This window comes from Podarcis bocagei (genome assembly GCF_964188305.1).
Source record: "Podarcis bocagei genome assembly, chromosome: 4".
Taxonomy (NCBI): domain Eukaryota; kingdom Metazoa; phylum Chordata; class Lepidosauria; order Squamata; family Lacertidae; genus Podarcis; species Podarcis bocagei.
The window spans coordinates 13,318,636-14,472,068 of record NC_138128.1 but is presented as its reverse complement, the minus strand read 5'-3'; the positions used below and the strand labels follow the sequence as shown (position 1 = coordinate 14,472,068).

Below are 1,153,433 nucleotides of genomic sequence, written 5' to 3'. Positions count from 1 at the left end.
TGCAAAGCTGCTTACAAACAATAAATAACAATAACGTCATAGAGCATCCCAAAGAAAACATAAGTCATGTAGAACAATTCACACATCAGTGAAACAATTGCAATCTATAAAAGTCCTATCAGTGAAACAACTAAGAACCTAAGGTAAGCAGCACAATTACAACAAATGTCATATTATGCAGGGGTCAGCACACTTTTTCAGTGGGGGGCCGGTCCACCATCCGTCAGACCTTGTGGGGGGCCGGACTATATTTTGAAGGGGGAAAAGAACAAATTCCTATGCCCCACAAATAACCCAGAGATGCATTTTAAATAAAAGGACACATTCTACTCATGTAAAAAACACGCTGATTCCCGGACCGTCCGCGGGCCAGATTGAGAAGGCGATTGGGCCAGATTTGGCCCGGGCCTTAGTTTGCCTACCCATGTATTATAAGGTAAAGGGACCCCTGACCATTAGGTCCAGTGAATTAAAAAATCAATTCATGTTACATGTTAATTGTCATACACATTCAACATTATACAGAACATATAATATATTATTTCTACAAATTCCCCACACCTCACCCTATAACCACCTCCCCTTTTACCCAAATACCCATGTGACTTCCTTCACCCACATGTGTGATATCCAACTTGTTACTTACAACAGCAACAACTCTAATATTGTGTTCATTTTTGTTCATTAGAATGATCATCCATCTATTAAAAACATAGCTTCTTAACTTAATGGGTTCAATCTATACTTATCCAGAGGTTTCTAATAGAATGATTTTGTACAATATATTCTTCAACACATTTCCATTCCTTTCTTAATTTTTATTTTGATTGCATTCTGATTGATGCTGTCATCTTGGCTAGTTCAGTATATTCGCAGAATTTAGTTTGCCACTCTAACACTGAGGGAAGAGAGAACTGAACTCTTTCAACACTCCAGGTCTGGAACAAAAATGTACATGAAGGGCTAAACACGTGAAATGAATTTACGAGAAGAAACTGAGGTGCTGTTTTTAAGGTGAAAAAGTGGACAGCTGGAAGGTTGGTTTAATGGCAAGTGAAGGATGTCAACTGGGGATTAAATAAGAAATGAGCAGCTACGGGGGAATATCTTGGACATATGCTTGCAACGAGAGCAGGAAACCAGATTTTAAGAAATTGTGTTAAATTAAGTAATTTGGTTTGATTTGCAATAATTTGGGGCTCCTGGGGCTAGAGGGTGGGGCAAGGCAAGGCAGGTGGAAAAAGCCATTGCCTGATGGCCTCCTATCCCTTGTGATGAGGTGAGACGTGATGGCAACTCTAGTTATATTTTTGGGCAAAGTTCATTGCCCTCTTCAGAAAGAAGCCCCCATGTGTAGTGCAGTGGGACATTTATTATTTATTTATTTATTTATTTATTTATTTTGCAGGGGGTGCTGTCTGAAAAACTGGGCCAAATGTAATGAATTCTCACCATTCAGCACTATCTAGAGCATGGTGCTTGAATGGACTTTGCATTCACTTCTGCAAAGTGGTGCGGCTGGGAACTCTCCATGTATATAGGGAGATTCCACACTCTGCAGCACAAGAAGTGTACCACTGCACAGATGACTTGAAAGTGTCTGCGTGCTCTGTAGCAGTTCCAGCATCCGCTAATATATTACATCATGGTTCATGGCTTCACTAGGTTCTGGTGAACCTCTACAAATATCTTGGAAAGTCATATATACCTTGTCGCTCTTACGTCAAGGGCTATCCCTGCCCTTCTGATTGTTGTAAGCCAAAGCTGGGAACAGGGTGGAGGTAGATCAGGATCTATAGACTATTAGATCATTGGATGATTTGAGGAAGAGTCCTTGATGTTCCATGTTTCACATCAATAGAAATAGCACCAGTAAATTAGGGTGCTAGATCTCTGATATCATTCATTGTGATGCAGAACTGTACTTGCAGGTTGTTATTATTATTTATTAAATTTGTATACCCACAGGTGTCAGATCCATGTATTCCTGATTTAAAGTAAAGGTAAAGGGACCCCTGACCATTAGGTCCAGTCGCGGACGACTCTGGGGTTGCTGCGCTCATCTCACTTTATTGGCCGAGGGAGCCCGCGTACAGCTTCCGGGTCATGTGGCCAGCATCTGGCGAACCAGAGCAGCACATGGAAATGCCATTCACCTTCCCCCCCAGAGCGGTACCTATTTATCTACTTGCACTTTGACGTGCTTTTGAACTGCTAGGTGGGCAGGAGCAGGGACCAAGCAACAGGAGCTCACCCCATCGCAGGGATTCGAACCGCCAACCTTCTGATCGGCAAGTGAATTAGGATGATATACACCTGTATCCCCAAGAGCTACACAGTTCATGGGAATGCAGTAAATTGGATCTGCCCAAAGCTGCCATTATCCATTGGCTGCATCCCTCTACCTGCCCTGCTCCCAGTTTGCTATTTTCAACTGGCTTGGAAGACCTCTGGATCCTAGTTAAAAGAAGAAGAAGTAGTTCCCCCCAGGTATGTCCACCCATGCCTGTTGTAAGCAATTCACTATAATCCAATCAGTACTGCAGTATATAATAACATGAAGTATTCAGCAGGCAGGTTATCATTATATTTGAAGAAAATTTAGATCAGACGGGAAGAGAGGAACCCTTCAACAATAGCTGATAGCTAGCCAGCAATTTTTCTAAGTACCGCTTTACTCTCCACAATCAAGTAGGCAGGGGAGGCAAGCTATATGGCATTAATTTGCAGGTTCATCAAGGGATGACATTGACTTCTTTAGCAAAAGGTACAGAGGTAGCCTCTTTAAAGAGGAGTTGGAACAGATCGTGACATTAAAGACAAATAAATCTCGAAATTACCGGAGCAAATTCTAAGGGGAAGCTATGAAGGTTCTTTGTAGGTGATGGATCAAGTGCACACATGTTCATCCTAATATTAAGAATAATAAACTAAAGCTGGCAAGACTGGCCAGAGCAATGCCAGCTAATTAGGGTTTTGAAGAAGGAGCTCTGAAGGGAACACATGAAATAGCTCACAGCTGAAGGAGACGGAGTGCCTGCAAATGTAATTTTTATTAAAAGGTAGCTAGCCGTCCCACCCATGGTAAAATCATCAGATAGTTTTTACCGTATTTTTTGCTCTATAAGACTCACTTTTTCCCTCCTAAAAAGTAAGGGGAAATGTGTGTGTGCGTCTTATGGAGCAAATGCAGGCTGCGCAGCTATCCCAGAAGCCAGAACAGCAAGAGGGATCGCTGCTTTTGCTGCGCAGCGATCCCTCTTGTTGTTCTGGCTTCTGGGATTCAGAATATTTTCTTTCTTGTTTTCCTCCTCCAAAAACTAGGTGCGTCTTATGGTCTAGCGTGTCTTATAGAGCAAAAAATATGGTACTTTATTTTAAAAGATTGTGTGCAAAATGTTTAGAAATGAAAACTATTCTACAGAAAAGAAGAAGGGAGGATTAATTACCCGTTTGCTTCTTTCAGCATTGAGCCTTTTGCCTTTAACCATGGAATGCACTGAAATTGTTCCTGTTTTGCATATGTGGACTTAATTAGACTGTAGGACGGGCATATTGCTTGTAACTTTTTTTCCTTAACATATTGCTTGTAACTTTCTAAAGCTAAACCCAACTGTCTTTTCAGACTTCACGTCAATACTAAGGCTTTCTCCTGGGCCATAACTTTTTCATCGTCCTTTTGTTCCAGTGCTGCAAGTGTGAGGCATGAGGAGACATGAAAGGACGAGGTGCTACAAAACATGTTAAGTTTTGTGTCAAATTCTATAATACGTGCAGAACAAGCTCAGCTTGTTTGGAGAAGAAGTATCTGCTGCATAGCCTCAGAATTACACTTCTTGAACATGAGGGATAGTCATAGCTCAAAAGTGAACATGACAGAACCCTTCGTCTCTTCCTTCTTCCCAGAAAAATGTTTAGCCTGTCTACCACCAAGATGTTACAACCATGCCCTCCTGGTAGTTGTCCTCTGCTCTGCCACCTCCACGCGTATACCTTTCCCCTAAACAGGGGAAAACAAGTTCCCAGTTATTACCACTTTGCCAGGATATATTGGGACATAACTGGGAACACTTAGAGTGGAACTGTTTTGCTGTCATATAAAGGTGACTGCTTATCCAGTCTCCCAATCCACCCTTGGTCTCCTCTGACCTAGTGGGCCTATCAAGGCCTCCAGGTTAGGTTTTGCCTTTGACTGGGAAAGAGCCACTCTTGACTGTGCCAACCTGACAGCTACACTTGGCTTTTGTAAGGACTTGCTTTGTTGACGCCATCTCTGCTGGGGTTCCCAGACCCTGCCAGTTCTCTTAGGCTGACAAAGACCCAGCAACAAAGCTTCCATGCACATACACATTAGTTGCATGAAGAGGTCTCCAAACATACAATGGGAGGTGGGGACACACCATACCCTGCTGCTAATGTTGATGGACTCCCACTCCCTGATGGCCGCACATTGAACATCCGCATTGGAGAAGCTTATACAGACAGGACTCTATGCAGTCAATAACCCTGATCATGGGGTGACCCTTTCAGGTGGGTGGTACACAGCTTACGTCCAAGCTATATGAATGACTGTATTCCCCCATACAAACCTGCCTGGGTTTTGAAACCTTTGGGTGCCGTTCTCTTGGTCCCACCACCACCACAGTTATGCTTGGTGGAGATGCAGAAAGAAGGCCTTCTTGGTGGCTGCTCCCAGACTTTGGAACTCCCTCCCTAGAGAAGCTAGACGGGCTCCCTCCTTGCTCTCCTGCCACTGACAGGTGAGGACTTTCTTGTTCCCATAGGCTTTTGGGAATGGACTGCTTTTTATTAAAAGGCTGGTGCTTGCTGGTTTTATTGCAGTTGTTGGTACATTTTAAGCAGATGTTACATATGTATATAGTTTTAATTCTATCAATGTTTAATGGCATTCTGTTCTAATTCTAATTGTATTCTAATGATTGGTTTTTCTCTGTTTTCAGTGGTTCTTGTTTTCTGTCAGGGAAAAAGCAGGGAAGAACTCAGGTTACCTTGCGTTCCGTCAGGAGAAACGTTAGGGTATTTAACAACAACAACAGCCACAACAACAACAACAACATTGTCACTGTTTAGCAGCTGATTGTTCTGGGCTAAATTACTTCTATGGAGGGGCAAGATATAGTCATCCAAAGTTGCCTCCTCTCTGACCCAATGGGTTCTTTCATGGTTGGTTGGAATGACATGTGAATTCATCCTTGAATATTCACTTATACTCACTTAATGCACATCTTATGAAGATCCTTGATCCATATCAAGCAAACAAGCCTTTGTGTCTTTGTGTCTTGCAGAGTGACAGCTGTCAAACCCATTCTTACCCCTTTATTTGCTGTTTCTCCATCCAAACTGATTCTTAAGCAAAGTGGGAATAAGCGTCTCTGATTGCTGTTGCTTCCCCTCCCCCATTATTGTGATACTATACAGTTTATCCATTTAAAAATAAATAGAATGAAACTGCTTTCTTATTTTTTTTACATGGCAGAAAAATTGCACATTAATAAGGAACTTTCCACAACTTGATGAATTTGTTTGCATTGACAGGTACCAAATGCTTATGGTGTCAGCTTATTTCAAAACATTACAGGTGCAGAAAGCAGGCAGAAATAGCTTTGCACAAAATTATGCCTTGCCAATGGATAACCCAATCCAGCTTTCAATCAGAAAGAGATCTCTTTTCAAGTATAGCCGTTAAGAAATGAAAGGTCTATTCAGATGCTAAACAGGAAAAAATGAAGGTAGGGCTGGAGATTTCTTGTGAAATGCAGGGAAATAGGGGCAGCACATATACACATGTGACAGCAAGGTGGAAGACCCTTTTCCTGGGGTTTTCAAATAGATACATAATTGAAGTTGTTATCTATGTGTTGATTGGGTGATTGGGCCATCTTGGAGGTGTCGACAAGCTGTCAGGCTAGGGAATTCAACTTAATGGACAGCTAATCTGATGATTGAATGGTAAAAGTGGAATCTGATCTCTTTGATGATGGAAAATCAATAGTCTATTAGATTCATAGGGAGGACAGAATGGGAATAGGCTGGAACGACAGAGAGAGAGACCACTGGATTTCTTCCTCATATTGCCTAGGTTGCACTAATTAAGCACCAGTTTTAAGATGGAGGGCTGCCAGGAGAATTGAACTAGTAATGAGATTTCGTCTTGAAGTAAATGAAGCAAATGCACCATAAGGCTTGCTGACAGTCAATTAAACCTCTTTATCAATGCGGCTCCTTCCTTGAAATAAAATATCATATGGCGGCTATAAAATAAACTTAGACGGGGAGCCTGTGAAACTTGTATCACAGAATCGTCAGTTGAACTTGCCACTGTCTGAGGTTTCCTGACTTGGGGAGACCGATGCTCAGAATACAGACACTTCTTTGCTGCTATTCACACAGAATGGTCAGGAGCAGAAATTGCCCTCAGCATTACTAATGGTGGGTGGGTTGCTGTTTGTTTTAAAAAGCATGCCAATGAATACTGAATATGGAAGGTGTGCTTTCCATAAAAGGTGTCCTACTGATGACTTGAAACACAGTCAAAAGAGGGAAAGCAGGGTAGCCAAGCAACCTCCCTGTGTGTTTGCTTACACATGAGTAGAATTAACACTGCAAAGTGGCTTCTCACTGCCTCCCAACTGCAAACCTGCTCTGATAATAACCCTTTTCCTGTTCCCGGGAGATCCCATCTTCCCCAATGTATGGTGGGTATCTCATTCAAACATATGGAGAGACTGCCAACTATCTCCCAGACATTAGCTTTCATTGATGAGCTCTCATCAACCTATTCCAGGCTATTAAGCAGCAATCTATCTAAAGAAGGAATAGTCCCAGAAGCTGCATTAATAAACACTTAGCACCATGTATGCAAAGCATGCTCCGAGCCCAATGACATGAGACATACATACAATGTTCCCATGTTTACCATAACACTGATGTGGTTCTGCAGGGAGATTTGCTGCCAAACGTATTAAGAGGGATGTGTGCTAAGTCCCTTTCTCTATTCCCTGTACACATTTGATTGCACCCCATTGTATAAGTCCAACACAATCATCAAATTTGCGGATGATACAACAGTGGTGGGGCTCATCAGTGAGAACGATGAGACTGCTTATAGGAAAGAAGTACAGGGGTTAATTCAATGGTGTAAAGAAAATAATCTCATGCTTAACACCAAAAAAACCCAAAGAACTCATAATTGACTTTAGGAGAAAGAAAAGTGTATTTTTACCATTGCACATAAATGGCGAGGAAGTGGAGAGGGTTGGTAGTTTTAAATACCTGGGCATTTATATCTCGGAGGACCTCTCATGGACTGCAAATATTAATATGGTTGTGAGGAAGGTGCAGGGGAGGTTGTATTTCCTGAGAATGCTCAGGGGACTGAATCTATCCCAGCACCTACTTCTGTCCTATTATCATAGTACCATTGAGAGTGTCTTAACCTATAGTATATTATCGTGGTATGGGAGCAGCTCTGAAACGGATAAAAAAGCTTTACAGAGAACAATTAAAATTGCCCAGAACGTTATTGGGCTCCGACTACCAACCCTGGATGAGATCTTCACGTCTCGCATTTTGAAGAAGTCACATAATATCCTGAGAGATCCCACCCACCCTGCTCACAACTTCTTTGAACTATTGCCTTCGGGCAGAAGATATAGGACAATGAAAACACGAACCACACGCCTTCTGAATAGTTTCTATCCAAGAGCTCTGACTGCACTAAATAATGATCTCAGGGCCAGTTGCAAGGTTTAGCAAGCAGAGAGTAGGAAGGAATGAGATAGGTTTTAGGTTATGTTTTAGGTTTTAGGTTATGTTATGCCTTAATAGGTCATGTTATATTCTGGATTTTATGTTTTTATAGATTATGTTTGAATAGGATGAGAGTGTCGGAGATACGTGCAAATGTATATGTGAACCCGGTCTTTGGGTGGGCGTTTGATTTTCGTTGTTGTGTATACTGTGTATATACGGACAATGACAATAAATTTATCTAATCTATTCAAATCTAATCTAATCTAATCTAATCTAATCTAAAAAAGAGTCTGGCCTTACTGAGCACTAGTTGCTTGTGTTCTTGCAGGTATCCCTCTTGCTCCCTTAAAACAATGAATTGACTTGTAAAGTCTCACTGATATTTCTACACAGTGAACTATATGGAATGTGTGCAAGAGATCACTAGTGTCCTTGTGAAAGTCTCATTCATTGCAATGGAGCATACAAAGGAGACTGTCCTCTTGCATTGTGCCATCAGCGCTCGCTCTGCATACACTGAAGTGCATTCTCATGTTCTATCTGCTATTGACTGAATGTACAGTGGTACCTCGGGTTACATACGCTTCAGGTTATATGCGCTTCAGGTTACAGACTCCGCTAACCCAGAAATAGCGCTTCAGGTTAAGAACTTTGTTTCAGGATGAGAACAGAAATCGTGCTCCGGCGTCGTGGGGGCAGTGGGAGGCCCCATCAGCTAAAGTGGTGCTTCAGGTTAAGAACAGTTTCAGGTTAAGTACGGACCTCCGGAACGAATTAAGTACTTAACCCGAGGTACCACTGTACCACTGGCTGCTTACTCACACAGATAATCCTTGTTTTAACAGAAAGTATGACATTGAGTGATATCCTTTTTCCCTATGTGATTCAGGTTTCGTTTCTTTCATCGTCTGGGATAACACTTCCAGACTATTGCTGTTTTCAGGTTGGATTTGATCATATACCAGCAATTAAAGATTGAGTACTCTTGCACACACAAAAAGACCACTTATTGACTCCATATCAAACTTTTTTAAAAACGAGGAAAGTGATGGGAAAGTGCCCAGAAAAACATGCGATAAAACTATTCGATGCAACATTGTAGGATCTCCCCACAATCAAATCAGAATGGATGCTCAGTAAATAGCAGGCATTGTCTAACCTCCAGCCAAACTTTGTCCAAGGAAATCAGGATGAATGCTGAATAAACAGTTCTTCAGGAAGTGACCCTTGTGTTTCCTTTTTTAAAAAAAATAATAATCTTTATTAATTTAAATTACACACATATACAAAGAATTTACAATCTCATACTACAAAAAGAAAATTAAAGAAAAAACAATTAAGAAAAAAGAAAAGAAGAAAATACAGAAAAAAGAAAGAAGGAAAAGCAGATTTACGTGCATAAATACCTAATTAATACTTAAATAAACACTTAAATAAAAAAAGACTTCTGACAAAACGAGTCTCCCAATCATTCTCATTGTACTGTTTATACTGTCGTCGTTTTCCCCGCACAGTTTTATATTCTTTAATATTGTTCCCGTTTACTCCACAAACAGTATTTGTTGTGTTTACAAGTATCACTCAAGTTCTGCTAATATGATGTGGTTGGTACAATATGATCTTATGTTTCCAAAGAACAGTACAGTCCTCTAGGTACATGTCAGCCTGCCCATTGACATTAGGTAGGTCTATTCCTCCTTTCTTTTCCTTTTTCCTGCCTTTGGTGCATGTGGGCAGCTGGGGAAGACAAAATGGCAGATAATGAACTTTAAGGATCTCAGCAAAGTCCAATGGTATTTCCTCCTGGGAGATTTTGAAAGAATCTCCCCCCCCCCTTTACATTTTCCACCACCCTGTACAGCTGATTGCAGTTCAGCTCTGTTTGTTTCCAGAACTTGTTTCCAATTACTGAAGCATGGTGACAAAAGGGGACACAGGCTTGAAAAGTCTGGTTGTCATTAAAGCATTTCTGAAGTCACCCTGAAAATCGCCGGAGGATGTCTTTCGCACTTGGTGAATGCATGTTCTTAGCTCTTTTCCCTCTTGAGAAGGGCCCTTTCTCACATGGTTGGCATCTTCACAGGAGTCTGTGTGGGAGCCCAGGCACCAGATGAACTTTCTGCAATTCAGCGACATGCCTATACACACAAAATCTTGTCACAGCCCCACATTTTTCAGGCAGCTCATTCTTAGAGAAAGTGAGGTGAATCCCTGGCTAGAACCATTTAACACTGATAGTAGTCGCGGATGTGAATTCTAAGGTAGCTTTTCAAACATGACCAAGCTTTTCTGTCTCCCGTTGCCTCAAAGAAGTGTTGTTGGTCCCAGGCTGTGGAACACTCCTTTGGCTGAGATCCCCACTTTTGGCCTTCAGAGGTCTCCTATACACACACATACACACACAAACACACAGTGGTACCTCATGTTACAGACGCTTCAGGTTACAGACTCCGCTAACCCAGAAATAGTACCTCAGGTTAAGAACTTTGCTTCAGGATGAGAACAGAAATTGCACAGCGGCAGCGCGGCGGCAGCTGGAGGCCCCATTAGCTAAAGTGGTACCTCAGGTTAAGAACAGTTTCAGTTTAAGAACGAACCTCCTGAATGAATTAAGTTCTTAACTCGAGGTACCACTGTACATATATATATATATATATATATATATATATATATATATATATATATATATGCAGGTTTTGGTGTCTTCGGGTGTCTTCCCGTGTAAGAGTTGGGGTGTCTAGGCGACGTTTCGACGAGGTCTCACTCGTCATCTTCAGGCTGGTGCTTTCGGCTTCTTGTTACTGGAACAGAGCAGGATCTCAGTGTTTGAGTTCCTATAAATACTGTTGAGGGGGTGTGGTGTATAGCCTCCAACGTTCTGGGCAGAGAGGAAGTTCCCAGGTTAGTGTGTCTTTTCTTCTTTTGTTCATTAATTACTTGAGGGATATCTTGAGTGATTTCTTGAGTGATATTCTGAGTACCACTTAGGAGGGTCATTAGGTGTGGATTAGTTGCTAAAGCTTTCGTGTCTTGACCTCTTGAGCTTGTGAAGAGTTTTTCTGAGTTTTTCTGAGAAGAGTTTTTCTGAGAAGATGGCTGTACTGCACTTAGTTGTGCTCTGGCTTGGCTTCGTGTATAGGGGCGAGCTGTGGTTTTGTGCCCTGTGCCAGCCAGATCTGTGTAGGGATTGCAGGGGGGTGCAGCATCCGGAGGTGCCACTATGGTTTGGCTACTGGATGGTGTCTGTAATTTATCTGTGGAGAGGGTCTGGGTTTGGGTCTGGTGTGGTTGATTGGAGATGGCGTTCTGTGTGCCTCTGGTTCTGGTGTCGGTTTTTGTGGGGAGGGCTATTTTCCAGATGTCTGGCAGGCGGGACGTATCGTCACGCTTGTTCATGTTGTGAGGGTGTTTCTCTATCTCGATGGCTTCCATGATTATTCTCTTGTGGTGGTGTTCCATGTTAAAGAGCAATTTGGAATCTGAAAAATTAATTTCGTGTCCTGTTTCTTTCATGTGTTGGTAAAGAGAGGAAGTTTTTTCTTCTTTTTTGAATGCACGTATCGCAGAACACAAGAATGCCGTCAAAAAAGAAGAAAAAACTTCCTCTCTTTACCAACACATGAAAGATGACGATACGTCCCGCCTGCCAGACATCTGGAAAATAGCCCTCCCCACAAAAACCGACACCAGAACCAGAGGCACACAGAACGCCATCTCCAATCAACCACACCAGACCCAAACCCAGACCCTCTCCACAGATAAATTACAGACACCATCCAGTAGCCAAACCATAGTGGCACCTCCGGATGCTGCACCCCCCTGCAATCCCTACACAGATCTGGCTGGCACAGGGCACAAAACCACAGCTCGCCCCTATACACGAAGCCAAGCCAGAGCACAACTAAGTGCAGTACAGCCATCTTCTCAGAAAAAACTCTTCACAAGGTCAAGAGGTCAAGACACGAAAGCTTTAGCAACTAATCCACACCTAATGACCCTCCTAAGTGGTACTCAGAATATCACTCAAGAAATCACTCAAGATATCCCTCAAGTAATTAATGAACAAAAGAAGAAAAGACACACTAACCTGGGAACTTCCTCTCTGCCCAGAACGTTGGAGGCTATACACCACACCCCCTCAACAGTATTTATAGGAACTCAAACACTGAGATCCTGCTCTGTTCCAGTAACAAGAAGCCGAAAGCACCAGCCTGAAAATGACGAGTGAGACCTCGTCGAAACGTCGCCTAGACACCCCAACTCTTACACGGGAAGACACCCGAAGACACCAAAACCTGCATTCCTGTACCCGTGAAAATCTACGAAAGCATATATATATATATATATATATATATATATATATATATATATATATATATATATATATGCTTTCGTAGATATATATATATATATGCTTTCGTAGATTTTCACGGGTACAGGAATGCAGGTTTTGGTGTCTTCGGGTGTCTTCCCGTGTAAGAGTTGGGGTGTCTAGGCGACGTCGCCTAGACACCCCAACTCTTACACGGGAAGACACCCGAAGACACCAAAACCTGCATATATATATATATATATATATATATATACCACATGCCTGTGCAATTGTTTAAGGTTATGATGATGACTCTGTATAGCTTTTAAGCAGGGGGTTGTTTTGAGTGGTAACTTGGGAGAACTGAGTTCCTTACCCTTTTAAAATTTATTATTATTATTATTTGTCGGGGGGGGGGCTGGAATGGATATATATCCAATGTCTGAGCCCCAAATCCACCTATATCTGTAATCAATAAAGTTGTGGCCATTTCTAATCCAGACCATTCTCTGCTTGTCTTTATTAATCACATCTTACATTTAGCGACTGGCACCACGACTAGGCCAGCAACAAACAAACAAACACACACACACAAAAATCTTCGTGGTGAGTTCCCCACCTTTTTTCCTAGAAAAATGGGATTTTTTTAATGCTGATGTACACCTCCCTGATGTATAAGATACTGCTAAGGAGGTGGTGCTGTGCAGAAGCAGGAAGCAGATGATATTGCACAGACCTTTTTCCTGGATATTTATTTAATCAAGTACTCAAAAAAAATTCCTCATAGTTATTTGGGTGTTAGGAACCTCAGAAAACTCTGGTCCTTTTTGCGTAAAATGTTGCCATTTCCCCCATTTCTATCTATACCATGGGGATAATAAGGATGATCAATGATAGGGTTATAGATTCTTGAAACAAGGAAAGCACTCTGGGTAGTAGAAAACACTATCACATTATCATTACTATTTCCAATCCATTTCTGGGACAAGGAGATATTCCCATTGGAATCTCAAGTCTTGCAGGCGTGTAGCCCATAAGGAAATAGTGGGGCCAAAGTTAAATGTGAGAGGTCTTAAGGAAGTTGGGAGGCTAGGGATTTTATGGCATGCGGAACAATTGTTTGTGAACAAATACACCATAATTGCTAGGAACAACTTTTGCAGATTAACTTTTTGCATCTTAATATTTATCCTAATATTGTTTTTCAGTCTTTTTGTAACCTGCCCTGAGACTTTATGGTGAAGAGTGGGCAGGAAATATAAATTTAAATAACATTTTAAAATGGTCATCTTATTTCTATGACTTCCTGAAAACTACCACATGTATAAAAACCGGTTTGAAATTTGCTATATTCTATTCCCCCATTTCAGTAATTTCCTTTGATTCCCTGACTTTTCATGGATATATCATATCGGAGAGATATTTTTTTGTAGACTGAATACTGTACAGGTAGGCTGGGTAAGTCTGCAGAAAGAGCCTTCATGCTTCATTCTTTGAAACCACAAATGCTCTCTCGGATAGTTTCCCTTCACTAGAGCTTCTCCCTTATTTTGAAGTTATTAAATTCAATTCCGCTGGGTATTTACCTTATTGGGGTTTATCTCCGACTGGCTTTCCCCCTCATGTCAAAACCCCTGCTGCTCTGACACTATGTAATCTATTCTGCTACTTGCTTCCATTGCTGGCTCTAGTTAAAAACCAGCTTGTATCAAAGGAGGCTATGGTTTTATTGTGAGTTTACCTCAGACTGGCCTCTTTTGCTCCTGATAGAGACAATCTCTTCGGGTTCAGAGGCCAGGCCTCAAAGGGAACGCTGGGAGATGTGTAGCTCTTTCAAGAAGTTGTTTGCTCTGATCTGCTTTATGTAACCCTGACTCCTTTCTGTGCACAATTTGTCATTTTATATTGCACTGGGACACACTTGAGATGAACCAATAAAACCTGTGACACCTCTTCTCAGCCCTGAGGGATACCAACTCTTGACCCAAAGTTAGCTCCCATGCCTCCTAATCACTGCAAGGCTGGGGGAAATCTGAGCAGGCATGGCATCTCCCTCCAGCGTGCTAAAGCTCTCCCTACTCTAAAGCTCTTCAAAGTCTCAGGTGTCTCCAGGTGAGGAAGTGGCGTTCTTTCCAAATCTGTGCTTCCATCATCTCCATCCACAAAATCTTAGCCACCTCTAGTCTATAGGCTTCCTCTAGTCTATAGCCGTGTGGTGTAGTGGTTAAGAGCAGTGGACTTGTAATCTGGTGAACCGGGTTCGCTTCCCTGCTCCTCCACATACAGCTGCTGGGTGACCTTGGGCTAGTCACACTTCTTTGAAGTCTCTCAGCCCCACTCACCTCACAGAGTGTTTGTTGTGGGAGAGGAAGGGAAAGGAGAATGTTAGCTGCTTTGAGACTCCTTCGGGTGGTGATAAAGCGGGATATCAAATCCAAACTACTACTACTACTACTACTACTACTACTACTACTACTACTCTTCTTCTTCTTCTTCTTCTTCTTCTTCTTCTTCTTCTTCTTCTTCTTCTTCTTCTCAAACTCAGCCCTCCAGATGTTTTGAGACTACAATTTCCATCATCCCTGACCACTGGTCCTGCTAGCTAGGGATTATGGGAGTTGTAGGCCAAAAACATCTGGAAGGTTGAATTTGAGGAAGCCTGCTATAGTACTTCTTGCAAGATTGTGCTGGTCCATGGAATTCCCAAGTGAGGTCATGTGCATGTATGGTATATGTATGAACCACTTCCTTTGAAAAGTTCACTGTTCTTAACAAAGCTCTTTTAGTCTCCCATTTCATTCTTCAGAGGCTCAGGGTGTGCAAATTTGTCAGTTTTGATGTATCTCAGTTTCTCATTTTTCCACTCTTGTTCACTTCTCTACATTTCCAAATCAGTTTGTGGTTTTTTTGTTTTTGTTTTTTAAAAGCTCATGAAAATTTGCCTGTTAAATTCTCCTGATATACATGTCTTTGTACACCATTTCCCCCAATGCACACATTTTTGGTAAAGCAATTTCTCCTTCTAGAATGCATTTGTACACTCTTTTCACTAATGTATATACTTACGCCAGTAAGTGCATTTCTGTACACATCCTACTTGCCGAAGAATGGCATTGCAAAATTTGGAGAAGTGCAAATTTTGTAGGTTGGCTCTGTTTTAGCTCATGTTTATTTCACAAACGACATCTTAGATTGGTTCACTTTTAAATGCAAACTGAATCTCCCCCATTTATCCATATTCACTCCATATTTTGTTTTCACTTGACTTCAGCGGCAAAGGAGATAGGTTGGGAAGGTTATATAGCACTAGCTGAGCAGTTATACAATCCCCACTGTGCCCTAAAGAGGCATGTCCATGGAAGCCACTCAGAGTGAGGTGTGTAGTTCTTTGCCTAGCTGGTTCCCCAAGGTTGGATTGTTTCAGAGAACTGAGCACAACCTTTCTGAACTGGCTGGGGATTGCTAAGCCCTTTCTGCCAAGGTTTTATTGATCTTAAATATGAGTTAATTGCTATTTCAACCAAAAGTCTACCATGTCAGAAGGTCTGTTTCTGATGTGAAAATATAAACTCATAAAAATGTGGTTGAAGCATAAAGGTTGGGGCTCAGAACCCATAATTCCTATGGGTTGACAATGGTTCAGATGAAATCCAGTGTATCCAAGTTCCATTTACTTTAAGAAAGAGAATTATATATTACAATCACACAGTCCGAAACTCAATACAGTTAAGCCTACATATAAGCCCATTGAAATCAACAGAGATGAGCTTGTTTAGTTATGAGTTAGGTTGTAGCCTTACTATTGACATGGTGACAATAGTGTGAATGCACTTTCCCAAAATATATACTAATTACTGCATTGCAGGGATGTTATGCCAATAGATAAACTGGTGCAAAAAAGTAGGATATATTCCAGTTGTGATTCAAGAGGGGAGAAGTAAAAAAAAGGGAGGAGAAAGTTTCCTGATAGCTTTTTTGAGAGGGGAAAAAAAAGATGTTCACCAATTTGCATATACAATAATAAATTCCATCTCATTATGCTTATCTGAATGCATGTGGCATTGAATGCAGTATATTGTGCGATGCATCAGACAAGGAAGTACGGTATATTGAGCTAAATCTTTGGAAGTTAACATTCTCTTTAGGTAATGCTTAATGCAATTCAGTTTATTAGTGCTCTGGTACGTATGCGGCATTCTTGGAGCTTGGCAGCAATCCATGTCCATTCTGGAGATAGTTTCCCCCCTTTTGCCTTCTTCTTCTGACCTTGAATTCGACTTTGGAACAATACTTTTACGCAGGGCAAGCAATGCCACGAGAATAATATATTTTAGATTGCAAATATTAGATAACGTCTTTGCTATGAACTGTTTAAAAGCTCGTAAAATTACACGGGTGGTATTGGAGGGTGGGGGTGTTTTGTGCAGAACTCCCACCCTCTTCTCCCCCGCCGTTACGCTTCTCCCCAAAGGATCCACCAAGCTCAGCTTGATAAATCGGCTTCAAAAGAGGCTTGGGCAAACACATGGCGGATCAGGCTATCAATAGCTACTAGCCATGTTGATTATACAGGGACGCAGGTGGCACTGTGGTCTAAACCACTGAGCCTCTTGGGCTTGCCGATCAGAAGGTCGGCAGTTCGACTCCCTGTGACGGGGTGAGCTCCCAGTACTCTGTCCCAGCTGCTGCCAATCTAGCAGTTCAAAAGCACACCAGTGCAATTAGATAGGTACTGCTGCGGTGGGAAGGTAAATGGTTTTCCGTGCACTCTGGCTTCCGTCACGATATTCCATTGCACCAGTGGCGGTTTAGTCATGCTGGCCAAATGACCCAGAAAGCTGTCTGTGGACAAATGCCGGCTCCCTCAGCCTGAAAGCGAGATGAGTGCTGCAATCCCATAGCTGCTTTGACTGGACTTAACAGTCCAGTGGTCCTTTACCTATGATGATTATGCTCTGCCTACAGAGTTGGGCGCAGTCATGGTTCTGAATACTAGTTGATGGACAACGCAGCAGGATGGAGAGGTGTGCTCTTGTATTCAAGTCTTGCTTATGGCCTGTTTGGCCACTGTGATGCTAGATTATCTGGGCCATTGGCCTGATCCAGCAGTAATAATATTAATAATAATTTATTATTTATACCCCGCCCATCTGGCTGGGCTTCCCCAGCCACTCTGGGCGGCTTCCAACAAAATATTAAAATACAGTAATGCATCAAACATTAAAAGCTTCCCTAAACAGGGCTGCCTTCAGATGTCTTCTAAAAGTCTGGTAGTTGTTTTTCTCTTTGACATCTGTTGGGAGTGTGTTCCACAGGGTGGGTGCCACTACCAAGAAGGCCCTCTGCCTGGTTCTCTGTACCTTGGCTTCTTGCAGTGAGGGAACCACCAGAAGCCGGACCTCAGTGTCTGGGTAGAACGATGGGGGTGGAGATGCTCCTTCAGGTATACTGGACTGATCCGCAGGCACTTCTTACGCTCTTATGTTCTTATTGCTCCTTTCCTCTCCCAGCTACTACAGCCAGATATTACCTGGGGAAGGGAAGAGAAGGGAAGGGAGTGGAAGAGTGAAACTTAAAAAAAGGATCAGCTCTCACCCATTATCCTAGCAATTAGCTGTCTCTTTCTCCTTTGCCATGCTCTGAGTAGGATCACCTTCTTGAGCAGCACATTGGATGGAAGGTGAATTGTAAACATCCTTCAAAAATAAATAAATCTCAGAGTATGACAAAAGGGCTTGGGGAAGTCACTCCACTATGTGTGGGAGGAAGCAAGAGCGCACCGGCTGTCTTCACCTGTGCTTCCTCCACTTTGAGTCTGCTGGGTATCCATTTGTAGATGTGGAGCTCAGACAGTGTGCATGCATGTAAAAACCATTCTGTGTGCCTGAGAGGTTGGTTGCTTCCTGGGTTATATGTGGGATATAAACCATGAAGACCTGGTTGGCATGTTACACCCACATGCCCATGTCTAAGGAAGTTGCAGGCCATGTGCATGCTTTCTGCCATGAACAGAGAAGCAATTTGTGCATGTGTAATGACACAATAGCTCTAGCCCCAAAAGAGAACATTGGGAACTGCTGATTAGATATATACATGGGAGACTTGAAACCAAAAAATGCTCCTGATCAGAGTCCCGATCAGCTGAGCCCCCCAAGTACTGCATTCCACTGCTTTTTCCTTCTGATTTTCCAGAGGCCCCCCCCCCCATGGATGTGCAACATCCCATAGTTACTGAATATGTTCCATTTGCCTCTAGGTTTGTTTTTTGAGGGGGTGCTCTGTTATAGTTTTCTTTTTTTAGAAATGTTCTTCGGTTTCCCAGACATCCCTGTTCTTTATCAAAAAAAGTGGGCCTTTTGGACTCACCTCTGTTGGCACTCAACACCTGAGTTTGCTATTAGCAGCAGTGACTTCAGAGAGAGAAGAGCCCTTTTCAGGTATTCAGTGGGAGTGTGCAAAGAGGCAAACAGGAACATGTAGTGGGGTGGAGTGGGGGGACTATTCAGTGATGCTGTGTGCGCCTGTGTAGGGTTTCCAACATGAGGATGGGAACCATGATTGCTTAGGCATTACAGATTTTCATATCTTTAATGCAGAAAATCACCATCTGCCTGGAAGTTTATATGCACAAGTCCCATTGAAATGAATGGGTTTGTGCAAGGATAGTACTGCACCAATCTATGTTAATAAGGCTTGCACTAAACAGTTTCTGGGTGGATTGAATCCACAGTCTTTACGAATATCTTCCTTGGACCCTAATAGATAGAATTCATATGATACCAGCTTTGGGGAATTTCTTGAGATAATTCACTGGTTCAAAAGCCTTGATTTCTAACAATTTATTAGACTCCAAATTGTGTCGTGGCAGTGAAAGAGTCCCTCTTGTTACTTCACTTTTTAGTTTCCACCTCCAATCATTTTCTGAAGCAATCATGTTTTCTCAAATGCAGAAATAGATTGCAAGCCTTTCTTATCCATCCCCCCTCCCAAGTCTATAGAAATTGGATTCCGTATGCTGATTGTGTGCTGATTTGGACAACAACTTTTGAAAAGATCTAAAAGACTGCAGAGAATTGGAAACTATATTGAATTATGAAAATAGGCTAGAGGGGCTCTGGGAGACTACAGAGAATTGAAAACTATATGGAAGGAGATTCAGAGGGTTAGAGGATATTATCTAATGAACACATAATGCAAAGAGAGGTCTGGTCATTAGTGGTGATTCAGATGATTGTGACACAAGAACTTCTACTAGGAAAAAGTACCCAAGAAAATTATGTCTATGATTGTTAGGACCGGTACAACCACTGGGCAAACTGGCAAGTTTCTGGGGGTTGGTGTGGTGGAAAGAGAGAAGAAACAGGCATTGCATTATATTACATTTACTTATTTCCACATCTCTCCCCTCAATTATTAAAAGCTTCAAGGTCATGCTAAAATCCACTGGAAACAGCAGTAATATTGAATAGGGATGTAAGCCTTAATCATAGAATTACTTAAATGCCATTCAAATCTTGTTGAGGACAGATATTGCCAAGTGTCTAAAAGATAGAAATATACCAGCTGAACATGAGTTGGGAGGGAGTTTAATATTTTGGCACAATCACACAAAAGATGCTTTCTTCATTACTACTTGCATTGCATTACAATGCAAGAAGGACCCTCAAATGAGCTCTCAGGAAGTCTATGTTGTGTGCTCCAGACATGGAGCCAGCATGGCCAATGGTCAAGGATGATGAGAATTGTAGTCAACAAGATCCAGAGGGGACCATAATGGCTACACTGGTAGTCCTCCCGGTCCCATTCTAATTAGGGTTATAATAAATCAGTTGCAATACAACAGACTCTAACTATACTTTCCAGAAGCAATGGAAAACATTTTTTGTTCTGAAAAGTTGTTCCCCCCCAATGGGATGAAAAGTTCCCTGCCTTAGGTGTTCTTTTTATATTGGTTTTTAAACCCATCTTCAGTTGTTTTCTTGTACTGTTTTAGAAAGTGTTTGTAGCTCTTACGATGGTATGTCTATAAATTGCCTCGAGACATAAAGGCAATCCATAAATTAATTTAGTAATCATCATTCTGATATAGCAGGCAGCTGGCATTCTGGGGCTCAATCTGGCCTTCATATGTTTAGCTATAGCCTTTTGCTTTTTGCTTGATTCCCCTGCGTGAATTATGATGTGGGCAATGGGGTCTCCAGTGTGAGCAGTGGAAGGACTTCTATAGGAAATGAGCAGCTGAGGTACATTAGAAGTGACCTCAGACAGAGCCTCTCTTGGCGTCATCAAGCTAATGTAATGACAGAATACTATGAAATATGGAAAGGATTTGCTGCATAATTATTAACCTGGATACAAAAAAAGGGAGGAGGAGTAGGTCAAAGAAAGAAGGTAATGAGAGTTGAGGATTTGAGAATGATGGATTTATTTTTGTTTGATTGCGGTGTATTTTTGTTTTTTGAATTTGTATTGTTGGATGTGGTTTGTTTTTTCTTTGTTTTTTCTATTTTCTTTTTCTGCTTTGTTTTTTCTTTGTAATTTCAAAAATTTTCAATAAATATCATATCCAAAACAAAAAACAAAAAACATCAAGAGACGTAAGGTTGGTGCAGGGAAGGATTCAGGTTTGATGAGGCCCTAAGCTACTGAAGGTAATGGAGCTCTTTATATGTCCAGCTGTCCTTTGTCAACAACAAATTGTCGCTGTTTTTTTGTGTTGAATATATGCTATATGGTAATTTATGGAGCTAACAGAGCCATTTGCACATGTTGCAATGCAACCAGTCCATGCAGAATATAGGCACCCTATGTACAGAAATGAGCAAACCAGTGATATTTTAGGGAGCAGGCTAGCAGGTGGGGCCCATTACTTTTGTTAGGGGATCCCTGTTCTCCTCGCCAAACTACAATCCTTAGAGTGGTTTATCAATCAATTGCTCTCCTCCCAGAGAACTATGGGAATTGAATCTCTACCAGGCAAATAAGGGGGTCTCCTAACAACTCTAAGCTCCCCTAATCAAGCTCCCAGAACTCTTGGGAGGGAGCCATGAACGTTGAAAGTGGTATAGTGCTTTAAATGTATGTTGTGAATGTGGTCTCAGTCTGCTACCACTGCTAGGCTGAATTACAGAGAGGATTTCTCCTCTGTAGTTGAATGTTTCACCTATTTATTCCTCTATGAGTCCCTGTTAATTAAGAGTCATTATCTTTTTAAGAAAGGCAGTGCTGCCTGCTGAGAATTCCTGTTATACAGCAAATGTATCTATCTTTTGAAGTTTGAGATGAAAAACAACAACAACCAGATATGTGCATGGTATCAAAAAATAAAAATAAAAATGCCACTGGAAATAACTTCTTTAAATACTAATTTGAAAGAAGTACAATCTGAATGGGAAACAAAGATAACTTCAGAGAAAAAAGGGGGGGGGAATCTTGTTTTTCCTTTCTCCCCCCCCCCAAATGATTTCTCCTTTGGGGACTAAACTGCTGCCAGTCACATGACGGATTAGATGTTTGGAAGTTTGCCAGTCCATCATACTGAGTGTGTGATTTCTTTGATGTCAGTTGCATTAGCATTCTGCTAAATATGCTGAATACCTACTAAACTAGAATGAATTGAGGTCAGCATACCAGTTGGCTATACTGCAGTTTGTCTGCTTTCAGACTGAGATCTGGGCTTCCAACCTAGTTGGGGGGTGGGATTCAGAGATGTAGAGAGAATGCTCCGCCTCCCCCCATGCTAAGATTTTATTTAAAGGCTCTTGTTGGTAAGACATGTTGTTCTTGCTGTTGCAGTTCTTAACATTTTACTCTGCTTGCAGAAGAGGCAGAAGCTGTAAATCTAGGCACATGTTTCTGGGATATAGTATAGGGATCAGCCAGTGAAGGGCCCTCCTGGGAGGGATTGTAGCTCACTGGCGGAGCATATTCTTGCATGCAAACCACAGTCAGTTCCTGGCATCTCAGGCCTGGCTGTGTTATTTGTGTTTCTGGCTACCCACCAAGCCAAATGCTACCCACCAGCCAGGTATGGTCAACAACCATGGATCACTAAATCTGCTGTTTTCTAACTAACTGCACTCACTCTTTGTGTGTCTCTGTGTGTGTGTTTGTGTTTTTGTGTGTGTGTGTGTGTGTGTGTGTGTGTGTGAGAGAGAGAGAGAGAGAGAGAGAGAGAGAGAGAGAGAGAGAGAGAGAGAACAGCTAATGTGTTGGGCTTGATGGATCTAAAGTTGTGCAATCCCTGTTAAGTATGTAATTGGTTTAATTGTCACTGAAATGGGCTTGCCTGTGTATTGGTGAAAATATTTAACATGGGGAGATTCCACTAAAGCTAAAGAGCAGCAAGAAGAGCTCTCTCTGAGCTTTAACTAGTTGACAATTAACTATTGTTGTTTCCTGCTAGCTAACATGTGAGTGAGTAACCTTAGATCAGGTGGCAAAGGTATTTGGTTGCAAATCTCCATTTTGAAGGGAGTTGCCTTTGAGTCTTTTGCATCCCAGGCTTCATGGAGTAAGGCTGTAAATGAAGCTCTCAAGGAAAACAGCTCCAGACAAAATGAATGATGTTAAAGAGAGAGAGAGAGAAACCTTTGCTTATAGATCTGTTTGGCTTATTTAATATTTTCTAAGATGCTGAGCTGATGCTGGACAGCACGAGATATTGTATGGGTATTTTTGGTGCTTTAATTTTGTTTTAAATGAAATTCTGCAAGTAAAATTTTGAATAATCTTTGTATGGGCCTGGACAATGATTATTCCAAAAGGACTCAGTTCTTACACTTCCAGTCACTTCAAACCGCACAATATTAATATCTGCAATAGTCCTCCTATAAGAAATTATGGCAGGATTTTCTTTCTTTGTGACTGAGCCTGCCATTGAGCCAACCTTTCAAAGCTAACCTTCAAATCTCCTACCGAGACTTCAGAGGTGTAATCTCAACAAACATGTATTAATTTTATGTGAAACTCAGAACCCTTGGGTACTGCAGGGTCCCCAAAGCTAGCTGGCTGTCATTCTGCCACCAGCCTAGCTCTATCAGGAGAGAGAGTCAACTATTAAATGCTATATCTACTTCACTACTGAGAAAGAAGAGGAGGTAAACTATAGTTCCCCAGGTAGCTGCTGGAGTAGAGTACCGCATCAATCAACCTTGTAAAAATAAACTGATTGACACTGAAGCCTGCCGGGTGACTAATAGGAGAGCTAGCAGTTCAGAACCTTAAGGACATTCTGAACAGTACCAGAGAATTAATCCCAGCTTTTCTCCTTGTAAAATAAATTCAGCCAACCCTGAAGTCTGCCCCATAGGTTAAATGAAAAGCCAGACTGCCAAAGGCTGTTTCACCAGATGCAGAACTGTGGTGCAGTGGGTGGTTGGGGGAATAAAATAATATCTCCAGAGCATTACTCTCAGACATTTACAAAAAAAATGCCACTTTTAAGACAATTTGAGAATTGTGTGCAGGAGTGCTGCTGGGAAGAAGGGAACCCGGTTTGTTATTTTACCCCAGAATTTCCAGCTGTCATATCTTGGGGCTGTTGATGTAGTTTAAAAACACCCAAAGTACTCTTTTCTTCAGTGGCGATCAGTGTGAAAAGTAGAGAGCAGCACTCTTGTTTATCTGTCAAAGGGTCACGTGCAGTTCCTTTTCCTAGAAAAATAGGTGCCAGTACTCACCGTGTTACAGTAAGCATCACACTTTTTTAAACCCCCCCCCCAAAAAAGAGGTGTTGGTACTGCGTAGCCTTGAGTACCCCCTGAAAAGAAAGCACTGGTCATATTGCTTTGATGCCATTGGTCAAGTGTTACTAAACACTTTGAACATCTCCTCTGGAGACAGAGGTGGATAGCAAAGGAGAAAGCTTGTTATATATAAATTGGAAATGAATAATATTTGTTAGGTGATCTGAGTATATCTCTTAGAGGTAGAGAGGAAGAAATTCAATTCACCTTGCATTTTAAGGCAAATTTACCTCAAACGCCATTTCTGAAACAATACATGAACCAAACCACAATTATCCTTCGAAACTGGCAGTTTTGTTTTTATTAAAAAAAAACACAAATTACAGTGTTGTTTTCCAGCCAAGCAATGTGTACAAAAATACATGTCCAACTGTAAATTGTGCATATAAGTTCATGTGTTGGTGGAAATTACCCTAATAGAATGCAGTTCTCTATGTAATGTATAGAGACCACCATATTGGTTTTCCCTGTCTCACATAACAAATGTGTAGCAGACTCATTGTTCCCTCACTGATTATGTAAACTATCAAACTTATCCAGATTTGCATTCTCAGTTTTTCTCATGTCAATACACCTGTCTATTTAAACCCTCCTATTTAACCTGCATGAGTTGGGTAACCGTCAAGTTACTCAGATGAAGGTGCTTGAACCATAATTAATTTTGGAGCACCTGCTTTAAAAAAAGGAATCACAAAACAAGTGAGCATATAGTATCCAGCTTATAGCTTCTCATTCCTAATACAGTGGTACCTCGGGTTACAGACTCTTCAGGTTGCAGACTCTTCTAACCCAGAAATAGTACCTTGGGTTAAGAACTTTGCTTCAGGATGAGAACAGAAATTGCGCGGCAGAGGGAGGCCCGATTAGCTAAAGTGGCACCTCAGGTTAAGAACAGTTTCAGGTTAAGAACGGACCACCAGAATGAATTAAGTTCTTAACCTGAGGTACCACTGTATTAATTTGAGAACAGTTTGGGTTCATTCTAGTGCCAAAATCTGCTCACTAATTTCTTAGTCACTTTCTCACATGGCAAAAGATGCCTCCATTTTTCTGCCTCATTTTCAGAATTTCTTTAGAATTTCGGTGGCCATGCAGTTTTGAGCTCACCTTAGTGTTGTAATCTCACTACGGGTGTCATGTGTGCTCTTTCTTTCCAGTAAACATTGCTCTAACATTCCGCAGCCTCCCTGGCTGCCTCTGCTTCCTGCTCTGGAAAGCGCCCCTTGGAGGAGTCAACTTGCGATGTCCTCCCCTGGGAAAGGTGCAACTGGAGATAATTTTATAGAATTAATTTATAGAATGACAAAAAGGGCACTCATAGAACCACTTTGCCACCTCAAAAGGAAGCTACACATACCGGAAGAAAATCTGCACCCCAGCTGTGAAAATTTCAGTGAAATTTTCTCTCCCCTTTGGTGATTTTCAAATGCAATTTCATTTCCCATCAAGTGATGGAAAATGGTCAAAGAAGAAGGGGGGGAAATGCAGGATAAATTTCCGGCACAGCACTAGGTCATTCACACGATCGATGGAAGTGAGATGGAATAATTTGTACGGTTTTTTCCCTCTCATTCTTTTCAACCTCCAGGGAGTGATTTTTCCCTTTCCTTCTTTTAACATCCCTGTTGATAATCCTGCAGCCTTGCTCAGTAATAACCTCTCCCAGGAAAAGGGGTGGTGGAATTTGCAATACCCCCATGACTACTGTATGCCAAATTTGCCCTTCAAGCTTAGCTGTGACTTTGTTTTAAGCCATTATAAGGGGATAGACCTCCCAAAGCAATGCCAGTGTGGTACTTTCTGCATCCCTCATAGGGATGATCATTAATGCTCATAAAAGAAAGACAAGGACAACATTTCATCAGCTGCCCTTGCTCAGTGTACGACCTGGATATTATAAGAGAACGGTTTTGTTCCTTCAGCTATAAGGAACCTGCCAGGAAGCACCATGCTAGGGGGCATTCAATATGCAAAGGCCACAAGGGGTTTCACTTAGCTTAATGAGAATAGGAACTAATAAACCTACAGAGTAGAGATGGAATGAAACCGGGATTAAACAGGTAGCTCTGAATAAAAATAATAAACCCTACGCCTTCTAATCCCGGGAGAGAAATGGGAAAAGTCAGAGGACTACCGTGCGAGGGGCAACACAACATGGCAATAACCTTATTTATCTGTTTTGATTATCAGCTTACATATCCACAATACCTGGGATAAGGTAAAAGCAATGGTTGTATGAAATAGATTGGCCCCACATTTTCCAGAGGAATTGCAACATAATTGCGGGATGGGGGGGGCAGCGACATCCGGAAATGTTTTCACCCTCTCTCGGAATACTAGAACTCAGAGTTACCCAGTGAAACTGATTTGCTAGAGATTCAGAATGGACAAAAGGAAATAGTGCTTCACCAAATCTACAAGTAATTTATGGGATGCATAGTCGATAGAAATGGCATTGGTCATTAACTTAGGTTGCTTAAAAGAAATAATAAAAAAGAGGGTAATATGCCCATCAGTGACAATTTAGCCATGAGACCTTGCCCTTTTTTTGCTGAACTACAGATCCCATCATTGCTGACTATTGCCCATCGCGGCTGGGACTGATGAGAGTTGAAGTTAAGCAGCATATCATTGCCTGTTGGCGAGTCTCCTTACAAACACTAGGTTGCATCCAATGTAGCGCTAAGTTGGCCACTTAATGATATGGTTGTTCTTCTGGTGGAATGTTGCTGTGCGAGGGAAAACACAAATTCATTACCAAAAGTAGTTACAAAGAAGTGTAATAATTTCACACAAATCCATTCCGAAGAATGTCAAAAGCTACTTTTAAGTTCCTTATACTCAACTTGACCGTTTGCAATTGTTCTGTTAGTTCCAGTAGTGCAAGCTTTTGCACAACAGGCTTCTGCTAGAGCAACTGTTAACATTAGAGTGCTACATCAGGCATAAAACTTGGCCTTCCGCTAACACAACAGTCCTTGGACTCAGCTACATTTGTAAAGATAAAGCGTTTTATAAGCGTTATAACACTGTGACACCCGGTGGCGCTCATGGAGTCCCGTCGTTTGCCAACGGGATTTCCCTGTGTGATGTTCACAACGCGTTTAATCTGTCTAGATCCAGCCCTCGTATTGGCAGAAGGAGAACTCTGGATACAACTCCCTGTTACATGAGCAGCAGTAAACGAGAGCATCCATCAGCTTTAATAATTTGTGTCATTTTGTTTAAGAAAAATGAATGGCAGGTATATGTGTGTAGAGGGGGAAGTATTATCGTCTTAAGAAGAACATATCCAGCCTTTTAGTATAAAAGCCAAAGTGTGCAGAACCTTCTTCATCGCTTTGTAGCACCCCCATTGTCTGCTTGCCCCTCGTGTGGAACTGAAAAGAAGGCTGCTTATGCAGGAGGACAAAAAGAGGTGTAATGAATCATGAAATGAGCCCATTTTGTTCAATAGGGCCCACTCTCAGCTTTCTTTCCACACAGGAAAAGAGCCATTCAGACCCAAAATGGAACACAGAATCCGTGCATCGAGAAAAGCCCAGGGGGAGCAGGACATTGGTGATCAAAACTCTTTTTGTGTCCCCGCCAAATATATTGCAATTCAATGAAACAATATGCGTGTCTGAACATTTGCTTAATAAAAGCAAGGGTGGAATAGAGCAGCCGAAACGTTTAATTTTTTTCCCCTCCTTCTTCTGCCTGAAAATGGCATTCTTGTGTAGAAAAACGCCACCTCTCTCCGCTGTCTCAGGAATCATTGCTTCAGGTCCTTCTGAACCAAAGGAAAACATAGGAAGCTGCCTTATACCAGGTCAGATCACTGGTCTATCTGGCTCAGTATTGTCTACACTGATTGGCGGTAGCTCTCTAGGGTTTCAGACAGCAGATATTTCCAGTCCTACCTGTTGATACCAGGGATTGAATCTGTGACCTCCTGCATGGAAGACAGATTCTCTACCAGTGAGCTATGGCTCTTTGGATGTGCTGTTGTAAGGATTGCTAGGACAATATCTGGGAAGCAACATTTGAAACTTACTATATGAGTTCTATTTGACCCATCCTTTCTCCAGCAAACATTGTGTACCAAGGCTGAAATGACCCAATCACCCACTTTCATGACACATTGTGTGTGTGTGTGTGTGTGTGTGTGTGTAATTTCTATGCTGCCCTATTCCCCTAGATCTCAGGGCTATTCACAACATAAAATTACAATATAAAAAACACAGAATACACAATAAAAACAAAAACAAAGACAACCCAATGATTCCCCCTTCTACAACACATTTATAAGGGCATTGGATAATGATGATAATATTTATTTATTTGTTTGTTTGTTTGTTTACTTACTTACTTACTTATACATACCCTGCCCATCTGGCTGGGTTTCCCCAGCCACTTTGGGCAGCTCACAACAGAATAATAATAATAGTAATAATATTAATAATAAAGCAACAAAACATCAAACATTAAAAACTTCCCTGAACAGGGCTGCCTTTAGATGTCTTCTAAAAGTCAGATAGTTGTTTATTTCCTTCACATCTAATGGGAGGCCGTTCCACAGGACAGTTGCCACTACCAAGAAGGCCCTCTGCCTGGTTCCCTGTATCTTCACTTCTCACAGTGAGGGAACCACCAGTAAGCCCTTGGAGCTGGACCTCAGTGTCCGGGCTGAACAATGGGGGTGGAGACGCTCCTTCAGGTATACTGTAAATCTGAGAGCCAGTGACAACTGAAAGCCAGTGTGGCGTAATGGTTAAAGTGTTGGACGAGGATCTGGGAGAGCAGGGTTCAAATCCCCACTCAGTCATTGAAGCTCACTGGCTGACCTTGGACCAGTCGCCATCTCTTAGTCTAACCTACCTCACAGGGTTGTTGTGAGGATGAAATGGGGTAGAGGAGAACCTTGTGAGCCACATTGAGCTCCTTGGAAGATAAAGGTGGCATATAAATGTAATAATAATAGGCCTGGTTAAAGAGGAACTTCCCCCCCGCCCATATCTAAAGTGCACTCATACCATTTAACTCATGACCTGCTTATGTCCTTCCTCAGAGTAGATGTAGCTTCACTTTTTGCATTGGCAAGAAACTCCAGATTGCTTGGGGTGCTGATTTCATCCATTGTGCTCTTGTTCTCCCCATCATGTCACTCTCTCTGGTTTTGTCCCAGTAAGATTGTCCCAATACGCCCTCTTTCACTTTTGCTAACTTAATTAAGCCCTGCTTAGGGAAGCTTTTAATGTTTGATGCATTACTGTATTTTAATATTTTGTTGGAAGCCATCCATGGTGGCGGGGTATAAATATATTATTATTATTATTATTATTATTATTATTATTATTATTATTAGGTGGAATGTCCTATCAAGTTAACCAAGCAGGGTCCGCTCAGAGCAAGACAATCACAAATCTAGAAACTGCTATTGGAACTGTGGTCAGTATTACCTGAGTCATCCTTGTGATCGCAATTGCAAACCTGGACCTTTTGCTCCCTACCTTAATTGGCCTGATCCAACTCTGAAGAGACGGTTAGTCATTTTCATTATGAAAGGGCAATTTAATGTTCTGCTGAAAAATTCAAAGATTATCCCTGCTATTTCCCCACATGTCATTACAGCTGCCCACATAAACGCTGGCTTTCTTTATGTTTCTCACCCTTAGCTACTTGGAAGTAGACGTTCTGTCTGAAAAAAATTGTTATCTGTAAGGAAGTTGTTCCATAACCCTTGTTCATCATCATTCCCCATAAGTGCCAATGAGTGTGTCTCTGCACATAGCGCTAGGCAATTGTTGCTGAAAAGATTGAATTGTTCTCCTTCCTGTGAAATTGGGTGAAAATGGTGCAACAGCCAAAGCAACAAGTGCCCCTCTCTGTTTTCTTCCATGGATTTGTAATAATTGTTTGAAACAGCTGTGTTATTCAGAACAGCTGTCCGTATCTGCAGGTATGTGCTTTTTGTCCCTCCCCCCCCCAAATGGGATCGATTACATGCAGCAAAGGCACTCGAGCCCCAAGCCACAGCCTTAGCACATATTTACAACCACAGCTGCTTCAGGACCAGGGTAGAAGTCAATCTTTGCCGGCTTCCATGCCTGTCATCAGCATTCACACAGCCGTTTCAGCAGCCCAGTGAAAATCATCTCGATACTGAGAATGGATCTTAAGGCACAATAACTTGTTAGCTCCCACACAACATTGTGAGGTGGGCAGAAAAATGAGCAGAAATGCTGGTGCCCAGGAAATGGCTTTGCACATATTGCTGTGGAAATGTGAAGGCCTAAACGCAAAACTGGGGAAAAACAAGAAACTGAGAGATACTGAAATTGAAAGGTTTCTTCATCCCTACTCCCTGTTTAGGGAAGCTTTTTGTTATGTACTGAAGTTCTCACCCTGGGCCAGCAGGGGGATACTGTAGATAGTTTTCACTCAGGTCCACATGTGCAAATAAGGGATTGAAAGTGACGTTCAGTGATTGGATAGTTGCAGGAAATGGTTACTGTTGCGTTCTAGTGGAGCTCTATATGAGCAGGCTGGCTGAACCCTTCAGTTCAGTTCTGTTCTAGCCTGTTGAATAAACAAGAGCTGTTTGAAGAATTGCTGTGTTGTCTGATATGTTCACCCACAACTTAACACTTTTAATGTTTGATGCATTACTGTATTTTAATATTTTGTTGGAAGCCACCCAGCCAGGTGGGTGGGGTATAAATTATTATTATTATTATTATTATTATTATTATTATTATTATTATTATTATTATTACAGACCTTTGCACTGTGCTCATGGATCCTGGGAAAGAAGTGAGGAGTGAGACTGCTCAGCATTCTTTGCTCATTCTTTGCTCAGATGTTAATGTACGTGAAAACAAATAACACCCAAATAGGGCTTAAGTTTATGTTTGCACCTGACTCTGGCTGGGGGGATCTCAGAGTTCTGGTGGATCCCTGAAACCTGGTGTCTACCCACCCCAGTACTTTGATTATTTTACTTTTGCCACCATATATTCTGCTCAAGACACCAGACGTATCTTGGAACATATTGGGTTCCATTAGGGGTGATATGATAGCCATGTTCAAATATATAAAAGGATGTCACATAGAGGAGGGAGAAAGGTTGTTTTCTGCTGCTCCAGAGAAGCGGACACGGAGCAATGGATCCAAACTACAAGAAAGAAGATTCCACCTAAACATTAGGAAGAACTTCCTGACAGTAAGAGCTGTTCGACAGTGGAATTTGCTGCCAAGGAGTGTGGTGGAGTCTCCTACTTTGGAGGTCTTTAAGCAGAGGCTTGACAACCATATGTCAGGAGTGCTCTGATGGTGTTTCCTGCTTGGCAGGGGGTTGGACTCGATGGCCCTTGTGGTCTCTTCCAACTCTATGATTCTATGATTCTATGATTATGTTGATTAGAATCTGTACCTCTGCCACAGATCCACATAGAAAACAAGAATCCCAACTGTAAAGCCCTCCAATTGTTGGCAGAGCAGCCGGTTAGAATCAGAACTTAATAAAAAAAATCCTGCACAGTTTTCGGTGAACATTTTCATCAAGTGCTAAGAACCACCAGCCCTTGGGGGCCTGTTTTTCATCCCATCCCGTGAAAAGCTTTGTTCATTTGCATTGAACTCACTTGCCCTCTGTTTTATAATCATGAAGCTGCGTAGCATTGTGATGTCATCTGACTCGGTGGGAACCACACACATTTGACTAATCCAGAAAAAGGAAAAGCATGGGTGGGAGCAAGAAAGCAGGGGGGAAATAATGAGGTCTTTAAGCAGAGGCTTGACAACCATATTTCAGGAGTGCTCTGATGGTGTTTCCTGCTTGGCAGGGGGTTGGACTCGATGGCCCTTGTGGTCTATTCCAACTCTATGATTCTATGATTCTATGATTCTATAACAATGCGGCTGAGCAAGACTGAAACCTGCTTGGGTATATGGGACATGACTTAACAGTCTTGTAGTTAAGAAGCTACCTTAACAAACTTGCTAATTTCTCCCCCAAATGTGGAACTGCGACAATATTCAGCGTTTAAGGAGTGACTAATCCACACTGTGATCTTGTGTGTGCGTGCTATGCAAAAACCCAGAAATGCACAGTGAATTTGGTCGTGCCAAACAGCTGTAGCGCTGTGTGCTATTTCTTCACTTAAGATGTGTTGTGCTGCAAAGGAAAATAAAAATGGAGTGCAAATGCGTGCTTGGCGGCGGCGCTGAAGCCCTTTCCCAATCTAGCCTTAACTTCAGCAACTGCATTTATGCATGCTGAAATGTGGTGACAGTATTTCATTTCCTTTGGTATAAATTAGAGCAGCTCCTCTGAAGTCTATGAAATGGCTCGAGATTTATGCCGGTGTCATTAAAGGCACAACTGGCCCATTATGATTTCATTATGGTGATGCATGTGGTGCTGTAGGAGACCCAATTAAAAACTATCACTGCTTATAGGCTAAAAAGACAAATGTGTATAAGATTTACCAGGTTGCTCCAAGGAATATGGTAACTCGGAAGGTGGTAAAAGTTCATATTGTGTTTTCTTCCCCTACTTTGGTTGCAATTTCCTCTCTCTGCAGTAGCCAGATCTGCACAGGAGACGAAAAAAGGTACACCTGATGAAATTTACACAATTTATTAAAGGCACGGAAGCCAATTTTGGGTGAGTTCGTAGCTCCCTAGAGATGGGGGGGAAATTCAATTCAGATTGCATATTTTTTATAAAATCACTTCTGAAACAAATTATGAACCAGAACAGTCATTTTTCAGGATTCGCACTTCTCCGAATCTTGTGATGTAACTCCCCACCCAAAGTAATGTGTAAAAAAGAAAGCACATGCTTGAGTAATGTGTGCATTAGAAAGTATATATTAGTGAAAATAACATGCAAGCATGCATTATTGTAGGGGAAATGGTTTTGCAAAAAATAAGATATATTTTTTTGCAGACTTGCATACTAGCATGCATATATTAGGAGAAAGTTACACCAAAATGTTGGTGAATTGCTGCAAGAACAGCTGTTTTTTTAATGCAAACTGAAGTGGAAATGTAGAGAACTGAAAAAAGGACTGAAGCAACAGAGAGAAACTGAAATTGACAGATTTGCCTGTCCCTGGATAGAGCACATGCCCTGCATGTAAAAGGTCTCCAGTCCAATCCCAGTTAAAAAGGGAGAGATCTGTACCAGACACCCAGCTGCCATTTAGAGGAGGCAAGCTGGGCTAGGTGGCCAAATCAATCTGTGTTGGCTTAAGACAGCTTCCTATGTCCTTGTTTGCCATCATTTGGGCTATTGTGGCAAAAAAAGAAGAAGTCTTCACCCAGCACCACCAATTCCTGAATCCACTGGAGCATCCATGACTTTAATAGTTGGATGGAACTCAGAAGTTTCTCAATTCAAAATGCTCCAGTTGTGGCGAGGATATAATCCAACGAACACTTTATCCTTCAAGATTAAGGATGAAATCAATGTCTGATTGTCTATCTGTATTATTTTTTTTATTTGTACACTTGTATCCCATCTTCCTGTCTCCAACACACACACACACCCCGGCTTGTGCAGCCATCATTATCTATGAAACCATATTCTGTTCTAATCAAGCTACATGGTGCCATGCAGTAAAGTGGTACACCGAAATAAAAAGTGACAAGAACCTTTGTAAAATACCAGAGCGCCATGACCCATTTTTGATGCTGTCGCCGTATACGGTATAAAGTCATAGGTAGTGACAAATCTAGTGGGACATCCAAGAAGCAGATGAAAATGGCTTGCGGTGTTTGCTGAGTGTCTGAATCTCTGCTTTGTGTCCCCATGCAGCCAACACCAATATTATTTATTTATTTGCCAATTAGATTTGGTTAGCCACCTCATGATGCAAGTCCGCTTGGTGTCATCATCCAGTTTTTTACTCATACCAAACAGGAATGGTAAATACTTTTGGCTTTATTTGTCGTGATTATTTTCATTCAAGCTCTCGTTACTTGAAGGATGGGGAAAGACCATTTTTTTCAAAAGAGAAAAAACTTGCCTTTTCTCTTTCTCTTGTAATGCTTTGGCTTCCACAATATTATCTTTTTCACCTTGGTTCATTCATACTGCCAGTCTGGGGAGAAAGACAAACATTGGACAACCCAACCCTGTTTAGAAATCTTGGTTATCAGTGGTGACCGGGAGCCTTTAGTGCCTATCAAAATGACATTCCAGGAGTCCAAGCTCATTTTCAAACCTGCTTTTTACACTCAACCCCTGCAATGCACCAAAAATTCAGACCTATGCCATTCTAGTTGCAGGTGCATTTATATCTATTTTAGTCTACATACATGCATCATTTTATTTGTGTGTTACATCATAAGCAATAAATAAAACATCAAAAAGTACACAACCAAATTACACCATCTCCACATAAATAAGATGATCTAAAATAAATAATAATAATAATGATATATAATAATATTTTTTTATTTATACCCCGCCAATCTGGCTGGGTTTCCCCAGTCACTCTGGGCAGCTTCCAACCGAATATTAAAACAATACAGCACCAGACATTTAAAAACTTCCCTAAACAGGGTCGCCTTCGGTTGTCTTTTAAAAGTAAAATAGTTGTTTATTGCCTTGACATCTGCTGGGAGGGCGTTCCACAGGGCGGGTGCCACTACTGAGAAGGCCCCTTGCCTGGTTCCCTGTAACCTCACTTCTTGCAGCGAGGGAACCCCCAGAAGGCCCTCGGTGCTGGACCTCAGTGTCTGGGCTGGATGATGGGGGTGGAGAAGCTCCTTCAGGTATATAGGACCGAGGCCGTTTAGGGGTAAAGATACAGAAATTTAATATCAATAACAACAACAAACCTCCCCCCACAATAAACCCTGCTAAACAATACCCGAGTCTAAGAATCTATTCAGCAGCCTCAGCTTTTGTAGCTGAAGTCAGGCCCTTGTCCTCCCAGGCCAGGAGAACTGAACAGAGGATAAGGCTATCAAAGTCTACTACCTACAATGGCTATTTTCTACAGCCACTGTTGGAGGCAGTCATGCTTCTGAATATCAGGTGCTGGAGACCAGAGGAAGTGAGAGTCCTCTTGCCCTGTAGGCATCTGGTTGGCCACTGTGAGAACGGGACGCTGGGATAGATGGACCATTGGCCCAATCCATCAGGCTCTTCTGAAACCCTGTAACATTTTAATACCACAAATGTTATGGGCTGGTTTCGCTGTACAGCAGGAGCCCCCCTCCAGACAGTGATGATGTGGCAGCATTGGGGAAGCAACAAAGAGGAATGAATGAAGCAGGCTGTGGACAGTCCTGTATAAATCCACCACTAACACACTATTTTTGTGTCAATGACACATTGTGCAACACACCTGCAGACCCCTGCCCTCCTCCACGTCTGGAAGGGTTCTGACCTCAAAGAGATATACTGCAGGACTGCTGTAAGAAGTCAACATGGCTGTCAAAAAAAAATATTCAAGGCCTAAAGCGATGAAGCTGTCAGGGACAAAGAGTTTGTGATGGGATAGGTCACTAGTTTTGGGAATGAAAGGACCAGGTAGTTTAAGGATATAGGTGGAAGATGAGGGGGAACTCACACTGGATTCTGGAGCTTGGTGGGCGACAGATTGCTGATGGGAAGGAGAGACACAACAGATTGAATTTTACATACTGACTCAAAGCCATATTTTTTTCTGCTGTAGGTGTCGAGTAAACACAATAATTAGGTAAAGCCAGTCATCCATCAGGAAAACTACATGCGGTGTAATCCTTTTTGTCAACTGTTGCCTTTTTTTCTGGATTGTATCCATGATTGCTTAGAGGTGCCTGACCTTTCTGTGAGGAAAAGAATGTTATCAGAGAATGCTCTTCATTCTAAGCCCACTGGACTGCCATTATTCAATAAAGCTCAGCGCCTAACCAATATCCAGTTTTGCAATAAACAGAAGCTTGAAAGGTAATTCTATGAGAATTGTTTATTCATCTTCTCCATAGGGATTTGCCCATGCTATTGAAATGCTACCTACAAATGTTGACAAGTGGCTTATTTCTTTTCTTTCCCCCTCCTAATTTATAAAATGTATTTTATTCAGTCTTCGGCATTTAGAATTAATTATGTATGATACTGGAATTACTGCAGAGACATCCAAACAGCAGAAACGGAGAATGGCCAGATAGACTTGCCAGATCATTCCAGTAAAAATAATGGGAACCTCTATAACTTATGAGGACTTGATGGTCACTTCCATGCCAGACAACTGCATGGGCTACATCATGTTTGCTGTTTCCTTCCCTCATGCTGCCAAATTGCCATTATATATAACTCCCTCACCAACCCCAAGTGAAGCAGAGCAGTCATAGGTTTCTCAATTAAGAGTTTGGAATATGGTAAGGCAATAGATCCCTGCAAATGGGCTGAGCTACATGAGCAGCGGGGACAACAGCAGCATTTTCAGCGGGTGCAATTCAAGGCTTCTGATAACTACTGAAAACAGCCTTATTTGCTAGGAAATTGAAGAAAGCACTGCCAGCATTTCCTGGGGGACCTGAATAACCACACAGTGTCCTTTCCTTGTGAAGGTCTCCCAAGAACATGAACATCTATCAAGGCTCATTGGTAGAGGCTGAACAAAAGAGTCCCACAATTTTGCCTCCAAATTTGGCAATTTCAAGGGGTAAGCAAAAGTCATCCAGAGATGTTCTTCCAGCATCTACCCCACCCTAGAAGCCCGTCTGAGCTGTGCTAGACCACCAAGCAGCACAGCTAGTTCTAAGGCAGAGATGAGGAACGTTCATCAGCTCCACATTCCCTTTTGGGCAACCTTCTGGGTGCCACATGGCAGTAGCAGGCAAGATTACAAGCGAAACTGGGCAGACCAACATATGCAAAATGTTTCTTTTGTACAGTAAGCTACTTTCTGCACACACACCTCTCTGCCTCCCAACCAGGCAAGCAGGAGGCGTTGCCAGAGTTCAAGGACGCATTCTAGCCAGGCAAAAACAAAACAAAACCACTTGAGAAGATTGTGCAAATGGTTGGAAGTGGGAGGACGATATGTTTGGTAGCCTTCCATGTTTGGTAGCAGGTGTGTGACCTAGCTAAGCCTGGAAGGACAGCTTACTCTAAAGTCTTCACCCCTTAATGCAGATGTTTTCAACCTTTTTGAGTCCATGGCCGCCTTAACCAACTGCATTCTTTCTGTGGCACCCCTGTGGGGCACAGGAGCCCATTTCTGTCACCCCTTGCCTACAGAGCTGGCAGCCTCTCACCGGTTTATTGAACACCCTCCCTTGTGGGGTATTCCCTCAGTCTCCTCTCCCCCTCCCCTCTCTTTGGGAGCCCCTTTGGGAGGTAGAGACATGAGACGACATCAGAGGAGGGAGGGAAGGGAAGGGAAGGGAAGGGAAGGGAAGGGAAGGGAAGGGAAGGGAAGGGAAGGGAAGGAAACCATAATTCAAGACACCCCAGGGTGTCATGCACACTGGTTGAAAGCCCCTAGCTTAATGCATTACTTAGAGGTCAGCATGTTGGTTGTGTGAGGTTCGATGTATCCCTCAGTGAGTTGTGTTGTCCTGAGGGTCCCCACCCAAAACAATACACTGGTGGGTGGAAGCCACTGGGAAGAGCATTCCATTCCTGGTCAACCGCTTTTTGTCCCACTTCCCCCCTCCCAAGTTGAATATTTTCAGGAGAGAACCTATTTGTGTTTGTTTATATATTTACCCGTTTTCTTACCCGCACTTCATCATAAGGTAACCAACGGCAGGTTGCAACAATATAATCCACAATTATAGAAAGAAATGTAACCTTTGCAGTTCTAAAGCACAAAAAAAGGAACAGAGCATGAGGAGAAGAAAAAGAATGGGTTATATTGTATTTATTTGTTGCAATTAAACCCTTTGATTGGTGAGAAAGTGAAGTTACACCAGGTCCAAACCCCAAGGCTGCTGTTGCTGTTCTGCCTAAGCCTAGCAGAGGAGAAGCAAGCTTCTAAAACAGTGTTCTATGCCAGGTTGCCAGGTTACATGACAGAGTTCAAAGGGCTTAGGACCCAGCCTTTCTCCTTGCCACTTCCATTCACACTCCATTTGGGGGGACTTACAGCGCTGTGGGTTAAACCACAGAGCCTAGGACTTGCTGATAAGAAGGTTGCGGTTCAAATCCCCACGACGGGGTGAGCTCCCGTTGCTCGGTCCCTGCTCCTGCCTACCTAGCAGTTCAAAAGCACGTCAAAGTGCAAGTAGATAAATAGGTACCGCTCTGGCGGGAAGGTAAATGGTGTTTCTGTGTGCTGCTCTGGTTCACCAGAAGCGGCTTAGTCATGCTGGCCACATGACTCGGAAGCTGTACGCTGGCTCCCTCAGCCAATAAAGCGAGATGAGCACCACAGCCCCAGAGTCGGCCACGACTGGACCTTATTGTCAGGGGTCTCTGACCTTTACCTTATTTTCATCCAGCTTTGACTCAGCCTGCTGAATTCCAACTAGGCCAGAATGAGCAAGTTATGCCAGCTTATCTTTGGCTGAGCTGGGGTGTCGGACTTAATGTTGACTGAACGCAGCTAAGCTGGAGATTTGATGCATCTGAAGACCTTGCCACTTTGACAAACTGCAAAACTTGCTTGCCTCCGCTTACCCCTCCCATTTCTTCCTAGAAATCGTCCTTTGTTCAGAGTGAATGCAAAGTGCGTTGAAAGTATTGTAATGTGCAACGGTAAAGCATTCTCTTAGAGCCTTGGCAGGTTATATAACAAGAAAGGAAAGGTACAACCTGTCCTTATGCAATGAATCATTGCACAGATCACACCTAACTGTCTGCCACTATCTTTAGAAATTGGTGGAAGTTAGTCATTACTCCTAAATGGCAGGCCTCCACAAATTACTAAGCGGTGTGGCGGGGGGGGGGGGGCAGAAGGCATTTGGCAGCAATCACTTCTACTTTGAATGTTTCGTGAATTTAACAAAACCAATCTGGACTGAACTCCATGCATTTCAAAAGTTTGTCCAAAGTTTCTGCCATACCGAAGAAGCAGGCCAGTTTTGAATATTGTCACGTTCTCTGGAGCATGTGAACAGCTTGCTGCTAAAGGATGAGGTGGGAAGGTGAGACTGTGGAACTTCATCACCAGCCTAGCACTTGAGTGACGCATTTCTGCATTTTGCAACACTTTGAATTGCTAGGTATTTCTAGACCAACCACACACACACACACACACACACAAAAAACTTTCCAAAGTCGCTTGGACTGTTTTGGAATATAAGGTTGGCATCAAACAGGCACTATAGTACCACTTCAACAGTCATCGCTTCCCCCAAAGAATCACAGAAACTTTTTTTGTTTACATTTTATTTATTTGCTTATTTATTTATTAAATCTATTAGCCGCTTTATCTTGCTCAAGGGAACCCAGAGCAAGTTACAAACAACAAACAAACAAACAAACAAATAAACAATTTCACATCACAGTGGTACCTTGGTTCTCAAACTTAATCCATTCTGGGAGTCCATTCAACTCCCAAAATGGTTTGAAAACCAAGGCGCAGCTTCCAATTGGCCGCAGGAGCTTCCTGTACTCAGTTGGAAGCCAAGGAAGCCACGTTGGATGTTTGGCTTTCATAAAAACGTTTGCAAACAGGAACACTTACTTCCAGGTTTGCAGCGTTGGGGAGCTGATTTGTTTGGGAGCCAAGCGGTTCAAGTACCAAGTTAACACTGTTCCCTCTTCTCTGGATTTTGCAACCTATGTTTGGTGTGAATATATTAGTGAAAATGATGCACAAAAAAATCATTCCACTGGGGGATGTTTGTTTGCAAAAATGTGTATGCTAGGCAAAAGTCTTTACAAATACAGATATATTGAATAAATATATACAGAAATTATTGTGAATTTTCATCAAGACTTTTCACAAACCTAAATGGGAATAGCATGAACCAACTGGGGAAAAAATGACAGATTAAACCATCCTTACTATGAAATTGAAAATTTCTGCATCATCGAATGCTCCCCATCGCTGCCAACTCTCATATATATATATATATATATATTTGCTTTCGTAGATTTTCACGGGTACAGGAATGCAGGTTTTGGTGTCTTCGGGTGTCTTCCCGTGTAAGAGTTGGGGTGTCTAGGCGACGTTTCGACGAGGTCTCACTCGTCATCTTCAGGCTGGTGCTTTCGGCTTCTTGTTACTGGAACAGAGCAGGATCTCAGTGTTTGAGTTCCTATAAATACTGTTGAGGGGGTGTGGTGTATAGCCTCCAACGTTCTGGGCAGAGAGGAAGTTCCCAGGTTAGTGTGCCTTTTCTTCTTTTGTTCATTAATTACTTGAGGGATATCTTGAGAGATTTCTTGAGTGATATTCTGAGTACCATTTAGGAGGGTCATTAGGTGTGAATTAGTTGCTAAAGCTTTCGTGTCTTGACCTCTTGAGCTTGTGAAGAGTTTTTCTGAGAAGATGGCTGTACTGCACTTAGTTGTGCTCTGGCTTGGCTTCGTGTATAGGGGCGAGCTGTGGTTTTGTGCCCTGTGCCAGCCAGATCTGTGTAGGGATTGCAGGGGGGTGCAGCGTCCGGAGGTGCCACTATGGTTTGGCTACTGGATGGTGTCTGTAATTTATCTGTGGAGAGGGTCTGGGTTTGGGTCTGGTGTGGTTGATTGGAGATGGCGTTCTGTGTGCCTCTGGTTCTGGTGTCGGTTTTTGTGGGGAGGGCTAATTTCCAGATGTCTGGCAGGCGGGACGTGTCGTCACGCTTGTTCATGTTGTGAGGGTGTTTCTCTATCTCGATGGCTTCCATGATTATTCTCTTGTGGTGATGTTCCATGTTAAAGAGCAATTTGGAATCTGCAAAATTAATTTCGTGTCCTGTTTCTTTCATGTGTTGGTAAAGAGAGGAAGTTTTTTCTTCTTTTTTGACGGCATTCTTGTGTTCTGCGATACGTGCATTTATTCGTCTGTTTGTTTGTCCAATGTACGTGGCTGGGCAGACTTTGCAGGGTATTTCATAGACCCCTTGGTTTTCTAACTGGATTTTATCTTTGGGGTTTCTGAGGATATTGGCTATTTTTTGGTTGGTGCAAAAGGCTGTTTTGATATTGTGTTTATGGAGGATTTTGCTAATTTTATCTGTAGTGCCCTTAGGCAAAAGTGTGCATAAAGTTGTGCACACTTGTGAAGAATACAAAATGCACTAGGTTAGGGGAAGCTGCTTGCTGTGTCTCTGGAGCTGAGTCCCATTAGTCTATCTTCCCGATTGCAGGTTCATTCCGTGAACCTGCGCATACTTTCCTACTCCCATTGTATTCCCTTTGCCTTCACCTCTTTACGCCAATAAAAGCATTTATACGAGGACATAAAGGCAGCCCATCATGGGCTCTTTGCTGTTATATAAATGTTAAGTAGAAGAGGAGAGCAAGTGGCACAGGGGTCACTGAGGTGTGAAGCCACAGAATACCTCCCAGCAAAGGGCCTCGTATCCTTTAATCCAGTGCCTAGCACAACAAGGAACATTTCTGGAACGATTAAAAAAAAAAAGAGGGAGGAAGAAAAGAGAAATGAAAAGAATGAAGGTTCTCTGGTGAGGTTTGATTAGAAGTAAAGAGGACTCTGAAGTGTTGCTGAACTAAAATGAACTTTGATCTTTTGCAAAGACAGTCGAGCCATAATGAAATGGCTACTTAGCAGGACAAGAGCAAGCTGGAAGCAAATTTCTGTAGCTTTCCCTTCTGAAAGCAGGCAGTGGGGGGTCTAGGAGATGATGAATGTTATACTACTGTGCAGCTGCACTATTTTTTTAATTTACAGTGTGCATTATAATAAACAGGATCCCGGGGTCCGGAATGACTGTGCTGGCCATCAGCTTTGAGAACAGATCAAAAACCCCTGTCATTTTCACATCAAAAAAAGTGTATCTTGAATTCCTTTCTCTCCCTCCCTCCCACCCTCCACTGTGAGATTTCAGGGAGAATGAAAACCACCCTTCTCTGTACCTTTCTGTGACTCCCCCCACAAAAAAAAAAAAATTCTTTTCTTTCCACTTTTCGTCAAAGGCAAAGCATTCATACTCAGGAGGGTGGAGTTCATCTCTCTTCTTTTCAAAAGATGTATGACAGCTTCTCCCGGGAGAGGGTCTCAGGCTTTTAAAAGATTTATTAGGCTGCACTATTTGGGATTTTTGAGGCTAGACTTCTGTCTTTGAGGCAGTGCATTTGATGGTATGAATTTTTTAAGCAGCAGCAACTGCACGGGATGAGGATTGTCAATCTGTTGCCCGTCATTTGCTGGGAAGCAGTGGTGCAGTGGTGGTAGGGACAAAGAGGCTTTTGTGAGCCAGATACTGGGGGGGGGGTTGCTGGCATGGGGGTCAGCATAGGGGTCAGTATGCTGCCATCTTCATGGGAATTATATGTAATATGCAAAACTGCAGAATGGGGTTACTGGGCAGGGGTGTCAAATAAAGCTACACCGATATGCAGACTTCATTGGGTGAACACAGCTGGAACGTTTTAATGACAGTTGGACCTGATCCTTCTTTCGTGTCATGAACTTAGCTTTGTTAAACTGCATATTAACCAGGAAAAAAATGTGCATTTAAACCACAATGGATGTTTTCCAGTGGAAAAGTGTTTGTGTGTTTGTTGGGGAAGCGCCTAACCCTTTCCTCAACCATCACTACTTCTTCTAGCCCACAATCTGCTCTCCTTTCCAGAAGAAAAGTTCAGATGCATGTATACAAGGGTGCCACAAGAGGAGAAATATTGCAGGGGAATTTTCAGTGGGGGAAATAGTAGGTGGGGAGAGTGAAGCACCTCTCTGCAAACCTCCTCCCTTATACACAATGCACCCCAGCGAATCAAAGAGTGGTTCAGTCATTTGTGTCCCAACCTCAGCAAGTCCCAGTGGCATGTGCTCCACAAATGCATATGGTAGCCTTGCCCATCCTGGTTCCCTTCTGATCTTTTGGTGGCCGCAACAGAAGTTGTGCTGCAAAGCATCTGCAAAGCCTGTGGTTAGATGAAGCTGATCTACAGTCTCTTCCAGAAATAAAGACCTTCTCCTGCTCCACCTGACCTCCTAATTAGCCTTGTTGGCTTTCTGCATAAGCAGCTGAGGTCAGCAATAATATATAATGATCATGTTTCTTGCTTTTTAAATTAATCTCATGTTCAGCGTTGGCAAGATCTTTCATCACTAATTAAATGTGAAGCGCACAGCCCTCCACCCAGCTTACGGGACTTTTGTATCCACTGATAAGAGCATAAATAGCATTTAAATAAAATGTGATCATCATAAAGGTGAAATGTGATTAAAAATAAATCTGGGAAATTCTGCCTTCTATGAAATATTTCTTAAGAGTCCCCGTGGCCCTTGGTCCAGAGGTGTTTACTCCTCTGGTTTATACCCAAAACCAACCTGCGCTGATCTATTAATAATGCTCAAAGTACAGCATCTGTTCTCTGGGCTCATATTCTGGCCAAGCAAACCCTGGGTAATGTATCATAGCAAGCAATGCATTACTGAGAACGGTGCCACTTTGAAGATATACTGTAGTAGTTCATCACCAGGTCCCCTTTCCTGTGATGATGTATTGCCTCATCAGAGCACCAGCTGACAAGTGGAAATGCACTTCAAATAGACTTTGTTTAAGCAGAAGCATACTTTCAGCAGAGCAAGCCTGTTGAGATTGTGGCACTGACAAGCTTTCAGAGTTTAAGATGGCGTTAAAAACCATCTCAAGAGTTGCCGGTGAGAAAAACGGGGCAAGTGAGGAATTTGAAATGCCACTTGGATCTGAAATGTTTTTGCAAGTTCTTTTATTTCCTTGAAGACTCTGGGGGCAAAAGCCACAAGCTAGAAAAAACACACGACTCGTTCAGCCTGCGAGGCTTTTGATTTCACGTTTCCAAGCTGCCACTCCCACCACATGGCTGCTGTTGAAACTTTCCCAAAAAGAGTTTCTGGTGCAGCATAGCCAGGTTGCAATATAAAGAGGAAAGCCCTATTTCAGATTGAAGCAACTGGATGCATAATGCATTTTGGAATGAAGCATTGTCCGGACCCATAAAAATATTATTCAAACTTTTACTTGCAGGATTTTCTTCATAACAGAATTAAAACATCAAATGTGAATGAAAAATATCCGTACAATATCTTGTGTTGTCCAGCACAGGCGCAGCACTTTAGAAATAAAAGATAACTCCAGAAATCAAAAGGGTGTCTCTCTCCCCCATTCCAGCCTGCCTTAGCCTGCCTAAGGCTATCCATTTTCTTTGAGAGCTTTTATCACATCCTTCTGCATTCAGAGAAAGACTAAACAGGCAACTTCCTTCAAAATGGTGAATTTGCAGCTCAATAGACTCATCAAAGGTTACATTCAGTTTGGAGCTAGAGAGCAATCAACAGGTAATCATTAACCCATTAAGGAGCTTAGAGTCTCTTAGAAAACTACTGTGGAAAACCCCCAATATTAGGAATGCACTTTTAGCCATTCTCAATTTTAAACCTTCGTTAATACTCAGGTATTTTCCATTTCTGTGTCAATTAAACCAGTTATACTTAACAAGCCCCAGCGTCCTATGAATGCAGGAACAACTCCTTGGCCACTCCAAAAGGAAACATCTGGATTGTGACCTACCGGTACATCATTTTCTCCTCACCCCCTCCATCTCTTTTTAAAGCCATCCAACTTTGTGGCCATCACTGCACTTGACACGGCTCGCTTGTATGGGATGCAGAGGAAGCAGGCATTGCAGGAAAGACACACTGGCCCCTTCAGACATTCTACTTGTGTGTAAAGCCAACATGTGAGTGGAGAGTGCAGTGACAAGTTGTCCTCATTATCACCTGCATCACCCTCTCTGCAACCCAAGAGCTTCCATGGGTACACCAACAGGCTGAAGCTTAGCATGATCACCCCTGCTCTCTCTCTGCTCATGTGCTGCAATGCCTGATCCTGCCAACCTAGCAGTTCGAAAGCACATCAAAAGTGCATGTAGATAAATAGGTACTGCTCCGGCGGGAAGGTAAACAGCATTTCCGTGCGCTGCTCTGGTTCGCTAGAAGTGGCTTAGTCATGCTGGCCACATGACCCGGAAGATGTACGCCGGGTCCCTTGGCCAATAAAGCAAGATGAGCGCCACGACCCTAGAGTCGGCCACAACTGGACCTAATGGTCAGGGATCCCTTTCCCTTTTTACAATGCCTGAAAACAGCTAATACAGTGGTACCTCGGGTTAAGTACTTAATTCGTTCCGGAGGTCCGTTCTTAACCTGAAACTATTCTTAACCTGAAGCACCACTTTAGCTAATGGGGCCTCCCGCTGCCGCTGTGCCGCCACCACGCGATTTCTGTTCTCATCCTTAAGCAAAGTTCTTAACCTGAGGTACTATTTCTGGGTTAGCGGAGTCTGTAACCTGAAGCATATGTAACCTGAAGCGTATGTAACCCGAGTACCACTGTATTTGTCTCCAACTACAGTCCTGCAGTCCTATGCAGATTTACCTGCGACTGAACTCCGTGTGACTGGTTTCCAAGTAAGGAAAAATAAGATCCATGGCATGTCAAACCTTCTTTAAAGCAACCACCCATTTTAGCAATCCTTCCTGCTTGAAAAATTAATGAACTGCTATTGATTTTTTTGTTTTTAACCCTCAGAAGTGTCTTTTTATTTTGGGGTGGGGTGAAAGCAGGAAACTGTCTCTTCCCCCTTGCTGATTTAATGCCTGGAAGGAAGTTTCAGCAAAACCACTGAAGCGTTCCCCCCCTTTACTTTTAACAAAAATCCAAGAGTTGTTTCTCCTAAAAGTGTTGAAATGAATGGTACTTAAGAGGAACCCCTTATCCTTCTGTGCACTAAATGAAGTGCAAAGCCGTTTCCATATTGAGCTGCACTGACCTTTTGGGAAAGCTCTCTTTGGGATCCAAAGGTCCATTATAGTTCAGCATTTTGCTTTAGCAGAATAGAGAACTTAAACTGCAGTGCGCTTGGTAGTGAAGTGTGGATGTAGGACAGGGAAGGGATGTGATGTATGGTCCAATCTAGCCAGCGTTTCTCTCATTCACTCGTGCTGGTAGAGCAACTCGCCTTTCTTTCAATGAGGTTTGAAGGTGTGAAGGATGGTGAACTACAGCCAATAGCTTTCTGCAGAACAAGGAATGAGAGAAGGGCTTTGAAGTCATTTTTTTTAGCACAGACCCTGGGATTCTGGAAAAACGTTTCAGGAACACTACCGCTGGTCAAAGATGGGAGTAGTTCTGGCTGTCCCTTGAAGCTCAGTTGGGTTAGGTAGCATGGTGCTGTGTCATTTGCCTCCTAGGATGGGTCATAAGGAAAGGGTTAAATGAGTGTGATGTGACTGGCCAGTGGGAATGCAAGGGAGGAGTAAAAGTTAGAGTGGGAGGTTTTGAAAGTCAGTCGAGGTTTCGGAATTGGAGAAGGAAGAGGGAGGAATAGGCAGTGAGTTGGTCGAGTTGTATTGTGAGAGAGTGAGAGGACTTGTTAGGTGGAGTCAGATAGATAGTTGGGGATAATCAGTTTGAAGTTGTTAGGAACTAAGATAAAGAAACTGAAAAGGAAAACTAACTGAAAGCATAAGCTTGTTCCTGCATTTAAAAATAAACTTGATTATTTGTTAATGTTAACAACCGACTGGACTCCGTGTGTCCCCGTGAGATACGGGGTGGTGGCAGCAGAAGAAAGCAATCGCAGTGGTGGCACAGGGTCAATAGACCGTCAAACATCCGGGGGCCCTGTGTGATCACCACAGGTGCATTGTCTATCTGCAGCCTCACAAAGCTTCAGAGTGAATGCTGCACCTGGGGCCATTGCCATTGCTCACATGGACAAAGGCTATGGGTGCATATCCGGTGTGTACATAAGGCTCTTCAGACCTTTGAGTGAAATATAGAGGCCAGGGGCAGCACCATTAAGAACCTGATTCATCCCATCCATCTATTTTTATGCATGCATAAGAACATAAGAAGACCCTGGTGGATCAGGCCAGTGGTCCATCTAGTCCATCGTTCTGATCCCACAGTGAGCAGTCAGATGCGCATGAGATACCTACGAGCAGGACCTACGAGCAGGACAACAGCACTCTCCTCTCCTGCAGTTTCCATCAACTGGTATTCAGAAGCGTATTGCCTCCAACACATAGCCATCGTGGCCTGGTAATCTTATTCTGGATGAATGCTTACTAGGTAGGGATGTAGGAGAGAGAGCGGAGAGAGCGGAGGACCTTAAGGTCCATAAATAACAACACTTTGGAGGTCCCGAGCCTCAAGGAGATTGGTCTCAAGTAGGGTGAAGGCCTTTTCAGCACTGGCCCCAACTTGGTGGAACGCTCTGTCACAAGAGACCAGGGCCCTGTGGGATTTGATATCTTTCTGCAGGGCCTGCAAGACAGAGCTGTTCCGCCTGGCCTTCGGCTTACACTCACTCTGACCCCTTATATGGGATTTGGCATATAAATTTTCCCTTGGCTTTTTTTGCTGGCCCATGTAGGACCAGCATGAATAGCTGGATCGGGGGAATATCTGATGTTTCCTCCCTTTATGGTCTTGATTTATGGGCTACACTAAAATGAGGCTGCATTTTAAGCTGTACTTTAAGCCGTATTTTAATTAACTGTTTTTGTTTTTTCCCTATTACATTTTATTGTAATTTATATTTGGTGTTATCCGCCCTGAGCCCAGCCCTGGCTGGGGAGGGCGGGGTATGAAATAATAATAATAATAATAATAATAATAATAATAATAATAATAATAACAACAACAACAACAACAACAACAACAACAATAATAATAATAATAATAATAATAATAATAATAATAATAATAATAACAATTATTATTATTATTATTATTATTATTATTATTATTATTATTATTATTATTATTATTATTATTATCTTCTGCTCCCAGGCTTTGGAACTCCCTTGCTAGAAGGGGTGCCAACTCCATGAGGCCAACCTATCTTTGGGGGCCCCCAACATCTGTTGTCAGGGGCCCAGGTGTCCTCACTGTTGAAGGGGCAGAAGAAGCCAGCGTGGAGCTGTGTGTGGTGTGGCTTCAGTGACCAGTTCCTCCTGAGTGTGAGAGGAGGAGGAGCCGGTGGACATTAAAGCTGTGCTGTTTTGGGCTCCATGCTCAGCCTCCTCCTCACCATGCAAGGTCAGGCATGTGCAATGAGATCACCCAACGCTCCCTCAATCTTGGGAGCAACTTGGGGCCTCTGCTCCCTAGAGAAATTAGACAGGCTCCCTCCTTGTCTTCCTTCTGCCGGCAGGTGAAGACTTGCTTGTTTTGGGAACTGACAGCTTTCAAAGAAGGGCCTCTTGCCATGCTGTTTTGTTGTGATTTGTCTGTATGTTCTTAATAGATCTTATATTGACAGAGACCAGTGGCGTAGCGTGGGTTGTCAGCACCCGGGGCAAGGCAAGTAATTTGCGCCCCCTAGCCCGTGGATTTGCGCTCCCTAACCCGTGGATTTGCGCACCCTAACCCTAACCCCCAGATGTTGCGCCCGGTGCGGCCGGCCCCCCCTGCACTCCCCACGCTACACCACTGACAGAGACAGACAGTTGAAGTCTATTCATGTTTTTATATGATTTTTTTTGTATGTTTTTTCTTATTTTACCTGTAAGCTGCCTTGAGTCCCTGTCAGAGAAAAAAGTGGGGTATAAATGAAATACTACTACTACTAACAACAACAACAACGTCATGGGATTAGAGTTTTTCTCTAACTGGGGTGTTTCTTATAAAGGGTTCCATCTCACTAGTGATTCAGAACCCACCAGATATGACCAGTGTCCTAGCGATGGAATTTTCATTCTTTGCCATAGTGAGCCTCCCTAAGTCATATTGCTAATGGAGTGGCATTATGCAAAATATGCCTTGTACAAATAACTAGAATCTGTAAGCAGTTTGTTCTCATCCTCCCTGTCGTAATCCATCAAACGATAACTCATTTGTCAAACAGAGGACAGTTCATTAGTATTCAACAACCATTTGCACAGAATAAAACAGCAACAGTATAAAAATTGATGTTGCGAAACTTAACAAATGAGAGAATAAGGGAAGTGCAGCTCAGGAAATTGCAGACCTGCCCTCGAGGGCCATTTTTAGGTCAGTTGTCTGCATTTTAATATTACATTTGTTTTAGAGGCGGACTCTACGCTCTTAGGTTGGGAGAGCAGCCAATTTACAGCTAGGTGACTTTAATATCAAGGGGATTTAGTAAATGAGAACATAACAACTCCTGGGACACAGTCTGGGTCAAAAAGGTGCAACACATCCGAACGTGGAATTATAATTCAATTTTACAATTAAATTACAAAATGGCTCAGACCTCTCACTTCCATATTTCCCCTGTTAAAAATAGACTTTTCTTTCTTTCTTTCTTTCTTTCTTTCTTTCTTTCTTTCTTTCTTTCTTTCTCTCTCTCTCTCTCTCTCTCTCTCTCTCTCTCTCTCTCTCTCTCTCTCTTTCTTTCTTTCTACCTCAGAATACAAATTATCTCCTACACCACCTGCCACTAGGGGCAGCACAGTCCCTCCCTCCCTGCCACATACCTGCAGGGGAGGCTGCTCTGTGCCCACGAGACTCTCACTCTAAACAACAGCAAGCCACTTTAGGCCACTAGCATTCCAACTGCTTAGGTTCTCACCTCGAGCTTTTATAAAACCCAGCCACTTTTCAGCCAAACTATTACAACTTCCATACAGCCTTTCTCAACCTGTGGGTCCCCAGATGTTTTTGGCCTACAACTCCCATCATTCCTAGCTAACAAGGCCAGAGCTCAGGGATGATGGGAGTGGTAGTAGTCCAATAACATCTGGGGACCCACAGGTTGAGAACTGCTGCATGATAAGAACAAATCAACAGAGGGAGAGAAAAATAGTGCTTTGTGCATGTGAACCCTACTTGCACATTAAGCTCTTCCTCAGAAGCCCTGCTCCAAGGGCAGGCCTCTGTTTGTCAGACATGTGGTGGGTAGTTTTGAGAACAGGGCCTCCTCAATGGTGACACCACTGTCCTTAGGGGAAAATCATTTGTGTGTGTGTCTGATAAAAGGGGCTATATTTCATAAGCTGCTGCTTTAGATGAAGTGAGACTCTAGGTCTATCTAACTTACTAATCTTGAGCTAGGTGGTTCAGACACAGGTCCAACTCTTCTTGGAGAATTGGACCTTTGACTTCAAAAGCAGATGCTTCACCATTCAGCTATATCTGAAGACATTTGAAGTTTCCTTGTTGGTCTTTTAGCTGTAGCTGTAATTGTTTCTGTTGTTTACTGTCATTTGCTGAGTTGTTTTCTCCAGTAACAAATAATAATCCCTGATTATTTTTATTGCTGCGATTCTGGTCTTCTCTGAGTAATATATATATATATATATATATATATATATATATATATATATATATATATGCAGGTTTTGGTGTCTTCGGGTGTCTTCCCGTGTAAGAGTTGGGGTGTCTAGGCGACGTTTCGACGAGGTCTCACTCGTCATCTTCAGGCTGGTGCTTTCGGCTTCTTGTTACTAGAACAGAGCAGGATCTCAGTGTTTGAGTTCCTATAAATACTGTTGAGGGGGTGTGGTGTATAGCCTCCAACGTTCTGGGCAGAGAGGGAGTTCCCAGGTTAGTGTGCCTTTTCTTCTTTTGTTCCTTAATTACTTGAGGGATATCTTGAGTGATTTCTTGAGTGATATTCTGAGTACCACTTAGGAGGGTCATTAGGTGTGGATTAGTTGCTAAAGCTTTCGTGTCTTGACCTCTTGAGCTTGTGAAAAGTTTTTCTGAGAAGATGGCTGTACTGCACTTAGTTGTGCTCTGGCTTGGCTTCGTGTATAGGGGCGAGCTGTGGTTTTGTGCCCTGTGCCAGCCAGATCTGTGTAGGGATTGCAGGGGGGTGCAGCATCCGGAGGTGCCACTATGGTTTGGCTACTGGATGGTGTCTGTACTTTATCTGTGGAGAGGGTCTGGGTTTGGGTCTGGTGTGGTTGATTGGAGATGGCGTTCTGTGTGTCTCTGGTTCTGGTGTCGGTTTTTGTGGGGAGGGCTAATTTCCAGATGTCAACACAAGAATGCCATCAAAAAAGAAGAAAAAACTTCCTCTCTTTACCAACACATGAAAGAAACAGGACACGAAATTAATTTTGCAGATTCCAAATTGCTCTTTAACATGGAACATCACCACAAGAGAATAATCATGGAAGCCATCGAGATAGAGAAACACCCTCACAACATGAACAAGCGTGACGACACGTCCCGCCTGCCAGATATCCCTCAAGTAATTAAGGAACAAAAGAAGAAAAGGCACACTAACCTGGGAACTCCCTCTCTGCCCAGAACGTTGGAGGCTATACACCACACCCCCTCAACAGTATTTATAGGAACTCAAACACTGAGATCCTGCTCTGTTCCAGTAACAAGAAGCCGAAAGCACCAGCCTGAAGATGACGAGTGAGACCTCGTCGAAACGTCGCCTAGACACCCCAACTCTTACACGGGAAGACACCCGAAGACACCAAAACCTGCATTCCTGTACCCGTGAAAATCTACGAAAGCAAATATATATATATATATATATATATATATATATATATATATATATATATTGTTGCTCTTTAACAATGCTGCTAGTTGCCTTGTGGATACGTTGACTGGAAAGGGAGGGTATAAATGTCTTAATAAATACATACATCAGCATGTCAAAACTTCTCAAAAATCCTATTTCCAGCGATTACTCCAAATTTATCAAATTATAGATGCAGGAGGATTGATGTGTGCACATAAATTTTCTGTCGAGCTTTTCCCACATTTCTTTTGTTCAGCATAACTATGTTATACCAGTTTCCTGGCTTTTTTGGTGAGAGTACTGTGAATTTCCTTAGTTGGCTACTGCCCAAACTTCACAGCTCTGTATTTCCAAGTGAATGTCTGTTATACCAACTGAAGGCTCTAACCCTGTCCATCATTAGTTGGGGGTAAGCCCTGCTGAGCCCAGTGGGTCAAGTACTTTATTCATTCCACACTGACTTTACACTCTAATTTTCCCCATTTCAATGTGGCTTGGCACCATTCGCTGTAATGGCTTGTCACATTTATTTAGCCTAGTAATGGGGAGCCTCATGTTCAAGGGCTGAATCTGCCCCTATGGGCCTCTCTGCTTGGCCTTTGGAACTATTCCCAAGTTATATCCCCTCTTCCCAGGCCAAATCCCTCACTGGCTCTGCTTTGCAACCTCCTTGATTGTTTTTGCTTGGGTGGAATGCATCCTTGAGCTTCGAGCATGCTTGCTGCTTATCTGCTTGGAGGATAGAGAGGGATTTGTGAGTGCGATGAAAACTAGCCCACATTTAATGTTGCACCCACTTCTGGTCCTGCCCACCCCCTGCCCACATTTGCCTCTGCCTCGAAGGTCACTCAGAAGGGTATGTTGCCCATGGACTGAGAAACGGTTCCCCACTCCAATTCAACACCTTGGAGAGAAAAGAAAAGGCCAGCATCCATTGTGAGCTTCCATAAAACCACTTCGAAAGCCCAGCAACTGATCTGTACTAAGAGTGGATTAATGAACCTCTCTGGGAAAGACCTTTATGAGTTCCTAGTAGGCCGCAGTGTTGCCTGTAAGCTATAGAAAACCATCCTACATCCACGACATCTGATATATTCCATTACCGTTATTGGATTCCAACCGATTGCCCACTGCCAATAAATCAACGGAGCTAGTAAAAAATGATATCATGCGTATGAAAGCAGCAGGTCTGGAATGCTGCATGTACACGGTGATAAAAAGTGATACCTTTTGTTTCTTAACTTTCTGTTCCTTAGATTTAGGATCTCTGAACAGTGGGTCATAGAAGTAACAATGTTTTCCCAGCTGGGTACGATTTTCAGTGAATACAGACCTCCCTCTCCTACTACCCCCCTCCAAAAAAAACCCCTCTTTGGTAATGTTTACAACCTTTCAACTATAATAGAGCTTTGCAAACCCATCTACCTTCAACTTTCCAGATCTAGACTTCCCGGGCTTTTAAACTATTAAAATGCAGATTAACTCAACTTCAAACAGATTTATTTCAGATAGCTCCTGCAAATCCGTTAGGATTACCTGCCCTTAGACATCATTTCCGAGCCTGCAGGGGTTCATTAAGGAAGGATTTGAATGTGACGGGGGAGGAAAGGGCCGGCAGGATTGCATTTCGAAAACAACCCATGTGATCATCACACCTGATACCGCAGAACTGCTTTGAACTCAAGAGACTCCCCAACATCGTATGTTTCATAGCTTTGTTTACAAAGTCAGAGCATCCATCTAATGGCCTTTTGCAAGTAGTTTTATGGCTTTGTTCCTCGTGGCGTCAGGAACAACAATATTAAAATGGTCGTAATTTATTTGCCAAATTGTAGGAATCTTCAGTAATTTCCTTTAAGGAGTGCCTTGAGATTCCAACTTGAGTTTTTCAGTATGTTCCTATCATCTATAACCCGTTTCAAAATGCAATTAGCCTGAGGGTGGATCTAAGGCTCCTCTTCCCCCTCCCCCGCCCCCCACTTCCACTACGGCTTTTCAAATTGGAAAAAGGAACTGTTTAGAATTATACGCTTTAATAATTGCGCTACCACTTGTTTTGCTAATTGGCTCAGCAGCTCTTCAAGATACACAGAGCCAGAGCTGTGTTCGCAGCTTAATAACAAATTAATGTTTTCCCTGACTCCAGACTCCGGAAGGAAGACCCTCTGCCCGGCAAAATCGCGTAAATATTTAAATTAAGATTATGCCCTCCAAGAGCAGAGAGATTGTTATGATTAGGGGCTGCAAGGTTAGAAATCAGAGATTGTGTATCCATTAACTCTGCAGCACCAAATGACAACACAGCTCTGGCTACTCCTGCCTAGCAACTTCTTTCTGCATTTGCCAGTTGCTGTAGTCAAAGAGAAAAGATGTGAATGAAAGTCATCAGGTAGGAGAAGATTTGAGCACATTATGCATGGCGCATGATTTCTGGGTTGTGAGCAGGTGACCCTAGTTATCACTAACTCTCCTTCTTCCGTAATACTAGAACTGTCTCATAGCACCAGAACTCAATACCTTGCAAGTGTCCTGATTTTCCAGTGGCCAGTCCCGGAATGACAGAAGCCATCCTGGTTTCTGATTTGATCCCTCTTCCCCCCCCTTTCTCCATGTCTCAGAGAACAATTAAAAGTGGTGTGCTTCTGTAATATGCAAATATGAAGTCCTGTTTCTGCTGGGGAAAAGATACCTGCACCCAGTGAAGGAAATAATGGAGCTGGCATACGAAGCCCTTCCTATAACTTTGAAAGAAAAGCTCACCAAATCTGCTTTAGATTCTTTCATTGCAATGCTTCCACAGCCAGCCATTTCTTAGGAAACATGAGGAGTGTTGCTTCCTTTGGTACCTGGTTGGCTGCTGTAATCAGGGGCGTACGGAGGGGGGTGCGGACCGCCCCGGGTGTCACCCTGTCGGGGTGGTGACAAAATGGCGCGCGGCACTCATCACCGTGAGGGCTGTAGCATGCATGAGCTGTCTCGGTGCCTGCAGGCTCCATGCTGTCTGCCCGCTGCCTCCCCCCCACAGCTGTAGGGTGGCTGGGCCCCCGCTGTGCACCCGTCCCTATGGGTGCCATGCGCCCCGTCTCGTCCCCATAGGGACAGCACGGCACGGGGTGCCTGGTGCCCATAAGGACCTCACGGGGCCACTGCGCCCATAGGGATTGCATGGGACGCCGCGTGCCCTGTTCTGTCCCTATGGGCACTGTGCCACACTCCTATGGGTGGTTCGTCCCGCCCCTGGGCATGCCACCCCAGATGCCTAAGAGCCTTCCTCTGCCGCTGGCTGTAATACACGACTAAATAAGCCATTGGCCTTGATCCAGCAGCATTCTACTTATGTTTTTAATTGTATTAGATTTAGAAGTCTGTTTCAGCTGCAACGTGAAAATATGGTTAAGTGATATTTTAATTAGCAGGCATTAGTCGTCTTTGGCAAGGCTGTGAGGAAGAGGTTGGAATTACCCACTTTCTATTTTTCCTTGTTGCTGTTTTCTACATTGCTTATTTTGGGGAAGGGTTGCAGTTCAGAGGCAGAACACACACTTTCCATGCAAAAGATTCCAGATTCAATTCCTGGCATCAACCGGTAAGGCTGGAGAGGGGTCCTTGCATGCTCATGTGCTGCGAGCCCCGCCACACATCTAATGATGTGTATGCAGAAACAAAAAGGGCACAAGATCACTTGTTTTGGTTCACTGAGGCAAGTAGGCTGAATTTAAGCCCAGGGAACGGCCCTGAGTGTAGGCTGTGGGCATGGGCCAATCAGATCCACTCCCCAGAACCCTGCCTCTAGGACCACCTGTGATTGGCCAGCTTCAGGCAGGTCAAAATTCAAATTCATAGAATCATAGAATCATAGAATCATAGAGTTGGAAGAGACCACAAGGGCCATCGAGTCCAACCCCCTGCCAAGCAGGAAACACCATCAGAGCATTCCTGACATATGGTTGTCAAGCCTCTGCTTAAAGACCTCCAAAGATTCCCCAAAATTCCCCAAAGCTGACAGGAGAGGGGACATGATATAACCTTCCAGCCATTGGGCACCATCCCCAGATGCAGTGGCCATGGGCGAATCCAGTATATTTGACTGAGAAAAGGTCGCAACTGCAAATCCTGTACAAAAACAGGAGCTACAATCTACAGCTGGATGTTTGTGAGTGCGAAGAGTTGTTGCGGATTCAATTTAAAGGCTGCATGCCAAAGAACAACTTCTTTAAATGCTACTTAATTGGCAGTAAAGCTATTTAATTGTGCTACAGATCTACAGCCCTTGCTGGAAAGGCTCGTTAAAGACTGGCGGTGAAGTCATTTGGGATTTCTAGCTGTAAAATGATTCAATCTCATTCATAAGTAGAAGAAACTGAACGTACAACGCAAGTGTCACTTATAGGTGGTAATCTTCGGCTCGTGGGCTCTTGTTTGTGAAGGTTTCTGGGAACTGTTGTTCTGTTGCATGTACTTTACATGTATGGTCTGGACCTGGCCAAAGTTTAAGGGACCCTGGAGGTCATGTCATCCAGCACCCCGGTCAGTGAAAGAAACATTGCAACCACAGCATCTCCAACAAATGGTCCTTCACCCTTGGTTTGAAACCCTCAACTGAAGGAGAGTCCATCACCTTCTCCTGAGGCAGCCTGATCTCCAGTTCTTTGCCAGTAGGAAGGTTATCTTCAAGTGTGGGAGGGCCATAGCTCAGTGGTACAGCATCTGCTTTGTATGCCAGAAGGTCCTAGGTCCAATCCACAGCCTCTCAACATAGGACTGGGAGAGAACCCTGTATGTGAAATTCTGGAGTGTCCACTTCTACTCAATGTAGGGAATACTGACTTAGATGGACCAATGGTCTGATTCACTCTAAGGCAACTTCTTACATTGCTAAACTTGAGCTAAATTCTGATTCCCTGCAAATTCTACCCACTGGATCTAGGCCAGATAGGTCTGCTCATGGAACGGATACTTCCTCCTCCTTTTTGCTGCTGGAAATACGATACTATAATCTTTATTGCCATTGTTCCATACAGAACAACGAAATTGAAAAATGTATGAAAAATCAGACATTCAAAAACCAACAAGCCTGCTATCCCAACTATCCCAGCCTGGTTAGCCCCTAAAAACTCTGATACCCCATAATTAAATACAATATACTCACACAGAGACTACCTTACACTGTGTTTAAAACCAAAATCGCATTTGGGTAGAAACTGTTTCTCAGACGGCTAGTCCTAGTCTTTATAACCCTGTACCTTCTTCCAGAAGGCAGAAGCTGAAAGAGATCGTTTCTGGGGTGCGCACTATCCTGCGCTATCTCTGCAGCTTTCTTATGGCACCTGGAAGCATAGATTTGATCCAAGGTGGGAAGAGTGCACCCAATTATTCTCTCCGCAGTCTTTACAACCTTGGACAGCATTGTATTTCCCTGACCGTGCAGCTCCCAAACCACACACAGAGACCATAAGTCTCATCATCATCATGCTTATTCAGTGTCATGGCATTTCCCCAGCCTGCTCCGCATCTTTGGCTCCTAGGAACTGCACAGTAGCATATTACTACATGAAGTAAGTAGCAGTAAATGTATATCAACGCGGTTTGGGAGTACACGATACAGGGATGTCATTACTGGGCATTCCATAACACGGTCTACCTTATGCCACAACGTTTTAACAAAATCAACATGGGCACCCGAGAAGAAACATGCTGCATACCACATCTTGTTGCACCCTTCTCTCTGCGTTCTCCAGTGGCGTAGCGTGGGTTGTCAGCAGCCGGGGCAAGGCAAGTAATTTGCGCCCCCTAACCTGTGGATTTGCACCCCCTAACCCGTGGTTTTGCACCCCCTAACCCTAACCCCCAGATGTTGCGCCCGGTGCGGCCGGGCCCCCTGCACCCCCCACACTACGCTACTGGCGTTCTCCCAATGCAAGCTTGTGCTCCCCAGATGTTTCAGACTAGAACTCCCATCAGTCCTAGCTGTTGTATTCTAAAACACCTGGAGACAGCCATACTAGCTACCCTGAAAGCAGTTACATGCTGTGAAACAGCTGTCCCAGGGGTGCAAAGAAGGAAAGGGAATGTCTGCCCTGCTGGCTGTCCACTAACACAAATGACCACAAGATGCTAATAGGTTGCCACAGCTTCTACCTGTAATGATTCTTTCCCCGGCACCCTACAACTTGTTTGTGTTACCAGAAAGCCACAGTGTGAGAGGAGATTGATCACAGAGCTTTCTCCCCTCAGCCGAAGAAACTCCACAGAAGAAATTCCCTTGATTGAGCCATTAGATTGGAATAACCTTTCTATCTAGACCCTGAGTTCAACCTAGTTTCTTTTCGAGCTCCTGTGCTGATTCGATTGTCCAGTCATTTGGCTGCTGTCACAAATGGATGGCATGTAAAGAAAAGTTATGTATTCTTAACCCCAACCATTTCCATCACTTGTTGAACTTTGAACATTCATTCCAAGTTTTCGGTCTGGTGTTATTTGTCCCATCAGTCTTTCAGTACTGCTGCTCTCTGGGAGTCCCTCATATATTGTAAAAAGTTTGATACCCTTAACAAAATAACAAGCCACATTGCACTGTATAGACATAGACCCCTCTGGAAAGTTGTGGTTTTGCCTGAATCACTAGTGAGAGCAGAGGCAGAGCATGGAGGGGATGGGGAAAATGCTCTCTCATTCTTGCCTACCAGCAGCTATAGGGGAGCAATCATTTAAAGTATTGCTTGATCAGGTCCAGTCCCAAGTTCGATCCCTGTCTTCTCCAGGGGAAGACTTCAACACTGGAGCGCTTCTGCCAGTCAGAGTTGGCAGTTCTAAGCTAGATGGCCTGATATGGTATAAAGTGGCTTTTTCTGTTCCCAGGAACAAAACCCCATCAACACCAGCATTGTGCGGTGATTAGAGTGTCAGACTAGGACCTGGGAGACCAGGGTTTAAGTCTCCACTCAGCCATGAAGCTCACTGTCTGAACACGGGCCACTCACCGTCTCTCAGTCTAACCTACTTTGCAGGGTTTCCATGAGAATAATAATAATAATAATAATAATAATAATAATAATAATAATAATAATAATAATAATAAATTTATTTATATCCCGCCCTCCCCAGCCGAAGCCGGGCTCAGGGCGGCTAACAACAATCAAATAATCAAACAGTAAAACGGGAAGGGGGTGAGCCATGTACATCAGCAGCAGCTCCTTTGGAAAAAGCTGACATGCAAATGTAAGAAATAAATACAAAATATTCTTTTATAATATTTTAACTAGGATTTAAATCTTGTAATGTTTGAAGTATGAATTTGGAATAATTGATTATGAAAAGTATTTTTCTCTTCATTCTTTTTCTTTTTTCTTTCTTTTCTCTTTTGTCTTTCTTCTTTTCTAGTCTGCATTCTGGAAAATTGTGTAAACAAAATGTTTTTATGTATGGTTATGTATTGTTTCTATTTCTTTTCTTCTATTCATTTTTTGGTAACATTTAGGAAATTTAAAAAACCAAAACAAAATATTCTGTGTTAATAGCATATGTGCTTTGGGAATGTGTAAATAATAATAACAATAATATCCAGTAAGCAAAGAGCACACCAACTCAGAGGCATAGAAACTGTTTGTATGTTTTCTTTGCCCATTGCCTTGGAGAGAAAGAGAGAAAAAAAGAATAATTCTATTACAGAAAGTCAGTCATGTAGAATAAATAGGAAGCAAAGGCAGGATTTATCAGTCCTTAGCCCCATGGGTTGTACACAACACAGGAAAATCCAATTAGAGCTGCAGCAATGTTGTTCAAGCTCCTCATGGTCAGGGCTGTGAATGAACAGCCTTGCCTGCAACTTCATCTTTACACAAGTCCATTTTCTTCTGTTGCTGGCCCTGCACTTTGCTGGCCGCACCTGACAATGTAGGAGGCACACTGGGCTACTTACTCCTTTATGATCAGAAACCAACCCAATGCTTTTTCCTGCCTGAGGCAAATAGCAAAATGGCACCCATTCATCCTACATGCCTGGAAAGAGAGAGAGGACAATGCTCATCATAATAAGAATAAGAATATAATAATTTATTATTTATACCCCACCCATCTGGGTGGGTTTCCCCAGCCACTCTGGGCGGCTTCCAACAGAATATTAAAATATAACAATCTATTAAACATTAAAAGCTTCCCTAAACAGGGCTGCCTTCAGATGTCTTCTAAAAGTCTGGTAGTTGTTTTCCTCTTTGACATCTAGTCAGAGGGCGTTCCACAGGGTGGGTGCCATTACCGAGAAGGCCCTCTGCCTGGTTCCCTGTAGCTTCACTTCTCGCAGTGAGGGAACCACCAGAAGGCCCTCGGAGCTGGACCTCAGTGTCCAGGCAGAACGATGGAGATGGAGATGCTCCTTTAAGTATACTGGACTCAGGCCATTTCCTCCACCACACCTGAGAGCACTAGACTCATTTAGCAGGTGCAGGGTAAGCTAGCTCAGAGGAAATGGCACCAGGACTTCCCCAGCATCCACCACCTGAGGCAACTGTCTCATTCTGCTTAATGAAGAGCGATGGCCCTGTTTGTGACCTTAACACCTGCAATTTTCTTCATGGCTAATGGTGGAGGAGTAAAACTTCTTTGGACGAAATGGACAGTTCTTAATTTTGCCAAATACTCTGAATGGCATTGTCCTAAATTCTAGAGATCAAAAACCACCTGGTCACTCCTGGGGATTCTTTGCCACAACAAGGGTTCTATCCAACATTTGCAGGATCGATTTTATTTTATTTCCCCTCCTGCAATCCCAGTCAGAACTTAAACATTTTTATTTATTTATTTTGTAAGGATGCAAGATGATCTAATACCTGGCAAGGGACTTGATTTCACCATGCTGCTGTTAGTTCTGGATTGGGAAGCGGCATTGATTCAGTGCATGACCTTCCAATAAGCCATTTCATTCCCTCTGATGCACAGCCTGGAGCAAATTATATAATTGACTAAACCCCAAGCAAAAAATCCTTTATACGAACTAGTAATGAGCGGAGGATTTGTGTTTCCAGAACTTTAAAGCACAGGAGCTGTCACAGTCCCGCTGGAGGAAATGGCAGCCGTTGGGACAGTTGTGAATGATACTTTGCAGCATTACAAAAAAGGAATGGCTCTTGCAGCCCTGAACAAAAATTGTTTGCTTTTTGAGAAGTGCGCCCACTGAGATCAGCTGACCGCATCCTCAACTCTGCATTAAATGGAGTAACCCAGCCAGATGGGCGGGCTACAAACAAACAAACAAATTATTATTATTATTGTTATTATATTTTCCATGAAGGGTCCACTTTCTCCTTTCAGTAATAGACCACCCTGGCTCCTACTTTATTTATTAAAATTCTTACAGAAATTTCTTAAGGAAACAACACACAACTATAGAAACAACACAGACAACTACACACCGTAACTCCAAGACACCAGTGTTCCAGAAGATACATTAAAAATAGATGCAGAATCAAAGCAAGGTGATTTGTAGTTGTCTTCCTGTTCTATCTTGCACAATCTGCACAATATTCTATCTTGCACAATCTTGCACAATCTTGCATTGTATTTGATGTCATCTTAATGTTGATTATTTTTTGAGGAGGGAGGAGAATCAGCATCAATCCTGTTGTGCTTATCTTTGAGTATATGCCTGAAAGGTGGAGTTATAGCTCATATAAAAAGGTAAAAGGTAAAGGACCCCTGGACGGTTAAGTCCAGTCAAAGGCGACTTTGGGGCTGCAGTGCTCATCTCACTTTCAGGCTGAGGGAGCCAGCATTTGTCCACAGACAGCTTTCCGGGTCATGTGGCCAACATGACTAAACCGCTTCTGGTGCAACGGAACACCGTGAAAAAAACCAGAGTGCACTGAAAAGCCATTTACCTTCCTGCCCAGCGGTACCCATTTATCTACTTGCTCTGGTGTGCTTTCAAACTGCTAGGTTGGCAGGAGATGGGGCAGAGCAATGGGAGCTTACCATGTCATGGGGACTTGAACAGCCGACCTTTGGATCAGCAAGCCCAAGAGGCTCCGTGGTTTAGACCACAGCGCCATCCGCGTCTCTATAGCTCATATAAAGAAATAACAAGCAGGAGGTCTGAATTTTAGTTCAAAGGTGTGCTTTAATGACATGACTTTTCCCTTGAGAAGCAATAGAGCAGTCATCCCCATCTTGGTGCTCTCCAGATGTTTTGATCTGCAACTAGCATCTGCACCAACTAGCACATCTGGAGGGTATCACTGCTTTGCTGGATGGTGCTGAGGGAAGCTGTAGCCCAAAATGTTTGTGGTGCACCAGGTTGGGGAATGCTGCAGCAGAGGGTGCCTCTCTCTCAGCAGGCAAATGAGATCAGTTCCTTCATTGCTCTACACTACACATCTGGGCTAGACAGCATCAAAAAAAGACATCACCTTGCCAACAAAGGTCCTGATAGTTAAAGCTATGGTTTTCCCAGTAGTGATGTATGGAAGTGAGAGCTGGACCATAAAGAAGGCTGATCGCTGAAGAATTGATGCTTTTGAATTATGGTGCTGGAGGAGACTCTTGAGAGTCCCATGGACTGCAAGAAGATCAAACCAATCCATTCTTAAGAAAATCAGCCCTGAGTGCTAACTGGAAGCACAGATCCTGAAGCTGAGGCTCCAATACTTTGGCCACCTCATGAGAAGAGAAGACTCCCTAGAAACCTGATGTTGGGAAAGATTGAGGGCACAAGGAGAAGGGGACGATAGAGGACGAGATGGTTGGACAGTGTTCTCAAAGCTACCAGCATGAGTTTGACCAAACTGTGGGAGGCAGTGGAAGACAGGAGTGCCTGGCATGCTCTGGTCCATGGGGTCACGAAGAGTCGGACATGACTAAACGACTAAACAACAACAGCAACACATATGGGATCAAAGGGCACTGTTCCCCAGCCATTTTTATCAATGGAACCTATTTTTTATTTGGAAATTAACTACTGGAGAATAATGTGTACCCCCTTCCCACTAAATGCAATTATTCCATTTGCATCACTTGCTATTTTCAACCACAGTATGTGCAATATGTGATACGGTCGACTTGATTTTATAGTACATTAGCTTTGCCCAAATGCATTTATTATATTGAAACCCCTATTAGGTACCTACAGCAGGAGCAAAGCCTCTAGATTTTTCTTTTACTGTGCCTTGTGGGAAATCAAATGTTTTGAATTTTTTTTAAAAAAATCCATGGGTGAAAAGTTCACTCGGCCCCCTATGTAGTCAGTACCCAAGGCAGCTGCTATAGCAATTTAAAAATGGATGAAGCAGACCACTACCTTGATGAATTGACTGCCTCCTGACCGCCATTGCATAATTTGATATGGAAAACATGTGCAGTGTGGATTGGTGATGAAATAATAAAATGATTTATTTAATAACGGACACTCTCCTCAATCTATTAATCACATCGGAACAAATAGCTCCAGGGTTTTTGAGATAAAATGCATTGGAAAATATATATAGGCAACAGTAAACATCAGGGGATGCATTGGTATCTCAGCAGGAAAAAGTTCCATGTCCCTTATTTGAAACCATGTACATCTTCTTCTTCTTCTTCTTTCCAGTTTTGACTGACCCAAATATAGGGCAAGGTTTCAAGTCGTGATTAAGAGTGAGTCACGCAGTCAGTTTCCATAATAGCAAACTCATGGCAGGCTTGTAGTTGCTGCAGTAATTAGCAAGCAAGCAAGCAACGCAGAATCCGGGTCAAATGCTCCAGTTCCATCATTCCTGAATTACGTCCCAAAAATTCTGGCAACCACAGCTGACTCCAGAGGGTGGCATGGCTGAACATTTGCTCAAATGCTAAGACCAGAAAAAGGCACTTCACCTCAATAGGCCCACAATCTCCCTTTGTATGGGACCTCACAGAAAGTTAAAAAGAGAATTCATGGGAGAATTCTTGGTTCGTCCACCCCTCTGTTTGCAGGTTAATGGAGCCCACCATTTTGGTCAGAGAATTACACCTCAACATTCAGAGTAGTGTGGTTTTCAGTGGGTAGCTGTGTTTTAATTTAGTATTGTTCCAGTAGATTCATTTTTACAATCCAGACCAAATTTCCCCGCAATTCCTGCTAGCAATACTCTTTCACAACAAGGGTATTTCCAGATTTCTGAAGCGGCTTGCATTTTCCAAAGGGTGGACTTCTAAATTAAGGTTGTACTGGGATCACCGCTTGCCACCTAAGGCTATGTGACAAATTTGAATTTGGGGAATTCCAACATTTTTTTTTTAATATATCCACGTCTTTCAAGTGCCAATTATAATGTATTGATCCAGCTGCTAAGACTGTTCACTTCCAGGACATTTAAAATGCATACTTTGAAAGAAAACGCATTGGAATTTGGTTTGTGACCTGTACGATTCAGCTCCTGGGAAATAGGTTTTCACAGGATTGGGCCTGGCACACCTTTCTTTAGTCCTTGCTGCAGTTCAGCTGATATCTTAATAGATTGATAGTATTTTACCCCCTCCTCACACAGCTGCGCAACTCACTTGTATCTTGAAATTTTCATATTTTGTTTTTGTACTAGGGGTTGCTACCCCTGCTCATGTTGATTGCCAGCCCTGCCTACCTTCTATCACCTGCAAACCCCACCCTCTCCCTTTATACCTCACCCACCCCACCTCCTCACAGCTCCTTCAAGGTGGGCATGGGTGGCACTGTGGTCTAAACCACTTAGCCTCTTGTGCTTGCTAATCAGAAGGTCAGTGGTTCGAATCCACATGACGGGATGAGCTCCCGTTGCTCTGTCTCAGCTTCTGCCAACCTAGCAGTTTGAAAGCACACCAGTGCAAGTAGATAAATAGGTACCACTGCAGCAGGAAGGTAAACGGCATTTCTGTGCACTCTGGCACTCGTCATGGTCCTCTGTGCACCAGTAGCAGTTTAGTCATGCTGGTCACATGACCCAGAAAACTGTCTGTGGACAAACACCATCTCCCTCAGCCTGAAAGCAGAGATGAGCACCACACCCCACAGTCACCCCTGACTAGGCATAAGCATCCAGGGGTCCTTTACCTTTTACCAAGGCTCAATAGCCTCATTGCTCTTTCAGCTGTCTCCCTTATTCTCACAGCTCTTCTGTGTCATTTCATTTCTGCTTTATTCAAACATCTGCTGTTCTTTAAAGCCACAGTTTTAAAACCTGCCATGTCTTTTGCTCCCCTGCCTTGACTTCATGCAAATCCGGGATTGTGGTGTGACCCTACAAATCTTCCAATGGAGGCTGCATGATGACAGCCTTGCCTTTCTATGTATATAGGAAGATACCATGTGATTTTCTGTGTTGCATCCCACCATGGTGTGAGTACAGATGAAGCGTGGTTTATGGATATTTTAAGATAAATAAATAACCTCTCCCCCCCAAAAAAAAAATAAGACAGCATTTCTGCATCATATGCAATGCTATGAAATCTACAGGAATGATTTCAGACTTCATCCCATTTCCACTGTGAGGCATTATGAGATTGTATAGCTGCAGGCATAACCTAAGGGTTCACTGTGTGGCAGAGTTCATATTTATCTTTGAGGGCAATGAAGAAGGAACAGCTAGATTTCCAGTATTCCTTCTGACCTGATAATAGTTCTATTCTCACAGGGCTTTTTCTGACAAATGGATTTCCTTGTTAAAAGGAGGCTGGTGAGGCACAGCATGAACAAAAAAAAAATGTGCAAACCAGCCCTTAGTGCACCCTAACAATATTAGTTGTGAATATAGCGTTTATATTGTTGGTGGGGCATAGCGGCTAAAGTCGCTGAGCTATGAAGCAGAAAGCCCTTGGTTCTAATCTCCCCTGTCTGTCATGAACTCTGCCAGCTATTATCTCTCAACCTAAATTGGCTTGTCTGCAGGAGGGAGGATATTCTTCTTCTTCTTTGGTGATCATTTGTAGCTGAATAAGATTGTCTTCCATGAAAATGGTCTTAACAGTGAGTCCATAAGTGACTGTGGAGGCCAATTCTGGATCCACATGCCCTTCCACAGTGGGGACGTAGATTTCTGGGTGGGAGTTGATCACAGTGAGGGTTTTCCAAACGTGCCTTCCTCTTATAGCATGTTTCTCCTTTTCACCCTGACTTCATAATTCTTCAAAGTCCACAATGCTTTTGCGCTCATTGGAGCACTCATAGGCCAGTGTTTCCCAATTGTCGGTGTTTATACTACATTTTTAAAGATTTGCCTTGAGAGCATCTTTAAACCTCTTTTGTTGTCCATTGGTATTTCACTTTCCATTCTTAAGTTGGGAATAGAGTAGTTGCTTTGGAAGACAATAATCAGGCATCCGAACAACATGAGCAGTCCAACAAAGTTGATGTTGAAGAATCATTGCTTTGACACTGGTGATCTTTGCTTCTTCCAGTACACTGGCATTAGTTTGCCTGTCTTCCCAAGTGATGTGTAAAAATTTTCAGAGACACCGTTGATGGAATCTTTCAAGGAGTTGGAGAATTTTATTACTAGAACTATTGCTTCTTTCTAAACCATGGTCTCAAGTTGATTTACATGTAAAATCATTAAAAACAGCTAAAAACACAAAAAATACATGCCTATTAACAAGACTAAAACTCTAATGCATGGCAAAGACCCATTTATCAAGCTGGGAAGGCCTGTCAGAACAAAAATGTTGTGTATCTCAACAGGAATACTATTCCATAGACTGGGTGCAGCCACACTAAAAGCCTTTTTCTGAGTTACTTCAGAGGGGCCTTCAGATATCTTTGGGACATGCAGGAGAAACTCTATTGCAGACTGCAACAATCTACTGGGTGTATAAGGAGTAAGGTGGGCACTGAAGTAAGCTAGTCCTGAACTGTATGGGGACTTATATGTTTGCAGCAACACCTTGAACTTGGCTTGGCAGGAAATTGGCATTGACATTGTAGAAGGTTTCCCCCCATAATTTTCTTCCACAAGAGCAGCACGTAAAATTTGTAGAGGAGCTTCCTTGAAGCCTGGCAAGTCTGCCTGGCCCTGTATACCATTTTCCTACCCATTATACAAATGCTGAAGTACTCCTTCTGCAGCTCCAACGTGAGTGCCTTCAGCTGCCAATCCAGCTGGTTGGTCCTGCTCTCCCTTGATGTCATCACCTGGTAGGGGAGCCTCAACTTGGAGCTACTACCATGCCTTTTGCAGGCCCTGTGGCACTGAGGAGAAAGAGATGGGAACCCGAGGACAGCCAGTGGGTCCTAGGTATGCAGGTCCAAGGCTGTGGCAAGGGCAGCTGGAACTCTAATTAGGTGCCCATAGAGCCCCAGTAGAGATCTCCTTAGAATTCTTTGGCTGCTCTCAGCCGTTGAGCCAGTTCAAGGATATTGCACCTTTTGTACCTGGGCAAATGTACTAGTTTCCTAGACAAGCTCGCCAAATGACCTACCAAACCTATGTTTATATGGCTACAATATGGGTGTGAATGGATTTTCACTTTATATGTGCAATTTACACAACACAGATGCTCATGCTAAACATGGATCAATGTATCTCAAAGCTGTTATAGATTATCCTAAAGCTATCATTGCAAATGACCTCCCCAAAGAGGAACTTCATTATTATGTATTGACAGAATACCCAAGCTTAGGATCTTTAGGAAATCTGGTTCATTGGGGTTTTTTTGTTGTTGTTTAAATTATTTTGCTTTTTTCAGTTTTAAAGTAATAACTGAAATGGATTTGTCACACCTGGAGTTATACTGAAAGGACCAAATGGGGCGTCCCAGACTGATGCTTCCTTATCTATCTTAATGAGATGGATAAGATTTCTCCAGAAGGACCCAATGAATTGTGTGCTTCAGTTAGAGTAAGCAGGGCAGAATTAAGGTCTAGATAATTAATCTAAATAATCTCGGATGAGACTCAATAGAGACTCTGCAGAACAGTCATTGCACACTTTAATTCATGCACCATCTGTTTTGGGCAAATTAGCACAGATGAAATTTTGCATCCACTCATCTGCCGACATGAAGACTCCGTTAGCCTTCGGGAGACATCAGTGCTTTGTTACCAGGGCTATATTACATTGGCATGTTGCTCATATCATGCATCAGGCATATCTCAGTAGTTAGGAACCCTTTCACCATGAGTCACCAACATTTTTGGACCCATGGGCACATTTGCAAACTGTTGTGGGCACCACAGCTATACACAACATACATGGATAGCAAGCACATGTACACCCACCACAGAACAACAGCCCATCCACTCAGTTAGATTGGGGGGGGGGGAGTGCTTTAACGTCCCAAGCCTAATTGGATATACTGGATATTGTAGCAGGAGAGAAAAGGTCAAACCTTGTTTCTTTCAAGCCCAATTTCAGGGAGAGAAGCAGCAGGGCGAGACCCTGTGCACACCATGTTGGCAAGCATTCATGGGTGTAGCCAGGGGGTGCAGGGGGTAGCTGCCCCACCCCCAAAATCAAACAAGTAAGAAGTAAGTAAGTAAGTAATGATAGTCATTGCTGCTGGAAATATGATAATTGGACAGCAGGACATCTTTGGCGATTATGTCCTTTTCGGAAGAAATTAAAATGTAATGGAAGAAATATGGGGTTATTATCTTTAAATTAATCAAGCACAATGTGTATTGGCTTGTACCAAGGACAAAGTGCATCCTAAAAAAAGATAAATAGTGGTGTATATATATAGTAACTACAGCTTGAGTAATACGTCCAATGTTGGACACAAGAGAAAGTAATATTATGGGTTATGTTCCAGTGATGAAATTGGCAAACTATGCCAGCTTAAAAGAAAGTGGGGGAAGACAAAAGGTGGTCACTTTTAACTGAGCACTTTTTACTGAATACAATAGTAGAAATGAGTTGTGTTCAAATTCAAAATGATGATTACTTGGTTTAGAAAAAGAAATTGTTGATTTTTTATTTTTTTTTTGAAGAAGCAAAACTTAAGGCTTGAAAATGTGCTGGGTGTGGGATATGTTGATTATTATCTTAATAGTGGTTTTGTTGTTGGTTTTCTTTTTGATGCTTGCAGAAAATCCACATAGCAGTGTGAGTTCTGTGTACTTTCGCAAGAGGGATGAGTATTGTGTTGCTTTTCAGTTTTATTGTTCCCAATGCACCTTGAAGACCAGGCAACTAGGCTTTTGGGCTGGTGTCATTTTAAATATATTTGCAGCTTAGACTGTGTCACTTGCAATCTTACTGGTAGAAACTATGAAGTGTTATGATGGCAATCATCTCTATTAACTGTGTAATTTGGAATTCTTACTTTCCATTATTCGTTACGCTCAAGATTCTGTATTCCAAGTTTTGAATCCCCCCTCCCCCCAAAAAATCCCTGTTTTTTTGTTTTTGTTTTAAAAGCAAGAGTCTAGTCCTTCATATCTCTGTAGATACCATCTTAAAACATGCAAGCAGCAGTAAAGGAAGAAACATTTGTTTAGTGCTAGAAACACATACTACATGCATTTAAATGTGTTCGTTTGCAATAAAATAGATATTTAGTTACATTCTTTAATCCAAATTTTCTTACAGATTTTTTCTTTTTAAGAGTTCAGTGGAGAAATGAGACAGAATGGATGTATGAATGAAAGCACGTGATTTTGACATGGACCAGAAATAGACTGAGCTGTCCATCATTTAACTAGAATCAAAATTGTAAGGACCTATCACCTCTGCTCTGTGATAAACAGCCTGGTGTTTTGCTGTGCTAACAGCCAGGCAAATACTTTTGATCTCTCTTAATACTGAACAAAGCTAATTTACTACCTGTACATATTCAGTATAAAAGAAAACGCATGCCCTGTGATTCATAAGGCTTAATACTATGGTATGATTTCTAAGGGAATCAGAATCTAGTCTCGGAGGAGGAGAGTTGATGGGAGGGAGCAGAACTGAGGGGGGCACCAAAATGAGATCCACACTAAATTGCTTGCTAGTACTCTAGAGGCCCACTTTGAGTTAATCGGTAATTTTTCACAGACGACATCTAATCTATGACTATAAATTACTTTGCACTCTTATTATTCCTTAATTGAAGTGCACCAATGTGAAGTTTCCACACATGTAGCAGGAACGATTCTAGCTTCAATTAACTGGAATAGAATTGAAGCCCATTTTCCCCTCCCCTCCCTGTTCTCTCTCCTTTCCTCCCTGAATGAGGGAGTATTGTTTGACATCTTGTATTTATTTAAATGGTCACAGAAAATTAGAGAGATTACTACTCTCCGTGGACTGTTTCATAACACTACTCTTAAGCGTAATGGTAGGCCTTTATATAATCTTGTATTAACTTGAACTTAGTAGCTGCTATACTACGAACACACACACACACTGCCCATTAGCTTAGCGTGTATCCCAAATTACAAGGCAAATCAGGGTGTTTCAGGGAAGACATCTTAACAAGACATCTTAAAGTGGATACGGGAATTTGTCACTTTCTAATTGACTCTATGGCTTTGGATGTTGAGAAAACACATGGCTTTGACTCCCACCAAGAAAAAAAACAACAAGGTTCTCAATTAGTTCATTTTTTAAAAAAATCTAAATGTTGCACATAGCACCAAACACATAGACATTACCTCCAGCTTTCAGATCATTCTGATTATGTAGTTTCCTCTCTCCTCCAGATGCTTCATTGCTGGTTCACATGAAAACGCTGACTTAAAAAAAAACCCTAAACAATGATTTTTTTGTTACGGATTTGTGCCATGAGTGTCCTGACTTAGAGCCTAAAACATAGCAGAGTTGGCTCCATGTGTTTGACTCTGGGTAGGCTAATGTACACCCTGGGTGCCACCACAGAAAAGGCTGCCTGCAAATTGCCAGCTGTGCAACTTCAGGTAGGGTCTCAGAAGAAGATTTAAAGCAGGGATTGTTGACTTTCTGGGATCAGTGGGCACATTTGGAATTTTAAGAAAGTACCAAGGCATGAGTTACAAAATGGCTGCTACAAGGGCAAGGCAAAACACAAAATGGCTACCATGGGGGTGTTGCATAACACAAATTGACTGCCACATATATAAAAGGCAGGACCCCCAAATGTTGTGTTCAATCCTGGCATCCAATGAAATGTTGGTATGTTTAAGGCGGCATGTTCCATGCAGGAGAGGCTGAGCTAGTGTAAACAGGAATGGAGCGGGAAGAGCAAACAGTCTCTCATGCACTGTGGGATTTTGAGGGGATATTTTCTGAGAGCTTTCATGGGTGGCCCAGAAGGTACTGGTGAGACGCATTGCCAATTCCCAATTTAAAGGTTTACATGGAACCTGGCTGTTCTTCAGATGGAAGCAGACTTTGGACTCTGCTTCCACTATTGGCTGGCTGTGCCAGACAGGCCTAAGCTGTCAAGCGAAATGCGTTAACTTGCCTTCTTTCCATGATGATGCTCAATGTCTGTTTCACCTTGGCTTATATTATTTTTAAAATGAGAGAGGCTGAAATTGAATCAATGCTTTATCTACTCCTCTGCGTTATGAAAAGCGATTCCCATTCTCCTTAAGTGAAAATTGAAATAGCCGTAAGCAGAGCAACCGCCAGGAAGGCAAGATTTTTGATAAAAGACAAATTTGCTGGTGAGTTTCCTTAAAGTGGGAGAGCTCATGCTCTTAATCCACAGAGATAGAAATATTACCACAAATTCTCTCTGAAAGGTTTGCTCAGCAGAAAAAAAAAACACACAACACCCCATTCCTATTTACCCATTCATTATTGCATAATATATTTCAGAAAGCACCGAGAAAATACACTCAAGTCAGCTTGAATGACTTATATCCTGGAATACAGTTGTATATAGATGTGCGCACATATGCATCTAGATTTGCAATCTACCTCATCTCAGCGGCTCATGTTTAAAACACAAAATAAAAGACTGCAAATGGACAAATGAAGTCATTCCTTATTATCCTGCTCAACAGCTAATTTTGCCAGAGTGCCATGTGGAGAAAATGACTGCAGGGCTTACAATCAGCAACAGTGGGAGGCCAAGCACCCATTTAATCCAGAGTCCAGCATGGGCAGCAAATAGGGCCCCATCTGAGCTATGTCCAAACAACACCAGCAACAAATACACTCCGCCATCCATGTGGAATGATGTGATATTGTGATGAGCATCCGGAAAGGAGGGGAAAAAAACAAACAGAAGAGGCGACTGCATTGGTCACCAAGGCAAGGGAGAAACGTAGACCCTCCAAGTGTCCCTCTTTTCCAGGGACAGTCCCAGATTTACATAATCCGTCCCATCTTCTGATTTAAGCCTGGGATGTCCCGCTTTTCCTTAGGATGTCCCTCTTTTCACCAGAGAAATGTCAAAGGGTATGGTAGGACGCCCCTATTTTCATTGGATAAATATTGGAGGAGATGGAGTTATGCGACCCCCCAAGCCAAGGGGCTAAGTAACTATACAATAAGGAACTTCAGAAGACATCTGAAGGCAGACCTATATAGGGAAGGTTTTAATGTTTAATGTTTCATTATGTTTATAATATATGATGGAAGCCACCCAGAGTGGCTGGGGCAACCCAGTCAGATGGGTGGGCTATAATAATAATAATAGGTTTTTATATATATAATATTTTATTAGGTTTTAACAATAAAAGAATTTTTTAAAAAAACAATAGGAAAGACAAAAAAGATACAAAGTTATAAAATACAAAAATACAGACATTAAACACAAAAAAGAAAAGAAAAAACACATATAAAAAAGACAAAAATTCCCTCTTTCTTAATTTCTCCTCTTTGGTTAACTTATTTTCCTGACTCCCTCACGTCTCCCATTTTTGTATCCCTTTTAAAAGTAGGTTCAGCAAATTCATATCCTGTTAGTCTATCTGTTATTAATCCAATCTTACATTTTACCTTGTTGCTAAAACCCCTGCAATTCAATTCAATGTCCTCAACATTCAAAAATTTTACAATATTTCTGTAAATACATTTTAAATTTCTTCCATAATAATAATAATAGTAGTAGTAGTAATATAATAAAACAGTCATACCTCATGTTACGTCTGCTTCATGTTACGTTCTTTCAGGTTACGTCCCGCGGCAACCCGGAAGTACCAGAAAGGGTTACTTCTGGGTTTCGTCACTTGCGCATGTGCAGATGCACAAAAGGACGTCACGCGCATGCGCAGAAGCGGTGAATGACAACCTGCGTGTGCGCAGACGCGCCGCTGTGGGTTGCACTCTTTTCATGTTGTGAACGGGCCTCCGGAACGGATCTTATTCGCAACCAGAGGTACCACTGTAATAATAATAATAATAATAATAATAATAATAATAATAATAATAATAATAATATATTATTTATACCCTGCCCATCTGGTTTGGGTTTCCCCAGCCACTCTGGGCAGCTACCAACAAAATATTAAAATACAGTAGTCCGTCAAACATTAATAGCTTCCCTAATAGTAGTAGTAGTAATAATAATACATTCCTATTTACATTGGAGAAATGTTGGAGGGTGTGGACAGGTTCTCTAGGAAGTGCCATTTTTTTATTTGAGCTTGACTAGAACTTTCTTTTTCACAACATGGATGTAGGAGTTTATTTATTACTTGGGAAGGCCCATATCTCAGTGATATAGCACCTGCTTTGCAAGCAGAAGATGTCATGTTCAATCCCTGGCATCTCCAGGGAGGGATGGGAGAGGCCCCCTAACTGAAACACAGATAAAGGGTGGTGTAGTGGTTAAGAGCGGTAGTCTCGTAATCTGGGGAACCGGGTTTGCTTCCCCGCTCCTCCACATGCAGCTGCTGGGTGACCTTGGGCCAGTCATACTTCTTTGAAGTCTCTCAGCCCCACTCACCTCACAGAGTGTTTGTTGTGGGGGAGGAAGGGAAAGGAGAATGTTAGCCGCTTTGAGACTCCTTAAAGGGAGTGAAAGGCAGGATATCAAATCCAAACTCTTCTTCTTCTACTTAATGCAGCCCATAGCTAAACTATGGGAACTTGCTCCTACCAGAGGCAGCAATGGCTACCAACTTAGATGGCTTTAAAAGAGAATTGGAAAGATTCATGGAGGACAAAGCTGGGTAAAGTATAAAGGGATACATCCGATCAAACGAACTGAGGAAAAACTCCATCAGAACTACACAGCCGATGTTACCTCAGAGCACACCATGCCACCCTGACTGGTTGCTAGGCAACAACTCCACCCAGGCCACCATTGACTAGCTGACTTTAACACTAAGAGAAATGACCCTCCAGTTGCACTTCCAACAATAAGAGCAACCATATTCTACCAGAGGCTACAGATGGGGACCAAAGAGAGCTTCTGCAAGAATAAATCCCTATTACAATTCAGTGCAGTTGTATCATTTCCTTAATGTAATCCCTGACCTTTCATATCCATTACAACACTGCGAGGGAACCAGCAACTAGCAGAAGCATGTGGAAAACATTATGGCACTCTGTGTGCCCGTGAGCAAGAGTAGGCACACCCCCCCCAACGGAGTATTTGATTTGCCAGTCATTCCTACAACATCCACATGCATTTTCCGTCACTGCTGCAAAAACTCCACATGCATTTCCCAGCACAGCATAACGTTTTCCACAAGTGTCACCCCAAATAATATCTGTGTTGTAAAAGAAGACATTACAATGAAGTAGGCTCTGGTGTCTCTATAGCTTTTGCTGCCCTGGGCAAGTTGGGGCAGCAGGATAAAGTTAGAAGACACTCAAAGCAGTTGAACTCAAATGCTTAGGAGCTGGGGGGGGGGGCTCAAGGTTTTTTTTGACACTTCCGTTTGAACTCGCAAAGAGCTCCTTTCCTTTTCATCCCCCAAGCCTCCTTGTGTCCTCTGCTTCTGTCTGTGTGACAGCCACCTTGTTCCTCAAAACAATAGAAGTGCAGTACTTTGGTGGCAAGGGATATGGGAGTAGGACAGGATTAAAAATGGACTTGCACAAAGCGCAAAAAGTGTACATTTCTTATACATGTCAGGAAGTGGCCAGAAGGCTTCTCCTGAACAGCAAAAGGTGCTCTCATTGTATATATTTTTCCCTCCGGGTTATGGGACTTGCAGTCGATTCCCCTAAGCCAGTGAGAGATGACTCATGAAATGACCCCTGATCTCAAGACCGAGGCAGGTTGGCATTGGCAGAGAGGTTATCTCGGCTACCTCGATCCCAAGTCACTCAGGGCTATACATCAACATGAGCACCTTAAACTGGACCTGCGAATGCACTGGCAGCCATTGCAGATTCCCACCCCCAAACAGATTATATGACTATGTGCTACAGTACCAGTTTGGTGGGACGGGGGTGGCGCTGTGGGTTAAACCACAGAGCCTAGGACTTGCCGATCAGAAAGTCGACAGTTTGAATCCCCGCGACGGGTGAGCTCCCGTTACTCGGTCCCTGCTCCTGCCAACCTTGCAGTTTGAAAGCACACCAAAAAGTGCAAGTAGATAAATAGGTACCACTCCAGCAGGAAGGTAAACAGTGTTTCCGTGCGCTGCTCTGGTTCTCCAGAAGTGGCTTAGTCATGCTGGCCACATGACACGGAAGCTGTGCGCTGGCTCCCTCGGCCAATAAAGTGAGATGAGCGCTGCAACCCCAGAGTCTGCCACGACTGGACCTAATGGTCAGGGGTCCCTTTACCTTTACCTACCAGTTTGGCAGCAGCAATCTCCACTAGCTGCAGTTTCTACACTTCAAAGGCAGCTCTATGTAGAGTGCATTATAGTAGCTGAGTCAGGAGCATGCAAAATTATGGCCAGGCTAACCCAGAGCTGGAAAAAGTTGCTCCTAGCTACCGAAGTGGCCCAGGCTTTAAAGACAAAGATGACTCAAGGAGCAATTCTGGGTGGAGTGCAACAGATTCAAATTATCTGATGCAAACAAGCCCTTTCTGAGGGCACTTTTCAAGTGAGAAAGGTACCACCGGGTCTTCCTTACATGCCGCTTCAGTAAAGAAATCACAGGTTTCCTTTTATTTGTTTGTGTCCAACAGTGCATGTGGTTTTCATGCATTATTACCAAACGTGGGATATCAGGTCAGGCCTGGACTGGAATTGCTCATGAATCGAAGTCAAAGCAAACTGCACTTTCCTCTCACGCTCTACCTCTTACTTTCGATTTTTGCTTCTGTTCCTCGCATCCTTGCAGGGGAAATCTCTAAGCCCAGATTGCTTGTGGAAAGCACTTAGGGGAAGAGTAACAGCTTGTTCGGAAAACTTCACAACAGATCCTCTGGGAAGGGAACCTGTGCAATGTTAAAAGAAGGCAAGGTTGTTTGTACCGGGTTAGTCTGCAGCCGAGACAAGCAAGATCGATATAGCTTTGAAACTGATGTAGGTTGCAATGGGACACCGGATCTCCACTGGTGGGTTGGGAATGATGTATCTAACAACACAACAGCTGCAGAGGCACAAAATAAATAATAATAAGAAAAGGCAGCGTACATTAGTTCTGTGGATCGAAGATTCCCTAGGAAGGGATGCTTCTTCCTTTGCTTCAAAGGCCACAGTAGGACAGACCTTTGGGTTTTTTAATGCCCACAGAATGAAAAGGAATGAGGAATGAGACCACCAGAAGAAATTCATATTCAGCTTCCGATTTTGGCAATAGGGAAGGAGGATGGAAGTTCTCTCCCGCTCTCAAGCAGAACCAAGCTACTTAGCATAAATTAGTTCTCAAGAGAGGTCCTTGGGCATTTAATCCAGTCATGGTCTGGACATAATTTAGCCAAATGAAGCATCTCTAAGTCCTATGGATCTCAAAGGACTTGAATAGCCACATGTAAAAAAATTAAAAATAAATCGTCGTGAAAATTCGCCGGTAGTTTAGTGCAAATTTCTCCTAATAAACACACTTGTGCATTTCGACTAACATACACATTTTTTTCAAGCAATTGCCAATAATGAAATGCATTTTGTATGGTGTTTTTTAAATAAATATTTTTACATTTTATGCACACTTCCTTATAATATACACATTTTTTCGTGCATATTGTTTTGTTGGAGAACTGCATCATAAAACTCAGAAAACTGAATTCTAAGGGAACACTTTGTTTCAATTCATGCATTGGTTTTGAAATACGTGAATTAAGCAGTCATTTTAAGTCATTTTAAAGTCAAAGAGAAGGGAATTTCTCATTCATCTGATGCAAAGGACTGGATCTTACCTTGCTTCCTCCCAGCATAATGCAAAATGGGTGGAGCCTTGCATCTGATCAAAGCTTTCACTGCTATTGGACAGCCAGTCTTTTGAAAGGAATGCAGTCCCTTATTTCTCTTTCCGTACTTAAATGGCAAAACTTGCCTCTTCGAAAGGAAGCGGTAAAGTGTCTTGAAAGAGACAACAGTTAGACAATTTTTTACTTTCTTTTCTTTTAGTATTCTGCCTCTTTTTATAAGAAATTTAAGACTTTGGTAGAAGGTTTATTTTATGTCTCTTATTTTGTCTTCTTTTACTCTAGGCAGGCGTTAGCTTTTATCTGCCTCCTATATCCCTTTTCATTCCCCTGGAAAACAAACAAAGAACAGCAATTGCCTGGGTCTGACCTTTGGGCACATTCCAAGGTGTTCCAGATGGGGTGTGGGGAGGGGTTTGATTGACAGGCCTCAGGAGGCACTCAACTTAAGGCACGAGTCCCTCCTGTATTCCATGCACACTTTACTATGAAAGACCACATCCTGTATTTTCTGTATTCTGATACCTACTCACAGTGGTGTCCCTTGTCTGCCAGAGGAATATATTAAAGACATGCTAAGCAACATTATTCTCATATATATATATATATATATATATATATATATATATATATATGGCACTGTCAGCAAAGTGAAGTATACCATCTTCTATGTTATGAATATAAGATGTGCCTTAATATTCACAGCAGGGCTATCGACCTAATAAAACCTGATTGGGGAGCTGATCTAAACTCACAATAGATGCCCATTGCAGAAGCAATTGTGTTCTCTGAAATTAATCGCATTATTTATGTGGCGCTTTAAATCTCCCACAGCTCCCAAGCTGAGGGGTGCATTTTAAAGGACCGTGCCCTCCTTCTCCTTCAAAGCCATTCAGATAGTACACACCCAGCAGCCGCTATTGAAACTCCAGAGGTATGTCACAGGGGGGAACAATGCAGGAGTGTGTGCAGAGCAGCAGGGCTGCACACGTAGAACTCTTTCAAAAGGCTGAGATGTGAACAAGCAAAGGGTCCAAGGAGGAGACGGAACAGGTGTCTGGAGGAACTGCAAGAAGGGACAATCTTAGAATCATAGAATCATAGAGTTGGAAGAGACCACAAGGGCCATCGAGTCCAACCCCCTGCCAAGCAGGAAACACCATCAGAGCACTCCTGACATATGGATGTCAAGCCTCTGCTTAAAGACCTCCAAAGAAGGAGACTCCACCACACTCCTTGGCAGCAAATTCCACTGTTGAACAGCTCTTACTGTCAGGAAGTTCTTCCTAATGTTTAGGTGGAATCTTCTTTCTTGTAGTTTGGATCCATTGCTCCGTGTCCGCTTCTCTGGAGCAGCAGAAAACAACCTTTCTCCCTCCTCTATGTGACAACCTTTTATATATTTGAACATGGCTATCATATCACCCCTTAACCTCCTCTTCTCCAGGCTAAACATGCCCAGCTCCCTTAGCCGTTCCTCATAAGGCATCGTTTCCAGGCCTTTGACCATTTTGGTTGCCCTCCTCTGGACACGTTCCAGTTTGTCAATGTCCTTCTTGAATTGTGGTGCCCAGAACTGGACACAGTTAATCTTGGTTTCTCCAATCTTAAATTCAGTTCTCTACATGTCTGCAGCAATTATTATTATTATTATTATTATTATTATTATTATTATTATTATTATTATTAAAAGTGGAAATTCGTGGAATTCACCAGCATTTTAGTGTGAATTTTTCCTAATAAGCACTTTTTAAATCTGCAGTTTTGACAAACACGCACACATTTTTGCAACAAATTTCCCTTTTGTGATGCGTTTATTGTATGTTATTTTCACTAACATATCAATATCCCCCCAATAGTTGCACTTTTTGCTTGGCTGGAGAACTGCACCACAAAATTCAGAGAAGTGTGAATTCTGAAGGATGACTGTGTTTCGGTCCTCGTGCTGTTTCGGAAAGTGTGTCTTTGCTAGATTTCTCCTTAAATGTCAACTGAATCAGAGTTCTTCCCCATCCCTAGTTGCAAGGACTAAATGCACACAGCCCCGGATGCAGGATCAAATAATAATAATAATAATAATAATAATAATAATAATAATAATAATAATAATAATAATTTATTTATACCCCTATAATTTATAGAGTTTCCCCAGTCACTCTAGGGAACTGTGCACGTAGCACATGATTGTAACCTGCAATTCCCTACCCAGCTAGAATATATACTGCAGAAGGCTGCATCATGTGCATATAGGAAGAGACCTATGATACATATCCATACATTCACCTTCTGAAGAGCACAGGGAGCCCTGTTGTGCACAAATGTTCTGCCTGCCTAGGGCTTCCTCGTTTACTTGAGATGAGAGCTTACCACCACATGCATGAACTCAGGTGAATTGCTCACTCCACTGTGACCAAAAGCCAGGACAAATTTGGAGGGAGGTCTTTGTCTCATTGGATGAGCATGTATTCTGTTCGACGCAAAAGGTCTCATGTTCAACCCCCAGAATCTCCAGCTATGGCCAGGAAAGACACCCTGTCTACAGCTCTGGAGAGGCACTGCCATTTATTGTATGCAATGCGGAATTAGGTTAAGACAACTTCCTACATTCAGCCTGGCTTAAGGCCACTGAAGCAAAATCTGTGCCAGATTGTGGCATGGACTATCAATTTGCTTCTGTGTATCTGGATGGTGGTGTTCATTTCTAAAGCCAAGTATATCCTCTCTCCTCCCCCCCCCCAAAGAAAACCCCTCCTATTTTGGAATAAATAATAATATTGTATATTAAGTACAACTGGTTACATACCCAGAGACTGTAATCTGACATTTGCTACAGTGGTTATGCATCTCTGCAATCTTTAATGAAGCATAACTGTGTCTGATTTCTGTATTCTCCTTTCATCTCTTTTGCCCTTTCCTCATCTGCACAATATTTTTTAGCTTGTAGTAGGCCATAGGCAATGTATTGTCATTTTCCACAGTCATTGTACAGGGCTTATTGAAAGCCAGTCACCTTTCTAGCTAGTTAGCTAGCTAGCTATCATCTATCTATCATCTATCTTTCATTCTAGAAGATGGTTTGTAAATTGGCAAGTCACACTAAATTTCACTGTGACTTTATAATTCCTGATTTAGGCACCTTCCCTCTGAATCGTTATTATATTTCCAGTGTGGTCCTCTCTGCTGAGCAAGGTTTTCTTGTTGTATAAGAATAATTTATTATCATAATTACTCATTTCTGGATCTAAGAGGCATGTGATTTTAAAGGCCAGAGTGGAAGGCTGATATCCTTGTTTCTGTTTTTACTGAGTTCTCTTTTGATTTCATCATGAAAATTGGTGGTAACTGCCTTAATATTAATGCACTGAATATTTTTTTGTGCTTGGTTCTATTAGATTAAACAGTATAACACTGAATGAAATATCTTAACAATGTGCCCACTTTCCTAGCAGTAAATTGTTAACAAAACCATGCGGCACTCAGTTCTGTTTTGGTGCATAACATGAAGAATACAGGAAGTCAACTAAGTAGGGTCTGAAGCACACAAAGAATCTATTCTGCTCTGACTAACATTGGAGATAACCTGGGGCCAAATATTCCTGTGACAATCTTGACCTATGGCCAATAAATTCATGGGTTGTGAGCATCTGAGCCAGTTTTATAGCACATCTTTTGGAAGGACTCTTGTTGAAACATATCAAGAGCTGGTGGAGCAAGCAAACAATTAAAAACTGTTATGTACTGAAGTTCTCACCCTGGGCTAGCAGGGGGATACTGTAGATAGCTAGTTTTCACTCAGGTCCACATATGCAAATAGGGGATTGAAAGTGATGTTCAGTGATTGGATAGTTACAGAAAATGGTCACAGTTGCGTTGTACTAGAGCTCTATATAAGCAGGCTGGCTGAACCCTTCAGTTCAGTTCTGTTCTGGCCTGTGAATAAACAAGAGCTGTTGAAGAATCGCTGTGTCGTCTGATATGTTCACCCACAACTTAACAAAAACTGAAAATCAACATGGCTGCTTTCGGTCTCCCCCACCCCCATATACAGAATGCTATATGTACTGCATACCTATTGCACTTTTCAAAATGCCTTACATTTATTTGTCGTTTATTTATTTACTTATGCCATTCACTTCATTTCTGAATGCCTTCCCACGAAACATCCTGAAGCAACTGAGCAATAAAAATGTGTGTAAAAAGAACTGTAAATGACAATTACGCAGGGCTACATATTGTGTCTTGCACCAAGATATAATGCTGTCTCTGCATCCTCTGAGAGAATAATAGTGGACGCCATTATTCCTCACCACCCTGAGGAACTCTCTCTCTCACGCTGTACAGAGAGAAGGCAGAGAAAGAGCTTTATGAAGAAAGAAAATAATAAAACGTAAATGCTCCCTGACCCCACTAGGGGTTCTTCTCAGTTGCTTATTTTTTCCAATCCTAAATTCAGTTCCTCACATTTTGCAGCATTTTTGGGGGGTAATCCTCATGAAAATTAACCAGCGTTTTAGTGCATATCTGTCCGAGTGAGAACATTTTAATATTAAGTTTCACTAATATACACATTTTGGAAAGCAGTGTCTTTAAAGACAATGCATTTTTATGTTATTTTCTCTAACATCTTAAGTTCCATGCACACTGTCCCCTAATTTATGCAAACATTGGTTGGAGAGCTGAATTTGCAAAATTGAGAAAAGTGTGGATTTTTAAGGACAGCTGTGCTTTTGTTCGCACATTGTTTCGGAAAGATAGATTCAGTTTTAAATGCAAAACCAAACCAAATTTCTCCTGCATCCTGAGCCCCTTCAAATGCTTTGGTATAGATCCCCTCACCCCAAAACAACTGAAATTCTCCACAGCTGAACAGGGCGGTAAAAGGGGGAGGGCCATTCAGCCTCAACCCCAATAGATTGCGGCTTATCCAGCTCAATAAATAAAATAAAACCAATAACTTTACAAAGGATATTAAATCACTCAGATACTATGACCCAAAAGGCCAGGCTTCTATTTGTCACTCTGGACATAAAATTATTAGAGTCAGTCAAGATTCTCCGCCAGATTGCTAAGGGCAGAATCAGTCCTGGACTTCCTTTCTCTCTCCTTATAACAGTTTGTTAATAAGATGCCATTGCTATCGCCCATTATGAAAAGGGCAATGTAGATGGGCCATCTCGTTTTTGATTAAAGAGTGGAATGGAAATTTTGTCCACTCCTCATCATAATTAAAGGTTGTTTCTCCATTTTCTGTAATTAAACCCAGTTATGAATAGAAGTAGCTTTTTCTCTTTTTTACAAAGATATTCTTAATCAAAGGTTTGCGGGTGTTTTGTTTTTTAAAAAAAGTTCTTTCTAAAGCATCCTGTAGACTGTTGCCCTATGAAGAAGTGGAGGGATTTGATCCAAGTGCTCTCTTGCTTTGATTGCTAAGCTTGAAGGTTAAAGATCGACATTTGCAATTTTCATAGCTGCAACTCTTAAGCAAGGTTTTCAAATAGCACCAGGAAGAACCTTTAAACTACAGAATGCTACAGAGCAGAGGGAGGAGACACAATTTTGTGATCATTGTCCAATTCATGCATATATTAGACTTGCGTGAACAAAGGCAGCGAAGTCCTCTTGGGTGTGTGTGTTTTAAATGTTATTAAACAAGAATGACAGCCCCATTATCTATTTGTTATCTGTGTGTGTGTGTGTGTGTGTGTGTGTGTGTGGTTTAAATCACTGAGCCTGGTCAGCGGTTCAAATCCCCATGATGGAATGAGCTCCCATTGCTCTGTCCCAGCTCCTGCCAACCTAGCAGTTTGAAAACACCCCCAAAAGTGCAAGTAGATAAATAGGTACCACTCCAGTGGGAATGTAAATGGTGTTTCTGTGCACTCTAGTTTCCATCATGGTGTCCCATTGCACCAGAAGTGATTTAGTCATGCTGGCCACATGACCCAGAAAGCTGTCTGTGGACGGACGCTGGCTCCCTCAGCCTGAAAGGGAGATGAGCACTGCAACCCCATAGTCTCCTTTGACTGGAATTAACCTTAAGTCCAGGGGTCCTTTACCTTTTGTTTTTACATATGTATGTAGTCTGTTCTCAACATTCCATAATAGTTAGTCTGCAGGGAAAAAGAAACCATAAATGGTTCATATAAAGAGTGGGGGTGAGTTGCACAGCCCAGCTGAGGATTGGTTCTCAATGGTTGGAGTCACCTGGGGCAAGGGGAAGGCATAACCCACAACCCAGTATTGTCCCGACGTTACTCGGAAAGTGCTGTCATTTGCTCCTACGTGAAAAATGAAAGCGTTGTGTTTGAGGATACTGTCATTGTTTATTGATGTACATTGATGATTATGTATTTATATGTGTTGGAAGCCACCTGCAGTCGCTGGGGCAACCCAGCCAAATGGGTGGGGTATTATTATTATTATTATTATTATTATTATTATTATTATTATTACCAATGTTGCTTAATGCCAAAAGAGACTACACAGCAGTTTAAAAAGTATGGAGACACCAACCTTAAACCATAAGCATTCACATTTAAAATGGAAAATAAAATAATCTCATTAAGATATTAAAATGTAAGTATCCGCATTAAAACAACCTTATTAAAACAACACAGTAATTAAGACAGGGGGCCATTACACTTGACGCCTCTTGTGTATTCAATCACTGTGAAAAAAGCTCACCTCTGCATTGCTACAAGCGGATGCCACAGGCATAGCAAGACCTACTAGGTTTCATTTGCTGATCTTAATACCTTTACCAGCATGGGAAAGGAGAAAGCATGTACAATATATTTTACAGTGGTTTTAACCAACAGGCCTCGACGCAAAGAGCATGCACAGTGCACAAATGGCGCTATAACCATGTACAAATGGCTTCTCAAAATTTTCCACCCTACCTTTGGGAAGACACATTGAATCTGAAATTTTCTCAGAAAAAAAAATATATCTTAGTTTGTGAATAGGGAAAGAATGATCAGAAAGTGCATATAGTGCTACGCAGCTGGAATCATTGCAATATTAGAGAAATAACTAAGATTTCAAAATATTTATTTATTCTTTCTATCCCACCCTGTTTCCTGTGTATATACAAATACGGATGTTAACTTGAGGTTGGGCAACAGTTAGGTGGGTAGATTACCTATTGCTGGAGTCCCCCCCCCCCCAATGATGGGCTTCCCGATATTGTTGGACTGCAACCCGTAGCAACCCCAGCCAGCTTGGACGATGCTCAGAGGTTGTAATCCACAATATCTGAAAGCTATCATGTTGATTACTCCTGGACTAGGAAGATATTCCTGCCCGGCTCTTGATGCGTAACATACATGCTCCCTGTGGGCCTAAGGAGTTTGGATATGGGGGTCTCAAAACACACCACGAAAAACAGATTGCGGGAGATGCTTATGTTCCTTTTTTGCATTGAAAGCAGCCTATCTTCTTCCAAAGTGCCTGCATAATGCATACCATCGTTTATCATGCATAACATTATTATAATAAACACTGAAGGATTTGTAGTGGGAATGATGAGTCACTTGTAAATGGTTGCCAAGTGGATAAAGAACACAATGTATTTACATAGCGCTTAACTCCTGTTACATTCGAAAGCTGTCGTCAGATAATAACGGCGCAACAAGCGTAAGCCGAAATTTAGCATGCTCTAAATCCTTTCTCCTTTCTCTCTCCCCTCTTTTTGCAACTTGCAGGTTTCTTGAGCACAGGGGATCAAGCAGCTAAAGGAAACTATGGCCTCCTTGACCTCATTCAGGCCTTGAGGTGGACTAGCGAAAACATTGGGTTCTTTGGGGGCGACCCACTGAGAATCACTGTTTTTGGATCTGGCGCCGGCGGCTCATGTGTCAACCTCTTGACTTTATCCCATTATTCTGAAGGTAACCGTTGGAGCAATTCAACCAAAGGTATTATTGCAGGTTGCAAATTTTGACGATTTTGGTGTCTTGCATGCCACCACTATGACTTCTGTGTGACGCTCTTGTGTATATATGTGCATATATATAAATATATAAATATATATACACACACATACACACATATATATGTAGCTAGATGTATCAAAAGCAACTTAATCATTAGATGGTATTAATCTTTCTGTGCTTTGCGGGGAGGGGTGGGGTTTATACCCGACTCAAAGGGGTGTAAACATATGTAAAAATCTCCCTCTAACTGACACAACTTCATACTCCTTGCATTCTCCTAATGTAGAGAGGATGGCTTTCGTTTGGCACTTTAACTCTTCCACGTTTATTGAGAAATTGAGGGCTTAATTAAAATGACTTGAGTAATGTGAACGGGAGAAAATGAGCCACAGCATGTTGAACGTGTTGGGAGGAAGGGAGTCAAAATGGCTCTGGTGTCATTGTGAACACTTAATAAATAGCACCATCATCACTGGTGGTGCCACAGTGAAGATAAGGAGGCATTTAACAGTTGGTATTCCTCTTTTCGGGAAGCGGGTGGCGCTGTGGGTAAAACCTCAGTGCCTAGGGCTTGCCGATCTCATGGTTGGCGGTTCGAATCCCCGCGGCGAGGTGAGCTCCCGTCTTTCGGTCCCAGCTCCTGCCCACCTAGCAGTTCGAAAGCACCCCTAAGTGCAAGTAGATAAATAGGTACCGCTTTATAGCGGGAAGGTTAAACGGCATTTCCGTGTGCTGCGCTGGTGCTGGCTCGCCAGAGCAGCTTCGTCACGTTGGCTACGTGACCCGGAAGTGTCTCCGGACAGCGCTGGCCCCCGGCCTCTTAAGTGAGATGGGCGCACAACCCTAGAGTCGGACACGACTGGCCCGTACGGGCAGGGGTACCTTTACCTTTATTCCTCTTTTCAATCATACCATCAGAAGATTTTGTCCTGAAAGGAAAATGAACTAAGAGACATGAACTAAGAGACATATAGGGCAGAGATGGGGCAAACCAGGCCTCTCTGTCTGGTCCTCTTTTCCATCACATACCTTATTCCTAGGACATGCTTTTCATCAGCCTGAGTTTATACCTTCCTTGAGTGTTTTGCTTTGCTGGGATGTCTCCTTGAACTCTAATAATGCCTCTTGCTTCCTGGATGGAGGAGACAGAGGAGTGTGTGTGTGTGTGTGTGTGTGTGTGTGTGTGTGTGTGTGTGTGTGTAGAAAGCAGCCTACACAGGGCATTGGAATAGATGACCCTTGGGGTCATCTCTACTGCCCAGAGATACAATGTGCATGTGTCTCTTCCCCCACATTTGCCCCCGTTCCTGCCTGCTGCTGACAGGTAGACCCTGGAAGTGGAAGGTTGCCCAGATGGGATTGTGCTTCTTGGTCTGCAGAATATCCCCCTTGGATATAAGTTCCTAAAGGGGGGGCACACTGGGGGTCATTGCAGTTGCCCTATACCCCTATAAGTAATAATCAGATTTCAGGGTCCTTGTTTGTTTTCATTTTCAAATACATTTTCATCTAATATTTCAACTGAGGTTGGGTCTGTTTGATCCAATGTTTATGAATTCATTCATTCATTCAAGTGTTTATATATTCAAGACAAAAGCATCCACAAAGCAGCTTGCACTATAGCTAATGTGAATGGGACCTGAGATGGCTTTTTTAAAGAGACTGAACAAATTCATGGAAAATGAGGCTAATAGTCACAATGGCTAAATGCTTCGTCCAAGAACAGACACCAGTGACAGATTTAGGGACGTGCAGGCTGCTTCCTGCATTGGGTGCTGAGCGGGGGGGGGGGTGTAAAATTGAGAAGATCCATAACCAAGAAGATCCATTTTGGGGTGCCAGTTTTTGGGTTCGTGCAGGGCGCCATATTACAAAAGATTTCCAGAGATTTCCACAGTCTGCCTCTGAATACTAGTTGGTGGGGAACAACTGCAAGAGAGGGCTGTTACCCTCATGTTCAACTTCCGAGCTTCCCAAAATGTATCTGGTTGGTCACTGTGGAAAACGTAACGCAAGACTAGTGATACCTTTTAATTGATCCAATATCCTTACACTGGGAAGGAGCAGTTACCTCCCTCCGCTTGTGAGGCTTGCAGAAAACACTTCCCTGTTGGGTATTCATTCAGCAGAACCTATATGCCATGCTTTTTCCCCCAGGGGGTACTCATGGGTACGTAGTACCGGCACCCCTTTTGTTGCTGTTAAAACGTGTGGCACTTACTGTAACAACTTCATGGTGAGTACCACCACCTATTTTTCTAGGGGGTGAAAGCACTGCTTATATGTACAGTGGTACCTCTGGTTGCGGAGCCCCGTTCACAACCTGAATGGAACGCAACCCGCATGCACGTGAAATCATTTTGCGCTTCTGCACAAAACCCAGAAGTAACCCTTTCCGGTACTTCCGGTTTGCTGCGGGACACAACCTGAAAAGACGTAACCTGCAGCGTTCGCAACATGAGGTATGACTGTATATATTCTTTGGAAAGAGAGTCAGTGACATTCACAGTATAGATGAAGCCAACAGTATTTCACCAGTTGTCAAGGGCCTGTTTAGCTTTTTTTTTAATGTGTAGAAATGTCTAGAGGAAAGTTCACTGACACAGCTCTCTGTTTCAAAGCTAATGGCAGAGCGGCTGCAAACTGTTATCTACTGTGAAGAAAATGAGCACTTAGTCCAGAAGTCTTTTGTCTGAATCGGTTATGAATTACACTTGGTGCCACCCAAGGAAAGAGCAGGCTTTTAAAAAACCATCTTTTTGCATGTGCAATCTAAAATTGCCCAAGAATCAAGGTCACTCCTGCATGCCTTTTCCTGATCTGTGCTCTTTTCAGCACAGGCAGCCAGCAAGGGAAAAAGGCTTTCTCCCCTTCAAGTTTGACACCCCATAGCAGGGGTCACCAGCCCGGTGCTCTTGAGAACTCATGCGCCCATCACTACCTCCTATGGAGGCGGTGAAAAATCACAGCAAATTTCTCTTCAAAAATCTACAGTGCATGGGGTGGGGAAGCTGAAGCTGCCTGCACCATTTTGTGTTACTGTCTCTTTTTCTGCTCTTTTAGATGTGGCAGCCAGGGGCAGACTTTGGTACTTTGGTGCCCTGAGCTAGGCCAAAATTTGGCGCCCCCGACCCAGCCCTCACAGCATGCTGGGCTTTGGGAAGGAGGTACGGGGGCTCCAGCAGAGTCCTAAAGTCCCCCACCTCCTTCCCAAAGCAATAACTAGGCTTTGGGAAGGAGGTGGGAGAGCCAGTGTGGTGTAGTGGTTAAGAGTGGTGGACTTGTAATCTGGTGAACCAGGTTCGCGTCTCTGCTCCTCCACATGCAGCTGCTGGGTGACCTTGGGCTAGTCACATTTCTTTGAAGTCTCTCAGTCCCACTCACCTCACAGAGTGTTTGTTGTGGGGGAGGAAGGGAAAGGAGAATGTTAGCCGCTTTGAGACTCCTTCGGGTAGTGATAAAGCGGGATATCAAATCCAAACTCTTCTTTTTCTCTTGGACCCTGTCAGAGCCCTCATGCCTTCTCCCCATAGCCAGGCAAGTGCTTCTCATGCACCCTCTCTGCTTGGAGCCCAGTGCAGAGGAACTGGCCATACTGGCCTAAAACCACCTCTGTGGCAGCCATTTTATGCTAAGCCACACACGCCCCAGTTCCCCAGTGTTATGGCATTGCTAAAGCTCTCCTCTGAGCTCCAGAAGAAGAAGAAGAAGAAGAGTTTGGATTTGATATCCCGCCTTTCACTCCCCTTCAGGAGTCTCAAAGCGGCTAACATTCTCCTTTCCCTTCCTCCCCCACAACAAACACTCTGTGAGGTGAGTGGGGCTGAGAGACTTCAAAGAAGTGTGACTGGCCCAAGGTCACCCAGCAGCTGCATGTGGAGGAGCGGAGACACGAACCCGGTTTCCCAGATTACGTGACTACCGCTCTTAACCACTACACCACACTGGCCTCCGTGACCTGGAGAAATGGACCACTGGCTACCATCTCTTCCTCACACCGCATTCTGAGAGGCACTTTGTAAGTGGGGGATGTGATTGTCACAAGGAAAGCAGTCTTTGGTGGGGGAGCCATTTTTGCAACCCCTTTCATTTTGCCTCAGGATAGGGTGGGAGAGATGGTTTGAGCTGCACTGGAGCTGTCATCCATTTCCACATCCCCAACAATGTTCAGGACTAATAATAATAAACAAACAAACAAACAAACAAACAAACAAACAAACAAATAAATTTATATCCCGCCCTCCCCAGCCGAAGCCAGGCTCAGGGCGGCTAACAACAATAAAATAGCACAACATTCCAAAATCATTCCATTATCAAAGTAATTCAAATGCTCGGGGGTCGCATAACCAGTTAGCATGCCAGAGTCTCGATTGTTATCGGAATTAACCAGACAATTGCTCCACCAACTAAGAACGGCCATGCACCACCACCCACAGAATCAAGAAAGAGCTATCAATCTGTCAATCCTTTCCGTGTCCGGGCCGGGTGAGCTTTCCCCAACTTGTTCTCATTTCATCCCAACCCTGCCCCCAGCAAAAACGTTTGAAAGTTCAGCCCAGTTCTAATGAGCTCACTCCGGGGGACAACATTGCCCACCCAGAGATGTGAAGTGATGCAGCTTTTGGTGTGGTAGCTCATTCACTTAGACAGTTGACCATTTGTTCCTGCAGTTATCCAGTATTGATGAAGAAGCATGCATAGGCCAACCCCATACTCCAAACAATTGTTTAGCAGCATCAGTAGCACAATGGTTGAAAATATTTCAAGAAGAATCCATATCATCTTTTTCTCAGAGAGAGGTGGATTTTCTCAAGGAATGTTTTTAGAAGAAGTCCTCCAGAGAAGGTTGGGTTCAGCTTTAATCTGAACCATGACATTTTTGTCGAAATTAACTCGACAACATAAGAAGGGTCTACTGGATCAGGCCAGTGACTCATCTAGTCCAGCATCCTGTTTTCACAGTGGCCATTCCGTAAATTAGAGTAGAAATATCCATCTGTCCTCCAGTGACTGTGATAACTATGACTCTCACTCAAAGTGAGACTAGATTTATTTTAGCTGTATAGAACCACAGACCAAGATAGCGTTTTAAAAATGGTGGGTAATAGTGAGGTATGTACACAATAGAAAATATCAATGAACAAACTGTAGCCATGAATAACATACATTCAGCTGGAGTTTGGACATGACCCAGCCAAAGTTAAGCACTTTTAAATCAGCATACGCCCTAGGGAATAAGTGCTGTTCCATCTTAATAAAATTTACTGTTAAGTAAACATACATTAGATGAGGTTACACAGTCTGTTGATTTTGGTTCTATCCCACTGAATGTAAGGTGACTTCAACATGACCAGATGGATGGATTATGCCCTTTACTTTTGATAGTACCTGCTCTCTGTGCTAAGGCTACAATCCTCAAACCATTTACTCTAGAGCAGTGCCACTGATTTCCATGGAGTTGCTTCAGAGAGAGAGGCTTTAAGGGTTAAAGTGGAATATCCCTTTCATCCATTTTTTTCATTATCACAGTTCAATAAAAAAAAGAAGATTTTTGTCCTTAAAGTAGCTGAATTGAGCTTTATGGTTTGAGGACTTTGACCACTTTTAACTTAATCTAACCTTTAATGGAGCATTTAACAAGCTCTGCTGTTTATATCAGCAGTTTCTGAGCAGGTGACTTTCCTTACCATCTAATCCATAACCCAGTAAGGCAGAAGTTGCAGGGATTTAAGCCGATTTAGTGCTTTTGCCATCAGTGGAAATAAACACGGCACAGTGGCATTCATTTGCTATTTTCTCCCATTGAGGAGAGAAAGGAGTCATGTGTCAGCTTGAGGGTTATACTGGGCTGAGGATTATCCGTGGAACAGGAAATTACTCTGTACTATCTATGTGAATGAAGCTGTCCTTTCCACTTAAGTGAATGGCAAAGCCTTTTGGGTGTGGCTGAATCTATTTCTAGTCTGTGTTACCGACACCTCTTTTTTTTACCCATTCTGTTTCACATTTATTTCCTTTCTCCCCCCCCCTCAAAATCCTTTCAAAATACATTGCATTCTGTCCATCAAAAAACAGGTGTAAAACCATATTTTTGATATCTTTAAACCTATTTGGGTACCTTTAAACTGCTGAGGAAATTCATGGCAACATTCAGAGGAGCGTGAAATGTATTGGATAGTGAGATTCCAATCTGTGTGTTGGTCCAAAAGGTGCAGAAGGAATCAGAAAGTATCAGATTCCTGAAGCATTCCCGAAACAACAGTAAAGGGAGCAGCGTGGGGCAGATCCCACAAACCCATTCACTGATGGAGCAGAATTCTTAATCCAATTTGAGTGTATTCTGCCATAATTTAAAAGAAAATTCCTCGAGTTCAGTGTAAATGAAATCCAATGCATCGTTCAGAAGCTGAACTTGGATTCAGAATTCTATTGATTTGTACAGTGCCGGCAATATTAACCACTGTAATGCAATGCAGAGTTTGAAACTGCCCACACTGATTGAAGATTACAGTCAGTAGTAAGCATATTGGCTCTGTAGAAATATGAGCTGCTTTCAAGCGGTCACTATTTTGTGAGAGGGATTCAACTGCAAACCGGAAAATTAAAGGTTTGAACAATTAAAGCGCTGTGTTTCAAAAAGCAACCACCACCCACTTTTACAAAAATCAAACCTTCTGTGCTAAGGAAAATGATGGGGGAAAGCACTAGAAACTATGGGGCAATGATCTATTTATGGAGAAACTTAGAAGTTCAGCACAACAAGGACTGATCACATCACCTGGAAGCAATCTTAAGTTGATACCTGTGACATTTTCATGGGTCCTGTTGAAGTGCCACCTTCTTGGGGTGCTGCAAATAAATAACAAACTAAAATGTGTAATTTAGTGTTTGACTTTTGCACGCTGTGCCCTTTTCCTACCTACCTCCTCCTCATGTGGAGATAGTAATGAAGTATGTGGGCCTTATTCCATTTGTTTGAATCTAGGAATTCTCGAACCGATTGATCTGTTCCTTGGAAGAAGGAGGCCTATCATGTGCCTATGTTCAAAAAAATGTGGCCTCCTCCATTGATTATTTTCTTCCCAGATGGAAGGAGAGAGGTTTCTGTGTGATGCCACGATGAGGATGCTGCCAGTTCACTTCCACAACTCAGTTCTTGTGAAATGTGAAAAAAGTGGTTTATAGGGCATAAAGAATTAAATAACTGCAGTAGAGTCTTTTTTTCCTGAAACTCAGAGATGAGGGACCTGTGGCCCTCCATACATTCCCATAATCTCTTATTGTTAAGGTAGTCATGCTGATTAGAGCATCTCAAGTTCATCCAGACAGCCACGGGTTCCCCATCTCTGCTATAACAATTTAGTACAACAATTTTATTCAAAATAAGCCACATTCTTCATGGACGAATTGTGACACTGAAGGCAGCAATAAATACATGGGCATTAATGCTTTGCATCCGACATTCAACTCATGTTTTATTCAGTGGTCCAGGTGCAGGAATGATCCACCAAATAACTATACTCTTTTCTTAGTAATATTAATATTGATTTATCTACCACTTATATGTATGTCCAAATGGCTTCTAAGTGGTTTAAAACTATAAAATCAATGCATAATTAAAATGCACAAAGCAATTGCATCAAAGCAGTAAGAGCATCCATAACTAATATATACAGTAAAACAAGTCAACTTTTGACAATAAAACACAATTAAAACAACAAAACCAGAAGTTCAGTTCAGGGGAATGCTTGCCTAAACAGTCTTCCAGAGCCAGAGGAATGCCAACACTGTTGGGACCTATCATAGTTCAGCAGGGAGGGCATTCCACAACACTGGGGTCACCAATGGAAAACCCCATCTGTGTGTATCTCAGGATTGGCATTTTATCATTTGTATACAGATCAGCGTGGACAGAAGGCAGATCTGAATCTTCAGGCCATCTTGACTTCTGATTGCTTAACAATAGCAGCAATGAAACAACCCTCCTTCTACCCTAAATTTTACTGTTGAAATTCAGAAAACTTGGGAGAACACAGGGTAGATTTTGTGTGTGGAAGGCCTGTGTTCTATTACTAGTGCCTGAGCTCAGAATTATTTAATTCTTAGTGTATTGTTTATTTGCACCTGGCTCCAATTGGGGGATTTTGTGGTTATCGTAAAATGTAAAGTAGGCACTGCAAGTTTTAAGTCTGCTTGTCTCACTTGTGTTCTCTCATTAGTCTACAACAATAATATATAGTTTTTGTTTGGACACAACTGTATTACGTTGTTTAACTGCACATATACCAACCAATGAGTTCCTCCTCCACTTCCTTATCATTCTCATTTTCATCCTCATTTTATTATTATTATTATTATTATTATTATTATTATTATTATTATTATTATTTCCTAATGATTATATTGCAAAAATGAGGTGTTTTCCTAACTTAACTCAAATATTTTAAGCATGTAACCACTTAGCTATTGCTTTCGGGTCTGTTTTCTTATCCTGTCTTCTACCTTCCCATACAGGACTTTTTCAAAGGGCAATAGCTCAAAGTGGAACAGCTCTTTCCAGCTGGGCAGTCAGTTTTCAACCTGCAAAATATGCCAGGATGCTGGCTACAAAGGTTGGCTGCAATGTGTCCGACACTGTAGAATTAGTAGAATGTCTACAGAAGAAGCCTTATAGAGAACTCGTCGATCAGGATATCCAACCAGCCCGATACCACATAGCCTTTGGTCCAGTCATTGATGGGGATGTGATACCAGATGACCCTCAGATATTGATGGAGCAAGGAGAGTTCCTCAACTACGACATAATGTTGGGCGTCAACCAAGGAGAAGGGTTGAAATTTGTCGAAAACATTGTCGACAGCGAAGATGGCATATCTGCAAGTGACTTTGACTTTGCTGTTTCAAACTTTGTCGATAACTTATACGGATACCCTGAAGGCAAAGATATACTGAGAGAAACAATTAAATTTATGTACACTGACTGGGCGGATAGACATAATCCTGAGACAAGAAGGAAAACACTGCTGGCTTTGTTTACCGATCACCAGTGGGTTGCGCCAGCGGTTGCTACAGCTGATCTTCATTCAAATTTTGGATCACCCACATATTTTTATGCCTTCTACCATCATTGCCAAACAGACCAGGTACCTGCATGGGCAGACGCTGCTCATGGGGATGAGGTTCCTTATGTATTAGGAATCCCAATGATTGGTCCTACTGAATTGTTTCCTTGTAATTTTTCCAAAAATGATGTCATGCTGAGCGCAGTGGTGATGACATATTGGACAAACTTTGCAAAAACTGGGTAAGTAATTGATGAGCTTATAAGGCAGATCGAGATTTTGGTCAAATCAAGGCCTATCCTTTCTCATGACACCCAGATCACAAAGAAGGGTTTCCACATTGGTAATTGTAGTTTCATGTGTTTTCAGCTCATAAGCTTACAACTGAGAGCAACATATTTAAAATGATCCAGAAGGGCCATAATCAAAGCATTTCATCTGAAATTTCCCTTAAAAGGATTTACCATTTTATCTCTTAACACTCACAGAGGATTACATTTCTCTACTAGTCTAGTGTATGTCTCTGGAATTGTGGGGAATGATATTTTCCCATGTTCCCATTGTTGTTGTTGTTTAGTCGTTTAGTTGTGTCCGACTCTTCGTGACCCCATGGACCAGAGCACGCCAGGCACTCCTGTCTTCCACTGCCTCCCACAATTTGGTCAAACTCATGTTGGTAGCTTCGAGAACACTGTCCAACCATCTTGTCCTCTGCCGTCCCCTTCTCCTTGTGCCCTCCATCTTTCCCAACATCCAGGGAGTCGTCTCATGAGGTGGCTAAAGTATTGGAGCCTCAGCTTCAGGATCTTCCAGTGAGCATGTTACCATTACAGCTGGGGATATAAGCTGAGTTCCAATATAATTATCAGGCGTTGTCAACCACTTTATTGATGCTACCTTGTTAGGCTTTTTATTTGAGATAGTCTGATGACTAAATCTAAATAAATGAATCTGATCAGATCTGCATTGCAGGGGGTTGGAATAGATGACCTTCAGGGTCCCTTCCAACGCTACAATTCTAAGATTCTGTTCTCACTATATGGAAGGATTAGACTGACATCCCAACCAGCTGTAAATGATGCCTAACACTTAAACTCAAAAGACAACCAGGAGGAGAATGGGCTTCATTGGATGCCAGGGTGATATTACCCTATATGTGCAGCTGCAACCATGAGAGAATGAATCACGCCCTTGTTCAATTTTAACATTTTCAATATTTTAACTATTTTAGAAGTAAGGTGCATGGAAACAATAATGTGCGTAATTATTATATTGGGGGAAAAACCAGGAAGCTGCCTTATACAGATTAACGCCGTTGGTCCCCACTTCACATTTCACCTCTGCTGCTATGAGCTCACTGGCAAAACGTCTCTCTCCTTCAGCCTCCCCCCACCATGAATAATATGAGGACAATGCTGCCCTATTTTATAGCATTGTTGTAATAATTGCAAAGGGATGATGAATGTAAAGTGTCTTGAACTTTCAAAAATTGCCACATGAATGTTAATCATTTCTTCTAGTTCCAATGTTCTGGTGGTGACTGCTCTTGCTTATGTAGCTAAAATGGCAACACCCAAGCATGAGAGAGGAGGTGGAAATAAGCTTGGGAATAACCTGAAGGGTGAACATTCACTGGGTTTGGGGGCAGGATTTCTCAGTGAGGAGGGAGGCTGCTCAGTGGTCATGAAATGCTAACTGATTGTTGAGAGGAGGGGACATAAAAGCAAGTGGGAACGAATATGGAGTGAAGTATTGGAGAGGACTTGGCTGGCTGGCTAGAGTAGTGAGCAGGAGTACTCCAAACTGCAAGATTTTGTTGCAGGTTCGACTTACTGTTATTATTCTTATGGGCAGCAAATGTAGCAGGAGTATTTGGTTCATTTAGCTCAGTCACTGTTACGACACGAATCCGTCATGCATTTAGCATCAAAGGCTGCGTGAAACTTTTATCTTCAGAAGACACTGCACCACTGATTACCACTTGCTGGAAGTCAATAGTGGGGAAAGTATATTGACTTCATGTCCTGCAAGTGGGCTTCATGGTGACACCTGGTAGGCAACTATCAAAAGAATGAAGTTCAGCTCTTGATCTGATCTATCTGGACTCCTCTTACATTATACATGCAGGAGTGTCTCCACCCCTACCATTCAGCCCAGACCCTGAGCTCTAGCTCCAAGGGTCTTCTGGCTGTTCCCTTATTGTGAGAAGTGAGGTTTACAGGGAACCAGGCAGAAAGCCTTCTCAGGAGTGGCACTCACCCTGTGGAACACCCTCCTATCAGATGTCAAGGAGATAAGTAACTACACAACCTTTAAAAGACATCTGAAGGCAGCCCTGTATAGGGAAGTATTTCATGTTTAATGTTTTATTATGTTTTTGTATATGCTGGAAGCCGCCTAGAGTGGCTGGGGCAAACCAGTCAGCTGAGTGGGGTACAAATAAATAAATAAAAAATATTATATTTTATCTGACCATGTAACAGATGCTATGGCATTACTAAGAGCTGAGGCCTCTCCCTAATGTTTTGCTGATCAAAAGCCAACTTCATAATATGTTTTATTTTAAAAATGCTGACACTACGGTGGTATCTTGGGTTACAGATGCTTCAGGTTACAGACACTTCAGGTTACGGACTCTGCAACCCAGAAATAGTACCTTGGGTTAAGAACTTTGCTTCAGGATTAGAACAGAAATCATGTGGCAGCAGCGCAGTGGCAGCGGAAGGCCACATTAGCTAAAGTGGTACAGTTTCAGTTTAAGAACAGACCTCCAGAACGAATTAAGTTCTTAACCCAAGGTACCACTGTATATGAAATATTTGTGGGGCGGGGGAAGAGAACATAAGGAGAGTCCTTCTAGATCTGGTCAAAGGCCTGCCTATGTCCACATCATGTTCTCACAGTCTCAGGCAGGATGCCCATGTGAAGCCTGCAACCAGGACCTCACTGTAATGATGTTCTCCCCACTTGTGATTGGTGTTTTTTCCACCAAAGCTGGAGCCATTTTCAGTAACATTGAACGTGTCCACTTTTTTCTCCCTAGGGATCCGAACCAGCCTGTCCCACAAGATACTAAGTTCATTCACACGAAACCCAACCGCTTTGAGGAAGTAGCATGGACCAGATACTCTCAGAAAGACCAGCTTTACCTTCACATTGGATTAAAGCCGCGAGTGAAAGAACATTACAGGGCCAACAAGGTGAACCTGTGGTTGGAACTGGTACCTCACCTGCACAATCTTAATGACATTTCACAGTATACCTCTACGACGACTAAAGTGCCATCAACTGATATTACTTTCAGACCAACCCGGAAAAATCTGGTACCCGTAACTTCAGCCTTTCCTACAGCCAAGCAAGATGATCCCAAACAACCGCCAAGCCTAATTTCAGGAGATCAAAGAGACTACTCCACGGAGTTGAGTGTAACTATTGCTGTTGGAGCATCTTTGCTGTTCCTGAACATTTTAGCCTTTGCAGCTCTATATTACAAAAAGGACAAGAGGAGGCACGACGTCCACCGGAGATGCAGCCCGCAGCGTACAACTACCAATGATCTTACACACGCACAAGAAGAGGAAATAATGTCCCTCCAGATGAAGCACACTGACTTGGGTCATGAATGTGAATCCATCCATCCACATGAGGTGGTTCTCAGGACCGCCTGCCCCCCAGACTACACACTAGCTATGAGGCGGTCACCTGATGATATTCCTTTAATGACCCCCAACACCATTACAATGATACCCAACACTATACCTGGGATTCAACCCTTACACACATTTAATACATTTACTGGTGGACAGAATAACACACTGCCCCATCCTCACCCACACCCGCACCCGCACCCCCATTCACATTCAACAACTAGGGTATAGCCAGACAAGGTGAAACAAACTTTTTTGTGTGTGTGTGGATTACAGTGGGTTATAATTACAGAAGACTTCACTTGGCTTTCAACCTACAAGACTCTTACTATTTAAATATGGAGAAATATGATGTGAATATACATATCAAGAACTTTGGGGATTTTGGGGGGGATGAACTGTACATATATACAAATGAACTTTTAACAAAAAGAGAAAAAAAAAGAAATTATAACTTTTTTGCAATTGCTTGAAGCAGTTGTCCTGAATGATACTTTTTTCATTCACATTCGAGTATTAATTTTTTGAGGATTTAAGTTACATAATGGAATTAGGCATGTGCAACACAAAAGTGGGAAAGAAACTATGACTGAAATTAAAAAGTTCTATGAATATGCACAATGGGACACGTTAATGGAATGTCAGATAATTTTCACCAGTTTTTATTTGGAACTGTTTTCTTGTGTAGACCATATTTACATATTTGGATAAGTATACAAAGCACTAGTGCTGTTAAAAGGCCTTAGAAAGGGGCTTATATGCTGAGATCTGCCAGTTTAAAAAAAAAAGGAAAAGGGAGAAAAAAGGAAATGAGCTTTCATAGTCTGGCAGGTTATCACATAAGTGCTGTCAGTATAAACATTGCGGGAATAAAGGAAACCGGATATTTTAGCACGATGTGCATGATAATTTATTATGCTTGGTGGCTGTGCTGCTGATTAAGCCGTAATTAAAAAATTCTTCTTGTCCCATTGGAGTTCTCAACAGAAGCTTCTTTCCTCAATTGGCGCAACCTAAAGGAGGTTTGTTTTCAAGGGGGAAAAAACCATAATCGACAACCCCGAAATTCCCAGTAGCTTCCCAGTAATGGAAGGCATTACGGAATGTCTTAGAAGTGTTTGATGGTACGGTTGGTGCATAGCAGAGAACAAACCCGGATAGGAATCCCAAAAGAACATGAAAGGCAACTCTGTATGTTTCTAAATGCTCTCTTTTCTTTCCACCCAGCTAATTTATAGTGATAACAATGTGACTAGGGCATCCTTTGATGAAGCACTTAACATGTTGTTGAAGGTTCATTACAACCTCTTGCGTTTATACCAGTAAAATAAAATTTTAAAAAAATAATCCAAAGATTTATTTGCAAGGAATATTTTGCAATGTGTAAAGATGCCCTCATCCCCTCCCTGCCCAAATCACAACTATTACAGCTCTCAGTAATTCTGTTGACTTTGTTATATTGCACTGAGGAAGTTCATTCCTAGGATTTCCGAGGTATTCCTTTTTTCTTCTGCATTTACTCTTCAGCATTCCTGTAAACTCGCTCAAAATCAAAGGAGATCTCTCTGCAGAGTACAAATATTGATACAGAGGCTATGGGAGGATTGAAGTCACCATCTGGAAAATGTTTTACTTCTGCATCTTACTTAATATTGTCCTGTTTTGAAAGGAATGGTCTAAAATGAGAGGAAGGTCTTTGTATCCCTCCCCCCTGTTACTTTTGGATTTTAAAGAAATGGTATGTCACGGTCATTTAAAAACAAAACAAAAAACAAAATGTTTGTATGTGTAATCAGATGTACATTTATATTTAAAAAAGAGAAAAAAATTGAGATGGACTAAAGAGCACATCCCTGAGGAATACTTTCTCTCTTTTCCTGTATTATATTTCTATTAGAGTAAAGTTACGTGATTTTTTTTTATTTTGCATTTTTTCAAATTACTAGCAATTTTGATAGTTTGTAAGATAACGCGCAGAACTTTCTCTGACAAACTAACTGCAGTAACAGAAATGTTTCTTTTCAGTTACTCTTTTTCAAGATTGAAAGCTTATTACACACACAGCAAATTGTATACTACTTGATGGGGGGAAATAAAATCTTTGTACTTCTGGGCCATTCATGTTGGCCGCTGAGTGAAAAAATAAAGCTAATCTGGATAATGGATATTATAATTATTCCAATGCTAAGAGACCTGATATTTGCTCATTAAAGAGCTCAAATGTTTATTGCTGTTTTGTCATTTTTTTAATGAAGTAATGGTAACTGTCTCAGAATAAAGAGTTATTTCTTGAGATCAGTCTGGCTTTTGAAGACTTTGGTACGCCTTCTACAGCTAAAAATAATATAATAAACAAATAACAACCATCACTTTGGGGTTGCGACTCCACGATTGAATTCCTTAGGAAAGTGTAAGTCACAAGCTGCAACCGATTACATTCTTGCCTGGAAGTAACTAAGCACCACTAAACACACTGGGACTTACTTCTGAGTAAACATATATAAGACTGGGCTGTGTGTTTTCCAGCCAACATTTGCAAGGCAGCAAAAAGTTGGTTGCTGGAAACAACAACTTCAGGTTTTATTTTTAAACACACATTTCAAATAATATTTGACAATTACAAGAAAAGGTTATACAGCAAATAAACACTCAGAAATCCAGCTCTTAGCACATCAAATACGAGTTTAAATACGAAAGTGGAAAATGGACCCTTTTTTAAATTTTCAAGTGCTTCCTTTAGTTCTCCTTTCCTTTCCTTTCCTTTTAAAAAGCACACAATACAGATAGATTAATGGCCCCAGTTATTAAAATTCCCTCGTAGAAGATGACACAGGGAAAGTCTTCAAAATTCAGGATGGTCTATGTGCAATTTCTGCCTGACGTGGTTGTGACTGTGACCTGCCAAATGTAAACCAATAAAAAGAATTGTTTGCCATCGGATAACTATTGTTTAATCAGAAGATTGTATTTTGCTATGTGAGTAATGGAAACAAATCCGGGGGGAGGGGAGATGACCACAAGAAATATATAAATGAATTGTTGTAAACCAAGATTACACATTGAAGAACAGAAAAACCCCAAAACCCATAGAAAACCAGGTTGATGGATTTTTTTTAACAGTAAGAAGACAAAATAATTTTCTGTCCTAGATTCCTGGTGGTCATATATCTCACTTTAGCTCTCTCATCCTCATTCATATTCCCTCTCTCTGGTCTTGTTTATGTTTATTAGTTAAAAATAAATGATACCCAACGCTATACACCCCCCTTTACTTTGGGCAGCCAATGATTTTATTATAACTGTGAATTACGAAGGGACTAATGCAAATGTAAAGTTTATTTTTTACTTGCTCACAAAAGCACAGGATGGCCGTGATCCTGCGCAGTTGGAAATGGAACACATGTATATATGTGGCTGCACAAAATCACAGTCACAGGTGTTGCAACCCTTGACATTCCTAATTTTCAGCTCTGTGTTGGGGCATATCTAGCGTGTGCCCTGTCTCAAGCTCCCTGTAAATTCCTGTGCACATATGAAAGTATCGGGTGTATGAGCGCTTGCATTTGTTTTCATGAAGGGGGAGCAGATTCCTTTGGAGATTTTCTTCCTCCGTTACACCAAATGGGAAAACCCTTGCAAGTGGAAGAGCTGCGTCAGGGCTGGGGAATCTGTGGCCCACCAGGTGTTCCTGCACTACAACGCCCATCATCCTTGAGCACTGGACACAGGCTCCCCAGCCCTGAGCAGCCTATACAAGGCCCCAAGACTTGTAAGAAACCACTGGATGATGATGATGCATGCCTTCATTAGGGCAGGGAAGGGGATACTGGCCCTCCAGATGTTGTTGGACTGCAACTCTCTTCATTCGTGGATCATGCTGGCTGAGGCTGGTGGGGGTTTGTTTACAACAACATCTGGTGGATCACAGGTTCTCCATCTCATATAGGAGAGGGATCAAGAAGCTCCATCCAGCTTGCAACTCTATAATTGCAAGGCAGCAGTTAGGATGAAAGTGGAGGGATGTCTCCCCACACATCATTCAGTTTTGAAAGGCCGTGATTGTGTTGCTCTGATTGAAGACATCTGGGATGTGTTGTCGTTGTTCATGAAATAATAATAATAATAATAATAATAATAATAATAATAATAATAATAATAATAATAATAATAATAATAATAATAATAATTTATTATTTGTACCCCGCCCATCTGGCTGGGTTTCCCCAGCCACTCTGGGCGGCTTCCATAGAAACAAAAAATACAGTAAAATATCACACGTTAAAAACTTCCCTGAACAGGGCTGCCTTAAGATGTCTTCTGAATGTCAGGTAGTTGTTTATCGCTTTGACATCTGCTGGAAGGGCGTTCCACAGGGCGGGCGCCACTACCGAGAAGGCCCTCTGCCTGGTTCCCTGTAGCTTTGCTTCTCGCAATGAGGGAACCGCCGGAAGGCCCTCGCGCTGGACCTCAGTGTCCGGGCCGAAAGATGGGGGTGGAGACGCTCCTTTAGGTATACTGGGCAGAGGCCGTTTAGGGCTTTAAAGGTCAACACCAGCACTTTGAATTGTGCTCGGAAACGTACTGGGAGCCAATGTAGGTCTTTCAAGACCGGTGTTATGTGGTCTCGGCGGCCGCCCCCAGTCACCAGTCTAGCTGCCGCATTCTGGATTAATTGTAGTTTCCGGGTCACCTTCAAAGATAGCCCCACGTAGAGCGCATTGCAGTAGTCCAAGTGGGAGATAACTAGAGCATGCACCACTCTGGCCAGACAGTCCGCGGGCAGGTAGGGTCTCAGCCTGCGTACCAGGTGGAGTTGGTAGACCGCTGCCCTGGATACAGAATTGACCTGTGCCTCCATGGACAGCTGTGAGTCCAAAATGACTCCCAGGCTGCGCACCTGGTCCTTCAGGGACACAGTTACCCTATTCAGGACCAGGGAGTCCTCCACACCAGCCCGCCCCTTTTCCCCAAAAATAATACTTCTGTCTTGTCAGGATTCAACTTCAATCCGTTAGCCGCCATCCATCAGTTGCTTTCTCTTGCCCACGGCAACCCAGAGCAACTTACAAAAAAACCAAACAAACAGACAGTGAACCCCGCATAGATACATGAAAACCAAGAGGAAAGAGAAATAGATCAAAAACATCCCAGCCACTACTAAAAGGCCACAGGTAGTTAAAGACCAAAGGCCTCATTATAGAGGAAAGTTTTTGCCTGGTGTCTAAAGATATGCAGGCCCCAGGCAAGCCTCTCTGGGGAGAGTATTCCACAAACAGGGAGCCACAGAGTTAAAAATGGCAATAAATTTTGGAGCTCTTTCCTGAAGTTTATTCCCACCGGAAGGTATAAATGTTTTTTTTGGGGGGTCGCCCCTCCACATCTTTCAAAATAGACCTGGGGGGAGGGATGAGTGAGATATTTTATTTGTTGCGTCTTTCTATCAATAAGTTATCCGATATAATCAAAGAGGAATCAACGTTCGGAATTCATGCGAAGCGACTGCTTGTTTTTACTGCCTTTGCATATTTGTCAACATATGTGTAAGTACAATGAAGTATTATTTTTTATCCTTTATTTTAGAAAAGTATCTTGGGCAAGAATCTTGGAATCATTGGAATCGTTTCCTGCCAAATCGTTTTCTATAGTATCTTGAAAGTATTATCCATGCACAAAATAAACTACCTTGGCATTTGGTTAGCAAATAGAACCTTTGCTGCCCAAGGTTCCTCCCTTGTCCCCCGCTAGCCCTTGGATAAGAGGTTCTGCAGGTTTTCTGCATTATTTCACATTAAAGCATGGAATAGCTGCCTCTTTCTCTCATGCAGATTGTTTTATCATTGTGACAGAGTTGTACGTACAGGCTAGCACCTGTGATGTTACCACCAGGCACAGAGAAGGATTGTTGTTTCCCCAAAGGTTCAGGATGAAGATGTACATGTACACACATGTTTATGTACCTTTGAACTTACTTTTTTAAGTGAGGCAGTCCATCTCTTTCTCAAGGGGAGAACAAGGCTGCGGGCCACCTGTGGCACTGATCCATTGTGCTCCAGGAGTCCCCACTGACTGAGGATGCTCACTGCATTTTGGTATCTGTCTCTATTTTGCTGTAGAGGAGAGCACTTAAAAAAACCAAACCACAACATTTTGTTAGCATGTGCACCTATATATCAGACACTGCACTAGTTCCTTTTTTCACACTTGCATCTTACAGCTACCTATCTAATTAGTAAATGTTGCTGAATGGTTTGGAGTCACTTATATTCTATGTAGCTAGACTAGACCTATTTTAGGATTAAACTTCCTTAAGGTTTTTTTCCCCAGGTTAAAACTCCACATGTATGGCCTTTGGCCAATGGAAGTGAGAGACAAGTAGTGGGACAGAAAGAGGGAGAGAGAGAGAGAGAGAGAGAGAGAGAGAGAGAGAGAGAGAGAGAGAGGCAGGCAGGCAGGCAGGCAGGCAGGCAGAGATATCCCACCCACTTTTCTCTCTGGGTTCACCAAACTCTGCCCACTGCTGGTATGTCAGCCTGAGAGATAACCATTAAGTGAATGTGACCCTCAACAGGAAAAATAATGTTCTGTCTTCAGCCCTAGGTGATCTATCATGAGATACATGCATGCATTAAAGAGGTGATAGTGAGCTACAACAGTTTCATAAGTCAGTGCAGGATAGATTATTGCAAACTCAACAGCTATAGTGGGCAGCAGATGGAGAAGACTTGTCATCACAGTAGGGCATGCACAGGCTGTGATCTTCAGTAAAATAATAGGCAATGTGAATATCATGATAGATAGATAGATGATAGATAGATAGACAGATAGATATAGATATAGATATAGATATAGATATAGATATAGATATAGATATAGATATAGATATAGATATAGATATAGATGATATAGATATAGATATAGATATAGATGGTGATAGATAGATATAGATATGGATGGTGATAGATAGATATAGATATGGATGGTGATAGATAGATGATAGATAGATGATAGATAGATAGATAGATAGATAGATAGATAGATAGATGATAGATAGATGATAGATATTTAGATGATAGATAGATAGATAGATGATAGATAGATAGATAGATAGATAGAAAGATAGATAGATGATAGATAGATAGATGATAGATAGATGATAGAGATAGAGAGTCAATAGATAGATATAGATAGAGAGTCTTCACCCCTAATACTGGAACCCAAAGCTGATTGTCAGGAGAGTCAGCCCAAGCCCTTCTTCACAGAGTGCATGATTGGACTATGAAATTTCCTACCATGAGATGTGATGATGGCCACCATATAAAATGGCAATGAAAGATGATTAGACAAATCAATGGAAGAGAAGGCTGTTGTGTCGTGTGAGCTATGTGTTGCCTCCACAGCCAGAGATGCCAGTTGCTGGGGAACAATGTTCTACATAGGCAGCTGGTTGCCCATGGTGGGAAACAGGATGCCAGACTAGGCAAGCGTATGGTAGTGCTTATGCAGGGGTCCACACCTCAAGGTCTGGATGTGATGAGTCACTGAGCAACTCTTGCCATCTGGTCCCTTGCAAACAAGCAGGTAGCAAGTAGTGCTGGAAGAAAGGAGGGTTAAGGGTGTATTGAAGAAAGTGGGTCCCACTGGCTTCAAAACCTGGGACTGAGATGTAAGCAAGGGTGCCGTTATCTTAATCTGTGAAAGTTTGTTAGATAGCTAAACTGGTACTCAGCTTCCTGGTATTCAGGGCTTTTTCTTTCCAGCCGGAACTCACTGGCACTCAGTTCTGACACCTCTTAGGTGGGCACCATTGTCATGCCATTATAAGAGAACAAGGGAGGCGTTCATAGTGAGTTCTGGCACCTCTTTTTCTAGAAAAATAGCACTGCTGGCGTTTTTCATTTGAATCACACCACCTGTGAACCTGGTTTCACGCTGCAGATGAGGGATGTTGCTTTGCTGGGGGGAGGGAGGAACCCACACAATATGCCTGGCATTCACCCCCAAACTTGGACGTGATTGCAAAACTGCCCTGCTATGTTCAAGAGAAAAGCACATACACACCCACACACGACTTATTTTTAGCTGATCACCTGGCTAAACGTTTAAGCTGGTTTTAAATAAAGAAGCCACTTGATTGCCTACTGAGAGATCGGCTGCTCTCAGAACAGCTTCAAGTCTGTGCATGCCTCTTAAGAACACAGTTTCCAGATGAGTCAGGCCAACGGCCCACCCAGTCTATCGTCCTGCTTCTTTCAATGGGCAACCAGATCTCTTCAAAGGCCAGATCTCTCTAGGAAATCCACAAGACATACATGAAGTCAAGAGACCTTCCATGCTGCTGTTCCCCCTGCCAACCTGATAGTCAGTGATACATTGCCCATTTTGCTGTATAGCAAGGACTGAGAGCCTGTCACCCTCCAATGTTATTGGACTCCAACTCCCATCATCCTTGGCCACTGGACTTTCTGGCTGGGGTTGATAGGAGCTAGAGTTCAACAATATCTGAAGTGCCACTGGCTCCCCATTTCTGCTGAGATGTATTTGGCCTTGGAGCCAAAATAAAGGCATGCAGTGTTTTCTTGGAGATCTTGGTTAGTGTTAGAGTTACCAGCTCATTTTGCAAAAGAAGAAGAAGGTATAATTGGAGCACATACGGAGGGTTCTGCTCTTGTAAACCTTGCAGTAAAATGTATAGCACAATTTCTCTTGGGTATGGGAGGCTCTTGTAAGCAACCGTTGCGCATAAATGTTGAATACATTCCTTAAATGTATTCAGAAATGGAACCACCGCAACTAGAACTGCAGGTGGTTTTTCTCATTGAGCATTGTTACATTATTCAGCATTCAATAAGTGGGTGTTTGCCACCTCATGGGTTAAATATATCCCTGAAATTAAAGTACAACAGCTGTAATTAGATCACAACAAGACATTCTTAATGTTCTGCTTGTCATTTTACCAGATATGTTCTGAAAAGGCCTCAAAGAAGAGGGTTGTGGGGTTTTTTAGTAAGCTGTCAAACGTGACGTCAGTTTACTCTTTGATGTTTTGCAAATTGTTTTCCCCTGTGATATTGGTTCATTGTATTAGTCCCTTCCACTTCTCTAATAATGAATTGTTATAGACAGCTGCTATATAATGTAAGCAAACATTAGATAATTTGATGATCATTGTCTGGGGAAGGGGGAATACGCCAAAATAAATTTTTAAAGAATGGACATTCCTCAGATGAGTGTTTTGGGGGGTTTATTTTGTTTTTAATTTCACTCTGTGAAGTAAATTGTCAAGATTTCTGCTGCAGCTGTGGATGAGAATTACATTCCTCCTTTCACTCAAAATGAAAATGCATCATTTAGCCCTTTTTCTGAGGTCTCCAAAGAAAAGTTCCTTCTTTGAAACACGCAACGTTGAAACAGATTTATTTTCTGATTGGATTTAATTCTGGTACGACGCTGTTCTTGAACGGAGGCCAACCACCAGCTACGTTTGATAAATTGTTCAGTTGAAGTATCAAGAAGAATCAATGGATAAACCACAAGCGGTGCACGACAAGCCTTTTGTCTTGGGTTTCATTAATGCTATTGTGTAATTGATTTCTTATTTGCAGATTTGAGAGAAATCGTTTGAGAGATGTGGTAAGAATGGAATGGCATATGCAAAGCTAAGCATGGACAGAAGCTGTTGCATGAAAAAGCCTTGGATTGGCAGTAGATGCCTTATTTCTATATTATAGGATGATGATGATGATGATAATTTATTAGTCACATTTTTGTACCAAGGTGTCTCAAAGGGCCTTACAAAACAACAAAAATGGACATAGCAAAGATTTTAAAATCATATAAAAGGTAAATAAACAGAAACGGCTAAGGGAGCTGGGCATGTTTAGCCTGGAGAAGAGGAGGGTAAGGGGTGATATGATAGCCATGTTCAAATATATAAAAGGATGTCACATAGAGGAGGGAGAAAGGTTGTTTTCTGCTGCTCCAGAGAAGCGGACACGGAGCAATGGATCCAAACTACAAGAAAGAAGATTCCACCTAAACATTAGGAAGAACTTCCTGACAGTAAGAGCTGTTTGACAGTGGAATTTGCTGCCAAGGAGTGTGGTGGAGTCTCCTTCTTTGGAGGTCTTTAAGCAGAGGCTTGACAACCATATGACAGGAGTGCTCTGATGGTGTTTCCTGCTTGGCAGGGGGTTGGACTCGATGCCCCTTGCGGTCTCTTCCAACTCTATGATTCTATGAGAAACTAAGGGAGCTATCATAAAAATGAGAAGCCACTGTAAAATATGGGAAGTCAGTTTAAAAACACACCAGATCAAAACTCCATTCAGGAGCAGGGCTACTGCTGCCTGAGCCAGCCAAAGTCTGTCAGAGGGAAAACAAGTCTTTGAAATAAAGCTTGAATTACACCACCCTTTCTCGCTGGCTTGACAGGTCATGTGATGGAGCTGAATGGACTTAAGAACCAACCTTAGTCCCCACCCCCACCCCAGTCCTGCCTCCCCCAAGCCCCGCAAAATTATTTATGTATTTATTAATTATATACCACCCTTTATCCAAAGATCCCAGGGCAGTGTAGAACATTAAGAACATAATTTGCGCAGCATAAAAATAAAAACATTTTGTTGTTGTTTAGTCATTTAGTCGTGTCCGACTCTTCGTGACCCCATGGACCAGAGCACGCCAGGCACTCCTGTCTTCCACTGCCTCCCACAGTTTGGTCAGGCTCATGTTTGTAGCTTCGAGAACACTGTCCAATCATCTCATCCTCTGTCGTCCCCTTCTCCTTGTGCCTTCCATCTTTCCCAACATCAGGGTCTTTTCCAGGGAGTCTTCTCTTCTCATGAGGTGGCCAAAGTATTGGAGCCTCAACTTCACGATCTGTCCTTCCAGTGAGCACTCAGGGCTGATTTCCTTAAGAATGGATACGTTTGATCTTCTTGCAGTCCATGGGACTCTCAAGAGTCTCAATAAAAGCATAATACAGCATACTAATAAAAAAAATCATAATAATAACCCCCCTCGCACACATTTAACAGGCCATAGATTGTTTAATGGCTGAAGGCCTGGGTAGAGAGGAAGGTTTTTGCCTGGTGTCTAAAGACATATAATGATGGTGAGCCTCCCTGGGAGAACATTTCACAAATGGAACCACTAGAGAAAAGGTACATTCTTGTATTTTCATCCTCTGAACTTCTCAGGGAGTAGGGATGTAGAGAAGGGTCTCTGATGAGAAGCAAAAGGGACAAAATGCCCCTTTTGACTTGAGATCCACTGGTCTCAGCTTCAGGCAGCTGCATCCTGGCTGAGGTGGGATGAGGGCATTATGCCAACATTGTCCAGCTCAGGCGGGAACCTCCTGGCTCAGCTGGAGAGCCACTGGATCCTAATTTCCTTCATGCCGGTTGATCTAGCCTTAGGATTGTGCCCTTCCAAAACTCTTCCAAAATACATTCAAAATGACCAGGTCCTACCTACCCTCAATTATAGGATATGCACAAGAAGGCCACTGACATAATTTAATACCCTCACAATTCAAAACGTAAGCCCTGAGGAAATGAAAATGTTTTTACCTTGTGCCTTAAAACAGACAACAATTGCACCAGACAGTCTTCCCTGGGGAAGGCTTCTCTCAAATGGGGATCTTAGCTGATGAACTAAGTGTCTGGTCGGTTCAGAGAGAGGCCCAGTCCTTAAGGTCCTGAGGTTTTATAGGTCAAAGCCAGCACTTTGAAGTACACCTGGAAACTAACTTGTAGCCAGCAAAGTCAAGCCAGGATTGGTGTTGCATGCAGAATCATCTTTCCCTGGTCAGCAGTCTGTTTGCTTAGTCCTGCACCAGCAGCAGTTTCTGAACTGTCTTCAGGGAAACCCAAATGTAATGCTTTGCAGTAATCTAACCAGAATGCGGACAAGAGAAATTAGGCAATCTCTGTCCAGATGTGAAATTCAAGATCTTTTGAAACATTTCTGAGCAGTCAGGGCAATTTATTAGAACATTTCCCCATCAAATTTAAGCAACGTTTAATAGTTAAATTAAAAATTAACTTTTTTAAAAACAACAACAACAACCATGCATTTTACAAAGTGGAATTTGATGGCCACTTTTTACCTCAGAACCCTAGTGCTGAATCTTGGAACAAAGATTTGATCTCAAAATCTGAAAGTCAAATGTTTTGATGGGATAAATGAATGGGTGAAGTTGACATAAAATGTACTAAACTCAATGGCAAGTTATCTATCAGAAACTGTCAAATACCGCCAGCTATTATATACCATCTGTCTGCTATGATATTGACCGTTTGCATTTTAGACACTGTCAGAAATACTGACCTCTACTTCCAGATACTGTGAAATGTTGATTGATTCTGCATAACCTTTGTATGTTAAAGGGTACCGCTGGATATTAAATATCCCCCATGTATTTGCTGAATGCTCTTGTGCAGGCCGGAAATATTGGAAGAATAGCCACCATTTAAATTTAGAGAGGATAATTCTGAGTTGCACTTTTCGAGCAAGTTTGACTCGGCTGTTTAAATTTTGTGCAGAGATGATGCAGTCAGCAGAATGTAGTCAGTGGAAAATGGATTTTAAAAGATCTCAAACCTGTGGCCTTCCAGATGTTATTGGATGCCCTAGTTGGGCTTTGCATAGCATTCCCACAGTGGTGTCCAAACTTTTTTCAAAGAGTGCCAATTTTGATGAAGTGAAATGAAGTGAGGGCCGACCAAACTTGTTGACCTTTTTAGGATTGAAGTTGTTGAGCTTCTTTTAGGATTGAAGTTGTTGGGGTTTTTTCAGGATTTTACCCCAGGAAATAAACTGCCACAGGGGCCAGATTAAACCAACTGGTGGGCCAGATTAGGCCCCTGAAACGGACTTTGGACATACTTGCTGGGGTAATGAACATAGCTGTCAACATTTTCCTTTTTTTAAAGGAAATTCCCTCCTTATTCCTAATAGGATTCCTCGCAAGAAAAGGGAAAAGTTGACAGCTATGGTCATGAACAATGGCTAGGACAGAAGGTCTGGGGGTTAAGCAAATCACTCTATTATCCACATCATCAACTCAAACAAAAGAAGCCCGAATGAGCTGTTAAAGCTAACCACCAAAGTGGCCTGAATGAATCCCATAATATTTGCAACAGCACAGCAGAGTTGGCCTTTCTCTGAGTGCAGTCTTGCCCTCAAAAACCACAACCCCCTAATTGAAGACTTCAGGGACCTTCAAAGCGTATAGCGATCATTTTCTTCATAGTGACTGGGTAGTTAGTTTCTATTATAACATTTCAGAGTCTATTTTCTCTCATCAAGGTTGCTTCAGGCAACACACAGGTGGTAGGTACTCCTTTACCTGCTCCCATTGGAACAGTTTAGCTTCTTTTCAAGTCCACAACAGCTCATTCCCAAAGTGTTGTTCATCTCAAGTTACATGCTCTGGCTGTCATACTAGAACACAGTAGCGGCTGGAATTGAATTTCAGGCGGGTCGCCTTCCTCAAGCAGCTGTGACTGTTGGAGCCCAATGGGCCCCTGTCTAATCTTTATATTTCACCCATTTCAGACCGTCATTTTAATTCCCACAATGCCCTGGAGTGACACTACATTGGTGCCACTGTGAACAACTAAAATAGCCGCTGCTTGGCACCAGTCAGGGTGTGTGACATCACCCCATTGCTGTGAGGGGTAGTACCAGATTGCAATATGCAGAGAGAAATACGAAGTGTACAGTTGGCCCTGTGCTCAGGAATATATTTGTTTTTAAAAAATATTGATATATGCTATTCATTTGAAATATAATCGCAGATTACAACAAGCATACATAAAACTGTACAATAAAACAGATAGATAGATGATAGATAAATAGATAGATAGATGGATGATTGATAGATAGATAGATAGATAGATGATAGATAGATGATAGATAGATAGATAGATAGATAGATAGATAGATAGATAGATATAGATAGATAGACAGACAGACAGACAGACAGACAGATAGATAGATAGATAGATAGATAGAGAATCAGGAATCAGCTAACTCTTATGTAAAGATATATTTGTAATTGCCTGCATAAGCTTGGTGGGGGGACGTGGGTGGCACTGTGGGCTAAATGACTGAGCCTAGGGCTTGCCGAACGGAAGGTTGGCGGTTCGAATCCCCACAACAGGGTGAGCTCCCGTTGCTCAGTCCCAGCTCCTGCCAACTTAGCAGTTCGAAAGCACGTCAAAGTGCAAGTAGATAAATAGGTAACGATCCAGAGGAAAGGTAAACAGCCTTTCTGTGCACTGCTCTGGTTTTGCCAGAAGCGGCTTAGTCATCCTGGCCACATGACCTGGAAAAACTGTCTGTGGACAAACGTCGGCTCCCTCAGCCAGTAAAGCAAGATGAGCGCCGCAACCACAGAGTCGTTCGCGACTGGACTTAATTGCTACAGGTCCTTTACCTTTACCTTTTAAGCTTGGTGGGATAGAAAAGTTTCCAGCAGGCATTAAAAGACATGGAAGCAGAAGGTTCCTGCTAAATCTATGTCAGCAAAGTAGTCCTCTAGACTGGGCCAATGACCAGCGAGGCATTCTAGTGTGTGGCATTGGTACTCATCTTCCCTGATCCTTTAACAGAACACCCCAGTTCCCACCATATTTGGCAAGATCTGGAAAGATGTTTGTGGGAGGAGAGGGGCTATTTTGTTATTGTTTTTTTTTTAAAAAAAGCATTTTTTTATCTTGTATTTTTGTTGTTGTGAACTGTCCTGAGACCTACAGGTGATGGGTGGTATACAAAATTAATTAATTAATTAATTAATTTTAATAAATAAATAAATGAAAGAGCCAGGGCGTTCCTGTACCCTACATTTGCCCTTGGGATGGGGGTGGGGAGAGAAGCCAAGCTGCAACATTTTGAGAAGCACCCTGGCTCCCGCAAAGTTCTGTGAAAACGGGGGCATTCCTGAGAGCTGTGTTCCCATTCAGCTCCACTCCCCCCGGGGGGGGGCAGTAGCTGTTAGGAAATTCAAGCCTTATCAGGAGAAACTGGCCACTCTTCAGGCACCCGGCTTGATTTCCTTGTTGACCTCCCTGTCTGTGTTTCCCGGCAGGATACAGGCTAGGTCGCGATCGGCGATCCTCCTCAGCGTGAGAAGGACACACCACTCTTCCCTGCTCCCTGCTCCCCCCAGGGAGGGGAAAGAGATAGACAGAAATGTATTTACATGCCTTTATTTCTGTCTTTGCAGCGTTACAGAGAAACGCGTCTGGTCTCTTCAGACTCCAACAGCAGAGAGACAAACTCCACCTCCTGTACTTCCTGTACAGGTCAAATTACACTCTGAGCTAAATCCAGTGCTCAGCAGTGTGAATAGACTGTCCCTTTGTTCCCACGGTACAGTCCCTGCATTCCCATCATGTTTTGCTTTCCAGCCAGCTGCAGCTCGCTGCCACATTGCTCCTTTTCCATAACAGTAGCTAGGCAGTAACGCTTTGAGTAGCATCCTGGCTCCTGCCAAGTTCAGCGACAGCCAGTGGCAGAAGTGGGTGATGGCAGGGAGTGGGGCAGGAGGTGGTAATTCCCGTTTCTCCTCAGGTGGCAAAATGGAATGGGATGCCCCTGCCCATGAAATGAAAGGCTTGGTTTTCAGTGTCACATATGGGGGGGGGATAGGTTAGGCTGAGGGAAAGCAACTCAGTTCCTGCGGCTGGACTACGTCAGCCATTGACCTGAGAAAGGTCTGCTCATGTTCATATGTTCTCACTTTGATGTGTGCTCCTACTAGACTATATACAAAATTGAAGCTAGTCAGATCTCTATAGCTTCCTTTCCCTGCTTACATTACAGAACTGCCTGTAATTCCCAATGGAGATATCTAAACTCTTTCTCTTTCTCTCTCAAATTCCACGAGGTTAATGAATGCCCATGCATTAAATTTCCAAGTAATATATGGGCTACACAATGTATCATGACTGTTAGTATTTCATTTGTTATCTGTGCTTTTGCTTGTTTGTTTGTTTTTACAAATAATAATAATAATAATAATAATAATAATAATAATAATAATAATAATAATAATAATACTATTTTTAAAAGAAAATCATCCTCATATGTTTTGCAGGACTTGTCAGTCTTGCTTCCAATGCTGCTTAGGGAAAATTTGTGTGCCAACTCTGATTCTCATGGTAACTTTTCAAGAGCTGCAGCCTACAGTTCATTTGTCAGCATTTGTCAAATATATGTTGTCCAGAGAAATAAGGATGTCCCAAACCTTTGGATTTCCACTCCAAGGTGACTGTAATTGGGGAGTGGGGAGGAACAGTCATGTAAGGCTATCATCAGTGAGCAATTCATACTTGGCGAAATTTTACATCTTCAGCTTAAGGTCTATGACTCATGGAAGCATCATGAAAAAGGCATCTGAAATGTTCCAGCCTTGCACTGTCTGTTTGCAAACTAGGCCATGAAAATCACACGGAGGAATAAGTTGTCATCGTCTTTCCCCTTCACTCCTAATATTGCGCTAAAATAGCTCCTTGGGTTTTTGCTTTTTTTGGTAGATTAACAAGACTTCCCTGGGATCTATTAATATGTCATATGGCATTATTTTCCTTCATTGTCTGATGCACCTTAACTCTCTCTTAATCATACGTCTCCACTATATCCCATTGACAGAAGCTCCAGGGCGCTTTTCCGTTTTACTGCAGCCCATATACCACTGCAATGCCCTTCCAGATATCAGCACAGCTTGGGATTCCATAAACTCTATTACCCATGATTTACTTGGTGCGCTTGGAGGTTTTGTGGGCAGGAAATGGAGGAAGGTAAAGCAGAGTGGCAAAACAGTGCCACAACCATGCTCTCCACCCTCTAGAAAATCTAGATGAGTGAGAGGGACTTGCAACAAAATGTTCATGTTCGGAGTTCCAGCCAGCCATACCTACTTCCAGAATATTCCATTCCACCTTTCTCAAACATAACGTATATTTAGCATTCTGTGGCCACTGAGAATGTCGAGTTCTCAGTGGGCTTTATTTTTTGGGAGAGGGGGCTTTTCAGTTTTCCCCAATATTGTTTCGCTTTTAATGTTTGATGCTGTATCGTTTTTAATATTCTGTTGGAAGCTGCCCAGAGTGGCTGGGGAAATTAATAATAATAATAATAATTTCTACCTCTGAAAGCCTCCCTTATTTCTTCACAGTAGCCCAATTTAGGTGATGCATCCATCACAGTTGTCCACTGTGAGAACAGGAGGCTGTGCTAGGTGGGCTATTGGCCTCTTATGTACAAACCAGACCATCTGTGTTTGGGGGACTTCCTTCTCATTCTGTTGAGTGAGGCTCTGAAGTTGTGTCTCAGTCCTTTCTGGACAACACCACTGAATCAACTCAGGAAGAGCTTGGGCTGAGAACAGATGCAGCGTCTCTAGTGCCATTTTGATGAAGCATTCACCATACCTCCATTTCCCCTGAAGACTGAAGAGAGATTACAAAATTGGCATGTTGAATTCTCCTGCCCCCCGCCTTCGTTCCCCACCCCTCCCGTCCCCAATTGATTTCTTTACGACTTAATATATCTGGCTATAGCTAAGCACTGCAACTAATTTCTCATATGTTTCTTTTCTTTCCTTTTCTGCTTTTCATTTTCACCTTCAAAAGAATATTCCCTTTGCCCGCACAATGGAGATAATTAATCAGTCAGCTGCCTATTTTGGAGAGAACAATAGCTTTTGCTAAAAATAGGCAACTTTCTGGTGAGCAGAGGAAATTGCAAAAATCTTTACATTTGCCTTTCACAGAGCTCAAGTGAGAGTGGGCAAAGCCATTTTGCAAAGCTGACACCTAACTTTAAAATCCTCATTTGAACTGATGCAGGGGGTAGAGGTTGGCCGAAAATTGCTTCTTCTGATGGAACATTATTTATTTCATCACACATGTGATCTTCAATTTTGCTTCTGAGTTGATTAAATTGTGATTTCTCTCCCTTTCTTTCACCCACCTGGCACAATCCCCACAGAATAGGCAGCTGTATAAAGCCAGTAATTATTTTTCCTTATAACCATTGGCATGAAAGGTTTAGTCAAGAAACTAAGAAAGAACTTTATTGTCTCTTGGAAACAGGGATGGGTAATTCTGACAATTCCAGTTTCTCTCAGTTTCTCATTTTTTCCAATCTCATGTTCAGTTGCCTGCATTTCCATTTCTTCTTCTTCTTCTTCTTCTTCTTCTTCTTCTTCTTCTTCTTCTCCTCCTCCTCCTCCTCCTCCTCCTCCTCCTCCTCCTCCTCCTCCCTCCTCCTCCTCCCTTAAAAAAAGTTCTCCTGAAAATTAATCAGCCTTTTGGCGTGAGTTTCTCCTATTATGTGCAAATACTTGACAGTTAATCCCTCTTCTCAGAGAACTATGGGAATTGTAGCTTTGTGAGGGAAATATGGTGGTCTCTTAACAACATTCAGCACCCCCCAATGAACTACAGTTCCCAGAATTCTTTGGGGGCAAACCATGACTGCTTAAAGTAGTATAATAGTGCTTTAATTGTATAGTGCAGATGGGGCCAGACTGGGAAGACCTGAGTTCACATCTCCAATATGGCCTGATTGCAATATTACCCAGCTTGGCTGAACTATCTATATCTATATCTATATCTATATCTATATCTATATCTATATCTATATCTATATCTATATCTATATCTATATCTATATCTATATCTATATCTATATCTATATCTATATCATCTATATCTATATCTATATCTATATCTATATCTATATCTATATCTATATCATCTTCATCTATATCTATATCTATATCATCTATATCTGTGTGTGTGTGTGTATAACTGAGAGCATAAGTGCAACTTGTAAAACACAAAGGATCTTCAGACAGCTGAAAAACAACCTTTAGCTTTACACTAGTAATGCAAACCATCTTAGAAAGAATTGGTGTCCCTACTAGCATGAGTTAGATACCAATAAGAACATGTTGGGTCAAACCAAAGCCCAATTAACTTCAGCATCCTATTCTCATAGTGGCCAACCAGATGCCTATGGAAAGGCAATGTGTGGGACCTGAGCAGAACAGTGCTCTCCCCACTTTTGATCCCCATCATCAAAACCCATCAAAGGAAAGAAGCATCCAGCCTCTGCATGATTGCTTCCCCTCTTCTCCGACTTCTGTGCTAATCTGTCCCAAACAGCAGCAAAACCTGAAAGTTTTGCCAATGCCTCATTCCCCTGCCAGAGTAAGGAGGGTCTGTGAATTGCCCTGGGGTTCCAACAGATTATATCAACGCTCCTGCTCTGTGGGGGGAAGTCCTGGGGAGGATGGAAAAGGAACTGGCAGCAACCCATTGCGTGCTATTCTAAGGGGAAAGACCATAACTCATGAAGAAGGTGTGAGGTTCAATCTCGAGCATCCCCAAGTAGGGATGGGAGAGGACTCTAACTGATAAAACTGAAGAGTTGCTTTCCATTAACATAGACAATGCTAAGCATGGCTGGTCCACCCATGACAAGGTGGGGCAACTGCCTCAGGTGGCAGGATCCATGGGGGCAGCAGATCTGGCCTCCAAAGAATGCATCGCCCACTACTGTGGCCACTGTCATGGTGGCAGCAACAGCTGTGCAACACAACTTAGAGGGTGGATCTGCTGCCTCCTTGGCAGCCTCCTGGCCCAATGCCACCTCTACAATGGCCTCTTGGTGAATAGGAGGCACCACTGGTTTCCAGTGTAGATCTTCACTCAGCCGTTCTTTCCTAGAGGGCAGGGAGAGTGGTGCTGTTTTGTGGTTCATTTCCAGTGCAAAGACATGTCTTGGACCAGCTCTGATGCTAAGCTAGATGGACCAATGGTTTGACTCTGTATAAGGCAGCTTCCTATACACCTATGGTCTGTTTGGTACCAAGAGCAGTGGTGAACTACCCTGCAGTAATGGGGTTGTTTGGCAGGAGCTGGGGGTTAAATTTGGTGACTACATTTGAGGGTTTAAGACCGTCGATGTTCCTCAGCTCTGTTTTTCAGTATCTAAATAACAAAGATAGATCTGTGGTTGTTGCCTGCCAGTGGATTTCAGGTGTGCTTTATTGAGTCAATTGAAGACCATAGGAACATAAGAAGCTGCCTGATACTGAGTAAGTCTCATTATTAGTCGAACCAACTCTGTATGTCTGAACTCTGTATGTTTCCAGCAGGGATCTCTCCCAACTTGGGGATTGAACCTGGGACCTTCTGCATGCAGGGCAACTGTTCTTGTACTGAGCTACAGTCCTTCACCATAGAAGATGATTGGAGGAACAGCTTTGGGAGAGTATATTCATATGTGAACAACAGCAGGATGCTGGGTGTATTTTACAAAAACAGGTCAGGGATGAGAATGGCAGAAACATCCAAGTTATTCCAGCAGAACTCTTCAAGTAATATCACCACACTGAAGACTGGAGCAAAACAATCATGATATTATTATTAGTGCTCACTACCTTGACATTATTCATCCATCACTGTGTGTATGGACCATTGTTAAGTACAGAAATCACAACAGAATATGCAGTGTGGTGGGAAATTACTTGACGACATCACAGGGCAAATTTCATTGCACGGAAAGAGACATCAGCATGTAAACAACCGCCTCAGCTGTAAATTAGAGCAAGACCTGGCTTGTTCGCTATTCAATGATTCCTCAAATAATTCTAATTTAGCCAAGAAAATATTCCGGATGACATCCTCTCTCTTTTAACACATTTCAGATTGAAAATGAGGAAAACTAAACAAATGAACGAAAATGGCTTTGCTCCATCATACAGAGTTCATATTCATTTCTTCCTTTGGAAAATGATTCTGAATGCAGCTCCTTGCCCAAGCAGTGAACAATTAAAATTTATTTTGTTTACATACCATTTCCGTGCATGTTAACTCACAGTTTAAACCAGGTTTCCGGCATACAGACATGTGCACGCACACACACACACTGGATGTTGTTTGAGTCCAACTTCCATCAGCCCCAACCAGCACGGGTGATCAGAGTTAAGAGTCTAACATCTTGGGATGCCATTGGTTTAAAATAATGGTTCTCAGTTAAACAGACAGAGAAATGGAGAAGGATAAAGGAAACTAGCAAGTGAAGGAACCATATATGGCCACTGGCAGAGGCAGTTCCGGAAGAGGAGGTCCCAAATAACACTCATTCCTGGGTGAGCTGGTGGAGAGGTCCTCACTACCTCACCACTTCCCAAAATAGCAATTCTTATAGGATTAGATAAATTAATGGACAATAAGACTACCAATAAGGGACACAGGTGGCGCTGTGGGTTAAACCATATAGCCTAGGGCTTGCCGATCAGAAGGTCGGCGGTTCAAATCCCCGTGATGGGGTGAGCTCCCGCTGTTCGGTCCCTGCTCCTGCCAACCTAGCAGTTCGAAAGCACACAGTGCAAGTAGATAAATAGGTGGGAAGGTAAACGGCGTTTCCGTGCACTGCTCTGGTCATGCTGGCCACATGACCCGGAAGCTGTCTGTGAACAAACGCCAGCTCCCTCGGCCTACAGAGCGAGATGAGCGCGCAACCCCAGAGTCGGTCACAACTGGACCTAATGGTCAGAGGTCCCTTTACCTTTAAGACCACCAATGGCTACTAGCTGCCGCATCTATGTACAACTTCCATTGTTAGAGGCAGTCTGTCTCCGTTTACAAGTTGTGCAAGTGGCATTTTTGTGCTTGCCGGTTTCCCATAGGCATTTGGTTGGCCACTGTGAGAATAGAGTGCTGGACCAGATGGGTTTTGGCTCTAATACAACAGCACTCCTAGCATTCCTTTGCCCTAAGATTTGGTGGTGGACAGAAGAGGGCACATGCCCAGAGCTGGCTCTACCATTAGGCAGATTGAGGCAACCACTCCATCCCTCCTCAGCAGGAGAAAAACTGAGATCCTTGGAAGTCTTGCCTTGTTCACCAGAGCTCAAGGTCCCGAGAAACTACTCTCTCCATATATAACAAGAGCCTACCGAGTGGTCTTCAGAGGTCTTCCTGTCCACTTGTCCGCCTTCTTCTCCCGAACTGCTTTGACGGCGGAGCGTTGCGCAGGATTCTCCTGACAACACCTCCCAATTTGCGGTGATGGACGGAAAGGGATTTTAATGATAAGCCTCAGCCCACGCAGAGCAGCACTTCTTTTCTTCTGACATGTTTAGCTGGTCTGTGGAGCAGCCCTGGACATGAGCCAGCTTTGTCTAAGCTGCCATTAAGTTAGATATTGAAAGTTCTGACAGACACTTTAGACATGATATGAAGGATAAGGATCAAGGAAGGCTTGTGCTTATTAGGTGTGTAATAGAGAATGAACGGCTTGATGGGAAGTAAGAGGGCAGTAAATGACATGCTGCAGAGTTTATAAGAAGACTTCCTTGGGAGGGAACTTTCCCCATTTATCTGACTCTTTTTCATGTTTATGTAGTTCCAATCATAATAGACATGATCCAGGCAAAATTAAACACACCACTACTGACTTGTTGGGTCTTAACCCTATGGTTATCTAAGAAGAGGAGCCTGCTGGATCACGCCAATGATCTGTCTAGTCCAGCATCCTGTTCCCACATTGACCAGCCAGATACCTATGGAGACCCCCAAAATAGGATCTGAGTGCAGCAGCTCTCTCTTCACTTGTGTTTCCCAGCCACTGGCATCAGAGGCATACAGTGGTACCTCCGGTTGCAGACGGGATCCGTTCTGGAGTTCCGGTCGGATCCCAAGGTTTCTGCAACCTGAGTATCGCTTCTGCACATGCGCGGACTGCTTCTGTGCATGTGTGCGCAGTGAAACCCGGTAAAATACTTCTGGGTTTGCCATGTGCGCATCCCGAAGTTTACATAACCAGAGGGTTACATAAACGGAGGTACAACTGTACTCTCTCCCACTGAAGTTGATGGGACTTCTAAAAGTGCTTAAATTAGGGTTGGGTGTGCTTGATGTTATTACAATATTAAAGTGCATTACCTGACATGAATGGCATAGCCTTCATGCATTCATCAGGGCCCTGCAGAGCTCTGGGCCACGGCTAAAATGTGGCAATCAGCTCTCGCAGTGTTACTGAAATGGACAGGCAGAATGAAAGGGCAAATGAGAAAGGAGGAGGACATTTTGGCAGTTCCAGAGAATGAAAAAAACAAGAATAAAGAGGCAAGTCTCATAGTGCTGCTGGGGCAAATGTTCATTCCATCTCTTCACTCACTTTAAGGCAGAGCTTTCCAAATTGTGCGTCGCGACACACAGTGTGTCAGCTGCGGTTAACCTCCGGTTTGCTAGTAAAACTGCATTACTTTGTTACAAAGTGATGCATGCCTTCAAAGTGTGTCACCAACGTGAAAGGTTTGGAAAGCTCTGCTTTAAGGCTTGCCTCTTCTAATATTAAAGGCAAATGATGCTGCAGCGGTAACTCTAAGGAGTACAGACTTATTTGGGGGGACATTTATACATGTCAGGATCTGAAATTTTGGAGCTGGGAGAACTTTGAAAGCAACGTATTCCCTTCAGTTTCCCACTGTTGCAAATGAAATGACACCCACAGTTGAAGCTTTTTCCATCTTTCCCTTTGGCAATGAAAACACCCTCTAAACTGATATTTTACAGTTCAGGACCCCAATATATACCTCCTCACTCTTAGATCTTCTTTGAAGGTCCTTCTCCAAAAGGCTTGGAGGTTGGTGACAAGGGAGAAGGCCTTTTCAGCCGTGATTCCCCATCAGTGGAATGCACTCCCCACTAAGGTCTGCCAGGCACCAACATCTTTTTGTTCCCGGGCCTTTTGATGTAGGGAGATGATGTTGTTTTGTTACTAGTGTGCTGCTAAACAATCCGTGTGGCTGTTATATAGGAGGGGAGTTGTGTTGTTTTTATTATGGTATAATGCAGTAGTGACTAAAAAGGATTAATAATAGCAGCAGCAGTAATAATAATATCCAAAATATTAACCAAGAAAAATAGACATCCTAAAGTAATTTGTAAATAAAAACAACAACAACAATAATTATGTATACCCCACCTTCCCCAGCCAAGACCGGGCTCAGGGCGGCTAACAACCAATAATACAAACAAGTTGATTAAAATACAATTTAAAAGATTAAGATACAACATTAAAACATTAGGATGCAGCCTCTTCACAGGAGGAGAAAGGAAAAAGAAAGAGGGGGAGGGAATCAAACTAAGGCCAGGTGGAACAGCTCTGTCTTACAGGCCCTGCGGAAAGAAATCAGATCCCGCAGGGCCCTGGTCTCATGAGACAGAGCGTTCCACCAGGGTGGAGCCAGTGTTGAGAAGGCCCTGGCTCTGGTTGAGGCTAATCTAACTTCCTTAGGGCCCGGGACCTCTAGGGTGTTGCTATATATGGACCTTAAGGTCCTCCGTAGGGCATACCAGAAGAGGCGGCCCCATAGGTACAAGGGTCCTATGCCATGAAGGGCTTTAAAGGTCAAAACCAGCACCTTAAATCTGACCCTGTACTCCACCGGGAGCCAGTGCAGCTGGAAAAGCACTGGGTGAATATGCTCCCATGGCAGAGACCCCGTGAGGAGCCTTGCTGCAGCATTCTGCACCCGCTGGAGTTTCTGGAACAGCTTCAAGGGCAGCCCCATGAAGAGCGAATTACATAGCTTACATATGAACCTGGGCATGCATTTACTTAACCAGATCTCATCTCCACAGGTTCTGTATTTCATAGGGCTCCATACAGGCTTCAGTGTATAAATTTAAGTACACCAGGCAAAATTAAAAAGGACCACATCAAACATATTTATTCTTTTCATTGAAGACACCAATTGGGTTCTCAGATTTTGTTGGTGCCCTATTTACATTTCAAAGAGACACAGTGTATCCAAGCAACAAGACGATCCCTAATTAGGACCCCCATAAAGTTTCCTTCCTCCGTTTGTGCTTCACTTTCCAGTCTGAATCGGGCTGGTAAGAAAACTTTCCTTCCTTCCGGCACATTTCCTGTGACCTCCAACTTTGAGCTGCTACTCGTCTTAATGCCTTCATGCGATCCAAGGGAATTTGTCTAAAAATATTCCCTTCCTTCCCAAATCTTCCTCTAATGGTTTTGTTATACTAATGAAGCGATTAGGTCTCCTTATCCTTGCTGTGGATGCTATTAAACCAAGTGGAGATATAAAGCCTGCAGGGAGTACCCTTCGGGCAAAACATAAAATGGCCATTTCATGGGGGCAGTTGACTTTCTTCATCCTTGGTAATTTCGCAACTAATTTGAAAGCCAGGCTGGCACCACATGTGATCCACCAGGCCAAAGACGCCTCTGGTTATAAACCAGTTTGCAACCTGCTAATCCCACTGGCTTCCTGGTGCTTTGCAAAATTGATCTCCGGCCAATAATGGCCTACCGCCCTGCAGCTATTTTGGAATTGCGTGTGAAGTGCATGTATCTCATGCAACAAACAACACGTCAAGATGAATTCAGTTTCCTTTGCGCTACAAAAAGCCACTTCCAGAAGTAAGGACGCAACACAGATCTGGTGGCTTTTCGTTCCTTAAGCAAAACCCAAATTGCAGTCCCTTTACTTTTAGCTATGCAGGCACCAAGCAAAAATCCCCCTTTTCTCCTAGACCTTTGGCTAATTAGCTAATCTATGGCCTTTTAAACTGTGTTTTTGTTTGTTACTATTTGGGTGGTTTTCTTACATTGTAAACAACCCTGTGATCCTTGAATGGAGGTTGGTATAGATGATGATGATGATGATAATAATAATAATAATAATAATAATAATAATAATAATAATAATAATAATAATACCTCAATTGCCACCAATGAATATTTTGCTTCCAATAAAAAATAGCTTCTAGGAGTGAATTTCACAGGGACAACTGGGGTATACCTTCTGCCCAAACCCCATGGACTTGATTCTACTCACACAATGTCCACAACTGTAAGTTACTTTTAAAAGGGGACACATTAAAAGCATTCACATAAAAAACAACATATCTGGTTTTTTAATCTTAGAATAGAAAATATTAGAATAGAATAGAATAGAATAGAATAGAATAGAATAGAAAATAGATTTTCTAGATTTTCTAATTAGAATAGAATAGAAAATATAGAATAGATTTTTTTTTTAATCTTAGAATAGAAAATGCATATGCACATTTGTGTTTCCATAGAAATGAATGAATAAATAAATAAACTGAAACATTGGAAATAAAATGAGTTTTCTGGGCTTTTAAATGATCAAGAAACAATATTAGGAGCCAAATGAACAAATAAGAAATTCAGCCCTCTTGAGAACCACACCTCCACTTGGGCAGAGAAATGTCCCACTAAATGTGAAAATAACAAGCAAGGCTTTTCCACGTTCCTAGTAAAAGACTGGCGCCTCTGTCAAAAACCTGTACTGGAAGCAAGATAAAATGCCTTCTCCACAACAATGGTAAATCAAATTATGGGACACAGCGATTATGTCTAAATTGACAAACTATGTGCAGGTTAAGGAAGACAGAAAACGAACTTTTTATTTGAAAAATGGGCACCTTTTATTCAATACTAGGATGCCACATTGTAAATGAATATAGGACAAGACAACTGTTTTGTCATGTTATAAGATGGATTAGCTGATATATTTTTTATTTTCCTTCTGTTGTCAGAAAATTGCAAACTGGGTATATATGCATGTTAACTCTGAAGAAAACCTTGCTGTGTTCAGTGCAGCTTGCTCTCTCAGATATGCGTGCCTGAGATTGTAGCTATGCAGCCTGAGCCTATGAATAGTTACTCGAAAGGAAGAATAGATGAATCTGTCAATTTTGGTTTCTCTCGGTTTCTCCTTTTCCCAGTCACCACGTTTCTATATCAGTTTGTGATTTTTATTTTTTACAAGGTCCTCATGAAAACCCATCAGTGCTTTAGTGCACATTTATACTCACACACACTTTTCTTCATGCAATTTCCCCATATATATATTATTTATAGACACAGATGGGTAGCCGTGTTGGTCTGCCATATTTATTTATTTTTATTATTATTATTTTTATTTTGATTATTTATAGAAATATTGACATGCTGCTATAACAAAAAACTATCAAAGTGGTTTGAAACGGTGATATATCTGTGTATAATAGTAAAAAACATGTACAATTTTTGAATCAGGCACCATTAGCTAAGTATTATAGAATATTGTCTTAATCGCCTGCATAAGCTTGGTGGCTTAGAAAAGTTTTCAGCGTGAATTTAAATGTCAAAACATAAAACGCCTGCTGAATCTCTCCTGGCAGATTATTCCACAACACTGGGACCATGCCACATAAGGCTGGGTTTCTTGTTGTTGTCAGGTGTGCCTCAGCAACTCAAGGGATGACCAGTGATGCTCCTGTAGATGATCCTAGTGATAGAAGATTTCAGGTGGTCCTTAAGGCACCGTAGACCTAAGTTGTTGAGGACTTTGTAAATCAATACAAAGATATCAAACAGAAGTGATAGGGTCACATTCCCCATCTCTCCTCCTCCTCCTCCTCCTCTTCTTCTTCGAATTTATATACCACCCTATACCCTGGGATCTCAGGTTCACAGAATAAAATCAAGATATAAAACCACAAAATACCTAATAACAATAGTAATAAACCCAATAGCCCCTCCCCCCCAAAAAACATGTTTTAAAAGGGCATAGGATGTAAATCGGATCAGCCAAAGGCCTGGTTAAAAAGGAATGTTTTTGCCTGGCACCTAAAGGTATATAATGAAGGTGCCAGGCAAACTTCCCTGGAGAAAGCATTCTACAGACAGGGAGCCACTGCAGAGAAGGCCCGTTCTTGTGTTGCCAACTTCCAGACTTCTCGAGGAGGAGGCTCATGAAGGGCCTCAGAAGATGATCTCAGTATCCGGGTAGGTTCATATGGAAAGAGGCAGTCCTTGAGGTATTGCAGTCTTGAGCCGTTTAAGGCTTTATAGGTCAAAACCAGCACTCTGAATTGGGCCCAGAAACTTATTGGTAGCCAGTGCAGTTGGACCAGAATCAGTGTAGTAGGCTCAGACCATCATGGTAAAGGTCATCTTGTGAACATTCAGCTTTACACGCTTGGGGGGGGGGGAATATTTAAAAAAATTAAAAGGGGGAGGAAAAGAGGTGAACGTCTGGCAAAAAAGACTTTGTCAATCTCACACACCACTGAACCCAATGTGTTTTGATTTTACACAATTTTAGCTTTAGGCACGATCCCTGGAACAAAACCCCAATGTTAGTATCAAAAAGGCATCAGAAAATTTCCATCTACTCTCTGTGTGCTTATGACTCTGTGTACTTAAGACTTTTTTTCAAAAGCAATTCACTGCTTGATAAATTGTTGTCTTGTACTGCACACGCTCGCCCATTATATAAATGAATCAAACAATTTAATAAGCTCTTCAGCACACAAAGGCTTCCTGTATGAATTAAGCTACAAACATCTCTTGTTGGAACCAAGAAAGAGTCTTAATGTACAATAGCAACACTCTTCTATTACCCATTCACCTTTGCAGTAGTCTTAGACACAGGAAATAAAATAACACTATAACTAAAATGAATTGAGGATGCTGGAAATTGCTAAATGACCCTCATTACCAACCAGTATCCGACTTGAAGAAGAGATTAACTCCCTATGGGTTTGTCACAGAACCCTCCTGCTTCTCTGTTTATCTCAGCTCATTTTCAAATTTCCTTCCAGTCATCTGGAATCACAGTGTGTCTCCAGTTACCAGCCCCAGATCTCATTTAAGACCACCATTTTGAAAGGAAAAGGAAGAGGGAGGATGATGAGATGGAAAAAGGATTCACCTTAGAACAGATATCATTTCCCCTTCCTAGCTCAGCGCCAGCCTTGCAAACATTTTATTTTGATGGTTATGTAAAATATGTTTTCTGCCAAAGCCAGTGCTAAAGAAATCACGTGGGATTCAGACGCTGCCATGCTCATCTAAATAGCAATCACCAAAGTGTGTTTGAAATTATAAGGCTTTAATAATAGCTCAATTGCTTTAGACTGCATTAGGATGAATGAGTCAGACTCGGAAGCGTTCGGGGAAAAGAAAACCCCAACAGATTAAATCGGCTAAGCTGGCTTTTAATTTTGGCCGGGAAAGGGAGGAGTAGGGGAGGGAGCAAATTGAGACCTGACACGAACAGATGCAACTCTAATAAAGTTGACAGAATTGGAGTCACTTCTACCAGGTCGCCCTCCTAGGTCTTTCCAGGAAGTTATTATGCATGCCATCTAAGCGGCACAAGTGCCAATATTTGTTCCCTGATGCATGCAAATATCTCTGGCTGGTGTTTAAAAAGAGAGACTTGAACCAGTCAATTTGCCCCAAGGAATTTGTAAATGCTTATGATGCAGTTTGTTTCATGTAAATTACTCTGAATGGAGAGACAGAACAAAATACAAAGACCCAGAACCTGGGAAACTACAGGAGAGAGAGAGACTCATAAAAAACAATCTGCTGTCTTACCAGTCTCAGGTTATCGAAAATAGTCCAAGGCAATAGGAGTCTGATTGACATAAGAGCAGAAGTAAAGCCTTGATAGAGCAGACCTTTGGTCCAGCTATTCTCACAGTGGCCAACCAGATGTCTATAAGAAGCCAAGAATCATGGCCTCACCCCACAGAAAGTAGTATTCAGAGGCATGCTGACCCTGATCAAAGTAGGCACCTTTTCTTTTCCTCTAGTCCTTTCCCCGTGAAAACCTGCTCTTTAAAGCTGGATCGGAGTAAACAGTAATCCGTGGAAAAATCAAATTGATGCTTGCTCCGATTAAGTGCTAAAGAGCAGTTTTGGGCAGGCAAAGCTCAGAACAAAAAACAACAATGCTCAGACATGCAGCTTTAAAGCGTAAAAAAAAAGCATGGTGTCAGCGTGGATAAGCCCTTACTAATGACAAATTTGAAGACAAGCACGTTTCCCAATTATAGCTTGCGGGGGGGAGGGGGCTGCAATTCTAAACAGATGTAAATCCTATTGAATTTAGTGGGGTTCACTTCCAGGTAGGTGAGATTAGAACTGCAGTCTAAGAGCATATCCACCCTTACCTTTTGCCTGTCTGCTCTGTGCTTTAAAGCTCCATCTCTGAGCACCTTTTTTTAATTTTTGCTACGGAGCTTTCCCGCAAAAACCCACTCTTTATAGTTGAATCGGAGCAAATGGAAATTTGGTTTTTCCATGGATTGTTGTTCGCTTTGATTGAGCTTTAAAGAGTGGGTTTTCATGGGAAAGCTCTAGAGCAAAAATAAAATAAAATAAAGCTGCTCAGACGTGGAGCTTTAATGTGTGGACCGTGCCTGGAAATTGCAGAGGAAAGGTAAATGTGAATAAGCCATAAGCCAAGAGAGCTGGCAAGCTGTCGACTGGCTGGATTTCAATGTCCCTTCAGACTCACATACAAAGTATTGAAACAAGCTGTTTTTTGTTAATAGCTTCTTACATCCATTTTGTACAGCATCATATGGATTGCTTTCTCCTCCCCTCTCCTGGTTGACACAAGAGAAGAATGTAAGCAGAATGGATTAAGTCCACTTAGATGTGATACAAAATCAGTGTCTGAGCCCTTTAATCAGCGAAGAGGATTTTGTTTTACCCAAATAAAATCATAATGGCTACTCATAATACAAAAAGAACTGACACTTGAGGAATGAAGGAGTCCATTTGTGCAATCCAGCTGCAAAACAGTAACTAAATTATTAAATCATTGTTGGGATCCCACATCTAAGTGCACCTTGCAAATGTTACATATGGATGAAACCAGGCACTCAAGTTCAGTGGTGTAGCGTGGGTTGTCAGCACCCGGGGCAAGGCAAGTAATTTGCACCCCCTAACCCGTGGATTTGTGCCCCCTAACCCGTGGATTTGCGCCCCCTAACCCTAACCCCCAGATGTTGCGCCCGGTGCGGCTGGCCCCCCCTGCACCCCCCACGCTACGCCACTGCTCAAGTTTTCTTTAAGGCTGTAGTCGAAAGCATGCTTTCTTGGAAGTAAATCGCACTAAAACCAACAGGCCTTTTCTTCCAAGGCTGCATTTCTGCTTGTTAGAGTAAGGTGAGCAAAGCAGCAATTTATCAGGGAATATGAACAATATATTTTGCAAACTTTAAGAAAAGGGATTTCAGTAAAAGGTAAAAACCCCTGGGCGGTTAAGTACAGTCAAAGGCGACCACAGGGTTGCGGCACTTATCTCGCTTTTCAGACTGAGGGAGCCAGTGTTTGTCTACAGACAGCTTTCCGGGTCATATGGTCAGCATGACTAAACCACTTCGGGTGAAACAGAACACCGTGATGGAAGCCAGAGAGCATGGAAAAGCCATTGACCTTCCCGCTGCAGTGCTACCTATTTATCTACTTGCACTAGTGTGTTTACAAACTGCTAGGTTGGCAGAAGCTGGGACAGAGCAACAGGAGCTCACTGCCGCTGCACGAATTCGAACTACCAGCCTTCTGATTGGCAAGCTCAAGAGGTTCTGTGGTTTAGACCATAGCGCCACCCACGTTCCTTAAAGGTTTTCAGTATCTATTGTTAAAGTGTTTGTGTGTGTATGGCAGAGAGAGACAGAATAGGGGAAAGGTGTTCCATGATTAGTAACATGAGACTGACACGAAGGTCTTACCTCCCAACAGGAGACAAATATATACAAAATGAGACAAACTCAGAAGGGCAACTTTCCATTACACCTGGAATGACATGGAAAGTACTAAAGGCTACATTTTCTGAGATTATGGCTGCACAGTCTACACGGCATAAACTCTTGAAGGACTAGAACATATTTAAGTCATTAGACTTCTTCTTCTGCTGCTGCTTTTTTCTGCTCCAGTTTGTGTCACTATGTAATATCCAACCACTCTCTCTAGTCCGAGAGCTTCAGTCATAGCATTTTCCTTTTGTCTTCTCTCTCCAGCATTCACACTTCCATGTTGTTGTTTAAAATATGGAAGGTTCTCTCCGTTAGATTTTCCCACACATCAAAACTGATTTCGGTCCCTGCCGCCTGTGACTTTGAACTTTCATGCTTGAATGTTGGAAAAGAGAATGTAAGTGTGAAATGACAATATTTTCTACTCCTAGCCGAGGTTGCTAGTGGACCCTACCTTTCTCTCACAGAGTCCAAGACCAGCGTGTCACCACGCAGGTTAAAGGACCGCAGCTTCAGGAGGCCCCATTCTAACCCCAAAGCAACAAAAACTGTGCTGCAAAGTTCAGGTTCTGCATTGTCAAGTTTATATATATGGGGGGGAAAGGGGGGAGAGAGAGAGATTTAAAAACAACTATCAAAATTAAGTCTCTTTGTTCCTGAACCTTTCTTGCAAAATCCACATTGTTTTTTCATACCAAAATAACACCACAGGTCATACCAGGACCACTCTCCTCAACTTCATTCCCTGTTGCTAAAACAAGGCAGCATTTTTCTTTTTTCAGGGGAACTTGAAAAGGGGTGAAAACATTCACAGGTGGTGTTTCTGTTGCTGAAGCAACTGAACTGAGGTATTCTACTTTGCTAGTACAGTTGCCTTGGCAATAGAGACGTACGGCACACACACTGAATTAAAGCAAGTTCACAAGTTTAGTTAAGGCATTCGTTTGGGTTCACCTGCAGTGGCAATACTATTTTGGCAAAAATCTGGTTGGCCACATAGTTCTGTGAAATCTTCACATTCACTATATGATCCCCAATTCGTTGGGAGAAGCTAGGGAATAAGCAAGCCATGGGGATCTGGAAACAGCAGTAGCAGAGAGGGAAGCAAGGGCCATCAATAGCAAAGAGCAGTAGCCAAAACAGGAGGAGGGAGGGGGAATATTGTCAAGTGTTTTGAAGTTTGGTATATATTTAATTGACCAAATTGAATTAAACGATTTAATTTCAGCTACAAGCCAACTGCAATGGGATGCGGGTGGCGCTGTGGGTTAAACCACAGAGCCTAGGGCTTGCCAATCAGAAGGTCGGCGGTTCGAATCCCCACAACAGGGTGAGCTCCCGTTGCTCGGTCCCTGCTCCTGCCAACCTAGCAGTTCGAAAGGACATCAAAGTGCAAGTTGATATATAGGTACCGCTCCAGCGAGAAGGTAAACGGTGTTTCCGTGCGCTGCTCTGGTTTGCCAGAAAAGACTTAGTCATGCTGGCCACATGACCCAGAAGTTGTACACCGGCTCCCTCGGCCAATAAAACGAGATTAGCGCCGCAATCCCAGAGTCGGCCACGACTAGACCTAATGGTCAGGGGTCCCTTTACCTTTACCTTACAAGCCAACTGCAAGTGACCAAGAATTGCCTTGTGAGCTGCAGGTGTGATGAGTATTTTCAACAAGTTTTGATAGATGCAACCGAGTTTGCAAAGGAATTAGAAATGCAACACAACTTTTCAGACAGATCAGGTTAGAAAAGGAGGGGAGAAGGAACAGCGGTTTGAGTATGCGGCCCAAGAAAAGGCACCACAAGGTCTAAAGTAGAAATTCAAAGTCGGTTTCTGTTATGATATTTTAGACATGGTCATACCATCTGTTGAAGAGAAATTTAAACAACTACGATATAGTTCCTTAGCTTCCTGTATGATATATGCATATCAACAACAACAAAAAACTACTGAAGATGTACTTAAGGCCTGCAAGAATTTGGAGAAATCATTGGTGCACAATGGAGACAAAATACTGATGCTGAAGATCTGTGCTGTGAACTTATAGTAATAGCTTGAAGACTTCCAAAGTCTATGCCAGGGGTCAGCAAACTTTTTCAGCAGGGGGGCCGGTCCACTGTCCCTCAAACCTTGTGGGGGGCCAGATTATATTTTTGGGGAGGGGAATGAACAAATTCCTATGCCTCACAAATAACCCAGAGATGCATTTTAAATAAAAGCACACATTCTACTCATGTAGAAACACCAGGCAGGCCCCACAAATAACCCAGAGATGCATTTTAAACATAGCTGTCAACTTTCAGATTTGAAAATAAGGGATCAGCGGGGACAGTCTACGGGATATCTAACAATCCAGGATAGCAGTGGGAAGCAGCACTGGAATCAGGGAATTTCCCGCAAAAAAAAGGGAAGGTTGACAGCTATGATTTTAAATAAAAGGATATATTCTTCTCATGTAAAAACACGGTGATTCCTGGACTGTCCGCAGGCCAGATTTAGAAGGCGATTGGGCCGGATCCAGCCCCTGGGCCTTAGTTTGCCTACCTGTGGCCTATGCTGCCATGAGGAGGGGTATGTGCAAGTAGTTAGTTTCGCCTATGGCACAAATAGCCTGGCATTGGCACTTTCACTATTGCTACCTATATTCATGGTACATCTAGAGAATTAGGAGAAAGGTTTTAGACCACTGGTACAAAATGAGTTGGATTCAGACTTAGTTGGACTACTTTAAGTGTGACTGACTTCAGCATGTTGACTCTTAAGTATTACTAAGCCTGGCTCCAACCCAATGCTATTTTTATCACAACTAACTTAAACCCTATTTATTTCAGTGGGTCTACCCTTAACATTACAAAGTCTGGATCCAACTCAGTGAAACAGGATCAATGTGCCTTGACACTGTGCCAGTTAATCTTGCACTCCTGTGATGTAAATGTCCACAATTATATATGCATGTGTAGATCCAACAATTAGAAAAGACCTTCTAAAAACTCTAAAATTCAGCATGCATCAATAGCAATTAATTAAGTCAGCAACAAGATTGCCCAGCCACCCAAGGCTGTATGGATTATGGTATGCCTTTATGCTATGAAATGTTGCATTTTTATTGCTTAGCCACAACTTCCTTAATGTCAGTATGTAAAATTTGATCTTGAATCCAATGAGCCCCATTATAATACAGTCTACTTGTATGAAAAGGGTTTCCTCAAGGCAGATTAATGACTTAGTTCTACTTGAAAGCATTTTGTCATTCACTCTGTCCTGAGTCTGCAATTCATTCTCCATATAAGCTAGAGTTCAGCAAGCCACAGAAAAGAGAAAGGATTCTCACTTTAGCTTCCCTTGACTCAAGCGATGGTTAGGATTGTTTACCTTATGAGGACTAGTAAGAGATGTCATAAAACCAACCCAAACTGAGTTTGGAAGCTTCTTCTGCATGTCTCCCTTTCTTCAGCAACACCCCTTCCCCTGTGATTAATAAGGAATCTGTCTCTTGTGCACGTTTTAACAAAGGAAGCCCGGAAATCACTTAACTGAGCAACAGCTGCTGCAGAGGCCTTTGCAGAGTATTGTGCATGCCTCTTCCCTGCATGCCTCTTCCCTTCGCTCAATGGTAGAAAGCACATAATTTGCATGCAAAATATCCCATGTTCAATCCTGGAGAGCAAGCGCCAATCAGTGTTGATAATACTGAAATAGATGGGCCAATGCTCTGAAATTATATGAAGCAACTTCCTGTGAACCTGTGTAATTGTCTGATCGTTGTTAATTTTGATTTTATGCAAGAGCTGAATCAAGAGAATCAACAGAACTGCTCAGCAAAGACTGGATATAGTCTGACCTCCATGAAAACTTTGTGCAAGCAGCCCATGATAAATGCTCAATAAACAGGTCGCCAGGAGGAGCCTGGGAGTTTCAAACAGCTTTGCTTTCCTTACTGGATATGATCTTATTTCCTTGTGCAGTAGGCTGTTGGGAGAGCCCAACTGCTACATCAGGCTACGAGAGAGAACTCAGTTTCCTCTACTTCTTCATATATATTTTTTAAAAAATTAAGGTACCAAAAAAGAAGAAGGAACTAGGGAAGAAGAGTTAAAAACCCAACTAGACTGCAAGCAATCAATTCACATCTGGCAGGCTTCATGTTAACAGCTAATAGTGCAGGTAGGGTAGCTTCCCTATTAGCGTTTGTAGGGTTTTTGTGTGTGTTTTCAAATCTATGTCTATCCTCATTATCAACTGGATGGCTAATTGGTTCCAGATGAGAAAAGAAACACCGTCTTTCTTGTTGGCATTCAAAGATATTGTAGGGGAGACAAATTGCAACACTTTGCAACTCAACTTAGCGATCTACCAGCTGGTAGATTCTCTCCAGCTGTTTTGGGAACAAGGACAGATAAATATTGTAAAAGCACAAAGGGAAGTTACATAATTGACTTGTTTCACCAAGAGTTTGCCAAGACTTACGGAGCCATTTAGGATTCAATGGGAAACAAGGCTCGCTCTGCCACTACAGGTGTTCGGTTAGCATCATGCAGATAGGAAAACTGCATTCCCACTAATTCAGAACAGGCATTTTGCTGCCTGAGTCAGACAAGATTTGTCCTTCCCCATTCCACATGCAGAAGCCAACCAGACTGGCATCCACGCTGGTGATGGAATGCTATCCTCCACCACATCTGAAACAGCAGGCTAGTTTATAGGGGTCAGGACATGCCATGCACCATACAGAGTTTTCTCTTCCAACAGTGGGGAACAACTAGGGGGCATTATTGCCACCATGGACAGAGAAATGCTGTTTCTTCAATTCTCACAATACTAGAACACAGGTTATCCAGTGAAGCTGAATTGTGTCACATTCAGGACATGAAAAAGGAAATAACAGTACAAAGTTCAACCTATGGAACTTGCAAGATGTTTGGTGCCCAACATCTTAGATGGCATAAATAGGGGGCTAGGGCAAATAGGATAAAGTTATCAATGGCCACTAATCAAGAAGGTTGAACGCTAACTCCAGTATCAGAGCCTGTATGCCTCTGAAAACCAGCTGATGAGGAAGAACAGCAGTAGGCTGTTGCACTCATGATTGGCTTGTGAATGCACCATGGACATCTATTTGGCCATGGTCACTGTGGCAAACACTGACCCATTGACAGCTATGAGTCAGAGAAAAAAGCCAAGAATCGCAACCACACCAGAGGAGCTAACCACATCAGCCACGTTTGCTGCCTGGTCCGACCCAGAAGACTTTATAATCCTTCATTAAGAGGATCCAATGGGCAGCCAGGATAGACAGAACCCAAGAAACATTTATTGCCTAGGGAAGGCTCCTCCTGTAAGCCCTGCATCCTTACCACAAAGGAGCAGCGTTACAATACTCAGTTGGTTCATGATACAAGACAATGTTCCTTCAATGTTCTTAATTTGGCCTGCTTGGGGACTTGCCTACCCCTGAATTTCCAATTTACTATCTTGGGCCTAAAATGGTAATTCTTGTCTCAGTTGGCCACTGACTGTAGGTGATGTACAGTCGCACCAGCAAAGCTGAGATTGCTTGGGAAGATGCACACAAAGAGTTGCTCCTGAACTGGGTATTTTTTTACTTTATTTCAGTTCATCCTGGTGAATGTTTTATTTAAAAGCTTACACGGCTTGCTAAGGAAAAGGCTAGAATGTCCCAATGGCTCCATTCTCTGTGCTAAAAAGACAATGACCTGCAAAGTCTGTAGGGTGTAATTTACTTCAGAGGACAGGTAAGATGCAGTGCTTGTAGCCTGTGATTTTAATGATTGCCTAAGAATGGGTCATTTTGTCAAGTAGCAAACAAACCCAGTTCAACTAAACATTATCCTCTGATTCTCAAAGTCAGGCAGCATTTCATCTGATTATTTCAGAGGCTGCATTTGCCATTTAAGAGGCTGGTGCAATGCTTAAGATGAAAAGGGGCTGAATACCCATTTTAAGACCAAAGGCGTTTTGAGGGGAAACATGGGCATAAAATGTGAACAGACAACAGATTTATCTGTTTATTCACTCAACTGTTTATGCAGCATATTATTCATTTGTCCCAAATGCATTTCAAAGATCCAGAGCATTAGAACAGTGAGCATGATCCATATGTGCTTAGCAGGGCAGCTGCTGGTTCACTCTACGCATGCACAGGCCTCTTCTAAGTAATGGCTGGACAGGTTGCAGTGTGGATGGAACATTGCATGCCTGGCCAGGCAAGTGGCACAAGAGGAAGTTAAAAGGACTCAATGGGCCTTCTTTTCCATACACAGGTAAAGGTACCTCTGACCATTGGGTCCAGTCACGGACGACTCTGGGGTTTTGGCGCTCATCTATAGGCTGAGGGAGCTGGCGTTTGTCCGCAGACAGCTTCCGGCTCATGTGGCCAGCATGACTAAGCCCCTTCTGGCGAACCAGAGCAGTGCATGGAAATGCCATCTACCTTCCCGCTGCAGCGGTACCTATTTACCTACTTGCACTTGACGTGCTTTCGAACTGCTAGGTGGGCAGGAGCTGCGACTGAACAATGGGAGCTCACCCTGTTGCAGGGATTTGAACTGCCGACCTTCTGATCGGCAAGTCCTAGGCTCTGTGGTTTAGACCCATACATGTTGTATACCTTTTACCATATCTTTGCCTGGTGACAGCACTCCTGTTGCAACCCACCTTGGATCAGGCCGTGACCAGCTGAAGACCAACACACACTAAAACCTCAAGGACTTTGGGTTACCTAGAGAAAAGCTCAACAACTTTTGTGTCCCAAATTTTCCTTCTAGGAATATGGCAACTCTAGACTTGGTAGAAGGCAGCTTTCTCTATCCCTAGGTGGAAGGCCTTCATTAAGCTTTCCTCTTGCCTGCATCTCCACCTGCAGGGGGAAGCAAAGGCCCCCAGCTAGAGTGGCCAAAGTCTTCGAAAAGACTTCCCTGCCTGAAACCCTGAGAAGCTGCTCCCAGTCAGTGCAGGGAATACTGGTCTGATAAGGCAGCTCCTAAAGCAGAACCTCTTTTTGGCAGGCACCTGGTTAAGGGCGCAGGAGCAGCAGCAAGAACAACAAAAAAACCCTCCTTTTTCTCAGAACGAAAAGGATTAAAAATGTAATTTCTTTCTGAGAACCTGGCATACAGAATACTGTTCAAATTACTGTTTGTATCCTTTGAACAATTTTGTGTAGGTGACCAATTCTTTTTTGTTTTTTATTATTTATCATGTCTTTTCCTTTTTATATTTTTCCTTTTTTGTATTTTTCTTATTATTTTTGAATATTTGGAAGTAACGTTTAATTCATGCTTTCTCTGTAATTTTAAAAAATGCAATAAATATAAATATAAATATAAATATAATAATAATAATAATAATAATAATAATAATAATAATAATAATAATAAACAACTCCTCTCGCTTTTCCCCTTCTTCCAAAGCTTATGTTTTGCTCATTCTTTCCCTCTTTTTGCAAAGCGGTCCCGTTCTTCGCCCTCTGCCCGCCCCCTCTTGGCACCGAGATGTCGCCATCTCGAACCGCTCTCGCTCCCTTCCGCGCCCTCCCTCGCCCTTTGCCGGGCCGCTAATGCCAAACTGGGCACTTGATCCCTTGTAATAAGCGCAAATCAGCTACCGGGAGGATGGAGGGAGCGAGGGAGGGAGACCGAGCGAAAGCCGCCCGCTGCTCTCTCACGCCGCTTTACGGCTGCTGAAAACCCCCCCGAGAGAGCTCAGCGCCGCCGTACAGCGCCCAGGCTCCCTCCTCTCCCAAGGTAAATGGATCCGCCGCAGAGAGTGTGGGGGGGGGGAGAGAGAGGGGCGGGGGAAGGAGGAGCGCAGGCGAGAGCCTGGTGGGCAGAAAAGTTGGCCAAGTCGCGGCGAGGCGAGGCAGGCGCGCGGGAGCGCGCGCGCAGGTAGCGGCTCGCGGGCTGCGAGGCGCCAACCCGGCAGCGGAGAGCGAGAGCGCGCAAGGACCGAGCGCGCGCAGGCGCCGCCGCTCTTCCAGCCCAGCTGCCGTTCTCCAGCACTGAAGCGCTCCCCTCCTTTTATCCCACACCCCCATCTTTGCCTCGCTTTCTCCCGCCCTGCCCGTAGCCGTAATGAGCTTGACCCGACTGTTCCAAGTCAAACGGGGGTGGGGGGGGGAAGGAAGGAGGTTGTGGTCAGAGTTCGGGGCAGCTGCTTTGCAGTTGGGAACCCAGCTGTCAACGTTTCCCTTTTTTAAAGGGAAATTCCCTTATTCCGAATAGGATCCCTCGCAAGAAAAGGGAAAAGTTGACAGCTATGGTTGGGAAATGGAGAGGCTTTATTGTTTGCAAAAAAAGGGAGGCTCTGGCCGGCTTCCTGCAGCTAGAGCGAAGGGGGACCACAATGTAGGTGGAAGGAAATGTAAAAGGAGGGGTCACCCCTCCCCCCAAAAAACACCTTAGGGTTCCCAAGTTGCTTCTCCGGACACTAGAATAGACCCGTGAAGCGCATTGCAAAATGCTATGCCCGTTTTGCAACGCTGTTGGCAAACCCGCGTGCGGTTGTGTAATAACCCGGAGAAGGCTGCGGACGGCACCGATCGGCTCTGGACAGCAGTTGGTTCAAACAAAAGTCGCTCCCGTAGGCCAGAGCTAGGGAATGATGGGAGGAGGAGGGGCGCGGGCGCGCGGAGCTTTAGGCGCTGTTAAACCCCCCCCCCCCCAGCAGCATCCCAACGTGGGCTGTATCCCAGCAGAAACAAGTCTTCGCTTGCGACGATGTTGAAACTTTAGCGTGGAGCGCTTGACTCCCGACCACGAAAAGCCCAGCGAAACTTCACAGCAGGAAGGGCGGAGACTGGAATGGGATCCATGCGCCCTGTCGGAACCAGCGTGAGGTTAGAGTAGCCACTTTGTGCGTCAACAGCAGGGGAGGAAAAAAAGAACACAGACTTCCGTGCTCTACTTTTTATATGTGGATGAAAAATTGGAGAAACCTCTGCAATGTAAATAGAAATACAGGGCACCTCACCATAGTGGGAAAGGCTGTGTGCCTGCTCAGTCTGCTGTCCAAACCCCTTAATCTCAGATTTTATGCTTTCTTTATCTTGCACCAGACAGCTCTTAAAATTCTAGACTATCCTCTGTCAACTATGACACATAGCAGTCCTCCTAAGCACAAACATATAGAGAGTGCTCAGAAGTAAGTCCTGTTACATCCTGTTTACGCCCAGACAAGCCTGTACAGGATTGCAGCCACAGTACCAATTAAGAACATAATAAGAGCCTGCTGGATCAGGCCAATGACCCGTCTAGCCCAGCATCCTGTTCTCACAGTGGTTGACTTGTGGAAAACCTGCAACCAGGACCTGAGCACAGGAACACAGGTTTCTCCTTTGGTTTCCAGCAACCAGTATTCAGATGCATACTACCTGTGCCCCTGGGGGCAGAGCACAGCCATCAGTGAACTTCGGAGTAAACTTGCATAGGCTCATGCTGAGGATGCTTATAGCTCCATCCTATGCTATGTGCTCAGAAGTAAGGCCCACTTCCCTAGTAAGTGTACAAAGTAGGTAAAGGTACAACTTTTGAGTGTACATGTAGAGCTGTGCTCTGAAGTTGCTGCCCAAAGGAAAATCGGAGTTGGAATGGAACTTGAAGGGTTGTCTAGTACAGTGGTGCCTCGCAAGACGAAAAGAATCCGTTCTGTGATTCTCTTCGTCTAGCGGTTTTTTCGTCTTGCGAAGCAAGCCCATTGATGGATTAGCGGATTAGCGCTATTAGCGGCTTTTAGCGGCTTATCGGCTTATTGGATCAGCTGATAAGCGGCTTAGCGGCTTAGAAAAAGGGGAGGAAAAGGAAAAACCGCAGGAACTCGCAAGACATTTTCGTCTTGCAAAGCAAGCCCATAGGAGATTTGTTTTGCGAAGCACCTCCAAAATGGAAAACTCTTTCGTCTAGCGAGTTTTCCGTCTTGCGAGGCATTCATCTTGCTGGGCACCGCTGTACAACCCCTATATTGCAGGAACAATATATTTCAGCTAAAGCATCCATCCAGCCTCTTCTTAAAAACCTCCAAGGAAGGAGAATCCATCACCTTCCGAGGGAGTCCACCGCTGAACAGCTCTTATTGCCAGAAAATTCTTCCTAATGTTTAGTCAGAATCTCCTTTATTGTCAGCAAGTAAGTCTGTGTATTTGGAGGAACTAGCAAGTAATTATAAAGCTACAATCTGAAGCACAGCAACTTGGAAGTAGGCGCCATTGAACTTGGCGAGGTTTGTCTCTGAGCAAATGTTCATAGGATCATGCTCTGGGCATGCTTACATTGGAGTAAAAACCATTGAAATTAAATAGATTGAGTTTGCTTCCTAGGACTGGGGGTGTATAGAAGGATCTGGGTCTTTCTACAGCACAGGTAACCCATAGAACTCCATTTGTGATGGGGATTGCAGTTATTTCTGTAAACCAGGGGTCAGCAACCTTTCTCAGCCATGGGGGGGGGGGGATGAACAGATTCCTATGCCCCACAAATATCCCAGACATGCAGTTTAAATAAAAGCACACATTCTACTCATGTAAAAACACGCTGATTCCTGGACCATCTGCGGGCCGGATTGAGAAGGTGATTGGGCCGCATCTGGCTCACGGGCCTTAGGTTGCCTACCCCTGCTGTAAACGAAATCCCATTACTTGTGGGTCATGTGCTTATGTTGATTAAGTTCCGGCTGGTCATACGTGCTGCCTTTTTGATTGGTTTTATGATGCCCTTGGAGTGACTTGGCCCTGTAGAGAAGCTGAACATAGATGGTCAAATATGATGTTGTAGACAAAGCGAGAGGAATAGCAAGGTTTCCAATGCTATGCAAGATTACTTGGAAAGTCTCATTGAGTTTCATGGAGTTGTTCCTTCAAAGGTATCCATAAGACTACAGCCTTGGGGGTAATCCTAGGGCATGATCCCCTGGGGTGAAGCTTAAGATGCAGTGGGTCTCCAGTTTATCTGGTGTTCCACCCTTAACCCTGGCTTAGCCAAAGATACAACAGCTAGCTGAACCGATGCCCGTGTAAGTCCCCAAAAGGTGCGTTCTGGGGAGGTACAGAGTGGGAGCTTAGGCTGGATTCTAAGGCAGTTTAGTTCAGCCAAGTGACCTGGCAACCCATCACAGAACACTATTTTAAAAGCTTGTTTTCCCTCTGCTAGGCTTAGGCAGAGCAGCAGCATTGCTGGTGAACAGAATTTGACTCTGTTATATTAAGTTTAATACCAGTTTAATTTACACCTTCTTGTGTAAAATGCTTGTTGTGCATAGGATTGTTCCCTTAAAAGTGCTTGACTCTGGATCATGCTCATAATTGTTTGAAGCCTCCATATCCGAACCCTATTTACTGCTAAATTTGTTTGCCAATTACACCAACTCAGCAAACTGCTTGTCTGGTTCTCACTGTTGCATGCTATATTAGATTCAGATAAAACTGGAAATTAATTGTTGTGACATTTTTATCTGCATAATGTAAATAAATGGTGATTCATCCTACACAAAGGCATATTACTCCTTTTTTTTAACTCAGCGTGATTTCCTTATTTTTCACTGGATCTTAAATGCTGTCCTGAATTCATTAAAACGTTGCAACATCGCTGGTAATCTACAAATAGTCTCTGCATTAATATGATTGGTGGGGCTGTCAGCGTGGTTTTTGCTTTATTTTTTATCCTCATTGCCTTCAGTTATTCATCCAGAAAGGTATTTAATTATTTGTTTTCAGCATGTTAGGGCTGTAGCTTTTAAATGTATGTGCAATTAACGGTGAATAGATAATGAAGGCTTTTTCAATTGAAGATTTTGTCGTGAATGTGGATAAATTGAACTGTCCAATACCTTTTTTCGGAATTAGATGAATAGCCTGCCTTAACCTAGTGGCACGGGGAATGTAATGAGAGTTCACATTGTAATGCATTAAGGCTTGTTTCTTAAACTGTGGTAATGAATAGCTTGCATATTGCAAGAGAGCAGGGTAGGTGGAATGGTCTAGGCCACAGGGGAACAGAAGAGGCTGGTGCCCAGAAAGAGAGGAGACCTAAGAAAGCAGCATGCTAAAGAAGGCAAAGGGAAAAAATATATCAAAATGTGGGATGGATCGTGGAGGGCTCCATAGGAATTACAGTGAGGGGAGGAGATGTGAGAAGAGATTGAAGGATTATAGCTGGCTGGTTTGAGCATCTGCCTTGTTTTAGAACAGGCAACCCCAACCTTTGGCCCTCCAGATGTTTTGGACTACAATTTCCATCATCCCTGACCACTGGTCCTGCTAGCTAGGGATCATGGGAGTTGTAGGCCAAAACATCTGGAGGGCTGCAGGTTGGGGATGCCTGTTTTAGAAAGTTCTGGTTTCAATCCTTTTAAAAAAAAAAATATTAACCGGCCAATCAAATCAAATCACATCACATAAATTCCGAATTACAAAGCCGAATTTTAAATTCTGGTTTCTGGTTTCAATCCTGGGCATGTTCAAGTAGGGCTGGGAAAGACTCCCTTTCTGAAACCCCAGAAAGCTGCAGCTCATTATTGTACTAAGCTAAATGGGCTAACGTATACCTATACTACATAATATGCAGCAGTAGACATACACAGAGTAGATCTATTGAAATCAGTCGATATTTAAATTACTGCAGTCTATTAATTTCAATGGGTCTACTCTGACCAATGTTGAATATCACCCAGTCTTTCATGTATTGAATGATACAGTCATACCTCATGTTACGTTTGCTTCATGTTACGTTTTTTCAGGTTGCGTCCTACGGTGACCCAGAAAGTGTTACTTCCGATTTTCACCACTCACACATGCGCAGAAGTGCTAAATCACGCTTTGCGCATGTGCACAAACACCAAAATCGCACCACGCACCTGCGCAGATGCGGCGCTTCAGGTTGCGGGCTTTTCATGTTGCAAACGGGCCTCCGGAACGGATCCCGTTCGCAACCAGAGGTACCACTGTATTTCAAATCTGCTTATCCATCTTCCAACTTCCTGCTACTGTATATAGATTGGAAAGTTGTTTGTTCATCTATTTTCTATGCACTTGGACACTCCTTAAGATATTGTCACCAGATTTCACATGGTGGTTCCTGAGACTGAGGCCTGTTTGGATACCATCAGATGCCATTTTCAATCAAGATATCGGACTGGAAAGAGTTACTTTAGGGCTAGACTAGAGATGAATTTTGCAACCTGCACAGGTGCAGACTGTTGACAGGTGTCTTGTTAATAACGTTAGCCAGCTTCATTGTATTTAGCCTTTACATTGCAACTGAAGCCAGGAGTGAGAGTCACAATTGCCAGATATCTAAACACGCCTGGGCTTTATTCACTCACTGATGCGGGTGATACCAAAATGGTTTGAATGCTTTCATAACTTATAGAAATCTGACATTTGGTACGTGTTTGGATTCTCAAGCAACTCTGAAAAGGGGGTGTTTTATATCTTTTACCCAAGACTTAAAACATGGCTTTTACCACTTTAAAGAATTCCCTTTGCCGCATTATACCATTCCCTTTACCACATTTTAAATTCACGAAAACATTTTTCATCCCAAGAGTCGCATTCCCTCTGGGGGAGCTTTTTAGGGGCTACATTCCACCACCCCGCATCCAAGCAAGCAATATGAAGACAAAGTCTTAAAGTCCAAAGACACAAAGCACAAAAGAATTTGAAGAAGACATTGAACAGGGCTAGGGAGGGGAGTGGCACGGAAAGAGAAGGTGTGGCCAGAGCGGGGAGCGCATGTAAGTAAGAAGGTGGGCAGGTGAGGGTGGCCTCAAGACAGAGTGAGGTTGGTGGGGTATTCACTCTAAGGGACCGGCTTCCACAATTGGTGATCTGGTGAAACCTATGGTTTGTGAAGGCCCATGAACATAGATGGAACTCCATAACTCTATAATAGCAGCCAGAACTGCATCAGAGACCATATAACAGTTCCCTGCTTCCAACCAACCTATTGGACTGGTGAAGATGATGTTATCCAGGACTGCCTTTATGCTTTCAAAATGCAAACTACATGTTGCCAGTGGCGTGGGGGCGGAGAGAGAGAATATATACTGTAGTGTGTCAATATCGGGATGCGGGTGATGCTGTGGGTTAAACCACAGAGCCTAGGACTTGCCGATCAGAAGGTTGGCGGTTCGAATCCCTGTGACGGGGTGAGCTCCCGTTGCTCGGTCCCTGCTACTGCCAACCTAGCAGTTCAAAAGCACGGCAAAGTGCAAGTAGATAAATAGGTACCGCTCCGGCGGGAAGGTAAACAACGTTTCCATGCACTGCTCTGGTTTGCCAGATGTGGCTTAGTCATGCTGGCCACATGACCCGGAAGCTGTACGCCGGCTCCCTCGGCCAATAAAACAAGATGAGTGCCGCATCCCCAGAGTCGGTCACGACTGGACCTAATGGTCAGGGGTCCCTTACCTTTACCTGTGTCAATATCAGTCTGTTGTACACAGAAGCAAGTGCCTTCCTTGTGGCTAAGATACTTACAGCAGGTTTAGATAAACTTTATTCGCAGCATGAATTATCAAAGCAATGTTAGTGTTTATTTTTATATATATAATTTAATACATGTAGGCAATCCAGAATTTCTAGGAAATGTCCTCATCTCCCTCCCTCCATAGTCTCATCTACTGGAACAAGCACTTGAAAACACAGCAATATTACTTTGAGATGCATCTTGCATCAAGAAGATAGATTATATATATTTTGCTCTTGTCTGGGTGTTCAATTGCAATTTTTGGTACTTTCTACATTAAATTGCATGATGCAACCTCAGGTGTAGTTTTTGGGTTTTGTTTTTTTTAAAAGGTTTAGGGATAGCAGTAGCTTATGCATGTTTACTCAGAAGTATTTTCCACATTTTCAGTGGGATTTACTGTCATTGTGTGTACAGAACTGCAGCATTATTCTTGCATTGTGAATAAACACATTTGCCAGTGTTTAATACCTGACAGAAGAATTCATGTGGGCAGTGAAAGATAATTAATGGGAAGGGAATGTCAAGGTGAAGTCAGCTTGTTGTTTAGTCATTTAGTCGTGTCCGACTCTTCTTGACCCCATGGACCAGAGCACGCCAGGCACTCCTGTCTTCCACTGCCTCCCGCAGTTTGGTCAAACTCATGTTTGTAGCTTCGAGGAAACTGTCCAACCATCTCGTCCTCTGTCGTCCCCTTCTCCTTGTGCCCTCAATCTTTCCCAACATCAGGGTCTTTTCCAGGGAGTCTTCTCTTCTCGTGAGGTGGACAAAGTATTGGAGCCTCAGCTTCAGGATCTGTCCTTCCAGTGAGCACTCAGGGCTGATTTCCTTCAGAATGGATAGGTTTGATCTTCTTGCAGTCCATGGGACTCTCAAGAGTCTCCTCCAGCACCATAATTCAAAAACATCAATTCTTCAGCGATCAGCCTTCTTTATGGTCCAGCTCTCACTTCCAGGTTGTAGATATGTGTAAATAAACCACATATCCTAAAGACACCACAGTCTCCGCTGTCCCTCATTCCAAGCAGACTGAACCCTGGGTAAGTGCCTGGAACCCCTGGAACCTCTCACCAATCAGAGCAACAACACACACACATTATTCTGTGTATAGAGTAAAGCAGTTAAGTGCATGCTTAATTTTAAATATGTTGCTCTGTTGAGGATTGTTGCTTATTACAATTTCACCACACTGAAAATGGCTATCCATTGACTGACATGAATTGAGGGAACTGTGAAGAGCACTTTCTAAAATACAGTACTTGCAGGTGCTGATAAAAACCAAATGATTACAGTCGATAAAGGAGGACACGTGTTTTTTTGTTTTTTTAAGCCAGCAGGGAGTTGTTTTTCTTATGGAAAAGACATATGGACTGGCATGGGCATAGAAAATGAAGGAATTAAAACCAGCTTGCAATTTATATGATTCCCACCAGGCTCTTACAGGAAGAAAGAGCACCAACAAAGTGTCCAGGTGGACCCCAGGAAAGAAGGGTAAAAAAATCCTGAAAGACTCTCAGTGGGAGAAGGAGCTAGGACCGTACACTGAGTTTGATGACTTCATCTAACCATGGGTGTGATAAGTATTCTGAATGCCCCAACCAACCTTGTGTAAGGTTGGCAATAAATGGTAAGACGTTCCACAGCCCCAGTTAGGTGGGTAGGCAGAACAATCCTTAGATGTACCTTGCAGGTGTTTTTTAAGTTGCAGATTCATGTGATCCTTTTCATAATGCAATTGCGTTTGGGTAGGTAAAGTTGGTCCTGTGAAATTAGACACGTGTTTTGCTCATGACTCAGTGTATCTTGGAAACACACCATATTGTGAGCTGAGCCAAGATATGTGTAGGGATGTGAACATGGTCTGGTCACTCAAAACATTCACAAAACCATGCTTAAATCCGCTACCTTATATAATACAATTTAACATAGGAGTGGCAATAGAATATCTGTCAGCTTGTTGGATGCACCTCGATCCAGATTACAGCTCTACTCACCCTTTGCGCTTTGGCTACTGGCATCTTAAGCTTAGTTGCCCATGCAGTATTCTTTCAAAGACTAATAAAACAAAGGAAGGCGAGAAGTGGGGAACCACAGTCCATTCTGCATTATTTCATAAAGCAGTAAGTTACAGGACAGAAAAGGAAAACACCGTTTCAAACCAGGGGTTACAACCAGGGCAGAGCAGTTGTGTGTTGAGACCCCGCAGCCACCCCCTCATTGGAAATAACTCACACAAGGACACAGATATTAGGTTTATGTTATTGGGCAAATTTTGGCCACAACTTTATTGAATTACAGAATGTGAGTGGTACAGTGGTACCTCGCAAGACGAATGCCTCGCAAGACAAAAAACTCGCTAGACGAAAGGTTTTTCCGTTTTCGATTTGCCTCGCAAGACGAAATTTCCCTATGGGCTTGCTTCGCAAGACGAAAACGTCTCGCGGCTTTGTTTCCTTTGTCTAAAAACAAAGACATGTTTTGTTTATAAAATTAATTTATTTTCCCTTCAATTTTTGAACTGCTCTTTACAGTATGTGTGACTTTAAAGAGCAGTTAATAAACTGTTGTTGTACCAAATTTGGCTTTGTTTGGACTTTTTTTGACCATAGGAACGCATTAATTGATTTTCAATGCATTCCTATGGGATTTCGTGATTCGCAAGACGAAAAATTCGTTAGACGACAAAACTTGCGGAACGAATTAATTTCGTATTGCGGGGCACCACTGTATTGGCTTAGGCATTGATTGGACCTAACTATATCTGACGCCTGCCCATTGTGCAGGAAGTCCAGTAAGGGTAAGCCCTGTAGGGGGAGCCCTGTGGATGCGAACCAACTCAAGCTCCCCCTGGTGTTCCCGTCGGGGTAGTGTCATGGCCCTAGCCCCCAGCTGGGCTTCGGACAAGATCAACACACACACCCCGGATTCCTTTAATGGAATACCCTTAAGCATGGAGGAGCAGGTGATGGCCACACCTCCCCTCCCCCACACAAGGTCAAACAATGCCTAACCGCAGCCCTAACAAAGTTGTGGCGATTGCTACGAGGTAGGCAAAAACCAAGTGGCCAGTACCAATTTGCCAAGTGGAAAAATTCCTACCAGGCCCCTCGGACAACCAAGGCAACCATCTGAAGTCCATAGCCAGGCCATTGCCTAACCTGCAAAATAGGGAGGGAGGGCAGGTGATTGAGGAAGTCCTCTGGCTCGCTCCTCAGCTTAAACGGCCCTGGCCACGCCCCCCGGCCAGCGGATTGGCTGGCCAGGCTCTGACATGGCCAGAATCCCCCAGGCAACGGGGGACAAAGTTCCCTGCCCCCGGTGGGGAGTGGGTGGCCATGCGGTCCACTGCAACTCCTCCCCACTGGGAAGTGGAGCAGATTTTTCAGCTCGATGGGCCTGATTCGTGTTTTCTTCTGAAGTCAAACTGAACCCAGCACTTTCACGCACTGCAGCAAATAAGTTCCTGGAATATACTTTTGTTTTTCTATCCATTTTTATGTGTCCTCGGCAGACTATTTGGGAAATGCAAGCAGCATTGGGGGAGGAAATGAGAGAACTATGAATAAGAATCACGAAACTGCTTCTTGACATATACTTTTGACAAGCAGAGCAGAAATCAAGTTGAAAGGTGAACTCAGATAAGCTGTTAGGTGTCTCGTATGAATTCCTCACCTCCTCTCTGGAGAGGGTTTTTAGCAGCCGTAGTAAAACGGAAGGAGAAGGTCATTGAGATAAATGAAATGTGCCAGGGTCATCCCAGATTGCTAAGCGATGCTGACATTTTTGTGTTCTGAGCTCTTAAGATCACGAGGTGGTGATTGGAGAGGGCTGATTGTACAAGGACGTTATGCAGAAGACGGCCGAAACGAGCAATGGGGATGACTTTTCAAAATGGGCTTGACGAGGGCTAGTTGGCACGTTGCATTCAATTGAAAAGTGAAAAGAATTCTTGCTGAAAGACTAGAGATGGAACATGCTAAATGGGTTGGGGAAGAATCCTTTGTAAACAGATCAGTTCTGACTCTGGGTTAAGATCACTGTACCTTCAAGGCCTGGACCCCTGAGCTTCTGCTCTAGCTATCTCTGCTGCTTTGTACGACCTGTTATACACCTGGATGTTTTGTTCCTGTTCTGAAAGTTCAAGTCCTGGGTATTGCTGCACATGCACAGCATACCCAGGGAGCCTGGGAACAGGGGTGGACCTTGATAATATGCTGCCCTGACCGCTGAACTATGGCCGCTCCCACAAGCCTCATAAAAATGTTTAGATTATTGTGAAGACAGTATGGGACAGATGTTATCAGTGACACAGTCCAGAAATTTGCCTATCTCTAGCTGGGATGCTGGCATCTGTTACGAAGCAAACTTCAAGCCTGGACTATGAGGTACAAGCAATTCCCATTATCAGTTTCTTGTTACTTCCTTCACCCCGTTTTTCTGGAGAAATAGCTAAACTGTCTCTGATTCAGATTTCTCTAGCAATTGGTATGTCTTGGGTTACCTTATGCCAATCTCTGAGGGTCCCCCCCTGATTGACAGTCCCTGCACTATTTTGGGGTGCAATGTAATCCCCCATTTTAATGGAGGGGCACACTAATATTTCCTTTTCTAATTTTCTATTACACGGGTGGCTTTATGTTGTATTTCCCCCCATTTCCAGTTCTCTAGTTCAGCAGGACGTGCCATGCTAATTTCAGTCCCCTTGTGAGCGAATTGGTAAGGCGTCAGCATCTTAATATTGTAATACAATGCAATGATATCAGAAGGAGGTAAAATCCTAGCTGTTAGGATGCAGCTTGCGTCCTCCCCCCACTGCAAAGGAGCTGTGGAAGGCATCCATTAGAAAGACAAAATTTTAAACCCCCTGCTGATTAGTTAGTGGTTAGGAAGGGATTACTCTGACAAACCTCTAACTAGATATCTACATAATATAATTAGTGAGGAATGGGATTCCCACTTGAAGAAAAACCACATGTGTATTAGTAGTCTTCATGTGGAGACGAGCATATTTTAGCTGTCTCTTCTTTGTGCTTGTTTAAAGGTGTGCTTGCTTTGCTAAGAACAGTGCAAGAGAAAGTTTATTTCACCATATGTTCCTGTCTTTACCGTATTCACCATGCAAACTGAATCATTTTGTTCCAGTAGTAGCATTTTTGTGTGAGGAGGAGGCTAGGGAAGATATAGAGAGGGGGTGGATATCACACACAATACATTTTAAAAAATGGTCAGAGAGCAAAAGACAACAGATGGTTTTGCAGAGAACGCTTCAGCTGCTTTTGTGTGTGGGTTGGTGAAGTTGTATCGTTTTCCTTTCATACGTACCTGCTGAGTTTCTGGTATGGATGGTGTGGAGACTTATGACATACATAAGAAACATTCACACTTCTCTGAATTTTGCATTGAATATATGGAAGCAAAATTTATTTATACTCCCAGTTTTTGCCCTGATGGGACTCAAAGCAGATTGAAGATAAAAACAGGAGTCACTAAAAAAATAGAAAAATCAAACATTAAAATGCAATTAAGCATTGATTGAATTAAAACTATATAATAGATAATATCTGTTTAAAACATACCAATAAGTATAATACAAACAGCACAGCACCAGCCCTTTAATTAAAAACAGTCCTTCCCCCCAAAAAACCCTGTAGGAGCAAGTCTTTCGCATCCCAACCTGGAGATTCTAGGGATTGGACCTGGTGCCTTCTGGACGCAACACAGATAGTCTAGCACTACTTAGCTATAGCCCGACTGTCAAAAGAACAGTCAGCAGAAGGGGACACAGGGTGACTCCCAAGCCACACTGAGATTCCTCTCCAGGAGGACTCCAGACCACCAGGTCGCGCGTTGGAAGATGGCTGATAATAACATCTCTCTGACCCATACGAAGTAATTAAGGGGCTGCTATGGGAAGTATGCAGTCTTCCTACCCCCCCCCCCCGGAGATGGGGGGCGCTGCCTTGCCAGCGGTGTTCACAATGCACCCCCTGATCCGAGAGATGGGGGTGCCAAACACTTGGCACGAGCCCTTGGTGAAGTCAGATCTTCCTGACGCCGATTCCAATTAGCGCGTGCTGGTTGCTTCAGCTCGGAATTATAATTGGAAACATACAATTGGAATGAAGCTGAAGCACATATATCAAGTAAAGTTCGAGAGATAAGACTGCTGATTAATGGATCTCTGTGACCGGGAGTGACGGATGGATAAGTAAATCTTCTGATGAATCACCACTAGGAGACTGTATGTTTGGAATGAAGGGGGGGTGGAGGAAAAAACTTTTTTTTTCTTTACACGATGTGATTTTAATAACCCTTCACCCCAGATAGAAAGAAGATCGTTGCGTTTTCACTAATCACAAGCAGGAATTCAAGAACTGTGTGGGATGGATTATAACAGGAGAGAGGATTGGTGAACGGTGAGAAAGAGGAAAATTTTCATGACGCAGTTAAAAAATGGCGTCTCGCCAAGACAGGCTTGCCGGAGAAAGAAGGACAGGGCGGGGGGAGAATCAGGATCATTCGAAAGAGAAGGAATGTTGGAACGCAAGCTTGACCTGACAGAGCCTCCTGATTCATTTGATTTATTTGGCAAGCCTGAGAAAAGTAAAGGACAGACCGAAGATTAATTTATTTATTTTTGGAAGCGTTGAACAGAGGCTGTCCCTGAGTGATATGATCTTTGAAGAGTACAAAACCCACACAAAGGATGCCTGTTTTCAATCTGATTGTGAAAATTATCAGAGATCGCAAAGAAAGGAATATACGATAACAACAAGAAGAGAAAGAAAGTAATAAAGGACTATCTGGATTGAACTGGATAGAACTGTCTAATTAAAGCAGTAATATAAGTGATGTTTGGACTCGTGTGGAGCTTGATGTATGGGTACCCCCAACAAAATCTGGCTGTATAATTTGGAACTACGGTAATGTGATTTGGATAATGTGATGTGATTGGCCTGTTAATAAAAATTATTTTTTTTAAAAAGAGAGATTCCTCTCCAGGAGGACTATTGTTGACTACTGATCTCCATTTTAAAAAGATTCAGAGAGTATTTAGATGTGCATGGACTGTGGTGTGCGCAGAGCCCAGCTGCAAGGGGAAGCACAACCTTTGTCATCCATTTAGTCAGGCCAGCCTGGCTTTGAAACGCTTAAAATATTAAGCCTGCCTTTTGCTTCTGGAAAACCAGGCTGATGGATTGACACCCGCAAATTGCAAAACATCACACTAACAACGATTTGCATTGAACCACTGCCTACATTAAGTTTAATTGGCTTTACAGAGTACTCCCTTCTTTCTGTTTTTTGTTTTTTGTTTAATAACAATGCACCAAGAAGTTGAGCTGTAGGGGAGACTTGTTCAGCATAGCTTAGCTTCTTCAGTCATTATGAGCGGAACAAGAAATTAGGCTGGCAAAGGAGGATATCTGGAGGCAGCCAATATGATGGGAGAGGTAAGACTAGCATTTTCCTACATATGATAAGCCTCAGTAATAGGGAAGGATTGTGAGAGGCATTCCATGGACAGAAGCAATCCTGTAAGACCCATTATAAGGGAGCCGCAATAATACAGGACTAGGAATCTAGAGAAAACAGATTTATTTCATATCAGGAAACCAAGAAATAAATTGGCCAGGAATTACTTTGTTGGTTGGTTCTAAGTGTCCTTGTGCATATTCTATTCATATTAATGGCCCTCTTGAAGAACTTCCGGGTGGGTTGTAGGGCTCTTGTGCACAGGGTGGTCATTTGGGCAAAAAAGAGGACACAGATTTGCATGCAAGTTGCAAATGCCAGGCAGTGTGGTGCTAAGTACAAAGAATTCTGGACTTCCCCCTTCTTCTCCTCTGCACCCTATAACCCTCCCTAGACAGTTGAAGGAACCTTCAAGAACAGCTTTAGGGGATGCACTTGCTGTATTCAAATTGAGCACCATGTCCATAAGAGCAAAAAGACCCAGAAAATGGTTCAGGTGCACAGTGGCGTAGCGTGGGGGGGTGCAGGGGGGGCCGGCCGCACCGGGCGCAACATCTGGGGGTTAGGGTTAGGGGGCGCAAATCCACGGGTTAGGGGGCGCAAATTACTTGCCTTGCCCCGGGTGCTGACAACCCACACTACGCCACTGCAGGTGCATCTCTCTCCCCACCACACCCCAATTGATGAAATAAAAAATGTACATACATCAGCAACTGCGGTGCTTACTCAGAGAGAAGGTCTTTGCACCTCTCCTTTGCACCTCTGTTCAGAATGGAAGGAAGGGGGATATCCAGTTATAGGAGCCAATTCCTAGGGGCCAAAGTCCATTCAGCCCCCCCCCCATAAAATATTTGAGCTCCCACCCCATAATCGTGAGATAATTTATTATTTGTACCCTGCCCATCTGGAGTGGTTCCCCCCAACCACTCTGAGCAGCTTCCAACAAAATATTTAAAACACGATAAAACATCAGACATTAAAAACAGAGAATGTCTCCTTCAGATGTCTCCTAAAAGTCAGATAGTTGTTTATTTCCTTGACATCTGATGGGAGGGTGTTCCACAGGGCAGGCACCACTACTGAGAAGGCCCTCTGCCTGGCTCCCTGTAACTTGGCTTCTCGCAGGGAGGGAATTGCCAGAAGGTCCTCAGTGCTGGACCTCAGTGTCCGGGCAGAACGATGGGGGTGGAGACGCTCCTTCGGGTATACTGGACCGAGGCCATTTAGGGCTTTAAAGGTCAGCACCAACACTTTGAATTATGCTCGGAAACATACTGGGAGCCAATGCAGGTCTTTCAGGACTGGAGTTATATGGTCTTGGCGGCCACTCCCAGTCACCAGTCTAGCTGTCACATTCTGGATTACAGTGGTACCTCTGGTTGCAAACGGGATCCATTCCAGAGGCCTGTTCGCAACATGAAAAGAACGCAACCCGCAGCAGCGCATCTACGCATGTGCAGGTTGTGATTCGCCGCTTCTGCGCATGTGCGTGATGTCATTTTGCACGTCTGCGCATGCGCGAGTGGTGAAACCCAGAAGTAACCCTTTCTGGTACTTCCGTGTTGCCGTGGGACGTAACCTGAAATAATGTAACATGAAGCGGACGTAACATGAGGTATGACTGTAGTTGTAGTTTCCGGGCATTGCCATTCAAATTCTATGCACATGTATGCAGGGTGGCTGCCTCGGGTTAAAAACTTTGCTTCAGGATGAGAACAGACACCATGCGGCGGTAGCCCGGCAGCAGCAGGAGGCCCCATTAGCTAAAGTGGTGCTTCAGGTTAAGAACAGTTTCAGGTTAAGAACGGACCTCCGGAACGAATTAAGTACTTAACCCGAGGTACCGCTGTATATCCCATCTTTTCTCAAGGGGGCATACGTGGTTCCCCCCTCCCACTTCTCATTTAATCTTCACAACAACCCTATGAGGTATGTTAGGCTGAGAAGCAGTGACAAGCCGAAGCTTTAGGTCTGAGTGGGGATTTGAACTGGTATCCCAGGTCCTAGCCTAACTCTCTAACCACTACACCACATGGGCTCCTGTAAGCGAACAAAGAAATGAGCCCCCAAATCATTACGATATTAGTGGTTGGCCTTTGCAATTGCTAGAGGTGAACTGCAGCTTTATTTCAGGAACTATTATTTCGTTCCCCCAGCTCACACACCTTCCGGAAGAATGTTTTCTTTGCTGACATCCCTTCAAGAGTTTTCCCTCCCCTAGAAATCGTGAGAAAGTTGGGTGAGCTTTTCTCTTTGTAAATCATTGTCCTCCTTCTCAAACCATACATTTTTATGAGTAAATGTATTTTAAATGAGTTTCCCTCCTTGTAAATAAATATTGAAGTGCATTCACTACTGTGCTGTAATATCTAGATGCTTATATAACTAAAAAAAATGGCAAAAAGTAACCACTTTGGCCTTGCTTTGTAGTCAGGCATGGAGATTTTGAAAATATAAATTTGTATTAAATTGGGCCATTAGCTTTGAAGTTATGAATATTTAAACTTGGCAATTTTGCACATGCATATTACATGGACTGGTTTTTTTAAAAAGACACATTTTCTAATACAGCCTCTTTTACTTCTAATGCTCCTAAGATACATTTAAAGAAAACATTAAATAGAAATGAATGTTGGCTGAAAAAGCTGATATTAATGCTGCAATTAGTCACTGCAAACTAAAATGACAAACAATAATTTCAACAGAAACAGAACCTATATTAGGGGGTTACTGAACGATTTTGGAGAAGTGTATTTTCTCATTTGGTTTTCTTTATTGGAAGGAGCAAACAAACTATTGAGCAAGTGGATGTATTTGAACATCATTATAAATCATGGTTTATTGTGGCAATAATGTACCCAGGTGAGCCTCAGGGTCACAAACTCCTTGCTCTGTTTTTCAACTTATCTGACACAGCTGTTCAGAGATGTTCAGAAACTTTCCCCATTATTATTATTATTATTATTATTATTATTATTATTATTATTATTATTATTATTAAACTGCCACTTGTCATGTCATCTGTGTTAGAAAAACACTAGGGCCTAATTTGAATATTAGAATGTCTGGCATCTGGTGGGAGGGGCTTTTGTGTTCTGCTCCTGAATCGACTCCTTCCCTTTGGGTGTTCAGTTAAATTCAGTTAGACCAACTGTCATTCTTGCCTCATCATGTGGTTTTAATTTCTCTTAAACAGTATGTTACTGTGTTAGAACTTTATTATTAAAGCTTTGTTTGACATATACTTGAGCCGCTTACTTGGCTGAATGAAAAGAAACTTAACTGAAGAAAGGTGGAATATTCTAAACTGGGTAAATGAGGGGATATTTACCAGTCTGACAGGAGGATTGATTTTTTTAATCACCCTACCCTCCACAACAATCTGAACCCAAGAAACCGTGGTCAGTACTAACTGTGGCTGCTGCAAATGGGGGCAGAGCTTCTGATGCTGCATTCCTGTTCCCCCACAGAATGGCCCTATAGGTTTGATGTGCGTCATGATGTGGTGTCATTCCCCTGGTGCCATTGCTGAGTAAAAATAGGCTGTGAAGAGCGGACTGATTAACCTAGACATTAATATAATAATATATTGCCCGATACCTGCAGGTCCCAGGGTGGTTCACAAGATAAAATCGGGATACAGTGGAATCTCGGGTTGCGAATGTGATCCGTGCAGGAAGCACGTTCGCAACCCGCAGCGCCATGCCTGCGCATGCACAGGTCGCGATTCAGTGTATCTGCGCATGCGCGAGCGCCAAAACCTGAAAGTAACCCATTCCTGTACTTCTAGGTTCAGTGCAGTGTGCAACCTGAAAACGCGTAACCTGAAGCGTCTGTAACCCGAGGTACCACTGTATAAAACCACAAAGTACATAATCAGCTTAGGAAAACAACAACCCAATAACCCCCCCCCCAACACCCCCAACATAGGATAGGGCATAGGTTGTCAATCAAATCAACCAAAGGAACGTTTTTGCCTGGTGCCTAAAAGTGTGTAGGACTTCCGGCGATGCCGCCATGGTGAACAGCGGATCCCACAATAGCAGGTGCCAGCCGTGCAGTTAATTAAGGATAATCCGGGAGTAATTATCCTTGCAAGTCCCCCGCCCCAGGGTCGGGGGGGAGAGCTTTTACTCGCAGATCATCCTATAACTGCCTCTCACTCCGATGGAATGCGGGAGCAGGGATGCAGAGTGCATAGCACTGTATGTATCGGAAACTCCCCAATGTGGTCGCCATGAGTGGAGGTACTTCTGTTTCTTTTAAGATGGATGTGCATTTGGACTTAAGAAACAGACGGGCTCTGGATAAAGGAGAAAGATGACCTGCTAAATGAATCAGCCACTGAGTGTCAAACTTTTGATCTGGAGAGGACTCTCGTTGGAATTGGATTGCTATGTAAGTGAAGGGGAGCTCCAATAAACAAGAGGGGAAGACTCGAGAACATCAGCAGCAGACCTCCAAGCAGCCTTTGGAAGGCACAGCCCATAAAATGATTCCTGCTACTCCCCAGAGGAGGAGATGAGTGGTGATGATAGCTGACTCCCTACTGAGGGGAATAATAATAATAATAATAATAATAATAATAATAATAATAATAATAATAATTTATTATTTGTACCCCGCCCATCTGGCTGGGTTTCCCCAGCCACTCTGGGCGGCTTCCACAGAAACCAAAAAACACTAAAATATCATACATTAAAAGCTTCCCTGAATAGGGAACAGAGGGGAACAGAGTGAGAACTGTCTAAACAAGAATGTTTTTATAGCAGGCGCTGAAAAGAGTACAGTGAAGAGTACAGCCTGCTGGATCTCAATAGGCAAGGAGTTCCCAAGTGCTGGTGCTGCCACGCTAAGTGACTGAGTTCTTACCTGTTCCTTCCACATAGCTCAGTTGTAGAGCATCTTCTTTCCTTGACAACTCCAGACAGGGCTGAGAGGTACACCTGTCTGAAATCCTGGAGAGCCATTGCCAGTCAAAGTAGACTATATTGGCTAGATGGACTTGGTAAAAGGAGCTTTCTATATACAATGATACCTTGGGTTAAGTACTTAATTCGTTCCGGAGATCTGTTCTTAACCTGAAACTGTTCTTAACCTGAAGCACCACTTTAGCTAATGGGGCCTCCTGCTGCCGCCGTGCCGCTGGAGCACGATTTCTGTTCTCACCCTGAAGCAAAGTTCTTAACCCAAGGTAATATTTCTGGGTTAGTGGAGTCTGTAACCTGAAGCGTATGTAATCTGAAGTGTATAGAACCCAAGGTACCACTGTACCTCGAAATACTTAAACAGTTCCTTTCCATCTCTGTTCAATCTGCATATTTGTAAATAATCTCAATTACTCCAAAACCTCAATAATAATAATAATAATAATAATAATAATAATAATAGGCACCCAGTGATCTCAGGCCTAAAGAAAACTAGTCTTTTTGTAGTAAGCGCCGCCCCTGGAACTTCTCATTGATTGAAGAAGTGGGAAGCACACAACAATTCTTATTTTTCACAGTGCCAAAGGGTATGCTGTATTTGAGAGACGGGAATTCCCTGAAAATTTCACCAGCTGAGCACACTTCCCCCCTCCCTCCAATTTAAGTCAATCTGACAGGGAGAGTTTTAAAAAATGAATTGGATAAAAATGACAAACTGTCAAGATATGTAGATACTCAGAGCTAAGCTTCCCTGTAATGTATGCATACACTCAGTTGGAAATAAGGGAGTATTATTCTATGTTAGCGAGTTTTATTTTACTTTATCCCACTAGTTATGAAGGGCGCAGAACTGCTAGTCAATGGCTGCAATAATCTTAGAACCGTAACATTGAAAGACTCCTGTTCTGTATAGTGTTCTCATTTCCTCTATTTTTAGGCTCTTTTTAAAAAGTGATTCCTACTTCCATGCCTAGCTGAAATATTGTTGTATGTTGTGAGAAGCTTGACATGCGGCAATGCAGGATAGAGCCTTTGGGTGCCCCATCTTTGGGATGACTTACTCTTACAAACCTGTGTGGTGCTCACCGTCACAAGCCCTGTGGAGACATCTGGGCAGGGCTGGTCAGCAGGGGAGGATGTCTGGGACAAGACTGTGGAATTAGATTTTGGGGAGGGACCCAGTGGCTTGGGAGATGTTCATCTAGATCAGAGTCTCCAGCTGTTTTTGGACTACAACTCCCATCAACCCTAGCTAGCAGGACCAGTGGTCAGGGATGATGATAGTTGTAGTCCCAAAACAGCTGAAGACCCAAATTTGGGAAACTCTGATCTAGAGGCTGATGAGAGGCCAAGTTGGTTTTCAAGCAAAAGGCCTGACTCTGTATCATCGAGTGTCCTGATAGCTGTTTCCGTATCACACCCTGATAACCGTATTGAGATTGAAATATATGCATTAGAATGGCCTTTACCTGTTTGATATTGCCATAGTTTGTAGGTGAAATCATATGAATCAGTTTCAACAGGCCTTGTGGTTGGAGAGGACTTGTGGCGTCGGATGTCATGATGCCACAGGCCTTTTGACTGGTAGTGGGTGATGTGGTGGGGTTGCAGCGCTCGCCTAATCTCCCAGTAGCTGAGTCACCAATGTTTACTGGGAAGGGGAGGGATGCAGTGGCAAGGAGGTTGGTACAGTGCAGGTGCCAATCCAGTGCTCCTAGTGGTGTGATTGCACCATGGTGACCATGCTGATAGTTCTTCCTCATCCATTGAATTGGGACCAGTAAATTAGGGTGGGGAACTTTCATTTCAGCCCAAGGGCCTCATTTTCTCATGAGCAACCTGGGGCCCAGTTGCTATTGGTGGGTGGGGCCAGATGCGGAAGTGGGTGGCGCAATGAATGCAACTCTTACCTTTGTACAGCTACACTCCAGCTGTGCAAAAAATGAGATGCTTCTACAGCCTTGCCTTGCACACCTCTATGCAGGCAAGCAAAGGGCACCATTAAAATTCCAGGATGAATTCCAACCACACAAAAGATCTTGAAGAAGGTGCAGAGGGTTTGCCTGGGGGAGAGGTTCCCTATTCCTGCATTAAGAACATTGAGAAGGTAAAAAGTTCTATAGAAATCTCCCTTCCCTGATAGACCACAGTTTAGGCTATGTTACAGAGGCTTTGGATTGCAAGCTGTGTATCTAAATTCAATGCCAGCCATCTTCCCAGGGAGGGTGGCTGTCTGAAGTGAATCCCCTAGGAGAATATGTGATAATTCCATGCATAAATAATAATTTGCAATTAGCTTTTTAAAAACAAAACAAAAACAAAAACGAGGATTCATTGATCTGAACATGGATGCCATAGTTGTAAGCAGGCCCTGGAGGATGCTAACGATTTTATAGCACTCTTCTCATGCTGGGAATATAAAAAAAAAAACGAGTCCCCTCTGACACGCTCATCTTTTGTTTTGTACTATGAAAGTTGTCTCCTGCGTTCTCGCTTTGGGATTTACTGGCACCAAATAAAAGTTTGGAGATTTGGAGAGCTGGATTTAGGGTTCAGCTGCTGGAAAGGGATAAGACGTAGGAGTGTTATCTAGCTAGGCAATGAAATAAACCCCTGAGGGGGTGAAACAATAAAGGTCTTTTTCTACAGACACCTGCCTGGAAGCACAGAAACAGCAGGGTGGTTTTTAATATGGGGAATGTAAGGCCCAAAGTCAGGTGCGCTTGGGGATGGAGGAGATAATCTGGTTTGGTTCTCGTCTTGAACCTAGCTAATTCACATTCCTGAAACAATATGCAAAGCGAGAGGCAGCTGTCAGTCAACATTTGCACTAGACTGAATTTTGCAGTGCAGTTCTCCAACCAAATGATGTGTACAGATAGCACATATATTCAGGGGAAGTGTGCGTTAACGTGCATACATTGGTAAAAAATAGCATGCGGAAAAGCTTTATATTAGCGGAAACAGCTTGCAAAAAGTGTGTCTATTCTGAGAAGCACATACTAAAATGCTGATGAAATTTTCTGATGGTCACAGACTGATGCAGAAATGTGGCGAAGTGATTGGAATGTGTCCTTGAGCTGTGATAAAGCCTCTTGCTTATCTTGATGGAGGTAGGTGGGGTGTGTGCATGCACACACACACACTTTCTGAGATTTGTATGGCTGGAATGTAGCCTATTGTACAAAGGGTGAAAGGAGAGAGGGCTTGGTAGAATAAAAACTATTGGTGATTAATTTATGTTTATCCTAATGCGATGGAATGAACGAAAGTTCGAAAGAGCCGATGGGAAAACGTGACTGTCACCATCTGTATACTCTACAATCTACAACTTTTTCAAAATCCTATTTGGCGCCGATATTTGCGCTGGCTGCTACGGCTTCCTACAGACCCACACTTGATTTTTTGAATTCCTTCATGAAATACTGGTGATTCCACTCTTGTCACAGTCCATGCCATGAATGGGATGACCTCATAATAAATTGCCGATCAGATTTGAGTGTGCAATTGTAGAGAGAGAGAGAGAGAGAGAGAGAGAGAGAGAGAGAGAGAGAGAGAGAGAATGCTCTTGCAAGAACCTGGCTGAGGTAGGGAAAGGGCACAGCCAGGAATATTAATTGCAGGTAGTTTACAGCCAGATACTGTGGATGGGACACAGCATTTCCATGCATTCTGGCTGCCATTACGGTGTCCCATTGCACCAGAAGCTGTTTAGTCCTGCTGGCCACATGACCTGGAAAGCTGTCTGTAGACAAACGTTGTCTCCCTCGGCCTGAAAGTGAGATGAGTGCCACAACCCCATAGTCACCTTTGACTGGACTTAACCATCCAGGGGTCCTTTACCTTTTTACTGTGGGTGGTTACCAAGAATAAAACTACTTGATACTTTAAATGTGTGATTGCACATCATATGACTGTTATTTTGTTGTTGCTGTTGTTCAAATAGGAGCTATGCGAATCCCCGCGATGGGGTGAGCTCCCGTTGCTCGGTCCCTGCTTCTGCCAACCTAGCAGTTTGAAAGCACGTCAAAGTGCAAGTAGATAAATAGCTACCACTCCAGCAGAAAGGTAAACGGCATTTCCGTGCACTGCTCTGGTTCACCAGAAGCGGCTTAGTCATGCTGGCCACATGACCCGGAAGCTGTACGCCGGCTCCCTCGGCCAATAAAGTGAGATGAGCGCCGCAACCCCAGAGTTGGCCACGACTGGACCTAATGGTCAGGGGTCCCTTTACCTTTGCCTTATGGGAAGCATGATCAACATTAGGAACTTAGGTAGGGGGAGTTAGCCCTATTTACTCACGTGCAAAATTTACATAGAACAGAAATGGACTAATTGTTCATCCTTAGAACACACAGAGCCTTGTTCCTCTGTGAGTGAATGTTGGCTGGTGGTAGTAATCGGCATTCTTGATTTTTGATGATACTTTTGATTTTCACAATTCAGACTCAGCAATGCCCAAGGACAGTTTTAACTTTTCCAGTTGATCCTGATATACTCAGCTGATGAACCATACATTAAAGAGAAACTCTTTTGTATTTTTATCCTGATTTGACAAAATGAAAAGGTTGAAAGATCCCTCGGTAAAAAAATTCACCATCACTATCTCCATAATCTCTACTTCAGTGAGCTTCATCCAAGTGCGAAAATGAAAAATTTTAAGCTGCCAAGCATCAGTGGCAGGCTAAAATGAAAAAATTGCAAGTTAATAATGGCAGTGCCTCCTAAAAAATTGCCAGCCAATTTAGCATTGTTTTGTCCAAGGTCACGCTTAGGTGTGGTGTTTGTTTGTTTTGTTTTAGGCATGGAGAGCTGAAAGCAAAGAAGAGGCAGCAAAGGTTTAATACTCAAGGTTATCTAATGTCTAAGATAAGTGCTGCTTCTAGGTTTATTTGCTTAAAATTGGGCAGAGGGATCCTTTCCCCAGCAATGAAGTGGGGTGTCTGTGCTATTCTTTATGGTAATGATAAAGTCAATGGAACATAAAATCTGAAAGGGAGGGCAAGGAGGAAAAGAGAAGGGAAAGATCTGAATTATGCCTCCTAAAGCGATATTTCACCTTCACAATGGACATCTGATAATATATAACTGATCACATCATGTAGAAAATGCTGCTCCTTGAGCCAGTGGAGAAAAGTGATGGCCCACTCAAAATAACAAAACAGATCCCGGCAGGCTTCTGCTAGCTAAGTTCTTGAGTACCTAACTCTGCCTATCAACAGTGCAATTGAAAGTGCTTAGTTTACCCTATAAAACCTCAAGCTGCTTTGATGCAGTGTGCTTTTGGAAATCACCGTTCTCACTGTCTCGTCAGAATCACTAAGGTCAGCCTTTTGCAGGGGTGCACACACACACACACACACCACACTCTGAACCATAGATTTTCAGCCTTCATTTTAAAGGTTCAGGCCCAGAACATTTCTCCCATCCAGATATTAGTGAAGCCCATAGCTGCTTAGCTCAGAAATACATTCTATCACCATCAGAAGAGATTATTGTTGGGTGTCTTCCCTGACCATTTTTTCCTGAAGATGTCTTCCATCATCTGGTCACCTCACCTCATAAATGATGTCGTAGAGCTGGAAAAGGTTAAGAAAGGGGCAACCAAAATACTCAAGGGGGTGGAGAAACACCTCTTTGAGGAAAGGTTATATCGTTTGGAGCTTTTTAGTTTACAGAAAAGCTAACTCGGAAGCAACATGACAGCGGTGTATTCACTTATGCAGGGTTTGGACAAAGTGGATAGATTCCCCCCAATCTCTCATAACACTAGAACTCGGGAATGTTGAATGAAGCTGAATGTTGGAAGATTCAGGGCAGGCACACAGTGCATAGTTGAAGTAGGGAAATTTGCTTGCATAAGAAGTAGTGATGGCCACCAATTTGGATTACTAAAAGGATTAGAGAAATCCATCATTATCAACATCATCACTTTTAATTTGTATACCGCCTTTCTATCTTACAATACTCAAGGCAGTTTACAAACTAAAGAAACAAAGAACGTACACCTTATAACAATCTAATGCAATACAAAAATGTGATAATAAAACAGCTTTAAAATAAGCAATCTACATCAAATAAAGTAACATTCAACAATCATTACAATAGTATAGAATATTACTGTGAGCATATAAAAATTAAACAGAAACCCACTCTTAACAATTACAATAAATGATTTCAAAACTACAATCAATAAAACAACAGCAAGCCACAGTGCATAAAATAATATGATACAAATTGAGAAGCAGAAACTGGAGGGTGGGGCAAGGCAAGTGGAAGAAGGCCTTAACTGATGGAGTCTCTCCCCTCACAATTCTTTTCCATGAAGGAAAAGGCTAAGTTCTACCTCCACTGTTGGAGCCACTGTGCCCAATGCCAGATGCTGAGAGATACAAGTGGGGAGAGTACTGTTGTGTTCTGGTCCTGCTTGTAGGCTTCCCATGAACATCTGGTTATCCACAGGATGCTGAATTAGATGGACCACTGGCTTGATGCAACAACTTATGTTCTGTGGGACAAAGAGACTTGTCCTATATCGCCTGAGGGTACCATCTGGGGAAGGCTGCTTTCCATTATGGCACCCTATACATGCAATCTCAACAAGTCTTTGTTTTTGACTGGCTAATTTGAAATGGAGAGCTGTCTCTCTTTCTTCTGCATCACCTGAGCCTGTAAACAACTTCCCCACTCCGTTACTAACATGGTTTTGGCTTCTAAGATCCGACGAGATCACAGCTTGAGGGCTTTTAATTTTCCTAGCTGTCATATAATATAGCATATCAAGTCAGTTCAGCAGCCCTAATCTAATGTGCACTGCAATGAAACTTTCAACACATCAATCAATATGTATTAAAGTATATTTAAAACTGGTGTGTGTGTGTGAAGCAACCTCCCAGGTAGTAATGGTCTCTTGACAACTTCTGTCCTTTCCTTTCCATGTTATTTTATCTTGGACCAAAACTATTTCTTAAAAGTTTTCCACATTTCTTCAGACTTGCGTAACTTGTCTTCAGTTGTTAGATCATCTGGACGCCAGCAGCTTTCCTCCTTGCCAAGGAAAGTCCTTGCTAGTTCGTTAGGTTAATCGGCTGTGCCCTTCTGGAAGAGTAAAATCATGTCTCCACTGACCCAGCAAGGCACATGGGGAAGGCTGAGCAGACAAGAGAATATGAGAGTTCAACCTCCATTCACTTCCTGTCCTGTCCTTTCAGTACCTTTTGATTTCCTCCATGTCCCCATCATTGTTACATAGTGTTAACCCAAACCTCTCCCTCGTGGTTCATCTAATACATAGATCTTCCTGCAGTCTTGTTCACACTTGCCTTACTATGTAGATTTTACATGCTGTAAAACTTGCAAGGTCCCCATTGACTATCACTTGTATTACTGTGAACAGAGACCCCCTCCACACACACACACACACATTCTGAAATGGCTTTGTAAATAATGTTGCATAACTGAATTATAGAAAAATGTCATGTGTTGTCATGACCCTTGTCACCACAAAATATGACATTGGCCTAACTGCACTGGCTACCAATTAGTTTCTGGGCCCAATTCAAAGTGCTGATTTTGACCTCAGGTTGATGAGCCCCATCTGCCCCAGGGAAACACCTGCATTTGCTGCTCTGTCTGCCTTTGCCTTGGGCCCCACCCACAGTGACATGAGACCCCCAGAAGGCTTCACCAAAAGGAAGTGTGGCCCATCAGCTGAAAAATGCCCCATGCCCCAGTTGTTTTCTTGCAGTCTCATTTTCCAGATGGTTCTTCGTGAAGTTTGCAGCCAAACAAAGCCCCCTCTCTGCATTCTTTTTAAAGAGGTCTATCGGGCACATCATTTGACGAGCCCTTGACTGCCGCACATTTGAGGCAGAGAGAGAGAAAACTGTGTCTACAGAGAGTGAAGAAGAGAGAATTAATAGGAGGGAATATATGGTGTCGAGGGAAAAGGTTAAGCAGATTCATGAATGCAAAACCAGAAGGAGAAAAACGAAAGAAAACACCCCCACGTTCTTCTAAAGCTAAAGTCAGCCATGTAAGTTAAATCGCATACAAGCATGACTTTTTCTCTGAGACAACTCGTGGATGGGCATGTCAGAAATTTAGATGTGTCCTTTGTTAAGATAAATGGTTTCCGTCCTATTCGGAAGCAAAACATTTGACTATGTTGAAGAAGCCTGTATTCTTTCAGTGCAAAAGAGGTTTCACCAGCGTGTTGTCCTAGGGTCAAACAAGACATCAGATCTGGGAGTTGGCCATGACATAATTACTGGCCCAAGGTGAAAACCTTTCTTAATACCTGGCAATGTAGACACATAACTTAGGATTGATGTAGTGTAATGGAAACATTTAGAGACTTATGAATTTGGGGAAACAGAGATGGTGTCTGCAGGTATTGGTATGGTCAGGCATCTACTGAAGGGCTAGGTGCTCAGAAGGGCCCAGGGCCAACCACTCTGGGTCCACAATTATTGGGACACCTGCTGTGCCCCCTTCCTCCCTTCACACATAGCAGCCATGACATGGCATTTCATCTGGTTACCACCAATACCAGTGACTCACTTCCAACCTGGAAATGAGCTGCTGAGCATTCCGCAGATGTTGGTCACCATGTTGATACTACTAACACTACAATATTTTATTTTAATACGATGCAGATGCTGCTGGACCATTCAGCATAGACCCACTGAAATTAATGGCCCATGATTTTCAGTGGGCCTACTCTGAGAATGGTTTAATGCAAACCATGACGATGAATGATTTTTTATTTATTTAGAGTTCTTATCCACTCTTCACTATAAGGTCCCAAGGTGGGTTGCAACAATGTAAAAATACAATATTCAATTAAGTTAAAATCTGTTAAAATTTACAATGAGAATAATAGGATGGGTCCTAAAATATAGGATGTTAGAGTTGGAAGGGATCCCAAGGGTCATCTAGTCCAATTCTGCAATGCTAAATCATCCGTGACAGATGACCACCCAAACCGTGCTTTCAAATCTCCAATGTTAAGTTTGTCGTCTATTAAGACACTTAGATCAGGCTTCCTCAGCCTCGGCCCTCCAGATGTTTTTTGGCCTACAACTCCCATGATCCCTAGCTAGCAGGACCAGTGGTCAGGGATGATGGGAATTGTAGTCTCAAAACATCTGGAGGGCCGAGGTTGAGGAAGCCTGACTTAGATCCTTTTCATATGTACTGCTAGTAAGCCAGGTGTCCTCCGTCTTATATTTGTGCATCTGGTTCTTCCTGCCCATGTGCAGAATCTTACATTTGTCCATGTTGAAATTCATTTTGTTAGTTTGGGCCCAGTTCTCCAATCTGTTATAGTCATTTGAATCCTGATTCTGTCTTCTGCGGCATTAGCTACCCCTCCCAGTTTGGTGTCTTCTGCAGATTTGATGAGCATCCACTCAATTCCTTCACCCAAGTCATCTATAGAGATGTTGAAAAATGATGGACCCAGGACAGGACCCTGCGGCACCCCACTTGTCAGTTTTTCCCCTGGATACTGGAGAACAATTAGTGAGTTCTCTTTAGGTTCGGTTAGCACTGTGGTGCTGTGGTCTAAACCACTGAGCCTCTTGGGCTTGCCGACCAGAAGGTCAGCCGTTCAAATCCCCACAACGGGGTTAGCTCCTGTTGTTGGGTCCCTGCTCCTGCCAACCTAGCAGTTCGAAAGCACATCAAAGTGCAAGCGGGTGGGAAGGTAAACAGCGTTTCCATGGGCTGCTCTGGTTCCACCAGAAGCAGCTTAGTCATGCTGGCCACATGACCCGGAAGCTGTACGCCGGCTCCCTTGGCCAATAAAGTGAGATGAGCGCTGCAACCCCAGAGTCGTCCGTGACTGGACTTAACTGTCAGGGGTCCCTTTACCTTTACCTTTAGTGATCCAGCTACATATCCACCTAACAGTTACCTCATCCAGCCCATATTTTACCAGTTTCTCTGCAGGAATATCATTTACCTCTGGTTTCAAAGACCAGGGAAAAAAGGGGTGCACCTTCAGCTTAACTCAGGGTACAATGAAGATGCCAAACCTCCTTCTGTGGGGAGAAATTTCCAGTGATGCCATCTAACATCAGCCCTGGGTAACTTGCTCCCTAAAAAGGCAGAAATCATGCCGTCACAAATCTCTCTTAACACCATTGTGTTCTAAGTGAAGTGCAATACTTACTGTAGCAGCTACAGTAAGTGGAATCAGATCATCTGTCAGTAAAAAAAAGAACTACTTTCCCCCTTTTTAGATGTCTGCTGTTTTATGTCTGTTTTTCTGTGTTTAACATATAATGAGATGTTAGAATACACAACAGTTTTTTATATTAGTTGTTTTCTCATTTTAAGCTGTGGTGAGATAGTGAGGGATGTGCATATAGTTTTTATTGTGTGTGGAAAGATGCAAATAAATGGGTGAAGGAACTAAAAGCTGCAGCAAATTCTCCCAGTTGAACTTGGAATCAGGAAGAGTGAATCATTCATTTATATAAAAATGGAGGACAAAGTATAGGAGTGGAAGCAGGGTAAAGGGCTCATGTCTATGCAGAATTTATCTTTATGACAAATGTTTCCATCCCAGTGCTCTGATGCAGATAGCTTGCAGTGGTGTTTAGTAGATATTTTCTGCTCTCAATGGAATTAAAGTTAGCTATCGTGACCCTCCCAGGAAGAAAACAGGACAGTTGTCTTAACAGCTTGCTTGGTTGGACTGCATCCTTTTCTATATTTCCACTTTCTTTCCTCTCACTATTAGTCTCATGAAGGGTAATTACACATTACTTTCAACGATTGTACAATCTGTATGTTATTCACATGTAATAATAGAATTGTAGAACTAGGTGGGACTACAAGGGTCAAGAGGTCCAACTCCTGCAATGCAAGAATCACAGCTAAAGAATCCCTGTTATCCAACCTTTAACAGTGGTGACTTCCCCCAAAGACTCCTGGGAATTAGAGTTAAGGGTGCTGGGAAACTACAATTCCCTAGATTCTTTGAGGGAAGCCACAAGATTTATCCATTCTTAAGGAAATCAGCCCTGAGTGCTCACTGGAAGGACAGATCGTGAAGCTGAGGTTCCAATACATTGGCCACCTCATGAGAAGAGAAGACTCCCTGGAAAAGACCCTGATGTTGGGAAAGATGGAGGGCACAAGGAGAAGGGGACGACAGAGGACGAGATGGTTGGACAGTGTTCTCGAAGCTACTAACATGAGTTTGACCAAACTGCGGGAGGCAGTGGAAGACAGGAGTGTCTGGCGTGCTCTGGTCCATGGGGTCACGAAGAGTCGGACATAACTAAACGACTAAACAACAACAACAAGAAGATTTAAAGTGCTTTAAATGTATAATGTAGATATGACCTAGATACCCAAACAGAAGCACTCCATGGAGCAATCTGTTGCAGGATGCTCTCCTCCTCCTCCTCCTCCTCCTCCTCCTCCTCCTCCTCCTCCTCCTCCTCCTTCTTCTTCTCCAGAATTGCAGTCACTGGTCCCCTGTAAGAAAGCGACTAGACTATTTCTGAAAATTGTCCTTATGGGTAAAGCAACCCACCAGAATCTCACTTGTGGAGTAGCTCAGGGCTCTGTCCTCTTCCCCCATGCTTTTCAACATCTATATGAAACCACTAGAAGAAATAATCACGGGTGTTCATCAGTATGCGGATGATACCCAGCTCTACCTCTAATTTAATTTGGAGCCAGTGAAGGTGGTGAATGCCCTGTGTGAGTGTCTGGAGGACGGCTAATGGATTGAGATTGAATCTCAACAAGACAGAAGTATTGTTTCTGGGAGACAGTAGGGCTGAGGGACTCCTTGGTCCTGAATGAAGAAACTGTGCCCTTAAGGGACCAGGTGCACTGCCTTGTGGGAGTCATAAAGCCACGGCAAAGGCTTGTAATATTGCAGGGTGCCCCCTGACCTCGGCTGACCAGCACTCTGAGCTTTACAATATATTGGAATGTATTGACCTTATATGGAGTTATGTTCCCCCTCTGGGCAGTGTAACCTTATATGGTTTGTGGGTGGGTTAAAGCCATGACCGGATGTAGGTAATGTGAGACATTGGCAAACGGCCATGCGGCTGGAGAGAGAACAAACAATAATAAAAAAAGTTACCGGAGGGAGAGAAGAAGTTCGAAGGAGCTGCTCCTCCATCCTGAAAATATTGCTGGCTCTCTGTGTCTTTATTTTATGCTAAACTGGGCCATTTGTAACGGCTGGCTCCGACACTGCCTGGGAGTTATTTTGGACTCACAGCTGTTCATGGAGGCTCAGGTTAATTCTGTGTCCAGAGCAGAGCTCCATCTGCTATGCCAGCTGAGATCCTACCTGCCTGCACACTGCCCTGCCACAGTGGTACATGTTCTGGTTATCTCCTGCTTGGACTACTGCAATGCACCCTACATAGGGCTACCTTTCATGGTGACTTGGAAACTCTAATCCAGAATGCGGCAGCTAGACTGGTGACTGGGAGTGGTCATCAGGGCCATATAACCTGTACTAAAAGACCTACATTGGCTCTGAGTTCATTTCCGAGCACAGTTCAAAGTGTTGGTGCTGACCTTAAAAGCCCTAACTGGCCTCGGTCCTGTATACCTGAAGGAGCACCTCCACCTCCATTGTTCAGCCCAGACACTGAGGTCCTCTTCCGAGGGTCTTCTGCTGGTTCCCTCACTGAGAGAAGCGAAGTTACAGGGAACCATGCAGAGGGCCTTATCGGTAGTGGCACCCTCCCTTCAGATGTCAAGGAGATAAAGAACTACACAACTTTTAGAAGACATCTGAAGGCAGCCGTGTATCAGGCATCTTTTATTGCATAATGTTTTATTATGTTTTTATATACGTTGGAAGCCACCCAGAGTGGCTGGGTCAACCTATCAGAGGGGCTGTAGTGTGAGCTGGAAGTCTCACAGATGAGAGAGGCAGTATCTTTCATATTCCATTGCATCCTGACCGCTTTGCTTTATGATGTTTACATTGAAAACAGGTTTGGGGGACAGAGATATGGAATCATCAGATTTCGAGGAAAGGATAATAGAGTTCCTGCTTTCTCTCCCGAGACATGCTTTAAGCAAGCCCTTTACATTCCACCAGAGCTTTGATGATGGAGCTAGGAGATGGTGTTACATTTGGAAACAAGGACCAAATGGCAACAATAGCATCACGTCATCAAGATTGACTACACTGAACGTGCTGGATGGGGAGAAAACAGATAAAATACTAATCCTATCTCATGGGATTTCGCTCCCTGTTGGAACTAATCTCATTAAGTTAAAACCACCTGAGGCTTAAAAGAGAGACATACAGTGCAGTGAGAAATTATATTTATCCCAACCCAGAGGAGAAGAAGGAGGGAGAAGGGTGCAATTTATACCTTCATTTTGACATTGCCAGTCTTGAATTATCAGGTCGTTTGTATCCCTTGGGAAAGTTATTGTATCATCAAACTGCACAATTATGTATCTTATCTAAACGTTGGTTACCTGCCTGCTCAATTTCATGGTTTTTCTTTTTCTTCAACCCCCTTTGAATTGATTTCTTAAAGAAAATAAATGATTGGGAACCTAACACAAGCAAATGGCAATTGATGTCTTGGAAATAAACAAGGCCCTTCTTTCAGAGTTAGAGGTAACCTTTCCTCAAGTGCAGACACCAGTAGAGAAATGCTTTCTCACTTGATGGCAAGTCCTTGAGAGAAAAGAGAGGGTGGAGGGAAAGGAAGTGCCCTGTAATATGCAATTATAATCGGCTTTTAGACGTTTTTTAAAGGAAATGGAAGAGTAACCTGTAGTTTGCATTCATTATTTAACATGTGTTATCATAGAATCATAGAACTGTAGATTTGGAAGGTACACCAGTCCAACCCCAGCAATGCAGAAATCTCAACTAGATCATCCATGACAGAGGGCCACCCAACCTCTGCCTAATCTTCAATGAAGTGATCTTCACCCAATCTCCAATGAAGGAAGGTGCCCCCCCCCCTTGCCAGTGTCATTCCACTGCTGAGCAGCTCTTACTGCCAGAAGGTTCTTCCTGGTGTTTGGTCGGAATCGCCTTTCTTGTAACTTGAAGCCATTGGTTTGGGTCCTAGCCTCCAAAGCAGGAGAAAATAAGCTCACTCTATCTTCCATGTGGCAGCCCTTAAGATATTTGAAGATGGCTATTGTATTCCCCCCCCCTCAGTCTCCTCTTTCCCAGGTTAAACAATACCCAATTATGTCAACCGTTCCTCATAAGAGTTGATTTCCAGACCCTTTATCACCTAGGTTGCCCTCTTGTTGGCCATACTTGTGGGGCTAATGAGAGTTGAGTTGCAGCAATGAATTAGGGTCACCATGTTGGCTTCTCCTGTCCTGTTATAACTAAGGAGACAGCCTTCCACAACTTGGTGCCATTCAACTTGTTTGGACTAAAACTGCCAACATCCCTGGTGGTCATGGTGAATGAGACTGATGTAAGTTGTAGTTCAAAATGTCAGGTTGTGGAAGGATGGCAAATTGCTTCTATGTCTTATCCACTATGTTTCATTTTCTTCTTTGTTTTTCCTGTGTCTAATTTTAGGGTGCCCCCCACAGGTTTTTTTTTAAGAGAAGACCTGTTGAAATCAATGAGCATCTCTTAGGGCACATTCTTAATGCTAGAACTGCAGGGGTGAGCATGTTTGGATGTGGTGGATCTTTGGCTGCATCAGCCAGGCTTTGCCAGTGTAAGTCCAGCTGGAGATATGCTGACCTAAGTCCCTCATCCCAGGCTCATTGGTTGAGCTGGAAGATCTGAGGCTGCTAAAAGCCCTGAAAAGTGGGCATTCTGGGGGAGTGGCAGGGGTAGGACCATAGAGGAGACTTAAGCTGGATCCTGTCTGTTCAGCTCGGCAATGTGCCCTAGCAACTCTGTGTTAGTTAAACAAATGAAAAGACTGCTGCAACTCTTATTTTCAAGGCTCATTTTTTCCTCTGCTAAGCTTAGGCTCCACTCCTGAATGGAGTTTTGTGCAGTCGTACCTTGGTTCTCGAACAGCTCAGTTGCTGAACAAATCGGCTCCCGAATGCTGCAAACCCGGAAGTGAGTGTTCTGGTTTGCAAACATTTTTCAGAAGCTGAATGTCTGACACAGCTTCCAATTGAGTGCAGGAAGCTCCTGCAGCCAATCGGAAGCTGCGCCTTGGTTTTTGAACGGTTTTGCGAGTTGAACAGACTTCTGGAACAGATTAAGTTTAAGAACCAAGGTACCAGTGTACTGGCATATTTTACACCAGTTTAACTTAAGCTGGTATTGCTTCCTCTGCCTTTCCAGGTTTAGGATTGCTTCTTAAGTTAGGTCTATTAATTTCAGTGGGTCTATTCTAAGTAAAACCTAGCTGAATAGCACCCTTAGATTGTTAGCTTGTTTTGTGCTTTGTAAGCACTATGAAGAGTTATGGCACTATAATGAGCAATTCTGTGGTACAAACCATAGTTTGCCATTACGTATGAACTGACAAACAATGGTTTGTTCTTGTTCTCCAAACAAGGAACTACAAGCAGGGTTTATTCAAGTAGTGCCAATTAGTTGGCATTACATATAGACTGAACCATAGCCTTGAATGGAGGGGGAAGAGAGAAAGCATGAAAGATTCACAGTAATGGAACCTCGTTACTGCAAAGTAACTTTTTCAAAGCCAATCCCTTTTAAAACACACTGAGTTAATAGTTGGCCTGTAGGGGCAATAATTAGTCAGGAGCAATTGTAGACCAATTAAAGTAATGATAAATGAGAACTTGAAACCCATCCTTCTTGTCTCAGCTTGATGGCTTGTGAATTTATTGCTGAAAAGGGGGGAATGTTAAGTCAACCCACTGAAGCATTATTACTGAGTTACTAGAGTAAAAGGCTGAATAAAGCATAATTTGACTGCTTGGAGAACTAATCTTTCCTTTGATGCCAGAAGAATGTCATCTCGGTATGGTTCAAGCAGTTTGGGATGGGGCACCCGGCTTATTTAGCAAATGTTCTGTGATTTAAAGGGCGTAAAATTGCAGTCCTTGGAAGAAGCCTGGAGTCTAAAGGCATTGTAATTAAAAGTCGCTTTGGAAGTCGTCATTGTGCCAGAGCATTTGAACTTCCAAGTGCAGTGGTTTGAGAACTTCCCATCTTTTTGGGAGTCCTTTCCTCATCAATGCAGAGGAACCCGGACATGCTGCAGAAGACAGCACTCTGCATTCCTGGTAGCTGCCTCTCCCTTTACATCCCACCCCAGCAGCAATGCACTACTTGAACATTTTGGTTTCCCTCAGATCCTCATTTCTTTCCAATCTTAAGTCCAATTCTCCATGTTTCCACATTGCTATTAGCATGCCACCAAAGCTGCCTATGGCTGTTAAGGGGATTGTATGTTTCTCTCTCTCTCTCTAATGGTATAATATATTTATCTGTGCATTTAACTGTGTTTTAAGTTACTTGCAGACCTCCAAGTAACAAGCAACTAATAATAAAAATAGTAATAATACATTATTATTATTCACAATAAATTAAATTATAGCCTGTGGTGCAATGGTCAGTGTGTCTGGCTGTTAACCAGAATACATATTTTTGAATGGATTAGTTTTTGTTACTATTGACTATTGATTTGCGAGTAGGGACCACTCACACTATTGAAACTTACATTGGCCTGAGTTCTTGGTGTGTTTTTTTCTTGGCTATTAACCAGGGCAGGATTCCTGAATTAAAGGGGGTTGAACTGCCTGACTCCAGGGTTCCTTCCAACTCTACAGTTCTATGATTCTACTGACTAAATTATTTTTTATTTCATTTAAAAACACTTATTAAAATCCACCAGCATTTTATTGCATTGTTTTTGTATGCAATATCTCACAATACACACATTTTTTTCAAATCCTTTCCCCCTAGTATAATAGGGGTTTTTTGTTTTTGTTTTTACTAGTTTAATGCATTTAATGCTCTACTCTGGTACAATGGTTAAGAGTGGCAGACTAGGACCTTGAAGACCAGAGTTCAAATCCACAGATTCCACACTCAGCCATAAAGCTCACCTGGGTGATCTTGGGCTACTCATTGCCTCTCAGCCTAATCTACCTCACAGGGTTGTTGTGAGAATTCAATGAGATGGAGGGGGGGTTAACCATGTATGTCAGCTTGAGCTCCTTGGAGAAATAAAGAAATGCAAGAAATAATAAAAAAAAAATATTGGGGGGGCTGTCTGGAAGGTGTACTTGAAATGTGATCCTATCTCTCTCTGGCCTGGGTGGGGAGAGGTATGAGCAGAAACCTCTGTCTTTTCCATGGCTGGAATGTAGGTGAGCATTCAAAGGTAAACCCAGACAGATGGGCAGGGTATAAAAATTAAAACCATTAAATGTCACTTTTGCTTCCAGTGCTGCCCACCAATGGCATGCAATGCCTAAAAGTTTCCCAATGAGGAAAAGGGTCCATTTCCACAGCTAATAACTGGGATTTGTAAATTAAATATACTTTGCCATTGGAAGCATACCAGACTAGTATTTCAAGGACTGCCACCATATCTCTAGATCAGGCACAGGCAAACTCGGCCCACCAGATGTTTTGGGACTACAACTCCCATCATCCCTAGCTAGCAGGACCAGTGGTCAGGGATGATGGGAATTGTAGTCTCATCTGGAGGGCCAAGTTTGCCTATGCCTGCTCTAGATGGTACAGAATGTCCACCTGACCACACAGCGACCAGTAATTTCTCTCTATGTGTGACGGAGTCTGAACCACTAGAATCGCAGTGCATCGAAGGCTGTTCTTGTTGCAAGGGTTTGCTCTCAGTAATCACTCATAAAAGCAATTCCAGGTTGAAATATAAGCTCCCCAATAACAAGCGAGAACAATGAAAACCCACAGACTCCATCATAGCCAAACGGTTTTGGCAGGCAGTTTAGGAATCATGATAATACCCAAAGTGGCCAGGGAGAAAGAGGCTCAAACACCGATTATTCTTCAAGGTAGGCTGTCCGTTCCTTGCAAATTCTGAGCAGCAGGTCAAAGATCTCATTTTCTGCGGCAGAATTGCTTGCTGAGTAAGATAACTTGCACCCTAGCAAAATTGGTGGAATTGGGCCAGAAGATAATCAATGTCCTGTACTATTTACATTTTCTTGACATATTGCTTTGTGATTTATTTATTTGTTAGGGAAGGAGGAGACGGGCTTAGAAGTAGGAAACAATGAACTAGAAATGGAAATTGACAAAAGGGCAAGGTGGGGGGTTTTCCTGCATCAAATGCTTCCTCCCCCTCCCATAAATTAGGGGTATGGGAGACTAAGAGTGAACGGACAGAGGGGGGAGGGGAGAAAAAGTGTTAGAGTGATCTTAACGCAGAATCTCATTAAAGCGGCTGTCAAGAGTCCTTCTATTTCGCCATCACCTCCTCCATTCCGTAAGAGGCAACTGTCGTCTTGAGTGAGTGTCCTGCCAAGGAGGCATTTACAAATAAATGAAAAATGTCACAATTGATTTGGCTCCTTTTGGAGTACTTTGTGTCAGCTTTGTCACAAACTGTCTTTGTTACTTTCCCTTTTCAGATTTCTCAGGTGGACGTGGGGAAATAGCGTATGATGGTTCCGGACCTTTCACATCCGGCCCAGGGTAAGTTCTGTGTGCCTGACCTTTTCCTCCCGTCTGTGTAACCATTTGGGGACACTGTTCAGGTTTTCTCCTGCTTTCCCTCGACTCCTCCGGAAACAACCAAAGAAAAGCAATATTGTCTGTAACGACGTTAGTGCGACAATCCCTGTAGCAGAATGTGACCAAAAAGGAATGGTGATCATGTTTCATAACATTCCCCGCTCCAATTTTGAAGTGTTACAGGTAATATTTAGGGAACGCTACAAACAGCAGCTGTTTTGTTAAAAGAAATAATAGAACAGGCTTTCATATTCCTGTATGTGTAATTTCCAGATACTCAAATCTGATCTTTGGTAATTCTTTTTATGGTGCATTTTCCTATAGAAAAATGTTCTGTATGTTTAATTCCTTGGAAATAATGCAGAAAGTGCAAGCTGCAATTTTCTATTTTTCTTTTTTTTTAAAAAGTTCTTTGATAAGAAAAAGAAAAGATTATTACATAATGGGTAAGTTGGCTTTTAACTTCTGTAAGACGCCTTGGGAACTAATCCATTAGGCTATAAACATAAGAAATAAATAATAAAAAAATCCATGATATAATAGCATTGCAATGTAAATGAAATGCCCTCAATATCAAGAGAGAAGAGACATGTGACAGTTTCAATAAAACAGGGTTGGTGAACCTTTTCCAGCCCAGGGCCAAATTGCCTTGTTGTCAATCTTTTGAGGGCCACATACCTAAGTGTGTGGAGTAATGGATGTGACTTTGACTTATACAGTAGACTACATTCCAGCCACATATATCAGAGGTTTCAATACACACAATACACACAAACACCTCTTCATCCAGGCAAGTGAAAAAGACATCATTGCAGTTCAGGGATACATTCCAGCCAGGCAAAAGCACCAGGAATATGTTGATTTCTTTTTGATAACATTGAAGTAAGTTGCCCAGACAGATCTCCCTAAGAACAGAACTGTCTAGACTTGTCAAATTTCAGAGGATGGTGTGACCTATGGAGACCCTCTACTGGTGACCTCATGGTCTCAGGGAGGGCACTTCTTTGGATATGTAGAGACAGATCATTATTTTAGGTCCTTAAATGTCAAGGATAACACAAATTAGAGCTGCGTGCACATTTCTTGGAAAGGGAGAAGATCAGAAATCGTTGGGGTTTTTGTGGGGGGAGAGAATAAAATCCTTGAGAAATTTTGGGCTGTAGTTCTTCTTTGAATTGAGCTTGGAAATGAATTGCCAATCAGTACAGCTCACCGATGAGAAATGCATGCCAGCAGCCTGAGCTCCACACTGGGAGACCAAAACCAGTTTCTGAAACTCTTTTCACAAGCTGCTCCACCTATGCCCTGAGATCTTCTGGCTCAGGTTGGATGGAGACAACAGAAGTGGTGGCTTCTTTCTTACTCCCTGGGTGCTGACACCATTTGAATCACTGTGAAACGCTGACCTGTTTTTTTTTGGGGGGTGGGGGGTGGGTGGGTCAGGTTTTCTTTACATTGATAAGAATAAGGCTGTCAATGGCTACTAGCCATGATGGTTGTGTCCTGCCTCCATAGTCAGAGGCAACATTCTTCTGAATACCAGTTTGCTGGAAACAGTAGGAGGGAGAGTGCATCTGGTTGGCTACTGTGAGAACAGTATGCTGGACTAAATATGCCATAAATCTGATCCAATAGCTTCTCCTTGTGTTCTAAGGTTCCTATGAGTGCATTGCATTCAAGCTGGAACTGGTCACTGCACGACTTCATTGTCAGTTATTTCCCCCCCCCCCAAAGATATTTATTAAAGTTTTTAAAATATAACAATGAAAAAAATAAAACATAAAAAGAAACAAAATACAACATAAAAACAGTTAAAAAACAAATAGTTTTCCATAACATATCTTCCTTACGCTTATTTCCCCAGACCTCCTCATACCTCCCTTCTTTGTATTCCACTTCAATTTGTTAGTTCAGCAAATCCTTACCATTAGTCTTTTACCCATTTATAAACCTTTTTTTTCGTATCTCCTAAAGCATTACAGCTGGAAACCCCTTAGTTTCTATCCAACATCCTTCTAACATTCATTAATTTTACAATATTTCTGTAAATAGTCTTTAAATTTCTTCCAGTCTTCTTTCACCAACTCTTCTCCCTGGTCTCGGATTCTGCCAGTCATTTCTGCCAATTCCATGTAGTTGATCACCTTCATCTGCCATTCTACTTCATTGTCAGTTATATGGCATCCAGTCCTTCGCTCCTTCTCCGTCTCCCAAAAACAAATTGAGCAATGTTAGAATTCTTAACCATCTTGGCCTTGGGGGCAGATGACTCTTGGGACCAGTAGCATGCGGTCAGTGGACTAGCAAGACTAGGCTGGTCCCCTAAATGTTCCCCTGGCGTCTCCTTCCCAAAGCCCGGGAAGCTTATGCCCAGCTTAGGGAGGGAGGTGATCTGATGGGTCCAATAACCCTCCTGCCATCTTCCCTAAGCCCACCCAGCTTTGGGAAGGAGGTATGAAGGCTGCAGCATCCTATCACAGGCCCGATACCTCCTTCTCAAAGCCTGGAAAGCATCTGTCTGGCTTAGAGAGGGAGGTGCAGTGCTCACACATGTGATTTCAGGATGCAAAGATATCATGTGTGTGATGTCACCCTTCCCACGTTGCACTTGCAAGCTGGCACCTCTGGCCCAACTGTTCCTCTATGAAAAATTTCACCACACACCACTGCTTGGGACGTAAATGGGCAATGCAGAAGGTATTTGTATTTTGAGGAGATAGTGATCTAGCATGGCCATGTCTTCCTGCCTTTGTTTCCTTCCCCTCTCTATCTATTGTTCTGCTCTTTGATGGCTGAGAACAGCCATTTAATGCCCTAATCTGTGGAAGAAAGTAATAGTGCTTTGAAGTGAGACGTTGGGAGAGGTGGCTAGCTAATGAATAACCTATATGTAGTAGTTAGTAGCAGGGGCGAACGAAGGTGTCGTGACACCCTGGGCGGGGCATCGCTACGTAGGGCGCATGTGTGGCATCGCTACGTATGATGCATGTGCTGTACGTAGCGATGCCACGCATGCACTGTACCAGTGGTGTAGCGTGGGTTGTCAGCAACCGGGGCAAGGCAAGTAATTTGCGCCCCCAACCCATGGATTTGCGCCCCCTAACCCGTGGATTTGCGCCCCCTAACGCATGGATTTGCGCCCCCTAACCCGTGGATTTGCGCCCCCTAACCCTAACCCCCAGATATTGCGCCCGGTGCGGCCGGCCCCCCCTGCACCCCCACGCTACGCCACTGCACTGTACATAGCGGTTTGCCGGCAGCGCTACTCCAGCACCATACGGACGGTGCCAGGATGTTTCCGTCGCCGCTACAGCCGCGAACGGAGGATCCTCCACATGTGGTGGCAGCACGATGGCTGCTTGCACCGCTAAGAGCCCCCGCGGGGTGCCTTCTTGTCCCCCCCAGACATGGTGCCCGGGGTGCATCGCCCCACCCCACCCCCGTTGCGACGCCACTGGCTAGTAGCATGTAGGCAGTCAGGCAAACCACACAGGTTAGCTGTCTATAAATCGGATGGCTTGGGGGCATAGTTCTGTGAAGCTCATGCATGGACTGATCGACTGCAGGGCCATGCAAACTGAGGCTACCTGGGGGTCACTTTGCCACTTCTTGAGGGCTTCCCAGTGGCAGATCGAAGTGCTTGCTTGGTAATGTATATAATGCTTGCTGTTTAGAATAAAATCTTTAACCTTCTCACTCACTTGTGTTTGTATTGCTTCTGAATCTTATTAAAAGAACCACCTTGCATTTGGCAAGACAGAACTCTTAACACTTTAATCCAATGCATACTTATTTGGACATGGATTCCACTCTGTTCAGTGCTACTTGCATCCAAGCATGTATAGGGTTGCAGCTTATGGGGCAGTAAGTTTGCTGTGCTAACCTGGTTGCTCACTGGTAGTGAGACCAACTTGGGATCAAATGAATCCTGGGGTATCTGGATCTCTCCCCCATGACCAGAAACGTGCCTTTCAAGGCTACAGGTGGGCAAATATCCTTGTAGCAATGGGGATTTGGAGTTTACCCAACAACCCACAACTACTATCACAGTTATAATGAGCAAGCAGACTGCATTCATTTTTCTTTGTGCTTTTTGCAGTCAATTGAAGAGATGCCCCCCCCAAAACCTAATAATTCCTACAAGCAACATTTGATTAACTCGTACAGAATCTAGAGGTATTCTCCCCTCCATCGTAGCAGCTGCTGTGCCTGTAAAGATAATGCTGGATTTAAACTTTAAACAGATGACATTCATTTTCCTCGGGTTTCTTCGCCCTGCCTTCTTAATGCATTTTTCTGATGAAGCGCTGAAACCTTTCACTTGATAAGAAATACACATGTGCAAGCACTAACAGCATTTGCATCGGCATTTTCTTAGAGCTTACAAGGTGCTCCACTTATGGCAGTCGCACTCCTAGAGTGGGCAGTTGCATAATGTGAGCAGAAATCAGAAAGAAAAGCCAAGCAGGTCGTGGTCCAAAGGTGCAGCAGCATCAATGCTGATGAACTTAGGCAGTTTCTGGCTCTGTTCAGTGTCTGGATGAGAGGCTGCATGGGAATCCCCCTATGGGATACTGGGAAGAAATCAAACTCTATGTGAGCATGGGCAACTCTGGAGTCTCTTGTCGTTCAGAGATTGCAGTAGTGCAGTGGTTCTCAAAGGGTGTGGCCTACATAGGCGCCGACTCCATGGGGCCTGAGGGGGCCCGAGCCCCCTCAAAAATTTGATTGGGGGGGCAGAGCCCCCCCAATAATTTAAGAAAATTATTAGTGTGCGAACCTTCGTGTAAAGTCTGGCGGGCCAGCGCTGCGGCCGTGGCGACATCAAAAGGACTGGAGAGTCCTGAGGAGATTGCACGGCGGGGGAGAGAGAGAGGGAGAGAGAGGCAGGAGGTGCACTCGCTCGCCGCGCGCACGCACACGCAAATACAAACACACCGAGGGAGAGGGAAAAGTGTTTTGCAGGAGGAGCTGCTGCCGCCGCCGCTGCTACCAGGACGCGCCAGAGGAGCCGCCGGGTGGGAGGGGGAATCCGAATGGAACAACAACAAGAGAGAGAGAGAGAGAGAGAGAGAGAGAGAGAGAGAGAGAGAGAGAGAAGCAGCAGCGTCTCTGAATGGGCTGGATATTCCTCCTCAGGCGGCGCTGGCTCTGTGGCTCCCGGGGCCTGGGCGGCAGCAAGCAAAGCAAAGGAGCCGCCGACCGAACAGCAGCAGCAGCCGCCTGCCTGCCTGCCTGCCTGCGGCCGCCTGGCGCTTCTATACAAAGGGCCAGGTTCTTACCCGGTCTACCTGGGGGGAGGGAGGGAGGCAGGCAGGCAGGCAGGGGATGGCCATGCTCCCTGCCTGCCTGCCTGCCTGCCTGCGGCCACCTGGCACTTCTATACAAAGGGCCAGGTTCTTACCCGGTCTACCTGGAAGAAGGCAGGCAGGCAGGCAGGCAGGCAGGGAACGTCCACGCTCCCTGCCTGCCTGCCTGCCGCCCACCTGTCGCTTCTATACAAAGGGCCAGGTTCCTACCCGGTCTACCTGGAGGGAGGCGGGGAGGCACGGGGGTCCTGCTCAAGCAAGGAACCGACGCCTACCCGGCCAACCCGCTGCCTTGAGGCAGGAGCAGCAGCTGCGCGGGGTCTCGCGTTCTCTCAGAGGCTCGCGCTGCTTCTCACGTTCTCCCTCCCCCAGGACCCCGGTATGGCCCCCCCCCCCAATATTTTTTATAAGTCGGCGCCCCTGGTGGCCTACCACATGGGTGTGGCAGGAGAGGTTGGCAAGTGTGGCAGGAAGATTCAAGGGCAATCAAAGAAACATTTAAACCATGGGTAGGCAAACTAAGGCCCGGGGGCCAGATCCGGCCCAATCACCTTCTAAATCTGGCCCGCGGATCATCCGGGAATCAGCGTGTTTTTACATGAGTAGAATGTGTGCTTTTATTTAAAATCATCTCTGGGTTATTTGTGGGGCATAGGAATTTGTTCATTTTTTTCTTTAAAATATAGTCCAGCCCCCCACAAGGTCTGAGGGACAGTGAAAAAGTCTGCTGACCCCTGATTTAAACATTCAAGTACAGTGGTACCTCGGGTTAAGAACTTAATTAGTTCTGGAGGTCCATTCTTAACCTGAAACTGTTCTTATCCTGAGGTACCACTTTAGCTAATGGGGCCTCCCACTGCCGCCGCCACGCGATTTCTGTTCTCACCATGAAGGAAACTTCTTAACCCGAGGTACTATTTCTGGGTTAGCGGAGTCTGTAACCTGAAGCGTCTGTAACCCGAGGTACCACTGTACAGCATAGTACAGTATCAAAATTAGAAAAAAACATTGGCTATTCTTCTACAGTTCTCCATGACATACTATTGTGAATGGGGATTTTCAACTCTGACTAACATGAAAGATCAGAGAAGGAGAAAGGCTTCTTTGTGTTGATGAGGAAATGAGAATTTGTCTCAAGTTGGACCTAATATAAATGAGAAGAGCTGGCAAAAACAAGCTCACGCCTCTCCTTGAGTTTGTGTACATACTTAAGGTAAATACATAAGAGGCTCTTTTTAAATTATATTTTGGGAATGATTCATGTTCTTATGTAGCTGCATTTATTTATTTATTTTACTTTCTGGATGTTCCATGGTCATATTGCATAGTGTTATAAATCAAGCACTGCTAGGAATTGTTTCTGTTTGTTTTCCACTGTATTTCTTATCTTTAAAAAATTCTGTTTGTGGCAAGCAATTTTTTATTCTGAAAGAGAGGCCCAGATAAAAAAAGTCTGCGAACCACTGGGGTAGTGGTCCAAATATCTGCCTTATAAGATGTATCTTAAATAACACCACCTCAGTAGTGAGAGAGTTTAATGTATGAGGAGTCACTGCTGAAAAGTCTCTTTCCAGGATGCCCACACGATGTACCACATACTGAGGAACCACCAGGATGCCTTATCTGGTCATCTTAGAGCATGGGCAGGTTGAAAAGAAATAAGATGTTCATTCAGATATTTGTGTTCCAAGACAACTAAGGCTTTAAACTTCAAAGCAAGCACCTTGAACGAGACCTGGAAAACAATTGGCAGCCAGTGTAGCTGGTTGAATGGGATGCGGGTGGTGCTGTGGGTTAAACCACAAAGCCTAGGGCTTGCCGATCAGAAGGTCGGCGGTTTGAATCCCTGCGATGGGGTGAGCTCCCGTTGTTTGGTCCCTGCTCCTGCCAACCTAGCAGTTCGAAAGCACGTCAAAGTGCAAGTAGATAAATAGGTACCACTCTGGCGGGAAGGTAAACAGCATTTCCGTGCGCTGCTCTGGTTCGCCAGAAGCGGTTTAGTCATGCTGGCCACATGACCCAGAAGCTGTACGCTGGCTCCCTTGGCCAATAAAGCAAGATGAGCACCACAACCCCAGAATCGTCCACGACTGGACCTAATGGTCAGGGGTCCCTTTACCTTTACCTATAGTTGATTTAAGGGGTGCTATGCTTGTAGCCTGCTGCCCCACACCAGCATTCTTGTGGCAACATTTTGCACTAGCTGTAATTTTTGGACCATCTTCAAAGGCAGCCCCACATAGAGCACATTACAGTAGTCCAGCTTGAAGTTTGCCAAAGCATGGGTAATTGGTGCATTACCCAAAGCCAAGCAGCAATGCTCTTAGCTGGAGCCTCAAGTAACAACGGTGGTTCCAGGAATGCCCTCAAACTGTGCACACACTTCTCCAACGGGCAGTGCAATCCCATTAACGGCAGGTCATTTTGCTAACTCCCAGATACTTGCAAATATTACATGTGTTGCCTTGAAAGCTGCTTTGAGCAACTCCTTTGTGGAGGGGGAAAGTGTGATATAATGTTTTAAAATGAAACAGGTATCGCTGTTCCACATGAGAGCCTGGATATTCAATTACCTAATCTGTGTTCTCCCTTTTTTGGATGGGAAAATTTGAAAATTACGGCTGCATTACTATATGTTCATTTACCTGAATTCATTCCATATTCAAAAGCACATTCTGTTTCAGTTGTAAAATGGAGATTGAATCAGCGCATGGTCAGTAGGTTTAATTACACGACGCTTTAAGCAATTAAGATACTGCCTTTCCATAGATAAGTTGAAAATATTCTTATGTATCCAGTCTCAGCATGGAGAATATGTGGAGCGGAAAGACATGGATATTGTGATCCATACTTTTGAGAATGGGCTTTCTATAACTTTAATGTAATCATATGCCTTTTGCATCAAACCAGATTGTTACAGGAGGTGTGATCTTCGTTGTGTAGTTTGTTGTTTCTACGTAAAGTGCCTTGGGCAGAAGGGTGGCAAACAAATTAAAAATGAAATGAAATGAATTCCATCAATTTAAATTTTCTGAAGAGCCTAAAATATGCTCCCATTGGTGTTAGCACTGTAGTAGCAACAGTGTGTGATTTATTTCTGCAACTTGAAGATTAACTCATCTGGGAAATAGTGCAAGACTTTATTAAAGATATCCACTTCTGTGAAAACTCGAACCTGGATTTTCTTTACTTTTCCTCTTCCCACCCCATAAGCTTTTCTCTTTATGTCTTGCCTGCTCTTTCATGCTAAATTGGAACAAACTGCAATCCATGAAAAATCTGCTGACCATTTGTTCCGATTCACCATTAAAGATTGGGTTTCCTTGCAGGACAAATGGAGGTGTGGAGAAGTCTCTTAGGTGCTGCAAGACTTTCTGGCCCTGCTGGCATGATACATTTATAACCGGGGCACTGACTTGGGCTCCAGATTATGGGTGTCCAATGGCACCCATGATGTAACGTGACGTCATGGCGCTTCCAAGGCTTTGCGGGGCCTTGGAAGTCATGTCTGAGGTCTAGTGAGACCTCCAATGCAACTTCGCAGAGCCTTGGATGTCACCTCGGAGGTCATGTCAGAGCTCTGCAGTGTGGGTGCCGAGCACCCACAAAAATACAGTTGGCACCAGTGTTTATAACACTATGATACCACTTGAAACAGACATAGCTTCCCCCAAAGAAAAATGGGCACTGTCATTTGTTAAGTGTGCTGAGAGTTGTTAGGAGACCCCTGTTCCCCTCACAGTCCCCTGGGAAAGAGGGTTTGATTGTTAAACCACTCAAGGAATTGTAGCTCTGTGAGGTTTAAGGCGGTAAGATATTGCTTAAATTTTATAGTGCATATGGGGCTTGTGTTGGTTTTGAGGCAATAGACTAGCACTGCTACCCCTTTAGAAATATTGATGATGATGATGATGATAAATAGTTGTTGTTGTTAAATATTATTAATTCATATAAGCTTTTAGAAACGAGGAGAGAGGAACTTCTGTAGCATGAGCAAGATAGTGCAATCCTATATTTGTCCTTGCATGGAAGGAAATTTTATTGAGATAAATGGGGTTTTGCTTTCAAGCCCCTCTGCTTGGGGACTTGCGTAGCGGGGTGCAAGCCATGCCATGATTGCTGCATTTTTAGATTGCTTATTTGATCTTGTCAATTAATGCTCATTTTAAAATGCTTGTTCAAGTATAATTTTTAATTGCTCATAAAATGCATTTTAAATGCTTTTATGGCAACAATTTGGATTTAACAGTCAATTATTGCCTCCAAATAAAGTGTTAATAGGTTAGAGAGAACCACTGAAATGCTTCTCAGTAGCTTGAAAAAGACTGTTTGGAAGAGGATTCCCTTGGTAGTCAGAGCGCATCTCTTGCAGAGAACGATGCCCTAAGCGGCATGTGCTGTAAATCTGTTGTGTCTACTTTCTTATTTTATTTTTTTGGAAAGGCAGCACTCACAAATTTCAGGGATGAGAGCCACGCCTATCAAATGGAACCTCTTCATTTGGGATGAGGAGAAGATGACCAGAACAATGCAAAGGAGCTGGAAAATATTTAGGCATTGTGTAAGCAAAACTGCCCAATTGAAAGTAATGTGTATGGACTCCAGGGGGCCTTCTGGCAGAGCCTCCCTAAATCCCAAAACATGCCCAGGTTGCCAAATGTAAGGAAATCTTATTACCTTCTTAATTCAATTCCTTGTCAGTTCTGACTGCATTTCTGCATCATAATCCACTGGCACCTCTCTTCACGTTACCCTTCTCAATGAGACTAAAAATATGGAAGCTGCCTCTCCTGTCCCATGATTCCCATGTGTCTGGGACAGGGAGGATAGAACAGGCCGCAGGCAGTAGGTTGACCTCAAAGGGATAGCACTAAAGGGTATTTTCCTCACTTTGGGTTGCCGTAATAATAATAATAATAATTTATTATTTGTACCCCGCCCATCTGGCTGGGCCTCCCCAGCCACTCTGGGCGGCTTCCAACAAAGATTAAACAACAAAGGTTTTGGTTTTTTAAATTTTATTGATTATTTTCACATAACAAATTATTTCAACAATTATATTTTCCCCCCATTTCCCCCCTCCCACTCCCACATACCGCCCCTCTCTCCCCCCCTACTTCCCTCAGTTCCTGTCTCTGATTTATCAGCACATATTGTTCTCTGCATATTAGAAAAATGTGAAGATTTCTAAATTATCTATCTATTATGTTAATAAATAAATTTGTGTACGTTTATTCAAAACCTGCCAAGGAGTCCAGTTCATTTTGTTGTTTCTTTAAGTACTTTGTTAAAGGTCCCCATTCTTCTTTAAAGTCACAGTTGTCCTTGTCACGTAGTTTATGCGTCAATTTTGCCAGTTCCACATAGTCCATCATTTTTTCTTGCCACTGTTCTTTCGTCGGGGTTTCTTCATTTTCCCATCCTTGTGCTATTACGACTCTTGCCGCCGTTGTCGCATACATACAGTGGTGCCCCGCAAGACGAATGCCTCGCAAGACGGAAAACTCACTAGACGAAAGAGTTTTCCGTTTTGGAGGTGCTTCACAAAACGAATTTCCTATGGGCTTGCTTTGCAAGACGACAATGTCTTGCGAGTTCCTGCTGGTTTTTTTTCCTTCCCCCTTTTTCTAAGCCGCTAAGCCGCTTATCAGCTGATCTGATCAGCAGATAAGCCGCTAAAAGCCGCTAATCCGCTAATCCGTCAATGGGCTTGCTTTGCAAGACGAAAAAACCGCTAGATGAAGAGAATCACAGAACGGATTCTTTTTGTCTTGCGAGGCACCACTGTAAATATATTCTTCATTTTCCTTGGCAGGTCTTTCCCTTAAACAACAAAGATTGTTGTGGATACTTGAGTGTGGAACTGAGTTGACTTGAGTGTTGGGTGAACTAACATTCCCCATGCATGGGGGAAACTGTGGTTCTCCAGCTGTTGTTGAACTCCAACCTCCATCAGCCCCAGCCAACATAGTCAATTGTGACCAGTGATGGGAGCGGTAGTCTAACAAAGTCTGAAGGGCTGCAGGTTCTGTACCTCCAGTCTTTGCCAATGACCTAGGTGGAAGCTGGGTATTTGGGTGTGCCAGTTAATGCGAGAGCCTAGGCAGCGACTATCAGCTGATGAGTGCTGAGTGGGCCTGTGGGCTGGAGCTGTTTTTGTGAGGGTTGGTTGGTGCCAGAATTAGTGTAGATCAAACTGCCTGGAGTTGTAAGACTGCTGGTACATGGAGCTGACATGTGTTCACATACCCAGGAAATGATTAAGAGCTGGTCATCAGCTAGGTGACTAGGGGCGGGGGGCTGGAAAAGGCTCTGGTCAGAAACTCTGAAAAGTCAGTGCTGTTGCAAACAGTCCTGACCTAGATGGTCCAATGGTCCTTCTCAGTACAGTATAAAACAACTTCCTATATTCCATGATAGAAAGCATAAAGACGGAAGACACAGAAGGTTATAAAACTACTGTTGTATCTGCCTGACTACAAAACTGCCTCGACAAGCTACAGTTGATTTTTTTAACAGTTATGATTTCTTTTTTTTTTTTTTAAAGGGACTGCCAGTTTTCAAGCTATAAAGATAAGATTTGTTTCTGATGTTGAGTCTTAGAACTTAATGTGGAGCTCAGCATTGGGTATGTAGCACATTTGTTTTCTTTAAAGCCAATTTATTTTAAATCTCAAGAGATCGGCGTTTTCCTTGTCGCACATTAAGAAGGCATGTCCAAAAAGCTTACCTAAAGACCATTAAGATATGCATTAATCCACTTTATTTAAATGTGGTATATTTGTCAATACTGATTGTTGGTTTTAACTAATGAAGGTTTTTTAATGCAAAGTTTATTAAGGTTTTCACATTATTACAACCCCCCATCCACAGTTCCTTATTCCCCCTTGCCCTCATACATTGTTGTTGTTATAGCATTTTCATTTCTGATATAATAATAATAATAATAATAATAATAATAATAATAATAATAATAAAAAATTTATTATATACCCTGCTGGCTGGCCTTCCCCAGCCACTCTGGGTGGCTTCCAACAAAATATTAAAATACAATAATGCATTTTAATGCAAACATTAAACGCTTCCCTAAACAGGGCTGCCCAATCTTAAGTTGTTTGGAATGTTATACAGTGTTCGGGCACATCTGCTGAAATAAGGGCTAGCATAAATGAGTGTTAATGCTCTGCTTGGGTCCCAGAATAGCAACCATTAATGGTGTTTAATTAATACTGCCAAGTTAGAGATTGTCCCCCACTGGATACACTAGCAGATCTTGGTGCTCAAATGTCAGTGGCACCCTGTGCAATGCCAAAATCTGGCACCGCCACCTCTCGCCTTCTATTGGACAAATCGGTCATGTTCCCCTACATCTGCCTTTGCTGGGTAGACTCCAGAGGACCATGTCTGAAAGGATGGCAAGGGGAAAATTGTTATCTGGCTCTTTCCAACCATCTAACCCAACACAGGAGCCTTTTTAGAAGTCAAACTAACCATTATCCATTTTTATAAAGTATGGTTCCCCATATAGAAACTGATGTCAGCGACTGGTCTGAAGAAGAGGAATCGTGGAGAAGAGGGAGACAGTATAGATTTAGAACACTGGTTTGCAGAAGGTCATAGTTCAGAGGCTGCAGAGGGAAGAAGCTGGGAAATATTGGGGGGTGAGCAGGAGCATGAAGAAGAAGCACCAGGAGAAAGACAGCTGACAGACTCAATGTCTTTAGACACCATTCCTGACCCCTCTCCCAGGGCATGGCATGTATTGAGAATAGTAGAACAGAAAGCTCAGAGGCAGAAAGCTCAGATTAGCTGGCAGAGGTATAAAGTAGAATAGAAGAGACAGAGGGAGTGGGACTTTACTTGGAGCAACACTAATCTAAGATTATCTAAGATTAATCTAAGAGAGACAGCATTTCTACGTCTCTCTCTGTGTGAATTTTGAATGAAAGACTGGTAAGAACTATTCTTGTTTTTCTACTTATTGGTTTCCACCATGGGAGGGATTGGATTCCCGGAAGCCTTGACGACTATGCAAATAGAAGTGAAGTTAATGTAAGACCTCTATCCACTCATGCTTACTTATAGAGAGGCTATGTCATGGATAGTTGAAGCCTTGGTGATGTATTCAATGATTTAGGTACTTGACAGTGTCCTCACTCAATTTTTATTTTTTTTATTTGTGTGTGACATAAGCATGTAACACTCTACACGTTTCATTGCTATTGGTCAATGTTATTTCACTGCAAAATTAATAAAATATTCAAAAAGAACAACCAATAATCTGGAGAAATCCCCATTCCTGCATCATGCCTCCCACTTTTTATAGGGTAATTGGATATTAGTAATTGTAATTGGCCCTGACCTAGCCACAGTGATCCACGCGATGGTCACCTCCAGACTGGATTATTGTAACTCGCTCTACGTGGGGCTGCCCTTGAGACTGACCCAGAAACTCCAGCGAGTGCAGAATGCCGCGGCGAGACTCCTTATGGGGTCTTCGCTGCGAGATCACATTCATCCGGTGCTATACCAGCTGCACTGGCTCCTGGTGGAGTACAGGATCAGGTTTAAGGTGCTGGTTTTAACCTTTAAAGCCCTATACGGCCTAGGACCCTCGTACCTACGGGACCGCCTCTCCTGGTATGCCCCACAGAGAAACCTACGGTCTGCAAATAATAACATCCTCAAGGTCCCAGGCCTCAGAGAGGTTAGGCTGGCCTCAACTAGAGCCAGGGCCTTCTCGGCTGCGGCTCCAACCTGGTGGAATGCTCTGTCACAAGAGACTAGGGCCCTGCGGGACTTGACATCTTTCCACAGGGCCTGCAAGACAGAGTTGTTCCACCAGGCCTTTGGTCAGGGCACAGCCTGACTCCCTCCTCTGGCAACCTGCACAGAATTTTGCTTAACGGTTGTCATTAATTTGATTTTAATTAATTTTTATAAAGAAATGTTTTTAGAATGTTGGATTATTTGATTGTTTGATTATTTGATTGTTGTTAGCCGCCCTGAGCCCGGCTTCGGCTGGGGAGAGCGGGATATAAACAAAATTTATTCATTATTATTATTATTATTATTATTATTATTATTATTATTACTTGGGTATTAGGTAAAGGTAAAGAAACCCCTGACCATTAGGTCCTGTCGTGACCGACTCTGGGGTTGCGGCGCTCATCTCGCTTTACTGGCCGAGGGAGCTGGCGTACAGCTTCCGGGTCATGTGGCCAGCATGACTAAGCCACTCCTGGCGAACCAGAGCAGTGCACAGAAATGCTGTTTACCTTCCCGCTGGAGCGGTACCTATTTATCTACTTGCACTTTGACGTGCTTTCGAACTGCTAGGTTGGCAGGAGCAGGGACTGAGCAACGGGAGCTCACCCCGTCGTGGGGATTTGAACCACCGACCTTCTGATTGGCAAGTCCTAGGCTCTGTGGTTTAACTCACAGTACCACCCACATCCCTTACTTGGGTATTACTTGATTCCAAAAATGCACTCCAAATCTCTTGGAAGCTTGTCTTTTTATGCAGTTAATAGAGCAGGGTTTGAAGGTTTGAACATGCAGAACCCCAAATCCTCGAGACAGCTTTCTGTACTGCCTCCCATCACTCAAGGCTGCCCATTTTCTTCCCCATGTCCACTCACGATCTCTGAGATCAGTCACCTTCTCAATCCATCAACCATTTTATTTCCAGCACTCAAAAGTACCATATGGTAACAAACTCAATAACCTGAACACCAAAACAGGAAAACAACCAAAAACAACAAAATAATAATAATAGTCAAACAGAATTAAAAGCTTTGTTATAGACTAGAGTGCTCAGTCTCTAGATAACCTATTGTATTTTCCAGTTAGGAATTCAGCTCCCATAAATGTTACTCTGCCATGGGCAGCAGAACATCTGTATCTATTTTAATTCAGCCACTGTTGCAACATGCCTGTAACCATGCTAGATATTTCTAGAGGTGTTAGTTGGGAAAGATAAATTGCTATATCACAGGTTTAACTGATCAACACGTCATCTCGTTACTGCCTTTAGTCATCATTGCACATTCAATAATGTCCAAAAACATTATCCATAAAACAGCAGAGTGTGATGCCACTTATAGTTGCAACAGCAGCAGCAGCAACAACAACAAAAAAGGAGTTAATTTAATAAGGCCAAATCTGTAAAACATGGCTTTAAGTAATATGCATTAGGTTCAGACAAGCCTCAAGCCTGTTGGCATCCATTTGTCTTAGGAGACAATGGACAAGTGCACTTTTGAGAGTGAAGTCAAACCATCAGAGAGTTACAGCGCCTGCTGTGGCTGTAGAGACCAATACGTTTTGTTGCATCTGGGGCAGATGAAAGTGTCCGATTGTGCTGCTGCAGATGCACCATGGTGCTCCCCATCTCTGCGCTTCTGCCAGTGCTCATTCCTCCTCTGGTCACTGTTGTGGATGCATGACATATCTGTTAGGATATTTCCGTTCCACCTTAAAAGGGAGCAGGCTTTGTGAGTCACAGGAAGTTTATGTTTTCTGTTGCTTTCGTTTCTCTCTCTCGGTGCCTGAACGCTGAAGCAGGCGGTCATGTTTTTTCTCTGTTCTGACTAATGCAGAATAAACTTATAAATAATGCTCTCCTGCGTGCATCTTTCACTGTGCATTATCTGCTGATAAGAGCGTGCATCAGCTCTGGAATGTGGCAAGCTATTTCTGGAGCTCGTGTCACTAATTGCTGATACTGCGTGTCTACGGGAGATCGATGGACGTCCGGAGGCGACGTGGGGCCATGATGGACTTTGTCTCCCTGGCAGTATCCCAACAACAACTGTTTTGTCTCCAGGCACTGTGGTTGTCTGAAAGAGATTCCCATGGGGCAGGGTTGATGTTGCCAGCCTTCAGGTCTTGTTTGGAGACATCTTTGGACACAGAGTTGGTCTGCCAATGGGCCTGGTGCTTGAAGCCATCTCCCCATAGAGAATGTCGTAGGGCAGGTATGTCCAACAGGTCAATCCCCAGGAGTTTCTGGTCAATTCCGGTCTCCTTTTCCCTTGCGGTGGCATAAAAGCATCCAGCCCTGCCCCCTCACCCTGTCCTCCATTTGCACATGATCACTAGAACAGAAGAAGGAGTTTTTGCCGCGAGGCTGATTGTTTCCTAAGCAATCTTTTTCTGAGCGACTTTTCCCCTTGCCCCTATTATAAATTTTGACACATTTTCCTCTCCCAAAAAAGCTTTTACTTGAACCCCCCAAAACAGCACTTCCCCCCTAAAAAAGCTCAACAACTTTGACCTGGACCCTGACTGATCACAGTCTCTTGGGAGTTGGACGTCCCTGTGATCTTCTGTGAATTTATATACCGCCCTATACCTGGAGGTCTTGTTGAGACAGGAGTGTGAACATGCTGGGAATGTGGACTTGGGAGAGAACACCTTTGTTTGAGACTCTGTCCTGCCATGGGATGCCCAAAATCTTCCTGATGCACCACATGTGGAAGGTGTTGAGGCGTCGCTCCAGGTGGTTGTAAGTTGCCCATGATTGGTTTCCATAAAGTAGCATGGAAGAACACAATCATCTTGTGAAGCTTAGGTGGGCATTGGATCATTTTGAGTGGTGTGAAGAGTCCTTTTCAGCTGATGAGATCAAAGGCCTTCATCAGGTCTATGAAGGTGATGTACAACGGGGGTCTCACTGCAGCTGGTGCAGTGAGAAAATAATGTTGACCTCTGAACTCTAAAGCCACATTATGACTCAGGATAGACCCTGTCAACAAGTGACTGTAATCTGTGGAAAACTGCAAGGGCAAAGGCTTTCCTCAGGCATTCAGCAGGGAGATTCCATGGTAGTTGTTTCAAGTCATGGCAGTCACCTTTGTCCTTGTAGATGATCACACTGCCGTAGTCCTGCATGTCTTGCAGCACAGATCCTTGTTCCCAACACTGCAAAAGGAGGCCATGGAGGTGTGTCTTGAGGGAGGAATTGAAGCCAGCTTTCAGAACTTCTGTTGGGGCTTTACCACATGGCTGAGAGTTGATGGTGTTCTTCAGCTTGTTAAGGGATGGAGGGACATCCAGCTCTTCCAAGAGAAGCAGAGTCTTGAAGCTGTTGATTCCTGTGTCAGAGACCATGTTTTCCCACAAGTACTTGATATTGCTCTTCCTTTATAGCTACACCTGCTTGCTGCAGTCTATGATGATTCTCCCAACAAGGTTTTCAGTGGGGGAGTTTTTCTGACACCTGGTCCAAAAGCTCTCTTCATGCCTTTGTACATTTTGCAAGTGTTGCAAGTGTCAGCAGCAAGCTCTGACACAGCTTTAGCCAGTAGTCATTGGCCCATCATCTGGCAACCACTGGGCTCCTTGCCTTTCTCAGTGCAGCAAGCATCTTTTCATATGCAACATACTTGAAGTTCACAAGAGCCTCATGCCTTTCAGCAATAACAGACTCCATGTCCTTTACGCTGACCTGAAAGCAATTGGGGATCTGTTGCTCATTTTTGCCAAAGGAAGACATAGCTGTGTTGTAGGTTGCCTCTTTGATGCAGTTCCACCTTGCTTTGACACTCTCCCCAAGGTAGTCCAGTAGAACCTGCTCAACAGAATGAGAGAAGCACTCAGAAAGTTCAGGTGTGACTATTCTGGCAGTGTTGATTCAAGGCTGCACTTTCTGCTTTGTGCATAAATGATGTTTTGGGTGTGGACTAGCTGCAACAGCTCTCTGTAATAATGCTTCCACCTCCTAGCAATCTGCTCTTCTGGGTTTATCACTTCAAAGGAGCACAATCCATCACAGGTAGTTCAAAGCTTCTGTGATAATCTGACAGTTCATTCTTCCCCATCACTAGAATCAATGTGTTGCAGGGCATCCTCCCCCCTGGAGCTGAAAAAAGCACCTGCCTGGTGAGATGTGGTGGTAGTTCACATCTTGCCTTTTGCCTGGACAGAATAACATAGTAAGAAAATAAGAAGAACCGTGCTGAGTCAAACTGAAGGCACAGCTAGTTCAACAGTCTCTCTTCACAGTTCCTACCTAGATGCCTATGGGGAAGCCCACAAGGAAGACATGAGCACAATAGCACTCTCTCAGTCACGTTCTACTCCTTCTCCTTTCCTCTTATTATTTCTTCCACCTCTTCAATGTATCACCCACCCTTCACCATCAGGTTTCTGCATGGGTTACAAAAACTTACAATTCAATATTAAAAATACCTAATTACAGGCACAGGAATATGCATACAGCAGTACTTCGGGTTAAGTACTTAATTCGTCCCAGAGGTCCGTTCTTAACCTGAAACTGTTCTTAACCTGAAGCAGCACTTTAGCTAATGGGGCCTCCTGCTGCTGCCACACCGCCGGAGCACGATTTCTGTTCTCATCCTGAAGCAAGGTTTTTAACTCGAGGTACTTTTTCTAGGTTAGCAGAGTCGGTACCCTGAAGCATCTGTAACCTGAAGCGTATGTAACCTGAGGTACCACTGTACTTCCTTTGAAACTTGATGCAATATGTTTGAAGCCATCACATAGTCCTCAAAAGTCTCATCCTCTTTTAAAGCTTTCCAAGTTGGTGGTCATCATCTTATATTGCGGGTTAAACTTTCATAGTTTAACTATGAGCTGTGTGAAGAAGTGTTTTCTTTTGTCTGCCTTGAATCGTCCAGCACTCAGCTTCATGGAACGTCCCTGACTTCTAGTGTTATGAGAGGGAGAAAAACAATGCTCTGCCCATTTCCCACAGACCAGATATATTCTATCATGTCCCCCTTACTCACCTTTCTTTTAAACTAAAAGCACCACAGGTTATAACCTTTCCCCCAGCCAATTGATCATTCTTGATTGCCCTGTTCTGCATCTAGTGCAAAGTTAGAATGTGTCAGGGACTGGCTGGATGAGGAAGAGTGGTGGGCGTCACCCATCCAGGAACCCCCCCCCCCCGGGATGGCTTGGAGGAGGAAGAGTTATACCCAGGAGAGTGGGGGGTGGGATACTGGAGACCGGTTGGAGAAGAGAACAAGCTGGGAGGTGGTAGAAGCAGGAAGTGTGAGAGTCAGAGAGTCAGAAGAAGAAAGCTGTTCAAGGACAGGGTATGTGTGCTGAGGGCCTCAATGTGAGCATAGACTCTGAAAGAGACTAGAGGACAGGGAGGAATCAGATAGTTTCCGTTTCACAGCAGTGGGCCAGTCACACCAGAGTGAGCTCTCCTCCTCCTCTTACACTGAGAACACGAAGAGAATTGCACATTGCTGAGCAATGGACCAGACAGGCCCAGAAGGCGGTTCTTCCTTCTCGCCATAGCTTACATCTGCTTGGGAGAAGAGGGCTAGAGACACCAGTTTCAGCAACCTCTCCACCTAGGGCAGTTTAGTCTAGCTGAACTCTCTTGTGTTCTGCCTTTTCTGTATAAAAAAAGCTGGTTGCACTTTGAGTCTCAAATCTTCCCTTTGACCTGTGGATGAACCTGCCTTTCTGACAGCCCTGACAGAATGAATCACAGCAGAGGCTAGAACTGCCTCAGAGATCACCAGTTTCCTGGGGATCACTGGTCTAGATCCTAATTGTTTGCAGATGTATCAATATAGAAATATTCAACAGTTGCTGTAGAACACTGAGAACAGAGTTGGACTGGATGGGGCCTTTGGCAGCATGTTCTTATGTTCTTAGTGAAACTCAAATGCCATGACGTGTTGTTACTTGAATTAACATTTTCAAAAGTGATACATAGACAGGCTTACTTAAAAATAAAATTGTGGAAGGCTGCAGTTCAAAAGACACCACAATGCATCATCTTAAAAGGGCCCATAAGGCAACACAATATTTTCCTCAAAAGAGGTAGCTATTTATTTTGCTGTAGAGCATCACAAGTAATTAAAAGGAACCCTAACGTAATCCTTTAGCATTGCATATTAATTCCAAAGAGGGGCGAATTAATCTTCTCTGATTGCATGGTAATTCACAGCTCACCATGGTAATACTAGAAGACTATAAATAAATCTTATATAATAATGTAGGGTCTGCTCACACCCAGCTCCTTTAGATAGCAAATAAATAAAACTCTAAAGGGTGGAATACCGTGCATGCTTGTCTAGGAGTAAGAACTATTACTCTCTGTGGGGTTTACCTCTGTGTAGACATTTGTAGGACTGCACTGTAAATGGACTGCACAGTCTTGTGGTGGTGATCTTGGCAGAATCATAGTTGAAGTGAGAATATTTATCTGTAATGGTTCTCATAAAGAAGAAGAAGAAGAAGAGTTTGGATTTGATATCCCGCCTTTCACTCCCCTTCAGGAGTCTCAAAGCGGCTAACATTCTCCTTTCCCTTCCTCCCCCACAACAAACACTCTGTGAGGTGAGTGGGGCTGAGAGACTTCACAGAAGTGTGACTGGCCCAAGGTCACCCAGCAGCTGCATGTGGAGGAGCGGAGACACGAACCCGGTTTCCCAGATTACATGACTACCGCTCTTAACCACTACACCACACTGGCTCTCCTTGGAACTATAACCCCTTGGAGATACATTTTAGAGTAAAGGCTTAGACCATCTGGCCATCATGACAGATAAGTTCTATATTAAAGTCAACGGGACTCACAGCTACTGGTGATTTAGAGGCGTGGTGCATCCATTCCTGGAGGCAGCTTAGAAACCTATCCTTGTTATAGGAATTTCCTCAACTCCATGGTCATTTTAGTTCTCCCTTCCAACTACACAATATCCTTTACAACATGTGGTGACCAGAACTGTACATAGAATTTCAAGGGTGGTGTTTGTTTGTTTTTACCATTGATTTGCATAAAGGCAATACAATAGGCATCACCTACCCTTACCCACAAAATCCCTCCCCTAATGATTCCTAATTTGGAGTTCACTTCTTCTACTGAGCTATTTACTGTAATCTCAAGGCCTCTTTCCTGGTTAGTCACCACCAACTCAGACCCCATAAGTGAATTTAGAGTTTCTCCGACCCTGAATATAAATAGAGAGAGAGAGAGAGAGAGATTCTACTTCAAACATCCCTTCATTATTAAAATTGTACATTTATTATTATTTTCTTCTTCAGACAATTACTGATCCATAAAAACCAAATGCAAGATGGTGATTCAGGGTGTGGAACAAATTGCCTCATGGATCCCGTAGATTACCTACATAGACAATTATAACTTTACATCCAGATTACTGCATATCAGGGATTACCTACCTTCCTTCCTTTGCTGTCCAACAATTAGGAGTCAGAAAAATCTAGTAGTGTTACCAACAATCTTTCAGTTTGCCTTTAACAAAAATAAAATCCTTTAATATTTTATGTGATTATTATTACCTGAAGATGAACTTCCAGATTGTGTTGAGTTATATCCAGTGATGTTGTCCTATTAGCACCAAGACCTCTGCCTGCACAATGGGACTCCCTCTACCCCCTATGTTGCCCAAAGCTTCTCTGGGTCTTCCCCAACCTCCCAGGGCATATTTGGAGAGCACACAGGAAGAGGAGACATAATAATAATAATAATAATAATAATAATAATAATAATAATAATAATAATAATAATAATAAATTTTATTTATATCCCGCCCTCCCCAGCCAAAGCCGGGCTCAGGGCGGCTAACAACAATCAAATAATCAAACAGTAAAATAGTTACACAATCTAAAAATATTTCATTATAAAAATTAATTAAAATCAAATTGATGGCAACCAATTAAGCAAAATTCTGTGCAGGTTGCCAGAGGAGGGAGTCAGGCTGCGCCCTGACCAAAGGCCTGGTGGAACAACTCTGTCTTGCAGGCCCTGCAGAAAGATGTCAGGTCCCGCAGGGCCCTAGTCTCTTGTGACAGAGCATTCCACCAGATTGGAGCCGCAGCCGAGAAGGCCCTGGCTCTAGTTGAGGCCAGCCTAACCTCTCTGAGGCCTGGGACCTTGAGGATGTTATTATTTGCAGACCGTAGGTTTCTCTGTGGGGCATACCAGGAGAGGCGGTCCCGTAGGTACGAGGGTCCTAGGCCGTATAGGGCTTTAAAGGTTAAAACCAGCACCTTAAACCTGATCCTGTACTCCACCGGGAGCCAGTGCAGCTGGTATAGTACTGGATGAATGTGATCTCGCAGCGAAGACCCTATAAGGAGTCTCGCCGCGGCATTCTGCACCCGCTGGAGTTTCTGGGTCAGTCTCAAGGGCAGCCCCACGTAGAGCGAGTTACAATAATCCAGTCTGGAGGTGACCGTCGCATGGATCACAGTGGCTAGAGAGGAAGTCCTGTTGTACAGGCAGAAGTCCTTGACTAATGGGACAAATTTGATGGATACAATTCTCAGACTTTGGTTTTTCTGTGAAATCCAATTACAGCCTGAGGATATGTGGGCACCATATATTGCTTATTGTATCGAAACTCTTTTCATTTCCTTGCATTAGGACACCTTGCCCCTGATCCACGGTTTCCATAGCAGCTTTTGCTCCATAAATAAATTTCTGTCGTTGAGAATAGGCTTGTGAAACATGGTCTCTTCTGCTGATCTTAAAAAGGCCTGTGCATCTTTGAGGCAAAACAAGTTACCAAAGCAGGATTTGACGTAAGCTTTTTAAGGCTCTGAAGTGTCTACAGCAGGGTGAAGAGTGATGTAGCTCTAAGGACATTCTATGCATCTCTACTGGCAGGGTGATGCAGTGGTACCTCTGGGCTTCCAGAGTTATTTTGGGTTGCCCTTGTGGACCCTGCTTAGGAGAAGCAGGATCTTCTGTATAGGCCATTGGCCTTCAGTTGTGGGTCAGGACAAGTGGGTCACACTGCATCCTAAGGTGGGTCTCACCAGTAGCATTATCATGCTGCTGCTGGTGGCAGTGATGGTGGCAGTGGCAATGGTGATGAATATTTTAAGCAAAAGGAAAGGGGATGGGAAAAGATAGTGGAGGAATGTTAAGGAGAAAGGTGGATCCCATCTTTGAGTTTGAGGGGGAAAGGTGGGTGCCATCTTAAATTCTGCTAGTTGAGATTATTTGTATTTCATTTGCATTCTGCCTTTCCTCCAGTGAACTTAAGGCAGTATACAGTACATGGCAGCATAAGTCAAGCCCACAGACAATGATAGGGAACATGCAACCACCACTATCCATGCACATTGGCCATCAAATGGAGCTGATAGAAGCTGAAGTCCAGAAGAACGTGGGAGGAGCTCACGTTGTAAGGGCTCCTTCGTTTACCCAGAGCTTGGTATCAGGAGCCCTTCCGCAATAAATACAAATAATAATTACTGTCTAATTAGACAAGCCTGGCTAAACAATTGGAAGGCTCAATATTTTCAAACAAAAGGCACCCAGTTAAGGGATTGAGGGGGGAAAGAGAGAGAGGCTAGCTTTGGTGTTGAATTTGGCTCATAAGAATTTCTCGAGAGAAGACATTGGGGAAATGAATGAACGAAGAACTTCTCTTTTGAAAAAGAAAGAGGTGCCTGATAAAGTTAGTTGTGTGGAGTAGTGTGTATGCATGTGAGGGATGTGGGAACAGATGTTGGAAAGAAGGCAGATGTACTGGTTGTCTCTTTCCTGTCCTTCTGAAAAAAAGAATATCCCCCATCTTCTGCTTAAAAATAAAAACCAACCATATGTCACAGTAGGAAGCGAGAGGAAACAGCTGTTAATCCCTGCAGATTTGCCTCTCGCAGCATTGCCCAGAGTCGGGGGGGTAGGGAGGTTGTATTCTGGTATAATGGAAGTCTCCTGTGTAGGAGACCGCTGGCTCATATTGAGAAATGAGAACTGTTAAAAGTAGAAGTTCTTGCCGTTTAAAAGTCAAATTGTGGATGCTCCAAGTTGGGATTTAAGTACATTAACAGATTGACTTAGAAGAAGCCCAGTGATTGTACAGTCTTATCACCTTGATGTATAACACATTTCATAACACAGGGGTGTAAAGCAAAATGCCCAGGGAACTCGTAGTACTTTCTAGGGGTCTCCAATGTGACTCATCCCTTCTGCAGCACACAAATTGTTGCTGCTGTTAAGATTTATATATTGCCCTTCGTCCAAAGATCACAGGATTGTTTGCAGCATAAGCCACATTTGGGGCTAGGGCCCAGGTGCCTTGATCAGCCTGCTTCTTCTTTATGGGGGTGGTACTCAGGCGCATATGAAGTAGCCTTATATTGAGTCAAGCCAATGGTCCATCTAGTTTGGTATCACGACTGTCAGCAGCTCTTCAGAGTTTTAGAGAGGACCCTTTCCCCACCCTACCTGAAGATGCCTGAGGTCTTCCACATGAAATGCATGTGCTCCACCACTGAACTGTGGTAGAGAAGAATGAATTGAGGTGGAATTGATACTTTTCAGCAAGGGAGTAGGGAATGAACACAATCCTTTGATGTCTGCTTGGAGGATCTGGCTGACCAACCCAGTGCCGGATTTGCGTATAAGCTAAACAAGCTATAGCTTAGGGCCCCACTCTCTTGGGGGCCCCAAAAAAAATTAAAGGGGAAAAAAACTGTATTAATTGTATTTCAATTCAACAATTACTTTGATAAAATACATATTTTGTTATGTGCAAATGGCTTTAGATACTTGTTAGGTCCATAAATTACCATATCTCATATAAAAAGGTAAAGGGATCCCTGACCATTAGGTCCAGTCGTGGCTGACTCTGGGGTTGCGGTGCTCATCTCGCTTTATTGGCCGAGGAAGCCGGCGTACAGCTTCCGGGTCATGTGGCCAGCATGACTAAGCCGCTTCTGGCGAACCAGAGCAGCGCACAGAAACGCTGTTCACCTTCCTGCCGGAGCGGTACCTATTTATCTACTTGCACTTTGACCATATAGCATATATTCAACACAAAAAAACAAGGACAATTTGTTGTTGACAAAGGAGAGCTGGACATATAAAGGGCCCCATTACTTTCAGTAGCTTAGGGCCTCATCAAATCTAAATCTGGCCCTGGACCAACCCCTTTATACATTTGGTTACAGTGGTTAGGATGGTGGAATCTACTAGTTTCTGTAATTTTCTCATGGATGCAGTCTTCAGCTGTGTTGCCACATTTCCACATCAGTTCTGCTAAGTCATAAAGCACTGGCATTAGCACATCTGTACCAACAACCTATATGTTTCTAGGCCCAATTTAGGGTGCTAGGTTTAATGTATGCATTTATTTATTTAAATGTTTATAGTCTGCACCTCATAAAAGCAGTGGCGTAGCGTGGGTTGTCAGCACCCGGGGCAAGGCAAGTAATTTGCGCCCCCTAACCTGCCGCAGCTGCCAGCTTCTTCTTGCTGCTGCCTGGTCTGGTCTGGTATGGTTCTCTCCCGCGCTCAGCGCTGCGCTGGGCGGCCGCTGCACTGTCCCTCCCCCAGATAGTCCCTCGCTCTCTCTCTGCACCGCACGCCTGGCACCCCCCCCCTCCACAGTGGGTGGCGACCCGGCGGCTCAGATCGGATTCGCACAGCCAGCACTGCAGTGAGAGAGAGTGAGTGAGCCAGGTAGGGGCAGAGAGCTGAGAGTGCGAGCGCGCGCCCCCAGATCTTGCGCCCGGTGCGGCTGGCCCCCCTGCACCCCCCACGCTACGCCACTGCATAAAAGTATATCAGCATGCAAGATACAATAGAAGCAGTAAACACATGCATAAAATAATAATAATTAAAAACGTCAATAAAACATCAGTACATACTGGTTGATTGAAAAGAGAAATTCAGATTGTGAAGGCCTGCCTAAACAATACAGTTTTCAGAAACTGTCGAAAAAAAGGCAGGGATGGTTTCTGCCAAAGCTCTGCTGCCAGGGAATCCAACAGGTCAGGACTCCAACTCCCATCATCCAGCATGACTGAGGATCAAGGATGATGGGCCTTGTAGTCCAGCATCATATGGAGGTCCACAGGTTCCCCATTCCTCCTCTAGAGGGATACTGCTGGCGAACTGGTCTGGTGGTCTAAAAGAATTATAGATGCCAGACGATTGAACACTAGCATGTGGAAGGAGGTTGCTCTAGCAAAATTGGGATTCAGTTTTACTGTCTTGCTTTAAAAAACAAACAAACCATGAGCAAGCTCATTTTGTTAGGCAGTAAGAAAGCAATAAAAGCTTTATAACCATTTTCAAATTGCATTTGAACCCAGCTGGAATTAACCCGAGACCCAGCCGGGAAGTTAAGGTGATGGTCCATTTTTTGCAAAAGCCTAATTAAAAGGCCTTTAGGGGTGTGTAAATGTGTGTTCTGTCTGGAGAGTATGCCATTCCCTCTGTGAATCTCATGAAAAGCCAAGGGTGCCTTGAATATTCCCATTAGAAGATCGTGTTGGGGGCTGCTGCAGTGCTGCTGGAGAAAAGACGTTTTATATGAATTAACCGTGAGCAATTTATAGGTGGTATCCGTGCATTAGTTCATTGGAGTGATGTCAGTCCTGGTCTGGAAGGAATAGTTTATGGCAAGCTACTCTGCAGAGCCAGCACAGAATATTGAAACTGTAATTTTTGTGAAGAGGTTTCTTCTTCTTCTTCTTCTTCTTCTTCTTCTTCTTCTTCTTCTTCTTCTTCTTCTTCTTCTTCTTCTTCTTTGTTATGTACTGAGTTGAATAGGATCCAAAATGCAGCCGTCTGATTGGTCCTAGAACAATGCAGCAGTATGAATGGTCTGCAGGAGCCACCCAATCCGGCTCCAGATGGAAGTGAATCCACAACCTGATTGGCCTACTGGAGAATTCCGGAATTTGCCAATCATGTACAGCCCATTGTGTAAATAATGTATATAAAGCAGATACTTTTAGGGGATTTCATTCCTCCACACCACTAAGAGCTGAATAAAGAGCATGAAATCCACTCTCGACTCTGAGTTTCTTTCTTTCTTTCTTTCTTTCTTTCTTTCTTTCTTTCTTCTTCTTCTTCTTCTTCTTCTTCTTCTTCTTCTTCTTCTTCTTCTTCTTCTTCCTCCTCCTCCTCCTCCTCCTCCTCCTCCTCCTCCTCCTCCTCCTCCCCTTGGCAAATGCAGCACTGAGCTGAGAAAGGACACTAAAAAACTCGGCTTCAGTTCTCCCTGCCTTGAGCATCTGGAAAGTGCGGTCTTTGTGCTCACACACACAATGCTTTTTAAACTGAAGACTTATGGTGCCTTAGTGCAAATCTATTCTGTATCCATTTACAGTTTGAATCTGAATGATAGGGAAGGAAAAGCTAGCAAGCTGCATTGGTTCCCAAAGAGAACCTGTGCCGATCTCAGAGCAAAGGGTTAGTTCACACATACATGTCTATCCCTTCATTTCCCCCAGCCTGATAACTTAGCAGTTGAATGTGTGCATTGACTCAATCAAATAACATTTCATTGGAGCCGACACTGGGTGATATAAAAAGATTTGTCTGCAGCGTTAGGTGTGTGATAGTCAAGTCACTACTTGATGGTGGACGTGCATGTCTGAACCCATCCCTAGTGTCCTCATTAAGCTGCTTCTACGAGTCGCTTCGTCGTCGTCACAAATCTAACACCGCAGGCAGACCTTTCATATCACCTGTAGCGCCTTAAACATAGGAGACAGTTCACACATTCAAGTTGCCTGCGCTCAAGGAACAAAGCAAATATGGTGTGAATCAACTCCTTAAGCTTCACTTTCCAACTCAGCCAGTATAGTCAGTTAACAAAGGTGAGGAATTGTTTTGTTTTTGCCATGTGGATGCCCACAGCTAATTTAGTTCATCGATAAAACTAAGTGTTAGACAGTGCAACGAGTCATTAATAATAGTATAAATTCATTATTGGCCTGGGACAGAATGAACTGACCCAACAAAAAGCTTTTAAATCCAATTATCAGCCATCCAAATGCTCTATTCCCTTGTGGTACAGTCATTTTTTAGTCAATTCGTGGGAATTCTGGTTAAAAGTGATAGAGCTGAATGGTTAATGAGTCCTTTTAAATGTCACGCCATCAATTTCTTTCCCAAAAGGGTAAACTGAAAATTCCGAACTACCACAGAACCACAGTGTAATTTGGTGTCCATGAATATCTCGCTTCTACCGTGAAATTTACGTAACCCAAAGTACTTTTAAAAATGTGCGGGACGTTTTAGATGTCAGACCAGATTACATCTGAAGGAGCAGGAAAAGGGAAAGAAAGACTGCTTTTAAAAGTAAGTGAAGTAATAACTCTTCAAATTGTCACAAAATGGATAATGACTGCACACCAAGGCTTTTGCATGTCTAATTTATGGGAACGAATCTACCAGAGTCAATTTAAGGAGTCTCATGGCAAATACACAACTAAGTAGAGAATTTATTACTGAGAAGAAGAAAAAAGCCTTCATAAATGTTGCAGGTTGGTTCAGGAAGGGTACGAGGAATCATAGGCCAGAGTCAAATGGTAACATTGAGTTGGCTGAATTTCATCCCACCATTATAATGAGAAATCAGAGAGAGTGGTATCTGTGTTTGATAGTTAGAAAATGCCCTAAATGATGCGTTTGTAAAGGGTGCGGCCCTTAACAGGTGATCAACATTTTGGAACTTGGGTGAAAATAATACACATTAAACTGAAAAAGTTTTGGGTTTACTGAACAGAGTCAAGGTAGCTATAAAGATTTCCATATTGCAAACTAGGATGCTGCTGTTGTGGAAAAGGCTATTGCCTTCAACAACATTATGTAGTTTGTGCCTCCTTATTTTCCCCCTGTCCTTACTTCGTTGAAAGAATCTGTAATCAGTTTTCAAGTCATGGAAATGTGTGGCTTTCCTTGTGCACACCTGTGACAAATGATGCTCCGGCACATCATCCTGGATGATGAAGGCTAGGGTTAGGGAACCTGAGACCCCTCTTGATGTTGTTTGACTTTGGCTCCTATCAACATCAGCCAGCATGACCAATGGTCAAGGAATTATTATTATTATTATTATTATTATTATTATTATTATTATTATTATTAATAATAATAATAATTATTTACACCCCGCCCATCTGGCTGAGTTTCCCAAGCCACTCTGGGCGGCTCCCAATCGCGTGTTAAAAACAATACAGCATTATGGGATGGGCTAATGGTTCTTGCATGTCAGAACAGGGGATAGAAAGGGATGTGCAAGCATGTACAGAAGGTTTCCTACTGAAAAAGTTAAAACGGATATCCATTGTTCTGCACACTTTTGCTTCTGGCCATGCCCGCCACTGATTCTGAAGTCCTTGGGTTGTTCCCCAGAAGAGAATGTGGCCCCTTGGTCTGTACAAAAGATTCCCCACCCCTGCCTGAAGACAATGTTGCAGAACGTATAGAAAAAGTACCTTGCAAGCCCTCCTGCTTCTTGGCAGCGGCGCGAAGTGTAGAAAAAGCCTCTCTAAGTGACACAACAGATGACATACACTCTTCAGATAAAAAATGCCACTGGTGTCTTGCTGCTTGGGTTTTTATTCTGCTGGTTTTTTATGAGTAGGGTATGAAGAAGAAAGTGGAATAAACGTTTGTGCCTGTGTGGAGGAAAGGCTATCATCTGGCAGCTTAAACATTCACACTTAAAGGAAAATAAAAATAAATAGATCAACTGGACCTTAGTTTTTGCTTCCTGCTGTTGTTCCCACAGGGAAGAGGTGCTGTTGTCACATAAGACAACCATGAAGGCATTTTGTGTGTGTGTGTGTGTGTGTGTGTGTGTGTGTGTGTGTGTGTGTGTGTGTCTGGGGAGGGGGAACTATTCTCCTAAAGTTTTGTGCTATTTATTTGGCATGGTTGCTTGAAAAGTGTTCTTTTCATTCTTCTGCACTTTTGCCAAAGTCTATTTCCCAGCTGGTGATCACAGGTGGATGCATTGCTTTGTGGGCAAAGAAACCCCAGAGGTATTTTGCCATTTGGAAAGTGAAAATATGTGTTTCTTCCACTGCTGTCTTATGATTTATAATCCACACCATCACATAGGAACATAGCAAACTGACTGATACTGAGATGGATCATTGGTCCGGTCTGCTTTCCATACCAGAGCTCAGCAAACTGTCCCGTCGCGTAGAAATCCGCCCCTGATTTTTGACGCAAGCTCATGTGAGCAGCCCAGTTTAGGAGACGGGAGGTAGCCTTCCTGTAAAGTAAAGGGACCCCTGACCATTAGGTCCAGTCATGACCGACTCTGGGGTTGCGGTACTCATCTCTATTTATTGGCCAAGGGAGCCAGCGTACAGCTTCCGGGTCATGTGGCCAGCATGACTAAGCCGCTTCTGACGAACCAGAGCAGCGCACGGAAATGCCGTTTACCTTCCCGCCAGAGCGGTACCTATTTATCTACTTGCACTTTGATGTGCTTTCGAGCTGCTAGGTGGGCAGGAGCAGGGACTGAGCAATGGGAGCTCACCCCGTTGCAGGGATTCGAACCACTGACCTCCTGATCGGCAAGTCCTAGGCTCTGTGGTTTAACCCACAGCACCACCTGCGTCCCCAGCCTTCCCAGCCTTCCCAGCCTTCCTGAGGATGATGTTAAACATTTTGGAGTCTGAATTCTTGCTGATCTACTACATGTTACTCAGAGATCGACTAGCAAATCCTGACATACATTATACACCTCACACCCCTATTTTAAGGTAATTTGTCTGCAGGAAAGAGAGCTGCTGATTGCAACCAAAGTCTGAAATAAAAACAGACCAGTGGCTGGGTTGAACTATGGGCCACTTCATTAAATTCAAACATAAACAGAGCCTGAAGATGGGAAGCTATTGATGCGGGAGCTAAATAACTGAATATCAGGGAAATGTCTGAAGCTGCCAGCGCCTGCCTGGATAGGGGAGGCAATTTCTCTTGCCCTCCCAACCCCAGCCTATTTCTGAAGGTTAGTGGAGATGCCTTGTTGCATCACCACACCCAGAGACCTCAAATTCCAAGTGGATGAGGCAAGCTCACAAAGGTGACCATTATGCTGCTCCCAGGTCTTAAAACCCTGAGCTGCAGGCCTTGGGAGCTACCCTTCGCTTTTAAAGGTGACTAATGGGGTCAACAAACAGGCCTGTTTCCCTTCTCACACCTACCAGCCAAAGCAAGCTGTTAAAATGTTCCTTCCCATGCAGTCTGGAGTAGGTGAGGAGAGGAAAGGGGAAGCTGGAATGCACAAGCAGAAGTCTATTGCACAGGTGCAACAACAGCACTGAATACAACACAATATTTATTTGCACTGGTTGAGAGAAGATGATATTGGTTGGTTTTCCTTTCCTCTTGGAATTCTGTTGCTTCAAAATAGCTTTTCTGTGTGCATAAATTACCATATTTTTCACTCTATAAGACGCACCAGACCACCACAAGACACACCTAGTTTTTGGAGGAGGAAAACAAGAAAAAAATATTCTGAATCTCAGAAGCCAGAACAACGAGAGAGATTGCTGCGCAGTGAAAGCAGCAATCCCTCTTGCTGTTCTGGCTTCTGGGATAGCTGCGCAGCCTGCATTCACTCCATAAGACGCACCCACATTTCCCCTTACTTTTTAGGAGGGAAAAAGTGAGTCTTATAGAGCAAAAAATACGGTAGTTCATGTTTTATATTGTTCATGGCTGGCCTAAATCTGCTTCATTGTCACAATTCACTTTTTTGTTTGTTTTACATTGCCACAAAACACTTCGATTGCCACTCTGGTGGCAGCAAAGACTGTGGCATGCAATTTATTTATTTTTTGCAGGAATAGTGATTGCCTCACAAACATCATAGGCTTTGATACATGGTTGTCGGACTTATTTGGAGATTTTGTTAAGGCATAATCCTTAACATTTTTTTACAAGTTAATGGCAAAACTCCCGTGGATTTCATTGGGACTATGATTTGCTCCGCTGAGATTAAAAAAAGTAAACACTTATTGGTGCTTAAAGCAAAATTGTCGTTCCATCCTACTATGAGCATTTTAATTGCTTTACTTCTCCATGCATCAAGAAAGGAAAGCTCATCTCCAGTGAAGCAAATATTTTGCACCTGCTTTTATTTTCTCAAAGTTAATTGGACTGGTACCAACTTATTCTTAAGGGGGGGAAATCATAAACAAGAAACATTGACCCAATATATTTCTAATTATTAACTATATATCTATATTAACCGTGCTGTACAGTTAGCAAATAATTGAGATTTAAGAGTACAATTTGCATTAAAGGAGATCTGTTAAAACCTGGGAAGAAATATAATAAAGACTGACTCTATTATTGCTGTAGATGGAACAACATAAAATATAAAAATTAGCCCAATCAGCTGCATATTTACTAATCTTAATACAGAGTAGATTTTGGTCTATCTGAATGTGCACTTGTAATTCAGCCTTGTATCCCACCCATCCTCCAATAATTTATGGTGAGACATTTTTTCTCCATCCACTGTTATCCTCAGAGCAATACTGTGGCATAGGATATGCTGGATTCAAGTGACTAACTCAGTGTTACTTGGTGTCTTCCTCTGCTTAAAGGTAAAGGTAAATGGACCCCTGATTGTTAGGTCCAGTCGTGACCGACTCTGGGGTTGTGGCACTCATCTCGCTTTATTGGCTGAGGGAACTGGCTTACAGCTTCCGGGTCATGTGGCTAGCATGACTTAGCCGCTTCTGGCAAACCAGAGCAGTGCATGGAAATGCTGTTTACCTTCCCGCCAGAGTGGTACCTATTTATCTACTTGCACTTTGATGTGCTTTCAAACTGCTAGGTGGGCAGGAGCTGGGACCGAACAATGGGAGCTCACCCCATCACGTGTATTCAAACCACCGACCTTCTGATCGGCAAGCCCAAGAGGCTCTGTGGTTTAGACCACAGCGCCATCCGCGTCTGCTTACCCCCAGCCAAATCTATTCTTTACCTTTGACATGTCCCTGTCTAGAATGCTCACTTTACATATATATTGTGCATTCAGTAGAGAAAGCAACAGAAGGAGGATTTTACAAAAAAAAAAAAAAAAGTGGGGGGAGGAAAATGTAATGGTATAATTACATGAAGAAATAAAATGAATGCAAGAAAGGGAAATTGTTCTCTTAATAGCTTGGGTTACACAGTTACATAATGGCTCACTTGCTTTTAAAAGGATGGAAAGAGAAGAGTGCCTTCTTGATAATAAGAGTGCTCATTTTGCAACTTGACAAAATGCCCCCAATGATACTGTTCTGTTCTGAAATGAAATAAATAGAGCCTATTCCAAGCAGCTTGAAATGTAATCAGCAATCCACCAAATAAAATGTGTTGTGCTTGTGTGAAAGTGAAAGAAACAGAGAGGAAGAGAGGCACAGTGACAACATTCCAGCTGACTGTTCCTTTCAAGGAACTAATGAGGAAAACTAAATGTGGGTCTACCACCACTGCAGGGATGGAGGAGAAATTAGTTTCACTTAACATCTCAGTGCACACTTATCTGATTCACATTTCCAGAAAGAATATGCAGATTGAAACGCAAGCTATCCTTCAAAGTTAGCCTGCGTCTAAATTTTGTGATGCAACTCTCCAACAAAAACATGTGTACAAAAATAAATATATTAGGGAAAAGAATGGATAAAAGTGCATGTAAAAGTGAGTGTAACATACAAAAAAATGCATTGTTTGGAGAAATGGGTTGCAAAAAAATGTGTATATTAGGCAAAACTGCGTACAAAAATGTGCATATTAGAGGAGAAAGGCACACTAAAATGCTGTCAAAGTTGCAAGAGGACATATTTTGATATCCTGATTTATTACTACCCTAAGGAGTCTCAAAGCGGCTAACAATCTCCTTTCCCTTCCTCCCCTACAACAAACACTTGTGAGTGAGGCTGAGAGGATTCAGAGAAGTGTGACTAGCCCAAAGTCACCCAGCAGCTGCATGTGGAGGAGCAGGGAAGCAAACCCAGTTCACCAGATTACGAGTCCACTGCTCTTAGCCACTACACCACACTGGCTCTCATTATGAGAGAAGGATCATAGTAATGTGAAATTCAATTCTTCCACTACCTAGGCCCCCCTCCATGACACATGCTCTTATGCCCTCGGAGATGTTGACTGTGACATTTCTTTATGTGGAAAAGGAATCATAATATGCATAATTTTGACCTCACTAATGAGAGTTGGAAAAAAGCTATTTATAAGATGTAGAGAGGTGCTGATTGTAAGGTGAAAAAAGCAGCCAGCTGGAAGAATGGTTCAACAGCAAGTGAAGGGTGTCAACTGGACTCTAAATAAGAAATGATGCAGCTATGCGAGGAAATGATGATGATCATAAAAGCTGATTTTAAGAAATTGTATTAGTTTAATTTGGTTTGATTTGTAATAATTTGGAAAATTAATAAAAAAACCTTTTTTTGAAAAAAATCTATAGGAAAATAGGAAATATCCTTAAAATGAGCCACACCACTCAGCCATTGAAAACTGACTGGCAGCAGTTTGCCAGGGTTTCAAACAGGGAGTTTCCCAGCCCTATATGGGCTTGTTGGGGATTGAACCTGAGATCTCCTGCAATACGAAACAGATACCCTAACCACTCTGCTGTGGCCCTTCCAAGAAAGTGACTTGACTTTATGGAGGCATACTCAGATTTTATGTCGCTGGAAGCCTGACACTTGTAAGAACCTTAACATTTTATTCCCAGGCCATTGATACTGGGGAAATATAATCTATCCCCTCCTTTTGCAGTAAGAAATATCTTTTCAAACATTTCTATTGCTTCTTTTATGAGAGGCAAATTTTCAGATGCCTGCTGCAGAATAAATAAAGCTGTCCTCCTAAATTAAAGGCACTATTTAAACAAGGAAGAAGAAACTTTGCTGCAGTAGAGATTATGATTGGCTGTCATAGCCAAGGAGATGGCATCCCATTGAAATGAAACAATAATCATTTCTACCTTTCTTGGGACTTGGAAACTATTACTTAAACCTCTCCACAGATGTATTATCACTAACAAGGTCTCCTGAGAGAGATGGCAAAACTGCTAAGCTATCAACTCAAGAGCTGAATGGCTACAGTCCCAAAAGCTTGCTTTCCTTTGAAATTAGATGGGGAAGAGTTGAAGAAATATAACGCAATCTGGAGAAGGAAATGCAACATAATTCCAGTGGTCTTGGGAGCAGTCACATGTAAGTAGAAAAAGACAGGACATTAACCCAGAGCATCGGTCAAATCATAAAACACTTGCACCCAAGTTCACTGGCTTTATGTTTTCACTACATATATCTTGCTCCAGAGTCTGCCTTGTCCTGACCAGTTTATTGCGCTCCTCAGCTGCAAGGTAGGCTTCTGAACAATGGCAATCTTCGCCCTGCAATGTGGTGACGGCGGTAGCAAGAGATACAAGCTCCCTGATCTGTTTGTTTGGATTACCACAGATAATGCATGATGCATGGTTGAAATGTGTGGTTATATTTACACAAGCAGTTTTTTATTATGCATTTCTCTCTCTCTCTCTCTCTCTCTCTATATATATATATATATACACATACGGAGAGAGAGGGAGACTGGTGCCACCATTACAAGTTGAAAACAAAGGCAGGGATAATTACAGAACTGGAGGGGATTGAAAAACATATAACACCTGAAAGATCTTCATTGGCTCCCAGTACGTTCCTGAGCACAATTCGAAGCGTTGGTGCTGACCTTTAAAGCCCTAAATGGCCTCAGTCCTGTATACCTGAAGGAGCATCTCCACCCCCATCATCCAGCCTGGACACTGAGGTCCTGCGCCGAGGGCCTTCTGGCGGTTCCCTCACTGCTTGAAGTGAAGTTACAGGGAATCAGGCAGACTTTGGGCTCTCAAATTGCAGCAGCACCCTGTGCGATGATAAAATTTGGCACTCCCTCCACATCTCATGCTTCATTCTACAACATTGTTGTGGCGCCTCCTGCAGGACAGCACTCATTGTGGTCAAACTGGGTCGTGCTACCCTAAAACCGCTTTTGCAACAAAAGATAACCCAAGTTAACACGCTGGATTCCAGGAGCCCAGCGGCTGGATGGAAGATGTCCTACACGCTACATCCCTTAGGATCCCTTCTCCTTTGTCAACTACATCACAAGTAGGTTCAAAGTGGAGGTGTGCTACATGCTGACAATAGGTTGTTCCAACCCTAGTGTCTGCACTGGTACCCGGCTGCAGCACCTTTAAGGGCAGCCCCACCTAGAATCCATTGCCCTACTCCAGTCATGCGGTTGTCAGTGCCTGGAACACTGCTCTTCAGTCCAGGGACAGTCATAGCTGGGGTTTGTTCTTATCATGTAACACCCACCTTGTTAGCTCAGTTTCTCCTCTGTGGTATAGTTCAACTCACCCTTAACTAGGCCTGATGAAATGGGTCCTTGCCTCAGAAGCTCATGAGTTAGGTTCCGTGGAACGAAAGCAATTCTTTTTTTTTACCACCACCCCATGCCTCAGTAATATCCGACGGGTCCTCTCAAAGATGACAAAGCTTGGCAAATGATCATACCTTTCAGTACCTATAGAAATTAGCTACTTAATGCCATTAACCTTGGTTTCCATTCCCAGTTCTAACAACTATCTGTGTACACACGTGAGGCTGCAATTTAATTCAAGGTTACCAGATTTTTTTCAATGAATCCGGGGACACTTTTCAGCTTCAATGGAATTTGTATGGGGACTGATTTGTAAATCCGGGGACTGTCCCCAGGAAACGGGGATGTCTGGTAACCTTGTTTAATCAATGTGCCTTAAAAAAGGCAATGGACTCCTCTCTTCTTGGCAGCTGTGGCTTTCACTGGCTGTAGGAATTATGGAGGACGACAGGCGTTTGGATGCAGGTGAGCTGTGAAGAAGCACGCTGGAAAGCATGCTCCAGGACAAGCTGCAGGCTAGCTCTGTAGAGGCTCCTTTTATTAGCACAATATGCAAAACCAGACAAAGTTATTTTGGCACCTGTTTACACCACGTCATTTTCCCCTTGAACAATGTATGATGAAGGAGACAAAGGTCACAGACAGGGCATGGCAGACCATTAAGAGAGCAAAGGTTAGATAGACAACATGATGTTCAGACAGCTGTGGCTTTATCGGGGGGGGGGGAGTGTGCTCCACACCCGAAGGTCACACGTTCAGACAGCTGAGGCCATCTGCAGGTAGAAGTGTGCTCCACACCCGGCGATCATTCCTTCACCTGGCTGTCAGAATCTTTCAAGATGGATTAGACAAATTTACAGAAGATAAGGCTGCCACTGGCTTGTTGTTGTTGCTTAGTCGTTTAGTCGTGTCCGACTCTTCGTGATTCCATGGACCAGAGCACTCCAGGCACTTCTGTCTTCCACTGCTGGTAGCTTCGAGAACACTATCCAACCATCTCGTCCTCTGTCGTCCCCTTCTCCTTGTGCCCTCCATCTTTCTCAACATCAGGGTCTTTTCCAGGGAGTCTTCTCTTCTCATGAGGTGGCCAAAGTATTGGAGCCTCAGCTTCACGATCTGTCCTTCCAGTGAGCACTCAGGGCTGATTTCCTTCAGAATGGAGAGGTTTGATCTTCTTGAAGTCCATGGGACTCTCAAGAGTCTCCTCCAGCCACTGGCTACTAATCATGAGTACCAGCTGTTGTAAATTGCAGGAGGGGCAGGGACTCTTGTGCCCAAGTCCTGCATGTTAGTTTCCTATAGGCACCTGTGAGAACAGAATGCTGGACTTGATGGGCCATTGGTCTGATCCAGCAGGCACCATTTTCATTTCCTTTACAGGAGCAATGGGCTAAATCATGGTGTTTCCGCCGAGGCCATGGTAGTTTGCCAATGCTGTTGTTCGGGCAAACAACATTTAACAATACTCAAATGACCTGTCAAGTTGCTCAAGTTAGGCCAAAACCAAAGATTAGTTTTCAGTCAAACATCCACAAAGCCTGTTATGTTACACTGGTGAATGAAAGACTCAGTTCCAGTCCTTCCCCCAATGTATGCCTGAGCTGGTTAGTAGACCACTTGGGTGTAATCTGTTATTACTCTAATAGTGTGCCCACAGACAACAGGAGACTTGCTGCTATTAGCAAGCTACTGCATTTTCTTTTTATGTCAAGGCCTGTGTTTATGGACCTGAAGAAACTGAATTTCCCTAGGTATATGGCTGTGTGGGTGATTTATGCAGTCGTTGGGCCTGCTATTGGCATCTCACTGAATTTGGCTTGCAGCAGCCACCCAACCTGATGAGAGCTGCTAGTTCTTTGCCCTCCAACACCCGGCACAGGGAAATAAATAACATGTGTTTTATGCTGGGCATGCAACACTATGCTAAACCACTTCTAAGAAAATGGTGGTGGTCTTCAGGAATACTGTCTGAGATTCAGTAAAAAGTTTTCTTTTTTGCTGGGGAGGGGGGCAGAGAAGCAGTTTCTCAGCAAGGTTTCAAAAGCCCATTTTGAGATGTCTTTGATATTAAATTTCAAAGACCACTGCATTTTAAAGAATGCCCTCTGCAGTTTCTCAAAGCAACTCTAGCATGGTTCTAGATTCAGGTAGGTAGCTGTGTTGGTCTGACACAGTTGATATAAAAATTAAAAATAAAATAAAAATTGCCCAGTAGCACCGTAGAGACCAACTAAGTTTGTTCTGGGTGTAAGCTTTTGTGTGCATGCACACTTCTTCAGATACACTGAAACAGAAGTCACCAGATCCTTATACAGTGGTACCTCTGGTTAAGAACTTAATTCGTTCTGGAGATCCATTCTTAACCTGAAACTGTTCTTAACCTGAGGTACCACTTTAGATAATGGGGCCTCCTGCTGCCGCTGCACGATTTCTCTTCTCATCCTGAAGCAAAGTTCTTAACCCAAGGTACTATTTCTGGGTTAGCGGAGTCTGTAACCTGAAGCGTCTGTAACCTGAAGCATCTGTAATCCGAGGTACCACTGTATATAGTGGGAGGGTGGGGTGGGGGGTTCTCAGAAGGGTGGTAGGAGATGGGTGATTGACTCAATGGGTATGGTGAATGACTGTTAACAACTGCAATTAGTCCTACAGGAAAAAGCAAGGGAATGTATGCAGATGACCCAAAATAGCTTTAGCATATGTAATAAAAGCTATTTTTGGTCATCTGCATACATTCCCTTGCTTTTTCCTGTAGGACTAATTGCAGTCGTTAAAAGTTGCCAACAGGTTTACCATATCTATTGAGTCAATCACCCATCTCCTACCACCCTTCTGAGAAGAACTCCACCCCACCGTCCCACTATATATAAGGATCTGGTGACTTCTGTTTCAGTGTATCTGAAGAAGTGTGCATGCACACAAAAGCTTATACCCTTTGCATTTTGGCAAAGCGCCCGACATTCTGATAGGTTGTCTTTTCACACAGAACCTTCCAAACACAGTAGCAAAAGAAATGCTTATTAAAATACTGAAAAGTGGAAGGTTAAGGCTTGTTGTGAGTTCTTAGAGCACCTCTATACTCTGTGCAGCCTTCCTGGGTGCCTGCGTTTCAATTAAAGTCCAGAGGAAGGTGTCATAATGTAGCTCCTCCCAAATGGCTTTTTCAAATCAGAAAGCATGCTCAGTGTTGTAGAAATTGCTTCCTGAAAAGAAAAGGAAAGAAACACACCACCCACAACCCTCTTACTACAATAAGGCAAGCTCAAGATGGGAACCCACAAAAATTCTAAAGAAATTCTCACACCCCCTGAGGAATGAGGGAAAAACGAAAGCTTCTTTCACATAGGAAAATATATATATATATATATATATATATATATATATATATATATATATATATATATATATATTAAAAAACTGGAGGGTGGATTTTGGCACAGAACCAGCTTGCAGCTTTGTAGGGTTCAAGCATAGTGTTACTCAACATGCTTTTGTACACAAAATGTTCTACTAAACTGTTTGCTCTTGAACCACTAATGAAATTATTAGGTGTGCATGCGCACCTCACAATCCTTTGAACTGTATGGATACCCCTCACCAATTCTCTACTTTTCTTTTGCTCTTTTGTTCCTGGAGTTCTATTGTTCAAGATCTCTTTTATTTCTCACAATCAACACATTCATTTTTATTTTTTTTCCCTGACTCTTTCATGTCCCTTGTGTTTTTAATTAACATTTCAAAATCTCAGCTTCTTTCACTTATTTTGAATAATCCAAACTCATCTGCATTTCAATAGCACACCTCTAAAATTGTGCAGGTTTCATATTAAATACCAATTAACATTTTTCTTTCTGTGCATGGAAATGGCTTAGTCTCCCTGAAAAAGTTTAATCACAGCTCTTACATTCATATGACACTTAAAATATTTAAACAAAGGGTATTATAGGTGGAAGAAATTAAAGCCAAATAGCTAGTCTGTGCAAGGAGTAATAAATGTATTATGTTAAGCATAGCTGTATTATTTATAATGACATAGTCCAACTATAGTACATTCTTTAGACAGATATACTGCGATTCTCTGTATTTTTTCTAAGCGTATCTAATATCTTAAAAATATAAACTTTGGGATGAATCATCTTAAGCTAATTAAGAGATGGATTTTAATTCGGGAAGAAGGAAAGAAAGAAATATAATGTACACCTCCAAGCCTATTTCATTTCAACTACCTTGTAGGTAGTAGCCTTAACTATTCTATTCTTGGCAAATGAAGAATCATGGGCTAAGAGAATAGCTTTAAAATATTGCCTTTTGTGGCTATTTGCAGTGGTTGGAATGAGTGGATGCTGGACAAACATGTAAGATGAGAGAGGAAGGAGAGAGAGGAAGGTGACATTCCAAACATTGCCTTCTCTATCCTGTAACCCTTAGTTTATGACTTTGATGCAGTTACCTGCAGCATCATTCGGTAGCAGGATGATGGGAAACCACAGGATACTTGGGATACTTGCACAGCACCATGTAAATCCCTTAGTTCCCATTCAAAGCATTGTGGTCAGAATGGGAGGAGGCAATAAAACTAGGCAGTCCTATACACCAGGTTGCAGCCTCCCCTCTCCATCTTGCACCATCACTTCCAGAGAACAAGGAACACACAGATCAAGGAACAAGTTTACTGTCAGGAATTGCTGACCGCTGCCCCATGTGGCAAAGCATATAACTACAGTTTTGTGCTGGTTCTGCCTGGCCATTCACTCCTCCTGGACAGGAAAGAGTATTACATGGCTTCCTATCTATGGTGCTTTGCTCAAGCAGCAAGGTCTGTTGATCAGAGTCTTCTGTTTCTAGTCTTGTTCTTTGTCCTAGATTCTTCTCTGGCCCTGCCTTTGTGCTCTGAAGGCTGACTGGAGAGATGGTCGGCTGGAGCCCTCTCTACGTGGCCCTCACTCCACCCTCCAGCCAGCAGTTGATTGGCTAGCTCAGGAGAGGGTGGAGTGATGGCCAGCAAGCAAAAAGGGGTGTCGCCTGGGCTAGGGAAGCCCGTGCCATTTCACAAACGCTGCCCACTGCTATAATGTGTGAGCGGTAATTCTGAGCCTAATTGTTATTTGGTACTGACTCCTAGTTTCTGGTTTGCTGTGGGCAGCTAACCACAGCCCAGCCTTGAGACTTTTCAAGAATACAGAATTCTTTTTCAAACTTAGATGTTCTGGGCAAAGCAAATGAATAATAAATGTTGTATAGCTAGTGTGATGTTAAAGAAACAGGGTACTGGTAGGGCAGAGATTGCCAGGCACTATATTACAAGTTTGCAAATGTGTAGCCTTATCACACAAAAAGAAGACAAAAGAAAATGCAAAGCTCACCCCAAACTTCAGGATCAGGTGGGCACATGGAGTCTTCAGCAGACAGAAGAGGAACAGGCAGTCTGTTGCATTAACAGAAGCCCATTTGGCTGTTGGGCTTACATCATTGGATGCCAGCTGGGGTATGTGGGTGGCACTACATATTCAATTGCTGGCATCCGTCTCTCTCAGGAGACAATGGAGCTGTGCATATTTAGGGGTGAAGTCAAACTTCTGTGATGGTAGAGATTGATATGGGAGAGACATGTTTTGTTGCAGCTGGGGCAGATGAAGGTGTCTGGTAGGGCTGGGCGATATCTGGTTTTCAAGATCACGATATATCACCAGCTAAACATCACGATAGCTTGATATCTTGATATATATCTGCAGTGGCAGAGGGTTCCACCGTACCTCCCTGCAGCAGAGGAGAGTGCACTGTGCTCCCCTGTAGCAGCAGAGGGCCTTGCCACACCTCCCTGCAGCGCAGAGGATCTTGTCACACTTCCTCACAGCAGAGCGCCTTGCTGCACCTCCCCATAGTGGCAGAGGGTCCCGCCATATCTTCCTGCAGTGATGTAGGGTGCGTCATGCTTCCCCGCAGCAGCAGAGTGCCTTGACAAGGCTCCCCACGGTAGTGGAAGGCCTTAAAATGTAAGGAAGTAGTAGATTTAATAAAAATACTGAATAAATTTCCATTTAATATATTTAATATATTTTCAACTAATTTAAGAGTAGTTTAAGTGATTTACTAGACAAATTTCACCTGCTTCCCCACTCTAAGTGGAATCTATGCATCCATAAGCCCCACTGAGTTCAACCAAAGTTACTTCTACTTTCCGGGGGGAAGCCTCATTGAATTCAGTAGAGCTTGCTTGTGAGTAGACACACATTTGCTTGCACTGACAAACACCCTCCCCATCATTCTCACACAGTACCCAGCCTCCCATTTCAGCATAAGGCAGCCAGATAAATCTTCTCCCCTCCATCCCCACCCCCACCACAGAAGGCCCCCCCCAAAGCCAAACTCTCCCTTTTTTATCAAAGGGAGGCAGGGAGGACAAGAGAAATATGAAACTGCTTCCTTTGTTTCTAGACGTACACCCAGAAAATTGTTTCCATTCGATTCAGTGCACTCCTCATTCTGCACTTCTGACACCATGTTTGGAGGCAAGAACTGTGTCTGAACATTTGAGAATCATGAAATCCAATGGATAATGCACTTCCGATCCCCTTTTGGCTTGAGAGGAGCAGAACTGAAAAGTTGGTGTCACAATTCACAAACAAATCAAATTCCTCCAACATACCTGCTCCCCAGCAAGTGTGCATTGGATTGCAGCCTGAGCAGTCTTACTGGTTTAGGGAAATCATATAAAACGAAGAAGCCTGCAGTAAGCAAAGCCTAACACAGTGAGTATTGCACTATGCATTAAGAGTCTGCTTCCAGTTAATTATAGATAATGCTTAAGGGCCTTGATAAGCGATGGTTTTGTTGTTGTTGTTTTGCTTCTTTTGCATATGTACATCTGTCTTTCCGTATACCATCTACGCTGCAGCAGAGAACAGCAGGCATCACTGTTTCATTAAGAAATAAGGAACAACGAAAGCAAAACTCTTTGCCTTCTGCTGATTTCCATTCCTCAAGGCCTTAGCAAGATGAATCGGAGTTCCAGGTTGCAAATCACAGGGGTGGGCCAGGCTGAATAAGAAAGCTGTAAATAATCGTCCACTCTTAACAGGCCTGATTAAAATGGTGTCACCTTTCTACCCTGACCTGCTCCTGTCCTAAATCACTGTGATTGTTCTCTGTTTGTGTGTGTTTGCTTTTTTATTTCTTTTTTTTTTAAAAAGACCCAAACTAAAGCAACATCCTCCTGCTTGCAGCAAATGCCTAAGCTGCAGGGGAGCCACGCCAGCTAGTTCCACCTCAGACGTGTGGCATCTTCATCCCTGCAGACATTTGCATTGTAGGTGTGCATATTGGAGAGATTTGACCTAGGCCTTCTCCCTGCTCATTCATTGACTGAACACAGAAACTACTCTTCCTTTTTTGTGAACCTCTCTGGCAGTCAAAATAAAAAAATTCCTTCCAGTAGCACCTTAAAGACCAACTAAGTTAGTTCTTGGTATGAGCTTTCGTGTGCATGCACACTTCTTCAGATACACTGAAACAGAAGTTGCCAGATCCTTCTATATAGTGAGAAGGTGGGGAGGGGTGTTACTCAGAAGGGTGGTGGGAATGGGAGATAGGCAGATAGCTGAGAGAGCCTCTTGACGACTCTTAACGACTGTAATAGGTCTTGCAGGAAAAGGCAAGGGGTGGGAAGGTGAGAAATGGTTTAGTTATGTTCTCTTTCTCAAGCTCTGGGAGGAAGACCTTTCATTGCCTACAGACAGCCACCCAATCTTAAACAACTCCTAACCCACAATAATACTACAACCAGACTTAACACAGACACTGGCACCAGAGCCTGCAATAAACCCAGATGCCAACTTTGCTGCCACATACACCCGGACAACACCATTACTGGCCCCAACAACATCACACATACCATCTCGGGACTATTAAATTGCTCATCGTCTAACATTGTGTATGCCATCAAATGCCAACAGTGTCCTTCAGCTCTCTATATTGGACAAACAGGCCAAACCTTACGCCAAAGAATAAACGGACATAAATCTGACATCAAGAATCACAGAACAGAGAAACCAGTAGGAGAACACTTCAATCTCCCAGGACATTCTATACAAGATCTCAAAGTAGCTGTTTTACTACAAAGGAATTTCAGAAATAGACTGGAAAGAGAAGCTGCTGAATTACAACTCATTACCAAACTTAAAACCATGAAAAGACCTGGGCTGAACAAAGACATTGGATTCTTATCTCACTATACATAACTAAACCATTTCTCACCTTCCCACCCCTTGCCTTTTCCTGCAAGACCTATTACAGTCGTTAAGAGTCGTCAAGAGGCTCTCTCAGCTATCTGCCTATCTCCCATTCCCACCACCCTTCTGAGTAACACCCCTCCCCACCTTCTCACTATATAGAAGGATCTGGCAACTTCTGTTTCAGTGTATCTGAAGAAGTGTGCATGCACACGAAAGCTCATACCAAGAACTAACTTAGTTGGTCTTTAAGGTGCTACTGGAAAGAATTTTTTTATTTTGACTATGGCAGACCAACACGGCTACCTATCTACTCTCTGGCAGTGCCATTGAAGCACGTGAACGTAAGCGGGTACTCGCTTGGTGTTAATAAGGATCAGGCAGACTCAGCAATGGAGATTGACAGAAATCCAGAGGTCTTTATACCTGAGCAGATCACAGCAAATCATAGATCATGAGACAACCATGAGGGACTCACAATATTGTCAGCGAAAATTAGCCAATTAGCAAGCTCTTGCCACGCTACCAGCTCCTGGTCAAGCACTGGTCAAGCACGGAGTTCCAGTTCTGCCTTCCATTGCTTGCAGTGACGCTCTGTCTAACCTCTCCCCTAGTTATGACAGGACAGGGAGTTTTGGAGATTTTGTGGTTTTGCTCTTCCTGTTCTGTGGATTTATTTAGCCTGTATCTGAGGGGATTTTTTACCAGAATCTCTGATTCACGTCTTCCCTTTGTCCAGGGTACACGGATGTTTGTAGGGGAAAGGTCGGCTCCTAACTTTGCTGTTTCAAGCAGTTTGCAGTTAGCTAAGGCACAGCTTCCCTTTGATTCAAAATGGATTTTAAAATACTGTAAGCCCTGATTATATGTGAGCATATGTGAATATATTGATTACTGATAACTGATTATATGGATAGCATAGGGGTAGCCCTTCTTCCTTGCCTCACCATAACCCTGAAGTCCAGCAATGACCAGGGCCACTGGCTGCAGAGCAGGGCCTGTATTCCTGCTTTCAGTCTTGTATTTGTGATCAGGGGACCACTGAACCTGAGGCTGACTGGCAGGAGGCTGCTGAATTGCATCCCAGAACACTAGGGCCTTCAGAACCATCAATGGATACCTTCTCCTGGATGCAAGGAACCAAGCATTTTGCAGACTACCAAGCCAGTCCAGTGGTGAAGGGAGCGCACCTGGTAGGAGGTAAGGGAGAAAAAGAGAAGTATCTATCTTTATGGCATAGAATTATCCAACAAAGGGAGTATAGTGTGGGAGAAGTGAACTGGAAGTCAAGACTTGAAAGGTTTCAGTTCACCTCCAGCCCCATCACAGCAAGTTACTCACTTGGAGCTCTCCATGGTGCTGGAACAAGCAAGCTGTATTTCCTATGCTATTTCCTCTGCCTAATGGACTCCTTTCCAGCTTCTTCCCACACCAGAACAGAACATTGCAGTGTTGAAAAATGACTCTGTATTCTGGTGGCTTTTGGGTACTCAATAATAATAAGAATGCTTGCTTATTCCTTTGACTGAATAAGTAGCATTATGAAGTTGCTTCAACAAAGCCTGGGCCAAAACTCTGAACTTGCAAAGTTCTGGCTGAATTTTTGGTGTGTCTTGGGCAAGACAAAGGGAGGAATATTTCACTTGACCTTTGCGACTGCAATGGTAATAGCAAGGCTACTTCAGAAGGTGTTGAATTCTCCTTCATTGGAAATTTTTAAACAGAGGTTTGATGGTCATCTGTCAAGGATTCTATAGTTGTGATTCCTACATTACAGGAGATTGAACTAGATGACCCTTGGGGTCCCGTCCAACTTTACAATTCTATAAAAATTCTAAAAGTTTCTGCTGACCCAAAATGTTTGGTGACACTTCACATAGTGGGCAGTATAATACGCAGTTTGAAAATTTGGGGTGTTGGACTTTAGCGAACCCTATAATACTCAATTTGAAATCTGAGCTGCGTACAGCTTTAGACAATAATTTGTGCTGTGATTTAATGGTCATTGCTACTGAAGAAAAAAACATGTAAATCTCATTCTGAAGCATTTGATGAAAAGATGCACGACTGCTCACAAGGAAACACCAACTACTATTGTTTCCCTTCATTCTTTGAAATATGCATAGTTATTAGAAAAGAAATTCTAATAGATTTCAAGAACTGGGGTAAAGAGAGACTGGTGGAAGTATATAATTATGCCAGATAGTTAAACTGAATGGTTTTGTGATGCTGATGAACAAATTGCTTGCTCTGTAGACATGCTTAAGGACAACTGATTATCCTGGATTCATTAATATTCTTGTCAAACTTGCTGAGATGTATAATATTGATAATCTCATCACATGCCTGCATTTTGTATCAATTCCTTGAAGACAATGCATCATGCATGTGATGAAGTGGACTTTAATTCAAGAAAACTTATGCCATAATAAATGTTAGCCTTTAATGCACCACAGTACTCTGAGTTGCTTTTCTTCCAAGGCAGAACTTACACTTTAAACCTGAAGCTCACCTGGTGCCTTCACTCCATATCTTTAGGCATCAGGCAAAAAACATCCCTCTTCTCCCAAGCCTTTGGCTAATTAAAAAAAATAATCTATGGCCTTTTAAACTGTGTGGGGAGTATTGTTTCTATTTGCAATTATATATTTTTGTGTTTTTATGTTGTAAACTGCCCTGTGAACTTCAGATAAAGGGCAGTGTAGAAATTTAATAAAGCAAGCAAGCTAATGACCTTTTTTGTGATCTCTGAATTCAGCGGAGGAGGAAATGAATCAATAAAAAAACGCAGGGTGGGATCCAGTGGTGACTGTCTACTGATGAAAAGGAATCCACCGGCGGAATGGGGAAAAGAGGCCACTTCCAGAAAGCCCCAGACTGAGGCCTCGCTGTGGGCTTGAGTCCTGCTGGGAGTGAGATTAAAAGCATGCTAAATAAATAATAGCTGTGTCACTTGCAAGCTCTGAAGCCCTGCTAAAGTAGAATGCAACCATGTAGATATTCTGCTTTAAGAAATCCATATATGCTCTGCTTTGTTGAACTCTAAAAGGAAGAGTTTCTTTCTTTTTCTGCTTTTTATTTTTGTACTTTTGATAATGGGCTACCCCCCATGTCACCAAATCAGTATGTGATAAAAGGTCTTTGATTTATTTTACTTTATTGCACATGAACATATGACACTTTTTAAAGCAGCCATGAGCCTCATATGGCCCAGTACCGCTTCTTTTAACTGACAACGTTTCTCAAGATCTCAGACAGAATGTAGAAGATGAACCTGGGACCTCCTGTTTGCAAAGCATGTGTTCTGTGTCTGAGTTATGGCTCCTTCGCTTGGTGAAGCATATATTGTTTTCAGTGCTAAGGTGAATGTTGAGAGGTTTCTCTGCCCGCCCCCCCCGCCCCCGTTTTAATTTTGGCATGGTTATTATGGGATTTAATGTTCCCGGTGTGTGTGTGTTTTTGTAGTTGCCATGGTAGTGCATTTTATCAGTCTCTTTCTTCATGTGACTGTCTGTTTGTGTACATGCATGCACATGCCTGAAGGACACTTACTAGAGCTCAAGCTTAGGTGACTGACTGATCTACTGTCCCTTCTGGACTGCTTGTATTCTGCACATGCTCAGAGGTACTGTCTTCTCTGCTGAATCACACAGGGTAGAATCTGGATCTGTGACTAAATTCATAGGTGTATCTTTACCTCCCTTCATCCATAGCACACACACAATACCGGGAATGGAGAGTATTAAGAAAGAAGAAGAAGAAGGAAATGCACCACACGTATTTTGCATATATTCCAGCCGGCCTGGAATAACTGCCCTAGTGACCAACAACACCAACAACAATGGGGTCATGCATTCAAGATATGTGTGGCAACAGCCTACTGATATCACCTGTCATGGGCTTATATTCACTAAAGAGCTCTCTGAGGGCCAATGATTGCACACAGTGATCAGTTGCACATAGCTTGTCCCTGATTTTCCTTTCCTTTCCCAGAATAATGCAGCCTAAGGCAGAAGTCTTCTACCCTTATTATGCTTCCATCCCGCCCCACCCCTCATTCTTATTTCCCACTGCTTCCATTTGACCTCCTTTGCTCCATCTCCCATGCACCCAATTACATTCACAGAGCATCCCCTGATACACTCATGAATGGAGATGCAAAGATCTACTGAAGCTGTCTGCAGACTTATTTAGGTTTTGCAAAAGTGCTCCGTATACAGTTGTAGCAAGGAACCTGTGACCCTGCAGACGTTGCTGCACTCCAGTTCATGTCATCCCTGACAAACTGGCCAAGCTGTGCCAAGGCTCATGGGAGTTGAAGTCCAGCATCCTCTGGAGGGGGAGCAGGCTCTCCATTCCTGGTATACAGAATGCACCTGCCTGCTTCTTCTGCAGATAATTGTTTGAGCTAAGGAGGCTGAACTTTGTGGCAGAGTGTGGAACTGAAACTGGATTGTTCAGAGTCCGCTGTATTATACTGGTCCTTCTGGAAGGCTACTCAGAGAAGCAGAACTGAACAACATGAAGGCTTCACTTAAATTTGCATGATTCCTCAGCAGACTGCTATGTGATCACCAAACTCTGCTATGTAATCTTGGAGAGAAGAAGAAGAGTTTGGATTTGATACCCCGCCTTTCACTCCCCTTCAGGAGTCTCAAAGCGGCTAACAATCTCCTTTCCCTTCCTCCCCCACAACAAACACTCTGTGAGGTGAGTGGGGCTGAGAGACTTCAAAGAAGTGTGACTGGCCCAAGGTCACCCAGCAGCTGCATGTGGAGGAGCGGAGACGCGAACCCGGTTACCCAGATTACGTGACTACCGCTCTTAACCACTACACCACACTGACTAAGGTGTCCTAATCTTAATCACTGACTTTCTCTGCCTGTTTTGGAAGACTTAGGCTGTGTGTGATAGGGAGGGGAGGAGAAAGAGAAGAAACAAGCGAAGCACAAGTGAATTGGGTTTAAGCATTGGCGACCTTTTCTGACTGGCATATCAGATTCATTTTTCTCTCCTGGTTTCTGCATTGTGCTACATTTAATTTCACATTGCATATTCTTTCTTCATTATATAGCCCTGGTAATAATGCAAAATTACATTTTTAATTCCCAGTGATACCTTAATCTAACATTGCATTTACCTCTCTCCTTAACTAATCTTCTGCCCTCCTGAGCAGACTTGATTAAAATTGTTGCATTTATTAAAAAAGAAATGGCCCAAAATAGATCAACTTGAATATTGCTATGCATAGGACCAAGCCGCCCTTATTAAGGTTTGCTCAGCATGCAAAAGGGTCTATAAGCACATCATCCTGCATTACCTGCGTGCAGAGAGCACCAATTCGCACATAATTTGTGTGTGCGTGCTTTTATGTACTTAATGGATGATTTACAAGGATCCTGTTACAGCCAGACTGCACAATCACAGGGTCTGCCTGAATGCTTAAACTTGCCAATTCAAATATACATTGACTGTGGGGGTCCAGATGAAAACTAGAAGCAGCACGGTTTGAAACTGCATGATGAGCCCATGAGCCACAATGCAGGTGGTCCTGTAGAAAAATATCCAGCCATTGTTCATTTTTTAATGGTTACTACTTCCTATGTATGGAAACAAGTATAGAATTTTAGGGCAGAACCACACCATATATTTAAAGCACATCCAATGCACATTTAATAATAATAATAATAATAATAATAATAATAATAATAATAATAATAATAATAATAATAATATGCCACCATCTGACTGGGTTGCTCCTCTGGGCGGCTCCCAACAAAATATTAAAAACACAATAAAACATCAACCATTAAAAACCTCCCTGAACAGGGATGCCTTCAGATGTCTTCTAAATGTCAAATAGTTGTTTATCTGTTTGACATCTGATAGGAGGACGTCCCATGGGGAGGGGGGTGCTACTACTGAGAAGACCCTCTGCCTGTTCCCTGTAGCTTCACATCTCTCAGTGAGGGAAGAAGGCCCTTGGAGCAGGACATGAGTTTCCTCAAAGAACCCTAGGAAGTGCAGCTTGCTAAAGGCGCTGAGAATTGGAGGTCTGTGAGGGGTAAAATACAGTTCTCAGGTTTCTTTGGGGAAAGTCATATGCTTTAGATGTGAAATTTATGTGCTTTAAATGTATGGGGTGGATCTGGCCATCACTATATTCAATATTAGTAGTAAACACTCTAGGTTAGTGCAGCCTTCCTCAACCCAATTCACTCCAGGACCACAAATCCTGTTATCCTGGATGATGGGATGATGAGATGATGAGAACCAGAGTACAAAACACCTGGAGCACACCAGGGTGTGAAAAACTGGACCAGTGTTTCCCAGTCCTTTGATATCTGGAGCCCAATTTTCTTTTGAGGGGGGGTTGAAATTTGAGGTTCATTTCACTCCGACACTTCATAAACAAACAAACAAAACGTATAGTCTGAGTCAATCCCCACATTACGTGCAGAGTCCTTCTTGCCAAACTGGAATAACCAAGTTGAAAATGTCTCAATGCCCTCTTTTCACCTTTGCTAAATCAGTCAGGGCTCAGAGATAGGTCTGTATGTTATGGACAGTGATGATGCTTGTGGAATTCCCCTGCAGCCTATCAGATGGACTTTGCTCCATACTTCACTATGGTTTTAATGCCCTCCTATTAGCAGAAAGGACGCTGGTGGCACTGTGGGTTAAACCACAGAGCCTAGGACTTGCCGATCAGAAGGTCGGCAGTTCGAATCCCCGTGACGGGGTGAGCTCCCATTGCTTAGTCCCAGCTCCTGCCAACCTAACAGTTCGAAAGCACGTCAAAGTGCAAGTAGATGAACAGGTACCACTCTGGTGGGAAGGTAAATAGCGTTTCCGTGCACTGCTCTGGTTCACCAGAAGTGGCTTAGTCATGCTGGCCACATGACCCGGAAGCTGTACGCCGGCTCCCTTGGCCAATAAAGCGAGATGAGCGCCACAACCCCAGAGTCATCCATGACTGGACCTAATGGTCAGGGGTCCCTTTACCTTTATTAGCAGAAAGATAAATGCTGTCTAGATCCTCTCTGCTCTGAGGGTCATAGAATACTGGATGCATCCAACATTGTGACTTAGGCTCAAGGGCAGGTGGGACTGGATTGAGTGAAAATGTTGCTGAGTTCACTTCTACTGGATTAGCAAACCTCCTGCATGCTGCTGAATATATGGGAAGATGGAAGATCCACTGGCGGTATCCCTGCCAGTGGGAACTGTCAGAAAGCCCCAAAACAGGGAATGTGAGGACAGAGCTGAATCAGCCTGGGTTCCTCTGGTTTCTGAGTTGGCATTGCAGAGGGTGTCCTATTGCTGTGCCAGCCTAAAGCTGATGCAGGGATCAGGCCCAATCTGCCCGCCCCCACCTTCCATCATTGTGGCAGCAGCAGGGAATTTAGACTGCTCTGTTAATTAACCAAGGCACACTTGAGCCTCTCTCACATTTGTGAATTACTCCTATAGATAACAGGTTTAGGCCATCATGATGGGGGGGGGGGGGAAATGAGCAGTAACAAGCAGCTTTCAAATTGGCAAGATCAAGTAAGTTAAGTAAAATCCTCGTGCAAACTCTCATTTATATCGATGTAGAAAATGGTGCCAAGTTTAATTTGTACTGCTTTGCCCTGCAGTTGGAGTTCTGCTTCCTATCTTTCTTAAAAAATAAAAAGGTCTAAAAATGTGCTTAAACATTTAAGTGGATCATCAAAATAGCAGCAGGAGCAGGTGTTTATGGAGTTGCACATTCGGAGCAGTGCAACAGGGTGCCAGTTTCAGAGGTCTAGTATACTAGAGGCTGATGGAGTTTGGTTTGGGGTTGCAGCCAATAAATCCTGCAGACCATTGTAACCATGGATATTGCATGTAAAGTGCATTGAGTTTCAAGTTAATTTTTAGCCAGATTTCCAGCCTTCCTGACTGTAAAATAATAGAGAGAATTTGTGTGTGGAATAGCCTCCAGAGATAGGTTCAGCAAAGCCTGCAGTTACCATGGTTAATGTTGAATATTTGCAATTTCCAGTCCTTGTTTGGAAACCTGCATGGCGAAAGCATAGAAGAAGCTTCCTCAAATGCGGCCCTCCAGATGTTTTTGGCCTACAATTCCCATGATCCCTAGCTAGCAGGGCCAGTGGTCAGGGATGATGGGAATTGTAGTCTCAAAAACATCTGGAGGGCCGAGTTTGAAGAAGCCTGGCATAGAACATTCCGAAAAAGCTTGAGACTCCCAGAATGGCAGGGGTCAATGCAGCCAGCAACTGAGACAAGGGAAATGGCTTCAGGACTTTGGATAGCTCCAAGGCTCGTTGTTGTTGTTGTTGTTGTTTAGTCATTTAGTCGTGTCCGACTCTTCGTGACCCCCTGGACCAGAGCACGCCAGGCACTTCTGTCTTCCACTGCCTCCCGCAGTTTGGTCAAACTCATGCTGGTAGCTTCGAGAACACTGTCCAACCATCTCGTCCTCAGTCGTCCCCTTCTCCTTGTGCCCTTCATCTTTCCCAACATCAGGGTCTTTTCCAAGGAGTCTTCTCTTCTCACGAGGTGGCCAAAGTCTTGGAGCCTCAACTTCAGGATCTGTCCTTCCAGTGAGCACTCAGGGCTGATTTCCTTAAGAATGGATTGGTTTGATTTTCTGGCAGTCCATGGGACTCTCAGTCTCTCAAGAGTCTCTCCAAGGCTCGTAGCTGAAGGCAAACCCTGGTTGTCCTCTTATCAGATGGGATCCTTGCCTTTGGCCGCTGCCTTTGAAAATCCCCACAGTGGACCATTCTGAGGAGAGAGGCTGAGTGACCTGTGTGGCTCCACTGTGATCACTTGAGCCAAATTATATCATTGGGCCAGTTCCAGACTGATGCAGCAATTTGCCTGCCCTCGCTTCCCACCTTGAGCAACGTGGCTGCTGGTGCGGTGGCAGTTCTGCAGATCCACCATGCTCTGCCACTTCCCAGCTGGGGTTTGAATCGTCCTGACAGAGGTATACAGTCATAACCCATCCTCTCCTAGTGTGCGTGCGTGCATGCCAACTGGGCAGAGCTTTCTCTACTCACGCTGGTTATTTCCCATTCCCCACATTGTTCAAAGAGGCCTGCTCCCTAGTAATTGTGTTTGGGATTGCTGCCTCGGGCCTCGACCTCCACGGTTGTTGCCTTGGCAGGTAATATTCCAGCTCCATCTTACCTGTGCCCACTGTACAGCTGTACCTTGCACACGATTTCACACTTCTCAGCCTATAGTATTGCTACTGTCACCTTTAATCCTTTTCCTTTTTAAGGAGAAATGATATCAAAAGAGAATGTGTAAATAGAGCTCATGAACACATGGCAGGTTAGCTGTTTACTGCCGGCCCTATGTTGTCTGTCCCCATAAGCCCATTTAGAGACACAACAGCCTGCCTTTCCCATGGCCTGCACACACACTGCTCGCCCCAAGTATCCACAATGTAATAACTCAGCCTAATAACAGATTCCATCTCTAGCATTGGTGGGTCTTCCCCCATCAACATGCAACAGCACACAGGCCTTCCTGTCCCCAGACTCCTTGCACTGCCAGGAAGTTAATGTTTATGAGTCTTCAATTACATCATAGTAGTTCAGGAAGTGGCCTGGCAGGAGGTGGGGCCATCATTGCAACTCAGCCAGTGCCTGGAATGGGTAGTGGATCTCAAGATCCTCTACATTGTTGAATGCTTGTTGGTTTTGAACTGTTTGTTTTTATTACATTTACATCCTGCTTTTCCTCTAAGAAGCGCAAGTTGGAAAACACCCGCTCCCCATTTTATCTTCACAACAAGCTTGTGCTAGGATGAGAGAAAGTGACAGAAGTATTTACACCATTACCAAATGAGTATAATGGCCGAGTGGGGATTCGAACCATGGTCTCCCAGGTCCCAGTCCAACACTCTAGCCTAGAGGCCACTGGCATGGCACATGTGGTTCCCACAGAATGCCACCCCCTCTGAACTTAGGCTTCAAACAAGTGTTCTATTGTAGCTAATAGGTTGTGTCATGTTATTGGGGTGTGTGAAAGCCTAGAAAGGTTGGGTCTAGCCACTGCACTGCTCCAGCCACTAGAGCACACTGACTGTTGCTCAGCTCAGCGCTGCAACCTAACAACAACAATTTTATTATTTATACCCTGCCCATCTGGCTGGGTTTTCCCAACTACTCTGGGCAGTTTACAGCAGGGGTCAGCAAACTTTTTCAGCAGGGGGCCGGCCCACTGTCCCTCAGACCTTGTGGGGGGCCGGACTATATTTTGAAATAAATAAATAAAAATGAACAAATTCCTATGCCCCACAAATAATCCAGAGATGCATTTTAAATAAAAGGACACATTCTACTCATGTACAAACACACTGATTCCCCGACCATCTGCGGGCCGGATTTAGAAGGCGATTGGGCCAGATCTGGCCCCCGGGCCTTAGTTTGACTACCCATGGTTTACAGCATATATAAAAACATGATAAAATATCCATTCCCGATACAGGGCTGCGTTCCAGTGGCGTAGCGTGGGGGGTACAGGGGGGGCGCACCGGGCGCAACATCTGGGGGTTAGGGTTAGGGGGCTTAAATCCATGGGTTAGGGGGCGCAAATTACTTGCCTTGCCCCGGGTGCTGACAACCCACGCTACGCCACTGCTGCCTTCAGATGTCTTCTAAAAGTTGTGTAATTCTTTGTCTCCTTGACATATGCTGGGAGGGCATTCCACAAGGAGGGCACCACTACTGAGCAGGCCCTCTGCCTGGTTCCCTGTAACTTCACTTCTTGCAGTGAGGGAACCAGCAGAAGACCCTCAGAGGAGGATCTCAGTGTCCAGGTTGAGCTATGGGGGTGGATATTTTCCTTCATAAGTATTTTTGACAAATACTTATGGCCCCTCCTTTAATTCATCCCTCCTGTTCATGAAAGCCACACAAGGAACTCAAGGAACTGCTTGACTAAAGGCCAGTGCCTTAAAGGAGTTGCATGGCTTGTCTGCTGTATTTATATAGTTGTTGTTGTTGCTGCTGTTAACATAAAAAATGTGGATTTTGTTACACAAATTGCTGTGGGTTTATTTTGCTCTGAATGTAAACTCTGGATTATTTTGCTAAGTGAGGGAGAAGGAAAACCCAAACACTTACATCTCTTCACAATTTAATTAGGAAACACAATGCTCATTTCAAACCATTTAGTACATTTAGTACAATTACCAGAATTAATTCTGGGACAAAGCCTAACAAACAGATAAACAACATAAAAAGGAAACAAAAGAAGAAAAGAGTGTGGAATTAATGAGATCAGCACTAAAGATAGTTTGCATTTTGTCTTAGGCTTTTCTTCTTCTTTGTCTTCCCTCTGTCACTCTCAGTTTGGGTGACAGAATGAAAAGGTACCCCTTAGAATCTAATCCAGGGAAGTTAACGCATATGGTCAGAATCTAAACTTTAACTATATCCATTAACTTTCCTGCATTTTTAGGGTCTTGGTCAATGGAATTCTATTTTGCTCCACGGATTTTGATGTGGGGTTCTTGTGGAATTTAGTGTAATGGAAACCCACTCTGGCATTGGGCTTCCTATAGATAACATCAATAAAGCTTGAATCACCCAACTGACCTATCACAATATGCAAACTTCTGATGAAAATGGGGCTCCCAAAATCTAGCCCCAAGAGTCCAAGGATATCTGGAGGACCATAGGTCCCCTACCCCTGGAGGAGAGACATGAAGCAGTATACGTAGCTGGTATGGCTCTGTTGCAGCGATTGATGCTGTTACCCCACACTAAATAAACATTTCATTTTCCTGGTAGCTTAGCGATCACTTGTGCAATGCTTGAACTTCATTTTACAGTCCAGGCCCATCTCACGTCTAAAGGATCAGGAGAGGGATATAAGACCCTGGATTCTGGGAATTCATAACATTGTGTTATCTTCCCTTCTAAGCTAAGGTTACCAGATTTTTTTTTCAAAGAATCCAGGGACACTTTTTTTTTTTTTTTGAAGAGGTGAAAAAAGTAATTTAAAAAGTTAATTTTTTAAAAAAGATTTTTTTAAAAGAAGTAATCTGTGGTCTCCTTTGTCACACGGCCTTCCTCTGGGCCCTGGCCTGCTCTCTTGGAGTGCTAGCTGCCATGGAGTAGGTTCGGGTCAGGCCTGGGCTTGGCCACATGTCCTTGCCCTCCCGGTGTTCTCCTACCTATTTTCCTCAGCAGCGGCAACAGCATGGCAAGGTCGGGGCTCCCCTCTTTTTTCTCCTTCCTCTTTCTCTCTCTTCCTTCTCCTTCTCCCTGTGTCGGCTCCAGGGTTTTCCTGGCCCCGGAGTGCAACTGGGCAGTCAGCTGGGTAGCTGGGCTCTCTCGCTCCCGGCTCAGTTTGGGTCGTGGGGGGGGGGGCAGCGGTTCTCCCAGTTGATGTGATAGGCGTCCCCAGTTCCCCCTCAGCAGTGGCGGTGGCAGCGTCAGTCTCAGCAGCCTGGAGCCAGCCTGTTGGCTCTGGCTGGCTTCAGGAGCTGCTCGCTGCCATGGCGTCCACCATTTTGCCTCGCCGGAAGTCCCCATATGATGTGTCTTGTGCTGTTGAACCAATCACACAACGTTCATTCCCAACTAATAAATCTACAACACTTAAAATATAAATCCAGGGACATTGAATGAAATCCGTGGACATTCCGGGGACAGATTTTGTTCGGGGACAGATTTGTAAATACTGTCCCGGGACTGTCCCCGGGAAACGGGGATGTCTGGTAACCATATTCTAAGCCAGAGGTGGGAAAACATTTGCGCTCTACGGGCCACTCAAAGGTGGTTGTTGTGGGAATATTCTGGGGTGCAGGAGAGGATATATTGACTAATTATATCCTTATCCAACTTGTGCTAACAAGTTCCCAAAATATCAGCAGAGTTTATAGACATTCCCCTTTAAGTTCGCAACGGTAACATGTGCACAGGTTCGCTAGAACCTCTATAATAATTACTCTGGTAATTTCCCCTTTGTTCCCTCTTAAAATACAAGACACAACACAGTCTTTATAAAAGTATAAAAGAGTTTACTCACGTCCCGTTCACAATATGATCCCGGAAGGCAGACAGGCTTAAAAAGGCTACATACACTTAGAATCTATCTTGTTGCAAGATAGACCTTATCTCCTCTCTTGGCTGAGAGCCAAGAGGGCATCTTTAGATGCTTCCTCATCGAAGGAAAATGGCAGAGAGAGAGAGATGGCTGCCTGCCCTGTGCTTTTGTCATTACCTGCACAGGTGAGGCCACACCCACCTCTGGTCACATGCGGAGGAAGTCCGTCCCCAGGAAGTTTACCTGCTTGCTGGACAGACATCCCTCCCCATGTTCTAACATGTACACTCTAGGAATGTTGTCATTGACTGCTCCTGTGTTTACATCCCACAGTTGTGGGGAGGGGGACTGTCAGCTCATCAACCACCTAATAGCACAATGACATTCAGTGACTGGGCACTTTGAAGTTCTTGTGTTGAGATTTCAAAGCGCCACACAAAGCTAATCTAACTTCCTTAGGGCCCGGGACCACTAGGGTGTTGCTATTTATGGACCTTATTAATGTGTTTACCAACCACCTCTCCCTCAGTTGCTCTAAAGCTGAGGGGGAGGTGGCGGGTGGACTCCCTGCACGTTCAGTGCTGCTTGAGCAGAGTGCAGCTTGGGCACTGGGATTCTGGCACTGGGATTGCAGCGCACCCTGCCCTGCAGTGCCTTGTCCCACTCCCACAGGTGCCCAAGTGGCTAGCTATGCCACTGTAAGTCAGCTAGTCACTGTTCTTTTATGTCTTAAGAATTTGTACTCTTTCCTCACCCCCACCCGCATCCAACCATTTTCTTTTTTCCTGCTTTTTATCAAGCAAACAATAATTTGACACATTACCATGATGGTCAGGTAATCAGAGGCTGCTATGTGAGTCGTTTGTCAGACGGCAATCAGAGCAATGTTTAGTTTAAATATTCAGGAAGTAGCAATCAAACATAAAATAGGCAAGGATAAAAGAGAATATGCATCAGGCAATTTCCAGCTAAACTTTCAGGTAGCAAAATGGGATTTCTCAATAACTGCAGCAATCTGGAAACAAAGTTTTCAATTGTAAGGTAACTCAGTGATGTTATGAAGCAGAAGACGCTCCCTGACATGCCATACATTTATTTCATGTTGTTTAGTTGGGAGTAATAGGGGATCAGCATAAAGGGAACCTTCTTCTCTCCATAATTCCATCACTCTGTCTCATCTGAAGATTTGAGAAGGGATAGGAAATTGCCTTCTGCATCCCAAAGTGTAGAGGGAAAGCATATCATTGGGGAAGAGTGGTGTGTATCTTTCAATAAGAAGAGGGAGTATGGTGAGAAGTAGGGATGTTTGAGAAATATAGCTCTGTGAGTTCAGATGTAAATGGACCTGACTTACACCTCCTGAATTAACATGAGGATTGGAACGTAACTCTGATTTGGATTTTGCACATCTCAGAATTTTGCAGTATGGTTCTCAGCTCAAGAAAAGTACCATGAAGGCATTTTGATCACAAAGTATACTATTTAAATATGTATTTTATCTCAATACATATTTAGATAGTATACTGTGTGGTTAAACTATGCATATAAATATGATTTTTAATGCACATTTGCAAAATAAAAATAAAAATTATGTGGTAAAGCAGGAAAGAATAGATGTGTGAATAAGCACATGCAAGATTTACCCTGACCAGAGAAAGACCAACCCATCCATTCTTAGGCGAGAGGAAGCACAAGGTCCTTATGTGCCCAATCTGTTTAACACCTGAAGCCACTCAGAGTGAGTTATTGTCTTGTGGATGGGTTCTAGCACAACAACAACAACAACAACAACAATTTTATTATTTATATGCCACCCATCTGACTGGGTTGTAATGATATTTCCTGCTACACCAACACTGGGGTGCTAAGGGTTGTCCCATCAGTGCAAGTATTTCTCATTCTGCAATAGAACATTATTCCCATCTCCTCTCTCCGTGTGTCTCCTAAATTTGTTCTGTGGGATTCCCCCAACCTTCTGGAGCAGAAGTTCTGGCAGCATAGGGTGCACCTGGGGGAGTGAAGAAGAGGAACGTTCCATTGTGCTAACAGTAATCCTTGCATGAGCACAATTATTTAGTTGACTTAGTCCCAAGTGGGTCATAAAATGCAAAACCAATGTTTTCCACAAAGGTTGCCGTGCTAATTGCATTAAGGGTTCATCAGGTCTCAGCAGCAAGAATGACTCAGATAACAAAAAAGAAACTCTTAACCCTGTCATTACATTAAACTAAGCTGAGGATTAATTTGCAAAACACACAAAGTGGAGAATCAATTCAAACATATTAGCTAGAAGTGGGAATATTAGGTTTCAGCAAGGTCATCATCATACATTCCACCTATCATAATTGTTTCAGGGTTGGATGACACCCACCCTTCTATAAAATCCCCATTTGGATGGAAAACGTAGTGTCTTTAAAAGACTTGTCATGTCACAGTCTTAAACAACACTGTGTAGGTGTAGGTCTTTAAGTGTAGGTCTTTAAGCGTGGGTCTTGCTGGCAATTATCTAGGCTTAGCAACCGACAGAGTGTTTGCTTGAGGAACAAAGAGGAAAACAAACCAAATTTACTGTAAACTGGAGTCTGGAATGAATGCAATTAGAGATGGTAGTCTCCTAAACACACTCTCACCTAGCTCATTCCCTCTACTCTCCGTGCTCTTCCTTCTCCTTTCTCCAGTTGGCAGAATGACCCCTGTTCCCCACTGCCATTTATTGATTTTATGAATTGCTTCCAAGGAAACATCTCAGTTATTTAACACTAAAAGCACATATAAAGCCATTTCACGTGTGATAATAATTTCACGTCCAACACAGATACAGGTTAAGATTAAAAAAACAAACAAACCTTCACTTAAGAAATAAGAGCCTGTTGGATCAAGTCAATGGTCCAGCCACTTCAGCATCCTGTTCTCACAGTGGCTACCCAGATGCCTATGGTAAACCCACAAGTGGTACCTCACTTCTCCTGTGCTTTCTAGCAACATATTCAGAAGCATGCTGCCTCTCATAGAACACAGTCATCATGTCTAGTAGCCTCGGATAGTACTATCTTCCATAAATTTGCCCAATTCTATTTTAAAACCATCTAAGTTAAAGTCCACCAATAAGTTGGTGGCCATCACTGCATCCTGAAGGAGCAAATTCCATTGACTATGCACTGCATGCAGAAATATTTCCTTTCACCTGTCCCAAGAACCAGTGTTGGCCACCAACTTGGATGGCTTCAAAAGAGAGTTAGACAAATCTGTGGAGGATAAGGCTGTCAGCAGCTACTAGCAATGATGGCTATGCTCTGTTGAAGTAAGTGTAGTGAAATCACAGCTAAGAAGCTTAAATCATATATATGACTGACAGTCTTCTTTGGGAATTAAGCCAATGTCCAGCCTTCAGCATTCAAAAACTTTACTTGCAGAAACTTGTAGTTATAGATGAATTAAAACATAATATATACAGTCACATGCTCATCCAAGCAGGGGCTTACAGCCTTTTCTTCTAACTTCCAAACAACTGTATTTTCCTCTCTTTCCAGAGCTAAGCACTCAACCTTCTGTATCTCAGTTAGGCCATGTTTTGCAGCTCCAATGAGAGATTTCCACCTTTACCTTCTCCTGCTGCTTTGCTCTCTTTCTTTTGAGCAGAGAAGATGCGCTCCAGCACTCTATTCAACTTACCAGTGTTCACAGTGGATTCCGAAACACAGCCATCTTGTTTCACATAAAATGGAGTCTCTCCTTAGAAGCATCCAGTGTGACCAATGATAGCCAATCACATGAGAACTACCAGACAACTCTCTAGAATTCAGTTACCAACCAATCAAATTTAAGCACATAATCATCCATACAAGCATTTACAATTTCAGTGAATTAAATTAGTATACTTAACATGTTCTACCTCCACTGTCGAAGACAATATGCCTCTGAATACCAGTTGCTGGGAATCAAAAATAGGGAGAATGCTGCTGTATTCAGGTCCTGCTTTCAGTCTTCCCATAGACATCGGGCTGATCACAGTGAGAATAGTAGTCTGAACAAGATGGGCTATTGGCCTGATCCAGTAGACTGCTATCATGATTTTATCTGGAAAGATTTAGGGATATGTTATAATTAGAAGGAGAGGTGCATGGCAAAAAGTACTCCTGCAAAACATCTTTCCCTGTCTTGGCAACTGCTTTTGCTACTGACTATAAAAATTTAGCATTGTCCTTTCACGAAGCAAGGCAAAGGAACAGCAAAAGAGATGAAAGCAAATGATGGAAGGTATCAGCAGACTTTTTCTTCTTCTTAAGGGAGGGGGTAATGCCATAAAATCTGACACTTGTTAATTACCTAGTTGAAGAGTGTTTAACAAATGGGTAGCCAACATTCTTAATGGGTGCTTGACAAAGGATTCTGAAATGCCATTGCAGGCAGTACAAAATCCCATAAGAATGAGTTTCCAGGAATAGGTCTAATAGCCGAGGAACAGTAACAGACACTTTCAATTCAATTAATCATCTAAACAATGGGAAGGAGGATGGGATGGGGGAAGAGAAGATAAAATAGAAGTTAATGTTTCAGCAGAAAACTGCCTGCATAGAGCTACAACCCTGGAAGAGAGCCATTGTGAAATCTGCCAGCCATTGAGGCGAGGGTTTCCCCCCCCCCCTCAAGAAAAGCAGCCAATTGGTGAATCATGCGACCTCATACTTCTCAGCAAATATCATTAACTAAATTGACCCACAACAATAACAGAAGAGAGAGAGGAGTAAGTGGCAGACTCCAAATTACATCCAAACCCAAGCAGGCAATGACAACAAAGATAAAAACTTGGGCAACCCACTCATTTGGGCTGAGCATTTGTAATCCTCGATAATTATGTAAACCTAATGTCAGATGATGGGGCAGCTATTCTTTACAGGGAGCTACAAATGCATTAAAATAATTCAAAAAATTGATTGCTGAGAAATGCCATTCTTCATGTGAGGTTATCCAACAAAGCTGAACAATGGAAGTTCCAGGACAGACAAAATGAATAACTTCTTTTTTGAAGTGCATAGCTGAACAATGGCATTTGCTCCCTCCCACAAGACGTGATGACTACTGAGTTGGATGCTTTCAAAAGAGGATTAGGAAAAAATCATGGTGGAGAAGGCTGTTGATGATGGCTTCTAGCTACAATGGCTCTATTCTACTTCTACTGTCAGCAGCAATATGCCTCTGGATAGCAGTTGCTGGGAATTATGTGGGGAGAAAGCTCTTGCACTCAGATCCTGCTTTGAGGCTTCCCCTAGGCATGCGTTTGACCACTGAGAGAATAGGGTGCTGGATTATCATTCTTAGTATTACAATTGATTACCCGCCTTTCACCCTCAGATCCCAAGGTATGTTGCAACAATTAACTAGGTGGACCTTTGGTCTGATCCAAGCATTATATTGTATGTTCTCCAGATGGTTCTTTTAAAGCCAAATTTTACTTGTGAAGTGTAAAGTGTTGGGGAGAGCTTGTTGAAGTCTCATGAGCTTCCCACCTTAAGCTCGTGTCTTTGTTAGAATTCCTGCTCCGTGATTGCAATCATGGGATTGTTGTTTTTCACATGACAGTATATGTTCTGACTCCACAGAGTAGGAAGTGACAGAGACAGGATGTTTTTGTTACTGTTTTCCGTGAAGTAGGACTATTGTCCTTTGTTTTTCTCTCTCTTTGCTGTCTGATGCTAGAGAGAGAGGGAGCCATGTTGCAGTGCTCTGTGTGTGTTTATATGCAAATAAAGTAGATTAGCCAAAATGCTGAGTTGTTGAGGTCTGTCACGCAAGCTGCAAGGACTCTGTGGATCACTAAGTGTGCCGATGTCTGTTGGCATCAGTCACTGTGATGTTTGGGCTGAATAAATGTTTTGAAGCTCCTGAACGATCGACTAGGAGGGAGAAAACATGCCAGATGGGCATGTGTCTCTGCCAGGGTCCTACTCAAGTGTAGGATGAGCTCCTGACAGTTTTATCCTCCATCACAACATGTGTCTCAGGTGCATCATGCTAGTGTTTGCAACAAGAATAAATGCAGCCATTGACTTAGATGGGAGGAATGTAAAGGAATGCATTCAGGGACATTCTTTGGGCACAGGGATAATTCTCTTCCTTGGCTCTTGTGACCTCAGTTGTTAATAATCCAGCCTGCTCCTGATTCTGCAGAGTCTCATCTTTACATAATCTACTTTAGCTTATTAAATTCATTGACCACCACCAGCAGAAATCCGGGAATGCTTTATAGAACAAGAAGTGAAATAGAATAAAGAAAATACAACTCTTGGTTCAGTTTCTTCAGGGAAAGATTAAACTGTTGAGAGCTGACTTTTTGTTAACTGGTAAAATCGTCTGCTTCAACCACAGCCCCAGTCATCCCCCACTGGTGTGATTGCTACAGTGCAAACTGCTCACTTCTCCAGGATCATCTCAGCTCCCAGGCCCATCACAGGTGACAATTATTTCAGGAAAGAAAGTTGGGCTATTCAAGGTAGAGGAGGGCTTTATTCCCTATGTCTGATCCAAGTAACACGCAGGGTCGTTTTACATCATTGTGAATGTTGCTCCCCGAAAATAACTCAATCAAAGGATTGGCTATTTAATTTCACACAATTAATAGCATCATGTGCATTTTGGACATGGAGGGTTTCCCCCGCTGAAAGGAAGGGTGGCTGTACTTCTGTTCTTTAGTAATTGGGTATCTGGAGGCCTTGGACTCATTACAGTGGGATTGAAGACACAACACTCCATCATTCTTCCATTGCGTCTACTAGAAAGCATAATATCAAAGCCTTTTGCTACCTAGGGAAAAGGAAGGCACTTGAGAATTCAGAGCTCTGCCTTTGTTTCTTATAAGATCAGTTTACAACCGAAGGTGCCTCATTTTATATCAGCTGTAACCAGTATACTTTCTTTTTATATATTTATATATATATAAAACAACAAGGAATAAAATATTGAGGCTGAAGTCTGTCTCGTTGAAAAACTGGTGGTGGATGTTGTAGCAGAAGCATCTGATACACCCAGCTGAATCTCATACTTGTTTGAAAGGGAACCTGAAGGACAAAGAAATAAGGAAAACATTACAAAGCTACTTCGCTTCTTTAGTTTCACACTCATGTTATTCACCAGTCTGCAAAACAAAATCAAAAGGAAGGAAAGTGTCTCATTTAGAATGTGGCAATGAAGGGTGAATCGTTTATTTTTTTTACTTAGCGGGAAACCTGTAGCTCAGTGGTAGGACATCTGCTTTGCATGCAGGTTCGATCCCCAATATCTCAAGGTGGATAGAAGTCCCCATCTGAAACCCTGGAGAGCTTCTGTGAGTTTGTTGTTGCTGTTTAGTCATTTAGTCATGTCCGACTCTTCGTGACCCCATGGACCAGACCATGCCAGGCACTTCTGTCTTCCACTGCCTCCTGCGGTTTGGTTGAACTCATGCTGGTAGCTTTGAGAACACCATCCAACCACCTCGTCCTCTGTCGTCCCCTTCTCCTTGTGCCCTCCATCTTTCCCAACATCAGGGTCTTTTCCAGGGAGTCTTCTCTTCTCATGAGGTGGCCAAAGTATTGGAGCCTCAGCTTCAGGATCTGTCCTTCCAGTGAGCACTCAGGGCTGATTTCCTTCAGAATGGATAGGTTTGATCTTCTTGCAGTCCATGGGGCTCTCAAGAGTCTCCTCCAGCACCATAATTCAAAAGCATCCATTTTTCGGCGATCACCCTTTTTTATGGTCCAGGTCTCACTTCCATACATCACTACTGGGAAAACCAGAGCTTTAACTATACGGACTTTTGTTGGCAAGGTGATGTCTCTGCTTTTTAAGATGCTGTCTAGGTTTGTCCTTGCTTTTCTCCCAAGAAGCAGGCGTCTTTTAATTTCGTGGCTGCTGTCACCATCTGCAGTGATCATGGAGCCCAAGAAAGTAAAATCTCTCACTGCCTCCATTTCTTCCCCTTCTATTTGCCAGGAGGTAATGGGCCCAGTGGCCATGATCTTCTTTTTTTAGCATGGACATTTCTGAGCTAGATGGCCCAATGGTCTGACTCAGCTTCCTATGAATGCTATAAGGCAGCTTACCATTGACAGACAAAGGAAAAAGATGGGGCAAAGGAGAGCAATTTGGCAGGAAAGGGGAAGTGGGTGGGGAAATTTTAAAATTTATCTTAAAAACCATTGTAAACAGTTAAAATCGTTAGTAGGATTGGAATGACACTTGTAGTTAAATGGTGAATTTTGGATATAATGGAGATGTAAAAGATTCGGATTATTATAAAAGATGCAGGAGGAAATGATTAACAATAGGAGCCACAAAGGGGAGGAGGGAAGTCCAGGAGGTTCTTTGGAATCTTGTTTTTATGTTGTATGTTGGATATGTGATTGTAAAATTCAAATTTGGAAAACCAAATAAATAAATTTATTAGGAAAGGAGAGGTGGTGCTCTTGGTGAAAGAATAGCTTGTTTCTCAATGAACACTAGTTCACAATACTTGTTGGGTTGTGTCCTCCTCTTTCATAAAAACACAGCGACACCTTCCAGCAATACCTCTCACGTAAGGAAAAGAGGATGTTCCCCATCTTGTTCCTTGACCATTCCATGGCTTTGCATTCCATTCTGGTCCAAACTGGAGAAACTTGCAGGCTTCACATAGGGTCACTGTGAGAAGAGGATGCTGAGCTAGATGAAGCTCTGAGCTTGATCCAACAGGGCTCTTCTCACTGTCCTGATGTAAGAAGTAATTCTAAAATCAGAGCAAGTACAGGTTGCTATGGACTTTGGTCCATCTTCATCTCTCTCATGTCCTTCACCTTAGATGCACATGTAAACAGTGACTGATGTGATCATATAGATGATTGCCTCTTGATTATTTTCATGCAGTGTTTTATTGACGGGCACACCTGCTCCCGCACATTAGTAAAACAACACAACAATGAAGCATGATACAGAGTATCTCTATCTCTATCTCTATCTCTGTCTCTATCTATCTCTATCTATCTCTATCTCCACTATCATCATCTCTCTATGCAAACACCAGCATGACATTTGTTTTTTTTTTTTTGTATGTTTTTTTAGCACTGCATACAACAATACAAGCACTGCTGTAAAACACTACTGAAAAAGAATTTTGGTCCACTTTTGCCTTCAATCAAATCAAGATGGTTTGCTTTTTTTTCCCCTGAGCAGGGGAAAATATACACACCAAAAAAAATGGTTCTCTTCTATAGTTTCCCAGTTTTATTCCTCTGTCTGCAAAGTGAAATCAAAAGGAGGTAAGCTAGTAATACAGAGGGCAGAAAAGTTATGAAATAAATGAAAGAATGGAAAGCAGCAGCAGACTTCACATGCACAGTGATTTGTAAAAGATGAAGAAGTACAAAGGCGCATTCCTCATGCATCATCAAATCCACTTCAGAAACAAGATCATTTTTTGGGGGGATTCCAAAACCTGGAGAGATATTCCAATGAATAGAATTTCAGGAGCTAATTTGGACCATCCTTTTGCTTCAATGCTCTAACTAAATCTGCAGCAAATAGCCATCAACACATCTCCATTTGCAGTTTTAATAGAGGGCTTATCTACATTTACTTTTCCTCCAGATTTTTCAGGCACAGTCCATGCTTTAATGTGTGTCTGAGTGCCCCCACTTCTTCTTCTTTTTGCTCTGAAGCTTTTCCCTCAAACACCCACTCTTTAAATTGAATTGAGGCAAACAGCAATCTTCAGGAAAATTAAATTGCCATTTGCTCTGATTCAGCTTTAAAGAGCAGGTTTTCACAGTGATACTCCAGAGCAAAGAAACACCAGTGTGCTTGAACACAGAACTTTAAACGACAGGCCTATGCCTGGAAAAAGTGGGGTAAGAGATAAGTGTGGATGAGCCCAGAAAAACAAATAACAGAGTGGCTATTGCATTTCCTGTATTAACAAAGTACCTTGCTATTCATTCTCTCCTACCCAAGGACATTTTCAGTATTTCAATGCAAGAAATAAATAACAGCAAAGACTCAGCTCAGAGAAGGTACAAAAGCTGGTCTCTTTAAAACAACTGAGAGGAACAGATTAATTTATTTTTTACCTTGTTGAGAGATGAATACTGTTTTCTCCTGCCTGCCCCCCTTTTACCTCTTTGAATGTTTTAGCAATAAAAGCCACCCTGAGGAAACAAAGGTAAAATTGAATTACCTTGGATTAAATGGATTAATTTCTCAAGCAGAGTAAAAAGGACTGATGGGAGGGTGGTAACGATGAATATTTGTTCTCCAGGGAATTGGATTTAGTACTCTGCATCACTGCAAATACATACAGAATGACTCCATAATAAAGCCCCTTAATGGTGAACAGTTGTCCTTTTGAAAGTTCAAGTTCCATGTGCATTTCTTTGGTTGAGCAGCAAGGTGGTTGCCTATATAGCCTCCTCCAACCTGGTGCCTCCTAGCAGTTTTGGACTACAACTCCCATCAACCTCAGCCAGCACGGTCAGGGATGATATGACTTATAGTCCAGCAACATCTGGGGCACAGAGTTGAAGAATGCGTTGGTAGAGAACCGACGATGAAACATCCTGAGATAATTTGAAGGTTGCATATTCAGTACGTGTTAAAACAGGATGGGTTTTATTGTGGGTGGCTGTTTTTCTTATGTGAAAATGTTGCAGTGTTCTACCATGTTGAACCTTATGGTTGTGAATAAGTCCAAACAGAAGCTGCCCCCCAATGTAGGCCATGGCCCCCACCCCTCAAATTAGGTGTGCTGGTCCCAGGGGCTAACCAAGAGGTGAGGTCCGAGTCCAGTCCGAGGTCAATGGTTTGGTATGGAGGCTGTCCGTCAAAGCTGTAGCTGGAGCCAAGGCGGGGAGTCGGATGGGGTCAGGAACTCTGGCAGAAGAGCAGGACAAGGTGCTGGCAGGAACAGGCTAGCAACAATGTTGTTCCCGCAACCTGGGACTGAGGCTGACTGGCTTTTATCTGCCCCGGGGCATAGGGTGGCCCCGGTCCACAGGTTACTCACCTCTCCTGGCCTGGAGGCGAGCACTCCTCCTGCGGGAACTTAGTTCCCTCCGCCTCTCTGCCCTGAGCCTCTGTAGCTCAGAAGAAGCTGGAGGGTTACCGGACCCAGAGACAACCTCCTCCTCCCCTGACGGGGCTGAGAGTTGAGCACCTGCAGGCAATGGGTCCTCCATCACCTCCGGAGCCAGAGCAGACTCAGCTGGTGCCTGCACCTGAGGATCCAGCACAGGTGAGGACCCTTCAGGCTCATGCCCCAGCCCCGGCTCAGCTGCTTCTGGAGGTGGGGACTCCTGTGCAGGCTGGGATTCCTCAGGTTCAGCCTCTGAGTCCGAATCCCAGGCCATCACACCAGGTCTATTTGAAAGGTGGGTGGAATACCATAGATCTACCATGCATGACTTCTAAACTTATCTCATCTCATTGCAACTAGGGCCACCACTGAGAAGGGCAGATGATCTTTTCACAAAATCTGCCCAAGTATATTGAAGTTCCACATGGTTCCAGAGGTCTCCCAAGCTCAGGTTTTGTACAAGCCAGCTCTTTGTAGGGGGTGTTATGTGGCCGATACCGGTATTCAGACCAATATGGTATTATTACATTTCGGTCCATACATGGGTTCTTTATGTGAGGGACACATAGCTACTTACCTTTCTTCAAATGTGCACTTAAAATGTTTTCTTGCATAAGGCTCCACAAATATAGGCATGTGCATAAAGGGTCAATTTGGTCCATCTCCATCACCTCATTTTCCAGGGGAAATAGATATGCAAATCAGGGCTTTGTGCACATGGCTAAACATGTGGAACCATTGTAGATGTGCAGCATGGTGGAGGCAGACTTTATGTATTTATTCAATGGAATCTGTACAGTGGTACCTCGGGTTAAGAACTTAATTCGTTCTGGAGGTCCGTTCTTAACCTGAAACTCTTCTTAACCTGAGGGAGCACTTTAGCTAATGGGGCCTCCTGCTGCCGCCTCACGATTTCTGATCTCATCCTGAAGCAAAGTTCTTAACCCGAGGTACTATTTCTGGGTTAGCAGAGTCTGTAACCTGAAGCATCTGTAACTGAGGTACCACTGTATACCACTTAAATGTAAAAAAAACACACACAAAAACCCACTTGGGGGTTTTCATGTGATATGCTTTAAAACCAGTGATACAAGTCGGAGTTAAAAATAAAGTTACCAGGTTGGAGAAGAGTGGCTAAAATCCTCAAGCTCTTGTGACACCGCCACTCAGAATTCAAGATTTCTGCAAATTGTGGGCGGTCCCAAACGTTGATCTGTTGCTACCAGACACCAAGTAGTGGCTGGGCCTGTCTTCTCTCCTGGTGAGGGCCTGACCAGTAACTCATAAAACCCCAATAAGATCCCTGTTGAATCAAACCAAAGGCCAATACTTTAAGAAGGGGTGGGTGGGTAAACTAAACTTAGCATCCATCTTTCAGTGTTTGCTAGTATTCTATTTCCAACATTGTACAATGTAAATGCCACCGTCAGTTGGCATTTGGAAACATATGGCTGCAACACCATGCACTATGCTACAAGTTTCTTATCTAGTGTTGTGTGACAAATAATTCTGCACAGCTTGTCAACGATGACAGTTGAAGTTTTGGGGGGTTTTGGGGTTTTTTTTGCTTAGATGCCTTGACAGTGCTTGTATTAAACAGCCAGAGCCCTACACTCCATTAGGTTTTTGTAAAATGAACTGCCTGTAACTTGTGGTTTCCCTGATAGTAGCAGCAGTGGCAGCGGTTGCAGGCTAATCCTCTGCAGTTGGTTGGTTTGGTTTAGTGAGAGCCTTCAGTCGTACGACAGGTAGCAGATCTTTCTCAACAGCTAGCGCAGGGACTTCAGGGCTAAAAATTAAGTGAGATAAGCAAGAAGTAATTTTCCTAGAACAGGGTTGTTGTTTTTTCAGCAGTGAACTCTAAACAGGATTATTAAATATAAAGGCTGCAGTGGGCTTTGTTTATTTTTTGCAAACAGCCTGGGTAATACTTCCCCAGTGGAGTACAATCTATCAAATATATCAACAGCAGACTCATCCACTGACTGAGGATCCTCATGTAGCCAAAAGAGCACCATCAGTGCTCAAGAGGTAGGAATCAGCAGGCCTGAAACAACTCCAAGTTTGGCAGAAGCACCTGGAGGGTGCAGTGTGGTGGGGAAAGATACAGAATCACCCTCCTGACATCAGCATCAGAACGGGGCTGGGTCAGGACAGGGTAGCCCTGATGTAGCGGCAGCACAGATTTATCAGTGGAGCCGATGCAGTACCCATCTATCTGCACTGCCCATCTATCTGCACAAGCCTAACCTTGCCATCAGCTCACCCTGCCCAATCCCCATCAGTGGAAACATTGGGGCAGCCAACATTGGCTGATTGCTGAAGAATCTATGCTTTTGAATTCTGGTGCTGGAGGAGACTCTTGAGAGTCCCATGGATTGCAAGAAGATCAAACCTATCCATTCTGAAGGAAATCGGTTGCGAGTGCTCACTGGAAGGACAGATCCTGAAGCTGAGGCTCCAATACTTTGGCCACCTCATGAGAAGAGAAGACTCCCTGGAAAAGACCCTGATGTTGGGAAAGATGGAGGGCACAAGGAGAAGGGGACGACAGAGGACGAGATGGTTGGACAGTGTTCTCAAAGCTACCAACATGAGTTTGACCAAACTGCAGGAGGCAGTGGAAGACAGGAGTGCCTGGTGTTCTCTGGTCAATGGGGTCACGAAGAGTCAGACACGGCTAAATAACTAAACAACAACAACATTGGCTTCCAAGTTCATTTCTGGGCCAAATTCAAGGTGCTCACATTAAAGCCCTAAATGACTTAAGCCCCAAATATCTGAAAGATTGCCTCCTTCACTATAGACCTTCCCAGGACCACCAGAGTCAGCCCTCTTGGTAGTTCCACCTCACTATGAATTTTGAGATGGTGGCAACCCAGCAGAGAGCATTCTCTGAGGCAGAACCCAAGTTGTGAAAACCCCTCCCTGCAGAGGTGTGTTTGGCTTCTGAACTCTGCAGCTTTTGGCAAATGCTGAAGACATAGCTCTTTATCCTGGTCTTTGACACCCGAGATGTGCTTTTTTCAGAGCCCACTCTATTCCTGTGATGGTGATCTGTTTTAGCTGTATTTAAATTGGAATTTTAAATAGTTGTAATCTGCCCTAGAATCTGAGTTCTGGTGGGCTCTGGCTGGGGGAAAAAAACTCTGTAAGGAAACTGCAGCAATTTAGATATAATATGCAGCAGGATAAGGGGAAACAAGGAAACTGTGGAGGGGTGAATGGGAAGTTTACATTGGTTAAAAATATTGGGGGGGACCATATATGTAATTAACTTTTGAAAATCAAAATAAAATTGTCAAAAAAGGGAAACTCTAGCAATTTACTTGAGTGTAGTTTGTTCTACAAATGGTGCATTATAAATGTAGAATGAGAGTAACCTATCATGGATTTCCCCACGGTTTCCCCCAGGACTACAGCTCCCTTCATCCCTGACTACCCATTCTTCCTAGGGCTGATGGGAGTTGGAGTCCAACAACAGCTGGGGAAAACCAAGTTGACTACAGTTGAACATCCTCATGTTCTACTTTGTGTCCATCTTCTACTTTTCTTCTCCGTAGAGAATTCTGACAAGACATTCATAGCCTACGAAATACGAAATAACAATAACATGGAGAGTATATTTTACTCATTGGTATGTTTATTATACCATATTTTACAAACTTCAAAGAGTTTCTTCTATCAGGATGTCAGGTCTTCTGTTGCTGCCCAGTTTCCATGGAAACATGGAAGTGGTAGCTGTGCCCACAGCTGAAGCAGAACTTTGTTTTCTAAAAATATTCTAGGCAAATCTGTAGATTCTGTTTAAAATATTAAGTACTGAACATTAAATTCCTAGCAGCATTTTTTTAAACGCAAAAAATCTCTGAGCTGAGATGTAAAGACTGTTAGTCTGTTGCAACAACAACAAGAAGAAATCTGCTAGCAGTTCAAAGACCTACAAATTAATTACACTTTCCCTCCCTAGAGATGTATATTTCATTTCTTTTGTCTCCAAAGTAGGTGGCCAAGGCTGTGCTTTCCTACAAGAGGCCAAGATGGTCACGACCTCGGGTGACTTTAAAAGAGGATTAGACAAATTCTTGAAGGAGAGGGCTGTCCTAGGCTACGAACCAGAATGACTACATTCTACTTCCACTGTTGGAAGCTTTTCAGTACTAGTTGCTGGGAATCGCAGGTGGGCAGAGTGATGTTGCACTCAGGTCTTGCTTGCTGGCTTCCCATAGGCATCTGGTTGACCACTGTGAAAACAGGATGCTGTACTTAATGGACATCGGGACTGATCCAGCAGGACATTCTTATGTGTTTCACTTGGTGTTACTGTTGTTGTTGCAAGATGGAGTTCATTGGATTCATTTTAGTAAATGTTGCACTTAATGAACAAGGCTGTTTTACATGGATTTTGCCTTTTGGTCCATCTAGCAGAATTGATGCTTTTGAATTATGGTGCTGGAGGAGACTCTTGTGAATCCCATGGACTGCAAGAAGATCAAACCTATTCATTCTTAAGGAAACCAGCCCTGAGTGCTCACTGGAAGGACAGATCGTGAAGCTGAGGCTCCAAGACTTTGGCCACCTCATGAGAAGAGAATACTCCCTGGAAAAGACCCTGATGTTGGGAAAGATGGAGGGCACAAGGAGAAGGGGACGGCAGAGGACGAGATGGTTGGATAGTGTTCTCGAAGCTACCAGCATGAGTTTAACCAAACTACAGGAAGCACTGGAAGACAGGAGTGCCTGGCGTGCTCTGGTCCATGGGGTCACTCAGAGTCGGATACGACTAAATGACTAAACAACAACAACAACAAGCATCATTGCAGTGACTGGGAGAGGCTCTCTTGGTTTTCAGACATAGGGCATTCCTAGTCCTACTTGGAGAGGCCAGAGATTGAACCCAGGAATTCTGCATGCAAGACACAGTTTCTGTACCACTGAGCTACAAACCTTCCTGTGACTTTCTACTATCTACTAGGCTTGTAGAAAGATAGCATTAAGAATGAAGAAGAGCCCACTACCCTGTGAAGTAGAGAAGGCATGTGCAAGAGTGACCTGAGAATTGGGCTCTTGTGGATCCTAAATTACTTAGGTGCTCTTGATATTTTTACATGAAGTCTCATAAATTAACTCATTAATCAAGCATTAATGGCCTAGTCAAGGCAGATGTTGAATCCAGCTGCTAAACATGGTTTTAATGGGCTTTCTCTCACTTTTTTTACAGAGCCAATTAATTCCAGTATGATGTTATACTCTTAAGGGGGGAGAAATGTATAGTGTTTGTCAGCCAGGGAAGACAACAGAAGCAATTTCTGAACAAGTATTATTTAATGACTTAAGGTTAGTTAGATTGCCTATTAATTCTCGCATTATTCTCAGAGAACAGGAACATAAGTCCTTGGAGCGGGCCTACCAGGCAACCCTCATGCATAAGCGTGGTTTGTGTATGAGATCATCACAATTTTGTTACCAACTTACTCTATGGAATTCACACTCATCCTTAAGCATTCACTGTAAGCTGTTCAACATATTCCCAAGTAGTCATGAGGCTTACTGCCTTGAGCATGCAGTGTAACAGTTCATACTGAAATGCAGTTGTTGACAGCATGGTGGGGTGGTGGTGCTCACTTGATCTCCTGACAGCAGAGTCACAGCTGCTTACTGGAAGATAGAAGGGAGAGGTGTTGGGGAGGTTGGCATGGTGCAAACACACCAGCAGGAACACTGAATTGGCTCCGCTGGTGTGTTTGAGCCACATCAGCCTCACTACTGCCTCACCCATTCTCCTCTCTCTCCTGATTAGCAGAAGCAGCAACTCAGATGTTGGGAGGTCAGGGTAGTGATGATGCCCCATTGTGTTGTTCGCTGATGCTGAAATGCCTTTACTTTCCCTCAGGCTTCTTACATATGCTTGGTCTGCTCTGGAGAACTCTGTCCAGAAATTAATAGGCCTTATAAGGACTAGAGAATATGGTGAAGAACTTCTGGTGAGTAAATGGCTTTCAGTAACTTTGTATTTCCAAATATTCTACAAAGACATATAGCATTTGGGTCAAATAACACGGTGCAGAGAGCTTACTTTAAAGCAAACATTGTTTCATAGCTTAGTTGATCGCTCCACTGTTGGGATTCTGTTACTTGATGAACCAGTGGTGTTGTTGTTGTTGCTGCTGTTTTTAAAAACCAAACCAATGTTTTTATTTGCAAGTTTTGTTAAAAATAATAAAAGGTAAAGGGTAAAGGGACCCCTGACAATTAGGTCCAGTTGTGGCCGACTCTGGGGTTGCGGTGCTCATCTTGCTTTATTGGCCAAAGGAGCCGACGTACAGCTTCCGGGTCATGTGGCCAGCATGACTAAGCTGCTTCTGGCAAACCAGAGCAGCGCATGGAAACGCCGTTTACCTTCCTGCTGGGGCGGTACCTATTTATCTACTTGCACTTTGACGTGCTTTCAAACTGCTAGGTTGGCAGGAGCAGGGACCGAGCAACGGGAGCTCACCCCGTCACAGGGATTTGAACCGCCAACCTTCTGATTGGCAAGTCCTAGGCTCTGTGGTTTAACCCACAGCGCCACCCGCGTCCCTTGTTAAAAATAATAATTACCAGCAAAATGCTTGTTTCCTCCTCCCTTCTGGCATAGCTAAATATGCAATATGGTGCCCACATCCACATTTTTTGTGTGTGCTGTGAAGTGTTAGGGAACAATTACAGCTCAGTGGTAGGGGACATGCTTTGAATGTAAAGCATGCCTGGCATCTCCAGATAGGGGTAGCAAAAAAACGAAAACATATGCCTGAAACCCTGGAGAACTTGCTGCCAATCCTGATTTGTTTGCAAGGTTTTTATACCCCATCCAGTTAATCCCACATTTTTTCCAGTGTGTTTCCCTAGCACTTTGCTAACCACAAAAGGTCTGATTTGGTTGTTGCGGTTATTTTAAAAAAGTGGTGTGTTGTGCTAGGGCAGTGGTTCTCAAAGGGTGTGGCATACCACACTCATGTGGCAGGAGAGGATGGCAAGTGTTGTGGGAATAATCAAGACCAATCAATATTATATTTCGGGAATCATTCATGTCTTTATATACCTGCATTGTTTAATACTTTCAGGATGTCCCATGATCACGTTATAAAGTAGTTGTGTTCTGTTAGCAGTTTGTTTTTGTATTTCTCATCCATAAAAAAGTTCAGTGTGGCGTGAGCAAATTTATATTCTGAAAGTGTGACCCAGAGAAAAAAGTTTGAGAACCTCCGTGCTAGGGTAACTAAGCCCTTTGATTCACATTGTTATTATTTAACCACCCTTCACCCACAAAGTCCCGAGGTGTGTTGTACCGATTTAAAATGCAGTGTTAAAACAGCTAAAGCGAATTACAATCACAAGGATATGTTGAGTCTTAAAAATATACATCTCCACTGCCAAAGGCCAGGGTAAAGAGGTACATCTTTAGCATATGACAAGAATTGCATAGTTACATACCCTCCAACATTTATCCAATGAAAATAGGGGTGTTTAATAATAATAATAATAATAATAATACCCCTCCCATTTGATTGGGTTGCCCTAGTCACTTTGGGCATCTTCCAACATATATAAAAACATAATAAAACATTAAACTTTTTTTTAAAAAAAATGTCTTCAGGTGTCTTCAGAAGGTTGTATAATTACTTATCTCTTTGGGTTGCACAACTCCATATCCTTTGACGGAAATAGGGACGTCCTTCCATACCCTCCAACATTTCTCCAATGAAAATAGGGGTGTCCTAAGGAAAAGCAGGATCAAATCAGAAACTGGGGCGACTTCTGTAAATTCTGGACTATCCCTGGAAAGTAGGGACACTTGGAAGGTCTGTAGCTATGCTGCCAGATGCTCCTCTACTGCACTACCACTGTCTAACCTTCTGAGGGCGATAGAATTACCAGGAGAGTCCCCTGTACTGATATTAATACCCAAGTTCTGTAGTGAGAAAGGTGGTCTTTCAGATATCGGAGGCCTACCTTGTTTTACTGTGCAAACCTCTAGCATAAGCTTTGATCCGTCCTGCAGAATAGTGAGTGCCGAAGGCAACCATAGTAAACAGATGACAGCAACAGACAGCAAGCAGAGAAAGTTGAACGGGATTGAGGCCTTTCACTTATGCAAGCTTGACAATTTCGTGAGGATAGAACTCATTCAGCAGCCTGTGTGACTTGGGACAATTTCCTTTGGGCCCAGGTGGACAGAGCAACTTAATTAGGTATTCATATTAGGGCAACAATGGATGAAAATAAAATGGAAAGAATTACACTTTTCTCCCTATGGAGCAGTCTAGTAAAACCGTTGAATTGTATAGGTCTTTGATTAGCCTTAATGGCCCATTACTGGCTCGGGAAGGGAGGCATAATCGCAAATACACTGAACTGAACAGGTCTGATCAAAGGGCAGGAACACAGCAAAAGATTGTTAAATGAATCTGCATTTACATTTCTGATGCGGAAGATCAAAGGCAAAGGCAAAGATTACGGGAACCTGTCAGGCTTGCAGGCTTTCGGGCTGAAATAAGCCAAACAGAGCAGGCCAAAAGCTCTGCTACAACTCCACAGAGCTGAGCTGCAGACATTAATAGCAGCCTAATTATAAATCCATTTTCACCACATGGACATATTCAAACGAAATGTGCTTGCTGTATGAAATGGGCTTGGATCAAGTTGCCTGACGGTGGCTCTCCCCTTTGGCTTCTGATGTGAGAATCAGGCCTGTTGTGCATTGCAGAGGGCATGGAGTAGAAGATTCTTGGGGTCCCGTCCAACCCTACACTTCTAAGTGAGAGGAATGACATGTGAATAGCTTGTGGGTGTCAGTGTGTCACTGTGGCGTTTGCCCTCCTAGGTGTGTGACATCATACTGGGTTCATAAGGAAAGGGTTAACTAATTGTAAAATGACTAACCTATAGGAACCCAAGGGGAGGAGTAAGAGTTAGAGTCAGAGTTGTTAAGAAGTCAGTCTGGAGTTAGAGAAGAGAGAGGGAGGATAAGTCTGTGGGTTGGGCTAGTCTGATGTGAGAGAGTGAGAGAATCTGTTAAGAGGAGTCAGTCAAACAGTTGAGATAATCAGTCAGAAGGTATTAGGAAGGTATAGGCCGGTAAAGAAACTAAGGTTAAGAAACTGAAAAGAAAATTATCTGAGAAACCATAAACTTGTTAATGCTTATAAAATAAACTTATTTATTTGGCTTAATTTTAACAACTGCCTGGACTCAGTGTGTACCCGAGAGTAATGGGTTGGTGGCAGCGGGGAAGTGAGCACAGTGGGGGCACTGTGGGTTAAACCACAGAGCCTAGGACTTGCCAATCAGAAGGTCGGTGGTTCGAATCCCTGCAATGGGGTGAGCTCCCGTCGCTCGGTCCCAGCTCCTGCCAACCTAGCAGTTCGAAAGCATGTCAGAATGCAAGTAGATAAATAGGTATCGCTCCTGCGGGAAGGTAAACGGCGTTTTCATGCGCTGCTCTGGTTCGCCAGAAACAGCTTAGTCATGCTGGCCACATAACCCGGAAGCTGTACGCCGGCTCCCTCGGCCAATAAAGCGAGATGAGCGCCGCAACCCCAGAGTCGGCCACGACTGGACCTAATAGTCAGGGGTCCCTTTACCTAACCACTCCTTGAGTGTGTTGGCATGCAGCCAAGGAAACAGGGGCAATTGGCGGGCCCCCAGCTGGCTCCAGCCCACTGTCCGGTGTGCCGGATGATCTCCAGTCCTTGATGCAGCATCTGTGACCCGAGCTTCAGAAGCTGGGGCATGCTACTCAGCAGAGTAAACGCTACGCAACGGAAGTGGCAGGAGAAGTTGTGTGAGCATATTTACAAGCAGTTTATTTGGCATACATCAGGACAAAAGGAAAACATGTCTGATCTCCTTCGTGTCCAAAGCAAGACGGCAAAAGCAAAAACTATTCACAAACGGAAGTTCCCAGCAAGCTGTGCTGGAGTGTAAACAGGCATGTGACACACAACAATCATGCCTGTTCCTTAAGGTGGAACGGAATATCCCAACAGAGTGAACATCCCCTCCTCTTTAACACACTCACATCCCCCCCCCTTTTGCTCTCAGGATTGGAGAAAGGCAGGGGCAAAGCAAGGGGGTGCAGCAGGGGAGTGATGCGGTGGCTTGGGCGCATGCAGGCTCCACGCTGCCCCAAATGGTCCACCCCCTGCCTCCCCCTCAGCTGTAGGGCGGCTGAATAGAAGGAAGCAGGCAGACTCCTTGGAGGCCCCATGGAGCGTCCTGCCCTGGCTCGTTCCACCCCACAGGCAGCTGGCCCCGCCCCTGGACACCACCAAACCAGGCGCTCGATTGGCTTGCTCTTGTTAGTTTTTGTTTCTCACTAAGCAGCTGTGTGGAGTCACAGGACTCTGTTTACATTCCAGAGACCTTGCAGTCTCACGGAAAAGGGAGATGGGATGTGACGTTAGTGGTTTCCTTTGTTCCTTTGTTCCTTTGTTCAGTTGCTCTCTGCTTTCATAGAGAGAGGATGTATTTTCTGTTCTGCGTAGTTTAGAAATAAAACTCTTTACAATGTAGCCAAACCTCTCGTCTCCTCCCTGTGCTGGGAACCCTGCTGGATAGAATGTGCTTGAGGCCTTATCAAAGGCTCAGGTCATTAAACACGTCGGAGGCGATTTCAAAGGCTCAGCTCGGAGGAAGATGAGGCCTTATCGGCTTCGCCGAGCGGAGTTCCGACAGCTCTGCCACTGGAGAATGGAACTCCATAAATTGGAGAGGGGTGTCACTACTGAGAAAACCCTGTCCCATGTGCCCACGAGTTTAATAATGGGCCCGTAAGCAGGGCCTCTGAAGTTGATCACAAGGTCTGGGCACTTCGTATTGGTGTGAGTCAACTTTCAAGTAACTTGGTTCCAACTCATCAAGGGCTTTCAATGTCATAACCAATAGTTTCAATCGTGCATGGGAATGAACTGGCAACCAGTGCGACTGATACAATATTGGAGCAACGTGCTGTGAGTGCCTCTCCGCAACTTGCGCATGAGCAGCCGCATTTTTCAAGAGCTGAAGTTTCCAAACCATCTTCAAAGGCATTCTCACCCAGAACACATTGCCATAGTCTCTTTAGGTTGTCACGAGCGCCTGGGTAGCTGATCAAAGATCCAGTGCAGCAAGACTGGGCCACAGCTGTGTGCCGGCAGAAGCTTTTAAAAGGCACTGCAGCTGCATTTTAGCAGGTGCATCATGCTTAATTGAAATCTACAGCAGCATCGCCCTTTCCCTGGCAGTGTAATGGTGACTTTAGGGGTTGCCCACCTAGTTGGTTTCAAACAGTTTTATTTTTCAAGCAGTAGGGGAAAAAAGGAGAGGTGATCATTCAATGCTAAGAGGATTTTGTTGAGTAGAAAAAAGACTGTTAATGCACATGTTGCTTTCAAAGAAAAAAGAAAAGAAGGAGTCGATGTCAAAGTGAGGCTAGATCATTTACTGCAAGATTAAAGTGGTTACCATAGGACCTGCTCCTATTATATGTCAGGGTTCAGGCATACTCGCCTTTATCGCTTCTGACTACACTCCTCACAATAAGATGTGGGAGGTCAGAGTGTGTTCGCCATCCTTTGAATCAGAATGTTTCATTACTCTGGCCCATTCTGTGCCAAAGTGTGGAAATGGGTTTACCTTAATGCTAAGCACGCCAGGGGTGCAATTCATCTTTCAGCCGATGTCAGCAGCAAGAACCCTGTCGGTCCGAGAGCTGGCTCTCATGTTCGACTCTTAATGTATAGGTCGCTGGTTCAAGTAGCTACTATAGATGTGCACTGCTCAAGCTGCAGGCTTCCTCTTCATAGTGCTGTTGCCCACTCACCACCATCATGGCAACCTCTTCTTTGCTCATAGATGGAACAAGAATGTTGTGATTTCCTTGACTGTTTGCTTTCCTTGCTCTTTCTAGCTTCAGACAACCTTGCCTGTAGTTGCAAAATGTGTGAGGGAGAGCAGGAATGAGCAGCTGGTACCTTAGCCGTCATTCTCTTAAAATAAAAAATTATTAGGAATTTAAACAAACATATTATCTTAAAACATATCATCCTTAATTCCCCCCATTTCCCCCCTCCCATAAAACAACCCCCCCTCTGCTCCCCCCCGACTTCCCTCAGTTCCAATCTCTGGTTTCTCTATACAGTGGTACCTCAGGTTACATACGCTTCAGGTTACATACGCTTCAGGATACAGACTCCGCTAACCCAGAAATAGTACCTTGAGTTAAGAACTTTGCTTCAGGATGAGAACAGAAATCGTGCTCCGGCGGCACGGTGGCAGCGGGAGGCCCCATTAGCTAAAGTGGTGCTTCAGGTTAAGAACAATTTCAGGTTAAGAATGGACCTCCGGAACGAATTAAGTACTTAACCCGAGGTACCACTGTAAATGCTATTCTCTGCATGTTACAAAATTGTATAAATCCTTAATTTATCTAACTGGTTATTTTCAATAAAAAGTTTGTGAGTGTTTATTCAAAGCTTGCCAAGGAGTCCAGTTCACTTTGTTGCATCTTTAAATACTTTGCAAAGGGTTCCCATTCATCTTTAAACTACTTGTCCCGTAGTTTATGTGTCAATTTTGCCAATTCTGTATAGTCCATCGGTTTCTCCTGCCATAGTTCTTTAGTCAGGGTTTCCTCACTCTTCCATCTTCGCTGTCATTCTCAACAGTTGTTGTTGTTGTTCATGGAATCAGAGAATTGTAGAGTGGAAGGGAGCCAAGGGCCATCTAGTCCAACCCCTGCAATGCTTGACAGATGGCCAGCCAACTTCTGCTTAAAAACCTCCAAGGAAGGAAGGAAAGTCCACAACCTCCCGAGGGAGTCCATTCCACTGTCAAGCAGTTCATACTGCCAGAAAGTTTGTCTGTATGTTTAGTCGGAATCTCCTTTCTTGTAAGTTGAAGCCATTGGTTCGAGTCCTACCTTCCAGAGCAGGAGAAAACAAGCTTGTTCCCTCTTCCATGTGACCGCCCTTAATATATTTGAAGATGTTGTTGTGGTTATAATTTATATCCCGCATTGTCCCTAGAATGGGACTCAAGGCAGCTTGCGCAAATGGAAGCAAACCAGATAAAATACAAAAAGCTAAAAGCATGTAAAAAGTGATAGCTAAAAAGTAATTAATAGAATTAAAACCATAGGAATAGAACAATATAATAGAATTAAAATGATATAAATATAAATCTATTAAAATACAGACAGTAAAACAGCAGAGTGATATTAAAAACCCCTTTCTTGAAAAAAAGTCAGTTCCCAAAGACCTGTCTGAATACAGCAGTCTTCACCTGCCAGCAAAAGGACAACAAAGAAGGAGTCAGTTGAGCTTCTCTAGGGAGGGAGTTCTAAAGTGCAGGAGCAGCCACTGAGAAGGCCCTCTCCGGCATAGCCATCAAGCATTCCTGTGAGGGTGGCAGGACTGAGAGAAGGATCTCTCCCAAAGCCCGGGGAGATTTGTATAGGAGAATGCAGTACTCAGAAATCCCCTAAATTAATCCATATTGGTAAGAGTTGGGTGGTGGGAGTTTGTGGTAAGGAGTTCAGAATGCCAGTTCACTGTAGTCTTATTCAGTTCATGTTCTATCAAAATGTGAGAAGGGAGCAGAGCTATGTTGATTTGCCCCACCATGCACTTTCTAGCCCCCACCTCCCCCTAACCTGGGCATAAAAAAGGTAAAGGGACCCCTGACTGTAAGGACTGCAAACGACTCTGGGGTTGCGGTGCTCATCTCGCTTTATTGGCCGAGGGAGCCAGCATACAGCTTCCAGGTCATGTGGCCAGCATGACTAACCAGAACAGCATAGGATGTGGTTATTTTCAGGTATGGAGTCTCCAACCCTGGCAATAATGTTGGTCATGTGAGTTGGCCCTGAGGTCACTAACATGGGGAGAATATTTTAATCATAGGATTGCAGATTTGGAAGAGACCACAAGGGTCATCTATTCCAAACCCCTGCAATGCAGGAAACTTCTGCCCAACTTGGGGCTCAAACCCACAACCCTGAGATTAAGAGTGTCATGTTCTTACCAACTGCAAATATCTGCATAGGTACCTTGTAAAGCAGAGATGGAGAACCTCAGGCCCAGGGTATTTATTTGGCCCTCAGAACTCTCCATAGGCCACACCTACCCTTCACAGGCCACATCCCTCTCTGGCCATGTCTCAAAAATATTTTTTTGCCTGGCTGGAATGTGTCATTGAACTCTGATATTCTCTCTTGCTAGTCAAGAAGGAAGGTGGAGAGGTGTGCATGGGCCGTCTTACCCATAGGCACTAGGGGTGTGGGGCACCCGGGCGCCAGGCTCTCAGGGGTGCCAGGCTGAGAGTCCAGGACTCAAGAGATGAGTCTGGGGAAGAGCCCACCCATCGGTCGGAGCACCTTGGCGGGCTCTTCTGCTGCGGGTGGCTCTGTGCTGTGAGTTCGGGGATGACTGAGCCAGGGAGATGCTGAGGCGGCCAGCTGGCTCTGCCCTCCTGCACGCCTGGGACTGGCCAAGCTGGGGGCGGGCGGGCGGATCTTTGCACCCCGGTGCCACATATGCTTAAGACAGCCCTGCATGTATAGAAACTAGTCTTCTGTACACCCATTGCTCCACCCATATCTGCCTTTGGCTGGCCCCACTGACATGTGTCCCTCAGAATGCTGCCCAGATGGAAATGTGGTCCTTAGGCTGAGGGGGGGGGGGACCCCCAGCCCATTATAGAGTATTTGCATAGTTGAGGTTGTGCCAGAGATGAGTATATTCAGTGGCTGTTTGTGGATTCTCTCCTAAATTGGTGTGGGGGGATATGATTTCACATATTTGGCAATCATTGCATTATAATGGTACAGATTGTCTCATAGCAAACACCGACCAGCTGTCAGAAGCATAGTTTGAGGAATAACTTTGTTCTGCCGCTGACAAGTTTCAGATGAGGAAAGCGCACTATTACTGTAATGTGCCTCTCCTGATGTGTGTCAGCAGTGAGTCAAAACAGCTTTGCAGATTATGTTGCTAACATGATGAGAGGGGTCTTGAGTCACCATGTGACCAGCATTTGCTTTGCCAGGTGCAACATGAGTTGCTTTGATGCGGGTTGCCGGTGGGATATGTAAAACACATATAAGGCACTTCAGATTCTCTGTAAGAAGGTTTCTCTTCTTGGACAGCTGGCTTTTGCTCTGACACAGGACAGACGCAGTTAAACAGCTTTCTTGGGAGATGGAAATGGAGATACAAAAATGGCTTGTCGCAGAGAGGAGCCACTGAGAGTGTGAAGCGCAGAAGAGATAAATAGGGTGAGTTGGAGGAAGAAGTATTTTGGATGTAAAAGCAGCAGCAGAAGGAAAGTCTTTTAAGAGGGCAGGATAACTGCGTAACCCCTAATGGGCTGATTTTTGCAGAGCCAGAGAAGGCTGTATTGCCATCTCTTGGTAGAAGCAGAGAACTGCTGGATTTGGCTGGGATTAGTGATTTGCACATGGCCCCAGGAGTCTGTTTGCATGTTGGGATTGCCATAGGTAAAAAGGTAAAGGGCCCCTGCATGGTTAAGTCCAGTCAAAGGCGACTATGGGGTTGCGGTGATCATCTCACTTTCAGGCCGAGGGAGCCGGCGTTTGTCCACAGACAGCTTTCCAGGCCATGTGGGCAACATGACTAAACCACTTCTGGTATAATGGGGCACTGTGACGGAAGCCAGAGTGCATGGAAACACCATTTACCTTCCCGCCACAGCGGTACCTATTTATCTACTTGCACTGGCGTGCTTTTGAACTGCTAGGTTGGCAGGAGCTGGGACAGAGCAACGGGAGCTCACCCCATCGCACAGATTTGAACTGCTGACCTTCTGATCAGCAAGCCCAAGAGACTCAGTGGTTTGGACCACAGCGCCACCCACTCCTGCGATTGCCACAGCAGTCGAAGGACAGCCTGAACTACAGACTGCCTGAACTGTCAAGCTACAGAAGGAATCCTTGATCTGGGTTCATGTTGGCCTAAGAAAACATGGCTGATCGCCTAACCTCATTCAGGCTACAATCCTGAACTGGTGTCTGCCCAGATTTTACTGAACTCCCAACTCATCTTGCAGTCCCACAATGACTTTTGATGCTAAAAGCAGGTCCTTAGGCTTAACTCTGCTCAAATATAATGCCTGAAGCCTGTTGATTGCTGTAGGCTGCGCCATAAATAGATATAAAAATGCATCCACCTTGAATCAGAACTGGAATTATTTCTTTATATGGTAGAAGGTGAACTTTAATCAACATTTTGTACCCTCTAATGGTTTAATAACCCACTGAACTTTAAAAGAAATGCAAGTAAGTAAAATAGTTTTGCTGGTGGACTCATTTCCTGAAACAACTTGCAGCCTACAGCACATTTTGAGTGGCTTAGTTATAAACCCCAAGAGACACTGATCCAGTCTTAACTACTCAGTACAAACTGTGCCACACTCTAATAAGTGCAAAGGTATGTTGTAGTACACTGTTTCCATTTGCTACTCCTTTTGCAGCTTTCTCAGTTGGTAGCAACTTTTTCTTTCTGTGCCTTCCCAGTCCCGGGAAAACAACTATGGAAAAAGAAGGAACTGCTAGGATGCTAATTATTATCCAGATTTGAAAACTGGCCTTTTAGGGTCACGCAAAAGCATTGTTCATGTTGACTTTCATTAGTTGCACACTAATCTCTTTCAGTGATTGGGGTGGTGGGGGGAAGTAAAACACTGTCTTTGAATTTGTGCATGTGAAATGACATAATTATAGTTTTATAATTATAGTGATTATAGAGCCAAGGGGGGAGAAATGATTTTTGTCTACTACATTTTTTTCCTTAATGATCTCTGAGTACAACAATAATAAAAAGAGAGCGTGATTTCTTGCATCTTGGGGAGCATGAGAACTGATGCATTTTCGCCCATTTCAAATATTTATCAGTCTTTCCTAGACATGTTGTATATAAAAGTAATGAATAAAACACAACGGGAACAGCAAAAGGACCATGTTTTAATGCATTACACATGAACGCTCACAGTTGCAGGAAGAAATAACTGGCCCTTGCATTATTTAAGGAGATTTTTTTTCCCCTTTCCCAGAGATGGATCGTGTTGGATTTACTCCATTTATGAGTCAACTTCCTGTGGCCGGGGGCTATTCTGCAACTGCTTTAAGATGAGATTCTCTTTGGCTTTGGAGTAGAAAGCTGTATTTTTAATAGCCAATGAGAAAGCAGGTTTATATTCAAAACAAGAGGCAGCCAGGTAAAGCTGAGTGCTAGAATTGAGGCCAGCTAGAATTATATTGTATATAGACACTCTGGTGATAAACATGTAGCACAGGGCTGTAGGCTCAGCAATATAGCACACACAATATAGCCTACAGCCCCAGGTCCCATTCCTCACATATCCAGTTAAAAGGATCAGGTAGATGATGGGAAAGACTGTTGCCTGAGATCATTGTTACTTGCTGCCAGTCAGCCAGCTGCTGCTGAGAAGACCCATTCTATGTACAGTGGTACCTCGGGTTACATACGCTTCAGGTTACAGACTCCGCTAACCCAGAAATAGTGCTTCAGGTTAAGAACTTTGCTTCAGGATGAGAACAGAAATCGTGCTCTGGCGGCGCAGCAGCAGCAGGAGGCCCCATTCGCTAAAGTGGTGCTTCAGGTTAAGAACAGTTTCAGGTTAAGTACGGTCCTCCGGAACGAATTAAGTACTTAACCCGAGGTACCACTGTATAGCCCTTACTTACCTTCAGTGTCTTAGAATTCTAATGGGAGCCCTTCTTTGCAGTTTCAAGAACTCGGGTACAGGTTTACCATTTCAGTGAGAGGTAGACCTTGGGCCTAATGCTACCATTCTAGACCAGAGACTTTATTGCCTATTCCTCACTCTACAGTGGAGAATGGAATGGGTTTGATTGGAGAACACTCTAACACTCCTTTGGAACATAATAGATTCTCAGTTTAGCTGACTACTGGGCATGCAACACCTCTTGATCTGCATTTGGTCCCTTACCTTTCTCGCCCTGATCTGGCCACAGTGATCCATGCGACGGTCACCGCCTGGCTTGATTATTGTAACTCGCTCTACGCGGGGCTGGCCTTCAAGCTGACCCAGAAACTCCAGCAGGTGCAGAATACCGTGGCGAGGCTCCTTACGGAGTCCTTGCCACAGGATCACATTCATCCAGTGCCTTACCAACTGCACTGGCTCCTGGTGGAGAACAGGGTCAGGTTTAAGGTGCTGGCTTTGACCTTTAAAGCCCTATGCAGCCTAGGACCCACATACCTACGGGACCACCTCTCCTGGTATGCCCCACGGAGGACCTTAAGGTCCACAAATGACAACACACTGGAGGCCCTAAGTCGCAAGGTGGTTAGATTGGTTTCAACTAGGGCCAGGGCCTTTTCAGTACTGGCCCCAACTTGGTCACAAGCTCTGTCACAAGAGACTAGGGCCCTGTGGGACTTGACATCTTTTGGCAGGGCCTGCAAGACAGAGCTGTTCCGCCTGGCCTTTGGTTTGGACTCAGTCTGACCCTTATGTTTCCCTCCCCTTATGGTTTTGATCTATGGGCTACTTTTAAAACGAGGCTGCATTTTAAATTATATTTTAACCTGTATTTTAAATTGGTTCCCCCTCCCCTATTATATTTTTATTGTAATTTTACTGGTGTTAGCCGCCATGAGCCCGGGGAGGGCGGGGTATAAATAAAATTTATTATTATTATTATTTTATTGGGTTAAGCTGCCATACTCTGGCGGGCGGCAAAGTGATTGTCAAGACATTATGGGCTGTAAGTGTAATACTTTTGCAAAGTGCTTCTTCTTCTTTCTTTTTCTATCACCACGCCAGTGGATGCAACACAATTGCAACAGGTTTCCACTTCCTGTCTTCCCTACTGCATCTTCCTGAACGCCCCCAATCTGATCCAGAAGGAAGAAAGACAAAGTCCCATGTGTGCAACTGGAAGTCTGTTGTCCAAGGGGGATGTCGATATGCAATATCACCCTCGGCGCTTGCACCGATGGTGTTAATACTCTCATTCCTTCATGTAGCTGTTTGATCCTGCAGCTGCAAATAGCGGCCGAGTTTCGCAGGATGGCTGGAAGCTTTTGGTTCCTCTTGGTATTTATGGACAACTTCTCTCTGGGCACAAATCAAAGATTAGTCATTGTCGGTGCTTATCAGCCATTCTAGAAGCTTATCTACAATTCTGCCAGTTAGACTTGGAATAATTCTCTGTTTCTCTCTCCTTCCCGTAACATTTGAGAAGACCCTATTTTGTGTAGTTCTGCCATTTCCATCATGTAAGAATCTAAATTTAGTGAAGATTTACGGTAAAGAAAAAGAAGGAATTTCAGCTTCTGAATCCCAGAACAGGCTTCTGCCATTAAATCAGTGATTATTTACATTATGTCGCAGTAAAAGAAAGTTGTTATGCACTCTGTCCCAGCTCAATTTTCGCTATTACATGTTTTCTTTTTCCATACACAAATGCAAATATAATGATCCCACACTAGCAATTAAGCTTACCACTTCAACCAAGTACACGTCTTCTCCGTAAAGTGAAAACTGGGTTTACATATTCACTGCTACCAAAGAAAAGGGGGAGATACAAAACTTTCACCCATCCATCTTAAATAACTTTTTTTAAAAAAGTGTGTGAATCTGTATCTACCGCAAGCTCATATATTATGTATAGCAGCTGTGCTTTGATCATGATGAAGGGAGGGCTATAAAAACTTTGAAATAGGAAAATAAATGCTTTGGTGGTATTTGAATCTTCCTCCAATTATTTGGCAGTATTATCTTCTACATGGTATACAAATGGTACCCACGTACGTTTTCCCGATTTTATGTGTCCTTCCACCAATTTTATTTTAGATGCCGGGTGGCGCGGTAGGTTAAACCACAGAGCCTAGGACTTGCCGATCAGAAGGTCGGCGGTTCGAATCCCCGTGACGGGGTGAGCTCCCATTGCTCCTGCCAACCTAGCACTTCGAAAGCACGCCAAAGTGCAAGTAGATAAATAGGTACCGCTCTGGCGGGAAGGTAAACGGCGTTTCTGTGCACTGCGCTGGTTCACCAGAAGTGGCTTAGTCATGCTGGCCACATGACCCAGAAGCTGTACGCCGGCTCCCTCGGCCAATAAAGCGAGATGAGCGCCGCAACCCCAGAGTCGTCCACGGCTGGACCTAATGGTCAGGGGTCCCTTTACCTTTACCTTACTGCCAGAGGCAGCAGGCTTCTGAATGCTGTTTGCTGGGAATTGAGTGGGGAAAAGATTGCTACACTCAAGTCCTACTTGTGAACTTTTCAGGGATATCTGGTCAGCTGCTGTATGAACAGGATGCTGAATGCTGGATTAATAATGCTGGATTTGATTAGAGTTTATCCATACTTACCTTTCCTCCTGTTTTTCCAGGCATGGCCTGTGCTTTAAAGCTCTGTGTCAGAACACCTTTTTGTTTTGTTTTGTTCCAGAGCTCTCCCCATGAAAACCTGCTCCTTAAAGCTCAATCGGAGCAAACAGCAATCTGTGTAAAACCTGAATTGATATTTGCCCCGACTGAGCACTAAAGAGCAGAAATTCCACGCTGATTTCCATACAATAATAATCTGGTGGTCATGCTGCTAAATACTTTGACCTCCCACAACGCACACCGGAGGTAAGTGAGGAAGCATCACAGTCGTGACCTACAGCATTATGGATTTGGATGTTTTCTGTCTTAATAATGTTGCATTACTATTATTTATTAACATCTGAACTTAGCCAACTGTATCTTTTTTAAAAAGCAACAGTTTAAACATTCTTTATTCTGTAAGCAAAAAAAAAAAAAAAAAAAGAATCCACATTTTCTTTGGATAATTTTAAATTGGGCATTTAGTAAACAGCTCAGTCATCTGGTTGAGCCGCTCACAATACCATGTTTGTTTCTTTCCCTTTCAGAACTGTAGGTCTTTGGTTCTTTCATAAGAGCTGTTTGCCAAGTGGCCTGAAGCCATGGAGAAATTACTTTTCTGTGAAAGCTGCACCTTTGCAAATAGCATGTGAAATTACTAAGATGTATTTAGTTAAAACAAGAGCAGCAACAGCAAAAAGTGACGGGAATAAATGAGAGGGGAAAGAAAAAAAAATAGGCTCTTTAACTCTCCCTTTCATTTCCTATAGGATAAGAACAGGAAATGCTTCCAAACTTTCTTCTTCCTCTCTGCATTTTTCCATTAAAATGATGTTTGAATGTTTGGCCAGATTTGCCATCCAATTTTTACCCTTTACTCTTGCTTTTAGCCTTCATACCTTCAACTCTTTGGGAATCAATTGCACAGCATGTAAAATAGGACTTGATGGGGCAGAGAAATAGGTCCGTACTCTCCATAATCCCAATTAAAGGGGATTTCATCATAACCTGCATTTCATCTTGTTTCTAAATTCCATTTTAAGGCTTTGAGGCCATGCCGGTCACTGCAGAAATGTTTCATCTGCTTAACAAGACACCCCCTCCCCCCACCCTTGATATTTTAGCAATTTGACCTTGGAACATTACATGGAAATGTGTTCTGTCTTTGATTCTGTCAAAGGAAATGCAGAATTGGAGTGGGGGGGGGCAACTGGACGGAAAGGGAAATCATTTTTAAAATAGTTGTGCTTAAAAGAAATGAAGTGGCTCAGGAATCAGATTAGCCCCTTTTTGGCATGAGGTTTTCTTCTTCTTTTTCCTTCCAAAGAACAATTCTGCATTCAGGACTTTCCATTACCTTGCTTGGAGGGAAGTGAACAACATAATGTTGTTGCCAACTTTATCTCCCCTCTCCCCTCTACTCTCTGAGTAAACTGATGATACTTCTCCTCAAATCTCCAAAGGTATCTGACAAGGCAGTTTCAGGTTTTCAGCAGAGTGGGTTAGGTTGAAAGATGGTAACAGGCCAAGATCCCTTTCAGATGAGCAGAGCCTTGAACCCAAGTATCCCCAGTCTAAGTCCAGCAGTCTACCACATGCTTAATAACATATATATTGCTGAATTTAGCCTACATAGAGTTGTTGTTGTTGTTGTTGTTGTTGTTGTTGTTGTTGTTGTTGTTGTTGTTGTTTTTACAATTTAAGGCTTCTGTTTTTCTCTGATCGGGGAGTATGTCAGTGGCCTAGCACAGGTCTATTCAGGTAGCAGGACTGGAAAAAGATTTTCATTGCCTGAGACCCTGGAAACCAGCTGCCTGCTGGAGTAGAAAAGCATTGGGCTGTACCAAGGATAGCCAAAATGGTGCTCTCTAGGTGATATTGGACTACACTTTCCATCAGCCTCAGCCGCCATGGTCAATGGTTAAAGATTATGGCAATTGTAGCCCAAGAATATCACACTGGCTACCCCTAGATGACTTAGTGGTCTGATTTAGGATAAAGCAGCTCCATTATCCTAAGATATCTTTTATTATGCTAGTAAATGTTGTTGTTGTTTAGTCATTTAGTTGTGTCCGACTCTTCATGACTCCATGGACCAGAGCACACCAGGCACTCCTGTCTTCCACTGTCTCCCGCAGTTTGGTCAAACTCATGTTAGTAGCATTGTCCAACCATCTCGTCCTCTTCTTCTTGTGCCCTCCATCTTTCCCAACATCAGGGTCTTTTCCAGGGAGTCTTCTCTTCTCGTGAGATGGCCAAAGTATTGGAGCCTCAGCTTCAGGATCTGTCCTTCCAGTGAGCACTCAGGGCAGATTTCCTTCAGAATGGATAGGTTTGATCTTCTTGCAGTCCATGGCACTCTCAAGAGTCTCCTCCAGCACCAGAATTCAAAAGCATCAATTCTTCAGCGATCAGCCTTCTTTATGGTCCAGCTCTCACTTCTTTACATCACTACTGGGAAAACCATAGCTAGTAAATAAAAATCTTTTATTATGCTAGCAAGCTGGCACATTAATACTTCTTATTCTATTGAAAGAGACCCTCAAATGTGGGAGTGCTAGAGATTTGGCTTTGAAAATAGTACTGAACATTCACTTTGTTTCCCCTTCAAGATTTCACATTGAAAGATTTTGCATCCGGTCTCCCATCTTAATCCTTTCCCTCTGTTGTTTCCTTATGATAATAGATACTGATGTAGCTCTTCAAGTGAACATGAGTCTCATATGTTCTATCAATAGTATGAGCTCTGGTGCTTGAAATCCAGCTATTAATTGATAACTTTTTTCGGTGGTAGATTCCCTACATATTTGTCAGATTATATTAACTAAGGTGTATGGAATGAAAGAACTGTATTCAGAGAGACCACCCCAAATTCTGCCCTGAAATCTTTTCCCCCAGGTTAACAGGGTTGCAAATTGATTTATTTTCCCTGGAAGCAATTATCATAGAAATGAGTACTAAACCTCCACTGGATTCTGCTAGATTTCCAGAAGTGCATTCTCCGTCATGTGAAATCTTACATAAAATGCAAAAAACCCACGATCAGGTAAGGAAACGTCAGGAAAATGGCATAAAGAGTTGTCTGAATGCAGCCCATATGTGTGTGTGGGGAGAGAGAGAGAGAGAGAAGCAGACTTACTGAGCAACCATCTCAGGAAGGAGAAGATAAATGAGACTCCACTTCTCCTTGGTGGGGAGAAAGCTTAAGTTTGAAAATAACTTGGGGTCTAGCACTCTTGTCTCCTTCAAAGAACATCCTGTTAAAAGAGAGCCTTACATCTGTGAGAGCAATTGTAGAAAATGTTGAGATGTTTCTTTCTTGTGTGTGGTAAAAGCAAGTGAAGAAGCTGGTTGCTTTCTTTTCTTTTCTTTTTATCAGTGTAAAAGGATTTTTTGTTTTGCTTTTATTTAAAGGCCCCTCCCCCTTCCCTTTCTTCCCTTGCTGTTTCAAAACATTTCAGACAGGCACTGTTTGTTCTTTGCATCACTTAGAACAATGTGTCTTAGGCATCGCTTTGTGTATTTGTGAAGAAGTCTTTATTATACAGTGCTGTGCTAAGTAGACAGTCCATTAAGAAATGTGCGTCGAATTCAAGCATATAGCTGATGAAATAACAGAACGGTGGAACTCGCTCAAGGACACCCATCACAAAGACAAATGCAAGGGTGCAGAGTGAAGTAAACTGTCATAGTAAAAATACCGCAGGAAATGATGTACTTCATATATCTATTTTCCACCTCACCACCCACTGAGCAGAGAGAGCTCTGAACACAGAACTGAATGGAGCTCCAGTCAGTTCTATGGGGGACGAGATGGGACTTGCCATCAGAAGATGTCTTGAGAAGACTGAATGGTTCTGTGTATATAAGGAGTTGTTTGAATGTGTGCGAGAGATCTGAGTAGAGACTGAAGCAACATGCATATAATTTGTGTTTGGACGTGAATGTGGGCAGCTACGAATGAAGAAGGAACCACAACCAAAAACATGTCTGTGAAGGAATGAAGCACTTTTGAATGTATTCTTACTTAAGCAATGATTGCTTTCTGTTGAGACATTGGGTTATTTAGAGCAGCAATTCCCAACCTTTTGGGGCCCAAGGCTACATGTGGAAATCAGAGAAACTGCCATGGGCACCACTACAAAATGGCTGCCATGGGTGTCCAGCATACTCTTAAAATGGCTGCACTTTAAACTCACCTAATGACAGGATTTTTAATGTGCCATGGGTGCCAGCACAAAATGGCTGCCATAAGACCCCCTCCCCTCAAAAAAGAGGTAACGGTATTGTGTACCATTGGCTACCATCATACACCAAAATGACTAGGAAGCAACAGCTTTCTATATTATGAGAAGCTGATGAAGACGTATTTGTGATATTTATGTACATGTACATGTGAATCCTTAGAAGGAATAACATGGAAAAGGGACAAGGTAAAATGAGAAATCTCTGCCTAGATGTGGAAACGAATGCAATGCCTGGCTCTGTTGTGTTCAGATATTGCACAAACTATTAGAGGGACTGATAGAACTATCATACTGATGAATGGCTGCATTCAGTGGCATTAAAGAAAATTTATGTTAGAGCAACTGTCACTAAAAACATTCATTTATCAAAGGAACTTACTTACTGGTCTCTAATTTCTATTAGTGAGCTATCAATACCACATTAGCTAATCCATGTGCATAATGGCAATCACGATGTTCCCCCAAACCCAGTAAACTTTCAAATTTATCATCTTCTTATGACTTGTCTTGGATTTTGATGGCATTCCTACAAAATGGTATTTATCAGCCCTGATCAGTTTATACCTGTAACTGTCTAATGTGATGTTCTATGCTGAGCCCAAGTCTAATTGTGCAGGTCAAAAATCTCTCATCTTCTCAAAGCTCTGATTCTTCAAGTGAATTTTCCCTCTTGTCTGGATCAGTAAGCTACCCGCAGATTCACCCTTCCTCACAGACTGAGTTTAACAAGTCAGTCTGTTTAGAATTTTGATAGGACACTTTGGTGTAATTTGTTCAAGGCTGGAAGGATTGACACTGATCTTTGAGGAGTTGGTGGGGTGGAGGAAATAGCTGATCATGTTGTATGTGATTTTTTGAGAGACTAGGATGAAAAAGAACCTCTCCTTCACAAACATAAGAACTTGGGCATTACAAATTTGTATTTAGGGGCTGTCGTTTGTGTGGGGATGTTAAGGATAGTAGGAAAGGATACATTGAATAAGTATTATCCTTCCTTCACTCACGCTAGTGAGTGATGCAGCAGAGCAAATTCCCCTCAATCTAGCTGGAAGCTAGTTTGCAGATTCGTTTGGATCTCTTAGTTAAGATTACTTTCTGTTATCTCCTTTAATCCCTCTTTAAAAAATAAAGACATGAGAGTCTTTCTGAGTAAAGTAAAAAGAAGTTTACTCACATTTCAGTTCACGATTTAATCCCTGAAAGGCAGGCTTTTCTTAGCAGTTACATAAACAAACAGTGTGAGTTGATCTCATATGGAGACTGAACTCATGCTCTTAGCCAGCAGACAGCAAAATTACATTAAGACAAAATGGCTGCATTGGGCCAAAGATTTAGGACATAATATACAAATGGAAGATTGGGAAAAGTTATGGAAAGAAAGTTTAAGATTCACTGCATGTACAACTATAAAAGAAAATGTGATGAAAATGATGTATCGATGGTATGTAACTCCGGTAAAATTAGCAAAAATGTATAAGATAAGTAACAAGTGTTGGAAATGTAAAGAAAAAGACGGTACTTTTTATCATATGTGGTGGGAATGTAAGAAAGTAAAAAGCTTTTGGGAAATGATTTATAATGAATGGAAGAAAATGTTGTTTTGTTAAGAAACCAGAAGCATTTTTACTAGGCATTACAGGTAATGAGATAAATAAGAGAGAAAAGAAGTTATTTTTATATGCAGTGACAGCAGCAAGAATATTGATGGCCCAGAAATGGAAACAAGAGGAGCTACCTACGTAGAAGAATGGAGAACAAAAATGATAGACTATGCAGAACTAGACAGAATGACAGGAAGGATCCGAAACCGACAAGATCAAAGATTCACAGAGGATTGGGAAAAATTTATTGAATATTTGCAAAAATTAAGTGATAATCAGATTACGTTTGTAAGTTTTAATGAAGCAGTGTGATGGGAAACAAGTATTAAAAGGGAGAAGTATACAACAATAATATAAACAACAAAATAGAAATGTGTTTAAAGTTAAAATATGAAGGATTTGCAGACAAGTTGAGGGAAGTAAAAAAAAAAAAGAAATTACATGTAATTAAGATGTATGAAGTGTATAATTTTGTTTTGTATCAGAAAATTTCTATATATATATATATACACACACAAAATGGCTGCAGAAGAGCCACATGGCAGCAAAAGAGCAGCAACAAGAGAACTTCAAGACAAAATCTAGACTGCGACTGAGAAAATGGCTGCATAATTCGGCTCTTTTATGTAGTCAGCCAGAGTCACGCCCATCTCCCGGGTCACATGCAGGGGGAGGAAGCTCTAGACCAGTGGAAGAGGAAGTTACACTGACTAGATGCCCCCCTGCCTGTGCCACTCTAGGGAAATAAGGAATGTTGCATTTGACTGCACAAATGGATTACATCCCACACTTTGGGACAAAAATTAATAATCATGAGGTCCAGGGTTCAAGATTTTATGAAAGCTCTTCTGAGATACAAGGCTTCCTGAATCATTATAATTGAGCGGGTAATAAAGTAAAGTTGAGGGTTCCTTGTTCGGGTCTCAATTACTCCCAATGCCAGTTTTTAAGGGAACATGTCACATAGCAAAGTGCAATACAGTGGTGCCTCGCAAGACGAAAAGAATTCGTTCCGCGAGTCTTTTCGTCTTGCGAAGCACGGTCCGTCGCAACTGCGCCTCTTCAAGCGGCTTTTTTAAAAAAGGGCAAGACGTTTTCGTCTTGCGAAGCAAGCCCATAGGGAAATTTGTCTAGCGAAGCAACGCAAAACCGAAAAACCCTTTCGTCTAGCGAGTTTTTCGTCTTGCGAGGCATTCGTCTTGCGGGGCACCACTGTATGTTTTCCATTTTAGCATGTGAATGCACATTTACATCTATATATGCATCCCCACGGGCAAATGCCCCTGCTTTGTTTCCCGAGGCTACCAGACAGATGTCAGGAAAAGGTCTTTTCTGCATACCCTCCACCATTTCTCTGATGTCCTAGTCCATTATCATACTACTAAAATATTATTTATACCCTGCCCAACTGACTGGGTTGCCCCAGCCACCCTGGGTGGCTTCCAACATATATGAAAACATAAGCATTAAACATTTTAAAAAACTCCCCCATACAAAGCTACATTCAGATGTCTTCTAAACGTTGTACAGTGGTACCTCAGGTTAAGTACTTAATTCGTTCCGGAGGTCCGTACTGTCAGAGGCTTAGTGCTGTCCAGCTGGCCATAGATAAGACTCCGGGCTCCCAGCCAGTTCCAAACAATTGATTTATTTGACAAAGTTCAAACGTACATCTCCAGCGTTTCCATTAACCTCCTTCCCCTTGAGTGCAGTTGCTCCCTCTAATGTTATTTCCTCCTTTTCCGCATCCAGCATGCAATTCTGTGAAAACTCCTCCTCTTACTTCCTCTGTGCACAGCATGACTTCTCCCAGGCTCATCGTCCTCCCCCTCTATGTCAGACTGACTGTCAGATGACAAGCTGATGATGATCTCTTTCGGCTCTCTATAACTGCTTGTTTCTGTCCTTTCCTCTTTTCCCGTTTGCCTCTCCCTGACACGTACTTAACCTGAAAGTGTTCTTAACCTGAAGCACCACTTTAGCTAATGGGGCCTCCTGCTGCTGCCGCGCTGCTGGAGCATGATTTCTGTTCTCATCCTGAAGCAAAGTTCTTAACCTGAAGCACTATTTCTGGGTTAGCTGAGTCTGTAACCTGAAGTGTATGTAACCTGAAGCATATGTAACCTGAGGTACCACTGTATAGCTACTTATCTCCTTGGCTTGGGGGTTGCATAACTCCATACCCTCCAACATTTGCCCAGTGAAAACAGGAACATCCTAAGGAAAAGCAGGGCATTCTGGGATCAATTCAGAAACCAGGATGGCTTCAGTAAATCTGGGACTGCCCCTATAAAATAGGGAAACTTGGTCTGTTCCTTTAGTGGAGTCACGGCTAGGGAGCTCCATACCCCAAGAGACCCACCTGGCTTCTCTCATCCCCATAGCATTTCAATACAAAGCTATAATATTGTTTTGTCAGGCCTGTTAAGATATGTCCGAGCTCTGATGTCATTCCTCTACCCCCTAAGTATGGCTTTTATCGCTTTTAACTGCTTTTATTGTTAGCGTTTTAGCATCTAGCTCTCTTCTGCTGTGCTTTTAATTATGGTGTTGCAAGCTGCCTTGGACATCTTTTTCTAAAATATAAAAGGCTGTGGGGGCAACTCACTCTGAAGCTGCACCCATCATAAACATGCAATTTATCAATCAGCTTCACTCTCCCTTGGTGAATGGCACCTGTCCTGTATGGTTGGATCTTCTAGGGATAATGAAATAAGGTTTGACAATGAACATCTGGTGGTGAAGGACCAACATGGTGATGGGTCATTTCATTGGTAGTGCCAGCTGTGTACTAGTGGTAAACTGCAAATGCAAACTATATTGACATATTCCCTGCTGTACCAGATTCCTCCCTCAGCAAACGTGCTGTTGATTTCCTTTCATTACCTCCCATCAGTTCTACTGATGATGCCACTGTCCAATGTAATAGCATTTCAATATTGATTTTCCAGACAGTCCTAAATAATGCTGTCATATTAATAACCTCCAAGGCACTCTTGGGGTCAGGCTTCGTGTATCTTCCTTAAGATAACACAATTGCAATGATCACCATTCTTTAGGGGGTCTCCAGGTCAACAACACATTTTTTTAACCCGACAGATGATTACAAGAACTGCTTGTTCCTGGGAGAGGGAGGGACATCGATATATTTGTTTAGTTTAATAATGAAATGTTGCTGCTGCTGCCGCCGCCGCTTTTTAAGGAATTGGTGTGTGTTGTGATCTATTATTACACTTACTGTGGAGCATTAATGTGATGGCACCTTTCTCACACTGAGTTCCATTTAACGTTTGCCTCTGGTTTCCTTACATTACCTGAAGCATTTACGCCTATGGTTGCTTCCATGCTGTACAGTGGTACCTCGGGTTACATACGCTTCAGGTTACAGACTTCGCTAACCCAGAAATAGTGCTTCAGGTTAAGAACTTTGCTTCAGGATGAGAACAGAAATCGTGCTCTGGTGGCGCGGCAGTAGCAGGAGGCCCCATTAGCTAAAGTGGTGCTTCAGGTTAAGAACAGATTCTCTACCCAAATCACAACCAGATACAGTGGTACCTCGGGTTAAGTACTTAATTCATTCAAGAGGTCCGTACTTAACCTGAAACTGTTCTTAACCTGAAGGAGCTGCTCATGAGGTGGTGTGGCGCTTCAGAACAACCCTCCTGACATGGACATCTCTGCCGATTGCCTCAATGGGACAGGGCAAGGTGGCAGCAATGGCAGATTGGATCCACCGGCACAACTGTGTAGCCACTGTGGGATGCAATCCATTGGAACAGTCAAATGGAACATTCCTTATTTCCCTAGAGTGGGCACAGGCAGGGGGACATCCAGTCAGTGTAACTTCCTCTTCCACTGGTCTGGAGCTTCCTCCCCCTGTATGTGACCTGGGAGATGGGCAGGGCTCTGGCTGATGCCATAAAAGAGCCCATTCACACAGCCATTTCTCTCTCTCTCTCTCTCTCTCTCTCTCTCTCTCTCTCTCTTGATTGCTGCTCTCTTGCTGCCATGCTGCTCTCCAGCAGCCATTTTGTTCTCTTCATGTAATTTTGCACATGAGCTCAATCTCCATATGATATTCACTCACAATTTGTTATGTAACTTCAGTGGTACCTCTGGTTGCAAATGGGATCCTTTCCAGAGGCCCCTTTGCAACATGAAAAGCCCGCAACCTGAGGTGCCGTACCTGCGCAGGTGTACGGCGCGATTTGGTGCTTGTGCGCATGCGCGAGCGACGAAACCTGGAAGTAACCCTTTCCGGTACTTCCGGGTCACCGCAGGACGCAACCTGAAAAAACGTATCATGAAGCAAATGTAACATGATGTGTGACTGTACTAAGTAAAGTCTGCCTTTCAGGGATCAAATCGTGAACTTAAATGTGAGTAAATTTCTTGTTACTTTTAAGGAAAGACTCTTGTGTCTTTGTTTTTTAAAGAGGGATAAAAGGGGACATCAGGAATAATCCATCTGGGCAAGCCAGATTGGATTACTTAACTAAAGAGATTCAAACGAATCTGCAGACTAGCTTCCTGCTATATTGAGAGGAATCTGCTCTGCTACATCATTCACTAGCGTGAGTGAAGGAAGGATAATACTTATTCAATATATCCTTTCCTGCTACCTTTAACATTCCCACAGCCACAACCTTGCTGCCATTCTCCCTAACCTCAGCCTCATCCAGGTAAGAGGGAACAAGGCCAGAGGGGGCCTCCACAGCTCTGCCCCACCACATAGGCCACTACTCAGTGGCGTAGCGTGGGTTGTCAGCACCCGGGGCAAGGCAAGTAATTTGCGCCCCCTAACCCGTGGATTTTAGCAGGGGGCAGAGAGCTGCGAGTGTGAGCGCACCCCCCCAGATGTTGCGCCCGGTGCGGCCGGCCCCCCTGCACCCCCCACGCTACGCCACTGCCACTACTGAATAGGGCACCTGTCAGTCTCTCAGTTTGTGATTTTCAGGTTGTGAGTTTTGTTGCTTTTATAGCCAAAAGAGAATCACGCACATATATGAGGGAGGTATCAGCAGGATTGGGTGAACTTTGAGATTTAGAGAAGTACAATTGAAGCAAAAAACAAACAAAAACAAAACCTAAGGGCAGAACTGCCTACAACATAGGACTCAGTGAGTGGCCCTGTTTTATGTATTATACCATCTAGATGCCTACTACTGTGCCAAAGATACATAGCCTCATTCTTTAAAAAAACACACAATAGAACTCAAGATAAAACAAAGCCAACACTGCGAAAACAAAGCAAAACAGCAACAAAAGAAACAGAACTATAAAAGAAAACCAAGGCAACGAAGGAGAAGAATCTTTTCTACATTCAAACAGTCACTCTCTAAAACCAGCACAAGGTTTGCCTGATGTTGGAGGGCTAACAGTGAAGGGATAGAATGAACCCTGGGAGGAGCTCAAAACAGATGTCCTTGGACTTCAACTCCCATCAGCCCCAACTGGCATGACTAATGATTAAAGATGGTGGGAGTTGTGGTCTGGTAACCCCTGGTGAGCATTAGATAGGCCACCTTTGTTTTATAGCATAAGTGCCGCTGGAGAAACAGCTAATTTGGGTGTAATCTTCGATACCTCCCTCTCCATGGAGGCGCAGATTGCAGCTATAACAAAGGCGGCATTTTTTCATCTCCGCCAAGCTAAGCAGTTGGCTCCTTACCTCTCTCGCCCTGACCTAGCCACTGTGATCCATGCGACGGTCACCTCCAGACTGGATTATTGTAACTCGCTCTACGTGGGGCTGCCCTTGAGACTGACCCAGAAACTCCAGCGGGTGCAGAATGCCGCAGCGAGACTCCTTACGGGGTCTTCGCTGCGGGATCACATTCATCCGGTGCTATACCAGCTGCACTGGCTCCCGGTGGAGTACAGGATCAGGTTTAAGGTGCTGGTTTTAACCTTTAAAGCCCTATATGGCCTAGGACCCTCGTACCTACGGGACCGCCTCTCCTGGTATGCCCCACAGAGAAACTTACGGTCCTCAAATAAAAACATCTTGAAGGTCCCAGGCCACAGAGAAGTTACGCTGGCCTCAACTAGAGCCAGGGCTTTTTCGGCTGCGGCTCCAACCTGGTGGAACGCTCTGTCACAAGAGACAAGGGCCCTGCGGGACTTGACATCTTTCCGCAGGGCCTGCAAGACAGAGCTGTTCCACCAGGCCTTTGGTTAGGGCACAGCCTGACTCCCTCCTTTGGCAATCTTTACAATACTTTATTTTATGGTTGCCATCAATTTTGATTTTAATTAATTCTTATGATGTTTTTATAATGTTGCACTATTTTAGTGTTGTTAGCCGCCCTGAGCCCGGCTCCGGCTGGGGAGGGCGGGATATAAATAAAAATTATTATTATTATTATTATTAATTTCACATAGAAAGGAGATTTGAAGCAGGGTTTCTGAGGAAGATCTCCCATGTGGGAGAAAGCAATTCTTTTAGAGCAGGGTTGGGCAACCTCAGGCTCAGGGGCAAATGGAGTCCTCTAGGCCTCTCTGTCTGGTCCTTCGGACTCTCCTCATGCCCCATCTCCCCAGGCACAACCACTCTCCCAGGCCCTACCTCTCACTGGTCATGATCTGTATCCTCCTGGAGCATTGTTTCTCAACGTGTGGGTCCCCAGATGTTGTTGGTTTACAACTCCCATCATTCCTAGCCAGCATGACCAGTGGTCAGGGATGATGGGAGTTGTATTCCAACAACATCTGGGAACCCACAGGTTGAGAACCGCTGTGCCTGGAGTGTGGACTTGAGTGCAGACAATGACTCTTGCTTGCCTGGAAGGAGGATAGAGATGGATATGGAAGTGTGTGTACAACTGGTGACATTGGCGGTCTTGTTCCACTTACTTTTGGTTCTTCATTGCAACTGCCATGGGCATGTGACCGCCACAGGGTTGCCAAGAAGGAAACATAGCCCTCAGACTGAAAAAAAAGGTCCCATTTTGATTTAGTATTTCTGATTCTGATTCCTAATATACAGCTGAAACTTGGAAAATTAGAATATCATGAAAAAGTTCATTTATTTCAGTAATTCAACTTAAAAGGTGAAACTAATATACGAGATAGTCTCATGGCATGCAAAGCGAGATATGTCAAGTCTTTATTTGTTATAATTGTGATGATCATGGTGTACAGCTGATGAAAACCCCAAATTAACAATCTCAGAAAATCAACACAGACTGTGGAAACTTCACACTGGATTTCAAGCATCTGGCATTGTGTGCCTCCCCATTCTTCCTCCAGACTCTGGGTCCTTGGTTTCCAAATAAGATGCAAAAGCTGCTCTCATCAGAAAAGAGATTTGGGGAGCCATGTCATCAGTTGGTGTTGGTCCACTGTGCTTCATTAAGTCCAGGGTCAACACAGCCGTCTACCAGGAGACTTTGGAGCACTTCATGCTTTCTTCTGCAGACGAGCTTTATGGGGATGGTAACTTCATTTTCCAGCAGGACTTTGGCACCTTCCCACACTGCCAAAAGTACCAAAACCTGGTTCAGTGCCCATGGGATTACTGTGCTTGATTGGCCAGCAAACTTGCCTGACCTGAACCCCACAGAGAATCTATGGGGCATTGCCAAGAGAAAGATGAGAGACATGAGACCGAGCAATGCAGAAGAGCTGAAGGCTGCTATTGAAGCATCCTGGTCTTCCATAACACCTCAGCAGTGCCACAGGCTGATAGTATCCATGCCACGCCGCATTGAGGCAGTAATTGATGCAAAAGGGGCCCAAACCAAGTACTGAGTACATCTGCATCCTTCTACTTCTCAGAGGTCCAATATTGCTCTATTTGCAGTCCTTGTTTTGCTGATTTCATTTAATATTCTAATTTTCTGAGACTGTTAATTTGGGGTTTTCATCAGCTGTACGCCATGAACATCACAATTATAACAAATAAAGACTTGACATATCTCACTTTGCATGTCATGAGTCTATCTCGTATATTAGTTTCACCTTTTAAGTTGAATTACTGAAATCAATGAACTTTTCCACAATATTCTAATTTTCCGAGTTTCACCTGTACTTGCCCCACAATTGCAGATTTCGCCTTTTGCTTTTCTCTTAATAAATGCTTATTTTGCTCAATGTGTCTTGCACCTGCATAACTCCTGATGGTACACAGTTCCTTCACTGTCTTTGCACTATCACTGCCATGCTTCTTCCGAGTGGTTCGCTCCATAGCAATGTGTGAACTGGCTAATGTGTTCTCCAAGCACATTTTGTCATTTGCGCGATGCTCCCACAAGTTCCACTAAGCCAGCCAATGGATCATTGCATTCCCCCCCCCCCACAGTCTTATAAAACACTGCATTTTAAGTGCTCTGAAAATGTGAGGTTGGGAACGGCACCTTCATGGGAATGAGTTGCAGGCTGCATGCAACCAATGGGGGCAAAGGTGATTTACAAATAGGTAACAACTCTCGAAACATATCCCAAAAATGTAACAGTTTCCTTTAATCACAAATGCTTGATAATGATCAGAGGTTAAATAAAAAAGTGTTATCTCAGTTGCTTTAATTATTTTCACACCCACAAAGAAACTTAACAGCAGTTTAATTAGAAATATTAGTCGATTGAGCTGCATCTACAGCAGACATTGTGTCTGTTCAGGGAGAAATGAAGAAAGCTGGGGTTAGAGATCTGAGCAAATCACTGCAAATAAGTTATTTGTGCATGTATTATAAACTTGTAGGGCCATTTGCAGTGTGTAATAAAAATGCAACAATCACCCTCCACAAAAAATGTCTATAAAAGAGTGGCAAAGCCTAAAAGAAAAGATAACAGCATTAAAACTGCTTGAAATGACAATGGTTTGTTTGCTGACCATTCCATCTGTCAATTTTGTTTTCTTTGCACTTTTCCCTATGAATTTGAAATTTTGTTTTTTTTAAAAAAAAAATTGGCCTACTCCAGCAGGCTATTATTGTGTTCTTATGTTCTTGATCATTTCTCTCCGAAAATATTCTGCTAGTATGGTGAATCTTCATCGGAATTCTTATTGTGCTGTAAGGACATAAAAATGAGTGCAGGGCATATTTGTGCTTCCCTGAAAAACAACAGCATTTCACCTGGAAGGGAAGTGGTTGCTGATCCCCACACTAAGCAAATAGCTCGGTTTTGGCAGGAACATGACTCACATCGGTAATTGTCCTCATAATAAATATTGAGCTTTGGGGAACATGTTGCTGGAAAAAAAAATAACTTTGTGCCAGCCAACCACGGCAGCTTGCTTTGTTGTTCCCAGCAAATTGATGGGCTCAACCCTGTACTCTTGATGTTTATGCATTTCCACCCACTGCTACTGGTGCCAGCCACAGTTCTGCACCAGAATACCTCCCACCTGAGATTCTTGGAAACGCAACCTCTTTGCATTTCTTCCTCCCCCTCCACCCACAACATGAATATCTGTAGATGTGAAATAGAGGTGTTGAAAGTGATGGGCATTTTCACTTGCCAGGTTTGTCTGAGGCTAAGTGCCAGAGCCTGCACAAGACATTTTGGCACTTGGGGTAGACCCACCAAATGGTGCTTCCCTCCCTGCCAGGAAAGAGGGGTGAGGGAAGATCAAGGAACAAGGGAGGAAGAAAGATTGACATTGGGATCTGCTGCCTTGGAGGATCCTGCCGCCTGAGGCAGGTTCTTCACCTGGCCTCAGGGGTGGGCCAGCTCTGCTAAGAACTCTATGCAGAGCTTAATAGTTGTATCTGCTGTCAGCATTCGGAGGGCTGGGAGGCCAGCTGGTAAGCCCCAGCTGTGCCATCTCCATCCATTGGCCTGTGCTCCGGGGTCTTGACACGCAATACATTTCCTATTTTTTTGTGAATGGAGAATATGTGGAATCCACAAAGCTTCAGCAGTGGCAATAATAGATTCATTAGCCACGTTCAGGTATAGTCAAATTATTACTGGGGCAGGAATGCAAGGCTGAGATCACTAAACTGGTGTTGACTTAAATGTATTTTTTTTTCTGCTGAGAGAGAGAGAGAGAGAGAGAGAGAGAGAGAGAGAGAGAGAGAGAGACTTTTAGGGTCCAACCTTCTTAAGGCAGGTTCCAACAACATGTCAAATTTATATAATTGATAATAAACATAAAACACAGTAACAATAGAATTGGAAAAGAAAAAAACCCAATAGTCACCAGAAATAACCTCAAAGCAGCGGTAGTCAGTTGGAATGTTTAGACCCTTGGAATGTTTTGGACTACAACTCACATCGTCCCTGACCATGTGCCATACTGACTAGGGCTGTTGAGAGTAATCCAGAACATCTGCAGGACACCATATTGTCTGTCCCTGCCTTAAAGCAACCCCTTGTCCAGTAAAGCTACAAAGGTGCGTAAGCGTCAATTGACAATAATGACAGCAACATTTCAGTGAGATCTGGAAAAAAGAGACGATACTATATTTGTTACACTGACAATATCCTCAAAGAAAAACTTTGAGCTTCTTAGCATAAGATAATATCCACCTTAATTTAGAATAATTGCTTTGGTTATTATTGAGACTGTGAAATGGACTAAGCAGGCAAATCCAGTCTGCTTTCTAGATACAGCAAATGTGGATTAATTAAGCATTAGATCTTGGCCTCTTTATGGCATTCCAAAGTGTTGGAAAGAGGTATAGATCAATCATCATGCTAAATACATGATAGAGTAGGGCCTGAGCCAAACTAGACTATAAATGCAATAATTATCTGGGAGCATTCCTGTGCGGAGTGCAGTTCTGCCCTGGGATCCTTTAAAATTATTTTTCAGCTGAGATATGGCCTGAGAGGAGAATATTTGCTGTATTTCTACTGGAAAAGAAGCTTGTGCTAGCTTGTTTGACTATGACAATCAATGTTGCACTTCTCTATAGAAAATGATGCAGATTGGTTCATTATAGTTGTCTTTGGTAAAATGGCCTTGGGGGCATTCTTCTGTTCTCTTGATTATACTTATATTTTGCTTTTCTCTCACAATCCAGCATGGTATAATGGCTAGTGTATTGGATTGTGACCTGGGAGACCTGGGTTTGAAGCTCACAGCCATGATGCTCACTGGGTGGTCTTGGGTGAATTATTGTCTCTCAGCCTAACCTACCTCACAGGGTTGTTGTGAAGAGGGGAGAACCATGAAGAACACCATGAGTTCCTCAGAAGAAACAGTTCTGTGTAAATGTAATAAAAGCAGTGGTACCTCTGAAGTTGAATGGAATCCATTCTGGAAGTCCATTTGACTTCCAAAACATTCGGAAACCAAGGTGCAGCTTCCGGTTGGCTGCAGGAAGCTCCTGCAGCCAATCAGAAGCCACAGAAGCCACGCTGAACGTTTGGGTTCCAAAGAACGTTCACAAACCGTAACACTCACTTCCGGGGTTGCGGCGGCCGGGAGCCAAAACGTCCAACTTGCAAGGCATTTGGGGTCCAAGGTACGACTATAAATAGAAATGACATTGTTTTGGCAAGGGATTTCAAACTTCTGCATATGCACTAGCATCAGATGTACAGAGTGTGTTGTGCTGAAACCTAGCCTCCCATTTCTCTAGAGTTTTCTTTCCTTTGAAGGAAGCTGCCACTTTTCTTCCCCATATGATGGACACCTTAGAACAGGCTTCCTCAACCTCAGCCCTCCAGATGTTTTTGGCCTACAACTCCCATGATCCCTAGCTAGCAGGACCAGTGGTGGGAATTGTAGTCTCAAAACATCTGGAGGGCCAAGGTTGAGGAAGCCTGCCTTAGAATGTCTCTATGATTTCCATGAATTTAAGGAATGAATATATCTTATTTCTGCAAGGAGTGTGTGTGCGAGAGAGTTATATCCTTAAATGTTTGTCCACTTTTCTGCAGCACGCATTTCCTGATCCAATAAAGCCCTGTGAAAGAAGTTAAATCATGAAATTTTCCTCTGGGCCTTAACTGAAAGAATGGGAAGCTTGGGAGGGTGGTTCCCCAGTGCCGGAAGAAGCTGCTCTCACTCATTTTGCTCTTAAAGGAAGATCTTCCTTTTATTTACTTTTCAAGAGAATCTGTCTGCATTAATTTCTTGAAAAGCAAACAATATTTCATTTTCAAAATCACTAACTGCACAAATGTCAGGTGCATGGAATGCAACCTCCCTGCATTACCATGCTTGCAAAAAAGCTCAGCTGGGGCGTGATTGCGTTTTCAGGAAGTGCAGGCACCTGGGAAGTCAGCAGAAGGCAGACACCACTGAGAAAGAAGGAAGGAAGGAAGGAAGGAAGGAAGGAAGGAAGGAAGGAAGGAAGGAAGGAAGGAAGGAAGAAAGAAAGAAAGAAAGAAAGAAAGAAAGAAAGAAAGAAAGAAAGAAAGAAAGAAAATCATTCACAAAGTTATTGGCCACCTCAGAAGTGAGGTAAGTGCAACCTGCGCCACCACGTTCCACATGAGAATTTCATCCAAATTTTCCTTTCCTAATTTTAAAATGCAATTTATTTTCTCATTAACTGACGGTTTGGTGGTAGGCAATGGTGGTGCAGAATTTTTTTAGACACAGCAATAAGTCTAGCTGCATGCTTAGACCAGGGCAGGAATGTACTTCCAGACAAACCTAGAGATGGTGCTCAGGACATAAGTGTGTCATATTGAAGGGGTACTGCCATACCATAATGGCGGCCTCTAGAGAAGAAGCTCATCTTGCACAACATGCAAGTTTTAATCTCATGTTCTCTCCTAGATGTGATGTGCAATTCTTTCAAAGCCTAGACATGAGGCATCTTCTATGATGCTTCACCCCACCCCACCCAACCCAACCCAGTCCCTTTAATTGCCGCCTTCTCCTGAGAGCTCCATGATGCAACACTCTTTTCTTGCCTCTTAGGGTAGCATTTGCAGACCTACATATTTGTAGGCTGCAAGGACTTTGGCTCGGGACACTATTACTTACTTATTTGCTTACAACCTTCATATACCAAAAACTAATTCTAAAATTGCCCTTGCCACCAGTCTCAAGATCCGTTAAAAAAGACCACAAAAAAACCGCACACACAAAACAAAAACGGGATGGGAGAGAGGAGGGCATATGTGGTCTCCAAATACCTGCAATACTTCATGGATGTGAAAGAACCTCTTATCTTTGTAGCCAATGAGTTATCAGTTACAAGCTTTGGGAGCAAACTCTTCCTCCCAAAAAGAAAAAGAAAGAAAGCTCTAACTGACGAGTGATACTGGTTGTAGCACATCTATTTTGCATATCAGCTCTGCAAATGCTGCAATTTGCATTGAGCACCTGAGGGAGGAAGTCTTATTTTTATCCTGCTGTTTCCCAAAGAGGTCAAGGAAACACAGTGGGAAGAGCTGCATTTGCAAACGGAAGATCTAGCTCTGTTGTCAAGGAGGCCAGACCCTGGTGGTCTGGGGGCTGTTCTGATTTGGGGAATAGGGAAGATGGAACACTTGTGATCTCATGCCTGAATGTTCCAAGTTGGGAATATTCTGTGATCAGTGGCAGAACATATTGAACAGCCTTCCCCAATCTGTTGCCCTCCAGATGTTTTGGACTTCCATTCCCATCTTGCATGGTTGACTGTCTGCAGATGATGGGATTTGTGGTCTCACAAATATCTGGTGGGCAATAGGTTGAAGTGGGCTTGTCTAGAACATGGTTGATATTTTGGAAAGCAGTTAATATGTGACACAAATCACTATCAAATTAATTTGAGAGTGCCAGCACTGAAAGTTTGTAGATATTGATCACTAGCAGTGCATTCATGAGAGCAGAGTATATCAGAAGGTCCAGACACTTTTTGGTGTCTCAAAGCAGCAGAGGTGAGAAAGTTCAGAATTAGAGAAGACTCTTGGTTGGAGTTGAAAATCCATTGATGTGATGTTTCCTCCCAGAAAACCCAAATCCCTAAAGTGTATTAAATGTAATCCCCCTTCCAAAAAAACCACACACAATTTTCTGAATGCCAAGGAGATGCCATTAAAGAGACAGCCTGTGCATAACGAGCAGGGCTTAAAACAAGAAGGAGAGCGGAAAGCCGATTGCCAAACATTAATGGGTCAGTAAGAACAGCACGTAGAAGTCTTGCTCCTTAAAACCAGCCAAGAAGTTATAGTCAATTGGCTCCAGATACTAAAATACTTGCTGAGTTAATTGTCTAGGACTAGGGCAGCAGGGAGGGCAACCCTTTGAAATTCCATTTTGAAACTCTGGGTTATGTGAAATTATGAAAGTGCCTCAAAGAGAGATGAGCTAGAGATTGGGTGAACCACTTGGAGCAATGGCTCTTTCCGAAAGACCTTACTTAAGTTGGAATTAAATCATTATTTGCAGAGGCAAAGTCTCCTGACTTGAAATCTGTCAATGCACAGATGTTCAGAGTGAAGATAATAATGTCATAGACATGCCCTCCTCTCTCCCTCCCCCAAAAGCTATTTCAAAGAAGTTGCAATTGCCTCATTAGTTGCAGACCAGAGCTCTTGAACATCATTGTACATGATGTTCTTGAACATATACAAATGACTTCCTGAAGATATACTAGATTTTGGGCAGGTTGTTGAAAATAAGTGAATTAGCAGGGCCAACTTGAATAGCCCAAATATGCTGTTTGCATTTATTTTCACAGCACTTTTAAGCACTGTTCAAACTACTAAAGTTAGTCATAGAATTATAGAGCTGGAAGGGACCTCAAGGGTCCTTGAGTCCAACCTCCTGCAATTCAAGAATCTCAGCTAAATAATCCCTCTCAAATGACCATCCAACCTCTGCTTTAAAACCTCCAGCGAAGGAGAGTCCACCACAGTCTGAGGGTGGCCATTCCACTGTCAGGTAGTTCCTACCACCAGAAATTTCTTCCTAATATTTAGTCAGAATCTCCTTCCTTGTCACTTGAATTCATTGGTTCAGGTCCTACCCTCTGGAGCTACACCGATTCTGTGAGTTTCACTGGGTTTTTTGTTTTCTCTTCCATGGAGTAATGGCCCATTGGGATAGGTCTGTTTTTCCACAGCACAGAAGAGGGCATACTGGGAGGAATAATGGCTTGCCAGGACTTGGCCTATTGCATTTCCATGCATGCTTTGTTAAATTTGGCTTTGTGCTCCTCCACCCCCCTCCAACCGCAGGATAACTTTCCCATAAAGATAGATCACAGCTGACAGTTTTCTGGCAGAATGATCGCTTATGTGGTATGATCAAATGGCCACCACTGGGCCCTTAAATTAAGTTGTGCCCCATCCCAGAAAACAATAAAGATGTTTGTTTGTTTAGGGCAAGTTGCTGACTTGTAAAGAATAATTCTGAAAATTCTGGTTTTCAGCCTTGTTTATCCATTTGTCACATTGATCCACTTCAGTCTAATATGAAAAGACAGCTATGGTGAGCCCTGCTGTTGAAAAACATGGTGCAGTGCTTGTGAGTAATCAGGAATGCCAAACACCCACCGTCCCACACAAAGAACAAGAAGTCAATAATGGAAAGAGCAATGCTTCTCTCGAATTGCTTTGCACCCAAGGGTGAAACAACAGGCTCCAATCAATAAGAGACCGGTTGCAACATCTCTTGAATGCTCTCTTCCTCTGAACGCAAACCATTGCTCAGCGCTATCCGCTTATGCCCGCTGAGGGGATTGAAGAAGTCTGACTTGCGCTTTAATGAGAGAGGTCCTCCTGACTTCCCCTCTGTCTTGCAAGCATTCAAAGTGCAGATCCATCTGTGCACACAACCTCTCTCCAGCTGTGCTTTGCAAGGAGGGTGGCGCCAGATTTGATGTCGCCTTCCATCCAACTGGCATAGGTTAGCACTGCTATGGGGCTGTTAACCAGGCTCCTCATCTTTTGCATTGGACCCCTCTTTGAATTGCAATTTGCGCTTACAGAATATAAGTAGATCTGAGAATGCCACAGATGCCATCCCAAGTTAGTACACGCGAATTGCTTGTTTTTATTATATATAAAATATCCATAGTAGCCATGCTCATACTTCATTTTAGGATAATAAAAATGAACTTGGCGCAGGGCATTTCCTGGGGATTAATGGCTGGCTGAGGTTAATAGGCCTTGGCTATGCTCTGGGCCATCAACTCCTCCCAGCTGGTCATTAATCCGCAGGAAATACCCAGCACCAAGATGATTATATACCTTTATGTGGGTTCTTCTTTCTGAGCAGAATTCAGGAGCCCTTGGCGCCTGCTGCTTTTAGCCACAGTTAGAGCTTACAGCACTTACAGGCTTCAAATGTTTGCTGGCATTTCCGCTTAGTGGCAGCCCAAGAGTGCTGTGCTTCAGAGCTTTTTCAAAGAGCACCTACAGAACGAGTAGAGAATGAGCACTCAGCCTGCCGGGCTGCTAGGTGACCTGCTGATTGAGGCAGCTTTACCAGCATGGACAACGTCTGGGTAGGATAGCCTGTGGACCGGATTTCTGCTTCCTCTTCACGGCATGCAGACGAAAGCCACACAAGCAAGCTCAAAAAAGCACAGTGAGATACGTTTTCATTTGCAAGGAGAGAGTGAGCAGTCCTGGTTTTTAGATCTTTGGGAGACTTCTGAATGTTATGATGATCTGACGGGAGCAAGGAGGAAAGGAAAAAGCGGAAGAACAAAGTGTATCTAAGATATACAAAGTCCAACTGATGGATTTAATTTTTTTTTATTCATCACATTTATATCCCACCTTTACTCCAAGGTGGCATACAGGGTTTTCTTCCTATTTTACCCTCGCAAGAACCCTGTGAAGTAGGGTAGGCTGAGAGACTGTGACTGGCTCAAGGTTACCCAGTGAGGACTCACCCACACATCCATTGGTCTGGCAATTTCTTCTGTTTGCCCCATGATTTCTAGACACGGGTCCGGGAGGTGAGTTATTTGACCCACTTCCTTCCCATAGCTGTCAGCTTTTCCCTTTTCTTGTGAGGAATCCTATTCGGAATAAGGGAATTTCCCTTTAAAAAAGGGAAACGTTGCCAGCTATGCTCCTTCCCTGGAAAAGCCCACTGTTTACTGCTGAATCGGAACAAAACATCAATCTGCAGAAACCCCAATTGATATTTGTTCTGATTCAGCCTTAAACTGTGGGTTTTCCTGGGGAAAAGTAGAGGGACAAAGGAAAAACGTTGAACTCTGGTCTCTCAGGCACCAGTCCAACACTCTAACCACTACACAATGTTGACTCTCACGCCATACTGATATCAACCCCATTAATTTCACTGAGTCCTATTCTAACTAAAGTTGGATGCAACTCTGTGTCCAAAGCAAAAAGAGCAATTTCTGAGGGCGGGGGACATTCTCCCTGCATCAATACAATATTCAGGACTTATGTCAAGCCACCTCCACACCTTACATTTCAAGCACTGTTATACCACTTTAATATAATAATAAATAATAAATAAATATTCAAATGTCTTAATCATCTGCTCAAGAATTTTCCAGGGCAACTTACAGAAATGTCAAACATACAGAGTTTCAAACTGCACAATAAAACAATTAATCCATAGGTATTAAAAACACACCCCAGAAAATTATAATCAATACGGGCAATTAACCAAAAATAAATCAAGAACTAATGTTCAGTAGAAACAACCCATTGCATGCCATGGAATGTCTGAGAGCAGAGCAGAGTTTTAACTTGACACTGAACATATAGTAAAATTGGTGCCAGGTGAGTCTTGCTGGAGAAAGCAAACCATAGATGAGGGGCCATAACCAAAATGGCCCTCCTCCTTATCCTTGAATCTTGAAACAAATGTTTATGTGCACTGGTGAGACTGGTAATTCTGGACCCCGGTTTCCCATTACCAGAACATGCCGCAGTTAGCCTCAGCCTTGCACACTTCCCTTCCCTCCCTGCAAGGAGACGATCAATTTCCAGGCATCTTTTGCAACAAGCAAAAGTTTCCTATGTTGATGGAACACAGAAAAGTGGTCCATTCAAGCCACAGTTGCCTGTTTTGGGGTGGGAAACTTCAACTCTGTAGACAAATGATGGAGATGGGGTGGATGAGCCAGAGGGGAGTCCATTGACTTCACCCCTTCCATCACATTGCAGCTACAGTTCTGCACATGTTGCAGAGACAACTTGAGAAGCAGGGATCTTGCCATCCTCAGAGCTGCTCCCTGCACAGTCGGGGCTGTGGTACAATGGTTGATGCAGGACAAGTGAGATCATCCCCACTCTCTCCACCCAAGCAATTTCCATAGCATGCTTTTAAATGCCTGAACAGAGCTTATGGATTTGTTACAAATTGTGGCCGGAAGCTTCAGATTTCCTCCACTTACATGCAAAGGGAGAGAGGAGGACGCAAGCCTGAGGCTCGCCATGACACAGTCATACAATACTAAATCATGGTTTTGTGTTCTGTCTGAATTTAAACCCCACACACATCTTTAAAACCAACAAATCTGAATAAAGCCTGAATTCTTGTCTAGAAGCACAGAAATGGAATAATGCTTTTTTTTTAATCCAATTTTTTACACCAGGGTTTAGCAACTCTTTTCTATTAATGCTTTTACTGCTGCACACTTTCAGTCAGTAGCATGGTGTGTGTGTTGTTTGCTTTGGACTGGCAACCTGAAAAGGAAAAAGTTGCTTTTATTTTTACCTCTCTGATGATCAAGCATTACTCTATTAAGAGATAATATTTGTAAACGAGGGGGTGAATGCACAGCTTCAGAAATGGTAGGCTTTTTCCTCAGCTACAGACGCTTCTGGTGATGTGATAAAATGATCCAATGTCATCTCTAGGCTAAGCAAGCAGGACAGAAGAAGGGCAATGCCTTACTTCTATAAATGCTTGTGTTCACCAATATCATGGTGCTCACTATGAAATCAAGGCCTTACAAAAACACCTGCCCAAACAAGGTTGCTTTAACTTGGGCTCCATCATGCCACTTTTAACAGTCATAGATTCCCCTCAAGAATCCTACGGAGCATAGTTTGTTATGAGTGTTGAAAGTTGTTAGAAAACCCATATTCCCCTCACAGACCTACTATTCCCAGAGTTCCCTGGGAGAAGGAATTGATGGCAGCCCATTTTGAGAAACAGATGCTGAACTCGATGGACCTTTTAGCAGGACTCTTCTTAAATTGTTTTGTGTAAAAATTGCAGACACAGAAGAATGGAAGCCTTTTTCAGACTATTTAAAGAAACATTATAGTATGATGAATTCGTGAGCAGGATACGAACTATGAGCAACAGCAGGAATTAGAGATTACTGTATCATTGTCATGATATAAAAGATATAAGATAGGGTGCAGCAAAGGGGAGAAATAAAAAACACAATTGAAAATGGGATGGCAGGTTGAACCCCCAAAGAGAAAACTCTATTATGGATTGGAATGTATATATGATTATTATTTTTTTGAAAATTTAATAAAATATAATGGGGAGGGGGGGGATCCATCCATCACTACACGAGAGCCAGTGTGGTGTAGTGGTTAAGAGCGGTAGTCTCGTAATCTGGGGAACCAGGTTCGCGTCTCCGCTCCTCCACATGCAGCTGCTGGGTGACCTTGGGCCAGTCACACTTCTTTGAAGTCTCTCAGCCCCACTCACCTCACAGAGTGTTTGTTGTGGGGGAGGAAGGGAAAGGAGAATGTTAGCCGCTTTGAGACTCCTTAAAGGGAGTGAAAGGTGGGATATCAAATCCAAACTCTAACAAATCCAAACTCTCTAATGGCAGGATTTTTTTTAAAGCATAGTTTTTGTTTTGTTTTAAAGCATAGAAAATTCAAAAATGTTTAATCTTGCCTTAGATCACCTGTCTTGACTAGCGTTGAGGAAGAAACCCATAAGTGAATTAGCTGGTTCAAGGAAGGAAGATGGGTGAGTGACTTGCCATCTCTAAAAGGAGAATTATAAACAGAACCTGAGGCTAGAAAGGTCTTGTTTTCCTCAAGTTATCTATAATTTAGGATCCTCCTCCAATTCCCACCAGGTCCCTTGGAACATATTTATTTAGCTACGCCAAGCTTGGCTGGTAGGTAATAAACACTGCAGTTCAAGTTTGTGAACTGTGGATGTCAGAGGCTCAGATCTCCGAATAAAGAACACTTCCTCTTGTAATTAAACTTCAGATGGGTCAGTTTACCTTCCTGGCCTTGTAAGCAGCACAACTTGACTTCTGTCACACTCCACATCTTTCTAAAGAATGACCTTTTGTTCTTCCTGGCGTTTAATGAACTGTTAAAATAAGACCTGGCATAAAGGGGGCAGTTGTATAACATTGTGCATCTGGGCAGCACTTAATAACAGCCTCAACGAGAAAAATAAATAAATACAGAACCCATCACCTGCCTTGTTTTCACACAGGTTCACAACATATAAGAAACAATAACTTTTCACATCCGTTTAGGCAGTTTAGGCATCTATGGCTCACATGGTTGTAGTCACGCTGGAGTGTACCTCTTTTCTGTAAAAAATATTCCGTTATGAAATGACTAACCCACATCACAAAATGACAGACTCATATTTACTTGTTTGCCATATTAAAGAAATGATCACTAAATATTTTGGTTGTCAAATATGATTCATAATGAATATGTGCGGGAAAGGGGTGCCAAATTTCTAATATCGAGAAACATTCACACAGTCGCTCCAAATTTTGACAAAGTTCAATTCAAGGCTCAGCCATCTTGGACCTGGGAAAATGGGCAAGTATATTGAGCCACACTACTGGCCGCTCACAATAGGCCTCAGGGGTGAGGAACATCAGGCCTGGGTCCCAAATGCATCTCTAGATCATTCTTGGGACTCTCTCCAGGCTGCACACCCTCTAAAACCACTACCCCACCCCTCGGTGGTCCTCTTCTGCACCACCCTTGAGGTTCTTTTGCCTGGTTTGGATGCATTCTTGAACTCTCACAATACATCTTGCTAGTCAGGAAGGAAGGCAGATAGGCTTATGCGTTGCTGTAGAAACTAACCTACTGTACAAAGGTAAATTTTACGGTTGTTGATCCACCCAATTTTTGTCTCTGGCTCCGCCTATCGCTGACATGCTGCCCACAAGGAAACGCAGCTGTGCCATAGCCCTGAGCATCTCACTTTACCCTGTAGCATAACGCAAGCAGGGAAGCCGGTTTTAGCATTCTGGCACAGCTTCCCACCCCCCTCTCCTCTCCGTCAAATCCAATCCAAATGTTTTCCCTTTGCTTATACTCTTGAGCTCTTTATATCTGTCATTCATGGCTGTGCCGGTTTCTCTGTTTAGCAGCAGCATGCTGTGGGCCTTCCTTGGGTCAATAAGAAAGCCTCTGATCTTTGAAGTGCCACTGAGCGTAAGATCTGAATGCGGGAACCAGCACAGCAGAAGCTGGCAGGTCTGGGGAGACCCTGTTATAGGTGTGTGTGTGTGTGAGAGAGAGAGAGACACACACACACACAGAGAAGGCATGTATGGTTTTTTCCCACCTCCATGTGCATAAGGGTTCCTTGGATCCAGGAACAATCTATAAACTCAGAGGCATAGCCACAGTCTGGTACTGCTGGCAGTGATTTGAAACATTAACTCAAGCACAGAAAGCAACATCTCATTGCCTTGCTATAGTTTATTGGTATAGGTAAAGGTAAAGGCTGGGGACGCAGGTGGCGCTGTGGGTAAAACCTCAGCGCCTAGGACTTGCCGATCGTATGGTCGGCGGTTCAAATCCCCGCAGCGGGGTGAGCTCCCGTTGTTCGGTCCCAGCTCCTGCCCACCTAGCACTTCGAAAGCACCCTTAAGTGCAAGTAGATAAATAGGGACCGCTTACTGGCGGGAAGGTAAACGGCGTTTCCGTGTGCTGCGCTGGTGCTGGCTTGCCAGAGCAGCTTCGTCACGCTGGCCACGTGACCCGGAAGTGTCTCTGGACAGCGCTGGCCCCCGGCCTCTTAAGTGAGATGGGCGCACAACCCTAGAGTCGGACACGACTGGCCCGTACGGGCAGGGGTATCTTTACCTTTTTAAAGGTAAAGGACTCCTGGACTGTTAAGTACAGTCAAAGGCAACTATGGGTTTGCGGCGTTCATCTCACTTTCAGGCCGAGGGGGCCTGCTTTTGTCTACAGACAGCTTTCCAGGTCATGTGGCCAACATGACTAAACTGCTTCTGGTGCAACAGGACACTGTGACGGAAGCCAGAGCACAAGGAAATGTCATTTACTTTCCTGCCACAGTGGTAACTATTTATCTACTTGCACTGGTGTGCTTTCAAACTGCTGGGTTGGCAGGATCTGGGGCAGAGCAATGGGAGCTCACCCCGTCGTGCGGGGTCATGTGGCCAACATGACTAAACTGCTTCTGGTGCAACAGGACACTGTGACGGAAGCCAGAGCACAAGGAAATGTCATTTACTTTCCTGCCACAGTGGTAACTATTTATCTACTTGCACTGGTGTGCTTTCAAACTGCTGGGTTGGCAGGATCTGGGGCAGAGCAATGGGAGCTCACCCCGTCGTGCGGATTCAAACTTCCAACCTTCTGGTTGACAAGCGCAAGAGGCTCTGTGGTTTAGACCACTCCAGAAGGTGCGGGGAGATTAGGAGAAGCTGTGCTGTGTGATGGCCCCACAAGACTAGAGGGGGCTGGAGGCCATAGAGCTGATCAGTCCCCACAATGCAGGGAATCAGTACTTCCACGTGAGGAGGATGCTTTTTCAACCTGAGGGGTGCATTTCCCCATGGAGAACCTTCCAAAGGCCACACAAAGGTGGCACAGCTAAAGACAAAGATGTGCAGAGAGATGCTGTATTCCAGCCTCACAAAAGTCAGAGGAACATGTATATGTTTGTGTGTTTAAGGCTATATTCCAGCCACTCAAAAGCACTGACCTCCCAGTCAAAACGTGGCAGCAGGTGCACTTACTTGTAAGTAAATAAGCCTGGAAAAGAGGAGATTGAGAGGAGATACGATAGCTGCCACATGGGAGATGGAGCAAGCTTGTTTTCTCCTGCCCTGGAGGGTAGGACTCAAACCAATGGCTTCAATTTATGAGAAAGGAGATTCTGACTAAACATATGGAGAAAATTTCTGGCAGTAAGAGCTGCTGGATTGTGGAACTGTCTCCCTTGGGAGGTTTTGGACTCTCCTTCCTTGGAGGTTTTTAAGCAGAGGTTGGATGGCCATCTGTCCTGGTTGCTTTTGCTGAGATTCCTACGTTGCAGGGGGTTGCACTAGAAGGATGACCCTTGATTCTATGATTCTATATTTATCAAAGCAGATTAGTGGTACAGACTCAACAGCAGGTCAATACAGCCCAGGAGCAATTACAAGGTGGAGAGTTGACGTGGATGAGCCCAGCCTAGGAGCAAGGCCAAAGTTCACAAGGCCAACATTGGTAACAAGGAATTCAAGACTGTCCAGGAGCAGTAGAGCTGTCCCAACCAGTTTCCCTGCCCACCCGCCAAGCTTTTAATCAGATGTGGGGAGCGTTCACCTACTCACAAGAATCTCTATTCCTATGTGTAAATTGACTTTAATTAATATAACTCCCTTCCTGAATTCCACCGTAACTATTTTCCTCCACCCATTCATCCTCAGAGCAAGGCCACTGACCCATCCATTTTATGAGTACACAAGAATGCATCACAACTAGCTCTGAAACAAAGCTAGAACTTCAAAAATACAGGTTCTTTTATTTCAAAAAAAGTGATTTGGTTTCAAAAAAGAGGATTCCAAGTGAAGCTTCCTGGTTCTTGCTAATGTTGTTTGCTTTGCTCTGCTTCATTTCCCCCACCCACTCCTTTTTGTTTTAATGTTTAAGCTGCCAGTTCCCAAAGAGCCTCATTAAGGGGTTGGAGCCTTGGAAGAACAAATTAATTCAGAAAGGTGATATTCTAGTTTTGGTGCCTGTCTTTGAGTGTGCGATGGCATGGCAGCAATAACAGGAGAGCGGGAGAGGGAGGGAAAGAGGAGACAGGGGAAAGACCCTTCATACAAACCCCGAGAGATGCACAAAGAGAGGGCAGAGGCATGCATTCCTCAGCAAGAAGCCAGAGCCTAATTAGCAGCCATGAAATGAGCAAAGATGAAGTGAATAATCTGCCAGGGAAGTACAGTATAAGTCCATTCTGTAAACATAGGCTGGTGATTCTCAACGTAGGTGGCAACCTACATTAGGGCAGCGAAGCGGGGACTTCTTCCTGGAAATTCCCATTCATTTGTGGATTGGAACAATAAGTAGAAGGAACATTAACTCATCCCCATACAAGTGCAGTACATGACACTGTGTGTTCCATCCTTTGCTTGATTCCCAATGTATGGAGTCATAGTGGAAAGTCTGATTTCCCTTAGGGTTTCCTAAGTATACAACTTGGATCAAAGTGTACACTTACACCAAACAAAATGATCTACTAAAACTGCAGGAAGCTGTATCAAAAGCTGCATATCTATATCTATATCTATAATCTCTATCTCTATCATCTCTCTCTCTCTCTCTCTCTCTCTCTCTCTCTCTCTCTCTCTCTCTATCTATCTATCTATCTATCATCTATCTCTTTTAAAAAGTAGAGACATCACCTTGCCAACAAAGGTCCGTATAGTAAAAGCTATGGTTTTCCCAGTAGTGATGTATGGAAGTGAGAGCTGGACCATAAAGAAGGCTGATCGCCGAAGAATTGATGCTTTTGAATTATGGTGCTGGAGGAGACTCTTGAGAGTCCCATGGACTGCAAGAAGATCAAACCTCTCCATTCTTAAGGAAATCAGCCCCGAGTGCTCACTGGAAGGACAGATCGTGAAGCTGAGGCTCCAATACTTTGGCCACCTCATGAGAAGAGAAGACTCCCTGGAAAAGACCCTGATGTTGGGAAAGATTGAGGGCCCAAGGAAAAGGGGACGACAGAGGACGAGATGGTTGAACAGTGTTCTTCAAGCTACGAACATGAGTTTGACCAAACTGCGGGAGGCAGTGGAAGACAGGAGTGCCTGGCGTGCTCTGGTCCATGGGGTCACAAAGAGTCGGACACGACTCAACGACTAAACAACAACAACAATCTATGTATTTATCTATCTATAGTGAAATCAGTCGCATGTTTATTAAGCAAATGTTACATTTTGCAAATTTGCTATCAGAGCAATGCTGGTTCTTTTGATACTGAACTGATATTAAAAGCAGGCAGCCAACCTTGTTCAGTCCCGCAATAGTGCTATTTTATGCCAACAACGCCAGTTACTCCTCACATTCCGACGCAGTGCAAATGTGAGAAAATACACAACAGCACAGTGCTTTTGCATCATTTACAGCACAATCCTATACATATATAATACTATTCTCAGCTTAAGTGTGTAAAACCAAAAGCTGCAGCCCCAATCTTATCTTCTTAGAAGTCTCATTGAACAATCCCAGGTCAGTGGGGTTGGGATCACAGCCTAAGACTACCAAACCTATGATGCAGTGCATAGCTAAACAGAAACATGCACACAATACTTAAATTCAAGAATTGGGGAAAAAACAGTGAAAATAATCCCCCCCCCCCAAAAAAAATAGGCAATAGAAAGGGAGCCAGGCAAATAAAATTGAAAATGGATTTTTCTTTCTAATGCTGGCAGACAAATCTTTGGCCTTATTGGGGTGGTGGGTGGGTGACAAAGTACGATGGCATTGTCTCTGCATACCTGAACACCTGCGAAACCCACACAAATACACCAAAGTTCCAAGATTTTTATCTTTCCAGCAGCAGGTGAAATCCTCATTCTTTGCCCACGCTTTTCAGCTTTTCTTAGTTTGTGTTCTCATCCTCCCGCCTCTTGCATTTTTAGAAGTACGTGTGGTTTTAATGTTTAACGCAGGTATAAATAGTAGGAAGGAAAGGAAAGGAAAGGCAGGCAGGCACATTTTGTGGCCCAATCTGTGTGCATAACTAGCAATCTCCATGTAATTTGAAGAAAATAAGCTTAAATCATAGACGAGTTTGAGTAAGTTATTGATATTGCCAGAGAAAGAGAAGTGGGGAAGAGGCTGTGATTCGCCGACACTTTCCCACTCGGTGGGCTCTTTTTTTTTGTAAGATGTTTTCTATGTGTCTGAATCCCACTGCTGGGTATCACACGTGCTGTGTGATTTGTATGCGTGGTTCCTCATCCAGCTAGGGATGCACACACAGAAGTCTACTTACATGTGCATATGGCCCAAAGGTGCATCCAGGGAGAGATGCTTTTGGTTTTCATTCATTTTGGAAAGCACAGAGTCCAATAGATGAATCTCTTGCTGGTGGTGGTTGATTTTTGTATGTGTGTGTCTGTGCAAGTCCCACAATATGAAGAGATCTTGCTTTGTAAACCTTAAGGAGCAGGAGCAGAGTTGGGGGTGGGAATCGAGAGTGGACAGAGAAAAATGGTCACAAGCAAGATACGTATTAATGAAAAATATTTGTCCTCCTGCAAGCAGGAGCATTGGGATGCAAATGAGACAGCTGCGTTCTTTAATTGCAGCTGGATTAATAAAATGTAATTTTTACAACCCATTTGCAACAGACCGCTGGGGAATACATTTTATTACCACTCTGGGTGTCTTCTAGTTAATAAATTCGTGTCTTCTGAGCATAAGCGTTTGGCTTCAAATCCCAGATACAAGTTTATTAAAATTGTAATAGTTCTTGGAGACTATAAAATGAAATGAAGTGCACAAAATGTACATTTCCAGCACATGGCTCTCAAGCCATTTTTTACATGACTAATTTCCATGTTTCTGGCCTTGGCGGTGTGGTGTGGTTGAAGTTAAATAATAAATATTTAACCAGCCACAGATATTGGTCTATGTGCTTTTCAAATGTGGGCTGTTTTAGCCCCCTTTGCAATCTTATTTAAGGTTTACATTTCATAGAATCAGAGAATTGTAGAGTTGGAAGAAATTTGAGGGTCATCTAGTCCAAAACCCTGCAATGAAGGAAGCTTGATCTTCACTCAATAGAACAACGTTGGCAAAGTGTTTCTTAAGTTTTATTGACAGAAGTCTGATAGAGCATCATGTTGAACACATGGAAATGTTCACCGCCTTCTGCTCTGGTAGGTTTCTGCAGTACATAGGCTTTCTTCCACACATGCATATCTGTCATAAAGATGAGCATTTCCTTAATAATGGATATGTTCTTGTTCGATATTTGCAGAGCTTTAGACTCTAAAGTACATCTTGGTGTACAAACATAATTAGTGCCTTCCTACTGACAGAGGAAGGAGATAGCTATACTTTGCTAATTTCTTCAAGATGAGCCAGTCAATAGTTTCTTCATATTGATTGACACACATCTCCTCTAACCTTTACTCAGGAGCTCACTTCAATTAATTATAGCATCTTGGTGGTATTTTGTCTTTTGCAATATTCTTGCCAATGATTCTTTTGCATTCAACCCTTGATCCTGATGTTTACTGGTATTCATTTCCTGGTATTTGAACAGAAATGGTTCATAGTCCAGTTCCCGACATTGCCTGTTGGTCTGGGGAAAACTCCTGCCTAAAACTCTGAAACCCTGCCAATCAGTGTGGGCAGTACTAAGCTAGGTGGGCGGATCAATGGTCTGACTTTGTAGAAGATATCTTCTTGTAGTGGTCTTTTGTGTTCCAACCAGATGGATATTGGACAGTGTCGTTAAGTGCAGGAGAATTTAATACCCCACTATGGGGTACCACTATGTGTTGAGGTGAGGAGAAGGTGCATGGACTTTCCTCCTGTGACTGTGTCTTGCTAAATGCAAGGTGGTTCTTTTGTTTATGAGATTCAGAGGCACTGCAAACACAAGTGAGTGAGACGATTAAAGATTTTATTCTAAACAGCAAGCATTACATATATTACCAAGCAAGCCCTTCAATCTGCCACTTGGAAGCCCTCAAGAAGTCGTGAAGCGACTCCCCCAGGTAGCCTTAGTTTGCACAGCCCTGCGATTGATCAGTCCGTGTGCGAGCTTCTCAAAAACTATGCCCAACACCATCCGATTTATAGATAGCTAACCTGTGTGGTGTGCCTGGCTGCCTACATGCTACTAGCTACATACAGATTAGCCACCTCTCCCAATGCTTCACTTTCTTCAAACAATGTCCAACATCAAAAGAAGGTACCCAACAATATCACTTCCTTCCAGCAGATTAGAGGCATTAAAGGCTGCTCTTCAGCCATCAAAGAGCTTAACAAGAGATAGAGTTGGGGAAGCAAACAGAGGCAGGAAAGCCAGGAAACCATGTTAGATCACCATCTCCTCGAAATACAAATATCATCCGGCTAAATTGCCCATACAGTCTAGAAGGCACTGCTTGACACAACCAGGATGACACAGTGAAGGACTTCACGCACCATGCTTGGAGAGGACATACCAATCTGTCAAAGTAGCTTATCATGTCCATTGGCTTGTAAAGGTAAAGGACCCCTGACAGTTAAGTCCAGTCACGAACGACTCTGGGGTTGCGGCGCTCGTCTCACTTTACAGGCCGAGGGAGTCGGCGTTTGCTTTCGCAAACAGTTTTTTCTGGGTCATGTGGCGAGCATGACTAAGCTGTTTCTGGCAAAACCAGAGCAGCGAACGGAAACGGCATTTACCTTCCCGTTGGAATGGTACCTATTTATCTACTTGCACCTTTTGGGTGTGCTTTCGAACTACTAGGTTGGCAGGAGCTGGGACTGAACAGTGGGAGCTCACCCCGTCACGGGGATTCGAACCACCAACCTTCCGATTGGTAAGCCCAAGCAGCACAGTGGTTTAAACCACAGCGTCACCCACATCCCCCATTGGCTTGTGGGGATCAGCAAATCTGTCAAATTCCAGTTTCTCTCCTTTTCCTCCCTTTGGTCCTTCACAATTTCATATCAGTTCGCAATTTTCAGAATTGTAGTGCAAATTTCTCCCAATGCAGTTTTGTCTAATGCGGTAGACACGTTTTTGCAAAGCATTTTCCCCCCTAACATGATGCATTTTGCATATTATTTTCACTAATGCATGAATTTGTATTCATTACTATTTCATTATTGAATTTATACCCCAACCCTCCTCCCCAAGGAGGAAGTATTTGCACAGCTTCCATTAGTATGTTCATTTTTGCACACATTACAAAATGTGTACAATTGGAGAACTACATGACAAAATTCAGAGAGGTGCAAAGGGCGGCCATGCTTCATTTCACATCCTGTTTCAGAATGTGTGAATTAAACACATTTACATTTAAATATGAACTAAATTGTGTTTGTGCTGCATCCCTTTTGGGTGTAGTTAGCCATCTTCCACGCATTGCCACTTGCATTGTGCCTTTGTCACTATCAACAATGCCATCTAGCAATAGCCAGTGGCGGAGGAAGCCACTGGGGCGCCTGGGGCTGGGCACCCAGGGACAGGGCGAGCCACCCTTAGGGGCGGGGCTAGGGCAGGGCGTGCTGCCAATAGGGGTGGGGCGCATTGTGGGGCCTCTGGAGTCTGCCTGTCTCCTCCCACTCAGTCGCCTTACAGCTGGGGGGGGGAGGCAGTGGGTGGACAGTTTCAGCAGCGCAGAGTCTGTGCGTGCCCAAGCCACCATGTCTTTCCTAGAAGAGATGCATGGCTCGGGCATGCTGCAGGCCCCGCGGTGAGTGTTGCCCAGTATTTTGGCACCCCCTCAGTGGTGACACCCAGGGCAGACCGCACCCACCGCACTCCCTTCCTCCCCCCCCCAGCAAAAGCATGTCCCTGCTGCTGGAAGGTTGATCCTTCCCAGGTGCACTACAGATGCAAAAACAGTTAACACATTTATATAAAACACATATTATATTATATTATATTATATTATATTATATTATATTATATTATATTATATTATATTATATTATATTATATTATATTATAACACATTATATGACACATATATAAAAGCAGTTTTAAAAAACTACTACATGCTTTTAAAAAATAAGCGATTGTATGTATAAAATAATTGCAAATAAATCCATGTAAGGACCTCCACTTAGGGATAAAAAAAATCTCTTTTGAAGGCTTATTGAAAGAGCAAAGGTCAAATTCCTCAAGAAGTCAGCACAACACTCACTTCCCCTCTCATCTCGTTCACAGACAATGCCGCTTATCCTTGAGATACTTGGAAGACATGGATTGGCCTGAACTAGTGCTTTGCAGAAGAGGCCTCTAAGTAAGGTAATGGTGGAGCTAAGGCTTATTTTATAAGTGGTATGTTGGGGCTATGTACTCCTACTTGAATCCTGTGCTATCCGACTTGGAAGCCCCAGATCCTATTACGTGAGCCATGAACATGTGCCATGCTTGATGCGGAACACTCTCGCGTAATGAGGTTCACCTGGCACCCCATTAACCTCTTTAGGTAAGAACTCATCTCTTCCCCCAGGCATTCATGTTTATTTGCTGTGCTGGTATTTGTTGCAACTTATGTGCACTTAACTCGTTTGCATTCAGCTTTATGCACTTGGGGAGGGGGGAGTAAAGGCGGATGGGAAGAGGGCTGGCATTCAGGAATAAAGACATTGGCTATGCTACCCGCCACTGAACTGAATGTGTTTTGACTATATACAATTTTGGCTTCACACACTATCCCCAGATGTAGCCTTCGTGTAAGCTGAGAGTCGCCTGCTATTTGACTGAGTTTGTTTTATATGTTATTGTATGGCTTTTATTGTACTGTGCTGTTCTTTTTTCTGATTTTATGTCATGCTTTATACTTTTAAAATTTTGTCAGTCACTTGGAGAGCTGTTGCTTGTATTATTATTATTATTATTATTATTATTATTATTATTATTATTATTGACAATGAATTCTTAGAGACATTTATTACTTCTCATATTGTGGGGTGGAAACTTATAAGGCAGGAAGCTAAGCTCTGGTGATATTTGGTGATCCTTGGTTCAAAAGTTCTGAATCTATTCTCTTCAGTACACCCCACACAGATGTTTATGGTGCCTCTTTAGTGAGGGAAATGCACTCCCTGTATGCTCAGAGGCATTGTGTTCTACAACTAGCTTGTGGAGAGACCCCACCACCACCAAAATGACCCCAAGAAACCCCTGATATAAGAATGAGCCCAGGCTGATGGGAAGCTGCTTTTGAACAAGACATTAGTTTATATACTGGTCTCAGATTGGAAGATTTTTTTTTGCAATTGGTACCAAGTGCATGTTAAACCATGTGGCATAACCATGTGATTTCAAGATACTGCGGATTGTGGAGAGACTTTGGGCCAATTGTGGTTGTCTTAGACACATGGGAAACCACAAGTCTCTCTGTCCTTCTTGATAATGCAAGACATTCCTTCTCTGTGTGCAGCATGCTGCAAACTTTCAGACTGGTGGATGTAACTTGGCTTTTGGTCCATCTCAGCCTGTCATTGGACTTGTTCTTAGATGGCTACCTTCCCAAGAGAACAGATGGTCCTTCTTGCTTGCATTGTTCTGAAGCACTTTGTACTGCATGTCAGTGGATGACAAATGTCAGTGGTGACAGTAATGGTATCCATGTATCCTGAACGCAGATTTTCCTTAGAGTCTAATGCAGTTTGCAAACTGCTCCTCCTACATCCTGCTATAGCAGAGTTTGTGCATTGCCCTAACCCATGGGTAGGCAATCTAAGGCCCAGGGGCCAGATCCGGCCCAATCGCCTTCTAAATCCGGCCCGTGGACGGTCTGGGAATCAGCATGTTTTTATATAAGTAGAATGTGTCCTTTTATTTAAAATGCATCTCTGGGTTATTTGTGGGGCCTGCCTGGTGTTTTTACATGAGTAGAATGTGTACTTTTATTTAAAATGCATCTCTGGGTTATTTGTGGGGCAAAGGAATTCATTCATCCCCCCCCTCTCAAAATACAGTCTGGCCTCCCCCAAGGTCTGAGGAACAGTGGACCGGCCCACTGCTGAAAAAGTTTGCTGACCCCTGGGCTAACCCATGTTGTGGAACTCCCAGTGTATGGAAGTTCACCAGATTCCCCCTTCCCTGCCTTTTAGGATGCTCATTTTTGGAGGATAGGCTAGTTTCTGAAATCAGAGATCTGAACACACTTTCTTCCCAGTTTTCAGTTGCATGTTTCAGTTGGATGGTTTCAAGGTCTTTGGGCAGCATGTTTGAATGGAATAGTTTGAACAGGTTTGATGGATTGATTGCATTTAATTTTTTTAGTCAATGTGGTTGAAATCCAGTGAGAAGGTAGGTACTTTTCTTTGCAATTTTCAGAGTGATAGCACCATTATCAATGCTGCATCTTTGGGGGTGTTGAGAACCAGGTCCATGCAGAGCTTGTCTGATGCTCAGGGTGGGAATCTTGTTAGAATAAAATTATAAACTAAAACAGCATAAGTCTGCCAGGCCCATGACAGTCCCCCCCCCCCCGACTTAGCCCTTCAAGGCCTTGGGCAAGAATACCCATCTCCCCCCACCCTCTCTCCACAGGCCTGGTTAGAATACTGGTGTTTCAAGTTAGTGCCACTCACGACAGCCTTGATCATCAATACAAACCCAGTGCACATTTGGGTTACATCTGAACTGCTCATTCCAGCAGATTGTGCCATAGAATTCTCCCTGAGTCAATAAAGCCCTAAACAGCTGGAGACCAGGTTACCTATAGGACCAACATGCCCCTTATATACCACCCAGATCATTCCAACCATCTGGTGAAGCCCACCTGACTGTCCCAAAGTTGTTTATGATTTGTTTAGTGTCTATGCAGACCAAGGTCTTTAGTGTTGTGGCACCAGTACAGCAATAGGACACTGTTCCTATTGAAATCAGGCACCCATAAGTCTGATATTTTGCCACCTGTTGAAAACATTTCTGCCTCACCAAGCAGTTTTAAAGCATTGGTGTGGTATTGCATCTATCATTTGTTTTGTATTTTATGATTTCACAATATAAATCCATTTTAATCTTTGTGTTTCACATCGCCATGCTATATATATATTTTTTTAGCATGAGCAAATACTCCTATGAATAAAAATAAAACGAATCATCTGGGCCAAGGTCATAACGCCAATTCCCGTCACCAGATAAGTAAGTGTCAGAAACAAACTAGGTTCGGCACTGAGCTGTGAAGATGACATAGAGTTAATTCTGGAGTGAGTCTGCAGAAAATTTACTCAAGTCCCATTATCAGCATGTCAGTAAGGATGCTTAAGGGATTCAATATTTGCTACTTTTGATAGGAAGTGATCTGCACCTTAGCCACAAAATTTATGTGTGCATCAGATTTTATAATTTTCCATTGGTTGCAACACTACTCTTGCTGGAGGCGGAATCTCAGCATGCATTCAAAAATACAGATTTTGAGATAGAACACTTTGGGAGAAAATATACTCAAAAGTTTAATTGTGAATCTTGCTGCAGTCGTGTGTGTGTGTGTGTGTGTGTGTGTAGGTAGGTAGGTAGGTAGGTAGGCAGGTAGATCAGCATGATAACAGGATGGAAATGAGCTATGAGCAGGCATGCAAAAATTACCTAGTCTGAAAATAGACTGCTTGGACCACCCTACCTATCAGTTTTGTTTGTCATATGGATTGGCTGTAGGAGTTTTACTTCAATAGGGAAGAAAGATTCCTGTATGCAAAGTTTTTTCATGTATTTTGCAATAGCTGTTAAATTCAATGAAAGGAGATAAAACTCAGGAGACCATTTGGTTATAGCCACATTAAGAGGAAAAACACACACAACTATATTAAATCCAATTTGATTCTTGCTTTAAAACACATGTAAAGAAATGACAATCTTTGTGGAAGCTTAAATTACTGCTAACTAATCAACACCACTTAGTGACTTGCTAACACTGTGTGTGATTTCTAATTACTCCTGTAGTTTGTCATTGTTTAACACAATCAAAGCTAATTGACCAGAAATTTTTTTTAGGTGATATTGTTGTAGGCTGCAGCGATGTTTTTAGTGTTATTGTTCCACTTTCTTTTAAGCACCCCAACCTTCTCTGCATCATTAAATCTTAAATTGGACTTTGAAAAGAAGTGTATTTTATTACAATTATCAAATGGAAAGGAATGTTCATTCCATGGTAAAAAAATAATCCACCAGAAGGGTCTTTATTGCCATTCTTTGCAGGTCAACGGTTTTTAAAAAGGGAAATTTGATTCAAAATGACATATTCTCATTTATACTACAGTAGTTATAGAAGTCAAAGGCAAGAGCAGGAACTAGTGTTAAGTGGGCATTGCTGCCTTTCCCTTTTAGTGGAAAATCTTAATGTCTAAGAGTAAAATTAATGATAATGTAGAACTATTAGTGGATTGTGCAAATATGTCTTTGGTGAGTAATCTGTAGTCATTTTATCTTGTCCTACATATTATGAAATATGAAATCTATTTTTTCTGCATTTACCTGTTTTTACAAATTTTCTTTCTCTTCCCTTTCCCTTCTTCCTATGTGGAAAGAGAGTTCTTTGGAGCTGGGGTATAGATTTAGGTTTGATGAGGCCCTAAGCTACTGGAGGTAATGGGGCCCTTTATATGTCCAGCTGTCCTTTGTCAACAACAAATTGCCGCTGCTTTTTGTGTGGAATATATGTTACATGGTAATTTATGGACCTAATAGGTATCTAAAGCCATTTGCACATAACAAATGGGAACCTACACAACACAAAACACTGTTGCTATATGTAGGTTTTATTTTATTTGTTTTTTATCTTATATTTTGGAAATGTACATCCAGGGTTTTTTTCCTTTAATTTTTTTTGGGGGGCCCAAGAGAGTGGGGACCTAAGCTATAGCTTGTTTAGCTTATACGTAAATCCGGCACTGGGTGGACATGTAGTATCTGGAACAGAGGGAATGACCACAGCACAGTGGTAGAGCATATGCACTCCATGCAGAAAATCCCAGCTTCATGCCCATTTGAAAAGACTGTTTACCAGGTGATGAGAAAGATCCTGGAGATTCTGTGCCAGCCAGAGTTAACCCTAATGAGTTAGATGGACAAATAGTCTGACCTGGCAAAAGGCAGTTTCATGCCCTGGATCAATTGTTCTTCAAGTACAGAGCCATTGAGCTTAGTGGCAGGGACAAACGCGGCAGGCAGAAGGTGCACTCTATTGACCAGTGACAAGCAGCAGAGGTTGGCGAAGCAGAGTGGTGTGCTGGTTTCCCAGTGTGGATGGCATTGCCGGTAACCAAGATGGAGTGGGGTGAAAAGCCAGGGAGGTCAGTGTGGTGAGGGCGCAGTGGCAGAGCTAATCCAATATCCCTGCCGCTGCAGCCACACAGCACTGACCTCCCCGTTGTGTTTACTCTTCCACTCAGTTGCTGGCAGTGACCTCTGCACTGGGACGCCAGGTGAGCAACGCCGCCCCACCCTTACCTGCCTGCTGGCCATTACCGGTCAAGAGTTAACGTACCTTATGAACCTTGATGGCTGGGATAGCTCAGTCGGTAGAGCATGAGGTGCTGAATCTTAGAGTCATGGGCTTAAGCCCCACGCTGGGCAAAAGATTCCTGCACTGCAGGGGATTGGATTAGATGATCCTCACGGTCCCTTCAAACTCTAGAATCATACTATGGTTCTATGATTCTATGACTACCTGACTCTGTATGCTTGATGCTAATCGCTGATGGGGCACTTTTGGGAGTTCCCTATGCCCCTGAAGTTTGATTGGCCTTCACTAGGGACCAATATTTTGGTGTGGAACTCCCCATTGGAAGACGTCTGACAGGAACCACCCCTGCCTTCTTGTAGGCATCTTCTGAAAACTGCATTGTTTATTTTCTTTTTCTTTCTTTCTTTTTCAAAAAATATTGTTATTAGTAATTTCAACATGACATTTTATCAAAAAGCATATCATCCTTAATCCCCCCTATTTTTCCCTCCCTCCCCCCCAAAATATAGCCCCTCATCCCCCAGACTTCGCTCAACTCCTCTCTCTGGTTTATCAACATATGTTATTTTCTGCATGTTACAAAACTGTACAGATCCTTAATTTATCTACCTAAACGTTATCAATAAGAAGTTTGTGAATGTTTATTCAAAACCTGCCACGGAGTCCAGTTCATTTTGTTGTTTCTTTGAATACTTTGTAAAGGGTTCCCATTCATATTTAAAATCACAGTTACCCTTATCATGTAGTTTGTGTGTCAGTTTTGCCAATTCTGTGTAGTCCATCAATTTTTCTTGCCACGGTTCTTTGGTTGGCATTTCCTCGTTCTTCGACTCTTGCTGCCATTGTCACATACAAAAAGATATTTTTGAAAACTGCATTGTTTAGATAGACCTTTGTAATATGAATTTCTCTCTTTTTTAAAAAACCAACCAATGTTTATTGATTTTTTAAACAGTGTTTTTATGGATCCTTTTACTGATTTTATATTAACTCTGTATGTTGCATACCACCTTGATATGCTTCTCGGAAAAGTGCAGATTATAAGGACTTCAGAAACCAGGCTCCTAAACCAGGCCAAGCCAGAAGTTTCATACTCTCTGCCAAGTGCAAGAGCTGATGCAACATGCGTTTCCTTTAGTGCCTTAAGATGGCTCTGGGGCCTGAGTGCATGCTGTTTATGATAGGTTGAGGTCCCAACTTCCGACCATGAAGTCAGTGGTGCAATCCCTGGCAGGACTGGACAACGAATACATGTCATATTCTGGATTAGGGATAGGTTCAGAATATTTTGCCAGTATATTTTGCATGTACTTGTCTCTGGAAGTTCTATGGGACAAGGAAACACATAGAGAGGAATTTGATGAAGAGCTCTGACACTTGTTGCACCAATGGAAGTATTTTGGCTTGCCAGATGGAATGATCCTCTGTACACTATTCTGGGAGTTATCCATATGCTCTCAGAGCTAGAATTTTTAGGGGGTTCACAAGGGGAGGAGAGGGATGAAAGTGCAGTTGAACTAGCAGAAGTCATTGCATGAGTTTCTTCTACCAGGACTCATTAGTTGAGGCTGGCTTATAGGACCCCTTTATTGAAAGTGACTCCTCTTGAAAGTGGGTGGTCTAATGCATTCCATCCATTCATCTCTCAACAGGCACAATTATCTTACATGTGATTCAATAGGAGCATATTCTCTTTTGGTCAGCTGAATTCTGGCAAATAGCCTGCCTCAGGGTTGTGGTTTTGAGCCCCGTGTTGGGCAACAGATCCCTGAATCGCAGGGAGTTGGACTAGATGACCCTCATGGTCTCTTCCAACTCTACAATTCTATGATCAGCAGAGCATAGTGCTACTATGCCCATAAGGGGAGCCTGCAACAAAATCTGATTTGGTATTGTTTTTATGCAAGTGTTCCTACATGTGCAATGGTTTTAACTGTTTTGCATAGGTTGTTGTTGTTGTTGTTAAGTCGTTTACTCATGTCTGACTCTTCGTGACCCCATGGACCAGAGCACGCCAGGCACTTCTGTCTTCCACTGCCTCCCGCAGTTTGGTCAAACTCATGCTGGTAGCTTCGAGAACACTATCCAACCATCTTGTCCTCTGTCGTCCCCTTCTCCCTGTGCCCTCCATCTTTCCCAACATCAGGGTCTTTTCCAGGGAGTCTTCTCTTCTCATGAGGTGGCCAAAGTATTGGAGCCTCAGCTTCAGGATCTGTCCTTCCAGTGAGCACTCAGGGCTGATTTCCTTCAGAATAGAGAGGTTTGATCTTCTTGCAGTCCATGGGACTCTCAAGAGTCTCCTCCAGCACCATAATTCAAAAGCATCAATTCTTCGGCGATCAGCCTTCTTTATGGTCCAGCTCTCACTTCCATACATCACTACTAGGAAAACCATAGCTTTAACTATACAGACCTTTGTTGGCAAGGTGATGTCTCTACTTTTTAAGTTGCTATTTTCCCAAGAAGCAGGTGTCTTTTAATTTCGTGGTTGCTGTCACCATCTGCAGTGATCATGGAGCCCACGAAAGTAAAATCTCTCACTGCCTCCATTTCTTCCCCTTCTATTTCCCAGGAGGTCATGGGCCCAGTAGCCATGATCTTCGTTTTTTTGATGCTGGGCTTCAGACCATATTTTGCGCTCTCCTCTTTCACCCTCATTAAAAGGTTCTTTAATTCCTTCTCACTTTCTGCCATCAAGGTTGTGTCATCTGCATATCTGAGGTTGTTGATATTTCTTCCGGCAATCTTAATTCTGGCTAGGGATTCATCCATCCCAGCCTTTCGCATGCATAGGTTATTATACTGTAAATCTCTTCAAGATGCTTTATGGAAAGCAATTAATAAATAATAAAATAGGGTTCTTTCTCATTAAACTGAACATAGACCCAATAGCACTTCATATAGATGACTGTCTGCTGACAGCTCTTCAGATAGAAAAGTGCCTTATGTAGAGCAAGATACATAGGGACCGTATACTGTAGATGAGACTCTTAAGGCTGGAAGAAAGTAGATTTCTTGATAGCCCATTGCGAATTTATAGCAGAGGCAAGATTTGGACTGGGACATTAGCTACTACACCACCATGCAGAATCTCTTGTTTTGCACCAATTTTATTTAGGAACCCCAGAGAACAGGCAGAAGCTGTCCATATTTTTCACAGCCGCAGCACTCTTGAATTATTAGAACATTCAAAAATACAAGGCCAAAGTCTTGACTGGTGTAAATTGTCGCTGCTCGACTGGAATCAATTTTACATCTGCAGAGAATCTGGTGAAAAGCCCTTTAAGGTTACTTGATTAATACTTTAGCAGAGCTGGAAAATTATTAGAACATTCAGGGGCCTCTTCTGTCATTCCATGAAGCCCTTGACATTTATTGTAATTAAAAATCAAAATGCCTACAAAACATTTCTCTTGTTTAAATGTTAAAGAAGTGGTGCTCTCGTCACTTGAAAACACCCATTCATCTTGACCCTGAGTGTGGGAGTTTAATTCATCTAAGAAGGGAGTCGGGGGATTTAGTGATGAACTAGGCATGAAGTGAATGTTACATTCCTCACCTTCTTCCTCTCCAGTATTTTGTTCAGGGTCATACACCCATTTTTGTTGTATTTTGTCATCATCTAATTAAACTGTGGGTACGTACTGAGAATACGCAACTGAGAGATAAGCTAGCTTTAGGGTGGAAGCCAAACTCCACCGCTTCTAACTGCCAGGCTGGAAGGTGGGGTGGCAAGGAAATTCTGGGTTTAGCTAGGACTGATTCCACACCTTGCCCCCTACTCATCCTGACCCTACCATCAAAATGCTTGATTTTTTTGTGGTATGTAAGTGCCACCAGTTGTGAAGGTACCACTGACAGTAGCTTCACCTGCTCACAATTTAGGTGGGTGCAGTCAAGAGCTCTGCAGTTTCCATTGGTGGAGCCCACCTACCCAGGCAGGTAGGGATGGGCAGTGGAAAAACCCTGCTTCACCCATACTCTTTCCAGCATGTTAGATCAGGGGGTTGGATTGCCCTGGCCAGCAGCAATCTTACGCCTGGGAGTTGTTGGCATCCGTCTGTCTTGAGGGACAATGAAAGAATATGCCATCAGGGGTAAAGTCAAACCATTGGAGAGTTGCAGCACCTGCTATGGCTGTAGAGACTGATATGGGAAAGACATGTTTTATTGCAGCTGGGGGAGATGAACATGTCTGGTTTTGCTGGCGTTTCTTCTCTCAGTGTTCCTTCCAGTGGTCATTCCTCCTCTGGTCACTACTGTGGATACACAACCTGACTGCCTGAGAGTAAGTCTCATTGAAGTCTATGGGGCTTACATCTGAGCATATATACATAGAAAATATGCCAAGTTTCCAGAACATAGGCAAACTCGGACCCCCATATGTTTTGAGATTACAATTCCCATCATCCTTGACCACTGGTCCTGTTAGCTAGGGATGATGGGAGTTGTGGTCCCAAAACATCTGGAGGGCTGAGTTTGCCTATGCCTGTTCCAGAACCTTTTCCTAAAGCAAAATGGCAACCAGATTGGAGCCTTCCCCCACAAACACATCTGATAAATTGTAAGTTGAGTGCTTTGTAAGACTGGTGGAAGTATCTCTTGAACATTTTGAACATCCTTAGCTACTGCTTCATTAGATTTGTTGTAACCCATCCTGGGACCTGGGCAGGTAATAAATTATAATATTAAGAATAAAAATAATCGTCTTGCTTCATGCCAGTTGCTTGTGCATAGGATTACTCCTTTAGTGTCAGAACTGGGGCTCAGAAGATATTCTCAGTGTTTATAAAAATAACATGTGAATCTGCCCCCTGATAACAAACTATTAGAGCACAGCACATTTAGAGCCAACCTCTGATGTTCTGACTTCGCACATCTGCAGGGGCAAATCCCCTGTGCTGCAGAGAGGATGCGATCTTGTAAGGAAAGTTTGTTACTTTTCTTTTAACAAATCTTCACTCTCTCCCCCCCACCCCATTGAATCTCTGTCCACTCGATCAGGAAACGCATTCATGCCACACGCAGCACTGCTTCTTCGCCTTCGTGATTGTGAGAATACTCTCAGGCAATTAATCTAGAACAACAGACACAGTATTTATGAAGGCAATATAAATGTTAATAGCAACGCGAATTTTGTGTGCACAAGACAAAAAGGTCAGGTCCCCACCCTCCCCATCATCGCTTGGGACAGTTTGATAATGAACGTTTAATAATGTCAAAATTGTATTGCTTATTCAGCAGAGATGAGATATCATATCATGGAAGTCTATCACCAATGATGAAATCATTACCTGAGCTGAATGGGAAGAAAGCCAGTCAGTCATCTGGGAGGATTTATTTAGATAGCTTCTAACACAAGGAGGACCTTGATTTAAATCACTTCATAATGCCTTTTTGTCTCTGCCTCTTCATCCCCTTTACTTTCTGAGCTTTACAAACAGAATAGATCTGAATGACAATCGAGGAAATTTTCTTGGTTTCCTATTTTACGCTGTTTCACCCCAAGTGCTCAAGAGAGGCACTAATCCTTTGAAAAAGAGGGCAGCCTTTTAACAAATTAACATTAAATGCATTCCCTATGAGCCACCAGAAGGCAAGGCAAATTAGGATTATCTTTTCGCTAAAAAAATAAAGTCTTAAGAAGAACACAGGAAGCTGCCTTATACTGAGTTAATCAATTGGTCTGTTGGATTCAATATTGTCTACACTGACTGGCAGCATCCGTCAAACATTTTGAGCAGGTTTCTTTATCTGCCCTACCTGGAGAGATCAGGAATTGAACCCGCAACCTTCTGTATACAAAGCATGTGGCGTGTATTCGGCCCTTTTCCAACGTTCAGCTTCCGAGTGAATTTTCTAGGAGAGGGGTAGCCAACATAGGACTTACCCACACATACCTTTACTCCCAATTTCCAGGCACAGCTTGTGCTTTCAAGCTTCATGTTTGATCGCCATTGGATCAGAGCAAACAGCAAGCCTCAGAAAGCTCAAATTATTTTTTTAAAAAAAGAAAGCTCAAATTATCATTTGTTGTGCTTCAGCCTTATAGAGCAAGTTTTCACAGAGAAAGCTCTAGGGCGAAAGAAAGAGCACTCAGAGATTGAGCTTTTCATTGCAGACCTGTGATTAGAAACCACAGGGCAAAATGTAAGTGGCTAATAATTTAGAGATAATTTTATTATTTATACCTTGCCCCAGCCCCAAGTTCATTATTTTCAGTGGGTCCACGTAGTTCATTGCCACTCAGTGTTTTCAACACTGACGGGCACCGAATCTCCAGGATTTCAGGAAAGCATCTCTCCACCCTTACCTGAAGATGCTGAAGACTGAACCTGGGACATAATAATAATAATAATAATAATAATAATAATAATAATAATAATAATAATAATAATATTTCCCCAGCCACTCTGGGCGACTTTCAACAGAACATTAAAAACAGAATAAAACTTCAAACATTAAAAACTTCCCTTCAGATGTCTTCTGAAAGTCGGATAGTTGTTTATTTCCTTAACATCTGATGGGAGGGTGTTCCACAGGGTGGGTGCCACTACTGAGAAGCCCCTCTGCCTGGTTCCCTGTAACCTCACTTCTTGTACTGAGGGAACCACCAGAAGGCCCTCAGACGCATGCTACAACCCTTCCCTTTCAGGACAGATCAAACTTTTGGGGGGCTTCCTTTATGAGGACACCCTATGCCTGGGCTATCTGAAGGACTGTATTCTCCCATACAATCTTCAAGCTCCATGATCTTGATCTCTCATTCTTGCCACCCTCACAGGTGGTAGGGACCCAGGAGAGGGCCATCTTGGTGGCTGCTCCCAGATGTCCCTTACTGGTGAGGCTAGACTAGCGAGTCACGTAATCTGGGGAACCGGGTTCGCGTCTCCGCTCCTCCACATGCAGCTGCTGGGTGACCTTGGGCCAGTCACACTTCTGTGAAGTCTCTCAGCCCCACTCACCTCACAGAGTGTTTGTTGTGGGGGAGGAAGGGAAAGGAGAATGTCAGCCGCTTTGAGACTCCTTAAAGGGAGTGAAAGGCGGGATATCAAATCCAAACTCTTCTTCTTCTTCTTCTTCTTCTTTGGCAGGTGAAGGCTGTTTTATTCCAGCAGGCTTTGGTAAACCAAAGGAAAGGGCTTTTAATGGAGTTGTGCTGTGCGATCTGCATTTTAACATATTTGTTTTGACATTGTTTTAAATTCCATTATAGCTTAATTCCTTTTTAACCATTATCTTTTATATGTTTTTAGCTATCTGTGTTTTCCCCTCCCCTTCTTTTAATTTTTATGAGGTGCCTTGAGTCCCATTTCTGAGGGAAAGGCAGGACTGAAATGAATAAAGTCAGTGTGGTGTAGTGGTTAAGAGTGGTAGACTTGTAATATAGTGAACCGGGTTCACGTCTCCGCTCCTCCACATGCAGCTGCTGGGTGACCTTGGGCTAGTCACACTTCTCTGAAGTCTCTCAGCCTCACTCACCTCACAGAGTGTTTGTTGTGGGGAGGAAGGGAAAGGAGATTGTGAGCCGCTTTCAGACTCCTTAAGAGGAGTGAAAGGCAGGATATCAAGTCCAAACTCCTCCTCTTCATAACAATGCTCTCAATTGAACATGGGACCTTCTGCATTGTGGACCTGCTTTCAGAAAACTCATCAAGACCCTCAAGATATTGCAATACTTGCTCAGTGGCAGAGCGTGTGCCAGTCATGCATAAGGCCCCATTAGGTGATGGAGGTGGGTCAAATGAACAGTTTTATGTACCTGCTTTCCTCCCAAGGCCCTCAAGGTATTGCAAGCACTCAAAGGGGATGCTAGGGAGAAAGTTTGCCCATCTCTTTGTCAAATATAGCTTAGGTGATGATGTGCTATAGTGAGGAGAAAAGGATTCAAAGCCGCTTTTGCTTGGCATTCTTTTACAGGCAGGCGATAATGGTTCATCTAATGGCTGCCATGAGAAGTTGCATATCACCTGCCAAATTTGCATTTGCAAACACAGGGATATTTTTTATTCAATTCTGCATATGAACAATGCCACGTGGATGTCATTGCTCCCCCTCCACTCTCTCAGATACATTAATACATTTTCATAACTAATTACATAACTTCCCATAGCATTCCAGATCAGCAGCGGATGATAATTTGCTCTTTTTCAGTGACTGATGTTGAGCAGCAATGATTTCAATGTGTTTTTAATATTTTAAGTAAATTGAAGTGTGTGTGAGTGTGGTTGGTTAAAACTGTGTTTCCTTCTGTAGTAGATTATTTAATGACTTACTGAAATGATAGATTGTTTTACTTTAATGAAGAATTGTTTCTTAACTAGAGTTATCATTTATCTGTAGCTGTCAGAAATCATTCAAAATTCTCAGTGTTTCCCCCTCTTTATAATGGAGAGAGATGCTTTTTTGCCTCGCAACTTTTTTTCTCAGTAAATGACCGTCAAATTCCACACAAACCTGTAGGCGCCCTCCTTATTGTAAGTGAACAACCCACCTACAAATTTCCAAATTAATCAAAGCCCGTCTAAAGTTAAGTGCATCTAAAATCTGTTTGTTCAACTGGAAAAAAGTTTAAGGCATGTAGTTAATTCTCCAGTTGAAATCAACTGGAAATTAAGAGACCTTAACTGGGTAGATTGTGCTTATAGGTTTCCCTCCCCCTTCCTAAATAAATTAGTCTCAAATTAATTGTTCATATATGTTCATTTTGCTTATTCTCCAGCTGACTTAGTTTCTGATATGAAAATTCATCCTTATGTAGATTGAGAGAGAATCGTATGCCCAAGCAGCTACCATAAAGCAAGCCAGTGTAAGGTGAGCTGGCGCAAAGTTATACCACATCCAAACCACTGGGGCAACTGCTTCTGCTCTGCCTAAACCTGGCAGAGGGGGGAAAACCATTGTGTTTAAAATAGTGGGTCGCCAGGTCACATGACTGAACAGGTGCAGGATCCAACCTAAGTCCCTTCTGCCTGGCTCCACCCTCTGCCACAGCCCTGGAATGCCCTTGGGTGACTTACTTCAGCTCAGCCACTTTGGCTCAGCTGGGGTGAACAAATTATGTCAGCATATCTTCATCTAAACCAGGGTTACATACGTTGGCATCTCAATTTTCAGTGTATCACCCAGGGGCGTCTTGTCCATAGAGGCAAGTGGTGCAGGGCGCGAGGGCGCCAAGTTCTGGAGGGTGCCAGGGAAGAGGCGGAGGCTGGGCGTGGCGCCTCCTGGCATCAGCTTGCTGCCCATGCCTGCCTCGCTGAAGCAGTGTCGCGCCCGGAGCCTCTGCCTCTTCCCTGCTGGAGGAGCCGCCCTCCAGCTGCTGCCCACCTCCTCCAACCCTGCCAGAGGGATCTTTTCACCACGGCACTGGATATACTTAAGATGGCCCTGGCAACACCAAAATCCAGCATTCTCCCATCTCTTGCCTTCCACTTGATGTCACTGTTGTGGCACCTGCTATGGCTCTCCAGAAGCACTGCGCCTAGAGCGACCAAACTGGTTACTCTACCCACTAGATTCAACTTGGTTAACACTGGCTGGACTTGGCTGAGTTGGGAATCAGCCAGCTGAACTGGAGATCTGCTGCATCTTAAGCTGCTCATCCAGGCAGATCTTGCCCGTAGGATTGACCCCTTAGTTTTGTTTTCATGATGGATCTTACACCGGACTGCAGTTCCACTGTAACATTGATCACACCCTGAATCATCTTTTTAATGGAGCCTTGAGTGCAATTCATCTGAATCAGCAGGTACTTGTCCATTCTATGGGTGATGCTGAAATCTCATCAGTAGAAGTTGTATGAACACTGAACATTAGTAATGAGCTCACACTTTCCCCCTAAAAATCAAGTGTCAGAGAGGGTATTGGGAATGCAGGTCAGCAATAACTCACAAGGTGTCAGCAATCTCATAGGTAAACTGGTCCTAAGTTGTTACGGGGTTTGTAGGCTAATAGTAACACTTTGAACATGGCTCAGTAGCATATTGTCAACCAGTGCAGATCTCTGAGCACAGGTGTTATATGCTGACAAGGCCTCACTCCTGTTGGCATCCATGTTGCAGCATTCTGCACTAACTGCAGGTTCTGAATCAAATGCAAGGGTAGCCAATGTCCCTATTTTCCAGGGACAGTCCCGGATTTACAGAAGCCGTCCCAGTTTGTGATTTAATCCTGTAATGTCCCGCTTTTCCTTGTTGTTTAGTTGTTTAGTCTTGTCCGACTCTTCGTGACCCCATGGACCAGAGCACGCCAGGCACTTCTGTCTTCCACTGCCTCCCGCAGTTTGGTCAGACTCATGCTGGTAGCTTCAAGAACACTATCCAACCATCTCATCCTCTGCCGTCCCCTTCTCCTTGTGCCCTCCATCTTTCCCAACATCAGGGTCTTTTCCAGGGAGTCTTCTCTTCTTATGAGATGGCCAAAGTATTGGAGCCTCAGCTTCAGGCTCTGTCCTTCCAGTGAGCACTCAGGGCTGATTTCCTTCAGAATGCATAGGTTTGATCTTCTTGCAGTCCATGGGACTCTCGAGAGTCTCCTCCAGCACCATAATTCAAAAGCATCAATTCTTCAGCGATCAGCCTTCTTTATGGGCCAGCTTTCACTTTCATACATCACTACTGGGAAACCATAGCTTTTACTATATGGACCTTTGTTGGCTAGGACGTCCCTATTTTCACTGAAGAAATGTTGGAGATCATGGCACTGCAGTTATCCCATCTTGAAGCAACCAGCACATGAACTATTGTGCAATGTTTTCCCAGTCCAAAAATGTCATAGCTTTTGGTAAAGCACACTTCTAGCCAGTGGCAGAGCTGAATCCAGAAGCTGCAAAACAGCTCCTTCAACAGGAGGGCAATCCCATCCAGGAAAGGCAAGTGACCAATTTCTTGGACACAGGAATTGCTCACCCACAGTGCCTGCTTGTTGCCTGAATTCAAGCTCAGCTTCAGTTCTTCCCTAACAAACTCACGCACCTACCTTCTCATATATGCCAACTTTATATCATTAAAAAAATAATAATCTGTGGCTGTCTTTAATGCTTCGTCTCAGTTTAGGTGAAGCAGTGTAAATAGGAGCAAATCCACTTGCATTTACACCACTCCTGACAGCGGCTTGACCCTACAAGTTGGTGCCTATGTTGTTACATATGCAGGGCTTATTAGCAAGACACCCACAGACTTCTGTATTGATCAGCTGCATAACAAATTGCACACCAGGCAATCACAGTTTGTGAAAGGATCAGGGAAAGAAAGGGGGGGGGGACAGAACCACACACACACACACATTATTATCAGCAGGAGCCCAGAGTCATTATGCAGTTAGCGTCTGGCTTTGATCTGAAATCTCGTTTCTACCAAATTTACGCCAGTGACTTTAAGGAAAATTGTCCTTTAATTGGGCTGGTGTAAATGAGAGGTGGAAGCGGACCCTTTTGCCTATACTTCACTCTGCAAAATGATTATAACTCACTCTTCCGTAGCCTTTTAACAAGTCAAATTACATTCTGTGTCTAGTTAAATACAAGTGTTTCTGCACAGAATTGGGTTGGATGGAAGGCGCCTAAGGATGTTTGTGTATCCAAGTAACGTTGTTAAACATTACACATTGCTCGTTCTCAGTCCTGTATGCCTGTTATGTGGAGTTTATTCTCTCTGCCACCCACCCTGTTTTTATGTGGTATGCTGTTTTGATGTCATGTCTGCTCCACCTACTGGAATATTGATTCTTAACCCCCCCGGGGGGGCTTACTCTTAAAATAAAAATAAAAAATCAATATGATTTATATTGGCACTTGCTGGTGACATTATAATTTCGAAGTCTGCCAGCAGCTGGTTTCTAGCAAACCTCAAAATAATACTAATGCATTGATGGAAGCTCATGAATTGGAACTAAAGCTATGGATGGCCAAAATAGTCATGTGAGTCTCTCAGTCTGACCGACTTTTTGAGGTTGTTGTAAAGATAAAATGAGTGAGACGGTCAAAGCCCAGACTCAGCTGGCAGCTAGGATTCAGATGCAGCGGATGAGGAAGGGGCAATTGAATCAGGATTGCCCCAGTCCCTGGCAAACCAGCAAGTCCTGGACCTTGATACTGAGCCCAACTCTGGCAAGCCTGAAGTACCCTGAACCAGGACTATCAGATGCAATGCCTCCTAAGTTGGACTCCCCCAACGGGCTGAGCCCCCTACACCAAACACCTCACTGATACATGAGATGTACCAGTTGGAATTAAGTCACAGAGAGAAAATAGAGGGCTCAGCTCCATAGATCTCTATTCCCCAAGCCGTATGGTAGGCTCAGAGGGGTGATGGGATAAGTTGGAGTCATTTGCTAATGCCCAATGAGCTGTCCATGGTTCTGCAGGCCTTGCAGTTAACCACCCTTATATTCTCTAGGTCGTTGTTGTTTAGTCGTGTCCCACTCTTCGGGACCTTATGGACCAGAGCACTCCAGGCACTCCTGTCTTCCACTGCCTCCCACAGTTTGGTCAAACTCATGTTGGTAGCTTTGAGAACACTGTCCAACCATCTCGTCCTCTGTCATCCCCTTCTGCTTGTGCCCTCAATCTTTCCCAGCATCAGGGTCCATTCCAGAGAGTTTTCTCATGATGTGGCCAAAATATTGGAGCCTCAGCTTCAGGATCTGTCCTTCCAGTGAGCACTCAGGGCTGATTTCCTTCAGAATGGACAGGGTTTCCTAAATGTGGGTGTCCAGCTGTTTTTGGACTACAGTTCCCATCATCCCTGACCATGGGTCCTGCTAGTTAGGGATGGTGGGAGTTGTAGTCCAAAAACAGCTGGAGACTCAAGTTTGGGAAACCCTGCTCTAGATCTCTATCAAATGTCTACAATTTGTCTGTGTGTGTGTGTGTGTGTGTGTGTGTGTGTCTGCTACCTTTGTCCTTGTCGTTGTGACTACCACATTGAACTTCCATATTGGTGATCTCAGATCTCTCTACCATTCCAGTCTACTGACTGGTCATGCCACCCTTTGAACATGGGTTCTGCCTCTGCTGAGATCAAATGGTAGAGCGAACAACATTGCAGCACTCTGAATGCCTTGGATAAAGGGATAGGAATGAATGAATGATGAATGATGAATGAATGAATGAATGAATGAATGCAGCTTTTAATAATAGTGCTAATAAAAATTAGGGAGAGCAGATTCCTTTGGGATGTCAACCTTACCCATTCCAGAAAACTACAGGCTGGCATTGCTACATTAAAATCCCGTATAAAATAACCAATTGAAATAATTGAAATAGATAAAACATAACAAGCTTAAACCCACCCCCATTTATTCTGGATTTCTTCTAGGCCATCCACCCCCAAGGAAACAATAAAAATGCGAAGAGCACAATAAAATGTCCAATTAGCAAAACCCAATAAAAGTGTGCAATTACAAATCATGCGAAATAAAACATGCTAAGCAAGTGATGTCCTGCTGAAAACTCTTCTTGCCAAAAGCCAGATCATTGTATCCACCACACAAGTAGAGCTAGCTACACAAGGGGGCACAGGGCACACACAGCTCTGACTTCCAGGACCCCACCGCCAACCTCAGCATTGGCTCCTTAAGGAGGCTACTTCACTCTGGCCAATTCTACATCACACATTTAAAGGTAAAGGTAAAGGTACCCCTGCCCGTACGGGCCAGTCTTGCTAGACTCTAGGGTTGTGCGCTCATCTCACTCTATAGGCCGGGAGCCAGCGCTGTCCGCAGACATTTCCGGGTCACGTGGCCAGCGTGACAAGCTTCATCTGGTGAGCCAGCGCAGCACACGGAACGCCGTTTACCTTCCTGCTGGTAAGCGGTCCCTATTTATCTACTTGCACCCGGGGGTGCTTTCGAACTGCTAGGTTGGCAGGAGCAGGGACCGAGCAACGGGAGCTCACCCCGCCGCGGGGATTCGAACCGCCGACCATGCGATCGGCAAGTCCTAGGCTCTGTGGTTTAACCCACATCGCCACCCGCGTCCCTACATCATACATTTAAGGTACCCTTATACCACTTTAAAAATCATGGCTTCCCCCAAAGAATTCTGGGAACTGCTAAGGGTGCTGAGAGCTGTTAGGAGACCCCTGTTCCTCCCATAGAAACTCTGATTCCCAGAGTAATTTAACAACCAATCCCTTTTCCAGGGGAATTGAAAATCTTAGTGCCTGCACCCAACCAAAACCTGAAACGGTCCCCCTGTTGAGAACAACCTCCTTTCATGTGTTCACCTTGCCCGATTGCTCTTGCCACTTTCCGACTTAAAGTAGCTTATTCTCAGGTTGCATTGCTCTAAACCTCCAAATCCTTTCTTTTCTACCTTTGAATCAAAGGCTAGATTGTGACAAGAAACAGCCTGAGATTGTCGCTGGCCTTTTGAAACCAACAAGAAAGAAACCTTATGGGGTTCTATTAGGCACGGAAATGATCAGTAATAAAGTTTCTTTCGTGTCTGTTTTTCTTTCTTTCCTCCTGCGGAACAATATTATTCAACTTCTTGACACTAGGCACCCGTTTTTTATTTTGTTTTTTCTATCCAAGGAGCTAATAATGTTATTTTTGTCCTTGCGTTATCGAGGCGAGACAGAGATATTTGTCCTTTTGATGCGTTAGATATCACATTATCCATTCCCCCACCCCATTACGATTTGGCAGGTGCTATCTCAAAGACCAAAGGGACAGTGTAAACATAGGTTCAAGTTGTCTTCTAGCACAAGGCCCGTTTGTGCATTCAGTAAGATCAAGTAGTGGAACTGTCCCTGGACTCTGCACTTTGGAAAGATGGGAGGAGTCACAATTTTAAAATGTTCCTCTGTGGTGGAAGGGAAAGCCTCTCTGCTCTGGATGGGGGAGACAGTTAGTTCAATTCACATTTGAAGACAAACTTATGTAATTCAAACTTCCTGAAACACCACACAAACCAGAATGCACCTGTCCTTGAAGATTCACACTTCTCTGGATTTTGTAATGCAGATTTCCTACCACGTATCTTAGGGGGAAGCATTTATGAAAATGATTACAGTGGTACCTCAGGTTACATACGCTTCAGGTTACAGACTCCACTAACCCAGAAATAGTGCTTCAGGTTAAGAACTTTGCTTCAGGATGAGAACAGAAATCGTGCTCCTGCGGTGCGGCAGCAGCAGGAAGCCCCATTAGCTAAAGTGGCGCTTCAGGTTAAGAACAGTTTCAGGTTAAGTACGAACCTCTGGAAAGAATTAAGTACTTAACCCAAGGTACCACTGTACATTAATGAAAATGGCATCCAACATATATTATATTAGGAGAATTGTAGAGTTGGAAAGTACATCTAGTCCAACCCCATGCAAGGCAGGAATCACAACACACACACACACACACACACACACACACACACACACACACATGCACACAATGTGTATGTCAGGAGAAATGCATATTAAAATACTAATAAACTTTCATGCTGAATTTCAAAAATAAGAAATTGAGGTGGGAAGTAACAGCATTGTTCATATCAACATATCTGAACATGGAACACTAGCATGCCAAGGACAAGCCTGACCCCTTTTCCCTGACATGCTATGTTTCTGTGTGCAGGAATTTTCGTTTGTAAGAGTACAAAAGCTCGTATATGCCAGAACCAATTGCTTGTCTGAATCATAGAATCATAGAATCATAGAGTTGGAAGAGACCACAAGGGCCATCGAGTCCAACCCCCTGCCAAGCAGGAAACACCATCAGAGCACTCCTGACATATGGTTGTCAAGCCTCTGCTTAAAGACCTCCAAAGTAGGAGACTCCACCTCACTCCTTGGCAGCAAATTCCACTGTCGAACAGCTCTTACTGTCAGGAAGTTCTTCCTAATGTTTAGGTGGAATCTTCTTTCTTGTAGTTTGGATCCATTGCTCCGTGTCCGCTTCTCTGGAGCAGCAGAAAACAACCTTTCTCCCTCCTCTATGTGACATACTTTTATATATTTGAACAATATGCCCAAGGAACTCATTTCAATACTCGGAAGAGGCATCAGTTAAAAGATGATGGAAAGTATCTGGAGAGTCCTTTTTGCATGCAGGATTTTTTTGTTTGTAAGAGTACACAAACTCCTATAGGCCAGATCAGTTTGCTTGTCCATCCAGCACAGTATGATCCTTTTAACTTATGCCTCTTCCAAGTATTAAAATGAGTTCCTTGTGCTTACACACTATGTGCTCCACCACTGAGCCATGCTCCCTTCCCAACAGGAGACCATTCATTCATATGCCCAAGACCCAGAAAGGTCAAATGCAGGTCAAAATGGTGAAATCCAGAATAAGGCTTTGCCTCTTCAGATGGGTTCTTCAAGTGGCTTTCAAACAGTGTTATGAGGAAACCTGGGGTGTCTTGGAAGTTTATCTAGCGTTCTTAAAAGAGAAGATTGGAAATGTCCAACAAGTTTCCCAGAGAGAAAGCTTTTCCATTCCTCTTCCTCTTCTATATAGGTGCCTAGGCCACATTTTCAGTTCATGCAGGAGAACAGTGGAGCCCTTTACACTTAGACAACACCTGAAGTGGGAAACCTCAAGCCCAGAGGCCAAATGTGGTGCAGTGAATGGCCCTATCCCAGGGCCTGACCCTGCTTCCTTGTCAGCTTTTTAAACAGCATGTCTTTAAAGCTTCCTCTGATGGCATTTCCATTTTCTTCCTGTGCAATTTTCCTCCTTCTCCACACAAACTTTCCTTTGCTAAGCCATGACTCTCTGAATGTTATTCTGTCCACGCCTGAGATAATAACGCATCAAAGTCAGAAAACGGAATTCGGCAGACAAAAAAAAAGGAGGCGTTTTCATGTGAAGATTCATAGGGCCGAAGCTACAGTATACTTCCCTTTCTAATATCAGTGGAGCTTATTAGGACTCTAGGACTCAGAAACGCTATTTACATTTCCCCCCTCTATTTTTAGCTTTTTTCAAGCATTACTTCAGAAAGAAATGTAGACTAATCAGTTTCGCTTGGGTTCAGTCGTTCCTCTATTCTCTCCTCACTGTCTTGCTGTGGGGAAAATTTGTTTTGTTGGTTTTGGATATATTACGTGGACACAGAAGAGACCATGCTGGGGACCGTTTCTGTTTCTCTGTCCCCAAAGCAATTTTTATGTCCAAATTTAATCTGACCATGTCCCTTTAGAAAGCAAATTTTGTCATGAACTGTTGAAAATCCATTGTCAGATGGTCACAGCCATGGCTGTTATTTTCGTCCACTGTTAAGCCCTGCATTAGGTCATATCAGCAAGAGTGTAAAGCACTTAGATAAGCTGCCAAGCCGTTCAATCTTTCATCCCTCCCCCAAACCAGATCACTTATTTTATTTTTATTCTCTCTCTCTCTTCTTTGCTAGCTATCTAAGCCTTGCACTTTCACACATGTAGCCTAGTTGAAAGAATTGTTAACTTCCTCTGGGCAGCTCCCAATAGAATATTTAAAACACAATAAAACACCAAACTTCCCGATACAGGGCTACCTTCAGATGTTTTCTAAAGGTTGTGAGCCAGTGTGGTGTGGTGATTAAGAGTGGTAGACTCGTAATCTGGTGAACCAGGCTCACATCTCTGCTCCTCCACATGCAGCTGCTGGGTGACCTTGGGCTAGTCACACTTCTCTGAAGTCTCTCAGCCCCACTCACCTCACAGAGTGTTTGTTGTGGGGGAGGATGGGAAAGGAGAATGTTAGCCACTTTGAGACTCCTTCGGGTAGTGATAAAGCGGGATATCAAATCCAAACTCTTCTTCTTACTCATCTCTTTGAAATCTGATGGGAGGGCATTCCACAGGGCAGGTGCCACTACCGAGAAGGCCCTCTGTAACATCAGTTCTCATGGTGGGGGAATCATCAGAAGGCCCTCAGAGCTGGACCAGGCTGGACGATGGGGGTGGAGATGCTCCTTCGGGCATACAGGCCCGAGGTCAAATACCTACAACTTTGAATTGTGCTTGGAAATGTACTGCGAGCCAGTGTAGATCCTTTAGGACCAATGTCATATGGTCCCAGCGGCCAGCGTGATTCAATAATCTAGTGGAATTAAAGCAATTTTTTGACACAACCTTAGGAGCTCCAGGAAGGTAAAAGGAACTGAGGAACAAGGCCAGCCCAAGACATTTTGCTGCCAGAAGCAAATGCCAAGATGCCACTGTCTCCTTATTTCACATAATAAGATGACTAGGCTTGGCAGTTGAATCTATTCCCCATACTGGCCAGGGCTGGTGGGAGTTGGTTCACCCGCCAGCATTCAGCATCCGAGGCAGCTGTTTCCTCTTGTCTCATGATAGGGCTGGCCCTGGTGTGGAATTTAAAGGGAAACTGATGCATTTAAAATAAGCTGTGAACTTTCTTGGGCAGGGAGTTCCACACACTCGTCCCTGAGATTTTTATTTCTGTTGTACATCAGCCTCAATTGCAGACATCCATACTACAAAAGAAACTTTGCTTATACTCTCAGTTACATAATTTGCAGCTGTGTGGGCTTCCACCCAGTCTCCTGTGGTGGAGGAATAAGTGTCACTTGATTACATTTCTATTGCTGTTCTGAAACCTGTAATCTTTAGGCTCCGGCAATGTTTTAATGCATACGAGAAGGTGAGCTTGTGTCTGCGGCTCTGAATAAGCTGAATATAAAAGGGGCCAATATTTGTCAAGGAGAATTCCTCACGTGACTCAAGAGGAAGAATACAACAGCAAGCCACAAAAGGGTTTAACTTCTCTTGTGAATACATATTGATTCAAATGGAGTGAAAGGGATGTCAATTAGTGTTCGGAGGTGTTTTGTATGGTCTATAATTAAGAAAGGAAAAGGGGGGAACGGTGTTTTGCATCACCAAGTACTGAAATAAAACGTCTGTTACATTAAAACCACTTGCCAGAATTCCATCGCACGCTGTTTGCAGGGCTTGGAATGAATTAGTTCAGAGGAACGGAGTTCACTGAACTGGTTGAAAAGTTTCTGAGCTATATCTGAAAGTAGTTCCCATAATTGCCGGGTAAACTAAAGATGAATTGGGTTCATTTTGGGATAGACGTTTGAATGGCTTCCTGTTCATTTTCACATTTATTCCCTCTCCTTGCCCCAAGCAGACAATAACACACACACACACACACACACACACACACACCAACCCCGATAATGCTGAATGCAATCTCACATCAGCTCCACCCAGTATGGTCCACAGTCAGGGGTGATGGGTGTTACAGTCTTGAAACAGCTGGAAGGCCACAGCTTTGCCACCGCTGCCACAGAGTGAGGGTATGGTAGAGTCGTCATAGCATGTGCTGCCCTCCAGATGCACAACTCCCTTCATCCCAGACCCATTGGCCTTTATGTGGACAAACACAAACCCCTGTGTTGCAAAATGTAACAATCAACACAAATGCAAACGCAACATACTGGCTAATAACTGGTAAAGGGGACCCCTGACCATTAGGTCCAGTCGTGACCGACTGGTAGTGGATATATAATTAATTACAATGTCATTCAAAATATACTAATACGCCACTTCAAAAGAATGTATATATCATACAGTACATCTCACAAAATATACAATGACTGTAAGTTGTATATATAAGAGTCAAATGAGGAGTCAAACAAATCAATGAATGGCGAAGAACGCCAAGCCGTCTCTCAAAGGAAGACGTCCTATAAAAGTCTCAAAGGAAGGCGTCTCTCAGAAATCTTAAAAGGAAATCTCAAGAGGACAGTGTGTCTAGAATAGTTCACTGTTTCGGAATAAAGTCTTCATCAGCAGAAAATGGAATAGAAGGCATTACTAGCAATGAATGAGCAACCTGCATGTATGTTATCCAGTAAACCAAAATATATAAAGAGGTACATGCGTTTGCATTTGTATCTATTGGCCTTTAATGGCTGGTCAGTTCAGCTACATCCGGACAGCACTGTGTTGACTATCCCTGCTCCTTTATATTGTCACTGCGGTCAGAGGCATGACATAGTAGCATTTAACGTATTTGTTATAGCAACCATTAATTTCTGTTACTTCTTTTTTAAAAAAATATATTGTTGGTGTTATTTACTTGTTCTCCTGTTACTGCTTTTCTGATTCAATTGTGATTGTTGATTTTGTGTTGCGTTGTGTTCATGGCTACAAGCAAGTTGCTGGGATCATTTCTTATTTATTATTTTGTCGAGGAGGATGTAGTAAAGGCTGCATGCAAATCAATTGGCAGTGGGTGTGGGTGTGGGGAACTAAAATACTGTAGCTGCCAGAATTCTCTGGAAAATCTTGCCCTATGGCTTGCTGCCAAGCTGTATGTTCAACCCATTCCTCCAGAGACCTGCTCCTTCACACAATCTGAATGCCTCCCATTACTAATCACTAAACTAATCTGTGTCCTGTCATCCTTGAAATGCGCTACTCCGTAAACTGCAAATTCATAACCAGAGACGCTGTTGTGATGGATTGTTAGTGACAGGTGATCCGAGCTGTCATCCATTCCATTCTCTCCCTTCTGCCTTCTTGAGTACCCACCAGTGGATTGACATTTACACACTTGTTGTCTTGACGGTACAGAGTTCACTAAGTTAGAGCACCGAAATCAGTGGAGATATTATTTCTTCAGTGCCCGTAGGCAGAGTAAAGACACACAGAAACCAACCTTTAGTCTATGCTTGCAATAAAGTGTTTCCCTTAGTTCAAGGAAGGTGCTAAGAAAAAGCTGAACAAAGACACATTGAAGTTATTTTATACTGAATATGCCCATGGGTCCCTCTATTCTGACTGGCAGAAGTTCTCCAGGGTTCCAGGCAGAGCGCTAGATGAGAACCTTTCTAGGAGGAGAAGCTGGGGACTGAACTAGGAACCTTCTGCATGAAGGGTTGTGTTGATGAGAGGCAGATTTCAGACCAGGGTATGGCTCCATCTCCTCTTCAGAGGTGCAGTTGCCAGAGAACTCTTGCCTCCAAAGAGCCTGGGACCATGACAACCTCTGTGTGAAAATGCCATACCTAATCTTGCAAACAGGGCTGCCCTTTTTCCTTGCTGAGACAGAGCAGCCAAAGGAGCCCTGATAGTTCATAATAATAATAATAATAATAATAATAATAATAATAATAATAATAATAATAAATTTTATTTATACCCTGCCTTCCCCAGCCAGAGCCGGGCTCAGGGCAGCTAACAACAATAAAGATTACAGTAAAAACATAATAGGGGAAGGAAAAAAACAACAATTTAAAATACAGGTTAAAATGCAATTTAAAATGCAGCCTCATTTTAAAAGTAGCCCATAGATCAAAACCATAAGGAGAGGGAAACATAAGGGCCAGACTGAGTCCAAACCAAAGGCCAGGTAGAACAGCTCTGTCTTGGAGGCCCTGCAGAAAGATGTCAAGTCCCGTAGGGCCCTAGTCTCTTGTGACAGAGTGTTCCTCCGAGTCGGGGCCAGTATTGAAAAGGCCCTGGCCCTAGTTGAGACCAATCTAACCACCTTGCGACCTGGGACCTCCAAAATGTTGTCATTTGTGAACCTTAAGGTCCTCCGCGGGGAATACCAGGAGAGGCGGTCCCATAGGTACATGGGTCCTAGGCTGCATAGGGCTTCAGTCGTTAAAGCATGGCACTCTTAATCTAAGGTTTGTGTGTTTGAGCCCCACATTGGGCAAAGAGATTTCTGCATTGCAGGGAGTTGGACTAGATGATACTTGTGGTCCCTTCCAACTCTGCAATTCTGTGATTCTATGCGGGGGGTCAGCAAACTTTTTTAGGAGGGGGCCAGTTCACCACCCCTCAGACCTTGTGGCAGGCTGGACTGTGCGCGCATGGACACACGCATGCGGTGGAGGGGGGCTTCTCTCTCTCTCCTCTCTCCCCCAGTCCCTCCCCTCCCCCTGCTTTCCTACTCCTCTGCTGCTCTGCCTGCGGTTAGGAGCCAGCGGTTGTGGCAGCGCCTCTCCTTTGCATGGCGATTCCCGCCCCCTCCCACAGATGGAATAAATAAAGACACAGGACACCAGAATTTAGGTTAATGGGCGAAAAATGGCCACAACTTTATTGATTACAGGTAAGAGTGGTAGTGGCTGTAGGCATTGGCCCTATCCGACTAACCGGTATAACCGGGAAGGGTTAAACACCAACAGGGGGAGCCCCCGAGATGCACATCCCTAGGCGCTCCCCGAGGGGTTACCGCTCGGGAGCGCGCTTTAGGCCCTAGCCTCCATAGGTTTCGGACGAGGCGACGCCCCCCCCCCCGGAGTCCTTTAACGAACTACCCTTCAACATTTGGGGGAGGTGATGGCGTTCCTCCCCCATCTCATTTGCATAATAATACCCCTGCCAATGCCTAACCGCCAAAACCAAGGTGTTGTGACGTTTTGCTACGAGGTAGGCGAAAAAACCAAGTGGCTTCCAAAATATAGCCAATTAGCCAAATGGAAAAACTCCTACCAGGCCCCTTGCAGCGACCAGCCGAAGCCCATAGCAAAGTCCAAATGTAAACCTAACGGGCGGGAGGGTGGGAAACCGCATCTGCTGAAAGAAAAGAAAGGGGCGAGCATGGGCTGCCCGGACCTTAAATGCCCCTTACAAGTACCACCCCCACCACCAGCCGATTGGCTGGCGTGGTGAATGATGAATCTTAATGGCCCTGGGATTCCCCAAGTCCCGCGGGGCTGCAGCCAGCCCCGCGAGGGTGTGAATGGGGCGTGAGCCCGCAACCCCCCCCTCCGTATGTCGGGAGTGGCTTTCCGGGCCAGCATTCCCGGGCACCAGGCTTGGGGCCAGCAAGCGCGCCAAGCTCCTGCCGAAGCCCCATGATGCCCCCGTCACAATGCCCACAGTGTGGCCATGGACAGAGAGGCCGGCGGGTGGGTGGAGAGTCTGGGCCAGGCCTCAGTGAGCGGGCGACAAGGCTTCAGATTGGCTGGCACCAATCAATGCCTGGCTCCCTTCCTCTGCAGGGCAGGGAGAAGCCAGGAGGAGGGAGGAGGCGCCGCCATGGTGTGTGTGAGGGGTGGTGGTGGAAATGGCAACCGAAAAAAGAAATTGCAAAAGAAAAAATGGCACAGCTCGAACGATCACACTGATCCAAGCGGCAAATCCAGGATCATCTGCAGGCCGGATTCAGAGGGCAATTGGGCCTGATCCGGCCCACAGGCCTTAGTCTGCCACCCCGTGTTCTATGCTGCCCCATTCTAAGGTGCATACCCAAGGCTAGCTAAATTATTATGGTCCTTAGGCAGAGAATTCCACACGTGCCTCTTCCTGGAAAGTAAAAATACAACAACAATACATTAAACGACTAACAATTTACTGCCCTTTCATGACCCCCCCCCCAAATCAGCTGTTTGAACCAGCTGCCTCACTCTGCCTAATGGTAGGGCCAACTCTTTGCACAGCACAAAGGATTCTAGGTTCAGTCCCTATCATCACCACTTAACAATGGCTTTCAGGTAGCCTGTTACGTGTTCATATATCATCTCACTTGGAAACCTTTTCTTCCTTCCTTTTTACAAGCAGTCTAGGAGAAAGATGAAGAGCAGAATAATCAGGATGTTTAGACGAAAGCCATATAAAGGAGGAATATACCCCAGGGGAGCAAACAAGGTTGCTAAAGGAAAGTCGGAGAGGGCTTTTAACCGGCTACTCTTAACTAATTTAATTGATTAAAACATTCCTACTGAAAAGCGACGTTCATAATTGGCCATCAGTACATCTCCCCATCACTACCTCTTCTTTTTTTAAAAAGTGCTGGAGCTCAGTCCCAGCTGTGGCTAATTAGTTTGCACACTGAGCTAGTTCCAGATGAGCAGATTCATCTGATAGGGTGTCCTGCGGCTGTAAGAGATGACCAGCTGCAGAACAGCAGAAAAATAGCCAGAGGTCTGATTGTGATGCAGAAATAGAACACTGTGGAGCGGGATGGTTGGGGGTGGAACCAGGTGCCGCATGAGAAATTTTAGCTTGGGTTCCTACTCCTCTCCGACCCACCCCAAAAGGCCAGTTTCATGATGCTGAGATGCTGTAGAGACCTGTGCAAGTCCCCAAACCATTTCACTGCTCTAGGTTGATCAAAACCCCTTTTGTTTGTTTGTTTCCCTTGCCATTCCTTAGATGATTAACTCAAATTTTGTTCAACACAACACTTTTTGGGTCTTTCCCCCACCCCCAGCAATTTTGAATCACAAGGATTTTCCCACCTTCTCTCAAAACTTGTTTGACATTTTGCAGAGGTTGGTAAAATCACTGTTTTTTTCCAGGAAGGAATTAAAAACATTTTAAACGATGTATAGAAAATTGCATATATTAGGGGGAAGTGTCCATAAAAGTGCATATATTAATGTTTGCACTATATTAGTAGAAAATTACTTACTCAAATGTGCATGTTAGGCAGAATTGCAAAATAAAGTGTATATAATTTACATTATATATATATGACAATCCACTCCACATTTAAATATGCATTTTAAAACATATATTCTTACAAAACATATATTCTTACAAAATACACATGCATTTGATGCATTTGTTTTAGAGCCAACATCCATGCCAGAGCATTCAGGAAGTGTGAAAGTGATGGGTAACTAATGGGTAACTGAGATCTGATCTGTCCATTCATTCAGGAAAGACCAATTGCAGTGGTCAGTTTGCACTGGAATCCACAATGAACAAGTTCCTCAGTAGGCCCTACTTTTGCGTCCCTACTTTTTTTGGGTCTTTTGGAGCCACACACTTACATGGAACTTCAGGGCTTGCATTTTCTTGATGGCATATCTGAATCTGGATTGTGTCGGCCCTGCTGTGGTCCACTATTTCAAGCAGCTAGATTGCCAGATTCCTCCCCACCCTCTCAAGCTCAGGAATACAATGATTTCCATTTCTGAAACGTTGAAGGGTCCAGAACGGTAGTTTAGCTCTTAAGATTAATCTTCCTGGGAGTTAAAAAGAACACAGCAACAAAAGCATTCTCCACAGCTGTTCCTGCTGAGGATTTGCTTATGCTGCAATGTGGAAACTTCTGTTGGTGTTGGATCAAGGTGTTTTTAGAAGATGCTTTCTTTCAAATTCATATCACTCCAGATGCACTGGAAGAAGAATCAATATGATGCGTTCCTCCTTCCCAAGTGGGGAAGCTGCAGTATACCAGTGACAAAGCGGTTTGCTCTATTCAAGCTGGTAAGAGATCAGACTCAAAAGCAAACTGAAGTGGCAAACAGGCAATACACAGAATAACAAATGGCCCTGACTGGGTACAAGGTTACTCATGCATATATCGAGAGGAGGTACTCCTGAATACCTGTTTTCAAAAACTGAAGGACTTTCAAAGCGAGTCTGAGAAACATCCTCCTCCGCAAACACACAAAAACACACTCTTTGTAAACTGGGACATGTGAACTGTTGGCATTCCATATGGAATATAGCATGGTGGCCTGGGAGGAAATAAAATGTCTTTTACTTGGCTCTCATTTCACAAATCATCACCATCATCTTGCTGTTACCATAATTATTTATTGCAGTTATTGATGGCTTACTACGAAAATGTATCCAAAGGTCTTACAATTATAAAAGCAAACATGTTCCAAAATTCAAAATGCATCAGAAGGATAAAAGAACATTAATTGGCTAAAAGTGTTCATCCTGCAATTCCAAGAAAGGACAAATCCTACCACACCCCGATGAACACCAATACAGGCTTGCATATCATTAAACCCTATGTCCCCTCTTAAGATCCAAAAGGAATACAGTCAGAACTCTTCTTACGTCCGCCTCCGCTTGCATCCATTTCACCCAATGTCTGCGGCAAACCCGGAAGTAATCGGCGGGTTTGCTCCTGCTCCTGCGCAGGATAGGCGATCGCCATTTGTGCATGCGCAGGAGTGGCAATCGCCGTTCACACATGTGCAGAAGCGGCACCTCTCCCAGCAACCCGTTTCGACCTCCGGACGGACCTCTGGAATGGATTATGGTCACAGGTAGAGGTTCCACTGTATGTTTGCCCAGCATCCCAAAGTTGATAGGGGGAGTGTATCAACCAGCCAGGAGGCGAGGCTGTACAGCTGGAGGTGAAGGAGCCAGGGGGGCTGACCACCAACCTGTCACCAATAATTTGCTGCCATCTCAGCGATTGAAAACAGTTCCAGACCTCTCTAAGATCCTTCTTTCTAAGAAACGTGTGCCTCCAAGCACACCAGTTCCAAAAGTCTACAGGAGGGGCATAGCCATTTTTTGAGACATCTTCACAGCATTTGTCTTGTCTCAGACTCTTGGTGCCATTCTTAAACACTTAAACTTCTTAAACTAGCCATGCCTGTAGTGATCTGTACTCGTAGCCTGACCTTGTTAATTATAATTGCTTAATTGACACTGAAATGGGAATGCCTGTATATTGCTAAAAGGTTTAACATAGGGAAATTCCCCTGGAGTATGCTAAGTGGTCTCTGAACTCCTTGATGGGTTAATAAATTCACTATCGGTGTTTTCTGCTAGGTAACACGTGGTGTTTTAACCTTAAATCAGGTGACAAAAGTATTTGGTTGCAAATCTCCATTTTGAAAGGGAGTTGACTTTAGTCTTTGGTCTCAGGCTCTGTGGGAATGAGAAAACTTACACAAGATATTGTATGGAATTATTTGGATATATCTTTGATGTTTTGAAGAAAGTTCTGCAAGTAAAGTTTCGGATAATATTGAATGGGTCTGGACAATGCTTCCTTTCAAAAACAGTCAGTTTTTATGCATCCAGTTGCTTTCAGTATTAATATATGCAATAGACCTGTCCCATTTGAGCATCACACAAAACTTTATTTCTTACTTACACAAAAGAGCCTGTCATAGCATTTGGGATGGGAGCCCCAACAGTACCTTTGCTGTAGATGATACAGCTTTGGTTGTTTATCTGTTCTCCCCCCCCCTTTGTTTTTCGTTTTCTGGAAGCGGACGAGCTCAAGAGAATCATTTAGAAATCAGTAGCTGTTTTTAATAGTCTCATAGTATCAAATAGTTATACCAAAGATGAGCATTGCAAGTGGAAAGCATGCTTGCTTAACGATTATGTGTCCCTCGGTAGACACGTTGAAACCCTTGTTGTGTTAGTGGCTTCCCAGTCCGCCAGCCTCCAGGCTCCTAATATCCGCCACGAATGTCCAATTCCAAGTTCTTGCGAGGGAGCCATATTCTGAATATTTCACAAGTGCTTAGCAGGAAGGCAGTGTTAATCGGATCCTTCATCTTTTGCAGCTGTGGGGGGGGGGAGCAGAAAAACTGTTCAAAAGTGCAACTTGCAACTTTAATCTTCGTTATAGTGAGCAATGAAAACGACTGACAGCTCAAAGAAAGGACTGTATGTGTTGTAACCCCACTTCCCATTTAGTTGCCAACAACTGGCTTGCAAGAAAGCAAACAACACTAATGTGATGTGTGTTCCTACAAACATTACCATTTCAAAGTCCTCCTATTTTTAAGGAGAAAAATAATAATAAAAGGAAAGCAAACTGTACAGGAGCTTGTTTGTGGCTGTCATGGAATTTTCCTTTTGCCAAATGAAACGTACCTCCGCCTTCAGCATTTTAAAGTCCTTTTGCTTTGATTTTTATTGTCACCTTAATTGTCTTCCTGTCGTAAGGGGCCCTGTGCTTTGAAGGGCAAAATAAAATTTAGCTATTGCTTTGCCTTGCGCTTTCACTTTTCGAGAACACTGCCGTATTTTATATTACAGGTTGCCTTGCTTGGCTGATCTCCCCTCTAATGAAAGTACCTGATGATTGAGCAGCGCTTCACTCCGCTACCATACCTGGCTACTTCATTTTTCCATGCTTTAGGGTTGCTTTTGAACTATGTATTGAGGGGAGGAAGGGGGGGGGAAACCTCCCTGTGTCTGATAGAAGGGACTGCAGCTGATGACTAGGTTAAATTCTACAAACATGCCTCACAGTTAGAGTTGGGGAGGATTCAAGTTCATTCCATGAACCCCCATTTTACCTCCCTTACACATATCCTCAGATTAAGTTGTATAATCAGTGAACCTTGGTAGCGTTACAAGGACATCTTCCATTAAAAAGATGGTTGCCACTATAGGAACATGGGGGCAGCCATCTCTTTCTCCATGCAATTCCCCAGGAAGGCATTGCAGGTTGTGACATACAGTTGTTCCTGGGGAGCATTTTAAGAGAGTTGTTTGTTTGTTTTAAACTGTGTATCTGCAGAATACGTCTAAGCAGCTCTGTAGGTTAAAGGCTTCAGACCACCACATAAGTACCCTTTTGTGCTGGTCCCAGGGTGTTAGCGTGCAGCGTGGTCTAAGCCCGGTCTTAGGTCGAGGGTAAGGAGGCTGTCTGTCAGGGGCGAAGCGAGGTCCAAAGCAAGGAGTTGGGCGTGGTCAGGAACTCAGGAGAGCAGGTCAGGGTGCCGGCAGGAACAGGATACCAATGATGTTGCTCCCGCAACCTGGGAGTGGGCTGACTGGCCTTTATCTCCTCTGAGGCCTAGGGCGGTCCCGGCCCACAGGTGACTCGCCTCCCCTGGCCTTAAGGCGAACACTCCTCCTGAGAGAACTTAGTTCCCTCTGCCTCTCTGCCCTGAGCCTCTGCAGCTCAGGAGAGGCTGGAGGGTTACTGGACCCAGAGGCAACCTCACCTTCCCCTGACAGGGCTGGGAGAGGAGCACCTGCAGGCAATGGGTCCTCGATCACCTCTGGAGCCTGAGCGGATTCAGCTGGCGTCTGCTCCTGAGGATCCGGCACAGATGAGGGCCCTTCAGATTCAAGCCCCTGCCCTGGCTCAACCAGCCCTGGAGGCGGGGACTCTTGTGCAGGCTGGGATTCCTCCGGTTCAGCCTCTGAATCAGATTCCCAGGCCATCACACCTTTTGTTGTTGAAAAAAGTATATGGATTTTGTTTAGGAAATGGGATTAAACAGAATGAAACAAGGCTGGTTTTAATAGTATCATAGAATTGTAGATCTGGAAAGCATTCTGAGGGTCATCTAGTCCTCTGCAATGCAGGAATCACTTTTTTATTGTTTCTAAAAAAGAAAATCTAGCATAAGACTCAAATACCATGATCCACCCACCCATACTCCCAAACCAAGGGTACACGTGGATTTTTCCCTTTCAAAAGAAATCTGTTAATTTTCACAGGAGAGTCCTAATAAACATATAGGCTTCCATCCACCACACTCCATACCTACTTCACCTCAGTGTGCCCACATATGGTACTGTGGTCTAAACCACTGAGCCTCTTGGGCTTGTCAATCGTAAGGTTGGCAGTTTGAATCTGTGTGACGGGGTGAGCTCCCGTTGCTCTGTCTCATCTTCTGCCAACCTAGCAGTTCGAAAACATACCAGCACGAGTAGATAAATAGGTACCACTGGGGCAGGAAGGTAATTGGCATTTCCTTGTGCTCTGGCACTCATCACGGTGTTCTGTTGCACCAGAAGCCGTTTAGTCCTGCTGGCCACATGACACGGAAAAGCTGTCTGTGGACAAACGTTGGCTCCCTCGGCCTGAAGCGAGATGAGCTCCACACCCCATAGTCGAATTCGACTGGACTTAACTGTCCAGGGATCCTTTACCTATACTGAAGTGAACAAGCATTCAAGCTAGTAAGGTTTGTTTTGAATGGTTGGTAATGTGTTGTAGGATAATCATGTTCCATTCTGTATATCTTTAGCCAAAGTGGGGGCGGGAGAAAGAAAATAGACTCTTTGCTCTTAAATGTGTGCAGAGCAGAGCAGGCCATTGCAAACAAAATAAGCTGGTAGAGAGATTTCTTTAACATTATGCAATGAGAAAAGAAATTGCTTTTGAAAATGGTCAAGGAGGAGAGGAAATGTATATGAAATTCTCATAGGTGGGGTATAGGTTTTTGTTTGTTTCAGTTACCTTACTTTTAAGGTGCCTGAGGGGTGATTGTGAGTTCATTCTGCAAATCAACTCAGCAGTGGTCTGCACTCTGCAGCTTTCCTAGGTGCCCATACTTTTGTTAAAGATATTGTGTAGGAACTGCACCCTTTTTTCATATCAGGATGCCTAGGCAGCCAGAGAAGCTGCAGAGTGCTGGGGGGCTGTTTACACATACACACCACCACTGACCACCTTGCAATGAGAAAGTCAGCTCAAAACCCTGAGCCCACCAAAATTCTAAAGTGAGTGAGATCAAGAAATGGGAGATTTCATAGCAGGGGAATAAAATGTTTTGGGGGATGGAGAATAGGAGGACTGATATCAGCACAGTACCAGGTACAGCATAAGAGGTTTTTCTATTTGCGTCTGTGAAATATGAAATACTGACCAAATATTTACCTAAAAAAGACCTTTTGTTTCTCTCTTGCAATGCCATGCTTTGTGTGGAAAACAAGAACGAGTAATGCTCTTCTAATTTACATAAGGTATTAAAAAAGAGTGGGGAGATGTCATCAGGACTGTTGACGTCTACATGAGCATGGAAATCTGCCCTTGTTCCAGCAATTGTGGGGGATGTTTTAGACAGATGGCAGCTGAAAATGCAAAATTAATTAAAATATGATGTGTGGAATATTAGAGGAAGTTATTAGTGTACTTAACTAGCTGTTGATCTCTAATGTCATGTGAGTTGCTGGCATCCTGAAGTGTAGAACAAATTGTTTCTGAAGAAAAAGCCCTGTCCTCACTTTTATTTTTAAGTCATTATAAGAAGGAGTGTTTCATGTCATGAGGCTGGAGCACACAGTACTTTTTAAAATTGCTCCACACTCACTCTGTCTACACACCCACCCCATCTCTGATTCCACCAGACATTCATGCAAGAGTGCAACATATGAAAGGAGCCTCACAATACAACATCTGCAAGCTCACACAGCACAATCAAATAGGGCTGGAGTCCAGTTTCATTTAGTGGGTTGCCCAAATCAAAGGGATTTCCTCCATGGACGTATTAAATTTGTCATGTAAGGAGACAATTGCTTATACAAGCAGATAAGCCTTCCAAACACTTGGAAGGAATGTATCTGGAATCCATTTTTAGAATTTGTTGGCAAAACACTTGGCTGCTGAATTCCCTTCTCAGCCAACAGGGGACTTTCCCATTCCTATGAGTTATCCTTTCCCCATTTGTGTGTAAATGAATATATCCCTCCTTGACACCTACCCTCCCTCCCTCCCTCTCTCTCTGTCTCATATGTATCCTCTAAAAAAATGTGTGGTTGATGAAAATGAACACATTGGACATATGGATACTGTTGTGACCTTTTGTAATAGAGAGGAAGGAGTTGCCATATAAAGAATTCTGTCTTTGCTTATTTCAATGTGTATTTCCTATGTAGCAATCATGGGAAGAAAATCACTCCCTATGGTCACTGTTATCAGGCAGCAAGCCATTGGTGGTTTGCTAAATAGCTCGCCACCCAGGTAGGGCATTCTTGATGACCTGGATGAAATAATCCAAATGCTATTGTGTACTGTCTGGCAATGGTCCAGTTTGGACATCAGAGCTGACTGTATCCTTTTCTCATCACATTGAACTCTGGTTTTATGGGATCATAGAATCATAGAATTGTAGAGTTGGAAGGGACCCCAAGGGTCATCTAGTCCAACACCCTGCAATGCAGGAAACTCAGCTAAAGCATCCATGACAGATGGCCATCCACCCTCTGCTTAAAAACCTCCAAGGAAGGAGAGTCCACAACCACCCAAGGGAGACTGTTCTATTGTCAAACTGCTCTTACTGTCACAAAGTTTTTCTTGATGTTTAGTGAGGATCTCCTTTCTTGTAACTTGAAGTCATTGGTTTGAGTCCTCCAGAGGAGGAGAAAACAAGCTTGCTCCATCTTCCACGAGACAGCCCTTGATATATTTGAAGATGGCTATCATATCTCCTCTCAGTCTCCTCTTTTCTAAGGTAAACATACCCAGATCCTTCAACCATTCCTCATAAGGCTTGGCTTTTAGACTCTTGATCATCTTGGTTACCCTCCTCTGTACACGTTCCAGCTTGTTAACATCCTTCTTAAATTTTGATGCCCAGAATTGGACACAGTATTCCAGGTGTGGTTGGACCAAGGAACAATACAGTGGTACTATTACTTCCCTTCATCTGGACCCTATACTTCTGTTGATGCAGCCTAGAATAGCATTCACTTCTGAATGCACCCATTATCAGTATAGTATGTGACAAGAGCTGCAATGTAGACAATGAGAAGGAATGTCAAAATTGCTCTACCGATCCACCTAGGGATTTCGGTTGCATACAATCAGATATTCCTTTGCAAATGGATACATGAATCATCCTGCTCAATCCAGCAGCTGGAGCTGCAAATATCTAGCCCAATGAATAAAGCTGAAGGCCTGCCAAATTCAGTCTCATTCCCCATCTGTGGAATAGGTAAAATAGGTGTCACAGTGGCCCTTGACAGCTGACGCCTTGTAAAGATCATGGCAACATCCAGCGCCCTGTGAGCAGATTCCTACCTGAAAGATGTGATTTCCCCTCCTCGGAAACCTCCTACAATCTAGATCAGCTCCAAAGGCTCCCCCAAATACACAGGGCGACTTGGAGGGCATGCAAGGAGTTTCAAGGTGAAGTTGAAATCCATTCCACCGACAGTGACTGTTTCACTGTCCAATGGACATGGTTGGCTTTCACCCTCTATCAATGAGCAGGGCTTTTTTCCAGCCGGAACTCACCAGAACTCAGTTCTGGCACCTCTTGGGTGGGCGCCATTGCCATTCTAAGAGAATGAGGGAGCCGTTCATGTTGAGTTCCAGCACCTCTCTTTCTGGAAAAATAGCACTGCCAATAAGCATAAGGTAATGTGGTTTTCCTTAACAATAGTCTCCCAGACATGAAAAAGTTTTGGATACATACCTTCCTAGTGCAATTTTCCAAGCAGCTTAATGCAATTCTAATCGTCAAAGTTAATAACAAAGCCTTTCAGAAATATCTCATGGATTTCTGTTAGGAAGACTTTTATTCCCCCCCCTTTTTTTTTGTTGCAGCTTCTCAAAAAGAAATTGCAACTTGTAATCTCACTGTATCCTCCCCTACACAGCAATTACATGAGTTGTGTGGGCTGCCTGAGAAACTTTGGCCATTAAAATTTTTTTAAGGGAAAGAGGGAAAAAAACCACACCTTGATATTACTTTTGATCAGAATGGAAATCATCTTGTTTCCCACTGTGGCTGCTTATATATAACCCAGGGAAATAAACCTTGATGGCTGTTAATGTCTAACGCGTAGGCCTTAGAATGCAGTCACTGTTGCCTGGCAACGAGAGAAGATATACTGAAGTCCCAGAAGAATAAATAGAAGATTCAGCAACCGTGGGGTCATCTTCAGAGCAGAAGATAAAGAAATGGTTCTGCATGGTTTTAAGTAACATTTTAATAGCCTAATGGCAGATGCGCTAATTTTATATCTTGCACGTTTTCTAGTTTTGGAAAAAAGCGAGACGTATGGCAGCAAATCCAGTGATATTTAGAGTAGGGGTGGGGGAAGAACTCTTGGCTTGCATCTCCAGACTGAAAGTTTCTGACATAGAGAAAAAACACACACTGCTTTTCTTAAGAATAGCCCTGCTGAATCAGGCCAGCGGCACATTAGTCCAGCTTCCTTTTCTCTGTAGATGCTTATGGGAAGCCCATAGGCAGGATCTGAGTTTAACAGCGCTCTCAAAGATCATTTGTCCATCCTTCTGCTGATGCAGAAAACAGGACAGCGCACCTCTACAGGAAGGGAATTTCACAGCTGATGGGATGCTGCAGAGAAAGTCCCACAACCTCCCAAATTCCCAAGGGCAGTGTAACTACTGCGCATTTGTTGAGGTCTTTGAGGAAGTCACTGTTAATAGTTCAGCATGGCTCGGATGCATGATGCATACCTTATATCCACCATGAGCTGTCTGTACAGTATTGGTGGGGCCAAGTTTGTGAACTCCCTTGCAGTCAAGGTCAGACAGTCCCACTTCCTGCTGAAATTCCAGCTCTTGCTGAAGACTTCTTCTTCTTCTTCTTCTTCTTCTTCTTCTTCTTCTTCTTCTTCTCCTTCTCCTTCTCCTTCTCCTTCTCCTTCTCCTTCTCCTTCTCCTTCTTCTTCTTCTTCTTCTTCTTCTTCTTCTTCTTCTTCTTCTTCCATCAGCCTTTTAAATTGAACTATGATTTTATAGTTTTAACTCCTGTTGTATTCAGTCTCTTGTACACTGCTTAGAGGCTACTGCAGTTAAGAGGCATACAAATGGTTGAAATGAATAAACTATAGGGAAAGTAAAGTAAATCTTAACACCTAAGAGGGTCTGCAAGGAACCCATTCATCTGAACCCATTTGTGTGTGTTCTACCTTCTTGGATCAACAAAAAACAATTCTCAGCCCCATCATCTATTTGGCAGGCATTCATATATAGCAATCTTGATCATCTCTCCTCTAGGCTAAGCATACCAACTCCTTCCTTGGGATATTCTCACCGTGGAATATTCTCATGTGACCTCATTAGTCAGGATCCTCCTTATGTGAAAGAGTGTACAGTTGCTGATTTGTACAGCTCAAGTGACCCATCACTGAATACCACTTGCTGGGAACTGCAAGTGAGTGGAGTTCTGTTGTGCTCATGTCTAGCTTGTAGGCATCTGGTTAGCCACTGTGAGAACAGAATGCTGGACTAGATAGGCAATTCACATGATCTAGCCAAGTCATTTTATGTTCTTGTGTACACAGATCGTGCACTCATTGGATGTGATGTGTGAACACCCCTGCTCCTGATGTGCATTTACTTGGTACGTGGGGCTGTCCCTGAGACTGACCCAGAAACTCCAGCGGGTGCAGAATGCTGCAGCGAGACTCCTTACGGGGTCATCGCTGCAAGATCACATTAATCCAGTGATATACCAGCTGCACTGGCTCCCGGTGGAGTACAGGATCAGGTTTAAGGTGCTGGTTTTAACCTTTAAAGCCCTATACGGCCTAGGACCCTTGTACCTACCGGACCGCCTCTCCTGGTATGTCCCATAGAGGAACTTACGATCTGCAAACAAAAACATCTTGGAGGTCCCAGGCCACAGAGAGGTTAGCCTGGCCTCAACCAGAGCCAGGGCTTATTCGGCTGTGGCTCCAATCTGGTGGAATGCTCTGCCACAAGAGATTAGGGCCCTGCGGGACTTGACATCTTTCCGCAGGGCCTGCAAGACAGAGCTGTTCCGCCAAGCCTTTGGCCAGGGCACAGCCTGACTCCCTCCTTTGGCAATCTTCACAGAACTCTACCCAATGGTTGCCATCAATTTGATTTGAAGTAATTTTTTAATGAAATGATTTTAAAATGTTGTATTATTTTATTGTTGTTAGCCGCTCTGAGCCCGGCTTCAGCTGGGGAGGGCGGGATATAAATATTTTTTTAATATATTATTATTATTATTACTCTGAAGAGTGTCCCTGCATTTTGAATAGGAAATGCAGATGTTTCCTTCTGCATCATCAGAAATACCCTTTAAAAAGCAGAATTCCCAATCACAGATGGTGATGATCTCATTAGGTGTTCAAATGAACACGTGTAGGTCAGGATCAGACTCTGTTTCTGTCATCTAGCTCCCATTTGCATGTTCATTCAAACACCTGAAAGGGATTTGCGTGTCCCTCCAGGTGGAAGCAGTCTTGGAGACAGATTAGGTTTTAAAAGGGGGGAAAAGTTAGATCGAATCAGATCGCTTAATTGTCTGCAGAAGTAAAACTACAGAAAAAAACCAAACAAACTTAGATCACTTCTCTTCAGAAACAATTGATTTGCTGTTTATAAAGGAAAACAAAAGGAAGACTTTATAAGACCCATAAACAACACCATGGAAAATTCAAATGCGGCATCATTTATCAATTTCCATGGAGCACTATACAGCCATATACTTCAGATCAATAGGCAGAGCAGCTATTAAAAGAGCTGATCGTGTTTCTGTTTGCCATAATGAAATTTAAGTTTAATGTAAAATATCTACAAAACAGTTCCCCGGTAAGGTATAGAATAGGCAATTACTACAAGCTGGCGCAGAAATATAGAAGAGGGGCTCAGTGTCGGTGCTAAAATACCTTTTTATTGGCATCTTTTATCATATTCATTGCCTAAAGAATGTTAACAAAAATAAGTGTATAAAATAGCCATGAAACACAATGAAGTTCAGTGTAAACAAACTTATACCTTGGTTCAATGAGCAAAACAAGCTTCTAAGTCCCCAGTTCTGTTATGGCCAGGAGCATTTGTCCAAGGTTGTTTATTTATTTGACACCAAAAAGGGGTAGTCCTGTTGGACTCCACTACTCATCAATCTCAGCCAGCGTGTCCAATGGTAAGGGACTAAAAGTGTTGCAGTCCAGAGCATATAGAGTGGACTATATTGACTACCCTGCCCTAGAACATAAGATGAGTGCTTCTGGATCAGACCAGGGGTTCATTTAATCCCAACACTGTTTTTCTACAATGGCTGACCAGATGCCCTGGTGAAGTTTACAGGTAGGGTGTTCTCATTTTCCACTTCTGTGTGCCCCCCAAAACTGGCATCAGAATTTCCAACTCATTGAAATTTTATCAGTTTGGTCACTGAAGCACATTCTGCTTCACCAACATGGGACTATGGAAAGTCATCTCTGTGTTCCCCCATCTTGGTGCTCTAGAGTTAAACTGGTCATGTAGTACCCTGTGACCGTAATGTTGTGAGTGGGGGCTTCTTACTGAGAAAGTGTAGGATGGCTGGAACTCAGTAATCATGAGGAGGACTCTAACTAGCTTAGTAAAGATATGGGTTGTTATGTAATGAGGCATTCAACTTGGCTGGAGTAAACCTGAGTCCACAAGGTAGCAGGGTTAAGAAAAGGAGAGAGCAGAGCGAATGTCACTTTGAGCATTTTGACATTTTTTCAGTGCAATCCTTAACACATTTACTGGGCCAGGGGTGGGAAGCTCAATCTGGAGAACAGGTCAGATCCTGAACTCCTCCAACTTTCCCCCTGCTAGTGAGGCTCACTGACCTCCCAGAAAAGCAAAAATTCGACCTTTTCCTGTTAGGCAAAGATCAGAAGACGACCCGGATGGTTGCCAGAGTCTGTGTACAGATCTGTAGGCACAGACCATCTCCCAACTCAAACTAGTTCGTTAAGAAAATCCCCAAACTCGGATCTATGGCTGACTCTGGGTCAGCTCACTGTGGTAGTTTATTGTTGCACATTGTTTTTAAATTTATTGTTGTACATTGTTTTAATTGTTTGTTTTCCTTATGTGACTGTACCCCCAAGTGTGTTTTATAAGCTGGTCTCCGACTGTAATAAATTATCTATCTACCTACCTCCAACTCTCATGGGCCAGTTTGACATTCACCTGACACCACCATCAGGTCAAGTGATAGAACTTCAAAGGAGAGAATCAGAAGAGCACTCGAATATTCTCCCTCACTTTGGTTTCAAAGGAGCACTTTGACACACCACTCTGTCCTCCTGAGAGGAGGAAAAGGCATCGCCAGAGTGAAGAGAGACAATCGGGTCAGGCAAAAACATTAAAGGAGAGTGTGAAGGAGGGCAGGTGGTGAGTGTGGCCTGAGGAGAGGCTGGGTAGGGGGTGTGAAGGAAGTCCTGGGGACCAGATAGAGAGTCTTTCAGCCATGCATTGGGGCTGAGGTTCCCCCGCCCTGATCTGGGTAGTCTGTTTCCCAGAAAGATCCATCTGCACAAATGGGAGGACCCTTTTGAGCATGGGTAGGCAAACTAAGGCCCGGGGGCCAAATCCAGGCCAATCGCCTTCTCAATTCGGCCTGTGGGCGGTCTGGGTATCAGCGTGTTTTTACATGAGTAGAATGTGTCCTTTTATTTAAAATGCATCTCTGGGTTATTTGTGGGGCATAGGAATTCATTCATTTCCCCCCCTTCAAAATATAGTCCAGCCCCCCACAAGGTCTGAGGGACAGTGGACGGCCCCCCTGCTGAAAAAGTTTGCTGATCCCTGCTTTTGAGTCTTCCCAAATAGCTTCCCAAATAAAGGATGAGCGGGGGGGGGGGGGAACATAGCATAAAGCATATCAAAACACAATATTGCTTAGATTGCCTAGGCTTGGCTGGGACACAATTACCAGGCAGAGCTCAAAATGTGCAGGTTCTGCAATACTTTATTCAAGAGAACTATTCAAAGAGTACAAAGCAGTGCTAACTGCCTGGTTCCCAGGCTAGTCTGACCTGGAACAACTTCAGTCAAGCTGTGTTTCTTAATGTAGGCATCAGATTGCACCCCGAAAGGGAGAAAGAGTGCTGCCAGTCTTGCCTCTTCTTAAAATCTAAAAACATTGCAATCAGAGAAAGAGCAGCTATCCACCCATTGTGATGGAGTCTGACTAGCACCTGAGTCTGATCAACATGTCAGGAACTGCAGGAGTTGAGAAAAAAGCAACTATTTAGACCACTAGTTCCCAATTAGCTAACTAATGAAGACCTCCTTTTTTCAAAAGTCAAGCCACGGACCCCCTACTTTTGAAAATTTTGACAACTCTATGGTAGTTACCCGTGCAAAGCTATTTTTTTGAATAAAATGTGGGGTGGTCCCTAATAAGCAAAGGATTTTAAGTATACAGTGGTGCCTCGCAAGACGAAATTAATTCGTTCCGCAAGTTTTTTCTTCTTGCGAGTTTTTCGTCTTGCGAAGCATGGTTTCCAATAGGAATGCATTGAAAATCAATCAATGCGTTCCTATGGAGACCGTCCAGGGACAGAGGGGAAGCGCCGCTCTGTCCCCTCTTTTGAAGCAAGGGGCTGCGGGGAGAAGATCGCTTCTCCCCACCGCCCCTTGCTTCAAAAGAGGTCCGGGGACAGCGGGGAAGACCCACTGTCTCCGGAGCTTGTGGGGCAAGCTTCGTTTTGCGAAGCAAGCCCATAGGGAAATTCGTCTTGCGAGGCAACTCGAAAACAAAAAAAACCTTTCGTTTTGCGAGTTTTTCGTCTTGCGAGGCATTCGTCTTGCGGGGCACCACTGTACTAAAAAAAAACCCAGACCATACAATTGGTGATATTATCACAAATTGCCTATACCCAGATATTAGGAAAAACTTGTCTCCGTTGCTCCGCTACAACTGGTTCAAAAAACCCGATTGCGTCCCTAACTTCAAAGTGTTCTATATGCAGAAGGCTATTTATATGAGAGAGTATTCAAACATGTCATTCCTTACTTCTAATCTGAGACGGTACATCTTAGCAAAACTTTGCAGCATATGGTTCTGCTAGCTGAGGGATCTTGCACCTTCAAAACAAAAGGTGAAGGCTTGGTCAGGACTTGATAAAGTATTGGTAAAGACTGAGTAGAAAACAGCAGGAAACCTGATTTTAAGAATTCGTATTAAATTAAAGTAATTTGGTTTGCTTTGTAATAATTTGGAAAATTAATAAAAAGAATTTTTTGGGGGGGAAAGAATTGGGAAAAAACCTAGCTCATTCACAATACAGGGGCTTAAAGTTGTATTGGAAAACTTGGTGTTGTTGTTGTTTTTAAGAGTCGTCAACAAGGATAGAGAGGGATAACTGGTCTCTCTCTAAATCAGTGGTTCTTGGAAGTCTACACACACACACCCTTGGACTTCTTGAAATTTGCTGATGGACTTGGTGGACTCCTTAATTATTTTTCTGCCTGTTGCAAGAATTGTAAAGGGCATTGCTGGATGCCATGTGATTTTTTTTTTTAAAAAAATCATATTTCTGTGCTTCTTTTATATTGCTTTTTATTGTATTACAATTATAATTCCACAGAAGTCACACTAGAAGACAATACGGGGAAAAATAAAAGAAACAATAAATATACAATAAAAAATAAATATGAAAATCTAATATGGAATGCCACGGACCACCCAAATGAAGCTCATACACAACTGGTGGTCAGTGGAGCACATTGTGGGCCATCCCTATGCTATACTATTATTAATATTCATTTAATGTGTTAATTTACCACTTTTGTCACAAATCACAGAACACAAGATAACAGTAAAATATAAGCAACATCAATAATAAAACCACACTATATAAACTGTAATATACCAGCAATATCAATAATAAGGCCACTGTCGGTACTATAAAACAGGAAAAACTGCTTGCAGGGTACTTAGAGAGGAGGCAACATGTGACCATTTTGATATTGCACAGTTCCTTTTTATAAGTTTTAGTATTAAAATAGTGCAGAATGTAGACTCACAGCAATGCATGCTTCCCAATGGAGAAGGCAATTGGTCTCTCTGTGATTCCCTTCATTTCCAAGTATATTAGGCACTTGTGCTTTGGACTTCTGCAAAAGAGATAATCTTTTAGCAATATGCCTAGCCGAATGATATCTCTTTTATTGGCATTGTTACAATTGAAATAAGTGCTCCACAAAATTGTTGCAATTTGTTTCCCATGTCAATTAATTTTGTTTAAATGCTGCCTTTTTCGAAAAGCCAATAAGCATATTCTAAAAAACAACAATTTAACCAAGGCCACCAAAAGCTAGAAAAACCAAGTCAACTTTCAGAAAGTTCTTCCTGATGACTTATCAGAATCTCCTTTCTTGTAATGTGAAGTGATTGGTTCAGGTCCTAGCCTCCAGAGCAGGAGAAAACAAGCTAGTTCCATTTTCCATGTGACAGCCCTTGGAATATTTGAAGATGGCTATCAAATATCTCCTCTTTTCCAGGCTGGTGAGATGGGAGAAGAAGCAGAAGAACAGTCTTAGTTGCAGTCAGCTGAGACTCTTCCAGACAGCAGACAAATAGAAGACATAACAATTGTTGTTGTTGTTGTTTAGTCATTTAGTCGTGTCCGACTCTTTGTGACCCCATGGACCAGAGCACGCCAGGCACTCCTGTCTTCCACTGCCTCCCGCAGTTTGGTCAAACTCATGCTGGTAGCTTCGAGAACACTATCCAACCATCTCATCCTCTGTCGTCCCCTTCTCCTTGTGCCCTCCATCTTTCCCAACATCTCTTTTCCAGAGAGTCTTTTCTTCTCATGAGGTGGCCAAAGTATTGGAGCCTCAGGATCTGTCTTTCCAGTGAGCACGCAGAGCTGATTTCCTTCAGAATGGATAGGTTTGATCTTCTTGCTGTCCATGGGAGTCTCCTCCAGTACCATAATTCAAAAGCATTGATTCTTCGGTGATCGGCCTTCTTTATAGTCCAGCTCTCACTTCCATACATCACTACTGGGAAAATTAGGACTGGTGAATTGTACCAACTTCCATAGCAGAGTTTGGGCACTTTAAAATGTCAGGATTCTTATCGGATGGTCCAGAATCAATACTAAGATACATGTGAAATGATTTCAGATTTTCAGCTCTGCAATTATATGAAACACATGACTGCTGGTTTGAACACACATTTGGATTCACATCCAGCAATCTGTCCATATCCAGTTTCTTATTCTTCTGCAGATTTAGATATGGATCGCTGACCTATGTTCAAACTGTCTTTTAAATCAGGCAGAGCTGATTGTGAAAAAGAAAGAAAAGGAATCAAAAGCGAAGCAGCTTACGAGAGAGTATCAGCACGAATGTCCAGAGGATAATAACCTATCTTGCAGACATTCAATTGCTAATTATGTTTTTATACCTTTTTAGCAAACTGGATTCCCACCCCCCTTTAAGTACAAGAAAAGTATATAGCAACTATAATGGGGCTCTGTGGTAATTGAACAATCAGCTGTCTGTCATATCAGCATTCCTTAATCTTGAATTTGTGGCATAAAATAAAAGTGTTGCTCTTGCAACAGAAAGACATTTATGTAATATGTCCAGTCCAATAATGTATTATTATTGTATCCTGGTAGGACTGTGTTCCTCTCTGATCTAGGTAAATATACTCAATAAACACACGAGACGTAACCGGCTGTGTTCTTAGATAAATAAGGTATACTATTCATTGTATCAAATTGTAAATTTCAACAAAAGTACAGTGGTACCTCGCAAGACGAATGCCTCGCAAGACGAAAAACTCGCAAGACAAAAGAGTTTTTCATTTTTTGAGTTGCTTCGCAAGACGAATTTCCCTATGGGCTTGCTTCGCAAGTCGAAAACGTCTTGCAAGTTTGTTTCCTTTTTCTTAAAACCGTTTCCTGTGGGAAACCGTGCTTCGCAAGATGAAGAAACTCACAGAACGAATTAATTTCGTCTTGCGAGGCACCACTGTAACTCATAAAGTTCAACAAACGAACAAAGCAGAAGACGCAGTGGATCAGATCATTCTCTAGTCAGTTCATGCATATGGTCCATCTGTGTAATGGTGTCTATTCCACTATTCCACCTGTCTGTTCATAAAGTCCAAACCATCCACATGAAAGGTTGTTACAGTTCCACAAAATCTGTGAAATTTACAATTTGATACAATGAATAGTATACCTTATTTATCTAAGAACACAGCCGGTTATGTCTCATGTGTTTATTGAGTATGCTTTATGTGACCATAGGTTGGTTTGTTGTTGTTTTGCTTGGTAAATATACAGCATTGTTTCTCTACTCTCAATAAATTTCCCTAGCCCTATCAATATCCCACCCTCAAAATCCCACCCTCAAAATCCTTCAGATGGAGATTTCAAGGACTTTGTGGGTGATCTGAATCCCCTTGCACCCGTAAGCAGATCTCTCTTGGCTTTCCTCACATTTTTGCATCAGTAGAGGACCCTGGGGTGTTTTGGTGAGATGTCTACTCCACAGTGGGTAAGAACCTTTTCTCTAAGAAAGGTGATAACAAATGAGTCAATTTCAAATCAAGCCAAGGGTGATTAGCTCATCACTACTTAGGTTCAGGCATGTGGATTCCAGTGAATCCTATCATTCGTTAGCTCAGGAGTGGGGTCTTGGGTTTTAAAAATAAAATTGTTTGGCTTATAGTTTGTAGCAGTTAAAAACTTGGGAGCTGGGTTTACCCAGTCCCTCCACTGGCAGGTTCCATTGGTGAAGGGCTGGGGGAATGTTTTTTTGTTGATTAATAATTAAATGTTACCCAAAGAATGATGAACTTGCCCTTGGTAACAACAGGACAAGTGGCTAATAAAATGTCCTTTTAGTGGCCAGTTCTTGATGATCTCCCGCTCTCCGTAACAACATCAGAAATATGGAGAATATCCTTGTGTGCTCTTCCCACATTTTCCCACATCTGGTATTCCAGTTTATCAGCTGCTAAGACAGTGTATTGACTAAGGCATAAAAAGCAAGAAAAGAAAAATGCGAGAGGGCATATGTATTTTATGTCTCATTTTCTCTGTGTTAGCTTTACATCTGAAACACACACACACACCAAATCTATAGGAAGCTATTTAAGCAGCAGTGTGCATCTACGCTAGAAATACACATGGCAAACAGCTGTGCGGTGCCAAAATATAAAATACTTGAAAATGGGATGAGTGAGACGTTTTCCTGCAGATTGGCAAGGGAGGGGGGCAGACGGAATGGCAGGTCTGTGGCTATCTAAAGTGTCCCCCCCCATCCTGTCTAGTTGCAAGGCAGTAAACTTTAACTCTTTTGAAATTATATATTGATTCGTTCTCAGGGAGATTGCACACTCTTCTGTAATCCTTTAAGAGATACAATGGAGAAAAGAGAATATTAATCCATACCTTTAGTGATAGTCATATTCGTTTAAGAAGCTTGATTGCCATCTAGGGATTTTTTTTTAAGGGGATATGGGGAAGGCTCCCTTTTTATCTCAGACCTTTTGAAGAACAACATATTTTTGGCAGATACTTCAATTTGGAATTAAATCAGTCTGTGGCCATAAATGAAACACTGGTGATTAGGGCTAGTTTTGCCCAGCCAGTCTATACTTGTGGTTGTATCCACTGGTAGTTTTGTACTAGTGGGAAGTACTTCTATTTAAGGACTTTTATTTGGGATGCTGGTGGCGCTGTGGTCAAAACCACTGAGCCTTTTGGGCTTGCCGATCAGAAGGTTGGCGGTTTAAATCCCTGTGACGGGGTGAGCTCCTGTTGGTCTATTCCTGCTCCTGCCAACCTAGCAGTTCGAAAGCATGCCAGTGCAAGTAAATAAATAGGTACTGCTGTGGGGGGAAGGTAAACAGCGTTCCCTTGCACTCTGGTTTCTGTCATTGTGTCCCATTGTGCCAGAAGCAGTTTAGTCATGCTGGCCACATGACCTGGAAAGCTGTCTGCGGACAAACACTGACTCCCTCGGCCTGAAGCGAGATGAGCGCCGTAACCCCATAGCGGCCTTTTACCTTTTCCTTTTTTTTTACCTACTTCTATTTGACACGGGTGGTGCTGTGGGTTAAACCACAGAGCCTAGGACTTGCCAATCGAAAGGTCGCGGTTCGAATCCCCGCGACGGGGTGAGCTCCCATTGTTCGGTCACTACTCCTGCCAACCTAGCAGTTCAAAAGCATGTCAAAGTGCAAGTACAGTGGTGCCCCGCAAGACGAATGCCTCGCAAGACGGAAAACTCACTAGACGAAAGAGTTTTCCGTTTTTGAGGTGCTTCGCAAAACGAATCTCCTATGGGCTTGCTTCGCAAGACGAAAATGTCTTGCGAGTTCCTGCGGGTTTTTTTTTCCTCCCCCCCCTTTTTCTAAGCCACTAAGCCGCTTATCAGCTGATCCGATAAGCTGATAAGCCACTAAAAGCCGCTAATAGCGCTAATCCGCTAATCCGTCAATGGGCTTGCTTCGCAAGACGAAAAAACCGCTAGACGAAGAGAATCACAGAACGGATTCTTTTCGTCTTGCGAAGCACCACTGTAGATAAATAGGTACTCCTCCGGCGGGAAGGTAAATGGCGTTTCCGTGCACTGCTTTGGTTCGCCAGAAGCGGCTTAGTCATGCTGGCCACATGACCCGGAAGCTGTACGCCGGCTCCCTCGGCCAATAAAGCGAGATGAACGCCGCAACCCCAGAGTCAGTCACGACTGGACCTAATGTTCAGGGGTCCCTTTACCTTTACCTATTTGCATGAGACTAATTGTCATGGAACCACCTTATGCGCTGCAGGGACCCCCTAAAAAGCTGGCATTGCCCCACCCCCAAATGCTGGCATTGCCCACTTTTGGAGGCCAGTGTACTCATTAGTGCTATGGCTGCCAGCCAGAAAATGGGTGCCATGGGAAATATGGCATAACTCAAAATGGGTGGCATAACTACAAATGGGTATGCGCAGTTGGAAAAGCGCAAGTTGTGCATGGCCCTGTCAGCACCTGCAGCTCATTCACCCCTTTTGCTGCTCTGAGACACTTTTCTTGACACATTTTTTTGTGGAGAGTGACAGGCCTGCCCGAAGGTGCCACTTCTGTAAGGGATATGTTTCTTAGAGACCTTCCTAGCTTTGCTGTCCACTTCATCTGTATCTCCAGCTCTCTGGACAGGCGGGTAAAGTTAATTTCTGATGTTGCAGGGCAAACCTGGCTAGCCAACTCTTTAGCTCTGCTTTTACTGACTTCTGCTATTGCCAGCTGATGAACAGTGAGCTCCAAAAAGCTTAAGGGCTCTGCCTTGCAGCTCTCATTTCGATCTATCATAAAATGAGCCTCAAACTCCGGGTTTTCCCCCCCTGAGATGTTCCAGTTTTAGGACCAAACTACATGTTATAATAAAAGCAAGGCCGAGATCTTAGAAGCTCTTTTTGTGCCAGGTCTACTTGGGTTACCTAATGCCAAAATAGCTTTTAAGCTCCATGCCTTGCTTGGGAGTTGACTTAACGCAGTTTCAACCAGCCTGCCTTTCAACAGTTGAAATCGCTCAAGTTAAATGTACATAAGATTAAGTCAAATTAAAGGTCCAACCAGACTGTGGTCCAACCAGTATTAACTGCAGGAATGTTTTCTGAGTCTCATAAAACTTAATCAGTGAAAGGAGTAGAGATTTTCAGACCACGGTCCTTACTGAAACTCCTTATTGTTTTGTCATGCTTTGCTTCCCTTGAAAGTGGTACTTTGTAGAAGCTGGTGTTTCCAAATTTATCTTGGAATTTTGCATGAGGTTTGTTGTGTTATTAGCTGGGTACAACAGTGCAAATGCTTTAAAAGTCCTTTAACCTTAACAGCTTTATGGGGGTGGTTGTTTTTTTCTCTCTCTGCTCTATTCTGCATTTATTTTGGGTGAGAAATCTTCATTCAGTTTGCTTTCCATTACTTTAACAACTTGTGCATAAGTCCAGACTTACCTCTCAGCCCATGAGCCTCCTTGTAGAAGGATTTGAAAAAATCCAAGAAAGTGGGAGGGGTCAGTCAACCATGACATAGCAATATCTGAGTAAATCTTTCTGACTTAGATGGGACAGCAGTTTGCTTAAAAGAGGGGTGGGGGACATTTTTGGAGACTGCATGCTAGTTGTGGGCAGGGCTACAGCAGCAGATGAGAACTTCACCATTGTACAATAGGGTACTTTCCATTTTGTTGTTGTTGTTGTTTAGTCGTTTAGTCGTGTCCGACTCTTCGTGACCCCATGGACCAGAGCACGCCAGGCACTCCTGTCTTCCACTGCCTCCCGCAGTTTGGTCAAACTCATGTTCGTAGCTTCGAGAACACTGTCCAACCATCTCGTCCTCTGTCGTCCCCTTCTCCTTGTGCCCTCCATCTTTCCCAACATCAGGGTCTTTTCCAGGGAGTCGTCTCTTCTCATGAGGTGGCCAAAGTATTGGAGCCTCAGCTTCACGATCTGTCCTTCCAGTGAGCACTCAGGGCTGATATCCTTAAGAATGGATAGGTTTGATCTTCTTGCAGTCCATGGGACTCTCAAGAGTCTCCTCCATCACCATAATTCAAAAGCATCAATTCTTAACTATACAGACCTTTGTTGGCAAGGTGTTGTCTCTGCTTTTTAAGATGCTGTCTAGGTTTGTCATTGCTTTTCTCCCTTCATGGATCACTGCCTTGCCGAGGCGAAGGGGCTTGAATAACTCAGAGAAGCTATGAGCTATGCCATGCAGGGCCACCCAAGATGGACAGGTCATAGTGGAGAGTTTTGACCAAACGTGATCCACCTGGAGCAGGAACCAGCAAGCCACTCCAGTATCCCTGCCAAGAAAACTCCATGGACAAAGACAACAGGTACTTTCCATACACCTTCACAATTTCCAGACACGCAAGAGTCCTTATCTGAGTTCAAGGACTCATTTCACCCACCCAAGAACACTCAAGGAGCAACCAAACTGCTCACAGGAGCAGATTGCTGGCAGCAGGCCACTCCTCTGCTGATTTGCAACTGGGCCAGGTTCTTGTGTCAATTCACAAAGCCCTAAACAACTTGGGCCCAAAATATTTTAAGGGCTGCCTGACCCCTTATACACCACCTCAATCACTGAGCTCCTCTGATGAGGCCCATCTGGTACTTCCCTCAAGCCTTTATTGGGGCAGGCGCTGCCCTGCGGAACACCTGCCCGCAGATGTTCAGCAAGAACCACCCCTGCTTTCTTTCAGATGTCTTCTGAAAACTGTATACTTTAGACGGCCCTCAGCAATGTGAATTTTCTCTTTTTAACCAATCAATTTGTATCGATGCTTAGGTGATGTTTTCCGTAAGGCTTTGATGACTGCTTTTTGCTTATATTATCTTTATACGCTGTATACTGTCTTGTTGTGTGTTTTTTTTAAAAAAACAATTATATATATATATGCCAATATACATATATGCGCGCGCACGCACACACACACACACACACACACACACATATACAGAAGGAGCTCAACAGGTAGGATGGAGCCACTACACTAGCTTCCTGGCAGGTGAGTTACTGTTGATGCATGATCATAAATGGGTTTATGATAATAAACTCCCTGCTTTAGGATATTGATTCTGCCACTCTGTTAAATGTCAGAGAGAAGTTGGATGCTGGAATGAACCAAACCATGCAAAATTCCCATAATGCTGCTTCTGGAGCTTGGTGAAAAAGTCAACCAAGTATGCAACATGTGTGGGAAAACATGGTTCCCATGGTAGGGTGAATAATGCTGATATGCAGATCTCTGGTGTGACTGCAGTTGGAATACTGGGTGGACTTCTGGTAACATCACTTCCAGGAGGCTATTGTAGAGCTGGACAGGATTCAGAAAAGGGCAGACAAAATAATTGCAGGCATAGGCAAACTCAGCCCTCCAGATGTTTTGGGACCACAGTTCCCATCATCCTTGACCACTGGTCCTATTAGCTAGGGATCATGGGAGTTGTAGTCCCAAAACATATGGAGGGCCGAGTTTGCCTATGCCTGGATTAAGGGAATGGAGCAATTCACGGCAAGAATGTTACTTGCTCCAAAATGAAAAGAAGCAGAAGTTCCAGCAAAGGAAGGATGGATACAAAAACTTATGGAATATGCAGAAATGGCGAAGCTTACCAGAAGAATAAGAAATCAAGATAATTATTTTATATATATAAATGTAAATGGTTTATTGAATATTTACAGATAAATTGTAAGCAGATAGAAACATTGGCAGGATTACTATAATGGCCTGCAGTTTCATAAAAGTATATATTTAAGGAAGATGAATAAATGAGCAAATGAGGTTAATTTGCATATGCAGAAGATATTGAAAATAAATTTAAGGAACCCCGGAAAGAGGGGGAAGGAAGTCAAGTTTTGAAATGTCAGAATGATTGTAAAATTAGTGAAATGTATACAATTAGTGCAAAGCAGAGACATTACCTTGCCAACATCCAAAACAACATCAACAACAACACACAATTAGTGAAATGTATAAACGTGAAAAGTGTGTGTGTGTGTGTGGATGGAACAACTCTCCTGTGAGAAAAGGCTACAACATTGTAGTATTTCTAGTATTAAGAAAAGGCGAGTGAGAGGAGACAAGATAGAGATGTATAAAATTATGCATGGTTTGAAGAAAGTTTTTCTTCTTCTCACATAACACTTGAACTTGGAGACAACCAATGAAGGTAAGTACCTGAAGGTGTGTCTCCACCCCCATCGTTCAGCCCAGACACTGAGATCCAGTGCTGAGGGCCTTCTGGCGGTTCCCTCATTGCGAGAAGTAAAGTTACAGGGAACCAGACAGAGGGCCTTCTCAGTAGTGGCGCCCACCCTGTGGAACACCCTCCCTTCAGATGTGAAGGAAATAAGTAGCTATCCTATCTTTAAAAGACATCTGAAGGCAGCCCTGTTCAGGGATGTTTTTAATATTTAACGCTGTATTGTTTTTAATATTTGATTGGGAGCTGCCCAGAGTGGCTGGGGAAACTCAGCCAGATGGGCGGGGTATAAATAATAAATTATTATTATTATTATTATTATTATTATTATTATTATTATTATTATTATTATTATTATTATTATTAGAGTCAGGACAAACAAAAGAAAGTACTTTCCCACACATAGCGAATTATGGTATTTGCTCCCACAAGAAGTAATGATGGCCACCATTTGGGTGGTTTTGAAAGTAGATTAGACAAATCCACTATCAGAGGCAATGTTTCTGAATGCCAGTTACTGGATATCCTGTGTGGGGAGAGTGTTCAGGCTTCCCATAGGCACCTGGTACACAACTGTGAGAATGGGATGCTCTTATCTGTGTGATGCATGTTAGGTTAATAGTCACCTGTGCCCTACGCAGCCCTATGGAGAATTTCTGGATGTAAGGGGAAGTCTTAAAGGAGTGTTCGAGGAGGTAATAAAAGCAGTGCCATGGCAGGCCAAAACTTGCTAGAGCCACGGTCTGGATGAATTGCAGGTGTTACGTTCAAATTGTCAAACTCTGTGTGCATGCTGGTCTGCTCTGCAGAAGCTCACAAAGTTCCAGGAATGGATAGTGCGAGTTGCAATGTATCAAAAGCAATTTTGTTCCCACGACAATCTGGTGTTTCTGCTTCTTTCCGGCAGCTTGGCGGGTGAAATATAGCACAGAAATCCCCCACGGAACATCACTTGTGCAATTTGCTACAGCAATATCCTGCGCCGTCTTATCTGCAATACGTCCTAACATGTTCCACTCGCGATTTATAGGCTCACCCTTTTGATACGCACCATGCCCTCCACCCGCTTGCCTTGGCAGAAATCGGAATTTATGGGTGAACATCTAGATGAAGACTAGACTTTCTCTGAAGTTGACCGAACACTGGCTAGTGCGCATAATTGCGCCTACTATGTCTCAGTGCAGGTGACAATGAAGATGCCATCCTTAGCCTGTGTTGCATCCTGAAGCAACCAACTGATGGAGCTCTTTTTGGTGGTCCAGAAATGACTGGCTCCCTTGTGTGGGAAGGTTTCCTGGAGCCCCTGAGACCTATTCTGACCAACTGGCTGCACATTTTGAGGATAAAGTTGCTTGGTTCCATGGGGGCGTTGATTATGCAGTACAGTGGACGCTCGGCTTGCAAATGTGATCTGTGCGGTTTGGCTGGCATAACAGCTGTGACCATTCCTAGACTATGATAGATTGACCACAGTAGCCCAGTAGCCCACTTCATGTGGGGCTTAACTGGCAGTTGATCAAGAAGTTTGCAATTCATGCAGAATGCTGAAAACTGAGGCATATGGTGTTGTTATGTATATTACTCTTTTTACTTGCATTATAGTAACAATTATTCTATGTACACTTCTTAACAGTTTGCTGGTGTATCTATGTTTTATTGATAATTTTGAATCAATGATGCTTTATGGGTAATTTTATAATAAGCACTGCTTAGACTGCAGGCATGGCCAAACTTGGCCCTCCAGCTGTTTTGGGACTACAACTCCCATCATCCCTAGCTAACAGGACCAGTGGTCAGAGATAATGGGAGTTGCAGTCCCAAAACAGCTGGAGGGCCAAGTTTGGCCATGCCTGGCTTAGGGCATTACTGTTTTTGATTTTTTGATTGACTATCTGTCTATCTATCTATCTATCTGAAGGCGCTTCACCACCCTCATCATCCAGCCCGGACACTGAGGTCCAGCTCCAAGGGCCTTCTGGCAGTTCCCTTGCTGCGAGAAGTAAGGTTACAGGGAACCAGGCAGAGGGCCTTCTCGGTAGTGGCCCTGTGGAACGTCCTCCCAGCAGATGTCAAGGCAATAAACAACTATTTTACTTTTAAAAGACAACTGAAGGCAACTTTCCTGTTTAGGAAAGACAACTTTCCTGTTTAGGAAAGTTTTTAATGTCTGATGCTGTATTGTTTATAATATTCAGTTGGAAGCTGCCCAGAGTGGCTGGGGAAACCCAGCCAGATGGGCGGGGTATAAATAATATTATATTATTATTATTATTATTATTATTATTATTATTATTATTATTATTATTATTATATAAAAATTTCCTACTTGTATTAAAATACTGCCCCTCAATGAGGCCAAACTTAGATTCACAAAATGTTTAGGGGTATGCGTAGCCCTGCGTCCCCCCAGAAAAAAAAAACACTGACTGCTACTATTAATGCAGGGGGGCTGGATTAGATGACCTCTGGGTTCCTTCCAACTCTAAGATTCTATTGTTCTTATATTTATCACCCACTCTTCATCCTAAGTTCCCAGATTTGGTAAGGACATTAAAGACAACATTTAAAACCATTCAAACAACTTTCCATTCTAAGCAAACAAACATCTTCCTTGGTTAACTTAACCACATTCGCCTCCCTTTTCCTTCCTTCCTTCCTTTCTAGTAACTTCTTCACTTCTTTTCATTTTTCTTTCTATCGATGGACCTAATTAAAATGTTCCATATGAGAGAGTTTCTTTACAACCTTAAGTCTTGTTAAATATATTTGAGTTATCCCTATCTTCTTTAAAAAAGAAAGAAAGGAAGAAATAATTGAATCAGCCCCAGAGTGGCATTTCTCTCCCAGAGGGTGTGAAAAAATGTGTTGCAATTGAGTTGCATATATTAAGAGAACAACATAGTGCTATTTAATACAGCCACATAGTATGTATATTGTGAGCTGTCATGGAGCTGGAACCTCACAGGCTGTTTTCAGTGTGTATAGATAATTGCTGGGGGAAATGTATTGCAAATGCCAGTTTATATGTGAGCGCATGAAACTTTAATGCCTTTCAACGCAGCATGTGATACCAAAGCAAAACCTAGACATTTCTTATTGCCCTTGTACCTCTCCGCTCAGGCTGAGGCTCATACACAAAAGTGTTGTTGTTGTAGGATCTATGGTGGGCCCACCGAATTTCAAAATGAAACGGGGAGGGCGGGGGGAAATAAAAAATACTGGCAGTCCGTTCTGTGGAAAGGAAAGTTACGCATTAAATAACTTTACCAAAACCGCTCTGCAATTGAATTGTGAAAGTCTCAGCAGGTGCCAAATTGCCTGTCATTCATCCTTTTTTCTACGCATATCTTCTCTGGAGCATTGAAAACTCAGAATCCATGTACATCTTTACTGAGCAATTGGATAGAGAACTAGGAACTACATACATTTTCCTTACATTTCTATGAATAAGATTCTATGTTGGGGATTCCCCATCCTCCTTCTGAGGAGGGGAGGTGCAGGTATTTGGGGTTTATTCTTCTTTTTGTGTGTGTGAGAATATAAATGTGGGTAACTTTTTTCTGCCATTTGCGAACTTGGGCTGGGGGAACCCCAGACTGGGAGGGTTTGGAATATGTAGGTTAATTTGGGGAGGGTGATCATTTTGATCATGGCTATTTTGTCTGAGAAAGTGAAGTTGGTGTTGTTCCATCTCTTCAGGTCTATGTTGATTTGTCGCCACAAGGGGTTGTAGTTGTGAGGTATAATGCTGATACAGGTGGCACTGTGGCCTAAACCACTGAGCCTCTTGGGCTTGCTGATCAGAAAGTCGGCGGTTTGAACCCCTGCAACAGGGTGAGCTCCTGTTGCTCAGTCCCAGCTCCCGCAAACCTAGCAGTTTGAAAGCATGCCAAAAAAGTGCAAGTAGATAAATAGGTACCACTCTGGCGGGAAGGTAAATGGCGTTTCCATGCACTGCTCTGGTTTCGCCAGAAGCAGCTTAGTCATGCTGGCCACATGACTCGGAAAAACTGCCTGTGGACAAACGCCGGCTCCCTAGGCCTGTAAAGCGAGATGAGCACCACAACCGCAGAGCCGTTTGAGCAGGATTGGACGGTTATCAAATCCAGCCACTAAAGCACTTCTGTTCAGTTAAAAGTCAGGCGTCGTGAGGGTAAAGAGATACAGTGGTACCTCGGGTTAAGAACTTAATTCGTTCTGGAGGTCCGTTCTTAACCTGAAACTGTTCTTAACCAGAGGTGCCACTTTAGCTAATGGGGCCTCCTGCTGCCACTGTGCCGCCGCCACCGTGCGATTTCTGTTCTCATCCTGAAGCAAAGTTCTTAATCCGAGATACTATTTCTGGGTTAGCAGAGTCTATAACCTGAAGTGTCTGTAACCTGAAGTGTCTGTAACCCGAGGTACCACTGTATTTTGAAATATGTTTAAAATACTTAAAACATTTTTTAAAAGGCTTCTGATGTGTGGTGAATTTCCGTGGTGAGTGTGCCACAGTCAGAGCACTTCTTTGCGCTCCTTCCCAACTGGCAGCTGCTGCATTTATTTTTCCAGGTGCATTCCAGAACCCCAACATCTGGCAATCTGCTTTGCTGATGGTGACTCAAACAGTGAGAATATATATATATTCACGCGGTTCCAGTAACAAGAAGCCGAAAGCACCAGCCTGAAGATGACGAGTGAGACCTCGTCGAAACGTCGCCTAGACACCCCAACTCTTACACGGGAAGACACCCGAAGACACCAAAACCTGCATATATATATATATATATATATATATATATATATATATATATATATATATATTCAATGAGCTGTTTAACACCCTTATTTTTCATTTCTTTTTCTCTTCTCTGCCTCTTATTGACTGTGAGATAGTATTTTTTTATCTGTTCAGCTTTTGCATTTTAAAACTTTGATATTGATAGAGTTACATTGTAAGGTAAAGGTAAAGGTACCCCTGCCCAACAGGGCCAGTCGTGACCGACTCTAGGGTTGCACGCTCATCTCGCTCAAGAGGCTGGGAGCCGGCGCTGTCCAAAGACACTTCCGGGTCACGTGGCCAGCGTGACGAAGCTGCACTGGCGAGCCAGCACCAGCGCAGCACACGGAAACGCCATTTACCTTCCCGCTATGAAGCGGTCCCTATTTATCTACTTGCACTTAGAGGTGCTTTCGAACTGCTAGGTTGACAGGAGCTGGGCCCGAACGATGGGAGCTCACCCCGCCGCGGGGATTCGAACTGCCGACCTTACAATCAGCAAGTCCTAGGCACTGAGGTTTTACCCACAGCGCCACCCGTGTCCCTTTAGAGTTACATTGTGATCAGCCCCAAAGATCAGCCCCCAAATTGATCAGATTAGTGAGGCTCGCCTGAAGAGGCATATTCTCATGGCCTGCTGAAGCAGCACATTTTCAATTACTTGATTTTAGTATTATATTACTGCCACCAGGGAGCGCCATTTGGGTTTTGTTTCAGGCACTGGAGTTCCTTGAGTTGGCTCTGTAAGATCATACCCACTGAGACCCGCTTTTTTTTTTTTTTTAGCAGAAACATAAAAACAAGGCAAACTTTGGAGTTACCACCTCCACATCCCACCCCCTCCAAAAAATTATTGGTTTTTAACATTTCTTTTGCTGAGGGACCAGATGTAGTGTAGAGTCAATGAATTTCTGAGAGTGAGAGGTCTTCTGGAATCCATAATTAAATATAGTGTGATCACATGAGTAGAATGTGTCCTTTTATTTAAAATGCATCTCTGGGTTATTTGTGGGGCATAGGAATTCGTTCATCCCCCCCCCCCAAAAAAAATAGTCTGAGGGACAGTAGACCAGGTCTGAGGGACAGTGGACTGGCCCCCTGCTGAAAACGTTTGCTGACCCCTGCTCTAAACCACTGGTGTCTCCAGACATGGATGTAGCAGCTGCATAACTTCTCCTGATTCAGATGATGTGGAGAGAAAGAGCATACTGACAATAGCTTTGAGGATTACTGAACATTTGACTTCAATATTTGAAGGGTTCAAATGTGTGTGGGTTTTTTGGGGGGTGAGCACTTTGGTACCTGTCTGACACGAGATATAACTGTTATAAGTCCAGTGCAGGGAAAACAGGAGGTTTAGGAAGAGGAAACACCATATTTAGTGTTTATATTGATGCGTTAATTAAAAAAAGGATGTGATGGCAGATTACATTTTAAATGCAAATAATGGAGAACATTTTTTCAGCATAAAAGATTAGTGGTAGTGGGAGATTATCCAACTAAAGATTACTACTTCCTCTAGGACACTAAGCTCCACACTGGAACTTCCCAGCCCTTTCCTTCCTCTGTGTGACTCCCTAAATGTGTTCTAGGCATTCCTTCAACCACCCAGGACAGATTTACAAGACATGCAGAGAGAGGAGAGGGTGAGGAAGTTTCACTGCAGCGCTAAACGTCCTTGTGTGCTAGTGGAACTGTTTAGTTGGACACCAGCCTAAACTGTTTTTCCTTAAAAAAGCACTATATTACTCTGCAAAGAGCATTTATTGCAGCTGCGTTATTTGTGTCATAATAACCAAAGGCACAGGTGTGCAGATGAAGAATAAGCACATGCAATTTAAAACGCAGGTGAGGCTTGGCTGCTTTTTCTCCCCAGTTCCAGTCTCCTAAAGTGGTTCCCCTGGTTATTGCCAGGGAAGGGTTCCAAAATATTTCTGCTCCACAAAAACCAGGCCTAGGTGGTGAGAGGTTGTTGTTGTTTAGTCGTTTAGTCGTGTCCGACTCTTCGTGACCCCATGAACCAGACCACGCCAGGCACTCCTGTCTTCCACTGCCTCCCACAGCTTGGTCAAACTCATGCTGGTAGCTTCGAGAACACTATCCAACTATCTCATCCTCTGTCGTCCCCTTCTCCTTGTGCCCTCCATCTTTCCCAACATCAGGGTCTTTTCCAGAGAGTCTTCTCTTCTCGTGAGGTGGCCAAAGTATTGGAGTCTCAGCTTCAGGATCTCTCTTTCCAGTGAGCACTCCAGTGAACAATGGATAGGTTTGATCTTCTTGCAGTCCATGGGACTCTCAAGATCCTTTCTAAGGGTGGCAGCGGCCTTCCTTTCAAAACCAGAGAATCAGCAAAGTCTCCTGGCCTTGATTCAGCGAGAGGCTTCTTGCCCCAATTGTTGGTACAGCCATCATGTGTTTAAAAATGTCTGTGTGCATCATGCTAATATGAGCTCCTCACACAAAGTAACATGGGGACGAGAGGCGTATGTAAATGCAGGGTGGTGGGGAGAGAGAGCGAAAGTAAAGTGAAGCCGTCTTGTCTCAAAACCAAAGTCCTAAATTACTCCTTTAATGGGGTTTTTATTGCAAGCAATATAACTAGTTGTTAGCACCTCCAGAGTACAGCTCGGAAGCAGTGCATTTTAATTGTTCTACGTGTTACTTGGATGTTTCTACCGATCCTCAACCCAGCCTCCATCTATTACAAGTGCTACAGCAGTGAATTATCCAGGGCCCATAGAGCTCTGATAATGACACACGAGGCGTCTGTATTGCTAGTTCAGATGCAGCCAAGATTAAGAGTGAAACAGATTGCTTATACAGTGGACCTCTTCTCTGAAGTGTCAATAATGAGGGGCAGGGTGAGGGGTGGGAAGGAATAATTGACAGACAGACCATCACCTGTGTGAGAATGGAAAGCACTACAGTGGTGCCTCAGGTTAAGAACTTAATTCGTTCTGGAGGTCCGTTCTTAACCTGAAACTGTTCTTAACCTGAGGTGCCACTTTAGCTAATGGGACTTCCTGCTGCCGCCACGCTGCTGCTGCGCAATTTCTGTTCTCATCCTGAAGCAAAGTTCTTAACCCGAGGTACTATTTCTAGGTTAGCAGAGTCTGTAACCTGAAGCGTGTGTAACCTGAAGCGTCTGTAACCCGAGGTACCACTGTATTTTGAAATACGTTTAAAATACATAAAACATTTTTTTAAAGGCTTCTGATGTAAACAGTTGTCTCTTTGGCACCAATGAGAAGATCACTGTTTTAATATCTGAATCACTTTTCACATGTCTCAGCGTGTCATACAGCAGGTATAAAAGAACAGGGAAAAAATCTAATATATCATTGTTATTTCCTCACTTTTTCATAAAAGTGATTGAAAGTGACTTTCAGCATAAAACGGACATTAAAACCAAGCAGAACAAGAAAAAAAAGGTGGGGGGAGTTTTGTAGCAATGAAAATAAACACCAAGGCAGAGACCTAGCACATTTTTTTTAATGGCATGTGATCACGGGCATGCAGTCCCTGCCCCATTTTTCAGGCTCCATAAGTTTCACAAGCAGCTGTGACTCAGACTGAATATTGGCCCTACCATTAGACAACGTGAGGTGGCTGCCTCAGGTAGCAGCTGCTGGTGGATGGGGAACATCCATTAAGTTAGTCTGTGTCCCTTAGGTCTGTTTGGGGACAATGCCTCTCTACATACAGAAGAAATAAAACTGTAGTCTGGCCAGTGAGAGTAAGACTTCAGCATGTCTGTAGGGGCAAGGCGTTAGATGGCTACATGACGGAGCTGAACCCTTCTCCACATATTGCTGCTGTCCAAACTTGGTGGAGAAACCAAGATGGTGCTCCTAGGTGGCTGGAGAGCTGAGTTGGGAGCAAAACATGTGCAGAGGAGTCTTTCATTTCCTCAAATGACGCTGAAACTATCAGAATGCTCAAAGATTTGATGAAATAAAGATGGCCACCGTTCAGATGCAATTTTATTTTATTTTTTATTATAAATATGCATATGCCATTTGATGGTAAAAAAAGCATTTTTTGTAACAAAAAAAAGGAAAAAATGAAACAATGAAATTATTGGGACATCAGAGAAAAGCAATTATTTGAAACAATCGAAAATAATTAAAATCAACAGTAAGCTAGGTAAAGGTAAAGGGACCCCTGACCATTAGGTCCAGTCGTGGCTGACTCTGGGGTTGCAGTGCTCATCTCGCTTTATTGGCTGAGGGAGCCGGCATACAGCTTCCGGGTCATGTGGCAAGCATGACGAAGCCGCTTCTGATGAACCAGAGCAGCGCACGGAAAAGCCATTTACCTTCCTACCGGAGTGGTACCTATTTATCTGCTTGCACTTTGACGTGCTTTCGAACTGCTAGGTTGGCAGGAGCAGGGACCGAGCAACGGGAGCTCACCCCGTCGCGGGGATTCGAACTGCCGACCTTCTGATTGGCAAGTCCTAGGCTCTGCGGTTTAACCCACAGCGCCACCCGTGTCCCATCCAACAGTAAGCTAGGAAGCAGACTTAAACTATATATCTGGATAGGCTTGCCTAAACGAGAATGTTTTTTAGAAAGCACTGAAAATAGGATAGGGAAGGCACCTGCCTGATGTCCGTGCTGCCACACTAAAATTCAAGTGGGGATGCTAGATGAGGGGACCTAGAAGATTCCATCAGGCAGAAATGTCTCACCATCTGAAGTCTGTACAACGATGACTATTCTGTGCTTGATGGGTTTTGGATTGCACCAGCGGAATCATGCAGAGTATGAAAACAAAGCATTTCTGTCTTGTCAACCCTGCTGGAAGAGGTCTTAAGGGGCTGGAAGCGACACTCCTCTTCTGGGTGAGAATATCAGCTCTTCTCAGCCGAGTTGCCATCCTGGCTCGCCGTCAGTGAGGCAGAGCTTGCCAAAGGACAGGATTCAATTCCAAAGTTCTGGGAGGTCAGCCCAAATGTTGAGACCCCTTCACAAATCACACTTCGCAGCTCATGCATATTATAACACAATTTCATGGGGCGGCAAGCGCGATCCAGCCTTCCTGTCGCTGGAGAGCGAGTCCCTCAAACCAGACCTTTTCCACCTCCCATCCAAATTAAGGGTCTTCATGCCAGGAATTAGTTGCTTACTTTGCATTCATACTTGTAACATCGTTGTTTTCTTGAGTCTCGCCTGCCAAAGAAAAAAGCCTTCCTGTTTTAAAGAACATAAAGCGGGTATATAAAATTTTGCCAAGCATGAAAGTTTTTAAAATACATAGATGTCCATCAGGCACAATGCACAGCAAAAATTAGCTCTGGCATTGCAAAATTGGAACCAGCAGGTGGGCACATGTGGGGAATCATCATCTTCATCTTCGTCATCTTCAGTGCTTTTTTCTTAAAAAAAAGTTTAGAGGTACTTTTATTTTCCTACTTATATTGAAATACTGCCCCTCAATGAGGCCAAACTTAGATTCACAAAATGTTTAGGGGTATGTGTACCCCTGCATCCCCCCAGCAAAATGCACTGATAATAATTATTTATACCCCACCCAGCAACTCTGGGCGGCTCCCAACAGAATATTAAAAACACGGTAAAACATCAAACATTAAAAACTTCCCTAAACAGGGTTGCCTTCAGATGTCTTCTAAAAGCCAGGTAGTAGTTTATTTCCTTGACATCTGCTGGGAGGGCCTTCCACAGGACAGGTGCCACTACCAAGAAGGCCCTCTGCCTGGTTCCCTGTAGCTTCCCTTCTCATAGTGAAGGAACTGGCAGAAGGCCCTCGGAGCTGCCATCTCATAGGTAAGCTGGTCCTAAGGATTGAGCCACTCCCTGGTGCTGCTTTCAGGGCACATTCATGGCCAGTATTCTATCCACAATCTTGTTAGGTCAGCCTCCAGGGCAATAAGAGAGCCCTGCTGGAACAGCTCATCTAAGTCCAGCATCCTGACCTCACAGTGGCCAACCACATGCCTGTGGGAAGCTTGCAGGCAGGACCCCAGGCACAACAGCACTCTCCCCACTTGCAATTCACAGGAACTATTATGCCTCAATAGATGTTGCAATCGTAGCCCTGGAAGTGTGCTCCACGCCCAATGATGCATGGAACCTGTTGAAACTCCTGTGCTCTTGGGCGAATGCAGCCTTGAGAAATAAAACTGTCCTTTTTTTGGCATGAAAGATGTGCTTCATTTCTTTTTCCATACTCAGTTTATTAAGAGCTTTTTAACTTAGTGGAAGCATAAATATTATCACATTTAGCTCCCATATAGACCACTTTTTAATAACTCAGTTCCACAGACTCCGGCTGCAAACATCTGTTCAAAATGTCATGTATGTACATGTTACCTCTTAGCATTTTTCAATATGGCCTAGTTCAGGAATGGGGAACCTTTGGTCTTTCCTCCAGATGCTGTACGACTACAAATCTATTCAGCCTCAGCCAGCTTGGCCAATGGTCAGGGATGATGAGGGTTGGCATCCCTGTTCCCTGTGACCGAGATTTACTGTTTCAGACTGTAGATGCCATTCATGGGACTGAATGTTCCTCTCTGTGAAAACCTTTCCATTCACATAGGAAAACTAGGCTCATGTGTAACCACTAGACTCTAACCTAGTGGTATAGATTTTGGGGGCAGTTAGTCTGGATGATGCTCATGAATCACTAAGAAACCTGTGACCTTGCATTTGTGATGTTATAATCTATGAGAGGAAACCTGCTGAAATGGTAAGTCAGGTTTCTTTGTAAGATAATGACCTTAACTGTTAATAACTGACCAGTTACGTACTGCCATTTACAAGTCTAGAGAAGCTGCCATAGATGCAAATGGGTGTTCACAGGCACAAAGCAATCACGCTCAAGGTATTGGGCATGGGCGCATCTCAAATTCAAAGATAATTACATTATCTGGAAGGAGTTGCTGTGCAGGGTCAGCACCACGGGGAAGTCTCCACCAGGGCCGGCTCAAGACATTTTGGCACCTGAGGCAAACCACAAAATGGCATCTCCCTCTGTGCCCAGGAAGAAGGGGTGAGTGAAGATCTGAATCAGGAACAAGCAGGGAATATAAATCTTCATTGGGATCTTCTGCCTTTATGGATCCTGCCACTTGAGGCGGTCACCTCACCTTGCTTTGTGGATGGGCTGACCCTCAGTTCCCCCATCCCATGAAATGGCATTTCTCCCATTTTGGAAAGGCCTTCCCCACTCCACCGCAAAATTAGGGACATCCTGAAATGCGAGGGTAAACACCAGTCATAATTCAATGTGTTTTCTCCACTTAAAAAAGAATAATAGTAAAATATAGAGGTATTTTCCATCATGTGTAGCTGGTGTGATAACTTCTCACATATCAATTGATTCATAGAATCATAGAATCATAGAGTTGGAAGAGACCACAAGGGCCATCGAGTCCAACCCCCTGCCAAGCAGGAAACACCATCAGAGCACTCCTGACATATGGTTGTCAAGCTTCTGCTTAAAGATCTCCAAAGAAGGAGACTCCACCACACTCCTTGGCAGCAAATGCCACTACACATTACAAATTCCATTACACATATTTTTTTTTTCTGTGTCACTTCAGGTGTTCCCCTTTCAGACTTCCACCAAGTGCATGGCCAGCTCACACTTGGTTGAGATGCACTTTGGCATGTGTTGGGTGTGCTTAATAGGCAGGATCTCCTTCACACCTTCAGTAAACGTGTGTGTGTTGCCTCTGGACATCCCTATTGTGTGGAGACTGCTTCCAGTGGCATCTACCTAGCACCTGCAAAATGTGTCAAACTATTAGAAAAGGAGAGAGGGCAGCTGCTTGGGGGTGGTAGATGTGTGGGTGTGAAAAAGCTTTCAGTCTCACACTTTCACCATAGGTTTTCCCAAGTAGTAGCAGAAGAAGACTTAAGTTCCAGCACAGCACATCAGCAGCCCTTTAACAGCCCTCAAACACAAGTGAATATAAATAAAATAAGTCAACAGAAGGTAATGTGGTGAAGTTTTGGCGAGTTAAAAAGCCACAGAGCACATTAGTAGGTGCTAAAAGCTTCAAGTTCAAGATGCTGTTTAATATGGAAAGTCAGCATTCAACAGCTGCACATTTATGTTCCCCATTGTTGCTGGAGACAATTTTTTTGCACTGCCTGGGGGAAAACAGCAACAACCAAACAAGCACCCCCTCTGTTCTTATTTTGCACACCTCTATATATGTTGCAGGTTGTTAGAAGGAAAGCATGAAGCACTCCTCCTCAACTGGCATTCCAAAACCATGTTGGAAAGTAGAATTAAAATATTTTAGCTTGATAGGTTTTTGTTGTTGTTGGTTTTTTTAAAAAAAAAATTATTATGGGAGGCAGGTACACAATTCTCTCCTGTCACATGCATGCACAAGTTAATTGCAAAATAGTTCATGCATGCTCTGCAATGGGAAAATTAATTTGGATCCAAGAGTTAATTGTTTTTCAGTGATACTATCTTTAACACCAATCAAGTATTAATTGTGAAGCAAGCCATGTACAATTTTGTTGTCAGATGCAACTCCTTAGCTTATTAAGTCCTTCTCTGTGCAAAGGCAGAATGTGGTTAGATGTTGCGTTATAGAGTCCACCCCCCCCCCAAAATGACCTTAAGGTAATTGTCCTGCCTACAGCATGAAGAAGAGAAGGAAACAGTGGAGGAATAATTGACTAGAGTTAGGAATGTATGGAACAGGTTTATGGAACGACATGACTTTGATCCTTTTTCCTTGGAACATGGTGGATTAATTTAGTTGGCAAATCCTTTCTCCCCTCCACTAGTGGGCATTTTGGTGCAAAATCACACCATGGCATTACTATGCCAAGACACCATGATACTTCTGTTCTGCCTTGACACCGCCTTTGTAGATTTATCTTTGTAGAGTTTCTGAAGCTAGTGCTTCTGCGGGCATTTGTGGCCTGCAAGGAACCAACACAAGAGCACAAAACCGATTTTTGATCCATGAGAATATCTTCGCAAGAGCAGAGACATGCTGCCACTGAATCTGGAAGTAATGTATAGCAATTGTGCCCAGTAACTGTGAGGTTAAAAAAAAGGCAAAGGACCCCTGGATGGTTAAGTCCAGTCAAAGGCGGCTATGGGGTTGTGGCACTCATCTCACTTTCAGGCCAAGAGAGCTGGCGTTTGTCCACAGACAGCTTTCCAGGACATGTGGCCAGCATGACTAAAATGCTTCTGGCGCAGCGGAACACTGTGATCAAAACCAGAGCACACGGAAATATTGTTTACCTTCCCACTGCAGTGGTATCTATTTTATCTACTTGCACTGGCGTGCTTTCAAACTGCTAGGTTGGCAGGAGCTGGGACTGAGCAATGGGATCTCACCCCATCGCGGGGATTCGAACCGCCGAGCTTCTGATCGGCAAGTCCAAGGGGCTCAGTGGTTTAGACCACAGCGCCACCTGCATCCCAAATAAAAGTCCTTAAATAGAAGTACTTCCCACTAGTACAAAACTACCAGTGGATACAACCACAAGTATAGACTGGCTGGGCAAAACTAGCCCTAATCACCAGTGTTTCATTTATGGCCACAGGCTGATTTAATTCCAAATTGAAGATTCCAAATTGAATCAACAGGTAAATTTAAACTATGGGAACTAAAGGACATTTCAGTTGTAAAGTGTAGGACCAAAAGAAACAAAGGGTTGTATCCAAGCACAGAGTTCCATATGTGCAGTGGCATCTCCCCCTTCCTCTCCTCAAAACCTGCTCCAGAGGGTCCTCCGATCCTCTGGAACAGACGTTGAGGGTGTGCAGGGGGCTGCAGAGGAAAAGAGGAGAAAGTTCTGTTGCATTAGCAGGTATCTGTTGCGCTAGTGGAACAGCAGCGTTGGCTACGACCCAAAGGATTGTTTGCTTATCAGTTACATTTCCAGCACATCCTTCCTCTAAGCTGCAGTGCAAAATGGGATTTTTCTATTTGATCTTCACACACACACATCCCTGTGCTGTGCATATTAAGCGATGAGACACTGTCAAGCGCGATGAGCACTGGAGACCGTGAGCTGCTGTTGCGGTGGGGCCTTGGAGTCATACTTGTACCACTGGCATCGGTGTCATTTACCTTGATGGGATTTTGAGGTGGGGGCAGTAGGGTGGCACTGAGGTCAGGGCTGTGAGGGCACACTGGCATGGGTGATGGATTACAGAAGGACACAAGAGGACCCTGCTGGATTACGTCAATGACCCATCTAGACCAGCACCCTGTAGATGCCGGATAAACTTCAGGGAGAACTTTCGGATAGTGCTGCTTGACAGTGGAACGGACTCCCTCGGAAGGAGGTGAATTCTCCTCCCTTGGAGGTTTATGCACAGAGGTTGGCTGGTCCCTTCCAACTCTATAATTCTATTTTACTCATGTCCCACATGGCTGCCAATGCATAGCCTGGCAGCACAAGGAAATGGTTCCCACTGTAATAAGGTGTTGTGGGTGGGTGTTTTCTAGAGGTCTGCTGTGCTAGATTTGGGTGTGAGGGGTCTAGAATCAACAGCCTACTCATCCCAAAGCTAACTGGGACATTTGGGGCTAGTCAAATCTTTCTCAGCCTCCTCCATATATCACTGGGATAAATGGGATCAGGCCCATAAACCGCTTTGTGCATAGGGCAGTGTGAATAGTAGTTGAGCAAGATCGACTTTATGATTCTGTGGTTCTCACAGTAGCCCATCAGATGCTTGTGGGAAGCCTGCAAGCCGGGCACAAGCTCAACAACACTGTGTCCACTGGCAATTCCCAGCAACTGGCATTCCAAGGCCTAGGTTTAAAAAAAGGGTAAAAGACTCCTGGACGGTTAATTCCAGTCAAAGGCAAATATGGGGTGCGAGGCTCATTTTGCTTTCAGGTTGAGGGAGCCGGCATTTGTGTGTTCAGACCCAGAAACTTCCCCCTTAAATAAATTCACACTTGACTCAAGTTTTGATTTTGTTTTTTTGCAGATTTTAGACCACAGCTTTATTGATTACAGAAAGTGACTGGTTGCATAGGCTCTGGTTCAACTAGTTCCCTGCCATGCAGGTAGCACTGACCCAGGGCACCAGCATAGGTCAGCCAAGGGTGAATACCTGGATAAGTGGAAAGCTGGGAACAAGCTATCTCCACCACCCAAATGTCCCCCTGAACTCAGGCACGGGCACAACCCCCTCTCAGGGGTTGACCAAACCATCGAGTCCCTGGATTCATTTAACAGAATACCCTTCACATAGGGATGGCGAGAGCGTTCTCCCATTCCTATCACCTGAACCAATGCCTATCCTCAACCTTACAAGTTGTGACGATTTGCTACATGACAGGGGAAACCCAAATGGCAACAGCCAATCAGCCAAGTGGGGGAAATTCCTGCTGTGCCCCTGTCCCAACAACAGACAACACATGACGGCATAGCAAGGTCAAGCGCAACAAGCCCTAAAAACAGGGAGAGGTGGGCGGGTGTTCCTAATGCATACGCGGAAAGAGGAAGCTCTGGGTCATGTGCATGGGCATAAATAGGTCTCTCGAACCGTTTTGGATTGTGTCCCATTGGCCAGATTGCACCCAGCTTCAAGGGACCTGCCAATCGGGTGTTGTGGCTGACCAATCGTACCCACCCACAACACAGGCAATATGTGCCCTCTTTAAGGGAGGACCCAATTTGTCCACAGACAGCTTTCTGGGTCATGTGGCCAGCATGACTAAACCACTTCTGGTGCAACAGGTCACTGTGACAGAAACTAGAGTGCAGGGAAATGCCATTTACCTTCCCGCCTTCTGCTTGCACTGACATGCTTTCAAACTGCTAGGTTGGCAGGAGCTGGGACAGAGCTACAGGAGCTCACCCCGTCATGGGGACTCAAACTGCCAACCCTCCGATTGGCAAGCCCAAGAGGCTCAGTGGTTTAGACCACAACACCACCCTCTTACACTGCCTCTGACAGTGAAGGTAGAACATTGATTGTCTATCAGTGCACTCGCACAACCCTGACATCACCATCACTCTGCCCGGTCCAGGGAAGCAGATGCACTGCTCGTGTCTGGAGGGCTACCCTGTGTTTCTGCATAGGAAGCTCAGCCCACCTAGCTCAAAATTGTCTGCAGGGACCGGCAGTGGTTCTGCAGAGTTTCAGAGCCCTACGCAGAGATTCATGGTTGAGTGGGGATCCGTGTCCCAAGTTCGGCTCCGTACCATCAGAACTAGTCTGACTCCCAGAGCAGAATAATAACCGAGGCACCTTGCTGTACTGTATGAGTCCCGGCTTCTCCCCATTATTCACAGTAAACCAATATGACAGAAACGAGCTATTCTCTCTTGTTCGAACCTGCTCAGGTGTGGTCTGTACTGGCTGTGTCAGATGAAAGATTAAATTCTATCTTGAAATCAGATCCCGACGCAAAGAATTTGTCTCTCGGAACTATGAAGTGGCTGCTATGTAAAAAGGAAGAAGAAGAAGTAAAAAGGCTGCTACCTAGACTGTGGGAAACACGCGAGGGAGATTGAAGGTGCATTTCCCACAGTGGGTTCACCTGTGAGGGGGCGAAATGGCCATGGAAATATCTGCAGCAAACGGATACCAGGTTTAATCCCCCCGCCCCGCCCCAAATAAGCAGCGTGTGAAATCCAGCCCAAATCCAGCACTTCCAAGTTCTATTACAGTTAGTTTTCAGGGCAGAGGGATTTCAGCATCCGCTTAACTCTCACACTGATTTTGGGGTGAGATGGGGGGGCATTAAAAAAATAATACTCCCCCCCCCCCAGGTAAGCCACCACCTGACTCTTTGTTTCACTTTGAAATATTTTGATTACTTAACAAAATTAAGAAAAGTTTAGCAAGGGAAAAAAGTTTATGTGCTGGTTGTTGTTGTCTGCCTGTCTGTAAATCACATTGGGACTTTGAGTTTTGTGGGAAACGATGTATAACTTGAATGAACCTAACCTAAACCTTGTTTATGGTAATTAGCTGCACTTCTCTAGGGAATGCTTATCTGCTGGTTTTACAGCTTTATCTGGTTGTTGGACATGATTGGGTCCGTGCATCCCCAGAGGAGATTTGATTCGGGTGAGGGACCTGGTGTGGCATAGTTGGTATAATGCCATGGTGAGGGGGACAGGCTGAGCTTCCATGCTCCTCTCAGCTTCAAAGCTTGCTGGATAACAACATTTATTGCCCGTCAGTCTAATCTACTAGTTACAGAATAGCAATCAGAGTAAAAGAGAGGGGGGAGGAATGTGAATGTTACCTTGAGATCCTTCAGGAAAGGTGGGAAAGCGTGTTCTCCCTAGCAGAGAGCACGTGTTGCGGTTGGGAACAGGCCACCTTCCAGTGACTAGGCAAATTTAGTTGAATCCCAACCATTTAAATGGTTAAACTGGGTTGCTGGGGTGTTTTGATTGTTGCCAATTCGGAGGAGGGGTCAGAGTCTATATATACAGGGGCCAGACGTTGGCACGGCCTCTTGGCCGTTTTGCATCGGATCACCCGCCCTCCCTCCCTTGTTTAAGGGGGGTATTGAAGGATTGCTTGACCTTGCTATGCCTGTCATGGGGTCGTTCGCCTTGGTGCGAGGGCCTGGTAGGAATTTTGCCATCTGGCTGATTGGCTGGTGCCATTTGGTTTTTGCCTACTGTGTAGCAAATCGTCACAACTTGTAAGGTTGGCGGTTAGGCATTGGTTAAATTGGTGCTTGGAGGGGTAAGTGCCTACCCCTCCAAATGATGCGGAAAGGGAATTCCGTTAAAGGAAATCCAGGGGCTTGCCATTCTTTCGTCCTTGTCCCCGGAGTCGGACTTGGGCCGTGCAAGCCCCACAGGAACATGAGGGTGAGAAGTAATGGTCTGGTGCCCAGCTTTATTTCTCACCCAATACTTGTTTCCCACGCTGGCTTCCGCTGGTATCCGGAAGGCCAGCTCTGTCCCTGAGGGCAAGGACAGATAGTCGGAACCAATGCCTAAGCAACCACTCACATTTTTGTATTTGAATAAAGTTGTGGCCAAAATTATGCCAAAAACCTTAAACAAAAATTGATGTGTGAAGTGTGAATTATTGGGGGGCTACTGTGACTCAACACGCAAATGGTGTACTGAACAAACAAACAAAATTCCCTTTTCTGCAGGGGCTCAAAATGATATAAATGTGTTTGTGCATGTGCATGCGTGAAAAACGGGAATGTCACTGCATCGAGAATGCCTGTGTATGGTCTTCATTGTTAAGCAATGTGACCTCCTAGACTAATACAGAGATGGGGTCCAAATTACTTTTTAGGTTCTGGGCCTCTCTAAATTCTCTCTCTCTGTCTCTGTCTCTCTCTCTCTCTCTCTCTCTCTCTCTCTCTCTCTCTCTCTCTCTCTGTATATATATATATATATTTAAAATGCATGCTTTGGGGTAAAATACATTTAGAAATGCATACATTTCAACAACAAAAACACTTATTTTGGGATTGATTTGAAAATAAATTTTCATATTAATGCAGATTAGTTAATTATTGATTAATGTGGAAGATGGGAACACATTTTTAAAAATATGATTTGTGAATGAGTGCATGCAAAATTGACCCATATTGTCAATAGGTGGATCCATGTCTCTTGTAGACAACTCAGGGAGAAAGAGGAATGTCCCCATTCTCCTGTCTCAGTTGAGATTCATCAAAGCATGGAAAACCATTCTGCAAATAAAAACAAACAAACAAACCCTAGAATAGTCTTGCTTCTTCCTTCACAGCATATAAGGGCATGATAACGCTCAGCCTTCTTAATTAGATGACATTTTACAGAGTGCTCTAAATGGGAACAAATGACTATTGGCACACATGCCGTGTTGTATTTTACTATGTGTATTAGTTTAATATGCAGGGTATTTGCACAATAAGGTTGTAACTCTGTTTGCATTGCTCCAGTTGATAGCTCTGTAAACGCCAGAATAAAATAAATCGTAAGGTTTCATTTCTTCCTTTTTTTGTTGTTGTTGAAAAAATATATCCAATTGTTCATTACCAATTTACTGCAGAATTACATTTCAACATGCTTGCTATTCCTTCAATGTATGTGGGGAGGGAGAAAGTAAATATTTCCTCAGACAACAAACTTGTGGCTCAGATAAGATTATCTTTGCAATTCTGCCCTTGGGCTGAAAGGAGAAGGGTAGAAGAACATTTCCCCCCATTCTTTGTTCAGTTTTGCAATCCTTGCTTTGCTCTACAGTCATACCTTGGGTTGAATGTGCTTCGGGTTGAGCGCATTTGAGTTGCACTCTGCGGCTACGCAGAAGTAACGGAGTGCGTTACTTCCGGGTTTCACCCCTCACGCATGTGCAGACGCTCAAAATGATGTCACATGCATGTGCTGAAGCGGCAAAATGCGACCCGTGCACGCGCAGATGCGCTGTCGCTTCTTACGTTGCATTCAGGATGCGAATGGGGCTCTGGAATGGACCCCGTTCACATCCCGAGGTACCACTGTAATATTAAGAGTCAAAACAATCATGTAACCAGTGCTGGCCCTACCTTTAAGCAGTTTGTGGCAAGTACCTCAGGTGGCAGATGCTGGAAAGTGGGCAGCAGTTGAAGGCCACTGCTGTGTGTACCACATGAGCTGCCCTGCATCTCCCCAGTGGGGCAGTAGTAAACTACTAGGACATTTGAAAAAGCTAAGCAGGGTCTGGTCTGGTTTCAAATTGGATGGGAGACTGTGTGTTGAGATGACTCTTGGGGTCCCTTCCAAGTCACAGTTGCCTCATCTTAACCTCTCAGGGAGGGAAGCATTATATATATGGCCCTGCTTGCAACTGAAGTACAGAACTTACAATGCAATCCTTAACAATGTCTTCTCAGAAGTAAAGCTTATTGAATTCACTGGGGCTATAGCTTGTTTAGCTTATACGTAAATCCAGCACTGACTGTAGTTATGCTGCACAAACCAAGTTCTGCTTGTGCAACAGGGCTTGTTTAGTATTATTCTCATAGAAGAATGGTTTCGGTTGCAACCCTAAGCCCACTTATCTGGGAGTAAGCTTTGGGCCCCACTCTTTTGGGGGCCCCAAAACATTTTGAAGGAAAACAACAACAACTGGATGTACATTCCCAAAATATAAGATAAAAAACAAATAAAACCTACATACAGCAACAGTGTTTTGTGTTGTGTAGGCTCCTATGATGTAAGTCTAGCCTGCTCCCTAAAATATCACTGGTTTGCCCATTACTATATATAGGATGCCTACATTCTGCATGTGCAAATGGCTTTAGGTCCATACTTAGGTCCATAAATTAGGTCTATTAGTCCATAAATTACCATATAGCATATATTCAACACAAAAAACAGTGGCAATTTGTTGTTGACAAAGAACAGCTGGACATATAAAGGGCCCCATTACCTTCAGTAGCCCACAGCCTCATCAAACCTAAATCTGGCCGTGGCTACAACCCCTTCATTTTGTTATATGTCGTTCTGTGTGCTCCATGTTTCCTTAGCATTCACACATGTGCTTTTACACCCATGTACATCTAGAGACAAGATGAATCTGCCCCGTGAGAGGTTTTGCTTCTAGAGAGTAAGAGGAGGAGTCTGAAACCAGAAGCATGACAAGTCGCAAAAAGTCAGTTCAAAAAGGCATGCCACAAATCTTTACTGATTTATCAGGGAGAGTTGCCAGAAAAAGTTGGCCTTTTCCTTGCAGACAGAGACAGCTGGAGATGTGCTTTTAAAGCACGATCGTATCATGCAGTTCAGGTTGGAATGTGGTTAAGGTTGGGCCTTTTAAAACTTTCCTAAGAACCTTTCCCTATTTCTGTGGAATTTTTTTTGGCCTTCCCAGTGAACCCAGATATTAGCTAACTGACATTACTTGCTGCTCTCCCCAAATCCCCACCTCTCCTGCAATCAGGTGCACAAAAAAGAAACAGACACTAGGAATCCCAAGCCTTCGGTGTTGTGACTAGTCACATTAGCTGCTAACAATGTACATAGCTCAAGCAGCGTTCTGCCCTGCCTAGAAGTGAAAGTAACAGAGGAGTGATTAAAAAGAGAGAGTGAATAAGAGAGTCCAAAGTTAGACAGCTGCCGTGTTGTCCGAAGCACATGGTAATTCAGCGGACGAGATCAAAGGATGTGATGTCACTTTATAGAGAACAGAGAAACAGGTCAGGCGAGCCCAGGTAACTCGGGAAGGCAGGTTGCTAATTATTCCCAGAAGAAAGTAAGGTGTACGGTTACATTGCTACAGTAGGAAGTCAGGAGGTCAAACTTCCCCAGTCACCGACTCAGCTGGGCACTGCCTGGTTTCTCGGCAAAGATCCTGCTGTTTTCTTCCCCACATCCCACAATCCTTAGAACATGGGAGAGAAAGAAAAGAGCTTCGCAAATCCCCCCTTGCAAGGTAAGTGTGTGCAAGCGGTGAGATCACCTTTGTTGTCTGCGAGGAACAGGGATTAGGTTTGAGGCAGTTAATGTTTAGCTCTCGGAAGCTACAGGCAGCTGCTGTCTGTCATCCCTGGTGGAGCTTTGCGCCTACACGTGGATGTGTTCTCTGGGGAAGCGGGGAAAACCCGGTCCCTTCCTGCGATCCTTTTATGTTCTCTTTTTCTTGGAAATGCCTCCTCGATTCCGAGGAGTTGTGCTGAGTTGGACTGTGTTTTTCAAAGGACTGGGAAACATGCCATTCTTGGATGAAAGTCAGCATTTAGCTTCCGGTTCCTTGTGGTTGTTGCAGGTTATATTTTGCGGTTTGCAGTTTCCTTGAGTTGGAGGACTATCTTCAGTTTGCAATGAGGAAAAAGTGAACTTGAGGACATGGCGTATCAAAATCCAAGAAAATATACGCACTTGCAAATTTACTGGTGCTCCTATCAGCGGAAGAACTAATTTGACTTGTAACAGTTATTTTGCACAGCCAGCTGGACCAGTCCTAAACATGTTTACTTAATTGCAGTCTCTGTTAAAATTCAATAGGACCTGCTTACCGGCAAATAGGCTTTTGCATGTTGCTGTACAACGTACATTGTCAAACTTGGCGGTGACATATGAAACAATGGCTTCATGACAGATGATTCTGGATAGGTGTGTACATAGCCAACTTTATGGTGAATACAAATTCTTCCTTGGCAACCAGGCAAACCTTGCACACATTGCTGTGCTTCTATCCACCCCCTTCCTCTTTTTTGGCCCCCAAATAACTAAGATTCATACCTGTGGGCAGGTAAGCAAATGGGCCAGTAATGTGTCTGGGGAAGCTGTTTCATAACAAAGCTTTGCTGAATGCCATCTGAATGGGTGGTGGAAGTGGAAGTGGGGAAACTCTCTAGACCCATTTTATTATTGTTGCATTTTTTTAAAAAATCAAAGAGCACAAATTTCGTTTTAAAAATGCTTCTCACTCAGGTGTGACTATACCCGCAGATTAGAGCAATGAGGCCGGTTAGGTGACCTGGCTGCCAAGATGGTTCCCTCTTTTTAGTGGCACCTTTAGGAAGACCCAGCCACTTCAGGATGATGGATGGAGGCATAGCTAAGGAAGCTGTGGGGTACATTAAGTAAAAGAATGCCTCAGAATTCCTTAAACAAGGAAAGTTGAGATAGCATACAAAATTTGTTCAGGGCAAAACAAATAGGCAAGGTTTGTGACTTGGCTAGGCGAAGGGCCAGGTAAGAGCCAAGATGGCAGCTCTAGCAGATTGCTCCAGATGATGATGATGATGATGATGATGATAATTTATTTCCACCCCGCCCATCTGGCTGGGTTTCCCCAGCAACTTTGGGTGGCTTTCACCTAACATTAAAAACAGAATAAAACTTCAAACATTAAAAACTGCTCTAAACAGGGCTGCCATCAGATGTCTTCTAAAAGTCGGATAGTTGTTTATTTCCTTGGCATCTGATGGGAGGGCGTTCCACAGGGCGGGCACCACTACTGAGAAGAGAGACCTACTAAACCTCTTGGTGTAAAGATTAGCAGAGGGGGCCTGCTTGGTAGTTCTACCATCCATCTTCATAAGTTTTTTTGGGGGGGGGGCTGGGGGCTGAGAGAAGTTATCATCTGTGGTGCTCCCTAAGCTGTGGAACTATCTCTTTGACTCCTAATATATATTGTGGGACGCGGGTGGTGCTGTGGTCTAAACCACAGAGCCTAGGGCTTGCCAATCGGAAGGTTGGTGGTTCGAATCCCCGTGATGGGGTGAGCTCCTGTTTTTCAGTCCCTGCTCCTGCCAACCTAGCAGTTCGAAAGCACATCAAAGTGCACGTAGATAAATAGGTACCGCTCTGGTGGAAAGTTAAATGGCATTCCTGTGTGCTGCTCTGGTTTTGCCAGAAGCGGCTTAGTCATGCTGGCCACATGACCCGGAAAAACTGTCTGCGGACAAACGCCGGCTCTCTCAGCCAGTAAAGCAAGATGAGCACCGCAACCCCAGCATCATTCATGACTGGACTTAACTGTCAGGGGTCCTTTACCTTATATATATATATTGGAACTTACCCTATCCTCTTGACTGTAATCTGTATTTTTAAATTGTCATAACCTGCCCTGGGACCTTATGTTGAAAGGTGGGTAAGAAATAAATAATAAAATAGCATTTGTATGCAAAATTATTAAAGAAAAAAAGTGGGTAGAGGGAGGGGAAGGAGAGGAAAAAACAACAAGAAGAGAACAAACAGCTCACAGCAACACTCTAAACATCAGTACAGTATTCCTGTTTTGCACATACTGATGGATGCATGCCATCCAAATGTTTGACTACGTATCCAAGTGAAGCTGGTGTTTATAAAAAGTGCATTCAAATGTAGCAAGAGTCTTAAGATCTGCAGACCATTTCAAAATAGATGGTGGGTATTTATCCTTCCAGGTTCAAAGCATTTTATCAGCCTTAAGGGCTCACAAAATCATTTTTTTTGTTGCTGTGTTGTTAATTCTCACACCATGGGAATATGATTTAAAAGTGTGCAACACAGAGACATCTGTGAATATCACAGATTTCACCAGTGCAAAATGGAAATGGACAAGAAGTTGAGAACAACACAAAACATCCCTGGATGCACCTCCAGCATCTATCTGAATTAGATAACGTCTTCCTAAGGAGATGTTGCGTTGAGTCCATTCTACTCAGGTTATCAATATTTGAAACTTCAATCTCTGTTTTAAATCTGATGATGATAATGATAAAAGCATTTTTGCAAAGCATTTTCCCTAATATAATGCATTTTTTTACACATTACTTTCACACACACACACACATATATGTGACACTTTGCCTTAATACACTCATTTTTTAATGCATTTTTGAGTTGGCGTACTGCATCACACATTTCAGAGAGGTGTGAATCTTAAAAGACAGCTGCACATCACTTTGCATATTGGTTTGTGAAATGGGAATTGAACCATCCCCCTCCCTTAGTGTTCACTCGCTGCAGATGTGTTTATCCAGGGACTTGGTAATGTAACTTTAGAGGGAGACTTCTGCCTTTTTGGTTTTTTGCTCGCCTTATCTCTCCACCACCTTGAGCAAGCATTTCAGATTGTGATGGTGAAATATGCAGATGCTCATTTTCATGTGGATTAATGTGAAGCCTAAAGCAAGCAGGGTGTGGTTTTTGGAACAGGTAGAAAGTAAACACCAAATAATAGGCCTTTTGATGGCTGCTTGTTTCAAATTGGCACATAATTCAAAGACTTTATGTATCTGAGGAAGTTTGAGGTAATTTCTTGTATTTATATCCTGTCTTTCTCCCATCATGAAGTCTAAAGGCACTGGTAAGGCACATTTAGACATTGTGGAAACTCAGACCTGTTTAGCTTCCGACAGCTTCCTATGCCTTCAGATCACACCCCAGGACTTAATATACATATTAGGGTGTGGAACCAGATTTCCACACATATTCATTGTCTCTATTTTCCTGGGATGTGGTTGTTGTAGTAAATAAATTAATACAAAAACAGCTGGTAGTTAAAATCCATTGAGAAGTACAATAGAATTAAGAATGTGTAGAGCGCATATGGCATTCTTCACCTGATTATTTGACGGCACATGATGCAATGCACAGAGGGGGCTGTGGCACCCCCCACAATATTGGTCCTAACTCCAGCATCACACACTTCTTTGATAACTCAGCGGTCAGTGTGACATTTGAAAGGAAAGCCATTGGGTTGTATCCAGTACTGCCATTCTGCTTTTGCTTGTGCAACAGAACATCCGTCTCGTCTCTCCCATGCAGTCCCCCCCCCCTGAAAATCTGCAGCCAGGGTTGGTCTTACCATTGGGCAGAATGAGGTGGCATTCTCAGGTGCCAGATAGATGCCTGAGAAGAAAGCTGTGTGTGCTACATGGGCTGCCTTGCACCCTTAAGCTGCCATCAGTGGAGGACGCCTTCCCATTGCCACTGTTAAGTGAGATTCAAATGCTAGTTTCTTGGCTATCATGCATAGAATGTGATGCATGTCTGGGGGTGGAAGGCTAGCCTGTCAACTTCAGTTTCTCATTTATCCAGTCTTGAATTCAGTTCACCCCATTTCTGCAGTACTTGAAATTGTGAAATTTTGCCAGCCTTTTAGTGCAAACGTCTCCTAATGAAAATGTTTTTGTATGCAGTTTTGTATGCATATCCCCCCCTTTTGCTACTTTAATGTTTTCTTATGCAACTTTCATTGGTATGTTGATTTTTATGCATATTCCCCATAATACACACTTTTTAAAAAAAAAAATGGAAAAAAGGCTTGAAGAACAGCATCACAAAATTTGGATAAGTGTAGATTTCAGTTCTCATATTATTTCAGAATGTGTGAATTTGAGAGGTTTGCTTTTATAAATGCAAACAGAATTGAATCCCCCCCCCCGACTGCAGTGTTGGCAGTGAGGCAATGCCATCAACTTGGGCTGCACCAAAGCCGGCTTGAAGACACCCCTGCCCAGCTACTGCCAAACGTATGTTTCATGCCCTTCAGAAATAGATGGCAAGAGTTTCCTCATCCGCTTCAGAGCAGCTGTAAAGCCTCTGCTTAGCATATGCATTTGCATTGTCAAAAACTTTTTAATTGGATGCAACGACAGATGCACAAAGCGCTCGGCGAAGAGGGGTGGCATGTCGCCGTGGTGCCGCTACGACTGAAACAAACACAGCCTAATTGACAAATCATACTGCAACCTGCAAATATTGATTTTATGGTGCGTGGGGTTGGGGGGAGAGCTAAAGCACAGCAAGGTTAACTGTTTTGCCCAGAGTGGTATACCGTGTCAGCTGTGAAGCACTAGAAATAGAACCGAGAGCTCCAGCTTTCCGTCCCTGTGCTCCTGTGCTCACTTGGTTTTAGGAGCCTTTCCAACATTCACAGGTGTGCCGGCCTGATTGTCTCTTAGCATAGCATGCCTGCTAATGCAGCGTGAGCTGAAGGTAGCACCATCCCAGTGCAATGAGAAGGGGAAGAGTGAAATTAATGGATTTGGGGTCCTAGTTGAAAAACAAACCCAACAAATTTAGGGTGCAGACTTAATCATTGTGGGGAGGTGTATAGCTTTGAGCAGGCATGGCCAAGTTTGGCCCTCCAGATGTTTAGGGACTACAGTTCCCATCATCCCTGACCACTGGTCCTGTTAGCTAGGGATGATGGGAGTTGTAGTCCCTAAACATATGGAGGGCCAAGTTTGGCTATGCCTGGCTTAGAGGGAGAACATCTGCATTGCAAGCAGAAGGTCCTAGGTTTAATCTTCAGCATCTCCAGATAAGGATGGGAGAGATTATTGTCTGAACCACTGGAGAGCTACTGCCTGTCAGTGTAGACAGTACTGAAGTAATGATGATGATAAATTTATTTATACCCCACCCATCTGGCTGGGTTTCCCCAGTCACTCTGGACGGCTCCCAACAGAACATTAAAAACACGGTAAAAGATCAAACATTAAAAACTTCCCTAAAAAGGGCTGCTTTCAGATGTCTTTTAAAAGTCAGATACCGTATTTTTCGTCCCATAGGACGCTCCGTCCCATAGGACACACCTAGTTTCTTGGGGGGGAAATAAAGGGGGGAAAATCCCTTTATTTCCCCCCCCAAAAGCAGGTCGGGGAAACAGAACCAGGTCAAGGAACAGCGGGATGGCGGCGCTGCGCCTCTCTGCTGTCCCCCGAACTTGTGGGGCTGGCCGATGTCTGCCCTGCGCTAGGGGCGCTCTGCATCAGGGCGCCCCCCCTGCGGGGCGGCAGGCTGCTATCCGCAGCGTGGGGAGCCTTGCGGGGAACTCCTGCAAGGCTCCACACGCTGCGGATGTCTGCCTGGCACGGGGGGCGCTCTGCTTCAGGGCGCCCCTCGCGCTGGGCAGCAGGCTGCTATCCGCAGCGTGGGGAGCCTTGCGGGGAACTCCTGCAAGGCTCCCCACACTGCGGATGTCTGCCTGGTGCGGGGGGCGCTCTGCTTCAGGGCGCCCCTTGCGCTGGGCAGCAGGCTGCTATCCGCAGCGTGGGGAGCCTTGCTGGGAACTCCTGCAAGGCTCCCCACGCTGCGGATGTCTGCCTGGCGTGGGGGGCGCTCTGCTTTAGGGTGCCCCTCGCGCTGGGCAGCAGGCTGCTATCCGCAGCGTGGGGAGAGTTGCGGGGAACTCCTGCAAGGCTCCCCACGCTGCGGATGTCTGCCTGGCGCGGGGTGCGCTCTGCTTCAGGGCGCCCCTCGCGCTGGGCAGCAGGCTGCTATCCGCAGCATGGGGAGCCTTGCGGGGAACTCCTGCAAGGCTCCCCACGCTGCGGATGTCTGCCTGGCGCGGGGTGCGCTCTGCTTCAGGGCACCCCTCGCGCTGGGCAGCAGGCTGCTATCCGCAGCGTGGGGAGCCTTACGGGGAACTCCTGCAAGGCTCCCCACGCTGCGGATGTCTGCCTGGCGCGGGGTGCGCTCTGCTTCAGGGCGCCCCTCGCGCTGGGCAGCAGGCTGCTATTCGCAGCATGGGGAGCCTTGCGGGGAACTCCTGCAAGGCTCCCCACGCTGCGGATGTCTGCCTGGCGCGGGGGGTGCTCTGCTTCAGGGCACCCCTCGCGCTGGGCAGCAGGCTGCTATCCGCAGCGTGGGGAGCCTTGTGGGGAACTCCTGCAAGGCTCCCCACGCTGCGGATGTCTGCCTGGCACGGGGGGCGCTCTGCTTCAGGGCGCCCCTCGCGCTGGGCAGCAGGCTGCTATCCGCAGCGTGGGGAGCCTTGCGGGGAACTCCTGCAAGGCTCCCCACACTGCGGATGTCTGCCTGGTGCAGGGGGCGCTCTGCTTCAGGGCGCCCCTTGCGCTGGGCAGCAGGCTGCTATCCGCAGCGTGGGGAGCCTTGCGGGGAACTCCTGCAAGGCTCCCCACGCTGCGGATGTCTGCCTGGTGTGGGGGGCGCTCTGCTTTAGGGTGCCCCTCGCGCTGGGCAGCAGGCTGCTATCCGCAGCGTGGGGAGAGTTGCGGGGAACTCCTGCAAGGCTCCCCATGCTGCGGATGTCTGCCTGGCGCGGGGTGCGCTCTGCTTCAGGGCGCCTCTCGCGCTGGGCAGCAGGCTGCTATTCGCAGCATGGGGAGCCTTGCGGGGAACTCCTGCAAGGCTCCCCACGCTGCGGATGTCTGCCTGGCGCGGGGGGTGCTCTGCTTCAGGGCACCCCTCGCGCTGGGCAGCAGGCTGCTATCCGCAGCGTGGGGAGCCTTGCGGGGAACTCCTGCAAGGCTCCCCACGCTGCGGATGTCTGCCTGGCATGGGAGGCGCTCTGCTTCAGGGCACCCCGCCCGCCGGGCGGCAGGCTGCTATTCGCAGCGTGGGGAGCCTTGCGGGGAACTCCTGCAAGGCTTCCCACGCTGCGGATGTCTGCCTGGCGCGGGGGGCGCTCTGCTTCAGGGCGCCCCGCCCGCCGGGCAGCAGGCTGCTATCCGCAGCGTGGGGAGCCTTGCGGGGAACTCCTGCAAGGCTCCCCACGCTGCGGATGTCTTCCTGAAGCCTGGAGAGCGAGAGGGGTCGGTGCGCACTGACCCCTCTTGCTCTCCAAGCTTCAGCAAAAGCCTGCATTTGCCCCATAGGACGCACCCAGATTTTCCCTTCATTTTTGGAGGGGAAAAAGTGCGTCCTATAGGGCGAAAAATACGGTAGTTGTTTATTTCCTTGACATCTGATGGGAAGGCATTCCACAGGGCAGGTGCCACTATCGAGAAGGCCCTCTGCCTGGTTCCCTGTAACCTCAATTCTCACAGTGAGGGAACTGCCAGAAGGCCCTTGGAGCTGGACCTCCGTGTCTGGGCTGAACAATGGGGGTGGAAATGCTTCTTCAGGTATACTGGGCCGAGGCAATTTAGGGCTTTAAAGGTCAGCACCAACACTCTGAGTTGTGCTCAGAAATGTACTGGGAGCCAATGTCGGTCTTTCAGGACCAGTGTTATATGGTCTCGGCGTCCACTCCCAGTCATGAGTCTGGCTGCCACATTCTTGATTAAGTTGTAGTTTCCGGGCTACCTTCAAAGGTAGCCCCACGCAGAGCTCATTGCAGTAGTCCAAGCAGGATATAACCAGAGAATGAACCATTCTGGTGAGACAGTAGGGTCTTAACTGGCGTACCAGATGGAGCTGGTAGACAGCTGCCGTGGACACAGAATTGACCTGCACCTCCATGGACAGCCGTGAGTCCAAACTGACTCCCAGGCTGCGCACCTGGTCCTTCAGGGACACAGTTACCCCATTCAGGATGAGGGAGTCCTTCACACCTGCCCGCCTCCTGTTCCCCCAAAACAGTACTTCTGTCTTGTCAAGATTCAACCTCAGTCTGTTAGCCACCATCCATCCTCCAACCACCTAGATGGACCAATGGTCCAACTGGATATAAGGCAGATTCCTATGTTCAGACTCAGAAGTAAGAATTGGTGTCTTATGCTATAACAGTCTTGCACCAGGAATTCTGCACCAGCTGAAGTTTCTAAACTGTTTTCAGAGGCAGCCCTATGTATAATGCATTGCAGTGATCTAACTCAGAGATTACCAGAGTATAGACAACAAAGGTGATGCTATTGCTGTCCAGATAGGGGCACAGCTGGGCAGAAGCTGGGCACAGCAGAAGTTGATAGAAGGCAGTCCATGCCACTGAGGCCACCTGACATTGATGGAAGTACCCCCAAACTGTGTACCTGCTCCTTCAAGAGCAGGCAACCTACCATCCTAGGAATCCCAGGTGTGATCTAGGAAACCACCCACTAACAGTACCTCAGTCTTATCTGGATCTAAGTTAGGGAGCAAGCCTTAACGCTGGCACAAAATACAACAGATTCAAATCCAGGAGGAAGGCTACTGTTGGTGGAACCAGCCCAAGCCTGGTACACTTGGAATTGGATTTACTCCACTCTAAGGGTTTGCAGGTCATGTGATGGATCATCCAGTGTAAGTTTCTCCCTCTGCTCAGTCCCTTCCATGCCACACTCCCAGAATGCCCCTTTTGGGGAACTTATACAGTGGTGCCTCGCAAGACGAAAATAATCCGTTCTGTGATTCTCTTCGTCTAGCGGTTTTTTCGTTTTGCGAAGCAAGCCCATTGAAGGATTAGCGGATTAGCGCTATTAGCTCTATTAGCGGCTTTTAGCGGCTTTTAGCGGCTTATCTGCTGATCGGATCAGCTGATAAGCGGCTTAGCGGCTTAGGAAAAGGGGGGGGAGGAAAAAAACCAGCAGGAACTCGCAAGACATTGTCGTCTTGCGAAGCATGCCCATAGGAAATTCGTTTTGTGAAGCACCTCCAAAACGGAAAACCCTTTCGTCTAGCGGGTTTTCCGTCTTGCGAGGCATTCGTCTTGCGGGGCACCACTGTACCAGCTTCAGCTGAACCAGTAAGGGATGATGGGGGTTACTCCCGTATAGCCTCAGATGAGTCAGAGATCTATCACTCGCTCATCCGGGTGGATCTTGTGCTTGGATTGTCCCCTTGGTTATGTCCATTAACTTCAATGAATCTACTCAGAGTAAGACTAGCATTGAGTACCACACCAGATTTATGGGTGCTGCCTTACACCAGGGAAAGCTGAGGAATTCAATTTTGCTAAGTCTGATACAAACTAACCTGATCTACACCTCCTGTTCAGATCAGAACATAGTTATCCTTTGGAGTTTATAATTCTCCAAATTGTGAGGGCGATTCTCTCCTTAAAAAAATAATGCATCAAAATGAGTGTTAAAATATGTTTTGAAATGTGTTGCTTTATGAGAAAATGCACTCAAAATGTGCATTTAAATGCTAGTTAGGTGTACATTTCCATGCAGTTTTTTTTTTAATGCAGGTTGATTCCAAACAGGGGAGAAGGGGTGTTCTGCATGTAAAGCATATTCTTTACTAGTGAGCTATCGTCTGTCTATACCTGTGTTATGCTTATTCCCAGCTGTGCTGCCTGAAATCCTTTTTAAACTGGGAGATACCTTTCAGCTTGGACCCTCCAGGAGTTTAAATGGATTAACTCTCTACACTCCCCAGCCTCGGATATAGTGCTACTAATACCTGATTAAACAAGCCATCATCCTCTCCCCTGCATTGCAATGGGGAAAGCTCCCATTGGTGCATAGCTGTCGACGTTTCCCTTTTTTAATGGGAAATTCCCTTATTCCAAATAGGATTCCTCGCAAGAAAGGGGAAAAGCTGACATCTATGCATTGGTGTAAATAGTAACTCTCCCCTTCCCCACAAGGTTAAGTACAAACATGAATGAGATGTTCCTCACACCAAATAAAAATAAAATAATAATAATTTATTATTTATTTGGGTTTCCCCATCCTCTCTGGGCGGCTCCCAGATTAAAAACAGAATAAAAGATCAAACATTAAAAACTTCCCTTAACAGGGCTGCCTTCAGATGTCTTCTAAAAGTCAGATGGTTGTTTATTTCCTTGACATCTGATGGGAGGGCGTTCCACAGGGTGGGCACCACTACTGAAAAGGCCATCTGCACACACAGTTGCTAATGAAACATTTAGCATATTGTTTTTTTAAAACAAGTGGATTATTTCCTTTTCATAAAAGTGTACTGGATCAGGCCAATGGCCCACCTAGTTCAGCACCCTGTCCTCACAGACCCCTAGCAAACACACACACACACACACACACACACACACACACACACACACACACACCAGTGAAACCATGATCTTTAGTACTGGTCACTGCTGGGTGGATTGTGCCGTGATGGAATGGATAAACAGACCAGTTTCATAGCTATAGTTTGTTAGCGACTTTCTCAATAAAGTTGGCTAGACACTCCCTCCCCAAATGCAAGCAAACATAGCCTAGGGGGAAATGGTTGTTGCTGCCCAAGTGGCTCATATTCTATCAGTTTTCAGGAGTCTAGTTGATACCTGCAACTTGCATTGAATACAGACAACCTGCCACGTCAGGGTTTGTGCTTTGTCTGGAGCAAACGGAGGGAATTTCCTCCACATGTTGGGTTCAATTACATGGAGCCAATCACTGACCTACAATGGAGACGAGGGACCTGGGGCCCACCAGATGATGTTGGACTACAACTCCCATCATCATTGACCATGCTGGCTGGGGTCTATGAGAGATATAGTCCAGAAGTATCTGGTGGACCATAGATTCCCCTCCCTTGGCCTAGATGGGGTGGTCCACAGAAATCATAAAACATTATTTCCAAGTAATGTGGAATCATGGGAAGATGCCAAGGAGTCAGACCATTGGTCCATTTCTGAGTGGAAGGGGCTCTCCAAGCTGGTCTGGTGATTGAACCAGGGATTTCTTGCATGCAAACTGCATGCTGTACCACTGAGGCATATTCTAGCTTGAAATTGGTATTTGCTGCATCACTTACTGAACTAGGTAAAGGTAAAGGGGTCCCTGACCATTAGGTCCAGTGTGTACGACTCTGGGGTTGCGGCGCTCATGTCACTTTATTCGCTGAGGGAGCCAGCATACAGCTTCCTGGTCATGTGGCCAGCATGACTAAGCCGCTTCTGGCGAACCAGAGCAGCGCACAGAAACGGCGTTTATCTTCCCGCCGGAGTGGTACCTATTTATCTACTTGCACTTTGATGTGCTTTCGAACTGCTAGGTTGGCAGGAGCAGGGACCGAGCAACGGGAGCTCACCCTCTCGCAGGGATTCAAACCGCCGACCTTCTGATCAGCAAGCCCTAGGCTCTGTGGTTTAACCCACAGCACCACCCGCGTCCCACTTACTGAATTAGCTTGTGTCTATACCCATATTTGAAAGGGGGGGAGTACCATAGTCCTGCAGTTAGCTCACATGTAGCTTAGGCCTGCTCGAATAGTCCCACAGCTAGCTAAACTTCCTCCAAATTGCTGTTGCTACCAGACTTGACTAGCGGGTATCTCCAAAGCTTTACTCAATAGCTGTGCATCTAGCTAAAGCTATCCATTAGTTCCAACCTCTCCTTTTGAAGATTGACGCATAACCACTTTTTTTTCCCAGTTGGGGAGGTTCCAGTTTCAGTGGGCTGTATACCATTAAAATTTTACAAGAATGCAGTTGGTTGTGAGCACGTGGTGTTCCTTGCTTTATTTTATGTAGTCCCCCCCCCCATTTTACTGCTTCAAAGCATAAGAGTACATTGTAAACTTTTATTCCAGACTTTTTAATAATTCAACTGGTGGCCCCAAGCCAAAGCATCGCCATATTTTGCCGCCTCCACCCCCCCACCCCTTCTCAATAATACATGAAGATGCCCTATGGCAAGTTTCTGATCTGCCCACATTTTTTACCACATAAAAGTTGTGTAGGTTTTATGAGCTTGGCACTGCTGATTTTGCACGCCCCCTTGATGGCTTATGATCCCACTCAGTCCCTATGGGCTCCATCCTGTCCACTGTGGATGCAGGGTCCACATGTTGGAGGGATACCCAGAAGGCATGCCCCATTCCTTCCTCCATCCATGTATAACAGAGCCCTGCATTTAGACACACAGCACCAGACTATGGCCAGAAATGGGAGGCAGCATCAAGAGATCTAGGTTATTACAGTGGTACCTTGGTTCCCAAATGCCAAAAACCCTGAAGTAAGTGTTCCGGTTTCCAAACATTTTTTGGTAGCCAAACGTCTGATGCGATTGTCAGCTATTGCTTCCGGAGTCCCTGCACCAATCAGAAGCCGTGCCTTGGTTTTTGAATATTTCGGAAGTCGAATGGACTTCTGGAATGGATTAAGTTTGCTGCTTTTGTTTTTGCTATTTATTTTGTGTTTTTGTTTTTGAGGCTTTTTTCAGTTAATTTGATTTTGTGACTGTGGATGATAATTTTTATCATCTACAATACTGTCTTATTTTATAGTACAGTACATTGATTATTGCTTTCATTTCTTGGATCAGTGGTCTCGTTAGATAGTACAATCCATGTTAAATTGCTGTTTTAGGGGTTGTTTTTAAAAGTCTGGAACAGATTAATCCGTTTTGTATTACTTTATATGGGAAAGCATGCCTTGGTTTTGGAAGGAACTACCACTGTACCTTGTTTGTGGGCATCTCAGATACATTCAATTGGGCAGTTGGGGGGGAGATTCTGGATTATATGAGCTTTTCTTATGATCCAGCAGCAGTTAAAAAAAAATATATTGGGATAAGTCTTCTTGGAAGAGCCCGTGCTGTAGTTCCTAGTTCTATGGCCTGCCACCTTTATACAGAAATGCCAAGGACTGACTCTGCAGCCTTAGGTGCTCTACAGCTTGACCCTACACATTATATAGACCTTTTATGAATTTAGGAAGCAAAGACAGCACAAAAGGAGCTGGGAGGGCAACATTGTAAGGAGACATCACCCTGGGCATTGCTGAGATTCCGCCCCAAATTTTGTCACATGAGTGGTGGTGGCACGATCATAAAAACCCCAGGGAAACTCCCCCAGTTTTCCCAAGTTGAAACAACATGGAAATGAGTGCTAAACTTCCCCTAGATTCCACTAGATTTCCAAAAGTAGTTTTCAGGTTGTGTGAAAGATCGCATAAAATGTGAAAATGAGCAAGAAAACATCAGGGAAATGGAATAAAGTGCCATCTAAATGCAGCAGTTGAGGCACATTAAAATAATTGTTCTGTCCCCTTAAGTACAATTTAGCTTCCACCACCACCCCTAATTGCTTTCCCTTGCTTCAGACCAGTAAAGCTCCCGTTCTCTCTCTTCTGTAGTCTAGGCTCGATACATAACACGCGAGAGACGGTTTCTGAATAGCTGACTTTTATATATTGAAAGGGCAAGCAGCCATTGTAGCTTTATTCTGGCATTCCTGGGAGTATGCCATTGTGCTCTAATGCACAGGCACAATCAAACCCTGAGCAGTTCACAAAGAGTTTCCTGAATCACTGTCATCAGTCTGTAACATAACGCAGATAGGTCCCCCACCCTACCATTCCCCTATCAGCAACTGTTTTCCTCCTGCCTTTCTCCTTTTGTTGTTTTTTGTTTAAATCAAACCCGAAGGAGAGCTCCACGAAGCTTGAAAGCCAGCTCACTAGTACTCTGTGCTTTTATTTGCTCATAATTAGGTGCAAACCTTTCTGCCCATCTCGGATCAATGTCAGGGAGCAGCAGCTGCTTCTTGGAAGCAGTACAGAAGACTGAGTAACAGTGTGCATGTTTTGCTTTGTGCAAAACCCAAGGCATACATTCCTAGATCACCTTCTCACGTTCCTCTGGGCTAGTTGTGATTTGAAAGTTCAAGCTACCAGGCTTTGGTCTTTGAGTGCCTGTCAAATGTCTGAAATCAGAGATGAGATCCAGGTACACCTGGAGAAGATCAGTGAAGGGTTTTTCATGTTCCACCAGCTTTTGGCAGAAGCCAGGGATTAAGCTCCAAGGGCTCTCTCTTGTTGTTGTTTAGTCGTTTAGTCGTGTCCGACTCTTCGTGACCCCATAGACCAGAGCACGCCAGGCACTCCTGTCTTCCACTGCCTCCCGCAGCTTTGTCAAACTCATGCTGGTAGCTTCAAGAACACTGCCCAACCATCTCGTCCTCTGTCGTCCCCTTCTCCTTGTGCCCTCCATCTTTCCCAACATCAGGGTCTTTTCCAGGGAGTCTTCTCTTCTCATGAGGTGGCCAAAGTATTGGCGCCTCAGCTTCAGGATCTGTCCTTCCATTGAGCACTCAGGGCTGATTTCCTTAAGAATGGATAGGTTTGATCTTCTTGCAGTCCATGGGACTCTCAAGAATCTCCTCCAGCACCATAATTCAAAAGCATCAATTCTTCGGCGATCAGCCTTCTTTATGGTCCAGCTCTTACTTCCATACATCACTACTGGCTCTCTCTAAATCCCAGCTATTCCCTTTATGCTAATTGTCTTCTCTGCCATTGGGGCTGACATTTGCCAAAGAATTCACTTGCTGCCATTTCATGGGTGAGTCAGAATTTGGTGCTCTGCTACTTCACACTCTATGCACATGGTGTGGCCAGGAAATGGTGTGTATGCATCCTGGATGCTACTGGGCTTGCCTGATTGTGGATGGGCTGCAGTCGTAAAATAAGGTCTACAGCTCTGCGGCAGAGCATATAAGCATTTGCAAAGACCCAGGTGCCATCCTTGGCATCTTTCGTTGAAGAACCTCTAGTCAACCAGCTGAGCTGGGGGAAGCTTCCACCTAAAACCCTGGAGAACTGGTGGGCAAGCAGTGGCTAGAAAAGTCTCAGTGGGCACTGTGGTGTGTAAGCACATAACAGCCTCTTCTAACCTCTCATAATCGGGTCCCCTTTTAGTCTCTTGAGGTTGCTTTCATGGTGTCCTCACAATATCTTTGTCAATATCCTTATTGTGGCACCCAGAACTGGACACAGTACTCTAGGTGGGGTCTGACCAAGGCAGAATAGAGCAATGCTGTTACTTCCCTTGATTGGGACGCTATACTTCTGCAACCTAGAATAGCACTTAGTTTCTCCCCTGCTGCTGTTGACTCATGTTAAGCTTGTGGTCTATTTAGATTGTTTTAACATGTACTGCTGACAAGCCTAGCTTATATTTGTGCAACTGATTCTTCCTGCCTAAGTGTGGAACCTTACAGTTATCCCCTACTGAAATTCATTTTGCTAGTTTTGTCCAGTTCTCCAAGCTGTTAAGGTCATCTTGAATCCTCTCTTGAAACCCCTCCCAATATGGTGTCATCTGCAAATTGGATGAGAATACCCTCAATTCCTTCATCCAAGTCATTTATAAAGATGTTGAACAACAACGAACCCAGAACAGAAACCTGCGGCACCTCACTTACCACCTTTTTTTGCCAGGATGATTAGGAACCATTAGTGGGCACCTTTGAGGTGGGTCTCCATCCATTCTGCAAATCCACCTAACAGTTACCGTATTGGCCTGAATATAAGCCGCACTTCTCCCCCAAATTCCGACCTGAAAAGTTAAAATGCGGCTAATATTTGCGACCTTACGGTATGCAGCCAGGAGCATGGGGCAAATAGAGCCAGGAGCATGGTGAAGTGGCGTCCACCCTGTGCGTAATCCCCGTCCTCTCCCCTAAGACCGGGAAGGGAGAGAGCGAGGAAGGGGAAACGCCGCTGGCAATGCACCACTGCTCCCCCCCCCCCAGTATGCAGCCAGGAGCAGCGAGGAATGGAGCAGCTTATATTTGGGTATTTTCTTCTTCTCTTCTCTCCCGCCCTCCAATTTTTAATATGCGGCTTATATTCGGGTGCGGCTTATATTCGGGCCAATACGGTACCTCACCCAGCCCAGATTTTACCAGCTTCTCTGCAAGATTATCATGGGGGACTTTTTCAAAAGCCTTACAGAAATCAAGATAGACTTCTGCCACAGCATTCCACTGAAGCTTGCAACTGTCAAAAGGAAAGAAATGGGGGGTGTTTTTTTCTGGTGGTATTGTGTGGGTGGTTTACTAGGGAAGAACTGGGCAACCCAAATCTATCCTATTTCAGTGTGACTGGTGCTCAATGATATGTCTGCCCCATTCCATTTTATGACAATTTTTTAAAAGCATACCTGAAAAACAATGTATTCTTGTTTGTACACAAATTTTGTGTAAAATATGAATTTTCAATGCATTCATCATCTGTAAAATACGTGTTTTATATTATTTTAATGTGAAAATGTTCGTTTCTGTGCAATGAAAGTGCTTTTCAAAATCTGGCGTAGTGCGCAATTTGACTAGGGATTGTGTTTCAATCCACAAGGAAGTTCAGAGCATTGAGTCTGACCCAGCTAATTTCTCCCACAGACCTTCTGTTGTACATGAAAAAACTCTTTGAGAAGACTTGGGCCTTTTATTGATGATGCGTGTTGAATGGCATTGCCAGGCAGTGAGAAGGGCCAGGGTGGTGGATCAGATATCCTAAAGCAAATGCACTGATATGCTCCACTCTTGAGCACTGGTAATTATTTATGATTTGACATCAGTAAATGGGGCGGGGGGAATCTGCAGGACTAGAACAGAAAAGCAATCTTTTCGGCTCATGCTCTGGGTAATTTGATCTGAAAGTCACTGAGGTACAAAAACACAAAATAACTCAATTGTGCTTCCACAGTGCACATTGTAGAGCTGAATCAATTTTTCCCCCTGCCTGTTCTCTTCAAGCTACCAATTTCTGCATCTTTTCCTCTATTGCTGAGCTTTTATTTTCCCTGCTTCCTTTTCCTTTTCCATTTTGGACCTCTGCCCACCCCCCCATCTCCTCACCCGTTAAGATGCAACGGTATTTTGCAGTTTTGCACTTAAAACAAAGGTGTCTTTGGAGCAGCTTGGTCCTGCTATTTAGACTGTTGAAAAACTTTGTATCTCCCCACCTTAATGACTCTGTAGTAAGCTGTGGAGCTCAAATCAAGCCCTGCTGCTACACGGTTAAATCATAAGCACATCATTCTCCAGCAAGTCTTAAGAAAATAAGGCGACACTTGCTGGATTCAACTGTCCATCATCCAGCAGCCTATTTCTATCAGCAGCCAATAAGGATGTGTGTGTGTGGGGGGGATTTGATTCCATTTGCATTTAAAGGTAAACCTATGTACCTAATTCACACTTTATGTGAGAATCAAAACACAGCCATTCCTCAAAGTCCACATCTCTATGAATTTTGTGGTGCAGTTCTCAAACCAACCACTGTTTAAAAAACACATTTATTGGGGAAATGTGTGCATAGAAATGAATATATTAATGAAAAGAACATAGAAAAATGCATCATATTAGGGGAACTGCTTGGGGAAAAAGTGTACATTAGTACAAAAAGGGGGGGGATTTACTAGGAGCAGGTCACACTAAAATGCTGACAAATTTTCATGAGGATTTGAAATAAGAGCTGCAGAAATGTAAAGAACGTAACTGAATACTGGAAAAAATGAGAAACAGAGAGAGTCAACATTGACAGATCTGACTGCTCTTGCTCACCACTGTTGCTTTCCTATATTTAGTATTCAGTAGCATGGTGCCTCTTTTTGAGTACTGATTTCATTTGTCCATTGCTGCGTAGAATCTGGACAACAGTGTGCCAGTGGAAAGCCTGGTTTTCAGATGGCCATGTTGTTACTGCTTACGGAGAGTTAAAGGAGGAGAGGCAAGGTGCACCAGACCAGGCAAGGTGCCGTCCCCGACTGCCAAGACAGACCATCCTTTAAGGTGGAAAAGAAAAACCCATCTCCAAAGCGTGTTCTCCCTGAAATGAGAGCATGTGTTGCGGTGGCGTCCGCTGAGCTTAACTGTGGCAATGATTGGATGGCTGGGTTGCTGGGGCAATTGCATGTTGCAATTTTGGTGGGTGGGATCAAATGTTTTAAATACTGGGCACTCAGCTTATTGCTTTCTCTTTCGCTGAGTGCATCGGATCACCCGCCCACCCACCCTGAGTTCAGGGAGTTTCGTTTGACCTTGCTATGCGTGTCATGGGGTTGTCTGCCATTGGGGCAGGGGCCTGGTAGGAATTTTGTCCATCTGGCTGATTGGCTGGGCCATTTGGTTTTTGCCTACTACATAGCAAATCGTCACAATTTGTAAGATTGTGGTTAGTCATTGGTTATAAATTGGTTGGAGGAGGGGTAAGGATTGGCTGGGCCTGCCCCTCCACTGCTGGTGCGGAAGGGAATTCCGTTAAAGGAATCCAGGGGCTTGCCACAATTTCGTCCGAATCCCTGAAATGGGGCTAGGGCTGGCAAGCACTGGGGAGTATGTGGGTGAGTGGTGAGGGCCTGTGACTCAGCTCCATTGCTCCCCAATTAATTCCCCAGGAATTAAGCATAAATAGATTAATAGAGTATTAAAGGAAAAAATAAGGCTAGAATGTGTTAAGATAATTATAGGATAGAAAACAGAGGAAGGTGGAAAGGAATTGCTGGAACAACTAACAGAAGTGGAATACAAAAAAGGGAGGTGTGAGGAGGTCGTTGAAATAAGTGAATGAAAGATAAGATATTGAAATTGTTTGATGTGTTTTAATCGGTTTTTGTTCTGTTAGTTCAATGTGTTAGTGTTATGTAGTGTTTTTGTATTGTATTGTATTGTTCTTTTTTTTTTTTTTTTGCTCCCCAATATTGTTTTCCCTTCACTGGCTTCCGAGGGAGTTCAGAAGTCAGTTCTGTCCCAGGCGGGAAGGACAGATAGTCTTAACCAATGCCTAAGCAACCACTCACAGGTATGTATTTTAATAAAGTTGTGGCCAAAATTATGCCAAAAACCTTAAACAAAAATTATGTGTGAGTTGTGAGTTATTTGAGAGGTGGCTTGGGGACCTTGACACTCAAATGCTCATGAGATGACTATCTGCAGGTTGTCACATGACCAAAGGGGCATCTTCTGATGACCATCAGTGGACAGGAAGGAAGGAAGGCGTTCTTATTAGACACATGCATACTGTGACACATACACACATCAGAATGCAGAACGTCCCTTCTGCTGATACAGCGGCTTATTCCCCTGGTTGTTCCTCAGCTTACGAAATTACATGTAAAAGCCATAAACTCTTTTTGTATCATTCATAAACATAATAAAAAAACAACATTATATCACATATCCTTGACTTGTCAATAATTCTCTCCTTAGCCTGAAGGGTTGGGGAAGAAAATTATTTCTGTTCCACATTTTAATTATGCCATAAACTTTGGGAAATGACTATTGATCTTCTACATATGGCATAAAAAGATTGCTTTCTTCTTGTCATATAAAGACATTCTGAAACATATTAGAGAGATTGAAGCACATACACTGAACACTCGGATCATTTTCTTCTGTTAAAAAAATGTGATTTTTTTTCAAAAATATGCAACCAAATACTTTTATCTCGGGGCGGGATGCATTTTAACTAGGTATCTGCAGCCAAAGAGTTGTCTGGTCAGTTAATACCAATAAATAGCAATTATTTCTTTGTTTATGTACTGATTTTCATACAAAAATCCAAAGCAGCAAACAGTACAAAAACATAAAACCAAGAGCATACAGATTAGTTACACTTAAAATGTTATATACCAATTATGGCCTGTCCAGTGACAAAGTATGCATTAAATTATTTTCCCCTAGGGGAAGAACCTGAGGTTATCTCTAAAATCAAAGAGGGTAATTTATTTATATAGTTATTTGCTATTGTTAGGTGCTTTTCTCACAGGGGGAGCCAAAGTGACTTACGTTAAAACCAATAAAAATCTTAAAAAGCAGTTAAATGACTACAAGAGATTGGGACTTACTCTTCCCTCCCCACTAGAAGAAGCCACAATCCTACCCTTCAAATTTAGTGCCAAAAGCCCAAGTATTTGCATGGCCCCTAAAAATGGATAAAGATGGTGGCAGGCATGCCTCTACCAGGAAGAAACACTAGTGAGTAGGCTTGGTCTCATCATCATCATCATCATCATTTATTATTTATACCCCGCCCATCTGGCTGGGTTTTCCCAGCCACTTTGGGCGGCTTCCAACCAAATATTAAAAACAATACAGTGTCAGACATTAAAAACTTCCCTAAACAGGGCCTCCTTCAGTTGTCTTTTAAAAGTAAAATAGTTGTTTACTGCCTTGACATCTGCTGGGAGGGCGTTCCACAGGGCAGGTGCCATTACCGAGAAGGCCCTCTGCCTGGTTCCCTGTAACCTCACTTCTCACAGCGAGGTAACTGCCAGAAGGCCCTCGGAGCTGGACCTCAGTGGGGTGGATGATGGGGGTGGAGACGCTCCTTCAGGTATACAGGACCGAAGCCATTTAAGGCTTTAAAGGTCAGCACCAGCACTTTGAATTGTGCTCGGAAACGTACTGGGAGCCAATGAAGATCCTTCAGGACCGGTGTTATATGGTCTCGGCGGCCACTCCCAGTCACCAGTCTAGCTGCCGCATTCTGGATTAATTGCAGTTTTCGAGTCACCTTCAAAGGTAGCCCCACGTAGAGCGCATTGCAGTTGTCCAAGCGGGAGATAACCAGAACATGATGCCACTATCTAAACTTCCTGTGGAGGGGGTGCACAGGGAAGGGTTTCCCAACAGTCCCAGATTGACATTATGATCAAACACCTCCCTGGCATTCGTTCTCCACCTTTCCCCTTCCACATAGTCTAAAACTGGGCACAGTCAATGCATGGGGGTGGGTGCAGGATCCCACCTTTTGTCCCCAGCTGCCTAACCTTCGTGCGTTCATTTTTATTTTATTTATTAATATTAATATACCAACTTTCATCACAAGATCGTGGGGTGTTTAGAAACATAAAAGCACAAAACACATAGCGTAACACCACCACCTCCATGTTCACAGAGCTTAGGGGGCATTGAGGACAAAGACACCACAATTCTCCCATTCTCATTGCCACCCACAAGTTGGAGGATCACTGTCTGAAGAGCGGAGCCTTTTGGAACTGTGGAGTTTCCTTGCGGATTTTTGAAGCCCGGGAAATCAGGATTCTAAGATGATGCTGGAGCCTCACTAGCACAGAGGCTACCCATGTCACTCTCCAAATTGTGGATAGTAATGGGAATGGCATGGTGGTTGTTGAGCTATTGCAGTTGTGGCCATTGTCACACTCGTGTTTTTTGAATGGGGCATTTGTGAACCTGGTATTTTTATCCTATTTTTTATATATAAAAATATGTATTTGTATATTACTTTTCACATGCAGTGCCAAAGTGTTGTGTCACAGGGTTAAAGCAATATGACACGAGAACAAATCAACATATACAGGGGAAACAAACCGCGGAAAATAAAATGTAAGCACTGCTAGGCTTGTATGAAGATCCTGTCAAATTTTTCAAACCTTGCCCTAGAAGAAGCTATACCTTTTGGTGAAATTTTGGTGGCAAATCTACACTCTGCTACAGGTGGTAATAATAATAATAATAATAATAATAATAATAATAATAATAATAATAATAATAATAATAATAATAATAATAATTTATGTATACCCCGCCCATCTGGCTGAGTTTCCCCAGCCACACTGGGCATCTCCCAACAGAATATTAAAAACACGATAAAACATCAAACATTAAAAACTTCCCTAAACAGGTTGGCTCCTGTTTAAAGAGCCAGTGTGGTGTAGTGGTTAAGAGCGGTAGTATAGTAATCTGGTGAACTGGGTTCACTTCCCCGTTCCTCCACATGCAGCTGCTGGGTGACCTTGGGCTAGTCACACTTCTTTGAAGTCTCTCAGCCCCACTCACCTCACAGAGTGTTTGTCAGTGGCGTAGCATGGGTTGTCAGCACCCGGGGCAAGGCAAGTAATTTGCGCCCCCTAACCTGTGGATTTGCGCCCCCTAACCCTAACCCCAGATGCTGCGCCCAGTGTGGCCGACCCCCTCTGCACCCCCCACGCTAGGCCACTGGTGTTTGTTGTGGGGGAGCAAGGGAAAAGGAGATTGCAAGCCACTTTGAGACTCCTTAGGGTAGTGAAAAAGCGGGATATCAAATCCAAACTACTACTACTACTACTACTACTACTACTCTTCTTCTTCTTCTTCTTCTTCTTCTTCTTCTTCTTCTTCTTCTTCTTCTTCTTCTTCTTCCTACTGGCTCTTGGACCCCGTGTGTAGTTAAAAAGGAAGTGAATCTGGCCTTTCATCAACTAGAACAATTGGAACATTTGTGAAAAGTCTGTGTCATTGCAGCAGCTTTGGCAATGGTGAGGCAGAACCAGACTCACAAAGTCACATGATTATACCATGTTTATGAAATGGGGGGGGGGTATTGCATTACTTTAAAAATCTTAAGGGGGGGACCACTGAACTATAGTTGTTGGGAAATAAAGACTAATAAAGCAAAAATGTGACTGTGAATAGAAGGACAATTGGACATCTCAGATTTGGGCTTTTTTGGATGTTCTGGAACATGCATTTGCTACACCTGCATTATAGCAAATGGCTGCCTCTGAAGAATGTTTGTATTTTGCTTCTTGCAACATTCTGTATCGGCCACTTGGTAAGACATGTTTTATTGGTGGAAAATATGCAGGTAATTATGGCCACAGTTGCAATTTAGTGAAATTAAATGGTCAGATGCCTGCCAAAAATTCCAGGACTCAAAGAAAAGCAAGAAGAAACCAGTTCATGCCTTTCTTCTCGAAACTGGGCTTCTAGACAAAAAATGAATAATGATGCATTGAGCAGAAACATCAAGATCCTTTGATTCAGTCTAATTCTTCCATGCGCTCTGCTGCTTTCCACTGTGAAGGCAGCAATGAGGGAGTGTTGTTGAAAGCCACAGAGATCTCACAGATGGATCTCACTTACTGATGAAGTGCCTACCTGGATCCATCATGGCTGACTGTGCTTGACCTCACCTTCAAATCAGTACTCCACTTTCAACTGTGAAGGTGGCATTGGTAGAATGGTGGCTAGTGGCTATGGTGGCCTCACTAGTTGCCTTGCCTTGTGCTAGTGAGGTGCCCACTGTGCCAATTGTGATTGTCCATGCTTGGAAGTGATCACACCAGGTGCCTAGTCTGATTGTGGACCAACCCAGAAGTGGAAGGTGAGGCCAGTAAGCCTTGGTGCAATGATGGGGCTGTGAAGGGCAACACCAGAAGAACAGGCCTTGACCAATGACTCATAAGCTCATAGGGCTTGTGAGAAGAAGCAGACACACACACACACCTCATGGCTTCCTTCCACATGCTGGGGAAAGTTGAGAAGGGAACTGGAAATACTTGGGGGCTGAGACAGAACCTGAAGGGGGACAGAGTCCTTGCTGTGTTTTCTTCTTCCAAGTCATAGGCAGCCTGCCTGCTAAGAAGTGGTAAGTGGTAGGCAGGCAAGCAAGGAGAAATACTCAAACCAACAGAAAGACTCCAACTTCCATTTTCTGGTAATATTCTCAAGAGACTGCAGCCCTATGGCATGGAGCTTCCACCTTCTCTAACCTATATCAAAAGTGGAATATATATTTTTCAGCCTGAGAGTTGAATTCTCTCATGGGCAACCTTCCATGCTCCACAGGCCACTGGTGCATGTGGCCAGAGACAAAATGGATGGGGCAATGGATGTCACTCATACTTTTGTACAATAAGCTATATTCCAGCTGAGCAAAGGTCAGATGCACACACATGCACACACACACACACACACACACACTCACAATCTCCATCCTCAGGACAGCAAGAGGCATCACTATAGTGCAATGATGTCTCCCCTTCATTGCCGCAGCCAGGCAGCAGAACTTGAGGGGAGGACAGAATAGGCCCAGCAAGAGGCAAGGACTAGGGAGAGTCCTGAGGACCAGACAGAGAGAACTGGAGGACCATATTTGGCTGTAGGCTAGAGGTTCCTCATGGTTTTCATATATAATTGCCAACATGATTTTTTCCGTTCTTCAGCTGGTCGGTGGGTGGAACCAGTTGAAAGTTGGAGCTATAATTGTGTGTGTGTTTTCTGGAGAGCATGTGGTAATGACCAGCAATGATGGGCATCTTTAAAGCCTGAGTTTTGCACTCCCATAGCTTGTGTTGTAATAGGTTCTTTTGTGTTTTGGTGTGATAGGGGGACTTAATTTGGTGAAGCTAATGGTGGGTGAGGTGGAGGCCGAATTCACACTAGTCTGTTAATATTTCTAGCACTGAGCAGCTAGAATTCTTTCTGAGTGAAAGAATCACTCAGCTCTTCTATAGGAAACCCCCCACTCACCTGCTTTTCTCATTTCCACTGTGCCAGGTAAGGCTTGAAGTATAAATCCTGGCAATGAGAATTTCCTTTTCCCTTTGAATGTGAGGAGAAGGCAGCTGAACTCTCACGAGTGTCTGAGGTTGCCAAGACCTGTAGGCTGCATTCCAGCAGGTACACAATGAACCAATTAGAAACATGCAGGGTGACAAAATGTGCCGTACGGGGGCAGTCAGTCAATTTGGATGAAGTTCCACGTCGAACAATGCCTTTGGAATTCTACCTCATGTAAGCAACGGAATGCCAAGAACACACACACATTTAGAAAGGAAGAAAGTTAGAAGAAAGTGGAATTAATTCTGATGGCAGCATGAAAAAGAGAACACACTGGGGAGAAATGATTCCAATTTACTTTTTCTTTTAGTTATTGGGAAATACACACACACACACACACAGCCCTCCTGGATCAAACCAAAGGCCTATCTATTCCAGCATCCTGTTCTCGCAGTAGCCAGCCAGATGCCAACCTAGCAGTCTGAAAGCACGCGAGTGCAAGTAGATAAATAAGTACCACTGCAGTGGGAAGGTAAACGGTGTTTCCATGCGCTCTGGTTTCTGCCATAGTGTTATTTTAGCCATGCTGGCCACGTGACCCGGAAAGCTGTCTGTGGACGAACGCCAGCTCCCTTGACCTGAAGTGAGATGAGTGCTGCATCCCATAGTTGCCTTTGACTGGACTTAAACGTCGAGGGGTCCTTTGCCTTTTTCTTCTTCTTACGTTTATGGGAAGCTCAGAGGGACAATACTCTCCCCACTTCTTATTTCCAGAAGACAGAGGCATATGGACAGCAGAGGTTTTACTTTTTATGGTTGTCAGTTGCTTTAAATAGTTTTAATATTGTTTTAATGCTGTAATCTTTCCTGGGACCTTAGGGTGAAGGGAGGGTTAATAATAATGATGGTGATGATGATGATGATGATGATGATGATGATGATGATGATGATGATTCATGGCGATCATGGCTCATAGCCATCAACTGACATCCCCCTGTCAAATGTCAAGGAGATAAACAACTTCACAACTTTTATTGAAGTTTTAAATGTTCGATGTTTTACTACATTTTCCTATTTTGTTGAAAGCAGCCCAGAGGGGCTGGGGCAACCCAGTCACATGGGTGGGGTGCAAATAATAAAATTATCACCATCATCATTGGTCTGACCCTCTCTTAAAGCTACCCAAGTTAGTGACCATCTCTGCATTTTGTGGAAGTGAACTCCATAATTTAGCTAGTGGAGAAGTATTTTTCCATTGTCTGTACTGAATCTTCCATTGCTCACTTTCATTAGAATTCATGGCTTCTAGTATTATAAGGGAGAAGGGACTTCTCCCCATCCACTCTCTCCACTCTATGCATAAGTTTATATGCTTCAGTTCAACCTTAGCACACACACGTAATATATAGCAGGAAAAATTCAATATATTGAATTACTTGAGTCTGAAGGCAACTTCACTCTGTTTAAGTGTTCACATGAGGATGTGAGCCTTTCAAGTGAGACTAAAAGTGGCCTTTGGACATGCACTTACAATGTAAAATGTCTGTAGTATTTGGGATTCGTAATTCATATTCTGCCCAGTGTTCCTACAAGTGCATCCTCAGGCTGCCTCGCAGTGGTACAAAACGTCTTCAGCGTGCTTTAAATATGGTTGCGTGCATGGAGGAATGCACTCGGCATTTTAAAGAAGTGAAATCAGAAGTGGACTCAGTGCACAATGCCTCCAATAAATACATCAGGGCCGCTTCATTATGATACGTTAGTTCTGCAGTCTCCTAGCAGTTGCTCCAGGAACGCCGGGTTTCTTTTGGAAGTGAGTGGAACTGTTTAGTCTGAAAACAGGAGGAACTTGTGGCCTTTGGCTATCGGGCTCTTCCCATTCAAGTAATGAGAAAAATCCTTGGCAGCTTCATTTCGCTTTATTAACCACAATGACATTTTGCCAAACATTATTCTGTCTGTGTCCGACATTTCTGAGCTTACTCTGAGTCCATCCAACTCCAGCTTTGATCAGCTTTGGCTTCACATCTATTGGCAATCTGGAATTCCCGCTGGAGGCGATGGGTGCAGATGGAACAAGGCATGCATTACCTCCTGCTGTAAAGATCAGATTGCTATGTTCTCAGAGGATCAAGAGAGAAGAATCAAGGAGTTCTAATGGCAGCATCTATGGCGTCCCCCGGGTGGCGCTGTGGTCTAAACCACTGAGCCTCTTGGGCTTGCCGATCGGATGTTCGGCAGTTTGAATCTCCATGACGGGGTGAGCTCCCATTGCTTGGTCCCAGCTCCTGCCAACCTAGCAGTTCGAAAGCACGCCTGAAAGTGCAAGTAGATAAATAGGTACTGCTGTCGCGGGAAGGTAAATGGCGTTTCTGTGCACTGCTCTGGTTTCACCAGGAGCGGCTTAGTCATGCTGGCCACATGACTCGGGAAAACTGCCTGTGACAAACGCCGGCTCCCTCAGCCTGCAAAGAGAGATGAGCGCCGCAACCCCAGAATCGTCTGCGACTGGACTTAACTGTCAGGGGTCCTTTACCTTTACCTTTACACTCCAGTACTGAGCTATATCCACTGCCCACAATGGAAATCTTTAGAACAGGGGTCAGCAAACTTTTTTAGGAGGGGGCCGGTTTACCACCCCTCAGACCTTGTGATAGGCCGGACTGCGTGTGCGTGCACGCACACATGCACACACACAGTGGAGGGGGCCTTCTCTCTCTCTCCCTCTCTCCCCCAGCCCCTCCCCTCCCCCTGCTTTCCTACCTCCTCCGCAGCTCTGCCTGCGGTTCGGAGCCAGCAGCACCAGCGTCTCTCCTTTCTGGGCCGGCTTTCCCGGGCGCCAGGTGTGGGGCCAGCAGGTGTGCCAAACTCCAGCCAAAGCCCCGTGACATGCCTGTCATGATGTCCACAGTGCGGACATGGACGGAGAGGCCGGCGGGTGGGCGGTGAGTCTGGCCGCACCTCAGCGTGTGTGCAGCGAGGCTTCGGATTGGCTGGCTGCTGGCACCAATCAAAGCCCAGCTCCCTTCCTCCACAGGGTGGGGAGAAGCCAGGAGAAGTGAGGAGGCAGCGCCACAGTGTATGTGAGGGAAGGAGGGGGGAATTGTGCCCCCCCCAAACGCAAAAAAATAGCGCAGCCCAAACGATCACGCCAATACAGAGGCAAGATTTGCCCACTTTGGAAGAATGGCAGATGAAGCTGATTGACTGTATGGGACTGGCGGAAATGACTGGCAGAATCCGTGACCAGGGAGAAGAGTCGGCAGAGGAAGATTGGAAAAAATTTAAGGACTATTTACAAAAATACTGTAAAATTAAGGAATGTTGAATGATGTTGGATTGAAATTAAGCGGTTTTTAGCTGTAATGGTAAAAGGAATTTGATAAAATGGTTTTCTTTTATTCAAAGTTATAATAATCTAAGATGTTGGAGAGAAAATAAGGTGTTTTTCTTTTTTTCTTTTTAAGCTGTAATGCTTTGAGATAAGGATTTGCTGTATAAATAATCTGAACTAGATATACAAGAAGGGAGGGTATGAGGAAGTCGGAGAAAGATGTTATGAGAAAATAAGCTGTGAAATCTATGTGTTTTTGGGTTTTTTTGTTTGCTTTTTTCTTTTTGCTTGTAAAAATTGGAAACTCTAATAAATATTTAAAAAACAAAACAAACGATCACGCCAATACAAGAGGCTATTCCAGGACAGTCCACGGGCCGGATCCAGAGGGCAATTGGCCCTGATCTGGCCCCCGGGCCTTAGTTTGCCAACCCCTGCTTTAGAATAAATCAGACCAGCTTGCTTTCCCAAGGCATCCCAATAGAAGCCATTGCAGGGTATATTTGTGTGTGTATCAGAGGAGCTAACTCCCAGGGGCCATGGAGGCTTCGGTCCCCACAAAAAGATATTTGAGGCAGCTGGGCCACCACAAAGTTGATGGGCATTCCCAATCAAGTGATGTGTGTGCACTGCATCCTGTGATTGATTATGTGCGGGCAGGGCTTACCTGGGCCCCCACAGTATTTTATTCAGTTTGGCACCCCTGGTGTGTATCATCATCACCATCAATGAATGAATAAATTTATTACCCACCCTTCACACTAAGGTCCCAGGCCAGTAGCAACAATTTAAAATACAACATTTTAAGTCAGCTCTGTCCTCTAGAAAAGCGCAGAGAGCCTATGTTTGGCAGCCATTCTGAATGGATGTTGTCTCCATGATCACTCTAAAACTCTTGTTGATTACCTGGGTGTGCATTTCTGTGTACATATTGAGTGATCATGGAGACAACATCCATTCAGAATATTTAATATTTAAGATTCCAAACCCCTTTGTTCTCTACCAGTGGAGACCCATGAAACTTGTTTCCAGCTTCATGTGTTCCCCATGTTTTTTGAGCTAGCGTTTGAATTGGGTCACTCCTGGATATCTGACACCACACATGTGGCCATATCAATGTTCCTGTAAGACATCCCTGATACATTGTAGCGTGGAAGGTTTTGCTCCTTTCTAGATCACATTTCCTGCGTAGTAGCTTTTCCATTCACGGGCTGCGAACTTTTAGTCTAATTTATTTCTAATTTAAATGTTAATGATCCCTCTTTTGAGATGGAAGAGGGATATTTCTATTTGTTTAACATTCAATCACTTTGAGAAAATGAAGATTTATTTTATCCCCCCCCCCCGAAAAATGATCACAGTAGCTATAATGTCTCAAGAATTCTCATTGAATAATTTAGTCCTCGCTGTGTGAGAGAACTATTTGCTTAGAACAGTATTTACAACAGCCAACTTTATAAGTGTGTCTCCAACATTGCCTTGCCCTTCACAAGCAATGTATTCTGCTATATTACTGCTTTGACACTTTTTATTATGGCCTTTTGATTGCCTCTTCTAAAATTAAAATTGTGGTGATTGTGTATACATGTGTGTGTGTGTGTGTGTTATTCAGAAAAAAACAAATTTAAATGCTCATAGCTTTTCTTGTTTTGCATTTTTTGGGTGGTGGTAGCAATTTTAATTGCAAATTTATAAATGGGGAAATGTTAGCTGTCATGTTTTATCTGAGGACAGGCATCATGCAATCCTAGTTCAGCTTTCAGCATGGACTGTTTGCAAGAAACAGTTTGAGGGTTACAGCTGTGGGGAACAGGGAAGGCACACAGCCATTATGAAACAGATGTAACTCCTTCATACATGCCCTGATTGTGACAATTATGTGATCATTCTGGACTCACACACGTTTAATTGATGTTCACAAAATGCCTGCAATTTAGTAAGACTGAAATCTTATATCCGTTACTTCGAAGTAAGCCATATTGAACTTAATAAGTCTTACTTCTGAATAGAAATAATAATTAATAATAATAATAATAATAATAATAATAATAATAATAATAATAATAATAATTTATTTATACCCCGCCCATCTGGCTGGGCTTCCCCAGCCACTCTGGGCAGCTTCCAAAAAATATATTAAAATACTGTAATACATCAAACATTAAAAGCTTCCCTAAACAGGGCTGCCTTCAGATGTCTTCTAAAAGTCTGGTAGTTGTTTTTCTCTTTGACATCTGGTGGGAGGGCGTTTCACAGGGCGGGTGCCACTACCGAGAAGGCCCTCTGCCTGGTTCCCTGTAACTTGGCTTCTTGCAGCGAGAGAACCGCCAGAAGGCCCTCGGCACTGGACCTCAGTGTCCAGGCAGAACGATGGGGGTGGAGACGCTCCTTCAGATATACTGGACCGAGGATTGCACTGTTAGCACTTAGAGATGCAAAAAGGCACATTTTTCCTGTTCTGCCCTGTAATCGTTGCATGCATCACTGTTTCTGTCCCACTGCATTTCATCTTCCACCAAAAAATACATGGTTCAACCTGCTGTCCGCTACAGCAAAACTATGCAACTTACATAATTATGTAATTCACATACATTGTCATTACATCATTCCACTCCATTAATTGCAGACTGAGGAAACACAATGCAAATAGAGGAAACATAGTTAACTGTGTATCATTTGCAGACAGTAACAGTGAATACTGATTGTATTTATTGGATTGGTTTCCATTCTGGGTGTTGTATGAAAAAGCAAACGTTGGCAATTTCCATTTCTGTTTCAGTTTTTGTTAGAATCCAGCTCCCTGCCCTCAGGCTTGTACTCAGAAGGACTCAACATAAAATAATATTTGAAAATGGCGGTGGGGGGGCCGAATAAGCAAATTTAAATACCATTTATTTAAAGTTAGGTCCCCAGCCCTTACTCAGCCAAAGATACACCAGTGTAACCTGCTCATTGAAATTGAAATTGAAATACTTTATTGTCACTTGTACAACTTGTATACAGTGAGCACTTTCCCCCCACTCAGCTCTCTTAGTCTTAACTCCCCTTGTTTACTGACGCATACCCACCAAACCCAAAAGTCAGTTGCCCTGTTGTTATCTTTTCATTCAGCAGCCTAACAGGCCACGGATAGAAGCTGTTCTTTACCCTGTTGGTGTGACTAATCACGCTTCTATATCTTCTGCCTGAGGGCAGGAGATCAAGAAAGTGCCGGCCAGGGTGTGAATCATCCCTGAGAATCTTCCTCACTCTCCTGAGGCAACGTTCTTCCGCTATTTCATCCAGCGGATTCACGGGACAGCCCATAATATCTTGTGCTGTATTCAGCACCCTCTGTAGGCACTTCCTATCAGATTATGTCAAACCAGCGTGCCACACTGTGATGAAGTATGAAAGGACACTTTATTTTGTTGACCGGTAGAAGGAGATCATCAAATGTTGATTGACATCATTCTTCCGCAATACTCTGAGGAGATGGAGTCTCTGTTGGGCTTTCTTAACCACCTGAGTTGTATTTATTTTCCAAGTAAGGTCTTCACTGAGATAAACACCTAGGAATTTAAAGGAAGAGACTCTCTTCACACAGCCCTCCCCGATGTACAGCGGGGCTAGTTCTCCTCATGCTCATCCCAGTTTAGCTGGAGCTTAGCCACCTGAGCCTATGCTGGCTGAGCCAAGGCCAGTGTAAGTCCCAAAGAGGGATGAGGTGGGGACAGAGACAGTAGATTTAACCTGGATCTTAAGCCCATTCAGTTCAGCCATGTGACCTGGCAACTCAGGGCAGGACACTGTTGTTTCCCCTCTTGTGGGCTTAGGTACCACAGTAGCTGCAACAACTGAATGACTTTTGGATCTGGCATAACTTTACACTGGCTTAATTTACACTGGCTTGCTTTATGCTGGCTTCTTGTGGATAGGACTGGTCCTTCTGTTAATCTTATTGAAATATACTCGGAGTCCTGCAGTGATTTCATGCTCATTATTGCAGGCTGTAAAACAGTGATTAAATCCCCCCCCCCCAAAAAAAACCCTCAAGCCTTTATATACATTATTTACACAATGAGTCCTGTCTGATTGGCTGATTCTGCTTCCCTCCTGGAGCCTGATTGGTCTTCTCCTGCAAGCCAATCAGTTGTTGCATTCTACGATCCTACCAGCCTAATAGGCTGATTAACTTCTTCCTGGAGCCTGACTGGTCTTCTCCTGCAAGCCAATCAGTTGTTGCATTCTAGGATCCTACCTGCCTATTGTTCTAGGATTCAAGCTTAGTACATAACACTTATTCACCCTGTTTGCACCATCTTTAGTGTGTTGTCGGACTCCAGTGCCCATCAGACAGAGTGAATGGTCAGGGGGTGATGGGAATTGGAGTCCAACAACCTCTGAAAGGACCATGGGCTCCTTGCCTGACATCAAGAATCCTAGGACACATTTGTTACCGTTTTGGTCATCTCTACTGAGCTTTTTCTCACTACAGTGGTGCCCCGCAAGACGAATGCCTCGCAAGACGGAAAACTCGCTAGATGAAAGAGTTTTCCGTTTTGGAGGTGCTTCGCAAAACGAATTTCCTATGGGCTTGCTTCGCAAGACAATGTCTTGCGAGTTCCTGCTGGGTTTCCCCCCCCCTTTTTCTAAGCCGCTAAGCCGCTTATCAGCTGATCCGATCAGCAGATAAGCCGCTAAAAGCCGCTAATAGCGCTAATAGCGCTAATCCGCTAATCCGTCAATGGGCTTGCTTCGCAAGATGAAAAAACCGCTAGACGAAGAGAATCACAGAACGGATTCTTTTCGTCTTGCGAGGCACCACTGTACTAGGAATTTATTTAGTTTATCAACTAAATTTACACCCCATCCCTCATTCAAAACAAAGCACAGGGAAACTTACAGCCATGAAAATATCATATCGTAATCATAATAAAGCAAAACCAACAAAATGCAATACAATGAATGTTAGTGAAAAAACTCTCTGCCAAGACCAGACCACAAATAATGCTACAGAATCTAAATGCCCAGATTAATAAAAATGTCTTCAACTGTTCCTTAAATATTTCCACTGGGGAAGACGGACTATCGTTTGGGTGATATGGTAGTCAACCATCATAAGTCCCACAGATTTCAAAGAAGAATAATTACGCACATAACAGGACTGATGGTATTTAAGAGTGTTTAACTTTGGCTGAATCATGCCCATCACTGCAGCATACATACATTTCTTTGGGTGGTGGCAGGCTGGTGCGGGGGGAGGACATGGGAGAGAAGGATCTCCTAATTCTGCATTAAATAAGAACAGGCTAATAATCTTATATATGGTGCCATAAAATGGCATCCCATAAACTACAGTAATGGCTTTTATTCTGAAAATGCTCCTAGCATCCTAAGTGAAGAAGCATAAATGTGACTTCCCTTTCGAATGGAGAAGCTGATGCTTCTGTTTATGGCAACAGCTGGAGCTGCCGTTATATTTTATTTTGTCATCCCCGCCCTCTTTATGGCTCCAGGTAATGAAGCAGTCCATTTATGTGAAATAGTTGCATCACTAGTTTTTGCACCTCTTATCATTCTACTTCGTTTTGTTTTAGAGGGTTTTAATTGCTATTCATCTCCATACTGGGTTATGCTGGGCTAAGCACTTCTTGTCTGTTGTTGCTGCAAGATTCACTATTAGGCAGGGATAACCAAAATTATTCAATTCAATCCTTATATTGAAAAGTGTGACTGGAGTGTTGGACTGTCTCAAGCCCCTTTGCAGCCATGAAGCTCACTAGGTGACCTTGGACCAACTGCAACCACTCAGGATCACCCTATTTCTGTCCCATGGCAGTTTCGCATGCCTTCAACGTTAGGGACACATCTCATCCCATTTTCTGCAGATTTTGCTAAAAAGACACTGTATTCTCTTCTCTTCTCCTTGGTGATCACTCATAGCCAAGTAAGATTGTCTTCCATAAACACGGTTTTAACAGTGAGTCCGTAATTGACTGTGGAGGCCAATTCTGGATCCACACGTCCTTCCACAGTGGGGACATTGGTTTCCGGGCAGGAGTTGATCACAGTGTGGACTTGCCAAACATGCCTTCCTCTTAGCATGTTTCTCCCTTGCGTCCTGAGTTCATGCTACTTCAAAGTCCATGACACCTTTGGTAAAGGCTGTTCTCCAATTGGAGCGCTCGCAGGCCAGTGGTTTTTTTTCCAGATTTGCCTTGAGAGAGTCTTTAAACCTCTTTTGTTGACCACCAGCATTGCACTTTCCATTTTAAGTTTGGAATAGAGTAGTTGCTTTGGAAGACAACAATCAGGCATCCGAACAACATGACCAGACCAACAAAGTTGATGTTGAAGAATCATGGCTTCAGCACTGGTGATTTTTGTATGCATCGCTCCTCCAAATACGCATTTTGTTTGAATTTCCCTCCTTAAATTGCATTTTTCTGCTTTTCTATGCAATTCTGCCTAAAAAAGACAGGCACATTTCCCCATGAAATAAAGAGGTTTTTAAGGAACTTTTTGAGCTGAAACCACAGCACAGAAATTCGAAGAAATTACATAACAGGAACATAGGAAGCTGCTTTATACTGAGCAAGACCATGTAGCTCAGTATTGTCCACATTGATTGGAAGAGGATCTCCCAGGTTTCAGAGAGGGGGCATTCTCAACCCTACCTATAGATGCCAGGGACTGAACTTGAGATCTTCTATCCAAAACTAATGCTGTACCATCAATCAACCCCCCTTCCCAAAGGAACGGTGTTCTATCCTACTATCTACATATTAGGTCAGTTTGCTTTATAACGTGGATTGAATGAAATTGTCCTCCAGCCTAACTCCTAGCCTGAAATGAGGAGTGGGGAGGAGGGAGAAAGACAAAACAGGTAGGAAACCTTGAGCTCCTTGGAGGAAAGATGAAATATAATTACTGCTGCATAGCCATCACAGCAAATTGGAACATCCTAGATCAGGCTTCCTCAACCTTGGCCCTCCAGATGTTTTGAGACTACAATTCCCATCCTCCCTGACCACTGGTCCTGCTAGCTAGGGATCATGGCAGTTGTAGGCCAAAAACATATGGAGGGCCGAGGTTCAGGAAGCCTGTCCTAGATGAAACAGAGAGAACTTGTGGATTTCTGAATGTGCTTGAGTACAACCTTCATCATCCCTGGCCTTGGCCATGCTGGCTTAGACTGACTCCACCCCTGTCTTATATATTGACAGCTAGTTCATTCTCCAACCCTGGATCCTTTCCTGTAGCCAAAACAGCATAACTTTGTCACAAGAGGGAGGTAATCAACAGGTTCAGGAAACTCCCAAGGGGGCAGATCTAACAAAAATATTGAGAGGAGATCCCTCTCCCACAAAAATATATAGCCAATGTGGACTGAGCATGATCAGTAGCCATGATTATTCCAGGGGGACAGAAACTGGACGTGGATGTGAAATGGAGTATCCTGGAAATGGGTGTGGTTTTGCTGGCTGGAATTGGATCTCTCCATATTGCAGAATTTTGTTAAAGGTCCCTCCTGTAGGTAATGATAAGGCAATTATATCCACTGAACTGGATATAACACCGAATGCAAGCAAAGACAGCATTTATGCTTAACGTTGAGAGAAGCAAGGAAGTGTTGGTGATGCATGCCAGGAAGCATTAATCTCGTGCCTTTCCTTTAAAGGCTGTGATCAAAACTGGATTGTTGTGAGGGAGGCAGTAGAAAAATAGGCCCTTCAAGGCAGAAAGGTCAGAGTTCCCTGTCTCTTAAGAATGCCAGAATTCTTTTTTTTTTTTTTTAAAAAAAAAGGCTGGTTCACCCATCAGTCAAGAATAAACGATGCCTCAAATAATCGGGAGGCTTGACTAAAAATGGCCTAGTAGCTGAACTGTGGAGGTAATTATCGCTGGCCTTCTTTGGTGGTTTCCTCTGGCAGAATGAAAGAGAGAGAGGTTCAAAGGAATGGATGACTTAGGTGCTCTTTAAAGAAGAGAGGGAAAGGCATTTCGGAGGATAAGAGAGCCTTGAAAGGCAACTAACTGAGCTGTTTTTGTCAGGTTCAATAAATCCTCCCCAAACCTGCATAAGTCAGATTGGCCCTGCACAACTTAGGGCTGACCAAGTTGAAGACCTACAGGCCACCACCCATGTCTTAGGCCCACCGCCTGCTTCTCATCTTCCCTGTTTTCAGAGTCCCAGACAGTCAGCAAAAACACAAAGCTTACTGAGCTTTGGTGGACAAGTTTGCATGTTGCTGGGCTGTGTTTGGCATTTGTAGGTCACTTGTGAGACTTTCATAGAGACCCTCACCAAAAAGAATAAGATACATGCATTAATTGTTGTAATTCCAACACATATTGGAATGGCCGTCTGGAATTCTGGTGGCCATACTTAATCCTTTGATGGATCTACTAGACCCTCCAAGTGTCCCTATTTTCCAGAGACAGCCTGAGATTTACAGAAGCCATCCCGGTTTCTGATTTGATCCCAGAATGTCCCACTTTTCCTTAGGATGCTCCTGTTTTCCTTGGAGAAATGTTGGAGGGTATGAAGTTATGTTACCTCTGAGCCAAGGCGATAAGTAACTACACAACCTTTATATTGTCATCATTGAATTCACACTTGGATTTTTACATACAGTATGAATAGAAATGTATAATATAGCAAAAGCTAGTAGTGCTCAACCCATCCAATTTATGAACAAAATATCATTAACATGGCTTAACAACCATCATCAATTTTATTTTTTTAAGAAAAATAGTTAGTAGATTTATTCGGGTTGTGCTAGCTTTGGGTCTCTTTCCATGCTTATTCTCTTCAATGCCTCAGAAGTAATATTTGACACAAATAATACATGTAATATTAACATGTACATGAAGAGAGATTTTTCTTTTAGGAAAGAGGGAGAAAAAAAGCTCTGCAGCTTAGAGATAAAATGCAATATGGCTATTGCTAAGGGAGCTACATTTATTTCTTTGAATAGCAAAACAAATTATGTGAGCAAGACAGCTGTGCATCGGCAATACACAAGTTAGTGTTACCTTTGGGCTGAAGAAGTTAACTTGCTGTTTGCCAGATTTCTGACTGTTGAAGCCCCTTTCATTTCCAACAGAAAATTGTGGGCACAATTCAGGCTGACAGTGAAACGTGAGCATTTTAGAGTGTAAAAGTGGGACAAACTATCTGGTGTGAAAATTCTTCCGGGCCAGATTTGAAAAGGTTCAGGGTATAGCACAGTATCTCATTGATTTCCAAGTCTCTGTGATGCTCAGCAGGTGATCTGTGCGGTTTTCAGACATTTTGTAGGCTCAGGAGAATAGCAGACAACTCACCAGAATGAAAATGCACCCATCAATGGCAAGATGCCAGGACATCTGTAAGTATGTTGCAGATAGATAGATAGATAAATAGACAGACAGAGAGACAGACAGACAGACAGACAGACAATTTCGGGTTAGCTTCTTCATAGCTGCTGTTAACCAGTCTGAAAACAGCAATATACCATCACAGTAATATATCCTCTTATTGTGAAGGGTGTTTGTTTGTTTGTTTGTTTTACTTTACACTTTTTATATGTGGAGGTTAAGGCTACCCCACATTTCAGTTCTTATATTGTTCCAGAAAGTGTGAACTAGGTAAGGTAAATGTAAAGGGACCCCTGACCATTAGGTCCAGTCATTACCGACTCTAGGGTTGCGGCACTCATCTCGCTTTATTGGGCAAGGGAGCTGGTGTACAGCTTCCAGGTCATGTGGCCAGCATGACGAAGCCACTTCTGGTGAACCAGAGCAGTGCATGGAAACGCCGTTTACCTTCCCGCCAGAGTGGTACCTATTTATCTACTTGCACTTTGACGTGCTTTCGAACTGCTAGGTTGGCAGGAGCTGGGACCGAACAATGGTAGCTCACCCTGTCACGGGGATTTGAACCGCTGACCTTCTGATCGGCAAGTCCTAGGCTCTGTGGTTTAACCCACAGCGCCACCCGCGTCCCTGTGAACTAGGTAGATTTGAACTAGGTAGATTTGAATTAAAAAGTGAAGCCAGCGGAATTTCTCACCCATCCCTAGGTCCCGGTCCCAATGGTCAAAAAGAGTAGCATTCCCTTGGCAATGGAGTAATTCCCAGCGCCATCGTGCCTGCTTTCTTTCCCACACCTCTAATGGAGGGCCCACTCTCTGCTTTCTCGTTGTGTAGAGAATTTTGTGCTATGTTGCTGTGGTGGTGGTGGTTGTGACTCTTATTATTACCCTCACATTTGTGCTAGGCCTCAAAAGTGATCACAGTACTTCTGAATCTCAGCATGGTACCATAAACGTGATTCTGCCCTTTACCTTTTGGGGAAGCATAGGTCACTTTCTAACACAAATTTTGGCTGACTACCAAGGCTGGCCAAAAATGACAAACTCTAATGATGTAATGATGGGGCTCTTGCTTTGGAAGTAAAAGGTTCCCAGCTTATTTTCCAGGTCGAGCTGTGAAAGTCACTTGTTTGAAACCCTGAAGGCCCAGGGCTGGTCAGTGTTGTGTAGGAAATGCTAAGCTAGGTAGACTAATGGCCTGACTTAATATTCGAGAGCATGCTATATATTAGTGAGCTGAAGTCTCTCTGTGTGTTCATAGATATATTTTTTAGTTTGACACTTGAAAATAACATCAAAAATGATGCATTTTCTCCACAAGGCCATTGTTTTTTACTGATGCTGTGTAGAAAAAACAAATGACATAATGATCCATTCAGGAAAAATGGAATGATAGTGTCAGTGCATCCGATCTACATTTCAAAGTAGTCCAGAGTATGAAATTCTCATAGACTTTATTTGCTGCAAGCATTGAAATTAAATTTGAGACATTGTGTTGACAGGCACACATTTATCACCATGTGTGTGTGTGTTCAGACTACCAAGTTGTGTATGGTGGCAGCCTTCAAAGCCCTGATTACGTCTGGCTAGACTTCATTTCTCTGGAACTTATCAAGTAACCAAGGAGTTTACACCAAGGGACAATCTGGGGCCATGAATCTGATCACTACCAATATCCTGTTTATAGTCATGGCTTTGTGAATGGTATTGCAAATGCATAGAATGCATAAAAACTAATGTGATGTGTGTGGTGGTGGTGGTGGTGGTGGTGAGAGAATATATAGATATAAAATGAAGTCCAACACTGCTATGGTGTTACATTGAGAGGGATCCACACCCATGACATGTGTCTGATTTTATATAGCCAGAACCACAGGGTTCTGTCTTGGGCCCGGTCTTATTCAACATCTTTATCAACGACTTGGATGATGGACTCAAGGGCATCCTGATCAAATTTGCAGATGACACCAAACTGGGAGGGGTGGCTAACACCCCAGAGGACAGGATCACACTTCAAAATGACCTTGACAAATTAGAGAACTGGGCAAAAACAAACAAGATGAATTTTAACAGGGAGAAATGTAAAGTATTGCACTTGGGAAATAAAAATGAGAGGCACGAATACAAGATGGGGGACACCTGGCTTGAGAGCAGTACATGTGAAAAGGATCTAGGAGTCTTCGTTGACCACAAACTTGACATGAGCCAACAGTGTGACGCGGCAGCTAAAAAAGCCAATGCAATTCTGGGATGCATCAATAGGAGTATAGCATCTAGATCAAGGGAAGTAATAGTGCCACTGTATTCTGCTCTGGTCAGACCTCACCTGGAGTACTGTGTCCAGTTCTGGGCACCACAATTCAAGAAGGACACTGACAAACTGGAACGTTTCCAGAGGAGGGCAACCAAAATGGTCAAAGGCCTGGAAACGATGCCTTATGAGGAACAGCTAAGGGAGCTGGGCATGTTTAGCCTGGAGAAGAGAAGGTTAAGGGGTGATATGATAGCCATGTTCAAATATATAAAAGGATGTCACATAGAGGAGGGAGAAAGGTTGTTTTCTGCTGCTCCAGAGAAGCGGACACGGAGCAATGGATCCAAACTACAAGAAAGAAGATTCCACCTAAACATTAGGAAGAACTTCCTGACAATAAGAGCTGTTCAACAGTGGAATTTGCTGCCAAGGAGTGTGGTGGAGTCTCCTACTTTGGAGGTCTTTAAGCAGAGGCTTGACAGCCATATGTCAGGAGTGCTCTGATGGTGTTTCCTGCTTGGCAGGGGGTTGGACTCGATGGCCCTTGTGGTCTCTTCCAACTCTATGATTCTATGATTCTATATTTGCAATCTTATGAGGCATACAGCCCCCACTGAGGTAGTTTCCCAGACCAAACCCACAATATGTCATTATCATCATTACTGTCCTACCTTTTTTTTCACCTCTATTCAATGAGACAATATGAAATTATTGCAATTGGTACTGGGAGCCACTAATCTGCAGTGATAGTGTTTCCTCTCTTCCTCCCTTATATCCTGTACTCATTCTGCCACTGAAACACCTTACAATGCTTAGCATCTTATCTTAAGGGCTGAAATGGTTTCCCAGCATCTGTGCTCACTTATAAAGAGGTGAGGATGAGAATTGATGGAATTGCATGAAACCCCACACGAAGAAGAAGAGGAGGAAGAAAAGCTACACACACAGACGCTGTGGGCATTTGTTAAATGGACTGGAATCTTGGTCTGAAAAGCAATTTTGATCACTGACTGGCTTTTGGGGAAGCCAAAGGGCGGGGGGTAGGAAAGGGAAAAGGAAGGTGGTGAATTAGATGAGCTAGGAAAATTGAGGGGCGGGTTGAGCTATCGCTCTATCTGTGTAATTTTTTGCTATTTCCAAAGCCTTTAAGGGTCTAGCTGTAGGCTTCAATTCCAGACACAGCTGGTTGCATCTGAGAATGTCACCAAGGCCTGATTGTAGTAACCACCATGCAAAACGTATGGGGGAACCAGAGGAGAATCCTCAGTTGTCACCACTTGCAAAACACAATGAAAGGGGAGTGTTGTGTTGTGTTATAGTCTTGATGTATTGTTTTTCTGACTCCCCTGTACCAGGTACTCATAGAAGCAAGACAGGCGGGTGGTTGCAGAACTATGGATAGTTCTGAGAGATTAACGTTCTCTGGAAAAGGCCAGAGACATACCCTTCAAGTGTCCTGATTTTCCAGGGATAGTCCCAGAATTCCAGAAGCCATCCCTGTTTCTGATCTGATCCTGGAATGTCTCTGCTTTCATTTTTCCTCACCGCCGCCTCTCAAAGAATTAAAAGTGGTGGAGATCAGCCCCCAGCCTTCCTGTCATTTTTGGAAACAGGAGAAAACATTTTTGCTCTGTGTGTGTGTGTGTGTGCGTGCGTGCGTGTGCACACACATACACACACAAAAAATCGGAGTCCTGTTCATGCTGAAAATAAAATACCTGCACCAAATGAAGAGAATGGTGAAGCTGACATACAAAGCCCTTCCTATAATTTTGAAGGAAAAGGTAATTGCGATGCTTCCACAGACAGCATTTTTTAAAGGAAATTTGTGGAGAGTTTATTCCTTTATTGCAAATGGAGCCTTACGTTGCAAGCCTTTACATGTCTACTCAGAAGTAAGGTCCACTTCTTTCAGTGGAGCTTGCTCCCATATAACTGGGCAAAGATTATGGAGCCTTACACTGCAATCCTAAGCATTTTTACTCAGAAGTAAGTCCCACTTAGTTCAATAGGATTTACTCTCTGGCATGTTCCTGATCATTCTCAGTTTCGTTGTTGTTGTTGTTGTTGTTGTTGTATATCCCACCTTTTCCCTTGACAAGGACTCAAGGTAGCTTACAGCTAAAATTCCATTCCATTCCGTTTATCTGTTAAAGTTGTTGTCCATGATGCCCTCCCTCACACAATTTTTCTTTACAACAATTTTGTGAGGTAGGTTAGGCCGAGAGGTTGTAATTGGCTCAAAGTGACCGACGTAGATGTGCATATGACGTGTATGTGTGTGGGAGACCAAACATGGGAGAAGCTTCCTGATGTAGAATAGAATGTCCCTATTTTCATCTGAGCGGGATGCGGGTGGCACTGTGGTCTAAACCACTGAACCTTGGGCTTGCCGATCAGAAGGTCGGCAGTTCAAATCCCCACGATGGGGTGAGCTCCCGTTGCTCGGTCCCTGCTCCTGCCAACCTAGGAGTTTGAAAGCACGTTAGAGTGCAAGTAGATAAATAGGTACCGCTGCGACGGGAAGGTAAACGGCACTTCCATGTGCTGCTCAGCTCCCTTGGCCAGTAAAGCGAGATGAGCGCAGCAACCCCAGAATCGTTCGCGACTGGACTTAACTGTCAGGGGTCCTCTACCTTTACTTTTTATTTTCATCTGAGCAATTTGGAAGGTATGCAGAGGTGAATGGAGGCCTTGTAAGTCTCTTCCTCCAGGCTTCACCTCCATCACCTGAAAACTGGGGCCTTTACAAGGCTAAACCTCTGGCTTGCAGACAAGAATTCCTTTGCCTTTCTGTGGCCTCCCACCTTGCATGCTCTGTTGGACAGGTGCTGCAACACAGGAGGCAACTTCAGTGCTCTGAGGAGCCAGGCTCAGTTCTCCTGTTGCTTTGGCATCTTTCCCAAACAATGTGAAAAGGATCTAGGAGTCTTGGTTGACCACAAACCTGACATGAGCCAACAGTGTGACGTGGCAGCTAAAAAGCCAATGCAATTCTGGGCTGCATCAATAGGTGTATAGCATCTAGATCAAGGGAGGTAATAGTGCCACTGTATTCTGCTCTGGTCAGACCTCACCTAGAGTACTGTGTCCAGTTCTGGGCACCACAATTCAAGAAGGACACTGACAAACTGGAACGTGTCCAGAGGAGGGCAACCAAAATGGTCAAAGGCCTGGAAACGATGCCTTATGAGGAACGGCTAAGGGAGCTGGGCATGTTTAGCCTGGAGAAGAGGAGGTTAAGGGGTGATATGATAGCCATGTTCAAATATATAAAAGGATGTCACATAGAGGAGGGATAAAGGTTGTTTTCTGCTGCTCCAGAGAAGCGGACACGGAGCAATGGATCCAAACTACAAGAAAGAAGATTCCACCTAAACAGTAGGAAGAACTTCCTGACAGTAAGAGCTGTTCGACAGTGGAATTTGCTGCCAAGGAGTGTGGTGGAGTCTCCTACTTTGGAGGTCTTTAAGCAGAGGCTTGACAACCATATGTCAGGAGTGCTCTGATGGTGTTTCCTGCTTGGCAGGGGGTTGGACTCGATGGCCCTTGTGGTCTCTTCCAACTCTATGATTCTATGAATAGGAGAACTGAGAGACAGCTATTGCTCGAAATTTGCATTTCTCCGAATTATGCAACATGGGGCTCCAGCCAAGTGCTGCGTACAAAAATGCATATGCCAGGTTAATATGTGCATGAAGAGCACATATTGGTGAAAATAACATGCAAAAAATTGCCTCATTTTAGGGGGAAATGCTTTGGGGGGAAATATATAGATGATAGCCAAAATTGCATACACAGAGATGTTTAATAGTAGTAATGCACACTTGAAAACACTGTTGCATTTTCAGGATAACTTTTTTATAGTCAAAAAAATTGCAAACTGATATGGAAATGTAGAGAAGTCAATTTAAGATCGGAGGAATAGGAAGGAGACAAAATTGACAGATTCACACATTCCTTCCCAAAAAACTGTATAATGCCTTCCCTCCCCCCCCCCCGCACCTCATGTCTCTTTGCTATTTGTTCTAGCTAAAATTGTTCTGGAGCACAAGATGGACAGAGGTGAAGGACATTATTATACAAGATAAGAGGGCAGAGTCCTGGCATTGCAAAAGGGTTGGGGGCTAAGACCTGTCAAGGTTTAGTTGGCTCAAATGAAGCCCATGTCAGAATCACGACAATTTTCAGTCCCTCAAGCCTTTCTGTGAGTTTCTACTCTATTATGGTGGTTAGCATTAGCTGCTGTCACTTGAGTAAAGAAGAAAGGGGGGGGGGAGAGAAGCTAGCTCAGCAGAATGTGAAACAGATAAAAAGAGAAATTACAGAGGCCAGAAGACAGTGGGAATCAAAACAGTACTGCTTAGAAGGCTTAGGTGTTTCAAAATGACAAGGTCATTGAACTCCTACATGACTTAGAGATGTGCTTTTATGCTGCTAGGAGCTTGCCTCATTCGGAGCAGTCTGGATATTATCCACTCTCTTCCACATGGAGAGATCATGTTGCAAACAGGGTCTGCATACAAATGCACCACTATGAGCCACAGCTATGTCCTGCTTCCTTCCATGGTTGGAGACAACCTGCCTCTGAGCACCAGTTACTGCAGATGAAGAGAGCACTTTTGCACTTTTGCACTCAGCTCTTGCTAGTGGCCTTCCCACAGGCAATCCCACAGCTGCCTATTCCTGTATTGCAGGAGGCTGGACATAATAATAATAATAATAATAATAATAATAATAATAATAATAATATATTTGTACCCCGCCCATCTGGCTGAGTTTCCCCAGCTACTCTGGGTGGCTCCCAATTGAGCGTTAAAAACAATACAGCATTTTTATCAAAACAGATGACCCTCATGGTTCCTTCCAACTCTACATTTCTTTGATTCTTTGATTCCGTTACCCTATCTGGTGGGCCACTGTGAGAACAAGATAAAGGTAAAGGGACCCCTGACCATTAGGTCCAGTTGTCACCGACTCTGGGGTTGCGGCACTCATCTCACTTTATTGGCCGAGGGAGCCGGCGTACAGCTTCCGGGTCATGTGGCCAGCATGACTAAGCCGCTTCTGGTGAACCAGAGCAGTGCACGGAAACGCCGTTTACCTTCCCGCCGGAGCGGTACCTATTTATCTACTTGCACTTTGACGTGCTTTCAAACTGCTAGGTTGGCAGGAGCAGGGACTGAGCAATGGGAGCTCATCCCGTCACGGGGATTCGAACTGCCGACCTTCTGATCGGCAAGTCCTAGGCTCTGTGGTTTAACCCACAGTGCCACCCGCGTCCCCGAGAACAAGATACTGGAGTAGTATTGTTAAATGTTCGGAAAAAGTCAGAAGCCCAAGGCAGTTTGGGTTCCTCAACTACGTTTATTCAACATTTGTCAGTGACAACAGCTCACTCATAGGAAAACAAGAACCAAACTGACTGGACAACACAATAATAATGCCAAGCATGAACTGACCATTGACAGTTGAAAGTGCATGTGCTTACTTGCCATTAGAACGTTCATCTACCAACGCTTATACGATTGGTTAGAACGTGCATTGTAACATAAAATGTGTGAAACCCAATACATAACAAGTATCCAGAAGGTTACGTTCTTGTAACAGCCATCTTCGAATATCTGAAGGGCTGTCCCATGGAAGATGGAGCATAGCTTGTTTTCTCCTGCTTCAGAGGGAAGGACCTGAACCAATGGTTTCAAGTTACAAGAAAGGAGATTCTGACTAAACATCAGAAAGAACTTTCTGTTGGTAAGAGCTGTCTGACAGTGGAACGGACTTCCTCGGGAGGTGGTGGCCTCTCCTTCCTTGGAGGATTTAAAGCAGAGGTTAGATGACCATCTGTCACGGTCATACTTTAGTTGAGATTCCTGCATTACAGGGGATTGGACTCAATGACTCTCAGGATCCTTTCCAACTCTACAATTCTAGGATTTTATTCTATGATTATTTACCACTAAGCTGAGCTGATGCCAATATGCTCAAATCGTTCTGTTCCACCCCAATCGTTCTGCCTGGACACTGAGGTCCAGTGCTGAGGGCCTTCTGGTGGCTCCCTCGCTGCGAGAAGCCAAGTTACAGGGAACCAGGCAGAGGGCCTTCTCAGTAGTGGTACTCGCCCTGTGGAACACCCTCCCACCAGATGTCAAAGAGAAAAACAACTACCAGACTTTTAGAAGACATCTGAAGGCAGCCCTGTTTAGGGAAGCTTTTAATGTTTAATAGACTATTGTATTTTAATATTCTGTTGGAAGCCGCCCAGAGTGGCTGGGGAAGCCCAGCTAGATGGGCAGCGTATAAATAATAAATTATTATTATATTATTATTATATTGATGGTATGCGGAGAGCCTTCCTTACCTCCTGTTGCCCTCGAGGATCTTAATTGTCCATGAATGGTTGGTTGGTTGGGGGGAAAGGACCACTGTTGTGCCCTAAGTCCTGAAGCAAGAATGAGTTGTCAGTCTGCACCCTGTTATCAACATATGGATGGGCTGCAGTGTACTCTTGGTAATGCGGAAGAATCTAGTATTCCTGGTTGGGGGATACTTTATGAAAAATTTGCATTTCCTTCCCTGTAAGTGTCAACAGATGTTAAATAGTCTGAGCTGAGCAATCATAGTTTGTGATTAACTAGAAGCACAAATGTGTGGTTTGAAGTGGGTTTTCAACCTACAGTCTGTACTAACAATCATTTGGCCTGATCCTTGACAGACCTGCATTGGCAGACCTTCATTAGATCCATTGTTGTACAGGAAGGGGTCAGTGCACCTGGTACTGTTACGAGGAGATGGGATGGAGAAAACAGTTAAGCAGCTCTAAGCCAGCGTCTGCCCAACTGATTGAAAGTTCAAACTATAGTTAGGTTCCAAACAATGGTTAACACAAGCAGGGGCTTGTAGTGGTGTCTAAATTGAGATTATATAGTGGTACCTCAGGTTAAGTACTTAATTCATTCCGGAGGTCCATTCTTAACCTGAAACTGTTCTTAACCTGAAGCACCACTTTAGCTAATGGGGTCTCCTGCTGCTGCCGTGACGCCAGAGCATGATTTCTGTTCTCATCTTGAAGCAAAGTTCTTAACCCGAGGTAATATTTCTGGGTTAGCGGAGTCTGTAACCTGAAGCGTCTGTAACCTGAAGCATATGTAACCCAAGGTACCACTGTAATTGTAACAGAAATGTGGAACTACAGACCCTCTTTTATTATTTTTTTCTTAGATGTGTTTGTTTATTACATTTGTATCTTGCACTCAAGGTGACTTACGCAGGGTGATCTATCTATCTCCTCCTTGCTCTTTGAGAGAACCAAAGGCAGCATATTCCAGATTCCCTCCTATGTGCTCTCTCCCTGCTGAGGATGAGTCAAAATTGAATCGCTGAGGTGGTAGCCATAAAAACGGGTGGTAGAAAATAGGTATGCAAGAAGGCATCATTTTCTGTTCCACCTTGCATTTGTCTCATGCAGCAACGATTCCATTTCCGCCAAAACCTGCATTATACGTCACAGTTTCCGCTGTGGTGAAATTATGCAACTTGTGCAATTTGCATAATTAAGTAGTTAATTAGTTGAGCAAATTGCATCATTTAAGTTGCCGTTACATGATTCCATCCTATTCATATCAGTGCAAAGAAAACACTATGCAAATGTGAGGGGGAAACGAGTAATTTTGTATTTGTTGCAGACTGAAAGCAACAGCAGCAAATACCAATTGAATTTGCTGGATTGATGTCTGTTACAGACAAGGAACAAATAAGTGAACGTCAGCAATTTCCATTCCTGTTTCTCTTCCCATTGGAGTTCTCTGTCATCCCTAGAGAGGCACCACTGTCTTCCAGTTTGCTTCAGAATCTTCTGTATCTAGAAGCTGGGACCTAACCTGATGAACTTTAACTCTGAAACTGCATGTGCTCAGTCAAATCCTGGTTAGACCCACCAGGGATCAAGAGACCCTCGTATATATCTGAATGTGCACCACAGGGCTATTGTGGGGATATGAAAGGATAAGGATATATTGCTGCTGATCCCTTAGCGTTTGGTGAGGGACAAATCTAGAGAAACAACAAGTGAAACTGATTTAAGGCGCAATCCAAACTCTGGTTGCTGCCTGGTTTAACAGAGACATGGGGTCACCAAAACATCTGCAGCCCAGCCAAACATACTTGCCAGGATAGAAGAGGGGGCAGTTAAATCGCTTTGCCAGCCTGGATATATCAGAATCCAATGGATCCTCAGCTGTCTCAGTCCCTCCCAATCATGGAACAATCCATTTCAGAGATTTTCCTTGGCTGCCACCAGTGGGGATCCCATCGACAGCACCTCTGCCCACCCACCCATTCAGTGGCTATAATGGGGAGCTCCACACTGGCAGAGTGGCACTAGTTTCACTCTACAGGCAGAGGCTAGCATGAAGGAGCACCTTTCCCCAATCCAACTTGCTCCCCAGCCCAGTGCAAAGACAACGAAAGGCCATAGGCCAATCTAGCCCATCTCCTAGTTCAAGCAGATGTTCCATCCAGTCCTGCTACAAAATAGCCTTTCAAAGATCCCAAAAATTGTACTAGGAACCTTGGAAATTCATTCAAGTCAAGTACATGTCCTCCTCTCATAAGATAAATGAACATAAATCATTTAATGGAAAAAAAATACATTTGCTGATGATCTGTTGTTTTAATTAGGTCTGGGAGGACTTGTGACCCTCCAGATATTGTTGACCTACAACTCCCACCATCCTTGATCATTAACCATGCTGGTAGGCCCTCATTGGGGGTGGGGGGGGTGGCAAGCACATGTTCCTCAACCCTGATTTTCAGAATGACCTCTCATTCTGCAGTTGGACATTGACATTGTCTCCATAGGTCCTGGCAAGTCATGTCGCTTTATGAACTTTCTCCTGAACTTTCTCTCGCCTTCAGTTGTCTTCTAGAAATACCCTTAATTATAATCCTGTGCACCTTTAGTCATTAAACAATACCAACAGAGCTTCAGAGGGAGATAAATCCTGTCAGTTCATGGCAAATGCTGACACCTGCCTAATTTCCATTCCCTTTTAAGAAGAAGGATGACTAATTTTCAAAGAATCATCTTGGAGCCTTCCTGGAAATGTGTTCATGTCATTGGACTCAAATAGGAAGATGTAGCTTACAAATAGCTGTCAATCTAAAATAAGTACCTCTGGAGCTTTTCCAGCTTAGGTGGGTTTTTACCTTATTAAACGGAATATATGATTGCGTTATGAAAGGAATTTCCATCACAGATTGCAAAGTTTTGTCAGGCGAGGCAAAACTCCACAATGACTTTACAAATTCACTTCTAGCTGTTGGCATGTGGATAAATGGTAGGTCTGGGGACGAACCGTACCGCAGGTAGTCAGGTCATAATAACTTCTTACTGATGAGGAATGAATTGTCTCAGTAAAGCTTTGCTATGGATGTACTTTCCTCTCTCATTTCCCTGAAAAGCAGTGTTGGAAACATGGAGAAAGCACTACTGAGAAGGAAAAGGGAGTATTGACGCCATATATGTCATTCCTCGTATCCCTCGCTTTAAGCTAACTTCTAATTTTAAAAGCAAAAAACCAAAACCCTGTGATTGATCAAATAGTTTTATTCAATATATTGCATCCTCATGCAGGGGTACCCAGTTGTTTTGTTTCTATGTTACAATAATATTCATAATAAAAACAACAACCCAGTGGAATACTTTTCTTCGGAATATTTTTTGCTGTACTAGCAGTCCTACCTAGAAGATGCCATTTCCAGTGTTTCTATATGCAGTAAATAACACAATAAAAACACAGCTGTGATAGAAGTTGTTCAAAATGAATGGTGTTGATTTGCAGTTAAGCAAAATCCACATCTGGCCACAACTCATTTTACAGAGAGGAAATGTTTGTGTTTTGGAATAAGTTTTGGACTACACTAGATCACTCGAGAAAATCACTTAGTTACATTTAGTGGAACAGTTTCTCATTTATATATAGGTTTCAGAGGTCATAGTAAGACCTGAGCTATTAAAAGGCACATCCATATCAGTTAACATTTTACTTCCCTTGACAGTCACTATTTGGTGCAGACCACAACACAACAGTGTAGAAACTTGTATCAAGTAAAACACTCCTTTTCTTTTTTATGGAGTTCCTTTGGATCACACCATCCTCCACACAAAAAACAGGCTTGACAACCATATGTCAGGAGTGCTCTGATGGTGTTTCCTGCTTGGCAGGGGGTTGGACTCGATGGCCCTTGTGGTCTCTTCCAACTCTATGATTCTATGATTCTATGATTCAATTTCCAGAGTGGCAGCCTTGTTAGGAAGAATTCTGTTCCCATTTAAAGACAAAGAGTATGTTGAGATTAGTGCCTGCTCTGCATCCAATGCACTCCCACTGCTAGTTTTTCGAAGCCATGTTCACATGATATTATATTGATCCTGTAGCTTCTTGACAAACTCTGCTATTCACTTCGAAATGGTCTGTGCACCTGAGACAGCCATCGCCCCGCAGGGAGAAATAACCTTGCTGTGTTTTAAGCCACTAATGTGACCATACCCTAAGAAACATCACCATCTTTCATGGACCAGAAAGTCAGTCTTGGGTCTGATGAAGTGGGCTCCCTAGTCTGTGAAAGCTTTTACCATTCTATAATATTGGTTAACCCTTGCTTTTTCAACAAGCCTTTTAAGTGGAGATTAGACTTCTCCCAGTCTCTGCCTGTATTGGATTTGAGAGAGATTTAGATATGTCTGCACTGTTCATTGCTTATGGATGTTTCATCCACACACAAATAATAATAGTAGTAACAGTGGTGGGGAAAATGTGGTTTTCCACATACTGACTAGGAATTCCCATCAGTCCCAGGCAGCGTGCTCAGGGATGATGGGAACTGTAGTACATCCACATCTGAAGGACCACAGTTTCTCCACCTCTTGTCTATCAGTGCCGCGAAACACTCTCTGTTGTTTTTCAGTCCATCCATATTCCCCCCTCACTGTCCCCACAATCCGTGTTTGAAAAACGCTTACTAAACAATTCCTGAACAAAATAAAATGTTTTTGTGGGTGGTAAAAGGAAGAACCATTCATGGTAAACGTCTCCCTCTGGACGGGAAGGTTTGCTAATGTGATTAGTAACATCTACAACTCATCAATTATCCTAATCACGCACTCTTTGCTTTGTTGTCAGCATTATCACTCACCTCAAATCCTCACCTCTGACAGATACCCTGTAATCTTTGGTTGATCTATGGTGCCCCTTAAGGGACATAATTGGTTGATGTAGAGCCTGGTGGGTATTGAAACCCTTAGGGCGAAGTGCACATCACAAGAAGGGTCAACAAGCAAATTATCCTTGCTGCAGGGATTATTTTGCTCTTTCTGTTGCCATTTTGTCTGGGCCAGACACAGGTTAAAGTCAGCATCCCAAACCATTATTGGCTCTTGTGACAACATGTGACCTATCTGCTGGCTTCCAAATATCTCCTCCAATGCAAAGCGCAATTAAATGTTGGTCAGATGAAATCAGCCCCAAGAAGGGGTTGTGGTAGGAGGATTTACAAGGTTTAGTAGCAAACCAAGGTCTCAGATTGCTGTTTTATAGTTTTTCTCGTGTAAAATTTATAGGAGTAATCTGAATATGACCTTCCTCTAAGAATAGCAGTTCCTCCTTTACATGCTTATCAAGGTAAGGGACAAGCAATGTTTGAGTACAGATCCTTTCTCTCTCTTAATTCCCCATTCTGTTTGTACAATTTCAAGGACACTTCAAAGACAGAATCTGGCGCTTCTCATTCAATATCCTTTTTCGCTTTCAAAGTCCTAATGAAAATGAACTACGGTAGTAATTGCCAATGCTTGGTTTCCTTTCATTTTTCACTTGGCTTGGTGAGTTTCCAACAAACATTTCTTTTCAGCACACTGCGGATTTCTGTAGAGCTGCCATTAATCCTAACCTGGCTACGTACGGCCTGTGTCAATGTAAACCCCCGGAAAATCACATCCCTGCTTATCTGTGCCTTAGCTTTAAAGTTCAATGTAACTGCAAGAGCACTGACAAATGTTTTGTGCCAGTGCACCCACACTTTGATGAGGATTACAAAGAGAGCAATATGGCCTAATAGGCCCATGCACCTTTTGCAATAGGGACTCTGATCCGACCACAAGAGCCAGTGTTCTCCAGTGCTTAGCAGAGCTAGCCCCACAAATAGGGGTAGCCATCTGAGGTGGCAGGTGTTGGGGGCAACAATAATAGCCCCCAGTTGTTCTGAAGTTGAGCCCCCATCAGTCATTCTGCTCTGTTGTCACATGACCTGTCCTAGGACCCCTAATCTATCTTGTTGCTTCAGGTTCAGTATGCGAGTGGTTCCCCCTCCACAGACCACCTGAAAATTGCTGTGGGTTTTAGTGATCACTTAATTACATTTTTTCTGCCCAGTGTAAATATCATAATGCACTGTGCTAGGGGCTGTATGATTTTGAACTGGATTTTTATTGCTTCTTTAATTTCTTATGTATTGCCTTTTACAGTATTGTCCCACAGAATTTAAATTGTAATACAATAAGATACAAAATATAAAAGTAACAATAACAATACAACAAAAAAATCAGTATGAATAGTTAATGCAATGGGTCTTCAACCACAAATTCACAGACATGCTGCAGACCACCTGTGGGAAGCTTGTGGACTAATGGTGGTCCACAGGTCACAGTCTGAGCAGCCCTACAGTGCAGAACACAGTGGTACCTTGGGTTAAGAACTTAATTCGTACTGGAGGTCCGTTCTTAACCTGAAACTGTTCTTAACCTGAGGTACCACTTTAGCTAATGGGGCCTCCTGCTGCGCGATTTCTGTTCTCATCCTGAAGCAAAGTTCTTAACCCAAGGTACTATTTCTGGGTTAGCGGAGTCTGTAACCTGAAGTGTCTGTAACCTAAAGCGCCTGTAACCTGAGGTACCACTGTACTATCCCATCTCCACAGCTGAAGTAATATTCAACTTCAGCTGTAAGACTGAAGCTGATTCAGGACTGCCCTAATGGAGAGCATGGTGGACTTAAACTAGGGAGACCCAGGTTTTTGTCTATGCTTAGGGGGTTGCCTTGGTTTGCTATTAGATGTCTGTGGCCTTTCGTATTGCTACTCCCAGGGGTTGCTAACCATTCCATAAAGCAATTAGAATAATAAAGGAATAAAGGTCTGCACTTAAACATCAGGGCAGGTTAAAGCATGCAATCAAAACAGCAGAATTAAACATGGGATATTGGCCAAAGTTTAAAAGCACTGGCATTTAAAAAACAAAAGAACCCATTTGCCTGATGCCAACAAGACATAAGAATATATGCCAGGGACTTATATCTGATCTTAGTGCTAAGTTAAGGAAAATGTTACCTTCTCCTTGACAAGCTTGGACTTATCTCCAATCTTAGTGCTGTGGTGCTTAGTGTTATGATCAGAGATCAGAAATCCTTTACCTTTAATATTAGCTGTTCGTGCTTTGTATGGGAATTACAGGTCTCTGTGCCTAATATCATATGATGCCAAGTGGGCTTGTTTTGCCCAAAATGACTTCATGGGCCAAATTCAAAGGCCAGCTGGGCATAATTAAGCCTGAAGGTTGGAGGTTCCACACCTCTGGCATACAGGGAGATTTTTGTGGCGAAAGCACTCCTTCAGTGGATGTACTGCAGGCCATTGAGATAAATTCATTGACTCCGCAGTGTGTGCATGCGCCTGATTCCCATCAATGACCATTCAGTAAGATCAAGAGGGGTGTTTCCAAAACAATTGATTTCCTGTGTTTTCTGGAAAGTGGACATTGACAGACTCCCATCACTTTTCTCACAGCAGCTGCTGTTATCCTCTCCTCTGAATCTTTTTTCTCTTTCCTCTGAAGAGTCATTTCAGTCTACAGCCACTTTAAATGATGGCTTGTGCTATTAATAATCCTAGTAATTACGGGCCCTTGCTGCAACTCTGCCTTATTGGGAAGAGGCTATTTTTACAGAGTGCCAGCTTGAGAGGCCCATGCCCTTTGATCAAATCCTAAGCTTCCCAGTGCATGCTTCCAGCAGAGATGATAAATTAACAATGAGGGCACACCTACCCTATGGACTTCACACTGGTCTAACATTAATTCCCTCAATTTAGAAAAGCCTGGCCATTGTACTTCTGGGTGGTTTGTTTTCTCAGTCCTTCACCAAGTTCTCAGTTTCTCCCAAAACTTCAGTTCCCAGAATTCTTTGGCAGGGGGGAGCCAATGGTTTACACCTGCTTGGAGTTTGTAATGTGTGTGCCAGACTCCCATCAAGAAGAAGAAGAAGAAGAAGAAGAAGAAGAAGAAGAAGAAGAAGAAGAAGAAGAAGAAGAAGAGGAGGAGGAGGAAGAGGAGGAGGAGGAGTTTGGACTTGATATTCTACCTTTCACTCCCCTTAAGGAGTCTCAAAGCGGCTAACAATCTCCTTTCCCTTCCTCCCCCACCAACAAACTGTGAGGTGAGTGAGGCTGAGAGACTTCAAAGAAGTGTCACTAGCCCAAGGTCACCCAGCAGCTGCCTGTGGAGTGGAGAAGTGGGGAAGTGAACCCAGTTCACCAGATTACAAGTCTACGGCTCTTTAACCACTACACTGTACTGGCTTTCCATGCTGGATCAATCATATCATACATTGCCACCCTAGGTGCCTTTGGGCAGGCTAGATATTTAAATAAATGTTGCAGATTTATCAACTGTTTCCTTTAATACACACTTCACCTTAAAGCTATTCTCTGCAGACCAGTGCAAAGGACCGCATCGCTTTCTTTCTCCATCATTACTCAGTGCTGATGAATATATTTGTCAACCTTTCGACTGAGTGGTTTATATTAAGGCCATCTCCCTGATGAAGTGGATCCTTGAACTTGTGACTTCTCATTCATAGATGCCATCTCCAGCTCCTTTTCACCAGATGGTTAGATATCTCTTCTGTAAGCTATATAATTCTGTTTCAGTTTGGCTCGCTGGGCTGTTTTCCCCAAACCATGCCCCACCTGCTGTACCCCTGATGTCACAGAGGGGCAGGTGGAGATGCAGCTGTCAATGTACAATTTGGAGCTTTAAAGTGTGCTCCAGATTGTGCACAGGCAAGGGAGGCTTGCTGCCATCACCAGTCAGCAAAGAGAGCAAGCTACTTGGGATTGGCTGCGCTAAAGGATTACCTATGGAGAAGTCTGTGATGCAGCCTATCCCAGCAGAAAGCAGAGCTTAAAGTCACCAGCTAATAGGTGCTGACTTCAAGTCGTGTGGAATCAACTGGGTTATGGAGTTCCCCATAGGGAACTTCGCAGAAACCTGATCCATGAAGGGCCCCTTCTTGCAAGGAGACCAACTCACACTTTGAAGTGTCAGCTTCAAAGCACAAGTCATAAGCAAAGAGCCATACCCAGTGCTTGGAAGCACCCACAATCTGCTGGTCAAAGCAGTGCGCACAGATCTATGGAAACCCTGCATGGTGCTTTGAAGTCCTGACAATTGTGAGGACTTGTTCCATCACTGGATGCCACTGTGAAGTCAGAATAAAAAAATTCCTTCCAGTAGCACCTTAAAGACCAACTAAGTTAGTTCTTGGTATGAGCTTGGTATGAGCTTCTCACTATATAGTGAGAAGGTGGGGAGTAATACCCCTCCCCACCTTCTCACTATATACTGTAGAAGGATCTGGCAACTTCTGTTTCAGTGTATTTGAAGAAGTGTGCATGCACATGAAAGCTCATACCAAGAACTAACTTAGTTGGTCTTTAAGGTGCTACTGGAAGGGATTTTTTTATTTTGACTATGGCAGACCAACACAGCTACCTATCTGTAACTGTGAAGTCAGGTGATTCACAGGTGTATGGCTAAACCCACACCTCAGATTTCATCTGTGAGGGTTAGGGGAGATATGCATCTGGCCTACTGGCTGCATCAAGCTCCACATCCTTCATGTCTAAGGGGGAGTAGCAGTCAGGGGTATTGCTAGGGCTGGACCACTGGGTTCCAGAGCCCTACGAGGGGCATCCCCACCCCCATTTCTTTTGGAAGAGTGAAATAAAATGGGACCCATTCTGCCAAATCTTTCTTGGAAGGTAAGGAGGGTGATGGGATGGGGGGGGGAATGGGCTCATTTTCCTTTTACTAATCAGATTAAAAGGAACTCATCCCACTACCTGGTTGCTACCTAGACGTTAAGGAGCATCACTGATAGCAGACTCCTCCTAGTTCCTATCCTAAGATGTGGTTTCCTAACCCTGTAAATTATGCATCCGTGTACACAGCTTACTGTGGCTCCTTTACTTGCACCATACTTTCCTCCCTTTTCTAAAATCTGAATAACTTGTTCATTGGCACATGGGTATTTAAGAAAGAAGCTTCAGAGAAAAAGCGATTCATCTAAATATGGATAGATGATAGATAGATAGATAGATAGGCCAAATGTTTCCAACAAACCAGCTTGCTTGATTAAGAGAGAAACACCTTTGGCCATGCTCATTCATGATTTTCCAATTACAGATAGGTAGCCGTGTTGGTCTGCCATAGTCAAAATAAAAAAATTCCTTCCAGTAGCACCTTAAAGACCAACTAAATTAGTTCTCATTATACATGACTAAGCCCCTTGCCTTTTCCTGTAAGACCTATTGCAGTCGTTAAGAGTCATCAACAGGCTCATCTCAGCTATCTGCCAATCTCCCATTCCCACCACCCTTCTGAGTAATACCCCTCCCCACCTTCTCACTATATAGAAGGATCTGGCAACTTCTGTTTCAGTGTATCTGAAGAAGTGTGCATGCACACGAAAGCTCATACCAAGAACTAACTTAGTTGGTCTTTAAGGTGCTACTGGAAGGAATTTTTTTATTATGATTTTCCAAGTTTTCTTTGGGCTATCTTCAGAAAAGTGGTAATGTGAGATTTCCTGCACGCAACTCCCTGGGCTTTTGATGGCTGCTGACGGTCCTTTTCCTTAATAGGAATGGCTTTGTGCCAAACCTGGCTAGATGCTTGGTGTCTTTTACTCCCAACATATATCCCCGGGATATTATTCCACGTGACCTTTCCTGCAGCTTTCCTCTGAACCTAGTCAATTTGAGTGCATTTATAAGCTTCCTGCCGTCTCTATCTTTTGCCTTTGTGATGTGGGTTATCATTTTTATGCAGATGATAACCAGACTTATGTATCTCTCTTGGCCAGCTTTCCCTAGTACACTCTGTTATCAGTCTGCCTCACTGATGATGAACATGGGGAGGCCTAGAACTTTAAATCCAGCTTACTACTTGGAGCTTGCCTTATCGGTTTCCCAAGTATGTTAGTATGCGTATTACAAATAGTGTGTGCATGTGTGCATGAGCATGCGAGGATATTTAATCATCTTGAAAATATAGTTTAAGTCTTCACAAGCAGAAGTGGGATATTCTTCTTCTTCTTCTTCTTCTTCTTCTTCTTCTTCTTCTTCTTCTTCTTCTTCTTCTTCTTCTTCTAGGCTCTTAACCCACTGTCACCATACTGTATTAAGATGACTGTTCTAATCTGATTTAGGATTCAAACATTCCCTAAGCAGTTTGCTGCTGTACAAACACTTGGAGTATTCAGATGAAACAGCGGCAGCTGCAGCATGTCTGATAAACTAAACTTAAATGTCCACAGTGTATTCTAACACTACTCCTGCAGTGCCAACAGTTTTTGTACAGGCTTTATTCCAAGGAGCCTGATCCAATAAAAGTTTCTCTGCTTATAGAAGAGAACTCTACTGACTTCTTAACTCAGGTTGTAAGTTTGTCTCCCGTTTTTACCAAAATAGGGGTGGCCCAACCATTAGGCAGATGTCTCTGGCCACTGATTTTGGGTGTCCCGAAAGGGCAGCAGATAGTTATTTAGTTATTTGTGATTTATTTATTTTTATTGCCTGAGAGGGAAGATCAGCTTATGGGGTTTTCTGCCTCAGGTATCAAAAAAAAAAGTTGACCATTCTTTGTGTTTTGCACTTTGGCCAGAAGGAATGGGAGCCACTTTCTGCCTGCCTCTGGAAGTAAAATGTATTTGGAGCGGGCACTCTGTCTGAGAAAGTTCAAGACTCTTCTTCTCATCACAGTATTGTGTTTGTCTATCCCTTTCTTGTTACTGGGCCCCTCACTATTCTTTCTTGTATCTAAGGAATTAAGTTTACTCTTCTTATCGAAGAAATATCCCACTTACCTTGCAATCACTTCCCTCCTGAAGGTTAATTTATGGGTCTGATATGCTACAGCATCCTCCTACCTTCTGCATTCAAAGTCCATTGCTCTCCGTTATGCTTTCAGCCTGGGTCTCTCCCAGTCGTACCTTCCCCTTATACGTTGGCAGGGGAGAACAGAGCATGGGCAGGCCTCGGCCAGTTTATAACAACAGCAGCAAACACCAATTTGTATCCCAAAGCAGCTGCCCGAGGCACTTGCTTCACTGTGCCTAATGTTAGGGACAGCCCAGGCTGCCATTGCTTTGGAATTAATCCCCTAGAGTAATAGGCCTGCAAGAATATTCCATAATCAAGTTTACCAGGAAAGGACAGAAGAATGAGATTTTATGAGACTCTAGGAACTTCAAGTCTGTACTCCAGATATCAGAATTAGTCTGCAAATGAAAAGCTTCCTTCACATCAGTATGCAGGTCATAGGGAATGGTGAGTACTTAATGTGCATTCTTCAGAGCTCTTGGTTTTGTTTTGTTTTTCTATATCCTGAGCCAATATTTCTTGCTTATTCTCCAATAGTTCCTTTACAAGCCCACGTTTCACTCTTCCTATATGACACTACTTCCTGGCCTAATTATCATAGCTTATGCAGTGCCATTTCTGCCTTGGGGAAATTATGAATTGATTATTGTGTCTGGAGGATGGCAGAACACTTAGCTGTTGTTTTATAAACTGTCCTCCTTCAGAGCAACCAGTTTTGCCTACCACTTTTTGTTAGAAAAGTGATCAGGTCCTAGGGGCTTGAAACAAGCATCTCAGCTAACTGAACTGAATGAGATGGCCAGGCCTTCAAAGTTCTGAAGAATGTGTGGATTCAACATGATGACAGAAGTTCAGTTTTGCTTTGACTTTCTCCTGCTTCGGTGGTTCCTTGTGGTGGGCAAAGCTCATTATGGGGCATACCCAGAACCTTGATTATTTACAGGAGGCCGAGGCGAAAGGAGAGGGGCAGACTACAAGATCAAGAAGACTATTGTTGTCAGGAGTGTGTGCAGGAGCCAGGCCCTGTGATCAGTAGGACTTTGCAGGACTGGGGCCTCCCTAAGTTGGTTCTGAAGAGGCAAGGTGCAGCCGCACAGGTGAGGCCAGTTAGTAACTCACAGCACCTGGTGGCAGGAGCCAGGAAGGGATATAAGGTCAGCATTTCCCTTCGGCTCTTTGCCACAGCAACACATTTCTTTCCTTGCTGTGTTTGGCTCCTTGACCCCTTGCTTCTTGACCCTCAGACCCTTCACTTCGTTACTCTGTGCTTTCTGACCCTTGGACCCTTGGCTTTTTGACTCCTGGCTCTCTGACCCTCAGACTCTTGGCTTCCTGACTCCTGGCTCTCTGACCCTTGGACTCTTGGACTCCTGACTCCTGGCTCTCTGACCCTTTGTCTGCAGAAAGTTTTTCCGGGTCATGTGGCCAGCATGACTAAGCCGCTTCTGGCGAACCAGACCAGCACACAGAAAGGCTGTTTACCTTCCCTCCGGAGCGGTACCTATTTATCTACTTGCACTTTTTGGTGTGCTTTCTAACTTTTAGGTTGGCAGGAACTGGGACCAAGCAACAGGAGCTGACCCCATCAGGGGGATTCGAACTGCCGACCTTCGGATCGCCAAGCCCAAGAGGCTCAGTGCTTTAGACCACAGCACCACCCGTGTCCCTTAGAATCACCTTATAAAATCATTAGAATTGGGGATTCATTGCACAATGGCTAAAAAGTTCCCCTTTCATGCTGATTCATGAAAGGAATTCTGCAAGCATCCTGCTGCAGAAATAGTAAGGTATCTTTGACTACATCTCTGTTACCTCTTAATACCTGAGATTACCAAATGAAGCCACTGACAAATGGAACTACTTCACCCAGTGTGTAACTAATGCTTGCATAATTCACTGCCACTGGATGTGTTTACTACACTATTTTAAGGCACAGTCCTAACCTCCCCTCTCTGCTGCTGGGGCTTTGAGAGATTCTGTGTCTTTGCTGTTTTTATGGTCACAGTGGAAGGCATGTGAGTGGGTGCAGGATGATCAGACCTGATTCAGTTCCGGCGCCACCATGTGATCACTATGAGACTAGCTTTGGATCAAATGGATACAGTGAGATGGCTTGGCTCTGCCCTCCTACCCACAGAATGCCCCAGCTGGGGTGGGGCTGGGGTTCACTGGCTCCTTCCAGAGAGGCTCTCGCTAGCAGGACATCCATTCATCCAGCAGTCAGTGGGAGCAGTTAGACCACTGATGGCCAAACGTAGCCCTTCAGCTGTTTTTGGACTACAACCCCCATCCTCCCTTGCTAACAGGACCAGTGGTCAGGGATGATGGGAATTGTAGTCCCAAAACAGCTGGAGGGCCAAGTATGGCCATCACTGAGTTAGATGGAACAGCTGGGTGGAGTGACGGCTCCATTCATTCTGAACACACACACTCAGCCCCGTGTACGGCTGGGGGACATAGGTTGCACTGCCCGATGACTTCAAAAAGGATTAAACCATTTAAAAAGTACTCTCACTGTGCAATAGAACATGTCTGTCGATTGAACAGATGCCTAAAGGATAGGTCTGTTTCAATGATTATTTGTGGAGCTCAGTCAAAGATTTCACATCAGCTGTTTTTTCTCTGAAAGAAAGGAGTAGGATGATGGGGAGGAGGGAGAAAAGACTAATGTGGGGGTGATCATCGGAGAAAATTGCTGTTCCGTTAAAGTCCAGAGTTAATAAATGCTAAATAAGTGTGTATATCTGCATTATGTATGGTGGAAATCCGAGGACTAACTTAGCTTGCACTTATATGATCCATTATGCATGTCAGTTGTTGCATGGAAATTCCCCTGTATGGAAGCTACTGTGAAGACAATATGGAGAAAGCCACTACTGCTTGCATTTTTTCTGTAGGCACCTCTTATGGGTTTGCCTAGAAGGCACTGGGGTTGGTCCTCTCCTGTAGACATTGCAAGCTTTATCCAAACTGTTGCCTCTTCCCTTATTCAGCTACTAGCAGACCTAAATCCATTGTGACAGCAGAGAAGGTAGGTGCTAAGCAGATTGAAGGAAAATAAATAGTTTATACATAATATATGCTACCCGACACAAATGTGTTTTATAGTCCTGTGACACAGGAAGCCTTGGGAAATCTTACACTCACAGGTGAATCTGCCATTACATTTTTCTTACGTGGAGCCACTCTTCAACCCAGCCACTATTTTTAAGCACAAAACCTCCAGGGCATCATATACTAAGATCTTCTTTACCTATTTAATCCATCCTTAAAATATGCACACATCAAAACAGCTTGGGGCGTCACGGAGCCATTTCGAGTGAGAAAAGCTGGGTGGAAAAAAATGTCCCAGCGGGGCTGAATCCCAGCTTGCATCCTTGTAGTTTCACAGCAGAGGTCAAAGAACATTCATTTTTTAAAAAATAATAATATATATATATATATAGGTAATAATAGCAATGTGTATTTATAGTGACTTTTCAGGTCTATTCCCTGCAGTGCTACTGGAAAGGCTATACTCCAGTCAGAGGCGTAGCAAGGTCAAGTGGTACCCGGTTCAAAAAAAAATTTGTCACCCCCCCCCCCCAACATAGCAATTTTTGGGAATGTTGTCCAGAGTTGTTCAACTTTTTTTAGGGAAGGTTGCCCAGAGTTGTTGAGTTTTTTTAAAGGAAGGGGTGGCCGCAGAACAGATATGCCCACAGATTGCACAAATCTGACTGACAATCACATTAAACTATAATAATAATAATAATAATAATAATAATAATAATAATAATAATAAATTTATTATTTATACCCCGCCCATCTGGCTGGGCTTCCCTAGCCACTCTATATCAGCGCCGTGCACTGGAGTTTTTGTCACCCCCCTATGCATGACACCCGGGGCAGTCCACACACCCCTTGTGATACCCCTGACTTCAGTAGGGCCATAAGACTGCAGATCTCCCTCTCCACGTGCATGGAATGACAGTAACTCCTAAGATTTTACTGAAAGATTTCCCTAGGTCTGCTCCCCTCATGATCCTTTTACCTAGCATTCCCAAGGACTGAACCTGGGATCTTGTGGGGGGTATTATCTGCCAGTGATCTATGGGAACTTCCCCTCCAGGATGGGCCAATGAGAGCAGGCAAACTCTAAAGTATGTTGAGCATTAGCTTCTAAATGTTACAGTCATTCCAGTAAACAGAAGGCCAATTTGCATAGATCTAAAAGTGGAGGTGCACCTTGATTCTGAATAGCCAGCCTTCAGATAATAGGATTCTTTTGCACTATTCATTAACCTCAAAGAACTCCGAGACATATTCATAAGCCTCCAAGTCCAGTGCAGAAGATAATGTGATTACCATTGTAATTAATTGGAAATAATACTCAAACTTTAATTCCCTTTGCCATATGCTTCCCTGCATGCTAGAGTGCGAGGTGCTCAGAATCTATTTATGCTCCAGCTAGTGAATGGCGCATGCTGCATTGTTAAGCTAACCGTACTGCTTGTGTTTAATGTCATTTAGAATATAATTAACGTCAGATAAGTACCTAGCTGGACAAAGCGTAATCTGGTCAAATCTCCATTCATAGGTGGCTATGGAAAAACAGGGTGTAATAATGCAACGTGGGCTGTTTGAGGTTACATTATATGGGAAAGACAAGGGTGTTGCAGGAAGATTGAAGTTCTCAGCTTCAATCTCCAGCACTGCCAGGTAGGGCTGGGGAGAAACCTCTACCTGAAACCTTGGAGAGCCACTGCCAGTCCGTGATGAACAGGTATCTTCAATCTTTTCAGACTCAGGATCCACTTCTAACCCAAACCTGCATTTATGGACTCGTTTATTAACATTTTAAAGGTAAAGGTAAAGGGACACCTAACCATTAGGTCCAGTCGTGACCGACTCTGGGGTTGCGGCGCTCATCTCGCTTTATTGGCCAAGGGAGCCGGCATGCATCTTCTGGGTCAGGTGGCCAGTATGACTAAGCCACTTCTGGCGAACCAGAGCAGCTCATGGAAACACCATTTACCTTCCCGCTGGAGCGGTACCTATTTATCTACTTGTACTTTGACGTGCTTTCGAACTGCTAGGTTGGTAGGAGCAGGGACCGAGCAACGGGAGCTCACCCCATCATGGGGATTCGAATTGCCGACCTTCTGATCGGCAAGTCCTAGGCTCTGTGGCTTAACCCACAGCGCCACCCGTGTCCCTTATTAACATTTTACTACATGCAGTGCTCCTGTTGAGGTCTACCTTGGATCAGTCAGCAACACACTAGTGGGTCTTGACCCACCAGTTGAAGATCAGTGATGTAGACAATATTGAGCTAGATGGACCAGTGATCTGGTTCTATATAAGGCAGCTTCCTAATGTCCCCAGAAGACTAAAGATCTCATTTAGCAACAGAAAGGAAGGAGGAAAATCTCTTTTACTCTGTTTCAGTGACTTAAAGTTGTTAATCTGGTCCAAGATGATCAACTTCTCATTAATCATAATAATTAGAGACAGATTTACTGAGCATTAGTGCAATTTTCAATCATGCTAATAGTTGTGCAATCCGCTGTTCATTAATATAAATGAGGTAAATTAGGACCATGACATTATAAAGAAGAGGAAGGAGCTGCTGGAACTTTCACTGATCCTCCCCAAACTCCATCAGTTTAATTGTGATATGTTGTTGCTCAGTAGCCTTTTCTCTCTCCCTCTGTAACTACCATCTGGGTGGGTTTTTTTGTTTTTTAAGCATAGATGGTTCCACAGTAATTGATGGGAGCCATTGAAAGGGTTGGAGTTAAACTGCAGTGTGTGATCTTAAGAGCTATCTGCACCAAAGGGTGGCCCACTGCTGTGTTCTCCAGAGACTGATCTGAGGGTCAGCGGAGCATTTTATCCACAGCCTGGCAGCCTGACCATCACCTTGCATTGTCCCCAGTCCTAGCATTGTTCCAGGGCAGTGGGTGGTAGAGTAATAGTGGGTGCAAATATTATTACTATTAATAATAATAATGGTGAAGAAGATTCGGAGACAATTCTGCAATGTGCCTTTCTTTTTCTAGGAGGGCAAGAAAAAGAATCTTAGCATTCCCCTGCCCCAGGAGAATGTCTTCTGATTATTTTTGGCTGAACTCTTACACCTCTTACACATTCTCCTCCCTCCTTTTCCTTAACAAGTGTAAACTTCTTTTTTTAAAAAATGCACCATGATTAAAGTTTGGTAGAGTCATGCAAGCTAAGTAACACTGCTGTGTTTAGGGAGGACATTCAGACTGACAGATCAGCCTTTGCTTATCTCAAAAGTCTACTGATCCAGCTGTCAAGTGAGGCAGGATTCTGAAGGCATATTGTTCTTATCAATGGGCTCCAAAACATTTTACACAACACTGAAAATCACCTGTTTTCTAATTAGTATTTTAAAACAAATTCTATAACTTTTTTTTAAAAACAGCAGTATTTTAGCAGAATTAATATTCTGGCACAAAGACTGAATCTATCAGTTATTAGCTTTTGACAACCACACGTGCCACTTTAGGAGTTGTAATTTGATGTAGTAATTTTTGCCTCTCTTTCTTTTTTTGCCCAGATCATGTTTTTGAATAACATTTTATTTGTGAAATGATTCCCTTGCCTCTCTGCACTAATAATCTATGCTTGCGTTGGTTTCAAAAAGCATTGCTTTGCCCTTGGCTACTGCGGGGAAACAGCTGTGATTTGAGATGTCAACTTTGCCGTTAACATCAAGTGCTGTGAATCACTTTTCATGAATGTGTTTTGACTAGCACCATAGTATTGTTGGGTGTGGATAGATGAATATCTGGGAGACTGACTGCCATGTCAACTTGAGCAAAAACATTTGCTTTCTTTCCCCCTCCGATCTAGATTTTCCCTTGTTGATTACAAAGACCCCACCCCCCTCCCTCCATATTTAATTAAACTTTGAATGGATTGCTATCAGAAGCGGCTCACCAGGTGGGGGCAGATCTGCCAAGTTAGCTTTTTGACAGCTGGGTCGCTGTTACTCATTGGAGGCAGAGGGGCAAGGTGGTGTGGTAGCCAATGAGCTACAAATACACCCTCAGAACCTAGTTAGAACGTATCCTTGAAGTCTGATAAGATCTGGATGGAGGGTTGAGAGGTATGTGTGTAGAAACTAGCATGCTGTAGAAAACTACCTCCTACATTCAGTACTGCACCCACCTTTGCTTTTAGCCCTGCCTACCACTGCTCCCTTTATCTCTTATGGGGTATCCAAGAGCCCGTATAGAGAGCCAGTGTGGTGTAGTGGTTAAGAGTGGTAGACTCGTAATCTGGGGAACCGGGTTCACGTCTCCTCTCCTCCACATGCAGCTGCTAGGTGACCTTGGGCTAGTCACACTTCTCTGAAGTCTCTCAGCCCCACTCACCTCACAGAGTGTTTATTGTGGGGGAGGAAGGGAAAGGAGAATGTTAGCCGCTTTGAGACTCCTTCGCGTAGTGATAAAGTGGGATATCAAATCCAAACTCTTCTTATGTAGGTTTTCTATTGGTAGGAGAAAATAACAGAGGCCAACCAGAGAATATTGAGAAGCAAAGCAGCTAGTAAGCCTGATCTTTATTAAACTGTTGCAACAGGCTCCCCCACTCACCCCACATAGGGAGAGAGGAGAGGAACCCAGGACATTGGTGTGCAAGCTCTTATACATACAGTGGTACCTCAGGTTAAGAACTTATTTCATTCTGGAGGTCCGTTCTTAACCTGAAACTGTTCTTAACCTGAGGTACCACTTTAGCTAATGGGGCCTCCTGCTGCCGCCGTGCCGCTGGAGCACAATTTCTCTTCTCATCCTGAAGCAAAGTTCTTCACCTAAGGTACTATTTCTGGGTTATCGGAGTCTGTAACCTGAAGCGTCTGTCACCTGAAGCATCTGTAACCTGAGGTACCACTGTATAGACTTTTGAAATTGCCTACCCTGTAGCTCAAGACCACCCCACAAAACATCATACATACATCACAAAAAGAGGTGGTCCCCAGCAGAAATTTGAGCGTGTTGCTTCTCTCCTGTCTGCCAGGATACCTGATAATGCCTTATCTGATTGCCTTTTCTGAGTAGCCTGGCCTTTGAGATGGTAAATACTTAGTTCCTGAATCCCTTACACATATTGATAGTGTGCTCAACTTAACAGATACTTGCCAGACTGTATTTACAGGGAGGTGTAAGCCCCTACAGTCCAAAGACAATTGGAAAGATTTTCCCATTTCCTTCCTCCTTGCAGAGAAATATTTGAGGTCAATTTGGGAGAGTCAAAATGGCTTCAGGATTGTTCTCCTGTACTATTTCAGACACGTGGTTTATATACTTATGTATGTGTTTGCCTTGTACATTTATGAACATTTGTTTTATATATATAAGACCTTAGAATTCCTATAACACCTGGAAGGTTACCCAGAATGGAATGTGACTCTCTGTCTGAAAAAGGTTCTCTATCATAGGGGTGGATTTTCAAATTTCAGCAGTGCCCTGTGTGTTGCCAAAATTAGGCACCCCCCCCTCACCTTCCATTCTGCTCAATTCACTATGCCATAGTTGTTATGCCCTGCAGTATCCCCCAGACTTGGCTCCCCCAGTGCAGCATAACCAGTCATGCTGCCCTAAATCCACCTCTGTCCACCACTGCCTCAAATCTTTGCACAATCAGGTGGTAGCATGCAAAGGGAAAGGGAAGGAGGGGATTTTTCTCCTCCCTTGCCCATCACACTAGCTTCTGGCTTGCTGACAGCAAATGAAGCAGTACTAAGATAAAAATAAATTAGAAGGAGGAAGCCAATTTCAATGCAGGAGGAGTTGATGTCTCAGTAGATGTGGATCAGACTGTACTGTGGGTCATGGAAATAGTGTTGCTATTGGCAGAGTGCATTTCCATGCACTCTGACACTCGTCATGGTCCTCTGTGCACCAGTAGCAGTTTAGTCATGCTGGCCACATGACCTGGAAAGTGCAAGTAGATAAATAGGTACTGCTCCAGCGGGAAGGTAAACAGTGTTTCCGTGCTCTGCTCCGGTTCGCCAGAAGCAGCTTAGTCATGCTGGTCACATGACCCGGAAGCTGTACGCCAGCTCCCTCAGCCAGTAAAGCGAGATGAGAACCGCAGCCCCAGAGTTGTCCTTGACTGGACCTAACGGTCAGGGGTCCCTTTACTTTTACCTTTTACCACTGGCCTTATGGTGAAACACAGCAGTTAAAACAGCTGCTAGATGAGCGGTTAACAAGGATATGGGGAAGAAAAGGGAACCAAAGGAGATGTTGTGTGAGACGTTGGAAAGGGGGCATATTTGCCTAGTCTAATCCTTGTACAAATGCCAGCCAGGAATCACTTTGATGATGCACTATAGAAGCACTTGAAAGCTGGTGAGAACGTTAAGGGGGAAGTACGATAAGCAGCAGTAAGCAAGTCAGCACTTTGATTGGAACCACGATAAGCAACATTTCAACACAATGCCTGATTGAAAGCCAGCTTTGAACAGGAATGATGACTCCGTAATAGGGAACCGGCCAACTGGAAAATCCCATGCATGCTAAAATTACACCGTGCCTTGTGTGAAAACATTTCTTGAACATGCGATGCCACCTTTATTTGAGGCGGCCACATCTGAGGAAATGCAGAGGAGAAAAATACCAAGGCTGTGCTGCCCTTTCCACACACACAAACCACATCTGATTTATTCCATTATAGTTCTTAAATATTTCTCCTGGAGTCTGCAGCCTTCCCGGCTGCTCAAGCTTCCCAAGGAGTGGAAAGGGCTGTCAGTGGTCACTAACCATTATGGCCAACCGTTATGGCTATGCATAAATGGTTGGAGGCATAAATACTTCTGAATACCAGTTGCAGGAAGCCACAGTGATGGTGAGGAGAGGGCTCTTGTGGTCAGGTCCTGGTTGCAGGTTTCCCAGTTGCATCTGGTTGGCCACTGTGAGAACAAGATGCTAGGTTAGATGGGCCACAGGCCTGATCCAGGCACTTCTTACATGCCCTTCCTGTCCTCTCTAGCCAGTCTCAGTCTCTCTTCTTCACCCTCCTTCTCCCTTATTGGCTTCCACTCATCTGCACTCTCTCTGCTGCCGCCTCTTAAACTCCCACTTCCTTTCCTGTACATCCATCTGCCTGTTGCCATTTCCCATTCCCATTCTCATCTTTTGTGGCACTGCATCCTCAGTGTGCTCTGCAAATTCCACTCCGACAGGCTCGGCTTACAGCATGACTGCCAATGCCTCAGTGTGCCAGAGAAGAATCCTTGCTCATCCCTCCTCACATCTCCCTTTTGGTAACTTGTGGATGCAATTTCTTTTTCTCGTTAATTGATGGGTGATGCTTAGGAGACAGAGAAAACACCAGAACAATTTTTTGGGCACAGCATTATAAAATACTGAACATTTTTCACCTCCCTGGTTGAAATAGATATTCATCAATAGCTCACGTCCAAGTCACATGACGCTATACATAAGCCAACTGAGTGTGTGCAATGATGTGAAAAACAGTCCCACAAAAGCAGCTCCCCGTCTAGTTTCTTAACATCTCACGAGCCCCCTCATGTCCATCATTTAATAATGACAGGCTCGGAATTCAGTTGAGACAATCTGTAATTAATGCATAATAGAGTGCCTCATGATTTTCTGAACACGCTCCTGTTTGGATAGTCAGAAGGGTTTCAGTGCAGTTGCTTAACAGAATATCATGATCTATGAAGTTGAATATATATATATAGAGAGAGAGAGAGTCTTGTCACTCCATCTTTCAATATGGCCCTTGATAGATCATTGCCAACATTTAATTATATTGTCATGGTTGAAATACTCAAGCAAAAGAAGTCAGGCCAACATTCACAGCCAACGCTTGCTTTTGGATGTAATTGCACATATCAAACAGATCCCACGGTTGTTGCTGTTTGTGAACAGAGGCTGCTTGGAAGCAAACAGGTGCTGGGTGTTGGTGGTGCCCAAAACATTTTAATAAATGGAGCAAAAGTGCAAATTAGGGAGACCAGAAATGTCCAAAAACTTCATTTCTGGCAGTAAACCTGTCCGCAGTTGTAGATAAACACTCTGGATAAAGTAAAAGGTTTCCGAAAAGTCACTGTAGATCATTAGGGAAAAGGTCATGATTTTATCCCCCACCAGCTGTCACAAAAGATTAATCCTATTTCCATACCCTCCTACATTTCTCCGATGAAAATAGGGACATCCTATTCTCCATCAGGAAGCTTCTCCCCAGTTGGATCTCGCTACACACATAGACGTCATATACATCAACATTGGTCATCTTGGATCAACATTGGTCATCTTAGGCCAATCACAATGTCTCCGCCGAACCTACCCTGCAGGGTTTAAAATATCCCAGCCCTAAAAAAATATGAGCAACCTGCATAATTTTAACACTGATACTTTCTGCATGGAACAAATAGATAAGGTGATACCTGGATGATTGAGAACTTCAAGGACAGCCTCCATTTTCAGAAGTCTTCTGTATTGCATATTCAATTCCCTATAAAGATATTTTGACCCCGGTACACAAAGCCTATAAAAAAATTAACTGTCTTCACTACAGCCTTTTAGCAAGGCCACATTATTCCGTTATTCTCCTATCAGAAAATGAAGGTGAAGAACTTATGTTTGATTGCAAATTTCCTGAATATAAATGGCAGTTGAGATGCTAATAAACATTTACAGTATATCCCAGAACAAATTGTGAACATCACCATAAATCTCTAGGAAAGATACCTCGGCCTATTAAAATACCTGATAAATCATCTTTACAAGGATGTGCTTGAGAAAACACTGTCTTTCGTTAACAAGCTTCCTTTAACAAAATTATGAACTCAGGAGTGTCAGAACTTGCAGAACTCCAAAGAAGACTCCAAAGAATCTAGAATTCTACTTTGAAAGTTACCTTGGCATTCACCTAGCATGGCTGAAATGTATGTCATCAATTAACTGCATGTTGGTATGGTTGCTCAGACTATCAGTCTGTAGTCTCCTCTCATTGCTGTGGACATCTGTGGCTGGTAAAGTCATACCCATCCATGCCCACATGTCTTTTTCTGCCACCCCAGAGCTGGAGTCTCTGATGTTTTTTGCTAGAGTGTTTGAGCCTCCATCTAGAACGAATGCACCCAGAAGACTGCCCTGACAACCAGGCAAAGACAGGAGCTAAAAGCCTTTGTATTCATGTTTTGAATTGATGCTTTTGAATTATGGTGTTGGAGGAGACTCATGAGAGTCCCATGGATTGCAAGAAGATGCTATATTCCCAGTCAATGACTAGGCTAGATTCTAGCTTCCTCGTATGGAATTCAAGTTCATGCCCTGGTACAAAAGACTTGGTGGGCTAATTCTGGCCTCATTTCTGTTGTAAGTGAACAAGCCCTAATCATCACCAACTTTTCAGCAGTGACAGCCTATAAGTGCAGAACACACGCACTGAAAAAGCAGTCACACAATTCCCATAGGATAAGCATTGTCCATATATTTGCAAATGATGTTTTGGGTTCTTGGGGCAAAAGGGAAGCCTTTTGAGAGCCAGTGTGGTGTAGTGGTTAAGAGTGGTAGTCTCGTAATCTGAGGAATCAGGTTCGCGTCTCCGCTCCTCTACATGCAGCTGCTGGGTGACCTTGGGCCAGTCACACTTCTTTGAAGTCTCTCAGCCCCACTCACCTCACAGAGTGTTTGTTGTGGGGGAGGAAGGGAAAGGAGAATGTTAGCTGCTTTGAGACTCCTTAAAGGGAGTGAAAGGCGGGATATCAAATCCAAACTCTTCTTCTTCTTCTTCTTCTTCTTCTTCTTGACAGGAAAGATGCCTTAGACTCTGCAGTGGTGTAATTGTGCCATTGTATCAGCTCATGCCCATCTAATTAAGTATTATTTTTCAGTGGTGATAAGTCAGTTTCCATTGGAAAGCTCAAAAGCGAGGCATGGAAGATGATAGCCTTCTTTGTTTATTTGTCCCCAGAATCTGTTTTAATAGAGATATACTGCCCCTTTATAAAGAGGTGTCATGCACCTTCAGGCCACAGCATTTCATCCCATTCGCTTTGATAATTTTCATAGAATCATGGAACTGAAGAGTTAGAAGGGACCCTGAGGATCATCTAGACCAACCCCTTGCAAAGCAGGAATTTGCAGCCGCCCCATACAGGGATTGAACCTGCAGCCATGGCATCAATAGCACCATGCTCTAACCAACTGAGCTATCCAGGCTGTTCCCCAATGAACTGACTGGTTGGCCATCTTAGGGACATGGGAAGGTGTCTTCTACTTAATCTTAATCTATCTTAGTTTTGCCTGCAGTGCCTGCAGTGACTGGCAATGGCTCTTCATAGTTCTAGATAGGGGGCATTCCCAGCCCGACCTGTAAATGCCATAGATTGAACTTAGGACCCTCTGTAGATGCTGTACCATAAGTTCTTTCTAAGGGTTCTTCTTTCTCCCCTCCTCCTCCAGTTGGTGGTTGAGTGATGAAAACATTGTGAGGCTTCTAATTCTCCTGAAAACTTTCATGGCTAAAACAAACTATTTCCACCCTATCTAAGTAAAGCGAGTGTGTCATCTGAGTTAATACCAATTTTGTAGTTCTGGAACAACAATTCCCTTGGTACGCTGGTATTTTTCAGAGCCGTGTAATGAAATGACAAGGAATACATTGTGAGCTAAAAGTAGGCAGAGGTGGAGGCTGTTTCTCGATTTCAGGGTGATTCAGAACAAAGAACACTTGAATGTTTCTCTTCACCTTATAAAACAAGTAATAGCAAGTATGTCCATCTCAGAGGAAGATAAAGGTAAAGGGACCCCTGACCATTAGGTCCAGTCGCAGACGACTCTGGGGTTGCGGCGCTCATCTCGCTTTATTGGCCGAGGGAGTCGGCGTACAGGTCATGTAGCCAGCATGACTAAGCCTCTTCTGGTGAACCAGAGCAGTGCACGGAAACGCCGTTTACCTTCTCGCCAGAGTGGTACCTATTTATCTACTTGCACTTTGATGTGCTTTCAAACTGCTAGGTTGGCAGGAGCAGGGACCGAGCAATGGGAGCTCACCCTGTTTCAGGGATTCGAACCGCCGACCTTCTGATCGGCAAGCCCAAGCGGCTCAGTGGTTTAGACCACAGCGCTCAGATCTCAGAGGAAGATACGACTCTTTAATATATACCAAAATGTACAGACGAGAGATCAGGTTGATTATTTGGAATCTTATTATTTGGAATTCCATAAGTTGATTCTCAGATAATGGACATTTGCAGCCTAGCTGATGGATAGAGGAGCTGGGACGCACAGATCAGTCCTATTCCTAGCTCTTGACATGTTTGCATCCCTGTCTGCCACTTCAGCTCTCTGATATAGAGCAAGGATATACTACAAATATTGTTGTTGTTGTTTAGTCGTTTAGTCGTGTCCAGCTCTCCGTGATCCCATGGACCAGAGTACGCCAGGCACTCCTGTCTTCTATTGCCTCCCACAGTTTGGTCAAACTCATGCTGGTAGCTTTGAGAACACTTTCCAACCATCTCGTCCTCTGCCGTCCCCTTCTCCTTTGCCCTCCATCTTTCCCAAACAAATATTATGAATATTTCAGTGTTTTCAGAGATATGCAATGGAAGTTATTTTATGGTACCTTCTTAGAGCTCATCCTGGAGATTCTCCACCATTCAGGAAAAGGCTAATATGTGTTGAACCTTTTTCACATGACCTGGGATTTAGCTGCATCTGTTGGAGGCAGGGGGAGAGGGCTGCTTGTTTGGCAATTAAATGTCTCTGTGAACTGAGAACTATGCATTGATTGATTGATTGATTGATTGACTGGCTCATGTTCAACCAAGTAATGGAAAACTTGCCTGCATTTCCCTTTTGCCTTAATGCATTTCATGACCAGAGTAGCCCTTTCTCCCATTTTCCTAACTTATATCACTTTTAGCAACACTTGTTGCTTTCAGTTGACACACCAGCAGGTCATATAAGTTTAATGGCCCCATCAGCATTTTCATGTTTGTGTGAGTAAATGCCTCTGGGGAGGACTTGCCAGGTTTTAATGAATGTAGATTTTCTAAAGCTGAACCTAAAATTGTGACAACTTCCATAATATTACATGTGAAGGGATGGGTGGATCAGGGTGGGGTGGGGGACAATGTAATTTACCCTGTTATTCCATCCTTCCCTCTTTACAGTGGTACCTCAGGTTAAGAACTTAATTCGTTCTGGAGATCCGTTCTTAACCTGAAACTGTTCTTAACCTGAGATACCACTTTAGCTAATGGGGCCTCCCGCTGCCGCTGTACCACTGCCGCTCGATTTCTGTTCTCATCCTGAAGCAAAGTTCTTAACCCGAGGTACTATTTCTGGGTTAGTGGAGTCTGTAACCTGAAGCATCTGTAACCTGAGGTACCACTGTATATGCTACCTGTACTTAGGCCTTACACCAGGGTCAGCCAACATGGTTCTTGCCTGTTGTTGGATTCCAAGCACATCAGCCCCAACCAACAAAGCCAGTCTTCAGAAATGATGAGACTTATAATCTTTAATAACCCCTGAAGCACCACAGTTGAGATATTGCTGTCTTGGGCTATAGGGTTTTCATTTTGCTTAGAATTATCATCATTATTCTTGATTCTGACAAGGTAGATATGGGCCTAAGATCTAAGAAGTCTTTTAACAGGTCACCCAAAGTATCAATCCTATGCTCTGGTGATTTTTAAATAGTTATTCCTTGCATTTAAATCCCATCTTCTTCTTTTTTCTCCAAGGAGCTCAAGTTAGCACATTTATTCTCATTTATTCCCCACATTTATTCCCCACAACACCACCATGCAGTGAGCTTCATGGCCAGGTGGTGTTTTTGAACCCTGATCTCCAAGATCCTGGCCTGCTACTCTAACCACTACACCACACTGGCTCCCTAGTGGGAGATTAATATCAAATATAACAATACAGCACAGTTGCCTTGTTACTTTTATAACTTATCTAATGGCTTCCTTTGTGATTTCCTGCTGGCTAGTTCAACAGTTTTAAAGTTGTGGGCATCTTGTTAAGGTCTGCCTTTGTGAATGTGTTCTGAGCAAAAACAGAATAAGGTTGTATAGATTATTGCATGGTCAGTGACAATGGTTAGTCACCAGGGTGTTCTGAGAACTTAGGAGGTGGCCTGAGCAATCCGGAAGGGTTTAACTGCTCTGTCGATGGAATTATATATCTTTTACCTAATGGAAATAAAATCTGTCTTCTGCTTTTTGCCCTCTAGCTATGGTTCGCCCATTCACATAAGGAGGACAATGCCCTTTATTTCATGTTTCTAAAAGCTTAAGTGCTTTCAGGTCTGGGAAATGAAAGTAAAGGTTATTTGAGAAATAGACACTTGTAAGTTCCACTTCAACCATTTTGGAGGGTTTTTATACACATGCCTCACTTAAAGGGCATGGCTCCATCAATCAGATTTATTTGAAAGGTAGTAGATTTTTGTGTACTTGGTATACTGAGTTACAGCTTATCCCTAGCAATGATTAGTCATAAATCCTGCAATTATTCAAAGAATAGCCTCTTGATTAGTGGCATTGACTGTGTTATCCTCCGATATTACAACGGTATGGTAGCATTTTCATAATAGCAAGGGATTTAATTGCTGTGAAGATTTATTTGCCGAATACTAAACACTGTTGTAAGCAAGGTGTTTGAATTGTACCTTACAAGAGCCCAGAGTATTATCAGCTAATTAGGTACTGAAAGTGCATATGTAATGTTAGCCAAGAGTGCTCAACCTTCTGACACAAGCTTTTTTTAAAAAAGGGGAAAAAAATTAAAATTATTACAGCAACTGTGATACATTTGGCATCATTCTGTTGCCAGACTGAATCATCTCTTGGAAGTGAATTGCATGTGGGATTTCAAATTGTGACTGAAAGTTGTTATTTATTTATTTGGAGCATTTGCACCCCAAAAAGCTCCCAGAGCAGTTTGCACACAATCAAGGCAAGACAATCTCTAACTGCAAGCTTACCATTTAAAAAGAAAAAGAAAAAGAAAAAAGACCCACAAAGGAAAGGGGAAAAGGAGAGAAGAGGAAAATGAAATTACTATTTGTTCAAGGGGCAATTTCTCTAAATACCCTAGGAACAGCAGTAAGGAAAACTCTCTCAGTGCACAGTTAGGGACAATTATGACATCAATAGCCAATAAACCAATCCTTCTGCTTGTTTGAAAACTCTAAGCTAGGTCATGCTTAAGGGTGGGGGAGCATTGCAATTCAATTCCCATTGAAAGGCAAAGCGATCTAGTTTGCAGTTCCCAAAACAATATGTGAACCGAAAAACACAATCCTCCTTCAAAATTTGCACTTGTAATGCAGTTTCCTAGCCAAATAAGGTGTACAAAAATGCAAATACTAGTCAGTATTAATTAAACAATAAAGTATTTCGGGAGTTCCTTGTAAAATCATGTATATTATGCAAAATATGCATATTAACAGAAATACATACTAAAATTTTGATCAAATTTCATGAAAACATTTTTAAACTAAAAATCAGAAACTTAAGACCGAAAAAAAATGAGAAGCTGAGAGAAAAGGAAATTGGCAGATTTTCCCACCTGTACATATGTTGTGTGTTCTATAACAGTGCAGTTATTTCCCAGACAAAGGAAATGAATGATGCTGTATATTTGAGTGAGTCAGAATCCCATTCACTAGCCTTGCACTTAACAGCAATGCCACTATGCCCTATGTACAGACCAAGAGACTGTAAGCTCACTTTTCATGACACTGTTTGGTGGGCATGCTGGTAAGATCTAAATTTTAAAATTGATAAATAATTACGAAAAAAAATATTGCCTGTACTATCACAGGTAGCCACATCAATGTCTAGAACTCTCACCTGCTGCCAAATAGTTCACATATAATCCACTTCAAGGCAGCCCAAGAAAAGAATATGGAAGAGGTAACCTCAAATAGATGGAGCTGATAGCTTTTTCTGTATCAAGAGTGGGAGGACCCAATCTGTTATTGCAGCTGGTCTTGAGTCAAGCTCATATGTCACTCCCAACCCCCTAGCCATGATCTTCAAAGTGTTGCTTATGATCCTTAAACATCAACGGTACTTCTCCAAAGTAAGTGGTTCTGGGACAGCAGCCGAAGCCTTTCAGAATAACTTGCCAATCATCACTTTTAAAAAAGGAAAGAAAAATACAAAGGTTGAATAAGGCAGCATTCTTCTATGTGTGTCATATCCCCAGAGTCCTCTAGCTTTCACTCCTCTTAAAACCTTTCATCCAGCTTCCCTCCAGCTCATGCCTTTTATTTAATTTCACATGGGAGATGCCAGCATAGAGACAATCAAAACGTCTGTAGATCTGACCATCTGAACAACAAAAGACAGAGGGCCATGATCAGAATGTAGTTTCTGTCTTCCCGCCCACCCTCTGCTGAAAGGTGAAGTTTCTTCTTCTGTTAGGAAGAGTACCATTCTCTTGCATTTGTCACATGATAGATTATTCCTCCTTTGGTCATCAATGCTGCAACAATAATCATTGACAAAATAGAACCAGCTGACACAGTTCCACGGACCCATCACAAATAGCTATTTTCCAGAAGGGTGCCTCAAGTTGGTGCTCGCACACTGCATCCCCATGTGAAGAATGTCACAAGTGACAGCAGCATGTGCATCTATGCACACATAGCACTTTGTTGCTTGGGATGATGTACCTATTGGATCATCTGCAACCATTCCAGCCCACCCATCACCTTAAAGGGGCTCCTTTGGGTGCCTTCACTATCTGATCCTGGTGAGGATGAGCCCATAGAGGAAGCAGGCCAGTGGGAAGTTTGGAGCAGATAGCCAGAGCAGGGAACTGACGTGAAAGATGCTTGTATCAGAAAGCAGAAGTGAGATAGAAAGTTCCTTCAGTACCATGGACAGGTCCTAAGGAAGAGACAAGTTGTTCTGGCAAGAGCCCTAACCAGTAGGGCTCTTGTGATGGAAGTATGTGTGATTCCTTTCAGGTTAAGCAAATTAGGATGTTTAAAGGATGTAAAAGGCTTTCAGAAAGAGTAACATTTTTTTTTAAAGGAGATCCCCTACCAACACCTACCTTAGCATCTTTAATTGAGACATCAAAACGAGAAGAAACTTGAGTGAGATTGGATTAAATTTATAGATTATGTTAAAGAACACTGTAAATATGTTAAAACATTAGCAGGATTGGTGTAGCATTTATGAAGTAAGTTGATATTTTAGTAAAAAATGAAAAAGTGAAAATTAATTGGAAAACTAATAATATGCAAGTGGATCATTATTATTATTATTATTAAAAAGGAAACCGGGGAGGAAGGGGGGGAATCAAACAAGATGAACATGGTGTTAGGATGAATGGAAAATCGTTATTTCAAAAATCTTGGAAAATAATTAAAAAAAGAGAGAGAATATTGTGTTTGATTTCAGTGAGATAGTTTTGGGTTGTTGTTTTTTAAAACAACAAGCCTTTATTTATGTCCAGATCTGATATATCATTTGCTGGGATGGCAAAATGTTATAGAGTGTATCTAGCACTGAAAGTTCACAGGAGATGCGTGTCTGAGACCTCATTTCTTTGCTTACTAAGGCTCTGCTGCTGCCCTCCAAGAAGAAGGTGATGTGGAGCACAGATTGGGGATTTATTTGTATTTGGAGGAAATGCTTGGCAAGCCATGAATCTTTAGCTGGCTTTCCTGACATGAGTATCAAGGCTTACTGCAGAGAAGTTCCTAGAGGAGAAAGGAATCTCTGCATGGAGGTTGTTAGGGAGTGTCTGGGAACTTGCTCTATGGTTGCCCTGTTGCTCTCCAGGACTTGCTGTCAGTAAAGTGTCATGGTTTACACACACTCTGTCTCTCTTTCTCCTATGCATACACATCTTACCATTCCATAGGGAGACTATGAATTCCTGTGCATGGCAGCTGAGAATGGGTGGTTCTGTCCATTTCAATTTCTCAGTTTCCTCCCCCCCCCCCCGTTTTCCACATTTTGCCCAATATACCCATTTCCCAAAGCAATTTTCCCTAATACAGTGCTGTTTTAGGGGTTGTTTTTCAAAGTCTGGAATGGATTAATCCATTTTGCATTACTTTCTATGGGAAAGCGCACCTTGGTTTTGGAACGGACTTCTGGAATGGATTAAATTTGAGAACCAAGGTACCACTGCATGCACTTTCTGTGTAAAATACACCATTTTCATTCACCGTTAACATATGCATTCTGCAAGCATCTTTCATGTAAAGCACATATTTTTGCGCACACATTTTGCACACTGAAAATGTGTTGCAATGTTCAGATAAGTGTGTTGGAACCTCAAGCAAGTTTGGGAATGTCGGGTTGGCATGGGCTGCGGTGAAATGCCCATTAAACAACTTTCTCCTGCATCCCTACTTAGAATGCCTCTTGGGGGAAAAACAAATCACTAGTAGCCAGGACTTGAAAACACAGAGTGATGATGGGCTGTGCAGTTCCTCTCTTCGCTGTATTAAGTCCTCCTGGGAATAATAGATTGTGGTAAGATGTTGGGGAGGGGGTGATTTCAAAGGGAGTGCTCAGATGCAATTGTTTTGCACATCACCTACACGTGTGTCTCAGGGCTTCCGTTCTCTCCCAGAGATCTATAACCTATTTATCACAATGAGCTAGGTGCTCACGAACTGCCTACTTCTCCCCCCCCCTTTAGTACCTTCCAGAAGCAACGCTGAAGATAAATTATTGACAATGTGTCTTAACCTTGATAAGTCATAGTGCTTGAAGGCTTCATTAAGGAGAGATCAGTCAAGTTTAACTTCGTCATACTTTTCCGGCAATTGGCGTTCTGAACCTTTTGGAGCTTTGTGATGCAATTTGCATATATAATGAGTATAATGAATACATCCGAGGGTGGCATCCTTTCATGATATGAATTACCAAGAGAAAATTTAGATTACTTTTATATGAAGTATTTATATAGCCAGAATATTCTGGGAGACGGTGTGTCATATAAAGGAGGGGAGAAGGCAGAGAAGCAGCATTTAAGAAGGTTGGTGGACTTTATAACATCACCTTGTGACTTTTTTCCTCCTATCCCAGCAGCCCTGGGAGCAGTTGGGCCACCAAGCACAAGCCCCACATGTCAAGGAATGATCAGGAGCACTTTTAAAGCCTCTATATGGGTCCTTTTCAGCTGCGTCTTTGCCTGTCCCACTCCTGATGTCATGCAGAAAACCAGGTGTGTGGCAAGTGGGTGTGGCTTGGGGTAAATGGCCTCATGGTCCAAATTAGGACCCTTGCCAGGGTTTCCCACTGCTGGTATGAGACGATGGGCATTGTTATCTTTGTCAGTTGTCAAAGAGGCCCCTGTGAGGATGTCAGAGCCCAGGTGGGGGGGGGGATTCTGATTGGAAAAGCAAAGATCTCACAAACAAGTCTGCCCTTAGTAAATAATTAATCTACAGTCATTTCCTTTCCTCCTCTTTCTCTCCCTCTCTCTCTCCCTCCTCCTTCCCCGCCCGCCTACATAAGCACTGCACAATGAAGTAAATAAACTGCTGACTTCTCACAACGGTAATGAACTCTCGGAAGAACTAGAGGACCGCAAAATAGATCTGGGATATTTAGAGAGACAGATCAAAGGGGTTTGCCTTGGAAGCGGAATGCAAACAGGATGCAAAAGGACCTAGAGGCTTCTTCCCTTCATTGGAGGAGGGTTTCGGAAAAGTAGATATATTTTTCAGCTCAATGACTTTTTTAAAAAACGCCACCACCACCACATTGCTTTCTTTAGCAGGTGTTTCATGATTCTGTAAGTGAATGATTGCTGCACATTTTTTCTCTACATTCCTGGGTAGCCATGGATCCTGAAGAGGGTATAACCCAAAATCATGTTGAGGGGGTACAGCCAAAATCGTGTTGAGGGGGTACATTGGTCCTGACCCCCTCCCCATGGCCACATGCACACACTTTCCACTTGCTCAACCTCAAACCAAGTTGGGAAGGTTCAAAAATGTATTGTAAGTGCATTTGGCGGAATGCACTTACAATTCTCCTGGTTAGAGAAAACTGAATAAACTCGCAATCCCTATTCTGCCTGATGTCAGGAACTGAATGCGCCCACCCCCATCATATATCTCCATTCAATGCAGGAAGACTTCTGAAGGGGATGTGGACATTGCAGGAAGGGCTTATAGATATGGCCTAACACCACCCATTCACAAATTTGGAGCAAATACTTGCAGGGGGTGCATTTCAATCTATGTCGATTGTGTATGTGGTTGTTTGTAAGTATCTAAGTGTATCCATGTATGTGGATAGGTTTGTTTGTTGGCCCCCACGTGCATGTTCATCATTGGCTACAGTATCTAGAATAGGGTTTCCCAAATTTAGATCTCCAGCTGTTTTTGGACTACAATTCCCATCATCCCTGACCACTGGTCCTGCTAGCTAGGGGTGATGGAAGTTGTAATCCAAAAACAGCTGGAGACCCAAGTTTGGGAAACCCTGATCTAGAATGAGTTGTGTATGTAAACAGGTGGGTCAAAGGTGGAAGCACAATGGATAGAAATTTAGTGCCTCAACTGCCAGCACTTCATCTGGTAGTCATGAGCAGATCAGTATCATTTTACCTCAGCTGAAAATAGTTTCTTTGGAATCCAGTTACCTAGCAACTTCTCTTGATCCTGACTCCATCAACATTCCTGCCATTTCCCATGCCTTTACTTTTAAACGACCTATTCCAATTTTGCGAGGTGTGCATTTAGTTTAATCTGTGAGTAAATATGTACTTTGACGTGCTTTTCTGTCTGGGAAACTGGTCCACGTCATCCATGAAATAAATGAGGATGCATCTCCCCGTTATTTTGTAGCAGTAATAATAATAATAATAATAATAATAATAATAATACCCTGTAGAGAAATTTGAACTAGATCAGGGATGTGTAACCTCTGGCCTGTAGGCCAACCCTGGTCTGCCAGCATTCCCCATTGTGTCAGAGAGTCCATTTTGCACAGACAATACAATCATAAAATTGTAGAGTTTGAAAGTACTTCAAGGGTCATCTAGTCTGACCCCAGCACTGCAGGAATCACAGTTAAAGAATCCCTGATAGATGGACTTCCAATCTCTGTTTAAAAGCCTCCTGTGAAGGAGAGTCCACCATCTTCCAAGGTAGTCCATTCCACTGTTAGAATCACAGAACTGTAGAGTTGGAAGAGACCCTGAGGATCATCCAGTCCAACCCCCTGCAATGAAGGAATCTCAACTTAAGCATCCATGACAGATGGCTATCCAACCTCTGCTTAAAAACCTCCAAGGAAGGAGAGTCCACAACTTCTCAAGGGAGGACGTTCCACCGTCAATCAGCTCTTACTGTCAGAAAGTCCCTCCTGATGTTTAGTTGGAATCTCCTTTCTCATAACTTGAAGCCATTGGTTCAAGTCCTACCCTTCAGGGCAGGAGAAAACCATCTTGCTCCATCATCCATATGACAGCCCTTGAGATATTTGAAGATGGCTATCATATCTCCTCTCAGTCTCCTCTTTTCCAGGCCGAACATACTCAGCTCCTTCAACTGTTCCTCATAAGGCTTGGCTTCCAGACCCTTGATCACCTAGGTTGCCCTCCTCTGTACTTGTTCTAGCTTGCAGGAATGCATGAGCATCCACATTGAAAGCTGTCAGTCATTGTTATTGTTCCCAGTTGCTGCCTCTCGTTTTCGATGGCATTCCCAGATACCACGGAGATCTATTGGGTGACATCTTTTCTCATGCAAGGAATCCTCATGTTGTCAAGCCTACTACATAAAACGTCCATCAACATCACTGGAGAAAGCAATAAAACCGTCTTTGTCAGAATCTGGGACCTGGGAATGTGCCTGAGTGTGTTTTCTATCTGAAAAGACTGCTATAAGAGATTATTTGTCAAACACTGTGCTGGTTTTCGCTGACATAACAAGCAGCTACCTACAACAGGTTGTAACATCTCACACTTGCTTTCCATGAACTGGAACTGATCAGGAGTCACAAAGCTGCCGTCTGCCATGCTGAGTTCATTTTGCTGAGAATCGCACATGCAATGTTTTTCTACACTTCAATGATTTATAGACCGAGCAAAGAAGCAGAAAACCTTGGGTGGCTACTTGCTGGTTTAATTTGCCGATAGACCCTCAGAAACGTTTGCTGTTGAGAATGCCTGCTAAAACAAATAGCATTTTAAGCATTTCTCCCTCCCTCCCTCTTTATCTCCTCAGCTATTCTCAAGTCACAAGTTCTGCCACAGTGTTGCAAAACAGAATATATATATCATCCTGTCATGATTTACAAAACAGTCATGGGCTATGCATGCTGCTGTATTTTGCAGCATTTTGAGTGGCAATAAATGGATTGCTTATCTCTTTATAAGCAAAGGGCAAAAGCAGCAAAGGGTCAGATTCAGAGAAACTGTCTGATGTACCTTGAAGGAGTCCCTTGTGTGCAATGAAAGCCAGCAATTTCCGTTCCATCTATATTTGTCACAATCAGTGCTGTTTCCATTTTGCTGCAGTTTGATTTCTGCAAAATGCAACATCATTTGCCTTGCTGTTCACTGTTTAATGCAAGTTACTTAACATTTACGCCCTGCCACGTGATGGCATTGTGTGTGCACGCCGCCACAGATGTTTGGGGCGGCCCAGCCCTCTAATTTAGAATGGGGGGGTATCGTCCCCCATGACCCCCCACACACATTCTCGTCGCCAGTGCTTTAGGGTTTCCATGCCTGCTTTATGGGAATAACTTATAGCATAATTAGAAATCTGTTCTTCAAAATAAATTATGCAATTTCCATAGTTTAAGAGATTTTCTTGCTTTTGGAGATACTACATTAAAAAAAAAGAAAGGTTTTGCAAAGTTGCGATAATCCATTAGGAAACTGTTTTTCACTGTTTTGCCATATTGCATGGGTGGAGGTAGGAAGATGGAACATCGCACGCAGTTGAAATGTTCCAAGGCATTTTGATTTTCATAGTTCATATAAGTTTGTATAATGTGTAAGGTTCACTGAAGAAAGGTTTGGGCAGATACTAATCAGTAATATGCCACAGAACATTGGGCATGCACTTATCCATGTTCCCAGGGAACTAATTGAATCATTAAGGAAGGCCTTAGAAAATTGACCACATCACGTGGAGCTCAATTATGAGTTTGCCGGCAATCTAATTTCGCTTTAGTTGTCATTTTGGGTGTGTATGCATGTATGGCATGTGTTCAACTGTGTCAGGCAATTGTGGGGCGTTAAGCAGCTTGCAAAATCTAAAGTTCTCTTGTATTTCATAAGCGGTGGCAGCAAAGCCGTTCCCTAGGACAGGTTGAGATTAACGGATTGAGGCCCCTCATCATTTAACAAATGAAATGGCTCCCATCCACCTCCAGTTATATGAAGAGCTGCATGTAACAACTGGCTTGTCTACTGAGCCTTGACTAATGAATTCAGGCTCCACTACTTTATTAACAGGGCTCTGTCTGCAGAGCTTTCTGCTAGGCCAAGAAAGGAAAGAGAGTGTGGTCTGAAGGCTGGTTTCTGCTTAAGGGAACAGGAACAGTCAGCTCACAGTGCCCCAAAACAACACAGCAACCCAAAGGTCCTTGTTTTATGCAGATGCTCAATTCCAACCACATCAAGAGATATAGCCAGACAATTTGCTCTGAAACAGAGCTTATCCACTCTTACCTTTTGTCCTGCTCTTTCCAGGCAGAGGTCCATGCCCTGAGTATTTTTTTAAAAAAAGAACCAGCTCTTTAAAGCTGAATCACAGCAAATTGGGGTTTTCCACAGATCAATGTTTGCTCCGGCTGAGCTTAAAGGAGCAGGTTTTTGCAAGGAAAGCCCAGGAGTGGGGGGGGGGAGTGCTCTGACAAGGAGCTTTAAATTGCTGGCTATGTCTGGAAGGAGCAGATGAAAAGAAAATGTGGATAAGTCCAAAGTCAGGCACTATGATCCAGGTGAGAATGTTGGGACTTTAAATACATGTTTATTTTTGAAGCTGTGTGCACATGAAATTTTATGCTAGAATCAATGGAGACTGAGGACTATTTTTTTTTCTATGTGGTCCACACACAACCTAGATTTATTGTAATTTTTTGCCACTGAAAAGCAGTTCCTGAAAAACTGACCTTGTGTTGAAGTTAAATGCTCATTGCCAATGGATTCTGTATTACCCTGTCCACTTGAAGACAGATGAAAATAGTTATAGGTGGTTGCAGCAATGGGAGTGGAGGTTATCTACACCTGTCCATTGAAGTTGTGGGTATATATACCAAGAACGCAATCACTACTTCCTTCTTCTTTTTCCTGCATTATGTCCAAGGAGCAAAGGGCGTGAATAACTTAACAAAGGGGAGGGATTTTGAATACATATCAAACAACCACACCTACCCTTGTGGACAGAGGGATGCGGGGGGCGCTGTGGGTTAAACCACAGAGCCTAGGGCTTGCCGATCAGAAGGTTGGCGGTTCGAATCCCCGCAACGGGGTAAGCTCCTGTTGCTCAGTCCCTGCTCCTGCCAACCTAGCAGTTCGAAAGCACATCAAAGTACAAGTAGATAAATAGGTACCACTGCGACGGGAAGGTAAACGGCGTTTCCGTGCGCTGCTGCTCTGATTCGCCAGTAGTGGCTTAGTCATGCTGGCCACATGACCTGTACGCCGGCTCCCTCGGCCAGTAAAGCAAGATGAGCGCCGCAACCCCAGAGTCGGCCACGATTGGACCTAATGGTCAGGGGTACCTTTACCTTTACCTTTTTACCCTTGTGGACAGCTGTATCTAGAATCATTCTATACTGAAAGCGGCATGTTGAGGACAAGCATGTATGATGCCGGGTTGTGGAAAGCTACATTTGTTTCCTTCAAATTTGTTTCCATCTGTGTGCATGCTCAATCTTCCTCCGTCTCTTTCCCAACCCCCTTTTCTTTTAAAAGGAAACTGCAAGAAGGTGCCTTAGCAATTACATACATTGCAGTCGAAAACTCTGGCTTTTAGTTGTCAGAGCAACCTATGTATTCTGGAACGATATGGATTGAGGAGAGATCCACAGAGATTTCTAAAAAATAAAATAAAAATGTAACAATAAACGCGATGCATGCCTGGTTTGTTATCACCACCCACACTAGGCATACAAATGGGTCTTTGTGCAAAACAAACCGTTTTGCCACAAAGAAAACTGAAGGAAATGGAGGTGTCTTGCCTAAAAGCTTGATTTGTCAGCGGCGATGATTTAAGTCAGAGGCTTTAAAAGCTGCATTTCAGAAATTGCCTGTGAATTCTATTCTCGAACTTCTCACCGCCTCGCTTCTCCCCCTTCCCCACTTCTTTCTGTAGTAATTGTGTATAATTCCCTCCTCCTCACTTTCAAAAGCTATTTAGAGTTCACATGGGGAACTTTACTGACATATGACAGGCCCACCACCATTGGTAAGGAAACAAAACAAAACAAAAATAAAATAAAGAACCCTCACAGGTGCTTTTTTGTTCTTTAAAGATGCCGATGTCAGAAGTCAACATTCAAAAGCCAGTGATGGCTCCAGTTCTAAACCAACTGGTGTTCTCATTTTTCAGGGTGCTCTAGAACAGTGGTTCTCAACCTGGGGGTCCTCAGATGTTGTTGGACTACAACTCCCATCATCCCTAGCTAGCAAGGCCAGAGCTCAGGGATGATGGGAGTTGTAGTCCAACAACATCTGGGGACCCACAGGGTGAGAACTGCTGCTCTAGAAGAAGCACTTGGTATCAGTGCCACCTCCAGGTTTGGGGAGAGGGCTGAGGCAAGATGCACATTTCACTCTTGTCTGAGCAAGCCATCTCCCTCATCACTGTGGTCATTGCCTCGCCATCCCATCATTGCCACAGCCTAGAGAGTGGAATGGTGCTGGAGGAGACTCTTGAGAGTCCCATGGACTGCAAGAAGATCAAACCGATCCATTCTGAAGGAAATCAGCCCTGAGTGCTCACTGGAAGGACAGATCCCGAAGCTGAGGCTCCAAGACTTTGGTCACCTCATGAGAAGAGAAGACTCCCTGGAAAAGCCCCTGATGTTGGGAAAGATGGAGGGCACAAGGAGAAGGGGACGACAGAGGACGAGATGGCTGGACAGTGTTCTCGAAGCTACAAACATGAGTTTGACCAAACTGCGGGAGGCAGTGGAAGACAGGAGTGCGTGGCGTGCTCTGGTCCATGGGGTCACGAAGAGTCGGACACGACTAAACGACTAAACAACAACAAGAGAATGGAAGGGCAGAGGTGCACGAAGTTGCAGACCCTCCTCCTTAACCAGAGTTGACCCTATGTGCTACTTCCCAAAACACTGGCCTTCTGTTTCTTGGGCTGTCTAGTCCAAGGTCACATCCACCCCATGCATTAAAAGCACCCTTCTACCACTGTAACAGTTGTGGAGAATCCTGGGGGTTGTCGGAATGGTCACTCCAAGAGTCCCCAAGATTCTCTTGGAGGGAAGGCTTGGCTGTTAAAAGTGGTATAAAGAGTGCTTTGGTTTACAGAGAAAGGGTCCTAAGAGGAGGAAGAAGCGGCTTGAAATTGTTCCACCACCTCTCAGCATTTGGAGAGCAGGCTGAGCAAACACACAGGTCCGTCACTTCACCTTGGAGGGTGGGTCTAGCCCAAACACTGCTGATTTTTCATTGGCTGGTGAGGTCACCTTGCTTCACTTCTTCTTTTGGGATGGAATGAGAATGATCATGAGTTGCTCCATTTGAAGCTGGGTTTTTTGCCTGCTGCTGCGTTGATCTTGTGTGTTTTAAGGATGTTCTGATTGTGGTGCATTTCCAGTTATTGTTGTACTGAACACTATTTATTTATAGTTATTAAATTTGTATACTTCCCTTCATCCTAGATCTCAGGGCAACTTACAGCATAAAAATACTCTATCTATCTATATATATATATATATATATATATATATATATATATATATATATATATATTTGCTTTCGTAGATTTTCACGGGTATAGGAATGCAGGTTTTGGTGTCTTCTGGTGTCTTCCCGTGTAAGAGTTGGGGTGTCTAGGCGACGTTTCGACGAGGTCTCACTCGTCATCTTCAGGCTGGTGCTTTCGGCTTCTTGTTACTGGAACAGAGCAGGATCTCAGTGTTTGAGTTCCTATAAATACTGTTGGGGGGGTGTGGTGTATAGCCTCCAACGTTCTGGGCAGAGAGGAAGTTCCCAGGTTAGTGTGCCTTTTCTTCTTTTGTTCATTAATTACTTGAGGGATATCTTGAGTGATTTCTTGAGTGATATTCTGAGTACCACTTAGGAGGGTCATTAGGTGTGGATTAGTTGCTAAAGCTTTCGTGTCTTGACCTCTTGAGCTTGTGAAGAGTTTTTCTGAGAAGATGGCTGTACTGCAAATAGTTGTGCTCTGGCTTGGCTTCGTGTATAGGGGCGAGCTGTGGTTTTGTGCCCTGTGCCAGCCAGATCTGTGTAGGGATTGCAGGGGGGTGCAGCATCCGGAGGTGCCACTATGGTTTGGCTACTGGATGGTGTCTGTAATTTATCTGTGGAGAGGGTCTGGGTTTGGGTCTGGTGTGGTTGATTGGAGATGGCGTTCTGTGTGCCTCTGGTTCTGGTGTCGGTTTTTGTGGGGAGGGCTAATTTCCAGATGTCTGGCAGGCGGGACGTGTCGTCACGCTTGTTCATGTTGTGAGGGTGTTTCTCTATCTCGATGGCTTCCATGATTATTCTCTTGTGGTGATGTTCCATGTTAAAGAGCAATTTGGAATCTGCAAAATTAATTTCGTGTCCTGTTTCTTTCATGTGTTGGTAAAGAGAGGAAGTTTTTTCTTCTTTTTTGACGGCATTCTTGTGTTCTGCGATACGTGCATTTATTCGTCTGTTTGTTTGTCCAATGTACGTGGCTGGGCAGACTTTGCAGGGTATTTCATAGACCCCTTGGTTTTCTAACTGGATTTTATCTTTGGGGTTTCTGAGGATATTGGCTATTTTTTGGTTGGTGCAAAAGGCTGTTTTGATATTGTGTTTATGGAGGATTTTGCTAATTTTATCTGTAGTGCCCTTGATATAAGGAAGGAGGGCCATGCCATTGTTTTCTTCTGTGTCTTGGTTTTTGGGGGGTGTTTCTTTTTGGATTAGCTTCGTAACCCTGTTTTGCTGGTATCCGTTGGCGATTAACACATTTGAGAGATTCTGTAACTCAGTTGTCAAGTGGTCTTTGTCAGCCAGGCGTTTGGTTCTGGAGATGAGAGTCTTGGCTACGGAGTTTATTTGTGCAGGGTGGTGGTGTGATTGTGCATGTAAGTAGCGGTTGGTGTGTGTTTTTTTCCGGTAGATAGTGTGTCCTAGGGAGCCATCAGGTTTTTTGTAGATTAGGACGTCAAGGAAGGGAAGTTGGTTGTTGGCTTCTATTTCCATAGTGAATTGTATTTTGGGGTGTAGGCTGTTGAGATGCGTGAGGAAGCTATCTAGTTTTTCCTTCCCGTGTGGCCAAATTACAAAGGTGTCGTCAACATATCTGAGCCAAAGTTTGGGTTTGTGACACGACACGTCCCGCCGTCCCGCCTGCCAGACATCTGGAAATTAGCCCTCCCCACAAAAACCGACACCAGAACCAGAGGCACACAGAACGCCATCTCCAATCAACCACACCAGACCCAAACCCAGACCCTCTCCACAGATAAATTACAGACACCATCCAGTAGCCAAACCATAGTGGCACCTCCGGATGCTGCACCCCCCTGCAATCCCTACACAGATCTGGCTGGCACAGGGCACAAAACCACAGCTCGCCCCTATACACGAAGCCAAGCCAGAGCACAACTATTTGCAGTACAGCCATCTTCTCAGAAAAACTCTTCACAAGCTCAAGAGGTCAAGACACGAAAGCTTTAGCAACTAATCCACACCTAATGACCCTCCTAAGTGGTACTCAGAATATCACTCAAGAAATCACTCAAGATATCCCTCAAGTAATTAATGAACAAAAGAAGAAAAGGCACACTAACCTGGGAACTTCCTCTCTGCCCAGAACGTTGGAGGCTATACACCACACCCCCCCAACAGTATTTATAGGAACTCAAACACTGAGATCCTGCTCTGTTCCAGTAACAAGAAGCCGAAAGCACCAGCCTGAAGATGACGAGTGAGACCTCGTCGAAACGTCGCCTAGACACCCCAACTCTTACACGGGAAGACACCCGAAGACACCAAAACCTGCATATATATATATATATATATACACACATACACACACACACACACACACACACACACACACACACACATATCCATAATAAGAATGAAACCAATAACAAACCCCCTGCCCACCGACTGAACTGTTGTTGTTTAAACACTGAATTGCTGCTAGGGATGTCACCAAGGAAAACATTTGTGTCATGCCCAATTGTGTGGGGGTTTTAAAGGCCATCGCCAGGTATGGCTGGAGGAAAACCCAGTCTGAATTCCTGGAAAGCCCATGCCAGTCTGTGTAGACAATGCTAGATAGATCAGTGGTCTGATTCAGTATAAGGCAGCTTTTTTTGCTATTCCTCAGATTCTCAAGCGTCCCTATGGAAGTGTCCATTTGGGGGGGGGGACCCCCAAAACCTGACCTTTACATATTGAGATGTCTCCTTAATTTGGATTTATGTTCTGAAATATCTAGGTAAAGCAAGGAGGAGGGGGGGGGAGCCTGAGTGCACCCAGTAATGCAACACAGCTCTGTGAGCAAGAACATAGCCAGATGATGATATTTGTATTCAAATATTAAGTTCAAATACAAAAGGCGGGGAGCATATTAGCTGTAAAAATGAGACCTGTCAGGTAGCATAATGAAAACGAGCCAATATGGAAGAAATTATGATCTGTACAGTGGGAAGTCAGATAATAACAAACATATTTAACAAACACGGCGGAGGGGAACCTGTCAGAAGCCAGGAAATTAAAATATATCCAATTGTTAAAGCAGAAGACGACCGACTTGCTTAGGCCTGGTCCTGCAGGCACAGACCAAAAGGAGGAAGCTTTCAAGCGTTCATCCGTGAGAGATGAAATTGTGAAATCTTCAGTTGCATATTTCCATCCTATGCTGGGTGGTCCCAAAGGAAAGCATGAGTGGTACCCCCACCCCCTTCACCACAAAACTCTGCCTGATGTTCCTTGGTTACTTGCGGGGTGGGGAATAAAGTGAAGGGCGTTGGCATAGATCAACACAATGGGGGGACATGCAAAAAATATAATTAAAAGTACCAAATGGAGTGCAGATCTCTAAACAGGGGTGTAATATGCTGGCATGGAAGCGAGAGCTGGACCATAAAGAAGGCTGATCTCCGAAGAATTGATGCTTTTGAATTATGGTGCTGGAGGAGACTCTAGAGAGTCCCATAGACTGCAAGAAGATCAAACCTATCCATTATTAAGGAAATCAGCCCTGAGTGCTCACTGGAAGGACAGATCCTGAAGCTGAGGCTCCAATACTTTGGCCACCTCATGAGAAGAGAAGACTCCCTGGAAAAGACCCTGATGTTGAGAAAGATGGAGGGCACAAGGAGAAGGGGACGACAAAGGATGAGATGGTTGGACAGTGTTCTCGAAGCTACCAGCATGAGTCTGACCAAACTGCGGGAGGCAGTGGAAGACAGGAGTGCCTGGCGTGCTCTGGTCCATGGGGTCACGAAGAGGCGGACACGACTAAACGACTGAACAACAACAACAACAAATATGCTGGCAGGGTCCCACTCCTGTCAGCAGTTGTGCTACAGCATTTTGCAATAAATGCAGCTTCCAAATCAAGTGCAAGGGAAGCCCCGCATGAAGTGCATTGCAGTCATTCTGTCTTGATATATACCAATGCCTGATACATAAGTGAAACTGATTTCCTTTAGCATCGAGCTTTCTCCATGGAATCACCCAAAGCTAAAGCTCTGGGTAGGTAGTGAACACCTCTTGCCTCCAGTGCGCATGTTTGCAAAAGTATGTGCATATAAATACTAAGGAATCATGCAGTGCCCACCTGCCTCTTCACACACTGCAGCTGCTGGGATGTATTTTAAACTGCTGACAATATTCAATTCTAGACCAATTATGTTCCCCTAGTATATATTTAACCAAAAGAATGAACATGATCCTGGTGTTTAAGTCAGTGGAGGCCTGGTGATTGCTGACTTGGTGAATACCGAGTGCTAAAGGCAGAATAGAGTCCTCAGAAATGGGTTGCTGTGAGTGGGGTCCTGGATATGAGAACTGGGATGTTACAGCTCTGACTCTGTTTTAATCTCTGACATTTTGGAGGAGGAAACTGGGTCCACCCATCTCTTATTCCTCTGATAACTTCATGCAAGGAATGGAGAGCCACCGTGGTGTAATGGTTAGAGTGTTGGACTATAACCTGGGAGACCAGGGTTTGAATCCTCACTCAGCCATGAAGTTCATTGAGATGCCTTGGGCCAGTCACTATTTCTCAGTCTAACCTACCTCACAGGTGCTGTTGAGGGGATAAAATGTGGAGATGAGAACTGCACACACCACCTCAAGCTCCTCAGAGGGAAAATGTGGTATATAAATGTAATAAACAACTGTTTTGCCCAAGCCTGCATGGAGTATGTCCTAATCACCAGCTTGTTGAAGACAAGCTGGGTCAGGTCATCGCCAGCCTCCATGCATTGGTGACCACATGCTTGAGGTGGTAGATGATTTTGTCTACCTGAGCTCCACCATAGCCAACCAACTCTTTATTAACACTGGGAAGCGTACCGGCAAGGCAGTTATGGTAATGGCTTGCCTCTAAAAAAGGGTGAGAGAATGTGATGCTAACAGGGAAAAAGGGAAAAGGACCGCTGGGTGGTTAAATCCAGTAAAATGTGACTATGGGGTGCGGCACTCATCTTGCCTTCAGGCTGAGGGAGCCGGCATTTGTCTACAGACAGCTTTCCGGGTCATCTGCCAGCATGGCTAAACCGCTTTCGGCACACGGAGGATTGTGAAGGAAACCAGAGTGCATGGAAACACCATTTACCTTCCCGCCACAGTGGGATCTATTTATCTACTTGCACTGGTGTGCTTTCGAACTGCTAGGTTGGCAGGAGCTGGGACAGAGCAACGGGAGCTCACTCCGCTGTGAGGATTCGAACCGCCAACCTTCTGATCGGCAAGCCCAAGAGGCTCAGTGCTTTAGACCACAGCACTATTCGCATCCCTGTGATGCTAACAACCAACAGCAAGATGAAGGTCTACCAGACTTGTGTGTTGAGCAAGTTGCTTTAAGGTAGTGAGACATGGGCAGCTTACACCACACCTCAGTGCCTTCCACATGTTCTGTGTCAGGAACATTTTTGGAATCACATGGCAGAAACAAAGATATGTTCTCCCAAGCCCATATTCCCAGCTTTCTCTACACTGGTTTGGTCATGTCCACAGAATGGAAGATGGCAGGAACCCCAAGGATGTGCTTGATGGGGAGCAGGCTTCAAGCACCAGGCCCATTGGCAGACCGACTCTGCATTACAAAGATGTCTGCAGACGTGACATGAAGGCTGGCAGCATCAACCCCACCGTGGGGGAATCCCTTGCAGATGACCACAGTGCCTGGAGACAGTCAATCAGGTCCTGTATCCATAGCAGTGACCAGAGGAGGAATGACCTCTGGAGGGAGCTCATAGAGAAGGAATGCCATGGTACACCTGCAGCAGCAGCACTACTGGACACCTTCACACTGTAACTCCCCAACAGTTTGAGTTCACCCTTGAAGGCGCACTCTACCCTTGTCTCCCAAGGCAGATGGATCCCAACCAAACACACAAATGGAAAAGGAAGGTCTGGCATGAAAGCCACAGTCTGGTCTGAGTATGGACTTGATGGACCTGTGGAATCTGATGGAGAAGTGCCCATTTTCTCAGGAGAGTGCATTTGCTGCTGCCAGTCAGTGGTGGAGGAAGCCTCTCGGGCACCTGGGGTGGTGCGAACTATCCATAGGGGCGGGGTGCATGGTGGTGTGCGGTGCCCATAGGGGCTAGGGATGGGGCACGCAGCGCCCATAGGGATGAGCAGAGGCAGAGCTAGTGGCAGCGTGCATCCCAGGGGGGTGTGCCAGCAGCAGGGAGCGTCTTGGGGGGGGCAGAGCCTGTGGTGATGTCGCCACCCCTCAGGGATGACACCCGGGGCAGGCCGCACCCACCTTGCTCCACCTCTGCTGCCAGTGTTCATTCGAGTGTTCCTACATACCTCTCTGTTTCCTCTTCCACCGCCCAATGCCTTCCGTTGCCTCTCCCCTAAGCGTTCAAGACTGCATATGTTGGAGAGCAAAAGGCATTCTGTCTTCCTGCTCTTGCCTCCCGGCACACCTGGGGCAGATGATTTTGTTACAATAAGGCAGGCATTCCTTGTGTCTTTTCGCTGAAAGGATGTTCAGGTAAACATCAAGAGCCTCTTTTATTCATGTCTGCTGGCATATAAAGGCAGAAGGAGAATGGGGGGGGGGAGGTCTACAGGATGGTAAATGTCTGTCAGGGAAGCAAATGTAGAACCCTGTGATTCTACACACACGCACACCCCTCCCGCTTCTCTTTTTATGCTTCGTTAAGTTAAAGCAATATTTATTTTATCAGCCAAGAGTCTTGCCTCTCTAGGACGTTATTCCCATTGTGAGAGTCAAGAAGCTTTCCCTCAGTCCACGTCTTTAAAGGGCTCGCTTCGATAAAGCACCTTTTTATTTTTGGTCAGGGAACATATAGATATATAATATTCAGAATCCATGTCTCCTTCAGCCCCACACCTTGACACTGAGCATAATTGAGGAGGTTAGCGTTGGCATGCTCTTACCTATTACCTGTCGTTTGAAATATGACAGTGCTTTAACTGCAGGACCTGGGGGACTCCAGCACTTTGGCTGTGGCATCTGATTTGCCTGACAGCCTCTTACTGACTTCGACCCTAAGATAATTAACATGGCCCTGGGGGCCTCTGCAGCCTTGCCTTTGCCTGCGTGCTTAATAATGTGTTTGTTGCTTTCCTCTCTCTCTCTCGGTGTGCGAAGAACCTTCTGATTGTTGCCGCAATAAGGAGTATCAGCCATGACTGTCTGCTGGTTAACTGTGGCTGGGACTTCTGTTTAATCATTAAAAAAAAGAAAAGAAGCGGATTAAAATTCCACTGTTAGCCAGCTGTTTTGCAGGGTAGGGCGGTGCTACTCATTTAGTTCTGCAGAGAAGGCATCTTAAGAATAGACAACCAGGAGGTAACAAGAAAAGGGATGTAGCTCAGTGGTACAGCATCTGTCTTACATACAGAAGATGCTGAGTTCAATCCCTTGCACCTCCAGGTTAGGCTGGGGAAAGACATTGCGTGCAGATGGTCTCAGGTTCAATCCCCAAATCTCCAGATTGGAATCATCATCATCATCATCATCATTTATTACTTATACCCCACCCATCTGGCTGGGTTTCCCCAGCCACTCTGGGCAGCTCCCAGCAGAATATTAAAAACACAATAAAACTTCTCCAAACAGGGCTGCCTTCAGATGTCTTCTAAAAGTCAGATAGTGCTTATTTCCTTGACATCTGCTGGGAGGGTGTTCCACAGGGCGGGTGCCACTACTGAGAAGGCCCTCTGCCTGGTTCCCTGTAACCTCACTTCTCACAGTGAGGGGAGCACCAGAAGGCCCTCAGAGCTGGACCTCAGTGTCTGGGCTGAATGATGGGGGTGGAGACGCTCCTTCAGGTATACTGGGCCGAGGTTGTTTAGGGCTTTAAAGGTCAGCACCAACACTTGTGTTCGGAAATGTACTGGGAGCCAATGTAGGTCTTTCAGTACCAGTGATATATGGTCTTGGTGGAAAAAGCCTCCCTGTCTGAAACCCTGAAGGGCCACTGCCAATCAGTGTATAGAATACTGAGCTAAATGGACACACTGCTCGTCTATGGCCATAATAAACTGGTTGATTGAGCTAAATGCACCAATGGACTGATTCAGTCTAAGGCAGCTTCCTTTTGTTCCTTTGAGCAGGTATATGGCCAAGATGCAAATGTTATCAAGGACAGGAGTGCAGCAAGTCAAACGGCTGTGTTTTATTGTATTTCCTTTGGTTCCAGAGTTAGAAGCTACTGAACAAACGCGTTGCTTAACCACAAATAGGGAATTATATATAGCACATATCAAGAATGCAAACACAGCTTACCAGACGGGGAGACATTCAACTGGTTAGCTCATAAACACCAATAAATTCAAGCTTCATTATATGGGCACTAAGGAAATTAGAAAGACAAATCAATGGAGCTTGTCACACCCATATGGCAGAAAACCTTTTAAATCTATATTCCTTGCTGTGAACATTATGCAAATTGGGAATTAGGAGCAAAATGGAAAATATACCATTCAATATTATTTGGTCATTTGAGAGGAGATATCTTCAAAGAGCAGATTTCAAGGAAAGAAACATGGGCGGGGGGGACGGACACCCACAAATACAAGAAGACAAAGCTGGAAAATAGGTTTTGTTTTTTTAAAATGCAAGCATAGTAGAAATTGAGTTGGAAATAGCTTGGGTTTATTAAGGACTTACTGGGAACAGTTGGTTGTATTTCAGAATAGAACCCCTTCAATTTGTGCCCGGCCCATTTTATTTCAGCCGCTTCCTATGGGGTGGAGAGAATGGGGCTGGAGAAGGGCAAGGAGACAGCAACACTAAGGTTATGTGGGTGCAAGAGATTGGCTCCACCTCTGCACCCATAAAGCCCTGACCTTGCTGCCACCCTGACTCACCCCAGCCCCACCAGGTGAGAAGCAGTGGCCCACCAGGTCACAACTGAGTGCTGCATAAGAACATAAGAAGATCTTGTTGGTTTGGGATATGACCCATCTAGTGTAGCAACCTGTTCTCACAGTGGCCAATGCCAACCAGATGCCCACTGTGGATATTTTCACCCCCTTCCATTGCAAGAATCTCCTGGTGTTTTCAGAAAGGAGGGAGCAGAAACTGCTCTTCGCTTCTTCCGCTCCTGCCTGACTCTCTGGGGAGTCTGTGTGTTATCTCTGTAGTGATTAGATGGCTGAGTGAGAGCTGTAACACTCATGCAAGCCAGTACCTCTTTAGTTTTAGTTTGCAGCAGCTATTAGAAAATAAAGAAGTTGTGCTTCACAGCTTTCTTCCGTGTTGCTCATACTCTGCTGAGTTTGGTGCTCACAATGGGCATTTGTGGGTCCAGTGCACTTAGACCTGATTTCCAGGAGTGGAAGGTCTCTGGAAGTGCTCCAGTTCGCCTAGCGCAGTCGGGGCAGAACCAAAATAAAAAAATTCCTTCCAGTAGCACCTTAAAGACCAACTAAGTTAGTTCTTGGTATGAGCTTTCGTGTGCATGCACACTTCTTCAGATACACTGTATCTGAAGAAGTGTGCATGCACACGAAAGCTCATACCAAGAACTAACTTAAGAAGAAGAGTTTGGATTTGATATCCCGCTTTATCACTACCCAAAGGAGTCTCAAAGCGGCTAACATTCTCCAACTTAGTTGGTCTTTAAGGTGCTACTGGAAGGATTTTTTTTATTTTGACTATGGCAGACCAACACGGCTACCTATCTACTACTGGGGCAGAACCAGTTATTGAGCCCAGTCGTTGGCATCAGCTCAAAGGCGTACTGACACCTACTAGCAGGAACCAAGTACAGGAACATCATTCCCTGCTGCAGTTTCCAGCAACTGCCCTTTAGAGGCAGGCTGCCTCCAAGAGCTTAAGGAGAACATAGCCATCAGGACTAGTAGACTTATTGATAGCCTTATCATCCATGAATTTGTTGATGGTGCCGCTCAAGTTGATGGCTGTCACTGCCTGTTGTAGGGGCAAACTCCATAAGTGCAACTTAAGTACTATGTGAAGTACTTTCTTTTCTCCATCATGAATCTTCCAGCTTCAGCCAACAGTATTAAGCAAGGACATAAGAACCTTGCTGGATCAGACCAGAGGCACATCTAGTCCAACATCCTGTTCTCACATTGGCCAACGGGATGCCTATAGGAAGGAGAACCTGAGAGCAATGGTCTCTGCCAACTTGTGATTCCCAACACCTGGCATTCAGACGCCTACTGCCTCAGACATGCTGTTGTATAATATGAAGTGTTAGTAGCTGTTTTACTACTTCAATGAACAACAAAAACAAGATGGCCTCCCTGCGGCCTCACCAGCATCCAAGATGGAATGCTTGGAGAGGAGGGCCACCAAGATGATAAAAAAGGGCCTTGAAAACAAACTGGTTGAGTGTGTTGGGAGTGTTTAGCCTGCAGAATTTTAATTAGTGATTATTGTGGGGGTGGGGGTGGGGAATTGTCCATTCATGCAGGACTGTTGTTTATGGTGGAGGTTTGAAGGGAATGGTTTTGTCCTCCTCATCTGAAGTTTCATACCCAAGAACCAAAGCCTATGGATTTCCCATGTTTACTTTCTTTGATTAGTTTTGTCAGTATTAGCTCACTTTTGTATTGAAATATATTTGTTGTGTGTTGAAATATTCCGCAGAAGAAATTTAATTTTGGTGGTTTTGTACATTCGGTAAAATATTTTACTGAGGTAAAGAACTCAGTATTCTTAAATAAAGTTAAGGGGGGTGATATTGGTTGATAGGGTTTTTGTTTAGGACCATTCAGTTGTTTGCATATGAAACACTAGATTGCCACTTGAGGTTAGGGAGATTCCTGAGGAGCCGGTTGTCACATAAGGTACCAATCACAGAATCACAGAATTGTAGAGTTGAAAGTGACCATGATGATCATATAGTCCAACCCTCTGCAGTGCATGAATATATCACCCAGGGTTGAACCACGACCCTGAGATTAACAGTTTCATGCTCTACCAACTGAGTCCAAATGCTGTCCTGCTTTGAACCCAGTTGCTGAGAGCCAGTGTGGTGTAGTGGTTAAGAGCGGTAGTCACATAATCTGGGAAACCGGGTTCGAGTCTCCGCTCCTCCACATGCAGCTGCTGGGTGACCTTGGGCCAATCACACTTCTCTGAAGTCTCTCAGCCCCACTCACCTCGCAGAGTGTTTGTTGTGGGGGAGGAAGGGGAAAGGAGAATGTTAGCCGCTTTCAGACTCCTGAAGGGGAGTGAAAGGCGGGATATCAAATCCAAACTCTTCTTCTTCTTCTTCTTCTTCTTTTGAAGCTCTCATCTGGGAGCCACTGTGTAAGATGGCACTCATACCTGGCAGGCTCTGGAAAAATAGGTGGCACAAGTGGCTCTGATTTCACACACACACACAGAGAAAGAGAGAGAGAGAGAGAGAGAGAGAGAGAGAGAGAGAGAGAGAGAGAGAGAGAGAGAGAGAGCACTATTTGGTGCCACCTGGTGGGCTTACCAGCCACAGAAGCAGTTCTACAATCTGCAGTGGACAACCAGAGAGTCCTCATCCCTCCAAACCAGGAGTGGGGAACCTGTGGCCCCTACAGATATGATTGGGCTACATCTCCCATCATTCCTGATCACTGCCCATGCTGTCTGGGGCTGATGGCGTGGCAAGTTCAACAACACCAGGAGTGCATGGCCCTCCAGACCATTTTGGACTCCAGCTCCCATCAGCTCCAGCCAGCATGGACATTGGGCAGGAATTGCAGGTATGGTTGTCCAGCAACGTCTGGGGTGCCCCAGCTTCCCCCTCCCTACTCTGAAAGCTATAAAAGGCTGCTCACTAGTTTCAGCAACAAAGCCTTTCTGCTGGGATGTTCCCCATAATGAATTGCCTCCTTAGGATGAGAAGGTGTTTCTGCTAAAGAGTCAGATCTGTAGGTCAGTCTAGGGTTCCATCTGCGCTATACATTGGAAGCAGTAGCAGTCATGGCTTCCCCCCCCCCAAAGAATCCTGGGAACTGTAGTTTGTTAAGGATGCTGAGAGGTGTTAAGAAACCTGTTTTCCATTAAGATCGGCAGTTCCCAGAGAGGTTTAACCATTAGCCCAGGAAACCCTCAGGAAGCCCCACTGCTGAACAGAATTAATTTTAAGCCAAATTCATTTACATCATCTTCATGTGTTCAGGGTTGTTTCCTATGCACATTTAACACTGGAGTCAGGCCCAATGAAAGCAATGAAAAATACTTCTGAGAAGACATGCATAGGATTGCATTGCAGATATATCAGTCAAGACCTCAATCACAATAACAAGCCAAAGGATTTCAAAGCCCTCATTTTATTTTGTATTTTTTTGGCTGTTTGATATGAGCTCAGCTGAAGTCAACACCGCAGCAGCAGAAAACTGTCAGCATACTGAAGACTCAGCATCCAGTCTCCTCCTTTCTTCGCTTAATGGCCTTCTCAACTGCACACAAGTGGTTCAAGACCAATTCCCTTCCCATGGCACATTCCATCATTAGATGTTAAAGCTCCTGAAAAATGCTATTCCTCCATATTTCTGGCCATTTTAAATGTGCATAGACTTACAAATCCCAAATACTGCCATCAGCATCTTCTCAAAATATAAGCTCACCCACCCACATAAACACACACACACACACACACACACACACACACACCCTTCATAAAAGTGAGGAAACCATAACTCGCACAGTCTTCTTTAGCTGTAGAAGTGCAAACAATTTGTTGCAATGCAGCTGCGAAATGGCATTCTATACACAGCAAGTGGAAGAAAGACCATCATCATTAAAAGTTTCTGCTGTGCTGGCTTGTATCCAGTATTGCATGCTATTTATTAAACCTATTAGTCACTTGTTAACTAAACGGTCCCCAAGTGACTTACACCAGTCGGTAGAGCATTGGGCTAAACCACTGAGCCTCTTGGGCTTGCTGATCAGAAGGTCGGTGGTTCTAATCCCCGTGACAGGGTGAGCTCCCATTGCTCTGTCCCAGTTCCTGCCAAACTAGCACTTCGAAAGCATGCCAGTGCAAGTAGATAAATAGGTAACGATGCGGCGGGAAGGTAAACAGCATTTCTGTGCACTCTGGCACTCATCATGGTCCTCCATGCGCCAGTAGTGGTTTAGTCATGCTGGCCACATGACCCAGAAAGCTGTCTGTGGACAAATGCCGGCTCCCGTGGCCCGAAAGTGAGATGAGCACCGAAACCCCATAGTCGCCTTTGACTGGACTTAACTGTCCAGGGGTCCTTTACCTTTGACTTTTACCTGGGCAAAAAAGATTCCTGCATTTGAGGGAGTTGAATTAGATGATCCAAACACTGACATACACACATCTTTAGCCAAGAAGTCAGTTTTGTGACTCAACAATCTTTTCATATGCAAGCTGCAACTTGTTAAGGGTACTGTGAGTTATTGTTGTTGTTGTTTAGTCATTTAGTCGTGTCGTCGTGTCTGACTCTTCGTGACCCCATGGACCAGAGCATGCCAGGCACTCCTCCCTTGCACTTGATTTGGAAGCTGCATTTATTGCAAAATGCTGCAGCACAACTGCTGACAGGAGTGGGACCCTGCCAGCATATTTGTTGTTGTTGTTGTTTAGTCATTTAGTCGTGTCCGTGGACCCATGGACCAGAGCACACCAGGGACTCCTGTCTTCCACTGCCTCCCGCAGTTTGGTCAAACTCATGTTGGTAGCTGCGAGAACACTGTCCAACCATCTCATCCTCTGTTGCCCCCTTCTCCTTGTGCCCTCCATCTTTCCCAGGGAGTCTTCTCTTCTCATGAGGTAGCCAAAATATTGGAGCCTCAGCTTCAGGATCTGCCCTTCCAGTGAGCACTCAGGGCTGATTTCCTTCAGAATGGATAGGTTTGATCTTCTCGCAGTCCATGGGATTCTCAAGAGTCTCCTCCAGCACCATAATTCAAAAGCATCAATTCTTCGGTGATCAGCCTTCTTTATGGTCCAGCTCTCACTTCCATACATCACTACTGGGAAAACCATAGCTTTAACTATACGGACATTTGTCGGCAAGATGATGTCTCTGCTCCTAACAACTCAACTGTGAGTTGTTAGGAGACCCCTATTTCCTCTCACAGAACTACAATTCCCAAAGTTTTCTCTGAAGAGGGATTGGTTGTTAAACCACTCCAAGAAATTGTAGCTCTGTGAGGGGAAGAGGGGTCTCCTAAGTGCTCTCAGCACCCTTAACAAACTACAGCTCCCAGAATTCTTTGGGGCAAAGCCTTGTTTTAAAATGGCATGGTAGCGCTTCAGCTCTATGGTGCAAAAGTAGGCAAAGGAACAGCAAGGTACAGCTCTACAGCCTCAGCTCAAAGAACCACGACATAAAATCAAGAGTTTGCAAAACGTTTCTTTGAAAAAGTGTTTGATATTTTAAGAAGTAGGTTACAGCCCACAACCAGATTGATCTGTTTCTGCTGGGACGAATAAAAAATATCATAGCACAGTTTTCAAAACACTTTGCAGTGGCTCCCCCCCTTTTTTAAAAAGGGCTGTTTTTATTGGGGTGCTGCAGTTATTCAACTGTGCCAAACAATAAGATATAAAAATTGAGATGGTAAGTTTTTAAATAAAGTTCCTGGTTGAAATTTGGCACTGAGCGATGAAAGAAGCTTCAAATGAATGTAGCATTTCAAATTAACATAACAGAATTATAAAGCAATAAGCAAAAACTTACACATTCTGTCAGTCTTCCATCTAATTGGTGTAATTTGCATTGTAGCACTGGGAAGCATAGCAGGAAATGTGATTCTTCTTCTGCAGCAGACACTAAAGAAGAATTGTAATTAAGGTTGTGTGCAGGGCACACAGTTTATTTCAGAGTTCTCCCTATTTGCATTTATTTGTATTGTAATTGTTTTTTTATGGGGATATTTTTATGACTCTGTCATTTTATCAGGATTGTAAGACAAGAAAATCACTGTTGTTAACTTACAACAGCTGCCTATTATCTTGCACTAGTTATTTTCAGTGTACAAAGGTTACCCTTCTCAACTATTCTCTGAGGAACTTTAAGATGAGAGGTAGTAATTTAGCAAAAGTGACCAGCAAGCTATTTGAATGACTAGAGACGTGAAGAACCTTGTAATGAGCATCAGAAAATCACAGTTTAGATAATACAGTTCACCTAAAGCTTACAAAATTTATAGAGGCAGGGCCTTTCCAATCGTGGCCCCATATCTTTCAAACTATATTTTGAGATATATTTTGTTTATATATAGCTGCATCTTTGTTTTTAAACAAAACTTTAACATGTATTTTTTCAGAGTGTGTTCTGTTGATAGCATCGTTAGCTGGGTCTTGTATTGTTTAGATGGCTGCTGGTTTTAGGGGTAATTTGGTGATTAGATTGTTTTCTTTATTTTTTAAAAAAGGTTTTATTTATAGTTTTAACAGATTTTTCAGGGCATTAATGATCTTTTGTAAGCTGTTTTGGCAAGGCCTTGCCCTAAAGGCAGCATTTTTATATTGAAAATAAATAAATAAATAAATAAATACAAAGTAAGTACTCATGAATCCAAACCAGAATACAATCTTTAGGAATGTGAGATGTTATACTAGTCGTAACCAAAATCTTCCTTGCTACTCTCAAAAAAATTTTCTTGCCTTCTTCTGAATTTATGAGTATGAGCTGCAGCAAACTTTAGGCTCATTTATTTGTTTGTTTATTGTTTCAGGAATATGGCTGAATATTCAAAGTTTCTAGGCAATGTAGAAATTGTGAATGAAGTGTGCTCCCTTCTCTATCGTCACATGAGGGGGAGATCTTAAAAGCTTCCACTTTTGGTGTTGATTAAGCCACAGTTTCCCGATATGTCAGCTTAGGAAACTGTGGCATTGTTAACAACCCAAAAGTACAGTAGTAAGGTATTACATCGCACCATATAAGAAGCAAGGGTCAATAAGAAAAATTGTACAGTGGTACCTCGGGTTAAGTACTTAATTCATTCTGGAGGTCCGTTCTTAACCTGAAACTGTTCTTAACCTGAAGCATCACTTTAGCTAATGGGGCCTCCCGCTGCTGCCGCGCCACCGGAGCCCGATTTCTGTTCTCATCCTGAAGCAAAGTTCTTAACCCGAAGTACTATTTCTGGGTTAGCGGAGTCTGTAACCTGAAGCGTCTGTAACCTGAAGCATATGTAACCCGAGGTACCACTGTATCTTAAAAATAAATTATGTAAGTTACCTAACTGAGGCACAGTGGGCAGCAAGACGAATAGTGGAGTTTTTGAGGAAGATGAACTGCAGTGGAGTAGAAACAGTGCTGCGTGGAGCAAATGCAGGGTGGGATGGGGAAAAGATGTCTTCTTATACAACTAGGTAAAGGTACCCCTGCCCATTCGGGCCAGTCTTGACAGACTCTAGGGTTGTGCGCTCATCTCACTCTAGAGGCCGGGAGCCAGCGCTGTCCGCAGACACTTCCAGGTCATGTGGCCAGCATGACAAGCTGCATCTGGCGAGCCAGCGCAGCACATGGAACGCCGTTTACCTTCCCGCTGGTAAGCGGTCCCTATTTATCTACTTGCACCCGAAGGTGCTTTCAAACTGCTAGGTTGGCAGGCGCTGGGACCGAACGACGGGAGCGCACCCTGCCGCGGGGATTCGAACCACCGACCATGCAATCGGCAAGTCCTAGGCGCTGAGGTTTTACCCACAGTGCCACCCGCGTCTCTCTTCTTATACAACTAGCTGTGGCTATTTGAGATTTGTGGCAATAAAGCAAAGATCTGGGGGGCAGGCCCTGTTTCTTTTGTGTACTTGCCTAAATCTCTTAGAAAACAATATGGTAAGCTAAATCAAAGTTTAAGTGGCCCGCAGCCCAGTGAAGTTGATGGAATTATCACGCATGCACACACAAATTTAGTTAAGATCTGACTGAGATTTTGCATTAGTTCTCTTGTTACAGTTTTTTTCTCATTTCCATTACGCAATCTGACTAGAATTGTTCTAAATCCGAAGCAAGGCTTGAAGAAGCACCATTCAGGTGCCAAGGGACCTCAGACATACGTGGTGTGTGAAATGTAAAATATTCACTACACATAGAAGTGTCTGGAAAACTCTCGGGCGCTTTCACAGCTGAGAGTGGAAAATTGAAATAAATTTGAATTAAAGGGGGAAAATTAACAGTTATAAAATTAGAAGTGCGTGAAATTAAAATGTGATTGCAATTTTGTTTTAAACCGCTAGCTTGACAAAGAAAGAAAGAAATACCAGGAATAATTTATTTAAACATCATAAATTCTTCCAGGAATAATGTGTACTAATTTTAGGATTGGTAGCACCTTTTGACTGGAGATGTCAAAGAACTTTAGAAATATTACATCAGTTTTGCTTCATTCCATCCCTGGCTCAGGATGCTCCACCCTCACACATCCAAAAGAACACCACACCACAAGACGTGTGCATGAAATACACCACACCAGGAAGGTTTCAAGAAGCAGATTCCAAATGTATCTAGACACTGAAATGTCTACCACAGAGCAAGAGAAGGAGAAGTGTTTGTTATTCTGGTATATGTTTTTGTTTTAATATTGTAAACCACCCTATGATCTTTGGATGAATGGTAGTATAGAATTGTTGTTGTTGTTGTTGTTGTTGTTGTTGTTGTTGTTGTTGTTGTTGTTGTTGTTGTTGTTGTTATGTACTGAAGTTTTCACCCTGGGCCAGCAGGGGGATACTGTAGATAGTTTTCACTCAGGTCCACTTATGCAAATAAGGAATTGAAAGTGACGTTCAGTGATTGGATAGTTACAGAAAATGGTTACTGTTGCGTTGTAGTGGAGCTCTATATAAGCAGGCTGGCTGAACCCTTCAGTTCAGTTCTGTTCTGGCCTGTGAATAAACAAGAGCTGTTTGAAGAATCGCTGTGTCGTCTGATATGTTCACTCACAACTTAACAATTATTATTATTGTTGTTGTTATTATTAGGCAAGGGATTCTCCCTATTTTTCTACACAAAATAATAATAACTGCAGATGTTCACTGCAGCTGCAAGGCTCTCCATAGCCTGTCTGTGTTTTCCAGTATTTTGTGAATACTGTGGGCTTTTTAAACACACCACATTTCCTGGAATGTCCAGGAAAAGTTTTGATAGCCAGGTCACCTTGGAGCAGCTGCCCAAATCAGAAATGAATTGTTACAAATGGAAGTAACCCTAGGTCTGCTGGGTTCAAAAGCATCTAGATATCCTTAGCATATGATCCTAGCTTGCAGCCATGGCCAGGATCAATCACTGCAAAAAGGGGGTTAAGGGCTGTGTGACAACAATGTTTATATTTTAAAAGAGAACAGTGATTTCTTGCCCATTTGGTTTCAGAGGAAAGCTTCAAAACCAAGCCCCGTAGCATGCAAAAAGCTTTGAAGCCATGAAAAGCTTAGAAGTCACTTAAGAAACAAAACAAAAAATAACTTCAGTGTTTCTTTTTTCTCTCTCCCCCAGACTAATGTTCTGCCCTATCTCGGTTTTGAAGGCTTAGTGTGCTTTTTAAACATTTGGAACTAGCATTCAGAAGTGTGTAACCAAAATCATAACAGCTCTGTCCCTTCTCTTTTTCTCCCCGTGAAACGACAAAAAAATAATAATCTTCATTAAAATGCAAATAGGCACATCCCATAAACATTTAGATGAAGAGGGTATTGGAGAGTTTGCAATTTTAATAAACTGTTAATATGAAAGCTGTGGCTTTCTGGCTAAATTAGAATTTGCATTCTCTTGAGATTCGGTGTGCTTAGAATGCTCTGCTTTATTTGTTGGGCTGTTAAACAATGCTAGCACATGGGCCCAGTTTCAGAATGAAGGGGAAGAGGAGATAAAAGTTTCCAGCTAATCTTGAAGCTTGAAAGTGGATCCTGAGAGCCTGTCCGATTGCAAAGAGACGGACATTTCAAGGCTGGAAGGATGAATGCAGCCCATAACTTCTGCCACCACACATCCACGTCCTCTTATCCCAGAACCCTCTGCAAGGGCTTTCCCCCCAAACTTGGATGCCGTTTGCTGGACTCTTGATGGCCTTGTCAGGTAACCTATCATACTGATCTGAAGCATACTGGCTTTGCTCAAACTGTCTTGGTTTCTGAGATTTAGCTTTGAAATACTATAATCCACCCCTTTCCAGCCAGGCCCCATAGGGATCATATAACTGTGAAAGAACAACAGAGAGGGAAGCGTGTTTTCCCTCTGGATTATTACTAATGTGTGTGTGTGTGTGTGCGCGCGCGCGCACGCGCGCTATAAATACTTCATATACTATTTTTATATATCTTGGTTAAATCAGATCAGTGACGCATTAGGAGAAACCCTGTCAGGTTCTTTTGTCCAGCAACAGTTATCAAGAACTAGCATGAGCAATTTATTATGCAGCGCTGCTGACTTTAGGCTCCTGCCTGTGATGTTCCATTGGAGACCAGGCAAAAGAAACAGGAGCTGGATTTGCCAGACAGCTACAGTTTTCATGCAAGGAACACAGAAAACACTTAAGCAACCAGGGCTTTTTCAGTTGCTGATGCTTTACTTGGAAAACAAAGAAGTACCCCCCCCCTCTCTCTCTCTGGGTGTGTTAGAATCTGAAAAGTGCTACTTCCTATTTACACAGCTGAATATTGTTGGCTTCTTCCCCAACCCGTTTGAAAAGGACAAACCAGAACATCAAACTTTGTTGTTGTTGTTTACCCATGTCCGACTCTTCGTGACCCCCTGGACCAGAGCACGCCAGGCACTCCTGTCTTCCTCTGCCTCCCGCAATTTGGTCAGACTCATGCTGGTAGCTTCGAGAACACTGTCCAACCATCACGTCCTCTGTCGTCCCCTTCTCCTTGTGCCCTCCATCTTTCCCAACATCAGGGTCTTTGCCAGGGAGTCTTCTCTTCTCGTGAGGTGGCCAAAGTATTGGAGCCTCAGCTTCACGATCTGTCCTTCCAGTGAGCACTCAGAACATCAAACTAAGAAGCCCAAATTACAGTGTGTTCCTGTTTGGTCTCATTCAAATGCTTCCATCATTAATAGTAACGGTTGAGCTCCCTAGCTCTGCCTGGAAAGCATTTGACTTCACACCCATTCATGTTGGTGTTCACCTGTATCAGGAAGACAAGAGAAGAATGTGCCTTTGGGGGTGAAGTCAAATTGTTGGAGAGTTGAAAGGTAAAGGTAAAGGTACCCCTGACTGTTAGGTCCAGTCGCAGCCGACTCTGGGGTTGTGCACTCATCTCACTCTATAGGCTGAGGGAGCCATCGTTTGTCCACAGATAGCTTCTGGGTCATGTGGCCAGCATGACTTGTTGGTTTCTGTTTCCCTCACTGTGCAAAATGCTTGTCACAAGACAATTGTTTACATTCCACAGTCAGAGTTACTGTTGGGTTCTCACGGGAATGGGAGACTGGATGTGACATACACTGGTTTCCTGTTTTTCAGTGTTCTCTCGGTTTCTTTGTGTCAAGATGAGTTGCTTCTCTGCTCTCACAGAGGCAGGATGGATGTTTGTATTCTCTCAGCATAGAGTGTAAATAAACTTTAGCGTGTAGCACAATACCTGCTTATCCTTTCGTTCTGCGGACTGGAATTCTGCTCTGCTGGGCTCAAAGCAAGATGAGCCTTAGTGTCAGCTCCAGATGGGCTGGAGCTGGCCAAACAAACTAACATGACTAAGCCACTTCTGGTGAACCAGAGCAGCACACGGAAACACTGTTTACCTTCCCGCTGGAGTGGTGCCTATTTATCTACTTGGACTTGATGTGCTTTTGAACTGCTAGGTGGGCAGGAGCAGGGACCGAACAACGGGAGCTCACCCCGTCGTGGGGATTCGAAGTGCCAGCCTTCTGATCAGCAAGTCCTAGGCTCTGTGGTTTAGACCACAGCGCCACCCACGTCCTGATGGAGAGTTACAGCACCGCTTGTGGCTGTAGAGACCAATACCGGAGAGACATCCACCCTTAGAACATTGTCGTTTTCCCAGAGCCTTTTCTGGAGATTTGTTTGTTTGTTTGTTTCTTAAATTTATACCCTACCCTCCATCCAAGGATGTAAGTCTGAGGGCTATTACCCCCTTCTGTCTGACAGTAAGAGCTGTTTGACAGTGGAATTGTCTCCCTCAGGAGGTTGTGGACTCTCTTTCCTTGTAGGTTTTGAAGCAAAGGTTGACTGGCCATCTGTCAAGGATGCTTTAGCTGAGATTCCTGCATTGCAGGAGGTTGGACTGGACGACCCTCAAGTTCCCTTCCAACTCTACAATTCCATGTCTCTGTGATGCTTCTACCATGGTTAATCAATGATCCCCTACACAGAAAGAAAAAAAAGAGCCTGCTGGATCAGGCCAATGGCCCACTTAGTACAGCATCTTGTTCTCACAGTGGCCAGCCGGATGCCTGTGGGAAACCTGCAAACAGGTTATGATACGATAATCTTTATTGCCATTGTCCCATACAGAACAACAAATTTGAAAAAAAATCTACATCAGACTTTCAAAAACCAACAAGCCTGCTATCCCAACTATCCCAGCCTGGTTAGCCCCCTAAAAACTCTGATACCCCATAATTAAATGCAATATACTCCCAAAGAGGGACCTTACTCCCATAGAGACTACCTTAAAAGGTAAAGGTAAAGGGGACCCCTGACCATTAGGCCCAGCTGTGACCGACTCTGGGGTTGCGGCGCTCATCTCGCTTTATTGGCCAAGGGAGCCGGCATACAGCTTCCAGGTCATGTGGGCAGCATGACTAAGCCGCTTCTGGCGAACCAGAGCAGCGCATGGAAATGCCGTTTACCTTCCCACCGGAGCAGTACCTATTTATCTACTTGCACTCCACCTAGCAGTTCGAAAGCACGTCAAAGTGCAAGTAGATAAATAGGTACCGTTCCGGCAGGAAGGTAAACTGAAATCCAGAGGTCTATAAGGGTGTAAGCATGCCTACTTGCCTACAATGGGCAAGTTAAATTATAAGGCCTTCCTCAGAGAGCCTTCCCTAGGCAAACTGTTTGGAGATGATTGAAGGAAGCTGTGAAAGTTTTGCGCAAGAGAGGATTTTTCGTATCTTCAGTTTCATCTCAAAAACACTTCGAAACATCAACCCCACTTTTGCACCAAAAACACAGTTTGTTCAATGAAGAGAAAACAAAAATATGGTTTGGGGGTGGGGGATAAAGATGGAAGTTTTTAAAACCTTGTTTATGTCACTGGAAAATAAAATACCTATGGCTTTTTGAAATAATACCAGCCTTAGCGACTACCCTATTCATAAATTCACCACAGGCAAATGCCTGGTTTTAAATAATACGCTTGTGTCTGACCTTTTAAGGAAATTACTAATGTCTTTGTTTAGAGTGCAGAGGGCATGGATGTGGCAGACTTGTTTTTCTGCTAAATCAAATATATTCTCCCAATATTACTGCCAAGTTGTCAAAAAATGGCACTTCATTAAGTTAATGTGACCTTTCAGAATAATACCTTTCAACCCTTTTGGTTGTGCGGATTTGTGGTTGTAGATTTTCTGAGGTGGAGGGAAAAAAGTGTAACAGTAACCAATTTCTTACTTCTCTTGAGGTAGACATTTTTCTGTGCTTCTGTACTGTGACAAAAATGCAATTTGAAAGACTCAGAGGATAATGTGAAGAGAAGCTCTGCTTACTTGGTACTTTTGCCTTGTTTTCATTAAGACTTTCCATATCAAGGAAAAGCCAGCAAAGAAACAATAAAATCTCAGAGTATCTATACCTATGTATTTGGCTACAGCTTGGGAACAGTTTACTTCTGGGATCACTTTACCCCATCCCTTTCAGTCTGCAAAATCTGCACAGTTGCTGGTGCCACACAATATTCATTAGGAGTATAGCATCTAGATCAAGGGAAGTAATAGTGCCACTGTATTCTGCTCTGGTCAGACCTCACCTGGAGTACTGTGTCCAGTTCTGGGCACCACAGTTCAAGAAGGACACTGACAAACTGGAACGTGTCCAGAGGAGGGCAACCAAAATGGTCAAAGGCCTGGAAACGATGCCTTATGAGGAACGGCTAAGGGAGCTGGGCATGTTTAGCCTGGAGAAGAGGAGGTTAAGGGGTGATATGATAGCCATGTTCAAATATATAAAAGGATGTCACATAGAGGAAGGAGAAAGGTTGTTTTCTGCTGCTCCAGAGAAGCGGACACGGAGCAATGGATCCAAACTACAAGAAAGAAGATTCCACCTAAACATTAGGAAGAACTTCCTGACAGTAAGAGCTGTTCGACAGTGGAATTTGCTGCCAAGGAGTGTGGTGGAGTCTCCTACTTTGGAGGTCTTTAAGCAGAGGCTTGACAACCATATGTCAGGAGTGCTCTGATGGTGTTTCCTGCTTGGCAGGGGGTTGGACTCGATGGCCCTTGTAGTCTCTTCCAACTCTATGATTCTATGATTCTATGATTCATTCCACATCTGCTCAGACAAGCAACCAGCCTGAATCCAAAAGACACACACTCACTATCTTCAATCTCCTCCAGCAACCATTGCAAACTTCCCTGTTTACAAGTCCTGGTCACAGGCTCCCAGAGCCTGCCAGCGGCCTGTGCCTAAAATATGACTAGCTTCTCAGTGATTCATTCCCTGGTCAAATCCACCTTTGAGGAAAGATTAGCAGCTGAATTTTTTTCTTGCTTTTTCTGTGATTAGAGGTGTTCCAGAAGTTTCCAGAACAGGAATTCATAACAGCCAGGAAAAGCAATGCCAGTGGTTCTCATAAATGGAGCCAGCCCCTTTCTCCTGCTGCCACTGTGATATGTAACCCCCCTTCCCCACTCTCATTACTCCTCTAATGAGACTAGCAAAAGCAAGATGGACTTACTGAATGTCGAAAGCACCAGCACATCTGGGCATTACGTTCCCAGTTGGATAGGAACGTAATAGCTAAGTACACCTGCTCATCTATATTAATACGTCCTCCTTGTAGGAAGGTAAATTGCCTGTGGCATCATCAGTCCAGTTGAGTTGCTAATCTTTTTGCACGTTGATATATGACAAGCAGCTACATTGCAGACTGTCTGTGCTTCTTAGAGTCTTGGAAATCAAATTGAAGTTGCCTTAGCAGCACAGGAGGATGAGGTGCTGACAGAATGTCTTAGTTCTGCAGACTGCTGCACCAAAAATCTCCAGTGACAATCCAAAAACAGTCTTAACTAGTTAACTGGTCCTATGCCGAAGATTTCTCTTTCATTCTCCAAGGTTCAGAAAAAGGCAAGCAAAATGGTCAAGGGGCTGACAGAATGTCTTAGTTCTGCAGACTGCTGCACCAAAAATCTCCAGTGACAATCCCAAAACAGTCTTAACTAGTTAACTGGTCCTATGCCGAAGAGTTCTCCTTCATTCTCCAAGGTTCAGAAAAAGGCAAGCAAAATGGTCAAGGGGATGGAGCGACTCCACTATGAGAAAAGGTTGCAGCATTTGGGAGTTTTTTTATTATTATTGGGGGGGCATGCAAGAGATGATGTGATAGAAATTTGTAAAATTGTGCATGGCATCAAGAAGTGTGGATACCGTTTTTCTCCCTCTCTCATGACGCTAGAACTCAATGACATCCAAAGAAACTGAATATCCAAAGGGCAGCCCCCTAGAAGATGGAGCATGTTTGTTTTCTCCTGCTCCAGAGGGTAGGGGCCAAATCAATGGCTTCAAGTTACAAAAAGGAGATTCCGACTAAACATCAGAAAGAACTTTCTGGTGGTAAGAGCTGTTTGATAGTGGAACAGACTCCCTCAGAAGGTGGTGGACTCTTCTTCCTTGGAGGTTTTAAAGCAGAGGTTGGTTGCCCATCGGTCATGGATGCTTTAGCTGAGATTCCTGCATTGAAGGAGATTTTACTAGAGGATGGGCAAGATGACCCTCTAATTCTATGGAACTCGCTCCTGATGGCCACTGATCTAGATAGCATTAAATGAGAACTGGACAAATTCCTTAAGGACGAGGCTACCAATGGCTACTAGCCACAATGGCTATGTTCCACGTCCACTTTGAGAGGCATCATGCCTCTGAATACCAGCTTTTGGGAATCACAAATGTGTAGAATGCCCTTGTGGCCACTGATCTAGATAGCATTAAATGAGAACTGGACAAATTCCTTAAGGACGAGGCTACCAATGGCTACTAGCCACAATGGCTATGTTCCACGTCCACTTTGAGAGGCATCATGCCTCTGAATACCAGCTTTTGGGAATCACAAATGTGTAGAATGCCCTTGTGCTCATGCCCAGCAAATCTAAAAAAAATGTAGTATAAACACTGACAACTGGGAAATACTGGCCTGCGAGCGCTCCAGTTGGAGAACAGCCTTTACCAAAGGTGTCATGGGCTTTGAAGACACTCAAACTCAGGAAGCAAGGGAGAAATGTGCTAAGAGGAAGGAACGCTTGGCAAACCCTCACTGTGATCAACTCCTACCCAGAAACCAATGTCCCCACTGTGGAAGGAAGTGTGGATCCAGAACTGGCCTCCACAGTCACTTACGGACTCATTGATAAAACCGTCTTTATGGAAGACAATCTTACTCAGCTACAAGGAATCGCCAAAGAAGATGCCCAGTTTGCAGGTTTCTCATAGGCATTCAGCTGACCACTATACGAACAGGATGCTGGACTGTTAGATGGCCTATTGGCCTGATCCAGAACATCTTATGTTCTAATGGGGGTGATCTTGACTGAATGTATGTTTTTTTCTTTTTGTTTCTGAACCTGTTGCCCTGAACTTTGTTTCATAGAAGGCAGACTTAAACACAGGAAGCAGATTTTTCGTCCCAGTTAAATGCCGGCACGACTTTCTGTTGGTTGTTTGACATGGTTTGTCATTTGGACAGGTGCCTCAGGTTAAGCTGCTCTCGTTTAATTAAAGCCAATTTCAGGAACCAGGCTAATGAATGCATCTTTTGTGGCGTGAAAAAGCAGTACACATATAGGCTAGCAGCAGGGGGTAAATCAGCTGTGCACAAGTAACTAGCCTCTTTCAAACAACCCTAGAGGGTTCTGGAAGTGGTGGATGGTTTAACCCACTCTGTTATTTGCTTGGTGGTTTGTTTGTAGTATGCATTGTTGTTTGTTTTAACTCTTTGATGGGTTGCTGTTATTGCATGTGCTGCAGCCCATCCTGCTGTCTGTATTGATGAAGGACAAATATCTTAAATGCATAAACAGAGTGGCTCAGAAATGAAGATTTGACCCCGTATTTCTTCATGTATTATTTGGACTTAGTGTATTGGACCGGATATAAGCCTCACTCAAATATAAGCTGCACCTTTAAAATTGGGGGGGGGGAGCGAAAATACCTGACTATAAGCCGCTACATTCCTTGCACCACCATTGGGACTGATTTCCAGCAAGATCTTGTGGAGCTCGTGAGATCTGACTGGAAATCAGCGCTGATGCTGGCACCACTTCTCCCTCGGCAGTGGACCTGGAAGGATGGGAAATTCAGGTGGCAGCAGCAGCAGGGCAGGGTGGCATTTTTTATTTTGCCCGAAGCAACAAACTGGGGTGCATTACCCCTGGGAGTGTGAGATCAGAATCACTTGCTTGGACTCATGAGGGATGTACTCTGGTGAATCTCCAGCTGAGCCAAGAGGAGCTATATAGGTCAGTGCCAGAGTGTCTTCCTTGCAAGCAGAAGATCCCATGTTCGATTCCTCACATCTCCAAGTAGGGTTGGGAGAGACCCCTGCCTGAAATCCTAGGAAACCCCTGCTCATCAGTGTAAAAAGTAAAGGACCCCCCTGGATGGTTAAGTCCAGGTCAAAGTCAACTCTGGGGTTGCGTCGCTCATCTTGCTTTCAGGCCAAAGGAGCTGGCATTTGTCCACAGACAGTTTTCCGGGTCATGTGGCCAGCAGGACTAAACCCCTTCTGGCGCAACAGAACACCGTGATGGAAATGCCGTTTACCTTCCTGCCATAGCAGTACTTATTTATCTGCATGCACTGGCGTGCTTTTGAACTGCTAGATTGGCAGGAGCTGGGACAGAGCAATGGGAGCTCACTCCATCATGGGGATTTGAACCGCCAACCTTCTGATTGGCAAGCCCAAGAGGCTCAGTGGTTTAGACCACAGTGCCACCCACGTCCCTCATCAGTGTAGACAATGCTGAGCTAGTTGTAGCAATGGTCTGACTCAGTATAAAGTAGCCTACTATGTTGCTGTGAAGGAATTATGCCAATGTGGCCCAGCTGAATTGGGAACCTCCTGGCTCAGCCAGAGATCTGCTGAATCCTAACTTCACTCAGGCTGGTGGATCTAGCCTTAGGATTGTGCCCTTAGCGACTGCCCGTGTGGAATGCAATGCTCAAATTATTGCTGGTTTTTCGCACACAAATATTTCATCTCTTTTACCTGACCTGCAAAGGGAACTATGGGGAAGTCTCGTGAAGGCTTACCTACCATTTTTGAAATGGGGAAAGACTTGTTGGTTGTGATCCTGATGCACGTTGGACCGTTTCGTACAAAAATAACCCACCCATTCTGCTCACTTTGATGTGACAGAAAAGATCAACTTCTAGAAGAGATAAGTTGAATCAACTTCAAGAAATAAAGCTTCTTATGTGATTAAGCTATGTCCTGTTAAAGAAAAGGGGGGGAACAGCACTCTAATTCTTGACATTTATCCAGTTAGCAGTGGAATAATTTAGCTTATTTCGAGAGATTACTTGGCGCACAAAAGGGGTTGGGTTATTTATATCGTGTTAATCTGGATGTGATCTTTATTCTTTAGTGGGTGAGAAAATGTGGCGGTGTTTGTTGCTTTCATTCTGTGACCAAAGGGCTTCCTCTGAAAGTAAGTGAAATTCCCTGTAAGATGGATGCTCAGTACAGGAATGGCCTTTTGCTCAGTCTCTGCTGAGGTCAAGTACAGACAGGGTGAGGGATTGTGTACTTCTACTTCACAAAGGTCTTGCACGCTTAGATTTCATCTGGAGAGTAACTGAAAAGGTCTTGTGTATTTTTTGAAAAAGCTGTCTTGTTGAAGACAGGTGTTCTGAGCTACTTATTTTAAAAATTGCCTTAAAAGGGAGTTTAGGCAAATGCACTGAGGCTAGGTTCACGAATGTATAGTAGCCATGGCTCTGCTTATTATGGGGTAGCTAACCTGCCAGATGTTTCTGGTTTATTGATATATTATATTCCTCCTTCCTGCCAAAAGGAGCCCAGAATGGAAAACACATAAGTAGTAAAGAAATACATTTAAAATTATAATTAAAACATACTTGAAAACAGTTTAAAATGTCAAACACGTTTAAGAAAAGATGTAACCAAATCATGTGCTTGTGTAGGCTCACCCAAATGGAAAAGTTTTCAGCTGGCGCCTTGTAAGAAAGTACAGTGATAATGTCGATAGGCAGGGAATTCCAAAATACACACAAGCAGTGTTTCCCAAACATAGGTCACCAGCTGTTTTTGGACTACAACTCCCATCATTCCTAGCTAGAAGGACCAGTGGTCATGGATGATGGGAATTGTAGTCCCAAAAAATCTGGAGAAACAGTTTGGGGGAACACTGCGCTAAAGGAATGACTCCTTACAATCACAGAATGCATATTGCATGCCATTTGTACACATGCAAGTTCTCCAGACTGATGTGATCAGGTCAGCCTGTATGGACACATCTCTCATTAGCCTCAGCCAGCAGGAAGACTGCGTCTTTCCCAACCCTGGTGTGGAACAACAGTTGGGATAGGGTGATTGCACCCATGTCCTGGTTGACATGCATTTGGCCACCGGATGGAAAAGGATGCTGGATCTGACCTGATCCTGCAGAGATTTCAATATGTCAGTGCTAGTACTAGGGAATTGGTGCCTTGAAGAGAACAATATTAAAATGTGGGAAGTTGTTGAACTGAGATACAAACATAGCACCATATCCATCAACTGACCCAATTTGAGCAGGGCATCCCAGAATTACAGAAGTCACCCCAGCTTCTGACTGGATCCCTGGAGTCACTTGGTTCCCGTGAGAGTACAGCCCTGAAAGACGTGGATCCCGGTTTTCCTCTGCAGGATGTTGGACGGTATTTAGCACACGCATAAAGCATGCCAGTAATTCTTAGCCGTTCCCACACAGTTCTTCTCCAGCTGTGGTTATAATTTGATCTTCAAAAGAATCCCATCTGCAGCTGGTTACCTGACAGAAGAAGCCTTTATTCACCTCTGTACCTTTCCCTCCCTGGTGATTACAACATTTTTCTGGTAATGTGGTGACTCTGAGTCTGTGCTCTGTGGTGTGTCATGCCCCAACTCTGTATTCATTCGGATGTCAGGTAACAATCCACCTTTTGAGCCGAGATCTTAGTGACTGATGAGACAAGTCATTTTTACACTATTTTTTTTTGTGTGTGTGTGAGAATTATTTTAATGCTTTTGCGTATGCTGTATTATGCACTTCTCTTTTCAATTTCTTATTTGTAAATTGACCTTTTTTCGATGAAGGGTGATGCACAAATATCTTAATAAACAAAATACTGCAAAATGTAGCTTTCACCCTGGGAATCGGGCTCAGAATGAATCATTTCCCCATTTGTTTGCTTCTGCCAATTCTAAATTGAACCAGGTGTGGGGTTGGGGTGTGTATTGCTTGTCATTAATTAATATGCTAAAAGCGGAGTTGCCATTTTTTGTCTGAAAGAAAATAATGGTGCCATCGTTGGAGGCAGGCGATTATTTTCTAACGTGGGCCAAGAGGCTAGTTCTCACTCACCAGGGTGCAATTTTGGAGGAACTTGCTGGGGAGGTGCTGAGGAAGAATGAAATTTAGCAGGCGAGGGCAATAGACATAAAATAACATCACATAAAAATAGGCTAGATCTGACATTTTACTAGCTTTTCACACCTTACCCTGATCGCTTATCAAAATGTGGTTTTACTGAAGTGATGAGTAAAATGGATAGCAAGCCTAGTTAAAAGAGACACACTTGTTTCTGCTCTCAGCCTTTTAGCACAGCTTCATAAAATACCCATTGTGGGGGGAAATAAAGGTTGTGGGAGGTATCTGGAATTTGTTGAGATGAATATTTTTAGTGGTATCGAGCCTGCGTACCACTTAAGGAGTGCCTCCCAGATGCTAAAGGAATCATTAAAACTTCATTTTATAACCACTGGACCCGGCCTTAAAGGCTTTTGAACTGCTGGGGCCTTCTAATCATACAGTATTGCTCTCGTTTGCCGGTGAAGCGGATCCAATGGCTTTTTCAGCATATGGTCTATTTCTGCTAATGAACGGGCAATTTATTCACTTTAACATATAGACTGTAAAACTAATCCTCCTGCAGAAACATTATGCTTGCCAGCCCGCCTTAACTCTCATGCTTCTTTGGCACCGGGGGGTGGGGGGTGGGAATTGGTGGTCTCAGGAGATATCTTTCATAATTAGGACTATGGTCACAATTCATGCCAGCTATGGGGCCGAGTTCATTACCTCTGTTTCCTTTCCAGTAAAAGCTTGTAAAATTAAATGGAGTCACACCACTGAGGAACTGGATCAACTGTATTCTCAAGGGGGTAGTTCTGACTACCTGTCTAAAATTGTGGATCACTGGCATTTATTTTAAATGGGTTTAATGTGCATGCAGACCTTTTAAATGTAGCGAGCCGTCCAAATTCAGATATCTTCTGCATACGTAACAGATTGGCTTCTTCTCATTACTCAGAGAGAGTTCTCAACTATAATCTTTATGTACTGTGCCTGTACAATAAGGACACGTAGAGATGCCATCTAAGCAACAGCCTGTCCTCTGCCTATGATTTAACTCCCTCCCAGTGCCGGATTTACGTACAGTGGTACCTCGGGTTAAGTACTTAATTCATTCCAAGGTCCGTTCTTAACCTGAAACTGTTCTTAACCTGAAACTGTTCTTAACCTGAAGCACCACTTTAGCTAATGGGGCCTCCTGCTGCCACCGTGCCACCGGAGCACAATTTCTGTTCTCATCCTGAAGCAAAGTTCTTAACCCGAGGTACTATTTCTGGGTTAGCGAAGTCTGTAACCTGAAGCGTATGTAACCCGAGGTACCACTGTATAAGCTAAACAAGCTATAGCTTAGGGCCCCACTCTCTTGGGGGCCCCCCAAAAAAAAATAAAGGAAAAAAAACACCTGGATGTACATTTCCAAAATAATTAATAAATAAATAAATAAATAAATAAATAAAAAATAAAACCTACATACAGCAACAGTGTTTTGTGTTGTGTAGGCTCCTATAATGTAAGTAATGGGCCCCGCCTGCTAGCCTGCTCGCTAAAATATCACTGGTTGGCTCATTTCTAGGGCTTGCTGATCAGAAGGTTGGCGGTTCAAATCCCCGCGACGGGGTGAGCTCCCGTTGTTTGGTCCCTGCTCCTGCCCACCTAGCAGTTCGAAAGCAGGTCAAAGTGCAAGTAGATAAATAGGTACTGCTCCGGCGAAAAGGTAAATGGAGTTTCTGTGCGCTGCTCTAGTTCGCCAGAAGCGGCCTATGCTGGCCACATGACCCGGAAGCTGTGGACAAACGCCAGCTCCCTCGGCCTATAGAGTGAGATGAGCACACAACCCCAGAGTCTTCTGCAACTGGACCTAACCATCAGGGGTACCTTTACCTTTTTATATATAGGGTGCCTACATTCTGCATGGATGGGTTGCATGGCAACATGTGCAAATGGATTTAGATACCTGTTAGGTCCATAAATTACCATATAGCATATAGCATATAACACACACAAAAAGTGGCAATTGTTGTTTACAAAGGACAGCTGGACATATAAAGGGCCCCATTACCTTCAGTAGCTTAGGGCCTCATCAAACCTAAATCCGGCCCTGGTCATCTGCCTATGGTTTAACTCCCTTCCACTGGAGATCTGTCAGAAGATGAACCTCAGGTCTCCCAGAAGCATTTTAGGCCTGTTATGGGATGGATTTGAGGAACTGGTGTTAAGCTGGGGGTATGTGGACCACCCTGATACTGCATGAAGTCATAGCCTTTAAGATCCCTCACCTCCTAGTGGCCATCAGGCAATGCACCCCATCCCTACTTCCTGCCCTATCAGAATCACCAGTCTTCTTTGGAGCACAGCTCTCATGGGTAGGGAACATGGATTCAGACTTTTCAGGGGGGCTGCTCCACCTTATTCATCCTGATGCTCTTGCATGATGCAAGCTGGAAGTGAGGATACGGATGATGGGAAAATATGGGCCCCATCAGATTCTGCGGTACTCTACTCTGCACCTTGTTTCTTAGCCGGAATTAGCGAGTTACACAGTATTTTAACAAATGTCATGTTTAATGCATCCTCACGGGGCATTATCATGAAATGTCAGTCACTCTTTGTTGAAAGAAAAAGGTGCCAAAATACCGGTAAGTGGATGGAGTGGATTATGCACATAGCCCTATAATCATTTTGTTCTCATTTGTGGGCTTTACTATACACAGTGCAAATGCTGCAAGTGAAACTCAGCTGTGCTTAATGCAGCCCACAGAGCTATCCTGTTGCACAATGGTATTACTTTTAATGAGGAGCAGCCGTCACAATTCAGACCATGAAATAGGAAGATTGGAAGTGACCAAAGAAGGTCATCTTAGCATAGCAACAGGTGGTAATCATGAACTGTAGGATGCATATTGCTGGGGACGTTGTAGCCGGTATATTTTTACAATTGGTAGAGATGAGAATCTCTAGAGTCATGGATCCTCATCTTCCTGTGCCCCCCCCCCAAATTTTACATTCAGATCTTTATTGCAGTAATACCCATCTCTTCTATAGACATCACCTTGCCAACAAAGGTCCGTATAGTAAAAGCTATGGTTTTCCCAGTAGTGATGTATGGAAGTGAAGCTGGACTATAAAGAAGGCTGATCTCCGAAGAATTGATGCCTTTGAATTATGGTGCTGGAGGAGACTCTTGAGAGTCCCATGGACTGCAAGAAGATCAAACCGATCCATTCTGAAGGAAATCAGCCCTGAGTGCTCACTGAAAGGACAGATCCTGAAGCTGAGGCTCCAATACTTTGGCCACCTCATGAGAAGAGAAGACTCCATGGAAAAGACCCTGATGTTGGGAAAGATGGAGGGCACAAGGAGAAGGGGACGACAGAGGATGAGATGGTTGGATAGTGTTTGCGAAGCTACCAGCAAGAGTTTGACCAAACTGCGGGAGGCGATGGAAGACAGAAGTGCCTGGCGTGCTCTGGTCCATGGGATCACGAAGAGTCGGACACGACTAAACGACTAAACAACAACAGCTTCTTCTATACAACTCAAGACAGCTAGCACGGTCTTACCAAGGAGTCTCTCATTCCAACTCTGACCAGACCCAAGCCTGTTGAGCTTCAGCAGTGCTGGTGCATTATGGGTCTTCAGATCATAGCCCTCACCATAAGTCACAAGTTCATTCTCCTTCCTACTGAGGCAGCTCATGCAACGACATTACTGTTGAACGATAGCCTGCAAACACAGTCGAGCCACTATATACATTAAAAAAACCTCAGTAGGTGTCTCCTTGCATAATTATGGGCAGGACTGTAGCATAGATTACAGTCCCTACTAAAGCAACGTCGTAAGGAACATTTTAAGGGGCTTTTCTCTCAGTCAAAAAAACGGGGAAATTTCAAGGGAAGCCGAAATGATTTTGATAAGACCAGGAGAAATACAAAGAAGGAATTCCTCACACCTGTCAATTTAGGCTAGATTGATACAGTGGTGCCTCGCAAGACAAAAATAATTCGTTCCGCGAGTCTTTGCGTCTTGCGATGTTTTTCGTCTTGCGAAGCACGGTCCGTCACAACTGTGCCTCTTCAAGCGGCTTTAAGAAAAAAGCGCAAGATGTTTTCGTCTTGTGAAGCAAGCCCATAGGGAAATTTGTCTAGCGAAGCAACGCAAAACCGAAAAACCCTTTCGTCTAGCAAGTTTTTCGTCTTGCGAGGCATTCGTCTTGCAGGGCACCACTGTACTTGAATAGCAAGGGTGACAGAGAAGATCTGGATACCTTTTGGGACAGCTACTTTTTATATACATAGAAGAGAGATTGGTTCGTCAAAAATATGTTCAGAAATGTGTATTTTAGAATAAAATAAGCACGGAATACATATTAAGATAAAATACATATTCAGATATGCATGTTATTATAGATTATGTTTTTAAATACCTATTCAAATATGAATCACATAGATTTATTCATTTTTAAAATCACAGATTAATGTGGAAACATGTGAAATGCACTTATGAATGAATGGAGAATTGACAAGGATTGGAAATAGATTGATCCATTCATAGTTATCACAGAATCAAGCACCTCAGATTTTTCAGCCCGTATATTAAGGCTTGGATATCTAGTTGCTGGGCATGGAAAAATCCAGCCCATGATAGATTTGATGCCGTAGCTAATGAGATACGCTGACTTTTGTCTTTCAACAAGACTCAGGGGAGGCTCAATAAAAAGGAAAATTAAAGCTTCATTAACATGATGTTCAGTTTTCAAAATCAGCTTGTCTTGGAGTGGTGAGCACTTCACCAGCCTACAAGCTGTTGTCGAATTGATTAAGATCTTGATTTGTACTGTGTCTGCAAGTGACAAATATTTATCTGGATGTGGGCTCATTATGAGGATTCTCCTAATAAACTTTCACAGTTTATTTAGCATTTCAAGCTACAAACGTGCAAGACATGGCTGTAGAAAAACGCATGAGTTTTTTGATGTTTCCACATCCAAGTGACCTTTCGTTATGCTTCTGCTTAATGATCTGCTATTTCAGAAGGAAAGCAAGCTACAATAACAATGAAATTAGTACAAAACAGCTGCAATTTCCGTTCCCTCCCCCTCTTTTCCTTCTTCAGCTTTGCACTGTTTATTTGTACTGGTTCTCCACTGCATCTAATAAACATGATGGTGGCACTTTAATAACCTGCGCTGGTTTGTCTTTCTCACTTTCCCACAAGCAAATCATCTACCCATCTGGACCTTAAGGAACCACCTCATTAGAATAAATGTGATGCAGGAGGTTTACCTATACAGCTTAACAGCTTAGTGTCAGGGATATATAATGACACATACATATAATTGACAGATAAATTCTGGGCTCTTTATGACAGATCTAATCAGAGCATGATATACACCAGTGATTTTTGAGCTCACTAACTTTCCCATTGATTGTATTGCAAGCCTACCACAGAATCCCTGTGCATACCAGAGGACTCTGTTGTTCTTTTGGGGAAGGACCAAAGCTCTGCCTTGTTAAGTATAATTGTTTAATTGTACATTGAAATGGAAAATAACTCTGAATGTGTATTGCTAAAGGGGTCGTGGGAAATTCCATTGAAGCTAAGAAGAGCTCTCTGGATAAGTCTTAGCAGCTTGATAATTGACTGTTGTTGTGTCTCTCTGCTAGCTCTCATGTGGTGTTTAACCTTAGATCACATGAATAAGGTGTTCAGTTGCAAATCACTGTTTTGAGGCAGTCTTTTGTTCACTAGCTAGTGAAGACAAAGGTGTGGAAACGAGTCTCTCCTGGGGAGAAAGCAGCCTCCAGGCTAATGGAGTCTGTGGGAGAGAAAGGGCTCTGTTTGTCAGCTCTGATTATAAATAGTATTTTATATCTGTAGGAAGTGGAATGTGTGTATGGACAAGCACATGATTTTGTACAACTATTTGGATGTCTCATTATTTGTTTTTCAATCTGTTTGAAGAAAGTTCTGTTAGTAAATCTTGAAAAATTGGATCTGGGCAATTTTTATTTCAGGAGGTAGCATGTCTTGGTATGAGACAGCTTCCTATATTTGTTCCTGTGTTCTAGGGTGCATGCTAAGTTTATGTGCGGTGCTTCCTGCAGACCTCCAGGAAGTTGTTGACGGACTCCAAATTCTATCAGCCACAGCTGTCAGAGATTATAGGAGTTGTATACCAACAACATCAAGAGGGCAACAGGATCCCCAACTCTGCCCTATGATGTTTGGGCTCACTTTTCTCACATGAACTGAAGGTGCAGCCTAGCACACACACAACACTCCCCTATGGCTTGGCATTGCAAGGTGATGTCTATCCTTGAAACTTCTCTGCCATTGCTAATCTGCATAATGAAGAAGCCCTGATAATTTCCAAGGAATTCCCTTGTTCTCCAGAACATACATATATATATATATATATATATATATATATATATATATATATGTGTGTGTGTGTGTGTGTGTGTGTGTGTGTGTGTGTGTGTGTGTGTGTGTGTATTTACTACTGATATAGATTCATCCATAGCTTGTAGTCTACAGACATACCCAAAGGAGAATGATCACAGCTTCTTTAGGTTGACTGGTAATTCCCTGTTAATAATGTCACATAGGAGCCAAGCTTAAACAGGAGACCAAGAGTTTATAAAATTATGAATAGTGGGGAGGTATTTTCTCTCTCTCCTCATATAATATCAGAACTCGAGATTCCTTGCCCAATAAAGTTTTTTTTTTAAATCATCATCATCATCATTATTGTAATAAAATATATACCATGCCCTTCAAAAAGATTTTCACCAGGGCGGCTTACAGTTATCAATAAAACAGGATCCATAAAAATACAACATTAAATCTACATAATAAAAAGCGACATAAAAGCAATTTCAGGGTGAAGTTAATAAGCAAAATGTTCAATTCAGGAATGAGAGAAAGATTATTTCATCACACAACATGGAATTAGCTTAGGGAATCCACTAGTGACAAGAAGTGGTGGCCACTAGGTTACTGGGGAAACATTTACTGCATGAAAATCTACTTAATTTGTTGAAATCGGACTATTTTAATGTCTCGACTGCAGAATTTGGAGTGATGGCGGCTTGGAGGAGAATGTGCATTATCTTTAGATATGTGCTGCCCGAGAACAGGTCTAGATGCTGCACCCACTACAGGGCTCAGCAAACCCTTCTTTCCCTGCTGGATGGAGCTTATTGGGTCATCATCTCATCAATTCACCTGCCCAGAGCACCTGAAAGGCAAGGGAGAGCTTTATCTCAGTGGTAGACCTGCTTTGCATGCAGATAGTCTTGAATGAGTATAAGGCAGCTTCCTTTGAAAACAATATTGACTGGCTGGTGATCTCATGGCCTCAATTTACACAGCGAATAGCTTTAAATTATATCAAGGGAGGTTAGGATCCCTTTCCCTAAAAATGCATTTCCAGTTTAAACAGTCATAATCGCTTCCTCCGTATGGGATGCCTCAATCTCTATCTTCCAGCTATTTCATCACCCAGGCAAACTCCTATCCCAAATTTTGGTCTGCTTTATAATACATTGTATTCCTCCAGGATGTAAGTATATAATGCTGCCTTATTTTGGGTGCAATTTCTTCACACTCTGGGAGGTGTGTTTTTGGTAAGTAAATGATTACCTGCTGTATTGCCATCTGTTTATGAGCTTTGGAAACGTTATTTGTAACTTCTTTATAGGTGGGTCTTCCGAATGGGAAGGAAGTACAAAAAGGAAAAAGAAACCTTAGCAAAAAAAGAGAGCAATCCTTAGCAGATGGTCTGAGCACCTAGGTCCTCTAAGCAGCCAAGCTTGATGGTTTAGAGTATCATTGAGTCTAATTTTTGTACAGATTAAATCATTCTTTCTCTCAAAAGATGGCAGCCATGTATTTATATCTGCAATCAATCTACTGCTTTTGGGAGAAAGACTTAAAGAAGGATAGACAAACATTATGTGCCTTAGGTCATTATTAAAAACCAATCAGCGGAAACATTTTCCTTTGTGGGGGAGGAGAGGGAATTTTATATCCCATTATTGCTTCTACTGCATTCAGCAAAAATAGTTTACAGGTTCCTTAGATTGCCGTGACTGCAGCTGATTATTTTATCACTTGGTCCCATTAAATTTAGTAGGATCTACTTTAGAGTAATGTATGGAAGTAACAGCTGGACCATAAAGAAGGCTGATCGCCGAAGAATTGATGCTTTTGAATTATGGTGCTGGAGGAGACTCTTGAGAGTCCCATGGACTGCAAGAAGATCAAACCTATCCATTCTGAAGGAAATCAGCCCTGAGTGCTCACTGGAAGGACAGATCGTGAAGCTGAGGCTCCAATACTTTGGCCACCTCATGAGAAGAGAAGACTCCCTGGAAAAGCCCCTGATGTTGGGAAAGATTGAGGGCACAAGGAGAAGGGGATGACAGAGGACGAGATGGTTGGACAGTGTTCTCGAAGCTACCAGAATGAGTTTGATCAAACTGTGGGAGGCAGTGGAAGACAGGAGTGCCTGGCGTGCTCTGGTCCATGGGGTCACGAAGAGTCGGACATGACTAAATGACTAAACAACAACAACTTTAGAGTAATCTATGCATGGAATCAGGCTGTCATTTGAAACCCAAGTTGTTGTTTTTTTCATTCTCTATTCTAATTGATAATTGCTGCAGTGTATGCCTTTAGGGGTGAAGTGAAACAGTTGGAAGGTTTACAGCACCTGCTATAGCTGTAAAGACCAATACAGGAGAGACATGTTTTGTTGCAGCTGGGGCAGATGACGGTGTCTGGCTGTGCTGCTGCAGATGCACCATGGGATTTATTTTCTCTGCACTCCTCCCTGTGGTCATTCCTCCTCCAGTCACTGCTATGAATCATCATCATCATTTTATTTCTATACCGCCTTTCCATAGTTGAAACTATGCTCAAGGCAGCTTACAACATTACAGAAGTCGTAAACAATAAATAAAACACATCAAGAAGTACACAACCGAATGGAAACAATTTCCATGTAAATCATAAGATCTAAAACTAAAGATACAACAATAATATCAATAACAACAACAAGCTCTCTCAACCTGAAACATTGTGTGGTTATTCAGATAGCTGATAGGAGATGGGCATCATGTTCAAAAGCCCTTATCATACAGAGACTGAACTCTTTTAACTGAACTCTCACACATAAGGCTAGAACTGTTGAAGACAACAGTCTTCAACCTCTATAATCACTGAATAAGTTTTAGGGCTCAGCAGTGATGCCCTGGAGTAGTAGTAGTGTTGTTGTTGTTGTTAGTGTGATTTCTCCCCCATCACACCAACTGCATGGTTTCCTGTAGTACCAAAATACAATGTTGCAATCGGTTAAAACAAACAAAACAGTCGAAATAATACGAGGATCCTAAAAATATATATTCTCAGGTGTGAAAGACCATGGCAAAGATGTGCATCTGGAGCATATGATGAAAGCTATACAGTGAAGTAGCCAGGGGGAAGCACCTCTGTGGAGAGGGGGGCTGACTCAGAGAATGCCTTCTTTCAGGCTGTCACCAGGGCCGTCTTTAGCATATGCATCACCGGGATGCAAAGATCTACCCAGCACCCCCATATTTAGTTAATTTTGCATGCATGGTGGCGTTGAGAATAACAAGCGCTGTCGCTGAGTCTGAGAAGTGCTGGCATTGTGAATGACAAGCGCCGCCGCTAGCGTGGCGCGTCTTTGATAAATGAGCACACAAAGTCGAAAGTCCTTTAGTGAAACAGTAGGTACAGTGGTACCTCAGGTTAAGTACTTAATTCGTTCCAGAGGTCCGTTCTTAACCTGAAACTGTTCTTAACCTGAAGCACCACTTTAGCTAATGGGGCCTCCTGCTGCTGCCGCGCCGCCGGAGCCCAATTTCTGTTCATATACTGAAGCAAAGTTCTTAACCTGAAGCACTATTTCTGGGTTAGTGGAGTGTGTAACCTGAAGTGTATGTAACTTGAAGTGTATGTAACCCGAGGTACCACTGTATACATTTCGTTAATACCTAGATATATATGTGTTTTGTTTTTCTAGCTTAGTCAAAATTATTTATTATTTCATAACAGGTAGATAGTTAGGAGCTTAGGCGGCTTCAGTGGTGGGTGCCTGGCGCCCCCCAGAATTCGGCGCCTGGGTGCCCTGCACCCCTTGTACCCCCGTGTAAAGATGGCCCTGGCTGTCACCCCCCCAAACTCTGAAGTTGGTGGAACTACCAAGAGGTCCCTTCATGTTTTCAGTACCAGTGGTTCACAGTTCTTTCACTCAAAAACCTATTCCTTGTTATGTCTCATTTTTCATTTGTTTCAGCAGCCAGCTTCCTGATGTGTTAAACAACTAGGAGTCAAAATCCATTGGTGAATTGATGCTGATTACCCAGAGGTCTACCAGCACATCCCAGTTTAACTCCCAGCTCACTGCTGCTTTATTCGATTATCCAGTTGGAAAAATATTTGACTGTTTGGGAGCCAAAATGGTTGATGTTGAAATGGCTTTAATATTAAGGAGAAGCATCCCTTCTATGCACTGTTGAAAGAGATGGCATTGTGGATTTTGCAAATAAATTACGGCCTGAATAATTGAGGTGTTTATTTCGTGCAGCAGATGGTGGGTTAGAAATAGGTAATTCCATCCCTTGCAATTATTTTGGTTTAAATTTTCATAAAGGAGCAATATTAAGGAAGGGGGGCTGAAGCAGGAGCCTACAGCCATGCACTATATTTATAATATGTAATTATTGTCTATAAGAAGAGAAGTTGAATTTATAAGGGCTGTCAGAACTACAGGCAGCATATATATATATATATATATATATATATATATATATATATATATATGTGTGTGTGTGTGTGTGTGTACAATATATATTCCAATAAGCAATGCAAAAGACAATTTTGACCAGTTGTTTCCCTGTTTTTATTTTAATGTGTTTTAATTTGGAAAGTCTTACCTGACTTGTGTGGGCTTGTCTTTCAAGCAGTCTTCACCAACTACAGTTCCTATGAGTCACAGCTGCTACAGTTATGCTGATTAGGACTGATGGGAGCTGTCATCCGAAACATCTGGATGCACCTGATTGGCAAAGGATGCTGTAAGGGTTGAGATGGCTCCTCATTAAACTGAGTTCCGCAAGTTACATGGGCTTTATAGCACCATAAAAAGGTAAAGGGACCCCTGACCATTAGGTCCAGTTGTGGGGTGTGTACGAGTCTGTGTATAAACTAGCCTACTGCAGAGAGGGAAATTTTAGATTGGTTACTCTGACCACTTTTGCCTCTGGTACCACCCACCAGAGATCCCTGAGCCCCCCCAAAATGTGTTTTGGGGCTCCATACCCTCAGACGGGTCATGCGACTTTCCTGGCCCAGAAGACACATGTCCCAGTTTTGGGCTCCAACATGTTGGAGGGTGTACTGACATGCGTCACCCTATCCCCACCCTACTCTCCAGAAGGCTTTGAAGGAGGAAATGAAGCCCTCAGGTAGAAACTGGTTCCACATGCCTGATGTGAGGGCAATGATCCAGGAGGCCATGGGCTCATATTCCCCATCAGTCATAACTCACCTTTAGCTGTTGTTGCGTGGGTTCTCCCCACAATGCTCAAGTAATGTTGGAAGCTTCGGGTCATGTGGAAGAATATCGTGAAACATAAACTGTTGGGTTGGAAGGTACCCCAACGCTCATCAAGTCCAGTCCCCAGGGATCTTCAGATAGTTGTTGTTGTTTAGTCTTTTAGTTGCGTCCGACTCTTCGTGACCCCATGGACCAGAGCACACCAGGCATTCCTGTCTTCCACTGCCCTCCACAGTTTGGTCAAACTCATGTTCGTAGCTTTGAGAACACTGTCCAACCATCTCATCCTCTGCCGTCCCCTTCTCCTTGTGCCCTCCATCTTTCCCAACATCAGGGTCTTTTCCAGGGAGTATTCTCTTCTCATGAGGTGGCCAAAGTATTAGAGCCTCAGCTTCAAGATCTGTCCTTCCAGTGAGAGGGCTGATTTCCTTAAGAATGGATAGGTTTGATCTTCTTGCAGTCCATGGGACTCTCAAGAGTCTCCTTCAGCACCATAATTCAAAAGCATCAATTCTTCGGCAATCAGCCTTCTTTAGAGGTTCACAAATGGAAATCATCTTCATCACCACCAGGGCTTCTTTAATAGGTTGGCATCTGAGGCTGACAGCCCATGAAGTAATTGCTTCTTCTTGCTATTGTTATTTATTTTGGGAACCCTGCCTGAGCACTTGGGAGAGGTGATACAGCTAAGCTTTAAAGTCCTATACTGCTGAGGACCCAGGTGCCTGAAGGAACACCTGATTTCACGCCAACCTTTCTGTGTATTGAGGTAATATTCTGAGGCTTTTCTCCAGGTGCCGCCACCATCTGAGATAAGGTGGGTGGTGATGGGAAGCAGAGCCTTCTCAGGGGAGGCACCCCTCCTGTTGACTTACCTTCCAAGAGAGGCTCATCTGATGCCAACCTTGTTATCTTTTTGGTGAGAAGCCAAATTGTCGTCCCCCCCACAATCCAAGCTATGCCCATCTACTGATCCAGCAAGGCTCTTCTTATGTTCTTGAGGTTTTACCTCAACAAGGTGCCAATCTTTCATTAAAAAAAGAATGAAAGAATTACGAATTATATCTGCAATTGGCACAGATGAAACACCATGCTTGCATTAATATAATAAACACAGTTGTTTAGGGTGGTACCCTGATAATGCAGTGCTCCTAAAATAACTACTTCTATTTTATGACTGTCTGAATATTACATTTTCATGCCATTTGCCTGACATTTAAACTCATAACAGCATTACTTTTATGTGCCATTGGAGATCTTTTATTTTTAATAATGTCCCTGTTCATAAATAAAGCATTGAAGCTATGTGGAACACTTAAAGCTAGTGCATGGAAGCTTTCTTAATAGTTTTAATTCCTCTGGAAACTATAAATATACCTGAACGTGTAAGTTCAGTGTTTGCTGTTGTTTAAACATGATGTTAGACAAGCTCCATGAATGAAAAATTTAACTCTTGACGCTACAACAACACACCTTGGTTCCTAAGGCATTTATTTTAACAAAAATAACACAACTCTCTTACTGCAATTGCAGTCACTGAGTTTTAATGTTTTATTAGCCTGGGGTGTATATTGCATTATACACCCCGGACCTCAATCTCTTTCCCCCTCCCCACTGCATAGGAAACATTGCTGTGTGCTAGTTTCAAATATATTCTAGCATTGGGCTGGTTTGTCTGGTTTTGACTTTTTCATATCAAAATCTGCATTTTGACACTAAATGTCAAAGGGGCTAAGACAGAGGTCTTTCCAAGTGCATGGGCTTAGAGAGTGCAACATTATTTGTTAGTTTGTTCATTTTCAGGGTTGTTTTCCATTAAAAACATCCTGAAGCAATTTAACAATAGGCACAATTTCAAGTCCAATACAGATACAGACCATGATAAAAACAACCACAAAGGGACATTGCCAATGGGCACCAAAAACATGGCAAAGATGGTGCCCGTCTCACAAGCATCAGCAGGAGATTCCATCATACTAAAGTCCCAATTCGTGCATCATTACAAAATGAACCTCCTGATGAGGTGGTGTCTGCAGAAAGCATTCTCCTGCAGTGCACAGTGATTAGTTTGGTATTTAAGGAATGAGACAATATTTTAGGCTTCCTGGTTTCAAGCTGTACAGGGTTTTGTTTTTTGTTTTTTGTACCGGTACCAGCACCTTGAACTTAGCCAGGTAGCTAATTGGCAGCTAATTAGAATTTAGATCTATTCAGATTTGTTTCCCTTGTGGTTGTGCTTCTTCAATTGATCTCCCAGAATAGCAGTGTAATCATTTAGGAATCTAGGTATATGCTTTGTTCCAGAGGTACGTATTTTTCAATAGCTCTGTTTACCGCAGGAAATGGATCATATTATTTTGACACATTGACCTCAAGTTGTAACCAAACAATCATTTGGAAAGAGACAAACCATGAGGTCGGATTGTAATGTAATGTGAAGCCAAACTATGACTCTCAGTAGAACATCAGTGGGGGAACTGGGAGATGAGTGAAGCAGCCATGATTTTCTCTCTGCGCACCAGCTTGTTTATTCATGTTAGTTTGGTTTAGCATTTTGGGTGAACAAGATAATTGAATGGAGGGCCTGGGTGGGTTTCTGTGAAAGGAGATGCTCTTTGAGCTTACATGGTGCATTAAAGGATTAACCACCACCAGCTATGTGAATGGAGATGCCGAAGTTGTGGGGTGGTCTGCTGAATCTGGATTTTCATATGGTCTCATATCAGCACCCCAATCTCCAAATGGAGAGAGATTCCAGGGGTTCCTGGCACTTATCCAGGGTTTGCGTTTCCTTTTGGGAATGAGGCACAGTGGAGACTGTGGTGTCATTATGATGTATGGTTTATTTATGTGATGGAGGGATTCACAGCATTACCACCCAAAGAGGGTCTTGTTTCTCCTGCATTGCTCTAAAATGTGGCTCTGACCAGCTTGCTGTTTTTTTCTTCATCACTCCAAAATTCAACTCTAAACTCTGGCTTTTGTTCTTCCCACTATTACCTGCGAATTGAGGGGAGGGCCTTTGTCCATTTCCCATCTCCCACAAAGCTGCTTCCTTTGCTCTCCTTAAACCTCACCAGAAGGCCATTTCCCAGAATTGGAAGATTTGATTAGCTTTTAACACTTCCTAGATCCAGGGATTAGGGGAGCCTGGCACCCAGATTAATACACACACCCAAAACTCATAACAACATTTATTTATCAGTTCATTTACCCTGCCTGGGGTTGAATTGCACAAGTACAAATGCACGAAGGAGGGGAACTTTGCTGTTTTGAATCTCTATCAAAAACTCTCTCTCCATCTCTACCCCTTGCAGAATCTGCCAGCTGCCTTTTTTTGAATAGCAAACAATTAAACGCGTTTCTGTTAGCTGAGCAAAACCTCCTTGCCGAACCACATCCTTATGTTGTACAACGCAGGCTTTGTTAAATTGGAAGGCTGTTTATGGAGGGATGGGGGCGACATGAAAGAGGAACAGCTCCAGTGCCGTGTTAACAACTCGGCATGCCCTTGCATGAGAAGAGGGATGAAAGAGGCTTGTGAATGGATTCAGCCGGTAGTTAATCCCTGTGGGAATATCTGTGTGAACAAATAAAGGTTGTCGAGATGCCCATTTTCACAGGAAAGGGCCACAGGAAGGACCTTGCATAGGAATTAAGTATAATCGGCATTGTGCTTTAGTTTCCCTTGCTGACACGGAGGGAAAGAAGGCCGGGAGAGGAGAGTCAGGGGAAAATAACATTCTGTATCATGATATTTATGATGTACCTATCGTGGTGACACAACTTGAGTCATAGGCTGTGCCTGCATATTAACAAAGTAAAGGATGCCTCGTTTCTTTCAATGGTTCACGAAACCCACTGCGTTAATGCACTCCAAGGGTTACAAGTCAAGCACAGAGCGGTTGTTAGCAAACTGCCAATCTGCTTGCTCTGCCGTACTCTTACAGTTTGCTGCTGTCTCGAGAGTATACAGCGAATGCTCATACCAGGTGATTAACACGGTTCATGGACCGGGGGCTCTGGCCTGGGGACTACCATCTCCCACTAATGGAAATAAATTTTATATGCCAAAGCCACTAAACATGATTGTTAGTCTGTTTCTTCTCTCTTTCCCACCCCTCCGCTGCCAGGCACTTTAAGCAAGAATCCTTGCCACTGCCTTTGATGATTAGCTATATTTAAAATGCTCCAAATGTGCAATTTTCCCTTTGTCGTTTTTAATTTCAGGATGCATTTGTCTAACGAGGAGCCATGAGCGCCTCACCTAAATGGAAGCTATTGTGCCTCTCTACATATGTGCAAGCGTGGGTGGGAAGATATATATCTTGAAAAATGAAATGTCATTTTGCATTTTAATTGCCACGTAGAAGAGGGGGCCTTGTTTGAAGACGTAGACTGGTGATGAGCACAGAAATAAGAATCTGGAGTCATTAGAGCTGGTGTTTTTACAGCCGTGCTGAACAGCCCCTGTTTAAATTTTGGGGTGGAAACCTTTGGGATTTTTGGTGTGGTGGGCATTTTCCACACACACACACACAAAGGTCATGCAACCACAGCCGTGAGAATGTTATTAGCCCAATGCTGGAAAGGAGATATTATACCGACAAAAATGGAATGGCAGACAAAATTATCCAAGTATGCTGAGATGGCAAGATTATCAGGGAAAATTAGGAATCATGACGACCAAAAATTTGACAGAGAGTGCGACAAATATAGACAATACCTAAAAGATCACTGTAAACACCTGAAATCTTTGGCAGGCCTTGAATGACTCCTGCAATGTGACATAACTTATGGAAATAATGGATAAATAAAAACTAGATATTATTTAATATGCAATTAATACAGAAATGTAGAGGACCCATGTTGGGGTGGAGGGAAGTCTCAATACTTCATTATACAACTTTACTTTATTTCCAACACTTCAGTATCTCTTTTGTGTATACTGTACAGTGGTACCTCGGGTTAAGAACTTAATTCGTTCTGGAGGTCCATTCTTAACCTGAAACTGTTCTTAACCTGAGACACCACTCTAGCTAATGGGGCCTCCCACTGCCACCCCGCCACCAGCGCACGATTTCTGTTCTCATCCGGAAGCAAAGTTCTTAATCCGAGGTACTATTTCTGGGTTAGCGGAGTCTGTAACCTAAGGCGTCTGTTACCTGAAGCGTCTCTAACCCGAGGTACCACTGTATTTCTGATAGAGAAGGATAACTGTGATGTGTTTTAAAAATGAATAAAGATAAAAATGCAAAAAAAAGGGGGGTCATAAGTTGATGTTTCAGGTTAGGTATCTTTGTTCTGAACCGTAAGTTGAATTGATCAGTTCAGTTCAGGAGCAATTTATGGTGCTTGTATGCGTGCGAATGAAATCCACAAACTACACCTTGATTGCTCCCAATTATACCCCCAAGGGGACATCACAAGAGGGCATTTCCACCCCACCCCACCCGGCCTGGTAATTTTGAGCACAGTTAGGGAGGCAACAAAGAACCCACAGGCAGAAGGGTGCTTGTATGAGTAACCCTGATCACTTTTCTGAACAAAGGTGAAACTTACAAGGAATAATAATGATAATTATACTTTAATTAACAGTTTTGCTTCACCTTTTCCAAACATGCCCTCCTATTTAGATCACAGTGAGTTTGCTTTGTTTATATTCTGGTGAAGAGATTTGTGAGCTGGAGGTCAGGAGAATTTTGAGGAAAGGACATTGCATTGCTGCAAAGGATCTCCTTAGAAATGATGAAGGGAATCAGATTAGTTTTGACACTGTGTGGACTGCTGGCTGATTGATTGTTTTCCTTCCCATCGAGATTAGCTGTTGTTGCTGTTTTAATAAGAAAAGAGTCATTTCTTTAAAAAAAAGGAAAGAAAGAAGGAGAGGAAGGAGAGGAAAAGATCAAACTGCTTCCCTTTGCAACATTCTGAATGGCAGCATTGGCCAGTGGTGTTGTCTGGGTACCAATCTGGGATAGAAGCCCATGGTTCCACTTAACTGAATGAGCAGGAGCACCCCTACAAAACATGAGGACAAATTTATCATATTTTGATACTAACTAAGAGAGCCTCCTATAGGACCATGAACTCCTGGGCCTAAATTTACCTAAGGACATCACTGGTGGCCTCACTGATGGTTTTCCATTGCTGTGCTAAGATACATATTTGCAGGCATTTAACTTACTAAGACGTGAAGTTTTTAAATCTCCTGAATGTATTAGTTTTTAATTGGTTTGCCAGCTAGCTCTTCTTCCTTTACAATTAGCCAGGATTTTATTATTTTAATTATTTGTTACATTGCAAACTGCCTTGATCAATTTTAATTAATAGAAGAGACGGTGTGGGGAGACTGTAATGCAATATCCATTACCTCTGGTATCTTTAGTATCTCTGAGCACATACAGGATTTATTTTAAATGAGTTCTCCCCCCATTCAAATTTTGATTGTGCATGAGAAAGCCGACCTGGCTTATATTACCAAGACTTGGTGGGGTGAGTAAGTCTTATGCCCATCTGGGTATTTGATGTAGCATCAGAGCAGGCCTGAGGATCAGGGAGTGGGATCAATGTAGCGGGAATTCAATCCTTCAGTCTTCTTGAGTGGGAAGCTAGAGTGTTTGTGCCTTGCATTGGGCATTAAGGACAGATTAAGGATTCTACTGGTTTACTAGCAGTCCTTGCTATTGTTAACGGAGAAATCTGAGGGCTCCCTTGGACAAAAAATAAGGACACCCGACAGGAATACCAAAGCAAAACAGCAGCCAAAAGAGATATTTCCCCAGCCACACCCTTTTGTCTTCATCTGGGTTTGTTAGTTCTGGAATGGCTACCTGTCTGGCACTCAGGTGCCAGGAATTATCACTCAGGCACAGGGGCTGCTGAGTAGCTGAGCTCACATGTCTGAAGTTTTCCCAGTGAGCCGGAACATAGATACATTTATCAGTGAATTGTTACATTTGGTATCGTGCCTCAAAGGCCCTTTGAACAGATAGGAAGAAACTGTGATGAAGTGTTTTGTGGGGACAAATCACAAAAGTCACAAAAGTGATTGTGCTGATTTTGGTAGTGGACTGCATGTGCATGGTATCTGCTGGAGGGGCAACCCCCCCCCAACCGATACATAAATTCCTGCAACACGACTTAGCAGTCTTCCTTGTCTGAGCTGACAGTGGGGGTCTTGGCTGTGGTGTTGAAAACGGCTAGGTTGTTGGCAGTGGTATTTTTCTAGAAAATGAGGTGCCAAAGCTCACCACGAACTTCTCCCTTGTTCTCTTAGAATGGCAATGGTGCTCACCTGAGAGGCGCCGGAACTGAGTTTTGGGGATTTCTGGCTGGAAAAGGGGGGGGGGGAGCCCTTGCTGTTGGTCTTGGGGGATTTCAATGTTCTTGCTGACGTCACCAAATCTGAGGTAGCTAAATATTTACTATATATTTTGGAAAGCAGTTTGTTGGTTTGCTATGCATTACGACACTTCTTAAGATATTTTAAGCACATTTTGCACGATGATTCTCCTTCGTATTATTATCATTTATTAAATTTGTATACTGTTCTTCATCCGAAGCTCACAGGGTGGTTCACAACATAAAAATACAAAATACATAATAAAACAAACCAATACCCCCCCCCCCACGAACACATTTAAAAGGTCGTAGCTTGTTCAATTAACCAAAGGCCTGGTTACAGAGAAACATTTTCGCCTGGCACCTAAATATATGTAATGAAGTCACCAGGCAAGCTTCCCTAGAGAGAGCATGAAATAAAAAAGCAGGTTTTGTTGCTGTTGTTGTTGAATCCCATTTTGAATTGAGATGGTGGACTGAACCCTTCAGAGCTTTATTAAAGAAAAGGGATTTTCTTTTTCTTTCTATCCTTGCAAACAGTTTGATTCTCTTTAGAATCAAGATGGTGGACTAAAACCTTCAAGGACTTCACTGATTTTAACCAGCCGTTGCATAACAAGCAGTTTTTGTCTATGTCAGCATACAGTCGAACACCATTTTTAATTAAGATGGCTGACTGGAGCTTTCAAAACTGCACTGAGTTTTTTGGTTTCTTTGAATTCCTCAGCAACGCCGGGTTATGAGGCTGCTAGTAAATAATAATAGGAAACTGGAGTCAAATATCTGAAATTCTGTGTCACCCTTGACATTCTGGACCTCAGCCCACAACTTGTCCAGTCTCTCTCCTTCCTATCAACAGCACACATCCTCTTTGTCCTCTAGACCCTGTATGAGGTTTTCTTCCCAGGTCAGATTAAAAAAAGAAACCACAAGAATAGACTGAACCTGAGGGGTTTGAACTGAAAAGCTGAGAAGGAAGCATGGATAGAAGGAAGAACAGACTTCACGGGAAAATCAATACGGCCATGAGAAAGCTACTTCAAACAACCAAGTTTCTATAATTGTCAATACAGATTCACTTAAATACAATTTGTCTTCTTCCACGGGTGTAACATCTGCCAAAAGTGAGAATTTCACAAGATGCCAGGCTCTTCATACAGATCCTAATGTGGGTTATGGATTTAGGATGTATGCTTGTGTATGCACATACGTTGTGAAAATAAATATACTTGCCTTAGTTTCCACCCACAGCAGTTGTCATAGCAACCTGCTGCACCTACCTCAGCTGTCACACACCAGTATTCACTGAGAAATATATTGTATAATGGGGGCGCAAGTGTGGCTTGCGTTAGTCATGTGCGGGTATCATGCATACCTATGCTTCACGAAATAAAGAAAATGATTACTACCTGCACACAATGGCTTCAAAATTAAGAAAACATATTTTTTGTCAATTGCAGTTAAAATTTAGATATATTTTTAATGAATTCTGACAGTAGGGGTTTTTTTTTGGGGGGGGAACACCACAAGTAGTACTTCGTCTCCCTTGCACAACCTCAGCTTTTGCAAATCCCCCAAATTTAAAATAGCCTTTGGTATATCTATGTGTTTAAATCACATGATTGTAGCATCTCTGTCCTTCCTCCCATAGGTGGGAATCATCATCATCATCATTTTTAATTTGTATACTATCTTTCTATCTTACAATACTCAAGGCGGAGTATTGGATTGCTAGTAGCCATTGAAACCTTTGCCCTCCATGAACTTGTCCAACTTGAAGCCGTCCAAGTTGGTGGCCATCACATCTTCCAGTGGGAGAGAGTTCCACAGTTTAGCTACGCACTGCATGAAGAAGCTCTCTCTTTTATCTGTTGCAAATCTTCCAACATTTAGCTGTTACATGAAAGAGATTGAAACTTTTCTCTATCCACATTCTCCATGCTATGAATAATTTTATAGACTTCTATCGTGTCACCTCTTAGCTTTTATCTAAATTAAAAAGACATTTCTTCATGGGGGAAGGGGGGAGTCACTCCATTCCCTTGATAATTTGGGCTGAACCTTTTCCAATTCTAGAATATTCCTTTGATGTGAGGTGACCAGGACTGTACAAAGCATGCCAATGCTAGTTGGTTTCTCACCCTTGTGAGGTGATTTCAGTCTTCGTACCTGTTATACGGTATGTTTGCTTACACGGCCAGCTTGATATTTTGCGATGTGGCGGCGTGGAAATACTTTTTTATAAATATTACAATTTGTATTACTTTCTCACTCTGGCTTGGATTTTAGGGTTGAGCTGATCGTATTTTGGCGTGTCTGTTTAATGCTGCATTTCACCTAGAGAATTCAGTTTTATGAGGTCATAGAATCATAGAGTTGGAATAGACCTCAAGGGCCATCGAGTCCAACCCCCTGCCAAGCAGGAAACACCATCAGAGCACTCCTGACATATGGTTGTCAAGCCTCTGCTTAAAGACCTCCAAAGTAGGAGACTCCACCACACTCCTTGGCAGCAAATTCCACTGTCAAACAGCTCTTACTGTCAAGAGGTTCTTCCTAATGTTTAGGTGGAATCTTCTTTCTTGTAGTTTGGATCCATTGCTCCGTGTCTGCTTCTCTGGAGCAGCAGAAAACAACCTTTCTCCCTCCTCTATATGACATCCTTTTATATATTTGAACATGGCTATCATATCACCCCTTAACCACCTCTTCTCCAGGCTAAACATGCCCAGCTCCCTTAGCCGTTCCTCATAAGGCATCGTTTCCAGGCCTTTGACCATTTTGGTTGCCCTCCTCTGGACACGTTCCAGTTTGTCAGTGTCCTTCTTGAACTGTGGTGCCCAGAACTGGACACAGTACTCCAGGTGAGGTCTGACCAGAGCAGAATACAGTGGCACTATTACTTCCCTTGATCTAGATGCTATACTCTTATTGATGCAGCCCAGAATTGCATTGGCTTTTTTAGCTGCCGCGTCACACTGTTGGCTCATGTCAAGTTTGTGGTCAACCAAGACTCCTAGATCCTTTTCACATGTACTGGTCTCAAGCCAGGTGTCACCCATCTTGTATTTGTGCCTCTCAGGTGACTGGTAAAGATGCACAAATAATGACATTTCTCAGAGAGGCTTTGCAAATGCCCACTCAGGACCAACCCAAGTCATTTCACTGCCTGAGGTGGAATGGCAAAGGTCCATAGTCAAAGGTCACATTCGTACTTTACATTTAAAGCATTATTAAATGACCTGAACAGTCATGGCTTCCCCCAGAGCATCTTGGGAACTGTAGTTTGTTAACAACAACAACAACAACAACAACAACAACAACAACAACAACAACAACAACAACAACCGCCCATCTGGCTGGGCCACACTGGGTGGCTCCCAACAGAATATTACAAACGCACAGGTGTTTCTTTGGTGGGGGAAAATGTTGTAATCATGAAATAACTCACTGGAAAAAACCCCACTGCCCTTTCACCCTACCATCTCAGTCTGCCTAATGCAGGTCCTATTCTATACCTCCTCCAGCTACACAATTGTGAAGCTCTCCTGAAAGCGTTTTTGTTAGTGCATGAATTTCCCGTGAGAAAATGAATGCTCCTTAGGAAATCTTGATCTTATTTAGAGAACCCTTTCCAATTAAAGGAGGAAAAAGCCCTCCTCTGAGTACTCCCTTTCAGTGGGAAATAGCTGTGATAGGCAACATAGAAAAATGGTTATTGCTTATTCAGAGAAGCAGCCATTAAATGCAATTTTATACCATTTTTATGATATGCTTACGTGGACAGATACTTAAGCATTCTTGATTAGCATGCATCCTCCTGACCAAAATACTCCTTTAAAACTGTTGTAAATGCAGAGTGCTTGGACGCTGCCGATATATGTTGGCTTCTGTGTTTTTGGTTTTTGTGTGTGTTGTTTTATTTTTTTGGTTTTGTTTTGCTAAGAGTCAGCACTTACAGCCATTTGATTTGACATGCTGCCGCTGCGTTCTGTTTTATATGCAGACTAGGATGAAGGCAGCTGTGCGGGAATGCTGACTTCTTACTTCCAGTGCCATAAAAATAAGCTTTTTAGAGCCTTCCATGTTTGGCTTTGCTTTTGCTGTAGCATGTACGCAAAACATTGTTTCTGAGGGCTGTCTATCGATTCCATGTGGTGTGATGTGGTGTCATGTTGTGACTTTTTGAAATAGTGGTGCATAACCTGCAGCCCTCATTGGATCTCGCTGGACAACAAGTCCCATCAGATTCATCCAGCATGGCCAATGGCCAGAGATAATGTGAGTTGTCAGTAAACAACAGCTTGAGGGATACCCATTCCTTACTGCTGTTTTAAGTGGAGGCAATCCACACAAATATTGGCATCTGGGTGAGCAAGGACTTCTGTGTTTTGTAGCTGACTGGATAGAAAACACATCGTGGAAGGGGTGCTATTTCACGTAACCATGACACTACTCTCTGGCTCAGAGTTAGACTCCATCTGCACTACACATTTAAAATAGAATTATTATTATTATTATTATTATTATTATTATTATTATTATTATTATTATTATTATTTGTACCCCACCCATCTGGCTGGGTTTCCCCAGCCACTCTGGGCGGCTTCCATAGAAACAAAAAATACACTAAAATATCACACATTAAAAACTTCCCTAAACAGGGCTGCCTTAAGATGTCTTCTGAATGTCAGGTAGCTATTTATTGCTTTGACATCTGGTGGGAGGGCGTTCCACAGGGCGGGCGCCACTACCGAGAAGGCCCTCTGCCTGGTTCCCTGTAGCTTTGCTTCTCGCAATGAGGGAACCGCCAGAAGGCCCCAGAAATCATACCACTTTAAACAGTCTTGGCTTCCCCCAAAGAATTCTGGGAACTGTCATGTGTGTCAGGAGTGCGTGCAGGAGCCAGGCCCTGTGACCAGTAGGACTTTGCAGGACTGGGGCCTTCCTAGGTTTGTTCTGAAGAGGCAGGCAAGGCCGCACAGGTGAGGCCAATTGGTAACTCACAGCACCTGGTGGCAAGAGCCAGGAAGGGATATGAGGTCAGCATTTCTCTTCGGCTCTTTGTCACAGCAACACGTTTCCTGCCTTGCTGCGTTTGGCTCCTTGATCCTTGGACCCTTGACTTCGTGACTCCTTGCTTCCTGACCCTCAGCCTCTTGACTTTCTGACTCCTGGCTTCTGGACTCCCATTCCTGCTCCCTCCCTGCCATCTTGCCTCCGGTCCCGATGTCCCCAGCCGGGACTTCGATTGCCCGTGAACTGGACCGTGACAATGTATCAAAGATGCTGAGAGTTGTTACGAAAGACCCTGATTCCCTTTCAAAGAGCTACAGTTCATAGAGTGATTTAACAATAGAATCATAGAATTGCAAAGCGGCAAGTTCCGGGGGGGGGGGTGTCATTTAGTCCACCCCACCCCCCATGCAGGAATCTTTTGCCCAACATGGGGCTTGAACCCATGACCATTAGATTAAGAGTCTCATGCTCTATCGGCTGAGCTATCCCAGATTGTCGCTGAATTCCCTGTAAAAGGGAACTCTGATAATTCTGGTTATGCGAGGAAAATAAGTGTCTCATTGCAACTCTAAGCACCCTTAAGCAACTACAGTTCCCAATATTCTTTGGGGGAAACCATGGCTGCTTAAATAATTATGATACTGCTTTAAATGTATAGCACAAATGGAACCTTATTGCAAATTGATGTTTCCAGTGCTCTCTTTAATCCACATAAACTGTACATAAATTATTTATAAAGCACCTGAAAACTATTGGTTCCTGTTAACTAGGTCATTCTTGTATGGTTTGGAGATTCTACTATAAGAATATGTTTACTATAGGAATATAAACCAGATGAGTTCATATGGGGAGAGGCGGGCCTTTTGGTTATTGTAGTCCTGAGCCATTTAAGGCTTTATAGATCAAAATCAGCACTTTGGATTCAGCCCAGAAACCAATTGGCAGCCAGTGCAGTTGGACCAGGATCAGGGTCTTGCCCCGGTGAGCAACCTGGCCGCTGAATTCTGCACCAGCTGAAGTTTCTGAACCACCATCCGAGGCAGCCCCATTGCAGTAATCTAACCTATGGGTTACCATAGCATAGATGAGAGAAGTTCGGTTTTCCCTGTCCAGATAGATCATGGAGCCTCAAGTGACAGCAAAGGGTCCAGAAGCATCCCAAATTGTGTACCTGCTCCTTCAGAGGAAGTGTAACCCCATCAAGAACAGGCAACCTCCCATCCATCCGGTCAAGGGAACCATCCAGTCTTATCCGAATTGAGTTTCAGTTTGTTGGCTCTCGTTCAGTCCATTACTAAGACAAGACATCAGTTCAGTATATACACTGCCTCACCTGCAGACATAAAGGAAAACTAGAGCTGTGTGTCATCAGCATGTTGCTGACAACATACTCTGAAACTCTGGATGACCCCACTCTACTCATGTAGATGTTAAGCAGCATGTGGGATAAAATCAAGCCTTCAAGAACCCCACGTTGAAGGCTCCACAGGGCTGAAGAGCACGCCCCAAACATCATCCTTTAGAAACAACCATCCAAGTAGGTCTGGAACCACTGCAAAGTGGTCCACCCACACCCAACTTGGATAGCTGCTCCAGGAGGATACTATGGTCAATGTTTATTGAAAGTCAATGAGAGGTTGAGGAGAATTAACATAGACAAATTTTCCCTGTCTCTCTCTCAACCAAAGCAGTTTCTGTGCCAAAACTGGGCCTAAACTCCAGTGGAGATGGATCTAGAAAATCAGTTTCCTCCAGGAGTGTCTGGATCTGGTCCACAACCACCGCTCAAGAACCTTGTATAGGGCCTTAGTACCATCACATTGAATTTGGCCGGGTAGCAGATTGGCAGCCAGTGCAACTTTGACAAGGAAGGTGTTTTACGCTGGCAGAAGTTTGACCCCACAAGCAACCTAGTTGCCACATTCTGCACCAGCTGCAACCTCCAGACCAAGGGTGGCCCAACACAGAGTACATTGTAGTAATCCAGCAGTGAGATTAATGTAGTACCAAGCAGTATAGGCCCTGGCACTGTGGGATCCAGTTCAACCGCTTCCTGCTTGCTAGCCTTGGATTCAGTGAGTCCTTGATCACCGCTATCATGCTTAAAGCCAAACCTGGTTCACCACCTCTGCCTCTGATTCAGTGCCTATTCACTGCTGGACTCTAGAGTGATGGCAATTATATTAACATTAGGTGATTTTTTTTTTTCAGGCATGTGTCTCCTAACACTGGTAGAGCCCAGATGTTTGTGATGTTGATAGAACCACTTTATGAGCAACAGCAACTGGACAGGAGAGTGACTGAAGAGTGTGTGCTGGGTTTACAAAATGTTTTATCATTGGAGAGTTATTATGTGCTGGTGGCAAGTCTATTAGCAATGTCATTTGGGGCACTGTCGGTGGGCGAGGACCTCCAAATTGCTAATCCTTTGTAAGGAAATAGGATTTGCAAATTAGGAGCAGTGTAGATCTAGATAGGGTGCCCTCTCTCTCTCTCCCCCTCTCTTGTGTTAACATACAGTGGGCTGTATCTGCATTTTGGAGTATTTTGTAATCTCCTTTCTCCCCTTTTCAAATACGATTGCTCAACTCCCTCTCTGCTGCCGCATATAAGTAGGTTCATCCAATATGTGACCCAGAAAACGCTATCTGGAAGATGGATCTTAGATAAAGAAAATTTATTAATGTGTAACAAGGAGTGGGAGGAGGCCGCGATGCGGGTGTCAGTCAGATACCCGTCACATTGAGGAGTTAATATCTGTATCTGCATTTCATTCTAATTGATGGGTCTGTCTGCTGTTTGAAAAGCGTTAAATTGCCGCTGCTTATGTGATGGAATGTCTATTGTCAAAGTATGAATGAAAACGATGTCTCGTCCCTGCAGTCAGTTTAGAAAATGATTTGTAGGGAATTGACTTTGAATGTTTAGATTAGAGGTCAGAGTTCTACTTTGAGGGTGCGTGTGTTGAGATAGAAATATGCCTGGAACTGCCACTGTCATACTCTGCCATTAAGGAAACCATTTTGCTAAGAATACCAACCAGGCAGTGACTTTGATTCATTTAAAATGGGAGAGAGACGAAGGAGGGGGGAACCCAACAAGTAACTGGAGGAGATTAAATCAGATCAGCAGGACAAATTCCAAGTAAATTAACGAGACATTCAAGAACTGCGCATTTATATACAGGTAACGAATAAAGCATTCTGTCCAGATGGAAGGCTTTTGTTGACCAATTAAAGAGAACAAAATGTCACCCTGGAAGTTTCAACATAAGCCAGCACTTCCTGACTTGGGTAGATGACTGGTAAAATGCTTTTTTATCCTCCCTGAATCATTCATTTACTGAGAAGCACTATAAGCAACAACTTGCATCATTGGTCATGCCTGCCAGGTCTGATGGGAGTCAGAGTCCAAAAAACTTTGGAGGGGACCAGATACAATGGGAAGGAGCATGACAAGACACTGTGACCTCAGTTGTGGCTCATCCTCACTTCCATTTGCACTGCTGCTTTCACCCAGGAAAACCAATTGGGTTTTCCCTGGATCAACATTTACTATAAATTAGCACTAAAGAGTGAATTTTTCAGGAGAAAGCAGAGGGAGGAAGGCAAAACCATTTGGACTCATGTCTCGAAAGCATGGAGCAAGCAGAATGAATGAATGAATGAATGAATGAATGAATGAATGAATAGTTTATTACGGTCATAGACCAGAAGAAAAGAAAAACATAAAAGGCAGCAATAGTTTACAAGGGAGTGATGGTGTCAATTAAAAGTTGTAAAATTATACATAAAAACAATACACATATACACACACACACATATACATACTCATATATGCACTACAGTATATGTATGGGCTTAAAAAAAGGGGGGGCTTATCCAGGGGTCAGATCTTTTACTTTTTTACAGCTAATGCCCTCCGCTTGATCGCGGCCGCAGAAAACTTGGCCACTTTCAGTGTTACTTCTGGGTTTTTATCTCCTAGTAGGATTTTCAGCCGCTGAGATTCAGATCGACCTGGAAATTTCTGAACGATAGGGGAGATAAACAGTAACCTGATATCCCCGTAAAGGTCGCAGTGTAACAGCACATGTGAAGCCGTTTCCACCTCCTTCAGACCACATGGGCAAACTCGTTCAGCATAGGGTGTGCCCTCATATCTGCCCTTTAGTAAGGCAGATGGCAATACATCAAATCTGGTAAGGGTAAACGCCCGCCTATATTTTGCGATTTGTAGGTCCAGCAAATATGGGGTTAGATTAAACCCTTTTCCATAATCTTGGATAGCTGGATATTTATCTATCTTGCTCATATGGTCCTGAAGCTCTACATCTCCTATTCGCTGGCTCACCATCATTTTAGCCTTTTCAAAGCCTGAGGCTATGAGTTCTTGTGAGGAAAGCCCCAGGCCCCTCAATTTTTCATAAAGCGACAATCTCCATTTAGACTGGAACGGGTCTAGTAGAGTCAATGGAGCCACTCCCACTGGGAAAAATATGAGTTTTAGCCAGAAGTGAATCTTCAAGATCCATATCCTGGCATTAATAGGGAGTTGGCCAACCTCCAGCCTAATGGCAGTGTTAGAGACACAGGTAGGTAACCCTAGTAGGGAACGATAAAATTTAGTTTGTACAGATTCCAGGGACTTGAGTTTTTGACAATTAAATATCTGGGTGCCATACATCAATTGTGGAAGTATTTTTGCAACAAAGACCTGGGAGGCAGCAGGGACATATTGACCTCCTTTTCTGTAAAAGAATCTTATAATAGCTCTGGAAGATCTTTGCGCATTTACAATGGAATTCTTAATCTGATGGCACCAGGATCCCTTCTCATCAAAAATTATTCCAAGATATCTAAAAGATGTTACTTGCTCAATAGGTTGGTTATTAATTTTCCATTTATGTCGGAGTTTTCTCTTGGAGAACACCATAATTTTTGATTTAGTGTAATTTACTATTAGGTGTTCAGCTTCGCAATACTCTGTAAGAGCTCGTAAAAGCTTTCTTAGACCCACACAAGAGAAGGAAATAAGTGCCACATCATCCGCGTACAAAAGGACCGGGATTGGTGTATTATTTAGATTTGGGGAATGAGTGCTTGCTTCCTCCATCTTTCCGACTAAGGAGTTTATATAGAAGTTAAAAAGAATAGGAGCAAGAACACAGCCTTGCTTGACACCATGGGAACTTTGGATTTCCTTTGATAGGTTCCCATAACGGTCGCATCTAACACGGATCCGAGTGTTTTCATGTAGTCTACGGATAAGAAGCAAAAGACGTCTATCGATGTTTGTGACATTTAGTTTTTCCCAAAGTCTGTGCCGGGGTATCGAGTCGAAGGCTGATTTAAAATCTATAAAGGCTACATAGAGAGAGCCTCCTTTCTTTGAGGTATATTTCTCCACTAGATGTTGCAATACCAATCCTTGGTCTAGAGTTGATCTATGTGCCCTGAACCCAGCCTGGGCTTCCTTTAGGATGTGCTCCTGTTCCAGCCAGTCCGCAAACTTTTCACGTAAGTGAGTTGCATAAAGTTTGCTGATGATGCTTAAGAGACTGATTGGTCTGTAATTGGCTGGATCAAGTTTGCAGCCTTTCTTGAATATGGGAACGATGATTGCCAATCCCCAGTCCTCTGGTATTATTGCTGTTTGATCTATGCTGGTGAAAAGGGTGGCAAGGACTGGGGCCCACCAGTCAATATTGGCTTTGAGAAGTTCAGGAGAGATGTTATCTGCTCCCGGGGCTTTTCTGTGTTTGAGTGCCTGAATAAGCCTCCTAATCTCCGCGACCGACACCGGAGGCCACTCATCACCTGCCGCACACTGTATTAGTGGCTGAGTCAAAGGCAGAGCTGAATATGAAGATTGGAAAAATGCCTCCCAAGTCCCTGCAGGTATAGTATACTCCACTTCTGAGGAAGTAGGTCGCACTCCATTTGCTACCAGTCTCCAGAAGGTGGCCGAATCTCTCTCTCTGGATGCATCTATTAGGCATTTCCATTCTCTTTTCTGTGCCAGGAGTTTTTTGTTTTTGATCAAAATTTTATAATTCCGTTTATCTTCAAACCAGCCCGTGGGGAGTTGGGGTAAATTGGCAGATCTATAATTCTTGTATTTTTTCAGTAAATTTAGCTTCATATCCTGACATTCTTGATCAAACCAGGGTTTGGAGTTTTTATATACTGAGGATTGCCTACTTGGCCTGTTCCTTTTTTCCTTCAGGGGATCTTGAAGGAGTAGAATTAACTCCTGAAATAAATTTATCTTTAATTCATGGCTTGAGGAAGTTATAAGGTTTTCTCTCTTAATGAGGAATTCCTTTGAGCATAGCCTACTTGAAATTTCCTTATGCAGTTCATCTGTCCATCTAATGCGCGAATATCTGAGCTCCAAAGCTGTAGGGCTCGAATGCTCGATTTTTTCAGCGCAGGATAAATCCTTTCCCGCATCTACGAGTGCACTTAATGGCAGATGATCACTGTCTAAGCGCTCCTCCACTTTACATTCCAGAACTTTGTTTTGAAGATCATACGACACGATTATATAATCAATTGTGGAGGCGCCATTGTTAGATATAAATGTGAATTCTCCGACCTTCTCCCCCTCTGTACGGCCATTTAATATAACCAGGTCCAACTTATTGACCAAGTGTAGTAGGCATAAGCCGGCATAATTGCAGCCTTTATCCTTTGATATTCTAGCTGGTATTGGATGGGTTTCCTCTATAATGGGGACTGTTTCGTGGAAATGGGCAAACAAAGCCTCATCAGATTGTCCAGTTCTGGCATTTAGGTCGCCTGCCACCACTACAGAGGCATCAGGAAATTGATTTAGTAGTTTGTCAAGATACTGTTCTAACTGAACCCAAGTATTTCTTATCAATCTTTTCTCTCTTTGTGGGGGTAGGTATACATTAATCAGCAGCCAGCTGTGGGTTCTCCACTGTACTTGCACAGCTGTGGCCAGATGATCTAGTGGGTCTAGTTTTTTAAATGTGGCCCTTAGCCTTGTTGAGATTAAAGTAACTAACCCACCTTTAACTCGCCCCCCTCTAGTACTTAAAAGACCTGGGAGGGAGAACGCAGAAAAACCATTTAACTCCACTTCACTTGTGCTCCAGGTCTCCTGAAGAAACGCAATGTCATGTCTCTGGATATATTTAGCAAAAGATTGGTCAGAGACCCTCTTTTGCCAACCTGCAATATTCCAAGTTAGCAAGGCAAGGTTGCACGTTGTCTTGCCAAAAATTGATCTTAGTCAATTTGCCTTTGAAAGATTTTTTGGGCCTATCTTTTTATCTGTTGGTTGGATTTCATTCATTTTGGCAATGTCCATAGATGTATTATCGCCCAGGTACTCAATGGAATCAGTTGAAGGGTGCAGCGTGCTAACGTTAGTGATCAGTACTCCTTTTTTTGGCGAATCTACCTTGAGGTGTTCTATTTGACTGATACCAAGTTCATCCTCATCCAGGTATCTCATGCTGGTCCAAGAGCGCGTTGTGGTTGTCATAGGGATGGTTTCCTTCTTAGATGGTAGGTTGTTGCTATCCCTTACGCACTGTGTTAGATCTGTTGTTTTCAGGTTTATCTCTGCAGCTGCAGAGGTAATATGAGGGTAGTCTTTCGTGGTTGCCATAGGGATGGTTTCCTTCTTAGATGGTAGATTGTTGCTGTCCCTTACGCACTGTGTTAGATCTGTTGTTAACAGGTTTATCTCCGCAGTTGTAGAGGTATTATAAAAGTAATCTTTCATGAGGTCTGTCTTGGCTTTTACAGAGAGGTTCTCTTTCTTCAATTGGTCCGTTGCCGGTTCTTTCTCTCTTACTTTTTCCTGAGCATTCATCTCTGTTAACTTATTTCTAAGGGTCTCCAATCTTCTCAAGATCTCAGATTGGGCAAAGAAAGGCAACAATCCAAACTGGTTTATTAATGCCTTTTCTTCTGGGTAGAAGTTATCCATCCCCTCATTAGGCAATCTCATCTCCTGTCTTGGTTTCAAAGGCCCTTGCTCAGTATGTTCCAGTTTGTCTTTTGAGTGTCCTCTCTCCTCCTTTGGTTTACAAGTAAATCTTATCTCAGCTGTCGTAAACTCATCAGGGAACAATTTCAAACATGTGCTGTTTTCGAAGAATCTTGTTACCGTTATCCTTTTCTTTGACAGCAGATATCTTGATCTATATATATATTTAGCCAAGTTTTGATCTTTGAAGGAGGCAATCACTCGCAGAGAATATCCATTGTAGAATATGAAATCAACTGAGGTAATATCATTTAATTTTATCTTCCCTGGTAGCATATCATCTAAAATATTCACAAAATGCACCGAGCGTTCTTCCTGTGTAAGGAAGCCCTTTGGCTTCGGGTAGTTAAGAAAAGCTAACTTCCTATCTGCCAACATCAGTTTCCATCCTTTATCCTGGGGCAAGTCTTGCCCTGCTACTGGCTCATCTTGAAATCTGCCATAATCAATAGTATGGGGTGAGTCTTCTTTAATATTTATGGATCCTTGGGGTTTCAGCATAGGGCACCTGGGTAGTGATTCCGTTTCCTCACTTGTTTTATTAGGCAGCAATGATGTTTCTTTCAAAGACTTCAGCTGGATCTTTTTTCCTGGATCCACGCTGTTGTTCTCTCTGCTGCCATGTGTAGCAGGTTTATTAGAGTTTGTTTTTGATTTTGTTGGAATCAGCTTATATAGTCTTTTCCAGCATACTTTGCATGCACGTCGGTTTGTAACAGATTTCCTTGCAGTTTTTATGTTCTTACTTTTCTTTTTAGTTTCAGCTTTCTTCTTATGGGATCTCTTACTAATGCCTCGCTTCTTTTGATTCACTTCGATAGGAAATTCAGTTTTAGGGACAGATACATACAGCCCTATGTCCTTTCCTTGGTGTAAATGATTTTCCGCTGCTGATCCTTGTGTGCACTTGCTGGTTGCTGGTTGCTTTGTATATTCTGGCTCTTGAGGAGTGGTTTGTAGATCAACACCATGAGGTTCTGAGCCTTTAGTTTGGAGGGGATAATTTTCCACTAATGTCAGGAGCAGCCCATTTGTTATTGTTAAGTATTTTTTCATAGCTGCCAGATCCAGATTTATAGAGAGCAGCCAGTCTTGAGGATAGCAGTCATTATTTTCCGTCTGGGAGCCCATAGATGAAGTCTGGGGTTTCTGGGAGTTTCGGGTTTCTTCCTGTAACTCTGTAGATAATATCTCAGCCAAGACTATTTCATGGGCCAGGCTCATCGTATTTCTATTTTGGTTGTTATTCTCTGTGTCCTGTATTCCTCTAGAGAAGGTTGAGTGATCTTGAGCAGCAGAGGGAAAAAGAAGAGCCTCATCCTGCTTCAACTCAGCCATCTCAGCCATCTTTTGCTCATTTCCATTTCCATTTCCATTCTCGTTGTCCCTTGTGTGTAAAAAGTATTGCGTGATTTTACTCTGTTTCTCATAGCACTCCTGGAACAATGGACTTGTCACTATCCCCAGGTCCCTACGTTTCTTTCTAGTAAGTACCATTTGTAAATCTTTGTCCACCCAGCTATGGGCTAAAGTCCAAAATGAGGCAAGATTTGGGATAGCTGTTTATGATTTGTAATTTGATAGCTTATAGTTCAGAGCGTAGCACGGAGTTGGCAATAAATCAGCTGTCACCCGTTTTCCTTATTGTCGGCGTCGCGGGGAGCAAACCCTCCGGACATCAAGATAACAAGGTAACAAGGTAGCAAAGGAGCTCTTTTTTAAAAAGCAACAGGCTAAAAAGACTATTAACCTACTTAAAAACTCTGGAGGAGTTAAAATATATTATAAAGGGAGTTTCAAAGGTTGGCTCAATGTCGAGCCTGTTTAAAAAGCAGATTTAGAACTTGCCTCAGATAACCTCCAGAACTCTGCAGCTAGTTCGGCGGCAGCAGAAAACCGCTTGGGCTACTAACCTTTTCTGGGCACGGGGCAAGCAGAGGTGTGGGTGAGCTCTCAGATTCATCATTTCACTTATTCCCCAACAGGCATAAAAAGGGATTCCCTTCTGGACAGTTCACCGTTAGTATTTTCAAACTAAGGAGGAATTTTAAATAGTGTTTCAAATGCTTGTAAGACATGCCAGTGGCCTTGACCTGATTGGCAAGCATACCTGGCAGCCGGGAGTTGATTGGCATCTTAGCAACCCCAAGATAAGAGACGCTCTCACCCTGCACATTTTTAAATAGGGTCTTCACTTCCTCTACTCCTTTTGCTGACCTCAGCCAGAGATCCACCTTTTCTGAACTCCGCTCAGTCCTGGGTTTGGGTTACTCCCTAAGCAGCATACAAATCCTGATTTATAAATGAACAATACAGACTGGACTCTCCACTTAAAAGCTTTGCTGAAAAAGGAAAGCCTTCAATAAGCAACAAAAAGGGCAACAGAGATGTAACGGAAAGGAGGAGAGATTCCAAATAAATAAAGTTACACAGTTTAGATATTTTTTTAAAATATGAAAGCTACTTATAAAAGAGGCTAGAATACCAGATCATTACAAATCTCCCGGCATTTATGAATCTGCATCTGATCAATGCATTAAAGAACAACCTAGAACTCTGTTTAAAACAATTCATTGCCTTTGGGTTGACTTTATCCTTTTAACCCACAGGTAAAAAGATGGCGTACCACAAAGTCGGCGCAGACCAGAGGGCACAATATCTAGATAGTGATGACCTCCAAGCCACTTCCCTGGAGCTAGAATGGGATATGGAGAAAGAACTGGAGGAGCCTGGCTTTGACCATTTCCGGCTGGATGGGACAGTCCATCAACAAGTGGGAATTACTCAAAACACGGACTTGGATCTGGAGCCCATCCAGCCATCAGCATCTCCCAAAGGGAGGTTCCAGAGGCTTCAGGAAGATCCGGATTATGTCTCCCATTATACAAGGCCTCCACCAAAGAGCAACCGCTACAGCTTTTGCTGGATATTTAAGCTATTTTGCACTGCTTTGAGTCTATTTATTTTGGGGGTTTTGATCGGCTACTATGGACACGTACGGTGCCCTCCTTCCCCACCACCACCTCCAAAACCAAGTGATCCTCACCTCAGCCAGGAGATTCTGAAAGAAATCCAAGCAAACAATGTTGCACAGATTTACAGGTATGTGTGTGGTTTAAAAGCAATTGTATGATGTTGGCAAATGTATGTCTTGCTCAGTATTTTCATTAGCTGATTATAAGGAGTGGGTATACTCTCTTGGTAGCTCCACCACCCTCAGAAGCTTGGAGTGCTGGTGGCCTTGGAGAGGGCATTCTCTGTGGCAGACTTTAAGTTGTGGAACTGCGTCCCCATAGAGGTGCGTCTAGCACCTTCATTATACAACTTCTCGAGAAGGCTGGATGCACCTCGGCCTTGGCCCAGTATACCTGAAGGAGCGCCTCCACCTCCATCATTCAGCCCAGACACTGAGGTCCAGCGCCGAGGGCTTTCTGGCGGTTCCCTCACTGCGAGAATTGAGGTTACAGGGGACCAGACAGAGGGCCTTCTTGGTAGCAGCACCCACCCTGTGGAACACCCTCCCACCAGATGTCAAGGAAATAAACAACTATCTGACTTTTAGAAGACATCTGAAGGCTATTTAGGGAAGTTTTTAGTGTTTGATGTTTTATCATGTTTTTAATATTGTGTTGGGAGCCACCCAGAGTGACTGGGGAAACCCAGCCAGATAGGTGGGGTATCAATAAATTATTATTATTATTATTACTACACCTTTTTACTCCAGCTTTTGGCACTTGAGATTAATATTTGTAGCAAGTTTTTTAAATGTTGTAACCTGCCCTTGGACCTTAGGGTGAAGGATGTGTTAACAACAACATCTGGGCAAGGGATTTAACCAAGTGTTTCCCTCTCTGCTGGATACAGTTAATCCTGACTTCTGGGATTGGCAATTTCAAAAACAGGCAGCCCTAGTTGGTAGACATGGTGGAATTAGGAGCAATGCAAAAGGCAACTGATGTCTCAAGCATTGTGGGAACAGAAATACCATTCGTGACAAGCACAAGTGTTTAGTGCATCTCACATGGCAAAGTAAGTCAAACTATGGCTCCCTGAGAGTAGCTCACAGGACTAGGTTGAAGCTTTCTCTTGTGGTGCTTGTTTTCTGTCTTCAAGGATTATTATTATTATTATTATTATTATTATTATTATTATTATTATTATATTTTAAAGGGCATTCAAAATGTGTGTTGTTGCCACCCACCCACCCCGCACGTTAGCCTCAATTGGTATTGCCCCAGGAAAACCACTACCAACTGATCCTGCTGAACATATAAACTGTCTAAATTCAGTTTTGGATGCTCCAGGTCTGTGCAGTGATTATCATGCCTGCCGACATTATACATATTCAGATGTTTTCATATTCTTGTAAAACATGCCTACTGTGCGGGGGAAGTTTTCTTTCCAGAAGGAAAGTAGAGATGCTGCTTCACTTTGTGAAAAAAAAATAACATAAATGATAACCAGCATCTGTTACACGGGAACATAGAAACATTCACCCACAAGATTATTTGAATCAAATACCCACATTTCTAGAACTTTATCACTCATATTTTTTTAATAGTGTCCCTTTAACCCCATCACCATCACCATTAACCATATTCACAAGGTGTTTTTTATTTTATTTTAAGTTGTTTTCTATTTACTTGTGCAAGCTCTCTTGTTCAGTTCCCTCCCTGAGGCTCTGCTTTGGACTGAAATCGTTAACTCCAGGTACTCCCATGGACTTTAAGCACTGTGTGGAACTGCCATGAGGCATCAAGGCCTGTTTCAGATCATTTATGATACTAATTGTTCCTCCTACTCCTTGGTTAACACACTGAATGGCTATGGTAAAGAAAAAATAAAAAATGGATAGGTTTAGGGAGCAATCCTATATACAAGAAGCAAGCATATAGCAAGATAACATGAATTAAGCTGGCATATAGTATACCAAATCCAAACTGCATCCTGGCTGAGCCAGCCTGAGCCTGGCAGAAGGAAAACAAGACTTTAAAATAGTGTTTTAATTACCGGTACTACTGCTTCTTCGGCGATCACTTGTAGCCAAGTAAAGTTTTAAAAGTGAGACCATAAGTGACTGCGGAGGCCAATTCTAGATCCACACGTCCTTCCACAGTGGGGACATAGGTTTCCGGGCGGGAGTTGATCACGGTGAGGGTTTGCCAAACATAATTTCCTCTTAGTACATTTCTCCCTTTTGTCCTGATTTTGAGCATCTTCAAAGCCCATGACACCTTTGGTAAAGGCTGTTCTCCAATTGGAGCGCTTGCGGGCCAGTGTTTCCCAGTTGTCGGTGTTTACACTACATTTTTTTAGAGTCTTTGAACCTCTTTTGTTGACCAACAGCATTACGCTTTCCATTTTTAAGTTCGGAATAAAGTAGTTGCTTTGGAAGATGATCATCAGGCATCTGCACAACATGTTGAAGAATCATTGCTTCAACACTGGGGATCTTTGCTTCTTCCAGTACACTGGCATTAGTTCGCCTGTCTTCTCAGGTGATGTGTAAAATTTTTCAGAGACACCGTTGATGGAATCTTTCAATGATCCAGCGAGTGAGGTTTGAATTACAGCACTCTTTTTGCAATATTAAGTTATGCTGAGTTGTCAGGTCATGGGACTGATCTGAAGGGGTTTAGGATCAACCCTAAATCTCTCCCCTTTTGGTCCCAAGCCTGCCACACCCTTGGAATCCCCCTTATACCACCTTAGATCTACAGGGCTTGGCTGAGCCAGTTGGGGATGGGAGAGATATCCTGGTCTCTCCAACTGAGCTGAGGATGGGAACTTATGTCTCCAGCTAGTGATCCAGTGGATCCCACTTATCTTGGTAGATCTTGATATCAGAACAGCTATGGCTCTTCTTAGTAATATAAAGTCAACACCGCTAGCTCTCTTAAAATGCATAACTTTCCCACAGTCCAGTTTGTGAATCAAGACATTTTGCCCCCTCTTGGCATTTTGCCCCCTCTTGGCATTTGCTCCTGGCAAACCATGTTTCTTCTGAAGCACTGCCCCTGCAGAAATGCTTAATACTAGCGTTCCAATTATTGGCTTGTGTTGAATTTGCTAATTAGTCTGAAAGCACAGGCAGAGATGATTGCTTTTGTGTATTTAAGACCCCCAAAAGAGGAATTTTGAGAAAGGAGCACCCAAAAAGGGACAGTAATAGAGCTAGTCAAGCTTCGGAACAACAGGGCTGAATATCACCAGAGCTGTCTAAAATGCATTAAAAATCCAAAAGAAATGAAGAGCTTTTTGTCTCCATAGGCACTGGATTTTTCTGTCTGGTATTGCAGATGCCACACTGAAAATTACTGAGCCAGAAGGTGGGGCAGATGTTCTACTTAACTATGTGTTAACTTGTTTGAATCTCTGCTACCCCTAAACATAGAGCTAATCATAGTATAGCTACAAGTGGGATCATCAACAAAATGATCAGGGTTCCAATAAGACATGTCCTTTCCCAGGACACTCCATTGTGTTCCACTCCTATTCCCTTCCTGGTTTTCCACTACCACCACTCACAGTATTCCATGGCCACTGAAAATGATGAGTTCTCATTGGGCTGCTTTTTTGGGGGTGGCGATCCCTTAAGGAAGGACATTTCACAAAGAGAGCTTTCATTTTGTAGTCATCAGCAGTGCTTCCAACAATAACACTAAAAGAAACTTATCACTCAACAGTGGTGTATAAGGATCTAAATTTGTGAACGGGTTGTCTCTATTATTCTGTCAACAGAAATATTGGCAGACTGGAAGCTGCCATCTATGGGGTCAGAGTGTTGGTCTGTCCAGTGCAGTATTGTACAGTCATACCATAGAAGTTGAACAGAATCAGTTCTGGAAGTCCGTTCGACTTCCAAAATGTTTGGAAACCAAAACGCGGCTTCTGATTCGCTGCAGGAAGCTCCTGCAGCCAATTGGAAGCTGCGGAAGCCCCATCAGACATTTAGGTTCCCAAGAACGTTCGCATAGCAGAACACTCACTTCCGGGTTTGGGAGGTTCAGGAGCCAAAACGTCTGAGTACCAAGGTGTTCGGAATCCAAGGGATGACTGTACTGGGAAGCAGTAGTTCTCCAGGATTTCAGAGAGGGGACGTTCCCAGCCCAACTTGGAGATGTCAGGGTTTGAACCTGGGACCTTTTGCGCAGCCAGGTGCTCTGTAACTGAGCTTCAGCCCTCCTCCAGCAGATATGTGGGGTAAAATGATGTCCGTGTCATCAGTTTCTTTGTATCCTACTTTTCTGTGGTAAACGATGCTCAAGCCAGCTCACGGTATCAAAATAGTTCACATTATAAAACATGGCAACATATTCAAGATAATCCACTCACAATTACAAAACATACTGTCAGGGGCTGCCTCAGGTCTCAGCTCACAAAAGACCAACGCCAAGCTCTTCTTAAATACAAGGATGTTTATTGCAGTTCATTATTGGTTCCACAACCGAGGCGTGCAGCCCCGCGTCTTTTAGCCTAGACGTTTGAAGTCCCCTCTGAGTCGGTCCCGCCTCTACACCAGCTTAAGAGGCTTGTGCTAGACCACCTCTTCCTGTCCTTTCTTTTCCGCAGGGTCTTCCTGCCCCCCTGGGTTCCTTCCCTCCTGCTTTCCCCTGACGCGGATCCCTCAGATGCCTGCTCCCCCCTCCTTCATGCTTTGGGGCCAGGCTCCTCCTCCGGGCTCTCTGCATTTCCGCGCGCCTCCACATTTGAACTTGGCGCGCGTTCGCTACCCCTGACCTTCCTTTTGACAGCTACACTAATCCCTGTACTACTCTCCGCCCCTTCCGGCAGGACGTCCTGCCCCGATCTCCTTCCCCTGTCTCCTTCCTGCTCTGCTCCGTCTGTCACACTGGGAACTCCACCCTTCTCACTCCGTTCCTCCTGGGAAGCCGACCCCGATCTCCCACTCCCACTCGGGGTCTCCCTGCTGCTTCCCTGCTCCTGGCAGGTCCCCCCTGTGACCCCCCTTGGCTTGACCAGGGGCGCCCCCTTCTGGGAATCCTCCGATTCACTTGAGAGACTCATGGAAGACCTCAAGTCATTGTCATCCTCTTCCTACTGTCTTGGGTTTCTTCCCCATCGCTCTCCGTCTCCCCCCTCACCTGTGCCTCTGTCCCTGAACCCCTGACACATACTAACTAAACTTAAATAGTCATATAGATATGAATAGGCTCATCAAAAGATATCACATTATAATTATCCACTAATAAGTCATGCCAATATGGAAGCAGAATCCAAACAATAGGAAAAAATGATTTGTCTTATCCGAAACTACCTGCTAAACCATTCTGCTGGCCTTCCGGTCCAAAGACAAGAGTGGTGATGGTGGAAGGCATGTGAAAATGCAGCTGAGCCAATGGGGTTGAATTTCTGCATCATGATTCCCTTTCAGCTCAAGCTGCAACTCAGCAGTAGAGCACATCCTTTGCCTGCAAAAGTCACTAGGTTCAATACCCGTTATCTCCACGTAAGGGTTTCAGAACCCCCTGTCTAAAACCCTGGATAGCTCCCACCAGTCACTGCAGAAAATACTGGGCTACATGGACCATTGGTCTAACTAACTCTCCATAAGACTATTCCCCATGTGCCAGCCAAGGCATAGCGAATATGATGCCCTCCACATGTTGTTAGAGTACAAAACCTAACATTCCTAGTCAGTATGGCCAATGGTCAGAGATAGGGATGGATGGATTGGTCCGCTTTGAATTTCCCCATACCTAACTCTTCTGATCTTAAATTCAGTTTTCCACATTTCTGCAGCAATTTGAATTAAAATTAATTCCTCATGAAAATGAGTTTTTTTAGTGCATGTTTCTTTTATTAAGCATTTTTGAATAATTAAAAAAACACTTTTTTGCAATTTTGCCCAATAGGCACATTTTTGCAAAGCAAATGCAATATAATGAATGTGTATACATTATTTTCACAAATGTATACTTTTTTATACACATTTCTCCCCTACTATATGCATTTCTGTACACATTACTTAGCTGGCGAACTCCGACTGCAAAATTCGGAGATCTGTGAAGGTTTTGATTAACATATTATTTTGGAATGTGCAGATTTGGTAAGGTAAAGGGTAAAGGGACCCCTGACCATTAGGTCCAGTCATGGCCGACTCTGGGGTTGCGGCGCTCATCTCGCTTTATTGGCCGAGGGAGCCGGCGTACAGCTTCCGGGTCATGTGGCCAGCATGACTAAGCCGCTTCCGGCAAACCAGAGCAGCGCACAGAAACGCCGTTTACCTTCCCACCAGAGCGGTACCTATTTATCTACTTGCACTTTGATGTGCTTTCGAACTGCTAGGTGAGCAGGAGCTGGGACCGAGCAATGGGAGCTCACCCCATCGCAAGGATTCGAACCGCTGACCTTCTGATCGGCAAGTCCTAGGCTCTGTGGCTTAACCCACAGTGCCACCCATCTCCCACCAGATTTGGTAGGATCACCTAAATCAATTTTTTCCCCCATCCCTAGTCAGAGATGGTGGTAATGATAGTCCAGCAACATTTGGAGGGCATCCTGTTTGCTATCCGACCAAACAAATGCATCCCTGCAGGTCTCTAGGGGTGTACGATTTTGTGTTCATCTGCGACGTGATGGATTTACTTTGTCCTTCATTCGGTATTTTCTTGCAGCAGGGAATTAGTGAAAATCCAAAAACAGTATGTGCGTATATACATTTCTCCAGCACTTAACACAATGCACTGAAACAATTTCTGACGGCCATAAAACACCTGTTTGTAGGTAAGAAGGAATTAGTAGGCTGTCCCTTGCGTGTGCAGCACAACGGTGAGAGGCTTATAATGAACAGTGTCGGCTGAAGCCCAGGTGTTTCCTCCCATAATGTGATAGCATATAGAAATTGCTCCAAAGTTAAAGAGGCACGTCAGCATAAAATGTACAGTGGTACCTCGGGTTACATACGCTTCAGGTTACAGACGCTTCAGGTTACAGACTCCGCTAACCCAGAAATAGTAGCTCGGGTTAAGAACTTTGCTTCAGGGTGAGAACAGAAATCATTCTCCGGCGGCATGGCGGCAGTGAGAGACCCCATTAGCTAAAGTGGTACCTCAGGTTAAGAACAGTTTCAGGTTAAGAACGGACCTCCGGAATGAATTAAGTACTTAACCTGAGGTACCACTGTACAGCACTTGTGACTGTATACCACCAACCCATAAAAAATGACATCGCCTAACAGCAATGCGCAACGTAAGAAAAGGGGTTATTTTAATTATTACTGTGATTATTTGATTAATTTATGAATTGCTCTTCATGTGGGTCTCTAATGGAGCAATCCTATGCACACAAAAATGGGTGTAAAGCAAGCCAACATAAGGTTACACTGGATCCAAACCCTGTTCAGCCATTGGCTTGGCAAAGGGAAAACAAGCCTTTAAAATAGTGTTCTGTGATGGTTTGTCATGAGGCTGAGCTAAACAGGCTTAGCATTCAGCCTATTTCCCCCTTCTCTACTCCCTGGCTCTGAGACATGGTACTTGCAATCTTAGTAGCGTCGTTTTTGTTCCTATTGGTTGTTTTTCAAACTGTACTCGACCTTGCCCTGTTTTGTTTTGTTTTGTTTTCCCCCTTTTTTTTTTTTTTTTGGCCATAAATTGTTACTTTTAAATTCCTACTTTGCAGGCAGCATCTGAAAAAACCACAGTTCTGTGTAAGGTAAAAGTGTGCATCTAGTGGTTATCTTTCCTTGTTCTGTTGCTCCACCTCGCCCTTGGTATTAATCAAAGACATTCTGAGGCCTGATCCTATGACGGTTCTGAGAGAGTCAGCAGTTTTGCTTAGCTATCCCTGGGGCATCCTTTGAGGAAAGGTTTTGAAGCAAACCTTTCAGAGCGAAAAGCCTCAACAGTTTAATTAGCAGTCCCTGGTAATTGCTTCAACAATCATCAGGGTTTTGCTGCTACTGAATTAAACGTATCAGCTTTCATTAACCATCCTGTGGATCTTCGGGGAAGTGGGCAGGATAGCCTCTCAGCTGCGGGAGCTGATGAGGCTGCCAGCATTTTTACATATTGACTTAGAGAGCTGACGCAGCGTAGGGACTTAAGTTTGCAATGCACACTTAACCTGGTATTGACATGTCCTCCTATTTGAAGCGTAGTCCTCCAGATGTTGTATACAAGAACTCCCAGCATCCCTGACCATTGGTCATGCTGGGTGAGGATCATAGAATCGTAGAATTGTAGAGTTTGAAGGGACCCCAAAGGTTATCTGGCCCAGCCCCCTGGAATGCATGAATCTCAGCTAAAGCATCCAATGACAGTTGGCCATCCAACCTCTGCTTTAAAACCTCCAAGGAAGAAGAGTCCACCACCTTCTGAGGGCGTCTGTTCCACTATCAAACAGCTCTTACCACCAGAAAGTTCCTTCTGATGTTTAGAATCATAGAATCATAGAGTTGGAAGAGACCACAAGGGCCATCGAGTCCAACCCCCTGCCAAGCAGGAAACACCATCAGAACACTCCTGACATACGGTTGTCAAGCCTCTGCTTAAAGACCTCCAAAGAAGGAGACTCCACCACACTCCTTGGCAGCAAATTCCACTGTCGAACAGCTCTTACTGTCAAGAAGTTCTTCCTAATGTTTAGGTGGAATCTTCTTTCTTGTAGTTTGGATCCATTGCTCCGTGTCCGCTTCTCTGGAGCAGTTTAGTCAGAATCTTCTTTTTTGTAACTTGAAGCCATTGATTTGGGCCCCACCCTCTGGAGCAGGAGAAAACAAGATTGTTCCCTCTCCCATGTGACAGCCCTTGAGATGTTTGATGGGTGGGATATAAATAATAAATTATTATTAATTATTATTATTTGAAGATGGCTATTAAGTCTCCTCTCAGTCTCCTCCTTTCCTGGGCTAAACATGCCCAACTCCTTCAACCATTCCCCACAAGGCTTTGTTCATTTGGGATGATGCGAATTGTACCTTACAACATCTTTAAGGCACCACATTGCCTACCCTTGTACTAGACTATAATAGCAGTCCCAGAGCAAGATTATTGAGATAATATATGTGAAATGCTTTGTAGTGTGCTTTAAAGTGATGAGGGAAAGGTTGTGGCGAAGAGGTAGAGCACATGCTTTGCCACAGCTCCCAAGTTAGATGCAGAGCTACTACCAGGCAGTAGATGCTAAATGGACCAATAGATAAATCTAGGTGGACCAAAGTAGGCAAGTTCCTGCATCCTTATGATATATACATATAAATGCTAATTATGTAAGTATGTACATGAGGGATGCGGGTGGCGCTGTGGGTTAAGCCACAGAGCCTAAGACTTGCCTATCAGAAGGTCGGCGGTTCGAATCCCCATGACAGGGTGAGCTCCCATTGCTCCATCCCTGCTCCTGCCAACCTAGCAGTTCGAAAGCACGTCAAAGTGCAAGTAGATAAATAGGTACCGCTCCGGCGGGAAGGTAAACGGCATTTCCGTGCACTGCTCTGGTTCGCCAGAAGCGGCTTAGTCATGCTGGCCACATGACCCGGAAGCTGTATACCGGCTCCCTCGGCCAATAAAGCGAGATGAGCGCTGCAACCCCAGAATCGGTCACAACTGGACCTAATGGTCAGGGGTCCCTTTACCTTTACTATGTATGTGGAACCTTTTCCCAAAGCAGTTTACAGACAAAAATAAGAACTGCTAAAAACAATTGTTAAAAAATAATAAAATAAACCTTGATAGAAGTAAAACTATGTAGAAATATAAAATCTATTAAAACAGCACAGCATGAGCCCTTCCATTAAAAGTTGTCAGTTCCCCAAAGCCTGCTGGAACAGGAAAGTCTTCACCTCCTATCGGAAGGGCAACAAGTACCAATCCAGTCTAGCTTCTCTGGGAACGGCATTCTGAAGTCTAGTAGCAGCTTCCAGAAAGGCCCTCTCCCACATCCCTTCTGAATGTGCCATTGGAGATTGCGGGACTGAGAGAAGGGCCTCCCTTGAAGATCTCAGAATCCAGGCAGTTTCATATGAGGAGATATGGTCTTTCAGATAGCTTGGACCTAATCCGTGTAGGGCTTTATAGGCAGTGCTTTTCCTACCAGGTGGAGTACAGTTCCGACAGCAAGGGAGGCGGGGCGCATTTATTTGACCTGCACCAGAACCAGGAGCAAACCCAAAACCAGCTAGGCAGACAGCTTACTGGTAGTGCTTAGCACTTCCGCAGGCAGTGAACACGACTGTTGTCAAACTGGCATCTGTTCAGGGCTGCCCCAAGTCACTCAGCGACTTACTGTAACAACTTCATGGTGAGTTCTGGCACCTATTTTTCTTGGGGGGAAGCACTGTTTATAGGTCATAACCAGCACTTTGGATTGTGCCCGGAAACAGACCAGTAACCAGCCGAGCTGTTGTAGCAAGGGACTCATATTCTCCCTAGAGCCCATATTGTTCTTACACAAGAAATTCTCAAACGCTTCGATGTTGTTAGAAAAGGAAACTAGGTTTCTCTTGATGTATGGTGCTGTTAAATATGTTACTGCAGCTCTGCGGCATGTGTCCGCAACAATTAGCAATTAGCTTCCTGCCTTGTGTACACAAATCAAATTGCACAAGCCTCCAGGGAGATGAGTCTTCCTCCGGTTGCTTCTCACGGGACTTCTCCTCCAAGTCGTCAATCCTGCAAGCAGCCATTTACCTAAGGGGTGCTAATAAGACAGGCCAGGCAGTTCCCAATTCTGCAGAGAATCGCCAGTCTGCAGGTCCGTTGTACTGAATTGAACTATTGTTCATTCCATGCTCACAACAGGAGTGACAAGAATGAAGGCCGTTAAGGAGTGAGGGTTATTTTATTTTATTTTTTTTATTTTTTGTTCTCTGGGAATCGATCGGGGATAATGAAATTGACGTTGTCTGAATAGTAATCAGTTTCAATGAGCAGCATGTTGCAGTGGCCTTACTGAAAGGAGACGGCTCGTCACAGTTCATTTCATATGGAAAGCTGATGAGTTTCCTGGGGTACTTCAGCATCAGGCTGAAATAATCACAACCAAAATTGATTTTATTCAAAGGCAAATAACTTCTTTTTTAACAATATGTTCCTTAGCTTTGAAATGGGAGTGCGTTGACTTTCAAACAAGGAGAACGTGTCTGGAGAGAGGGAGGAGGTTGTGGGGAAGAGTGTTCACTCTCAGGGCAAACCATTGTGCTGGTCTCATTGTGCTGTTATGTAATGCTTTCCGATTGACAGCCAGATAGTAGGGATGCTTGAAGAAGCTTGAAGAAGTTGAGTTTCAACATGGGCCGATGTGTTCCATCCCTTCTGGGCAAATATACAAATTGGAGCTTAGTAATTCGTTGGTTTTCTGAATTTTCTGAAATATGAAGTGCGTATTTTGAGAGATAGCATGCTTAGGAATTCGTTTTTTGTTGGAATATTGAGATTTAAATCGGGAACTTTCTGTGTGTGTTTTTAAAAAATTAAGAGTAAGGCAGAAATGGGATGCAGAAGACTTAGTGTGGAACACATATGAAAGTGGCATGTTCAGGAAATAAATTAACTCCCCCATCCTTATTGGGTACATGAGCTGAGTCTACTGAAAAGGAAAACTGGTGCATGTGCTGTTCCATATCCTGGTTAGTTTCCCCTCATGGTCAGTGGCTACCTCCTTGGCACTATATATCACACAATTATGTTTCTCTACTCCAGTGTTCCATATCTGGAGGTCCAAACGTTCATCTCACCTACTGTAGGCCATCAGTGCCATACAGAGCTGGAACAAGGAAGCTTGTTATGTGAGGATGTCCCATAACGTGCTACTCTTTGTATCTATAACATGATGAGCTGGAAGGATGCTGGTCGGCATTGAAACTGGTATTGTGTACATCAATGACACTTGAGGTAATTATTCATCATCGTGCTTGAAAGATTATTAGTCTCAAAAAATAATAATACAAAAAAAAATAATACTGTGGACTTGGAAAGGGTGCAGAAGAGGACACACAAGAAGTTCCAGGAACAAGATCAACTCACCAAGGTGAGGAAAGGTCTCTTAGCTTCTTCCCAAAGTTGGGAAAGTGCTAGCTAGGCCACAGGTCAGCAACCGTTTTCAGCCGTGGGCCGGTCCACCGTCCCTCAGACCATGTGGTGGGCCAGATTATATTTTGAAGAAAAACAATGAACGAATTCCTATGCCCCACAAATGACCCGGAGATGCATTTTAAATAAAAGGACACATTCTACTCATGTAAAAACATGCTGATTCCCGGACCATTCGCGTGCCGGATTGAGAAGGCGATTGGGCCACATCTGGCCCCGGGCCTTAGGTTGCCTACCCCTGAGCTAGGCTTTCAGAAGGAGGCGGGAGGACTCTAGGACCCTGTCAGAGCCTCACACCTCTTTCCCAAAGCCCAGCACCATGCTTACCGAGCTTTGAGACAGCGCCCCTCCCATTTGCTCAGGACCCAGTGCTACTTGCACAAACCTTAACCTGCCCCTGCCTCAAGTGTCAAAAAGCAGGGTAAATAAATGTGTCTTTAGCATTCTCTGAAAGCTGTACAATGAAGCAGCCAGACGCATCTCTGTGGGGAGCAAATTCCACAAATTATTGTTATCACGGGGGGGGGGTGTTCTGCCCTGTGCTTCACCCTGCTTTCTTTGTTCTTTAACTTGAGAGAGGATCAAATTTAATTCTGGAAATGACAAATATTTGCTGTAGTTTTCACCCTGACTCCCTGACCTTAATATGTCTGCCCCCCTCCCCCGCACAAGATTTATATTCTGCTCTGCTTGATAGTAATAAAACCTCAGAGTGGTTTACATAAGTTAAAGCAGTTTAAAAACATTGTTTAAAACATTCAAAATATAATTAAAATCAATGATCAGCCAAAAAACAGGTTAGAATCTGTGCTAATATTCTACACATCAAAAATGTTTTTGCGGAGAAGAACAAAGTGAAGTTGCTTGCCTGATTTCCATAGGCAGGGAGTTCCACACTATGTGACCACACTAAAAGATCTATTTCTTATGAATGCACAATGAGTGTACTGAGATGCCTGTAATAGGCTCCAAGGCATATGCCCACAGATGAGATCGCAGCACCAAAATGAGTCCCGACATGATTGTGGAATCAGGTGACACTTTCTTTTCCCACTGAAATTTAATCAGTGTACACATATGCCGAACTGGAGCCAACCCGTATGGAAGAACAAAATGCACACCAAAGAAAATGACAAAACTGTGCGTTCTCTGTGGTTGAATAATGTCTGGTTATCAGAATGAAAAATTGGCAAAACATTAACACATCTGTGCTGTTCCAGGAAGAAGACAGGTATCTCCCCCTCAAACCCCCCCCCCCTAAAATCCAGGGAGAAATTCAGGTAGGGATAATTTTGTAAGCACTCCTAAATGCTACTGCTCATCTTAGTCACCTGCTGTGATAAAGTTAATCTTTTTCTCACACTCCCATGGACACTCTCTCATAAGCATTCAATTAACATTAGGAATGCTCGTTAGAAATCTATTCAGCCTCTCTTTTGTTTCTCCAGATCGCTAAGAATGAAATGTCAAGCAGCTCTTTAAAATTTCCATTCGTCTTATTAATGATTTCTTAGTACTGGATAAACAATCATTTTCCCAAAGTCTCAAACATGACCAGCAATTTGTACATTATTATATTTTAAATTAATAAAAAAGGAACACCACATGTGTACACACACACACACACATACATATACAGTCATACCTCAGGTTACAGATGCTTCAGGTTGCACATTTTTGGGTTCTGCACCACGCCAAACCCGGAAGTGGGTTACCTCCGGGTTTTGGTGCTTGCGCATGTGCAGAAGCGTTGAATTGCGACCTGTGCGTGCGCAGACACAGCGCTGTGGGTTGCGAATGCTGTGGGTTGCGAACGTGCTGCCCGCACAGATCACATTCACAACCCAAGCATCCACTGTATACACACACACACACACACACACACACACACACACTGTACACACACACACAACCCACACAGTGGTTTAAAGAGCAAGCGCAACTGCAAAGTGCCTGGGATTGTATGGCTGCATCCTTTGCATGTACTGGTATTTTAATCAGGGTAATGTATCTGCAGATGACCAGAGAACCTAAGAAGACCAAAGGCCCATCTAGTTCTAGCATGCTGTTCTCTCGGTGGGAAGCCTGAAAACAGCACCCAAGCACACAACACTCGTCCCCCTTCCCATTTCCAGAAATCGGTAGCCAGAGGCATACCAAGCCGAGCCCTTGGTCCACCTAGCTCAGTATTATAGAGGTTCTTCAGCATTTTAAAGAGGAGAATTTTGTTTTCTACTCAGACATGTCTGGGGTTGAACATGGGGACTTTTTTCTGCATTCAACGCAGTTTCCCTACCGCAGAGCGGCAGCTCTTCCCCACATGCACTTTTAATTCTAACCACTTTGCCCTTTCCCCCGTGCTACAGCCGAAATGCCCATCTTCATCACCCAGACGTGATTATGTCTAAACCTGCTGGATGCACTCTGATGTGTCCTAGCGCTCTCTGCACCCCACACCGCTCCTGTTCCTCTTAGTTAGATTTGCATTTTGCAATGCACTTCCAGACATTGGATCACGGCGAGCCACCTGCCTCTGCTGACATATTCAAATAATTTGGGATGGAGGCCAGTTCTGTGCAGGGCCTGTGCCCACTGCTTACGTGCTTGACAGTAACATCTGGCAACACAGATGCTGAATTGGAGAGAGCCGTAATTATTTTGAGAGGAGGAGGAAAGTTGTCACGCACAATTATTATCACTCTCCCATTGCAGGTATTAAAAACCGGGGAGCTAATTCTGTTCTTAGATGGCAGCATATGTTTTTCTTTCTTTCTCGGGGAGGGCGGGGGGAGTTACCAGCATTTTGTTTTCTTCCTTGCATCTTTGAGGTCAAGCTCGCTTGATGCTTGGTGCTATCTACAGGCTTAAAAACGAACACACACACCCTGAAAAGAGAGGAGTGGAGGTTTCAAAAAAGCAAGGGAACAGAGAACAGTGCGTGTTTTCTTTTCTTGGAACAGTGACACAATAGCCATTGTGAGGGCTGCCAAGCTATGCAGGGGAGTCCATTCGAAGTGGAGGCACATGACAAGGTCCTCTGCTGGTTATGCGCCATGTCCCCGAGCCAGTCGTCAACAAAAGCTGTCGGATTCGGTCCTAGTGAAAGGACTGTGCTTCTGCCTTGCTTTTCTCAGCTGTGGTGACCTTTGGATTTTTTTTTTCCTTCTTAGTCTTTTTCACCCCCTTCAGCATCTTCTCTGCTTCTTGTCTTCTCCCACATCCTCCCTGTGTCCCTCGCAGGTTATTAATAGAATATGACAGGTGTGATTGAACGTGAATGTGTATTTGCAGAGTTATCGTGAAGCAAATATTTAGACTGTCTGGTAAGGCAAGCAAATCAGGGGCTGTGGTGTGTGTGTTTGTGTGTGTGTGTTTTAATTAGAAGAGGCAGTTGAATACCCAAAGTCTACACCTGCATTGCAAAGAAGCATTGGAATGACACTGTTTCATTGCAGACAGGTTGAAAACCACTGGACTTGTCTTTTGTTTCAAAGATATAATTTTGGAGAACAGGAGTACTAAAAAGGAAAAGGAAAATTCCACGCTACAGAATATATTTAGTTCAGAATGATGGGAACAACCCACCTGAATGTCAGCATGTTTGGACCTAGTTTGGTTTTCATGTAAGAGCAATGTCATTGTCAACAACAAAATTGCTGTTGTTGTTTTCCTTTATTTCTAAGATGTTTACCAAGCCTTTATATATGGAACATTATGGATAGAGCAATCATAACTATAGGAAGCCCGTGTAAAGTACCTCTATTCTGAACTCTGTCTAAGAGCTTCTGGGAGGGGCCACTGCCAGCTGAGTCTGCAGATGAGCTGCCAAGCTTTGAGGATTGGTCCCTAGGTCACATGACAGGAGGGTGGAATAGGTGTAAATATCTCCTTGCCCCACCCTGCTCTCACCACACATCCAGAACATCTTGGTGCCTGGTACAAACTGTCAGCATCTTGCAGGGCCAGCACATCCCATTTTGATGCCTAAAGTGGAATGGGAATGTGGTGTTGTGCTGTCCCCCACTGTGCTGCCACCATGCCCTGCTGAAGCCTCAGCTGTGGCGGCGGCGATGTCTGGTGAGATCGCACCAAAATCTCATGAGATTTCATGTGTTCCATGAGATCTCATGCAATCTCGCCGGAAACCAGTCCCAGCTTCTCTGTTGGTGGTGGGATGAGCAGGGTGGGTGGGATGAGCAGATGGTGCCTCTTTGACTTCTGTTGCCCAAGGCAGCTGCTTCACCCTGCCTCATGGGCAGGCTGGCCCTGACATCTAGTCACACAATGATATGAGTAGTGATCTGTAGGTCATATGCTAAACCCAGTATCCCCCTGTTGTGTCGTTGTCATAAGGATGCTGGAGGAATTTGATTCATTTCATGTTTAAATGTGAATGTAGCCGATTCACACTTTCTGAAATGACGCACGAATTTTAACATGGGCAATCTTTGAAATTTACGCATCTCTGAATTTTGTAATGCAGTTCCGAAACCAGGTAATGTGTGCCAAAACGCCTAAATTGCATAAAATGAAAATAGCAGTGAAAATAGCATACAACATTCAATATATTGGGGAAAATGTGAATATTAGGGAAAACATGCTTTGCAAAATGTACAGAAATGCATTAACAAACTGTATATTACATAAAAGAATGCACTAAAATGTTGGTAAATTCTCATGAGGACTTTTTAAAAAAAGAAATCATTAGCATGTGGAAATGTGGAAAAATGAGAAACTAAAATTGTGTTACAGAGAGTTGGACTAAACGGCCCTTTGGGTCCCTTCCAGCCCTACAATTCTATGATTACACGACAGATTTGCCCTTCCCTCCTTAAGAGGCAGGAACTGCTAGGCTTAACATCTGGATGGAAACTGCAGCCTGCCTACACCATTAAAAACACACCATATTGGTTTTTAAGTGGACTTCACACAGTTAAACAGGTGCCTGTTTCCTCTCACAGTTAATTTTCCTGTACACGTGACGTTCATTATATATGGCAAAAAATGTCTTATTGGGACTAATGTATGACACAGCCTTTCATGCAATGCCTCCGGTGATTAATGTTCCTTATTATTTTCAACATTTCTTTTCCCTTTGACTAAGACATTCAAATCATCCTTCTCACTGATTCAGAAGATTGGAGGATGGGGGAGGAGTGCTGAGAAAAGGATTGTCTTTGTAGAAACTGCGCTGCCTTCTCCTGCCTTTTGGTGGCATATTAATTCTTGAGTCAAAATTGCTGGTCAACTGAAAGAGAGAGAGAGAGAGAGAGAGAGAGAGAGAGAGAGAGAGACTATTATGTGGTTTGGCTTAATGAAATATTGCTGAACTGTAACAAAATGGAAACAGTAGAATAACCTTTGCAGCTTTTAAGAACAGCACATCAAATTGCCTCGCTAATTATATTTGATCCATGTGCCTTGCGGTTTCTTTTCTTTTCTACACTCTGTTCTGAAAAGTTTGCAACTGTGCAGCTGCCTATAATGAGATCCTGTTATCAGGGGAAGGGGACATTAAGTGGTGCAGGGGGAGAGGAGCTGGGATATGGGGAAGCAGAGGTAGGGGAAAAGATTGTGGCGGAGTTTTATTTTTTAAAAAGCAAAATTTGGAATTGTCCAATGTTATGTGCATCACTGAAACATGGCCGTGCATTTTCCATGTGCATACATTCTTTCTTGCTTAAATTCTTTGGGAAATCCCCAGAACTGAGAACTCGAACGCAGTTAATGCCCTAATCATGTCCCTATAAAGAATGTCATTGTGGATGTTTCTGGCATCACAGCCTTTGCCATAGCATTGACAACTACACGACTTCTTAAAACAGGGGTCTCCATATTCTATAAGATTAGAATTACTGGTGAATATTCTGCGAAGAGGGTGGCGCTGAGGGTTAAACCACAGAGCCTAGGACTTGCTGATCAGAAGGTCGGCAGTTCGAATCCCCACGACGGGGTGAGCTCCCGTTGCTTGGTCCCTGCTCCTGCCAACCTAGCAGTTCGAAAGCACGTCAAAGTGCAAGTAGATAAATAGGTACCGCTCCGGCAGGAAGGTAAACGGCGTTTCCGTGCGCTACTCTGGTTCTCCAGAAGCGGCTTAGTCATGCTGGCCACATGACCCCGAAGCTGTACGTTGGCTCCCTTGACCAATAAAGCGAGATGAGCGCCGCAACCCCAGAGTCAGTCATGACTGGACCTAATGGTCAGGGGTCCCTTTACCTTTACCTATTCTGCGAAGAGTAGCAATGGAAGGATCGAGGGCAGGTAGAGGAGAAAGAGGTAAGCTGGAGACCATGATCTGTGGTTCTAGGAGAGTGTGGGCTACAGTGGTACCTTGGGTTAAGAACTTAATTCATTCTGGAGGTCCGTTCTTAACCTGAAACTGTTCTTAACCTGAAACACCACTTTAGATAATGGGGCCTCCCGCTGCCGCTGCGCCGCAGCTGCATGATTTCTCATCCTGAAGCAAAGTTCTTAACCTGAAGTACTATTTCTGGGTTAGCTGAGTCTGTAACCTGAAGCGTCTGTAACCCGAGGTACCACTGTATTTTACTTTTTGCATTGCTGTCAGACCCTTTTTTTTTTTTTACATCACCTGTCATCACACAACATTCTCATGATTTGGGCTTTTGAATTGCCCCAATGTTTTTGTTGAATTGCCCATTCCACCCTCCCCCTGTATCTGCCCATTTTGACTCTGGCTTTCCATTTTTAAAAAGGCCTGAGTTGTGCGTAGCTCTCCTCCACCAGATCTATGAACTGTAAATCAAGTTGTAGTCTCCTCAATCGACACATCTCTATGTGGAGTCAGAGATAAATTTGGATAACCTTTTGGGCCACCGACTGTAGATGTGGAGTCACGAACGATGTATGAAATGAACTTCGCAGTCTTTTGCATGTTTTGTCAGAAGTAAGTCATCCAGAGCCAATGACAGGTCCTTTAGTCTTTATCCTCCAGCCCAATAAATTCTGCAAGGGCAAAAGTGAGACTAAGGAAGAGGAAGGCAGGCAGGCAGGCAGGCAGGGCCACACTCCAGAATAGTTTTAACAAAAATGTTTCACGTCACCCACCATGATGTCAGGCTTTTCATTAATGTGTAACACTGGTGTTGCAAGTTAGCATTTCTGTTCTATAAGCTGCAAACAATTTTCCCTCTTCTGTACAGGTAAAATGAAGGTAGTTCTGAAGTTATTGCCAGCGATTTTGATGCATACGGGGGGAATTAGACAGTGGCACTGACATGAAGATGACCTCGGTCCATAAAGGTCTTTATGGTTGACAGCTCTCAACAGAAAAGTAAAGTGAGTCCTCACAAAAGAAAATGGAACAGACAGAGGAATGATGCTGGCAAGCATCACCTCTTGGAATAAAGGAACTATACTAGGTAGCTAGGTAGGTAGATGATAGATAGATAGATAGATAGATAGATAGATAGATAGATAGATGGTAGATGGTAGATATAGAGATGATAGATAGAAGAAAGATAAATAGATGATAGAGATAGATAGATAGATAGATAGATAGATGATAGATAGATAGATAGATAGATAGATAGATAGATAGATAGATAGATGATAGATAGATGATAGATAGATAGATAGATAGATAGATAGATATAGACAGATGATAGATAGAAGAAAGATAAATAGATGATAGATAGATATAGATAGAGAGATAGATAGAGAGATAGATAGAGAGATAGATAGATAGATAGATAGATAGATAGACAGATAGATAGATGATAGATAGATGATAGATAGATAGATGATAGATAGATAGATAGATAGATAGATAGATAGATAGATAGATAGATAGATGATAGATAGATGATAGATAGATAGACAGATAGATAGATAGATGATAGATGATAGATAGATAGATATAGATAGAGGATAGGTAGGTAGAGATAGATAGATGATAGATATAGATAGATAGATAGATAGATAGATAGATAGATAGATAGATAGATAGATAGATGAAAGTTTGCTGTACCCCAGGAGTCAGGTAACCTGTGGACCCAGTGATAGAACATGTCCCCTTGCTGCCCAGGGAGGATCTTGTGTGTATGCAGCCACACACCCATGCTGGGGGTGGGGTGAGGGGTGGAGGAAAAATGGAGCCCACTGTGCACGCCCAGGCAGATGGGTGGGGTATAAATAATAAAAAATAATAAATATATTACTACTACTACTACTACTATTCCTGCTACTACTACACCAGTCCTGAGCAGCATGGTCATCTTAGCGCCACCCCGGGATCTGAGCATTGCAAGGCCGCTAATGAAGGGTAGTGTGGGGACACGGCAGCCACACACCCCTCAATCTCTACCTTGCATGAAAAAGAGCCTTAGAAAGATGGAGTTGGGAGTGAAGAGTACCCTAGGGGAGGGGCAGCCTATTTCCCCTTTCCCCTTCCTTCACATCCCTCCTGTGCTTAGATGCTTTCCTTCCCATGGGATTTTTTTTTGGGGGGGGGGTAAAGAGGGAAGGTGCAAATGGCAGGAAGGGGGATGGGTTAAGCATCCCCTCCCATCCCCCACCACTCCTCTGCTCCTATTTGCAGCCCCCTAGGCTGCTTTCCATTTAGGAAAAACAAATGTCGAGGGCAAGAGGCACATGACCCCAGGTTTCACCTGCGACTTGACCTGAGAGCTTTGACAGTGTGGAAAGAACAGAAGGAGGAGGAAAGCGAAGGTGACAGGTTTCAGAAGGAGTGGATGTTTAGTGCTGGAAGAGGGACAGCTAGGAGGAGAAATGTGAAGATTTCCTACACAGTTTATTGCTAATGGATTAGTCCTGGTTGTCCTTTTTGAAAAATGACCAGTCCCTTCCCCAGCATTTTTGTGCTTTAGTTTCACTAGCATTCCTCTCCCTTAAGGTCTGTTAAGGTAAGGTTTATGGCAAGGCACACTATATTCTTCCAATGCTTTACAGTGCACAGCATATTGTGTTTTCTTTTCTGTGACAATAAGACAGTAACTTACTCTGGTGTTAAATAAGGGTTCGGCCCCTTGGGTTTGTCAGTGTGGGTTTTTGGATGGTGAAGGCACTGATACATAGTAGAGAACTTTTCTTTCAGACAGGTCCACGTTCCGTCAGGGGAAAGTGGTCAGGGGCCATGTACTGGTGGTGGAGAAGGGATTGGGGCCAGAAGTTGGTGGGGCCAAAGCTAAAAATTGGATGAGGATACACACACACACACACACATTCACACTCATGTGCATTCACATTCCCCATTAACACTCAGCCATCCAGCCACACAACCCCACACAAGGGAGCATGATACTACCTGACCCCTCTGAATTCTGCTCTCTCTGACCCGGGGGGGGGGATCAGCATCTCTGGCTGCCCAGGGGAGATGAATGCAGCTGACAGGATGTGTGGTGTATTATTTTGGGAGGGATGAAGCCTGCTTGGATGCTGCCCAGCAAGGTTGGCCTAGCTTCCCCTTTGCAGACAAAGGGGTGTGTGGGCAGCATGGAACACGCTGCACAGGGGAAGATGGGGATGGAGCCACCATCCATGGCAACATTCCCTCTCCAGGCAGTGTGAATAACATGCAAAAAAGAAAATCCAACCAGGGATGTCGTGTCCTGGTGGTCATGCCCTAACCAGTTGAAATATACAATAATAAAACCATGTTATTCAGTTGTTTAGTCAAGTCTGATTCTTCGTGACCCCCTGGACCAGAGCACGCCAGGCACTCCTGTCTTCCACTGCCTCCCGCAGTTTGGTCAAACTCATGCTGGTAGCATCGCAAACACTGTCCAACCATCTCGTCCTCTGTCGTCCCCTTCTCCTTGTGCCCTCAATCTTTCCCAACATCAGGGTCTTTTCCAGGGAGTCTTCTCTTCTCATGAGGGGGCCAAAGTATTGGAGCCTCAGCTTCACGATCTGTCCTTCCAGTGAGCACTCAGGGCTGATTTCCTTAAGAATGGATGTGTTTCATCTTCTTGCAGTCCATGGGACTTTCGAGAGTCTCCTCCAGCACCATAATTGAAAAGCATCCATTCTTCGGCGATCAGCCTTCTTTATGGGCCAGCTCTCACTTCCATACATCATTAAATGAAATCATAAGCATTACTACAAACAAATTTAGCAATACAGCAAAATGCCATTAAAGGTAAAGGTAAAGGTACCCCTGCCCGAACGGGCCAGTCTTGACAGACTCTGGGGTTTGTGCGCCCATCTCACATCTATTGGCCGGGGGCCAGCGCTGTCCGGAGACACTTCCGGGTCACGTGGCCAGCGTGACAAAGCTGCATCTGGCGAGCCAGCGCAGCACACGGAACGCCGTTTACCTTCCCGCTGGTAAGCGGTACCTATTTATCTACTTGCACCCGGGGGTGCTTTCGAACTGCTAGGTTGGCAGGCGCTGGGACCGAGCAGCGGGAGCGCACCCCGCCGCGGGGATTTAAACCGCCGACCTTTCGATCGGCAAGCCCTAGGCGCTGAGGCTTTAGCCCACAGCGCCACCCGCGCCTAAATACCCAGGCCACTAAAATGCATTTGGTGCAAACAAACAAACAAACAAACAAACAAACAAAGGATGGTAAGGATGGTGCCAGGTGGGCCTCCCTAGAGAGAGCATTCCATAAGCAGAGGGCTACTACAGGGAAAGCATGAGATGGCAGTGGTGTAGCATGGGGAGCAGAGGGGCAGTTGCCCTTGGCACAAAATTGTTAGATGTACAAATTTTCAACATCTGGTGCTGCCTCAATACAGCTGTGAGTTTCCATCACTGGGCTACGTTGAAAGCGGCTTCTCCATGTACATCAGGAGCAGTGCCAGATTTACATATAAGCTGAACAAGCTATAGCTTAGGAGCCCACTCTCTTGGGGGCCCCCAAAAAATTTAAAGGAAGAATAAAACCTACATACAGCAGCAGTGTTTTGTGTTGTGTAGGCTCCTATGATGTAAGTCATGGGCCCCGCCTGCTAGCCTGCTCCCTAAAATATCACTGATTTGCTCCTTTCTATATATAGGGTGCCTACATTCTGCATAGAGTGGTTGCATGGCAACATGCAGCATGCAGCGGCGGACCTTAGTGCAGCACAGCTGAATGTAGGTCAAGCTGTTGTACCTGTTATCTAATATTAAAGAGTGCTTGTAGACTGATGATCAGGCAGCATAGACTAAGGGTCTTATGCCTACTGATTTATTTCATGTAATACATAATTTATTTATTTTGATCCCATTATGGCTTTAAATACCTATTAGGTCCATAAATTACCATATAGCATATATTCAACACACAAAAACAGCAACAATTTGTTGTTGACAAAGGACAACTGGAGATATAAAGGGCCCCATTAGCTTCAGTAGCTTAGGGCCTCATCAAACCTAAATCCAGCCCTGACCAGGAGGTGACCTCTCCAGACAATAGAATGACTTTTCTTTTCTTATCTTATCTTTGTGGCTGGGATCTCCTGGGTGATGCAAACTGCATACTCTGTCAGTTTCCCTTCCTTCCAACCACCCCTCCATGCAGCCCCGGGTGCTGGCAACCCAGGCTACACCACTGTGAGTTGGGGTTGGGTCCCTCTGTTTCAGGTGGTGCAAGGGCATTATTTCAATCATTGCCAGAGATCGCTGAGAAGTACCTGTATCACCAAGGATGCTGGGATTGTGTCTGGTATTCCCTTTATTCATTGTTTCCCATTCCAATATGTCCCCCCCCCCCTTACCTGAGATGGCCATGTGTTAGATATGGCAGCCATTCCACCATCATGGCAGTGGTGTACGAATATTTCTGGTCCTGATATAATTGCAGCATGTTATTGCTGTGTCAAACATCAGATTTTGCACACAAAGGATGGGGGATTCAATGAATCATGACCACTCACAGTGTAGTTGTGTTGGAAAGAGGGGCAAATATGTTTGTTCTAAGGAACAGTGTGCAAATGCAAATGATGCAGAATGTTTACTATTAAGGAGGTTCTTCCCTCCTTGATTCCTCACCAAGAAGCTGCAGTCTTCAAGTCAAGGTCATAAATATGCTTTGCTTGGTGTGTGTTTTTTTTAAAAAAAGCCGTACCGCATGCACATTCCATAAGAATAACTGGGTAAAAGTTAAATGCAGCACTTTGTCTTTCTATATAAAATGGCATTTTGCACCATTATGTGTCCCTGAATGTCTTGCATGCCTTTGGATCTGATTTAAATAGGATTGTTCCTTTTTGCATTTGCGTGGCTGTTCTTAGAAGGCAGTCTTCTTATAGCTTGCGCCTGGATATGGCAAAATGAGCTTTTCTTTTTATTAACTGAAAAATAAATTGCACTGTCTCCTATCTGGATGCAATAAAATGCACTGTATGTTTTTGTTTAATGCCAAGGCACATAGTTTTTTAAACCGTACATCAGGCTGCATTGAAGACTAGTTTTGCTAAAGCTTTCATTGTGATTTACAACTATGGGAGCTGCTGCATTTCTCCTCATTGGAATTTCTCCCTGTATTTCCTGGGCTTGTTTTTACAGCAAAACCAGTGCATTAGGAATCCTTCATTGTTCTGTTTTTATTTCCAAGTTTTATACAGAGCATTTGGCATGCACTCTTTGCCTAAGACTTCAATTCCTTCGTGCCAGCCTCAGCTTATTTGTATAACCCTTTTCCATGCTGATTGGTTTCAACCCAAGTCACAAACCATAGTTAAACCATGAATTAAAGTTGAATGTGAGTGGCTGTCCTTCCTCATGCCTCATTATACTCTAGCTTTGTGCTGTGACCGCACTGGGGCTTATCGTTCGTTTCCCTCAGGCAAACCAAATACAAACCTTGGTCACAGTTTATGGTTTGTTTGGAAAGAAACAAGAAGTGAGCCTGTATGTAGATGACATGATAGCACAGACCATGGCTTGCTTCCTGGTATTGCAGAAGTAAAGGTAAAGAAAGATAAAGAAACCCTGGATGGTTAAGTCCAGTCAAAGGTGACTACAGGGTGCGGCACTCATCTTGCTTTTCAGGCCAAGGGAGCTGGTGTTTGTCCACAGACAGCTTTTCCGGTCATGTGGCCAGCATGACTAAACCACTTCTGGCACAACGTGACACCGTGACGAGTGCCAGAGTGCACGGAAACGCTGTTCACCTTCCCGCTACAACGGTACCTATTTATCTACTTGCACTAGTGTGTTTACAAACTGCTAGGTTGTCAGAAGCTGGGACAGAGCAACGGGAGCTCACCCTGATACACGTGAACGTAAGCAGGTACCCACTTGGCCTTAATAAAGATCAGGCAGGCGCAGCAATGGAGAATAAGAAGGTGAAGTTTATTGCCAGGCAATAAGGGCCCAGTTTGGAATCTCTTCCAAAAGGAACTGGGACCCCGATTGGCAGAAATCCAGAGGTCTTTATACCTGAGCAGATCACAGCAAATCATAGATCATGAGACAACCATGAGGCAGTCACAATATCGCCAGCGAAAATTAGCCAATTAGCAAGCTTCTTGCCATGCTTCCAGCTCCTGATCAAGCACTGGTCAAGCGCAGAGTTCTACTTCTGCTTTCCGTTGCTTGCAGTGATGCTCTGTCTAACCTCTCCCCTAGTTATGACAGGACAGGGAGTTTTGGAGATTTTGTGGTTTAGCTCTTCCTGTTCCTGTGGATTAATTTAGCTTGTATCTGAGGGGATTTTTTTACCAGAATCTCTGATTCACGTCTTCCCCTTGTTCAGGGTACATGGATGTTTGTAGGGGAAAGGTTGGCTCCTAATTTTGGTGTTTCAAGCAGTTTGCGGTTAGCTAAGGCACAGCTTCCCTTTGATTCGAAATGGATTATAAAATACTGTAAGCCCTGATTATGTGTGAGCATATATGAATATATTGATTACTGATAACTGATTATATGAATAGCATAAGGGTAGCCCTTCTTCCTTGCCTCATCCCTGTTGCGTGGATTCGAACCGTCAACCTCCCAATTGGCAAGCCCAAGAGGCCCAGTGGTTTAGACCACAGCGCCAGCAGCGTGCACAAAGTTGCTGTAGTAAGAACAGAAAGACACAGCGAACCGTCTATGCGCCAATTCTGGAATTAATAGAACAGGTTCTTAGTTAGATTTGTGTTCCTGACCAAAAACGAACATGTGGAACTGCATCAATTTCAATTCCCTTTCCCATTTCTGTAAGAATTCTCTCCCCCCCTCCCACACACACATCTCCTTGTTGTGCAACTCCATGCCTGCCTTCCACAACAATAATTTTGCACTTGCCTGCTCTCGGTGGATCTCTGGGTTTTAGTGAAAAACCAAGGAGCTCCCACAGCCCTTAAGCCTGCCCACCCCTGCCATAGAGGTTGGGGAAACCCAGCTTTCTCTGTTTGTTGTACTTTCACTTGCTGTACTTTGCTTTCACTCCTGAAGCATCTTGCACATCATTACATCCTTTATCTTTTCCCCTCCGCCTCCTTCTTGCCCTCCTCCTGCTTCATGTGCCCCTTCCATTTTCACCATCTCTTCTTTGCGTAATTGTTCCCCCGTTGTTTCACAGTCACCTTCCCACGGTGAATCATTAGGTAGGATCAACTTGACTTTGATGCTTTGCCTTTTATTGTTTCATTGCGCGCTGCATAGGAATGGATACCAGGAGACACATATCTTTGTAACTTCCTGTTAGGCTACCTTGATGCAACGAGCTTAAGTGGTTTTTGGAAGACAGGCTCTCTCTCTTCAGTTATTGCCTGGTGTGTGTTTTTGACAGCTCAGCTGCAGCATCTGTGTAAGTTGCAGGGAGGGGGGGAACATTCATAAAGTGTGCCTTATATCAAGGGGAATGGAACGGGGAAGAGAAACTGTGCCAATTTGTGAAAAAGAGAGGGAGGGGCCAATGGTTGGAATGGGATGTTGAGTTTCTACATCTGCTTCTCCAGCACAATTCTTTATGATGCCATGTGCCAAAAGGTGCGTTTTCTTCTTTTCCCTTGACACCACCTCTTTCCAAACGTAAAAATAAAATGAAATAATAAAAGTTTCTCCTTACTTGTTTTCTGTGAATTTTCAGCCCATACAAACCACAATTGGTGGATGTATTCATTATAGCAGAGATAGGGAAATTGTGGCTCTCTGGATATTGTTAGACTTCAATTTCCTTTATTCCTGTTGGTCATTCTGATCCCAGCTGATCCAAAGAGCCACAGGCTCCGCAGGACTGCGTTAACAAACTCTCATTGTGTTCACGGCAAAGGGATCACCTTTTCGTGTAATTAACTAACCTTTCTCATTGCTTATTTTAATTTTACTGACCTTTCCCTCCTCTTTGCCCCCATCTCAAGTAAGCATTTCTTTAGAAGCGGCTTTTTTATGTTGGCAGATATCTTAAGACATGAGTCTGAAGGCCTATGCCAGAATCGCTCTTTTGATGTATTAAATGCATACATTTCATGTCACTTCCATTAGAGATGGATGAGTGTGTCCTCTGCTCACCTTGGGTTGACTTGAAAATAAACAGAATTATTTTAAAATCAGAAATAACTTGCTTCATTCTAAAGTCGATTCAAGACTTAGGAAAATGATCTGCCCTCTGCCATTCCTCCCTAATCCCAAAACGACCAATCTCCCCGTCCCAGTTCTCCTCGAAACACTATCCTCCCCTTCCCCTTGTTGGAAGTACAATAGCAGGGATTATTTAGGTGGTAACCTAAGGGACAGTTATGTTGACAATCAGCCAACCAAGATGGTGGTGCTGGCCTTGTTGCTGCCTAGCAACCAGTCAGAATGTCATGATCTTTGCTGAGGGGACATTACCAAAAATCTGGCCTGGCTATTCCAACAGTTGAATCCTTGCTGGATCCTGGAATTAGAAGGGACCCAGGCATACAGCCTAACCACCCCTCACCTGAATTCACAACATTATTATCAGTTTCTCTTATTTTCTCTGGACTCCATTTGTTTTATTCCAGTGATTGAGTTACCACCCCTTATAGTAGACTTTCTCAAACTTGGGTCCCCAGATGTTGTTGGACTAAAACTCCCATCATCCCTAGCTACCAGGACCAGGGGTCAGGGATGATGGAAGTGATAGTTTAACAACATTTTTGAACCCAAGTTTGAAAAAGTCTGCCTTAAGGCATCACTTGACAGCAAGGGGGAGTTTTTTCCTTCCCTTCTGAAATCCTGGAGCTGTGGGGTTCTAGGCTCTCCTGGCTTTTCTGAGTGACTTATAGGACATGCAGTTCTCCAATTATGTCAGGAGTGGTACTGCTCTGAACTTATTGCTTTCATGGGGCTTTGGAAATTAGGTTGAGGACAGGGGTGCCAACTTGAAGAAAATATGGGGGGGGGGGAGGTAAGCGCCACCCCACATAATCAATCACATGCACACCATATGAATGACAATGGCAATCAACATTTTTGGGGGGGCTTGGCCCCTTCAAATATTTTATTGGGGGGGTGAAGACCCCTCAGCCCCTAGGAGTTGACTCTTACGGCTGAGGACTTTCACTTTATACAGCACATATGTTTCCTGTTTTAGTTATTTTTTTAATGCAAACCCCTCAGTGATTCTTTTGTAGCAATGCTGTGGGTGCAAGCTATTTTGTCTATACACATACATGCATACATACATACATACATACATACAGCAAAACATTTCTGGCTCATTTTTTTAAAAAAAATAAATCAGATGCTAAAATTTTATCTTTAGCTATGCCATCCTTTGCTACACTAAACTTTATAACACTGCATTGGAGTTTCTGCTTCTGGGCTCCAACTACCTATTACAAATTACAACAGCTTCTTTATTCTGTTTTGTTATGCCCTGGTCTTGATTTGCTTAATGCATTTTGAAATGTTTTATTTGGCACAATGGAAGACCAAAGGGGGAGGGAGGGGAGGGGAGGGTGGGAAAGTGAGAGCAGATGAAACAATACAAATGATACCTTGCTAGTAAATCGAGGAGAAACACGTCATTGGCTATACATCAGTCCATTTTAATTTGGCTGCAGAACTGTGCTTCTTATTTCCCTGCTGTCTCGTGCCGAAATGTAGCAGCATTACAGAATCACCCTGGGCAGCAAGTCTTCCGACTGCTTAGAATGGAGAAGCCTTTATTGTGGTGTTTTGATCGCTGCTCATTTGCCACAGCCAACAAATTAAAGGCTTGGAACACTCTCGAGCCTAAATTTATGGATTTGGTGCCTCGTGTGGCTGTTTTTTGCCATTATCGGTGCTCCTTCCTTCCTTGCCAGGCCTCTGCAAATCCAATTTACTAGCATCTGGGCAACTAAATGATATTTTTAAGCGCGCACACACACACATTCAAAGAGAATTTGTTTTAGGATGCCTCTTAATGTCTTGCTGACATTTGTCAAACAAATACGATTTGCCGGCTCATGACTGCCTCCCCTCTGTACTTTGAATGCCAAACGCTAAATGAGAGATTTTTTTTAAGATCCGTTTTTGCCAGCCCTTCTGCAGTGGAGACACTGTTTTCTCAGTTGGCCCGTCTCAGGGGTGTGATTGCCAGATGCTCTCCAGCACTCATTAAACTAGAATCAACACCCTTTCAAAACGCAGGAAGATACTGGAAGACGGACCTCTCTGACACCATTTCATTGAATTATCTATAATCAGCTCAAAGAACTTTTAGAGTGTATAATATACCGCCAGAAGACATCTTGAGTGCATCTGTCCCCTCTGATATATATGCTAAGGAGACTAATAAAGAAATTGGAGAGCGGTTTTTCAAATGCTGAAAACATTTAGCCATGTAAATCACTTATGCCGAGACTAAGGGATGACGGCATTGCTGAATCTTCAGCAGAAATCATGCTTAGCAGCACTTAGTAATGTGGCAGTTTTTCATATGTAACCCGTGTTTTTATATCTAGCAGAAATTTCAAAAACACTAGCTCTTCAACATTTTTCACTGGTTTTTAATTGGGTCAGTTCACATATGGTTTGGCCATCCTGACCTCATGTTTGTATGGGCCCAACTTGTGTGTATATGCATATCTGAGCTGATGCTATTTACCTTGCTTTGTAATTTGCTTCGTGCTTAAGGTTGCATGGTTTTAGTCTTGGCCTTATTTCAAGTCTGTTGACCATAATAAATGGTTAGTGATTTGAATGGAATGGCAAGGTTAGGTTTCTCTGAACCATGTACTCAGGGAGAGAAATGGAGAGAGTGAGAGCATACAGTCTTCAGGATTGATAAACCAAGAGTAGACATTTGCATGTGAACCAAATCATTGCATTGTCTCTAGGTCACAGTTTTAAGATTCACTGGCTTAAGTATGTCTTTAAAAACCTTCATGACTGACCAAGTCATAAAGAGTGCACCAGCCATGTATTTTGGCTTATCGGAATCTTGAAAAATTGCCTATTTTTTCCCTGAACTTTAAAATTAAGGGTGGGCTGTTATGCATAAGACAGGGCCTAATATACAACCACTGAGCTGTTTCTACCTAGTGAGTCAAACATTATGCAGACCTGGTTTAGGTCAACTCTAAATATAGCTAAATATATCCTCTAATAGGGTCCCCACATAATATATATAAATTAGGTGTTCCACATGTATAGGTCAAAATGCAAGCAACATGTATTTTCAAATGCATGTCCTATAGCTAGAAGGGGGTTTAGCTCACTATGCTGAAAGATGGCCTATGGGTTATGGTGGGACCACCAAGTCAACACACTCAATGTCCATGCCCATCTCATGCATTTGGAGGCCATGTGACCACACTTTACACCAGTGGTTCTCAAACTTTTTTCCTCTGGGCTACACTTTTAGAATAAAAATTTGCTTGCACCACATCAAATTCTTTATTGATAAGAAATACATTGGAAAATAAAAAAGAAACAACTCCTAGCAGTGCTTGATTTATAACGCAGAACTCAACTACTTTATAATATGATCATGGGACACCCAGAAAGTATAAAATAAACTCATCTAAATAAAAACATGAAGCATTCCCAAAATATAATTATAAATGAGCCTCTTGCATATGTACCTTAGGTATGTATACAAACTCAATGAGAGGTGTGAGCTTACTTTTGCCAGTGTTAAAAAATTGAGAGAAACTCCCGTCTTCTCATCTCTTTCCTGATCTTTAATATTTGTCAGAGTTGAAAATCCCTATTTTGCAACAATACTGTATGTTGTGGAGAACTGCTGAAGAATAACCAATGTTCTTGAAGAGAGGCATGGATACTGTTTCTGGTTGTATATCCAATATAGCTATAGCTACAATACGATACACTGCTACCCTGAAATATTTTTTCAAAATTCATTGTCCTTGAATCTTCCCGCCACAGCAGCCATACTCTCCTGCCTCGTCAGTGTGGCACACCACACTCTGTTTTACACATTTGAAGCTTTCCTATGCAAGTGGTGGTGCGTGGGGACTCTGGTCCAAAGAGGATCTCATTCCTCAGGAAGACGTTCCACAGGTACATTCTCAGGGCCATCTTAAGCATATACGGCACCATGGTGCAAAGATCCCTTCGGCACGCCCCCCTTCCCAGAGTTGCCTACCTTTTTTAGGGAGGACGGGGCTGATGGCGACGCGCCCAGCTTTGCGGGGCTGGAGGAGGCGGGCAACGGCTGGAGGGCAGCTCCTCCGGCAGGGAAAAGGTGGAGGCTGGACGCGGTGGCTCCCAGCTCAGCTAGCTGCTTCGTGCCATGGTGGCCATGGCAGGCGGATGCTCCAGGTGTGGCACTGCTTCGGCACAGCATGGCGGAAGTGGGCAAGGGCGGCGAGCTGATGCCAGGAGGCACCGCGTCCAGTCTCCGCCTCTTCCCTGGTGCCCTCCAGAACTGGTGCCCTGTGCCACTAGCCTCTGCCCCTGTACATTCTTATGTACGTGGATATGCTCCGACTTCATTTGCTTTCAGGCATGCCAGTAGAGGCAGGATCTATCTACTTCAGGATTGTCTTCAGTGACTGGCATTAGCTTTCCAAGATTTGGACAGGGTGGGGGGCATTCCCAGCCCTACCTGGAAATGCTGGGGATTGAACCTGGGACTTTCTGCATGCAGAGAGGATGCTCTGCCACTAAGCTACAGTCCACCCCCCCCCATGAAACCACCTATAAACCCATCTCAATGGTCACGAGGAAGCCCTGGTAAGTCTATGCTTAACAAGGAGTTACTGCCAGAGGCAAGCCCAGAGTTGCCTCTGCATAATGTATGAACTGTGAGGACAAAGAATAATGTATGAGGGCAAGGAACATGAACTGTCTTAATCCTGCTAGGAAAATGAACTGATAATCATCCCGGCTTGAGCTCCTTTCCCAAAGAACAATGGAAAGACTTGATCCTGAAAGATTGCTGCAAAGGAGTGTGCAAGGTTATTTTTATGTGTAAGGTTGTCTACAGGGAGACTCTGCGTTGTTGTTGTTTCCTGACCAGCAAGAACAAAGTGATAAGAGGAAAGTTCTTCTTGGAATCGCTCAACTTTAAATAACTTAATGTTACTGACAGATTTCTTGAAGGTCTGTTCCAGGCAGTCCTCCAATGCATTTTCCCTCTGGAGCTCAGTTATTTACAGCTTTTCTGGCTTAATTAAAACTGTTCCAGCATTTCCCTTACCTACAGCATGTACTTTTTTTTAACAAAATAAAACAGATCTTTGCAAATTACCCATTGTATGCTTAGATTGTGTGTGTTTGTGTGTGGATAAATAGATGGTAGATGATAGATAGATGATAGATAGATAGATAATAGAATTCCTGCACCTGAGGATGAGTGTCTTGGGAGAAATCACCGGAGTATCCTTTTGCTAGACCTTGGGTGCTAGAAGGGTGTTGGAAAAGATAAAGTTGGAGGAAGGAAACCAAGAGACCCAATCTCCATTCATTTGATCGCACCCCCAGTTTAATGGACCTCAAGAATGAAATGCTTATGTTACCACTCGGCCACAAAGAATGTTAAGGTTCTCATGTCCGGGAAGGACCATAGTTCAGTGGCAGAGTATCTGCTTTACAAGCAGGAGGTATCACTTTCGATCCTCAACTTCCAGGGCAGGCTGGGAATAAACACAGTCTAAAATTGATGCCAGTCACTGTGGACCAGGAGTTGGGAACCTCCAGCCCACAGGCCAAATTAGACCTCATGAATCTTCATTGTGATGTGAGTCTCCTCTCCCCTCAAAAATTCATGTCATGGTTTCAATGTAAACCCTGAAAACTTATTGTGGTGTGCCATAAATGATCCAGTTCCAGGGTTGGTGTGGGGTGTTAGCAACATAACAGAATTAAGAAAAATCATTATTTTCAGCACGCCATTTTTCAAAACTTTTTTTTTTAACTATAGTCAAGACTTCTGAAAGTCTGCCCTGATAGATACCTTAAACTGTGTCCTGATAGACACTTTAAGTAAACAGGGGGGGAAAACTTTTATGCTGACAAACCTTTTTATGTTGAGATTTTTTTTCTTTTTTAAAAGTTTTTTTATCTTTCTAGCTGAGGCTCTAACTGGATTTAAATGCAGGCTGTATTGATTTTGAGCATCTTTTTTATTGTGTGCCAATTCTGGTGTTCATGCTTTTTGCTGTTGTTGTTTAGGGTGAAAAAATTGCAAAAAGCTGTATTAAATTGAGGCTGCAATCCTACATACACTTGCCTAGCTGTAAGTGCCATGGAACTCAATGGGCTTACATCTGAGTAGAGTAGATGGTGCTCTAAGTCTGAAAATGAACCGCATGCTGAATTTTCACCCTTAAGGGGCAGCCTTGCTACAGTGGAAGAGCTTTCTCCAACTTTCTCCTTGCCATGTATAATTCTATCATGTTGTCTCTTACTCACCTCTTCTATAAACTAAAAAAACGGTTTCCCAAATGTCCGAATATGTCCGAATAAATGGACATAAATCTGACATCAAGAATCACAAAACAGAGAAACCAGTAGGAGAACACTTCAGTCTCCCAGGACATTCTATACAAGATCTCAAAGTAGCTGTTTTACCACAAAGGAATTTCAGAAATAGACTGGAAAGAGAAGCTGCTGAATTGCAACTCATTACCAAACTTAAAACCATGGAGAGACCTGGTCTGAACAGAGACATTGGATTCTTATCTCATTATACATGACTAAGCCATTTTTCACCTTCTCACCCCTTGCCTTTTCCTGTAAGACCTATTGCAGTCGTTAAGAGTCGTCAACAGGCTCATCTCAGCTATCTGCCAATCACCCATTCCCACCACCCTTCTGAGTAATACCCCTCCCCACCTTCTCACTATATAGAAGGATCTGGCAACTTCTGTTTCAGTGTATCTAAAGAAGTGTGCATGCACACGAAAGCTCATACCAAGAACTAACTTAGTTGGTCTTTAAGGTGCTACTGGAAGGAATTTTTTTATTTTGGTGTCCCAAATGGTGTAACTTATCGGTCAGGTTCTCCACCCCCTTTATAATTTGGGTTGCTCTTTTTCCAAACCTTTCCCAACTCTACAGCGCCCTTAATGAGGCGTGTTTACTGCCATGTTTCACAAGCGTTTAACTTTCACTCATTGTTTGGAGTGTCACAATGGGAATATATGCATGGAATGATGACATCATCCATGTGCATCCCACCTGAGCATTAAAACGCTGCCCTGGACACCTTAGACTTAACACTTTTCTCATGCAGATTCACCAAACACATTGAAAAGATTTGATCGGTATCCATAAACCATATAAAAACACGCACTGGTAAATTACGCACTTTGGCATACTGGATTGACACCTCTAGCTGTCTAGTAATTTGGGGTGTGAGATGGGTTCAAAGACCTGGGAGTGTTCCACATTCAATCAGAAGTGCATGTTAATTCAGGAAGCAGTTTGATCTCAGCTTTTAATTCATAGAATCATAGAATCATAGAGTTGGAAGAGACCACAAGGGCCATCGAGTCCAACCCCCTGCCAAGCAGGAAACACCATCAGAGCACTCCTGACATATGGTTGTCAAGCCTCTGCTAAATTCACAGATTTACATGTAGCAAGAGAGTAATCCAAACCACCAAGACTGCTTATCTTTATGATTATAGTTTCTTCAAATGTCTCCTGTATGTTGTTGTTGTTTAGTCGTTTAGTCATGTCCGACTCTTCGTGACCCCATGGACCAAAGCACGCCAGGCACTTCTGTCTTCCACTGCCTCCCACAGTTTGGTCAAACTCATGCTGGTAGCTTCGAGAACACTGTCCAACCATCTCGTCCTCTGTCGTCCCCTTCTCCTTGTACCCTCCATCTTTCCCAGCATCAGGGTCTTTTCCAAGGAGTCTTCTCTTCTCATGAGGTGGCCAAAGTATTGGAGCCTCAGCTTCAGGATCTGTCCTTCCAGTCTCAGGTATGGTCCGTTTTAATGAGGAAGTGTCTGCCCACCTACATTTCCAGGTCACATGTGAGAGTGAGTCAGCACAATCTAAAATATAAATGCCCTTGTGTCTGAAGCAAGCTGCCCTTGGCCACAGCCTTGTCTGCATTGGAGCACTGCAAGGAGACCTTAGAAAGACTGTATATTACAACTGGACGTAACCTATAAGCTGTGGAACTGCTTTATACTGTCAGTAAAGGAACCAACCCTGTGCAAAGTGTCTGGTGTTTTTCTGTTCCATTGGCACACTCTGTTGGCGTGTTGAATGGGCACTCTGCACATGCCCCAACACTGAATGCTCAGGTTTGCACTCTGGTGTTTTTCCTGACTGGCAGGGAGAGGGAATCCATAAGGCCACATCTTTTTGTGCCCATTTTTCCCTGGAAATTTGTATCATAGAGAGAGCAAGGTTAAAAAGGTAAAGGTACCCCTGCCCGTACGGGCCAGTCTTGCCAGACTCTAGGGTTGTGCGCTCATCTCACTCTATAGGCCGGGAGCCAGCGCTGTCCGCAGACACTTCCGAGTCACGTGGCCAGCGTGACAAGCTGCATCTGGCTAGCCAGCGCAGCACACGGAACACCGTTTACCTTCCCGCTGGTAAGCGGTCCCTATTTATCTACTTGCACCCGGAGGTGCTTTCGAACTGCTAGGTTGGCAGGCGCTGGGACCGAACGACGGGAGCGCACCCCGCCGCGGGGATTCGCACCACCGACCATGCGATCGGCAAGTCCTAGGCACTGAGGTTTTACCCACAGTGCCACCCGCGTCCCTAGAGCAAGGTTAACAGACCACAAGAGGGAAACTAGGTGGCGTGAGATTACAAGGTTATTCTGTAGTGGTTTGCTTTTGAAACCGGTTCAACATAATGATTAAGAGCTTGGGTTGTGCTGTGAGTGGCACTTCAGAAACATGTCTTTGAGTATTGATTCAGCAATCGTCTATAGCATCTGACCTTCCAGGACCAACGCCTCTACCAAATAACAACTGGTGATGATGTCAGAAAAAGCAGAATAGTGACTGACAGAGTCGTCCTTACCTGTGGAAAGCAGAATGTTGCTGTTTTTAGATTCATTTTCTGAAATTAGTAACTGACAGAGCTAATTTTAATCCAGAACATACTGGAGGTTACAGGACATTCAAAAAAATCTTCCTGACAAGCTAATGTGTATGTTTTAGAAATCTGTTTTATTCTTAGCAGTCTGCACATTTTCAAGTCCCGTTAGATGTACCGTGATTCACACACCAAATGTACTTAGTACTAAAGTTGTGGGGAAGTGATCAGACAAGTTGATTTTTTAAGAAGTGAAACTGTCTAGAGAAGAATGATAAGTTTTGCATTAATCTGGAGTGAAGGAAAAACACATGGTTGGATCTGATGAGATAGAAGAAAGGCAAAGTGGAAACATTGGTTCATTAGAGGGGAATTCCAATTTCAAGTATTAGTAAAAAGCATTTTTTATAGCAGGCTAGCTTAGTATAGACATTATCCTTCTATGTCTTCTAACCAGTGCTATTTTTCTAGAAAAAAAGGTGCCGGAACTCACCCTAAGTGCCTCCTTTGTTCTTATAATGGCAATGGCACCCACCTGAGAGGTGCTGGAACTGAGTTCCGGTGAGTTCCAGCTGAAAAAAGGCCTTGGTTCTGATCATATTCAACACTTTTAAAATGGTTCTTGGAATAGGCTTACTCTCTTGCATCTGTGTCCGTATTTGATGGCATCTGGCAATGCCCTGCCTAGCCTTCAGGTATTGTACTAGGTCAGGCATAGGCAAACTCGGCCCTCCAGATGTTTTGGGACTACAACTACCATCATCCCTAGCTAACAGGACCAGTGGTCAGGGATGATGGGAATTGTAGTCCCAAAACATCTGGAGGGCCGAGTTTGCCTATGCCTGTCCTAGGTGCTTTTTTTTTTGCAAGTTTATCTCATGGAGAGGATGTGTGTAATAGAACACAGGCCTGTAACAACCCAACCCAACCCAACCCAACCCAACCCAACCCAACCCAACCCACCCACCCCCATTTACAAATACTTGATAATCACCTCTTCCATGACTAAATCCAGCAGCAACTTCTCACTTTTCTCTTTTGGTCCTTTGTACCGTTTCTAAGGAGCCGCCTGCCTTTCCTTCCGCAGCCAACCTCTTCACCCAAGTCTTGAACATTGTTTATGGGAGTGATGCACCTGCAACATCCACCTCAGTGCTTTGCATTGCATTCGCTAATTGTGCACATTGTGATCTCTTCCACCTTCCCACTTCCCACTTTGCTCAATTCAAAGACTGAGTGGCAACGCGTTAGAATTATGAGAAAGGAAAGAAAGAAAACAACAACCCGGCTACACACACACCAGCAATTAGGAAATATTTTCCCTAGTGCCAACGAAATAATACTGAATAAGCAATTCATAAAGAGATCCCAGTTCGAGTTTGCATCAATGCTATATTCAAAAGGCCAACTGGAGCTTTGCCGGCAACAGAGCGGCAGGTCAGGGCTTTTGAACAAGTGGGCCTTTGTTGTGGATAATTAAGCAATACTCTCAACACAGGAGAGCTCATTTGAATTCTCTTCCCTTCCTACAATAAATTCATTCACATAATTCTTATCATTTTTACATGACCCTTGCAGTTTTCTCTTTGTCTTTCCCCTCTCTGTTCCCTACCCATCCTAACCTCCATTAAATATTTTTTACCATTGAAAACTCCTGAATCCCTGATAGGTTGGGATGGCTTACGCATTACACTAAGAGTGTGTCCTGAGTACTGGCTCTGGAGAAGGTAGTGTGATAAGCTACAAAAGAGGACTGTCAGGGACTGTGCCGAGGAGGAATGGCGGGAGCCACTCCCTCCCCCTGCTCCTGCTCCCGAATCTTCCCAGGAGCAGGAGGACAGTGTAGATTTGGAACGGTGGTTTGCAGAGGGGCATAGTGCAGAAGGCAGAAGCTGGAAAATACTGGATGGGGAACAGCTAGGAAAAGAAACACTGGAAGAGATGGGATTAACAGATTCACATTCTCTGGACAGCCTTCAACCCCCCCCCCCCTTCTCTAAAGTCACAGAGAGCTCAGAAAGTGTTAGAACAGAAAGTGCATAGGGTACAAACTCAGATTACAAGACGTAGGAGTGATGTAGATTAATAGGACGGAGGGGGGGAGTGACCCTTAATTGGGAGCATCACCATTTCTCGGAGAAGTGTTCTTTGTTCTCTCGCTGTGATTATTAAAGATTCTAACTGGTAAGACATTCCTTTCGTTTGATCTTTTGTTTACTGCCACGGGGAGGAAGTTGATTCCCTAAAGCCTGACAAGGACTGAAAATCCCATCACATATCAATGATGCTGTTAGGAATGCAACAGAAGCTGAAGGCTTACTGTTCCTCCTTGATCCCCAACTCTCCCTGTGAAGCCCCAAGTCACAGGTCATCAACGTGGTGCCCCCAAATAGTACTAGACAACACTGCCCATCATCCATGGCAATTGGACGTGCTGACTGGAGCTAATGGAAGTTGGAGACCAGCAACTTTTGGAGACTATCGTTTCGGCTACCTCTGTTCTGGGCCTTTCTACTTTGTTCCCTTTCCCCAAACTTGCTTGGGAGTGGAGATGGAGTACGAGCAGCAGAAGCAAGGGCTCCTTAGAAGCTTCCCAACGATGCTCCATTCTTTTCACCTCTGGAACTTGGAACGATGCAACAACAGCATCCAAGGAAACACTCCAGAAAACCTGGAAAACTTTGTTCTCTGGGGTGTCTCAGCTTATACTATGGAGCCTGGCGTCTTGGGAAACTATTATTCTCAGGGGGTTTTGAGTTGACGATGCTGCCATTGCAACTTTTTAGGTGCCAAGATGGAGATAGGTCCCCAGAGACAACTTGCCACTGTTTCCCCACTGCTGCAAGTGGATAGATTTGTAGAAAGGCAATGGTGCAACAGGGAGGAGGGAGAATGGGCTTCCAGAGGTGCCCGGGGCATAGCCTTCAACTGAATTTGACAGTGTTACAGTCCAATACTGTATATAAATTATGCACATCAGATCTTGGTCAGCTGGCTGCATTTTATATGTATTTTGACAGCTCTTTCCTGTTTCTGAATTCTGCACAGCTGGGAGTCCAGTACTATAATTATTGTTAGTATGTTAACAGAAATCATAGCAAGAGATGAACTCCATCTGGTGGCAACATTTTAGTTACAAAGGGGGGGGGGGAACCAAAGGATTAATAATATCTAGCGGCAGATATAAAAGCCTGCCACTGACTGTAGAATTAACAAGGTAATATGTCTATTCAGAAATTAAATTGCTAGCCTTAAGGTGTTTTTTGTTACTACTTTCTTTTTCTTTTTTTCTTCTTGAGAGAGAGCGAGAGAGAGCAGGTCCTTTGCTGTTAGGAATATGATTCTTTACAGCTAAAAATAAATGATGCTTTAAAATCTGCTTAAGCCCTTTCCCTCTTATTCATGGAAATCAAAGGATTTTTCCCTTCAAAAGTTTCATTATTCCCAGCCTTCTGGTTATTTGCAACAAAGCATAAGCAGCAGCCAACAGTTATCTAGCTACAAGATGAAAGGGAACAACCTGAATAGGCATATCAGTTGTCAATCTGGGCACATATGAACATAAGAAGACCCCCCTGCTGGATCAGGCCAGTGACCAGTTCAGGATCTTGTTCTCACAGTGGCCAACCAGATGCCCATGGGAGGCCCAAGGGCAGGACTTGAACACAGGACCACCCTTCCCACTTGTGATTCCCAGCAGCTGGCATACTCAGTTGGCTGCCAAAGCAAAGATTTAAGTGAAGTTGGGTCTGGGCCAGGGTTGACTGTACAGTCAGACAAAGTGATGCAGCCGGATAACCTTGGACCAGCCTCAGGCAGCTAATTTTTGGTGTCAACATCAGACGTCCTAAGAATTTAAGAAGAAACCTGTTGAATCAGACCAAAGTTGCCACTTAATCCAGCATTTTAGTCTCTCAGTGGCCAACCAGCAAATGCCTATTGGAAGCCCAAAGGCAAGACCTCCTTGTGAAAACCACAACAACCACAACAACCACAACAACAAATGATGTATACTTCTGAAATACCTCTCTTGCCGTCTCTCTCTCTCTCTCTCTCTCTCTCTCTCTCTCTCTCTCTCTCTCTCTCTCTCTCTGTGTGTGTGTTAAGGGTGTGTATATATGTAGGGGTCTGGGCTGGGGCTGCCCACTACTTGAGTATGACTCCTGACAGCTTTCCAGCAGTAATATGGCTGGTTGGATCAAAAAGTTCCCCATCCCCTGGTCTAGACTGAGCTCTTTAGCTCAGGTTGGCAATTTGTCTGGGGGAAGGCAACTTTGCCCACAAATCATTCAGTTTAATCTCATCTGAGAAGCCACAAAATCTAAGCAACCGTTTGCACTGATAATGACCATAGACATCATGTCAACAGGAAAGCAAGAGGAGTCATCACCCCCATTTCATGGAGCAGCAGCAGCTCAAGTGATTTTTTTTACGGTCTTCATTGCCTAGGCCAAACTTGGCCCTCCAGCTGTTTTGGGACTACAGTTCCCATCATCCCTGACCACTGGTCCTGTTAGCTAGGGATGGTAGTCCCAAAACAGCTGGAGGGCCAAGTTTGGCCATGCCTGGCCTAGGCAAACCAGGTAAAGGTAAAGGGACCCCTGACCATTAGGTCCAGTTGTGACCAACTCTGGGGTTGCGGTGCTCATCTCGCTTTGTTGGCAAAGGGAGCCGGCGTACAGCTTCCGGGTCATGTGGCCAGCATGACTAAGCCACTTCTGGCAAACCAGAGCAGCGCACGGAAATGCCGTTTACCTTCCCGCCGGAGCGGTACCTATTTATCTACTTGTACTTTGATGTGCTTTCGAACTGCTAGGTTGGCAGGAGCAGGGACCGAGCAATGGGAGCTCACCCCGTTGTAGGGATTCGAACCGCCGACCTTCTGATCGGCAAGTCCTAGGCTCTGTGGTTTAACCCACAGCACCACCCGTGTCCCATAGGCAAACCAAGGCTGCCCTTAAAAAAAACCCCAATTATAGATATATAGTGGCATAATCCTGATACTGAACTCAGAAGCAGAAATTCTGGAAGAGCTTTAAGCAAACATTTAGGAGGTTATGGATCATGCCATTCACCAGCTGAAGAAAACTTTATTCCTATCCTCCACAAGAAGGCACAATTCATCTGAATAACCACTGCTGCTGCTATCACAAATTTCTGTAGAAACACATTTCATTTCAGGCAGTAGACTTGTGAGCAAACCTTCTCCTTTGCCACTGAACTATTCTTCTTCTTTGAATACAAGGTAGGCCACATTTGCTTCACAAGTAGCCCATTTGACTTTATGTCAAACCAATAACTAGAACTAGTAGTAGATAGGTAGCCGTGTTGGTCTGCCATAGTCAAAATAAAAAAATTTAAAAAATTCCTTCCAGTAGCACCTTAAAGACCAACTAAGTTAGTTCTTGGTATGAGCTTTCGTGTGCATGCACACTTCTTCAGATACACTGAAACAGAAGTTGCCAGATCCTTCTATATAGTGAGAAGGTGGGGAGGGGTGTTACTCAGAAGGGTGGGGGAATGGGAGATAGGCAGATAGCTGAGAGAGCCTGTTGACGACTCTTAACGACTGTAATAGGTCTTACAGGAAAAGGCAAGGGGTGAGAAGGTGAGAAATGGTTTAGTCATGTATAGTGAGATAAGAATCCAATGTCTTTGTTCAGCCCAGGTCTTTCCATGGTTTTAAGTTTGGTGATGAGTTGTAATTCAGCAGCTTCTCTTTCCAGTCTATTTCTGAAATTCCTTTGTAGTAAAACAGCTACTTTGAGATCTTGTATAGAATGTCCTGGGAGATTGAAGTGTTCTCCTACTGGTTTCTCTGTTTTGTGATTCTTGATGTCAGATTTATGTCCGTTTATTCTTTGGTGTAAGGTTTGGCCTGTTTGTCCAATATAGAGAGCTGAAGGACACTGTTGGCATTTGATGGCATACACAATGTTAGACGATGAGCAATTAAATAGTCCCGAGATGGTATGTGTGATGTTGTTGGGGCCAGTAATGGTGTTGTCCGGGTGTATGTGGCAGCCAAGTTGGCATCTGGGTTTATTGCAGGCTCTGGTGCAAGTGTCTGTGTTAAGTCTGGTTGTAGTATTATTGTGGGTTAGGAGTTGTTTAAGATTGGGTGGCTGTCTGTAGGCAATGAAAGGTCTTCCTCCCAGAGCTTGAGAAAGAGAACTGTCATTGTCCAGGAGAGGTTGTAGATCTCTGATGATGCGTTGTACTGTTTTAACTTGGGAGCTGTATGTGATGACTAGAGGTGTTCTGTTATTTTCTTTTTTGGGTCTGTCTTGCAGCAAGTTCTCTCTGGGTATCAGTCTGGCTCTGTTGATCTGTTGTCTAACTTCATCTGCTGGGTATTTTAGTTCTGAGAAGGTTTGCTGTAGATCTCTTAGGTGAGAGTCTCTGTCTGTAGAATTGGAACAGATGCGGCTGTAACGTAGTGCCTGGCTATATACAATGGACTGTTTGGGATGTTTGGGATGGTAGCTAGAGGCATGTAGATATGTTTGTCGGTCAGTTGGTTTGCGGTATAAGGTGGTGTCTATGTGCCCATCCTGTATTTTTATAGTAGTGTCCAAAAAATGTATTTCTTGCATAGACTGATTCATTGTAAGGTTGATTGTGGGGTGAAAATCATTAAATTTCTGGTGAAAGGTGTCCAGGGTCTGTTGACCATGTGTCCAGATGAGAAAAATATCGTCAATGTATCGCAGGTACAAGAGAGGTTTGAGTGGGTAGGAGTTCAGGAAACGTTCTAAATCTGCCATGAAGATGTTGGCATACTGTGGGGCCATGCGGGTGCCCATTGCTGTGCCGCTGATCTGAAGGAACAGGTCATCACCGAATTTGAAGTTTTTGTGGGTAAGGACAAATTGGCAGAGTTTGGTGGCAAGGTCCGCTGTGGTTTTATCTGATATGGTGTTCCTTATAGCTTGTAAACCATCGTTGTGTGGGATGTTGGTATACAGAGATTCCACATCCATAGTAGCTAGTATAGTATTGTTGGGAAGATTATTTAAAGATTGTATTTTCCTCAGAAAATCTGTGGTGTCATGTACATAGCTGGGAGCATTGATGGCATATGGTTTCAGAACAGAGTCCATATAACCGGAGACACCCACTGTAACAGTGCCAATACCTGAAATGATGGGGCGTCCTGGATTTCCTGGTTTGTGTATTTTAGGTAGAAGATAGAAAGTTCCTGGTCGAGGTTCTGTTGGTGTGTTGGTGAGGATCTGTTCTTGGATGTGTGGGGGTAGCTCCTTAACAATCTTGTTTAGTTCTTTCTTGTATTCTTGTGTGGGGTCTGAGTCCAATTTTTGTAAAAGGCGGTTTTGGAAAGTTGTCTGTGAGCCTCCTGAATGTAGTCAGTTTTGTTCATGATGACGACAGCTCCACCTTTGTCTGCTTCTTTAATTATAATGTCTGGGTTGTTTCTAGAACAACAACGAAAATTCACCTCACTGAACATTCATTCTCTTTTCATGCCCTATAGTCCCCCAAGCTGTAGCTTCTTCTTGGCACCACATTCCTGCTTGGTTTCTTTCCCCTCTTTTGCCATTCTGACTTTTCATCAAATCAATTTTTGGCAACCCACTTGGTTCCTTCAGCTATGTGTGGTGCTGGGATGCCATTAATATGGCATGATCATATGGGCCACCACTAGGTCACAAAAACAGTAAAGGGGGGGGGACGGAACAAGAGATGTCTGCTTATTCCTAATTAGGGATTATTATTATTTTGTTTCATTGTAATTGCTATGTGTGATGTTGACATCATCAGTTGCCTTGAGCATAATAATGGAGAGGTGGGATATATAAGTCAATAGGCAGATAATTTGAGTTTCTGTCCTCCATGTGAGCTACTATGGAAATCATTGAGTCCATTATGGGGTAAGAAGCCTGAGAACTACAGGCCTCTATCACTGTAATTGCATTTCACTTTCTGAGACATCAATTTAGAAATATTTGCTATGGGCTTAAGGAAAGGAGGGGGGGGAAGAGAAATCAAATCACAGTTCATTTGTCCATCTGTGCCTCAGAGGGATTGTAGAAGTTGACTTCCAATTTGTTCCTGAAGTGCCTTTTGTTGTTTCGCAAATTAACACTTCCATTCATTTCAACTGCTCGGGGAATGTATGCTTTGCACAATAAAGTGTTAGGATGAGAGATGATGGAATAGCAATATCTGTAGAAACAGCCATGTATATATGGTGACAGAGATAGGTAGATGATAGTAGATGATAGATGATAGATAGATGATAGATAGATAGATGATAGATGATAGATAGATAGGTAGATAGATAGATAGATAGATAGATAGATAGATAGATGATAGATAGATAGATAGATAGATGATAGATAGATAGATAGATAGATGATAGATAGACAGACAGACAGACAGACAGACAGACAGACAGACAGATAGATAGATAGATTAGATAGATGATACATATAACACGATTCAGGTGGTCTTGGCCATAACAAATATGCATGAGTTTGTTCTTGAAGAAACAGGCATAACTTAAAGCTAATCCATTAACAATTTGATGTTGTTTTCATTCATTAATCTGGCACATAGCAATGCTGCCCCTTGCAAGAAATCCTCACTTCCTTCCATGATAGCCCATTTACTGCACCACTAACATCCCCCTCTTTGCTTGGATGAAGGTTTTAAAGGCAACTGTAAGGTCAATAACTCTTCCTTGGCTCAATATGCATTTCTCTCTCTTCTCCAACTTTACCAAAGCCAGTGAAGAGGGATTGGTTTTTATTTTTATTTGACAAACAAGTTTTTTATTCGTTTTCCAATATTCTAGAGGGACTCATTGTTAAACCATTCTGGGAATTGTAGTTCTGGAAGAGGAACAGAGGTCTCCTGGCAGCTCACTGCTCCCATAACAAGCTACAGCCCCTAGAATTATTTGGGGCGAAGCCATGACTGCTTAGAATGGCATCATACTCCCACTCTAAAGTATGGTGTGATTGCAGCCACAACATCACCATCTTTCCATTTCTGGTGACAGATACAGCTGATGTTTATTTTGGTCACTTTGGGGTCAAGGATATTTATTTATTTGCCCATATGTGCATTGGCTCTGTGGGAAGGATTTTTTTTTGGGGGGGGGCATGGTCTAATCTACACTGTTGTTCTGATGACACTGGAGCATTGGTGCAAGTGGTGTGTTTCATTATTAATTGGGCCCAGTAGCAGGATGAGTTTAGGTGAGGACACTGTTGTCATCTTTGAGGGTGGTAGGCATTACCCAAAGCTCTCCCCTGTAGGCTGTAAGACCTATGGGGTGGATACAGAGCACCTCTGAGACTATCCCAAGTATGCCAACCTGGGAAAGCTTTCCTGCTCAACTTGAAGGGCGAGGCAGAGGGAGAGAAGCAAGCTTAACTGCTAACCCTCTCCTTAAGCAGGGCCAATTCACCTGATACAGGTAAGACTGTGCAGCACCAGAACAGTTTCCCACACTGTCATTACCCTCTACAGTTTATAGTTGGGAAATTAATGTGACATTGGTACTACCCATATAGATGTATCAAGAGTCAGTGTGGTGTAGTGGTTAAGAGCGGTAGTCTTGTAATCTGGTGAACCGGGTTCGCGTCTCCACTCCTCCACATGCAGCTGCTGGGTGACCTTGGGCTAGTCACACCTCTCTGAAGTCTCTCAGCCCCACTCACCTCACAGAGTGTTTGTTGTGGGGGAGGAAGGGAAAAGAGAATGTTAGCCGCTTTGAGACTCCTTCGGGTAGTGATAAAGCGGGATATCAAATCCAAACTCCTCCTCTTCTTCTTCTCGACTCTTTTCTTCCTCCTCTGGTCACAAGAAGTTATATATCTTTAAAGTTCTGGTTCCCAGTAATACACCTGGTGTGGGATGGGTTTTACCAGAAAAAGGTTCTTCAGACATGTCCTGGGGTCTAGTTGTATTACAGAGACCCTCACTGCAGTAAAGAGTTAGAGATTAATATTTCGCACTGCTATTGCAGTTAAGTCTCACCCATTGTTTGCACACCATCTCATTCTAGTATCTTCATATATAGTAAGCATAAGGTCTTGCCCAGACTTATTCATTGCCTTCCCCTTCTAGAGACCTGGCATACCGTATGACAGATTCCATAGCAATAGCAGGAATGACATCTTAGAGCAGCTGGGCTCAGTGCACACTGGCGCTGTCACTTATCAGAGTGCTGAATTTTCCAAGAGGAGTAGAGGCCAGTTTAAGAAATGTTAAGCCTACATGTCAGTAAGAAACGTGGAGCTACAAGATTTGGGAAATTGCAATCCTATGTTGAGCTCCTGTCCTTGACCGCTGTCGTGCTCAGCAAACTTTGCTCAATGCTCTGATATCCACTAGTTCCATTCCTTGCTCTCCCCCCCCCCCGGCATGTGGCCCTCAAAAGTTTGCTCAGAAGGGAATGTGGCCCTTGGGAAACTTTTCCCAAGAGAGAAAGAAAGATTATCCTAGTTATGTATAAGAAATCAAGTGCGGAAACACTCCTTCCATTGAGAGACAGTAACAGCCTTGCCTTGGTTTGTTTCCATTTGCCAGTTTGCTGTAAACATGTTCAATTTGTTCCCCACCTTCCATTCAGCATCTTTAGTTTTGACAGCTTCAGCAGTGCAGCCTTAAAAACAGGGTTTTATAAAGAATCCTGATGGAGCAGATGGAGGTGTAGGCCTAGCAAGACAGCCTAATTTTCTCCCCACACCTCCTTTAACGTCAAAAAGGAAGGAAAAGAGAGGAGAGAAGCAATCTGAGTCTAACAGCAGATGAAAACCATTACAGACCCCTTTTCGGCTGGTTCTGTTGAATGTCACTGAGTGCAGAATGATTCCCAGTTCAGGGAAGAGCACCATGGCAGCTGCGTCTCATGGGGTTCATGCTTCATCTAGCAAGAGACAAGCTGAACTCTAGCTAGACATGCCCAAGCATAGGGAAAGCAGGTTGTGTTCCAAACATCTTGTTTGTTATGCTGTCATCAAGAGCTGCTTGCAGTTCTTGCAAGATTTCCTGCACTCAGCCTCTCAGATGTTAGAACAGCAAATGCAGATTAAACAGTTGTCCAATTATTTATGGTCGCCGACGGTTCACGATGGCAAGCATTAAGCACAATTTCTTTTCTTTTTTTAAGGGAGAAGATTGAACTGTGTGCAATTTATTTCGGGTGTGATTGCTGCTCTCAAACAGCAGGAAATTTTAGGGTGGGTGGCACCAGTACATCCCTGAAACAGAGGGCATGTGATTTGCATATGGTAATCTATATGCAAATTTAGAAATAATTACTATTAATTTAAATGGAAGTACATTGCCTTTCATCACAGTGGGGAATGCTATGAACAGGCGTCCGCTGTCCATGTGCTAACTGATGATGGGCACAAGGCCCCAACTCTTCCCTCTTATGGCTATTTATATTTGTCTATTTGGATTTGTTTTAATGAAGCTTATGATGAAGAGTTTGGATTTGATATCCCGCTTTATCACTACCCGAAGGAGTCTCAAAGTGGCTAACATTCTCCTTTCCCTTCCTCCCCCACAACAAACACTCTGTGAGGTGAGTGGGGCTGAGAGACTTCAGAGAAGTGTGACTAGCCCAAGGTCACCCAGCAGCAGCACGTGGAGGAGCGGAGACGCGAACCCGGTTCACCAGATTACGAGTCCACTGCTCTTAACCACTACACCACACTGCCATTTTCAGGATGCTGCAGGTCACTTTGGTATACCATATGAAAATCAGCACATACATTCTTTAAAATATAAACAAATGCTAACTACCACTTCCTCACATTTATGAAGATCTGTTTGTGTGTGTGTGTTTGTGTGTTTGAGAAGATAATAGGAATGTTCGTCGTCTGGAAGGGAAGCATTTGAAGTAGGCCAGAAACATTCAGAAAGAACTACAGAAATGTTGGTTTTCAAACCAGCTAGATGGTTGGATACAGCAGAGGGAACCACACAGAGATATAAAGGAGGCTGTCGCAGATCTGAGTGAGACTGAAGAGAATGTGGAATGCGAGGAGTCTGTGATTAGCACTCACCTGTCACAGGTGTGGAGGATTTTGAAAGCTGCAGTGATTGACATTTGGGACAATGCCAGATGGAAAGGTCAGCTTTTCATGAAGCTTGGACTTTCTGATTCAGATTGATACCCGACATTTGTTTTGTGTTCTGTGTGCATATTTTGGGATCTCTATGGCAACATTAATCATTGTCAGATGGAAAGAATGTGATGAGGAGATACAAGCAGGAAGGACAGGCATAAATATATATGTTGAGGCTTCCTCTTAAATTGGAGTGGAGCAAAATATTATATACGTATATTAATTTTCATGCAGTTTTCTTTCTTTCTTTTTTTAAAAAAATGCAAATTGTAATGGGATTAGACTCATGTGAAATTGTTACATTTCAGGAAGTCTGATGTATCCATTCCTACCTACTTCTGGTCCAGAGCTATATAGCCAGTCCAGGAGTTTCATCACCATCACATTTCACCTTACAATTCTATGATGCTATGACACACTGATCTTTTTCATGTCTGCAGCTAGAAATATATTAACATAGTGCTTATCCACACTACTTCTTCTTCTCTCACTTCTTTTACCTGGGGAAAACCACTCTTTAGCACTCAATTGGAGCAAATGGCATTTTGGGTTTTTTCTGGATTGATGTTTGCTCTGATTTAGCTTTAAAAAGTGAGTTTTCCCTAAGAAAGGAGCAGGGAAAGGGGGAAACTGCTCATACCTGTGTTTTGTAGGCATGGGACAAGTGTAAGTGTGGCTCAGCCCTAACTTAAAACTGGAGGCATGGCAGGATAGATAATGGAACAGAGCTCTTATGGAGAAACTAATGAAGCATCTTAGAGAGCTCAGAAACACAAAGACCAGTGATGGTTCTGAAAATCTATGGTACATGTTGCTCCTAGTGAGCCAGTGTGGTGTAGTGGTTAAGAGCGGTAGTCACGTAATCTGGGGAACCGGGTTCGCATCTCTGCTCCTTCACATGCAGCTGCTGGGTGACCTTGGGCCAGTCACACTTCTTTGAAGTCTCTCAGCCTCACTCACCTCAGAGAGTGTTTGTTGTGGGGGAGGAAGGGAAAGGAGATTGTTAGCCGCTTTGAGACTCCTGAAGGGGAGTGAAAGGCGAGATATCAAATCCAAACTCTTCTTCTTCTTCTATATGGTACATGTTTATTCTGTACAAATAAGACAATGAAAAAGACAAAGTTGTCCCCTGGCTACCAGCTATCCATGGCTCACTTTGGGACATCGGTATATATGGAGAGTAGAAGACACTTAGCTAATATAATCAACCCTAAGCTATTATAAAACCTGCTTAATGCTTGACTATATCATTTCTTGGTGGGTAGTGGTAAATGGCAATTATTTTTCAGTTTTGAAAATACTTATAATAAACTATGTTCAAAAAGGTTCAAAGAATCTAAGTAGTTCTGAAACTATTATTTTTAATCACATTTAAATAAAGCTGCAGGTGGCTATTTGTGAAAACCATTTTAAAATCATAATTACACATTAATTAGCTGCCAATTTTAAGAGTGATTAGATGTGCTATTAGCAGTTCATTATGCTATACTTGCATGTTAGCAAGTTGCTGGTTAATGGAACATGCCATTTGGCAAATATTAGACTTTACTGAAACAAAATGAAAGTATATTAGCAATTTGGGTTACCATTGACCTTTGCACAATATGACAGTTCATTTTGCCTGTAGGGTACTTATTTGCAAGATCATCAAACTGATGAAATAAGTGGACTGCTTTGATATTAGCTTCATGGCAACATCTAGACTCAACATGGACAGCAATATTCATTCCTCCAATGATAGATATAATCTCCATCTGTAATCATTATGGAACAGCATTTATAAGAATTGTACTTTAAAGTCAGTTGATGGATAGTGACAGCAGATATTAATTTGTGCAGCTTGAAGTAACTAGAAGCCTAAAAACTGGCTCCTTTTGAAAATAAAACATTGTCAAGGCCCATAAGTTTATTTAAAGATTTACTTGCAGAACTTTCTTCAAAAAAAATAACAAAAACATCAAAGGTACATCCACATAATTGCATACAATATCTTACGCAAAGCCAGCACAGGTTCATCTTTTTAGGAATATAATATAATTCCAAACAGACCTAGAATCAAAGATCTCTCTTCTTGCAGCCTCCATTTTGCCTGAGGCTGTGTGTTTCTGGAGAGCTTCATTTATATCCATTTATAACCTTCAGTACTACACATTTAGGCATTCATCATTTCAGTGTCAATTAAACAATGATACTTAACAGTTCTGTTTTAGGGAGGCCTTTTTGTGTTGAAAAGCTGCCTCCAGAATGGAATATAGCTAAATCTCCTTTGGCTGCCCTTTCCCCATTGGCTTTACTTTTCTGGCAGCCACTGCCAAAAGAAATAGGAAAGTCTGTTCTGTTTTTGCCTATCTAGATTAGGAAATCTTCTTCCCTTATCACCTCTGTAACCCTCTCCCTGAGCTTGCTACCCACTCTGCCAGCCCATTCCTATCGAAGTTTACTTAGATCTCCTTACTTATTCCAAGGCATGTTTGCAGAGGCTTGCGCCCTGAAACTTTATTCCCAACTGGTTTGTTTCCTTCTCCCCTGCTTGTCCACCTTGGTATCCTCACCTTTGGATTGCACCAGATCCTATTTGCTCAGTTCCTATTGTTCACACCTAGCCCTGCCAAGACCTAAGCTCATTGGAACATAAGAAGCCAGTCTAGTCCAGCATCCTGTTCTCACAGTGCTCCGTCTGCAAGAAGGCACTGACCACAAGAGCACTCTCCCCTCCTTCAGTTTGCAGCAGCTGCTATACAGAAGCATACTGCTTCTACCATAGAGCGAGAATATAGCCTCCCTTAGGGCTAGTAGCCTTGTTGGCAGCCCATACCCTCCAAAATATCAAAGGCAAAAACTGGGATACCATCTTCCAGGATACCTGTTTTTTTCTTGTGGGAGAACAGCCGCCGTTTTGGGTGCCATGATCTCACATGATTTTGTGCCATGATTCGCTCTCCGTAAAACACACACACACACACACACACACACACACACACACACCTGGTACAGAACCCGAAAACACCAGTTTTGGGGCACCACATGATACCGCATGCTTTCTTCGGTGGGAAATCACAGAGCAAAATAGCGAGAGGTCATGCTGCCCAAAATGGCCCACCGTCCTCTCATGTGGGGAAAAAATGGCATGTCCCAGTTTTTCCAGGACACTTGTAGGATATGGTAGCCTTATCCTCCATGAATTTGTCTAATCGTCTTTTAAAGCCATCTGAGTTGATGGCAGTCACTGCTTCCTGTGGGAACAAATGCTTTTAACAATATGTTGTGTGAAGAAGTACTTTCTTTTGCCTGTCTTCAGTTGTCAAATCGGTCCTGACTTTCTGGGTGGTTGTGGGAGGAGTAAGCACCAGGATGAGGAAGTCTGGAACTTGTTAGATAAACCTACCTTAGAGTGTGTGAACCCTGCCCTTGCAGGCCCACACCTCAATTTTTTCCTCTTCGCTTCCCACCTCTCTCTCTCTCTGTCTCTGAAATACAGTACCATTTATTTGTTTTACAGCCTTGCTCTTTATCCTCTGACCTTGGAGGGATAGGAAATGTTTCTGAAGCTTCTAAAAATGTGGAGCTAAAATATAACAATGCCAGTATCCTTGTCCTTCACTGTTTGGTATTCAGAATAGAATGGTCATTAATGCTAATAACTAATGACATACTGCTTCCCAGACCCCATCTGCTTCCCAGCTAGCTGGTAGATGACTTCTCCGCCTCAGGGAATGTGCAGAAGCAATAAAAAGTGGACCAGGCCAATGTTTCGTGCTTTCTGCAATGAGGAAATACAGCTCCCTTGTAAATCTGTACTCCCCAGTGCAGTTCTGAGTACCACTTTTATGGATGTCTCTGGTTTCCCTCTCCTTTACTTTCTCCCGATTTGTTTTCAAAGTGTCACTGCAAGCACAAACTCACACTCATGATTTCTTTGTTCAGACAGAATGAGCCATAGGAGTAAAGCGAAGTTTAACTCTGGCAAGTAATGGCTTTGCTTTAGTTTTGCACAGCTTAATTGATGCTGCCGTTTCTCAGTAGCTCAGCTTTCTCTTTAATGCCTAGCAACAGCCACCGCCATCTGGCCTTTAAGATTAAACATTCACATTCTACTCTGGCCCATTTCTTCTTTAGATAAAGCAATTCAGGTGATTGCACATTAAAGCACACTTAATACTACAGGGGCATCTTGAAAATCTTAATTCGGAGTTCCAAACATCTGCATGCTGCTGTTCACTTATCTGTGCTCTTCCTCTTACTGCAGTGTTATCTAATCAAACTTTGCCTTAACATTCTGATTTTGTGTACGCAGCTGGCGCTTTGGAGGAACCTTTCCAATGTTGTCCTAAACTTTTGCTTTGCAACTAAATGTATGAATTCAGGCCGGGTGAGAAGAAGAGGGAAACAAAAGGCTACGTCCAATTGATCCTTCTGTTGGAGAGTCTACTTATAGCTTTGAACAGATACAATGCAATCCAATCTCTTAGCTACAGTTAGGAGTCCAGGATTGGGGTTGTGGCGGGTAGCTCAGTTAAAATATCAACAGATTCTATGGCTGCTCAGAAAAAGGCAATATGTACATACCACAACCAGGAAACTAGGAAACCCAGTCAGATGGGCAGGGTACAAATTCTATATCTATATCTATATCTATATCTATATCTACGCACATACACACACACATCATACATACATACACTGACTGGATGGTTTATATATTTATAAAAACCAACTGGACAGTTAAGTCCAGTCAAAAGCAAATATGGGGTGCAGCGCTCATCTCGCTTCAGGCCGAGGGAGCCAGTGTTTGTCTACAGACAGCTTTCCAGGTCATGTGTCAGCATGACTAAACCTTTTCTGGTGTAACGGCACACTGTGACAGAAGCCAGAGCACATGGAAATGTCATTTACCTTCCTGCCACAGCAGTACCTATTTATCTACTTGAACTGGTGTGCTTTCGGACTGCTAGGTTGGCAGAAGCTGGGACAGAGCAATGTGAGCTCATCCCGTCGCAGGGATTCGAACTGCCGAGCTTCTGATCAGGAAGGCCAAGAGGCTCAGTGCTTTAGACCACAGTGCCACATGCACCCCCCCCCCTTATATCCCCTTTTAATTTATACCTAAAAGTATAAAGTAAGAATACAGCAAACATTGCAAATTCCCATATTGCACAAACATACGATACTTGTCAGGCAGCAAATTACATTCAGTCATTATAGGAAATACTCGTTTTGTGCAGGGATTACATTCCAGACCCCATCACACATCAGAGGGACCTGTTCCACCTTCTGAGTGACATTTTTGTGGAATTTTCAGGTCACTTCCAAGTGTCATGTTTGCACACATCAAACAGTCATTGCCTTTGTTTGCCAAGGTTCATTCCTCCTTTAGGAATATTCTGTGTTTCCGGCGTGCTGAACCTCAGGCCTGTGGGCCAAATGTGGCTCTCAAACTCCTATATCTGGCCCTCAGGAATTTCCCAGGCTGCCGTCCTCTCCTGGGCTATGCCCCAACTCTGTGCCCTTCTTGAGTGCTTTTGCCAGGCAGAAATAAGTCACTGAACTGGGATAATACCTCCTGCTTTCCTGCATAAAGATCTGAGACATGTGTGCAGAAACCTCTGGCTTTTGTGTGGCTAGAATGTAGCCTACTGCACAATGGGAAAAGACAGACCTTTGTTCTACTTCCTTTTGCCTCTGGCTTTGCCCACCAGAGGCATGAGGGTCGCCCTGAAAGAAGGTCCCCCACCCCTGATCTAATGCACATGGAGGTAAATCACATGGGCATGGAGATGAAAGGACTATGTTGTGCTCACACAGCCTTCCATTTGACACACGCCCTGCAGCTGCTGAGGTATATTTCCAAACTGTTGATAATATAGTGCAAGACAATGATACTGTTTCTAGTACGTCTTTACCAAAAGAACAATCACCCTCTTGGGTTTTAAATTACTGGAAGACAAGCTATTGTAGTGTAGATGAATTCAGCTTGCAGCTGGCAGTGAATAGCCAACAGCAACATGTAATAGTGAAGGGGAGGGGAGAGAAATCAGTGGTTTGAGACTGGGGACTTGACAAGCGTGATTCTGCTTTTGCCTGTGGAGTGATGGAGGTTATGCCCCAGATAAGGCTCATCTTCTTACGCAATATGCTTAAGAGTGTATCACCCCATTGGCTGGAAATGAAATTATTTTGAAATGCAGGCACACAAATCTAAAGTATTTATCTGAGCAGCTATTCACTCTTCTAAAAAACAAAAGACAACCCCGAGATCATCGTGATTTCCGAAGATTTGCATAGAGTCAGCTGCTAACAGTGCATCTATTTAATTATCAACCTCTCCTTTTCTCTCTCAAGGATTTCAATTACTGAGCTGCACTTCTGAATTCCATCGCTGTTCGCCAGAAACCAAGGCCATTTTTTAAAGGAGTTAAATCATACAATTTAAACCAAAAAAATAAAAAATTGCCATTAGCTGTGAGCATAACCCCACAAGCATTCTGACTTAGCAATGCGATCTAATCAGTTCCTCAATTCAGGGAGATGATGAATGATTAGGAATTGAAAGGGACAAAAGCAAAAGGATACCACCAGCTGGGCTAACAGGGTTCAGGGCTTTTGTGATCAGTGGCCATGCAGGTGTGTCCCCCACCCCCAAATAAAAGGCTGCAGGAAAAACCTTCGACTGCTATTCAGAAAGATGCAAAGTCCTTTCCTGTATCTGAACTAATGAAACTGAAGCCAAAGATGCCGCCTGGACTTGATTACTTTGCTAGTAACTTTCATTGAGGAATCATAGGATTGTAGAGTTAGCATGATACCTATGGTCTTCCAGGAAAGTAGAAGTGGGCGAATTGGGGAGAGGGAGAGAAAAACCAATGTTTTTGAAGACTGTGTGGGCCAGTGCTTTAACTAAGAAAAGGAGGAGGAGGAGACTTTGTTGTTGTTTAGTCGTTTAGTCGTGTCCGACTCTTCGTGACCCCATGGACCAGAGCATGCCAGGCACTCCTGTCTTCCACTACCTCCTGCAGTTTGGTCAAGCTCATGCTGGTAGCTTCGAGAACACTGTCCAACCATCTCGTCCTCTGTCGTCCCCTTCTCCCTGTGCCCTCCGTCTTTCCCAACATCAGGGTCTTTTCCAGGGAGTCTTCTCTTCTCATGAGGTGGCCAAAGTATTGGAGTCTCAGCTTCAGGATCTGTCCTTCTAGTGAGCACTCAGGGCTGATTTCCTTCAGAATGGATAGGTTTGATCTTCTTGCAGTCCATGGGACTCTCAAGAGTCTCCTCCAGCACCATAATTCAAAAGCATCAATTCTTTGGCGATCAGCCTTCTTTATGGTCCAGCTCCAGACTACCCCCTCTTTCTTTCCACTATTACATTTTGCCCTGCAACATTTCATTGGGTGATATCCAACAGACTCATTCCATCAGTGCAAGGATTTCTCCTTACATAATACAACTCCTTGCCCCTAGCTCCTCTCTCTGTGCCCTCACCAAATCTGCTTTGAAGGGTTTGGGGAAACAAGAACAAGATATGGGGAGTGCAGCAGGAAGATAGAGGGGGAAATTCCATTGCGCAAGCAGAAATAATTCAAAGGCTCTCTCATTTTGCTACTTTTTGATAGCCAAAGTTGAACAATTTCACAGTCTGTGAAATAATGGAAGCAACAAATGTGGGAACTGTTCTTGTTATCTACTGTAGTATGATCTTGCAGTTGCTGTTCTGAAGGCAGGGAAAAAAGTCACTTTTTTTTTAAAAAAAAAGAGTACTGTCTTTGGTGAACCGTGGGAGAGAAATACCATCTGACAAGGATTGTCAACTTCTACTGCACTAGATAATTAAGCAAGCAGCGAGACAGTCAGTTAGCTTTGCACTTTGGATCATCGAGAGAGAAAATTCTTTTTTTCCTTTTTTTTTTGGAAGGATCACAGGTTAAGGATGCTTTTAATAAAATGCTTTAAATAAAAGGGGAAGAGAGAGTCTGATGACTAAAGCAAACAGGTTTTGAAGCAGATACCAAAGTGAATTTAGGCTTGGTGAGAGGTTGCCTCTAATCCTAAACCAGGGTCATGGATGTGGAACTTCTTGTGTGTGGTTTTTTCAAAAAAGATTTTTTTTTTGTAAAAGTTCCTGGGTTTGGCAGTGAGCCAGAATTGAACACACAATCTGTCCCAACAAAGCGTTCGCTTCAAAGGTACAAGGGTAATCCTAGTGCAAATCTCAGCAGACCTTTTAGATTGTGCGTTTTACTAGGAATGAGCAACTGGCTAGTATTGGCTCAATGGGGAACGATGGTGGAGGCAGAAATAAAATGGTGGCTCAGGACACAAGGCCAGTTTAAGACATCTTGGAATATGCCTTATGCTGTCTCAGGTAATTGGTCTAGCTCAGCACTGTCAATGGCTTCCCAGGGTTTCAGGCAGGAGACATTTGCAGCCATACCTGGAGATGGTGGGGATTGAACCTGGAGCCATTTAAGTGCAAAGCAGATGCTTTGTTACTAAGCTATGGACCTTGCCCATCTTTAATTCCAAAGTCTCAAATTACCTAGCTGCACCACTGCAGGTCTTGCCATGTTGCCCAGGATTATTATCAGAAGACTGCTGGTGCTGCTGCTCGCGTGAGTGTTGGGAGGAGGACCGCTCCCTTTCTGCCAACTCCATCTGGCCTAGGGGGCGGGGCCTGCACTCCTCGCCACAGCATAAGAGGTCTGGGAGAGGCCTCCGGGACAAGACTGCTGGTGCTGCTGCTTGCGTGAGTGTTGGGAGGACCGCTCCCTTTCTGCCAACTCCATCTGGCCTAGCGGGCGGGGCCTGCATTCATCGCCACAGCATAAGAGGCCTGGGAGAGGCCTCCGGGACATGACTGCTGGTGCTGCTGCTTGCGTGAGTGTTGGGAGGACCGCTCCCTTTCTGCCAACTCCATCTGGCCTAGGGGGCGGGGCCTGCATTCATCGCCACAGCATAAGAGGCCTGGGAGAGGCCTCCGGGACACGACTGCTGGTGCTGCTGCTTGCGTGAGTGTTGGGAGGACCGCTCCCTTTCTGCCAACTCCATCTGGCCTAGGGGGCGGGGCCTGCACTCCTCGCCACAGCATAAGAGGTCTGGGAGAGGCCTCCGGGACAAGACTGCTGGTGCTGCTGCTTGCGTGAGTGTTGGGAGGACCGCTCCCTTTCTGCCAACTCCATCTGGCCTAGGGGGCGGGGCCTGCATTCATCGCCACAGCATAAGAGGCCTGGGAGAGGCCTCCGGGACACGACTGCTGGTGCTGCTGCTCGCGTGAGTGTTGGGAGGACCGCTCCCTTTCTGCCAACTCCATCTGGCCTAGGGGGCGGAGCCTGCATTCATCGCCATAGCATAAGAGGCCTGGGAGAGGCCTCCGGGACACGACTGCTGGTGCTGCTGCTTGCGTGAGTGTTGGGAGGACCGCTCCCTTTCTGCCAACTCCATCTGGCCTAGGGGGCGGGGCCTGCATTCATCGCCATAGCATAAGAGGCCTGGGAGAGGCCTCCGGGACACGACTGCTGGTGCTGCTGCTTGCGTGAGTGTTGGGAGGACCGCTCCCTTTCTGCCAACTCCATCTGGCCTAGGGGGCGGAGCCTGCATTCATCGCCATAGCATAAGAGGCCTGGGAGAGGCCTCCGGGACACGACTGCTGGTGCTGCTGCTTGCGTGAGTGTTGGGAGGACCGCTCCCTTTCTGCCAACTCCATCTGGCCTAGGGGGCGGGGCCTGCACTCCTCGCCACAGCATAAGAGGTCTGGGAGAGGCCTCCGGGACACGACTGCTGTTGCTGCTTCGTGAGTGCTAGGAAGACCGCTCCCTCTCCTGCCAACTCCATCCGGCCTAGGGGGCGGGGCCTGCACTACCATCACAGTTTAGAGGACAGAGCAGCTACCGGCAGCAATGGACAAAATAGTTTTAAATGTTTTAATTGCTTTTAATTTGCAGCATCTTAAATGGGGGTTGTTGTTTTTTATAATATTATATTATTTCATTATCTGCTGCAAATGTTAAAGATGTTTTTATATATTTTAAGGTGTTTTAAAGGTGCTTTTATTGTTAACTTTGTTGTACCACCGTGAATGGTGGTTTTTATTTATGTATTTTTGTTTGTTCCATTTTGTTTTGTTTTTGGGGGTGGACACTGAGTGGGGCGGGGATTGGTTTTGTTTGGGCATAATTGTTTTGGTTGTTTTGTTTTCTATTTGTAAATGGAGGTTAGTATGAGGCTTGGGATTGCGACCGTGGAGGGGCGAGGGAGGTATGGCGGTGGGGGCAGATGTTATAGGCGAAGGGGATCGAGATATGGATATGCTCGTACCCCTTCCAATCTGCGCCCCATCCCGAGAGACGAGGGTAGGGCGAGCAAGGATTACTCACCTCCTTCACTGGTGTTGTGCAATGCCAGGTCTATAGGCAACAAAACTGCTACCCTGCGAGATTTCTTTATCTCGCAGGGAGTTGACCTGGCTTGTGTGACGGAGACCTGGGTGCGCGAAGGGGTAACTGTTACCTTACGAGAGATGGCGCCCCCGGGTTTCTCCGTCCTCCACCAGTCACGGACCGTGGGCCGGGGGGGAGGGGTGGCAGTATTAATCCGGGAAGATTGTTCTTTCAGGGCTCTACCATCGCCATCGATCCCCGGCATTGAATGTGTTGGCCTAGTGTGGGGCTCCGAGGAGAGCTTGGCTGTCTGGCTGGTGTACCGGCCACCTAGCGCACCAGCAGCCACCCTGTCAGGCCTGCTGGAGGCGGTGGCCGGCTGGGCCTTGGAGTTCCCTAACCTATTGGTATTGGGAGACTTCAACTTCCACGCTGATGCCACTCCCTCCTCACAGGCTCTGGACCTGGTGTCTTCCATGGCGACACTAGGGCTCTCCCAGTTTGTTTCGGGCCCCACACATCAAGCAGGCCACACGCTGGATTTGATCTTTGGCGCCGGTATAGATGTGATCATGTCTCCTTCGATGAAGGTGCCATGGTCTGATCACTACGCTCTGAAAGCCAGGATTGACTTTCCACCCCCACCCTGCTTAGGTGGCGAGCCGATTTGGGCTCGCCCGCGGAGGCTGATGGACCCGGATAGATTCCGTCAAGCCTTGCGGGACCTTGCTCCCCCTGGCGACTCATTGACTGAGCTTGTTGAGGGCTGGAATACCCAGCTCCTGGCAGCCATTGATGAGATCGCACCTAAGCGCCCTCTGCGACCCCGCAGAAACCGGGCTCCCTGGTTTACCGAGGAGCTTCGGAAAATGAAGCGGGACCTCAGACGGCTAGAGCGAGTATGGCGGGGTGCCCGTGACGGAGCCTCAAGAACATCTTATAGGGTTTTTATGAAAACCTATGAGATGGCAGTGAAGGCTGCTAAGAAGTCTTACTTCGCGGCCTCCATTGCATCCGCTAGCTCTCGCCCGGCGCAATTATTTAGTATAATTCGGTCTTTAACGTCCCTTGAGGGACAGCCAAATTTAAATAACAATCTGACACACAGCTGTGAGGCATTTGCGAGCTTTTTTGCGGAGAAGGTCTTGTCGCTCCGCCATGACCTCCCTGCCAATTTGGATACAATAAAGGAACTGGAGGCCCCTCAACTGTCCTCGGGTCCAGTATTGGACCACTTTGACCGGATATCTCCAGCCGATGTGGACAGATTCCTCCAAGCTGGAAAGCCCACCACCTGTCCTCTTGACCCGTGCCCGTCATGGCTGATTAGAGCGTGTCCAGACGAGGTGCGGGGCCCCCTGGGGGATATCATCAATTTGTCCCTTGGCACCGGGATATTCCCAGGGGAACTGAAGGAGGCGGTGGTGCGTCCGCTCTTAAAGAAAACATCATTAGATCCCTCAGATCTATCCAATTACCGCCCGGTCTCGAATCTTCCATTCCTGGGTAAGGTGATTGAGAGAGTGGTTGCTGAACAGCTTGGTAGGTTTCTGGATGAAACATCTGCTCTGGACCCATTCCAGTCCGGCTTCCGTGCTGGTCATGGGACCGAGACGGCTCTGGTCGCCCTAACAGATGATCTCCGCAGGCAGCTGGATCGAGGCGGGTCAGGGCTGCTGATTCTTCTAGATCTGTCAGCAGCCTTTGACATGGTCGATCACGAACTCCTGGACCACCGCCTTGCCGACGTGGGGATCCAGGGCACAGTCCTTCAATGGCTGCGCTCGTTTCTCTCTGGTCGGGGACAGAGGGTGGCGCTTGGGGGGGAATTGTCATCACGCCACTCCTTGGTGTGTGGAGTGCCTCAGGGTGCAATTCTCTCCCCGATGCTTTTTAACATCTTTATGCGCCCCCTCGCCCAGCTTGTCCGGAGTTTTGGGCTGGGTTGCCATCAGTATGCTGATGACACCCAACTCTATCTGTTGATGGATGGCCATCCTGACTCGGCCCCAGACACACTGACCAGATGTCTGGAAGCTGTGGCTGGATGGTTACGTGGGAGCCGGTTGAAGTTAAATCCTTCGAAGACAGAGGTCCTCTGGCTGGGGCGGGACGATATGGGATCGAGGGGGCAACTCCCATCTCTTGCGGGGGTGCAATTAGTGCCAGCACCGTCCGTTAAGAGTTTGGGTGTAATCTTCGATACCTCCCTCTCTATGGAGTCGCAGATTACAGCTATAACAAAGGCGGCATTTTTTCATCTCCGCCAAGCTAAGCAGTTGGCCCCTTATCTCTCTCGTCCTGACCTAGCCACTGTGATCCATGCGACGGTCACCTCCAGACTGGATTATTGTAACTCGCTCTACGTGGGGCTGCCCTTGAGACTGACCCAGAAACTCCAGCGGGTGCAGAATGCCGCGGCGAGACTCCTTATGGGGTCTTCGCTGCGAGAGCACATTCATCCGGTATTATACCAGCTGCACTGGCTCCCGGTGGAGTACAGGATCAGGTTTAAGGTGCTGGTTTTAACCTTTAAAGCCCTATACGGCCTAGGACCCTCGTACCTACGGGACCGCCTCTCCTGGTATGCCCCACAGAGAAACCTACGGTCTGCAAATAATAACATCCTCAAGGTCCCAGGCCTCAGAGAGGTTAGGCTGGCCTCAACTAGAGCCAGGGCCTTCTCGGCTGCAGCTCCAAACTGGTGGAATGCTCTGTCAAAAGAGACTAGGGCCCTGCGGGACCTGACATCTTTCCGCAGGGCCTGCAAGACAGAGTTGTTCCGCCAGGCCTTTGGTCAGGGCGCAGCCTGACTCCCTCCTCTGGCAACCTACACATAATTCTGCTTAATTGGTTGCCATCAATTTGATTTAATTAATTTTTATAATGAAATATTTTTAGATTGTGTGATTATTTTACTGATTATTTGATTGTTGTTAGCCGCCCTGAGCCCGGCTTTGGCTGGGGAGGGCGGGATATAAATAAAATTTATTATTATTTTTATTATTTCAGAGGCCAGTAGGGCAAACTGGATAGTTTTGCCTCCCTTTCTGGGGGCAGGAAGGCTGCTGGCATTCAGGACTTAGACCCCACATATCTGAAAGGCCCCCCTCTTCCCTACAGACCCTCCCAAATGTAACGACCAGCAGAGGGACCCTCTCTGTAGTTCTACTGTACCTTCTTCAGAAGCTAGAAGGGTAACCCAAAAAAGGGCGTTCTCTGTGGCAGCCCCTAAATCGCAGAATTCCCTCTCCATAATGGTGTGTCTGGCTTCTCCACTTTACAGCTTTTGGCAAATACTGATGACACACTTCCTTTGTCTGTGATGTGTGTTTTCCAGGTTCACTCTTTTTCTGTAATCCATTTCATCTGTTTTTAATTTTATATTGTAACCTGGCCTGGAACCTGCTGGCGAAGAGCAGGAATTATTATTATTATTATATTTGTTGTGGCACGATCCTGTATTTTTGCAATTATTTACACACAAAGCAGCCTGTGGTAGGATAGGGTTGCCTGTGTATTTAGTATCACAGCCTTTTAAAGCACAGAAAATGATTGAGATCAGGGGTTGAGCACTGAGGAATCAAAGTAGCTATATTTAGATTAAGCGTCTATATGGACTCATGCCATCATTGTATCCCAGATTATGCTACTTTCCTGAAAAGCGGTAGAGTAGGGGGGCTGACAGCGGGGGGTAGGTAGGGGGAGAGTAGCGTATTTTCACAGAACCACTCATTGATAGAGATTTATCTTTCTAAATGGTGACGCCGTGGATTAATTGAGGTGCTTTGTGCAAATGTCAGTTACTGGCTTTTTGATGGATCAAGCTGTGTACTTTTTGTGTTGGAGGAGAGTTAAGATATTGCTTATCATCTGTCTTGTGTATCTTTCCCCTGGAAAGGGGGGAAAACTGTACGAGGCAGATATTGAGGCAGTGTGGGGAGGGAGTGTGTGAGAGAGCTGTGCTTTCTGGCTCCAGAGGGGCTTGACAAGATGGGAATGAATACACAGTATATTTACGGTCTCTCTTCCCATTCCAACATGCTGTCATTTCCCTCCTAAATAAAGATCAGTTCATTTGCAACACACATGCACACAAACTCCCTACTGTTATTTCTTGAACAATTAGACTCGAGGAAAAGCTAAACAGAAATGTCAGTTCAAACATGGATCACGTCAAGTGAAAGGAGAAAATACCGGTAATTTAAAACACACATACACCCCCCCACAAAAAAAACAAGTAGTATTTGAAAAGCAGGCGCAGAATCGCACAAGCATATTTCACTCCTGGGTGACAGTTTTTGATGGAATTTCTGCCCATAAGGCACCTTTATAGAAAAACAATAGCTCTATGGAAGTGTTTTCAGCAAGGTCTCTTCCTGCTCCAGTCAGACAGAAATCCATATGAATAAATGCCCTTTAATAGCAGTGTTGTGGCTCCAGGAGCCTTACAGGGTTCACACAGTCATTAGGCATGGTTAAAAGCAACCACCCTGATTTTCATCACTTGGTGGCTTCCATGTGCAAATGGATTTTCACAGCTCAGAATGCCTTAGGTCAGGAGTACAGAACTGGTGGCACAGCAGGTGCTATTGGGCTACAACTACCATCATTCCTGACCATCAGGAGCCAGTGTGGTGTAGTGGTTAAGAGTGGTAGACTCGTAATCTGGTGAACCGGGTTCGTGTCTCCGCTCCTCCACATGCAGCTGCTGGGTGACCTTGGGCTACTCACACTTCTGTGAAGTCTCTCAGCCCCACTCGCCTCACAGAGTGTTTGTTGTGGGGGAGGAAGAGAAAGGAGAATGTTAGCCGCTTTGAGACTCCTTCGGGTAGCGATCAAGCGGGATATCAAATCCAAACTCTTCTTCTTCTAAAGAATTGGTGGCACAGCAGGTGCTATTGGGCTACAACTACCATCATTCCTGACCATCAGCCATCTTGGCTCTGATTGATGTGAGTTGGAGTCCATAAGCCTCTACAGGTTTTCCTCCCTACCAACACACCAATACACTTACACCTTAGCTGGAATTTTCAGCTTACATTCCAGCACCTCAAGAGGATTTTGTCCTTCACCCACTTCAGAAAGGGTTGGAAGCTGTTGCTTCAGAAGCTACTCAGTTCAAGCTTAGAGTTTCTACAGGAGCTGGAGGCTCCATCCCCTTCTTGGTTCTGTGCCTGGCCCTGATCCAGGAATAAGTTCACGTGGGCTTCTCCTTTCTATTCACATGTGGTGAGCTGGACACTTTGCTAGCAGTCCTGAAACTCCTGGCTAGCATACCGCATCTTCTGTTCCTGTGGACCTGGAAGCTAAGGGGAAGTATGAGAGCTCCTTCATGAATTTATTTAATCCTCTTTTAAAGCTGTCTGAGTCGGTGGCCACCACTGCCTTCCGTGGGAGTGGGCTCTATAGTCTGATAGTTTTTGGATGCCAAAGGAGGTATTCACTGACACACTGGTGCCTTGGGACATCTCATTAGAAACTCTTGTAGCGAGTTGGCGGTGTTGGGATAGGATTCTCAGCTCTCTAAATGGCTATTCTGAGAGCCACTTGGGGGACAAACTGAAGCATCTTCCTAGATACTCCTTAGGAAGTGTTCCCACTCTGCCCATGCAGGCTGGCCATTGTTTCCCCATGATGGGAATGGCTATGAAGCCCTCTGTTTAAATGCTTGGCCAGTGGAATTATTTTTGTCTCTGGCTCCAGCCTCATGGGCTGCCTCTTGCTTAGTTCTGAAGCATCCTGGCTCCACATCTGGTCTGCTTTATTCTGTCTTTTAGTCACCAGCTTCTGCCATTGGTCCAGCTTACCCCAACCTAGGAATAAGGTTGCATTTCTCCCAATGGAAAAAGTGGGAGCCCTACTCCCCAGTTTTAAAATGCGGACCACGACCCCCATCTGACTACTTTCCTTTGGTCAGTTTCATTTGTATGTTTTATGAAGCAAGAGTAAGAAAAGATCCAGCGACAGCAAATTATTCCTCGCTGCATGCCAGGCATGCTGGTTCAGCCAATTCACTTCCTCCATTAATGCCTATTTTATATCAAAATGCCTGGGTACTGTAAGTGTTCATTTTTCTTCAGAGACAAGCCATATTCCTCCACCTTTTGGGATTGTCACGCTGCTGTGCTGGCAGGGAATCCTAGCCTTATAACTGTTGAGCGCTGATGAGCTGTACAGACAAATTGTTTTATCCCCTTCAGGAGGCTTCCAGCCTCTTTACTGCTTTACACAATAGCATTCAGATTGCTGAAGCTTTATGGTGTAGATTGTGAACTATAATCCTTTGTGATTCATCTCTGGGTAGCTGAAACCAATGGTTTTCAAACTTTCTACCTCCAGGAAACATGTTCCGTGTAAACCTACTGGCCAAGGAACCTCTCTGGGTGGCAACAGATTATGAGGTACACATTGTCACGAAGACCAGTAAGCCACAAGTGAATTTAGAATGTGTTTGACTCATCCTAATCAAGAATCCCAGAACACAATTTTGACAGCCATTGGGTTAAACAACACAATATTCTGCAGAAGAGAATGCAAAATGTCTTATTTCCATGCAAGAATAATGCTTGAATTTAATATTTACTTGACATTATAGTGATACAATATAGTGGCGTTGTGGGTTAATCCAAAGAACCTAGGACTTGCTGATCAGAAGGTCAGCGGTTTGAATCCCTGCGACGGGGTGAGCTCCCATTGCTCAGTCCCTGCTCCTGCCAACCTAGCAGCTTGAAAGCACGTCAAAGTGCAAGTAGATAAATAGGTACCACTCCGGCGGGAAGGTAAACGGTATTTCCATGCGCTGCTCTGCTTCACCAGAAGTGACTTAGTCATGCTGGCCACATGACCCGGAAGCTGTATTCTGGCTCCCTCGGCCAATAAAGCGAGATGAGCTCCACAACCCAAGAATTGGTCACGACTGGACCTAATGGTCAGGGGTCCCTTTACCTTTAAGTGATACAAAGGGAAAAGAATTCCATTCTTCCTTCCTTCCCTCCTAACAACATGGTGGCCTACAGTTGTTGCTGGACTACAATTCCCAACAAACTTGACTTTTGGCAATGCAACTGGGACTGATGGAACTTTTAGTTCACCATCTGCTGGAAGCCACCATGCTAGGTACCCCTGCTTTATCATGTAGATGGGAAATTCATCTGAATTCCCAACCTCCTTCCATCCTTTAGTTAAATGTTGCCGGGGGGGGGGGGTTACGTTGTGAATTTACATCTTCTGCTTTGACAAAGGGTTGCCATATGTCCTCTTTTCCCAGGACACATCCTCCTTTTCATGGATAGAGTTGTCATAGCGATCCTTGGTTAAAAGTAGAAGTCGGTAAATGTGTCTTCTTTTTTGCTCTTCAAAATATGGCTACCCTAGTCATGCAGTGGTTCATTGTATCAAACCTGTATAACAAAGATTGAATCATACTGGAATGTTATTTGCTTGATCACTGCAGAATCAAGGGATGACTTGCATATGTGAGAATGAGTCATCATTGTTCTACCACTACAGTGAAACATGCTCACATATTCAAATCCTATCAACAAGTGCTGAATACTCAGGCAATGAGAAATCAAGGTGTATGTATGTGTCAACCAGCCTATAAACATCAAATGAACACCATGGGCACCAATGCAGCTAAATGCAGCTATTCTTACATCCTGTTGAAAAGAATGGGTTAAATTGAAATTGCAATTAACTGAATTTCTATAGCTTACAACAGAACTGAGTGAGGGCTCACTTTTTATTTTATATTATTATTATTATTATTATTATTATTATTATTATTATTATTATTATTATTATTATTTAAATTTCTTAGTCACTTTATCTTGCCAAGTCAACCCAAACCCAACTTTAGCTAAACTGTGCCTCATTCAGTATAAGGATCATTTTGTGCTCTGGTCAGATGCTGGATCCACAGGGCAAGGCAGCAGGCCTTTGAAACCCCTGCCTCCAAACTACCTCTTCTAGGCTCCATCCCCTTGTGGAGAACTTAAGGTTCTGAAAGGTCCAGCCTTCTGACCTGAAGATGGACACCCTTTCTCCATTCCATTTCCTCCCACCTGGTGAGTGTCCTGTGCTGCTGTACTAATTTACTGTGAAAGGAATTGGTTCCTCAGGCACAAGGGAAGGCACCCATGAAGGTCTTGGCCATGGTCCTACAGGTCCTTGTGGTATGGGAGGTTCTTCTGAGGGCTCCTATCTGATGGCCCTAAGAACAGCAGCTGGCTCAGAGCCTTTTGTTGGTGCCTCTGTAGCCCGACTCTGATCCTGGATTGCTGCATGATTCAAAGGCCATGACAGATCACTTTTAAACTTCAAGAACAGTGAAGTTGAAGTATGTGGGTCATTTACAACTCAGTGCTCCTGAACATATTTGCTTGGTTCCAGTTACAGATAGGTAGCCGTGTTGGTCTGCCATAGTCAAAAAAAAAAATAAAAAATCCTTCCTGTAGCACCTTAAAGACCAACTAAGTTAGTTCTTGGTATAAGCTTTCGTGTGCATGCACACTTCTTCAGATACACTGAAACAGAAGTTGCCAGATCCTTCTATATAGTGAGAAGGTGGGGAGGGGTATTACTCAGAAGGGTGGTGGGAATTGGAGATTGGCAGATAGCTGAGATGAGCCTGTTGACGACTCTTAACGACTGTAATAGGTCTTGCAGGAAAAGGCAAGGGGTGAGAAGGTGAGAAATGTAGTAAATGTAGTAATGTAGTAAAACCAAAGAATAAACGGACATAAATCTGACATCAAGAATCACAAAACAGAGAAACCAGTAGGAGAACACTTCAATCTCCCAGGACATTCTATACAAGATCTCAAAGTAGCTGTTTTACTACAAAGGAATTTCAGAAATAGACTGGAAAGAGAAGCTGCTGAATTGCAACTCATTACCAAACTTAAAACAATGGAGAGACCTGGTCTGAACAGAGACATTGGATTCTTATCTCATTATACATGACTAAGCCATTTCTCACCTTCTCACCCCTTGCCTTTTCCTGTAAGACCTATTACAGTCGTTAAGAGTCGTCAACAGGCTCATCTCAGCTATCTGCCAATCTCCAATTCCCACCACCCTTCTGAGTAATACCCCTCCCCACCTTCTCACTATATAGAAGGATCTGGCAACTTCTGTTTCAGTGTATCTGAAGAAGTGTGCATGCACACGAAAGCTTATAACAAGAACTAACTTAGTTGGTCTTTAAGGTGCTACAGGAAGGATTTTTTTTTATATTTGCTTGGAAGTATGTTCAACTTGGTCTAAAAGGATATCTTTCTCAGTAAGAAAGCTTAGGATCACAGCCTTAGCCTTGCTAGTGGAACTTCAGAAGAGTTTGTTTGCTAGATTAAAATATTCCCAAGAGTCATTAAAACACTTAATACCTGCTGATTTGTTTTAATAAAGCTTAGAGCACGATTTGCATCAGGATTTTTAAATATTCTGCAAAAGGAATTATGAAGTAAATAAGGAATGCACTTGTGTTGCTTTAATTCAATCAAGGATATTGTCACTAAAGTTTCAATAGCGTATTGATTTAATTACAGAGTGGAAAGCATCGTTCATTTCATAGTGAAAGGAACAATTTCATAATTGTGCTCTTCATTTAAAACTACCTCCCTCAATGAAGCAAAGTGCAGGCAGATGGGAACTGCGTCAATCTTATTTGTATGGGATGAGTTCACTTCCATTATTTATTCTATTAATGCTTCCAATACCTGTGGGAAATGTGGGTCTTCAAGTAGCAATTGTGTTAATCAAACGACTTTGTGCGTTTTGGGACTGTCCAAGTTTGTGTCATTGCCTTAAAGGGCATAGCTGATGAAATCACTAGCTTGTAATGTACTAGTGATTGGATTAACTTGTCTATTTTGTGCAGTCTGTTTGAAGACTTATTGGAGATAAAGTGGAAAAGATTAAATCCAAAGAGTTGACCTTTGACTATTATTCCTCTTGAAAAGAGCTCACAAGTCTTTAACATAAGCCCACTTCATTTCAAACGTGTGTGTGTGTGTGTGTTTTATTTGGTATTAAAATAGGCCACAGATGGTGAATGTCATTCTCATTTGTTTAAAATGGGTTTCTGGCTATTGGGCCGGAACAAGATAGGATCTGTTGTGTTCTCTCATATATGCTGTGTGTACATGGTGCATAATATCCGAAGAGTCCCATGTGCCCTCATGCTCCCATATGTGTATAGGTTCTCTGCATTTTTCATTAAATCAGTCCCTCCTCGTGCTGTCTTAAAGACCATTCTGAAGGTTCTCCCAACTCTCAGACCTCATATGACCTGAAGCATGGGCAAAAGTTCATTGTGTGATTCCTCCAAGAGACAGTGGTCTCCAGGAAGAGATGTAGAAGGAACTAGAACTTCTCTTGCTTTAAATGCAAGTTTGTTGGTGCAATAAGACCCTTAAAGGGGGAATCATTGCTAAGTCCTAATGTTAGGAGCTTCAGATAATGTTTCTTCAGATCTTTGTATAAAGGACACTTTCCTAAGAAGTGTACCAACCACGTTCTCCTCCTTAAGGCAGCTAACTGGGCGGTGTCTACCCACCCCATTCTGATGCTTCACTTCCATCAGCTGCAGAGAATTTCAGCTACATTTAGTCAAAAGGCATCTCCACTCATAACAAGGGACAATTTGGGGGAAAATGTTTAACAAACAGAGAGAGGCTATTTTGTTATCTTAATTCTAGGAACAAAACACAGCTTTCCCCAACCCAGTGCCTCCCATTTGTTATGCTGATTGGGACTGATGGCAGTTGTAGTCCCAAACATCAGGAGAGTACCAGGAGCAGTGGCATAGTGTGGGTTGCTGGCGCCCTGGGCAGGTAAGCTGCTGACACTACTGGAGCACCCCCCACCAGAGCCAAGCAGAGCTGTGTTGCGCAGCCTGCAGGGGGAGAGCCCATCTGGCTGACACAGCCTTTGGTGGGCAAATCCCCCTGATGCCCGTGGGGAAGAACACCACACTATCACTGGTGGAGGAAGAGGGGGCAGGGGGAGCACACCGCCCCCAGTACCACGATCCCAGTGGGGTGCTATCATGGCTGCCCCCCTGTGCTGGGTGCCATGCCCCCAGGACGCATGCCATGCCCCTGTGGGTGGCGCACCATGCCCCCAGGGCATGCACCAGCCACGCCCCCGCCTGCTCTCTGCCCCCGGTGCCGAAGCATGAAGCTCCGCCACTGCTGCCTGCCTTGCTCCATTCATGTCCGCTCCCCGTGGGCCTGAGCTGCTCTGCGGCCTTTGCTAGGGTGTGGATTTCTATGGAAGCCGATGCCTGTATGGGGGCACTTGGTTGCACCCCCTCAGAATTTTGCACCCATGCTACACCACTGACCAGGAGGGCAGCTTCCTAAAAGCATCCATATCTGAACCAGTCCCTTGTCTTCCTCGCAGATGATGTTAGGTTTTGTTTGTCCAGATGGGTGATCCTATATTCTTGAAAGGCTAGCATCAAGTTTTACAAAACAACCAGAAGACTGGGCTAATACAATGGGCCTCCTGAAATTCTTAATGTGATATATCCACCTGCTTCTTGTGACAAGATGGTTGGAGAATTAGGCACAATAAATTTTCTAGATTCTAGGCATCATACAAATAAAATCAGAGGCTTCTTATCAGAAAAGTGAAGAGGCATTGGGGAAATCCAACGTGTTAATCGAGTACTTCTGTTGTTGTTTCTTTGTTGTCAGAGATTTGATACAGCTGCGTGGGAAAGAAGATAGAGATATTGCAATGAAGCTGCTGGCTCAGTGGACATCCTATGGCCTTGAAGATGTCCAGCTCGTAAATTACTCTGTCCTCCTTGACCTGCCGGGCGCTTCTCCAAATACAGTGACTCTGAATAGCACTGGTGAATGCTTTTATCCTAATGGACAGCTGTGTAGCAAAGAGACCAAAATGCTTCACAGTCAAGACCTTCTCTACTCCTATGCTGCTTACTCTGCCAAAGGAACTCTCACGGTAATGTAACCATTTGTCTCTGTCATTTTGGTGGGGGGAGGAAATAGAAAGAAACAGCTTCCATCTAGATTTAAACCAATGGGATGATGTATTGTTTGCAAGGCTCAAAAGGAGCCAAGTAGGTGTGGGTTTAAGATGTAGTATGCTTTATGACTCAATTTTTGGCATGATCCATCTCTGTTTATGTTTTATACCTTTTTAAGTGGAAGCTGGAATTCTTCATATTTTTGGTGAGTCAACTGCCTTCTTTTAGATTCATGTCAATAGCATTTGATGGATTTTTTAAATTCTTCGATTATAGTTGATGAGGCAGCTCTGCTAAGCACCACCATACCTTTCAAAAGATTCCTTTAAAATGAAGTTTTTGAGGACCGCTGGGTTGCAACCTGGAGGTTTGGCCTTTACCTGAATGTGTAGGAACCATAGATTGACGGCACAGCACCTGTGTGCAAAGCTCCCAGTCCTCAGTTTTCCCTCTATCATTTTGTCCAGCAGGACAGGTAACAAACCTGCCTCTCATTAGGTAGAAATGATGTTATTGATTTCAGTTATTAATATTAATTAAATTTATTCCCTGCCCTTCACCACTGAACTATGGCCATTGTTCACTTATGCTTTCCCTTTTGCTCTTAAAATGGAACTCTTGAGACCCACCTCCTTCCTACATGATTGAGCCAGTCCATATTTAACAACACGAAACTTCTGCAATCTCATCTAGTCAGGAGTGCAGAACCAAGATGCTTACTAGGCTGTGATGCATGATAATGTTCAGCCACAGGCCTGGAATAGGCAGAAACCCAAACCTGAAACATCAGAAACATTTGGTTTACATGATGTTATCATTTGCTCTAGGGGAGTGATTTTCTCAGCTGGGCACATCTGCAGGTACTGCACAACTGCACACACATGGCAATCTCTGCTACTGCTATTTAACATTTATTTAGTGCTAGGTGCGGAGTAGAGCATCGGAATGAACAGTCCAAGCCCAGAGGGTTTGTAATCCTCATCTGGTACACAGAAAAGGAGCTTGGGGGGAAAGATAAATTTATAAGCACCCACACCTGCTCTTGGGAAATGTGTGTTCCAAATCTCTGTAGGCCTCCAGAACTGAAGATCCATCTGGTAAGCATGCTGCATAATAGCCTCCTGGAAGTGTACAGAGAATTATGGCTTTCAGCAGAGAAAAGTCCTACCACTTCAGTTTACTTAATTACACCTCTGTACCATCTGAATCAAGGCAGTTAATGTTGTGTTGGTGCAAGCTACTCTGCCAAAGCTGCTTAGATCTTTGAGATCAGGGCATTAATCAGATCAAAGAGCTATTTTGAAGTCTATGGAGAAGTCTGCATATAATTTGCAATCCTTGTACTGTATATTATGGCAGCATCAATGGCTGGTGGACTCTCGTTCACTGGAGGTTTTTAAACAGAGATTGGATGGCCATCTGCCATGGATTCTTTAGCTGTGATTCCTGCATTGCAGAAGCTTGGACTAGGGAGCTCTTGGGGTCCCTTCCATTGCTACAATTTTCTGGTTCTATGATTCTATGCAAGGTAGGTTAGGCTAAAAGACAATGACTAACCCAATGTCATCCAGTGAGTTTCACTCAATAAGTAGAGGTTTGAACTTGAGGTCCTAGTCTAACACTCAAACCACTACCACCACCGACTCCAGCCTAGACACAGACATACACAAATGCACACACATACACATCCAGTTGCATGTAATTGATTTATCCCTGTTGCTGTTGTCTTTTTCTTCACTTGAACTACCAGCAGAAAGAGCTATTAATGGCTGTACAAAATGTGGCTCACTGCCAGACACTCACGGCAGGACTGCTTTGGTTTCTGACAATGTTATTTGTAGAACAGCCGCACTCTGCTTCTTTGAAAGCCTGTCATGTCCATTCATCTTGTGGCCATATTGTACCTGAATCTCCCAATTTGTGCTTTCTAGTAACAGTCTGAACGGCAGGCATGGTATATGAAATCTTCTTTTTGAAAACAAACTTAGTGCCAGTGATGGATGACCCACTTTTGCTACCTCTGTGTAATTTGCTGTAGGCTGGCAAAGTGACAGTGTTTACCCCATTATAATAACAGGTGGGGTCAGTGTATGATTTCGCAGATCGCGACCCTGTTGCTTGTGAAATGCACATTAAAATAGATGATTCATCATATTTCAGGTCTGTGGGAGGGAAAAGAATTACTTCTTGATGTGTTGTGTTTGTGACTAGAAAGCCTCATGAATTATAACTCAATAGGAAGGGAGTTTGGAAAATCTTTCTTTTCTCCAGACTCCTAGTACAGAAAGCATTTCCCTCTAAAAACGCTTTCTGAATTTTCTGCGACACAACTTTTCAACGATATCTTTCATCACATTGCCAGAAGTGCATAGCATATTTTGTGTGGTATTTTGCATCATGTTTAACGAAAAGCAAACAGAGCCAAGCTCTTAAAAAATAAACTTCTGGCAGCCTCAAAAATGAGTCCATAACGAAAGGCATTCAGCAGGTAGCCATTTCCAGAGAGGGGTTTCCAATTGAACATTACAGAAATTAATTTGGAACGGAAACAGAATAGCCCTAGTAATATAAAAACAGCTGCATTTTTTCCTGTACCTACAAAAGCAGTAACCATGGGGACCTTTCTGAGACCACATCACCATACCTCTCACCATACCATGAATTCCTGCTCAGCACTGGTCTTAACACCTTTTCATACCAAAATGGGACAACTTAGCTGTCAGCACTAACACCAAATGGGCTGATGGAACTCTGGTCCATAAATCAAATGTGACCCTCTTGGTCTCTCCATCCAACCCTTGAGACCTTCCAGGGTGCTTTTCCCTGAATGGAATGTTTCCTAGAACTATGAAAAAGCCTTTTGCTTGCCCAGTTGGAGGGATTTGTGTTGTGTTGTTGTGTATATTCACATGGAAGTGAAACACAGTGGAAGCAGAGAGAGAATCTGGAGATGGACGATCACATTAAGAGGAGGCCAAAGCCCTCACTCTATAGGAACATGCCAATTTAAATATTGTATAGAGGTGGTTAATCTCCGTTGTTGTTTATCTGTAAAAAAGTAAAATGTTAAAGTCCATTAATGAGATGTATATATCCAACATGGTAAGTTTAGGCGCCTTCTTGTTTTAGGGGAGAGGATAAACTGAAAGATAATAGAGAACCAATTCTTTTCTAGCAGCTTCTAGTCCAATGAAAAATGGCCAAGTTTGTTATCTAGGAGATATAAGGCCCAATAAGACTTTGCCTGTGTGTGTGTGTGGGGGGGTGCTATTGCTATGTTTCCTTTACATTTTTTAGCACCATTCACATTTTACTTCAGATGTATTTATTTGTATTTATTTGTTAACAACTCTTTTTATGGGGGTTTTTCCCTTCTGTAGTTTTTCCCTCTAAGGATAAAGCTTTGCATTGTGTCAAATATTAAAGAAAATGTAAATATATTTCCCCGAGCTTTCAATGAGTTCTGTCAGATCCTGTGAAACAAAGAGCACGGCAATCTGAGACATATTAGGTTTAACCTCTGAAAGGATATGAGCCTCTGAAATGTACATTAATAGCTGAGGGAGAGCAGTGAGGGGGGAGGGAGACTCAGGAAAATGTTCCAGTTGAAATAGAAAAACAAATTTCTGTGCCAGAACTTTGCCAGTCCCCCCCTCCCGCCCCTGATGAAATCATAAGTTCATTGATTTTCAAGATCAGGTAAAATAGGAGACAAAATCAGCCAGTAAATAAACTTGGTGGATTCAAAATAGCAAGTGCCTTCAAATGACTGTCATAATAGCACACTTCATCAAGTCCTAGACATATTGCAGTGCAAAGAGCATTGCAGATTTTCTTCACCCCCAGCAAATTCCCCCACTTTGTACTGTATGGTGCCTTTAAGACTGAGGCTGAATATATGAGCCTCCTGGTTTGAATCTTGCAACTCCCCTGTGAAGAAAGGTTGCAAACTTTTTGGACTTTTTAGTCTAGAGAAAAGGCATGATAGAATTTTATCAAAATGATTCAGGGTATTGGGGGGGGGGGGAGTACTTCATACAGCAAATAGTTAAGATAAGTCACTCACTGCCAGAAGAAACAGTGATGGCCACCAACTTGGAATGATTTTAAAGGAGGATTGGACAAATTCTTGGAGGAGAAAGCAATCGATGGATAAAAATTGGGGATGGCATGGAGTGCACATAGAGGAAAACCCATTTCACTAGCGCTAATGCTTGCACTAGCATATCAATTAAGTTATATTGCAGACCTTCAATCAACTTGGCACCCTCTTTTGCACACATTCCAGTTTGTCAATAGCCTTCTAAAACTGTGGTGGGACTTTAGGTGTGGTCTGACTGAGGCAAAATAGTGGTACTATGACTTGATCGGGGCACTATGCTTCTGTTGATGCAGCCTAGAATAGCATTGACTCTTTTTTATTGTTGTTGTGTCACACTGTTGGCTCACGTTTAATGTGTGGTCTACTAAGACCCCTAGGGGACGTGGGTGGCACTGTGGTCTAAACCACAGAGCCTAGGGCTTGCTGATCAGAAGGTCGGCAGTTCAAATCCCTGCAACAGGGTGAGCTCCTGTTGCTCGGTCCCTGCTCCTGCCAACCTAGCAGTTTGAAAGCACGTCAAAGTGCAAGTAGATAAATAGGTACCGCTCCAGTGGGAAGGTAAATGGCATTTCCGTGTGCTGCTTTGGTTCACCAGAAGCGGCTTAGTCATGCTGGCCACAACCCGGAAGCTGTACGCCGGCTCCCTCGGCCAGTAAAGCAAGATGAACGCCACAACCCCAGAATCATTAATGACTGGACTTAACGGTCAGGGGTCCCTTTACCTTTACTAAGTCCCCTAGATCATTTTCACATGTATTACTTATATTTGTGCATCTTGTTCTTCCTGCCTAAATGCAGAAGCTTACATTTGTCCATATTGAAATTCATTTTGTTCATTCAGACCCAGTTCTCCCATCTGTGAAGATAATAGTGAATCCCGATTCTGTCTTCTGCAACATTAGCTATGCCCCCCACTTTGGTGTCATCTGCAAATTTGATGAACATTCCTTCAATTCCTTCCTCCAAGTCATTTAGAAAGATGTTGAACAACAGTGGGCCCAGGAAAGAACCCTGTGTCACCCCACTTGTCACTTTTTTCTAGGATGATGACGAACCATTAATGAGCACTCTTTAGGTTTGGTCACTCAACCAGCTACAAATCCAATGAATAGTTATCTCATCCAGTCCACCTTTTACCAGCTTCTCCAGATGAATATCATGGGGGACTTTGAAAAAGCCTTACTGAAATTAAGATACACTACATTCACAGCATTCCCCTGATCCACTAAACTTGTAACTCTATCAAAAAAGAAAAAAGAAAAGAAAAGAAATGAGATTTGTCTGATATGACTTGTTTTTTGAGAAACCCATGCTGGGTCTTAGTAATCGCAGCATCCTTTTTTCTAAGTACTCACATACCAACTATTTACTTATCTGTTCTAGGATCTTTCCTGGTATCAACATCAAGCTCATTGGTCAGTAGATACCTGGGTCTTATTTCCCCCAGTTTTTTAAGATGGAGTCAACACCTGCCCATCTCCAGTCTGCAGGAACCTTACTTGTTCTCCAAGAATTTTCAAAGATTATAGACAGAGGCTGTGGGATGGCATCCACAAGCTCCTTTAATATCCTTGGATGCAGCTCATCAGGCCCTGCAGATTTGAATTCATTTAAATAGCTAGGTACTCCCTTACCACCTCTTTTCCTATCTTGGGCTATAGCTTTCTCCTTAAATCATTTATTCTGTTATCACCAGGTTGAGCACTTTTTTTCCTTTTGAGTGAAGACAGAGGCAAAGTTGGTGTTCAGCAGTTCTGCCTCCTCTTTGGCACCCAATAGCATGTCTCCATCTTGTTCATGCACACTACATGGAGGAGGGAGATTATGAGACAATATTGTTAACCATTAGCAATTTTGTTTTCCTGGAGAGGAACTTTGAACTTTGAACCTGAGTTAAGATGCAGGGAGCAATAGCACTCCTAGCAGAAATCAGACCAATCCCAAGGGTTCTGAAATTACATGGAGGGATGCAACAAAACAATTTTACAAATATAAAGGTGCCCTAGCTATATATTCAGAAAAGTATGGGAGCACCCCTATTAATGCTTTTTCTGATCAAAGCTTTTGTTGTTCTGATTCTAAGAATGCCATTTATTCATTCCATCTAGTGCAAAGCTGGATTTTGCTGGAGATACATATGCTTTTTCAGTCCACAGATTGCATTTTAGAGAGTAAGCACCCCATTTGAATGGATGAATCAAAGTGTTTAGCAGCGCCACAGTTTTAGGTATAAGAGGATTTACCTTGGCATATCTAAAGCAAACACACAAGTGTTCTTTTTTCTGCAGCTGATAAAAGGCTGTGTTCCTCTTTGTTTTTCAAATAGCATTATTTTTCCCCTCAAGGAAAGCAGTTTATCTGTACTTTACCACCAGCGATTCTGCTTTCATATTCAGAATGTATAAAGATCAGGATTATACCATTTTAACATCAGCAGAAGTGAAAGCTAAAAGCATTACAGAATCCACTCCATTCATTATGGTTGGATTATTTTATTTTATTGTACAAAAGTACACACACTACAAAAGTGCATTAGCACCATGTGTACTGTAAGTGTGGAATACATTATTAACAGGAATAACATCCTGTCTCCAGGAAACACTTGCATCATACATATGCATTTTTAGGTTTTTCCATTACAGTGTCTTGTATAGACCACAACCCACCTGAGAATCGTTTAAGACCAGAAATATCAGTCCTTGTTTTCTCACACCTACCAATGTACTGAAAGGGGCACTAGATGAATACAACAAAAATATTGTACTGTACCTTAAAGACTAAAACATTTACTGCAGCATAAGCATTCAGTTACTAGAGTCTGCTTCTTTGGAAATCATGGCAGCAGCCAGTCTTGTAGGAAATGCAGTTTCATACAGCTAGCATGTTTAACTCTAGTTAAATGCATAAAGGGGTTAAGACCACAGAGTATGCTGTTGTTTCTAGACCTGACCAGGTCACGCTCCCTCATGTCTGGTGACGGACAGTTGAGAAAGTTCTTTCATTCACCTTCGTTTCTTCTGTTTCTTCTCTTCCACTAAGTGAACTTGATCAGAGAGGCTGTCTGAGTTTGACCGCTCCAAGCTCACACAGTGTGTTCAGAAACTTTTACCATAATTTGTAAACTCAGCTGCCATTCATGCTGCTGTGGTTGAGTAAAGAAATAGATTTATCTGTTTTGCGTGTTCAGACCCAGAGACCTTCCCCTAAATAAAGACACATTTGACTCCAATTTTAGTTTTGGTTTTTTGGCAGAATTTAGGCCACAACTTGATTGATTACAGAAAAGTGAGTGGTTGTGTAGACCCTGGTTCAACTAGCTCCCTGCAGCCTTGCAGGTAGCGCTGACCCAGAGCTCTATCACAGGTCAGCCAAGGGTGAACATCTGAGGCAGGTGAAAAGCCTGGGAGCAGACTCTATTCACTCCTCAGATGCTGCCCTGGACTCAGGCACGGGCACGATCCCCTTTTGAGGGTTGACCAAACAAGTTGAGTTCCTGGATTCCTTTAATGGAATACCCTTCACATAGAGATGGTGAGACCATTCTCCCATCCCTATCACATGAACCAGAGCCTATCCGCAACCTTACAAGTTGTTACAAATTGCTACATGGCAGGCGAAACCCAAATGGCAACGGCCCATCAGCCAAGTGGGGGAAATTCCTGCCGTGCCCCTATCCCAACGACAGAGGACACACGACAACATAGCAAGGTCAATTGCAAAATGCCCTAAAATTAGGGAGAGGTGGGCGGGTGTTCAGATGCACGAGCTGAAAGAGGAAGCTCTGGGACACGTGCATGGGTTTATATAGGTCCCTCGATCCGTTTAGACTGCACCCCATTGGCCAGATTAAACCCAGCAATGAGGGACCTACCAATCGGTTGTTGTGGCTGTCCAATATACCCACCCACAACCAGGAGGTCAGTCTCCAGGTCTCACCGCAACCTGTGCCCTCTTTTAGGGAGGACACGATTTTCTGCTCTAGTTATCCCTAGTAAAAAAAACTTCCAGTCTTTTTGGGAAAGTTACCTTAAATATCTGTTTCAACTCATTATAAATCATCTCCCCAAAGTCCTTAGCTACTTACATGTCCACCACATGTGATAAAATGAGCCTTCTGCTTCTTTAAATTTCCAGCAAATATTTGACGTTGATTTATACATTTTGGCTAATTTACTTTGTCTTAGGTCCCATCTACACATCATTTTCATAAAGTTTCCCCTCAGGGTAGTACATGCTGTGAATTTCAACCCGGATTTCCATAACTTTACCCATGATTCTAATTCTACGTTATGCTCCACATCCCTAACCCAATAGATCAATGGTTTCCCATTCTAACAATATCCTACACCTCCTTGAAATCAGTTTTCCACATCAGCATTTCTCAGCATCTCAGTAGGCCAAGTAGGAATGGTCTTAGCAGTCACCGAAAATAGTACAGTGAAGGAGCCGACTTGATCTCAATAGGCAGGGAATTCCAAAGTGTATGTTGTGCCACATTAAATGATTGTGTTCTTCTATATGTGGAACAGGTATTATGTGGCACTTGCAGTTGTGCCAATTTCACCAATCGAAATGGTCGAGTGTGCACATGCGGTGCAAAGTGATCTTATAGGTAAACTGGTCCCAAGTTGTTAAGTTGCTATGAAGAAACACAGCTGGCAGGCTAGGTAAAGAACTACTGCTGGCTTTAGACTTCTTTAGACTGTCATGGAGGCAAATACTAAGGTCAGATGAGTACTACAATGGATGCTCGGTTTGTGAATGTGATCCATGCGGGATGCATGTTCGCAACCCACAGTGTTGGCAACCCACAGTGGCGCATCTGCACATGTGCAGGTTGCGATTCAGCATTTCTGCACATGCGCAAAGCGCAATTTAGCACTTCTGTACATGCGCGGCCGCCAAAACCTGGAAGTAACCCGATCCGGTACTTCCAGGTTTTGGCGGGTCCGTAACCCGAAAAAACGCAAGCTGAAGCGTCTGTAACCCGAGGTATGACTGTATAATCCAAGGCAGCAGACAGGCACTAGTGAACATGAGTGTCCTTGCTGCTAAGGGCAGGGTGGCACCCAAGATTTTGCTCACCCCAAGTCTGTGGTTAATGACACCACTGCTTCTCACTGAAGGCTGCTACACACATTACTTTTTGGCTCTTTGTCTATATTTAGGCTCTTTGTCTATATTTATATAAATGTAGCACATACAAATGAAATATTTGTGTTTGCAAACACCTACGGACTAGTGCAGATACCATGTAGGCGTGTTTAGCCACATGTAAATCAAACAGCAAATGTGATTGTCACTGTGTAATAACATGATTGCCACCCTATACTGCTTGTGAATTGCCTCTTGGTAGCTACCATCTGTCCGATCCTCAACGTGTTGAGAAAGAATACACTAATAAATAGCATCTATTTCTGTTTATACAGGCTGAAGTCTTTGATGTGCAGTACGGGACTGCAGAAGATTTGCTCAGGATCCAAAATACTGCAAATGTCTCCAGGAAAATTGCGCTTCTAAAGCTAGGACGTTTGCCTTTGCTGTATAAGGTAAGCTGTGGCGAGAATGCAATTTTACCCTAATTAATTGTTCCTTTTTCTGGTGTTCAAATTGCAACGATTATGATGACACCTTGTTGTGACTCGCTCACCTAAAGTTGTATTTAATTGGTTCTTTGCAGCAACCACTCCTGCGATTTTTGGCTTTATTTTCATTACCTGTGTTCTGTTCCCAGTTTTCCTCACATGATTATGACGCAGTGTGACTGGCTAGCTCCTTTTCTCTTTCTCTTTTTGCAAAGGCAAAATATATGTTTAACACATTTCAGTTTGATGACAAGGTGGATGCTGAAAAAAGTTTGGTGCATACTGTGCTTCATTTGTTTTAGGAAAACAGCTAAGAGTGAAGAAGATAAGATAAACCCATTTACGGCTGGTTTAAAACACAAGCTTGGGGGGATGGATTATAATACCTGTGAACACTGACCTGGGTGTAAACAGGTGGTGCTGTGGTCTAAACCACTTAGCCTCTTGGGCTTGCTGATCCACAAGTCAGCAGTTCGAATCCTCATGATGGGGTGAGCTCCCGTTGCTCTGCCAACCTAGCAGTTTGAAAGCACGCCAGTGCAATTAGGTAAACAGTGTTTCTGTGCACTCTAGTTTCTGTCACAGTGTTCAGTTGCATCAGAAGCAGTTTAGTCATGCTGGCCACATGACCTGGAAAGCTGTCTGCAGACAAACGCCGGCTCCCTGAAAGCAAGATGAGCGCCGCAACCCCCTAGTTGCCTTTGACTGGACTTAACCATCCAGGGATCTTTTAACTTTTTACCTTTTAACCCATTTGAACACAATGTGACTTGCTTCTGAGTACAGTGGAACCTCAGGTTACAGTGGGGATCCATTCCGGAGGCCCAGCCGCAACCCGAAAATGATGCAACCCAAAGCGTCATGTCTGCGCACGCATGCTGCACGATTTAGCGCTTCTGCGTGTGTGTGAATGGTGTGAACCCGGAAGTAACCCATTCCAGTACTTCCGGGTTTGCGCTGGTTGCAAGCCGAGGGTGACGTAAGCCGAAGGCAACATAACCCGAGGCTTCACTGTATACAGCGGTACCTCTGGTTACAAACTTAATTCGTTCCGGAGGTCCATTGTTAACCTGAAACCATTCTTAACCTGAAGTACCACTTTAATTAATGGGGCCTCCTGCTGCCAGTGCGCCGCCGCCGTGCAATTTCTGAAGCAAAGTTCTTAACCCAAGGTACTATTTATGGGTTAGTGGAGTCTATTTATGGGTTAGTGGAGTCTGTAACCTGAAGTGTCTGTAACCTGAAGCGTCTGTAACCCGAGGTACCACTGTACATGTTATATTAGATATCAACTGAACTCTTTTCACACATTCTCCTGAACATGCAATGTTTAAAAGCAAGTGTGGGGGCATCCAAGTTCTGTCCCAATGAAAGCCCTTTGACAAATATTGGCCTCACCTGTTCATCCCACCTTCAGCTGCTCTGAGTCCCTGACGCCCCTGCATTGAACAGGGAAGGTCTGCATGGAGATTTTACTCAGGTTTGCTTGAACTCACCTAGAACTGCCTGTGTAACTGGGAACCGTGATAAAATTAAGACCCTGATTGCATAGAGGGCAGTATTCATGTTCAAGCAAATATGAACAAAAGTCTCCCTCCAGAACTTTTCCTGCTCATTTATAGGAAAGCTGGCTCTAGTGTGCACAGGGATGTTGGAGGCGGGCCTTGTTTGAGCACCCCTGCTGTTGGGTGCTTTCAGTTGAATGCTTGAACCTGTCTATATTGTGGCATGTGGCATTAGGTCCAGTTAGCCTGAGAGTCAGATACAGTGGTACCTCAGGTTACATACGCTTCAGGTTACAGACTCCGCTAACCCAGAAATAGTGCTTCAGGTTAAGAACTTTGCTTCAGGATAAGAACAGAAATCGGGCTCCGGCGGCGCGGCGGCAGCAGGAGGCCCCATTAGCTAAAGTGGTGCTTCAGGTTAAGAACAGTTTCAGGTTAAGAACGGACCTCCGGAACGAATTAAGTACTTAACCTGAGGTACCACTGTAACTGGAGCTACTTTATATTGAGTCAGACCAGCCCTCCTGTTTACAAGCCCTGACAATCATCTGATTGTTAGTGTCTCTGGCATCATTCCTGTTTCACTCCAGGCTGGGGAAATCTATGCAACAGGGTGCTTTTCTGGAAACTTAGGCAGGTAGCCATGTCCTTTAGAACCCTGATTTTCCCGAAGACAGTTTGCAGAGAACTGCAACCTCTGACAGATGCTGCTTTACAGCAGCCGTACTAAGAGTTGCACAGTGTTAAGCAAAATCTGTGTGCTCCACACTTCAGTCTCCTGTGGCATCATTTTACAAAGTTTGCAGCAGCAGATATTACAAGGAGGGAAAGGGCAAAGAGCCAGAGCCATAGAAAAAAAATGAAATGAAATGAACTGAGAGCAGTAGTAGCTGGAGATGGCTGTCTCCTATTGTCATGTGATCTGAGATCAGAAATCTCAGTCTCAATCTCAGACATCATTACTTGTCCTGTTGGAGATTCAGACATGCCCTGAGGTGAAGCTCAGCATAACACATTGCCTGTCTAACCTCGAGCTTTTGGGATCTTACCAGCTCTGTTGGACTTTCTCCAAAATCTGAGGCTTCCAGCTGCATTGATACACTGTGGGTGTCTCAGCCACTGAAACTCAGTACTGTAATGGAAAGGAATATAGCACAAAAAGGAATAGCCAGTTGAGAACTCTGGGGGAATCCAGAAAGTATCACCACTGCTGGCATTCAGCCTGACGGTTTCCATTGATTCCAGGAGAGGGGAGGCAAGGGGGAGATTTTTGCAGTCCTTCATGGTTGGTCAGCTTTGGAACGAAAAGCAAAGGTGCTCCTGGGAAAACGACAGCATCATAACATGGTGTCATTGGCCCTTTCTTTCTAAATCCTTTCTGGTCCCCCCCCCCGCAACACCCTAGAGCAGATTTGGTGAGGGCTCAGGGGGCACACAGGAAAGGAGAGGAAGAAGATCTGTTGCACAAATGGAAATCCTTGCGCTGACTAAACGAGCTACTCGGATACTACCTAATATATCTACAACGTCATTACAGACAATGAGTATTCTTGCGAAAGAATAATGTTAAACAACAATGGATCAACTCCTTTTACCGGTCCACAATAGAAAGTAGTCCTCTCATATTGTATCACTGTGATGGCCTGGGATTCCGAGTCTGAGAGTCTGAGAGTGAACCGGAGGAATCTAGTGTTCATCTACCTTGCTAGTGACTCTGGACTGAACTTCGGCTACGGTATTAGTACCTCCCCCCCCCCCCCGGGACCAGCACAATCACAGTGTGGTATGTTGGCTTGACAGCCACGGACAGAAAGTCTCTACAGAGGGTGGTGAACACAGCATATGATAGCATTGGCTGTCCCTTGAGTCCGCTAGATGACATAGCAAGGGATCATTGCCTTAGGAGAGCGAGAAAAATTCTCAGGGATGACTCACACTCTGGCCATCACCTCTTTAATCTTCTGCCCTTGGGCAGGTGATATAGAAGTATAATCAGCTGTACCAACAGGCTAAAAAATAGCTTCTATCCGTGGGCTGTTAGGCTGTTGAACGGAAAATAACATAGCAAAATTGACTTGCGAGGTGGTGTGTTGTTCGATAAGCACACAGAGTGCAATGAGATTGATTGTTTTTTGGGGGGAGGGAGGCTTGTTTAATTTCATTGTACACAGGTTGTACAATGACAATAAAGGTGGTATTAATAATAATAATAATAATAATAATAATAATAATAATAATAATAATTCATGATAACCCTAGGGCCTTGGATAGTTTGGGTAGTATCAGTGCCAGATTAAGCCCTGTGGAGGCTCCTAGGAAGTCAATTGTATTTTATAGAGATGGGGAGAAATTGGGTTTGTTTTACATTTTCATACAAACCTCCCTAACTTGCATTTCCCAAAACAACAGCCAAGCTGAAATGTAGCTATCCTTCAAAATTCAAACTTCTCTGAATTTTGTGATATAGTTTTCCAATTCCCCCCTCCTCCCAAACACGTATATTAGGGAAATTGTACCTAAAAATGTGTCTATTAGCAAAAGATAACATAAAAAAATATTATATTGGGGAAATGCTTGCCAAAATTTGTATATCTCAAATTCAGATTTGTTATTAAGGCAATATAATGCCAAACAGAAACTTATGGACATAAATAATACATTAAAAACATACGTAAAGATAAAAATTTGACCTGTACAATAAATATACATAAAAAAGCAGAGTCTGAAGGTCTCAATGGAGGTCACATGGCTTTGTCTAAGTTGAGTAGCCTTCACTGCAAATTTGGCTGAATTAAATACACAGGTGTGTTTATTAGGCAAAATTGCACACAAAAATGCTAATATTGAATATTAGCGGGCACTTAAAACAAACAAACAACACACAGACACTTCAAGTGGAAATGTAGCAAACCGAAGACTAGGAATATGAGAAACTGGAGCCAAAACTGACAGATAGTATTTTAGAGTTTTCCCTTCATCGTATAGAATCAAATATTTGCTCTCTGTGGACTGTTAATAAACCTGAATTGAACTGAGCAATAGAGTGAACTGGAGATAAAAAAACAATTTAAAACAAAAGTACTGTTGTCCAGGACAGCCAACCAAAACCATTTAAGCAGCAGAGCAGAACAAATTCAGCCAGGAAAAGCAGACATAGAAGAAAAACTAGAACTGGAAAATTATATCTCTAACAATCAAAGCTGGAATAAACAAGGCAGACTTCACCAAAAAAAAACAACTATCATTACTTTTGTTTACGTGCGAAGCAGTCATAACTATGACTTGCTGCTCAAAACACTCACTTTGGTAGCTAAGTTTCGGAGCTGGTTTATCATAGATGAACATGTGAATTCGAGAGGAAATTGAACTTTCCATTCCTAAAAGGGACCCTGATAGTTGTGTAAAACCATATTTCAAAATCCAATACTTTCTAAAAAGTAATCAAGGCATTAGTAACATTGCAATGGTAGCAGCAGGTAAATCAATCCAAATCCCTAGAGTTCTCTGATGAAATGCCAGAAAGTGAGAAAATTAACCAGGCATCGCAGAGTAATCTTAAAAAATGAATTCCTGAACTTGCCATCACCACCAAGTAGGCCCTCTACTCACATCCAACCCAATCCAGAGCAGAGTTTCTACTGGAGACTTGGCATAGACCAAGACATTCATTTAGATTAGGGAAGATGAACCTGTGGTCTTTCAGATGTTGTTGAACTATAACTCCCATCATGCCTAAACATAGGCTATGCCATCTCAGGCTGATGGGAAATGGAATGCAACACTATTCAGGTCCTACATCCCTACATTAGATATCCAGTCCCAAGACATTTAGGGCTTTGAAGGAAAGAACACTCACTTTGAATTGACCTGGAAATGAAACTGGGAGTTGGGAACTTTTCTGATACAGGAGAGCAGCAGACAGCAACTGTATGTGTGTGTGCGTTTAAATATATATAGGCCTTAGTTTTGAAGGGGGGAAATATGAATTGATATAAAGTGTTAGATTAAGTGTTAGTCACCATTGCAATGTGAGTCAAGTAGATTAGGCCTCCAGAATGCATTATCCAACTAACTTTAGCAATTGCTGATAAATATGCATGAACTTCTTATTAGGATAGATTGCATTGTTATATTCCCAGTAATTTTTCAAAAATGCTTGAATTCTTGCAGACAATTTTCCATTGTGATCAACTTATATGCAAGTACTGTTTGGGAACGGGATAGATTGTGCTGCTGCTGTTATTGTTAGCGTGTTTTATTTATTACTTGTTGCCGCAGCCATTCTGGGCAGCTTCCAACAGAATATAAAAACACAATAGAAACACCAGGCGTTAAAAACTTTCCAACACAGGACTGCCTTCAGCTGTCTATGGAAAGTCATATAATTGCTTATCTCTTCGGCATGTGATGAGAGGGCATTCCATAGGGCAGGCACCACTACCAAGAAGGCCCGCCCTGCCTGGTTCATCCATCTTTAAACACCTTGAAGTCACTTTGATTTCAGTGGGAGAAATTTACAGGGCAAGACATGTATACTCATTTATTTCCATGTATCTTACTCTCGGGTAAGCAGGTATAAGGTTGCAACCTTGAACAAGCGCTGAACCTTTCCATCAACATCAGTAGGACTTAAAGGAACAGGCAGTGTATGGGGGACTTCCATTCCCAGCCCCCCCCCCACACGTTGGTGGAGCACCCATAAATGTACCCTGCCTCGTTTTGCCCTGACCCACTCCCATTCTGCCCTCTTCCAGGTCCAAAAGGACCCGGTTGTCAGTGACTGAGAATCAATTGGACACTCCTAAAATAGTCGCTTGTTGTCTTTGTCCATGGAGTTTTCTTGGCAGGGATATTGGAGTGGCTTGCCGGTTCCTGCTCCAGGTGGATCACATTTGGTCAAAACTCTCCACTATGACCTGTCCATCTTGGGTGGCCCTGCACGGCATAGCTCATAGCTTCTCTGAGTTATTCAAGCTCCTTCGCCATGGCAAGGCAGTGATCCATGAAGAGAGCTGGACCATAAAGAAGGCTGATCGCCGAAGAATTGATGCTTTTGAATTATGGTGCTGGAGGAGACTCTTGAGAGTCCCATGGACTGCAAGAAGATCAAACCTCTCCATTCTGAAGGAAATCAGCCCTGAGTGCTCACTGGAAGGACAGATCCTGAAGCTGAGACTCCAATACTTTGGCCACCTCATGAGAAGAGAAGACTCCCTGGAAAAGACCCTGATGTTGGGAAAGATGGAGGGCACAAGGAGAAGGGGACGACAGAGGACGAGATGCTTGGACAGTGTTCTCGAAGCTACAAACATGAGTCTGACCAAACTGCGGGAGGCAGTGGAAGACAGGAGTGCCTGGCATGCTCTGGTCCATGGGGTCATGAAGAGTTGGACACGACTAAACGACTAAACAACAACAAAAATGGTCACTGCCTAAACAGTACAGCTGGATTGTGCCCATTGTGTTCAGTCCACAGAGGCAATTATAAAATAGCAGAAACGTTGGATTTTGCAGCTAAATTTACTCTGAGTTGCTCTACTAGCCAAAGAAAACACTCTCATTTTCAAGTTCAAAGGTGGTGGGTGAGCGAAAGACTTTGTTTTGAATAGGAACAATCTAGGTCTCAAATATTGTTTATGGCTCTGAAAACTGTGCTATGTATCTAAATGATTTGAATCCAAACTCATTATGTACATGAAAGGTCAGTAATCATTGCTAGAATTTGACGTGTCTTCAGCAGCCTGTTGTGTTCCTCTTATGCTGCAGTCCTCCGTTAAATGCCAGACATAATGAAATAGCAATCAGTGTGTATTGGTGTGTATTATCTAGGTCCTGAATAGGATGCAAAGGTAACAATGCACTGATTACTGTACTGTGCAATGTGCTGTTCAAGGAGAAAGTTACAGAGATTAAGCCCTCCAGACATTTCATATGAATGCTTGGTTTTCAAAGTGTTTCATCAATAAGAAGATAGAAGCTTGGACTAGACTAGGAATGATTTACATTTGCATCCAGCGGCTGCTTCCCAGGAACCTTACATTATATTCTAACAAAAATCGTTGCGAGATGGTGATTGGGGCTGAGGCAAGGTTACACAGTAAGGAGCATGGCTGAGGTCTACACCAGACAGGTTCCCTTAGTCTTTCATTGCAGCAGAGGTCCATGTGTGCTAACATTCAGGTACAGAATTCATTCATTTATTGGGGATTTGCATTGAAAACGGCTAGCTCTTCAAAGCAGGAATATGCATGCAAATGTACTTCTCCTTTGGAATGACAGGGGGTGGGTGGACACATGCACACATCAGATCTATGTTCCAAATCAGCACTGAGTCAGGATGCTGATATTCCCCCAGCCAAGATCTGAAATAAGACACAGAAATGGAGCGGGGGGGGGGGGGGTCAGCAAAACAGCTATAGGCTCAACCTCAAAGTAACCACATCAGCCACACTATGAGAGAAGGAGGGAGCCAGATAAGGCAGAAGGAGAAATATGGGCTTAAACTCCTCAACACCACCCCCTGCATCATGGAGATGCCAGTCAGGCCCACAAACACCCACAGTAAAGATGGAGGCTGTGGCTTCAGCCTATAGCGACAACCTGCAGCCTAACACATGCTTGGGATACAGAACTGGGAATATTTAGAGAGAAGTACAAGCATATTCCAATCTTTTCTCTTAGCGGTTTTCATTGGTTTGCCAACTCAAATCAGTTGCTTAGAAATCTGCTGTGTATTTACAGTGAGGGCATGCAGTTTCAAAATCACATTGTCTGGACCTACATTGACCTTTTAAACGTTATTAGAATGATACGAGATATAACGTTCCATAACATTTAACGCAGTTTCCCTTTGTTGGTGGTTCGCTGCTCTGCAGCACCTTCTGGTGCCACATTCTAATAACGGATTATTAACATTATAAACCACAAGTGTAGATCTGCCCATTGTCTGGTCAATTGGCTATAAAACATCAGTTGTCATATGGTTGTGCTTCTCTAATTATGGAGATTTCACAGTGTTAGGCTACCTGCAGCGATGTGATCTATTGATTCAGTAGGTTGATAGTATTTGCAACTTCCATGATATCTGCAGTTTTAGCCAGGAGTGTTATCTGAACTTAAGTGAAGTTGATAAATCCTTTTGCCAAGTATCATTGTTTTCTTTTCTAAACCAAGTTTTTTTTGGGGGGGGGGGCTACTGAGTTTCCATCCCATTGGGGGTCCTCCTTGAACCATCTCACCTGTGTAGGTAGCATATGTGGTACCATTCTCCGGGAGTCATAGAAGAGGGCAATCTAGGGATGCTTCAAAGGTAAAGTAAAGGTACCCCTGCCCGTACGGGCCAGTCTTGACAGACTCTAGGGTTGTGCGCTCATCTCACTCTAGAGGCCGGGAGCCAGCGCTGTCCACAGACACTTCTAGGTCACGTGGCCAGCGTGACAAGCTGCATCTGGCGAGCCAGCGCAGCACACGAAACGCCGTTTACCTTCCCGCTGGTAAGCGGTCCCTATTTATCTACTTGCACCCGGGGGTGCTTTCGAACTGCTAGGTTGGCAGGCGCTGGGACCAAGCAGCAGGAGCGCACCCCGCCGCGGGGGTTCGAACCACCGACCATGCAATTGGTAAGTCCTAGGCGCTGAGGTTTTACCCACAGCGCCACCCGCGTCCCTTAGGGATGCTTCAAAACCATGCCTTAGTGGCAGACTCCTTTTTTTGCTTCTGCCAACATCAGAACTCTATCATCATTAAGTAGAGGGCCATGTTGATGAAGGTATGGCCTCCATCTCTGAGGGTACGAACCTCTTCCACCGCCTTCAGATACAGCAATCCAAAAAGTCCAGTGTCATAGGACTGCAGCATTGAGAAATCATAAATGTCACTATGACTATTTCTAACAGGTTCCTTGTGAGAATATCTGCTGTCCTGCTTCTGTTCTGGAAAACAAAGATGGAAACATACTTACAAATCTCAACATTTTTAATTCCTGTATCTAAGTTAATCATTGCAGTCTGGGCCATTTTATAGGTTGATGTGGGATTCAAAGAACAGTCCATAGATTCAGGAAGGGAAACTGTGGATCATTTAGTCCAACCCAAATATGCAGCTGTCCCTTATGGGGATCAAATCTGCAACCTTGGCGTTATCAACACCATGCTCTAACCAACTGAGCTATGTTGGGGATCTGTAAAGTACTAGCATAGTTTCCAAGTATAAAAAGGTAAAGGGACCTCTGACCATTAGGTCCATTAGGTCCAGTCGTGACTGACTCTGGGGTTCCAGCACTCATCTCGCTTTATTGGCCAAGGGAGCTGGCGTACAACTTCTGGGTCATGTGGTGAGCACGACTAAGCCACTTCTGGCGAACCAGAGCAGCGTACGGAAATGCCGTTTACCTTCCCGACAGAGTGGTACCTATTTATCTACTTGCACTTTGACGTGCTTTCGAACTGCTAGGTTGGCAGGAGCAGGGGCCGAGCAACGGGAGCTCACCCCGTCGCGGGGATTCGAAACCGCCGACCTGATTGGCAAGTCCTAGGCTCTGTGGTTTAGCGTCCCTTTAATTTCCAAGTATAGCTTCACATAATCTTTTAGATTAGGTTAGAATAACATCTTTACTAGTAATACGTCACTTATGGCATTCCTTCTCAGGTTATTGTGCTTGTGTTACGATAAGCCTTCCCCATAAAGCTAGCAACCTTTGTCTGTCCTAGAACAGCACTGCTATACACACACACACACACACACACACACACACACACACCCTAATTTCCTAAGCATGTCTTTTATTTCTAAGGCAGTCAAGCTTTCTCTGTTCAGAAGTTGTTTGTGTCGCTTATTTTCGGCAGCGTTCAGTTATAAGTTGGTTTCTCTCCCCCCCCCCCCTTCCAATATATAGTATCTGTAAGGGAAGTGAATCAAAAAAACTGCTTGGGAGTTTGTTGAGTCATTTCTCTGCCAGATAGTTTATATCAGAGTCTCCAAGGAGAAAAGATAACATTTAATTCACTTTACTACTTGACCTTATCTTCTGTCATATAGCACTGGCTGTGAAATGCTCAGCAAGTTCAAAATGTGCTGATTCATGAGATACTCAGATCCTTTTTTTTTTTTAAAAAAAGGAGTCTTTATGACAAATCGGAGATTAATTAGCACTGGGGAACTGACGGCTGAAGGAATTGCTCTTCTTCTCTAATAACCATGTTTATCATCTTAATGCCAAATTTACTTCCAGCTATTTAGTTGATGACATAAATGTGTGATGAACTGGACCTGCTCCTTTTGGCATCAGATAAATTGTGAGGTTTACAGAGATCTTCATTGGCCTTTCAGTCAGGATCCCTTCTGCAAAGGAAGAGGCTACAAGTAAGATGTATTGGAGGAGGAGAAGAAATCATAAAGCTGCTCATGGTTTAGTTTCCATAAGCAAGCATTATGGAAGAATACCAAAACCAGGATAATTTTTGAATTGTTACCAACCATGAATCATCAAACCATAGCTATGTATTACATCTGCACCAGGCAAACCATGACTACAGCATGGTTGCATACATACTTACTCAGAAGTAATTCCCACTGTGTTTTCTACGACTTAACTAGTAAGGGAGTTTAGAATCACAGCTTCAACATAGTTTTCCTGCCTCTTCACTCTTGCTTCATTTCTCTGATGAAAATAGGGATGTCCTAACATATCCTCAAGGGACGTGGGTGGCGCTGTGGGTTAAACCACAGAGCCTAGGACTTGCCAATCAGAAGGTCGGCGGTTCGAATCCCCGCGACGGGGTGAGCTCCCGTTGCTCGGTCCCAGCTGCTGCCAACCTAGCAGTTCGAAAGCACGTCAAAGTGCAAGTAGATAAAAAGGTATCGCTCCAGCGGGAAGGTAAACGGCGTTTCCGTGCACTGCTCTGGTTCACCAGTAGCGGCTTAGTCATGCTGGCCACATGACCCAGAAGTTGTACGCCGGCTCCCTTGGCCAATAAAGTGAGATGAGCACCGCAACTCCAGAGTTGGTCACGACTGGACCTAATGGTCAGGGGTCCCTTTACCTTTATCTTTACCATATCCTCACACATTTCTCTGATAAAATAGGAGTGTCCTAAGGAAAAGTGGGACATTCCAGGATCAAATCAGAAACTGGGACAGCTTCTGTAAATCTGGGACTGTCCCTAAATGGGGACACTTGGAGGGTCTAGCATAATTGAGGGAGGAAAGGGCCTTCCATATATACAAAAATACAGTTCATGAGAGGGTCCTGGGCCTCTGTGGGTGGAGAAGCATGTCTCAGTTTGTATGTAGGTCCCCTTACATATGTAGGAGAGTTCTGCACTGGCAGTGTTGCAATCAGGAGGCTGAGCTGGTTAAGTTGAGGAATGCCTCTGCTTAATCCTGCCTCTACTCTTAAAAGCCCAGCATAAAATAGTGATGACATTTGGATTCCAGCCTCTGTTACTTTGGCCGATAGCTGGTTGTTTAGCTTTTTCAGTTTGGTTTAGACTTGCTCCTTTTATTTGTGCTTGTCTTGACAACATGTTCTGGTTGTTGTTGCTTTTTAAATAATTATTATTTTTGCCACACTCTGATATCATGTGTTGATGAAGGAAGGGTTCAAAATGTTTTGAATGAATGAAAGACAGCCTGGATAGCTCAGTTGGTTAGAGCATGGTGCTGATAATGGCAAGGTTGCAGGTTTGATCCCTGCATGGGACAATTTCATATCCCTGTTTTGCAGAGGGTTGGATCCTCCAACTCTATTATTCTATGAAGTGGAAGTGACACAGACAAGAAAACGACAGATTATTTTTTTTAGAATCCGTCAACTGATTAATTCAGCACATATTTTTAGTCTTATCATTTTTAATCAATCAGCCTAGTTGATTTAATCAATTCAGTCCTGCGGTTCTAGTAGATATACTTTTGAATTGCACGTAAAGTGGCATTGCTGGGTTTGCTTTTTTTTTGTTTGTGGGACTGAAAGATTGACGTTTTTCTCATTAGGCTTCCAAATGTACATATTCTCATGTTATCCTGTGTAATTGCTTCACCGCCTCTCTCTTAAAGAAAATTATGTATTGATTTTGTTTCTTTGCAAATAGCTGTGGCTCAGATGCCCACACGAAGGGCAGTTTATGTGCATATGTGAGCGACAGATTGATTGAACACTGCAGTGAGTGAATTTAGTGCCACTTGCTCAGTGATCTAAGCTTTATTTTCTCTGAAGATGAAGTTCTTCCAAGGGACTTTTCTAGACATAAATTTCCTCCTTTCCTTCCATCGGGCCTCATAAGCCCTAAACGTGAGGCTCGGATAAGGAAGGGGAAGAGATGTTTCAAAAGACATAAAACAAATATTCTGGCTTCTGTGGGTTTTTCTTACTGATTTTCTTAACATTCCGAAATTCTGCTGCAATATATATATATATTTTCCAGTCTAGATTGTAACTTGCAGCCATTTACTCTGCACAGGAGCCATTAATTCTGTTCTAGCAATTGGAGAGAAATTTGGTTTGGTTTGCATTTTTATGTGAACCTAATTGATCCACATTTACATTTCCTGCAACTATATAGAATCATTGGATGGCAGAGTTGGAAGAGACCATGAGGGTCATTTCGTCCAACCCACTGCAATACAGGAATGAGGTCTGAAGGGAAAGAGAAATAAAAAATACCAGCCACCAGGAAAACCAGTTATGCTATGAGCAAGGGTACGAGGGTAACTAACCCATTAACCAGAGGCCTTGGAAAAGGTGAGAAAGTGGTGCCACCTCAAGTTATGGACGTGAGGCTAGGGAGGGGAGGCCTTGTACGCAGGGGTTGATGATTCTCACGTGAGAAGCCAGATCAATAGATAACCGTGTATAAAATACACTTCTGTATTGAAGAGAAATATTGTAGGTAATGTCTGAATGTAAGATTATAGAGGGTAGTGATTAGTGGATATCCATGAGGGTGTACAGTAATGCACAGTATACATATACGTTCTTAAGTCATATATATATATATATATATATATATATATATATATATATATATATATATATATATATGAGATATAATACTTAAATAATACTCGTATGGTATATAAAGTTATGTACGAATGGTTAATACATATTATGTAAAATTTATAGTAGGTAGTATATATAAAGATATTCATGGGGTAAATATGTAATGCATAATTATACATATTAATATGTATAACATGGGGCTTGAACCCATGACTCTGAAAGTGTCATATCCACCAGGATATGTGTGTGTGTGTGTGTGTGTGTATAAATGAGCTGTCTTTTGAAATTCACACTTTTCCAGATTTTGTGGCACACTTACCCAAACCTGAATATATTAGGGCACAAGTGGACAAGTGGATCTTGTTGGCAGGCCAGATTGCTATCTCCTGCACATACACATCATGGGCCAACTTTGATGTTGATGTTGTGCAGTGCAAGAAGTGCAAGGTCTTGAAAGACCTACATTGGCTCCCAGTACATTTCTGAGTACAATTCAGTTCGAATTGTTGGTGCTGACCTTTAAAACCCTAAATGGCCTCTTCCCAGTATACCTGAAGGAGCGTCTCCACCCCCATTGTTCAGCCCGGACACTGAGGTCCAGCGCCGAGGGCCTTCTGGCGGTTCCCTCGCTGTGAGAAGCCAAGTTACAGGGAACCAGGCAGAGGGCCTTCTTGGTAGTGGCACCTGCCCTGTGGAACACCCTCCCACCAGATGTCAAAGAGAAGAACAACTACCAGACTTTTAGAAGACATCTGAAGGCAGCCCTGTTTAGGGAAACTTTTAATGTTTGACGGACTATTGTATTTTAATATTTTGTTGGAAGCCTCCCAGAGTGGCTGCGGAAACCCAGCCAGATGGGCAGGGCATAAATAATAAATTATTATTATTATTATTATTATTATTATTATTATTATTATTATTATTCATATTCTGTTCCTGTAGACTAGGGGTAGTCAACCTTTTTATAGCTACCGCCCACTAATGCATCTTTCTTGATGGTAAAATTTCCTTACCGCCCATCAATGCTTGATGGAAGGAGGATTCCGCTTGTGTCGTAGAACCCCCTACCACCCACCTAGAATCTTGAAACACCCACTAGTGGGTGGTAGGACCCAGGTTGGCAACCACTGCTGTAGGCTATCCTCTGCTTGGCTTCCTAATAGCAGTTTGACTAGTGAAGCTTCCCATTGTCTAAGAATATTCTCATATCTACCAAAAATACCAAAAAGACTTTGTGGATCCAGGCTGCCTTCTATGGACTGCCAATAGAGCCCATTCAATTGGGATATAACCCAAAGTTTCCCAAAGTAAAGTAAAAGAGCACAGCTTGTTTAAGGAATGGATTGACAATGCTGGAAAATGACAGCCCTGGAAAAAATGACCGCCTAATTAAATTCATGGGCATGCAAGCAAAAGAAAGTACTCTTTAACACAGTGCGTAATTATCATATGGAATTTGCTGTCAACAGATGTGATTATGGCTGCAGCTTAGATCGCTTTAAAGGGGAATTAGACAAATTCTGTGTTCAATAGCTGTTATCCAGGACAGTTAAGCTGAACTACCGTATCCAGAGACCGTGTGCCTCTTCATCAATCCAACATTCAAGACCGAGTCCAGAGAGCAGCATTGGGAAAGGGACTTTCAGCCAACTGGCAGCTGTGTCACGGGGTGCGGCAGGAGTCTGCCTAATTTCCAGTGCTGTTTAATAGTCTACATGGAGCCACTAGGAGTAGTCATTAGGTGTTTCGGAGTGAGGGGCCATCAGTATACTGATGACATTTGGCTCTATTTCTCTACAAGAGAGCTGGCCAACTCCCAAGAGACTGCGATCTACCTACAGGCAAGTCAAAGTTGTTGAGCTTTTTCTTAGGGTCTTCCCTAAGCCCTGTTTTTAAGGGTTTTAAGGGAAAGCCTTGTTTTTAAGGGTTTTTTTAGGGGGGAGAAAGCGGAACAGCCACTCACCAACAAATCGCTGGGGAGACAAACAGCCTCACTGACTAAACTCCGTCTTCCGTTCTGCAGATCGTGCAACCATGGAGAGCGGGGGCGAGGGGGCAGGTACGGAGAAGATTTTACCAATGCTAAGAAAGGGGGCCAGCGATTGATTGCGATCTACCAAAACCTCCCAGGGATCTACCAGTGATCACGATCAACCTGTTGGACATCCCTTCTCTATAACATCTGAATCAGGAGAGGCTATGCAGTTACTGGGCCATGGGCTGGATGCAGTGGAGAGATGGATGAGGAGAAACAAGCTGAGCTTGAATTCTAGCAAGATGGAGGCACTATGCATGAGTAGTAGTAGTAGTAGTAGTAGTAGTAGTAGTAATAAATTTATTATTTATACCCCACATGTCTGGCTGGGTTTCCCCAGCCACTCTGGTAGGCTTCCAACAGAATATTAAAAACATGATAAACATCAAACATTAAAAACTTCCCTAAACAGGGCTGCCTTCAGATGTCTTCTAAAAGTAAGGTAGTTGCTTATCTCCTTGACATCTGATGGGAGGGCATTCCACAGGGCGGGTGCCACTGCCGAGAAGGCCCTCTGCCTGGTTCCCTGTAACTTGGCTTCTCGCAGGGAGAGTACCTGCAGAAGGCCCTTGGAGCTGGACCTCAGGTATAATGGTGGGGGTGGAGACGCTCCTTCAGGTATACTGGGCGGAGGCCATTTAGGGCTTTAAAGGTCAACACCAGCACTTTGAATTGTGCTCGGAAACGTACTGGGAGCCAATGTAGGTCTTTCAAGACCGGTGTTATGTGGTCTCAGTGGCTGCGCCCAGTCACCAGTCTAGCTGCTGCATTCTGGGTTAATTGTAGTTTCTGGGTCGCCTTCAAAGGTAGCCCCACGTAGAGCGCATTGCAGTAGTCCAAGCGGGAGATAACTAGAGCATGCACCACTCTGGCGAGACAGACCACGGGCAGGTAGGGTCTCAGCCTGCGTACCAGGTGGAGTTGGTAGACAGCTGCCCTGGATACAGAATTAACCTGCGCCTTAATTAACCGCCTTCTGGCGGTTCCCTCATTGCGAGAAGCAAAGCTACAGGGAACCAGGCAGAGGGCCTTTTTGGTAGTGGCGCCCGCTCTGTGGAACGCCCTCCCATCAGATGTCAAAACGATAAACAACTACCTGACATTCAGAAGACATCTTAAGGCAGCCCTGTTCAGGGAAGTTTTTAATGTATGATATTTTAGTGTTTTTTTGGTTTCTATGGAAGCCGCCCAGAGTGGCTGGGGAAACCCAGCCAGATGGGCGGGGTTCAAATAATAAATTATTATTATTATTATTATTATTATTATTATTATTATTATTATTATTATGGGTCCAGCTCTGTCACTAGAGGTTCAGATACCCATAGTGGCTAGAAGTACATTCTACCAACTCCTTATTTAAATACCAGGGCACTAACCATGAGAGAAGACCAACAGCATTCATATCCTCTTTGGAGGCTTCCCCGTTCTTTCCCCCACGAATTTGTGTCTATCATTACACTGCTGACTCCAGCTTTGCATTTTCTTAATGAAAAATACATAAACACTTAAAACAAAAGATAGGGAGAATTATATGATTGGAATTGTAAAACAGGAGGCAAGGAGACGTGAATCGGTTGATTTCCCATCCATGTCCGCTTCGGGTGAGTTCACCCATAAGCCGATTACACTTTGTTCGACATTATTATTGTTATTATTTAAATAGGAATGAATGAAACATACACAAAAATTCACATTTTTAAAATGCATTGTTTTGAAAAGCATTTTCTCTCGCTTCTGAATATATTTACTCTCAAAATATGCATTTTAAAATACAATTTGATACTTCTTTTTATTTTTTTGAGCTGAGAACTGTGTTGGAAATTTAAAAGGTAAAGGACCCCTGATGGTTAAGTGCAGTTGCAGATGCCTCTGGGGTTTCCGTGCTCATCTCACTTTACTGGACGAGGGAGCCTGCGCTTGTCTGCACACAGGTTATCCAGGTCATGTGGCCAGCATGACTAAGCCACTGCTGGTGAAACCAGAGCAGCACGCAGAAACTCCCTTTACCTTCCCACTATTTATCTACTTGCACTTTTTGGCGTGCTTTCGTACTGCTAGGTTGGCAGGAGCTGAGACCGAGCAATGGGAGCTCACCCCGTTGCGGGGATTCAAACAGCCAACCTTCTGATTGGGAAGGCCAAGAGGCTCAGTGCTTTAGACCACAGCGCCACCCGCGTCCATTGTTGGAACATTAGGGAGGTGCTAAAGCCAGTGAATTACTTAAGTCCACATGTTGTTCTGGGAGGTATGGAATCAGGTTTTGACTTCCACAGACTTTCTACCGGAATGTTCTGTTGACATTTTCTCTGTTATGCTAGTCAGGGACGCAAGTGGCACTGCAGTCTAAACCACTGAGCCTAGGGCTTGCTGATCAGAAGGTCAGCGGTTTGAATCCCCTCAACGGGGTGAGCTCCTGTTGCTCGGTCCCAGCTCCTGCCAACCTAGCAGTTCGAAAGCATGTCAAAGTGCAAGTAGATAAATAGGTACCTCTCCGGCGGGAAGGTAAACAGTGTTTCCGTGTGCTGCTCTAGTTTCACCAGTAACGGCTTAGTCATGCTGGTCACATGACCCAGAAGCTGTCTGCGGACAAACACCGGCTCCCTCGGCCTATAGAGTGAGATGAGCACCACAACCCCAGAGTCGTCTGCAACTGGACCTAACGGTCAGGGGTACCTTTTCCTTCATGGCAAAGGAACCTTTGGAAAAGGTCTAGTCCTGTCAACTCAATGTAAGGTAGCATCCCCCCCCCGCCACCTTATTAACATTGCAAGCGTATTATTTTATCAGAATCCCTGCATATGTTTTACAAAACAGTTCCCTAGCTCTCCCTTCTCCTCATCTCCCTGGGGTTTTCTTTCTCTTTCTTCTCTCTCTCTCTTTCTCTCTCTCTCTAGTGAGAGTGTGAAAAGTTATATATTATGTCTCTTGTAATCTCTGTGCTTTAATCTCCTAGCTCAAACCATCTGGGCTTTTTATACTGATGGATATTACACAGGGTATTTTATTACTCTGTGAATTTTAGAGAGGGAAGGATGATCTGGAGTGATAATGTCAGCAGGGACCAGCATGATAAAATACGGCTCTGAATTTTACTACAATCTCTGAATATCTTTCCAATGCATATTAGTAGATTTATGCGTCATAAATAAAGTTGAACAACACAAGCTGCATATGGACATTGGAAACATATGGATATGGAAATTAATTGCAGAATAAAGAAGCAACATTTGAGTGGCTTTTGCAGCAGAAAAGAAGAGCAAGTTTAGAGGGGTGAGTGTGAGACTTTCCACTCCCCTCTATCACAGAGCTTCGCAAATAAACTTGTTTCTGTCCTCTAGTGTCTGTTTCAGTTGTAGCTTAGGGCCATTTTGGCTGTGAGTCCTGGCAGACCTGCTCTCTGACTTGCATGCCTTTTCCACCTGGCTTGGGAGGGCAGGGCCTGGACTGACTCCAGCTACAAAATCTTAGGCTGCTGAACAGGAACATGGGCTGGAGCATTACTTACAGGGCTTTGTTGTGCGGTGGGGACAGTTGTTGCTATTAATTTTGTTGTATCTTTCTTTGGGATCTTATGATTTATGTGGAAGTTGCTGGATTTGGTTGTGTACTTTTTGATGTTTTGTTTAGAGTTTATGACTACTGTAGGTTCTGTCAATTTTTTCTTTGTTGTAAGCCTCTTTAACCACGGTTTTGGCTTTGGGAAGGCAGCATGTGAAATAAAATGATAGCTAGATTGATTGATTGAGCTTCACACATTACATATTTAGTTGTGCACTTAAAAAAGGAGTGTACATGACAAACATCAGCATCGTACAAGTTTACCCATCAGGAATTTGTGGTTAGCTCCAGCTTCCTGTGGAATGTACTTTCAGCAGCAGGTTTTCATTACATAAAGTGTGAAATACTCATCCATTTTCCTGGTACAGAACTTAGGATACAGTTATTGCAGGTATTAATATTGTGAAGCTTGAAGCAATAGGATGAATAAAAATGGACTCCTCTTGGAATTAAAAATGTCCAGACCAAAAAAATGAGTCATTCTGTAATATTTACATCCTATTCCCTTTTAAAATGTGGTGGGGGTTTCTTTGGGGGGGCTATTGGGTTGTTTTTGTTTTTATTATGTGTTTTGCAGTTTTGTATCTTGATTTTATTCTGTGAACTGCCCTGAGACCCCCAGGTATAAGGCGGTAAATAGATTCTAATAATAATAATAATAATGATGATGATGATGATGATGATGATGATGTAGTAAACCGACCTGGAACCCTTTGGGGAAGGAATGGTAAGACATATTTCAAATAAATAAACACACACACTTTTCGCTACTACAGCAGCAATTGTATGCAGTTACTTTTGAGTCAACTCAAACTGAATGGGACTTATAAGTAAACATGCAAGGAATTGTGCTGCGATTACTTTAAATGCACTTGACCCACATATTTAAATACTCTGTCCTTTTCTCATTGGGTGCAGAAACATCCATTTATTATGGTTCTATTTTTTTTCTCCTACTGAAGCATAGAAGAAGGTTTTGCCTGCAGGATATTTTGCCTGAATTATGTATAGGGATGAGTAACATAAAGTTGATCATCAGGGGTGGACACACACACACACACACACACACACACACACACACACTAGCTGATATCCATAGCATAAGGAAAATCTGTGTTATATTATTATCGGAAAGACTACTTTAAGAGCATCTTTGCATTTTCTTGTTTAGTGTAGAGCCATAGGTGTGAGCAATGACTATAGATTTTAAAGCTGCAGTGCTAAACTCACTTTGTGAGGAATAAGCGCAACTGAAATCAGGAATACTTCTGAATAAACATGTTTGGCATTGCAGTGTAAACTTCTTTTATGATGCTTGCAGTGCCCATGCAGCAGTTTTGTGTGGTTTGTTGTGGAGCAAGAGAATTCACAGCACACAGAATCTGTTGTCCTGAGCCACTGAAGATTACAGTGAGTCTTGGGGCACCTTAAAAACTAACGATTTTATTATCTCATAAGCTTTCATGGACATGTCATCATGTTCAACCTGAGGGTGAAGGGCAAGATGATGCCATGAAGTGTTATTCCAAGTTACAGCAAAATAGGCAAATGGGGTGTGTGTGTGTAAAAAGAGGAAGATGAAATGAAGAAAAGTACAGGCAGGAATAATTACATACTTAAGAATGGTAATCAGAAAACAGTTTTTGATGGCACTGACATCCTGGCATCGGTGAGCCAATTAACACATATAATGTGCTAAAACTCCTTTGGGTGGCTTCAAGTGCACCAAAACTTGACATATTGTAAATTGCTGATTTCGTGTTGCAGTTCTTCTTTGAAGTTCCATTGCTCCAGGATGGCCACTTTAAGGTGATTTAACATTTACAGAGTCTCTTGAAGAGTGAAATGCCCCTAGCTTCTGAATATTTCATTTTTGGGTGCCAGGTTTTTGCTAATTTATTTTGTGTGTGGAGAGGCTGACCTGCTAGTAGAATGAAGGAGGGCTTTGTTGGCAGATGATGGCATTTCTCATACTGGTGAATGAGCAAGTTGATGAACTCCTGATCCTGTGTTTGACGTGGTTATATTCTGTAATACCATTGCCAGAGCAGATGTGTAGACAGAATTAGCATCTAGGTCTGTTGCTGAGTAGTAGCTGTTTGAAGTTGGGAGCAAGTAGTCTGTAAACAAGTACAGGACTAAAACCCAAGGCCTGTGATAGAAAAGTGTCATTATCCTGACTGAGTCGATGGTAGATTTAAGTGCACCTCTGGGTGTGAAGTCAACTCACTGGAGAATCACAGCACCTGCTGTGGCTATAGAGACTTGTAACTCGTAAAGCGTGTTCTCCTTCATGGAGAGCATGTGTTGCGGTGGGGTCTAACAGGACACCCCCTCTTGGTTACTGGGTGGGACCATTTGGGTGGCCATGACTGTGATTGGGCCAATTTGGGTTGTTGGGGAGACTTTGATGTTACCATTTAGAGCGTTGGGCCAAAGGTTTTATGTTCTTGGCACACAGCTTTTTTCAGTCTCTTTTCACTGTGTGCATCGGATCGCCCACCCACCCTCGCTAATTTAGGGCTGTTGTGTTTGACCTTGCTATGCCTGTCATGGGGTCATCTGCTTTTGAGGCAGGGACCTGGTAGGAATTTTGTCCGTTTGGCAGATTGGCTGGTGCCATTTGGTTTTTGCCTACTGCGTAGCAAATCGTCACAACTTGTAAGGTTGCGGTTAGGCATTGGTTAATTGTTGGTTGGTGGAGGGGTAAGGATTGACTGTGCCTGCCCCTCCAATGCTGCTGCTGCAAGGGAATTCCGTTAAAGGGTTCTCCATGCTTTCATCTGAATCCCTGATCTGGGGCATGGGCCGCGCAAGCCCTTGGGAGCATGTGGGGAGAGGTGAGGGCCTGGGGCTCAGCTCAATTTTCTCCCCAATATTGTTTTCCCTTACTGGCTTTCGCTGGAATCCGGAAGTCAGTTCTGTCCCTGGACGGGGACAGATAGTCGGAACCAGTGCCTAAGCAACCACTCACATTTATGTATTTTAATAAAGTTGTGGCCAAAATTACGCCAAAAACCTTAAACAAAAATTCTGTGATTTATTTAGGGGGTGGCTTGGGGACCTCGACACGCAACTGCTGCCTTCTGCATTGTTTTTGCTGTATTGGCAGCACTGAAGTGACCACTCCGGGGTACAAGCCTGGGCAATGTGCATGAAATATTATGTTAGTCTTCCTGATTATAATGCGTTTTTTTTAATATACATGTAGATTCCACCCTAATGTTTCTTTCACACTGCAATACCTGTTGTGTTATGAAACTGTGGCCTTTTAACCAATATACTGGCATGTCACACTAATTTCTTTTACGCTGGTGGTTGGCACAGTGACAAATGTCATTTGACAACAGCACTGCTTTCTCATCCGTTCCACATATGTGTGCTTTTGTTTCCCCACAATTCCCCCCACAAAAACAACAGGAAAGAACTGTATGCTGGTATACGAGCCCAAATTTCATCGTTTTACTTTTGCGGTTTGCCAGGTTAAAGTAGTACTGCTGCAAACACATTTAATTCTGGAATCAAATAATATGGAGATGAGCACTAAACATGCAGTATCTTTCCGTTAGCGTTTCAGAAGTGGCTTTTATGTTGTGTGAAAGCTCAGATATAATGTGGAAATTAACAGTTAGGGGAACGTTGGGGAAAATGAATAAACTGCGGTTTGAGTGCAGACATATTCAAAACTGTGTTGAAATGTATCATATCTGCATCCTTCTCTTTCTCCAAAGCTGCCCATGACAAGAGTCTCATTTTATCTTCACGGCGATATGAGGAAAAGAGATGTTCTTGTTCAAGGTCTCCCTCAGAGCTTTGTGATTCAGAGTGGATTTGATCCTTGGTCTCCCTGGCAAAAATCCACTGATATCTAAATTCACTATACCACACACACACTCTCTCTCTGTTCATGAGCATAGCAGGAATTTGGAATAGATGGCACACACTTTGTCGCTAAGACTTTTCTTTGGAACAATTTAGAAGTTGCTTCTGCAACTTTCTTTGTTTCCTGCAATAAACAAGCCTTTCACACTCCCCACCCTCTGCCACACCATTTTCCTGAGACGCCCCACTGAAACTTGCACCCATTTTATCAATTTACACTGTATGTAATTGGAAAAATAAGGAACATTCAGCAGACGTCTACAGGGAGGAAAGCAGGCAGGAGTGTAGTCACTGATGTGTGAATGCAAGTAACACTTTTTCAATACGCCTTTTGCCATTATAGAGAACGTGATCTTTGTGTGAGTGTGTGTGCACAATAGAGTCCTGAATCATATTATCAGAAACATTAGTTAAAATATAACAGCCATTACCATTTCATACCTTTAGAGAGTTGCAGCACATGAATCGGTGTTAAGTGTGCAGCCTGAATAATACACACTCTCTTGTAAATCTAGGGTAAAATAAAGCTGTTACTAGAATTACCAACTTCTGGTTTTCAAAAGTTTCCGTGTTCGGGAAAACTGTTTTTTTTCAATTCAACTTCTAATCAACTCAAACCTTCCAGGCAGCTCCAGTGCATTGTAAAATATTTGGACGCAGGCTCATCAAGGGGTTTAGTGTTGCCTTGCATGAATGGAGAAAGGCACCGAAAACACCCACGGTGGCTGAGCATAAAGCTTATCGCTTGAATTAAATTGCTTCTTGGTCTGGAAGTTTCCTTTTTGGGGAGGAACTGAAGCTCAGTAGTAAAGAATATGCTTTTTACCTAGAAGGTCCCATATTCAACCTCTGGTTAAAGGGATCTCCTGTTCTACCAGGTAACGTAAAAGGCCTCTGCCTGTGACCCTGGAAAACAGCTGACAGACAGAGTAAGCAGTATTGAGCTGCATGGACAAACATCTGACCTGGAATGAGGCAGCCTTCTGTGTTCCTAATTGCCTGACTGATATGTCCAGTTTTCATTAAGACCCTCCAAGTGTCCCTATTTTCTGGGGCAGTCCCGGATTTACAGAAACTATCCCAGTTGTTTCTGATTCGATCCCGGAATGTCCCACTTTCTCCTAGGACGTCCCTATTTTCACTGGAGAAATGTTGGAGGGTATGGATTTATGTGACCCCTGAGCCAAGGAGATAAGTAACTATACAACCTTTGGAAGACATCTGAAGGCAGCCCTATATAGGGAAGATTTTTTTTTTTTTTAAAAAAAAAGTTTAATGTTTTATTCTACAGAACCCAGTCAGATGTGCAGGGTGTCTGTGTGTCTATGTGCGTGCAGGGCCGTCTTTACCTGGGGGGTGCAAGGGGTGTGGGGCACCTGGGCGCCAAATTCTGTGGGTCGCCAAATTTATGCCTACTGTATACCGGTCCCTCTTGATTGGCGGCCGTGAAAATCAAAGAAGCGATTTGCCCTCCCCAAAATATTTTTTGTGGCGGCTAAACTAAATCTGGGGGTGCTGGACAGATCTTTGCACCCCAGTGGCGCATATGCTAAAGATGGCCGTGTGTGTGTAGTTAAATGGGACATCCCTATTTTCATTGGAGAAATTTTGGAGGGTATGAGAGAAGATTGTAAGCATTGATGAGCAGATGAAACAAGATGAAGCAAGTCAGTCTTTTCAAGATACTGCTCTTTGTAGGGATTTCTTCAAGCTTGGAAGGACTGGCAGTGACATTTTTGAAGTGTGTGGGATGGGACCATGCAGTTTCCGAGAGAAAAGGGGATGAAAGGGAACTTCTCCTTTGCAAATCAAATGATTTAGACATTACATATTTGTCCTTTTCCTCTAAGTTTTCATTATCCCAGGCAGCTGCCGAAAGTGGGCCCTGAAAAGCAAGGGAGGGGCCCGTGTCCCCTCAGCCGCACTCAGGGTAGATCCTTTGAAGGTAGGGAGCCAGGGGTCCTTTCCCTTTAGTTCTCTTTTTTAAAGAAAATGAAATTAAAAATACACATGCATATATAAAGGGGTACCCAGTCAACCAAGTGTTGTGAGCCCTGCAAGTTTGATTAACTGGTGGTGTTTGAAGAGGCAAGTAGGCTTATAAAACCACTTCATGTGGGACCCTCCTACTAACTTCGCTTAATGAAACGAACAGGAAGCGAGCCAACTCCTTACGATAACCAGCTAAAGGATGGAAATATATATGTTTACATGTTACAGGTTGTCTGTTATGTGTGTTGTCTGTTAAGTGTATATGAGTCTATTCCTTGTGTCTCTGTCATTTTAGAAATTTTTAAGGGGTTTGTGTTTAAAATTGGCCACAACATGCACAGACTGCCTTTCTTAAGTGTGCATAGTTTAAAACTGCAAGCTTGCTTCAAAATTTAGTTTAAAGAAACCATGTTGGACCTGATCAACTTAAACATGGCATGTTTTGAACACTGGGAGCTGCCCAGAGTGGCTGGGGAAACTCAGCCAGATGGGTGGGATATAAATAATAAATTATTGTTATTATTATTGTCCGTCTTTCAGGATTGAAATCTTTGGAGTCCAGTGTTTGCTGTTTTCTGGAAGTTCTTGAAAGACACTGGATGTTATTAACAGTTGCAACAGAGAAGTAATAATGTGAAGAAGGAGAAAAGTTTAAATCGTTAAGGTTTGACAAAAGGATGGTATCACATTTTTTAAGATCACTATATTGTATCCATTGCACCTCTCGCACAAGGATGAGAGTTCAAGGGGAATTGTCTTTCCCTTTCTCCTCACTGTAGACCCCACAAAACCTATTTCGAGAACAGAAGCACTTCTGAAGAAAGGTCTTGGATATGGAGCAGGAATTTACAATGGGAGGGAGGACTGGGGAGGCAGCTTGCACGATCCGGTCAGTCAGGAGAAATTGGAATTTCTTGCTTCTAAATGTTAATAATGGGCTTGAACAATGGTGTCGGTTGCTGTGAAATGTCATCAACATTTCTCGATGACCATGTAATTGACTGTAAATTGGATGTATGTCTTATTTGATGTTGCTTTACGTGCGCCACGAATTGTTTTCTACCCAATTTTTTTTCATTTATGCTATTTTAGAGTAATTATGTCATTGTTGTGGTCCATGGGTGAAACCAATTATGAACAAAATTATATACTGAACTTGAGTTTGGAAAACACGGTTAACCATAGTTTATCCTAGTTTTCCAGAGAACTCTTTGTGCTCGTTTAGCTCAGTGCTGAGGAAAATATATCTCAGTTATGAGGTAAAATATACCTCAGTTATGAGGTAGAACAACACACAGCAATACACAATGTACCATATGGTAAAAATGGAAATGAAATGAAGAACGCAGTCAAGTCTGTTTCCTGCTTTCATACATTTTTCTGTATATGTGTCCTTTGCGTAGAACAACACATGTGCATGAAAGTGAAAAAGATTTTCCCACTGTTTTACTCTAGAAGTTCTGTGTATATGGCTGTGAAAATAGTTGTTTGGCAAACGACAGTTAAGAGAATGAAGAAAAAAATAATTGGGAAAAATGTACCTCTTAATTTCATTTTAAAATCATTTCAATCATGTTTCTATGCCCAGTTTTTGACCAACAACAATACAGCTTACAAGTATATATAAACGGCTTACAAGTATATATAAAAAAAACTCAGTAACAACTCAATTCTACCTTGTTCCTCACACTGACCTTCAGTCTCCCTGTCTTCCCTGACAGGGAAGTGCCAAAATATATTGGGCTGGACCTGCATTTATTGATAACAACTCCATCATCATTGGCCTCAGACAGGTGTCCTCACAGTACTCTTTTTTTTATGTCTGCTAAGCACATTTTTCTTTAGGCAAGCTTACCGAGATGTGTAGAACGTGGGTACGTGTTTTAATCTGGTTTTTAGCTTATCGTGGATTTTAATTATTTTTTGAAGGATTTAACTGTTTTTACTGATAAATTCATTGTTTTAGAACTTTCGTAAACCGCTGTGAGATGGTTGTTGCTGTCAGTGGCGTAGCGTGGGTTGTCAGCACCCGGGGCAAGGCAAGTAATTTGCGCCCCTAACCCATGGATTTGTGCCCCCTAACCCTAACCCCCAGATGTTGCGCCTGGTGCAGCCGGCCCCCCCTGCACCCCCATGCTACGCCACTGGCGAACGCCTCCTAAGTATGTGCAGAGCGCCTCCCTCCGCCCCCGCCACACGGTGCTCAGCCTGTGCGTGGGCAGGCCCTTTGCGTCACGCATGCTTGGCAATCCCCGGCACCTCTCCTCTCCTCTCTCTCTCCCTGGAGAAATGAAGCAGTGACCCGACAAGGAGTAGCGAAGGATGGGCGTGTTTCGTCCCTGATCCGGATGAGATCAAGGCGCCGGCAACGGGAAGGAGGCGGGGGAGAAGCAGGAGCAGGCCAGCCGGGGCTGCTCCAGACCCCCCCCCATCTCTCCCGTCGCCGCTGGAGGGGTCATGGAGGCACTGAGCCCGGGAGGTGATAGCCAGCCAGGGCGCACCTACCCAACCTCGCCGCACCCAGGCGCGCTGCTCTCTCCAGCTTCCTCCCGGCCGGGCCAGCGGTTCCACCTCTTCCTTTGCCTCTTTGAGCCGCTTAATTCCCAGCAAGCGATTAGCAGGCTCGGATCAGATCCTGCGGGGCGCCTCCACCTCCTCCTCCTCCCGGCTCTGCTGCTGCTGCTGCGTGGCTCTTTTCCCTCCACTGACGGCGCGCTGCGCCTTGGAGAGGTTCCCACTTCCTCGAGGGGGGCCGGCCAAACGGAGACAACGACCCCCCACCCCAAACAAGCCTCGATTGCTTGTCCCTTCCCTCTGGACTCGTGCCCCCCAGATGTTGCGCCCGGTGCGGCCGGCACCCCTGGCACCCCCCATGCTACGCCACTGGTTGCTGTTTATACAGGCAAGTGCTTTACGATTTTATGAAAGAAATAACGGGTAAATAAACAACAAGAATTATCTCTGTGTCTTATCTGTGCCTGAACTGGCAATGCCTCAAAGCCTGCATATTTGGAGAGACTGCTGGGAACTTGGGGACTCTGATCCTTCGTCAGCCCCTTAACTTTCAGTGACCATTAATAAAAATCTCAACACTTTAAGTGGGTCTTAGAACAGACAGCCCTTCAAACAGAGGGTTTCTGCAAATAGTGGAACATCCATCCCGCTGGTTCTAGCCATAGGAGTCCCCCTAAATTTTGCTGCCATACTTTATACCATGGGTAGGCAAACTAAGGCCCAGGGGCAGGATCCGGCCCAATCGCCTTCTAAATCCGGCCTGCGGACGGTCCAGGAATCAGTGTGTTTTCACATGAATAGAATGTGTGCTTTTATTTAAAATGCATCTCTGGGTTATTTGTGGGGCATAGGGATTCGTTCATGTATTTTTTTGTCAAAATACAGTCCGGCCCCCCACAAGGTCTGAGGGACAGTGGACCGGCCTCCTGTTGAAAAAGTTTGCTGACCCCCTGCTTTATACTCTTTATGAACACTGGAGAAAAAAAGACATGCTAGTCATCATTCTCATCATAGATAGCAAACTGAAAATGACAGTGTGAGTTAATCCAAAATCACCTCCTCTCTGTGTTGATACACCATAAAGCTGCCCAGTGTGGCTGGGGGAAGCCAGCAAGATGGGCGGGGTATAAATAATAAGTTATTACATTGGTACCTTGGGTTAAGAACTTAATTTGTTCTGGAGGTCCGTTCTTAACCTGAAACAGTTCTTAACCTGAGGTACCACTTTAGCTAATGGGGCCTCCCGCTGCCGCCGCACGATTTCTGTTCTCATCCTGAACTTCTTAACCTGGGGTAATATTTCTGGGTTAGCAGAGTCTGTAACCTGAAGCGTCTGTAACCTGAAGTGTCTGTAACCCAAGGTACCACTGTATTATAAAGATCTAAAGCAAAGCCCCCCCCCTCTATTTTGAGAGTGATGAGTAAGGCACAGCGCACTATCCTCCGGCCTAAAAGAAACACAAATTCTCACTTCAGACAAATATGATGTATGTGAATACGAGCAGTGCAAGAAGCTCACATTCACTATATTTATGCATATCATTAATGTCCAAAGTGGCATGTTGCTAGGTTTGTTTCAGCGTTAAATGGTAATTACACGCAGAATGCTCCATTGCCTGGTTATTTTAAAATATATAGTATTTCATGAAGCAATAGCTATGTAAAAGATATGGTGTTATGTACTGATAAAATAATGCAAAGTTTTTTGGGTTTTTTTCCTGGACTGTAAGCAATTCAATTATTTTGTTGCTGAAATAAATTGAGTAAAGCTTATTGAGTCCAATCTACTTCTCTTTCCAGGGAGTTGTAGTTCAATTTCATTTTTAATTGGAATTGAACGTTGCGGACTTCTTAGCACTGGTAAGCAAGATCTGGCAATAAAATAAGCTCTCCAATTTATAATAAAAGTTCATGAAATCTAGTAGAGGGAGCTAGCAGTATATCTACTTTAAATAAAAATATCCATGAAATCTGTAGGAAAAACAATAACAAACCATTTTTAGAAAGCTGCAGTTGTGTTACAAATTGCTTTTTCTTGTATGAGGCTTAGGTTACTTTGAGAATGGACAATAAATTGGTGGGGGCGGAAACGGGCAATGTGAAGATGAAAAATGTGACCCCCAACAATTTGTGGCTGAAGGGGCTTTTCATCTGCCTTGCTGGCAACCTGTAACTTGAATTGTCTCCCGGAGTGGCGAAACGCTGGTCACCTACTCAAAGAGCTTTCTCCTGAAAAAGCTTTAGCAATGTGAGCCAGACAACAATTCTAACCTGCCGCTGGAGCACAAGGCAGAAGTGCAATCCATTACTTTGATACAAGCTGCCAGCAAGAAAGGTGCAAAACGTGCCTTTATTCTTTCCAAGGAAAGAGTTTCAAAACTCAAAGGCAGACTTGGGAAGCTGCCTTATAACGGGTGAGACTGTAGGACTGGCTTGCTCAGTGTTTTCCAAAGGGGGTGATAATGCCCCCCCATGGGGGGGTGCTGGTATGATCTGGGGGGGCGGTAGTAGCCTCAGGTGCAATGGGGGGCATCAAAAACATGAAGAGTGAAGAGAAGAGAAGAGAAGAGAAGAGAAGAGAAGAGAAGAGAAGAGAAGAGAAGAGAAGAGAAGAGAAGAGAATTTTGAAAAACCTTTTGTACATCTGTTAAAGATGTTGGCTATTTGCAGTATGGTAGCGCTGCAGAGAGCTTGCTGGGGAGAACATGCATTAAAAAGGGACTCACAAAAGTACTTAAACAGGATTCTAATTACAAAGACAAAAACTCCTTTTACACTAAATACATTAAGAAACCAAACCAGACCCATCCCTCAGGGTAATGGGAGAGCTAGGTGCTGCTCCTTATATACTACACCCAAATGCTGACACAGCTTAATCAATACAACTCAACAGCACCTGCTATGTTTCACAGCTGTAAAGCTGGGTCTCGTTATTTTGCTCTGGCCCTTGCTCTGGCCCCTTAAAGACATACACATCGAGTGGAACAATGATGAACCTTTACATTTAAAGAAACCATTCAACAATATCTGTTGTGTAATGACACCACCAGGTCGGGCACTGTTGCAGGACGGCTACAGTGCCCCCCCTGGATCTGCTGTTTATGCAGTGGTGTAGGAAGGGGGTGCTGTCCGTCCCGGGTGTCATCACTGAGGGGGTGAGAAAATGGCAAAAATATGTGTGTGTGTTTTTAAAAAATAAAAATTGGGCTCACGACACTTTTTGAAATGGGTGATACCCAGCTCTACCTCTCTTTCAAATCAGAACCAATGAAGGCAGTTAAGGTCCTGTGTGAGTGTCTGGAGGCGGTTGGAGGATGGATGGCGGCTAAATTGAGGTTGAATCCTGACAAGACAGAAGTACTGTTTTGGGGGGACAGGAGGCGGGCAGGTGTGGAGGACTCCCTGGTCCTGAATGGGGTAACTGTGCCCCTGAAGGACCAGGTGTGCAGCCTGGGAGTCATTTTGGACTCACGGCTGTCCATGGAGGCACAGGTCAATTCTGTGTCCAGGGCAGCTGTTTACCAGCTCCATCTGGTACGCTGGCTGAGACCCTATCTGCCCGCAGACTGTTTCACCAGAGTGGTGCATGCTCTAGTTATCTCCCGCTTTGACTACTGCAATGAGCTCTACGTGGAGCTACCGATGAAGGTGACCCGGAAACTACAACTAATCCAGAATGCGGCAGCTAGACTGGTGACTACGAGTGGCCGCCGAGACCACATAACACCGGTCTTGAAAGACCTAAATTAGCTCCCAGTACATTTCGGAGCACAATTCAAAGTGTTGCTGCTGACCTTTAAAGCCCTAAACAGCCTTGGCCCAGTATACCTGAAGGAGCATCTCCACCCCCATCGTTCTACCTGAGGTCCAGCTCCGAGGGCCTTCTGAAGGTACCCTCCCTGCGAGAAGCCAAGTTACAGGGAGCCAGGCAGAGGGGCTTCCCAGTAGTGGCACCCACCCTGTGGAACGCCCTCCCACCAGTTGTCAAAGAGAAAAATAACTACAAGACTTTTAGAAGACATCTGAAGGCATCCCTGTTTAGGGAAGCTTTTAATGTTTAATAGATTATTGTATTTTAATACTTTGTTGGAAGCCGCCCAGAGTGGCTGGGGAAACCCTGCCAGATGGGCGGGGTATAAATAATAAATTATTATTATTATTACTGGGGGGGGGGACACCTGAACCCACCTCACACCCCTTCCTACGCCACTGGTAGCTAGGTGAGGCAGGGGGCACACTGTGGGGCCTGCAGTGTGCCTCAGCCACAAGTCGCTCCTGAGGGGGAGGCAGTGGGCGGACTGCCTGCAAGCTCCACGCTGCTCCACGCTGCTTTTTTGAGCAGCGCAAGGCTTGCGTCTGCCCACTGCCTCGACCGCCCTACAGTTGAGGGGGAGGTTGTGGAGAGGCTCCACACAGCACACCCTGCCTTGGCTCACCCCGCACCCCACCCCGCTTGCCCTGCCCCTGGCTGCAGGACGCACGTGCTGCACCGGGCACCCGAGCGGCTAGCTACGCCACTGCATTCATGCTGGAGGTGAGGGGTTTTCTCAGGCTTGAGTGAATCCTTTTTGGCTTCACCAAAGCTCAGGAAGTGTTAGGATATTTCCGTTCCACCTTAAAAGGGAGCAGGCTTTGAGAGTCACAGAGTCTGCGCATGTCCTGTTCACAGGATGTTTATGTTCTGATATTCCTTTCGTTTTTGCCAGTTGGCCAGAGATGCTGACACAGAACGGTCATGTTTTTCTTTGTTCTGTTCTACGCTAAATAAAGTCTGGAAATTATGCTCTTTCTGCGGTGCAAGCTTTCTGCTGTGTTTCTGCTGATAAACAGTGTACACAAGCCTGGAATGTGGCAATCCGTTTCTGAGGCTTCATGTCGCTAACTGCTGGATCTGCCTGTCTACGGGAGATCGATGAACTCCGGCAATCGGCTTGGGGCCATGATGGACTATATCTCTCTGGCAGTTTCCCAACAGGAAGTACTGTATTTTTTGCTCTATAAGACTCACTTTTCCCCTCCTAAAAAGTAAGAGGAAATGTGTGTGCGTCTTATGGAGTGAATGCAGGCTGCGCAGCTATCCCAGAAGCCAGAACAGCAAGAGGGATTGCTGCTTTCACTGCGCAGCGATCCCTCTTGCTGTTCTGGCTTCTGAGATTCAGAATTTTTTTTTTCTTGTTTTCCTCCTCCAAAAACTAGGTCCGTCTTGTGGTCTGGTGCGTCTTATAGAGCGAAAAATACGGTAGATTGAAGCTTGTCTGCCTATTTGGTCAATGGCAGGCAGATTGTAGCACCTTTCTGTTTGTTCGTTGAAAGAAGGTATATTTTGAGGGAGGGGCTGAATATATATATATTTTTTTTACTGAAAAGGGAGCAGTGGGCCAACTAAGTTTGGGAACCTCTGGTTTCAGCCAGCAGTAGCTCCACATCTGAATGGATTTTGAATCTGCTGTACTTCATTATGGCTTAACATATATGCCATATAGGATTGTTGTAGGATTGCTCACGGTCTCTCCTAGGCTTTCTTTTTTTTGAGGGGGGGGGGTGCACTGCATAACCTGCCAAATAAATGCTGACATATTAGCTTTGAAACTTCCAACCACAGAAATCATAGGGAAAAATATATATGCTATAAAAAGCATGATATGCAAGCTTTTTCAGAATCTTAAAATGCAAGCAAGCTTTTTGATATCCGGTTTCTAATTAAGGAAAAAATTAGGCCATTGTGACCCACACAGTTAGAAAAAAAAAGCCCCAGAGCGTGTTAGATAGAAAGTTGATATTTATGATTTGCAAGCCAATTTATCTATAGGCTGAGTGAAGCAGGAAACTCTCGCGGCTTAGAATGAAAGCTGTAGAAAACTCCTAGTTCAGGTCACATATTAGCCTACAGCAAGCTTGACCGTCTTCTCATTTGCAATTTGATATGATTTGTTTGTTTGTTTATAACAAATATTTTCACCGCCTGTACAGAACTCAGGGCAAATTACACCAATTTAAAGTCAAAGTATCATAATAAAACAAAAACAATGCACTGACAAAGTAGCATTAAAGAATACTGCTACTATAAACTATATAGTAGAAATTTAAGGAAGACAGATCCCACACATAAAACATAGCCTTAAAATGAGACAGGATATACTTAGCAGGAAACAGTCTTGTTATTGTTGTTATTATTATTACAAACCAGTGAGATAGAGCCAGTGCTTTTTTTTTCTGGGGGAACGCCGTGGGACACATACCCCTAAACATTTTGTGAATCTAAGTTTGGCCTAATTCAGGGGCAGCATTTCAATATGAGTAGAAAAACGAGAGTACCCCCTAAACATTTATTTATTTATTTTGGGGGGGAAGCACTGGATATAGCCAGAGTGGGGGGCCACACACATCTCATAAGGCAAGTCAGTGAAAAGACCCTGACATTTGCTTATTATGAGGATTAGGATGATAACGTGAAGTACGCTTAAAGAAAATTAAGGTGGTTCCCCACTCCCCGCCAATAAGAGGGAGAGAGAAGAAAGCGCCCTTTTTATTGTGGCAATGGCCCATTTTTCTCATTTGGAGAAAAAAGCATAGCAAGGAACTTTCAAGGAAAGATTTTATTTAATCTTAGTGATTAAATTAAATGTCATATGGGAGTGTATCTATACAGAGCTGAAAACTTTATTATGCTTCTTTATTTACATAAGCAGCAGCAGTAGCAGGTTTTTTGGTAAAGTTTGCCATCCTGAAAAGAGAGCTAGAGAACTATTTCAATTAATGCAGAAGATAATTTCTGTTCCATTCAGACTAAGTGCATCTTCTACCTTGTTAAGTCTTTATAGAAACAGCCTATCATTTCACAAGATTGCCTTCTGTGCTTGATTCCATCTATGTTTCGGGGGGGGGGCAGTTTACACATGGCTCCTGATTTCTTTCGAGTTTCTGTTCCTTAATATCATGATGCTACAGTATCCTTTTTGAGTTGCAAGAGGAGAGCAGGATGGCAAATGGGAATCCATTCACATCACAGGTGTCAGACTACACCTGGAGTCCTGTGTCCAATTCTGGGTGCCACAATTTAAGAAGGATATTGACAAGCTGGAACGTGGTCTGACGAGGGCGTCCAAGATCACAGAATCATAGAATCAAAGAATCATAGAGTTGGAAGAGACCACAAGGGCCATCGAGTCCAACCCCCTGCCAAGCAGGAAACACCATCAGAGCACTCCTGACATATGGTTGTCAAGCCTCTGCTTAAAGACCTCCAAAGAAGGAGACTCCACCACACTCCTTGGCAGCAAATTCCACTGTCGAACAGCTCTTACTGTCAGGAAGTTCTTCCTAATGTTTAGGTGGAATCTTCTTTCTTGTAGTTTGGATCCATTGCTCCGTGTCCGCTTCTCTGGAGCAGCAGAAAACAACCTTTCTCCCTCCTCTATGTGACATCCTTTTATATATTTGAACATGGCTGTCATATCACCCCTTAACCTCCTCTTCTCCAGGCTAAACATGCCCAGCTCCCTTAGCCGTTCCTCATAAGGCATCGTTTCCAGGCCTTTGACCATTTTGGTTGCCCTCCTCTGGACACGTTCCAGTTTGTCAGTGTCCTTCTTGAACTGTGGTGCCCAGAACTGGACACAGTACTCCAGGTGAGGTCTGACCAGAGCAGAATACAGTGGCACTATTACTTCCCTTGATCTAGATGCTATACTCCTATTGATGAGGCCCAGAATTGCATTGGCTTTTTTAGCTGCCGCGTCACACTGTTGGCTCATGTCAAGTTTGTGGTCAACCAAGACTCCTAGATCCTTTCCACATGTACTGCTCTCAAGCCAGGTGTCACCCATCTTGTAGATGACCAAGGGTCTGGAAACCAAGCCTTATGAGGAATGGTTGACGGAGCTGGGTATGTTTAGCCTGGGAAAGAGGAGGCTGAGAGGAGATATGATAGTCAACAAAAACAGAGTGGCTTGCCGAATTATTGGAGTATTACAATATATCCAAAACAATGGGAGAAATTGGAAGGATCTCAAAAGAGAAGATAGACAGGGACTGGAAGGTGTTTAAAGGATACTTGCAAAACCATATTGAAAAATCAGAACTACTATTAGAATAAACAAGTTCCATTTTAAATACTGAAATACTAAATAAGATGGATAACAATGTGTAATAGGAAAAAAAGCATGAAATTAGGTTAAAGGTGTGTGAAAGAAAGTAATAGAAGTGGAAAGCAATTGCAATTGAGTAGATTGGAAGTCTAACACAAAGGTGGGGTGAGGGGTGGTAGGTGGTGATGGGAAAAGAAATTATCTGTGGGATTGAGTGTAGGTATGTTTGAACATTTTAAAGGATTGTATGAAATGTATGTTTGTATGCTTGTATACTCGCAATATGTGTGTATTAATGCTGAGTTGTTTTAATAATAAAAACTTTTACAAAAAAAGAAAAAAAGAGGAGATATGATAGCTACCTTCAAATATCTAAAGGGCTGTCATATGAAGGGTGGAGCAACATGGTTTTCTCCTGCCCTGAAGGGTAAGACCCAGACCAATGGCTTCAAGTTACAAGAAGGGAGATTCTGACTAGACTTTCTGAGGGTATGAGCCATTCAACAGTGGAGCAGACTCCCACAAGAGTTGGTGGATTCTTCCTTGGAGGTTTTAAAGCAGAGGTTAGATGGCCATCTGCCATATATGATCTAGTTCAGATTCCTGTATCGCAGGGGGTTCGACCGGGTGACCCTCGAGGTCTCTTCCAACTCTACAATTCTATGATTTTGTGATTCTATTATCCTGCAGCACTTAAACATTTTAATGCATGTGTCCTGTTACCTTTGGGTTAGAGAGAGAGATCATTAAATGCCTCAGTCTTATTTTCTGCAACAAAAGAAGCTCCTATTGAACTATGTCCTTTTGACATCCATAATGGCAAAAGTAGCAGTATGATTAAGTATTTAATGTAGTGCCTTTGCTGCCTTGTTTGCATATATATATATATATATAGAGAGAGAGAGAGAGAGAGAGAGAGAGAGAGAGAGAGAGATGTGTACACTGCTTTGCTCTCATTCTAGCTCTGTTGATATAAAAGCTCTCACACACGCTGTCTTGTAGCAAAGGAACAAGAGGAGGGTGACATCTAATTAAATTCTTGCAATGCAAAGTAGTTATTCCTCTTCTTCTTTTTTTGCCGATAGTTTAAATGGCACTTTGCTTCCCGTCAGTGATTTTATGCATTGCCAATTAGTACACTGGAAAAAAAAGGGATTGCTCGCAGATTCTTATGACTCTAATTGGGACTTCTGCATGAAAGGCCCATCAGAATAAATATCCAGTAACTCATCCTTTGTCCGGCTAAGAACAGATAGGTCTCTGGTTCATTAGTATGGGCCATGCAACTGCCATACCTTGCACTGTGAACTTAGAAGAGCTTTCAGTACATACTCTGTAGGATTACCTAGTGTGGGGGTTAATTGGCATTGTTCCTAATCCTGCAATAATTTCCATGCATGCAGTTCATTTTAATGCATGCTGAATTAATATAACATTCAGAAATGTCAACACTGGAAAATGAGAATACCTTTGAAGAGGAGGGCCAGCTTACACTGTTACGCTCACATCCCATATTTTATTCCAGGACATCAGGCTTGCATGTCTGAAGGTTAGCCCATTTATCCCATGCCAAGTATGAATTTATTTGGTTCCATTCTCGCAACATTGCAAGTTGCACCACAGTGAGCCTTATAGTAGGGGCTGATACTCAGTTCTCCCCTTTTGCTCTTGACCTGCCAAACCCTCCCTCATGCTAACTCCCTAGCACAGCAACGTGTGCGCTCAAAGCCATTGCTTTTGGAAACAGAGCAGGAACTTAGGCTGCATCCACACAGCAATTTATTCCCTTGCCCTGACATTTCACTAATTGCTCATTTCTCCATTATATTTGAACCTTTGTACTGTGTACTAGCCATTTCCAGAAATCTAGTGGAATCTAGCAAAAGCTTCAGCACTCATTTCCATGCTCATTGCTTCTAGGAAGAAGAAAAAATCATTTGCAATCCCATTAATCCAGAAAATTGTGGGAGTATAGTGACGAACTGTGGCGTGGTATACTAGCATATAGTTATTTCCTGCCATTTCCGGGGGGGGGGGTGTGGAATCATGGGGGAACAGAAACATGCATGTGCTGAACGAATCAGGGAGTAGTGATTGGACAAAGCCTTGTGTTTTGTTGCACCATGCCTACTGGTGTGAATGAAATTTAACACAATATGCCAGTATATCAGAAAGAAGAAAAAAGCCACAGGTCCATAGCTCAACAGGTACTATAGCTTGAAATGAACATTATAAAATAGGCCAGAAGTACTGACATTACAGGGACGCGGGTGGCGCTGTGGGTAAAACCTCAGCACCTAGGACTTGCCGATCACATGGTCGGCGGTTCGAATCCCCGCGGCGGGGCGCGCTCCCATCGTTCGGTCCCAGCGCCTGCCAACCTAGCAGTTCGAAAGCACCTTCTTGGTGCAAGTAGATAAATAGGGACCGCTTACCAGCGGGAAGGTAAACGGCGTTCCGTGTGCTGCGTTGGCTCGCCAGATGCAGCTTGTCACGCTGGCCACGTGACCCGGAAGTGTCTGCGGACAGCACTGGCTCCCGGCCTATAGAGTGAGATGAGGGGTACTTTACCTTACTAACATTACAATCAATAAAACTAATGCAAGATTCCCCACCTCCCTTACCGCTCCGCCTTGCAAGGTGAGATTGGAAAGGAAAGGAGGGAGAGCATTGAAACTGATGGCTAAGACGACTAGGAGCAGCTTGCACTGATGTGAGCTAATTATGAGCGAAGGCAAACTTTCAAGGGGAGTTTCAACTCAGCTCATAATTGGTGGGGCTTTCTTGAACTGCGGAAGTTTATTTTCAAATCCCCCCCCAAGTTCTAGAAGTTTGGCACCACTCCTAATGGCCAGATGCTAACATGAGCTGAGTGAGAGAGAGCTTCACAGTACAAGAAATGTTTCTGCACCACACATTCAGATTAGAAGTATGTTGTCCTTTCGCACTGCATTTTTAATACAATAATGTGCCCAGCTGTGAATATACCAATTAGAGGACACTGGGCTCTGAATCACACTGTCTCTTAGACTCGGAGTGTAAACAGGCCCGCAGGTCAGTGTAGATGTGCATATTGTATGTATTTTTATTTCAAGGTCCCAAGGAGCAGCTAGAGAGATAAGAACTGACCACCATACAAATGAGCATTGCAGCCATTAGTTTCTACATGCTGTGGCTTTGTCATTGAAGTCAGCACTCTGAGAATTATATACCCAGCCCTTTCAGGCTTTACATGAAATTCGGGAAAACTAAATCAAACTGCCTGTGATTAAATTGGAACAAGGAGTCTTTAGAGATTTAGGGAAAGACCGTTGCTCTGGAATGATGGAAGTGGAACCAAATCTTGCATTTGAAACTAATCCAAGATTGTAATCATGAAACAACTCTGTGGGTTGATTGATGGGATAAAATGGTAATCAGTATCTTTCGAGAGACGGGGGAAGAGAGCAGGAAAGAGAGATGCCTTCTTCATGCATTCATGCAAATCTGTGGGAGTTGCTTCTCCATGTCACTGTCCCACATGATTGTGGTTTTGTATTAAATTATAGCCTGCCTTTTGATTGGCACATTCAAGGTGGCTAACAAAATTCAAAATGGAAGAAAGGATTTACATTAAATCAATAATAAAAAAAAACTGTACACTGTGTGGCATCATCACAACCTTGCTGGCCTTTCCATGTGGCTGTTGCATTTGCATATGGACAACAACCACAATAGCACCACAGGGAAGTAGCATCCCATGTGTGTGTAATGGGACAGACAATTGAGAGCACACTGATTCCCAGATGGTGGATCACAAGACAGATGTCTTGGGCAATCCTGGAAGAAGGAGATATTAATCTGAAGACAGGTTTCAGAATGACGTGGTCTCCAGCTAGATGGTCTCTGCAGTACACATCTAGGGATGGATAGGAATTTTTCATTTGGTCCACATTTTTTAAGCAAACCATCATAATTCACACTTCCTGGGCTAACACACAGCCTGGGATGCAATTATCTTTAGGATTTACCAATTCTCAAAATTTTGTGATACAGCATCAGCCCAATGTACTGAAATGCTACAGACATAGCCAGAATTGCATCTGCAGTGATGAGTAGGTAATAACAGTTTAAATAAATACATACATACTGTTTTGTGATCCAAGCGCTATTTAAATGTGTAATGAAGTGCGAATTGCTGTACAGATTCTTAAATAAATTGATAAATCACAGATTAATGTAGAACTAGGATGGAATGGAGTTGTGTGAATGAATGCATGGAAAACTGATACTGACCAGAAATAGTCTGATCAGCCTCTGAACATCAAAGGTTTAATAGTTAATGAAAGGAGTGGGAAGAGAGATTGGGATGGGGAGAGAAGTTCATTCAAGTATCAACAATCAAAGATTCAAGGTACAGTTTGTCCTTCCAATTTAAGTGGGTTTACCTGTTTCAGAGAGTGTGAATTAAGTAAGTTTGCTGTGAATCAAATATGATGCAAATGAAACTTCACCTCCATCTCTATATCTCAATAGTAGATTTTGCCTTATCCATCATATGCAATGTCCTCTGTCATTAGCAGAGTGCATGCAAAATACGTTGGAGTATGTAAGTTTATGCTTGCAGAGAAAAAGCCAAATCATGGCTAACTAAGGTCACGAGCTCAAGGTCATGAGCTCAAGCATCCCATGAGGTATAAGTCAGAGCCAGATGTGCTGCTGGCTTGAACTTAGCCTTCCTGTGTTGCATCTCTGCTGGAAAAGTACTTTACTGGAAAGACTGTCTATTCTGTAAGCTGTCTGCCTCGAATGAGAGGCAGACAGAAGTAGCATCACTTTATACTCTTACATAGTTGTTCTTCTACCTGTCAGTAAATTATACAGTTGCTGACCTTACTGAACTGCCTGGCGTATTTCTCCTACAAACAATGTCCTAGATTCAATTGCACACTCCGCTGGCGAGCTGCCTGCACTATGCAGACAATGTCTATGGTGTTTTCAACCCTTTATGGTGCATGTGACCGTACTTTTGCAAGGAATATTACTTACAAATTTCAGGACGCGTTTAAATTCCGAACAAGGCAGTTCCTGAGTCACCCTGCCCCCTCCTGCCTTACGCATTTTGCATAAAGACCGGGACAGCTTTCATTCAGTCACAAACCTAGTAAGGAGCACATCTCAGGGAAGGAAAAACACTGTGTGGGTAGATGGCTTGCACCGTTAATTCTCTGAACAATGCCCTGAGCACTTCTTGTGGGATTGCACTCCCTACGTTAATAATGCTCTGTGTGGAGAATTCACTCCTTTTGTCAGTCCTGAGCCTAGAAATAATGAGCTTGGAGAGAAAACATGGTGTGTCTTCTAGCAAGTGACGACTGTTCCACCTGGGGAGAGTAGCTTTACCCTTCCTGGAAATTTGGCTCCCAGTTCCTGCTCGTAATGAGTTTCCACTGATTGGCCTGGAGTCATTTCTAGCGGTTGGGAAACTGCATTTATAAATGCAAAATCTGGGATAAGTTATTTGACTGGGGTGTTTGTTTGGAGGAATGCTGACATATTGGTTCCCAAGAAACAGGGATTGTGTTTTAGGCCATGCTACATGTTTTAGCAATTGCACACCTTCTCCCCTGAATGGCTTGCGTAACCATGGCAGCAGGACCAGGCACTTGCTGTATTCTGTATCTAAGTTCCCTGAAGCCTATCAAAATAAAACAGCAGAGGAAAATATATATATATATTTCTTTTTTTTGGTAGGGGAAAACAAAATGCATTGCGTTTGTTCTTTCTGATTCCTAATGTGCATTACCACATTATTAGGACAAAGCAGCTTTGGGGCAGAGAAGTGACGGGGGAAAAGAGAGTTGAGGGAGGGAATTGATACCCAAGATAACTGAACAAGTAATCAGCAACAGTAAGATGTATTGGTTTGTGTTGATTAAGGCCACATCTACTCTATACATTTAAAGCAGTATCATATAATTTTCAATGGGCATGGGTTCCTCCTGAGAACTCTAGTTTGACAAGAGTGCTGAGTATGGAGAACTTACGAAACAGCAATGGGATACTAGCTCCACCCAAGGTATGATGGAGAACAGCAACAACTGACAAAAGATAGACATAATACAGTACAAGGACAGGAAGAAACATCACGAATAGTATAATAGCCACACACAAGAAGAACAAAGGGAGAGTTTGAAGGCTTTGCTTGTAGGACTGTAAATTATTTGATGTGTTAATGCAAATGGAAGTTGTTAAAACTGCAGCTGCGGTATAAGGGATTGTTATTCTGACTGGTGTGTAATTGGAATTTATAAGTTTTGGGAATGCAGAGTTAAAGTAAATTAATCAAATCATCAATTCTAGCATGTGGGGGCCCAGCAAAATAATATAATTTGGCATCTGAGCAATTGGCATTAAAAAATAAAATAAAATAAATAAAAAAATTACACAGAAGAGTGCTGAGTTAGGAGACCCGTATTCCTCTCACAGAGCTACAATTCCCAGAATTGTTTAACAATCAGTTGCTTCTCTCGGAGGGTTCTGAAGATTGTAATTCTGGCTGGTGGCAGGGGATATCGTAACAACTCTCAGCACCCTTCACAAACTAGAGTTGCTGGTTTATTGGCGGTTTTTGTTGTTGTTGTTGTTGTTAATGTTTAGTGCTTTAAATGTTTAAATGGTGTGCATGTGCTCAAAGTCAAGCCACAAACAATTTATGCTGTGATTTAGCTCTTTGGTAGGCTGCATAAGAACATCCCCAGTGATAATTTAGAAAGGAGTGCACTGATTTTGCGTTCAGCACTAGGATCTTGATCAATTAATTCTCTTTTGAAAATTCGCTCCACATTTGTTCCAACCATCTTCCTAGCTTTAGTTGTTGTGGTTCTGTTTTTGAAACTACATTTCGCTGTCTCCACAAGATTTTTGCAAATCATCTTAAGACTAATTTACAAGGCAATTCAAGCCTTAATAACAACAAGAACAATACTTCATTGATTAGCAATGAATTTCTTTAATCCTGCAAACCATCTCTCTGGCAGTCTGCGTTCTGCCCACAAGGGATATTCCTTACGCTTGTCCCAGGGTATGGTCTGAAAGCTCATGAAGCCACCACCTTGCTGAAGCTAAGCAGGTTTGGTTCTGGAGGGGTGACCACCAATGAACCACATGTATATCCTGCCTTGGATTCCAAGATGGAAGGAAGGTGGTATATAAATGTGAGAAGAGTGGGAAACAATGTTAACGACCTAATGCTGATGCTCTCCTTTTACTTGTGTGTCTTCCCAGCTTTCTCTGCTGGAAGAGGCAGGTTTTGGAGGTGCCCTTCTTTATGTCGATCCTTGCGATTTACCAAAGACTCAGAACCTGAGCAAGAAAGCATTTATGGTGTCCTTGAACGGTGGAGGTGATCCTTCTACACCGGGGTACCCAAGTATTGGTGAGTATTACAAAGAGTATTTTCCCACTGCATACTGCTGTTTTGTTAAGCTGTTGATTGAAAACTGGTGCATTAGAAACATGGGGAAATGGTGGCTCATAGGCCCTGCTGCTTGCTTACCAGGAGTACCTAAATATTTTGCTCCCCTTTGTTATGTGCACCCCAGGCTGACAGGGGCAGCCCAGCCCATTTCACCACCTGAGGCTCTTGCGCTTCTGTCACTTGAGGCGGCTGCTTTGCCCTGCCTCGTCTGCGAGCCGGCTCTGCAGACTCCTGAGATGTTGCTGGAAGCTGCTGCTGCCACTTCTCCACCAGCGACAGAGGCAGTGGGGCGGGAAGAGGGTGCCACCCAAGGCAGCTGCCTCAGGGGCAGACCAGCCCTGTCTGGATGTTACCAAGGCTGCATGATTGTTCATGCACACCTGGGAGAGAATTCTGGGTGCTAATTTTGAGCTGAATGGGTCTTACCTCTAGGAAGATACACATAGGGTTTTACTGCATGGGATGAATTTATGTAACATAGTGAATCTTCTCCAGGGAATGAGAAAGTCCTGAAGTCCTGAATATGTACGGCTGCTCAGTGTTACTAGCTGAAACAAGTGGCTTAGAAATTCTCTCTGTCTCTCTCGCCTCAATCTGTCTCACTTTCTAGGTGTAATAAAAATTAAAGTTTTGTTCTCCTGCAATTCAAATTAAGTGAGACCGTCTCCCACCCATGTTGTCAGAATCCTACAAAGCTTTCCTTTTGCACGATGCCCTTTTTCTCACCTGTGCCTGGGAGTTCCATGGTGGTTCGGTGAAAGAGATCACTTTGAACCTTGCAAAAACAGCAGCACCTGGAATCCAGAGTTGCCATTGCATTTAACAACATGGAAAATGCCCAGCACTGATTATCCCTGGACTCAGACTGGAGAGGCAGGTGGCCGCCTTAAAAAAAAGAAAAAAAAAGCAGCAATCTGTGGCTAATTGGGAGAGGACAGGGAGCAAGTGACACGTCAGCTTTTTTGCAGAGAGAAAAGCGAAGTGTAGTTGATAGTGAATTATGCCAGCACCTACCACTGAGTATTGGCAGCTGGTGAATGCTCCTGTTCTGATAGAATATTGGCAAAAGCCCTGGTTGGAGAAAAGCTTCAAACTGCTGCTTCCCTTGTTCCTATTATGAGTCAAGCACCTGGATCCTCAAAATAGGGAATTATTTCACAGTAGCTTAAATTCATGCTGGGCTAAGTGGGCAACCAAGTTCAGAGAACTTGACCTTAGTGTGAGATCATCTGCTGGTCCTCAGAGAGCCAGCGTGGTGTAGTGGTTAAGAGCAGTGGACTCATAATCTGGTGAACCGGGTTCGATTCCCCGCTCCTCCACATGCAGCTGCTGGGTGACCTTGGGCTGGTCACACTTCTCTGAAGTCTCTCAGCCTCACTCACCTCACAGAGTGTTTGTTGTGGGGGAGGAAAGGAAAGGAGATTGTGAGCTGCTTTGAGACTCCTTAAAGGGAGTGAAAGGTGGGATATCAAGTCCAAACACTTCTTCTTGTTGTTCTTCAACTGTTAGATCAAGACCCACTTGATCCAAGGTGGATCACAACTACCGCTGTGCAAATATATGGCAGTAGATCAAGGAATGGGTCCCCAGGTGCACATCTGGGTTAAAGTGGGACCCAAAAAGGTTGAAGATACCTGGTCTACTTGGGTATATTGTCTTCCTGTTCCAACTTCTCTTCACAGGCACTTTTGTCTGCTCAAATTTCAAGATCTATGGATTAGGGGAGCTTGATCATTCCAGTCTTCACAGTTTCCTATACAAAATTCAACTTCTCTTTACCTCTTGGACTAATGTTTGGAACACAACTATATTTTAAATGTTGCAGTCCAGCTCTCAGCAGTTGAATCATATCAAACCATGTATTTATATGTGTCTCTGAATATGGATGTTTGTGCCTGGCAGTTCCAGACTGGCCTCAGATTGTGCATTTAGTGGGGTGGACCAGGATTGTGGGACTCTTTACATAGTGAAATCAAATTGGCATTATCCGTCCTGAGTTTCAGTATGTTTAATGGCAATGGGGCCCACCTGAGAGGTGCTGGAACTGAGTTCTGGCGAGTTCTGGCTAGGTATATGTATGTAAGTGTGTGTGACATGTTCCTCTGTATCACCCCTCTCTTCTCTTGAGCCCAAGGCAGGATTACATAGCTAGGCTGAGAGCTGGTGGTTGGCCAAAGGTCACCCTGTCAGTGTTAGAAAAGGAAAAGGTTCTGACCTCCTTTGACTCCTTTGCCTGGTCCTCGGACCCTAGTTGGCACAAAAGAGTCCTTGAGAAAGAGTATCTTTGCAGAATGCTGCTTTTATTCTTGAAAAAGTATTTCGCATCCATGACCGGTAGCTTTCATACACCACAAACTCAGCCAACTTTCAACCAACCAACACTAACATTGACCACTCTCTATATATAGGTTCAATTAGGTGAAAGGTTGTATGAGTCATTGTAGGCCACTGACTCATGCTGACTTAGTTCTTTTAGCATTAAAGAAACAGTGGCCAATTTTTAGCTGTGACACACCCCAGGGAATTTCGTGAATTGACAGGGAATTGAATTTGGCTCTGTCCATCTGTTCCCAGCCAGTCACCCCACCTTGCTGGTCCTAGTCCAGCACTCAAACCAATACACCATGCCCAGATTAATGAAAAAATATAATGCAACAGAGAGGGACACGGGTGGCGCTGTGGGTTAAACCACAGAGCCAAGGACTTGCCGATCAGAAGGTCGGTGGTTTGAATCCCTGTGACGGGGTGAGCTCCTGTTGGTCGGTCCCTGCTCCTGCCAACCTAGCAGTTCGAAAGTGCATCAAAGTGCAAGTAGATAAATAGGTACCGCTCCGGCGGGAAGGTAAACGGTGTTTCCGTGTGCTGCTCTGGTTTGCCAGAAGGGGCTTAGTCATGCTGGCCACATGACCCGGAAGCTGTACGCCGGCTCCCTCGGCTAATAAAGCGAGATGAGCACCGCAACCCCAGAGTCGGTCACGACTGGACCTAATGGCCAGGGGTCCTTTACCTATAATGTGACAGAATCACAGGCAAAAAAAAAAAAGTGTTGAAGTTAATGCAGGCCAGAGGTAGGTTCATCCATCTGTATTTCTAACCCTGCTGTAGCTGCAGCAGAAGCTTGAGACTTTGTCCCCATCCCTGCTATGTGAGCCGGTTTGAGACTCAAGGTACCTGTTACACAGTAGGATGCGTTTCGCCGTCTTGCTCTTTTCTCAATGTTTTCCTCTCACTGTTTGGTGGCAGCGGCAGGGGGAGGGAGGGACCATTATGAACCCCACTGTGAAATTGTAACAAGGTTCCATCAAGCATATTTGGTGTGGTTACTTGTCCAGACACCGGAGATCTGACTTGAATTGGCACTAAATCAGCCGAAGCAACAATGCTGTAACACTGCATGACTGGAATGGCAAAGAAAGGTATGTGTGTGTGTTGAGGAGGAAGGGGGAAGAGAAATATTTGCCTCCTCCTCATCGAAGGGTGTTAGCTATTCGCAGCATGAAATGCTATGACATCTCAGTGGGAAGGCATTGAGCAATTTCTCGGCATCTCAGCCTACCTGACCTGGTGTTCTTAAGCACTGCCCTGGGGAGTGACAGAAGTAAATGTAGCAGCCTCCAGCTTTTACTCTTGTTCATTTCACGAGGAACGTTTGAAGAATGGCTTGCTGTTTATCTGTTCACTTGACCCCACAACGTTTTATGTACCCGCCATGAAAAGTAAAGTTAATTGAAACAGTTACACCACCTCTAGGGCTAAGGAGCTAAGGGTCCAGACTGTATGCACTGATTTTTTTGATGGATACAGTAAATGCTCTTTGGGGTGGTTCATAGAATACAACCAGAGATTTTGCAGGAGGGAAAACTGCATAGGCATGTGTGTTTGTGTGTGTGTGTGCATATATGTGTGTGTGTGTGTGTGTGTGTGTGTGTATGAATGAAATGGATGGTTTATGTCAAGCCTTTAACATTGTTTGCACATCTTTACAAGTCTGTAAATATGAGTTCTTGCCTCTTAAAGTCAAAGTCTTTTTTTCACCCCATCCAGAAACACAGCAGGGAATTCTTTTTTGCCTTCCTGGCTGCTTGTTAAAAGTTTGTCACAAGAACAGTGCAGATCACTGGACCTCCTCTGCTCACTGGATGTATTTATCCTTTATTTCTTGTATTTATATTCCACCTTCATATGCAATATGTTGCCAATGGAGGTTTAGTGGCGTTCGTCCCTCAGTGAAGGCTGCCAGAATAAAAACAGAAAGAAAAAAATGCCAAACCTGTTTGTATTCTTAATAAAACTTATCAGGATTCAGCTACAGTGGTACCTCGGGATGCGAACGTGATCTGTTCCAGAGCCCCATTCGCATCCCGAATGGAACGTAAGATGCGACGGTGTGTCTGTGCGTGTGTGGGTCGTGTTTTGCTGCTTCCGCACATGCATGTGATGTCATTTTGAGCGTCTGCGCATGCGCGAGCGGCGAAACCGGAAGTAACACACTCTGTTACTTCCGGGTTGCCGTGGAGCGCAACCTGAAATCACTCAACCTGAAGCACATTCAACCCGAGGTATGACTGTACAGGGAAATGCAGAACAAATAAACACTCATATGCTTATTGTGGGTTGCTTGTGGCCACTGGGAGAAAGGGATGGTGGGTTAGATGGGCCTCTGGTCTGATCCAATTGAGTTCTTCTTATGTACATCCCTGGCCCTGTAGGAATTCCTTATGGTAGGGTTGCCATATCCCGGACATACCCAGAATACTGTAGTTGGAAGCAGTGTCTGGTTGGAAATCAATAAAATGTCTGTGGAAATCTGGACATATGGGAAGCCATGTCGGCAATGTCGGTTCTGCCAATTTTCCAAAAAAGGGAAAAAGCTCAGCAATTTTGCTTCTGTGTCCGGATTTTCACTTTTTGAAATATGGCAACCCTACCACACGGAAGCTCAGTTTTTGCTGAAATCCCACAGTTCTTTCTAATGAGCAAACTTGCCTTTAAATGTGTCAGGGACAGGGCAGAGGAGGAATGGTGGAGACCGTCTCCCCATCCTGACACTTCCAGGGAGGAGGAAGAGGAAGACAGTATAGATTTACAACAGGGGTTTGAGGGAGGTCGCAACTCAGAGGCAGATCAAGGGGAAAGTTGTGAAATCATGGGAGAGCCAGAGCAACACCTGGCTGACATGTCGTTAGAAAGCATTCCAGACCCTGCCCCCGCCACCTCCCAGAACCTGGGGTGCCTTGAAAGTAGGAGAGCAAAGAGCTCAAAGACAGAGGGCAGGTAGCAGCACCCGTAGAAGTGATGAATGAGGAAGTGGAAGAGACTGGGGGGGTGGAGATTCACTTGGGACAACGCCATTATCCAAGAGGCTGGGTTCTATAGCCTCTCTCTTAAATTACTGAATAAAAAAGGACATTAAGAATCATTCCCTTTATATTCTGCCAGCCTCCTGATAAAATGCCTGCTTTAGGGAAACGCTACGACTAAGATTTGATACAGGGATCAGCCCATTGCCTCCTGTTTGAGAAATGTTGCTAGAGTGAAAGGAACATTGGAAGCTTCCTTTTACTATGTCAGACCATTGGTTCATCTATAGCTCAGTATCATCTTTACCACACCCACCAGTGTGACATGCAGCCCCCAGAAGGTGGCCTTTGAGGGAATGCATACCTTGGACTGAAAAGGGTTCCCCAACCCTAGTGTATGGGATGAGGAGGGAGAAAAGATGAGGCCCAGAAGAGAAAATGGCTGGCTATGAGGCCTTCTTCAGACTCAACAAGGCAGCAGAACAAGAGACCCTCCAAGTGTCCCTATTTTCCAGATTTATAAAAACCATCCCAGTTTCTGATTTGATCCCAGAATGTCCCGCTTGTTGTTAGGATGTCTCTATTTTCATCAGAGAAATGTTGGAGGGTTTGGAGTTATCTGACCCCAGAGCCATCTGAAGGCAGCTCTGTACAGGGAAGATTTTTAATGTTTAATGTTTAGTATGTTTTTATATATGTTGGAAGCTGCCCAGAGTGGCAGGGAAGAAGAAGAAGAAGAAGAAGAAGAAGAAGAAGAAGAAGAAGAAGAAGAAGAAGAAGAAGAAGAAGAAGAAGAAGAAGAAGAAGAAATAATAATAATAATAATAATAATAATAATAATAATAATAATAATAATAATAATAATAATAATAATAATAATAGAATAGGATGTCCCTATTTTCATTGGAGAAATGTTGGAGGATGTGGAACAATAAGGAAGGGGGGCCCATTCAAGGTCCAAGAGTGGCCCATCTGAATATGAATAATAATAGGAATATCAGTAGGGTGAGTCTTTTCTATGCGGGTTTTTCTTTCCTGCACTGCTTTCAGTCACTTGGGCTGTTGTTGGCAAGGAACTGTTAGGTTTTATCCGAGTGCTGTAATTCAGAGCATTCTCCTAAGCTGAAATCTCTCATCAGGTATATATATAAAAAAACTCAGTAAATGAAGATATGGAGAAAAGCTATTTACCAGGCTTCCTGTGTAAATAGCAAGACATCACTACTACAAGGAGTAAGAACCCCATTCCTGAGATAAGCCACTCGGTAATGGGATTTCTATCTCTGCCATTGGGTGGAGGGAACGAAACAAACAAACAAAATATCATAAGGAAGTGCTGAGAAAGCATGAGCGCTGAGAAGGCTGCTATCTGTTTCTGAAATGCTGAAATACAACAGCTTAGTTCAGTAAATACCTTACACTCTTGACAGAAGTTTCTAGAGAAATGCCCTTCTAAAAAATTAATCGGGCAAGTTATAGCAGTAGCAAAACGATGCTTTACTCTATGTTACTCTATGACAGCATGCATTGCACTGAGCTGTCACATCATTTATTTGAGAACCACAGCTTGTTGGTTTACATTATGATGTCCCAAACCGTGTGTGTGTGTGTGTGTGTGTGTGTGTGTGTGTGTGTTACACACAGCTTTTGTAGTACGGTGGTTAGAGTAGGAGCTAGGATACCAGGGTTGAAATCTCCAAGCTCATTCGGTGACCTTGGGCCAGCCACTGTCTCTGAACCTAACCTTTCTCATAGGGGTTCTTGTGGGGATTAAAGGAGGAGGGGAAGAACCATCTATGCCACCTTGAGCTCCTTTGAAAAGAAGGTGGGATATAGAATCTCAACTAAATCATCCATGGCAGTTGGTCATCCAACCTCTGCATAAAAACTACCAAGGAAGGAGAGTCCATCACCTCTCATGGGAGACCGTTCTACTGCTGAACAGTTCTTACCTTCAGAAAGCAATTCCTGTTCTTCCTTTCTTGTTACTTGAAGCCATTGATCCAGGTCCTACCATCTGGAGCAGGAGAAAACAAGCTTGCTCCACCTTCCAGGTGACAGTCCTTCAGGTATTTGAAGGTGGCTATCATATGTTCTCTCATTCTTCTTGTCCCCAGGCTAAACATACCCCACTCCTCATAAGGCTTAGTTTCCACACCCTTGATCATCTGGTCACCCTCCTCTGCATATATGCATTGTTGTTTTTGTTTAGTCGTTTAGTCGTGTCCGACTCTTTGTAACCCCATGGACCAGAGCACACCAGGCACTCCTGTCTTCCACTGCCTCCCGCAGTTTGGTCAAACTCATGTTGGTAGGTTCAAGAACACTGTCCAACCATCTCGTCCTCTGTCATCCCCTTCTCCTTGTGCCCTCCATCTTTCCCAGCATCAGGGTCTTTTCCAGGGAGTCTTCTCTTCTCATGAGGTGGCCAAAGTATTGGAGCCTCAGCTTCAGGATCTGTCCTTCCAGTGAACACTCAGGGCTGATTTCCTTCAGAATGGAGAGGTTTGATCTTCTTGCAGTCCATGGGACTCTCAAGAGTCTCCTCCAGCACCATAATTCAAAAGCATCAATTCTTCGGCGATCAGCCTTCTTTATGGTCCAGCTCTCACTTCCATACATCACTACTGGGAAAACCATAGCTTTTACTATACGAACCTTTGTCATCAAGGTGATGTCTCTTCTTTTTAAGATGCTGTCTAGGTTTGCCATTGCTTTTCTCCCAAGGAGCAGGCGTCTTTTAATTTTGTGACTGCTGTCACCATCTGCAGTGATCATGGAGCCCAAGAAAATAAAATCTCTCACTCCCTCCATTTCTTCCCCTTCTATTTGCCAGGAGGTGATGGGACCAGTGGCCATGATCTTCATGCATATATGCATAGATGAATATATATTTTCATCAAATCACACACTGTTCTCTCTCTCTCCTGTTTGTTTCCTTTTTTTTCAAAAACAAGAATTTGGGGCAAAAACAGCTAACTAGGTGAAACTGTAGCAAAAGCCAGCAGAACGCTCAAGAAGGATTCATGAAAAGCCCTTGACACTTACTGCTTTAGTAGTGTGGCATTGTTTAATTGAGCATAGTCAATTATTCTGCAGTATTTACAGAGGATCATTTAGAATATGCATAAGCACACAGACTGTGATTGAAATTTATGCCAATTTATTTGCAGTGAGAACAAGAATCCCATACTCTTAGTTGGCTGTTGTTTTTTAATCTGAGGTTTCTTCTTGCCTTCCTCTGCTTTTCTGATATTTCATTCCCTTGGAGACATGGAGCTGAACAGGCAAAAATAACTGGAAAAATCTGCATTGTCTAGTAGTTTCAATCACGCATATGCATCGTGGCATAAGGTGTTTCCTTGTAAATCATCTCAACTTTCACAAGATTTCTATAGCCCTTACTTGTATGGTCCTTCAAGGAGATATATAGCATAGAACTTGGAATTTAAATAGCCACATAATTTCCACCCACCCTCCTTGCATATTTGCCTTTGCAGCTGTGAGAGCAATCTGGTAAAAAAACCCTCTGGTTTTGGTTTGTTTTTGTTCCTTATTTATATTGAATCCTTTCATAACAAACTCTCAAAACCATTTCATATACATAGCTGCAGAGATCACTCTCCCAGTATGTGTGATCAAAATGGAAGTAATAGTATTTGCATGTTGTTAAGATGATGAGATTCCACTTCCTGCACTTCTTAGCCATAGAGCAGACGCATAATCCAAACACAGCAGTGAGGAATTTCTGCAAGTAGGACAGGATAGAAACAGAAGGAGGAAAAGGCAAGCTTTGCACCTTAGAAAAATGTGTGGTGCTTTCAAGTGCTGCTTGTCAATGATTATGTGCAAGTGAAACAAAAGCAGGGTGGGATTAGTGTATTTAGACCACATCTACTCAAAATATTTGCAAGTGTTATGCCCACCCAAAATGTTTTCTGCGTAACATTTGACCCAGCTAGAACCTTAAACCTTGCCATGCTGAAATTTCCCCTGGTCTTCAGGCAGAAAGGTTCTGGTGTTATTGCTGAGGAAACTCAGTTCGGATATTCAGTTTGGTCTTTGGAGAGGAAGCGGAGTTATGTCTTATGTGAATCAGAAGACCAGGTTAAGGACAAGAGCTTCAGCAGTCAAATAGCAGCAGCTCCTCTTTAATTTTGGCAACAGGTGCCTGCAGATTGACAGCTTGCAACATTTCTGATTTATGGCCAATGTGATCGTTACGGCTGCAGCACAAAGCTGCTTTTAATCGTATCACAGGTGGCCTTTGTTTACCACATAGGGAGATGTGCATCCATAATGGTTTGCCTCCCAGGGCAGCAGAACAAATTCCACAGTGATCTGCACACATAGTGTGGGCTGGGTTGGGGGCTCTGTGTTGGAAACCAATTCCCCAGCTGTACTTTTGTTGGGCTTCTGTCAATCAGCTTCCTCCACCTTTCCATGCCCTCCCTCGCCTACCCTCCAGACACCCATACTATATTTTCTCATTTTACCTGTCTAAAACCCAATTAAACTGATATCCCCCCTGAGCTTCCACCGGCCTGCATGAAGCAATGAGATATCAGTGCCATTCATGCATGAGGGAAAATAACACTCCAAAAAGTAAAAAAAAATAATGATGGAAGGGGAGGGGCATGGAACACAGTGGGGGGAGGGGAAAGCAAAAGCACATCTGCTTGTTCTTTTCTGATTCTTTCTTTCCTATAGCATTCTCTTTGGTTTCTTAGACCATGCAAAGTTGTCGCCTGAAAGTCAAATAGATTTTGTTCATGTTTCTCTATGTGTGCTTTTGAGGGAGATTATAAGAATTTGCCTGGAACCAGGTTGTTGTTCACCCCCCTTCCCTTCCACCCATCTCATGTCTAGAAATTACAAGCTGATCATCTCTGTTATTAGAGCGCTTGCTTATTAATGCTGTGTAATGAGCTAATCAGGGGGGACTTTTTTTCCTTTCGTGATGAAGATCAAGACTGAGGGTGGTTGGGAGGGAGCTGGTGATTTGGCTCAGAAGATCAGGCTCATGCTGGGAAATCCTGCTGGGAGTCATGGAATAAGACTAGCACCTAACGCCCAACATTTTTAGAGGGAAATGTGGGGCACCACCCTGGCGACCCCATCGCTCACCCCCTTATTGCTGCTGACCTCTTCCTCGCTCACCACAGCAACCCACTCACTCACTTGCCTCCTCTCTCCCCCTCTTACTTTTGTCTGATGTCTTCGCCGCCTGCTCCACAGCCTTGGGAATTGCTACATGGTCCAGAGTGGCCTGGGGAAGGTCGCCCCAGCCTATGCAGCCTCAGTAGATGCCATGTGGCCCAAAGTGGCCTGCTGGAACCTAAAATCTCTTGTCTTTTGGTCCCGTGCCAGAGCACAGGAGCGAAAGTGGGGCATCCAAGATCAAGATCAGAAGCAGGGGTGGCTCAATCCTAGATTGTTGTTGTTTAGTCGCTTAGTTGTGTCTGATTCTTCATGACCCCATGGACCAGAGCACGCTAGGCACTCCTGTCTTCCACTGCCTCCCGCAGTTTGGTCAAACTCATGTTGGTAGGTTCAAGAACACTGTCCAGCCATCTCGTCCTCTGTCGTCCCCTTTTCCTTGTGCCCTCAATCCTTCCCAACATCAGGGTCTTTTCCAGGGAGTCTTCTCTTCTCATGAGGTGGCCAAAGTATTGGAGCCTCAGCTTCAGGATCTGTCCTTCCAGTGAGCATGCGACTCTCAAGAGTCTCCTCCAGCACCATAATTCAAAAGCATCAATTCTTGGGCGATCAGCCTTCTTTATGGTCCAGCTCTCACTTCCATACATCACTACTGGGAAAACCATAGCTTTAACTATACGGACCTTTGTCCTAGATATCCTGGTGGAATCAGGACACTTGAGGGGTATGCTAGTTCACTAAATAACAGGAAGCAATGGGTAGGAATAAATGGCATAAAAGGGGATGAGATAGATTCATGGAGGCAGTGTGCAACATACATAAGAATGTCAGGACATCAGAAGAGCCTACGGCATCAGGCCAATGGTCCATCTACTCCAGCATCCTCACAGTGGCCAACCAGATGCTTGTGGGAACCCACAAGCAGGTTTCTACCCCAAGAGCACTCTTCCCCTCCTGTAGTTGCCAGCAACTGCCATTCAGAAGCATTGCTGACTCCAGCTGTGGAGGCAGAGCATAGTTGTCATGACTAGTAGCCACCGATAGCCATCTCCTCCATGGATTTGTCTAACCCTCTTTTAAAGCCGTCTAGGTAGGAGGCTGGATGTGGGTGGCGCTGTGGGTTAAACCACAGAGCCTAGGGCTTGCTGATCAGAAGGTCGGCAGTTCAAATCCCCGCGACGCGGTGAGCTCTTGTTGCTCGGTCCCTGCTCCTGCCAACCTAGGAGTTTGAAAGCACGTCAAAGTGCAAGCAGATAAACAGGTACCACTCTGGCGGGAAGGTAAACGGTGTTTTCGTGCGCTGCTCTGGTTCGCCAAAAGCGGCTTAGTCATGCTGGCCACATGACCTGGAAGCTGTACGCTGGCTCCCTTGGCCAATAAAGCGAGATGACCTTCAACCCCAGAGTTGGTCACGACTGGACCTAATGGTCAGGGGTCCATTTACCTTAGGTAGGAGGCTAACACTGCCTCCTGAGGGAGTGAGAAGAACTATGCACTGCATGAAGGAGTACTTATCTGTCAATCTTCCAACATTCAGCTGCAGTGGATGTCAGCAAGATGTGGCTTCAGGAGAGAGGTAGAAAAACTTTGTTCTATCCACTTTTTACAGGCCACACTTAATTTTATAAACTTGTACAATGTCACCTCTTACACAACTTTTCTCTACACTTAAAAGCTCCAAATGCTGTAACCTTTTTCACAGGGGAATACAGAGGTGGGGTAGCTCCCAGAGGTGCCCAGCCCCACTGTTCCAAGACCCATCACTGCTATTGGTCATCTTGCCATTGATGCAGCCAACTGACTGATTGCCCACCCGTGGTGATGGTGATGATGGTAGTGTCACCTGCGAACTCTCTGCTGACTTTATTATTCAGGTCCAGTCCCTAATGAGGCAATGGGGAGTTGGGGAATGTGTGAGCAGCCCAGAGGCCCCTGATCAGCATTGCTGCTGGTCTGCTCCATCCAGTGCTTGTCACAAGACTAGAATATAAACAGCACTGGTCAGGGGCAGCATGGCTTAACTTGCTTGAAGAATCAGCGAGGTGGAAAGACGGACACAGAATACGAAAAAGGAAGTCAGAGTGCATGTGTTGCCTTGCATAGAGTGAAGAGAACAGATTCTTCTTCGGGCATGCAGAATGATCATCTCAGGTGCAAGGCTGCCAGACTGGTCTGTTGATGGGAGATTAGGGAACTGTAGACCCTTGCAGATTCCAGAAGCTATTGTGATTATTATTATTATTATTATTATTATTATTATTATTATTATTAGGCCAAGGCTGGTGTGAGTCCTCCAAAAGATCCATTTCTGGAGCATGACAGGGGTAGAAGAAGGAACAACTTAGGCTGAATCCTAAACACATTCAGATCAATCCAGCATAGAATACTATTTTAAGGTCTTCTTTTCCCTCTGTTGCTGGACAGTGCTTGGACCTGGGTTAATTTTATGAAGACTTAATGGATACTGGCTTGCTTTATGCCACCTTTCTGTGCTCAGGATTGCTGCCTAAGTGGATCAAATCAGGATGTGCTGGGGATTGCTTTGTTTGGTAGAAAGATAAAGGTATCTGCATGTCCTGGAGGTCTCATGTGGGCATGCATATAAATACAGTCGTACCTTGGTTGATGAATGCCTTGCGACTTGAACGTTTTGGCTGCCGAACGCCGCAAACCCGGAAGTGAGTGTTCCAGTTTGCGAATGTTCTTTTGAACTCAAAAGTCCAACATGGCTTATGCAGCTTCTGATTGGCTGCTGGAACTTCCTGCAGTCAATCGGAAGCCACGCCTTGGTCTCTGAATGTTTTGGAAGTCGAACGGCCTTCTGGAATGGATTCCAATTGACTTCCGAGGTACCACTGTTGCGAGGATTTCTCTCATTGATCAATGTAAACCAATATTGGCAGATACAAACTGTAACCTGGCAGTGCTTAGGCTTAAGTTTCTGCTTTGCACACTGTCCCAGGCATTTTTGTAGCCAAGATGCTTGGGGTATATTTAAAATGACAACAAGGCTGTGCTCCGTAGCAAATTCATCAGAGCTGATGTTTATGAGAGGCAAATGCTGGGAGCTTGCAAAGCCTGCCCACCTGCAAGCTTCCCAAAATTTATTCTCCTGGCTCTGCAGGTGAATCTGAGAGCAGCTTTAGGAAGCTCACCCACCTCTAGCAAACATCTAACACTCTCGCTGTAACTGCAGATAAAGTTTTGAAACGGCTGATGTGTGGATTCTCCCTGTAAATTATATAGTATCTTTATGTCCTTCCGTTTTTAATCTTTCGTTCTGTGGTTTTTTTCTTTTTTCTTTTTTCTTTTTTAAACTGACTTGTGATAAAGTTCAGTATCTGGTTTAACCTGATATGGAATTGTGTACATCCCGAGGCATGTAGTGCTAGGAGGCTGGGACTGCACACCGCGGCTCCGAAAAGCTGCCACGCGAACACCTGCGTATGCACCTGCATCCAAATCAGCAGGCAGCGTTTGGAAGCAAGCGCCGCAAAGTCAGATGGCTGATTGTTTAAGCAATTAAAGGTGTAATTAGGTTTATAATTGAACTTTTGCCTGGCGTGTATTCTGAATCTGGCAAACAAGGATAAACCCACCAGTCTTTAGCCCAGCTTGATATCTGTTCAAGCTCATTGCTAGCCAGGCTTAGCGGATATATGCATTTGGCTAGTGGGGGTAGGGGGATAAGCCTCAGGTTTTATTTATATGCAGGCACACATTTTGTGGGCCCACCATCTTAGGCTTTTCATAGCACCGAAGACTTCTTTGCAGCTATTTTTACTGTGCTACTAACATTGCTATTTTGCCTGCTACAATCGCAACTGTTTCCCTTTCCCTTCTCCTCCTCATTTGGATAAGTTATTATTAAAATGGATTCCTTTTGCAAGTCTCTCTATAGGATACTCGTAAAAGAAAACAAGAAGGTATTAAATCTGTAAGTAAAATAACTTCCCAAATACATATTCTTGAAAGCAATTCGTTTCTGAGTGGATTTGAGATAAAAACTGTTGCATAATGATCTTTGTCAGTAACCATATGAAGGGGAACTCAAAAGAAAATGGGACCATTGTTCTCATTTGTTTACTGCCATGTTTTTAGGAACTGAGTCTTAGATTTGCCATTTATTAAGCCAGCAAGCACATCCTCCCCAGTTTCTTTTTTTAAAAAGGTCATGCAGGCTGATTAGATAGGGGGGAACAGATACATGTGAAACTTGGAAAATTAGAATATCACGGAAAAGTTCATTTATTTCAGTAATTCAACTTAAAAGGTGAAACTAATATATGACATAGACTCATGACATCAGCTGGTATTGGTCCACTGTGCTTCTTTAAGTCCAGGGTCAACACAGCCGTCTACCAGGAGATTTTGGAGCACTTCATGCTTCCTTCCGCAGATGAGCTTTATGGGGAGGCTGACTTCATTTTCCAGCAGGAATTTGGGACCTGCCCGCACTGCCAAAAGTACCAAAACCTGGTTCAATGCCCATGGGATTACTGTGCTTGATTGGCCAGCAAACTCGCCTGACCCGAATCCCACAGAGAATCTATGGGGCATTGCCAAGAGAAAGATGAGAGACATGAGACCGAGCAATGCAGAAGAGCTGAAGGCTGCTGTTGAAGCATCCTGGTCTTCCATAACACCTCAGCAGTGCCACAGGCTGATAGCATCCATGCCACGCCGCATTGAGGCAGTAATTGATGCAAAAGGGGCCCAAACCAAGTACTGAGTACATATGCATCCTTCTACTTCTCAGAGGGCCAATATTGCTCTATTTGCAGTCCTTGTTTTGCTGATTTCATTTAATATTCTAATTTTCTGAGATTGTTAATTTGGGGTTTTCATCAGCTGTACGCCGTGATCATCACAATTATAACAAATAAAGGCTTGACATATCTCGCTTTGCATGTCATGAGTCTATCTCATATATTAGTTTCACCTTTTAAGTTGAATTACTGAAATAAATGAACTTTTCCACGATACTCCAATTTTCCGAGTTTCACTTGTATTTGCCTTTCCTGTGTAGCTTCCAGGCTAACCACCCATTAAGGTGGCTTTCTCCAGATCCTCTATTTCTGCTTGCTTTGGGGTTCTATTTCTGCTCTAAATGTGTCCATGTTAACTTATATACAAGTAAGGCACCTGATATCGTTATATAGGAAGGTGCCTTATCTTGAGTAAGATCATTTGTCTGTCTAGTCAAGTCTTATCTACACTGCCTGGCCATCCCTCAGGGGTTTAGACAGATGTTTCTCCCAACTCTGCCTGGAGATGCCAGGCATCAAAACTGGGACATTCTGCATGCAAAGCAGATGTGTCTGAGCTGCTGCCTTGCCCATCATCCCTTAGTACCAGAGTTTTATCAACTCTTGAAGTATGAGCACCAGAACCTTCCCGTATTCAGAAATGGGCACCTGACCAAAACAACCGATGGTCTAATAATATTATGATTTTAGAATACCTAACTGTGAAGATACATAGAATGAAAGGGTTTAAGGTCAGTGAGAAAGAGGAGGATTGGTTTGAGAAGATATTGAATTATTTGAGTAGGCTTGAACAATTTGGGGCAATTGAAATGTTAAAAGTTAACTAAACCTTGTGGAAGGAGGAGTGTTAAGTTATATAGAAGTGTACATATGGTTAATTTGAATATGTTATTATTGAACATTATTGAATATGTATATTATTGAATATTGTATACCCAATGTATCAGCTGCCTAGGGGGTTTCACTGTGTTTTGGTGGTTGGTAAAAAAATAAAATTTAAAAAACAAACAAAAACAACAACTGATGGTCAAGAGGGTGGGAGGGAGAGAGAGGCATCATTCAAAATCTTTACTCTGTGAATTTTGCAATGTAGTTCTCCTGCCAAGCAATGTGTACAGAAATGCATATACTTAAGAAAAAATGCAATTTTGTTGTTTAGTCGTCTTAGTCGGGTTTGACTCTCTGTGACCCCATGAACGAGAGCATGCCTTGGAAACTCTCACTTTCTTCTCAAAGCTTCTCCTTTTTTATGTCCATGAAGTTTTCTTGGCAAGATACTGGAGTGGTTTGCCAGTTCCTTCTCCAGGTAGATCACATTTAGTCTAAACTCTCGACTGTGACCTGTCCGTCTTGGATGTCCCTGCATGGCATTGCTTCTTGGAGTTATTCAAGTGCCTTCACCACGACAAGGCAGTGGGAAATTCTGTATATTATTTATATTAGACAAGTTTGCATGTAAAAATGTGTATATTAGCTAAAGCTGCATGCAAAAATGCATACATTAGGAGAAATTCACACTAAAGAGTTTTCATGAGGACTTTCCCCCTCTTAAATTGCAAACTGATGCAGAAATCTGGAGAACTGAACATATGTTGGGGGGGGGGGGAGGAAATGGAAATTGACCAATTCATCCAACCCTCCTAAAGGGCCTTCCAAGATCTGGCATTGTTGAATGGTGCAGTAAGCACCACTACCTTTAGCATGGAAGTTGTGACAATTGTTGCTCCCCTTCGGGCAATGAATTCCCTGGGCTGTTCTTCTTTCACCTATTCTGTGGGAGAAATGTTGGCATGTCACCCACTGCTTCACTGTGGAATGGGCATGATCACCATTCAGTTTATTTTATTTTCTTTACTGCAAAAGTATCTCCTCTATCCTAAAGCCAGACAAGAAGGGCAGTGTGGAGAAATGGAAGCTTGTTTGGTCTTGGCACAGAGCAGCATCTCAGGGTTGATTGAGTGAATCATACAGATCGCTTTCCCTGTGGCAGTCCCATTCGAGTAAGTGGCCTGTTTCTCACCAGCTGGCACCGCCACTCCTGTGACTGCAGCTACTTTTTATATATCTTCACAAAGTGCTGACAGCTAGAATTGCCACTGAATGGTGTCCTAAGTGGAATTTGAAGTGAATCTGGAAGGTCTGCTCAGGAAGAGCTTCCAGGGAAGGAACCTGATAAAGATTACTGAAATTTCCTGCTAGAGGGAGGGAAGGTGTATCTGCAGTGTCTGAACACAGAGCATAGGAATGAAGAGATCACCACACCTCAGTTGTCATTTTTTACTGCACATAAACGATGCTTTGTGCTCCCAATGGTATCAGGGCAGTTATACATGATCCTGCTTTTGATACCGTTGGCATCTCAAATCAGGGCATGTCCTGTAGCTTCCTGCCAATGTCCTGTAACTTTTAAAGGCACAAATGTTTTGGTTTGTTTTTTTCTACTGCTTTGGCTGTACCATAGTTGCAAGAGCATCCCCTCCCCATGGCAAGAAGCCAATGATGTTTGGGAAGTGTCACTGAACAACTGATAAAGCAAAAAGGCATATGGATGGTCCAGTATAAATGCACCACTAATGCACTGCAGATGGTGACAGCAGTCATGAAATTAAAAGACGCCTGCTTCTCGGGAGAAAAGCAATGACAAACCTAGATAGCATCTTAAAAAGCAGAGACATCACCTTGCCAACAAAGGTCCGTATAATTAAAGCTATGGTTTTCCCAGTAGTGATGTATGGAAGTGAGAGCTGGACCATAAAGAAGGCTGATCGCCAAAGAATTGATGCTTTTGAATTATGGTGCTGGAGGAGACTCTTGAGAGTCCCATGGACTGCAAGAAGATCAAACCTATCCATTCTGAAGGAAACTAGCCCTGAGTACTCACTGGAAGGACAGATCCTGAAGCTGAGGCTCCAATACTTTGGCCACCTCATGAGAAGAGAAGACTCCCTGGAAAAGACCCTGGTGTTGCGAAAGATGGAGGGCAGAAGGAGAAGGGGACGACAGAGGACAAGATGGTTGGACAGCATTCTCGAAGCTATGAACATGAGTTTGACCAAACTGTGGGAGGCAGTGGAAGGCAGGAGTGCCTGGCGTGCTCTGGGCCATGGGGTCACGAAGAGTCGGACACGACTAAACAACTAAACAACAATAAATGCAATATTATTGCATCGGCAACATTTTACACAACGAAAAAATAACAACTTCCCCTCACTAGTCTCCACCACTGGTAGAAAAGTGGCTCTGGGAACAGTGCCTGCTTCCACTGAGATCTCACCAAAATATTGTGAGATCTTGTGGAGTGCATGAGATCTTGTGAGATTTCAGTGACATTTTGAGGGATCTTACTGGAACCCACTGTTGTCAGTGCCACTTTGCCTCCAGGGACAAAATGGAACAAATCACCCCTGTTTTCAACCTTACCTGGAGATGCCAGGACTTTTTGCTTACAAGGTAGACTCTCTACCTCTGAGCAATAACCCTTCCCCAAATGTTGCCAGATGTCTTTGTTTCCTAGCCTATTGGGTTGTGTGTGTGTGTGAATCTAGACCTCCATGTTTGTTTGAATATATTGATTCTGTACCACTGGAGTGAGCTAAGGTTGCTGTTTTATTCTCTATTAAAGAAACAAGTTTTGCTTCAAATGCTTCTTCCATGTTGATGGTGGCATTGACAGGTGCATCTGTTCAGTGTATTTAGAAAAAAAATACCCTCCCAAAGCCCCTTGGGTTCTGTAAAAAAAAACTTCATTGAAGTCACTAGTGTTTCAGAGTAATAGCAAAGTAAGGATTTGCATATTTATTGAAAGTTGTGTGCTGCAGAGACCACACAGCTCAAAACGTGGAATGAACAAATGTTTGTGCTCTCAGCTGAGATTTCCCCCTCCTAATAGGTGTCGGCAAAAGGACCCATTTTCCTGATGCCCATTCTCTCCTGATGCAATACTGGTAGGAAGGGGATCAATTTATAAGAAATTCAAAGTGCCTCCTGTTGGTATTGAACGTACAGAGGCCATGCCAGTTTAAAATTTGCTTTGGAAGTGATTTCCCAATTCGGCTTCTTTTTTTCCAGCAAGAGATTTTAATAATATTCTGTCCACTTAACTATAACGGAAGCAATATTGAAAGGCTATTAATGGTTAGGAGAGAGGCAGCTGTAATTTTTGCATGCTGTTAAGGTATTATGTAAAAGCTATTTTTACCTTTGTTATAACAATGACACATTTGGGAAACGGGGTAGGGGAGCAAAATGGATAATGACTCAAAACTCCTTGTACCACTCAGGCTCCATCCCCTCTGGGGAACATTAACAGAAGCAAGAAGTGTAAGTGGTATTTGAGCTCTACTTTCAGATAACTAGGAAACAACAACAAGAAGTTGTCTTGTAGAGCAATTTGTAGACCTGCCTTTGGGCAAGATAGATAACATGTTTATGGAAATCTGGGAGGACAGCTGCCTCTTGTGTCAGGGCCTGCAAACCTTTTGGGGACAGTTTCAGTTTTGAAGAGGTGCTGTGGGTGCTAGTCATAAAATGGCAGGTGCTATGGTGTGGCCTAACACAAAATGGCTGTCACATCTAAAGGACCAGAAAAGGAGACATGCATACCCACCAACATTTCTCCAATGAAAATGGGGGTGTCCTATTCCATATCCTCCAACACTTCTCCAATGAAAATAGGGGCTTCCTACCATACCCTCCAACATTTCTCTGATGAAAATAGGGACATTCTAAGGAAAAGTGGGACATTCCAGGATCAAATCAGAAAGTGCAACAGCTTCTGTAAAACTGGGAAGGTCCCTGGAAAACAGACATTTGGAGTGTCTGACATGACCACAAAATAGTGTAAGCACCCCCACATGAACCATCAATGGAGAAAAGGGTGCTTGCATCAGTTTGCTCACAGAGAGAAAAATTTTGCACTTCTCAGTTCAATGTGGAAGGGAGGGTGGATGTCCAATCCTGGCATCAATGAAATGAAAGCATATTCAGGGTTGGGGCTTCAGTGTCGGACTGCAACTGCAGAAAGAGCAAACCGTCTCTCATCCATTGTAGCTTCTGCTGAGAAGCCATTAAAGTGCCATTCATAAACAGTAGGGTCTGGGGTCAGTAGTACTACCAAAGACACATATCCAACAGACTAATGGAAAACTGATTCTTCTGGTGTGGATATTTATACAGCCCAGGCTTCACCATGAACACTCAAGAGGGAGGTGTTAGGCTCAGGGGAACTCCAAGGCATGCAGAAAATAATAATAAGGAAAACATGGAGGATTGAGAATCCCAGCAATTGGTTCCGGTTCAGCGCGTCTCCAGCTCAGGCGGGGATTTCTTCCTTGCGGAGGATCCTGAGCTTCCCGGAGAAAATAGGGGTTCCACAGGGCGCTGTGGTCCCCTGAAAAGTGTCTGGAGGGTGTCCAGACACACAGGTTCCCGCAGAGCCACAACGCGGACCTCCCGGCCGTCAGGTAACTCCGTTTGCGGAGCGAAGAGTACGGCGGGGGGAGAAGCGGGCGGAGGGAAACCATGGCTGTCTCCGGGTAAGGCGAAGCCCCGTGCCTGTAGGAGAAGTGCTTGAATTCTCAAAAAGAAGAAACCCGAGCCTAAAAGGAAAGAAAGAACTTGGATACTATCAAAGGAAAGGCTGGGTAAATAAGGAAGCTGAAATGAGCACAACTCTTACCTAGAATCATCACGAACGCAAGGAATAGACAAAGCGGAGAGAAATGTGAGTGACGCTAGCAGACAAAGTTCTTCTCTCCCTTCTAACTTTCTCTCTTTGCACGGAGGGATACTAAGTAACCAGCAGAAAAAGGAATTTAGAGGGAGAGCAAAGAGGCAATACTTTGCTACTTTTTGCTACTTCTCAGCCCTCCTGGGGACGGGGAAAGGAGCTGGAACTGAATTTCATTTGGGAAAGTTTTGCACAACAGAGGTCTCCATTTTGTGAAAGTTTGGTCTCCATTTTGTGAGCTTGGTCTCCATTATAAGTTCTACGAATTACCAGCGAAAGGAGAAAGGGGATATCTTCTTTGTTAAGTTTGAATCTCCACCCCTGAGAACTTCAGTCAAGTTTAATAACTTTATAAAAGCCATTGTCTGTTGGGGATAAAACTAAAAAACTAAAAAAGGAATTGTGGAGAAAATAAAAGAGAAGCGGAACAATCTATCTTCTCTCTTCTCCCTTCCTTTGCTGTTTCCTTTCTTTTTGCCGCTCCTCCATTAACTGGCTGTTAGACCCCTGGTGGACGGGTGAGGAATTATAATAGACGCCTTCTCCTCTCTTCTTTTTTTTTTTTTTTTTTTGGCAGCTTGGAATTTTTGGGATTTAGCCCAATTGAGGGCAAGAAGATTAAGAAGTGGACCCAAAATAATTAATGGAATAGATAATTTCATAAGGAATAGCCCATTTGGGGGCAGGAAGAACCGAGCTGCTTGCTTATTAGAGCTAAAATAATGAAGTCTCTGGAAGGACTATAAATTATATATATATATTTTCCTTTTTCTTTTCTTTTTTTTCTTTTTTTTTCTCCCCCTTGACCTCCCTAGGTCCCTCGTTTGGATTGGTGGATTATTATATTTGGTGAAATAGACTAATTGGTGATAACAAGAGGAGAAAAGGAGAATACCAAATCCTTATTTAATTCTATCTAAGACTACTCAACATATGCTACTATAAACTTATTAGTATATCTTTAAGGAATTGGAAGGTACTGATAGGCTTGTTACTGCCAGATATTGCTTTAAGTTTTGAAAAATATTGTAAAATTGTAAAATTGATTGCTACGCCTTGACTGGGGAAGGTTAATTTTAAACATCGTAATAGGTTGTTGGCGTAACAAGATATATTTGTACAAAATGTCTCATGTACCAAAGAAAGGCGGGAACGGGGGGACACCAGTGGAAAGGAAGGGGTCCAAGCAAGAAACAGATTTTAGAGCTGAAATACTAAAGATGTTCGCAGAGATTAGACAAAGTGAAAAAAATCTGGAAACAAAAATTGAACAGGTAGATGCTAAGATTGGAAAAATGGATAAGAAAATAGATGAAACCGTCAGTGAACTGAAAGGACAAATTAAAGAGGTATCCAAAAGAACTCAAATGTTAGAAGAAGGAATGAAAAGGACAAAATTGGAAATGAAGGAGTTAAAGCGTGAGGATGATAAAATTAGAGTAGGACTTCTAGAAACTAACAAAACACAAGAGGAAATGTGGGATGCGATCTCCATGAATGAACTTCGACAGCGGGAAGTTAATTTAAGATTCAGGGGGGTACCAGAGCATCAAGGTGAGAATATCAGGCAAAAACTGATAATAGAACTGGCACAATGGTTGGAGTTTCAAGTAGAGGAGATGGCGAGTACAATACAGAATGCCTTTAGATTAAAAGTGAAGACGACGAAGGCAAGGAAATTTCCAGGGGATTGTCTTATAGCTTTTAAAGATAGAGACATAAGGAGCGTGGTGCTTCAAAAAAATAGAGAGAAAAGATTATGTATTGATGGTAGCTACATAGTCATCTTTAAAGATATACCAATTAGACTGTTGAAACGGAGAGACCCCTATAAGCCACTGGCACAAATCCTTAAAAAAACAATATAGAATTCAAATGGGAGTTCCCGGAAGGAATTTCATTCACTTATAAAAATAAGAGACATAGATTAACTAGCCCAGAAGAAATAGGTAAATTTCAAAGGAAGTATAAAGAGTTGTTAACGGAAGAGGAAGAAGAGGTCAGGGGGGCAGTGGGAGGGGTGGAGGTAAAAGGACTGAAAGATACGGAGGAGAGGAGGAAGGTGGGGGGAGGACTAGAGGAGGAGGGGGAAGAGGAGGAGGGGGAGGGAGGAGAGGAAGAAGAGGAAGAATTATAAGAAAATTAACCAAAGAAAAAGATACTCCTAGAAATTAAAAAAAAAAAGAGCAATATGGCATTAAAATTATGGAATTGGAATATAAATGGGCTGAATGATAAAAAAAAAAGGAATAAGGTGGAACAATTCCTAAGGAAAAAAAATTTAGATATTATATGCCTACAAGAAACACATGTGGCAAAAAGACATAGGAGAGTTTTAATAAATAGAAGACTTGGAAACGAATTCATATCTTCAGACAAAGGAAAGAAAAGAGGAGTAATCCTATATATAAAAAACAAAATAGAAGCCCACCAAATCTTTAAGGACGAAGAAGGAAGAATTATTGCTGTTCAAATTAATTGGCAAGGTGAAAAAATAATAATTGTTGGAATCTATGCACCTAACGGGAATAAAGCTGACTTTTTTAAGAACCTGGAGGAAAAATTGATGGAATATGTGGATCAAAAAATAATTATGATGGGAGACATGAATGGGGTGGTCTCAATTGAAATGGATAGACTGAGGGAGAGTGGATCAAAAGAAGGTAAATTACCTAAATCATTTTTCGAAATGATCCAAAACTGTAATTTGATAGATATATGGAGATTAAGACACCCACAGGAGAAACAATTTACATATCATTCAGAACCAAACCAATCTATGTCGAGAATTGATCAAATTTGGATTTCGAACGAGCTAACCTTAAGAATCCTCCAGGTAGAAATAGAACCAAGAGTAATTTCAGACCACAGCCCGATTAAACTGGAGATTAAAGGCTTCGAAGAAAGAACGTTTAGATGGAGGATGAATGATAGCCTTTTTGATGATCATAAATTTGTACAACAGGCACAGAAGAAAATGAAGGAATACTTTATGGATAACTGTAACAAAGGTACAAAAATGAGCATAGTTTGGGATGCAAGCAAGGCAGTGATGCGTGGACTTTATATACAACAAAATTCAATTAAAAGGAAGAATAGAGAGAAAGGAAAGAAAGAAATCTTAAAACAAATTATGGAATATGAGCAAAAATTAATTGAAAATCCGAACAATATGAAAGTTAGACAAAGTATCAAGGCCTTGCAAACTCAGTTTGCTATGATAATAAACAAGGAGGTGGAATGGAACATTAAAAGATTAAGACAAAAGGATTTTGAGTTTGCGAATAAATCAGGAAAATGGTTGGCTTGGCAGACTAAGAAAAGGAAAGAACAAAGTATAATAAATAAAATTAGAGTGAAGGATGAGGAGATAACCAGCCCTAAAGGTATTAGGAAAGGATTTTTGGACTTTTACAGTCAATTGTATAGGAAAAAAGAAAAGAATAATATTAGGAAAATAGAGAGATATCTAAAAGAGAAAAAGGTGCAAAAGATTCCAATAGAAACAAGAGACAGGCTGAACGCCCCGATAGATGAAGAGGAAATTAAGGTGGTTATATCAGAGCTGAAAAATGGGAAGGCCCCAGGACCGGACGGCTTTACAGCAAGGTACTACAAAGAATTGAAATTAACTTTGATAACACCGTTGAAAGAAACAATGAATAATATTTTAAAGGAGAGGGAGATCCCAGAGACTTGGAAGGAAGCGTATATAACTTTCATTCCAAAAGAAGGTGTGGATTTAACACAAGTAAAGAATTATAGACCAATTTCTTTGCTGAATACCGATTATAAAAATTTTTCAGGAATAATAGCAAAGAGACTGAAAAAGGTTTTGCAAGGAATTATTCATGAAGATCAAACAGGTTTTCTCCCACGAAGACAGATGAGAGATAATGTGAGAAATATAATAAATATCTTGGGGTACCTGACAGCTAGTAATGAGAGAAGAGCAATGCTAATGTTTGTTGATGCCGAAAAGGCGTTCGACAATATATCATGGGACTTTATGTTAAAAAATATGGAATACATGGAGATGGGGAACGAGCTCTTTAATGGAATAAGGGCAATATATACGGAACAAAGGGCAAAACTGTTAGTAAACAATGTGATAACAGAAGAAATTAAAATATCAAAAGGTACTAGACAGGGATGCCCACTCTCGCCATTGCTGTTCATCATGGTTCTGGAGATTCTCCTGAATTCAATTAGAGAAAATAAAAAGATAAGGGGGGTGAGGTTAGGCCGCAATGAATACAAAGTCAGAGCCTTTGCGGACGATTTGGTTATAATGGTGGAGGACCCGATAGATAATGCAACTGAGGTGATAGAGGAAATTGAAAAATTTGGTGAGGTGGCTGGGTTTATGTTAAATAGGGGAAAGACAAAGATCTTAACAAAAAATATGGACCCAACAATGCGGGAGAGGTTACAACAACAAACAGGTATCGAACTTGTTAAAAAGGTTAAATACTTGGGTATTTGGATAACAACCAAAAATATCGACCTATTTCAAAACAATTATGTACCGGTATGGCATGGAATCAAGAAAGACTTGGAGAGTTGGGGAAGGTTAAAACTATCCTTCTGGGGCAGAATAGCAATGATCAAAATGAACGTGTTGCCAAAAATGATATTCTTATTTCAGATGATCCCAGTATTAAGAGGAGTAAAGATCTTTAAGGAATGGCAAAGATTGATATCAAGATATATCTGGCAGGGCAAAAAACCAAGAATTAAATATAAATTGTTGACGGATGTAAAGGAAAGAGGAGGATTTGCCCTGCCAGACTTGAGGTTGTATTACGAGGCATCATGTCTTTGCTGGGTGAAAGAATGGATAAAACTGAAAGACACAAAACTATTGGACTTAGAAGGATTTGATAATAGATTCGGGTGGCACGTGTATTTATGGAAAGAGAAAAAAAAGGGCCACAAATCATTTGGAAATCATATTTTCCGGAAATCGCTAATTGAAGTATGGGATAGATATAAAAATATATTAGAAAGGGGGGTCCCACATTGGCTCTCTCCAGTAGAGGCCATGGCAATTAAGAAAATCAATATGGAGAGTAATTGGGCAACGTATGGGGATTTGGTCATGAAAGAAGGCGATAAATGGAGAATAAAACCATATGAGCAAGTAAAAGAACACGTCAATGTTTGGTGGCAACATCTTCAGATAAGTGATATGTTTAAAAAGGAGATAAAAGATCGAAGATATAATGAAAAAGACTCAAAATTCCAAATAGAAATTATTAATAATGATTACAAGATAATATCTAAAATGTACAAAATTTTACTGGAATGGCAAACGATGGATGAAGAGGTGAAAGAGGTGATGATTCACTGGGCAAGGGATCTGGGGTATAGTATAGAGTTAGAGGAATGGCAAAAAATATGGGTTGAAAATCTGAACTTCACGGCATGTATCACGTTGAAAGAAAACACTATGAAGATGGTATACAGATGGTATATGACACCGGTGAGGCTTGCAAAAATGTACGGAACTTGTAATAAATGTTGGAAGTGCAAAGAGAAGGAGGGCACATTTATGCACATGTGGTGGGAATGCAAAAAGGTAAAGGGGTTTTGGGAAATAATATATAGTGAGTTAAAGAAAATATTGAAGTATAACTTTGTAAAGAGACCAGAGTCTTTTTTGCTGGGAATAACTAGAAATGCAATAAATAAGAGGGACAAAAAACTTTTCCAATATGCAATAACGGCAGCGAGAACCCTGCTGGCCCAAAGATGGAAACAAGAAGAGACACCGACTTTGGAGGAATGGAGAGCAAAGTTAACGGACTATGCGGAACTGGACAAATTAACGGGAAAGATCAGATATCAAAAAGACCATAAGTTTTTGGAGGACTGGGGAAAATTTAGGGAGTATTTGGAAACTCTATGCGAGGATCATACAACGCTAGTGTGTTTTAAAGAAGCTTTGTGAAACAAATCAGAAATATTGCAAGAAAGAAAATGTAGATAGCAAATTTATTTAAAGGTGATATAATAATTAAGAAATGCGTAGGTAGAGAAATAATCACGGAAGATTACTAGGGGAATTGTGGGAGGTCCAATAAGTGAACTATGTGATGTGCAGATTGAATGTTTGGAGATTATAAGGAAAAACCTTTAATAAAAAATATTTGGAAAAAAAAAAAGAGAATCCCAGCAATTGCTCAGTAGAGATTGATCATGCTCACCTGCCCTAGAATGCTAACTGACCATTGCTGGGTGGAGATTTTGGGAGGAGAAATGGAATGGAAACTCTCCCAGCATGGGAGAGTTGTGCCACCAAATCGTTTTGGTGCTTAGATGTCATGGTAGGTGGACCGTTCAAATATTCTGTTCCATGTGTGGGTATCTAGAAGGACCTTGAATCATTGACTAGGCAGGCAAGAGAAGTATTCACCAGGTAATAAATGAAGATTATAGGAATATACAAAGATGCCCTATACTGAGCCAGACCACTGGATTCAATGCTGTCTATGCCAACTGGCAGTGTTTCTCCAGGTTTCAGATAAGGGATACTCTCAGCCCTATCTGAAGATAGCTGGGATTTAACCAGAGGGACCTTCTGCATGCAAATATGCTCTACCACTAAGCTAAATCCCTTCCATTGAGCATAACTGCACAAATTTTGGGAAGAGACCTAGTGTAACAGCTGGATCTGAAGGCCTTCTCTGGACTACTGGTCTGGTACATTAAAAAAAACAACGGATAAAAAGTCGTTTTGGGGCAGTGCAACAGAGAAGGAGTGGTGTGTGATTTGACTTGCATGTCTGGAACACAGCTGATGTCTGAGGATGACACTAGGGATCAATGTTTTCATTAATGGGGCTGAAAGAGTAATTAAGGCAAGAAGAGGAATTAGTGCCCCGGTATTAGACCAACATTCATTAAGAATTGATAATATGCATTTAACTGCTAATGACTTCAAACATACTAATGTTACAATTGCTTCCACCATTGATTTTCTGGGACACAATAATGTGTCCTTAGCTATTGTGTATGCTTTGTGTGATGATTGTATTGTTGATTCCGGGACGCTGAGCTTCATCCAAATGAGGTGCTTCCAGAAGCTGCACTTGTTAAATAGGACAGCCCTGCTAGCATGACTAGAAAACAAGAGAATGGATGGGCCTGGGGACGTTGAAGTTCATTGCATGAAATCAAACAGCACCTTTACAATGTGGCAATTGCTGCTATGCTGAAGGTGATCTTCCAGTGATCCATTCTTCCACTGTTATTTGCTATGAAAATGCTAAGAGACTCTTTGCTAATGCGACTTGCACACACCCAAATAAATGCCTTTCTTGTAACTAGAGTAGGTTGCAAATTTAATCCAAAGATACTCAAGGATAAGACGCGGCAATTTCGAAATGTATTTATCAACTAATAAATTTATATATTGCTTGTATGCCAAAATGGCTTGTAAATGATTTACAACTATAAAATCAATACAAATGTAAAATGCACAGTAACAGCTCCATCGGGGCACTAAAACATCCTTAATTAAAATATAAATCCATCATTTTAAAAGCACGACAATTAAAACACTTTTAAAAAAATGCACCCAGTTAAAACAATAAAATCAGAAATTCAGTTCAGAGGAATGTTCACCTAAACAAACACATCTTCAGCAGCCGGCAGAATGCCAATACTGATGGGGCCTCTCATATTTCAGTACGGAGGGTATTCCACAATATTAGTGCCACTGGTAAAAAAAAAACCAACCCACCTCCTTGTTATCACATTCACTGAATAGGAGGAGAGGATGAAGGAGTTGTGGGAAGCAGTGAACTAGGGGCAAATATTGGTTGCCATGCCTCTTATTCTTGGTATTGAGGAGGACCAAAGAGTAGGGAGGATGCCTTGCCACTCAAGACAGTGTTCTCATCATGTATATGCAGCTCACTTGCCTACAGTTTGTTCGTTCTATAAGGTGTTTCACAAGTTATCATGAATGAAAAAAGAAGAGGGAAGGGACCATGTACACAATTCCACTCACCCTCTTGACATCTTTAATATGTTAGTAGACCTTATGAATACACAGTGGAAGTGAGGAACAGGTTTAAGGATTTAGATTTGCTGGACAGAGTGCCTGAAGAACTATGGGTGGAGGCTCGCAACATTATACAGGAGGCAGCAACTAAAACCATCCCAATGAAAAAGAAATGCAAGAAAGCAAAGTGGCTGTCCAATGAGGCCTTACAAATAGCGGGGGAGAGAAGGCAAGCAAAATGCGAGGGAGATAGTGAAAGATACAGGAAATTGAATGCAGATTTCCAAAGAATAGCAAGGAGAGACAAGAAGGCCTTCTTAAACGAGCAATGCAAAGAAATAGAGGAAAACAACAGAATGGGAAGAACCAGAGATCTGTTCAAAAAAATTGGAGATATGAAAGGAACATTTCGTACAAAGATTACCATAATAAAGGACAAAAGTGGTAAGGACCTAACAGAAGCAGAAGACATCAAGAAGAGGTGTCAAGAATACACAGAGGAATTATACCAGAAAGATATGGATGTCTCGTACACCCCAGGTAGTGTGGTTGCTGACCTTGAGCCAGACATCCTGGAGAGTGAAGTCAATTAGGCCTTAGAAAGCACTGCAAATAACAAGGCCAGTGGAAGTGATGGTATTACAGCTGAACTATTTAAAATTTTTAAAGATGATGCTGTTAAGGTGCTATACTCAATATGCCAGCAAGTTTGGAAAACTCAGCAGTGGCCAGAGGATTGGAGAAGATCATCCCAAAGTCTACATCCCAATCCCAAAGAAGGGCAGTGCCAAAGAATGCTCCAATTACCGCACAATTTCACTCATTTCACACGCTAGCAAGGTTATGCTTAAAATTCTACAAGGAAGGCTCAAACAGTATGTGGACCGAGAACTCCCAGAAGTGCAAGCTGGATTTAGAAGAGGCAGAGGAGCCAGAGACCAAATTGCAAACATGCGCTGGATTATGGAGAAAGCTAGAGAGTTCCAGAAAGACAGCTACTTCTGCTTCATTGACTATGCAAAAGCCTTTGACTGTGTCGACCACAGCAAACTATGGCAAGTTCTTAAAGAAATGGGAGTGCCTGATCACCTCATCTGTCTCCTGAGAAATCTCTCTGTGGGACAAGAAGCTACAGTTAGAACTGGATATGGAACAACTGATTGGTTCAAAATTGGGAAAGGAGTACGACAAGGCTGTATATTGTCTCCCTGCTTATTTAACTTATATGCAGAATTCATCATGCGAAAGTCTGGGCTGGATGAATCCGAAGCTGGAATTAAGATTGCCGGAAGAAATATCAACAACCTCAGATATGCAGATGACACAACCTTGATGGCAGAAAGTGAGGAGGAATTAAAGAACCTTTTATTGAGGGTGAAAGAGGAGAGCACAAAATATGGTCTGAAGCTCAACATCAAAAAAACGAAGATCATGGCCACTGGTCCCATCACCTCCTGGCAAATAGAAGGGGAAGAAATGGAGGCAGTGAGAGATTTTACTTTCTTGGGCTCCATGATCACTGCAGATGGTGACAGCAGTCACGAAATTAAAAGACTCCTGCTTCTTGGGAGAAAAGCAATGACAAACCTAGACAGCATCTTAAAAAGTAGAGACATCACCTTGCCAACAAAGGTCCGTATAGTAAAAGCTATGTTTTTCCCAGTAGTGATGTATGGAAGTGAGAGATGGACCATAAAGAAGGCTGATCGCCGAAGAATTGATGCTTTTGAATTATGGTGCTGGAGGAGACTCTTGAGAGTCCCATGGACTGCAAGAAGATCAAACGTATCCATTCTTAAGGAAATCAGCCCTGAGTGCTCACTGGAAGGACAGATCGTGAAGCTGAGGCTCCAATACTTTGGCCACCTCATGAGAAGAGAAGACTCCCTGGAAAAGACCCTGATGTTGGGAAAGATGGAGGGCACAAGGAGAAGGGGACGACAGAGGACGAGATGGTTGGATGGTGTTCTTGAAGCTTCCAGCATGAGTTTGACCAAACTGCGGGAGGCAGTGGAGGACAGAAGTGCCTGGCGTGCTCTGGTCCATGGGGTCACGAAGAGTCGGGCACGACTAAACAACAACAACAACAAAGACCTACAGACCTGACAAAAAGCAGATGAATTTTGAGGGCTCCCCTCACCCCGATCTACAAATTTATCAAGCTTTAATAATTCTGAACAAGTGATGCTTGGGCTAATGAGAAAGCCTACTCTTTTGCCACTCCACTAGTCATAGGCCCTGATCCAGCACCAGATGTGTATGATAGGAGTAGAAAGGAAGGGAAAGCCTCTCTGGGTGGAAAGCTGTGTTTTGCTTGGTTTTTTTTTTTTTTTTTTTTTTTTTTTTTTTGCTCAAAGCTCCCTCCTGGTTTCATGGAAATCAATTTCCCATCTGGGGAAATGGACTAACCAGATTACAAACAGATTCTGATTTTGTTTTGGTCCATTTCACTCCAGTGGAAGCCATTGAGGTTTTGGGGACAGAGCTATGATAGAGGCTTATAATATTCTGCATGGCATTGAGAAAGTGCAAAAGTAGCTGCTGATCTAGTTGGATTTCTGAACACAGCTAATATTTCATTTGCTTGAAATTCGACTTAAGCCGATGACCTAAAAGAGATCAGGTTTCTTCTGAGCTCACACCTCTCCAAATTAATCTCAGATTTTTTAAAAAATGTATTTTTATTAAAGATTTTCTTGATTTACAAAAGTATGTGCAATGTCTCTCTCTCGTATTTTTTCCATGCAACAGTTTTACAAATCAGTTTCATTTGTTGAGATGTTAGGAAGAAAAGGGGGAAAGGGGGAGGGGAGATGGGGTGGTCGGGTGACAATGTTTCTATTTTACTTAATATATGCAGGGTTTGGTGTCAGCGTCGCTTGTGCAGGTTCTCTGCTGTTCACTTGTGTTCCTTTGGTGGTGAGAAAGGTTGGGGTTGGCCTAGGGTGTGGTTGTTCATCTGTGGTTGGCTGTGGTGGTCTTTGTTTTCATGTGTGAGTGGGGTGGGTGGGTGTTTTGGATCAGGTTAGCCATATTTATTTGTATGCTGTTGGTGGATTTTTGTCATTGTCTTGTTGGGCTGTGTGTGTGATAAAGGGGAGCCATACCGGGGTGAAGGCGTCTTCTTCTATTTGTCCCCGTGTCAGTTTCAGTTTACTGTATTGGTTAGTTTTTCTAGTAAGGCTGTTTCCCATACTATTTGGTACCATTGGTCCATGCTTACTCCTGACAGGTCTCTCCCATGTCTGGTTATGATGTTTCTGGCTGCTGAAAGTAGGTGGTTTATTAGTTCTTTGTGGTGTAAGTGGGCATTATTGTCTGGGGAGATTTCTTAAAAAATAAATCCAGCGTCAGCTGTAGAGGGGATAATGGAAGGGAGAGAGCTCATGTGGAAAAGTTTTAAATTGATGAAGTATCCCTTAGTTGTTGTTGTTTTTTTAAAAAATATGTTTTGATTTGCATTTTTAATACAGAAACAAAAAACAAACATCCCACATCCCATTCCCTCCACTCACCAATTATGCAACTTTCAAACCAATCATGACATACATCTAAATACCTAGTGACTCCCCTTCCACCCTTTTCCTGGTTTCTTTGCTTTTCTACTAAATCACGTATTCCAGATTTTTAATCTTCAAATTTCTTCCTCTGTTAAATTCTGTTAGCTCTTAGAAGTGTCCCTTAGTTCTACCTTAGATGCTAAAGCTCTTACTTTTTTACTTTTTTCTTTTTGAATGAGACACAAGTGGTTTTCAACATGGTATTTAATAGATGTTCTTCAAAGTATAGTAAATATCACCCATTTTAGATGTGCTGCAAAAAAGGACTCCCAGAGGAATGCCATATATTTAATGTTAGGTACTCTGATAGGAGTGCCGTGTTCTTGAAATATTTCCAGTTCTTAGGTCTACATTAGTCAATCATTCTTTCGCTTGCTATTGTTGAGTGATGGATCCACTTTGTTCCCTGTGGAGATTCAGCCTTTAAACATTTTTATATCCTCCCCATGCTATTCCCCCACCCCCACCAAATCCACCTGATTTATTTTAATAGCTGTATTTCATTCACAGGTAATCTATTTTCTCTCTGGTAGAATGAAGCAAGCAGTCTGTAGCAAAGTGTAGGGGTCTTTTCAAGAACAACCAAGAGACTCCACGTAGCATTTCAGTAGCAAATCCAGCTTTCTTGCATTTAAATATGATTTGCCTAGGTAATATTCCATGGTAATACTTACTTTTTTGGGATCTACAAAACACACAGCTGGAGCTAATGCTGTTCCAGATTTTCATGGTTTTCAGATAAAATAAAATTACCCAGTGTATTGTTGAGAAATCCTCTGCAGCATCAAAAAGGGCCTCCCCTTCTCTTATGTGTGTGTGTGTGTGTGTGTGTGTGTGTGTGTGTGTGTATGCAAACTTCAGATAAAATGACAATGTATGCTGGTGTTTGGCTACAACTTTGATGAAGCCTTAAGTCTTGTCACTGTCAACCATACTTCCAACATAGCCAGGACACAGAGAAGGGTCTCTCCATCTATACCTATGCCATTTAATTCAACACTTTTAATTATGCCTGGAAACAAATTGGCAATTGATGTATCTGGTGCAAGATGGGTGCCATTAGCATCCTTGCAGCCACATTCTGGACCAACTGCAGTTTCCCAAAGACTCTTCGTATATAACTCATTGTGATAATCCAAACCAGATGTAACCAAGGCATACGTTCTTGTTGCCCTATAGGGAAGCTTCCTTAATCTGCTTCCAAGCAGCTATTATCTCTTGTGAACAGGCACATTGAGATATCACCATTCCTGCGTGCTGCCCAGTGCATTCCTTATGGTTCTACACCTGTGATTTATGTCTGTTTTCATTCACTATTCTAGCCACGCTGGGAGAGATGACCCCTGTCACAGTCTGAGGATCAAGAAACAGAGATTATGACAGTAGAAGGAGGAGGGGTATTGTTGTACGACCCCATAGTATTGATTCCTTTCTTCATACTATTTTCTCTCTTTTTTGGAAGATTGTTAAATTATTTACAGGGACGTGATTGCATGGCATTGCGAAACGTAGCAGAACCCTTTATATTTTTGCAGGTTAGACCAGAATCTCAGATTCCATTAAAGGAAGCTCTTTGGTTTTACGGAGGTTATTTCTTAGACTTTCCTCAGCAGCAAGCCCTTGTATTACAACTGAATGTAGAATGCATAGGAAATGTCAAATTTCAGGGACTCTTGACTCAGCCTCTCAAAGTTTGCACCAACTGCTGTTACCCGTTCGGTGAGAAACTCACCAGCGATGTTTCACTGCATATTTTATCCCAGTTCTTTGTGACTGATGTAAGAGCAGTAGGAAGGTTGTGTTCTATTTTGCTGGAGAGGAAGAGGATATCTTTGCCCTTGTTCACTGCTGTGTTCAAAGGTCCTGCCAGGCAGTCACTTGTGTACGTGATGACAATGGAAGTCTGTGACATGACTGAACAGGGAAGATCCCAGAACTGAACTGCTAATCCCATTCCATCCCATCACTCTGGCTCAAAGCTGTGTTCACGAGTTCTCCACAACTACCTGCCATGCAGCAATATAAGGATGAGTGCATTCCCTGGAGGAAATAGCATGCTGCCTTGGGAAAACAGACTTGCTTGCTTGGAAAATGTGGCCTCCGCAATGTAGTTTAGCTCTCAGTGAAGACGTGTGGGAGGAGGGTTATGTGTGATAGCTCTGCCTCTAAATCTCCACTGGCTGCTGCCCCAGACCTCTGAATGATGATTGGAGGATCTGAAGGAAGGAACTTTTGAGCATTTGGTTGACATATGGCCTGGAACACTGGATGATCAGGGTTCACAACAGCATGGAGAATTCTAGGAATTCTTTTTTTCTTCTTTTTTTCTGTGAACTGCCCTGAGACTACCAGGTATAGGGCGGTATGTAAATAATAATAATAATAATAATAATAATAATAATAATAATAATAATAATAATAATAATAATAATAATAATAATTTCTGACACACATCCCACTACCACTGCCATCCTCTAGTGCCTTTTTAACATAATTTAACATACAGCCTGGCTGAAATTTTCCAGTGTGGAACCCACATTATACTGTTCCGGTGGCACATTTTGATAAGGCAAAATTGTGACAACTGTATTTGTTTTTTTCTACATAGGATTTTTCACAAGTGACAACTCAGAAAGAGCATACGAGACCTTTTTATTTTTTTGGAAAAAAGTTGCCCTTTAATTTCAAAGAAAAATAATATAATTCTTTGAGAATATAAGTTACAAGACTGAAGCCAAATGCCAAAGCAATATTAGCTCTTCTGCTTGCGTAGGAGCTGATCAGTTAATGTATCTCAGCCGCCCTTTAAAATTCATCAGATAACTACTTGGACTGAAAAATCCCTCATCCTCCCCATATTCTGCAATACCTGGAAGAGCCCTGTGACCTTTAAAATACTGAGTGTGCACAAAAAAATTGCTCAACGGCATTTCACAGTTTGTTTCAAGGGAGGGATGGCTATGCATATCTGATGGATCGAGGCAGGGAGGCCTGGTAGAACCTATCAAATTAGTAATGCAATTCACTTTGTTAGTATTATCCTTAAGGATGACTGAACAGGGTCTAGATAAAACAGCCTGAAACTGGGGCTCTTTCACTGAATTTAATATGAAATGACTCTTTCAGATTATTTATTTAGTTATTTGCTTGCTCAAAACATTAGGAGGCACAGGTCAGTTCTGTGTCCAGGGCAGCTGTTTACCAGCTCCATCTGGGACGCAGGCTGAGACCCTACCTGCCTGCGGACTGCCTCGTCAGAGTGGTGCATGCTCTGGTTATCTCTCACTTGGACTACTGCAATGCGCTCTATGTGGGTCTACCTTTGAAGGTGACCCGGAAACTACAACTAATCCAGAATGCGGCAGCTAGACTGGTGACTGGGATTGGCCACCAAGACCGCATAACACCGGTCTTGAAAGACCTACATTGGCTCTCAGTACGTTTCCAATTCAAAGTGTTGGTGCTGACCTTTAAAGCCCTAAATGGCCTTGGTCCAGTACATCTGAAGGAGCGTCTCCACCCCCATCGTTCTACCCAAACACTGAGGTCCAGAGCTGAGGGCCTTCTGGCGATTCCCTCACTGTGAGAAGCCAAGTTACAGGGAACCAGGCAGAGGACCTTCTCGGTAGTGGCCCCTGCCCTGTGGAATGCCCTCCCACCAGATGTCAAAGAGAAGAACAACTGCCAGACTTTTAGAAGACATCTGAAGGCAGCCCTGTTTAGGGAAGCTTTTAATGTTTAATAGGTTATTGTATTTTAATATTTTGTTGGCAGCCGCCCAGAGTGGCTGGGGAAACCCAGCCAGATGAGCGGGGTATAAATAATAAATTATTATTATTATTATTATTATTATTAGTCAGTGAGAAATAGCTGGGTGTTTGGATGGACTTGCAGCCAGATCTAACCAAGGCCAATCTTGTCCAGCATTCTGTTCTCAGAGTGGCCAGCCAGATGGTTGCAAACAGGAACTGAGCACTGGATTCAGGCATCATTGAGTCATGTTGAGACACCCCCAAATCACTGTTGCTTGTGTTGGGTGGCACAGAATGATCTGGGGCTGTCGAGGACTGGGACATCAAGCAGGAAGGAGAGGTGGGTGTCATATGGGGAACCAAGAGGTACCTACCTGACTGGCTGCATATTTGCGGGAGAAGGCAGTAGCTTCTTCCTGGCATCTCCTTCCTAGAATCATAGAATTGTAGAGTTGGAAGGGACTCCAGGGGTCATCTACTCCAACCTCCTGCAATGCAGGAATATGAGCTAAAGCATCCATTACCAATGGCCATCCAACCTCTGCTTAAAAACTCTCCTTCCTTGGAGTCCACTGTTGTGGACTCTCCTTCCTTGGAGAAGGAGAGTCCACAACAGTGGACTCCAAGGAAGGAGAGTCCACAACAGAGGAATTTTCCACTGTCAAACATCTTACTGTCAGGAACTTCTTCCTGCTGTTTAGCCAAAATCTCCTTTCTTATAACTTAAAGCCACTGGTTCAAGTCCCACCCTCCGGAGCAGGAGAAAACAAGCTTGTTCCATCTTCCACATGACAACCCTTAAGATAGTTGAAGATGGCCATCATATTTTTTTCTCTCAATCTCCTCCTTTCCAGGCTAAACACACCCAACTCTCTCAACTGTTCCTCATAAGGCTTGGTTTCCAAACCCTTCATCATCTTGGACACCCTCCTCTGCACACATTCCAGCTTGTCAGCATCCTTCTGAAATTGTGGTGCCCAGAATTCGACATCATATTCCAGGTGTTGTCTGGCCAAGGCAGAATAGAGCAGTATTATTAGGTACCTTGAACAGAACACTATACTTCTGTTGATGCAGCCTAGAATATTATTAGATTTTTTTTGCTGCTGTGTCACACTGTTGACACATGTTCAGCTTGTGGTCTACTAAGACCCCCTAGATCTTTTTCACATGTACTACTGTTGAGCCAGTTGTCCCAGCTCCTCTTAAGGCTTGGCTTCCAGACCCTTGATCATCATCCAGTACCTTTCAGTAATATCACATAATACTGTGTCTTAGGTTCTAATCAGAGTTATTTTTTCACACTTTTTGGGGGGGAGAAGTGGGGCAATCTTTGGCATGCTGACATTTGCATAGGAACTCTGGGACGCTATCCACAGTGTAGAAGGATTTCTTTCTTTTTATTGCACTGACGGAGGAATCAGATCAGTAGGGACAAAACCTGCAAGCTGCTGAACAGTTCAGCCCATTTTAAAAAGAAAGCAAAAAGCTTTTTTGGCCTGTGGCTGCACTGCTAATATTAGTCATAGCACCTGCCTCCTCTTTGTTCCAATACATTTTGATGGAGGCATTTATGAAAGATTGTGTCATGATCTCCATGAATCTTATTTTATGCACAGATATTTCCATCTTTAGCAATTTGTCATGCGTTGGAAGATGACAGCTATCAGGAATTTGCCCTTTTCATGGGGAGGAGTATCCCAGATACTTCTTCTTTTAAAAAACACTCCCTTTAAAGCTCTTTGTTCCTTTATTTGTTCTAAAAGTGGTTGTCTGTCACTTTAGAGAACTGAAGCTCCCTGAAAGGCCTTCATCCCATTAAGCCACAAAAGCCAACCTCCTCAAATAATACAAGAAAGTCCTGAAATCTGCAAAAGCATCATTCCTCGTGTCTTCATTCTGGGGAAGATGAAGATATACCAGAGTTTACAAATCTGAAGCTTCCATTTTTCTGTCTCATCCATAGTCTCTTTATACTGTCTTCATAATTTGGGGGGTGTGAGGGGTTGAACTCAGCTCCTTGTTACAACATGTTCAAGGGTGTTCTGTGTTTGTGCACTTTCTATTAAACATTTCTTCAGTGCTAGGGATGTTGGAATATTCTGAGGAAATTGGAAATGGGAGTGAAAATTGCTGAGGTTCTTTGTTGCATCCTCTGGAACAAAAACCAACCCAGCAAACTGTCCTGTGATGAAGGACAGTATAGATGGTAGTGGTGGTGGTGGTGATGGTGATGATGATGATGATGATTTGTGTTCACTGTTCTTGCTGCTTTCATTCCTCAGACAATATCTAATTGATGACATCCCCCACCCACAATTGTATTGATTGCTTTGCATTCTAATGAATGTGGTTGAATAGCATAACGATAATGTAACTATGTAAGTTAAATAATTTCACCACAGTGGACAATGGGATGAATAACATGGTTTTTGGCAGAAGACAAACAGCAGTGGAACAGAAACGGTGCTGCGTGTGGCAAGTTCAGGGTGGAATGGAAAATTGCATCCTACATGCAGCTTCATTGGCTGCCCGTGCTTTCCTGATCTTGGAGGAGCTACTTCTTGATAACTTCACCAAAGCTTTAATTGAAGCATAGCAAGGTGAGAAGGCTGGCTATCGGACACATGAGATTGGAGGCTCACTGGCTTCAGTTATAGAGGGGGCCTTTCTTGTTAAAAAAGAGCTCTCTACATGGATTTCACCTTTTTGGAAGAAGAAGAAGAAGAAGAAGAAGAAGAAGAAGAAGAAGAAGAAGAAGAAGAAGAAGAAGAAGAAGTAGTAGTAGTAGTAGTGGTGGAGGAGGAGCATGGTGGACACCCACCCTTTATTTCCATGCTTCCAGAAAGCTCAGTCAAGGGTGGGGTTTTCAGGAAGGCCAAGCACCTGGGGAGGCTACAGAATGCAGACCACTGGGGAGAGAAATTGCAAATAGAAACTTACTCAGCAGCATTATACCTACTCAGACCACCTTGCTTAGTATCTTCCACACTGACTGACAGCAGCTTTCTGACATGGCTCTTTCCCAGTCCTACTTGGAGATGCTCGCAACTAAGCCCGGGACCTTCTGCATACAAATTATGTGTTCCACCACAAAGCTATGGTCTTCCCTAAATGAAAGGACAGGACACTCACAAAACTCATTAACTACCTCAAAAGCAAGGCAAGCAGAACAAAAAAAATCCTTTACCTTACCCACCAGAATTTCCTCTCCCTTTCTATAATTTTCAGATGTAATTGATTTTTCTAACCACTTTGCAAAGGGTGTTTTATTAAGAAAAAAAGGTGGAAAAATGTTTGGCGCAGCTCTAGTCTGTACTCATCCAGCTCTGCGTTTACCACCTTGCCCTGACTGAATGTAGCTTTTGTTGTTATTTAGTCGTGTCCGACTCTTCGTGACCCCATGGACCAGAGCACGCCAGGCACTCCTGTCTTCCACTGCCTCCCACAGTTTGGTCAAACTCATGCTGGTAGCTTTGAGAACACTGCCCAACCATCTCGTCCTCTTGTCATCCCCTTCTCCTTGTGCCCTCAATCTTTCCCAACACCAGGGTCTTTTCCAGGGAGTCTTCTCTTCTCATGAGGTGGCCAAAATATTGGAGCCTCAGCTTCAGGATCTGTCCTTCCGGTGAGCACTCAGGGCGGATTTCCTTCAGAATGGAGAGGTTTGATCTTCTTGCAGTCCCTGGGGCTCTCAAGCGTCTCCTCCAGCACCATAATTCAAAAGCATCAATTCTTTGGCGATCAGCCTTCTTTATGGTCCAGCTCTCACTTCCATACATCACTACTGGGAATGTAGCTTTTAGCCACTCTAAAGGTAGGTTTGACAAATCCAAGCAGAACTCAGCCCAGATTGAAACATATGAAGCTGCCTTGGCATAGTGAGTCAGACCATCTATTGATGTTTTAATCTTCATCAGAGGAATTGATATGGGCACAGATCCTTGAAGAACTGAATAGCACATGAATGTGGCACTCTTTGCAAGAAAATAAAAAATGAAATAACAATAAATGCTATAACAACACCAGTGGTATTTCCTCTGTATATAGCTTTTAATACCAATGGCAGAACATCATCTAATGCATTGCTGTGGTTATATCTACCCGTTGCACAGACACTTCTGGCAGAAGGGAAGGTTGTGTGCTGCATAATGCCATTGTTTGGCCATAGTTCTGAGAACAGCCATGAGTGTAGGGCCTGCAAGAATAGCAGCTGTCAGTGCCCTAAATCCCCTTGCCACCTGTCTATTATTTGATCAGATTACTCTGCTTTGATGTGCTCCCTGCAGCTCCCCTCATTTTCCGATTAACCCACTTTCTACCATATTGCTCCCAAGCCCTCCTCTTGATCCGACCGCTGTGCTTTGCCCTGCATCTGATGTGGCATCTCAAAATGCTTTCAGAAGAGCCTTTTTAATTTAGGATGTCAGCGCCGCAGGAGGAGGGCAATTTAGAGGATTGAAAAGCTGCTATATTTTCCACCCTCCAGGATAAAAACATGTTGTTTTGGTAAAAGCTGAAAATGGTTCAAGGGAAGACTCTGGGATAAAAATAATCCCATCCCTGGGGAGTCCTTCAGAAATGTTTTATGAAGCCTTGTGGGATGAAGCTATTTCTTCTTCCCCCTCCCGCTGACTGAAATGGTTGAAGGGCAAAATGTATGCCAGTTGGTTGATGTGGAGCACCCCAATATATTTTCTGCAAAGTACCCATTTCTACTCATAATGGATTCTTTTTTTCTGATCTCGGTTGTTGGAGGGACTCAGTACAAGAGTTGTTGCAGTGAATGCTTTGAAGTGCTCCTTCTGAAACTGTTTCAGCATTTTGGCAGCCAAACTTTCCTTTTGTTGACCACTCACAGGAAGCCAAGGAAGACGTGTTTCTTGCAAATTGGCCGTGGTGGCTGGCTGATGGAGTGGAAGGCATGGAGACTAATGTTAGGTGGAGCCAGAGCAAATGATAAGCAGAACCAAACAATTCAATTTTATCCCCGTCTTCCTCCTTGCTGATGTTGTGCAAGTTCGACACAATCTGTTCAGGGTTGTGGGCCAGTATTTATTTCCTTCAAAGCATTACAGTGGCACCTTGGTTTAAGAACAGCTTAGTTTATTAACAACTTGGATTAAGAATGTTGCAAACCCAGAAGTAGGTGTTTTGGTTTGTGAACCTTACCTTGGAAGCAGAACATGTTCTGCTTCCTGTTGAGTGTGTTCCATTTGTAAATTGAGTCCCTTGCTGCTAAGGGAAAGCACACCTTGGTTTAAGAACGCTTTGGTTTAAGGACAGACTTCCGGAATGGATTAAGTTCGTAAACCAAGGTACCACTGTATAACAATACCCAGGCATAATTTCAGTGTTTATCTTCTAATGTTTTGCTTAATGTTTCAGTGGATTTTTATTGCATTTTGATATTGTGTACTTTTTTTTTTGTCTGTGGTTTTATTACTCTAATCTGTGTGAACCACTTAGAGATTTCATTTTATTAGGTGGTGTGCAAGTTGTCATTGAAATGAAATGAAATGATGGAGACTAAGGAGGAAGCTGCCACACAGTGCCACCCCCTGGACTGGTTGTAAACAAGAAAGCAGGCAGGTGGGGGCTGACTGAGGGCAGGTTGAGGTTGCTGGGATTGTACCCTGTTTGTTCTTATAAGTCAGTATCCACTGCACCTCCTCTTCTCCCACCACCATATGTATGCATACAAAGAAGGGAATCACAGCTTGAATTTCTACTTCGATTTTTTCCAGTGATGGGTTGGCACATATTGCAGTATTCTAGACATGCAACAACTGACAAGCTTGTAGACTCAAGGGCCTTTTTAAGGCCAAGTACTGTCTTTTCCATTCCCAAAAAAGTAAATTGATTGTGACTCTGGACAGAGGCAGGGAATTGATGAAGTAGGGAGCAGGGGCAAGAAACACATTTGATCAGACTCAGATTTTTTTGCTGCAAATCATTCTGCAGAATCAGTAAAATCTCCCAGTTGTAGGGTCACACACAGAAGGGGGAGGGAACCCAACCTAAAATACCAGTCAAAACATTTGCCATGGAATCAAATGTTGCAATTACCATCCTAGGCAAATTTGAAACCCAGTCGGAATGCTTAAATAACCTGGCTAGTGGCAATGTCTGGCCTGGTTGCTCAGAGAGGGCTTCTGGAGCACATTTTCAATAGAGCTGCCATTGAAATTTCAACTAAAGCAGAATTTGAAGAGAATTTGGGTGTGCTTCCCTAGAGAACACATTTAAGGAGCTTCAAGGAAAAGCCAGTAGCTTTGATAGGTCTAGTGAAAGGCACCACATGGGCTTTCATATAAATGTATATATAGCAGGTCCCTCCTTGTGGTAACTGCTTCATTGGGACAAGACCTACAGGGAAGGGTTGCTGTGACCACTAGGATTGACTGTTTTGTTTCTCTGACTAAATTGTTAACTTCAGTGACTCTGTGTATTGTTTTCTTGCTGACCTCCACCTAACTCCAGCTCCTGACACAACCCTGGGTTGTTCTTGTTTTTCTTTTGATGAAGTATTATGATTCGTTTTGATTATAGATATTGAAATAATAATATACTACTGCACTGCACTGCTCATAGCCCTTTGGCAGGCTCTCTGCCAATCCTTGGCTTAAACCAGAAATCCAGCTCTTTTAGGAGAGTCTATACTTCCAGACATATGAAGCCTCTCCAATAACCTCTTGCCCATTTTCTACCAGACTCAGCTCAAGACTAAAGACTTTTCTTTCTCTTCCTCTTCTTCAGCGATCGCCACCGATCTCACTATCCTTTACCAGTGGTACAAATGACTATTTATGTTCCAGCCAGTCTACCATTTGACCAATCAGATTTGAGTAGCATAGAATTCCCTGCCCCCATGAGTAGCCAATAATTGCTACCAAACCAGCCAATCAGAAGAGAAAATTCACAAGCCTCTGATGCGGTATGAAAGGAACGTATTCAAATAAGTAACTGACAATTTCCAGTCACCAACAGATGCTGAGGATATCAAATTTAACCCTTCACATAATACTGTGCACACAGTAAACTCTTATACTTTATACATAAAACGAACAGTCTCAGTAAACACATTTTAAATGTTGATTTCTCCACAGTAACTAAGGAGTATTCTGGGCTTTGATCCATCAGTGAGGGAAAAATCTACACACACAAACACAAACACACACACACGAGTCTCATTTTCTTTGGGTGCTACATCAGGGAATCTGTCACACCATTGTGTTCCTGCATTTCACTGCATTATGAATAATCTCTGTCTGCCCTGTTAGACATTTTTAGAATTACTTTCAATAAATCTGTGCTTGGCCACCCTTGTAGATGTTTTGTTGTTCTTAAGAATAATGCAGGTTTAATTATGTGGTTAATCTGGGTGGACTTCAGTTTTAGCCCTTTGGTGTTAATAGCTTGCCAGGTCCCCCCCCCCCCTTTCTCTTATCAGACTTTGAAAATAGGATTTGCTGAACTGGTAATGATGTTTTTGTATTGTGTGGCCATGCAGCTCAACACCATTTTCTTTTCTTCTTCCTTCCCTTTTTGGTCACTCTCTCTCTGCCAAGTTATTATTGAATCAGATAAACTGTGATTAGTATAAACCCATAATGAAGAAATAATCGTATTTAGGCTTAGCACACTCGTCTTACAGCTTCTGCTTGTTTGGCTTGCTTACACAATGTGGCTATTTTGGGAGCCAGTGTTATTAGATATTTTTTTGCCTCTCTTTCAAGTTGTACAACAAATTAAAGTCCACACTGATGGCATAAATCTGGGCTAGAGCTTCTTTCTCTGCTGCTGCAAACATTTCCATCACTGGAGCAAAAGTCTTGGATCTCACACACCTGTCTACACTATCCATGTTGCCTCCAGCTGTTGGGTTTCTTAACAACATAAGAAATCTGGGCTGCTGATTAAATAGCAATAAATATGCATTATGGGGTTTTTTAAAAAAAAAATCCTTGTCATGAGTTCATGTGACTTTGTCTTTTTGTTACCTCTAGTAGCCACTGACAGCCTTTTCCTTCATAAATTTACCCAGTCTTCTTTTAAAGCCACTCAAAGTGGCAACCATCAATGTCTTGTGGCAGTGACGTTCATAGTTTAACTATGCACAGCATAAAAAAGAACATTATTTTGACTGCACATGGACTGGGAGGAGAAGCAGAAGGTCTGGAGGCTGTTAGACGTCCAGTACTTCATCAGTTTCGAGGTGTGGGGCACCCTGGCCAACATTACCATTACGATGAGCAACATGGAGGTCCTCATGAAACACAGCAACTGCACATGCATCCAGAATGTTGCTCCTTCGGCCGCAGTGTACCCTGAAAATGCTGTGTAACTGGGAGACCCCAACATTCTCATCTGCTTTGTGGGCAGGTTATTTCCCCCAGATTGTCAATATCTTCTTAATTTGAGGTGCCCAGAACTGTGGGTTCTGACAAGGCAGAATAGAGTGGTACTGTTACTTCCCTTGAACACTGTACTTGGGCTCTATACTTCTGTAGATGCAGCCTAGAATAGCATGAACTTTTTTCTTTCTTTCTTGTTTTGCTACTGCATCACACTGTGGACTCATGCTAAACTTGTGGTCTACAAAGAACCTTAGATCCTTTTCATATTTACTACTGCCAAGCCAGGTGACACCCCCTCCCCCAATATTTGTGCAGCTGGTTCTTCCTGCCTAAGTGCAGAACCTTACATTTGTCCCTTTCGAAATGCATTTTGTTAGTTTGGGCCCAGTTCTATATACTGTTACAGTCATCTTGAATACAGAGTCTATCTTCTGTGGCATTAGCTATGGCTCCCAGTTTGATTAGCATCCTCTCAGTTCCTTCATCTAAGTGATCTATAAAGATGTTGAACAACAATGGGCCCAGGACAGAACCCTGCAGCTCCCCACTTGTAATTTTTTTCCAGGATGATGAGGAACTGTTGGTGAGCACTCTTTGGTTTGGTCAGCCAGCTAGCTACCATTTCACCTAACAGTAACATCATCTAGTCCACATTTTACGAGCTTCTCCCAAGGATGCCCTGTAACCGTCAGCAGCTGACAAGCTTTGAGGTCAACTGGACTGGCAAAGACCAGTCCCAGATACCCTTGAGCTGGGAATCCACACATAGGTAGGTTTAGATAAGCCTCCTTGGATACCTCAGTTGGATACCCACATCTCTGCTTGCTTCCTAGTTGCATTTTGTAATTTCATTGTGTGCCAGAACCCCCAAGCCTAAATAGGCCACATTAATTGGCCCATTTTACTCCAATGGAGCAGAATGGGGACAAAAAAGTTTCCATTCTACCCATTTATCTATTTATTTAAAGAATCTTTCTTTTATCCTACATGTCCACCAAGCAAAACAAAACAAGGCTCCTAGGGCTGGGAGAAAAGAAACTAACAAGATCTTGGACAAAATGTCTGGCCTATGGAAAAACTAATTGACAGGCTTCCTTTAGTGGTATATTTTCTTTACTCTCTGACACAACTATCAGTCTCTCTGCTGCCTTTCATCTTCATCCCATGGAAGAAAGCCATTTCCTTTGAGGTGGAAACATAAGATCACGTGCCAGCTTCACACATTTTCCTTAGCTTGAGCCATTGCCCCAGTCTCCTGAGGTCTAGATGGGTGAGCAATCTGGTACTCCCGCTTCTTCAGTTTATTTTTGTGTCTTCCATCATTTCTCTTAACTTGTGCATCAAAGACTTCTCTGCTGGAGCCACGAAAGAGTGTAAATGTCTAGGTGAAAGGTGAATTGATCAGTCTTTACTCCTACAACAAACTGGTTTGACATTGAAGTAAATGCATAGAACAAAACGTCCGTAAAGGTCAGTGTGCCTTTTTCCTTCCTTTTCTTGTTCTGATTCAATCAGTGGAGGGGTTTTTTGGGGGGAGGGGGGACTTTTATAGATTTTCATGCAACAGAAAACATTTTCAGTTTGGCACGTCTAACTGAATCACCTGGTCAACAAGATCTCCAGATGAAGTGCTCCTAATCTGTCCCCTCTGGAAATTAATTTTATAATTTTATAGCTTCATAATCACTGCCTTAATGTGCTCATTATGAATGCTGATGTTATGCAGAAATAAAATAGAGGAAAATATGGTCCATTAAATACCCATGTAAGTACATACAGATCTAGTCCATTAGGGCAGTAGTTTTCTGAATGGGTTCTAGGGAACCCAGTGGTTCTTCAAAAACTTAAAGGTTTTTCTCAATAAATGAGAGGTGCAAGAGCTTCATTCTGTGAGAAAGTGGGGTGGTGGCTGTTATAGGTGCTTTGTCCTCCATTGTTAGAGCATCTTATATGTGTGCGGGGATGTCCTTAATGTTTTGTGCTCCTCTCCCCTTTTCTGCTTTTTGCCCCCCACGGCATCCATTTTGTGACTGGCACCTATCCTGCTTTAATATACATCATGGAAATCTCCCTGCCCACAACTTCTCAATATGATCAAAGCTTGCTAGTGAATTTGGGCTGGGCCGAACTGCTTGACACACATGTGTTGAGTTGAAGCTGAGGGAAAATGTTGTTCTAGTGCAGCAAATCACAATTTACACTGCTTGAAATTATTGTTTGTTTTCTAAGCTGCAACAACATGGGTTTAGCTGGCTGTGAAAGAAGCACATCTGACAAGTTAGGAAATAATCCCTTTCAATATTTCATTAGGATGCAGTTTAACGAAAAAGATATTCTGTTTCAGCAGTTTTTCCAGGTGCAAAATTTGTAAGTTCCATCTTGCTCTGCCCTCAATTAGTCGGTTAAATTCCAATTGCTGCCGAACTGTTATCCCACCGCTGATAACCATTTTTGGCATTGCTGATTATTATATCCTTGCTCACTTTTCTGAGCACCATCAGGTGCACTGCATAGGCCTATCACATTGGTTTCATTAGGTTACAACTCATAACAGTAACACATTGGGTGATATGGCTGTGTATAGCATAGCTGTCAACTTACAGATTTGAAAATAAGGGACCATCAGCCTCAAAAATAAGGGATCAGCAGCCAAAATAAGGGATTTTCCGGGCACAGGTATGTTCAACTTCTGAGCCCCTCTGAGCCAAAGGTAGAAAGCCCAGCCAGCAGCCAAGCCTTAAGCCTCAAGGAAAACTACTGTCACCTCTCCGCTGAGAAGCGCTGAGCAAAGGCGAGTCCCCAGGCAACACAGCCGATTTGATCAGCACAAGGCATGCAAACTCCACCCCCCAGTCGTTCTTAGACTTCTTATTGGGTGAGCAACACAGCCAAGCAACACAGTTGGAGCCTCCCTCCTCCCTGGCCGGCAGGGAGGGAGGGAGAGGAGCTGCTTCCTTTGAAACCCGGGAAATTTAAGGGACATCATCAATAAGGGACAGCAGCGGGACATGGCCCTGGAATAAGGGACTGTCCTGCCAAATAAGGGACGCTTGACAGCTATGGTGTATAGTAGCTTGTCTTGTCATATGAAATGAAAAGTTTTTTAAAAAAATCTCTCCCAAATATTTTAAAAGAACTGCTTTGGAGTGGGGGGGAAAGCCCTTAATGGTATTGTGCACATACAGAACCTGAAATAGTTTAGCAGGCCAACATTCAGAAACTGTGTGGTCTTGAGGCCAGGTCCTTTGCTGCCACTGGGGCCACTGAGCAAATTAAAATCTGGATAGGAAGAAACAGGCTCTTCAATTTCATGTGCTGAGCTCAGTAAAACCAATCTCAGCGAGAAGACAAATCAAGCATTGGTATAATAGGTTGTTGAACAGAGAATTGCTCTAGTGCACCAGAGTCCTGCAGGACTGTTCTAAATTAAAAGGAAAAGTGGAGGACTGAGAGTCACCTGTATATCATTACTTCGTGCAACTCCAAAATGGGAAAAGAAGAAGAGAGAATACCATCAAAGATGAAATGGAGTCCCTTTAAAGCAGAGCGCTCCGTTTCCCCATCTAAATGTGAAGTAATAGATATGCACTCCATGTCTGGACTTTGTGGGGGAAAGTCAGCCAAATTCACACAATAGCTTGTCGAAAAATAAATGCTGGTGTGAAAGAGCAGCACAATGAGGTGGGACTGAGATAGTAGAAATACGGTAGAACTGAGCTGGACCACTTCAGGTTAAGGTAGTAGATTGGACTATACTATTTCAGATTGGAGGTGGGGGGGGGTCAGTTCTTTTGGATGGTCTCCTAAGTTGTTGTTTTTCAGTGGGAGTGTTCAGAAATAGCATTCTGAATTGGTAGAGTCCACTCTGCCACCTCACCCTTATGCCTCTTTATTCTGTGGCAGGATATTTTGGGTTTTTTAAATTTTTTTTGTTTTTTTTTTACCAACACCCAAAACACAAACAGTGAAACCCCTCAGGTGGCTGATACATTGGGTATACATAATCAATAATAACATATTCAACCATATATACAATTCTATATACATAAACACTCCTCCCTTCACAAGGTTTATTTAACTTTTAACATTTTAATTGCCCCAAATTGTTTAAACCTACCCAAATATTTCAATATCTTCTCAAACTAATCCTCCTCCTTCTCACTGACCTTAAATCATTTCATTTTATGTATCTTCACAGTTAGATATTCTAAAATTATAATATTTTTCAGTTTTTTCCTCCATTGGTTCACCCCTAGCTCTTCTGCATTTTCCCAATTACTCACTATAACCTGTCTGCCTGCAATTACCATCAATTTTACCCATTTACATTCCTTTTTTGTTTCTAACTCGGTGCTACTCAGGCTAATAAGAACCATTAATTTAGATATTTCCACCTTCCTACCCACAATTCCAGATATTTCTATACCAATCTGCTTCCAGAATTCATTAACTAATGAACAATCCCACCACATATGACTGTATGTTCCCATCACTCCACATTTCTGCGGCAGGATATTTGTGACTGGCTATCCCATGGTTTTGTGGTGGGGTACTTGAATCAATTCCATGAGATTGGGGTTTAGACCCTTTTCTGCTGCAGATTGTTTGTTTGTTGACTTTATTTTATTTATTTGTACATATACACTACATATTCAAATACTGTAGGTTTTATAAATAAAACACATCATGTATTCTTCAACTTTAACATTACAAATTATATACTCACATTCGTCAAATATTTATACACCTTTCCCTTTCCCCATATTCCCTTGTGACTCCCCCCTGCGCATGGCATCTTTAATTCTACTTTCTAATATTACTATTTATATTTATTATCTAGTGTATTCAAAATTCCTTCTTTCACTTCATAAATCTTATCTTTGTGAGATTAATCTATGCTTATCAATAAATTACTGTTGGAACATCTTTGTACCATGTAGTCATCAACACATTTCCATTCCTTTCTAAGATTCAGGTTGGATTGCATCCTGATTATTGCTGTCATTTTTGCTAATTCAATAAATTTTTTAAAAAATGAGTTGCCAATCTATCACTGAGGGTATTTCTGCACACTCCCAATTTTAGCAACCAATAATCTAGCGGCGGCTGTTGTGTACAAAAAGATTCTGATTTTATCTTTCGGAATGTCATTTGAGACTATCCCTAAGAGAAATGCCTCTGGTTTCTTACCAAAATTTTAAACACCCCCCCAATTCCTCATATATGTTATTCCAGAATATGTTTATGCTGCAGTCAAGTTTTGTGACCCACCAGTGTTTTAATAACCTCCTGATGTTGACCCCTACTTGGAATGACAAAAAATGGGGACTAGGTAGGTCATCAAGAAAAAAAGTAAGGTGGCAAAATAGCTGGCACTCTGTGAACAAGTTGGATATGTAGGAACCTGCACTGGCCTTACACAGCATCATTGCATGGATCATCTTTCCTTTGTTTACATTGCCTCTTCTAGACTTTTGAGGTTACTTCCATGTGTCCTTCCTATTTTCATTGTCATCCCCATCACTTCTATACACCTGGTCATTTGTGATACTGAGAAAGCCTAGTGCTATTTTTCTAGAAAAAGAGTTGCCAAAACTCACCATGAACGCCTCCCTTGTTCTCTTAGAATGGCAATGCCACCCACCTCAGAGGTGCAGGAACTGAGTTCTGGTGAGTTCCTGCTGAAAAAAAAGCCCTGGAAACACCCACAAATTGTAGCTGCTAAACCACATAGCTAATAGAAATCATTCTAGGATCAGGATAGCCTGTGTAATTTGCACATTTGGGATTTTTCTTCTTCAATGGGAGCTGGAGTACCTGAAGGAAAAGAAATCTATCATTTCTTGCAGAAGGGGCGCCAGAAACCATTGCATGGGATGGCTTACATCCAAGTAGAACCAATTGAATATAATTGTGAATGCTTAACCATTCACTTGGGGCCTGTTTATTTCAATAGGTGTTGGGGTTTGCTGGTTGTTAACCCATTGTTTCTGTAGCTTCTTTTTATTTTATATACATATGTGTAATTTGCTCTTTCATTTAAATATATATCTGGGTGGTATACAACATACAGCAATAAAACCATCAGAAGTTTTATAAGAACATTGTGTGTGTGTGTGTGTGTGTGTGTGTGTGTGTGTGTGTGCGCGTGTGTGTATTAGAACAGGGTTCCTCAACCTCGGCCCTCCAGATGTTTTAAGACTACAATTCACATCATCCCTGACCACAGGTCCTGTTAGCTAGGGATCATGGGAGTTGTAGGCCAAAAAACATCTGGAGAGCCGAGGTTGAGGAAGCCTGTGTTAGAAGAAGAATTTCACTCATATATATTTGTATTGGGCAAGTATGTACAGAATTAGATTGTTTTGATTTTTTGTTGTATTTTATGCACTTTTTGTTTCCATATTTTTTATTTTGTTTAATGGAAATATTTTTCAATAAAATATGAATAAAAAACCATCACTGTGCACATCAATAAAATTCACATAGCAAAAGGCCTGTACAGGATAGTTTCCAAAAGACTTCCCAAAGAATGGAGTACCTCTGCTGTACCTCAAATGGAAGTGAGTTTCGCAGGGCAGCACCTGCTGCACTAAAGGCTCAATCCCTAGTGAACCACCACCAAACCTCCAAGGTGCAGGGAATCACCAGAAGTGTCCCACGAGCTGTTGCTTTGATGTTACTCACCTGTTCAATTTATCTCTAAATTCAGGCATCTTTCTGCTGCGAAGCTAATAACATTTTTAAAGAGAGCCTTCGAAGTTCCTTTATAGTAGAAATCTGGCAGGTTGATAGAATATTATTGCCTTTTGAAGCTAGTTATGAACATCTCATGGAACATGTTCCTATATTGTAATTAGGTTTGTACACAGGCAACCTACGGTCCCCGATTCAAATAGCTTTTTTATGGTTTACATTTATGTGGCCCAATGTCAGACCGCCGATGCCCAAACCTCTATCCAAAAGTCCAATAAAGTTTCCTTATCAATTTTAGGGGAGAAAAAGTTGGAGTTCCTTCATTATTGCAGGGCTAATACATCACTAACCTCATATTACTTTCCATTCTATGGGATATTATTTTTTCTGTATGAAATTCCACTGGGAGCAGTGGTTATTAGAACAGGTAAATTGAACTACGCATCACCAAAATAATTTTCTCTCTCCCGCCCCCCCCCACCGCCTCTCTCGCCTAAGTCCCAGAGCAAATGTTGTCATGCTTCAGGGAAGCTCTAAATCCAGGTCTGTGATTACATTTGTTTGTTCTCTGCTGCCTTTTTGACACAAGCATTTTATACCTGCAAGCAACAATGGTGTTTTAACATATTAATGGGAGGATTGTGAGATTAAAGCATTTGTTATGCCATTGCTTTGAAGAGAAATAAGGGCAAACACTCACCAAGGACTTGAAACTGAAGGGGGAGATTTCATACCAAATTTGACATCTTTTCTATATTTATGAGATCTACTTTCCTGCTCCTGCAGGAGTTGATTAGGTTCTATAATTTGGCTAATCAGGCTTTAATACTCTTTGTCACTGCCTCTCAAATGCTCAATTCATCCAACACATTTCCTGAACCACCCCCACCCTGCCCATTCTGGAAATGAAGTTGGCATATTGATTATTTTATGGGCTGGGCAGACTAAGGGACGAGATAGCAGTGATTGAATACATATGCATTGCTCCACTTGAATTTGTGACTTTCTGTTGAACGGCTTTGCCTGCATTGATTTGTTTTTTTGTAGCTTTCATTTCTGGGCAACAAATTTTCTATCAAGCTGAGCCAAATTATGCACCATTGAAATCTGAATTTCTGAAGCAACCCTTCTCCATATTTTAATGAAAGTGTACTTTGCAATTATAGAAATAGACCCCAGAACATCCCTATAGGTGTGTGCATGTGTGAAATCACTTACATTGGCAGTTTGTATTAGCATACTAAATTGATTCATTTATTGTGCTATCAAAGCCTATATAAATATTTTAGCAAGGTCAGGTACCCATTCTGCATTTCACCTTGGGCAACACAATGAAGAGGAGGCATTGTTTTATAATATTGCATCCTCTTCAATCGTCCCTTTGATGAAATGTTAATTATTTCTTTCTTTGATCATCTCCTGTGCTTTTCCACTTCTCTTAACCCCACCACCTCTGGTTTAAGTAAACTGATCTTCCCACTGAGCTCTGCTGAATGACTATTTTATTTTTATCAATAATTTTATTGGTTTTACATATAATCACATTACGTAACATCGTACCTTCTTGTTTTATCTCTTTGGCTCGACTGAGCCTAACGTCTACCCTCCCTCCCGTCTGATGGTTTACAAAATTAAACTTTACATTTTTACATTTCTCTTCGTTTCCTATTCTTGTTATATCATTACCTAAAATATTACATTACTCAACCTGAATAGGGAGCAATTTCATTTTACAGATCTTCAGATAACCCTGCTAATGATCTAATTTGCTTACAGTTGTTTTTCAAATATAATATAAATTTGTTCCAGTCCTTTTGGAATGCTTGGTCTCACTGGTTCCGGATTCTTCCCATCAGTTTCACCAGTTCTGCAGAGTTCATCCTTTTCAGCTGCCCCTCTTCTTTTGTTGGTAACTCCTGTTGTTTCCATCTTTGGGCTAACAAAATTCCTGCTGCAGTTGTTGCTTTTAAGAACAATTTTTTATCTTGTCTCGGTATCTCTCTACCTACTACACCCAATAAAAAAAATCTTCTGGTTGTTGTTTTTTTTAACAAATATGTATTTAAACATTTTCTTTAACTCATTATATATCATTTCCCAGAAAGCTTTTACCTCTTTACATGTCAACCACATATGATAAAAAGTACCTTCCATTTCCTGACATTTCCAACATTCGTTTTTTTGTTCTATACATTTTGGCCAATTTAACTGGTGTTTAATATACATCATTTTCAGCTGAATGACTATTTTAATACATGGTTACAAGCAGACCAATCACTGTTCTTGTGTAATAATCCCTTCAATATATAGCACATATCTTCTTTTGGATATATGTTTTATACACATATTATAGACATGATGACTAATTTGATTTGATGATAATGTTACTACCACTACCACTTTTTTAAAAAAATAAAAAACTACTGTGCAATGTTATAAACACTTCACCACATCTAAACTACTTTACCATATAAAGAAGTGATAAAATGATAAACCAACATGCAGCATTTTCTTTGAGGGCAATTAATCTGTGAATGGCAAAAACCAATGCCATTTTCCTCATCCATGACTGAACACCCTCAGCACAGTTGCAAAAATATCGAAACACGATAAAACAGTTTCAATGCAAACATTCTATGACGTATTTGCTTTCAGCACCGTGGCCAGTTCCTACGCCACATATTCAGTACACTGAACTCAGAAATTTATTTAATGTATGCATTTGTATTCTGCCTTTTTCAGTTTGAGCTGAATTGCATTTGCTTTCATAACATTCCATGATGCAGGCCCCAACTGGTTTGTATCCAGTGAGGTCTCTTTCTTTGTGGAAGGTACTTTGATCCAGTGGAGGCTTCTATCAGCATAATGGAGAGGGAGGCTGCTATTACTATAAGTATTAGTATTAGTAGTATTAGTAGCTGATTTCTCCTTCCCATTCAGCCCCACTACTTCCATTGGATCAAAGAGCTTTAAATTAAACAAAATTTTTAAAAAAATCACTCCAGTAGCACCTTAGAGACCAACTAAGTTTGTTACTGGTATGAGCTTTCGAGTGCATGCACACTTCTTCAGATACGAATATGAAGTGTGCATGCACACGAAAGCTCATACCAATAACAAACTTAGTTGGTCTCTAAGGTGCTACTGGAATGATTTTTTATTTTATTTTGTATCGACCACGGCAGACCAACACGGCTACCTACCTGTAACTTCAAAATAAAATAAAATAAAATTTCAGCACACTTTCCCACCTGCAATGCCAAATTCACCAACTTCCATGGTGTTAACACCTCACCCTTCCACTCTCATTCTCTTGACAACTTTGGCAGTAAAATATATGACATGCCAAACCTAGAGGTAAGGATTTTTTATTTATTTATTAACTAGCCCAATGCTACTGTTTAAAGATGTGAATGAAACTCTTGCGGGACCCTCTTTCCTGTTATTTGTGGGGAAATTCATCAATAGCTAGTGTCTGATTTTGGGGCATGGACATGATGCATCCTTTCCAATACCGTTTGCTCTTCCCACTCACTTCCTGTTTGCGTTGGCTTGGCCTCTGCTACCTTGAATGCCCCTCTCTTAAACATGCCCATATATTGTTGTGTGTGATTGGCTGCCCACCTTCCCATCTGTTATGAACAAATGAGGGGTGTAGGAGGTTCTCTCTGTGAGAAATTGGGGTGCTGGCTGATGTAGGTGCCTTTTCCTCAATTGTTGGTGTATCTTATGTGTGGGGGTGGGGGGAAACCTTCAATATTTTGTGCTCCTCTCTCTTTTCCTGCTTTCTTCCTTTTCCATTTCGCTCCCCATGGCCGCCATTTTGTGACTGGCACTCAAGAAACTTTCTCAAAATTCCAGATGTGCCCACTGGCTCATAAAGGTTGGTGACTCCTACATTTTTTGAACCCCAGATACAGAACAGCTGGGTCAAACAACCATGAAACGTAATAATACCAACTAAACTGAAACAGTCACCTCACACTTCTCATTTCTGAAGCCAGTAGTAATCATTGGTGGGATGTTATCATTATGCCAGCCTATGACTATCATTTCCAAAGGTCATATGAGTCATACCTAGATGAGGCGAAGCATAGAACCCTCAAAGGCTTTTCTTTGTCACAGTAAAAATAGTTCCATTGTACTGTGCTCTCTTCTTGAGCTGATTATTAAATGGATAATAGCTGCCTAACTGTCAAGTTCAGCAAACTATCCGTAGCTTGAAGTCATTATTTTGTAACATATTTTCAGGCATCTTGTGTTGAGAATGAGCTGTATAAAATTAAATGCGGTTTTATTTTATTTTATTTTTAGGCTATGGGTTTTTTTCCCCTCCTTCTCCAGTCACTCTGCTTCTGGAAGAAGTGAAATAATGCAATGAAGTACCTATAATAATATATCTACATAATGAGGTCAATAAATGTGGGGGAAATAATGTATTGTTATAATTTTAGATTAATGTTAGATTGTTAAGGATTCTGCTGGAAGAAAGTTAATTATATTTAATGCAGATTGTATCAGGATGCCTCTATGCGGAGCATTGTAAAAATTTAACACATCTAATTTATTCAGTAAACCTGTCACCATAGATTACATAAAAATGATTATTTTTGGAAGATATTGAAATGCAGTCATTATACAGCAGTTGTTTTAAATTAGTCTCAACAGAGCAATTGTACAGTTTCTTATTGTGATCCAGATACTGTGGTGCTTAGCTGCTGATGCACACAGAGATCTCCACATCACTAGGGGCTGCCTTTTTCTCTCCGGTGTTGAGAATACGCCATGCATAGAAAATGGGGATCTCCCACATGTCTGAAGGTCCACAGGTACAAGAAAGTTCAGTAAGGATTCCATTTGTTGAATGTGAAAATGATTAAGAGCAAGTTTGCCAAAACCACTGTTTTTATGCTGTGCCTCGTTTTCGCTGGGCTCCAAGTTATAACCTTGCTTTTCTCAATAAACAACACTGGCAAGCTTCATTAATGATGAGGGCTACATGCTTATTCTTCCTAGGATGTCCGTATCACCACTGGATTGGCTCTGCTAGTAGAATTGGCTATAGGATTATGCTATACTCCTTATGAAACTCTTTGGCCACTTTTTTCCAGACCTAGCGTGTCAAATTTTTGTTAATATAAGCCACATGATCCTGCCATAGTCAAGCACTTTTAAAGTCTCTTTTATTACACGCTATTACAGAGCATGCAATTAAATTTCTCCGAGACTGGCGGACTTTGTCTGATCCACGGCTTGGAATAAAGTAGCTCAGTTGAATGAAGTTCGCTGAACTACTTCAAAAATCTCTGAGCTACATATGAAAGTGGTTCTGATCATTGTTGGGTGAACTAAAGGTTCATGAACTAAGTTCATTTTGGGGGTAGAACCTTGAATGTTTTTGGTTCATCTTCACGTTCATCCTCCAATCACCAATCAGGAGACACAGACTCTTAGCTTTCATTAAGAAAAAAGTCAGTCAGCTGGACATCTGTTAATAAAATTAGAAAACAAAATATGACCGCAATGTATTAGGCAGGAATGGAAGTGCTGCTAAGGTCACTTTCTTAAGGAAGGAATGTGAGACATTTCTTGCATATTCTAAGCTAAAGAGTAGACTAGAGCAGCTTTCAGTGAGAAGTACACATAGAATGCAAATGACAGCTGTGTTGCTAGCAGAAATTAAACATGGTAAACTCTTCTAGCATGGAAATACAATTCTGAGGAAAGCTTCACCAGTGGACATTTTGCCTGTCAGATATCTTACTACTTTTGTGTGGCCTCTGATTTCCTTTTGCATCCTCTACTTCAGCACAAAAGCTTGTAGCATCCTGAATATTGAAAGAAAAAAAAGAAAAAAGTTGCCAAGGATTCATTTGGATGAATCTGAAAGAACTACACTGTAATTTAAAAGGACAAAGGTGAACTGGAAGTGGTTCCTTTTTAGAGAGGATGAACTTGAACTAAAACAGTTAAAAACAAACTTTCCAAGCACTGGAATGATCTATCAAGTCAATACTTTGAAAGGTATGAAGAAAGTAAGTCAGAATAGAGATGCAAATATTCACAGCATGGCTTCACCACTTGCTAATCTCTGCTTGCTCTCTTTGTGCTAATTTGACCACTTGACTTGGCCATCAGCATGTTAATTTTTCCAAGAAACCCAGAGCTGTGCACTCATTTTATGCATCCCAAATAGCTCTAGCTGCACTAAAAAAAAATGGGTGGGGTGATATGGGTGGGGTACCAATATTTTTTTAAAAAAATAGTTAGTTAGTTAGTTAGTTAGTTAGTTAGTTAGTTAGTTAGTTAGTTAGTTATAATGCACTATCTGAAAAAGCACTTTCTTTTGTCTGTCCTGAATCTGGCAGCAGTTTCATTGGATGTTCCTGAGTTCTAGCATTATGAAAAAAGCGGGAGGGGAACAACTCTCTATACACACATACATTTTTTTTTAACCTAAAAAGTCATGTACCGTATTTTTCGCTCCATAAGATGCATGTGACCATAAGACGCATCTAGTTTTTTGAGGAGGAAAACAAGAAAAAAAATAGTCTGAACAACACAGTGGATGTATGATTTTTATGGTTCATACTGTGGCCACAGACATGTGATTTGACAGTGAGTTTGGGGTAGCCCAATGCAAAAATCCTGAGAATCCATGTGGATCCGCGCCTTGTAACCATGTTTTTGAGCCATTGTGGCCCCATGAAACAGTGGGTGCATGGTTTTTTGGTGCTGGCTGTAGCCATGGACATGCTATGTGATCTGATGGTGAATTTGGGGTGACCCAGTGCAAAAATCCTGAGGCTCCAGGGACCACGCATTCGCCCCATAAGACACACAGACATTTCCCCTTGCTTTTTAGGAAGAAAAAAGTGTGTCTTATGGAGTGAAAAATACGGTATATGACTGAAATTCACGGCCTAGGACCCTCGTACCTACGGGACTGCCTCTCCCGGTATGCCGCATGGAGAGCCTCAAGGTCCATAAATAGCAACACCCTCGTGGTCCCGGGCCCTAAGGAAGTTAGATTAGCTTCAACCAGAGCCAGGGCCTTTTCAACACTGGCTCCGGCCTGGTGTAACGCTCTGTCTCATGAGACCAGGGCCCTGCAGGATCTGATTTCTTTCTGCAGGGCCTGTAAGAGAGAGTTGTTCCACCTTGCCTTTGGCTTGGAGCCAATTTAATTCTTTTAACCCTTTCTTTTTTTCCTTTTTCCTTTCTCCTCCTGTGATGAGGATGCATTTTAATATTTTAATGTTTCAATATTTTAATTGTTGTACTTTAATCTTGTTTTTAAGTTGTATTCATTCAACCTGTTTTTATTATTGCTTGTTAGCCACCCTGAGCCTGGCCTTGGCTGGGGAGGGTGGGGTAATAATAATAATAATAATAATAATAATAATAATAATAATAATAATAATAATAATTTATATGGTGGCATTTCCTCATAGTGGAGTTGCTCCAAGCCCTTGGACATTTTGGTTGCCTTTATCTGAACCTTTTCCTACAATATCCTCGCTTTTTTTTTGGGGGGGGGATGACAAGAGAGAGAGAGAGAGAGTATGGAATATGAAGAGACAGGAAAGGTTTGTCAAATGCCTACAGGGTTCAGAGTTAGGGTGGATCTACACAAAGAGGAAAAACACCACACGCTATAAATAAGTATTTTATGACTTTTGAGTAGTTAGAAATTCTAGACTTCCCCCATGGGGAAGGTTCTTTGCCCGCCTGAAAGAAGAAACTGGATGTGTTAGTGCCAGTGGCTGGGTTGAGAAGTGCATTCCAGGCTCCTGTGTCAGTTGTTAATGGCATTTCATTGCACCTAACTGTGCACAGAGGAGTAGACTAAGCAATGAGGAAAGTTTGTTGCTCAGTAGCAGAGCATCTCCTTTGCATGCAGAAGGTCCCTGATTCAATCTCAAGTATCTACAAGTAGGACTTGGGGAGAACCCTGTCTTGGCACCCTGGAGGGCTGCTGCCTGACAGTTCACACAACACTGAGGTAGATGAATCAATGAACAAGGAAAGCTTGCCTGTACCATTGTACCTTGGAAGCTGAACGGAATCCATTCCGGAAGTCCATTCATCTTCCAAAACATTCAGTCCCCAAGGTGTGGCTTCCAATTGGCTGCAGGAGCTTCCTGCACATAATCAGAAGCCGCAAAAGCCGCTCCGGACGTTCGGCTTCCAAAGAACGTTCACAAACCAGAACACTCACTTCCAGGTTTGCAGTGTTCAGGAGCCAAAACATTCGACTCGCAAGGCATTCAGCTTCTAAGGTACGACTGTATAGGGAATTTTTTAAAAAGGGTTTAATGTTTTATTATGCTTTTTTTAATATATGTTGGAAGCCGTCCAGGGTGACGGGGGCAACCCAGTCAGATGGGTGGGGTACAAATAAATAATAATTATTATTATTAGTCATAAATTAAATTGTTATAATGAAAGAAAAAACCCTATGTAAAATCACATAGAAAAGTTTTGTGTTTTACAGCACCATCTGGTGTTGCAAGTTTATAACGCTTTTAAAACACTGATTTTTGACCAATGCAGCTGAGTCCCTAATGTTGAATCAGGCAGCGGGATGAAGTGGGTGGTCGCTACCAAAGCATCCCAAGAAAATAACCACCCATACTCACATTATGCAGAATTTAAACTTCATGTTGCAGGATCTATTGGTTAATACAACTGTGACTCATTTAGAATCCAGGACTTGTGCCTTGCGCCTTCATTCCTAGACTCAACCATAATTCCATTTTATGCTAGTGTACCTTGCTACACCTCCATTGCTACTAGTACACATTCATCCTTGTGAGTAATAATTATCAAGCATTGAAGCAACTTAATTGCTATAAAGATTTTAGCTCCAGTATATGATTAGAGGAGTGATTAATCAATTATTAACCAATCTCCTGTTGGGATAATTGGCATATTTTGAAGGAACGTTTTTCAGGACCATCTCAAGCTATATATTTTCCTCAGAGGGATTTTGGTGCCATAGCATGTTTCCATGGTTAGCATAACTGTCTGATGGAGATTTTTTCCAATGAATTGAGCTGGTAGCTTGAAAGAAAAACATAATGGGAATGTTGGGACTGTTCCGTGGGAAACAGAGGGACAGTCTATTCACAGTGCGAAGCACCGGAATTAGCTCAGAGTGTAATTTGACCTGTACAGGAAGTACAGGAGGAGTTTGTCTCTCGGCTGTTGGAGTTTGAAGAGAGCAGACGTGTTTTCTGTAACACTGCAAAGACAGAAATAAAGGCATGTAAATACATTTCTGTCTATCTCTTTCCCCTGCCGGGGGGGGGGGGCAGGAAAGAGTGGTGTGTTCTTCTCACGCTGAGAAGGATCGCCTATCACGACCTCTGCCTGGATCCTGCCGGAGAATGCAGACAGGGAGGTCAACCGGAGATCAAGCCGGGTGCCTGGAGAGTGGCCAGTTTCTCCTGATAAAGGCTTGATTCCCAACAAGAAATGGTTTAAGGAAGATCTGTTCAAGGAAATGAATTGGGCTATTTTTATTTTTATTTTTTTGCACCCTGTAATTTTGTTTAGGGATTCCCTCATGTTATTGCCTACTGCATCACAGGGATTCATGACAGTGAATAGCAGGCGTAAAAGGCCTTGATATCAGGCACCGCAAAGCTTATGATCTGGCTGCCCATTCTAATGAGATAAGACTCCATTGATGGCATGCAAAGTAACAGATAATAAGGACATCACTTCTACAGCTTCTTTCTTATGATTCAAATGTTCTTTGTATTCTTCCTCTCCTCCTGACAAAATTAGCAATATGAGAACATAATATGAGAACCTGCTGGATCAGAATAATGCCCTACCTAGTCCAGCAGCCTGTTCTTACTGTGGGCAGTCGGATGCCTGTGGGAAACTCTCAAGAGCACTCTCTTCCCACCAGGCTTCCCAGAAAATGCAGTAGCATTCAGAAACATTCCTACCTATTGCCATGGAGGCAGAGCATAGCCGTCATGGATAGCAGCTAATGATAGCCTTAGCTCTCATGAATTTTCCCAATCCACCCAGGTTGGTGAACATATCTCACTAGCAGCTTCAAAATAGTGCAGTGCCAAATGTTTCCTCTGCATTTTTTCAAGTATTTTCCATCCATTATGGACAAATGAAATCGAATCCCAAGGGGAGGGAATATTGCTGGCGAGCCTTACATTTGAGATGGCAAGGGGCCATGTGAGTGCCCCTTCTTTCAATCTACAAGTCATCTCTTTGATAGTCCGTACTCTTCAGCCATCTTAGTGTTAGAATTCCTGGCTCCGTGACTGCAGTCATGGTGTTGTTGTCTTTCACATGACGGTGTATGTTTTGACTCCACAGAGTGGGAAGTGACGGAAACAGGATGTTTGTGTTACTGTGTTCTTTGAAGTGAGACTTTTGCCCTTTGTTCTTTTTCTCTTTGCTGTCTGATGCTAGAGAGAGAGGCAGCCATGTTGCAGTGCTCCGTGTGTGTTTATATGTAAATAAAGTAGATTAGCCAACATGCTGAGTTGCTGAGGTCTGTTACGCAACTGCACAAACTCTGCGGATCCCTAAGTGTGCTAGTGTCGGTTGGCATTGGTCACTGTGATGTTCGGGCAGAAGAAAGCTTTTGAAGCTCCCAAATGAAAGACCAGGAGGGAGAGAACATGCCAGTTGGACATGTGTCTCTGCCTGGGTCCTACTCGAGTGTAGGCTGAACTCCTGACACTTAGTGCTGCCAGTATTTCCTGAAAACATTAGGGCAATCGCACTGGACTTCCCTGTAAATGTGACGAGATGCCCATTGCTATCTTCAAACACGTAAAGTCTTCTTTACTTTTAAAGGAATTGTGGAAAGATCTAATTTTTTAAGGTAAAAGGAATAACTTTCCTTAAGAACAAAATGAGGGAGGCACAGTGCATGCTGGGCAGCTGTTCAGCCACTGAGCTACAGCCTTTCTGGAGACTGTAGAGCACAGAAGAGATGTTTAATGAAAACGAGAACACACACCACTCTCAGCCTTCTCTCAATGATACACTGAGCTTATCCCTGCACCCAACTGACTTTCTAAAGGAATTCTACAGCACCCTGTGAATCAGGCAGAAAACGGAAGCCTTTCACAGAGGAATAAAACTTTTTGAGAAACTGGGCAGATTTCAGTCCAGCATGACCTCAGGAAAAAGCCAGAAGGAACATGAATAATATTGAGAAGAAAGCCTTACTCCTATTACAACTTTGCCATACCGTCAATTGTGCTAAGAAGAGGTTAAGAAACTAATTATATCAAGAAAGTTACTTAGAAGTGAGAGACAGCATATTATTGAACAAACTTTGAAGTGGCCGTAATGAGTCCAATTAATCTCACACAATACCTTATTCTGTTCGATAGTAGGCTGCAGAGAAAAATAATTACATTAACAATCAGGTCTGCATTCCCTAACTCAATCTTATTGTGGCAAAGGACTCTAGGTTCATAACTTTATTTGTTCCAGTGAAATGTAGGTTAGATCCACTATTTATTTAGAAAGGAAGAAAGATTTGAGCCTAGGGCCTGATCTAAAGCTAGTTAAAATGCAATTCCTGCATCCGTTTACTCTTTCAGGAGGTGGGTGAATCAAGTGGTGCGATTTGACTTTCCCCTGTAATTCTGATGAAAAAGGTACTGCCCCCAAAACAGCGTCAGTGTCTAAAGATCATGGTGACTATGCCAGTGTTAAACCAAGTTTTGTATTTCATACATAATGGGGGATGGAAATGTAAGCTAACCACTGTCAGCACGCCAAAATCAACACACAGAGGAGAGGAGGCAAATGGGGGAGTGAGCAGGTCATAAATGAGAAATGTTATGTCCAAACTGTACCACTGTAAAACGTCTGTCAGCTATATTGTTCATCCCATTTCATGGGTTGCATGAAATGAAAAAGTTTAGGATGTAAAAAGAGAATGAAAAGGTCAGGATAGAGGTGTGTCTTCAGCAAACTTGAATAAATAAATAAATAATAAATATTTTTTTTATTTATACCCCACCCTTCCCGGTTCAGAAAACTGGGCTCAGGGCGGCTAACAACAAATTTAAAACACTTAATTGTGATACAGCAAGAAACAGCATAAAATACATTATAAAAGGGTGAATAACAATAAATTCAAAAAATCAAAAATCAATTTAGGGGAAAATCCATCCAATAAAGTATTGTGGGGGCCCAGGTAAGCCCCACCCTGCATAATCGATCACATGACAGTGCACACACACCATTTGAATGGCTACGCCCATCAACGTTGCGGGAGCCTGGCCCCCTCAAATATTTTATTGTGGGGGCCGAAGCCCCCACTGACCCTAGGAGTTGGCTCCTACGTTTCAGCATATGGTGAAAGCTGTGCATTAAATGTGCCTCTTTGGGAGAGAGTTCCACAATTTATGAGATGCCAAAGAGAAAGCCAGGGTCCGGGAAACTTAGATGAGGGTGCCAAATGCAGCCCTCAGGCCTCTTGACTCTCCAGACCACACACCCTTCCAAACCATAGCTCTCACCAGTCCCACTTTGCATTCTTCCTGGGTGTTTTTGCCTGGCTGGAATTGGTCCCTAACCTCTGATCATGCTTCTTGCTTGCCTGGATAGAGGATAGAGAGGGAAGTGTGAGTGTGAAGAAGCTAACCTACTCCATAAAAAGTGTTCTTGTTGTTTAGTCGTTGAGTCATGTCCGACTCTTCGTGACCCCATGGACCAGAGCACGCCAGGCACTTCTGTCTTCCACTGCCTCCTGCAGTTTGGTCAAACTCATGCTGGTAGCTTTGAGAACACTATCCAACCATCTCATCCTCTGTCATCCCCTTCTCCTTGTGCCCTCCATCTTTCCCAACATCAGGGTCTTTTCCAGGGAGTCTTCTCTTCTTATGACGTGGCCAAAGTATTGGAGTCTCAGCTTCAGGATCTGTCCTTCCAGTGAGCACTCAGGGCTGATTTCCTTCAGAATGGAGAGGTTTGATCTTCTTGCAGTCCATGGAACTCTCAAGAGTCTCCTCCAGCACCATAATTCAAAAGCATCAATTCTTCGGCGATCAGCCTTCTTTATGGTCCAGCTCTCACTTCCATACATCACTACTGGGAAAACCATAGCTTTTACTATACGGACCTTTGTTGGCAAGGTGATGTCTCTACTTTTTAAGATGCTGTCTAGGTTTGTCATTGCTTTTCTCCCAAGAAGCAGGCGTCTTTTAATTTTGTGGCTGCTGTCACCATCTGCAGTGATCATGGACCCCAGAAAGTAAAATCTCTCACTGCCTCCATTTCTCCATAAAAGGTAGCATTCATTATTATTTTGCTCTGCCCACTTTTGCCTCTTGCAATATGGCATGTTGTCCCTGAAAGGTTACATAGAAAGAAATGTGGCCCTTGGCTGGAAAAGGTCCGCCACCACTGCTTTAGGCTTTCCTCATGGGAAAAATGTTCCAGTGCCTTGATTATATTGCTTGCTCATTTCAGTGGCATTTTTATCCAATCTCCCTCCTGAAATTTACCATTTAAATTTTACCATTTGTGTATAATGAACAAGAAGAGGACGTATAGGGAGAAAGAATTAAGGCTGACCCAGTACAGTGGTACCTCACGTTAAGTACTTAATTTGTTCCAGAGGTCCGTTCTTAACCTGAAACTGTTCTTAACCTGAAGCACCACTTTAGCTAATGGGGCCTCCTGCTGCTGCCGCGCCGCCGGAGCCCGATTTCTGTTCTCATCCTGAAGCAAAGTTCTTAACCTGAAGCACTATTTCTGGGTTAGCGGAGTCTGTAACCTGAAGCGTATGTAACCTGAGGTACCACTGTACTTTGGTTCATTGAGTAATGCCGCCAGATGAATGGGAGAGAGGCACATCAGTGAAGAGGTGGTTCTGCTTTTACTGCAAAGATCACTGCTTGTGAAATGGATTTTGGAAGCCAGAAAGCCTTGTGATAAGTAGCAAATGCTGGAACCAAGCTGTGCTCCTTCAGAGGAACGTTGACTTACCCCAAACTATCAAGTTAATCTAAAATAAAAACCCCTCTGCCCCCCAGAAAAACGGAAAGCTTCCTCAATTCAAGAAGACTCATTCTTAAAATGAAACAGAATATTTATTAACACATCCAATGGATAGTGCCTGCACTCCCTAGGAAGTATCAACAAACGAGTCAATGAGATGCTTCCTGGTAGCTCAAATCACTGTGGAAAATATTTTGTTGCTTACTGCTGGGCAAATCTAGCCCTGTAAAATAAATGTTGGCCAATGATATGCAGGAGGTGAGGCTTAATCCAGAATGTTGTTTTTTTTCTTCAATTTCTAGCTGTAGAAACAACTTGCAGCAAATATTATAGACCTTGCCTGAAGCCAAGGGCAAGGATGCTATTAGATATGTATCAGAGGACTTTATGTATATGTGTGTGAATCCTGTTAGAAATATTTCCCCCAACATTTCCTTTCTTCTTGCCTCTCTCTGTCCTCAAATTATTGATGTTCTGCGTATTTTGAAGGTCACGTTTTTTCTCTCTCTCCAGTATATTAGGCATTGAGAAACTGGGTGTGGGCTACAGAAAATTACTAGATAGGGTAAAGCAAAAGGGCAAGGGAGTGACATCAGTGGAAGAGCACACAGCAAGGCTTCAGAAGGGCCGCTGCAGGATATTGTTGAGTCTTCTGTTCACCATTTAGCAAATTATATGGTTTGATTAGGGCCGGCCCTCCCATGAGGCGGGTGAGGCATTATTGACTGTGATGAACTCTCACTCCCAAGGATACTCCAAACGAGCAACTTCAGCATTTTGAAGGAGGGGGAATGTCTGTAAGTTTAGTGAGCGTTCCGGGGTAAGAGGGGGTTGTTCCTACATCTATAGTGCTTTCTCTGGATTCATTCCTTGCATTCTTCTAACTCCTCTGTTCTTGATTACAAAAAAAAAAACAACAACCCAAAACAAAAGAGAATGTATCTTGAGCTGCTGATAAAATGCAGATTTTCTTTTCAAAATAGCCCAGTTTTGTTTAAAAGTTTGATTCAGGGTTTAAATTTTAAAAAGGAGCCTGTAGGCTGCTTTTCAGTTTAATTTTTGCTTTCTTTTTTGTTTTGGGGTTCGTTTTGGATCCACTTTTTGCATTTCTGTTCCTGAATAGAAATCATTCTCTTTTGCCATCAGTTGGTGCAGCTCACCTCTTCTTCACCATCAATTTCCACTGTAAAAAATATGAATAAAAAGAATACACATTTCCAATATTTCTAAACAGAATAGTGTGGTATCTCTGTTATAATGTAGAGATATGGAACAGTATGGAGAACAGTTGCTTGCTTTCCTTGTCCCAATGTACCTCCCATGCCTACTAGCTGTATAACTGCAGTTTCTTTGACTCACACTTGCAATGCCCTGCACTCCCTTACATTTTGAATTCCCCCACCTCCTTTTTTTTTTGCTTCAGCGCTACCTTTCTCATCCTGTCATTCTTGGCTGCTTCAATTTTGTTGTCGTGCCTGGTCTTTCCCATTTATTACAAGCACAGTTCACTTTTTACGGGTTTGGGATCACAAAGCTCCACTAAGCAGGTTCTGCCAGTGGACACATTAGATTTTATGTGAATAAATTACCTGCTCAAAGAATGTAGGCTAAGGCATGAAAGCAGAGGGGTGGAGGAGCTAAGAGCCAGAATGCTAACCATATATAATGTGAGATCATAGCTTTAGAGGAGGTTTTTCTTCCCCTGCCCTCCTTATTTAAAAAAAGGAAAAACAGGCACTTTTTTAAAAGGAGTGGGACAATATGTCATTGTTGTTTCCTGTCTCTCAGTCTCTAATTTTTGCAAATTCAGTTCTCCGCATTTCTCCTTCATGCAGACTTGAAGCCTCCTCTCCCCTGGCAATAAAACATGATAATAAGCTGGGCTTTCTTTCAGCTGGAGCTCACTAGAGTTCAGCTCTGGCACCTCTCAGGTGGGCGCCATTGCCATTCTAAGATAACAAGGGAGAAGTTCATGATGAGCTCCAGCATCTCTTTCTAGAAAAATTGGACTGATAATAAAAAAATCTGGGTTTGGTAGCTAACTACTGAGATTAGGAGGTTCATACCAATGAAGCTGAGTGATGGAACATTCAGAACAGGTACGGGGAAATTATGGAATGCGCTTCCACTGGGGACAGTGAGGGCCACCAACCTAGATGGCTTTAAAAGAGCGCTAGACAAAATTCATGCAAGAGAGGGCTTTTGATGCCTACAGTAGTGAGGTATGGAAGTGAGAGCTGGACCATAAAGAAGGCTGATTGCTGAAGAATTGATGCTTTTGAATTATGGTGCTGGGGGAGACTCTTGAGAGCCCCATGGACTGCAAGAAGATCAAACCTATCCATTCTGAAGGAAATCAGCCCTGGAAGGACAATCCTGAAGCTGAGGCTCCAAGACTTTGGTCACCTCATGAGAAGAGAAGACTCCCTGGAAAATCCCCTGATGTTGGGAAAGATGGCGGGCACAAGGAGAAGGGGACGACAGAGGACGAGATGGTTGGATAGTGTTCTCGAAGCTACCAACATGAGTTTGACCAAACTGCAGGAGGCAGTGGAAGACAGAAGTGCCTGGCGTGCTTTGGTCCATGGGGTCACGAAGAGTCAGATACGACTAAATGACTAAACAACAACAAACCATGATGGTCATGCTCTATCTTCACAGCTTTCGAATACCAGTTGCTGGAACCCCGGGGGTCTTGAATCCTGCTTCCAGGTTTCCCAAAGACATCTGGCAGCCACTGTGAACACAGGATGCTGGACCAGATGGGACGTTGTCCCGATCGAATTAATAATTCTTATTAATTATATCCTTTTGAACTTAAGGGCAGAACTACTATAAACAAACTTGGCATTAGTCAAAGATGAGGAAAGATAAGTATTGGCAGGGGATACTTTAAATTTTAACTGCTCTCTCAGTGAATCGCTTATTATTCGCGTTGGTAACTAATTTCACAGGTGGTTGTCACATGTGCTTTTATTGGTACTCCACAAGCAATTTAAAATTAGTCTGGGAACTGTTTCAGTAAAGCAATGCCAATAGACCTACGTTGTAACTAGAGTCACCCTGATCTCTTGTAAAAATTACTTTGACTTTAATATTGCATCGTTCTGAAATGAAGGTTATGCTTTTCCTGTAATTTATTTTTATGTTGCTGGAAATTCTGTTCACAGTGAGGCATATATTTTCATACTGGATTTTTGTGTGTGCGTGGTTTAAAATTATTTGAAACTGTTTGTCATCCAAGAATTTCCATTAATAAACTAATAAATGTTTACAATTACATACACATGCACACGCAAGTGCGCGCACACACATGAATGCATATAAGGAGAGGAGGGGACGACTGAATTTAGAGAACATTTTCTTGATATGTTTGTTCTTGTTCATGGAAGGATATAAAACAAGGTCAGGAAACCTGTGGCCCTCCAGATATTTCTGGACTACAACACAAGTTATCTGCATCTGTTGTCTGTACTGGATGGAACTGAAGGGTGATGGAATTTAACAAGCATCTGGGTAGCCAACCCTGATATAGAAGCAGCATGGATGTGCTTTGTGTGTGGCTGGTCACTCTATAAAACCAAACGAAACCTACACTTCTGCCACTTAGCACACCACAGTGAGGAGAAGAATATATCTATCCATGAACTGTTTGCTCCAGTGGTAACCAACATGGTTCGCTCTAGATCAGGGTTTCCCAAACTTGGGTTTTTGGACTACAGTTCCCATCATCCCTGACCTCTGGTCCTGCTAGCTAGGGGATTATGGGAGTTGCAGTCCAGAAACAGCTGGAGACCTAAGTTGGCAAACCTTGCTCTAGATGCAGATGGGTCCCAACTGCCATGAGCCCCAGCCGGCATAGCCAATAATCAGGGATAATTGGAGTTGTAGTCCAACAGCAACTGGGTGGGTACCATGTTAGGTGCACCTGGTCTACTCTAACTGGAAGCAACTGTGCAAGGTCTTGGGGACCTTGATCCTTATAACTGCCACCTAATCCTTATAATCTCAGGTGACCAAGATGTAATGTGGGACCTTCTGTTTGCCAATAATTGTGGCCCACCACTGAGATATGGTCATTCCCATTTTTTAAAAAACAGTCCTTGTGATTTGGAATGACAGTTCCTTCATGCCAATGTTCTTTAAATTGTATTTTGGGAAAATCATGGTGTTCCATGAAGGTTTATTTGCAGATCTTCAATGAGATGAGCATTCAAAGTACCTGAAAGACAGCACAAATATTTCATTTTGTTCTGCAGTTGCAGAAAGTTGTTTGGTGTGTCCTAGTCTGCAGTCTCAGGTCATGCAGGTCAATAGGAAGACCCAGCTTCATGGCATGCTTAATGGATAACTGGACAAATAGATAACTGTGGAATGGGTTCTCTGAATGCAGAAAGTCTGAAAGCCACCACTGTACAGCTTGTGCTATGTTATTGTGGCCATTCCTATTTTCTCTTCTTCTATAACAACCTGGGGCCATTCAACGAAGCTGTATGGTGAGAGTCAGGACAGAAAAAAGGAAGATAAACTATGGCATTCGCTACCCCCAAAATATGGTGACAGCCACCAATATCCACCAATATCCACCAATCATGGAGGAGAAAGCTACCTCTGGTTGCCAGTTGCTAGAGAATAACCATGGGAATAGGCTATTGCACTCACAACCAGGCAGCTTGTGTGCTTCTTAGAGATATTAAGCTGACCACTGTAGGAACAGAATACCGTGGTACCTTGGGTTAAGAACTTAATTCGTTCTGGAGGTTCGTTCTTAACCTGAAACTGTTCTTAACCTGAGACACCACTTTAGCTAATGGGGCCTCCCGCTGCCGCTGCGCGATTTCTATTCTCATTCTGAAGCAAAGTTCTTAACCCGAGGTACTATTTCTGGGTTAGCAGAGTCTGTAACCTGAAGCGTATGTAACCTGAAGCGTCTGTAACCCGAGGTACCACTGTACTGAACTGTATGATCTGAATGTCTGATCTGTAAGGGGTCTTTCTCATAGCAGGCAGCTGGACTAGATGATCCTTGAGATCTCTCCCAGCTCCATCTCTGTAACCGGATCAATGGTTTAACCCAGGACAGTTTCCGTAATGTTCTCCTGACACAGTCAAGGCTGAGGGACAAAATAAATCTCATGTTCTGGTGCCACCGGGAAATCGATTACAAGTGTAATGTCAGTTTATGGCCATAAGAACATCATAAGCCAAAATTTATATGCTTCCGCAGAAACAAATTATGCATGGCATGTGATTATTTTCCACTTTCTTTTCAGGATACAGACAGAGTAGCATTGGTAGCCCCTGCAACTCCCTTCTGTGTTGGCTGCAAGCCGTGCCCTCTTTGTGATGTTCTGAATCCCCGCAGTGTTTACAGCATGCTATAAACAAAATAATTGCTATCCTAAAGCTGTCACAATCAGTGTTTTCTTAGAGATTTTCTATTTCCATTTCATCTCCTTGCAGTATATTCTAAGGTTTTTATTATTTTTAATAATAATAAATCTCATTATTATGGGCACGTAAGATTGCCTGCTTGTACATAACATAGTGCTGGCTTTAGAGGTGTCAGGATGCGCACGTCATAGGTTTCAGCTGCTACCTGAACTTTTAGGGTGCTTCGTGTTTCTGTAGCTGTACACATCAGGAATGTGTAGGAGCTTCCAATGGCTTATCAAATCTTCTTACTCATTATGCACCACATCAACCAGTGGCGTAGCATGGGGGTGCAGGGGGGGCCAGCCGCACCGGGCGCAACATCTGGGGGTTAGGGTTAGGGGGTGCAAATCCACGGGTTAGGGGGCGCAAATTACTTGCCTTGCCCCGGGTGCTGACAACCCACGCCACGCCACTGACATCAACCAATTTATTATTTGCCCTTGGGTAAATGTCACCCATATCTACCCAGTGGCCCCAGTTTGCAAGCTGTTACAAATTTCCTAGAAACTTCCTTATGTAAGAGGGAGAGAGAAAGTTGCTAAGGTTGCTGACTTGAAAGGACCACTGCCACCTTGACCTCAGATTTGTGAGATCATCACTCGGGACATTTTGCTACTGTTTATGGAAACTCAGCTTTTCTTTGGAACTGCTGATTTATTTTGCCTGAGCAGGAGCCGCCAGACCTGCCTTGAATTTTGTGAAGTGAAATCCTGCAGCAATATGGGAAGGTTTACAATTCCAAAATTTCCATTAATAGCATCTTTTTCATGAAAAGTAAATTTATAATTTCAAGTAACGACAGAAGGGGGGGAGATTCCAGTTTCTGATGACATTTCCCTGTAAAGAAATGTCTGCATAACCTCCCCTCAACATAATTTAAGCATGCCGATTTACACATTTCTGAACCCAGTCATTTTCTTCTGGGGGGACTCAGGGGTACCCCTAAACATTTTGTGAATCTTTGTACTTTTGTCCATTTACTATATTTATTTATTTTTGATTTGAACTATAAAATGCTGATTTTCTTGAGTCAAAATGAGAATACCCCTAAATATTTTTAAAGAAAAAAAAGCACTTTCTGAACCTATACAGTCTTAAAAACCTGTGTATACAAATTTATAATAGTCTAGTGTAATGAGTGCAACTGCAGCTGAACAATCTAGAAAAAGCACAAAAATGTGCCGTTAAGTCCTTTAAAACACTGTCTAAAGACAATGCTGTGTGTACAATTAGCACAAACCATTAAAAGATCGTGAAAGTAGAGCCTGTAAATAAAGGAGCCTTATTCGGTCTTACATTTGCATCTGTGGATAGGGCCTCTGCTTTCTCCTTTTCCAACACCACCTTCTCACTAGGGGCAGAGGAGAATTTTGCTTTGCCTACATTTTCAAGTGAACCAACTTAATTTGCACCTCTGCTTGGAAAATAATTATCCATTGGATTTCACGCTTTGCTGAATTTTACAGTAGAATCCTCAACTCAAACAACTTACCGAATTGTGTGTATTCATATTGAAGCAAAGTGCATTTAGAAGTGGGTACATTAAAATAAAATGCAAATTTAAGGGTTGCACCCAACTAACTTTGTCTCCGAGTAGCTCCGTTGAAATTAATGGCCATGACTAACTGAGGCCCATTAATTTCCACGCATCTACTCTGAGTAAACATTAGCTGAATACAACCATTTGGATATGTGTGAATTTCAAGGGATGGCTGTTTCAATTTGTGTATCTTTTCAGAAAGTGCAAAGTAGGTAGCTTTAAATTTAAATGCAACCTGAATCAAATTCATCCTAACTCTTAGTGGGCGAAGTTTGTTATGCCGAATTCTGCTGCTGAAATCCCCTGTTCTGCAGTGCTTCTAAAGATGTGTCCCTTTTCCACATGGTTCCCCTTCCTGAGCATCACCCTAGATGTTGTTCTTCTGCTCTAATATGCCTGCAGGAAAAGAAACTTCACAGTCTTCCCTAAACTGACAATTCCAGCCGATGAGAGAGAGAGAGAGAGAGAGAGAGGGAGAGAGAGAGAGAGAGAGAGAGAGAAGCAACTTTTGGATCTGGCCTATAAACCAAACTAGACATATAGAAAGCAAAAACAAGGTTCAACAGAAACAGCAGTATCTAAGCAACCCACTTTTCATATGCCATCTGCATATGTGTCTGTGGGCAAACTCAGAGCCACATTTCATACTGTTTCAAAAGCTATATATTGGACCAGCTGAGCTGTTTGTTTTTGCAGAGTAAGGGAGTTTTCCTTCACCCTGAACAGTCTCATGGGAATAAAATGGCACAGTATATACAACAGCAGCAAGAATACTCATTGCAAAGTATTGGAAGACACAAGACCTACCCACTTTGGTTGAATGGCAGATGAAGCTGATTGACTGTATGGGACTTGCAGAAATGACTGGCAGAATCCGGGACCAGGGAGAAGAGTCGGCAGAAGAAGACTGGAGAAAATTTAAGGATTATTTACAAAAATATTGTAAAATTAAGGAATGTTGAATGATGCTGGATTGAAATTAAGTGGTTTCAAGCTGTAACTTTGATAAAACGACTTTCTTTTTGTAAGCAAGAATTTAAAGTTATAATAATTTAAGAGGTTGAGATAAGGATTTGCTGCACAAACAATTTAAACTGGGTATACAAGAAGGGGAGGTATGAGGAGGTCGGGGAAATAAGTTACAAGAAAATAAGTTGCAAAATTTAAGTGTTTTTAATATTTTTATGTTTGTTTTTTCTTTTGTTTGTAAAAAATTGGAAACTCTAATAAATATCTTTTTAAAAAAATAAAAATAAAATGGCACAGTATAATATGTTGTCACAGGCATCAGTTTACATGTCAGGGCTGGGCCATAGTCTGAGGTGAACAAGGAACCATTGGCAGGACCAAAGGATAGCCCAGGAGGCAGGCTCAAGGAGCAAGCCAGTATTCAGGGCTCCAGAAGAATGAAGGACAAAGCATTCCTTGTTGTTCAAATCTAGTTCAACAGCAAAAGGAAACTGAACTGCTCAGGGGAGTCTTTAGCCCCCAAGTCTGACAAGCACCGCCATTGTGAATGACAAGTGCCACCGCCACCGGTGCAGTGCGTCTTTGGTAAATGAGCACACAAAGTCGAAAGTCCTTTAGTGAAACAGTAGGTATATGTTTCGGTAATACCTAGGTATATATGTATTTTGTTTTTCCAACTTGATCAAAATTATTTATTACAGTGGTGCCTCACAAGACAAAATTAATTCGTTCCGCAAGTTTTTTCTTCTTGCGAGTTTTTCGTCTTGCGATGCACGGTTTCCCATAGGAATGCATTGAAAATCAATTAATGCGTTCCTATGGAAACCGCCTTCAGACCAGGTCCGGGGACAGTCTGTCCCCCGACCTCTTCTGAAGGCTGGGGAGGGGGGGACAAGGGCTTTTCTTCCCACCCCCAGCATTTTAAAAAACCCCGGGACAGCAGAGGACTTCTCCGCTGTCCGGGGCGATGTAAAAGCCCCTGGGAAGGCAGGCAGGGGGGACAAAGACTTTCGCCCCCCGCCCGCCTTCAGAAGAGGTCCTGCACCTCTTCTGAAGGCAGGCGGGGGGCAAAAGTCTTTGCCCCCCCCCGCCTTCAAAAGCCGTCCGGGACAGCGGAGAAACGCGCTGCCTTTCTCCGCTCTCCCGGGAAGGCAGGCAGGGGGGAGCAAAGACTTTCGCCCCCCGCCCGCCTTCAGAAGAGGTCCTGGACCTCTTCTGAAGGCGGGCGGGGGGCGAAAGTCTTTGCTCCCCCCCCCGCCTGCCTTCCAAAGCCGTCCGGGACAGCGGAGAAACGCGCTGCCTTTCTCCGCTCTCCCGGGAAGGCAGGCAGGGGGGAGCAAAGACTTTCGCCCCCCACCCGCCTTCAGAAGAGGTCCAGGACCTCTTCTGAAGGCGGGCGGGGGGCGAAAGTCTTTGCTTCCCCTCGCCTGCCTTCAAAAGCCGTCCGCGATAGCGGGAAGCGCTTCCCTGCTATCCCGGACTGCTTTTAAAATGCTGGCGGTGGGGAGCAAAGCCTTTCGGCCCCCGCCGGCCTTCCTGGACCTCTTCTGAAGGCCGGAGGGGGGGGGAAAGGCTTTGCTCCCCACCACCAGCATTTAAAAGAGGTCCCCGGAGATTTCCCTATGGGCTTTCGTCTTGCGAAGCAAGCCCATAGGGAAATTCGTCTTGCGAAGCGCCTCCAAAACAGAAAACCCTTTCGTCTTGCGGGTTTTCCGTCTTGCGAGGCATTCGTCTTGCAAGGTACCACTGTATTTCATAACAGGTAGATAGTTAAGAGCAGGGGTCAGCAAACTTTTTCAGTCCACTTTCCCTCAGACCTTGTGGGGGGCCGGACTATATTTTGAAGGGGAAAAAATGAATGAATTCCTATGCCCCACAAATAACCCAGAGGTGCATTTGAAATAAAAGCACACATTCTACTCATGTAGAAACACCAAGCAGGTCCCACAAATAACCAAGAGATGGATTTTAAATAAAAGGACACATTCTACTCATGTAAAAACACGCTGATTCCCAGACCGTCCGCAGGCCAGATTTAGAAGGCAGTTGAGCTGGATCCGGCCCCTGGGCCTTAGTTTGCCTACCCATGGTTAAGAGCTTAGGCGGCTTCAGCGCCAGGCGCCTAGAGCCCCCCAGAATTCGGTGTCCGGGTGCCCCACACCCCTTGCACCCCTGGGTAAAAATGGCCCTGGAACCACTTCCTGTTCAGGAGGTTCCAGTGTCCAAACTGAGTGAGCTTTTGCAGTAGAGAAACAGTTTAAGATTGTGCTTAATTCTTCATACTGCAATCTGCTTTCCTCTGAAATCCCCTGCCCCCAGTGATTTACTGTAGCCAAGCACAGGCCAGAACAATCTGCTACAAGCTGCAGTGGCATACCCTCCAGAGTGCAAGGCTGGCCCAATATATGTTGGCATCAGACCCCAAAATGGTGCCCCACGTCCCTGCCAGGGAAGAATAGATGAGGGAAGATCTATATCAGGAATGGTGTGTGTGTGTCAAAATAAAATAATTCCTTCCAGTAGCACCTTAAAGACCAACTAAGTTAGTTCTTGGTATGAGCTTTCGTGTGCATGCACACTTCTTCAGAAGTGTGTGTGTGTGTGTGTGTGTGTGTGTGTGTGTGTGTGTGTGTGTGTGTGTAGAAAGATCAACATCTGGATCTCCTGCCTCAGTGAGTCATACTGCTTAGGGTGCTTGCCTCACCTTGTCTCATGGGGGGGTTGGCACTGTTTGGGTGGAGTGGCAGAGCCAGGGCCAGGGGGGATTAGGCTGGATCTTGATTCCATTCACATGTTCTGTTAATCTGGGGCAAATTAAGCTGGCAAAAGGGTGTTGCAACTCAAAATCTGTTTTCAAGCCTTGTTTTCTGTCAGGCTTAGGCCGGCTTAGCCAGCAGTAGCCTTGCTTCCTAGCAGACTTTAGGTCTGAGGTGTTTTACACTGCCTTAATTTAAGACAGTATAATTTATGCTGGTTTCCTATTCTTAGGATTGCTACCTAAGCACTCACAGGATGCCAATTCCCTCCTTTCTTCTCCTACGCTTGCTTTAACTGCATGATGCATATGTAGAAATCATAGGTTATAATGCTTATCTCCTGTATGTGTAGTGAGATACATCATTGTCGGAATTGTTTGCATCAATCGTATTGTTTCACTTTCTATACAATTGTTATGCGGGGTCCTTTTTTAAAAATCATTAAAACAAACCTGCATCTCTTTGCTTCTAACTCCTTGATATTTAGTTAGCATTTAGCTTGCAAATGATTACTAAAACCATCCCCTTACTTCCACTTCTTACTGCCATCTGCTGAGCATCTCCTTAGAGAAATTAACTGCATTCCGTACTGGAACTGTGAATGACAAATTTGTCACTGTATGCAAGGCATAAAGGGAAGTGGGGGGGGGGGCTTTTAAGCAGTGGTCTAATTGCAAATAAAACAAGCTATACCAGAGGCAACGGAAAGGAAGGGTGAGATCTGCTTGAAAAAGCAAAGACTACTGGGCCAAGGAGATGGTCCTGCTTGCGGTTTCTCCCTACAAATCTCACTGGCCACTTTTGAGAATCGGCTGATGGACTATATGGGCCTTTGGCTCAATCCATCAAGGGTTTCCTTATGTCCTTGTGGGTCTCTTCTGTTAGATTGTCTGCCATTGATGCTGCCTTACAACACAATCCAAACCCAAGGTCTGCAAGGATGAGCAAGTTTGGAATAAGGCAGATCTGTCCCAGCTAGGGCTCAGCCAGCAGTGAGGGAACATCCTGTTGCCTCTTCTCTTGGGCAGCCTCCTCCCTTGGGCAGCTTGCAGTGGCTGCTGGAGAGCAGGCAAGGAGGAGAAGAGGTTACGGCCGCTGAGGGCCAGCCCTGTGTGATGCACTGGCTTTCAGGCACAGGCAGAGGGCAGGACTGCCCTGGGTGGAAATAAAGGGATTCGTGGAGCAGAGCACGAGAAGTCTTGTTTTGTATTTGTTTACAAACACACTGCGTGTCTATGTCTAATCTTGCCCCTTTCTAAAATTTACTGGCGTGCGCTTTTCTTTTTGTAACTATACCAAAGAATAAAATAAAATTGGGATTACGGGTTTTCTCAGGACAGTGAGGTGTGTGTGTGTGTGGTGTTCCGTTGGTGTCGTGGTGGTTGGACTTGCCCTTATTTTGATAAGAAATGTTCTGTGGTGCGGAGGCCGGGGGACAAAAAAAATGGGGGGGGGAGCATTGAAGAAGGTCAGTTGGGGAGAGTGAGAAGTGTCCCTCTTTTAATCTGTTGAATGTTGGAGGCTATGTAGTAGATCAGAATAGAATTGTAGAGTTGGAAAAAATCTGAAGAACATCTAGTGCAACCTACTGCAATTCAGGAATCCTGCCCACAGCCATGGGCTCAAATCACCTTATCACGGCCGTTTTACAGATGTGGGGAGCAGTTTTTCCTGAGGGCACCCCAGGAAAGACCTGATTGCTGCCTCTTAGTATCTGCCATTTGGTTACTTCTTGCTGTGTGTTCAATGGATTGCATGTTTTCAATGGGTATTTATGTATTCCTATTTACTCATTTTGTTCCAAACCGCCTGTCGATTGCGCAAAAAAGTAAATAATCAATTCTTGGTAAAGGCTCGAATAGTGAACTTTTTTCATTCACGGCTCACATGCTTAGCCAGTATGCGGCCATAACTCTTCATTTTATTTACTTGACAGAATTTATACACCACTTTTTTATAAAAACACACACGCTTTAAGCTGTTTACATTAAAGAATATAAAGCATTCGCAAGCAAATGTTGATAAAATCCATAGACTTTAAAAGCAGAAGACATAACAGGATTATCAAAACACAGGTAAAATCAGCAGCCTTTTTGAAAAAGAAGAAAAAGGAAAAAATATACATAATAAAATTTCCTGTCTGGGTAGCCTTGCCAGAACTAAAACGTTTTTAGCAGGCATCAAAAACAGCACACAGAAGGTGCTTGCCTGTTGTTAATAGACATTTGTCTCACTAAAGTGAAGGAAATGTCAAAGGAAAATAGGGATGAATGAATTGAATGCTTTTTAAACAAAGTGGGTTTATTTTTATTTTTTTAAAAAAAACATCTTTTGGGGCTACTTTGTCTTCCAGCTGTGTACTAAACACTCTGCCTGCCATAAAAGCAGGTAACGCCCCAGGAAAGATGCCCATTTCACTCTCTGCCATGCCTCAAATCAATATGTGGTTTTTAAATGCGCCCTTTTTAAAACCACATGTCGTACCAGCTCCCATCTCAGTGCTATCACAGTGGGCAGAACAGCTCGTTTCAGCTTCCAGGAAAAACAAAAAAGAGAAGCATCTTTGGAAGTATATTTAGAAAGGCAGCTGCAAAACGGAGGTCCCTTCTTTCAGCCCATGGGGGCATTGGTTTTAGATTAAGATTTACATTATGTCTCATTTGCATTTTTCATCCCAGCCCCCCCTTTTACACTGAAACCTAGGGATGTTCTCAAATTTGTTTATTAACGACACCCATTACATAAAGATGCACGCAGCAAGCTGGCAGATGGCCATGCCTCTGCTCACGGGTGCCTTGGCAACAGAGCAGAATGTTTGAGTTTAACTTTATCCATGTTGTCGTTTCCTAACTTGCATGTTTCTCCATTTTGCTCTTTACTCCACGCAAACTCAAGTGTTTCCATTTACACACGCCTACATGCCTTCCTTCTGCTTTGCTGAAAGGGCCACCCACTCGCTATCCGTCAACTTTTCCTTGAAACCCTCTCCCTCTCTCTCAGCTGAAATCTTTGACAGTCTTTTGAGGACCACAGCTGCCTTGCCCGTGCTGGAGCCAGTTAATCTTCCCCACCCCATCTCTGCGAAACCACAGGCCATTTTTTTGCCCCTTTGACAAAGGAATGAGGAATTAATAGCTCACTATTTCGCCAATGGTGTCATGTGGAGTGTTTTACAGTGGTGTGTTAAAGTGGCTCTAGATCAGTATACGTACCTTTGGGGATGAAGTAGAACTGTAGGACTGCTGTATTTGTAGAGACAGGGGCCTTTTGTGAGAGGCTACCGGCTGGTTGCCCAGGAAGGTATAAAGAGGAAGAGTTTGGATTTGATATCCCGCTTTATCACTACTCGAATGAGTCTCAAAGCGGCTAACGTTCTCCTTTCCCTTCCTCCCCTACAACAAAGAAGTGTGACTAGCCCAAGGTCACCCAGCAGCTGCATGTGGAGGAGCGGAGACATGAACCCGGTTCACCAGATTATGAGTCTACTGCTCTTAACCACTACAACACACTGGCACAAAAAGACAAGGAAAGGTTTCTTACAGTCCTTTTTTATTTCAAACTTGAAAGAGAGAGGCTGTAGCACCCAGCCTCTTGGATAATGGTGTTGTCCCCAGTTCATCGCCGCCACCCCTGTCTCTCCCACATCCTCATTCATCGTCACCTCCTCTACGCGTGTTGCTAAGTGCCCTCTGTCTTTGAGCTCTTTGCTCTCCTACTTTTAAGGCTCACCAGGTTCTGGGAGATGGTGGGTCTGGAATGCTTTCTAGGGACAACGTGTCAGCCAGCTGCTGCTCCAGCTCTGATTGCTCCTCCTCTCTCATTATTTCCCAACTTTCCCCCTCATCTGCCTCTCAGCTGTGACCTCCCTCAAACCCCTGTTGTAAATCTATACCGTCTTCCTCTTCCTTCCCCCTGGGAGGGTCAGGGTGGGGAGGTGGCCCCCGACACCTTCGGCTGATTAGCATTTTACGTCCTTTTAAACGTGTTTGTGGGAGAGGGATTATTGCTTTGTTTTATTCTTGTTCTTGCTTTTTTATGTATTTTGAGTTTTTATTCTGTATTTTTAAGCTGTGACATGCCCTGAGATCTTTGGATGAAGGGCGGTCTAGAAATTTAATAAATAATAAATTTAGTAAATGAATGAATTCAATAAATATAAATACCTAGGCCTATGGTAGTACACCAGTGATGTAGAGTACCTGCAGTGTACAAATCCAGAGAAGATTATTTAGTCGTGTGCACATGAAGGGGGTCTAAAGCAAGCCAGTGTAATTTAAGGCAGCATAAAATTACACCTGATCCACATCCTGTTCAGCAGCGGGACTGCTGGTGGTGCTCTGCTTAAGCCTGGCAGATGGAAAACAAGCATTTGAAATAGTGTTCTATGCCAGGTTCTGTGACTGAGCTGAAAGGGCTTAGAATCCAACCTAAGTCATCCCGTACCCCCCGGTCTGGCTGCACCCCTGCCATGCCCCTGAAACACCCCTTTTTGCGTACTTACAATGCTATTGGCTCAACTGTCTTTGGCTTAGCCAACTGAGTGGGAATCAACTGACTGAGCCAGAGATCTGCTGCATCCTGTGCTGCTCTTCCCAGTGGATCTTGCCACAGGATCCCTGACTCTGTTAGATTGTATACGGAGCTCATTTTGCACCCAGGGTGACTAAGCCAAACTCTTGATTGAGCACAAACATGCTTTCCCCCCCTTTTCTGTTGTAATTTATAATTTCCTGGAAGACAACACGGCCCTTCTTGCAGTGTCTGTTCACAGCATAAAACTGTCAAATTCCCATTAAGCTTAAGGTGAAAAATTAATGAACCATTCAGTTCAGTTATTTCAAAACTAATACAATTCTATTAGCATTGTAGCTGAAAGTCAAAGAAGTGGTATGCACAATTACAGTTCAGTGTCGAGTCAAACTTTCCTTTTTCTAAAGAAAGAAAACAAAAAGGAAGATCATTAAAATGCTATTTTAGGGCACAATAGGAACACACACACACACACACACACACACACACTTTTCCTCAGACGTCTAGATACATGTTTGGCTTTATTCATCACTGACAAAACATGACTTTCCTGTGCAATAATTTGGCTGGGTGTAGGTTGCCAGTAGGAATGCAGAAAGTTGTCTTATACTGAATCAGACCAGTGAGCCATCTAGCTCAGTATGTCTTACACTGACTGGCAGAAGTTACCTGGGTTTCAGTGGGGACATTTCTGGCTCTACATGGAAATGCCAGGGATGGGACTTTTGCATGTAAACAGATGCTCTGTTGCTGAGCTCCGACCCTTCCTTAAAGCAAACTGTAAAAGGTCTGGGTTAAATGTTGATGAGGAGGGACCATAAAAAGGTCAACACTCGTTCAAGGACCACCATGCAGTACAGAGACCCGCGTAGAACCCCTTACCGAAACATCAACCATGACATTTGTTTGGTACCCAGCCCCCAGTAGAATTTGATAATAGTGTGAATTTGGTTCCAGAAGGAGGAGGAGTTTCGTTTCTGCTCCGTGGTCACAAGGGGACTAGACTTTTTCCAGGACACATCCTGTTTCTCAGGGGTACAAATTGCATTTATTTGCTTTGAATGGCTTCATGGCGTCCTCTTTTTTGCAATAATAATAATAATAATAATTTATTTATATCTCGCCCTCTCCAGCGGATAACAACAGTGAAAGTATTACAGTTTACATAAAATCATAATCAATTAATTGAAATACATTCTAAAATCAATTCATTCTGAAATCAATTCAGAATCAAATTAATGGCAACCATTGGGCTAGAGTTCTATGAGGATTACCAAAGGAGGGGGTCAGGCTGTGCCCTGGCCAAAGACCTGCCGGAACAGCTCTGTCTTGCAGGCCCTGTGGAAAGATGTCAAGTCCTGCAGGACCCTAGTCTCTTGTGACAGAGCGTTCCACCAGATCGGGGCCACAGCCGAAAAAGCCCTGGCTCTGGTTGAGGCCAGCCTAACCTCCCTGTGGCCCGGGACCTCCAAGATGTTTTTGTTTGAAGACTGTGTGTCTTCACACAGCACATTGTTAAAATGCAGTGTTCACTTCCAAAGGAGGCAGTGATGGCCACCAACTTGGGTGGCTTCAACAGAGGATAGGACAAATTCATGGAGGTAAAGGCTATGAGTAGCTATGATGGCTGTGCTTTGCCTCCATGGTAGGAGGCTGTATGCTTCTGATTACCAGTTGCTGGGCATATATCCTGCTTACAGATTTCCTACAGGCATCTGATTAGAATCATATACTTGTAAACTTGGAAGGGACCTCAAGGGTCTTCCAGTTCAGCCCCCTGCAATGCAGTTCAATCTCAGCACCCATGAAAGATATCCACCCAGCCTCTGCTTAAAAACCTCCAAGGAACGAGAGTCCACCACCTCCTGAAGGAGACCGTTCCACGGTCAACCAGCTCTTGCTGCCAGAAAACGTTTCTCGGAAATCCAAAAGTGCCTGTCATGGAATCAGAGTGGCATGTTCTGTTCGTGAACTGTTCAAATGCACTGATCTAGAGAAAGGTTTTATTGTCTTATACTAAGTTGTTCTCTTTACCCCCTCAACTCTCCTTGAAGATGGAAGCTATAAACAGAACCGATCGAACCTCACTTCTCTATTAGTCCAGCCTATTTGTGCGGCATTGGTGAGGAAGCTGTTCTCTTCCCCCGAGAAGGCTGGTGGAAATGAAGATTGCGAACCCCTGGAATTGCTGGCTACAGGTAACAGTTTTCCTCTCTCTCTCTCTCTCTCTCTCTCTCTCTCTCTCTCTCTCTCTCTCTCAGAATGACGATCCTCTTTAAATTCAGAACTTCCGTAAGCCCTTGAAATTGCATTACGCGTAATTGTGTATAATTGGGGGCTTTGACCAATTGCAGGTACATTCCTTTAGCAGCACTTTAAGAAGAGGCGAGGAGAGAGAGAAAATATATATCAATTACACTCTGAAGAGCTTGCTGAGATTGAGCTCAGAACGTTCTGAAGAGCCGCTGATAAGAAGAATGATGTTAATGGGGGCGGGGGAGAGAAAGTATTTCACAAACTCGTTTAAAAATACACAAAAATTCACAAAGCTTACACATACCTGTCTCATTGTTTGTTGCATCTGCCAAGATCTAACTGATGCAAGTCAGATACCTGGAGTACCACGTCTCTCAGCACATGGTATTAAAGTCTAATTCATGCTATTGACTGAGAAGATCCCTCCGATTCACCCAAGAGAGGCTTCTGTAGCTGCAGTGCCATTTGTTAGGCCTTGTTGGACAACATACAATATCAGGGAAGCGTTTAAGGCACCAGGAGAGCATTAAAGAGTTGGCTTTCCTCACGTTTTCTTCCCCCGAGTGTGTGCCTCCAGCATATCTACTAAGCTCTCTACAAATAGCTCTGTTTGTGTGCACTTTCATTTGTATCACATTGCACCTCTGTGTGTGCGTGTTTGTATATCATAAGGGGGCCTGTTTCGCTTAGGGTAAAAATAAATAAATCTGACAACAAAGAGGCAGAAATGCACTGAGCAGAATTTGGTGAAAGGTGTTCTCATCTGAATGTTTTGGGAAGCATCATATACGCAAGGAAAGGCAGCAGATCACAGCATTTTCAAGTTGGAAGGGATCCTGTGGTCCATCTAGTACAATCCCTTGCAATGCAGCAAGCTCAACTAGATCATACATGGCAGATGGCCATCCAGCCTCTGCTTAAAAATCTCCAAGGAAGGAGGGCCCACAACCTTCTGAGGGAGACCGTTCCACTGTCAAAGATCTCTTATGGTCACAGCTGTCCATGCAGGCGCAGGTCAATTCTGTGTCCAGTACAGCTGTTTATCAGCTCCATCTGGTACGCAGGCTGAGACCCTACCTGCCTGCGGACTGCCTCGCCATAGTGGTGCATGCTCTGGTTATATCCGGCTTGGACTACTGCAATGCACTCTACGTGGGGCTACCTTTGAAGGTGACCCGGAAATGACAACTAATCCAGAATGCAGCAGCTAGACTGGTGACTGGGAGCGGCCGCCGAGACCATATAACACCGGTCTTGAAAGACCTACACTGGCTCCCAGTACTTTTCCGAGTACAATTCAAAGTGTTGGTGCTGACCTTTAAATCCCTAAGCGGTCTTGGCCCAGTATACCTGGAGGAGCGTCTCCACCCCCATCGTTCTGCCCAGACACTGAGGTCCAGGGCCAAGGCCCTTCTGGCGGTTCCCTCGCTGCAAGAAGCCAAGTTACAGGGAATCAGGCAGAGGGCCTTCTCGGTAGTGGCACCCGCCCTGTGGAATGCCCACCCACCAGATGTCAAAGAGAACAACAACTCCCAGACTTTTTAGATGACATCTGAAGGCAGCCCTGTACAGGGAACCCTTTAATATTTAATAAACTATGGTATTTTAATATTTTGTTGGAAGCCGCCAAGGGTATTGTCGGCCAAAAGGTCTTAAAGAAGGATAGAACGTTTTTTATGTATGCTACTACAGCAGCAAGAATTCTGATCGCCAAATATTGGAAGACTCAAGATTTGCCCACGCTGGAAGAGTGGCAAACGCAATTGATTGACTACATGGAGTTGGCCGAAATGATTGACTACATGGAGTTGGCCGAAATGACTGCCAGAATCCGAGACCTGGGAGAAGAAGCAATGGAGGAGGACTGGAAAAAATTTAAGAATTATTTGCAAAAATTTTATAAGTTATATGAACTATAAAATGACGCATAATTTGAAATGCTAGCCCCAGCAATGAGAGTGCAACATTTATGAAATTGGATAACATTACTGAAGGAATCAAAGTTTAAATGTTAAAGATGATAATATGTTTTGTTTTCAGAGTAAATGGACAATAAGGGATTTAAACTTAAATTGCAAATTGAAAGTACTAAAGAAACACATGAAACAAGGTTATAATTTGCTGATAAATTTATTGTTAAGAATGCATTGTGCGGGAGATGTGGGGAAGTCCGATAGAAAGTTGAAACAAGCTGTTGAAGGGTTATGACTCTTTTTATTTTCTTTTTATTTCTTTTCTTTTCTCTTCTTCTGTCTTCTGTCTATGCTTGAAAAAATGCAATAAAAACTATTTTAAAAAAAAAAAGAAGCCGCCAAGAGTGGCTTGGGAAACCCAGCCAGATGGGCGGGGTTTAAATAAACGCATTATTATTATTATTATTATTATTATTATTATTATTATTATTATTATTGTTGTTGTTGTTGTTGTTGTTGTTGTTGTTGTTCTTCTTCTTCTTCTTCTTCTTCTTCTTCTTCTTCTTCTTCTTCTTCTTCTTCTTCTTCATATTAATATTATTATTAATTTTTATGTTAGTCCTGATATTAATATTAGTATTTTATGTTAGTCCTGATATTAATATTTTTTATTAATTATGTTAGTCCTGATGTTTAGTCAGAATTTCTTTTCTTATTACTTGAAGCCATTGGTTTGGGTCATGCCCTCCAGAGCAGCAGAAAACAAGCTTTCTCCATTCTCCATGTGGCAGGGCTTTGGGTATTTGAAGACCGCTGTCATACCTCCTCTCAGTCTCCACTTATCCAGGCTATTGGCCTGGCAGAAAGGTTTTCAGTGAGGATATATGACGATGTTACATTCCATCTGGTACATCTATCCATACCCTGAGATGGCACCAATGTGCTTCAAATCTATCCGGAGTGATAGGCAAGAAACTGAAAGATACAGGTTTGGGGGAAGGAGAAATACCTTTTGCCAGTGGGTGGGTGGTGGCCATTGGGACTGGTGGGGTAGAAATCAGTGAGGCCAATGACTGGTGGAGCCTCAGCCAATGACAGCCAGAGCTAAGCAATTCGAGTTTTGTCTCTACCATCCCCGCTGCTGGGGACTGAGGAAGGGCAGTTCTGTTTCGCAGAGTCACGCAGAGCCTCATGTCTTTCAGTAATCACATAGTTTCTGGTGTCTTTCAGTAATCACATAGTTTCTTTTTTTTTGGGGGGGGGGGTGGTATCAATTTCTGTCCAGCCCGAAAGGAGTGTATATTATATTTATGAGGAAAACCACACCAGCTTATGCTGTTGAACAGCGAAAGGTCTTAAAAATCAATCCAGATTTATTTAGAGGAGGGTGGAGAACAGATAAATCAGATTAAACAAACAGTGTCCAAGGGATCAATCACTTCCATGCAAAAGGTGACAGAAGAGCAAGTTCGTACTGCAGCAACTTCCAGTCGTTCATCAGCTGTGCTAAATAAGGCATTGCATGAGAAAGTTTACAGTATATTCAGCATTCTGTCTGCAGCCATTGATTCACAATTAACTTTCTTCATAGACTATTTGATACACTGCTAAGCAAAAATTAATTTTGCAGAGATAAATGCACTGTATTAATGATGCAGTGTGGAATATTCTCCTATCAGGCTGGCCTGCTACATAGATAGCATCCATTTCTCTTTTACAAAACCTTGGGTTACAAATTCTTTCCAGATTTGAGTCAAAATGTGGATGGGATCAATTTCCGAGATGAAAAAGGTACCAGGATAAAGCAATGGAAACTAATTAAGTAAAGTTGTTTGTGTATTTTCAACAGTGTAAGAAACTGTTTATTATTAGCATTACAGTGCAACCTCGGGTTGCAAATGTGATCCATGCGGGAGGCACGTTTGCAACCCGCAGCACCACATTTGTGCACTTATGGGTCGCAATTTGGCGCTTCTGCGCATGTGCAAAGTGCAATTTAGTGCTTCTGCGCATGCGTGAGTGCTGAAACCTGGAAGTAACCCGTTCCGGTACTTCTGGGTTTGGTGCGGTGTGCAACCTGAAATTGCACAACCTGAAGCGGCTGTAACCCGAGGTACCACTGTAGTTATTCCTAAAAGAAATCCCCACTATTAAAAAGCATATGAAACTGATACACTTTTAACTTATTGAATTAGAAGATTTAATACATAGATTAAAAAAAAATATCTTTGCATCTATCTATCTTTATGAGAGAAGGAGGCTCCCAGTGATGTACTGGGGAGAATTCCGGATTTGCAAGGATGTTAATTCATATCCTTGCTCAGTCATAAAGTTCCCCAAACTACACATTGGGAGGGATGCAATGATAAATGGCTTATGCAATGGAAATCCACTCACACAATGAGACTTCCGGTTTATCAGCTACCTGCATGCCCCACCATCTGCTCCAGATGGTCCCCCAATCTTCCTGAACATATTTTGGGGGAATACGGTAGCTGCCAGGGAGAGTAGAACCCCCACTGCATGAGAAGACACCCAGTCAAGCTATATTGAATCTCACCAAATCATGGAGTTTTGCAATGTGGGTGCTTGTCTGTTTATCACCTGTAAACGGCTCTTCGGTTTGTGGTAGTCCTGAGCATCATTTGGTCTTGTGGGACTCCTCCTCTGTCAGTGGGTCCCAGCTGTGGGTTCTCTGGCTGTGGTGGCACTGGGAAGGCAGATCTAATGACACATTTAATTTCCTACCATGTTCCACAGCACTAGAAAAAATAGTTGTTGTTGTTGTTGTTGTTGTTGTTATTATTATTATTATTATTATTATTATTATTATTATTATTATTATTTATTTATTATTAATGCAAGCTATAGCCTGCGCTGCCCCACCCCACACAAACCCACAGTAAGAGACCACATTTATAGGAGCAACTACATGAGACAGCCACATGGTTTGGAACAATTTGAACCATACAATACGATACGATACAATAATCTTTATTGTCATTGTCCCATACAGAACAACAAAATTGAAAAATCTACATCAGACATTCAGAAACCAACAAGCCTGCTATCCCAGCCTGTTTAGCCCCCTAAAAACTGATACCCCATAATTAAATACAATATACTCCCATAGAGACTACCTTACACTGTGTTTAAAACCAAAATCACATTTGAATAGAAACTGTTTCTCAGACGGCTAGTCCTAGTCTTTATAACCCTGTACCTTCTTCCAGAAGGCAGAAACTGAAAGAGATCATTTCCGGGGTGCGCACTATCCTGCACTATCTCTGCAGCTTTCTTATGGCACCTGGAAGCATAGATTTGATCCAAGGTGGGAAGAGTGCACCCAATTATTCTCTCTGCAGTCTTTACAACCCTGGACAACATATATAGGCACATAAAGGACATGCCACATCAGCAGGCAACTTAATGGGTCTGAGTGTCCGTTCCCATTAGCTGAGCAAATGTCAATAATCAGGGATGATGGGAGTTGTAGTCCAACATTTGGAGACCCACCTCTGACATATCACATGATACGTTTCCTACATAATTTGGGCCCTCCATGTGTGGCCACAGATATGCACTGTGTACAACAGTGACAAAGGAACATGAGGCCATGTGTGTTCGTTATGCATCGGCTAATGGATTTTGAAGTAAAAAGGGCTCAGGAAGATGGGGCCAAACTGGAACTGTTAATGATAAGAGTAATCCCTTTCTGTTCTTTTAGTCATGAAGTAGCTTTATGGCTTAGATAAAGTTTAGAGAATATTTCAAGCCGCATTAAGCTAAAGTCTCCCTGTCACTTTCCAGAGCATAAAGTAGAAAGAGATAAAGTTGTCAAGACCTTTAAAGTCTTTCATCAGACGTCTAACAGTGGAAAGTGAGATTTGTTGTCAGAACTGTTTAAGGGAAATTAAATTTTACTCCTTTTCCATACTCCATTGAGAGCTCTTTGAGCCTTTTGTTAGGCGCACTAAGCCTTTAAACCAAGCAATGTTACTGTACAATGTGCCCATTCATTTTATTATCTGATTCCAGAACATACCGCTTGCCGGTGGAGAACATTCTCTTTCATTACTACCCATTTAAGGATGAAATGACCATTGAAGAAGGCATGGTGTGGCCACCAAAATTGGGTTCTATTTCCCCTCTTCTTCTGTAACTGTTGCAGCAATAGGGACGGGGGAGAAATTCAGTTTCAAAAGTAGACTCATCTCATCTACACATCCCAACCAATCTGCGGATTGGAGATGGATGCAAAAAAAAAAATGTTCTTACAGAAAGCTACTACCTGGTGCAGCTAGTCAATCAACTGATTTTCAGTGCTTGCAAAGCTCTGTGTGCAGCTCTCTGCAAGCCATGGCATTGTCTGATTGCAAAGAGTTGTGCACCCAGCTACGATATGGGGTAAAGCTGCAACCTCGCTTCTGGCCCAGCCACATTTTTACCTGACCCAGGTACTAACCAGATAGGTCTGGCCTGGCCACAAGGGCTTTCAAGGCCACATGAGTAATCCTGGTGGGTCTACTTAGCTAAATCATCTTGCTGTGCCTGTTTAAAATGCAGCTGATATTCCCATACCATGATTGTATGGGGGGGGGGGGAATCATTGCTCCTTAGATCCATGGGGAGCACTCATTCTCCTCCCCCCTCCCAAAAAAATCATCTGGACAGTGATAGTGCAACATCAGTTCCCATCACTCTCAGGGGGAATTGCACGCACTAGGGAAATTGTTTGCAAAGTTTGTGAATCAGGCAAAATTCCATTAAAAATGTATACCATATTTTTCGCCCTATAGGACGCACTTTCCCCCCTCCAAAAATGAAGGGGAAATATGTGTGCGTCCTATGGGGTGAATGCAGGCTTTCGCTGAAGCCTGGAGAGCGAGAGGGGTCAGTGCGCACCGACCCCTCTCGCTCTCCAGGCTTCAGGAAGCTATCCGCAAGCCTTGTGAGCCCGGGGGGACCTCCCGTGGGCTCGCAAGGCTTGCGGGCAGCAGCTTGCAGCCCGGAGCACGGGGTGCCCTCTGGAGGACGCCCAGTGCTTCAGGAAGGTGTCCGCAAGCCTCCCGCACCCGGCAGGAGGTCCGACCGGGCGCGCGAGGCTTGGGGCGGCAGCCTGCACCCCGAGGGGTGAAAAATCCTATGGGGCGGTGCATCCTATGGGGCGAAAAATACGGTATATTAGGGTAAATGTTGCTGACGAATTTTGATATTTTTTCCTTTAAAAAATTGAATATTGACATGGAAATGTTCAGAGCTTCACTTAAACGAGACCCTTGTTCCCCTGACAGAACTACTCATGATGGTTTAACCATTACCGTACTCCATACCCTCTAACTGTTAGAGTCTAACATTTATCTGACGAAAATAGGGACGTCCTATTCAACAACAACAACAATTTTATTATTTATACTCCACCCATCTGACTGGGTTGCCCCAGCTACTTTGGCGGCTTCCAACATACATAAAAACATAATTTAAAAAATCCCTATACAGGGCTGCCTTTAGATGTCTTCTAAAGTTTGTATAGTTACTTCTCTCTTTGGCTCGGGGGCTGCTTAACTCCAAACCCTCCAACATTTCTCCAATGAAAAGAGGGACGTCCTACCATACCTTCCAACATTTCTTTGATGAAAATAGGGACATCCTTAGGAATCAAATCAGAAACCGGGACAGCTTCTGTAAATCCAGGAAAATAGGGAGACTTGGAGGCTCTGTCAGTCTGAAGTGTAGCTCTGTGAGGGAAATAGGGCCCTCCTAACAACTCTCAGCATCCTTAGCAAAACTACATTTTTCAGGATTGTTTGGGTCAAGCCATGACAGCTCAAAGTTGTATGATACTGCTTTGAATGTATAGTGAAGATGGGACCTTATACTGTGCTTGTACCATTTTTAATGGTTTTATATAGCTGCACACTACCCTGGTGTTTTGTAAGAGGGCGGTATATATTATAAATAAAAATAAATAAATACACAGCCGGGCACACAGAGAAATCTGAACCACAAGATTGATGATCTTTGTCTGACCCCACCCAAACCCCAGGCTTGGTGGGGTGAATCTGTGTGCATAGTGAATCTATGCACAGGCGAAATCCTCACTCACGTTATTGGTATTAATGCTCAGAACTTCAGTATCGTGGCTTGCACTGTGTTGTATTATTATTAACATTTTGCTGAAGGTGGGGGGAGGAAAAGTCTATTTGCTATTGCTCCCCTTTCAGCCCGTAATGAGGTCATTTGTTTTCTCAGCCCGAGAGGTAAAAGAAAAAAAATAAAGATATTAGTTTTAATTAATTTTTAAAACAAACTCATTAGTCAAATGCTGGGAACATGAACTTGAAAGCCCTTTTGACAAAGACAGAGGGACGGGTTATTTTCCTTGTTGCAATATTCTCTCGGTGGAAACATTTCTGTGTGCTTCTGGAAGGAGACCAGAAAATGAGCTGACTGGGGTTGGCTGAGGAGGAACAGCCAGCGAAATAATTGCCTCTGATTCTTCCCACATCTTCCCATTGGTTCCATGACTTTTGATACATACACCATCCTACATTCCAGTTCCCATTCTCTTCTCTCGACTGCTCTTCTCTCGACTGCCAAACTGGCGACAGTGATGTTCGAAAAGGGAGGTATTACCAGACTGGGGTAGCTCTGAGGTTTGCAGAGAAACATTAAATTTTGGAGTTTTAAAGTAGCAGGGGGCTTGTTGCAGAAAAGGTTCTGTGTCTCACCTCAAGGAAGACAGAGATGACTATAAAGTGTAATATGGAACTTTACTTAACACCATCAGTTAATACTGGTTAAAGCAGGAGGGGAAAGAGAAACTACATTTATAATTCAAGAAGGAATCCCCCTCCCAGAAACCCCATTGTGGCTCTGTTCTTCCTCTTAGTAAAGTATTAATTAAACATTGCTGCTTGTCTGAACAGAACGAAGGAGGAGTGCCACTGTATTCTGCTCTGGTCAGACCTCACCTGGAGTACTGTGTCCAGTTCTGGGCACCACAATTCAAGAAGGACACTGACAAACTGGAACGTGTCCAGAGGAGGGCAACCAAAATGGTCAAAGGCCTGGAAACAATGCCTTATGAGGAACGGCTAAGGGAGCTGGGCATGTTTAGCCTGGAGAAGAGGAGGTTAAGGGGTGATATGATAGCCATGTTCAAATATATAAAAGGATGTCACATAGAGGAGGGAGAAAGGTTGTTTTCTGCTGCTCCAGAGAAGCGGACACGGAGCAATGGATCCAAACTACAAGAAAGAAGATTCCACCTAAACATTAGGAAGAACTTCCTGACAGTAAGAGCTGTTCGACAGTGGAATTTGCTGCCAGGGAGTGTGGTGGAGTCTCCTTCTTTGGAGGTCTTTAAGCAGAGGCTTGACAACCATATGTCAGGAGTGCTCTGATGGTGTTTCCTGCTTGGCAGGGGGTTGGACTTGATGGCCCTTGTGGTCTCTTCCAACTCTATGATTCTATGATTCTATTATTCTAGGAGGAACCCAGAAGAGTCCAGCGCAGACTGAGCATGCTCAGTATCCATGGGGCATTGACTAACTCAGGCTTCCTCAAACTCGGCCCTCCAGATGTTTTGAGACTACAATTCCATCGCCCCTGACAACTGGTCCTGCTAGCTAGGGATCATGGGAGTTGTAGGCCAAAAGCATCTGGAGGGCTAAGTTTGAGGAAGCCTGGACTAACTGTTGAGGCAGCAGGGAGGGAAAACTGGGTTGGCTGGAAAGAAAAGACATATAGATATAAAAGGCCTTGAGATAACCTCATTCTATGGGTAGGCCGCTTCCTGGATCATACTGGGTGTGGCGGAGCCACTATGCTATCTTCCTAGCTGGTGGGTCACTGCTAGTTCATGGGAGGAAGTCAGCTTGGTGCAAATGCATTGGCAGGAGCCCCAGATTGGCTGTGCTAGCATGTTTGCCTTGCCCTGACCCCCCCCATTGCCTCACTATTTACCCTCTCTCTCCCAGTAAGCAACATCAAGCCAGCCACAAGGAAGTGAGTGTAGCAGCTCTGCCGCATGTGACAAGATGCTTCTGGAGAATAGGCCATAGAAAACAATGTGGAAATCCGAGATTTTAATATACCTGGATTGGGCAGCCGGGTGTTCAACACAACGATAACAACAAAAAACCAAAATCGAAAACTGCAGAGCCTAATGAACATACATAGTGGACCCAGAATGTTGATTGACTGGGGAGCAGATGGGAGTGGCTGGAACCCCGAAAAGAAGCGCTTCACACTGCAACATTTTGTTGCGGGCGTTCCTTTGCTCCTTCTCATTTTTCTCATAAGAGCCAGTTTGGTGTAGTGGTTAAGAGCGGTAGTCTTGTAATCTGGGGAACCGGGTTCGAGTCTCCGCTCCTCCACATGCAGCTGCTGGGTGACCTTGGGCTAGTCACACTTCTCTGAAGTCTCTCAGCCCCACTCACCTCACAGAGTGTTTGTTGTGGGGGAGGAAGGGAAAGGAGAATGTTAGCCGCTTTGAGACTCCTGAAGGGGAGTGAAAGGCGGGATATCAAATCCAAACTCTTCTTCGTAATCAGGCTGTGGGTGCTGTCACTTATGTAGCCAAAACGGAACCACTTAAGTGAAGGTTTTTCTAAGAGTGGCTGGGGAAGCCCAGCCAGATGGGCGGGGTATTAATAATAATAATAATAATAATAATAATAATAATAATAATCTCAAACATATGTTCTTTCTCTCTTAGCAGAAAGAAGAACTGTGACACTGGAAGTTCAAACACAACCAACATACAAAACAATGTCCAACGTCGTTGCATACTTAAAAGGAGCCACAATTCCTGGTACGTATATCTTTAGTCTGCCACCTGCAGTGGTTGAAAATAAGAAGGCAGTTGTGTGGGGAATGACTGGGGGCAGACTGAGCTTGACAGGGCAGGGTCTCATTGGTCTAGGAATCACTGAGTGCTGCATGTTATCTAAATTTCATTACTTTAATTTTCATTTTCTTAAAAAAATATTATTAAAGCTTTTCCATAATACAATAAAGTAAAAAAATAAAACAATCTAAATAAAAACAAAAACAAAGAAAAAAGAAAACACCACAGAAAAACCAAAAAAGAGAAGAAAAGAAATAAATGGGAAAAAAGTAAAAAGGACTTCCCATTTTCCCTCTGTCAGTTACATAAAAGAAATTATTTAAAATAATCACTATAGAATAACTCCCAGATGATCTACTTTCTGTAAGGCAATATTTTCCCAACCCCCTACCCAAATAGGTTAATTCATTTTCCTTCTTACAGTCCAAAATGGGATCTCTAATTATTATTATTATTATTATTATTATTATTATTATTATTATTAGCCAGTGATGATAATAATAATAATACATAAATAATAATAAATGCCAGTGATAATAATAATAAATGCCAGTGATATTTTTTTTCCTATATTCAAGCCCATCAACTTTGTCTCCAACCATATTGTCTCCTTCATATTGAACAATAATAAGTCTTTCCATTTCGGTTCCATCTTTTTTTTCAGATTGGTGTAGTTTGGCAGCTCTCAGCTAAGTTTTATACTCAGAGCAGAGCCACCAAATTAATAGACCTAACTTAGTCATGTTCACTGATTTTGACAGGTCCACTCTGACTAAAACTTAGCTGAATGCCACCCAAATTCTTGTTCTGTACTGTTCTCTTGCGGCCTAGACTTATGGGGGGAAATATGGACACTTACACCCTGTTAGTTTCATATATTATATAAAGCAACAACAACGACAAAATCCTCTGAACTCCAGTCTATTGATTCTTGCACCAGTTAAAGCTCATAGCAGATTGTGTCTAAAATTCTTCTACAGTGTTATTGCAGTGAGGAGAACTACCAGGGAAATTTGTCAATCAGACTGTGTCTGCCCAATTAAAAAATGTTCATAAGTAGTAATTGCAGGGGGGTAAAAACCCTGAGGAATATGTAATTTCATAGACAATTTAATGTACAGACAATTTGCTATACAGACTTCCCCAGCACACGCCAACATGTTGCCAGCAGGGATGTGTGAGTAACTTCAGATAAGAAGAAAAATAAGAATACCCTTTAACTTTTCTTTATTTAAGAAAGGGGCTTTTTATGCTAGACTGTTGTTAGACTAGAATCATCATGACAGACATAAATACTATGTTTCCGAGCAAATGTACCAGAACAATTTGAGGCTGGGTAGGGGCTTTTAAAGTCGTTCCTTTTTGATGTGCTTTAAAGCTACGGTTGCCACCTACAGTCTCTTGAAGCGAAATCCGGAGGCAGCTTGACATTACCTGCTGAGGTGGCAAGTCTGAGGGATTTTTAAAGGGTTTTGACAAGGCTAATGAATTTTACCAGGCTGTAGCTCTATAGGCAGTGGCAGGCGGTGGGCTCTGAATTTTCAGCGGTGCCCTGTGTGATGCTAACATACAGCACCCCCGCTGCTCATGCTCTGCTCTGACGACATCTGGGGACCAAAGAATCTCCACATAAGGGCTCTTCTTATGTTCTTATAACACCTCAGTGCCTTTAGAGCAGGCATCCCCAACCCTCGACCCTCCAGATGTTTTGGACTACAATTCCCATCGTCCCTGACCACTGGTCCTGTTAGCTAGGGATCATGGGAGTTGTAGGGCAAAACAGCTGGAGAGCCGCAGGTTGGGGATGCCTGCTTTAGAGCAAAGAAGACAACAGCCCACGGTGTCAGATATGCTCATTTTGGTTTACTCCCTGAGGCACAGCCATGAATTTAAGTGTAATCATTTACTCCAGTTTTACCCGTTTCAGTCGTTTCTGAAACCTGCTCAATCTTCAGTGACGACAGATAAGTTCTGAAGATGAGGCACTCAGAAGAGTTCTGTACCGCGGGCTACAACATTACAGGGAACCAGGCAGAGGGCCTTCTCGGTAGTGGCACCCACCCTGTGGAACGCCCTCCCACCAGATGTCAAAGAGAACAACTACTACCAGACTTTTAGAAGACATCTGAAGGCAGCCCTGTTTAGGGAAGCTTTTAATGTTTGGTGCTTTATTGTATTTTAATATTTTGTTGAAAGAGTAGCTGGGGAAGCCCAACCAGATGGGTGGGGTATAAATAATAAATTATTATTATTATTATTATTATTATTATTATTATTATTATTATTATTACTACTACTACTACTACTACTACTACTACTACTACTACTACTACTATTATTAGGCTGGTACAGCAGGCAAATATGTTTGCATCTCTGGTTAGGATCAGGGTAGCAAGTAGCCAAAATCTAACTAAGGCTTAACAGGTATAAAGCTTTTGCTATTCTCGTGAACAGACATCTTGAAGCCGGCTTATTTCAGTGGTGCACAGCAGATGCGATGCAGCTGGGCAAAAATGGGAAAGATCACCAATACAATTAATGCTTTCAGTGCCAATTTCTCATGCTGCTTAATTAACAACAACAACAAAAATTGCTTGGTTGTTTTTTTTCTTCTCCTCCCCACCCCCAGATAGATATGTAATAGTTGGCAGCCACCACAGCACGTTAGGTGCCTACAGTAGGCAGCAGTGGACTCATGGAACTGCCGTGATGACTGCATTCATCCAGGCCTTGATGAGGAAAGTGAAGAAAGGATGGAGACCAGACCGGACCATCATTTTCTGCTCATGGGGAGAAACTGTGCTTGGCAAGATCGGCTCCTACGAGTGGGCAGAGGTAAGAAAATGCTGCCTTTTACCAATGTCCTTAACCCAAGGGCAGCTGGGGTTGCCAGAAGGATCAGCACCAGCGGCCAGCACCTTTGGACACTAGCACTGTAAGGAGCTACAGTTGTACCTCTGATTACAAACTTAATTCGTTTCGGAGGTCTGTTCTTAACCTGAAACTGTTCTTAACCTGAGGTACCACTTTAGCTAATGGGGCCTTCCACTGCTGCTGCGCCGCCGACGTGCAATTTCTGTTCTCATCCTGAGGTAAAGTTTTTAACCTGAGGTACTACTTCCGGGTTAGTGGAGTCTGTAACCCGAAGTGTTTGCAACCCGAGGTGTTTGTAACCCGAGGTACCACTACACCATAGCTGTCAACTTACAGATTTGAAAATAAGGGACCAGCAGCCTCGAAAATAAGGGATCAGCAGCCAAAATAAGGGATTTTCACAGCACAGGTATGTTCGACTTCTGAGCCCCTCCAAGCTAAAGGCAGAAAGCCCAGCCAGCAGCCAAACAAAGCCTCAAGCGGTGGTTCCCACAGCGCAGCAACCTGGCAAAGGGGATGCAGCAAGGAAAACCACCGTCACCTCTCTGCTGGGAGGTGCTGAGTATTGGCCAGTCCCCAGGCAACGCAGCCAATTTGATCGGCACCAGGCATGCAAGCTCCACCACCCCCAGTCGTTCTTAGACTCCTTATTGGGTGAGCAATGCAGCCAAGCAACACAGCTGGAGCCTCCCTCCTCCCTGGCCGGCAGGGAGGGAGGGAGAGGAGCTGCTACCTTTGAAACCCGGGAAATTTAAGGGACATCATCAATAAGGGACAGCAGCAGGACACAGTGCTGGGATAAGGGACTTTCCCGCCAAGTAAGGGACGGTTGACAGTTATGCACTATACTGGTACCCTCATTAGGAAGCATAGAGTTGAAAGGCACCATGAGGGTGCAATGCAGGAATCTTTTGTCCAACATGGGGTGCATTGCTGTGAGGGCTTTAATTGGAAATTAATGGGGAGAACAACTTAAAACTGGAAAAATTAGAATCTGAAAGAAACTCAAAGGTTTAAAGATGGGTCATGGGTTTGAAACCCACGTTGCACAAAAGATTCCTGCATTGCAGGGGGTTGGACTAGATGACCCTTTTCTTCCAATTCTTGCGTTCTATTAGTCAAAACAGCTCAGCCCCTTGGGAGTGTCTGTTGACTGAAATGTTTGCAAGGTTTCCGGCATGCCTACCAAAGAGCTTTATTGACTAAAATGAAGATGATCTCATTTTTTTAAAAAAATGCATTACAGACTCATATTTTTTCAGTGGTGACTGATGAGTCAGCAGCAAGGTAAACAAGGTGAATGAGACGCCTAAAAATAGTAGAAGGGAACTGAGCGCTGCCTGCTATTAGTTCACACCAATGCAAGCAATTAATCACAAGTGCTTTTCAGAGTTCCCCCCCGCAATTTGTAGACAATTAAAGTGTTCCTCCGTGGCAAACAAAAGCTAAGCAGAGTCAACTGAATGGTGAGCCTACCAGATGAAAATAATTTTCTAGAGGTATGTCAGAATCCATTGAGGGCACAAGAAGTGTTAATGAGACAATCTGTCAATCTGGTAGAAGTCCCTACCTTTCTCAGTCAATCAGCGACGTGGAGGAAACTGGGTAAATAAGCAGTAAGGACAATCTAGGTGGGTGGTTAATTGGTACATGCCTGTCTGTCAGATCAGACAACAAAGCAAGGCAGAAGGAAAAGATGGATGGGAAAATGTTAAAACTTAGGATAAACACATACTAGCACATTTAATCAGAGCACTTGAATAAGATGGATCAGAACAGGTACATGTTTTACCTGGCCTGTTGTGATCCTCTGTATCCAAAACAATGAAGAATATGAAACTGTAATAGCTATTATCATATTATTATTTCTTTGAATTGTTGCATTATCAGTTTGATTCAACTGCGGTGAATTATGGTCTTCAGTTTATGATTCCCAATTTGCCATTCCCAGCTATTTAAAATCAAAGAGCACACCAAGGTAAACAGTTGCTCTCAGACTTCTGCTTTCTATTTGCAGCATGCGTAAGTGTATTTAATAATGTTGCGACGTGCCCTCCTTGAGCTACAGCATGCTGATTGACTTGAATAAAGGATGTGTGTCTCTCGCTCTAACACACACACACAATACAAATGTGAAGGGGGCTTCAGCAGCACTGCCTTTCCCCTCCTGCAGCTGAGCGAAGTGTCAACAATCCTGTTATCTCTACGGATTACCATTGGGCATTCACATGAATGGGTCCAAGGGACGTGGGAAGTGAAGTCCTAGGAAGCTCATTTGGGAGGAAGTGTGATGGCCTGGGATTCTGATTCGGAGGATGAAACAGAGGAATCCCAGCCTGCACAGGAGTCCCCGCCTCCAGGGCCGGCTGAACTGGGGCAAGGCCTAGAGGCTGAAGAGCCTGCACCTGTGGCAGTGCAGCAGGAGCTGGCCCCAGGTGAAGTCCTCCTGGCCCCAGAGGGGCCTGATGACTCAGTGGCCACAGGTGAGCCTCCTCCAGGGCCCAGTAACCCTTCGGCCTCTCCTGATCTGCAGAGGCTTAGGGCAGAGAGGCGAAGGGAACTAGTTGCCCCCAGGAGGAGTGCTCGCCTTAAGGCCAGAGTAGGCGGGGCTCCTGGGGGTCGAGACCGCCCCTGACCTTAGAAGAGGATAAAAGCCCACTCATCCCGGCCCCAGGTTGTGGGAGCAACGTCGTTGTTGGCTTCGGACCTTCCTGTGATCCTGATCCTTGCTCGGCCTCCTGTTCCTGACTAACCGGTACTCCTGTTCCCTGCTCGGCTTCCTGTTCCTGACTATCCAGTACTCCTGTTCCCTGCTCGGCCTCCTGTTCCCGACCATCCGGTGTTCCTGTTACCTGCTCAGCCTTCTGTTCCAGCGTTCCTGTTCCCCGCCCGTCTCTCTGCGTCGGACCTCGCCCCGCTTCGTGTGTGTTAAATAGTGGGTTGACATAGCAGCCGGCACAGCGATTTCTTCAAGTAGCTCTTTATTAAGATAAGCTGGAATAGAACTGACTGCGAACAGCTCAGCCGGCCTGTATTTATAGGCAGCCGGCTGTCAACATTGTAACCACAACAGCTCAGAGTTCCCGCCTAAACTAACTGCCGCGGACCTGAGTGAAAACTATCTACAGACCTGAGTGAAAACTATATACAGTATCCCCCTGTTGGCCCAGGGTGAAACTACACTACATAACACCCCTCCCCACCGAGATAAGGCGTTAGTTACAATCGTAATGGTTTCCTTATATACAGCACTACGCGTAATGGTTCAATTAGGCACAAAAGCATATCGGTTACATTTCCCATACTTAGACCAACAGTGATACCTGTCCAACAACGTAGTCCTTTAAATGAGTTGGGCGCTTGGAAACTCTGCCAGACCGCTGGGGACTGGTAGCCAAGTCCGGAGGGCCACACAGTGGCGTTGGAACCAACTCCCCTGGATCCGCTGCTGTGGGTGGAGCCTCCGCAAGTGGAGTGGTCTGAGTCTGTTCTGAGACGGCTTGGTTCGGCTCCACGCTGGCAGTTTGCGAGGGAGGTGTAGGTGGGGCCTCGCCATCTGTACGTGTCTCTTCTGGAGCCGCAAGCGCAGTTGGGGGCACCTCGGTAGTGTCTAAGTCGCCAACCCTGCGCCTAAGCTGGTCTATGTGCCGTCGCCACAAACGTCCGTCTTCGAGTGCCACCTGGTACGAGCGAGGTCCAGTGACTCCCACTACTGTGGCTGGCACCCAAGGAATGTCCCCCACATAGTTCCGGGCAAAGACCTGGTTTCCTGGGACAAATGACCGTGGCGCGTTGGCACAGCCTGGGGGTTCAGCCACGGCAAAGTCTGGGTGTAGCCGGTCGAGCGGTGACCTGAGGCGGCGGCCCATAAGCAGTTCAGCAGGACTCCTCCCTGTGGCCGCATGAGGAGTGATGTGCTGCACGAACAAGTATTCGGTGACCCGCTCATGCCAGTCTCCCCGGTCCAGGCGCGCCAGTGCCTCTTTTGTCGAGCGCACCATTCTTTCCGCTTGCCCGTTTCTGGATGGATGAAAAGGTGCCGTTAGGGCATGGCGGATGCCCAGTCCCAAAAGATACCGCTCAAACGTGCCTGACGTGAACTGCGGTCCGTTGTCAGAGACAAGGACATCAGGACACCCATGCGTTGCAAACAGGCCTCGCAGCACCCGGATGACAGCTTCGGTAGTGGTGGAGGGCATCAGGGCGACCTCCAGCCATTTGGAATAGGCGTCCACCACTACCATAAAGGTCCGGCCGTGAAAGGGGCCAGCCAGATCGATGTGCACCCTCGACCAGGGTGTCTTTGGCGTCTCCCAGGTGTGTCCCTTAGCTGCCGGTGGTGCAGGCCTCGACTCTTGGCACGCTTGACAGGCGGATACCCAGGCAGTGATGGCATCGTCCATATTAGGCCACCAGACGTAACATCGAGCCAACGCCTTCATTTTGACAATTCCCGGGTGGCCAACGTGCAGAGCCTCCAGGACGCGCTGACTGAGTCCCTGGGGAATCACGACGCGGTCTCCCCACAGCAGACAGCCGCGATGAGCTGAGAGTTCATGTTGTCTGGTTGCGAAGGGCTGGAGCTCCGATGCAAAAGGCCCTTGTGGCCACCCCCTCCACACCCAGTTGAGCACCCGGCTGATGGTGCGATCCTGGGCAGACGCGGAGGCCACAGTGGCAGCCGATACAGGCGCTGCCGGAAGATCCTCAATCAGAAGGAGCGATGAAGCTGGAGCCGGGTCTTCCACAAATGCTGGAAGAGGGCAACGGCTGAGGGCGTCGGCATGGCCCATCGATTTCCCCGGGCGATAGATGAGCTGGTAGTGGTAGGCAGCCAGGAAAACAGTCCATCACAGCATGCGTGGTGAGAGGACCGGTGGAGTTGGACGATCACCGGCGAGGAGGCCCAGGAGTGGCTTGTGGTCAGTGATGAGGTCAAAAGTCCTGCCATAGAGGTATTCATGGAACCTCTTCACTCCAGCCACAAGTGCCAATGCCTCCTTGTCGAGCTGGCTGTAATTCCGTTCCGTCGGAGATAGTGTCCTGGAAAAGTAGGCGAGCGGTGCTTCTCTTCCATCTGGGAAACGGTGACTAAGGACAGCACCGATGCCAAAAGGTGAGGCGTCGCAGGCAAGGACCAGCGGCCTGGATTCACTGTACTGTACCAGCACACTGTCTGAAGAAAGGAGAGCCTTGACCGCATTGAAGGCCGCCGTCTCTCGATGACCCCAGGCCCAAGGCGTCTTAGTGCTAAGGAGTCGGTGAAGAGGCTCAGCCACAGTGGCTTTGTGGGGCAGGAACATGTTATAAAAGTTCAGCAGCCCCAGGAATGCCTGCAACTCCGTTTTGTCCTTTGGGGTGGGGCCCTGCTGGATAGCGCGGATCTTGGATGTGGTTGGATGAAGGCCGGAGGCATCGATAAGATAGCCCAGGAACTCTACCTGTGGAATGGCAATCAGGCACTTCTCCCTCTTTACCTTGAGCCCGGCCTCCTGGAACCTGGTCAGCACGGCACGGAGGCGCTCGAACAGCTGCTGGTGTGATTCTGCAGACACCAAGACGTCATCAAAATATGGTACCACGCCCGGAAGCCCTTGCAGGAGACGCTCCATAAGGCTTTGGAAGATGCCAGGAGCCACACTCACCCCGAACTGCAACCGGCAGCAACGGAATGCCCCCCGGTGGGTGACGATCGTCTGGGCTTCAGCAGTGGCATCATCGACTGGCAGTTGTTGATAGGCTTGGGCAAGGTCCAGCTTAGCGAAGACCTTACCCTCACCCAGGGAATGCAGCAGGTGTTGGACAACAGGAACCGGATAAGCGTGCTGCTGAAGTGCCTTGTTGATTGTGCACTTGTAGTCAGCGCAGATTCTCACCGACCCATCTGGCTTGACAGGCGTGACGATGGGGGTTTCCCACTTTGCGTGGTCAACGGGCTCCAAAACTCCTTGGGCGATCAGTTTGTCCAGTTGTTCGTCCACCTTAGCCTTGAGAGCAAAGGGAACCCGGCGTGGCTTAAGCTTGATGGGGGTGACTTGTGGATCAAGGCTAAAGGAGATGGGCGTACCAGTATATTGTCCCAAGGTGCCGTCAAAAACCTCGGCAAAGTCTTTGACCAGACCCTCAGTCTCTGCGTTAGAGATGCAGTTGATGCCGGTGACTTCCAGGCCGAGGGCATCAAACCAGTCTAGCCCTAGGAGGCTTGGCCGCTGACCTTCGACCACCACCAACCGGAGCAGGCCCGAAAAATCCTTGAAGGCGATCCGGAACCGGCCAACGCCTACCACGGGAATGTCGTTTCCCTGGTAGTCTCTCAGGTGTACGCGGTGAGAGTCGAGTTGCCTTTTGGATACTCTGGGTACCAGTCTTTTGATGGTGCTCCATGACACGACGGACAGGGCAGACCCGGTGTCGATCTCCATGTCACATGGAGCTCCTTCAATGAGCACCGTGAAGTTCAGCTTGCGTCGCGTAGACGAGTCGGTTTGGCCAATCGTGGTTCCAGACGGGCAGCGGCAGTTGGTGAGAGCGAAACAACTTTCCTTGGCAGACTGGAGTGAAGACTTGAACTTGCGAGTCGATGAAGGGGGGGTGTCAGACGGAGCCGATCGGCAAACCTTAGCGATGTGGCCCCTTCTGGAACACCTCCTACAGATGGCGTCTCTGAATCGACACTTGGCACGGGAATGGTCACCTCCGCAGCCAGCACATTCTGGTTGGCCCTTGGACTTCTGTTGGAGCTTCCTGCGCTCCCGCTTTGTCTGGTGCACGTCATCGTCTTCACTGGAGGATGCCTCATCACTGCTGGCCTCTTCATGATGCACCGGAACTGGCCCCCTAGCAAGACGCGGGCTGCTGGACTTGCGGATCTCCTGGGCGGAGCGTTCAGCAGCTTCTGAGGCCACAGCCTCCTCAATGGCTTTCTGTAGCGTGAGGTCTGGCTTGGCAAGGAGACGCCGTTGCAGATGGATGTCCCGGACCCCGCAGACGATTCGATCCATCAGGGCATCGTCTAAGTCTCGGAACTCACAGTGCATTGCAGCCTGTCGCAGGGCGGTGGCGTAGTTGTTGATTGACTCCCCCTCTGCCTGGTTCCGGTGGTAGAACGCATGGCGGGCAGCAATCTTAGACGGCTTTGGTGCGTAGTGGTTGCGGAGCTTCTCTTGGATCGTGTCCCATGGTGTTGCCTGGACTGCTTCAGGCGCAACCAATGCTCGGGCCGTCTCAAACACCTCAGGCCCACAGAGGCTGAGGAATAGGCCCCGCTTCCGATCCACTGATACTGCTGTCAGCTCGTTGGCTTGGAGGTAGCAGTCGAACCGAGCGAGGTAGGAGTCCCATGACTCAGAGGCTGGCGCAAACGGCGGTAGAGGCACAAATGAAGCCATGATTCCGATGCCGGCGTGAAGGGCGATGGATGGAACACAGTGCTCTAGCCAGAACAGTCAGCTCTGAATTGGTTCTGCCCAGTGATTTCGCTCAGTGATTTCGCTCAGTGATTTCGCTCTGTGATTCAGCTCAGTTCAGAGGCTGGCCGCATCTGGCTGTGCTCTGATGTCCATCCAATCCCATCTTCGTCGCCAGTGTTAAATAGTGGGTTGACATAGCAGCCGGCACAGCGATTTCTTCAAGTAGCTCTTTATTAAGATAAGCTGGAATAGAACTGACTGCGAACAGCTCAGCCGGCCTGTATTTATAGGCAGCCGGCTGTCAACATTGTAACCACAACAGCTCAGAGTTCCCGCCTAAACTAACTGCCGCGGACCTGAGTGAAAACTATCTACAGACCTGAGTGAAAACTATATACAGTATCCCCCTGTTGGCCCAGGGTGAAACTACACTACATAACAGTGTGGACTCTGCTACACTCACGGTACCTTACCCCCGGGACCAGCACAGTTTGCTCCCGCCACACCCGCACTCCCCCTTCGTAGGGGTGCGTTCGGGAAGAGCCAGAGGCCATGGAGGACCAGGCGGCTGCACTGGTGACTTTGGCCCAGGAGAACCAGGCCTTAACTCACACCGTGCAGCAGCTCAGTGACGCGGTCGTGGCACTTCAGCAACGCTTAGAAGCCCTACCGGCTCCTGGGGCCGACGCCCCGACTCCTGGCAAGTACCCAGTGGCTTTGCCTGAGAAATTTGATGGAGCCCCGGCCAGCTTTCCTATGTTCCTGGCCCAGGCCAAGCTATATATTCAGGGGCGAGCCCGGAACTTTCCTGACGACCACACCAAGGTGCACTTTTTGATTAGTTTGTTAAAGGACCAGGCGGCCAAGTGGGCGTTGCCGCTACTCAGGCAAGACTCCCCCTTGCTGGCAGACTATACGGGGTTTTGCAATCGTTTGGAGGCCGCGTTCGGCAACCCCCAGAAAGGGAGTCAAGCCAACCGGGCGATTCGGCGGTTGAGACAGGGCAAGTCCACGGTGGCCGCATACACCACAGAATTCCGGCTGCTGGCACAGGACTTGACCTGGAACGACTCGGCTCTCCGGGACCAGTATCTCGAGGGGCTTTCAGATGAGATACTGGACCAGCTGGCCACGATGGAACGCCCCACCATGCTAGACACCCTTATCCAATGGAGTCTACAGATTGACGATCGGCTAGAGGACCGGCGTCAGGCTCGGGACCGCCGGCACCTCCAGTTCTTGGCCCCAGTGTCGACCAGCAGCCCCACGGGCCCAGCTAAGTCATTGGAGGAACCTATGCAGCTTGGGGCAGTGCGGCCACGCCTCTCCCCCGCAGAGAAGTCGCGGCATCGGGAGGGGAATCTTTGTCTCTATTGTGGCGGAAGCGGACACTATGCAAGGTCCTGTCCTGAGAAACGCCAGCCGCAGGGAAACCACCAAACCCCAGTAGCTGATGGCCCTGGCTACCTGGGGTCCCAAACAGCACAGAATGGGGCCGCACCAATTGAATTACAACACCTTATGGTTCCGGTACATCTATACCCTCCAGGAGGGCCATGGATTCTTACCCATGCGCTGGTGGATTCGGGCGCAACCCGCTCTTATATGGACGCTGCTTTTGCTGCCCAGCATCGGGTGCCACTGCGGAACAAGCCAGAACCGGTGCAGGTGGAGGCAATCGACGGACGGCCCCTGCGTTCAGGTGCCGTCACTCAGGAGACCCAGCCCCTGGTCCTGTGCCTCCAGCAGCACCGTGAGATGCGAACTCTGGATATTGCCTCCATGCCCCGGTTCCCCCTGGTGCTTGGGATGGACTGGCTGCAGGCTCACAATGTGCGGATTGACTGGGTCAAACGGACTGTACACTTCCCAGACCCCAGTTCTCCTGCTGAGACTGAGATGCTAGCAGCTGCGCCCACTGAGGAGGTTGCTGCAACGCTCCCCGCTGAATACCGGGACTATCACGACGTGTTTGAGGAACGGGGGGCAGACCAGCTGCCGCCGCATCGGTCCTTTGACTGTGGCATAGACCTCCAGCCCGGAGCGCCTCTACCGGTGAGTCGCTTATACTCGTTAACCGAGCCAGAGCGCGAGGCTTTACAAGACTTCTTGCGCAAGAACCTGGAGCGTGGGTTCATTAGGCCTTCTACCTCGCCCACTGCTGCGCCAGTGCTCTTTGTTAAAAAGAAATGTGGGGAGCTCCGCCTTTGCCATGATTACCGGGCCCTGAACAAAATCACCATCCCGGACCGGTACCCTTTGCCCCTTATTTCGGAGTTACTGGAGCGGGTGCAAGGGGCGCAGGTGTTCACCAAGCTAGACCTCCGGGGTGCCTACAATTTGATTCGGATCTGCGCCGGGGATGAGTGGAAGACCGCATTTGGGACCCGGTACGGACAGTTCGAATACCTGGTTATGCCCTTTGGTTTGTGCAACGCGCCTGCTGTGTTCCAACGGTACATCAACCACGTGTTCCAGGACTTGCTAGACAAGTACGTGGTGGTGTACTTGGATGACATTCTGGTTTACTCCCGTGACCCGGCGTGCCACGAAGGCCATGTCCGGACCGTGCTGCAGCGCTTGCGCGAGCATCGTCTGTATGCAAAGCTCAGCAAGTGCGAGTTTCATCAGCGGTCAGTGGACTTCCTGGGTCACCGACTCTCACCAGGTGGGGTGCAGATGGATCCGGGGAAGGTGGCAGCGGTTCGAGAATGGGCGGCACCTCGGAACCGCAAGGACCTACAGCGTTTCCTGGGGTTCGCCAACTATTACCGAACCTTTATTGCGGACTATGCTCACCGCACCACCCCGTTGACCCGACTACTGCGCCCCAAGACGCCGTTTTCCTGGGACAAGGAGGCGGAGGAGGCGTTTCAAGGGTTGAAGGCCGGTTTCCAGAGAGCGCCAATCTTGCAACATCCGGATCCTTCTCGACCCTTTGTGGTAGAGACTGACGCCTCCAGTACGGCTCTCGGTGCCGTCTTGTCTCAGCAGCACGGACCGGAAGCGCCACTTTTACCCTGCGCCTTCTATTCCTGCCAGCTCCTCCCAGCGGAGCGTAACTATACTTTGTGGGAGCGGGAACTACTGGCCATCAAGGTAGCCTTTGAGGTCTGGCGCCACCATCTTGAGGGGGCACGACATCCGGTGGAGGTGAGAACCGACCACCGGAACCTGGAGTACCTCCAGACCACCCGCAAGCTGAACCAAAGACAGATCCGGTGGGTGTTGTTCTTTTCCCGGTTCCAGTTTCGGATCCGCTACATCCCTAGCTCTCAGAATCAGAAGGCGGATGCTCTGTCCCGGAAACCTGAAGACAACGCAGACACGGTACAGCAAGCAGAACCCACCACGATTCTACCTCCGGCTGCATTCCTGGCCACCCAGGAGGCGCAGCCACTGCAGGTTCGGGTGCGGGAACAGCAGCGGGTCGACGCTTGGGCCCAGGATCGTCTCCGGGAGCTGGCTGAAGGGTTCAGTCCACAATATCCGGGGCTGGTCCTGCATCAGGGCCTGCTGCTGCACCACGGTCGTCTGTACGTCCCGCCAGGGCCACTACGGCTGGAGGTTCTCCGGATGGCCAATGATGCCCCAGCAGCGGGGCACTTTGGACGGTATCGGACCACCCATTTGGTCAGTCGGGAGTTTTGGTGGCCCCGCCTGAAGGCTGACGTGGCTCGCTACGTTGCTGGTTGTGATGTCTGCCGTCGCGCCAAGGGTCCTACCGGGCGACCCCCCGGCCTACTTCAGCCATTGCCAGTTCCACCGCGCCCTTGGCACACGGTTTCGTTGGACTTTGTAGTAGAATTACCCTCGTCTCGTGGCTGTACCTGCCTTCTGGTTTTCTCCGACCATTTTACCAAGATGGTACACTGCGCTCCCTGTCCATCTGTACCCACAGCCAAGGAAACTGCGCAGCTGTACCTTCAGCATGTCTTCCGCCTGCATGGACTACCTGAGCGCGTGGTGTCCGACCGGGGCGTTCAGTTCACATCCCGGTTCTGGCGAGCATTACACCAGACCCTCGGGACAGAGGTCTGCCTCTCGTCAGCCTACCACCCACAGACCGATGGCCAGACGGAACGGGCGAACGCGGTGCTAGAGCAGTACCTCCGGTGTTACTGCAGCTACCAGCAGGATGACTGGGTCGACCACCTGGCATTGGCGGAGTTCGCCTATAACAACGCGGTGAATGCGTCCACCCAGCAGACCCCGTTCCAGGCCAGCTATGGTTATCATCCACGGCTGTTTCCAGAGGTGCTGCCAGCATCCGCGGTCCCGGCAGTGACGGAGTGGCTTCAAGAGCTCCAGTCCCAGCAACAGCTTTTGGTGGAGCAACTGCACCAGGCCAAGGAAGCGTACAAAGCCCAGGCCGACCGCCACCGCCAGGTGGGGCCGGAACTTCGCGTCGGTGACCTGGTTTGGCTCTCCACTCGCCATCTCCACCCCTCTCGACCTTCGCGGAAGTTGGACGCCCGCTTCACCGGCCCGTTCCCTATCGTGGACCAAGTCTCTCCTGTGGCATTCCGTCTCTGGTTACCCGCAACCCTGAAGGTTCACCCAGTCTTCCACAGGTCCCTTTTGAGTCCTGTGGCCCCACCCGACGAGTTCCACCCGAACCGTCCCCAACCGCAGCCAGTGTTGGTTCGGGGAGAGCCTGAGTACGAGGTGGAACGCATCCTGGACTCCCGATACCGCAGGGGAAAGCTACAGTATCTCATTGACTGGAAGGGGTACGGACCGGAGGACCGTTCCTGGGAACCAGCGGCCAACGTCCACGCACCTGCCTGCCTCCGAGAGTTCCATGCGACGTACCCCGGCAAGCCGGGTCCGGACCCTCGGTTGAGGGGGGGGCCTGGGGGGGATGGTGTGATGGCCTGGGATTCCGATTCGGAGGATGAAACAGAGGAATCCCAGCCTGCACAGGAGTCCCCGCCTCCAGGGCCGGCTGAACTGGGGCAAGGCCTAGAGGCTGAAGAGCCTGCACCTGTGGCAGTGCAGCAGGAGCTGGCCCCAGGTGAAGTCCTCCTGGCCCCAGAGGGGCCTGATGACTCAGTGGCCACAGGTGAGCCTCCTCCAGGGCCCAGTAACCCTTCGGCCTCTCCTGATCTGCAGAGGCTTAGGGCAGAGAGGCGAAGGGAACTAGTTGCCCCCAGGAGGAGTGCTCGCCTTAAGGCCAGAGTAGGCGGGGCTCCTGGGGGTCGGGACCGCCCCTGACCTTAGAAGAGGATAAAAGCCCACTCATCCCGGCCCCAGGTTGCGGGAGCAACATCGTTGTTGGCTTCGGACCTTCCTGTGATCCTGATCCTTGCTCGGCCTCCTGTTCCTGACTAACCGGTACTCCTGTTCCCTGCTCGGCTTCCTGTTCCTGACTATCCAGTACTCCTGTTCCCTGCTCGGCCTCCTGTTCCCGACCATCCGGTGTTCCTGTTACCTGCTCAGCCTTCTGTTCCAGCGTTCCTGTTCCCCGCCCGTCTCTCTGCGTCGGACCTCGCCCCGCTTCGTGTGGACTCTGCTACACTCACGGTACCTTACCCCCGGGACCAGCACAGGAAGAGATCTGCACATGGGTACAGCAGTGCACACATAGGGCCCTTTCACACGGACACCGGATTTGCAGCCGGTGAGAGGAATGTCCAACACCCATGCCATCAAGGGGGGTGGGGGTGGCAGCACTTCATGCCCAACCTTACCTCAGTGAGCTTTATCAACGTGTCCAAAGCCTGTGGCCATATCATCAAATGCGCTTCAAGGGTTATAGCATCTGATAGTCATAGTTGTGTCTAGCTACAAATGTAGCTCATCTTTGAATGTGTGGAGGCGGGAGCCCTAGTCGGGTGTTCATAATGAAGGAATGAGCACACAGTGAGGGGAGAACTTGCTGAAGTGTAAAAGCTCTGCCTCCTCTCATTTGAAAAGGGGAGAACAGGAAGGAATGTGCTGGTTTCACCCCCTGTCCCAAGCCACATTGCTCTCTGTGGTTTCTAGGGTGACTGTGTGTTGAGGAGAATCCTCCTATACAGGGTGGGTGCCACTACCGAGAAGGCCCTTTGTCTGGTTCCCTGTAACCTCACTTCTTGCAATGAGGGAACCGCCAGAAGGCCCTCAAGTGCTGGATCTCAGTGTCCGGGCTGAACGATGGGGGTGGAGATGCTCCTTTAGGTATACTGGACCGAGGCTGTTTAGGGCTTTAAAGGTCAGCACCAACACTTTGAACGGTGCTCGGAAACGTACTGGGAGCCTATGTAGCTCTTTCAGGACCAGTGCTATATGGTCTTGGTGGCTACGCCCAGTCACCAGTCTAGCTGCCACATTCTGAATTAGTTGTAGTTTCTGAGTCGCCTTCAAAGTATCTCCGTGTAGAGCACATTGCAGTAGTCCAAGCGGGAGAGAACCAGAGCATGCACCACTCTGGCGAGGCAGTCCGCGGGCAGGTATGGTAGGGTCTCAGCCTGCGTACCAGATGGAGCTGGTAAACAGCTGCCCTGGACACAGAATTGACCTGCACCTCCATGGACAGCTGTGAGTCCAAAATGACCCCCAGGCTGTGCACCTGGTCCATCAGGGGCACAGTTACCCCATTCAGGACCAGGGAGTCCTCCACACCCGCCTGCCCCCTGTCCCTCCAAAACCGTACTTCTGTCTTGTCAGGATTCAACCTCAATCTGTTAGTCACCATCCATCCCCCAACCACCTCCTGATACTCACACAGGACATTCACTGCCTTCACTGGTTCTGATTTAAAAGAGAGGTAGAGGGGGGTGGGAGTAAGATGCTTATGCATACTCTCTCCCTCCACCCAACATTGCAAGTGGCTGCAGCATAGGTGGAAATGGGTCACTGGTGCCCCTTACATCAGCTGGGTGAAGCTAAACTAGATACCTCCCCTTCTCCTTGGGCTGCTTTCATCCCAGAGGTCAATGAGACTTCCTTTTGAATTGTCCTTTGTTCCCGAATTACCATTAAAGAACGGGTATTCCTGGGGAAAGCAGTGAGGCAAAAAAAAGGGGGGAGCACACAGATACAGAGGTTTGAAGTGCGAATCAGTGCCTAGAAAGTACGGTGCAAAAAGTGTGGATACCACCCCCCACGCCGGTGATCATTAGAAGAAAAATGCCTGTCTTGCTTTGATTTGGATGCCTTTACAAGAGATTTAGCACAATTCATGGAGTATAAGGCTATCAATGTCTATTAGCCACAAGGTATTAAGATTGAGGGCACAAGGGGACAGCAGAGGACAAGGTGGTTGGACAGTGTTCTCAAAGCTACCAACATAAGTTTGACCAAACTGCGGGAGGCAGTGGAAGACAGGAGTGCTTGGTGTGCTCTGGTCCATGGGGTCACGAAGAGTCAGACATGACTAAATGACTAAACAACAACAAATTACTTCCACTATTGGAGGCAGCACATCACTGGGTACTAGCCGCTGGGAATCACAGGTAGGGAGAAGGCTGTTGTACTCGGGTCCTCTGGAAAAACAATCTCTCAAAGGACCTGTTGATGGCATTTTACCATTTTACTGTTGAGTGTATTAACTTATGGTCTCTGTGTGTGGTTTGGGAGCTGCACAGTCAGGGGGAAAACAATGCTGTCCAGGGTTGTAAAGACCGCGGAGAGAATAATTGGGTGCACTCTTCCCATCTTGGAACAAATCTATGCTTCCAGGTGTCATAAGAAAGCTGCAGAGATAGTGCAGGATAGTGCGCACCCTGGAAATGATCTCTTTCAGCTTCTGCCTTCTGGAAGAAGGTACAGGGTTATAAAGACTAGGACTAGCCGCCTGAGAAACAGTTTCTATCCAAATGAGATTTTGGTTTTAAACACAGTGTAAGGTAGTCTCTGGGATGCGGGTGGCACTGTGGGTTAGAGGGAAGAGGGTGGAAAAGCAAATTTAGGCCTGGCTCTTCTCAGGTGCTTTATGAAGTCAGCAGCTGCTGTAAAAATCTAATGGAGAGATTTGACAGGGGATGCCACTGTAACAAAGTTGAAGTGTGCTGAAATTATTGCTAAATGGAAAGGGCTGTGATTTGCTTGGGATCATGTATAAGCAATGTGCGGAAATTTTTTTTTATTTTTTTTAAAAAAGCCTCTTCCTTGCAACTGAGTGATGTTTTTAGAATGAGCTGTGGGAGGTGGGGGCGAAGTACCAAAAGGGCCCCTTGTAACTGACTGGAAGCAAAATTTGTTTAGTTCCACTTCAAATCATCTTTACATCAGACATAATTGTGTTACACCCCTTCTGCTCGGCATAAAGAGCCTCTTCATAGAACAAGCGGCTCATTACTGGGAAGGCAAATGGGAAATAATTGAAATGTGGCTCATGCAGATCCCTTTGCCTTAAAAAACATAATAAAGTGACAACACTGGAGAAAGGACGCAATTCAAATCTAAAATAATGGCTGCCTGGTCTGAAACATCAAGTGCATTGAGAGTGTGTCATTGATTGCATTTGAAGTTTGGTGTCTTGTCAGAGGCAAGATTTTTTCCCCTTCTTAAATAAAACAACTTCCTGTTATTTTGCAGTATGTAATGTTTTCATTCTCAGCTTTAGAACTGTAGAGATTCTTAATTCCTTCAGGCCCTGTTTTTCATTTTGTTTCAGACGATGTGAGAAAAGGAATTATAACCTTGCTAGAGAGAAATTAAACAAAGGCGTTCTTTGAAGTTCCTAAAATGATATTATAGAGGGTGGGGGGAAATGAGTTAATTATTACTTAGGGAATTGGAGTGGGTAGTAAAACACAACACACACACACCCCTTTTCTTCCCTTTGCAAGGGACTAAATGAATATTGTACATCTTAAATGTGATCCTCTTATTCAGTATGATTGCTTGTTTCAGGATCTCAAGGAAGTTCTCCAGAGGAACGCTGTGGCGTATGTGAGTCTCCACGATCCAGTCAGGGGCAAAGCAGTTTTGCATACCATCGCATCTCCTTCTCTTCAGCAACTGGCAACTGAGGTTAGAAAGGTGAGAACCTTATTCAATTCCTCGTGATGTTTAAATCAGGGGTAATGCGAAAATTCATATTTGACATTTGCAAATATCATGACGGTGTACAATAAAAACAATTGCAATATCATATGATCATAAAATACAGAATGGCCAACATTGAATCAAATCCATTCTCTTAAAAACACATAGCAATAGGCGATGAAATGTCAGAATTGTAGGCGCCTGTCTCGTTTCAACGGCAGCAGTGTCCCAAACTCTATGGAAAAACAACATTAGTTCATGTAGAAATTAAATATATGGGAGATAAGTGTAGGAGTCTTCCCGAGATCATCACAGTGATCAGGCATTTTATATTAAAGCATGATATTTTTTTACTTCTGGAGGTTTTGGTCTTTGAGAGCTTGAATGATCAAAAGCGCCCAAAGCTACGGAATTCCTGTACATATAAACATAGATTTGTAGAGAAAGTACCCTAAGGGTAATTGAGTATAACCCTCTGCAACATAGGAATCTCAGCTAAAGCATCCATGACAGATGGCCAACCCCAAACTCTGCTTTAAAACCTCCACTGCGTTTCAAGGGAGTCTGTGTAAAGTCTTACGTCCATGTTGGGTTGCCAGACCTCTGGGTCTGACCTGAAGTCTCCAGTTTGCCTGGCCTCCTCCAGCTGGTAGGCAGAGGGCTTGGCGCTCCAGGTGGGTAAGAGAGCTTTTAATAATAAAAAAATATTTTAAAATATATATTAAGAAGACCACGCATGCAGCTTGCAAACTTCAGTTCAGCACAGGAGTGCCAACTTGGCTTCGTGACCTTGAGTGCCCAGGGTCATGGATGCCATGCAGCGTGGCATTGCCCTGGCACTGGAATTTGTGGGTGCATGACCATTCATGGGGAATTTTGTGGGTGCACCCAGGGCCCCAGGGAGTTGGCTGCAAATTATAGCATAGGCACTCTGGGGAGGTCTATCTTCTTCTGCTCTGCTCTGCTCTCCTAATTAATTTACATCTCCAGGGCCTGCCCCTGTGACATCACCAGGGGCCATTCCTAGGTCTCAGATTTATTTGGCTCCTGAAATCTCAGAGACTGGGATGCTCCTGACCTACCAAGTCTATGTGAACGTCGTTTTGGAAGGTCAGGGCCTACCTAAAAATTTCGGACCAGGTGCCATTGTTCTCACAGAGCAGCTTTATTGTTTGGGCGGGTTGCCGTTTCTACCCATTAAATGATTGTCGTTTCAAAGAGTTAAGTGGGCTGATGGTATATAAATAAATGAGGGAAATGGGAAATCCACACTCAGCTTGGAATAATGTGCAGAAGCAAATTTCTTGCTCAGATGCGTTACTTTGGGGGGGGGGGTTTGCTGATCTTCAATTCTTTAATTGGTTGCAAGGGATGTTGTTGCTTGGCACATAAACAACACGCAAGCACTCATTTTATTTGCCTGTCATGGGGATTCTGGCTGATATACTGAATTAGAAAGAAGAAGGCTGATTTAAATATTTGGATTATTAAGCCAAAGAGGAATTCAAACAATTTGAGACCTTTGGAAAGTGAGAGTGAACTCTGTTCAGCCATGCTAATTATTGTCCACATTGATGGCAGGAGGATTCTGCCAAGTTACATTTGTGCCTCTGACTGTTTTGTGAGGGAAGTTGCCATTTGTTGGCTGGCTGTGCTAATGAATCACCATTTATTTGGCAGACTGTCACTGGAAACGCAGAGTGGGTTGGTACGGAAATTAAATCTCCCAAATAAGACCATTAATTCATTAGTCTTGAATTTACATTCCGCATGCACAGAAGTTATCCTTGACGGATCAATTAGTTGACATTCCCCAGGGGTTGCCTTGTTAGTCTGTTGCAGCGAAAACAAAAAAAAGAACTTTGTGGCACCTCGAAGGCCAGACAAAAAGATTGTGGCGTAAGATTTTGTGAGCAACTGAAAGAGTGCTGGTCAGCTCCTTCTCTCACATGTGATGAATGAATGCCTCTCCCACTTATAAAGCCTCACACTTTGTATTGTATACTATCCGGAATCTGTGCAATTTTATGTTTTTGAGATCCATTCTTTAGATTATGGATGTATTTTTGTATTTATTTTTTTACTATATCTGAGAAGAAGAAATACTTCTCATTTACACCACTTCATAAACATTTTTTGGGAAGCAGTTTATAAATGAGGATTTAAGAATGTAAGGAGGCATTGATTTCTGCTCCAAACTATATTCGCCACCTGCTCTGCTGTTTCTTTTCCACTGCAGTTCAGCTTCCAAAAAAAGCTATGATATTTGACTCACTGTCTGCTGTGGAAGAGTATTATGTAATCAGTCACACCATTGTTGCATTGTTATGTTATTCTGCATCATTCATTTCAGTGCAAAGGAAATACAATGCAAATGTGTTGGGGGGTGTCATCAATCATGTATCGTTTGTGGGCTGAAAACCACCACAACCATGAACAGAAATTATGAATAAACCACAACAATGAATAGTGATCACTTCAGAGGCTCCTAGTTCAGGGCATTTGAGAGAGATCCCACTTTGCCTTGCGCAAGTCACAAATCTTTCTAAAGCAGCCTGCTTCATTTTGGGATGCAAGATTCATTCAGATCCACTGCACATTCATAGTAAAGGGGAATTAGAAGGGGGAGCTAATGTTGTAAAATCATTGTTGGATTATAACCATTGGTCATGCTGGCTGGGGCTGAAGGAATCATAGAATTGTAGAGTTGGAAGGGGCCTCCAGGGTCATCTAGTCCAACCCCCTGCAATGCAATGGAAGCTGCAATCCAACGATATTTTGACAGTATCATGTTGGCTACCCCTGATGAATAAACTCTCCTAATCAGTTGGGTGCGCAATTCGATAGCTCTCAACAGGCCAGCCATGTGCCACACATATCCATGCTATCTATTACTAGCACAAAGAGGGGGGGGAAGGAAACATTAATACTAGAATGAAGTTTAGGATATGGTTGCCTTGCCAGTGTAACCTATGCATTGCTGAACTTTATCCTCTCAACCTTTATAACATCTTAAGAATTGTTAGGATGACTGGGAGAGGGGCTAAGACTCCGATGACAGGAGGGGAAAGTGTCTGCATGAGCAGAGATACTGTTAGCATGCAGAGGGCCGGGAGGCCAGCTGACAAGCCCCAACTGAGCCGTTCCCTTCCAGCCGTCCTGATGCAAAGACCATAACCTCTGCTCCAACGTAAATCAGCGACCGGGCTTCTGAGCCAGGGCACACTATCAGAAGATCGAACTGCACACACAGAATAGGCATGAGGCTTGCGGAAGCATACTACAACTACATATTTATTAATCATAAATCAGGACAAAGAAACATGTCATCTCTCTTGCATGTCGTCTCAGAGAGAACAGCTAAAAACAAAAGCTATACACAACGGAAGTTCCCTGCATACTGTGCTGGAATGTAAACAGACATGTGATACGTATGAATCCCATGTTTGTTCCTTAAGGTGGAATGGAAATGTCAACAGATACTACCTGCTCTTCATTATTTTGCTGTGATTCCATCATTGCAGGGGGTTGGACTAGATGGCCCTTGGAGGACTCTTCCAAATCTGTGATTCTATGATTTGGAAGCCTCTGGGATTGGGATCCCCAAGCATGAGGCGAGGTTTTGTGTTTGTGTCGGCTGCATCTGCTGGGCCGTTGAGTATGTTGCATTCTGAGGGCAGGCAGTCCTTTAAATATCCTGGTCATCAGGTTTTGAATATCAAAACAATTGCCTTGAATTGAACTCAGAAAGGAAATGCAAACCAGTAAATTACCAGTGTAATATGCCATCTTAAAAAAAGAAAGAAAGAAAAAGGTCGCACTTAAGATTCTGGCTGTCAGGTCTCGCACCAGTTTGTAGTTTCCAAATTATTTCCAAGGACAGCCTCTTGAATCCAATCTGAATTGTTACCAAAGCATGCATGGCGTTTGCCGGACCAGTTGTGTTATTGCACATGTAATAAGAACGAGAGAGCACAAAGACTCAAAGCAGTGGCAACTCCATGTCTCTTATAAAGCCTCGTTACACTCTGGAAGAGGGGGAAGAGTACCCTACGGGACTTTTTGATCAAATCCATTGTGCGCAATACAAAATATTAGCAGTAATAAAAAAACAATGTGTTATATGTGGCATAATAATAATAAAAAATCCATTGTAGCTTCATATTAAAGGTTCCCTAACGTGAATTTGGACTATAAAGTCACTGGTTAAATTTATTCTGTAGTCTTCTGCTTAAATCTATAATTGTATAAAGTGTGCATGAAGTGAAATCATTATCTCTGCTGTTGATAAAACAGTAATTGTTTCCTCGTTGTTGCTGTTGTTTGTCCTTATCTTGAATGCAGCCTTTGAGTCATTTAGCATTCTGCAAAGCAGAATTCTTGGGCTTCCTCATAAAAGAAGGCATTTGCATCTGTCAATCAAACTTTTTAATTAACCAGAAGAGCAAACCCAAAATCATAGATCATATTTACAAGATATCTGCCAGTAATCATGTACAATGAGTTATCTCTGCAACTGAAATATCATTGCATCCCGGCCTCCATACAGAAACAAGTCACCAAAGATGAACATTGAATAAATATGTTAGTCATAGCCTCTCCAGCTGCTGGGTCAGGCTTCCACTCTTGTTATCTCTCTTGGTCTGTTTTTGTGCCCAGCCTGCCAGCATATGGGACACTCACTTTACTAACAGGGAGGTGATAGTCCTATATTCCATGAACTTGGAGAAGGGCCTTAGCTTAGTGGTATAGAACATTTGCTGCATGCAAAAGGTCCTGGTTCAACCTCTGGGATCTCCTCATGTCTGAAACCCCAGAAAACCACTCCTGATTGGAATCCAGTGCTCACCAACTTTTGGGGGATGGTGAGCACATTTGGAATGGGCACCAGTCACAAAACGGCTGCAGTGGGGATATGACATAACACATGTAATGATCTCTGGCAGGCAATCAAGCTCCAATACAAAATAATGACTCTCCGCAGTTTTATGTACATGGCTCTGTGGTCTAAACCACTGAGCCTCTTGGGCTTGCCAATCAGAAGGTCAGCAGTTCGAATCCCCGCAACGGGGTGAGCTTCCGTTGCTCAGTCCCAGCTCCTGCCAACCTAGCAGTTCAAAAGCATGACAAAAAGTGCAAGTAGATAAATAGGTACCACTCCGGCGGGAAGATAAACGGTGTTTTTGTGTGCTGCTCTGGTTTTGGTGTTCTGTTGTGCCAGAAGCAGCTTAGTCATGCTGGCCACATGACCTGGAAAAACTGTCTGCGGACAAACACCGGCTCCCTCGGCCTGTAAAGGGAGATGAGCGCCGCAACCCCAGAGTCATCTGCGACTGGACTTAACTGTCATAAGTCCTTTACCTTTTACCTTTTTTATTTTACAAAAAGACACATCCCAGCCAGAGCCCAGCATCTTGTCTGCTCGCATTTACCTTTGTTGGTCAATCTGAAGTTTCACCCTTCCCACATCAGGAAGGATGCCAGACTCCCCCCTTTCCCCCCTTGCCTTCTGATTTTTTCCAGACGCCTGGATCAGGGACTGAGAGGCTGACCTCCCTCCTCCTCCTCACTCTCACTCGATCCAGACTCAGACCTCTGCTTATCTGCTGATTGCCTAGCAACTCTCTGGCTGCCTTCCAACTTTTCCTCTCCTTGAGAGCTAATAGAGTCTTCTCTGGGAAGTGGGGGTTAAACTGCCCTTTATCGATTCTGACAGCCATCTGCAGAGTCGAACCCTCATTCATTTAGTTCAGTCTCTAAGTCTAACTCATCCCCTGCACTCGGGGGGGGGGCACATTCCTGACAACACAAAATGGTTGCCCCATTGAAAAGAGCAGGAAAAGAGTAGGGGTATTATTGGGTTGTTCTTTTTCATTTACATTTTGTGTTTTATAGTTTTATATTATGATTTTATCTTTCAAAACCTCCCTGAGACCTGCGGGTATGGGGCGGTATACGATTTTAATAAATGATAATAATAAATAATAAGAGACAGGGCCATAGAATGGTGCAGGCATGCCCCCCCCACTTCAATCCCCCTCCTCATCAATGGAAAAGGGCACCTACATCGGTCACCACCATGTTCACCCACAGAGAGAAGCTCTTTGCATCTCTCTTCTGACCAGAATGGAATGGAAGGTGTCCATTCTAGGTATGCAATGAAACACGACATATTTAAGGGAGTGTTCAATACAGGTATGGATTTTAAGGGAAATACTCAAGAGTAGGAGCTGGTAGGGAGGACAATAATGCAAAACCCCTGTGGATTTTGTGTTTTGAGCTATTTTTTAAAAAAGAAGAAGCATGGAAACGCCATAATATTCCATATTTCTGGTAAGATTTCTTTGAGATTTTTCTACCTTTTGCTTCTGCGTGCATGACTTAAGCCGCCCGCCTGCTCCACCCACAGATCTTGAACATAAGATTTCAGCCAGCTTCGGTAGAATTAACCCAACAAGCCGCTTCTGATCATCAGAGGTTGGGAACTGTTGACAGGCATTGCAGGCTTCAGATTAAAAGCGAAGAAGTGACACCTTTTCTTATAAACCAAATGTCAGTTTCTTGGAGAATCAATGCCACTGCATAGATGTAAGCGTGAAGTTTAATGTTTCAAATGGATTAATTCAGCTCAAGTAAGTAAGAGATCATGCCTCATTAACGGCGGCTTTTTGGAGTATTATTACTTCAGGCACATCAGTCTCCAAGTAACTTTTCCCTCGCCAAACTTAGAGTGGCATGAAAATGTAGAAAGGAGGAGAGGAGATGCTGTGCAAGGGACCACATTAGAAATGCGACAGGTACTTCCTGATGTGTTAGAGATGAAAAAGGAAAGCCACTGGGGGATGGCAGGCAGAGATAAAGCACTTTCTATTGTGGCTTCCTGCATATGGAATTCCCTTCAGAACAGAGGGTGCTGCCTTGTGTTGAATGAGGCAATTGTTCCATTGCATTGAGTTTTGTCTACTGGCAGTAGCTCACCGGGATCCCAGAAAGGGGACATGCCCAGCCTCATCTGAAGATGCCAGGGATTGCAAAGCAAGAGCTATGGTCCTACCCTGGGTCCTCAATGGGTTTCTGCCAAGAAGTAAAGCCATTTATGTTCTCCCTGGTTGTTGTTGTTTAGTTGTTTAGTCGTGTCTGACTCTTCGTCCGACTCTGGACCCCATGGACCAGAGCACGCCAGGCACTCCTGTCTTCCACTGCCTCCCGCAGTTTGGTCAAACTCATGTTGGTAGCTTCGAGAACACTGTCCAACCATCTCATCCTCTGTCACCACCTTCTCCTTGTCCCCTCCATCTTTCCCAACATCAGGGTCTTTTCCAGGGAGTCTTCTCTTCTCATGAGGTGGCCAAAGTCTTGGAGCCTCAGCTTCAGGATCTGTCCTTCCAGTGAGCACTCAGGGCTGATTTCCTTAAGAATGGATAGGTTTGATCTTCTTGCAGTCCATGGGACTCTCAAGAGTCTCCTCCAGCACCATAATTCAAAAGCATCAATTCTTTGGCAATCAGCCGTCTTTATGGTCCAGCTCTCACTTCCATACATCACTACTGGGAAAGTTCTCCCTGGTACTAGGGGTTAATTGATGATATCTCCCATTGTTGTTGGTCACCGGACTGTTGTGATGATGGTTTGACTCTTATTGGTTGCTTTTTTCGTTGGTTGGTTGGTTTTGTAAATATTGTAAGGTTAAAATAGGTAGGGAATGAGCTTCTTGGGGGGGGGGGTTGTGTGAGATGATTGGTCATGTGCGGATGCCTGATTATCATCTCCCAAAGCAACTAATATATTCCAAACTTAAAAATGGAAAGCATAATGCTGGTGGTCAACAAAAGAGGTTAAAAGACTGTCTCAAGGCAAATCTAAAAAAGTGTAGTGTAAACATTGACAACTGGGGAACACTGGCCTGCGAGCGCTCCAATTGGAGAACAGCCTTTACCAAAGGTGTCATGGGCTTTGAAGAAGCTCAAACTCAGGATGAGAGGGAGAAACGTGCTAAGAGGAAGGCACACTTGGCAAACCCTCACCATGATCAACTCTTGCCCAGAAAACTCTGTCCCCACTGTGGAAGGACATGTGGATCCAGAAATGGCCTCCACAGTCACTTATGGACTCATTGTTAAAACCGTGTTTATGGAAGACAATCTTACTTGGCTATGAGTGATTGAAGAAGAAGAAGAAGAAGAAGAAGAAGAAGAAGAAGAAGAAGAAATGCAATGGAATTAAATGCTATCGATCAATCAGTCTAGGGTCTTCCAAACTACAACTCCTATCATCCCCAGCTACCAGGAACAGTGGTCAGGGATGATGGGAGTTGTAGTCCAACCACAGCTGGAGACCCAAGTTTGGAAAACTCTGAATTAGTCAATCAAGATGAATAAAGATGGCTGGCTCAAGGTCACTGTGTGCTTCAGCCTCCTTGGAGCCTTACTGTTGTTGTTGTTGTTGTTGTTGTTGTTGTTGTTGTTGTTGTTGTTGTTGTTTTGTTATTATTATTATTTTTATTATTATTATTATAGAACAACAACAACAACAATAATAATAATAATAATTTATTACTTATACCCTGCCCATCTGGCTGGGCCTCCTAAGCCACTCTGGGTGGCTTCTAACAGGATCTTAAAAACACAATAATAGATCAAACATAAAACTTCCCTAAACAGGCTGCCTTCAGATGTCTTCTAAAAGATAGTTGTTTATTTCCTTGACATCTGATGCGAGGGTGTTCCACAGGGTGGGTGCCACTACCGAGAAGGCCCCCTGCCACCTCACTTCTCACAGTAAGGGAACCTCCAGAAGGCCCTCAGAGCTGGACCTCAGTGTCCGGGCTGATTGATGGGAGTGGAGACGCTTCTTCAGGTACACTGGGCTGAGGCCGTTTAGGGCTTTAAACGGCTCAATTGTGCTTGGAAACGTACTGGGAGCCAATGTAGATATTTCAGGACCGTAGAATCCTTAGATCAAGGGTTGCAAACCTTTTTGGGGGCCATCTGGAATTTTGAGAAAGTGACATGGGTGCCAGTCACAAATTGGCTGCTGTGAGGGTGGGGTTTAACAGAAGATGGCTGCCACAGGGGTGTATAGGAGAGGTTGAACCAGTGCAAAACGAAATGAAACAGTAAGAGCAGACCATCTCATGCACACTGTGGATTTTCACTGCCGTCACCGTAGGAGGTAGTGGTAGACATTAGATGACCCTTGAAGCTCTTTACAACTCTGTTATTCTCTTTGGGCAGAATACAACAGGTGGGATGGATAAAGGGGAGAAATGTATGTCCAACATTGTACTTTGTTGTGCCAGCAGACATAATTCCAGCTTCCTAGAGAAGCCAGTGTGGTGTAGTGGTTAAGAGCGGTAGTCTCATAATCTGGTGAACCGGGTTCGCGTCTCCGCTCCTCCACATGCAGCTGCTGGGTGACCTTGGGCTAGTCACACTTCTCTGAAGTCTCTCATCCCCACTCACCTCACAGAGTGTTTGTTGTGGGGGAGGAAGGGAAAGGAGAATGTTAGCCGCTTTGAGACTCCTTCGGGTAGTGATAAAGCGGGATATCAAATCCAAACTCTTCTTCTTCTTCTTCTCCTTCTTCTTCTTCTTCTTCTTCTTCTTCTTCTTCTTCTTCTTCTTCTTCTTCTTCTTCTTCTTCTTCTTCGAGGCTTTTATGAACTGTAAAAGAAAAGACAAACAAACTTGTACAAAAGGTATTGTTAAAACAGGACTTATCCCCCCCCCTTTTAGCACGTGGTATGTGTTCAAAAGAATGCCTGGCATTAAAAAAACACCCTTTAATGTTCTTAAATGGAATTTTTCTTTCCCCTTAATGAAAGATGACGCTGTTTGTCTCTTTATGGTAATCTCTGCCTCAGAAGCTTCCCCCCTGCACCCTCCCCAGACTCCCCACCAGCGCACTCACACACTCCTTTTAGTTCAGTGTGGCTGGCTCAATTGCAGGGTGTTCCTCAGCGATTTGAGAAGTCAATCAGACTTCACTGAAACGTGTTGAAAACAGGGACCTTGATGTAGAAGTTTCGGCTCAGAGAGGTGGACTGCAGCCTGTGCACCTTCCCGTTCCTGATCGCTGTGTTTGAAGACAAAGCTGAAAGGGGGGGAGCTTTAGAAGTGGCAGGCTTTGAAAAACAGAGGATTAATAATTCAAAATACAATTTGTCACCCGGCGTCGTTTGACAAGCAGGCAAACGCTACTGTAATGTGCAGTAATTATCTATTCCCCCACCCGCCTGGTGTGTTGGATCAACAATACAGGTGCCTGGAACAGCACAGTTCAAAGCATACCGTTGTGGTTGCGATTCTTTAAGCCTGTGTAAAATCCGTGAGCAGATTTTGCCCTCCTGCGTGGTGCCTTCCCTGTATGTTGCACACTGGCACACACCTTTGTATTCCCATCATCTCTAATGTCTGCAAACCCACCCAAATAAAGAGAAGGGAGGGTCATTACATGGAGGTTAGAGGGTAGAGTATATTTGAATCTACCCACAAAGCGCTTCAGGGGAAGGAAAGAGAGTGAACTAGTATAATTTCTACAGTTCACACTTGAGAAACACATTCGCCTCCCCAAAGAATTCTGGGTACTGAAGTTTGTTGAGAGTTGCTGGGAACTATAACTCTGCACAAAGCAAACTATAGTGCCCAGAATTCTTTGAGGGGAAGAATGTGCTTTGAGTGTACTGTGGTGCCTCGGAAGTTGAATGGAATCCATTTCAGAAGTCTGTTCATCTTCCAAAACTTTTGGAAATCAAGGTGTGACTTCTGATTGGCTGCAGGAAGCTCCTGCAGCCAATCAGAAGCCGTGGAAGCCACATTGGTCATTGGGGTTCCAAAGAATGTTCGCAAACCATAACACCCACTTCCAGGTTTGCAACGTTCAGGAGTCAAAACGTTTGACTGGCAAGGCCTTTGGGATCCAAGGTACGACTGTACTTTGAAGGTATAGTTTGTATGCAGCCATAATAAATACTCTGGGGAAATAAAAGAGTCTTTACATGATGCCGAAGAATTTCCTGATGCAAATTTGCAGATGGTGTGGCACTACGGAAGAGGTCTATTCTATGAGAATCATGTCCCCTCCCCATTCTTTTTTGTGTTTTCATGAAATTGCTCCTTTCATTAATGACTGAAGCCGGGATCCAACTCCCCAAAGCATCGTGACATTGCGAAAAAACTTTGCAGCGTTTTCTCAAATCCTTCAGCTATGCTGATTTCTTCTACAGAAGAGGTCTTCATCTACAGAACTCCATTGCACCCTAAAAGGGATAAGAAGAAAAGGTCTTTGCCTACCACTGTTCTATTGATTTTATCTTCTGCAGCATCTTCCAAACATTTTTGTCTTGAAGATGCAGTGTACATCATTTTCGCTGCCAAAATTCAGCTTTCACTCTGTAAGTTTTGAAGGTCACCTTGCAATGGAAGGAAGGAGAGAGAGAGAGAGAGAGAGAGGAGAAAAAGCACATCTCTGAAATATATTGTAATTTGTATTCATCCCAGATTATACTGTGCAACATTTTTGAAACTATCAGCTTTCAGTCTTTAAAGATCTTATCTCATAAATTCTGAGATAAGTCCTAGGAAAAGTGTTTTATCAGGTTGTTGTTATTGTTGGGAGGAGAGAAGGAAATCCTAGACAAGTAGCTTTAGAAATCTGTATACTGTAAAGCCTGCTGTTTCTCCGCAACAGGTTTTATATTTAATTTCAGTTATGCTGCACTTGCTGTAATAATAAAAAGAAAGAAAGAATGTCGCACAACACACATATGCTTTAGAAGGACAAATGTAGCAATTTAGTCTCCTGAGGCACATCTGTGCAGTTCCACACTGCAGGTGAAATCACAGTATACGTTATTGGGCAGGAGTCGGCAAAGTTTTTATGGCTTGGGCGGGTTTCACGGCCCCGCAGACGCAGGTGGGCTGGAGTGTGTGTGTGCATGCACGCATGTGCAAGCACTATTTCCAGCACTCCTTCTGGCATGGAGGAGGCGTGTGCAGCTTCCCACTGGCTGCAGGAGCTTCCTGCAGCCAATGGGAAGCCGGCTAGCATTGTGGAAAGCGGTTCCCACTCTGCTCCACACTGGTTTAGTGCGGCGCATGGGAGCCGACCGAGTGGGCAGCGGGGCTCCCCGAGCGGGCAGTGGGGGTCCATGGGCTGGTTAAATGACCCATGGGTTGTGGCCCATGGGCCTTAGGTTGCCGACCCCTGTTCTTGGGTAGACCTGCGTAAGCAACCTTGCAGGCCTCCAGCCAGTAGAAGGCAAGGTTGATAGGGAAAATACACTTTGCTATTTCCCACTGACACCTATACTCTGTCCCTTCCTCCTACTTGCTTGCTCTCTTCTCACTCGTTTCTTGCATGAGGATCCCATGAAGGCAGCTCAAGTCATGTAGTGTAGAACCAGTGGGGACGTGTGTGTGTTTGTGTGTTTGTGTGTCTGTGCGTGCGTGTGTGCTTGTGCACACACTTTTCCCTTTTAGCAATGCTAGCGATGTATGAATGAGACAGAATGACAGGAACTCCATGCAGCACGTAACTCCCTATTTTCCAGGGACAGTCCCAGATTTACAGAAGCTGTCCTGGCCATTCTGATTTGACCCTGAAATGTCCCGCTTTTCCTTAGGACCTCCCTATTTTCATCTGAGAAATGTTGATGGCATGCATGCAACTCCAGCTTCCAAGCTTTTAAGATGACCCCCTTTCTCTCTCTCAACCCACAATCATATGCTTGTTCATTTTAGCTTAATTAATTAGGCCCACATTTATTGCTGCTGCTGTAATTTACTTGCCCTTCACCCTAAGGTCACAGGGTGAGGTGCAGCAATTAAAACACAATGTTAAAAACAGTTTTAAACAACTTGCAATCACAGAAATAAGGTAGGTACTAAAATATGCATCCCATGTGCCAAAAGCCTGAGTAAGGATGTCATCTTCAGCATTCCTCAAAAGTTGTGTAATGAAGATGCCAGACACACCTGTGTGGGGAGGGAGTTCCAAAACTTTGGGGTTGTCAGAGAATGTGAGTGTGTGGGTGTTTGGGAGTGAATCACATAGCAGAGGAGCCTCCACTTCAGGGCTGGCATAGTTCCCCCCGCTTTAACATAGCGTATCACGGTAATCTGGTACTTTGGGTCCTGTGGTTCCAAAGGCCTCCCAGGACTCATCAACATCCCATTCCCATCCTATTCAGCCCTGCTGCTTCCAGAATAGCACTAACAGTGCATCTATGCCGGCAAAACATTCTGCAATTGCACCAGGTGCTTCTCCCAGAGGCAAAAGCAGTTTCCCAGGATGGAGCAGCACTTAAACCATATCCTCAGGCTCCTTCATCTTGTCCTTGGTTTGCTTTAGGATGGCAGCTTCAGTTGCCCTTCAGTGTGCCCTTTCCATAGTAATCTTTCAAAAGAACTACCTGGCCCGTTCATATTTGTATTTTGAAGTGTTTCTGTTAGTTTTGTATTTTTCCAGTTACAATAGACTAGTTGAATTCAGTTCCTAGCAATGCTATCAAAGTGTGTTTTATGCTGTTGCATTAATGGGTAATGGCAACTAGCTTCCTTCAGTAGTACAATAGAGCCATTGTCTGCTTTGTGGTTGGCTATTAGTCACCCCCAGATCTCTACTCCCAAAAAAAAAAAAAAGTACCTTGTGTGATGACTTCACCACGTGATCAACCTCCTTACAAATGATTGTCTAAATTAAGCCACAGTGTCTACAGCTTCTACTTATCTCAAATGGAGGCATGTATGTTCAATAATCCGGCAAAGTAAGCAAGCGAAAATGCGAGACAACCAGAAATATCTCTAAATATCCCATAAAGCTTTGGCCTTCATACTGTGCGTTCCCATATTAAATGGTACTGCCTCACACCTACCTCACAAGGGCATTATGAATCTCAATTAAGGCTTGCTAAGTGCTTTGGCTGAAAGGCAGGTTTCATAAATATTACAGCACTGTAATTATCCTGTGCAGCGGGCTGTTGAAAGAGATAAGAAGTTCCTCATCGGATGTGGTGTTTTGGAGAAAACACTGGAGGGTTGAAATTTATGATTTCTGCTCTTATACGTGTAGGATGGCGAAACTGTGCAATAATTCAGATGGTGAAAAGTATAACTTGGTGACATCTTCTGGGTCACTTGATTCATCCACCTGCACCTCCAGCTGCAGGACAACGTTCATCCTTCCCGTGGCTGTGTTTTGTTTTGTTTTATAATAGGACTTCTTCCATCTCCTTTTTTGTAGAAGGCAATTGCTTACAAATATCATTCACAGGCATGTGAATTGGAGAAGTCAAGTATCACTGCACTGTCACTGACATTACTTCCAGTTCAGCACAGGAGCTTTGGATATGATTCACAGGGGGATCAAAACCCTTGTGCCTGTGAACATCAAATTGAGAGAGAAGGCAGCATTCGCTTTACCAAATATTAAACCAGCAAAAGGCAGAAAAAATTGAACAGCCCCAGCAAAGACTCATTCAAAGGCTCACAGTAAGGGAAGCTGGGTGGCATTTGTATGAGAAGGTATCTTTTCAAGTTTTGTTTTTGTGGATGTGATTAAATATCTGAGCAAATAGTTACACACACACACACACACACACACACACACACACACACACACACTACCCTTGCACTATAGTAGTTGGTTTGTATTGACAGCCACATATGAGTATTGAGAACTACCATACAAAGAACTACAGATGCATAATAGTGGGTGGTGACAATAACTTCAACGTTAGTATTTGGTTATCTAGATCCACTACTTTTTTAGAATTTACAAAATTCATCTGCAGAGCAATTTTGCAGTCCCCGCCAAGGAAAGCAGATGAGGAGCCATAGGATGCTGCTGACTGCAAGCCAAGTCTTCTCACATGTCATTCTTTCATCATGATGAAATTTATTTCATTCTCACATTGAGCCTCTTTTTTTAATTTATCTTCCCCTCTTCAGTATCATGTGATATGATTTAATTCCTTGTTGTTGTGTCATTTTGTTTTGTTTTGTTTTGTTTTGTTTTGTTTTGAATGAGCCACCTTGCTGCAGTTAATGCTGATAGGAAATAATTTTTCACTGTCCCTGATTTGTCCCCACCACTGGCATTTTCATTAATATTCTTTTTTACATGTTGAAAACACATTCATTGCTAGTGTCACACTGATCTTTGGTTTTTATGTCAGCCTCCCTGTTGTTATGCCAAAAGTGTGTAAAATGTGGATTCTTTGCCTGCAGATTTTATCCATTTATGTAAAAAGTGGTGGGGAAATGTTATGGCCATTTCTATATTCCCCATTATACCCAAAGGGTGTGGGGAGCAGACTTTCAGATTTAGCAGGTCTTGTTCAGGCTTGAATAACCAACTGAATCAAAACAGATTGAGTTGTTTCTCAGTGCTACAGATACAAAGCCAATATTGTGGCTGGCACACCCCTTAATACGATCTTTTTCGTATATTTTCTCCAGAGTATATTATTATTATTACTATTGTTATATTATTTATTTATGCACACCAGTTGTCAAATACGGTTTAGTGAATATTCGGCATTCTGATCCACGGGGGATAATTTTTACAGAAATATTCTGGGGCAATATTTTTCGGCACCAGTTTCTAAATTACACAAAAATATTGCCATTTACATATAAAATCATTCAACACAGAAAAGCCAAAACACTGATCCTGTGATATGACCCACATATTCTGAAAATGCCAAAAGTGCTTTCCATTGGTCTAAGTCCAGCACAAATTCATTCACCTTGCATTGAAGAGCAGGTTTTCCCAGAAGCTTACAAGGCAGAGGAGGAATTTTGAACATCCATTGTTCTTTCTGTTATCACCTAGGTTGCGATGAGTGCACTAAGTGGCCAGTTTCTAGCTGTCTCAGCATGGCTTTTCCAGCCTACTGAGAGGATGAAAGAGCAATAGATTGACATTTGCTTGACTTCTGACACTTTAGCCATTCCAGGTCAAGCTTATGAAAAATCTCAGCTTGATGTCTTGGGTCTGCTGATTTGCACTTCCTCTGTTAGGTGTTCTCCTGGGTAAGAGTGCCAATTCTGCAGGTAGCAGTACAGGAGACCAATCTGTCTTTTTTCAGTGTGGGCAGATGGGGGGGGGGGTGTTGCACAGTGCTACTGATGAATTTGAGAAAGAGAGGTGAGGATAGTGCTTGGATAAGAGGAGGTGCCAGCAAGAAAATGCAATGCAGGGGTGGGCAGACTTCAGGTTTATCAGACCTATATCTTTTTTTCTTTTTCTTTTTTACTGGATTGCTGAGATATACCAGTCAGAGCCAGGTGCAAAAGAAATGCAGATAGCATTCAAGGACAAGATGTCTCTGAGCACATTCTAAGCAAAGGAATTTGTTTTCAATAACAGAACTTCTCTCACCTCACAGTCCATTCACATAAAAGTCCACCCCGGTTAGCTTCGTTAATTTCAGCTCCTTAATTTTAGTGGAGAAAATTTTGTTCTTGCTACTGGAAAACAATTGGGAGTCAGAAACCCATGCTGATTTACTGCCGATGAATTACAGTATATAGTTGCCATTAGATCTCAGTTTGCCCATTCCTGTCCTAATGCACCCATTTTTTTTTATATTGCCCCCTCCACCAGCTAGTGTCTTTAGAAAGCTTGGAGTGGTATGATTTAGCTGAAATTGAGGTGGTGGTGGTCAGTGGATGGGATTTACAGTTCTTATTGCACCCCCACCTTTTCCCCTTGTGGTCAAGAGCATTCATTCACCAAACAATGATGAGTTTGCAAATTTGAAAAACCCTAAGAGGCTTTGCAAGAATTGTGTCAGGGCACAGTAGCATTCCACATTTTTAAAAAAGTTAGTGAACCAGTATTTTCAGATACAGGAAACATCCTGTTCAGACATCAAATGAATGTTTGTGGGTACATGTGAAAAGGATCTAGGAGTCTTGGTTGACCACAAACTTGACATGAGCCAACAGTGTGACGCGGCAGCTAAAAAAGCCAATGCAATTCTGGGCTGCATCAATAGGAGTATAGCATCTAGATCAAGGGAAGTAATAGTGCCACTGTATTCTGCTCTGGTCAGACCTCACCTGGAGTACTGTGTCCAGTTCTGGGCACCACAATTCAAGAAGGACACTGACAAACTGGAACGTGTCCAGAGGAGGGCAACCAAAATGGTCAAAGGCCTGGAAATGATGCCTTATGAGGAACGGCTAAGGGAGCTGGGCATGTTTAGCCTGGAGAAGAGGAGGTTAAGGGGTGATATGATAGCCATGTTCAAATATATAAAAGGATGTCACATAGAGGAGGGAGAAAGGTTGTTTTCTGCTGCTCCAGAGAAGTGGACACGGAGCAATGGATCCAAACTACAAGAAAGAAGATTCCACCTAAACATTAGGAAGAACTTCCTGACAGTAAGAGCTGTTCGACAGTGGAATTTGCTGCCAAGGAGTGTGGTGGAGTCTCCTACTTTGGAGGTCTTTAAGCAGAGGCTTGACAACCATATGTCAGGAGTGCTCTGATGGGGTTTCCTGCTTGGCAGGGGGTTGGACTCGATGGCCCTTGTGGTCTCTTCCAACTCTATGATTCTATGATTCTATGATTCTATGATTGAGTTGTTGGAGAGGTTTTGTGGCTACGTGTGGCCAAGATTGTAGGAAAAGTTATTTGTTGTAGCCCTGATCAGAGGGATAGACTTTTGCGCGAACAGTTATTTCCTAGAGGGAACCAGAGCAAATATTATCTGAACCCTCTCTAGGGCTCTGCTTCAAATTGAAGACACACAGGGAATCCTAACCCCAACCATATTTAAGCTCTATTTTTAAAGTAGAAGTTGGTATTAGCACAGCATCTTTGTTGCTTACCTTGCCCTGCAGCAAGCTTAAATTTTAGCAAGGAGCTTTGCAACTGTTCTGTGTGCATCTGATAGCTAGCTTGGCTCCTTACTGTAGTGTGAAGTGTGTTGAGGAAATCACACAGCAACATTCAGTCAAGATGGATCAGTGGGATTCAGTGCACGGGGAGGTCTTGTTGTCTGGGCAGCCTAGAACCTCCAGGCACGCTGCTCAGGCTTGCACCTTGGATAGATCGCTTTGGTGTTGCTAATGCAGCAAAACAAACACAGGAGGCAGCAGCTGTGAGTTACCAGTTTCTGCAGCCACAGCAGGCACTGTGATTGTCTTCACCCCTGAAGGCACACTCCATTGTCTCTCAAGACAGATGCATGCCAACAATGATTACAATGGAACTCTAACTCTGGTCCTAAAATCCACAGAAATGGCTCCCGCAACCACCCACTAATTTTATTCTGGCTATGTAGGACTTCAGCAAATATATATCCAATGTCAGATATATGGGTTTTTTTAAATGAAAATCCTTATTTACTTTTATTATGAAGTATTTGAAAACCCTAGAGTCAGGGGATATAGAAGGTGTTAACATTAATCTGTTCTGTTATTGATGCTTTGTCTTTGCTGAAGTTATTTTCTCCTTACACCACTGCAGAGTGGTTTTTATCAAGAATGGCTTCAAGCTGCCCTCAAAACTAACCCAATCAGTATTAATATTCTAGTTATTTTTAGTAAGCTGAGCATATCATATATGTAGATTCAAATTATGATGTTCATAAGTTGCAATGAGAATACGATTGCTTAAGAATCTAAGGCTTTAGGGGGGGAACTTGTTTACTAACAAATTCTTTCAGCATAGAGATAAACTTGGTTGTTTAAATCAGTGTTTGGCTATTCTGCTATTATATTGTAATTTAAAATAAGCTTCACATGGCTGTTTCTTTGAATGTAAGGTGGACTTAATAGATATGTTTATGATGGAAGTCATTAAAGCTGCTCTGTCACAGTGTAAGCACTTGATGCTCAAATCTGAGACATATGTTCTTTTGTCTTTCTTGAATCTTGCAACATTCAGAACATTCAGCTTCATTTGGAAGTTCTGTGCTGATTTTGACAGCACAGCTTCCTTGAGTGCCTGATCAGCTGAACGCTGAATGCACATGGTCAAACTCTCATTTTACATTCTCAGCTAGCGATGTGAATTGGAGTGGAAGTGCACTTGGCTAATCCATGTGTTTGATTAGGAAGGTCGGCAACATCTCTAATCATTGGTCTTACTAAATGCTTAGTGTCGTTGGCATTCTAGGACCTTTCTACTGTGGGCTTACATTCTGCAGTGCGATGAAGCCAAGAGGGCAGTAATGTGCAATGCAGACCTTTGTAACTCAACTGAATTGCTCAGGGATCCAGAAGATAGCCCATACCCCTGCTTAGAAAAGCACAGTCCGCTGTAGGTGGGGCAGTCTCAAACATGTTGCTTTCTAGATGGCTTGGCAGCTGGCTGGCTTGTCTCACCAGCTTTTCCCATCTGCACGAGAAACAGATGCTAAGGCAGCCTGGTGTTGTGGTAGATTAACCCAATTTCCACTCCAGAGTTGGTGGGGAGTATTCTGTTCCTCTATACCCACTGAGAAGCACAGATTCCATCTGTTCATGAGTTGGCACTAACACTCTAGGGAATCTCAAGGAGCTCCTTGGATACTGCTTGCAAAAGAACATCTGAAGCTACAGTGTAGGCACATCCAAAGATGTCTGCCATTCCAGAATCTCTGCATGGGCGAGAGCGAATGTAAAAAGAGATTGTCAGTGGAGATGGAGGGAGGGAGATACCTTTCCATTTTAATAGCATCAAGTCAGGAATAGGTTAAGCAAAATCGGCTTCTCATGCCATGCCATAGCAAAGGGTCATATCTCAGTGGTAGAGCATTTGCACTGCATAAAGAAGGTTCTAGGTTCAAGCTCTGGCATCTTCAGATAGGGCTGAGACCCTTGTCTGAAATCCAGGACAGCTTCTGCCAGTTGGACCATACTGAACAAGATGGATCAATGGTCTGAATCAATATAAGGTTGCTTCTTGTGTTCCTGTGGTTCAAGGGCAGATGTGCTGTCAGAATCTGGAGCCAAATGGACTACACTCAGGCAAGGCAGCCCTGTTCAGGGAAGTTTTTAATATTTAACGCTGTATTGTTTTTAACACTTGATTGGGAGCCGCTCAGAGTGGCTGGGGAAACTCAGCCAGATGGGCGGGGTATAAATACATCATCATCATCATCATCATCATCATCATCATTATTATTATTATTATTATTATTATTATTATTATTAGGTAGTGGAACTAAATATTGCCAGATGCTTCAAGATGAAGGCTTTGTCACAGTCTGCCAACACTGGGAGGCAAGAAAAACTGCTGAGCAAAGCTGCTGATAAGTTGTCAGTTAAGCTGTGGCCCGAGGCAGGCAAATGTTTGCTGTCACTGGACTTCAGGTGTACGTACATTTGCTACAGCAGGAAGAGTTCTCAATCCATGCAGTTCTAAAGTAGCCATCAGGATACAAACAGTAAACTTATTCCAGAGCAAGACAGAGTCAGTTTTACCCTTGATTGGGCAAGCCAAGGGAGGTCACAAGAAGGCTCCTGCCTTAACAAGTTCCTGCACACTTGACAGTATTCATCAGAGATATTCACTGTTAATGATAAAAACGTTGTAGCCCCTAAACACTTCTTTTTTTATGGGATGTGACCACAGACCCATTTATTTCAGCAGAAGTGTCTCTAGCCCCCATTTGGATGTGGTGTTTCTCACAAATGGTGCCATTTAATGCAAGGCTGGAGAATAGTAATGCCTATCATCCTTGAACATTTGCCATGTTTGCTAGAGCTGGTGGGAGCTAACAACAACGGGAAGGCCCCAAGTTGCTCAGTCCTGAATTAATGAATATTGTCGGGCAATGACCCACATATATATCCGTGAGGTTCTCCTTTGTGGGGAGATGACCTGGTAACGCTCCTTTTTTGTGTGCATACCATTACCCCCTGGCGGTGTCCTCAGTGGCGGACTTACACTGTTGGGGCCCTGAAGCTTGAATTGTTATGGGGGCCCCTTCACAACCAGCAGTAAGGTCTGGGTAACCACTGTTATCTTTTTCAATGGGATTGTTCCACAACAGAGCACCACACCCTTACAATGTCTGTGCTATTGACTCTCAAACTTTGGGATTGTTGAAATATATACAACAAAAGATTAATGTCAGGGACATGCCAGGCAGAGAGGAATCTGCAGAAGAAGAGGAATTGGCTGCACCTGAGTCGCCAAGAAGTAGGAGGCGGAGCAAGTGATTAGAGCAGAGGCAGGCCAGCAGGAGGCGGGGAAGGAAGTGGTGTATATCTGGCCTTGGGAGGGGTCAGAAGCCAGTCGAATCAACTGACTCTGGCGGTGAAGGATGTGTTGTGGAAGCTTGGACTGCTGTAAGCCTGTTATTGAGAAATAAACCTCAGCTACTTAAACTGCCAGCGTTCCATGTCTTGCGTGGGAGAAGCGCTAAACCTGACAATTAATCAGTTTGACTCAAATCAATGTAACTCAAACTAGGTCTACTAGACACACACACCCTTTTTTAAAAAAAGCAATGTGGACTAAAGTCGATTCCGGGGTCTCTCTGGGATGAAGCTTAAGCTTCATTAGCTTCACAGTAGATCTGCCCTGGGGTGTCCTCCTGATGTTTTGGAGCACGCAACTCCCATCTGCCTCAACAAGGATGGCTGTGTTGGGAACTGAAACCCAAGGCCGGCCCACCCATGAGACAAGGGGAGGCAATCACCTCGGGTTGCAGGATTCACATGGGCAGCAGATCCAGCCTGCAAGGAATGCATCGCCTGCTGCTGCTGTAGCAACAGCTATGGTGCACTCTTTGGAGGCTGGATCTGCCCCATCCTCAGCAGTTCCCCTGCCCCATGTAGCCTCTACAGCAGCCTCTTGGTGAATAGCAGGCATTGCTGATCTCCTCCCACCCGAGGAGGAAAAGGCAGGGGGCTGCTTTCTGAGGTTTCCTGGGCTTTGGATCCTTCCAGCATGATTCAGAGCGGGCCCCTCCCCACCATTACATCTTTTGATTTGATTCCCCCACCTTGTTCCTGATGTAGATCTTCATTCACTGCTTCTTCCCTGGTGTGGAGCTACAATATTGTGGTTTGCCTCAGGTACCAAAATGTCTTGGGCAGGCCCTCCTGGAATCCAGAGAATCTGGTAGACACCAAGTGGGTGGTGTATATGAGCAGTATATTTCGCAGTACTGTCTCTCCTCCAATATTTGAGCCTTCTAATTGACTTTTTCCTCTGACCCCTGAATTTATTCTTTGCTTCTATGTAAATGTCCTCAGAACTAAGGAGTCAAGACTTCTTTAACCAAAGTTAAACAGTATTTCTCAGGTTTATGTTTTTACGGGGCCATTTATATTCTGATACTTAGTGCAATAAAAGTTGAACTAAGCAGTTAGGCATTGAGATACAAGTACTATTGATCTAGTACACCAATGTCACAAATTCATCAATATTGCGTACATGAGGGATGATGCTATTTAATAAAAATACTGCTCAGCACTACATAATTACATTATAAAATTTTAAACACCCCTTGTTGGTATTGGAAATTCATTTTCCATATTATAAAATACTCTGTCTCGTTACTCATAAGCAGTATTTTTTTCATCAACCAGAGATGAGAAAAACCCCTTAACATTTTTTTGAGCAGGATGCATGCCCGTAAGTATCGTCTTGAAAATTACGTCTCATTTGTACCTCACCTTCTTCTACGTTCGAGACAACTTGTACATAGTGCATAAAAATGTGAGCATGTATTTAGAGAGGGAAGAACCCTCCAAGTTTCTCCTCCAATTGGATGGTGGGTTCCAATCCTTCCACCCCAAATCTGAAATGAGGGGGAACTTTCCAACGGTGTTGTCTTGCCCCTTCTTGTTTCTGTCACCCTCTTGTCTCCCCAAGGAGATAGTATCTAAAGATGCTTTCCCTTCCTTCTTACCCTCTTGGCAGAAGCAGGAGCAGCAATGAGAAGCAAAATGGAGGTTTGTTTACCTTACTTCTTCTGCCAATGTCTCTCTCCCTCTCCTCTCCCTCCATCAGCCCAGAAGAAGTGAACCTGGACACAATGCATTCTGGGAACAGTAGTTCTTTCAGCACTCCCTGCAGTTAAAACTAAAATTTTGAGAAACTATCTCAAAAGGTAAAAGTTGTTGAGCTTTTCTCAGAAAGACCCCAAAATTATAGAGCTTTTTTAAAGAATCCATGACAAAGTGCCACCTTTCAGAATCTCTCCCCACCCCCCGGGTGTCAATTCTGCCTTTCAAATCCTGGTAATGTCTGGGAAAATCCTAATTAAGAGTCTTCCTCTGGGTGGAGGCTTCTTTGGCTTTCCAGATGTTTTTGGACTCCACCTCCCATCAGCCTCACCAAGCGTTGTCAATGCTCAAGGCTGATGGGAGTCGTAGTCCAAACCATCCAGAAGGTGCCAAAGCTGGGGAAGGCTACTTGTTCTCTTGCTACTGAACAATCATTTGAGGGCCAGAGCATGCAGCTGAAGCTGACCAGATTGCTGACAAGGAGGGAATTGCAAGTGGCAACATCTAATTGAAATGAATTCCTCCCGCATTACCATTCCCTCTGAACGTATCCTTTAAAAGATGCTGTGTGCAGTGTAGCAAACAGGGATGCCATACGGTGTGCCTGATAAAATCTGGCAGCATTACAATAATCAGAATGTCGAGCAGCAAAAGCTAGAGAAACCGACTTGAAAAAGTGAGCTAAATGCACTGGCAAATTAATTAATGTTAACAATCCATCTTCTCTCTTCTTGCCCCTGGAATTTCCCGGTGTGCTTAGAATTTTTCAGAGAAGAGAATGTGCTTGAACAGCTGATGCCAAGATGTTAAACTGATCCCCAAGCAAATACCTTCTCCTCTTCAGATTGCTGTGTTTGTCACAAGGAAACGTGTAAAGTTCCTTATATAGGCCTGCTTCCCACTTTATCAACCGCCCCCCCCCCAGGGGGTGGGTTGAGCTGGTTTGAGTCCCATCTGGAACGAGAGGGTTTTTCACTCTGTGTGAGTGCCTGGAGGTGGTTGGAGGATGGATGGCGGCTAACAGATTGAGGTTGAATCCTGACAAGACAGAAGTACTGTTTTTGGGGGACGGGGGCTGATGAGTGTGGGAGATTCCCTGGTCCTGAATGGGGTAATTGTGCCCCTGAAGGACCAGGTGTGCAGCCTGGGAGTCATTCTGGACTCACAGCTGTCCATGGAGGTGCAGGTTAATTCTGTGTCCAGGGCAGCTGTCTAAGACCCTACCTGCCTGCAGACTGTCCCGCCAGAGTGGTGCATGCTCTAGTTATCTCCCGCTTGGACTACTGCAATGCACTCTACGTGGGGCTACCTTTGAAGGTGACCCAGAAACTGCAATTAATCCAGAATGCGGTAGCTAGACTGGTGACTGGGAGTTGCCGCCATGACCACATAACACCGGTCCTGAGAGATCTGCATTGGCTCCTAGTACATTTCCGAGCACAATTCAAAGTGTTGGTGCTGACGTTTAAAGCCCTAAATGGCCCCGGTCCTGTATACCTGAAGGAGCGTCTCCACCCCCATCGTTCAGCCCAGACACTGAGATCCAGCGCCGAGGGCCTTCTGGCAGTTCCCTCATTGCGAGAAGTGAGGTTACAGGGAGCCAGACAGAGGGCCTTCTCGGTAGTGGCGCCCACCCTGTGGAACACCCTCCCTTCAGATGTGAAGGAAATAAGCAGCTATCCTATCTTTAAAAGACATCTGAAGGCAGCCCTGTTTAGGGATGTTTTTAATATTTAATGCTGTACTGTTTTTAACACTTGATTGGGAGCCGCCCAGAGTGGCTGGGGAAACTCAGCCAGATGGGCAGGGTATAAATAAATTATTATTATTATTATTATTATTATTATTATTATTATTATTATTATTATTATTTATTTCAAGCAAAAGAATGTAGCTCGGTGGTAGAGTATCTGTTTTGCATGAACGAAAGATTCAGGTTCAGTTCCTGGTATCACCTGGTGAGGTTGGAAATGTCCTCTCTCTAACATCCTGGGAATCCTTAGTGAATCAGGATGGATAACACTGAGCTAGACAGACCAGCTATCTGCCTTGGAATAAGGACCAGAAGGCAGCATCACGAGAACAGGCCTTTTCTGTGGTTGCTCCCCATTTGTTGAATGCTCTCCCCAGAGAGGCCCACCCAGTGCCTTAGTTACATATTGTTAGGTGCCAGGCAAAAACATTCCTCTTCTTCCAGGCCTTCGGCTGATTAAACAATCTATGACCTTTTAAACGGTTGCAGGGGTGGGTGCTGGTAAGTATTTTTTGTGGTTTTTAAATTGTTAACTGCACTTCGATCCTCAGGGTGGTATAGAAGTTAAATAAATAAGTAAATAAAAAATAATAATATCCAGAGTTACAGAAACTTTAGAGTGTCCCTGTGTGTGATGTAATAAGTAAAGTACCGAACGGGTGTGGTGGGGACATATTCTTGATGCCATATCAAACTTGCCGTAAGTTTGAGGGCAAGTCAGACTTAAGGTAAGTACCTAGAAGTACCTAGAAGTACCTTGAGATAAGTACCTAGAAGTTGTGTGGCAATTTTAATCTAGTGAAGGACTGCAACATTTCTTTAAAATAAAGTAGTTTAATTCTTGTCTTTCAGTGCCTGCTTAAGTGATTTAGCATGCCACGATCCCCATTAATCAACGGATCAGTTTTCTCTGTGCCGCAATACAAGACATGCATGTTTGTGTATCAGGATTGGGGGAGTGTAGGGTTTTGTGTTGTTGTTTTTTAAAGAAAAGTAAGAAATCTGCATTTCTAAACTGGCACACAGTGTGAGGTTGTTAAATATCTTTCTGAAGTGTTTGTAAACTCTGATTCAAGAAACCTCAAGAGGGTAGAGATAAATTAAGAACCAAGGTGTGAGGGGTTTGGTTGAACAGGAATCAGCTGCTATCTGAAGCAATTTGCTGAATTTGATTGTGTTCTTTAACGACAACTCTGTGTAACTGGTGACCCACCAAACCAAACACCTCTTGGAGGTCCTTTCCCAATTCTACGCATGCATTATACCAAGGGCACTGTAAACCAGCCTTACCTGAACTGCAAAAACAGGGACACTGTCAAGTGTCTGGCAAGCCATGTCACTTATTTTTCAGGCTATTTTTAGGCTTGGTGGGCCACAACTTGTGTAGACTGGCCTGAGGTCACTTGCTGCCTTCTGGGCTTTGCTGTCTGTTCAGCACAACAGCAGTACATATGATTTTTAATTTTGTGAAAGTTTTAAACAGCTGACTTTACCTGCTTTTTTTGCCCATAATTTTATTGCTTTCTTCTTTCTGAAAACCTCTTTGCTTTGTTTTCACGATCAGGCAAGATAGAATTTAATGAAATAAGTGAACAATAAATAACTGCAGGGTGCTCATGTACAGATCCCTCCTTTGCTCAAACAGCTGGACAGGAGGGCACTATGTCAACCGTGATTAGTGGTCATGCAGATGTTGCAGCTGTGCATGGATGGTATGCTGGAGCCCCTCCTGAAATCTCCAGCTTGTATTAATCTTTTACACCTCGATCTCAAAGTATGATAAGAGATGTCTATGCATTTGCACAGGTATAGGCAAACTCCGGCCCTCCAGATGTTTGGGACTACAATTCCCATCATTCCTAGCTAACCGGACCAGTGGTCAGGGATGATGGGAATTGTAGTCCCAAAAATCTGGAGGGCTAGAGTTTGCCTATGCCTGCATTTGCAGATGTATGTACATAGGTGTGATGTGGAATTGGAAAATTTGCACATTCAGGGTTCCCAATCATATGGGACACCTACCATGTACATTTGTGGATACATAATACCATAATACATGGGTGACACTGTGGTCTAAACCACTGAGCCTCTGATCAGAAAGTCGGCTGTTCAAATCCCCATAACGGGGTGAGCTCCCAGCTCTGTCTCAGCTCTCGCCAACCTAGCAGTTCGAAAGCATGCCAGTGCAAGTAGATAAATAGGTACCACTGCGGCGGGAAGGTAAACAGCATTTCTGTGCACTCTGGTTTCCATCACAGTGTTCTGTTGCACCAGAAGCGGTTTAGTCATGTTGGCCACATGACCCAGAAAGCTGTCTGTGGACAAACGCCGGCTCCCTTGACCTGAAAGTGAGATGAGCGCCGCAACCCTATAGTTAACTGCTCAGGGGTCTTTTACCTTTTTACATAATACCATATCAACAGAAAGTTCTACAGACCTTCTGTTTAGACGTTAAGCTAAGGGTGGGGTCACTGGGTATGGTCCCACTCCCTCTTCCACACATTTCAGATGGAGCGAACTTGTGTTTTGCATTGACCCGTGGGACACCCTATTCTCTAGCTGTTCAACGGTCTCCCTCAGGAGGTTGTGGAGTCTACTTCCTAGGAGGATTTGAAGCAGAGGTTAGATGACCATCTGCCATGTATGATCTAGCTGAGGTTGCTGCATTGTAGGGGGTTGAAATAGATGGCTCTTAGGGTCCCTTCCAACTCTACAATTCTATGATTCTATGAGATCCTGACTACAACATTTCTGACCATAGGGCTCTGCAGACTATAGGCATGAAAAATCTAGGCTAACTAAGTGTACGTAACATGTACACTCCGAACGCAGGATGATTTTACACAGCCTGATCAGGACCAGATCCATGTTTCCAGGGCCCTTGGAATACCCACCCCCTCCCCCAATTATCACTATCATTACTATTCATTTCTATACCGGTCTATACCGTATTTTTCGCCCTATAGGACGCACTTTTCCCACTCCAAAAATGAAGGGGAAATGTGTGTGCGTCTTATGGGGCGAATGCAGGCTTTCGCTGAAGCCTGGAGAGCGAGAGGGGTTGGTGCGCACCGACCCCTCTAGCTCTCCAGGCTTCAGGAAACTCTGCGCAAGCCGCGGGAGCCCTCTTATCGCGCCGGGGCTTCGGGTAGCTCCGCGCAAGCCGCGGGAGCCCTCCCCTGGCTTGCACAGAGCTGCCTCTTATCCCGAAGCCCCGGCACGCTCAGCAGTCACGCCGGGGCTTCGGGTAGCTCCGCGCAAGCCGCAGAAGGGCTCCCGCAGCTTCCGCCTCTTATCCCGAAGCCCTGGCGTGCTGGGCAGTCGCACCGTGGCTTCGGGTAACTCCGCGCAAGCCACGGGAGGGCTCCCATGGCTTGTGCAGAGCTGCATCTTATCCCGAAGCCCTGGCGCGCTCTGCAGGTATTTTTAAAGATTTGCCTTAGGAGAGTCTTTGGACCTTTTTTGTTGACCACCAACATTACGCTTTCCATTTTTATGTTCAGAATAGAGTAGCTGCTTTGGAAGACAATTATCAGGCATCCGCACAACATAACCAGTCCAACGAAGCTGATATTGAAGAATCATTGCTTTGACACTGGTGATCTTTGCTTCTTCCAGTATACTGGCATTACTTCACCTGCAGCGGCGTAGCGTGAGTTGTCAGCACCCGGGGCAATGCAAGTAATTTGCGCCCCCTAACCCGGGGCAAGGCACGTAATTTGCGCCCCCCTAACCCCTAACCTAGGGATGCGGGTGGCGCTGTGGGCTAAAGCCTCAGCGCCTAGGGCTTGCCGATCGAAAGGTCGGCGGTTCGAATCCCCGCGGCGGGGTGCGCTCCCGCTGCTCGGTCCCAGCGCCTGCCAACCTAGCAGTTCGAAAGCACCCCCGGGTGCAAGTAGATAAATAGGTACCACTTACCAGCGGGAAGGTAAACGGCATTCCGTGTGCTGCGCTGGCTCGCCAGATGCAGCTTTGTCACACTGGCCACGTGACCCGGAAGTGTCTCCGGACAGCGCTGGCCCCCGGCCAATAGATGTGAGATGGGCGCACAAACCCCAGAGTCTGTCAAGACTGGCCCGTTCGGGCAGGGGTACCTTTACCTTTACCTTTAACCCCTCACCTGCGAGTTGCCGCTGGCGCTGCTGCCCAAACGACGCCGCTTGCCCGGAGGAGGAGGGGGGCAGAGAGGCGAGGAAAATGCAACGGCCCAGCAGCTGCAGCAGCAGCGGCGGAGGCGGGGCTGTGAGGAGGGGCTGCCTGGCGCGTCCTCCGCGGCGAGCGCTGAGAGCCGCTGCCTGCCGGGCGCCTTCAGCCCGGACGCGCGCACAGCTCGTCGGTTCCGCGAGACATGTGGCTCTGCTACAGCCTGCGCCCGAGGCTCTTCGGCGACTCCGGAGGCAGCGAGCGCGCCCCCCCCAGATGTTGCGCCCGGTGCGGCTTGCACCCCTTGCACCCCCCACGCTACGCCACTGTTCACCTGTCTTCCCACCAGAAGTAAGGCAGCAGACAACCTCGGCTGAGGTTCACACTAATGGGTTTATCTTCCACTGTTCCTAAGGGTCTTGAGCTTTCCAGTCACAACATCCTACACCACGTCTTAGGCTTGCGAGGCTAAATATGTATGATAAATCAATGTGAACCCTGTTGAAATGATCAATAATAAAACAGTATTATTGTGCATGCTGCTGTTCGGACTCCCAAGTCAAATGCATTGCATTTGTCTTTGTCTTTACATCAACAATAGCATGCACATTTCTTAAAATACATTCATTTAAATTGTAGCATTGCTCACTGAATCTCTAGGCATACTGGTGGTTAATGTGCTTAGGAAAACATCACCTACATTTGCTGTAGTTTTGATAAACTTAATATAGCTGTACGTGTGACTCCCCAAACTAACCTTGAATTTAATTTTATGTTTTTTCAGAGGCACAACTTCACCTGTCTTGGGCAAGACAAATGTGCAGAATTTAATGTCAGTTCCGTGCAGATGCAAGGCGATTCTGATTATTTCATCAACCATCTGGGGGTCCCGGCTCTGCAATTTTCATACCAAGATTCGACAGCATTAGAGGTAATTGCTAATGAAATCACCAGATAGGACAGGCTAATCAGAAAGCCAAATCTGGCTTCCCTCAGCAAATTCTGCCCCTATCAAGTAGATGGCTTGTCAGAAGCTGCTGTCTCATTTGTTTGCTTCTCTTGAAAGGTATGGATGTTCCTGCAGAGTATTTGGTCTCATCAGCTCTCTCGAAGTGTGTGTCATGTTCCATTGGAAAGGGAAATGTGCGCTGTCTCTTGCATTTTCACGCAGGCAATCATAACAAGGAAATTGCTGCAGCAGGATTAACATTGGAACATAATTGTAATATTCAAAGCGACATGGGATGTGCAAAGTGGGGTTTTTTGTGTGTGTTTTTGCTGTTTTACGCTGAAGGATGGGCTTGTGTGCTGTCCCTGATATTAAGCGCAAGGGGATTATATGTATACAAAGCATTCCTTGCCTAGAAAATAAGGGGGCAGGGGAGGAATATGTGAGTGGAGAGAAGAAAAATGATACCAGTATTTCTAGGGAACTTTTTCTGCCTGCGTTAAATATGTTAAAGGATTATTATCACCGCCCCCATCATCATAATTTATTGCCGCAATGATTTCTTTTACCTCCCTTCCAAGTTTTACGGGCAAACCGTAGCAGCACCAGGAGTTCTGAGATACCATCCTATGCACTTTAAAGAGAATGTTAATAGCAACCTTGGTGTGTGTGTGTGTGTGTGTGTGTGTGTGTGTGTGTGTGTATGTCTGTGTGATTTTGGATCGGGACCACAACACTGGGAGAGAGTTAACCCCTTCTGCAACTCCAGAAACACCCTCTTTTTTTACAGTCTGAAGTGTCCCCTTCTGCAACCATTTGCCCTGCAGGGGAAACCACATAGGTACAATTCAGGTTAGCCCTCCCTGCTCCAGTCCCAATCTGAATATTCTGATTTCACCAGCCTGTCCTCTGTGCACCCCACTCCCATCTGTCCTTAGATGCTATTAGCATTTTCTTTTAAAGGCAAGTAAGCACTGATCACGGGGCTCCCAAACTAGTCTGGCCCAATCTGGAACCAAACTGAGTTGGGAGAATTTTTGTTTCTTGTCTTAAAAAAAAAAGTAAGAAAGAAAAGAAATCAGAGTAAATGGCACGACATTATTGTTATAAATGATGAATGCTGTTGGATGTAGAGCATTTGGAGGGAAATGAAGTTGGCAATCCCTATTTAGGGTTTTTTAATGTTTGCAAGATAGTACAATTTCAAAGTGAAATGTGGAGATGTTTCACATTTACAAACGACAACAAGGCTAACTTTGTCTTGGTTCTGAGTTTACAACAATGCTCCCAACACAACGGGCATCTGGCAGAGGAGGCACTCCTGTGTATGTTCTAGAGAGCCAATGTGGTGTAGTGGTTAAGAGCGGTGGACTCGTAATCTGGTGAACTGGGTTCGCTTTCCCGCTCCTCCACATGCAGCTGCTGGGTGACCTTGGGCCAGTCACACTTCTCTGAAGTCTCTCAGCCCCACTCACCTCACAAAGTGTTTGTTGTGGGGGAGGAAGGGAAAGGAGATTGTGAGCCGCTTTGAGACACCTTAAGGGGAGTGAAGGGTGTGATATATCAAGTCCAAACTCCTCTTCCTCTTCTTCTTCTTCTTGCACTAGAACTTGCAGATATTTGACAAAGCTGAATGGTGGAATATTCAGTGGCTTAGGGCTCTCATCTATGGGACCGCCTCTCCTGATATGCCCTCAGAGGACCTTAAGGTCCACGAATAACCATAGTTTAGACGTCCCAGGCCCTAAGGAAGTCAGACTATCCTCTACCAGGGCCAGGGCCTTTTCAATGATGGCTCCAACCTGGTGGAATGCTCTGTCCCATGAGACTAGGGCCCTTCAGGATTTAATCTCTTTCCATCGGGCCTGTAAGACAGAGCTATTCTGCCTGGCTTTAATTTGAATTCAGCCTGATCTTTTATTTCCCTTCTCTTCCCTCCCCCTCCCCTTTTATGAAGATCACCCGCTCTGAGACCCCACAGCTAATTCTCCCCTGGCCTCCTCACTGGCCCAAGTAGGACCCATTCAGCCAGCTAGCCCTGGGGATTATCTAATTGATTATTGATTTTTGAATTTTATTGCTATTCATGTTTTTATACTGTATTTTATGCTGCTTTTATAATTTAGTGTTTTAAAGTGTTTAAATTTGTTAGCCACCCTGAGCCCGGTTTTTGAACCAGGAAGGGCGGGGTATAAATAAAAAAATATTATTATTTATTATAAAAGAAAGCACTTATTTACACAGTGCATAGTTGAACTATGGAATTCACTCCCACATGAGGCAGTGATGGCCACCAATTTGCATGACTGTAAAAGAAAATCAGACAAATTCATGGAGGAGAGGGCTATCGAGGGTGAAGTGAAGGACATGAGGCAGGAGTTGGTACTGCAGGTGAGCTGTGCGCACGCGAGCTGCAAGCAAGCTGCTGGCTAGCTCTGTGGAGGCTCCTTTTATTGGCATAATATGCAAAACCAGTCAGATACATTTTGGACTGTGACCTTCACACATCTTCCAATCCCGAGATTGAGGGGTAGTACAAAGTTATTTTGGCACCTGTTTCCACCAAGTCATTTTACCCTTGCACAATGTATGACAAAGGAGACAAAGGTCTCTGAGACAAAGGTCACAGACAGGACACGGCAGACTACTGAGACCGCAAAAGGTTAGAGAGAGGGCAAGATGTTCAGACAGCTGTGGCTTTACCTGTGAGGGGGAGTGTGCTCCGCACCCCAAGGTCACGCGTGCAGACAACTGAGGCAGTCCGCGGGCGGAAGTGTGCTCCACAACCCAGCGATCATTCCTAGAGAGGGCTACTAGCAAGAAGGGCTATGCTTAGACTTCATAGTCAGAAGCAGTAATGCATCTGAATGCCAGTTTCTGGAAATGACAGGAAGCAGGGAATTCCTCTTGTTGTCAAATCTTGCTTGTGGGTTTCCCACAGGCGTCTAGTTAGCCTCTGTGAGAACACAGCCATTCACCTGATCCACCAAGCTCATCTCATGTCCTTATGCGCATATGAAACCAACATACTTGGGAAAACATGGTTCTGCAGCTGTGGTATAACATACCCAATATTTTAAATGTGTTTTCTGTCAATTGTCCTTTTGGAGAAGTTGCATTATTTTATTTCTTCCATGCACATTCCATTACCCGCTTAAATGAAAAGCTCATATCGAGTAGCGGGAGCTTGGAACCCGTTGTGCGTCGGCATCTGCACCACTAATTTGCCCATAATTAAATTTCCGCAAACGCAGAGCAATCTCTGGGTTTGCCAAATGGTGGAGTCATTTCTTCCACCCTGCCCAACGCCCGCCCCCCTTCCACTCTGCACAGACACATTTTATAAGAAATGGTTGCGTTAATTGAAACGTCTGTAGTTGGTATCCTTTCTTTTTAGCAGGGAGGCTTTTCAATTTGTAAAACACTGTTGCACCTTATTAGGAAAATCATTCTGTTTCAGATTAAGTATAAGGCAGAGGTTGTCGTAAAAGAAATGGAAAAGCAGATGTTCTCTGATTAAGAGTGCAATGTTTATGACAGGCTTGTGGTCCAATGCTCATTTCTTTTGTCACTTAACAGCTGTTCTATGCAACTTCCGTTCCAGAGCTGTGTGTTCACTAATCTATATAAGAATCTATGGGCTCCGATGACATCAAAGCATGCGCAGAAGCCATTTTTCTTTCAGTCATCTATGAGAGAGAGAGAGAAAGAAAGAGAGACTTAACCTTTCTCAAGTACAAGAACTCAGGGCAGTAAACAAACTTAAAAACAAAAACAACACAACGTTATTTCATACAATTGCAATTGATTAAAAGAGAAACTCTGCCATTTTGAATTAACTTTTTTGGAGGGATTTAGGGCTGGATTTAGGTTTGATGAGGCCCTGAGCTATTGAAGGTAATGGGGCCCTTTATATGTCCAGCTGTCCTTTGTCAACATCAATTTGTCGCTTTTTTGTGTGTTGAATATATGCTATATGGCAATTTCTGGACCTAATCGGTATCTAAAGCCATCTGCACATAACAAAATATGTATTTTATCAAAGTAATTGTTGAACTGAAATACAATTAAGAAGAAGTATATTAATAGTGAAATAAAATTAAGAAGTATATTAATAGTGGAATAATTATTAAGCTCTAACTTAAAAAGATTGGGGGCCCATTACTTGCATAATAGGAGCCTACACAACACAAAACACTGTTGCTGTATGTAGATTTTATTTTATTTGTTTTTTTATCTTATATTTCGGAAATGTACATCCAGGTTTTTTTCTTTAATTGGGGGGCCCCAAGAGAGTGGGGCCCCAAGCTATAGCTTGTTTAGCTTGTATGTAAATCCGGCACTGGGGGAAAACCTCTGCTAAAATAAAGTCCCTTCTCACACTCCTGCCTCCACTTGGGAGATTTCTGGAGTGGGCATAGTTACCACCCGAGGTGAGATATGTGGCAATGAGAGGCAGGACCTTATGGTGGTGACGCCGAGGAATGGAGATGGCATTTGGTTCTGTTTGCACTTCCTTTATTCATGCTTCCTTTAACAATTTATGGACAGTAATGCAGCTATCCCTTGAAATGTGTGCCTCTCCAAACGTTGCAGCACAGTTCTCCATCCAAATAATGTGTACAAAAATGGATATATTAGGGAAAGCATTCGTAAAATGCAGATATGAGTGACAGCAACATACAAAAGCACATTGCAGATACAAGAATGAGGGGAAATTGATTGCAAAAATGTGCTTACTGATAAATGTGTGCTGAAATCCAGTTTTGTTACTGCTTGAGTGTAACAAAAAGGGGGGAAAGACCCTTGAAGCATGTTGCAAGAAGAATAAAACAATTAAAAACATTTTTTAAAAAAATACTTAAAACATACAGAAGTAATTAAGATTAATGATAAGCTAAAAACCAGATTAAAACACATAATGTCAGCATTTTATATGTATGGCTAGGTATGCCTAAACAAAAAATTCTTTAAGCAGGTACTGTAGGCAGTAAAGCAAAGGTGTCTTCCTGATGTCAATGAGCAGGGAGTTCCAAAGTTTAGGTAAGGTAAAAGACCCCTGCATGGTTAAGTCCAGTCAAAGGCGACTATGGGGTTGTGGTGCTCATCTCGCTTTCAGACCGAGGGAGCCGGCGTTGGTCCACAGACAGCTTTCTGGGTCATGTGCCAGCATGCCTAAGCCACTTCTGCTGTGACTGAACACCCTGATGGAAACCAGAGCGCACGCAAACGCCGTTTACCTTCCCACTGCAGCGGTATCTATTTATCTACTTGTACTAGTGTGCTTTCAAACTGCGAGGTTGGCAGAAGCTGGAACAGAGCAACGGAAGCGCACCCCCTCGCAGGGATTCGAACTGCCAACCTTCTGATCCGCAAGCCCAAGAGGCTCAGTGGTTTAGACCACAGTGCTGCCCCACTAAACAAGTGATTTTTTTAAAAAAAAAAAAACAAGTGCAGAATCAGTATTGTGTGGCAAATGCAACAGGGCCAGTTCTGCAGATCAGAGTGGTTGAGTGTACCTGAACAGTTGTTGTTGTTTAGTCGTTTAGTCATGTCCGACTCTTCGTGACCCCATGGACCAGAGCATGCCAGGCACTTCTGTCTTCCACTGCCTCCCACAGTTTGGTCAAACTCATGCTAGTAGCTTCGAGAACACTGTCCAACCATCTCGTCCTCTGTCGTCCCCTTCTCCTTGTGCCCTCCATCCTTCCCAACATCAGGGTCTTTTCCAGGGAGTCTTCTCTTCTCATGAGGTGGCCAAAGTATTGGAGCCTCAGCTTCACTATCTGTCCTTCCAGTGAGCACCCAGGGCTGATTTCCTTAAGAATGGAGAGGTTTGATCTTCTTGCAGTCCATGGGACTCTCAAGAGTCTCCTCCAGCACCAGAATTCGAAAGCATCAATTTTTCGGCGATCAGCCTTCTTTATGGTCCAGCTCTCACTTCCATACATCACTACTGGGAAAACCATATGTATGTGATGTACATATACATATAATCAAAGACATATATGCCTATTTCAAATGATTTCTCATATAAAATGCCTCCATCAGCAATATGTTCTGTACCTGTGCATATAAGACTATGTGGACAGACCTTCTTGAAGTATTACACTCTGCCATGAATAGCCAGAGGCAGGTGTGATAATATCACCATAATGGAGGATTCAGAAAGGGTATTGTTCAGTCTGAATGGGAGACCTGCCGCGGATCATAAATTGTACGGCAGGCGGGCCAAACCTCATCTCCCTTTAAGTAGTTAAACCATTGTTGCAACCGGTGACAAAACGGGAACATTTTCTCTGGTCCCCAATTAAGTCTTTAAAAAGGCTAATCTTAAAGAGAGTATTATTGGCATAATTGTCCCCAAAGACCTGGTATAGATCTTTTTGGAAAAGACTGATGATTATCCATTGCTTTTATTGCATAAAAAATTGACCTTGACTCATCACTGCAAAAATGAATTAAGGCAAGGCGTCAAATTTAAGTTGCCAAGGAGGATATAGTGCTTCTGTTGATTTTCTTAGGGAGGGGAGGTGCTCTGAGCTTCATTTAACGGCCTTTTCCTCATGACCTCCTACATAAAACCTCCCTCAAAGCTGCCATTTATATCTATTGATTATATGCCCCCCAATTAATTATGAATGAGAACACCTCTACTAATCTTTGGTTTGTAATTATAATTTTAATTCCTTTGTAGTTAATCTTTTATATATGTTTGACTATTCTTACTTTATGCATAACAATTAAAATTAAGAGCCAGATCATTGGCTCTCGGTGCAGTTACATCTCCCCTGTGCCAAGTTTATAAGCGGCTTCCACACTACAAGAAGTCATCCCAGGCTGTCCGAGTAGGGTGTCAAGCACCATGTAAGGTGAAAGGTAAAGGACCCCTGGACAGTTAAGTCCAGTCAAAGGTGACTATGGGGTTGCAACGCTCATCTCGCTTTCAGGCTGAGGGAGCCGGCGTTTGTGCACAGACAGCTTTCTTGGTCATGTGGCCAGCATGCCTAAACTGCTTCTGGCGCAACAGAACATTGTGACGGAAACCAGAGCACACGGAAACACTGTTTACCTTCCCGCCACAGTGGTACCTATTTATCTACATGCACTGGTGTGCTTTTGAACTGCTAGGTTGGCAGGAGCTGGGACAGAGCAACAGGAGCTTACTCCGTCGTGGGGATTTGAACCACCAACCGATCGGCAAGCCCAAGAGGTTTAGACCACAGTGCCACCTGTGTCCTAGCACCATGTGGCTCTATCCTGTATCCATACAGGTCATCAAACACAGGTGCCCTTCTTCTCAAAGGAAAGAAACATGAAGCATAATAATTTTCCGGCAGCTGGGCTTATAGCATGCAGAGCCTGTACTGCACAATTGTAAATCTCTGTGCTATCAGAACGAATTCATGGGATGCCACCCATTTTTCCTCCCTCTTTACTTTCCTTAACAATACTGGTCCCTGAACCTGAAAAAAAAAATAAAGGAGAGAGAGAAAGTGTCACATTAAGCAGAACCTATTTTGGCACTGTGTCCTGTGTTTTTGCTGGGTGGCTGCCTCTTATCAGCATTTGACACCTGACAAGATGGAGCCTTGGAGTTCTAGGCCTGGTGCTCAGACTGCTGCCTCAGTCCCCCACCTCTGTTCGGCTGCTGCATTTAACCTGAACTGTGCAGAATCTGGAGGCGGAAGAAAGCTAAATGCTTAACAAAATGCCTGTGTGGGCAGGTGGATGGGTTTTTTCTTAAGAGCAAACTTGCTAGTGGCCATTAGATTCTGATTAGCTTTATTATTGAGTATATTATAGGTCGTGTGGACAGTTAATCTTGGATAATCTCCGCACAGTTTTCAATTATTAATTAACATTTCTCCCTGAAAATGGCTTGGTGGCTCAGAGCTTATGCTATATGCTGTCACGCACTGTCACAAATTATCCCCAGTAATGATTTGAGGAGGCTAAATGGCTTTTCTTGAGACTAGGAGGCCTATCCTTAACATCTTTCTAATGCCCATGCAGTTTCATACCTTGGGGAGGTGGGGGCAGTATAGAACTTAAGCAGCCCAAAAAACAAACTCTTCCTTCCTCCCCATCCATTTTTTTCCTGTTTGACTCAGTGCAAAAATATAATACCAATAATACAATGTGTGTGTGTGTGTGTGTGTGTGTGTGCACGCACACATGCGCATTTGTAGCATTCATATGTATTATAAATGCATGGATTGTAAGTTTGGCAGTGTGTCTAGGCTGCTCAGATGACAAGACTTCCCTCTCAGCCTAGTGGTCCAAAGGAAAGCAGAACAGTATGTTTGGTTCCTGCTTGGCTGCCTGAGTTGCCGGAAGGAGGTGTAAAACCACCTTAGGGACTCCACTCTGAATTTGTGTAGGGTTTATACAAACCTTAGCGTTTTCTTCTCCTGCAAGGAAGCAGAGGATTAGGATAAGTTTTCCTTCATCTACAGAAGCCACTTTCCCAACTTGATATGCCCCATCCTTTGCTATTGTTGTCATTCCTCTCCCTCTGTCCCTCTCTCCAGAGTATCCTTTTCTCCTTCCTTCCTTCCTGTCATGCTCAGCTTTTACACCATCCTCATTGCCATGGTGACTGAGTTTACAGAGCCACCAGTAAACAGATTTGTGCATATGAGCTTATTACAAAAATAAAAAGCTGTATATATGTGTTCTCTTAAAACTGGCTCCTCTGACTTGCAGAAGAAGGGGTTAGGGGGAGAGCAAGAGAGAGAGAAACAAAGTACTGCATAAATTGTATTTTTTAAGCTGAGACATTTAGTCCAGAGCTTGAGTCTTTCTCTTTTGCTTGTGCATTGATTCAAGCTATTGCTATAAGAGATTAACAAAATGTTGAGAATGTGGTTCAAGACAAAGAGTGGAATTAAACACTGTAACTTTAAAGATGCTCCATCTTTTATAAACCTCTATCATTTATATCTCCTTTGCCTCTGAGTTATCTTAACAACAGCAACTCAAATACTTTAGCCTTTCTTCATATAGAAAATGACCCAAACTCACTCCTAAACCTGAGTGTTTTATAATAATAATATAACAATAATTTATTATTTATACCCCGCCCATCTGGTTCTGTTTCGACATCCACCCTGGGTCGCTCCCAACAGAATATTAAAAACACAATAAAACATCACGCGGCAGCTAAAAAAGCCAATGCAATTCTGGGCCTCATCAATAGGAGTATAGCATCTAGATCAAGGGAAGTAATAGTGCCACTGTATTCTGCTCTGGTCAGACCTCACCTGGAGTACTGTGTCCAGTTCTGGGCACCACAATTCAAGAAGGACACTGACAAACTGGAACGTGTCCAGAAGAGAGCAACCAAAATGGTCAAAGGCCTGGAAAAACGATGCCTTATGAGGAACGGCTAAGGGAGCTGGGCATGTTTAGCCTGGAGAAGAGGAGGTTAAGGGGTGATATGATAGCCATGTTCAAATATATAAAAGGATGTCACATAGAGGAGGGAGAAAGGTTGTTTTCTGCTGCTCCAGAGAAGCGGACACGGAGCAATGGATCCAAACTACAAGAAAGAAGATTCCACCTAAACATTAGGAAGAACTTCCTGACAGTAAGAGCTGTTCGACAGTGGAATTTGCTGCCAAGGAGTGTGGTGGAGTCTCCTACTTTGGAGGTCTTTAAGCAGAGGCTTGACAACCATATGTCAGGAGTGCTCTGATGGTGTTTCCTGCTTGTCAGGGGGTTGGACTTGACGGCCCTTGTGGTCGCTTCCAACTCTAGGATTCTATGATTCTATGATCAAACATTAAAAACTTCCCTAAACTGGGTTGCCTTCAGATGTCTTATAAAAGTCAGATAGTTGTTTATTTCCTTGACATCTGATGGGAGGGTGTTCCACAGGGTGGGCGCCACCACCGAGAAGGCCCTCTGCCTGGTTCCCTGTAACTTGGCTTCTGGCAGTGAGGGAACTGCCACAAGGCCCTTGGAGTTGGACCTCAGTGTCTGGGCAGAATGATGGGGGTGGAGACACGCCTTTAGGTATACTGAGCCGAGGCCATTTAGGGCTTTAAAGATCAGCAGCAACACTTTGAATTGTGCTCAGAAATGTTTTTTGTTTTATTAAAGGACCAAGTAGAAGTCCTGACTCTAACCTTTACAGCCGTAAACAGTCTGGATTCAGGAAAGACACTCGTACCCTCGAGAAGTTATTTATTGTCGATTGAACTTGTTTGGGTTGGGTCCTGCTCTCTGGAGAAGAAGCAAACAAATTCGCTCTATCATCCATGTGACAGCACTTTAAGCATTCCGGTAATGCTTGAAATTGTGCAGGCAATGCATGGTTAAATCTCAGAGGCAGAATAGGCATTACAGTTAGTGAGCTGGAGGAGATGAGTCTTCCTGTTGGTGCCTTCATGGCTCTTTCAGCACCAAAATTACTATTACATATGCAAAATGTGTGTGGGTTTTATAATGCAAATTGTCATTGTGGGAATGTTCTGGGGTGCAGGAGAGGATATATTGACTAATTATATCCTTATCCAACTTGTGCTAACAAGTTCCCAAAATATCAGCAGAGTTTATAAACATTCCCCTTTAAGTTTGCAACGGTAACGTGTGCACAGGTTCGCTAGAACCTCTATAATAATTACTCTGGTAATTTCCCCTTTTGTTCCCTCTTAAAATACAAGACACAACACAGTCTTTATAAAAGTATAAAAGAGTTTACTCACGTTCTGTTCACAACATGATCCCAGAAGGTAGACAGGCTTAAAAAGGTTACATATACTTAGAATCTATCTTGTTGCAAGATAGACCTTATCTCCTCTCTTGGCTGAGAGCCAAGAGGGCATCTTTAGATGTTTCCTCATTGAAAGAAAATGGCAGAGAGAGAGAGATGGCTGCCTGCCATGTGCTTTTGTCATTACCTGCACAGGTGAGGCCACACCCACCTCTGGTCACATGCGGAGGAAGTCCGTCCCCAGGAAGTTTACCTGCTTGCTGAACAGACATCCCTCCCCATGTTGTAACATGTACACTCTAGGAATGTTGTCATTGACTGCTCCTGTGTTTACATCCCACAGTCATGACTTGTACATGCCACAGAATTTAACTTATCGTGATGTAGATTTCTTTGTCCCCCTTTCTCTTCCACATTGCCCTGGGCGAAGTTTGATTGAGCCACAGAAGAAAGCCTTCTGCAGTGAGAGTGATTCCCCAATAGTTTCCGCATTTACGACAACAGCCTAGGATGGAGAGGATGATTGGCATTTATTAAAAGTGGAAAATAGAGCACAGCCATCACCATCCTTTTCACTTTTATGCTCTTCCATAATCTAGAGGCATATCCAGCTCTCAAAATAACCAATAGCCCATTCTAAAACATTATCTGTTTGTTGTTCAACCCTTTCATTCTGACCGTTTCTGATAGCGTTTAGCTCGTAACGTGATGTGCTTTCTTCTGCTGCAATAATAAGGCAGGTAGATCAAGATTATGGCTGGTATTATTAGTTTGTTTCAGAAAATAATGTGATGTACATTATTAAAAAACCAACCTGGATATTTCTCTCTCTCTCTCTCTCTCTCTCTCTCTCTCTCTCTCTCTCTCTCTCTCCTTATTTATTGATGGATGTAAATTTAGCATGAAGTATTTTATGCTAGCTGTCCAAATTCTGGCTATGTAAGGCTTCCAGGACATTTATTTTTACCACCTAAGTCATAAAAGTTGTTTTCCATATCTTCAGTCAAACGCAAGTACAGGCCAAAAAAAAGAAGAAGATGGGGGGAAGCATTAAAATTTCCTTGTTGCGTTACTCCTAGCCTATGCAGAGATACAGTAATATCATGGTCCACAAAGCAAATTGGGTGGGTAAGGGGGAGTGGAGATACAAAGAGTAGGTGTTCGGTTAAAATACACTGAAGAGTCTTGACAGTTGGAAATTGTATCATCTTTGGAGGGAATGCATAATGATTTTTATTTCGTTTGAAATATGCAGAACTTTCTGAAGGTAACTTTCACCCTCTGTTATTACTTTCAAAGCATCCTCTCTCTCGATAGATACAGGTAGATGGTGACAGATGAGATAGATAGATAGATAGATGATAGATAGATAGATAGAGAGATAGATAGATAGATAGATAGATGATAGATAGATGATAGATAGATAGATAGATAGATAGATAGATGATAGATAGATAGATAGATAGATAGATAGATAGATGATAGATAGATGATAGATAGATTAGATAGATAGATAGATAGATAGATGATAGATAGATAGATAGATAGATAGAGGTATACACTCACAGTTATAATTGCTAAGTGAGCAATTGCTGACATTCTCACTGTTTCCCCACTGTTTACATTTGTAAAATTTATTTTGCATTATCTTATTTTAATATTTAGATTCCTTGCTATCTGTACCATGTGATAAATGAGCTGACACAAAGATTTAACCGTACATCTCTGTAAACACTGAAGACATTCCTCAGGGAAGGGGCATCCTTCACCCAGTGCTGGATTTATGTATAAACTAAACAAGCTATAGCTTAAGGCCCCATGCTCTTGGGGCCCCCAAAAAAAATTTAAAGGAAAAAATTTCTGGATGTACATTTTCAAAATATAAGATAAAAAACAAATATGGGTAAAATAAAACCTACATGCAGCAACAGTGTTTTGTGTTGTGTAGGCTCCTATGATGCAAGTAATGGGCCCCGCCTGCTAGCCTGCTCCCTAAAATATCACTGGTTTGCTCATTTCTTTATACAGTCGTACCTTGGTTCTCAAACTTAATCCGTTCCAGAAGTCTGTTCCAAAACCAAAGCGTTTCAAAACCAAGGCGTGCTTTGTCATAGAAAGTAATGCAAAACGGATTAATCCGTTCCAGACCCTAAAACATTGTATTTCACTATTAATATACTTCTTCTTAATTGTATTTCAGTTCAACAATTAGTTTGATTAAATACATATTTTGTTATGTGGAAGTGGCTTGAGATACCTATTAGGTCCATAAATTACCATATAGCATATATTCAACACAAAAGTCAGCGGCAATTTGTTGTTGACCAAGGAGAGCTGGACATATAAAGGGCCCCATTGCCTTCAGTAGCTTAGGGCCTCATCAGACCTAGATGAGAACACGGCCCCATACTCTCCCCCTCCCCCTGTAACTGGTGTTTTGCACACTTGGGCTATACTGCATCATTTATTTATTTATTTATTTATACCCCTCTTTTTCAGTTTTATTCCATTTTGGAGGTGGTCCCTTGTTGTCTGAAAGGAGAAGCCAGTGTGGTGTAGTGGTTAGAGCATTGAACCAGGTGCTGGGAGGTCAGGATTCAAATCCCCACTCAACCACAAAGCTCACAGGGTGGCCTTGGACCAGTCACTCTCTCTCAACCTAGCCTACCTGTGAGCATAAAATGGGGAGGAAGAGAACTGTGTTCACCATCTTGAGGTGCTGGGAGGAAAGGTGGCATATAAACACATTAAAAGAATGAATGAATGAATGAACAAGATGTTTTACAGCGCCGATATTTTAAAATAAAAAGGCTGCAGGTCAGATGTGACCACTAAATAAAGAAATAAATATGTTTATTCAAAGCATTTAAAAAGGCTGCCACAACAGCTTACTACTATCAGTGATTAGACCACCCCTGGACTCAAGCTTTTAACTTGAAAATACACATCACAAAAGGAAGGAGGACTGGGGAGGAGGAAGAAAAAATAAATCCCAAGACCCGTTCTTAATTACAAAGCTCTTGTAACAAGTAGCTGAGTTCAGGGAAAGTAGAAGAGAAATGTTGCTGGTACAGTGGTACCTCGCAAGACGAATGCCTCGCAAGACGGAAAACTCGCAAAACGAAAGGGTTTTTGTTTTTTTGAGTTGCTTCGCAAGACGATTTTCCCTATGGGCTTGCTTCGCAAGACGGAAACGTCTTGCAAGTTTGTTTCCTTTTTCTTAAAACCGTTAATACAGTTGCGACTTGACTTCGAGGAGCAACTCATAGCACGCGGTGTGGTAGCCTTTTTTGAGGTTTTTGAAGACTTTGGTGATTTTTGAAGCTTTTCCAAAACTTTTCCGACAGCGTCCTTCGCAAGACGAAAAAACCGCAAGACGAAAAAACTCGCGGAACGAATTAATTTCGTCTTGCGAGGCACCACTGTACAGTCATACCTTGTGTTGCGTTAGGTTCATGTTGCGTCTTTTCAGCTTGCGAATGCGGCAAACCCAGAAGTATACACTTCCAGGTTTCGCCCCGCGTGTGTGCGCAGAAGCGTTCTGCGCACTTTGTGCATGCACAGAAGCACTCTATCGTGCCGTGTGCATGCGCAGAATCAGCGCTCTATTTATGGACTTTTTGGAGTCTGAACGGCACCCCAGAATGGATCGAGTCCGTAACTAGAGGTATCACTGTATTTCATCCAACCTCTATGAAGTCCTGCACTCCGATCTCTCTCCCTCTCTTATAGCCTGACAAAATGTCTGCTGTACTTTGCAGCTGAAGGAGGAGCCGAAAGATGCTAGCCTTTCAACGGAGGAGACAGAGAGGCTGCACAGTCCCATCTCTCTCCATCTCCGAATGTGAAAGTAATATAAAAACAATCTCCAAATATCAATAAAACTTAATTAAGAAATACAGTACAACAGTTACACCTAGAGACTGACAAAACACGGCAAAGCAGAGAATGACTAATAACCAGCTGAATTAAAGTAGCAATAGGCTTTGCCCTCTGAACACCAACTGGATTAAAAATGTCTCTCAACAAAATTGGCGGGAGTTGAGGCGAGAGCGGTGACCTGCTGGGGTCTCCCGGGGAAGGAATTCCAGAGAGACGGAAAAATTACTGAGATGGCTTTTTGCCCCATCACTCTTATCATGAAGGGACTTGGAGTAACACCTCCTGGGGACCTTTTGAAAGAAAGAATGTTTATTTGCAAATAAAGAGAGAGCGAGAAAACACTGCCAGCTGTCATTAGCCATACAGCCTAAGCTGTAAGATGTTGTAATCTGCATTACAGAACCTGAGGTTTTTTAATAGTGGGTCTCAAACCTTTTGGAGCCACTGCTCCCTTGGTTCTATGAACTCATCCTCAGTGCCTCCAATAATAATAATAATAATAATAATAATAATAATAATAATAATAATAATAATAATAATAATAATACATTTATGCCCCACCCATCTGGCTGGGTTTCCCCAGCCACCCTTGGTGGCTTCCAACAAAATAAAGCACTTGCCTGGCAAGTACCTCTGCATGACCGATGGCTCACGCCAGCTGACTATCTGCAAGCAAGCTAAATAAATAGAACTTTTCTTTTCTTTACCTCTGTGGATCATGGGATTTGTGAATGACACCTAAGCTAGCTCACTTAGATGTCTGTGTTATAATGGCCCTCCAGAATGACAGAGGGAAAACAAACTTTGCTGTTAGGACCACAGCCAGTCATTAAAAAATGCCTCATTCACATTATTGCTTCCTAGTGGGCATTTTCACTCCAGAGCTCTGTTTAAAGGATATGTATAAAACCCCTATCATTCCTGGATTTTGGATACAAAGACATGGAACCATAATGGGATGAAGGGAAAACCGAGAGCCAGCTAGCAGCTAGTTGCTCCAATCTCTTTGGCAGTTTCTACTGCCCTGCTGTTAATATTTCTTTTGAGAGGCGAGCTTTTTCTTTCTCTGATCTAAGACAGGCTGAATTCAACCAGAAACCTGGTTACAGCCAGGAGCTACATGGGAGAGTCAACACTCTTCCAAAGCAAAGTTGCACTCCTGCTAATACTTATCTGGTGGTTTACTTGACTGCACAATGTTTGTAGTCGTTTCTTGATATATCAGGTGTACTGAGAGGGTAAAGGTAAAGTGGACCCCTGACCATTAGGTCCAGTCGTGGCCAACTCTGGGGTTGCAGCACTCATCTCGCTTTATTGGCCGAGGGAGCCGGTGTACAGCTTCCGGGTCATGTGGCCAGCATGACTAAGTCGCTTCTGGCGAACCAGAGCAGCGCATGGAAACACCGTTTACCTTCCCGCCGGAGTGGTACCTATTTATCTACTTGCACTTTGACGTGCTTTCGAACTGCTAGGTTGGCAGAAGCTGGGACCAAGCAACGGGAGCTCACCCCGTCGCGGGGATTCGAACTGCCAACCTTCTGATCAGCAAGTCCCGCGTAAAAAAAACCACATGGACTTTATTCTGTACCCAAAGCACAGCTTCTTTGTTTTCAACAAAGAAAGAAAGACTCGGAAGAATTCAGAATGCTCTGTTACTAGATCAGATCGCTTGTCTCAATGGACTTTTCTTATCCAACCAGCCCAAAATAGTATTCTCTGACTTCCTGGAATAATGTTGTAACGTTGTTTCAGCCAGAGAGGTGATACGATAGCCATCTTCAAATATCTCAAGGGCTGTCACATGGAAGATGGAGCAAGCTTGTTTTCTCCTGATCTGGAGGGTAGGAACTTGAACCAAAGGAGTCAAGTTACAAGAAGTGAGAGCCCAACTAAACTTCAGAAAGAACTTTCTGACATTAAGAGCTGTTTGACAGAGGAATGGACTCCCTTGGAAGGTTGTGGACTCTCCTTCATTGGAGATTTTTAAGCAGAGGTTGGGTGACCATCTGCCATGGATACTTTAGTTGAGATTACTACATTGCAGCAGGATCGGTTGAAGGAACTGGATATGTTTAGCCTGGAAAAGAGGAGATATGCCCGTCATCTTAAAATATCTCAAGGGCTGTCACATGGAAGATGTGGCAAGCTTGTTTTCTCTTGCTCCAGAAGGTAGGACCCGAACAAAGGGTTGGATAAGATGACTCTCAGAGTCCCTTCGAACTCTACAATTCTATAATTTTATGTCAAAGTAATTTACATAATTGATTAGGTAAATTACATAATTTCACCACAGCATACAGTGAGAAAAAATAAGACAGCCTTTGGTTGGAAGACAAACTGCAGTGGAAGAGAGATGGAGCTGCATGTGACAAACACAATGTGGATTGGAAAATGTTGCCTTCAAGAATCCAAAATGGAAGGCTGTAAGCAGGCTGAAGATGACATGTGAGAGGTCTTGGAGCTTAACAATTATTTTCGGCATGTGCATTAACTAAGTAGCTGAGACCAAGCTTCCATGCAATATACAACTCTTTCTTGTTTCTCCCCAAAGACTAGCAGGAGGATGATAAATTATGCAAATGACTAAGCACAGAAAGTAATAGCTTTTTCAAAATAAAGAAACATGCATACTGGCAATTTTTGTAATCTATACAGGTAAACATTTTTTTCACATACCATTTAAATGGATACCAAAAGTATAATGAACCGCAGACGAGCATTCATTATCAGCAGCTCTCAACTCGTACTTGTAATGGGATAAGAGATTTGTTTTTCCTCGTGGCGTTACGTAACAATGAACTCAAAGTTGCTCACGTAAAACAATCCATACAATCAGCTTAACCTCCGCGTGTGTTTTGCCTTGTAAAACACCGAGCCATTAGCCTTAACAATGTCAGTGTGTTCTTGCTAAAATCCAACTAAATTAGCATCCAAGGGAATATTTAAGAGCACCTTTCACAATGAGTAATGTATTAATGCATTATGGGCTTCTATTAAACTGAGCAACCCTTCAATGCTCTGTGAAGGATTTAGAAAGTGCTAATGTGTATGCTCAGGAGGAAAGGAAGAAATGGGTTCACTTCAGATCTGCAAAGACAGATACAGACTGTAAAGCAAATGTATGGCATCAGAAAAGCAGCCTTAGGTAAGATATTTAGGATTTGGAGGATACAAACCCAAAACGATACAAGCACCAGGGATGGCTTGTATAAATTGGCTTAATTCTGAAAAGCAGGTGTGCCTTCCGGTTTCAACTGAAGCACGATGGGTGATTAATTTCACCCCTAACTATTTCTACCTTGCAAGTAAGAAACTCCTTAAGAAAATGAAAGGATTATCCAGCCCATCATTTTGCCTGTCCAACTGACCCAGTCATGTAGAAGTTACATGTGTTTTATATATTTTTAGCTACTGCAGATTTTAATCAGTTTAATAAGTTCATACAAACACCTTTCTTTACCCTATTATTGTAATGTCCCCCCCCCCCATATTTTTCTAAACCTCTTAGATATTGGTGTGTGGTTATTTTTTAAAAAGCTACAGTATATAAAGTTTGTCCAATAAACAAGCAAGCAAGCAAGCAAAGTTAAACTTCTCTTCCCTCAGCGGCCAATCAGATACCCTTAGAAGCAGAAGCAGAACTGAAGAGCAACAGAATTTTCCCCACGTACTTCATCTGCCCTCAGAATGTAGAAGAAGAAGAAGAAGAAGAAGGAGAAGAAGAAGAGGAGGAGGAGGAGGAGGAGGAGGAGGAGGAGGAGGAGGAGGAGTAGTTTGGATTTGATATCCCGCTTTATCACTACCCGAAGGAGTCTCAAAGTGGCTAACAATCTCCTTTCCCTTCCTCCCCAAAACAACACCTCTGTGAGGTGAGTGAGGCTGAGAGACTTCAGAGAAATGTGACTAGCCCAAGGTCTCCCAGCAGCTGCATGTGGAGGAGTGAGGACACAAACCCGGTTCACCAGATTATGAGTCCACTGCTCTTAACCACTACACCAGACTTATCTACATTCACAGAACGCCTTGATAGCTTATCAGGACCGTGAGGTGGCAGGCTGGGGAGAGGTTGGGGCAGTTCAGGAACAGAGGCGATCCTGTCAGTGTACCCAAACTGCTCTGAACTTGCCACTGCCCTGCTCCCTCAACAACTGGCAGTAATTGTGGTGCTGTTGCCATAGACTCTATGGCCGGATTTACGTACAGTGGTGCCTCAGGTTACAGACACTTCAGGTTACAGACTCCGCTAACCCAGAAATAGTACCTCAGCTTAAGAACTTTGCTTCAGGATGAGAACAGAAATCGTGTGGCGGTGGTGCAGCGGCGGCGGGAGGCCCCATTAGCTAAAGTGGTACCTCAGGTTAAGAACAGTTTCAGGTTAAGAATGGACCTCCAGAACGAATTAAGTTCTTAACCCGAGGTACCACTGTATAAGATAAACAAGCTATAGCTTAGGGCCCCACTCTCTTGCCCCCCCCCAAAAAAAAATAAAGGGAAAATAAACTGGATGTACATTTCCAAAATATAAGATAAGAAACAAATAAAATAAAACCTACATACAGCAACAGTGTTTTGTGTTGTGTAGGCTCATATGAGTTAAGTAATGGGCCCCACCTGCTAGCCTGCTCCCTAAAATATCACTGGTTTGCTCATTTCTATATATAGGGTGCCTACATTCTGCATAAGGGACACGGGTGGCACTGTGGATTAAACCACAGAGTCTAGGGCTTGCCGATCAGAAGGTCGGCAGTTCGAATCCCTGCGACAGGGTGAGCTCCCGTTGCTCAGTCCCTGCTCCTGCCAACCTAGCAGTTTGAAAGCACATCAGAGCGGGAAGGTAAACGGCGTTTCCGTGCACTGCTCTGGTTCTCCAGAAGCGGCTTTGTCATGCTGGCCACATGACCCGGAAGCTGTATGCCGGCTCCCTCGGCCAATAAAGCGAGATGAGCGCCGCTACCCCAGAGTCAGCCACGACTGGAATTCATGGTCAGGGGTCCCTTTACCTTTTACATTCTGCATGGACAGGTTGCATGGCAACCTATTAGGTCCATAAATTACCATATAGCATATATTCAACACAAAAAAACAGTGACAATTTGTTGTTGACCAAGGAGAGCTGGACACATAAAGGGCCCCATTACCTTCAGTAGCTTAGGGCCTCATCTGGCCCTGCCATAGAGGCTTCGCTGTCATTTCAGTCATCTATGGTCTTTCCCCCCTTCCACACTGAAGGGGGTGTATGTCTTTTCTTCATCCATCATTAGTTTCATTAAAACTCACAAACATCGTAGTAACAAACAGATGCTATTGAGTTATAGATTTTCTTTCTTTCTTTCTTTCTTTCTTTCTTTCTTTCTTTCTTTCTTTCTTTGCATTTTTAGAAAATGCAAAGATAGGATTCACCATGAAGCATCTTCAAAGCTGTAAATGCATATTCCCTCCCCCAAAACAACCATCACTTTAGATATATGGCGGCTCTGCAACCCATTCCATTTCAAGCTTGTTAATTAGTTTGTCCTCGTCTGCATACGATTTTGCACACTGTGTGTAACTTTATTCCGCCTCGCGAATATTCCTGTAGTCTTCTCACATTTTGTGTTGTCACTGTTTTATTGGTTTTCATACTTAACTTCATCTTTAATGACCTCAAGTTACAGGAATGTCTGTTTTATTCTGATTATTTTTAGCCATGAGGATGTTTGAAAAATGCACTTATGGTAAATGAGTCATTACGCTTCCCATCCCTAGATTTGTGCTTGGTAAGCAAAGCAGCATGACTGAGCATGGCTCTGGGGGAATTACATGAAACATTAAAACATGGGAATTGCCTTGCTGGGCTCAAGTAGAGCTCGTCTGCCTCCAGTTGTAGCCAACCAGATGTACCTGGAAACTTACAAGCAGCTGAGCTTATGATCACATCCCAATGTTTATCCCCAGCATCTGGTCATCAGTGATGTACCCAGTTCATCTTGGTTCCCACTCAGACCCTTGGCTCAGTTATTACCTATTCCAATATTCACCACAATCTAAAGACAGATGAGTTTTCAAGGTGCACTCAGTGGGTAAATACAGACCTCCAAAGAACATGGCTAGGCACATGCTATGATGCTGTACCAACACTTGACATGTCCCCTGAGTTCTTCTTTCGAAGAGTGGAGTGGGCAGAGTCCTGTCTGAAGACACGGGATCAGGCAAGCAAGGGAGCACTCCCAAGAATAGGCTTGGTCTGTTCATACACCTCCACAACCAGCGTCTTGGCCATGGAGATGTTGGTGGAGTCAATGACACAAGATTACTGTCCAACCTAGGCTCGGCTCCCTCCCTGAAGGTAAGGAGCACATCACTAGCAGGATGTGGGACTGGGGTCCATTTGGGCCTTTCCCCCGGGAATATTCACGGGGTACTTCAAGGCATACAGAGATCACATGCTGAATGTGAGAACATCAAGATGTTCCCTGTTTAGGGAAGCTTTTAATGTTTAATAGACTACTGTATTTTAATATTCTGTTGGAAGCCACCCAGAGTGGTTGGGGAAATAATAATAATTAATAATAATAATAATTAATAATAATAATAATAATAATAATAATAATAATAATAATAAATCATATATAGTTATGTGGTGATAGAGCCAGTGAAATCTCCTTCCCCAAATTGCCCAAAGCAGGGGGTAATTTTTTATATTAAAAAAACTACTGATAGTTTGTATGGAAAGCATTTCCTCCTTCCAGCAATTTAAGAGGAGAGAGGGTTTGTTGTTGAAATGATTCTGTAACAATATTATTATTATTATTATTATTATTATTATTATTATTATTATTATTATTATTAGCAGGGAGGACTGGCGCATTTCTTGGCTACTTCTATTCTGATGTGAGAGATGAGACAGCATTGAGACTCTATTGACATTTTAGTGAAAAATTGCCAAATCCTTTCGCAGCTGGATAAATGGGTCTTTACCATGAGTGTTCACTTATTAAGGTTATAGCCTTGTTGTAAACGTGTTTTTTTGTGCTTGCATTTTAAACTGTTTTTAATTGTAAATCGCCTTGATATGGTGGTTTAGAAGGTGATCAGTAAATTAACTGTAACAACAATAGTTCTCACTTTTCAAACCAATATACAAATCGAAATGCAGGTATCTTTTGAAGTTCACCCTTCTTTGACTTTTGTGATGCACTTCTCAAACCAAAACAACGTGTGCAGAAATGCATATATTCAGGGAAGATACGCAGCTACTCATGGAAATAATGTGCAATAATTCATTGTATTAGGGAGAACTGCTTGCAAAATGTCTATATTAGAAAAAAAATCTCATTGCAACATGTATTGGGGAAATGTACACAAAAATTCTGGTAGTCATTGTAAGGATTTTTTTAAAATAATAAAACAAAAAAAAAACCCTAAATTTCTTCAGAAATGTGGAGAACCGAATTTAGGATTGGGAGGGTGAGAAACTAAGCGAAACCGAAATGGGCAGATTAATCCATCCCTCTGTCAAACTGGCCATTCTTGTGCAATTCAGCCATGTCTACATAGGAAAGGCAGAGAGTTCGTTGCCAGACCATCTGTTCTGGAAGGTAGGTTTTTATAGTGTGCATTTAAGTAAGCCCGCCTATAATTAGCTAGCCTCACATTTTATACTTCTACATAGGTAGAATGGGGACGAGTTCTAATTAATGTAGTGAATGGATGGCTAAATCTACGGAGCAGGTGGAGTACATATACATGAGAGGGAGAGAGATGCGACGTTATTGTCTTTGCTGCCAATTTTATGGCTGCTTTGGGAAAACCAGGCTCTATATTGTCTTTCTGGGACCAATCGCAATAAATACTTTATGGCTATTAATCATGAGACCAATCATTTGGCATCATTAAAAAGTTATCAGACTTCCTCTGTTAGACCTTTTTTTTCTTTTGTTTTTTTTGTTGATGAAGTACAAAGGACATATTATGATAAATGTTGCTGTTAACCCGAGGGCCTGCGGATTCAGAGGCAGAGGTGTAGGAAGGGGGGGCAGGGAGGGGTGGACCGCCCGGGTGTCATCTCTGATGGGGGTGACATTTGGCGCGCCGCTTGCCCACGACTCCCAAGCCTACTCTGAGCCATCAATGTGTGTGTGGGGGGGGGGGTAACAAAAAAGATTCTGTACTGGGTACCATCTGACCTTGCTATGCCACTATGTTCAGAGGCCCAAGGGGAGAGGCCTAGGGGTTCAAAGGTGGAACCTAGTTGAGCTGAGCAAGGGTAGAGTTTGACATCCCTTGGTATTTTGTTAGACAAGTTTGAAACTTCTTTCAGCTGATCTCCAGTGCAATTTTGTTTCTCTCTTCCCATTGTGTTTTCAGTACACTACTACTACTACTATCAACAACAACTACTTTCTTATTTTATTATTTATACCCCAGCCCCACTGGGTGGCTTCCAACACATAAAAATGCAATGAAACATCAATCATTTAAAACTTCCCAATATACAGGGCTGCCTTCAGATGTCTTCTAAAAGTTGTGTAGTAATTTATTTACTTGACATCTGATGGGAGGGCACTCTACAGGGTGGGCGCAACTGCCAAGAAGGCCCTCTGCCTGGTTCCCTGTAACTTCATGTCTCGCAGTGAGGGAATGGCCAAAAGGCCCTCGGAGCTGGAGTGGAAATTGCGACCGTTCACAGATTCATCTCATGTCTGGAATGGAAATCAAACCAGCGAATAGATTTGGTATTTGCTGTTCAGTTCGCAAACGATATAAAACTGATTATGCTTTTCCTCCCTTTGCACCGCATTTCCTTTGCATTGAAATGAAGAGGATGGGACAACGTCAAGACAGCATGATCTGTGTAATATACACTATTAATTCATCCAATCACACGAGATTCATAATTTTGCAGTGAGATGAATGGCACAGTTTGGGGAGGATGCCAAGTTGCAGAAACAGCGCTGTGGGTGACAAACTCAGGGTGGAACAGAAAGCAATGCCTTCTTACATTCCTGTTTGGCAGGGCCTTTTCACTGGCTGTGCCGATTCCTCTGCTAATCTCCCTTCTTGGAGCCTTCCAATGGCAGATGAAGACATTTTTGTATAAATGGGTCTTTGGCCTAAAGAAGCATTTGTGGGGTTTTTTTGTTTTTGTTTTTCTGCTGCTGGTTTGTTTTCTTTGGATGCTTTTTTTAAAAAAAACTGCTTTTGGTTTTATTTTCTCCTGTTTTCATTGTGCAGTTGTTTTTTAATATCGGCTTTGATATTGTGCTAGTATGTAACCACTATGAGTTGTCTTGGTTGTAGCAGGTAATGGCAGTTGTGGAAAGGCAGGATATATATTCGAAATCAGGAATGGGGAACCTTCACCCCATTGAATGTTGCTGGACTTCAACTCTCATGAGCCTTGGCCAAGAGTGCTGGGATTATGAAAGCTGTAGTCTAACAACGTCTGGAAGGTCAGAGGCTTTCCGCCAGCACTGTATATAATAAACATATTCTGTCATTGTGAGACAAACCATGAGACCAAGGAACCCTAGTTAATGGGTGAGGTGGGGTTGGATCAATACAGTACGATTAGGGTTGGGGGATGAATCCAATTCACTTTGCATTTATAGATATTTTACACATTCTGCAGCAATATGCCAACCAAAACAAAGCCATCCTTTAAAATCCACGTGTCTCCAAATTTTGAAATGCAGCTCTCCAGCAAAGTAATGTGTACAAAAATGCACATACTAAAGTTCGGCGTGCATATAAAATGCATATATCAGTGAAAATGGCAGGCAAAATTGCTTTGCAAAAATGTGGATATTAAAGAAGTTGCATTAAAAAAAATGGATATTGCACTAAAATTCTACTGAATTTTCATGAGGGTTTTTGTGGGTGTTTTTTTTGAAAAATCACAAACTGATGTGGAAAAATAGAGAATGGAACTTACAACGACAAAATGAGAGGTGCGGGGACGATGACCTGAAATGAAAATATTCACCTAACCCTAATTAAGAGACAGGACTTGGATCATTCTTGAATGCTGCTGAACTGAAGATCATGGGAACAAACCTTATCATTAGTGTAGCAGTGCTGCAAATCCGTTAGGTAGAGGTCTCTGAGTGCTCTGACATGTGCATCGTTCTCCTGCATGAGAAATTCCACCTCTTCATTCTAATGGAGAAGGCCCGTATAGGCTTCCATTTAACTGTCAAGATAATAATAATTATTATTATTATTTATACACCGCCCATCTAGCTGGGTTTCCCCAGCTAATCTGGGTGGCTTCCAACAAAACACTAAAATACAATAACCTATTAAACATTAAAAGTTTCCCTAAACAGGGCGGCCTTCAGATGTCTTCTAAAAGCTTGGTAGTTATTTTTCTCTTTGACATCTGATGGGAGGGCGTTCCACAGGGCAGGTGCCACTACTGAGAAGGCCCTCTGCCTGGTTCCCTGTAACTTGGCTTCTCGCAGTGAGGGATCTACCAGAAGGCCCTAGGCGCTGGACCTCAGTGTCCGGGCAGAACGATGGAGGTGGAGACACTCCTTCAGGTATACTGGACCGAGGCCATTTAGGGCTTCAAAGGTCAGCACCAACACTTTGAATTGTGCTCAGAAATGTACTGGGAGAACGGCTCCCTCCCCAGTCCAACGAAGGGAAGCATAACTGAGCACCCAAATATTTTGGCAGGTGTTAAATCAGGACCCATCATTTTAATTAAGTAACAGCTCCCCCCCCCCAAAAAAAAATAATCTAATGAGGTAGCCGTTGGCCTACAAATATTCAAAATCAAGGTTCCACTGACTCCTCATTTAAGCTGCGCAAGGCTTTCGTGCTGATGCAGGCATTATTCCCACATCTGCATACACAGGAAAATGTGAGAATTGCTAATACATGAGGCTGACAGATTGGTGAAGCCTGTAGCTCCAGAAATTGCAGTATGATACTATACTGGCGTACTTCATTTCAAGCTACTTTAGAATAACTGCTGCATTTCAAAAAGGTTGTATCTCATTTTGCCCTTCTGCTTGCTGAAGTTCAAAACTATGTTTAATATTCCCTTTTCTTTTATACATTTATACTTGTTTACACATGTTCCCCATCAAAATCTTGAACGGGAAACGTCAGGAGCATAGTAAGCAGGTCAGTTATTATTAGCTTTCACTTTATTGGCCTAATCTTATCTTCTAAACATTTATACAACTGGCGAGGTAAGTTAAATTCTACACAGAGAAGAGGGCTCCCGTTGTCTCATCAGTTTCATTTAGATGCATTTGTAGGCGGCAGTGGGGAAGAGAGGGTTTGTCTACAATTATATAGACCTGAGGAGTTATTTTTATGGACCTAACCCCTGTAAATATAAATGTCACCAACTATAAAGCATGTTGCTTGTTAAAGTCGAAATATAAAGCAAGGTTTAAAAACACAAGTAAACATGGCAACAAAAGTGCTCTCTGTCTATCTGAACAATGCTTCTGGTACATTCCAGCTGAGTTATAAACTCACATTAATATTTCCTGAGAGAATTGGCAGAGTTTGTCATTTTGAACTACTACTCCCCCCCCCACACACACCTTTAAAAAGTCATAGAGCGATTGAGCACAAGGAATGAATCATCCTCTCACCCACACCAATTATTTACTCTTCTGGCGGAGAAAAAAATAGCAACAGACATGAAGTCAGTTGGCATTGCAGAGGGAAAGCATTCGCCTACACACTGTCTGGTCTTGGGGTAAACATATCGGCTTTGTTTCTCCCCTTGTAGAGAAGAAGTCATTCAGCTTTGTCTCAGGACCTTCCTCCAAGAACTGGAGAGGGCAGAACTTAAGTCTGATGAGGTAGGAACTTTGGTCTCTGTCTCACCAAAAAGTACTGTTTGGGCACTATCCACATGCAGAACTTATGTAAGGGGGAGTTGGTAGGTTGCCCTGGCCCTGACATTTTGCATGCATATCAGCAAAGGCAAAGCCTATGCAGGAGTAGCTTCTTACACACCTGCTTTGCCTCTGCAGACATGCCCACTGATGCATGGACTTCCAGGAGGAGTGGCCAGCACCACTCAAGGTGTCAGGGGTGGGACCTGGAGCAAATTACTGCCGCCATCTTCTTCACATGTTTTGCACATGGAGAATGCCCAAACAGATTAAGGGGTTTCCTCCACCACAGAGAATGAAGTGTGAGGATTCAACAAGGTTCACCTTCTTGTTTTCACAGCCACAAGAGAAGTTCTAGTTAAAACAGGAGTCAGTGGGCTCCATGGAGAAGGGGCACTCTTGCCCACAGTGGGGGAAGCCACTCTCTTTTCTGACATAACTATGGACCTTATTACAGTATTAACAGCTGGTTGCCTTGCAGGTGATGCAGTGTTTTGCCATCATTTTAAATACTTTATCCATGGTGGCTCTTGGGGTCTCAAATTTCAGCAGCACTCTGTGTGGTGCTGAAATTCGGAGCTCCTCCACCCTTCATGCTCCATTCTAAATCATAGTTGTGATGTCCCTGGCAACACAGCTGAGACTACATGCCCAGTGATACTGAACTGGTCATGCTCCCCTAAATCCATCTCTGAGTTTACACTCTATCCTTTGCAGACATTCTGAAGGTGTACAAAAGATACCCCACATTCATTAATCTTAAAACAAACTGACCCCAGGGAATACACCCTTTAAACGCCCCCCCCCTACACACTCTGGTGTTACAGGAGAAACCAAGGCTAAAAATCCTCAGGCTGCTTCCCCAGTTCCTTACAGAATATATCTCACCTCGTTCTATGGGTCACTGTTCAACCTCGCCCATAATCTCCCATCAAGGTGGTGGTAGTCAGAGTTTGAATGCATAGAGTTTGCTCCTCAGAGGATGTTACCACGGATCTGAAGTTTCATAATGTACATGCCTCAGTAGCTAGCCTCCGTTTTAACTGATTCTGCGGAGGTCCCTTCTGTTCAAAACAGAAGCAGCATTTGGTGTGAGACTGAGACCTACCTTGGCCTTCTGAGCCTCTTCCGCTTCTGCTGTCTTTTCCTAAGCCATTTCGTTGTGGGCCAAAGAGCTTGCCACTTCAACCAGCTCTCTGAAAAGTTGACCAAGGATTGTCACAGAAAGCTATCCCTAACTGCCATCTTTAGATGCTACATGTGCAGAGGTGTCTACTTTTGCAGTTGCGGCAGAGATTTTTGTGGAAATTCTACCCATTCAGAAAACGGCATACCCCTTGCAGTTCTGGCTCCAGGAGGTGGGATGTAGCCAAATAATGAATGACCTCCTGTCTAAAAGGAGTGCAGAAATTCACCAGGGGAGATTCCACGACCACCCTTCTTGTCAAACAGTGAGTGCTATTTATAAACACTGGAAAAATTAAATGCTAATGCTCCAGAGCATTTAGGGATTTCAACTGCATAGGCATTGGTAGCATTGCAGACACAGACAGGCTTCCTAACATGCTAGTCTCAACTATCGAAAGTAAATGTAAAATTAATAGTGTAATGAAGCAATATAATGCAATAGATGTAAAATAAATTCTAAATAGCCATTGGAAGAAAAAGAAAGGTCAGCCTATAATCTGCATTTCCTAAAGCAGCAGAGGAAGTAGCAGTAGTAATAATTGATAGTGGAGCATATACTAGGCACAGAGTCCAAGGATGTGTGATCACATATTGCTAGTCCCAATTCAGCATCCAATAAGCAAAATCAGCCCTGAGTGCTCACTGGAAGGACAGATCCTGAAGCTGAGGCTCCAATACTTTGGCCACCTCATGAGAAGAGAAGACTCCCTGGAAAAGACCCTGATGTTGGGAAATGATGGAGGGCAGAAGGAGAAGGGGACGACAGAGGACGAGATGATTGGACAGTGTTCGCGAAGCTACCAGCATGAGTTTGACCAAACTGCGGGAGGCAGTGGAAGACAGGAGTGCCTGCCGTGCTCTGGTCCATGGGGTCACGAAGAGTTGGACATGACTAAATGACTAAACAACAACAAGCAAAATCAGGTTGAGACAAAATCAGGTTCCAGAAGGGGAAAGCCAGACTTGCCAAGGTCAGGCAAAGCAGACAAGAGGTGCCAATAAGAGAGTCAAAGCAGGTCCAGATAAGCAAAGTTGGGCAAAAAAAGGCAAGGTCCAAAAAAGGCAAGTGAGCAAGACACTCTGAATTGAGGTTGCCTGGAGGTCAAGCAAAGCATGCTTGGAGGTTGCTCCAAGAACCACCATGACCAGGTTGATCCTTAGGTAGCTTCAACATCCTCTGGCAAACTAGCCCCATCCCTAGTGAGTGAGGCCTGCTTTTAGCCACAATTGACTCTGGCAGCATGTGAGGCTCTCGGAATCAACTTGGGCAGGGTGAAGAAGCGAGGGCCAAAAGTGGCCCTCCAAGTGTCTCCTTCTGACCCTTGGGACTTCTTTCAGGCCACACACCCAGACCCTACAAGTGTTCCTATTTTCCAGAGAGAGTGCCGGATTTACAGAAGCCATCCTTGATTTGATCCCAGAATGTCCCGCTTTTCCTTAGGACGAGCTATTGTCATTGGAGAAATGTTGGAGGGTATGGAGTTATGCGACCTACCCACCCCAGCCAAGGAGATAAGTAACTATGCAACCTTTAGAAGAAATCTGAAGGCAGCCCTGTATTGGGAATTTTTTTAATGTTTAATATTTTATTATGTGTTTCTATATGTTGGAAGTAGCCCAGAGTGGCTAGGGCAACCCAGTCAGATGGGGTATAAATATCACCATCATCATCATGAAATTGGATGTCTCTATTTTCATCAGAGAAATGTTGGAGGGTATGCACACCCTCCCCCCCCCCCAGGGCCACACCCCTCACCGGTCTTGTTTCACATCCACATTGAGTGTTTTTGCGTGGTGGAGAGCTTCCTGGACCCCTTGCTTGCCTCTTTGTGAAGAAACTAGCCTACTGTGCCAAACTTTACAGGGCAGTGTTTTGTCCTGACTTGCCTCTGGCCCTGCCCACTACTGGCATGTGGCCCCTGGAGGATTTCATAGAAGGGAATGTGGCCCTTTGTCTGAAAGTGGTATCCCACCTCTGTACAGGCCTCTGTGCTGGAGTCCTGGTTCGTTTTATGCTCAGTAATATATATAATGGATGATGATAGGTAATGATCTCTCTGATAGGCTCCTCAACACTGCAGCCCATTGGCTTTTTATATTTTAAAAGAGGCAAAGCTCACATTTGTATCTCTTTTCCTCCTTTTCACAATCATTTGTTGATTGAAAAAGAAAAGAAAAAAGGGATGACTTCTTACTTGCTTTTTTTAAAAAAATAGAAACCCATTTCTGATTTCTGCATGGTTTACTACGTTCTCAAGGGATGCTTGCAATTTTTTAGGATTATGCAGTTTTATTGCTGCTTTTTATGATATTGTAAAGCCAACGCAAACAGTGGGAGAGGTTAGATGAAAATATGAAAATAAATAAAATGCTGTCAACACCTGTAGCAGTGTTGCTGTGAAGCTCTTAGTCAATCTTTTATATGGGCATTATGTTGTTAGAACTGTTGGGTCATCTTTCCAGCTTCTTGAGACGGTTCAATTTGTCTAGGTCATTCAGATCATACATGAAGTTTAGAGTGGATTTCAAAATAAATTCAGCGCTCATGATTTCAGTGGTCTTCAAACTCTATAGCTTAAATTCACTTGTAACATTGTGTGAAACTCATCTTTCTTAAACTATCCTGGATTATTTAAAAATAAGAGAAGCTTAAAATGTACTGTAAGTATGGTAGCAACAGTGTAATAATAATAATAATAATAATAATAATAATAATAATAATAATAATAATAATAATAATTTTTATTTATACCCTGCCCTCCCCAGCCAAGGCCAGGCTCAGTCTAATGATCCACAGCTCTTAATTGTTGGAGTTTTGACCATAAGAGTATAAAGGAAAGCCACTCAAGAGCAGCATGGTTGGGGAATTTGTGGCCTGCCATTGGACTCCAACTTCCACCAGTCCCAGTAAGCAAAGTCAATGGCCAGGAATGATGGGAGTTGGAGTCCAATGACATCTGAAAGTCGACAGGTCCCCCTGCCCTGATACAAGACAAGTGTATGCATGAAGATCACTTCTGTTACCTGGTTTTCTACTGCAGTTGTTTTGTGGCAACAGGTTGGTGTGGGAGGAATAAAAAAATATTACATTTCTTTCACGGAACGAGGAATTTTAGCCTCCATTTCGACAGCTGCATTTGTGATTCCTCAAATTGTATGGAAGTGATTATAGTGCAGTGTCTCCTATCTCCATGTGCTCTTGAGTAGGTCAGTTCTTATGCATTTCTTTCATCTTATGCAGTTTCTTTTATGTGTTTTGGGGTGGTTCCACAAGGACACTCCGTGCATATCATTGGCAACAAGTAAACAGAAAAGAAGGCTTTTTGTGTGAGCTGTGAAAGTTTGTTTATCACACATTCCATTATATATGCAATCATATCTAACGTGCCTGGTCTTGCATTTAAGTAGGAACCACATAAGCTTCAGTTCATATGGCATATCAGGGATTTTTTGGCAGGGGCAGGGAGAGAATGATAAACTTTTCCTCTGTGCTGCAGTCTTGATGAAGATCATCCTCCTTCGAATCTGCGTGGTGTCTTTTGCTGAGTGTGAAAAGGGTTGCACATTTCATATCCCTCTAAAATGAAGTTAATTACATGGGAAAGGGTTAGAAAATCTAAAGAATGGGCAGAAGAAAGCAGATGTACATTCTGACACATGCCATAAATAAATCAAAGGGAATGAATTTTTTTGTGTTCCCATTTAGAGGCCAAATGTAATTGATTCATAAATCAATTAATCACTGTGTCAAGAGACCAGAGGGCAGCAGAAAATGGTGCCCAAATTAAAATGAAAAGGAGGCAATTCTCTTTAAGATTGGAAGTTGGATGCTCAATCGAAGTCTAATCAGAAGTGACCCACTATTGTGAAAGGGGAAGCATCAATATCTTTCTAATTTCACAAAACACTTCCTTAAACGAAAGCTCAAATGATCAGGAGAACTGATCATTCTTAAGGGAAGATGAGTGAGTGATCTTGTCTGAGGATATTTTGGTTGACTGCAAGTGTGATGGACACAGGAGTGACACTAGAGAAGCCTGATCAAAGGAGTGGAGGAATGACAAGGACCATTATCAAGATCGCTATTGGGATACATCCAACCTGGAATACCAGAATATTGTTCCAAAAAATCAGATAAACTTTACAAAGTCCGCAATACCCGAAGGAGCATCTCCACCCACATCGTACACTGAGGTCCAGTTCCGAGGGCCTTCTAGTGGTTCCCTCACTGCAAGAAGTGAGGTTGCAGGGAATCAGGCAGAGGGCCTTCTTGGTAGTGGTGCCCACCCTGTGGAACGCCCTCTCATCAGATGTCAAGGAAATAAGCAACTATCTGACTTTTAGAAGACATCTGAAGGCAGCCCTGTTTAGGGAAGTTTTTAATGTTTGATGTTTTTAAGTACTTATGGTGGGTGGCGGTGGAATTAATTAGCTGGAACTTTCTGTTTCTGCCTGACTGTTGAAATAATCTGTTTGTATTCTTATTACCAACTCTCCTTACCCTCTCAGAGGGCAAGTGAACAGCAGAAGACAACATCTGTTGGGAATGCTTTGTAGCTGTTGTAGTCCTTGAATAGTGAAAGAAGCAGATCAGCAACACAGCTTTGTCTGTCAAGACCTGAGTAGACGTAAAGGCGGAGCAAAAGTTAGCATCTCACATGTGGCAATATGGTGTTCCTTTATTATCTGTTGCATATGGTTAGCTCCTTCAGTCCTCAAGGTGTTAACCATTGCATTAGTGTCGGCTAAGTAGCACATTTTCAGTTATTATGCTTATGAGGGAGAGATAGTGTTGCTATTGTTGACTCTATTGAATAAATCAATGGGAAAACTCATTCATTTGTGTGTGTGTGAGAGAGAGAGCATGCTGCTGGATAAAGCTGCCCTTACTAAGTACTGAGATGTGCTTATAAAAGTATCTGGGCTGCACACTGTTCATTGGGATAAAGAGAGGTTGACTTGCTGACCTCCCGGAAAAACACAAATTCGATCTTCTCCTTTTAGGTAAAGATCATAAGTCGACCCGGATGGTCGCCAGATTCTGTCTACAGATCTGTAGGTGCAGACCATCCCCCAATACAAATCAGTCTGTCAAGAAAATCCCCATACTCAGACCCACAGGTGACTGGGCCAATTTTCTATGGTAGTTTTTCCTAAAGATTTTATGTGTTTATGCGTTTAGCACATTTTTTAACATGTAAGCCATTGTTTTCACAGTGGCCAACCACATGCCTTTGGGAATCTCCAAAGCAAGATCCAAACATGAGGACATTCTAGCACCTGGTTGGTTAGTTAGTTAGTTAGTTAGTTAGTTAGTTAGTTAGTTAATATACTGCCCTATACCCGGAGGTCTCAGGGCGGTTCACAAAAAAGATTGCAATATATAAAATAAAAATAAAAACAATAACCCAATAATTCACACACACACCCAAAGAGCCACATTTTAAAAGGGTATAGGACGTCAATCAGATCAACCAAAGGCCTGGTTAAAAAGGAACATTTTTGCCTGGTGCCTAAAGGTATATAATGAAGGCGCCAGGCGAACTTCCCTGGGGAAAGCATTCTACAGACGGGGAGCCACTGCAGAGAAGGCCCGTTCTCGTGTTGCCACCCTCCAGACTTCTTGAGGAGTAGGCACATGAAGGAGGGTCTCAGAAGATGATCTCAGGGTCTGGGTAGGTTCATATGGAAAGAGGCAGTCCTTGAAGTATTGAGGTCCTGAGCCATTTAAGACTTTGTAGCTCAAAACCAGCTGAATTGGGCCCAGAAACTAATTGGTAGCCCATGCAGTTGGACCAGGATTGGTGTAATATGCTCAAACCGTCTTGCTTCAGTGAGCAACCTGGCTGCTGGATTCTGCACCAAACTGTCTTCAGAGGCAGCCCTACGTATAACACATCACAGTAATCTAACCTTGAGGTTACCAGAGTAGTTACAACAGTAGGTAGGCTATCCCTCCAGTGGTGGCTCATGAACCTTTACGATAATGGTAATGGGTGGATAGTTTGGACTCAACCCAAATGATACTGCAAGGCCTTTTTTAGCATGCAAAGTCAGTCCGGATGAGCAATTCATTCAGAGTTTCAGAAAACACTCAGAGACAGGAGGGTTATTGGGGAATTAATTCAGAACAGGCAGCATGGGTCAAGTGAATTGGTTCAGGGCCATGAAGCAGGTTTGCTCAAGCAAGGTATTTTGCAGCGTGATTTAAAATAGGGTTGAGACAAAGCCTGGTGGTAGCTAAGTAGCAACTGCTTGGCATGTCGGATGCCTTGGGTTCAATCTCCGACATGTTTTTTCTCTGAAACCTTGGAGAGCAGCTGTCACTCAGTGTAGACTATACTGTATTGGGCATTTGAAACAAGCCACAGATTGTGTGCAGAGTAGACCTAGATGGAGTAGACATAGATGGAATCACTGAAGAGATGCAAAGAGACCTTTGCAAGGTTTAATAACAAAAACTCCTCAAACACACATCTTACATAGTGGCTATAATCATCACCCATCCATCCACAGCGGGGGGGGGGGGGTGTAAGGTCATAGCTGTCAACATTTCCCTTTTTTTAAGGGAAATTCCCTTATTCCGAATAGGATTCCTCGCAAGAAAAGGGAAAAGTTGACAGCTATGGGTAAGGTACAGAGTAAAGCTCATTATATAGCAAACACGATTGCTGACACAGCTAATCACAGTGGCCTATCAGCACCTGTGGGTGGCGCTGTGGGTTAAACCACAGAGCCTAGGACTTGCTGATCAGAAGGTCGGCTGTTCGAATCCCCATGACGGGGTGAGCTCCCGTTACTTGGTCCCTGCTCCTGCCAACCTAGCGGTTCGAAAGCAAGTCAAAGTGCAAGTAAATAAATAGGTACTGCTCCGGTGGGAAGGTAAACGGCGTTTCCGTGCGCTGCTCAGGTTCGCCAGAAGTGGCTTAGTCATTCTGGCCACATGACCCGGAAGCTGTACGCCGGCTCCCTCGGCCAATAAAGTGAGATGAGGGCCACAACCCCAGAGTCGGTCACGACTGGACCTAATGGTCAGGGGTCCTTTACCTATCAGCACCTGTTACACCACCACACAGCTGCAAAAACTAGGTCAGGATATGCACCCTGGCCCTTAAAGTGGTACACACCCTGTGGAACAATAATGAACCCTACCTTTAAACAAACTATCCAACAGACTGAGCTTGATGGACCAATGGATTGAGTCAGTATAAGGCAGCTTATTGTGTTCTCTAAGTTCCTGTTTCAGAATACTAGGCTATGCTCCGTATCTGATTATCAGTCTTTGCCCAGCTTGTCATCTCTGCCTTAATCCTGCTTGTGTTAAAGTTGTGCCTTATCAACAAGGCGAAGTGGGTGGCTCAGCTTCTAGGACTCTTGTCATATGTCAATGAATTGCTCTGAGTCTCTTCCATCAATCATGCAGTCCTACAGTGTTCCAGTTCAGCTGTGATGTGATAGAAGGTTATTTTCAGGAATTCGGTTGAAAAGAAGAGAGTTGATCGATGGCTGCTGATCAAAAGATGCCACCCCATTAACTGAGAGCATGGAAGGGAAGGGCTTTTTGGCTTGTCAGGTAGATCTGATGGTCTTTGGGTGGTGGTCGGCTCTTCATCCCATAATGATAACCCTTGGAGTGTTTCCAAAACTGCATTTAAAAAGTTGGGAAATAATATGTTCAACAAGTGGAGTGCAAAAATTGTACTATCCCGCCGTGACACACTTTGCACCTACTTTCTGCAAGCAAAATTATTTACAAGTTACTAAGCATTAAAATAGTGTGTGTTTTAATATTTGAAAGGATGTACCAAATAAAATATGTGGTGGTGGGGTATTCAGTAGTATGGGCAAGATCAGGGGTCGGCAAAGTTTTTGTGGCTTGGGCCGGTTCACGGTCCTGCAGACGCTGCAGTGGGCCTGAATGCGTGCATATGCATGCATGTGGAAGCGCTATTTCCGGTGCTCCTTCCAGCGTGGAGGAGGCATGCGCAGCTTCCCACTGGCTGCAGGAGGTTCCTGCAGCCAATGGGAAGCCGGCCAGTGTCGCGGAAGGCGGTCACTGCTCTGCTCCGTGGCAGTTTAGCGAGGCGCACGGGAGCCGACCGAGCGGGTGGCAGGGGTCCATGGGCCGGTTAAACGACCCCCATGGGCTGCTTGTGGCCCATGGGCCTTAGGTTGCTGACCCCTGGACAAGATGGTAGGGTCACACTACAGAGACAGTCTGTGTGAATGAGAAAGGTTTAAGCCCATGTCTAAAGCATAGCACCATAGACACTTGTTTGGGAGGGTGTTTTGTAAAAATAAGTGCAACAATGATCAAATGCTTGCTTTGAGTGGTCACGGAAGAGACCTTAGGGGCAAGTAGCACAGTGAAAGGTTCTCTCCTGAAGACATCATCATCATCATCATCATCATCATTTTATTTGTACTTTAAATGAGCTTTAATATATGGTGTGTACACAGCCTTAGTGGTTTCAAGTGCACTTAGTTCTTTTAAGCGGGAGGGTGCTGGTTCAAGTGCTTTATTTATTTGTTACCTAGCCATTGTTGGCAATTTGTGTGTGTTATTCGCACAGCAGTACATTGGGCTCTGCTCCTTTCCACTTAAATGTACTGATCTGTTCAGTCTCCCTGCATAAACATCTAAAATAAAGATGAATCGTTACTGTCAATCATGCCTCTCTTATGCACTGTCTTCCTAATAATGAATGACTGGAGTGGTTCTCCTCCTGGATATATTTGGGGTGTGTGTGTGTGTGTGTGTGTGTGTGTGTGTGTGTGTGGCAGACAAGCAAGTGCTGAGCTCTCATAGATGAAAATACACTGGTAAGGAATCTATTACCTCATTAATTCTTCTGAGAATGATTGATTATGCAACATTCAGATCTTGCAGGTTTCTTTAATGTTTCATCCAGCGAGAAGCAAGGAAGTCACCACAGTTATTTCCTACTTGGAAACTGAAACTACCACTTCGTCTTTTCTTATTATTTTTTTAAATGTATATAATGCATTGGAAAGATTGCATATGGGTTCTTTCCACATTGCTATATAGATTTATAAGGTATGGTGTTCGTGGGTCTGGTTTTCTCAGTATTGGAACCATAGAGAAACAGTGGTACCTCGGGTTACATATGCTTCAGGTTACATACGCTTCAGGTTACACACTCCGCTAACCCAGAAATATTGCTTCAGGTTAAGAACTTTGCTTCAGGATGAGAACAGAAATCGTGCTCCAGCGGTGCAGCAGCAGCAGCAGGAGGCCCCATTAGCTAAAGTGGTGCTTCAGGTTAAGAACAGTTTCAGGTTAAGAACGGACCTCCGGAACGAATTAAGTACTTAACCTGAGGTACCACTGTATAAGCTGTACACAAGACCCTTTCCAGCCATGCCCATCACACTGCTGTTGATATAAAGGTTTTTATATTTGCAGCACTAGTTAAAGCCCTACTTATTTATCCGGGCCTTTGGTTGTGCCTTATTGGTAGAGCATCTGCTTTTCATGAAGAAAATCTCAGGTTCATTCCCTGACAGTTCTGAAACCTTGGAGACCTGCTGCCAGTCAGTATAGGTCGTACTGTGCAAGATGGACCAAGAGTCTAATTCAGTAGAAGGCATCTCCTTATGGTCCAGCTATTCAACCAGCGATCTCTTTAGCCACTGAGAAACAGGATATTTGTATAGCCACTCCCTTCATCTGCATATTCCCATCTGAAGTTCTGTTTCTTGCTCACTAGATGTCACATTTTCTTCTCTGTTCATGTTGTACATAGAAGAGGGATTCTGCCACTGTCTCCACTTGCAGAGCCAAAGCTGCATGGGTGTTCCAAATACTCAAGAGCATTGTATGATTGAGGTTCATGTTCTAGCGGGATTCCAGCAGAGAACTTATGGAAGAGGAGGTTGGAAAGGAGCTTAGACTGGGGCTGGATCTTGGGAGAATAGAAAGGATAATTGGGCACTGCCTTTTATATGTGCAGATTGCTTGCAGGAGAGGGGAGTCAGTTTGCACCTTGTGTGAGAATTGTGATTAACATATCTTGTGGACTTGTGGCAAGGCAACGGATTTCTGAGAAATGATTTACAATGAACTGAAAAAGATGCTTAAATTGACCAACACCCCTCCCCAACCCAAAGCATTTTTGTTGGGGATAATAGGGACGAAAATTCCCCAAAAGCTGTTTAACCTTCTTATGTATGCAACAACTGCAGCTAGAACTTTACATGCACAGAAATGGAAAGACGAAGAGACTCCAACTAAGGAAGACTGGCTTATAAAACTGGTGAACTATGCAGGAATGGTGAAACTGACTGCTAAAATAAAGAGGACAAAATGATTGTATTGTCATAGAAGAATGAAGGCCATTGGAGGACTACCTATTGAATTATCATTCTTATATGAAATCACGTGCAGGATTTGAGATATGAGCAATGGAAGAATGGATTTGGGGGGCTTAGAAAATAAATGTAGATGTGTTTTAATGCAACTATTAAGTGGAATATAAAAAAAAACGGGAGGAGGGATGGGAAGTCAAGAAGAAAATGTGTAACAAAAAAAGATACATATGATTGGAGTTATGTAATAATTTGGAAGATTTAATAACAATAATTATAAAATGAGAGAGAATTGTGATAAAAATTGCTAGAAGCGTTTGCCAAATTTATTTTGCATGAAATACCACTGACGTCTAAACTTGTTTAAGTGGAACAGCCAAGCTCGGTTCTTTGTAGAAAAGGAGCACACAGAAGTTTAAAACAACCAGAGACCCTCAGAGCAGTGTCCTAGCTGTCAGAAGCAAGCTGGGAAAGTTGCAAAATGCATGGCACAGCAAATCAATCCTGTTAAATCTTCCAGCGGCATTAATATCACTTCCAAAGCAAAGGTTTCAATTTCAACACTTCACAGTAATATATGGTCTCTAAAAGGAAAACTTTCTGGCAAGTCAGGAATGGATTAATCACGCTTTTGATACTAACCATTCCAAAATTCAGGACTCTACTAAATGTGGATATAAGGACTTGAGCATCAGGCAGCCGACTTTTGAATATCAGCAGATGTCAGACATGGAGAGAAGCTTCAAAAACGTATTTCCAAACATACAGGTGCTTATCACCTATGGCCAAACACAGCTAGAGGAACATTTAAAAACAAAATCTCCAGCAGAACTGCATTCAGAGTTCATCAAATGTGCCATTATCTTCCCTGGCTTACACTCAGATGCTAAATCAGAAATGAGGTACCTTCTTTCAGCCAGAGGACTATATTCTGCCCTGGTCAACAACCCAAGGACCACTTGCTAGTGCTGGGTGGGGACAGAAGCAAAACTGGGTGCCCAGTCAGGCTTATATTATGAACACTGAGAACTGTGATGTGATGAAGCAGCAGCACAACCTCTGCAGTGCAAATTGGTTGCTCTCAGATCATTGAATTATTTCCATATGTACCGAACCCACAGTTGTGCTTCCGCATTTGGGCAAGATACACATGGAGGTCCTTTGCTTAAGCTGAAAATTAGCAGAAGCTACCAATGGGCTTTGAGCAGTAAGGTGCAACAAGGAGCTTCTGCCAGCAGTATATGTGAGGTCTTAGCGGACAACGAGCTTAACATGAGTCAACAGTGTGATGCAGCGGCAGTTTTTAAAAAGAGCTAATGCTATTCTAGACTGCATCAAGAGAAGTCTGCGCAGCTCTCAAAAACAGAAACCCAAAGATGTTGCCAGTTTGACTGTTCAATGATCAGCCCTCAAGAGAATGAATTCCCTATGAGTGTCTATGCAATGGAGCCCGGTTTTATAAAATTCCTCACACTAGCTACATCTCAGGAAGATAAGCCAGGCCTTCTGCCTAGATCCTAAAGCACAAAAAACAGGAGTCCATAGAACCAGCCAAGCCTAGACTATGCAATCAACAGCTGTGCATGATGCAAGTACTGCAGGACTGTACCACTTCAGACAGCAGGTAGGGAATCAAACATATACCAGTGCAAAACCCCTGAGCAGAGAAAGCAAAGCCTTGATTTCCCCTGTTTTGTGCTCCTCTTGAATTCTCATTGAACTAGAACATTAAAAAATTAGGTTCCTATTATTTTTGCTATTATTAGTTCTTAATTTGTATGCTGCTGTTTTGAGTGTGTGATTTAGTTTAAGTTGGAGATTGTATTATTTATTTATTTATTTTATTGTTCTGTTATTGATTTGTTAGCTGCCTTAGTTTGCTTGGAAATATTGATGGGATAGATTAAAACCAAAAAAGCCCAAACCAAATACATAAGCGTGAAACAGTGAGCACCTGATAACAAGTAGTGTTAATTTATTACTGTTAATCTTGGGAACTCAGTAATAAACAATGGTCCATCTCTGAAAACTATCTACTACCAGTTCTTCAAATAAACTAGCTCTTTTTTAAATGAAGTTCACTGTTTTGCACTTTAGCACAACATCTTGAATGCCAAAAGAAAAAAGGTACCGTATTTTTCGCTCTATAAGACGCACCAGACCACAAGACGCACCTAGTTTTTGGAGGAGGAAAACAAGAAAAAAAAATATTCTGAATCTCAGAAGCCAGAATAACAAGAGGGATCGCTGTGCAATGAATGCAGTGCAGCCTGCATTCGCTCCATAAGACGCACACACATTTCCCCATACTTTTTAGGAGAGAAAAAGTGAGTCTTATAGAGCAAAAAATACGGTAAATAGGATAAATGGATGAAACTGAATTGAACTGTAAACTGAACTAGTTCAATTTCTAAATGGATGTACATGAACAGGAATTAGTTCATTTTTATAATTAACATTCTAAGCTATGCCTCCTACTGAAGGGGAGGGATGCAGTTCCTCTTGAATAAATAGTTTTGTGTTTTATGGCTCTAATTGTCATGCATATATAATTTCTGACAAGCCAATTAGTCATTTCAAGTTTTGGAATTACTAGCAATGCACAAATGAAATCAGTATGGATTTTTCTCCCCTTAGGCGTAATAATGCATTGAACGGGGAAGTACATTTACTAAGATAGACGTCATTTCAGAAGGACACTTTTTTTTTACAGTAAAGATAACTGTATCCCTTTTTTCTGTTCCAGAGTTTGGAGCAAGTAAATTAGATCACTAAAATGAAGTCTAATCATCAGCACAACTTTAAAACAATTTGAGGTCCTTTGAACCTTCAGATAGAATCCAATAAGGCATTTGAAGAAGGAAATCAATAAGAAGTCTTAAAGCTTCTCTCCCTCTCCTTTTCTCTTTTTTTGTCACACAGACGGCAAGTTTTCTCTCTGAAGCCTTTTTCCCTCTACATTCAACAATATCCAACGAACTAGTGTCTTCCTTCAGCCTACATGAATCCATCGCAAAGGTAGAGGAAATTTAAGATGTCTCGCTCAGTAATACAAGCATTCCTTTCATGTTAACCAATTATGAATGAATCAATTTCTGTTTCAAAGGTGTTTCAAAAATATTTGTATATGCCAGACTGGCTGGTTATTTAAATGCATTAGAGTGCATTTCACATTCTCATTATTCAGAATACAAAAGCTTCAGAATCTGTTTATATTTAAAATATTTGGGCCTCACTGACATACTGATTGTCCCATGGTTTGCTTTGGTGTTATTGTTGTTTTTTAAAAATATTCCAGTACTTCCACAATAGATCACAACCTGAAATTTGGTATACACAGAGATAGTCAATGGTGTTCATCATGCTGACTAAAGATGATGTTAGGTTCTGTTTGTCTTGGTAGACAATCCTGTATTCTTGGTAGAGTATTTTCAAGTTTTTCCATCTCCAGGTTTTCCCTTTTAACCTCTTCTTCCTTCACCAAAAACCTCTTATCTCCTACAAGAATATAGAAATGTACTACACATATTTGATTCAGAAACTTCTTATGAACTTACTCAATTTCTTACAGTTTAATATCCCCTTCCTTCCATCATGGAACCCAAGGTGCTATAACTGTGGTTCCCATTCACTGACCAGAACCAAACCTGCTTATCTGTGCCTTCAGGTCATAGGATGGTATACCAAGGATGCGGACCTTGTGGAACACCAGATGTTGCTGAACCACAGCTCCCATCATCCCTGGCCTTGAACCATGTTGAATGGAGCTGATGTGAGTTGGAGTCCAACAACATCTGGAAAGCCACAGGTTTCCCCAATTTCTTATACCTTCTAAAGAACAATAACCCAACAAAGAAGGCAAGCTCCTTTCTTCTCATCTCTGAAACCCTTTTTATTGACCAAAGCAGCTGCTGTGGGCACGTTTCCATCAGAGAGAAGGAAAAGGAAAACCATGGAGATTGTTCGTTTGTGGATCTAGCAGGCAGACCTGGAAACTGCTGTGCAAAGGCTGCCACTATATAGGGAAGAGTAGGGAGAAGACTTCTTGTCATGGCCTGTTGGAGTTTTTATGAAGCCTTAAACTGGGAATGCTGCAGATTAAAGAACATTTGTTGTGCAGGATTCCCCTTTCGCCTTTCTTGGCAAGAAAGACAGATGCTTTGACACACGTCCTTGGCACTAAAAGGATTTCAAAGGGGATCCCTGTCACTCCATCCTTGGACCCTGAGGTCTGGAGAACGAACAATTCATCAATCCTGTTTACAGGAAGAATTACAGTCACCGTTAAATCATCTGCATTTGAACAGTCCCTGTGGTATGTGCTGGAACGATTAGCAGTGACAGAAGTGCTTTTGGATAGGGAGATGGCAGTTTCTTTGAGATAATTATCACATGAAATTTCAATGCGGTGGCGGTGGTAAGGAAACTAATTTGTAACCTCTTTCTCAAACACCTCCATTGGCCTCCACCCGCCTCAGTTGAGCAGGATGACAACTCTCACATTTAGCTATATGAACTCCAGCACTGATGTACTAGGTAATTATAGATGCTGGACTTAATGATCTAATGGGTAATAGTCTTAGCTGGTACAGTGGTACCTCGGGTTACGAACACTTCAGGTTACAGACGCTTCAGGTTACAGACTCCGCTAACCCAGAAATAGTACCTCGGGTTAAGAACTTTGCTTCAGGATGAGAACAGAAATCGTGCAGCGGCGGCAGCAGGAGTCCCCATTAGCTAAAGTGGTGCTTCAGGTTAAGAACAGTTTCAGGTTAAGAACGGACCTCCGGAACGAATTAAGTTCTTAACCCAAGGTACCAATGTAATGCATTTCATTTCACCAACTTGAAATGGTCTCCTATCGAAATGGCAATCGTATTACTTCGTTTGCACCAAAATGTGGTAAGCTGACCCTCCAATGTTTGAGGTTCCTCCTGCTCATTCTGTTAAGTGGGGCCCTAGACTTCTGCCCCCAAATTCTACTGGACTCCAGAGTCCACCCCCCTCAGGTAAGATTTGAGCCAGGGCCAAGATGAACCTCCAGAGAAGGAAGGGCTAAAAACGCCAGCTGCCTCTCCCTGAATATGGCTTAGCTTGACTAGAATTGGAGCTCAGCAAGGAAGCCTTGGTTTAATGTTTGGGGTCTCTTGCCCCCACCTCCACAAATCTCTGACAGCTCCAACCTTCCTTGTGGGAAAATGCCTTACATTTAGACAGAAGGAGCAGGTCACAGGTCACAGAGAGCTCCCTTTGAAGGTATCCTCAGCTGCAAATAAGGATAATGTTTGGATTGTCATTTTCAGCTGGGAGTTATGGGGTCTGTAACCTATTATTCCTCATAGGAAATGTCATTCAGCAGCCTGTTGTTCCATCCTCCCCCCCCCCTCTCGTTTAGGAAAGCAGAGCAAAGAAGGGAGTAAACAGGAACAAAGGATTAATTTGGGTTTTTTTCAAGTGTTCAGATCAGATACTTTTTTTTGGGGGGGTGGCTATGAGGTGGGATTTTTTTTCTAGTACTTGACTGGAAGCCCCCAAAACATTTGTCACTGTAAAAAGGGTGGGTTTCTGTGCATGTCCAGTTTCAATCCAGTTTCAATCCAAACAAATCCAGGACAATTCCTGAAATGGACTGCTTGGCCCTGAGAATTATTTTATGGCTTTTAATAGGTAGGCACACTCTGAGAAATACTTTTCCTCTTTCCAGATTTCAGTTAATACCATCCACTGTGCTTGAAGGTAGAAACCCCAGCACTTTTTGGAGTCTGTGGCATCTGCAATGACAGGGAAATTGGGGATTTGCCACACAGTTCATTTTTGTGTCAGAGAGTACAGGACTCGAATTCTTTTACTGAGTTGTTGGAGGAATATGTAACAAATTTAGAAAGAAGATAGAATATGTGAATGATGATGATGATGGGCAAGAAGTGGCTACATTAATATGAACCCTTGGCAAAGCAAGACAAATATGCATGTGTGCTTGACACTTTAGTACAATAAATTATTTTTCTGGGGTGTGAATTCATAATTTTGAACTTGTAATTGCATACAGTTTATCTTGTTGCGTGGACGTTTTAATTTATTAAACACATTTATGTAGACCTGTTGTGGCTTTTGGCAGGACCAAATGCATTTGAAGTGAACTCTCTGTAAAGTAAAACGAGTTTGGTGTTATCCCAGCAGGCCTAAGGGCCTTGGGTTGCTCTGGGAAAGTGCCAGATCCACTGAGGTGGCCAGCGCCTTTTGAAACCCTGCATAATTGGGGTTCTAAAAAAGTTTATGGGTGCAGAAGTTCCTCCACTTCAGAACTTGACCTCCCATGAGTCAGAATGTGGCAGAAAGGGTGATGTAGCAGGTCAGAGCTAGAAAACTCACCCCTGGCATCCTCTTGTGTGTTTACTTTAATGTCTGGAGAGGGTGCTGATTACTCAAGATCAAGACTGATTTACAGCAGACCCTGAACCACTCCGTACAACCAGTGCTTTCCCCCCCAAAAAGTGTTTAGGGGTACTCTCCTTTTCCTACTCGTATTGAAATACTGCCCCTCAATGAGGCCAAAATTAGATTCACAAAATGTTTAGGGGTATGCATACCCCTGCGCGCGCGCCCCCAAAAAAGCACTGCATACGGCTAAACTCCTGAGCTTTGGGAGAGCAGGGAATCCGCGATCACCGAGCTTGTGTGGCCTAAGGTGAAGCTTAGGTAGTCAGTTCATATATATTTCCTGTCACTTCTTTTCCCTGCTCATGTGAATGTAGGCAGGGCTATTGTGTGGCAAGTTCCCGCCTCTCCCCAGTGGAAATAAAAACACATGATACAGTTATTTAAGGCTGATGGGCTAAATATGGCCACAACTTTATTGGTTACAGGTGATAAGCGGTATTGGCTTAGGCATTGGTCCTAACTGACTATCTGGCTTCAGCCTGTTCGCTTGTAGTCTGGGAAGGGTTAACCACCAGTAGGGGGAGCCCTGCTGATTCACATCAACTAGGAACTCCCCCGGGGTCACTGCTCGGGGGCGTGCCTTAAGCCCTCAGCTCCCCAGGCTTCGGACAGGGCCTCGCCCCCTGGAATCCTTTATCGGACTACCCTTCAATATGCGAGGGAGGCGATGGCGCTTCCTCCCCCCCCCCTCTACATAACAATACCAGAGCAGCTGGAAGCGGCAAAAGAGGGAGATCCCCGGCCATACCTGTGTTCAATAGAGCAGGCCATGCCTCCCGGGCCAGCTGATTGGCTGGCCAGGGGATGACGTGCCCAGGGATTCCCTCAATCGCGCGGAGGCTGAGAGCCAGCCACTGTGCGCACGGTGGGAGTGTGAAGCCTGCAACCCCACCTGCTTTCTAAGTCAGAAGTGGCTTTGCCAGTTGTGTGGGCTGGAGATAGAGTTTATGGAGGGGGGTCCCCGAAGGTGCTCACTGTGGCCTAATTTAGGGACTGCCCTTTTTGTGGAGTCTTAAAAGCCAGTTGTTTAAGCAAGGGCCAGGACTCAGGAGCAGAGCATCCGCTTTGCAGCCAGAAGGTCTCAGATTCAACACCCAGCTTCTCCTGGTCGGGTTGGGAGAGACACCTGTCTGAAACCCTGGGCAGCCACCCTAGTCAGTGTAAACAATGTTGGGTGGACCAATGACGTCACTCACTATCAGGTAACTTCCTATGTTCTGATGCCCCTATGTTCCTTTGGTGATTTTTTTTTTTTTTAATCATTCTTGTGTCCAGGACGGATCTTCAAGGGGATAATAGAAAGCATCTGAATAAATATAGAGAGATGCTTGTGTTTTTCTGCAATAGCAAAACTGAAATGGAAACTGTAGCTTTCATTTCTGTGAAATGGTTCCATATGCATATATCCTTACAGCAAGGACCAAGCAACGTGTTACATCAAATATGTTTTTTAAGGTTACCAGATGTCCCCGTTTCCCTGGATTTACAAATCAGTCCCCATACAAAATCCACTGAAGTTGAAAACTGTCCCCGGATTCATTGAAAAAAATCTGGTAACTTTATATTTAGATGCTTGACTTAAATGTTTTTAAAATCAAAGTATCAGATGCAGGGGCTCCCAGATCATGATAGGGAGAATGGTGGGATGGAAGAGTTTAACCTTTTGCCTCTCTATTACAGCCTTAATGACACACCCCCACCCCTCAGAAAAAAATCTTGCTACTTGTATTAGGACAGGGTTTCCCAAACTTAGCTCTCCAGCTGCTTTTGGACTACAGTTCTCATAATGGCCACTGGTCCTGCTAGCTAGGGATGATGGGAGTTGTAGTCCAAAATCAACTGGAGACCCAAGCTTGGGAAACCCTTTATAAGGAGGAAGCTCAGAAAGGTGTGTGTGGCTTTTTCTGGTTCTGCAGAAGGGAGAGAAAGGGTTAAACTCCACTCTATCCCTGTGGTCCTGCATCTCTCTTCCCCCAATAGCTGCTACGTTGGTCTTTAAAAATAGTCACACTCAATCCAAAAATGTGTTTCACATAATATCATGTTTGGCCCCACATGATAGTACAAGACCAGACCTGCTGGGTCAGTTCAATGTCCCACCTAGACTAGCATCCTGTTCTCACAGTGGTCAACAAAACGCTTATAGGAATCATGAAAGCAGAAATTGAGCACAATAGCATTCTGCCTTCCTGAGGTTTCCAGTGTCCAAGCAGATGCCTATGGGAAGCCCATAGTCAGGACCAGAATGCAACAGCACATGCTTCAAACCCCCAATTGCACTAGCAAGTTTTATTTAAGGTGTCGAGGACCAGATTGTGCTTAACATGTACTTGCAATTTTCTTTTTACATTACCAGCCACTTGAAGAATCCAAACTGCTTATTATACATATCCTTCCTCTTTATTTCAGACAGATGAGAGTTGCTCGGTTTAGTGGATGGTTTCTTTTGCTTCATCTTTCTTCACGTTCTTAAATTACCGAGGCAGCTAAGAAGTTGGGAACTGTTCGAAGAGGAAGGAAATATTGATGCAATCTAATATTTTTTTAGCGCGTGTTGTTAAGGTTCTTCCATCTTTCCAATTGTCTATTAGACTCCAGCAGAACAAAATCCTTCTGTAGGACTTCACCTATATGATTCAGAGTCTAAAAATACCATCTGTATACCATCTGCACATTGATCTTCGGTATAGTCCCCTAGAGGAAGAGAGAGCTCAATAAAGTTTTATTTACTTTAAATGGAGTGTAGGGGAGGAGGCGGGGTAATTTAATTTCACCTGTAATGGAAATGTCTGAGATGGTACATGAAAGGGAACTGCAGCTATAGAGGGTAGAACATAATTCATCCGATGAGTTCTGTAGTTAAGCATAAATATTAACACATCAGTTATCCATAGTCAATGTATGAATGGTGGTAGAATTATTATGTTGCACACACCAAAACATTGTGTGTGTGAGCAGGCATTTCTTTCTTCATTGATTGATTCTGTATGTGGGTCCCAAACCAAAGCTCAGGGAAGTGCCTGTCGCTCATTGTTAAAACATGTGCTTCGCACACAAGAGGGTTGTATGCAAAATTATACTCAGAGTAGACCCAATGAAAGCAGCACACTTAAGGTAGTCGATTTCATTACATCTCATCAGCTTCAACCCACGCTGTTCAAGTTTGAATCCCTGACGTTCAGCTAAAGGATTTAAGGGTTATTGGTCTGGTCCGGTATGGGCTTTGTAAGATTCCTCTTTAGGAAAAAATAAATCTGTCAAATTCAGTTCTCTAAGTTTCCCATTTTCCCAACCCTAAATTAAGTTTTCCATATTTGCTTTCCTTTAATTATCATGAAAATTCACCAGCATTTTAGCGGAAATTTCAAATACGAAACACTTTTTATTTTTGCAGGCAGTCATGACTAACGTACACATTTTTGCAAGTAATTTTCCCAAATGCAAAGTATTTCGAATGTTATATCCACCATTACAGGCATTTAACGCAGATTTTCGCATGTGTTCATTGTTGTACATAATATTTGCTTTGAGAACTGCATCAAAAAATCCAAAGAAATGCAAATTTCAAAGGGTAGCTGTGTTTCGGTTTGCATGTTGGTTCAAGAAGTTTGAATCAGGCAGGTTCTCGTTAAAATGCAAGTGAAACCAAATTTTCACTCAGTTATTCTGTCTGACACCTTGGAGAACCAGAAACCACCTTGCAACACTGATGATTTTTTGAACCTTAAACAACTGTTCATTCTAAAAAGCTCTAATACATGTCATGGTTGGAAGTGATTAATATGAATATCTAAAAATAAAGAATGTCATGCCTAAGAAGGTGTACAGTACAATCCTATTGGTATAAATACTCAGAAGTAAGTCCCATTCACTTCATGTGGCACATTCGTAACTAAGGGTATATAGAAACACTCTCTTAAGTTACTTAACATTGTTGTAAGTTGGGCATTAAACCCTTTAATCATAATACTTATTAGTTTGTGTTTTCTCTTACATTTTTCTGCAGGGTGGTGACAAAGTAGAGGTAAAAATATTTACATTTTTGTTCTTTGTAAAGGCGGATTCAGCTGCTCTCCTATCTGCTGTCAGATAATCTGAGTTTGGATGTTTGTGGAGGAAAGGAAGAGAGAGAAATCCATCTAAAGAAGAGGGAAGGCTTGTCTTAGACTTTTGTTTTGTTGTGTTTTAAACAAACTGATTGCATGATGATGGTGATAAGTTTTTGGAAAATAAGAAACTTCCCCTCTTGGGCACCTTATTTATAGGTAGCCCAACCCCATTCTTGGTGATAATTCCAGCAGCCACTGCAGTTCCCCCTATTCCTAAAAACTACCCCATCCAGAAAACTTTGGTAAATCGTTGCTGTCTCATCTACGTCATGAGAAGGGGCTCCCACAAAAGAATGGGATTATACTCTTTTTTCATGACAGCATTAGTTCATGGAGCCATATCAGTTCTAAACTTGTTTCGGGGTTGAAAGCCCAATAGTGATGAGCAGAGCCTTGTTGGATCAGACAAGAAGGTTCAGTCTTATTCATAATATTGTGCTCTCAGTGGGAGGAGAGGATTTGATTCAGTTCGCATTTCTGAGCTCACAAAACCCACATTTTCCCAAACGATACATGAACTGAAGCACACCCGGCCTTCCAAATTTGTGCATTATCTGAGCACTCGGGAGGGAAAGACTAGCACCTTTTCATCTTCTTATTCCAGAATTCTATCTCTCTGAACACAGCTTGTGAATTTCCTTAAGAACAACCCTTGCTCATATCAAATCGTTGCCGGCAGCCCTCCCTGTGCACACCCCTCCTTTTTTGTGGCATATTAAAGTTTTTTTTGGGGGGGCAGTGCCTGTATACCTTTGTAACAGAGAAGAAAAATTCCAGCATCTCATACAATGCAGGCTTTCAAACTGCCATCAACGGGGGTCTGTCCTTGAGTTGATGGGGCTTCAAAGTGTAGCATTTCTTCCAGTGTGGAATGTTCACAGATGTACACTTCCTTTTTGTCATTAATAGATGCATAATTAAAGTCAACAAAGGGGAAAAAATATTTACTGAAAGTGTGAGGTTTTATATTTACCTTATATTTTGTGGGCATACTTTACAATTTCTCAGTATATCGCTCTCTCGCCTCCACCTCTCTCTCTGTGTGTGTGTAGATAGATAAGCTAGGCCTTCCAGAGTTAGTGACCTTTACTACTTATAAGCTCATTATCACACTAAATTGAGCTGCCATCGGTGGAATCCTTTCTGAAGCCAGTATTTCTAATCAGACACGACCTTCCTTCATCTGTTGCAGCATGTTAAAAATGGAGAGAGAGAGAGAGAGAGAGAGAGAGAGAGAGGAGGAGGAGGAAAGTATTTGGTGGTGTGCCAGAGAGGGGGTAAGATCCTGCCACATTGGTCTAAGTGAATGTTTGTTACTTCTAGTTAAGAATGTTGGAAATTGCGACCAAAAAAAAGCGGAACTGAAGCAGATTTTTATTTTTTATTTTTGTCCCATGTTCAGAAAGGAGATCAATCCATTGGTGTTTTCTGTTGCTATTGTGCTCCCAGCCACTTCTGGGATCTTTACTTCACCCTCAGGGAAATTACTGAGGTCACCATGCATAGCCAAGCCCTTTCCAGGCTCCTAATCCCTGCCTGCTCCCTGTCTGAGAGAGTGAAGCCCGTCTCAGCCCTTTCTAGGCTCCAAGCTGATCACTCTCCGATTCCTATGTGTCATTCAAGACCAAGCACTTTCTAAGCCAATGACGAAGGCTGCTGCCTCCACCTTGGAGACCCTCAAGCCAAGTTTGGTGACAATAGCTCAAGAGGTGGCCAAACATGTAAAAAAAATGGGCAAAGTCACAGTGAATTCACATTTTGGTTCACCATCTTGAGTCAAAATGGTGCCTGGCATACCAGTGGTGACTGTCTGCTGCTCCCATCTCAGTAACCCTTTTAGCAATGACCTGTGCCTCTCTAGCAGAGATTAGAACAGGATTCCTCAGCCTCGGCCCTCCAGATGTTTTTGGCCTACAACTCCCATGATCCCTAGCTAGCAGGACCAGTGGTCAGAGATGTAGTCTCAAAACATCTGGAGGGCTGAGGTTGAGAAAGCCTGGATTTGAATAACACATGGATTAAGTTCTAGTGGGTGACCTTCGGCAGGACAGAGCCCACCTGCCAGCTGTTTAAAAAGCAAATATAGGGATACAACTAAGTACTAACTTGTTTTATATCTAATGTGAGTATAAGGAGATAAAGAAAATGTTAGGAATGAGGTTAGCTACATCTGTTCAACAGAGTTAAAGGAGTTAAATATTTCGGTATCCACCCTTACCTAATTTAGAAGCAGGCTTGTAAGTAATAATGCCATTTTAGCTTTCACTACTTCTTCTCTCTCTTTTTTGGTATATCTTTTCAATTGTCTGGCATCTTCACAGCTGGGCCTGAATAAATAAATCCTGATTTAGCAAAGTAAATATTGCTTTTATGATAATCAGTACCCAGCACAAATGTGCCGTTATTGCTGTAAATTCAACATTTTCTCTCCATTTTGAGATGATAAAGCTTACACTGGCTTTAAGGAATGTGTCCTATAATACCAATTACTGTTAATCTTTCGAGGGACATAAGATCGTTCAAATCGAGCCCAAGCTGGTTGCTTGAAGGGTCATGGTTGTAATTTAAACTATGTTTTCTCACACACAAGCAGTGGAAGAATCTACAAATTCGGGGCCAATTCTGCTGTGGCCAAGGGAGGGCTCAACCTCTGGAGATTTTATGCTTTCCCAGCTAAAGCTTTGTAAGATTTGCCTTGAGGGCTGGGGAAGACAAAGATTATGCGGTGATGCAAAAGAGAAACAGTTAAATAATTTGCCTCAGCAGCTGATGGGCACCATGTTTAAATGACTGGCTATTGGGATTAGGTTCATTACAGCTAAGTATATAATCATAGTTAATCATTCCCTGGTTTTAGGCTGGCAGAGCACCAGGCAAAATAACCTGGCTTGGCCTTGAACAATCCAGGTCCACCCATATTTGAATTCTGCTGCCCATCTGCCAAATATATGCAGGCAGGATTGGACACTGTTCCAGTAAACACGGTCTTTGGCATTAAGGCTGAGGGTGTCCCAACCAAAATCGTGTCAGCATTTTCAAACTAGAGAATGTTGTGAAAAACATAAGATCCCTGCTGAAACAGTCTATTCCATGTTGTCCCTGTTCTTACAGAGCTCCTGTTCAGAATGCAACATAAGCCATGCCCTTTTCTAGCATCTCTCTCTCTCTCTCTCTCTCTCTCTCTCTCTCTCTCTCTCTCTCTCTCTCCTTTGTCCTGTCCCATCCATCCCCACCCTAAGTGGCATTCAGCATACCATGTTGATTGATTGAACTTACTCAGTTCTCATTGAGCTCTCTGGGGAAAGCATTTTTATTTCTAAATAATGATAAATGTTTCTTCTTGGTGCCTGCTGAAGTCATTCTTATTTAGACAAGCCAGGTGGCACTGTGGGTTAAACCACAGAGCCTAGGACTTGCCGATCAGAAGGTCGGCGGTTTGAATCCCCGGTACGGGGTGAGCTCCCGTTGCTCGGTACCAGCTCCTGCCAACCTAGCAGTTTGAAAGCACGTCAAAGTAGATAAATAGGTACCGCTCTGGCGGGAAGGTAAACAGTGTTTCCGTGCACTGCTCTGGTTCACCAGAAGCGGCTTAGTCATGCTGGCCACATGACCTGGAAGCTGTACACTGGCTCCCTCGGCCAATAAAGCGAGATGAGCGCTGCAACCAGTCGGTCACGGGGTCCCTTTACCTTTACCTTACCCAGATGTTTAAAAAGTTCATATAAGGTGTGTGCTATTGTTTTTGTCTGTTCTATTCTGTATGTTTGACATTATGGTTGTAAATTGGCGATAATTTTATTTTATCTTTCTTGGTAAACTGTTTTGAGGATTTTTCCTAAAATAAATTTTATGAAATATTTTGCATCTTTGCGAACGTTAGAGTTTCACGTCTTCTGATACCTCCCTCTTGTGAGTGGATGGTGAAGGTTTGGCTATATATAGGGATCCATACTATGAGGATGTGTTTACTATTTAGCATACCTCTGAAATCTGGAGGTATCATAGAATTGTAGAGTTGGAAGAGACCATGAGAGTCATCTAGTCCAGCCCCCTGCAATGCAGAAATCTTTTATCCCATGACCCTGAGATTAAGAGTACCATTCTCTACCGACTAAACTATGTCATACAGACATCTAATAAGCCTAGACAGAGCCATATTCCATGAAATTTTCTAATTCCCCTTAAAAGCCCTCTAAGCTGGTGGCTATGGCCACATAGTTTGTTAGTGAATGTCATGGTCTGGGTTACAGGCAGTCGGAGTCCTGGCTTGGTACGTCGGGACCGGGGTAGAGGTCAGGAAGCAGGAATCAGCAGTCCAGGGTCAGCAGTCCAGGGGTCAGGAAGTCAAGAGTCCAAGGGTCAGGAAGCTGAAGCACAGCTAGGTGGGTGGCATGCTACTGTGGCAAAGAGCCAGAGGGAAATGCTAGTCTTATATACCCCTCCCGGCCCTTGTCACCAGGTGCTACAAGTCTTCTGTCAAGCCTCACCTGTGCGGCTGCACCTTGCCCTTCCAGGCCAAACTCAGGAGGGCCCCAGTCCTGTGAGGCCGTACCAGTCACAGGGCCTGGCTCCTGCATGCACTCCTGACGGTGAATTACATAAATGAATGTTGTCTGCCCTGGACCTACTGTCAACCTTGATGTGAAGGTAGAGCTCATTGGTAGAGCACATCCTTTACACGCAGGAGGACCCAAGTTCAGTCCTTAGCATCTCCAGGAGAAGACCACTTTCTGAACCCCTGGAGAGTTGCTATCAGCCTCTGTAAGCAATACTGAGCTGGATGTGCCAGTGGTTTGCTTTGGTAAAACACAGCTTTCTGTGATCCTACGTTCTAGTCTTATAAAAGATGGAAGAACATTCGCTCTATCCACTAACACCATAGCATGCATAATTCTATGAATCTATAACATTTTCAGGGGACGCGGGTGGCGCTGTGGGTAAAAGCCTCAGCGCCTAGGGCTTGCCGATCGAAAGGTCAGCAGTTCGAATCCCCGCGGCGGGGTGCGCTCCCGTTGTTCGGTCCCAGCGCCTGCCAACCTAGCAGTTCGAAAGCACCCCCGGGTGCAAGTAGATAAATAGGGACCGCTTACTAGCGGGAAGGTAAACGGCGTTTCTGTGTGCGGCTCTGGCTCCCCAGAGCAGCGATGTCACGCTGGCCATGTAACCCGGAAGTGTCTCCGGACAACGCTGGCCCCCGGCCTCTTGAGTGAGATGGGTGCACAACCCTAGAGTCTGTCAAGACTGGCCCGTACGGGTAGGGGTACCTTTACCTTTACCTTTATAACATTTTCCCTAGGAAAGGGGCTGCAATCCTATGATCATCTTGGTTGCTCTTGAAGAAACATCAGGGTCATGTTTGTCCTGTATACTCTTTATACAGCATTCAATGAGAACCAACCAAACCAGTAACTGCCTCTATCTTATCACTTTTTGGTCATTGTCTCATCACCTTCTTGTCATAGATGCAAGTGACCTTGACCCATCATGGGACACAAATTATTATTATTATTATTATTATTATTATTATTATTATTATTATTATTATTATTATTATTATTACTATTATTATTTTCCCATCCACTCTAGGCAGCTTCCAACACATATAAAAACATAATAAAACATCAAATATTAATATTAACAATCAGGTCCAATATTTTAAAAGTCCAAAAGAAATCTTTGAAATAAACAACTTATATCAAATAAAGCAATATTCAATAATCCATTCAAATCTAATGCAAACAGTAACATTAAACATCAGCAAATAAAAATTAAACAGTTTACACTTATCAATTACAATAAAGAATTACTAATCAATAAAAATAACAGCAAATCACAAAGCATAATATAGCACAAAACATACAAATAAAAGGATCTAGCTGAGAAACAAGGACACACAACTTATGAACTTATTTTGGGAAAAAAATATCCCTGAACTCCTTTCTTCCCAGCTGCTTCTGCTGTTCTCAAAGTCAGGCAATCACAGGCCCAGATTTTCTGTCCTGGATTCCTTGTCACATGGAGGACCTGAACCAAAGGGTTAAAAAGCCTGTAATTTTGCATTTGTTTTGCCTTTATTGGAATGAGGTTTTCATCTCTGATGCCAGTCAGTTGCTTCAAATATGGTGAGTCCTGTGGCACCTTGAAGGCTGGCCTGTTTCTAAGATTTATACCTGCCCTTTCCTCCAGGGAGCTCAAGGTAGCGTTCATACGAGTTCCTAGGAAGTCTCCCCTCCAGCCATTGACCAGATCCAAGCCTGCTTAGCTTCAGCAAGGTTATTGTGGCATGAACTTCCACAGGCCCGGGAGATCTTACTTCATCAGATGTAAGACAGAACAAAGCAAAGAGCTTTTTGCAGCCAAAGAGAAGGTGTGCAAAATTCAAAGTAACAAGCTGGAGCAAAAAGCTGCAGGGTGGGTGGGGTGGGGAGGCGAGCAGGGAACAAAAGAAAGAGCATTCAGTAGGGTGGGGAGAAACAGCTGCAAACTTCTGTATAGGAAAAAGGCAGTATCTTTTATTCCCGCTGCATTTCAGCAAGTCGTCTCTTTCAAGTTAACTCGGAGCAGGTCTGCTGTTACGATTGAAAAAAACATAAATTTATGGGACTGCAAATATCAGGTGGAATTGTGAGGACCAGTTCTGTGGCAAAGAGTAAATCTCAAATTGCACTGTGAGTCAAGAATACTGAGTTTAAAAATCACTACCACCTTATCTCTGTGTCATTGGGCCAGATTCCATGGGAGCCACCACAATGATTCCCAGTAGTGCAAGTGGTGCTTTCTCTCTCTCTCCTCCCCTGCCACATGTTCCTGCACACACGCACCCCATCATCATATTGGCTCTGGAGCATTGAGACAACCCCTGGAACAGCACATGGGGAAGAAGGAGAGGGGAGCAGAAATGCTTTGCACTGACAGGACAGTCATAATAGGGCAACACTGAAATTCCTCCCTCTGTTTCCCCCCCTACTAAAATCCCACTTCTCTTTTAATCACGGTCCACTATTTATGTGTCAGGAATTTAGCCAAAGATGCCCTAACTCAGCTCTGCATATTAAATGAAGACCCTTTCCGTGACCCATTCTCGGCTGGAGAGTCTTGTTGCACAATAAGAAACCAGTCTTCTGGTGTACTTAAGAGCTGGTATGCTTGGACACATGACCATACTGCTTTAGAGTCAAAGGTGGTGGGGTATCATCTTGAATGCCTCTCACATTTTTTAATTCAGTGCCCTACACACACACAAATAAATAAATAAATGCCCAAATGAAAATGAAAACCAAGCATATCAGGGACAAGGTATAACGATCCCTGGCAGGCAAGCTGCCTGATAAGCAGCAATGACTCTCCGTCAGTTTTGTGTAAGTTTATTTACAAGGGGGGGGGGACCACATCCACCTGTTCTCATTAACAGTACTTGCTCAGTCTGACTCATCATCCCTCCCCCAACAGGAAGAATGCCAAAATCCCATCTTTCTTCTCCTTCCTTCCCATTGTTCTCTGAGCTTCTGCAGTCTCCTAGTACGGGGACTGAGTGGCTGGCCTGTCTCCTCCCCACTCCCAGAAGACACAGCCTCAGCCTCTGGCTTATCTGCTGGTTGCCTGGCAATGCTCTGACCAACTTCCAACTCTTCCTCTCCTTGGGAGCTAACAACTTCTTCCCTGGGAAGGAGGGGGCTGGGCTGTCCTCTCTAAACTCTGACAAACAGCTCTCGTCTCAAGTCAGCACCTTGCTCGTTTAGTTCAATTTATGAGGCTGACTCTTCTGCTGCACCCTGGGGTAGGGGGCATGTTCCTGACACCAGGTTTTAGCCCAGATTATCTTCTGCTGGGCTGGGAGAGCATTCGAAAATATGATCTCAAACTGCAAACCAAAATGGTACAATTCATTATATCATCTCAGATCTCATTCTGCTACGTGTGTACAGCATTCTTGAATGTATCTCATATTTGTGTCCCATTACAGAGAGAGGTGACCAAACAAGCCTAGATGATACCAGCAGAATACTGTAGCAGTGAATGAATGTCAGTTGATGAGAATTACTAATGGGGAGAACGCTGTTGCATGCAGGAAGCCCTCAGGAATGTATTAAAAATTCAGAGTTGATGACACATGTCTAATATCAGCAGGGAGGTCATGCCACATATTGGGTGTCACTACCCAAAAGGTCCTGTTCTTTGCCCCTACAGATTAGATAGCAGGAACAGCTTTAGAACTTTCTCCATACCAGTAATCACAAATTCCAGATTACAACACTGAAGAATCAACCAGCATTGTTATTCCCATACATAACTGGCATGTGTGTGGTGCTGGTGAGGTTGTAAGAATACTAGCTTTCCTACATTTTTATGTTTTGACCAAGGCAAGATTAGAACTGAGAACGTCAAAGTTCTTGCACACTTTGATTCTCTCCTTTCTCAAACATACAGCAAACAGCTCCATTTGACCACATCTCAGACAGAATGACTTCTTCTACCATTCTCCCAAGGGAGAGACTTGGTGAGAAGAGTCAACTGTGCTGCCCCTTCACCTCTTGTGAAATCCCCAAATGTGGGCCCTGTTAAAAAAATTAGCCACAGACCTGGAGGAAATGAATTACGCCTCGTTAAGAAGCTGTGGACGCATGCATAAAGCTTAAAAGATCATGAATATAAGCACTTGAGTCTCTTGTCATAATCTGTGGCCGTGTGAATTATCACACCGGTTAATGATTCAAAGTGCTACGGAGAATGGTTAGCTTTTCATAAGGGTAGTTCAAAAGATCACAGTGAAATGCAGCCATATGTAAAACTACACACTCATTAGCGCCGAGATATAGGCAAGGAGCCAAATTAACATTCTTGCACTGTTGTTCCTGATTCGAAGGCAGCCAGTTTCTGGCTGTAAACAAATGGAGCCAGCTATCAGATTTACAGCCCCTCCTTCCTGTGAACCTCCAGGTTTATTTATTATGTCTGCATTATGTGAATTTCTTCATTTCCCTGGGAGGAAGAATAATCAATTATTCCAGTATCTGTGTATTTCACTTACCACTGTACAGAACAGGAGGACATCAAGTCTGTTAATGCTTGTCTCCTCCTACCCTGAGAAATTGCAGAACCCTCTTTGGGAAATTACCAAAATATTCACACACACAAAACCACCAGCCGTCACTCCTCGGCATCCCATAACTTTTTAGACCTAGCAACAACAATAAGTTGAAGATCAGCTTCTCCCCACCCCTTCTCTCCAATAAATCGTGCATCTCTGAAATTGCATTGTAAGAGCCAAACTAGATGAGATATTGGCAATCTATGATCAGTGCTGGGAAGGGGGGATGCTAGCCTCTCACCCCACCACAGTATCATTTCTTCAAATCAAATACCTTCCCCCAAATGCTGTTGGCTTCATTAGAAAGAAACCATACATCAGGGATGTAGGAACACATTGGTCTATCTGTGCCAGTGTGCTCTACACTGGCTGGCAGCCGGATTTCAGGAATGAAAGTGCAACAGTCCCTCTTTTAGTGCTAATACGGTAGGCTCACATTTAAAGGCAAATCAAACAAATTTATCCCACATCCTAAACCCCAGGGGCATAGGATTGCAGTCTGTAAGTGTTGGAAGCATTTGCAATCCTTACAGCAACCTGTCAGGAATGAGCCAGCTCCAAGTGAAGATTTACAGCCAACTGCAGAAAGCAGCCAGGAACAGAGAGGCTTAGATTTCACTCAGGCAGGGGAGAGCAGACAGCTACAGACTTCGGCTCTTCCTGACCTTGAATGGCCGGGTGATAAGGCAGTAGCTGAGAGCAGGCTGAGAACACAGCCAAAGCTCGCTGGAAGCACAAACAGGAGTGAACAGTCACAGGGGGAGCCTCAGAACAGGAAGAGGTTGGAGCTGATCCACTAAGTCCAAAGTCGGTGAATGGGAGGGCTGCTGGATAGGAAGCAAAACAAGAGACGTAAGGGTCGGAAGTTCAATATCTTCTGTCAACACCGGAAGGAATCTTCAGAAGGGTCATCTTGAGTGATGATGCCAGAGGCTTTGTTAGAGCTGTCCAGAGCTATCTGTTTGTTTTTGCAATAAATCCTCCTTTTTAATTACCTACACTTACTGTGTTATCAAGCTGGGAACCTGGACTCCTGACACAATCTTCTAAGGTAGATCAGGATTATCAGCCCTATACTGCAAACTGAGGGCAATCCTTGCTGAATGATAACAACTTGACTCATTCCAGCTATTGACTTCACAGCTGAGGTGAGATTTTGAACCAGTGGCCTTCCAGTTCCCACCCAGATTTTTGTATTTATTGTTGCATTTTTCTTGGAATTTCCCATCAAGCATGGTGGCAAATGTGGTTTTCTCCCTCACCAATTTATCCTCACAACGACCCTGCCAGGTAGACTAGAATGGGAAACATTGACTGCCCCATGGTTACCCTGGGGGCTTCATGGCTGAGTGAGGTTTACTCTGGTCTGCCAGTTCCTAGTCCTGCGGTTCTCAAAGGGTGAGGCACATTGCACCAGTGTGGCAGGAAAGAATGGGAAGTGTGGCAGGAAGATTTAAGGACAAAGAAACATTTAAACATTTCAGTATGTTATGCTATGGTATGGTATCAAGTTATTTTTTAATTTGCAGAATATGGATAAATACCTTTTCAAAACGAGAGCAAGAACATTGGCTATTCTTCTGCCGTTCTCCATGACATATTGTTGTGTTTCAACTCTGACAATTATGAAAGATCAGAAAAGAGAAAGGCTTCTTTGTGTTGATGAGGAGATGAGTGTTTTGTTTGTATTAGACCTCATAGAAAAAAGATTACCCGGCAAAATCAAGATCACACTTCTCATTGAGTTTGTGTAAATACTCAAGGTACGTATGTAACAGGCTTGTTCACAACTATATTTTGAGGAAAAGTTTCATGTTCTTATGTAGCTGCATTGTTTTAGACTTTCTGAATGTCCCGTTATCATATAAAGTACCTGTGTTCTATGTTATACATCAAGCACTGCTAGGAGTTGGTCCCGCCCCCATTGTATTTCTAATCAGTATAAAAGTTGGTATGGCTTGAGCAAACTTTTGTCCTGACACAGAGAAAAATGTTTGAGAACCACTGTCTTACTCCATTGCTACAACCACTAGGCCATGCTCTTCCTTTTGGGTCCTGCTTGCGTTTTCCCCACAGGTATCTCTTAAAGGTAAAGGGACCCCCTGACCATTAGGTCCAGTCGTGACCGACTCTGGGGTTGCAGTGCTCATCTCGCTTTATTGGCTGAGGGAGCCGGCGTACAGCTTCCGGGTCATGTGGCCAGCATGACTAAGCCGCTTCTGGTGAACCAGAGCAGTGCACGGAAACGCCGTTTACCTTCCCACCGGAGCGGTACCTATTTATCTACTTGCACTTTGACGTCCTTTTGAACTGCTAGGTTGGCAGGAGCAGGGACCGAGCAATGGGAGCTCACTCCGTTGCGGGGATTCAAACTGCCAACCTTCTGATCGGCAAGCCCTAGGCTCTGTGGTTTAGACCACAGTGCCACCCGCGTCCCTTACAGGTATCTCTTCCGCCCCTGTTAAAAACTGGCTGCTAGACTGCTCCAGCGGGATCTTCTTGTGTTCTTATGATACATGTTCATATGTCTCAGATTTATTTTCTCTACCTCCACTCTATTTGCTGCAAACATGGAATTTATATCCATTGTCAGGGAACTGCCATCGGAGGAACAGGTGGGGAAAGGGCTCACGGAGGCTGGGAGGGACTCAGCAGCTGAAGCAGGGACCAGCAGGGGGAGAGGTGAGTCTCTGGTGGAAAGTCTCACGGAGGCTGAGAGAGACTCAGCAGCTAAAGCAGGAACCAGCAGGGAAAGAGGTGGAACTCTGAGGGAAAGCGAGCAAGAGGGAGGGCTCAGGGACACGTCCAGCGAGAACAGTGGGGGGGTGTCTGAAGCTCCCATAGGGAGACCCATTCCTCGCCGGAAGCTGTCACGCCGTGAGTCCAGAAGACGTGTTTCCGTTAAGGAGCTTTTATGCTGGAAACGATTCCGAAAGCAACCACTGTCAGAATCTGCAAGTGACTAGAGCAGACATGTCTGAGGAGCTCTGTCACAGACAGAGGTTTGTGGATTTGCACACACTCTGAGGGACTACGATTTTACGCACAAGCAGCTCATCATCCCATCACAGCATTCCGACAGTCCAGAGGCAACTTTCCCGCCGGCAGAGCCGATAGAAATCGGAACAGTGCGCACGCGCGCAGTTTCAAAGCCCAGTGAGGGGGGAAAGAAGGAGGGAAAAGGCGCCCGGAAATGCTATCTCTGCCAACAGCCAGGTCACTTTGCCAGAGTCTGCCCCCAGAGGAAGGAATGGCAAGGGATGGTGGGAGCTGTTGAGGGAAGAGAGGAGGAAAAACCGGAGCAAGTAAAAGCCAACGCCTGGTTGCCACCGTCGGGGCACAGCAGCCAGGCCAAAGAGCAGTGAAAGTGCCCACGCCAGAACCTCCTAAACCTGCCCTAGTGATAGAAGTGTCGCTAGAGCTGCAAAATGGACACCCCCTAAAGATAAAGGCGCTGTTGGACTCAGGCAGCTCCTGCAATTTCATGAGCAAAGAGTTTGCAGCTGAACACCAGATACAGACTATCCCTTTAAGCAACCCCCTGCAGGTGACCACGATCGATGGCAGGGAGTTGTTGGGAGGAGAAGTCAGCTTGCAGACCGTCCCAATGATAATGAAGGTGGCAAGGCACACAGAACTGATAGCGTTTAATGTGGCCACCTTGGGAGGAGCTCCTATTATTTTGGGGATGAGCTGGCTAGCGTTACATGATCCGCTGGTGGGCTGGCATCAGAGAGTGGTTTCCTTTGGTTCAGCACATTGCTTAGAACACTGCAAAGGGGGAAAGGGTTCAGCAGGGGCCCAAGCCACCCTAGCGGACGGAAGTAATGGAGAAAGTGAAGGTACCACCACAATACGCAGATCTCAGCGACGTGTTCAGCGAGAAGGAAGCTGACCAACTACCCCCGCATAGACCCTTTGACTGTCAAATCAATTTACTCCCTGGGGCACAGCTTCCGGTAGGCAAGTTGTATGCCATGTCAGACAGAGAAATGCAGGAGCTAAGAGAGTTCATTGACAAGAACCTAAAGAGAGGTTTCATCAGAGAGTCCAGAGCGGTGGGAGGTAGCCCAGTGTTTTTTGTGGATAAAAAAAACACGGACAAGCCGAGACTTGTGTGTGACTCTAGGGGGTTAAACGCAGTGTCAGAACCATTGGCCTTCCCCATGCCCAGGATTGACGACATTTTGACCAGGGTGCGGAAGGGAAAGATTTTTACAAAGCTGGACCTAAGGGGGGCGTACAACCTGATACGTATAAGGAAAGGGGATGAATGGAAAACCACCATGTTCACCCCTTTGGGGGCATTTGAATATCTCGTTATGCCATTTGGCTTACAAGCAGGCTCGGCGTGCTTCCAATCGTTTATGAACCACGTACTGGGGCCTTTGCTTTACAAGAATTGTGTGGCCTTCCTAGATGACGTGTTGGTGTATTCTGAGAATGAGGAGCAGCATGTGAGAGACGTCAGAGACGTGTTGAGCAGGCTGCAAGCCAACCGGCTGTGGGTGAAACTGGAGAAGTGTCAGTTTCATACCAAGGAGGTGGAGTTCCTGGGGTACCGCCTGTCAGACAAGGGATTGGCCATGGATCCCGGCAAGGTCCAGGCAGTGCTGGAATGGAAAACACCCAAAACCAAGAAGGATGTGCAGAGGTTCCTAGGGTTTGGGAACTTTTATCGTAAGTTCATCCGAAACTTTGCCCACTTGACGGCGCCCATTACGGACTGTCTCAGCAGTAAGAAGAAATTCGTTTGGACTGAGGAGGCGGAGCGAGCTTTTGAGGAACTGAAAAGGGCCTTCGCCTCTGAAGAACAACTTCTGCATGTGGATTTACAAAAAAAGATGAGAGTCGAAACAGACGCATCAGACAGAGCCATAGGGGCGGTGCTTCTTCTGCAGCCAGGGAAGGAGGAGTCAGAGTGGTGACCGTGTGCCTTTTTTTCGCGAAAGCTGAACAAATCCGAGAGGAACTACACGGTGTACGACCGAGAACTTCTGGCTATTCATGAGGCTTTCCGGAGATGGAGGCACCTGCTAATTGGCGCACAACATAAGGTGCAAGTGTGCAATGACCACAAGAACCTAGAGTATTGGAGAACGGCACGAGTGCTCAACCAACGGCAGTTGAGATGGGCCCAGGAGTTCTCCAAATTTAACTTTGAGATTTGTTACGTGCCAGGCCCAGAGAACGTTAGGGCGGACGCTCTCTCACGCAAACCTGAATATTTGGAGGGGGAGGGAGCACCCGAAGAAAGACATGTCATTCCAGAGGACCACTGGGTGTGTGGCGCGGCATTGGTGGGGCAAAGGGAACTGGTAGAGGGAACGGAGAATGATGAATACGCCCAGGACAAACTCAGGGATCTTAGGAGGGAGGGAGATAAACCTGGAGGTTTTGAGGAGAGAAACGGGGCGTTGTATTACAAGGGAGCGTTATATATACCTGAAGGTGATTTGAGGGAGAAGGTACTCAAGCAGCTGCACGATAGCCCCACAGCAGGGCATTTTGGGCAACACAAAACCATGTGGCTGGTTACCAGGGAATTTTGGTGGCCCAAGGTCAGGGAAGATGTGCGGGAGTATGTGAGAGGGTGTGACCAATGCCAGCGAGCCAAGGGGGAGAGGCGGGCACCGGCAGGGTTATTAGAACCGCTACCCACACCTGAAAGACCATGGGAAGCAGTGGCAATAGATTTCATGACTGATTTGCCAAAATCCAGAGGGAAAACAGCCATCATGGTTGTGGTAGACCTGTTGACCAAAATGGCCCACTTTATAGCCTGCTCACATGCTGTCACGGCAGAAGAAACAGCTAAATTGTTTGTAGAAAATGTGTTTAGGTTGCATGGCGCCCCCTTGAGGGTGGTTTCAGACCGAGGGAAACAATTTACTTCCCGGTTCTGGAGGAAGCTCATGTGCTTACTGCATGTAGAGGTCAATTTTTCGACTGCCCGGCATCCTGAAACCAACGGGCAGGCGGAAAGAGCCAATGGCATCCTCCAGCAATATTTGAGGTGTTATGTGAATGACAGAGAGAATGATTGGGTGGAGAAGCTGGCGTTGGCAGAATTTGCCTACAACAATGCGGAGAACGTGTCCACGGGGATGAGCCCCTTTTTGGCTAATTACGGGTGCCATCCCCGGGCTTTCCCGGGGGGGAAGAGGAGAACTGGAGCGTTCCAGCTGCCGAACAGTTCGTAGAAGAAATGGAAGCGATCCATCGCCAGCTCCAACTTAACTTAGACAGGGCCAAGGAGGAATATAAGAGGCAGGCAGACAAAAACAGAAGAGAAGGTGAAACCATTAGGGTGGGGGACCAGGTGTGGCTGTCAACCCAAGGGTTACCATTCAAAGGGGGTTGTAAGAAGTTAAGACCCAAAAGATTGGGTCCCTTTGAAGTCACGCAACAGGTCAACCCAGTGGCTTTCAGACTCCGGTTACCAAACCACATGAAGCTGCACCCAGTTTTCCACAGGTCGTTGCTGTCACCGTATAAAGGGGACAGAGAAGGGAGGGTCACTCGGGGACCAGCAATGGAGGAAAGGGAACACAGCTACCATGTAGCAGAGATCCTCGATTCCAGGTGGAAGGGAGATCAAGTAGAGTATTTGGTAATGTGGGAAGGGGAACCGGAGTCGGAAAACACCTGGGTCATGGCAGAGGATGTCAATGACGAGGTTTTAATAGAAGCTTTTCATCAGAGGTTCCCACGTAAACCTCAGCCTGTGGCGAGGTTCTGGAGGGAATACTTTGCCACCACCGACGAAGAAGAGGAGTTGGAGGGGTTCACAGATTCCGAGGAGGAGGAGGATTCAGCGAGCAGGAACGGCGACCGATGGAGGGAAATGTTCGAGACGTCTGAAGATGAAGAGGACTCTTTTCGGGGTTTTACCTCCTCACCGCCCAGAGGAGAGGGAACGGGAGGGGGTGAAGGGGGCCCTGGAGGGGAGGTGGATGTCAGGGAACTGCCATCGGAGGAACAGGTGGGGAAAGGGCTCACGGAGGCTGGGAGGGAGTCAGCAGCTGAAGCAGGGACCAGCAGGGGGAGAGGTGAGTCTCTGGTGGAAAGTCTCACGGAGGCTGAGAGAGACTCAGCAGCTAAAGCAGGAACCAGCAGGGAAAGAGGTGGAACTCTGAGGGAAAGCGAGCAAGAGGGAGGGCTCAGGGACATGTCCAGCGAGAACAGTGGGGGGGGGGTGTCTGAAGCTCCCATAGGGAGACCCATTCCTCGCCGGAAGCTGTCACGCCGTGAGTCCAGAAGACGTGTTTCCGTTAAGGAGCTTTTATGCTGGAAACGATTCCGAAAGCAACCACTGTCGGAATCTGCAAGTGACTAGAGCAGACATGTCTGAGGAGCTCTGTCACAGACAGAGGTTTGTGGATTTGCACACACACTGAGGGACTATGATTTTACGCACAAGCAGCTCATCATCCCATCACATCCATGTTTGGTGTTCTTTCCACATAACACGTATGGTGTTTAAAATTGTTCACTGGAGCGTGATGGTTTGCTTAGAAGAAGAAAACTGATATTTGAATTTAAAATTCCATGCTGGGGGGTAGGGCACACAACTTACGGGCTTTGGTTTTCTAATGGGAATATGTTGCATCGTTAAAGGCAGGATTAAAGCTGCAATTAATGAATAACCCTCTAATTCCCCAACAAGGCAAACAAACTGACCCCAAGGTGCTGCTTTTAATGTGGAAGTTTCATTGCAATATACTTGGCTTTGTAATAAACAAAAAACACCACGATTAAAAAGTGCAATCTGGAGTCACGCTTCTTTGTAGCTGCTGCTGAAACCTCATCTGGCTAATTAGCTCTTCCAGTCCAGTTTCTGCTAATGTAGTTCTTATCGTGTGTCATACAAATGTATATTAATGCCATTTAGAATCTAAACAGCTTGAAATTTCCCTCGCCGCTCAGCAGAGGTCAGAAATGTTTGCAAGAGAATAAGTTTTAAACGAGAGAGAGAGAGAGAGAGAGAGAGAGAGAGAGAGAGAGAGAGAGCTGATTCGCAGGACAAAAGAAGAAGAAGCCAGCCAAAGTCCCCCTGATTTCAATGGGAACGCATTAATCATGTGCATAATGCTGTGCCATTGAAATCAGTGAGACTGTAATGTGCTTAAATTTTCCTGTATCATATTCTCACGCCCAATCTCCAGTATATATTTAAAGCAATGCTATGCCTCTTTAAGCAGTCATGACTTCCCCAAAAGAATCCTAGAAACTGTAGTTGCAAGGTATTGAGAGTTGTTAGGAGACCGCCATTCCCTTCACAGAACTACAATTCCCAGAGTGGTTCAGCAATCAGTCCCACTTCCCAGGGAACTCTGGGGATGTGGGGAAGGGCTGTGGCTCAGTGGTAGAGCATGTGCTTCGCATGCAGAAGGTTCCAGGTTCAATCCAGGTAGTCTGGGATGGACTCCTGTCCAAAACCTTGGAAAGCCACTTCCAATCAGTGCAGACAATACTGACGTACATGGACTAATGATTTGACTTGGCATAAGGCAGCTTGCTATGGTCCGAGTTGTCCATGTGAGTTGTTAGGAGGGTTCTGTGCCATGTTTGATCTGTAGCAGCTCACTCGGTAACACTGACAGGTAATCGTGTGCCATGCATACCCTAACAAAGCTTAAGATTCTAGATTCAGGTAGGTAGCTGTGTTGGTCTGACACAGTCGAAATAAATTAAAAAAATTAAAAAATGTCCAGTAGCACCTTAGAAACCAATTCAGTTTGTTCCGGGTATAAGCTTTCGTGTGCATGCACACTTCTTCAGATGGTATCTGACAATTTTTTAAAGTTTAAGATTGTGCAGCTTATTTTAAGTCCTTTCGGTTCTGAAGCCATGGAAGACGAACTGAGTGCTCCCACCAGCTCATGTCATTTATTGAAACTCTCAAGGTCTGCTCACACTTGGAAGAAGAGTTTGGATTTGATATCCCGCTTTATCACTACCCGAAGGAGTCTCAAAGCGGCTAACATTCTCCTTTCCCTTCCTCCCCCACAACAAACACTCTGTGAGGTGAGTGGGGCTGAGAGACTTCAGAGAAGTGTGACTAGCCCAAGGTCACCCAGCAGCTGCATGTGGAGGAGCGGAGATGCAAACCCGGTTCCCCAGATTACGAGTCTACCGCTCTTAACCACTACACCACACTGGCTCTCTAACTAACCATGTGGGCCATGTGACAAACAAGGAGAAAAGTTGGTAGTGCTGGCTCCCAGCCTTCAGGAAGGTGATTCCATGCATCTGCCATGTGCAGGTCTCAGCAATTTTTGTAAGAACAACATCTGCCTGCTGGATCAGGCCAATGGCCCATCTAGGGCAGCATCCTGTTCCCCACGGTGGCCAACCAGAATGTACATCACCATTAGCAGCAGCTTGGCTAAAGAACAATATCTTCTGAAGGGAAATGTCCAATAATAGCCATGGCCAGAATGCCTGACTGCAAATGCTCCTCTTGTGAGAACGCATGCCAGATGTTAGGTGATTATATCAGAGCAAGGTAGTTATAGGTCTAGGCTACATTTCAGCAAGTAAAAGCATTCCAGTAATTATTTAGTCCAGTAATTAGGGATGTGTACACATTGCCGCTTACTCCAAAGGGACGCAGGTGGCGCTGTGGTCTAAACCACTGAGCCTCTTGGGCTTGCTGATCAGAAGGTCGGCAGTTCGATGTGCCCGACGGGGTGAGCTCCCGTTGCTCGGTCCCAGCTCATGCCAACCTAGCAGTTTGAAAGCATACCAGTGCAAGTAGATAAATAGGTACCGCTGTGGCAGGAAGGTAAACGGCATTTCTATGCGCTCTGGCACTCGTCACAGTGTTTCATGCACCAGAAGTGGTTTAGTCATGCTGGCCACATGACCCGGAAAGCTGTCTGCGGACAAATGCCGGCTCGCTCGGCCTGAAAGCGGAGATGAGTGCCAAACCCCATAGTTGAATTTCACTGGACTTAACTGTCCTTTAGCTTTTAGCTTTTACTGATTACTCCACAGCGCAGGTGCCACTACTGAGAAAGCCCTCTGCCTGGTTCCCTGTAGCTTTGCTTCTCGCAGTGTGGAAACTGCCAGAAGGCGCTCGGCGCTGGACCTCAGTGTCCGGGCAGAACAATGGTTGTGGAGATGCTCCTTCAGGTATACTGGGCCGAGGCCGTTTAGGGTAAAAAGAAGCAATATATGTATACAGTGGTACCTTGAGTTACAAATGCCTCAGGTTACAAACACTTTAGGTTACAAACTCTGGTAACCTGGAAGAGTTACCCCGAGTTGAAACTTTGCCCCAGGAAGAGAACGGAAACCGTGCACCGGCGGTGCAGCAGCAGCAAGAGGCCCCATTAGCGAAAGCACGCCTCTAGTTAAGAGCAGTTTCAGGTTAAGAACGGACCTCCGGAATGAATTAAGTTCGTAACTAGAGGTACCACTGTATATGCAATGTGTGAAAAATACCCTAACCCATACATTCTTATATAAATTTGATATTATTATACTAATACATATGTAAATATTAATAGCCTACTACATTATGTATAAACCCATTCCAAATCATGTCATATTTATCCAATGTTACCGCGAAAGTAATAGGACTGGCGGGGATAAATGTAAGACATTATGATTCTATGATTCTATGATATGATCTAAGAATGTTCAGGCCAGGATGTATTGAGATCCTCCATCAATGGCACAGGAATCTCCCGTCACACATTAAGAATCTCAGAGCCCATCATATATGTAATGAAATCCACATGGAGGGTTTTTTGTTTGTTTGTTTTGTTTCATTTTTTTGCTTTTCAGTGGACAACACCAGTATAGGACTTCTTAAAACACATGGAAGGAACTGATGAGCTGATATGGCTATAATTGACAATGTCAGATTAAAAGGGAGCGAGTGGTAAATGGCAAGCTCCAATTGTCAAAGGGGACAGCTACTTCTTTGCATCTTGGAGACATGACTTGCATTTTCTCCTGCAGCGCCAGACTCCTTGATTCCCCATAAGCTTTCCCTCATCCGAATTAATGCAAGCTCTTTTTTTCCTGAGCTCCCCTTCACTAATTTCTTTTGACACCGCGGGATTCTCCTCCTCTGCTTCAATGACCCCCTTTTAGCTTGTGCTTTCGTCACCAGGGTAATGCAACTGACAAGCGCCTATATGAAAGCTGACACAACTCATTGATATATATTGTGCTTGCAGAGAGCAATTTGCCCAAAGATCATAGCCTGCTTAGCTATTTGTCTCACACCTACCTGGACAGACAGGGCTGTAAAGCTCATCCATCAACATTCACAATGAAAGCTCCGTGGGATTTTGGAAAACGTACAATGAGAAAATGAGAGCTTGTGTAATCAAGATAAGATAAAAGGTGACAAGCAGGAGAGCTGGTACAAGCCAATGTTTCTTGGGAATGAAGGCTCATCTCGCAACTTTAGATTAAGCACAGGTTTATTCTTGTACAGTTGGATCCCAAAAGACATCCAAAAAATGATTTTGGATGCACCAGGAGCTTTAAACTTTTCAGCAGCGGAGGGTGCGTATGATGACAATGCAGTTGCCCATCAAACAGTAAGATGAGCAGATCCTGCAATTGCTTTTGAGTACAATGAGCAAAACGGGTTTGGATATACTTCTGGAAAGTGCAGATACTTAACCTAAATCTCACTTTGTGTTATATTTGCAGTTCTGTGGGAAAGAAAACTGGAGATATATGCTCCGAATATCACAACGTGTTTCTGAACAGTTATTGTGGTACCCTTCTGTTGCAACTTAAGACCAGTTCACACAATGGGGATGTATGTGCCATAGCTTGGCCTCCTGATCATAATCAAAGATGCATTCCTAACCCTGGCCACTGCCTGGCAGGGCTTAACAGGACAACTGAACCACTGACACAACTGCAGCCCTGCTGAGCATCCTGACCAGGGTAGAAGGTTGTAGGGCAAGCCAATCTTTGTGTCAGTCTTGAGCTGGCAAAGCGACAGGTCCTGATGCCATCATATGACAGCATTGGGCCTGGATTTAAATTAAAAGGGGCATTCAAATCTCCAAATGTTCCTTTTTAGCAGTTAATGGTGATTCAGATCCCCAACTTCTTCACGGTCATCTGGATCTGACTGAAGCAGGATGTTTTGTTTAAAGATGTGAAACAGATTGGAACCCCATAAGAAATGCGGAGGTGTCTAACATGGGATGTGACGAGGGAAGTAGCGGTTTTTATTTCAAATGAAAGTTCCTATGGGGTCATCACATTTGAGTCATCTTATACATATTTCCCTTACCCATTTTGTGAACAGATGTGCATTTAAAAACATGCATTACCCATCACCAACTTCATTATGATATAGTATCTGAAGTCTTACTCCCTAGCTTCTGCTGTAGAAAGGAAGTGAGTGGTATTTATAAGATGCAAAATCGTTTGCATTGCAAAGTGTAACCATATCAGTGGGCCCATTGAGAGAACCATACTGCCCTGGGATGAGCTTTCTTTCCCTGAAGTAGCTTGGACACACCTTCTATCAGTACTGGGCTGTTGGCTGCAGTCTGTGGTGAGACAGGGACCATGGGCAAGCCAGCAGAAGCTATGGACCAGCTGCAGGAAAGAGCTCGGTGGTACAGCACTTGCCTTGCATGCAGAAGGTCTCAGCTTCCATCTCTGGTATCTTCAGGTCAGGTTGAAGAGCTGCTACCAATCAGAGTGGACATTGCTGAGCTAGATGAAGCAATGGTCTACCTCGGTAGAAGGCAGTTTTTGATATTTTGCCATAGTCAGCATCACAGAGCATGTCAGGGCTGAAAGGCAAAAGAGTAGGATATCCAGGAACAAGGCAGAAGGCAGAACTGAAGGGCAAGCCAAAGGAACGCAGCCAAAATCAGGAAGACCTTGTTGAGCAAGGAAGGCTCAACTGGAATTACTGGTGCTATCAAAGCAAGACTTTGTGGTGGACTCTCACTGAGCAGAATGAAGAGGATGATCCCTAGATGCAGCAGGGCTAGCTTACCTCATTTTGAAATAATTCACATTATCATATAAAGATTGGGGCAGATAAAACCATTATGTCCAGATTCTAAAGTCATGTAACTGCACTGCTCCACTGTGGCCAGAAACAGGGAGCTCTTTTAAGAGGTTCCAACAGCCAGCCTGGGTGGGTTGAATTAGTGCAGGGATGAAGGACATAAATTGCCTGGGCAGGATGCTACAATGTGCAGTTCAGTGGTTCGCCACATGAGGCAGCCACACAAAAACCCCAAGAGCTCCTGACTTCTTGCCATGTTGAAAGGAAGAAAGCATCACACACACCAGGTATTTCTCTGCATGATCCAATTTTTCTGTCATTTCTTGCCGTGCTCATGTTAAGAAGATGCCGTCTGCTGCATGATCATGAAACAAATGCCCTTTCTTCCTTTGCTGATATTGTTTCACTTTGTGCAGGTATATCACTGTATGGCACAGGGCTTCCCATTTCAAACAGCATGCTACATTAAGGGCTGGGGTTGGAAAATGAGCTCTTGAACAAAGCCTTCTGATAGCACAGCACACGTTTAAGGTTTTATGAAACTGTCTGGAACCAAGGCGGGGGAGAGCGAGAGAGCTCACTGTAGCTATTTTTAATAAGCAATGGAGCACAGCTATAAATCTGGGGAGGCTTTATGAGGTTTTATTTGCTACATTATTTGTGCAATGATAGCCTGATGAACACTGTTATAATTTCCCTTTTATGTCTTTGGCCCTATGTCATTTAAGGCTGTTTGAAGAACCCAGTATGTAGGGAAGATTCAGATATGGTGTGAAAATGCACAGGGCAATAACGTTTAGGGATGTTTGTGTGTTCAGAGGTGACACTCTTGGTTCACGATTTACGCCACAACTTACATTGCTTCTCACTTTTCTTCCATGTAACTCAAGGAAGCCTCCAAAGAGTTTCTTCTTAGTCTCCTATCCAGATACCACTTATCTTAGGAACATTGGAACCTGCCTTACACCAAGTCAGACCAATGGTCCATTAGTGTCATCTAAACTGACTGGTAGTGGGTGTACAAGATTTCAGGCAGGGTTCTGTCCCAGTCCTCCATGGATATCCCAACCCTGAGAACTTCAGGTCCATTTCCCCTTTGTTAACACCTCCCAACAAAGGGAGTGGTATTCAGTTCTAAGGATAGCAACGGTAGGACGGTTGTGTTGTATCTAGGGCTGTGTGAAAAGGACCTCTCAACGTTCTTCACACTGTGTGTGTGATTTTGCTGAATATTCTCCAGGGGAAAACTGAAATTCTGTTCTTAGGTCATATTGGCAAATGAAGAAAGGACCAGGCTAAGAAAGGAAGACTGGAAGGTAAACTCATTGCTTCCTTCAACAATAATAAAATATTATTAAACAATTGTAAGAGGGTATCATCAGTGGATAGTGAAACTGGGGGAGAACTTGTTTGATAAACTTTCAGCGTGGGGGATGAAAATTCAAAACAGTTCAGGAGCAGTTCGAAAAGGAAAATAAATTCTCATAAAATTATTTTCTGTGGAGTTTTGATTCAGCCCCTAGACATATCAGTGGTGTTGTTAATAGTCGCAGAAAACCAAAATGATCAAAGGGATGAAGCAATTTCTCTATGAGGAAAGGTTACAGTGTTTGGGACTTTTTTTTAGCTTAGAGAAAAGTTGAGTACCACTGTGTACAAATAGGCACGGCATGGAATGGCGAAACTGGCTAGAGAAAAGTTTTTCTCCCTCTCTCATAACAGATGAATGCTGGAAGACTGGGGAGGGTATAGCCAAACTATGGAAGTCATTCCCAAGGGAGGCAATGATGGCCACCAACCTAGGTGGCTTTAATAGAGGATTAGACAGAAGAAGAAGAAGAAGAAGAAGAGTTTGGATTTGATATCCCGCTTTATCACTACCCGAAGGAGTCTCAAAGCGGCTGGCAATCTCCTTTCCCTTCCCCCCCCCCACAACAAACACTCTGTGAGGTGAGTGAGGCTGAGAGACTTCAGAGAAGTGTGACTAGCCCAAGGTCACCCACCAGCTGCCTGTGGAGGAGCAGGGAATCGAACCTGGTTCACCAGATTACGAGCCCACTGCTCTTAACCACTACACCACACTGGCTTTCATGGAGGAGAGGGCTATCGATGGCTGTTAGCTATGATGGCTATTCTCTGCTTCCACAATTGGAGGCCGTAAACGCTTCTGAATACCAGTCGCTGGAAGCCACAGGAGGAGAGAATGGTCCCATGCTTGGATCCTGCTTGTGGATTCTCCACAGGCATCTGTTTGGCCATTGTGAGAACAGGACTCTGGACTAGATGGGCTGTTGACCTGATCCAGCAGGGTTTTCTTATGTTCCTAAAGTTATCTTGTGCTGATACATGAGACAATGGACACATCAATTTCGCCCCACTGTAATCTGTGTCCGTCTTGCTCTCTCTCTCTCTGTGTAAACATACGTTTGTGCCACATCCAAGCGATACTCGGTTCAGTATACCTGAAGGAACGTCTCCATCCCCATCGTTCTGCCCGTACACTGAGGTCCAGCGCTGAGGGCCTTCTGGTGGTTCCCTTGCTGCGAGAAGCCAAGTTACAGGGAACCAGGCAGAGGGCCTTCTTGGTAGTGGCCCCCACCCAGTGGAACGCCCTCCCATCAGATGTCAAAGAGATAAACAACTACCAGACTTTTAGAAGACAGGCAGCCCTGTTTAGGGAAGCTTTTAATGTTTAATAGGTTATTGTATTTTATATTCTGTTGGAAGCTGCCCAGAGTGGCTGGGGATACCCAGCCAGATGGGCGGGGTATAAATAATAAATTATTATTATTATATTACTTTATGCCACTCGTGGAGTGCTTGCCTACTAATCTTATATCACAACATATCTGTTATTCTTATATGGCAGGGATAGGAGGGATAGGTAACATGAGAGCCTAGAGATGTTGTTGGGCTACAACTCCCATAATCCCTAAACAGTTGACTATGCTGACTGGGGCTGATGGAAGCACCATGTTGACTACTTTTGCTTTTGGTATAACAAGGCTGTCCTTCTCTGCACTTATTTTTTTTTAAATGTGCTTTTTATTTTATTTTTTTATTTCCCCCGCCATGAAATTTCACAGCTACCATGCTAGTCGTCATGTGATAATTAGGAAATCACATTTTGTCCCCCATTTCAAATCAATATTCTTGTAAACCAAATAGTAATTTCCAGCTCATAAGGAATGTCTTGTATAATTGCAACACGGCTCAAGCAGTCCCTGATGCATCTTTGATTTGCCATTAATTGTGGCTTGTTAAAAATTGTTTTTGAGAGCTGTACGTGACAGCCTCTTGTTTGGGAAGGGAGAATGTTGGAAAGGAAAGACGGCTTGTTTTGAGCTCCTGAAACTTTATGTTCTGAATCTGAGGCAGTAATGTGAAAAATTCGTCTGATGATATTGCATAGAACTTGGCAGTTTTGTTATTTCTTACATCTCCGTTACTAAAGATAGCAGCAACTGGATATCAGTGTGTGTGTGTGTGTGTGTGTGTGTGTGTGTGTGTGTGTGTGTGTGTATGCAATGGAATTGGTACCTCGTCACACCCACACCATACTTTGAAAGGACATGGCTTCCCCCAGAAAATCCTAGGAACTGTAGTTTGTTGAGGGTGCTGGGAACTGTAGTGAGGTGAAGTACAGTTTCCAAGATTTCTTGGGGGAAAGTCATGTGCTTTAAATCCACTTTAAATGTACAGTGTGGATGTAACCCATGTATGTGTGTGGACTCGATGGCCCTTGTGGTCTATTCCAACTCTACGATTCTATGCCAGTGTTTTCCTTGCTTAGTCCCTTCTCATCACTGACCTAAGGATACATCCTCACCAACATTATTTTTTCATGTGATTTGTTCCATTGCACATGGGTTGTTTGAGGCTTTGCCCTCTCCACTGATAAGCTGCGGCCTTGTGAAGGAAAGACGCTCATATAGAGAAGAAGCGAATGTTGCACAGCTTTGGTGTTTGTTCTACAGATATAGGGTTTTTTGTGATGAAGGATGTGCTAAAAATGAAGCAGATAAATAAATAAATAAATAAATAAATAAATAAATAAATAAAGCAACTGGGCTAGGAAAAAGGCCTTCAACTGGAGCCCATAAAACACTCCCCCCCCCAAGGCTAATCGTAGCAGAGAGGGGTCACTTTTGAGGAATAATTGCAAGTGGAGAGGGGGAAATTAACTACCCTCCCCAGCAGCAAGCCCCTCAACCACCGTAGTTAGCCTTGGGGGGAAAGTTATAGTAGTAGCCTTGGTTACGGTACTAGAATTGTTTTAGAGCCTAAGTGAGGTGTGTATGCAGTGCTATTTTTCAAGAAAAAAGAGGTGCCGGAACTCACAACAAATGCCTCCCTTGTTCTCTTAGAATGGCAATGGTGCTGTCAAGTACAAGAGTTCCCCTCTCCCTCCTGGTGGCTCACCGATAAGACTTAATGAGCATTTGGCAGATTTATAGTCCTTTCATTTCAGCATTATGTTACAGGCACAGACAGGCATCCCCCCCGCAAGTATATCAGTTGCCTACTCTGACCCATCCCCACTTCTGCAGCAAGAAGCGTGCCAACAGGAAGTCCCCCCTGCATCTCCTTTCTTCTCTTGACACACTTGGTCCCCCGAGTTTGCGGGGAGGGAAGAGGTTCCCCCCAACTCTCGATCAATGTATCACCCAGCTGCTCCCTCCCTTCTGGTTGCTTAGCTACTATCTCATAGCTGGGTAGTTCCTCCCGCAACTGTGCAGCTTCTGTGTCTGCCTGTCTCTCTGCTTCTGGAAACACTGGACTCTTCTGTTAGGAGCTGATCTCTCTGCAATTGTATTCATCAATCTTCCAATCCAGACCAGCCCCTGACAGGTGCCCATCTGAGAGGTGCTGGAACTGAGTTTCAGTGTGTTCCGGCTGGGGAAACAAGCCCAGTGTGCATGTACTGATCACCCTCCCCAGCTGCACTCTGGAGGAAGATCCCATTCGGCCTGGTGGGGGGAGTGACAACATGCTTTTCAAGTTTAATTGCAGGCGGGGAGGAAAGTGAGTGTGTGTTTGCACACATATACAACTGGTGTTGTGTGTGTGTGGCACCCTTAACAGTTTTCTCCGGTTTGCCAATATGATCATGGCTGGGGTTGCCATATGTCCGGAATTACCTGGACATATCCAGAATACTGCTGTCTCTAGCAATAATAATAATAATAATTCAACAACTTTTCTGTCCAGATTTTCACTGTTTGAAATATGGCAACCCTATCATGAGCACCAAAAAGATTGGTGACCCCTGGCCAGATGCAGTGACATGGAGGAAAGGTGCAAGTTATCTATCCATATTATTTTTTTCAATGCAGCTCTTTCTCTGGTGGTATTATCACAAGAAGAAGTGATGCTATCAAGTTTGGGGGAGGTTCCCCCTGAAACCTGCTCATCTGAAGCAGGAAAAAGTAGTCTTCTATTTTGACGTCTTATGCTGCAATCCCTTCATTTCTACTCAGAAATAGGTGGCAGGTAAGTTAGGGTGGTGAATCTGTCAAATTCAGTTTCTCATTTTTTCCCTGTCTGAAGTGCAACTCCCCACATTTCTACACAGGTTTACAGAACAAAAAATCAGACCTTTGTGAAAATTCATCAGCATTTAAGTGCAAACTTCTCATATATACATTTTGGTAAAGCAATTTCCCTCCAATACAGTATACATTTGCATGTTATTTTCACTAATGTATGCATTTCGGTGCAAACATTAACCTGGTTCATACATTTTAATACACATTAACTTGGCTGGAAGGCTGCATTACGAGTGTACGGAACAGTGAATTTCAAAGGGTGTGTGTGTTTCAGTTGGTGGCTTGAGCAAATTAGATAGGTTCAACTTCACATGTAAAGCTGAAAGGAATTTCTCCCCCTTTTAAGGTATAGGACTGCAACTTTTCGCTGTTAAAAAAAACAGGCCAAGGACCGCCGTCTTTCTCTAGAAAGTGCTTGCATGCACACTTTCTCCTACTTACATATTCTGTACTAAGCACAATGTAAATATGATTTGGATCCTGGCCTTCTGATTAAATCTGACAAAATACAAAGTAGCGCTACTCGCTGATGCAGTCGAGATGCGATCCGAGAAAAGGCATGCTTGAGAGAGCAATAGGTAAAACAAATTGCATAACCTTTCAAAGAGCTCATTACTAAATCTGAACTTTAAAGGGGTAGCATGAACTAAACCTGACGAGGATTCTAAAAGACAGACTTTAGAGCGAGTGGGAAAATGGGTTTGCATTCTTGAAAATTAATGACCCAGTAACAGATTTCGTGAACAAACAAACAAAGCTTGTCCTTTGCAAGAATTTTGTAAACAACAACAACAACGAAATTTATCTCCATGACTTGTAAAGCTGTTGCAAAGCTTATAAATCCCCTACATGGTTTGTAAATATGTTCCGGATTGCTGAAATCCATTTTTTAGTGGGGCAGGGTATTTGCTGTAAATCTATTCCGTAAGTCCCGAAGAAGTTTAAGGGTATTTAAAAAGAAAGGAAGCAGCAGCTAAGCCCTATATCATTTTTAAAACAGGATTTTAAAATCAGACCGCCGACTTGCAACCCCAGCTTTTCCCCTGTATCGATTTTGGCCCTTCCTTATCATTCTAGGAAAATATAACATACTTTACTATCATCCAATTTGAAAGTTCACTTCGGGGCGGCGTGCTTGGAACAGCTGTTTTCCGTTGCTCCCTGTAGCAGCTGCCTCTGTGCTGCAAGCTGTTTCTGAGCCACAGCTCACCATGCAGGCTGTGTGATTTTTCCTCTGTGCCGCTACAGGCCTGAAAGAGGGTCCTCCTCCCAGTCTTTAATTGGGGTTGACAACATTTGGTTTTAATTTTAGCCATTTTCACGTGGTCTGAACATGGGCTAACTGAGGATCTGGAGACGGGAAGTGGGGATGCAGTTGTTATCCTGTCCCCAGTGTCTACATGTTCATTTGCATTTTTTAAAAATAAAATTTTTTAATAGATTTTTTTTTAACATATCTTTTTAAACAGTAATTAAACATACTTTTACATCTTATTCAAATTTTTGACTTCCATCAATCCTGTCTGAAAATTTTCCAATCTAATCTCTCAGTATGCATTTCTTATCTTTCCTATTGCATTTCAAACTCATAACCAATATCTCTATCTTTTTATACTTTGTAACACTTCGTATATTTCTCCTTACAAAACTTCTTGTAGCCCTACTAGCATAATTTGTTGATTACAGATGCTCTTCAAATAATTCATATACTTCTTCCAATCTTCTTTAAATCTCTGGTCCCGCAGGCTTCGAATCCTTCCTGTCATTTTGTCCAATTCTGCATAGTCCATTAATTTCGTCTGCCATTCTTCTTTTGTCAGAATTTCTTCTAGTTTCCATTTCTGGGCTAACAATACTCTTGCCGCAGTTGTTGCATATAAAAACAATTTAACATCTTGCCTATTAATGTCCTGACCTATAATACCAAGTAAAAATGCTTCTGTTTTTTTTTAAGAATGTATATTTCAACATCTTTTTCATCTCATTATATATCATTTCCCAGAAGTTCTTTACTTTTTTACATTCCCACCACATATGATAAAATGTTCCTTCTTTTTCTTTACATTTCCAACATTTGTTATTTGTCTTATACATTTTAGCTAATTTCACTGGTGTAATATATCATCTATACATCATTTTCATCATATTCTCTTTCAAAGCATTACAGGCTGTAAATTTTATCTTTTCATTCCATGTTCATTTGCATTAGGGAGGAGGTCACACAAATGCTTGGAAAGAACATGCAATCACAAGGCTTGCCCACCACTCCTGTGTATGGGTTATCCATGTCCAGCACCACTTGTGAACACTCCCCCCGCCCCAATGTCTACATGTTCACCAGGCACTGGAAGGAGTTCTGTACTAGGGATGGGGGGAAATTTAGATTCAGTTTGCATTTAAAGGCAAACATATCTAAATCTCATTTTTGGAAACTATGCATCCTTCAAATCTCTGAATTTTGCAGTGCAGCGCTGCAGCTAAATAATGTGTACAAAAATGCACATTCTGGGGGAAAGTGTCCCTCTAAATGCAGACATCGCAAACTGATGTGGAAACTTGAAGAGCCAAACTTAAGATTGGAAAGATGGGAAACTGAGAGAAGCCGTAAATGACAAGTTGCTCCATTCTTATCTCATGCACACAGAGAGCTTTACGTGGGTAGACCTCTTCCATGCAAGGAGAAGCCCCATCCAATCAGGCAGCCAGGAATAAAAACAAGGCTCTGGACTTCAGTGATCCTCAACATTCATTTTGCTGATGCAGCTAATCTAGACCAAAGACTGGGTCACCAACTGCTTAAGCAATGACATAAGCAGATCCCGTGTCTTGTAGCAAATAACTACTTTACCAAGTGGATCCCAAAAAGAGTAGATTTTGTGAGGTTGGAGAAAAAGCAAGAGTTCATCTTCACCCCACCATGTGTTCAGCTTTGAGAGGAAACAATAATGGCAATCCTGAAGTTGTACATACAAGATTAAAGTTGGTAATTCATAGTGCACTGGGCAACATTAGTTTCATCACGTCCTAATGAGAAATATATCAACATAACAAGCAGAGCAAAATTTTACTGCAGCTTGAATTCCTTTGGGGGAAAGAAAACAAGCCTTAACGAGTGAAGCAGGCATGGGTTGTGTGTCCACCCGCATCCCAATTTACCTGACAAGGATGTGCATTCAAGTGTTTAATATGAGTCATTCATTGAGTCAATTAGGGCATAGGGCTCAGTGTGCGTTGCGAGGTTTCTGAGTGTCCTTTTGCTGTGTGGTACTTTGCTAAATGGGACACGGGTGGCGCTGTGAGTTAAACCACAGAGCCTAGGACTTGCCGATCAGGTTGGCAGTTCGAATCCCCGTGACAGGGTGAGCTCCTGTTGTTTGGTCCCAGCTCCCGCCTACCTACCAGTTCGAAAGCACGTCAAAGTGCAAGTAGATAAATAGGTACCGCTCCGGCGGGAAGGTAAACAGCGTTTCTGTGTGCTGCTCTGGTTCACCAGAAGCGGCTTAGTCATGCTGGCCACATGACCTGGAAGCTGTACTCTGGCTCCCTAGGCCAATAAAGCGAGATGAGCGCCGCAACCCCAGAGTTGGTCACTACTGGACCTAATGGTCAGGGGCCCCTTTACCTTTACCTTACTTTGCTAAACAGGGGGAAAGGTTTAACCAAGAATGGCAGGGGTGGGGAATTGGTCCAAGGGTTGCATTCACTCTTGACCAGCCTTCCAGAGGCCATGTGCCATCAGTGCCCAAAATGAGTGTGGCTACCCTAGACCTTTTGCATGCATGTGGACATGCACTGGCAGATCACAGGTACATGCATATTCCCACTCAGTAGGGTCTCAGTGTCAGTATCTTCCACTGCCACTATTGCAGAGGGTCATGTGATCGGATGATCATTTCTTATCTCTGTGCGTGTGAGCGAAAGTCAAGCCGACAAACTTCCGCTCTTTGCTCTCTGTCCAGCTACAAAGCTAGAGAAGATGTGTGAGAAGCAGCCCACACAAAATGCCTTGTTTCTTTTGCTGTAAATAATAAAATATTTGATGCCACAATTCCTACACAATTTTGCTTTCACTGACTCTCCTAATACGCTTTATATCATGCACATTTCTCTTGGATGTGTGCCGATGCCTTCTAAGGGACTCCCGTAAGAGGCACCTCCCGTCACTCAGAGAGCAGGGAAAAACGTTGGGAGGATGGAGATCAGTCCCCAAATTGCAGATTGGCCACCTGAAGCAATAAGCAACAAATTCTTTCTCTTTTAGAGAGATTTTTCTCTCCTACTATCTCACAAGATAGTTTCTTGCAATGCACTCTATATGGGACTTACCTTGTGCTCAGAGATCTGCACTGGTTATTGATTTATTACCACGTCAAGTTCCAAGTGCAACTATTGGTATCTAAATCCCTCCTAAAACACTGGCTCAGGATTTCAGTGTTTGATCTAGGGAAGGGTTTGTATCAGCACCTGACCAATGAGGAATTTGTCAGCAATGGCAGAAAACCATGGCTAAAAAAGCCACCTCTATTGGTCTGTCACCCCCCCCCAACTGTATTACCTGGGTTATGAAGGCGCCCTAAAGACATTAAAGCAAAGATTATGGGATAATGCACACAGTGACTTGCGATCTCAATCACACGCAGTCTGTAGTCCGCTGGCAGTAGGAGTACAATACGGGCATGTCTTTAAGTTAACATCTTACATTAAAAACTTGACAGTACCAAACTATCGAAGGCTTTTCACCAAAGCCAGACTAAATGCCTTTCCTTCTGCAGTGTTGGATGGCAGGTTGAGAGGAGTTCCCTACCAGGACAGACTTTGCTCGTGTGCTCAAGACATCGATTCCATAAAGCATATTTTGTTGCACTGTGCAAAATATGAGCAAGCCAGGGCTGAACTGATACTACCCTTGCTGGTATCTTTCCCAGGAAAATCAGAGGCTCACTATGTCAGGTTCCTGTTGGAAGACCGGACAAATGCTAGAACATTAGCAGTGGCAAAGTTCTTATCGGTGGTTGCAAGAACCAATGATCCCTATATTCTGAACAAAATGCTTGTTTAACCTGGAGGTAGGCTGTATGAATTGTGTATTGCTTTGTAACAATTTGTTGGGTTTCTGGACCGTAATAAAGATTGTTGTTGTTGGTATCTAAAGCCCTTAATGTAATGAGATCAGTTGAGAGCCAGTGTGGTGTAGTGGTTAAGAGCGGTAGTCACGTAATCTGGGAAACCGGGTTCGCGTCTCCGCTCCTCCACATGCAGCTGCTGGGTGACCTTGGGCCAGTCACACTTCTGTGAAGTCTCTCAGCCCCACTCACCTCACAGAGTGTTTGTTGTGGGGGAGGAAGGGAAAGGAGAATGTTAGCCGCTTTGAGACTCCTGAAGGGGAGTGAAAGGCGGGATATCAAATCCAAACTCTTCTTCTTCTTCTTCTTCTACTTGAAGAATCGCATTACCCCATATATGCCCACTGAACTGTTTTGTTCTGAGGAACTGACACTGTTGCAGATGCCAAATAATTTTTATTCTACTGTTGCAGCACCTACACTTTGGAACTCCTCGTCTCTTGACATCTGGCAGGTGCCTTCACCGTATTCTTCCTGATGCCCGATTAAAACATTTTGGTGGAGGCAAGCCTATCCAGATGGTGGCATATTTTCACCTCTTCTTAATTTACTCATTTTTGGTTATGATATAACAGGGTCCCTCAGCTGATTTAAAGAGGATTAGATGACTACATGGGGGGAGATGGAGGAATTAATGATTATAATACCTCCGCTGTCAGAGGCAATATGCTGAATACTAGTTTCTGGGAGTCACAACTGGGAAGAGTGCTGTTGTAAAAGGTAAAGGACCCCTGGATAGTTAAGTCCAGTCAAAGGCGACTATGGGGTTGTGGCGCTCATCTCACTTTCAGGCCGAGGGAGCTGGCATTTGTCCACAGAGAGCTTTCCCGGTCATGTGGCCAGCATGACAAAACCGCTTCTGGTGCAGCAGAACACCGTGACAGAAGCCAGAGTGCACAGAAATGCCGTTTACCTTCCCGCCGTAGCGGTACCTATTTATCTGCTTGCACTGGCGTGCTTTCAAACTGCTAGGTTGGCAGGAGCTGGGACCGAGCAACGGGAGCTCACCCTATCTCAGGGATTTGAACCGCCGACCTTCTGATTAGCAAGCCCAAGAGGCTCAGTGGTTTAGACCACAGCGCCACCCACATCCCTTTGGTGCTGTTGTGCTCAGGTCCTATTTGTGGGCATTCTATAGATTATTATTTTTTTTGAAATATTGATTTTAAATACACCATTAGAAGACCAGTGAATGCATTTTGCTTTATGAAATACCCATTGCTTGGAATCTCCTCTGAAACTGCAGGAGAGGAAAGTCCTAATCTGCTCAGTTCTAACTTTTGGACTTACCTTGGGCATCTGGTTGGCTATCGTGAGAGCGGAATTCTGGACTTGATGGACTCTTGTCTTAATCCAGCAGAATGTGGGGTACCATTTTTGTGTGTGTATGTACATCACTAGTTTTATTGTCCTTTAGAACTGCAAGAAAATGTAGTGTGATATAAACTGACAGGCCGGTGGCTAATAAGCATCACACGGCAGAAGGTGAAGTGCCATTTCTTTCCTTGGAGACACAGGACTTGCTGTTTTAAACCCGAATGAAATAGTGGTGCTTTGGTTTGGCTGGTTGAAGCCAGATGCCTCTTTGCTCCTGGCGACTGTTGCACTGAAAATGAATCCTGACCTTAAGTGGCTGGTGCTCATTTCTGGCTGTGATTAACAGGATGGTTAAAATAATTTTTCAGGCCTTGCCGTTACCAGTTACCCTACCTTGATTGCAAAAATGTGTCATCTGTATATATGTAAACTGTACAGCACAGGAGAGGGGAATGTTATGAAGACTTGGAGACAGAGATTAAAATTACATGAATGGATGAAAGACAATGATCTCGGTCCAGTATTTAATGGAATACTCTTTGTAATGAAAGCAGCACGACATCTGCATTATATGTGCAAATCTTTTAAGAGCAAAGGGATCGAAATCAAGGTTTTCCTCTGGCATTTCCCCCTCTGATTCAACTGCTTCGAATAAATAAGTTTGGCCCAATGGAAGTTTGAATGAGAAGAATTAAAAAAAACAAAAAACAGTTTTTGCTTATCATGGAATCATAAAATTGTGGAGTTGAAAGGGTCCCCAAGGCTCATCTATTCCAACCTCCTGCAGTGCAGGAATCACAGCTAAATAATCCCTGACAGATGTCCATGCAATCCTCTTTAAAAAACCTCCAACGAAGGAGAGTCCACCACCTTCTGACGGAGTCTGTTCCATGGTCAATTTTTTAACATGAAGCACTGGGAGCCAAAATATGCATCTGAATTTTTGGAGACTAAAGCATAATTAGAAGTCCAAATAGCCAGCTGAAATCTGAATTTTGAAACACAAAAGGGGAAACAAATAACAGCAGAAGTTGTGCTAAGTCTTTTCTGCATGCACTTTTTATTTAATTGCGTGATGAGTTCCCACCTCCCACCAGTAGAAATAAAGACACAAGACACCATTATTTAGGTTAATGGGCTAAAATTGGCCACAACTTTATTGGTTACAGGTGATGAGCAGTATTGGCTTAGGCATTGGTCCTAATCGACTATCCGGCTTCAGTCTGCCTGCCTGAAGGCCGGGAAGGGTTAACACCAGCAGGGGGAGCCCCACTGATGCACATCAACTAGGCACACCCCCGGGGTCACCGCTTGGGGGCATGCCTTGGGCCCTGGCCTCCATAGGCTTTGGATGGGGCCACATCCCCCAGAATCCTTTACTGGACTACTCTTCAGTAACCAGGGGAGGTGATGGCGCTCCTCCCCCCATTCATCTACATAACAATACCCCAACCAATGCCTAACCGCCAAACTGAGGAAGTTGTGACGATTTGCTACGAGGTAGGCGAAAAAATCAAATGGCTGGTGCCAATTTGCCAAGAGGTAGATTCCTACCAGGCCCCTTAACAGTGACCAACCGAAGTCCATAGCAAGGTCAAAGGAGAAACCTTGAAGGGTGGGTGGGTGGGAAATTCCCCAGCTGATCGGCAGCAAAGAAGACGCTCCTCTGCCGTGCTTGCCTTAAATGCGGCAAGCCACACCCCCTGAGCTACCCGATTGGCTCGCCAGGGGGATGATGCGGCAGAGGATTCCCTTGATCACGCAGGGCTGGGAGCCAGCCTCCGCACAAGTGTTGGGGGCGTGAAGCCCGCAACACCTCCTCCTCCCGAGTTCGGAAGTGGCTTTTGAAATTCCCCACTGTATAGCATCTCAATGGGGATACCAAGTTCAATAGTTGAAATCAACTTCAGGAATATTCATGGGAAATAATTTATATATCCAAAAATTCTGGGCAGATTTAAAAATATATTTAAATAGTTCCTTTCCCTCTTAAAAACCTGCAAGGGAACAGGATGGGATGAATTTTAGTACCATCCTCAGATGAACCAGCCCAGCAATGATTTTGGTTTAGGGCCCACCCTGAAGCACAACCTCTTTTTAACTCACATTTTGAAACCACCTTAATCTCATGCACCTTTCTTCTCTTGCACCCTCTTTTTCCACCTCATGCCTGGCCCTTACCCAGTTTTTGGAGTGCCCACTCCTGAAATAAATGGCAAACTCCCTGAGCTTCTGAGGCTTTGCTATTTCCTCCCAAGCAATATGCAAGAATATTTTCTGAATGTCAATGCAGAAATCCCTTTTTGATTGACCTGGTGTCTTATGTGTTTGTCTGTGTTTTTAATAAACTCCCCTTCTCCATCTTCTGTTCTTTGCAGTTCTGGAAATAGATTAAATCATGACATTACGGATGAAAACTAATAAAATAATTCGAGAGAAAAGAATATATTGTACTATTCCTCTCTAACCCAACTAGCTGTCACTACTGGAAGCCTGCAGAGGTAGAATTCTCATTACACAGACAGGACACATGGTGTGCATTTTAGCTAGAGATGTTTGAGGAATTTGATTCAATTTGATCTGCATCAGTTGGACTAATGTTTGCATGGAAACTTATGATGTAGCTCCCAGCAGCCTAAGCATATGAAAATGTGTCTAGAAATGTGTGTTTTGAGAGAAGCCAGGATGACTATGCTCTGCTTCCACAGTTCAAGGAAACTATATTTCTGAGTACCAGTTGCTGGAAACCACAGGAGGGGAAAAAGTGGTCTTCTTCTTGAATTATCCTTGTGGGCTACAAGAAAGGAGATTCCAACTAAACATAATTTCTGACTGTAAGAGCTGTTCAACAGTGGAACAGACTCCCCTGAAAAGTGGTGGAGTCTCCTTCCTTGGAGGCTTTTAAGCAGACATTAGGTGGCCAACATGTATGATCTAGCTGAGATTCCTTCATTGCAAGGGGTTGAACTAGATGACCCTTGGTGTCCCCACAATTCTATGATTTCTAGAGCAATCAACCATGCATATTAACCAGACCATCCTTAGGACTGTTCTGCATGAAACCTTTCTGCACATTAAAAAACAAACACTCGTAAGTTTCGCTTTTAAACATTATTTTGTCTATTATTTATGTGTTTGAAATATTTATAGACCTCTAAAATTAACCAAATATCAATGCAGTGTGCAACAGCAATTAAAACATTTTTTCCCCAAAGAAAATTTGGGTGCTGCTGCCTGTGAGTCAACTTTTAAAATGAACCTTTTTGCCTGGCAGGCTGCTTTCCATTGGCACAGACCTTTTTGAAGTGGTTAGTATTCAAATATGCAATCTCTTATCAGCTCTCTGAAATGATACAGACCTGGGAGGAATGCCCTGCATCATTTTCCTGAATGTGTAGATAGATCTTCATTCTGTCTCTCACCAATTGCTTCAAAAGCTGTGTTGAGCCAGATTATACGACACAAAACTTTGTGGTTTTTTTGGAACGTTTGGTTCTTAAGTTTTATTCCAGCTCCTAGTCAAAACATTGGCTTCAAAGGATGTGATGCAAACTGCTCCCTCACATATGAGGCTTACCCGAGAGAGAGATATCTCCACTGTTGGGGAGGACAATGAGCGAATCTCTTTGGCAAGCATGAAGCTGTATCATGCTCAGAATATTTATCCTATGACTCCCAACACCCCACAGAGGCATCTAGTTGGCTACTGTGAAATCAGGATGCTGGACAAGGTGGGCCATTACCCTGATCCAGCACGCTCTTCTCACATTTGCACATTTCCACATGTGGCTGGTGTCTAAAGGAGCCTGTGCATAGACATGCTCATGCCCAGAGCTCTCCAATGCAAAGAGGGATTCTGCTTAATCATGCCCCCACCCTACACAAATATAGGAGATCTGTGTGCCTGCCTCACAAATTGAGTCTCTTCAGATGCTGGCTGACTGTGCAGATGGTGGGTCCCAAGGTGATGTGGGGTGGGAGTGTTGATGTCCCTGCAACCCCATCACACATCCGTCCAATGCATGGTGTTCAACTGCACCGCCATATTGAAGCTTCTCAACTAATAGCAGACCACACTCAATAGACGCGTACTGTCCATATCAAGGGAAGTAATAGTCCTACTCTAGTCTATCTGGTCTAGTCTGGGACGCGGGTCTGTCTAGTCTAGTTTGGGACGTGGGTGGCACTGTGGGTTAATCCACAGAGCCTAGGACTTGCCAATCAGAAGGTTGGCGGTTCGAATCCCCGTGATGGGGTGAGCTCCCGTTGCTCAGTCCCTGCTCCTGCCAACCTAGCAGTTCGAAAGCACGTCAGAGTGCTAGTAGATAAATAGGTACCGGTCCGGCGGGAAGGTAAATGGTGTTTCTGTGCGCTGCTCTGGTTCGCCAGAAGTGGCTTAGTCATGCTGGCCACATGACCCAGAAGCTGTATGCCGGCTCCCTCGGCCAATTAAGCGAGATGGGCACCACAAGCCCAGAGTCGGCCATGACTGGACCTAATGTAATGGTCAGGGGTCCCTTTACCTTTACCTTTAGTCTGTCTTGGTCAAACCACACCTGGAATACTGTGCCCAATTCTGGACACCCCACAATTTAAGAAGGATGTTGGTAAGCTGGAACTTGTGCAGAGGAGGGCAACCAAGATGATCAAGGGTCTGGATATCAAGCCTTATGAGGAATGGTTGAAGGTGCTAGGTATGTTTAGAGGAGACTGAGAGGAGATATGATAGCCATCTTCAAATACCTCAAGGGCTGGCACATGGAAGAGGGAGCAAGCTTGTTTTCTGCTGCTCTGGAGGGTAGGACTTGAACCAATGGCTTCAAGTTATGAGAAAGGAGATTCTGCCTAAGAACTTTCAGACAGTAAGAGCTCTTTGACAGTCTCCGTTGGGAGGTTGTGGACTTTCCTTCCTTGGGGATTTTTAAGCAGCTGTTGGATGGCTATCTGTCATGGATGCTTTAGCTGAGATTCCTGCATAGCATATGACCCCTGGGGTCCCTTCCAAGTCTACAACTCTATGACTCTATGACATTAAATGGTGTCACATAGGACATCTCTGTGTTTTTAAGCAGGTGGATGGGAGCAGATTAGCAGGGGGGAGGGCAGGGGGTGGTTAACCCTTTCCACCCATGCCATTATCCCAGAGCTGCAAGAGGAAAGTTGCTATTTGGTGCCAATATGTAGCTTTGCTTTAAGAGAACCATATTTTCACAGTGTGGGACAGTTCCGTTTCAAAATAGCTGGGCATATGCTCATTTCACTGCTGACATGCACATGCAAGAAAACCCCAGAAGCCATTTGGCCAGATATGTGTGATGGCAGTAAAAGAGACAGAAGAAGAGGAATATGTGTCCAAAAGCCAATTGCAAACAGAAACCTACTGACTGTGTGCATTTTTAAAAATTATTTTTTTGCAGATTTTGCATGTCCAGGGTACTACATTCGCAGGTGGTACGGTGAATTGCTTCAATCCTTTAATCGTTTATCTTTTGTTCTTGTCTCTAGCTCTTTCTTAGCTCCCTGGTTTCTTAACTCTTTACTTAACCCTTTAATTTCTGTACTGCTTCCAGAGACTGCTGTGAGCAGTAGCACTGCAGCAGCAACTGTAAAGGGATTACACTACAGGCAGAAGTCTGCCTGCATGATGACCTTGTACACAACATGTTTCCTGATGTATGAAGGATCTCTGGGTCCTCTAGGAAGAATAATTGTTTGGGGATAAAGCAGGGGTAGCCAACTCCCAAGAGACTGCAATCTGCTTACAGAATTAAAAACTGGCAGTGATCTACCTCCGTTTTTTGGGGAGTTCAGGTCAAATTTATTGAACTTTTATTAGAGAGGAGGAAAGCCCTGTTTTTAGGGATTCAGGGCTAAGGAAAGGGACCCAGTGATCGACTACCAAAACCTCCCGGGGATCTACCAGTAGATCGTGATCGACCTGTTGGACATCCCTGGGATAGAGCATATTCATGGTCTAGAGCAGTGATGGCCAAACTTGGCCCTCCAGCTGTTTTTGGACTACAACTCCTATCATCACTATCTAACAGGACCAGTGGTCAGGGATGATGGGAATTGTAGTCCCAAAACAGCTGGAGGGTCAAATTAGGCCACCACTGGTCTAAAGGCATCAAGTTCAGTCTTCACAAAAAATTGCCAGCATGTTAGTGTGGCTTTATTACAAATGTATTTATCACAGATCTATTTCCATATGCAGTTTTGGATAATATACACTTTCCCTCCTAATATGCATCTTTTGTACATTCCCTTCAGTAATATATACATTATCACACACATTTTACCACAATATATTCATTTTTCTGCATATTACTTGGTGGAGGACTGCATTGCAAAATTCGAATAAGTCTGAATTTTGAAGGGTCTATATGTTTCATATACAGTGCAATACAGTGTATTGAGAGGTGCAGGAATGAAATTTCTTTAACATGTTGATTCAGAAGAGTGAAATCTTTGGCAGGGGATGAAGGAGGATGGTGAGTCAAGAAGCCCAGGGAGAAGGGCAAACAAAACAAAAAGTCACAGCAGAATATTGAATGCAAATTTGAAGTAGGCAGCCGATTCTTTGGCTGCAGGTCTCCAGTTAATTTCTTGGGCTGCAACCCAGAGCTCCTTTGCAGAAGCAGCTCACACAAAAACATTCACAAGGAAAATCAAGTGGAATCCAGAGGATCTATTCCCCATGGAGAAGCCTTCTCATACAGTTAGTTGTCCATACAACTTACAGAAATGACATCCATGGACAAAAATTCATTAACCGTGTTTTTAGTCGTGGTCCTGCAGTTTGGCTGTTGCGTAGGACCTGCTGCCAGGTAATAGGATCAAAGGCTAAGTGCTATAATGCAGAGATGGGTCACTGTTTCCATTTCTATATTCTAGCCCAGTGTTCCCCAAACTTGGCCCTCCAGCTGTTTTTGAACTACAATTCCCATCATGCCTGACCACCGGTCCTGCTAGCTAGGGATGATGGGAGTTGTAGTCCAAAAACAGCTGGAGACCCAAGTTTGGGAAACACTGTTCTAGCCCCACAGCCTGTGTTCCAGGAGCATGTTGGGAGAACAGGATCCATTCCCAGCATGCCTCCTTTCTGCCCTGCCTGCCATCAGAGCTCCAACAGCAGGGAAACACGAGTGTTAGTTCATCCAGATTGCCTGGGAAGGGGTTTCCAAGGACAGATCTCCCTTTCTAGGCATTGGCACTGAGAGCAGAAAATCATACAATCAGTGACCTCTCTCCTCTGAATTACAGCCCTAGCACTTCCTCATTTCAGTTTTACTTCTTCTTAATTCTAACAATGGAATTTAATATTTCCACATTTCCATAATTTCACCTGAAATGAAACTTTTATTTCAAGATCAAAGAGTTCTTCTTTACATTAGCACTTTCATTTTGGTGGGAAGCACTGGGAGTTTTTTGGGTTTTTTTTAAAGCTCTTTCCATGAACGTGTTTAATGATGGTAAGATTGACAATTAAAAGGAGCTTAAGTTTTCATTGCTTGGAGCATATCCTACAATACAGCCATTCTTTCAAGGGGATATAATATATTATTGATAGGTGGCCTGCCTCAGAATATATTAATTCAGGCTAAGTAAAACACGGTTTTTGCATAGCCTCTTGCGGAAGAGAGCAATCTGGTCACAAAGGCTGCAATCTTGCACGCCGTTAGGCTGCTTAACAGGGCGATCATCAGGAAGATGCAAGAGGATGCTGCCTTCGTCCAAGTCAGACTACTTGGTCCATCTTGCTCAGTATTGTCTACACTGTCTGACAGCAGTGTTTCAGCCAAGAGTCTCTTTGCAAACCTTGAGAGGCTGGCAACTGAGCCTGGGACCGCCTGTATACAAAGCCCAGGTTCTTCCATGGAACTATGACCCCTTTCTGCTGAGTTCAGTGGTGTGTTTATCTGCAAAGCACCATTGGTGTGCACACAGGGCCGTCTTTACCCGGGGGTGCAAGGGGTGCAGGGCACCCGGGCGTCGAATTCTGGTGCCCGCCACTGAAGCCACCTAAGCTCTTAACTATCTACCTGTCTTGAAATAAATAATTTTGATCAAGCAGATATTCAAAGCCGGCCGCCTCTGCCACCTCCACCGTGGCCACTTTCTCCTCCACAGAGTCCCGCTCTGCATGGAGAGGTGTTGCTCTCTCACCCGCTGTCAGCGCGGCTGCTGCATCCCTCTTCTTCTCCTTCCTCCTCCTGGGGAGCTTTTAAAAATGCCTGGATGTGAAGCTGTGCAATTTTGCGGAGCTCAGGCGCCCGGTTCTTGAGGGGCGACGGCAGTGAGATTTGGAAGAGCAGGACGCTGCTGCCACTGCTGCCGCTGCCATGGCCTTGCCTGTAACCGCGGAGAAGTATATCTTGGGTGTAGACGTGGGCAGCACTAAATCTGGGGGCGCTGGACAGATCTTTGCACCCCGGTGGCACATATGCTAAAGACGGACCTGTGTGCACAACACTTTTACATAGTATAGGAGGGCAGGTCCCTGCCCAGAGGAGCTTACATTCCTACGTTAGGTACAGTAAAGGTAAAGGGACCCCTGACCATTAGGTCCAGTCATGGCCGACTCTGGGGTTGCGGCGCTCATCTTGCTTTATTGGCCGAGGGAGCCGGCATACAGCTTCCGGGTCATGTGGCCAGCATGACTAAGCCGCTTCTGGCAAACCAGAGCAGCGCACAGAAATGCCGTTTACCTTTCTGCTGGAGCAGTACCTATTTATCTACTTGCACTTTGACGTGCTTTCGAACTGCTAGGTTGGCAGGAGCAGGGACCGAGCAATGGGAGCTCACTCCATCGTGGGGATTCGAACCGCCGACCTTCTGATCAGCAAGTCCTAGGCTCTGTGGTTTAACCCACAGCGCCACCCGTCCCCGTTAGGTGCAGAGGAAGTGTCAAATGGAGAGGAGGGAGTGTCTTCCTCTTCTAGACATGATGTGTTGTTTTAGAAAGTAACCAAAAAGAAGCTATTAACATGCACTGGTTGGTTGTTTTTTGTTTTTCTTGCAGTCTAACCATGACTGACATATTCAGCACTTAAAGACACATAGCATCCATTAAAAAAGCAAGAGGTTAGAATGTATTTTGACCCAAGAAAACAGGATCTCCATTGTCTTTGCCAAGGTCAGGAACTGTAATTCCCAAGCCCATCTTTTAAAGGACAAGGATCAAGAGGTCAGAGGAGAAGCAGTCATGTTGAGAGAAATGCTTGCCCCCTGGTGACAAGTTTTTCTTGTCCACAAAAAAATTTCCCCATCCGATTATGTCTCAGATCTTCAAGAATGCTTGGTTTCACCTATGTAGTTATCATTGGAAACAGCATGTAGTTACCACTGAAAACCAACACTGGGGATTTTATATTTCTGCTGACTACTGCTGTCATGGACTGGGTAGAAAGGGTAGGGCTTGTATTCCAATTTAGATATTTCACCCCATGATTTCCTTTGCCTCGCTGACAGGGAGCCTTAGGTCTCGGGATCATTCATACACTGCACCAGATAGATGAATCACAAACATCGGACAAATTGTGCATCTGTTTGCATTTGCAAATGTCTGGCTCATTCGTGACATTACTCATATGATACCAGATTTGTGTGTTCTCAGAACCTAGATTTATTCCTTACTGCATGAGTAATACAAGAACTAATAATTGCTTTAAGCCAATAAGAGGGCTCCCTTAGGTGATCCAATAAGTTGTGGTTGGAGAATTTGATTCTCCCCCTTGCTATTTGCAACCAAGATAACAGACACCTCATTTTTGTCTCTTGAGGATACACAAACCCCAACTGTGAACATACCATAATGAAATCCATTATCAAATATACAGACACATCTATTAAGTATTGTGATGAATTAGATTTTTTTAAATGAAAGCTACAGCACACATACGAAAATGTACTATGCATATACACAACATGTCATTTTATTCTATTTATTTTTGAACTTCTGTGTACAGCATGTTTCAAGTACAGTGGTACCTCGCGTTAACAACTTAATTTGTTCTGGAGGTCCGTTCTTAACCTGAAACTGTTCTTAACCTGAGGTACCACTTTAGCTAATGGGGCCTCCCGCTGCCCCCACACGATTTCTGTTCTCATCCTGAAGCAAAGTTCTTAACCCAAGGTACTATTTCTAGGTTAGCGGAGTCTGTAACCTGATGTGTCTATAACCTGAAGCATCTGTAACCCGAGGTACCACTGTATTCAATTTGCACTGCTGAGCACATCTCATGTACCTGCTCAGCTAATCCATCATTCCTCAATTATGATTTTTTCTCTAACAATACATATATAAATATATATATATAAAGAAAGGCTTGATCCTGCCCCCCCCCCATTTCCCCTCCTTAAGTCTGCTATGGATCATGCATAAGCAGGAATTCAAAAATGTCATTTGCCTTACAACCATGACACCCTGATTTATGCATAATTGCTAGGGTTTTAAAAAATATTATTCTATATTATTCTATAGCTGTCACTGTGAGGGCTGCACATAGTAACCAAGACAACATAGCTCTAGAGTTGGGTGGACAAAATGATATAGAGATCCTTTTGGCACAAACATTTAGCATAACCGAGTGAAGCTTTTCAGGAGAAGTAGGGTGCTTGGAGGAGCTCATGGTTTTAGATCACATTCCAAAATCACCTCCATGCACTAGCTCCTTTCAGAAGTGCCGTCACACATTTATGGGAGAGCTGGAGTGGCCACAGGTCTGTGTTGTGGTCCAAGGGGCTCAAGTCTTAGTCCAAGGAAGTAAAAGCCTTTGACCAAAACATACTTGCAAGAGAACAGGGTTCAAGGTGGAGTATTGTCTCAAAAAGCCAAGGTCAAGCACAGAGAGTCAGTCTAGGTCCCAGGCGTGATCCAGAAGCAATGTCAGGAAACAGGGGGTGTCAACTTGAATAAAATATGAGGGGGATCAGGTAAGCCCCACCCCACATAATCAAGCACATGACAGGGCACACCCATCCCATTTGAATGGTAATGCCCATCAACTTTTGGTGGGCCTGGCCCCCTCAGATATTTTATTGGGGGGCTGAAGGGACCTCAGCCCCTAGGAGTTGGCTCCTATGTCAGAAAACAATCCAAAGTCAATATCACTGAGAGTAGAGCAGGGAGGAGAAACTATACACAGGAGCAAAGAACAAGGAGATGGAGACTAACGTTGTCTATTGTAACTGGAAGGTTTGGAGACCTCTATACTGTGGTCTCCTAGACCATATCCTAGCCCCAGCTGCTGGTAGTAAAGGATTTCAAGGGGTTGCTTGCTTATGAGTTGTGTGTTGATACTTGGTCCATAGATACATGCCGTGTCAACGCTCTTTGGCCTAGACCTAGGCCTTTGGACTGAGGCGTGGTTTCACCCCATCCTCTGACAGCTACATGGGTTCTTTAGCTTATCTTCCACTAGAAGGCCTCTCGAGGAGTTCCTCAGAGTTGGTTCCAGGAGACCCTGCCTGCTCTCCAAGTTCCTCAACCTACAGAGTTTCTCATTCATCCTCCAAGGACTTTATGTCTGGCACCAAGTTAGGGCGAGGCATGACAAGCTGCTGTGCTGGTCTTGTTCCCAAGTGTCAAAAACCACTAGCTTCACTCTGTGTTCAGTGGATGGTCTGAATGTGGAGCCCATATGTGTGTGGCGTTGTTCTCAGCTGTAGTATTCAGTGAACTTTTGGCTGTCCTAATCAGGCCTTTTAATGTGAAGGAAATCCAAACTGTTTTTGATATGTTCCAGTTCACCAGAGTCTGGAATAATTCCAGTCCAAAGCCACTAGAGGCTAGACAGAGGTAGGTGAAGAGAGAGATTTTTGGTGGGCTTTTCTCCTGCCTAATGTGTTTTTGAATTTCTGCTAAATAAAGGGGGTTGGTCACCATCCTTCAGGTAAAGAATACATCTTGCAGTCACGATCCCACCAGTGATCCCATGTTGCTGAAGGCCAATCTGATAGAAGTTTCTGAATTTGGTGCATGACTTTCTATACATGCCAAGATCTAACCTTTTTGTTGAGTTTCAGTCCCACTTAAAAATACAGGACATTCCTTGTTCATTAATGCATTTATTTCCTGATCAATATTTCCCAAAGCATGAATAAAATATATGACGTGCTTTCCTTTTAGAGAAATACACATCATATTTGTAGCATTTATTGAAATGATTAATCCTATCTTGTTTAGAAACAGCTATCTTTTGTGAATTATTATGCTCTAGTTCATCTGTAGCAGCTTTTGAATTACTCTAGTCTTCTCTCAGAGAGCCCTCTGCTGACCCAAAATGTATCCTGTCAGATTAGATGTTTGTTGAGCTGTCTGTTTAAACACAGAAATACATCCTACTACTTAACCTTTGAGTGTCAATAGTGCCAAAGAAGAAATGTGAAACTGGAAGGTTATATAGCATTATGAACAAGCTTGAAGAAATGTGTACAATGTGTACAGAGCACCATTTTTCACAAACATTTTGGGCAGTTCCAAAAATTCCTCTATATTTTGGCAGTTTTCCCAAACTTTGCGTGAAACTGTTAATTTGCATTGCCCTCACTTGCCCTCATCATGACGTACCTGAATCTTAGTGGCCAAGTAACCCTCTTTACTGTGTGATTGGGTGGGGTTGCCCATGGGACTAATTCAGAAAGCAGCAAGTCAGGGGGAATTATGGGATAACCAGGGAAAACACTGCAGTCAGGGAAAATAATGGAAGAACTGAAGTGCATATTCACACTATATATGTATTCTGGGAGCATAAATTTCTACCCTAGTGAAATTGCTAGTTTTCCTTCGTTTTCGCTGGAAAATCTAACGTGGGAAACATTCACTCCTTTCATCCCACAACCCCAAGAAAACAGGGAGTTTCTGCAGCTTTCATTGTGTCATGAGTAATTTCCCCAAACATTTGTGGCTTAGTGCATTGTCCCAAGTTAAGGTGGGATAATGTTTATTTTTAGGGAGGTAATTTCAGTTCAGTTAAAATTTTAATGTAAACTTAACCAGATCTTCCTTCCTTCCTTCCTTCCTTCCTTCCTTCCTTCCTTCCTTCCTCCCTCCCTCCCTCCCTCCCTCCCTCCCTCCCTCCCTCCCTCCTTCCTTTTTCTCTTTAATGTGAGCTTCACCACTCACTTTAGTTTCTCAGCCCTATTTCTGCCACATGTTCCCATGGATTTCCTAGGAAATATGACATTTCCTGGAGTATCTGAAGAAGTGTGCATGCACACGAAAGCTCATACCAATAACAAACTTAGCTGGTCTCTAAGGTGCTACTGGAAGGATTTTATTATTATTATTATTATTATGGAGGGGGGCCACTAGGGGTGCATCGGAAGATGGCTGACAATAACATCTCTCCGACCCACACGAGGTAATTAAGAGGCTGTGATGGGAGTAAACAGCCTCCCTGCCCCCCCAAGCATGTGGAGGGGCCTGCCCTTGCCTGCTGTGCCCTATACCACCCCCGAATTTGTGGGGGTGGGGGCACTACGCAGAAAGCCCTTGTGCAGATCTCGGCGCTCCTGGACGCTGTCTCTGATTCACGCCTCTAGCTGCAGCAACTTCAGAAGAAACAATTAGGAGGAAGCTAATGCACATATTTCAAGGAAAACGGGGGAGTAAAGACTGCTAAGTGAAGAGATCTCTGATAAACAAGACGGGTCGGAGGAACAAGAATAAATCATGAGAAGACACACCAAGGCTCGGTATGTCCGGCAACGGGACTGGATGGGGGAGGGGGGAAAACTTTCCTTTCTTTTCTCTATGTGATTAACCAAGAATCCCCCCCCCCACAAGTCACAAGTCAGAAATGCCGTTTAAATGACTTAAGCTGTGGATTTAAGACTGTGTGGAGATAATTTTCTAACCAAAGCATGTTTCAAGAAGATCATGGAAAGCATAAGAGCTTTGGTATGACGCAGCAAAAAATAGCGTCGCCATTTTGGCAAGTTCTGTCGAAAGACTTATGTCTGGGAGGAGGAACAGATCTGTTTTCATATTGTGGGTGAGCCTCCTCAGAGGGACTAAAGAGTGACAGATTTGTGAGATTAATGATGGAAAGAGTGCTGTTATTTATGAAAGTGATGATATATGGAAACCATCTTGATATGATAATTGGACAAACAGAAAAATTCACACAGGATTATAATTGGTGTTTACCTGCTTAAGGAGATTATCAGAAGACATCATAAAGAAAAAAAAGAAAAATATACGAACAAAATGAGATGTGGAAACAGCAAGATAAGACTGGATAGAATTATGAACATTCTTTGGACAGATTTGTGGATATTAACGCAGCAGCAAGAAGGTGATCGGAATCCCCCTTCGGAACTTGAAATATGGGTCCCCCCAACAAAAAATTAAAAGTCGGCTTTGTAATTCGGAATTTATGTGATGTGATTTGATTTGATTGGTCGGTTAATAAAAATTATTTTTTTTAAAAAAGGATTTTTAAAATTTTGTTTCGATTATGGCAGACCAGCACGGCTACCTACCTGTAACATTTCCTGGAGTGTCTATGGAAATATGTTGCTGTTTTCCACAGACACTCCAGGAAATGTGATGGGCCTGAGAAACTATTTTAAAGTGTAAAAGGGAAACACAGCAGTGGAAAGAAACAAACAGCCTGGAACAGTGGCTCTTAAACCCTTTTTGGCTCACAGACCTCTTTGAGAATCTATGGACCACTCACCTCCCTAGGGGGGGAAAACACCTAAACACAACATTTTGCATGCAACTTATTTTACTGCACTGGAAAAATCATTTTTGGACCCATATTCATGGATCCCCCCAAAAACCTTCCATTGACCTCTTTGGAAACCTTGAAGATGTCCAGAAATAGTTTGGCCTTATGTCATGGTGGTTGTCTGTTTTTCAAAGTGGAAGACTTGATAATCTCAATGTGTGTGCCGAAGTTATTGGACGCACCTAAAATATCTCTTTGGATTCTAGCCATTATGTTCAATAATTAGGACATTAAGTTCAGGCCATGTAATTTGGAATATGCAGAAAATATAAAAATAAATTTAAGGAACCTCAGAAAGGGGAGGAAGGAAGTCGAGTTTCAAAATGTTAAAATGATTGTAAAATTACTGAAATATGCAAAATTGAAAATCATACATTTATTTATTTATTAAGTTCAGGCCGTGTTTCAAAGGGTTGTCTTTGGAGCGCTGTGTTCTGTTTTGCATGTATGTTCAGTGCTGTGCTCCTGGGATGGCATGGCCAAAAATAAGACCATAAATAAGAAATCAGTGGCCTTTTCTGTCTTGCTGCATTATGCGGGCTTGATGCACGTTTCTGCAAAGTTATTACTCACCCTGCTCAAAATCAATGCTCCAAGCTTTCCTCCCCATGATTGATTTCTCCAGGTTAACGTTCCACATACGTGATTTAATAAACACTATGATTACCCCCATTAACACACATATAAACTGCCTGTGACATAATGCAAAAGGAAAGACAGAGAGGGAGGGAGATCACAAGATTTGTAAATTGCTTTACTGATAAGGTTCTCTCCCCACTCCCCGCAACTACCTTTTTATTTCGAGACTTCTAAATTTAACTGTTGGGAGCCAACTCTTCCTCCCTCCAAGTTCCTTTTATTTATTTATTTCATTCCATTGGTGAATCATAGAATTGTTGAGTTGGAAAATACCCCAGGGGTCATCTAGTCCAAACCCCGCAGTGCAGGAATCTCAACTAAGGCATCCATGATAGATGGCAACCCAATAGCTGCCTAAAAACCTCCAAGGAAGGGAAGTCCACAACCTCCCAAGGGAGACCGTTCCACTGTCAAAGAGCTCTTACTGTCAGAAAGTTCTTCTTGGTGTTTAGTCGGAATGTCCTTTCTTGCAACTTGAAGCCATTGGTTCAGGTCCTAGCCTGTGGAGCAGGAGAAAGCAAGCTCGCTCCCTCTTCCATGTGACAAACGTTGAGATATTTGAAGATGGCTATCATATCTCCTCTCAGTCCATCTCAAAGCAGTTTACCAAATAAAAACATCGGCAGTGATAACGTATATAGAACAATTTCAAATATTAAAAACAAAGGAAATTTAAATCCTGTACAGATTCAGAATGTGATAAAAGACCTGTTGAAAAAGGAAGGTCTTCAATAAGCACAGAAAGGCAATAGAGATGGCATCAGTCTGATATATCTATATCTATATCTATATCTATATCTATATCTATATCTATATCTATATCTATATCTATATCTATATCTATATCTATATCTATATCTATATCTATATCTATATCTATATCTATATCTATATCTATATCTATATCTATATCTATATCTATATCTATATCTATATCTCGGGGGTGGGGGGTTATAAAAAAAAACTGTGTGGGTGGCTCAGGTTCAAGTTTGGGCTCGGGAGCGGCGGCCCAGGCTCTGTAGGGGCTCTGGTATAGGTGTGGACAGCTCCTTGTTTTGTTTTGTTTTGTTTTTTGTGCGCCGGCGGTTTTGGTTTGGGCTCGGGGGCAAACAGCAGGGCTCTGGCTTTGCATCGGGGTCTGGCGCAGATGGGCAACCGTGCAAAAGAAGCTCAACAAGTTTCGGGGCTCAACAACTGTCCAGCTTTTTACTTCATGAAATAAGGCAACCCTAAAGGCCCGATTTCTACATTGTACGGAAGAGACTGCTTGATGCATACTACCTTGAGAGGGAAATACAATGTAATTACATTTATCTAGCTAGTTATCAGTTGGTAAGTTTAATTTTTTCCACTTAGTTTGATAAAAGGGGATTTTTCTGAGGAACGGTCAGTATTCTGATCCAGTTTCTGGAAAAATGTATTGTTAAGTCTTCACTAGGTGTGCTAAGCATTGGGATGTGGGATTTGGCACCCAAGCATGATGGGGAATTCCTACAAAAACATGGGGGGGGGGAATTGACTGTGTTTGCTTATTCATCTATTGTCTGTAATGGAAATTGATCCTACGGCTATGATCAGTATTTGCTGCTGCTGTCCTTTTCAGTCTGCAAATGATAAATTGTGTCCGTCCGTCCGTCCGTCCCCCAACCAATTTGCATTGTGTTTCCTTTTGCATTGAAACCCATGAGGTGGAATAATACAATGGCAATGTAATTGGTGTGATTTAAATAATAAAATATGCAAATTATTCAAGGGACATAATTTTGCCACATTGGACAGAGAGATGAATGACGTGGTTTTGGGCAGAAGGTGAACTGCAGTGGAACAGGAAAAGCGCTGCATGCAATGGATACAATCTGGAACAGAAAAATATCTTCTTCCATCCCTAGCTACCCCCCACCCATCGTTTTTTTAAAAAATGCTGATCTAACTTTCCAGTTTCTTTCTTGGTCCCTTGGGATATCATTAACTTTGTTCTTCTGCAGAGCTTCCTTTCACCTCCTTGCTCTTCCTTCACAGAAGATGACAGCACTTTTTCTCAGCAGCCTCCCTGGCATTTTCTCCCCTTTAGGTAGAAATCTTTACAGCTTCAGATCTTGCCCCTGCTTGGAAGTGGGTTTCAAACTGATCTATAGTGTGCTCTCTGTCTCCATGTACTGTGAATGTGTCCTGCCCCAAATTTCTTTGCAGGCTTTTAAGATATCCTGCTGGGATATCTCCCCCCCCCCTTTCCCATGTCTCCAGAAATCCTGGATGTTCGATAATATTCCAACAACATCTTTTCTGGGTGTCAACAATTATTCTTTCTTAAATATCAGATAGTACAGAGTAATTTGTGTGCCAAGGCCCCGTGACCCAGTCGCTCACTACGTAATGAAATAACCAGACCAGACAACAGCGTATAGAGTTTGGGGGTTCAAATAGGCCACAGCTTTAATGGTTAAAGATATGAGGTTTAGGCATAGGCATTGGGTGAAGCCATTTATTCAACTCCATCCTGTCTGCTGGGAGTGTATCTAAGGGTAAACCACACTATGGGGGCCCCTATGACCTACATCAAATAGGAGTACCCCCTGAAGGGTCCCCACTGGAGGAGTTCTATGGCCCTAGCATGGGACAGATGCAACACCTCACAGATCCCTTTAACAGTATACCCTTAACCAGGCATAGGCAAACTCTGCTCTCCAGATGTTTTGAGACATCATCCCTGACCACTTGGTCCTGTTAGCTAGGGATGATGATGATAATAATAATAATAATAATAATAATAATAATAATAATAATAATAATTATTATTATTATTATTATTATTATTATTATTATTATTATTATTATTATTATTATTATTTTTATTTATATCCCGCCCTCCCCAGCCAAAGCCAGGCTCAAGGCGGCTAACAACAATAAAATAATACAACATTTTAAAATCATTTCATTATAAAATTAATTCAAATCAAATTGATGGCAACCATTGGGCTAGAGTTCTGTGAAGATTGCCAAAGGAGGGAGTCAGGCTGTGCTCTGGCCAAAGGCCTGGTGGAACAGCTCTGTCTTGCAGGCCCTGCGGAAAGATGTCAAGTCCCGCAGGGCCCTAGTCTCTTGTGACAGAGCGTTCCACCAGGTCGGAGCCACGGCCGAAAAAGCCCTGGCTCTAGTTGAGGCCAGCCTAACCTCTCTGTGGCCTGGGACCTCCAAGATGTTTTTGTTTGAAGATTGTAAGTTCCTCTGTGGGACATACCAGGAGAGGTGGTCCCATAGGTACAAGGGTCCTAGGCCGTATAGGGCTTTAAAGGTTAAAACCAGCACCTTAAACCTGATCCTGTACTCCACCGGGAGCCAGTGCAGCTGGTATAGCACCGGGTGAATGTGATCTCGCAGCGAGGACCCTGTAAGGAGTCTCGTCGTGGCATTCTGCACCCGCTGGAGTTTCAGGGTCAGTCTCAAGGGCAGCCTTGAGACTTGATGGGAGTTATAGTCCCAAAACATCTGGAGGAGCAGGCAAAACCTCCCCTCTAGCCGAAGCCTAACTGCTAGTTGAGCCAGGCAAGGAAAACCGAGGGGCAGAACCAAGGAATGCTCATCAGCCGGGAAGTCCCGCCCCCTGGGGAATGCCCAGGCTTGCCTACTATTGGCCAATCCACAGGCAGGCATCCTGTCCCCCTCAGGTGGCCTTCAAATCACTGACATGAGGCTATGGCCAAGCAAAGGTCTGCACTTTAAAGTTCCAAATTTGCCCCAGATCTTTCCCCATGAATGAGTTCCTGCTCTTTATAGCTGAAGTGCAACAAACAGCAGTTTGGGTTTTCTGTGGGTTGCTGTTTGCTCTGTAAAAAGTGCATGGGTTGCACTTTTAAGCTTTAGTTTATTTTATTTTATCCCCCCCCCCCCGCACTGGAGTTTTCCTTACACAAACCTGCTCTTTACCACTAAATCGGAGCAAACAGCAATGAGTAAGCCTCATTGAACTCAACAGGGTTTTCTTCTGAGTAGACTGGTAGAAGACTGTGCCATAAGAGACTTTTCAAGGCAGCTTATCTTCATGAAGCAATGTCGGTTTGTATATAATGTCAAAAGTAGCATACCTGAGAATTAAAACCGAACCCTAAAGCAGATAACCCTAAACACAGTATGTTATCAAATACAAAAAAAATCCCCAAATCAGGAGTTAATAAAATAATGAGTCAAGTTTAAAAGGCCTGGGCAACCTTCCCTGATTTTTAAACCTGATGCCTGAACCTCATATGTGGGGCTTCCTCTGGAAGCTGCAGCCTGTGAAGGATGTAGCAACTATATTGTTGAAAGAAAGACTGAGAGAAGGAAGGTAAGAGAAAAAGAAAGGCAGATGTTCGTGTGGAATCAATTTGTTGATAGATTAGTCAACTACATGAGGTTGATGAATTGGCAGAAGCCCATTGTAATCAGTGAGAGCAACTATTAATGCAATATTCTTTATGTTGTAGTTCCAATGTATTAATGTAATATAGAATAATAATAAAAAGCACATTCATATGTTAATGCTGCCCACTCTTTCTATTCTTGGGTGGTGGAGCTTTTGTTTATTAAGTGGTGAAATATCTTACCTTGCAGTGCCTTTGGGTAATATGCAAAATGCATTTAAAGTTAATTGATTAGTCGGTGAAAAGACAGAACATTAATCAAGGGCAAACCCTTCATACGGTTGACAGCCGTAATGGCAGTAAATAAAGGCAAATAGTTTAGGTTGAAAAAAAATGATAAGTGAGAACACTGAAAGTGATACTATATATCAGGCTGGAATTAATGGTGGATTATGGAACTGGTCAAGTTGAAGGCCACTGTTCTAAATCAGACATTCCCCCTGATCCAATTATTCTCTGTGAACATGAGTAATCTGCTGTGCTCTGGGATGTCAAGATCTGCATAGGGGCCTCAGAAGTACAAAAAAGAATGGCAGCCCATAAATTGTGGAACTTCCTCCACATACCACTGTGTGTGTGTACATCTTTTGTCATATTCTGAAGATGCAGGTAAGGGACAGTGGACACTTGGGTTGTGATCATGATCCGTGTGACGTGTCTGTGCATGCGTGGGCTGCGATTCGGCTCTTCTGTGCATGCGCAAAGTGTGATTTAGTGCTTCTGCGCATGTGCGAGCGCCAAAACCCGGAAGTAACTTGTTCCGGTACTTCCGGGTTTGGCGCAATGCGCAACCTGAAAACACACAACCTAAAGTGTCTGTAACGCGAGGTATGACTATATTTTGTTTTGTGGGCTCCGTCTCTCCTGTCAAATATATACTTCTCTGTTTCGGGTGGGAACAGTTTCGTCTGTGCTTATGATTGCATAATATATTGTTTTAGCCAGATCCTGAACTTTATGGTGAAGGGCAGGTAAGAGATCTTATAAATCAAGATGCTCATTTTGATAGAGAGGGGGTTATGTGAAACACACATGATTTTGCTCAGACCATGCCACTTCCGCCATTGAAATGAATGGAGAAGACTGCTTGCGCAAGAGGCCTGGTTGTGTGCATTGAAACATATGGTGAACTATGGATCAGAATACTGTATAATACTGTTGGCATTTGTCTGTTTCGAAAGACAATGGAAGAATGCAACTTTGGATGTGAAGTCAAACTGTCAACGAGTTACGGCGCCTGCTGTGGCTGTAGAGACCGATACGGAATAGACATTTTTTATTAGGCATAAAATGCATTAAAATTTATATGATCTCCATTTATTTATTTTTTTCCTCTCTTTTCTTTTTTCCTTCCAGCTGACAGGCGAAGTAATTTTGCAAATTGCCAACCACCCAGTACTGCCCTTTAATGCCCTGGATATTGCATTAGAAGTTCAGAAGAGCTTTAGAGGTAATTTGTTCCATGGTCCAAGGATTCTTGGTGAATGTCTCTTTTTTTATATCCCTTTGCTTTTTGATGATGAGCATTTGCTTTTCATCACTGTAAACAAACAGTATGTGCCTATTTCATCGGACCAAATTTTTGTATGTGTTGTATGCATACCCAGGATATGGCCTGAAGGAATTTGATTGCTGCTCAGCAGGTCTGGGTGTGATCAGTGTCTAGGTGGGTGACTGCTTGAGGAATCCCATGTAGGGTCCTTTGGCTCCATGTTGCAAGAAAAGTGGGGTATAACATGTAAGCCAATAAAGTGTGTAGGCATTTGTGTGTTATAAATTACAGCAGCGCTCCCAGGGCCAGATTTAGGTTTGATGAGGCCCTAAGCTACTGGAGGTAATGGGGCCCTTTATATGCTCAGCTGTCCTTTGTCAACATTTATTGAATATATGTGCATATATATTTGTGTTGAATATATGCTATATGCTAATTTATGGGCCTAATAGGTATCTAAAGCCATTTGCACATATTGTCATGCAAAACGTCCATGCAGAATGTAGGCACCCTATATATAGAAATGAGCAAACCAGTGATATTTTAGGGAGCAGGCTAGCAGGCAGGGCCCATTACTTACATCATAGGAGCCTACACAACACAAAACACTGTTGCTGTATGTAAGCTTTATTGCATTTGTTTTTATCTTATATTTTGGAAATGTACATCCAGATTCCCCCCCCCTTTAATTCCTTTGCCCCCCCCCCCAAGAGGCTGGGGCCCTAATCTATAGCTTGTTTAGCTTATACATAAATCTGGCACTGAGCAGTCCTATGCATCAGGATTGACTATATTTTTTGGCCTGGGGACCACATTGAGGGTTGGCTACTTCTTCAGGAGCTATATGCCAGCAGAAGGTGAGGAGCAGACTCAGGAGCAGGCTCTCTCTCTCTCTCTCTCTGTCACACACACACAGAGAGAGAGAGAGAGAGAGAGAGAGAGAGAGAGAGAGAGAGAGAGAAGTGGAGTTTTAGCTTCCTGGGGGCAATGCTAGTGTAGAGGAAGAGGAATATTTCTTCTTAGCCCAGCCTGGGGATCAGAAAAAACAGAGGAATGTGAAGCCCTCTTCTTATCCTTAAAAAAGGGAAACTTCTCCTTTTTAAAGTTAGGAAGAGGTTCCCAACATGTAAAGACCAAGCAATGACTGCATAGAAAAAGAACAAGCAGAAAATAGACATAATAAGATAAGTGAATTGTATTAAAGACTGGCATATAGCATATAAATTCGTGATTCTGTGAATTTGGAGCAGGAATCATAGGAGGGCACATGGAAACAACTATGACCAAACTTGCAACAACAACAACAATAATAATAATAATAATAATAATAATAATAATAATAATAATAATAATAATAATAATAATAATAATTGCATCCCGCCCTCCCCAGCTTTAAAATAAGCAACTTACATCAAAAAAGTAACCTTCAACAATCATTAGGATAGTATAAAATAATAATATCACCATATAAAAATTAAACAGAAATCCACTCAACAGTTACAATAAATATTTTCTAAACTATAAACTATATAATAGTAAATGCTACACATTTACTTAGGAGTAAGTTCCAGTGAAGTCAGTGGATCTTACATTGTGTTGAGACAACACAATAGAATTGTGTATAATTTTTAATAGAAGTCACACCAGTGACCAGTATTTAAATCACAATCAAGGATAAATACCATTTTAGGGCCAAACTGCAAGGGTGTTTCTCCCCAGCTCCTTGTAGAGCAACCACAAATGGAGGAAAGGGAAAGGGGAAAGAGCACTGAACCCCCGTGGCTCTTTGGTTTGAAGACTGGCCATCTTGCTTATTTATTGCCGCAGTTCACGTTGGCAGCAGATCACTCCGGCTCGCCTCTCTCCTTGCAGCCACTAGGAAGCGGGATAATTTAATGCCGAATAAGTTGCTCGAGTTGATTTATCAGCCGGTTCTTGAAAGCTCTGTGTTAGAAATGAATGACCTTGATCTGTGTGTTTGGATGAGAGGGAGGGAAAAAAGAAGACAGTTCCGCCTCCAGGAAGGCAAATAGAGAGACCCAGGGTCTAGGAAATAACACAGCTGGCCATTGGCACCTACAATATGTGCAGCAGCTTTGCTCCTTCAGTGTTTGGGAGGGTCAACCTTGCCCCTAGAGCAGGAATCCCAAGCATGGTGGCCAAATGCAACCCCAGGCCTCTCTATCTGTTCCCTGGGACTCTCTCTGGGCCACACCTTCTCCCCAATACTACCAAATAATACTAACAGACCACACCCTCTCTCCAGGCCTGCTTCACAACTTCCTGAATTGCTTTTGCCTAGCTGGAATCATAGAACTGTAGGGTTGGAAGGGACCATTAGCATAATCTAGTCCACCCCCATGTAATGCAGGAATCTTTCGCCCAACATGGGGCTTGAACCCACAACCCTCAGATTAAGGGCCTTACACTCTACCAACTGAGCTATCCTTGAACTGGGACAATGCCTCTAACTTGTCTGGGTGGACAGTGGAAAGATGTCTGTGTGCAGGAGTGAGAGTAAAGAGCTCTGACCTGCGCATGGCTAGAATGCAGCCTGCTGTACAAAGGTAAGAGTCACAGGGTTGCAGGTTCGATCCCCGTGTGGGACAGCTGCATATTCCCGCATTGCAGGGGGTTGGACTAGATGATCCTCAGGGTGCCTTCCAACTCTATGATTCTATTATCTATTGCTCCCTTGGCTCCACCCGCTATGGGCGTGCGGCCCCCAGGAAGGAAGGTGGCCCTTGGGCTCAGAAACGTTCCCCACCCCTGCCCTACAGTTTCCACCTTGAAACCTGACTAATCCAGTAGCTGCAATAAATGTATGCCTTGGGCTGCATAAATGCAAGAGCAGCGAACCCTCATGACAACTTTACAAACCTTAGCTTTATGAGATCAGACAAAGAAGTGGACGGTGTAATGAAACTGATCTTAGAGACAGAGGAGCTGCGGGGAATTTCATTAAACAAAATTGCAAAGTTAACAGAAATGAGAAAGCTTATCTTACTAGTATTAGTGCCATGAAAATAATCCTCCTTTCCTTGAAGTGAAGTGACTGAAACTAATGAATTAACCAAAGCTAAGGAAAATGCCAGAGGCATCACCTTACCAACAAAGGTCTGTGTAGTTAAAGCCATGGTTTTCCCAGTAGTGATGTATGGAAGTGAGAGCTGGACCTTAAAGAAGGCTGGCCGCCGAAGAATTGATGCTTTTGAATTATGGTGCTGGAGGAGACTCTTGAGAGTCCCATGGACTACAAGAAGATCAAACGTATCCATTCTTAAGGAAACCAGCCCTGAGTGCTCACTGGAAGGACAGATTGTGAAGCTGAGGCTCCAATACTTTGGCCACCTCATGAGAAGAGAAGACTCCCTGGAAAGGACCCTGATGTTGGGAAAGATTGAGGGCACAAGAAGAAGGGGACAACAGAGGACAAGATGGTTGGACAGCGTTCTCGAAGCTACAAACATGAGTCTGACCAAACTGCGGGAGGCAGTGGAAGATAGGAGTGCCTGGCGTGCTCTGGTCCATGGGGTCACGAAGAGTCGGACACGACTAAACGACTAAACAACAACAACAAGGGAAATGCCAGATTAAATCAACAAGCACTGTTGTATACTTTAAAAAAATTACAGCTGTTTGGCAGGTACTTTTGAATGACAGTGATTTCCTGCATGGGATGTTGTGTCTTCATCCCAAACCCAAGACTGAATCGTGCATCTCCCTCCTCTGGTGGAATTTATGAACATGAGTTCCAAGGGATATATGAAATTGCCTGATATGGGGTCAGTGAATTGCCTACATTGACTGGAAGTAGCTTTCCAGAGGTCTCAGACAGAATTTTTTCCTATCCTTTCCTTCCACCTTTCCTAGAGATGTAAGGAATTGAATGTGAGATCTTTTGCATTCAAATCATGTGCTCTACTGCTGAGCTACAACCAATCCGCAAAGGAATAGCCCCCTGTCTTCCAGCAGCAGATAGGGATTCAGTTCACCTTTAAAGGCAGGTCTATCTAATCTAAACTTTCTGAAACAACATGTTAAACAATTACAGCCATCCTTCCCAATTTGCTCTATTTTGAATTTTATGGTGTGGTTCTCCAGCCAAGTAACATGTACAAAAATGTATATACTAGGTCAAAGTGGGCCTAAAATGCATTTATTGGTGAAAATTGCATCATAGTCAGAAAAACTGCTTTGAAAAAATGTGAATGTTAGGAAGAAGTCACTTACAAAAATGTGGTTATCGGGAGTTATTTGTAGCAAAATGCTGGTGGACTGTCCAAGGACTTTTTGAAATGAATTTGCAGACAGAATTGGAAATGCAGAGGACAGAATTTAATATTTGAAAAATGTGAAACAGAGAAAGACCAAAAATAGGCTGATTTGCTCATCCCTACAAGCAAATCTAGAACTAGCCACCCACCCACCTATTCTATGCAGCTGCTTAGGAGTCTCAGGAGGTTGGGTATTAATGTTTAAACAGTTCCTGCACCCAAATTCAACACCCAAGACAATGTTAATTGGCTTTCATGGATGCCTTCATTTATTTATTCTGCTCTGAACTTCTGAAGCATTTCAGTATTGAGACGATTTCGTGTTGTTTTTAAAGCAATGAATTCTGTGTTGAATTTGCAATGCCTATCGTATCAAACAGCAATGGCAAATGGTGTGTGTGGGACCATTAGGATGTGTGAGACAGCTTCCTCAGGTGACAGACATTTGCAGTACCCACCTGCTGCAAACAGTTTCCTAAAATAGCCCTGCTCTGTGCCCCCCACAAACCCACTTACTGCCTTCCAGAAGTGTGGAGGATGTTGTCCTGTCACCTATGTGGAAGGAAGAGTCAGCTGCCACTCTGTTCAGATTCTGTAAATGGAATAAGGTAATAGGTAAAAGATTAAGTCCAGTCAAAAGCGACCATGGGGTTGCGGCGCTCATCTTGCTTTCAGGCTGAGGGAGCTGGTGCTTGTCCACAGACAGCTTTCCGGGTCATGTGGCCAGCATGACTAAACTGCTTCTGGCATAGTGGGACACCGTGACGAGTGCCAGAGCTTATAGAAACACTGTTTACCTTCCCGCCACAGCAGTACCTATTTATCTACTTGCACTGGTGTGCTTTTGAACTGCTAGGTTGGCAGAAGCTTGGACATAGCAACGGGAGCTCACCCTGTTGCAGGGATTCAAACTGCCAACCTTCCGATCAGCAAGCCCAAAAGGCTCTGTGGTTTAGACCACAGCACTACCTGCTCCTCTTTGTAAATGGAATGGGGAGGAGAAGGTGCCATCTTGCCCTTCACCTCAGGGAACAAAATGTCTTGGGACAGGACACTGAAAATACTAACCCTCTATATTAGCAATCCATTGTTAATCAATCAATTTTTAATTAAGCAAAAACATGTATAAAAACAACCCCAAGCCCAATGCAAATACAGACCAGGATAACGATCACGAGTTGAAAGACACTTTGGGAAAGGATGGTTTTTAAGTGCTCCTGAAAAGACAACAAAGATGGCACCTATCTGATATGTATCAAAAGGTGGATGCTGCCATGCTTGGGGTTGCCATATTTCAAAAAGTGAAAATCCGGACACAACAGATTTTTGGCCAAAGTCTTTGAGCTATTTTTAAGGAAATTCACCAAAACCTACACTTCCGATATGGGTTGCCACATCTAAGTGGTTTTCTGCCCAGGTGCTGTTTCCAACGGCTGAAATCTGGCTGAATATCCAGGAAATTCCGGGCATATGTCAGCCCTAGCCATGCTAAATGCTTGATTCCTACATAGTGCAGAATTGGCTTCCCAATGGGGTGGTACCTGTAGGAGTTCCTCTCCTGTAGCACACAGTGGTCAGTGGAGCATCTCAGTGGGTGAAATGATTATTCAGGTGTCCTCGTCTCAAGCAGTCTATGGCTTTGTGCACCAGGACCAGGTCCTTGAACTTAGTCTGGCATCAAATTGGCAGCTGACCAGAATATAGAATTTTTTAAATTTCCCCTTTCCAGGATTGTCATTCTTAAATTAATGGTTTGCATACCAGAATATCGGTCAAGTCGCTTAGCAGTCTAGCTATATGAATTGTTCTTGAGTAGTGGCTTTCAAAGATGTTAGCAAGCCTACGGCTATGTTCACCTCTGGATATAAATAGTATTATTTTAAGTGCAGTTGCATTCCTATTATCATATCATACTGGACATGGCTGCCTTGAAGTGACAGCGACACGTGTGATTTATCCCTTGGATAAACACAGTGGTTGCAACTGGTAGGCTGTGCTATTCAGAAGTGCTTGCTAGTTTTATCTTAAACATCTTTTGACACCACTCCTAAGGAGGGAAAATTACAAATGTTATCTCACTCAAGGGGAAACAGCAACACTTTTATTATCCTGCATTTCCAATTCGTTATGCAACCCTCCCCAGCTTGAATCAGGATGAATGATCTCATCTGGTTATTTTAAGTTGTTAAATAAATACAATTGGAGGCACCAGAAAAAGGGAACTTGGGAGATGCATACCGCTGATTGCTGAATTATACGGCAGGTTTTTCATTGCACAGGCTGCATGTAACTGGATTTTATTCAAAGTCATGTTATGCCGGATGGATATTTATTCTCCAGACTTGGATTGAATGCAGTAACATTTCTCTGCGTAACCAATTGCTTTCCATAATGGGCACCAGTGGATTTTTAACGCTTGTAAATTATGCTTCTGCCCTGAAGCATTCATGTACTCAAGCTGCCTCGCTTGCTAGAGTGAAACAGGGGTAGCTACGGTATGAGTAAAATGTTTCACACTTAGTTTATCACTGGGAGGGGAAGGGGTAACTGTCCTTTAACCCAACAGTAGGCAGACGTCAGGTTCTGATTCATGTTCATTTACAAGGCGCTTAACAACTTGAGTCTAGGAAACCTTAAAGACTGCCTGATTCCTTATAACCCTGCCCTGGCCTATCACTGAGGAGTCATTTCTGGTGGCATCCCAGGGCTCGGATGCGTGGCTTATAGCCACCAGGAGACAGTCCCCTCTGTGTTGAGTTTCTGGTGCTTGGCCAAGACCTTTTCATTTCAGCAGCAAGTGAGGTTCTTTCTGACTTCATGGTTAATTTTAACCAATTATCTGAATTTGGAATCTTATTGCACACTGCTTAAAGACTAGGCATTAAGCAGCGTGTAAATATTTGGAACAAATAAACTGCAACCGCAAAGGCCCACCAGTCAGAGCCAAGTGGTTAAGTGTGACTCAGAAGTGTGTTCTACCACAAGTGAGCACGTGGATCTGCCAGTCAGCCTCAACACATTTTTACCCATAGTGTGTTTCTCTTACTGCTCTCAGATGAGCATCTGAATCTTGACCGCTTGCTGACAATGGCCAACGCCCTGAGGGAGAGTGCCCAGTTGTTCCAGTCGGATGAGATGCGTCCAGCGAACGACCCGAAGGAGAGAGCTCCCACCCGAGTAAGAATGCTGAACGATGTCTTGCAAAGCCTCGAGAGGAACTTCTTAGTTCCACAGGTCCCTCCAGGATTTTACAGGTAAAAGATTCTTTTCGCTCATTTGCGCCAACTGCTATGGTAATCTTGTTTGTTTTGGCTTTCAGAGCTGCCTTGCCATGCTTGCGTATCTCAGCGAGAAGGCAAGATAAAAGCTCATTTTTCACATTTTCCTAAACAAGAATAATCCTTTCAGGGGGAAAAAAGATGGCGGGGGAATGAAATTGAAATTAAAGTTGTGTCATGGGAAGAGGTGTGATTAGAATGCAATTTGTAACATTTCTTTCGTGGCATCAGTGCTGAGCAGATATGCTCCACTAAAGAAACCCAAGGCTTCATGACAGTCTTTTGGAGCAACATAAGGCTTCTCTTGATGGATTTAACCAAATAGTCGATAGATACTACTTGTCATCACAGCTGTGTTTTCCCTCTGTTCTCAGATACAATATTCTTCTGGGAACTGCAGGTGCTACTGCACTCATCTCCAGCTTGCAGAATTGTCTTATGTTCACTTTATTCTCCCCAGCAGCTTTGCCTCAGAAGCTACACATAGGCAACTCATACGTAGGACATGGTTTTGTATTTTACCTTTGTTAGACACTTTGAGCAGCATTAGGTGGAAAGGCAGGATACAAATACAAATTAACAAAGCGCAAATGTGTGTGTGTATTATGGGCATTTGGCCATTGTATGGTTAAAAACCATAAGGGACGCGGGTGGCGCTGGAGTCTAAACCACTGAGCCTCTTAGGCTTGCCAATCAGAAGGTTGGCATCCCCACGACGGGGTGAGCTTCCGTTGCTCGGTCCCAGCTCCTGTCAACCTAGCAGTTCAAAAGCACGCCAAAAAGTGCAAGTAGATAAATAGGTACCACTCTGGCAGGAAGGTAAATGGTGTTTCCATGCACTGTTCTAGTTTCGGTGTTCCATTGCACTAGAAGCAGCTTAGTCATGCTGGCCACATGACCCGGAAAAACTGTCTGCAAACAAACACCAGCTCCCTCGGCCTGTAAAGCGAGATGAGCACCACAACCCCAGAGTCGTCTGTGACTGGACTTAACTGCCAGGGGTCCTTTACCTTTACCTTTACCTATGGTTAAAAAAGCGCACGTATACATTTACATATCTTCATTTTGTGTGTGCGCGCGCTCCTATTTCTTAGCAGATCCATTTTGCTATTGTGGTGAATCACCATTACTGAGGAATAAATAGTTCTATAAATATGTTGTGCCAGATTAAATATTGCCTTGCTTCTTTTTTGCCTTTCAAGAAGTGGGGGGATTGTATAGTTGGGGGGCTGCACTCCCAGGCAGTGCCTTCACCTGGCTGTCATTTTTATTTTTCCAACAATGAGCCTAGGACCAGGGGTGGAGAAATGGATCCAGATAATTATCTCGTCCACCCACTGTAGCACTGGCCATCTGTCAATCACCTGATTTCTCTATGTCAGACATAGCAGGAACATGTAAAACATACCATAGAGTTCATAAATTGAAAATGCTGTATAATGGGTCACTCTTAATAGCAGCTGCCCGGGCATGATGTAATGGAGAGGAGTCTTGTTTTTCCCAATAGGGATAAAAACAGCACCAGGGAAGTCAATGCTGTGTGGATTAAATTACCTTTCCACCAGAGTCACTGCCCCAGTCTATTTTAAACCCTTTGCAGCAACTACTTTTAAGATGTTTTAAATGTATATACAATGTGGAACAATTCAACTATAGATCTTCTGAGTCATCTGTATTCTGGCCTTAACAGCATGTGCATAACAACAAGATTCAGCCACAAACTATGTATGTCTTAGAGAAGCCATGGGGGAGGGTTTCTGAACACCAATATGTACACAATACTGGTCATGGGAATAATAACGCTGATATACCTTTCCCTGTTGTAAGAACTATGGAGATGATGTGGTATGAACAATCATGAAAAACCCTGTATATATATATAAAAATCATTTCATTAATAATTTCAGAGGCCATAAAGTATTTATGGGAGAAAACACCCTTCGTTTTATTTCTCTTGTAATTCTGAAAACTTACTAAATAGCCCTGCATTCTGTTTACACAAAATGTGTGATCTGTTGAGTCTAATAAGAGTTGGCAGTGCATTTTGTATATTTCAGATTGGGGTTTAGCTTTTTTAAAAAACAAACAAAACAATTTTGGTAAAGCAAACAAGGAAGAATTGGTGGGGGGGGGGAGAGAAATCTCTCTTCCACAGTAGAGACCTTGTTTTGCACTGTGTTTCAGCCCGAAGTAGAGATTTACGAGTGAGTTATAAACCTCTGAAATAGTGGTTTATAATGGAAACGCTGGCAGACCTTTAACTATAGCAGCACAAACAGTGCTGCAATAAATACTTGACTTCATCTGTAAACAGAAATTTAGGATGCAGTTTGCAGCCTTGACCTTCAGGCTCCAACTGTGTTTAGATAATTAAGATTCCATAAATACTGTAATTTACTGCCTTCTGAAGGAAGAATATGTGCCCATAATAAAGCACATATTCTCCGGGGTGGGGGGCGGGGGATGAGGATTGCTTCCTGTATATTCATTGGGACTTATGTTCTCCAGTTCAGTCACAGTGCTTGACAAAAGTGTAGGCATTGTTTCTCAATCACCATCAGCAAGCCTAGTCGCCATCATCTGTTTCCAGCATCATAGAACTGCCACTTTTAGTTCAGACAGCAAATCCATTTGAGAAAGAAGGAAGATTTGGTTTGGTGCAATGCTGGATTTGCTGCATCAGTGATGACCAGAAGACATTATTTCGTCTTCCTTTGGCTAATTCACTGGAATTATTTATTTAGCTTAACGGTTTATACGCTGCTTAACTACAGTAGTCTCTAAATGGTTTACAAAGATAAAATACCAAAAATAAAAAAAAATCAGTTAAATCTATAAAATTGAAGTACAATTAAAATGCCTGCTGGTGACGGATGTTCAGTAGGAAGGTCATGGCATGTTTGACCTTGATCGGAAGGGAGGTACATAAAATTGGACCCACAATTGGGCACCCCAGTTTGTGGTGGATATGGGCTGTGCATCTCAACCACTAACAGCAACTCCCCTGACTACTTCAGTGATTGGGCAGGGATATAAGGAGTTAGGTGGTCTTGAGGGTATCTTGGACCCAAATTGTTAAGGGCCTTGTAAATTAATACAAGAAATCTGAACCTGGTTTGGTAGTGTATAAGCAGCCAGTGCACTAGAATTATAAACTGGCCATAGTCTGCCCCCCAGTTCCGCCCTGAGCCCGGCTTTGGCTGGGGAGGGCGGGATATAAATAAAATTTATTATTATTATTATTATTATTATTGTTGTTGTTGTTGTTGTTGTTGTTGTTGTTGTTGTTGTTATTATATTATTATTGTTGTTGTTGTTGTTGTTGTTGTTGTTGTTGTTGTTGTTGTTGTTGTTGTCTAGCTGCAGTGTTTTGCACAAGCTGGAGCCTCTGGGCCAGGCCCAAGAAAGGTTCACAATTTATGGGTTATCATTTTTGTTCTGGATTTTTTTTTCATCTGGTGACTTCAGAACCATCCATTACAATCTAATCCAGGCTAACAGAATGGCCCCTCTGGAATTTGGCACACATGCGCACGTGCGCACACATACACATTAATTTGTAAATATGTGGTTGGCTACTCAGAGCTTAAATATATGACCTTTCATGCACCCTTTAAAACACATGCATTTGGAGAGGACCCCTAACTTGCCAGAGAGAGAGAGAGGGAGAGAGGGAGGGAGAAGACCTCAAATACAGGACAAATTGTATCAGTACAGGATGCATCATTTCATATTGTTTTATATTGAAATACAGGACAATCCTGTATTATACAGGACCAGTGACAACCCTTCCAAGTATCCAGAAGATACTTCCATATGGTTGGCTCCCACATGGCTCCTGCAATAGTTACTTCTCAAATCAACATCGCTCCACTGGTATGTCAGTTGTGCAGCCAATGTGATTATTCCAAACAGGCCCTCGGTCATTGTAAAGTTGAGATGAATCAATCTGGATGTGAGGTAAAAGAGTACTCCCATGCGGTACTCCCATGCAGAGCTCCCGTTGCTTGGTCCCAGCTCCTGCCAACCTAGCAGTTCGAAAGCACACCAGTGCAATTAGATAAATAGGTACCGCAATGGCGGGAAGGTAAATGGTGTTTCTGTGCATTCTGGTTTATGTCATGGTGTCCTGTTGCACCAGAAGCAGTTTAGTCATGCTGGCCACATGACCAGGAAAGTGCTGTGGACGAACGGAGGACAAATGGACAAACTCTGTAGGCAAACTTTTACCTTAGTCTATTTTGAAATGTCTTGGTGCCAAAGTCACTCAATGAAATCTGGCTAATAAGCCATAAATGCTGGAAGTCAATAGCAGTATCAGGCAGTCAGCACAGGGGACCACTGTGTGGAGAGAGCTCAAGAGGCCTAATTCTTACTGAGGGAATCAACCTGTGTCTAGGTAACGGGCAGATGAATCTGCCAATTTTGGTTTCTCATCCCGTTCCACCCCCCAAAAAAATCTCTAATTCAGTTAGGAAATATGTTACTTGTTAGCATTTCACTCCTCCGTTGCTGATGTGTGATTGTTACATCTCATGTCTGTATTTACTGTACTATCCCTTTAAGCAAAACTAAGTGGGACTCTGGGGAAATGGGGGGAAATGGGGGCTTCTGAAGCAATTGAGAAGGAGTTCTAGAACGTCTAGAGTTCTCTTTCAGGCCTCTGTTAAACTGAGTGAATAATTCTGTCAGAAAATAAATGTTAACTTGTTCACCGGAGTTTAACCGATACAGGAATCTTAAACTAATTAATGAATACGTAAATATAGAAGAGCCTCTGTTTGCTACTGTATTTTGCTGCTGATAATAATTTTAGAAGACAGTGCAACAGAAAAGCACCAGAATTTCACCCCATATATATATATATAGAGAGAGAGAGAGAGAATAAGTTTATGTTGTATTCCAAATTACAATCAACATTTCCCAACATTTCCCCCGGCTCTTGGCCATTTTGCCTTTACATCTCCTAAGAATGTAACAGGGGAAAGGTTTAGCTGGAAACATTCAAATCCACCCTATTCCTATTTTATTTATTTATTGCATTATTCAACCACTCTTTCTTAAACAAGTGATCCCAGGGCACAATGCATCACATTTAAAATCGAAGTGACAACAAAAGCATTGTTCCAATAAAAGCTTTAGAGCAATACAAAATCAATTAACAGAACAACTACTCTTCCAAAAGTCAGTTGCAACGGTGTCTGCACAGGCCTGACTTACAGGCTGAATGTCTCTCTGATGGAACTTGTTTTGTTTGCTTGCTTCAGGTAGGCGTGAGTTTCATCCAGCCTTTTGTGCATGTTGTTGTTGTTGTTATGTTCTCATGAATTTCCAACTTTTTTCCCATGGATGTTCTTCTGAGGTCTACTTTCCTCTTAAATGAATCCAAGTCTTATTAGCTGTTTTCACTGGCATATTGGCAGACTGGAGCTTCCAAGAATTCTTGGCCACGTTTCTTACCTGATCCTGTGTGTGGGTTTTCTGTGGGTTGACACTGTTTCTTTGCCTGGAGACAAGGTGACCTGGCATACTCTGAAAAGAATGCTTGGTCTGTGAATTAAGGAGAAGAGAAGTACATTAGCAAAATAAGGAAAAACATGTCACCTCAATCCCAACCATTTGACCTTAAATACTTTTCTCTGGTGCCATCACTGCACTCCTATTCTGTTTGATGTTGCATTGTAATCCTTGATCCTGGCAATTATGATGTGGCTGTTGATCAGTCCCATTCTAGGCTGGCTGCAAGTGGCAAGTCAAGCATTTGATGGACTCTCAAGTCTGAGGAAAGGCCATCTCCCCAATACTTCCAACTCCATCCATACTCAGCACTACTCAGGTGTGCTGCGTGGCAGGTGGGATATGGAGGCAGCCAAATGGACCGAAAGAAATGGGTAGAAAGATGAACATCTTCCCTCTGGAAGATTTAAAGATATGTTAACAGTGTTCAGATTGTCTACTCAAATGTAATTGACTTAAAGGCAACTTACACTCAGGTAGATGTGTGCAGAATTTCATCCTAAGGTATGTAGTATGGGTGGTTGATTATTACGATTCATTTGTTAGTAGTCACATATTCTCCTTTCCCAAGCTTCTTAAAGTGATGCACAATTTAAAAAGAAGAAAAACAATTCAAAACAGAACAAAACAGGCACCTATGGCAGAGACAAAATCAGCCGATGGAGGTAGCCTTTCGGAACAAGTTTCTAGAAAGTGATAATAGCAGACACGTGTCGTATCTCAACAAGAATAGTATTCCACAGAGTAGGAACTCTGAAACATTTGGAACTTGAAGGAGAAGTTCTCCTGCAGACAATAGTGACAGACTGGGTTTGTAAGGGATAAGGCAGTCTCTCAAGTAACCTGGTCCTGAGTTGTACAGGGTCTTATATGTTAGTACCATCACCTTGAATATGGCCAGGTAGCAGATAGGCAGCCAGTGCAAATTCTGAAAGTATTTTATGCTGGCAGAAGTTTGCTCCCACAGCCAACCTAGCTGTCACATTCTGCACCCGCTGCAGCCTCTAGACCAACCTCAAGGGTAGCCCCACAAAGTGCACATTGCAGTAATCCAACTGTGAGGTTAATGTAGTGCCCTCCAGATGTTGCTGGATTATAGCTCCCATAGTCCTTGATCATTGACTGTGCTGGTTAAAATGATGAAAATTGTAGTCACCTGACGCACACCATGTTGGCTACTCCTGGTATGTAGAGACTAAGACATTTGCGTAAGTGGGTGGGCATGATAATTTCGTACTAACACTATGAATTATGCCTGAAACTCATGACATTTGACTTAACAAGAAACTGAGAAGCAATAGGTACAGTTGCACACATTATTGCTTTACTTTAAACCACCATTGTGGCTTCAGTGTACATTTTCAACAGCTCCAGGCTGCAAAAATGTAGCGTTAATGCTCCTGTTTTTCATGGAATTTGGCACATTGTGTTCTGTGACTAAAATATTACCTACAAACCCCATGTGTGAAAAATGAAAAACAAAAGTGTTGTTATTGTTTTAATGTTTTAATGTGCACTGGATGTTCCTTCTCTGTTGTGACATGAAAGTGCAACAATTTCACAAAGTGCAAACTGACCTCCTAGGTTTAAGGGCAGTTGCCATCACATCTCCTAAAGCTAAGCTGACATTTTCCAGAAAAAAATCCCCCTACCCGACTGTTTCAGATATTTCTCTTTTCCTTATCATCCTACAATTAGGACACTTAGCAGAATCTTCTTTAAATGTTCGTCACCAGTTTCTCTGTGGCAGTCGCCATCTTACACACACTTCTTCTTCTTTGGCGATCACTCGTAGCCGAGTAAGATTGTCTTCCATAAACACGGTTTTAACAGTGAGTCCGTAATGACTGTGGAGGCCAATTCTGGATCCACACGTCCTTCTACAGTGGGGACATTGGTCTCCGGGTGGAAGTTGATCACAGTGTGGATTTGCCAAGCATGCCTTCCTCCTAGCATGTTTCTCCCTTGCGTCCTGAGTTTGAGTGTCTTCAAAGCCCATGACACCTTTGGTAAATGCTGTTCTCCAACTGGAGCGCTCGCAGGCCAGTGTTTCCCAGTTGTCAGTGTTTATACCACTTTTTTTTTAGATTTGCCTTGAGACAGTCTTTAAACCTCTTTTGTTGACCACTAGCATTAAGCTTTCCATTTTTAAGTTCGGAATAGAGTAGTTGCTTTGGAAAACAATCATCAGGCATCCGCACAACACGACCAGTCCAACGAAGTTGCTGTTGAAGAATCTCGACACTGGTTATCTTTGCTTCTTCCAGTACACTGATATTAGTTCGCCTGTCTTCCCAAGTGATGTGTAAAATTTTTCGGCGACACCGTTGATGGAATCTTTCGAGGAGTTGGAGATGGCGTTTATAAGTGGTCCATGTTACATACACACACAATGCCTGGGAACAACGGTAATGAAACAATTCCATGCACAAGAAGCTGGCACAAAGCAAACCCTTGTAAATTAAGCAGACATAAAGTTAACATAAGTCTTGCTGCACCACTTTTGCCTTCCTCTGTCCCCCTAAGTCCCAACTAAAACAACTGCATGACAGGGGATGTCCTTGCCTGTCCTGTTTTCCTGCCCCCTCCTTAAAGGTACAAAGAAAGACAGAGACCTGAGCCCCTGTGCCTTTAAATTTCCATGGTAGGATTTAATAGAACAGGGAATGTAAAACAGCTGCCTCTTGTCATGCTGATGTGTACCTGCCAGAACACTCTATCCTTCTGCAACTCTTAAGGTAATGGGACCTGCCTTGGATCCATTAAGATGCAGGGGAGGACAGGATATAAATCAAGCATGCAACAAAAAAAAATACAGAAGGCCTTTCCTCCTGTAACTCAGCGTTTGCCTTAATACATTCTCTGTTGCTTTCCAGCCATGCCAACAAGAGAATGAATCTTAGTGATCTTCAGCATTCAAACCTCACACAGTGAGGGGCAGGCTTTTCAGACCCTTAGCCGTAATAAGAATTAAAATGACAACACATGAAACAAGACATTAAAAAACAGAGTGAGACTTACCGTATTTTTTGCACCATAACACTCACTTTTTTCCTCCTAGAAAGTAAGGGGAAATGTCTGTGCGTGTTATGGAGGAAATGCCTACGGGTGGCATGCCTGTGGATTTTCCTCCTCTAAAAACTATGTGCGTGTTATGGTCGGGTGCGTGTTATAGAGCGAAAAATACGGTATTTTTAATTTAACCAATGCTTTCCTTGGGTCTCCTATCTTAGCGGGTAAGTCACATTTTGGTCCAGCTTGCATAAAAGAAGGGGTGAAACTTAAAAATGGAAAAGGTAAAGGACCCCTGACATTTAAGTCCAGTCGCAGACGACTCTGAGGTTGCGGCGCTTATCTCGCTTTACAGGCCGAGGGAGCCGGCGTACAGCTTCCGGGTCATGTGGCCAGCATGACTAAGCTGCTTCTGGCAAAACCAGAGTAGCGCACGGAAACACCATTTACCTTCCCGCCAGAGCGGTACCTATTTATCTACTTGCACTTTTTGGTGTGCTTTCGAACAGCTAGGTTGGCAGGAGCTGTGACCGAGCAACAGGAGCTCACCCTGTCGCAGGGATTCGAACCGCTGACCTTCTGATCAGCAAGCCCAAGGGGCTCAGTGGTTTAGACCACAGCACCACCTGCGTTCCTCTGGCAAAACTTAGCAGATCGCAAAATAAATTAACAATTGTTGTAATCTGAGGCCCCCTTTCAGCTGGAGACCGCAGACCTAATGGCCTCTCCCCACCTAAAAATAATAATAGCCCTGCATATGAGTACAACAGGGTCAATAGAGGCTTTTGCATGGCTAGAGAATTCATTGTTGAGTGGATCTCATTCCCAGGCAAGTGGGAATTGCATGATACCTTAAATATCTGTAAGAACGGAGGGCTGGGTTGTATCCATATTTCACAACTCCTTGCTCAAATAACGTTCAGCTTTAGAAACTTACTTAAGCATTTGTCTGTACTCACGGCTGAGTGAAGGCTAGTTTATGGTTACCAGACTTGCTTGGTTGGTTCAACGGCAAAAGACACATCATATGGGGAGTTCTGGTGAGGCATAATGGTGGGTGCCACGGCAGCGAGCAGCTCCTGAAGCCAGCCAGGGCCGACTGCGCTACCGGGCTGGCTCCGGGCTACTGAGACTGCCGCAGCTGCCACCACTGCTGAGGGGGAACCAGGGGCGCCCGGCGCGTCAACTGAGGGAAACCGCTTACCCCACTGTGACCCAAATTGAGGTGGGAGCGAGAGCACCCAGCTGACTGCCCAGTGGGGCTCTGGGACCAGGAAAACCCCAGAGCCAACACAGGGAGAAGGAGGAGAGGAGAAGGAGAAGGAAGAGAGAAAGAGGAAGGAGAAAAAAGAGGGGAGGCCCAACCTTGCTGCGTAGGAGAGAGCACCTGAGCCTACTCCACAGCAGCTAGTGCTCCAAGAGAGAAGGCCAGGGCCCAGAAGAAGGCTGCGCTACAGAGGAGGCCACAGAAGAGAAGATATTACTTCTTAAAAACATTACTTTTTTAATAACTTTTTTCTCTTTAAAAATAAAAGTGTCCCCGGATTCTTTGAAAAAAATTTTGGTAACCTTAAGCTAGTTGCATGTAACTTGTCTTTCCCCTGCATACCTGCATTGGGGTGGCTACCCTTTGGGGACCTCTAGGCACACATGCAAAGCAAATAAGCCTACTGAGGTAGCACCCCGCGAACCCAACAACCAAGCACACACTGCAAGCTAGTCTATTGGCTACAACAGAATAGTTCTTCCTACCAAGCCTAGTTTCAGTGAATGGAGGGGTGAAGAGGAAACCCTGTGGCTACCAAAAAACGGCATTTGTGGGCATCTGTGTGCCCCCAAGCACCATGTTGGTGACCCTTGATTATATGATGCAGCTCTCAATTCTCTGTTTGGGAACAACCACCTGTTGCTAGAGGCTGGGCATAAACACAGCCATTTCGATGCACTGGTATTTAAAACTCTGTTCGGTTCTGCACTTTAATATTCATCGCTCTTCAAAGAAACAAATTCAGCGCAGAGTCCCCGAGTAATATCAGCTAATCTGATAATGCTCTTACAAATTCCTGCTGTGGTTTTGATCTTTCCTCATTATCACTAATCATGCTGAATCATGCCCTTGCCTAATAAATCCTAGGAAGGAAGAAATTGAGCATAACCTAGTTGAAATGACCCAGAGGTTTTGTACCCAGAAAAGATGCTGAGGGCGAATGAGAGGGAAAGGTCCATAATGAAGCTGAACAGTTTCTTCATGGCAAACGTTATGCTTATGTGAAAACAGCTTCTTTCTTTGTGAACCACAAGTTTTTAATGAAACGACATGTGAAAGAGAATTAAACCAGTTTTGTCTCTCCATGAGTTTTTCTCGCCTTGCTACTTATTCACAATGCCAATTTTCTGCAAATCTGAACATTAGATCGATTGAATATTAGGGTATAATTAGAATAGAGGGATTTATATGTGTGTATGTGTTATTATTTCTGTTGTTTTTCTCCTCTCTTTTCCTTCCTTCCTTCCTTCCTTCCTTCCTTCCTTCCTTCCTTCCTTCCTTCCTTCCTTCCTTCCTTCCTTCCTTGTTGGATATTTCTGACTTCATTGGTTCTAGATACAATTTTATTGTATTGTGAAAACTTTAATAAAAATCCCAGGGGCGGGGGAGAGAACATCAGAAAGCAGCGGCATTGAGGGCTGATTTTGAAGCTTTTCTATATGTGAACATATATATAGAAAAACTCATACATAAAAGACAATTCCATATATAAAACAACTAAAAGAATGGAGCAATGCCACCGCTTCTCATGACTTGAACAGGATTCAGCTCAGGAATTATGTTAGTGCAATGACTTTTAGATGTGCAGTGCAAATTCCCCACCTCCTCCTCAACCAGCATGCCCCCCTGTGCCCCCCATCTTCTCCAGAGGGTTGGGGGAACCCACAGAGCAGATTTAGGTAGGAGTGGGGTGGGAGGGAGCTGGGAATTCACATTGCAAAGCTAAGCTGTTGCACTAGCATAGCTCTTTAGTTGAATACCACCCTTTACTTATTTTATTTATTTTTAAACATTTTTATGCTGCTTTATTGTAATAAAACCTAAGAGGGGCTTACAAAAAAAGTGGTTTACAGTCCATTGATGTAGCCTAGAATTTCACATTACATTGTTGACCTGTAAGACTCAACAATGAGTTTTGCCTCCCTAGGGTGGTTAGGTTCTTCTCCCTTCTTGACAGGCAGTTGTTCAACCAACAGAGCTTCCTCCCCCGATTCTCTCTCCAAACTGAAGAACTGTTCTTGCTGGATTATTGCCTTCCATGCAGCTACTGCCCTAACATTGAGATTTGGGAGGTATTTTGAGACTTTGAACTGGAGAAGGGTGGGGGAGATATTTTAATATTGCAGGTGCATTGCTTTAAATGTTCTACCACTGGTATCTTGAAGGCATTAAGTGCATTTTTACCCACTGTGAATCGTACCTCCCAAGGCTTGGAACAATACTTGCTTGGAACTGCAACCTCCTGGCTTGCGGCATTAATACTTGGGACTTGGTGTTTTATGTGGAGATAGGTATGGAATATACTGGTAAGAAACAGCAAGCCTATATCAAAGCAGTGGCTAGAGATAATTCACCAAAAGTAAGGAGAAATCTACTTGAGCAAAACTGTAGTTTTACACTAACAAATATGGGTAGTATTTCAAAAATCGGAGTTCTCCCTCCCTCCCTCTCTCTTTCTCCAAAGGCATCATCATTCTCTCTGTGTTTGATGTTCAGGCATCTCCCTGGTTTGGGTCCAGCACCTTTCTGGTGGGTGCCATTGCCTCAGAAAGGTGACTTATTTGCCTAGCACTGCACTTTGTGTGTGTGTCCCCTACCTGTATTCCTGAAGAATTATGGCATGTCTATTCAAGAATATCAGAATACTACCCACCCAAGATAAGATATGTTGGAAATGTAAGGAAATGGATGGGAATTTCTTTCATATGTGGTGGACTTGTACTAAGATAAAAGCCTTATGGGACATGATATATAATGAACTGAAAAAGGTCTTTAAAAATACTTCTATTAAAAAACCAGAAACTTTTTTACTGGGTATAGTAGGAGAAGAAATTCCTAAAAAGGACATAACTATATTTATGTATGCTACTATGGCTGCGAGGACACTTTTAGCACAGATATGGAAGCAGCAGGAACTTCCAACTTTGGAAAAAGGGCAGACTAAAGTGATTGAATATGCAGAACTGGCAAAGCTGACAGGGAAGATCCGAAACCAGCATGATGAGCTGTTTGAAAAGGACTGGAGTAAATTTATGCAATATACGAAAGAACATTGTAAACATTTGAAAACGTTGGCAGGTCTTAAAATATTTTGTAATGTTGATATGTGGAACCGGTTTACAAATATGGAAGTAAGTTTATTTAAGGATAAAAGGAAGGTAAATCGGGTGAAATAGGAATGCTAAGACAAAAGGATATACCTATGAAAGCCAGGGAGTGGGAGGGGGGAATTCAAGGCTCAGGATGAGCAAAGATGTGAATGATGTTATGATTTCGTTGGCATGTGACAAAGTATAAAATGAAAATTTAATAAAAAATATGTTTTTTAAATAAGAGTGCTATCTAGTTTGAGGGGTACCTGGACTGCCCTTCAGAGTCCCCTTATACCACCCTCCTGACTACTATTCTCCTCTGCTGGTTTCTCCAACCACTTTCATGCTCTATTTCACCATTCTCCTGCTCCCACTTGCTCCATCTGTCCCCACCCCCCTAAAAAAAAATTCTCATTAAGCTGCAACAGGAAGGAGTTCCTTTCTCTTTTCATTCTTAAAAAGATTTATAGCCAGCTTCAGAGGCACCCTGGTGAACCGAAGATGGCAGGCGTGCCTGGAGCCTGCCCCCAGCTATGAATGTTAACAAAAAGGGGGGAAAGGAAGATGTTTCAGTGATTAGCATCCACCCTAGTATTTCCCTGGCGGGTGCCTTGCTTCCTGCTTCACGAGGGCACTTTTAATCTGCTGCCTTCTCTGGCAGTCACACAGAGTCCTTCAAGGTCCCAGATTTAGAACCTGAAGACCAGCCTTAATGGTGTCACCGTCTTATAAGTAATGCCAACAAAATATCCCATAACTGAAAGGTGGACAAAGTAGGACAAAGTAGGACAAAGAGTGGGGGGATATCAGTCGGTATTAGTGCTTTTCATTGTGCCCAGGGCACAGGGGATGGTCAAAATCAGGGTTCGGGAAGGTAGACCGGCCTTGGGCAGGATCACTCCCATGGAGATCATCCGTGGACCGGACTGGTGCAGCGAGATGCTGGAAATCGCATCTGCGCATGCCCAGATGCTGGAAATCGCGCCTGCGCAGAGGCAATTTTTGGCATCTGGACATGCGCAGACGCAATTTCTGGTATCTGTGCATGCGTAGATGCCATTTCCGGCACCACTCGGCGAGTCCCCGCACCACGCTGTGCTGGTTTAGTGCAGCGTGTGGGGGACTCGCTGAGCAGGCAGCTCGGTTTGGGGGCGGTTCGTGGGCCGGTGAAACGGTCTTCGTGGGCCGTATCTAGCCCATAGGCCACACGTTGCTGACCCCTGGTCAAAATGGCATTTTCTAGTTATATTTTGGTGCTGCCTGAGATCCAGACATAGCCAGTGAGGTGGGGAGGGCGGGAGAGAAACTGGTGCTATTCTTTCTCCCATCTAGTGTTTATTGATATATTTTTTTTGAGAAATATATTGCTTCTTGTTTGTATTTTGACATTGGTGAGGTTGGAGATTCAACTGCAAATATATTTTCTATTAAAGGAACTGTGTCATTGCTGCTACCATCTGTATCAACAGATAATGCAAGAAGCATTGCTTGAGTAACAGTATTAATGGTATTCAAATAGCTTGATGAATGTTCGCAGGAATGTGATATGGATAAAAAGGAAACTTTATACATAGCAGTATCGAGAAGCTGTTTCGGCAGCCAGCTAACCTAGGCAATATTTAAAGGAAGAAAATATAAATAGCTTGTTAATCTGCATGCACAGTTTACGGTGGGTGCTAAATAACTGTGCAGTAGTAGCAGAAGTAACTTATTTGGCTAGATTTAGAAAGCTATGTAAAATACAATGCAATCTTATTAAAAATCCAGCTGCCACGGGTGAGGGGGATGGAACTGAAGCATCCAGATATATCGGAATCAACAGGATCTTCCATGAGGCAGCCCTTTAGATCAGGCATAGGCAAACTCCGGCCCTCCAGATGTTTGGGACTACAATTCCCATCATCCCTAGCTAACAGGACCAGTGGTCGGGGTGATGAGAATTGTAGTCCCAAACATCTGGAGGGACGGAGTTTGCCTATGCCTGCTTTAGATAGTTGAAGATGGTGATCATATTTCCTCTCAGTCTCTTCTTTTCCAGGTTAAACATATCCAGCTTCTTCAACGGTTCCTCATAAGGCTCAGTTTCCAGACACTTTGTCATTTTGGTTGCCCACACTGCATCTTGTCAATATCTTTTTAAATTGTGGTGCCCAGAACTGGACACAGTACTCCAGGTGTGGTCTGACCAAGGCAGAATAGAGAGGGACTATGACTATAACTATGACTATGGGGGACGTGGGTGGTGCTGTGGGTTAAACCACAGAGCCTAGGACTTCCCGATCAGAAGGTCGGTGGTTCTAATCCCCGTGATGGGTTGAGCTCCCATTGCCTGGTCCCTGCTCCTGCCAACCTAGCAGTTCGAAAGCACGTCAAAGTGCAAGTAGATAAATAGGTACCGCTCTGGCAGGAAGGTAAACGGCATTTCCGTGTGCTGCTCTGGTTCGCCAGAAGCAGCTTAGTCATGCTGGCCACATGACCCAGAAGCTGTACACCGGCTCCCTTGACCAATAAAGCGAGATGAGCGCCACAACCCCAGAGTCGGTCACAACTGGACCTAATGATCCTTTATGGACCCTTTACCTTTATGACTTCCTTTGACTGGGGACTCAGCTACATTGCTAAAGAAAAGTCACTTTATATGTGTTGTAACACTGTGATACGAGATGGCTCTGTGGAGTCTCGTCTTTTGCCAACATGATTTCCCTTTATGAAGTTTAGAACACGTTTTCCTGAAACACTTTTTTGGTGTGTCTAGATCCAGCCTATGACACTATACTTCTGTTGATGCCACCTAGAGTAATATTTGCTCTTTTTTGCTGCTGCATCTCACTGTTGACTCATGTTAAGCTTGTGGTCTACTAAAATACCTAGATCCTTTTCACATGTATAATCCAAGTGTCCCCCACCTTACATATGTGTAGGACTAATACTCTTATTTCTTCTTTGGCGATCACTTGTAGCCAAGTAAGATTGTCTTCCAAAACAGGGTTTTAGCACTGAGTCCGTAAGTGACTGTGGAGGCCAGTTCTGGATCCACACGCCCTTCCACAGTGGGGACACAGATTTCCAGGTGGGAGTTGATAGTGGTGAGGGTTTTCCAAGTGTGCCTTCCTCTTAGCATGTTTCTCCCTTTCATCCTGAGTTCAAGTGTCTTCAAAGCCCATGCCACCTTTGGTAAAGGCTGCTCTCTACTTCTGCCAAGTGCTGCGCTGTAGCTGGGCTGAATTTAAGCATGTTGCAGACTGGGTCGGAAACCTGGATGGGAGAATAATCGAAATGCCTTTTAAGATAGGAAATAAATATATTTTATTTGTGGGCTTAAATTTTGTTTATACTTTATTCTAACTCTTTGTAAGCCACCTCTCTGAGAGACTGAGGTGATAAATACCAGTAATAGAAACTATCAGATAAAATGCCCGCAGTAAAGAATATAAACCAGAATACAATAAAAACAACCAACAGTAGGATGACTGACTGCCCAAAGTCTACCCCAAAGTATGTGCTTTGCATTCTTTTCTCGAGGAGTGAGATACATATTTGAACCTCTTCTGGTAAACTATTTCAGAGCCTTGGAAGAACCACAAAGAAGGCCTGAGATTCTCTGTGCACAACATACGGGTTACAAATACGTTAGCGTCATCAAATGTGAATCTGCGTTACCATTAATGCAGTGGCATGGCATGGACCAAGGAAGGAGAGGAGACGCTCATAATTTCAGTTGAAAGAAAAGAGCTACATGGCGGGAGAGTAGGTTGCCAGGTTACGATGGAGGAAAAATTGGATTTTGTTTGTATTTTAATGAGGAACTACCTAATCCACAATTCTTGAACCAAAATACAAACTGAAACATAACCACCCACAGAAATTTGGACTTCTCTTAATTTTTCAGTGCGTACCCCCCCCCCACACACAAAATTATGTGTGCAAGAATACAAATATTAGGAGAAAGCAAGCACAAAAGTGCATCTATTACAGAAAGTTACATAGGAAAAATGTATTCTATTGATTGCTAGCAAAAAATGTCTATGTTACGAGTTATTCTAAGATTCTCGTGCTTTCTTCAGCATTGTCAAACTGAACTGAATTTAAAATGGGGGGGAGATGAGAAACCATAATTCACAGATTTGTCTATCCTGAGTTACAATCTGAAAACAGGCACTGTCCACTTAAAACGGAGGTGGCTAACATTTTTGTTTTATTTACTTATTTATTTATTGTCCTTGGTGTGGCCACCCACACTCTTGCAGACATGCACTCAAACAGGCACACAGTCTCCACTCCTTTGCTACATAGACAGATTAGGGGAACCTGACCGGTTCTGCCACACCGGGCTCTGAGCCTAGGGGGCGCCACAGGGCGTCACAACTATGACAGAATGGAAGGTGTGGGGCGGACACAGAATTTTGGCCTTGCACAGGGTCCCTCTGAAATATGAAAGAACAAAATCTGCTTGTGGTTGCTGGTCTATGCCAATAAGCTGAGGTGTGGGGTTATTGCCCTATTCCTTCTCAGCAACTGATTCCTCTAATGGCCAGTAAGGTGATTTGTATCGCTTCAAGGTGATGGACTGGATAGAGAAGTCTAAACTACTCTGCTCTGCTTAATTTTAAATAGGTGGGTTCTTTAAATAGGTGGGGGTGGTCATTAACAAACCCCCCCCCCATCTCAAAACCAGGCTTTAACCATCCCTGCTTTGAAACAGGAATCAAGATCCTGTGATCCTCCAGATCAGTGGCTTAGCATGGGTTGCCAGCTCCCAGGGCCACGCAGAGAGGTGGGAGGGAGGGAGGGAAAGGGATGGAGTACATATGAACTGAATTGAATTTTATTATTTCGGTCGCAGACCAGTTCCAGCCCACATACAATATCAAGGAAGTCATAAAACATGATAGGGATACATTTGAATTTGCAGTTAGGTATAACAGGGACAATACAGATATAGCAACAGTTAAAAAATATATAAATTAAAACTTAGTCACTAACATATAACCTAAAATTATCATTTAAAACCTTAATCATTATGATAGCACAGCTTGTTCCCTAAGTTTTACAGCAATCACACAGAATTTGGCTACCCTTCACGTGATCTCAGGATCCTTGTCCTCTACCAGGGATTTTAGATATTGAAGTTCGGATTCATTTGGAGATTTTTGCATAGCAGGGGTAATAAATACCGAGCGTATATCCCTGTAGAAACGGCAGCGTAACAAGGCACGAGAAACAGTTTCTACCTCCATCAAGCCACAGGGGCAGACTCATGGAGTACAAATGGACATTCAACTGCCTGACAGTGTCCATGTCACTCAGGTGATGGCAGACACAAAGATAAGAAGAGTCATTCTGTTGTCTGGAGAGGTCACTTCCTGGTTCTCATGGAGAAGCCATTTTCTAGGGTTGCCATATTTCAAAAAGTGACAATCCAGACCTGATGGGAACAGTAGTTCAACTGTACCTGGAGGGCCAAAGGTTACCTACAACCTGCTCTCCAACTGCAGATGCAGCTAGGGGCAAGCCATCAGTGGCTTACCATCTCCAGTCCTTTCCCAGTCCTTTCATCTGTGTCTCTCTCTCACACCTGCTCTGCAGCACACCTGAAGTCCTGCTCACTGCAGTCAGCAGGACAGAGAAGCAGGTAAAGAAGCTGGGGAATACACAGGCTGGAGGAGCCAGCTGTACTTCATTTCCCAAAACAAAATGCACTGTTTTCAAGGGACAGAAGAAAGCTGCAGATTTCTCCCCGGCAACTGCAAAGGAGACTCTGCTGTAAGCTCAGCCGGCTGCATGTTCTAATGTCACTTTGTGAGCTGCTTCAATAGACTTACAGAGTATTTTCGCCCTGCTGATGGCTATGACAAGGCTCTCATTGATTTCAATGAGGCGAGGTGAGGTTCAAGTGCTTTGCTAGTGCATAATCCCATTCAAATCAATACTATCTGCTCCAGTTTTCTCAGATTGCTTCTTGATAGCTCCTGTTCCCAAATGGAGTTGTTCTCATAAGGTACAAGGTGTAAAATATGTGGCTGGGACCAGCTCCTTTATTAAGGCTTTCTTTTTTCTTTCTCTACCATTTGAAAGCCGGGGCTTAAGAAACGGTGAAAAGATGGAATGTATAATTACAAGAAAGTGCTTTTCTGCTAGGCATAGAATTTGGCATTCTGCAGATCATGGCGGTGGGGGCAGATGTTATAGGCGAAGGGGATCGAGATACGGATATGCTCGTACCCCTTCCAATCTGCGCCCCATCCCGAGGCACGAAGGTAGGGTGAGCAAGGATTACTCACCTCCGACACTGGTGCTGTGCAATGCCAGGTCTATAGGCAACAAAACCGCCACCCTGCGAGATTTCTTTATCTCGCAGGGGGTCGACCTGGCTTGTGTGACGGAGACCTGGGTGCGCGAAGGGGCAACAGTTACCTTACGAGAGATGGCGCCCCCGGGTTTCTCCGTCCTCCACCAGTCGTGGACTGTGGGCCGGGGGGGGGGAGGGGTGGCATTATTAATCCGGGAAGATTGTCCTTTCAGGGCTCTACCATCGCCATCGATCCCCGGCATTGAATGTGTTGGCCTAGTGTGGGGCTCCGAGGAGAGCTTGGCTGTCTGGCTGGTGTACCGGCCACCTAGCGCACCAGCAGCCACCCTGTCAGGCCTATTGGAGCCGGTGGCCGGCTGGGCCTTGGAGTTCCCTAACCTATTGGTATTGGGGGACTTCAACATCCATGTTGATGCCACTCCCTCCTCATAGGCTCTGGACCTGGTGTCTTCCATGGCAACACTAGGACTCTCCCAGTTTGTTTCAGGCCCCACACATCAAGCAGGCCACACGCTGGATTTGATCTTTGGCGTAGATATAGATGTGATCATGTCTCCTTTGATGAAGGTGCCATGGTCTGATCACTACGCTCTGAAAGCCAGGATTGACTTTCCACCCCCACCCTGCTTAGGTGGCGAGCCGATTTGGGCTCGCCCGCAGAGGCTGATGGACCCTAGAATCATAGAATCATAGAGTTGGAAGAGACCACAAGGGCCATCGAGTCCAACTCCCTGCCAAGCAGGAAACACAGCCAGAGCACTCCTGACATATGGTTGTCAAGCCTCTGCTTAAAGACCTCCAAAGAAGGAGACTCCACCACACTCCTTGGCAGCAAATTCCACTGTCGAACAGCTCTTACTGTCAGGAAGTCCTTCCTAATGTTTAGGTGGAATCTTCTTTCTTGTAGTTTGGATCCATTGCTCCATGTCCGCTTCTCTGGAGCAGCAGAAAACAACCTTTCTCCCTCCTCTATGTGACATCCTTTTATATATTTGAACATGGCTATCATATCACCCCTTAACCTCCTCTTCTCCAGGCTAAACATGCCCAGCTCCCTTAGCCGTTCCTCTGATAGATTCCGCCAAGCCTTGCAGGACCTTGCTCCACCTGGAGACTCATTGACTGAGCTTGTTGAGGGCTGGAATATCCAGCTCCTGGCAGCCATCAATGAGATCGCACCTCTCCGACCCTGCAGAAACCGGGCTCCCTGGTTCACCGAGGAGCTTCGGAAAATGAAGCGGGACCTCAGACGGCTAGAGCGAGTATGGTGGGGTGCCCGTGACGAAGCCTCAAGAACATCTTATAGGGCTTTTATGAAAACCTACGAGATGTGTGTCCAGTTCTGGGCACCACAGTTCAAGAAGGACACTGACAATCTGGAACGTGTCCAGAGGAGGGCAACCAAAATGGTCAAAGGCCTGGAAACGATGCCTTATGAGGAATGGCTAAGGGAGCTGGGCATGTTTAGCCTGGAGATATGTGATATGATAGCCATGTTCAAATATATAAAAGGATGTCATATAGAGGAGGGAGAAAGGTTGTTTTCTGCTGCTCCAGAGAAGCGGACATGGAGCAATGGATCCAAACTACAAGAAAGAAGATTCCACCTAAACATTAGGAAGAACTTCCTGACAGTAAGAGCTGTTCGACAGTGGAATTTGCTGCCAAGGAGTGTGGTGGAGTCTCCTTCTTTGGAGGTCTTTAAGCAGAGGCTTGACAACCATATGTCAGGAGTGCTCTGATGGTGTTTCCTGCTTGGCAGGGGGTTGGACTCGATGGCCCTTGTGGTCTATTCCAACTCTATGATTCTATGGCGGTGAAGGCTGCTAAGAAGTCTTACTTCTCGGCCTCCACTACATCTGCTAGCTCTCACCCGGTGCAATTATTTAGTATAATCAGGTCTATAACGTCCCTTGAGGGACAGCCAAATTTAAATAACAATTTGACACACAGCTATGAGGCATTTGCAAGCTTTTTTTTGCGGAGAAGGTCTTGTTGCTCCGCCATGACCTCCCTGCCAATTTGGATACAATAAAGGAACTGGAGGCCCCTCGACTGTCCTCGGGTCCAGTATTGGACCACTTTGACCGGATATCCCCAGCCAATGTGGACAGACTCCTCCGAGCTGGAAAGCCCACCACCTGTCCTCTCGACCCATGCCCGTCTTGGCTGATTAGAGCGTGTCCAGACGAGGTGCGGGCCCTCCTGGGGGACATCATCAATTTGTCCCTTGGCACGGGGACATTCCCAGGGTGCGCAGTGGTGCGCCCGCTCTTAAAGAAAACATCATTAGATCCTTTAGATCTATCCAATTACCGCCCAGTTTTGAATCTTCCGTTCCTGGGTAAGGTGATTGAGAGAGCGTTTGCTGAACAGCTTGGTGGGTTTCTGGATGAAACATCGGCTCTGGATCTATTCCAGTCCGGCTTCCGCGCTGGTCATGGGACCGAGACGGCTCTGGTTGCCCTAACAGATGATCTTCGTAGACAGCTGGATCGAGGCGGGTCGGGGCTGCTGATTCTTCTAGATCTGTCAGCAGCTTTCGACATGGTCGATCACGAACTTCTGGACCACCGCCTTGCCGACGTGGGGATCCAGGGCACAGTCCTTCAATGGCTGCGCTCGTTTCTCTCTGGTCGGGGACAGAGGGTGGCGCTTGGGGGGGAATTGTCATCGCACGACTCCTTGGTGTACCTCAGGGTGCGATACTCTCCCCGATGCTTTTCAACATCTTTATGCACCCCCTCGCCCAGCTTGTCCGGAGTTTTGGGCTGGGTTGCCATCAGTATGCCGATGATACCCAACTCTATCTGTTGATGGATGGCCATCCTGACTCGGCGCCAGACACACTGACCAGATGTTTGGAAGCTGTGGCTGGATGGTTACGTGGGAGCCGGTTGAAGCTAAATCCTTCAAAGACAGAGGTCCTGTGGCTGGGATGGGACGATATGGGATTGGGGGGGGCAACTCCCATCTCTTGCGGGGGTGCAATTAGTGCCAGCACTGTCCGTTAAGAGTTTGGGTGTAATCTTCGACACCTCCCTTTCTATGGAGGCGCAGATTGCAGCTATAACAAAGGCGGCATTTTTCCATCTCCGCCAAGCTAAGCAGTTGGCTCCTTACCTCTCTCGCCCTGACCTAGCCACTGTGATCCACGCGACGGTCACCTCCAGACTGGATTACTGTAACTCGCTCTTCGTGGGGATGCCCTTGAGACTGACCCAGAAACTCCAGCGGGTGCAGAATGCTGCAGCGAGACTCCTTACGGGGTCTTCGCTGCGAGATCACATTACCCGGTGCTATACCAGCTGCACTGGCTCCCTGTGGAGTACAGGATCAGGTTTAAGGTGCTGGTTTTAACCTTTAAAGCCCTATACGGCCTAGAACCCTTGTACCTATGGGACTGCCTCTCCTGGCATGCCCCACAGAGAAACTTACGGTCTTCAAATAAAAACATCTTGAAGGTCCCAGGCCACAGAGAAGTTAGGCTGGCCTCAACTAGAGCCAGGGCTTTTTCGGCTGTGGCTCCGACCTGGTGGAACACTCTGTCACAAGAGACTAGGGCCCTGCGGGACTTGACATCTTTCCACAGGGCCTGCAAGACAGAGCTGTTCCACCAGGCCTTTGGCCAGGGCACAGCCTGACTCCCTCCCTCGGCAATCTTCGCGGAGCTATGGCCCAATGGTGGCCCATGGCTTGAATTTAATTAATTTTATAATGAATGATTTTAGAGTGTTGTTTGTGCTGTACTTGTGTACTGTTTTATTGTTGTTAGCCGCCCTGAACATGGCTTCGGCTGGGGAGGGTGGGATATAAATAAAATTTATTATTATTATTATTATTATTATTATTATTATTATTATTATTATTATTATTATTATTATTATTGGGTGTGTTTGGGGTTTTTTTACATGATTTTACAGGAGTGCACAGTTAGGCTTTTAAACAATTTATTATATTTTTTTATTTCTTAAAAAATTATTTTTATTGTAATAATAGTGCTCAGCTGCTCTGCTAAACAGATGGAAGGAAGGGAGATTTTAGCAAAGGCAGCTGTGTAAATACCCTCTACTAATCAGTGGCCCTGGTAGCAATCACCTTCCTTATGCTCTAGAGTGCCATTTTATATAGGCAACCTCCAATTTGTGCTGGGGTTGCATTTCATATCATTGTGCGCATCAGTGAAGTGTGTATAAGCCCCACCCCACCCCCTTTACACCCCTATCACACTCTCTTCTTGGTCCAAAAGTGTCCTGAGAATGCATAGTCATGCGTTCTTTGAATGTGCACAACATGGGAGTTGCCTGTGCTTCAGTTTTACTGACGAGCTGCAAGAGTGAGGGCAGGAAGCATTGCCCTCACTCTGATTTGGCTTCAGAGGTTATCATGTATGGATTTTGTGTTATTGTTGTTGTTGTTGTTTTTAAAAAGGTCATTGATTTATTCTTGTCCTGAAAGGCACTTGTTACTAATCTAGTGTAAAGCAACTCATAATGTAGACTAATTTCTTAGGTTGAGTGTTTTATGAAGCCTAAACAGAGGGAGGTCAAAAAAGCAATGGTGACTTCTGGATAAAAATAAATGCCCCCACTAGTGCTTCCACTGCTGGAACATAATGATGATGATGATGATGATGATGATGATGATGATGATGCCGCCGCCGCCAACAATAACAACAACTTTTTTATTTATACCCCACCCATCTGGATGGGTTTCCCCAGCCACTCTGGGTGGCTTACAGAATATATAAAACATAATAAAGCATCAAACACTGAAAACTTCCCAATACAGGGCTGCCTTCAGATGTCTTCTAAAAGTTGTATAGTTCTTTATCTCCTTGGCATCTGAAGGAGGCTGTTCCACAGGGAGGGGGCCACTACTGAGAAGGCCCTCTGCCTGGTTCTTTGCAGCGAGGGAACCAGCAGAAGACCCTTGGAGGAGGACTTCAGTGTTTGGGCTGAGCAATGGGGGTGGAGACGCTCCTTAAGGTATACTGGACCAAGGCTGTTTAGGGCTTTAAAGGTCAGCACCAACACTTTGAATTGTGCTTGGAAACGCACTGGGAGCCAGTGAAGATCCTTTAGGACCGGTGTTATATGGTCCCAGCAGCAGCTACCAGTCACCAGTCTAACTGCCACATTCTGGATTAGTTGTAGTTTCCGGGTCACCTTCAAAGGTAGCCCCATGTAGAGTGCATTACAGTACTCCGAGCGGGAGATAACCAGAGCATGCACCACTCTGGCGAGACAGTAGGGTCTCAGCCAGCGTACCAGATGGAGCTGGCAGACAGCTGCCCTGGGTACAGAATTGACCTGCGCCTCCATGGACAGCTGTGAGTCCAAAATGACTCCCAGGCTGCGCACCTGGTCCTTCAGGGGCACAGTTACCCCATTCAGGGCCAGGGAGTCCCCCACACCTGCCCGCCCCCTGTCCCCCCAAAACAGTACTTCTCTCTTGTCAGGATTCAACCTCAATCTGTTAGCCGCCTTTCCTCCTATGTACTGCTTAATGCCAAGATAGGCAGAAATGGAAAAGGTGAAAGGACACTGAGATGTAAGAAACATCCCTTCTGCCAATCATAGCTTTCGAACGAAAACCATTATTTCTGTCCCATGCAATCCTGTGCAGGCTGCCTCAGACGTAATATTTGCATGAAAGCTACTCCTAAGTAAGTATGCATAGGATTGTGGCCGTAAGAATTTTAATCTCAGCGCTATTTTACTGATAGCACTTTAATGTTTCTCTGTGTGGAATAATACTTGTTCATTCAACACTGCAAGCTAGTTTGGTATGTGCAAAGTTTATTATATATGCTGTGAAGCATCTGCTTCTCCCACTTGCAGAGTGAAATGGTTCGCTCTAGCAACAGACATAATGATCTTATGCTATAGCTCTGGATCTTCGTCACACAGAAGCAGAAAGGAGGAACCATTTCATAGGGGGAGAGCTCTACCAATATCTCTTTAAGTCTTCATGCATAATAATAACCTAATAACCATCCTGCATTTGCCTGCATTTCCTGAGGAAACACCATCCTATTTGTGCCTTGTGTATATTTCAAGTGTATATTTAGAAAAAGACTATTTAGCATACAGTCTTAATAACCTCTCATTTTGGTGGCTGATTTGTTTCATTAAGTAGGGTAAGCCAATGAGCTAAAGAAAGAGGGAGAATTAATTTAAATATATGAACATATTTGACTTTTGGACAAATATAGCTATAGTCATGGGAAGCAGAACAGCATGTGCCATAATTGTACCTGGTTTTGACAAGCATTTCAGTTGTTTTTACATTTCAATGTCAAGCGGTTGTCAATAGCATCTCACCATAACTCGTAATTCACTGATTATTATTTTTTTAAATCATTATTTCACAAATGTTTTAGGGAAGAGCAGAGTAGTTTTTATACTCTGTAAGTAGCTTTTACATTAGAATATAAAATAATTCCTTTTAAAACTTTATGGTGATTTTTTTTTAAGATCTACATAATTACACTAAGCTATTTACACATGCACGATACTAAAGGTTTAGTTGTTCAGGGTTTGGTTTTGTGGCCTGATGGAAAACGTTCTCTTTGAATCATCTGGGCTGCTTCAGTATGGCCAAGTCCTATGCCTCTCCAGATATTTTTAAGAAGCAAGGGCTGGAGCTCAGTCTGTAGAACATCTGTTTTGCATGCACATGGTACCAGGTACCATCCCTGCCATCTCAAGAAGGAGTGATACATGCCCCTGTATGGGAACCCTGTAGAGCCACGGCCAATCAGTGAAGGCAATATTGAGCTAGATGGTTCAATGGTCTGATTCGTTACAAGGCAGCTTCCTGTGTGCCATAACAAAGGACAACAGTTCTCTTTTTATCACATTCCACCCATAAATCCACCTAATGCATGCAGCAGTAGCAAGAATGCAAGCTACTCAAGACTGGTACCTGTTGTCACTTGCCCCATTCTCAACCTCTGTGCATTCAGCAGAGGGTGAGGAAAATATATGGACCTTGCGCATGCACATGTGTATATATTAGGGGTGCACGCCAATAATAAGATTTGTTGATTACAACTGCAAAAGACGCCTGCTTCTTGGGAGAAAAGCAATGACAAACCTAGACAGCATCTTAAAAAGCAGAGACATCACCTTGCCAACAAAGGTCCATATAGTTAAAGCTATGGTTTTCCCAGTAGTGATGTATGGAAGTGAGAGCTGGACCATCAAGAAGGCTGATCGCCGAAGAATTGATGCTTTTGAATTATGGTGCTGGAGGAGACTTTTGAGAGTCCCATGGACTGCAAGAAGATCAAACCTCTCCATTCTGAAGGAAATCAGCCCTGAGTGCTCACTGGAAGGACAGATCCTGAAGCTGAGGCTCCAATACTTTGGCCACCTCATGAGAAGAGAAGACTCCCTGGAAAAGACCCTGATGTTGGGAAAAATGGAGGGCACAAGGAGAAGGGGACGACAGAGGGTGAGATGGTTGGACAGTGTTCTCGAAGCTATCAGCATGAGTTTCACCAAACTGCGGGAGGCAGTGGAAGACAGAAGTGCCTGGCATGCTCTGGTCCATGGGGTCACGAAGAGTCGGACACGACTAAACAACAACACTGCAATACATACATTAAAAGAGTAGGATTCTATTTTAATCTTTCCCCAAAACTAACTGGCCCGGAAACTAACTGGCAGCCAGTGCAGTAAGTTCAGGATTGGTATAATATGTTGGAACCATCTTGCCCCGGTGAGCATACTGTAAAACATATAAATGAGATTTCAAAAATGCAGTCTTCAAACTCATATGCAGTACAGTCATACCTCGGGTTGAATGTGCTTCAGGTTGAGCATTTTCAAGTTACTCTCTGTAGCAACCCGGAAGTAACAGAGCGCGTTACTTCTGGGTTTCACCACTCGTGCATGTGCAGATGCTCAAAATGACGACATGCGCACACGCAGATGCGCAGTCGTGTCTTACATTCTATTCAGGATGCGAACAGGGCTCCGGAACGGATCCCGTTTGCATCCCGAGGTTCTCATGCTGAGAACCAACAGTCATGTGATCTGTAGTAATACTGAGAAGCGGAGGTGCTTCAACCCAAAACAGGTCTTCATCGGTGGTCAATGTACAAATCTTAATGCTGTCACTAGAGGTGGACCATTTACCTGGTCTGTATCAATATTCTGAGCTGGCCAGTCATAGATGCAATTCATAATGCTTCATAATAAATAAATGTTTTTGGGGAAATTAAAGACCGTAGTCTGATGAAAATATTGTCTACAGGAAACTCACCTTTTTGTGTGCATATGATAAGTCTGGAAAAATATAGGTTGATATGAAGTTAAGTGTTTTTCTCATGCCCAATCCACAATTATAGATGGTGCCAAATTCAAAAAGGTTGTATTTTAATAAAGTGATGCCGTTTAATGATTCCCCATTAATTAATTCAGCACCTGTGGGCAGAAACCGTGGGCAGGGCACCAAGCATGTCTAACCCATCCCTCAATACCAGCAGACTCAAGAGTGCAGGAAGGCTTCACTCTTTCGAATGCTGTTAAGCAGGGGAATGTGAAGCAATTGGGCACTCCATTTGCTTGCCTTTTGGTGAGTTCCAGCAGAGGCAGATGAGGGCAGAATCAGCTGTCTGGCCCATTCCCTACATTGTGAATGCAACACTCACTTCCTTTTGCACCCATTGTTGAATCCAGCACCTGTTTCCCTTCTGGTCCTTTTCCATTCCGTAGGAGCATGTAAACTCCATAATACCCCCACTGCTGCCTCAGCTTAACCCCTGAAACAGTTCAACGTCATTATCAAAAAAATAAAATTAGTTCTTGCATTATGGAATATTACAGTTTAAGCCATTTGCAAAGGCTTGGCATTATCTCGTTTGATTTATTTAAGACGTGGCATAATACAAGTTACTTTCTGGCTGGTATGGGTCTTATTCCATGCCCATTTCAGCTAATGAGAAACAATGTTTGAATAGAGGGTCATTATTTCTATCACCAAACGAGCACATTTTTCAGTCACAGAAATGGCTCATAAAGACAGTGGAAGGTCTCTCCCCCCCCCCATCTTTTAATAAAATTCCTTTTGTATGTACCTTTGCCTTAGTTTATTAAGGCTGATTTCTCAGCTCCATGAAGAGGTTTTATCTCCTTCAGAATTGCTGTCTGGCGTTATTAATTACTTTTCCCAGTTTGGCGCTGTTCTTTTCGGGTTGCTATGATGTGTCATTGAAATGGACCCATTAAGGATGAGTGATGTGTGTAGTAATTTCATTAGTGTCATCAATAATGCATTGCACTTTCCTTTTAAGAATCTCTTTGTGAGGGTTGCAGTGACTCTGTGTATTATACTTATGCGATCAAAATGGTTAAGTTTGGAGGGAGGTATTTCAAAGTGATTAGGGATAGGGATTGGACTGGTGTCATTTTAATCATGTAAATATCAAAGAATTATGGCCATCAAACTACTGTGGTCAACAGAAAGAGGACTGTGGCTTTCTGGTGCCTCAAATTCTTCTATTATTTTCTGCTAAGACACAATAAAAACAGCAAGTGCTTTGTTGTTGTTGTTGTTGTTGTTGTTGTTGTTGTTGTTGTTGTTGTTGTTATATTTCATAGAATTGTAGATTTGGAAGAGACCCCAAGGGTCATCTACTCCAACCCCCTACAAATGCTGGGATCCTGCCCATGACCATCCATGGGTGGGCTTGAACCACCAACCTTCTGGTTACTGCCAGACACACTAACCCATCGCACCACTATTTATACCTTGCCTTTTCCCTTGGGGATTGCTAGGAGTATTTCCCCCAGACTTTTCTACTACTCCCATCTAGTGGCCAACTCAGCATTGCCAGTTTCTGTGAACTGCTGGTGGGCAGAGTGCTGTTGTGCTCAACGTCCATCTTGCAGACTTCTCACAGGCATCTGGTCTGCCACTGTAAAAGCAGGATGCTGAACTAGAAGGGCCATTATGTGGAGCTCCAGTGGCTGGATCCAATTAGCCCCTCAGAAGAACAGAAAGGGCCTGCAGATCACTGGCAGAGCAGATTATTTGCATGCAGAGAGAGCCATGTTCGGTTCCTGGCATCTGCAGTTAAAAGGAACTTAAGAATGCAGGTCAGTGAATGACCTCTGTCCGAGACCTTGAAGAGCCATGGCTATTTGGAGCAGATGGTGCTGGACTAGGTGGACTAATGATCTGATTCATTAGAAGGCAGCTTGATATATTCCCATGCTCTAAATTCATGTCCTATGCCCCTCGGTTTCTTAAATCTTTCTTCTGCCTTTTAGCTTTGCCCTTGTTGGAATTCTTGGTACTGTGGTCTTTCTTCTGCAATAATGCAGGCAGGATTGTAGCTGTAAACTAAAGCAGAGGGCAATTTTGGGCAGCGCTGAGAAACACTCCCTGCTTTTCGTCGATTTGTTCGCATTCCTTGTCAAAAGTTTTGTCCATTTATTTCCATTGCCCTTGCTTTCCACCGCCTTTGTTTGCCGTAAGTCACGATGATGTCATCCTGTCATCTTTTCTGATTGCTACCCGATGCACAACATTGTGACGACACGTAACATTGTGAATCAGTAAAAAGTGAATGTTTGCAGAAAGCATCTGCACAAACCTCTGTCCCACCAATCAGGGGCTTTCTATGAAAACCCCAAATTTGCACACCTCTAAACAAAGCGGTGGGGAAACTCAAGCCTGAGGGCCAAATGTGGCCCTCTGAGAATCTTTACCTGGCCAGGCCTAACACACTCTCAAGCCAGACTCCCTACTGGCTCTAGTGATCACAGCAATTCTTCCCAGTAGGTCTTGCCCCAATGAGGTGGTTGTGTGGATGGAAGGTCCTTGCCTTCCACCTCTCTCTAAGACTCCTTCTCCCTGGGTCCTTCCCAAGCCATCTAAGGCTCCCTCGTCTAGTGTCCCATTGCTCTCCCCTCCTCATTTTTCTCTGTGTACCGGGAGATGGGAGGTGAAGATTCCCTGGACTCTAGCAACCAACCTCATCTCTGTCTCCTGGTCCCATCCTCTCCTGCCTCTGATTCTGGTTTGCTCTCTGCTCCAGCCTCTTTGTCTCATTAATCAGCTTCCAACATCTCCTCCTCCTCCTACCCCCAGTCTGTTCCCTCTTCTCGTTCTGACCACTCAGCGTTGTCCCTCCACCAATGCCCCTGGCTCTGAGCCTTCTTCCCCTGGGGGTTCCCTTGGGGGTTCCCCAGTTGGTGCCTCCCACCAGTCTTCTGCATCCAGCCAGCCCATGACATCAGAGGACAGAGGGATGTATGCAGAAACTACCCCTGCTGTCCCAACATAACACTGCAATGTTGGAAACAGCATGATGGCAACATTACTGCTGAGCTGCCGCCATGCTGTTTCCGTCACAACAGTAATTGATTATTGCAAAGACTTAAAGGGTTGTGGGAGGCAGACAACCCCCTGCTGGATGTTTTGGAGCTTTTTGTTGCTTAAATAATAGAATCATAGAGTTGGAAGGGACCCTGAGGGTCATCTAGTCTAACCCCCTGCAATGCAGGGATCTCAGCTTAAGCATCCATGACAGATGGCCATCAAATCTCTGCTTAAAAGCCTCCAAGGAACGAAAGTCCACAACCTCGCGAGGGAGACCATTCCACTGCTGAACAGCTCTTACTGTGTCTGTATTGGTTGACACATTGTATTTCAGCTGCTCATAAAGCAAAAGATTGACCCTGGTACCTGGTTGGCCAATCTTGCTGAAAGAATTCTGAGGAAGGGAGAGCATTGGTCAGATTTTCCATCGCTGTCCTATATGTTTTCCAGCGCCCAGCTACAATGATGTATTTACACCCAACCACGGTTTAGAGGCAGCGAAGAATTTAAAATGTTTCCGTTATGCTGGTTTTAGTGTCTTTGTGGGGTAAGTTATGGCCTTTATGCAAAGGAGACTCTAAAGGAAGCATTTCCAAGTGCACTTTCTAAGTTGCCATTTAACCTGTCACTTTTTTTTTTAGCCAATCCCCCTCTTCGAATAGTAATTAGACGTCTCCGATAGTGATCTGCAGAATATACTCTCTGGTAGTCTTCTGGGTGACTATCGCTGGCAGTTTTATTACTAATTTGGAGTTGCCACTGGGCCTGTCATGTAATTAAGTTACTAATGGAGTGTCTTGGCTGAGCTGCTTTCTTTTGTTATTTTTTTCCCCTCCTCTGTCCGTTCATTTTATGAATTCCTTTGTATGTGTTTGATGATAAACTCCTGCCTGCAATCGCTCACCAACCTTCTCCCCCCCCCCACCATTATTTTCCAACATCACGCAATATAGTTTACAATCAAAGGTGCCCCTGGGTAGAGATTTATTATATTTACATACTGCTCTAATTAGGATAGTGATTACACCTGCTTTAAGATAACATTTATTACCTGCTCTAACAGACCCACCAAAGCCTAGTGGAAACCAACTGAGTAGGGTTTTTTGGGTTGTTGTTTTTTTGCTTTTCTTCCAAAAATGCTTTTAATCCTGCTGTGCTTACAACAAGAGACATATAATAGCTTTGCTTCGAAGAATAACAGTGGAACCATTCGACTGGGAGCCCTTTCCTGTTCTCCAGCTTCTTGCTGCTTTCTCACCCTCTCAAGCAGTGTTCTTCAGCTTACCGTACCTTACTTTTCCATCTCTATAATCCAGGCTGCCTTCAGTTAGGGCACCTGGGACTTCCTCCAGAATGCCTTGAAGTGGTTTGCATCACTGCACAGGGACTGGCAGGTCTGCACAGCTGACATCAAGCTATAAGTTCTCTTGCTTTCCAGGAAAAAAGGTCTTGTGGCTTTTCCTGCTCCCCTTCTGTGATTCAAGTTGCTGTTGGACTGCAGTTCCCATCATCTCTTACCGCTGGCTGAGCTGCCTGGGAATGATTGGAGTTGTAGTCCAACAGCATCTGGGGACACATGGCTGAAGGTTGCTCTCTATACCCCATCCCCTTTCATGCACACAAAGAATCTGAACCACAAGGCAGCTTCTTCTCCACGCATTTGTTTGTTTGTATCCTGCCTTTCCCCCAGAACTGGAACTCAAGAAGGCTCACAAAAATTAAAACAAACACAAATAAAACACCAAAAGCCAAAAACATTAGAATCATAGAACTGTAGTGTTGGAAGGGAACCCAAGGGGTTTCCTTTTTAAAAATAATAATAATATTTGTATTGGTTTTTCCATGTATACATCCTCTAACAATATTTCTCTAACAATTATCCATGTCCTCCCCCCAGACTTCCCTCATATTCCCATTTTGTTTTATCTCCATATTACTCACCCTGCATGTTGTTTTCCCCCAAAAATCCCCATACATATAATCTTACTTTTTGTTATATGCAATTGCGTTTGTTTATTCAAACCCTGCCAGTGAGTCCAATTCTTTATGTTGCTTCTTCATGTATGTTGTAAATGGTTCCCAATCTCTTTTAAAGCCTTTGTTATCCTTTTCATGTAATTTATCTGTTAATTTTGCCAGTTCTGCATATTCCGTAAGTTTCCCTTGCCATTGTTCTTTCGTTGGCATTTCTTCTGTCTTCCAAGCTTGTGCTAATATAATTCTTGTCACTGTTGTTGCTTACATGAATAATTTCCAATTTTCTTTTTTAAAAATCTTTTTTAAAAGGGGTATCTATTCCTAACCCCAGCAATGCAGGAATCTCAACAAGATATCCATGATAGATGACCATCCAACCTCTGCTTAAAAACCTCCCAGGAAGGAGAGTCCACCACCTCTTGAGGGAGTCTGTTCCACCATTGAACAACTCTTACTGTCAGAAAGTTCTTCCAGATCTTTCCTTTCTTGCCACATGAATCCATGGTTTGGGTCCTGTCTCATAATACTAGAACTCAGGGACACCAAATGAAGTTGAATGTTGTGGATTCGGGACAGACAAAAAAAAAGTATTTCTTCATATGGTCATGTGGCCAGCATGACTAAACCACTTCTGGCACAATGGACGGTTTCCATGACGAAAACCAGAACGCACTGAAACATTGCTTACTTTCCCACTGGAGCGGTACCTATTTATCTACTCGCACTAGTGTGTTTTCGAACTGCTAGGTTGGCAGAAGCTGGGACAGAGCAACAGGAGATCACCCCGTTGCGTGGATTCGAACCGCCAACCTTCCGATCAGCTAGCCCAAGATGCTCAGTGGTTTAGACCACAGCGCCACCCGCTCCCCTATTTCTTCACACACAGTACATAGCTAAATTGTGGAAGTCACTCGCATAAGATGTAGCGATGGCCACCAGCTTGGATGGCTTTAAAAGATGGTTAGACAAATTAATAGTGGAAAAGGCTATCCTTGGCTACAAGTGAGGATGCCTATGTTCTATCTCCATTCTCCAGTCGCTGGAGAGCTCAAGTGCAGAGAACCCTGTTGCTCTCCGTTCCAACTTGTGAGCTTTCCATAGGCATCTGGTTGGCCTGGTTGGAGAAAAGAATGCCGAACTAGACAGGGTTTTTCTTACATTCTTCTGAGAACAGAAATACATTGAATGCTTTATCAAGCACTGTGGCTAAAGTGTGTCCTCCCTAAAAGAGGGCACGTGTTGCGGTGAGACCTGGAGACTGACCTCCTGGTTGTGGGTGGGTATATTGGGCAGCCACAACACCTGATTGGTAGGTCCCTCATTGCTGGGTTTAATCTGGTCAATGGGGAGCTGACTAATTGGACCGAGGGGCCTATTTATACCTATGCACGTGACCCAGAGCTTTCTCTTTCAGCTCGTGCATCGGAACACTCGCCCACCTCTCCCTATATTTAGGGCATTTTGTGATTGACCTTGCTATGCCATCGTGTGTTGTCTGTCGTTGGGGCAGGGGCACGGCAGGAATTTTCCCCACTTGGCAGATTGGCTGTTGCCATTTGGGTTTCGCCTGCCGCGTAGCAAATTGTCACAACTTGTAAGGTTGTGGATAGGCACTGGTTCAGGTGATAGGGATGGGAGAACAGTTTCGCCATCCCTATGTGAAGTATATTCCATTAAAGGAATCCAAGGACTCAACTTGGTTTGGTCAACCCCCGAGAGGGGGCTATGCCCGTGCCTGAGTCCAGGGGAGCATCTGGGAAGTGGACATATCCTGTTCCCGGGCTTTCCGCCTACCTCAGGTGTTTACCCTTGGCTGACCTATGATAGAGCTCTAGGTCAGCGCTACCTGCAAGGGTGCAGGGAGCTAGTTGAACCAGAGCCTATGCAACCACTCACTTTCTGTAATCAATAAAGTTGTGGCCTAAATTCTGCCAAAAACCAAAACTAAAATTTGAGTCAAGTGTGAGTTTATTTAGGCGGGAGGTCTCTGGGTCTGAGCAAAGTAGTTAAAGCACTGTTTCTGGTCTTGGAGTTATTCTGAGTTTTCTCTATCAAAACACTTTATCACAAGTCCATTTGATTTGGAATGAGGAACTCCATTCAGAAACAACCCCACTCTGTATGTTACAGCTAACCAATCAGCCCACTGTGCATTATCCATGAACCAAACTATCACATAAACTAACATTTCAGAAAATCCTCCCCTTGTGAAAATTATGTATCCAATTTTGTGGTTCACTGTCCCAAACACACAATATTACTTTTTGACGTGGCAATAATATTTGGGAAAATCTTTGGGGAGGTGTTGCATGGCTGTACTTACAACCGTGTAAGATTTACATTAGTTCCTTGGGGATGGGGAACACCCCGGTGAGATGAAAGAACTATTGAGTATGGGGATCAGGCTGTTATTCTTCTCAATGAGAAAATGTTAGTGGGATGTCGTGGGGCTGGGGCTGTGATATATATTTCATCCTGATTGACGATGTTTCCTTTGATAAGATTTGTAGATGTACGCTCCTGGAGCGATGAAGGGGCACACTTCTGGGAAGGCAGATAAAATATACACAGTCGACTTCTGAGCGGGTTAATGTTACAGTAGGTAATGTGTATCATTTGTAAAACGTGGCTGCCACCTGGGGGCATCATCGATGATTTCAGATGATTTCAGATACCTGTTTTCATCTGTTTGAGTCAAGCATTTACTGTTTCTTATTGTTCTTTTTCAGAAACATCCTTTACAGGCTGGATGAAAGGACACACCAATTTTCAGTACTGCTAGAGGCGGTGGAACACTGCAAGCTGCATCAGTCAAATGAGACTCTTCAAGCAGCCTTGTCGAAAGTGCTCAGCAGCCTCAATTCAGCTCAGGTTTCTTTCAAAGCAGGACTCAATGTCTTTGAGGCTGCCTTACTGGGAAGCAAATGAGGAATCTGTCTCTTTCACGTGTACACACACACCTACACACAGGGAAGAGCTTTGTTTACATTTTGCAAAGGAAAACTCTGAGCTGGACCAGAAATTGTACGTGGTTGAAACCTTTCCTTTCTTTTTTCTTTTTTTGACTCTTTAAAAGAGTCCCTGTTTCACAGCACCATTTTGTACAGTTAGATAAATCTGAAGCAGCCTTTTGCACTGTTGACAATTTATCATGTACTTCTATTTCCGAATGATATATGGAGGAAAGCTAACTCTTTGGAATGTGTTGGTACACACAAAATCAGCCTTGTAAATGAGCCCACGAAAGCTAGCAGACTGCAAAGCAAAGGACTAGCTTGCTGTGACTGTCAGGAGAGGACAAAGGGCTGTGTCCTCCTTGCAGAAGCCCTCTCGTTCATCTTCATGGAAGTCCATGTACTCACTAAGCGGGTGCTTAGATATAAGGTGGAATATCTCTGAAAATTTCATTTGCTTTATTGAAAAGGGGGTGGGTGGAGATTAAGACTCAATATCATCATAAATGTGGGGGGAAATAGATCTTTGGATTTAGAAGATCAGATTTGGACTCAAATAACGAATTGAATTGGGGTGAAACAGAACGGATCTGAAACATATTGGGCAGCTTCCAAATATTAAAGATACAAGGCAAATCTTTTTTCTACAAGAAATCCCATATATATATATATATATATATATATATATATATATAGAGAGAGAGAGAGAGAGAGAGAGAGAGAGAGAGAGAGAGAGAGAGATGTATATCAGGCTTGTATTTAAGCCCTTGCCTATACCCCCTGGTATAGGGTGGTATAATAATAATAATAATAATAATAATAATAATAATAATAATAATAATAAGAAGAAGAAGAAGAAGAAGAAGAAGAAGAAGAAGAAGAAGTGCATTGAGTTCCATGAAGGCAAATGAGTGGACTGCAGCAGGAGAGATGAAGCTAACAACCAGTGTACGTCTTTAGTGGGCTGAATTTACATGCATCCATAGTCTTTTACTTTCTCAGTTGAACTGCAGCCCACCCACCATTCTGTATCACAAACTTCTGGTGAAACTATCCGTTTCAACAGTGGTTTGTCAGGTAGCATTAGGGACTGCTGTTCAATGAAAAGAGTCAACAGCAGAGCAAGTTGATGCAGAACTAGTGGATCTTGGTCATGAAACCTTACAGAGTGATGAGGGCACTTTGCAAGTGCCACTGTGCTGATTACAGGCACCTGTATGGATATTGTAAAACTTCCGTCATAAATATCTTCAGGTTTCACTGATTAACCCCTTATTTATAAGCATACTTTACCCTTAACTAGCAGCAAGCCAGGTCTGGCTGTCAAATTCCACCAGCAATACTGAACAATCCCTCCTTTGTATTCGCAGACCACTTTCAAGCTGCTTATGTTTTATAGACATTTAGCATTAAGAATTAAGCTTTCCTCACCTTGAGGTGGCTAGCAAGTCAATCATGTCTCCTGTGGATGACAAGGTTAGTCAGAGTCATAAAACAGTGTTGCTAGTATTGTTCTCCGATAAGAAAGAGATGTTTATGGACTATAGCTGTCACTGTCTGCCCAGGAGACATAACATTGGCAATGTTGGATGTGGTTACATTTCTCCTTCTTAATCTCTGGCTACAACCAAGATGGCAACATACATACAACATTGTGAGGCATATCCTGGTGTTCCATACTCATGCTCAGGCAAACACCTGAACACACCTATGGCTACTGTCATGTCACATACAGCTGGGGATGCAAAGTACTGCTGTTGTATATAGCAGAAATTAATCCTGTTTCACCCCCTGAATTGTTGGCTGACCTCCCAATATAAGTGAAGTGTTAGGCAAGTTATTCCCAGTGGAATCAAAACTGGCACCAGTGGAGTCGGGCTGTCAGGAGGAATGCAACTGAAAATGGCAAATCCATGGTGAGCGTCATGGGTATCCTGAATTCAGTTTCCTAACAGGGAGAGATTTCTGTTTTCCTGTCAAGAACCAGTACATATTCAGAAACCAATGGCTTTGAGTTTCATTGTGATACAAGCATGGCCATGGTGCACTAAGAGTTCACCTTTCAGCAGCTTGAAGGTGGGCTGCAATATTTGGGGACATTCTTTGCTCCTATAGATGTAGATCAATTTACTCAGGGACCTGAGATGTTCACTGTGAGCTCACCTTGCCTCATGCGTGAGCCGGCCCAGAATAAAGAGTGACATCAGGATTTGCTGCCCCTTTGGATCCTGCCGCCTGAGGCGGTCACCTCATGTAGCCTTGTGAGTGGGCTGGCCCTGATGTGAGGTCTTGTCTAATGTGTGATTCTCAGTGAGAACTTAAATATGTTCTTCTTGTATCCCTGTTAGGTTTGTTGACACACGCACACTTTTCAAATGCTGTCCATGGCTCTAGCATTTATTAATTGGAAATTTCATAAGTTCATGATTATTCTAGAACTACGTTCCTTAAGTATTTGATCTATTTTTAAGCAACATTTTCTAGTTTGATCCATCAGAATCCATATTAGGTCTATATATTTATTAGGTCAACCAAAAATGCCAGAATATAGTGTGCAAACTTCTGCGTTCTGCAGAACTCTTCATCAGGCTAGATGGTAAATAAGTGGGGAGAAGAGGGGAGAGAGAGAGAGAATTGGCTGGTGGAAAAGCCATCTGTGTTTGTGTTGGGAGGAGACTTAAGATGGAGGGTGGAAGAAGGAAGCAGGCATTCAACTTAGTGCCTGTGAGGCACTATGCAGGTTTCAGGTTGTACCACAGTCTACTGTGGCTGAATGTTTATGTGCTGAGAATGAGCCTAGTCTTCCCAGAGCTCTTATTCTCCTTTCCCGCCCCTTCCTCTGGTTGTGAGGAGATTTGAAGCATTGGCTTCCAGTTTCAATTAACCACAGTTTAGTGCTCTGTCCAAAATTGTGGTTAATTTCAACCGTGGTTTGTTTCAACACGCCAGCTTTGTAAAACTTAGTTTCAGATTGGCTTGTTTCAAGTGAATCATAATTAAAATGAGCCACAGCTTGTGTGGATCGGACAACACAGCAAACTGCAGTTCAACAAAAATGGGAGTGAAAGCTTCCCAACTCCTCTTGAAGGCCATCAAGGGGCAAAGAGAAGATGGATTGTGGAAGCAATAATGCCTGGATACAGCCAGCAAGCTGCAAGGCTCCAGGGCAATATGAAAAGCTCCATCTATGATGCCTGATGACCTGTGAATTCTACTTACCCACCAGAGTGGGAGGCAGCCAAACTTGAAGGTGGCCTTCAAAGAGAATATCACAAGCACCCACAAACCTGTGGTACTCTTTTCTTAAGCGTGGATGGGTGAAGTGAGCTCTCAAATATCATTTTTAAGCCCTTGCAAAAGGTCATCGTGAGCTACATTCCAACACTGATTGCTACCTTCAAGTGCCCGTAAGCTCAATATGAGGCCTTGGCTAGATTGATAACAGGACATTGCTCCAAATAAGTTGTGACCTATATTTAATAGAGAAGAGTGGCTGATAACTGGATTAGCTGCCGGGGCAAATGTAAAAGCTGTTATTGAGGTTTGGGGCTGGTCTCTCCTCCTCTTCCAATCTGTGAAGCTCTCTCTCACGCAAGACATTTATTACAGAAGGTCATATCTATCTATCTCTCTCAGCCTCCCATTACAAACTAGAGAAGGTGACCAGCTTCCTCTTTCCTGCTCTTTTGCCAGACTCCTATGTTCAATCTATTCATGTAATGTCAGAGCCTGCAAGGGAAGTGGGGGCATCAGTTAGTGTCAGCAAGCCAGCTGGCAGCTGTACACATCCCCCCCATCTCCGGCAGCTCACCACAATCCAAACCCGTTTGTTCAGAAGAAAGTCCCATTGATTTCAATGAGTTCTTTCACCTAAGTAAGTATGCTAAAGACTGCATCCATTGATATGACATGTCCTCTGGGGCCTCTGAGTAGCATCGATAAAGTAAGGTGCCAGTAAATCATAACAGGCAATGTCATCTGGATTCATTTTGGTATTGACCAGCAATAAATTAAATTTTCTCTTAAAAGTAATAATTCAACAGGCATCACCAGACTGCTGAGGCATTCTTTGCTAGTCATTTGCCAGTATCCAGTCTATAACAAACAGTGTTGAATGATCCCGCAGCCAGGAAACTTTATGGCTTCTATATTTGTGTGTTTAAGGTGGATGAAAATGAAATGATAATGAATAAGCTAACATGATTTTATTCGTGCATATTTTAGTGCCCCCATAAAGAAGATAAAATACAATCAAGTCAGGCAAGTAATAAGAATACGGGGGAAGTGGGATTTGGGTACTAAGTTCATGATGGGCTGTAAATTGTTTTTAATGTCTTAGGGGATAAAACCGTAAAATCTATAGTATGTGCGTGTTAAGCAGATGTATATACAATCACAAAGCACACACAAAACTGCCTAGTGCCTTAAGCCCTCTTCAAGCATTCTGTATTCACGTTAAGTAAACTCGTGAGGATGCTCTGCACCCTCGGCTATCCTGATTACCCACCTGGAGAATAATCTCCTGAAGTGGGGAATTACCTATACTTGTAGAGGTTCGCTGGAACCCTGGAAAAATCAAAGTAGCAATACAACAAGTCCAAGGAAACCTTTGCCTTCTGGACATTACTGAACTACAGTTCCCATCATCCCTAGTCATTGGCCATGCTTGTTGGGACTAACAGGAGTTGTAGTTCAGCAACGTTTGAAGGACCAAAGCTTTCCCATTCATAAAAAATGGATTTCCCAACCCCCTCTCCTCTGCAGCCCCAGGTGCCCTTCCAAAGCCACTCCTCAGGGTTGGGTGGAGGCTCTGATTCTGAAACAGTATGAAACGTGGCACAGGTTTGAGCAGGAAGCTATGAAACCAGCCTTGCAGAAGTGTGAGTGCCTTTGACTACCATAAACAACCTACTGGATATAAGCCATAATGTTGAAGGTACAGAAAACCAAGCGTTGCGAGTCAGCCCACAGCATCACATCAGTTGGTCTGGAAACTGGGCTGTATTGATGCTTACTGCATTCATTCACAATGGCTGACTATGTGAAAGGGAACAAATACACAAGGTGGTTTGAAAGCAGCCTGGATCCTGCATCCATGTTGTGTAAAAGGCTGTGAGTCCCCTTTTCTGTCTTCACTGGGGTAGAGCAGGAAATGTTGCAGCTCCATGTTGAAGTCCAGGGGCTGCGCGAGAACTTAGCCGTGAAGCACATTTGACGAAGGCAGCGTTCACACTTTTAAATTGTTTAGAGGCCCTGACTTCAAATCTCCCTTTGCTCTTCTTCATTTTAAAGACTGCATGCTGCCTATTATCTGATGCCTTCAATGTCTGTGACAGGCAGAAGTGAAACGACGGCAGTATTGTACTGAGTATTGTACAAGTCTCTCTCTGGAAGGAGATTCTTTACTGACTCCGTCTAAAGTGCATTTGATATAATGCACCGGGGTGACTGTCTTTACTATGTCTTTATTATAGAGTCGCTCTAGGTATGCAAGGCACTAAATGGAAGGAGTAGAATGGGGTTTTTGTAATAGCATTCCAAAGACACAATAAATCTGCCTGTTTGGAATGTACTGTGGGGAGAACTGTTCGGCTTAGAGAAGTTCATTCTGGGTCTTGCCTTTTTCTTTTTTAAAAAACAGCAGCTTTTCATTGCACCCTGGAAGTTTTAGCCATTTAGACTCGGGTAGAATTAGGACTACTTTTAATATATATATATATAAATGCTGCTTTGAAAATGCGGTGCATAGTAAGCTGAGCATCCCTCCTTCCACGGGGAAAGAAGCTCTGAATTTAGTCATTTAGTTTAGCCATTTTATTCACAATCTGAGATGTAGTAAAAAAAATATTTTTTAAAACGTGATCTGTCATGGAAAAATCCCATTGAAGAAGATTACAGTGGTTACCCAGGCCTCATTGCTGGTTGTGAAGAAGCCTAAAAATGTAGGTCTGCTGTTGCAGTTAAGTGCACATTTTTAGAAACTTGCAGTGAACTATCCCTGTCTTCTTCTTTTCTCCAGAAAAAGCAGATGTGCAGATCAGGGCTGAGGTGTGTGGGGAGGAGAGGGCATTAATATCTACCTCTGGTTATTAGGAGCTATAAGTAGCATTGCAGTGTGGAGTGTTCATTTTCAGTATGCCAGCCAGCCAGCCATGCCCTCTTCATAATGCTCCATTCTGACCCCCACCCCAGCCACCCACTCCCAAAACAATTGACCAGCGTTCCATGGCCACTGGGAATGTTCAGCCCTTGCTGCAGATGTTTTGCAGGACATTGCCTCCTTAGCAGTTTTCATAGAATCATAGAATTGTACAGTTGGTAGATGACCCCAAGGGTGATCTAGTCCAACCCCTGGAATGCAGGAATCTCAGCTAAAGCATCCATGACAGATCGCCATCCAACCTCTGTTTAAAAACCTCCAAGGAAGGAGAGTCCACCACCTCTTGTGGGAGTCAGTTCCACTGCTGAATAGCTCTACACTTCTGGAAACCTCAGAGGTTCCCCCAAGCATGCTGATACCCACGTCTTGTTTCAGCATAGCCACATTTTGGGTACATAGCCATCATCATAATTCATCACCTGAGTTTTCTGTTTGCATATATGATGGTAAGATAGCAGGCCCAGCAAATGCTCTTAAGAGACATGCTCTGCTTAACCTTAGTTTTCTAGAGGAGGCCTTTGAATCTGCTGTGCAATGTTGCTTCCATCATGGACGTAGAAATCATTTCTTCTCCAGCCACCTAAAACCTTGAAATTGTGCCCCTGGCATCATCCAACATAGTATGTACTGGCAGTGCAGTATGCGCTTACGGAGCTGCGAATCTAGCACAATGCATGCTGCGCTGGTTTGCTTTCTGAGTGCTACTGCAAGGTATCAAGAAGTCCCACTTACAAAGGCATTCTTGGGGTGCTTTGCCATTGATAATCTCATGTCCATTTCATTTCCTGCCAGCAAGTCAGTGTTGGTGACCAGCTTAGAGGCAACAACCACACGAAGCTGTGAATGTTGGGAGATACGGGACAGAGAAAAGGACACACTAATTCGCACAGCGCATAGCCAAACTATAGAATTCGGTGCTACAAAATGTAGCAATGGCCACCAACTCAGATGGTGTTAAAAGATCTTTAGATAAATTCAGGGAGGATGAAGCTGCCAATGGCTACTGGTCATGAAGGCTGTGTTGTACCTCCACTATTGGGGGCGCTATGCCTCTGAATCAGTTGTTGGGAATTGTTTTTTTATTTTTAATCATATTTATTAAAATTTCCAATAATAACAGAATAGAAAGAATAGAAAAGATAAAGAAAAGAAAGAAAAAGAGAGACCAATTTTAAACCCTTATTTTCATAACCTTCTTTCTGGGACTCCCTCCTTCCCCTCCCGACTGTATTCCCCTTTCCCTAAGTTGGTTCCACAAGTTCTCATTCCCAATTTAAACCTAATATGTTATGCCTATTAGCCAATTTAAATTACAATCTTAACATCACTCCTCATCTTTAACAAAATAGAAAAAAGATTTTCCCCCCAAGATCTACCCCGTTTCCTTCCACGAATTCCCCCTTTTTTCCCCCCAAAACATGTTAAATCAAAATACCAAAGTTATATAGAAAGATAAAAGATAAAAGATAGAAGAAGATTCAAAAAGTTGATTACATAGCCTTTGGATTCTAGAATTCCCCCTCCCTTCCCTGGTTTAGATTCCCCATGTCCATCAGTCTGTATGTTGTCGGCCTGGAGGTCTCAAGTCCACAGCCAAATTTTCCTCAATCCATCTTGCCGGTTTTCTTTAAATTTGCTTGTTTTGATGCTGTTTAACTTCAAAAGTCCAGTCTAATAGAGGCCTTTAATCAGTTGTTGGGAATTGGAAGCAGGGAGAGAGTTGTTGTCCTCAGGGCCAGCTTGCAGGCTTCCCATAGGCATCTGGTTGGCCACTGTGAGAACAGGAAGCTGAACTAGGTGGGCCATCGTTGGCTTGATCCAGCAGGGTTCTTCTTCTGTTTTATGGCTTGATCCTCATTGGCCTGTTATGGAAGCCCCAAAGGGACTTCAGTGGGTCTTGCCATCGAATCTTGAAGGCTTCAGTTAGATAGCTCACTCGGTAGAGCATGAGACTCTTAATCCTAGGGTCGTAGGTTTGAGCCCTACGTTCCTGCATTACAGGGGCTTGGGCTAGGTGGCCCCTTCCAGCTCTACAATCCTATTATTCTATGTCCCCAAAATATAATATAGGATAACAAACCTATCAGAAAGAAAAAAAAACACCAGGATTGTATCCAAGAGGCAATATAGGAGGGGGGGGGGGCTGTTTTTGACTAGAGAGGATTAAATAATTTTTCATAGCTGCCTGTCTGTGCAATAATGCCATGTAGTAATTGCCTTAAAGGTAAAGGTGAAGGACCCCTGACAGTTAAGTCCAGTCGCGAACGACTCTGGGGTTGCTGCGCTCATCTCGCTTTATTGGCCGAGGGAGCCAACGTTTGTCCGCAGTCAGTTTTTCTGGGTCATGTGGCCAGCATGACTGAGCCACTTCTGGCGAAACCAGAGCAGCACATGGAAACACCATTTACCTTCCCACTGGAGTGGTACCTATTTATCTACTTGCACTTTGACATGCTTTTAAACTGCTAGGTTGGCAGGAGCAGGGACTGAGCAACGGGAGCTCACCCCATCATGGGGATTCGAACTGCCAACCTTCCAATCGGCAAGCCCAAGGCTCAGCGCCACCAAATGAATTCAGACATTCATCCCGTGGTGTGCTTCAGAAGAATGTGTCCACCATTTTGCACGGTGGGTCTTGTTACAAATCTCGGCTTGGTACAAAATGGTGTGAACCAAAGTGAGGCTGCACCAGTTCACAGGGTAACATCTGTCTGCTGAGTTATTTGAATTAAAGCCACACATTTCCCTGAAGAATCATTCCAAAAACAATGCTGATATATCCTGTATCCCCTACTACACCCTCAAGTTAATAAACAACCCATGCTAGAGTTGAAAAAGGTGGCTCATGTCACAGAAGCCATAGTTTTGATATAGTGAAACTAGTAAAGCAATAAATTTCACATGATGTGGAAAGTGTGCAATGAAAGATTGATTTTTATAACCTCCTAAAATATGGGTTTAGAGACTGGGTATCACACCTTCTCTCATATATATATATATATATATATATATATATATATATATATATATATATATATATATTCTATCTCAGAATTTGTATTTTTTAAAAATTAAATATATATACTATTGAATCAATGTAAGTAGATTCTACATTCAGTATTTTTATTAAGAAAGCATATATTTCCTCTTACAGCTACCAGATTTTTATATTACAACAGTGTTAATTCAGAAAGACACTGAGAACTGAAATGTACACAATAAATGACAGCAGTTTTGATTGTAAAATTAATATTTTTCTTCCCCTGAATTATGTATTTCTTTTCTAGAGATTAAACTGGATTATGAAGATCTGAATATAATGTACATTGCACTGATGAATGCTGTGGAAATCTTTTTAATTTGCTGTGTTTTAATATACTGTTTAATTTTATCAATAAATTAGTCTGTAAACACCTCAAAATGCTGGCTCAGCCTAATGACAAATACGGAAGAAAATACTCCAATTAACTGCGCTTGGTAAAATATGAATGGCGGCTTGAGAATATCAGCTCAATTTATAAATCGCTGAAACCAAAGCATTGGTAATGGTATGTTGGTTGACTGATAAATCCTGGCAGCAGTTTGTGAAGTGAGTGAAGTCTGGGGTATGGTGACAGTTTGAATCCACAGTCACAGAGCTCAACATCATATGAAGTGTTATTGGATAGCACCACCGAAGCCAAGAAATGGAAGAGGCGATGGCTGAATGCTCAAATACTCCCATACAAAAGTCTCCCTGTTCATACAATGCTAGCTGGGAGAAAGGCTCTAGCATAGACTGCTCTCTGACATACTAGCTTTGATTATGCAAGGAATTTGCTAGCATTTGTTCTAGCTTTGCTGGGGTGCCAATACTCCAGTTGGTTGTGTCATCGGTGCTTACCAGAAGGTAAAAGGAGTGATATGGCAGAGAGGTTGGCAGAATGCAAATGCACTGGCAGGAAAGACAGAATGACTGTGCTGGTGCACTCGCACTGCGCTGACCTCCCTGTCATTTCGCTGACCCTCCACTGCCTTCTAGTAAGCAGCAACAATGCAACTGACTGGAGGTCAGCTGTGCCCTATGATGCTACAGATCCAAAGGCCCCCAGTCCTCCATGGAGGTCTGATCCATAGACTATAGGTCTGATCCTATATTTGCTTGGAGCTGGCATAGCAAAAGACACACACACAGAGAGAGAGAGAGTTGACATCTCACATTTTGGCTAGAGTGAGCCAGCAAAGCCACATAAAGCCAAACTGGAGAAGAATACAAGGGACATTTGCATTCTTTAAACACATTAAACTATATGCACTTTCAACTGACCTGATCCAGTTTTAGTCATCTCCATGAGTATATTTTTTAAAATAATATTTCAATTCCACATTATCTCCATCACAGAACTCAAGGTGTTGTTGTTGTCATCATCAATTAATTAAATGTACAAATCCCCTAACCTCTAGGTGACTTACCATAAAAAATAATTTTAAAAATCCAGTATAGACAAACTATGGAATAAATGTATGGAATGTATGGAATGTGTTCTAGCAAATGAACAGGCGAAAAGAACAGAAACCCTTCCTTTATCACGAGCGCAGTTACTATCAAACTAATCCAACACTTTGAGAAAACAAAGGTCTTAAACTGACACCCAAAGGATGTTAAGAGGGTACCAGCTGGGCCTCTTTAGGTGAACTGCATTCCACGACCCCCTTTCTTGTTGCCTTTGGAGGGGTCATGCAGAGATGGGTCTCCATGGATTATCTTAGGGATCTTAGTGGAATCATCAAGAAAGAGATGCTCCTTCAGGTACTGGGATCCCAAGACAGAAGTGGCTCACATGGCCAGGGCTGTCTTAAGCATATGCGGTGCCAGGGTGCAAAGACCTGCCCAGCGCCCCCCAAGCTTGCCCAGTCCCAGGTGTGCAGGAGGGCAGAGCTGGCCAGTCACCTCAGTGTCTCACTGGCTTGGTTGCCCCCGAACTCGTGGCGCAGAGCCGCCCACAGCAGAAGAGCCCACCGTGGCGCTCTGACTGATGGGTGGGCTGTTCTCCAGACTCAACTCTTGGGCCCTGGACTCTCGGCATGGTGCCCCTGAGAGCCCGGCACCTGGGTGCCCTGCACCCCTAGCACCTATGGGTAAGACGACCCTGCACCTGGCAGTGCAGATTGCTATTGCTTACTAGGAGGGAGAGGGGGAGGAACAAGTCAGCAAGTAGGTTGGTAAGGTGCAAACACATCAGCGGGAGCACAGAATTGGCTCCATACATCAGGCTTTATGGGTCTGCAGCTTAAATTGGGCCCAGCCGTATACTGGCAGCCTTGGCAACCTCCTATTCTTAGGCTTGACATATAATCCCTTGCCTGCTTAGGTTCAGGAAGCTTGCTGTGTCATGTGATTTTGGATTATACGCTGGTACCCCGCCCCCAATATGGCTGCAGGTGAAGTTCTGCAGTGCCCTCTACATCAAAAGATGTGTCCAGTCAGTTCAATGGTACTGAAACTTATATTATGGTGTGGATGGAAATAGTTTTCACATTTGCATCCATGTCAGTGGACCACTTTTGAGATGTTTGATGTGTAGATGTTTCCTTTTCTGGATTGGGGTCTCTGTGTTGTTGCTTTAATTATTCCTCCTGGAGTTGCAGAAAGGAGGGACGGTGGTTGGACTGAATTCTTACTAAGATGCTCCATCATCATCATCATTCATTTATTTGTTTATTTTAAAATTCCCATTGGCTTTTTTGAAAACAAATGGCTAGACTAGAGATAAACCTACACTTTGAGTTGTGTTTACACTCCCACCGAGATAGATGACAAAGAAAAGGGTCATTAGCACTTATCAAGAATGCAAGCTTTTGTAGAAACCTTCACATCCAAAATTGCTCTTTTTTTCTGCTTCAGTGCTTAAACTGCACCACTGGCAAGAATAATCAAGGACAAGATAACCCCTTTTAATTAGTGTAATTAACTAGAATCTCTACAATGCTCATTTGGCTTATAATAACCAAGTAATTTAAAATTAGTCTTCTCCTAGATAGAAGTTATAATTGCCCCCTACAGTTTCTTTTTCAGTAAAGTCAATCCATTAAGAAAAGAGTAGGGAGTGATCCCCATGTGGTACAAAAAGGCGAGGGGAAAAAGGAAAGGAGAAGAAAGTAAGGCTATGGAGTGTTGTGCCAGTGTACCAGTCATCAACCAAAAATATTAAGAAATAATCCTATGTCATAGCTCTTAAAATTGGTGATGTAATTCAAGAATTGTATCAGTGCATTTCAACCACATAATTTTGGATTAATTTGTATTTAAGGCTGCAGTACAGCTTTGATATATAAAAACAGAAGAGCCCTGCTAGATCAGCCCACAGGCTGATCCAGTCCAGCATCCTGTTCTCACAGTGGACAACCAGATGGCTAAGGGAAGCCCGCAAACAGGGCACAAGGACACGGGGCCTCTCCCCTCCTGTGGTTTCCAGCAACTGGTTTTCAGAAGCATCATTGTCGTTTAGTCGTGTCCGACTCTTCGTGACCCCATGGACCAGTGCACGCCATGCTCTCCTGTCTTCCACTGCCTCCCGCAGTTTGGTCAAACTCATGCTGGTAGCTTCGAGAACACTATCCAACCATCTCGTCCTCTGTCGTGCCCTTCTCCTTCTGCCCTCCATCTTTCCCAACATCAGGGTCTTTTCCAGGGAGTCTTCTCTTCTCATGAGGTGGCCAAAGTATTGGAGCCTCAGCTTCAGGATCTGTCCTTCCAGTGAGCACTCTGTTGGAATTCTGCTTGGGTCAGAGGAATGTGCCACAGCGTAGGCACCGGCAGATATTCCTGTCGACCTCCCCGCGTCTCCACTCTGCTGATAAGCAGGCGAGGTCCCGGCGATTCATCTCAGATGTGTGAGAGGAACACACCGTTCACCCTCTCTCCCCTTTGGTGTCCCCCAGGAGGGGAAAGAAGCAGACAGAAAACTATTTACATCTTTTATTTCTGTCTCTCATAGCAGTACAGAGAAACACGTCTGCACTCGACAACAGCAAGAAGAAACTCCACCCATGTACTTCCAGTACAGGTCATATGACACACACACTGAGCTAACATCCAGTGCTCAGTACGGATTGGACTGCCCCTTTGTTCCCATGGCAACAGTCACAAACATCCTGTCTGGCTTTCCAGCCACAAGCAGCTGACTGAGCTGCTGGAGCCTTTGCTTGCTGCAGCATTGGTGCTTTATGGTAACATACAGCTTCACGATCTGTCCTTCCAGTGAGCACTCAGGGCTGATTTCCTTCAGAATGGATAGGTTTGATCTTCTTGCAGTCCATGGGACTCTCAAGAGTCTCCTCCAGCACCATAGTTCAAAAGCATCAATTATTCGGCAATCAGCCTTCTTTATGGTCCAGCTCTCACTTCCATACATCACTACTGGGAAAACCATGCCTTTAACTATACGGACCTTTGTTGGCAAGGTGATGTCTCTGCTTTTTAAGATGCTGTCTAGGTTTGTCATCGCCTTTCTCCCAAGAAGCAGGCGTCTTTTAATTTCATGGCTGCTGTCACCATCTGCAGTGATCATGGAGCCCAAGAAAGTAAAACCTCTCACTGCCTCCATTTCTTCCCCTTCTATTTGCCAGGAGGTGATGGGCCCAGTGGCCACGATCTTCGTTTTTTTGATGTTGAGCTTCAGACCATAGTTTGAGCTCTTTCAACCTCATTAAAAGGTCCTTTAATTCCTCCTCACTTTCTGCCATCAAGGTTGTGTCATCTTGATGGCAGAAAGTGAAGAGCATGGCTGCCTCCAATTGTGAAAGCAGAGCATAGCCCTCATGGCTAGCAGTCATTGATAGTCCTCTTCTCCATAAATTTGTCCAATCCTCTCTATAAGTCATCTGTGTTGGTGGTCATCACTGCCTCCTCTGGGGGTGAGTTCCATAGTTTCTTCTTTTTCTTCTTTGGCGGTCACTCGTAGCCGAGTATGATTGTCTTTCATAAATACAGGTTTAACAATGAGTCCGTAAATGACTGTGGAAGCCAATTCTGGATCCACATGTCCTTCCACAGTGGGGACATTGGTTTCCGGGTGATGTGGATTTGTCAAGTGTGCCTTCCTCTTAGTTTGTTTCTCCCTTTCGTCCTGAGTTTGAGTGTCTTCAAAGCCCATGACACCTTTGGTAAAGGCTGTTCTCCAATTGGAGCGCTCGCAAGCGTTTCCCAGTTGTCGGTGTTTATACTACACTTTTTCAGATTTGCCTTGAGAGAGTCTTTAAACCTCTTTTGTTGACCACCAGCATTACGCTTTCCATTTTTAAGTTTGGAATAGAGTAGTTGCTTTGGAAGATGATAATCAGGCATCCGCATAACATGACCAGTACAACGAAGTTGATGTTGAAGGATCATTGGGGAACACTAGAGTTTAACGATGCGCTGTGTGAACAAGCATTTGTTCTGTAACCTTCCAATATTTAGCGTTGTTGGCTGTCTATGAGTTCTGGGGCTATAAGAGTGGGAGACAAACTTTTCACCATGCCAGGCACAATTTTATAAAAAAAAACATTATTTTTCATGTCACCACTTACTCTCCTTTTCTCTAAACTAAAGAGTCCCAAACGCTGCAACCTTTCCTCATGCAGGAGTTAACTCCACCCCCTTGATCATCTGAGTCACCCATTTCAGAACCTTTTCAAACTCTGCAATATCCTTTTTGAGGTCAGGCAACCAGAACCGTACACAGCACAGGAACTCTACCCCATTTGCACTGGGGTTGCATTCCCAGACACTGTGCATGTTGGCAGGACACGCATAAGCCCGCCCTGCCCCTCCCAGTTCCACCTTGCCCCCATCCTGCCCCCTTTCTGCCCCCTTCCAGGGCCAAAAAATTGTGTGTGCGAATGGGGAGTTGCCTTCATTCCAAATGTGGCCACACTATAGTGTCGTACAACAACAGTATTATGATGTCGGCATTATTTGTTGGGAGAAACATGCATAGGGTTGTGCCTCAGCGTGGTCCAGTTAGCAATTATGTCCTCTAAATTAGCTTTCCCCAACCTGGTGCCCAGACATACCCACCATCCCCAGTACATACATGATGGCTGTGGGTGATTAGAAGCATTGACCAAAGCATCTAACAGCGGTTCTCAACCTGTGGGTCCCCAGATGTTATTGGACTACAACTCCCATCGTCCCTGAGCTCTAGCCTTGCTAGCTAGGTGTGATGGGAGTTGTAGTTCAACAACATCTGGGGACCCACAGGTTGAGAAAGGCTGATCTAGAGTGTATCGGGTTAGGGAAAGATGATCTACAACTTGTTATCCTTGATGAACAAGAAAAATCAATTTACCCTTCACTTCAAGGTGTAGCATTGATGGACTGATTATGTCCATCCCATACATTTTTAATCTTAGGATAATACCAGTGCAGAGTGGACTCCAACCAATGGAAGTAGGAATTAGGAAGGATCGAGGTTCAGTGATAGAGAATCCATTGCATATAGAGTATCCCAGTTTCAATCCCTAGAAATTTCAGCTGAGCTGGGAAAGACCCTTGCCTGAAGTCCTAGAGAACGACTCCCAGTCAACATAGACACTACTGAGTCAGACAGACCAGTTGTCTGGCTTGGGACAAGGCTTGGTCCTAATGAGTCAAAAAGGATGTTGTCAACCATCTGCAGAGCTATCAGATACCAGCCTGTACCAGCAGTGGGAAAGCCCACTGATTCCCTGAGATCTCTGAATTTGAGCCAATGAAAGCATAGTTTCATTAAAACAGGGATGTGCAGAAGGTAGATCCATATCTAGCAGCAAATCCCTCTGCTGTAAGGTGGCCATGCCCAATTGTTTTAAAACAGTAACAACTAAGAAGCTCTATTTTCTCAATTAGGCTGATAAAATTAATTAGGGTTTGGGGGAAGAAGCAGGAGTGGACTGACAGTGGTTCTCCAAGATTTTAGACAAGGGTCTCCCCCAGGACCATTTGGAGAGGCTGTGGATTCAGCCTAGTTTAAAGCTTGAGAACATGCTGGAAGTTACAGTGTTCCTTAATTCTCAATGTACATTAAATTCACATTTCTCTGAATTTTACACTACGGTTCTCCACCTGAGTAACGTGTACAAAAATGCATATACTAAAAAGTATTTCCATCAGCAAATATGTTTCATAGTCAGGAGTTCAGTGAGAATAATTTTAGCAGAAATGTTGTGCCGTGGGTGGGTAGTGTAAAATGCTTTTTTAAAAAGAAAGTACTCATAACAGACTTCCAGAAAGCAAGGAATTCTTTATTTCAGCCAAGTCTCCACTGACTATCTGTTGGGTGAATCTTTAGATGCAACAGTAAGGGGGAGGGGGACCCTAAGAAATACATCATATTTGAACTGGGCCAGCATAAATCACTTTTTCATGATATACCATTCATAACTTGATTCATTGATTCATCTTTCAACGAGACAAGGTCAGTAGAAATAAAATGATTCAGTTTCTTGCCTGCTGGAGGAAGGAACTTAAACAACAAATTCATCTTCACATCTAACCTCATGGAATTTCACATACACATACAAGCTGAGTCTAGAAATAGACTTTGGAATAGATCTGGGCACTCTGTAATATTAGCAGGCACTGCAAAATAATGGCATGGGCTTGAAAATAAAGTGAGGAAATGACCTAAGCCAGCAGAACTTTGCTACCATATCATATCACATCATGCTAGAGCTCTGCAGCTAAACTTTTGGGTGATAATTTAACGCACACAAGTCTTTCACTACCGTCACTTAGCTACTAACCCAGTGGTGCTGTCAGGGCTAGGCTTTGTGCAGACCAACTTTTGTAGTATACAAAACAGTATGTATTGCCATCTAAATAAAAGCCTGTCTTCCTTGACCATTAAATCTGAAGTCTGAAAGATCAGAACTTGGGGGCGTCCAAAGAACCCGAATTTTGCAAAACTCAGAACAGAAAAAGGAAGAACTTTTTTAGAGTATATTGTTAAACTATGGAATTCAATCCCATAGGCTTTTCTGGGTATGTTCATAGCAAAAGGAAGAACAAAGAAACAGTGGGGTCACTCAGAGGAGAAGATGGTGAAATGCAAACAGGGGACACAGAAAGGGCTGAACTCCTCAATGCCTTCTTTGCCTCAGTCTTCTCCAATAAAGAAAACAATGCCCGACCTGAAGAATTTGGAGCAAATGATTCAGCAAAGGAAACACAGCCCAAAATAACTAAGGAGATAGTACAAGAATACTTGGCTAGTTTAGATGTATTCAAGTCTCCAGGTCCAGATGAACTGCATCCAAGAGTATTAAAAGAACTGGCAGATGTGATCTCAGAACCACTGGCAGTCATCTTTGAGAATTCCTGGAGAACAGGCGAAGTCCCGACAGACTGGAGGAGGGCAAATGTTGTCCCTATTTTCAAAAAGGGGAAAAGAGAGGACCCAAATAATTACCGCCCAGTCAGTCTGACATCAATACCAGGGAAGATTCTGGAGCAGATCATTAAGCAAACAGTCTGTGAGCACCTAGAAAGGAATGCTGTGATCACCAATAGTCAGCATGGATTTCTGAAAAATAAGTCATGTCAGACTAACATGATCTCGTTTTTTGACAGAATTACAAGCCTGGTAGATGAAGGGAACGCAGTGGATGTAGCCTACCTTGATTTCAGCAAGGCATTTGACAAGGTGCCCCATGATATTCTTGTAAAGAAGCTGGTAAAATGCGGTCTTGACTATGCTACCACTCAGTGGATTTGTAACTGGCTGACTGACAGAACCCAAAGGGTGCTCATCAATGGTTCCTCTTCATCCTGGAGAAGAGTGACTAGTGGGGTGCCACAGGGTTCTGTCTTGGGCCCGGTCTTATTCAACATCTTTATCAACGACTTGGATGATGGACTCAAGGGCATCCTGATCAAATTTGCAGATGACACCAAACTGGGAGGGGTGGCTAACACCCCAGAGGACAGGATCACACTTCAAAACGACCTTGACAGATTAGAGAACTGGGCAAAAACAAACAAGATGAATTTTAACAGGGAGAAATGTAAAGTATTGCACTTGGGCAAAAAAAAAATAAGAGGCACAAATACAAGATGGGTGACACCTGGCTTGAGAGCAGTACATGTGAAAAGGATCTAGGAGTCTTGGTTGACCACAAACTTGACATGAGCCAACAGTGTGACGTGGCAGCTAAAAAAGCCAATGCAATTCTGGGCTGCATCAATAGGAGTATAGCATCTAGATCAAGGGAAGTAATAGTGCCACTGTATTCTGCTCTGGTCAGACCTCATCTGGAGTATTGTGTCCAGTTCTGGGCACCACAATTCAAGAAGGACACTGACAAACTGGAACGTGTCCAGAGGAGGGCAACCAAAATGGTCAAAGGCCTGGAAACGATGCCTTATGAGGAACGGCTAAGGGAGCTGGGCATGTTTAGCCTGGAGAAGAGGAGGTTAAGGGGTGATATGATAGCCATGTTCAAATATATAAAAGGATGTCACATAGAGGAGGGAGAAAGGTTGTTTTCTGCTACTCCAGAGAAGCGGACACGGAGCAATGGATCCAAACTACAAGAAAGAAGATTCCACCTAAACATTAGGAAGAACTTCCTGACAGTAAGAGCTGTTCGACAGTGGAATTTGCTGCCAAGGAGTGTGGTGGAGTCTCCTACTTTGGAGGTCTTTAAGCAGAGGCTTGACAACCATATGTCAGGAGTGCTCTGATGGTGTTTCCTGCTTGGCAGGGGGTTGGACTCGATGGCCCTTGTGGTCTATTCCAACTCTATGATTCTATATGTTGTAGCGATGGCAACGAACTTAGATGGCTTGAACAGAGGATTAGATCCATTTATGAAGGATAAGACCATCAATTTCTACTATGCAGAATAGCTCTATATTATTACTGCCACTGTATTCTGTATCTCTCTGAATATCACTTGTTGGGAATCCCAGATGGGAAGAGTCAGCTTGTGGGCTTCCCATAGACATCTGGTTGGTCACTTTGAGGACAGGATGTTAGACTAGTTGGGTCTTTGACCAGATCCAATAAATTTCTTCTCATGCTCTTATCCAGTAGCACCATTGCGACAATCTAAGGATCGTTTGAGATCTCCTCTCTTGCTTTCTCTACCATTTTCGGTCAGAGGGGGTTTTGTGATGGGCCATTAGTCACTTTTTTAACTTTGTCTTTCGGGTACCACGAGATGGGGGGGGGGCGTCGCTGCAAAAGATGACCTCTCTGGAAACACATTGACTTTAAAGGGAACATACAGGGAAGGTAATTGATTTGTAACTATCTATTGATGGTCGTGATATGTGTTGCTTGAAAAAGAAATGTACGGGCGGGGAATGAATAAAGATTTGTGCAAAATAAAACCAATGGGAGTGGAACAGAAAATACCAGTTGAAAATGCAAATGTCAGAATGGATTGATGTACATCCCTAGTCTCAGGGCAGAGCAGTCAGACACCGGTCTTGTGCATATCTCAACTTAATAAGCTGAGATATGTACATTCAAAGCAGGCCAGTATATCATGGTAGCACCTTTGCTAAATAATTTGGTACTGATGAAATGTGAACACTTCCAGCACTCAGTAACCTTTAAAACCTTTCATTTCTTTGGTCTGTAACTGTGCTCTAGGCAAAGACATAAAGAACTGGTTCAAAGGTTTCTAATGGTTATATAGAAAGAGCACACATCAGAGTCTTTTTTTCCTCTTTTTTTTTTTTTTGGCCAAACAGACATACGGTGTTTTACAGGGAGAAGATATTTCCCTGTAACAACTTAATGGTCACCCCAAAACCAAAGTAATCCCCCAAAAGAGGTCATTTCCTTTGATGTTGGGAAAGATTGAGGGCACAAGGAGAAGGGGACAACAGAGGACGAGATGGTTGGACAGTGTTCTCGAAGCTACAAACATGAGTTTAACCAAAATGCGGGAGGCAGTGGAAGACAGGAGTGCCTGGCGTGCTCTGGTCCATGGAGTCACGAAGAGTTGGACACAACTGAATGACTAAACAACAACAACATTACATTACATTACATTACATTACATCGGTTCTCTTTTCCCCAGTACAACTTATTCTGTGTAAAAAAACATTTTCTAACAAATACAGTACCAGGACAAATATTAACATATGGGAGTTACAGTCTCCGGAGCCACAGGTCAAGCAACCCTTGTATATACAATACAGAGCTAGGTGAAGAACTGGCCTGGCTCAGTAAAGAACTATTTCTTACGTTCCTGTGATGGTTCCCTGCCCCCCCCAACTCAGCCATGTTTTCTGCATCTAATTTAGAGCTTGTGTTTAATAATTGTTGTTTGTATCTGGTATGGCATGCTCAATAAAACTAACGCAGCAACCATCTGGCTGTTATTTCATTCTTTCTCTGTATGAAAGAGCTGTTCTGTTCTACATTATCCAACATGGAAAATTCCCCTGTACAAACAGCAGAAAGGATAACAATTGCTAGTAAATATTTGGTGCTAAATCCACGAGCTCCCCACCCCCTTCTCCTACAGGAAGAAGAAGAAGTGGAGTCATCGAAACTGCAACTAAATCGCAATTTGGAACATGTGTGGATATGCTTCCTCAGGTGCTATATACGAGGGTAAAGGTAAAGGACCCCTGACAGTTAAGTCCAGTCACGAATGTTTCTGGGGTTGCGGCACTCATCTCGCTTTACTGGCTGAGGGAGCCGGTGTACAGCTTCCTGGTCATGTGGCCAGCATGACTAAGCCACTTCTGGTGAACCAGAGCAACGCATGGAAATGCCGTTTACCTTCCCGCTGCAGCGGTACCTATTTATCTGCTTGCACTGCATGCTTTCGAACTGCTAGGTTGGCAGGAGCTGGGACCGAGCAACAGGAGCTCACCCTGTTGCAGGGATTCAAACAGGCAACCTTCCAATTAGCAAGCCCTAGGCTCAGTGGTTTAGACCACAGCGCCACCCACGTCCCTACAGCGTCACCCACTGTATATATGTATACAGTGGTGCCTCACAAGACGAAATTAATTCGTTCCGCGAGTTTTTTCGTCTAGCGAATTTTTCGTCTTGCGAAGCACGGTGTCGGAAAAGTTTTGGAAAAGCTTCAAAAATCACCAAAAACCTCAAAAAAGGCTACCACACCGCGTTCTATGAGTTGCTCCTCGAAGTCAAGTCGCAACTGTATTAATGGTGTTAAGAAAAAGGAAACAAACTTGCAAAAAACGCAAGACGTTTTCGTCTTGCGAAGCAAGCCCATAGGGAAATTCGTCTTGCGAAGCAGCTCAAAACCCGCAAAACCCTTTCGTCTAGCGAGTTTTTCGTCTTGCGAGTCATTCGTCTTGCGGGGCACCACTGTATGAGGAGCTGTTGGCTAAATCAGGTGAATTTTAACAATAAACCGCTATATTCCTTAGGGGAAATGCAAAGCAATGTTCCGTTCCTAGATTTTCACTGGCTTGTGTCTGATGCAAAATTCACAGCAAATTTGGAGGGGAATTTTTTCGGGTGGCGTGTAAGGAAGTGATCCTGTAGCAAAATCCACCATGATGAGCAGAGTTAGGATCCAGTGGATCTCTGGCTGATGTGGGAAGTTAAGCGGAGGCAGACGTTGAGGAAGGTTTAGGGAAAGAAGTAACGACAATTGGGTATATTTGCATTTTTCCCTGTACAAACTAAAGCATTTATTGTTGAACATTCCACAAATATACCAAATAGTAACATATTATTTTCTATCCAGTAAATTATAAATGATACTCCAAAGAACTCCAATGTCAGCAAGGCTAGGGTGGTGGAGGTTTCTATAGTGGCAGGGTGAGTCCCTATGGACTTTCTACAAGGGTGGACATCACTTTTTGGATTTGGAAAGAGGAAGCCAAAATGTCATATGGCCCCTGGGATACCCTCCCAGTGACCATAGGATTTCAGGGTCAAAGCTGTTAAATCAGGAAGAATGTAAGTAGCTTGGTAAGACGAGAGTAAAGAGGTTAGAGCAGGGGTCAGCAAACTTTTTCAGCAGGGGGCCGGTCCACTGTCCGTCAGACCTTGTGGGGGGGGCGGAATATATTTTTTTGGGGGGGGGGTAATGAACGAATTCCTATGCTCCACAAATAACCCAGAGATGCATTTTAAATAAAAGCACACATTCTACTCATGTAAAAGCACACTGATTCCCAGACCATCCGAGGGCTGGATTTTGAAGGTGATTGGGTTGGATCCGGCCCTGGGCCTTAGTTTGCCTACCCATGGGCTAGAGTAAAGAGATATTGTCAGGCTTCAGGAAAACAGCTTCCTCTCCTAGAAATGGTGGTCCTCCCAATTAAGGCTCACACTCCCTCTGTCCCTATTAATCTACGTCACTCCTATGCCTTGTTATCTGAGCTTGTACCCTCTGCGCTTTCTGTTCTGAGACTTTCTGAGCTCTTCTTGACCTTGGGCTGAGCGGAGGAATGCTGTCCAGAGACTGTGAATCTGTTAACCCTCTCTCTCCCAGAGTTTCTTCTCCTAGCTGTTCCCCATCCAGTATTTCCCAGCTTCTGCCTTCTGAACTATGCCCCTCTGCAAACCACTGTTCCAAATCTATACTGTCCTCCTGCTCCTCGGATGATTCAGGATTTGGAGCAGGAGGAGGGGGAGGGGAGGCTCCCACCATTCCTCCTCAGTGCAGCCTTCCTCTATGACAGATATTATTCCTGGCAACCTTGAAATTATTCGCTGTGGAGGTATGGATTTTCTTTTTAAAAAATTAATAATAATATGTTTTCATTTTATTTTCATTGCATCATTTTGTTGCTGTTTTCTTTGCTCTCCTGGGATCCTTTGGGATTAAAGGCAGGATAGAAATAATAATAATAATAATAATAATAATAATAATAATAATAATAATAATAATAATGTTAGTAAAATAGTTTTTCCCCCAATGCCTGAAAACAGTTCCCATCCCATTTCTCTCTCTCCCCCCAAAGCATCCTCTTTGTATATGTTTACAATTCATAGAAGATAAATTCTGCCACAGTGGGCCTATTTCATCACCACTATTCCTTGATGTACCATCATCTTGAAGGAGGGTGGGTGGGTGGAAATCCTCCAGGCTACGCTCAGAAATATGTGTGCTAACATTGTCGTCCAATTATAACACATAGTGGGGTAGTAAGATTAAACAAAAAAGGAAATTAACTGTTCAATTAATTCACAAATCATCTGCACAGTCTTTTATTTAAAATGAATTTTATTACCGCCTCCTTCTGTGTTTAATTTCGTTGTAATAAATAGCCACCTCTCAAACACTGCGAAAGGAGAAATGTTTCAAGAAACGCAGCACCAGTTGTTGGATCTATCAGAAGATACATGAGAAAGGAAGGGCAGGGATTTAGAAGGGATAAAACCACAAACTATTGGTTGTGTCCAACAAAGTCATCCCATTTGCACAGTCCCTGCTGAACAGATTTATTGGGGTGGGGGGTGGGGGGGGTCACAAAGAAGGGAGAGGGAGGGGAAGTTCCATTCTGGATGCCCCTGCATCAACAGCTTGGATGCCACAAGTGAAAATGGTCCTGTCTTCAGTGACATGGTAGGATGCGGCTGTTAATGACTACTAACCATGATGGCTATGTTCTGCCCTGCACCAATAATAATAATAATAATAATAATAATAATAATAATAATAATAATAATAATAATAATAATAATATATTTATTATTTATACCCTGCCCATCTGGCTGGGTTTCACCAGCCACTCCAGGTGGCTTCCAACTGAATATTAAAAACAATACAGCATCAAACATTAAAAACTTCCCTAAACTGCCTTCAGTTGTCTTTTAAAAGTAAAATAGTTGCTTACTGCCTTGACATCTGCTGGGAGGGCGTTTCACAGGGCGGGTGCCACTACCGAGAAGGCCCTCTGCCTGGTTCCCTGTAACCTCACTTCTCGCAGAGAGGGAACCGCCAGAAGGCCCTCGGAGCTGGACCTCAGTGTCTGGGCTGAACGATGGGGGTGGAGACGCCCCTTCAGGTATACAGGTATATCATCTTAGTACAATGCTGAACTCCACTCGGAGTCATTATTTATAAATGTGCAAGTAGCAAATTTGGGCTGCTTGTTTGGCTGAGGAACTGCATCAACAAATAAAAGACATAATTTGCAATTACCATGCAAACCTTAGTTATCTTTTCTCCTCTTTTTTGGAGATGCAAAAGTGGCCACCCAGAGCCGAATGAATAGCCCTAATGCATCCAGCCAGATGTTTTGTCCAGATTTAGTTCTTATTTCAATCTTCAATCGCAGGCGTAGTCAGTTCATTCCTTGGCTTCAATGAAACACAAGCCAGCCTTTTTTAATTTACGATTATCAAGCACTTTTTTTTTTATAAAAAGCAAATCCCTTTGGCTAAAGAATTAAAAACAGCCAGTGTGCCCTGTGCTTTATAAGAAACAAGTGACTAATAATAATAAAAAAGCTGTGCAATGAGCAGAATGGCAATTTCCTTATGGGGGGGGCGGGCGGGTGCTTCCGTTTTCGGCAAGCAAGGCTCAGCGATGCCAACAGATGAATATAAATAAGGAAAATCAAATCCCTCCCAATGCACGAGAGGAAAGTTGGCCTTATCAGATAATGAACTGGCTTTTAGTGATGAGAATGGTAATAGTGCCATTAGCAATGCTGATAACACTGACAATAGCCGTTTGCTGGAGACTGAGGCTCGCTTGCTTCGCAGCCGATAGGAAAAAAGGCGAATACATGGCAAATGTTGCCATGAACTGTTGAGCTTTTATTAAGGACCTGATTTTGAAGTAGCTGCTAGCAGCACCGTAACAGAGGAGGGACAGCTCAGTTCCAGCATAAGCGATGAGCACAAGGAATAATAATAATAATAATAATAATAATAATAATAATAATAATAATAATAATAATAATAATAATAATATATTTATACTCCTCCTGTCCCTTGCTCTGGCAAACGGATGAAGTGATATAAATAAAAAATTGTCCAGTAGCACCTTAAAGGTAAAGGGACCCCTGACCATTAGGTCCAGTCGTGGCCGACTCTGGGGTTACGGCGCTCATCTCTCTCTATAGGCCGAGGGAGCCAGCGTTTGTCCGCAGACAGCTTCCGGGTCATGAGACCAGCATGACTAAGCTGCTTCTGGCGAACCAGAGCAGTGCACGGAAACACCGTTTACCTTCCCGCCATAGTGGTACCTATTTATCTACTTGCACTTTGACGTGCTTTCGAACTGCTAGGTTGGCAGGAGCAGGGACCGAGCAATGGGAGCTCACCCCGTCGCGGGGATTCGAACCGCCAACCTTCCAATCGGCAAGTCCTAGGCTCTGTGGTTTAACCCACAGTGCCACCCACTAAGTTTGTTCTGGGTATAAGCTTTCATGTGCATGCACACTTCTTCAGATTTCGTACATGCACATTTAAGCTAATATCCAGAACTGTAGCAGGAACCCCCCCACCCCAATCATTCTGTTTGTACAAACTTCACACACACTCACACTCACACACTACATACGCCACATTTCTGTTATGAATTCATAGAAAATCAACCATACATCGGATTTGCACTGTTCCATTTTTATTTTACTATCAAAGGGGGGTGGTGATTCTGGTCCGGCCATAATCCCTTCAACATACCAGCACATCCACAGGAACCCTGCCCAGTTGCTATGTCACCCCTGATAATCCCAGACAGAAGACAATCAAAAAAGACAAAGAACTTGCATATGGGAATGGATTCAGCACAGACTGAAACAAAGGACAATAATCAGATTTTCCCTCTGGGGGCAGGAAACTGCAAACTCCTCTTTGTCACCTGGAAAGTACTCATGGGGAGGGGGAAAGGAGGAACCAGCCAGGTGACTGGACACTCAGGTTACCACCACAACTCCTCCCTCAACCCCTCCTTTCTGTAATGTATGCATGATGTCAACCCCTTCTGTAATGTATGCATTATGTCAACCCCTCCTTTCTGTAATGTATGCATGATGTTTCTGGGGGTGGGCTTGACCTGGAGGAGGGGAATTTCAAAAGTTTTTATAAGGTCTTGCAGGCCATTGTTCTGGGTCTTTCCTCTCTCTTGCAAGTGAAGGGAATACCCTGTTGCAACAGTTCAATAAAGGCCAAGCCTACAGGCTGCTGTTTTGCTCCAAGTTATCCTGGTTGGTGTCTTTACTTTTTGTCCAAGGGAGCCCTCAGATTTTTCCGTTAACAGAACAAACTTAGTTGGTCTCTAAGGTGCCACTGGACAATTTTTAAATTTTTAAAAATTTATTTCAGTTGCTTCAGATCAACGCGGCTACCTACCTGGATGAAGTGATAGAGAGGCCTCCAAGCGTTACTATTGTTTGTGACACATTGGTGATGGGGAAACCAGAAAATGAGGCTCACTTACTTTTCTGTTACTCATAGTGTAGGCAATCCTATGGCAAGATCCACCTGGATGAGCAATTTAGGATGTAGCAGATCTCTGGGCTCAGCTGGTGTTGAACCCTCAACCCCAACTCAGGCAAAGATATGCCAGTATAACTTGTGCAGCCTAGCTCAGTTGGGGCTTCCTTGGTTCCTTCAGAGGGAGTACAACCCCATCCAGAACCGATGAACTCCCTAGGTCCGCCAACTTTCACTCTGGGATTTGAACCTTACATTTTGTGTTCTTGCTGCACCTCTACATTCTACACAACAATCCATGAAACCATCCAAATCCTAAAAATCTTTTAAAATTTTTCATTCTCCTAAAAATCCTGCCCTTTGTTTTACAGATGGAAAATAGTGCTTCAATCTAATAAGGGAGGTAAAGGGATTGGGGAGCGGGGAGCGCTGTGGTCTAAACCACTGAGCCTCTTGGGCTTGCTGTTCAGAAGGTCGGAGGTTCAAATCTGCGTGATGGGATAAGCTCCCATTGCTCTGTCCCAGCTCTTGCCAACCTAGCAGTTCGAAAGCATGCAGTGCAAGTAGATAAATAGGTACCTCTGTGGTGGGAAGGTAAACAGCATTTCCATGCGCTCTGGTTTCTGTCATGGTGTCCCGTTGTGCCAGAAGCAGTTTAGTCATGCTGGCCACATGACCTGGAAAGCTGTCTGTGCACAAACGCCGGCTCCCTCAACCTGAAAGTGGAGATAGTTGCCTTTGACTGAACCCTCCAGGGGTCCTCTAACTTTACCTTCACCCTAACAAGGGAACATCTTAAAAATATGGCTCTATGTGCATGAATTATTGTACTCAGAATTTATGGTCCTGGAATGGAATTTGAAGTCAAATTCTAGTATCTTTCCTTGATGTCAAGGAACAAAATACCTCATTTCAATTTTATCATTTGCCTGTTTACATATTTAAATTCTGTCTAAGGGTCACAAGGCAGTTAACAGATAAGACAACAGAAGCAGCAATAACAATGTAAATGAAGCACAGAGACATAGAAACACCGAGTCACACCACTGGTCCATCAAGGTCAGTGTTGTCTACACTGGCTGGCAGCAGCTCCTCAGAGTGCCAGACAGGAGACGTCAGAGATCAAACCTGGGACTTTCTGCATGCAAAGGAGATGCTCTGCCATTGAGCTATGGCCTTTAAAAGCAGCAAACAAATAAACAAACAAACAAATAAATAAGGCACCAACAATCAGATCTGCTCAAAAGCCTGGCACAATACCAAATGATTTTTATTTTGTTGTATCCTTTAAGGGTGTTTACACATTTTAAGCAGGGGTGGACAGATAATAAAAATAATAATACCTTTATTGTCAATGTACAACCCGTACATTGAGCCTCCCCCCCCCCAAACACTCAGTCTCATTGCACTCTGTGTGCTTGTTGCGCAACACACCAACCCTGAAAGTCAGTTGCACTATATTATTTTATGTTCAGCAGCCTAACAGCCCACGGATAGACACTGTTTTTAAGCCTGTTGGTACGACTGATTATACTTCTATATCTCCTGCCCGAGGGTAGAAGATAAAAGAGGTGCTGGCAGGGGTGTGAATCATCCCTGAGAAGTTTTCTTGCTCTCCTAAGGCATCGATCCCTTGCGATGTCATCTAGCAGGCTCAGGGGACAGCCCGTGATATCATGTGCTGTGTTCACCACCCTCTGTAAAGACTTTATGTCCGTGGCTGTCAAGGCAACGTACCACACTGTGATACAATATGAGAGGACACTTTCTATTGTGGACCGGTAGAAGGAGGTCATCAATTGTTGTTTAACATTGTTCTTTCGCAAGACCCTGAGGAAATGGAGTCTCTGCTGGGCCTTCCTAACCACCTGAGTTATATTGTTTTTCCAGAGCAATCTATTTCTCGTCTGTATCACTTTCACATGTGTTCATTCATACATCTGTTCCATACTGGTTCTGCAATAATCTACAAAAAAGCAACAACTGCAAGAATGTTTTCATAAACATCTAAATCCATATTTCTAAATGCATTTTATCTATTAAAATTTTGCATATTTAATACATTAGAGCTGAGAATTCTGTTACAAAATTCAGAGAAATGCAAAAACTGAACCACCTGCCCTTTAGTCTATGAGGTGTGGATCAGGTCATTTTGTATGGAATTCATGGAGAACACATCCCTGGAATATCCCTAGTGTTTCCAAGGGACAACAAAGCCATTGAACTGGAGATAGTCATTCATCTTTATTCCTTTTTTACCATTTCACTGACTTGCACTTAAGCAAATTGTACCAAGAGCCTGTTAGGTCTTAATAGCATTGTCTTCTCTACCGAGATTAGTTATTTATTAACTATGCTATGGTACCATCTTTGTAAATCATAATCTGTCATAATCTTGCCTCTAGCCTCAGTTATCAACAGATTTAACAGAGGCAGCTCTGTTGGTGTAAGGAACACTATTATCTGCTGACATTTACCTACCATCCTGCCACACAAAGATACAGCCCCATTAATTTATAATCTATGATACATAAAATATACACGCAAAGAATAAATGATGGGCTTTAAAGGCTGGTGTTATAATTTACAGGTGCTGCTAGGTTAATCAAAGCCAGAGTCTTTTATTATTATTATTTCCCATGACTTAAAAGTTCTTTGGGAAGGGCCCTTGATCATTTATAAACCAAAGAGTTAAGAGAAATGTCATAGCCCAGTCAGAGAACATTTCCAGTTAGGGCTGGGATGGAATCCTGTCTGAAATCCTGGAAAGCCAAGCAGTATGGATAGTACTGAGTTAGGGGAACCATCAGTCTTGCTCTGAATGTGTCATGTAATTCTACTCAGTATTGATCCAGAGTAGATTCCAATGTATAGTTAGTAGAGTAAAAACTTAAACAAGTTGTAGGATTTTCAAATAATAGACCAGAGGCAATTGTGTTTCATCCAGCAGGGCTTTACTGCTACTGAAGGCAAATGAGCACACTGGTCACAAATCCAATACAGTCAGGATTGGCACTGACCATAAGAAATCCAGTTGCAGCAGACCTAACTTAAACTTACAATCACTTATAATAAGTCTAAACCTTAACACTATACAGTGGTACCTTGGTTTAAGAGCAGCTTAGTTTATGAACAACTTGGAATAAGAACGCTGCCAACCCAGAAGTAGGTGTTTTGGTTTGTGAATTTTGCCTTGGAAAGAGAACATGTTCCGCTTCCGGTTGAGTGTGTTCCATTTGGAAATTGAGTCCCCCGCTGCTAATCAGAGGCTTCCCTTTGAGTCTGTCGGCTGTTGAGTCCCAAGCACCCACACAACACAGAGGTGATATTTGGAGCTTTCGTTGTTACTATTTTTTTGCATTTTTGTTTTTGCGGCTTTTTCATTTTTTTATTGTGACTTCTTCTTCATTTTATGGGACTGACTTGTGACTATGGCTTGTGACTTCATTTTTGTGATTTGTTTTTGTGACTTTGTGGAACCTAGTTCAGCTGCTGGTTGATTGTGGGACTGCAAAAATGGATAAAAGCCCCCCCCCCCCATCCAAACAATGACTATCATCAGTGCATGTAAGGATTTTTTTTTTTATCATCTACAATACTGTTTTATTTATTTTATAGTACAGTACATCAATTATTGCCTTCATTTTATGGATCAATGGTCTCGTTAGATAGTAAAATTCATGTTAAATTGCTGTTTTAGGGGTTGTTTGTCATCGTCTGGAACGGATTAATCCATTTTCCATTACTTTCTATGGGAAAGCACACCTTGGTTTAAGAACGCTTTGGTTTAAGAATGGACTTCCAGAACAGATTAAGGTAATAAACCAAGGTAACATGTATGCAGAACACCACACCAGAAGGAGAACGTGAAACCCAGGATCCTTCTGGCCTTACTTTTATAGTCAGTGTGGCCTTGACAGAAAGAGATAACAGAACCAGTTTAAGCCAGCTGTACTCAGCTTCTCTGAAGGAATAACCTAAACAACATGAACCTTCTGCTTGCTTCTTTCACACAGAGAAGCTTCCAGAACCCTCTTGAATTAATTAGAACAGGAAATATCTCTACACATCAGATCAATACTTTCTGCACTAAGAAATGCAAACCAACAGAATGAACTAGGCTCCTACATTCTTAATTCAAAGCCTCAAGCCCGCCTAATGAAATGATAAGACTGGTGCAGAACAATGGTTCACAAACATTCTCTCCCCTCATGGACCATCTGGTGGAAGGAAGGCAGATACGTACTTAGGATGATCCTACAGGCTTAACACCATGCATGAATAATTATTACTCATAAAATACAGAATCCATTGATTTCTTGAATGTGTGACTGTGTGGCACCATCCCCAATAGAACGTCTGTCATGTCATCCAAACTTCAACTTGATTTCCAGTTGAGACAACCCATTCAGTCATCTGCAAACCGTCATAGGTCAAGGAAACTGAAATCAATAGTTGAAAATCTCACAAGATTTTGGTGAGATCTCACGAGATCTCGCCTGAACCTGCTGCCACTGCTGCTTTGGGGCACCGCCATGGAATCCAGGTAAAGGAGGTTTTGGTAACAGCTCAATGGAACATATTACATTCCCGTTTTGCCTCAAGCAACGAAATAGGATGCGCTGCCCTTGGTTGCAGAAACTGTCCTGTTTAAAATGTCTCTTAAAAAAACCAAACCAGAAGTAGTTTACAGTATGTCCACACAAAGACTTAGAAAGTTGGTAGTGCTTCAGAAAGGAGAAGCATTAATTATGCAATAAAACAACCAGGAGGAAGTCCAGTACAGATGGAAATCATAGCTTGCATGCAAAGATGTAAAAGACCTACCGAGTGGTAAATTTGAAGAATATTTTTATTACCTTGGGCACAAACAGCTTGCCTCCTTAGGACATCAAAGAATGAAAACATTAGAGAAGACCTTCTGGGGTCATCAAGTGTTAAACCCCGTTCAGCAGCAGGTGGCCTACCTAAACCACCTTTGTTGTAGAAAAGAAAAAACTCAGCCCTCGTCTCTAGTGATCAAGATCTTTGGAAACAGGACTGGAAGTGACCTTCAGAGACTTTTCCACTACTTTGCCTGCATCTTGCAAGACACATCTGAAGGAAGCGGAGATAAAGAATGCCAGATTTAATCCATCTTAATCTTGTTAAGGTAGCAGGTGACCCACTTCAACAGGGGCTGGTGGGTCTTGCCACATGGGCAGGCTGCCTTGTCTGAAACGGCAAGTACACCTTTCCCAACTGCCACTGCACAAAATGTTCTGAATTTTATTAGCCTCCAGGCTCGATTCAAAATCCTGAACCTGTGGAGATCCATGATAGAGCTTCCTGTAAAAGAGATGTGTGGGTTGATTGTGAATACCCCAAAGAACCATTTGAACTTGACTGGTGTTACAATTGATCGGGTCCTCCTTTAAAGAGGGCACGTATTGCTGTGAGATCTGGAAACCAACACCCTGTGTTGTGGGTGGGTACGATTGGTCAGCCACAACACCCGATTGGTAGGTCCCTTGTAGCCGGGTGCAATCTGGCCCATGGGGTGCAGTCCAAACGGTTCGAGGGACCTATTTATACCCATGCACGTGACCCAGAGCTTCCTCTTTCGGTGCGTGCATTCAGAACACCCACTCACCTCTCCCTACTTTTAGGGCTTTGCGCTTGACCTTGCTATGCCGTCGTGTGTTGTCTGTTTTTGGGACAGGGGCACGGCAGGAATTTTCCCATTTGGCTGATTGGCTGTTGCCATTTGGGTTTCGCCTGCCGCGTAGCAAATCGTCACAACTTGTAAGGTTGCGGATAGGCTCTGGTTCAGGTGATAGGGATGGGAGAACGCTCTCACCATCCCTATGTGAAGGGTATTCCGTTAAAGGAATCCAGGGACTCGATTATTTGGTCAACCCCTGAGAGGGGGTTGTGGCCGTGCCTGAGTCCAGGGGGACATTTGGGTGGTGGAGATAGCCTGTTCCCGGCTTTCCGCTTATCCAGGTGTTCACCCTTGGCTGACCTATGCTGGAACCCTGGGTCAGCGCTCCCTGCATGGCAGGGAGCTAGTCAAAACAGAGCCTGTTCAACCAGTCACTTTCTGTAATCAATAAAGTTGTGGCCTAAATTCTGCCAAAAACCGAAACCAAAAGTGTGAATTTATTTAGGGGGGAGGTTTTTGGGTCTGAACACGCAATTTAAGAGAGTCATTACAACAGGCACCTGGAGAAATTCAAGGGGGAGCTTCATTCCTCTTATCTTGTTCTTGTTCCTTTGAACATCTCCCCTTAGATTTCTATTTTTCATCTAATTTGCACATGGAACAAGTCAAGCTCCTGTACATGGAATGATGGGTGCGGCAACTCATCCCTTGCCTCAGTCAGACTGCTAACACCAACCCTGTGGAGTTTCACACCTGCTAATCTGGAAGTGCATTTCCTACTAGGGTAGCTGTGCCCAAATAGCAACAGAGAAACGAGGAACAGTCCTTCGTTTCCATTCAGAACAGTGATTTACATTACATTTCTAGCCATTTGGAACTTTTACTATCTAGTAAGAACACTCCATTTCCATCCCAAATTGTGATTTAAGATAATACATATAAAACACTAGCAGGTTAAGACCGTTTAATTAGCACTAAAAATTGGAGACATTAAGCACTAAAAATGTCAAACTGCCTTTCCAGGTAGATGAGGGTAACTTGACTATTAAAATTATATATTCTGCACCCTGCACCTTAACAAGATTAAAATGGATTAAATCTTACATTCTTTATCTCTGCTCCCTTTATTGTGCATTTACATATATAAACAATTATAATGGCTGCCACAGCTGTAATAAAAATACTGTTTGTGAATGAAAGCCCAGCACTTCTCTGCAGAAAAAGGCAGCTACTGGAGATCCGAGGGCTGGGCTGGAGAAATATCTTCTATATTAATGAAGCTAATTTACATGGCAAACAGTTTTATTTTCTGTTTTCCTTTTGGAATTTCTTATCTCCGTCTTTCATTTGCAGAATAAACAGTCAGCCGTGAATTTGCATTCCCCTTCCCCGGTTTCCTGTGGAAGAGCAGCTTTATTTAAGGGCATTAAAGATCAAAGTGCTAACTTTTTCGTGGATTTCCTCTCTCTTCCCCCACCCCAAATGCTGATGCTCATATTTATATATAGAACAGAGATAAAAGGAACCTAGCACAGGTATATTATAAGGTTTGGAAAGGTGGTAGAAGAAGAACTAGTTTATGATCTCATGCCCAATTTCTTGGAAGGATGCCCAGTGTTTGAAACTCTTTCCTTTGAAGGAAATAATTTAACCAAGGATGTTGTTAGGCCTCCACTGCTAAGGATGGATTAAGTAAAAGCATGCAATAGTGGGCGGGTGGTTTCACGTTTCATTTTCATTTTTAGAGCCGCATTCATTTCATTTTATCTTCATTGATTTCAATTTTCTTTTCACCTTTATTTTTGTCCATTGATTTCAACAGAAAACGCCCCCTGTTTTTTGCTCTCTGTGTTGGCATTTTCCACCCAAGCACCAGGAAGTTTTACAGGGATTCAAACACTACTGCAGTTCTCAAGAAAGGCAAAGGGTCCCCATGTGAAACCTGAAAGGGCTGCCCAACACCTCTTTAAAAGGAGAGAGTCCAGAGCCCTCAGATTCCTGTTCTGGCAAATTTGCAAGGCACTTTAAGGAACACTGCAGCTCTTCTGGTGTTATCAGTGTTGACTGAGATCAGAAGATCTTCAACCTGGTAATACACCCCAGTTGTGAACCGCTTTCAAGTTTAGGCTGGCACCGATTTTGCCTATCTTTTGACACCAACTGAAGACATTTCTCTTCTGCCAGACATTCTGAATAGGCTGTGTATGTTTCTGCACAATTGACACAGAATTTAGTTTAAGGGTATTGGCATAATTTTGGCCACATTTTTGGCCACAACTGGCATGTTCTCTCCCTCCTGGTTGATTGTTCAGGAGCTTCAAAAGCTTTCTTCAGCCCAAACATTACAGTGACCAATGCTAACTGACACCGGCACACTTAGGGATCTGCAGAGTCTTTGCAGCTTGCGTGACAGACCTCAGCAAATCAGCATTATGGCTAATCTACTTTTTTTACATATAAACACACACGGAGCACTGCAACATGGCTCCCTCTCTCTCTAGCATCAGACAGCAAAGAGAGTGAACAAAGGACAATAGTCCGACTTCACAGAACACAGTAACACAAATATCCTGTCTCCATCACTTCCCACTCTGTGGAGTCAAAACACATACCGTCATGTGATAGACAACGATCCCATGACTGCAATCACAGAGCAGGAATTCTAAAAAAAACATCCTGGGATAGCATTGGACCAGGTTCAGACTCAAGCTCACCCCAAACGCTCCCAGGGGCTCTGGCGTGGCCCTATCCCCTGGAAGGGGATCGGACAAATGCAAGGCGAACCCCTAGATTCCTTTAATAGAATACCTTTTTGTGCATTGAAGGGGTAGGTGTGACAACCTCCCCTCCTCTCCACATTGAACCAATGCCTAACCGCCAAACCTTACAAAGTTGTGAGGTTTGCTATGCAGCAGGCGAAACTCAAGTGGCACCAGCCAATCAGCCAAATGGGAAAGTTCCTACAGGGCCCCTGTCCCAAAAACAGATGACCCACAACAGCATAGCAAGGCCATAATGGACCCTAAATATTGGGAGGCTGGGTTGGTGATACGATGCGTGAGGCGGAAAGAGGAAGCTCAACGCAACGTGCAGCAGTACATATAGGTCCCTTGGTTAAGGCATTAAACGATCCCATTGGCCAGAATTACCCCAGCAACTGAGGGACCACCTATCGGGTTGTTCTGGCTATCCAATCGCTCTCACCCACAACAGCAGTGAGGTCAGTATTGATGATCTCACCGCAATGGGTGCTCTCTGGGAGGAGGACACAATTTGTCATGTATATGGCAATATGGGATACTGAATGTAATACTTAACTATCTTTTCATTTCTGTGTTTATTGACTGCTGCATTTTAAATTGCCACGACGTGTCCCAAGACTTGAGGACTGTTGATTTTATATCATATTTTTGCATAGTAATGGTGCTGCTGTTGCAACCCACCTCAGATTAGGTCACAACATGCTAGTGGTTCCTAGCTCAACAAATGAAGACCAATGCACACCGGTCCAGTCTCTCAGCTTGAAGATCTCCAGTGAGGGAGAGCCCTCTAGGTATTCACTTCCAGTGTCATACTTCTCTTCCTATCAAAAGATTGCTCCTAATGTTTAGATGAAATCTATCCTCCTGTAATTTAAGCCGGTTCTCTCTCATCCAGCAAAGAACCGGTCTTGGACCTCTTCTAGGTGACAGGCCTTCTGGTACTTGAAGATTCATGTCCCACGGCTCAGTTTCCAATTCTCCAGCCCAAACATGGCTGAGTTCTTCCACCTTTTCCTCAGAGATTCCTTTGAAGGATTTCAACATTTCATTGCATACCTCTGAAACTGTTCCATACATATGATCCCATCAAAATTGCAGGGTGTTTTTTGTTTTGTTTTTTCATTCAGTTTGCAGATGTGCACCCGTTATGTGGTGGAGACAGACAGAGAGAGAGAAATAAATGGAAGGGAACTGAAGCAAGAGGCAGTGCCATGCACACAAACTACTTCACTATGGCTTCGGCCTAGGGCTGCAATTGAGCCTTGAAATGAAAACCATCAAAAACCGACGACTCCCCGCCTCCTCCGCTCAAAGTTTTGTCTACTTCTTCAGACTCAAGGACCTTCAGCAGAAAGTGCGTGGCTCATTTATCTTCTAATGTACATTGCATTTGCTAGTTTCTTTCCGACGCTGGCAATGCAAATGGGCTCATGTGACCTCCCCCCTCCTCCTCCCCTCATTCTAGGATGTGAGCCCTTCTGGGGTGCATATTAGAAAGATGACCTCCTGCATATAAAAGATAAGTGAGTTAATAAAAATCTAAACTACATGAGAGGCAAGAGTAAATGGGGCATATAATTTTTTCATGAACTGGTCCCTTAAGTTTTGTCTTGCTCAAGCATCCTGGATTTTTCTACATATTTATGAAAACAGAAAGTCGCTGCCCTGATATACTTATGCACAACCTGCTTAAGAGTTTCCTGTATGATTCCCTCTCTCAAAATGCCCAGTGCTGATTATCAGCGTTAACACAAAAGGCAGAACAATAATCTGCTTTTGACTCTCTCCTTTCTCTGGCAAGCTTTTCTTAAGAAACTACTCAGCTTTGAAAAGGTGTTTTGCTGTTTGCCCACATTTACTCGGAGCTGGTTTTGAGGCACCCATCAAGGATAGCAAGCAACAACAACAGCTACACTACTTAAAGGGGGGGGGTGCATATTCTAATTGGCCTTCAGTGGAAGAGAGACTTAAAATACATTTGCTTGTGATCAGTCTGTACTATTTGGATTATGCAAATGCCTTGAAGAATGTGGCTTTGGATTATAGGATAGTCGTTGTAAAAAATGCATGCGCACACACAACCCCACAGCCTGATCCCTTGTTTATTGGTGGAAAGGTAGCTGTAATATTTTGAAATCTTGCCCCTCTGTATTTTTGTATTAACCTCAGCATAGGATCTGTTCCAAGCCAAGCTTTATTTGCAGCACTTTGTGAGTGAAGGTAAACAGAATGATAACATAATAAGAACTATGTTGGATCAAGCCAAAGACCAATCTAGTCTAGCATTTTGTTCTGTAGCATACCAATCCATAGGGGCTGGCTCCTAGGGGCCAAGGTAGTTCAGCCCCTCCCCAATATATATTTTTTGAGGGGGCCTGGGCCCCTCAATGTTCAGAGAACATCCCGGTAAAGGGACCCCTGACCATTAGGTCCAGTCGTGGCCGACTCTGGGGTTGTGGCACTCATCTCGCTTTGATGGCCAAGGGAGCTGGCTTTCAGCTTCCGGGTCATGTGGCCAGCATGACTAAGCCGCTTCTGGTGAACCAGAGCAGCGCATGGAAACGCCGTTTACCTTCCCACCAGAGTGGTACCTATTTATCTACTTGCACTTTGACGTGCTTTCGAACTGCTAGGTTGGCAGGAGCAGGGACCAAGGAACGGGAGCTCACCCCGTCGTGGGGATTCGAACCACCAACCTTCTGATCGGCAAGTCCTAGGCTCTGTGGTTTAACCCACAGCGCCACCCGCATCACATTGCAGCCCTCCAATTGTCTGGAGACGCTGGCCTCTCTGTACGCATCAACCATCCTGATTTGTCCAGAACATCCTGGAATTACAGAAGCCATCCTGGATTCTGAGTGGATCCTGGAATGAATGTCCTGTTTTCAGTGCTGTGTTCTTGCATGAGTCAGCTGGGTCCTGCAAGAGCTTGGCACTGAAAGATGCACATTTTTCATGTGAAAGAAGACAGCCTAACCAGAGCCCATGGAGGGGGCTGGCTCGCATGGGAACCCAGCAAGGAAAGATGCATGTCCCAATTTTAATTGGCAGAATGTTTAATTGGCAGAAGGTATGCCATAGGAGCCAGTGAGATGTCTCTAGAAAGTCCACAAGGATAAGTACAATAGGACTCTCCCAACTCTTGATTCCCAGCAACTAGCATAAAGGAGCATGCTGCCTCCTATGAAGAAGGGAGAACATAGCCATCATATCTAGTAGCCACTGGGCAAGGTAGTTCTGTCCCTTCCATTGCTGCCCCCATTGCCCTCCATATCTGGGAAGGCTGAATGCCTCTTTACGTTCTTTAGAATCCTGAAAGAGGCAGGTTTCAAAATTATGCAGGAAGCCTCCTCAAGTCTCCAGTTCCCCACTATAGACATTCACCCTCCAATTCATGAAGGGTAAATTAGAAGATTTCCCAGCTGTACCTGGCAATGCTACAGACTGAACTTGGGGCCATCTGCATGCAAAGCAAATGATCTACCACTGAGTGATTTTGGGCACTTGGGGTCCTTTCTGGGGCTGCCACCTGTTGTCCCATATTTCTGTGTAAAATGCTAAATCCTGTATTGATTCAATACAGGGCACAGTTTTTCCTGTATGTACAGTTGTGAACGGGATCTGTTCTGGAGACCCGTTCACAACATGAGCAGAATGCAACCCGTGTCTGTGTGTCCGCGGGTCGCAATTTGCTGCTTCTGCGCATGTGAGTGACGTCATGTTGTGCATCTGCGCATGCGTGAGCGTCAAAACCCAGAAGTAACCCTTTCCGGTACTTCCAGGTCACCGCGGGACGCAACCTGAAAACACTCAACCTGAAGCAAAGGTAACATGAGGTATGACTGTCTTTCTGCACTGCTCTTTCTCATTCTCTCTCTCTCACTCTCTGTGCCAAATTAGGAATCCTCTCCAAATGCATGTGTGTGAGAGGTCATGTATTTAAGCTCTGGGTAGCCAAGCACAGACAGATTTACAAATTCATGTACATGTCCCTATGTGTTTGTGTGTGTGACAAATTCCAGTGGGGCCATCATGTTAGGCTGCAATAGATGGTAATGGATTGCTTTGAAATCATTTCAGCAGCAGCAGATGAAGAAAGAAAATTCAACTGACCCGCCCTGCCCTGTATTTTGCCAGAACAAAGGTGGCAACCCTAATCCCTTCCAACGCTGCAATTTTATGATTCTATGACATAATGCAGAAGAATCTGTGGCTCTCCAGATGTTATTGTATTCCATCTCCCATCAGCTCAATCCAGCATGGCCAATGGTCAGGGATGATGGGAGTCATAGTCCAGCAACATGTGGAGACACATAACTTCTGGAATAATTTGTCTATATGAGCAGAGCATTGTTGTTGTTTAAATTTATATCCCAGCCCCCCCTCCCCAAATGAGTCCAGGGTGGCAAACACAAACAAGTTAAAACAATGCAATTAAGAACAAAATAAATACGTATTTATTTATTTTTTTATAAAAAATTTTATTGCGTTTCTTTCCATAGGTTAACAGATTAATTTACATAGCAATCATACAAGAAACATTTTTTTTTATATATATAAAGAAAAGTAGAAAAAAGAAGACAAAAGTTAAATATCATCAAATTCACTTTCTTTTGGACCTCCTCGCATCCTCTCAACATTGCTTTCATTATTCTAACCAGTTCAGCAATTTATTATCTTGTTTCACATCTTATTGTACCTTTGAATTTATTATGTTACCAATTTCAAAAGTTTGTAATTTGTTTTCAAGACTTTTAATAAACATAATATTTTGTTTCTAATTTATCTCGTTTTTTTCATCATTACTTACTTTATCATTTACTTAGATAATTTGCAGAAGCGTGACGTTTCTTAATCGTGCAAATCTTAACATTCAAACAACTTATAGTATTTTTGCAAATAGTCCTTAAATTTTTTCCAGTCTTCCTCCATTGTTTCTTCGCTCAGATCTCGGATTCTGCCAGTCATTTCTGCCAACTCCATGTAGTCCATCAGCTGCGTCTGCCAGTCCTCCAGTGTGGGTAAATCTGGTGTCTTCCAGAACTTTGCAATAAGGATCCTTGCTGCTGTAGTTGCATACATAAACAAAGTTCTATCCTTCTTTGGCACCTTCCGGTCCACCATGCCCAGAAGAAAGGCCTCTGGTTTCTTAGCAAAGGTATATCTGAATACCTTTTTCAGCTCATTATGTATCATTTCCCAAAAGGCCTTTACTTTCGGGCAGGTCCACCAGAGGTGAAAGAATGTCCCTTCTGCCTCCTTGCATTTCCAACACTTATTATCAGAAAGATGATATATTTTAGCCAACTTGACTGGGGTCATGTACCACCGGTATACCATTTTCATAATGTTCTCTTTCAAGGCACTACATGCCGTGAATTTCATACCGGTGTTCCATAACCTTTCCCAGTCAAAATAAATACGTATTTAAAAACATTTAGAAACAACACATAATAATTCCAAGACTGCCAGGAAAAGAATCTGCTTACATTCCTCCTAAAAATTATAATGATGAAGGCAGACACACCTCGCCAGGGAGGGCAATCCACAGACAGGGAACTACCACTGAGAAGGCCCTGCCATGGGTCATTGCCAACCAGGCAGCAGCCATAAAGTGCTGTACTTCTTGCCCTGGGGATCCTTGCTATATTCAGCCCCACCACCCAAATATCAGGTACATTGCTGAGGTACAATGACGAAACAATGTGCATGGTCTGGTTATTGGAACATGGGCATAGTATCAAAAAACAAGTGTTTTCGAAACTTAATAGCAACACTGATAACACTGTTTGCGCACTGTAAGGTTGCGACAACAAGATCCTCTTGATGTTTGCCTTTCTTCACACTGGTAAACTGCTAGCATATGCATTGCTCCAGCACAACATCACTCCTTTGCCATTCACCTTTCCAGGCCTCCATCTGAAAAGGATTTAATCTGTGTGGAGTACTAACAAACTGAAGCATGGTGAATTTATTCATTTAAGAGAATTATTCATTTAAATTTTTTGCCACTTAGCATTTAGGCTTATTTACTATTCATTTATTCTCCCCATTGATATTCATTTATTCATTTATCAAATATTCATTTAGATGGGTTTCGTCCTAACCACAGTAACTATAGGGACAAATTTGCAGTATTTTTTGTTCCTTAAGTAGGCTAATTCTTGGAAAGACTATAGAGGAAGGAGAGGACAGTTGGCTGTCAAGTCCATTTACCAACAAAATATTTCCCGGCCATTCTCCCTCCCGGATATGTGCCAATACTTGAAAATGAGGGACTCCTCAGTTGATGTGTTAACTGTGCACACACAGTTAATGTGCATGACACCTTTAAATGATCTTGGACTGAGCCCAAACTCCTGAAGATTTTGGACCCAGAGCATAGTTTCTGGTGCTGACATGGGTCCCTGCCACCAGAACAAGGAAGAAGAACTCCAGTTTCACCACATTTCTGTAGCATTCCTGCAGACCTCTGTGTAGTTTTCTGCATATGAAGGCCACTGCCATCTTCTGAGCCAAGATTCCACCAATTTTACATAATACAGGCTTCAGGGGCCATCTAAATCTTGCTTGCCTTGGCCACAACAATAAATTTATCTGCTCACATCAAACCCATGGATGTTCCCTGACATTTGTTTAACTGTTGGATGTGATAAGATGAAGGTCCCTCAGGTGATGCAATGGGGCAGAGCATCTGGCTGTTAACCAGAAGGTTGCTGGTTTGATTTCTATTATCTCTTCATTGACATTGCAAAACATATACAGTGGTACCTCGGGTTAAGTACTTAATTCATTCCGGAGGTCTGTACTTGTAAAGTTGGAAGGGACTCTGAGGGCCATCTAGTCCAACCCCCTGCAATGCATGAATCTTAACGAAAGCATCCATGACAGATGGCCACCCAATCGCTGCTTAAAAACCTCCAGTGCAGGGGAGTCCACAAAACTCCGAGGGAATCTGTTCCACTGTTGAACACCTCTTATGTTCAAAAAGTTCTTCCTGATGTATAGTCGGAATCTCCTTTCTTGTAACTTGAAGTCAATGGTATGAGTCCTATCCTCAGGAGCAGGAAACAAACAAGCTTGCTCCATCTTCCATGTGAAAGCCCTTTAGATATTTCAAAAAAATACGGCTACTATATCTTCTCTCTGTCTTCGTACAAGAATACAGAGTAATCATACAAATGTCTTGGAGATCTGGCACTCTATTCTTTCTCTCTCTCTTTTTAAGCCACAGTAGATATTTAAGGATTCTCAGTTTGAGGTTTATTGCTGCTTCTCAACAGGGTTACCATCTTCCACATGCCGTCAAAAGCCACCTATGATCCCTGATGGAGTTTCATCTAATTTGGCAGCAATATTATTCAGCTTTGTTATTGGGTTTTCTTTTAAACCCTGCTGGGATCCAGTGTCTTCTGCTACTCTATTTTCCCTTAAATATCTGAAGTGGAGATTTTTTATTATTGTTGTTGTTTAGTGATGACCTGCTGTGCAATATTTTTGATTACCTCTTTTTGACTTCCAGGTAATTGCTATAGCCTCTCTCAATCTCAGAACAGCCTCTCTCCTTTAGATCATTAAACTGCGATGCTCTGTTTGTTGTTTCTATTCAGCAGTCCGGTTTTACCCTAGAGAACCTCCTGAAAAGGTGGGGGGGGAGGATGTCCATTGTGCATCAGGGTGTGTGAGGATGGGTTCATTGGGGGGTGGGGTTCATTTTGGGGCAGGTTGGCTGCGTATTGGGCTGTGAATTTCACAGTTTCACATACCGACTACCACGTTCGAACAATGCAAATATATAATGTGCACAAATTAGCATCATTTAATGCACATTGATTTAGGGGGCATTTCTGTCACAAGATCTGTTGGGCTACGTGGCTTAGGTTCCCGTGGATGTATGTCTCAAACCGTGTCTATCTGTCATCCAGTCCTAATTGTAATTATTTCTCTCTGTCATTGTAATTTTGTGTTATACACTGTTATTGTGTCTGGCGTTCCCAAATGTCTTTCTTGTCGTGTCTGTTCTTCTTATGAACTACTTTGGGTGTTTATTTCTGACAGAAGAGTAGAGCAGAAAGCAATGATTTAGAATTATTAGTACTGATGGGCAACTTGCAGTCCTTTGCATCTAGGTGTTTTGCTTAAGCAGCTGTTATGAATATGGACTCAACAAATTGATCAGTGGAGCCCCAATTGCTTCATCCTGTTTGCTTTCTCCCTAGATAGAGCTTTATCCTGGCAGCATTTTTATTATTATTGCTGTTTCATACTCATTTCACAAATATTCTAAAAAACAACAAAGCCCCTTCCGAGCTCGAGAGGAGGGGGGGTTGCGGGCCACCCCCTCCCACACACGCGGGGGCTGGTTTTAGCCCCCGCGAGAAGAGGGAATCCCCGGGCGTATCTGTGACCCGGCCCGCCAATCGGCGGGCAGGGGAGGTGTGGCATAACCCCTTTTAAGCCCAGCACACCTGGGGACCGCCCTCTTTGCCCCGTTCCAGCTGCCTGGTTTTCCCATCCCACCCACCCTTTAGGCTTAGCTAGCTCTGACCTTGCTATGGACTCCGGTTGGTCACCGCAAGGGGCCTGGTAGGAATTTTTCCAACTTGGCGCACTTCCAGCCTTTTGGTTTTTTCGCCTACCTCGTAGCAAACGTCACAACTTCCGCGGTATTGGTGGTTAGGCATTGACAGGGGTAATTGTTATGCAAATGAAGGGGGAAGGAAGCGCCATCACCTTCCCCCAATGAAAAGGGTAGTCCGGTAGAAGACTCCGGGGGGCGTTGCCCTGTCCGAAACCTAGGGAGGTGAGGGCCCCCAGCACGTCCCCGAGCGGTGACACCCATGGGATCCTAGTTGGCGTACTTCAACAGGACTTCCACGGCTTGTGGACAACCCTTCCCGGTCTCCATGCCGGGTAGTCGATAGGAGCCAATGCCTAAGGCCAATACCTTCCAATTCCTGTAATCAATAAAGTTGTGGCCTTTTTATGCTCATTAACCTTAAATAATGTGTCCAGTGTTTTCATTTCCCTTGAGGGAGGGGACTCACCACGCAACCAAGAAGGACAAAGGAGGAGCCATTTATATTTTATTCAATTGCCTGTGACTGGATTTCTTTTAAAGGTATTGACAGTGCCTTAAATAGTCAACCCAAGAGTCAGCAGTCCTCTCCCCTTTATCACTTGTAAATGCCCTGGGATTTAGTGAGTACACTCATCTGACTTAGGTTACACCCATTCTCTCTTGTCCCATGGTGCATAGAAGGTGTTGCAGGAGCTGGAGACTGTGCACAGGCCCGTAATTGAGGCCTAATTACATGGTATCTCTCCAACTCACAAACGGAGATCACTTGCATAAATTAAACCTATGGTCTCCCAGGCCTCTGTGTTTGTTGTTGTTTAGTCGTTTAGTCGTAACCGACTCTTCGTGACCCCATGGACCAGAGCACGCCAGGCACTCCTCTCTTCCACTGCCTCCCGCAGTTTTGTCAGACTCATGTTTGTAGCTTCGAGAACGCTGTCCAACCATCTCGTCCTCTGTCGTCCCCTTCTCCTTGTGCCCTCAATCTTTCCCAACACCAGGGTCTTTTCCAGGGAGTCTTCTCTTCTCATGAGGTGGCCAAAGTATTGGAACCTCAGCTTCATGATCTGTCCTTCCAGTGAGCACTCAGGGCTGGTTTCCTTAAGAATGGAGAGGTTTGATCTTCTTGCAGTCCATGGGACTCTCAAGAGTCTCCTCCAGCACCATAATTCAAAAGCATCAATTCTTCAGCGATCAGCCTTCTTTATGGTCCAGCTCTCACTTCCATACATCACTACTGGGAAAACCATGGCTTTAACTATACGGACCTTTGTTGGTAAGGTGATGGCCTCTGTGTAGACCATCTTATTTCAGTGCCTTGTACACAGCACAAGAAGACGGTTCTCAGTGCCTTGCCCCTCTCCACTCCACTCTTCTTTGAAATAAGTGCTGGCAATCACAGTGTTGGGAAGCTAGGAGAGCAACTTTGCCTCACCTGTACCACCTCAACAGCCACTACTGATATATCCCCACATTCATATTCCTCTAAACCCTAACCCTAACTGTAACCCTACCATAATGCAACCCTAACCATAACTGTAGCCGTAATCCTACCACATCACAACCCTAACCCTATCCCAACTCTAACCCTCACCCTTACCCCTACCCCAACCCACTAGCACACTAGCACACTAACCCAAACCTAGGTTTATTTTAAAAAAAAAATTATTGGTTTTTCACCTTTTATAAAAACATGACACACACAAAAAAGACAAAGACAAAAACATGTATAATTTCAGAAAATCCTACTTTCTTAACCTTGTTCCTTGACTTCCCCCCACCCCCCTTCATGCATCCCAATTCCCATAATTTTGTCAGCAAGTTATTATTTCTCCTCTTTACCATCTTAATATTACATCTTTTATGAAAAATAAGTTTTTTCCTAAGTTGGACTCAAATTCCCATCCATCGATTTCCCATTTTGTATTAGATAAAAGTCATATTAACTAAACCCAAAAGTCATAAGTGTTTTTAAAGTTCTATTCTTCCCTCCCTCCTATCCCCGGTTTTCGTCCCTTCCCCAATACGAGTCCAAAATAACAGTTCTTAGCCTGGATTCCTCACATCCGAGGCTTTCAAGTCTCTTTCGGTCCCTCTCCGCCGGTCTTGTTGGTAGTCCTTTATGTTGGTCGTCGAATCTCGAAGGAGTTCTATCCCCATCAAACCAGGTTCTCTTCCCACCAGAGTATTTAAGAACAACTGCTGCAAAAGTTCCACAGGCCATGCATCTTCAGAGTCAGAGTGGGGGCCCCAATCATATTTCTTCTTTATTTTAAGTTCCTGTATTCCATATACTCCAGGGGCCTCCTCCTTCCTCTTTTGCATCTTTCGCAGATTTGTAGTCGATGTGATCCAAAAGTCTCCTTGCTTATACTCCACTAGTGTAAGCTTCTGGTTGGTACTTTCCATCTTTACTTTCTCTTTTCCTTGTTTAGTCTCCTCCACTTCTTGAGATATCATTTCCAATTCAGCTGCAGATTCTTTCTCATTCAAATCCTCAATACATTCAGCAGAGCTGCTTATTCCAGAGGTTAAGGTCGTGAGTTGTTTGTTCATAGTCAGACTCTGCTCTTGTAAGATTCCCACCAAATAGAACATTCTTTCAATTTCCGCTAGTAACTTTCCATCCGCAGCCATTGTAATGTCACAGAATTCCCCCTAGAGGGAATCTGGTTACTTAGTAATCTTTCTCCAACAAACCTCTGACTCGTTGTTGTTTCTTTGTTTCCAACGATTTTAGTTCAATTGTAACTCATTTTAATCCAGAGGGATCTTAAATAACAATTTTTCAGCTTTAAACTGTCCGTTTGACAGCTTTGACAGCTGTCAAACTCCGTATTCCTCTTCCATATGCTCAAACACAGGACGCTCCCGGGCCCGGGAGGGGGGGTTATACGCAACAGAAAGAAAACTTCTAAAATTCCACTCTTTCACTCCAGCTCAAAATTTCTTTTCGCCAAATCTTGGAAGTTAATGTCTTTTTTAACTCACCCCGCAAAGGGTAGGCTCTCCAGCTTAGTTCTTCTATTGTTGCTTTAGATCGTCTGCAAAAGGGGGGGTGCGGACTTCCCTTTAACACACACCCCGGTCGTACCGAATTCACAAGTAAATATTTTAAAGTCCCAATTCCGCTTTACTCACGGGTTGTTTCTTTTCCAGCCGAATTCAGGGAAAAAAGTCAGCGCTCTTCAGCCATGGCACGCGGCTTCACTCCACTGGGGTAGCGGTCTACTCCCAGCACCGCGCCGCTCTCCGTACCCTCTCCGAAGCCTTTAAAAAGGCTCTTCGTGGGTCAGAGGGGGCGTTTAAGGTGCCCACCGAGTCACCAGGTCCTCAGGCATCCGCGCCTGCGGTTTTTGAGGGTCTCCGCGTCGCCGTCGCGGCAAGACCCGTCTCCAGCGGAGCCGATTCCCTCCGGAGCTCGGACGGAATCTCCCATTAGCTGTTCGCGCTAACCTGGAAGTCCCCCCAAACCTAGGTTTAAGGCCGGGTTAGAGTAGGGTAGGGTTAGGGCTTAGGGTTTAGGGTTATGGTAGGGTAGCGTTAGGAAGCGTTCTCTTGGACTCTGATAATGTTGCTTTTCGGGATGGAGGTCAGAGAGGGGTGTGTGAGCCAGCCTCTGGCACAAAAGTAAGATTCACATTAATTGCTCCTCCAACTCTTGCCTCTGTCCCTGCTCATTACTGGCCCCTGGAATAATAAAAAAAAGAACGTGGCCCTTGTTCTGAAATGTTGAATCGACCACCTATTTCTAGTCAAAAAGCAATGGGAGAAAAACCTGTCTGGGTGGAGAAATTTGGCAGAGCTTCGCTTCCTCCTCTTTCAGTAGGCCTCTTATTCATTAAAGTACAATTTCCCCATGTATGTTAAGTTTTTATTTATGTAAATGATCCTATTGAAATCCCTGGGCTTATTTACATAAATAAGGATGCAGGGACCAAGCCTCTGGAGAGCAATATGCCCAACAGGGTTATTTAGAAGCGAGGACAATGTGTTTCTCAGTAACCCAACTTGCATTTCAATGGGCCACAGGAACCCTTGGGAAGCCTTTTAAAATGTGTTTTCTATTAAAACTCCTTCCTCGAACTTTGCCAGATTATTTAATTTTGGATCTTGAGGCTAAGAGGTTATTATTACCTGTGATGAACACTGTGTACAAGTTGAAACAGCTTGGCTCCCCCAGTTATTTCACACATTAAGGCTCTGTAATTGATTTGATGTTAGTCGTGCACACTTGATTTGGTTTAATAAGCTGTGCTGACTTGTAGGGCATTATTACGAATTAGAACTGGATAGATATACACATGCCTCTTCCTACTTAACACTTGGTTCCCTTGAGAGGCAGCCTTATTGCCTTCCTCACTTGTCCTCTCTAAACTCTGTGCACACTTCTTATCTGGGTTCACATTGGAGGTGAACCTGCATCCCCATTAGATCTACATGCAGTGTGTGCGGGGGGGAAGACTGTACAGAAATAACTCCCTTTCCGGACTGGACTTCTTGCCTTGTACTACTTTACCACTGTAATGTGGTTTGTTTTCCTATTCTGCCACAGAGATTGGCTCAGCTCAGACAAAGCAGGAAAGCATGGTTTCCTGATGTGTAAAAGAACCCCATGTGTCCCCCCTTCCTTCTCTTTTGTAACAATGAAGAAGAGTTCAGAGCCAATCAATTTCACTTTTAAATGAACCATAGTTCTCCATAATGCACAAAAAACAGGGAACTGTGTTTTCCTTAAAATAGAAATCCAGGAGGAACTCCAAGTGTCCCTGTTTTCCAGGGACAGTCTTGGATTTACAGAAGCCACCCCAGTTTCTGATTTGATCCCAGAATGTCCTGCTTTTTCTTAGCAGGATGTCCCTATTTTCATTGGAGAAATGTTGGAAGGTATGGAGTTATCTAACCCCCAAGCCAAAGAGAAAAGTAACTATACATACAGCCTCTAGAAGCCATCTGAAGGCAGCCTTGTATAGGAAAAATAAAAAAATTCCTTCCAGTAGCACCTTAAAGACCAACTAAGTTAGTTCTTGGTATGAGCTTTCGTGTGCATGCACACTTCTTCAGGTATACATGCACACGAAAGCTCATACCAAGAACTAACTTAGTTGGTCTTTAAGGTGCTACTGGAAGGAATTTTTTTATTTTGACTATGGCAGACCAACACGGCTACCTATCTACTATTGTATAGGAAAGTTTTTTTTAATGTTTAATGTATTATGTTTTTATATTTGTTGGAAGCTGTCCAGAATGGTTGGGGCAGCCCAATCAGATGGGTGGATATAAAGAATATCATCATCATCATCATCATCATCATATAGGATATCCCTGTTTCCATCAGAGAAATGCTGGAGGGTATGTTAGTTCGCTCTTGAGAGTCCCATGGACTGCAAGAAGATCAAACGTATCCATTCTTAAGGAAATCAGCCCAGAGTGCTCACTGGAAGGACAGGTCGTGAAGCTGAGGCTCCAATACTTTGGCTACCTCATGAGAAGAGAAGACTCCCTGGAAAAGACCCTGATGTTGGGAAAGATGGAGGGCACAAGGAGAAGTGGATGACAGAGGGCAAGATGGTTGGATAGTGTTCTCAAAGCTACCAGCATGAGATTGACCAAACTGCGGGAGGCAGTGGAAGACAGAAGTGCCTGGCGTGCTCTGGTCCATGGGGTCACGAAGAGTCGGTTACGACTAAACGACTAAACAACAACAACAAATGTTAGTTCGCTCCAGATTTTGAAGGAGCTCCAGTTGGCTATTGTACAGAGGGTTAACATTTTGCTTAGGGTAGCAAAATGTCTTGCGCCAGCCCTTTCTCAAGTCAAGAAACCACCATTTTATATCTGTCACAGCACACTGTGGCTAATAATAATAATAATAATAATTTATTATTTGTACCCTGCCCATCTCGCTGGGTTTCCCCAGCCACTCTGGGCGGCTTCCATAGAAACCAAATCATACATTAAAATATCATACATTAAAAACTTCCCTGAACAGGGCTGCCTTAAGATGTCTTCTGAATGTCAGGTAGTTGTTTATCATTTTGACATCTGCTGGGAGGGCGTTCCAAAGGGAGGGCGCCACTACCGAAAAGGCCCTCTGCCTGGTTCCCTGTAGCTTTGCTTCTCGCAATGAGGGAACCGCCAGAAGGCCCTCGGCGCTGGACCTCAGCGGGCAGATATCTGATGTGCTGATGAACACTGAGGAAAGTTTCCAGTGGTGGCTCCCCCAACCAGCCGCCCAGCATCCAGGTCCCAATACTGGCATCAGTACTGGTGGATTATACTGGGACACTGGCTCCCAGTCAGTAGTCCTAGGGTGCTGGGGCCTCAGGCAACAGCCTGTTCAGCTTCCTGGATCACAGGTTTTCTAGGCTCGGACTAGATGGAACTTGCTCTGACCCAGCAAAGCAATTCTCATGCTTTTACTATCTTAATCACACTTATTTATGGACCAAGAAAAAGACATCAGCATAGGACAGTCTGTCAAGAGCCAAAAAAAAGGAGGGGGGGAAGAGAGATTATATGTTTGAGTGAGAAAATATGCTCCTAAAGGGTGTTCTGATTCTGAATATAAATTAAATTGCAAGACATGCGAAGACATGCAGAAATTCTGCTGATGCAAATTCTATATGGATCGTATTGCCTTGAAGACTCAGAGTGTGCTAATAACTTCCTGAAAGCTGTGAATCCCAAATTATGCCGGATTGTGTCATGGCATTCCTAGTGTCACTGAGGTTTGTTCTCTTTTGATAGGCAATGCAGAGACAAAACAAAACAGAGCTTCTGTCGAGGCAGAAATGAGCTTGCCCTCTAAAATACTCTTTTGTGTATATTAACAGGAGATTTCTTGGAATATTCTCCTGAACTGCAAATATTTGATCCTGAACATAATAGGCATTCAGTACATTTTCAATAGCAGCCAGCATGCCTGAAAAAATTGTCTCACTCCTTATATACCCAACTGATCACTGCATTCTAAAGGAAAGGGCCTCCTGCAGATACCAGCTTATCAGGAAGCCCATTGCACACAATGTTGGACAACAATAGCAATAGTAGTAGTAATAATAGCAACAGCAATAGTAAAAAGAATAATTTGACCAGTATCTTGCATGTAGCAAACAACATCTGAGAGAAAATAAAAAAATTCCTTCCAGTAGCACCTTAAAGACCAACTAAGTTAGTTCTTGGTATGAGCTTTCGTGTGCATGCACACTTCTTCAGATACACTGTTTGTCCAATATAGAGAGCTGAAGGACACTGTTGGCATTTGATGGCATACACAATGTTAGACGATGAGCAATTAAATAGTCCCGAGATGGTATGTGTGATGTTGTTGGGGCCAGTAATGGTGTTGTCCGGGTGTATGTGGCAGCAAAGTTGGCATCTGGGTTTATTGCAGGCTCTGGTGCCAGTGTCTGTGTTAAGTCTATATTGAACAAACAGGCCAAACCTTACGCCAAAGAATAAACGGACATAAATCTGACATCAAGAATCACAGAACAGAGAAACCAGTAGGAGAACACTTCAATCTCCCAGGACATTCTATACAAGATCTCAAAGTAGCTGTTTTACTACAAAGGAATTTCAGAAATAGACTGGAAAGAGAAGCTGCTGAATTACAACTCATTACCAAACTTAAAACCATGAAAAGACCTGGACTGAACAAAGACATTGGATTCTTATCTCACTATACATAACTAAACCATTTCTCACCTTCCCACCCCTTGCCTTTTCCTGTAAGACCTATTACAGTCGTTAAGAGTCGTCAAGAGGCTCTCTCAGCTATCTGCCTATCTCCTGAGTAACACCCCTCCCCACCTTCTCACTATATAGAAGGATCTGGCAACTTCTGTTTCAGTGTATCTGAAGAAGTGTGCATGCACACGAAAGCTCATACCAAGAACTAACTTAGTTGGTCTTTAAGGTGCTACTGGAAGGAATTTTTTTATTTTGACTATGGCAGACCAACACGGCTACCTATCTACTACTGGAACATCTGAGAGGAGTTGGTAGGTGATGTGCTAAACATCAAGATTTCCTGGTTTATTTTAAACTACTTCTGCTCTCAAAAAGAGCAATGTTCTGACTAAACAAGCCAGTAGCTCTTAGCCTTAGTTCTGTGCCAAATATATGGGGATATTGAAAATGGCTTACTGCACATATGTGTGACTTTAATGTCCTGAGGCAGGTTGCAACAATCAGAACACAAACAAAGTATATAATACAGTAACTGTGTATAGGGCTGTAATGTATGTTATAATTTTTTGTGGGATTTTGATTATTTGGGATATGAATGAAAATACATGTTGCAGAACTGGGCCAGACAAGGAATCTCTGGGTTGGCTTGTGCAAACCAGCCTGGCCAAGCAGATGTGTTAACATGGCAAAAGGAGTTGATGGCCCATCTAAGAGGAATCCTTGTAACTGGGCGGACAGAGGTTGCCAAGATGATTATCTCCCTGTGTGTGAGGTTGCTGGAAAAGTTGTGCTGGGAAGAAGGAAGAGAACAAAGGGAAAGATCCATCTCTTGGCATCTAGTTGGGAGAGATGCCTTTGACTCCAGTGCTGCACTGCTGTGGAATACAAGCCCCTCTTGAAATGACCTTGCTGTAAGATCTCGGCTTTCTCCATGCAGACGGAAGGTGTAAATATATGAATAAATCATATTTCTTAAAGCTATGGCAGTCTCCATTGTGTCCTCAATTCTCCAAAGGAGCACCCCTATAATCTTGCTACCGCTCAGATATACACTATTAAACATATATCCCCCTTCTTCCCAAAGGATCCTATATATATTGTTTAGGAAGCAATGAATGAGAATTGCTTTGAATGTTCTAAAGCACTATATTTAAGATGTTTCCTGATCCTGCTAATGTATCCTCTGAAGCTGTTCCATACCAGAGAAGCAACGTGCTTTTCAGCTATATTAAGAAGACATTTGTAATTATTTATTTCTATTGATACTCATAAGCATCACTTTGTTGTAGACTTTTGTTTTAGGTGTTTATAATCACCAGGCACCACTGTCTTTTCTCAATCAATTCTGCGCAGTGCATACCCAGAATGGAACGCCGGCCCATCTTCTTAATGTCATGTACTACATAAATAGTGTGAGATTTGTAGTCTCCCAAATCCTTTATCAGCTGGTAGCACAATTCTTTGGAAATCCTTTCCCTGGCTTACGGTAACACACTACTTTTATGATGAAGCCATTCAGGGCTTTACTAACAGCTTTGAGGTGAGAGAGAAGCCCTGAATACAGTACAAGAATTGGAAATGTAACGGCTATGGATTAAATCTGTCCTCTAGGAAAAAAAGAGAGATCGCTGTGCGGGGATGAGGCAGGCACGAATGAAAGGAGAAATGATTTTGTGTCAAAATAATCGTGTCCCCAAGTGATGGGGTTTACCCTTGCCAAGCCATAGCAGCCTGGGCAGCAGACGATGATGAACTGGTATAAATTCTCAAGAGTCGCCGATGCTCTTCCACATCACCTCAATGAAAAAGAGACTAGTTGCCAATAGAAATGGAAACAAATATGTCTGAAATGACAGGAACTGTAATTAAAGCCACATTCACAGCGTACATTTAAAGTACTTTTAAAAGCCATGGCCTCCCCAAAACAACTCTTTGTGCTGTTGTTTTGTTAAGAGTGGTGAGAGGACGTGTACAAATTTAACAGGGCTTTGTTTGTTTGTTTTGTTGCTGTTTTGTTAATGTTGTTAATGTTGTTTTATAGATAGGAATGCTGTCGTACTTTGTGAATCCTATAATATGATTTTTGGTGTAACTCTGATGCTTATCTTATCTTTTAGTTGTTTTGTTAATAGTGTTACATAGATGGTAATTGCTTTATTTGGGATTGTTTTACTAATGATTTGTTAAGTATTCTATATGATTTATGCTGTATTTGTTATGTTCCATTATGTTATTTTTATCTTTTGTTTGTAAGCCATTTTGAGATTTATTTGAATAAAAAGTGGCATAGAAATAGGTAAAGGTAAAGGGACCCCTGACCATTAGGTCCAGTCACGACCGACTCTGGGGTTGCGGCGTTCATCTCACTTTATTGGCTGAGGGAGCCGGCGTACAGCTTCCAGGTCATGTAGCCAGCATGACTAAGCCGCTTCTGGCAAACCAGAGCAGTGCACGGAAATGCTGTTTACCTTCCCGCCGGAGTGGTACCTATTTATCTACTTGCACTTTGACGTGCTTTCAAACTGCTAGGTTGGCAGGAGCAGGGACCGAGCAATGGGAGCTCACCCCGTCGCGGGGATTCGAACCACTGACCTTCTGTTTGGCAAGTCCTAGACTCTGTCGTTTAACCCACAGCGCCACCCACGACCCTTTTGGCATAGAAATAGAACAACAATAAAAAAGAGTGCTGAGACCCCACTATTCCCCTCGCATAACTACAATTCCCAGAATAGTTTAACAGTCAACCCCTCTTCATAGGAAAATAATACTTTGTGGTAGGAATAGGAACCCCCAACCATCACAGCAAACTACAGCTCCCAGAAGCCTTTGAGGGAAGCTATGGCTGTAGTATCATAGGGCTTTAAATGTATTGTGGGAATGTGACCTCCAAATTAATACCTGAGCCTTCATTTTTCCTCCTCACTCCCAGTCCAGACTGATTGTCTCAGACTGGGAGCCTATGGGCAGGGGACTGTCACCTCACTGATACTTGCAGGCTGCTTGGGGAACCTTTGCCAGCCGATAAAAATGCCAGTACTGATGATAATTGGCAGTATCCAATGTTAATTACACTTAAAGTAGACTCAGGGTAGACACCGCCCCTATCCACCGGGAGGAGTGTGAAGAATTTGCAAGCTGTCCATAAATCTGGGTCTTGAGGAATCATGCTATGTGATCTGAAACCAACCTCGCCCATCCTAAATGATACCCCGGGTCATATGGCTGGAACACAACAGCAGGCACTTAAAATCATATTCCAAGCAATAAATTACCATATTTCTCAACAGTGACTATGCACCAGTAAACTGTTATAGAATAACTAGATTCTATCATGTTGAATATACATTTAATGACCTCAGAAATGCATTTTAGTGAATGGGCCAATAGACCAAAGAAGGCTCAGAACTCATTCCATCTATTATGTCAATGCATATTTAGGGAGCTTGAAAAATGCAGATTATCGACTCTATTATTGATGCAAAGAAGCCATTAAAGCCTATCAGGTAATTAAATACCCTCCCATAAAGAGCCTACCTACTATATGCAATCTAAATTTATAGACATGATCAAAATTAATGACATCTCTAGAGCCATTATATCAGCTTTCAGGCACCATTTTATTGTTGTATTTTTATTTATTTCCTTCCATTTTCATACTGGAGTAATAAGAAAGTCAGGGATCTTGCAGTACAAAACAAATCATCTACATTCTGATTGCAAGGTTTTTAATGGTCACCATAAAATGGCCAGGTTCACTCCCACTCCCAATCTTTTTGTATCTAAAAAGAAATGAAGTATGATTGGCTTTCTCAGCACAATGTAGCAATTTTTGCAATTATAGTAATAATTTTACCCTGATCGCAGGGGGGTGGGGGAGAAATCTTGCCAAATAAGGTGGTCCTTCATCATACTTTGCAGAGACAGTCCTCTGAATGACCTGAAAGCCCCAAACATCTGAAAGAATGTCTCCTTCCCTACTGACCCTCTCAGGTGCTGAGATCTACAGAAGGGTCCCTCTTGGTCAGACATCCCCAAACTCGGCCCTCCAGCTGTTTTGGGACTACAGTTCCCATCATCCCTGACCACTGGTCCTGTTAGCTAGGGATGATGGGAGATGTAGTCCCAAAACAGCTGGAGGGCTGAGTTCGGGGATGCCTGCTCTTGGTACCTACACCTCCAGGAGCTTGGGGGGTGGGTGGGATGGGTCAGGAAAAGACATTCTCTGTGATGGCCCCCCAACCTGTGGAACATGCTCCCTACAAATTTGCATCTTGTTGTTGCTGTTTAGTCGTTTAGTTGTGTCCGACTCTTCGTGACCCCATAGACCAGAGCACGCCAGGCACTTCTGTCTTCCACTGCCTCCCGCAGTTTGGTCAGACTCATGTTTGTAGCTTCGAGAACACTGTCCAACCATCTCGTCCTCTGTCGTCCCCTTCTTCTTGTGCCCTCAATCTTTCCCAACATCAGGGTCTTTTCCAGCGAGTCTTCTCTTCTCATTTGCATCTAGAACCTTCATTATACTGCTTCCAGAGGATGCAGAAGACAAATGTCTTCACCCTGGATTTTGACACTTGAGGTGTATATTTTTAAGGGCCAACATTGTTGTTGAAATCCAGCATTGCCTGTGCTCTGAGAGTGCAGCTTTCTCCCGACTGAAGTGCAGAGTGTTTGAGGACCAGGACATTCGCAGGGAAACCAAAATGCTTGTTTACAAAGCTATTGTACTACCAACCTTACTATATGCTTGTAAAACATGGACCACTTATAAACACCATCTCCAACTCCTCGAAAGATTCCATCAACGCGTCTCTGGAAATTTTTACACATCACTTGGGAAGACAGGCAAACTAATACCAGCATACTGGAAGAAGCAAAGATCACCAGTGTTAAAGCAATGATTCTTCAACATCAACTTCGTTGGACTGGTCATGTTGTGTGGATGCCTGATGATCGTCTTCCAAAGCAACTACTCTACTCCGAACTTAAAAATGGAAAGCGTAATGCTGGTGGTCAACAAAAGAGGTTTAAAGACTGTCTCAAGGCATTTTTAAAAAAATAATAGTATAAACACCATCAATTGGGAAAAACTTGCCTGTGAGCGCTCCAATTGGAGAACAGCCTTTCCCAAAGGTGTCATGGGCTTTAAAGACACTTGAGCTCAGGTGGAAGAGGATTGGAAGAAATTTAAAGACTACTTGCAGAAATACTGTAAAATTAATGAATGTTAAAATGATGTTGGAATGGAAAATAAGTGGTATTGGCAAAAAGACTATTAAGAATATGCAAATATGGATTGACAATGGTTGAAAATACATAGTTATAACAGGTTAAGATACTGAGTAAAGATAAATGATAGAGGGTAAGGATTTGCTGAAAGGAATTTTAAACGGGAATACAAAAGGGGAGGTGTGAGGAAGTCAGGAATCAAGTAAATGAACTATAAGATATGAAATACTGATTTTTCTTCTTTTTTAAACTGATTTTCACTTTTTGTGTGCTTTGTTTTTGGTATTTTTGTACCCTTTTTTCTTTTTTCTACTATGGCTATTCTTTGCTCTTATTTTTTATGTTTAAATTCTGTAACTTTTTATTGTCTCTAAAATTCTAATAAATATTATTTTTTTTAAAAAAAATAAAGACACTTGAGCTCAGGACGCAAGGGAGAAACGTGCTAAGAGGAAGGCATGCTTGCCAAATCCACACCATGATCAACTCCCACCTGGAAACCAATGTCCCCACTGTGGAAGGACGTGTGGATCCAGAATTGGCCTCCACAGTCACTTACGGACTCATTGTTAAAACTGTGTTTATGGAAGACAATCTGCTATGAGTGATCGCCAAAGAAGAAGATATTTTAAATAATAATAATAATAATAATAATAATAATAATAATAATAATTATTATTATTATTTATACCCCGCCCATCTGGCTGAGTTTCCCCAGCCACTCTGGGCGGCTCCCAATCAAATGTTAAAAACAGTACAGCAATTTTAAGACTCACCTTATCTTTTATTATTGTAGATGGTTTTAAACTGGTTTTTAATGTTGTGTTTAATGCTGTGTAACCCGCCCTGGGACCTTAGTTTGAAGGGTAGGTAGATGTTTGATGCTCAGAACCCATGAGCAGATTCACCAGCTGTTTTGCATCCAGTGTGTGTGGTTCTGACAAAAACCGGGATTTTATGAACCCTGGACGTGGGTGGTGCTGTGGGTTAAACCACAGAGCCTAGGACTTGCTGATCAGAAGGTCGGTGCTTTGAATCCCCGCAACGGGGTGAGCTCCCGTTGCTCAGTCCCTGCTCCTGCCAACCTAGCAGTTCGAAAGCACGTCAAAGTGCAAGTAGATAAATAGGTACCGCTCCAGCAGGAAGGTAAACGCCGTTTCTGTGCACTGCTCTGGTTTGCCAGAAGCGGCTTAGTCATGCTGGCCACATGACCCGGAAGCTGCACGCCGCCACCCTCGGCCAATAAAGCAAGATGAGCGCTGCAACCCCAGAGTCGGCCACGACTGGACCTAATGGTCAGGGGTCCTTTTACCTTTACCTTTAACCCGCCCTGGGACCTTAGTTAGAAGGGCGGGTAGATGTTTGATGCTCAGAACCCATGAGCAGATTCACCAGCTGTTTTGCATCCAGTGTGTGTGGTTCTGACAAAAACCAAATTCCTCCGGGATTTTATGAACCCTGGCCTCGATCCAGCACAGCATTAAATGAGCTTAAGTGCTATTGAGATCAATGGGATTTCGGCATGCTTAACTACATGCTGCAATGGAGCCAATGTTGCGAATTCTTTCTGTTGATTGTGCTTTTACGAGTTGCATTCATATGCAAAAAGGCAGCTATATAATTTTGGCTTAGGTGGCTGATTTTTACAGTGTGTGCTAAGTCAGTGGCAAAAAAGAAAAGAAAAAGAAAAGAGGTATTATTTGCAAACCCTAGCATGGTTGAAAATAAAAGCTTGAAAATATTGGACCACATAGCAACAGGGTGTTTTGTACATTCTCTGCAATATCTACTGCCTTGACTCACCCCATCACATTATGACAGTGGGAACAGCTGTTTGCAAAGAAACTCAAGAAAAGTGAATTACAGTGGTGCCTCGCAAGACGAAATTAATTCGTTCCGCAATTCTCTTCGTCTTGCGGGTTTTTCGTCTTGCGATGCACGGTTTCCCATAGGAATGCATTGAAAATCAATTAATGCGTTCCTAGGGAAACCACCTTCAGGCCAGGTCCGGGGACAGTCTGTCCCCGGACCTCTTCTGAAGGCTGGGGGGGGGGGGACAAGGGCTTTTCTTCCCACCCCCAGCATTTTAAAAAACCCTGGGACAGCGGAGGACTTCTCCGCTGTCCGGGGGATCTTAAAATGCTGGCGGGCGGCATTTTAAAATCGCCCCGGACAGCGGAGGACTTCTCCGCTGTCCGGGGCGATTTAAAAGCCCCTGGGAAGGCAGGCAGGGGGGAGCAAAGACTTTCGCCCCCTGCCCGCCTTCAGAAGGTGTTCCCACCCCCTCGCCCGGCTTCGCAGCAGCGCTACGAAGCCCGGCAGCTGGGGCAGCTGTTCCCGCCCCCCTCCCCCCTTCGGAACATCGTTCCGAAGTGGGGCGGCTGGGGCAGCTGTTCCCGCCCCACCTCCCCACTTCGGAACAGCGTTCGGAAGTGGGGCGGATGGGGCAGCTGTTCCCGCCCACCTCCCCCCTTCCGAACATCGTTCCGAATTGGGGCGGCTGGGGCAGCTGTTCCCGCCCCCCCTCCCCCCTTCGGAACATCGTTCCGAAGTGGGGCGGCTGGGGCAGCTGTTCCCGCCCCCCTCCCCCCTTCGGAACATCGTTCCGAAGTGGGGCGGCTGGGGCAGCTGTTCCCGCCCCCCCTCCCCCCTTCGGAACATCGTTCCGAAGTGGGGCGGCTGGGGCAGCTGTTCCCGCTCCCCCTCCCCCCTTCGGAACATCGTTCCGAAGTGGGGCGGGTGGGGCAGATGTTCCCGCCCCCCCTCCCCCCTTCGGAACATCGTTCCGAAGTGGGGCGGGTGGGGCAGATGTTCCCGCCCCCCCTCCCCCCTTCGGAACATCGTTCGGAAGTGGGGCGGATGGGGCAGCTGTTCCCGCCCCACCTCCCCCCTTCGGAACATCGTTCCGAAGTGGGGCGGATGGGGCAGCTGTTCCCGCCCCCCCTCCCCCCTTCGGAACATCGTTCCGAAGTGGGGCGGCTGGGGCAGCTGTTCCCGCCCCCCTCCCCCCTTCGGAACATCGTTCCGAAGTGGGGCGGCTGGGGCAGCTGTTCCCGCCCCCCCTCCCCCCTTCGGAACATCGTTCCGAAGTGGGGCGGCTGGGGCAGCTGTTCCCGCTCCCCCTCCCCCCTTCGGAACATCGTTCCGAAGTGGGGCGGGTGGGGCAGATGTTCCCGCCCCCCCTCCCCCCTTCGGAACATCGTTCCGAAGTGGGGCGGGTGGGGCAGATGTTCCCGCCCCCCCTCCCCCCTTCGGAACATCGTTCGGAAGTGGGGCGGATGGGGCAGCTGTTCCCGCCCCACCTCCCCCCTTCGGAACATCGTTCCGAAGTGGGGCGGATGGGGCAGCTGTTCCCGCCCCCCCTCCCCCCTTCGGAACATCGTTCCGAAGTGGGGCGGATGGGGCAGCTGTTCCCGCCCCCCCTCCCCCCTTCGGAACATCGTTCCGAAGGGGGGCGGATGGGGCAGCTGTTCCCGCCCCCCCTCCCCCCTTCGGAACATCGTTCCGAAGTGGGGCGGATGGGGCAGCTGTTCCCGCCCCCCCTCCCCCCTTCGGAACATCGTTCCGAAGTGGGGCGGCTGGGGCAGCTGTTCCCGCCCCACCTCCCCACTTCGGAACATCGTTCCGAAGTGGGGCAGCTGGGGCAGATGTTCCCGCCCCCCGCTTCGGAACAGCGTTTTAAAATGCTGGGGGTCGGCAGCGAACGCTCCTGACCCCCAGCATTTTAAAACCTCCCCGGGACAGAGACTTCTCTGCTGTCCCTTGGAGATTTTAAAATGCTGGGGGTCGGCAGCGAACGCTTAGCTCCCGCCCGCCAGCATTTTAAGATCGCCCGGGGCAGGTGGGGGGAAGGCAGGCGGGGGGGGAGCAAAGACTTTTGCCCCCCGCCGGCCTTCAGAAGAGGTCCTCTTCTGAAGGCCGGCTGTGGGCGAAAGTCTTTGCTCCCGACCGCCAGCATTTCCCTATGGGCTTTCGTCTTGCGATGCAAGCCCATAGGGAAATTCGTCTTGCGAAGCGCCTCCAAAACAGAAAACCCTTTCGTCTTGCGGGTTTTCCGTCTTGCGAGGCATTCGTCTTGCGGGGTACCACTGTAATGCAGATAAGATAGATCTATAAATCAAAATGAGCTCCAAATTCCCCCACATTCATTTATATCTTTTGTTTCTCTGCAAAAGGGTGATAGATTTCAGTGCCAACTTTCTTTAATGCATTTCTAACTTGATTGAATTCTGCAAAGGCAATCAGTTTCCTATTAAAAACAAGTGGGACCTGCGACAAAATGTGTGGAGTCCTCTTGTTTATGGTTCCAAGTCACCAGCCACACCCATTTCTAGGGCACTCCATTCCATTTCCTTCCCCTCCATCTTCTGTCTCTTAATTCCATCTCAATGGTTAGTCAACATTCCATGGCAACTGAGCAAATAGGTCTAACTCATTGGATTGTTTGAGGGTGTCAGTACATTTCTGAGCACAATTCAAAGTGTTGGTGCTGACCTTTAAAGCCCTAAACGGCCTCGGTCCAGTATACCTGAAGGAGCGTCTCCACCCCACCCCCATCATTCTGCCCGGACGCTGAGGTCCAGCGCCGAGGGCCTTCTGGCGGTTCCCTCATTGCGAGAAGCAAAGCTACAGGGAACCAGGCAGAGGGCCTTCTCGGTAGTGGCGCCCGCCCTGTGGAACGCCCTCCCTTCAGATGTTAAGGAAATAAACAACTATCTGACTTTTAGAAGACATCTGAAGGCAGCCCTGTTTAGGGATGTTTTTAATGTTTGATGTTTTATTGCATTTTTAATATTTTGTTGGAAGCTGCCCAGAGAGGCTTGGGAAACTCAGCCAAAGGAGACATGCAAGAGAGGTGGTCAACCGTTGAACTATGGCTTCTCTCCAACTGTCTATGCTTCTGAACACCAGTTGCAGGAACCTGCAAGGCAAGAAGAAGAAGAAGAAGAAGAAGAAGAAGAAGAAGAAGAAGAAGAAGAAGAAGAAGGGTAGTTTGGATTTGATATCCCGCTTTATCACTACCCTAAGGAATCTCAAAGCGGCTCACAATCTCCTTTCCCTTCCTCCCCCACAACAAACACTCTGTGAGGTGAGTGGGGATGAGAGACTTCAGAGAAGTGTGACTAGCCTATGGTCACCCAGTAGCTGCATGTGGAGGAGCGGGGAATCGAACCCGGTTCACCAGATTACGAGTCCACCGCTCTAACCACTACACCACACTAGCTCACAAGAAAATGCTCTTGTGCTCAGGTTCTGCTTGTGGGTTTCCCATTGGGGCATCTGGTTGGCGCTGGACTAGATGGGCCATTGGCCTGACCCAGCAGGCTAGTCCTACATTCTTATCCCACAATCCCGAAGTCTGCCCTTCTCCGCTTTAGCCAATAAGTGGGTGGCTTGATGGGGAAGATGAAAAGCTCAGATTGGGAACCTCTCCCATCAAAAAAGTTTCTTTGAAGGATGCCGACGTGGTAAACGCAACAATGGAAGTGGGTTTACCCTCTGCAGAATTCATGGCATGAGGAGGATAATAAGGCCCTCCAAGGCAATAATTGCTTCACTGTAGGGTGCTTCTGCATCTCAAATTGCTTGGCATCTGGGCATTAAATCATCCGTGCTCCTGGTGGTTAATGCTGCTAGCTAAGCAGGCAGGCAGTCAAGGAGCATTGTTAATCTTACCCAGCACGATTCTGGTGTGTTTGCAGTGAGGGTTCAGCTTATTATCATCAGGATTCATTATCCAAACCAAATATCAAAATAGATTGTATGCGATGATGCTTTCATAGAGTCCATCTGCCTTTGTTCGGCAGCAAAGTCGTTCAGTGTGCCTTTTTATCAACAGGCTTCGCTCTGTATTCTCCCCTCGATGCGATGGAAGCCCCCATGCGAGGGTTATTCAGCAACCCAGAAGTTGCCTTATTAATTTCACAGTCTGGGCATGCTAGGATCGGCTGGTGTTGTTCCTAACTACATTTTACGCTAAATGGAATGAATGTTGTAAATAAAGTAGAGTTGAGTGGCTTAAAAGGCGAATGTCACGCCGACGAGTGACAAGCAGGAAGATTCCACAAAATTATGGCAGTTTATCCACCTAGATGCGATTTCAATTCTAAAGCATCAAAGATTATATAGGGTGATCCTATATTGCTATGCAGTCACAAACACACCTAAAAAAATGAATGTCACTTGTTTTGTGTGAGTGATCTTTGAACTCATATTGTGATTTCTGATGGCGTACCTGTCCACTGCCCTAGAAAAAAATGGACATCTGATTTTTTCTCACAAGAGGACAGTGGCCAAAATGGCCGCTGCAATCTCACATGATTTTGGGTTTCACTTATTCAGGCCTGACACCCTAAAATGCATGGCTTTAGGTGCTGTGCCTGAAAAAAGCACTCTTTGGGCCCCCCGGGATCTTATGTGGGTCACATGATTCATGAGGAATGGCAGACCTGGAAAATGGAAGGTATGTGATGAGCATATGTAGTAAGTGTAGAAAAATGCATTTAATAAAGAGATGGATCTAGGCTGGTCCCTGTTGTTGCTCTAGTTGTGTTGGGGCCGTCTTCACCTTCACAGTGGTCATTTTTGACAGTCAACTGGGTGAATGGCTTTCTTTCTCCCCATCACAATCTTTTGACAATGCTGAATCGCTCTGGGTGTACCCAGTTTGATGTGGGGGTGATCTGGGGCCACCACAATCCACACAATCCAATTCCCAGATTGACTGCAATCAACTTGATTCAATTCAGGATCCAGGATTCAGCCAGAACTGGCACACAGCCCTAACATTTAGCTATTCACAAAACGAACTTGCGGTTATCAACATTTGAGTTCCTGGAGTTCAAATTATCTAGAAAAACAAAATACATATATACCTAGGTATTACCAAAATGGATACCTACTGTTTCACTACAGGACTTTCGACTTTGTGCGCTCATTTACCAAAGATGCGCTGAGCCAGCAGCGGTGCTTGTCATTCTCAACGGTGCCATGCATCAAAATATTATGTTACGTATTGTATCGAGTGGGGTCAGCGGCACCTTTGGCACGACTGATGTTTCTCCTAGGTAGGTGCCTAAACAATACTTATAAGTTTAAGTGTGGTGTTGTTGTCTACTTAAGTATTGTATTGTAAAGTAGTGTATTGTAAATAAATGAGCAAATAAAAAAGTTTGTTTCTTTTTCCTCCCTTCTTTCGTAAGCAAGAGATAAGGCGTAAGCGTGGTGTCTGACATAAGCACAATAAAAGTTAATTTGGGGGCACTGGGTGGATCTTTGTATGGCCTCTGAATACCAGTCACTGGGAGGCAACAGAAGACAATCCTGTGTTTGAAGATTTCCCAGAGACACCCGACTGGTTGCCCTTGGAAGCAGAATATGCCGGTGTCATCCATCCAGACTCATATTAAGCTCTTTTGACCTACCAGTGTCATTCCAGTTCCACAACTGACTTGCCACACTCACAAACCTGAGGCTGATGTCCATCTGCCCAAACTTGTGAGTTTCTTGCCTTGCCCACAAAGATGTGATTCATTTCTTCACAGGAGGGCAGTGCAAGGGCCAGCTGAGGTCGGGGACTTACCTTTGAAATAACTTCCAATTTTATATATATATATGAAACAACAACAACCCATATTGGTCTAAAGCCATTAATCAATAAGCAAGGATACCAGGTGAAAACATATGGTCTTTGATATTTAATAAATGGATTAACAGAGCCGACCACTTAATATTCAGCTTCTGCCTTAGGAGTATAAATTAATAAGCATTAGGTCCTATCTAATGAGGAATTTCCCTTTTAAAACCTGCATGAATTATCAAAAAGAGCCTTGGCAGGATTTCAAAGACATTTTCTGACCTTCTCGTATTCTGGCCTGCATGAATTTTTAACAAGATGCTATATATCTTGAAAGTCTATTACAATTCATCTGCGTCTATTTCCCCATGCCCCTCCCCCAAGCCCCCTCCTGATCTTTAATCAGACCACTGAAGCAGGGAAAGGAAACATATCTAAAACAGCAAGGGAATATTTAATTTATGCAAATGAAGTTTAAAAAAGAGTCCTTATGCAAGTTAATAAAACCTCACACACCGCTTTTAAATATTAATAGCAGCCGGTGAGAGCCTTTATTTATTGTGACATATTCATTTAGATTCATTTGGGGAGTTTTTTTTGTTTTTGATAGTATCAACAACGTAAAGCGGTCCAAAGATCAGTTCGGAAATTCATATTTTGCAGCATATGACATGCAGCGGGGACAATTAAAGGCACATGGCCAGGACTCCATTACGGTACTGGAATGTTATATTCTGAAGTTGTATAAAGGAGAGAGCTGGGCTGATTCTGGGTAGTGTTTAATGGCAGGAGACGGTTCTGGGATGCAACAGTCTTCTTGAGAGGCAAGCAGCTACCTGAGGAACTTGTGGGATTTTCTTCGGGGAAAGATTGGACAGATTGACGGATTGTTTTAAAAACAGGTCATCCTGCTTTTCCATTGAGTCCATTGTGTCAATGGGTTCTTTCTAGAATTAACTTAGATGCATTCACACAAGAGTTCATTCCATTCCCATAACTTCCCCCAACTGTTAAGTTGTTGTTGTTTAGGGAAGCTTTTAATGTTTAATAGGTTATTAAGATCAGATCATGAAGCTGAGGCTCCAATACTTTGGCCACCTCATGAAAAGAGAAGACTCCCTGGAAAAAAACCCTGATGTTGGGAAAGATGGAGGGCACAAGAAGAAGGGGACGACAGAGGACGAGATGGTTGAACAGTGTTCTCGAAGCTACAAACATGAGTCTGACCAAACTGCAGGAGGCAGTGGAAGACACGAGTGCCTGGCGTGCTCTGGTCCATGGGGTCACGAAGAGTCAGACATGACTAAACAACTAAACAACAACAACAAGGTTATTGTATTTTAATATTCTGTTGGAAGCCGCCCAGAGTGGCTGGGGAAACCCAGTGAGATGGGTGGGGTATAAATAATAAATTATTATTAATTGTTGTTGTTGTTGTTTATTGAATTTATATACTGCTCTATACCTGGAGGTCTCAGGGCAGTTCACAGAAAAGTTCCACATTACATCTGAGCTTCCGCATGGTGTAAGAGTCACTTCTGGGACTATTGTGGAATAGAGCACACATTTAGCTCTCATTTTCATATTATTTGCAGACAAATTATTTCTGGAAGCAAATAACATGGGAACGAGCACTAAACCTGCCCTGTATTCCACTATAGTTCCAGAAATGGCCTATAATATCACGTGAAAATTCAAATACAATGTGGAATTTAACAGCTGAGGACAAGAACGGAATGAACTGCAATGTGAATGCAGCCTTGATGTTCAACACAGGGTGGAAATTAATCCTAAAGCAGTATCAAAGAATTGTAGAATTGGGAGGGATCTCACGGGTAATCTAGTCCAACCCCCTGCAATGCAGGAATTTTGCCCACAGCTGTTACTGGGCGGTCTTGAACCATGAACCTTTGGGTTAACAGGCAGGCGCACTGACCCATTGCACCACAGGCTCCCAAGTTGTTCACTCATATGTATGTCAACTTATTTAATGAAAGCTCTACACAACTTTACATATTATTACCATGTCGCTTCTTTTCCCTTAGGGCACTCGTATACCTCCAAAAGAGGCGTACGTTCCATTTTAGTAAACCGATTATTAGAAAAGGATTGTCTGAAGCCAGCTGATCAATAAAGGCTGCAGACACTAATAGCATTTCTATGCTACTGAGTGTTTCGCAAGCGCTTTCCCCTTGGAATTAATCTCAGCATCCCAACAATATTCATGGACCCTGATGAAAATCCACAGCAATCTATCGATCGCCCTGTGAAATGGATCCAGTAATTATTAAATGGAGAAATGTGGTGAGCTCTTGGCACATTCAACGTCCTACTGGGCTCTTTCAAAGTGCAGCTTTCTATTTTAATCCCCTGGAATTAAAATAGGTAATTTAAAACCATTGTAATAGAAGTGCAGATAAAACGTAGGCCACAGATTAGAAAAGGTATGGCAGTCCCAAGGGGATGGTTAACAAGCAGTGTTAAAGAAGCTGTGAAAGGCAAGGAGGCATCCTTAAAGAAAAAGCAGACGTCTTGCCCAAAGAAAGAAAATAAACAGGCGTATAACCTATGGCAAAATAAATGTAAATTGACAAGGAGGCAAGCAAAAGAAGGAGAACTTGAGTAGCATTTTTTGAAACCCATTAGCAACATTTTGAAAAGTCTTCCAATACTCAAAAACAGGAAATCGGCTAAGCTAGTGGTTGGGCCTCTGGAGAACAAAATTGTGGAAATATAACTGAGGGGAAGATTGCAAAAGAAGCTTATTTGTTCTTACTTATTTTATACTGCTTTATAACTGACGTTCTCTAAGTGGTTCACAATAAAATAGAACAAAAAACAGCAGCAACGCACTCAATAAAAAACAACAAAGCCCACTTTTAACTCTCCAAAAGTAAACATGACAGGAGTTGAAATTGTAGTCCTTTTGGTTTAACACCGACTCAGTAAAAAAGCTTTTTGAGATAGAGAATTTATTACTTTCTTCCTAATGTTTAATAGCACAATCAAGTGAGTCTCTCTGGGCAGTGAGTTTCAGTAGAAGTCTGGCATTACTAGGAAGGCTCTAGATCAGTCTTCCCCCACCTGGCTCCCTTCAGATATTTTGGACTACAACTCCCATCTGCCCCATGCAGCTGTTAGGATCGTCCTACTCGTGTGTAGGACCCTGGCAGAGACACATACCCGACTGGCATGTTCTCTCCCTCCTGGTAGGTCATTTGGGAACTTCAAAAGCTTTATACAGCCCGAACATCACAGCAACTGATACCAAAAGGCATTAGCACGCTTAGGGATCCTGCAAAGTATTTGCAGTTTGCGTAACAAACTCAGTAGCACAGCATTTTGGCTAATCTACGTTTATTTACATATAATAAACTTGGAGCATTCTGACTTAGCTCCTTCCTCTTTCTCAGCAGACAGCAAAGAGAAAGAAACAAAGGACAATAGTCCTACGTTCCGGAACACAGTAATACAAAACATCCTGCCTCCGTCACTTCCCACACTGTGGAATGAAAACATACACCGTCATGTGATAAACAACAATCCCATAACTGCAAGCACGGAGCAAGAATCCTAACAGCAGCATGGGGTGGATGGCTGTAGTCTAAGATTTCTGGGGGGCATCAGTTGGGGAAAGAATCCCATAACTGCAAGCACGGAGCAAGAATCCTAACAGCAGCATGGGGTGGATGGCTGTAGTCTAAGATTTCTGGAGGGCATCAGTTGGGGAAAGCTGCTCCTTGCTAATTAGCTACCCCCTGCATTTCAGATGGAAGGGCACTCATGAAAGATCCTGCTTGGACCTTCTCAATTCACAAGAGGGACTATGTGAGAGGAGGAATCACTTTGCATAAAAATGGACCCAAGCTGTGTAGGTCTTAATTAAAAATCAAAGCCAGAACCTTGAAATGAACTTGAGTGGAAACCCACCAGTAGCCAAAGTAGAGTTGATTTAGTACAGGTATTATGCACCGTTTTGGCTGCTGCATTTAGGTCTAATTAAAGCTTCCAAACCATCTTCGGTGCATATGCAATGTCCTACATGAAAGTGACATCTAAGCAAGAAAATAATCATATCTGAATGTGACAATGTTCCCAATGGAGACTGTAATCAATCCCTCCCATCCTTGTTTTCCCTGCTCCATCATGTCCCTCATTGATTGTATAATTGAACAGTTTCTCAGCAAACATACTCATAAGCTTGTCATTGGGGGTGGGTAATGGGAGAGGGTGATTGCTTTGCCCTAACCAGGTAAGGAGAAATAGTTGATGCTTGTAGCAGGCCCCAACAGAGGCCCTGTGGCAGAGGTGCAGGCCCTGGCCCAGTCACTGCCGGGGTGCTGAAGCACCAGAGGCAAGGCAGAGGCCGGCGGTGGCAGCAGGTGGGCAGAGGCTGGGTACCCACAGATTTTTTTGTGGGTGTCCAGGCCCCCAGGGCACCCTGGTGTTGGTGCCCCAGACCCTAACACTCCAGCAGCAACACCCACTCCATTAGGATGTGTGTCACTAGCACAATATATTCACACAAGATCCACCCTAACCACAGGAGATGACATTATGGAGAGCGGTTCGTGGGCCTCATGATGAACATAAGAATAATCACAGGATGTTGAGCTTTGGAGTGAGAGAGTTAAGCCCAAATCCATCCTTAATCACATGGCCCCTCCAGGGAGGTCACGATATCTCACTCTAATTATCAGGAGAACTGTAAAGTATTTCACATACTGATTTTTCATCACTGCACAGTATGTGGAGCTACTTTTAGATATGCATATCTTCAGAAGGAAGGTGTCGGGCTATCTTTAAGTCAGTCTGTTCGGTTCTGGTTTCAAAATACGTCATTTCATATTTTCTCAGCAATACCAAAAGTCAAAGGAGCTCCCCTCCCCACAGCTCCAACTGCCATCCTGGATTGCCATTTCCTATAGCATTAAATAAAGGTGCTTTGGCAGAGTCCCCCTGAGTGATGCATGAGCTCATCAAAGCAGTTCATCCTTGTAGCCCAAGGCTCTGCGTTGAGCATAATTAGGGTTGGGTGAATCTGTCAATTTTGGTTTCTCTGAGTTGCTCATTTCTCCAATCTTAGGTTCAGTACCATTTCCACATCAGTTTCTGATGTATGTATATATGTGTATAGGTGTGTGTGTGTGTGTGTGTGTGTGTGTGTGTGTGGTCCTTATGAAAATGCAATAGCATTCTACTGTGAATTTCTCCCAATATACACATATTTGTATGCAATTCTGTTTAATACACACAGTTTCCCCTAAAGTAATGTATTTTGTACGTTGTTGGTTTTTTACTAACATTTAGATGCACAATGCATATTATTTATTTAGATGCACAATTTACTCTAGCATATGCAATATTTTTGCACATTACTTGGTTGGCAAGCTGCATTTCGAAATTCAGAGAAGTGTAAATTCCTTAACAAACAAACAATTAATTCAATATTGAAATGCTGTAAGCCGATTTGAATCCCATCTTGGGGGGAAATGTGATATATAAATACATTAAGTAAATACAACAACAACAAAAACAACAACAACAACAACAGTACTAAGGGGAAGGGAGGGAGGGACAATGTAGTTGCAGCTGCTGGTTGCAGGTCTTATTGCACTCCAAGTAGCCTCAGCAGCTTGGCCTAAATATAGTTCAGAGGGGAGAGGCATTAGATCCATTTCAGTCCGGTTTCCGTCCTGGTTTTGGGACGGAGACGGCTCTGGTTGCCCTAACAGATGATATCCGTAGACAACTGGATCGAGGCGGGTCAGGACTGCTGATCCTTTTAGATTTGTCAGCAGCCTTTGACATGGTCGATCATGATCTTCTGGACCATCGCCTTGCAGACGTGGGGATACAGGGCATAGCCCGTAACTGGTTGTGCTCTTTTATCTCTGGTCGGGGACAGAGGGTGGCACTAGGGAGGGAAATGTCGTCACGCCACTCCTTGGTGTGTGGAGTGCCGCAGGGCGCAATTCTCTCCCCAATGCTTTTTAACATCTTTATGCGCCCTCTTGCCCAGATTATCCGGAGCTTTGGGCTGGGCTGTCATCAATATGCTGATGACACTCAGCTCTATCTACTGATGGATGGCCACACCAACTCGACCCCTTACACACTGACCAGATGCTTGGAAGCTGTGGCTGGATGGTTTCGTGGGAGCCGATTGAAACTAAATCCTTCGAAGACAGAGGTCCTATGGCTAGGTCGGGATAGCATGGGGATGAGGGACCAACTCCCTTCTCTTGCGGGGGCCCAATTAGTGCCATTGCCTTCCGTTAAGAGTTTGGGTGTAATCCTTGACGCCTCCCTTTCCATGGAGGCGCAAGTCACAGCAACAGCCAAGGCGACATTTTTCCACCTTCGCCGCATCAAGCAGTTGGTCCCTTACCTTTCCTGCCCCGACCTGGCCACAGTGATCCATGCGACAGTCATCTCCAGGCTTGACTACTGTAACTCGCTCTACGCGGGGCTGCCCTTGAAGCTGTCCCAGAAACTCCAGCGGGTACAGAATGCTGCAGCGAGGCTCCTCACAGGGTCTCTGCCATGGGAGCATATTCATCCAGTGCTTTTCAAGCTGCACTGGCTCCCGGTGGAGTACAGGGTCAGATTTAAGGTGCTGCTTTTGACCTTTAAAGCCCTTCACGGCCTAGGACCCTCGTACCTACGGGACCGCCTCGCCTGGTATGCCCCACGGAGAGCCTCAAGGTCCATAAATAACAACACCCTAGTGGTCCCAGGCCCTAAGGAAGTTAGATTGGCTTCAACCAGAGCCAGGGCCTTTTCAGCACTGGCCCCAACTTGGTGGAACGCTCTGTCTCATGAGACCAGGGCCCTGCAGGATCTGATCTCTTTCCGCAGGGCCTGTAAGACAGAGTTGTTCCGCCTGGCCTTTGGATTGGAGCCAATTTGATTCCCTCCGCCCCCTTTTTCTTTTTTCTTTTCCTTCTCCTGCAATGAGGCTCCATTTTAATATTTTAATGTTCCATTATTTTAATGTTGTATTTTATTTTTGTTTTTAAGTTGTAATCACTCATCTTGTTTTTATTATTGCTTGTAAGCCGCTCTGAGCCCGGCCTTGGCTGGGGAGGGCGGGGTATAAATAAAAATTATTATTATTATTATTATTATTCTCCCCAGACTAGATGCCCTTCAGATGACCTAGATGACCTTCATCTTTTCTCCAGAGAAGGCTAAGAGCAGCAAAATCAAAATTGATGGGGAAGGCAATGGTGGTAAGAATTCTTCTCCAGCTTCCTGAAGTTTCAAATGCTGGTGCTGTTCTCACAGGATGGCTTTGTTACCATTCACATTTTGGAAAATATGAATGAGGTAGGCTCACCTTTGAATGCAAACTGAATCAAATTTCCCACCTATCTCTAGCCATGTGCAAACTCAAAGAAGTGGTTACTCCTTATACTGTCGAGATTCTGCCCAAACCTGAATGGAGCAACAGTTGCTAACTCAGACCACCCACACTGAGCCACAGTTGCCACAGCAAACAGCAAATTCCAGCGAGATTTCACATGCAGCTTTGTGATTTAAAATACCTATGGAGGTATTTTGATAAAAGCCACAGGATATGAAAGGAAACAAATACGAGAAGTCCACAGAATGTCGTCGCTCTTTCTCTCTCCTCATTCCATTGCTCGATAGTCCAACAACGGTTGCTGATCAATCGATGTGTAATGCTTTACAGAACCTTTGTTTGGCAAGCACACAAGTTTGGGCATTCTTTGAAGGCATCTTCCATTTTTATTGATTTTACATTTTTGCAATTTCCAGAAATGACGGGCATTGAGCATCTTCGCCTGATTCGCATTGATTTACATGGGTGGTATTGCAGGAAATCAGGGCAATTACTGCTTTAGTGACTGTGGGGGTTGCATGCCCCCCCCCGAAAAAAAGAAAACATTGTTATCATAAACTGTTGCAATACAGGTTGACAATGGCCCATGGCTAAGCAGGCAGGACAAATACATAAAATCATTCCTGCTATTACAGTCTGGTACTTTAGTAGAGTTAGAAATGGTTGATCATACAAAGTTCATTACTTCAGTCATTTCTCATTTTAAGTACTGGGCACATCAGGAGCTGCTTCTACCTCAAGCATTCTAGAATGAATCAGTTTTGAATAACAGGACCTTAATCCTGGAAAGCACTAGCAGAGGAAGATTGGAGCCTTCACACCAGGGTTGTGGAACTTCCAGGCTTCTCTGTCTTGGCCTTGAAACTCTCCCCAGTGGTAGGGTTGACATATGTCCATTTCTCCCCAGACATGCCTGGGATTCCAATAGCAAAATTACCAGCCGGGTGAATTTTTTTAAAATTGGCAAAATGTCCAGGTTTTTGCAAAGAGAACCAGGAAGTGGGCGATTTCCAGGGGAACAAGCTCAACATTTTTGTGTGTGTCCGGATTTTTACTTCTTGAAATATGGCAACCTTACCCAGTGGTGGGCATGCGAGAAAGCCAAGTTCCTGGGAAATAGTAGTAGTAGTAGCAGTAGTAGTAGTAGTAAAAATAATAATAATAATACTCTGCCCACTCTGGGCAGCTTCCAACAAAAGACGCCTTGGAAGAATGGCAGATGAAGGTGATTGACTACATGGGATTGGCAGAAATCACTGGCAGAATCCGAGACCAGGGAAAAGAGACGGCGGAAGAAGATTGGAAGAAATTTAAGAACTATCTTAAGAAACATTGCAAAATCAATGTGTGCTAGAATGATGCGGCTTTAGAAATCAAATGGAGTACAGCTGTAAAGATTAAGTTAAAAGAAAAGAAAGGTTGACAGATAAAATTAAGGGTGAGGATTTGCTGAACTAAATATTTAAAATGGGAATGCAGAAAGGGGAGGTATGAGGAGGTCGGTGAAGTAAGTTTTAAATAAGGTTCTGAAATTATACTTGTTCTTTTTTTGTTTGTGTTTGTGTGTATTGTTTTGTTTGATATAATTTGTAAAACTTCAATAAATATCTTTTTTTAAAAAAAAGATTAAAATACAATAATTAATCAAATATTAAAAGCTTCCCTAAACAAAATGAAATGGGAAAATAAAATGTTCAAACTGGTAATTCTCCCCCTCTAACCCCCCCCCCAAAAAAAACCTTTGGCTTTTCTTTTAGGGATAATGGGAGTTGTTGTCCCACACAACTTTTGATTTATTGTGTGGCTGGCTTCTTTGGCATCCTGCATCCTGCCCTGTTCTCTTATGAGTGAGCCATAAATTTGTTTTAATAATTAGAATCTGAATGTACACTGTAGCGGAAAGAATGCTGGGCTAAAATGGCAGGGCTGAAATGTTACTTGCTGATGGATGGATATTTACCTATTTTGTGTAGAACTCTAAACCAGTAGTGTGGCATAATGGTTAGAGTGTTTGACTAGGACCTGGGAGAGCAGGGTTTGAATCTCCGCTCAGCCATGAAGCTCACTGGGTGACCTTGGGCCAGTCAGAAGAAGAAGAGTTTGGATTTGATATCCCGCCTTTCACTCCCCTTCAGGAGTCTCAAAGCGGCTAACATTCTCCTTTCCCTTCCTCCCCCGCAACAAACACTCTGTGAGGTGAGTGGGGCTGAGAGACTTCAGAGAAGTGTGACTGGCCCAAGGTCACCCAGCAGCTGCATGTGGAGGAGCGGAGACGCGAACCCGGTTCCCCAGATTACGAGACTACCGCTCTTAACCACTACACCACACTGGCACACTGTCACCATGATTTAGCCTAACGTACTTCACAGGGTTGTTTGTGAGGATGAAATGGGAAGGAAGAGAACCACACGCAGCACCTTGAGCTCATTGGAAGATAAAGGGTGTATTTAAATGTAATAAATAAATAATTTCACAAGGAAAGATTGCTGAAGTGGTGCACAATGAGATAAAATAACAAAAGTTTACAGACTCCGGGAAGAAAAAGCAATGAAACTATTTATGCAATTGTGCAACTAATATTCCATGAAACGACTGAGCCACATTTCAGGGAAAGCCTTCTTAAACACACACCAAAAAGTCTCCAATAGCTGCCTAGTGAAAATAATAACACTCAAAGCAACAGCACCTGGAAACACTCAATGACACTCATTTGCGACAGGCCCTGTGACAAGCGACAGGCCTTGCAAGAGAACTTCTGTTGCTGCAGGGCAAGGTGGTAGTGTTCCCCTGGAAAAAAAGAAGCTTGTGAAAGAATTACTGCAATAAGTTGACAGCAACTCCTGCCCCCCTTGCCCCAACAACATAAACACCCAAAGTTACAACTCGGCAGGAGAATTTTGAGGCAAAAGAGGGAAAGAAAGGGAGAGAAAGATGTGATGGAAAGCAGCTGGAAGAGAAGGGAGAAGGAGAAAAAAGAGAGAGTGCTATCTAATCATCTGGCTTTATGACTTCCCCAGTGGAAAGCCAGCTCTCTCCCTCAAAGAAATAGATTTGAAGGAAATTCTGTACTCTAACTTTGCTTTGTTGTACCCTGCAGCCTATGGGAGTACTCCTTAGTTTGGCTAAGTTCCTGGAAGCTTGAGGAAAAAAATCACTTGCACCATCAATCTCTCTCAAGGACATCCTTAATCAGATGTACTCAGGAAGTATAAGCTGCATTCTCTGGAGCTTTGTAGTGAATTCTCAGGTAAGACAAGCAGCCCGTTCCCCTCACTGGTTAACAGCATCTCTTCTGTTTGAAAGCATATCGACAAATTCCAGGTGATATTCAAAGGTGCTTTGATAAATACATTTCTTGAATTTCCTCTACTACTAGCACTATTTTGTTACTTGTGTGTTTGTGTGTAAGAAGCTTTGGGGAACCACTTCTTCCAAACTGGAGAAAGGCTCCATGCCATTTGCCTTTTTAGGTTTATTCATGATGAATTTTTATTATAAACAGTTAGGCTCCAAATTAGGCTCCTTTTCCTGCTGCCTCCTGTTAGCAAGCATCACTACAGGGAGTGTGCTTGATTTTGTGTATTCCTTTCTTGCGATATATTATATATCAGACTGTTTTTTAAGACATACTGGTTGACACTGTGGCAGGATGGCACAGGACGCTTTGTTGCCCTATATACAAGACCCCCCTGCCTTTGCCAGTTCCAAGGACAAAAGCCTACCAGGTCCCATCTGCACTACACATTTAAAACATTATTATACCATTATAAACAGTCATGGCTTCCCCTAAAGACTTCTGGGAACTGTAGTTGTTTAAGGGTACTGAGAGTGGGAAAGAGACCCCTAGTCCCTGTTGATATTTCCATTGCAGCTTAAGGAAGAGGCATGTGGACTTGTTGTGTGTCACATGTCTGTTTACATTCCAGCACAGTATGCTGGGAATTTCCATTTGTGCATAGCTTTTGCTTTTAGCTGTGCTCTCTGAGATGACATGAGAGAGAGATGACATGTTTCTTTGTCCTGATTTATGTTTAATAAATCTGTAGCTATAGTATGACTTCACAAGCCTCACACCTATTCTGTGTGCGCAGTGCACTCTGCTAATAGTGTGCCCTAGCTTCTCAAGTCCGGGTTGCTGATTTACATCAGAGCACGGGCGATGGAAGGAGACAGCACAGCTGGGGCTTATCAGCTGGCCTCCCGGCCCTCTGCATGTCGACAGTCACAGAGCTACAGTTTCCAGAGTTCCATAGGAAGAGGGACTGGTTGCTAAACCACTCTGGGAATTGTAGGTTTGTAAGGAGAATAGGCATCTCCTAACCACTCTCAGCACCCATAACAATCAGTGCCTCTTCCCAGCTTCTGAAATTGCACCAGGCATGTGCACAGCACACCGAACAATATGGCGTATAAGGACATTTTGGAAATCATAAGGGTTAGGAACTCATAGCCAATACCACCTTTGGTTAGGTTTTCCTTGCACTCTGGAGGAATTGCAGCTGAAGTAGAAGCTGGCTTGCTTTATGTTCCAAACGGAGCCGTCACTAGTGGATCTGAGTGAATGAGAGCCAATCAGTTCATGGTCTTTTCACAGTATTTAAATTACTTTACATTGATCGGGATACAGTTTATCGGTTTAGGATATGGGGATACAGGCAGAATCAGTCGTGGCTCTCAGTGGTATTCATGATTCAGCAATTTCACTGGGATTGCCTTCAGAAACCTCAAGCACCACTCCCCTTCTGCTTTGGTCTTCCTCTTCATTTATGTATTTCCTCTGGGTGCTGTATTTTGCAGGAATGATCTTTGCTATTACCTGTATGCTGGCACTAGCTAGGCATTATTTATCAGCAGCTCTGACTTTTCCTATATTAAACTGTTTCTAGTCAGGCCCAGCTCTTACCAGTTATTGAACTTTGGGTGCTGGCTAATGCTTGACACGTTCCTCAAATAAAACAGAATTAATTTTGGTTAGTCTGTAGACTCGCCCCCCCCCCATAGGTAGAGAAAGTTGTCTTTTCCCATCAGCCCATTAACTCCTTTTCATAGTTGACCCTGAGCTTCCCATTGATAGTCGTGTCATCTCTGCCGAGAGGCTTATTCTGTCTTTTAATATTAGAAGCTCACCAGAGCCACCCATTAGGGAATAATATTCACGATTTATGCTTTTTATAAACCCCTGACTGGGTTGTTGTAAAGCAAACAGCAGATACTCCACACCAATTTCAAGCTGTAGATCAGTCAGCCGCTAAAGTGCTCAACTAGCATTTGCTACAGTAAACACCACAGGTCTGACATTATGGCTGATATCAACGGTTTTAAAGACATGGCTGGTTAGGTTCCGTGAGGTAAAACGTGGCCTAGAGGATAAGATGCTAGATTTGAGTAAAAGAAAAAAAGAAAAAGAGATTCCCCGATCAATTGTCAATTTAGCAGGTGTTTTTAGATAAACCCATTTCATTTACGACCAAGGCATGGTGAGAAACATTACATGTTTCTTGAGTACTAATATGTCTGTACTGAATCATCTGGTAGGTGGATTTTGGTTAAACTCAAACTCTAGCTGATCAAATGACTGGATCGGGATGTAAGTTCCCTTCCCCATCAGATTGGCTTTAGTGACCTTGGGGGCATAATTTTGAGGTTAGGCAAATCAAACTCTTCTCGGTCCATTGTCGCATGTATTCACTCAAAGACCATTTATTTAAGTGCAAAAGAAAGTAACTGCAAATGGAGAAAAAATTCATCAATTGCTTATCATATGTGAACTGAAAGTGACGACGACGAATACAGACCCACTGCACTGGTTTCCTTTCCAGATCTGGGGAAATTAAGCAAAAAGTGGCAATTTCAGATCCCTTTTCTGTTGAAATTCCGCAACCTCCCTACTGATTAGATCTTTACTAATGTCAGAAATGTCTAAAATAAATATAATCAGAGACCACGTTTGCTTCCATTTTGAATGGGTAGGGTGGAATTTGTACTAGAATCTCAAAAAATTGGATATGAGGACAGAGGAAACTGCAAATATATAATAAGCAGCCACTCTGGGTGGTAACTGGTCCATCTTGTCCAGTGATGTCTACACTGACAGGCAGAAGCCCTCCGGGATTTCGGACAGGGATCTCTCTCCTGGTCCTACCTGGAATGGCCAGAGATTGAACCAGGGACCTTCTGCTGTTAGCCAATCAGGTTACTGATAACCAATTATTGATTATTTTGCTTTGTGAATTCTCATAATTTTTCAGCTGGAGTGCCTGTTGCATTTAAAAAGAGATGTTATACAGTAGCTGGATTCCATTAATATTCCTTTAGTATCCACCCAAGAGAACTCTGACAGAAAATTTCTTCTTAATGCTACTTTCACTCTTATATTGATTAATTCAACTCTTATAAGCAATACATCACTTTAAAGCACATCGCTTGTTCTAATAATCTAGTACCCTAAGCAAAAGCAATGACAAACCTAGACAGCATCTTAAAAAGCAGAGACATCACCGTGCCAACAAAGGTCCGTATATTTAAAGCTATGGTTTTCCCAGTAGCGATGTATGGAAGTGAGAGCTGGACCATAAAGAAGAATAGATGCTTTTGAATTAAGGTGCTGGAGGAGACTCTTGAGAGTCCCATGGACTGCAAGAAGATCAAACCTATCCATTCTTAAGGAAATCAGCCCTGAGTGCTCACTGGAAGGACAGATCCTGAGGCTCCAATACTTTGGCCACCTCATGAGAAGAGAAGACTCCCTGGAAAAGACCCTGATGTTGGGAAAGACTGAGGGCACAAGGAGAAGGGGACGACAGAGGACGAGATGGTTGGACAGTGTTCTCGAAGCTACCAACACGAGTTTGACCAAACTGCAGGAGGCAGTGGAAGACAGGAGTGCCTGGCGTGCTCTGGTCCATGGAGTCACAAAGAGTCGGACATGACTAAACGACTAAACAACAACACCCTAAGCATGTAGTTGGTATACTACCCCAACAACACCATGAACCTTGCTTATTGGCCAGGACCAGTTAGTAGGTAATAATCTTAGCAAGCCAGAAGATACTGTGTTCAGATGAGATGGGGGCCCTTTTTCAAAAGTATGTGGTGGTTTCCCAAACACTGACTTTTGTTGGGAAACTGAGGTCAGATACACACACGGCAGAAGTTTCCCTCAGTTCTGGTCACCACACAGAGGCATTTTAAGGTCCGAAAGAGTTTACTGCTGGAGAAGATCAGGCTTCAGTAATACAGTTCTGGACACTGATACATAGATACAGCTTGTAGGCTTAGCAGATACGGATACAGATATATACAAGTAGGAAGTATTTCTGCTGCCCCAGCAATTCATGACATAACAGTCTCCGACTCACTTCACAAGTATCATTGATTGACTGACGAGCTGATATGCCTTAATCACTTATATAGAGAGCACTGGGCTGTCGCCATAGCAACTGGCTTGGCTGACTGTGCACTTGTTGGCTTATCACATAAGTGAGGTGATTTGTGCCCATGAAAGAAATTAACCCCTTCCTCCATGTCCAGTTCCTCCAACAGCCTTTTATGTGTCTTAAAATCCCCCCATCTGGGTGGATCCCACCTTATCTGAACCTTGTGCTGCGTTAAAGGTTTGTGCTCAACTCGTGTCACCCTTTTATGCCCTACCTTTGGTGCTAGGCTGCTTGTTCGCCATCACCTTTCTCCATATCCCTTCAATATGAATCCTTAACATGTTTCCTGTTTCTACTGTCTCTGCTCAGGACTCAATGCTGCACTCAGCCTGCTAATTCCACTATTAGCTCTTCAATATGTTCTGCTTCACTTAACCTAACCTAACCTATCTTAGCTATTGCACCATCTAAATTCCCCTCTTCTGCATTCATATAATTCTGTATTCCTTAGCTTAACCTATTTTCTTAGCTCAGCTTAGCAGCATTTCTCTCATTTTTATGAAAGTTCTTCCCTATAGCTGGTGTTATACCCATCTTATTTACTTAAGAGTTCCTAGCAAAGGATTTCCGGGGTTCTTTCTTTCAAAGTTCCTCCTAAATGTATCACTGCATGGAGAGCAGATGCTCTCCTATTGGGCCATGGACCTTCGCCCCCAGCTGATAAAGTTCCTAAACTTCATGACTCTACAGCTTTGAATTTGTATTGTTTGACAGGGTGAGCAAAGGAGTTCCTTGAGAGCCTGAGCTGCCCCATTCATCTCAGTGGCAGGCTATCTCTGCAGTCTGCCTGTGAAGGTTTTAAATTATATAAATGGTTCCACTGCTAATCGTTTTTTGTAGGCACTTCTAGCTGTTGTACTCTGGGCGTGGAAGTTGGACTCCTTTGAAGGAAATTGATTTTAAACACATTTTAAGAGAAATCTGGTATTTAAAGAGAGAGGACGATCTCTTAGACCCAGCTGAGACATTACAGGGATGAGTTTCTGATGGTTCAAACACAGCATGGCAAGCCTTTGGAATCCACACTCCATCCTTTTGCATCACATGAGAAGGAAAGGTGCTTAAATCTCCCTATTGCAGTGTGGAACAAACCACAGATTCTGATAATGTCTGAATATGGAAACAGTCGCTTCTTCAAACAACAATTATTTATTACAAACCAGGGTCTGAAACAAGAGTTATATCCTATTTTATGCAAACCTCCTAGACAGGCTTCCATGGTTACATGGTAAATAGATTCTGTTAAATAAACAATAAATCCTAATTTCTTATAACTGACTATCACAATGGTTTCTTCCCAGTATGTCTGGCTTGGAAATTGCTGTGAGTAGAGAATAGTGGAGGAATTGATTCCCTTCATGTTTCAGTACAAACCCACCTAATTGGTCATTCTCAAACCATTAAAGAAAGCAAAACACAGCTGTTTACCCTTCAAAGCTTGCACTACTTTGAATTGTGAGATGCTATTTCTCTGAATGAAAAGTGTGCCCAGAAACGCATATACTAGTGAAATCAATTTGCAAAACTAGATTTTATGAAGAAAAATTCCTTACCAAAAAAATGTGTGTGTTAGGGGAAATTTGCATGGAAATGCATGTGCACAAATGATACAGAAATGGGGCAAACAAAACTTCAGGTTGGAAGAATGAGAAATGGAGAAAAATCAAAACTGTTTGATATGTCTATCCTTCACTGAACCCGGAAGTGATGGAAAACATCGCAAAAAGTGTGCTGACAAGCTCAGGACAGAACAGGACAGAACTTATACCAGCAGTGTCGAAGTGCACAGGAGCTGGGAACAGAACCCCCGTATGAAATGTTGTCTACTATATTTCACATACCCTCCAACGTTCCACTGACCCAAACTGGGATGCTTGTTTTTTGGTCCCCAGCTCTCATGGGAGGTAGCTGATTTGTGTGAGAACGTGAGACCCAAAAATGAGTGTCTTTTGTTCCGGCATGAACTAGCTGACTCGCACCAGAGCACCGGACCAAAAAAAAGGGGGGGGGGACTTTCCAGGATCCAATCAGAAGCTGATGCAGCTTCTGTAATTATGGGATGTCCCACTCAAATCGGGATAGTTGAAGGGTATGACTTCATTGACTTCAAATGTCTGCTGTTGCCTCTACACATAGTGCAACCTTCATATTCCTTCAGAAATAAATCCCACTCTGTTCACCAGACATTTGCCTGGGCATTAGCACCATTTTGCTGAAGAAATAGTATGTTTTTTATTTTTAAAAAATGACAAAATGTAAAAAGAGGAACTGCAATATGTACATGTTTCCCCATGGAAACTTGTAAATTCCAGTTGAGGTGATCACATTATTTCTGTGAGACTGAATTGCATTAATGGAAGGCAGAAGAAAATACACTTTGCACATGTTCAGGCGCAATCATCTTATTCCTTGACATGTCCCACTGAAGTCAGAAAAACTTACTTCTGAATGAAAATTGCATCAGATCTAGCTGTAGCAGAAGGAAAAGGAGTGTGTGGAAGGAATGAAAAACACAAAATTAAAAGAGGGAGAGAATGATGACAAAGGTTTGAGCAGTAAGAGAGGAAAGGGGAAGAGGGGGAAATAAGAATAAAAAAGGCATTAACAAAAATTAAACTAACACAAAGTAAAGGTTGCAGCACAGTGTGCATTCCTCTGCACGCTTTAAGGAGGGGGATTTGCATTATGATCAACAATATGACTTCCCTTAGATCACGAACAATGCTGGGAGTCTTGAGAAACCATATTTCCCTTATTTCTCATCAGTTCTGGGCAACTATTGGACATGTTGAGAGATGCCAGGTACCTGGGCAAAATGAGAGCCACAGGTTGTATTTGGATCACCAAATGAATGAATAAACAAGTAATTTGCTTAATCATTTCCATCCGCATAACATGGGTTTTCTGGTTACAGAACACTGGCTTTAATAGGCTGCTGTAGTATTTGTGACATTCCAAGAGTCCCAAATGGAAGGAAAACACACTGAGCTATTTTGTTCTCCATTCTATTTTAAATTAATTTAATTTCCTGAAGGAGTAGGGGACCATCACAGGTACGGGCATCTGCAAATTCCTTTGCCCATCACCTTTTAATATGTGTGATACCTTTCCACTTTTCTTCATATGGGGATTTCAAGCTTGATTTGATTTATAATATTTCACTGCAAGATCCATGCTTAACCAGGGATTTTATGCTGCTAGAAATCAATGGAAATGAAAGTTTAATTTTATAAGAAGATTACACCTTCTGTTCTTGGAAATATTTATGTATGTATATTAAAATATGCTTTGGGCGATATTCATCTGTCATATGGGGAGATCAAACTGATGCTGTAGAGTAAATTAACCTTGTTGAGCTTGGTTTTTCCTTAGCCACTGGACAGAAGAGAATGTTTGCTTAACTCAGTTGACACACTGAGCTTACTACTACTGTCTAAGTTGATTATTTGGTTCAGTTCTGATCATTAGAGTCTAAGCATCTGGGTTCCCCAGTTTGCAAAATGAAACAAACTCTGCCGCCAAAGAGCCTTAGGATGTGTTAGCAGGCTGTTTATCTTTTCAAAAAGAGCTTGTGTGTGTGTGTAGCAGAGGGACAGAGGAACCTGCCTTGTACTGGATCAGGACATTGGTCCATCTAGATATTCATTCTCTACATTGACAGGCAGAAGATTTCCAGGGCTTCAGATAGGAGATGTCCCCAGCCATACCTGGAGATGACATGGATTGAACATTTCACCTTCTGCATGCATATCACAGAAGCAAAAAATTGTAGAGTTGGAAGGGACCACTAGGGTCATCTAGTCCAACTCTCTGCAATGCTGGAATTTTTTGCCCAACATGGGGCTCGAACACACAAACTTTAGGTTAAGAGTCCCACACTCTACTTTCCAGATGCTCTACAACTGAACTACAACTCTTCCCTTTGAAAACAAAAGGAAAAGTAGAGTGAAACACCAATTGAGCTGAATTCTATTAACCAGAGGTCGGCAAGGTTTACCTTGCCTGGGCCAGTTCACTCCAGTGGAGATCCCTCTGTGGGCTGGATCACACGCATGTGAGTGCCCGCACCTGTGATTTCTGGCATCTGCATCTGCGCAGACACGATTTCTGACGCTGCAGAAGTGAGTCCCTGCACCGCACTGCACCAGTTTAGCACAGTGCATGGGGACTCGCCAAGAAGGCAGCTTGGTTTGGGGGCAGCTTGTGGGCCAGTTGAATGGGCTGCTTGTGGCCCATGGGCTTTAGGTTGCCGGCCCCTGCTATTAACTTTGTGTGCTAACAAAAGCCAGAGAAAGGGTTCCCTCTAACACAGTGGCCAGCATCCTATTCTCACATTGAACCAATTCTAGGTTTTCTGTAGACTCTGGGCAATGAGAATCCCTAAGCTGAGAGCCCCCCCCCCCGCCCCATTCACAGAAAGAAACATTTGGTTGGTAAAATACCTGTTGCCAGCTCCTTCGTAGCACCTTTCTACTCATGGCATGGTGAAGAGGAGAACCTCAAAGCTGGCACTGCAATTGTGCACTGTGCGCCATCTTCCCACAATATTTGCACTAGTATAGTGGCAACCTGTCCAAAATGGTAAGCGCTGTGCTGAGCTTGCTCGCAATGTTTATGAGAATCTCCAATGTAAATGCACTTCTGAATGCATGTTGCTACTTGGTCACAAATACATGGATCTGTTCTAAGCATGACTACGTTTGGAGTCAGCCCAGCAGGAAGAAAGAAGGAGTAACTAGAAGAAGGGTCTGTGTTTTCAGAAGCAGTTCCAAAATTGGTGTCATGTTTAGTTCCTCCTACAGATGGGAAGAAATTATAGTTTTGAGTGTTTTCCAAGTAGTCAGCCTTAGGACCCCTCCAAACTGGTGGCTGTAGCTCAGCAGTAAAGCCTCTGTTTTGCATGCAGAAGATCCCACGTTCAACCCCTTGTATCTCAACGTCATGCTGAGACAGACTCCTGTCTCTGGAAAGCCACTGCCAAAAGTGTACACAGTAATGATAGAGATAGACCCAAATGGTCTGATTCAGGATAAGGCAGCTTCCTAAGTTTCTGTGGTACTAATGGATTTGGACTGGACCATCCACACATCATTTGCCTTTAGTAGTTGCTCCATGATGCTTCCCCAATGCTAACACATTATTAACATCTGGAAGGACACTCTTGCACTCCAAATCAACAAAAACAGGACACACAGACACAAACACACACAACAAACACCCCTCCAGAATATTTGTGGTATAAAAAGTTACAGGATTTACTGAATGGAAACAAAGCAGTGGAACCACCCCAAAACTTTTGCAAGCACAATCCCATATAAAGGCCCAATAAAAGGTAAAGGGACCCCTGACCATTAGGTCCAGTCGTGACCGACTCTGGGGTTGTTGTGCTCATCTCGCTTTATTGGCCAAGGGAGCCGGCGTTTGTCCGCAGACAGCTTCCGGGTCATGTGGTCAGCATGACTAAGCCGCTTCTGGCAAACCAGAGCAGCGCACGGAAATGCCGTTTACCTTCCCGCCGGAGCGGTACCTATTTATCTACTTGCACTTTGATGTGCTTTCGAACTGCTAGGTTGGCAGGAGCAGGGACCGAGCAACGGGAGCTCACCCCGTCGCGGGGATTCGAACTGTCGACCTTCTGATCAGCAAGTCCTAGGCTCTGTGGTTTAACCCACATTGGCACCCGCGTCTCTTATAAAGGCCCAATACACAAGCACAAATAATCATGAATTCACAATAAAAAGAATGTTGGCAGGGGCCCTTAGCTGATCTAAAAGTGCAGTATCGTTTTCCCTGCAAGGTGTCTTGCTTGGCTGCATCGACTGTTATCTGAAAAGGGTGTCTATCAAAAGCCAGAACAAAGCGGCTGGGATCATCTCTCTTCGAAAGTGCAGCCTGTGACTAAAGCATCCCCGTTTATGAGTCCATGAATCTATACCCATCCCCCCAAGCCCATCTCTTTTGTGTTATTTACGAGGTGGCATTGGCATTTGAAACAAGATAAGGTTAAATGGGCAAATCGCTTCTCCATGCTGGGGGAAGGAAAGGGGGGGGGGAAGGAACGCTCCCAGGTTCTAGACTACCCGCTTGCGCATGATAATGAAATTGGGTTCACTTCATCGAGAGGTGACTATTAATTCTGCACTGGCAAAGGTCTTAAAGTCAATGCTCTCAATGAATTTTTGCCGGCGAGTCTCAGGTGAATGGCAGCACTTCAGCGATAAGTGAGCCTGTTGTCAGTGTGAAAACAGAACCTCCCTAACACCACTGTAGCATGTAATTTTCTTTGTGGGGAGGGGAGCCACACTGCAATATGTCATTTACTGCTCTTCCAGCATCTGCATATGTGGCTAAGACGTACAGTGGGGCAGAACAGATTGACAGACCTCTCTGTCCTTTCGGCTGAGAAGCAAGCGCTCACTGCAGCTCCCCTCAAGGAAATAAGCTGCAGGCTAGAAAACAACAGACGGCACTAAGTTTTACTGCCTGCCCCCCAAATTACAATATTAAATTATGTGTTAAAAAGGTATTAGCAGCACAGTCTTCTGGAAGAACCAGCCTTGCATCCAGCTTGAATTAGCATATAGATGAACAGAAGTTTCAGATGAAGTGAAGCTCAGATGAGTTTCCTACCTTTAATATTTCTTGCCTTGAAAGAAGCTGCCATCAAAATAACCAGCTTATGTGGAGTGTTTTGTGCCCTTCCGTTCCCGTGGCAGCATCAGGGAGAGTTTTAGCAACTAATGCAGAGGAGGGATTTGTAGGTCTCACGAGAGAAGCGAAAGGATCTCGCCACAGTTTGGTGACTTGTCTGTGCGAGGAAAAAGAAAAGAAAGAAATTAAGATGATCTTGTAGCTGACTGCTTCTGAAGCTGGAAGACGTGAAAATATATGATGGGTTAGCCAAAGTGGTGCCCTCCGTATGTTGTGGACTATAACTCCCAATATCCTTGACAAATGGAGATGTTGTCCATAACAACAGAAGCAAGAGTGGTTAACCTTTGGCCCTCTAGATTTTGCTGAACTTCAACTTCCATCAGCCCTAGCAAGCATGGCCAATGATCAGGGATGATGCTCATATGGAGGGCAATGCTGCCTCACATTTGATCTAGAAGATGCTACACATAATATAAGAATCAGGAAGGAAGGAAGAACTTTCTGGCAGTAAGAGCTGTTTGACCATGGAATGGACTCTTTCAGAAGGCGGTGGACTCTTCTTCCTTGGAGGTTTTTAAGCGGAGGTTGGATGGCCATCTCTCATGAATGCTTCAGTTGAGATCCTACATTGCAGGGGGTTGGACCCGATGACCCTTGGGGACCCTTCCAACTCTACAATTTTATTATTTTGTTCTGCAGTAGGGCTAGGGGACCTATATCACTCCAAAGGTTGTTGGACTGCAACAACTCCCAGCAATTCCAGCAATCAAAGCCAGTAGTCAGGGATGATGGGAGTTACAAGCTGTTGTTGTTTTTTGATCAAATAAACAATAAAGATTTTATGAAATAAAGAAAGTTTATGACACAAAGTGGGCAAAACATAGGATACTTCAGATTACAATGCTATTTCACTTCAGTTCTTTCTCAGTTGTTGCACAGCTGTTGCCGCTTAATACTTTGGTTTTTAAACAAGGTGGTACTTCCTGCCAGTTACATACCCCTTAGACAACCCTACTCCTGAGGTACTCCAAGTAACAGACCCAAGGGATCTCCACACCCCTCTCAACTGGTTTAGGAGTCTCCTTTTTTGTAGAAGAATCTCTCCCCTCCTGACTGGAATGAGTCCCAAGTAGACTATATTCTACTTCTCCTGGCTCAGCCTCAGCCTCCCAGTTAATTACTGGCCTAATTACTCTTACAGGACACCACACACTGTCCTTCACATTAAGCTCAGAGACTCCTTTCTCTAGCTTGTGATATATTCCTCAGAGTGGATGTTTCTACCCAGAACCAACTCTTTCTCCTCTCACTCCTGATCTCCTGTTACAGGGAGTTACATACTGAGAACATCTGAAAGGATACAGGTTCGCCACCCCTGTGCAGTGTTGGACTTCGGGCTCTCAAATTTCAGTGCTAAAATTTGGTGCCCCCAGCTTCTCACACCCTGTTCTACAGCATGGTTGTGGTGTCTCCTGTAGCGTAGTGCAACAGCACCAGTTGCACTACCCTAAAACCACCTCCTCCATGTGCTATAGACTCACTGAAGAGTCTTGGGATGGTGGAGGAGCTATCACATGTCCCTACTGGGACATCAGATCCTAAATTCTCTGGTATGAAACTGACAAACAAATGTAGAAATGTCCCACATACCACAGAGGTGGAGCTAGCTGCTCTGATACCCAGAGCGGCACACATGCTGTGCACACGGGGGCGGGGCTAGCCACCTGCAGGTGTGGGGCGAGCAGATGGCGATGCCACCCCCCTCAGGGATGATACCCTGCACATTTATATCCTTTGCTGAATGCACACTGAATGCAAACATATTTGGCACATAAATTGCGGAGCTGCTCTAATGGCTGAAGGATAAGCTAAGTACTAGTCTAGGCCCTGTGACTAGATTGGATTGAAAATCTAAATAAATGAATGAAGTGGAAGACTAATTGAAAATTAGGTCTTATCCGAACTCCCCAAAGTCGATAAGAAGCTAACCCGTTCTGAATGCTTCCTTCCTTTGAGACGGTTGTGGCTTATTAAGGTTGCCTGAAAGTTATAATACTTTCCCACTGCAGTTATAATTCTATGCATCCAAATCCTATTATGGAAGTGCAAGACTAAATCAATCTTTTGATCAATTAAATTCCCCCAAGATCACTGGAAAAGACACTCGCTCACTCACCTACTCCCGGACATGCAACACAAACAAAAAGATGTTTCAAAGCTGGTGCTAATTCAATGGAAATTAAAACCAAAGGCCTTGGCTCACTGGCTTCAGGCAGCGCCCCGGACAAACGCTGGCATGCTTTATCTTCCAAGCTGCTGAAACGTGGAATGCAATTTCACACACAAAACCACATTGGCTAGAAGTCACGAGAAGCCACGACAGCAGAAACGATGGCATGGAGCAGTAGGAAGGAAACCGTGCCAAGGCGTAGCATCCAGCCAAGTGATCCTTGAAGCACCAGTCATTTTCGATAGCCACCATTGCTGAATGAATACCTGAAATGGTAGGTTTGGCAAGTGGTAGCAGAAAGTGTTACCATTTGTTTATTCTTTTGGTATTTGCAATAATGGGAATGATTGCACCACAGATCATAATTAGTGCGCCAAGGTTGAAATATGACCTGCTTGACCTTTCTACCTGTCCCTCAGGCCTTTCCCTGTGCCGTATCCCCTTCATAACCATACCTACTCTTCAGCAGCCCTAGTTCATACTCTCCTTAAGTGTTTTTCCCTTCCTGGAATATGTCCTTGGAGTCTGAAAATGCCTGCTGGTTGCCTGAATGGAGGATAGTGTGTGTGTGTGTGTGTGAGAGAGAGAGTGTGTGTGTAGAAGCCTACCTCCTGTGCAAAAGTGAAAGTTTCCATTTGTTTGCCACCACCACTGTTCAGCCTCCCAGAAGGTTGCCCAGATTGGAACGCAGCCCTCAGTCTGCAAACAAACAAAAAAGGTTCCCCAACCCTGGTTATAGTGAATTGGATGACATCATCACAGTCTGTAGCCAATCATGTCATGATTACACTAAGGTCAAGTGAAACCTATTTAGACTGGGGTGAAGAGAAGATAGTGCAAATGAATGGGAAACAGGAAATGGGAAAAGGGGAGGGGTGTTTGATGACACTGCCAACAATGTGCATGAAAAACATAGTTGTTTTGACTCAGGCCATTATTATTACAGTGGTACCTCGGGTTACATACGCTTCAGGTTACAGACTCCGCTAACCCAGAAATATCACCTCAGATTAAGAACTTTGCTTCAGGATGAGAACAGAAATTGTGCTCCGGCGGTGCAGCGGCAGCAGGAGGCCTCATCAGCTAAAGTGGTGCTTCAGGTTAAGAACAGTTTCAGGTTAAGAACAGACCTCTGGAACAAATTAAGTTCTTAACCCAAGGTTGGCTGATAGTTCAGTTGGTGTTGATAACACCAAGGTTGCAAGTTCCATCTCCATATGGGACAACTGCATATTCCTGCACTGCAAGGGGTTGGACTAGATGATTCTCGGGGTCCCTTCAAACTTGACAAATCTATGATTCTATGCTTTTGGGCGTCAACCAGCAGAGATCTCTCCCTGCAGAAAAGCTTCTGAAGCAGTGGCAGAGCCACTCCTAAACTTCCCGGAGTGATGGTGCACCAGGAGGCAGACCGAGATGCTCACAGCCAGGAGGCTGAGTGCTCAGTTGCAGAAGAAGACTCCTTGTGAATAAAGAGCTATTCAGGAGTTGGGCCCCTCACATGTGGAGAAACCTCTAGGGTGGGGTTGTGGCAGCTCCAGTGGTGGAGGAAAGGGGCGGGGGGCGGTTCAACCCAGGTGCCATCTCTGAGGGGGGTGACAAGAAGCCCCCCCGTGGAGGGCTCTCACCCCCACCCCTGGGCGTGGCACCACAAGCCGCCGCCATTGTGCTGCCGCAGCCACGTGCAGAGGATCCTCCGCTTGCGACTGCAGCCTCTGCCGCCATCCATATGGTGCTTGAGCGGTGCTGTTGGCAAACCGCCTGGCGGCGTATGCATGTGCACCATACGTATGGTGCATGCGTGGCACAGCTCGAGTGCTGTGCAGATGACGGTGGGATCCCTCCACCACCGCTGCAACCGTGAGCAGATGATCCCTTCGCTGCCACTGCAGCTGCGAGCAAAGGATCCTGCCACCATCTGTATGGTGCGCGCGCATAAGCGGTACGTAGTGGCATGCACGCATGTGTGGTGTGTAGCAGCGTGCGGACATGTGCAGTACACAGCAGCGTGTATGTGCTGCCAAGCAGTTTGCCCTGCTCCCCGCACCAGCTGCCAGTTCTCCTTCCTTCGCCCCTGGGCACCTCTGCCTTAAAAGCCTCAATGTGAGGGTGGGAGAGCTGCTGGAACAATGTCTTGCCGTCACGCTGTGTCTTCATAATAATAATAATAATAATAATAATAATAATAATAATAATAATAATAATTTTTATTTATACCCTGCCCTCCCTGGCCAAGGCCAGGCTCAGGGCGGCTAACAAGCAATAATAAAAACAAGTTGAATGAATACAACTTAAAAACAAGATTAAAATACAACATGAAAATATTGAAACATTAAAATGCAGCCTCATCACAGGAGGAGAAAAGAAAAAGAAAGAGGCGGAGGGAATCAAATTGGCTCCAAGCCAAAGGCCAGGTGGAACAACTCTGTCTTACAGGCCCTGTGGAAAGAAATCAGATCCTGCAGTGCCCTGGTCTCATGAGGCAGAGCGTTCCACCAGGCTGGGGCCAGTGTTGAAAAGGCCCTGGCTCTGGTTGAAGCTAATCTAACTTCCTTAGGGCCCAGGACCACTAGGGTGTTGCTATTTATGGACCTCTGTGGGGCATACCGGGAGAGGCGGTCCCGTAGGTACGAGGGTCCTAGGCCATGAAGGGCTTTAAAGGTCAAAAGCAGCACCTTAAATCTGACCCTGTACTCCACCGGGAGCCAGTGCAGCTGGAAAAGCACTGGGTGAATATGCTCCCATGGCAGAGACCCCATGAGGAGCCTCGCTGCAGCCTTCTGCACCCGCTGGAGTTTCTGGGACAGCTTCAAGGGCAGCCCCACGAAGAGCAAATTACAGTAGTCAAGCCTGGAGGTGACCGTTGCATGGATCATTGTGGCCAGGTCGGGGCGGGAAAGGTAAGGGACCAACTGTTTGATGCGGCGAAGGTGGAAAAATGTCGCCTTGGCTGTTGCTGTAACCTGTGCCTCCATGGAAAGGGTCTGATCTTCTGGCATCTGAGCCAGACCTAGTAAGGCTACCAGACCTTAAAAAAAAAAAAAAAGGCACCTGAGTCTGATCTTCTGCTTACCCTGGATTCCCCCTTGACTTTCCTCTAGGCCTGAGCCCTTGTTAGCACTACTGCATGCTCAAAACTGGAGCTTTGATGGGCCTTGGATGAAGCTGCTGTCTGTATCCAGGATAGCTTTGGTCCCCTGCAACCTGTGACCTTTGTTTTTTTTATGAATAGTGTTTATTAAAGTTTTACAAACAATAAAGAGTTTCAAAGTTTAAACATAGAATATAAAAACCAAAAATTACCCTAGTAAAAAAAGAGAGAGCTATAAATATACAAAAACAAAACACATGAAAAATGCAGAATAAAAAACAGTTAAAAAGAAGGGAAAAAAGAGGAAAGAAAAAAGTCCATATTTTCATATCTTATACTTCATTTACTAGTTTCCTGACCTCCTCACACCTCCCTTTTTGTATTCCAGTTCAGATATTTAGTTCAGCAAGTTCTTACCCTCTGTCATTTGTCCTTACTCAACATCTTAACCTATTATAAATATATATTTTCCACCATTATCAATCCATATTTACATACTCTTATTAATCTTTTTACCAATACCGCATTGTTTTCAATCCAACATCTCTTTAACATTCATTAATTTTACGGTATTTCTGCAAGTAGTCTTTAAATTTTTTCCAATCTTCTTCCACCACCTCTTCTCCCTGATCTCGGATTCTGCCAGTCATTTCTGCCAATTCCATGTAGTCCATCACCTTCATCTGCCATTCTTCCAGGGTGGGTAGATCTTGTGTCTTCCAATACTTTGCAATAAGTATTCTTGCTGCTGTTGTAGCATACATAAAGAAAGTTCTGTCCTTCTTTAACACCGATTGGCCGACGCAACCTGTGACCTAGAATCATAGAATCATAGAATCATAGAATCATAGAGTTGGAAGAGACCACAAGGGCCATCGAGTCCAACCCCCTGCCAAGCAGGAAACACCATCAGAGCACTCCTGACATATGGTTGTCAAGCCTCTGCTTAAAGACCTCCAAAGTAGGAGACTCCACCACACTCCTTGGCAGCAAATTCCACTGTCGAACAGCTCTTACTGTCAGGAAGTTCTTCCTAATGTTTAGGTGGAATCTTCTTTCTTGTAGTTTCGATCCATTGCTCCGTGTCCGCTTCTCTGGAGCAGCAGAAAACAACCTTTCTCCCTCCTCTATGTGACATCCTTTTATATATTTGAACATGGCTATCATATCACCCCTTAACCTCCTCTTCTCCAGGCTAAACATGCCCAGCTCCCTTAGCCGTTCCTCATAAGGCATTGTTTCCAGGCCTTTGACCATTTTGGTTGCCCTCCTCTGGACACGTTCCAGTTTGTCAGTGTCCTTCTTGAATTGTGGTGCCCAGAACTGGACACAGTACTCCAGGTGAGGTCTGACCAGAGCAGAATACAGTGGCACTATTACTTCCCTTGATCTAGATGCTATACTCCTATTGATGCAGCCCAGAATTGCATTGGCTTTTTTAGCTGCCACGTCACACTGTTGGCTCATGTCAAGTTTGTGGTCAACCAAGACTCCTAGATCCTTTTCACATGTGCTGCTCTCAAGCCAGGTGTCACCCATCTTGTATTTGTGCCTCTCATTTTTTTTGCCCAAGTGCAATACTTTACATTTCTCCCTGTTAAAATTCATCTTGTTTGTTTTGGCCCAGTTCTCTAATCTGTCAAGGTTGTTTTGAAGTGTGATCCTGTCCTCTGGGGTGTTAGCCACCCCTCCCAGTTTGGTGTCATCTGCAAATTTGATCAGGATGCCCTTGAGTCCATCATCCAAGTCGTTGATAAAGATGTTGAATAAGACCGGGCCCAAGACAGAACCCTGTGGCACCCCACTAGTCACTCTTCTCCAGGATGAAGAGGAACCATTGATGAGCACCCTTTGGGTTCGGTCAGTCAGCCAGTTACAAATCCACCTTTGAATCTCCCAGTGACCCGAGCAAGTGGAGAGATGACTACTTTTGGTAGCAGATGCAGAGGTGAGAGGCACTAACATGTGAAAACGGATGGGAGAAGGGTCTGCTCAGACTTTCTTGCGCTGCTATTAATACTTCTTAAACATTCCTAGAAGGCCTTGTCGAGAGGGTTCTGAACCTCCTTAAAGCCTGCTTACATGAAGGTATTTTTTGCAACTAGCTCACAAGTCAAAGATTAGACATACTGAAGTGTTTTGAGGCTTTGAGATCTAATGGTGGGCTTGAATTATAACAGCTTGCTACATCCGTGTAGCCTCATGCCAAGAAGAGGTGGACCTGTTGAATTTTTGCCTACTGTGAGGTTGTCAAAGACACCGGAGACGTGCCAGAATCCAAGGTGACTGTGCCAAAGCGCAGTTATACACAGCTAAATGAGCTCTTTTTATTCAAACAAAATTTCAGTTTGATGGCCAGGTTTGGAGGGTTAAATGCCTCTTTGTTTGCCTGCACACAGGAGAAACATCTAGTAATTAAATACACATTGCCCAGACAAAAGTGTTAATTGCAAACAGCTTCTTTGACTGAGAATCTGGAAAGAAAGCCTTTTTGGCTATCTCCTGAAGAGATGCTTGTGTAATTATCATCAATCAGACCTTGGCTATTACGGAGGGTCCTTTGTGAATCACAAAAGAAATATTGAGGCAGGCACAATGATAAAAGACCCCTGCTTTGCTAATTGCTAGTACACAGTCTAAGCAGGTTTGATCTACTTGGAATAAAGGCTTTTGACTTCACGTAGCTTCACCCAGCCAATCGAAAGCTACAGACCTTGGCAGGAGTAGATATGCATCCTCTCTGCTCTTCACCCTAGGCAGGGCTACCAGACCTTTTTTAAAAAAAAAACAACCATTGCAAATATTAGTATTGTTGTTGTTTAGTCGTTTAGTCATGTCCGACTCTTCGTGACCCCATGGACCTCAGCAAGCCAGGCACTTCTGTCTTCCACTGCCTCCCGCAGTTTAGTCAAATTCATGCTGGTAGCTTTGAGAACACTATCCAACCATTTCATCCTCTGTCATCCCCTTCTCCTTGTGCCCTCCATCTTTCCCAACATCAGGGTCTTTTCCAGGGAGTCTTCTCTTCTCATGAGGTGGCCAAAGTATTGGAGCCTCAGCTTCATGATCTGTCCTTCCAGTGAGCACTCAGGGCTGATTTTCTTAAGAATGGTTTGGCTTGATCTTCTTGCAGTCCATGGGACTCTCAAGAGTCTCCTCCAGCACCATAATTCAAAAGCATCAATTCTTCGGCAATCAGCCTTCTTTATGGTCCAGCTCTCACTTCCATACACCACTACTGGGAAAACCATAGCTTTAACTATACGGACCTTTGTTGGTAAGGTGATGTCTCTGCTTTTTAAGATGCTGTCTAGGTTTAGACAGCATCTTAAACAAATATAACAGCAAATATTAGTACTTTGACTAAAATAAAGGATTGTCTACAGAGCATGAACATAGGAAATAATGCATTATATTCCATTCTATGGCCCTGCTTGTTGCTTGCTGAAAATGCAATGTTTGACTTCTGAAACTTGGAAAGTGTGCTCAATGCCTTTTTTTTTTCATATATGGAAGTGCTTCCTATGGAGCCTCTTGAAGGGATTTCACAATGCCGTAAAACGTATGTAGAACAACACAATATGTAAAAACAATTTCAAATCTAATGCAGATAATGAGTTGTGTATTCCCCCCCCAAAAAAACCTCCATTTACAAAGCTTGTTAAAAAAGGAACGTCTTCAATAGGAGCTGAAAAGATAGCAGAGATGGTGCGTATCAGGTATGCAATGAGAAGGAGTTCCAAAGGGTAGATGCCACCATGCCCCAGTTCCAACATTGTGTGAAATGAACTTGATGAGATGGTACCTGCAGGTAACCCTTTGCTGCAGAGTGCAGGGGTCAGTTGGTTATATAAGGGAGTTGCTCCTTTGGATGTCCTGATCCCTGATCCCAAGCTGTATAGAGCTTTGCATATCAGTACATACACCTAGAGAACTGAGGCCAGTAGCTGATTTGGCCCACTCCAAAACTCCCTAATATGTCATGATTTTTAATATTTTGTGATTCTTTTCTTTGCTTCAAAAGTTATTCATTGTGTTTTTGTAACTTGCCCTCGGGTCTTATGGTAGGGTTACCAGACGTCCCTGGATTTGCAAATCTGTCCCCAGGAAATGTGGCAGTGGCAGCCTCAGCAGCCCGGAGCCAGCCTGGTAGTGCAGTTCACTCTGGCTGGCTTCAGGAGCTGCTCACTGCTCGCTGCCGCCACCGCCACTGCCAAAGGGGAACCGGGGACGTCCAGCAGTACAGATCTCCTGCCCCCTTCCCCCTTTGTTGTGACAGATCGGGGGAGGCTTGGGGGTCGCAGGCAGGTGGCCATTGCCCAGGAGGGGTTGCAAGGCGTGCGGTTTCTCTGCCAGGCAAGGTGCAAAGCCCTTCTTTAGCACCCTGTGAAACATAAATGAGCAGAGTTTTTTAAAAAAACTGGGCAACGGTCACCCACCCGTGACTCCTGAGCCTCCCCCGATCAGTCAAAACAAAGGGGGAAGGGGGCAGGAGATCGGAGGAGGCTCAGGAATCATGGGCAGCTGATCCGATCAGCAGATAAGCCGCTAAAAGCCTCTAAAAGCCGCTAATAGCGCTAATCCGCTAATCCTTCAATGGGCTTGCTTCGCAAGACGAAAAAAACCGCTAGACGAAGAGAATCACAGAACGGATTCTTTTCGTCTTGCGAGGCACCACTGTAATTGAAGAAGTGGGAAATGTGTATTTAGAGATTAGATTGGAAAATTCTCAGATGAGATTGATGGAAGTCAAAAAAATTGTCTAAGATATATATAGAGAGAGTGTCTGAGAAAGAGTTCAGGAAAAGGGAGAGCCAAATAGTGGTAGGTACCAACCAGATTTCCAGAGGGAATCTTGTTGTATCGCCTCTCCCTCTGATGAAAGCAGAAGCAATGGACAAATGGAGCAATGGACAAATGGACAAATGGACCTGAGTTACTGCTCTCTTGCCTGCAGACCATCTGCAGATAACTCCCTTCTTCTTCTTCCTCCTCCTCCTCCTCTTCTTCTTCATTGGAGCTGTTTCAATCATAAAACCAGAAACAATGCCTATGCAGAAGGGAAAGAAACTTTCTTTTTAAAAAAGAAAAAACTTGCAAGCCCAGGGCTTTTGAAATTCTTCAGACCCCCTACTTTCCAATGTATCCTTTAAAGTCTCTGTGGATTCTGGATGCTGCACTGCTGAAACATCAAAGGCTCCTGATTTTTTAAGACAAATGAACTGTGCAGTCAACCTTAAAAAGCCAGGTCACTGTCACCCCTGATAATTGTTGACATTTTTAAAAAATTCAGTTGGACAACAACGATTTGAGTGGAAGCTGGTACGATTGTTCAAGGGAAACTTCATGTTTTGATTCGACAACGGGTGAATTATTTAATGGCTCCCTTCAAAGCCTTGCCCTGAGGGTTATGCAGATATAATTGTACTTGGTGCATTACCAGGAATGAAAAATGCTGAAAGGTGAGGTGATAGGCTTCTTTCCCTCCCCGTCCCATTAACTTTGTTTCGCAATTCCAGACCAATAGGTGATACAGTTTACCAGTGAGCATCTAGGTAAAGGTAAAGGGACCCATGACCATTAGGTCCAGGGGTGGCCGACTCTGGGGTTGCGGCGCTCATCTCGCTTTATTGGCCGAGGAAGCCGGCATACAGCTTCCAGGTCATGTGGCCAGCATGACTATGCCGCTTCTGGTGAACCAGAGCAGCGCATGGAAACACCGTTTACTTTCCCGCTGGAGCGGTACCTATTTATCTACTTGCATTTTGATGTGCTTTCGAACTGCTAGGTTGGCAGGAGCAGGGACCAAGCAACGGGAGCTCACCCCGCCGTGGGGATTCGAACCGCGATCTTCTGATCAGCAAGTCCTAGGCTCTGTCGTTTAACCCACAGTGCCACCTGCATCCCTTAGTGAGCATCTAGGCACACTTAAATGCATTCCACTAAAACCCTTTATTTGGAGTGGGAGAGACATAGAGAGGAACCTGTGGGGAAATGTTTCAAGTAAGGCAAGACACATGACTTTTGACGCAGCAGTATACAAAATAGATTGATTTGGCGGAGGATATCTACCACATGCACAGTACAAAAGGAATGGCAGTGGATCTCCAGGGACCATAAGAAGGCCTTGGTCTTCTCAGGCCGCTGATGACACTGTGAGTCCTGGAGCAGGCCAAGGGTGCATCCAATCCAATTTCAACAAACCTCTAAGGACAATGTCTCCAAAATGAAGAACTGAGACATGCCGCTTTTGGTTACATTGAAGTGAGGACATTTATGATAAGCAGAGGCATCTTCACGATGGTGCATAGGTCTCTTGAGGAAATTCTCTAACCTAGCAACTAACATCATCCCTCACTCATTTCTTAGCAATTTCCACAGAGACTGCAGTATTCCAATAGTTCAGCCAGCTGTTTGAGGATACTGGTCTAACTCATTGGAAATCCACGTTTTTGAGAAGAATCTCACCATATGTGGAGTTGAAGAACCTGAGATGGGATTGCAGGGCCTTGCCATTGTCCCTGCTGAGAGATAACCATCCATTCCTCAAGCACCATCTATCTGCAGCCATTCCATCAATGGATTCAAGTTACAAGAAAGGAGATTCTGACTAAACATCAAGAAGAACTTTCTGATGGGAAGAGCTATTCAACAGTTGAATAGACTCCCTTGGGAGGTTGTGATCTCTCCTTCCTTGGAGGTTTTAAAGCAGTGGTTGGATGGTCATCTATCATGGATGCTTTAGTTCAGATCCCTGCAATGCAGAGCATTGGACTAGATGACCCTCAGGATCCCTTCCAACAGTACAATCCTATTATTCTGTGATCATGTAAGGTGGGATTGTAGAGCCTCTCTCTTGGCTCCCCTGAGAGACCAACACATTTTTAATCCTCCTCTCCCAATTATCCAATTCCTCTGAGTCATTATAGCTACGAATAAGTACCTGCACTTACTTTTTTCCTCCACACTCCAGACACTAGTAAGCCTAAAAGCAGGAACAGTCTTAGCACTGGCATTTGTAAGCCACATTGAAACTCTTTTTCAGCTGATGAGTAGGATTTTTAATGATTTAAATACATAATTGTTAAATACGTGGAATTTGGTAACCCTACAAAAACACATCAACTGTTGAGAACTGAAGGGGGCGGTTCTGAATAATTATTATTAGTAGTATTAATAATATATATAAGTAAAGGTAAAGGGACCCCTGACCATTAGGTCCAGTACATACAATTAAACATAATCCCTCTGCACGAATTACATATTGGGCTCAGACCATGCAGTCATGGGTTCTAATTCTACCTCAGTCATAGAAGTCAGCATACCCATTGAGCCAATCACCCATCTCCTACTACCCTCCTGAGAAAAACCCCACCTCACCCTCCCACTATATATAAGGGTCTGGTGACTTCTGCTTCAGTGATCTGAAATGTGCATGCACATGAAAGCTTATACCTAGAACAAACTTAGTTGGTCTCTAAGGTGCTAATAGACTATCTATCTATCTATCTATCTATCTATCTATCATCTATTTATTTATTTATTTATTTTTCTTTTTATAGAAGTCAGCAGTTGTAGTCAATCATTCTGAGCAGGAAAATCTTCTGGTCTGGACACACCCCTAATATTTATTCACTTTTTAGGTATTTCACTTTTATAACTTTGCATTTTTGCGTTAACTCATTCTGGGACCTCAGAGTGAAGGGTAATCAGTTAATAATAATAATAATAATAATAATAATAATAATAATAATAATAATAATAATAATAATAATTTATTATTTATACCCCGCCCATCTGGCTGGGCTTCCCCAGCCACTCTGGGCGGCTTCCAAAAGAATATTAAAATACTATAATACATCAAACATTAAAAGCTTCCCGAAACAGGGCTGCCTTCAGATGTCTTCTAAAAGCCTGGTAGTTGTTGTTCTCTTTGACATCTGGTGGGAGGGTGTTCCACAGGGAAGGTGCCACTACCAAGAAGGCCCTCTGCCTGGTTCCCTGTACCTTGGCTTCTCGCAGTGAGGGAACTGCCAGTAGGCCCTCAGTGCTGGACCTCAGTGTCCGGGTAGAACAATGGGGGTGGAGACGCTCCTTCAGATATACTGGACCAAGGCCGTTTAGGGCTTTAAAGGTCAGCACCAACACTTTGAATTGTGCTCGGAAACATACTGGGAGCCAATGTAGGTCTTTCAAGACCGGTGTTATGTGGTCTCTGCGGCCGCTCCCAGTCACCAGTCTAGCTGTAATTCTGTAATTCTCAGTGTTGCTTTGGGCAACTTTCATCATGTACTGTTATCTTCTCTGCCGTGCCATGCAGGTTCTCTTCAGCTAGCAAAGAGGGAGCGTTTGAGAAACACGAGTATCAGGTCATAATTGATCCATTTCTGTGTTCAGTATGATTGCTTGAATCAGTTTCTTGCTTTTTTTTTTTTTTTTGCAAAGCACAATTTATCTCCCACTGTAATTCATAACTGTTGCTTTTATTTCCTTAGCATCAGCAGATTGCTTAACCTTGAGGTTAGCTTCTGTGAGATTGCCGGTATCTAATGTGTAAATGCGGGATTTTGGAATGCAGAGTCTGTGCTTTGCAGTGGGCTACCTTCCAGATTACATTATATTTCTGAAGAGATCAAGCAGAGTGTTCGAAGCCATTTGAGAGACACACCATGCTCCAGAAAAGACTAGGAATTTCAGGATCTGAGGCGTCAAAAGAAATAGTGGCATTATGAGTGTGGGCTTCTGTTAGGCAGAATACAGGCTAATGGCTTAGGATGATTAGGGAAATGTCTCTTAATGGGAGCCAATGACTAGAAAATAGCTGGAGATTTCTTCAGAATATTCTGATGAGAGAGAGCCAACCATTTTACACCGCCTCCAGTTAAAAGGAAGGGATGGGGTGAATTAGGCATGAAAAGATCCGTCAACTTTGGTTCCACTTAGTTTTTTGGTTTTCAGATATTAAAACCAGTTCTCCAGATTTCCACAGAATTTTGCATTTTAAGAAATCCTCATGAAAATTTGCCATCATTTTAGGGCTAATTTATCCTAATGCACACATTTTGTATCCCACTTTGGCTAATGCACACATTCTTTCAAACAGTTTCCCCTGATACATTTTTATATTATTTTCACCCTCTCTTATACTTATTGTTTGCCTGAAGAGCTGCATTGCAAAATTCAGAGAAGCCCAACTTTTAGAAGGATAATTGTTCTTTGGTTTGCCTACTGGTTCAAGAAGTGCAAAATAGGTAGTTTCTCATTAAAATACACACAAAACAGAATTTCTGCCCCATGCCAAGTGTTTGCGTGATGGGGGGGGGGACAGGAGTAAAGTTACAGTAGAAGTAGTTTTGGAACAGAGGGAAAGACATACCCTGTTCACACACACACACACAGACACACACACACCTGCTTGGGTCATACCATTGTGTGAGCAGGGGGAGTGAGGATCATCTTCATAGCTGTCAACATTTCCCTTTTTTAAAGGGAAATTCCTTTATTCTGAATAGGATTCCTCGCAAGAAAAGGGAAAAGTTGATAGCTATGATCATCTTGGCCTCTCCCATACATCTGCATTGCTGTTCCTGCTCTCTGCTACAATTCAGAATCCTAAGAGATCAGACTTCTGGTTTGTCTGAGATAACTGCTCACATAAAGCAGATTTCCCCACTGCAGAGAATTACCCCTGCCTGACACATCTGGGTGGGGAGAGACTATAGGAATGAGGGTGCCTGAGGCTCGTTTTGCACTCTACATTTAAAGGGGTACTGTCCCACTTTACACAGTCATGGCTTCCCCCAAAGAACTGGGAACTGTCGTTTGTTAAGGGAGCTGAGAGCTGCTAGCCAACCCCTCTTCCCCTCAAAGAACTAAAGTTGTCATTATGGTTTAACAATCAACCCCTCTTCTCTCTGTGAACTGTAGTTCTGTGAGAGGAATGGGGATCTCCTGATAGCTCCCAGGATCCTTGAGAAACTACAGTTCACCTTCATTATTCCTGCTTGGCAAGGGGGTTGGACTAGATGACCATTGGGGTACCATCTCTACAATTCTATGGTTCTATTATTCACCTCAGCTTAACAGTGCTGTATGTGCAGGAGTTCCGAAGGCCTGTGGAGCTGGTGCACACTTCCCTTTGTCCCACAATTTCTTCTATTTGTCATGGTATTTCTGGACATGGGCCTGAAAGGGTCTTCTTTTGTTCTGCCACTTTCCCTGGGGAAGTCCACAGTTTACTGCTGAATTGACAAACAACAATCCACAGTAAAAGCTACTTCCTGCCTTTGGAGGAGGTGAAGGTGCGGGCTTCACCCCCCCACCACACACGCAGCAGCTGGAACCCAGCCCCTGCACGGTTGGGAGCCTGCCTTATTTAAAGCAGGACGTGGCCGGGGATCTCCCTCTTTGCCACCTGCCAGCTGTTCCTGCTTTTCCCACCCTCCTGCCCTATAAGGTTTTCGTTCCTTGACCTTGCTATGGAGCTTGGTTGGTCGGCGTTGAGGGGCCTGGTAGGAATTTTTCCACTTGGCAAATTGGCACCAGCCACTTGGTTTTCGCCTACCTCATGAGGGTCTAAGGCACGCACCCTAGCGGTGACCCCAGGGAAGTTCCTAGTTTATGTGCATCAGCAGGACTCCCCCTACTGTTAACCCTTCCCGGACTTCAAGCAGATGGGCTGAAGTCGGATATAGTTGGTTAGGACCAATGCCTAAGCCAATGCTGCTCATCACCTGTAACCAATAAAGTTGTGGCCTTATTTAGCCCATTAACCTTAATAATTGTGTCATGTGTCATTATTTCCACTGGGGCGGGGGACTCGCCACGCAACCCTATTGACATTTCTTCCATTTCAGCCCTAAGACAGCTTGCTCCTTTATTCATTTCAATTATGAATCGCTTCCCACAAAAAACATCAACAATACATATACACACCCTAGTTTCAAGTCCAACACAGAAGCATACAGGGATTAAAAAAAAGATCTCTACTTTAAAGGCTTGCGGAAAAAGGAATGTATTCAATAGGCACTGAAAAGATAATCGAGAGGGGGCCTGTCTGATATGTAAAGAAGAATGTAGAGGCAGAGGAAATGAGAAGAGGGAGAGGGCAGGTCCTACAAACAGTGCCATGCAGAAGGAGGCAGAGGAGAATCTTGCATGTCTTCAACACATGCCCATTGCCAGACTCAATTCTGCACAGCCAGCGACATTTCAAACATGAAAGCAGGACCATTTGAAGGCTGCTAAATCCCTCCAGCCCTCCCTCCCCCTTCTTTGCACAGAGCTGGTGTTCCTCGCCTGCTATGTGCTGAACTCATTCGCTCAGCAACCGCATGTCTTGCTCCGGTGTCTAGAGCAGGATGTGTTAGTAAACCGATGAGAACAGTTTACCCGTAAAGGATCTGGTTATGCAAAATATCTGCAGCTCAGAGATATTCTTAAAATGCAAAAGATTTAACAGGGAGACAGACTGCAGCTGTGGAGAGAAGGGGCTGTTCCAGCCTAATCTCTCAGAGCAAGGAAACTCCTTTCCCTCTCAAGTGTTGTTCCCACTATTTATTTGATAATGTGCCCCTTATATTTGTGCAGTAATTCACTCCTTTGAATTTCCAACCTGCAAATGCCCATACACAGCGGTGGTAGTGGTATGTGTTGCTCGGGGAATATTAATTGCTTGGTGACTATATAAATATTATCATGATAATCATCACCACCACCAATAATAATATAGATATACAGTGATACCTTTGATTGCGGATGGGATCCGTTCCAGAGGTCCGATTGGATCCCAAGGTTTCCACAACCTGAGGCCTGCTTCTGTGCATGCGCAGACTGCTTCTGCCCATGCACAGAAATGGCCTACCGCTTCTGTGCATGCGCGCGTGGCAAAACCTGGTAAAATACTTCCTGGTTTGCCACTTGTGCATCCTGAAGTTTACGTAACTAGAGGGTTATGTAAATGGAGGTACGGCTGTGTATCATAAGACTCCAGCTGCCCTGAAAATGTCAGAAAACCATTTCGCCATCACAGCTTCTCACTGTGTCATGCAGAGTCCCGAAATCTGCAAGAGCAGGAAAGGGCATGGGTAGGAGAAGGTGGCAGCCCGGCCCCTCATGTTGGCTCAACGGGACCTGCTCTCCTCAGCTCCACCAGCTGGTACCGTTCAACACATCCAACTACCAGTGATGGTGGTGGCAGAAGTGGCCTAAGGGGGCCTAGCTTGTGCGGGCACACAGAGGCCCCTCAGCAGTCATAGCCACTGACCATAGAGACTACACTGCTGGCACCGAAGTGCGGCCTTGTAAACATCTGGCACAAGTGCCTCCTTTGACGCTCAAGGCGGGCTGATGGAAGCCGCGTGGTTTTACCATATGTTGTCTAAGGCTCCCGCATATAACCAAGATGTTTTGTTGGTGAAGTATTGTCACATACTCCTCTTGGCAACAGCTATTGTGGCAGCTCACACAGCCCTGCCCTTTCCCCATATTCCATCCACAGTGCACATAAATATAGAGGTAGTGGCTGGGGACATTGAGGTGGAATCAAATGTCCTTATTTGCATCTGAGGAATGTTGAGGAGGCATGATTCCTCTCAGTTTGGGGCTCGAAATGGTATTATCTAAAGGACCCCTGGACAGTTAAGTCCAGTCAAAGGCGATTATGCATTTGCGGCACACATCTCGCTTTCAGGCCGAGGGAGCCGGTATTTGTCCACAGATAGCTTTCCGGGTCATGTGGCCAGCAGGACTAAACTACTGGTGTACGGAGGACCGTGATGGAAACCAGAAGACACAGGAACATCATTTACCTTCCCGCTACAGCAGTACCTATTTGTTTACTTGTACTGGTGTGCTTTTGAACTGCTAGGATGGCAGGAGCTGGGACAGAGCAACGGGAGCTCACCCAGTCGCGGGGAGTCGAACCACTGACCTTCTGATTGGCAAGCCCAAGAGGCTCAGTGGTTTAGACCTAGGAGAGGGGCAACCAACTTGTTTCCCTCCAGATTAGGCCTGTGTGTGCACAAACATCCACAAACGTCCACACACACACACACACACACACACAGAGAGAGAGAGAGAGAGAGAGAGAGAGAGAGAGAACATCCTTTACATGGGCTGTGCTGACCACAGTGGACCTTTCCCCCAAAGCAATCTGTGGGTGGGGCTAATGTTTGATTATGGTTTTTAACCCCTAATCAAGCATATGGTTTTCTCACTCTGTTTCCAAGAAATGTTCCGTGCATTATCAAGTATAAGCATGAGGAGGCAATTCATGTAGAGACTGAAGCATTTCAGAATATATTTGCTTTCCTAAGCAGTTGCCTTCAATAGCATGCAGTGTGTTGTGTGTGTGATTTTATTTTATTTTTAAGTCCAAGACACTTTTCTTTTCAATTGCTCATGATGGTTAATCAGCAGATCAAGAGACAGTCTTCATCTCTAATTGGAGCACAACAGAAAACATAATGTAAAAAGGATAATCGGTGCAGGGACAGGCAATCATCTTATGTTTATTCCCCCAAAAGCTGCATTATATGGCAATGTTTACCGCACATTTCCATTCAGTGTCACATATACTCATTTCTAGTGTGTCTCTTATCCTGAGCTCTAATAATTAGCTTGCATGTAATTAAAAGCTGAATGAGGAAAAGGCAGTCTTGTTCAGATTATGCCAGGTTGCCACTGTCCCTTCTTCATTCTCCGCAGGAAACAGATATTCCTTTTTTCTGTTCAAATTAATCCTCAGGCGCTTATTTACATTCCAAAGTGGAGTCAGATTTATTGCCCTAAATGCTAATTCTTCATTTCCTGTTTATTCAGGAGTCATGCAGCAGGGAAAACAACAACCTCCTGTTGGGAATTGAAGTCTCTATTCCTGAACATATTTCCATATACATACTAGCCAGTGTCATCTGCAGACTGTATGCTCATCATTTGGTATAGAATCCTATTCTCCACTTTGATATAAATCTGATTTTGACTGGAAAGAGTTGATTGGGCAACCCTTGAGCAACTGCCAGGACGTCTTCTTTCCCCCACTGTTTCATTCATTTATTTTCTTTTAGAAAAGCATGTTTTGGAGATGGAAATTCCAACTCAAGCAAAATAACCAAAACACCAATACTAGAGGATACAAGTGGAACCTGCAACATAGAATCATAGAATTGTAGAGTTGGAATGGATACTGAGGATCATCTAGTCCAGGGTTTCCCAACCTTGGGTCTCCAGCTGTTTTTAGACTATAACTCCCATCATCCCTAGCTGGCAGGACCAGTGGTCAGGGATAATGGGAGTTGTAGTCCAAAAACAACTGGAGACCCTAGGTTGGGAAACACTGATCTAGTCCAATCCCAATCCCAGGCATATACAGTTGTTCCATAGGGGGATCGAACCTGCAACCTTGGTGTTATCAGACCACATTTTAGCCAACTGAGCTATACAGACTGACAACATGTTGCAGTGTTGTCTAGCCTCTAGCCAGGATATGAAATTCCTTTCTCCCTCCCTCCCATTTTTCTCTCATTCCCACTCCCAGCAAACAGCATGCTCAGTAGTCAATGGGCTGATTTGGAGGGGTTCCCTCTCCCTTTTCCTTTTGCAAACATTGATGTTTTCCCAAGTCTGCTGACATATTGGTGGCATACGCAATAGCACTCAAAACTTGGAAACAGATCTGTGCGCAGCGAGCTTTCCCAAGCTATTCAGTGAAATGCTATCAATTTGCATCAAGAACGGTAATAATTTTGGGGAGAAAACAGTTCCCTACAATTTATCACACTTGTTAATTGCTTGCGGGCTATTTTTCAAGCAAATATTCTTAAAGCAAATCTGAAATCCCCCAGTTCTCAAACCCACACATTTTCAGGAAACACAGTTGTGAAGTTGGAAGAGATGCAAGAACTTGATGTAGTTTGCTCAATAATGCAATATTCTTACAGAAGTTGGATCAAATTGTTTGGCAGGATATCTGTGCTGCAGAATTAAGAGTCGCCATATGTCAAATTTTGAATACAGTATTGTGTTTCAGATCTCGTTATAAACTTCCTGATCTATTACTTTCCCCCAGAATTCAATTATAACCTTAGGGGTGGGGGGGGATTCATCAAGGTGGCTCCTGATTTCTCAATGAGAGCCATAGCCCCTGTTATGGGTGTGTGTGCATGCCATTGAGCAGGATGCATCAGATTACAGAATATTTAAAAACCTATCTGAAAACTCACTGGAGAGCAGTATGACTACCACCACTTGAATTGTCTATAAACCAAAATATTTTGGAAGGGAATTACTGATTGTTCATAAATCAATGGGCAACTGATGCCCCAATGGGCAAACCTAGTACAGTGGTACCTCGGGTTACATACGGTTCAGGTTACATACACTTCAGGTTACAGATTCCGCTAACCCAGAAATAGTGCTTCAGGTTAAGAACTTTGTTTCAGGTTGAGAACAGAAATCGTGCTCTGGCAGCACAGCAGCAGCAGGAGGCCCCATTTGCTAAAGCGGTGCTTCAGGTTAAGAACAGTTTCAGGTTAAGTACGGACCTCCAGAACGAATTAAGTACTTAACCTGAGGTACCACTGTATCAGAAACAACTTTATATGGGTCTGAACTGACAACATGTTAGATGGGGCCTGCTCAGAAGGGCCCCACTGATCCCACCCTAACCCTAACTGAAAATGGCTTCCTCAGTCACAGACAATAATGCCTAGGTCTGTAAAGCCATTCATCATTTTAATTTTATTAAAATGACCCAGAGTTTTGCTATATCAGATGGAAGAATCAATGAGGGAAGTGGCTCCCCCAGATCTTGCCACCATAAGTCCATGGCCCAGGGGTCAGGTGGATAGAAGGAAAAAACACCTCTCTCCATATGAACTTACCTGGAGCCTGTGACCATCATCTGAGGCCCTTCTTGGTGTGCCTCCTCCACAAGAGGAACAGAGGGCGGCAATATGAGAACGGGGCCTTCTCTGCAGTGGCTCCCTGCTGGTGGAATGCTCTCCCCAGGGATGTTCGGCTGCCATCTTTATTGTACACCTTTAGACGCCAAGCGAAAATATTCCTCTTCAACCAGGCCTTGGGCTGATCGACATCTTGTACCCTTTTAAATGTGTTGTGGGAAGGGGGATTTTTGGTTCGTTTCATTCTTAGGTATTTGTCTTAGGTATTTTGTGTTTCTTATACTGTGATTTTATGTTGTGAAGCATCCTGAGATCTAATTGCAGTAGCAGCAGCAACAACAGAAACAACAAACCCCTAGAAGCGTATTTGGGCACCAGTCTGTAGATGCTGAGCTCTGGAATGTAATATTTCTCTTTTGGAGTTTGTATGTAGCATTCCCAACTGCACACATCCTTCACAATTGTGATGTTCCCACAGCTAGGTGTTTCCATCTTTATTTTGGAACCAAACCACCTATGACTATAAGGGTGTCCATTTGTATGAGAAAATACAATTCCAGTCCCTAGGTAACTCCTAGGAAAATATAAGGCCTTCCTCCAAGGATTGGTTGGTTATTTTTATTAGGTAAAAGGTAAAGGTACCCCTGCCCGTACGGGCCAGTCGTGTCCGACTCTGGGGTTGCGTGCCCATCTCGCTTAAGAGGCCGGGGGCCAACGCTGTCTGAAGACACTTCCGGGTCACGTGGCCAGCATGACAAGCTGCATCTGGCGAGCCAGTGCAGCACACGGAAACGCCGTTTACCTTCCCGCTAGTAAGCGGTCCCTATTTATCTACTTGCACCCGGGGGTGCTTTCGAACTGCTAGGTTAGCAGGCGCTGGGACCGAGCAATGGGAGCGCACATCGCCGCGGGGATTCGAACCACCGACCTGATGATCGGCAAGTCCTAGGCGCTGAGGTTTTACCCACAGTGCCACCCACGCCCCTTATTTTTATTAGAACCCCTCCAAACAGTGTTTTCTTTTTCTTGAAAAAGAAGTGCAAGAACTCCCAAAGTTGTTGAGGTAAGTTCTGGTGAGTTCTGGCTGAGCAAAAGCCTTGCCTCCAAAAATAAGCTAGTTCAAACCACTGTTTTACTGGCACATTTTATAACATTGGAATGAGAAAATATGGCTTATGAAATATCTATAATAAGGGACAGGAAATTATATTATAGCAATTGACTGGGATACAATCAAATCTTCTTCTTTTTTAACAATCCCATGTGGCTTTATGTATTTTTCTAGTCTATTTTAAGCCGTGTACCTGCTGTTAGGAGCAAGGCTTCTAATCAAAATGGGGCTCTGTTTTATTCAGACCTTGAAGACCAAATAGGTAGCGTTAATTGGCTTTATGTCTGACCTGCTTGAACAATTCACAATCAGCCATTCCTTTGAAACATTAGCATTATTTGACCAGGTGGGGAGCATGTCAGATTCCCAAAGGCATATAGTTTAAACAATTCCCATCGTATATTTTCTAAAAAAGCAAAGGTGGAGCGTGCTCATACCATTAAATTATGGGAGTATAAAGATTGCCTTCCTGGAACTTACAATATTTGTGGCCTTTTCCTGATACTGAATATGCCTAATGTCCAATTGGGAGGGGACAAAAAACAATGACCCAAAGTGACTTTTGTGTATAGTTCTACCTGCAAAGCTAAGCTGGTCAAAAGCACTGTCCTAAAGCAAATGTATTCTTGCTAAGGGTGAGAAACAAATTAACAAATATGAGGGATTTGGCAGGAGTCCTGATGTTGTTCCACCAGGACATAATGTTGGCAGTGCAGAAATGGGCAAGAAACTAGGCATCCGAGTTGTACCAACCACTCTATAAATCGGATGTGGTGAAGCAGGGTAGTATATTGGTTAGAACATTGCATTGGGACCTGGGAGACCAGAATTCAAATCCCCACTCAGCCTTGAAGCTCTTTGGGGGGACCTTGGACCAGGCACTGACTCTTGTGAGGATAACATGGGGAGGTGGGAAATCATGTGTGCCACTTTGAGCTCCTTGGAGGAAAGATGGAGTAGCAGTCAATCAGACAAATCAGTGAAGAATAAACATTTGGTTTTCTGGCTATTGCTGAACTACAACTCCCATCAGTCCCAACAAGCATGGCGCCAATGGCCAAGGATGATGGGAGTTGTAGTCCAACAGCATCTGCAGGGCTCAAAGTTCCTCACTCCTGCTATACACGTTATGGGAAAGATAGGTGAAAGGGGACAATGAAGAGTAAAGGCTGGAAGTCCGTATGGCAAGAACTAACAAGAGCCGAGGCAAGGTAGGTTTTCTGGGGACTGGGTGGTAGAGGGATTACAAAACTAAAAGATAGATTTATTGGGAGGGGAAATGGGCATCTTGGATGCTTTGATCTCTGTGATGAGTTAGCCCTCCCAAAGCCAAAGAGATGATGATGATGATGATGATGATGATGATAGTAGTAGTAGTAATAATAATAATAATAATAATAATAATAATAATAATAATAATACCCCGCCCATCTGGCTGGGTTTTCCCAGCCACTCTGGGCGGCTGCCAACAGAATATTAAAAGCACACTAAAACATCAAACATTAAAAACTTCCCCAAACAGGGCTGCCATCAGATGTCTTCTAAAAGTCAGATAGTTGTTTATTTCCTTGACATCTGATGAGAGGGTGTTCCACAGGGAAGGCGCCACTACCGAGAAGGCCCTCTGCCTTCTCTTGAGGATTGCAGGGACACTTGATAGGCTCTGAGCATCTTGCAAGAAAGCTAAACATTTATTCCCTACGATTTCTCCAAAGAGCTCAGAGCAGATTATATATGGCTCCCAGGAGTTTTCCCCTCAAGGCAGCATACAGGATCAAACTCGCTTAAGTTTAGCAGCAGAACGGAGAGTTTGTCAAATCAAGAAGTGAAACATAGACCCCCTTCTGTTCAGACTAGCCTTCCCAATTATGAGTCCAGCCAAAACACTCCTACAAAGTTCTTAAAATATGATAGTCAATGTGGAACTCTTGAGAGGTGATTTTTATGTTGTCCCCCACCCCCCAGTCTGCATATGTGGTTGGGGTTCTTTCTTTAAAAAATAAATTTAATGGTGTCTGAGATGATATCTGCATGTTTTATATGAATCCTTGTAAAAAAAGGAGTCTTTTTCTGATTTATTTATCCATTCATTTCTACAAATACCCACCCACCCAATAGACCACAGGACAGTTTACAGTGTCAATTGCAAATTACAACACTCCATAAAATATAACTTTTCCATTATTATTTTTTTAAAAAAACAACCTGGGCTAGTTTCTTCACACATTCACACACACGACTCTCTATCGAGAGAGGCAACAGGCATGATCAGAGATCAAGGACGCATTTAACCCAGGAAAATAAGCTCAAGGAGGATGTGAAACAGGGTAAGTAGTGGGTTCAGCTGGGGTGGGTGTGTGGCATGAAGAGGGTTCCAAGAGCTAGAGATGCATTGAGACACCTGGACCTAAGGTTCCCCACCTCTGTTCCAGAGGCAGCCCTTCAGTCAACTCATTGTTGAAAATCCGAGACAGCCGTGATTGATAGACCAAGGGTAAAACTTCAGCAGAAGCCTGAAGTAAGAGATTATAGACCTGATTGAAAATTGCAGTCACAGTATTCAGTGCCTAGTTAATGATGAGTGTTACCATATTTCTCGCTCCATAAGATGCACCAGACCATAAGACGCACCTAGTTTTTGGAGGAGGGAAACAAGAAAAAAAATATTCGGAATCTCAGAAGCCAGAACACTGCGCAGCGAAAGCAGCGATCCCTCTTGCTGTTCTGGCTTCTAGGATAGCTACGCAGCCTGCATTCGCTCCATAAGACGCACACACATTTCCTCTTACTTTTTAGGAGGGAAAAACTGAGTCTTATAGAGCAAAAAATAAGGTAATTGGAGAAGAGGACTACGTGGAAATTGGCTCATGTTTGGATATGGGGCAGATCTGAACCTCTCAAAGTGACAGAAACCCTGTGTTGTGTTTTATATACTACTTAAAGTGCCAAGGACCTAATAGTATATACATCCTTATTTAAAGCAACTGTAACGCTGTGAAATTAACCACTTAAAGTTAGTTAAGTAACCAGGCGTAAAAACATCGTCATCTGTTTCTATGAATATTGATTGAGAACAAAATGGATCATACTCTGTTTTTAAATTTACCTTTGGATATCTGTACTGTTTAGCCATGTGCATAATCATAGCTACTGTTGGGTACGGTGGAGGAAAGAAAATCAGGGGAATTGAGATGGGGTAGCCAAGGAAATGAGAAAAAGGTCACAGCAGGGAAAACTGAAGCATGAGATACCCTTCAACAATTAAGAAATATGGCATTCTTCACAGTGAACATGATGGGATTGGCGGTAAGAAGAAAGTTTCAAAGGTTTTTGTGTTGTTTTGTGTTTGTTTTTGCTATGGAGCTTGGTTCAATTGGAAACATGGTTTTGTTGAATCAAAGCACCATTGTCACCATTGTCTCCCTCCACAACCCCCACTAGTCCCAGTATTGCCAATCGCCGAGGTGATGAGGGTTGTGGTTCAGCAACATCAAGAAGGCACCATGTTTAGCTGTGATTCCTGCACTTCAGGGGGTCAGACTAGATGACACTATGGGTCCCTTCCAGCTCTACAATTAATTCTATGATTCTGTGGCTATCCCTGACTTGGATTTTCCTGTATTCTTACTGAACAGGCACCTCTGGGACATTTTTGCCCCTGTTTTTATTTTGCATTTAATCATTTCTACAGTATATCTCGATTGTATTTGTACAATAACACAGCATTTGTTGTTGCCTCTGTGTCTGTTTGCTTAAATATTTATAATTTGGTCATGAATATTGGTCACGAAGAGCCTTTCATCTTGGTACAATTGCATGTAAAATGACATCTTTGCTGTGCTTTGTTAGCTAGACCATTTAAATCCTTTGGGATAATGGGCCTTTCAACACCAATCTATTTTTAGTACCGCAGTGTGTGAAAGAAAATCAAGTGGGGGGGGGGATCTTGGCATATTAATTAACACGTACAGTCGTACCTCCTTTTGCATTTGGGATCCATTCCAGAGCCCCGGACACTCAACAAAAGGGACGCTCAACGAAGCGCGATTTAGCACTTCTGTGCGTACGTGAGTGGCAAACCCGGAAGTAACCCTTCCAGTACTTCCGGGTTTGCCACGGACGTTCGACGAAATGGACCCTAAATGGGGTGGACTCAAAACGAAGTACGATTGTATATTCAATCTTGGCCAACAATGATTTTGATAATGGACTTTCTTATTTTAAGCATACCTTCTAATACTTAAGGAAGTTGAGGCTGAGAGATACTGAGCTGGACCCAACTAAGTCCTGCTCAGAGTAGACCCTCTGAAAACAATGTGAGTTAATCACGTTCACTGAGTCCAATAGGTCTAAGTATGCCTTAGCAGGATTCAACCCAGTGACTTTGCCCAAGGACTTGTCAGGGGAGAAGAGAAGTCTTCATTCCATATCTTCAATATATTAATTTTTGTGTTGTATCCACTTAAGCACACACTGACAAAATATATATTTGCATATCTGGACTGTTTTGCTGCTTTCAAGAGAGCCGGTGTTTCCTATTCCTATAAATAGAACAGTGGCTCAAAAATACTATTCGCCATTATTATTCATAGTAGTATTTTTTAAGGGTTTCACATAGCCTCCCCAACCCAACCCAACCAGGGGAATGTCTGACCCAGATCATTTTAGGGGACAGGACTAATGCTCAATTAGGGTTTCAAAAACCTAAATCAACGTAAGGGCAGGGGAGGGCAGGGCAAGAAGAAGATGCCATCTCTCTCCTACTAGTCTACTGGTTTCTGCTTCGCCAACACATTCCTGCAGGAAACACACTTGTGAAGCAGACCCTATAGCCAGCAGGGTTGAATTCCCTGTACAATCCTGCTCCACACTGCTTTGCAAGAATGTTCCCTGCAAGGAATGCATTTGCCAAGAAGGACCCTGTTGTCATCAGGGTTGAATGCTCTTGAGCAGAGGCCTCAATCCTGCTGGGGTTTACTTGGTGTGCTCCCTGCACGGAACACGCTGGTGAATTAGAGCCATGCAGCCAGTAAGACTGAACCCTCTGCACACCAGCTGCTCCATTTAAATGCTCACATTTGTTTTCCTACTGGGAAAAGGTTCCCTACTGGGAACAGGTGTATACTGCCAAAATGCAGTGCAGGGCTTGGAGGTCCTCTTGCAAACAGCCCTTTCTCTTCCTCCCACTTGGACTACTGCAATGCTCTCTACGTGGGGCTACCTTTGAAGGTGACCTGGAAACTACAACTAATCTGGAATGCGGCAGCTAGACTGATGACTGGGAGTGGCTGCCGAGACCATATAACACCAGACCTGCATTGGCTCCCAGTATGTTTCTGAGCACAGTTCAAAGTGTTGGTGCTGACCTTTAAAGCCCTAAACGGCCTCAGCCCAGTATAGCTGAAGGAGCGTCTCTACCCCCGTCGTTCAGCCCGGAAACAGGTCTAGTTCTGAGGGCCTTCTGGCGGTTCCCTCCCTGAGAGAAGTGAGGTTACAGGGAACCAGGAAGAGGGCCTTCTCGGTAGTGGCACCCACCCTGTGGAACTCCCTCTCATCGGATGTCAAGGAAATAAACAACTACCTGACTTTTGGAAGACATCTGAAGGCAGCCCTGTTTAGGGAAATTTTAAATGTTTGATGTTTATTTGCTTTATTATTATTATTATTATTGTTATTATTATTATTATTATTATTATTATTCTGTTGGGAGCCACCCAGAGGGGCTGGGGGAACTCAGTCAGATGGCTGGGATATAAATAATACATTATTATTATTATTATTATTATTATTATTATTATTATTATTATTATTATTAATTATTATTCCCACCCAATGCTTCACCCACTGACATCCTCAGGTCACCCCAGGTGTCCTGTGGCTGTCTCCACCCAACTCTGTCAAAATATGTATCCCCCTGAATCAATTTAGTTTGGATTTCGGCTGAAACCAGTGCACAGCCTTCTTCTTCTTCTTCTTCTTCTTCTTCTTCTTCTTCTTCTTCTTCTTCTTCATCACCATCCACAATGATCTTCTACCATACTTCCAGTGAGGTCAGGGTTCTATGCATGGATGGGGATTACCCCACATTATCCTCAAAATAAAACAGTGAGGTGGGTCAAGGCCAGACAACGTACCTGCTGTCAGGAGCTCATCCTACACTCCCTCTCTAGCATCAGACAGCAAAGAGAGTACACAAAGGACACTTCCCACTCTGTGGAGTCAAAACATACACTGTCATGTGATAAGACAACAATCCCATGACTGCAATCATGGAGCTGGAATTCTAACACTTGCCCCAGTGGCACCTAATGAATTTCTTGGACGAATGGGGATTTCTACTCTGGTATCTCTGGACAAAGTCCGCCATGCTAACCACTACACACCGTGCTGGCTCTCCTAATGCAAAACAAGATGGCACAGATATAAAATTGAATCGACTTGCAGCACATCCATTCTGATATGTGCATGCTGGCTCTGGAGGAAAAGGGATAGGGACACCAAGTGCTTTAACTGGAGTGATTGCACTTTTCCCAGCACTTAAAGAAGAAGAAGAAGAAGCGAAAAGCCATTTTAAAAGGTAAGCCATCAGAGGATAGGGCAAAGGAGAAGATAACAACATTTCATCATTAGTCTAATCAAGGTAGCAATCTAGTTCCATGGGGTGAGCCTGATTACTAAGGTGATGAAAGAACGGTGGTGGTGTCCATGAAGTAATTGTCCCTGGACTTGGAATTATTTAATTATGTCCTATAGCTAATCAGTGTATGTGAGAGGGCTAAGCCATAAAGTGTTTTGTGTTGGGAGGGGCATTTTTCACCGAAGATATCTTGGGGTGAATTGCATTGCTCCTTGCATGTGCTTTTAGGGTGTGTGTGTTTTTAAAAAAAGAAATACTGTGAAGAGGGCTAAAAATATTCACTCATACGGAGCGAAGGCAAGAAGAGAGCCCTCACTCTGAGGTAGCTTTATGACATCACCATTTAGCTAAATGTGCCCCCTCTCCCTACTACTGGCTAGTGTAGCTTTTTAAAAAGAAAACTCTGGTACTTAGAGACTTAGGAAAGTTAAACAGGAAAAAGATTTTATTTTATGGCAAAACTGGTAAAACAAAAGATGTGTTCTTGAAAAGAAACAGTAAACATAAATATATCATAAATTCAGTGTATATCATAGGCTTCTAAACAAGATGGCCAATGTACAGTTTATATTCACTTCATTTCCTTAAGCTAGTTACAGAGGTGTTGCAGCTTAGGTTTCACACTTGGGTTTTGAAACAAGTTGGTACTTTCTGTCAGTTTCCCAACCGTCTATAAATCTCACTCCTGAGGCACCTCTTTTAATATACCAGACCAGGGGATCGCCACACCCCTCTTAACTGGGTTTGGGATTATGCTTCTCTCTCCAGAAGATCTTTCCCCTTCTTACTGAATTGAGATCAAAGTAGAACATTCTCTCACAACTCTACTTCTCCTTTCTCAAATTCAGCTTCCAAGGTCTCACTTGGCTGTTATAGTATTGCAAAAGGCACCATCCACTGTCTTTAAACCTAATCCACCAGCTCAGAGACTTCCTTCTCTGGCTGTAGGGTGAATTACATACAGCTAAGAGGCTATACTCTTATCCAGCTTAACGCCAGGAACCCCACGCTCCATTGCTTCACCCCACCCATCCCATACTCCTGTTAGAATTCCTGCTCCATAATGGCAGTCATGGGATTTTTGTCTATCACATGATGGTGTATGTTTTGACTCCACAGAGTGGGAAGTGACGGAAACAGTATGTTAGTGTTATTGTGTTCCGTGAAGTGGGACTATTGTCCTTTGTTCATTCTCTTTGCTGTCTGATGCTAGAGAGAGAGGGAGCCATGTTGCAGTGCTCCGTGTGTGTTTATATGTAAATAAAGTAGATTAGCCAAAATGCTGAGTTGCTGAGGTCTGTCACACAAGCTGCGAAGACTCTGCGGATCCCTAAGTATGCCGATCTCTGTTGGCATTGGCAGTTGTGATGTTCGGGCAGAAGAAAGCTTTTGAAGCTCCCGAAGGATCGACCAGGAGGGAGGGAACATGCCAGTCGGGCATGTGTCTCTACCAGGTTCCTACTCAAGTGTAGGACGAGCTCCTGACAACTCCACCCCCCTCTGACTAGCTGTACCCACAGCCAATCAGAGTGAGTCTCCAGCCCTGCACTCCAAGAGCTACACCAATCTGATGGAATTCTGTGGCACTGCATCGCACTGGGCTGCCTAGATAGGTTGTGTGATGGTGTCATCCCTGATTGGCTGGGACCATGTCATAATGGAGCAATGTGTTTCCATATCTTAAACAGCACCAAGAGCAAAACAGTGCCCTGTGGCACCCCTCAGCACAACTACCAGGAGGTGGACACATAAACCCAGCCTCATAAGTAGAGGTGTGACCACTGTAACACATAGCTACCTGTCCCAACACCTGGAGACCTAGTCCATATTGAAAACCAGCGATAGAACAAGCATTTGGAAATTCCTGTGCATGCCTCAGAGTATGCTAGGCCCACACCAAAGGCTTTTGTGGACCCCCGGATTAGCACTTAGTTGCAGACACTCTCCACTCGAGTCAATTTCTTCCTGTCACCCAGTGAACATCAATAATATAATTTTCAGCATGATTACTAATTGATCTGCAAGCTGTGAAATTAATTCATTTGAACCAGGGATTCAAAATTTCAGATGATTAAAACAAAACAAAAAAAGACCAAAGCCAAAAGCGCTTTATGGAATGATTGATTATAAGCAGTAGCAACTCTAACAACAGAGACGTTGGAATTAGTTGTCCTAATTCAGAGAGGGGGCTTTATTTGTTTTTGTTTATAAAAGCTGTGCTATTGCATTTGAAGCTATTAAATGACATTTACACTCTGTTATTTATTTTTTAAAACAGCTTTTTGGGGTGCTTTGACCCACTAAGCAAGTATGTTACCCAGCAGGTGTTAAGGAAAAGCGAGACTAATCATTACCATTTTGACTGTTCAAGGAGCCATTTCAGAAAATGACCCCTTAAAAGGTAGAGAAATAGGTAAGGGCTTTGCTCCATTAATGATTCCACCCCCCTTATTGCTTTTTTCAGTGGTGGGAGATTCTTACTAGAGATGGGCTTTGGCTTTTTAGCATGGTTACAGTATTTTTCACTCCATAAGACACACTTTTTCCTCCTAAAAAGTAAGGGGAAATATTTGTGTGTCTTATGGAGCGAATGCGTGGTCCCTGGAGCCAAATTCACCATCAGATCACATAGCATGTCCATGGCTATAGCCTGCGCCAAAAAAATCGCACATCCACTGTTTTGTGGGGCTGCAATGGCGCAAAAACTTGGTTACAAAGCACAGATCCACATGGATTCTCAGGATTTTTGCATTGGGCTACCCCAAACTCACCGTCAAATCACATATCACATCTGTGACCACAAAAATCATACAGCCACTGTTTCGTTCAGAATATTTATTTTCTTGTTTTCCTCCTGTAAAAACTAGGTGCGTCTTACGGTCAAGTGTGAGGAGGCTGGTCTGTTAAGGCAAATTCACAGAAACACAGATTTGTAGAGTTGGGGGGAACCATGGGGGTCATCTAATCCAACCCCCTGCAATGCAGGAATCTTTCACCCAACATGGGATTTGAACCCACGACCTTGATATTAAGAGTTTCATGCTCTACCGACTGAGCTGTCCCTCAGGATGGATCAGTGCTCCACCCTCTGTCTGCCCTCAGCCAACCACCACTTGCTTGCCTTCCTCCAACCAGTCAGGGGTTGCATTTGCTCGTCATTGGTTCTGGCTGCACCATGTTATTGGTCTCCTTGCCTTCTGCCCTACCAATGGGCCACTGGTCAGTTTCTAAAAGGAGTGGTGATGGATAAGTCCCCTGCTCACCTGTCTCATTTTGGAAACCTCCTTCCCCCTTCCTTGACTTTGTCAGAGAACTTTCAGATCTTTCTGAACCTTTTCTGAGAAAGCTCAGTAAACACCAAGCTCAGGGCATATTTCCAACCCTGCCAGTCCCCTGCTCTTCCTAGGAAATGCATTGAAGTGGAGGTGGCGGCGGCAGCATAAGAATGCCAAATTATAAATCCATAGAACCCAGGCAGGAATGACCGCTCCCCACATTAAATGGGGGGCGCCCTTTGCGTGGTCGCGCACAGCCCCTGGAACCCTGACCATTAGGTCAAGTTGTGACAGACTCTGGGGTTGCGGCACTCATCTCGCTTTATTGGCCGAGAGAGCCGGCGTACAGCTTCTGGTCATGTGGCCAGCATGACCAAGTCACTTCTGGCAAACCAGAGCAGCACACGGAAACGCCATTTAGCTTCCTGTCAGAGCGGTTCCTATTTATCTACTTGCACTTTGACGTTCATTTGACCTGCTAGGTGGGCAGGAGCAGGGACCGAGCAACGGGAGCTCACCCCGTCGTGGGGATTCGAACCGCCGACCTTCTGATTGGCAAGTCCTAGGCTTTGTGGTTTAACGCACAGCTTCACCGCGTCCTGCCCTAGAACCCTATGTGGCACCATTAGCAAAGGCTTGGCTTCACCTTCCCCAGGTGGGATACCTGAAGGTCTCCGCCTACCTCAGCCAGTTGCCCTGGGGAGGTGTTGCCAAGGTAATCAGGCCAGGTAGGGGGCGGGACCACCCTGCCCACACAATACGGGGAGGATCTCACCTGGGAATTGTCCGTTGGCTCCAGAGCTTCTCCTGCCCCTCCCACTTAACTGAGTTAAGACTTCTTTATGACCCCGGGATTCCCCAGGTCCCGCGGGGCTGCAGCCAGCCCCGCGAGGCTGTGAATGGGGCGTGAGCCCGCAAACCCCCCCCCTCCGGATGTCGGGAGTGGCTTTCTCCACAAGTACGCGGGCACTGCTACATCAGGGTCGCTGTTGAAGGGCCAGAAAGGAATTCCCTGCATTGGCAGGTTTGCCTTTCCCGTAGCAAAACGTCACAACTTTGGTGGTATCAGGCCTTGGGCAGAATCCTTTAGTCTATCATCTCTAAATGGGGGTGGGCATGTAGCGGTGACCCACACCCCCCCTTCTCTTTGAGGTGGCGATACCAGGGTTCCCCATTAAAGGGTTGTTTTGAGGGGAGGCTTTGGCCATACGCCTATAGGTTGTCATTGCTCTCCCCTGCGGCGACGGCATAATGGGGGTGGGCTCTCTCTGCTTGAACATATGTTCTCCAGAGCCAGCCCATCCCCCCCACACACTGGATAACCCTAATGTTTTCCAGATCCCTGGAGGGGGACTGGGAAGGATAAATTCCCAATGCCTGAGCCAAGGTCTACCCACATCTGAAACATAATAAGGTTGTGGCCAATTTTAATCCCATGCCACGTTGTCTTGAGTCGTTATTGCATACGGGGCTGCTCAGGGTTTGGGGGGTTCCAGCTGTCCATGCAAACGAAACTTCTGGTCATCGAGACTGTTGTAAGAGAGGTCTGCAAGAGAATCTATACTGCCAATCCATCCATTATTGCAAAGGTTCAGTAGAGGGGCAAAACTGGCAGAGAGGACAGGTGGCCGTTGAAAGGTAGAAATCAGGAGCTGGGCCAAAGGGGCTGAAGGTCAAGGACGAAGGAAAGAAGGAAGGGGTCGCAATTTTTGTCATCTCATCACCAAAGTGGCAGTAAGTAAGGGGAAGCTCAAAGGCCTAGTGTGCACCAGAGTTCCTGGGGCAACATGTTAGTGATTCCTGCCCTATAGTCCTGCCCTATGGTGATGCTGAGGCACAATCGAGAGCTGGAAGGCCGGCCAGCTCCCACAGCAGCTCACAGATTGAGGCACCTGCATCCCACTACAAGAGCCGAACAGAATGCTACATTCTTCAACCTTGAGTCCCCATATGTTTGTTCGACTACAATTCCTATCATGCTGAACACTGGCTAAGTTGGCTGTGGATAATGGGAGTTGTAGTCCAACAACACCTGGGGGGCCAAGGCTGAAGAGCATGCTGTTGAGATACAACGACTCCCTGCTCAGGCTCAGAGGTATTCTTCTCAATGTGTGTTTAACATCCGCTAGATATTTTTACAACATGGATATTTATTTTTGAAGTAAGCATCTTTTTCTTTACTTGGAAGTTCTGCCTTCGAAACCGTGCCACGTGCCTGAACAGTTTTCTTCACTTTTCAGTCCACACTGGGGTTTATGCAGATGCAATCTTTATTTTACTGCCACTAAACACTAGAGAGAAGGATTTAGAGAGATATCTGCCTTTACCTCCTTGCCCTGCTGCTGTGTGTTTTGCTGCATATTACGATAATAAAGGATATAGTCCATTTTCGGGTGTTTTGTTCCAGCCTCATTACCTTACATATTCCTGATATTGAATTTCATAAAGCATCCACCGGCAGACTCCTAGCTGATCAAATCATGAATTTTATCGCCCTCTCCTTTCATAATGATTCAACTTTCCACTCTCATCTTCCCTTAATGAAAAAAAATGCCACCACCAGCTGGGGATGCATTCCAATCTTCTTCTACCCCTTTTTTTCTCTGCTGCTAATGTGGTCTCTATTTTCATGGCTGTTGAACATTATAAGAATTTTTTAACTTAACTCTCACGGCATCAGGAGGGAAAGGATTGCTGCCTCCACTTCACAGATGGGGGTGGGGGGCAAATTTGCTGACAATTCCCTAGAAAAAGGTCTCTGTCAAATGTTTCAAAAGTAGGGGGTGGAATTGGGCCCCAAGTTTGTAGAATACCTAAAGCAGTGTAACATTTAAAAGACACTTACAGTACATGTTCCTTTTACAAAATATGTATCCTAGAAAAGGGAAGATCACAACTAGGAAAACAAAACAACAATTCACACAATTATTTTGTTGTTGTTTAGTTGGTTTAGTCGTGTCCGACTCTTCGAGACCCAATGGACCAGAGCACGCCAGGCATCCTGTCTTCCACTGCCTCCCGCAGTTTGGTCAAACTCATATTGGTAGATTCGAGAACACTGTCCAACCATCTCATCCTCTGTTGTCCCCTTCTCCTTGTGCCCTCCATCTTTCCCAACATCAGGGTCTTTTCCAGGGAGTCTTCTCTTCTCATGAGGTGGCCAAAGTATTGGAGCCTCAGCTTCAGGATCTGTCCTTCCAGTGAGCACTCAGGGCTGATTTCCTTCAGAATGGATAGGTTTGATCTTCTTGCAGTCCATGGGACTCTCAAGAGTCTCCTCCAGCACCATAATTCAAAAGCATCAGTTCTTCGGCGATCAGCCTTCTTTATGGCCCAGCTCTCACTTCCATACATCACTACTGGGAAAACCATAACTTTAACTATTCAGACCTTTGTTGGCAAGGTGATGTCTCTGCTTTTTAAGATGCTGTCTAGGTTTGTCATTGCTTTTCTCGCAAGAAGCAGGTGTCTTTTAATTTTGTGGCTGCTGTCACCATCTGCACTGATCATGGAGCCCAAGAAAGTGAAATCTCTCACTGCCTCCATTTCTTCCCCTTCTATTTGCCAGGAGGTGATGGGACCAGTGGCCATGATCTTTGTTTTTTTGATGTTGAGCTTCAAACCATATTTGAAGCTCAACATCAAAAAAAGAAGATCGTGGCCACTGGTCCCATAAAACAAATGCAAACTGTCTTAAAGTAGCCAGATAATGCAGGGATCCAGAAATTATTTCCACCTGTCAATATTATGTGTTGTAAAGAGCTTGAAAGCACCGAAGCAGAAACAGGCAACTTAAGCAAAATATTACTAAAAACATCAACAACACATACATATAAAAATGTCACATGAATGCAAAGTTACTAATATGTATTCGTATGATACTGCTTTAAACAATCATGGCTTCCCCCAAAAGAATTATGTAGTTTGTTAAGGGTGCTGAGAGTTGTTAATAGAATGTCTGAAAAGTTTGAATTACTACATTTCATTATGTGACAGATTTCTGGGGCAGAAGGCAGAGAAGCCAACAGTTAGGTGGAGTCAGAGACAGTGAGAGGCAGAGCCAACTACAGTGGTACCTCTGGTTGCAAATGGGATTCGTTCTGGAGGTCCATTTGCAACATGAAAAGCCCCCAACCTGAAGCGCTGTATCTGTGAAGGTGCGCGGCACGATTTGGCGCTTGTGTGCATGCTCGAAGCGCAATTTAGTGCTTCTGCGCATGTGCGAGCAGCGAAACCCGGAAGTAACCCTTTCCGGTACTTCCGGGTCACCGTGGGACGCAACCTGAAAAAACATAACATGAAGCAAACGTAACATGAGGTGTGACTGTAATTCTATTTTTGTCCCCATACTCCACCCTGCTGAGATCTACAAGAGCAACACTGAGACTTAAGGTGCAAGAAGTAAACGGACAAAGCCCCCCTCTAGACTGGTTGGAATTTAGAAGGGAGGTGGGCTTTGGAAGAATCAAGTCTGAGGTTGGTGGGTCTATGGACAAAACTTTGCTGGCTATAGCCCCCCACGAGTTTATCATGTCTATGTAGAATAAGCCAAAGAAACATTTTCCCCTCCAGTGGAATCTGCATGCGTAGGTTAGGGCCGACAAATTCACTGGGACATCCTTTCGAGTAAATATGCATAGGATCCGGCCTCATATCAATTGCCTACGTATTTCAGACATGCCACTGTATGCGTCTGTGTGATATAGCGGTTGCCATGGTAGGTACAGATTTTTCTATTAACCAGGAGGGTGAATAGACTCGTAAAACTCATGCAACTGTTTAGCAAATGAATTTCAAATGAGAAATGTCTTGATTTGACCCTGATAAATAGAAATCTAATATTTTCATAAAAGTGCCATAAAATCTCCTCCTGGAATATAGATCAACAATCCTTTTTATTAAAAAAAAGAGTGTTGACGCCTGTCCAAATCTAAGAAAATGTATGATTTCTGGTATTCCCTTCATCTGAGGAGACAATCTGGGGGAATGTATCACACTGCTAAAAATATGGATAAGGAGGCGGAAGACTACAGCAATACCATTCGTAATTACGCAGGCGAGGCTGTTCAGGTTATAACATCCTCATTAGATTTAGACCTCTGACATCAGGCAGAATGTCTGAAAAGTTTAAATTACTACATTTTATTATGTGACAGATTTACATGCCGAGTTTTTAATAGCTGGCTTTCGCTGCTGCCCTGCACCATTTGCTCTGGAGTCATTTGGGCTCTCCAAGGAGTGCCTACTTTATATGCATCCCAACCGTCTCATGCGTCCATCCCATTGGTTGCTGTGAGATGGAAATGTTTGTCTCTCTGCATGGCCAGAGGGGTTACTGGGAACTGGAGGTTCTTAGGCAGAGCACAATGAGCACTCACACTTTACATGGTGGGGGCCCTTTGCGGGATCACGTGAGGTGCTACAGTTCCCAGGGAACTTACTGGCAAACAGGGACTGGCCTGCCTCTCAGTGTTATTATTATGAAGATTCACGCCGAGCCTCAATAATCAACTTTCATTGCTGGGAGGTGGGGCCAGTCCCATTTATATATAGAGGGTGGAGCGGACAGTAGCCAGGCAGTTGGCTCTGGAGATTCACCCACGCTACCCTCCCTTAGTTTAATGTTTTCTTGTTTGCAGGTTAACTTTTTCTTCCTGTTTAGCGGGCACTGCTATGGTCTTTGACTGGTTGCTGTTGAAGGACCGGGAAGAAATTTTTATATGTATGTGTTGTTGTTTTTTGTAATACAGTGGTACCTCGGGATGTGAACAGGATCCATTCCGGAGCCCCGTTCATATTCCAAACAGAACGTAAGACGCGACAGCGCATCTGTGCCTGCGCGGGTCACGTTTCGCCGCTTCCGCGCATGCGTGTGATGTCATTTTGACTGTCTGCGCATGTGTGAGTAGCAAAACCCAGAAGTAACAAGCTCCGTTACTTCTGGGTCGCCGCGGAGTGCTACCCGAAAGCGCTCAACCTGAAGCGTATTTATCCTGAGGTATGGCTGTATTTTTTTAAGTTGCCTGTTTCTGGTTCAGTGCTTTCAAGCTCTTTACAACACATGATATTGATAGGTGGGAATAATTTCTGGATCCCTGCATTATCTGGCAATCATCAGTCAGGAGTCAGGAGTCAGCTTTGCCTGCTAAACAGCAGCCTGAAGGGGGAGAGGGCAGAATGACTCCACCTGCAGCTGATCAGCCTTCTCAGAGGAGAAGGCCCTGATGAGAACGGCTAAGGGAGCTGGGCATGTTTAGCCTGGAGAAGAGGAGGTTAAGGGGTGATATGATAGCCATGTTCAAATATATAAAAGGATGTCACATAGAGGAGGGAGAAAGGTTGTTTTCTGCTGCTCCAGAGAAGCGGACACGGAGCAATGGAGCCAAACTACAAGAAAGAAGATTCCACCTAAACATTAGGAAGAACTTCCTGACAGTAAGAGCTGTTTGACAGTGGAATTTGCTGCCAAGGAGTGTGGTGGAGTCTCCTACTTTGGAGGTCTTTAAGCAGAGGCTTGACAACCATATGTCAGGAGTGCTCTGATGGTGTTTCCTGCTTGGCAGGGGGTTGGACTCGATGGCCCTTGTGGTCTCTTCCAACTCTATGATTCTATGATTCTATGAGAACTTATTGGCACAAAAGAGAACCAGTTGGCTCTGCGTACCCTCCAACATTTCTCCGATGAAAATGGGGACATCTCATTCCATAATGATAATTTTGCTATTAATACCCCACACATCTTACTGGGTTTCCCAGCCATTCTGGGCAGCTTCCAACATATATAAAAACATTCAAAAATTTTTTAAAAAAAACCCTCTTCCCTATACAGGATTGCCTTGAGACAGCTGGCGGGTTGGATAACTCCATACCCTCCAACATTTCTCCCATGAAAATAAGGATGTCCTAAGGAAAAGCAGGACATTCCGGGGTCAAATCAGAAACTGGGACAGCTTCTCCATATCAGAGACGTCCCTGGAAAATAGGGACACTTGGAGGGTCTGGCTCTTGCCTTCTTAAACAGAGGTCTCATTAGGGTGAATAGTAGCAGCAGATCCTGATGTAGATTTTTGCTCACCCCTTCTTCAGGATTAACTGTAAAGGTGAAAAAATGGTAAATGACCCCGTGGATGGTTAAGCCCAGTCAAAGGCGACTGTGGGGTTGTGGTACTCACCTTACTTTCAGGCCAAGGGAGCCAGTGTTTATCCACAGTGTTTGTTCTGGGTCATGTGGCCAGCATGACTGAACTGCTTCTGGTGCAACGGGACACCGTGACAGAAGCCAGAGTGCACGGAAATGCTGTTTACCTTCCCACCATAGCGGCACCTATTTATCCACTTCAACTGGCATGCTTTTGAACTGCTGGGTTGGCGGGAGCTGGGCCGGAGCGGCAGGAGCTCACCCTGTCATGGGGATTCGAACCGCCTACGTGGTTTAGTGGTTAAGAGCTGTAGTCTAGTAATCTGGTGAACCGTGTTCGTGTCTCCGCTCCTCCACATGCAGCTGCTGGGTGACCTTGGGCTAGTCACACTTCTTTGAAGTCTCTCAGCCTCACTCACCTCACAGAGTGTTTGTTGTGGGAGAGGAAGGGAAAGGAGAATGTTAGCCACTTTGAGATTCCTTCGAGTAGTGATAAAGTGGGATATCAAATCCAAACTCCTCTTCTCTTCACTGCTAAGGAAGAATACGCCATTTTGTGGTTTGCCTCAGGTACCAAAATGTCTTGGACTGGCTTTACCAGGATGCTAAAACATGCAACCACAGTGACTGTTGTAACTAGTTTATATTATCATCAACAATATTATTTTTATAGAAGGAATAATCAGGAAACTTCCTGGTTGGGCATTCGAAATGCTTATTGCTTAGCATTTTTCTTGAATGTTAGATTTTTTGTCTGTGTTGAATGCATTCAGGTATCCTGCATTTTATGGATTGCAAGATAATTGTACACAGCGCTAATAAACCTTGCATTGAATTGAAGCTTCTCTATTTCATTTCCCCCAACAGGCCTTAATTGTAATGGGTGTGCCTTTCTTCAGGGTGAAATAGTAATCTTATAAATGAAGGTTACGTTGGCAAATTGGTTACAACAGGTGCTAGAAATCTCCATCTTTCCATCTTAATCAGTTAGCCATCTCCTGTGCTGTAGACAGTTGCTTTGGGGAAATTAACAATATTGCTTTCTACAAGCCAAGGCATATTCCTCTGTCATTCATTCACTTATTTCTGGGTTAGCACAAAATTAAAAGTGTATTTTACAGGGGGAACTCAATTACCAAAGCCCCGGCAGGAACAAGTAGTAGTAAATAAACTAAATATGAAGCAAGTGTAAAGTGATGCTTCAAAAAAATAAAATAAAATAACTGCAGAGCAAATATACTGTGATTTTTAAACCCCTCACCCCCAGATTACGTGGGGGAAAGCTCTTCACTGTTCTCCATCCCCAGATGAGGACCAGATAGCATAACATCACATTTTGGTTAAAATCTGCACATTGTGATGTGTATGGATGGGAATGTGCCTGAGGCCTCATCAAAGGCTCAGGTTGTTAATCATGTCGCAGGGCGATTCCGGAAGATGAGCTTTATCAGCTCGGTCGTAATGGAGATGCTGACACAATAATCCCTTCGGCACCCCACCCCCCATTTCCCAGACTTGTCAACCTTTTCCCAAGCCTCTGCGGGGGTCACCCTCCTCCTGCGGGGGCTTGGGAAGGAAGCTGCACGCCCGCCAGCCATATAGTTGGTGGGGCGCAGCTTCCATCCTAAGCTTCTGCGGGCATCGCTCTCCTCCAGCGGAGGCTTGGGAGGCAAGCTGCATGCCCACCAACCATATGGTTGACGGGGTGCAGCTGGCGGGCATGCAAGAGGGAAAGGGGAGGCCACCGGCAAAGCCACGCAACTCCCCCACTTGCTGGGGTGCCCCAGAGAGGCCAGCGCCCTGGCGCAAAGCACCAGTAAACCCCATGGGAAAGACGGCTCTGCAGACCAGTGTAAACAGTCTACACTGATTCTCAGACCGATCAGGGAATCAGCGGCGTAGCGTGAGTTGTCAGCACCCGGGGCAACGCAAGTAATTTGCGCCCCCTAACCCGGGGCAAGGCACGTAATTTGCGCCCCCCCTAACCCCTAACCTGCGAGTTGCCGCTGGCGCTGCTGCCCAAACGACGCCGCTTGCCCGGAGGAGGAGGGGGGCAGAGAGGCGAGGAAAATGCAACGGCCCAGCAGCTGCAGCAGCACCGGCGGAGGCGGGGCTGTGAGGAGGGGCTGCCTGGCGCGTCCTCCGCAGCGAGCGCTGAGAGCCGCTGCCTGCCAGGCGCCTTCAGCCCGGACGCGCGCACAGCTCGTTGGTTCCGCGAGACATGCGGCTCTGCTACAGCCTGCGCCCGAGGCTCTTCGGCGACTCCGGAGGCAGCGAGCGCGCCCCCCCCCAGATGTTGCGCCCGGTGCGGCCTGCCCCCCTGGCACCCCCCACGCTACGCCACTGCAGGGAATGCCAGAGGTAGAACCTGGGCTTTGCAGCATGAGAGCTCCCTTCTCTGCCTAAAGTTGTGATCTGCCACCTCGCTCCAGAGACCTTTACATTCCTGGTTTTAACAAGAGGCTCAGCAGTTGTAGGTTCTCCCATCCACAACCCCTTCTAGCATCCTCCTTGCTCCCTGCTGGGTGAATGACACAGCTGTAGTCCTGCTAACCGAAGCAGGTAAGAGAGAAAAACAGAAGAAAGGGCTGGAGGAGAACATGTGGCAGGTAAGCCTCGCTGGCTGCCAAATCTCCTCTTTCATCAGACAGCTTAAACGTTGGGACTTGATAGTGATGCTCGAAAAACTTATCGCCTTTCCAAATTTGAATCTAAATTGGTCTACGCTTTCCAGATGTATGCACAGATCAGAACTTCCGCTGTTCACCACCTTTAACACTTCATGAATGTTGCAGTGCGGTTCTCAGCTGAAAAAGAAAAAAGAGAAAAGAGAATAGTACGTGGTGCATATTTTGAGAGAAAATAGGTCTAAAGGTCTTCTTTAAAATGCATATTTAGATTCACAGAATCATGTGAAAATAGGACAGTAGCATGAGCCAGAAATGGACAGATTTCTCTATCCCTACAACCTATCTAGCCCCAAACCTATTTAGCTTGGCCCTGATATTTTAAAGACCAGCCTTGCACCTGTGTAGGCCTTGTGTCCTACACAATGGCAACTGTGCCCTAAACAGTCATCTGTTACTGTCGCCCAACTCCTGTGCTTCCCTCCCCCACCCCAAAGAGCTGGGGTCTGAGAAATCTTGAGAGCCATCTGTACACAGCAGTAAACATAAATCAATCCGGATCTCAGCTAGCTACTTAACTTGCTTGAGTACGCCATCCACGCACCAACTTTCCTGGAACTGTCAGCGGAACAGATGGATGAAGCCGCCCCGTCTGCCAGCTTGGAGACTGTCCCGTGCAGGAACAAGGCAGGTAACACACTTTGATTTGCCTCGCCGATACAGAGCACTTTAGAAAGGATTTACAAATGTTAAGACAAAGTTTATCTGACTTAACACCTCGAACCTCAGGTGCTGGTGATCACAAGACAGTCTGCAAGAGGAATGAATGCCACTTGCTTTAATGGGAGAACGTTCTCCTCTCTTATGCAGCTTCTTGGGGATAAACAGATGTCCTTTAAAACTACCACAGCTGGTCACCTAACTTTTTTTATGTCATAGGCACCATGCATCTAAGCTGCCCTCCACCATTCATTCGTTCGTTTGCTTGCTTCTTTATTTATTTGGGAATTCTGGCCACAAGAATTCTGCAGGCTTGGTATTTGCCTCACTTACTCTGACAACTCCTGCAGAGAGGCCATACATAATGGCTGTTCCCAGGCTATAGCAGATTATAAAATTAAGGAGTCACAAAGGAAAATGTGGAAATGCCATTAAAAATAAGCTAGATGTTATTGACTGGGATAGTGATTCCAGCAAACCACGGATCATGTACCATAGAGGAGAGGAACCTTGGGGGGGGCAAGGGATGCCTTGCCCCAATAGAAGATTTTTGGGGACTGCACTCTACCAGTGCATGGGTAAGATCACCCTTAACATGCAAACATATTCACATGAACACACAGAGAGAGTCACCTGCAACCACACACACACCAGTTTCCTTTTATTTACACCTATTTAAATTTGCATAATAAACCCATTCATCATCCTATCATTATCTTACACAGACTTCCCAACGTATCTTTCATTGGCATCCTATTTCGTATTCTTTGGTTTGCTACATCTCCTTATGCTTTTCATATATATTTTTCATTCTTTCGGATCCAACACCATTTCCCCAAGGAAGCAGGCATTTTTTTAACCAAGTAACTCTGTTCAGTTTTCACTCTCAACTTCTCTCTCTCTCACTCACTCCCCCTCCCCAATATGTGTGTGTGTTTTAAAGTTCTTCTGATTGTGGAAAAGCAGAAAATACCTCAACAGCTGAACAGCCCTGCTGAAATTCCTAAATGCAAATGGCATCCCTAAAATTGTACCTATGCAGTTACAAAATTCATGGACACGCTTTGCATATTTGCAAGAAACACAAGTCCACCTCTCCGTGGTGACATGCCCCTTTCTTGTTTTCATAATAATTCCTTTTGGTAGAGTTGCTTTTTTTAATGGATCTTCTCTGTAGGTACCTGTATAAATATAGGCACCATCATCATTGTCATTATTTTGTACCTGCTTGGCATGCTGCCCTATATGGTGGAACTGCTCTCACCACTCTAAATCCCGGGCTGGTGGATGGGGACTCTGAGGGCAAGATAAAATCCAGCTGTTGGCTATATCTGACCTGCAGGTTGAGAATTGCCCATCGCTAACATAGTGAATTATGGTGCTGGAGGAGACTCTTGAGAGTCCCATGGACTGCAAGAAGAACAAACCTATCCATTCTTAAGGAAATCAGCCCTGAGTGCTCACTGGAAGGACAGATCCTGAAGCTGAGGCTCCAATACTTTGGCCACCTCATGAGAAGAGAAGACTCCCTGGAAAAGACCCTGATGTTGGGAAAGATGGAGGGCACAAGGAGAAGGGGACAATAGAGGATGAGATGTCTGGACAGTGTTCTCGAAGCTACGAACATGAGTTTGACCAAACTGCGGGAGGCAGTGGAAGACAGGATGCCTGGCGTGCTCTGGTCCATGGGGTCACGAAGAGTTGGACACGACTAAACGACTAAACAGCAACAACAACATAATGAGTGTGATCATATCAGGGTGCTACAGAGTCAATCAGATTTGGCTGTATTATGATGCCATTGAAGGTAAATGAACCCAACTGAGTTCTGAGTTGGCCCTGAGTGAGGCCGATGTTTCCTGCACTGTATTTCATTTCTTCTGAATGGGTAGGGCCATTGGCTTACTTTGGACATTATGTGCACCCCGCCCTCCTGAAAAATAATAATCACAGCGTTGTGTACATAAAATAAACAGTTCTCAACTTTCCAAGGAAACATTTAATTAATGCTGGAGGCAAATGGCTTTTGCTAATTGAAAAAGAACCAAGCATAACATGTGTCTGCTTAAATAATTATATTTATGAGAAAGGAGAGGGAAGCAGAGGTGCTGTTGGGCAGTCAGTAATAAAAAGGACAATGTCACGGTGGACCCCGATTCGTTCTGTCCCAGGGAATAATTTGTTTTGCAATAAAGATCTATGTGGGCTTTGCGATATGTCACATTATGTTGAATGTGTGACTCAGTCCTTGAGGTCTGACACAGAGGGCTGCAACTCTTTTTAAATGCAATCTCCCAAGTTTACTACTTATTATTTCTTTTAGAATGACATCACCATCAGCCTCTTTATAACCACAGCAGGTAAGCATCGCAAGCTCTATGTTTATTTTTTTGCTTAGTTCATGCATCGTTTTAGAACTGTCATTTATTTTGCCCAGCCCCTATCTACTTACTGCAAATGTGCTTTATCTGGTCTTCTTCCTCCCTTATTCAGTTTCATTTTAAGAGATTCTCCCTCTCAACACAAAGACAAAATACAATTTTTGTTCAGGAATCCATCAAGTCAGTTCATTCGTCTAAGGCAGGCATGGCCAAACTTGGCCCTCCAGCTGTTTTGGGACCACAATTCCCACCATCCCTGACCACTGGCCCTGTTAGCTAGGGATGATGGGAGTTGTAGTCTCAAAACAGCTGGAGGACCAAGTTTGGCCATGCTGGTCTAAGGCATCAATTGGCCATATATTCCCAATGGATCAGCTGGGACCACTTCAGGGAAGCAAAGAGGATCTGAAGACTCTTTGACTAGCGGTCAGTTTTGAAGAGAAGAGGGAACAGGAGCTGAAGCATGGAGAAAGAGGGGGATTTGGAATTAATTTTGAGTATGCTGGGGGGGGGGGCAGGGAGATGCCTCTTAGGTGAAGTAAAGAGAAGGTTTTTTAATGGTGACCTGCAACTTCCTTTGCGCAGCCTGAGGAAAATCAATGACAGTACCATCAGGCAAAATTGCTCCTGCCAATTACCAGTTTATCTTTACAGCTTCCTGAGGTCAAATGAAATCATCAAGTCAAATTGAGCAGCTAAAATCAATCCCTAGAGCTGGGGTTGGGGATCCGTGGTTCTCCATATGCTTTCTGGACTGCAGCTTCCATCATTCCAGACAGCTGGCCATGCTGGCTGAGGCTAATGGGAGTTGGAGTCCAAGAACAGCCGGAGGGCCACAGGTTTCCCCACCTCAGCTTAACACTCAATACCTCTTTCCAGGAACCTCTTGGAATTGCCGCTCTGTGAGAAAAACAGTGGGTCTCCTAATAACTCTCAGCACTCTTAAGAAACAACAATTCCTAGGATTCTTTGGGGAAAGCTATAGTTGTTTAAAGTGGCATGATACTGCTTAAAATGTCTAGTGCAGGTGGTGTAAAGGTAAAGGTAAAGTCGTGACCGACTCTGGGGTTACAGCGCTCATCTTGCTTTATTGGCTGAGGGAGCCGGTGTACAGCTTCCGGGTCTTGTGGCCAGCATGACTAAGCCACTTCTGGCGAACCAGAGCAGCGCACGGAAACGTCGTTTACCTTCCCACCAGAGCGGTACCTATTTATGTACTTGCACTTTGATGTGCTTTCGAACTGCTAGGTTGAGAGGAGCAGGGACCAAGCAACGGGCGCTCACCCCGTCGTGGGGATTCGAACCGCCAACCTTCTGATCAGCAAGTGCTAGGCTCTGTGGTAACACCAACAATTGGGAAACATTTGCCTGCAAGCACTGCAGTTGGAAAACAGGCTTTACCAAAAGTGTCATGGGCTTCGAAGACACTCGAACTCAGGACACAAGGGAGAAACGTGCCAAGAGGAAGGCACGCTTGGCAAATCCACACTGTGATCACCTCCCGCCCGGAAACCAATGTCCCCACTGTGGAAGGACGTGTGGATCCAGAATTGGCCTCCACAGTCACTTACGGACCCACTGTTAAAACTGTGTTTATGTAAGACAATCTTACTTGGCTACGAGTGATCGCAAAGAAGCAGAAGCAGATGGAGCAAAAATGTTTATGGAGCTGATGGAACATACATACATGTATACATAATTTTATTTGCACAACACCTTTCTATAGTTAAAACGATGCTCAAGGCAACTTTAAAAAGCATGACTACAACATAACCAAAGTAGTCATAAAAAATAAGTCAATTGTCAAAAAACACATAGCCAAATTGCACAATTTCCACAAAAATCATAACAGGATCTGAAATTAAGCTACAAAAAATGGATAAAAATAACAGCACCCCCCAAAAAAAACCCCCGTAAGCCTGGCATAGGCAAATTTGACCCTCCAAGTGTTTTGGGACTACAACTCCCATCATTCCTGACCACTGGTCCTGTTAGCTAGGGATGATGGGAGTTGTAGTCCCAAAAAATCTGGAAGGCCGTGTTTGCCTATGCCTGCCCTAAGCAATAGGGGAGCAGGTCTTCTGGGATTTGCATACATAGCAATCTGCCTTGCTTCAAGTTAGACCATTAATCCATGCCTCTTAGTACTGTCGACTCTGGCTAGCAATGGTTCTCCAAGTTTAGATCATGGATCTCTCCCAACCCTTAGGCAAATTCATGGAGGAGGCAGCTTTCACTGGTTACGAGCCACAATAGCTTTGCTATGCCTTCACAGTTGGAGGCACCGATCCTCCAGAATGCCAATTGCTAGAAACCAAAGGAACATACCTGCCAAGTGCCCCGGGGTGGGAAATGTGACATCCTGTTTTTTCACGTGAGATACTCTTGCACTGCACTCTCACCCCCCCCCCAAAGATGCTTTTTTCAGGGTGAGAGTTAGGTACGGGTCATGTGACTCAGCCGGAAACACATCCTGTAAAATGTGTGTCCCAGTTTTGATCTTGAAAAAGTTGGGTGGTGTTTTCCTAGCCCAAAAATGGAAAATGAGCAAGGTCCCAACCAAAGAAAAATGGCAACTTAAACCATGGGTAGGCAAACTAAGGCCTGGGGACTGGATCCGGCCCAATCACCTTCTAAATCTGGCCCGCGGACGGTCCGGGTATCAGTGTGTTTTTACATCAGTAGAATGTATCCCTTTATTTAAAATGTATCTCTGAGCTATTTGTGGGGCATAGGAATTCGTTCATCCCCCCCAAAAAATAGTCCAGCCCCCCACAAGGTTTGAGGGACAGTGGACCGGCCCCCTGCTGAAAAAGTTTGCTGACCCCTGATGACATACACCTTGCAGATTTAACATATAGAATAAGAGAACAAGAAGAACACACATTTAAAGAAGATTGGAAAATGTTTATTGAATACATGGGTGAAAACTGTACATCTGAAAACACTGGTAACTTTAAGATAAATTCAACAGTGCAAATAAGTTTTGATGAATGTAATACTGGAAAACTGAATAGTTTGGGTTATGTAAAATATGCAGGGATGTTTGATATACAAATTGAACCACTGAAGGGAAGTCGTCAAATTAAGATTGTTTAAAAGAATATTTTAAAATGTAAATTAGAAAATTAATACAAATTATTATAAAAAAAGAAAAAGTTGGATGGTATGCGCCATGGGAGAGCCCTCTTGTGCTCCCTGGTTTTCCACAACCATCTCATTGGCCACTATGAGAACAGGATTCTGGAACTAGATAGGACATTGGCCTGATCCTGCACGCTACTCTTCTGTAAGGATTGAACCTGAGACCTTCTGCAAGCAAAGAAGCTTCCTATTAGCGAAGAAAGTTCTGTTGCTCACACTCCAGCCTTTTCTTTATTATTTTGCTGAGCGCCTTTTCTAAAGGACAAAAGGAAGTGGCCATCTCTCTCTCTCTCCCCGCCCCCCCGCTGTGTATGACAAAACCAGAGACAGTGGTATGTTTAACGCTGAGCGCAGTCCTCTGCCAATCTCTGAAATGTCAGTGCCTGGGCAGCCTGCTGGGCTCTGCGCGGAGTCATGGTGCCAAGTCTGCTAATAAAAAAGAATAAAGGTTAATGAAGGCATTGGGTTATTTATTAGCTGGAATGAAACCGCCTGCTTTTTATCTGTATTGTTTGTTCAAGGCAGAAGGTCTCGCCTTTGATTTTTAACACTATTTTATCCTTCTGTAGCATTTGGGGCTCTGTTACTAGCTAAGACTTAATGTTTTTCTCATATATATATATATATATATATATGCAGGTTTTGGTGTCTTCGGGTGTCTTCCCGTGTAAGAGTTGGGGTGTCTAGGCGACGTTTCGACGAGGTCTCACTCGTCATCTTCAGGCTGGTGCTTTCGGCTTCTTGTTACTGGAACAGAGCAGGATCTCAGTGTTTGAGTTCCTATAAATACTGTTGAGGGGGTGTGGTGTATAGCCTCCAACGTTCTGGGCAGAGAGGAAGTTTCCAGGTTAGTGTGCCTTTTCTTCTTTTGTTCATTAATTACTTGAGGGATATCTTGAGTGATTTCTTGAGTGATATTCTGAGTACCACTTAGGCGGGTCATTAGGTGTGGATTAGTTGCTAAAGCTTTCGTGTCTTGACCTCTTGAGCTTGTAAAGAGTTTTTTCTGAGAAGATGGCTGTACTGCACTTAGTTGTGCTCTGGCTTGGCTTCGTGTATAGGGGCGAGCTGTGGTTTTGTGCCCTGTGCCAGCCAGATCTGTGTAGGGATTGCAGGGGGGTGCAGCATCCGGAGGTGCCACTATGGTTTGGCTACTGGATGGTGTCTGTAATTTATCTGTGGAGAGGGTCTGGGTTTGGGTCTGGTGTGGTTGATTGGAGATGGCGTTCTGTGTGCCTCTGGTTCTGGTGTCGGTTTTTGTGGGGAGGGCTAATTTCCAGATGTCTGGCAGGCGGGACGTGTCGTCACGCTTGTTCATGTTGTGAGGGTGTTTCTCTATCTCGATGGCTTCCATGATTATTCTCTTGTGGTGATGTTCCATGTTAAAGAGCAATTTGGAATCTGCAAAATTAATTTCGTGTCCTGTTTCTTTCATGTGTTGGTAAAGAGAGGAAGTTTTTTCTTCTTTTTTGACGGCATTCTTGTGTTCTGCGATACGTGCATTTATTCGTCTGTTTGTTTGTCCAATGTACGTGGCTGGGCAGACTTTGCAGGGTATTTCATAGACCCCTTGGTTTTCTAATTGGATTTTATCTTTGGGGTTTCTGAGGATATTGGCTATTTTTTGGTTGGTGCAAAAGGCTGTTTTGATATTGTGTTTATGGAGGATTTTGCTAATTTTATCTGTAGTGCCCTTGATATAAGGAAGGAGGGCCATGCCATTGTTTTCTTCTGTGTCTTGGTTTTTGGGGGGTGTTTCTTTTTGGATTAGCTTCGTAACCCTGTTTTGCTGGTATCCGTTGGCGATTAACACATTTGAGAGATTCTGTAACTCAGTTGTCAAGTGGTCTTTGTCAGCCAGGCGTTTGGTTCTGGAGATGAGAGTCTTGGCTACGGAGTTTATTTGTGCAGGGTGGTGGTGTGATTGTGCATGTAAGTAGCGGTTGGTGTGTGTTTTTTTCGGTAGATAGTGTGTCCTAGGGAGCCATCAGGTTTTTTGTAGATTAGGACGTCAAGGAAGGGAAGTTGGTTATTGGCTTCTATTTCCATAGTGAATTGTATTTTGGGGTGTAGGCTGTTGAGATGTGTGAGGAAGCTATCTAGTTTTTCCTTCCCGTGTGGCCAAATTACAAAGGTGTCGTCAACATATCTGAGCCAAAGTTTGGGTTTGTGTTCTGACTTGTCTAAAGCATTGGTTTCAAAGTGTTCCATGTACAGATTTGCGATGACCGGTGAGAGGGGTGATCCCATAGGTGCTCCTTCTATCTGTTTGTATCTTTGTCCATTGTGGATGAAGTACGTGTTGGTTAGGCAGTGGTTGGTCAGGTCCAGGATGTATTCGGGGGGATTGTATTTGTTTTGAATGGCTGTCAAGGCTTCATTAATGGGCACTTGTGTGAAGAGAGATACAACATCGAAGCTCACAAGTAGGTCATCGGGATGTAGGTTTTGCTTCTTTATTGTTTCTATGAACTGGAAGGAGTTTGTAACGTGTGAAGCGATAGATTCTGCATAGGGCTGAAGTTGCTTAGCGAGAAATTTAGCGAGATTTTGTAGAGGTGAGCCTATGGAGCTGACTATTGGTCTGAGTGGTGTTCCTTCTTTGTGTATCTTGGGGAGACCGTAGAGTTTGGGGCATCTGGATGATTTTTCTCTGGGGATGATTCTTAGCTGGATTTCTTCACTGATAGGAGAGGCTTTTATTTTGGATTTGGTGGTTTTTTCCAGATAGGTGGTGGGATCTGTTTTTATAGGTTGGTAGGTAGGGTCTTGGAGTAGATTTGATAGTTTTGCTTGGTAGTCCGATGTGTTCATCACAACAGTGGCATTACCTTTGTCTGCTGGGAGAATGATTATGAGAACGACACCATGATTATGAGAACGACACCAGAACCAGAGGCACACAGAACGCCATCTCCAATCAACCACACCAGACCCAAACCCAGACCCTCTCCACAGATAAATTACAGACACCATCCAGTAGCCAAACCATAGTGGCACCTCCGGATGCTGCACCCCCCTGCAATCCCTACACAGATCTGGCTGGCACAGGGCACAAAACCACAGCTCGCCCCTATACACGAAGCCAAGCCAGAGCACAACTAAGTGCAGTACAGCCATCTTCTCAGAAAAAACTCTTTACAAGCTCAAGAGGTCAAGACACGAAAGCTTTAGCAACTAATCCACACCTAATGACCCGCCTAAGTGGTACTCAGAATATCACTCAAGAAATCACTCAAGATATCCCTCAAGTAATTAATGAACAAAAGAAGAAAAGGCACACTAACCTGGAAACTTCCTCTCTGCCCAGAACGTTGGAGGCTATACACCACACCCCCTCAACAGTATTTATAGGAACTCAAACACTGAGATCCTGCTCTGTTCCAGTAACAAGAAGCCGAAAGCACCAGCCTGAAGATGACGAGTGAGACCTCGTCGAAACGTCGCCTAGACACCCCAACTCTTACACGGGAAGACACCCGAAGACACCAAAACCTGCATTCCTGTACCCGTGAAAATCTACGAAAGCAAATATATATATATATATATATATATATATATATATATATATATATCCCCCATCCCCACAAGATGCATGGATTGATTATGGTGGGTCACCTTGAGAGATGATACTTCACAAGCCACAATGACTCTAGCAGAGAGAAGAAGGAGGTGGGTTGTTTTTTTGGCTCAGGCTACCCGCCAGTATATTGAGAAAGGCAGCCAGGCTGACTGGCCCAGGACTTGTTCTCACATTCCACTTTCTTCAAAACATGAGCATTTTGGCAGTCAGTTCTGGGCACATGATATGGAAGTTGCAAAGTACAAATAGAGGTTGTGATGGCACATTTGTGCTACAGAGCCTCACCCATGCTCTCTTTCATACACTTTGAAGTGTGTTTGTGTGGTGTGTGTGTTGTGGCTTTTTCAGTCTACGGACAACCTTCTGCAAGCCATGGGTCAAGGGAGGCAAAAATAGGCATGGTGGCTGCAGCAATGGGCATTACTTTTATCATTGTCCAGTAGGCTATATTCCTTGCCAAAGTGAGAAGCTTCTGTGTGCACACTCCTACCTCCTTATTCCCACCCAGGTAAGCAAGATGCAATATCATGTTTCCAGGACAAATTCCAGCAAGGTAAAAGCTCTTGAGCAGAATGTGCAGCAGGGTCAGTGAGGGGCGTGGCTTGAAGAGGCAGGTGTAATGCGGTGTGTGTCCTGAGGTCCAGAGAGGAAGGCATAGAGCATGGGTAGGCAAACTAAGGCCCAGGGACCAGATCCTGCCCAATCGCCTTCTCAATCTGGCCCATGGACGGTCCGAGAATCAGCATGTTTTTACATGAGTAGAATGTGTCCTTTTATTTAAAATGCACCTCTGGGTTATTTGTGGGCCCGGCCTGGTATTTTTACATGAGTAGAATGTGTGCTTTTATTTAAAATGCATCTCTGAGCTATTTGTGGGGCATAGTAATTCGTTCACCCCCCAAAAAAAATAATATATGGCCCCCCACAAGGTCTGAGGGACAGTGGACAGGCCCCCTGCTGAAAAAGTTTTCTGACCCCTGGCATAGAGGGTTGTGTTTGGCCTGAGGTTTCCCCGCCACAACCTGGCAGTGTTCTGGTCCTCATGAAGTGTTTTGACCCTTTCTCAGTATAACTTTGCTCAGGAAAGACTGTGGTCCAGCACAAAGATAGCTCTGTGCTCAGATAGTGTTGTTGTTGTTGTTGTTGTTGTTGTTGTTATTTATACCTCGCCCATCTGGGTGGCTTCCAGCAAAATATTAAAATACAATAATTCATCAAATATTAAAAGCTTCCCTAAACATGCTTCTGCTTGTCCCATGCCTAGAAAGCATGAGTCTGAGAAGTTTTCCGCTTAACCCACTGCTTGACCCACATCCTATGGCCTTTTAAAATGTGGCTCTTTTGGGGGGGGGGGTGTAATTGGGTTGTGGTTTTATTTTGATTATATATATTGTGGTTTTTATTTATCTTTTCTGTGAACCGCCCTGATGCCTTCAGGTATAGGGCGGTGTATAAATTCAAGAAACAACAACAACAACTTTCTACGAATGGGTCCAAGCGGTTTTCTCATTGGCTTGTGCAACTGTGCAACGGCACTTTTTCCCCTGGTGCCATTGGGCCTGCCCTCACTTAAATATAGTGCACCCACCTCACAGAACACCAATTCCACGAATTCCTACAAACTACTCCAGGTTATCTTGTGGGGGACTTGTGTGAGGGATAACTTAATAATTTGGAGTCTCAGGCAGGATTTGATCAAATAAACACAAATGATTTTATTAAATAAAGAAAGTTTATGACACAAAGTGAGTAAAACATAAGATACTTCAGATTATAATGTTATTTCACTTCAGTTCTTTCTCAGTTGTTGCACAGCTGTTGCCGCTTAATACTTTGGTTTTTAAACAAGGTAGTACTTCCTGCCAGTTACACACCCCTTAGACAACCTTACTCCTGAGGTGCTCCAAGTAACAGACCCAAGGGATCTCCACACCCCTCTCAACTGGTTTTGGAGTCTCCTCTTTCTGTAAAAGAATCTCTCCCCTCCTGACTGGAACAAGTCCTAAGTAGACTGTATTCTTACAGCTTCTACTTCACCTGGCTCAGCCTCAGCTTCCTAGTTAATTCCTGGCCTAATTACTCTTACAGGACACCACACACTGTCCTTCACACTAAACTCAACGACTCCTTTCTGTAGCTTTTGATATATTCCTCAGAGTGGATGTTTCTACCCAGAACCAACTCTCTCTCTTCTCACTCCCTATCCCCTAACCTATTCTCCCAACCTCTATCCCAACCTAAAAAACTGTCTCACCAAATCCTCTCCTTTTCAACCCCCTCTCCTGGAACCCTGACCAATTGGAGGCTGCCATTCACTGACCGTTTGCTGGCAAGGAAAAACACTTGGGGACCCAACCTGCCCAGCAAAACAAACTTTTCTGTCACAGCTTGCTCCTTTCCCAGGGAAAACCTGCTCTCTCTAAATTGGAACAAACAGCAATCCACGGAAAACCTGATCGCTGTTTGCTCCGAATAAGTGCTAAAGAACAGCTTTCCCTGGAAGGAGTGCGGATAAACCCAAAGAGTAACAGGAAAAGTCGAATTACCGTATTTTTCACCCTATAGGACGCACTTTTCCCCCTCCAAAAATGAAGGGGAAATGTGTGTGCGTCCTATGGGGCGAATACAGGCTTTCGCTGAAGCCTGGAGAGCCCCACCGCCAGCCTCACAAGCTCGGGGGACAGCGGGGAGGCAAAACGCCGCCATCCCGCTGTCCCCCGACTTGGTTAGAAGGCTGGTGGGGGGGAAGCCTGCTCCTCCCCGTCGCCAGCCCCGCAAACTCGGGGGACAGCGGGAGAGGTGCAGCGCACCTTTCCCGCTGTCCCCTGACTTGGTTAGAAGGCTGGCGGGGGGGAGAAGCCTGCTCCTCCCCGTTGCCAGCCCCGCACATTCTGGGGATAGCCGCACAAGCTCCCAGAGCGATGCTGAAGCTGCCCGCAGCTTCAGCATCACTCTAGCTCCCATTCTGGGGGCTGGGGAAAAAATATTTCCCCCCCTTTATTCCCCCCCCAATCTAGGTGCGTCCTATGGGCCGGTGCGTCCTATAGGGCGAAAAATACAGTAATCCTCAGAGCAGAGGGTACTATATTGGTCCTGAGCGATGAGTTTGTAGTCACTAAGGTATTTTAAAGCCAAATGCAGTGTGTACATATTGTAACATAAAAGAATAAAGAATAATAAAAAGAATTTTGGACTTCTAATCACCAAACTGGGAATTTATCAAAGTCTAGTTCCACTCCCACTTTCTTTCCATTGAACTTTAAACACTAAAACCTGGATGTACTCCAGCTGCCTCTAAGAACGTTTTTCTACATCAAAATCCATCTCAAGGAGAATAGGGACAATGAAAGATGTGATCTAGAGGCTGATACAAATATAATATAGTGTGTGCAAGATAATGTTGCGGAGACTCAGGGGATACAGTAAAGGTTTTGAGAGATGTATCAGTGAGATATTTCTGCAAAGACTCAGAAGAGATAACAGAAAATGAAAGGATAATCTGATATCAAACTGTAGAAAAGTGCAGTAAGAAACTGCATTGTGAGGAACTGGATTGAGGAGATTGAGGAGCAAAAGTTAGAGAGACTGCCTGGACATGCCCTCCTGCCACATTTGTTTCACGTAAGTTTTGTTTTGTTTATTAGATTTCTTATATGCCTGTTGCTTAAAAAACAAAAAAATAAGACAACTTACATCAGTTTAAAATATACAAGGCAATAATACGAAACAATATCCATGTCATAGCAGCATCACCAAACCATCCTGGTAGACAACATGTCAGAGGTAATCAAATATAAAAGGTATAAAAACAACCACCACATCCCATCAAATGAGCATGTTAACCCAGCACTGAAGAAGAAGAGGAAGAAGAGTTTGGATTTTATATCCCGCTTTATCACTACCTGAAGAAGTCTCAAAGCAGCTAACATTCTCCTTTCCCCTCCTCCCCCACAACAAACTGTGAGGTGAGTGAGACTGAGAGAGAAGAGACTTCAGAGAAGTGTGACTAGCCCAAGATCACCCAGCAGCTGCATGTGGAGGAGCAGGGAAGTGAACCCGGTTCACCAGATTACAAGTCCACCGCTCCTAACCACTACACCACACTGGTGGCATAGTGGGTGCCAGGCAGTCCTTCCTGGGGAGAGCCTTCCACATATGAAAGGCCGTTACTGAAAAGGTCCTCTTCTCTGTCACCACCCTCTGAACATTCCTTGGGAGGTGACGCTGTGGTTGAATGTTGTTGGTGTTTAGTCATTTAGTCGTGTCCGACTCTTCGTGACCCCATGGACCAGAGCACGCCAGGCACTCCTGTCTTCCACTGCCTCCCGCAGTTTGTTCAGACTCATGTTTGTAGCTTCAAGAACACTGTCCAACCATGTGGTTGAATATTCGTTGACTATTCTGGTGCAACGTTCAGGGAAGGGCTGCAGCTCAGGGGCAAAGCATCGTTTTGCATGAGGAAGGTCAGATTTCAATCTTGGGTATCTCCAGGTAGAGTGGCAATTATTCCTTCTCTGGAACCCTGCCGATCCCCTGCCAGTTGGCTAATACTGAGCTAGGTAGGCTAATGGTCTCAGTATAAGGCAGCTTCCTACATAGGAAAAACACACTTATTTATTAAAGTTGTATAGTGCCTTTCATTTGAAACACCAAGGTGGTTTACAAGGTGGTATGGTCTTAACAGTGTGTCCATATGTGACTGTGGAGGCCAATTCTGGATCCACACGTCCTTCCACAGCGGGGACATAGGTTTCCAGGTGGGAGTTGATCATGGTGAGGGTTTGCCAAATGTGCCTTCCTCTTAGCTGGCTTCTCCCTTTCGCCCTGAGTTCGTGTTTCTTCAAAGTCCATGATGCCTTTGGTAGAAGCTATTCTCCACCTGGAGCACTTGCAGACCAGTGTTTCCCAATTTTCTGTGCTTATACTGCATTTTTTAAATATATATTTGCCTTGAGAGGATCTTTAAACCATGTGAAAGTGGCTTGGACCAGAAAGATCTGATTTGCAGCTACACTGTTTTCCATTGGTATCAGAGACAGGGCAGGTGTGTCATATGGGTTAGGAAGAGAGGCATACTTACTCCTGCCTTTGCTCTTCTGCATGAGTAAAGGAGCAAACAGTGGAGCAGACAGTGGATTGAGTTTTCTGAATTCTGTGCACTCCCTCAGCTAAACTTTACTCTCTCCTTCTACACCACATGTTTTTATTTTTCCTTTGTGTTAACATTCATGCACACAAAGTCAATATCCCACAGAAACAGAATGTTATGCCACTGGTGTATATATATAAATGACTGATGTAATTCTTCGTTGCAGCAGATAAGTTACTAACTTCAAGTTCTTGTTAGCTCAAACATTCATTGATCACCAAATCGAGATGACAATACAGCACCACTAGCAGCCCGGAATGGATTGTGCTTTTATAACCACAGACTCAATAATCATTTCCTGCTTTTACAGGCATGGCAGATAATTATTTGCACAGGAGTTAGCAGATACCATGGGTGGCTAACTTCAAGAAGAAATATTAACTCTTGCCAGGGTATAAGACTTTTGGTTGCCATATCTTGGAAATCCAAAATACCAGGAGATGGGAAGGTTCTGAAAGTGGGTCTCTCTCAGTCAGGGGAAAGACCCACAGCTGATCCAACAGGCATCAAGGGGACATAGCCCAGAGTCTTTGGGCTGGTCTAGGATTGGAGGTGTCAGGGACTGGACTGATGAGGAATGGGTGGAGACCACCGCCCGCTCCTCCTGCACTTCCCGGAGAAGAGGGAGACAGTATAGATTTACAACAGTGGTTTGCAGAAGGTCACAGTTCAGAGACTGGTGTCACGGTCTGATTCACGGGCAATTGAAGTCCCGGCAGGGGACATCAGGACCGGGGTCAAGATGGCAGGGTGGGAGCAGGAACAGGGGTCCAGAAGCCAGGAGTCAAGAAGCCAAGGGTCTGGAAGCAAGGAGGCACAAAGTCAGGGATCCGATGATCAAGAAGTAAGGAGTCAAGAAGTCAAAGGTCTGAAGATCAAGAAGCAGGGAGTCAAGAAGCTGATGTTCAAGGATCAGGAAGCAAGAAGCCAAACACAGCAAGGGAGCGTGTTGCTGTGGCAAAGAGCCGAAGGGAAATGCTGACCTTATATCCCTTCCCAGCTCTTGCCACCAGGTGCTGTGAGTTACCGATTGACCTCACCTGTGAGGCCGTGCCTTGCCTGTTCAGAACAAATTTAGGACTTTGCAGGACTGGGGCCTTTCTATTGGTCACAGGGCCTGGCTCCTGCATGCACGCCTGACAGCTGGAGAGAGGAGAAGCTGGGAAATATTGGGTGAGGAGTAGGAAGAAGAAGCAAAAAGGGCGAGACAGCTGACACAGTGTCTTTAGAAAGCATTGCTGACTCCCCTTCTCCCAGAACCCGGCGAGCATGGAAAGTAGGAGAATAGAAAGCTCAGAGGCAGAAAGCACAGATCAGCCAGAGTAGGGATGATGTATAATAGGAGAGACAGAGGGGGTGGGGCTTTACTTGGAGCAACGCCATTACTGCAAGAGAGGCACTTTTCAAAGTCCTAATGGGCACCAATTGCCAATGTCTGAGGGGAAAGCAAAATGGCTTGAAGAAGGAACTCATATCCGAAAGGCGTCATTTATTTATGTTATTAAAAAAAATTCCACAAAATAAAAATTGGAAGAAACACAAGGCCTTGGGGGAGCCAAGGGAGACCACCAGGCTGCCCATATTTGTGACCACTAAGCCAAGCCTCTTAAACTTTATTGGAGACCACTTTCAGAAGTCAGTATAAGACAGACCTTACACACCTGTCCCAAATATCAAATGGAACTATATTTTGGTAACCATCATTTTTTGTAGAGAGAACACCACAGCTCCCTCAAGTCCATCTCCAGAAACTCAGAACCTTTTCTGCTTTAGATTCAACATGGATTTCCCCCTTTTTGTTTAGTTGTCAAAATTAGATCTCATTAGAATTTGGAGAGAGTTTGGAAGGCAATCCCTTCCCCGTCCACCCATCAGGTCTCCTATTTCCAAATGGCTGGTAACTCCAAATAGCAGCGTTGTGTTGCTTTATTGTACAGCTTTCACATTGCCGATGACAATGTGAAGGTTACAGTTGTTATTGCTTCAGTTTCCAGCAGCGAAAGGAAGATCAGTCACTATTATACTCAAACAGTAAATTGTATATAATGATAATTATTAGATATAGTTTTCTGAACACAGTAACTAAACTAAAGCAAGCACCCAATAATAGCTATTAAAAGAGCTTCCCCAACACTCTCATTTTCCTTTTTTATTTTTATTTTGGATGGTCAGACCTAATAAAGCTTTGTGCTTGAGTTCAGATAAATGCCCTTGATCCAAATCCCTAGAAAAGTCAATGCCTCAGGTTGACTCAGAAGACCTCGCAACGGTTTTGCCACTCAAACCCATTTCTTGTGCTAGGCCTTAGCCTTGAGAAATACAAAACAATATCAATACAATGCAAAATAATCAATGCAAAATACAAAATAATTCTAAGCATGGAAAGACCCCTTCAACATTAACTATATCTCGACACCACGTGTAAGGTCCCACCAGACTAGGGTGGGAATTTGGTGTGCATTCTGCAACAGGTCATTGATGCAACAATAACTTATTAGCGGTGGATTTATACTGGACTGCCCACATATTCTGCTTTGTTACTTGTTATGTGATCCTTCCCCATAAATATCATTGCATTATTGCTATCTGAAGGACTCTCTTGCACTGTGGGGCAACAAAAGAGGAACAAAGAACCTTGGAAGGTATGAGGTATATAAAGTTGCAGGATTTCAGCTGCAAGCTGCAGTGAATGCCTGATTAGAAATGAACCAGTATGTCTATCCCAGAACCTTTGCAGTACAACCACTCTGATACCATTTGCTTTTGCTTTATTGTGTATTTTTATTTATTTATTTGGATTTTACCTGTTGTGAACTGCCCTGTAATCTTTGGCTAAAGGGCAGTATTCAAATTTCAACAACAACAACAACCAGTCCCAATGGGCACCAGCCAGCCATGCATAGCACGGCACAACAACTGATTTCATCTTGTCCCTCTCTTGTCCTCTATCTCTCTTAATACTACGCTCTTTATTGGCTTACTAATGTAGGCGGCCATTTTTTTTAAAAAAAGAACGATTTGGCTTTCCCTCAAAATGATGGATAATCTCACTGGAAAAGTTTGACAATGACAGACAGATACATCGCATGTGAAGAGGTAATAGGAAAAGCAGAGGCGTTGATCGACAATGTGATGGATAAGCCCTTAAAAGCTTATCCAGATTAACGCAAGAATCTCACACTCTCTTAAGCGGTATACCATCTTTCCTACATGTGTTATGTTGTCCTACATCCAGCTGAAAATTTTCTCAAGACTCTGACCTTGGGGGAAAACCGCTCCGGCATTATAAGAAATCAGATGACAGATAGAGGGTTGTTTTCACAAAGGTAAGTATTTATTTCAGGGTTTCAGAGTTTCTTAGGTCAAAATTGGGATGGGCAAAATCTCTTGATACCAGCTTTTCTCCATTCCTCTTTTTCCTAGACTTAAATTCAGTTCTCCGCATTCTCACATCTGTTTGCATTTTTTAAAAGTCCTCACAAAAAATCATCAGCGTTTTAGTGTGCACATCTTCTAATGTGTGCATTTTTGCATGCACTCTCCTCCTATATAATGTATGTATGTACACTGGCTTTTACCAATGCATGCATTCTTATGCACACTTTCTCCTAACATACGTACACATTTTGGGTTGGAGAAATATATCACGAAATTCAGAGAAGTGCAAATTTCAAAGGATGACTGCGGTCTGGCTCTTGCATTGTTTTGGGAACAGCAAATTAGGCAGGTTCACATTAGAATGAAAGTTAATACCGAGCATAGCAGAAGGATGGCAAATTAGTTCAGACTTCTCCCTTCAAACGTGGTTGGAAAAAAGCTCTGCATGCCGCCACCTCTGAAAAGCTATCCTACTCATTAAGAGTATCAAGAGGCAAAACTAGACCAACAGATTATGCAGACACATAGCGGCTAATTTTGGCATATATCAAGGAACAGATTCATGATTGGCAGATTCCCACTAAGTTTGAATTTATTTGGTATTGATCATGTATGGCTATCCATTTCTACCCACCTCCCACTCTTTTGTCAAGCATATTCATATTTTGAGCTGACATTATTACATAGTGTTTCTTCGCCAGTCATATGTCCCAGTTAATGTATGTTGTCTGCTGAAATGATGAATTGGGGTTGATGGTTGGGTTCCATTGAGATTTGATTCGATCATTCAATAAAGCTTAAAAATAAAATAAAATAAAAATGTGAATTTTTTTTCCAGCTGATCAATTCTCATGAGGATTTTTAAAATTTAAAAAAACCCACAAAATGCTGCAGAAATGTGCAGAACTTAATCTGAGACTGGGAAAAAAGAAAATAAATGGAGAGAGGCAAACAGATACCTTCGCTCCTAGTTCAGACAAAATCTGTATTTATGCTCTTCCACACAGGTTGTGGTTCCATATTCTGCACGAGGAACCTTCAGATATTTGAAGACTGCTATTGTCACACATTCTCTTAGTTTCTGATTAATTCTTTGAAAATGGTGTGTGTGTGTGTGTGTGTGTGTGTCAAAGTAGCAGCCACACAACATATATCAACACAACAACCCCCTATAGCTGCTGAAATCACTGAAATGAACCTACTGTTTATCTTCCGTTTTCTGCCAAACCATAGCAGGATGTCAAAAGAATAGTTGTTTATTTGAGAAGCTTGTAAGTGAGCTTTTGATTAATGTGAGCAAACTGTTTTGTAAAGGCTGGTCAGGAAGAGGAAATAAATAAAAAAATCTTTCACGGGATGGCCCACTATTCAAACAAAGAGAAATAGTGAGATGTTTTTCAATTACAGTGGTGCCCCGCAAGACGAACGCCTCGCAAGACGGAAAACCCGCTAGACGAAAGGGTTTTCCGTTTTGGAGGCGCTTCGCAAAACGAATTTCCCTATGGGCTTCCTTCGCAAGACGAAAGCCCATAGGGAAATCTCCGGGACAGCGGGGAAGCGCAGCGCTTCTTCCCCACTGTCCTCGGACCTCCTCCGAAGGCTGGCAGTGGGGCGGAAAGCCCTTCTCCCCGCGCCAGCCTTTGGAAGGCTCCTCCGAAGGCTGGCAGTGGGGCGGAAAGCCCTTCTCCCCGCGCCAGCCTTCGGAAGGCTCCTCCGAAGGCTGGCGGTGGGGCGGAAAGCCCTTCTCCCCGTGCCAGCCTTCGGAAGGCTGCTCCGAAGGCTGGCGGTGGGGCGGAAAGCCCTTCTCCCCACGCCAGCCTTCAGATGGCTGTCCTGAAGACTTGCGGTGGGGGGAGGGTTTTCCTTCCCACCGCCAACATTCAGAATGCTGTTCTGAATGTTGGCGGTGGGGAGGAAAAACCCTCCTCCCACCGCAAGCCCCGGGAACAGAGGAGAAGCGCTGCGCCCCTTCCCCTCTGTTCCCGTACCTGTCCTGAAGGCTTGCGGTGGGGAGAAAAGCCCTTCTCCGCACCGCCAGCCTGGCAAGCAGTTGCCATAGGAACACATTAATTGATTTTCAATGCATTCCTATGGGAAACCGTGCTTCACAAGACGAAAAACCCGCAAGAAGAAAAAACTTGCAGAACGAATTAATTTCATCTTGCGAGGCACCACTGTATCTACTGCACGGTATTTTACGTTTTTTTTAATAGAGAAGGGCCCAGTTCTCACAATTTGTAATAATCCTTTCAGGTTTTGGATTCCCACCCCCACCCCCCAACCTTCTCACCAGAATCCTATAATTTTATAAACTTTGTAAAATGTGGACATTTTAAAGGAGAGGCCCATTAGCGGTTAAGGACAACAGACCTGCCTGTTACTCTTTATTTTGATAAAAGACAACAACCAAACATCATATGGGCACTGACGCCCATAAAAAGACACATTTCACAACAGGGGACTGCTAATAATGCTACAACTGCTTTCAGTGCAAGCATTACTTATCTTGCCAACTGCCAATTTGCGGTATGTATTTTCTTATGACTACCACCCACAAAACTTTACCTATAATTTCTCTCTGCATTTGCTTCCAAAATAGGACACAGGCTGGCAGTTGCCAGCATCATTTATTTTAATTGAAAGAATGGGAGGGGAAAACTTTTTATATATCGTTGCCAAATAACACCAGGATAGACGTGTGTGTTCTCGCTGTGTGTGTGTGTGTGTGTGTGTGAGAGAGAGAGAGAGAGAGAGAGAGAGAGAGAGAGAGAGAGAGAGAGGAAGCTGAATCACCACCACCAACTCCATTCATTTGAATATCAAATAAACATCAGCCTTCCAACCTTGCTTCCTCTTTCCCACAACCTTTAAAGCACTGTTTCCCAAATTTGGGTCTCCAGCTGGTCTCCACTGGTCCTGCCAAATAACACCAGGATGATGGGAGTTGTAGTACAAAAACAGCTTGAGACCCAAGTTTGGGAAACCCTGCAAAGGGTCTTTGTTGCTGGTTATTTGGCAAGAACAGGAATGTTTTATACAGTGCTTTTTTCTGGGGGGTACGCAAGGGTACGCATACCCCTAAACATTTTGTGAATCTAAGTCTGGTCTCACTGAGGGGCAGTATTTCAATATGAGTTGGAAAATGAGAGTAGCTCTAAACATTTTTAAAGAGAAAAGCACTGGTTTTATAGATATTGGAGAAGGCTCTAGTCTTCAATAGGAGCCTTCTGCTAGAATCGGTGAGACCCCAATGTTAATTCTGTTAACGGACTCATAATTGAAAAGGCTCCTTAAACCTTCACCTTAATGTCAAAAATGACATTGATTCCCTGACACTGGGCAATGGGAGTGAGTTGCTGAGGGGCATAAACGGAGAAATCTGGCAATAGGTTATACAGGAAATCTAAGGTGATGGCAACTTTTCCAGAGATTTTTTTTCCAGGGCAAAACAGGAGGCTGACAAAAGTATTGCCCTTGAGGAATCCAGTCTCAGTAACTGTGCAGTATCCACCCACTTCTCAGGGACACGGGCAGCACATTAGATGTTTGCTTTCCAACAAATGGTTGGCTGGGGATTAACTGTGTTATGGGCATGGCTGGTGGCAATTTCTGAGAGTAAGATTATTAAGGAGGAGTTTGGAAGATGTCAACTGTGCGTGGGGACGGTAGCAGCTATTTTGTTCCATCACTAATGATGGCTGGATATGTGGAATTTTTATTCAGCTTTTGTATTTGCATTTTATTTGTAATGCCTTTTGAATGTTTAAGATGGCATTTTTGGATGTTATTTTGCTCATAATGCTGGTTTTTATGTGGATCTTAATTTGATTTTTCATTTGCAATGTTTTATTTTGATGGTTTATAATGTTCTATTTAATGTTTTAATAAAGGTTATAAAGATATTTATTTTTTGAAAATGCAAAACGGTACAGAAATCTACTGTTTTCACTGCACCTAATCCTACATGTTTAATTTCATCATTGTGGCACAGTACCAAATTTTATTGTATTTCTTTATAATCGTGTTGGTTTTTTAGCTATAAGAATAAATATATAACAGAGTATCCCTCCAACCTCATAAAAGGTATCTGGTTGTACATTAACATAAATAGTTCTTATTGAGCCATACAAATTATCCAAATGTCCAGCATATAATGTCCTAGGAACAAAACAAAAGTTTATCCATCACAGAAAGTCATTTCAAAGGAAAAACAAGCCATACTGAACAGGACAGCCATATCTGCTAATATGGTTTGGAACATTTGTTTTCATTTGTGTATTAAACAAATGTCCAGCATATTGCATATATTTTGTCTGATTTTTCTGTTCCATTTCCTCTGCCACCTAATTTTATCTCAGTCTGTGTCTGTGTTGAATTTGAAATTGTTACCATTTATAGAATTCCTTTTTTTATTGTCTTTATAAGTAAAATTGTTTCGTATGTATGGAATTGTTTTTAATTGTTTTTATTGTGAACTTACTTCAAGATATTTTATGGGAAGCAATTCGTAAGTGGTCTCAAATAAACAAACTAACTTAATTCTCATTCTTTTGGGATTTTCGCAGTACAACATTTAGCTGCTTATTAATGTTTTAGCAGCAGTTAACAAAACCCCAACTCGATTCTGATGTTCTGATCTTACATCTTTTTTTTAGATATCCCTAAAGAATTTGTATACAATATCCAACTATTTCTTGTATGTAACTTTCTCAGTAACTTTATCCCCAAAGCTCTTAATTTTCTCACCCGTCCACCAGACACAATTTTCTCCCTAGCTTTCCAGCATGCTCCACTAACCTCCACATATAGCTTTGCTAAATATTTTGGAGTTGGTTACCTGCTATATAAAATCTTATAAAAGTTGTCTTTTCTATATATGCAAGATGACTGAGCTACATTGGTAGTAAACATTATTTTTATCCACATTTCACCTGAAACATTAATTTCTAACCTTTCACCTCTCCCCCAAATTCTTTTAAAAATCATTTCCTTTGTTGTCTGCATTAGATTTCAGAATTTGGGATATGTGAGATAACAAACGTTCCCCCCTCCACCTTGTGTAATTATTTCTTCAAATTATTTCTTCAGTTCAGGTCTTATTATACCTTATTACTTTTTTATTTTTTATTATTATTTTATAAATTTTATTCATTTTTCTTTTTCATTCATTACATACATATCAAATTCTTAACAATTACTATGTATTCCTCCGTCCCTCCCCTCCTAGGCTTCTCCCAACTTCCACTTCTAGTTCTTTTCTCCAAAGCAACTTTGCTACCTCCTAACAGCAACTTTGCTACCTCCTAACAGAAAAAGTTATTAATAACATAACATCAAACCTAAAAACATAAAAATAAAAGTAAATACACCATATCATTTCTCTATCTTCTACACATTTTCTAATACTTATAGTGTGAATGTTTATTTAAATCCTGCCATCAAGTCTATCGACTTTCTTTGTTTCTGCAAGTATAATATGAATGGTTCCCATTCCTTTTCAAAGTCACTGTTGTCTTTTTCTCTTTGTCTGTCATTTTTGCCAGTTCTGCATAGTTCATCAACTGCTCTTGCCACTGTTCTTTAGTTGGTATTTCTCCAGTCTTCCAACTTTGTTCAGTCAACATTCTTGCTGCTGTAGTGGCATACATAAATAAAGTCTTCTTTTCTTTTGGTATGTCTTGGCCTAAAATACCTAGTAAGAAAGCTTCTGGGTTTTTTTTTTACAAAAGTTATTTTCAATATTTTCTTCAGTTCATTATCTATCATTTCCCAATAGACTTTTACCTTTTTACAAACCCACCACATATGATAAGACGTACCTTCTGTTTCACATCTCCAACACACTTTCTTTTCATTTTTATACATTTTTGCCAATTTGAGTGGTGATAGATACCATCTATACATCTTATTACTTTTTCAAATGAGAAAATACCTTAGTTGAAATACTGTTATGGTCTTTTTGTTGGCTTTCTGGACACTTCCGGCATGTCACTTCTGCAAACTGAAGCCCAGGCTTCTACTAAACATATACCCTGTAAGTGTCCTGGGGGGAAATGGGACATCCTGCTTTTTCTCACAAGAAGACGGCAGCCATTTTGGGCAATGTGATTTCATGCCACAATTCCCCCCCCCAAAAAAGCACCTTTTCAGCACCACAATCTTACACCGTGCACCAAAATGCCTGTTTTAGGGAGCTGTACCACAAAAAGCACTTTTTAAAGGGGAAATCACTATGCGAAATCTCATGTACCCACAGCGCCAAAATGGCTGCCATCGTCTCATGAGAAAAAAACAGGAAGGTAGCATCCCGGAGGATGGCATCCCAGTTTGTCCCTTCGATGTGTTAGAGGGTATGCAAACAGTGTATAGGATTAGGCTCCATTGGCTAGTCTTTTATCACACACTGTAGGCCAACAATGGGGAACCTGTGACTTGTCAAACATTGTTGGACTACAACTCCCATCATCCCCAACCACTGGCCATTTTGGCTGGGCTAATAGAAGTTGGAGTGAAACATCATCTGGAAGACTGCAGAATATTATGGAGTCTTAAGTCAAAACTCATAAAAGAAGGAAATAAAACCTAAAATAGTTTTTTTTAAAAAAATAAGAAAAGCAATGAACAGACTCTCCAACACTTTCCCTAAATAACTAGGAAGTCTATTTTATCCTTTTAAAATATGCTCACTAGGAACATTATTATGATGGCTTTATTGTTCTTTCACACACACACATTCCACATTAATCCTGCATGCTTTAAAGAAGAATCCGAGGTGTGACTGGAATTCTAAATGAAATATCTATTTATATACTTTTTAACTGCTAGGTAGATTTCTCAAACACAGACAGAGGGTATTTTGTCATTTGCGTATGAAAATTAATTCATAAATCTTTTTAATATTTACAGCTGCCCTGGCAGAGCTTATAAAAAAAAATTGACTTTCCTTATGGAACTATCTGATCTCATATTCATGACACAGGAGAGACAAATGTAAATGGCAAGACAACTTCATCTTTTTTAGTGCAAAAGAAATGCTGCTTTTTTTCCTTCATAACTTTTCCTTGTAGATTTTGTTTTCTCATTTCATAACTGCTTTAACAAAAGGACTGTGCCATCAATTTTACAACGCTGCATTATTCATGCCAACCATAGTCAAAGCAAAACGGCAGAGAACAAGAAACAAAAATAGGGGACTGTCGAGATGAAAGCTAGAAGTCTCGTGGCCTTGTTTTAACCTGGTAAATACATGGCCCAGGAATTTGTCTAAGTTTTACAAAATCCAGAGTGCCTCAACAGGTTATCTGCTGCCAGAAGTCCCCAAAGTTCAGGTCCTCATCCTCTTAAGGACAGAAGACTTTGCCCCGGGCTTTTGCAAAGAAGGATTTGGCCAAGTGCACACTAAGGCTGTAGCTTGGTAGCTTGCTTTGCAGGCAGAAGAGTCCAGGTTTAATCCCTAACATCTCCAATATGGAGCCTTGGGGTCCCTTCAAACGCTACAATTCTCTGAGACTGTGATTCTATGAAGCAGAACGTATGGACCTGCAATAGGCTTGAGCCTGTTCCGATCTTAAGGCCACATCTCTAAGGTAAAGGTAAAGGGACCCCTGACCATTAGGTCCAGTCGTGGCCGACTCTGGGGTTGCGGTGCTCATCTCGCTTTATTGGCCGAGGGAGCCGGTATACAGCTTCCGGGTCATGTGGCCAGCATGACTAAGCCGCTTCTGGCGAACCAGAACAGCACACGGAAACGCTGTTTACCTTCCAGCCGGAGTGGTACCTATTTATCTACTTGTACTTTGACGTGCTTTCGAACTGCTAGGTTGGCAGGAGCAGGGACTGAGCAATGGGAGCTCACCCCATCGCGGGGATTCAAACTGCCGACCTTCTGATCAGCAAGTCCTAGGGTCTGTGGTTTAACCCACAGCACCACCCGCGTCCCTGCCATATCTCTATTCGAGTGTAAAAAAAGGAAGTTAGTATTAAGGTAGGAGACGAGGTGAAAGAATGAAGAATTGACTCCAGCAACGCTGTTTTTCCTGCATAGCTACTTTCTTGTAGTTTCTTATTAGCGAGGTTGTGACAACTTTGCCATCCCTGTAAGAAGCAGAACTCATTGCCTACTTCAGGATCGAGGGTAGCAGAGGTATGTATGCAAATCCCATCTAACAAATGGCTAGGCTTTGCTAGCGGGATTTAGGTTACAGAAAGCTTTTTCAACAAAAGGAGCACAGCATTGAATTCATGTCTGCTTTGCATTGATCACTGCTATCTCCAAGCCTGATCTGGTACCTGATTTCGATACAGACACACCTGATCAACTGAGAGATAGAAGCAGTGGAGACTAATTAGACAGATAGCTGCATGCTGATTGTTTTCTTTTTATGTGTAAATGGAATGTTGGAAGCTTCTTAAACTGTGCCAGACCACTGGCACCCTTAGCTCACCATTGTCTTCACTAACTGGCAGTGTTCTCTCCATCAAAAGAAGGACCCCATCAGTATCTATGGAACTCCAGCAGGGACTCCTTAGACCTGCTCTTTTTTATTTTATGCTTTTGCTATTTTCTTGGGAGTGCAACTAATGGAGAATGAAGAGTCAGGCATCCAGAAGGTTGCATTTGGCTTGATGAGATGTTTCCTTTGTTTACCCACCTTTTGATACAGAAGGATGCCTATGGATTTCTTTGCTTGTTGTTAAAGCCTGCTCAGTCCTCACTGGACAGTTTCAGGGTTTCCCCCGCTTCCCCCTGCCTAGAGATGTTTTGCACTTCTACAAAGTTCACACAAGCTTTCGATCGGGGGTAGCTTGGTGGGCAGAATCTCTCCGATAAATTCCCAGGCTTACCAGAAAGGAGGCAGTGAAGGACCAGGTAGCAGGGAGATTGGTGCAGTGCAAACACCTAGCATGTCTTTTACACTTCCCTGCGTCCTCTTCCTCCCAGTAAGGAACAGTGACCCATCTGCCAGGAAGCTGGCATAGTGGCTCTCCCTCACCCGGTGATCCATTTCTGCTTCTGATACCATCCTCTTGTGCATGATTGGTCCCTCATTGGCTACTTAAGCAACATCACCCCCAGCCTGAATACTGGAAATGGAGGGAATGATTCTTCAAAGCCTCGGGTCTTTTAGAACCGCTTAGAATCTCCTCTAGTGCAGTAGAGCAGTAGTAGACTGGCAGTATAAGGGATTGAATGGGAACCTCCCACATGCAAAACATGTACTCTGCAGTGATTCCTATAATCATTAAGGTGTTTCCTGTTGCTTTTTAATGTGAGAAATATCACACATATCCTCATCCTCATCCTTTTAAAGGTGAGCTACCTTTATTCCTGCATCCCATTATTTTTTTTCCCTCCAGTACTGGTGTTTCATAGTTTTTCATGGCTTGTGGAAAACTTTCAATTCTCACCCCCCCCAAAAAAAAGCTCTTTGCTGCATTTGAATAAGTACTGTCACATGTTGTAAGGGCTCACCCGCACTTCTGCTTGTCCCACCTCTTGGCTCCAGGGGAAACCTACTCTTTACAGCTGATTCGAAACAATCATAAACCAGATTTCCCACAGATGATTGCTCCAATTTAGTGGTAGAGACCAGGTTTTCCCAGGGAAAGCAGCAGATCCAATGGAAAACTGATAGGCAAGGCAAGTGTTTTCTAACCCTAAGTCCACCCAGTGCATCCAGATGTGCTGATCCTCCAGATGCAATTGGAGAAGAATGCAAACAATGGTGGATTAGAGTCAGGATGTGCTGTTCCATAGCAGCCACCCCACCCCAAGTGGCGGAGACTATCTGTAAGTGTTTCAATCACCATACAATGCCCTAATATCTGCATGCCATCACAAGGCAGCACAATTTATAATCAGGGATGAATGAATTTTCCCTAACAATTAATAGGAGGGGAAGAGGGAGAGGATCAGAGGGGAACAATCGGATGGGTGCTGTTTTTCTATATACACCACATGCAAAGCAGTCACGTTTGTAACAAAAATATGCACCAACAATACTTTATTATCTGTAGCATCTCCCTGTAAGAGATCATTCAATACAGTTTCACAATAGATAATTAACAAAACATAACAGCATACACATCAATATGAAAGCATGGGGACGGGCTTGCTCTGCACTCAGAAGGCCTCAGGTTCTATCACTGGCATCACCCGGTAGGACTGGGAAGCTCAGAGAAACCATGGTCTGAAACCTTGGATGGCTGCTGTTGTAATTCAGTGTAGACCATACTAAGCTACATTGACCCAATGGCAACTTGCTATGTTCCTAGTCCATGTGAGTGGACTGATCAGAAGGGGGCCATCACCTCGGCAGTGCAGCAGCTCCACCCATGCCTTGGTCCTACAGTTTCATTCCCTCTAACATTCCACTGATGAAAATTGGGGCACATGTCTTTGGGTGCCATGGGAGCCAGCTGACTCATGCAGCGCTGGAGGTGGGAAACAGGAAATTCCAGGATTGAATCAGAAGCCAGGATGGCCTCTGTAATTCCAGGATGTCCCAACAAAATCGGGATACTTGAAGAGTATGCAGTTCAGAACTAGTCAGATGGTGCTGAGTAGCTATTATTTGGATGCTTCCCATCACTAGAACAAAAAGGGTATGTGCAATGCATCTCCCTCCCTGGGAATTCTGCTTTGTGACTTTTCTTTTTAAAGCATCCATATTGTAAATTGTATTTTATGGTCCATGTGAACCATTTGGAGTACTTGGTTGGATAAGTGGCATATTAACACAATAAATAAATTATGGGTTTAAAAGGAACATTCGTCTTTGGCCACTGTCAGGGAACTGCCATCAGTGCCGGAGGGAGAGAGCAAAACCCAGAGGGATTCCAGAGAGCGTCCAAGGATCGGGAGAAGCAGCCCATCTTCTGGGGAAGAGAATCAGCGTAGCACCAGTGGAGAAGGGGGGCAGATGGGGGAAGCGGCAAGGCGGTCCCATGACTCCTTGCCTGGGACCAGCGGGGAGAGTAGGGGTCCTCCGTTGCCCATGCCCTCCTTGCGCAGAAGACTTTCGCACAGAGAGGGTAGGCGGAGACTAGGCGTCAAGGAGCTTCTTTGCTGGAAGAAGTTTAAGAAACTGATGGATTCTGCCAGCGACTGAGTCAGCCACGGGTGAGTGGCGTCCGGACAGATAAAGTTTACTTAGGCAGCCAGGCCAGCGGTTCGCACCCAGCCAGGGAGATAGTTGCCTGCTTACGCACGAGCAACCCCTTAGAAACCTTTACAGCCACCTTTTGAAAGATACAATATGTTTTAGGCAGCTACCTGAAAACCGAATAAGTTGCTTGCTGGGCCTCTTTGGGCAGAGCATTTCCCCACTATGATGGTGTAAAAGATGAAAAGGTATAAAACTGAGCTCACCACCCACCCCATCAAGCAATCATGTAAACCCTGTGACTCTCCATGGAGCCTTTGAAAGGAGAAAACAGGCCCGAGCAACTCTAGAACTAAACCCAAAGCAATTGTCACTAATTCAACCCTGGCTGATTTATTTTATTTTATTTTGGAGTGGGAGGAGAGTTCGGTCACAACAGATCACTTCTGAAAATGCCACGCTATGAATGTCAGCGAACATTTTCCAGCCCAGTTACGACTGGAGAACTGACATAACACATTTCCATTAGTTCCAAGAATTTCCCCTCTCTTCCCCTGTACTTACGAATCACCAAATTAATCTTCATCAGTGCTTATTCCTCCTATTGTTTGTTTTAGTCCCGTTCTTTATTTTGCAGAAAATATTTGTTCTTTCCCCCATGTTATTTATTTGGCTTTGCTGGCTGTCTCATTTGCTATTTATCTTATTTCCATTTCTTATTACTGGCAATACAGGCACTCTTTTTCCACCCCAGAGTGTTGTCCTGGAACCATATTCATTTTATTCTCCCTGTTCTTAAATTCCTCCGTGTTAATCATTTATCAGCCCCTTGCAGGCAGGGAGAGGGGAAACCGGGCAGATTCCCTTCGAAAAATAAATTACTACGTGGCTTCACTTTGATCACTACAGTAAGTTAGGGAAGCATCATTGCACCCATTATGCTGCCTTCGCATCACATCCCTTTCCGTTAGTGAACCAAACAAGTAAACCAGCTCAAAATAGGCCATCCCTCATACATCTGTTAGAGCTAAGAAGATTTAGCTCTGTGCACACAAATGCGGTTGCTTGGCAATTCCCATATGCACCAACCTCATCTTGTCCAGGGTCAATGTTCATTTCAGGATGTAATTTGAAGTTTGTTCTGCTTGGGCTTCTTGCCATCTTTTCAGAAAACAGTCGTGGAAGGAAGCCCTCCTGGTGGGATTCATTGCTGAAGTGAAGCACACCGAAAACTGTTGCTTAATAGCTGAGCCCAGACTCCAGTTTTTTGTGGTCAAAATGTCCTGGGGTGCCGGCACCCAGCAATGTCTTACGGGGGCAGGAATGCTGATTCGCATGGATCTCACCTCCCTGCAGGAGCTTCCCCACCCATTGCAGTAGAAGGAGTAAGATAGCTAATGTGTTGCCTTCCAGCTGCTATCAGGGCTGGCCCACTCACAAGGCAAGGTGAGACGACTGCCTTGGGCAGCAGGATCCATGGGGGCAGCAGAACAGGCCTTCCAGGAATGCACAACCTGCTGCTGCTACTGCCATGCAGCATCAATATCAATAAAATTCAAAAATTCAGGGGCCATTTGGGGGGGGACCCAGTCAGTAGACATCAAATGATCACTAGGGCTAACTGGCCAAGTTGGTCCTACTAGGGCCAGCAAGAATTTAAATGTGGGGTCCCAGATAGGGTTTCTTCATAGAAGAGGAGAGGGGGAAAGGGAATAGTGGATCAGGCTAATTCAGATTGAAGCCAGGCGGAATAGCTCTGTCTTACAGGCCCTGAGGAAGGAGATCAAGTCCTGCAGGGCCCTAGTCTCGTGGGACAGAGCATTTCACTAGATCGGAGCCATCACTGAAAAAGCCCTGGCCCTGATGGAGGATAGGCTGACTTCCTTAGGGCCTGGGACCTTTAAGCTATTATTATTCATGGACCTTATATAAAGTGCTTTATCTTCGCCAATGTAGCTGAGTCCCCTGTCACCTCTCCAGCTTCTGACACCTCCTCCTCCCAGTCTAATCCTTTCTCTCCCTCTGACCGCTCATTGTTGTCCCACCATCAGTCCCTGGACTCCGAGCCTTCCTCCCTTGGGGGTTCCCCAGCTGGTACCTCCCACTATTCCTCTGTGTCCAGCCAGTTCATGACACCTGGGACATTCCACATGCAAAGTGCCTTCTATCACTGAGTTACATCCCTTCCTGAATACATGGTCTGACTGGGTATAAGGAAGCTACCTGCATACCTAACTATAGCTTACTGTATTTTTTGCTCCATAAGACACACCTGACCATAAGACGCACCTAGGTTTTAGAGGAGAAAAGGGGGAAAGCCTCATTTGGGAGGGGATCAGCTCACAGTTGTGCAGCTTACTTTGCAAAGAGAAAAAAATCCTGTTTTTATGGGGTTTAACTCACACTTCTGCAACTTCTTTAGGAAAGGAAAGGGAGCCGTTTCTACAGTTTCCAGACAGATAATCTAATCAGCTGGTCATATGTCGCTGGGGAAACAAATGGCCTCTGTCTGCAGAACATTCAGCAATGGAGGCCTGGGCAAGGGGCCGGGGCCGGAAAGGGACCCAGCGATCAACCACACATTCGCTCCATAAGACACACAGACATTTCCCCTTACCTTTTAGGAGGAAAAAAGTGTGCCTTATGGAGCGAAACATACGGTAGTTGCACCACAAAATCTTTCTTCAAGTGCCTGCTCACACTCCCTCCTTCCGTATGGCTCTGGCATTTGGTAGATGGGGAGGGCCTTGCAGATAGGAGTCACTCTTCAACCATCATGAAAACAAAGGCGAAATGAGGCAAATTGTATCAGCTCATCTCTTTTCCTCCAACTGCCTCTTACTCTGCAATCGCTCCATTTCCCAGTTGCATGCCGGGAGATAACTAACAAGACAAATGGGATGATGTTAGCTGTCTTATTCCTGATACTGTCTGATGCTAGCCTGCATTGTTCAAATTAATTAATGCCACATCATTATCTTTAGATGGCAGGCAGATGTTGGGGTTATGCTTGTTGTGAACCTTGAACACTTCTACTTCACAGATCAAGAGCGGTTGCTTTATAACAGAGAAATCAAGGTCTAGGCCTACTGGCAGCGATTTGGTTTTGTAATTATCTTAGTAATAGGCCTCTGTTATTATGCAGTGAAGGTCCTCTTTCCTCTGCTGATGGGTCATGGCAAACCCACGGGATCCATATATGGTCCAGTTCCAATTTCTCCCCTGTAAATGACTTGCCATCTGTCAGCCATTCAAGTTCACCTATTGCCATTCCAGAAACACCAATAAATTAATTGCAGACTTGCAGGTTCAACTAAGATCATAAAATTGATTTAGGCTGTGATTTTTTTGTCGTCCCCTCACCATCACAAAAAAAAAGAGAGGCGAAGCTGAGCTGCTAAAAATAATCAAGCATATTTGGCCAGGAAATGAAGTTCAGAACATTTTATATTGGTTTGCAATCGAGGTGGGTTCTATTTTGATAAAAAGTCAGATTTAATGGGTAAATCTGATGCCCATCCAATTTGCAGAATCTAAATCCTTCTGCTATCTTTCCTTTTGCTGAGTGAAGTTGGAGACGCCTGGAGAATGCGTGTGGAAGTCATTTACAGCAGTATCTTGTTGTTTTCTGTATTTGGGTTGCTGTCAGTGGGTGACACAGTCCTGGTGTTCTTGCTAGTTTTTGCAGGACCCATGAAATGCAGGGTCAGGGTGTTATGCACTGAAGTTCTCACCCTGGTCCAGCAGGGGGATACTGTAGATAGTTTTCACTCAGGTCTGCATATGCAAATAAGGAATTGAAAGTGACGTTCAGTGATTGGATAGTTACAGAAAGTTGTTACTGTTGATTTGTAGTTGAGTTCTATATGAGCAGGTTGGCTGAACCCTTCAGCTCAGTTCTGTTCTGGGCCTGTGAATAAACAAGAACTGTTTAAGGAATCACTGTGTCGCCTGATATGTTCACCCACAACTTAATACAGGGGTTCTTGCATATGTGAATATTGATATGCTACTGGGGGTGCATTTCCAGACCACAATGTAAGTGGCACAATAAACAGCATTGCCTCCGACAGCCATAGCAGCAGTAATATTCGTTGTGCTCAAACTAAAAGGCTTTCAATCGATTTGGTGAGCTCTTATATGTAGGAATTGGGGTGAAAGGGAGCCTCTTCCATAATCAATTCAAGAGATGCAGCTTTTCAGAGAAGAGATCAAAGCTTTGCAGCCCACCGTGCTGGGTGGAAGGTTGAGGAACTGCCTCTCCAGGAAATCTACTCTTATGCACAATAACCGTGCAGAGTACGTCTTATTCAAAGGCAGAATAGGGACAAATAGATACAGGGAGAAATCCTATGCACAAGAAGCAGGCCAGTACGTTTCTGAGCACAATACAAAGTGTTGGTGCTGACCTTTAAAGCCCTAAACGGCCTCGGCCCTGTATACCTGAAGGAGCATCTCCAACCTCATCGTTCAGCTGAGACAACAAGCTCCAGCTCTGAGGGCCTTTTGGCAGTTCCCTCACTGTGCGAAGTGAGGTTACAGGGAACCAGGCAGAGGACTTTCTCGGTGGTGGCGCCCGCCATGTGTAACGCCCTCCCATCAGATGTCAAGGAAATAAACAACTATCTGACTTTTAGAAGACATCTGACGGCAGCCCTGTTTAGGGAAGTTTTTAATGTTTGAGGTTTTATCGTGTTTTTAATATTCTGTTGGGAGCCGCCCAGAGTGGCTAGGGAAACCCAGCCAGATGGGAGGGGTATTATTATTATTATTATTATTATTATTATTATTATTATTATTATTATTATTGTGGTACCTTGGGTTAAGAACTTAATTTGTTCTGGAGGTCCATTCTTAACCTGAAACTGTTCTTAACCTGAGGTACCACTTTAGCTAATGGGGCCTCCCACTGCCGCTGTGCCGCCGCCGTGCGATTTCTGTTCTTATCCTGAAGCAAAGTTCTTAACACACCGGGGGGGGGGTGTGTCTGCAATGAATTTACAACATTTACCACAAAGCCAGCACTTTCCTTCTTTCGTCCCATCCCTCAGTGATGTTTACTTAGCGGGCTACGCTGCTAATATAGAATTGAAAAGTTAACAAAAACTGATAATATCATTACTTGCTCTTTCTATGCTAAAATGGCCTCACTGTAATTGGCGCTGTTTTGCACAAAATTACCATATAAATTATGCCACTGAATTCTGCAATGGAAATAACAGTCGTTTGCCACAAACGGCAAATCTCAGTTAATTATTGATAGTCTAATAAACAAGGCATTCCAATCCATCGTATTATTCATTATTAATACATTAACAAGAAGGCTTAGTTTGCATTTGTTACAGCGGGATCAGTTATGATTAACTTTTATGAAATGAGTGGACAGTGCAAGTATTCCTAGGGCATTTTCTTCTAATGTCCAGAAATGCTAGGAATCCACATTACATTCCAATGCTGGGAACCCATATTATATTAATCACATCTTTCGTTTTCACTTAGGCAGGTCCCCCTCCCCTTGAATACAGTTGTCTATGTTAGTTTGAAATTTGCATATGTGACTTGGTGGTCCAATTAGTGACAGAAGACACTTCATCAGGATGTAGATGCCTGTCAGAACTGCACTAGAGCTTTAGAGGGAAGTTAGAATACATCAGGCCATCTCTTTAGCGGAGGCAAAGCTTCTCGTGGTATCTGCTGCTTCATATGCAGATATTGGCAAGCATGGCTTCTCATGCATGGCTGAGGGAGATGTTTGAACCTTCCACAAGATTGATGCCATCACTTGGCATGGATCCAGAAGCTACAGAGCCACCTCAATAAAACATCACAATCCATATATCATCACAGGCCCCTAAATGAACGTTTAGATTTCTCTCAATGGCATCTTATCATGACTGCTCGTACTACTGAACACTTAGTTAGCACCTTCTGCTTGCTAATATGAACAGGGATCAATCTTACTGTTGATTCACGGAAATGAGCTCATCACAGCAACCTGTGACAACAAGCTTTGGGCAGCCATCTTGCATCCAACGGGGACATGTGGAGGGCATGTTGAGAAACTGTGTGCTTGGCAGCTCACCAGCAGACCACAAAGTGCTCATTTCCCTCTGCTAATCAAAATGGGCAAACACTCAGCACACTTCCAATCCATTCTAGTTATCAACCACTTGTTTTGCACCAGGGTGAGGAAATTAATGCATCGTTTTGCAATTTGGAGGCTACATAAGCGAGATGGTGTATTATTTGGCCATTAAATAACCCATTAGTATTGCATACTTTTTGATATGCACACACACACACACATCTGACAATTAACCAACCAGTTAATTTCATCTCAGTATCTTAGCAAAGGAAAGAGCTTTTCCTTTCCTTTCTAAAGATTTCATTTGAGTAGATTTCAATAACTCATTGAAGCAGAACTGTATAAAATGAGAATGTCTTGTCAAAATAACTGCAGTCAGGGCCGTATTTGTGAGATACTTATTGCCCTGACAAGTTCAAGGAAGCAAGTCAGATTCCTGACAAGGCAAGATACTTGATTTGACTCCAATGAATGACAAATCAATAGGCTTTTTAATCAGGATTTTAGGGCACACGTTAAAGATGGATCACTTAGCAATGAAATAAAAATATCCAGGGCACCAAGATCCTGAGAACTGTACCATGTTGAAAGTATTATTCAAACACAGACTTGGTTTAAGGTTTTTGGAGCACAAATATACGGGGAGCTGGCAATCCTGATTGCCAGTGGAGAACCAAAAGAAAGACGATGATGATCCAAAATTTGTCTGTCCCAACTGCAATGATTAACAGAATTAATCAACAATGTAACTCATCTACAAAATTTGGATCGAGATCAGGACATTTGTTTGTCACACATGATAGCCTAGCTTCATTATTAATAGTTTGCATTATAATTGTTTCACCATTTACAACATTGTATTGCACTAATTACATACTTTTGCAATAGATTGGGCATGTCCAATAGGCAAGCAAGCACTGTTAAGCCTCAGTGCTTTCAATGAGATGGATTTAAGAATAGAGGATGGCACTTTCATTGAAGTCAATGGGTCTTAAACATGCTTACCTCATGCTTACAAGGCAAGATACTTGATTTGACTCCAATGGCTCATAGTCATTTTAAAAAATGCCGTGGGGGTCTTGGTGCTATATTGAGAACTTATTGCCACATCAGACAATTAGGACAGTTGCATATAAAATGGGATTTTGGGGGAGGGGAGGGGGCAGAAAAGCTGTTCTTTAAAAAGAAATCACATAACTTGGATAAAGAAAATGTTCCATCATATAACTCTGAAAGAAAGGCAGAAAGACACACAGCAAATATTTGCATTCATCCTGAGGCTCCAGAAATATTAATTGTATTCCTTGTCAGGATTGCAAGAGGATGAGCAAATTGCAATCTATCACTTCTTGGGACATTTCATGTTGTCATTTGCTTTACCTGTTCATGGGGAATGTCTGAGCATTCTTATGCCATGTCAGGGAGGAGAGGCTTACAGCCTAGGCTTTGAACACACTGAGGGGATCATTTGTTTTCCCATAAATCTATTTTCCCCTTTATTTTTAATTTTATTTTAGGAAGGATTAGTTGATTGCTAGACTCCGGAAAGTTACCTAGTGTATTCCGGTTGCTGAATCCATAAAATAAGAATCACAGGAGAGCAAACACCTTGCAAACACTGAGAGCAATGGGTAAGGGCATTCTAACAAACTGGAATATAAATAAATATGAACTAAATAATTCAGGCAGTCGTGTAGCTATTTACTTTCTACTGCCAGATGAGAGCTTTTTTTTATCTCTTGAGTGACAAAACCAAAAGAACAGCAGTGGTTTAAAAAGAGGATTGCCAGGGAGGGGGGACCCACACCAAATGTATATTTGAACATAAGACCCTTTTTGTTTTAAGGAGTAACATATTCAGATGATAGATGAATATGGGCAATATACTCTGTTTGATCAAAACTACCCTTTTTAAAATGAGAACATTGACTCAGGAGATGCTGGATCCCAACATGTAATGCTTTTGCTCCCGAGGAGTTGAAAAGCCAAGGTTGTTTTTGTTGTTGTCGTTTTGAGGGATTGGGGGGGGGGGCAAGAGAGGACAAGGCAGAGTAGGGTGAGTTCTCCTTGTCCACTTGGAATGGGAGGTGAACAAGCAGTAATGGCAAAAGGAGAAGAGGAAAAGTGTAGGGCAAAGAGCCTCCTGGAATTGACAGTGGACATCCTACTGGGGCACTGGTGTTGAACAGTGCCCAGTGAGGCTGACTCCTACCTAACACACCCTCTGATGTTAACCCAACAGATGGTTGTCCAGAATCAGCCCTTTTCAGCATGCATTGGAATTCAGACTCCCTGATGTCCCAGGGTCCTCACTAGAAGGACAGATCCTGAAGCTGAGGCTCCAATACTTTGGCCACCTCATGAGAAAGGAAGACTCCCTGGAAAAGACCCTGATGTTGGGAAAGATTGAGGGCACAAGGAGAAAGGGGAGACAGAGGACGAGATGGTTGGACAGTGTTCTCGAAGCTACCAGCATGAGTTTGACCAAACTGCGGGAGGCAGTGGAAGACAGGAGTGCCTGGTGTGCTCTGGTCCATGGAGTCACGACTAAATGACTAAACAACAACAACACATCAATCTCCCTGGACCAAGCCATTATCAGTGGGGTACCAGGAAAAAAATGGGAGGGGGACAGGCACAAAAGAGGCAAAATACATTTCTTCATTGGCGAGTTGCATCCTACATGTTAAGATTTCGGAAAGGAAGATAACAATCTATGGAGGGCACAATGTTGAATGTCACTGCTCTAAATCATGCAGGAAGAAGAAGAAGAAGAGTTTGGATTTGATATCCCGCCTTTCACTCCCCTTCAGGAGTCTCAAAGCGGCTAACAATCTCCTTTCCCTTCCTCCCCCACAACAAACACTCTGTGAGGTGAGTGGGGCTGAGAGACTTCAAAGAAGTGTGACTGGCCCAAGGTCACCCAGCAGCTGCATGTGGAGGAGCGGAGACGCGAACCTGGTTCACCAGATTATGAGACTACCGCTCTTAACCACTACACCACTCTGGAAGTTAGACAAGTCCAGGAGTCTCACCCCTGCAGAACTTTGCCCTTCAGCTCATGATGGGCTGCAAACAAGGGAGAAGTGATGAGAAGGTGAACAGGAGTCCAGTAATGAGGGGCGGCCTCCTGGTTTGGCAGGCTTCTTGCCTCCCAGCTCTCCTCTGGTACCAGCCATGACCATTATGCATAGTATATGGCTTTCCAAAGAATTCTGGGTGCTTTATTTATGGAATTTCATGTCAGGGGACGCCTTTCATTTTTAGTGGTTTGGAACTGGCATTTCTTCTTTTTCCTTTTCGAGCTCGAGGTGGAAGATGAGTCAGAGGTCGAGAGGTGGGATTGACAAAACACAAGGCTCAGCAGCTGTCTTGCGAAGTAATGCTAAGCGGCATTGACTTCAACACCATGAAACATTTATTATTAGCTAAATAGTTAATGAGCACGGCAGGTTTGTATGGAACATAGCAGTCTATTTGCCCAAAAGCTCAAGCTTAAAGATGCTTAAGATGCACAAACAAACAATAGACAACAAACTTGTGACTCCTGTATGCAAACATGAGTTTGAACACTAAAGAAATCCCTTCAGTGTTGAGGACATGGCTCCGTCTCCCTTGTTTATGTGCCCAGGCAGAAAGAAGGTCAGCTTGAACTACGAGTTACGACTGCAGCAGACAACTAGAAAATCAAAGAAATATAGAAGCCATTGGGAGGAATCTACCAAAACAGGAAAGACTGTTATTCTAGGACAGAGGTAGCCAATCTATACCTCAGTGGACGTCAGTAGACTGAAAGGAGATAGAACACCCAGCTTCAAATATTTACAGGGCTGTTATACAGAAGAGGGAGCAAGCTTGTTTATGATGGTAAGAGCTATTTGACAGTGGAATGGTCTCCCTCAGAGGGTGATGGACTCTCTTTCATTGGAGATGCTCAGAGGGTGATGCTTATCTTCCATGAACACTCGAGTTGGGTTCCATCCAACTCTACAACTCTATGATTCTATTATTCCTGACCATTGGCCATGTTGGATAGGGCAGGATTACAGCTGGATTCCAATAACATCTTAGGTAGTGATAGACGAAACCATCTTCCTCCAACCCATGTCCCTTGCCCATGAGTAGACCGCCAAGCTTGTTCCTTCCCAGGTCTATGCAGATTTGCATTAAGAGAAATTCATTTTGAAAACATTTAAAACTGCTGCACTTTCAACAGATTGAAATAGTTTTGGAAGCACTTTCCAAGGTAAGTGGGACGCGGGTGGCCCTGTTGGGACATGGGTGGCACTGTGGGTTAAACCACAAAGCCTAGGACTTGCCGATCAGAAGGTCGGCGGTTCGAATCCCCACGACGGGGTGAGCTCCCATTGCTCAGTCCCTGCTCCTGCCAACCTAGCAGTTTGAAAGCACGTCAGAGTGCAAGTAGATAAATAGGTACAGCTCCAGCGGGAAGGTAAACGGCGTTTCCATGCACTGCTCTGGTTCGCCAGAAGCGGCTTAGTCATGCCGGCCACATGACCCAGAAGCTGTACGCCGGCTTCCTCGGCCAATAAAGCGAGATGAGCGCCGCAACCCCAGAGTCGTCCACGACTGGACCTTTACCTTTACCAAGGTAATCTAAGGGCTTATTCCCAGGTTCTCTTTTCTTTCTTCTAAATCATTTCTAGCAGCTTGCAGCAGCAACTTGAAAGTGTGGCACTTGCTGGAAACTATTGAAAACCAAGTCCTGCGAAGTGTAAGGCCCCTTCCCCTGCCCTTGAACTGGGTGTCATGTACCTGTAAGGCCACCAGGAACATTATATAGTAAAAAAAAAATATTTCTGTCCCAATAGGTACAAAGGGCCACCATCATTTCCTCTATACAGTTACCCAGGAAGGGATGGCATATCACTTCCAGATGCTTCCTCCCCTCCCTTGTTCACAAAACAAACTATAGTTTGTTTTAAACTATGGTTTAATGTGATGTGAAAATTAGGTCATTAGAACCAAGCAAAGGCACTCTAGGAGAGCGTCCTAGGAGCAGAGAGAGAGGTTTGGCTTAGTGAGAGGTGAGGAGTGGGGAGCTGCATTCGGCTCCCTGAGCTTAGGGGTTTGCCCCCTGTCCTCTGTCCCATGCCCTCAAACTGGACTGTGAACTAGTGAGCTCTATCTGAGTGTTATTCCTTTGGTTTGCTCAGCCAAAATTTATGCTTCAGGAAAGTTCCAAGCTTAGTCGGGTGTTCCTGGATATATCAAGTTTTTAGATCATGGTGTTGTTTTTCCCCCTGATATGGCTGTATGTATCATATCGCTCCTCAGGGACCAGATCCTATTGGCCATCCACGGCAGAAGCAAATAATAATGGAAGAGTTATCAAACCCATCCACCATCTTGTGGCATTCAAGACGGATTCTCTAGAGCTGAAAACATGAGCTGAATAAAACTTGTGTTAAAGCTGTCTTTGTAACCATGCAGGAGAAGGATATTCTTTCAGCTTCGGTGCGATGAGACCATTGTTCTTATGTACACTTAATTGTCAACATAATTGTTTAAACAGAAGCCCCTGTGAGTCATTTGTGTGTCTAAACTATCACCTTGATTCTGACATTGGGAAAAGGTAAACAACCGTTTATGACAATCATGTCGAACAGTTTGGTATACCTTATAAGAGGGAGTTTGGGGTTTGGGGACTTCGTTAGCACATCATACCAGGCTGTTAAATCTGCCGTGATCCTGTCAAAGTCACCAGCTCGATTAGCAAAATGAGCTGGTTAATGCAGTCATCCCATATGCTGCACGTAGCTTTGGTCTGTCGTGTTGAAAGACAGTTCCCCTTGCCAGTAAACACACACACCCCTCATCATAAAATAAATCATCCCAAATGCCATTGCTTGTGTGCTCAGGTATGCGTTTGATGGTGCTGAATGCAAATGACCCCAAGCCAACCCATAGTCAAGCACCCCAGAATCATCTTACAGGAAATGCATAGACAACCAAACTAAGGTAGTCCTCAGTCCTATTTTTCTAGAAAAAGGGGTGCCAAAGCTTACAATGAACTCCTTCCTCATTCTCTTAGAATGGCAATGGCTGCCACCTGAGAGGAACTGAGTTCTGGTGAGTTCCGGCTGAAGAAAAGCCCTGCTTGTCCCTATCTGAGCCAACAAGGGCATCTTCTGAGGCAAATATTTCTTCTGGAAGCATAATCTTGCTCACTAGAGATGCTGGAGACTGAAATATGGCTTTCTGAATGCAAATGATGTGCTCTGCCACTCTCAGCATAGCCCCTCCTCCCCACATGGCAATGCCGCACTACATACCTGAACAGGTAACAAGCCTATGATGCGCAACAGCGCAGTGTGCAGCTGACTGGTCAAAATAACTATTTCAGTGAAAATAAAAAAATTCCTTCCAGTAGCACCTTAAAGACCAACTAAGTTAGTTCTTGGTATGAGCTTTTGTGTGCATGCACACTTCTTCAGATACACTGCATGCACACGAAAGCTCATACCAAGAACTAACTTAGTTGGTCTTTAAGGTGCTACTGGAAGGAATTTTTTTTATTTTGACTATGGCAGACTAACACGGCTACCTATCTATTTCAGTGAAGTGGAAAATGTATTCCTCTTACTTTTAAGATTCAGTAATTTTTTCCTCAATGATTATTATGGGTCGCAAATTTCCTGCGAGGTTCTGGAAATGGGGTTTAATGTATCCCCCTAGGGCACGGGTGTCAAACACAAGGCCCGCGGGCCGAATCCGGCCCGCCAGACCTTGTCATGTGGCCCGTGTAGCTGCCAGCCCGCTTCCCCCTGCGAGGCGGCGCGCTGTGGGCGGGGCTGGGGGGCTGGAAGGCGGACGGTGGAGAAAGCGAAGCCGCTCCCTTCCCGCGCCGTTACTCGGCCGGCCTGAGAGAAAATTTCTGAGGCGGCGGCGGCCTTCGTCCAGGGTCGGGGGGCCATAGCGGGACTTTGCCCTCCCGGGGGCCTGGAGCATATGGAGCTGGGGCAGCGGCGGCGGAGTCGTCGCCGTCACTTCTTCTCCTTCTCCTCCTCCTCCGAGGAGGAGGCGGGCGAAGCGGCCAGGGCGGCTGGCGGGAGCGTGGCGGCGGGGGCCGTGCTGCAGATGGGCATGGTGGAGTGGGGCTGAGGAGGGGTGCCTTTGCCCTCGGAGCCCGATGCCCGGGAGGGCCCGCCGAGAGCGGGAGGCAGCGGAGGTGCAGGCGGCGCGGCGAAAAGGAGGAAGGTGGAGGGGAAGGCAGGCCAGCAGCCTTGCTCCGCCGGAGGCGCCCCGACGCTGACGCCGCGTTTCCCTCACGAGGAGACGGGCAAGGAGGTTGCTGAGCAGCCGCTGCCGCCTCGCCTGGGCCAAAGGGATGGCGCACCGCCTGCGAGGTGAGTCGCCGCCCGGCCGGGCCCTTCTGTCGCCCTTCCCGGCTCGCATCTCTCCTGTTTCACCTTATTACTTTTATGTTACTTGCGAGTCTTCTGCTCTGAAGACAGATGCAAATAATCCGTTCAGCTCCTCTGCAATCTCCTTTCCCACCTTTAGCACACCTTGTTGGCTAAAGGCTCTACCACAGACATGTCCAAAGTCCATTTTGGGGGCCTAATCCGGCCCCTTCGGCAGTTTATGGGGTAAAATCCTCACAAAACCCCTCAACAACTTCAACCCTAAAAAAAAAAAAAGCTCAACAATTTCAATCCTAAAAAAGCACCACAACTTTGGTTGGCCCTCACGGCCCTTCACTTCATCAAATCTGGCCCTCCTTGAAAAAAGTTTGGGCACCCCTGCCCTAGGGCTTTTGTTTGATGCCCTAATCTCTTGATACCAGGATAATAATGGGAAGCATGGCCTTTGTGGGTGGGTATTATAGAGAGCGTGAGATAGGGGAAGCTCAATAAATTTCACTGAATTGGTTCTTTGACAACCATGTACCATTTCCCCCAAGATGACCTATAAGCCCTGAAAGTGGCAATGCAGATCAGCTTGGAAGTGGGTTTGGCATGTCTCCATTGGCGTTAAAAGGATTAAAAATGTGATGAATTGCTCCATGGGAGGTTTCCCTACCTGGGCATGTCAGGAAGCCTGACAACCTCTGTGCGATATTTGCAGGCTTGTTTCACCTAGTGATGCTGCAACTGGGGGGAGGGGAGTGGGATGGGGTGGGAAGGCAACAAAAAAAAAAATGTATCAGTCCCACCATATTTTTGATTGATGATGCCCCTTTCGTTCGCTTTCAGGCCTGATTGCGATGTCATAAAAAAGGAGAAAATGCTGGCATGGAAACCATCTGATAATCATATCTGAAAAAGCAAAGAAATATCCCAGTGCTTCCTGTATGATTTTGCTTACCAGGCGTTTCACAGATTTAGAGATGAAGCTTCGACGCACAGAAATTAGATGGGCACTTTGTCATTCCACAGTAGTCTTTATTCAAGGATCTCAAACAGCTTGAGCAGCGGTAAATCAAGCTTTAGACAGAGCAGCACCATCCTGGTCTCCTTCTATAGCTTCTCTCCAGAGACCAAGGAATTCAGAAAGACTGAAATCTCTGTAACTAGATTTGATCCCACACTGGGTCTTTTAGTGCTGCTGAGGCACTAAATCAGGCATTCCTCATCTGATAAAGTCATGGAGAGATTGGGAGGGGAAAGGTGGTTCTGGCAAGCCCTACCCTCTCCAACCATCACTTTCCCTTTGAGCTGAAGGGCAGAGTTTTCCAGGGATGAGTCTCCTGGACCTGCCCAACTCCCTGTGTGATTGAGAGCAGCAACAGCCAACACGGTGCCTCCAGCTGTAACTCCCAGTATCCCTGACCATTGGCCAAGCTGGATGAGGTTAATGGGAGTTGGAGTCCATCAACATCTGAATGACAACATGTTGTCTACTCCTGGTTATGCAGGGTCCTAAACTCAGAAAAGCTTCCCTGAGTGCAGGAGGTTTGGCCTTCAAATCACAGACTGTTGTAAGCAAGGGGAAGATGATGCCAGAGCTGTCACCATGCTCTCCCTCATGTAATTTTAACTGAGCGAGGAAAAGGAACATCTGGATAGACTGATTGTTTCCCCTCAGATAGCCAACCACTGCATTAAAACAGGGGTTCCACACATCATTTAATATAGTGCCATGTAAACAAGTACAGTGGTACCTCGGGTTACATATGCTTCAGGTTACATACGCTTCAGGTTACAGACTGCGCTAACCAGAACTAGTGCTTCAGGTTAAGAACTTTGCTTCAGGATAAGAACAGAAATCGGGCTCCGGCAGCGCGGCGGCAGCAGGAGGCCCCATTAGCTAAAGTGACGCTTCAGGTTAAGAACAGTTTCAGGTTAAGAACGGACCTCCAGAACGAATTAAGTACTTAACCCGAGGTACCACTGTACTGTCCTTCCCCATGGCTGAGACCTTTCTAGAATGCCTACTCACAAGTTAAGCCTCGTTCAGCAAAGATCCCTGGCCAACGTCAAATAAAAGTTAAATGCTTGCCAGTTCAGCCATTTTGTCGCTTCCTGATCATCCCAAGTGAGGGATTGGCACATTAACTTCCCTTTGAACATCCTCCCTCTGAATAATTGCCCCATGTGGCTTTGTTTTCCCATGAGGGGGCTATTTATTCAAGAGTCTCTCTCTCTCGTTTTTTTAATTTTTAAATGAGTAATATAGCTATTGAAAAATATTGCTGGCCGAAGTCCCATCAGAGCAACACTGCATTGTTGTTGTTGTTGTTGTTGATGATGATGATGTTGTGTTGTTGTTAAAATCAGTCAGCCACCACAGCAACTGAATGCCCCCTCCTTGCCCCACTACACTGCCTGTGAATAGACTAGCAAAATCCAGCTTTTAAATCTTAAAATAATAATAATCTCATTAATTGGGGCACCTCAGTGCTTGTTGTTTTTGTAAAATCAAGTAAACATTTGAGCCCAAAAAATGTTGCCCCTCCAGGAAACGACAGAAGGAGGGGAAAGAGGGGTTAGTTACCTGTGCCCAAAATCTGTTTCAATACTCCTTTTTCTCAGTCTCTCTCTCTGTCCCTTTGAAAGAATCTGCCAACTGTCAGGCTATAAACCATCCCAAGAATACACGTTGTCTTTTCAAGAATGAAACCTCCTTAGCAAAATCCACCAGGTAGAAATCTTCAAATGACCTCTAAGGCTGACAAATCATCTGAGAGGAAGAGAGGGGCAATACAATGAGAGCTGCCTGCTGTTTCTTGTGCCGAAATCAGAAGAAAATGCCAAGTGAGGAAGAATACTAACTCTCCGAGACTATTTAAAATTCCAGCAGGACGACTCTGCCTGCATTCCAATTTCCTCCCATAAATGCACACACAAAAAAGCATCTGAATGTCAGAAAATCACCACATGCAACCAGATTCTTTGACAAGCGGCAATTTATTTAGACTGCCCTCCAGAAGTTGAAAAGCTATTCTTCTTTCCAAATGTTGCTACGGCTCTAATTGAAAGGTTACATAAGGATCACAGATTTTCCTTTCAATGAAATATGGTTCCAAGCATCTATGAGAAGTGCAACTGAAAAGAACTTACTGGATTCTATTATGTGTCATGCCAGGAAGGCACCCAGAAAATATTAGAGATCAAGGCTCCCCTGAATAACACGAGGAGGAAAGATTCGGGTGGGGATGTTGCTGAGGAATTTTCAAGACCATTGTAATTAATGGACCTAAATTAGGGTATAATCCTAAACACAAGAAGTTGTTTTCAGGTAACCAGGGACAAAGTACTCCAGACTGAATCTCCATTCAGGAGCTAGGCTGTGTAAGGCTGTTGGAGGGAAAACAAGCCTCTCAATAGAGTTTGAGTTAAAGGTAAAGGTACCCCTGCCCGCACGGGCCAGTCTTGCCAGACTCTAGGGTTGTGCGCCCATCTCACTCAAGAGGCCGGGGGCCAGCGCTGTCCGAAGACACTTCCGGGTCACGTGGCCAGCGTGACATCGCTGCTCTAGCGAACCAGAGCCGCACACGGAAACGCCGTTTACCTTCCCGCTTGTAAGCGGTCCCTATTTATCTACTTGCACCCGGGGGTGCTTTCGAACAGCTAGGTTGGCAGGCGCTGGGACCGAACGACGGGAGCGCACCCCGCCGCAGGGATTCGAACCGCCGACCTTTCGATCGGCAAGCCCTAGGCGCTGAGGCTTTTACCCACAGCGCCACCTGCGTCCCTTAAGTTGTTTTCAGGTAACCAGGGACAAAGTACTCCAGACTGAAACTCCATTCAGGAGCTAGGCTGTGTAAGGCTGTTGGGGGGAAAACAAGCCTTTCAATAGAGTTTGAGTTACACCACCCTTTTTGCTAGTTTAATTTATGCTAGCTGCATCAACAGAAGTATAATGTCCAGATATAGGGAAGTCGTAGTTCTACCCTATTCTGCCTTGTTCAGACCACACCTGGAATACTGTGTCCAGTTCTGGTTGCCATAATTTAAGAAGGTTGTTGACAAACTGGAATGTGTGCAGAGGAGGGCAACCAAGATTATCAAGGGTCTGGAAACCAAACCTTATGAGAGCTGGTTGAAGGAGCTGGGCATTTTTAGCTTGGGGAAAAAGGAGACTGAGAGGAGATAGGATAGCCATCTTCAAATATCTCATGGGCTGCCACATGGAAGACAGAGCAAGCTTGTTTTCTTCTGCCACGGAGGGTAGGATCTGAACTAATGCCTTCAAGTTACAAGAAAGGAGATTCTGACTAAACACCAGAAAGAACTTTCTGACAGTAAGAAAGTTTGGTTGAGATTCCTGCATTGCAGAGGATTGGACTAGATGACCCTTGGGATCATTCCAACTACAATTTTATGATTCTATGTTGTGTTCCCAAGTCACGTAGGCTTAAGCCAATATGCCATGCTTAGTCCAGTTCAGCTGGCAGTAGCCCAGCTTCTAATTGGATGTGGTATACTCTATGCCAGGGACGCGGGTGGTGCTGTGGGTTAAACCACAGAGCCTAGGACTTGCCGATCAGAAGGTTGGCAGTTCAAATCCCCATGATGGGGTGAGCTCCTGTTGCTCAGTCCCAGCTCCTGCCAACCTAGCAGTTCGAAAGCATATCAAAGTGCAAGTAGATAAATAGGTACCACTCCGGTGGGGAGGTAAACGGTGTTTCCATGCACTGCTCTGGTCCACTAGAAGCGGCTTAGTCGTGCTGGCCACATGACTGTACGCCGGCTCCCTCGGCCAATAAAGCGAGATGAGCGGCGCAACCCCAGAGTCGGCCACGACTGGACCTAATGGTCAGGGGTCCCTTTACCTTTATACTCTATGCCGGCTTAATTTAAGCCACTTTCCCATATTTAGAATTGCTCCTTAAGTCAGGGTTAGGGTTAGGTGTACTCTGAGTAAAACTCAGTTGAACAGAGACACCCACCCACCCCATGTTTATGATGCAACACAGGGAGATTGTAATTTGACTGTGTTGGGTCTCCACTGCTCTGCTAGGGTCGCTGTCCATCACAATCTCATTCTTAAAGGTCACTGCGGAAAATCAGATAAGAAGGATGTAGCCATGGTGCTGATTTGTCTGGGCTGAGCAATATACCTGGAGGGAAGCACGTGGGTGAGTCGTCTTGCCCTGCACTTTCTCATCCACCAAGACATTTCCACTGCCCTTTCTGTCTTGTCACAGCTCCGGACGATGCTGTTCTGCTTCATCTGGAAATAGTGGGCTTTAGTAGAATGTCCTTCAGCATACGTGTAGCAATGCTGGCACAACACCGAAGAGTGTGACAGCACACTTTTGCGACAGAACTGAACCCTAAGAGGTGTTTGTGCATATGAGCATTTCTGTTCAGCTTTGAAAGGCACGTTGCCTAGATGTCTAAATTCTACCCTACAGTGACACCAAGAGGGGGGAAAAACATATACTGTAACATTTTGCTGAATTCAGCCTAGAGATGCCCATGTTAAACATGCTTGTTTGCATTTGACTTTGCCCAGTTATAAGATGCTTCCTACCTTCTGCTTTGATGGTTTTTTCTGGTCTCACTCCCCCTTCTTATTTCCACACTTTGCATGCAGAAATTCCCAGGCTTGGTATCCCTGACATTTCCAGTTGAAAGAAAGAAGAATGAGATAGCCAGGGGTGGGAGAGATATGTGCCAAAGATCCTGGAGCAGAGGCGTAGCATGGGAGGGGGGCTGGGGGGCCATTGCTGCAGGCACAGGTCTTTTTTGGGTGGGGCCACATTCCTCACAGCTGCCCAGATTGGCTGGAGAAACCCAGGCAGATGGGTGGTGTATAAATAATAAAATTATTATGACTATTAACAGCTGGAGGGCGCCGTGAGAAGGACGCAACAGCTCACGGTGCCCTGCGAACCCACTGCCATTTTACCCCTGCCCTCTAGTGTCCTTTGTACCAGCCTTCCAGCTGGAGGGAGGCTTGAGAAGGACACAACAGGCACGTGCCCTGCCAGCCCCGCAGTGTTTTTGTGAGTCTCAAAGAGCGGCACTGGGCTCTCAGGGCACTGTTGGTGCACCCTTCAAAGCAGGGTGGCGTCGGCTAGACGGGCTCCCAACTGTGCTGCCAGGCAGATGGCACAGTGCGGAGCTGCTTAGCTCCAGTGAGTGGGGGTCACCCCGGCAGCTCACCCCACCCCCACAGCACAGAGCACCCCCTCAATGCAGTGCATACACCCTGTTGCATACGGGGAATGCTCCGCCACTGCCCTGGAGAGCTGCAGCTAGTCAGAGTGGACTACACTAGATGGGCAGAGCTTGATCTAGGAAATAGCCTCTTTAGCACATTACTGGACCACTGTTGATCAGAGCGCCAGAGTAGATGACCCTTTGGAATTTGGGCAATTCTTGTGTTTCTTACATCCATGCAAGTTTGCCTTTTCATCGTCTGCAGGCTCTTTGTCCCTGTTCCTTGGCACTGCATGGAAACATAAGAAGCTGCCCATTGGGCCATCTAGCCCAGTATTGTTGGCAATGGCAGGCAGTGGGTCACCATGGTTTCAGACAAAAGCCTTTTCCGATCTGGAGATGCTGGTAATCCAAGACAGGACCTTCTACATGCAAAGCAGATGCTCTATCACTGAGCCATAGCCCTTCCTCTTTGGCTGCAGGGGGGGGGATGCAGCTTGCACCCCCTGCATGACAAACATCATGTGCAGAGTCCTCAAGGGGGCAGGCAGAAGCAGCTGCTTTCTCAAGGTACCAACTCTTTTGCCCCTCTTCTCCTTTCGCCCAGGTTAGCTCACCAGCTGCCTCCTAGATATGGCTGAGGAGGAAGCCCTTCGAACCGGAATGCGGAGCGCCGAACGCACAGTGAATCGTTTAGCACTTCTCCTTCAGAAACATGAGTACGGGCCTTTAAAACATCTGAGCAAAACAAAAAAACCAAACAAAAATCTGTCACTCCAACAGCTATCACCCTGTCAAAATGCCCCAGAGCAGAATTCCTTCCCCTGGTTTCTAAACAGCAGTGGGAGCGGCGGCAGTGAGTGTTATAGTTGTTAGACAGCAAGTATTTTTGGAAAGATGACAGCTGGCTTGTCAGATGTTAATGCTGAAGTACTCGGCGTTTGTGTGTTACAACAATAATGTGGCAAGCATTTATTCCTGCATTAGCGTATGCAGGGCCATGAAACTGCCGCCTGAAGACTGTAGGGGAAATGAGGCCAGGCTGTGCCACTTCCATTCATGTTACCAGATTCCCACTGAATATAAATTACCGTTGCGCTTATTTTTGAGCTTACTCACACAAGGTAGTATCAGTGCCAACATCTGCCACTGGAAAAAAAATTTATCACCCTCTTAACATCTCTGGGGCAAAATTATCCCCCTTAAAGAAGGTGTTTACTGGCTGGTTACAGTAAGAGCTTTGATGAGATTTCTGAAGATTTACCAGCAGAAGAAAAACAAAACAAAACAAAAAAACTGTGTTAATTAATCTCCAGTCATTATTCTATACCTTAGACCAGAGCTTTCCAAACTGTGTGTTGTGACACATTAGTGTGTCGGCTGCAGTGTGCAGGTGTGTCGTACAAACCCTCCCCACACTCCTCCTGAGGCTGGAAAAGGGTTCGCTTAACATCCGGTTTGCTAGTACAGTGGTACCTCGGGTTAAGAACTTAATTCATTCTGGAGGTCCGTTCTTAACCTGAAACTGTTCTTCACCTGAGGTACTACTTTAGCTAATGGGGCCTCCCGCTGCCGCTGCACAATTTCTGTTCTCATCCTGAGGTAAAGTTCTTAACCCAAGATATTAATTCTGGGTTAGCGGAGTCTGTAACCTGAAGTGTCTGTAACCTGAAGCGTCTGTAACCCAAGGTACCACTATAGAAGTGAATTACTGTGTCACAAAATGGTGCATGTCTAAAAAAAGTGTGTCACCAACATGAAAAGTTGGGAAAGCTCTGCCTTGCACACTGCTTGATAAGAACTATTGCCTGGTGACACTTAAGCCATTTAGATATGTTAGACCTAAAGCTAGTTTACAAGTTTTTTGTGTTTGTTTTTTGCCTTCTGAGACTACATCGTCTGCCAAGGAATCACCATGTTTCCTGCAGACCCCACTATGCATTGTAGAGAAAGCATTTTGAGGATGGGGGAGAATTTTATGATCCATACTCTGGCCTAGTTCCAGGGCCGTCTTAAGCATATCCGGTGACGTGGTGCAAAGATCCCTCCGGCACCACCACCCCCAGCAACTCTAAAACAAGGGAGGGGGGAGTGGAAAATGTCCTCTGCCTCCCTCAACGCCCCAATCCCCAGGGTGGCGGCGGAGATCAAGCAGGAGAACATGCTGGTGGACATGCTCTCCGGCATTGGGGTGCCTGAGAAGGCAGCCCGGGAAGCCTGCGCACTGCCTTTCACCAGGAGGAGGACAACGACCAGGAGCAAGGCCGTCTTTAGCAGATGCAGAGGCTTAGGATGGAAGCTGCACACAGCTTCCATCCTAAGCCTCTGCGGGGATGGCTCTCCTCCTGTGGGGGCTTGGGAAGGAAGCTGCACGCATCCCAGCCATATAGTTGGCGGGGCGCAACTGGTGGGCATGCAGGGAAAAGGGGAGGCTGCTGGCAAAGCCATGAAGCTCCCCCACTCGCTAGGGAGCCCCTGAGAGGCTGGCACCCTGGCGCAATGAACCACTAAGACCAATGGGAAAGACGGCTCTTCCTAGTTTGTAGGCCTGCTCTATACATGCAGCAGAATGGAGAGAGCATTAGGTGGTAGAGTCCTGAGACAGCAGAAGTTGGTGGTTCCTTAGGGCAAATGGAGTACTGCCCAACCGACGTCATTCTGCCTCCTGTCAGCCCCAACATGTCCTCCTCCCTGCTTACAAACGGTCCAGGAGGTAGCATTGCCTGTCAGCTTTCTCCTCTGTAGTCTTGGTGTCTCCATCAGGGAAGAAGATGGGGACAAAACTAGAATGAGAGTTGGCTATGCCTGTTGTTTTCTCTGGCTTCACCTAGTGTTGGTCTCCTTGCCTTCTGTCCTACCAGGCCCAGCAGGCTCCAGTTACTTGTGTCCTGAGGTGCAGGGGTTGGGGAGGGAATAATATTTTTGAATTATATATACAGTATACATATTTAAAAACATCCATGCTAGTAAAACAAGAAAGAAACCCAACACAACAGAATTTGAACTTTCTCCTTGATGAATTAGGCGCGTTTCTTTTCTTTTTCTTGCCAAGAAGTGATTACCCAAAGAATTTAAATGAACACTTCAAAATTCTACAGTCTTATTCGGGAGACTTCTACATGTGTAGAACACTTTTTGCAAAACAGCAGGTATGGTGGCAAACCTGTTTCATATAGAGTGCATTTTTTCCAGAAGGCCAACGGAAGCTCACATAAGGATGAAGGCGTGGAAGCAAAACAACTCCAGCCCCGATGGTGATGCCATGTTGCTTTGTTCTGCCACTCAATATGGCTCAATTGGGTCAACAGGTGTTAACCATGTGTGTTCAGTGCCAAAAGTTGCTGCTGGCTTTGCTGGGTGGGGGGGGGGCAGGGGCGGAGGAGGGTGTGACAGCTTTTTCTCACCTACAAAATCAGCAATAGAATAAAAACAAAAACCAGACAACTAGGCCAAATTTCTGAGCTTTAAGGGGGGGGGGTTGACAAGTTGCCAAAGAAATTAGGTCAACAAATAGCTGGGCCTTGTTGGTTGCCAACTCATTTAACTCCGGAAAGCCACAACAATTGACTGTTCATTACAATGTGGTTAAATGGCTGGCCTGTTCCTTGGCAAGTGAGCTGATCAGCAGAGACAACAAGCCCAAGTAGAACTGGCTGCACTGTGGCGTGCCCACTTTGCTGTGTTCACAAATGGAAAATATTTCTTTGGGGTAACTGGCATTGCTCTGATGTCAAATGATTGGCAGGTGGGTGATCCAGCACACCCATCAAAACAGCCTGGGTTTGTGTGTCAGGAGAAAGTCCACTGGCTAGCTTCTGTTCCCCACCCCTGATCAAGAGCACAACGCTCTTCCAGCAGTAGAGCTATTATTTACATTGCAACAGATCAAATAATTGACAATGAAATCTATTTCAGGAGGGTAGCTCAGAACAGCATCCATGATGCAGGCGATCAAATATTTACCAGCCTGATTATTCAGATAATTAAGCCTTTTCTTCACTTTTCCGGGGCGGGGGGAATCTGATGCCAAAGCACTGGAAGGGTCCATTCAATATTTAGCACTTTGTCATCCAAAGAGTCATTAGACATTAAGATCTATGTGACAGGGTGACAAGGCAGTCTGTGGTAGTGAAACAAAACTGAGAGGCTGATAGATATCTATTTCCCTTTCCAAGATTTCAGGCAGACATAGCCACTTGTGGAGAATATGGGAAAAGCCAGTTGGGTCAGTAATGGTAGTTCAATATAAAAATCGCAAAACGTTTTCCCTTCTTTGAATAATTTCCTTGGCTATGGGATGAAGCATCTTCGTGCAATCTATCCAGCCCCGTCTGCTTCAAGGGCTTCATTTACTCACCCGTGCACTCAAAAAGAGGAGCCCCATAAGTATTTTCAGTGCTTTTTATCTGGGGGAACGCAGGGGTACGCATACCCCCTAAGCATTTTGTGAATCTAAGTTTGGCCTCATTGTGGGCAGTATTTCAATATGAGTAGGAAAATGAGAGTACCCCTAAACATTTTTTTAAAGAAGAAAAGCACTGAGTATTTTACTCACTCCCCTTTATGCACTATGGATTAACATGCTGCCTGGGCACTGCTAATGGTACACGGCTTCCATTGTTTCAAAGGAAGCTTCCTTATAACATAGGCAGCCCAGTGCTTCGCCTCAATCAGTATTTACCACATCAAAGATGGGGAAGGCATGCCCCCCCCTGTTGTTGCTAAACTACAGTTCCCATCATCCTCAGCAAGCACAGCCAGTGATCACAGATAATGGGAAATGTAATACAGTAATATCAGGAAGGCCATCGTTTCCATATCCCTGGTCTGAAGTGGCTGGCAGCAGCTATCCAGGGTCTGATTTCTCAGCTTCTGTTTTCTGCTGAGTGACAGCCTTTCCTCTTTCACATGCAGATATTCAGCCACTCTGGGTGGCTTCCAGCAGAATATTAAAATACAATGATTTCTATGATTCCATGACCTCTAGATGACTGCTAAGTATAATGGTTTAATTGCACATTGAAATGGAAAATGACTCTGTATGTGTAAAAGGAACAGCGCCAAGTAAGAGCTCTCCAAGTTCCTATCAGGTTAATGATTAACTGTCAATGTATCTCTGCTGCTCTCTCGTGTGGGGTGTTTAACTTTAGATCACATGGAAGAGGCATGCAATTTCCATATCTCCATTTTGAGGGAGTTATCTTTGTTCTCAAGCCACTGTAGAAGAAAGGTGTGCTAATAATGATGCCTCTCTCCTGGAGAAAATAGCCTCAGGCTGGAATGCAGGCTAATGGAGTCTGTGTGTGGAGAGAAAGATCTTTGATCCCTGTTTGGTGTAATTTTATTTTTCTAAAGCTGTAGCTATGCTTGGACAAGCATACAATATTGTGCAACTATTTGGATGTATCCTTATTGTTGTAAGGCTTGGGTCTCTCCCACACATACGAGACGACTCCGGCAGTTAATTAATTAAGTTTTGTTGGTTCAACAAAAAGCCCCAGTTGGAGCTCCGCTAATTTCAGTCTTCCTCCCATTCCTCAGTTGCCGGGACTGAACTCCACCCCCTTCTCCCCCAACAGGAAAAGTGCCACCTTCTCTTCCTGTTAGTTTCACGCTTCTCATTTAATTTTGTAAGCCTGCGAGATCGGGGAGATTGCACTCCCACTATTTCTGTGTCTGCGTCACTATCTGAATCTTGCAGCTGCATTTCTGCTCTCTGTGTCTCTTCGTGTAAAAAGGTCGAATTCCTGTGGCTAGCTGCTTCTCCCCCCACTCTTAGGAATTCTCCCTCTCCTTCCACTGTATCTGTCTGGTATCTGCCTGTCGGAGTGTCCAGTTCTCTGACAATTGTTTTGTGTCCATTTTGAAGAAAGTTCTGTTAGTAAAGCTTTAAAAACAGATTTTTGGTCTGGACAAATTTTATTCCAAGGGGAGTCAGTTTTTATTCATCCTATTGCTTCCAAATGCACAATATTAATAATCACAATAATGACTATGTCAAGCATCAGAGAACTCCGCATTACCTACGATGGCTAGGTGTGTTGTATTGCTGTTGTTGTTTAGTTGTTTAGTTGTGTCTGACTCTTCGTGACCCCATGGACCAGAGCACACCAGGCACTCCTGTCTTCCACTGCCTCCCGCAGTTTGGTCCAACTCTTGCTGGTAGCTTCGAGAACACTATCCAACCATCTCGTCCTCTGTCGTCCCCTTCTCCTTGTGCCCTCCATCTTTCCCAGCATCAGGGTCTTTTCCAGGGAGTCTTCTCTTCTCATGAGGTGGCCAAAGTATTGGAGCCTTAGCTTCATGATCTGTCCTTCCAGTGAGCACTCAGGGCTGATTTCCTTGAGAATGGATAGGTTTGATCTTCTTGCAGTCCATGGGACTCTCAAGAGTCTCCTCCAGCACCATAATTCAAAAGCATCAATTCTTCAGCAATCAGCCTTCTTTATGGTCCAGCTCTCACTTCCATTCATCACTACTGGGAAAACCATAGTTGTATTGCTAGGGGTGTGCATGTAGCTTATTGCAGCAATGCCTTATGGAGATCCCCTTTGTATATGGCACTGCACATTTCAGGAAAGAGATTTGACTTTGTCCTTAGGAAATAAATATTATGGTATAACCTATTTATGGTATAACGAAATAAATGAGCTTTCTGCAGCATACATCTTCAAACCTGGAGCTGTCATAATCAGGTGTGCATAGGACATGGCATCTTTTAAAATTAGAACAGGATTATATGCTGATTTTAAGGCTCCTGTTATTTGAAATCTGGTTTTGCCATTGGCCTGCTTGGTTTCACTGTCACTCAGTTTGCCCAAGCACTGCTATCTGCTGCGAAGATCAACTTTCCAAGCAGACTGTGTTGCATATCAGAACAAAGCACTTTGTGTGACAGCTCAATCGCTCTGCGAAACAAGAGATCAGATTTCAATGTGGGAGGTAGAAAAGGGAGATGCTTGAAGCAGGTATATCTGCCTTAGTCACAGACTAAGAACACACATTGTAATCTCTAAAGGATGCTCAATTAAGAATTGTCAACCAACAAGTATTTTACAAGCCTGACCAGGTAAGCAGCCCATGGACTCCACATTGTGGGCAGAGTCTGTCCACGATCCGTTAAATACTACTAGGGATGGAAGAGGACTGCTGGCAGGGCTTGCCTTACATCCAGATTTGCCCAGATATTTTGATGATTCCTGCCCGGACACTATTGCCGACTGCAGTATTCTGGATATATCTGGGAAATTCTGGATGTATGGCAACCCTATCACTGACAGAGGAACATGTAAACTTGGGAGAACACATCTTTTTCTGAGACTGTCCTGTCATGTGATGCCCCAAATCTTCCTGGTGCATTGCTTATGGAAGACATTGAGGTGTCAAAGGCAGGCTGGGACAGAAACATTTCTTCAGTGTGTAAACTCTGAATGTGCTCGGAGCCCCAAGTATGAAGACATCTGGGGTGCCTAGTCATAAGAATAGTTGCACAATGAAAATAAAAAGATAAGTATCTGATTTAGGCTCCTTATTACACTGAATGTATTCATGCTTTTGGAGTAATGAGCTGAACTGCAGATGTTGAAAAGCATTATAATACAATAAATTTCTAGCTGATGTCTAATATAGTGAAAAGCAGGATGGTTGGGGGGAAGGGGGTGCCACAAGCATTGATCTACCCCTAGGAGAATAATCATAATCAGAAACAAACATGAGGTTTTATGCTGCTTTTATGTGGCAAGACTCCAACTCCTGTTTTCATGCTGTATTATATATACACAATCACCTCCAAAAAGTTACAATATAAGCTAAGACCATAACAAGAGCACCATTAGACAAATGAAGCTTTGCAGGGTTAAAGAAAGAGAAAAATGGTGCAAAAAGTATAAAGATAGAGGTAATCTACATTAGACACAACAATTTAGAAAGAGTAAAAATTTCAAGGTCTTAGAACAAAGGAAGGAAGTCAATATGTGTAAAGTACATAATGATTAGAATGATGATATGGTTTTATTTGTAGATGTGTGTTTTTGTTTTTTGTTCATGTTTGTTTTTTTCTCTTGTGTTTTGCTTTTTTCTTGTTTGTATTGTTTTATTTTGGATTCAATGTTTGCAATTTTTGTTGTAATTTTGCATTGAATTTTTTTTAAAAAAAAAATTAAAAAAACAAAAAAAAAGAGCCCCATTAGATCAGACCAACGGTCCACGCACTCCAGCCTTCTATTTTAGACATCGACCAACCAGATATTTCTGGGAAGCAATTTCCTTGTCCCAGTGTCACCCCCCACCAACAACTGGTATTAAAAATAGAGCGCAACCTATGAACACTGAGGTCTTCTGTGGAGCCATCCAGACAAATGTTATCCATCAACTTCTAAAGCCATCTGGAGAAGCGAAGAGAAGGAACGATGCCCAGTTCACCTTCTCCCTCTAGGCAGCAGTGCGAAATGGGGAGGGGCAAAAGAACAGAACCAGTGAATGGGTGGCATTGGCATTAGTGATAGCAGTGAAAGCGAGTGAGGTAGAACTTCTGCAACACCCTTATCAGTAAGGCCAGTGTCATGTATGCAAGAGTGCTACCTGCCTTCGAAATGGGTAAGAACCAGGTTAGGAGGATCCTAACGCTGACCGCTAGAGTGAAAAACAACTCCAAATAAGATGCATGTACAGCAATAACACAGGGGCGCGGGTGGCGCTGTGGGTTAAACCACAGAGCCTAGGACTTGCCGATCAGAAGGTCGGCGGTTCAAATCCCCGCAACGGGGTGAGCTCCCATTTCTCAGTCCCTGCTCCTGCCAAACTAGCAGTTCAAAAGCACGTCAAAGTGCAAGTAGATAAATAGGTACCGCTCCAGCAGGAAGGTAAACGGCGTTTCTGTGCACTGCTCTGGTTTGCCAGAAGCGGCTTAGTCATGCCGGCCACATGACCCAGAAGCTGTACGCCGGCTCCCTCGGCCAATAAAACGAGATGAGTGCTGCAACCCCAGAGTCGGCCACGACTGGACCTAATGGCCAGGGGTCCCTTTACCTTTTTACAGCAATAACAACAACAACAACCCCTTTAAGTGTTTTCAAGAATTGTGGTAGGATGAAGAGATGTAGAAATGGCAGCAGGTGGCTGGCTAGAGCAGGGGTTGGCAACCTAAGGCCCATGGGCCACAAGCGGGGGTCGTTTAACTGGTCCATGGACCCCCATCGCCTGCTCGTTTGGCTCCCGTGCGCCACACTAAACCGGCGCAGAGCAGAGCGGGGACTGCATTCTGCGATGCTGGCCGGCTTTCCATTGGCTGCAGGAAGCTCCTGCGACCAATGGGAAGCTGTGCACGCCTCCTCCGTGCTGGAAGGAGAGCCAGAAATAACGTTTGTGCATGTGTGCGCACTCCAGCCCACCACGGCATCTGCGGGACCGTGAACCGGCTCAAGCCACAAAAACTTTGCCGACCCCTGGGCTAGAGGATAAACAGCCAAGATGCTGTATTTTTCCTATAGACAGTGTGCGTTAATATAACACTCTCGCAGACTCTTTTGGTCTCTGTTCTGTGATGCATTCAGTGGCATAGCTAGCCGCTCGGGTTCCTGGTGCAGGGGTGTGTCCTGCAGCCAGGGGCAAGGTGATCTGTGTCCATGGGGGTAGGGTGAGCTGCCCGTGGGGTCGGGGCAATCCACCCATGGGGTCGGGGTGAGCCTCTCCAATGCTTGGAGCCTCTCCGCCGCCTCCCACTCAGCTGTAGGGCAAGTGAGGGAGAGGCAGTAGGCAGATGCAAGTCCCACACTGCCGTTTCAGACAGCACGGAACCTGCAGGCGACTAAGCCACCACATCACTCCTAAAAAGTTTTGTGAGCCTGTGGTGTTCATACGGAGCCCCTGGGCGTCTCACAGAGTACTGACCCGTACACAACTAATCCGCTGCTACCAAACAGGTCCTCCCTGGTAAGTCACTTAGTCTCAGTCAGGTTCTTAAGTTAACAAAGAAGAGTGTAGTTTATTGCAGACACAAATAAACGTAAGCTGCATTCAAAATGTTGTTACTCTTTACCTTCCTTCAGGGAACTGACATCGGAGCTGGAGGCGGAGGGAAGGCTCTCAAATGATGCTGGAGAAGGGCCCAGCAGGGAGAGAGGCAGCTCCGCAGATGGGGAAGCAAATCAGCGCAACACCAGGGATATAGAGGGGCTGATGGGGGAATCAGCAAGAGGGCTCCAGGACTCTTCACCGGACACCAGCGGGGGGAGCACGGGTCCTCCGCTACCCACGCCCACCCTGCACAGAAGACTTCCGCGCAGAGAGAGTAGGAGGAGACTGGGTGTCAAACAACTTTTATGTTGGAAAAGATTTAAGAAACGCCCACTGACGGATTCTGCTAGCGACTGAGGCAGCCACGAAGTGAAGGGCTGCCCAGACTGAAAGGTTTAGCAAGGCAACAAAGCCTGGAGAGGCGGCAACTTACGCACGAGCAACCCATACACATTACACCTTCTTAGTCTTATTTTTATCCTGTCTCTAACTCTTCTACCTCCCCTCACACAAGAACCGACTGCACTGTCTCTCTAATTCCAACTTTCTGCCAACTGCTTTCCTAACTACCTTTTCCCAACCAACCAACTAACTAACTAACTAACTAACTAAAACCAACCTCGGGCTAAGCCCTTTTATATACAGGTAGGCTCCGCCTCTGGTTTTTCTATTGGTCTACCTATTAACTCTTTCTCTCCCCCTGTACAGACATTTTCAAACAAATGGGCAAACGCCACAGAGCCCATTTTTTAAAAACTCATTTTGTCACACACACCCCAGTGATGACATCTGGGGCGCACCATACACCCTGCACCCCCTTCCTCTGCCACTGAATGGATTACTAAATAGACATCTGACTAATTGGGAATCTGGTTTGAGCCTCCACATTGAATCCCCAAAGAGAATTTACTCTAACAAGAGGGACGCACTGGAGTTCTAATGGAAATGGAGAAAAAACTGTCTGCCTTCTCTACACCAGGCATCATTTTATAGGCCTCTAGAGTTACCTCTCCTTCTTTTCTTTTCTTTTTTACCTTAGGGTAAAAATCCCCAAAGAGTTCAGCTCAACCTTCCTCAAATTGGTTGTCGTCCAGGTGTCACTGGAGTATAATTCCCGTGAGCCCCAGCCAGCAAGGCCAGTGGCCAGAGTTAATGGGGAGCTATAGCCCAGGAGGCTGCCTAGGTGGTCCCATTTAAGAGTGGTGGGTGGTGGCCTAATTTTTCGTGACTCATCTCAGTTTTTCTGGAGAGGCAAGGTCCTGTGCTCCACCCCACAGTTTGGGAATCACTGTAGTAGAACGACTGTGAATGCTTAAAGACTGTAAGAGCAGGAGAGTACATGTGAACGATACATCAATATTCAAGCTTTGCCTTTCCAGGAGTTCCCCACCCCCACCCCTCTCTTTCTGACACGTCAATCTCAAATGAAAAGATTGCCCAGATACAAAGAAATCAAGGAGAAATGGGACAATTGGGAGACATTAAAGCGAGTCATTTTCCCCTTCATTTTCACTGCGTTTTTTTCCAACCCTTCAAAAGAAGTGAAAGACGTGACCTCACTGTGTTCATTTCCTTAGACAATGATTTTCCATTCAGATGGAGAGAATCTAGTATTTCTATTAAGCCTAAACAAAGTGCTAATATAATTCTTCAAGCAGTATATAAAAAATTCATTATCCCTTTGAAGGCCAAACAAGTTGGAGCGCCAGCAGAATAATGCACTGGATCTTACTTATGATCAGCATCTCTCCTGAATTGTGTGTGCTTCGTGCACAGATGGTATTTATTGACAACAAAACTTAAGAAAATGCCTGGCTGGTATTCAGTGTTTATTAAAGTGGACCCTGGAGGCATAAAAGCAGAGATCGCTGTCCTTTATAGGAGAGAAAATGCCTTATTGCATACATTGCCTAACATTAATTTTGTAAATCTGTTTCCTCAGATGCTGGGCCCCCAGAACGATTAGGATATATATTTTCATAATACAAGGAATACCACGTCAGGTTTCACTGCAATGTGATGGAACCCCTACTGTGCATGAAATGAAGGATCCCAAAGTCTATAGTAGTTTTCGGCAGTCGTATTCAAAATGAAATTAATCATCTCTGAAGGGGGGTGGCCTACAGCAGTTTCTCCGCTGTTGAAAACCGTAGCGTTTGCTACGTGGTCTAAAAAGCATGTGCGACCCCTACATATTTTATGAGGGGTACTGGCATTCATTCATTCATTTATTTAAAAAATCACATCCTCCTCTTCATCACAGGTGATCTCAAGGCAGGTGGCGTTAAAATAAAAATAATATGAACGCATAAAATATAAATAAATCACTTAAAAAACAAAACAGTCTCACACCTAAGGGGTGTTCACAGATACTTCAGTTGTGCATTTGTACAGGTATTCTGAGGTAAAATTCATGTAATAGGGGGCACAATGGCTGAGCTGTATGAATCAATTAACTCTACTACATTTATAAAGACAATTTATACACATCTACATCACTCATTTGGAGGAAGGTATTGGTTTTCAACTGGCACCAAAAGCTGAACAAGGTTGGCACCAGGTACACCTTATGCAGGATAGTGCTCCATGATTGAGGTGCCACCACAGAGAAGGCCCTGTCTGAAGCCAAAGCGCATCAGGCTTTGCTCAGTACCCAAACAACAAGGACCTCTCAGGTACATCTTAAATTCCAAGCACGGAAATGTTCAAAATGTATTTTTAAAGCAGGTGGGAGACCCATGGCCATAGGTGCCAAATCCCTGGGGCACTGGGTGCCCGAGCACCCAAAAAATTCTCCATGAAGGGGCCAGGTACACACAAATTTCAGTGCCAGGGCCATACACACTGCATGGCACCCATGGCCCCAGGCACCCATGGTTGTGGGGCCATGCTAACACTCCTACTTGTGGCCCAGGACTATCAGTGTGGCCCTCAGACCTATAGAGGAAGAGAGAGAATGAATGGAAGAGAGTTAATTGATGGTGGATGGATGAAGGGGAGAGGGTAAGAAAAGCAGGAAGGAATAAGTTCTACAGATTCCCACATCATTTTGCGATTTTTTTTACAGTATAGATATTTTTTTTTCAAAGTAATTGCATTTGTTAGAATGCACTTTTGCATGCTATTTTCACTAATGTGCAATTTTATACACATTACTTGGATCGAGAACTGCATTGCAAAATTCGGGTCAGAGGTATTTAGTATTGCAAAATCCGGGCACTGAAGTCAGGGGCAGGGCTCCACTCATTAGTCAACATAAAGTTGCCCTACACACAACTAATGTTGAAACAGGCCTCATGTTTCAGGGCATAGTGCTCTTCCTCTTTGATAGACCAGGGCTAGGCATGGCAATTACCATGTAATTTTTGACTAGGCCTTCAAAAGAGGCATAAAACCGAAGAGCCAGTTAGTTGAGACTCCTATTCAGAAAACACATAGCATTTTGTTGGTGTTATTTCATTTAACAAAAAGCAACCTTTATTGTTCATAAATGCATGTTTAAAAGCTAAGCACAGAGCTCTAGAACAGAGGTTGACCTAGAGAAACCACTGAGCATTGCTTTTTATAGTGTTGTATCAGTGCAATTTATTTCCTGTGAAATGCCCATCTTATTGAATATTTTTTCTGAGCTATTCATACAATGAAATGCAAGGCATCTTAATGAAAAAGCAGGATGCAATTGTCTCTATATGGCAAAATGTTTCTTATAGGGACGATGTCTGTATGAAGGCAATAGTTATTTCATGGATAAATGGAATTTATGGGTTCATATAATGGTCAAGAGAATTGTCCAATAACCTATTCTTACATTGTCCTACCCCTTCAATTTACTACCATTGCTATCGTTCTTCTTTCTGCAAGCATGCTGGAGATGTTGTTGACTTGGAGATTTCTTAACCTCCCTCTTCCGAAGTTCAGCATTTATGTATTTAAGGGGAAAGATCAGCAATGTCTTGAAATGGAGTGTTACTTCACCATTACTGTTCTAAGTAGGTGTTAACAACCACCACTGAGATACTATCTAATATGGTATCCCTGGCACAATTCTGCCACATACTCTATCATACTTAGCAGCTTTCACCACATGATGATCAACCACCATGTGGGTTGTTTTATCAGTAGCATCCATGAGGGATAGGGGTTGCCAACCTGGCACCTGCGTGCATCATTCTGCCTTTCAGGACTTCCTATGGCACCCACAAAAGTAAATATCCCCTCACAAATCCACAGCATATAAGAGACTGTTTGCTCTTTCTGATCAGTTCCACCCACTCCCTTATTTCACTGGATTCCAAGACTGAACAAATGAAAAGTTCAAAGAGAGGAGGAGGAGGAGGAGGAGGAGGAGGAGGAGGAGGAGGAGGAGGAGAAAGAAGAAGAAGAAGAAGAAGAAGAAGAAGAAGAAGAAGAAGAAGAAGAAGAAGAAGAAGTTATCATTTATACCCCGTCCATCTGGCTGGGTTTTCCCAGCCACTCTGGGCGGCTTTCAACAGAACATTAAAAACAGAATAAAACTTTAAACATTAAAAACTTCCCTAAACAGGGCTGCCTTCAGATGTCTTCTAAAAGTCAGGTAGTTGTTTATTTCCTTGACATCTGATGGGAGGACGTTGCACAGGGTGGCGCCACTACCGAGAAGGCCCTCTGCCTCGTTCCCTGCAACCTCACTTCTCGCAGTGAGGGAACAGCCAGAAGGCCCTCGGAGCTGAACAATAGGGGTGGAGACGCTCCATCGGGTTTTACTGTGATGTAAGTGCCTTTTTCTGTTCTTTCAGATTTGGCAGACATTTTGTATTATGCCATGCCCCCTCACAGTCATTTATGTCACATTTCCATGGCAGCCATTTTATGTTATGCCACATCCTCCATGGCAGCCATTTTGTGACAGGTGGCCATGACACTTTCTCAAAATTCCAAATGTGCTCCCTGGCCAATAAATGTTGTAGCAAATAATCCATCTGCTGGTATTCCAAAGATAAGGTAAAAGAAGAGAGAATGGGCTAACACAGTGGGCTAACACAGGGATTTTGTGAATATCCACTCAACAAATGTACATCAATTTTATGCCTACATATAATGGTCATTGATCTAGCATTATAGTTTGCTGAGGGCGTTCAGGATTTCCTTTAAGAGAACCCTGTATGTCAGTACAATGCCTCAGCTCCCAGAGTTCCCCAGAGGGAAAGAATAACCATTAAATCATTTTAAGCCTCCAGTGTTAAAGCTTGCCCTTTGTAAAATAAATGGGTTTGAGGAGGGATTTAACACAGGTCAGAGAGATGGTTTGATGGATAGACCTATAGGCATTGAGCTGGCTAGCCAGAAAGCCACCTTAAGTCTAATCTCCTGCTGCAAGAGTGAACCATTTACACATCTGGATGTGTACCACAAATCAGCCTACAGACTCCTGACTGCAATATGTGGCCAAAACATGCCTTGCTAAATTGAGTCCAAATCCTCAGGTGAACTTCTTACTGCAGTCTCAGCCATGCAATGAAGCCCTAGCGAGTGCTTTTTGAAAGAGATGCAACTTTCAAAGGGCATATATTGAGCATCACAAATACACATTTGGAACTCTGCAGCAGGAAAATTCAGAGCTAAAAAGGACTAGTACACACACACACCATGTCACTCAAAATCTCCCCTCTGGAAGTCACTTTCTTTACAAAAAGCAACCATCAGAACGTTGCAACACATATTTGCATTTATTAATGTGCCACATGGCCCTCATCTATCTGAAGTGCCGATCAGAAAGAGAAAATGAGTGTGGGATCCAGATATAGGGATTTTCACGGTTCCATCACACACAGCCTTACCAGCACAGACACTCAGCGAGAAGCTATCAACAGCTACCCAGTGCTACACATTCCTTTTATTCCTTGATGTAAGAATTTTCTCAATGGCAGCACAATTTAATCTCCTCAGATCCATGTCACCAGTTGCAGTCTTGTTACAACTCCACAGTCTCAGCTGCCAATAAAATGAAAATCCAGAGCTATAAGGCTCAGTAGTAATCACAAGTGGAATCAAAAAAGCAAATGACCACATACACCATTCAGAGCTCTCCTACTTTGTGGGGTGGGTGTGGGTGTATCTTCCTATATAAATTAAAATGTAAGGCTGTTGTCATGCTGTAGTTCATGCACCTGCTGATTGGCAAAGGGGTGGAGGGAGTTGACACCCCTAGTGTATGTATATGAAATATGTGTGTATATTCCTTCTGGTGCTTTATTTTTTAAAAAAATTCCTTTATTGTCAATGTATAACCTGTGTACAATGAAATTAACAGAGTCTCCCTCCCCTCCCCACAAACACTCCTTCTCATTGCACTCTGTGTGCTTGTCGCACAACACACCAACCCCAAAAGTCAGTTGCACTATATTATTTTCCATTCAGCAGCCTAACAGCCCACAGATAGAAACTGTTTTTTAGCCTGGTGGTATGACTGATTATACTTCTATATCTCCTGCCTGAGGGTAGAAGATTAAAGAGGTGTTGGCCGGGGTGTGAATCGTCCCTGAGAAGGCATCGATCCCTTGCGATGTCATCCAGCGTGTTAAGTCGTGGGTTGACATAGCAGCCGGCACAGCGATTTCTTCAAGTAGCTCTTTATTATGGTAAGCTGGAATAGAACTGACTGCGAACAGCTCAGCCGGCCTGTATTTATAGGCAGCCGGCTGTCAACATTGTAACCACAACAGCCCAGAGTTCCCGCCTAAAATAACAGACGCGGACCTGAGTGAAAACTATCTACAGACCTGAGTGAAAACTATATACAGTATTCCCCTTTTGGCCCAGGGTGAAACTACACTACATAACACCCCTCCCCACCGAGATAAGGCGTTAGTTACAATCGTAATGGTTTCCTTATATACAGCACTACGCGTAATGGTTCAATTAAGCACAAAAGCATATCGGTTACATTTCCCATACTTAGACCAACAGTGATACCTGTCCAACAACATAGTCCTTTAAATAAGTTGGGCGCTTGGAAACTCTGCCAGACCGCCGGGGACTGGTAGCCAAGTCCGGAGGGCCACACAGTTCTCGCTGAGGCTGTGGTGCGACCCTAGGTGGCGTTGGAACCAACTCCCCTGGATCCGCTGCTGTGGGTGGAGCCTCCGCAAGTGGAGTGGTCTGAGTCTGTCCTGAAACGGCTTGGTTCGGCTCCACGCTGGCAGCTTGTGAGGGAGGTGTAGGTGGGGCCTCGCCATCTGTACGTGTCTCTTCTGGAGCCGCAAGCGCAGTTGGGGGCACCTCGGTAGTGTCCAAGTCCCCACCCCTGCGCCTAAGCTGGTCTATGTGCCGTCGCCACAAGCGTCCGTCTTCGAGTGCCACCTGGTACGAGCGAGGTCCAGTGACTCCCACTACTGTGGCTGGCACCCAAGGGATGTCCCCCACATAGTTCCGAGCAAAGACCTGGTTTCCTGGGACAAATGACCGTGGTGCGTTGGCACAGCCTGGGGTCGAGCGGTGACCTGAGGCGGCGGCCCATAAGCAGTTCAGCAGGACTCCTCCCTGTGGCCGCATGAGGGGTGATGTGTTGCACGAACAAGTATTCGGCGACCCGCTCATGCCAGTCTCCCCGGTCCAGGCGCGCCAGTGCCTCTTTTGTCGAGCGCACCATTCTTTCCGCTTGCCCGTTGCTGGATGGATGAAAGGGTGCCGTTAGGGCTTGGCGGATGCCCAGTCCCAAAAGATACCGCTCAAACGTGCCTGACGTGAACTGCGGTCCGTTGTCAGAGACAAGGACATCAGGACACCCATGCGTTGCAAACAGGCCTCGCAGCACCCGGATGACAGCTTCGGTAGTGGTGGAGGGCATCAGGGCGACCTCCAGCCATTTGGAATAGGCGTCCACCACTACCATAAAGGTCCGGCCGTGAAAGGGGCCAGCCAGATCGATGTGCACCCTCGACCAGGGTGTCTTTGGCGTCTCCCAGGTGTGTCCCTTAGCTGCCGGTGGTGCAGGCCTCGACTCCTGGCACGCTTGACAGGCGGGCACCCAGGCAGTGATGGCATCGTCCATATTAGGCCACCAGACGTAACACCGAGCCAACGCCTTCATTTTGACAATTCCCGGGTGGCCAACGTGCAGAGCCTCCAGGACGCGCTGACGGAGTCCCTGGGGAATCACGACACGGTCTCCCCACAGCAGGCAGCCGCGATGAGCTGAGAGTTCATGTTGTCTGGTTGCGAAGGGCTGGAACTCCGATGCAAAAGGCCCTTGTGGCCACCCCCTCCACACCCAGTTGAGCACCCGGCTGATGGTGCGATCCTGGGCAGATGCGGAGGCCACAGTGGCAGCCGATACAGGCGCTGCCGGAAGATCCTCAATCAGAAGGAGCGATGAAGCTGGAGCCGGGTCTTCCACAAATGCTGGAAGAGGGCAACGGCTGAGGGCGTCGGCATGGCCCATCGATTTCCCCGGGCGATGGATGAGCCGGTAGTGGTAGGCAGCCAGGAAAACAGTCCATCGCAGCATGCGTGGTGAGAGGACCGGTGGAGTTGGACGATCACCGGCGAGGAGGCCCAGGAGTGGCTTGTGGTCAGTGATGAGGTCAAAAGTCCTTCCATAGAGGTATTCATGGAACCTCTTCACTCCAGCCACAAGTGCCAATGCCTCCTTGTCGAGCTGGCTGTAATTCCGTTCCGTCGGAGATAGTGTCCTGGAAAAGTAGGCGAGCGGTGCTTCTCTTCCATCTGGAAAACGGTGACTAAGGACAGCACCGATGCCAAAAGGTGAGGCGTCGCAGGCAAGGACCAGCGGCCTGGATTCACTGTACTGTACCAGCACACTGTCTGAAGAAAGGAGAGCCTTGACCGCGTTGAAGGCCGCCGTCTCCCGATGACCCCAGGCCCAAGGCGTCTTAGTGCTAAGGAGTCGGTGAAGAGGCTCAGCCACTGTGGCTTTGTGGGGCAGGAACATGTTATAAAAGTTCAGCAGCCCCAGGAATGCCTGCAACTCCGTTTTGTCCTTTGGGGTGGGGGCCTGCTGGATAGCGCGGATCTTGGATGTGGTTGGATGAAGACCGGAGGCATCGATAAGATAGCCCAGGAACTCTACCTGTGGAACGGCGATCTGGCACTTGTCCCTCTTTACCTTGAGCCCGGCCTCCTGGAACCTGGTCAGCACGGCACGGAGGCGCTCGAACAGCTGCTGATGTGAGTCTGCAGACACCAAGACGTCATCAAAATATGGTACCACGCCCGGAAGCCCTTGCAGGAGACGCTCCATAAGGCTTTGGAAGATGCCAGGAGCCACACTCACCCCGAACTGCAACCGGCGGCAACGGAAAGCCCCCCGGTGGGTGACGATCGTCTGGGCTTCAGCAGTGGCATCATCGACTGGCAGTTGTTGATAGGCTTGGGCAAGGTCCAGCTTAGCGAAGACCTTACCCTCACCCAGGGAATGCAGCAGGTGTTGGACAACAGGAACCGGGTAAGCGTGCTGCTGAAGTGCCTTGTTGATCGTGCACTTGTAGTCAGCGCAGATTCTCACCGACCCATCTGGCTTGACAGGCGTGACGATGGGGGTTTCCCACTTTGCGTGGTCAACCGGCTCCAAAACTCCTTGGGCGATCAGTTTGTCCAGTTGTTCGTCCACCTTAGCCTTGAGAGCAAAGGGAACCCGGCATGGCTTTAGCTTGATGGGGGCGACTTGTGGATCAAGGCTAAAGGAGATGGGCGTACCTGTATATTGGCCCAAGGTGCCGTCAAAAACCTCGGCAAAGTCTTTGACCAGACCCTCAGTCTCTGCGTTAGAGATGCAGTTGATGCCGGTGACTTCCAGGCCGAGGGCATCAAACCAGTCTAGCCCTAGGAGGCTTGGCCGCTGACCTTCGACCACCACCAACCGGAGCAGGCCCGAAAAATCCTTGAAGGCGATCCGGAACCGGCCAACGCCTACCACGGGAATGTCGTTTCCCTGGTAGTCTCTCAGGTGTACGCGGTGAGAGTCGAGTTGCCTTTTGGACACTCTGGGTACCAGTCTTTTGATGGTGCTCCATGACACGATGGACAGGGCAGACCCGGTGTCAATCTCCATGTCACATGGAGCTCCTTCAATGAGCACCGTGACGTTCAGCTTGCGTCGCGTAGACGAGTCGGTTTGGCCAATCGTGGTTCCAGACGGGCAGCGGCAGTTGGTGAGAGCGAAACAACTTTCCTTGGCAGACTGGAGTGAAGACTTGGACTTGCGAGTCGATGAAGGGGGGGTGTCAGATGGAGCCTGTTATGTAGTGTAGTTTCACCCTGGGCCAACAGGGGGATACTGTATATAGTTTTCACTCAGGTCTGTAGATAGTTTTCACTCAGGTCCGCGGCAGTTATTTTAGGCGGGAACTCTGGGCTGTGGTGGTTACAATGTTGACAGCCGGCTGCCTATAAATACAGGCCGGCTGAGCTGTTCTCAGTCAGTTCTATTCCAGCTTACCACAATAAAGAGCTACTTGAAGAAATCGCTGTGCCGGCTGCTATGTCAACCCACGACCTAACTCTGGCGACGAAGGTGGGATGGATGGACATCAGAGCACAGCCAGATGCGGCCAGCCTCTGAACTGAGCTGAATCACTGAGCTGAATCACAGAGCGAAATCACTGAGTGAAATCACTGGGCAGAACCAATTCAGAGCTGACTGTTCTGGCTAGAGCACTGTGTTCCATCCATCGCCCTTCACGCCGGCATCGGAATCATGGCTTCACTTGTGCCTCTACCGCCGTTTGCGCCAGCCTCTGAATCATGGGACTCCTACCTCGCTCGGTTCGACTGCTACCTCCAAGCCAACGAGCTGACAGCAGTATCAAAGGATCGGAAGCGGGGCCTATTCCTCAGCCTCTGTGGGCCTGAGGTGTTTGAGACGGCCCGAGCGTTGGTTGCGCCTGAAGCAGTCCAGGCAACACCATGGGACACGATCCAAGAGAAGCTCCGCAACCACTACGCACCAAAGCCGTCCAAGATTGCTGCCCGCCATGCGTTCTACCACCGGAACCAGGCAGAGGGGGAGTCAATCAACAACTACACCACCGCCCTGCGACAGGCTGCAATGCACTGTGAGTTCCGAGACTTAGACGACTTGGCAGACTGGAGTGAAGACTTGGACTTGCGAGTCGATGAAGGGGGGGTGTCAGATGGAGCCGATCGGCAGATCTTAGCGATGTGGCCCCTTCTGGAACACTTCCTACAGATGGCATCTCTGAATCGACACTTGGCACGGGAATGGTTGCCTCCGCAACCAGCACATTCCGGTTGGCCCTTGGACTTCTGTTGGAACTTCCTGCGCTCCCGCTTTGTCTGGTGCATGTCATCGTCTTCACTGGAGGATGCCTCCTCACTGCTGGCCTCTTCATGATGCACCGGAACTGGCTCCCTAGCAAGACGCGGGCTGCTGGACTTGCGGATCTCCTGGGCGGAGCGTTCAGCAGCTTCTGAGGCCACAGCCTCCTCAATGGCTTTCTGTAGCGTGAGGTCTGGCTTGGCTAGGAGGCGCCGTTGCAGATGGATGTCCCGGACCCCGCAGACGATTCGATCCATCAGGGCATCGTCTAAGTCTCGGAACTCACAGTGCATTGCAGCCTGTCGCAGGGCGGTGGTGTAGTTGTTGATTGACTCCCCCTCTGCCTGGTTCCGGTGGTAGAACGCATGGCGGGCAGCAATCTTGGACGGCTTTGGTGCGTAGTGGTTGCGGAGCTTCTCTTGGATCATGTCCCATGGTGTTGCCTGGACTGCTTCAGGCGCAACCAACGCTCGGGCCGTCTCAAACACTTCAGGCCCACAGAGGCTGAGGAATAGGCCCCGCTTCCGCTCCTGTGATACTTCTGTCAGTTCGTTGGCTTGGAGGTAGCAGTCGAACCGAGCGAGGTAGGAGTCCCATGATTCAGAGGCTGGCGCAAAAGGCGGTAGAGGCACAAGTGAAGCCATGATTCCGATGCCGGCGTGAAGGGCGATGGATGGAACACAGTGCTCTAGCCAGAACAGTCAGCTCTGAATTGGTTCTGCCCAGTGATTTCGCTCAGTGATTTCGCTCTGTGATTCAGCTCAGTGATTCAGCTCAGTTCAGAGGCTGGCCGCATCTGGCTGTGCTCTGATGTCCATCCATCCCATCCTCGTCGCCAGTGTTAAGTCGTGGGTTGACATAGCAGCCGGCACAGCGATTTCTTCAAGTAGCTCTTTATTATGGTAAGCTGGAATAGAACTGACTGCGAACAGCTCAGCCGGCCTGTATTTATAGGCAGCCGGCTGTCAACATTGTAACCACAACAGCCCAGAGTTCCCGCCTAAAATAACAGACGCGGACCTGAGTGAAAACTATCTACAGACCTGAGTGAAAACTATATACAGTATTCCCCTGTTGGCCCAGGGTGAAACTACACTACATAACACAGCGGATTCAAGGGACAGCCCATGATATCTTGTGCTGTGTTCACCACCCTCTGTAAAGACCATTATGGTAGTATCATCTGGAAACTTAATAATTACAGTGGATGGATCAGATGAAATACAGTCATATGTATACAATGAGTACAGGTAGGGACTCAGCACACACCCCTGTGGGGTGCCAGTGCTGAGCTTCAGGGAGGTAGATGTAACAGAACCAATTTAGATATATTCTATTATTGGTTTCCAATCATTGCAGGTTATACTGGTCAAAATCCATTATTGTAAGGCCCTCCTGACAAAGCGTGTTCTCCCTAACAGAGAGCACGTGTTGTGGTTGGGGGAACAAGCCACCCTGCCGTTACTGGGCAGATTTGGTGAGGAACCCAAGCCTTTAAGTGGTTAAAATTGGGTTGCTGGGGAGTTTTGATTGTTGCCAATTTGGAGGAGGGGTCAGAGTCTTTAAATACAGGGGCCAGACGTTGGACGTCCTCTTGGCCGTTTTGCACCGGATCACCTGCCCTCCCTCCCTTTAATAGGGTGGTTTTTTCTTGATCGCTTGACCTTGCTATGCCTGTCATGGGGTCGTCCGCCTTGGAGCAGGGGCCTGGTAGGAATTTTGCCATCTGGCTGATTGGCTGGTGCCATTTGGTTTTTGCCTACTGCGTAGCAAATAGTCACAACTTGTAAGGTTGGCGGTTAGGCATTGGTTAAATTGGTGCTTGGAGGGGTAAGTGCCTACCCCTCCAAATGACGCGGAAAGGGAATTCCGTTAAAGGAATCCAGGGGCTTGCCATTCTTTTCGTCCTTGTCCCTGGCATCGGACTTGGGCAGGAACATGAGGGTGAGAAGTGAGGGACTGATGCCCAGCTTCATTTTCTCACCCAATACTTGTTTCCCACGCTGGCTTCCGTTGGTGTCCGGAAGGCCAGCTCTGTCCCTGAGGGCAAGGACAGATAGTCATAACCAATGCCTAAGCAACCACTCACATTTTTTGTATTTTGAATAAAGTTGTGGCCAAAATTATGCCAAAAACCTTAACCAAAAATTGATGTGTGAAGTGTGAATTTTTGGGGGGGGTGGCATTGTGGGACTCAGCACGCAACCTTTCTACTGTGTAAAGTTCATTGATGATGATTTGTGATCATGGTAGTATCAGGAAAGTTATAGATGATTCCACTTTCAATACTGTTTACATCTGCAAATGTTTCAGGGTGGACATACAGTACTGCTTTGTTTCTAGTCAGTGTATGTATCATAACTCCCAGGTGTAACTTCCAGGTGTAACTTTTTATGTCATACGTGTTCAAGGGGTTGTTGTTTTTTTTGTCCCACATTTGTTGTGTTATAGTAGAAGATAGCCCCTTCAGATGACATTATTGGATATTGATGTGTAGACAGTATAAATCTATCACTAACGCACTGCTGTTGTGTCAATACACACAATATCATGTCAATATTACACAATACACACACAAACCACCACTCTTGCAGGCTCCCAGCACTGATTCTGGTGCAATTCTTTTCTCCCACATCCCACACAGAATGGTCAGAGGCAAATCTCCGAGAAATTTCACCACTTCTGTAGGGTTACCCTGAACATGCAATCTCTGTGATCTTCCCCCCCCCCCAAATAAACCACTTGTTCCTCTTGGTGAACAGAAGTAAACTTCTCTAAAGTAACTAAGGAAAGTTATTCCATGACTAAAAAGGATTAGTGGACTGGTTTCCTGTTGGTAGTAGACTGAGGTCCTATGTCTTCCAGAACACCTAACAGGTTTGATCTCTGAATTTATCACAGCAAAAAAGATGCTTCTCAAATTCTTCATAGGCTCTGAGTCAGAAGGGACAGCATCTGAGTTCTGAATTTACTGAATCTTCTTCGTGTGCTACTCATGTGTAGTGGGAGATCATGGTCAAAAGGACTGTGGAATCTGATGTGTTCATCCAGCTTATCCCTTTGTATGTGCCTCTTGAAGATCTACTGAGTGAATTGTTTTTATATATATAGCACTTTGTCCAATCTACCACTGTTTTAAATGTCTCCAGTGAGAGGGGGGAAACATTTTCTCACTACTTGCTGGGAAGGGAAAGTGTGTCAGCTTTAAACTAATAAATGTCTGGGTTTGAGCTGTGACATTTACAAGTCGCCTGTTCCTCTGTGCAGAGCACTCGGGCTGACGGCGTACATTTGAAATCCGTGTCTTAATTGTCATGCCATTCTCCCCGCAGATTTGTCGGGAAGCTTTCTGATGAGATGCCAGGCAGACAAGACCACCAGGACATAAAAGCAGCATGTCGATTTTGACAACGGGGGTAGGTGGGTGCGAGGGAAGGGGGCAATACTAAGCCTCCTGAGCAGGGATGGTGACTCAGCATATAATGTCATTTCAAAAGGTCTATCTGACATTTGCTTCCTTGAGGGAGGACTGGCTTTCTTATCGTGCATGTGTGAAAAAGGAAAACAACGGTGGAGAGTCCTTCCATTCAGTGGCGTAGCGTGGGTTGTCAGCACCCGGGGCAAGGCAAGTAATTTGCCCCCCCTAACCCGTGGATTTGCGCCCCCTAACCCTAACCCCCAGATGTTGCGCCCGGTGCTGCCGGCCCCCCCTGCACCCCCCACGCTACGCCACTGCTTCCATTTAATAGGTTTGTGTATCACACCAGACTACACAAAAAGCAAGGAAATGACTCCAAATACAAAAAGGGTAAGGCGAAGTATAAGAATAGTAGTTTTTCCACATTACAAAGGAGAAAAACATCCTCAAATAAGATAATATCTTGATGATAATAGTTTAAGAGCCAGGAACCTCTTTGCTCAGCTGGAGATCCAGTGGATCATAATTCCACTCATCCTCGCTGATTTAGCCTTAGGATAGTATCCACAGTCATGGCTGCTCATTTTAGTTGGTCTGCTATGAGCAGGACTAATATCAGAGGCAGCTCATAGTAGCTATGATTTCCCCTTTCTTTTCCTTTTATTTATTTCCTACATTTCCCTTTCAATCCAATTTGCAGATCTTATCTTTAAAACACTGAAAGGTGGGATAGGCATGGATTTGCACCACTAAGACTGAATAAGCAAAATGTTTATCATTAGAAACTTCTGTCTAATTCATCCTTTGCATAATTTAAATGTCACTTCTGATGCCTGATTTGTTGAGTGCACGTTGGGGCATACCAATTTTATTTAATCTCAAAACAGCTGTGGAAAGCAATCTGGCTTGATTATTTTTTTTTATTTTTTATTATTATGAACCAACATCAGGTGCCTTAAAATGCAACTCTTTTGTTTGGGATAAGTTTTTAATTTACTTAACATAAGAGAGACTTCTGCACAAAAATAATCTGCAATTTGAGCCATTGTACTTATCAGCTACATTTACATACAGAGATGGATTTCTGTTTTGGTCCTGTAATATATTTGTGGGCAGATACAAGACATTGCGGTGTCTGAGCCAGAAAACCCAGATGGCACTCTCTACCCACCATGGTGGCAAAAAAAAACATCTTAATAAGCCAAAGCATGGATCATTTGTTTTTCCTTAATAGCACCAAAACATTTACCCATGAGTAGGCTGATTAAATAAGAACATAAGAAGAGGCTGTTGAAGCAGGTCAATGGCCTTTCTAGTCCAGCATCCTGTTCTCACAGTGCCCAACCAGATACCAGCGAGCGCCAATCAAGACATGAGCAAAACTGCACTCTCCCCACCTCTAATTCCCAGTGAGTGGTATTAAGAGAGGTATGAAGACAGTATAGGTAGAACATAGCCATTGTCAAGGAGCTGACAAGCAAGCCAGGTCGACCACAGGGCAGGCACACACACGGGATGCATGAAACACAATTAGCTTGTTATTAACAGAAAGTATCAACACAGTAGAGTCCTCTGGTCTGTCTTAAGCCAGCTGAGATGTTGCTGAAGCTGACTACTAGCTCCGTCCTTCCCCCTCTAGCCTTCCACTTTAGATCCCTCCCAAGCAGATGAAGGACGCATCAAGTGGGTGAGCTCCTCATCTGGCCAGCGTAGGACTCTCCTCAGACAGGATGCCGGAGGGGGGAGGAGAGCCAGCAGGCCTTGGGACTGTGCTGCTGCTGTGTAGAAGGAGCAATATCTGACTCCTCCTTGTCTGAGTCTGCACTCACTCTGTGACTCTCAGCTTCTAATCCTGTCCTAGAAGGCCCTCTTTCTCCTGATCTTCCTTGATCACTCAACCCCCCTGCTTCTAGCACCTCCCAGCTCATCCCTTCTGCAGACTGGTCTTCAGTGTCCCACCACCAGGATCCAGGATCTAAGTTGTCATCTTCTGTGCCCTCCCTGGGGGGCTCCTGGGCAGGCACCTCCCACCACTCTTCCTCATCCAGCCAGTCCCTGACAGCCATCAAAGCTAGTAACCACTGATGGTCTTATCCTCAGTGATGCCTTATCCTTAAATAACTCAGGACCACAATGCCCCAAGGACCGCTTTTCCCCACGTGAACCAACCCAGACCCTGTGATCATCACCTGAGGCCCTTCTTCATGTGCCTCTTCCACAAGAGGTCTGGAAGGAAGCAACATGAGAATGGGTTTGCCTGGTGCCTTGGTTACATCTGGCAAACAGCATCTGGCAAATGGCAATGCTAGTGATGGTGGGATGTTCAACCATAGTGTGATGTTGAATTCCACCTCTTCTGTTTATTTCCAGCTGTGGGGGGTCTTTCTGGGCACTTCAGCAAATACAGATGCAGGGCTAGTGTTGCAGCATTATCCATTCAGGCCCCGTACAATCCCAGCTGGCTATGAACTTTCCAAGTATATTTGAGGCAACTTGAGCGGGAAAGAGAGACCCCAGATTGAATGACCTTATAGCGGTGTCAATAATTGGAGGGCAGTGACTCGGTCAGAGCTAGTCCATCTGGCATGGAACTAGAGGCCTAGCTTGGAACAACATGTCAGCGCTATTACAGATTGGTAAGTAATGGCAGGTTTATTGGCCTTGTAAGTGAGCAAACCCCATTGCCATGGCAACCAGAAAGAATAGGTATGAAACAGGCCAGCAGCAAGAAAGAGGGGAGTGGAGCTAAGGCAGAATTTAACGTATTTATGAAAACACATTGCAGCTTGCTTTTCCATCCCATCAACAGAACTTTCAAATCAACCAGCAATCACAAGCATAAGATTAAATCTGAGCTGAAAAAAGTCAACAAAAATTAATTGAGGCTGGACAAGTGTGAAATGGACCCCCACACCCACCCCAAAACAGGGGAAATTAATTTTCTTAAATTTTCAGGGTGGGATTGCTTCTTGCCTAACCTCATCTTATGAGATAGACAAAGCTTTTACTTTTTTCCCATTGCTTTCTTAAGATTCTCATGCCTCAACTTAAGGCTGACCATACCTCCTGGAATGCATTTGGAGCAACTGGCAATATCATGCCACATTGCATTGTGGCACTCCCAAGGCCTGCGGAAAGTGGCGAGAGGTTCTTTCCAATCAGAAATAGTAGGGAGGGAAAGGTGAAGTTTCATCAACGGCAAACAAAATGACCACCTCAAACGCCGAACCTTCTCCAACGCAACAATTTCCTTTTTGAGGTGAAGCAACCAGAACTGTGGCGTTTCCGTGTGCTGCGCTGGCTCGCCAGATGCAGCATGTCACGCTGGCCACGTGACTCGGAAGTGTCTGTGACCCGGACAGCGCTGGCCCCTGGCCTCTTAAGCGAGATGGGAGTCAGACACGACTGGCCCGTACGGGCAGGGGTACCTTTACCTTTACCTTTTTAACCAGAACTGTATGCAGATTCCAGATGTGCTCGCTCAATAGTTTTGTATAATGGCACTATGATATGGACATTTTTATCATCAGTTCCTTTCTTAATGACCCCAAGCTTGGTATTAGCCTGTTTCACTATGCTGACATCTTCACTATGATCCCTAAGTCTTGTTCCTGCTCAGTCACAGCCTGTTGAGACCCCATGAGCATGTATGTAAATTTAAGATTTATTTTTTTGCCTTTGTTACAAATATGTGTATTGGATATACAGTGGATGCTTGGGTTGTGAACGTGATCCGTGCGGGATGCATGTTCGCAACCCACAGCATTTGCAACCTGAAGTGTCTGTAACCCAAGGTATGACTGTATAGGACATGTATATAATGATATGGATATTATAGAAGTATTTAAAATCAAAGTTGTTGTCTATGCTTAGAGTCAGAAATGCTTGTCCAAAGCAGTTCAGGTGAGCAGCCAGAACCTTGCCCTCAGCAACAGGAGATTAATAACTGACCAGATAAGAGGAAAACACACTGAATTGTAATAATAACGGTTAGCACAAACAAGGAGAATTGCCAAAGACAGGTTTGGGAGGGAAGGGTAACGGAATGTGCAAGTCGAAAACCTGCTGGAAAGGAATGATTGAGGATGACACCTTGATAAGATAAATGGAGTTTCTAAGTGGAAAACAACTCCAACTATGGGATGTCCAATTGGAAGGCCAGGTAGGGTGTCCACGAGCTGTTCACACATTGCTGTAGGCAATAATGTTGCATAAATGATAAAGGCACAAGGATTTCATGTATTTACTGATAGAAGAAGAGCATATAGGAAGAGCCTGAGGGCATGTACCGTTGTCAGGCCATGCTTGTGGCAATAGCTTCATGGTTGACCAGGTCGTGGGTGGCACTGTGGTCTAAACCCCATAGCCTCTTGGGCTTGCCGATCAGAAGGTCGGCGGTTTGAATCCCTGTGACGGGGTGAGCTATCGTTGCTGTGTCCCAGCTCCTGCCAACCTAGCAGTTCGAAAGCACACCAGTGCAAGTAGATAAATAGGTACTACTGCGGTGGGAAGGTAAACGGCGTTCTTGTGCACACTGCTTTCCATCACGGTGTTCCTTGCACCAGAAGTGGTTTAGTCATGCTGGCCACATGGCCTGGAAAGCTGTCTGAGGACAAACGCCGGCTCCCTCAGCCTGAAAGCGAGATGAGCATTGCACCCCATAGTCGCCTTTGACTGGACTTAACCGTCCAGGGGTCCTTTATCTTCTTCTTATTATTTTATTTCTTTTTTTTTACCATGGTTGACCATTCAGTGCTGTCTTAATGATTAATAAATCTCTGTTGAGCCTACCTTGTGTACCTGACTCCTCTTTCCTTAGAGGCTTTCAGCAGTCTACTCCAAGGAAGGAATTCTAGGAATTTTCCAAACAGCCTTGAAATCACTTTACACTTGTTTACATTGCATTTGCCACTTTAGCATCCTGTCTCAATGCAGCTTTGTCCCTCTCTTCACTACTAGTATAGACACCACTTTTGTTTCCTACTTGAGCAGAGGTTGTAGGAAAGGGGCAGCCCACAGTGCAATGTAGAGGCAGGGGCGAAGGAAGGCGTCGCTACGTAGGGCTGATGTAGGGCTATGTACGCACGCGCTGTACATAGCGACGCTGCACATGCACTGTACAAAGCTGTTTGCCACGGTGCCTCTCCAGTGCCGTACAGACGGTGCTGGGATCTTCTGTTCGTAGCCGTAGCGGCGACGGAGGGATCCCGGCACCATCCGTACAGTGCTGGAGCAGCGGCACCAGCAAACCGCTATACAGCGCATGTGCGGCATCACTATGTACAGCGCATGCGTGTGATGCCGCACATGTGCTACATTTAACGGTTTGCCGCTGGCGCTGGGATCCTCTGCTTGCAGCTGCAGCCGCGAATGGAGGATCCTTCACGTGCAGTGGCACGATGGCAGCTCGTGCCACCATGAGCCCCCGCAGGGTGACTTCTTGTTACCCTTGCAGACATGGCACCCGGGGCGCACTGCCCCCCGCCCCCCGTTGCGACCCCGCTGTGTAGAGGCCTTCTAGTTACCGGCCTTAGCACAGCAGCTTTTGTCCACAACAGGGAAAAATTCATGAACAAATGCCGGCTGTAATCATTGTTGTTGCTCCCTGCAATAAAGCAATACAAGAACTAAGGGGAAAGCCATTGAATGCCAAGAGATAACGCCAATACAATGTACATTTGCAGTTGCCTTCTGAAATATGCCTACCATTTTAATGCTCAGGAATAGGTTGTAGTTCTCTCCGAGGCAAAGCTATCGTCATTTATACCCTGCCTAAATCAAGGGCGGTCCAGCAACTATTTATGTTATATTCTCCGGTGGTTTATGCTGTATGTGCTACATCAGGGTTGCAATTTAAAATTCTGGGCTCATGCCAAAGGGGGAAGCAAGTTAAAAGCTTTGCTGTGAGCCCATGGGGTGTTCTCTAGATCTCAAGAAAGACCAACAAATCAGAGAGTGACCCCTTCCTCCATTGCCTTGCCCTTAATAAACAGGCAGATCAATTCAGCCCACTGAGCAAAATTTAGGGTGGATACACACCATCTGTTTAAGTGGTGGAAGAATCACGATCCTGCCTTTTCAGATGTTGAGCAGTTGCGTTTGACACTCCATCAATATTATAGCTTGCTCAATAATTTTTTTAAGGGCTCAGGATAGTGACATGTTTAGGGAAGTTTTTAATGTTTGATGTAGTACAGTATTTTATTTTTTATTTTTATTTTTGAAGCCGCCCAGAGTGTCTGGGGAAGCCCAGCCAGATAGGCGGGGTATAAATAATAAATTATTTGTTATTATTATTATTATTATTATTATTATTATTATTATTATTAATGCATCTTTGCATGTTGGTGCAATGACTCATGGAGTTGTATTACAGTTGCATGATAATAATAATAATAATAATAATAATAATAATAATAATAATAATAATAATACACCTATTATTGCACGCTGCACCTGATCACTTCTGCCTCCCCCCATCCCAGACCTCCAGCTAGTTCTGGGAGGTGGGAGGGAGCCCACCTCTTGGACACGGTACATATGACTCTCAACTCGAGGAAACCTGAAGGTTTTGTTTAAGAAATCAGAGCATGGTTCTATAGTATAGGACACATGATTCATAAGACTGACCAAGCTCTAAGAAGTAGCTAAGCCACTGGCCCAACGTCTGACCTACCCCTACAGCTCCACTTTTAAAGAGTGTGGCAAGACCAGTCAGTTGCATGGTTCTCACCCCTAGTGAGATCATAGAGTTAGAAGGGACCCCAGGGGTCATCTAGTCCAACCCCCTGCAATTCAATAATCTCAACTAAATCATCCATGACAGATGGATGTGCTTGCAGTCCTATGGGTGTGTGAGTGGCCATGTCTGTTTGCACTGTTTGCACCAGTGCAGACAAAGACATGTCCTTGGGACCTGAGTCCAACACTCTAATTCTCATTCCACTTCCAGTTTGGCTGGCCATACTGGTTTGCCACTGGCCTTATATTGGGTACCATGGAAACCTCACTTTCAGAGGGCAGAATGGAGACTGACTCAGACAGCTCCCGCTCCACTCCTGTGCAATGCAGTGGAACCCTCTCCTAAGTCACTGGTCAAGCTCTCCTCACACCCAACTTCTTGTTCCTCTTCCTCTGACAGATCTTGCCATCTCCTTCCCATCATGGTTAGTGCCACAGCCAGAACCCTCCATCATCTAGGAGGAGAACATTTGATCTCCCCAGGACTGCTGCATCACCACTAGACTACAGCAGGCAGGAGATGGCTAGCAGTGACCTAGTCATGGGCATCAGGAATGGGTGTGGGGACCTTATGATGACAAGAGGAGACAGAAGGAGGAGATAAACTGATGGAGCTAACTGGGCATTCTCTACCGGGCTGCTCAAGTCTGCCTCTCTGGTGGTGTCTTACCTTTGGACCATCAACGTAGAAATCTCTCCTATGGTGATCCTGGAGACAAAGACATTTTGTCACCAGGTGGACCAGCTGTCATTTTCTGTATTTCTGTTCCCTGAGGTCTGCAATATATCAGATTTTCCTGTATTTCGTGTCTCTAAGCCTTGATTGACTAACACATGTATAAAATCCTCCCCAAATTAACTCTGGCTCACCAGATCTTGTTGGACTCCATCGCCCCCATGCAGCAAGAGAGTGATGATGGGAGTGTTCATCCTGCAACATCTTGAAGGTCACAGGTTTCCCTTCCCTGATGTAGCACCAGGGCATAATGGGAAATATTCAATGGAGGTTTGTAGTTAGTTCCCTACCATCTGGAGACCAGAGTCAGGTCAAAGCGTCAACCTCGTAGCTGCCTGGGCTGATGAAAGCTACTATATGTGTCTGATGAACTGGGGTCAGTTTGATGGGTCTACACCTAGTACAGAGCAGCCCTGAAAAAACTAGCTGCCTGTAACAATGTCTTCTCATGCTCCAAGCACATGATGGAAGATGAAGACCAGAAAAGAAGGTCAGGTGTAAATAAATAAAGAAACACTCCCCCAAATACTAAACAATACTTTTGTGAAAGAAACATCACACTCATTCCAGCACTCCTGGCCCCAAGACGAAAAGCTGCTAATTAAAATGCTTAGCAAGTTTAAACAGCTTTTATTCACTTATTGATCATTCATATTCATTGTTACCTCCCTGCTCACAAGCAGGGGTAGAAATATCAATATCCCCCACACATGCACCTCTTTTTGAGCGTACGAGGTGGTAATAAATTCACTTGCTAAGTAATGCGTTCAAATTAATACAAAATAAATCAGCGCCTTCACTATAAACACAGCCTTTCTCCCTTTGCAAGCTCGAGGAATGGGAAAAGAGAAGGCACAATATATTATGCGGGGCTTTATTAGCGAGGTAATTCATTTCTATAGCACTCTTCAATGGACAGGGATTTGGTTTATACTTCTTTTCCTTTACTATAACAATAATCTTGTGAGGCAAGGTGAGAGGAAGAGACAGTGGGCCGGTTCCCATGACGATTTAAGTCAACGACAGGCTTAGTGTGACAACAGAAGGGTGCATGGTTAAACTATGGCATTCATCCACGCAAGAGGTGAGGTTAGCCACCAACTTGGGTGGCTTTGAAAGAGGACTGGGCAAATTCACAGAGGATGAGGCTAAAAATGGCTACCAGTCATTGTACAGATGTGGTTTTAGGGTGGTGTGACCGGTTCGTTTGCACTGCGCTGCAGGGGTTGCCACAACAATGCTGTAGAACGGAGCACGAAAGGCAGGGGGCACCGAATTTTAGCGTTGCACCTCTTCAATTTGAGAGCCCAAAGTCTGCCTCTGTGTCGTGACTATACGCTGCCTCCATTTTTGGTAGCGCTGTGTTCCTGAACACCGGCTGCTGGGAACTGAAAACAGGGAGAGTGCTGTTACATGGGTATCTGATTGGGCACTGTGAGAACTAGTCTTGGCAGAGGAGAAGTCGCCAATCACAAACACACAGACGCACCAGTCAGATATTAGCACTGTTTGCATGGGAGCCATATGGCCGCCATGTTGTATTTCTCAAAATGCACTACCCAGCGTAGACATGGGGGGCTAGCAAGTGATCTTGTTGCCTCAAGTATTCGTTTCAAACCACTCACAGGTCAGCCTGACATAAGCTGAGGAGCTGACCCTTTAAAAAATACCCTTTATTGAACAGTAATATCTCACGGAAATCAGAACTGAAACCACCAAGGCTTTTGCCTACAGGGGGAAAGGGGAGTGTAAACTGCAAATAGAAAGTGAGATGCTTATTAAGAAATCAACTCAATCTATTTGCCTTTTATAACAAGCACAGAGGCCTTCCAGGCTCAGAGATTATTCTTTGAAATACGTTTTAGAGTGTGTGAAGGGTATATATTTGCAAATAACCTCATATAAATCCACATACTTGCAGCTCGTTCTCAGCATAATTTAATCTTTTTACCAAAACAACCAAATAAATATTTTTAAAAAGGAACAGCCAGCTATTAACAACCAAGTCGATACTAACCTAATTTTCCAAAACTCATTCTGAAGAGCAGTTTTCAGGAAACTTACTGGTAGCTCTAACTCTCAGCAAACTCCAGTATAAATGCAATTTTCTTTATTTAAGGGCTGCAATTGAGGGGGTTCCCCCCCCCTTCATGGTCTTGGTTTTTCATTTCCATTTGACTGGAGTAAAATATTACAGTTTGTGGCTCATGCTTTGTTCTTTTTTAGGCTAAAATCTCCCCCTTTTAAGAAAGTGGATCGATATATTTTGCAGAGTTGTTAGCCACCTTGTAATAACTAGAAAAATAAACAAGACTTACCCCCTTTTGTTACGAAGAGGAAAATAAGCATGCAGCATAAATCTAATCTGATTGCCTGCCTAGCAGATGGAGGAGGAAGCATGGCCAGTTTCCTGCGAAGGCAACTGTTTAATCACATCAGCTTGCACTTGGCTAACATTTATATTTGAACACTCTTTTGCTTTAATTATTTGGAATGCTTAAAAAGCTTCTTCTGTATTCCTCGAAGACAAGCAATTAAAAACCGAATATTTCTAATAGCTTGGCCTATGGTCTATTGCTCTAGGAGTAAAAGATCTGGAATCAGACTTAAGGTGGGACTGAGCCAAAAACAGGGGGAGCATCATGGGAAGATTTTCATCAACATTTCATCAGCATCAGTCGTTTTCTTCAAGTGATTTTTTTTTCAGGGACTGCTGCTGAGGCTACAGGGTTTCCAACTTGATTGCCTTCGCTCTGAGGAAGGTTTCTTTGCCCTCCGAAATGTCATCACCTTTTAAAACCCTTTGCTCCTTTCCAATTTCTGGCTATGGATACTCTTGCTGCCATTAAGAAGTAGCCAATTAAATGTATGATGTAAAATGGTATAATGTAGTTTGAGAGGTAGCACTTTATGGGGGGGGAATGAACTTTCAAGACTTTCAGGGTGGTCGTTTGTCCAGCACACAAAGACCCCCATCCCCAAATATAGGGCTGTGTTAATGCCTTCTTTATCACTGACATTAGCAATTTTGGGGATCTCTCCACTCCAGTGTTGTTGTTGTTGTTGTGTTGTTGTTGTTGTTTAGATCTGAACCTTCAGCTTGGGTACTAGATGGATGAGGGGGAATGCATTTTTCTTTTGTCAATACGTAATTCAAAGTACTTTTTTGTAGCTGTAAAAGTATCTCTCTCTCTCCCTCTGAAATGTCACGTTCTCTGTGTGATCCCTAATTGGCTGGGGTCACACTAAGACATAAGGAAAGATGTGATAATCAGGGAAATGGTGCAAACGAAGCAGAAGATTGGAAAGTGGAGGGGGGGATTGGCAGCTTCTAATATTGAGCCATAGTGCTTGGCAGAGTAGTATTGGCAGCGCTGCCTTGCTTACCTGGCTTCCCAATGCTGAGAGTCCCTGCTGGTTACCAAGAAGGAGAGGGGAGAAGTGGTGGGGAGCTCAGCACAGTGTGGTTGCGGTACTTGGAGAGTTGGACTCGCTCCTCTGCCACACCCCAGCACCCCCTCCTTCCCCTCCAAGCAACTCTCAAGTGTTGGGGAGTCAAGCTAGCAACTGTTAAAACTCCAAAGCCTGTGAGCACTTTCTGAAGTCCTTTCGCATGCTACTAGGAGCAGTCTCTTCACCTTTGAACTTCTTCAATGCTGCCCAACTTAGCAGAGTAGTGCAGCTTTTCCTAGGCAATGATTGAGGCTGCTCAGTCAGGACGACGATCAGGAACAAAGCTGACAGCTAGAAACTTGATTTTGTAGTTTATTATATATGGCAGTGGGACGCGGTTGGCGCTGTGGGTTAAACCACAGAGCCTAGGACTTGCCAATCAGAAGGTTGCTGGTTCGAATCTCCGCGATGGGGTGAGCTCCTGTTGCTCTGTCCCAGCTCCTGCCAACCTAGCAGTTCGAAAGCACTTCAAAGTACAAGTAGATAAATAGGTACTGCTCCGGCGGGAAGGTAAACGGTGTTTCCATGCGCTGCTCTGGTTCGCCAGAAGCGGCTTAGTCATGCTGGCCACATGAGCTGTACGCTGGCTCCCTCGGCCAATAAAGCAAGATGAGCGCTGCAACCCCAAAGTCGGCCACGACTGGACCTAATGGTCGGGGTCCCTTTACCTTTACTATATACGGCAGTAAACTCACAAGCTATATACAAGTTACTATACACAGACATGAACTTCATCACTCTCCAAGCACTCCAGATTACTCATTACTAGCCAAACAATGTCATAGGTCATATGAGAGACCTCAGCCAATCACCAAGCTGTTACTAGGTTCTCTTATCTCCAGGCAAATTTCTCCCGTGCTCTGTCTCCCTAGCCCAGGCATCCCCAGATGTTTTGGGACTACAGTTCCCATCATCCCTGACCACTGGTCCTGTTAGCTAGGGATGATGGGAGTTGTAGTCCCAAGACCTCTGGTGGGCCGAGTTTGGGAATGCCTGCCCTAGTCTGTAGTCAAAACACTAATTGCTCACTTGCCAAGCTGCACATAGGCTATGAACTCCAACAGTCAGCTGCTACTGAGATTGGCATTCACATATATAGGATGGACTTCACCAATGGAGCCCCATCAGCAGAAGCCGTGTGCAAGGACTTCCACTTGCACAATGGGGCTTTCTCCCCAATTCCTCCAGCCATGCCCCCTGGGCCCCCTGAAATTAGCTCTGTGGGGAGGTTGGAAGAAACCGCCGTCACCCCTGAACACTGCATGTGGGGAAAGGAGAGAGGATATCTTCCATCTGGCAGAATCCTCCACCC

The 1,153,433-nt window shown here is 44.0% G+C and overlaps 2 protein-coding genes and 2 long non-coding RNA genes across 16 annotated transcripts in view; 3 read left to right on the top strand and 1 right to left on the bottom strand.

The window, feature by feature from the left end:
- The window catches only part of NLGN1 (neuroligin 1), a 648,973-nt gene extending 549,616 nt beyond the window's left edge, over positions 1–99,357 (top strand). For 6 of the 9 annotated variants that reach the window (XM_081190128.1, XM_081190127.1, XM_081190134.1 and 3 more), the window contains 3 exons: positions 84,193–84,405; positions 92,938–93,727; positions 96,529–99,357. In XM_081190128.1, the coding sequence (XP_081046254.1) occupies positions 84,193–84,405; positions 92,938–93,727; positions 96,529–97,363 (1,838 nt within the window). In that variant the 3' untranslated portion in view covers positions 97,364–99,357. The remainder of the gene's footprint in view (positions 1–84,192; positions 84,406–92,937; positions 93,728–96,528) is intronic. The other 3 variants (XM_081190131.1, XM_081190135.1, XM_081190133.1) reach the window with 1 other exon arrangement.
- Positions 99,358–281,578: 182,221 nt separating this feature from the next.
- NAALADL2 (N-acetylated alpha-linked acidic dipeptidase like 2) lies at positions 281,579–940,592 on the top strand. 5 transcript variants are annotated; one of them, XM_081190167.1, is made up of 15 exons: positions 281,579–281,721; positions 299,299–299,379; positions 526,405–526,897; positions 597,356–597,626; positions 607,183–607,302; positions 650,173–650,323; positions 732,994–733,137; positions 743,831–743,926; positions 746,592–746,797; positions 763,087–763,215; positions 792,860–793,006; positions 833,909–834,004; positions 896,756–896,849; positions 904,224–904,422; positions 939,688–940,592. In XM_081190167.1, exons 3-15 carry the CDS (start codon positions 526,413–526,415, stop codon positions 939,884–939,886), a joined length of 2,337 nt encoding a protein of 778 aa, XP_081046293.1. In that variant the 5' UTR covers positions 281,579–281,721; positions 299,299–299,379; positions 526,405–526,412; the 3' UTR covers positions 939,887–940,592. The 5 variants fall into 5 exon arrangements, with proteins under 5 accessions (XP_081046293.1, XP_081046294.1, XP_081046292.1 ...); XM_081190168.1 differs by lacking the exons at positions 281,579–281,721; positions 299,299–299,379 and adding an exon at positions 299,386–299,563; XM_081190166.1 differs by lacking the exons at positions 281,579–281,721; positions 299,299–299,379 and adding an exon at positions 375,279–375,487 and having other exon boundaries at positions 743,834–743,926.
- Positions 940,593–1,106,366: 165,774 nt separating this feature from the next.
- Positions 1,106,367–1,117,922, bottom strand: LOC308585200. The gene is made up of 4 exons (XR_014007143.1): positions 1,115,437–1,117,922; positions 1,112,868–1,113,053; positions 1,111,087–1,111,189; positions 1,106,367–1,106,586 (listed from the first exon to the last, which is right to left on the bottom strand). It is a non-coding gene; the product is annotated as an uncharacterized lncRNA (long non-coding RNA).
- Positions 1,117,923–1,127,088: 9,166 nt separating this feature from the next.
- Positions 1,127,089–1,148,791, top strand: LOC308585173. Its single transcript, XR_014007112.1, has 3 exons — positions 1,127,089–1,127,143; positions 1,141,106–1,141,189; positions 1,148,333–1,148,791. It is a non-coding gene; the product is annotated as an uncharacterized lncRNA (long non-coding RNA).
- The last annotated feature ends 4,642 nt before the right edge of the window (positions 1,148,792–1,153,433 follow it).

Excerpts from the sequence above, each read along its gene's own strand:
- NAALADL2 (XM_081190165.1), top strand. The coding sequence starts at position 375,445 with ATGGGAGAGAAAGAAAAGAGCTTCGCAAATCCCCCCTTGCAAG. Across the intron at positions 597,627-607,182 it reads CTGCCAAAGGAACTCTCACG|GCTGAAGTCTTTGATGTGCA; the intron begins GTAATGTAACCA and ends CTGTTTATACAG. Across the intron at positions 746,798-763,086 it reads GCTCCTACGAGTGGGCAGAG|GATCTCAAGGAAGTTCTCCA; the intron begins GTAAGAAAATGC and ends TGCTTGTTTCAG.